General features: G+C 52.7%; 20 protein-coding genes, 6 long non-coding RNA genes and 2 other non-coding genes across 112 annotated transcripts; 14 read left to right on the forward strand and 14 right to left on the reverse strand.

Moving 5' to 3' along the window:
• Positions 1-25,139: 25,139 nt before the first annotated feature.
• LOC129472795 (small nucleolar RNA U13) lies at positions 25,140-25,242 on the reverse strand. Its single transcript, XR_008654071.1, has one exon. It is a non-coding gene; the product is annotated as a small nucleolar RNA U13 (small nucleolar RNA).
• Positions 25,243-29,538: 4,296 nt separating this feature from the next.
• LOC129472271 (uncharacterized) lies at positions 29,539-54,139 on the reverse strand. Its single transcript, XR_008653863.1, has 4 exons — positions 53,933-54,139; positions 50,890-51,070; positions 48,777-48,976; positions 29,539-30,717 (listed from the first exon to the last, which is right to left on the reverse strand). It is a non-coding gene; the product is annotated as an uncharacterized lncRNA (long non-coding RNA).
• A 21,746-nt stretch (positions 54,140-75,885) lies between these two features.
• On the forward strand, positions 75,886-147,483 carry DNAJC11 (DnaJ heat shock protein family (Hsp40) member C11). Of its 2 annotated transcripts, XM_055261137.2 has the most exons (16): positions 75,886-76,093; positions 97,971-98,100; positions 100,544-100,617; positions 112,388-112,489; positions 127,174-127,302; positions 128,288-128,410; positions 129,624-129,697; positions 135,350-135,539; positions 136,205-136,290; positions 136,659-136,775; positions 141,328-141,483; positions 143,011-143,080; positions 143,875-143,932; positions 144,039-144,181; positions 145,431-145,560; positions 145,968-147,483. In XM_055261137.2, the coding sequence occupies exons 1-16, from the start codon at positions 76,022-76,024 to the stop codon at positions 145,991-145,993; spliced, it is 1,680 nt and encodes a 559-aa protein (XP_055117112.1). In that variant the 5' UTR covers positions 75,886-76,021; the 3' UTR covers positions 145,994-147,483. The 2 variants fall into 2 exon arrangements, with proteins under 2 accessions (XP_055117112.1, XP_063488042.1); XM_063631972.1 differs by lacking the exon at positions 141,328-141,483 and having other exon boundaries at positions 75,935-76,093.
• LOC134735651 (uncharacterized) lies at positions 112,496-123,352 on the forward strand. Its single transcript, XR_010118976.1, has 2 exons — positions 112,496-114,756; positions 115,063-123,352. It is a non-coding gene; the product is annotated as an uncharacterized lncRNA (long non-coding RNA).
• Positions 147,484-148,095: 612 nt separating the features above from the next.
• Positions 148,096-157,047, reverse strand: THAP3 (THAP domain containing 3). 6 transcript variants are annotated; one of them, XM_063632000.1, is made up of 6 exons: positions 156,893-157,047; positions 156,558-156,697; positions 153,274-153,466; positions 151,317-151,379; positions 149,155-149,259; positions 148,096-148,289 (listed from the first exon to the last, which is right to left on the reverse strand). In XM_063632000.1, the coding sequence occupies exons 2-6, from the start codon at positions 156,629-156,631 to the stop codon at positions 148,224-148,226; spliced, it is 501 nt and encodes a 166-aa protein (XP_063488070.1). In that variant the 5' UTR covers positions 156,632-156,697; positions 156,893-157,047; the 3' UTR covers positions 148,096-148,223. The 6 variants fall into 6 exon arrangements, with proteins under 6 accessions (XP_063488070.1, XP_055117115.1, XP_063488069.1 ...); XM_055261140.2 differs by having other exon boundaries at positions 148,096-148,859; XM_063631999.1 differs by having other exon boundaries at positions 151,317-151,382.
• An 809-nt stretch (positions 157,048-157,856) lies between these two features.
• PHF13 (PHD finger protein 13) lies at positions 157,857-168,168 on the reverse strand. Its single transcript, XM_055261848.2, has 4 exons — positions 167,761-168,168; positions 164,984-165,085; positions 161,511-162,045; positions 157,857-160,441 (listed from the first exon to the last, which is right to left on the reverse strand). The coding sequence occupies exons 1-4, from the start codon at positions 167,797-167,799 to the stop codon at positions 160,215-160,217; spliced, it is 903 nt and encodes a 300-aa protein (XP_055117823.1). The 5' UTR covers positions 167,800-168,168; the 3' UTR covers positions 157,857-160,214.
• An 11,410-nt stretch (positions 168,169-179,578) lies between these two features.
• On the forward strand, positions 179,579-192,262 carry KLHL21 (kelch like family member 21). Of its 2 annotated transcripts, XM_055261231.2 has the most exons (4): positions 179,579-180,967; positions 183,313-183,718; positions 187,415-187,487; positions 189,272-192,262. In XM_055261231.2, exons 1-4 carry the CDS (start codon positions 179,947-179,949, stop codon positions 189,563-189,565), a joined length of 1,794 nt encoding a protein of 597 aa, XP_055117206.1. In that variant the 5' UTR covers positions 179,579-179,946; the 3' UTR covers positions 189,566-192,262. The 2 variants fall into 2 exon arrangements, with proteins under 2 accessions (XP_055117206.1, XP_055117205.1); XM_055261230.2 differs by lacking the exon at positions 187,415-187,487 and having other exon boundaries at positions 179,870-180,967.
• Positions 192,263-194,013: 1,751 nt separating this feature from the next.
• On the reverse strand, positions 194,014-203,631 carry ZBTB48 (zinc finger and BTB domain containing 48). Of its 4 annotated transcripts, none has more exons than XM_055261233.2 (11): positions 203,567-203,631; positions 202,317-203,075; positions 201,332-201,573; positions 197,247-197,358; positions 196,497-196,589; positions 196,002-196,088; positions 195,658-195,812; positions 195,091-195,227; positions 194,845-195,009; positions 194,442-194,530; positions 194,014-194,370 (listed from the first exon to the last, which is right to left on the reverse strand). In XM_055261233.2, exons 2-11 carry the CDS (start codon positions 203,004-203,006, stop codon positions 194,074-194,076), a joined length of 2,067 nt encoding a protein of 688 aa, XP_055117208.1. In that variant the 5' UTR covers positions 203,007-203,075; positions 203,567-203,631; the 3' UTR covers positions 194,014-194,073. The 4 variants fall into 4 exon arrangements, with proteins under 4 accessions (XP_055117208.1, XP_055117209.1, XP_055117207.1 ...); XM_055261234.2 differs by having other exon boundaries at positions 203,546-203,622; XM_055261232.2 differs by having other exon boundaries at positions 203,480-203,622.
• A 229-nt stretch (positions 203,632-203,860) lies between these two features.
• Positions 203,861-233,299, reverse strand: TAS1R1 (taste 1 receptor member 1). Of its 2 annotated transcripts, XM_055262162.1 has the most exons (6): positions 233,042-233,299; positions 213,735-214,041; positions 208,547-209,308; positions 207,017-207,229; positions 206,576-206,696; positions 203,861-204,963 (listed from the first exon to the last, which is right to left on the reverse strand). In XM_055262162.1, exons 1-6 carry the CDS (start codon positions 233,230-233,232, stop codon positions 204,032-204,034), a joined length of 2,526 nt encoding a protein of 841 aa, XP_055118137.1. In that variant the 5' UTR covers positions 233,233-233,299; the 3' UTR covers positions 203,861-204,031. The 2 variants fall into 2 exon arrangements, with proteins under 2 accessions (XP_055118137.1, XP_055118138.1); XM_055262163.1 differs by lacking the exon at positions 208,547-209,308.
• A 711-nt stretch (positions 233,300-234,010) lies between these two features.
• Positions 234,011-267,879, forward strand: NOL9 (nucleolar protein 9). The gene is made up of 12 exons (XM_055262164.2): positions 234,011-234,499; positions 238,167-238,386; positions 239,106-239,233; positions 243,593-243,728; positions 243,851-243,947; positions 246,817-246,914; positions 255,765-255,926; positions 256,446-256,743; positions 257,124-257,235; positions 260,016-260,193; positions 262,408-262,541; positions 263,263-267,879. Exons 1-12 carry the CDS (start codon positions 234,104-234,106, stop codon positions 263,410-263,412), a joined length of 2,109 nt encoding a protein of 702 aa, XP_055118139.1. The 5' UTR covers positions 234,011-234,103; the 3' UTR covers positions 263,413-267,879.
• On the reverse strand, positions 247,930-248,039 carry LOC129472836 (U6 spliceosomal RNA). Its single transcript, XR_008654104.1, has one exon. It is a non-coding gene; the product is annotated as a U6 spliceosomal RNA (small nuclear RNA).
• A 24,500-nt stretch (positions 267,880-292,379) lies between the features above and the next one.
• On the forward strand, positions 292,380-323,200 carry PLEKHG5 (pleckstrin homology and RhoGEF domain containing G5). 5 transcript variants are annotated; one of them, XM_055262158.2, is made up of 22 exons: positions 292,380-292,465; positions 293,214-293,290; positions 312,747-312,876; positions 314,351-314,456; positions 314,865-314,925; positions 315,176-315,267; positions 315,727-315,863; positions 316,156-316,301; positions 316,864-317,067; positions 317,144-317,332; positions 317,698-317,793; positions 318,523-318,573; positions 318,694-318,843; positions 319,231-319,341; positions 319,448-319,597; positions 319,689-319,826; positions 319,977-320,096; positions 320,653-320,785; positions 320,879-320,994; positions 321,088-321,281; positions 321,737-322,498; positions 322,750-323,200. In XM_055262158.2, the coding sequence occupies exons 1-22, from the start codon at positions 292,462-292,464 to the stop codon at positions 322,757-322,759; spliced, it is 3,177 nt and encodes a 1,058-aa protein (XP_055118133.1). In that variant the 5' UTR covers positions 292,380-292,461; the 3' UTR covers positions 322,760-323,200. The 5 variants fall into 5 exon arrangements, with proteins under 5 accessions (XP_055118133.1, XP_055118129.1, XP_055118135.1 ...); XM_055262160.2 differs by lacking the exons at positions 292,380-292,465; positions 293,214-293,290 and adding an exon at positions 294,281-294,302; XM_055262156.2 differs by lacking the exons at positions 292,380-292,465; positions 293,214-293,290 and adding an exon at positions 304,145-304,481.
• Positions 323,201-323,311: 111 nt separating this feature from the next.
• On the forward strand, positions 323,312-329,088 carry TNFRSF25 (TNF receptor superfamily member 25). 10 transcript variants are annotated; one of them, XM_063631977.1, is made up of 10 exons: positions 323,312-324,273; positions 324,780-324,900; positions 325,118-325,252; positions 325,631-325,798; positions 325,897-325,975; positions 327,194-327,249; positions 327,349-327,456; positions 327,655-327,692; positions 328,147-328,327; positions 328,467-329,088. In XM_063631977.1, the coding sequence occupies exons 1-10, from the start codon at positions 324,226-324,228 to the stop codon at positions 328,886-328,888; spliced, it is 1,356 nt and encodes a 451-aa protein (XP_063488047.1). In that variant the 5' UTR covers positions 323,312-324,225; the 3' UTR covers positions 328,889-329,088. The 10 variants fall into 10 exon arrangements, with proteins under 10 accessions (XP_063488047.1, XP_055118148.1, XP_063488048.1 ...); XM_055262173.2 differs by having other exon boundaries at positions 328,590-329,088; XM_063631978.1 differs by having other exon boundaries at positions 327,658-327,692.
• A 299-nt stretch (positions 329,089-329,387) lies between these two features.
• On the reverse strand, positions 329,388-366,089 carry ESPN (espin). 8 transcript variants are annotated; one of them, XM_055262149.2, is made up of 15 exons: positions 365,616-366,089; positions 362,437-362,630; positions 350,109-350,295; positions 349,742-349,924; positions 349,485-349,616; positions 345,559-345,760; positions 344,307-344,578; positions 341,448-341,609; positions 341,159-341,357; positions 339,859-339,885; positions 338,593-338,738; positions 338,245-338,508; positions 333,099-333,178; positions 332,990-333,001; positions 329,388-330,337 (listed from the first exon to the last, which is right to left on the reverse strand). In XM_055262149.2, the coding sequence occupies exons 1-15, from the start codon at positions 365,907-365,909 to the stop codon at positions 330,190-330,192; spliced, it is 2,502 nt and encodes an 833-aa protein (XP_055118124.1). In that variant the 5' UTR covers positions 365,910-366,089; the 3' UTR covers positions 329,388-330,189. The 8 variants fall into 8 exon arrangements, with proteins under 8 accessions (XP_055118124.1, XP_055118125.1, XP_055118122.1 ...); XM_055262150.2 differs by lacking the exon at positions 339,859-339,885; XM_055262147.2 differs by lacking the exon at positions 339,859-339,885 and having other exon boundaries at positions 341,159-341,609.
• A 4,876-nt stretch (positions 366,090-370,965) lies between these two features.
• On the forward strand, positions 370,966-375,850 carry HES2 (hes family bHLH transcription factor 2). Its single transcript, XM_055262185.2, has 4 exons — positions 370,966-371,109; positions 371,183-371,278; positions 371,641-371,740; positions 371,823-375,850. The coding sequence occupies exons 1-4, from the start codon at positions 371,065-371,067 to the stop codon at positions 372,101-372,103; spliced, it is 522 nt and encodes a 173-aa protein (XP_055118160.1). The 5' UTR covers positions 370,966-371,064; the 3' UTR covers positions 372,104-375,850.
• Positions 375,851-397,861: 22,011 nt separating this feature from the next.
• On the forward strand, positions 397,862-528,802 carry ACOT7 (acyl-CoA thioesterase 7). 5 transcript variants are annotated; one of them, XM_055262178.2, is made up of 9 exons: positions 397,862-398,970; positions 442,216-442,333; positions 452,564-452,720; positions 458,569-458,660; positions 464,682-464,796; positions 473,781-473,867; positions 497,107-497,223; positions 511,630-511,814; positions 528,381-528,802. In XM_055262178.2, exons 1-9 carry the CDS (start codon positions 398,321-398,323, stop codon positions 528,477-528,479), a joined length of 1,620 nt encoding a protein of 539 aa, XP_055118153.2. In that variant the 5' UTR covers positions 397,862-398,320; the 3' UTR covers positions 528,480-528,802. The 5 variants fall into 5 exon arrangements, with proteins under 5 accessions (XP_055118153.2, XP_055118152.1, XP_063488044.1 ...); XM_055262177.1 differs by lacking the exon at positions 397,862-398,970 and adding an exon at positions 407,174-407,449; XM_063631974.1 differs by lacking the exon at positions 397,862-398,970 and adding an exon at positions 407,820-407,838.
• Positions 528,803-531,966: 3,164 nt separating this feature from the next.
• Positions 531,967-545,684, forward strand: GPR153 (G protein-coupled receptor 153). 2 transcript variants are annotated; one of them, XM_055262167.1, is made up of 6 exons: positions 531,967-532,240; positions 538,010-538,474; positions 538,878-539,307; positions 541,506-541,698; positions 542,416-542,600; positions 543,037-545,684. In XM_055262167.1, exons 2-6 carry the CDS (start codon positions 538,119-538,121, stop codon positions 543,703-543,705), a joined length of 1,833 nt encoding a protein of 610 aa, XP_055118142.1. In that variant the 5' UTR covers positions 531,967-532,240; positions 538,010-538,118; the 3' UTR covers positions 543,706-545,684. The 2 variants fall into 2 exon arrangements, with proteins under 2 accessions (XP_055118142.1, XP_063487233.1); XM_063631163.1 differs by having other exon boundaries at positions 532,028-532,240; positions 537,903-538,474.
• A 2,100-nt stretch (positions 545,685-547,784) lies between these two features.
• On the reverse strand, positions 547,785-549,136 carry HES3 (hes family bHLH transcription factor 3). The gene is made up of 4 exons (XM_055262184.2): positions 549,099-549,136; positions 548,889-548,984; positions 548,706-548,787; positions 547,785-548,204 (listed from the first exon to the last, which is right to left on the reverse strand). Exons 2-4 carry the CDS (start codon positions 548,967-548,969, stop codon positions 547,831-547,833), a joined length of 537 nt encoding a protein of 178 aa, XP_055118159.1. The 5' UTR covers positions 548,970-548,984; positions 549,099-549,136; the 3' UTR covers positions 547,785-547,830.
• Positions 549,137-553,863: 4,727 nt separating this feature from the next.
• LOC129472497 (uncharacterized) lies at positions 553,864-557,378 on the reverse strand. The gene is made up of 5 exons (XR_008653961.1): positions 557,282-557,378; positions 556,448-556,637; positions 555,959-556,059; positions 555,455-555,489; positions 553,864-555,077 (listed from the first exon to the last, which is right to left on the reverse strand). It is a non-coding gene; the product is annotated as an uncharacterized lncRNA (long non-coding RNA).
• Positions 557,379-557,566: 188 nt separating this feature from the next.
• ICMT (isoprenylcysteine carboxyl methyltransferase) lies at positions 557,567-570,169 on the forward strand. 2 transcript variants are annotated; one of them, XM_055262182.2, is made up of 5 exons: positions 557,567-557,893; positions 558,645-558,733; positions 559,972-560,141; positions 561,518-561,735; positions 568,411-570,169. In XM_055262182.2, the coding sequence occupies exons 1-5, from the start codon at positions 557,699-557,701 to the stop codon at positions 568,591-568,593; spliced, it is 855 nt and encodes a 284-aa protein (XP_055118157.1). In that variant the 5' UTR covers positions 557,567-557,698; the 3' UTR covers positions 568,594-570,169. The 2 variants fall into 2 exon arrangements, with proteins under 2 accessions (XP_055118157.1, XP_055118158.1); XM_055262183.2 differs by having other exon boundaries at positions 557,609-557,893; positions 568,704-570,169.
• A 2,694-nt stretch (positions 570,170-572,863) lies between these two features.
• RNF207 (ring finger protein 207) lies at positions 572,864-587,531 on the reverse strand. Of its 2 annotated transcripts, XM_055262165.2 has the most exons (18): positions 587,327-587,531; positions 586,903-587,093; positions 586,128-586,260; positions 584,595-584,739; positions 584,424-584,505; positions 584,277-584,352; positions 584,081-584,206; positions 583,652-583,698; positions 583,332-583,404; positions 583,193-583,261; positions 582,694-582,762; positions 582,515-582,612; positions 581,575-581,761; positions 581,215-581,400; positions 580,897-580,948; positions 580,449-580,566; positions 575,279-575,359; positions 572,864-574,412 (listed from the first exon to the last, which is right to left on the reverse strand). In XM_055262165.2, exons 2-18 carry the CDS (start codon positions 587,091-587,093, stop codon positions 574,241-574,243), a joined length of 1,905 nt encoding a protein of 634 aa, XP_055118140.1. In that variant the 5' UTR covers positions 587,327-587,531; the 3' UTR covers positions 572,864-574,240. The 2 variants fall into 2 exon arrangements, with proteins under 2 accessions (XP_055118140.1, XP_055118141.1); XM_055262166.1 differs by lacking the exons at positions 583,332-583,404; positions 584,277-584,352; positions 584,424-584,505; positions 587,327-587,531 and having other exon boundaries at positions 586,903-587,318.
• On the forward strand, positions 584,253-588,814 carry LOC129472496 (uncharacterized). Of its 3 annotated transcripts, none has more exons than XR_010118968.1 (5): positions 584,253-584,485; positions 584,720-584,912; positions 586,146-586,276; positions 588,231-588,438; positions 588,662-588,814. It is a non-coding gene; the product is annotated as an uncharacterized lncRNA (long non-coding RNA). The 3 variants fall into 3 exon arrangements; XR_008653959.2 differs by having other exon boundaries at positions 584,254-584,485; positions 584,873-584,939; XR_010118969.1 differs by lacking the exon at positions 584,720-584,912 and adding an exon at positions 584,913-584,939 and having other exon boundaries at positions 584,255-584,485.
• Positions 588,815-591,927: 3,113 nt separating this feature from the next.
• On the reverse strand, positions 591,928-593,370 carry LOC134735647 (uncharacterized). Its single transcript, XR_010118972.1, has 2 exons — positions 593,094-593,370; positions 591,928-592,303 (listed from the first exon to the last, which is right to left on the reverse strand). It is a non-coding gene; the product is annotated as an uncharacterized lncRNA (long non-coding RNA).
• Positions 593,193-608,258, forward strand: RPL22 (ribosomal protein L22). 2 transcript variants are annotated; one of them, XM_055262186.2, is made up of 4 exons: positions 593,193-593,415; positions 595,237-595,341; positions 599,818-599,942; positions 606,451-608,258. In XM_055262186.2, the coding sequence occupies exons 1-4, from the start codon at positions 593,404-593,406 to the stop codon at positions 606,593-606,595; spliced, it is 387 nt and encodes a 128-aa protein (XP_055118161.1). In that variant the 5' UTR covers positions 593,193-593,403; the 3' UTR covers positions 606,596-608,258. The 2 variants fall into 2 exon arrangements, with proteins under 2 accessions (XP_055118161.1, XP_063488075.1); XM_063632005.1 differs by lacking the exon at positions 593,193-593,415 and adding an exon at positions 593,417-593,538.
• Positions 608,259-613,038: 4,780 nt separating this feature from the next.
• Positions 613,039-694,759, forward strand: CHD5 (chromodomain helicase DNA binding protein 5). Of its 2 annotated transcripts, XM_055262358.2 has the most exons (42): positions 613,039-613,372; positions 625,129-625,256; positions 635,605-635,784; positions 639,470-639,588; positions 640,213-640,451; positions 642,565-642,689; positions 643,946-644,069; positions 646,494-646,660; positions 646,831-647,052; positions 649,008-649,214; positions 649,455-649,666; positions 651,726-651,857; positions 651,950-652,058; positions 653,293-653,484; positions 653,570-653,770; positions 659,236-659,373; positions 659,463-659,584; positions 660,693-660,866; positions 661,235-661,376; positions 661,835-661,966; positions 664,294-664,411; positions 665,727-665,851; positions 666,969-667,200; positions 667,427-667,537; positions 667,818-667,990; positions 669,371-669,545; positions 670,150-670,242; positions 670,410-670,498; positions 670,790-670,923; positions 671,364-671,508; positions 671,918-672,077; positions 674,453-674,532; positions 674,788-674,920; positions 683,199-683,288; positions 683,911-684,048; positions 684,305-684,413; positions 685,665-685,797; positions 686,202-686,397; positions 689,766-689,929; positions 690,036-690,150; positions 690,258-690,311; positions 691,119-694,759. In XM_055262358.2, the coding sequence occupies exons 1-41, from the start codon at positions 613,294-613,296 to the stop codon at positions 690,263-690,265; spliced, it is 5,865 nt and encodes a 1,954-aa protein (XP_055118333.1). In that variant the 5' UTR covers positions 613,039-613,293; the 3' UTR covers positions 690,266-690,311; positions 691,119-694,759. The 2 variants fall into 2 exon arrangements, with proteins under 2 accessions (XP_055118333.1, XP_055118334.1); XM_055262359.1 differs by lacking the exons at positions 613,039-613,372; positions 625,129-625,256; positions 635,605-635,784; positions 639,470-639,588 and having other exon boundaries at positions 640,320-640,451; positions 646,831-647,026.
• Positions 694,760-695,363: 604 nt separating this feature from the next.
• KCNAB2 (potassium voltage-gated channel subfamily A regulatory beta subunit 2) lies at positions 695,364-803,703 on the reverse strand. 12 transcript variants are annotated; one of them, XM_055262379.2, is made up of 17 exons: positions 803,373-803,530; positions 756,512-756,640; positions 755,284-755,325; positions 723,794-723,837; positions 722,817-722,854; positions 714,320-714,399; positions 711,332-711,376; positions 709,117-709,161; positions 707,617-707,660; positions 706,172-706,258; positions 705,345-705,389; positions 702,207-702,292; positions 701,236-701,356; positions 701,053-701,147; positions 699,695-699,815; positions 699,157-699,245; positions 695,364-698,027 (listed from the first exon to the last, which is right to left on the reverse strand). In XM_055262379.2, the coding sequence occupies exons 2-17, from the start codon at positions 756,586-756,588 to the stop codon at positions 697,938-697,940; spliced, it is 1,149 nt and encodes a 382-aa protein (XP_055118354.1). In that variant the 5' UTR covers positions 756,589-756,640; positions 803,373-803,530; the 3' UTR covers positions 695,364-697,937. The 12 variants fall into 12 exon arrangements, with proteins under 12 accessions (XP_055118354.1, XP_055118356.1, XP_063488058.1 ...); XM_055262381.2 differs by lacking the exon at positions 705,345-705,389 and having other exon boundaries at positions 803,373-803,703; XM_063631988.1 differs by lacking the exons at positions 705,345-705,389; positions 803,373-803,530 and adding an exon at positions 770,549-770,752.
• Positions 802,746-938,653, forward strand: NPHP4 (nephrocystin 4). 31 transcript variants are annotated; one of them, XM_055262361.2, is made up of 31 exons: positions 803,857-803,917; positions 805,192-805,325; positions 809,964-810,136; positions 821,262-821,405; positions 831,943-832,115; positions 833,855-833,919; positions 839,203-839,358; positions 846,934-847,070; positions 851,407-851,588; positions 852,432-852,558; positions 866,361-866,543; positions 875,409-875,634; positions 893,949-894,010; positions 895,960-896,070; positions 897,409-897,560; positions 897,709-897,900; positions 898,388-898,575; positions 911,301-911,461; positions 914,855-915,035; positions 921,824-921,949; positions 924,645-924,850; positions 926,826-927,052; positions 927,268-927,454; positions 928,601-928,684; positions 933,566-933,722; positions 934,345-934,430; positions 935,002-935,087; positions 936,187-936,358; positions 936,945-937,124; positions 937,430-937,573; positions 938,057-938,653. In XM_055262361.2, the coding sequence occupies exons 3-31, from the start codon at positions 810,002-810,004 to the stop codon at positions 938,195-938,197; spliced, it is 4,371 nt and encodes a 1,456-aa protein (XP_055118336.1). In that variant the 5' UTR covers positions 803,857-803,917; positions 805,192-805,325; positions 809,964-810,001; the 3' UTR covers positions 938,198-938,653. The 31 variants fall into 31 exon arrangements, 28 of the variants coding, with proteins under 28 accessions (XP_063487973.1, XP_063487977.1, XP_063487983.1 ...); XM_063631901.1 differs by lacking the exon at positions 803,857-803,917 and adding an exon at positions 804,001-804,255; XM_063631908.1 differs by lacking the exon at positions 803,857-803,917 and adding an exon at positions 804,001-804,255 and having other exon boundaries at positions 875,496-875,634.
• A 124,415-nt stretch (positions 938,654-1,063,068) lies between these two features.
• Positions 1,063,069-1,070,169, reverse strand: LOC129472702 (uncharacterized). 2 transcript variants are annotated; one of them, XR_008654015.1, is made up of 3 exons: positions 1,070,037-1,070,169; positions 1,065,322-1,065,485; positions 1,063,069-1,063,374 (listed from the first exon to the last, which is right to left on the reverse strand). It is a non-coding gene; the product is annotated as an uncharacterized lncRNA (long non-coding RNA). The 2 variants fall into 2 exon arrangements; XR_008654016.2 differs by having other exon boundaries at positions 1,065,322-1,065,505; positions 1,070,037-1,070,162.
• Between the last annotated feature and the right edge of the window lie 52,217 nt (positions 1,070,170-1,122,386).

Raw genomic sequence — 1,122,386 nt, forward strand, 5'->3', positions numbered from 1 at the left:
CTGCACTGCTCTCTGTTTTCCATTTCCACCTAGTCTATAGAAAAGGCAATTTAAGGTGCTCACCCTTGTAGAATCAGATCCTCCCTGGAGGATCCTCTCGGCACTTTGCTGAAAGGTCACCCAGTAATCTCTTGTTCATTCCTAACCCTTGGACAACTTTTTCTGACATTGTCATTCAACATTATTGAGCACCTACGCAGTGACAGGCGCCATTTGTGCTGTTAAAGTATGAACAAAACACAGTTTCCTTCCCTCCTGGTGCTTACATTCTAGTGGGGAGAAGTAAATATAATAAACAGGTTCTATAGTATATAAGAAGGCCATAGGTAGAATGGAAAAAATAGAATTAGATAATTAACAGGTTAAAAGGACCAGGAGTGCCAGAGTTGGGGAGGTGCGATTTTATTTTATTTTTTGAGACAAGGTGTTGCTCTGTCACCCAGGCTGGAGTGCAGTGGCACAACCACAGCTCACTGCAAACTCTTGGACTTGTAGTCCCAAGTGGCTGGGACTACAGGTGTGCACCACCACACTCGGCATACTTTTGTATTTTTTGTAAAGACGGGGTTTTGCCATGTTGCTCAGGCTGATCTCAAACTCCTGGCCTCAAGCCATCCACCCACCTTGGGCTCCCAAAGTGCTGGGATTACAGGCGTGAGCCACCTCATCCAGCCTGGGAGGTGCAATTTTAAATAGGAATAATCAGTGTAAATGTCATTGAGAAATTGACATTTGAGGCCAGGCGTGGTGGATCATGCCTGTAACCCCAACGCTTTGTGAGGCTGAGGGGGGAAGACCATTTGAACCCAGGAGTTCAAGGGTATAGTGAGCTATGATTATGCCACTGCACTGCACTCTAGCCTGGCAACAGAGTGGGACCCTGTCTCAAAAAAAAAAAAAAAAAAAAAAAAAAAAAAGTGACGGGGCAGGGCTAGGCCCAGTAGTTCATGCTGTAATCCCAGCACTTTGGGGTCGAGGCAGAATAATCACTTGAGGCCAAGAGTTCTAGATCAGTCTGGGCAACACAGCAAGACGTCAATACAAAAAAATATAAAAGATTAGCAAGGTGTGGTGGTGTGCACCTGTAGTCCCAGCTACTCAGGAAGAGAAGGCGGAAGGATCACTTGAAGCCAGAAGTTCAAGGGTGCAGTAAGCTATGATCACGCCACTGCGCTTCAGCCTGGGTGACAGAGCAAGACCATGTCTCAAAAAAAAAAAAAAAAAAAAAAAAGAAGAAGAAAGAAATTGACATTTGAGCAGGCTAGAAGAAGGTGAAGGAGTTAGCCATGTGTATGGCACGATCTCGGCTCACTGTAACTTCTGCCTCCGAGATTCAAGCGATCCTAGTGCCTCAGTTTCCAGAATAGCTGGGATTACAGGCACCTGCCACCACACTGGCTACTTTTTGTATTTTAGTGGAGACGGGGTTTCACCATGTTGGCCAGGCTGGTCTCGAACTCCTGAACTCAGATGATCCACCTGTCTCAGCCTCCCAAAGTGCTGGGATTACAGGCGTGAGCCACTGCACCCAGCAAGATTTTAGAATTTTTAAAAGAGGGTTAATTTTTTGTAATTGATAAAGGGAAAACATGTAAACAGAAAAATCTATATCATAGATTGAGTCAAAACCATCTGTTTTCCTGCCTATGACGTGTTCTTTCAAGTTCTAGGCACACTGGGATGCTGTGGGCATGAGATAAATGTTAAACCAGAAGAATGATTTTAACAATACTGATCTTTTTACCCTTTTGGAATGGAAATTGGCTCCTTTTTGATGGGAGGAGACGCCTATCTGCCTCGCTTTTCCACCCACAAAGAATCAGGCTGCCTGTGTGACAATACTTAAAGGAAAAATTAAAATTTTAGTAGTAAATAGCAATTCAAAAATAGTTTTCTTGAAAGAGAATTTCCTAGTTGATGAAAGCGCTGCTCTTGAGTAGACCTGGAACTCCTGATTTCTAAAACTCTGCTGTAGTAAATGTATGAAAATGTAGTTTTGTTTCCCTGCTCTCTATCTGGGAGGGCAAAGGGGGTGCTGGGATTATTTCCATGTTAATTCAAGCAGCTGTGTAAAGCACAGCCTTAAGACTTGTGCAAAGATTTCTCAAAGCACAATTTTCTTCGGTGACAAAAGATGTCTTTCTTTTTCCTCTTGTCAAACACAATCACTCCCAGATAAAGTCAATTTGCTCTTTTGCCTTCGAGTTGGGCTATTTCCTTTTGCCAGCTGACTAACATTTTCTAGGGCAGGTTGGAATTAATCATTCAGCACCCTGAGATTTTTCAGGCCAGCCAGGGCTGAGGATTAGAAACAATAAAATTCACAGTTCGCCCTCTAACAAAAGGATCTCACACTTGGCCAGAAGTGGATCGTAGGCCTCCTTGGAAAGAACAGTATGGGAAATTTTGCCAAATAGCCCAATCTTGATTCTCCAGATGTGGCAAATCTTGTTTATTTGTCACCTTCACTAGGCGTCTTGTGCTAATTTATTCCAGGAGTGGTGTGTGTTTCTCCCTTCCCCACGAGGTCTCACCATCAAGGCTGAGCACAATTCATTGTCTTATTTCTGAACCCTCTTGGGCCTCCTGGGAGCTTCACTGAAAAAGCTCAAGCCCTCCCAAGCATATTTTCATTGCAGCGGCTCAAAGCTCAGTGTTGATTCTCCATCCAGCCTCTTCAAGTGACCTGAAACGCCATGTTCTTTCCACCAGGGTGGTGCCTTAATTGGCCACTTTTGCAGAGCTGAGGTCGGTCTGCCTGTGCTCCAAAAAAAAAAAAAAAAAAAAGGTCACTTGCCCCTTTACATCTGGAGCTTCAAGATCACAAGGCAGAATGTGGTCCCCGGCACACACCCAGGAGCAGCAGGCTGGGACCAGCCAGCGCTTTTAGACGGGCCAGCCTGGGTGCTAGAACAGATGTCAAGGGATATTTGCTGCAAAGAGGCTCCAGAAATAATGTAAAATCGTTCTGTCCTTTTAAAAATGGAAAATGCCTTGGCAGGGTGATATATTATTTGCCTGGCTGCGTTTTCTCTCTGTCTCAGTCAAGGCTTGAAAAGTACTGGCACTTCTGCCTTTTCAAGCAGAGCTTGGTGTAACTGGACCACATCTAATGCCTGTACGATGCAAATGAAGATGGAAACTGTTGTTTCCTTTGATGTGTGTGACTAAATGCTCAAAGGGGATATTTTCTTTTCGAGCCTCCAGTGCATAGAGCCTGTTTAAAAATACCTGTTGGCTCCGTCTCCCCATTGGCAATTGAAGCAATTCCTGCACTGGAGACAGCGATTGGGTACAGTCATGATGAATGTCTTTCTCTGGGAAGAATACCTTTCCGTGTTTGCGATGATTGTTAAAGTTCTGGAGGGAATTAAGAAGCGTGAAAGGCACGTTAATGATGGGTATCTGCAATGAGCCACTCAGACTTGCCTGAAAAAGTCCAGAGAGCACATTCTGAGAGCAAACTTAGGGAGGCAGATGAGTCACAGCTGGGATCCACAGCGGCTCCAGTACTCTCTGCAACCCAGTAGCCTAGAGGGCCTGGGAAGCCGCCCCCCAACACCCCCAGGCATTGACCACTCAGCCTTACCCCTCATCCTCCCTGCCAAGAGGCAAAACGATGCTAACAGCACTAGGAGAATCCGAGCTCTTCTCCGAATCTGGGTGGTCTCCGGAAGTACACATCCTAGGAAAGCAATAGTTCTGAGCGCTGTCAGAGCCCTGAGCCTCCAAGCTGGCTATGCCAGGCACCCGGGACCACTTGCATACCTAGGGAAGCCTGATACGAACCCACCTCGGCCACTTTTTCTTGAATATCTTATCAAGCAAGGCAATCTACAAGAGAAGCTTGTGTTTAAAAGCAAGAACACAAAAGCAACAAACCATTTGGAACCATCTGTAAGTCATGATTTGGATCATTTATTTTATCTTTTTTTTAATTTATTTTTAGAGACGGGATCTCACTCTGTCACCCAGGCTGGAGTGCAGTGGTGCAATCACAGCTCACTGAAGCCTCAATCTCTGGGCACAAGTGATCCTCCCGCCTCAGCCTCCCTAGTAGCTGGGACTACAGGCATGAGCCACTGCACCCAGCTGGCCCATTAATTAATTATTTTATTTTATTATTATTATTTTTTGAGACAGAGTCTTGCTCTGTCACCCAGGGTGGAGTGCAGTGGTGCAATCTCAGCTCACTGCAACCTCCGCCTCCCGGGTTCAAGCGATTCTCTTGCCTCAGCCTCCTGAGTAGCTGTGATTACGGGCACACCACCACGCACCACGTCTGGCTAATTTTTTTTTTTTTTTTTTGAGACAGAGTCTCACTCTGTCGCCCAGGCTGGAGTGCAGTGGCGCGATCTCGGCTCACTGCAAGCTCCACCTCCAGGGTTCACGCCATTCTCCTGCCTCAGCCTCCCGAGTAGCTGGGACTACAGGTGGCCACCACACCCAGCTAATTTTTTTATATTTTTAGTAGAGACGGGGTTTCACCATGTGTTAGCCAGGATGGTCTTGATCTCCTGACCTCGTTATCCGTCTGCCTCGGCCTCCCAAAGTGCTAGGATTACAGGCATGAGCCACCTCGCCCGGCTATTTTTGTATTTTCAGTAGAGATGGGGTTTCGTCATGTTGGCCAGCCTGGTCTCAAACTCCTGACCTCAGGTGATCCACCTGCCTCAGCCTCCCAAAGTGCTGGGATTACAGGCGTGAGCCATGGTGCCCACCCCCCATTAAATAATTTTTAATGTACCTTTCTTCTCTTTTTTGCCTGATAAATGTTTACCACATCTTACTTGGGGAGAACACTGAGGAGTCAGTCACTTTGGAGGTGGGATATTAGACAGTAGCTCCATGATGTGACTTTGTCACAGTGAATGTTGTGTGCCTAGTGCTTAGATAGGACAGACACATGACAGTGTGCAATAAATACTGAATGAATGAATGAATGAATGAATGCCCAGTCCAGCCCTGTCCAGAGGAACCAGAGTGCTCTGGGAGTAGAACATTCACTCAGAAGATAATTAAAGGGACCAGGAGCAGTGGCTTATACGTGTAATTCCAGCACTTTGGGAGGCCAAGGAAGGAGGATGGCTTGAGCCCAGGAGTTCAAGACTGCAGTGAGCTATGTTGGCACCACTGCACTCCAGCCTGGACAACAGAGCAAGACTCTGTCTCAAAAAAATAAAAAAAAATTAAAATTAAAAATAAATAGATAAAGAATTAAAGGTACCCTTTGAATGGATATTATATCAGTTTGCACTGGCTGCCATGACAAAATATCACAGACTAGGGAGCTTCAACAACATAAATTTATTTTCTCACAGCCCTGGAGGCTGATAGTCTAAGATCAAGGTGCTGGCAAGTTTAGTTCTTATTTGTTGTTGTTGTTTTTTTAATTTTTAATTTTTAATTTTTTTTTTTGAGACGGAGTTTCGCCCTTGTCACCCAGGCTGGTGTGCGATGGCATGATATAGGCTCACTGCAGCCTCCACCTCCCAGGCTCAAGCAATTCTTGTGCCTCAGCCTCCCGAGTAGCTGGGATTATAGGCACGTGCCATCATGCCCGGCTAATTTTGTATTTTTAGTAGAGACGGGGTTTCACCATGTTGGCCAGGCTGGTCTCAAACTCCTGACCTCAAGTGATCTGCCCACCTCAGCCCCCCAAAGTGCTGGGATGATGGGTGTGAGCCACCGCGCCCAGCCGCAAGTTTGGTTTTTAAAACAAAAGAGTACCAATTCCATTTCCTGCCACACCCATGAAGGTTACATTTTCCAGGCGTTTCATCTGACCTTCGGCGAAATATTTAATGCAAGTATCTCTTCCATGTAAACCCTGCTGCAGTTGGTCCTTCAAGCTCCTGCATTTCTGTCTTCTTTAGTTTGCATGTATGGGCACGGCATTTATGAGTCTGTATCCTGAGAGACAGTGTGACCAATTATCAGGACAGAGCAGCAGTGCTGTGTGTCCTCCTGGCTGCACCTTCACAAGCTGTGGCACCCGGGGCAGGGCACTCAGCATCACTGATCACCAGGTTCTTCATCTTTAGAAGGGGCTGATGATTCCTATCTTGCCTTCCTCACGGTATCACTGGAATAATCTCATCAGTTCACATGTCTGTCCTTCTTAAACCAGGGTGCACGTGCCTGCAAAGGGGTGTAAGCCTCAGGATAAACAAGGTTCACCTGCCTAGAGCATCTGTTTTAAACTATGATGTTTATATTAAAATAAGTACAAATGCATTAGGAAGCAGAAGAGAAAGTAGGCATGAAATGCAAATAAAATTGAAGATTTTAAATAAATGTTGTCCTTGCTGCAATTTGTGTGCTTCTCTCATTCCAGGTGCTTTGATAGGAAAGTTGGAGCAGTGCTGGTTATCTATGAAGACACATGAGGCTGCCCTCCATGTGCTCACGGAACAATTGCCAGGATCTAGCACAAAGTGAAAAAAAAAAAATTCCAAGCACAAAACCAGGTGTTACCATTTGTTTTAGAAAAAAGCAGGGGAGCCAGGCGCGGTGGCTCATGCCTGTAATCCCAGCACTTTGGGAGGCCGAGGCAGGTGGATCACGAGGTCAGGAGACCGAGACCATCCTGGCTAACACGGTGAAACCCCATCTCTACTAAAAATACAAAAAATTAGCCGGGTGTGGTGGCGGGCACCTGTAGTCCCAGCTACTCAGGAGGCTGAGGCAGGAGAATGGCGTGAACCCGGGAGGCGGAGCTTGCAGTGAGCCGAGATTGCGTCACTGCACTGCAGCCTGGGCAACAGAGCGAGACTCCGTCTCAAAAAAAAAAAAAAAGAAAAGAAAAGAAAAAAGCAGGAGAGGGGAGATATTTATAAATGCTTGTGAGTGCAGAGAATACCCTGGGCTGATACATAAGAAACCACGGGCCGAGTGGTGTAGCTCACACAAGTAGTTCTAGCACTTTGGGAGGCCAAGGCAGGAGGATTACCTGAGCCCAGGACTTTGAGAACAGCCTGGACAACATAGCGAGACCCCGTCTCTACAAAAAAAAAAAAAAGAATTATTAGCCAGGTGTGATGGTTTGCACCTGTAATCCTAACTACTTAGGAGGCTGAGATGGGAGGATTCCTTGAGCCCAGGAGTTTGAGACTACAGAGAGCCGTGATCATGCCACTGCCCTCTAACATAGGCGACAGAGCAAGAACTTTTCTCAAAAAAGAAAAGAAAAGAAACTGTTAAAGGAATAGTACGAATATATAGTATGAATAATAGGATGAAATGCACGTTAAAGGAGTTGTGTCTGAATTAAAGACCTGGGGGACAAGGAGACAAGACACCAGATGGAAAAGAGGCATCTCACCACCAACCCTTCTGTACTATTTATTTTAACATGCATGCACTACATATTTGTTAAATCTATCATTTTTAAAAGCAGTAGTTCTGCTTTTAAAATTAATTATCATTGGCCGGTTACGGTGGCTCACATCTGTAATCCCAGCACTTTGGGAGGCTGAGGCAGGCAGATCACCTCAGTTCAAGACCAGCCTGGCCAACATAGTGAAACTCCTCCTCTACTAAAAATACAAAACAATTAGCCAGGCGTGGTGGCGGTCGCCTGTAATCCCAGCTACTCGGGAGGCTGAGGCAAGAGAACTGCTTGAACCCAGGAGTTGGAGGTTGCAATGAGCCGAGATCGCACCATTGCACTCCAGCCTGGGCAACAGAGAGGGACTCCATCTCAAAAAAAAAAAAAAAAAAAGTTATCCTTCAGGCTGGACGCGGTAGCTCACGCCTGAAATTCTAGCACTTTGGGAGGCCAATGTGGGCGGATTGCCTGAGCTCAAGAGTTCGAGACCAGGCTGGGTAACATGGCAAAACCCCATCTCTACTAAAAATACAAAAATTAGCCAGGCATTGTGTTGTGCACCTATAATCCCAGCTACTCAGGAGGCTGAGGCATGAAAATCACTTGAACCCGGGAGGCGGAGGTTGCAGTGAGCCAAGATCATGCCACTGCACTCCAGCCTGGACAACAGAGCAAGACTCTGTCTCAAAAAAAAAATCATTTAAATGATAGTTATCTGCTGAAGCAAAACACAAAATATTGGACAGTAATTATTAGATATTTTGAGTAATAGTGCATAGTAATTGAGTAATAATGAAATTAAAAGTTTAAATTTCTACTCTCCTTAGCATCTGAGAATGATTTCTCTATCATTTCTACCCACATCCAGAGAGGAAAAATGCATCAGTTCTCATCCTGTGAGATTCTCCCCGTAAATAACATTTCATCACAAAAGTTTATCTCTAAGACAAAAAGATGAATCATATTAATTTCTTTAATAGAAGCTTATGTGACATGCATGTCTAACATTGACATTGGTATTATGGGATCATGAATAATAGCATGAAATGCATGCAGTTCACTTATTCATTCATATATTAAGCAAACACTGGTTAGATATATTATCTGACACCAAACACTATGCTTAGACCTGTTAATATAAAAGTAAATAAAAATAAAAAGTATTGCCCCGTCCTCAAACACTCTATTCCAGTGGTAGAGATAGGGAAGAAAACACATAAGCACAACTCAGAATGAGAAATGCGAAGTCTGGAATAGTCAGTAGATGGTTATAAAGGGGTTGGGGTGGGGTGTGGTGAAACATATGGGCTTTGGACTAGGATGGGCTTGGTTTGAGTCTGGTTTCAAACTTACTCACCACTTGTATGACCTTGAGCAAGCATATTCATCCATTCTCGCATTGCTCTAAAGAATTACCTGAGACTGGGTCATTTATAAAGAAAAGAGGTTAAATTGGCTTACGGTTCCATAGGCTGTACAGGAAGCATAGCTGGAGAGGCCTCAGGAAACTTACAATCATGGTGGAAGGTGAAGAGGAAGCAGACACGCCCCACATGGCTGGAGCAGGAGGAAGAGAAAGGGAAGGGTGAGGTGCTACACACATTTAAACAACCAGATCTCACGAGAACTCACTATCACGAGAACAGCAAGAAGGAACCACCCCCTTGATCCAATCACCTCCCAGCAGGCCCCTCTTCCAACACTGGGGATCACAATTCAACGTGAGATTTGGATGAGTTCACAAATCCAAACCGTATCAACCAGGTGTTTCCTGAAGCCTCAGTTTCCTCAATGACTATATGGGATTAATACTAGAACCTACCTCATAGGGTTGGTGAGAGTGTTCAATGATTAAAAACAAAGTGGAAATGACAAAGTGCTTGTAATCCACTCACCCCAGTCCCTGACACAAATATTAGTTTTCCAAATATTTTTTAATTTCTGTGTTTAGTGGATGGTTGGATGTATGGGTCTGGATGGGGGTTACAGATTTGAGCATCTCCACCATTCAAGTGAGGTGAAGTGAGAATATCAATGAAGTTTCAGTAGCAAAGTCGGTGGCTCTATAGAGTGTATGAGATTATGAAGCTAGGGGCCTCAGATGCAGCCCTGGGTGATGCTGATGTCAATGAGGTGGTTGGAGACCGAGAAGAAAAAAAAAAAAAAAAAAGAAAGAAAAGTTGAAAAGAAAATCAGAGAATGTGGAGAAAGGAAGTGAGTAGGGGTTTTCAGGAGGAAGTCACCATAGAGTTAAAGGCCACAGAAAATTCCAGTTAGAGCCACTTTCATTCCCACTAGGATGATTATTAATCAAAAATTAAAAAACAGCCAGGTGCGGTAGCTCACGCCTATAATCCCAGCACTTTGGGAGGCCGAGGCAGGTGGATCATTTCAGGTCAGAAGTTTGAAACCAGACTGGCCAACCTGGTGAAACCCCATCTCTACTAATAATACAAAAAAATTAGCCAGCGTGGTGGCGCGTGCCTGTAATCCCAGCTACTCTGGAGGCTGAGGTGGGAGGATTGCTTGAACCCAGGAGGCGAAGGTTGCAGTGAGCCGAGATCGACTGGGTGACAGAGCAAGACTCTGTCTCAAAAAAAAAAAAAAAAAAAAGAGAGAGAATAGCAAGTCTTGGCGAGGATGTGGAGAAATTGGAAGCTTCGTGCATCACTGGTGGGGATGCAAAATGGTACCACTGCTGAAAAAAACAGTATGGAGGTTCTTCAAGGAAATAAACACAGAATTACCATACGATCCAGAAATTCCACTTCTGGATATACACCCTAAAAACTTGGAAGCAGGAACTCAAACAGATATTTGTACACTCACGTTCATGGCAGCATTATTCCCGATAACCAAAAGGTGGAAGGAACTCCTGTCCACCAAAGGATGAATGGATAAATAAAATGCAACATATCCACAGAATGTAGTATTATTCAGATGTAAAAAGGAACGAAATTCTGACATATGCTACAACATGGGTGAATCTTGAGGACACTAAGTAAAATAAGCTAGATATGTAAGGATAAATACTGCTGGGCACTGTGGCTCATGCCTGTAATCCCAACACTTTGTGAGGCCGAGGTGGGTGGATCACCTGAGGTCAGGAGTTCAAGACCAGCCTGACCAATATTGTGAAACCTCATCTCTACTAAAAATACAAAATTAGGCGAGCATGGTTGCGCATGCTTGTAATCCCAGCTACTTGGGAGGCTGAGGCAAGAGAATCCCTTGCACCTGAGAGGCAGAAGTTGCAGTGAGCCGCGATGGTGCCTGGGCAACAAGGGCGAAACTCCCAACTCAAAAAAGAAAAAAAAAAAAAAAAAAGGATAAGGATAAATATTATATGATTCCACTTACACGAAGTACCTAAAGAGTGGTAGAATTCACAGAAGCAGAGAATAGAATGGTGGTTGCCAAGGCCCGGGGGTAGGGAAGAATGGGGAGGTATTATTTAATAGGTGTGGAGTTTCCATTTGGGAAGATGAAAAAGTTCTAGAGAAGGATGGTGGCAATGGTTGCACATCAATGTGAATGTGCTTAATGCCACCACGCTGCACACTTATAGGTGGCGTAAGTGATAAATTTTATGTTAAATATATTACCACAGTATTTTTAAAAATCAAGTTAGAGGACACATGTGTATCCAACCTGGGTGTTACTGGGAATTTTGATGAGCACGGTTTCTGTGGAGAAAAAAGTACAGAAGGCTAGGCGTGATAGCTCACGCCTGTAATCCCAGCACTTTGGGAGACCAAGAAGGAAGGACCACTTGTGTCCAGGAGTTCAAGACCGGCCTCAGCAACATTTGTAGAGACCCCATCTCTACAAAGAAGAAAAACTTAGCTGGATATGGTGGCATGTGCCTGTAGTCCAAGCTACTCGGGAGGCTGGGGTGGGAGGATCACTTGAGCCTGGAAGGTTGAGGCTGCAGTGAGCTGTGATTGTGCCACTGCACTCAGCCTGGACAACGGAGGGAGACCCTGTCAAAAAAACAAGAAAAAGAAAAGAAGAAGAAAAAAGTAAAAAGGACAGAAGCCCAACTCCAGGGGATCAAGGAATTACCGAAGAGTAAGAAAGCAAAGCCCCCGAGGTGGGGGGGCCGTGCAAGGTGGGGTGAGAAAGATAGAGTGGGAGGGGAGAGAATCAAGGGGTTTTTTTTGTTTCTTTTCAAAGATGGCAGGTATTTAGTTCTGTTTGCAGGTTGATGGGAAGAAGGTTTTAACTGGGTATTGCTTTATGTTTGGAATGAAAGTTTTTACCTCTCATTATAAGGCAATTAAGTGTTCTGACTTAACACTTAAGGCCGAGGTGGGAAGATTGCTTGAGCCCAGGAGTTCGAGACCAACCTAGGCAACAAACTGAGAATCCCCATCTCTATTTAAAAAAAAGAGGCCAGGTGCGGTGGCTCAAGCCTGTAATCCCAGCACTTTCAGAGGCCAAGGTGGGCGGATCACATGGTCAGGAGATCGAGACCATCCTGGCTAACACGGTGAAACCCCATCTCTACTAAAAATACAAAAAAAAGTAGCTGGGCGCAGTGGCAGGCACCTGTAGTCCCAGCTACTCGGGAGGCGTGAACCCAGGAGGTGGAGCTTGCAGTGAGCCGAGATCCAGCCACTGTACTCCAGCCTGGGCGACAGAGCAAGACTCCATCTCGGGAAAAAAAAAGAAAGAAAGAAAATGATTGTGAGAACGGGAAGCACGTTTGTGGGGGAAAGATTAAACTTGCCGTTGAAGGCAGGCATCACATGGTCCCTTGGGCCAGCTCTCTCCCTGGTGACCTGACCCTACCCAGCATGGTTCTTCCCTCTTCACTCAGGAGGAAAGGTGAACTTGGAGCTGCTTCACTGTGTCAGAAGGCTGCTAATCAAGAGTGTACTTTCCATTTTCTCTGCCATTGGAAGATCAAGAATAGACCTGGTTGATAATTTGGTAGCCAATGACTTCTGTTAGAGAGCTAGAAGGTAGCCGAAACACGCCCTGACACTTTCAGGATCAATGGCAGTGTGGCTTAGGTGCCAGAAGTAGAGAGTGAAGCAGTGATTTCAAGGTTTTTGTTGTTGCTAAATGTGGACAGTTTCATAAATACCTGTCTACCTCCAGAACATTGAGAAATCAGATGTGTCAGGAGTGGGGGTGTCCCTAAGTGAGTAATGCAGTGCACACCCCTTTCTGGTGGGATATGTCTCTAGGTCAGTGGTTCTCAAAGTGGGGGTCCCTGGATTAGCTGCATCAGCGTTATCTAGGAATTTGTTAAAAATGCAGCTCCTGGCTGGGTGCCATGGCTCACACCTGTAATCTCAGCACTTTGGGAGGCGGGGGTGGGTGGATCACCTGAGGTCAGGAGTTCGAAACCAACCTGGCCAACGTGGTGAAACCACATCTCTACTAAAAATACAAAAATTAGCTGGGAGTGGTGGTGGGCACCTGTAGTCCCAGCTACTCGGGAGGCTGAGGCAGGGAGAATTGCTTGAACCCAGGAAGCGAAGGTCACAGTGAGCCGAGATCGTGCCACTGCACTCCAGCCTGGGCAACAGAGCCAGACTCTGTCTCAAAAAAAAAAAAAAATTGGCTATAAAGGTAGGCACGGTGGCTCATACCTGTAATCCCAGCACTTTGGGAGGCTGAGGTGAGAGATCATTTGAGCCTAGGAGCTTAAGACCAGCCTGGGCAATATAGTGAAACCCCATCTCTACAAAAAGAAAAAAAAAACTGTCTATGTTTATTTATTATGCACACATATAAACAGCGAGGATCACATCCAAGCGTTTCATCACAGGCATTCCACCAGTTCCATTTACACATGTGCAGTTGCTCTGGCAAGCATAACACAACCAGATGATTTACACAATTTCTAATGGTTAGAACATCAATATTGAAACCCTTCTCCTCTTGTACAAAGTTTCTCTGCAGAGGAAAATAGTGGCGAAGATGCCAAGTGTTGTTGTTTTTTAAACACTAGTCAAACACTAGGCTCGCTTTTCCAATGTTTGCGTGACTGAGATCAAACCAACTGTTCTTTTGGCGTGGCATCTTTTAATGTATCAGTGATGATTCTTTCTAACTACAGTGCAGGGAAAACCCTTCTAAATGGTAGCCTACCTTAAAGCTTCAAATGCATAAAAACTTGGTGCTCTTCCTTTTCTTTCTTTTTTTTTTTTTTTTTTTTTGAGATGGAGTTTTCCTCTTGTTGCCCAGGCTGGAGTGCAATGGTGCCATCTCAGCTCACTGCAACCTCCGCCTCCCAGGTTCAAGAGATTCTCATGCCTCAGCCTCCCGAGTAGCTGGGATTACAGGCATGCACCACCACACCCGGCTAATTTTGTATTTTTAGTAGAGACTGGGTTTCTCCATGTTGGTCAGGCTGGTCTCAAACTCCCGACCTCAGGTGATCTGCCCGCCTCGGCCTCCCAAAGTGCTGGGATTATAGGCGTGAGCCACCACGCCCGGCCCCTTTTTCCTTTTCTTGAGACAGTCTCGCTCAGTCTGCACTCCAGGCTGGAGTGCAGTGGCACCATCATGGCTCACTGCAGCCTTGACCTCCTGGGCACAAGTGTTCCTCCCACCTCAGCCTCCTGAGTAGCTAGGACTACAGGCATGCACCACCACCCTCAGCTAATTTTCTTTTCTTTTCTTTTCTTTTTTTTTTTTTTTTTTTTTTTTTTTTGAGCGCTCTGTCGCCCAGGCTGGAGTGCAGTGGCGCAATCTCGGCTCACCGCAAGCTCCGCCTCCCGGGTTCACGCCATTCTCCTGTCTCAGCCTCTCCGAGTAGCTGGGACTACAGGCGCCCGCCACCACGCCCAGCTAATTTTTTGTATTTTTAGTAGAGACGGGGTTTCATCGTGGTCTCGATCTCCTGACCTCGTGATCCGCCCGCCTCGGCCTCCCAAAGTGCTGGGATTACAAGCGTGAGCCACCTCGCCTGGCCTCTTTTCTTTTCTTTTTTTGAGACAGGGTCTCACTCTGTTGCCCAGACTAGAGTTCAGTGGAGCAATCTCAGCTTACTGCAACCTCCGCCTCCCGGGTTCAAGCAATTCTCCCGCCTCAGCCTCCTGAGTAGCTGGGACTACAGGCACGCATCACCACACCTGGCTAATTTTTTAATTTTTTGGTAGAAATGGAGTTTCATTGTGTTGGCCAGGCTGGTTTCCAACTCCTGACCTCAAGTGAGCTGGCTGCCTTAGCCTCTCAAAGTGCTGGGATTACAGGCGTGAGCCGCATGAGTGGCCTAATTTTTGTATTGTTTCTGGAGACGGAGTTTTGCCATGTTGCCCGGGCTGGTCCCAAACTCCTGGGCTCAAGCAATCCTGCTGCCTCAGCCTCCCAAATCATTGGTATTATAGGCGTGAGCAACTGTGCCCAGTCTTTTTTCCTTTTTTGTAATAATAGTTTGAGTCTGTACAGCAATCCAGCTGTATGCTTAGTGAGACATTGCCAAGTTTACCAAATGTGTGTTCAGAACCACATGGAGGAGCCCCTTCTTCCACTCCTACAGTCTGGTGGCTCGTCAATCTAACATGATTGTCTTGCCATTCGTTGATATGTTCTTGCAATTTTTTTTTTTTTTTTGAGATGGAGTCTTGCTCTGTCGCCCAGGCTAGAGTGCAGTGGAGCCATCTCAGATCACTGCAACCTCCACCTTCGGGTTCAAGCAATTCTCCTGCTTCAGCCTCCCAAGTAGCTGGGATTACAGACGCCCACCACCACACCTGCCTAATTTTTGTGTTTTTGGTAGAGACAGGGTTTCACCATGTTGGACAGGCTGGTCTCCAACTCCTGACCTCAGGTAATTCGCCCGCCTCAGCCTCCCAAAGTGCTGAGATTACAGGCTGAGCCACCGCGCCCAGCCTGTTCTTGCAATTTGAAGGAAAATGGCGATGGCCAGGAATTTCCTATGAGCAATAGGTGCTGAGTTAGCATTGACTTAGTATATCATATTCTGTTTATTTATGTTTTAGATACAAGGTCTCACTCTGTAGTCCAGGCTGGAATGCAATGGAACAATCACGGCTCACTGTAGCCTCGACCTCCTGGGCTCAGGTGATCCTCCCACCTCAGCCTCCCAAGTAGCTGAGACCACAGGCACGCGTTACCATGCCCAGCTAATTTTAAAATTATCTGTAGAGACTCCAGGTCTCCCTGTATTGTCCAGGCTAGTCTCAAACTCCTGGGCTCAGGCGATCCTCCCACCTCAACCTCTCAAGTAGCTAGAACTAACGGACTGCACCACCTAGATAATTTTTAAATTTTTTAGTGGATACAGGGTCTCCCTATGTTGTCCAGGCTGGTCTGGAACTCCTGACCACAAGCAATCCTCCCGCATTGGCCTCCTAAAGTGCTGAGATAGTTGTGAGCCACCATGCCTGGCAGCATATAATATTTTCTTACAGGCCTGATGAGACATGTCACCTGACTGTTTTCCAATTTCCAATGCCAGAAACCCTGGATGGGAAAGAGGAGCCACGTGCCCCAGTGAACATGCAGAGGCTGTGGCGAGAGCAGGGAGAGAATTCCCTCATTTTCTGTACCACTCCCCTGAGGCCGCTTTCTCTGGGTGAAAATGCCCCTCAGTTGCAATGACAGGCCCTGGGAAGGGGAAGAGAATGCCTCTGTGGGAACTCTCTATCTTCTGGGGATAAACCGAGTCTGCTGCCGGACGCAGGGCAGGGAGGGGAGGCTCGAATGTAAAGAGAAAAGAGACTGTGGGCCGGGCGTGGTGGCTCACACCTGTAATCCCAGCACTTTGGGCGGCCGAGGCAGGCGGATTGCCTGAGCTCAGGAGTCCGCTACCAGCCTAGGCAACACGGTGAAACCCTGTCTCTACTAAAATACAAAAAATTAGCCAGACGTGGCAGCATGCGCCTGTAGTACCAGGTACTCGGGAGCCTGAGGCAGGAGAATGGCGTGAATTCGGGAGGCGGAGCTTGCAGTGAGCCGAGATCGCGCCACTGCACTCCAGCCTGGCGACAGAGCGAGACTCTGTCTAAAAAAAAGAAAAAAAGAAAAGAAACGAGACTGTGCCCACACCGAGGCGCAATGACGGCGAGCCTAAGACGGGAATGCTCAGCCCTATACCACTCTCCCCGCACCTAGCACGTCCCCAGCAGCAGGCTTGGTGGGCACCCAAGGCCAGAGCCAGGACTGGGGGAGGCAAGCCAGGAAGCCAGGAAGCCAGGTACAGCGTCTCCAGAGGTTTCCACTTGAGGGTGCCCACCCTGCGTGTGCGCAGCCGGAGAGTGAGCACCCCCTTACAGTCTGCACTGGAAGCACCTCGCTTGCCTCCCCTCATCCAAGCCTCCCCAAAGACACAATTAAACGCTACAGAGGATTTTTTAACAAGATCTGGGATCCTCAGAGCCGTGAGGATGATGACGGGCTGAAGCCAATATCGAGCCTAATTCTTCCAACCATTGCATAGTCAGCAGTAAACTATGCAAGAGGGAAAAGGAAATAGGCCAGGGAATTGGAGTTTGTTTCCAAATTCCTATTTGGCCGTCAGTATCATGGTATCAGCAGAAACTCCTTGGCTTCCTTCGTTCTTGTTTCCAGCTTTACTTTCCAGTTTGGGAACATCCTAAGGAAGGCGCTGGGCGAATGGCCGGGGCTAACTTCTCTCTGGTCCTGCCTCTGCCAATGGTACCCGGTGGCACTGGGCAAGTCTTGTGGCTTCTACGAGCTTTGTTTTCCTTATATAAAAATGTATGTAAGGCCAGGTGCCGTGGCTTACGCCTGTAATCCCAGCACTTTGGGAGGCCAAGGCAGACAGATCACAAGGTCAGGAGTTCAAAACCAGCCTGGCCAAAATGGTGAAACCCCGTCTCTACTAAAACTACAAAAAAAAAATCAGCCAGGAATGGTGGCGGGTGCCTGTAATCCCAGCTACTCAGGAGGCTGAAGCAGAGAATTGCTTAAACCCGGGAGGCGGAGGTTGCAGTGAGCCAAGACGGCACCATTGCACTCCAGCCTGGGCGACAGAGCGAGACTCCATCTCAAAAAAAAAAAAGAAAAAAGAAATTTATATAATACCTACTGTGGCAGATCACAAGTTGTCGTGACAGTCAGAGAAAACTTATAGAAGTTCTTTTGAAAATGTAAGATACTCTAGAACTGGAAGGCATAACAGTTGCTGTTTGCTCTTTATCATTGAAAGTTCTGAAGCAGCTTTCTAAGTGTCTAGCCAGTCATTTTCATTTTATTTATTTGCTTATTTATTTGAGACGGGGTCTTGCTTTGTCAGCTAGGATGTGCAGTGGCACACACACAGTTCACTGCAGCCTTGACATCTCGGGCTCAAGTGATCCTCCCACCACAGCCCAGCCCAGGTGCAGGGTTTCACCATGTTCCCCAGGCTGGTCTCAAACTCCTGAGTTCAAGCAATCCTGCCCACCTCAGCCTCCCAAATTGCTGGGATTACATGTGTGAGCCACCAGTGCCGGGCTTACTTTATTATTCTTTTTTTTTCTTTTTTTTTGAGACAGAGTCTCACTGTGTAACCCAGGCTGGAGTGCAATTGTACAAACATGGCTCACTGCAGCCTCAACCTCCCAGTCTCAAGCAATCCTCCTGCCTCAGCCTCCTGAGTAGCTGGTACTAAAGGTACATGCCATGATACCTGGCTAATTTTTTTGTTTTTTGTAGAGACAGATTTTCATTAAATTGCCTAGGCTGGTCTTGAACATCTGGGCTCAAGCAACCTTCTTGCCTCGGCCTCCCAAAGTTCTGGGATTACAGGTATCAGCCACTAGGCGCAGCCCTACTTTCATTTTAAATTGCAGTACCCTTGTTTGAAGTTGTAGGAATTAAGAAAGCAAGCCCTGGTGACTTAAATGGAGACTTACAAAACACATAGTGTTTCATTTTTTCCTATGTTATTTCCTGTTTGTGCTTACAAAGCCTATTTAACCTACTAACTCACTAGGCCAAACTAATGCAACTAGACTGCCTCCACGCTGGGTTCGAAAGCAAGGAGGAAATGCAGGCTTATTTATGAGTAAGGGGTAGATCCAACTTATAAGTAACACCTGGGCTGGCCTGAGAATAGAGTCACCCATGATAGGTTCAGGAATTGTAAGAAGAAATGCTTTCCAATATCCAAATACTCACCTTCATTACTCAGCTATCTTCATTCATTCACTGACTTCTCAAAATCCTCTAAGGATTTTGCTGGGTATTAAGCTTAGAGAAGGAACTCCAAGCTGCCCTCCAGCAAGGGAGGCCAAAGGACAACCACGCAGTTCCATTATGAGTATTCCAAGGACTGTGTGTACTAAGTGCTGAGTAAGACAGAGGAGACACCACCTCCATGGGAGGACATTGGGAAAGTTTGTCAAGATGGGCCTCAAGGGCTGGATGGGAGCCTGGGAAACCATGGCAAAAACCTGTCTCTACAAAAAACACAAAAATTAGCTGGGTGTGATAGTGCACACCTGTAGTTTCAGCTACTCGGGAGGCTGAGGCAGGAGGATTGCTTGAGCCTGAGAATCGGAGTTTGCAGCAAGCCAAGATCATGCCACTGCACTCCAGCCTGGGCAAGAGAGTGAGACCGTCTCAGAAAAAAAAAAAAAAAAAAAGCCAGATGGGGTGGAAACATCCCACAGCATTGCAGTTGTCTCAGGCCAGTTGTCCCCTATTTAGTCATTCGTTGACTCTCACAAATGTCTGCATTTCTATACAGGCTCAGACACTGTTCTTGCCACTGGGCAAGTGAAGGACAGGGACAAGTTCCTACAGCTATGAGAGCTTACATTTTGGTAGAGCAGACAGATAATAAAATAAAACATAAATAAGTAGAATGGTTTCCTATGTGATAGACACTCTGAAGTGAACAAAGCCAGGAAATGGGATAGGGAATGCCTCGCTGAGTGAGTGGAATGGTGGGTGGGATGTTGTTTTAGCTGGAGCTGTCGGTATATTGAGGGGAAGAGCATATTGAGCTCTTGAGCATATTGAGGGAACAGCCTGTACAATGGCCCTGAGGAGGCAGTTAGCTTAGTTTGAGGGACTGATAGGACCACAGACAGGAATGAAAGAAGTCAGAACTCGGACAGACACGGTGGCTCATGCCTGTAATCCTAGCACTTTGGGAGGCCAAAGCGGGCAGATCATGAGGTCAATAGTTCAAGACCAGCCTGACCAACATGGTGAAACCCCATCTCTACTAAAAATACACAAAAAAGAAAAAAGAAAAAATTAGCTGGGCGTGGTGGCACGTGCCTGTAATCCCAGCTACTCAGGAGGTTGAGGCAAGAGAATCGCTTGAACCTGGGAGGTGAAGGTTGCAATGAGCCAAGATCGCGCCACTGCACTGCAGCCTGGGCAAGAGAGCAAAACTCCATCTTAAAAAAAAAAACAACGAAGAAGAAGAAGTCAGAACTCAAGGGGACTTGGCCCTGTTGAGGAGTTTGGGTTTTGTTATAAATGTAGCAGAAATCCATTTGTAGAAATTTTCAGCAGAGAACTCATATGATCTAAACTTTTTGAGAGCCAGGACTCTTTCTTTTTCTTTTCTTTTTTTTTTGAGACAGAGTTTCGCTCTTGTTGCCCAGGCTGGAGTGCAATGGCGTGACCTCGGCTCATCGCAACCTCCGCCTCCCAGTTTCAAGCAATTCTCTTGCCTCAGCCTCCCAAGCAGCTGGGATTACAGGCATGCACCACCACATTCGGCTAGTTTTGTATTTTTTGTAGAGACGGGGTTTTTTCCATGTTGAGGCTGGTCTCGAACTCCTGACCTCAGGTGATCCGCCCGCCTCTGCCTCCCAAAGTGCTGGGATTACAGACGTGAGCCATGAGCCACTGTGCCTGGCCTTTTTTTTTTTTTTTGAGATGGGCTCTTCCTCTGTTGCCCAGGCTGGAGTACAGTGGCGTGATCTGGTTCACTGCAGTCTTGACCTCCTGGGCTCAAACAATCCTCCCACCTCAGCCTTCTGAGAAGCTGTGATTACAGGTGTGTGCCACATGCTCAGCTAATTTAAAAAAAAAAATCTTTGTAGAGATGAGGTCTATCTGTATTGCCCAGGATGGTCCTGAACTCCTGGGCTCAAGCAACCTTCCTGTCTCAGCTGCCCAAAGTGCTGGGATTGTAGGTGTGAGCCACCATGCCCAGCCAGGACTTTCTTTCTTAATGTTTTCCAACCATTTATTGAACTGAATTAAATTTCACTCACTCTTCCAAGAATTAGCTGTCTGACCTTGGCCAAATCCCTTCACAGACAACCGTCCCACAGGGTCTTCTTTGCACTTAGTAGGCATTAGCCCAGTGTTTGTTGGATGGAGAACTGCAGCTGCCTCACTGTCATAGGAAGTCAGAGGATGACTCCATCCAACTCCAGCATTTGCACGAGTCTGTGACCTCAGACTGCTGAAATGATCATAGAGTTATCCATGCTTCTCCAAATGCTTGGTTCCAGGTGCCTTATTACAGCCCATTTCTCTCCAGAATGACCCAAACCCCTCCCTGGACTCTCAGCCACAAAGGGGAAATTAACAGTAACATAAAAAGTTAAGCAGGTGAGAGAACATTATCACTCTTGTCAACAATAAAATCTGCTGCTGATCTTCAGTTGTGAGGACAGGCACATCTATTATTTATAGAATACAGATTGTTAAATATTAAATACTTGAGCCTGGGATAGTGTGAGGGTAAAACCAGGAGTGTGAACTTGTCAAAATCATAAAAATGGTAACTCTTTGCAAGGGTGAAGTGCATCTACACTTATTACTGCTTTTATTGCACTATAAATTAAGGGGGGAAGCCCATGATGTGCCAATTTCAAGTTCTTTTTGTTTGTTTGTTTTTGAGATGGAGTCTTGCTCTGTCACCCAGGCTAGAGTGCAATGGCACAATCTAGGCTCACTGCAACCTCCACCTCCCAGGTTCTAGCAATTCTCCTGTCTCAGCCTCCTGAGTAGCTGGCACTACAGGCGCACACCAACACACCCGGCTAATTTTTGTATTTTTAGTAGAGACAGGGTTTCACCATATTGGTCAGGCTGGTCTCAAACTCCTGACCTCAGGTGATCCACGCACCTCGTCCTCCCAAAGTGCTGAGATTACAGGCGTGAGCCACTGGGCCCAGCTGTCAATTTCAAGTTCTAAGTGATAAGCATTATCGTTGGGATGGCATCTGTCTGTACCTAGCTCTGCTTCACAAACTGCTCCTAGCTGACTTGCCTAGAACTATGAACTATTTCATCTGGGAAGGTAGTAAGAGAGAGGTTTTCCTCCTTATTTACCACGTGACAGAATGCCAGGCAAGTCAAACATTTGATGAACTGGTAATTTTTCTTGTAGTTACTTGCACATACGTCCAAAGGTTTGTGTTGATGAAGGCAAAAATACTTCTTAAAAACATTAAAAGTTGAGGCTGGGTGCAGTGGCTCACGCCTGTAATCCCAGCACTTTGGGAGGCGGAGGTGGGTGGATCACCTGAGGTCAGGAGTTCAACACCATCCTGGCCAACACAGTAAAACCCTCATCTCTGCTAAAAATACAAAAATTAGCCAGTGTGGCTGCGCATACCTGTAATCCCAGCTATCTGGGAGGCTGAGGCAGGAGAATGGCTTGAACCCAGGAGGCAGAGGTTGTAGTGAGCCAAGATCGAGCCTGGGCGACAGAGTGAGACTTTGTCTCCAAAAGAAAAAATAAAAATCTTTAAAGTTGCCAAACATCTTAATTTGTTTTTTTTGGTTTTTTTTTTTTTTTTTTTGAGACTGGGTTTTGCTCTTGTTGCCCAGGCTGCTGGAGTGCAGTGATGCAATCTTGGCTCACTGCAACCTCCGCCTTCCAGGTTCAAGCAATTCTCCTGCCTCAGCCTCCCAAGTAGCTGGGATTGCAGGCGCACACCACCCTGACTGGCTAATTTTTTGTATTTTTAGTAGAGACGGGGTTTCACCATGTTGGCCAGGCTGGTCTCAAACTCCTGACCTCGTGATCCACCTGCCTCAGTCTCCCAAAGTGCTGGGATTACAGGCGTGAGCCACCGTGCCCGGCCTCATCTTAATTTTTATATGATTTTGACATCCCTCAATTTACCCTAATTTATTTCCACCCTGAATTTTTCATGCAAATTTAGAACTTAACCCACCACCATTTGCTTCATGACATGAAGTGAGATACTATGAGATATTTCAGTCTGCCCCTAAGGACTCATAGATGTAAGAACTTGATTTCTTGATTTACTGCTCATAATAAAATTTTTTTCCCTCTTCTTACAAAGAAGATTTGCACATCCAATTTGTTTTTCCTTTTTAAAAAATGTGTTGAATTAAGCCAAAATATTTCCAGTGAAGCACCTGATTCAAACACAAATTCTTTCCCCTGGAATATGCAGCCTCATGTTTAATAAGCACCCAGCAGGGATTATGCATTAAATTATCTCCCTTAAAAACTTGTTGATAGACTTGGCTGGGCACAGTGGCTCACGCCTGTAATCCCAGCACTTTGGGAGGCCGAGGCAGGTGGATCACAAGGTCAGGAGATCGAGACCATCCTGGCTAACACAGTGAAACACTGTCTCTACTAAAAATACAAAAAATTAGCCGGGTGTGGTGGCGGGCGCCTGTAGTACCAGCTACTTGGGAGGCTGAGACAGGAGAATGGCGTGAACCCGGGAGGCGGAGCTTGCAGTGAGCTGAGATCGTGCCACTGCACTCCAGCTTGGGCAACAGAGCAAGACTCCACCTCAAAAAAAAAAAAAAAAAAAAAAAAAAAAAAAAAACCTTGTTGATAGACTTATCAATATTTGGATTAATTTTAATGTTGAAGAAGTAAATCCTTAATGTTTCCACTTTAGGTAGGGAAAGAAAACTGCAACTTAATTGTACAGCAATTTAACCTTGATTATCTTTTTTTCTGATTGAACCCTATACAATGATATCAAATTCAAAAATTAACCTTGCCTGCAGGATGGATAATTAGTCAAAACCAAGGAAAATTCAGAATAAATTAACAATGAAATCAATCCCTTCATTTTATGTCACATTCTGGGCATTCTAAGGCACATTTTCAATATGAGCCCATCACCTTCTTCCAAATTCTGCTGAATTTATATTCTGGAAAGATCTAGGCTACTTTTAGAGATGGGCAAACTGAGGTTAAGCAAAATTCCATAATGACAGGAGTAAAAATCAGAAGAAGAAATGATTCAGGAAGAGACTAATCAGGAAAGAGGGAAAAACCAGAGTTCAGAGGAGCTGAGATGACCTACCAGAGGAGAGAGTAAGGACTGGACATAAGACAGAGGGAAAATTGCTTTCAAAAAGCTGCTGGCACCCAGGTGTGGTGGCTCATGCCTGTAATCCCAGAACTTTTGGAAGCTAAGGCAGGAGGATCGCTTGAGCTCAGGAATTTGAGACCAGCCTGGGCAACATAGCCAGACCTTGTCTCTACTAAAAATAAAAATATGAAAATTAGCCACGTGCAGTGGTGTGAGCCTGTAGTCCCAGTTACACAGGAGGCTGAGTCAGGATTGCTTGAGTCCAAGGAGGTCGAGACCGTGGTAAGCAGTGACTATACCATTGCATTCCAGCCTGGGAGACAGAGCAAGGCCCTGTCTCAAAAAAAAAAAAGCCAGTGAGCAACCATCCATCCAGTTCAGATCAGGAAGGCAGAGCATGCTCAGAGAAAGATCTCTGGTGAAAAAAGGAGATTTAATAGAATAGATGGAATAATTGAGAGCAAAAAATAAATAAGAAAAGGATTAACACAAGTCATGCAAGAAAAAAAGGAAAAGAAAGGCAATTAGACACTCTAGGAAAAACAAGCATATACAAGAAGTAATGGCCTACAAATGAAGCAAATGAAAGGTGTCATAATGTTAAGCAATAGGTGGAACATGACAGATTCTTTTTCACATTTGGAAAAATGGCATACAGCTCACTACTGGGCCAGGCAACAAACACTCCTGAGAATGGTATCATAATGGGAGGCCATTCATGGGTTTCTGACTTTTAAAGTCAAGCTGCAGACATCGCACCGAAGACTTGGTTGTGTTGGCAAGACAGAACGCAAATGTTAACAAGTACTAACACGTGAAAAAGTTAAAAAGTGAAACTGATAGATGTTATGATGAGGAGAGGAGGAAAAATGGGGTGTAAATATCCTTGCCTAAGTGGAGGATCAAATGAAATTGTGGAAAGTGGATATACAAGAAATCAAAATAGATCCTTTTGCAGTTCATTAGCATAATGTGAGAAAACGTTTTAAATGGTCCATTTTTGGTCGGGTGCGGTGGCTAATGCCTGTAATCTCAGCACTTTGGGAGGCCTCCAGTGATCTGCCTGCCTCTGCCTCCCAAAGGGCTGGGATTACAGGCATGAGCCTCCGTGCCCAGCCAGATTTTCTATTTCTTCTTGAATCCTTTCTTGAGTTTTTCCCCTTCTCTTAATGGTTGATATTTATATTATTACAGTACTTAAATTATTCTATCCATCACCTTTCTAACTTTTAATAGGCTTATATTTTGATTTCTTATTTTATTTTCTTTTTCTTTTTTTTTTTTTTTTTTTTTTGAGATGGAGTCTGGCTGTGTCGCCCAGGCTGGAATGCAGTGGCGCAATCTCGGCTCACTGCAAGCTCCGCCTCCGGGGTTCACGCCATTCTCCTGCCTCAGCCTCCCTAGTAGCTGGGACTACAGGCGCCCACCACTACGCCCAGCTAATTTTTTATATTTTTAGTAGAGACAGGGTTTCACCGTGTTAGCCAGGATGGTCTCGATCTCCTGACCTCGATATCCACCCGCCTCAGCCTCCCAAAGTGCTGGGATTACAGGCGTGAGCCACCGTGCCCGGCCTATTTTTCTTTATTTCACGTCAGATGGGTAACATCCTGATGTCATAACACGTTTTGAGGGAGGCACTCTCACATGTGCTCATGAAAACCTAATCATCATGCATGAGCAACACATATTCATTCATTCAAACCCAAAGAATGGACTCGGAGACACGAAGAACAGCGGAAGTGAGACTTTTAGTGGAAGTCTTGCAAGATGGGGTGTCTGGTAGGCAGGCACAGCCAGGGCAGCTACAGCGGGTAATTGATCTCCTAGCACACAGTCCCTCTCCCAGTTGCTCATTGGTCTAGTACTATGGGGTTACAATCTTTCTGGACGTCACCTAAGTTTCATTATCCCCCTTTAAGGTCAGACCCAGGTCCCCTTCCCTGCTAAAGTTTCGATTTCCCAATAATGAAACTTTCTTCCCTTTTATGGGCTGACCCCTCCTCTACATTCTGTTCGCTTATCGTGACCTTCTAGGTGCATGAGCCATCAGGTTTGTTACATTCACAGGCTGGCTGCCAGCACTCAGATTTATCATACCTTGAAAATGGACTATTTATGTATTTATTTTTGAGATGGAGTTTCCCCCTTGTTGCCCAGGCTAGAATGCAATGGCAGAATCTTGGCTCACTGCAACCTCTGCCTCCCGGGTTCAAGCAATTCTCCTGCCTCAGCCTCCCAAGTAGCTGGGATTACAGGCACCTGCCACCACAACAAGCTAATATTTTGTATTTTTAGTAGAGACGGGGTTTCACCATGTTGGTCAGGCTGGTCTCGAACTCCCCACATTAGGTGCTCCACCCTCCTCGGCCTCCCAAAGTGCTGGGATTACAGATGTGAGCCACTGTGCCAGGCCAAGAGAATTTCTTGAACCCGGAAGGTAGAGGTTGCAGTGAGCCGAGACTGCACCACTGCACTCCAGCCTGGGTGACAGAGCAAAACTCTGTTTCAAAAAAAGAAGAAGAAAGGAGTAGGAGGAGGAGGAGGGGAAGGGGAAGAGGAAGGGGAGGGGGATACCTATAATGAGTAAGCAAACTGAATTAGTAATCAAAAACCTTCCTCTACACACACACACACACACATAAACACACACAAAGCCCAGGCCTAGAATTCACTGGTGAATTCTACCAAATGTTTAAAGAAGAATTAACAACAATCCTTCACAAGCTCTCCCAAAAATTAAAGCAGGAGGGAATACTTCTCAACCTATTCTCTAAGACCAGTATTCCCTAATACCAAAACCACAAAAAGGCATCACAAGAAAATCACATACCAATAGACCTTATGAAGATACACAAAAATCTCTACAAACTAGCAAATTGAATCCAGCAAATACTAGCAAATCAAATACTAACAAATTGAATCCATATAAAAAAAGATTATAGGTCAGGCTCGGTGGCTCACACCTGTAATCCCAGAACTTTGGGAGGCTGAGGCGGGTGGATCACGTGAGGTCAGGAGTTTGAGACCAGCCTGGCCAACGTGGTGAAACCCCATCTCTACTGAAAATACAAAAATTAGCTGGGCAGGATGGTGAGCACCTGTAATTCCAGCTACTTGGGAGGCTGAGGCAAGAGAATGGCTTGAACCTGGAAGGCAGAGGCTGCAGTGAGCCAAGATCGCACCACTGCACTCCAGCCTGGGCGACAGAGTGAGACTCCGTCTCAAAAACAACAACAACAACAACTAAAAAAGATTATAGTGGGGCATGGTGGCTCATGTCTGTAATCCCAACACTTTGGGAGGCTGACATAGAAAGATCGCTTGAGGCCAGGAGTTCAAGACCAGCCTGGGCAACACAGCAAGACCCTGTCTCTACCAAAAAAAAAAAAAATGTAATTAATGGGGTGTGGTGGCACATGCCTGTAGTCCCAGCTACTCAGAAGGCTGAGACGGGAGGATTGCTTGAACACAGGAATTAGAGATGGCAGTGAGCTATGATTGTGCCACTGCACTCCAGCCTGGAGGAGAGAGCAAACCCCTCTATGAAAAAAAAGAAAAAAAAAGAAATCAAGAAAGAAAGAAATTAATATTCTAAATAAGTGGATTCTATGTTCACAGATTGGAGGACAATACTGTTAAGATGCCAACTTCCCATATTAGTCCACAGATTGAGCACAATCCCTATCAGAGCAATGAGGAAGACAGTTAAACTATAACCTAAGAAGCAGCAGTTGCAAACATGCTATGTGACAGTTTCCAGGGCTTAACTCCCCACATGGCACAGTTAGCTCTGAATGTAAGAGCGAAGACTATACAAATCATAGAGGAAAACAAAAGAGTAAAAAATCTTCACGACCTTGGATTAGGCAATAATTTCTTAGAAACACCTCGAAAATTGCAAGTGACAAAAGAAAAAATAAATTGAACTTCATTAAAAATTTAAACTTTGGTCATGTAAAGGACACCATTCAAGAAAATAAAAAGGATAACCCATAGAATGAGACAAAACATGCAATCATATATCTGTAAGGGTCTAGTATCTAGAATATGTAAACAATTGTTACAACTTAACAAGAAACAGGCAATCCAATTTAAAACTGACTGAAAGGTTTGTATAGACATTTCTCCAAAGAAAATATATACATGACCAATAAGCTCATGAAAAAATAAGCTCAAAATAATTAGGGATATATGCAAATCAAAACCACAATTAGACACCACTTTACATCCATCATGATGGCTATAAGAAGAAAGACAGCCAGGTGAAGTAACTCATGCCTGTAATCTCAGCACTCTGGGAGGCCAAGGTAGGAGGATCACTTGAGCCCAAGAGTTTAGACAAGCCTGGGCAACATAGCAAAACCTCATCTCTACAAATTTTTTAAAAAAAATAATCAGGCATGGTGGTGTGCATCTGTGGTCCCAGCTACTCAGGAGGAAGGTTGAGGTGGGAGGATTGCTTGGGCCCAAGATGTTGAGGGCAGTGAGCCATGATCATGCCATTGCACTTCAGCCTGAGCAACAGAATGAGACCCTGTCTCAAAAGAAGAAGAGGCTCAAGAGGTTGAGGACAGTTAGCTGTGATCATGCCACCACACTTCAGGCTGGGCAACAGGGTGAGACCCTATCTCAAAAGAAGAAGAGGCCCAAGAGGTTGAGGACAGTGAGCCATGATCATGTCACTGCACTTCAGCCTGGGCAACAGAGTGAGACCCTATCTCAAAAGAAGAAGAAGTCCAAGAAGTTGAGGGCAGTGAGCTGTGATCATGACACTGCACCTCAGCCTGGGCAGCAGGGTGAGACCCTATCTCAAAAGAAGAAGGAGAAGGAGAAGGAGGGGAAGAAGGAGGAGAAGAGGAGGAGAAGGACAGACAGAAAAATAATAAGTATTGGTGAGGATGCCAAGGGTTGAGAAGAAGGAATAATAAGAGTCCTTGCTAATGAAGATAGGGGTTTCTTTTTTGCAGGGACAAAAATGTTCTGTTTTTAGAGAATGGTGCACAGTGGATTTAGAGATGGTTGCACAACTTTGTGGATATGTGTACTAAAAACCAATGAATGGTACACTTTAACAGAGTGAATTTTATGAACTGTGAATTATATATCTCATTAAAGCAGTTATATATTTCATTAAAGTGATGAAAAATAAAAAGAGAGAAAAGGGCAGAGAGGGAAGAGGTAGAATGTTTGAGCTAAATCTTCATCTTCCTATTTAGGAGTCGGAAGGTATTGTCCAAAACTGATAAATCAAATCAGAGACGTGTATTAGTCTATTTCCACACTGCTACAAAGATACTACCCAAGAGGGTAATTTATAAAGGAAAGAGGTGTAATTGGCTCACAGTTCTGAGTGACTGGGGAGGCCTCAGGAAACTCACCATCGTGGCGGAAGGGGAAGCAGGCATGTCTTACATGGCAGCAGGAGAGAGAGAGAAAGTGAAGCGGGAAGAGCCCCTTATAAAACCATCAGATTTCGTGAGAACTCACTCATTATCACTTCAGCCTGGGCAGCAGGGTGAGACCCTATCTCAAAAGAAGAAGAAAAAGAAAGAAGAAAGAAGGAGAAGGAGAAGAAGGAGGAGGAGGAGGGGAAGAAGGAGGAGAAGAGGAGAAGTACCACTGCACTTCAGCCTGGGCAACAGGGTGAGACCCTATCTCAAAAGAAGCATGAGCGAAACTGTCCCTATGACCCTATCACCTCCCTCCCCTGACACGTGGGGATCTCAGGTCCCTCCCTCCACATGTGGGAATTACAATTCAAGATGAGATTTGGGTGGGGACATAGAACCAAACCATATCAAGAGGTATGATCATAGAGCAGCAGAGGAAATTCCAGAAGAATTAAAGACAGAAACAGTTAAAATCGCTTTAGGGACTGGGGTAAGAATGTCGCTTTTCAACATTATTATCTTTCTACTTTTTTTTACTTGTTATTGTGTGTATATTATTTTGATATGTCAACTTAAAATAATCAAAATGGTCAGAATCTGGTTTAAAGGGAGTTTATTCAGGCACAAAGTTTGAAGATGAGCTGCCTGGGAAGCACAGATTCCAAAGAATGGAAGTCAGTGCTCCAAAGTGTAGAAGTTTGTGATTGTTTATATAGACAAAGCTTGGGGAAGCGTAACAGAATCTCAACGTCTTTCTATATAAGGTTTAATGCATAATTACAATATCTGGTTGGTTGAGGTAGTCTTTTTCCTTTTGGGAAAGGTATATTTAACCTTCCACACTAAAGACGTAATAGTCACGGGGTCTTTTGTGCCATCTGGTCTAAATTAGGCACGGGACAATAAAGGAGGCGGTTCCTCTGCAACAAAGATCAGTGATTGGAAGGGGAGGAGGTTTGGTGTCTGGTCTCTCCCAGTCATTTACAGAACAAGAGCAAAGAGGAAGAGAGTTAAACTATAACCTAAGAGCAGAAGTTGCATACATGCTATGTGAGTTTCCAGGGCTTAACTCCCCACATGGCATAATAAATTTAGAGAGTCCTGAATATTTTTTCTTTTACAGATATAAAATATATAGATAGATAGATATAGATATATATTCAAAATGCAAGCATATTTTCGAGTATTTTTCTTTTTCTGAGACAGCCTATCACTCTGTCACCCACGCTGGAGTCCAGTGGCGTGATCTCAGCTCACTGCAACCTCTGCCTCCCAGGCTCAAGCGATTCTCCTGCCTCAGCCTCCCAAGTAGCTGGGATTACGGGTACTGAGCCACCACCACCAGGCTAATTTTTGTATTTTTAGTAGAGATAGGGTTTCGCCATATTGGCTAGGCTGGTCTCAAACTCCTGACCTCAAGTGATCTGTCCGCCTCAGCCTCCCAAAATGCAGGGATTACAGGCGTGAGCCACCCCGCCCAGCCCAAAATGCAAGCATTTTTTCAAAGCTCCTAGAGCTTGAGGCCAGGACAGGGGAAGCTTTGAAAGGTACTCCTGGGACATGGAGATGCAGCTTCAGACCCAGCCTCTTCCCGGAAACTGTCTGCACAGTGAAATCTTGTCTCAGCTCCATGCCTGCTGCTGTTCCCCCCCTGCATCTCCTGCTGCTGTTCCCCCGCTGCATCTCCTGCTGTGGCCAGATGACCCAGTCTGGGCTTGAGCAAGGGTAATGACTGATACAGATTTTTCCCAACCAGCTGAGAGATCGGAGAGTGACACTGTCAAAAACGGAACGGTGAAAAGAATGAACTGTAAAATTAATTAAATGTCATGCACTCAAAAACGCAGCAAGCCTGGAATAAGAACATGGGCCAAGGCTTCAACAGTCAGCACTCAACTCCCATATACCTCTTTATTGTCCCCCCAAGAGCTTGCCAAGAAATTGGAGGTTCATGCTGTCATCAGTGTCACCCCCCGCCACCCTGAGCTTCTATCGCTTTAATTCCAAACTGCTCCTCTCCTGGATTGACTCTGTTGCTTAGCTAGCACACAGCTCAGACAGCTCTCCATTTGATCCAGTACTCAGGAAATTTAAGAAAAGAAAAAACAACCAAAAAAAAAAAAATGGTGTGTAAGGTAATTTTGTCCCAGATCTTTCCCTCCGAGTCATGAACATAATAGATTTGACTTTTTACGTTGTGTGCCCCCCTAAGAAGCATAAAAGAAAGGTTACCCTGGCAAGCAGCTAGAAAAGAGTTTAATTAATCCCAAAGTGTGTACCTTGTTTGGAAAGCACATCACAAAAGAATCCTGTGTTTACTGAACTAGATCCTTAAGGCTATTATCCCTCCACCAATGGTGAGATTTTTCTGAGGGAGCCGCGTCCCTTGTAGTCTAGAAGGTACTGCCATTAAAACTAAGATCCACACAGGGAACTATGATTGAAGATGCTGAAGGTGCAGGAACTTTGCCCTTGGCAGAGGGAATTGGGGGCCCCTGAGTTTGTGCAAAGCTGTCTAAGCCCTAACCCTGTGGATTTCTTCACTCTCCTGAGCAGAAGGGAGGGGTGCCCAGCTGGCTTTCCCCAGATCATTCCCAAGGAGCAGAAGTGGTAGGCAGCTGCCTTTGGCGTGCTTCTGGTTTGCCATCCCTTTTTTGAAAGCAAATGCTGCCCTACCTTAGCAGATGTGCTAGGACTAACCAGAAACTGGTTGCCTAAAATAAAAAAATGGAATCATGGTTTTTTGTTTTTGTTTTTTATTTTGAGACAAGGTCTCGCTTTGTCACCCAGGCTGGAGTGCAGTGGTGTGATCATAGCTCGCTGCAGCTTCAACTTACTGGGCTCAAGTGATCCTCCCACCTCAGCCTCCACCGAGTAGCTGAGACTACAGACACACACCATCATGCCTGTCTCATTTATTTTTTGGAGAGATGGGACCTAGCTATATTACCCAAGCTGATCTCAAACTCCTGGGCTCAAGCAATCCTCCCACCTCTGCCTCCCAAAGTGTTGAGATTACAGGTGTGAGTCACTATGCCCAGCCTCCTCTATCAATTAAATGGGTGAGTTTTTTTTTTTTTTTTTTTTTTTTTTTTTTTTGAGATGGAGTCTCACTCTGTAGCCCAGGCTAGAGTGCAGTGGCGCGATCTCGACTCACTGCAACCTCCACCTCCCGGGTTCAAGTGATTCTCCTGCCTCAGCCTCCCGGGTAGCTGGGATTACAAGCGCCCGCCACCACACCCGGCTAATTTTTGTTATTTTTAGTAGAGACAGGGTTTCACCATGTTGGCCAGGCTGGCCTCGAACTCCTGGCCTCGGGTGATCCACCTGCCTCAGCCTCCCAACGTGCTGGGATTACTGGTGTGAACCACTGCGCCCGGCTTTTTTTTTTTTTTTTTTAAGAAGCTTAGGCCACTACATCGTGGGTGAAACTTGAAAACATTATGCTAAGGGAAATAAACCAGTCAGAAGAGGACAAATATTGTATGATTCCACTCATATGAAAGACCTAGAGTCATGGAATTCATGGAAAGTAGAATGGTGGTTTCCAGAGGATAAGGGGGTGGCAGGGGAATGTGGGGCACAGAGTTTCAGTTTCACAAGATGAAGAGCTCTGGAAATGGATGGTGGTGATAGCTGCACAACTGTGAATATACTTATGCCACTGAATGGTATACTTAAAAGTGGTTAAAATAGGCCTGACGTGGTGGCTCACGCCTGTAATCCCAATACTTTGGGAGGCTGAGGCAGGCAGATCACCTGAGGTTAGGAGTTGGACACCTGCCTGACTAACATGGAGAAAACCCGTCTCTACTAAAAATACAAAACTAGCTGCGGGTGGTGGCACATGCCTGTAATCCCAACTACTCGGGAGGCTGAGGCAGGAGAATCGCTTGAACCTGGGAGGTGAAGGTTGCAGTGAGCCAAGATCACGCCATTGTACTCCAGCCTGGGCAACAAGAGCAAAACTCCATCTCAAAAAAAAAAAAAAAGTGGTTAAAATAGTACATTTTATGATATGTATATTTTACTGGAATTTTAACAAATAAATTGGGCCAGGCAAGCTGGCTCACACCTGTAATCCCAACACTTTGGGAGGCCATGGAGGGACGATCACTTGAGCTCAGGAGTCCAAGATCAGCCAGGACAACATAATAAAACCCCATCTCTACAAAATATGCAAAAATTAGCCAGGCTTGGTGGCGCATGACTGTGGTCCCAGCTACTTAGGAGGCTGAGGTAGAAGGATCACTTGAGGCTGGGAAGTAGAGGTTGTAATGAGCTGAGATGGTGCCACTGCACTCCAGCCTGGGTGACAGAGCGAGACCCTGTCTCAAAAAAAAAAAAAAAAAAAAAAAAAAAAAAGGCCAGGCGTGGTGGCTTATGCCTGTAATCATAGCACTTTGAGAGGCCAAGGTGGGCAGATCACCTGAGGTCAGGAGTTCGAGACCAGCTTGGCCAACCAATGTGGTGAAACCCTGTCTCTACTAAAAATACAAAAAATTAGCTGGGCATGGTGGTACGCGTCTGTAGTCCCAGCTACTCAGGAGGCTGAGGCAGGAGAATTGCTTGAACCCAGGAGGTGGAGGTTGCAGTGAGCTGAGATCGCGTCACTCCACTCCAGTCTGGTAACAGAGCAAGACTCCATCTCAAAAAAAAAAAAAAAAAAAACCCACCAAATTAATTAACAAAAAAAGCTCAGGTCTTAGTCTATTAAAAAATATATGGCGTCCTGCTTTATTGTAGGTGTTAGCATTATGTTGATTTCCAAGACAGCTTAGGAGCCCAGGCAGGGGCAGCTCAGTGGGCATCTGAGGGCTAGCCCGGACTCTTCTGGAGCCTGGGAGGGAGGAAACTTCTCCTCCTCATGAGTAATGACTGTGGTTTTCTGGCAAACATTAAGGAGGAAGGAACTAAAAATACTTATCGGCCACTCTGCCAAAACTCCACAGTGCTCGGAACGTACCAGGCCAACATGTTGAAGCACTTTCAGAGTGAGAGGAATCTGCCTAAACACCAAGGTCAAAGTCATTTCACACCTTCGCCTTTGCCTCTCGCTGAGGCTGGTGCACAGGAGGAAGGACGGGGCCCCCAGCACAGCTCTAGACCACTGTCCACCCAGGCAGCAGCAAGGGGAACCAGCCCAGACCCCAGGCGTGTGGCCACAGAGAGGCCTCCCCCAGCCAGCTGCAGGGCCCAGCCCAGCGCTGCCAGGAGGGGCCTCTTCTGCTGCCAATTCTAAGAAGCTAAGGCAGAAAGAGCAACATAGACATTTCCCTAATGCGTCCTCCCGAGCTGCAGGAATCCAAGCCGAGACACCTGCGGAGGGGGCAGAAGAAGAGGAGAAATAGGTGTGAGAAAGCAGCCCAGGCGGAGCATGGTCCTCGAGGGAGGAGCTTCTTAAACTCCACTGCGCACGTGACTCACTGGGGGGGCTCTGGTTACAATGCAGATTCTGATTCAGCTGGTCTAGGGTGGGGCCCAGATCCCGCCTTTCTAACAAGTGCCCAGGTATGCCGACGCAGCTGGCCCATGGACCACATTCTGAGAAACAAAACAAACTCCCCCAACCCGCCGCCAGGCACAGAGGGCAAATAGGGTTGGGAGTTGGGAGTTGGCAGTGGTGACTTGGGTGTGGTGAGGTCCTGGTTTGGGGATTGAAGAACATTTTCTGAATCCTGGCCTTACTATACAGGTGGGCATAAAAGCCAACGGCCTGTGACTTTGTATCAGGTGTTGTGATCGTTAAGACTGAGTGTCAACTTGATTGGATGGAAGGATACAGAGTATGGATCTTGGGTGTGTCTGTGTGGGTGTTGCCAAAGGAGATTAACATTTGAGTCAGTGGGCTGGGAAAGGCAGACCCGCCCTTAATCTGGGTGGGCACAATCTAATCAGCTGCCAGCTCGGCTAGAAAGTAAGCAGGCAGAAAAATGTGGAAAGAGAGACTGGCCTAGCCTCCCAGCCTTCATTTTTCTCCTGTGCTGGATGCTTCCTGCCCTCGAAACATCAGACTCCAAGTTCCTCAGTTTTGGAACTCGGACTGGCTCTTCTTGCTCCTCAGCCTGCAGACGGCCTGTTGTGGGACCTTGTGATGGTGTGAGTCAATACTTAATAAACTCCCCTTTATATATATATCATATACTATATAATATATATCATATACTATATGATATATATCATATATTATATAATATATCATATAATATATATCATATATCATATAATATATATCATATGATATATCATATATCATATAATATATATCATATAATATATAATATATCATATACTATATGATATATATCATATAATATAATATATACAAATATATATTATATATAATTATATAAATATATATGATAGATAAATAAATATATGATATATAAATATATTTAACTATATATAAATATATAAATATGTATTTATATAAATATATATAATATATAATATATAAAGTGGAGTTTATTAAGTATTAAGTTTATATATATATATATATATTTATATATTCCATGAGCTCTGTCCCTCTAGAGAACCCTAATACAGGTGTGAAAGAATGTTACTCAGTTTGGGTGCTGCCAAGTGGGTTTGGGGAGTACAGGTACCCACTAACCACTGGGGGAAAGAGTGTCATTGCAGAAAGGGCACACGCTGACCCAAATGAGTAAGCCTCAGTGTCTGACACACCTAGATGTAAATCCCAGGTGTTCCACATCAGCCACATGCCCTTGGGCAGGTCATTCTGAGCCTCAGTTTGTTTATCTATCACCTTTCTGTGACCGATAGAATAATGGCCCACAACCATGTATTAATACATTTCCTAAACCTCAGAGCCTGTGAATGTGTGACTTCATATCACAAAGGGTCTTTTTTATTTTTTTTATTTTTTTGGTGAGATTGATTCTCACTCTGTCAATCAGGCTGAAGTGCAGTGGTATGATCTCGGCTCACTGCAACCTCCACCTCCCGGTTCAAGTGATTCTCCTGCCTTAGCCTCCCAAGCAGCTGGGATTACAGGCATGCACCACCACACCCGGCTAATTTTTGTATTTTTAGTAGAGACGGGGTTTCACCATGTTGGCCAGGCTGGTCTCAAAGTCCTGACTCCAAGTGATCCACCTGCCTCGGCCTCCCAAAGCACTGGGATTATAGACAAGAGCCACCTCGCCCGGTCCACAAAGGGTCTTTACAGATGTGATGAAATGGAAAGATGTTGAGTGAGTTATGGGGACTCTCCTGCATCACCCAAGTGGACCCAGTGGGATCACAAGAGTCCTTAGAAGAGAGAGGCATGAGAATCAGAGTCTGAGAAGGAGATGGGATCACAACCGCCAAGGTCAGAGCCAGATGTGAAGAGGCAACACTGCTGGCTTTGAAGAGGAGGAGGAGGGGACCACAAACCAAGGGATGTGGGCAGCCTGGGGGAACTGGAAAAGGCAAGGAAAGGGATTCTCCTGCAGAGCCTAGAGCAGGAACGCAGCTCGGCCAATGCCTTCATTTTGGTCCAGTAAGACCCATTTCCTCCATAACTGTAAGATAATAAATGGATGTGTTGTTTTAGGGCACTATGTTTGTGATCATTGGTTACAACAGGAGTAGGAAACGCATATATTGTCCCACAGGATAGTTACAAAGATTAATGAAATTGGCAGCAGGCAGTGGCTCACACCTGTAATCCCAGCATTTTGGGAGGTCGAGGTGGGTGGATCACTTGAGGCCAGGAGTTCAAGACCATCCTTGGCCAACATAGGAAAACTCTATCTCTACTAAAAATACAAAAATTAGCCAGACTTGGTGGCGGGCACCTATAATCTCAGCTATTCAGAAGGCTGAGGCAGGACAATCACTTGAACCCAGGAGGCAGAGGTTGCAGTGAGCTGAGATGGTGCCACTGTACTCCAGCCTCAGCTGTCTCAAAATAATAATAATAATGATGATAATAATAATAATAATGAAATTATGCATCTTGGAGCACAGGAATTATGCATCTGCAGGGTTCCCAGCACAGAACCCTGCTCTCCTTAAGCTGCAGTTGTTAGCAGGCTTGCGCCATGTCATGCATAGCAGGGACAAGCATGTTTCTTACTGTCAGGAACATAGGTGCTGCTCTATCAGGGGCGCCCCCCACCGTCCCCTGCACCAGAAGCAATGGAGATTTCTCATACCACGGCTAATCACTAAATGGTGACCACAGACCTCCTGAATCCACACATTTCGATGACTCTCAGGTCGGTCCCCAAAATAAGATCAGGAAGCACTGATGAAGCACAAAGGGGACATTCGTCCTGAGGATTCCAGCCAGCATTATGCCCTTTCCTTTACCTAAGAGAATTAAAGTCCACTGGGAGAAAAGTCTCTAAACCTGCAAACTTCACACACACACACACACACACACACACACCACACATACCACATACACACACACCACACACTACACACACATCACACACACACCACACACTACACACACACCACACACACACCACACACACACACACCACACACACACACCACACACACACACCACACACACACCACACCACACACACACACCACACACACACCACACACACACCACACCACACACACTACACACACACCACACACACCACGCACACACACCACACACACACCACACACACACACCACACCACACACACCACACACACACCACACACACCACGCACACACACCACACACACACCACACACACACACCACACCACACACACCACACACACACCACACACACCACGCACACACACCACACACACACCACACACACACACACCACACCACACACACCACACACACCATGCACACACACCACACACACACCACCCCACACACACCACACACACCACACACACATCACACACACACACCACACACACACACCACACACACACCACACACACACCCCACACACACACCACACACACCACACACACACCACACACACACACCACACACACCACACACACACCCCACACACACCCCACACACACACCCCACACACACACCACACACACACACCACACACACACACACCACACACACACACCACACACACACACACCACACACACACACAATGCCATTTGAGGTGAGACATCGTGGCTCACACCTGTGATCCCAGCACTTCAGGAGGCCGAGGCAGGAAAATCACTTGAGTCTCAGAGTTCAAGACCAGCCTGGGCAATGATGTGACAAGACCTCGTCTCCACAAAAAAATTAGATAAAATAAAATTAGCCAGGCATGGTGGTGTGCACCTGCAGTCTCAGCTACTCAGGACACTAAGACAAGAGGATTGCTTGAGCCCAGGAGTTTGAGGTCAGCCTGGCCAACTTAACGAAACCTCCTCTCTAAAAAAAAAAAAAAAAAAATTACTTGGGCATAATGGTGCGTGCCTATCTGTAGTCCCAGCTACTCAGGAGGCTGAGGTGTGAGGATCGCTTGAGCCTGGGAGGCAGAGATTGCAGTGAGCTGAGATCGCAGCACTGCACTTCAGCCTGGGAGACAGTGAGACCCTGTCTCAAAAAAAAAAAAAAAAAAAAAAGCCATTTTGGGAATGGGGAGGCAATAGTGTAAAATGGGCTCATCTGCAGTCACAATTTTGGGTTGATGCGAATGAAACAGACACGGAGTGGAGGCTCCGTAAAGGAAGGGGTGGTAGGGACCAAGGCTACGCAGTCCTAACCAGGACTGAGATCTCCCCCTTGGCTCTGGGATTACCAGCCTTAGGCCTGGGCCCGGGCATAATGTATTGTAACTATGAAGTAAGTTCTTCAAATTATGATCATTTCAGGAACCATTTTTTATGAGAAAATAAATTTTAAATAATAGCATTTTAAACTTTTTATGGTTACATTTGCCATGTGACCGGTGACAAGGTATATTTTTGCACTAAATGGGATGCATTCATTATCTCCAAAGCAACACTCACTCACAGGAACCACATTAGCAGGATGCAGGGACAGGCTGAATCAGACAGCCATTCTTTTCACCTGTGACACATGAGCCCACGTTCAGTGGGAAAAACACATGCACACAAAGATAAAGGTAGGATAGTCGGGCCCGTGAGTCTAAAGTAGGTCCCTAAAAGGCGGAGGAAGATTCCGAACAGAGCAACAGATTTTTGAGACAGAGTCCCAGGCTGGAGTGTAGTGGCGCAATCTGGGCTCACTGCAACCTCTGCCTCTCGGGTTCAAGCGATTCTCATGCCTCAGCCTCCCGAGTAGCTGGAACTACAGGCATGTGCCACCACTCCCAGCTAATTTTTGTATTTTTAATAGAGATGGTGTTTCATCAAGTTGGCCAGGCTGGTCTTGAACTCCTAACCTCAGGTGATCCGCCCGCCTCGGCCTCCCACAGTGCTAGGATTACAGGCATGAGCCACCATGGCTGGCCCAGACCAATAGATTTTAATTCAGGCCCAGCAAACATAGTAGTTCGTGTGTGTGTGTGTGTGTGTGTGTGTGTGTGTGTGTGTGTGTGCTTTACTCATTTGTTTAGATGTTAATTAAATAGTTTAACTTTGGTCTTATACTTCCCAAAACTTCCGAAAACGGAAAACAAACTTCAATGGATAATGAATTCTCTACCTATCTCTCCACGTTCCTATGGGAACACAGTGGGTCGGAGTTGACCCACTGTCTGTGCAGGCTATCAGGGGTCAGGCAGAAGACAGTTGGAGCGTATGGATGGGAGGTTTGCTGGCAGGAAGACCCATGAAACTAGGCATAGGAGGCTCACATAGTATCTTTTGTCCCCGGGGAGAAGGACAGGATGCTTTTGTATAGTGCTTTACAGTTTACACACTCCTTTTCTAAATGTTCTGTCACCTGCCTAGGACTGTCTACATAATTTGTAGGGCCTGGTGCAAAATGAAAATGCAGGCCCCTTGTTAAAAATGCATAACTGGATATAGTGGCTCACACCTGTAATCCCAGCACTTTGGGAGGCCAAGGTCAGAGGATCACTGGAGCCTAGGAGTTCAAGAGAAGCCACTGCAACATACTGAGACCCGATCTCTGCAAAATAAATAAATCAGGCATCTATGATTGTGCACGCCTGTAGTCCCAGCTACTTGGGAGGCTGAGGCAAGAGGACTCCTTGAGCCCAGGAGTTCGAGGCTGTAGTGAGCTATGATCACACCACTGCTCTCCGGCCAAGGCAACAGCTTGGGAGCCCATCTCTAAAATAAAATTAAAAAAAAAATTTTAATAGGAATTTTAAGACAGCAAAGCATTAAGCCAAGTACAGGGCCCTCTGTGATTTCTCGGCTGTCTGCTTGTGGAGCTGGCCCGCCCCCTGCATAATATTCAGAATTCACCATTTGAAATTACACCCTATACATTCCCCGCCAGGCCCACAGGCACCCCCTACCTGGCCCGCCCCCTGCATTATATTCAGAATTCACCATTTGAAATTACACCCTATACATTCCCCGCCAGGCCCACAGGCACCCCCTACCCGGCCCGCCCCCTACTCCCAGCCATGCTTTTAGCTGCAAATTACAAAAGCCCAAAACTGGCTTAAACAATAAGGACATTTATTGGATCACATGACCGGAGGCCAAGAGAAAGGGTGGGCTTTGGGACCTAGCTATTCCACTGGCTCTGCCTCAGTTTCCCTGCCATGCTCTGAGTCCTGCCCTCTTGAGCTGGTGATGTCATCCTTGGGGCAGAAGTAAGAATGGCTGCTGCAGCTTGGGGCTCTCCCATTTATTTGTGCACAGCAATGTCCAAAGGAAGAGAGACCACTTCTCCCTACGGCCGTTCCTTAAAAACAAGGACATTTCCTTCTCAACAATGTCCTTGAGAAAACATCAAACTGATCTGCAGACCCATCCCTGAACCTCTCCCTGTCACAGAGGAATGCCACTTGCTGGCCCAACCTTGAACTCTTTGACCAAGAACAGGCAAGGGGAAGGAGTGGAATTAGCTTGATTGGCTTCAGCAGCCCCCTCCCTGCCCAGCTGGGGTCAAACCACTGCACCACATTGCTGCTGCACAATGGAGCGAGTGTTGCCAACCACTCTAAATGACAGTCCCCATGACCCGCCTTATCCTTTGGTGAAAACTGTCTATGGGCAGCCATGTTTTGTAGCATATGACATTGACCCTTAGCCATATTCGATAGGACTGTGGGTCTCCTGACCTAGAACAGCCAATCCAGGGACTGTGCATCGTCCTGGTTTAGAAAGATGAGGTAGCCGGGCCCAGTGGCTCATGCCTGTAATCCCAGCACTTTGGGAGGCTGAAGAGGGCAGATCACTTGAGGTCAGGAGTTCAAGACCAGCCTGGCCAACATGGTGAAACCCGTCCCTACTAAAAATACAAAAATTAGCCAGACATGGTGGCACACACCTGTGGTCCCAGCTACTCGGGAGGCTGAGGCAAGAGAATCACTTGAACTCAGGAGGTGGAGAAGGTTGCAGTGAGCCGAGATAGTGCCACTGCCCTCCAGCCTGGGCAATAGAGTGAGACTCCATCTCAAAAAAAAAAAAAAAAAAAAAAAAAAATGAGGTGGACCAGTCAGATTCTTGCCTGGGGCATTTGAAGGAAGAAACCGTAAGCTTGAGAGAATGGGGCAGTTAATGTTAAAAGTTGATATTCGCAGCCATGAAAAGGAACAAAATCATGTCTTTTTTTTTTTTTTTTTTTTAGATGGAGTCTCACCCTGTCACCCGACTGGAGTACAGTGGCACGATCTCAGCTCACTGCAGCCTCCACCTCCTGGATTCAAGTGATTCTCCTGCCTCAGCCTCCCGAGTAGCTGGGATTATAGGCACGCACCACCACACCCAGCTAATTTTTTGTATTGTTGGTAGAGATGGGGTTTCACCATGTTGACCAGGCTGGTCTCGAACTCCTGGCCTCAAGTGTTCCATCTTCCAAAATCATATATTTTGCAGCAACAGGGATGCAGCTGGAGGCCATCATCCTAAGCAAATTAACGAAGGAACAGAAAACCAAATATCACATGTTCTTACTTATAAGTGAGAGCTAAAATTTGGGTACTCATGGACATAAAGATGCCAGCAATACACCCTGGGGGGCCGGGCATGTTGGTTCATATCTGTAGTCCCAGACCTTTGGGAAGCGGAGGCAGGAGGATTACTTGACCTGAGACCAAGACCAGCCTGGGGCAACATAGCAAGACCTCATCTCTACTAAAAATAAAAATAAAAAAAAATTAGCCAGGTATGATGGTGCACGCCTGTGGTCCCAGCTACTAGGGAGGCTGAGGTGGGAGGATCACTTGAGCCTGGGAAGTTCACCAGAGTGCCACTGCACTCCAGCCTGGGCAACAGAGTGAGCCTGTCTTAAAGCAAAAAAAACAACAACAACAAAAAAAAAAAAAAAAAGGAAAAAGGAAAGAAAAAAAAGACACTGGGGCCTCCTAGAGAGGAGTAGAGAGGAGAAGGAGGGGGACAGGGTTGAAAAACTAACTCTTGGGTACTGTGCTCACTCCCTGGGTGACAGGTTCCATTGTACCCCAAACCTCAGCATCACACAATATTCCCACGTAACAAACCTGCACAGGTACCTCCAAATCTAAAATAAAACTTGGAGGAAAAAAAGTTGACCTTTAAACATTATAACGTAGAAAGAAGCCAGAGAGGCCACAGTGGGCCCTGTGCAACTGAAGTTATGAAGAAGAAATGTGGATCGGATGAGTGTATAAAGTAGATGCAGACTGACAGGCGAGATACAGCAGGAGAGAGCAGGGAACAGGAGGCCTGGAGGAGCCCATGACTGTGTCAAGGGCAGAACACCCGAGTGAAACCCACACACTCCTGCTCCCGCGGCCCCTGGGGCAGCCCTGAATCCAGAAGTGTCCTTTTGCGGCTCCAAGACTTTAATCCGCCTGTCCGGCTTTTCCTGGGCTCCTGTGCCTGGATATCTCCTTCATCACCCACCAGGCTCTCGTTCCTTGAGTGTCTTTTGTTTTTTTCTTTCTTTCTTTTTTTTGAGACGGAGTCTCGCTCTGTCACCCAGGCTGGAGTGCAGTGGAGCGATCTCGGCTCACTGCAAGCTCCGCCTCCCGGTTTCACGCCATTCTCCTGCCTCAGCCTTCCGAGTAGCTGGGACTACAGGAGCGCCCGCCACCAGGCCGGCTAATTTTTTGTATTTTTAGTAGAGACGGGGTTTCACCGTGTTAGCCAGGATGGTCTCGATCTCCTGACCTCGTGATCCGCCCATCTCGCCCTCCCAAAGTGCTGGGATTACAGGCATGAGCCACTGCGCCCAGCCTGTTTTTTTCTTACGACCAGAAGAGTCCTGTCTTAAACAGGGATCTTAGATGTAATTGCACTTTTCAGCTGAGTAAGAGGAGAGAAATACAAGAAAAGAGCCATTCATTCGCTGAACACATGTTGAGAACTCTCTGTGCCCTGAGCCACTTTGGGGAGACAATGATAACTTGAATCCACAGTATTATTGAGGGAAGAAAGAAGACAGACAGCTAAGCAAGTAATTCTACTGCGATGAGATGAGCATGAGAGGAGGAGGAAGGAAATGATTGTCTCCAAACCCCAGCATCCTCAGAGCCAAATGTCTCCAAAGCATAAACCACACTGGAAATGTATGCTTGGAGTTGAAGATGAGATGCAAATGTTTGATAATGAACAGGCATATGGGAAATTTATTTCAGCTCCCCTCCTTACCACTACCCCGGGCCTGCAATCCTTCCATCTCTATTAAAAAGAATTAAAAACAAACAAACAAGGTGTATCCTGAGAGCTTTGCACAGATTGATTTTTACAGTGGGTGTAGCCCGCAAAAGTGCAGCCTTCGGTTATGGAGAACTGTGATAACAAAAGCAGTATCCATAGTAACTGATCAGAAACATAGGAAATCTATGACGAATCTCTGATGAAACAGATAATCAGACTAGATGATACTGACTCATTAATCTAGTTATGGAACCTTACAAGAAAAAAAATTGTACCTTCAGAGAATCAGGAGACCCACATCTCAACACGACATCCATCTGCATCAGGATTCCAAGGGAATCACCTTTTTCTCCGAAAATAGATAGGGATTTGAGACCCAAAATCTCAGTGTGTATTGGCAAGTTGGGGGATGCGCAGGAGGCATGTAATGAGGAAGAGCTTGCATATTCTGATGGGGAAAATTTAGCCTCACTTTCTTGATTCACTTATCTCATGGGCATTTAATATATCCACTAGCCCATGCGTGTAATCCCAAAGCTTTGGGAGGCCAAAGTGGGAAGACTGCTTGAGATCAGGAGTCTCAAAAAATAATTTTTTTTTTTTGAGACAGGGTCTCACTGTCACCGAACCTCCCCCTCCTAAGTTCAAGCAATTTTCCTGCCTCAGCCTCCTGAGTAGCTGGGACTACAGGCATGCACTATGACTCCCAGCTGATTTTTGTATTTTTAGTAGAGACGAGGTGTCACCATGTTGGCCAGGCTGGACTTGAACTCCTGACCTCAGGTGATCTGCCCGCCTTGGCCTCCCAAAGTGCTGGGATTACAGCCATGAGCCACCATGCCTGGCCTACAAAAAAATTTTACAGGTATGGTGGTGCGCCTGTAGTAACAGCTACTTGGGATGCTGAGGTGGGAGGATTGTTTGAGGTTGGGAGTTCTAGGCTGCAGTGAGCTATGACCGCACCCCAGCACTCCAGTCTGGGTGACAGAGTGAGACACTGTTTCAAAAAAAAAAAAAAAAAAATTTTTAGGGCCAGGCAAGGTGGCTCATTCCTATAATCCTAGCACTTTGGGAGGCTGAGACAGGAGGATCCTCTGAGGTCAGGAGTTCGAGACCAGCCTGGCCAACATGGTGAAACCCTATCTCTACTAAAAATACAAAAAAATTAGCGTGGTGGCGTGCGCCTGTAATCCCAGCTACTCAGAGGCTGAGGCAGGAGAATCACTTGAACCCGGAAGGTGGAGGTTGCAGTGAGCCGAGATCACATCACTCCACTGCAGCCTGGGCAACAGTGAGACTCCCTCGCAAAAAAAATAAAAATAAAAAAATAACAAAAAAAAAAAAAACAGGTTCAAGCAATTTTCCTGCCTCAGCCTCCTGAGTAGCTGGGATTACAGGCGAATGCCACCACGCCTGGCTAATTTTGGTATTTTTAGTAGAGACGAGGTTTCACCATGTTGGTCAGGCTGGTCTCGAACTTCTGACCTCATGATCTGCCTGCCTCGGCCTCCCAAAGTGCTGAGATTACAGGCGTGAGCCGCCGCGCCCAGCCAAAACCAAAATTTTTAAAAATCTACTGTGGATTCACAGATTGATGTTGAATATTGAAAGGCACATTTAAGAAAGCAGTAAAGTCCCATGTTTGGGGAACCCTCTGCCCAGGCCTCTGAAGCAAAAAAGGTCCAAGGAAATTTGTGCCAAACTTTGCAGAAGGACTTTAGCTTTGTGTGTGTGTGTGTGTGTGTGTGTGTGTGTGTGTGTGTGACAGTGACAGGATTTCGCTCTGTCACCCAGGCTGGAGTGCAGTGGTGCAATCATAGCTCACCACAGCCTCCATCTCCCGAGCTCAAGCAATCCTTCCGCTTCAGCCTCCCGAGTAGCTGGGACTACAGACATGCACCACTATGCCCACCTGGACTTTAGCTTAATTCTCACAGACTTAGGAGAGACATATGCCATGCACAAGACCCCAGCAAAGGCCTGGGGTGTGATTGCTTGGCAATTAGCCCTGGCCCAGTGGCATTTCTGCTAATGTGGCTTGGAGAGTAACCTGCAACCCTAGGCATGGATGGATAGGACTTTATGCCTAGCTCTTCCTCTTTCTATGAATGTGTCCATACACAAAAGCTGGACAGAATTATAGACCTTCCCCTCCTTGCTTTGTGGGGACCTTGTGAACATGCACTATGTGCTGTTAACTTCTGAAAGAAATGGGACATAGGCGGCCGGGCGCGGTGGCTCACGCCTGTAATCCCAGCACTTTGGGAGGCCGAGGCGGGTGGATTACGAGGTCAGGAGATCGAGACCATCCTGGCTAACATGGTGAAACCCCGTCTCTACTAAAAAATCCAAAACATTAACCGGGCATGGTGGCAGGCACCTGTAGTCCCAGCTACTCAAGAGGCTGAGGCAGGAGAATGGCGTGAACCTGGGAGGCAGAGCTTGCAGTGAGCCAAGATCGCGCCACTGCACTCCAGCCTGGGCGACAGAGTGAGACTCCGTCTAAAAAAAATGAAAGAAAGAAAGAAAGAAAGAGAGAGAGAGGGAAGGAAGGAAGGAAGGAAGGAAGGAAGGAAGGAAGGAAGGAAGGAAGGAAAGAGAGAGAAAGAAAGAAAAAGAAAGAAAGAAAGAAGAAAGAAAGAAAGAAAGAGAAAGAAAGAAAGAAAGAAAGAAAGAAAGAAAGAAAGAAAGAAAGAAAAGAAAGGAAAGAAAACTGCATAAATCACATGGGCTGAAATTTAATTTTTATATTACAATCGAGAAAATCAAGCCTGTGAAGATGGCCCTAAGATCAGCTGAAGGAAACGGGAATTGATTCCTTCATGAAGTCATGATGTGACAAACCCCTGGCCAGATGTGACCTGACAAATGTCCACATCTGCATCACAGAAGCCACACCGTCATCCTTTCATACTTAGAAAACAGATTAATAACGTGGCAAGGAGTGATTACATTAACCGTGGAACAGCTGCCTGTCTGATGAATTGGAATGGGCAGCAGTATATGCAAGTTACATTTCAGAGTCAATGAGTTTTGATAATTGAGTTTATCCCTAGCAATGAGTACAGTTCTAGGAAGTCTAGATAAAAGCGTTATGGGTTCTGTTGGCTTAAGTGTTTCCTGAGCAAGGACCATTAGCTTTGTGTGACTTTTTTGGACTTTTTGTTGTCATTACATCTGGGATAGAACTTCAGTATTCTCCAGCCTCATTGCTACCCCACAGAAACCCCTTTTATTGTTTTTGTTTTTTGTTTTTTATGGTTGTTATTTTGAGACAGGGTCTCACTCTGTCCCCCAGGCTGGAGTGCAGTGGTGTGACCTCAGCTCACTTCAACCTCCCCCACCGGGTTCCAGTGATTCCCCTGCCTCAGCCTCCCGAGCAGCTGGGACTACAGACGCACACCACCACACCCAGCTAATTTTTGTATTTTTAGTACAGACGGGGTTTCTTCATGTTGGCCAGGTTGTTCTCAAACTCCTGGCCTCAGGTTATCCTCCCGCCTCGGCCTCCCAAATGCTGGGATTACAGACGTGAACCACCATGCCTGGCCCTAATCTCTTATGAAGACAGCAATCACGTGGGATTACAGCCCACCCTAATGACCTCCTTTTAACTTAATTACCTCTTGAAAGACCCTATCTCCAAATAGAGTCACAATCTGAGGTACTAGGGGTTACAATTCATATGAATTCATATGAATTTGGGGAACCATAGCATCAAGATTTACATTTACCTTATATATTCATGTTATAATATATACTATACATGTTAATATAATATACTTATGTTATAATTTATAATACATTTATGCTATACAATATAACATATATATATATTTAAAAATCATCTGTCAATAGTGCAAAATAAATTTGATAGGCCCCAGGCATAGTGTGGAAGCGGAAGGAGTGAGAACAAGGTGAATCTGGAAGACGCAGCACGTAGCTCTGTAGAATAGCACAGGTGCAATAAGCGGAGAGCAATAAAAGGTGGTTGTAATTAAATGCTGGCCAGAATGGTGCAATCCCTAACTACCACAGGAGCTCAGGGAAGGGAGAGAGATCGGCAGCGGGCAGAAAGTGTGAAAGAGGCTTGTAGAGGGGTTGGGCCTCAAAGCATGGGGCCGTTGTAGGTACGAGAATTAAGGGAGAGCTACGTTAATAAAGAGGTGCAGGCAGAACCACAAGGACTGGCTTCATAGCTGGAGCTCCAGTTTGCAAAGCTCTCTGTTTAAGTTCTGGACAGGACTGCATTGTTGGGGTCTTCTCAGCCAAACTCATTAGCTTAGGAAGCCGCTACTCAGGGCACAGTATTTAAATATGCAGGACTCTGCCCTTGTGTCTTAATTGATCCTGAAGAAATGCCCAGACATAACGCTGAGAACCCCAGTCAGCAGGAAGAGCACTTCCTTCATTCAGTGACTTGGTATTTTGCATCGGCATCCTATTGGAACCCACCAGGCAACCTCTTACTGCCTCCGAAGCCCTCCGAGGAATTTACAAACGCCAGCCCCCGACGGGGGAGAAAGGTGGGGCGCCGCAGTGGGAGCAGTCATAGGAACCTGACACCCGCTGTCGGGTACATGGCTGTGCGTGTTTCAATGGGACTGATTTTTTTTTTTTTAACTCATTTTTAGACAACCTCAAATAACAATCTAGAAAAGCCAGACTCCAGAGAACAATGAGAAAATGTAGAGAAGCCAAATATAAAAATACCGGCACATGCAAAAAATAAAACAAAATAAAAAAATCAATTCACTTCCACAGATTACAAGTGGAAATTCCCAGAGGGACGAGTAGATTTTGGAAGAGAAAAAGAGATTATATTTTATGGGAAGAGATACAATAACCATTCTCTTCCCATAAAACAAGTGATGGAAGATTGTCTCTGCTTCATAGATATACACTGCACATTTTCAGGATAATACTAACAGGAAATCAATAGGATCTTTTATATGTGAAAAGACATTATCTCTCTGGACTCCCAGCATGGCTAATCGGGCTATAGAAGATCTTCACGAAAACTTGCCACTGGCCATTAATCTTGGTCCTGGGACAGTAAGTAGCCTACAAATCCAGATCTTTGTTTATTTTTAAATTATCCTTATTATTTATTTATTTTTTTATGGGGGGAGATAATCGCGTTCAAAGCATCACCCTCCATTAGAGCCACTGAGCCCCCAGATGACAAGTGTCTCCACAGCAGACCAGATGCCCCCGGAGAGCCCCTCCTGCCCACGTCCACGCTGGGTGATGGCCATGTCATTAGCCACCAGAAGCTTTATCTGGGTTTAATTTGATAGCTATGACAGGCTCAGCGGGATTTATGGGATCTCCTGGTTTTTGCCTTTATTGATCTGAAATAGAACCAAAGTTAATATTAGCAAAAAACACTTTGTGCTGGGGTCATTTACCCATGAAAGGCTTTGGTGACTGGTGGCTTTGAACATTTATTATACAAATATTCTTGGTCAGCTCCAGGTCATGAGCCTCATGATGGCCAACAGACTACACATTCTGGCCTCTCCTGCCATGGGAGTATCTAACCACTGTCCTGGTAAGACCCTTTCTTTTTCCAAGACACCTTAATCATCACAGGGTATAGAGCCCATTAGTATCAAGTTTGGATTTAGCACTGGCTCTGCCCTGGCATTAGTTTACTCCAGCTGCCCTAACCAAGTACCAAAATCTGGGTAAAACAACAGAAATCTCAGTGGGGCACAGAGGTTCACGCCTGTAATCCCAGCACTTTGGGAGGCCAAGGCAGGAGGATTACTTGAGGCTGGGAGTTTGAGTCTGGGCAACATGGTGAAACCCCCATCTCCAAGAAAAATACAAAAAATAATACACACAAAAAAAATTACAGGCATAGCAGTATGTGCCTGTAGTCCTGCTACTTGGGAGGCTGAGGTGGGAGCATTGCTTGAGCCCAGGAGGTCAAGGCTGCAATAAGCCAGGATCATGCCACTCTACTCCAGCCTGGGTGACAGAGACTGATATATATATGCATATGTATATATGTATAGATACATATATATGACATATACATATGCATATGTATATATACATATATCTATACATATACATATATATATATTCTCTCGTAGTTCTGGAGGCTTGAAATCTAAACCCAGGCATCCCCAAGGCCATGCTTTCCCTGGTGGCTGTAAGGGAGGATCCTTCCTTGTCTTTGCAGCTTGCAGAGGTTGCCTCGACATCCCTCAACTTGCAGACGCATCATCACTCCCAAAAGGTGGCCATCTCCTCCCTGTGTCTTCACATCATCTTCCCTCTGTGTGCACCTGAGCCCGAATCTCCCATCTTTAAAAGGACACCAAGGCCGGGCACGGTGGCTCACGCCTGTAATCCCAACACTTTGGGAGACCAAGGCGGGAGCATCACGAGGTCAAGAGATCGAGACCATCCTGGCCAACATGGTGAAACCCCATCTCTACTAAAAATACAAAAACTAGCCGGATGTGGTGACGGGTGCCTGTAGTCCCAGCTAATTGGGAGGCTGAGGCAGGAGAAATGCTTGAACCTGGGAGGCAGAGGTTGCAGTGAGCCGAGATCACGCCACTGCACTCCAGCCTGGCCACAGAGCGAAACTATATCTCAAAAAAAAAAAGACACCAGTCATATTGGATTAGGACCCACCCTAATGATTTCTTTTTTTTTCTTTTGAGACAACCTTTCATTCTTGTCGCCCAGGCTGGAGTGCAGTGGTGCGATCTTGGCTCAGTGAAACCTCTACCTCCCAGATTTAAGTGATTCTCCTGCCTCAGCCTCCTGAGTAGCTGGGACTACAGGCATCAGCCACCATGCCCAGCCTGATTTCAATTAAATTACTTCAAAGTCCCTATCTCCAAATACAGGCACATTCTGAGGTCCTGAGCATAGGACTTGTCTTCAACATATGAACTGGGGGGACCCAATTCAACCCATAACAGCCCCCAAAAGACTTCCCTCTTATTAAATGCAGACTAGATCATTCCTAATATGATCAGCGTAGATCAGGGGTTCTCAGCCTCGACACAGTTGACATCTGTCCAGATAATTTTTTGTTATGGGAAGCTTTCCAGAGCATGATATAGGGTATTTATTAATGGCAGGACCTCAGGCCTCTACCCGCTAGATGCCAGTAGCACCTCTCGCCTCCCTTGTAAGAACCAAAAATGTCCCCATGTATTCATTTATTGCCAAATGTCCCCTGCAAGGGGAAGAGCGCCCCCAGTGGAGAGCCACTGAATTAAGTGAAATGTAGGCCGACCTTAGAGAAGCATTGCAAGGGGACTGAGCACAGATGAAGAGGTTAGAGTGCTCACACATCAGGCAGAGAATCTTCCCTAAAAGCGGCGGATTCTGAGGAACCCCCTAAATGTCCAGATTCCTTCATGAATTTCAAGAGTAGTTATTGTGTGCCAAGTATACATCAGGTGCTGATCTGGGCACTGGAGGAAAAAAGAGAACAAGACATTTTATTTTTTTTTATTTATTTATTTATTTATTTTTTTTTTTTTTTTGAGACAGAGTCTTGCTGTGTCACCCAGGCTGGAGTGCAGTGGCGCGATCTCGGCTCACTGCAAGCTCCGCCTCCCGGGTTCAGGCCATTCTCCTGCCTCAGCCTCCCGAGGAGCTGGGACTACAGGCGCCCGCCAACACGCCCGGCTAATTTTTTGTATTTTTAGTAGAGACAGGGTTTCACCGTGTTAGCCAGGATGGTCTCGATCTCCTGACCTCGTGATCCGCCCGCCTCGGCCTCCCAAAGTGCTGGGATTACAGGCTTGAGCCACCGCGCCCGGCCTTATTTTTTTTTTTTTTTGAGACGGAGTCTCACTCTGTCACCCAGGCTGGAGTGCAGTGGCATGATCTCGGCTCACTGCAAGCTCTGCCTCCCAGGTTCAAGCAATTCTCCTGCTTCAGCCTCCTGAGTAGCTGGGATTACAGGCGCCCGCCACCACGCTTGGCTAATTTCGTATTTTTAGTAGAGATGGGGTTTCGCCATGTTGACCAGGCTGGTCTTGAACTCCTGACCTCAGGTGATCCACCTGCCTCGGCCTCCCAAAGAGCTAGGATTACACGTGTGAGCCACCATGCCTGGCCGAGAACAAGACATTTTAAAACCCCTGCCTTAAATATCATACATTTGAGTGGAGAAGACTGAAAATAAATAAGATAAATAAAATATGTAGAATGCTGGATTGTCATATGTGTGAATGTGAAAAAAACAAGAGAAGCAAGGAGGACAATAAGTGCTGGGAGGATGATACTGAGCTTTTTTTGTGTGTGTTAGATGGAGTCTCGCTCTGTCACCCAGGCTGGAGTGCAGTGGCATGATCTCGGCTCACTGCAACCTCTGCCTCCCAGGTTCAAGCGATTCTTCTGCCTCAGCCTCCCAAGTAGCTGTGATTACAGGCACGCACCAACACACCCAGCTAACTTTTGTATTTTTAGGAGAGATGGGGTTTCGCCGTGTTGGCCAGGCTGGTCTCAAACTCCTGAGCTCAAGCAATCTGCCTGCCTTGGCCTCCCAAGTGCTGGGATTACAGGCATGAGCCACCACACCCAGCCTGGGATGCTGAGATTTTCCAGGGTGGCCCGGGCAGGGCTCACTGAGATATGGGGACAGGCTGAGAATGGGGGAGTGGGCATTGAATCATGCAGATTCAGGAAGAGCATCGTAGCGGGAGGGAATAGCCAGGGCAAAGGCCCTGAGGCAGGAGCATCCCTGGGGAGTCTGAGGAACAGGAGGAGGCCTGTGGGGCTGGGGCACCGTGGACGACAGGGAGAGGGTGGCAGATAGAGTCAGCGAGGGAAGGGCGGGAGACAGATGACGGAGGGCTTTCGGGTCATGGCAGAGACAGGCTGGCACCTTGAGAGTTATGAGGAGCCAGTAGAGCTCCTACGTGTGTGTGGCGGGGGGTGCAGGAGGTGGGGGTAAATCATCCAACATTTAGCAGGATTCCTCTAACAAGGGGCTGAAGAAGTGCCAGGGCAGAAGTCCAGCTATGTGACCATTACTACATCCAATAGAGAAACAGGGATCCACGGACTAGCGTGGTGGGTGGCGTGAGGTGCGGGGAGATCCTAGATGGTTGTGTTTGACAGCAGTGCCAACGAGATTCACTGATGTGCCAGACATGGGCTCTGAGAGAGCAGGGAGGTCTTTGGCTTCAGCAAACGGAAGACACAACCACAATTAATTGAGACAAGGAGTCAGCAGAAGCAGCAGGTTTGGAGGGAATATCAGAACATTTGCTATTTGTTTTCATTGGGGTAAAATAGACATAACATAAAATGTACTATTTTAGCCACTGTGAAGGACACAGTTCTGTGACCATTAGTACATTCACATTGTTGTGCAGCCATTGTCACCACCCATCTCCAGAACCAGGGCAGGAAGCCAGGGCACTTCGACACTGAGTTCCATAGTGGAGCCGGGTACAAGTTGGCCTAAAGATAGGGTTACAGCCAGCTGGGCGTGGTGGCTCACACCTGTAATCCCAGCACTTTGAGGGGCCTAGGCGGGTGGATCCCCTGAGGTCAGGAGTTCGAGACCAGCCTGGCTAACATGGTGAAACCCCATCTCTACAAAAATACAAATATTAGCCAGGCCTGGTGGCGGGCGCCTGTAGTCCCAGCTACTTGAGAGACTGAGGCGGGAGAATCAGTTCAACCCAGGAGACAGAGGTTGCAGTGAGCCAAAATCATGCCACTGTGCTCCAGCCTGTGTGACAGAGCGAGACTCCATCTAAAAAATAAAATAAAGATAGGGTTGTCAGATGTCCCTCTTCTCCAGGGACAGACCAGATTCTAGCCATTGCCCTATAATTAATAGTGGCTCTTCACACTCTGAAGAGTGTTCTAGTCTGGGTGATAACACGGCCACAGCTCTTACTCTGAAGTAAGAACTTCCAGGCAGCATCTCTTGTAAAGTAAAGATGCAGAGCTTTAGGGACTCAGAACCTCCACCTGGGCTCCTCCACTAGGGGCACATCTCAGTTACTCGGGCCCAGTTCAAGGATGGGTGAAGGCCTGTTTTTGCCAATGACTAAACAACCTTGGAGAAGTCTGTGCACATCGGTCGCTATGTCCTTGGTTCTGGCAGGAAGCAAATGTAAACTCCCGGTCGTGAGGGCAACCGCATAGCCTTGGGTCTGCTTTCCTCCTCGACTCACTGGTTCTGACGCACTAAACAAATGATAAGCCTAGATTGCTAGTCTTTGGCTGTGATATCTCCTGCTAGAATTTCCATCTCTCCCACAGCCTACCCTGTGGGACCATCTGCTTCTTTACAGCAAATCTCACCTCACCTGTTGACATTTACATGCACATGCCAAAACTAAGAGAAAGCCTGAAGAATGTGGGACATGACGAGCTGGGATGTTCCTGGGTCGCTCCACGCTTCATGAGTCAGGCAGGCTGGAATGTGTTTGAAAATCAGGGAGTTACGGATACACATTCCAAAGTCCCCGGTGACATGTTCAGAATGAACGGAGCTCCATGACAGGCAAAAACAACAGCCCTTGTTTAATTCTGAAGTTTACATGCACATTGGCACTGTTCTATCCCAACCTTTTGTTTCCATGGAAACCATTTATGATACCACAAAAAGAGGATTCTGACCAAAGTAAGGAAGGAATAGCAGCAATGGAAACTAGCTTTCAAATGAGCTTCAGGTAGAGGGAAGGACAGGGGAAAAACAAACAAACAAACAAAATGTGGAGCCTGATACGGTTTGGATTTGTGGCCCTGCCCAAATCTCATGTCAAATTATAATCCCCAATGTTGGAAGAGGAGCCTGACGGGAGGTGATTGGATCATGAGGGCAAACTTCCCCCTTGCTGTTCTCGTGATAGTGAGTGAGTTCTCGTGAGATCTGGTTGTTTGAAAGTGTGCAGCACCTCCCCCTTCGCTCTCTTTTCCTCCTGCTCCAGTCACGTGGGACGTGTCTGCTTCCCCTCCGCCTTCCGCCATGATTGTAAGTTTTCTGAGGCCTCCCAACCATGCTTCCTGTACAGCCTGTGGAACCGTGAGCCAATTTAACCTCTTTTCTTTATAAATGACCCAGTCTCAGGTAGTTCTTTACAGCAATGCAAGAACAGACGAATACAGAGCCATGCCCAGAGCTATTGTTAAGGAGAATGACTCTCTCGGGATGCCCTAGGATGGTTGTTTGTGGCCCAGGCACAGCCCACTCCTCCCAGAGTTGATTCTGACGATCTAGCTGGCTGAGTAACCCTTCCAAAAACTGCTTTACTCTTATGTTTTCTTTTCTTTTCTCAAGAAAAAAAGTGTTGTTCAACCAAGGGGAAAGCACTCTCTGTTGTAACCCAAGCATGCAGAGGCATGGGGTGGAGGAGCAGAAGTCACCCAGAGTATTAGTTTCCTGAGCCTGCTGTAATAAACTTGGTAGCTTAAAACAATAGAAATTTATTTTCTTACAGCTCTGGAGGTCAGAAGTCCAAAATCTGGATGTCAGCAGATCCATGTTCCCTTCAAAGACTCTAGGACAGACTCCTTCCTTGCTTCTTCTGGTATTGGTGACTTGTCGGCCCGTGGTTGCTTTACTCCAATCTCTGCCTCTGTCTTATCATGGCCGTCTCCCCTGTGTCTGTGTCTCAAATCTCCCTCTACCTTTTTCTCATAAGGACACCTGTCAGTGGAGCTAGAGTCTATCCTCAATCCAAGATGATCTCAGGATCCTTCATTACATCTGCAAAGACCCATTCTCGAAATAAGGTCCCTTTCTCATGTTCTGGGGGTTAGGACTTGGACATCACTTTTGGGAGCCACGATTCAACCCACTATACCCATATAACAGGAGACGTTGCCTTGGCAACTATAAAAATTCACATTCCATTTTGGGAGGCCGAGGTGGGCAGATCACGAGGTCAGGAGATCGAGACCATCCTGGCTAACACGGTGAAACCCCGTCTCTACTAAAAATACAAAAAAAATTAGCGGGGCGTGGTGGCACATGCCTGTAGTCCCAGCTACTCAGGAGGCTGAGGCAGGAGAATTGCTTGAACCCGGGAGGCGGAAGTTGCAGTGAGCCAAGATCGTGCCACTGAACTCCAGCCTGGGCGACAGAGCAAGATTCTGTCTCAAAAAAAAAAAAAAAAAAAAAAAAAAAAAAAAAATTCACATTCTGAGCACCAAATGGGAAACCCCGTAGGTCTTGAAGCTTTGGCCAATTTCCGAAAAATTGCATGAGCAGTTCCTACCACTCCAAGACCTGGGCACGGCAGGGAATCTGGGGCGTTGCCATGGTGATTCTAAACCTTGAAACTTTTGTCTTTTCATATTGTTTGCAAGGAAGTAGTTACTCAAACCTCATATGAAATGCAGGAATCCAACAGATAGGCTGTTTCTAGAGTAAGCTCATTGCTTGGAGTGAGAACTCCCCTCTGCCTTCATTGAAGAAACAGCATCTGTGACGTTCTTGGGATTCTCCCCAGTGACCACCATTCTAGGCTTAGCAACAACCTTAAACTTTCAATATAATCAGACATATCTGAGAGTGAGGAGGACAGACGAGGTTGAAGAGATATGCTCCAATACCACCCTCCGCCACTCCTATTCAGAAGAAATTTTGAAAATGCTTGAAGGAGGCCAGGCACAATGGCTCATGCCTATAGTCCCAGCATTTATAGAGGCTGAGGCAAGTGGATTACTTGAGCTCAGAAGTTCGAGATGAGCCTGGGCAACATGGTGAGAACCTGTCTCTATAATTTAAAAAAAAAAAAAAAAAAGAGGCTGGGCACAGTGGCTCAAGCCTGTAATTCCAGCACTTCAGGAGGCCAAGGCAGGTGGATCACCTGAGGTCAGGAGTTCGAAACCAGCCTGGCCAACATGACAAAACCCCATCTCTGTTAAAAATACAAAAATTAGCTGGGCGTTGTGGTGTGTGCCTGTAATCCCAGCTACATAGGAGCCTGAGGCAGGAGAATTGCTTGAACCTGGGAGGCAGAAGTTGTGATGAGCCAAGATCATGCCACTGCACTCCAGCCTGGGCCACAGAGCGAGACTCCATCTCAAAAAATAAATAAATAAATAAATAATAAAAATAAATAAATTTTAAAAAAGAAAGAAAATGCTTGAGGCTGGGTGTGGTGGCTCATGCCTATAATCCCAATAACATGGGAGGCCTGAGGTGGGAGAGAATCACTTGAGGCCAGGAGTTCAAGACCAGCTGCAGCAACCTAGTGAGACCTCTTTATTTAAAAATCAAATAGGCCGGGCGCGGTGGCTCACGCTTGTAATCCCAGCACTTTGGGAGGCCGAGGCGGGCGGATCACAAGGTCAGGAGATCGAGACCACGGTGAAACCCCGTCTCTACTAAAAAATACAAAAAATTAGCTGGGCGTGGTGGCGGGCGCCTGTAGTCCCAGCTACTCGGAGAGGCTGAGGCAGGAGAATGGCGTGAACCCGGGAGACGGAGCTTGCAGTGAGCCGAGATTGCGCCACTGCACTCCAGCCTGGGCGAAAGAGCAAGACTCCGTCTCAAAAAAAAAAAATAAATAAAATAAAATAAAAAATAAAAAAAAAAATAAAAATCAAATAAAAAATTTAAAAACAAAACTCTTGACTCTACTAAGATACTGTTGGTAACACGGACAGTGAGTGAAAAGCCTCTGTATGAACAGCTTATCATGATTAGCATGACTCTGCCACCCACATCTGTAGTTACGAGGAGCTGCAGAGGGCCAGGTGGCAGGTGAAAGCTTGTTTCTCCAGGAAACAACAAACTTGGAGAAGCCGTGGCTTTTGTTGAATCTTCCTGGAACTGTCATGCAGGAAAGCCTGGGAAAGGGAAGATATGGGTAAGTTCATCAGAGTTTCAGTCTGGACAGGATTTTGGCTACAGATTCTCTTGGTAATTTCCTTTTACATGAAGTAAAAACCTGAGTGACTTTCCTCATGTTAATACATCCATCACCTTCTAGATCCAGCATCCCGCTTCCAGTAGCATGCTGGGGCCTCTTGTAGCATGCTGGGGCCTGAACACATGGTCTGACTTTGCAGTCGTGGCACTGAACCCCCGAGAACTTACCAAAAGGAGGATATGGAGGACAACCCTCTCCTTGATGGTGTCCCACCTGGCAGAAACAGGCTTTGCTCCTAGAATACTTTCAGGCCCAGGATCATCTTCACAATGAAAAACCAAGACTAGGCCCGGGCGCGGTGGCTCATGCCTGTAATCCCAGCACTTTGGGTGGCCAAGGCAGGCGGATGGCTTGAGCCCAGGAGTTTGATACCAGCCTGGCCAACATAGCAAGACCCTGTCTCCACACAAAATACAAAAATTAGCCAGGCACGGAGGCGTGTGCCTGTAGTTCCAGCTACTCAAGAGGCTGAGATGGGAGGATTGTTTGAGCCCAGGAGGTGGAGGCTGCAGTGAGCCAAGATCACACCATTGCACTCTAGCCTGACAGAGTGACAGAGACACTGTCTCAATATAAAAAAATACAAAAAGATAAACCAGGGCTGGGAAAACAGAGCTAAGGTGGTATGCCCGCTTATTGTGAGCCTTCTGGAAGGAGGTCAGGCACTTTTGAAAAGAACCAGAGGTGGCCGGGCGCGGTGGCTCACGCTTGTAATCCCAGCACTTTGGGAGGCCGAGGCGGGCGGATCACGAGGTCAGGAGATCGAGACCACGGTGAAACCCCGTCTCTACTAAAAATACAAAAAAATTAGCCGGGCGTGGTGGCGGGCGCCTGTAGTCCCAGCTACTCGGAGAGGCTGAGGCAGGAGAATGGCGTGAACCCGGGAGGCGGAGCTTGCAGTGAGCCGAGATCGTGCCACTGCACTCCAGCCTGGGTGACAGAACGAGACTCTGTCTCAAAAAAAAAAAAAAAAAGAACCAGAGGCCAGGCGCGGTGGCTCACGCCTATAATCCCAGCACTTTGGGAGGCTGAGGTGGGCAGATCACCTGAGGTCAGGAGTTCAAGACCAGCCTGGCTAATATGGTGAAACCCTGTTTCTACTTAAAAAAAAAAAAATACAAAAAACATAGCCGAGGCCGGGCGCAGTGGCTCACGCTTGTAATCCCAGCACTTTGGGAGGCCGAAGCGGGTGGATCACTAGGTCAGCAGTTCGAGACCAGCCTGGCCAACATAGTGAAACCCCGCCTCTACTAAAAATATAAAAAATTAGCCGGGCGTGGTGGCGGGCACCTGTAGTCCCAGCTACTCGAGAGGCTGAGGCAAGAGAATTGCTTGAACCCGGGAGGCGGAGGTTGCAGTGAGCCAAGGTCACGCCATTGCACTCCAGCCCGGACGACAGTGTGAGACTCTGTCTCAAAAAGAAATTAGCCAGACGCGGTGGTGCACGCCTGTAATCCCAGTGACTAGGGAGGCTGAGGCTGGAGAATTGCTTGAACCCAGGAGGCAGAGGTTGCAGTGAGCCAAGATTGCGCCATTGCACTCTAGTTTGGCAACAAAAGCAAAATTTTGTCTCAAAAAAAAAAAAAGAAAAGAACCAGAGAATCAAACACATTGTCCACAAAACAGCCCTGCTTCTGCACAAGCAGGTGATGGGGGCGCCATTTTCCTGAAACGTTCCCCCTTCGTGTTCTAAACCTTCAAGTGCAGTTTCTTTGTACACTTCTGTTCATTGGGACCACAAGTCTGCCCTCTGCTGGTTAAGGGATATGCAAGCATTATTACAACTGGGAAGGGGACCAGTGCTGTGGCCCCTTAACCGACATTTTTCCCAGAGGGGCAGTGATGTAGGCAGTAATGTACTTACCTCCTAACTCATAAAGACTTTATCTTAGAGTCAGAGCTGTTGAGTGGCCGATAAAACATTCTCTACCTTCATGGGTCACAGATAACATCTACACTCCGCATATCCCAGGGAATTCTAAAATCAAGCTGGTGTTATCACAGCTATGGCTAAAAGTCCTCTGAAACATCATCATGTAAGTTAATCTAAAAGAGAAAACATAAATAAACCAAGGAAACATAAAAACAGTCATTGAAAGATACAAGCCTGAGTCTGAATCCTGGTCTTTCTATTTACTAGCTCCATGAGCTGGAACAAGTACTCAACTTCTCTTTTTTTTTTTTTTTTTTTTTTCTGAGACACGGTTTGACTCTGCTGCCTAGGCTGGAGTGCAGTGGGGCGATCTCAGCTTACTGCAACCTCCGCCTCCTGAGCTCAAGGAATCCTCCCACCTCAGCCTCCCAAGTAGCCGGGACTACACGCAAGCACCACCACGCCTGGCTAAGTTTGTATTTTTTGTAGAGACGGGGTTTTGCCATGTTTCCTAGACTGGTCTCAAACTCCTGGGCTTGAGCGATCTTTCCACCTCAGCCTCCAAAAGTGCTGGGATAACAGGCATAAGCCACTTCGCCCTGTTATTCAACTTCTTTAAACCCCAGTTTCCTTAACTGTAAAATGAGGCTGTCTATAATTACATCAGATAATTGTTGAAAAGATTCAATGAGATCATTAATCAGGTAGCACAGTGCAGTGTCTGGCACATTGTAAACATTCTTTAAATCAGGGGTGTCCGGTCTTTTGGCTTCCCTGGACCAGATTATTAGAATTGTCTTGGGCCACACATAAAATATACTAAACACTAACAACAGCTGATGAGCTTCAGCAAAAAAAAAAAAAAAAGCCGGGCACGGTGGCTTACGGCTGTAATCCCAGCACTTTGGGAGGCTGAGTCAGGCAGATTACCTGAGGTCAGGAGTTCGAGACCAGCCTGGCCAAGATGGTGAAACCCTATCTCTACTAAAAATACAAAAATTAGCCGGACGTGGTGGCACATGCCTGTAGTCCCAGCTATGCAGGAGGCTAAGGCAGGAGCATCACTTAAACCCAGGAGGCAGAGATTGCAGTGAGCCAAGATCACACCACTGCACTCCAGCCTGGGCAACAGAGTGAGATTCCGTCAAAAAAAAAAAAAAAAAGTAAAGAAATCTCATAATGTTTTAAGAAAGTTTACAAATTTGTGTTGGACCACATTCAAAGCCATCCTGGGCTGCGTGCAGCCTATGGGCCACGGATTGGACAAGCTTGCTTTAAATATTAGCTTAAATATTTTTCTTTTCAATTCATTTTATTCTAGAAGCTAGAAATCTTTGCTCGCAGTGGTGCAGTAGGAAAAGCCAGTTTTGGAGAAGAGAAGTGTGTATTGAGACCGACAGTTTCGTCACCAATGGTCCTCAACCAGGGGCAATTTTGTGTGCCCAGGGGGTTTTGGCAATGTCTAGAGACATTTTTTGGCGGCCACAACCAGGGACTGGTGCTACTAGAATCTAATGAGTAGAAGCCAGGCATGCTGCTAAATAGCCTTCAATGCATAGATCGGTTCCTACAACAAGGACTTATCCAGCCCAAAATGTCAATAGTGCTGAGATTGGGAACCCTCTCCGGCTTGATGAGAAGCGTCTTCAGCTTTAACATTGAAGACCTGAGTCCTTGGCCAAACAATGTATACGATCAAAGCTGTGCTTCTCTAAAGTTGAAAACTCATTTGGTAATGCCAGCTATGAGTATTGTGAACAGGTATGGCACTAAGCAATGGTGACTCTGCTGAGTTCCAGAACTTTCTATCTCTTACTAACCAGTAGCATTTCTGCTTACAGCTTGGCTTTCCAGATGACAATAAAAATAGAAGCAAAGTCTCTGGATTAAAAAGCCACCCAAAGTCAAGGGGTCAAGGCTCCATATATATATATATATTTTTTTTTAATCATAATAAAATACACATAAAACTTACCATCTTAACCATTTTTAAGTGTACAGTTCAGTAACACTAAGTACATTCACATTGTTGTGAAATCAATATCCAGAACTCTCATCCTGCAAAACTGAAACCCTATACCCATGAAACCCTATACTCCATTTTCCACCCCAAGGACTCTCAATATTTTCATAAGATAAAATACTCACAGAAAAACAAATTGAAACGAAACAAAACACAAACCGACCAACAAAAACCCAGAAGGTTTTTTTGTTTTTGGTTTTTTTTTTTGAAACAGAGTCTTGCTCTGTCACCCAGGCTGGAGTGCAGTGGCATGATCATAGCTAACTGCAGCCTCCAAATCCTGGGCTCAAGCAATCCTCCCACCTCAGCCTCCCAAGTAGCTGGGACTACAGGCACATGCCACCACACCCGGCTAATTTTTAAACATTTTTTGTAGAGATGGGGTCTCACTATGTTACTCAGGCTGGTCTTAAATTCCTGGGCTCAAGCTTCCCAAGTAGCTGGGATTACAGGTGCCTGCCACCATGGCCGGCTAATTTTTATATTTTTAGTAGAGGCGAGGTTTCACTATGTTGGCCAGGCTGGTCTCGAACTCCTGACCTCATGTATTCCACCCACCTCAGCCTCCCAAAGTGCTGGGATTACAGGCGTGAGCCACCACGCCCAGCCACAGAATTTTTTTTTTTTTTTTTTTTTTGAGACAGAGTCTCGCTCTGTCGCCCAGGCTGGAGTGCAGTGGCGCGATCTCGGCTCACTGCAAGCTCCGCCTCCCGGGTTCACGCCATTCTCCTGCCTCAGCCTCTCCGAGTAGCTGGGACTACAGGCACCCGCCACCACGCCCGGCTAATTTTTTGTATTTTTAGTAGAGACGGGGTTTCACCGTGGTCTCGATCTCCTGACCTCGTGATCCGCCCGCCTCGGCCTCCCAAAGTGCTGGGATTACAAGCGTGAGCCACCGCACCCGGCCGGCCACAGAATATTTTTAAAAATTATCTGGGCATGGTAGTGCATGCCTGTAGTCCCAGCTACTTGAGAGGCTGAGGTGGGAGGATTGCTTGAGCCCAGGATTTGGAGGCTGCAGTTAGCTATGATCATGCCACTGCACTCCAGCCTGGGTGACAGAGCAAGACCCAGTCACTAAAAATAAAAATTAAAAAATAAATAAATAGAAGGGGCCCTGGAGAGGCACCTCAGCCCTCCTGCCATATGAGGAAACAGTGAGAAGATAGACGTAAACCAAGAAGCCAGCCCTCACCAGACACCACATCTGCCGGCGCCATGGTCTTGGAGTTGTTCAGCCTCCAGAACTGTGAGAAATAAATGTCTGTTGTTGAAGCCACCCAATCTCTAGTCTTTGGTTATGGCAGCCCAAACGGACTAAGACACGAAGCTTACCAAATGGCAGAGCCATGTGCTTCCCGGATCAGTGATGCTGAGGAGACGGCTGATCTACCCCAGTTCAGGAAGAGGGACTTAGGGCTTTCCTTGGCAATGTTCTGCTCCTGGGGGGTCCCTGGTACTCAAATCTGAACTCTGTTCCTCTGCCTATCAGTGAATGAAAACATCTCCTGGCTTCTCCACTTCCATCATTTTTTTGTTTCCAGCTCTTTCTCTCCTCCCAGTTTTAGCATACAGTAGTCCCCTCTTATCCACAGGGGATACGTTCCAAGATCCCCAGCGGATGCCTGAAACCTCAGATGATACCCATCCCTATGTATATTGTTTTTTCCTACAGACTACATGCCTATGATAAAGTTTAATTTATATATTAGGCACAGTAAGAAATTAACAATAAGTAATAATGAATAGGACAATTATAACAATGTGCCAGCATCACTACTCTTGCAAGTTGGGGCCAATGTTAAGTACTGTAAGGGTTTCTTGAACACAAGCACGGTGATACCATGACAGTAGCTCTGACAACCAAGATGGCTAAGTGACTAACCAGCAGGTAGAGCCTGGTTGTGCTGGACAAAGGGAGGATTCACGTTGCAGATGGGATCAAGCTTACAGTGAGAGATCTCATCACGCTGCCCAGAATGGTGCACAGCTTAAACTCATGGATTATTTCTAGAATTTCACATTTAATATATATTTCTTTTCTCTTTTCCTTTCTTTAAGACAAGGTCTCACTCCATTGCCCAGGCTGGAGTGCAATGGTACCATCAGAGCTCACTGCAGCCTCCACCTCGTGGGCATAAGCCATCCTCCCACCTAAGCCTCCCGAACAGCTCAGATTACAAGCGCACGCCACCACACCCAGCTGATTTTTGTATTTTTTGCAGAGACAAGGTTTTGCCATGTTACCCAGGCCGAACTTGAACTCTTGGACTCAAGGGATCCACTTAGCTCGACCTTCCAAAGGGCTGGAATTACAGGCGTGAGCCACCATTCTTGGCCCATTTAATGTTTTCAGTCATGGGTAACTGAAACCTGAGAGGGCGACACTGTGGATGAGGGGGAACTATGTACATTAAATACATTCCTTCAGGTACATGCGTGAAGAACTGATTGTATGCTAGGCACACAATGCTGCTGGAAATAGAAATATTTCAACCACTTTTCTCAAGGCGTTTACAGTCTAATGAGAAAATAAATTTAGTTTTTTGTTTGTTTGTTTTTGTTTTTTTTTTGAGACAAGTTCTCACTTTGTCTCTGGCTGGAGTGCAGTGGTGCAGTCTCAGCTCACTGCAGCCTCCACCTCCCAGGTTCAAGCAATTCTCCTGCCTCAGCCTCCCAAGTAGCTGGGATTACAGGTGCCCGCCAACATGCCTGGGTAATTTTTGTATTTTTAGTAGAGACGGGGTTTCACCATGTTTGCAAGGCTGGTCACAAACTCCTGACCTCAGGTGATCCACCCACCTTAGCCTTCCAAAGTGCTGGGATTACAGGTGTGAGCCACCATGCCCGGCCCAGAAATAAATTTCTAAATGATGAAAATTTGGAAATGAAATATAAGTTGTACAAATGGACAAGTGGCATAATATTATGTTGTACAAAGGGACTTTCATTATTCCTGATGAAAACTCATGCCGGAGCTTACATTTGTTCCCTCCAGAAATCTCAATAAAATTAAAAAAAAAAAACATTTATAAATGCTTATAGACAAAAGGAATGGAAGAGAAGATGATATCAGACAAAAGACAGCAATGAAATTTTGGAAGATGTAAAATGGAGGGGCCCGTGCCACCTGGAGAATAAGCTGGTTTGTGCTGCGGGACCCAGGAGTGGTCAGGAATCAGAGGCTGAGCAGCAGTGTTGATGATAGTCTTTAAAAAGAATAGGTAACAACCCCAGATCTCCTTTCCCAGCCCACGCAGCCACGCAACTACACCACCTCTACCACTACAGGAAGTTTATTAACTCCAAAGGAAGACTTTGGAGCCTCAATATCAGAACATAGCTAGACACTAGATATTGTTCCAAAAAAGGGAATTTTGTGAACATTTGGGTACTGAGACGCTATTCCCAGATCCTTCCCCTGCAGGGCTTTTACCTTCCCCAGGCAGGAGAAAGGAGGAAAACTCTCTGGGAAAACTGATCCATCGGCCGGGCGCGGTGGCTCACGCCTGTAATCCCAGCACTTTGGGAGGCCGCGGTGGGCGGATCACAAGGTCAGGAGATCGAGACCATCCTGGCTAACACGGTGAAACCCCGTCTCTACTAAAAATATAAAAAATTAGCCGGGCATGGTGGTGGGCGCCTGTAGTCCCAGCTACTCGGGAGGCTGAGGCAGGAGAATGGTGTGAACCCGGGAGGCAGAGCTTGCAGTGAGCCGAGATCGCGCCACTGCACTCCAGCCTGGGCGACAGAGCAAGATCCCGTCTCAAAAAAAAAAAAAAGGAAAGAAAGAAAAAGAAAACTGATCCACCCAAGGGGGAATAATATCTACAGATCTAACATCTGGGGACCAGACCTAATGACTCTCCATGACGCTCACCAACGTATAGCTTCAAACGTGCACATGGAGCTCCCATGAATAGACAGCCAAAGACTACTAGAGCTTTGAGGGAAGTCCGCCCACAAGAAAAAGACCAAAACATGGCCAGGCGCGGTGGCTCACATCTGTAATCCCAGCACTTTGGGAGGCCGAGGCAGGAGGATCACCAGAGGTAAGGAGTTCAACACCAGCCTGGCGAATGTGGTGAAACCCCATCTCTACTAAAACTACAAAAATTAGCAGGGCATGGTGGCAGACGCCTGTAATCCCAGCTACTCAGGAGGCTGAGGCAGGAGAATCACTTGAACCAGGAGGTGGAGGTTACAATGAGCCAAGATCGCACTGCTGCACACTCCAGCCTGGGTGACACAGTGAGATTCTGCCTCAAAAAAAAAAAAAAAAAAAAAACGCCCATACAAAGTACATCACATGGAATTTCAGAACACCAAGAATAAAAGCAATGCTTCCAAAGATAGAAAGAAAAATACAGTTACAAAGCCTAGGACAGAATCAGTCTTAGTGCTAACAATACTGGGAAATTGAAGATGGTATAATAATGTCTTCAAAAGTCTGTGGAAACATTTTTGCAATCTAGACTTTTATACCCAGCCACACAATCTACCTATCAAGCTATCAAATATATAGGTGGAATAAAAATATCCAAGTTCTCAAAAAATTATGAGAAGATTTGGTCAATCAAAACAATGGAATAAAACAGACAAAAGAATAGGAAACAGAGCATTCAGGAAACAGGGATGCCAATACTGGAGAGAGAAAAAGGGTTATCCTACAGTGATGGTATAGAGAAGATACAGGATTGGAGCAAGCCATATGATTCCATATATAAAATTCTAGAAAATGCAACTAATCTATAATAATAGATAGTGGACCAGTGGTTGCCTGGACATGGGGGTGAAGGGAGGAATAGATTATAAGGGAGCATGAGGAAACTTTTGAGTGTGCTAGAAATGTTCATTATTTTAATTATATTAGTGGATTCATGGGTGTACATGTGTCAAAACTCATAAAATTGTTCACTTTAAATATATGCATTTTATTGCACCTTAAATCAGAATCAAGTTGTTAGAATCAATAAAAAATAAAAAACAATAATAAAAGGCCAACCCTGATAAATGAGTCAGGGAAGGTCCTGAAGAGAGGGTTCTCATGCTTGTGTGCCTCATAAAACACTATCACAAATGTTGCAAAAAACACAACCTAGTGCAACAGCCATCCCAACCTTACACAAAAAATACTTCTGCAAGGACATCTGCTCAGCAATTGCCTGTCCAACCTCAGACTGGTGCCACCCTTGTTATTGATCTTTGTAGCAAGGTTAATTATTTCAGAACAATTATGTAATCTTTCTCTTTTTTTTTTTTGAGATGGAGTCTCCTTCTGTCACCCAGGCTGGAGTGCAGTGGCACGATCTTGGCTCACTGCAACCTCCATCTCCTGGTTTCAAGTGATTCTCCTGCCTCAGCCTCCCCAAGTAGCTGGGACTACAGGTGCACACCACCACACCCAGCTAATTTTTTTTGAATTTTCAGTAGAGACAAGATTTCACCATGTTAGCTAGGCTGGTCTCAAACTCTTGACCTCAGGTGATCTGCCCACCTCGGCCTCCCAAAGTGCTGGGATTACAGGCGTGAGCCACTGCACCCCATCTCTTCCTCATTTTTTCCTGTAGACAATGTGTCTTCCTGTCTGAATATGCACATAGTTTACCATGGCATGCATATTTCCATTGCAATGCTCTATTCCCAGATAATACCTTTTTCTTCCAGAGAACTTCTCTCTTTGTTATTTAGGTTGACACTTTTGTTTTTCTTTTTCTTTTTTTGAGACGGAGTCTCGCTCCATCACCAAGGCTAGAGTGCAGTGGCATGATGTCAGCTTACTGCAACCTCCGCCTCCTGGGTTCAAGTGATTCTCATCCCTCAGCCTCCCGAGTAGCTGGGATTACAAACACCCCCGACCATGCCCAGCTAATTTTTGTATTTTTTTTTTTTTTGAGACGGAGTCTTGCTCTGTTGCCCAGGCTGGAGTGCAGTGGTGCGATCTCAGCTCACTGCAACCTCTGCCTCCCGGGTTCAAGCAATTCTCCTGCCTCAGCCTCTCGAGTAGGTGGGACTACAGGCGCCTGCCACCACGCCCAGCTAATTTTTTTTTTTTTTTTTTTTTTTTTTTTTTTTTTTTGAGACGCAGTCTCGCTCTGTCGCCCAGGCTGGAGTGCAGTGGCGCAATCTCGGCTCACTACAAGCTCCGCCTCCCAGGTTCACGCCATTCTCCCGCCTCAGCCTCCGGAGTAGCTGGGACTACAGGCGCCCACCACTGCACCCAGCTAATTTTTTGTATTTTTAGTAGAGACGGGGTTTCACCGTGTTAGCCAGGATGGTCTCTATCTCCTGACCTCGTGATCCACCCGCCTCGGCCTCCCAAAGTGCTGAGATTACAGGCGTGAACCACTGCACCCAGCGGTTGACATATTTTATACCAATAAAGCAGTGAAAAAAAAAATTATGAAAACAAGAGAATTGGTGAAGTGGAAGATTGGTCAGAAGTTACTATCCACAAAGAAGCCATAGAAATAAAAAGAAGCAAGATACAGAAGAGATAATAAAAAGCAGATATGACATGCTTGAAAGGTCTAACGTGTTTTTTTGGAGTCCCAAAATGAGAAGAAAGAATCCCTTTCCAATAGCTCTAACAGAACCTAAAGGAAGAGAAATGATATCAACAAAGTGTTGGAAGACAAAATAACTGCTAAAACAAATTTTCTACCCAGAGAAAATATCCTTTATTAATGAAAATAAGAAAAAGACATTTTCAGATTAGCAAAAGCTGAGAGAGTTCTCCAAGAGCAGGCCCCCCCAACTCAAAGAAATTCCACAGGGTGGTTTTTGGGCTGAAGATCAATGACCTCTACATGGAAGCTCAGAGACGCAGCAAAGAATGAAGAAGTAAGACGTTCAAGGAGTGTTCAGAGAATAAGCGATATATTTTTTCTGACTAGAACCAAAGATCTATGAAGGAAAGCCGGAGGGTATAAGGCTGAAAATATGTGAACCCAGATCAACAAGGGTCCTAAATCCCAGGCAGGAGGAAGAAGAGAGGGGAGCATATCTGGAGAAATACTAAAGTTAAGAGAGGCCAGGCATGGTGGTTTATGCTTGTAATCCCAGCAACTGGAGAGGCTGAGGCGGGAAGATCACGTCAACCCAGAAGTTTAAGGCTACAGTGAGTTATGATGTCGCCACTGCACTCCAGCCTGGGTGACAGAATGAGACCCCATCTCCTAAAAAAAAAAAAAAAAAAAAAAAAAAGAGAAAAAGCTCACCAGCCAAGGACAGAGAGGTTACAATGAAGTCAGGTGATATTGTTAAATAATGCCTAGTCTAGGCAGATGGCAAGAAAACAAGGCTACTGGGTTCAAGAAGTCATAGGAAACTTTGAGAAGGTGATATTCATGAAATGATGGGATGAGCAAAGAATTCAAGAGTGGGTGGTGGCCAGCCACGATGGTTCACGTCTGTAATCCCAGCACTTTGGGAGGCCGAGGCGGGCAGATCACCTGAGGTCAGGAGTTCAAGAATAGCCTGGCCAACATGGTAAAACTCCATCTCTACTAAAAATACAAAAATTAGCTAGTTATGGTGGGAGGCTGAGGCAGGAGAATCGCTTGAACCCAGGAGTCAGAGGTTACAGTGAGCCGAGATTGCACCACTGCACTCCAGCCTGGGCGACAGAGCAAGACTCTGTCTCAAAAAAAAACCAAAAAACAAAAAACACCAAGAGTGAGTGGTAAAGGAAGGAGAAGCAGTAGGTGCTTCCACTTAGAAGTCCAACAAAGACCAAACTCTACTTCTCCAAAACAGAAAATAGGGCCCTTGGTCATTCCCCTCCCAAGCCTGCCTCTTCCTCAGTCTTCCTCAGCTCTACAAACAGCCTTACTACCTAGTAACTCAAGCCAAAATATAGAAGTAACCACCAATTCTTCTCTTTTCTTTATTCCCCAAGCCCAATCAATCAGTAATTCCTGTTGCCTCCAGTCCAATGTGTGGTCCATGTGTGACCGTTCTCATTGCTCCTGACTGAGTCCAAGTCCAAGGCCACCGTCATCTCTTCCTTGGAACACTGCAATAGCCTCTGATGGGGTAGGGGTGAGGGGATGCTTCCATTCTTGCTCCTTTGAATCCAGTCTCCCTGGAGAGACCATTCAGGAGGGACAAAAATCAGAACATGGCATTTCCCTGCTTAAAATCCTTCAATGGTTCCCCATGGTGGCCAGAATGAAATTTCAATTGCTGAGCACCACGTTTAAGGCCCCTGGTGATCCCGCCCTGGTGTGGCTTCTCTAAACTTTCCTATCGCTCTTCCACCTTCGTCAGCTCTGTGCTCACCTGCCCTCTCCCTGATCCTGCACACCAAACTTGTTCCTGCCTCAAAGGCTTTGCCCTGGAAGATTCTTCCCCCTGGTCTTGCAGAGCTGGGTCCTTCCCATCATTCAGTTCAACATCACCTCCTGGGATAGATCTTCCCAGACCAACCAATGTAGAGTACCTTTCCTCCACCAGAGATGTTCCACCATCACATCACTATGTTGTATTTCACTCACAGCACTGATCATCTGAAATTATCTTGTGTATTCACTAATTTGTTTCTTGTCCGCACCTCCCCCGTGCCACATTGAATGTTAATTTCTTCTTTTTTTTTTTTTTTTGAGACGGAGTCTTGCTCTGTCGCCCAGGCTGGAGTGCGGTGGCATGATCTCGGCTCGCTGCAAGCTCCATCTCCCGGGTTCAGGCCATTCTCCTTCCTCAGCCTCCTGAGGAGCTGGGACTACAGGTGCCCGCCACCACACCCAGCTAATTTTTTTTTTTTTTTTTTGTATTTTTAGTAGAGACGGGGTTTCACCGTGTTAGTCAGGATGGTCTCGATCTCCTGACCTCGTGATCCACCCACCTCAGCCTCCCAAAGTGCTGGGATTATAGGCGTGAGCCACTGCATCCTACCTTGAGTGTTAGTTTCACTAGCACAGCACCCATTTCTCTCTTGTGAATTGCTGAAACTCCAGTGCCCATTTCAGGACTCTGTCTTCAAACTTAAGGATAAGAGGAATAGACACTAGGGTGGGGGGAATGTATAGGGCATTAATATGAGATGAAAATGAAAAGATAGCCAGGTAACACTGCAGTCCAGTTGAAGTTAGATAGCACAAACTCTGTATTTTCCAAGACTTTCTCCACCTACTCTTGACAGCCTGGGAGGGAATAGAAAGGTTTACGACAGAGACAACACAAATTTGGGCAGAGCCAAAGGACAAAGGACTGTATCACTGAAATGGCCAAGAAAGCAGACTGGAATGGGGTACCCCTAAGAGATCTGACGGATTTTGATAGATCAATACATAGAGACCAAGGACCTAAAGTCCCAAGCAGTGAAAACCAGTCCCACAGGCACAACAGAAGAATGACATTGCAGGTAAAATGCTGAGTGGCGTTAGATTCTCAGCCTCTCTGGGCGGCTTTCTCTGAAGAGGCAGGTGTGGCTCCTCCCCTGGGGTATCCTGACCCTCCTGTAATGATCATCTTGGCTAAAGACTAGTCAGTGAATACTCAGAAAGAAGATAATATCAAGAAAATTTAATTACTGAATGCTGGCAAATTTCCCCTTCTTTCCTTAAACAAAGGATCTTTTTTCCCTATCTCCTTTAACAGGGTTGTCAGAGCTCGTGAGGGAGAGGAAGGGCAGGCTATGAATGGCAAGCATGCACTAAATCCCAGTCTGGACTCAGTGACAAAGGAGTAATAAAAAGATTATAGGTAATTTTTCCTCCTGAATTATAGAGAGGGTGTGGATTCAGCCTGGCTGTAGAAGGGGTGGGGCAGGCTGCCCACCTCTGCTCTCAGGAGCGTTACTCAGGAAAAGGGGGAAGGGCTGCAAGGCCTCCAGCTGGGGTTACAAATCAAAATACAGGATTCTGGCCAGTACGGTGGCTCACGCCTGTAATCCCGGCACTTTGGGAGGCCAAGGCAGGCTGATCACCAGAATTGCTTAAACCTAGGAGGCGGAGGCTGCAGTGAGCCAAGATCATGCCGCTGCACTCCAGACAGGGCAACAGAGCAAGACTCCATCTCAAAAAAATAAAATAAAAAAATAAAGCAGCATTCCCAGAAAAGCAGTTATTTAGTATATGTATACATCCCCATACAATGTTTGTGTATATATCTGTCGCCCAGGCTGGAGTGCAGTGGCATTATCACAGCTCACTGCAGCCTCGACCTCCCCGGGCTCTGGTGATCCTCCCATCTCAGCCTCCCAAGTGGCTGGGACTAAAAGCCATGTGCCACCATGCCTGGCTAATTTTTGCATTTTGTGTAGAGTTGGGGGTTTCACCATGTTGCCCAGGCTTGTCTTGAACTCCTGGGCTCAAGAGATCTGACCACCTTGGCCTCCAAAAGTGATGTGATTACAGGCATAAGCCACTGCACCCAGTACTTGGTATACTTATACTAAAAAATTCTTCATTGTTTATCTAAAATGCAAATGTAACTGAGCATAGTGTATTTCATCTGGCAATCTACCTCCAGTACTCGGGGTGGGGAGGGGGTGCCCAGCACTGGACTGAGCCATTAACAGAGAAACCTTTCTGAGCGGCTACACAGAGTAGCTGTGCTGGAAGCCAAAATGTTTTGGGGTCATTCTGCATATGAATCAAGGTGGAGGTAAATATTCTTATGTTTACTATTTAAAGATGGGGCCGGGTATGGTAGCTCAAGCCTGTAATCCCAGCACTTTGGGAGAGCCGAGGCAGGTGGATCATCTGAGGTCAGGAGTTCGAGACCAGCCTGGCCAACATGGCAAAACCTCCATCTCTTCTAAAAATACAAAAATTAGCTGGGCATGGTGGCAGGCGCCTGTAATCCCAGCTACTTGGGAGGTAGAGGCAGGAGAATCGCTTGAACCCAGGAAGCCGAGGTTGCAGTGAGTCAAGACTGTGCCACTGCACTCCAGCCTGACAGACAGAGTGAGACTCCACCTTAAAAAAAAAAAAAAAAAAAATTGGCTGGGTGCAGTGGCTCACACCTGTAATCCCAGCACTTTGTGTGGCCAAGGTGATCAGATCACTTGAGGTCAGGAGTTCAAGACCAGCCTGTCCAACATGGCAAAACTCTGTCTTTACTAAAAATACAAAAATTAGCTGGGCGTGGTGGCACAGGCCTGTAATCCCATCTACTCGGGAGGCTGAGGTATGAGAATCACTTGAACCCAGAAGGTGGAGGTTGCGGTGAGCCAAGATCATGTCACTGCACTCCAGCCTGGGCAACAAAAGAATAAATAAAATAAAGATGAGAGAATTTGTTAGCAGTTGCATAAATGTGTATATTTCATATAATATTTGCGTAAATATAAAATACCTATGCCCATGTATATATAGTTACATAAATATATTACATAAGTTTATATTTAAATGTTACCTATTAAGTTTTGCTTTACAGCTATGTTACAGACTGTTTTGTGGTTTCACCCAACAAAAAGGAAACAAAAGGCCAGGCACGGTGGCTCACACCTGTCATCTCAGCACTTCGAGAGGCTAAGGCGGGCAGATCACTTGAGATGGGAGTTCCAGACCAGCCCGGCAATATAGCAAGACCCTGTCTCTACAAAAAATACAAAGCTTAACCACGTATGGTGGCGGGCACCTATAGTCCTAGCTACTCTGGAGGCTGAGATGGGAGAATTACTTAAGCTTGAAGAGGTGGAGGCTGCAGCGAGCCATGATCGCACCACTGCACTGCAGACTGGGTGACAGAGTGAGACTCCGTCTCAAAAAAAAAAAAAAAAAAAAGAAAGAGAAAAGAAAAAGAAAACAAAGTGCAAGGCATGAGTTAAAGCGACTGGGTTTTGTCGGTTGTTCAGCGTGAGTAGTTTGTTGGATGTGCGTTTTTAACTTATAAATTTGTACTGCCTCTGGTTTCCATTATTTTGCCCGTTGAAGATTAGGGTTTTGGAGGAGAGAAACGAGAGAGCCAGCCTCAGAAATAGATACATTCCTCAAGCCTGCAGTGCATCTAAGTTAGCTTTCTATTTATCACCACCACTTTCCAAGTAACCATAACACAAAATCTCGTGGGCCCAAGAGAGGACAGCCACAGAGCATTCCTGAGTCACTATTTATCTTGTTTGAGTGGCGATAAAAACCAGGTCATTCTCAATCATAGCAACACAGACCTGGGCGTAGTGAAACATATGTTATGTTCCATTTATATAATTCCTAGAGGCTGTGTTTTCCAAAGCAGAGGAGGGATGGCAAAGAACTTCTCTACCCAAGTGAGCATTATGGCCCAATTAATGTCTACAAACCTAAGGAGGCCGGGAGTGGTGGCTCACACCTGTAATCCCAGCACTTCGGGAGGCCGAGGCAGGTGGATCACTAGGTCAGGAGATCGAGACCACCTTGGCTAACACGGTGAAACCCCATCTCTACTAAAAATACAAAAAAAAAAAATTAGCCAGGCGTGGTGGCAGGCGCCTGCAGTCCCAGCTACTCGGGAGGCTGAGGCAGAATGGCATGAACCCAGGAGGCAGAGCTTGCAGCGGGCGGGGAGAGATCGCTCCACTGCACTCCAGCCTGGGCGACTGCACTCCAGCCCGAGCGACAGAGCGAGACTCCGTCTCAAAAAAAAAAAAAAAAAAAAAAACCTAAGGGAAAAAGGAATGTCTCCACATTGTCATTTTTACCCCCAGTCTCTCTGTATGAAATTCTTGGCCGGGCGCGGTGGCTCACACCTGTAATCCCAGCACTTTGAGAGGCCGAGGCAGGTGGATCACGAGGTCAGGAGTTCAAGACCAGCCTGGCCAATGTGGTGAAACCCCGTCTCTACTAAAAATACAAAAATTAGCTGGGCATGATGGTGCACGCCTGTAGTCCCAGCTGCTTGGGAGGCTGAGGCAGGAGAATCGCTTGAACCCGGGAGGCGGAGGTTGCAGTGAGCCAAGATCGTGGCACTGCACTCCAGCCTGGGAGACCGAGTGAGACTTTGTCTCAAACAAAAAAAAAAAAAAAAAAAGGGAAATTCTTAAAGACTGTCAAATGTCAGTATGCAGTTTGGCCCTAACCACAGCTCTTTTCTCTGCAAAAGAGAAAAAGGAAAAGCCCATAACATTGCTGGAAGAGCTGATGGACCATGGAAGCTGTTGTGGAGAAGCTTCACACGACTAAGAAATAGCCCTTAATTTACAACCTGGGCTGACAGTTTGTTTCAGGCTGACTCAACCCACCCGAAGAATCTGTCTCAGCACACCTAAGTGTCTCATGCCAAAAGATCCTAAGAGGGCTGGGCAATTTGGAAGGGATGAGACACAGGCCCAGATGGTGCACATCTGGCCAAAAATTAGAAAGAGAAAAATCAGCCTCTCAAATCCAGACAGGTGTTCGGGGCTTCCCAGGAGACCTGCTTATGAAGGGCAACGGGGATGGCTATGGTCTGGTGGTTAGTAAAGGAACAACAACGGTTTCTGAGACTTGCGCAGGTCAGCGGGAACCAAACAGGTGGCAAGAGTGGGCTGCTGTCCACTTTCCCTTTCAATGGCGTCATTTCAAAGACGTTTAAATTATTTAGATTATTGTAACCAAGACATCTTTAATAATGCACCAAACAGCAGGCACCAGGTTGAAATCAATTAGATTCCACCGATAAATTATAAGGGAGAAATTTACAGAATGGCTCTGGGGTAGGGACTGCAGGTGCACATGCCTGCCAGAGACAATTATATCAGGAACCAAATAGTTATTGCTTTGTCATTTAAGCAGCAGAAAAGATGGCCAGGTGCTCCTAAATTAGAGCAATAACAAATAACTAAAATGAGGAGGCCTGTTCTGGGCAGGAAGGCATTTGGGTGGCCAAGATAAAAGACAATGGAGGTAGGAACAAATCTCATTTGGGGGATATCTGGGATCCGGATGCGCCCTGCACTGGGGGCACCTCGCACTTCTTCCAGGAGTTTGGGGCCAGTGGGGTAACAGGTGGTGTCACAGGGGTTTGTCTCCCAGAGGATGACAATCTCCTGGAGGTGACTTCAAAGTTCCCCTTTCTAGGCAGGACGCGGTGGCTCATGCCTGTAATCCCAGCACTTTGGGAGGCCGAGGATCTCCTGAGATCAGGAGTCCCAGACCAGCCTGGCCAACATGGTGAAACCCTGTCTCTACCAAAAATACAAAAAAATTAACCGGGCGTGGTGGCGCGCGCCTGTAGTCCCAGCTACTTGGGAGGCTGAGGCAGGAGAATCGCTTGGACCCGGGAGGTGGAGGTTTCGGTGAGCCGAGATGCCGAGATCACGCCACTGCACTCCAGGCTGGGCGACAGAGTAAGACTCCGTCTCAAAAAAAAAAAAAAAAAGCAAAGTTTCCCTTTCTAGTCCAGGAAAAACCCTAGGGAGACCTGGCTGGATCTCTCAGGCCCCCGAGGACGCAGCCACGCCGCGTGCCACGGGTCCATTGGGAACACGAAGACAGACCCGCGTGGTCACCCCCACAGGGCAGCCTAGGCGCCGCGTCCCGCCCTAGGCCGCGCGGGGGCGCAAAGCGCAGGCGCACTCTTGCCGGGCGCGGACGGCTCCGGGCCGCCAGGAGCCGCTGTGTCGCAGCCGGGCTGGCCCGCGCCGTCCCTGACGCGGATCACGGCCCCTCTTGAGCACGGCCTTGCCGGTTTGGCGGGGTGAAAGGTTGCGAAGATGGCGACGGCCTTGAGCGAGGAGGAGCTGGACAATGAAGACTATTACTCGTTGCTGAACGTGCGCAGGGAGGTGAGGCCAGCGGCTGGACGCTCTGGGGGCTGAGGCCGAGCCCAGTGGTTCGGGAGGGCCGGGCTGGCGGCGGCCGCCCCACCCCCGCCACGGGAGGCTCGGGTCCAGCGGGGAGGCCGCGTGACCCCGGCTACGTGCACGCCAGCCGGCCGACGGAGCAGTCCCCACCGCCCAGACCCTCCTGCCGGCGGTGCCGGGGCCGGCCTCCGCCCCAGCTCCTGGAGGCCAGTGCGCCGCATGCACTGTGTCCGGGCAGGTCCAGAGGCCCCCGCACCCACAAGAGGAAATGGGGGCCCCGAGGAGGCCACCGTAGTGGGGTTCGCAGTCCTCCGAGACCCCGTCTCGCGCTCAGCCCACATACTCGTCCTGGCTGAGGGGCTGTGTCATCGCCCGCCGCCAGCAGGATAGCAAACTGAGTCTCACCCACCAAGGTCAAGGCCACTAGGGAACGTCTTTAGGGCTTTTTCTGGTCCCCGAGTCTTTCGTGGGGACGCCTTGCCTCTGAAGTGGGTCCAGCCTCAGAGGCACGCGTCTCGTGCCCTCTTTCATTCCCCTGGACCCCGCTGTCCAGAAATTGAAGGCAGAGCCTCCGGGACACAGACCCTCGGCTCGGAGGCTGCAGATTAGGAAGAAGCCCTAGGCCAGAAAAGAAGCGGTGCCCTAACAACAGCTTCAACATTCACACCAAGCACTTGTACCCTGTCTCCTCAACGAATAAAAGATAACATGAGAGAGTCTCACATAGTCTGGCAGTGGTAGGGCCCCACTGCACTCCTTTGTTCATGACTTGTCTGGAGTTGAGATAGGTGTGAAGGGCGAGAAGGCTTCCAGGGTCAGGTCATAAGGTGGATCAGTTTCTTTAAGCTGATGGGTCCAGACTTTTCAGCCCTGCCAGAGAATTCCTAATTCCATCTCAGGTTTTCCAGTGGTAATGAAAGCTAGCCAAGTTTGGCTATGCTAACCAAAGCGGGTTCAGTGTGTGTTGTCAGTAAATATTAGTCTATGTGGTGTTAATAATACGAACTTACCTTGTGTGGGACCACTATGCTGAATGAACTTTGTACTGTTATCTCATTTAATTCTGAAGATAGCTCAGGTAAGTATTATGATAGCCCTTGATTTACACTTGAGGAAACCAAGGCATAGACAGATTAAGTAGTGTGTCTAAAGTCACACTACTAGAAAGTGCAAGAGCCTGAGCTCAACCCAGGCAGTCTGACTCTGGAGCCCAGCTTGTGAGCTCCGTGCTATTCTGTCACCTTACCTTACCAGTCCTTGGACTACAAAGCTGCTAGTTCTGGTACTGTATCCTTGAGTGTCACACGCATCCGCCTGAAGAGACCACCAGACAGGCTTTGTGTGAGCAATAAACCTTTTTAATCACCTGGGTGCGTATGGGCTGAGTCCGAAAAGAGAGTCAGCAAAGGGTGGTGGGATTATCATTAGTTCTTATAGGTTTGGGATAGGCGGTGGAGTTACGAGCAATTTTTTGTGGTCAGGGGGTGGATCTTACACAGTACATTCTCAAGGGTGGGGAGAATATTACAAAGTACCTTCTTAAGGGCGGAATATCACAAAGTACATTATCACAAGGGCGGGGAGCGTGTATTGTCATAAGGCCAATTGATCAGTTAGGGTGGGGGAGGAGCAAATCACCATGGTGGAATGTCTTCAGTTAAGGCAGGACCTGGCTATTTTCACTTCTTTTGTGGATCTTTAGTTGCTTCAGGCCATCTGGATGTATACGTGCAGGTCATAGGGGATATGATGGCTTAGCTTGGGCTCAGAGGCTTGACACTGAGCACCTCATGAGAGAATCCCTTGAATATATGGGCCATTGTACTATGAGAATGTCCAGTGAAATATCTTTGGGAATTGCAGATTTTGTTAGGCTGCCATAGGGCACCTGGGGGTTCTTGTTCCCATTAATCAACACTTTGGGCTAATCACTTCTTTTTTTTCTTTTTTTTTTTTTTAAATTATACTTTAATTTCCAGGATACATGTGCAGAACGTGCAGGTTTGTTACATAGGTACACGTGTGCCATGGTGGTTTGCTGCACCCATCAACCCATCATCTAGGTTTTAATGGGCTAATCACTTATTTAGCCTTCAGTCTCTTTCCCTTTAAATGAAGATGTCTGGCTAGTTATTCTTTTTTTCCAGTTTTCAGAAGTCAAGCAATAAATGAAGCCAGCCTTTCTGAAATCATTCGTACTTAGTCTGGGTTGTCAGTAATTGAGCAGCCATTTATCAGGTGTACTGAACCGTAGGCAGCTGCTGCAGATGATCAAGCAGGTCTAGAATAATAGTTTTAGCTGGAGTCCTAGGTGAACATTTTGTCAAAGGTATACCTTGAAACTGCTGAAACTATAGAGCCTGTCATTGTTTTTGGACTTACGGATGGGAGCCAAAGAAATTTTGTTTGTTTGTTTAGAGACAGGGTCTCGCTCTGTTGCCCAGGCTGAAGTGCAGAGGTGGATCATGGTGCACTGCAACCTTGACTTCCCCGGGCTCAGGTGCTCCCACCTCAGCGTTGCTAGTAGCTAGGACCACAGGCACATGCCACCATACCCAGCTAATTTTTGTATCTTTTGTAGAGACAGGGTCTCTCTGTGTTGCCCAGGTTGGTCTCCTGAGCTCAAGCGATCCTCCCACCTCTGCCTCCCAAAGTGTCGGGATTACAGGCATGAACCACCGTGCCTGGCCAGGCCTGTCGCTGTTATTAGACTTAAGGATGAAGTATATATAAAAATATGTATATATTTATATATATAATTAGACTTCACCCAGGCTGGAGTGCAGTGGTGCAGTCGTGGCTCATAGCAGCCTGGACCTTCCCTGGCTCAGGTGATCCTCCCACCTCAGCCACCAGAGTAGCTGGTGTTACAGGCACACACCATCACACCCGGCTGATTTTTGTAGTTTTTGTAGAGACTGTCTCACCTTGTTGCCCAGGCTGGTCTCAAACTCCTGAGCTCAAGCAATCCGCCCATCTCAGCCTCCCAAAGTGCTGGGATTACAGGCATGAGCCACGGCACCAGCCAAGAAATATTTCTTAAAATTTTTTTTTTTTTTTTTTTTACTTCTCCCAATGAGTGAAGGCACTTTCCATATTTATGGCTATATGGCTATAGGTTAAATCCATATGAAACATGCCCCCTTGCAGAAGTCACTTTCTGTGTCTTCATCAGCAAACTCCGTGTTAAATGTCATACTCAGGTGTGGTGTGCTGGTTTTCCGTCCTGGGATTCCACAAGAAGCTCTAAAGGTGATATGTGAACTTGATATTTACTGGAATTTTTTGTGTGAAATCAAACGTGAAGTTGAAATAACGTGATTTAGTTGGAAAAAAGTCAGGGTAATCTTAAATCTTAATGTGTGGTTGGAAGAATATCTTAATACCTGTTTGTGTGTTTGCTGTCAGTTTTAGAGTAGTTGCCATTTAAGTATAGCTGTGAGAGGCAAGGCCCTCTTCCCAATGATACTTCAAAGTACCTTCAAAAGAGTGTCCTCAGAACTCTCAATGTTCAGTAGAGTTCGGAGACTTTTCTTTAGAAATCTCAAATGGAAACAATTCCAGACAAAACCAGGGAATCTTACTTTAAAATTGTAAGCATAGGCCGGGCGTGTGGCTCATGCCTGTAATCCCAGCACTTTGGGAGGCCGAGACGGGCAGATCATGAGGTCAGGAGATCCAGACCATCCTGGCTAACACGGTGAAACCCCGTCTCTCCTAAAAATACAAAAAAATTAGCCGGGTGCGGTGGTGGGCGCCTGTAGTCCCAGCTACTCGGGAGGCTGAGGCAGGAGAATGGCGTGAACCCAGGAGGCAGAGCTTGCAGTGAGCCGAGATTGCGCCACTGCACTCCAGCCTGGGCGACAGAGCGAGACTCCGTCTCAAAAAAAAAAAAAAAAAAAAAAAATTATAAGCATGATAGAGGCATATAATTGGATTAATATAGAAATGTCAAAAATCAGCTGAAGAATCTCCCTCTCCAGGTTTTAAACTTTAAAATATCCCCTTAAATTTGTGTTCTAGAGCAGGGGTCCTCAACCCCCTGGCCATGGACCAGTACTGGTCTGTGGCTTGTTAGGAATTGGGGCGCACAGCAGGAGGTGAGTGGCGGGCAAGCAAGCAGTTAGCATCGGGCAAGCAAGCGTTACCGCCTGAGCTCTGCCTCTCAGATTGGTGGTGGCATTAGGTTCTCATAGGAGCATGAACCCTATTGGGAACTGCACATGCAAGGGATCTAGATTAGGTGCTCTTTATGAGAATCTGACTAATGCCTGATAATCCCAGGTGGAGCAGTTTCATTCCACTCCCACTAGTCTGTGGGAAAATTATCTTCCATGAAACCAGTCCCTAGTGCTAAAAGGTTGGAGACTCCGCTGTTGCCGCTGTTGGAGAGAGTGAGGCAAGCAGCTGGACAGGACCCCCCATCCTCCTATGACAAGACCCATGATCTTTAATGATTCTCCTTCTAGATTTCCTGTTTGCAGAGCAGGGCCATCATCTGTCATGCCTGCCTCACATTGAGAGGAGGGAGTAATTTATCATTAACTGGGCACACCAAAACCAGACTGGTTTTCTGGTTTAGTGTTAGGTGCATCATCTGGTGCCTAAAATCTCCTCTGAGATTTCCAGGATGATTTTCCAAAATTTATTTGGAGAAAGGATGCCTTAACTATAAGTCAGAGTTAAATTTACCTGATCCATTAATTAGGAACTTAATTGACACATTTCAAACCTAATTTATTCCCAAGACAAATGGCTACAGTTCTAACTTTATCAATGTCTTTGAAAGAATTTCATTTTTGCAGTGTTTATAACCTGTTTGAAGATCTCTGGTCCCAATTGTTTTAACCTTAAGGAGCCATCCTCCTTTTCAAGTTTTAAACACTTTTGGAAAAACACAGTTAAGTGAAAAATGAAGTTGTTAATAAGGTTTTTTTCTTGCAGTCCATGTATGGAGGTCAGTGTTCTGAGATCTTCATCCTTCCAGAACAGCCATGAAACTAGAAGTACAAAAGTATCACCTACCAGTAAAAAATTTACCCCAAGTCCCTGCATTTTCATTCCTTCTCTGCTACAGAGTAGATCATTATTTTCACAATTTTGTGTTGTCTGGGTTTCTTTAGCTGCAAGTTACAGCCACAGAGTAAGGCCCACCAGTTGAGTTTGAACTGCAGATTGAAAGAAAGGGCTAGAAGAGTAGAGGAATGTCCCCTGGTCGCTCTCGAGATTGTCCTAGAGTCAAAGTCATCCACAAAGAAGGAGGCAGCAGACCCTCCAATCAGGACCACTGACTCAGCCATCTGCAGAAATTGATGTGTAAAAGGCTCAGCTGTGCCAATTTGAGCCACTCAAATCCCTAAAGCAGTGAGGCGGTGTGTGTTTATGCATTTATTGCTTTCTTATCAAACCTCATGATGGGCAGTTAATTTTGTCTTAATAAGAGAAATAAAGATGGCTCTGAAAAGGTCAGTTCCTTCATTTTCCATCTACTACATTATGTTAAAGTTTGATATTTATAATGACTCCAGTTAAATGTGTGCCTTAGGCACATAGAGTTAAGCCTCGGTTGTCCAAAAACAACTTATCCAGATGTCTGCATTCCGTAGGGTGTTCTGTAAGCCAAGAGGCTGAGGAGCAAGAATTTCAGCCCATTGCTGCCTGCCTCTTGTGTGACCTTCAACGAGTCATTTAACCTCAGCCTCTACTTACCTGCAGAATGGAGGCACCAGTACTTCTTAGTTAACAATGGGATAGAGTGAGGCCACCATGCAGGGCTTTGCAGTGGGAGTCCAGTATTCAAATCCCATTTTACTCTTCTGGAAGTTCTATGCTTCAAGGCTAGTAATTTAACCTTTCTGCTTCTCAAGTTTTTTTTTTTTTTTTGAGATGGAGTCTCACACTGTCACCCTGGCTGGAGTGCAATGGCGCGATCTCAGCTCACTGCAACCTCCACCTCCTGGATTCACACAATTCTCCTGCCTCAGCCTCCCGAGTAGCTGGGATTACAGGTACACACCACCACACCCGGCTAATTTTTTGTTTTTTTTTTTTTAGTAGAGATAGGGTTTCACTATGTTGGCCAGACTGGTCTCAAACTCCTGACCTTGTGATCCATCCGCCTCAGCCTCCCAAAGTGCTGGGATTACAGGCGTGAGCCACCGCGCCTGGCCGTTAGTTTCTTTAATGTTGGAGTGTAGGTAACAGGCAATAATGTCTTAAGCACTTACTGTAGGCCAGGATGACCCGTGTGGTGTGTGCGTTGCTGGGTGCTGAGGATGTATATAAAGTGCCGTCATAAGTAGGTATTTAGTTAATACATATTGTTATTTCTTGGATTTTGATAAGTTTGAAGTTTTGCTTATTTTAAAAAAAGACATAGGATTGGGGAGGTGCTCACACTAGTAATTCCAGCACCTTAGGAGGCTAAGGCAGGGGGATAGCTTGAGGCCAGGAGTTTGAGACCAGCCTGGGTGACATAACATAGCAAGAACCCATCTTTAATTAAATTTTTTTTTTTTTTGAGGCCCAGTCTCGCTCTGTCACCCAGGCTGGAGCGCAGTGGCGCAATCTCAGCTCATTGCAAGCTCCGCCACCTGGGCTCACGCCATTCTCCTGCCTCAGCCTCCCGAGTAGCCAGGACTACAGGCGCCTGCCACCACACCCAGCTAATTTTTGTTTGTTTGAGATGGAGTCTCGCTCTGTCGCCCAGGCTGGAGTGCAGTGGCGCGATCTCGGCTCATTGCAAGCTCCGCCTCCCGGGTTCACGCCATTCTCCTGCCTCAGCCTGCCTCCCGAGTAGCTGGGACTACGGGCGCCCACCATCATGCCCGGCTAATTTTTTTTTTTTTTTTTTTAGTAGAGACGGGGTTTCACCGTGTTAGCCAGGATGGTCTCAATCTCCTGACCTTATGATCTGCCCGCCTCAGCCTCCCGAAGTGCTGAGATTATAGGTGTGAGCCACCGTGCCCAGCCAAAAAAAAATTTTTTTTAATTAGCCGGGCATGGTGGCATGCGCTGTAACCTATAGTCCAGCCTAAGGTGGAAGTGCAACTGAAAAGCAGATCAGTTGTTTACCGCATGCAGAGTCCAGTAAACAAGAGTGAGGCGCATACAAAGCCAGTCAATTTACTCCGAAGCCAGCTTGGGGAAGGGGCACGATGTCCTGCTGTACCGCTTCACTTTTGGAGCAGAAAGCGGGCACTTTTATAAGGTATAGGAGGAAATGAGCAAGGGCAGGGGTCCCCCTGCTATCTAGGTACTTTATCTACCTGGCAATTGAGTTGGCACCTTCCTGGGCAGAAATAAGTAAAAGTGGCCATGGGGACATGATTTGGTCTGCAAATCCACTGTCAAGAGAACTGTCTTGGAGCACAGTTAGATGAACCTGCCCCATAGAGGATGTCTGGTGAGGGGGAGGGGAAAGGTTATATTTGCATTTCTAAAGGGCTAAGTAGGAAACAGGATATGGGGAAAGGGGGAGAGTAGAAAATAATTAAACTATCTCTTAGAAAAATGGGACCGGGCATGGTGGCTCATGCCTGTAATCCCAGCACTTTGGGAGGCCGAGGCCAGCGGATCACTTGAGGTCAGGAGTTCAAGGCCCACCTGGCCAGCATGGTGAAACCCCATCTCTATTAAAAATACAAAACTTAGCCAGACTTGATGGCGGGCGCCTGTAATCCCAGCTACTCATAAGGCTGAGGCAGGAGAATCTCTGCTGGGAGGTGGAGGTTGCAGTGAGCAGAGATCGCACCACTGTGCTCCAGCCTGGGCAACAGAGTGAGAGTATATCTCAAAAAAAAAAAGAAAAATGGGGATACTTGGTTACAGGAGGATTGCTTGAACTCGGAAGTTTGGGGCTGCAGTGAGCTACAGTCACACCACCACACTCTAGGCTGGGCAACAGAGCAAGACTCTGTCTATAAAAAAGCGAGACTCCGTCTATAAAAATAATAATAATAAAAGGCTGGGCATGGTGGCTCATGCCTGTAATCCCAGCACTTTGGGAGGCCAAGGCGGGTGGATCACGAGGTCAGTAGTTCGAGACCAGCCTGGCCAACATGGTGAAATCCTGTCTCTACTAAAACTACAAAAACTAGCCAGGTGTGGTGGCAGGCTCCTGTAATCGCAGCTACTCGGGAGGCTGAGGCAAGAGAATTGCTTGAACCCGGGAGATGGAGTTTGCAGTGAAGCAAGATCGCACCACTGCACGCCAGCCTGGGCGACAGAGCAAGAATCCATCTAAACAATAATATAATAATAAATAAATTTAAAAATGTGAAAGACATATGTGTACATAGAAAGCCTTGGTATGCTTCATCCTGGCTAAGGATGAACTTTGCTATCCACTTGTAATATTACTAAAAATCACAGTGCTAGAATGTATGCTAAGCATTAGTTTATGAAATTCCTGAGGTTGGGCGTGGTGGCTCATGCCTGTAATCCCAACGCTTTGGGAGGCGGAGGCGGGCAGATCACCTGAGGTCAGGAGTTTGAGACCAGCCTTGTTAACATGGCGAAACCCTGTCTCTACTAAAAATACAAAAAAAAAATTTAGTCGGGCATGGTGATGCTCGCCTGTAATTCCAGCTACTCAGGAGGCTGAGACAGGAGAATTGCTCAAACCCAGGAGGTGGAGGTTGCAGTGAGCTGAGATTGTGCCACTGTACTCCAGCCTGGGCAACAGAGCAAGACTCTGTCAAAGAAAAAAAAAAAAGAGGCTGGGCGCGGTGGCTCATGCCTGTAATCCCAGCACTTTGGGAGGCTGAGGCGGGCAGATCACCTGAGGTCGGGAGTTTGAGACCAGCCTGACCAACATGGAGAAACCCCATCTCTACTAAAAATACAAAAATTAGCCAGCCGTGGTGGCAAATGCCTGTAATCTCAGCTACTCGGGAGGCTGAGGCAGGAGATTCACTTGAACCCGGGAGGCAGAGGCTGTGGTGAGCCAAGATCGTGCCATTGCCCTCCACCTTGGGCAACAAGAGCGAAACTCCATCTCAAAAAAAAAAAAAAAGAAAGAAATTCCTGAAGCATTTTTTACTTTCTGTTCAAAACACTGAGTTTGTTCTTTTTAAAAGACAGTGATCGCTCTGAACTGGTGCTTCCTGGAAAGTTGACATTGGGATAGGGAGCTTTCCTGGAAGGTGGGGCTAAGCATGGGAGTAGGGTGCAGGCTCAAGGATAACCTTTTTTAGGTGTCTGGGGTAAAGATAGGATAGTTGTGAGCCAAGCAGAGAGGAGGCAGAGCTGGGGGCAGGGGTGGGCTCAAGAGGGTGCCCGGGAAGTGGAGTTTAGAGAAGCTGCCTGTGTGCGGGGAGGGAGCTGTTGAGGATGCCCCACCACTTCCAGTGTCATCTCATAATGTGATTGGCAAACGTGAGGTTACATTTTACAATGTGTTTCTTTAATGATCTATAAGCCAGTTATTTTCTGCTTTGGGCATTTCAAACAATTGCTTCTTGAAATGTTAATGCTCTAATTTTGCATTATCTACCAAAACACCTCTTCTTTCTTAAAGAGAATTCAATGGAAAACTTTTGTATTTGCTGTGGATTTAGTAATAAAACAATGGAAAATAAAATAGGGGACATGAGAGCAACATGCTTTGCTTGCCTATAGAATTTTAGTGTCTGCTTTTTTTTTTTTTTTTTTTTTTGAGACAGAGTCTTGCTCTGTCGCCCAGGCTGGAGTGCAGTGGCCCAATCTCGGCTCACTGCAAGCTCCGCCTCCCGGGTTCACGCCATTCTCCTGCCTCAGCCTCTCCGAGTAGCTGGGACTACAGGCGCCTGCCACCACGCCCGGCTAATTTTTTGTATTTTTAGTAGAGACGGGGTTTCACCATGGTCTCGATCTCCTGACCTCGTGATCCGCCCGCCTCGGCCTCCCAAAGTGCTGGGATTACAAGCGTGAGCCACCGCGCCCGGCCGTGTCTGCTTTTTATTAACCTTTCATTTTAATTTTACTTATTTACACCTTTGTTTAAGAAAGGATGTAAGACAACAGATGAATAAATAAAATAGCATATATTTTTTTAAAGGAGACACACATTTCTTAAAAAGAAGACAATTGAGAACATTGCTGCTTTATTACCACTGGTACAGATCGCAGTCCCTGGAAGGAGCTTGCAGCTTGGAGAGGAACCTCCTTCGAGATGAAAATCTGACAGCTGGATTCCTGTTTGGCTCATGGACTGTTGGAACCACTTCTGCATGTTTTGAGTGTGCAGCCTACCCTCCCTAGCTGACAGGAGCCAGAAAATTCTTCAGCAGTAAAATGCCAAGCCAATAGAGATCAACCACAAGAAGTCTGCATGAGTAGGCAGGGTGTAACAGATGAACACGGATGACAGAAGGTATAAGGTCAGGCTTTTAGGGAGAAATAAGCCGATTTCTTACTGTTAAGATAGGATCTGAGCCATCAATTTTGGTGCAACTCTGGAGCCTTTTTATTTTCTATTCGTCTCAAGGGCAACAAATAAATATATGAACATGACCAGGAAGAGTAATGAAAATCAAGTTGTACAATGGTAGCAAAAGATTTCCTGAGCCCTTGGAATGACCTCTGATTGGGAGTCAGGATTTTTGCTCCTTGGGCCCATTTGTTCTTGAATTCCGTGATCGTAGCTGAGATGTGTGCTGCAGGACCCGATTCCTCCTCTGCCCCGTAAACCTTACAGGTGATGTGCTTCCTGCCTTTTTTTTTTTTTTTTTTTTTTCAGTATTTGGGATTCTGTTGTTACTAATTGTGTAATCTTTTTTTCAAATTTATATTGCCATCTTGGAGGTATTGTGTTCTGTGAGTTTTGTAAGTTTTTTCCTTAACTCTGTGTTAAGTAGAACTCACTTAAGTTTCAAAAATTATTCCTATTTGTAGAAACATTTTAGAATTGTTTTATCTGTCTCTTTGTTCAGCTTTTCTGACTCATTTGTGATTTGATTATTTCTCTGCTAAGCTCTTTCCAAAGTGAAACCTAAAATGGCTGTAGGAGCCAAACTTCCAAAATCAGTGTAGGTCAGCCTGACCTCTGTCCTCAACAAAGATGTGATAGAATTCAGGGTTTCTGTTTGTTTGCACCATTCTCCTGCCTCAGCCTCCCGAGTAGCTGGGACTACAGGCGCCCGCCACCACGCCCGGCTAATTTTTTGTATTTTTAATAGAGACGGGGTTTCGCTGTGTTGGCCAGGATGGTCTCGATCTCCTGACCTCGTGATCTGCCCACCTCAGGCTCCCAAAGTGCTGGGATTACAGGCATGAGCCACCACGCCCAGGCAATTCAGGGGTTTTCAGTGAAGGACAACTGAAATCACCTAGCCCACCCCTTGCGTGTTTACGCATCAAGGAGCATTCATTGGTGATGATTTGAATGTCCTGGGACAGTGGTGGAGCTTCAAGAGGGGTCATTGTGAAGATAGAGAGCACAGCCGCAGGAGTCAGATCTGAGTTTGAGTTTCTAGCAGGTTTTGTGGGAGGCAAATTACCTAACCTGTCTGAGCCTGTTCGTCCATAAAATCCAGACAGTTTTACTGTTGTAGAGCTTTTGTGGGAATGAAGTGGGAGTGCATGGAAATGCTTGACATACGACTGTCACATGAATGCTGTGTATTTCTATTAGTGTCATGAGCATAGCCATTAATAAGGAAGGCTCTTATTGGTTAGTTATATAATTTTCATGAATCCTTTTTTTTTTTTTTTTTTTTTTTTTTTGAGACGGAGTCTTGCTGTGTCACCCAGGCTGGAGTGCAGTGGCGCGATCTCGGCTCACTGCAAGCTCCGCCTCCCGGGTTCAGGCCATTCTCCTGCCTCAGCCTCCCGAGGAGCTGGGACTACAGGCGCCCGCCAACACGCCCGGCTAATTTTTTGTATTTTTAGTAGAGACAGGGTTTCACCGTGTTAGCCAGGATGGTCTCGATCTCCTGACCTCGTGATCCGCCCGCCTCGGCCTCCCAAAGTGCTGGGATTACAGGCTTGAGCCACCGCGCCCGGCCAATTTTCATGAATCCTTGATCTGGTATATATATATATATATATATTGTAAATGCTTCTTGCCTCTCTCTATATTGCCTTTCACTTTCATGAACTGAAGTTTGGTTTGAGTTAGGCTATACATTATTAGTTTCTAACCATCTTTCAGGTTAGGGGTCCATAACCAAATAAACTCCTCCTCCATCTTCAATAAGTCACTTGATCTTTCTGATCCTCGGGATTTTTATCTGTAAAATGGGAGTCTGATACCAACCTCAAGGCATTTTGAGTATTAAAGTATTAAATGAGGAAATAGTGGAATTATTTTGTTAGCTGTAAATCTGTATAAATGCATTTGTGACAACATTGACAAGCCTTTAAAGCTCTGTGATGCTTCTCGGTCCTTCTTTTTCACCTTGCCAGTTGCACGTTCCCTGTCCTCCTTACATAGCCCTTTCTCCAGGTTCAGTCCTCACCTCCTTGGATTGTTTTTTTGTTTGTTTGTTTTTGTTTTTTTTGTTTTTTTTTTTTGATGGAGTTTCGCTCTTGTTGCCCAGGCTGGAGTGCAATGGTGCAATCTCAGCTCACCACAACATCCACCTCCTGGGTTCAAGCAATTCTCCTGCCTCAGCCTCCTGAGTAGCATGCGCCACCATGCCTGGCTATTTTTTTGTATTTTTACCGGAGACAGGGTTTCTCCATGTTGGTCAGGCTGGTCTGGAACTCCCAACCTCAGGTGATCCGCTCGCCTCAGCATCCCAAAGTGCTGGGATTACAGGCGTGAGCCCCCTTTTTAAGTCTGTTGCTTCAACCCCGCATCTCTATCAGCCTTCTGGACATCACGCCACCTAGGTGTTCAAATTCACTTCTGCCCCAAGCCTGACTACCTCCCAATTTCTCCCTAACCCATATTCGAGCCAAAACCCTGGAATGCTCATTGATTCTTATCCATTTCACATACAGTAACTGTCCCGTAGATCCATGAATCCTCTAGGACTTCAGCAGACTCTGATCCTTCATTTCTGTTTCAGCTTCCAGGCTGCTAGCCGCAGAACCTCAGCCTTGAATTTCTGCTGCTGTTTCCTTTAGATCTCTCTGGTTTTGTTTTTTGTTTGTTTGTTTGTTTGTTGCCTGTTTCAGTCAAGCTGTACCAAATTAATCTTAACAAATAATACTGGTGACATTATTTCTCTACCCAGAAACCTTGTATGACTTCGTCTTATTTCTTGGGTCAGGGTCAAACTCCTTGGCTCCATTTTTAAAGCCCTGTATAAATTAGATGTTTTATGTATTTTCTGGCTACTTTGTGGTGATGTTCTGCCCTCTTCCACTGCAGAGGAAGCACCGTGTGGTCAGGGGCCGTGGCTGTCTGAGTCACCATTAGGTCCCCTGCACAGTGCCAGGCACATAATGGTACTTAAATGTTTGCTGAATACATTGAGCAGACAGATGGGTGTCCAAATTAGTTTCTTACCTGCTTCCTGCCTTCTTATGCCCCTTTACGCCTGCTGGTTTGGTCAGTGTTCTGTGTTTCTGTCCCCAACACCAGCCTGTTTCCTCGGGGTGTTATTTTCCCCTGAAATGCTGCAGCCCATCCTGGATACCCAAAGCAAATCAGAGTCCACCTTTGTGTTCTCATTGGGGTCTCACCCTCCATGAAGTTTTCTTTGCATTCTGACTTCCGTGAACTTCTTTCTGCATCATTAATGTTAGCATTCCTGTTTTATATTGTTTAGTTAAATCCATGTTTACATGGAGTTTTTTTGGGGGGTGGGGAATAGGAAATAGACAGGGATCTATGTGTAATTTCTTTGAGCTACGGACCATATTGTATTTCTTTTGTGCCCGTAGTGGTTTCTAAAGCCGGTTGACATTCAGTAAACTTACTGATTGAAGTGATAAGTATTTGCTAACGACATACTCACCAGACAAGACAACTGGTATTCTTTTTTTTTTTTTTTTTTTTTTTTTTGAGACGGGGTCTCGCTCTTTCTCCCAGCCCGGAGTGCAGTGGCGCAATCTCGGCTCACTGCAAGCTCCGCCTCCTGGGTTCACGCCATTCTCCTGCCTCAGCCCCCCAAGTAGCTGGGACTACAGGCGCCCACCACTGCGCCCGGTTAATTTTTTGTATTTTTAGTAGAGACGGGGTTTCACCGTGTTAACCAGGATGGTCTCGATCTCCTGACCTCGTGATCCGCCCGCCTCGGCCTCCCAAAGTGCTGAGATTACAGGCGTGAGCCACCGCGCCCGACCGACAACTGGTATTCTTGAGGAATGCATTGCAATTTTAGCAATCAAATTATAGAGGAACTTATTATTGGAAGGAATTTATTTGTTGTTAATTTGGTAAATCTAAGTCAGGTACAAGAGGAGGAGAGCGAATTCAAACATAGGCCTTTATGCTCAGGCCCCAGAGTGAGTCCAGGCCTATGGAGACCCAGTCCAGGGCTGAATAGCATGCCAGAAGATGAAACAACCGCTTTTCCCTTTTGCTGGGCTTGTCCTTTTCATCTGGCAGATATTGATTATCTTCCTCTCATGTTTCTTATTGAGGTGGGAAAAGGTTACTTTATCATCTTTTGCACTACCACCACTAATGACATTTGTAAAAGAAAATAAGTTTCAGATGGATCAGATATATTTTTGTATGGTATTTGGTTGGTTTTTTTTTTTGTCGATTAAATGGAGCTGCATTTTTACTGTAGATATAGGTTAGTCTCATGTTAAATCCTGTTCTACTTGCATTGTTCCTGTGGAGATCAGTCAGACAGAATGAGTACTCCAGTCTACACAGTGCTTGATGTTGTAGTATGATTCCAAATACATCACTGGAGTTTATTTCTGTTTGAGGATGAATCCCGTATTTCCAGACTTTCCAGAGATATTCTACATGTGAATGAAAATGAGAGAAGGGGGGTGTTGAGCAGGAAAAATGCCATCAGAATATGGCGGAGCTGGAAATAAAAAGGACTGTGGCCGGGCGCAGTGGCTCAGGCGTGTAATCTCAGCACTTTGGGAGGCCAAGGCAGGTGGATCACAAGGTCAGGAGATTGAGACCATCCTGGCTAACATGGTGAAACCCCGTCTCTACTAACAAATACAAAAAATTAGCCGGGCATGGTGGTGGGCACCTGTAGTCCCAGCTACTCAAGAGGCTGAGGCAAGAGAATGGCGTGAACCCAGGAGGCGGAGCTTGCAGTGAGCCGAGATCACGCCACTGCACTCCAGCCTGGGCGACAGAGCGAGACTCTGTCTCAAAAAAAAAAAAAAAAAAAAAAAAAGAAGGACTGTATGGTGTAAAGCCTCAGGCCATATGGTTGGAACCTTTACAAAATGAAATAGGGAATTTTTTTTTTTTTTTACCAAGTCCAGTTAAGTGGTTGCTTTTTAATGCCTGATAAGTAAGTGGCTTGGTCTCTTAGTATAATCAGTATCTACTAAATGACACCAAATAGTATGTGACACCCTTTCTCTCCATAGAACAGCTCTTACTCAGCACAAAGCACCCATGCTGTCTTGGTGTTAATTAGCTCTGAAATCTGCTTTTCTTTTAAAGTGTATAAGCACCAACTATCATAATAAACACTGCAGGTTTTTATGAGCTGATGCAGTTTCTTTCTGTCAGATTATTGGGGAACATATGGACAGTAATGAATCTTCAGTTGTGGTAATCAGGCAAACCTCCCAAAATCCAGTAGAATATAGTTTGTGGATCCTTGGTTGGTGAAATTTAGTAATACAGATACATCACCTGGAAGTTCGAGTTTGAAAATATAGGCTGAAGCAACAAAAAACCTGGTGGCTTTAGTATTCCCAAAGTGAATATAAATATGAGGTATTAATAAGTTGTTATTTGCATGCTGTATTCAGTCTTCAAAGTATCAAATTAAATATCATCATCATGGTAGGTATAAGTACCGTTCACCCAGTGTGGTTGGTTCTTTGCTTGCCCAGCACGTGGTAGGACTGCACTTGCTAGTGTCCTTGTGGTCAAGCAAGACCTTGGGACTAGTTCTAGCTGGTGATGTCAGTGGAAGTGAAGTGTGTCACTTCTAGGTCCAAGCATTTAAATGCCAGTGTGAGCCAGGGCACAGGATGACTGCTCTGTCATCCTGGGACCTGTCAACCTGGGACCTGAAGACATTGCCAAACCTTACTAGCTGGCCTCAGATGGACATGTAAAGTGAGAGAGAAATAAGCCATTGAAATTTTTGGATTGTTTGTTACTGCAGTATCGTCTAGCCCAGCAGTTATCAAGCTTTTTGGTGTTAGGATTCCTTTACATTCTTAAGTTATTCCTTATATTCTTAAGTTATTTGGTGTTAGGATTCCTTTACATTCTTAAGTTACTAAGAATTAGATTCTTAAGTTATTACATTCTTAAGTTATTCTTAAGTTATTCCTTTACATTCTTAATGTTATCCTTTACATTCTTAAGTTATTAAGTTATTGAGGATCCCAAAGAGCTTTTGTTTATGTGAATTATAGCTATTGATATTTAGTCAGAAATTAAAACTGAGTAATTGCTAAAATATTGTTGTAAAACAAGACACAAATACAAATGTATTTCAGTAGAAGCACAAGGAAAACGTTTAAGGATTTAAAATGACTGTATTGGACAATAATGAGGTTATAGATATACAGACATCACAGCAGATATAACCAACGATAGCACAGTCAAGGAACTGAGAGCTAATTGAGTTAATCTCAAAACTCTTGTATTTATTTAAACTCTTGTATTTATACCAACCTTAGAAATTTCTAGAAAACATAAGACACGTACACACATTCCATTAAACATCAGAACAATGATATTGTAACTAAAAGTTCTCTGAAAGATAATTTGGAAAAAAGAGATTTTACTCCAGTGAATACTTTGCAAACTGGGGAAACCCAGCCTCCAGTATAAAACAAAAGTGGGTTCCAGAGAACAAAAGGAAAACTCAGGTTTTATAGCCAAAGTTCCTGCCTGGGTTCCCAATCAGGTCCATTTATGTAAATGAAGGATTGAAACTTGCTTAGCTCTGATTGGTTGATACAGGTGAGTCCTGATTGGCTGGGGCAGATGAACTCGGATTGATTGAGGTGGGTGAGTTCCAAAGATAAAAAGATGTGGATTTTGGAAAACTCTGTGTGACCTCTAGTCAGCAAAAGGCCACCTGACTATTTTAAATTTAGGTATCTCAGGATCCATCTTGAAGGATTGCCTCTTTTAGGCTCACGTTTGTTCCCATGATCATCGCACGTCCTGTAACCTCAAGAGTCCACTGTACACTCAAGAAAGGATGAGAGTGAAAAAGGCAAATAACAGCTTCGTGTTATTAGAAAAATAGTTTTGACTTTGTGGATCCCTGAAGGGGTCTCAGAGATTCCTGGGATGCCCCAGACCACACTTTGAGAACCACCGATCTAGCCTGTCCTAACCAAGTGCAGTCGTGGTACAGACATATTATCCAGACATGTTTTAACTTACTTTGCCTTAGCCTCCTGAGGTGCTAGAAGTACACCTGGATAATTTTTTTAAATTTTTTTTTTAAATCTTGCTATGTTGTTCAAGCTGGTCTTGAACTCCTGGCCTCAAGCGATCCTCCCACCTTGGGAGGATCCAAAGTGCTGGGATTACTGTACTGGTGTGAGCCATTGCACCCAGCCCTGTTATTGATTTCTGACTTCATCCTCTTGTGATAGGAGAAGATATTTTGTATGATGTCAGTCTTTAAAGTCTATTGAGACTTAATTTGGGGCCTAACATATAGTCTATCCGGAAAATATAACCAGGTGATTGAGATGATGAAAGATTATAGGCTTAAAGTACGATACATTTCTTAATTTTTATTACAGAATTTTAGGATAAGAATGTACCTTTAGATATCATTCTTAATGATAATCTCATTGCATTTTGAAATAACAGCATTTCTGTGAGAGTGAAAGAGGTTCTCATTTATGAAATATCGAACCAGTGACCTTAGCTATTCAGTTATAATGAAAGGACCAATCTAACCTTTTATTGAATGTGATATTTATTAAAAATGAAACATCTTATTTACGTTACTTAATCAATAGCATATTAAGCCATTTATTAATAAGATTAAAGAATGTCTTGCAGAGTAGATATTCTACTCTCTTGTCATCTAGTTTAATTTTAATAACCAGGAAATAGCAGTCTGAGAGTCAGTCAAATCTGTCTAATCCAGTACTTGTAACTTTACGAGATACAGAAAAGGACAATTAAAATTTGCAGAAAGAAAATAATCTGTGACTGGGCGCAGTGGCTCACACCTGTAATCCCAGCACTTTGGGAGGCCAAGGTGGGCAGATCACCTGAGGTCAGGAGTTCAAGACCAGCCTGGCCAACACGATGAAATCCCATCTCTATTAAAAATACAAACAGGCCGGGCGCGGTGGCTCACGCTTGTAATCCCAGCATGTGGGAGGCCGAGGCGGGCGGATCACGAGGTCAGGAGATCGAGACCACGGTGAAACCCCGTCTCTACTAATAATACAAAAAAAATTCGCCGGGCGTGGTGGCGGGCACCTGTAGTCCCAGCTACTCGGAGAGGCTGAGGCAGGAGAATGGCGTGAACCCAGGAGGCGGAGCTTGCGGTGAGCCCAGATTGCATCACTGCACTCCAGCCTGGGCGACAGAGTGAGACTCCATCTCAAAAAAAAAAAAAAAAAAGTACAAACAATTAGCTGGGCGTGGTGGTGTGCGCCTGTAGTCCCAGCTACTTGGGAGGCTGAGGCAGGAGAATTACTTGAACCCAGGAGGCGGAGGCTGCAGTGAGCCGAGATCACAGCACTGCACTCCAGCTTGGGTGGCAGAGTGAAACTCCATCTCAAAAAAAAAGAAAATAATTTGTAATGGCCATGTGGGAAAAAAAATAAGCCCCTTTTACATCATCACATAAGTAAACCTACCTGGAAAAGATTATTTTCCCATGATCTATGTTTGAAACACCAGGGTTTGGTACAGGTAGTATATTGATAAGTGTAGCAAGAAATGCATTTAAAGTTGGGAGGAAAACAAAACACTACATCAAGAAGAAGAAAAAGGAGAAAATGCAGAGATGGAAATATGGAGGCCCACCTCTTCTAGAGAACCTTGTATTTTTATAGAAATAGAATATACATGCAGAAAAGTGGTCATCTCCTGAGTATACAGCACAATGAATTTTCACAAGCAGGACTACTTCATGAATGAATGTTTCCGTTATCCATGCACCAGGGCAGTGCCCTCTGAATTGTTCCAGTTTCAGTACTCCTGCTGCCAAAAAGATACCACAACTGAATTGTGATGATGGTAATAACAAAAGTGGTTATGGTCCTAGTATGAGCTGGACATTGTTAAGCACTCGTGCTTGTATTATCTCAATTACGCCTCACAAAGACTCAGAAAGAAGCACTGTTGTCCACAGTTTGCAGGTGAGGAAACAGAAAGGGACTTAAAGGAGCTATAATTCCTAAGTTTTTGCTGTGTGTTGGGCACTATGTGAAGCACTTCATAATCACTGTCTGGTTTCATTCTCACACTGTCCCTGCAAGGGTTGTCATCCCCTTTTATGGAGGAGAAGACTAAAGGCCAGAAATCTCACTTGCCATGGTCACAAAGCTTGGAAGTGACAGATCCTGCATCCGAACATGGGCCGTTTGACTGCCACACCTGCATTCTCAACCAGCAGAATGGAAGGCTGTGTTGCCCCAGAGCGAACCATGGGCATGGCTGAAAGACAGCTAGCCCCTGTTTGGCAGTGCCATCCCTGAAGTCTGCACCAAAGGGAAGTGGGGAGAAAGAGATTTGCCGTGGAGTGGGGTCTCACCAATTCTCAGAGGCCAGGAGCTGCTCATTCAGCAAGATCCTTGACCCTATTCTGACAGAGTAGTTCATGGAACCTTCAAGGAGCTCCCGATTTAAAATGGCATACAGCAGAGTTGCCTTTCTCCAAACCAGCGGGAAGCTCTCTGTGGCCTGCTTTAAAGGGCAACCTGAATGGCTTGGGTCTAGCTAGTTTTTTTTCCCCCTATGTTACCCAGGCTGGAGTGCAGCGGTGCAATCATAGCTCACTGCAACCTCAGCCTCCCCAGGCTCAAGTGATCCTCCCACCTCAGCCTTCCAGGTAGGACCACAGGCAAGCACCTCCATGCCCAGCTAAGTTTTGTATTTTTGGTAGATACGGGGTTTCGCCGTGTTACCCAGTCTAGTCTTGAACTTGTGGGCTCAAGCAGTCTGCTCACCTCCGCCTCCCAAAGTGCTAAGTCTACACGGGTGAACCACTGTGTCCGGCCTTGTTTCTTTTCTGGTTAGCAGAATCCAGTAAAGTTAGAGCCAGAAGGCTTCTGGAGGTCACCGACGCCATCACCTACTCCTCAGACGAAGCCGGTCTGAGCCTGGTCTAGGGCTGAGGAGATGGGCTTGAGGGAGCAGAACCTGGGCCCCAGCACCGCTGCCCCCTCAGGCACGTGGGACCGATGGGCCAATGTCCTCTGCACGTCTTTCCAGTTACGTTTATTGTCTTCCTCTTGGAGTCCTTCAGAATTCCTTGTTTAGAACACCTGGTAAACTCACACAAATGCCCTGGCTTTCTAGCATCTGAATAACTTAATCCTGTAGAAAATATTTAGATTCCGGGCCAAAAATTATTACTAAAGTACAGTAAAATTGTACTTTTCTTGCTGGTGAAGAAGCTCATTAGTCCTGGGACTGAAAGATATTGAAAAATTGTGGAAGTAACAGAGAATAGAGAGTCATCTTTTTTTTTTTTTTTTTTTTGAAATTATGGTCCCAGGACGAACTATGTCTCTGTGACCTCTTTCTTTGAGGATCTGTGTTCCAGGCCCTCGTCCTAGAGGACTGTCAATCCTCACATCCCCTCCTGGGACCTGGGCCTATTCTTCTGTTCAGTTGGCAGATTTTTGGGGCCCCTCTAGCATGTTGTCAGTGACCCGAAAATGTGCTTCAGTTGTCAAAATGGTGGGGATACGTCCCCAAATCAAATGTTCTTTAACTAATATACCGAAGGGTAGAACTGCCCATCCAATACCACCCCTGATAGGCCAAAATGGCCTCTAGAATCAAACATAACACTTCCCAAAAGCAGACCTGCGGGGCCAGCCACATAGCCCGCTCAGTGTCCCAAGGCCCCTGAGGGGCCCTGTCTAGAGACCCTCTTGGTGGCTGTGAGGCAGGCCACAGTGAATGCGGGTTTGCCCCAGTGGCACCAGCCCCCCACTGTGGTTAAAGCACACCAGAGCCCGTCTGCCTTATGCCGTCCTTTCAGATGTTCTGGGTAGAAGAATTGAAGAGTTGATGCCTTTGGTTTTTAGGGGGGTCTGGGGATTTTGGGGAGAGTTGGTTACTACAGGTTAGGGAAGCATTTCTGCCACTGAATGTGCTGCCTTCTGGAATTAGAGGTTGCATTCGAGTGCATGTGGGCCTTACAAGTTTGTCTTTGAATTTCAAGGATTCATGTTCGTTATGTCATTAAATTGAAGTCATTTCTGTCTAATGGTATATAGCTTTTCTTTGCCTGAACCTATTCTGTTGAGAGTGCCTTGGCATGATTTGCTTCAGATAAGTTAAAGAGTTAGCAGGTCTCTGTGACATTTTTGTTTCACCTCAGAGCACACTGAGCCATTCCAGAGACCCAAATGTTCATTCATCAGATAGCAGCACTTCCCAGCAAAACCCAGTCCCTGTTGATGTACGTAATTGATCACTTTATTAACTGGCAAAAAAAGAAGCCTTGCTGAGGTAATAAACCTAACTTCATTACATCCTGGATGTCGAGAGCAAACACATTGGGACATGGCTGATGGGTTCCCATTTCAAGGCTGATTCTGATAATGATAATGTTTAAGTAGCATTGATTGTTCTCTAATTGAATTTTTCTTTCTTTAGGCCTCTTCTGAAGAGCTGAAAGCTGCCTACCGGAGGCTGTGTATGCTCTACCATCCAGACAAGCACAGAGACCCAGAGCTCAAGTCACAGGCAGAACGACTGTTTAACCTTGTTCACCAGGCTTATGAAGGTCAGTGGAGGGCTGGACTTTGTAGAAACATCCTAGTAGCAGATATTCAATTTTTAGGAGATGTGATTTGTAGAGGACAGAAAAAGAGAGTCCTTAGAGGTATATAAAACAAGTGGTTAGTTTAGCACTTTTCACTGACAGGGTCCTTTGAAAGAGTAGTATTTTGCTTTAGAAATCAATACGTGTCCAGTAAGTAGAAAATGAGAGACCAGGTGAAGTAATAGAGTCTCAATTGCAAGGGAATACTCAAGTTTTAAATCGTTTACCCGTTTTCTTCTAAAGGGAACTCTTATAGGTAAAAGGCTGATCGTTACAGGGAAGGTTTCTTTGTTCTCTTTTTTGTTAGAAGATACAAGGACATTTTTTCATCCAAAAGTGATTTTATTGGTTCTGAAGCATTCAGTTTTCGGTTCTAAGAAAAGAAAGAAAATGATGTTAAGAAGGCTTATAGGAAATAGAACCAGGTGATTCACATTTTTATACTTATGTCTTATGTATGTCAGAAAGAACATTCTGTGATATATTTGTTTATAAAATATTAAAGTCACTACCGGATACAGAACTTCTGTTTGGGATGGCAAAAAGTTCTGAAAATAGAGAGTGATGATGGTTACACAACATTGTAGATGTACTTAATGCCATTGAATTGTATACTTTAAAATGGTTTAAATGGTAAATATTATATGTATATTTTACCACCATTTTTTAAATTTAATTAAAAAAATGTTAAATCACTGTTATATACATCAAGTACAATAAGTTATTTGTTCCAGAACCATTTGGTGATTTGCTCCTTAGACCAAAAATTAAATAATGTGTTTCTTTATAAAATCATAAAGTCCTCTCACTGTATACATAATAGCTTGTAATGTTTTTCACTTTATAGTTTTACCAAAAAGTTAGATTTTAATGGCCAGTGAAAATCAGGCTGCAGTGTGTGATAAATGTGTACAGTCGGTGTAGTGTCATTACCAAATTTAACTCTGTTCAGATCATTTGCCTGGCGGTCGTGAAGAGTAGCCTGTTCTTTTTATTGTATTCTGTTATCTAAATGGGTGCATTAATTTTACTGTTGTCTAAATTAGCCACATAGTTTGCTTGTATTGTGTTGGAGACCTGGGGAAGAGTTAAAGAAAAACCCTACCAGTGCTAGTGAAAGTGCCACAACAGCAGACCTGGCCTCATGTTTAAGCCTAAAGGGAGACTCAGGTAAAATAGTGAATGAATAATTCCTTATTAAATCCTGGAGAGGAACACAAGTTTGGCTCCTGTGTTTTCCAGGGGCCAATATTTCTTCCTTTCCCATTAGACTTGATTATGCATAGGATCATTTATGTGGTTTTTAAATTAGGCCTACAAATATATGGGAACTGTCAGGGGGGAAGGGACCCAAAGGTCTTGGCAGAAATTGGTGAAGCAGAGGGGGAAGAGAACAAACATTGGCCTTGCTGACATTTGAGTTCAGTTGGGATATTGTTCAGTTCGGATATCGTTTGAACAGCCCTCACCCTTAGCTGAGAAATCCTTTTCTGATGTATTTTGGGTGATATGGCCAACAACATGGTAAGAGATGTTTTTGTCTTTTAAAATTATTTACAAATAGAGAGGAGAGGTGCACAAAAGAAACGTAGCCTGTCTTTGGAGTTAACAGAACTCTATAGAGTAAATAACAAATCAGCTTTTTCTAGTATCTGAGCCTGTTTCTACTTTTATAGCAAGCTTCTTTAGAAACTGGAACCCACTCTTTCAAGTCAGTGTACTTTTATACACCGTGGCAGAAATTTACCAAATTATTTTAAAAACAACGTTCATGTCCTTTCCCAATGCAGGAGCCATTGTACACCTTGGCTGCATGATGCGCCTTGTACACCTTGTACCTATACCTTCCAATCAAGAGTAACTTGGACACTAGGAAAATCTGACTTTTCTCATTTGTAGCCGCCTTTAAACATATCCTACATTCGCTGGGTGCAGTGGCTCACACCTGTAATCCCAACACTTTGCAAGGCCAAGGCAAGAGAATCATTTGAGGCCAGGAATTCGAGATCAGCCTAGGCAACATAGTGACATCCCATCTCTACAAAAAATAAATTAGCTGGGCATGGCAGCACACACCTGTAATCCCAGCTGCTTGGGAAGCTAGAGCGGGAGGATTAGCTAAGCCCAGGAATTCAAGGCTGCAGTGAGCTATGATCTTACCACTGCACTCCAGCCAGGACAACAGAGAAGAGCCCTGTCAGTCAATAAGCCAATAAGCAAATCCTAGGTTGAATCGAAAAAGCAGTTTGGAGGAAAGATGTGTAGAAAATGAAAGGGGTCTCTAGGAAGATTGTGATCAGACAGGGAGAACAGGAGATGGGCTTACCTAATGACGTCAGTGTTCTCAGGAAGGACTGAAGGTGAATTTTATATTTTATAAACATGTTTAATTTTTAATTTGCAGTGCTTAGTGACCCCCAAACCAGGGCCATCTATGATATATATGGGAAGAGAGGACTGGAAATGGAAGGATGGGAGGTAAGAGAAACTGTGCGTCTGGTGTCCCAGAAAAGTCATTAAACAGCTACAGAACATCTCCCCAAAACCCTGCGATCTGTAATAATGTCTTTGGGAATATTCGAAACCATTAGAGCCCCCTTCCTTGCCCTGTATTTTCGTTTTAGAGGTTGAGTTCTGGACTTGGCTTTGCCACTTTGTAACTCTGAACTTGGGCCAGCCACTCATCTGACTTGTCCTTCGTTTCCTAACCTGTCAAGTAAAACAGAAGAGGGATGGACTGGACCAGTAATTTTTAACCCAGATGTGGGGCGGGAGCAAGCGGAGCAGGGGGTTGATGGGAGACGATTTCTTCAAGGGTACAGTTCTGTCTCCACATACACTCCTTTCCACCCTCCACAGTTCTGTGCCTCTGTCTCCACCTCAGTTCTGAATAATTGTGGTGAGGAAATATTTCAGATGGGAGTATGTTATGCACATGAGCAAAATGGAAGCAGAGTTGCCGGGGTTGCATTGCCTGTAATGACCCTTTCAATTCTCATGTATTATAATATTCAAGCTTTGTCAAATGTGATGAGTGAAACAAAATATATAGCAAATGTGTCGCCCTGGGCAGCCATGCTGTGGGAGAGCAGTCACTAAAATCCAGACAATTTGTTTGCTTTCACACTGCCACTGACTAGCAGTAGAGCCTTGGGCAAGTCATTGGGCTACTAGTGCTTCCATGTTACTATCTGAAAAATGAATATGAAGATTAGTTGTGAAACTCTTAAGTTGCTACAGGGATATATAGGTATCATTAAAGAAACTTGGTTCTGACCGAGGCAAAGTGGGTCACATCTGTAAGCCTAACACTTTGGGGAGCCAGGCTGGGAGGATCACATGAGGCCAGGAGTTTGAGACCAGCCTGAGAAACATAGCCTGTCTCTGCAAAACATTTTTTTAAAAAGTTAGGTGTGCTTGGTGGCACACACCTTATTCCCAGCTACTCAGGAGGCTGAGATGGGAGAATCACTTGAGCACAGGAGCTTGAGGCTGCAGTGAGCTATGATCACACCACTAAACTCCAACGTGGGCAACAGAGCAAGACCTTGTCTCACAAAAAAAGAAAGAAACTTGGTTCTGATGCCCAAGAAATTTTGCTAGTCTGTTAATAACATTGAATTGACCTTCATTGAATTATATTTGCACTATCATGTAAGATTTCCCTTGAGGTTCCTTCGATGTTTTGTTTTGTTTTGTTTTTTTGTTTGTTTGTTTTTGAGACCAAGTTTCGCTCTTGTTGCCCAGGCTGGAGTGCAGTGGCGCGATCTTGGCTCATCACAACCTTTGCCTCCCGGGTTCAAGCGATTCTCCTGCCTCAGCCTTCCTGAGTAGCTGGGATTACAGGCATGCGCCACCACACCCGGCTAATTTTGTATTTTTAGTAGAGACAGGATTTCTCCATGTTGGTCAGGCTGGTCTGGAACTCCTGACCTCAGATGACCTGCCTACCTCGGCCTCCCAAAGTGCTGGGATTACAGGCGTGAGTCACTGCGCACAGCCAAAGTTCATTCAATGTTTAGTTTCAAGCATGTGTGCCTGTCTCTTCCAGTTCTAGCATCAAAGCCTTGTAAAGGCCTTCAGATGAGGAGTGGAAGAGAAGCAAAAGAGGATCCTATTTCCTTTCCCACCTTTCCATTACTGCTTCATATTGGTGGCTTGTGGGCCATATTCCACTAATAGCCTTTTTTGGGGTGTGTGTGTGGGGTGGGGTGTGTGTGTGTGTGAGAGAGAGCAAGCGCGCGCGTGCTTTGTTGCCCAGGCTGCAGTGCGTTGGTGCCATCGTGGCTCACTGCAGCCTCGGGGTGTGTGTGTGTGTGTGTGCGCACGCACACGAGAGAGAGAGAGCGAGCGCACACGTGTGCTCTGTCGCCCAGGCTGCAGTGCGTTGGTGCCATGATGGCTCACTGCAGCCTCGACCTCCTGGGCTCAGGTGAGTCTCCCAACTCAGCCTCCCAAGTAGCTGCGACTACAGGCACACACCAGCATGCCTAGCTAAGTTTTTTATTTTTTGTACAGATAGGGTCTTGCTATGTTGCCCAGGCTGGTCTCAAATTCCTACCCTCAAGCTGCGCTCCCACCTCAGCCTCCCAAAGCACTGGGATTACAGGTGTGAGCCTCCGTGCCCAGCCTGTCCTCAGCCTCCCAAAGCACTGGGATTACAGGTGTGAGCCTCTGCACCCAGCCTGTTGCCATTTTTTGATTGCCTCACACAGTGAATTCTAGTTGCTAACATTTCAACCATGGGAGGTTCTACATGATAATTCAGTCTTCTATCTTTTCTTGAAACATCTGAAGATCTGGTAACACTGGATCTGAGGAGCCCTTGCCCTTCAGATGGGGCTGGGCTGTCCAGTTTGTCCCAGTCCCCACCACTCCCCCTTGTGTTATGTCTGGCTCTTCTCATCTGCATGTCCTCCTGGCTCCAGTGGGCTGTTGGTATTTGGCCTCTGGCTTGATGGGAATAGCAGTGCTTCCTGTCGCATTGGTTCATTGCAGCTAGGTATTAAGCCAAATAACTTAGCATTTTCTCATCCAAAAAGGAAAATAGAATTCTGTTGTATTTATTCAATTTCTCCCTCACTGTTTATACACTCCTTAAAGCTTCTTTGGTTTTTTTTTGTTTTTTTTTGTGGTTTTTTTTGTTTTTTTTGGAGACGGAGTCTCGCTCTGTCGCCCAGGCTGGAGTGCAGTGGCGCGATCTCGGCTCACTGCAAGCTCTGCCTCCCGGGTTCACGCCATTCTCCTGCCTCAGCCTCTCCGAGTAGCTGGGACTACAGGCGCCCGCCACCACGCCCAGCTAATTTTTTTTTTTGTATTTTTAGTAGAGACGGGGTTTCACCATGGTCTCGATCTCCTGACCTCGTGATCCGCCCACCTCGGCCTCCCAAAGTGCTGGGATTACAAGCGTGAGCCACCGCGCCCGGCCGCTTCTTTGTTTTTTTAAGATGTGGGTTGGCTACAATTTTTCTTTTTTTTTTTTTTGAGACAGTCTAGCCCTGTCACCCAGGCTGGAGTGTAGTGGCACAATCTCGGCTCACTGCAACCTCCACCTCCCGGGTTCAAGCAATTCTCTTGCCTCAGGCTCCCGAGTAGCTGGGATTACAGGCGCCGACCACCACACCCAGCTAATTTTTGTACTTTTTTTAGTAGAGACGGGGTTTCACTGTGTTGGCCAGGCTGGTCTTGAACTCCTGACCTCATGATCCACCCACCTCAGCTTCCCAAAGTTCTGGGATTACAAGCGTGAGCCACCACGCCCGGCCTACAGTTTTTCAAGTCAGCAGTTGGAGTCACTGAAAAGCTGTAGGACTCCATTACATATTCCCTCTTCAAAGACTAGGTTTTTAGTCCCCAGCAGCATTATCCCAATCAGTGGAGCAGTGGGGTCTGCTGGTAAAATATTGTATGGTTTCCTCTCATCAAACCAGATTATCTTCCCATCAGAAACAAAGCAAATCCACACACAAAATGGTCGTTATACAAGTATGTAGGGCTGGGTGCAGTGGCTCACACCTGTAATTCCAGCACTTTCAAAGGCTGACACAGGAGGATCACTTGAGCTCAGGAGTTCAAGACCAGCTGGAGCAACACAGTGAGATCGCATCTCTACAAGCGATAAAAAATTTAAAAATTGACCAGGCATGGTGGTGAGTGCCTGTAATCCTACTTCTTGAGAGGCTGAGGTAGGAGGATCTCTTGAGCCTAAGAAGGTCAAGGTTTCAGTGAACCATGATCACACCACTGCACTCCAGCCTGAGTGACAGTGAAACTGTGTCTCAAAAAATAAAAAATGAAATAAATAAATGAAAATAAAAATATGTGCACAGTCATGGGTGGCAAGTGGTTAAACATTATTTTCGTATTTTTTAGTAAACTAAGGAAGTCAGATTCTCATGGATCAGAATTGACTTTTTTTTTTTTCATGTGGATACTAAGCTTTTGCTGCAAGATAAAAATGCCTTCAAAGAAAACTAAATGAAGATACCTCCCCAGATATTTACTCAGAGATGTATTAGTGCTTAACATCCAATAGGAAAATTGAGCCCATTATTCATATTACACAGAAAGTCTCATTGAACTGAAGCACATTCTATGAAGCTGGCATCAACATTCCTTCAAGGAATTCCTGCAGCTGGATGGATTGTTCCATATGAGGATTCTCTCACTGCAATAATAGCTTTCACTCCAGGGAGGAAGCTGTATTCCCTTCATGCTGTTGCTGGTATTTTTAGACTATTAAACTCTTCAGTTGCTGAAGGGTATCCATTTACCACATATTTATTAGTCTACCATATGGGTAGTCAGTGAAGGGCATTGATTGTCGGTATCCTGAGTGTCTGAGATGCATTTAATCCAAAGATCTCAAAGCCCTCCGCCAACTAGAAATCACTCCCCAACCCATTGGAGCTTCTTTAGAATGTACAAAATACTGGCCCAGTTGTCAGTCATTAGATAAATTTTCAGTCTTTTTTTTTTTTTTTTGAGACAGAGTCTCACTTTGTCACCCAGGCTAGAGTGTAGTGGCACAATCGTGGCTTACTGCAGTCTCGACTTCCCAGCTCAGGCCATCCTCCCACCTCAGCCTCCCAAGTAGCTGAGACTATAGGCATGTATCACCACGCTCCGCTAATTTTTTTATTTTTATTTTTTGAGACAGAGTCTTGCTCTGTTTCCCAGGCTGAGTGTAGTGGCATGATCTTGGCTCACTGCAACCTCTGCCTCCAGTGTTCAAGTGATTCTCCTGCCTCAGCCTCCCGAGTAGCTGGAATTACAGGTGCGCACCACTATGCCTGGCTAATTTTTGTATTTTTGGTAGAGACAGAGTTTCACCATGTTGGCCAAGCTGGTCTCGAACTCCTGACCTCAGATGATCCTCCTGCCTTGGCCTTCCAAAGTGCTGGGATTACAAATGTGAGCCACCGTGCCCAGCCCCACTTTTTTTTTTTAAGGCTTCTAGAGACTGTTATGCTTTGGGAGGATTCCCAAGGAATGAGATGTAACCATTCCCACCTTATAAAACCAGCCATACTATTTACTTCTTGAGGTTGATTAGTGATGTTTGTGCAGATATCCACATTGAAAGTGAAATTGGTCATTTTTTCAGAATGGCAAAAATCTAACCTTGAACTGTGAATGCTTTGACAGTGTTGATTCTGGTAATGGCTGACAAATGCCATGGAAACCACGTAACTCATCTCCTGCAGATGTCACTTTCAGATGTTAGAGATTACATTCAGAGTTGCATCCTTTGGCCCAGATCATCTGCAGTTTGGTTTTTGTCTGCAGTCCTTTACATTATTTATATTTTACTTTTCCCTGTCTCTGATACCGGTTTTATAGTATATGAGAAAGTCAGCCTGTATTAAAAGCAATAATATGGTCAACATCTTGAAAAACTAGCAAAGGTTTAGAACTGTCACAGAGCAGAGAAGACTAAGGACACCTCATGTCTAAATGCAACGTGGAATCTTGGATTGGATCCTGGAAAAGAAAAAGGATGTTCGTAGAAAATCTAGTGAAATTTGAACCCTAGATTTAATTAGTAGAAATGTATTAATGTTGGTTTCTGAGATTTGACAGATCGTCCATGGTTATATAAGGTGCTAACATTGGGGGAACCTGGGTGCAGGCTACACTAGAAATTTCTGTACTGTTGTTGTAGCGTTTCCAAATAATTTTCTAAAATTATCCCAGAATAAAAAGTTTACTAGCTAGAACCAGATGACACTTTTCAAATGATGTCGATTAACCCTCCTCATTTTATAGCAGGGAAACTGAAGTTTAGAAAGGTGACCTGCCTGAGGTCTCCCAGGAGGTTTGAGGTCCTGTCTGTCCTCCTTCCATTATGCTACCTAGCTTTTGGATATCTCCTCATTCCTTTCATCAATAAAATCAGTCTTCTTGGTGGTTGTTTTTTTGTTGTAGAGATGGGGTCTCACTATGTTGCCCAGGTTGGTCTGGAACTCCTGGGCTGAGTCGTTTTTTTTTTGTTTTTTTTTTTTTTTTTTTGAGATGGAGTTTCGCTCTTTTGCCCAGGCTGGAGTGAAGTGGCACGATCTCTGTTCACTGCAACCTCCACCTCCTAGGTTCAAGTGATTCTCCTGCCTCAGCCTCCCGAGTAGCTGGGATTATAGGCGCCCGCCACCACGCCCAGCAAAATTTTGTATTTTTAGTAGAGACAGGGTTTTGCCATGTTGGCCAGGCTGGTCTCAAACACCTGACCTCAGGTGAGCCACTGCACCTGGCCGCTCAGTCAGTTTTCTGGTTAGCATAGGGATAGACCTAGTTGGTGAATGCTCCAATGGACAGCAGTTGTATGGATTCATGAGCTGCATGTGATACACTCTGTCCATGAGAAACACTGAAAATGTCTGGTATTTATCAACTGTCATGCAGCTTTGGATGCTGTGTTCCCAGATGCCTCTGTCTGTAAGGGTTGCTGATAAGGAGAAGAGCAGCTCACAGCTAGCTTAGTCCTGTTCCCCTCTCTGGCATCATTTATTCTGTTTAAAGGAAGATATAAATAATCAAGGCTGGCAGAGGCCTGTGGGAGCTGAGAATGAAGTGCCCTGCCCTGCTAAGTGTCTTCACCGCTCCAGAAAGGCTGGCCATTTTGGCTTTGCTGTTAGCTCTGATTATTCACCAACTATTTGCAAAACTTGTGTAAAATATGACTAAAAATGGAATGATGTGCCACCTTTGGATTGTTTGCCTTTATAATTCATCACAGAATGTAACAGAGAGAAAGTAATTTTCAGCTGTTTGTTGAGTCTTCAAAGATTAAACAGCTGGCCGGGCGCGGTGGCTCACGCTTGTAATCCCAGCACTTTGGGAGGCCGAGGCGGGCGGATCACGAGGTCAGGAGATCGAGACCATCCTGGCTAACATGGTGAAACCCCGTCTCTACTAAAAATACAAAAAAAATTAGCCGGGCGTGGTGGCGGGCGCCTGTAGTCCCAGCTACTTGGAGAGGCTGAGGCAGGAGAATGGCGTGAACCCGGGAGGCGGAGCTTGCAGTGAGCTGAGATCGCGCCACTGCACTCCAGCCTGGGCGACAGAGCGAGACTCCGTCTCAAAAAAAAAAAAAAAAAAAAAAAGATTAAACAGCTAAAATTCATGAAAATGAATCTTTTCCTGCTGTAGCCTTTGTGAAGCCTCACACTTTCCAGGTTTTGTTTTGTTTTTTTTCTCCTACAGGGTTTGAGTCCAGGATTTTAATTCTCAGCAGCTTGCAAACCTGTTTCTGAAAAAAAATAGTAGTATATGGGCATATTCATGGGCTTACTTATGTCACTGATTAAAGTTATGGCGAATCAAACTTTCATTAAAATCTGCATTTTTTAAAACTAATATCCTGTTGAATAGAACACTCAATTATAAAATTTCTATCCAGGCCAGGCATGGTGGCTCACACCTGTAATCCCAGCACTTTGGGAAGTCAAGGCAGGTGGATCACTTGAGGTCAGGAGTTCAAGACCAGCCTGGCCAACATGGTGAAGCGTCATCTCTACTAAAGATAAAAAAACTAGCTGGGTATGGTGGCACAAGCCTGTAGTCCCAGCTACTCGGGAGACTGAGGCAGGAGAATTGCTTGAACCCTGGAAGCAGAAGTTGCAGTGAGCTGAGATCACACCACTGCACTCCAGCCTGGGCGACAAAACAAGACTCTGTCTCAAAAAAATGAAATATTAAAATAAAATAAAATATCGCCGGGCGCGGTGGCTCAAGCCTGTAATCCTAGCACTTTGGGAGGCCGAGACGGGCAGATCACGAGGTCAGGAGATCGAGACCATCCTGGCTAACATGGTGAAACCCAATCTCTACTAAAAATACAAAAAAATTAGCTGGATGTTTTCGTGGATGCCTGTAGTCCCAGCTACTCGGGAGGCTGAGGCAGAAGAATGGCATGAACCCAGGAGGCGGAGCTTGCAGTGAGCTGAGATTGCACCACTGCACTCCAGCCTGGGTGAGAGAGCGAGACTCCATCTCAAAAAAAAAAAAAAAATGGCCAGGCGCAGTGGCTCACGCCTGTAATTCCAGCACTTTGGGAGGCCAAGGCAGGCGGATCATGAGGTCAGGAGATCGAGACCATCCTGGCTAATATGGTGAAACTCCGTCTCTACTAAAAAAAATACAAAAAATTAGCCGGGCATGGTGGCGGCGCCTGTAGTCCCAGCTACTCAGGAGGCTGAGGCGGGAGAATGGTGTGAACCCGGGAGGCGGAGCTTGCAGTGAGCCGAGATCGCACCACTACACTCCAGCCTGGGCAACAGGGTGAGACTCTGTCTCAAATAAATAAATAAATAAAATAAAATCTATTTATCCAGATTGGAACATCCTGCGTCCTCTAGGCTATGTAGAAGAACTGTCTGCATTCAGACAGCCTCACACTTAGACCTCCTTGTCCTTGGGATGGTCACTTAAGTCACCATCTGCTGGGTCCAGAGAAACTGTGGCTCCACAGTCAGGTCCACTGAATTGGGCTGTAAAGTCATGACTAATTTTTAAAGTATTTTAAAGCATTTTTTCTGGATCTTCAAACTTACATGGAATAGTTGATTACATTTCCCTGAAGCTCTTTCATTTTTATTTTCTTTTGATGCAGGGAGGGACTGACATGAGATTGAGAAGATAATGGAAACTTTGAAAAATTGCACCTTGCTTTTGTCTATGTCAGGATGGGTGGTATTGGAAAGTGAGAGTGCTGTAGACAGGTGACGCGCCCTTGATTTTAAGCCTGGGCAGCAGGAATGCGTCTTGTTCACGAAATAGAACCCAGAATGCCCTTGCGAGGTCACAGAGCAATCACTGTCATGCCATTAGGACCTTTAGTTTGTTCTTGGATGATTTTAACAATCTTTTTATTTTAAAGCTTCCTTGAAAAGAACCACTTCCCCCTTTTTAGTAATTATTGATTTATATTGAGTTATTAGAGAGAAAATGTTTTCACTATTTTTAATGTTTAAAGTAGTGGACAAGTTCCTCGGATTTTTTTGGATGAGTTTTTGTGGGTTTTTTTATTTGTTGAAAAATAAAATCAAGTTGCACAAAGCCTGTAATATTTATATTGAATGTGTGTATGCGTGTGTGTGCGCATGCACATGTGCACATACGTAGGTACATACGCATGCATAGAGAATTTTTAGGAAGAGATATAAAAAAAATTGAGTGTGAGCCTGTGAGATGAGTGTGAGCCTGTGAGATGAGTGGAACCTGTGAGATGAGGGAATATGGGTAAGGGGAATCGCATACTTTTTATTTCCTATCCTTCTGTTCTATTGATTTTTTGCTATAAGCTTGTATTTTTAAAAATAATTTAGGCGGGCGGATCACGAGGTCAGGAGATCAAGACCATACTGGCTAACACGGTGAAACCCCATCTCTACTAAAAAATACAAAAAAAAATTAGCCGGGCGTGGTGGTGCATGCCTGTAGTCCCAGCTACTCGGGAGGCTAAAGCAGGAGAATGGCGTGAGCCTGGGAGGTGGAGCTTGCAGTGAGCCGAGATCATGCCACTGCACTGCAGCCTGGGTGACAAAGCAAGACTCCGTATCAAAAAAAAAAAAAAAAATTATTTTTTGAAACGTGAAATTTCCAAGGAAACTTTTTCTCACATCACACCTTTTTAGATAGTCCGTGAGCAGCAACTCAAGACTCCCCTGTGTTTCTCCCACTGATAGGCGGAATCTGCTTTCGTACACCCTTGCCCCTTCGCCCATCCATCTGATAACTTTGGTCGTGATAGAAAAAGAGTAACCATTTTTTCTGTCCTGTTCCCACACTGTGTGTTTCTCACTGGTGCACACAGTTTCACACCATAAACAGGACCCTTAGAAATCGTGCAGTGCAGTTGTCTCTTTCACAGATGAAAGGCTGCAGTGGCCTTTCCACTTCTTTGAAATCATCTCGACTAGATGGTCTTCCTTTCATGACGAGCTAAGAAGGTCTGAACTGGAATTGGAATTGGAATGCCTTCTTTTCTTTTCTTTTTTTTTTTTTTTTTTTTTTTTTTTTTTTTGAGACGGAGTTTCTTGCTCATGTTGCCCAGGCTGGAGTGCAATGGCGTAATCTGGCGTGATCTTGGCTTACTGCAAACTCTGCCTCCCGGGTTCAAGTGACTCTCCTGCCTCAACCTCCCGAGTAGCTGGGATTATAGGCACCTGCCACCACGCCCGGCTAATGTATTTTTAGTAGAGACTAAGAGTATTTTTAGTAGAGACAGGGTTTCACCACTTTGGCCAGGCTGATTTCAAACTCCTGACCTCAGGTGATCCACCCACCTTGGCCTCCCAAAGTGCTGGGATTACAGGTGTGAGTCACTGCGCCAGGCCTGGAATACCTTATTTTCTTTTTCCTTTTTTTTTTTTTTTTTGAGACAGAGTCTTGCTGTTTTACCCAGGCTGGAGTGCAGTGGCATGATCTCAGCTCACTGCAACCTCCACTTCCTGGGTTCAAGCAGTTTTCCTGCCTCAGCCTCCCAAGTAGCTGGGATTACAGGCGCCTGCCACCACACCTACTTTTTGTATTTTTAGTAGAGATGGCATTTCACCATGTTGGCCAGGTTGGTCTCGAACTCCTGACCTCAGGTGATCCACTCACCTCGGCCTCCCAAAGTGCTGGGATTACAGGCATGAGCCACCGCGCCAGGCTGGAATACCTTATTTTCTCAGATTCGACATCACTGTGCGTCCCTGAGTTAATGAGGTCTGCTGTGTGGTACCTGAGTATTGTTACGCCAGCCTATAACTGACAGCCCACATTCTAAGGTTCATATACTGTTAGAAGAAGAAGAGTCCCATGATTCCGAAAACACTCAGACCTGCCAGACATGGCGGCTAATGCCTGCAATCCCAGCACTTTGGGAGGCTGATGTGGGATGATCCTTTGAGGCCAAGAGTTTGAGGCCAACCTGGGCAACACAGCAAGTCCCCGTCTCTACAAAAACAGAATGAAAATACCCAGACCCAACAGCTCGAGATCCTTGGTCCAAGAAGCTCAAAAGGAGTCTCTAGCGATTGTCTCAGACCACTAGGGAGAGCCAGCTTGCCTCTGTCTTGATATTTAACATTTGTTATCTGAGATTCACTAGGAAATTTACACTATGAAATTTAAGGTAGGCCAGCCCGGTGGCTCAAGCCTGTAATCCCAGCACTTTGGGAGGCCGAGGTGGGTGGATCACGAGGTCAGGAGATTGAGACCATCCTGGCTAACATGGTGAAACCCCGTCTCTGCTAAAAATACAAAAAAATTAGCCAGGCGTGGTGGCAGGCACCTGTAGTCCCAGCTACTCAGGAGGCTGAGGCAGGAGAATGGCATGAACCCGGGAGGTGGAGCTTGCAGTGAGCCAAGATAATGCCACTGTACTCCAGCCTGGGTGACAGAGCGAGACTCTGTCTCAAAAAAAAAAAAAAAAAAAAAAGAAATTCATAAGGTGACATTTTCCTTGTAAGATTTCTGCAGCCTCAGAGATAAGTTGCTAAAATAAAGAATGTTTAAGTCACTCTGGAGAGCTGAGTGAAAATTCATTTCAACCTTGGGAAGGGCCAGGAGGGCAGTGAGCTCTCCCTCACCCAGGCCTGAGTCATCAGATGGTGGAACTCATGGTTTGGGGTCCTTCCTGGGGAAAGGCTGTGGCCGGACCCCAGGCAGCATGCACACACCAAAATCAATGACTGTAGCTCTTTATGTACGTTTCCCTTAACCTCCTGGGTCCTCAACTGTCTTCCCATCTTGATTCTGTGCATAGGTTGTGGAAAGGAGGAGAACCCCTGCTGAAATTCGAGAGGAGTTTGAGCGGCTGCAGAGAGAGAGGGAAGAGAGGAGACTGCAGCAGCGAACCAATCCCAAGGTAAGCCAGGGGTCAGGTTTCATGAGGACACCTCATGAAAAGGCCTCATAACTAGAAGCCAGGTCTGAAATAATGAGGTGCTGGTGGGTTGTTAAAGTAAAACCATACAAGCTGGTGGGACAAAAATTTATATTATGTCAAAGTCGTATCTTTCTGGAAAACACCTCCCTGGTAGCCATCAGTCACGCTGCTGCTCATCTCCAGGAGATGAATGTTTTGTACCATGTGTAGGGAAGACAAAACCAGTCCCCTGTTTTTTCCAGAAGTCAGGGAGTTTTGCCAAGCAGACATACAGGCTAGTCATTGAAGGCCGTTTCCTCCGACTGTGCTGCCCAAGTCCTCGACAGTGGGAATCGGTTAGAAGACAGAGGCAGGGCAGAGGACAGCCACCTAACCACCTAAGCGTTGAGGCAGCAGAAGTCCTTGCTTACCCGTTAGGATATGGAGAGCCAGATAATGCAGAGGGCTCAGGGCATGTCCGCATGGCCTTAAGCAGAAGGCCCTGCTCACATCACCCCAGGGCATTGGTGCCATGACCACCGGTCACTGGGTTGTTTGAGCAGCATCGGTGTCCCAGATCACCGATGGAGTTTAAGTCCTTTAACCCAGTGACACTACTGAGTCAGAGTTACTTTTCAATGCTAAGTATGCTCTCTTTTTCCTTTCAGTTTGCTGGGGAGGTTGTTTTGCATGTGTGCCCCAGCTGTGTGGCAAGTAGGATAGCTTGGTCACTTTGAGATTCCAGTTGTACTGAACGGCTAATGAAACATGGTTCGGTGTACTGTTCAGCTGTGTTTAAAAAGAGGGCTCAGTGGCCAGACCCTATCAGTGCGGGCAGGACGGCCTGGCAGAGAGCCTGTGTCTGTCATGATAAGGAGCTGGGAGCTCCCCAGTCTTCCATCAGCCTCTTCTCCCATGATCTGTGTCAAATCATCAACGTTGTTGGAAGGAGAGCGGAAGCCATACAAAGTTGTAAGAAGCATTATTATTTTCTTTAAACCTTGTAAAGGAAAAGAATAGGCTGGGTGCGGTGGCTCACTCCTATAATCCCAGCACTTTGGGAGGCAGAGGCGGGCAGATCACCTGAGGTCGGGAGTTCGAGGCCAGCCTGGGCAATATGGTGAAACCCCATCTCTACTAAAAATACAGAAATATTAGCCAGGCATGGTGGTGCATGGCCACCAGCCTCCCGAGTAATTTCAGCTACGTGGGAGGCTGAGACAGGAGAATAGCTTGAACCAGGGAGGCGGAGGTTGTGGTAAGCCAAGATCATGCCACTGCATTCCAGCCTGGACAAGAGAGTGAGACTCTGTCTCAAAAAAAAAAAAAAAAAAAAAAAAAAAAAAAAAACAAAGAAAGAAAACAAATGCTAGCTTAAACTGGGATGCATAGTAAGATAAACCTCTGATGAAATACATTCCAGAAAGCAGTTTTTTTAACACCCATACAGCATTTAAAGGACCATATATCCAGAACATGTCCATCTCTTTGAATCCCACATTTCAAAGTATATTTGACCAGATAAAATTATGGATGGGAATGAAGCTTGTGTATCACTCATTATCATGTGTAATCAATAAATGATTTAATTCTCTTGGAAAAAATGTATATTTGAAAATGGTAACACCTCCGCTCCCATCTACTCACTCTCCCCCTCAACAGGTGAGGACCTCAGAAGTGCAGGATTATCTTTTGGTCAGATGGAGGTAGAGAATCAAAACCCTGGGTGAACCGAGCCGGGGAGTTTGGGATAATTGGGAGAGTCGAAAATCTCCGAGGTGCCCTGAGCTGTGCTAATGATTCCTGCTTGGATCTCCCAGCCAGGTGCCCAGAGGGAGGTCTGGTTTGGAAGGTCGGTATTGGCAGATGGAGGTGGGGTGGGGGAGGTGGGGGAGCCTGGCAGGAGCAGGCTGTTCCTTTGGTGTTTTTGCTGTTCTGGCTGGAGGTTTGCTGTGTTAGGAGCAGTGAAAGGGAAAGAGAACCTCACTATCATCCTGCATCCGTGTCCTATGATCAAATCGGCCATCTGGGGGTGTGTGGCAGTTGCTTATTGGGACTCTATGCAAATGTGTCTGCAGGCCATGTTTCTGTGGAATGAGGGAGCACAGCTGTGACCATCTCACACAGGCATGCAAGTGATTTTTAAAATGTCCTATACTTTGCTATCTCCATAAAACTGCTTCCAAATAAATAAAACATTTTCTAATCAGAAATATTGAGTGATAACCAGATGTTGGCTGTCCAGCATTTTAAGGAGAGGATTTGAGGTATATCTTTTTTTTTTTTTTTTTTTTTTGAGATGGAGTCTCGCTCTGTCTCCCAGGCTGGAGTGCAGTGGCGCAATCTCGGCTCACTGCAAGCTCCGCCTCCCGGGTTCACGCCATTCTCCTGCCTCAGCCTCTCCGAGTAGCTGGGACTACAGGCGCCCGCCACCACGCCCGGCTAATTTTTTTTTGTATTTTTAGTAGAGACGGGGTTTCACCGTGGTCTCGATCTCCTGACCTCGTGATCCACCCGCCTCGGCCTCCCAAAGTGCTAGGATTACAAGCGTGAGCCACCGCGCCTGGCCTGAGGTATATCTTTCATTCCATTTCTGAGGGTTTTTTTTGCCTTTCAAGATGAGCAAACATCCTTGTCCTGAGAAGAAAGGGGTGATCTCCGCTTTAAGGAGACCATGGAGGGTGGGCGTGGTGGTGCATGCCTGTAATCCCAGCACTTTGGGAGGCCAAGGTGGGCAGATCACTTGAGTTCAGGAGTTTGAGACCAGCCTGGACAACATAGTGAGACTCCATCTCTACAAATAAAATACTAAAATTAGCCAGGCATGGTAGCATGCACCTGTAGATCCAGCTGCCTGGGAGGCTGAGATGGGAGGATCACTTGAGCCTGGGAGGTCCAGGCTGCAGTGAGCCGAGATTGCGCCCCTGCACTCCAGCCTGGGCAGCAGAGTGAGACCCTGTCTCAAAAAAAAAAAAAAAAAAAAAAAAAAAAAGACCATGGGGAAGCCAGGCATGGTGGTTTATGCCTGTAATCCTGGCACTTTGGGAGGCCAAGGCAGGAGGATTGCTTGAGTTCAGGAGTTTGAGACCGGCCTGTGCAACATAACAAGACCCCCACCTCTACAAAATACTTACAAATTAGCTGAGCACAGTGGCACTTACCTGTAGTCCAGGCTACTTGGGAGGCAGACGAAGGAGGATTGCCCGAGCCCAGGAGTTCAAGGTTGCAGTGAGCTGTGATTGCACCACTGCACTCCAGCTGGGCAACAGAGCAAGGTCCTGCCTTAAACAAAAACAGAAGGACACTTTTGATGACTTAGAGGTCAGCCTGTCAGCTGGACCCCCGACAGAGGACCTCAGCTCAGAGGGGTTTGCAGGCTGTATCCCATGCGTGATATTCCGCCCGAAACGCGGGTGCATATTTCCCTCTGTTTTCATCAGTAAGAGCAGATTAGGTAGGGATTTCCAGTAGATTGATGTATCTACCAAGCAAAAAGGCCTAGTGAGGAAAAGCCCAGGTTAGAAGGTACAGCTGCCAGCAGGAGGCAGGACACAGAGTGAGCCGTTTGACAATGCTCCCTTTTCTCTTCTGTAAAATGAGGACTTCTGTCCTGACTACCATGCCAAGTTGTGAAAAGATTGAAAACACATGAAATAGATGTTAATTTATTAGGGAAAGATAGTCTTGCTATATAAATGCAAAGTGGTACTGGTACCAAAATGATGTTCAGAACTAAATGTGGTGGTGGTGTTTCATTCAATACTGAGGAGGAAATTCTTGGCTTGGTCAGGAATGGTGGGACCTGTGAGTTGGGATTTGTAAATGGCCCTTGAAACCAGGCGCAGTGGCTCACGCTTGTTATCCCAGCACTTTGGGAGGCCGAGGCGGGTGGATCACGAGGTCAGGAGATCGAGACCATCCTGGCTAACGCGGTGAAACTCCATCTCTACTAAAAATACAAAAAATTAGCTGGGTATGGTGGCAGGCGCCTGTAGTCCCAGCTACTCTGGAGGCTGAAGTAGGAGAATGGCGTGAACCCAGGAGGCAGAGCTTGCAGTGAGCCGAGATCGCACCACTGCACTCCAGCCTGGGCCAGAGAGTGAGACTGTCTCAAAAAAAAAAAAAAAAGAAAAAGAAAGAAAAGAAAATGGCCCTCGAACAATTCTCGCAGCCTTTGCCTGGGGCCAGGCCCGGTGCTGTTTGCAGTATGGCTGGCTGTGATATGGACTTGTGTGGAATGTGCCTTACCAGGCACCATGGTGCCCAGGAAGGAACGTGTAGAATCCCAAGCCCTGGGGTGTGTCCACTTCGCCTGCTGGCTCCAGCTGATGAAACGCATGCATGTACACACACACACATGCACGAACACAGTCACATCCGTGTGTGGGAGGCAGCATGGGAGAGCCTTGGACTTGGTGTCCAGGGCCCTGCATCCAGACTCAGATTCCACCTTCCTGTCTGTGCCCTTGATCAAGTCCCTTCTGCATTCTTAGTCCAGTTTCTGCCTCCGTGAAATGGGAGGCCCGCTTTCTGGGTTGAGTCTTTGGACCCCACAGTCCTTAGCTCAAATCACCTGTTTTCTGCCTTTGCTTTGCTCTGTGGGAGTAAATTCCTGTCTGTATGTCCTGCTGGAAAACGCCACCCTTAGGTTGCTGGGGTCCCAGTGTCTTTAGGGCCCTCCACATTGAACTGGCATCAGGGAGAGAATTGGTGGCTGGGCAGGACGTGGGGTTCATCCCTGAGAGCAGTATGTGAAACTGGAGTCTGACTGGACCACCCTGGGCGTCCTCCTGCCATCTTCGGATTTCTGTTTTATTTGCATAATCCATCCACATTTCTTGCATTTTAAGGACTTAAGATCATGTAACAGTGTCGTTCTGTGTTGTATTCACTTCGTCTTGATTATTTTAATTCCGTTTTTCCTTAATACCCATAAATCTTCTCCCTCTGTGGAGGGCAGCCACTTTGAGCATATTTAGAAGGCAACTTGATCCCAGGCAGCTTGTCCGACTTCATTGCTGCCTCCTTCGTGAACTTGTTTAGATCCTGTGTGGAGCAGATGATTAAGTTAGGTTTGTTTGGGGGTGTGGGGGCAAAGGAGCTTGACTGTCTCTGCGGGCATATTGCTTTAATTTTTTGACCTTATGACAAAATAGTTTGATGGAGATTTGCGTTATTTCCTGGCCATTTTTGCTATTAGAGGTTGATATACACTCTTTGGCAAGACCTCTCTGATCTAGAAGACTCCATCATCAGCATGGTTTGTGTAATAGCTGAGAAACACAATTCAGCTTTATTAGAAAAAAATGTAAATGATGTATCGGCCTGGTGCGGGGGCTCACACCTGTAATCCCAATGTGTCCAGAGTTCATTCCTTTTGGTGGGTTCTTAGTCTCACTGACTTCAACAGTGAAGCTGTGGACCTTCGCGTTGAGTGTTACCTTAAAGGTGGTGCGGACCCAGAGTGAGCAGCAGCAAGATTTATTGTGGAGAGCAAAAGAACAAAGCTTCCACAGTGTGGGAGGGGACCCAGGCAGGTTGCTGCTGCTGGCTGGGGTGGCCAGCTTTTATTCCCTTATTTGTCCCTGCCCATGTCCTGCTGATTGGACCATTTTACAGAGTGCCGGTTGGTCCATTTTACAGAGTGCTGATTAGTGCACTTACAATACTCTAGCTAGCCACAGAGCGCTGATTGGTGCTTTTTACAGAGAGCTGATTGGTGCATTTACAATCCTCTAGCTAGCCACAGAGCGCTGATTGGTGCATTTTTACAGGGCGCCCATTGGTACATTTATAATCTTTTGTAAGACAGAAAAGTTCTCCAAGTCCCCACCCAACCCAGGAAGTCCAGCTGGCTTCACCTCTCACCAACACTTTGGGAGGCTGAGGTGGGTGGATCATCTGAGGTCAGGAGTTTGAGACCAGCCTGACCAACATGGTGAAACCCTATCTCTACTAAAAATACAAAAATTAGCCAGGCGTGGTGGCAGGCACCTGTAATCCCAGCTACTTGGGAGGCTGATGCAGGAGAATCGCTTGAACCTGGGAGGCGGGGGTTGCAGTGAGCTGAGATTGCACCACTGCACTCCAGCCTGAGCGACAAGCTCAAGACTCCATTTCTAAATAAATAAATAAAAATAATGTATCAAGAGCCTGGGCAACATGGTGAAATCCCATCTCTACAAAAAAAAAAAAGAAAAGAAAAGAAAAATTAACTGGGCATGGTGGCGTGCTCCTGTAGTCCCAGCTACTTGGGAGGCTGAGGCAAGAGGAATGCTTGAACCCTGGAGGTGGAGGTTGCAGTAAGCCAGGATCATGCCAGCCTGGCTCCAGCCTCCAAGATGCACTCCAGCCTGGGTGACAGAGAGAGACCCCATCTGAATAATATATCAAGGAAGGCATATAACCATAAAAATATTTTTAAATGCCAAAATGTTTTCATAAAGATGTAAGCGTGCATCACTTGATTATTTTTAAAGGATGTTGGGGTTGCCCTGGCTAATAACCGTAGCCAGCAAAGTCACCCGTGGTTATGACTTCAGTTTGTTCTGCGGAAGTGATTCTGATGTCATAAAACTGCCTGGACTTGGCTGAGAGGATGATGGGGCAGAAGAAGCGTTGTTTAAGCCATATGTTTGTTGTGCGTAGTGGCAGGAAGGGGCAATTTACCGCCTGCAGAAATGGGCTGCTGTTGCAATTGGAGAACGTGGGAAGTTGTCTTGTAAGGAGAAAAGGGACAAAGGCTGGTTAATCAGGTCTGGGAAAGCACTGTGATAATGAAACTGAAACCCTGGAGAAGAAGAGTGGTCTTGGCAATCGGGATAGAAGGCACAGAGGGATTCAGAGGTAAAACAGCTGTTTGTCTTGAAGTGAGTATCCGTCGGAGGGCTGTTTCACCCCCTCATGTCAGCATAATCACTCACAAACAAGGTTTCAGAATTAAAGACTACTGTTTATACGGGGAGAACAGGCTCTGAGTTCCATTTGAGATAAAGTGATTCTGTGGGAACCGTCATGAGTGCCATGCTGGGTTCATCAGTTATAAAACAGGTGAATTTCACATTGCCTCGTATCACCTCTTTTGGTGGAATTTTCAGTTAGTAAAGAGTTCCTTTTGAGATTGCAGTTGACAGAAATTTCTTATATTACCCTCATGGCCAGATAAATATAAACATGAAAATAATTCCGCCTGGGTGGTGGTGAATGTGTTAACATGTGATCATCACTACACAGTGTCTGCATGTATCAAATCAGCACAGTGTACACCTGGAACGTGTGCAGTCTCTATTTGTCAGTTAAATGTTTTACATTTTTTTTTTAAGAAGATTTGAAACCAAAAAATAAAGAATTTAGAATGGTACATTCTTGGCTGAATAAACAACTGATTCTACTTAACGACTACAAATACATCATTTCCTACCTGGTAAGAAGTTTCTCATTGTGGGAGAAAGGCTCTAACTCATGCTGAGAATTTCTGAGTGATGTCAGTGAAGACGTGTTTATCACATTCACAGTTGACCCAAGGCAGAAGGTTCTAAACCCAGTGAACAAGAATGAAGGGATTAAACTACAAAATAAGAGTTAACAGGGAGAAATGTGCTAGCTACGAAAGGGGGGAATCAGGGAAAATGGTCATCTTTCGTTGACTTGGTTTAATATTAGCAATTTTGTGGTTTGGGGGTGGGTAAAAGTGGTTGATTTATTCACAAAGTAATTTAATTTGGGTGCCTGTAATGTGCCAGACACTTGAGGAATGTGAACATGCGGCAGAGACTAAAACAGACAACTTAATCCCGCTATGAAGCTTAATGATCTGGTTGAGGGACAGAGAAGCTGCAGTAAATGCAATAGATAAATTATATATTAAGACTGGGCGCGGTGGCTCATGCCTGTAATCCCAGCACTTGGGCAGGCCGAGGCGGGCAGATCGTCTAGGTCAGGAGTTCAAGACCAGCCTGGCCAACATGGCAAAACCGTGTCTCTACTAAAAATACAAAAATTAGCCGGCCTTGGTGACGTGCTCCTGTAGTCACAGCTATTTGGGAGGCTAAGGCAGGAGAATCACTTGAACCCGGGAGGCAGAGGTTGCAGTGAGCTGAGATCGCACCACTGCACTCCAGCCTGGGCAACAGAGCAAGATTCCGTCTCAAAAAAAAAAAAAAAAAAAAATTAGAAGGAGAGAGAAATGATGTGGGGGTTACTTAAAGCGAAGGAAGTGGGGAAGGCTGCAGTTTTTTTGTTTTGATTTTGTTTTGTTTTTGTTTTTGAGACGGAGTCTCTCTCTGTTGCCCAGGCTGGAGTGCAGTGGCGCAATCTCGGCTCACTGCAAGCTCCGCCTCCCGGGTTCACGCCATTCTCCTGCCGCAGCCTCCCGCGTAGGTGGAACTACAGATGCCTGCCACCACGCCCAGCTAATTTTTGTATTTTTAGTAGAGACGGAGTTTCACCTTGTTAGCCAGGATGGTTTCGATCTCCTGACCTTGTGATCCGCCTGCCTCGGCCTCCCAGAGTGCTGGGATTGCAGGCGTGAGCCACCGCGCCCGGCCTTGATACTGTTTTTGAGACAGAGTTTCACTCTTGTTGCCCTGGCTGGAGTGCAGTGGCACTGTCCTGGCTCAATGTAATCTCCACCTCCTAGATTCAAGCAATTCTCCTGCCTCAGCCTCCGAGTAGCTGGGACTATAGGTGCATGCCACCATGCCTGGCTAATGTTTTTGTGTTTTTAGTAGAGATGAGGTTTTACTATATTGGCCAGGCTGGTCTCCAACTCCTGACCTCAGGTGATCCACCTGCTTCGGCCTCCCAGAGTGCTGTGATTATAGGCGTGAGCCACCATGCCCAGCCTGCAGTTTTAATTAGAGTAGTCAGGCTTCACTGAAAAGGTGCCACTGGAGGAAGGATGGGAAGCAGATGACAAAGTTAGCCACGTGGCCATCTGGTGAAGAGCGTTGCAGATAGAGGGCAGAGCCAACACAGAGGCCAAAATGGAGAGGTGAATCTGGTATGTTCAAGGAACAGCAAAGAGGCCAGCGTGTCTGGAACGATGAGGGAAGACGTTAGTAGGAGTTGAAGACATTCTGTTTCCCCAATGTGAAATAGGGACCAGGCTTAATGTGTGATGGTTCAAGAGACAAGAACCAATAGCAACAAGTCAGTGTTACTGGGAGATGATTTGGGGTTAATATAAGGAACATTGAGCAAGTTGGGCTGCTGGGGACTCATGGAAACTGCTTTGATCCACTGTCTAGTCATGAACACAATGTGATAAGGACCTCTGTCTTCCAACAGGTAGCAGTGGGTGGGATGGGTATGTCATTTAAATAAAAACCAAGTCTTACAGACTATTTGCAGAGCCAGTGCAGGACTAGACCCAGGGCCGGCAGGCATTGCTCCTATCTGGGCTGGATTAACTTGAATCAGGAATTATTGGGGCCATTGATGACATCTGTCTGGCCAGCGGGGCAGCAGTTGGCCTGTGAGTATTGATGTCATATGGTTATGTTGGATCCTCCCAAGTGAGAAACAGCTGAGGTTTACGGACACAAGAACTCTACTAATTTAAAAATATGCCTATAAAGACCTTTCTATAAAGTAAGTTTTTAGGTAGCTTTTTGTTTGGAAGTCCTTAAGATATGGGGAATTTTTTTTTTTCAATTTTTTTGTCAGAGTAATATGTGTACAAGGTTCAAAAGTCAGGTATTTACTAGACTTATAAAGAAAAGCCCTGCCGCTCCCCCCTTTCTACTCCTGACTCCTGTTCCCTCGAGGCAGCCACTCCCAGCTCTTGGAGCTGTTTCTTCTGACATGTTTACATGGTTCTCTCTTAGTTTCTTCAGTTTCCAGTCCACCCAGTGTAATTATAATTGGATTACATTAATATTCACTATATACATTGCTGTGACCATATAATTACTCAGTTGACCCAGATCATATACCAGGATTACCTAGCCTTTCTTAACACTTTTTCCTCTGTGATATTAGTAATTGTCTCATTTGTTTCCTTTGATTAGTTTTCTATAAATCTATCACAAAGTCATCTCCAGACACTCTGTCAGAGCCGAAACGTTCCTCCCAGTTTCGTTAGACACTTCAGGTATTGTGTCGCTCATTCGGATCTCAGTGGCATCCGGGAGCCCTCAGTCCCCAGATCCGGTCTGAAGGTGTCACTCAATTGCTGCAATCTCACGATCAAGCTGGAGCAGATGAGGAGTCTCGATGCACAGAGACAGTGGTTTCTTGAGATGGAACCTAGTCCTGGTGAAGATTCTGTGATCATTGTTGAAATGACAACACAGGATTTGAAACATGACATAAGTTAGTTGATAAAGCAGCAGCATGGTTTGAGAGGATTGACTCCAATTTTGAAAGAAGTTCTGAGCCCAGCAAGATTGCTCATGACTATAATCCCAGCACTTTGGGAGGTCGAGGCAGGCAGAACACCTGAGGTCAGGAGTTCAAGACCAGCTTGGCCAACATGGTGAAACCTCATATCTACCAGTAATACAAAAATTAGCTGGGTGCGATGGCACACTCCTGTAATCCCAGCGACTTGGGAGGCTGGGGCAGGAGAATCACTTGAACCCAGGAGGCGGAGGTTGCAGTAAGCCGAGGTTGTGCCGTTGCTCTCCAGCCTGAGCGACAAGAGTGAAACTCCATCTCAAAAAAAAAAAAAAAAAACTTTTTAAATATTTAGTCAGGCACAGTGGCATGCGCCTGTAATTCCAGCTATTCAGGAGGCCAAGGAAGGGATGTCTCTTGAGTCCGAGAGTTCAGGGCAACAGTGAGCTGTGATCAAGCCACTGCACTCCTTCCTGGGCAGCAAAGTAAGACCCTGTCTCTAAAAAAATAAAATAATCATTCAAATTATCATTTGTTGAAATATTTTTTAATGAACATTGGTTTTATTATATCAGAGAAACTATAAATAGTTTATTCAAAGGTAGTTGAAAAATAAAATATTGGGACAGGCGTGATGACTCAACACCTGTGATCTCAGCATTTTGGGAGGCTAAGGCAGGAGGATTGCTTCAGCCCAAGAGTTGGAGATCAGCCTGGGCAACATAGCGAGACTCTGTCTCTACAAAAAATACAAAAATTAGCCAGGTGTGGTGGCGTGTGCCTATAGTCCCAATTACTTGGGAGGCTGAGGGAGGAGAATCACTTGAGCCCAGGAGTTTGAGGCTGCAATGAGCTGTGTTTGCCACTGCACTACAGCTTGAGCAAGATTCTATCTCTTAAAATAAAATTTTCTTAAGAAAACATCCACCTATGTATAGTTAAACAAATTTTTTTTTTTTTTTTTTGAGACGGAGTCTTTCTCTGTTCCCCAGGCTGGAGTGCACTGGCACGATCTCGGCTCACTGCAAGCTCCACCTCTCGGGTTCACGCCATTCTCCTGCCTCAGCCTCCTGAGTAGCTGGGATTACAGGCGCCCGCCACCACGCCCAGCTAATTTTTTGTATTTTTAGTAGAGACGGGGTTTCACCGTGTTAGCCAGGATGGTCTCGATCTCCTGACCTCGTGATCCGCCCGCCTCGGCCTCCCAAAGTGCTGGGATTACAGGCTTGAGCCACCGCGCCCGGCTAGTTAAACAAATTTTTTAGATTATATTGATTATGTGAACATTAAGAGTAGGAATCATCAGGCCGGGTGTGGTGGCTCACGCCTGTAATCCCAGCACTTTGGGAGGCTGAGGCGGGCAGATCACAAGGTCAGAAGATCGAGACCATCTTGGCTAACACGGTGAAACCCCGTCTCTACTAAAAATACAAAAAAAAAAAAAAAAAAAAAATGAGCCGGGCGTGGTGGTGGGCACCTGTAGTCCCAGCTACTCGGGAGGCTGAGGCAGGAGAATGGCGTGAACCCAGGAGGCGGAGCTTGCAGTGAGCTGAGATCATGCCACTGCACTCCAGCCCAGGCGACAGAGCAAGACTCCATCTCAAAAAGAGTAGGAATCATTATTTGGGCCATGTATCCACAGACTTTAGTCTGTTCACCAACCCTGTCTGTCTCCAGTATCAGTGTTCTGATTATGTGCTGTTGTATAATCATTTCCAAACTTGGTGGCTTCCAACAACAATTCCATACTGTCTCACAGTTCTGTGGATTGGCTGGGACTTGACTGTGATGGGATGGTGCTCACAGGGGTTGCAGTCAGATGGCAGCTGGGTCTCGTCCTCTGTAGGCTGGCTAGTCTGCACGTCAGCAGTGGCTTCTGCATTCATGTCTCACGCACCTCAGCAGAGGTGGCTGGCATCGCTGTCTCTAGGCAACCTCTCCCCGGGCCAGCTCAGGCTTCCTTGCCAACAGCAGTCTGTGGGTAGTTGGACTTAATACGTATTAGCTAGTGTCCCCCAGATAGTGCATTTTAGAGACCTGGGCCAAGCTGCAAGGCGTCTTGTGAGCTGGTCTTGAAGTCAGCACCATCACATCCATGCATTCTGTTGGACAAAAGCAAGTCTGAGAGTTGCTTTTGTGAACCTGAGAGGTTCAGGATCAAGGAGAGGGCTCTGTACAAGGGTGTGAGTACCCGCAGGCATGGTTCCTTAGGAGGCCTTTGATCTAACTTCCACAGTGTGTCACACTATTTTTTGAAGAGTGTATTTCCAGTGTCTTTTTCTTTCATAACATTGCCTACCATCTTTATGAAAGTTGCATTTATATTTAGCAAGTTTTATTTCACTTTGAGATAGGGTCTCATACTATCACCCAGGCTAGAGTGCAGTGATATAGTCACGGCTCACTGCAGCCTTGGCCTCCCGGGCTCAAGGAATCCTCTCACCTCAGTCTCCTAGGTGACTGGGACCACAGGCGGATACCACCACCACTCCCAGCTAATCTTTTTTAGTTTTAGTTTTTTTGTGGAGACAGAGTCTCAACATGTTGCCTAGGCTGGTCTTGAACTCCTGGGCTCAAGCAATCCCTCCACCTCTGCCTCCCAAAGTACTGGGATTGCAGGAGTGAGCCACAGCACTGAGCCGAAATTTTTGACACGTTTAATTGATTCGTCTCTGTATATCATATTTTTAATTTAGAAAATATTCTCTCAATTCTAAATTTCTTCATATTAGAACATAAAAATATCTTGGCCCAAGTATTTTGATAGGTATTATCTTTTTAACTTTATTCACAACAGTTTTCTTTGAGACATTTTTCTAAATCATATTTATTTATGATGTTTTGAATGTTTTATCAAATTTAGATGCTACAAAACTGTAGACCTTTTCAATTCCATTTCATTCTAGAACAGAATATAAATTTACCCAATTAAACATGACAGCTCCACCAAGATTCCTACCCAAAATAAAGATACTCCAAAATGCCATTATGGAATTTCAAAATTATATCTCATAAACCGTTTGAACTCTTATTTATTTTGTATGTTTTTTCCCCCTAAAAAGATCAGCTTCAGATTATTTTTCATTACAAGCTTTATTTTCAGTGATTGTAATTTTTTTTTTTTTTTTTTTAGACAGAGTCTTGTTCTGTTGCCCAGGCTGGAGTGCAGTGGCACAATCTTGGCTCACTGCAACCTCTACTTCACAAGTTGAAGTTTTTTGTTTTTTGTTTTTTCGTTTTAGTTTTTTTGTGGAGACAGTCTCAACATGTTGCCTAGGCTGGTCTTGAACTCCTGGGCTCAAGCAATCCCTCCACCTCAGCCTCCTGAGGAGCTGGGATTATAGATGCGCGCCACCACGCCAGGCTAATTTTTGTATTTTTAATAGAGATGGGGTTTCATCATGTTGGTCAGGCTGGTCTCGAACTCCTGACCTCGTGAGCCACCTGCCTCGGCCTCCCAAAGTGCTGGGATTACAGGCATGAGCCACCGCGCCCGACCTGTTCTTGTTTTTGAGACAGAGTCTTGCTCTGTCACCCATGCTGCAGTGCAGTGGCGCAATCTTGGCTCACTGCAACCTCCACCTTTCAGGTTCAAGCAGTTCTCCTGCCTCAGCCTCCAGAGTAGCTGGGATGTGTGCCTAGCTAATTTTTGTATTTTTAGTAGCAACAGGGTTTCACCACGTTGGCTAGGCTGGTCTCGAACTCCTGACCTCAGGTGATCCACCTCCCTCAGCCTCCCAAAGTGTTGGGATTACAGGTATTAGCCACCACACCTGGCCACAAATTGTTCATATACTGCCATGCAGTTTTTTTGATTATTCAGAATCATCGTCATGACAGGGATGTGTTCATGCTGTTACTCTGTGAATATAAAAAATTTGTAAATTTTGGCAACTACAACTTCATTTTCCATGGGGAATACCACAGCTTGTTTTGACACAATTATTCTTTATGTGTATCACTGCAACTAATTCTAAGGATGTTTCTTGTCCATGGGTTTCTTGATTTAATAAGAAAATTTTTTACCATAACACTATACTGCCTCCAAGTTGGTATTTGAAAAGATACTTTTGTCTTTGGCGTGTCATTGCTCTGCAGACATGCAGACTGGCTCTCCTGGTCAAATGATCTTTTCTAGCTCTGGACGTCTGTGATGCTCTGCAGTTTGGTTCGGACTGTGACATTCATGCTTTGTGGGCTTCCTGGCGGAGTGTCCTACCTAAACCCAGTGAACCCTGAAGTCAAATGACTTGTTCAATTAAAGCGAGCTGGCTGTTGAAGTGTAGCATTGTCTTTCATTCCACAAATACCACCCCTTCTGCTGACGGCTTGTTTTTCTGCCCCAGGGAACGATCAGCGTTGGAGTAGATGCCACTGACCTTTTTGATCGCTATGATGAGGAGTATGAAGATGTGTCCGGCAGTAGCTTTCCACAGATTGAAATTAATAAAATGCACATATCCCAGTCCATTGAGGTAAAGCACACAACCACCTCTCCGAGTACAGCAAGGGCTCGAGTTAATGAGGCACAGCACACCAAGCAGCTGGAATGAGAGTCTGCCCAGGATTTTTCTCATCTTTATTTATGAAAGGATGCAATTAGCCACTTAAAAAAGAAAGCGCTTCAGTCCCAGCCGTGTGTTACCGCTGTGCTGGCATGTGAGCCAGCAGGAGTGTGGGCTGGGGCACTTGGCTCCCAAGGTCTTGGGCCTTTCCAGCAGAGGGTGTTAATGGTCTGGGAGAAGTAGAGGCCCAAGGTCATGGGGTTCTGGGAGAGAAAGCAGACCTCCATGGATCATTCTAACAACCGGTTTTAGTTTTAAGACAAATTCTGCTGGGTGCCGCAAGGCTATAGCAGCTCTCATCCTGAGCCGTGGGCACACGAAAATGTCACCATTCTGCCCACTATTTGGATGTGGCGAGGCCAGGCTATTCTCCTGAGCGTTTATAGTAGGTCTTTGTCTCCTCAGCTCATTAATTTATTCGCCATTGCATCAGCCAACAACGTGGAGTCCTAACTTGGGGAAATTTGCCCCCTCTTGGAGCTCCTTGAGTCAGTTGATACAGAATACAGCCATGGGAAGGTCTTCAGTCTCCCCAGAACCCTGATGGCAAGCAAGGACAGGAGAGGCCCCAGGCGTACCACAGAGGGAAGGCACACAGTGAAGTCACTGTGCTATCTGATACCATTGGGACATGCAGCCCCATGTTTCCCCTGGTGTTGTGAAATGTGCCCATTAAAGCTTTTGCAAAATATATTACCCTCGTGGTCACATGCAGACCAAATAACAAAGCGAAAGAAAAGTGAAGCTGTTGTAGCAGTTCTGCATCCATGTGTGCTTCTGAACAGCGGAGTCGTCTGCACCTTTGGCCTTGGGCTCACAGTGCGTTCTTTAGGCTGCTGCCATTGGCACTTCGTGTTGTTTTGATTCATTCATTACCAGGAAATACCATTTTTAGGCACCCTTGACAGCGACAGACACAGCCATCCTCTCTGGAAGCCTCTCAACCCAGAATGGAAATGGAGGAGGTTCCATTAACTTTGCGCTCAGACGAGTGACTTCGGCAAAGGGATGGGGAGAGGTAAGAATGTCTATTGGCTGAGTTGTATTGTCCATGCAAAGCCTTATTTCTGAACATTTACACTCTCAAAGCTCACCCTCAAACTCACCCCAGGGGCCCCGTTGTTGTGTAACACGGTACCAAGTGTCAAACTTCCATAAGTTGACTGGTCCTAAAAGAAAAATAGGTCTCTCATAAGCCTGGCCAACATGGTGAAACCCCGCCTCTACTAAAAATACAAAAATTAGCTGGGCGTGGTGGCACTTGCCGCCTGTAATCCCAGCTACTCGGGAGGCTGAGGCAGGAGAATCACATGAACCTGGGAGGCAGAGGTTGCAGTGAGTCAAGATCGCGCTGTTGCACTCCAGTCTGAGGGATAAGAGCAAAATTCCGTCTCAAAAAAAAACATAAATAGGTCTCATATCTGAGAAGTCCTGTCAGTCTTCCTCACAGTTTAAAATTAGGATAGAAAAACAAGGTTTCCTATGAGATGCCAACTTCTAGAAATCCAGCCTCTGAAACTCAGTGTGTTTGTTCCCTTTGAGCAGAAAGCCTGTGGGCTCTTTTTCCTGCACAATTCAGAAGGCAGGTGCTCTCTTCAGTGTGATGGTTCACTGATTGGTGGCCATTTAACAGCCAGTTCTGCCGAGCAAATTGAGCTGCATCAAATTAACATTGAAGAGTTGCTTGAAAGTCACCCAGACTAGTAAACACGGCAGCCAGGCTCAGCTGTGACTTCCAAGGCTGTGCGAGTGTGGAACCGCTGCTGGGCTTTAACGTCAGGCCCCTGAGGACCACTCCAGTGACCTGGGAGACATTTGGCACAGGATGAAAATGAAAAGGAGTCGGCAGTACATGCGGGGGTGGGGGGACACACCTGCAGTTGGTGCTCTGCAGGTGGGGGAGCTGTGCTGGGAGGGGTGGGAGGACCTGGCTGGTCTCCTGACCTCAGCCTGGGAGGCAAGGATCAGAGGTGAGCAGTTTTTTCTTTGGAGGGACACCAATGAAACATGTGCCATTGAAACCTGGGTCTCCTTTGGATCTGTGGCAGCAGACAACTCCATTTGGCAAAGGTTAAGATGAGACATTAACAATCTTCCACCCCTTCTTTTAGGGCCCTGGCAAGACCAGTGAATTGAATGAAGGAATTATACCCAGAGGTACATACCTGAGCCTGGGTTGCTGCTGTGAGATAAAACACCATTAATGCCTTCTCTTTTTCCTTTTCAAACAGTTGGAATTTGGAGCCGGAGACCTACAGGGGCCTTTATTCGGTCTCAAGCTGTTCCGTAATCTCACACCAAGATGGTAAATATGAGAGATAGCAGCTCCTCTTTGGTGGTCTTCGTTGGCTTAGGAGACTAGAACTGTGTGTTCGTTTTATCACAGTGGTTGGCACTATCTTGTCCGTCCTACAAGGTCACTGCATACATCAAGGGCAGGTACAGCACTGGCATGAAGCCCAGGCAGTGTGCAGGTGGGAAGAGGCAGGATTGCGGGGGCCGGACCCTTGTCCCAGCCCCAGCCAGGCAGCACCATCCAGGACTTGCACCTCCCTTACCTATGCCATGAGGCCACAGAGAAAGAGTGCCTTCAGGGAGAGTTGGTCCATGGACTGAAACACTTACAGACTTATGGATCATCCCGTTGTCCCAGAGAATGACAGACTGCCTCATCATCAGGTTGATTGACATATGCCAGAGATGTAGTCCCCAGCCAGCCTCTGCTTTCTGTCATCTCTACTGCTGCCATGTCACACTCCTAGAACTATATATCCCTGTCCCTTCTAGAATGACAGCAGTGTCTTCATTTCCTATATGGTGGGGGCAGTGATGTCTGTGTGAGCTCAGATAAAAGAATTGGTGGAGGGTAAATAATACCTCTTTCTTCCAGAGGAAGGTATAGCTGAAGGAGTCCTAGAATGGAGCACACGGAGTTTATTTATTTATTTATTTTTGAGACAGAGTCTTGCTCTGTCTTGCCCAGGCTGGAGAGTGGTGGCATGATCTCGGCTCACTGCAGCCTCTGCCTCCTGGGTTCAAGCGATTCTCCTGTCTCAGCCTTCCAAGTAGCTGGGACTACATGCGTGTGCCACCACGCCCAGCTATTTTTGTATTTTTAGTAGAGACAGGGTTTCACCATATTGGTCAGGCTGGTCTCGAACTTCTGACCTCAGGTGATCCACCTGCCTCGGCCTCCCAAAGTACTGAGATTATAGGCATGAGCCACCGCGCCTGGCCTATTTTATTTTACTTTATCTTTTTTAGAGACGAGATTTTGTTCTGTTGCCCAGGCTGGAGTGCAATAGTCCAGTCATAGTTCACTGCAGCCTTGAACTCCTGGGCTCAAGCAGTCCTCCTCCCTCAACTTCCTGAAAAACTAGGACTACAGGTGTATGCCAACATGCCTGGCTCATTTTTTAGTTTTTTTTAGAGATAAGTTCTCTCTGTGTTGCCTCGGCTGGTCTCAAGTTCCTGGATTCAAGCAGTCCTCCCACCTCAGCCTCCCAAAGCACTGAGATTAGAAGCAAGAGCCACTTCACCGAGCCTGGAGTACATGGTTTTTGTTTTGTTTTTTGTTTTGAGACAGGTCTTACTTTGTCACCCCGGCTGGAGAATAACGGTGCATTCTTGGCTCACTGCAGCCTCAACCTCCCAGGCTCAGGTGACCCTCCCGAGTAGATGGGACTACAGGTGTGCACCAGCACACCTGACTAATTTTTGTAGAGTTGGGGTTTCGCCTTGTTGGCCAGGCTGGTCTCTTAACTCCTGACCTCAGGTGATCCTCCTGCCTTGGCCTCCCAAAGTGCTGGCATTACAGGCATGAGCCACTGTGCCCAGGCACAGTGGCATGAATAACTTTCTTATCAAACATGTACTCTAGGCTGGGCACAGTGGCTCATGCCTGTAAATCCCAGCACTTTGGGAGGCTGAGGCGGGTGGATCACCTCAGGTCAGGAGTTCGAGACCAGCCTGGCCAACATGGTGAAACCCCCATCTACTAAAAATATAAAAATTAACCAGGCGTGGTGGCACTTGCCTGTAGTCCCAGCTACTTGGGAGGCTGAGGTGGGAGGATCTCTTGAACCTTGGAGGCAGAGGTTGCAATGAGCCAAGATCACACCACTGTACTCCAGCCTGAGCAGCAGAGCAAGACTGTCTCAAAAAAAAAAAAGAAAGTTATTACACTTCTAATGAGACACGTATCTGTGTGCCCGCCAGGCTCTGCAGGGGTTGACCTAACCCCTGCCCACTGGTCTGGTCGTTTGTCTATGGGGCATGGGGCAGGGAACACAGGCAGGCTTGCAGGTCAGCCTGTTGTAGGGAGAGCAGGAGAAGTGTTGGGAGAGAGCCTGCGAAACAGGAAGATGTGTCCTGTGGGGCAGGCGGAGGCCGCTTAGGCACCAAAGCGGTGCTTCCTGGCTGGGTGCGGTGGCTCACACCTGTAATCCCAGCACTTTGGGAGGCTGAGGCGGGCGGATCACGAGATCAGGAGATCGAGACCATCCTGGCTAACACGGTGAAACCCCGTCTCTACCAAAAATACAGAAAATTAGCCGGGCGTGGTGGCGGGCGCCTGTAGTCCCAGCTACTCAGGAGGCTGAGGCAGGAGAATGGCGTGAACCCGGGAGGCAGAGCTTGCAGTGAGCCCAGATTGTGCCACTGCACTCCAGCCTGGGTGGCGACTCCAGCCTGGGCGACTCTGTCTCAAACAAACAAACAAAAAAAAAAGCAGTCCTTCCAGACACACAAAGAGAAAAAGGAGCCAGTGTGACTCACACCTGCAATCCCAGGGCTTTGGGAAGCCAAGGTGGGAGGATGGCTTGAACCCGGGAGGTTGAGGCTGCAATGAGCTGAGATTGCACCACTGCACCCCAGCCTAGGCGACAGAGCAAGACTGCCCCCGAAAAAAAACTTTTTTAAAAGATGGAAGGAATGCAGGACGTGCTGCCATGGGGCATCACCTGGGTGCTGCTCACAACACAGCTCCACAGGCCCCTGTTCTACATAATTGGATTCACCTACTGTGTCTGAGAAGGGGACCGGGATTCATATTTAGAAGAGAACAGCAGGGAAACAGCATCTGTATACACATCAGTGTTGTCTTGACCCTGTCTACTTAGATTGGTCACCCCAGATGCTGGTTAAAAGCCGCCTCAGGGGCAGGGTGTGGTGGCTCATGCTTGTAATCCCGGCACTTTAGGAGGCCAGGTGGGAGGATCACTTGAGCTCAGGAGTTTGAGACCAGCCTAGGCAACATGGTGAAACCTTGACTCTACAAAAAATGTAAAAATTAACCAGGTGTGGTAGCACACACCTGTAGTCCCAGCTACTTGGGATGCTGAGGTGAGAGGATCACTTGAGGCTAGGAGCTCGAGGCTGCAGTGAGCCATGATGACACCACTGCACTTCAGCCTGGGTGACAGAGCAAGAGCCTCTCTCAAAAAAAGAAAAAAGAAATGCTGGTCAGGTGCAGTGGCTTGTGCCTGTAATCCCAACACGTTGGGAGGCCGAGGCAGGCAGGTCGTCTGAGGTCAGGAGTTCAAGACAAGCCTGGCCAACATGGTGAAACCCTGTCTCTACTAAAAATACAAAAATTAGCCAGGTGTGGTGGTGGGCACCTGTAATTCCAGCTACTTGGGAGGCTGAGGCAGGAGAATTGCTTGAACCCGGGAGGCAGAGGTTGCAGTGAGCCAAGATCATGCCACTGCACTCCAGCCTGGGTGACAGAGCCAAGACTCTGTCTAAAAAAAAAAAAAAAAAAAAAAACCTGCTTTGGGTCTTATGAGGGAGGGGACTAGGAATCTAGGTGTTTCAAGTGCCCCAAGTGATTCTTAAGGTCACACAAGCTTGGGAGACACGTCATTAAGGAAAATCTTTTGGCCGTTTTGTTCTGGTTGAGCCTCAGTATCTATTCGTTGAGTGGTCACCAGGAGTTTGGGGTGGACTGATCATCATTTACAGGTTTGGAAATTGAATTTAGTTCTACTACTCATAGCTTATTAGACTTGAGCAGATTTAAACGGAAGGACAACTGATTTATAAACAAGGGGGATGATGTGTGACCAAGGATGCCAGCTTCTTTTTTGTTTTGTTTTGTTTTGTTTTTGAGATGGAGTCTCACTGTGTCACCAGGCTGGAGTGCAGTGGCACAGTCTTGGCTCACTGCAACCTCCACCTCCCAGGTTCAAGCTATTCTCCTGCCTCAGCCTCCCAAGTAGCTGGAACTACAGGCACGCGCCACCACGCCTAGCTAATTTTTGTATTTTTAGTAGAGACGGGGTTTCACCATGTTGGCTAGGATGGTCTCAATCACTTGACCTTGTGATCCACCCACCTCGGCTTCCCAAAGTGCTGGGATTACAGGCATGAGCCACCGCACCCGGCCTACTAGCCCAGTTTCTTAATATATAGTGACCAGATTAGTTATGGATGTCTGCTAACCAGGGTTCTCTAATCGTTGGATCAAGTTGCAGATGTTCCTTGATTTACGATGGAGTTACGGCCTAATAAGCCATCTTAAATCAAAAATATCGACCTGTTGGCTGGGCACAGTGGCTCACGCCTGTAATCCCAGCACTTTGGGAGGCTGAGGCGGGTGGATCACCTGGGGGCAGGAATTCGAGACCAGTCTGGCCAACATGGTGAAACCCTGTCTCTACTAAAAATACAAAATATTAACCAGACATGGTGGCGGGCGCCTGTAGTCCCAACTACTCAGGAAGCTGAGGCGGGAGAATCACTTGAATCCAGGAGGCAGAGGTTGCAGTGAGCTGAGAAGATCACACCATTGCACTCTAGCCTGGACAACGAGCGAAACTCCATCCAAAAAAAAAAAAAGACCTGTCCAGGCTCAAGTGATCCTTCCTCCTCAGCCTCCAGAGTCGCTGAGACTACAGGGCATGCCACTATACCCGGCTAATTTTGTGTATTTTTTGTAGAGATGGGGGTTTTGCCATGTTGCCCAGGCTGTTCTTGAACTCCTGGGGTGAAGCAATTTGCCTCAGCCTCTCAAAGTGCTGGGGTTACAGGTGTGAGCCAATGAGCCTGCCTACTGTTATTTTAATGGCATAAACATCACCTCCAGAGCTTAGAAAGGAGAGAAAGAAACTTAGGGAATTGATGTTGAGCTCTTTATTAAAGAAACCAGCTGTTAATTTACCCTTCAGCACCTTGAATGAAGTGTGAATTTCTTTGTTAGTAAAATGAAATACCCCTTTTCAACCAGAAGATGGGGCTGGACTCCCTTGGAAAGAAACTGCAGAGGCTCTTTCGGGAACCAGTTTCCTGTGCTCACTTTGCCTGTAGTTTCTGTCACTAGTACCCAGCTGTGGTCACTAGTACATCAAAAATCGCACAGCAGCTCCAAAAATATACTGATGCCTCCACCCAGAAATTCTGGTTCCATAGGTCTGGGGTGTCCTCTAGGTAAGTGATTCTCAAACTCTACTGCACATTGGAATCATTGGGACACTTGGCACTCCAAGCCCGCACTGAAGGAATCAGCATGCCGGCAGAGAAGCCAGCCAGCCATGATTTGTGGATGAGCCGGGTGATTCCAGCGTGCAGTAGTTTGAGCACCACTGTCTTGGACTACTTAATTTGAGACCCTCCATAGGTGATTCTGACTTGCACTCCTCGGCCCCCATCCATTCTAACTTGAATGGGGTTGCATCTGCTGGCTTAGGAACGCAGACAGTCAGGTGCCTATTTGGTTGTAGCTAAAGGTAGGGCGGCTGAGGGGAGTCGGGAGGTTACTGGGAAGATTCTGGCTAGGACCCTCCCCCTGACTTTGTGGATAGAGGCCTGACCTGCTTTTTTTTTTTTTTTTACTGGGAGCTGGCCCAGGGATGCATAGATGTGACAGTAAGTGAGGTCTTAGCCAGGCAGAGAGGAAGTGACAGAGAACAGCTGAGAGCAGATGCCATCCAGGACCTATTCTGTCTCTGTGTCTCTCCAGCTTTGTGACAACAAACTGTGCTCTGCAGTTTTCATCCCGTGGAATCCGACCCGGCCTGACCACTGTCCTAGCTCGGAACCTAGACAAGAACACCGTGGGCTACCTGCAGTGGCGGTGGGGTATCCAGTCAGCCATGAACACTAGCATCGTCCGGGACACTAAAACCAGCCACTTCACTGTGGCCCTGCAGGTAAGCCGAGCAGCCATCGTCTCCTGCAGACAGAGCTCTGGGAGGACCCCTCCTCCCAAGCACTCAGTGCGCCCCTTAAATCCTGCGTCCTGATCACCACTAAGTCTAAGCCCACACAGGGCCCTGAGGGGCAGGCTCTCGGTGCTCACACTGGAGTGACCTGGTAGAACCTTCGAGTATGAAATGCAGTTGCCTTTAGGCGCCTGGGGCAGCTGTGTCAGATCATCCTAAAGCAGAACAACATCTTAATGTCTGGTGGGAGCTGCCCACGGAATCGGGGGCGGGCAGATGAAGCCCCATAGCAGAATCTTGCCCTCGGACACCCCTGTGGTCACGCCAGGGCTAGTGCATGAGAAGCCGCCCCACACGGGCCACTGCTCCTTGGCTCTCACCAGCCTCTGCCACCTAGGAGCACAGGCTCAGTGTCGCCAGAGTTTTTTATTTCTTGTGAGAAGCTAGAAAACTGGGTTTTCTGTGAAGTCTCCCAGTTTTTAACTACTGGCTGCTAATAAATCATCGTGCACTCGGTGCGGCTGCCAGACCGTGACCCCTGCCTTAAAGGCATGTGTGCAGCAGATGCCCAGAGCTAGTGGGAGGGCAGATACCCACCTCCCCACAGAGTCGCACGCCCTAGCCACGCATCCTTGCACCCTCTGTCTCCCCAGCTGGGAATCCCTCACTCCTTTGCACTGATCAGCTATCAGCACAAATTCCAAGATGACGATCAGACTCGTGTGAAAGGATCCCTCAAGTAAGTCCTGGCCTGGCTAAAATGGAAGCACACTGGTTCTGCATGCGGGTCTTCACAGTGGAACCAGTTGGTGTAAGATACCTGCTCATGTGAATATCTACGTGTGTGTGACATTTTTGGAGAGCTTCCTATTTTGAGGCTGTGGGGGATTTAACACTACAGTCCCAGCCCTTGAGGAGCTTAGAGAGTGTCGTGGAAGAACTAGACCATGGGTGTCCCGACTTTCTTCTGTCACGAATCTGCTCCCTGGGGGTCGAGGAGGCTGGAGGGAGGGAAGGGACGGGTACCTGGCCTCTTCTCAAATGACAGCTGCCCCTGAAGTGATGAATGAGGGGGACACAGGCACAGACTGCGTTCTTTCCCTGCAGAGCAGGCTTCTTTGGGACGGTGGTGGAGTACGGAGCTGAGAGGAAGATCTCCAGGCACAGTGTTTTGGGTGCAGCTGTCAGCATTGGAGTTCCACAGGGCGTTTCTCTCAAAGTCAAGTAAGTAGAACTTAGGCCTTTCTGGTCAAGGAATGCCTGTCACCTTCACTCAACCAGGCTTTACCCAAGTTAAGGCTGAAATAGCCTTTGCATTGTAATTTTGTTCTTAAAGACACAGTTGCTTGGCTAGGTGCAGTGGCTTATGCCTGTAATCCAGCACTTTAGGAGGCCAAGGCGGGCGGATCGCCTGAGGTCAGGAGTTCGAGACCAGCCTGGCCAACGTGGCGAAACCCCATCTCTACTAAAAATACAAAAATTAGCCAGACGTGATGGCACGCACCTATAATCCGAGGTATTTGGGAGGCTGAGGCAGGAGAATTGCTTGAACCTGAAGGCGGAGGTTGCAGTGAGCTCAGATCGAGATCACGCCACTGCACTCCAGCCCGGGGGACAGTGAGACTCTATCTCAAAAATAAAAATAAAAAAATTCAGCCGGGCGCAGTGGCTCACGCCTGTAATCCCAACACTTTGGGAGGCCAAGGCAGGTGGATCACGAGGTCAGGAGATCGAGACCATCCTGGCTAACACGGTGAAACCCCGTCTCTACTAAAAATACAAAAAATTAGCCGGGGGTGGTGGCGGGCGCCTGTAGTCCCAGGTACTCGGGAGGGCTGAGGCAGGAGAATCACTTGAACCCGGGAGGCGGAGCTTGCAGTGAGCCAAGTTCGCTCCATTGCACTCCAGCCTGGGCGACAGAGCGAGACTGCGTCTCAAAAAAAAAAAAAAAAAAAAAAAAATACAGTTGCTTGTGTCTTTGCCGAGTAAGCAAATTTCAAGGAGTGTATAGTTCGAACACCGAGTGAGTGAGGTGTACGTCTGAGCTCCAGCAGCCACCCAGCAGCCTCGCCTGATGTCACAGGATGCATCCTAGCAGCCCAGGCCTCCTGGAGTCACTGGCCTGGCAGCTATCACCCGGGCACAGCATCTCCAGTAGCAGCTGCCATGTCGGTTCATCCCTCTCTCCAGGGGTTTTCATTGGCACACACACCCTTGCTCCACCTGAGTCTAGTCACTGTCCTCTCCTTAGTTCCTCAAAAGAGTTGTCTGTTTTTGGCCGGGCGCGGTGGCTCACGCCTGTAATCCCAACACTTTGGGAGGCCGAGGTGGGCAGATCACGAGGTCAGGAGATTGAGACCATCCTGGCTAACACAGTGAAACCCCGTCTCTACTAAAAATACAAAAAATTAGCCGGGCATGGTGGCGGGCGCCTGTAGTCCCAGCTACTCAGGAGGCTGAGGTGGGAGAATAGTGTGAACCCGGGAGGCAGAGCTTGCAGTGAGCCGAGATGGTGCCACTGCACTCCAGCCTGGGCATCAGACCGAGACTCCATCTCAAAAAAAAAAAAAAGTTGTCTGTTTTTGCTTGCATCCGTCTTCTTTCTTTCTAAACCTGCTCCAGTCAGGCCTCTCCAGAAAAACCAGCCCTCTCCAGAATCAGCCTTTCTCAGTCATCAGTGGGGCACCCTCCCTCCTGTGGCAGATCAGAGGGTGATTCTTCTTCATCTCATTTGGTCTCTGCACCTGCTGTTGCCGTGGCCGTTCCGTCCTGCCCTTACGGCTTCTCTGCCCTGAGTTTCCAGGATACCATGCCCTGCTCTGGCTTTCCGTACCAGATGGCTGCTGTCTGTCTCCCAAACTCCTAAATGGAGGCACCACTGCAGGGCACAGCCCTTCTCTCTCCAGACTCACTCCCAAGAGGTCATATCCAGCCTCGTGGCTTTCATGCCCTGAGGACTCTCACGTTGCAAGCGCCAGCTTGGACCACCCCCGTAATCTCCAGCTCATGTATTTGTCCAGCTTTCTTTTCCTAACCTCGACTTGGATACCTAACAGCATCTCAAATGTCACGTATCCAAACAGAACTCGATCCCTCCCTGTGCCTCCAGAAATGTAGAACCTTCAGAACCTGCTCTGCCCGAAGTCTTTCCCATCTATCTCTCTTATTTTATTTTATTTTTATAGAGACAGGGTCTCACTTGGTTGCCCAGGTTGGTTTTGAACTCCTGGCTTCAAGCAGTTCTCCCGCTTCAGCCTCCTAAAATGTTAGGATTACAGGTGTGAGCCACAGCGCCCAGCCTCCTTTCCTATCTCAATAAATGAGAGCTCTGGCCTTCTACTTGCTCTTTCCAAAAACCTTGGAGTCAGCCTCGATCTCTCTCTCTCCCACACTCCAAATCAGACATATCTCAAAATCATCTCCTGACCATGTACTCCAAAAGAGTATCCCCAATCTGGCCATTTCTCAACCTCACCGCCGCCAACATCTTTGTCGTAGTTACACAGCAGCCTCCCCACTGAACCCGTCTCCCTCCTTGTGTGTCTGCTCTCCGTAGGAGAGTCCTTTTTAAAACTGAAGGCAGTTCACGTCTGTCTTCTGCCTAAAACCTCAGAGATTCCCTCAATTCCAGGCGGAGGCCAAAGCCCTTCAGACACTTTGGAGCCTACAACGCCCTGCGTGATGTAGTATTCCTCTCTACCCCAACTCCAGCCATCCTGGTCCCCTGGAGCTATTCCTGGCACACACCAGGCCCTCTCCTGCTTATGAGGTGGCCTTTGCTGTTTCTCAGTCTGCAGATAAATATGTGGCCATTTCCTTCACTCCCTGTAGGTATCTGCTCTCTGCTCAAATGACCCCTAATTCACCTTGTATAACATAGTTAGCCCTTCCCCTTGCCCCAGGTGATCTCCCCCACCATGTTTACCATGTTTAGTCTCCAGAGAACCAGTCTCCACCTGAAGGGCCATCTCCTCCACTCCTCATCAGACATAAGCTCTTGGACTTGGTCCATTTTATTCTCACCTGCACTTCTAGAACCTAAAACCCATTATAGTACTTGAGAGGAACTCAGTGAGTGAATAAAAGTGGATCATAGCTCAGTTTTGGAAACAAAAGCCAAATCACTTACCAAGATTAGAGTTGGCGTCAGCCATCTCTCCTCAGATAATATTTGAAGGCTCAGTATAGTGGCATACACACTTTGGGAGGCCAAGACAGGAGGATCACTTGAGCCTAGGAGCTCAAGGTGGTAGTGAGCTGTGATTGTGCCCCTCAGCCTAGATGACAGAGTGAGACCATGTCACTTCAAAAAAAAAAAAAAAAAATACTTTTTGTCTTGAAGTCTACCTTATCTGTTATTATATAGCTTTTTTAGCCTTCTTATGCTTATTATTTATTTTTTTTGCCCATTCACATTTAACCTATCTCTGTTTGTGTGTGTGTGTGTATCTATTTTTTTTTTTTTTTTGGAGATGGAGTTCCGCTCTTGTTCCCCAGACTGGAGTGCAGTGGCACAATCTCAGCTCACTGCAACCTCCACCTCCCGGGTTCAAGCAATTCTCCTGCCTCAGCCTCCTGAGTAGCTGGGATTACAGGCGCCCACCACCACACCCAGCTAATTTTTGTATTTTAAGTAGAGACAGGGTTTCACCATGTTGGCCAGGCTGGTCTCAAACTCCTGACCTCAAGCGATCCTACTGCCTCAGCCTCCCAAAGTGCTAGGATTACAGGCGTGAGCCACCGCGCCCGGCCAAGTTTTGAGTGTTCTTTATCAATTCTGGAATTGCTTTTATTCTGGAAGAGTGTGGTCAGGTATTGTCAGTGGCTACTCAACATGTTTTCTTTTTTTGGCTTTTCAGCAGTTTGTGATGTACATAGATAAGGCTTTTGTTGTATTTATCATGCTTGGGGTTTCCTAAACTTCTTGAATCTGTAAATTTCCTTTTCCTCACTGGGGCTGTAATTACCAATATATTAAACTTAACACTCTTCCACGGGTTTCTGAGATTCTGTCCATGCATCCTCAATCCTTTTCCTCTTATTGACCATGCTAGCGTGCTGTGGTACAATCTGCCTCCTGCGTTGAAGCGATTCTCCCGCCTCACTCAGCCTCCAGAGTAGCTGGGACTACAGACAGGTACCACCACGCCCGGCTAATTTTTGTATTTTTGGTAGAGATGAAGTTTCACCATGTTGGCCAGGCTGATCTCAAATTCCTGACCTCAGGTGATTCGCCCACCGCAGCCTCCCAAAGTACTGGGATTACAGGCGTGAGCCACCACGCCTGGCCAAATTTTTTATATGTGGTCCAGAGTTTACACATTGGTCCAATAGGAGCTACTCAGCCACCACTGGAAGCAGAACCTCCTTAACTGACTAACTTTTGAATTCTTCACCAACTTCTTTGGAAACCTCAGTTAAGGACTGAGATGTGACTCTCCAGTGACATCTGGAGGAGCCCATTCCTGTCCTCTCCAGCCTATGACTGAATGCACCTGTAGGGGACGTTGACCCTGTGAAGTGTTCCTCTTGTTGCTTTGGCTTGAGGTCAGCAGATCCTGGGATCTTTCTTCTGTCACAGCGTCAGATGCATCAGCCAGACTTTGGAACAGGAGGCCAGCAGAAGGCGGTGGACTGTGAAAGGTGCAGACTGCAGACTCCTTTAACTCGCAGCTGTACGCAGCACAAGTTCTCTTCCTGTAGCTGACACCCCATTGCCCTTCCCTGGAAAACCTGATTCATCTTGGCTGTTTTTTTTTTTTGTATTTTTCCCCAGGCTCAACAGGGCCAGTCAGACATACTTCTTCCCTATTCACTTGACGGACCAGCTTCTGCCCAGCGCCGTGTTCTACGCCACCGTGGGGCCTCTAGTGGTCTACTTTGCCATGCACCGTCTGATCATCAAACCATACCTCAGGGCTCAGAAAGAGAAGTGAGTTGACACGTCATGGGCATGTCACTAGCCAGCCTGTGCCTCAGTTTCCTCACCCTTAAAATGGAGAGAGTAACAGAGCCTCCTGCGTCAGGTGATGAGGAAACCTGAATTAATTAGTGCATGTGAAGTGCTTAGGCTGATGTCTGGGCCACGATTGGTAAATGTTAACTATTTCTCATCATTGTCAGTAGTTGGACTGCTGTTATCTCTTCATTTGTAATTCTTACTCTTAGAAAGGACTGGAGTTTATAGAAGTGTTGGGCCTCGGCTGGGCGTGGTGGCTCATGCCTGTATTCCCAGCACTTTGGAAGGCTGAGGCAGGTGGATTACCCGAGGTGAGGCGTTCAGGACCAGTCTGGCCAACATGGTGAAACCCTGTCTCTACTAAAAAATAGAAAAATTTAGCCAGGCGTCGTGGCACGTGCCTGTAATCCCAGCTACCTGGGAGGCTGAGACAGGAGAATTGCTTGAACCTGGGAGGCGGATGTTGCAGTGAGCCAAGATCGCACCATTGCACTCCAGCCTGGGTGACAGAGCAAGACTCGGTCTCAAAAAAAAAAAAGTGTTGAGCCTCTAAACCATGGCCTCAAGAAATAAAAAGTTTTCCTTTTTCCTTTCCCGGCACTGAGTTTAAGAGGAATGTGTTCTGGATTCTTATGTGAGGGGCCTGCATTAACTATAGTCTTGAAAGTCATAGAAACGCAATTTTTTGCAGTTTCTTAGATAATCCATTGGGGCATGCCATGAAACCTAAATTATTAGTGCAAGCATCTCTACAGAAAACTGAAAGCTGGTATAGATTTGTTACTTTATAATATCTCATTTAGTAAAGCATTGCACTTAGAGAATCTCAGATAAAGGAATGAATCTCCTCTTCTGGGCCCATCTGGCCTTTGGATTCAGAATCCTAATTCCCTACGAGGCTTGAGGCTTAGAACAAGACATGTGCTGGCCCAATCTTCTCTCAGAAGGGAGGACAGGCATATGCTGACCCCAAGGCCCATACTTTGTTACAGGAAAGCGGATCTATGTGTCTAAAGTGGTATTAGTTGTTCCTACCAAAAGTGTTATTTAACAACTCATGCCTGTAATCCTAGCACTTTGGGAGGCCGAGACAGTAGGATCACTTGAGCCCAGGAGTTCGAGACTAGCCTGGGCAATATAGTGAGACCCCCATCTCTATTTTAAAATTAAAATTAAAAAAAAATAATCCCACAAGGTTGGTGGGATCTCCTGAAATTCTCATGTGGTGGGGTCTTCTTTCCAAAGAGACTGACAGTCGGTGTCCTGTCAGCTCAGTGAGGAGGTGGGGCAGAGCCATCTAAGGGTAAAATGAAAGCTGCCAGCCTGTGACTAACAGACTTGCCTGAGACTGTCGTGGGAATATTTTTTAAAGTTCTAGAACTGAACTCCAGTAAGATCAGAGACTGTTTGCTGGGCTCCGGTCCAGCACGGGAGGGGCTGTGTTGGCTGGAAGCTGGGCAGCGCCACACTAACGTGGGGCTTGTGTTCCTCTCACGTAAGGGAGTTGGAGAAGCAGAGGGAAAGCGCCGCCACCGATGTGCTGCAGAAGAAGCAAGAGGCGGAGTCCGCTGTGAGTGCTGCCCCACTGTTCTTAAGTGAGGGCTGTAGGGGACACACTCCACACCCCACATGTTGGTCTCAGGGCCTTAGATGTCAGACTTCTCTTCTCCAGCAACTTGGCTCTCCATTTAGTCTTTACTGTGGGATGCGATACTGGGCTCTGCAGTCCCTGCCCTAAAGATAATTACCCTCCAAAGGCATAACAAGGGCTTTTTTAAAGTGGTGAGTATTGGCCTCTTTTTCTTCCCTCTGAGTGTTCTGCCTTTTACTGAGCAGGAGGGAGCAGGCTTCCTAGGTAAGTGGCGAGCATACTGCCAGGCGGCCATGGGCCATGTGCGTGGCCTGGCGAGCACATGCCTGTCTGAGGGGGCGGCACAGCTATGCCCAGCAGAATGGCGCCACAGGAGAACACAGGTCCTTTCTCAAGAGGAGCTAGGATTCCAGCTTCTCCTGTGAAATCTCTTTATTTTTAAAGCTGACAATGCATTCAATGTTTTTTTATTGGGTCAACAAATCCCACCCACGCATTAATGATCCCTAGAAAGGGAGCTCCCACCGGTGGCCACGGGAGGGTCATGCCGTTTCAGGTGCTTCTTACCTTCTGACCCAGAGCTGCCTGCCCTAGGTCTAGGAGTTTCAGAGTGAGCCACTTGGGTAGCAGAGCTGTCAGGGCGCCCACCCCCTTCCTTTCCAGGCCCTGAGCAGGTATGTTGACGTGGACAAGACTGCCTGCCTGTGGCCCTCTGACCAGAGGTAGAGCAGGCCTGGCGGGGCCCTGACTGTGTCATCCTTGTTCTCTGGCAGGTCCGGCTGATGCAGGAATCTGTCCGAAGGATAATTGAGGCAGAAGAGTCCAGAATGGGTGAGAACATGTGTCCTCACTTGGGCCAGGGTGGGCACTGGGGGTCTCTAAGCCACACAGGGAGGTGCCTGGAGGAGCCCTTCCTCTACTCGGAGTCTGCCCTTAGGCCTCATCATCGTCAATGCCTGGTACGGGAAGTTTGTCAATGACAAGAGCAGGAAGAGCGAGAAGGTGAAGGTGATTGACGTGACAGTGCCCCTGCAGTGCCTGGTGAAGGACTCGAAGCTCATCCTCACGGAGGCCTCCAAGGTACAGCAGCACCAGCCACCACATGCCATGTGCTCACAGATTTGAACAGGCTGGGCGTGGTGACTCAGGCCTATAATCGTAGCACTTTGGGAGGCCAAGGTGGGTGGATTGCTTGAGCCCAGGAGTTCAAGATCAGCCTAGGCAACATGGCAAAACCCTATCTTTACAAAAAAGAGAAAAAATTAGCCAGGCATGGTGACATGCGCCTGTTGTCCCAGCTGTTTGGGAGGCTGAAGTGGAAGGATTGGTTGAGCCCAGGAGGTTGAGGCTACAGTGAGCTGTGATTGTGCCACTGCACTTCAGCCTGGGTGACAGAGCAAGACCCTGTCTCAAAAAAAAACAAACAAACAATGGTTTGAAGAATAGGTTCAATCTGACAAGGACAGCCTGGCCCCTTAAAGTGGGATCTTTGCCGTCATCAGCATCTACTGCATGGGATGCTGCCCAGCTCCAGAGTACTACCCACATTGGAGCTATTCGCTTCATTCAGTCATTTCTTTCACCACTCACTCAGTAAGGATTTACTGAGCCCCTGGTGTGTGCCAGCCACACCAGCAAACAGAACACACGCCTGCCTTCATGGCATTTGATTCTGTTTATTTTTGCTTCATTCCAGAAAGAGCATGAGGTCACTTGTAACATGTGTGAGTCTTGCCTCGGGCTTGGGGTATGGACCATCCAGAAGGATGAAAATGCAGGTTAGCTCAGGCCAGAGAGCTCCTGGCACCCTAGAAGTTGTCTAGTGGCCCTGTCTTAGTGTGAGGATAGGGCCTTTATTAAGAAGCAAGTCAGGCCGGGCGTGGTGGCTCACGCTTGTAATCCCAGCACTTTGGGAGGCCGAGGCGGGCAGATCATGAGGTCAGGAGATCGAGACCACGGTGAAACCCCGTCTCCACTAAAAATACAAAAAAATTAGCCGGGCGTGGTGGCGGGCACCTGTAGTCCCAGCTACTCGGAGAGGCTGAGGCAGGAGAATGGCGTGAACCCGGGAGGCGGAGCTTGCAGTGAGCCGAGATTGCGCCACTGCACTCCAGCCTGGGTGACAGAGCGAGACTCCGTCTCAAAAAAAAAAAAAGAAGCAAGTCTTGACAACTTTTTCAAATTCTTGTTTCTTTTTCTTCAAGCCCCAAAGTTTGCATCCTCCCAGGGAATGTCAGAGCCTGTGCACACTGCCCCTCCGGTGGTAGTAAGGAGAAGTGCTGGTCTTAGACCGTCTGGAGTATTGAGAGTAGCAATTTGTTTGTTACAGGCTGGGCTGCCTGGCTTTTATGACCCGTGTGTGGGGGAAGAGAAGAACCTGAAAGTGCTCTATCAGTTCCGGGGCGTCCTGCATCAAGTGATGGTGCTGGACAGTGAGGCCCTCCGGATACCAAAGCAGTGTGAGTAGCTGTCCCTTCGCAGTCACCAGCTAACGGGGGCGGGGACCTCGAAGTGGCTGCTCAGTGTGTGGGCTGCCAGCCACCTTCCTCAGCTGCCCGCCTGGGAGCAGAGACGCCAACTAGCCCTTGACCCGTGATTCACTCAGAGCCCATGATTTGTGCCCTAAAAGGGGCTGGGGCGCTTTCACAGGTAGAATTAGAGTGAGGGCATTGGAAACTGCGGCTTGAGTGGCGGGGGATGAAAGCAGATCTCCATGTTCCAGAAGCAGTTGATTTTCAGCAGTGGGTGCTCTGCCTCGTCTGGGCCCAGCCAGCTGCTGGTCCGGGTGACTGCTGAGCCCCATCAGTAGAAAGGTGCATGGGAACGGCCACCTTCTGATCGCCTGTGTCTGTCTTTTCCTTTACAGCCCACAGGATCGATACAGATGGATAAACTGCCAAGAACCAGATTTTTAAAAGACCGCAAAAAATCTTTTCCTGGGAGTCTACAAATTTGGAAACAGGGAAAAAACCCAGACATCAGATGTTTTTCTTTTATATTATTATTATAGGAGGTGGTACCATTATCAATTATGTGAAGGGACATGCAGACACCCCAGCTTTTGAGGGTGCTGGGGGTAGGACTGAGGCAGCCCCACTGGGAACCAGACTGCAGCCTGGCCCATGGCTGTTTTCCCAAGGACCAGTTCCTAGAGGGAAGGGCCCTGGCCCTGACTCCGCTGGGTTCCCTGAGCACGTGTGCTGACCGCAGCCCGCCACTCTGTAGTTCTTGGTTGGGTCTGGAGGTGTTTGTGGAACACCCTGCCCTCACCACAGGAGCGTGAGCCACTTCTGCAGTCCATGCTGAACATGGGAAGCAACGTGAAAAGCAGGCAGGCCTCCAGGTCAGGGAGCGTCTGCTGCGCTGACTTCCCACGACCGCCTCCTCCTGCTGAAATATTACTGCTTGAATCTTGGAGCAGATTGCGGATTTATAAAACTGCTTTTTATCTGAGAACAAATGGGTTTGGAAATTAGTCTTTTTTCCCCACTCCCAGAGCTGCTCAAATCATTCCACCAGCCTCCTCGGCTTGGGACAGGGTAGTGTAACTCCCGATCCCAGGGCCTAGCCCTGACATAGGTGGCTTCCCCTATCCCTGTGGGAAAACGCCCTGCCACCAGCAGGCTTGAGCTGGCCTGTGTCCCTCCACCGCCTGCACCACCCACCTCCAGAGTGCAGTGCTGGGCAAGGGCAGCTCAAGAGGACAGGACCAGGCGCTTGGCAAGACATCAGACGCATCCAACCCGGAGGCGTGGACCCCAGGCCTGGCCCATGGCACCCAGCAGGTGGCACTGCAGGTCCAGCGTCCTCACAGAACACCAGGGCCTGTGCTCCAGAGCCTTCCTTCAGACCCTTCCTCCACGTGCCCACTTGGGATGCAGAATGTGGCGGAGCCAGGACCCCCTCCACGGCCTGGGCTTTGGCTGCAGTAAAGTTACCTGAGGCCTGTCTCATGGGTCCTGGAAGTGGCAGCCATCAGTTGCTCTTGCTGACCCCTCAGAGCAAGCGCTGCACAGGTGGTGGCTGAGACAGCTGGCGCTGGGGGCCCCAAGCTGCGCCGGCCTCCAGCCCACCCACAGCTGTTGCTAAAGTCAGGCCTCCCTCCCCAGCACTGGTATCTGAGTAACGGCTAAGAACCTCCTTCCTCTGGTTTTGAAAAGCAGTTCAGGTTGTCCAATTCTGTAACATTCATCTCCACTTTTTAAAAAGGTTTCTCTGACGGCCCCATGGCCCGAGCCGTGGTGACGTCATGTTGCATGAGCCTGGGCCCCGGGCTTCCCGTGCACCTCTGCCACAGGTGCTTCTGGGCACCCATCCTCTGCGTTTCATTTGCAGTCGACTATACAGAAGGCACTCACCACAATAAACCTTTCCTGAAAGCAGAGGCTGGTGCTCTTCCGTGTATCGTGTGTTCATCTTCAGGAGGGAGGGAACCCCTTCCCCAGAGGCCTCCTCCCCATCCCTCACTCCTCATTCAACCACAGGGCTTCACGTGAAGCTAGGGTTCCATTTTCTACATTAAACATTGCCTGAGAAATAGACCCCAAGTTAGGAAATCAGGCTAGAACTTTTTTGTTTTCTTTAATTCACTAAAGCTATAAATTAGAAAAAATAGGAAGTCAGTTTTTTTTCCAGACAGAGTGAGTCTTGCTCTGTCACCCAGTGACAATACTGGAGTGCAGTGGTGCGACCTCGGCTCACTGCAACCTCCGCCTCCCGGGTTCAGCTGATCCTCCTGTCTCAGCCTCCCAAGTAGCTGGGACTACAGGTGTGTGGCCACCACGCCTGGCTAATTAATTTTTGTCTTTTTAGTAGACATGGGATTTCACCATGTTGGCCAGGCTGGTCTTGAACTCCTGACCTCAAGTGATCTCCCGACCTTGGCCTCTCAAAGTGCTGGGATTACAGGCATGAGCCACTGTACCCGGCCATGGAAGTCAGTCTTCATAGCAGAAGGAATCATGGCACTAGAGAAAATGATGGGAGCGACACCGTATAGAAAGACACTTTATTACACTGCCCACTCACAACAGGCCGGGACAGGAGTCACTCCTTAGAACCCCAAGCGACCGTCCAGGCTGATGGAGGAGGGGACCACTCACCCGCCACAGAGCCGGCTCCCTCACACAGCTTCCTCCCTGAGGAGCATCTCCCACACCGGCTTCCAGTGATCTTCGCCCTGCATGTGCTGAAAGGACAGCGTCCAGAATCAGCCTCAGCCTGGACTTCTGTTACCATGGGAGGATAAGCTTGTCATGCTCACAGATGTGCACCCTAGTGCCACGCCTCTAAACATCCGCCAGACGGTGTCGGGGCTCTCGCCAGGGAGCTTGGCTACTGTCTCGATCCCCGGCCAAGCAGGCCTCATGGCCAACTTTCTCAGTGTCCACAGCAGACAAAAATGTCCACAGCCAGAACTCCAAAGCCCTGCCGGCCCTGATGCCACTGCCACCTCTGCGTCCGGAGCCTGTGGGGCTCAGCTCTGCTGCTCTGGCCCAAGTCTGGCCTGGAGTCCCCGGTGCCCTTTGCAGGCACGGAGGCGGCTGCACATCCTTTGCATCACCAGCCTCTGGGCCTGCAAGCGCTTCCGGAGCTTTTCATTTTCCTTCAGAGTGAGGAAGAGTTTTTTCTTCAGGGAATCTAAGTCCAAAAGGGCATAGCTGTGATCAGATGGCTGCTTGTTGGGGGGCCTTCTCAGGCCTGCAAGGCCAGTCGGCCGGCCAACAGCCTCTGTTGCTTGCGGCCTCCGTGGTGAGACCTGAGGACAGGGGAGTGAGAAATGAGAGCTGCATCACCAGCAGGAGGTGGGCCATGGTGAGCAGGCCACCAGACACGCACCCAGCACAACCCCAGGGCAGCTGGACGCTCCTGGCTGCTGTCCCAAAATCCAGATGTGCCCACACCATGGTGGAGAATTTGGGGAGCTCTGAAACCCAGGCTGCACACCCTGCCTCGGCCACACAGGTCTCATGGTGAGTGCTCACTGGTTTCCATCTTGCTTGGAGCAAGTCATCTTGTGTCCAACCACAGACCACCTTTGCACTCAGTCTTACCTGTTTTACTGGGCCTTCGGCATTTGGGGGCAACTGAAGCTCTTCAAGTGCAGTGTCCATGTTTCTCCCAGGACTGTCCTCTCTGGCCCCCCCCTCAGAGAGGACCTGGGAACAGCAGGGCAGAGTCAGGCACTACAGCCCTGCAGATGCAGGGCCCTCCCGCAGCTGCTACTTGTCCCTCTAGGGGAGTGGCAACAGCCAGGGACCAGCTCCAGGGTCTGTGCCCCTCCACAGCCAGCTTCTCCCTAGCACACACCCTGGAACTGAACTTTTTTTTTTTTTTTTTTTTTTTTTGAGACAGTCTCGCTCTGTCACTCAGGCTGGAGTGCAGTGGTGCTATCTCGGCTCACTACAACCTCCACCCCCAGGGTTCAGGCGACTCTCGTGCCTCAGCCTCCTGAGTAGCTGGAATTACAGGCACCCTCCACCATGCCCGGCTTAATTTTTTTTTTTTTTTTTTTTGAGACAGAATCTAGCTCTGTCACCCAGGCTGGAGTGCAGTGGCATGATCTCGGTTCACTGCAACCTCTACCTCCCAGGTTCAATCAATTCTGCCTCGGCCTCCTGAGTAGCTGGGACTACAGGCACATGCTACCACACCCGGCTAATTTTTTTTTTTTTTCTTGAGATGGAGTTTCGCTCTTTCGCCCAGGCTAGAGTGAAGTGGTGCGATCTCAGCTCACTGCAACCTCCAACCCCTGGGTTCAAGTGATTCTCCTCCAGAGTAGCTGGGATTATAGGCACCCACCAGCATGCCCAGCTAAATTTCTGTATTTTTAGTAGAGACGGGGTTTCACCAGGCTGGTCTCGAACTCCTGACCTCAGGCAATCCACCCGCTTCAGCCTCCCAAAGTGCTAGGATTACAGGTGTGAGCCACCACGTCCAGCCTAATTTTTGTATTTTTAGTAGAGATGGAGTTTCACCATGTTGGCCAGGCTGGTTTCGAACTCCTAACCTCAGGTGATCCGCCTGCCTCGGCCTCCCAAAGTGCTGGGAATACAGACGCGAGCCACTGCACCCAGCCCGGCTAATTTTTATGTTTTTAGTAGAGATGGGGTTTTTCCCATGTTGGCCAGGCTGGTCTCAAAGTCCTAGCCTCAAGAGATCCCCCCGCCTCAGCCTCCCAAACTGTTGGTATTATAAGCGTGAGCCACCTCGCCCAGCCCTGGAACTGAACTTTAAGAAATCAGGCACAGCCAGGTGCAGTGGCTCCCGCCTATAATTCCAGCACTTTGGGGGGCCAAGGCAGGAGAACCCCTTGAATCCAAGAGTTTGAGACCAGACTGCGCAAGACAGCAAGACCCCCATCTCTAAAAAAAAAAAAAAAAAATTTTAATTAGCTGGGCATGGTAGCACATGCTTGTGGTCCCAGCCACTTGGGAAGCTCAGGTGGGAGGATGGCTTGATCCTGGGAGGTTGAGGCTGCTGTGAGCCATAACTGCACCACTGTACAGAGGCTGAGCAACAGAGTGAGATCCTGTCTCAAAAACAAAGAAAAAGGTTGGGCACAGTGACTCACATCTATACTCCCAGCACTTTGGGAGGCTGAGGTGGGAGGATGGCTTGAGCCCGGTAGTTTGAGACCAGCCTGAGTAAAATAGCAAGACGCTATCTCTACAAAAAAAAAAAAGTGGGCCAGGTGCGGTGGCTCACACCTATAATCCCAGCACTTCGTGAGGCTAAGGTGGGTGGATCACCTGAGGTCAGGAGTTCAAGACCAGCCTGGCCAACGTGGTGAAACCCCGTCTCTATTTAAAAATACAAAAATTAGCTGGGCGAGGTAGCGGGCATCTGTAATCCCAGCTACTCGGGAGGCTGAGGCAGAAGAATTGCTTGAACCTGGGAGGAAGAGGTTGCAGTGTGCCAAGATCACGCCACTGCACTCCAGACTGGGTGACAGAGTGAGACTCCGTCTCAGAAAAAAAAAAAAGAAAAGAAAAAGGTAATCAGGCACCATCCCTACTAGCAACTGAGATTCTTTGATATTAAAAAGAAGGAAGCTGAGAGGCTTGGGCCTTCCCTCCAGAAAAACAGGGAATCCAAATTGGCACATGAGGAAAGGCGATAGCCCTGCAGGCCGGCCTTGCTGGGAAAATCCCGCCTCCCTGTCTCAACCCACAGCATAACTTAAACGTTCAAGTACCTGGCCCGGTGCACTCACCTTTTCTTTCTGAGAAGAGCTGGCATTTCCTCTCTCACTGGCAGGGTCTGTGTTCTCCCTCACCTGCTGCAAGAGACACACACAGAGTGGATGCAGACTCCCAAGAACCCTCAGAGCTGGAGGCAGGCCTCGGGCATCATGCTTGTCCCCGCTGCTCGGCCCCCTGCATGCCACAGTCAACGAACAGTTGCTAAATGAAACTGACCTGAAGCTCAACCCAACTCACACTGCCCACCTGGTGCGCTTCTCTTTCTCCAAAGACGTCCTCAAATCATGGTCAGAGTGCCCTGAATAAGTCCCTGTAAAGCTAGGGACCCATCTACTTCCTACGTGTCACCCCAGGGCCTGGCACCTGGCCCCATGACCGCCAGCAAGCGGCAGAAGCCCAGCTCACCACTCGAGGCGCCACTGACGCAGAACCTGCAGCCCCTGGGCCAGACTGGGGCGGGGCCCACAAGGCAGAGCTGGCAGAGGCCGTACCCAGCTTCTCCCCACCAACCTGGCACTGGAAGCACTGAGGGCTACAGTGACAAACGTCCCCACTCCTGGTGGCTCAAGTGTCATCTTTCCAGGACAAACGTTATCACAATACGTGAAGGTGATTGAAGTGGTCATCTATGGACACATACCCCGAGCACCTGGGCTGTGCCAGGCAGCGTCCTGGGTGTGGGGCCTGAAGCAGGGAGAGCAGCCCCTGCCCTCATGGAGATTCTGTTCCGGGGAGAAGACAAAACCAATGAGGGAAATAGGAAGGACAGCAGGGGCCACAGGGGCCAGGAAGACTGAGGGGCAGCAAGGGGTCAGAGGCAAGCTGGGGTTTGAGGGTCCAGAAGGGCTTCCTGAAGGAAGGGACTGCCAACCTGAAGAGGTTGAGGCAGAGTGCATGAGGCCATCTGGGAAGGGTGCTTGGGAGGACAGATGGGGCAGGGGCTCCCAGGCAGCCGCTCTGGGAGTGTTTGCTACGTGGCCGCCTTGTTCTTTCCATCGGCTCCACTCTTCACTCACGGATCCTTTTCCTCTCCCGATAAATCCACCAATGCAGGGAGCTGCTGGCCTGTGGCTTGTCCCACCACTGCTCTGCCTGCCCAATCCACGTGGGTGCCCCTGTGGCCTAGAATCTGATCTCAAGGCTTCAGCATCCAACTCTTCGTGAGCCCTCTCCTGAGCCAGGCCCACACATCCCACCTCCACCAAGGCAATCTCAGCTCACTGCAACCTCTGCCTCCCGGTTCAAGCAATTCTCCTGCTTCAGCCTCCCAAGTAGCTGGGATTACAGGCACCCGCCAACACACCCAGCTAATTTTTGTATTTTTAGTAGAAATGGGGTCTCAACATGTTGGCCGGGCTGGTATCAAATTCCTGACCCCAGGTGATCCACCCACCTCTGCCTCCCAAAGTGCTGGGATTACAGATGTGAGCCACCGCACCCAGCCATAGAATAATTCTTTTTTTTTTTTTTTGAGACGGAGTCTCGCTCTGTCACCCAGGCTGGAGTGCAGTGGCTCAATCTCGGCTCACTGCAAGCTCCGCCTCCCGGGTTCACGCCATTCTCCTGCCTCAGCCTCTCTGAGTAGCTGGGACTACAGGCGCCCGCCACCACGCCCGGCTAATTTTTTGTATTTTTTAGTAGAGACAGGGTTTCACCGTGGTCTCGATCTCCTGACCTCGTGATCCGCCCGCCTCGGCCTCCCAAAGTGCTGGGATTACAAGCGTGAGCCACCGCGCCCGGCCGAGAATAATTCATTTTTAAAGTGGCTTTAATTTATGACTTCTCTTAAAGCCGAGGTCATGGCCAGCAGGGCCACAGGGCTGTGGACCCTGGAGGCATGACAGTGCTGTTGTCACTGTAGTTCTTGGCCTTGGCTTTTCCTGCACATGCCGCCACCCCCACTGCCCCCAACTGCTGGTAAACAATGCAGGCTGGATGTGACCAGACAGAGGCGCGGTGCCCTCCTACCTGTGTGGGGTCCTGAAAGGCGAACACCGTGGGCACGGCATTGTGCTTCAGGTTCTTGCGGTTTCCAAAGGCGCTGAAGCACTCTGGCCGGAAGTGCTCTGAGCAGATGACCGTGTGCTGCTTGGGCTTGAAGTTGCCCCGGCCGATGTTCAGCACCCATTCCTTCAGCAGCTCCGGGCGGCTGAACGGAAACCTAAGGGCAGAGGCAGGGGGTGTGAGGCCCAGCAAGGCTGGACCCAGCGCCTCAGAGTCATTCGGAATTTTCACATCACTGCAGAGTTCTTCCTTCGACAGCTGTGGACATTCAGTCCTCTCGCTTTGTTAAATCACATCTAATTTCTGGACGCTTCTGTCACAGCTGTTAAAGCACTCTTAATAGGAAACCCGAGACCACGAGCATGGCCAGAGAGCCCAAGTGAGCTGTTTCCGATGCTACGTTTGCCAGGAGCCTACCAGGAGCCGGGCCCTGTTCTTCGTGCTGGGGATGGGGGGTAATGAGACAGTCCTCGCCCCCAAGAGCTGATATTCTGGAGCGGGGGCACAGCGACGAGCCACACAGATGTGGACGGTGTCTTCTGGGGATGACAGCTGCTCCAGAGAACAGATAGAGGGAAGCCCTGGGGTGGTGAGGAGAGGCAGCTGAAGGGCTGATGTTTGAGCACAGACCGCAGGAAGTGGCAGCACAAGCGACTCAGGCTTCAGAAGGGACAGCAGGAGCGGCCACTCATGCAGGTCCAGCTGAGACAGCGGGAGGGAGTGGGGACTGTGTGACACAGGGCCCTGAGCAGGTGGGGAGTCCCTGGAGGCTCTAGACAGAGGTGAGATGGAACCTGAGTCCACCCTGGCTTCTGTGGGACCAGGCATTGGCAGGAAGTGGTAATGAGAGGGCAGATTTGGATGTATTTTGAAAGCCATGCAGTAAGGTTTGCCTGTAGATGGTAAAATTGAGAAGGAAGGAGTTTCATGTTTGAGATAAAATTAAGTTACAGGACGGCAGGTTAAGGGGATCAGAAGTTTGTAGCGGCTGAGCATGGTGGCTCACGCCTGTAATCCCAGCATTTTGGGAGGCCAAGGCAGGCAGACTGCCTCAACTCAGGAGTTCAAGACCAGCCTGGCCAACATGGTGAAATCCCATCTCTACCAAAGATGCAAAAATTAGCCTGGCATGGTGGCGCACTCCTGTTATCCCAGCCACTTGGGAGGCTGAGGCACAAGAACCACCTGAACCAGGGAGGCAGAGGTCGCAGTGAGCAGAAACTGCACCACTACACTCCACCTGGGCAACAAATTGAGAGTCTGTCTCCAAAAAAAGAAGTTTGTTTTTTATGTCAGGAGTTAAATTTGAGGTGCTTTTTAGGCTCTCCATGTGCTGGGGTGACAGGCGGCCACACGCATCTGGAGATGTCAGTGTGGAGGCCAACCCTGCGGAACCGATAAGCCTGAGTGAGATGGGCCCCTGGGGAGCAAGTGTGGCTAGAAGCCACCCCTGGGCCATGGCCCACACCCCAGGGCTCCAACACTTAGTGCTGGGAATAAGGAGGATCCAGCAAAGGAGACTGAAAAGAGACACCTGTGGCCAAGAAGTGTACCAGACGCCTTGTGGGAAAAGTGACCCAGGCTCAGGGGTCAGTTGGGTAAAATGCTATGCAGTCGATTAGCATCACAAGGCTCACTAGTGATGTGACAGAGCTCTCGTGGGAGTGGAGGGAACGACTTCAAGAGAGAAGGTGCGGCAATTCCATCCCCAGGTACATACCTGACGGAGGCAAAACAGATAGATGCACCGCAACGCAAGTCCCACCAAAACTGGCCAAAACGATGTTTTTTTGTTTTGTTTTTTGGAATGGAGTCTCCCTCTGTTGCCCAAGATGGAGTGTAGTGGTGCGATCTCGGTTCACTGCAACCTCTGCCTCCCAGGGTCAAGTGATTCTCCTGCCTCAGCCTCCTGAGTAGCTGGGATTTCCGGTGCGTGCTACCACGCCCGGGTAATTTTTGTATTTTTAGTAGAGACGGGGTTTCACCATGTTGGTCAGGCTGGTCTCGAACTCCTGACCTCAGGTGATCCACCCATCTCGGCCTCCCAAAGTTCTGGGATTACAGGCGTGAGCCACCGCACCCGGCCATTCAATGGAATATTACGTGGCAACGAAAGCGAATGAACTGCAGGGTTCCCTTTGGGCAGGAGAGAGGAGGGCCCGGGAGGGGATCCAGGTAGGGGGTCTTCTCGGGGGTAGTGATGTTTTATTTCTTATTTTGAGATAAGGTATCACTCTGTCACCCAGGCTGGAATGCAGTGGCAAGATTATAGCTCACTGCAGCCTCGAACCTGGGTTCAAGCGATCCTCCTCCTTCAGTCTCCCGAGCAGCAGCTGGGACTACAGGGACACACCACCTTGCCTGGCTAATTTTTAAAAATTATTTGTAGAGATAGGGTCTCATTCTGTTGCCCAGGCTGGTCTCGAACTCCCAGGCTCAAGCGATCCTCCCGCCTCGGCCTCCCAAAGTGCTGGGATGACAGGCTTGAGCCACCGCGCCCAGCTGGTAACGTTTCAGTTCAGTGGCGTTCACTTGGGGAAAACTCGCCGGGCTGTATACTTATGATTCGTGCATTTTTCTGCATGTACATTACGTATACTTCAAGCAAAGCATTTATCATAAAACAGAGCAATGGGAGCAGAGGGAATGGGAACGATGAGCACAAGCCGCCCTTCGGAGATGTGCCCAAAAGTGGGTAGCGAAATGGTGCCGTGACTGGACCTTGGAGAAAGCGCAACTTTGACCAAGGACAATTGCTCCTGGGCCGGGCCGGGCCGGGCCGGTCGAGTGCAGGAGCAGACTCCAAAGTCTCCAGCATCCTCCCGCGACCCTGCAAAGTCCCTTCCCACTGCCGGGACGCCCCTGGGGGTTCCATTCCTCCACTGCACCGCCCAGGTGCCGGGCTCCCTTCAGGACCGCGCGCGGCTGGGGCTGCAGGGGCCAGGGACACAGCAAACCCTGGCCGCGGCCCGCTCATCTGTTCAGCAGACACCTGCTCCACTCCCTGCGCGTCCCGGCCCTGACCCCGCCAGGTGCGCCGCTGCCCCTCCGTCCGCCCCTCCTCGCATCTCCGCGGCGGGCGCAGCAGCGCCAGCCCCTCTGGGCCCAGGACCTTGGCCTGTCCCCGGGCCCAGCGGCCGCACACCCTCGGGCCTCCCGGGCGCTCCCGCCCGGCGCGCCAAGGCCTCGGAGTCGGTCCGCGGGCCCCGGGTCTCGGCCTCCTGCGTCCCCGGGTCCCCGCCTCTTACCGGTGGAAGGTGAGCTGCTTCCTGCGGCTGCTGTAGCGGTTGCAGCACTGCCGGGCCGCGCACGACTTCGGCATCTCGAGCCAGGCCCGGCTGCCCCCAACAAAGATGGCGGCGGCGGGGCCTGCGGAGAGGGGAGGGACCTGCGGGGAGGGGCGGGGCCGCCGGGAGGTGGTGACGGGCCTGGCTCGGCTCCAGGGCGCGCTCATCCTGCCATCCCAGCCACCGGTGTCTCCCCAGGGTCGGACGGGACCCAGGGCGCCACGTCAATGGGTGCTCCGGGCCCCAACTCAGGCCCGAAACCCCAACTCCTAGCCTTGGGCCTGTGCAAGTCTTACCCCATTCGCCAATGCCGGTCGCCTTTCACCACCTTGCTTTGAGCACCAAACCAGGACGCATAGCCATTCACAGGCTTCTACAACTGGAAACCAACGGCCAACCCCTCAGTGTTTTTAGGGCTTTGAATTGTGAATAGGTCTGGACTCCTCTGACGTCACTGGAGGTGGTACTAGTTGGCCACTGGTGGTGTCAGTTCAGAGGCCAGACAGCTCACTGCCTTAAGTTTGGTCACAGGGAACCCCCAAACGTGAAGAGGCAGAAAGGGCAACTGAAGGGGAGGGAGATTCCAGTTCAGACTTTGCAGAAACTCTGAGGAGGCTGCAGCTTTCTCAAAAGCAGGCTATAGGGAAGGCGTCATCTTGTGAGAAGGAAAAAAAAAAATTGGCCAGGCGCAGTGGCTCACGCCTGTAATCCCAGCACTTTGGGAGGCCAAGGCAGGCAGATCACCTGAGATCAGGAGTTCAAGGCCAGCCTGGCCGACATGGTGAAACCCCATCTCTACTAAAAATACAAAAATTAGCCGGGCATGGTGGCGGGCACCTGTAATTCCAGCTACTCAGGAGGCTGAGGCAGGAGAATCGCTTGAACCTGGGAGGCGGAAGTTGCAATGAGCCAAAATCTCATCACTGCACTTCACAGCCTAGGTGACAAGAACAAAACTCGAGTCCCAAAAAAAAAAAAAAAAAAAAATCAAAAGTAGGCTAACCACTCACTGGGGCTTGAGCTAATCCACAATCTAATGAAGAAATTGCGAAAACCATTCACATCTACTCGTCCTGTGGTTTGTTTCTGAGGAATTCATCAGCAAGGTACCTTAACACCATGGGCATTTTCCATCCTGCTAAGTGCACACTGAGACACTGCCTTCCCAGAGACTTGATGTAATCATGCTTTGGGGAGGTAGCAAGGAGAAAAGAAACACAATTGTCCTTCAGCACAGAACGCAATTGCCTGAACCTTGAATCATGAACCTCAAAGTAGCAATATATTTATTTACAAAATATACAGTTTCACAGAAACAGCTTCGCTTTATACACATAAACTTTAAAATTACACAGAACCATGTAAACGATGTGAAGTGTCTGGCCTGGCCAAAGCCGATGGGAGGGCCTACTTTTGGAGTGACATCCCTCCCTCCCCTCACTTCATTAGCCACCAACCAGGAACCCCAGATGGGTCGTGCCTAATTTGCATATAAAGAAGCTGATTGCAGCTGCCCAGCTCAATCTAACACAAAAACCAAGGTGTGCGACTTCTTAGACACCACCCACAGGGACAGATCTGCTAAAAGAACAAAAATGCAATCAAGGAAACAAAATGGAGATGAGTATCACATGCATTCCAGAGGCATCGAACCTTCTAGCACACATGACAGTTGCCAGGGCCGGCAGTTCCACTCTAAAGTCACATGGATTCTTAAATGCACCTTTAAAAGCTTGTGGAATTTTTTTTTTTTAAAAAAAGAAGAAAAACACTTTGGAGCTTTGGTTATTCATATGGTGAAGACACTGGACAGGCATTATCTCAGGGCAGATCTTTGGCAAATTCTTCTCCAATGCGTCCTGGCTGTTTGCCCTCGTCAGTTTCTAAACCAGCTTACTATTTTTCTCTACCGAACCTCCCCCTTGGGGATCTTCACAATAAACTGGCTTCAGAAACTATTTCTTTCTAGTTTCATGTTAATACAAGCCACAGAACTTTTAAAAAATAAGACGGTTGGACAAGTGTGAAAGATACTAGGACAAAAAAATGCCTCTGATTAGCCAAATTACGGTTCAAGTCCCTTGGTGCTTCAGTGGGAGAAGGTGGGAAGAGTCTGCCTGGTGGCCTGGCACAAAGGTGCCACATGAAGGGGAAGCCTCCAGCAGGGAGAACACAGGCCCATCCCGCTGAAAACAAACATGAGTCGCTTGAGCATTCTTCCCCATGATGCCTTTAGAAACAATGCTTAGAAAACCTGCCCATCAATTAGAAAACGTTTTGAGAACAAGTACTTGAACTGCTGAAGAGCAGTGTTCATTTCAGAGAAAGCCGGAGCCCCTCTCCCTCCCAGCCCCAGAACCACCAGTGTTCCGGGGCACCCTGCCCTCGAGCAGAGTTCATCCACAGCCTCCGGCATCAACTCCCAGGTTTCTCCAGAGCTGGCCCTCACAGGGGCCTCCCAGGTCCAGGATCCCAGCTGAGATTTAAGGAACTCGGCACAGTTCCAAGGGGTCATCCTGAAGGCCCATGTTACCCTATCACTCACTCACCAACTCAAAACAGAAAAAAAAAGACTCAAGTCCTAACCTTGCCCTGTGGAACCGCAGGCCAGCCTGTCTAAAGGGAACACAAGAGTCACCCAACGGAGAGGGCTCCCTCCCAGCTCTCCTTTACCCTATTCTTTAGAGGATCACCATGCGGGTCCCAGTGATTGCCTAACCTTTATGCTGCTACCAGAATGAGGTGAAAGGAAGAGACAAGGACAGAACCTACGAGTTCCCACACTCGCAAACAGCTGGCCTGGGCCCCACCAAGACCTCACACACCAACTAAGAGGGCGCTCAGCAAGAAATCAGCCAATACTTTTGGCTGTATCGTGCAAAGACAGGGTTTTTACATCGTGCAAAACAGAAAACTGAGTTATGAACACGGGCCACCTCAACCCCCCAACCAACCCCCCTTCCACAGAGAAGCGGCCACATTGTCCCTTTTAACAAACAGAAGGAAACCTAAGAACCACCAGCTGACCCGCCACCCCCAGCGCCCTTCCAGGGGAGCCCGAGGCCTCCCTCCAGTACCTCCTCCAGCCGGTCAGGCAGCAGCTGAGGCAGGCAGAGGGCAAGCCACTAAGCAGGGGCAACTTGGATGGCTGCTGTACAGACACTTTTGGTAAAAGACTTAACACTCAAGAAAAAGCTTACACGTATGGCTGTTCATTAACAGGCTAGGGAAACCGAACACCTCTCCCCAACACAGTGGAAGCAGAGTAACAGCTGGCACTGAGCCCAATCAGCGGGAATCTCTTAGCAATGATAGCAAAACGCACAGCTACCATGGACCCTCATTTTCAAATGAGCCAAACCCGCTGCACGTGGGTGTCCAGTCCACCTCCACTGCAGGGAACGAAGCTCTGGCAGCAGTGCTGGCCGGCAAGGGTCGCATTCGGTCACCGGCTATGTACAGTTTCTACCTTGGACAGCCTGTCCTTTTGCTTAGGCACCTAAATGGCAGGGATCTGCCCGCACCAGAGCTGAGGGTTCTGTGCTCAACTAAGAGAAGGGCAAAAAAGCCCACTGTCGCTTCCGATTCCACGCTCACAGCCTCCTCGCCACCCAGCAGTCAGTCCAGGAACAGCTTCCGGGAGCCCGTCCGCGAGCGGTTGGAACGGCGGATGTCAAACTTAGAGTCCCGGCACTTTTGGCAGACAAACACTTCTGGAACATTGGATTTCCGGATTTTCGCACAGGACAGGTGAATCCAGGTGTGGCACTCGTTACACTCGATCATGGGGCGGCCGGCAAATGGCTTCATGCAGAAGCAGGTCACGAGGTCCCAAGAATCGTCATCTGGAAGGAAAGATACTCTTAAGGAGGGAAGAGAAATTCCCATCGTTCCTCGCCATCAGCTGGGCTTCCATGAAACCCATTACTCTACTGACGAGAACACTTCCAATTGCCACTCGAAGCTGACACTTCTCTCTGAAAAGGCACAAGGGGCTCCAAAATGTGTGGGAACCAGGTATTACCCAGGAGATGCTTACTTTTTTTTTTTTTTTTTCCTAAGACAGGGTCTCACTCTGTCACCCTGGCTGGAGTGCAGTGGCGCAATCATACCTCATTGCAGCCTCAAACTCCTGCAGTCAAGCCATCCTCCCACCTCAGCCTCCCAAGTAGCTGGGACTGTAGGCACACACCACCACACTCGGCTATTGTTTTTTGTTTTTTCTTGACACGGAGTTTTGCTGTCGCCCAGGCTGGAGTGCAATGGCGCAATCTTGGCTCACTGCAACCTCCACCTCCTGGGTTCAAGTAATTCTCCTACCTCAGCCTCCTGAGTAGCTGGGATTGCAGGCGCACACCACCACGCCCAGCTAATTTTTTCTTTTTGTGTGTATTTTTAGTAGAGTTGGGGTTTCACCATGTTGGTCAGGCTGGTCTCAAACTCGACCTCATGATCTGCCCACCTCGGCCTCCCAAAGTGCTGGGATTACAGGCGTGAGCCACCGTGCCCAGACTTTTTTTGTATTTTTTGCAGTAACAGGGCTTTGCCATGCTGCCCAGGCTGGTCTCCAACTCCTGAGCTCAAGCAGTCCACCCACCTTGACCTCCCAAAGTGCTGGGATTACTGGTGGAGCCACTGCGCCCAGCCTGGATGCTTACCTGGATGCTTACTTAGAACTATACTCTTTTTATGTTCTGAGGTCTTAGAATCTCAGCTGTCTCTAGTGGCTATCAACCCCTTCCTAAACATCTCGATATCCACATTCCTGCAGCTCTTCTCCTCCTTGGACAGTGGGGCTGTCACATTGTACAGAAGGAACCTGACCCTCTGCCCCAGAGAGATGACCACTTAATAAAATAACCTCTCTTCTAACCACAAGCCAACAAGGGTCATCATCCTTCAGGGACCACTCACCTGAGTCCACCATGATGTCCTCATCATTGCCAGTGCTGTCCTCGTCTCGGAACACCACCTGCTTTCCCTGCCGGACGATAGTCCGTTTGCCTTCAGTTTTTATTTCTTTGACCTGATCAGGTGACACAGTGGCACAAGATCCACTCGAGGGAGTATCGGAGTCCCAGCCCGAGCAGGGGTCGCTGGGAGCCTGGGGGATATCCTGCAAGGTGGGACTCGTGGGGGTCTCCACGTAGGGGTCAGCGGCTTCCAGCTTCAGCAAGCCCCCCCTGTACCCCTCCTTCCCAGGTGCATCGCTGTCCCTGCGCTTCCTCTTCTTCTTCTTCTTCAGCTTGTCCGTTTTCTTTCTGTCCAGCAGGAAGTTACTGGGCTTGGCTCGCTGCAAAAGAGTGGGCTGCAGGTGGCTAAAGCAGCGGTCAGAGACTGGCAAGGGCACTGAGGACGCGATGTCTGAGAAACCCGCGTCCCAGCCGTCGCTGTCAATGGTACCAGCAGTGCTGTTGGCAGGGCTGGGGCTGCTCCTTAAAGGGAGTTCCTAAAAAGACAAAGGTGGTTGATTCCGGTTACTGGTGACAAGATCCAACCCAGAGCAGAGCATCCCCAGCCACCCAGCCACGTCAGACCTCCAGAGACATCTGCATAACTTTGAGCTTCTCTGCCCATCAGCATCACACTTGAAGCAACAGTAACATGAGTTCTAGGCTGGGCGTGGTGGCTCACGCCTGTAATCCCAGCACTTTGGGAGGCCGAGGCAGGTGGATCACCTGAGACCAGGAGTTCAAGACCAACCTGGCCAAGACGGTGAAACCCCGTCTCTACTAAAAATACAAAAATTAGCTGGGCGTGGTGGTGGCGCCTGTAGTCCCAGCTACTTGGGAGGCTGAGGCAGGAGAATCGCTTGAACCCGGGAAGCAAACGTTGCAGTGAGCCACTGCACTCCAGCCTGGGTAATGGAGTGAGATTCTGTGTCAAAAAAAAAAAAAACCCAGTGCCATGAGTGCCATGAGTTTAATGTGATGCCATGAGTTTAATGTGATGCCACGAGGAGAGAAACTCCCTGCTGAACTCTCAGCCCCATCTTAGAGACAGAAAATTAATCAATGTGCAACAGGTGTCTGTGGGAAGGAGTGCTGTGGACACCCACTCCTATCTGCTCATCGTTCCCTGATTGTAAAACCTCTCCTTCCATTTGCCCTCCCAAAAGATATATTGTTTTAAGTGAATTTAAATTAGTTTTGAGAATTTCCTGACACTTAAAAAACTAGACATTCCAAAATAATTGCAGAATCCAACTAGGTAATTACTGCCCCAAAGCAGTGAAGTAAACTCTATAGTTCCTTCAGATCACAAGCATATCATTTGCAAATAGTGGCAACGTTCTCCTTGTCTTGTTAGAAAACAGGCATTAGGCTGGGTGTGGTGGCTCACACCTGTAATCCCAGCACCTTGGGAGGCTGAGGCGGGTGGATCACCTGAGGTCAGGAGTTCGACACCAGCCTGGCCAACATGGTGAAACCCCCTCTCTACCAAAAATACAAAAAAATTAGCTGGGCATGATGGCTGACACCTGTAATCCCAGCTACTTGGGAGGCTGAAGCAGGGAGAATTGCTTGAACCCAGGAGGCAGAGATTGCAGTGAGCTGAGATCGCACCACCGCACTCCAGCCTGAGCCACAGAGCAAGACTCCATCTCAAAAAAAGAAAAAAAAGAAAAGAAAGCAGGCATTAGCCACCTATATAGCAGATGGAAATAAACCAATGCTGGCCGTTTGCCTGCTAGAAATATACTGAATGCAGGTGGGCACAGTGGCTCATGCCTGTAAACCCAGCACTCTGGGAGACCAAGACAGGAGGGTCACTACCTCGAGACCAGCCTCGGCAACACAGTGAGATCTTGTCTCTATAAAAAATAGAATTACGGCCAAACTCAGTGGCTCATGCCTGTAATCCTAGCACTTTGGGAAGCCAAGGCAGGTGGGTCACTTGAGGCCAGGAGTTTGACACCAACCTGGGCAACATGGCGAACCCCTGTATCTACTAAAAATACAAAAATTAGGTGGGCGTGGTGGTGGGCCTGTAGTCCCAGCTACTTGGAAGGCTGAGGTGGGAGGATCACTTCAGCACAGAAGAAAGAGGCTGCAGTGAGCCAAGATCGTGCCACTACACTCCAGCCTGGGCAACAGAGCAAGACCTGTCTCAAAAAAAAAAAAAAAAAAGCTGGATTGTTCAATTTTGAGCTTAACAGAATATGAAAGAGGCCTGAAGTTTGAGCACCACAGCAGCTCTCCTCCATCCTGCCCTTTCCTCAGCAAGTAAAAAACAAAACCTCCTTCATCTACATCAAGTTGTAGCCACGAGTCCCTGAAGACAATCATACGCATTTCCGGGAGCCAGGGAGCTGAGAGAGAGGCAGCGTGTGCACTGAGTCCAGCCATCTGGTTGAACCCCAAGCTCCACCACTAATTACTGGGTGACCTAAGACAAAGTTTTCCCTCTCTATGCCTCAGTTTCCTCAGCTTATAAACTGGAGATAAAAAATAGCACCTGCCTCATAGCATTACATAGGCCAAGAATAGTGTCCAGCCATGGTCAAAAGTCAATAACTACAGACCCTTATTAAGAGCAAGCAGACAGCAAGGTGAAGTGGCTCAACGCTTGTAATCCTAGCACTTTTGGGAGGCTGAGGCGGGCGGATCATGAGGTCAGGAGTTCGAGACCAGCCTCGACAACACAGTGAAACCACGTCTCTAGTAAAAATACAAAAAGTAGCTGTGCGTGGTGACACTCCCAGCTACTCGTGAGGCTGAGACAGGAGAATCAGCCTCCCAGGAGGCGGAGGTTGCAGTGAGCCACAATTGCACCACGGCACTCCAGCCTGGGCGACAGAGCCAGACTCCATTTCAAACAAACAAACAAAAAGAGCAAGCAAATATCACATACTTTATTTGTAAATAAACTGAAAGTTTACTAAACCGGCTGGGCGGTAGCTCACGCCTGTAATCCCAGCACTCTGGGAGGCCAAGGCAGGTGAATCACCTGAGGTCAGGAGTTCGAGACCAGTCTGGCCAACAAGGTAAAACCCTGTCTCTACTAAAAATACAAAAAAGAATTAGCCTGTCATCCCAGCTACCGAGGAGGCTGAGGCAGGAGAATCCCTTGAACCCGGGGTTGGAGTTTTATGCCACTGCACTCCAGCCTGGGCGACAGAGCAAGTTTCCACTCCAAAAAAAAAGAAAGTTTACTAAAGCATTTTCTAGACAAGCCTGCATTTTCTACCAGAGTTTTAGAACCATTTCCCCAGCTAATTCAAACTCTCAAGAAACAGATTTCTGCTAGACTAGTGACTGGGGTCACCACAAGCAGCCCCTTCCAAATCTACTGACCCTCTGACCAGTCAGAAGCCCACAAGCTTGCAGTGGAGGCACTGGGTTTGACTACTCATCAAGAAAGGTCTCAGAAACTCAGAAGATTACCTCCTTCGGATAAGGGATGTAGCCAGCATAGGCCAAGACAAAGGTGCAGAATTTGTTGAAGTCTTCCACGGTCCTGCGCCTCTTGCAACTGGGGGAGTATTCCTATTAAGGGGAGAGAAGAGGGAATGTGTTTGAAGGACAGGCTTCTAGGCGGAATCACGGAAACAAAAAGTTACGGGTAAGCTGGAACTTTCGTAGTCAACCACTCAAAAAATACCGTTAGATTTACACAGTCCACAAACAAGATAAGGTAAGCTCAGGTCAAGAAATAACACCATTTTCAGAAAGCAGAAAGAGGAGTATTAAGACTTTATGCCAAGAATGCTGGGAAATCAGCTGGGAGATAAAAACTTGTACAGAAGTCTATTTCTTAGTGCTCATGTGGCATTTTCTGACTTTATCTATTAGTCTCCACAGGCCTATCAGGAGAAGCTCTAATAACTACTTTTTTTGCTACAGATTTTCCATTCTGAGTATGAACTGCTGCAGCAGCTGTAACTGATGTATGTTAAGTGATTTCAAAAATCAACCACTCGGGCGCGGTAGCTCACATCTGTAATCCCAGCACTTTGGGAGGCCGAGGCGGGCGGATCACGAGGTCAGGAGTTCGAGACCAGCCTGACCAACATGGTGAAACCCCGTCTCTACTAAAAATACAAAAATTAGCCGGGCATGGTGGCGTGCACCTGTAGTCCCAACTACTCAGGAGGCTGAGGCAGGAGAATCCCGTGAACCCGGAGGCGGAGTTTGCAGTGAGCCAAGATCGCGCCACTGCACTCCTGCCCCGGAGACAGAGCAAGATTCCGTCTCAAAAAAAAAAAAAAAAAAAAAAATCAACCACTCATTCTCCAGAGCTCTCAGAGACCTGGACCCTGGAGCTCATTCCTGGCTGACCCTGCCAAGCTAGCGCCACCTGAGGACCCCTCTCTCGTGCTCAGAGGGTCCCCTCCACTCTCCCAGCAGTCGGGATGCCAGGCACCCAACTGTCTCAGCTCACAATAAACTAGGAACCTTACTGCGAAGCTTAGTTCTACATTTAAACGGAATAGTGGAGGTTTTTGCTCGCAGGTCCCAGCCCCAATCTAGAAACACTCATCACAAGAAGAGATTTTCTCCCGAGAAAGAAACACGGAGAGATGGAGCTCTTATTTGCTCCTAAGCAAAACAAGTGTGCCGTATTGCTGTTTATTCGCCCAGCACGTTCCCTGCGGTTCCTTTCAGTGCCTTGTCCGACCCACCCCCATCCTTCCCGAGGTGCTGTTACCCGGCCGCCGCTCTGCTGGGGGAAAGCCGGTGGGGAAATGGGGGACACGGGTCTCGGGCCGCCCCTCCCGCCGCGAGGAGCAGGCGTGCAGCCCGCGGGTTTTCTTTCAGAAAGTCAGTCCCCTTAGAGAATTACTTTCTCAACCTGGTTCAAGCAAACCTCCTCCTCTCCCCACCCCCTTGGACCTCAGGGCCGCCCGCGGAGCGGAGGCGAAGGCCTGCGTTGACCGCGCTCCCCGCACTGGCGAGCCTGCCCAGCCACGGGAACCGCGGGCCGCCACCCGGGCCTCCAACTCCCGCGAAGAACTTTTCTTTCGGCGGGGAACCAGCAGAAGTGGGTCAAAAACCCGAATGCCAAGTGGAGGGCGGCGACGGCTTCGGGCCGGGGGCGCGCGGGAGGAACCGGCGCGGCGACTGGGGGGGCTCCACGCCGCCCCCACCCGGCCCACGCCGCCCACCCCCCCGGCCCAAGCCGCCCACCCCCCCGGCCGCCTCCTCGGAAAGCAGATGGCGGACCGGCCCCCACCCGCCCTCCCGCGGCAGCCGCCCCCCGCGACACTCGGCCCCGGAAGGTGCGGGGCCCATCCCGCGGGTGTGTGTGTGGGGGTGGGGGGCGCCAGGCAGGATTCCGGGGTCCCAGGCCTGGGAAGGCCCTGCAAACCCCCGGGGGCGGCAGCGAGACCGGCGGGCTCCGGCGCCGCCTCCCCTCCCCCACCCGCCCGCGGTTGCCGGACCCGCACACCCGACCCCAACGAGCCTTGGCCGGGGGAGAGAACCGCGCGGGGGGGCGGCCAGGAGCCCCGAGGGCCGATCCCCGGAAGGAGGGGGAGTGAGCCGGGGCGGAGCCAGCAAAGCCCGCGGGCGGGGGGCGGGGGCCCGAAGAGGGAGGCCAGCGCGCCGGGGGGCGATGGGTGGGGGCAGGACTCGGGTCCCTAGAGCGGGTGGGGCCCCTGGAGGACGCGGCCCCCGAAAGCCGTAGGGGGCGGGGGCCGACTGGGCCGCGCGCGGAGTCAGGGGGCGGGGCGCGGGCCACCGGGCCCGGGGGATCGGGGGAGCAGCCGGGGGCCTCGGGAGCCGACCCCGGTCTGAGGGGGGCCTAAAACTCCTCGAGAGCAACCGGAGCCAGGGGCGGGCGGCGGCTCGGACCGCGTCCCCGGGGGCGGGGAAAGAGTAAGCAGGCCGGTGGGGAGGGGCTGGGGGCGCCGACAGGTCCCGGGGCGACGCGAGGCCGGAGAGGGGCGGCCCGGTGGAGAGAAATAGGCGCAACGGCCCTGAGGAAAGGGCGCGGGGAGGACGCGGAGGTCCGCGGAGGGGACGCGGAGGCGAGGCCCGGCGGGGAGGACCGAGCGCGGGCCCGAGCAGGGGGCGGGGGTTGGGCTCCCTGGGGGGCCGACAAGGGGAAAGCGGGGGAAGGGGAGGGCGGCGCTCCGGGCGACCGGGGGTCCGGCTGCCTGAGGAGAGCAGGATCGCGGAGGGGGTGGTCGGGGGCGATTCGGACGCACAGCTTCACTCACCTCCGGGTGGAAGGCGGCGGCGCAAGAGTCAGAGTCCATGTTCCGGGCGGGGGGCGGCGGCTGCGAGAGTGCAGGGGCTGGGATGCGGGAGAGGGGCCGCCCGGGGCTGGGGGCTCGGGCGGCTGCGCAGGGCGAGGGCGGACCCGGGAGGGGTCGCCCGGGCTGGAGGTGATGGGGGGCTCAGCGCGTCGCTTCTCAAGCTCTGTGACCCCGGACTGGGGTTCCGCCGCCGAGCAGAGTGGACGATGCAGCTCCCGCGGCGGTAGAAGCGGGAGAGTGGCTGCGGGGGGCGGCGGCGGCGGCGGCGAGCGGGAACCCGACCGGCTCCCCGACCTGACGCCCAGTTCGGCTCGTGTCTCGGGAGGGAGGGCGGGAGAGCCGTGAGGCCTGTCGGGAAATGTAGTCTGGGTGACGACTGGAAGCCAGCGGCGAGGGGGCGTGGTGCGGAGGGCGGGCGCGGTGCCTTGTGGGAGTGGTAGTCCAAGGCCCCGCCAATACCGCGCACAAAGGAAGCCTTGGGGACTCCAACCCCCATGAGGCTCCGCGGCGGCGGCCCGGTGTGTGGAGGCGGGTCGTCTGGACTCGAGTCCGCGCGAGCGGGGGAGGTGCGGGGGCCGGCTCGGCCGCGGGGGGAGGGGCAGTGTGAGCGGTAGCGCCTCGGTCTCGGCGGGCGCGGGGGCGGGGGGTCGCTGCGGCGGTGGGGGCGGGGCTGACGGCCCGGGTTGCGAAGGGCGACGGCGGCTGGCACCTACCCTTCCTCGTCTCCTGCTTGGGGTTTGCGCCCCTTTGTGGGGCTGGGGTCCCCGAGGCCTGGCCGGGAGTAGGGGCGGCAGGGGCGGGGACGCTGACGTCGCGGCCGCCCCGGGCATCGCTCCCCGCTCCCCGCTGAGGGCGGAGTCGCCGCCGGGGCCCCCGCTCCAGGCCGGGCTCAGCAAAGTTGTTTTCGCGGCTGCGGGCTTCGTGCGGCCGGGACTGGACCGGGCTCTTCTCTAGGCATCTGCGGGATTCACTCGAGGTGGCCGGGTTCGTGCATTAAAAACACCGGGCCAGCGTTGTCAGTGTTCTAAAGAGGTGTGCGTTCAGTTCGCTTTCTGTTGGCCGCCTAAGCTTAACCTTGGGACCGGCCGTTTTCCCACTCTCCTGAATATCCTCTGGCCCGCAGGGCGAGGCGGAGACGCGGTGTTTGGTACTGGCATCGACTGGTACTTGCTCAGTGGTGTTTAACTGGGATGGGCAGTGTGTAAACGCTAGACCGCAGAGTATCCGACAGCTGTACGTGTGGAAGGCTGGCCGGACACGGAGGGGACTGCCCCTGTGCGGCGACCAAAAGGCGGCCTGACGGGAACATTTTTAAGAACCATTCGAAAGTGGGGGGAAAAGGTAAGTACAAAACGCCCATGATTCAGTAACCTGTTTGGTAGCTTCGAGGAAGTTAAAGGGGAGTGACACAAAATTTAAAATTCAAATTAGAAAACGAACTCTTGGAGATACTAGTAAGATATTTGACAGGCGCCGAATGCTCCATCAGCTGGCTGTTGCTATTTCAAGGGTTATGATCATTCTGATGAAGATATTTAATAGTTAGGAGATGGTGTTAATCTTAGAAATACTTCTCTGAGCGGCCGGGCGCGGTGGCTCACACCTGTATTCCCAGCACTTTGGGAGGCCGAGGCGGGTGGATCACGAGGTCAGGAGTTCGAGACCAGCCTGACCAACATGGTGAAACCCCGTCTTTACTAAAAATACAAAAATTAGCTGGGCATGGTGGTGGGCGCCTGTAATCCCAGCTACTCGGGAGGCTGAGGCAGGAGAATTGCTTGAACCCAGGAGGCGGAGCTTGCAGTGAGCCGAGATCGCGCAACTGCACTCCAGCCTGGGCGACAGAGCGAGACTCCGTCTCAAAAAAAAAAGAAATACTTCTCTGAGCCTCAGTTTCCTAAGCTGTTAAATTTTTAGCGTAGTGCCTGGCTAAATAAATGGTAGCTTACTGTTGTTGTTGTTGCTGTTGTTTTATTATTTCTGCAATATTGTAGCCCATTGGAAGGCTTCCCACAGGTGATAAACTGACGTACTTTACAAGATAAAACATAAAATTACTACGATTAAAACAGAGACATTGGACTTGGCCCATCGAGACTTGATGAACATGAAGAAGTTGTATAACAACTTCTTATACAATTGCACATTCAGATGATTTAGCCAGATTTGGAATGTTACCTGGTTACTGTGACCAAAGCAGATGCCCCGAGGTTAGCCTGTATTGCCCAAGGTCATATTCACAAGGAGCAACTCGTTTTGCCGGAATAAGAAACACTGCTAAGGTGTTGATCCCGTTGGTAGTTTAAAAATGTAAATACCAAAAAGAATAATTTTTTTTTTTGGAGACGGAATCTCCCTCTGTCACTAGGCTGGAGTACAGTGGCGCGATCTCGGCCCACTGCAACCTCCGCCTCCCGGGTTCAAGCGATTCTCCTGCCTCAGCCCCCGGAGTAGCCTGGACTACCAGCGCCCACCACCACGCCCGGCTAGTTTTTGTATTTTTAGTACAGACAGGGTTTCACCATGTTGGCCAGATGGTCTTGATCTCTTGATCTCGTGATCCGCACACCTAGGCCTCCCAAAGTGCAGGGATTACAGGCGTGAGCCACCACGCCTGGCCAAGAGTAAGTATTAGAGGTGAAACCCAAGTGAAAGAAGAGGGAATTTTTTTTTTTTTTTTTACACCTCATTAGTATCCCCTATGGTAAATGTTTCACATAATAAACATTAAATCCTTCCCCACACACACACACATTAAGAAATTACCGGGCCAGGCCGGACGCGGTGGCTCACACTTGTAATCCCAGCACTTTGGGAGGCGGAGGTGGGCGGATCACGAGGTCAGGAGATCGAGACCACGGTGAAACCCCGTCTCTACTAAAAATACAAAAAAAAAAAAAAATTAGCCAGGCGTGGTGGCGGGCGCCTGTAGTCCCAGCTACTCGGAGAGGCTGAGGCAGGAGAATGGCGTGAACCCGGGAGGCGGAGCTTACAGTGAGCCGAGATTGCACCACTGCACTCCAGCCTGGGCGACAGAGCAAGACTCCGTCTCAAAAAAAAAAAAGAAATTACCAGGCCAGGCACGGTGGCTCACACCTGTAATCCTAGCACTTTGGGAGGCTGAGGCAGGCAGATCACCTGAGGTCGGGAGTTTGAGACCAGCCTGACCGACATGGGTCAGGGAGGCGGAGGTTGCAGTGAGCCGAGATCACACCATTGCACTCCAGCCTGGGCAACAAGAGCGAAACCCCATCTCAAAAAAAGAAAGAAAGGCCGCCTGCCTCAGCCTCCCCCAAAGTGCTGGGATTACAGGCGTGAGCCACCATGCCAGGCCTAATTCTTTTTTTTTAAGACAGCGTCTCCCTGTGTTGCCCAGGCTGTTCTGGAACTCGGGCTCAAGGGATCCTCCAGCCTAAGCCTCCCAAATTGTAGAGTTTACAGTCCTGAGCTATCTTGCCTGCCTGGAGTGAATACCCATTCTGAGCAAAAGTTATCACTTGGGTCTGAAAATCTGTCCCCTGATTCAATCCATGTTAGGGATTTTCCTTCCTTCGTGTAACCAAGTAATCCAATATAGGCCCGTGGATTCTAAACTCAGTTTTGTCAACAAGTCCATTATTCTGAGTAGGTCCTTCATTTCCAATTTGAGAGCTTATTCTTCTTTCTTTTTTTTCTTTTTTGAGACAGTTTCACTCTTGTTGCCCCCGCTGGAGTGCAGTGCTGTGATCCCGGTTCACCACAACCCCCATCTCCCGGGTTCAAGCAATTCTCCTGCCTCAGCCTCCTGAGTAGCTGGGATTACAGGCATGCGCCACAACACCCAGCTAATTTTTTGTATTTTTAGTAGAAACAGGATTTCACCATGTTGGCCAGGCTGGTCTTGAACTCTTGGCCTCATGTGATCTGCCTGTCTCAGCCTCCCAAAGTGCTGGGATTACAGGCATAAGCCACCGCACCCAGGTATTTACTGAATATGTTTTTAGTAAACAGTAATTTTTAGTACATACATATGACCTGTACCTTCCTGCTATTCCAGTGAAAGAGAAAACTTCATGAAAAAGGACCTCTTTTGTCTTTCCATTTCCTTTAGAAATACAGCCTTTTGGAGGAAATTTAGACATTAATGTTTACCATCCTTTCCCTAAATTCAGAAAAAGGACTATACCACTTGTAGTTGACCCAAACAATCTCATAATATGTAGCTGTGGAGTAATAAAGTTGATTTTCTCACGCCTGTAATCCCAGCACTTTGGGAGGCCGAGGTGGGTGAATCACGAGATCAGGAGATCAAGACCATCCTGTCGAACATGGTGAAACCCTGTCTCTACTAAAAATACAAAAATTATCTGGGTGTGGTGGCACGAGTCTGTAGTCCCAGCTACTCGGGAGGCTGAGGCAGGAGAATGGCGTGAACCTGGAAGGCAGAGGTTGCAGTGAGCAGAGATCATGCCACTGCACTCTGGCCTAGCGACAGAGTGAGACTCCGTCTCAAAAAAAAAAACAGTTGATTTTCTCTGTGTGACAGGATTAGGTTTGTTCAGTATCTCTCGTTTTTTTCATAGGTGTATTGTACTACTCCTGGGCTGCAGGGGGCGAATCTGAAATTCCTTGATTAGTTCAAGAACATTCACCACAGTAGCCAGATCCTTGGAGTCTATGATTCTTTGTTTTCTGCTAAAAACAAAAAACAAACTAATTATACCAACTGCTGAATACTAATTCTCAGATGATTATAGTTAGGAGAGGAGGAAAAAAGCCAACGTTAGCACAGGTTGCAACAAGTTAAAAATACTAAGAATACCATGGTTTCCCAGTAAGTAACTTGAGAATGTGGTTATTTTAATTGAGTTACCAAATATAGCTTCACCTTCCTAAATCTCAGCAGCTACACTGCATCCACTTGAGGGAACATACAAGAAAGCTTTCTGTCTCCCATTTTAGCTCTGTGCTTGAATGCAGGTGTGAGCATAACCAAAGGTTTGCTTTTCAAATGTTTCAGCTTTTTGTTCAGCTTAATAGTTTTTGTTTTTGTTTTTTTGAGACGGAGTCTTGCCCTGTCACCCAGGCTTGAGTGCAGTGGCGCAATCTGGGCTCACTGAAACCTCTGCTTCCCGGGTTCTAGAGATTCTCCTGCCTCAGCCTCCCAAGTAGCTGGGATTATAGGCACGTGCCACCGCGCCCGGTAAATTTTTATTTTTATTTTTATTTATTTTTTATTTTTATTATTTTTTTATTTTTTTATTTTTCTTTTTTGAGACGGAGTCTTGCTCTGTCACCAGGCTGGAGTGCAGTATCGTGATCTCGGCTCACTGCAACTTCTACCTCCTCTGTTCAATCAATTCCACTGTCTCAGCCTCCCGAGTAGCTGGGACTAGAGGCGCACGCCACCACGCCCAACTAATTTTTTGTTTAGTAGAGACAGGGTTTCACCATGTTGGCCAGGATGGTCTCCATCTTCTGACCTTGTGATCTGCCCATCTCGGCCTCCCAAAGTGCTGGGATTACAGGTGTGAGCCACGGCACCCAGCCTAATTTTTTGTATTTTTAGTAGAGATAGAGTTTCACTATGTTGGCCAGGCTAGTCTCAAACTCCTGACCTCAGGTGATCCGACTGCCTCGGCCTCCCAAAGTGCTGGGATTACAGGCCTGAGCCACTGCGCCCAGCCTCTTTTTTTTTTTCCTTTTTTTTTTTTTAGCCTGGAGTGCAGTGGTTCGAACACGGCTCACTACAGTCACTGCACCCTAGGCCTCCTGGGCTCAGGTGATCCCCCTGCCTCAGCCTTCCTAGTAGCTAGGACTACAGGCATGCACCAGCACACCCAGCTTATTTTTGTTTTTTGTTTTTGTTTTTTTGAGATGGAGTCTCGCTGTGTTGCCCAGGCTGGAGTGCAGTGGCGCGGCTCACTGCAAGCTCCGCCTTCTGGGTTCATGCCATTCTCCTGCCTCAGCCTCCTGAGTAGCTGGGACCACAGGCGGCCACCACGCCTGGCTAATTTTTTATTTTTTAGTAGAGACAGGGTTTCACTGTGTTAGCCAGGATGGTCTTGATCTCCTGACCTCGTGATCTGCCCTCCTTGGCCTCCCAAAGTGCTGGTTATTTTTGTATTTTTTGTAGAGAAGGGATTTTGCCACATGGCCCAGGCTGATCTTGAACTCTCCTGGTCTCAAACGATCTCCCCACCTCGGCCTCCCAAAGTGCTGGGATTATGAGCATGAGCCACCATGCCCAGTCCAGTATATTCTTAGGAATTCTTTTTACCCTCTGTTTTCTGCCGTGCTCACTTCCATTTCCAGGAGATGGGAAAAAAGTGAAAATTCCACAAAATCTTCTTTTCAGCTTTTAGTAACTTGAAAACTGTATGAATATATGTGTGAATCATTTGAAATCATTAATAATTTATAGACTATATATTGTCAGCGTTTCACACAGTGAATCTGACCTACACATAGAAGAATCAAATGAGTTTCTTGAGTTCATACTGGTAGAATACAAAGGTAATAGCTAGGCTGGATGTGGTGGCTTACACCTGTAACCCCAGCACTTCGGGAGGTCGAGGCAGGCGGATCACGAGGTCAAGAGTTAGAGACCAGCCTTGCCAACACAGTGAAACATCGTCTCTACTAATTATAAAAATTAGCCGGGCATGGTGGCACACACGTGTAGTCCCAGCTACTTGGGAGGCTGAAGCAGAAGAATCGCTTGAACCTGGGAGGCGGAGGTTGTGGTGAGCCGAGATCGCACCACTGCACTCCAGCCTGGGCAACACAGCAAGACTCTGTCTCCAAAAAAGAAAAAACAAAGTTAATAGCTAAAGGCTGGGTGCTGTGGCTCACGCCTGTAATCACAGAACACTGGGAGGCCAAGGGAGATGGATCATTTGAGGTCAGGAGTTGGAGACTAGCCTGGCAAACATGGCAAAACCAAGTCTCTACAAAAAAAATACAAAAATTAGCCAGGCATGGTGACAGGTGCCTGTAATCCCAGCTACTCAGGAGGCTGAGGCAGGAGAATGGCTTGAACACGGGAGGTGGAGGTTGCAGTGAGCCGAGATCCTGCTACTGCACTCCAGCCTGGGGGATAGAGCAAGACTCTGTTTCAAAAAACAAACAAAAAAAAGATAACAACTAATACTATATGTCAAACACTGTTTAAATGTTTTTACTTACACTACCTCATTTACATATGTAAATGCATTTAATAAATAGAGAATAGTGCAACATTCCTTAAAGAAAAAATGTTGAGGTTGGGCACAATGGTTCATGCCTGTAATCCCAGCAGAGGCTGAGGTAGGCAGATCACCTGAGGTCAGGAGTTCAAGACCAGCCTGGCCAACATGGTGAAATGCCATCTCTACAAAAAACAAAAATTAGCCAGGTGTTGTGGTGCGTGCCTTTAATCCTAGCTACTCGAGAGGCTGAGGCAGGAGAATCACTCGAACTCAGGAGGCAGAGGTTGCAGTGAGCTGAGGTTGTGCCACTGCACTCCAACCTAGGTGACACAGGGAGACTTCCAGACTTCATCTCAAAAAAAAAAAAAAAAAAGGAGTTACATATGGTAAGTGCATTATACACCATACCTTAGAAAACCTGGAATCTGAAAAAATCAGGGTGTATGATACAAGAAAAGGCACAATAGCTGTGGACGTAGTCAAGATTAAGGAGTGTGTTCCTAAATATTCTTAAAGAAAAAAAAGAACAACAGCTGCTCTTTTTTTTTTTTTTTTTTTTTTTTTTTTTGAGATGGAATCTTGCTCTGTCCTCCATGCTTGAGTGCCACGATCCTGGCTCACTGCGACCTCCGCCTCCTGGGTTCAAGCGATTCTCCTGCCTCAGCCTCTGGAGTAGCTAGGATTATAGATGTGCACCACCGCGCTTGGCTAATTTTTGTATTTTTAGTAGAGATGGAGTTTCACCACGTTGGCCAGGCTGTAAACAGCCGCTTTTAAAATGACAGGCCGGGCGCGGTGGCTCACGCTTGTAATCCCAGCACTTTGGGAGGCCGAGGCGGGCGGATCATGAGGTCAGGAGATCGAGACCACGGTGAAACCCCGTCTCTACTAAAAGTACAAAAAATTAGCCGGGCGTGGTGGCGGGCGCCTGTAGTCCCAGCTACTCGGAGAGGCTGAGGCAGGAGAATGGCGTGAACCCGGGAGGCGGAGCTTGCAGTGAGCCGAGATTGCGCCACTGCACTCCAGCCTGGGCGACAGAGCGAGACTCCGTCTCAAAAAAAAAAAAAATAAAAAAAAAAATAAAATGACCTTAGGGTCTGGCGTGGTGGCTTATGCCTGTAATCTCAGCACTTTGGCTCAGCACCAAGGCTGGAGGATTGCTTGAGTCCAGGAGTTTAAGACCAACCTGGGTAACACAGCGAAACCCCATCTCTACAAAAAATTTAAAAAATTAACCAAGCGTGTTGGCTCACGCCTGTAGTCCCAGCTCCGCAGGAGGCTGAGGTAGGAGGATCACGTAAGCCTGGGAGGCAGAGGTTGCAGTTAGCTGAGCTTGTGCCACTGCACTCCAGCCTGGGCAACAGAGGGAGATCCTGTCTCAAAAAAAAGGTAACGTGGCCAGACGAGGTGGCTCATGCCTGTAATCCCAGCACTTTGGGAGGCCGAGGCGGGTGGATCATCTGAGGTCAGGAGTTTGAGACCAGCCTGACCAACATGGAGAAACCCCATCTCTACTAAAAATACAAAATTAGCCGAGAGTGGTGGTGCATGCCTGTAATCCCAGCCACTCAGGAAGGCTGAGGCAGGAAAATCGCTTTAACCCGGGAGGCAGAGGTTGCGGTGAGCCGAGATCGCGCCACTGCACTCCAGCCTGGGTGACACAGCGAGACTCTGTCTCAAGAAAAAAAAGGTAATGTGATTTTAGTCACCTCTTGCTCTGTCTGCCTTAAATTAGAATTTAAATACCAAAATTAAGTTTTTTTAAAAAATAATAACTATTTGTTAAATCACTTCACACGTTAAATCACTTTTTAATTTTTAGCCTCAGAATGTTCAGGTAAATCACATTATCTTAAATTACTTAGGCAATGACCATTTTTGTAATTTTAATTTTTTTTTTTTTTTTTTGAGATGGAGTCTCACTCTGTCGCCCAGGCTGGAGTGCAGTGGCGCGATCTCAGCTCACTGCAACCTCCTCCTTCCGGGTTCAAGCTTGAAGTGTTTGAACCTGGAGGCAGAAGTTGCAGTGAGCTCAAATCATGCCACTGCACTACAGAGTGAGACTCCGTCTCAAAAAACAAACAAAAAACATTTCATCTAGGTGGTTATGTTCATTTTGTTTTTGCTTGCCTGCATTCTCTTTCTGTACTAGTCGTACATTATCTGTTAATGTTAATTTAAGTTCAAAATAAAATTAAGAATTCATATCTTGAGAAAAGAAGTATTTCATTGATAACCCGGGCCTACCAGGCATGTGAAACCATGTATATATATAGCTAAGTCAACAAAGGAATGTGGTGAGAAAAGAAAGGAACCGATTTAGACCTATCAGCTGTGTTAGGAATTTTGAATAACCTACTAACCCAGGCATACTATTTAGCTCTTTCTTTTTTTCAGGGGTGGGGCAGGCAGAGTGGGAGCAGTGGAACAATGACAGCTCACTGTCACCTGGGCTTATGTGATCTTCCCACTTCAGCCTCCCAAGTAGCTGAGACTACAGATGCATGCCACCATGCCTGGCTAATTTGAAAACTTTTTGTTGAGACTCAAAATACTGGGTCTCACTATGTTGCCCAGGCTGGTCTCAAACTCCTGGCCTCAAGAAATCCTCTTGCCCCAGCCTCAGCCTCCGCGTAGCTGGGATTACAGGCGTGCGCCACAGCACCCAGGTAATTTGTTTTATTTTTAGTAGAGACAGGGTTTCGCCATATTGGCCAGGCTGGTCTCGAACTCGCTACCTCAGGTGATCCACCCACCTCGGTCTCCCAAAGTGCTGGGATTACAGGCGTGAGCCACTGTGCCTGGCCAAAAATGTTAACTTAAATTTTTTTAGGCATATGAATACATATAAATCAATTTGGGTCATACGATGAGTAATCTGATTTTTCACTTTGTAGCTTGAACATCTTTCCATTTCAATAAATACATCATTATTCTTCAAGGCTACATAGTAGGACTGAAATATGATGTTTAAAAATAATCCCTGTTGGCCGGGCGCGGTGGCTCATGCCTGTAATCCCAGCACTTTGGGAGGCTGAGGCGGGCAGATCACGAGGTCAGGAGATCGAGACCATCCTGGCTAACACGGTGAAACCCCGTCTCTACTAAAAATACAAAAAATTAGCTGGGCGAGGTGGCGGGCGCCTGTAGTCCCAGCTACTTGGGAGGCTGAGGCAGGAGAATGGCGTGAACCCGGGGGGCGGAGCCGGCAGTGAGCCGAGATCGCGCCACTGCACTCCAGCCTGGGCGACAGCGAGACTCCGTCTCAAAAAAAAAAAAAAAAAAAAAAATCCCTGTTATTGGGAATACAGAAAAACCGTACTCAATTCTCAACTATGGAAACATTATTGACTTAATCATTGGACTTATGCAAGATGGGTAAGCTGACCCAGGGGACGGGAGTTCTTTTCCCTACAAACATTCCACTTCCTGGCTACTCAGCCTTTCTTGTCACAAAGCCTGTGCAAGGAAGCTATTGGCCCTGCTCCTGGGCCCAGGAATGCTGCCGCTGCCTTGAATAGCTGTGTGAACAGTCCTTCTATGGGCAACAGGCAGCCCGCCTGGGTACCTGAATGTTTTCTGATTTGGGCCTGTGCTGCCCATGCTCACCCTGAAATTCAGACCAGATGCATTCTTATGGCAAAATGACGTGAAACTCCTATTAAGTAGAAGAGAAAGCCTGCGGTTCTCATTTCAGAGGTGGAATAAAAACAAAATGTCTTCTGGAAACGCTACGCGGCCCTAGACCTCGCTGGAACCAGGGAATGATAGCCAGCTCCCATGCGCCTGGCCTGCTCTGGGACCCACGTGGGCGGGCGCCTTCCTCAGGAATGCGTTCTCAAAGGCCCACCGGTGTAGGGGGGCTGGAAAACAACACAAACCCAAGTGTCCTCTGCAAAGCAGCAGTCCTGGTGGTGAAGTAGGGGTCTCTTCTAAAATTGAGCAAAGCCTACCTTCCACTGAAGAAAAAATGGCTTCCAGGGGAGGGCTCTTTTTTCCCTACAAGTGACATTCAAAGTGGTGCTGTCTCTATTGGAACTAAAATAAGGGCGATTCCTTCTTTCACCATTCCCCACCACAGTACAAGTGACGGCGGGACTGTGCTTAGTGGCGTCATCTCCTAGTTTCAAGGCGGTCTCCTATCTGACTGTCCGAGCAGCTGCTTCAGGGAGGCCCGGGAGCCCCTCGGGCGGGCAGGCTCGGAAACTACAACTGCGCCTGAAGCCGACTGAAGTTAACGCCTGTGTGGTTGAGTCAGAAGCTCCTGAAGGAACACAGGAGCGGGGCCGACTCCTGGAATTCGGCCCCGGGTAGCTTATAAATGCGCCAAGAAAAAAGTCACCGAAAAACTTTATACGCGTTCTTGCTTTGGTCCAGAATGGTAAAAAGCCTATCCTTTGAGTGTGTCCCGTGATGGGGTTAACTAGCAACCCTTGAAACTAGTGGAACTCAAAAGCAAAACAAAAAGCCATTGTACCCAGCCGCCCGGGGACCTGGGCCGGCGCCCTTGGGAAGTCTGGCGTGAAAGGAGGGGTGGCTTTGGTTTCAGGGCCGAGCTCGCCTCTCCTGGGTTGGACTCAGAAGCCGGGCCGGGTGGGTCGTGGGCAACCCCGGGAGGCCCCAGGTCCCGGCGCGCGGCGAGGCCGCCCTCGGAGCTGGCACTTGTCACTTGCTGTCCCCGGCCCGGGCGTCAGCGGGGAGACGCAGAAGGGCGGAGGGAGGGAGTGGGCCGCGGACGGCGGTGACTCAGCCTGCGGAGCCGGGGGCGGGCGCCGCGCGGGGAACACGCGAGCCCGCGCTCGCGGGGGGTGGCGGCGCCGGGCACAGAGGGGTTAAGGGGGCGGTGCAGACGTCTCCCCGCCCATCCCGCCCCTGGAGAGCCGCGGCGCCCCGCCCTATTTATAGCAGCGGTGCCTGGCGCACCGCGTCTCTCCGCAGGCCCCGGCCGCGGCGTCCTCGACAACCTAGCGAAGGCGCCATGGAGCGACCGGCGCCCCTGGCCGTGCTGCCCTTCTCGGACCCCGCGCATGCCCTGAGCCTGCTGCGCGGCCTGAGCCAGCTCCGCGCCGAGCGCAAGTTCCTGGACGTGACCCTGGAGGCGGCGGGCGGGCGCGACTTCCCGGCGCACCGCGCGGTGCTGGCCGCCGCCAGCCCCTACTTCCGCGCCATGTTCGCAGGGCAGTTGCGCGAGAGCCGCGCCGAGCGGGTGCGCCTGCACGGAGTGCCTCCGGACATGCTGCAGCTGCTGCTGGACTTCAGCTACACGGGCCGCGTGGCGGTAAGCGGCGACAACGCCGAGCCGCTGCTGCGCGCCGCCGACCTGCTGCAGTTCCCGGCCGTGAAGGAGGCGTGCGGCGCCTTCCTGCAGCAGCAGCTCGACCTGGCCAACTGCCTGGACATGCAGGACTTCGCCGAGGCCTTTAGCTGCTCGGGGCTGGCGAGCGCGGCGCAGCGCTTCATCCTGCGCCACGTGGGCGAGCTGGGCGCCGAGCAGCTGGAGCGGCTGCCACTGGCGCGCCTGCTGCGCTACCTGCGGGACGACGGGCTGTGTGTGCCCAAGGAGGAGGCCGCCTACCAGCTGGCGCTGCGCTGGGTCCGCGCTGACCCGCCGCGCCGCGCCGCGCACTGGCCGCAGCTGCTGGAGGCCGTGCGCCTGCCCTTCGTGCGCCGCTTCTACCTGTTGGCACACGTCGAGGCCGAGCCGCTGGTGGCGCGCTGCCCACCCTGCCTGCGCCTGCTGCGCGAGGCGCGCGACTTCCAGGCGGCGCGCTACGACCGCCACGACCGCGGGCCCTGCCCCCGAATGCGTCCTCGCCCGTCCACCGGTCTCGCCGAGATCCTCGTGCTCGTGGGCGGCTGCGACCAGGACTGTGACGAGCTGGTCACTGTCGACTGCTACAACCCGCAGACGGGCCAGTGGCGCTATCTGGCCGAGTTCCCAGACCACCTGGGCGGAGGCTACAGCATCGTGGCGCTGGGCAATGACATCTACGTGACGGGTGAGTGGGCCAGGGGCTGGGCAGGCTCTTTGGGGTTGAGCCTCGCCGATACGGGATCCCAGCTACTCGCGGGGGGAAACGCACAGAGCCTGGAATCCTAGGGCCGCACCTGAGTCCAAGCTGGGGCTCTGGTGACTGCATTTCTCTGGGCGATACTTTCAACCTTGAAGAAGGGCCCCTTGTGTGAGCCGGGACAAGTAGCTGCTTGTGGGTCTCTGTGCCCCGTGCGGCCGGGACTGCCAGGCTGAGCCAACTCCGTGCCCCGGAGGTGCCTCCCCACTTGCTTGGAAGATACTGGGGCATTCACCCCGCACAATGGGTGCTTTCTTTTTCTCCTTAAGGAATCCAGGGACGGGCAGGAGGCTGACGCCCGGTGAGGCATCTGTTCCCCACAAGCCGGGGAATTTCTCCCTCCCTCCTGAGCCACACCGGGCCCCCTGACTCACTCTTTGTCATCCGGTGACAAGGTTCCCTTGGGCTTGCACCTAGGCGCTGTGCTCTGGTCACATGGTGTTTAGGCTGAACTCCCCAGAGACTGTAAACATGGTCACATGTTAAGAGGTTTTCTTCCAGTTACTTGGCCCAAACCCCAAAACACTGCCGAGTCATGGTAGGCGGGTCCCAGTCCGCCTGAGTTTGGGCTTCTACGGTTTTTATTAAAGATAAATCCCAGTTCAAACACGTGGCTACCTCCTTTGCCGGGGTGAGGAAGGGCGGTCTCTGTGACTGCTATATAAGGAAAGAACCCACCAGGCAGGCATGTGAGGCGGTTATCAGGCAAGGAGGTGGGGACTGGGATGTCACAGCTGCTGTGCCCAGCCTCGCATGTTCGTGAGAGAGCCCACTCTGGGACGTGCTCCGAGTTCCAGTGGGGCTCTGAGGTGTCAGGTGCGACAGTTGCTGGATTTTGTTGCCACAGCTTCCTTAGCCTGCTGCTCTGAGTCCAGCCTCTGCTGGATTCTGCCAGAATCTGTGCCTCTTTCCAATCCAAGGTTGTCCCCAAGTTGATTGGGGACTGTGTCCCTCCCCTCTTCTGAAAGTCTGACCGGTGGCTTTGAGCAGAGAATTTCTTCCCAGAACTGGCCAGACTGGCCCCAGCTTTCTGCACACCCTTCCATAAATGTCCCAGCAAAGCAGTTAATCCCTTGGGTTTAGGCAGGTGGCTGGTTCATTCCTTTCAGCTGCCTTTCACACAGCTCCATGGAAGGGAGGAGGCCGACAGAGCTCTCTTGCTAAGAACAAGAGCTTGCTCTTCTCCCTTTAGCGCTCAGGGCTGTGAAACAGAATGTCTTGTCTGCTGTGTCCTGTGGCGCCAGCCTGGAGGCCAAGGGGTACAGCCCCCAGGATGCTTGGGGTCCCTTCATGTCCTGGGGTTTCTAATAGACTCGGTGTATTTTATGATTACAGCCAGTACCACTTTTTATTCTTAGCTTTTTATTGAAATTAAAAATACAGGGCCGGGCGCAGTGGCTCTTTGTAATCCCAGCACTTTGGGATATCAAGGTGGGTGGATCTCTTCAGCTCAGGAGTTCGAGATCAGCCTGGACAACATGGCGAAACCCCATCTGTACAAAAAATATAAAAATTAGCCGGGTGTGGCCGTGTGTGCCTGTTGTCCCAGCCACTCGGGAGGCTGAGGTGGGAGGATTGCTTGAGCCCAGGAGGTGGAGGTTGCAGTAAGCTGAGATCATGCCATTGCACTCCAGCCTGGGTGACAGAGCAAGACTCTGTCTCAAAAATAATAATAATAATAATAATAATACAGGCAGAAGAATATATGTTATACTTACATAGCTTCATGGATTTTTCTAAACCAAACACAGCTTTGTAACCTGCATCAGAATCAAGAAGTGGCCTCGCAGTGTAGCGTTAGGCCTCTTGCTTACAGCAGGAAGTGGGTTTCCGCTCATCTTGTCCTGGCAGAACCTTGCTTGGAGGGTGCCCAGAAAGCCTAGGAGTTAGTGAGCAAGTCCCTGTGCGCCCTACCGACAAGCTCTGTGGCTCCCCAGGAGAACTGTCCCAAGGCCCGGGGCTCTGGTCTGCTGAGGTGTATGCATGGCTGGGGGGCGGTGTCCAGAGGAGGCTGCTGGATTCTTCAGCATTGCACTCAGGACCTTTGTTTGGTAGAGGCTTGGCAGCAGTCATCTTGCTGGGCAGTGGTCAGCGTGTGCTTTGCCTTAGCCACAGCATGTGGCCTGGGCTTTGGGGAGAGGATGTGCGTCTGGGGTGAAGCCCAGTGATGTTAATTCCTCCCAAGGGAGAGGCCCTCGCGGAAGTTCGGGAGGGTGCAGGTGGGTGACTCACCTCGAGTGGGCTGATCATTTGCCTGTCATGCATCCTGGCAGGTGGGTCCGATGGCTCCCGGCTCTACGACTGCGTGTGGAGGTACAACTCGAGTGTGAACGAGTGGGCGGAGGTGGCGCCCATGCTGAAGGCCCGCGAGTACCACAGCTCCTCTGTGCTGGACGGACTGCTGTACGTGGTGGCCGCCGACAGCACCGAGCGCTATGACCACACCACCGACTCCTGGGAGGCCCTGCAGCCCATGACCTACCCCATGGACAACTGCTCCACCACTGCCTGCCGCGGCCGGCTCTATGCCATCGGCTCCCTGGCCGGCAAGGAGACCATGGTGATGCAGTGCTACGACCCGGACACCGACTTGTGGTCGCTGGTGGACTGCGGCCAGCTCCCACCCTGGTCCTTCGCCCCCAAGACTGTGACTCTAAATGGACTCATGTACTTTGTCAGGTGAGTTCCAGGTGCCGAGCCCCACTGTGTGTTTGGTGTCTCTTACCAGGCCCTGTCCTAAGCACATCATGGCTGTTCTCCCTTTTCCACAGAAGAGAAACTGAGGCCTAGCTGGGGTCGGAGGCTGGGTCTGTCTCTTTGTTTTTGTTTTTGTTTTTGTTTTGTTTTGTTTTTGAGACGGAGTCTCGCTTTGTCGCCCAGGCTGGAGTGCTGTGGCTTAATCTCAGCATACTGCAAGCTCCGCCTCCCGGGTTCTTGCCATTCTCCTGCCTCAGCCTCCAGAGTAGCTGGGACTACAGGCTCCCGCCACCATGCCTGGCTAATTTTTTTTGTATTTTTAGTAGAGACGGGGTTTCACCATGTTAGCCAGGATAGTCTCAATCTCCTGACCTTGTGATCGGTCCGCCTTGGCCTCCCAAAGTGCTGGGATTACAGGCGTGAGCCACCACACCCAGCCTGTTTTTTTTTTTTTTAGACAGGAGTTTCGCTTTTGTTGCCCAAGCTGGAGTACAGTGGCATGATCTTGGCTCACTGCAACCTCTGCCTCCCGAGGTCAAGTCATTCCCCTGTCTCAGCCTGCCAAGTAGCTGGGGTTACAAGCATGCGCCACCATGCCTGGCTGATTTTTGTATTTTTAGTAGAGACAGGGTTTCTCCATGTTGGTCAGGCTGGTCTCGAACTCCTGACCTCATGTGATCCAGCTGCCTCAGCCTCCCAGAGTGCTGGGATTATAGGAATGAGCCACTGCGCCTGGGCTTTTTTTTTTTCTTGGAAATTAAACAATTTTTTTTTTTTTTTTTTTTTTTGAGACAGAGTCTCACTGTGTTGCCCAGGCTGGAGTGCAGTGGTGCAGTCATGGCCCACGGCAGCCTCAACCTCCTGGGCTCAAGCAGTCCTCCCACCTCAGCCTCCCAGGTAGCTGGGACCACAGTCATGCGCCACCACACCTGGCTCATTTTTTAACTTTTTGTAGAGACAGGGTCTCGCCGTATTGCCCCGGCTGGTCTCAAATTCCTAGCCTCAAACAATCGTCCCACATTTCCGGCCTCCCAGAGTGCTGGGATTGTAGGCGTGAGCCCCCACACCCAGCCAGGCCGGGTCTTTTGGAGCCCAGAGTGCTTGTTCCATTCCTTTGGGTTTAAGGAAAATGCCAGGCTTTCTTAAGTGATTTCACAGGTGGTGGAGTTGGGCTCTTCCAGCAAGAGCAGGCTGTAAGCTGGGCAGCATGGAGCAGAGACAGGCAGCCTGAGGGTCATCGTGTGTCTGCTGGCCTTGATGACCTGTCTGGTTACAGCCAAATGCTGCCTCCAGCTGGTTGCTGGGCATCAATGATGGCACGGGGCAGCCCCTGCCTGCTGTATTCCACTGCTTGTTCACATATCCTGCTGCTCCCTCCCAGCCTAGAGCCCGCCTGAAGCTCTGAGTCCAGGAGGGAAGGGGAGGAACTGAATGACAGTGTCCACTGTGCCCTTTCGTTCTGGGGCTTTGAACGGGGATCTTGGGGGATGTGAGCTCCCTGCTCCTCGGCCCCCTACCTCGCAGTGCCAGAGCTGCCCTGGCCTTGGCGTCTGCCCCACCGTCCCCCCAGACAGGAGGCTCCTCACCAGGCTTTTGGAGTGAGCACCAAGAAGAACAGGGGTGGCGTTGCTTGTCATGCAAGTAGCTGGGCACCATCACGTGCCCAGAACCAACGGTCTTGTTCTGAGAAAGCCCTGGAATCTCAGCCAGCTCTGGTCCCATTATAAAACATCATCTGACCCTTTGCCCAGCTCTCCCTCTCCCAAGTTGTGAAGGTGTCTTCAAAGAGGGGGTGGAGATGGCTATAAATACAACTTATCAGAGCGCCAGAACCTTCCTTTCGGCCCCTAGGCAGCGGTTCCAGGCCCAGTGCCTTTGAGAGTCCTCCTCCCCTCCCCCGTCTGTCCTAGAGCAAGATGTGAAGATGTGCCCTAGGGAGGTCTGCCTGCTGGGTTTACCTTCCCATAGGGAAGCACAAGGGTCTGCCCCCACCCCCACCCACTGCTCGCCTTTACAGGGGCTTCCGAAGCCACTTGCACGTGTGGGAGGAGGCAGCACTCTGGAAAGGCTGCATCCGTTCATCTTACCAGTGTGACCTGTGCCAGAGGACAGAGGAGGGATGCCCAGGCTCAGCCTGAGTGGAAGCTGCTTGAGCCCGTAAGAGAAGGCTAGGCATGCAGGGGCCCTGCTTGGGGCTGGTCCCCCTGGGGTATTTGTCCCAGTGTCACCTTGTCTGTGCACTTTGGCTCTTCCAGAGCCACATAACCCTCTGCCCAGAACACCACCTGTCTTTGGGCAGCTTGTGCCTAGGACGTGCCATTCTCAGGGAGGCCACAGCCTCAGTCGTTGTCCATGTGACCCACAAATGACCTGGGCCTCCCTCCCCTTGGTTCTGGTACAAGATGGCTCCTTGGCTGGGGTGCAGTAGTCTCCTCTGGGAATGCCGGCAAGCTCTGTCCAACCTCTGGGCTGTGGTTTGCAAGTCTCTGCTGGGGAAAGAGAGGGCAGCCTAGCAGGTTCCAGTGTTTAGTCATCATCATCATCACCACCACCACCATAGGGCCCACAAACTGAGGGTGACTTTGACATTTTGAAGTGATTGGGGGCAAAAAATCAAGACAAGAATAACATTTCAAGTTAGACGAGATGTAAATGTCTGTCCATGGATAAGGTTTTCTTGGCACACAGCCAGGCTCGTGTCTATGCATTGTCTGTGGCTGGTTTTGTGCTGCAGTGTCAGGTTCACAACTACTGTTGTTTGTCTTGTAGTATCTTTGTGTTTCTTTTTTTTTGTTTTTGAGATGAAGTCTCACTCACTATGTCGCCCAGGCTGGAGTGCAATAGTACATTCTTGGCTCACTGTAATCTCCGCCTCCCGGGTTCAAGCGATTCTCCTGCCTCAGCCACCCGGGTTCAAGCAATTTTCCTACCTCAGCCTCCCGAGCAGCTGGTATTACAGGCACATGCCACCACACCTGGCTAATTTTTGTATTTTCAGTAGAGACGGGGTTTCACCATGTTGACCAGACTGGTCTCGAACTCCTGACCTCAGGCACTCCACCAGCCTCAGCCTCCCAAAGTGCTGCATTACAGGCGTGAGCCACAGTGCGTGGCCTGATCTTTGCTTTTCAAGGCTGTGCCTTTGAGCCTTTTACTGTGGGGTTATAAAGGGTGTCAGATAAAGTTGAAGAGTCTTGATCCCAAAGTGAGGGGCACTTCAACATAGTAGTGAACAGGACAGGGTTGGGGGCTCACAGTGATACTGGGGACAGTGGCAAGGAGTGTTCCAGGGCCTGTGGGGATGCACAGTGGAGCAAGGAGCCTTTTTTAAGATCTGAAGGGAGCTACTATAGGCTTGGGGGGTGGGGGACAGCCACCTTGGTACTGGGTGATGGGGAGGCACTGAATGGGCTTCAAGTACTCAAAAGCCTGATCTTCAGGTTTGGGAGTGAGGGTTCTGACCCTGGAGCCCTGGCTGAGTGGGCACAGGGGGCTGAAATTGGCTCCTAAGAGCTGGGGATGGAGCCTACCTGGCAGGGGTGCTGCTGGATGGCATCAGAAAGATCCAGGTCACTGGAAGAGTCAGTGACCCAGGGGAGGACTCCGCTCCAGCCCTGCACCCCTGAGGGCACTTCCTCCTCGCTCTGAGCAGTTGTCCTCCTGCTGCCCCCTCCACAGGGATGACTCCGCCGAGGTGGACGTGTACAACCCGACGAGGAACGAATGGGACAAGATCCCATCCATGAATCAGGTAAATTTTCAGGTGGGCCAGCATTGGAAGCACAGGCTGGTCCTGATTTTGCAACCCAAGTGTCATCGTGATGAGTGTTTGGGATCCACAGCCATGATGGGTGGGTCTCATCTCAATTAATAGAAGGCTGCTCTTACCCTTATTTTGCACTTGAGGCTCACTGAGACACAGACATTAAGTAATATCTCAGGATTACACAGCTTAGCACACATTTGAGCAGTATTTATTGAGTATCTGCTGTGAGCCAGAGAGCAAAAGGGAGTGAGGGAGCAAGGCATACAGTCATCTGGGGACACCTGTTCCAGAGAGGGACAGCAGGTACAGAGGCCCTGCAGCAGGGCACCCTGGCATGTTCTTGGGTACACCAGCAGCCAGTGTGGCCGGAGCAGAGTCAGCATGAGGTCTGTGACCTACCGTTTTTATTTTTGAGACAGGGTCTTGCTCTGTCACCCAGGCTGGAGTGCAGTGGTGCAGTTATGGCCCACTGCAGCCTCCACCTCCTGGACTCGCAGTCCTCCCGCCGCACCTTCCTGAATAGCTGAGACTACAGGCGTGTGCCACCACACCCGGTAATTTTTTTTCTCATATGTAGATACAAAAGAATATTTTTAAAATTTTTGTAGAGATAGGGTCTTGCTGTGTTACCCAGGCTGGTCTCAAACTCCTGGCCTCAAGTGACCCTCCTGTCTCAGTCTCCCAAAGTGCTGGGATTATAAGCGTGAACCACCACGCCCAGCTGGTTCCTGAGGAACTCGGTGTGGGAATACTTTTTTTAAGATGGAGTCTCGCTCTGTCGCCCAGGCTGGAGTGCAGTGGCACGATCTCGGCCCACTGCAAGCTCCATCTCCCACGTTCACACCATTCTCCCGCCTCAACCTCCCGAGTAGCTGGGACTACAGGCGCCCATCACCATGCCCAGCTAATTTTGTTTTTGTATTTTTAGTAGAAACGGGATTTCACTGTGTTAGCCAGGATGGTCTGGATCTCCTGACCTTGTAATCCGCCTGGCTCAGCCTCCCAAAGTGCTGGGATTACAGGCGTGAGCCACCATGCCCAGCCCACTGTGGGAATACTTCTGTTAAGCACTTGCTGTGTGTTCTGAATAGGACAACCAGGGTCCACCCCTTCTCTCTGGGCTTGTTGAGAAGAGGGGTGCCCAGCCTAACAGTGTGATAGGACAGGGAGGCTTCAGTGCCATTTGGCCATGTGAGCAGTGTTAGTCTGAGGTACACATCATATTGCTTACAGCCTTGTTTCCTGTCTGTCTGTTAACATTTCCAAACCTACGCTCCGTGACATCCAGCTTCACAGCTTACATCACAGCTTAATGTCCTTGCATTTAAGAGACCCAGCTTTCTATTTTCCCCACAGTAAGCTGCACATAGTCATAGCGAATTTGGGAAAGATGGAAGGAATCATCCAGCCTCGCGGTTCAGAGCCCAGCTCTGCCACCGTCAGCCATGCAAGCCTCAGTTTTCCCATCTGTAACATGGGGAGAACAGCACTCCTCAGCCCAGAGGGCCACTGCAGAGATTACCTGCACACAGGGAGGCCTGGCGCTGCAGCGGGCACCCTCATCACCATAGGGGAGGCCCAGCTGCCCCCGGGGAGGCCTGCTCTCCTAGGCAGGGTGTTGGAAAGGGGTTGGCCTCTCTGCTGATTGCTGGGAGAGCCAAGGCCACCCATCTGGGGTGCTGACAGCACGTGTCTTGTCTCCAGTGGTTCCCCAGGTGGGGCCCTGCCCTACCCTCTGACCTCCACTCACTCATCCCTTTGGCCCACAGGTACACGTGGGGGGCAGCCTGGCTGTCCTTGGGGGAAAGCTATACGTCTCTGGGGGATACGACAATACATTTGAACTCTCGGACGTGGTAGAGGCCTATGACCCAGAGACTCGCGCGTGGAGCGTGGTGGGGCGGCTCCCAGAACCCACCTTCTGGCATGGCAGTGTCAGCATCTTCCGCCAGTTTATGCCCCAGACCTTCTCGGGTGGGCGTGGCTTTGAGTTGGACAGTGGCAGCAATGACATGGACCTGGGCCGACCCCGGCCGCTGCGGGACCCTGATGAGCTGCACTAGCCCCGGTCTGGCCCGGCACGGGCCTTGGTGCAGGTAACTGGCACCTCTGCGGGGCAGTGCCCCACTCCTTTGTGCACAAGGACAGGTTGGGCTCCCAGGAGGAGCACAGGCTCTTGAGTGGTGGAGCCAGCCCAGGATCCATTACCTGGAAGGTTTCTGTGCCTTGAGAATCTGAATCAGAGGCCGTCGGGAACGCCCTCCCCGCAGTTGAGGAAGAGCCACTTTCCCGCCGGCACGTTTCTGGGTCTTGGAGGTCACCCCCACCCTGCAGATCACAGCTCACCCACGCGGCACACACCCCTCCTGCCGCTGTCATCTGCACCTACTTGCTCCCACTTTGGGAGAGGACGACGACTTGGGAGGGACGCGTGAAGGGAGAAGGGGTCCTCCCGTGAGGCTGAGGATGGCCTGAACCTGGAGCAGCGGACCAGGCAGACAGGCTGAAGTGGGGTCCCAAATTCCATGTCCAGAGGTGTGGGGAGCCTGCCTCCCTAGCTCCTGGCCCCTGCCGGGGGCTTACATCAAAACACCAGAGGGCAGGCCTCCAGAGGCTGCACCCAGAACAGTGGGACATGAGCAGGGGTGTGGGCTTGGAGGGTGAAGAGGATGTGGCCCTATCAGATCTGGGCCTCAGCCATAGCCCTCCGCTCCTGCCCCCTGACTGGCTCTTGTGTCCTCACCTCTCACCCTCTCCTTCACCAGCCTGGGACAGAAGCCCAGAGGAGGTTTCAACGCCAGGTCACAGCTCCTTCCCAGGAGGCCCTGGGAGGTGGTCATTGACACCCAGCCAAGCAGACAGTTGTGGGTGCCCCGAGCCCTTGCTGGGCCTGCGCATGAGGAGTCTCACTGCTTCTAAAGGAAGTCCTGGGCAGGAGGTGGCCTTGGTGGTTGGTTCCAAAGTTGAAAATGCTTGCAGTTTGACCTTAGAAGAAGAAGTGGGAAGAAGGAGCTCTACAGGGTCAGCTTTGATTTTTCAAGTCTAAAAAGTCCCATTGCCAAAGCTTTCTGCAGGAGCTCCCGGGTGAATGCCGCAGCTTGGCAGCCCCTGGTTTTCTCTTGGAGATGGTCAGTTTCCCCTCAAAGTACCCAAAGTAGCCTTGGCTTGAGTTTTTGTCCTTGCCTCCTTTTTAGAGAAGAGGGCGTTTAGACTGCATTCTCCTCGTCAAAGAAGATTAAAGCAAATGTTTATTGCCTTTTCTAGTGAACTAACTTGTAGAGATGTTCTCAGCAGGAAGACAGCCTTAGCACTGTCACTTAGCAGATTGCACTTAAGTCCCTTGTGCTGGCCAGATGGCATGGCTGGTTGCCTTAATATGTTCCAGGACACCTGACAGGGCTGCCTGGCCTCTCCCTCATGCTCCTGAAGAGCCCGGTCCATACACTGTGGATGTCATTGCTGTTGGGTTAGGAAGTCTTGTCCTAGAACGCCCTGGCTGGTGTGGGTACAGTTCATGGTGGCTCTTCTCCCTTGGGTCATGGTCATCTTCCAGCACCTGCTGTGCACCAGGTGCTGGTGGGAAGGCCGAGGATGGGGGCCCAGCACTGTCCATGCCTGCTGGGGCCTGGCTGGGAGTCCTGTGGGCAGCGTGGAACGTGCAGCTGGGCTTCCTGTGACCAGGCACCCTCTGGCACTGTTGCTTGCCCTGTGCCCTGGGCCTTTTCCTGCCCTTCTCCTTCCTCTGCTCCCTTGGGGCTACCCCTTGGCCCCTCCTGGTCTGTGCAAACTCTCTCAGGGAGCTCCCCTGCCCTGTAGCTCTCACTTAACTTCCTAGGGGGCTGCTGAGCCCACCCAGAGGCGGTTGGGAATTCAGTGGGGCAGCTTGTCTCCCTTGGCAGCAGGGGCATAGGGGCCGGTTTGGCCATACAAGGTTGGCTACGCCCTTAATCCCTGACCGTTCCAGGCACTGAGCTGGGCACCCAAGGAAGGACATGCTGTCCAGACTGTGATGACTGCCAGCACAGGGCATCTCGGGCTTGGCTGGTCTGTGAGGCGTTGCCCCTGTGGAAGAGAACTCTGGGTTCCTGTCTTCTCAGTCTTTTTGCGGCTTTGCTGTGGTTGGCAGCTGCCATACTCCAGGCCTGTGGCGGCCACTCAGATGAGGGCTGTGGTGCAAGCCAGTGCAGGAGAGCTGGGCTTGGGATTGTGCCCTCTCCTGTGTCTGTCCTCCAGACCTACCCAGATCTCTACCATCAGGACCCCGTCTTTGGGTTTAGAAGACCAAGTATGGGGAAGAGCAGGCACCAGTCTCTGCAGCAGTGGGTCCCTCTAGCCTGTGGACACCAGCTGAGGGATCCAGGGTCAGGCCCCCTCCTCTCCCCAGTTCCCCTCTGCTGTGGGTTCTGGGCTGTCATGTCCCCACCACTTAAGGAAGTCTTTACACTGACCAGGACAGATGGGACGCCTGGGCATGGCCACGTGTTACATGTACAGAACTTTGTCTACAGAACAGATTATGTAAACACAGTGACTGGTATTTAATGCTGACCTACTATAAGGTATTCTATATTTATATGACTTCAGAGACGCGTATGTAATAAAGGACGCCCTCCCTCCAGTGTCCACATCCAGTTCACCCTAGAGGGTCAGGCAGGTTGACGTATTTATTTTTGTCTATTCTGTAGGCTTCCATGTCCAGAATCCTGCTTAAGGTTTTAGGGTACCTTCAGTACTTTTGCAATAAAAGTATTTCCTATCCATTTGGAGTCATTGCCTTTGTCCTTCTGCTGCTGTCTTCTGGGACTCCTTTGGGCTGAGGACAGATGTCGGAACATGCAGCATGGAGCCCAGGGTTCACACTGAGGGTCTTTTTTTTTTTTTTTGAGATGGAGTCTCGCTCTGTTGCCCAGGCTGGAGTGCAGTGGCACAATCTCGGCTCACTGCAAGCTCCACCTCCCGGGTTCACGCCATTCTCCTGCCTCAGCCTCTCGGAGTAGCTGGGACTACAGGCGCCCGCCACCACGCCCGGCTAATCTTTTTTTTTTTGTATTTTTAGTAGAGACAGGGTTTCACCGTGGTCTCGATCTCCTGACCTCATGATCTGCCTGCCTCGGCCTCCCAAAGTGCTGGGATTACAAGCGTGAGCCACCGCGCCCGGCCCACACTGAGGGTCTTAAACAGCCTTCCAGGCCCTTTGTCATCTCAGATTGTAGCAAGTGATGAAGCAGTGGAAAAAGACATGCCCGAGAGGCTGGGCGTGGTGGCTCACACCTGCAATCCCAGTGCTTTGGGAGGCTGAAGAGGGAGGATCACTTGAGCCCAGGGCTTCAAGACCACCCTGAGCAATACAGGAAGACCTTGTCTCCATTTAAAGAGAGAGGCCGGAGAAGTAAATGCTGTGGAGCAGATGATGCCCGGGAAACCTGCCTGCTCCAGAGCTGGTCTCTGCCTGTTGGTCCTCTGCCCGGGCCCGGCTCCCATAGCCCTTCCTGAGGTTGCGGTACATACAGGTGGTGATAAGACTCCCATCTGCGATGAGATGGCCCTTAGACCTGGGGAGGTGGAGCCCTTCAAATACAGTCCCAAACCAGGCTGTGAATCCACACAAGCCGTCTGGCTCAGGATGTTTTTCGTATCTGCAGAGTCCATCTGCACCTGAGGGAGAGGCCAGTATCTCAGCTGGGAAGGAGAGCAGTGTTGAGATCACAGTGGGCCTTTTTTCTTTTTCTCTTTTTAAGACAGGATCTCATTCTGTCGCCTAGGTTGGAATGCAGTGGTGCAATCTTGGCTTCCTACATCCTTCACCTCCTGGGTTCAAGGGATTCTCGTGCCTCAGCCTCCTGATGTACCACCACATCCAGCAATTTTGTATTTTTAGTAGAGAAATGAAGCTGTCAGTAACTTACCCAGGGCCAACTTAGTTGGGAAGAAATTTAAACAAGAGCAATCTGCTCTAGGGCCCACGTGCATTTGCTCCTTGACACACAGTACCCCACAGCTATAGAACGGGACCAAAGCCTCCTGGACACACAGACCAGACTGCTCTTGAGGGAAGGGCCCCACCCTCCTCAGACCCCCAGGTGTGCTCAGCTACACTAACGGGGCCCCATCCTTGATTCTGCCCAACAAGGCCAGCCCCGTGGGTCCTGACCACTCAACTGAACTCCAGAAGCTTAGTAATGAATTCTATCCCCAGAAGCCGGTATCACCTCAGCTCTAAAATAGGAATACTGATGCTCTAACTGGCCAGCGTTCCCCACTCTAAAATCCTGCAGTAACGAGGAACAGAATACAGATGTGGAGAGCAGCCAAGGCCAGAGGTTTGGCCCCCAAAGGAACCCCATCCAAGCCTCGCTCAGCTAAGGTTTCCTGACAGGAGGGGAAGCTGCCAGCTGAGCTGAGGCCCACACAGGACCAGGCAGGGCACCACTGTCCTGAGGGCATGGGTGGGAAGGCAGCACTTCCCCAACTCCAGGACACGGGAACAGACTGTCAGGCTGAAATACGCGAGTCCAAAGCCACACGGTTTATTGAGGGGTGGGGCCAAGTGGGCTCTGGTGGCCAGAGTGGGCTATGTGTCACAGTCCTCAGGGACAGCAGCTGTGATGATGAGGGAGGGCTCCAGGACACCTGGGCCGGTGAAGCTCTCCTCTGCACACAGTCTCTGGCCAGGGAGCTGGGAGGCCAGGCCGCCCTGGGCCAGGGACTCCACAATGACCTCTGCCGAGCCCATCTCCAGCTCTGCAGGCGGCTGCAGTGCCACCACCACCATCTTCTCATCCTCGATGATCAGGTTGCGGAGCTTGCGCTGTCGCGGGTTGTAGTTCTCCACCCGGTCGTGGATCTCCATGTGCCTCCGCAGGTGGGCCTGGCGGGGAGGGTGAGCTCAGGACTTCGGGGGATCCCGGGGTAGGGGAACGGGCCCGGGCCCTGGCCTACCTGTCGGGTAAACTTGTAGCCGCACTCAGTGCACTCAAACTTCCTCACCCCCTTGTGCCGTCTGACGTGCACACGCAGTTGCTCCACGGCTGCAGGAGGGAGGAGAACACGGAGGGGATCGTGCAGGAGCCCCCAGACCCTCGAGGAAACCCAGCAGGAGGTTGGGACAGGCAGCAAGGGAGGGGACCAGTGGTTTACAAGTGCTGCACAGGTCCTGCCAGGCTCTCCAGTGCCACCCAGGGTCACTACTGCACAGGACACCCCTGCCTTCAAAGCAGGTCCACTCTCAACTCTACCATGTGGGGCACAAAAGAGGTTCACTGGCAAGAAAGGAGCGTTTCCTCCTCAGAGACCCTCCAACTCGGATGAGCAGGAAATGGCTCTCCCAGGGCTGCCCAGGTACCTTTGAAGGTCTTGCCACAGATCTGGCAGAAGTGGGGCCGGCCCTCCTGATGGCGGCTGGCCACGTGCCTCAGGAGGGGCCCCTTCTCAGTGAAGCGCTGTTCACAGAACTCGCAACTGAAGGGCCTTTCCCCGGTGTGGGTGCGGTTGTGCTTGTCCAGGCTGGCTGCAGGCACAAGGCAAGAGCTCAGCCTGTGGCCTTGGCCTCGGGATGGGGAGGGGAGGGGAGGGGCGGGGCGTACCTCACCTTGGGTTCGGAAGGTCTTGCCACAGAGGTGGCACTGGAAGGGCTTCTCGCCCGTGTGTGTGCGCAGGTGCATGTTGAGATTGGCCTTTTGGGTGAAGGCGTGGCTGCAGAACTCACATACATGTGGCCTCTCATTCCTGTTAAGGTGGGGACATGGGGCAGAGGCCATCACCAAGGGAAGTGACCCCTTCACTCTGCTACAGCTAGGAGCATGCCTGATGGAAAGAGGGCTTGGGCAGTGCTAGGAAAGGGGCACCACCTCCACCCTGAGAGCAGAAGGACAATCTTATGAGCAGGGAGTCACAGGAAACTAAGGAAGCTCAGAATCTGCCCCTGGGGGAACAGAGGCTTGTCTGAGCCTGAAACATCTGCCCCCGGCCTCTCTGCCTGGCATAGCTGCTTGCCCCTCAGGTCCCACTACCCCAGAGAGGCTGTAGGCACTAGATTCAGGGTGGAGGCCGAGGGCACACTCATCTGTGTAAAAGTCAGCAAACTCTGTCTTCCCTGCTGGTGCAAGCCGGGGCTGGCAGCAGGACTGGGCCCCAGGAGGGAACGGGCGACACGCACCTGTGCTTGGCCTTGATGTGCATCTGCAGGCCATTCCGGCTCGAGGCCCGATGCCCACACTCCTCACACACAAACAGCTTCTCACCACGGTGCTTGAAAGCTTCATGCAGCTGCAGCTCTGTCCGAGACAGGAAGCACTTGGCGCAGGTGGGGCACTGCAGGCAGACCAGGCAGGCAGAGGGAGGGACCAGGGCCAGGGTGAGAGCAGGGAAGGGCTGCCTGGGAGACCCACAAGCCCCCTCCCCCTGAACAACAGAAAGTACATGGCCGGCTGCCCATTCTGGGCACAGCTCACTCTTGCTCATGCCAGCATCAAAGCATGCCCAGCCCTCCCTGTCACTTACTGCATGGGGCTTGGGGGCTCCATGAAGCTTGATCATGTGGCTCTGCAAGTCCTTCTTCTGCATGAACTGCTGGGAGCAGGAGGAACACTGAAAAAGAGGCCCACAGTCACCTCCAGGGCGGCCTGCACCCATGAAACCCTGCCACCCACCCTTGGGCTGTAGGGCAGGAACTAGAGGGAGGCCCCGGTGAGATGATTCTGGGAGGACCACTGATGTGGTATGAAGGATGGTGCAAAGGAGGGCCCTCAGGGCTCAGCTGCCCAGAGGATGCGAAGCCAGTCCTCCATGGAAAGAAATAAGGGCCTAATAAGGACCCTGGAGGTGAGGCTGCAGACAGTAGCCCTGCCTAGATAAGGGGGCACTGGACAGGCAGGGAAGGCAGGCTCCCTGACAGCTACTGTGAGGGAGGTGCCTGATAGCAGCCCACATAAAGGGCTCAGCAGGAAGGATCCTGGGGCTACCCACCCCTGGCCCTGGAGACAGGCCAAGCCTGACCTTGTAGGGCATCTCCCCTGTGTGAGACACCATGTGCACCCGCAGCTCCATCCTTCGGCGGAATGTCTCCTGGCACACAGAGCACGTGAAGACCTGGCAGTGTGAGGGGCAAGCAGGGCCGGCATCAGCAGGGGCCTCTGCCTACAACAGCAGCCTCTGCCCGGGCTTCCGCTTGCTGCTGGGAAGAGTCTGCCTGAGGGGGGGACGCTAGGGTGGGAGAGGGCAACACGTAACCTGCCTGGCCTGACCGTCACTGAGTGCTGCAAGCCCACCACACACCAGGCCCTTCTCAGGCCCAGACAGACTGGGGGCAGGGTCCGAGTGGCCTCACCCACAGTCCCTGGCCCTAGTGGCTGCTGACAGGCCTCTAGGAAGAGTGGGTCTGGGTTTCGGCGGGCCCTGACACAGAAGCCAGCAGTGGGGTTGCTGGGGGTGGCCAGGGGGCCTGTTCCAGCTGCCATCCCCTGTAGAGGCTCCCCTTCTCCAAAGCCAAGGTGGAGGTGGGCCAGGGGCCTAGGAAAGCCAACCCCAAATGCCTCCCACAGAGTCCCTCCTATGCCTGTCCCTTCCACCCTCAGGACCTGTGACCCCACCTGTACCAGGGCATGGACTTCATGACATCCAAGGACCCCACAGCTTTCCTGAGTTTACAGTACCCCTCTCAGACAGTCTGGGGCCCTTCCTGGATGGCACGAAGACAGAGAGGCCAGTGTGCCCTGCCCACAAGTACCTGGGCCAGCTCCCAAGTACCTGTTCCGAGCGGTTCATGCAATTCCGGGCTTCATGCTCCAGGAGGTTCTCCTTCCGAAAGTAACACTTCCCACATTTGGGACACTCAAAGGGTTTCTCCCCAGTATGTTTCCTGCCAGGAGAAGCCACAGGGGTGGGGGGGCTGAGAGGGTTTCCCATCTCTCCCTCACCCAGGGCCCCCTCTGGGTCCCTTCTAAGGGGAACAAGTGTTCTGAAGTGACACCAGCTGGTTAAGGTACAGGGACAAGCCCAGAAGCCTCCCCCAGCATGGAGACTCCGCAAGGGACAGTGCCGTGGCAAGAAGCTCACACAGGTCCTAAGAGGCCGCCGTGGATCTGACCAGCACAGAGGTCGATGGGGAGGCCCAGCTGACCGCATTCTGTCTAAAGGCAGAAACAGATCTTGGGTCCTGACTATTGGACAAGCAACTCAGTCTTCCCAAAGCTTCAAACCCACGGCCAGATCCTCACCTGACTCCACTGCCCCACCGAGGCCGGCAATAGCTTCTCCCGGGTAGCCAGGGGAGCTGCCCATCTGATCTCCCCACTCCATGACTGCCTCCCCCACAGGTTTCACTTCAGGAGCCAGAAGGACCCTTTGGTTTAAGTCAGACCTCAGTACCTCTTGGCTCACGTATCCCCAGTGCTTCCCCATTCAGAGAAAGGGCCCAGGAGGCCCATCAGGGTGCAGGCAGCCCTCCCCTTGCCTGCTGCTCTCCCAGGGTGTTGTCTGGCCACCTGGATCAGGCATGTGCCTCCTTGCTGCCTGTCACGCCCCCATGATCCTCCTACCCCAGCGCCCTGGCTCTTCTCTCTGCCCAGATGCTCCCCAGTCACCCACTTGGTCAACTTCCTCACCTCCTTTGAGTCTTTGCTTAAATCTCACCTTCTCAGTAAGACTCTAGAGACCCTGGCTACTTAAAATCACAATCAAACCCCACCCACAACTCCCCAACTGCTTGGCCCGCCTCTGCTTTTTCTTCTTCCACAGCACTTCCTCATAGTCTACTGCAGGCAGATGGACTTATCTGCATTGCCCGGCAAGCAGGTCGGCTGCACAAGGACCTTTGTTTAGTTCCCTTAAATGCATCCCAAGCACCCACACAGCCTTGGGGCCACCTGGTAGACTGCCGAATGAATGAACTAAATGAACTCGACCTCAGAGCCCCTGTGCAGCCTGCGACAGCTCCTCCCACCTGCCAGAGGCCAAGCATCTCTCTCATCCTCTTCCTCTACAGCAACTTTCTTCATCCCCCATCAAAATGACTTCATGAAGCCATCCCCTGCCAGTTCAGGGCCAGTCCAGCAAGCTGAAGTCCAAGGAAGGGATGAAAACCGCCCGAATCTTACCCCAGCAGAGTACTTGAGAGCGAGCATCCAGCAGCACACAGGCTGCCCCAGGACCCCCTGACACTGGGGTTATCCTAGCATTCCACTGGCAGCAGCTGCCGGAACATGGTGCACGGGGACAGCAAACAGGTGTCCCCCTAGCTCCCATTCCAGGTGATTACTAGTGTGCTGCCCAATCTGGCTTGGCAAGAAAACACACCGTGATAGACTAGTGATATCTTGGCTGGGAGTGGCAGGATTGGAAGGTATGTCACTGGGCCGCCATCCCCACAGGCCTTGCAGGGACTCCAAAGCAGTGCTGCCCAAGGTGACTCTCCACAATGATGGAAATGTGCTATGTCAGCATTGCCTGATTCAGCCACCAGGAGACACGTGGTTCCTCACCACTTCAGATTTGGCTAACATATCTGAGGAACTGAATTTTTTTTTTTTTTTTTTTTTTCGAGACGGAGTCTCGCTGTCGCCCAGGCTGGAGTTCAGTGGCAGGATCTCAGCTCACTGCAGGCTCCGCCCCTCAAGGTTCACGCCATTCTCCTGCCTCAGCCTCTCGAGTAGCTGGGACTACAGGCGCCCGCCACCTCGCCCGGCTAATTTTTTGTATTTTTAGTAGAGACGGGGTTTCACCGTGTTAGGCAGGATGGTCTTGATCTCCTGACCTCGTGATCCGCCCGCCTCGGCCTCCCAAAGTGCTGGGATTACAGGCGTGAGCCACCGCGCCTGGCCTGAATTTTTATTTAATTTTAAATTTTAAGTTAAAATAGCCCCTGGGGGCTGGGCACGGTGGCTCACGCCTGTAATCCCAGCACTTTGGAAAGCCAAGGCAGGTGGATCGCAAGGTCAGGAGTTCGAGATCAGCCTGGCCAATATGGTGAAACCCATCTCTACTAAAAAGTAAAAAAATGGCTGGGCGCGGTGGCTCACGCCTGTAATCTCAGCACTTTGGGAGGCTGAGGCAGGCGGATCACAAGGTCAGGAGTTTGAGACCAGCCTGATCAACATGCTGAAACCCCGTCTCTACTAAAAATACAAAAAAAAATTAGCCAGGTGTGGTGGCGCGTGCCTGTAATCCCAGCTACTCAGGAGGCTGAGGCAGGAGAATCGCTTGAACCCGGGAGGCAAAGGTTGTAGTGAGCAGAGACGGAGCCACCACATTCCAGCCTGGGCGACAGAGGGAAGACTTCATCTCAAAAAAAAAAAAAAAAAAAAAGGTAAAACAATTAGCTGGGCGTAGTGGCACGCACCTGTAATCCCAGCTACTGAGGAGGCTGAGGCAGGAGAATCGCTTAAACCTGGAAGACAGAGGTTGCAGTGAGCTGACATCATGCCACTGCACTCCAACCTGGGCGACAGAGTGAGACTGTCTCAAAAAAAAACAGGCTGGGCGCAGTGGCTCACGCCTGTAGTCCCAGCACTTTGGGAGGCCAAGGCAGGTGGATCACAAGGTCAGGAGTTCAAGACCAGCCTGGCCAAGATGGTGAAACCCCATCTCTACTAAAAATACAAAAATTAGCCAGGCGTGGTGGCAGGCACCTGTAATCCCAGCTACTCGGGAGGCTGAGGCAGGAGAATCACTTCAACCTGGGAGGCGGAGGTTGCAGTGAGCCGATCTCATGCCACTGCACTCCAGCCTGGCAACAGAGTGAGACTCCGTCTCAAAAAAATTAAAATAAAATAAAATAAAATAATAAAATAAAATAAATAAAATTTAAAAATATAAAATAAAATAAAATAAAGTAAAATGAAATGAAATGAAATGAAAAACAACATAGGCTGAGCGTGGTGACTCACACCTGTAATCCCAGCACTTTGGGAGGCCAAGGCGGGCGGATCACAAGGTCAGGAGATTGAGACCATCTTGGCCAACATGGTGAAACCCCGTCTCTACTAAAATACAAAAAATCAGCCGGGTGTGGTGGCATGTGCCTGTAATCCCAGCTACTTGGGAGGCTGAAGCAGAGGAATCACTTGAACCCAGGAGGCAGAGGTTGCAGTGAGCTGAGATCGTGCTACTGCACTCTAGCCTGGTGACAGGGCAAGACTCCAACTCAAAAACAAAAAACAAACAAAAAACATAAAATAGCCCCTGGGGGCTGGGCATGGTGGCTCAAACCTAGAATTCCGACACTTTGGGAGGCCAGGGTGGGTGGATCGATTGAGCCCAGGAGTTTGAGACCAGCCTGGGCAACAAACAAAACCTTGTCTCCACTAAATGTAAAAATAAAAATTTTAATAGCTCCTGGAGTTCCTGATTACTTTATTGGACACTGAAGGTTTAGACAAATAGACTTTAATGACTCACTGACACCCCAGAGTGAACACTTCCCTGCAAACGCAGGTAGCACTGAACCAAGGCTCGGCGTTGTGGCCCAAAGCCCACACTGGCAGGCTTCAGAAACACCTAAGGTTGGGCCCCAGCTCTAGCACAGGGGCCACAGGTTTCTCATTCTGTTAGCAGAGGCCAGCTGGAGGTCAAGGTCCACAGTGGGTGGAACCTGTTGACAAGATGTACACAAACCCATCTCCAACCAGAGTACTCACAGGACAGCCAGGAAGAAGAATCCAACCCAAAGCAGGCTCTCACTTCCTGATTATCAGAGGTGTGCCAAGGCCAGGCACTATGTGGGTCTGAGATGGATCCCCCAGCCCCTACCTCACCCAGAAGTGGGAAGTGTAGGACCCCTCCCCCGACGTGGGAATGGCAGACAGGAAAAGAAAATAGAAAAACAGAATGTTTACCTGTTGTGGACTTTTAGATAATATTTGCTGAGGAACTTTTTATGACATGTGGGGCATTCGACCGGCACCGCTGTACCTTTTCTGTTCTCAGCAGGCTCAGCTGCTAGGGAGCCCGCGCTCAGGGCTGGCTCAGCTGCACAGGGCTTTCGGATTACATTTGACTTCCTCCTGGTCAGCACAGCCTCAGGCTCAGACATGTAATCGCCATCCCCATCGTCCTCCACTTGAACCACCACTTCCCACTAGAGCACAATAGGCAGCAGGAGGGGGTGGCGTCACCAAATGAATCAGCAGGAGTTGTAGGGACCCAGCTCCAGTTCCATCCCAAGCCCCAACCCTGACAAGTCCCTTCATCAGACACTGTTCCTTCAGGGGCCCAAGGCAGAGCATCTGAATCTTGGATTCTGAGGAAAGTGGCTGTGTTTGTGGGGAACTGGAAGCTCGGCTGGAAACACTGCCCTGGGGAAACACCTGTAACCCTGATGCTGCCCACTCCTCTCAGGAAGGTGGCAACCATGAACAGCTGGGGCTTGCAGAAAGGTCAGCCTAAGGTCACCAGCTTCCTTGGTTTGGTTAAAGTCTGTTCCAAACCCACATTAACAGAGATTGTCTTAAGGTACACATATTTTTTTTTTTGAGACAGGATCTTGCTCTGTCACCTAGGCTGGAGGGTAGTGGCACCATCTCAGCTCACTGCAACCTCCACTTCCTGGGCTCAAGTGATCCTCCCACCTCACCCTCCCGAGTAGCTAGGACTACAGGTGTGTGCCACCACACCCAGCTAATTTTTGTATATTCTTTGTACAAATGAGGCCTCGCCATGTTGCCCAGGCTGGTATCGAACTCCCAAGCTAAAGTGATCCACCCCCCTTGGCCTCCGAAAGCGCTAGGATTACAGGTGTGAGTGGGCCATCACACCCAGCCCAGGGTCTCTATTATACCAAAAAAGTGTCTATTCCCAGTCCCAACACCCTGGGCACAGTACCTCATTACTGCCGCCCTGCAGCTGGGCACCTTCAGCCTCGAAGGGCCTTGGGGGCACTTTGCAGTCCTCGGGTTCCTTGTCCTCGGAGAGACAAGGCTTCAAGGCCTGCTTGAGTTTCCCACAGAGGGAGGAGGGGCTCTCACTCTGGGCTGGGGAATGGAGCTGGGGCCTCTGAGGACTATGACTGCCTCTGGGCTCCTGATCCCTGGGGACTAGACCCAGAGTCCTCGAAACTTCCTCTTCTTCCAAGCCTGCCGGCTCCTTGACGTGGCTGTTCACATTCTGGGAGGCAGGGGGCCCCAGCCCACTCTGGCCACCTGCTGCCTGTCCCACTGAAGTTTTGGGCTTGAAGCTCTGGCACAGCTCTACAGCCTCTGGCATTCGCAACTCCCTGGCTGCCAGGAGCAGCTGATCCCGATTCCCTGAGGTGAGAGCGAGGTGACCAGTGTAGAAAAAGTCCAACAAGAGGCCAAAGATCTCAGCGAAGCCAGCAGGGAGGACGACACTGCCCCCTGAGCCATCTCCGTAGAGGCTCTGGAAGAAGTGACTGCAGCAGGCAAGGACACTCCAGTGCGCCTTAAACACCAGGCCCCCCACGTCCAGAGTGGCGTCGCAGTACTGGCCCTTCTCCCGCTGCTTGTTGAGCTCCTGCAGAACCCTCACACTGTGCTGGACGAAGGAGCCGTCCATGGTCTGGAGGGCAGGGAGGCAGAAGTGACACCCCGGCCAGCCCAAGCGAGGGTATGCAAGAGAAAGCCCCTGGAGTCAAGAGAGAGAAACGGGAAGTTGGCCTCTACTCAAATGATCACATTTATCAGCACGAGGGCTTGGGTCAGGGTGAGGGGTGCACGCGGAGGGCTGGAACACACTGACAGCCTCCCGGGGGCCGGGGGCCATATTGGATTGGCCAGGGGGAGATGCTGATGGGGGGCCAGGGTCGTGAAGAAGCGCCTGGTGGGAAAAATCCAAGTTTGGGGAAAGGAGACATGAGATGAGCGCGAACTGACCGGCCCGGCACAGTGAGAGGATCCTGGACGGGGGAGGGCGGCGGCCGCGGACAGGTGAGCGGAGCCCACGCCGCGCCCACAGGTCCCGAGTGGCCGAGCGGAAGGCAGCCACGGCGGCCCACAGCCCCTCCCTCCCTCACCCCGCGCCCTCCTCACCCGGGCAGGTCCTCCCTGAGCTGGCCCCACTGGCCCCCTGCTCCGTTGCCTCCACAGCCCACGAACCTACTGCCTGGCTATGCGTACCCCGCCAACCGTGAGGAGACCCCACCGTCTCCGCGCCGGATGTGACGTCAAAGCGCGCCGGCCATGAGGTGCGCCTCGGAAGCGTAGAGCTTCTAGCTCCGGCCCCCGAGGGCGGGGCCCCGCAGAGAACGGCCAATGGGATGCAGGGACGAGGCCTCGCCCTGTTCTTTTGGCGCTGGGCCCGCCTCCGGAGTTGCCTAGCAACGTCAATCTGGGCGGCCAGCCTTTTCCAGGCTCTCGGTTCACACTTGAATCCGCTACACCTCACCCTCTCCCCCGACAGGAGACCAGATACGCATTTCACTTCTTTATTGGCAGCCTGGAGCCTGGTCTAGGCTCTCCCGGGCGCTTACACGTCCCAACCCCAGACTGCGGTGCCCAAAAGCCTCCCGGACACCCCCGGCCTGCTCGACCTTCGACTCTCAGGGCAGAGAAGGCTGCCAGCCGTGCCTGCTGACCCACTGGTCAGGTGGAGCCGCAGCGCCTCGTGTAGTCCTGAATGGAGGCCTGGAAGTGCTCTGTGCTGTTGAGGTCTGGGCGGCAGAGGATCACGTAGCACTTGGGCAGAAAATACCCGCCGAAGCCGCTGCTCAGGCTGCTCAGCCCAGCCATCATGTTGGCTGCCGGCAGGTACTTGCCGTCGTAGACGCTGGCCGTGGTGAAGAAGGCGATCCAGGACACGAAGTTGAAGAGCAGGCTGAAGGTGACACATTTGGCCTCGTTGTAGTTCTCTGGCAAGTCCTTGCCCAGGTAGCTGCAGGCAAAGGCACTGATGGAGAGGAGGCCATTGTAGAGGAAGGCCAGTATGAAGCCCAGGGAGTTGGCTTCTGTGCACTCAAGCATCACCAGATGGGGGAAGCGCTGGTATTCCCTAGTGGGCAGTGGGGTCCACACCACCAGCCAAGTTAGACAGATGAGCAGCTGGGCTGCTGAGCTGATCATCACAAACAGGCCAGCACCGTGGTTTTGGACCCAGGCGTGGTAGAATGTAGGTACTTTGGTGGAAAACTTGAAGATGATGATTAGTTGGAATGAGCGAACTGTCAGGCAGGACAAGAAGATGGTGAAACCAAGGGCAAAGAGGGCCTGGCGCAGCAAGCATGCAGGCGTTGTGGGTTCCCCAAAGAAGCCATAGAGGCTGCCACTACCTGCTGCCAGAGAGCCCAGCATAAGAAAGCACAGGCGGCCCCCTGCTGACCTCACCACAGGGGTGTCTAGGTGCCAGGCAAACAGGCCAGCAGTCCCAAGCAGCAGCAGCAGCAGCGCCGTGTTAGCTGCCAGCAGCACCCAAGAGGTGTGCTCATGCCAAGCCAAAAACACCACAGTGCGCAGGAAGCAGGTCTGGCTTCCCTCAGGTGCCCACTCTTCTTTCCCACAAGGCTGGCATCTGTAGAGGTCTGAAAGGGAAGGCCAAGAAGGTTCCTGAGAGCCAGATGAAGCAGAGTAGGAATAGGAAATAGGGGCCTGCAAGATACTGGGAGAATTATGCAGGGGCAGCTAGACTGTACTAGGCATAGTGGGATGGGGGTAGCCGGGAGTGGGGCCTGAGGCCAAGCATTTCCTCAAAATGCCTGTGTTAATTACAGACTCTGGAGACACACAGGTCAGTTCTGTATGGCTCATGATCCCATGAGGGTTTTGCAAACCCTAGGGAGGACCTTAACCTGGTAGCTCTGCCCACATACCAGAGAGGCTACGATCCGATGGGAGCAGCCTGCTCCCAAGGGAGGGCATTTTAACCCCTCTCTCTCGCAGCATTTCCATGAACCACTTTCCTGAGCTGCTGCTCTGTGGTTTCTCTGAGTCCTGACCCTCTGAGGAAAGAAGGGAAGTATTCCTGTCCCTACAGAGATGGTGAAAGGAAAGAATGTGGCCCCTGGACACCAACTAAGGACCTGAGTCCTTAGCTACCTAATTTGCTCTCTGTTCTTGACCGTGCATTTCTGGATGGGGAATGCTGTTTTTTTCTCTGCTGCAGACACGCTAGTATCTGTATTCAGGCCAAGCTGTTCAAGGAGCTAGCTGTCTTTGGCATGGGCAACAGAAGGGACAGTAGAACAAGAGGGCACAAAGGAAACAATAGCTACATTCATTTAGAGAAAGAGGTTGAATTCAGGATACGATTGCATTTGTAGGAGTTGTGATGACAGCTCTCTAATAGAGGACACACCTCAGTCTAAGGCTTTCAGTTGGCTAATTCTTTCTTTCTTTCTTTTTTTTTTTTTTTTTTGAGACGGAGTTTTTCTCGTCACCCATGCTGGAGTGCAATGGTGCAATCTCGGCTCACAGCAACCTCCGCCTCCCAGGTTCAAGTGATTCTCCTGCCTCAGCCTCCTGAGCAGCTGGAATTACAGGCACACACCACAATGCCCAGCTAATTTGTTTTGTATTTTTAGTAGAGATGGGGTTTCACCATGTTGGTCAGCCTGGTCTTGAACTCCTGACCTCAGGTGATCCGCCCACCTCGGCCTCCCAAAGTGCTGGGATTACGGGCATGAGCCACCGCGCCGGCCTCTTTTCTTTCTTTTTTTTTTTTTTTTTTTTTGAGACAAAGTCTCGCTTTGTCGCCCAGGCTGGAATGCAGTGGCACCATCTCGGCTCACCGCAACCTCCGCCTCCCAGGTTCAAGCGATTCTCCTGCCTCAGCCTCCCAAGTAGCTGGGATTACAGGCACACACCACCATGCCCAGCTAATTTTTTATATTTTTGGTAGAGATGGGGTTTCACCATGTTGGCCAGGCTGGTCTCGAACTCCTGACCTCAAGTGATCCACCCGCCTCAGCCTCCCAAAGTGCTGGGATTACAGGCATGAGCCACCGCACCCAGTGGCTGATTCTCTTGATCAGAATTCTGTCTGGTAGCAGGTGTCCTCCAACCTGAAGCTAACTGGCTGCCCAGTGACTGGGCCCTGGTTCTGGGGCAGGGCACATGGGGCCCAAGGGAGGCCCTCCCTCCACCGTGTAGCCCCCGGGAGTGCTGGGTAGCTCGCCTGCTCCATTGCCCACTCACCACTCTTGTTGAGGAAGGTCCCAGCCCCACAGGGCACACACTCAAAGCAACAGTGATGGAAACCCATAACCACTCGCTGGTACCCTTCAAGACAGTCGCTGGAACACACAGACTTAGGCACCTGTAAGAAGCCAGAGGGGCCACACATAGGGGCCCAAGTCAAAGGACAGCTCACATGTGGAACAGAAAACAGAATCTCTGTGCATCTGCCCTCGGCTCACTCCCAGGGCAGGGCCCGTGGTCGTGTGAACTTCCACCCCAGGGCATCTGCACACTTGCCTACGGAGTGTTTTCCCTGCTTCCCTGGCCAGGATGGGTAGAGTGATGGCAGCCAGACCCCTGGGGTCCCCCTCCTGCTCCCTGTACACTGTGTCAGCATCGCCCCCAGGCTCTAGGCTGCCCATAAGGCAGTTACCTGGTGAGTAGCCACATCCCCATTACCTGGTTGTTCTTTCCGTGCCACTGGATTTTGGTCTCATTTATGTTTAGCTGAACTGGAGACCATGTGGAGGAACCGAGGACTGTGAAGGTCCACTTGGGCCCATTCCAGTCCCAGGCAATTATGTTATAGCTACTGAGGGGATCTCTGTTGTCATCAAACATCACAGTGTCCTTGTGTAGAAGGAAATTCACCTTGTAGATCTGCTCCAAAAGCTGAAAGAAACGCGTATCATGAAGCCACCATAGACAGCACAGACCCACATGGTCCCAGAAGCAAGGGCCTGGGGCCTTCCTGGGTTTCCATCCTGGTGGTTTCAGCCCATCAGGAAGGTCTAGTCCCTTCCTTCTTATGAAGCCCCTCAATCCTCCCCACCAACCTCCTAAGAGGAGGCCTCTAACAAAGCCTCCTTTACAGACAGTTTTAGCCCTGGATCTTGTCACTTGACACTTCCAAGACACAGTGGGTGAGAGAAGGCAAGGATCAGAGAGAAAGATCTGTCTAAGAGAAGAGAGCTAATGCCTGTAATCCCAGCACTTTGGGAGGCCGAAGCAGGAGGATCACTTGATGCCAGGAGTTCGAGACCAGCCTGGCCAACATGGTGAAACCCCATCTCTACTAAAAATACAGAAATTAGGCCGGGCGCGGTGGCTCACGCCTATAAGCCCAGCACTTTGGGAGGCTGAGACGGGCGGCCACGAGATCAGGAGATTGAGACCATCCTGGCTAACATGGTGAAACCCCGTCTCTACTAAAAATACAAAGAAAATTAGCTGGGCGTGGTGGCGGGCGCCTGTAGTCTCGGCTACTCGGGAGGCTGAGGCAGGAGAATGGTGTGAACCTGGGAGGCGGAGCTTGCAGTGAGCCAAGATCGCGCCACTGCACTCCAGCCTGCGCAACAGAGCGAGACTCTGTCTAAAAAAAAAAAAAAATACAAAAATTATCCAGGCGTAGGCTGGGCGCGGTGGCTCACGCTTGTAATCCCAGCACTTTGGGAGGCCAAGGCGGGCGGATCACGAGGTCAGGAGATCGAGACCACGGTGAAACCCTGTCTCTTCTAAAAATACAAAAAATTAGCTGGGCGTGATGGCGGGCGCCTGTAGTCCCAGCTACTCAGAGAGGCTGAGGCAGGAGAATGGCGTGAACCCGGGAGGCGGAGCTTGCAGTGAGCCAAGATTGCGCCACTGCACTCCAGCCTGGGCGACAGAGTGAGACTCCGTCTCAAAAAAAAAAAAAAAAAAAATTATCCAGGCGTGGTGGTGGGTGCCTGTAATCCCAGCTACTCAGGAGACCGAGGCAGGAGAATCACTTGAACCCAGGAGGTGGAAGTTGCAGTGAGCCGAGATCGCATCACTGCACTGCAGCCTGGGTGACAGAGCCAGACTGTCTCAAAAAAAAAAAACCAAAAAAAAAACCTCAGGTTAGTGGCATTTATCCCCCTTGGCATTTAGAGTGACCAGAGAGTGTCCACTCTGCTCATCTCAGGATTGGCTGTTCTCCCTGACAGGAGGTGCTGGGATGGGCTCTCTTACCTGCCAGGGGTAGACTCGGCCCCTGGAACAAGCTCCAGAGGCACAGCCCAGGAGCTGGTGGAGGCCATGGGCCACCGCATACACAGCCCGGTACGCGTTGTAGGCAGAACTCATGGAGAAGGCTTTGAGCTTGGGCATCCTGTGTGCCGTGAAAGCTTGGCATTCTCTGCAGAGCTGATTGCTGCTGCACCAGGAGCCCTTGTGGCAAGGCCTAGGGGCCCCCTTGTCTGCCCGGGCATAGGCTTCTTCAAACGCCTTCAGGCCAGGGACAGTCCTCTTCTGGATGGCCACACCCAGCACCGTCCCAATGCGCTGGATCCCGGGCACCCCAGTGATGTGCCTGGAGAGGGCCCAGGCTTCTGAGGCGACCCACACCTTGCCAGTCAGGTTGGCCAGCACCACGGACTCGAAAAACACCCTGGCCAACTGCCGGCTGGAAAAAACGACCACGACGGTGGCCCTGGCCTGGGCCAGGCGGCGCATCAGGCACTGCATCCTCTCATCGCCCACGCGGGCAGAGAACGGCATGATGTCCTTGAAAGCAATGCAGATCCCCTGACCAGTGGCCTGGTTCTCCAATGCCTGTACCCCTAGCTGCCCATAGTCGTCACTGCTGCCAACCAGAGAGATCCAGGTCCACCCGAACTTCTGCAGCAGCAGCACCATGGTCTCCACCTGGTACTTGTCGTTGGGGATGGTGCGCAGGAAAGAGGGATACTGCCGCTTCACGCTGAGCGTCTCGCTGCTGGCCGCATAGCTGATCTGTGGGAGGTCCCGTTCAGCCAGTTCAGTGGCATCAGGCTCCACTGAAGGTCCCCCCAGTGCCTGGCCCTGTGCTGGGTGTGGGGACAGAGGGATCGGGGGAGACCAGTAGAGCACCCCTCATCCTGCGAAACTGACAAATCACCTGCGAAGGCTCCACTGGGGCAGGTTCTGGGGGAGGAGTGGGAATCTGCCTGGGGACAAGGGGTGAGGGGATGCATTCCAAGCAAAGGAGACAAAACCTGCATAGGAGTGAAATAGTCCCGTGTGTTTAGGGACCTTCAGGGACTTCCGCTGGAGGCAGTTTGCAAGGAAGAAGAGAAGCATGTGTAGGTCAGGGCAGAAGTTAGGTCAGTGGCCTGTTAGGAACCGGGCCTCAAAGGAGGAGGTGAGCAGCTGGTGAGTAAGTGAAGCTTCATCTGTATTTACAGCTGCTCCCCTCCTGTCAGATCAGCAGCAGCATCAGATTCTTGTAGGAGCTTGAACCCTACTGTGAACTGTGCACGCGAGGGATCTAGGTTCCGCACTACTTATGAGAATCTAATGTCTGATGATCTATCACTGTCTCCCATCACCCCCAGGTGGGACCATCTAGTTGTAGGAAAACAAGCTCAGGGCTCCCACTGATTCTACATTATGGTGAGCTGTATAATTATGTTATTATATTAATACATTATGGCTGGGCGCAGTGGCTCACACCTGTAATACCAGCACATTGGGAGGCCGAGGTGGGCGGATCACGAGGTCAGGAGTTTGCGACCAGCCTGGCCAATATGGCAAAACCCCATCTCTACTAAAAAATACACAAATTAGCCGGGCGTGGTGGCGAGCGCCTGTACTCCCAGCTACTCAGGAGGCTGAGGCAGGAGAATTGCTTGAATCCGGGAGGTGAAGGTTGCAGTGAGCCGAGATCATGCCACTGCACTCCAGCCTGGGTGACAGAGCGAGACTCCGTCTCAAACAAACAAATATATATATATATATATATATATATATATATATATATATATATATATATAACAATGTAATAATATAAAGTGCACAATAAATGTAATGCACTTGAATCATCCTGCAACCAACCCCTCACACACCCGTCCTTAGAAAAATTGTCTTCCACGAAACCAGTCCCTGATGCCAAAAAGGTTGGGGGCCACTGCTGTAAGCCACAGGGAGTCCCTAAGGATATCCGCAGAGAAGTGCTATGTTCAGACTTGCACTTTTTCTTTTCTTTCTGAGACAGAGTCTTGCTCTGTCGCCCAGGATGGAGCGCAGTGGCGTGATCTCAGCTCACTGCAACCCCCGCCTCCTGGGTTCAAGAAATTCTCCTGCCTCAGCCTCCCGAGTAGCTGGGATTACACGTGCCTGCCACCACACCCAGCAAATTTTTGCATTTTTAGCAGAGACGGGGTTTCACCACGTTGGCCAGGCTGGTTTCCAACTCCTGACCTCATGAGCTGCCCACCTCAGCCTTCCAAAGTGCTGGGATTACAGGCGTGAGCCACAGCGCCCGGCCAGGACTTACATTTTATAAGCATATCTCTGACTTCAGTGAGGAATGAGTTAGAAGAGATTCAAGACTAGAATCAGGGGGAAGCCTTAGGACACTGATGGAAGAATCTAGCTGAGGGGTGATGCTGGTCTGAATTCCAGCTGTGGCTGTGGCAGTGGAAAAGGAGGCCAGAGGCCGGGCACGGTGGCTCACGCTTGTAATCCCAGCACTTTGGGAGGCCGAGGCGGGCGGATCACGAGGTCAGGAGATCGAGACCACGGTGAAACCCTGTCTCTACTAAAAATACAAAAAATTAGCTGGGCGTGGTGGCGGGCACCTATAGTCCCAGCTACTCAGAGAGGCTGAGGCAGGAGAATGGCGTGAACCTGGGAGGCGGAGCTTGCAGTGAGCCGAGATTGAGCCACTGAACTCCAGCCTGGGCGACAGAGCGAGACTCCGTCTCAAAAAAAAAAAAAAAAGAAAAGAAGGCCGGGCGCGGTGGCTCAAGCCTGTAATCCCAGCACTTTGGGAGGCCGAGGCGGGTGGATCACGAGGTCAGGAGATCGAGACCATCCTGGCTAACACAGTGAAACCCCGTCTCTACTAAAAAATACAAAAAATTAGCCGGGCGTGTTGGCAGGCGCCTGTGGTCCCAGCTACTCGGGAGGCTGAGGCAGGAGAATGGCGTGAACCCAGGAGGTGGAGGTTGTGGTGAGCCGAGATCGCGCCACTGCACTCCAGCCTGGGCGACAGAGAAAGACTCCGTCTCAAAAAAAAAAAAAAAAAAAAAAAAAGAAAAGAAAAGGAGGCCAGAAAGGACAAAAGGTGGGGAGCAAGGCAAGGAGGAGCAGCAGTGGGCAGGACTCCAGGGCGATGGCCACTCCATCACCACCCTCCACCAGAGGGTTGGGGCTGATACAGGAAGAAAAGAGGCTTTTGTTGTGTAGGGAGGTAAGGTCAATCTGGGCCTTGCTGGGTCCATGATGTGGCAATGTTGGGCCAGCATCAGGGGCTCAGATCAGAGGGGAGGGGACTGAGAATGGGAGGTTTTTTCTTTTCTTTTTCTTTCTTTCTTTTTTTTTTTTTTTTTGAGACGGAGTCTTGCTCTGTCACCCAGGCTGGAGTACAGTGGCGCGATCTCGGCTCACTGCAAGCTTCGCCTCCCGGGCTCACGCCATTCTCCTGCCTCAGCCTCCCGAGTAGCTGGGACTACAGGTGCCCGTCATGACGCCCAGCTAATTTTTTTGTATTTTTTAGTAGAGACGGGGTTTCACCGTGTTAGCCAGGATGGTCTCAATCTCCTGGCCTTGTGATCCACCTGCCTCGGCCTCCTAAAGTGCTGGGATTACAGGCGTGAGCCACCGTGCCCGGCTGAGAATGGGAGGTTAAGTCATGAGCCCACAGCCTGCCTGGGAACTGGAAAAGGGGAGGAGAGGAGGGCGAAGCCTGCTCCAGGGAATCACCTACCTTTTCAGAGGAAGTGGGGCAAAAGGAGAGAAGGGCTGCAACTGAAAGCCAGGTGGGGGCAGGGGGCTGAGGGGGGCATAAATTCCAAGGAAAGACTCTTATAGGAGGACTGGTCAAAAATGTCACAAAGGACACGGTGGCTCATGCCTGTAATGTCACCACTTTGGAAGGCCAAGGCAGGTGGATTGCTTGAGCCCAGGAGTTCAAGGCCAGTCTAGGCAACATAGTGAGACCTCTATCTCTACAAAAAATACAAAAATTAGCCAGGCATGGTGGCACATGCCTGTGGACCCAGCTGCTTAGGAGTATGAGGTGGGAGGATTGCTTGAGCCTGGGACACAGTGAGCCAACATTGCACCACTGCACTCCAGCCTGAGTGTCAGAGTGAGACTGTGTCTCAAAAAAAAAAAAAATCATAAGTCACCTAAGATAAAGAAGGACTGCAAAGTAGGATTTGGAGACCTAGAAGGTGAAGGTGCCCCAGCTCACAGCAAAAGCAAGAGTGGTGGGGGCAGAATCAGAGGCTGAGGGGCAATGAGGGGAGGGAGAGGCCAGCAGGAAGCTCCCATGGGAAGGGGCAGGGAGTCAATGCTCAGGGTAGAGGGCCTGGAGGAGGGAGAGGGATGAGGGCAACCACAGGCCAGGCAGGAACTCATGGGGAAGGATCCATAAGCCAAGGAGGGGCTGTGGTCCAAGGTACAGGGCAAGAATAAGCACAGAGACAGGACTGACATCAGCAAGGTGAGGGATGTCAGCACCTCTGAGCCAGGAGGGAAGAAGGGAAGGCAGGCAGGAGAGACTGGGATGATGTGGAGCAGTCTATGGGGTGGGAAGCAAAGGGTGTCCTTTTTTGAGTGGGGGGCAGAGGGGACAAGGTATCACTCTGTCACCCAGGCTGGAGTGCACTGGTGCAATCTCGGCTCACTGCAACCTCCACCTCCCAGGTTCCAGCAATTCTCCTGCCTCAGCCTCCCGAGTAGCTGGGATTACAGGCACACACCACCACTCTCAGCTAACCTTTGTATTTTTAGTAGAGATGGGGTTTTGCCATATTGGCCAGGCTGGTCTCGAACTCCTGGCCTCAAGAGATCTGCCCAGCCTCCCCAAGGGATTACAGGCATGAGCCACAGCGCCCGTCCAGGGTGTCCATTCCTAACAAAGGCAATGGAAACTCTGGAGGGAGGAGGGAAGTGGAGGGCAGCAGGGGTGCAGCTGAGTGGCAGCATTTCCCAAGGAGAATGGGTTTTCCCATGAGAGTGGAGGCAGGGATCTGGAAGCAGCTCTGGAAAGAGAGGAAGGCTGGGGCAGGAACCACAATGGGCAGGGACCCCTGACTTTTGACTAAAGAGCAGTGACCACCCAAGAGATCTAGGGGGCAGGCAGCCTTGGGGGGACAGCAGCTCTTGCCCACATGCCCCAGCCCAGACTTGCCTAAAGGGAGATGGGCAAAGGTCTGAGGCTCCAGCTTACCAGGGGCACCAGGAAAGGGCTCAGCAGGGCGGCTGTGGTGGCAGCATGGTTAGTGCTGTCAGGCCCAATTACTGCCAGCACCGTAGGGGAATAGTGGAGAAGGTCTCCTTGGAGCTCTATGTGGTGTGGCCCTGGCAAGGAGAGCACTCTCAGCGTGGCATACACATTGGCGGAGTCAGAGCACACATCATACAGCTGGTACCCCAGGGTGACGTTGGGCAGCAGGGCCGTGGAGTTGTTTATCTCCTCAACCCCAAGCCGCATAGCCTGGAAGAGGTGGTAGCCATGCTCATTGAAGCTACCAGACCTGTGAAGAAAGCCAATCAGAGAGAACTGAGAAGGACAAGGCGCTGCTGAGACCCTCTGGCCTCCTCGACTCTGAGGCTTGGGGGCAAAGGGAACCTTTGAGGTCATCGGTCCAGTCCCCCAAACCACAACTTTAACAAGGGCTCTGAAGCTCAGTAGGAGGAACAAGCTGGCCCTGATGGAGAAGCTTATTAGCATGGAAAAGGTCCTAGGTCCTGGAGCAGAGAAACCTGCTACATTAGTCAGTGTTCTCCAGAGAGAGTGAGAAATTTAGTTTAAGGAATTGGTTCACATTGTGAGGGCTGGCAAGTTCAAATTTTGCAGGACAGGCCAGCAGGCGGGACATTCTGTAAAGAATTGATGTTACTATGCTCTTCAGTCCTAAGGTGGTCTGGATGCGAATTCCCTCAATTCCCTCCTTGTGCAGAAAACTCAGGCTTTTTTTTTTTTTTTTTTTGAGATGTGTTACCGACCCAACCCAGCAAAGGCCCTCCACCAAGGCAGATGTTCCCCTCGCCTTGTGTTTCTTCATCCCCTCCTTTTCTCACCCCCTGCAGGCCCTCCACCAAGGCAAATGTTGTTTTTTCCCCTAACATCTGCCCATCAACCAGGATGTGGCTTTACCCAGAAACAGCCCCCATGCCCTCCCTAAAATATACCCCCTAGTCTGTAAGCCCAGGCTGCTGCCTCCTCTGATTGCTGTGGAGCAGCCCGGCAGGTTAATAAACTTGCTTGCCTGACTTTGGGTCTACTCGTTCTTTCTCTGGGCTAACCTTACATTTTGGTGCTGAAACCCAGGAATGGGTAGGCTCTGGCCGGGCGGCCCCAGAGGACTCTCTGTCTCTCTCTCTCTCTGTCTCTCTCTCCCTCCCTCCCTACCTCCCTGTCTCCTCCCGGGCTGTGTGCTAGAGCCTTTCCCCCTCTCATCCCACCTCTCTCCTGGCCACCCCCACCTTTGCGAACCTGCCAAAGACCCAGAGGATTTCTCAGACTCTCCCATTGTCGGCAACCTCATTCATCACTAGAGCTTCTGCGGGGGTAGGCCGGGCACGGTGGCTCACGCTTGTAATCCCAGCACTTTGGGAGGCCAAGGCAGGAGGATCACGAGGTCAGGAGATTGAGACCACGGTGAAACCCCGTGTCTACTAAAAATACAAAAAAAGCCGGGCGCGGTGGCTCAAGCCTGTAATCCCAGCACTTTGGGAGGCCGAGGCGGGCGGATCACGAGGCCAGGAGATCGAGACCATCCTGGCTAACACGGTGAAACCCCGTCTCTACTAAAAATACAAAAAAAAAAAGTAGCTGGGTGAGTTGGCGGGCGCCTGTAGTCCCAGCTACTCGGGAGGCTGAGGCAGGAGAATGGCGTGAACCCGGGAGGTGGAGGTTGCAGTGAGCCGAGATCGCGCCACTGCACTCCAGCCTGGGGGACAGAGCAAGACTCCCGTCTCAAAAAAAAAAAAAAAAAAAAAAAAAAAAAAAAAATACAAAAAAATTAGCCGGGCGTGGTGGCGGGCGCCTGTAGTCCCAGCTACTCAGAGAGGCTGAGGCAGGAGAATGTCGTGAACCCGGGAGGCAGAGCTTGCAGTGAGCCGAGATTGCGCCACTGCACTCCAGCCTGGGCGACAGAGTGAGACTCCGTCTCAAAAAAAAAAAAAAAGAGCTTCTGCGGGGGTGAGTAAAAGAGACTCTTGCCATTTACCCAGAATCCTTGATTGTCTCTGAATTCCCGAAAGACCCAGTGCTGGGCCAAGGGCTTCCTCTGGCCTCCAGGCTTCCGGTTCCTCCATTTCAGGGATGCCTGACTCAGTGGCTACCTCCTCTATTCCAGACAGGGCTTGCAGGACACGGGACACCCTCTCTTGCCATCCTTGTTGACCAGCAGTCTCTTCTTCCTCTGCCCGCCCTCCTCCATTCACCATAGGAGCTTCTCATTCTATGCTTCCTAAGACCACCCCCCTTGGGTGTCTTCTATGCAACCTCAATGCCCTCAGCCTCCATTCACAGGTCCATCCTAAGAAGCTGCTTTTCTACTGTAATACTGCCTGGCCTCAGGCTGGGCGCGGTGGCTCACGCCTGTAATCCCAGCACTTTGGGAGGCCAAGGTGGGCGGATCACGAGGTCAGATCAAGACCATCCTGGCTAACACAGTGAAACCCCGTCTCTACTAAAAATACAAAAAATTAGCCGGGCGAGGTGGTGGGCGCCTGTAGTCCCAGCTACTAGGGAGGCTGAGGCAGGAGAATGGCGTGAACCCCCGGGGGCGGAGCCTGCAGTGAGCCGAGATCGCGCCATTGCACTCCAGCCTGGGCGACAGCGAGACTCTGTCTCAAAAAAAAAAAAAAAAAAAAAATACTGCCTGGCCTCAATACAGATTAGACAATAGCTCCCAATGGCCGGAAAATGGCACTTTCGATTTCAACGTGCTTAAAGACTTAGACAACTTTTGCCACCGCAATGGGAAATGGTCCGACATTCCTTATGTTCAGGCTTTCTTCACTCTCCATAGCCACCCTTCTCTCTGCCAGTCCTGTTCTACTTTCCAAATCCTCCTCGCCCACTCCAAACCCAACTCACCCTCTGTCACTCTTCCTACAGCCCCAGTCGATGACTCCTCTTCTTTTAACCCTGCCGATTTTCCCCATCCTCGCCACCATCATGGTCCTCCATTAAACCACCCCAATCCCCCACCTTACATCCCCATTCCTGTTCTGCCCCCTTCTCCCCTCTTTCCAACCACCCTGCCTCTGACTCCAAATTCTCACCGTCTCTACCCCTTACCCATTCTCAGGCCCAACGTGCTCCTCAACCAGCCCCCTCACTTCCCCTCCGGGAGGTGGCAGGAGCTGAGGAGATCATCTTTGTCCACATCCCTTTCTCCCTCTCCCACCTCTCCCAAATTGAAAAACGTCTCGGGTCCTTCTCCTCTGATCCCGATACTTATATGAAAGAATTTAAATATCTTACTCAATCTTATGAACTCACTTGGCATGATCTCTACATTATCCTCTCTTCCACCCACCTTCCAGAAGAGAAGGAAAGAGTGTGGCTTACAGCACAGGCACATGCCGCCGATCTCCATCGGCAAGATCCTACTAAGCCCGTAGGAGCCGCTGCTGTTCCCCAGTAAGAGCCTTCCTGGGAGTACCAACCCACAGACCCCAGCCGGGCATCCCATAACCATGTGATTACCTGCCTCACTGCAGGCCTTAACAAAGGTGCCCATAAGGCTGTAAATTTTGAAAAACTTAAAGAAATTTCCCAAAAGACAGACGAAAATCCTGCCCAATTCCTTTCCCACCTTACGGAGGCTCTCCAAAAATATACCTGCATCAACACTGCCTCGCGAGAAGGAACTATTGTTCTTTTTTTTTTTTTTTTTTTACGCACTCTTGCCCAGGCTGGAGTGCAGTGGCGTGATCTTGGCTTACTGCAAGCTCCACCTCCTGGGTTCACACCATTCTCTTGCCTCAGCCTCCCGAGTAGCTGGGAGTACAGGCTCCCACCACCACCCCCCGGCTAATTTTTTTTGTATTTTTTTTTAGCAGAGATGGGGTTTCACCGTGTTAGCCAGGATGGTCTCGATCTCCTGACCTTGTGATCCGCCCGCCTCGGCCTCCCAAAGTGCTAGGATTACAGGTGTGAGCCACCACACCCGGCCGGAACTATTGTTCTCAACACCTATTTTATTTCCCAATCTGCCCCCAACACCTGGTGTAAACTTAAAAAGGCTGAAGATGGCCCTCAAACCCCACAACAAGACCTCCTTAACCTGGCTTTCAAAGTCTTCAATAATAAGGATGAGCAAAGTAAATTAGATAGAGCCTAAAGAGATCGCGCTAAATACCAGCTTCTAGCTGCAGCTATCCGTCAATCTAGCCATAGTACCCAAGGGCACGAAAGACCCGATAGCAGTAATCCTCCCAGGCCCTGCTTTAAGTGCGGCAAAGAAGGCCACTGGGCATGGGCGTGTCCTAATCCACGAGTGACGAAGAGCCCTTGCCCAGTCTGCCAGCAAACAGGCCACTGGAAGTCTGACTGTCTCAACAGATGGACAGAAAAGCCTGCACCTCAGAACCACCTCCCCTTCAGTGAAGCAGAAGGTGAAGAATTGCTTACCCTCCCGCAGCTCCTTGACCTAGCCGCTGAAGATGGATGAGGCCCAGGGTCCCCAGCCCCAACTGTCATCAATGCATCAGAGCCCAGGGTAACTCTGCTAGTAGCAGGTAAGCTGATCTTTTTTTTTTTTGAGATGGAGTCTTGCTCTGTCTCCCAGGCTGGAGTGCAATGGCACAATCTCCGCTCACTGCAAGCTCCGCCTCCCGGGTTCACGCCATTCTCCTGCCTCAGCCTCCCTAGTAGCTGGGACTACAGGCGCCCACCACCATGCCCAGCTAATTTTTTGTATTTTTAGTAGAGATGGGGTTTCACCATGTTAGCCAGGATGGTCTCAATCTCCTGACCTCATGATCCGCCTGTCTTGGCCTCCGAAAGTGCTGGGATTACAGGCGTGAGCCACTGCACCTGGCCGCCGATCTCCTTTTTAATCAATACCAGGGCTACCTACTCGGCCTTGCCTGAATTCTCAGGACCAACTCATCCCTCTGAGTCTCAGTCGTGGAGGTTGACAGATTCATCTCACGTCCACGCGCCACCACACCTCTTACTTGTTCCCTATTCAATACCGTTTTCTCATAGTCTTTCTATCATGCCTTATTGCCCCATCCCCATTCTAGGCCGAGACCTTTTAGCCAAATTCAAGGCGTGTATCACCTTTTCTTGCCTCCCCCAACCCAAGTCCCTCCTACTCCTCTCTGCCAGTCCAATCCCTGACCCCTCTCCCCAACACCCACTTCCCACCTCTCTTGTTAACCCAATAGTGTAGGATACCACCATCCCTTCCCTAATTCTCACCATGACCCCATCAAAATCCAGCTAAAAGGCCGGGCGCGGTGGCTCACGCCTGTAATCCCAGCACTTTGGGAGGCCGAGGCAGGCAGATCACAAGGTCAGGAGATCGAGACCATCCTGGCTAACATGGTGAAACCCTGTCTCTACTAAACATACAAAAAATTAGCTGGGTGCAGTGGCGGGCACCTGTAGTCCCAGCTACTCGGGAGGCTGAGGCAGAAGAATGGCATGAACCCGGGAGGCGGAGCTTGCAGTGAGCCAAGATAGTGCCACTGCAGTCTGGCCTGGGCGACAGAGCGAGACTCCATCTCAAGACCCCTCCAAATTCCCCAGCGTCCCCCAATACCCCATTTCTCTAACCCACCAAAAGGGTCTACAGCCCATCATAAAAAAGCTCTGATCACGTGGTCTTCTTTGACCAACACACTCTCCTTGTAACACTCCCATCCTCCCCATTAAAAAATCAGACGGCTCATATCGACTTGTTGAAGACCTCCAAGCCATTAATCAAGCAGTCCTCCTATTCACCCTGTAGTCCCTAACCCCGATACACTTCTCTCTCTCATGCCCTTCAGTACCACCCACTACACTGCTCTTGACCTAAAAGATGACTTCTTTACCATTCCCCTACATCCTGATTCCCAAAATCTCTTTGCCTTCACCTGGACTGACCCTGACACCCTCCAATCACAGCAACTCACATGGACTGTCCTTCCCCAAGGCTTCAGGGATAGTCCTCATTTTTTTTAATTTTTATTTTTTTATTTTTATTTATTTATTTATTTATTTATTGAGACGGAGTCTTGCTCTGTCGCCCAGGCTGGAGTGCAGTGGCGCAATCTTGGCTCACTGCAAGCTCCGCCTCCCGGGTTCACGCCATTCTCCTGCCTCAGCCTCTCTGCGTAGCTGGGACTACAGGCGCCCGCCACCACACCCGCCTAATTTTTTGTATTTTTTTTTAGTAGAGACGGGGTTTCACTGTGGTCTCAATCTCCTGACCTTGTGATCCACCCGCCTCGGCCTCCCAAAGTGCTGGGATTACAGGCATGAGCCACCGCGCCCAGCCGGATAGTCCTCATTTCTTTGGGCAAGTCCTAGCCCAAGACCTCACCTCCTTAGACCTTTCCCCCAGCTGTCTTCTTCAATATGTGGATGACCTCGTCCTTTGTAGTCCTTCCCTAGAAGACTCTCAGACTCACACTATTACCCTTCTAAACTTTTTTTTTTTTTTTGAGATGGAGTCTTTCTCTGTCCCCCAGGCTGGAGTGCGGTGGCGCGATCTCGGCTCACCGCAACCTCCACCTCCTGGGTTCACACCATTCTCCTGCCTCAGCCTCCCGAGTAGCTGGGACCACAGGCGCCCGCCAACACGCCTGGCTAATTTTTTTGTATTTTTTACTAGAGACGGGGTTTCACCGTGTTAGCCAGGATGGTCTCGATCTCCTGACCTCGTGATCCACCCACCTCAGCCTCCCAAAGTGCTGGGATTACAGGCTTGAGCCACCGCGCCCGGCCTTACCCTTCTAAACTTTCTTGCTAACAAAGCGTATAGGGTCTCCCCCTCCAAAGCACAACTCTCCACCCCAACAGTAACATACTTAGGAGTCTAACTCTACCCCGGGGCCTGAGCCATGACCCTGGCACAGGCAGCCTTAATAGACAGCCTACCCCCACCCTCCTCTAAGAGTGAAATTCTCTCTTTCTTAGGACTGGCAGGCTTCTTCAGAATATGGATCCCCAACTTTGCCCTCCTAGCCAGCCCCCTCTATGAAGCAGCCAAAGGCTCTCTAAATGAGCCCCTAAATTCTTCTCACAACATAATCCCTAGCTTCCACAAACTTAAAACCACCCTTGTGAATTGCCCGAACCCAGGAGTTGGAGGTTGCAGTGAGCTGAGGTGGCGCCACTGCACTCTAGCCTGGGCAACAGAGTGAGACGGCGTCTCAAAAAAAAAAAAAAACAAAACAAAAAAACGCCCTTGTAACCGCTCCTGCTCTATCTTTGCCTGGCATTTCTCAGCCCTTCACTCTACACAGCTGAGAACCATGGAATAGCCCTTGGTGTCCTTGGCCAACAAAAAGGAATCCTCCTTCTTTTGCTCCCGTAGCTTACCTTTCTAAACAACTAGACAACACCACTCGAGGATGGCCAACTCGCCTCAGAGCTCTAGCAGCAGCGGCCACCCTAGCCTTAGAAAGCAAAAAACCAACATTCGGTCAAGACACCACCGACAGCCCACATAATCTATAAGATCTTCTTTCTTCCCGAGCACTAAGTGCCCTTTCTCTATCCCGCATCCAACTACTTCATGCTCTGTTTCTTGGAAACCCTGAGTTCTGTCTCTCCAAAAGCGCTCCCCTTAACCCTGAATCTCTTAATTCAAGTATCTCCCTCTCCTCCCACCCACTCCCGTACTGAGATGCTTAATCACCTGCAGCCTTATTTCCCTAATATCTCCCATGAGCCTCTCCTCAATCCTGAAGTTATTCATAGAAATTCTAACATCTCTTCACCAATACTTCCGTATTGGTGCGTGCCCCCTGTAGCTACTCCTTCACTCTTATTTCTCCTCCCCCCACCTATTCACCTCACTAAGAGAATAACCTCCAACTGTGGGGTATATTCTCTGTTACTTCCTCCCAAGGGGCCCTCTGCTCCCCCCATCCCTACACATCAGCTCAGAGGAAGACTCCCAGGGGAGGACTGGCAGGTAGACTTCACCCACTTGCCTCCCGTCAAGAGGACAAAATTTCTTCTTACTCTTATAGATACCTTCTCTGGGTGGGTAGAAGCATTTCCGACCTCTTCAGAAAAGGCAGCAGTAGTCGCCCAAATTCTTATAGCATAAATCATCCCTAGATTTGGCCTCCCTTGCTCCATACAATCAGACGATGGCCCTAGATTCATCTCCCAAATCACCCAACAAGTTTCTCAGTCCCTCAGTATCCAGTGGCGCCTCCATGTCCCATTCCGACCCCAGTCATCAGGAGAAGTTGAAAGGGCAAATGGCATCCTTAAAACTCAGTTAACCGCTTCCTTCCTTCCTTCCTTTCTTTTTCTTTCTTTCTTTCTCTCTCTCTCTTTCTTTTCCCTCTGTGGCCCAGGCTGCAATCTACTCAGCTCGCTGCTGCCCCACACCACGGACTGCCTGGGACTGCCGGCGCGCGACACCACCGCTGCCTGCTTTTTCTCCTTTGGCTGCAGGCGCGGTTTCGCCATGTTGGCCACGCTGGTCTCCAGCTCCTGACCCCGAGTGCTCTGCCCGCCTCGGCCTCCCGAGGTGCTGGGACTGCAGACGGAGTCTCGCTCACCCGGCGCTCGGTGTTGCCCGGGCTGGAGTGCGGTGGCATGGTCTTGGCTCGCGACAGCCTCCGCCTCCCAGCCGCCTGCCTTGGCCTACCAGGGTGCTGGGATTGCAGCCCCTGCCCGGCCGCCGCCCCGTCTGGGAGGTGGGGAGCGTCTCTGCTCCGCCGCCCCTCTGCCCGGCCTCCCCATCTGGGAAGTGAGGAGCGCCTCTGCCCGGCCACCCATTGCCTGGGAGGTGAGGAGCGCCTCTGCCCGGCCACCCATCGTCTGGGAAGTGAGGAGCACCTCTGCCCGGCCACCCCGTCTGGGAAGTGAGGAGCGCCTCTGCCCGGCCACCCATCGTCTGGGAAGTGAGGAGCGCCTCTGCCCGGCCGCCCCGTCTGGGAAGAAGTGAGGAGCGCCTCTGCCCGGCCGCCCCGTCTGGGAAGTGAGGAGCGCCTCTGCCCGGCCGCCCCGTCTGCGAAGTGAGGAGCGCCTCTGCCCGACCGCCCCGTCCGGGAAGAAGTGAGGAGCGCCTCTGCCCGGCCGCCCCGTCCGGGAAGAGGTGAGGAGCGCCTCTGCCCGGCCGCCCCGTCCGGGAAGAGGTGAGGAGCGCCTCTGCCCGGCCAGCCCCATCTGGGAAGAAGTGAGGAGCGTCTCTGCCCGGCCGCCCCGTCTGGGAAGTGAGGAGCGCCTCTGCCCGGCCGCCCTGTCTGGGATGTGGGGAGCGCCTCTGCCTGGCCGCCCCGTCTGGGATGTGGGGAGCGCCTCTGCCCGACCGCCCCGTCTGGGAGGTCTACCACGGAGGCCAGAAGCAATGTGGGGGCTAGACGTAGTGGCTCACGCCTGTGGTCCCGGCACTCCGGGGGGCCGAGGCGGGTTGATCACTTCAGGCTGGGAGTTCGAGACCAGTCTGGCCAACATGGCGAAACATATGAAAAGTACAACGGACGGACCAACCAACCAACTCAGTGACAACAAGGCAGGTCTACCCTGGAGTCATACTCTAATTTTTTCTATTTTCCTCCCTTTCTGATCCTTTATCCCACTTTCTTTTTCTTCCTCTTCCTCTTCCTTCTCCTTCTTCTTTGTCAAATAGAGGATTGAGTTATTATCACTGATCCATATAAAGTCCCTCTCTTATTTTGGTTCCCACCCCCCATTTCTATTCCCCGACTTCCCATGTGCAACCTTCCTAATATGTTTGATATGCATCTTTTTGTTTGTGTGTATTTTTAGAAAATGTTTATTGTTTTTCTGTGCAAAAAAAAATTAATAAAAAAAAGAAAAAAAAAAAAAAAACTCAGTTAACCAAACCTACTCTTGAAGTCCAGAAACCCTGGACCTCCCTTCTGCCCATAGCCCTAGCCCGAATCAGAGCCAGCCCGAATGCACCCTCCTTCCTCAGTCCATTTGAGTTAATGTATGGACGCCCTTTCCTCTTACAAAACAGGCCCCCTTCTAACTCTCAGCTAGGAGGATACCTCCCAACACTCTCTCTCGTCCACCATCTCCTCCGCAAACAAGCCGACCAGGCCCTCCCAAAACCCCATGAAGGCTCCACAGACCAGACTGTCCTTCTAGGAGGGCATGTCTCCTTAAAAACTCTTAACCCAACCAGCCCCAGGTCTAAGTGGGAAGGCCCTTTCCAAGTCATCCTCACAATCCCCACCACAGCCAAACTCTCAGGACATGCTTCTTGATACCAACGTTCTAGATTAAAAAGGGCTCCTACAACTAATCTGCCTACAAGTGACCCACCCGCTGCCTTCCGCCGATTCTCCAGTACCCTCCTTGGCCCAACTAAACTCTGCCTCATGCCCGTCCCTAAAGGAGACCCTTAAACAATACCCAGACTCCTCCTTCTCCTCCTGACAATCGCAAGTACATTTCTGATTTCTCTCAAATGCCCTGTTCCTGCCTACCTTGCCACTTCACCCTCTTCATCCTCTCCGTTTGCCAAGACATCTCCTGCTTTCAGCCCCAAATTCCCACTCTCGACTCTCTTTTAGAGTGGATAGATGACCTCCTCTTTCAAGGCACCGTATGTGACTTTTCCCCAGACGAAACACACTTACTTATTTTCCTACTTACTCTTTGCCTATCTACCTCTCCTAATCCCTTGGCTGCCCCACGTAGCCTCACCTCCCCTTTCCAATAGTACCCAGCTACCTCTACAAGACCCTTAGCTTAACTCCCTCCCCACTAAACCAGTCCAACTCCATCCTAGCAAAAGACTGCTGGCTCTGTATCTCTCTATCAACTACCACCTATGTTGCCACCCCCATTCCTTCAAAAGACTGAGTTCTTACTAAGTTAACCTATCACCCCGGTTATGAAGGAAAAAGCCCCTTACAACTTTTAGACATGCAGTCATTGGCTAAATTTTCTATCATAGATATGACAAAAAACACTCTGACAGGGTGCATGCATAGTACAACTTTTACGCTCCTATATCTTGTCTTACCCAATATACAAGTAATGACAAGCCCATTCACGGCCCTGTGACCACTGACACCAGTGTGTCCTTCCCCAAGCCCCTGTGTGTATCCAACGCAACCTGCCCTCAGGTCTGACTTTAGGTGACCCATTGTCCCATCAGTATAACCATACCTTACAGCTTCAAGCCCCAGATGACCACCAAAATGTTAAGGTCACCCAAACGGCCCAATTTAAACAACTCGTCCACTTTTCAGGACCCCCAAAAGTCACCACCAGCTCTTTACTAAACAATCAAGATTTTGTAATGGCAAGGCCGGGCGCGGTGGCTCACGCTTGTAATCCCAGCACTTTGGGAGGCCGAGGCGGGCGGATCACGAGGTCAGGAGATCGAGACCACGGTGAAACCCCGTCTCTACTAAAAATACAAAAAAATTAGCCGGGCGTGGTGACGGGCGCCTGTAGTCCCAGCTACTCGGAGAGGCTGAGGCAGGAGAATGGCGTGAACCCGGGAGGCGGAGCTTGCAGTGAGCCGAGATTGTGCCACTGCACTCCAGCCTGGGCGACAGAGCGAGACTCCGTCTCAAAAAAAAAAAAAAAGATTTTGTAATGGCAGACATACAGGCATACTGTATGGCCATTCACCCATGGACCTCTAGCAGCATGGCTCCCCTCCCTGCCAAATGCCTCCTTATACCCTCTTTCAATTACTCTTCCGAATGGCTCCTGGTAGACACAAACGATTCTTTCTCCAGTGGGAGAATAAAACACGAGGAGCCTCTCCAATTATCCCTGCAACTCCTTTGCAGCCACTCAATGGAGCCGCCTTAGCAAGCACTCTAGGCATGTGGGAGAATGAAAACAATAAACTCACGTGCTTTTTCAATATACATAACCAGTTCTCTCTGCCCAGCCATGGTATATTTTTTTTGTGTGTGGAACCTCAACCTATGTCTGCCTCCCTACCAACTGGACTGGCACCTGCACCCTAGTCTTCTTAAACCCCAAAATTGACATTGCCCCTGGAAATCAGAGTTTACCAATCCCTATTAAAGCTCAAGTCTGTCAATGCAGAGCCGTACAGCTAATACCCCTGCTTATAGGACTAGGAATTACCACTGCAACAGGAACAAGGATAGCAGGCTTGTCTGCTGGGAGAAAAGCTAAGTGTGGGGAGAGGAGCTGAGGCAGGGTTTGCATGTCTGACATAATGTAAAAGAGTCTTGGAACATGTCCAGGGTCCAGGGTCTAAAACCCCTCGTGGCCTGGCCAGGCGCAGTGGCTCATGCCTGTAATCCCAGCACTTTGGGAGGCCGAGGCGGGTGGATCACCAGGTAAGGAGATAGAGACCATCCTGGCTAACACGGTGAAACTCCATGTCTACTAAAAATACAAAAAATTAGCTGGGCGTGGTGGAGGTCACCTGTAGTCCCAGCTACTCGGGACACTGAGGCAGGAGAATGGTGTGAACCTGGGAGACAGAGCTTGCAGTGAGCCGAGATAGCAGCATTACACTCTAGCCTGTGCAACACAGTGAGACTCCGTCTCAAAAAAAAAAAAAAACAAACCCCTCCTGGCCTTTGGAGTGTGTCTAAACTTGCTGGCTCCTTGCTTCTAGCACTCCCATTATCTCAAGTAGCCATGTTTCAAAGAAAATGCTAAACCCGCACAGCTGCAGCTCATTCACTTGATACAGCTCTTCCTTTCAACCCCCACATCCTCACCACCTGTTTCTTTGTTTGATCACCAATAAATAGTGTGGGCTCCCAGAGCTCCCGGCCTTTGCAGCCTCCATACTAGAGTTGGCCCCCTGGTCCCACTTTCTCTTTTGTTTTTTCTTACTCCTTTGACTCCACTGGACCTCGTAGCCCCCACGGCCTGGTGTTGGGCCTGATCACCCCAACACTTGTCCACCTCTCTGTCCTACTATCACGGTCTCTCAAAAGATCTCTTGGACAGCCTACAAGACATAGCTGAATCCATCCTTACTCTCCAGTCCCAAATAGACTTTTTTCTTTTTTTTTGAGACGGAATCTCGTTCTGTCGCCCAGGCTGGAGTGCAGTGGTGCAAGCTGGGCTCCCTGCAAGCTCCACCTCCCAGATTAAGGCTATTCTCCTGCCTCAGCCTCCCAAGTAGCTGGGACCACAGGTGCTGCCCGCCACCACACCCAGCTAATTTTTTGTATTTTTAGTAGAGATGGGGCTTCACTGTGTTAGCCAGGATGGTCGTGATCTCCTGACCTCATGATCGGCCTGCCTCAGCCTCCCAAAGTGCTGGGATTACAGGCTTGAGCCACCGCGCCCGGCCCCAAATAGACTCTTTAGCAGCAGTGTCACTTCAAAATCATTGAGGTTTAGATCTCCTCACTGCCGAAAAAGGTGGAGTGTGCATCTTCTTAGGAGAAGAGTACTGTTTCTATGCTAACCAATCAGGACTAGTACGAGATGCTGCCCGATGGTTAAATGAAAGGGCTTCTGAAATCAGGCAGCGCCTTTCGGACTCCTGACCCCAATAGTTTTGTAACGCCTAGGCACCCTGGCTAATGCCCCTCCTAGGCCCTGCCATAACCCTTTTTCTCCTTTTAGCATTTGGCCCTTGCCTCCTACATCTCCTTACCCAGTTTTTATAGGACCATATTAGAGCCTTCACCCATGGACAGTACAAGACATGATGCTACTTCAAGAATACCAGCAGCTTCAAGAACAACCGTCCCAACCCCACAGCCTTTCTCCATAAACATCCCCCTCTTTTTTTTTTTTTTTTTTGAGACAGTCTTCCTCTGTTGCCCAGGCTGGAGTGCAGTGGCGCAATCTTGGCTCACTGCAAGCTCCGCCTCCCAGGTTCACACCATTCTCCTGCCTCAGCCTCCCGAGTAGCCAGGACTACAGGTGCCTGTCACCACGCCCAGCTAATTTTTTTTGTATTTTTAGTAGAGACGGAGTTTCACCATGTTAGCCAGGATGGTCTCGATCTCTTGACCTCGTGATCCACCCGCCTCGGCCTCCCGAAGTGCTGGGATTACAGGCGTGAGCCACCACGCCCAGTCAACATCACCCCCTTTAGCTAGAAGCAGTCAGAAGGCAACGACACCCCTTCTCTATTACCTATTAAAGGACAGAATGTTAGGGACCCAACCCAGCAAAGGCCCACCGCCAAGGCGGATGTTTTCCCCACCCTTTGTTTTTCTCTGTCCCCTCTTTTTCTCACCACCTGCAGGCCCTCCGCCAAGGCAGATGTTCCCCAGCTGTTGTTTTGCCCATCGACCAGGAAGTGGTTTTACCCAGAAACAGCCCCTAGGCGCCCCTGCTCCCTCCCTAAAATATACTTATACCCCCTAGTCTGTAAGCCTGGGCTGCTGCCTCCTCTGATTGCTGTGGAGCAGCCCAGCAGGGTTTTTTTTGTTTTGTTTTTTTGTTTTTTTTTTTTTTGAGACGGAGTCTCGCTCTGTCGCCCAGGCTGGAGTGCAGTGGCGCAATCTCGGCTCACTGCAAGCTCCGCCTCCCAGGTTCACGCCATTCTCCTGCCTCAGCCTCCCAAGTAGCTGGGACTACAGGCGCCCGCCACTACGCCCGGCTAATTTTTTGTATTTTTAGTAGAGACGGGGTTTCACCGTGGTCTCGATCTCCTGACCTTGTGATCCGCCCGCCTCCTCGGCCTCCCAAAGTGCTGGGATTACAAGCGTGAGCCACCGCGCCCGGCAGCCCAGCAGGTTAATAAACTTGCTTGCCTGACTTTGGGTCTACTCGTTCTTTCTCTCGGCTAACCTCACAAGATGGAATTTCGCTCTTGTTGCCCAGGCTGGAGTACAATGGCACGATCTCAGCTTACCGAAACCTCTGCCTCCCAGGTTCAAGCAATTCTCCTGCCTCAGCCTCCCAAGTAGCTGGGATTACAGGCATATGCTACCATGCCCGGCTAATTTTGTATATTTAGTAGAGAGGGAGTCTCTCCATGTTGGTCAGGCTGGTCTCCAACTCCTGACCTCAGGTGATCCACCCGCCTTGGCCTCCCAAAGTGCTGGGATTACAGTGAGCCACCGCACCCGGCTTTTTTTTTTTTTGAGACGGAATTGCACTCTTGTTGCCTTGTTGCCCAGGCTGGAGTGTAATGGCAGGATCTAGGCTCACTGCAACCTCTGCCCACCAGGTTCAAGCAATTCTCCTGCCTCAGCCTCCAGAGTAGCTGGGATTGCAGGTGTGCGCCCACACGTCCAGCTAATTTTCGTATTTTTAGTAGAGATGGGGTTTCACACGTTGACCAGGTTGGTCTCGAACTCCTGACCTCAGGTGATCCAAAACCTCAGGCTTTTTTTTTTTTTTTTTTTTTTTTTGAGAGGGAGTCTCACTCTGTCGCCCAGGCTGGAGTGCAATGGTGTGATCTCTGCTCACTGCAACCTCCACCTCCAAGGTTCAAGCAATTATCCTTCCTCAGCCTCCCAAGTAACTGGGATTATAGGCGCATACCACTACACTCAGGTAATTTTTTTGTATTTTGGTAGAGACAGGGTTTCACTGTGTTGCCCAGGCTGGTCTCAAACTCCTGAGCTCAGGCAATCCACCCGCCTCAGCCTCCCAAAGCGCTGGGATTACAGGCATGAGCCGCTGTGCCCAGTTCAAGTCTATTGATTTAAATGTTTACTACATCTAAAAAATACCTTCAGCCGGGCGCGGTGGCTCACGCCTGTAATCCCAGCGCTTTGGGAAGCCGAGGCTGGTGGATCACGAGGTCAGGAGATCGAGACCATCCTAGCTAACACGGTGAAACCCTGTCTCTACTAAAAATACAAAAAAAAATTAGCCGGACGTGATGGCGGGCGCCTGTAGTCCCAGCTACTTGGGAGGCTGAAGCAGGAGAATGGCGTGAACCCGGGAGGCGGAGCTTGCAGTGAGACGAGATCACGGCACTGCACTCCGGCTTGGGCGACAGAGCGAGACTCTGTGTCAAAAACAAAACAAAACAAAACAAAGAAACCTTCAGGCTGGGCATGGCGGCTCACGCCTATAATCCCAGCACTTTGGGAGGCAGAGGTGGGTGGATCACTTGAGGCCAGGAGTTCGAGAGCAGCCTGGCCAACATAGTGAAACCCTGTCTTTATTTTTTTTATTTTTCATTTTTTATTTTTATTTTTTGAGACGGAGTCTCGCTGTTGCCCAAGCTGGAGTGCAGTGGCGTGATCTCGGCTCACTGCAAGCTCCGCCCCCAGGGTTCACGCCATTCTCCTGCCTCAGTCTCCCGAGTTAGCCGGGCGTGGTGGTGGGCGCCTGTAGTCCCAGGTACTCGGGAGGCTGAGGCAGAAGAATGGCGTGAACCCCGGGGGCGGAGCTTGCAGTGGGCCGATATCGTGCCACTGCACTCCAGCCTGGGCGACAGACGGAGACTCCATCTCAAAAAAAAAAAGTACAAAAATTAGCCAGGCATGCTGGCACATGTCTGTGATCCCAGCTACTCGGGAGGCTGAAGCAGGAGGATCGCCTGAATCTGGGAGACGGAGGTTGCAGTGAGCCGAGATCGCACCAGTTGGCTCCAGGCTGGGCGACAGAGGGAGACTCTGTCTCAAAATAATTTTTTTTTTTAGACTGAGTCTTGCTGGAGCCTCCAGCCCAAGCTGGAGTGCACAATCTCGGCTCACTGCAACCTCTGCCACCCCGGTTCAAGTGACTCTTGTGCCTCAGCCTCCCAAGTAGCCAGGATTACAGGCACCAGCCACTACACCCGGCTAATTTTTGTATTTTTAGTAGAGGCGGGGTTTCACCGTGTTGGCCAGGCTGGTCTGGAACTCCTAACCTCAAGTGATCTGCCTCCGTTGGCCTCCCAAAGTGCTGGGATTACAGGCGTGAACCACCACGTTCGGCCAAAATAAATAAATTAAAAATACCTTCATGGCAACGGCTGGACTGATGTTTGACTACACAACTCTAGGCACCATAGCCTAGACAATCTGACATGCAAAATTCACCACCATGGCTCACGCCTGTAATCTTAGCACTTTGGGAGGCCTAGCACTGTGGGAGGACTGCTTGAGCTCAGGAATTTGAGACCAGCTTGGGCAATGTAGTGAGACCCTGTCTGTACAAAAAATTTAAAAAATTAGCTGTGAGTGATGGCATATGCCTGTAGTTTCAGCTAGTAAGGAGGCTAGGACCTCACTGAGGCCCAAGCAAAGCTGCAGTGAGCTATGATTGTACCACTGGATTCCAGTATGAGCAAAAGAGGAAGACCCTGTCTCAGAAAAAAAAAAAAACAAAAAAAACTAACCACTACACCTGCTTAACCTTGTTTAATTAGTGCTTCTCACCAGGACACTCATGAATGTGTTGTGGGCCTATATGCCTTCTCACCCCTACTTCGGGAACTCCTGTCTGGAGCCCAACATGAATGAGCCAGGGACAGGATTCAGCCCCGTTTAAAGAGCAGGCTAAGCCAGGTTCAGTGGCCCATGCCTGTAGTCTCAGCTACTCAGGAGGCTGAGGATGGAGGATTGCTTGATCCCAGGAGGTGGAGACTAGCCTGGACAACATAGTGAGATCCCAGCTCAAAAAAACATCTTTGTAATGGCTGGCACAGTGGCTCACCTAGAATCCCAATGCTGTGGGAGGCCCAGGCAGGAGAATCACTTGAGACCAGGAGTTTGAGACCAGGAGTTTGAGACCAGCCTGAGCAACACAGTGAGACCACCTTCTCCACAAAAAATTAAAAAATTAGCCAGGAGTGGTGGTGCATGCCTGTAGTCCCAGCTACTTGGGAGGCTGGGGCAGGAGAATCACTTGAGCTTCAATGAGGCCCAAGTGAGGCTGCAGTGAGCTATGATTGCACCACTACACCCCAGCCTGGGGGAAAGAGCAAGACCTCATCTCTATAAATAAATAAATAAGCAAATACATAAAGTGTGCTAGCCTGTTCCATTTTCCAGCCTCTTGCTTGTTAGAAGGTCTTCCATGGTTTCTACCACTTCTGTCCCGAGTCTGTCAAAGGAGGGTTCGTGCCTCCTGCCTGAGACAATTCTTCACGTATCTGAAGCCAATTTTCATGTCTTCCCTCCTCCTGCTCTACCCAACCTCTCTTCCCAGCCCATTCTCTTTATCTCTTTATCCAGGTTTCTAGCTGTAGCCCTTCAAGTAGGTTGTCATACAGTAGATTTCCAGAAATTTCTTCCTGAGCCAACCATCTCATGTGCTTCATGGGTAGGACATCCTGCAGCCAAGCCTCGGCAGCATTCTTGGGCCTCTGGGTCTGTGACTTCCACAGTCTGCAAGCAACTGTCTTCGTCTTTTTTTTTTTTTTTTTTTTTTTGAGATGGAGCCTCGCTCTGTCACTCGGGTTGGAATGCAATGGTGTGATCTTGGCTCACTGCAACCTCCGCCTCCGGGTTCATGCGATTCTCCTGCCTCAGCCTCCCAAGTAGCTGGGATTATAGGCGCACACCACCACACCCGGCTAATTTGTTGTATTTTATGTAGAGATGGGGTTTCACTATGTTGGCCAGACTGGTCTCGAACTCCTGACCTGGTGATCCGCCCGCCTCAGCCTCCCAAAGTGCTGGGATTACAGGCGTGAGCCACTGTGCTCGGCTGCAACTGTCTTCTTTAAAAGAAAAGCAGGCTGGGCACCTGAGGTCGGGAGTTCAAGACCAGCCTGACCAACATGGTGAAACCCCTGTCTCTACGAAAAATACAAAAATTAGCCGGGTATGGTGGCACACGCCTATAATTCCAGCTACTCCCGAGGCTAAGGCATGAGAATCACTTGAGCCCAGGAGGAGGAGGTTGCAGTGAGTCAAGATTATGCCACTGCACTGCAGCCTGGATGATAGAGTGAGACTCCATCTCAAAAAGATAAATATATATATATATATATATATATATATATATATATATGAAAAGCAGTAGTTCCCATCTACCTAGATTGTTGACTTCACGATGGCACCAACCTAATTTATCTTTGTTAAGCTCCTAAAGTATCTAATGGGATGTGTCTTCCCTTCCCACCCCATGGAGAACCATGGAGAATCATACTGGTCAGCTGGGACTCTAGGGAGCTTTGAACATGGGTAGGAGCGGAAAGAAGACAGAAGAGGGAAAAGGCCACCCTTGCTTAAGCCTGGCCATCTAGGTACCGTACAAAGCCAAGAACCAATTTCAATGGAGTTACAATACAACACATTCTAACAGCAAGAGTGAAATAACTGGAAACTGGCCGAAGTGTCTAGGAAGGTCTAGCCAGCACTTAGGTGGCAAGTGGATTGATGGACAAGGCCTGGGGACAGTTCAAGCGGCAAAGGCAGAGGCAAGGTCCTGGTTGAGGATGGCAGCCGGAGGGGCCCTATAGCCAGGGGTCCCACTAAGTGTGGCTCGGCTGACCCCTCACTCACCTGTCACACAGGGTCACCTCGGGTCTGTGCCTCACCTGCAGACAGCCAGAATGGAGAGGGAACAGGCCTGCCAGGAGGTAATCTCCGGGGAGGGTGAAGTCAGGAGATGACTCCGTGCTATGGCAGGCAAAGGCCCAGCACCAGGAAATGAGAAGTTGCAGGCCGACCAGGCGAGCTGTGCAGAGCAGCATGCTGGCCAGATGCCCGCGCCTGGCATGGCCAAGGAGTGGCCTCTAAGGAGGCCAGTTGCTTAAATAGAAGGCAGCTGCCGGATGCTTCCTAACTTCATGCCCCCAAAAGGGGTGGGACTGGAGGACAGTGGCTGAAGCAGGACTGTTTGCCTTGACATTCCGGGCCTGCGGTCCCACTCAGGAACTGGGCAGGACGAAGGCACAGATGCAAACCAGGTGGCACCCAGTGACCCTTCCTCTGGACGGTTGTGGGTTCTGTCCACGCTCTGTGACTTCACCTGGCTTAGAAAAGGAGCTCTGGCATTCTGGGGCGAGGTGGGAGGCTGGAACACAACTTCTCCCGGTGTTGCGAGGTTTTAGAACTTTTTACCTGGGCCTCAGTTTATTAAATGAGACACAGCTTTGAGTCGACATCCCCCTGCCCCAGTCTCCAGTTTTCTGACATTAAGATTCTGAGGAAATTGTCATATACTTTCGCCTTGTTACCCAGGGTTGCTCACTTCGAGACAAATGCATGCAAACCGAAGGTATGCAAATAGACATGTTTTGTTTAAACTGCCAATCCTAAAGCTTTTTCTGCAGGAGAAAAAAAAAATCCCGGTGTTTTTCCGGAGAGGTGGCCCATGGCTGGTCGCCAGGTTTCTGGCTTTCTCTCTCCGGCCGGCTGGGGTAGGGAATTTGCATAATGTAAATAGAGTCCTCCGTGGAGCCCCTCGACCAGGCGAGATGGAGCCTCCTAGTGTGCTTCCGGAGGTTGCCGGCAGAGGGCGCCGGCGGCTCCGAGGCTGCTCCTTTCGGCAGCTGGGGGGGCAGCGGGGCGGACCGACGGGATCTCGCGAGATTCTCGCGCGGTGGGCCCCGAGGATCCAGCATGGCGGACTCGGGGCTACTGCTAAAGCGGGGTGCCTGCCGTTCCACTTGGCTGCGGGCCCGCAAGGCCCGGCCCCAGCTCATCCTCAGCCGCCGGCCCCGCCGCCGGCTCGGGACCCTGCGCTGGTGCGGTCGGCGGCGCCTACGGCGGCGGTTACTGCAAGCCCAGGCGGCCGGCGTGGACTGGAGGGAGGGAGCCCGCCAGGTGTCGCGCGCGGCGGCGGCCCGGAGACCCAAGACCGCGACCCCCAGCCCGATCCCTAGCCCGACCCCGGCCTCCGAACCCGAATCCGAACTCGAACTCGAATCCGCCTCGAGTTGCCGCCGGCCTCTCCTCATCCCGCCAGTGCGGCCAGTGGGCCCCGGCCGCGCGTTGCTGCTGCTGCCGGTCGAGCAGGTAGGTGGGGGGCGCCGGCAGTAGTCCCCGAGGGCAGGGAGGGCTGGAGAGGCAGCCCCGGGAGAGCTGCAGGGTAGGAGAGGACCGTGGTCTCCCGGGCCTGTTCTCTGGCTGCCAGTCGGATTCAAGTTCATCCTCTTGATGGTGGCAACTAGGCTTCCCTGAGCAGCAGGGTAACAGGTACCCTGCTAAGGGGTCCCTAGGCCTTGCGAGCTAAAGGGACTTTATTTTGTTTTCTTTTTTTTTTTTGAGACAGAGTCTCCCTCTGTCCCCCAGGCTGGAGTGCAGTGGCGCAATCTCGGCTCACTGCAACCTCCGCATCCCGGGTTGAAGCGATTCCCCTGCCTCATCCTCCCGAGTAGTTGGGACTACAGGCGCGTGCCACCTCGCCCGGCTATATTTTTTGTATTTTTAGTGGAAACGGGGTTTCACCCTGTTAGCCAGGATAGTCTCGATCTCCTGAGCTTGTGATCTACCCGCCTTGGCGTCCCAAAGTGCTGAGATTACAGGTGTGAACCACCGCACCTGGAACCCTGAAAGGGATTTTAATAGTTAAAAAAAAAAAAAAAAAAAAAGATCGCAATTACTGAGAGCTCAGAAGTTCCAGGATTTAAGTATTCCAAGTGTTTTAGGCTTTGAACCCATTTAAACATCCAGCTGTCTTTCGGAGTAGTTGTCTCTCTAAGTGTTTACAGACATAGAGACTGAGGTTGGGTAACTTACACGGTAGAGGGAGAGCTAGGAGTCGAACTCAGGCAGCCTGATTCTTAACGTGGATGCCATTCCTGGGAGATTCCCTGTCTAATGCAAGAGGGAAGACAAAACCCAGGAAGTTCTGGAAGAGACTTGGCAAGCTGTGGGTCTTTAAAAGGACAAAGTGGTAGAGTCTGTCTGAACCAGGAGCACAGAGCCGAGTTCACGGTCACCATGCTCTCTCTGTAGCTGCCATGGGGTATGATCTTAGGTTAAAAATATAAAGTATGGGCCAGGCGCGGTGGCTCACGCCTGTAATACCGGCACTTTGGGAAGCCGAAGCTGGCAGATCACCTGAGGTCAGGAGTTCGAGACCAGCCTGACCAACATGGTGAAACCCCGTCTTTACTAAACATACAAAAATTAGCTGGGCATGGTGGCATACGCCTGTAATCTCAGCTACTCAGGAGGCTGAGACAGGAGAATTGCTTGAACCCAGGAGCTGGAGGTTGCAGTGAGCCAAGATCATGCCATTGCACTCCAGCCTGGGCAACAGAGCGAGACTCCGTCTCAAAAAAAAAAAAGAAAGGAAGAAAGGAAGGAGGGAAGGAGGAAGGGGAAAAGAAAGAAAGGAAAAGGAAAAGAGAGAGCTGGGCACAGTGGCTCACGCCTGTAATCCCAGCACTTTTGGAGGCCTAGGTGGGTGGATCACCTGAGGTCAGGAGTTTGGACCAGCCTGGCCAAAATGATGAAACCCTATCTCTACTAAAAATAGAAAAATTAGTGGGGCGTGGTGGCACTCGCCTGTAATCCCAGCTACTCTGGAGGCAGAGGCAGGAGAATTGCTTGAACCCGGGAGGCGGAGGTTGTGGTAAGCTGAAATTGCACCACTGCACTCTAGCCTGGGTGACAGAGCGAGACTGTCTCCAAATCTCTCCAAATATATATACATATATCACCTAAGGTCAGGAGTTCGAGACCAGCCTGGCCAACATGGTGAAACCCCGTCTCTACTAAAAAATAGAAAAATTAGCCGGGCATGGTGGTATGAGCCTGTAATCCCAGCCACTCGGGAGGCTGAGGCGTGAGAATCACTTGAACCTGGGAGACGGAGTTTGCAGTGAGCCAGGATTGCGCCACTGCATTCCAGCCTGGGCAACAGAACAAGACTCTGTCTCAAAAAAAAATAAATAAATAAAGTATGTTATGGTCACCCAATACAATGTGATCTGTTACTTAGAAATCAACTGCCTTTTTAAATTATTTTATTTTATTTCATTTTTCTTCAACTTTTAAGTTCCGGGGTACATATGCAGGATGTGCAGGTTTATTACGTAGTTAAATAGGTGCCTTGGTGGTTTGCTGCACAGATCAACACATTACCTACATATTAAGCCTAGTATCCATTCTTCTTGATGCCCTTCCCCAGACCCCCACAGGCTCTAGTGTATGTTGTTACCCACCATGTATCCATGTGTTCTCATGGTTCAAATCCCACTATTAAGTGAGAACATGCCATATTTTGATTTTCTGTAATTTTTTTTTTTTTTTTGAGATGGAGTCTCACTCTGTTGCCCAGGCTGGAGTGCAGTGGCGCAATCTGGGCTCACTGCAAGCTCCGCCTCCCGGGTTCACGCCATCCTCCTGCCTCAGCCTCCCAAGTAGCTGGGACTATAGGTGCCCGCCACCACACCTGGCTAATTTTTTTGTATTTTTTTTAGTAGAGACGGGGTTTCACCGTGTTAGCCAGGATGGTCTCGATCTCCTGACCTCGTGATCCGCCTGCCTCGGCCTCCCAAAGTGCTGGGATTACAGGCGTGAGCCACCGCGCCCGGCTCGATATTTGATTTTCTGTAACTGAATTAGTTCGCTGAGGATAACGGCTTCCAGCTCCATCCATGTCCCTGCAAAGGACATGATCTCATCCCTTTATATGGCTGCAGCCTTTTAAATTTTTAAATTTTATTTAATTTTTATTTATTTTTTTATTTTTGGGACAGTATCACTGTTGCCCAGGCTGCAGTGTACTGGCATGATCTCAGCTCACTGCAGCCTTTGCCTCTGGGTTCAGGTGATTCTCATGCCTCAGCCTCTGGAGTAGCTGGGATTACAGGCACATGTCCAGCTAATTTTTGTAATTTTAGTAGAGATGGTGGTGGCGGGGGTGGGGGTGGGGTGCAGGGGGGTTTGCCACGTTGTCCAGGCTGGTCTCAAACTCCTGGCCTCAAGTGATCCCCCCACCTCCTTCTCCTAGAGTTCCGGGATTACTGTCGTGAGCCACCGTGCCTGGCCCAGTATTTATTATTGATGGAGTGGAGTGGTGTAATTATGGTTCACTGCAGCCTCTACCTCCAAGACTCAAGCAGTCTACCCACCTCAGCCTCCCAAGTAGCTAGGACCACAGAGGTATGCCACTGCACCCTGCTAATTTTTAAATGTTTTGTAAGGAGAAGTCTCACTCTGTTGCCCAGGCTGATCTTGAACTTCTGGGCTCAAGTGATCCTCCTGCCTCAGCTTCCCAAAGTTTTGGGATCACAAGTGTGAGCCACTGTGCCTGGCCTTACCTGCCTTCTGATGTGTGAATATCAAGTTAAGATTTTAGAATTTGGCCAGGTGCGGTGGCCCACGCCTGTAATCCCAGCACTTTGGGAGGCTGAGGTGGGCGGATCACCTGAGGTCGGGAGTTCGAGACCAGCCTGACCAACGTGGAGAAACCCTGTCTCTACTAAAAATACAAAATTAGCCGGGCGTGGTGGCACATGCCTGTAATCCCAGCTACTCTGGAGGCTGAGGCAGGAGAATCGCTTGAACCTGGGAGGCGGAGGTTGCGGTGAGCTGAGATTGCGCCACTGCACTCCAGCCTGGGCAACAAGAGCGAAACTCCATCTCAAAAAAAAAAAAAGATTTTAGAATGTTTCAGTCATTAGTGACAGGATCTGTAATGTTTGTTCTTTCTGTTTTCTTTCCCTGCTAGGGTTTTACTTTTAGTGGGATCTGTCGTGTGACTTGCCTCTATGGCCAGGTGCAGGTATTTGGTTTTACCATCAGCCAAGGCCAGCCTGCCCAAGACATCTTCTCTGTGTATACCCACTCTTGCTTGAGTATCCATGCACTTCATTACTCGCTGCCTGAGAAAACCAAGAAGGAACTGAAAAGGGAAGCCCGGAATTTGCTCAAATCTCATATTAACCTTGGTAATGAAAAGAACTGGGTAATTTACTGAGGGCCTACTGTAATAAGGCTAATTAATAATTTTTAGGGCCAGGCGCGGTGGCTCACGCCTGTAATCCCAGCACTTCGGGAGGCCGAGGCGGGCGGATCACGAGGTCAGGAGATCGAGACCATCCTGGCTAACACAGTGAAACCCTGTCTCTACTAAAAATGCGAAAAATTAGCCGGGCGTGGTGGCAGGCACCCGTAGTCCCAGCTACTCGGGAGGCTGAGACAGGAGAATGGCGTGAACCCGGGAGGCAGAGCTTGCAGTGAGCCAAGATCATGCCACTGCACTCCAGCCTGGGCGACAGAGCGAGACTCTGTCTCAAAAAAAAAAAATTATTTTAGATGCTTACTATGGTCTAGACAGTGTGCTAAGGACTTTGCTGTATCTATATAAACCCTTACAAGGGTCCTGAGAGTGAAAATACTATTGTTATCACCATTTTACTGACAAGAAAAATTGTTCAAGTCCACAAAATTATTATGTGGCAAACCTTGATTGACTTCTCCTCCCAGATGTGTTCTTAGTATGCAGTATGGCCCCCTGAAAAAGGCTCTCAGCCATAATTCCTACTCTCCTAAAGTTTATAGTTTAGCTGAGGAGATGGCAGTACTAAAGGGTGTGGAATGTAATGAAGTTACTCCTTCTAAGGTGGTTTATTACTGCTTCTAAGGTGGTTTATTTTTCTCTTTACAGATGACAGGCGTTGGTCGATGCAGAATTTTTCTCCTCAGTGTTCCATTGTGTTGCTAGAACATCTGAAAACTGCCACTGTAAACTTCATAACCAGCTATCCGGGTTCATCCTACATTTTTGTGCAAGAGGTAGAACCCGTTTTCACTCAGAGTTTTGCTAATTACTTGCACCAAAACAGTGATATCAAATGACTATGTAGGATGCTGTCTTGGAAGCAACAGTTTGTCTATCTAGTGCTCTTAGTCCTACAGAATGTAATACGTGTATACGGAAACTATTATGGAAAGGTATATCGTGAAAAATGTTCATCCTCCCCTCCTTAGTTTCATTCCTCAGCCACCATTTTATATCATAGTTGGTTAAGTGCTTTTTGGATTTTTATTAACACCATGCTCCAGCCCTGCTTTTTTGGTTGGTTGGTTGGTTGGTTGGTTTGTTCGTTTTTTTGAGACCGAGTCTCACTCTGTCACTCAGGCTGGAGTGCAGTGGTGCGACCTCAACCTCACTGCAACCCCACCTCCCAGAGTCAAGCAATTCTCCTGCCTCAGCCTCCCGAGTAGCTGGGATTAAAGGTGCCTGCCACCATGCCTGGCTAATTTTTGTTTTTTTGTTTTTTGTTTTGAGATGGAGTCTCTCTCTGTTGCCAGGCTGGAGTGCAGTGGTGCGATCTCGGCTCACTGCACCCTCTGCCTCCCGGGTTCAAGTGATTCTTCTGCCTCAGCCTCCCAATTAGCTAGGACCACAGGTGCATGCCACCATGCCCAGCTAATTTTTTTGTTTTTAGTACAGACAGGGTTTCACCATGTTGGCCAGGTTGGTCTAGAACTCCTGACCTCAGGTGATCTGCCCACCTCTGCCTCCCAAAGTGCTGGGATTACAGGTGTGAGCCACCACGCCTGGCCTTTTTTGGGGTTTTTAATGGTTGTCTTTATATTTCAGTTTATTGAGATAATATAAATTGTCTCTAAACTATGAATGAGTAGTTTAAATGTAGTTACATTTTCTTTTATCTCTTTCCTTACCTCTAATTTTTAACGAGTCTTAATTTTTATTACTCAAAAAGGCTTGATTTTTTATTTAGCTTTGTGACTCCGTGCTTGTGCCTTCAACACTTTTACAATGATGTTCTCCTCCTCGAGAAGGAAGGCACGCTTGATCCTGTCCTGAACACGTTTAGCACGCATGGAACCACCATAGGCTCTGCTGACATGTTTTTTGTTTTGGACAATCTCTTAAGAACTTTAGGTCTTGGCGGGGCGTGGTGGCTCACGCCTGTAATCCCAGCACTTTGGGAAGCTGAGGTGGGTGGATCACTTCAGGTCAGGAGTTCAAGACCAGCCTGGCCAACATGGTGAAACCTCATCTCTACTAAAAATACAAAAAATTAGCCGGGTGTGGGACGCGCACCTGTAATCCCAGTTACTCCAGAGGTGAGGCGGGAGAATCGCTGGAACATGGGAGGCGGAGGTTGCAGTGAGCTGAGATTGCGCCACTGCACACTCCAGCCTGGGAGACAGAGTGAGAATCCGTCTCAAAAAAAAAAGAACTTTAGGTCTCATGGCACGGACCCCTCAAAGCCTGCCTGGACCACGCCAATGCAAATTTTGGTGTTTTCCCAACCTGCTTCGTACAGAGACAAACAATTTTATTACCAGGGATTCAGGACAGCCTAGTTTTGTTAGAGGCTGTGTTGTAGGAAGCCTATGACGGTGTATTGTAGGAAAGCCTATGACGGTGTGTCAAATGCTGGACCATTCTCACTTCGTGTAGACAACGTCCCTAGAAGAGAGCTTTTATTTTTATTTTTGAGTTAAAGTCTCTGTTGCCCAGGCTGTAGCACGGTGGCAAGATCTCAGCTCACTGCAGCCTCAACCTTTCCGGGCTCAGGTGACCCTCCCACTGGAGCCTCTCAGTAGCTGGGATTACAGGTACACGCCATGGCTTCCGGCTAATTTTTGTAGTTTTTGTAGAGATAGGATTTTGCCATGTTGCCCAGGCTGGTCACGAACTCTTGGACTCAGGCAATCCACCTGCCTCCAAAAGTGCTGAGATTACAGGTGTGAGCCACTGTGTCTGGCCTCACCTCTAAATTTTTGCTGGCCGTATTATTAATTTCCTTAAGTTCTTCTTTTTTTTTTTTTTCATTTCCTTAAGTTCTATTACTATAATTGTCTCCCATGGGCCAGTAGGTGGAGTCTAATCTCCAGGACTGGCAGAAAGACTGGATATGTGAGGGATGAGGAAGAATCAAGGAATCACAGCAGGTTTTTGGCTTAACGACTGAGGTGCACGTAGTTGCCATTAACTGGGATGGGGTCACTGCAGGAGGAGTGGGTTTCCATTTGTTAACCTTGAGATGCCTGGTAGACATCAGCTGGACATGTCAAGTGGGCAGTTGAATTATGTGAGCCTGGAGTTCAGGGAAGAGTTTGGAGGTGTAAATATGGGAGCCTTCAGCAGAGAGGATACCAAGGCCACCAGATGCGATAATAATGCTGATGGAGTTGAATAGGTAGAAACAAGATGGTTCCAGCTCTGAGCCCTGGGGCACTCCAAGAAGAGGTCCAGGCAAAGATGAGGGAGCAGCAGATAGTCATTGGTTTTGGTGGAAAACCCAGTGTATGATGTCCTGTAGGTCAGGAAGTCTTTAAACAAGAGTTAACTGAACAGCAGTGGCGAAAGCTGCTGGTAGTCAGGTGAGACCTGAGAAAGTGCTGGCTGTACAGGCTGGGAAGTAGCCTGATTGGAATGGGGTCAAGAGCCTGGGCGGAGAGGGACTCACGGGCTTAGTAGTAAAGTATTTTGCTTTGGTAGAAGTTAGCTGTAAAGGGAAGAAAAGAAATGAAGCAGTAGTTGCAGGGATAAGTATGATCAGGAGAGTTTTCAAATTTTGTTAAGATGGATGAAAAAAACATGCTGGAACATGGCAAATGGGAATGATCCAGAGGAGAGGGGAGGTAACCATGCAGCAGAGAGAGGAGAGGCTGCTGGAACTATGTAAGTTGGCTACCAGGAATGGGTCCGGTTCTGGCATCATGTGGCCTTAGGAGCACAGCCAGATCATTCATAGTGGCTGGAGGAAGTCCCTAGGAGAGGGCCAGAGGAAGTAGAAGTTGTCCTCTGATTATTTCCTGCTGCACTGGGAAATGGAATCAAGGTCATCACTGTGTGAGAAGCAGATAGATATGAGGTGGGTGTGGAGAATTTGACGTGAAAGGAGAGAGGAAATGAGAGCAGGACAGCGAAGGACTGTTGTGATTGCCTTTTAGTCCACTGCAGAGTCCAGCAGCTGGACCAGGACTGCAGAGGAGGGGATGGAATTGCCTGTTCTCAAGCCTTGGTTACTGAAAGTGAATGTTCCAGATGCCATGGGGCAGCCACATTATTTTTTCATTTATTTTCAGCTTTATCTGTTTTTTTTTCTGGGACTTCATCACCACTGTTCATATTTCTTATGCTCTTTCTTGGATACTTCCCTCCCTATCCCACCCTCTGGATGCGTCAGTAGATTCTGGAGTTGTTTTTCACTTAAGGGAGATAGTAAACTTGATTATCTAATTTTGTTAGATGTTCTTGTTTTGCCCTCAGTGATTGATAATTGCACACAGTGTAGAACGGTTGGTTCAAAAGACTTTTTTCTCAAATTGTTGAAGGGCTTGTGCTGTTGTTTTCTAGGACCCAGCATTGCCAATAGGAAGCCTCACACTAGGCTGCTTCTCATTTTTTTTTTTTTTTTGAGACACAGACAGTCTCGCTCTGTCGCCCAGGCTGGAGTGCAGTGCCGCAATCTTGACTCACTGCAATCTCCACCTCCTGGGTTCAAGCAATTCTTGTGCTTCAGCCTCCCAAGTAGCTGGGATTACAGGCGTGCACCACTGCGCCCAGCCCGCTTCACATTTCTTTATGATATCTTTATTCTCAGTGTTGATGAATTGCAAGAGGATGTGCTCATGGGCGGGGCCCTTCCTTCATCCTCTTCTGTGGTGAGCTGGTTCCAACTGAGCCTTATCTGCCTCAGCAAGGGCCTACTCTTCCTTTCCTTGGGTTGCTTTCCCAGTCTTCTGGACTTCACAGACCTGTCTTCTCCCTCCTTTCAACTCTGTTTGCATATGTTCTGTCTGTGTGTTTTTGCTTTATGTTTTCAGAGGTTGTCTTGACTTGGTTCTACATCACTCACCTGGTCTAGAGCCAGGGCCTCCTGCTGAATGTTTCCTGTGCAGTCATGTCTTACCGGGCATTTTCTTTTTCTCTGGAGTCTTCTGCGGAGGCAATGGCAGCTCGGGAGAAAGCAGAAACTGAAAATAGACGTGGATAACTTCAGGAATAGAGTTGGCAACACTTGTTGATGGGTTGGATTTTGGGGCAGGAGACAAAGGGAGGAAACACTTTATCTTTTCTGGCTCACAACTGTGTGAGGCTTGATTAATTTAGTACTGAAGAAAAAAATGTGCATTTTTTCACCTTAAAGTTTAAATTGTTGATTTCAGAGTCCAATTCCCCAGATTAAACCTGAATATTTAGCCTTGAGGTCTGTTGGCATCAGAAGAGAGAAAAAAAGGAAAGGCCTTCAGTTAACTGAGAGTACCCTTTCAGCCCTGGAAGAGTTAGTCAATGTTTCCTGTGGTGAGTAATACACACTGATCACCCTGAGTGTCTGTCCACCAAACCCCCAGAGGATTATTAGTCATAATTCGAGTCCAAGGAAGACGGCTAATTCTAGCTATCAATGTTTGTTTCCCCTTCAGAAGAAGTAGATGGCTGCCCTGTCATTCTGGTTTGTGGATCCCAGGATGTTGGAAAGTCAACATTTAATAGATACCTGATTAACCAGTTGTTAAATAGGTAAGAGTGCTTTTCTTATGGCTTTGACACAATTTTAGGTTTTTGTCATGAAGTGGAATTTTTGATTTGGAGGGAGTGCTTCTTGGCTTGTAGCTAGAGATTACATACAGGTCTAAAGCTGCCCAGCTGAAGCATCTGGTCCTCACTGCCATCTGCTTTGCAGTGTGTGACAATGCTCTAGCATGGACTGACTTTGCCTTACCTGCAGACAGGCTTCCAGGAGGAGACACTTGGTCTCAGAGTCTGTATTTGTAAGTTCTGGTGTGTGTGTGTGTGTGTGTGTGTTTTCAGACAGGGTCTCCCTGAGGCTGGAGTGCAGTGGCACAGTCATACCTCATAGTCTTGAACTCCTGGGCTCAAGCGATCCTTCTGCCTCAGCCTCCTGAGCAGCTGAGACTACTGCCATGGGCCACCATGCCTGGCTAATTTTTTTATTTTAATTTTTTTTCTTTGTAGAGATGAGGTCTTGCTATGTTGCCCAGTCTGGTCTCAAACTCCTGGGAATTTTCTTTTAATTTTTTTTTTTTTGAGACCGGGTCTGTGTTGCCCAGCAAAAGGTGTAGTGGCACAAACACGGCTTGCTGCAGCCTTGACGTCCTGGGTTCAAGCAGTTCTCCCACTTCAGCCTCCCAAGTAGCAGGGACCACAGTAGCACACTGCCACACCTGGCAAGTTGTTTGTTTTTGAGACAGAGTTTTGCTCTTGTCACCCAGGCTGGAGTGCAATGGTGTGTTCTCTGCTCACTGCAACCTCCACCTCCCAGGTTCAAGTGATTCTCCTACCTCAGCCTCCCAAGTAGCTGGGATTACAGGCGTGCACCACCACACCTGGCTAATTTTTGTATTTTTAGTAGAGACAAGGTTCCACCATGTTGGTTAGGCTGGTCTCGAAATCCTGACCTCAGGTTATCTGCCCACCTCAGCCTCCCAAAGTGCTAGGATTACAGGCGTGAGCCACCACGCCCAGCCTCTGGCTAGTTTTTTTTGTTTGTTTTGCTTTTGTAGACAGAGGATCTTGCCATGTTGCCGAGGCTGGTCTTGAACTCCTGGGCTCAAGCATTCCTCCTACCTTGGCCTCACAAAGTGCTGCGATTACGGATGTAAGCCACCATGCCAGATCTGAAATTTTACCTTTAAAACAACAACAGAGGTGGGTTATGGTGGCTTACATCTGCAGTCACAGCACTTTGGGAGGCCAAAGTGGGAGGCTGGCTTGAGCCAAGGAGTTCGAGTCTACAGTGAGCTATGTCACACCACTGCACTCCAGCCTGGGCAACAGAGTGACACTATGTCTCAAAATAAATAAATAAATGAAGGCTGTAATCCCAAGCCTTTGGGGGGCTGAGGCAGGTGGATCACGAGGTCAGGAGATCGAGGCCATCCTGGCTAACACGGGGAAACCCTGTCTCTACTAAAAATACAAAAAATTGCCAGGCGTGCTGGTGGGCGCCTGTAGTCCCAGCTACTTGGGAGGCTGAGGCAGGAGAATGGCGTGAACCCGGGAGGAGGAGCTTGCAGTGAGCCGAGACGGTGCCACTGCACTCCAGCCTGGGTGACAGAGCGAGACTGTCTCAAAAAAAAAAAAAAAAAAGAAAAGAAAAAAAGGCTGGGCACTGTGGCTTCTGCCTATAATCCCAGCACTTTGGGAAGCTGAGGTAGGAGGATTGCATGACCCTAAGAGTTTCGGACCAGCCTGGGCAATGTAATGAGACCCTGTCTCTACAAAAAATTTAGAAATTAGCAGGGCATGGTGGCATGTGCCTGTGGTCCCAGCTACTTGGGAGGCTAAGGAGGGAGTATTGCTTGAGCCCAGGAGGTCGAGGCTGCAGTGAGTTCTGATCACTGCACTCCAGCCTGGGTGACTCGGTGACACCCTGTCTCAAGAAAAAATAAACTTATATGAAAGATGGCTGAGTGTGGTAGCTCATGCCTGTAATCCCAGCACTTTGGGAGGCCGAGGCAGGTGGATCACTTGAGTTCAGGAGTTCAAGACCAGCCTGGCCAACATGGTGAAACCCCGTCTCTGCTAAAAATACAAAAATCAGCCAGGCACGGTGGCTCACGCCTGTAATCCCAGCACTTTGGGAGGCTGAGGCAGGTGGATCACGAGGTCAGGAGATCGAGACCATCCTGGCTAACACGGTGAAACCCCGTCTCTACTAAAAGTAGAAAAAGTTAGCCGGGTGTGGTGGCACATGCCTGTAATCCCAGCTACTTGGGAGGCTGAGGCAGGAGAATTGCTCAAGCCTGGGAGACGGAGGTTATAGTGAGCCAAGATCACGCCACTGCACTCCAACCTGGGCGACAGAGCGAGACTCTGTCTCAGAAAAAAAAAAAAAATTCAGCAGGGCGCGGTGGCTTACGCCTATAATCCCAGCACTTTGGGGGACCGAGGTGGGCAGATCACGAGGTGAGGAGATCAAGACCATCCTGGCTAACATGGTGAAACCCCATCTCTACTAAAAATACAAAAATTAGCTGGGCATGGTGGCAGGTGCCTGTAGTCCCAGCTACTTGGGAGGCTGAGGCAGGAGAATGGCGTGAACCCGGGAGGTGGAGCTTGCAGTGAGCTGAGATTGCGCCACTGCACTCCAGCCTGGGCAACAGAGTGAGACACCATCGCAAAACAAAAAAAAAAATCTGAAAGAGCAAGTTGTATCCATGTTACAAATGGACATTGTGACCACGCCTGCACCGCATTTCTCTGGACTCGTTTTTAAACAGCGGTTGTCATCTTGAGACTTCACTTCTAAAGTACTGTGTGTGGTGGATTATGCCTGTGCGTCACATGAAATCTTTACTGTCTGATTATCCTTTCTACCGAGTAAATCTAGTTAGGATTTTCTTTTTTCTTTTTTAAAAATTTGCAGTCTTCCCTGCGTTGACTATTTGGAATGTGATCTGGGACAGACAGAATTTACCCCTCCTGGTTGCATTTCTTTGCTTAATATTACAGAACCAGTTCTGGGTATGTATTACGTATTTCTCGAATGTCTTGGTTTTATGAAAGTCGTATGTGATGATGCTTACAAAAACTCAGAAATAGAAGAGTATAAAATATTAAAAGTGAACATGCACCTATCAAACTCAACTACCTAAACCAAGAAATTAATACTGAATCAATACTGGTAATCAGGCTGCCTGTAGTGGCTCACACTTGTAATCCCAGCACTTTGGGAGGCTGAGGCTGGTGGATCACCTGAAGTAGGGAGTTCAAGACAAGCCTGGCCAACATTGGGGAAACCCCGTCTCTACTACAAATGCAAAAATTAGCTGGGCATAGTGGTGCATGCCCGTAGTCCCAGCTACTCGGGAGGCTGAAGCAGGAGAATTGCTTGACCGGTTGATGGAGGTTGCAATGAGCTGAGGTCAAGCCACTGACTCCAGCCTGGGTGACAGCAAGTCTCTGTCTCAAAACCCAAAAAACAAAAATTAGCTGGGTTTGGTGGCACGTGCCTATAGTCCCAGCTACTTGGGAGGCTAAGGCAGGAGAATCGCATGAACCCAGGGAGTGGAGGTTGCAGTGAGCCAAGATCATGCCACTGCACTCCAACCTGCGCAACAGAGCGAGATTCTATCTCAAAAAAAAAAAAAAAAAGCTGTTCACCAGTCTACAGATTTTACTGAAAATTCACCAGTTATCCTAATGTCCTTTATCTGCTTCAGAACTTAACCCACAATTCTACATCGCTTTGAAAAAAATAATATGTTGGCTAGGCGCGGTGGCTCACGCTTGTAATCTCAGCACTTTGGGAGGCCGAGGCGGGCGGATCACGAGGTCAGGAGATCGAGACCACGGTGAAACCCCGTCTCTACTAAAAATACAAAAAAATTAGCCGGGCGTGGTGGCGGGCGCCTGTAGTCCCAGCTACTCGGAGAGGCTGAGGCAGGAGAATGGCGGGAACCCGGGAGGCGGAGCTTGCAGCGAGCCGAGATTGTGCCACTGCACTCCAGCCTGGGTGACAGAGCGAGACTCCGTCTCAAAAAAAAAAAAAAAAAGAAAAAAATAATATGTTATCCTTGTGCAGGGCCCATTGCCAGTCTTCTCTGTATCATTCCAGTTTTTTAGTGTATGTGCTGCTGGAGTAAGTACCACCTTGCTTGCTTTTTTTTTTAAGATGGAGTCTTGCTTTGTCACCCAAGCAGGCTGGAGTGCAGTGGCGTGATCTGTGCTCACTGTAACCTCCGCCTCCTGAGTTCGAGCCATTCTCCTGCGTCAGCCTCCTGAGTAGCTGTGACTGCAGGCGCGCACCACCATGCCCAGCTAAATTTGTATTTTTAGTAGAGACGGTTTCACCATGTTGGCCAGGCTGGTCTTGAACTCCTGACCTCAGGTCATCCACTCACCTCCGACTCCCAAGTGCTGGGATTATAGGCATGAGCCACTGTGCCTGGCCACAACTTTTTTTGTTGTGTGTGCAACGTGGTGAGACCGTCTCTACAAAAAATTTAAAAATTAGTCGGGTGTGGTTTTTTGTCATCCCAAAATGAAAACTGTACTCATTAAAGAATAACTCTCGGCTGGGCGTGGTGGCTTATGTCTGTAATTCCAGCACTTTGGGAGGCCAAGGCGGGTGGATCACGAGGTCAGGAGATCGAGACCATCCTGGCTAACATGGTGAAACCCTGTCTGTACTAAAAATACAAAAACTTAGCCGAGCGTAGTGGTGGGCGCCTGTAGTCCTAGCTACTCGGGAGGCTGAGGCAGGAGAATGGCGTGAACCCAGGAGGTGGAGGTTGCAGTGAGCTGAGATCGCACCACCGCACTCCAGCCTGGGCGACAGAGCGAGACTCCGTCTCAAAAAAAAAAAGAAAAAGAATAACTCTCCTTGGGAGGCTGAGGCAGGAGAATCGCTTGAACCTGGGAGGCAGAGGTTGCGGTGAGCCGAGATCGCACCATTGCACTCCAGCCTGGGCAACAAGAGCAAAACTCTGTCTCAAAAAAAAAAAAAAAAAAAGAGTAACTCCCTCTTGTCTTGTCCTCTGCTAGCCCCTAGAGACTTCACCTCTGTTCTACTTTTTGTCCCTATGAATTTGGCTGTTCTCATGTAAGTGGAGTCATGCAATACTTATCCTTTGTCTGGCTTATTTCACTCAGCATAGTATTGTCAAAATCCATCCATGTTGTAGCATGTATCAAAATTTAATTCCTGGCCAGGTGCCATCGCTCACACCTATAATCCCAGCACTTTGGGAGGCCAAGGTGGGCAGATTGCTTGAGCCTGGGAGTTTGAGACCAGGGTAGCATGGTGAAACCCAGTCCCTATAAAAAAAATACAAAAATTAGCTGGGCTTGGTGGTCCATGCCTATAGTCCCAGATATCTGGGAGTCTGAGGCAGGAGGATCACTTGAACCTGGGAGGTAGAGGCTGCAGTGAGCTGAAATTGCACCATTACACTCAAGCCTGGGTGACGGAGTGAGATTCTGTCTCAAAAAATAATAATAATTCCTTTTGATGGCTGAATGTTATTCAATTGTATGTGTATATCACATTTAGTTTATCCATTCAGCTGTTGATGGACACTTGGGTTTTTTCCACATTTTGGCTTTGGTGAATAATCCTGCTATGAACATGGGTATTCAAATATCTCCTCCAGATCCTGCTTTCAGTTCTTTCAGGTATATACCGAGGAGTGGAATTGCTGGGTCTTATGGTAGTTCTGTGCTTAATGTTTTGAGAACTGCCAAACTGTTTTTCACGGTAGCTGCATTTTACATTCCCAGCAGCAATGCACGAGAGTTCTGATTTCTCCGTATTCTCCACCAATGCTTATTTTGATTATAGCTGTCCGAGTTTGTGTGAAGTAATGTCTCATTTTGGTTTTGATTTACATTCCCTTAAATGACTAATGATGTTGAGCATGTGCTTATTGGCCATTTGTATATCTTCTTTGGAGAAATGTCTATTCCAGTCCTTAAATATTGCTTGTGTGTTTTTTTTTTGTTGTTGTTGTTTTGTTTTTTTTTTTTTTGAGACAGTCTTGCTCTTTCGCCCAGGCTGAGGTGCAGTGGCGTGATCTCGGCTCATTACAGCCTCCACCTCCCGGGTTCAAGCAGTTCTCCTGCCTCAGCCTTCCACGTAGCTGGAACTACATGATGCCTGGCTAATTTTTGTATTTTTAGTAGAGATAGGGTTTCACCACATTGGCCAGGCTGGTCTCTAACTCCTGGCCTCAGGCGATCCACCTGCCTCAGCATCCCAAAGTGCTGGGATTACAGGCATGAGCCACCGCACCCAGCCTGCTTGTTTTTTTGTTTGTTTGTTTGTTTTCCTTTTTGAGACAGAGTGCCGAGGCTGGAGTGAAGTAGTGTGATCTTGATTCACTGCAACTTCCGCCTCCCGGGTTCAAGTGATTCTCCTGCCTCAGCCTCCCGAGTAGCTGGGATTATAGATGCCCACCACCACGCCCAGCTAATTTTTTGTATTTTTAGTAGAGATGGGGTTTCACCATGTTGGCCAGGCTGGTCTCGAACTCCTGACCTCAGATGATCCGCCTGCCTCGGCCTCCTGAAGTGCCTGGATTACAGGCATGAGCCACGGCATCCGGCCCTGGCCTGCTTGTTTTTGAATTGGATTGTTACTTTTTGTTGAGTTCAGTCGTTCTTCATATTAATAGTAGTTCTTTATATTAATCCTTTATGAGATACACAATCTGCATATGTTTTCTCGTGTTATGTAGGTTGTTGTCTTTTTGCTTTCTTGACAGTATCCTTTGATGCACAGTTCTTAATTTTGATGAAATTCAGTGTATTTTTTCACTTGTTGCCTATGCTTTTGGTGTTATATCCTTGAAATCATTACTAAATCTAATGTCATCATGATTTTCTCTAATGTTTTTTTGTAAGAGCTTTATAGTTTTTAACTTTTTAAATTTTTTTATTTTGAAATTTTTCAGCCTGAATATGTTTGTTCAGTTTTTACTCTTTTTTTTTTTTTTTTAAAGACGGAGTCTCGCTTTGTCGCCCAGGCTGGAGTGCAGACGGGGTTTCACCGTGTTAGCCAGGATGGTCTTGATCTCCTGACCTCATGATCCACCTGCCTCGGCCTCCCAAAGTGCTGGGATTACAGGTGTGAGTCACTGCACCCAGCCCAGTTTTTTCTCTTAAGTTTAGGTTTTTGGCCGGGCGCGGTGGCTCACGCTTGTAATCCCAGCACTTTGGGAGGCCGAGGCGGATGGATCACGAGGTCAGGAGATCGAGACCACGGTGAAACCCCGTCTCTACTAAAAAATACAAAAAAAATTAGCCGGGCGCGGTGGCTGTAGTCCCAGCTACTCGGAGAGGCTGAGGCAGGAGAATGGCGTGAACCCAGGAGGCGGAGCTTGCAGTGAGCCGAGATTGCGCCACTGCACTCCAGCTTGGGTGACAGAGCGAGACTCCATCTCAAAAAAAAAAAAAAAAAAAAAAAAAGTTTAGGTTTTTGATCCATTTTGAATTAATATTTTCACATGGTGTAAGGAATTGGTCCAGCTTCTTTCTTTTGAATATAGATATTGAGATTTTCCACCACCATTTGTTGAAAAGACTATCTTGAAGATTGTTTGATCTTACATGTATGGGCTTATTTCCTGGTTCCGTTTCTGTTTCATCGGTCTACATGTCTGTCCTTGACCCAGTATCATATTGTTTTAATTACTATAGCTTTTCGATAAGTTTTGAAGTCAGTACAAGTGCCTTACCCATTTTTCAGTTGGGTTATTTGTTTTCTTGCTGTTGAGTTTCTTGTGTTCCTTACATATTTTGGATATTAACTCCTTACCAGATGGATGATTTACAAACGTTTTCTCCCATTCTGAGGGATGTCTCTTTGTAAATTGTTTCCTTTGTTATGCAGAAGCTTTTTAGTTTGATGCCATCTCATTTGTCTGTTGTTAACCTTTGTTTTCAGGGTCATATCCAAAAAATTGTTACCTAGACCAATGTCATGAAGCTTTTCCTCTAGTAGGTTTACAGTTTCAGGTCTTAATACTCAAGTCTTTATTCCATTTTGAGTTGATTTTTGTATATGGTGTTTGATAAGGATATCTAGTATCCTTGTCCCCGTGGATAGCCAGATTTCCTGGCCTTATTTATTGAAGACTGTCCTTCCCCCTTGTTTTGTTATTAGCACCTTTGTCAGAAATCAATTGGCTGTAAATGCATTGTTTATTTCCGGGCTTTCTATGCTGTTCCACTGGGTGCTATGTCTTTTTTTTATGCCATTACCGTGCTTGGTTTCTGAGAGAGACAGGGTCTCACTCTGTCACCCAGGCTGGAGTGCATTAATTAGCACAATCATAGCTCACTGCAGCCTTGGATTCCTGGAATCAGGTGATCTGCCTCAGCTTCCCAAAGCACTGAGATGGCAGAGCCACCACGCCTGATCCTGCCATGCTGTTTTACTTAAAAAAAAAAAAAAATTAATTTAAAAATATTTATTTATTTATTGAGACAGGGTCTTGCTCTGTCACACAGGCTGGAGTACAGTGGCGTAATCACAGCTCACTGCATCCTCTACCTCCTGAGCTCAGGCTAGCCTCGCAGGTAGCTGGGAAAACAGGTATGCACCACCAAGCCTGGCTACATTTTTTTTTTAGACTTTGTAGAGACAGGGTCTCCCTATGTTGCCCAAGCTGGTCTCAAACTCCTGAGCTCAAGTGATCCTCCCACCTAAGCCTCCCATAGTCCTGAGATTACAAGTGTGAGCCACTGCACCTGGCCTTATTTTTTCCTTTGAGACGGGGTCTCAGTCTGTCACTCAGGCTGGAGTGCAGTGGTGTGATCATAGCTTACTGCAACCTCAAGCTCCTGGGCTGAAGGGATCCTCCTACCTCACTTGAGTAGATAGGATGACAGCTATTATTAGCGCCCTCACCTGGCTAATTTTTTTTATTGTATTGTATTGTATTGTATATTTTAAATTTTATTTTAATTGAGACAGAGCCTCGCTATGTTGCCCAGGCTGGACTGCAGTGGCGTGATCTTGGCTCACTGCAAGCTCCGCTTCCTGGGTTCATGCCATTCTCCTGCCTCAGCCTCCCGAGTAGCTGGAACCACAGGCGCCCGCCACAACGCCCAGCTAATTTTTTGCATTTTTAGTAGAGACGGGGTTTCACCACGTTAGCCAGGATGGTCTCCATCTCCTGACCTCATGATCCACCCGCCTCGGCCTCCTAAAGTGCTGGGATTATAGGCGTGAGCTACTGCACCCGGCCCACACCTGGCTAATTTTTGAACAATTATTCGTAGAGGCAGTGTCTCACTTTGTAGCCCGGTCTGGACCATGCTCATTTAATTATAACTGCTTTTGAAGTCAGAGAATGTGATACCTCCAGCTTTTTTTTTTTTTTTTTTTTTTTTTTTTGAGACGGAGTTTCGCTCTTGTTGCCCAGGCTGGAGTGCAATAGCACGATCTCGGCTCACTGCAACCTGTGCCTCCTGGGTTCAAGCGATTCTCCTGCCTCAGCCTCCCCAGTAGCTGGGATTACAGGCACCCACCACCATGCCTGGCTAATTTTTTGGATTTTTAGTAGAGGCGAGGGTTCACCATGTTGGCCAGGCTGGTCTCGAACTCCTGACCTCAGGTGATCCACCTGCCTTGGCCTCCCAAAGTTCTAGAATTATAGGTGTAAGCCACCATGCCCAGCTGACCCTGTCTTAAAAAAAAAAAACAAAGACAAGAAAACTTGGCTCTCATTTTTCTGAATACATTATGTGTACAATATCCCTATGTATAAGCAGCCGCTCTGCCCTGCCGGCCACCTCCTAGGACCTGTCTGTCTACTGAGCTCCTCTTACGTCCTAGGTCCTGACTGCACCCTTGGACTGGGCCCTCCAGCTGTACTGACCCTGGCTACTCCATGGCTCCATCCTTTTTTGGGCACTGTCTTAACTTTCAGGCAAAACAGGAAGTTCTGGGGTCATCTTTCACTTTCTCTTCCATAACCTTGGAATGAGCTATTTTTCCCGAAAGCCCTGGCTCCTTTTTGTGGAGAGATATTGAAACCAGAGTTTCAGTACTGTGCACGCTTGTTGCCTCTGGTGTGTCATTGTTTCTAGATCCCCACAGTGCATAGAGCTAGCATATATTGCATATTTAAACCCAGACATACATATGTATATGTGTATGTATGCATATAGATCTATACTTCTGTAGATACCTTTTCTACCTATTTCATTAAAACCAGGCACGGTGCTTCATGCCTGTAATCCTAGCACTGTGGGAGGCCGAGGCAGGTGGATCACTTGAGGTCAGGAGTTTGAGACCAACTTACTTGGCCAACGTAGCAAAACCTCATCTCTACTAAAAAATTCAAAAATTAGCCAGGTGTGGTGGCGAGTGCCTGTAATCCCAGCTACTTGGGAGGCTGAGGCAGGAGAATCACTTGAACTCAGGAGGTGGAGGTTGCAGTGAGTTGAGATTGCGCCACTGCACTCCAGCCTGGATGACAGAGTGAGACTCCCTCTCAAAAAAATAAAAAGAAAAAAGAGAGCGAGCCATGAGTTTCCGACTCATCCGATTCCAGCTTAACACTCCAGGGGTCACTCTCGTTAGCCCTCCTCACTTTCATATTTGTAAGTTCTTTCTCTGGTGGTAAGAAACCTGGCTATGATTATTTACAATATATTTGCATATTTGCTCAGTCTTCTCGAAACTATACAGGCCACACCCTCTGCTGCTGGCTGCCCCACATCCCTGCCCTTACTGGCCCCAACCTTCAAGGGAGCCTCGCTGGCTGAACTCCCAGCTCCCATCATAGTGGCCACTCTGACGGTTGAGTCTGTCACAGATGGCCTTGCTGCAATCACACTGACGCAGGCCCTCTCCCTTCTGACCCTGTCACACACGGTCCTGGTCACTGGCCTGCTGACTGTGCTGGCCCTGCCCTCATTGAACTGCTCAGCTCCCTGTCCCTGGCCAGAGGAGATATGTCATGATTAGCAGTGTGAACGCAGGAGCCGGGCCCCCTGGGTTTAAGCCAGCTTGCTGTTTACTGACTGGCTGACCTTGTTCAGGTTGATCTCTTTCCCAATTTCCTCATCTGTAAAAACGAGGATACTACTACCTGCCACAGGGTTATGAAAATTAAAGGCTCTTGGCTGGGCATGGTGGCTCATGCCTGTAATCCCAGCACTTTGGGAGGCTGAGGTGGGTAGATCACCTGAGGTTGGGAGTTCAAGACCAGCCTGACCAACATGGAGAAACCCCGTCTCTACTAAAAATACAAAATTAGCCGGGTGTGGTGGCACATGCCTGTAATCCCAGCTACTTGGGAGGCTGAGGCAGGAGAATCGCTTGAACCCGGTAGGTGGAGGTTGCGGTGAGCCAAGATTGTGCCATTGTAGTCCAGCCTGGGCAACAAGAGTGAAACTCTGTCTAAAAAAAAAAAAAAAAGAAAGAAAATTAGAGGCTCTATGTGAAGGGCCTACAACAGAATCATTGCTGTAAGACACACATGGCTATTCATTGCCCATTCATTGGGATAGAAGCCCTGCGAGGGTGGGGGTGTTTGTCTGTTTTGTTTACAGATATGTCCCAAATCACTGGAACAAGCCCAGCAGTTAGCAGATTTGTGTGTTCGCTGAATGAATGGCCATGTTAGGACATAATTGGCATTAGCCGTTGATGTGAAAGTGAGCATGTCTTTGTGTTAAGTTGAAAGTTTAGATTTCCAAAAAATGGAATTAGAGTATTCCTGTAGGTAGGATGGTCTCAGATTTCCTAAGGTTCTTTGTTAGTGATAACGGCTGAAACAAAACCCTCACCGCCTTTTAAGTAGCCAGGATTGATCACTCATCTTACCTTACTCATCTGATTACTCATCTTTATCTTTTTAGGACCACCTTTCACTCACCTGAGGACTCCACAGAAGATGGTATATTATGGGAAACCTTCTTGTAAAAACAACTACGAGAATTACATTGACATAGTGAAGTATGTGTTCAGCGCTTACAAGAGAGAGTCCCCTCTCATCGTCAACACTATGGGATGGGTTTCAGGTAAGCCTGCGTTTGCACGTCTGCAAGGGAAGGACAGGCAGTGTGAGTACTGTTAGTTTCAGACATCCATGTTAAAGCCCAGTGTTTTGTTTTTTGTTTTTAATTGAGGCAGGGTCTCACTCTGTCGCCCAGGCTGGAGTGCAATGGCGTGATCTCGGCTCGTTGCATCCTCTGCCTCCCAGGCTCAAACAGTCCTCCCATCTCTGCTTCCAGAGTAGCTGGGACCACAGGCGTGTGCCACTCTGCCCAGCTAATTTTTGTAGTTTTAGTAGAGATGGGGTTTTGCCATGTTGGCCATGCTGATCTTGAACTTCTGGCCTCAAGTGATCCGCCCACCTTGGCCTGCCAAGACACGCTGGGATTACAAACATGAGCCGCTGCGCCCAGCGGAAGTCCAACGTATTGATGGTTTATTTGTCTTAGAACAAATGCACCTATTTGTCATAGGAGCATGTCACTGTTCTTGAGTGCGTCACTGTTCTTGAGTGCATCAGCTGTGCTAATGTCTCTTCCCCACAGACCAGGGACTCCTGCTTCTCATTGATCTGATCCGATTGCTGTCTCCCAGCCACGTGGTTCAGTTCCGCTCTGACCACAGTAAATATATGCCAGACCTCACCCCGCAGTATGTAGATGACATGGATGGCTTGTACACAAAAAGCAAGACCAAGATGAGAAATCGACGCTTCAGACTCGCAGCATTTGCAGATGCTTTGGAATTTGCTGATGAAGAAAAAGAGAGTCCAGTTGAGTTCACTGGACATAAACTGATAGGTGTTTATACAGACTTTGCATTCAGAATAACTCCAAGAAATAGGTAACTAACCCTCATTTGGCTGAAGAATTATTTTTCCTTCCGTCGAAAAAGGCCTGCCGTTCTCAATTCCTCTAAAGGCCTGAGTCCTCTAAAATCTTCAGGTCTTTATCACAGCTGTGCATTTACAAAGAAGAATCAGTTGTTTTCTGAACTGTTATGTTTTCAGTGGAACTATCCAGAAGTGTCCCCTGCCTCTGGCTGCCAGCAACTTTGACTTAAAGGAGAGTCTTTACGCTTCCTGTTTTTCCAGTTGGAGTCTGTCAAGGGGGGCAGTGTTGGAAAGCCCAGTACTCTGAAAATGTGACCTCTGTGATGACAGGTGTGGGAGGTGGCCTTTGAGGGTTAAATGTCTACTTATCTTGTTGTGATTTGCCTTTCAGAGAGTCACATAACAAAATTCTTCGAGATCTGTCCATCTTGAGTTACCTTAGCCAGCTGCAGCCCCCGATGCCCAAACCACTTTCTCCTTTACATAGCTTGACACCCTATCAGGTAATCTGAACTTACAGGAGAAATTGTCTTCATTTTGTTACACACTTGTGTGGTTTTCTGTATGCTGGGCACTCTTCTAACCACTTCATAACTCCTCGCTCATTTAATCCTCAGAACATCCCAGTGACACAGGTTGTATCATTATTCCCACTTTACAGATGGGGAAATAATGTGTAGAGAGGCTGAGGGACTCAGCACTAGGGGCCAGGCTGGCATGCAGGCCCAGGCAGTTCAGCTCCAGTGACTGCTCTTAGCCACGGTTCTGTGCTGGGGATAAGTGTGACTCCGTGCTGGGTTTGAATGTCCCACCTGGTCGCAGGGGCTGCTCCAGCACTTCCACTTTTCAGCTGTAGAGCAGGGGTGCTACTGGGCCTCAGAGAGTGAATGTGTAGATTCAGGGAGCGTTCACAGTGGAACCTGGCACCCAGAGAGCACTCTTAAAGTACTTCACATTAGCCGGGCGTGGTGGCTCACGCCTATAATCCCAGCACTTTGGGAGGCTGAGGCAGGCAGATCATGAGGTCAGGAGATCGAGGCAATCCTGGCTAACACAGTGAAACGCCCTCTCTATTAGAAATACAAAAAATTAGCCAGGCGTGGTGGCACGTGCCTATAGTCCCAGCTACACAGGAGACTGAGGCGGGAGAATCGCTTGAACCCAGGAGGCGGAGGTTGCAGTGATCTGAGATCACGACACTGCACTCCAGCCTGGGTGACAGAGCGAGATGCCGACTCAGAAAAAAAAAAAGTACTTCACATTACTGTTGTCAAAAGTAGATTCCACCACCAGAGTATTTGCAACTTGGAATCCAGGCTGCTAATAATTGTTTTGGGAGGAAAGCATGATAGTGTTAGGATTCAGGATGATGAAAAAAACAAAACTAGCGGCAGGTAGCACTTCTGAAATGCCTACTCTGTGCAGTACTCTGTTCTAAACCTGTGTAACTCCACTACTTACCATGGTCCTGTTATTATCCCCATTTTACAGATGGTAAAACCAAGGCCAGGGACTGGGAGTCAGCTTGCCCAAAATGGTGTAGTCAAAGTTGAGGCTAGGACTGAAGTCGCAGGACGCCCGACTCTGAGCCCAGGTCTGCTCTGCCGCATAGCCTGTCCGGTTTTGAGTGCTTACTCTGTGCCAGGCACTCTGCCAAGCATGGAGGGGCTCAGTGACTTCGTGGCCACCCTGTGAGAGAAAGGCTAAGACATGCTTCATTTACAGCTTTGAGCATTGGGCACTGTCAGGTGGAAGCACTTGCCTTAGGTCACATAGGCTGAAGCAGCAGACCTGGGCAGCAAGCATATGTTTCTTGGGCCCGATGGTGGCGTGGGCTCCAGGCCTCTGAGTTATCTCCCCTGGAGAGTCTAAGTCACTTTGCTAATGGGGTTTTAGTTTATGGATTATTTATTCACCTGGAGATGCTCTTTAAGTAAATGTGAAATTTATCTGCCAATACTTTAATCTGTCTTGTATTACTTCACATTTATTTATTTATTTTTTTTGAGATAGAATTTCGCTCTTGTTTTCCACGCCAGAGTGCAATGCCACGTGCTCGGCTCACTGCAATCTCCGTCTCCCGGGTTCAAGCGATTCTCCTGCGTCAGCCTCCTGAGTAGCTGGGATTACAGGCGCCTGCCACCACACCCAGCTAATCTTTTGTATTTTTAGTAGAAATGGGGTTTCACCATGTTAGCCAGGCTGGTCTCGAACTCTTGACCTCAGATGATCCACCTGCCTTGGCCTCCCAAAGTGCTGGCATTACAGGCATGTCCTCCGCGCCTGGCCACATTTATTTTTTAAATTTAAGGGTTTGTTTGTTTGTTTGTTTGTTTTTTTGGAGATAGAGTCTCTTTCACCCAGGCTGGAGTGCAGTGGCACAATCTTGGCTCACTGCAATCTCCGCTTCGTGGGTTCAAGTGATTCTTAATTCTAGTGCCTCAGCCTCCCAAGTAGCTGAGACTAAAGGCATGTGCCACCACACCTGGCTAAATTTTTGTATTTTATTTATTTACTTATAATTTTTTTTTTTTTTTGAGATGGAGTCTTGATCTGTCATTCAAATTGGAGTGCAATGGCACGATCTCAGCTCACTGCAACCTCCGCCGCCCGGGTTTAAGTGATTCTTGTGCCTCAGCCTCCCGAGTAGCTGGGACTACAGGCACACACCACCATCCCTGGCTAATTTTTGTATTTTTAGTAGAGATAGGATTTCGCCTTGTTGGCCAGGCTGGTCTCAAACTCCTGACCTCAAGTGATCAACCCACCATGGCCTCCCAAAGGGTTGAGATTATAGGCGTGAGCCACTGTGCCCAGCCTAAAGAATTGTTTATTTTATTTTTTATTTATTAATTTTTTTTTGAGACCGAGTCTTGCTCTATCGCCCAGACTGGAGTGCGGTGGCGCAATCTCCACTCACTGCAACCTCCGCCTCCCAGGTTTAAGCGATTCTCCTGCGTCAGCCTCCTGAATAGCTGGGATTACAGGCGCCTGCCACCACGCCCGGCTAATTTTATGTTTTTTTGTAGAGACAGGGTTTCACCATGTTGGTCAGGCTGGTCTTGAACTCCTGACCTCGTGATCCGCCCGCGTCGGCCTCCCAAAGTGCTGGAATTACAGACAGACGTGAGCCACTGCACCTGGCTGTTTTTATTCTTTAGAGATACTTTTGGGTAGGCACTTTGGCAGACCTATCTTTAGATAGCTGGTTAATCTACTTGTAAAAATTAAGTGGTCTTTCAAAGTAGCAATGAATAGAGTGAGATGCAAATTCATTTTCCAGGTCCCTTTCAATGCAGTTGCACTCCGGATTACCCACTCTGATGTCGCCCCTACCCATATACTATATGCTGTGAACGCCAGCTGGGTTGGTCTTTGCAAGATCCAGGATGATGTCAGAGGATACACGAATGGGCCCATCCTGCTTGCCCAGACTCCAATCTGTGACTGCTTGGGCTTTGGTAAGTCTGAGAGTGAAACATATCCATAAACCTACTGAAAAGGATCCACTGCTTCAACTGTAGATGACTGGTCTTGACCTTGTAGCTGTGTCTAAGCTACAGAGGTCAGAGAACCCCCACTCATCTATATGGCACGCCTTAGGCGCTGGAGGCCAGGAAGGAAGCAGCCATTTCTCTGCTTTATCTGCCAGCTCCTGTAAATGTAGGCTTCCCAAGGGCCTGGGCTTGGCCCTCTTCTTCTTGCTCGACACTTCTCCCCTAGGCTGTCTCAGTCACTGCTGGGTTCTAAATCCATCTTTAGGTGTTCCCTTTTTGCGGTGTCCTCCAACACAGCTGTTCATCTGCATTCCAAACCCACCTTGTCAGTGCACATCTTCACTTGAGTGCCTGACTGGCATGCAGACCTGGGACCCTCAGGACCCTCCTGCCCGCACCCTCTCCTCCTTGCGCCAGGCTCGTACTTGGTCCATTGGAAGATTCACTCTGACATCCAGGTCAGACCCTGGCCCCTCCTTGGCATCCCCTAGCCTTCATTTGCTACTTTCAGCCCACTAGATGGTCTGGTGGCTTCTGTCTTCAAAATATGTCAGCTTCTTCCACCTCTTCTCAGCATGCTAGTCAGCCACCAACGTCTACTGAAAAGTTTCTTAACTGAACTCTTCACTTCCTCTCTTAAAATTCATCCCCATAGCCAGGAATGACCTGAACCCAGGCGCAATTGTGCCACAGCCTGGCACTTCCCATCACTGAGATCTAGGGTCTGGACCAGGGCTCGAAGTGCCCAGTGGGATTGGGTCCCCACCTCCTTGACCTGCCCTGGTTTCCTGAGGTCAATAAGTGTGGAGTTTTGGAAGGGTGCTGGAGCTAAGTAATCCCAAATTAGCAAAGTCCTTAAATGCACATTTCAGATTTGGACAACACTGTATTTCTCAAAAGCATTTTCACAGAAATTGTGTCATTTAGTACAGACCATAAAGGAGGAACAGTAATGGGGAAAGATCAGGTTGTTTTCTGTATGTTCTTAGTGGTAGATTTTCCCCCTGGCCTGTACTCACCAACAATCAAGGAATTTTTTTTTTTTTTTTTCCCGAGACAGAGTCTTGCTCTGTCGCCCAGGCTGGAGTGCAATGGTGCGATCTCTGTTCACTGCAACCTCTGCCTCCCAGGTTGAAACGATTCTTCTGTCTCAGCCTCCTGAGTAGCTGGGATTACAGGCATGCGCCACCACTCCCAGCTAATTTTGTCTTTTTAGTAGAGATGGGGTTTCGCTGTGTTGGTCAGGCTGGTCTTGAACTCCTGACCTCATGATCCGCCCACCTCGGCCTCCCAAAGTGCTGGGATTACAGGCATGAGCCACTGTGCCCAGGCTGTTTTTTTTGTTTGTTTGTTTGTTTGTTTGTTTGTTTTGAGACAAAGTCAGTCTCTGTCTATTTGGGCTCACTGCAACCTCTGCCTCCTGTGTTCAAGTGATTCTTGTGTCTCAGACTCCCGAGTAGCTGGGATTACAGGTGCACGCCACCATGCCCCGCTGATTTTTGTAATGTAGGGATGGGGTTTCACCATGTTGCCCAGGCTGGTCGCAAATTCCTGACCTCATTTGATCCACCCGCCTCAGCCTCCACAGTGCTGGGATTACAGGCATAGCCACCGCAGCCGGCCCAATCTAGGACTTTTGCATGTAGACCATTTTGGTTCCTCATGGGTGAACACAGGGAAGGTACAAACTGTCCCAGTGTTCAAGAACTCCATCTCTTGACTCTTTGTATTTTGTTTTTTTGGTTTTTTTTTTTTTTTTTTGAGACAAAGTCTCACTCTGTCACCCAGGCTGGAGTGCAGTGGTGCCATCTCGGCTCACTGCAGGCTCCACCTCCCGGGTTCAAGCTATTCTTCTGTCTCAGCCTCCCGAGTAGCTGGGACTATAGGCATCTGCCACCACGCCCAGCTATTTTTTTGTATTTTTAGTATAGATGGAGTTTCACTGTGTTGCCCAAGCTGGTCTCGAACTCCTGATCTCAGGCAGTCCACCCACCTCGGCCTCCCAGAGTGCTGGGATTACAGGCGTGAGCTACTGCACCTGGCCAGCTCTTTGTATTTTCAAAACAAAACAGAGTTGAAATCAAGACTTATGTTCAAAACCATTCTGCAATTTCTAACAGTGGAGAGGTTTGATGTTTTCCAAAAGGGTGATTTTTGTGTTGTGCATGTGTCTTGAAGGCATCTGTAGAGGCATTGACATGGAGAAGCGGCTGTACCACATCCTCACCCCTGTGCCCCCGGAAGAGCTAAGGACCGTGAATTGTCTGCTCGTTGGAGCTATTGCCATTCCGCATTGTGTCCTTAAGTGCCAGGTGAGCCTTACCCCGGGCACAGTCCTGGAAGGAGACTACTGAGGTCCACAGAAGTGAGGAGCTGAAGTAGGGTCAAGGGTCATGGGAATGGGTGATCTGGGAAACCTATACTTTATTGTATAGGTTTATACAATATTTATACAATACTATACTGAGTGAGCCAAGACGGTGTCAGGGCTGCCTCCAGGGCCTGAGACCATGAATCACTGTCACTCGTGGTGTCAGTGTCGCGATCTGGGCTCACTGCAACCCGTGGTGGAGCCTTTACATAGGAGTAGGTTGTGTTGGAGCAAGCAGAGACCCTGCCAGGTTTGCCCTCCTGAGGACAGTCTTCAGAGGCATCACGGGACCAGGCCAAGGCGTCTGTGTGCCCCAGAGCCAACCAAAGGGGCTGCAAGTGGGCTCTGGGGACGGGGGATGTTCCTACCATTCTCATCCTCCGGTGTCCCTCATTTGAAAGGGACGCGCACTGCACCCCCACTCAGCCTCACGCTGTTTGCTGTGTTGATGGAATGGGACAGAAGGGAGGCCTTGGCACGTTTGTTACCGAGCCAGTTGATTAAAGGGGGCTCTGAAGGAAGGGATCAAATGCCTTAAAAGTGAGAAGTCCCCACCCAGACTGTCACCATGACACTACCTTCTAGGTGTGAGAGAGCGCTGTAAACCCCTCTGGGCTGGACCTGGAGTGTTTCCATGTATTCTCTTTGTGTTTCCATTTCAGCGTGGGATCGAAGGGACAGTACCTTACGTCACAACGGATTACAATTTTAAACTTCCTGGAGCATCAGAGAAAATTGGAGCAAGAGAACCTGAGGAGGCACATAAAGAGAAACCATACCGAAGACCTAAGTTTTGTCGAAAAATGAAGTGATGCTCTCGTTTTTAATAAGGGAAGAAACTTTCCTACCAGAAAGCTTTGTCTCAAGCCTGACCACAAGAGACATGATGGAGTTTCATGGCCATGAATCGTTCTCTTATTAGCAAGTGTTTTTTGTGTAATTCGTGAATGTCGTATAGTAGTCTTAAGTTTCTCTTTTAAAGCTGCATGAGCTAGAATTTGCTCTAGTCTTCTGTGTGGTACTCATACTTGCTGTCCAGAGGGAGTAAAACAGCAGAGAATAGTTTGTGTACCATTAAAACAGAGATTCCTCGGAAAGTTCTTCAAGGACCTGGTTATTAGAATCAGGATAAAAATAAGGAAACTGGGGCCATAACAATGTACTGAGAAGGGAGGAAGAAGGCCGACCTGCAGGATCTCAAGCATAATGGATACAAGGGCTTGCCATGGGCCTTGCCTGAGCCACGTGCACACCTGGGGGCCAGCGGTCTGCTTCCTTGGAGCCGGTGTGGATGGTTACAGCCCATCCATTTGGTGCAGTTGTACTTGGTCTGTTACATTCAATCAAGGTTTAATAGATAGGGCTGGGCATGGTGGCTCACGCAAACCTGTAATCCTAGCACTTTGGGAGGCTGAGGCGGGAGGATTGCTTGAGCCTTGGAGTTCCAGGCTGGAGTACACCAACTACTCCAGCCTGAGCGACAGAGTAAGACCTTATCTTTTAAAAAAGAAAAGAAAAATTTAAACAGGTTCGATAGATATAAATTTGGACCCAGAGCCCTTCCTTTTTTTTAATCCTGAGGTTTTATGCCGAGGAAATTGCTTTCAAATCTGGAAATCCTGGGGGCCAGGCGCGGTGGCTCACGCCTGTAATCTCAGCACTTTGGGAGGCCAAGGCGGGCAGATCACAAGGTCAAGAGATCGAGACCATCCTGACTAACACAGTGAAACCCCGTCTGTACTAAAAATACAAAAAAATTAGCCGGGCGTGGTGGTGGGCGCCTGTAGTCCCAGCTACTCAGGAGGCTGAGGCAGGAGAATGGCATGAACCCAGGAGGCGGAGCTTGCAGTGAGCCGAGATCACGCCACTGCACTCCAGCCTGGGCGACAGAGCAAGACTCCATCTCAAAAAAAAAAAAAAAATCTGGAAAACCTCTTCTGGGGGCTCTTAAAAAGTAGATTTGTCCAAATTGACTTCTGATCTGAGGCCAGAGACAACCACAGGGCAGAGCTGGAGACTGGGCTGTTTGGAAGGAAGAAGGACTGGCAGACCGGCTCTTGGGAAAGCTCCATTTTTGCCTGTGGGAGGTTGGACCTGAACTTGCACCTATGAACAACCCTGCCATTTAGAGCTTTTTCCTGGGGGTGCCGGAGGCTGGTGACCAGACTGCCATTCTTCCTGTTCTCCCTAGTGCTTCCGACCCTTTGTCCTCTAGGTTGGAAGTGGTTTGTGTAAACAGGTGATGGGACCAGGTCACATCATTTCTGCATTTAAGACAGCAGGATACTTACTGGGGCTGAGGTTCAAACTGGTATTATGACCACTGCTTTGACAGAATTCCATCTTCCCAGCATGATCACATTGTAAGACTATTAGGATGTGTGGGTTTTAACACTTATATACAATTAAACTGTTGGTTATCATTGTCTTTAGTATTTTATGGCAGCCCCTCAGCACCTCTTAGACCCAACAGCAAAAGACTTAAAATAATCACAGGAAACCTTGCTATGGTGATTAGTTTTGATACCTTTGAGACAATTGAGTCTAGCTTCTTCGTTGCCCCTTATTTATGTTGAAATCTGGCTCATTCATATGATGTTTTACTGTGCTGGCCTTGTGAAGAATTTTAAGACAATCCACCACCATCAGCGTTTTGCCTTTCTCCACTTCCTTGTGTCTTTACAGTTATACTCATGGAGGTCATTTGCAGCAAGGCTCTGGAAGAATGAAACTGGTGCCCTGTAATTGTATTTGCATTCAATCTGGGTTTGCCTTCAGGCTTTAAATGTGGCCTGTATGAAGGTCAAGTCTTTTTCTTCAGTCCCTATCAGTAAAGAAAAATCGTTGCCTCTAGAGGGAGCTATCAGCTGTGAGTCAGGTGGCCGCACTGGGGCTAGAGTTGGCCCAGGAAGCTGTACAGGGTTTAGGGAAGGAGGTTCGGAGACCGGGAGCCTAGGCCACTGTCAGCTCTAGCTTGTGCCGGTCAGACTTGCAGCAGCACCATTCTCTGGTGCTTTTTTTTCTTTTTTTTTTTTTTTTTTTTTTTTTTTTTGAGATGGAGTTTCGCTCTTGCTGCCCAGGCTGGAGTGCAGTGGCGCAATCTGGGCTCACTGCCACCTCTGCCTCCCGGGTTCAAGCGATTCTCTTGCCTCAGCCTCCCGAGTAGCTGGGATTACAGGCGTGCACCACCACGCCTGGCTAATTTTCTATTTTTAGTAGAGAAGGGGTTTCACCATGTTGGCCAGGCTGGTTTCGAACTCCTGTCCTCAGGGGATCTACCTGCCTTGGCCTCCCAAAGTGTTGGGATTACAGGCATGAGCCACCGCACCCGGCTGGTGGAAGTGGCCTTAAGGGCATTTAGAGGAAGGACAAGATTGGACTGTTTGTCATTTCCACAGTCTGTTACGGGTCAGATTGGGTAGTAAGGAGTTCTCCATTGGAGCTATTCTTTTTTTTTTTTTTTTTTTTTTTGAGACAGAGTCTCGCTCTGTCACCCAGGCTGGGATGCAGTGGCGCGACCTTGGCTCACTACAGCCTCTCCCCTCCCGGGTTCAAGCGATTCTTCTGCCTCAGCCTCCAGAGTAGCTGGGATTACAGGCGTGCACCACCACACCCAGCTAATTTTTGTATTTTTTAGTAGAGACAGGGTTTCACCATGTTAGTCAGGCTGGTCTCGAACTCCTGACCTCGTGATTCGCCCACCTCAGCCTCCCAAAGTGCTGGGATTACAGGCGTGAGCCACTGCGCCTGGCCTGAAGCTATTCTTTACAAAAACTTTGTTTGTTTGTTTGCGACAGACTCTGTCGCCAAGGCTGTAGTGCAGTGGCCTGATCTCAGGTCACTGCAACCTCTGCCTCCTGGGTTCAAGCGATTCTCCTGCTTCAGCCTCCCAAGTAGCTGGGATTACAGGCGCCTGCCACCACACCCGGCTACTTTTTGTATTTTTAGTAGAGATGGCGTTTCACCTTACTGGTCAAGCTGGTCTCGAACTTCCAACCTCGGGGATCTGCCTGCCTCGGCCTCCCAAAGTGTTGGGATTACAGGCATAAGCCACTGCGCCTGGGCCTCTTAGTAATTTTTGTATGTAATTTTCAAAGTATTCAGGATTACAGGCGCCCGCCACTACACCAGCTAATTTTTTTTTTTTTTTTTTTTGAGACGGAGTCTCGCTCTGTCGCCCAGGCTGGAGTGCAGTGGCACAATCTCGGTTCACTGCAAGCTCCGCCTCCCGGGTTCACGCCATTCTCCTGCCTCAGCCTCTCCGAGTAGCTGGGACTACAGGCGCCCGCCACCACGCCCGGCTAATTTTTTTGTATTTTTAGTAGAGACGGGGTTTCACCGTGGTCTCAATCTCCTGACCTCGTGATCCGCCAGCCTCCCAAAGTGCTGGGATTACAAGCATGAGCCACCACGCCCGGCCTACACCAGCTAATGTTTTTGTATTTTTAGTAGAGATGGGGTTTTACTGTGTTGGCTAGGCTGGTCTCAAGCTCCTGACCTTGTGATCCGTCCGCCTTGGCCTCCCAAAGTGCTGGGATTACAGGCGTGAGCCACTGCGCCCGGCCTAGGTCATTTGTTTTTGGGTTTGGATGGCAAGATCATGGATTAGACAGCAGGCTTTGATTATAGAGCTCTGAGTTCAATCCTGGCTCTACCACTTGTCATTGGTGTAACTTGGAGGAAGATGCTTAACCTGAGCCTGTTTTGTGTTTTGAAGATGGGGTAATTGTCCTTCCTTCAGTATTCCTGGGTGAGGAGTAAGTGAAGTCATGTCTATAAGAGATTCAGCACAGTCTCCGGCGTGTAGAAACGGTCAGTAACTCCTAGTGTGTGGCCAGCCTCTGATTAGATGGTAAACTCAAGAGGCTGGCAGCACGGCTGTGCTACTCACAGTCATGCTGGAGGGATGCAGAAATACACGAATCTGCAGCTACTTACTCATCTTGCCTCTCTGGTGGTTCACGTTAAAATTGTTGCTACCAAGCTTCCTGTGGTCAAAGAGCCCTTGAGGAAGCAAGCTCCATGGCCACCATAGATAATCCATTCCTGAAAGTTTTTCATAAACCCCCACTTGTTGCTTTTAAAATTTTATAAGCAGCTTACACATGTAGAAAATGATCCTCCAGCCCACCACCACATAGTAATCACTGACACAGGTGTCTCAGCTGGGGTTCTGCTGTGTGTGTGTGTATATTTTACAAAATATGTATGGTTTCTGTTCAGCTCTTTTCAGTTAACAGATGAACTTTTGTATCATTAAATATTTTTGAGAACATGAATTTAGTTGTGTAATTTTATGTAGATAGGTCATTTTATTCCAGGCAATCACTTAAATGCTTAGAAGAAACTATAGTGAAAAAACATTGGGAGGAAAAAAAATGTTGAAAGACGGTTAATGAAGTCTGGAGACTCCAGCAAATGCTTGTGATGTGTTTGTTTGTTTGTTTGTTTTGTTGTGCCTTTTTTTTTTTCCTTTTGAGACGGAGTCTCTTTTGCCCAGGCTGGAGTGCGATGGTGCAATCTCAGCTCGCCGCAACTTCCACCTCCCAGGTTCAAGCGATTCTCCTGCCTCAGCCTCCGGAATAGCTGGGATGACAGGCAGGCACCACCACGCCCAGCTAATTTTTGTATTTTTACTAAAGAGGGGATTTCACCATATTGGCCAGGCTGGTCTTAAACTGACCTCAGGTGATCCACCTGCCTCGGCCTCCCAAAGTGCTGGGATTACAGGCATGAACCACTGCGCCTGGCCTGTTTTGTTGTTGTTTTTAACCATTGAAGTATTGAGTACAATGGGAGTTTATTTTTTCAGTTTTTTTTATTTTTATTTGTCACTGACTTGAAGATCAAGTGGGAGTTTAATTTTCCTGTCTTGGTTCATATGTAAGTAAAGAGGGGATGTTACGTTCTTTCTGGACTGTCTTTGGGAGTGTATTAGATGGAAACAGGGCTTTGCTCCTGGAAGAGTTCAAGTTTTAAAAAAATAAAATGACTCATGCCTGTAATCCCAGCACCTTGGAAGGCTGAGGCAGGAGGATCACTTGAGGCCAAGAGTTTGAGATCAGCCTGGTCAACATAGTGAGTCTACTTAAAAACAAAGGCTGGGCGCGGTGGCTCATACCTGTAATCCCAGCACTTTGGGAGGCCGAGGCGGGTGGATCACGAGGTCAGGAGATCGAGACCATCCTGGCTAACATGGTGAAACCCCGTCTCTACTAAAAAATACAAAAAATTAGCCAGGCGTGGTCGTGGGTGCCTGTAGTCCCAGCTACTTGTGAGGCTGAGGCAGGAGAATGGCGTGAACCCGGGAGGCGAAGCTTGCAGTGAGCTGAGATCGCACCACTGTACTCTAGCCTAGGCGACAGAGCGAGACTCCATCTCAAAAAAAAAAAAACTGAAACCCCCACCTAGTGCTGTGCCGATAAAACTGCCTCTCAGCAGCGAGGACTCAGCCCTTCTCTTCCCACACCTCATAGGGTTGGGCCTAGCAGAGAGAGATTTGGCTGACAAGCCCAGCCTGAACAGTGGCTAAAATAAATATGGGGGCCATCTACGCAGTAAGCGGGGAAACCCACGTGATGTTCAGGGCCTTTTCAGAAAGACCTTGCTAAGTTAAGTATTCCCAAGGCTTTGCCAGCAGAGCGGCACCCCCCGAGTTGAGGGGCAGCAGGTCCAGTCTGCAATGCCAGGAGCTGAGCAAGCAAAGTCTTGCGAATCAGCAGAGTTGAGCTGGGCAGACGTGCTGGGCTGGGAAGCCAAGGGTAGCTATGGTAACCAGCCCTGAGGCAGCTGTGGTGCTCTGCAGACTGGCTTGGGTTTTTCTAATGTTTTGAGGCTCACTTGATCTCCTGCTGTGACCAGCCCCTCTCTGCCTGGCAGGGGAAAGCCACCAAACTCTAAGGCCTTCCTGGTAGGCAAGGAGCCCAGCAGAGGGGCTGCTGCTGGCTGCTGGCTGCTGGGATTGCAGAGGCCGGGGTCTCTGTGGCGTTGCTTTCCTGGAAAGGAGGGACGGCACCTCCAGGACAGCCAGCAGTGTGGGAGCTCATTCCAGGGCGCAAATGGGCACTCGGGAATGGAAAATCCAAGAGGGAACAAACCACAAACGAGGAAATGCAGTGTGAGCGGCGGCTGCAAAGTCTGTGCCTTCAAATATACAGCGCCCAGGGGACCTGTGTTGGAGGGGGAGCAAATTGGCAGGGCTGACAGCGCCTTGGTTTTCTGTGCAGACAGGTCCAGATGCAGAAATTTAGACTGGGGCTGAGTCAGGGAGAAGCCTTCCATGTTGAGACAGCAACTGGGCAGAGCAGGACGGAGACCTGTGTGTCTGATTGGAGAGGCCTGTGGCATTGGCATGTGGCTGGAGGTCCAGGCAGGGTGCCACCACCGCAGAGGTCAAGCATGAATTCAGTCCTGACAAAACATGGGCCTCCACCTCGAAGCTGGCTCAGCCTTTGTTCAGGAACCAGTGAGTATGTTTTATATCTCTTTTGTCTAGAAAGGAGGTTTGAGGACACAGAGTGAAAGGAGGGGTTTTGCAGGTCTTGGAGGGCTCCAAGGACTCGCACTTACTGAATTAGTCCAGATGGTTTAAGAGCCACTTGCAGGCTGGATCCATTTTGTCTCATTCATCCATTAATCAGTGTGTTAAGCCCTCTCAGCCCTGCAGTTTGAGTCATCAGCTCTGATTTGAGGGCAGAGGAGGGGGCCTTGCCGCTCAGCCATCCAACTCCTGACAGAAGAAAGACCTAGACTCCATATGCCGAACGGTTGCTCTGGTGGCAGGATGGCTTTGCTGCTGTGGCTCTCGTGTTAGAGAAAGGTTACCTGTTTCCTCCTCTGTGACATAGAAAGTGGGGCAAGAAAGATGCCCCAAGGCCCTTGAAGCTGTCCCCTTTTGTGCCTTCAAGTTGCATGCCCCTGGCGAGGATGGTCTGGAACTGTTTCCAACCTTGTCTTTGTAGCTCTTGGGAAGGGCCAGGAAATTCCGCTGTTCCTCCTGCACATCCATATTTTCTTTTCTTTTTTTTTTTTTTTGAGATGGAGTTTCGCTTTTGTTGCCCAGGCTGGATGCAATGGCGTGATATGGCTCACTACAAGCTCTGCCTCCCGGGTTCAAGTGATTCTCCTGCCTCAGCCTCCTGTGTAGCTGGGATTACAGGCATGCGCCATCAAGCCCGGCTAATTTTGTGGTTTTAGTAGAGACAGGGTTTCTCCATGTTGGTCAGGCTGGTCTTGAACTCCCGACCTCAGGTGATCTGCCTGCCTCAGCCTCCCAAAGTGCTGGGATTATAGGCGTGAGCCACCGCATCTGGCCCTGCACACCCATATTTTCAAGTTTACTTTTAATATCCACCATGACACAGCCGGGCACAGTGGCTCACGCCTGTAATCCCAGCACTTTGGGAGACCGAGGCAGGCGGATCACGAGGTCAGGAGATAGAGACCATCCTGGCTAACATGGTGAAACCTCATCTCTACTAAAAATACAAAAAATCAGCCAGGCGTGGTGGCGGGCACCTGTAGTCCCAGCTACTCAGGAGGCTGAGGCAGGAGAATGGTGTAAACCCGGGAGGCGGAGCTTGTAGTGAGCCGAGATCGAGCCACATCTATCTCCAGCATGGGAAAAAACGAGACTCCGTCTCAAAAAAAAAAAACTGCCATGACGCATTTTGGGAGTCGGGGGTCAGGAATAGCATTCATGAAATCCGGTAACATTCTCCTACCCGAGTTGGAGCCTGGTGTGGGAAACATCCCGGCCCCAGCGGGATAGCCTGGCCTGGCCTGGCCTTGGGGCATTTGGGCCACGGACCCCTCTGGTTGTTGTCAGATCTGAGCCTGTTCCAACCTTTATCTCTGTCTCCCTGATGGCTGGCCCAACAGATTTATGAAGCTGACAGCGAGTCATGGAGAATTCCTCCCAGGGCCACGCAGGCCCCTCAGCCCAGGGCCATCCCCTCCCCAGCAAGGAATCTGCGCTGCTGACTTTTTCTTCCTTCGCTCACCCCCACAAGCTCATCCCCTGCTAGTATTCAGGGAATACAGAGTTATGTGAGCCACAGTGACAGCGACAGCATGTTACTGTGTGAGCCCCTAGCACTCACATAGTAACATGGCCACTTAATTAAATAAGCCTGGCCCTGCTTAATTACTGGAGGGAGATTGTGTCCAGGTGTGAGTGACACTGGGGGTTACAGACCTTTTGGAGTGTCCCCTGTATCATACCTACCCCATGAACAGCAGAGAATGGTCACCTATTCTCAGCATATGCTTGGTTGTATCTTTCTCTTTTTTTTGAGACGGAGTCTCACTCTGTCGCCCAGGCTGGAGTGCAGTGGCTCGATCTCGACTCACTGTAACCTCCGCCTCCCAGGTTCATGCCATTCTCCTGCCTCAGCCTCCCAAGTCGCTGGGCCACAGGTGCCCACCACCATGCCTGGCTAATTTTTTGTATTTTTAGTAGAGACGGGGTTTCACCATGTTGGCCAGGCTGGTCTCAAACTCCTGACCTCAAGTGATCCGCCCGCCTCGGCTTCCCAGAGTGCTGAGATTACAGGCGTGAGCCACCTTGCCCGCCCACATGTGCACTTTTGTTCTGCTTATAAAAGTAATACATTTGTGGCTGGGCAAGGTGGCTCACACCTGTAATCTCAGCACTCTGGGAAGCCGAGGCCAGCACATCACTTGAGGTCAGGAGTTTAAGACCAGCCTGGCCAACATGGTGAAACCCCATCTCTACTAAAAATACAAAAAATTAGCCGGGCGTGGTGGCGGGCGCCTGTAGTCCCAGCTACTCAGGAGGCTGAGGCAGGAGAATGGCGTGAACCCGGGAGGCGGAGCTTGCAATGAGCCGAGATTGCGCCACTGCACTCCAGCCTGGGCTACAGAACAAGACTCTGTCTCAAAAAAAAACAAAACAAAAAAACCACAAAAATTAGCCAGGTGTGGTGGTGGGGCGCCTGTAATCCCAGCTACTCAGGAGTCTGAAACAGAAGAATTGCTTGAACCTGGGAGGCAGGGGTGGCAGTGAACAAGATCGTGCCACTGCACTCCAGCCTGGGCGACAGAGTGAGACTTTATCTCAAAAAATATATATATATATGTAATATATATATATATATATATATATGCAGTACAAAAAAACTTGCCAATACATAAAAACATTCCCCATCTTTTATTTTATTTTTTTTATTTTTTTGAGACAGAGTCTCACTGTGTTGCCCAGGCTGGAGTGCAGTGGCACGATCTCGGCTCACTGCAACCCCCACCTCCTGGGTTCAAGCAATTCTCCTGCCTCAGCCTCCCCAGTAGCTGGGATTACAGATGCCCGCCACCACACCCGGCTAATTTTTGTATTTTTAGTAGAGATGGGGTTTCACCATGTTGGCCAGGCTGGTCTGGAACTCCTGACCTCAGGTGATCTGCCCGCCTCGGCCTCCTAAAGTGTTGGGATTGCAGGCATGAGTCACTGCGCCTGGCCTCTTCATCCTTTTTAATGGCTTCACGATATATATGGATATGCCTGAAATTTTAAACTATGCCTCTAATAGTGAACTTTTGGGTTATTTCCAATATTTCTCCTATTTTTTTTCTTTTGAGACAAGGTCTTGCTATATCGCTTAGGCTGGTCTCTGAAAGTCCTGGGCTCAAGCAATCCTCCTGCCTCAGCCTCCTGAGTAGCTGGGTGTGTGCCACGAAGCCCAGCCCAGTTTTTCATTCTTGCAAATGGTGCCATAGTGGACATTCTTGTGTCTGTGTCTGTGTGCACTTGTGAAAGAGCATCTGTAGAGGGAATTCCTAGGACAGTGGAATTTCTGTGTGGAAGGCTGTGAGCAATTTCATTCTGACATTTCCAGATTGTCATCCAGACAGCCACTTATTCTCCCACCAGCAGAGTAAGTGGTCACCGTCTTCCGTGTCCATGTCCCTGAGATATGAGGGGCATGACTAGACAAGTGAACCCTTACGTAGTCACCAGGCATTTCCCTCTTGTCCACTCGCATTGCTGAAATGCCATGGCTCTTGACAGAGGAGCAGGGGCAGCGGTAGGGGACTCTGGCGTCATGCCTCCAGAACTTCCGAGGGTGGTGTCCAGAGGATACACTATATTAAATTTGCTTATCTTTCTGGTTAGATTTCCCACTTCTAAAGACCCTCTTATATAGTCTTTTTTTAAAATTTAATTTTTTGCTGAGACAGAGTCTTGCTCTGTTGTCCAGGCTGGTTTCAACTCCTGGCCTCAAATGATTCTCCCACCTCAGCCTTCCCAAGTGCTGGGATTATAGGTGTGAACAATCATGCCCAACCTCATACTTTTTTTTTTTTTTTGAGACAGTGTCTCACTCTGTTACCCAGGCTGGAGTGCAGTGGCAAAATCTTGGCTCACTACAACCCCCACCTCCTGGGTTCAAGTGATTCTCCTGTCTCAGCCTCACCAATAGCTGGGACTACAGGCGCCTGCCACCACGCCTGGCTAATTTTTGGTATTTGTAGTAGAGACGGGGTTTCACCGTGTTAGCCAGGATGGTCTCAATCTTCCGACCTCGTGATCCACCCACCTCAGCCTCCCAAAGTGCTGGGATTACAGGCGTAAGCCACCGCACCGGGCCTCATCCAGCTTTTTTAGTTGTCCCAAATAGGAAGGTGGGTCTGATTTATTGACTCCATCACTGTCGGAAGCAGAGTCCCTACTGAAGGCTCTAAATGTTCAAAGCATTTAGCACATTGTCTATTTGTAGCTGTTGTTATATCCAAAATTCAGTATGATTTTCTTTCTTTCTTTTTATTTTATTTTTTTGATGGAGTCTTGCTCTCTTGCCAGGCTGAAGTGCAGTGGCGCCATCTCGGTTCACTACAACCTCTGCCTCCCAGGTTCAAGCAGTTCCCCTGTCTCAGCCTCCTGAATAACTGGGATTAATACCTGGCTAATTTTTTGTATTTTTAGTAGAGTCGGGGTTTCACCATGTTGGCCAGGGTGGTCTTGAACTCCTGACCTAAGGTGTTGTACCTGCCTCAGCCTCTCCAAGTGCTGGGATTACAGGCTTGAGCCACCACAGCTGGCCAATTTTCTTTTTTTTTTTTTTCAAGACGGAGTCTTGCTCTGTCACCCAGGCTGGAGTGCAGTGGCGTGATCTCGGCTTGCTGCAACCTCCGCCTCCTGGGTTCAAGCAATTCTCCTGCCTCAGCCTCCCGAGTACCTGGGATTACAGGCGCCTGCCACCATGCCCAGCTAATTTTTGTATTTTTGGTAGAGACAAGGTTTCACCATGTTGGCCAGGCTGATCTCGAACTCCTGACCTCATGATCTGCCTGCCTCAGCCTCCCAAAGTGCTGGGATTATAGGCGTGAGCCACCGCACCCAGCCATTTTCTTTCTTTCTTTTTTTTTTTTTTTTTGAGACAGGGTCTTGCTCTGTCGCCAAGGCTGGAGTGCGGTGGCACCATCACAACTCACTGCAGCCTTGACCTTCTGGGCTCAAGTCATCCTCCTCCGTAGCCTCCTGAGTAGCTAGGACCAAAGGCCCACACCACCATGCCCAGCTGATTTTTAAACTTTTTATAGAGACAGGGTCTCACTATGTTGCCCAGCCTAGTCTCAACCTCCCAGGCTTCAGAGACCCACCCCAGCCTCCCGAGTAGCTAGGACCACAGGTGAGTGCCACCATGGCTGGCTAATTTTTAATTTTTTTGTAGAGACAAGGTCTCAGCCATGTTGTCCAGTCTGGTCTTGAACTCCAGGGTCAAGGAGTCCTCCTGCCTCAGCTTCCCAAAGTGCTGGGACTGTAGACGTGAACCTCCATACCTGTCCCTGCTTTATTCTTCTCGAGATGTAAATGAACAGGATCCAGGCAGAACCCCTCCAGGGCCATATGGGAGGCTCTCAGGAAACAGCCTCCTCTGTAATGCCAAGATAGGTTGAGACCTCATAGCTGCCCTGCACAGAAACTGCCTCTGGAGGCTGGGCCTGTGTCCTGGGCTTAGCGAGGAAGCGCCCTTGGCTTCTGTGGGCCAACAGTCAGACAAGGCCCATCCGAGGCAGCCTGGGTCTCTGCTGGGCATGTCCACAGGGACAGTAGTGACAGTTTCCAACCAACAGGACCAGTGTTTCGACAATGGGGTAGATGGTTTGAAATCCTAGCTGTCCTGGAAGTCCAGCCTGTCTTTTCCGTGGTTGGGAGCCTGGCCCAGGAGCCTTTGTTCCTTGGACAGACTTGGCCTTCGAGAGGGCCCCAGTCTGTCAGTTTGTCTGGCCAGGTTTAAAAGTCTGCAGTGGCCAGCAGCCGGCAGTCAGGCTGGAATGTAGCTGTGCTGGCTTGGCGGCAGACAGCCCTGAGGAGCAGCCTTCATTTCCGCCTCTTCCCCTCACCTCAGGCTGAAAAGTCCCCGGCAGGTGGCAGCTGCTGGGTCTTAGTCTGAGTCTCAGCTCCTCCAAGGGGACCAGGTTTGACCCCAGGCAGGCGTCCAGGCATGTGGGCTGCCCTCTGGGCACGGTCCTACTTGGATGCCAGGGAGCCCTGCCACCTTGACACACAGGGTGAGGTGGAGCCCAGCTGGACCAAGCCTTGAGGTATTTGGAAGTCAGCCCTGGTGAGAGATGGTTGATTGCAAATTGATTCTAGTTCAACTCAACAAGCATTTCCCTGGCACCTGCCCTGGGCCAGGCTGGGCCTGGGCCCTGCATCCCCAGTGGAGTCTAGATTCTAAGGGCTCCCAGGCTAGATGGAGCGAGGAGAGCTCCACAGTGGGATCCAGGCGTTGGTGAGAGAAGCTACCAATTCCACCAGGAACAGTGGGTGGGCGGGGCCCCAGGGTCTAAGTGGCCGCGCCGGGGGCAGGCTTTTCATCAAGACAGTGACATTTGCAGACTTGCGTTCTGTTCTTCTGCTGTGATTGTTGGCCATTGTCTCCAAGTTTGGAGGGCACTCTCCTGGATTGATTTATTCACCCCCCACGGCCACCCTGTGAGGCCTGTGAGGCCTACGCTGTATAAATGAGGAAACGGAGGCCCAAATTGTTCGAGATGGCACAGCCAGCAGGAGCTGGAGCTGGGATTTGAACCCGGGGAGCCTGGCTGGTTCTGGAGGCTAGGTTGGAGGGGGTAAGTGTGAGACGGGGAGGGACCGAGGCAGGGCGGTGGTGGCCTGAGGCTGTGCCAGCGCAGGGCAGGGCTGATGGCACTGAAAGACATCCTGGAGACAGAGCTTAGAATGGCGTGGGAGCTGGTTTGTGGTCGGCCCGCCCCAGGCTGCAGTTGTCCTGAGGCTGCGGCTGGTGGTTGGGTGGGTGATGATGGTCCGGCCAGATGCTGGGTAGTGACTGGGCCTCCTACCCCGCTGGTGAACCGAGTGGGCCTGAAGGCCCTACTCTCTGGCTTCCCTGCCCCCCACACACTCAGGGTAGCCCGGGGAGGGGCCCATGCCAGTGGGCTCGAAGGTCAGTGAGGTTTGTCCAGGCCTGAATGGCTCCCAGACTCCAAGTCAGGGGGCACATCTGGGGCTGGGAGAAGCCCACTTGAGCTCACGTGGCCTCAGGGCTTGAACGGCGCTGAGCAGGAAGGACCACTCGCTGAGCCTGGGACGACCCCACAGCATGTGGAGCTCAAATATCTCAGCTGTGAAGGAGGAGCCAATGGTATGGAGGGTGGCGGAGAGACCCTGCGGCAGCGCCCAACCCCTTCCTGGCAACATAGGCAGGTCTCCAGGCGTCCTGAGCCTCCGCTTCCTCCTCTGTAAAACGGGGTGATGGTGATCCAATCACAGGGCCACTGGGTAGATTAAAGGAGATGCCACCTTGAAGGCCCTTGGTCCAGAGTCCTGGTATAATACATAGGGCACCGGCAGATGTTAGTGTCCCTGCTGTAAGGACAGCCAGGGAAAGGAGGCTGAGAGAGTCCCTGGCCCAGCAGGAGTCTGTTCTTGAGCACAGGGAAGAGAGTAGCACGGGCTCCCCGGCTTCCAAGGGCCTCTCCCCTGCCCGGCCCTGGGCTTCCTGCCAGCAGAACCCTCTCCCGCTTCCTCTATCCAGGCCATAGTGGCAGTCACACACTCACTCTCTGCAGTGCTGGGGGCAGCCTGTCTGGGGGGGCTGCAGTCAGGCAGCCTGCAGTGCCCACTCCAGGGCTGAAGGTGAAGCCACTGCGTGGCTCTGCTGGCCCAGTCCTCGCTCTGTGAGCCCTGTCGTGGCCCTGCTGCCTCAGTCCCCCATCTCACGTGTCTCAGTCCCAGCCCCTGGGGGCCCTGAGAATTGGAGAAAGACCTGTCTGGGCAGCGCAGGAGTGTGTGGGACCCCTCTCGGATCCCTCCTGTCTTTGGGCGGTGGGCGTCGGCAGCTGCTGGGTGACCACTAGCCCCCTTCAGACGTTTCTCTCGGGCTTGTCAGGCTCCAAGCAGGGTCCTTTCATGCAGGCAGCCTCATTTATCACCCTAGTCAGGGGCATAGGATTGTCTCCATTTTACAGAGGAGGAAACCGAGGCTGGAGGAGTCAGTGACTGTCCTCGGCGGTGGTACCTGTCCCCTTTGGTCCATCCCCCACCCCAACAGCACCCAGGGCTGGCACAGGGCCCATCAGAGACTGTGGGGAGGGGAGGGTGTTGGGGGCTAAGGCTGAGGCCTGGTTGAAGCTCAAGGACGGGCCAGCCAGGGGCCAGGTGGTTGTGGCCCAGGTTTCCACCAGCATCTTCCAAACAAATGGACTGGCAGATGGGCTGGGGCACTGGACCCACGCATCTGGCCTTCAGAATTGTTTAATTTTTTTTTTTTTTTTTTTTTTTTTTTTTTGACAGTTTCACTCGGTCGCCGAGGCTGGAGTGCAGTAGCACGATCTCGGCTCACTACAACCTCCACCTCCCGGGTTCAAGCGATTCTCCTGCCTCAGCCTCCTGAGCAGCTGGGATTATAGGCACCTGCCACCACACTTGGCTAATTTTTGTATTTTTAGTAGAGACGGGGTGTCATCATCTTGGCCAGGCTAGTCTCGAACTCCTGACCTCAAGTGATCCCCACCTGCCTTGGCCTCCCAAAGTGCTGGGATTGTAGGCATGAGCCACCGTGCCCAGCCCAGAATTGTTTAATTTGGAGGAAGGGTCTGTGCTGCCCACACCAGGCCCTGTTCACCCCTCCCGCAGGTGCTGACACTGGGCCCACTGCTTGCTGGCTGGTGGGTTGGCCTCCACCCCACCTGGCCCCCACCCCCAGGGTCACCATCAGGTATTGGCCCTGGAGGGTCCTCAGCCCACGCCTCCAGAGGGCAGAGGCAGATTCTTTTTTTTTTTTTTTGGAGACAGAGTCTAACTCTGTCACCCAGGCTGGATTGCAGTGGCGCGATCTCAGCTCACTGCAACCTCTGCATCCTGGGTTAAAGCAATTCTCTGCCTCAGCCTCCCAAGTAGCTGGGATTACAGGCGCCTGCCACCCCTCCTGGCTAATTTTTGTATTTTTAGTAGAGACGGGGTTTCATCATCTTGGCCAGGCTGGTCTTGAACTCTTGACCTCGTGATCCACCTGCCTCAGCCTCCCAAAGTGCTGGGATTACAGGCGTGAGCCACCGTGCCCAGCCAGGCAGAGGCAGATTCTTCTTTCTACTTGGCCTGGTGGAGCGTTTGGGGAGGGCCTGGTGGAGCGTTTGGGGAGGGCCTGGCCAGGAGAACAGAGACAGGAGAGCCTGAGGGCAGGGGGAGTGGCTAGCGCCCACTCTCTCCAGATTACATAACAGGGCTCTGCAGCCTTGCCTGGGCAGAAACACTCACCCACAGCATGGCCGCCTGGGTGCTTCTCATGAGAGCCGGGTAGCTAGAACTGGGCATGGCGGCCCCGCATGCATGCAGCTGGCTCTCCCTGGCTGCCCTGGGGGTCCAGACAGACCTCCTCAGACACCGGGAGAGGAAGGGAGGAATATGGTTACCTGCCCTTGGGGCCTTGCGGTCCACAAGAGGCCACAGTGGGCCTTGCCTGGGGACGAGGAGGAACGGGGCTCTTGTTGGGTACAGGGACCCCCCACCAAGTCTTTATCCCTTTGGGGTGAGCACTCACCCTGCGCCAGGCTCCCTGCTAAGCCCTGTGCGTGGAGGGTCTTGTGGAGATGACACCCTGGGGCGCTCTCTCCTTAACCCATTTTACAGATGTGGAATCTGGGGAAGTGTCATGGCCGAGGCTGCCCAGCTCGGGAGGCAGAAGCCTAACCCTGAACCAAGTCCTCCCCTGCGGGGGGCTGCCCTCAGAAAACCCCTGCAGTGGGAAGGGGTCATCCAGGGTGGTTGAGGGGAGAAAGGATGTTCAGGGGCCCGTGGAGCCCCCGGCCTGTGAGCTTAGGCAGGAAAAGTGCCCCAGGGCCTACGTCTCCCGGGTGGCCATGGCTTCCTGGCGTGGAGGTCAATGGCTGGGTCCTGCCACCTGTTTCTCTTCCTCTTTTGGCCCCTTACTCAGCGAGACGTTGCGGGGTGGACCCTGCTTGGGTCCTCCCTCACTTGGCACTTCTGCTCTCAAGGAAACAGCTGTGGTTTGCAGAGGACTCACCCCCTCCCCATGGCCAAGGCCATTGCCGGGAACCGGATGAAGCGGACCCTTGTCTTTAGCCCCTGTCCCTCTGCCTGTCCTGGTTCCAGCCCCAGGCCAGGGGATGCTCACTGGAGCACAAAAGGAACCAGAGGTGGGACGAGAGGCAAACCTTAGGGTCTCCCTGCCCAGGACCACAGCTCCCAGCCCCAGGGGCAGCCCGTGTGAGGGCACAAACAACCGATTGTCTCTGCTCCCCTGGGATCTTTCTGTCCAGAGGCCATGAGTCCCTCGAGATAGGCCTGGGGCTGTGGAAGGGCAGCCCTCCAGCTGAGGGCCCGCCTGCCTCTCTCGGGCCTCTAGCTCCCTGTCTGTACCCAGCAGTGACTTCGAGAAGAGCTAGAGGTGGGTGAGGAGGACCAGGCCTAGAGCGGGGTGGGCAGTGCGGCCGGCAGTGTGAGTACCGCTCTGGGGCTCAGCCCTGGCTCTCCCTCTTCCTAGCTCTTTGTGGCCCTGGGCAAGTTGCCTGTCCGTGGCCTCAGTTTCTCCATCTCTGTGGTGGGGGCAGTGGCACCTGCTGTTGGGGATGAAGTGTGGATTGCAGATGATGTGTGAATAGTGCTTGCTCAGTATGGCATTGGGCCATGGTAAGTGCAGTGCCTGCCTGAGGCTGGGCACACAGCAGAATGCAAGACAGAAGCTGTCCCTGAAGGCATCAAGAGCAACCCCTGTGTTTGTCAGCGGTATCGCTAGTCAGTCTTGTTTCCTGGTTTCCCCCAGACCCTAGGAAAAGGCCCAGGTGTGTCCACCTGCCTTGGACAGCTGCTGCCTCAGAGGGGCTGGCGCTGCACCCTCGTGCACTGTGGGGGTCTGCTTCACTGGTCTGGGGGGGCCTCCCCTGACCCACTGGGGCTGCCTCTGCCTTCCTGCATTGGGAGGCTGGGTGGGGGACCCTCTATCCTTGTATGAAGGAGCGTGGGAGACAGAGGAGGACAGCCGGGCAGCAGGAACAGCACAAGCGAAGGTGGGAGGTGGGAGGCAGGAGGCACATTTGGAGACAGAGGGAACACAGAAGATGATGCTCCGTGTGGTCAGGATGGAGGGTGGAGCCCGGCCTCCTCCTCTTGGCATCCAGGGCTGCAGCCCCTCAGGAGGGTTCAGCCTCCAAGCCCCAAATGGACTCCTAGGAGTGGGGCCCCCCTAGGTGGTCGCTGCAGCAGGGGCGTCCCCTTGTGCTCAGCCCACAGTTGAGGGTAGGAAGGAGTCTTTGCCGCGCCCGGGTGGGGATGCTCTGGGGTTGGCTGTCCCGAAATAATAACCAGGTGTGGCTCCCACCAAGCCCAGACAAAGAGGGGCCGGGGCTGGGTAAAGGCTCCAGGACCCACCCCACTGGCCCTGGCCTCTGCTATGGTGGGCCTGAGACAGAGATGGCTGGCCAGGCCATGGATGGTCCTATTCCCTAAGCCTCAGTCTGACACCCCCAGGCTGGCCACTTGCCACATGAACACAAGCCAGGGACACCCCCAGCTCCTGTGGGCTCAGGCCCAGGTCGTGTGGGTGCCAGTGATGAAGGCCAAAGGCCTGCGTTTGTCCTCCCTGGCCCCGTGCCAGCGAGGGAGGGGCCGGCCAGGCAGGCATATGGTTCCAATTATTCAAGCCGCCTCTTGGCACCTTAGCCCTCAGCTGGGGGCGTGCAGGCTGCCTGGATGGCCACCCCAGCACCCCCTGCCACAGCCCTGGGGTGACCCCTCCACCCCCTCAGCCCCCGGAAGCAGAGCCTTCTGCTGCCAGCTCCCTCTGCTTGGGCCTTGGGTCTCTGTTGCCAGGCATCTGGTCTGGTAGGGGAGCCAGCTCTGCCCTGGCTGTGCTCCTTCAGACCTGGCAGGCTGGGGGGACACAGGTGGGGTAAGACAGAGGAGGCTCAGCAGAGCCTGGCTGGGGAGCCCAGTGCAAGCTGCCCTTGGCCCCGTTCAAGTCTGGATTTCTGAAGGGCTGCCCCGTGGCCTTCTGATCGCCCCACCTTCTCCCCCAGCTGCTTGTTCAGGTCCCCAAGTTGGCTTTGAAGCTAGACAGTCTTGGGGTCAAATCCAAGTTCTTTTCCTTGTGAGCTGAGCCTCAGCTTCCTCATCTGTGCCATGAAGGAAGTGCCCACCCACGTAGGGAAAGCCACAATGACCCTGCTGGGGCACAGGTCACGTGGATACCATGGCAGAGGTCTCTCCACAGGAGGGCCGTCATAGGCTTTGAGTTGTTATTTTCTAGCTTGAACATTTTGCAGTTTTGACAACACTCTGGAATCAACTGACCAGTGGCTTTTCATGTCCCCGCCTGTCCGCTGGCTTTTCCTTCTTCTCATGGTTCTTTCTGTGAAGGGTCTGCACCCCCAGCCCTCTGACTTCCAGCAACTCCACCCGCTGCTGGGGAGCAACACGGCTCCCCTGAGGATGCTGGAGGCTCAGCTGCCTAGGGCTCTATGCCTGGGCTGCCACTGGTGTAGGCGACATGATCTGAAGGAGGAGGCAGCCTGGTGAGGTGTGGCCAGCCCCAAAAGAGAGCCCAGAGAGCAGAGCCCGGACCTCACAGGCAGGCTGAGGGTGAGGCCTGGCCCACAGCTCCTGTCCCCCCAGGGGGCCTCTGGGGGCCTCGGCTCAGTGGAGGTGAGGGACATGCCCTGAGCTTCCTGGGGAGGGTCCACGCAGGAGCTGAAAAGATCTCTAGGGGCAGCCCACGGCCTCCCCACAGGTGCTTCTATTCCTCACTGAGAAATCCTGCAGGGTTCCACTGGGGCTGGGAGCGGGGTCACGGGTCAGGGGTGGGGAGCTGGAATTGCTCCTCGGGCAGCACATTTTTCTTCTCTGAAAACCTATCTTAGCAAAGAGACCACGAAACAATCGCACTCTTTTCCGGGCCTCTGTCGTCCCCAGACGGCCAGCCCGTCTCCTCGGCGGGGGCTCCGAGGGGGCCGGGAAGGCGAAATTTGTAAAATGTCTGTAGGAGGGGAAGAAAGGCGCTTTGTGTGGGGCCGGGGCCCTGGCCATTGGTCAGCTCGGAGGCCCCCAGCCGCTCCCAGAATGCTCCCCTTCCCGGGGAGGGCGCGCCTGCCAGCCGAGGCCAGCCCCAGTGGTCCCTGCAGCCCCCTGCGCCCCTGCACTCCCTGCGTTCCGTCCCCAGGCCACCCAGCCTCTGAGGGCGCGGGCCAGGCGGGGTGGCCTCCCCGGGCCTCAGCATGTTTCTCTACTGGAGGAAGCGGGGCACTTACGAGCTGGAGGCCCTGCCCGGCGACCTGGCTGAGCTGGAGCTGGGGACGGTGGAGCGTTTCTCGTGGAGCTCCACCCTGGACATCATCGAGGACCTCGGGGGTAGGTGCGAGCCCACCTCCCGGGAGGACTTTCAGCAGGCTCTGGCACCGGGCCTGCCCAGCCCGGGGCCTGTAGCCCATTCACACACACATGCTGCTGACGGTCACTTGCGCCACGGTGGTGCGGAGGCCATAGCCACTCCTGAGAGCTGCCGCTGGTGCAGGAGAGGGGCCCAGAAATGAGGACCCTGGGGGCCAGAGGGCAGGCAAGCAGCTGAGGAGGCTGTCCTTCCTCCAGGGCTGGCCTGGCTGGGCAGCGTGGGCCCTGCACTGGGCTTCAGGCCTGGCCTCTGCCTCTGCTCTCCCCCCACCCCCAAGATCAGGCCATGGTGTTTTCTCAGGGCTGGCTGGTGTAATGAGATGTTCTGGAACATTCATGTTCCAGGCCTCAGGACGTGGGTCATTTCTCCTTTTGTCCCCATTTTACAGATGAGGAAACAGAGGTACAGGGAGTTTAAGCCCCTGAAGAGGCAGGACGAGCTCTCGGGGACGCTGAGCCCCGCGGCCTGTGTTTAGAGCGGTGGGATGTTGGGCTGCTCCTGGGCGTGAGAGGTTGGGGAACTGTGAATGGGAATAATGATGCCTTGGGGGTCATTGGGGGGCTGAGAGCACTAATGGGGATGACACACAGGGAGGCTTCAAACAGCGGTGGCAGAGGCAGGGCGCACCTGTGCTGGCTGTTGGATGCCCATTCTGTCCGCTGAGCTCAGCTGATTGGCACTGTGGGCTGACCAGCACTGTGGGCTGGGGACCTGTGGGCTGACTGGCACCGTGGGCTGACTGGCACCGTGGGCTGACCGGCACTGTGGGCTGATCGGCACTGTGGGCTGGCTGACACTGTGGGCTGACTGGCACTGTGAGCTGGGGACCTGGCTCTGTCAGGGAGCTTTGGTGCAGTGACAGAAACTTGAGTCTGGTCCGCAGAAGCTACCGGAGCGCTGATCTCCAGCTCCCAGCACTGTGGAACTGTCTGGGGCCAGGGCCTGGGCCTGGGTTCTTTTCTCCATTAGCCTCATCCTCGGGCCCAGGCGCTGGCCTCCCCCGGGCCACAAGCCCAGGGAGCAGAAGCCTGTCCTGGAAGAGTCTCCCCAGGCTGGCGTCGTCCTTCCCTGAGCCCATCCGTGAGGCCAGAGGCAGGGAGAGTGACGGTTCAGCCTGTGGTCCACCTTGGGAGGCAGGACGGAGCCCACAGACCATACAGCGACGGGTTTTGAAAAGGGAGGTGCAGGCTGGGCAGGGTGGCTCATGCCTGTAATCCCAGCACTTTGGGAGGCTGAGGTGGGTGGATCACGAGGTCAGGAGATCGAGACCAGCCTGACTAACACAGTGAAACCCCGTCTCTACTAAAAATACAAAAAATTAGCTGGGCATGGTGGCAGGCGCCTGTAGTCCTAGTTACTCCTGAGGCTGAGGCAGGAGAATGGCGTGAACCCGGGAGGTGTAGCTTGCAGTGAGCCGAGATCGTGCCACTGCACTCTAGCCTGGGTGACAGAGCGAGACTCCGTCTCAAAAAAGAAAAAAAGAAAAAAAAAGAGAGAAGGGAAGTGCTGCTCCTAGGAGGGAGGACGATGCCGGGTGGGCATGAAGGCCTGGAGTCCCTGCCTGTGACCAGCCCCCCTCTGTGGAGGAGGGGCAATGTGGCTGCTTGTCGGGAGAGGCAGGTACAGTGTCCCACAGGCCCCAGCAGCTCCAGGCCCCATCGGGTTGTGTGCAGGAGGCAGGGAGGGCAGGACGTGAGAGGGGCAGTGGGGATGCGGGAGGCAGCACAGGATGTGGGGGTGGGGTGAGGAAGAGCGTGGCAGCTGATGTTGGGGGGGCAAAGCTCCCCTCCACCCTCAGCCAGGCACTGTCCTGGAGTCGGAGGGTGGGATGGGGGGCAGCCTGCTCTATTTCTTCACCCAGCAGCTTCCTGCCTACCTGAGGCAGGTACGGTGCTACAGGACCCAACAGAGCCAGAGACTTGCCCCAGGTCGTTTAGCCACCCCGGCCCCAAGCCAGCAGGGCCAGCCAATGGGAGCTGTGTCCCACCCCTCACCCCCACTCAGACTACGCTCCTCTGGGAGGAGTGGGGCAGAGTGGGGCTGCTGGCTGTCTGCACAGACAGGCCCTCCCTGGGCTCTCTTAGTTATTCTCTACATCTCAGTCACCCTGCTGGCCCCTACCCCTGGGATGCCCTCACGGCTCAGATGCAGGAATCACATCTATGGAGCCGCCTGTCTCTCCTGCCTCTGGGACAGGCGGCTCCCGCTTCTGGGGTTTCACAGCTCTGGGGCCCCTCGATCACACTGGCCACACAGCTAACGTAGAGAGGGCTTACCCAGTGCCAAGTGCTCTTTATTTTTCTCTTTAAGACAGGGTAGGCTGGGCGCGGTGGCTCACGCCTGTAATCCCAGCACTTTGGGAGGCCTAACACCTATGGTCAGGAGTTCAAGACCAACATGGCCAGCATGGTGAAACCCCGTCTCTACTAAAAAATACAAAAAATTAGCTGGGCATGGTGGCAGGCACCTATAATCCCAGCTCCTTGGGAGGCTGAGGCAGGCAAATCACTTGAACCCGGGAGGCAGAGGTTCAGTGAGCCAAGATCATACAATTGCACTCCATCCTGGGTGACAAGAGCAAAACTCCGTCTGAAAAAAAAAAAAAAAAAGGCAGGGTCCTCTCACTCTGTTACCCAGGCTGGAGTGCAGTGGCGAGATCGCAGCTCGCTGCATCTGACCTCAAGCAGCACTCCTGCCTCAGCCTCCCAAATAGCTGGGACTGCAGGTGCACACCACCATGCCCTGATGGTTTTTTAATGTTTTTGTAGAGATGGGGTCTCTCTATGTTGCCCAGGCTGGTCTTGAACATCTGGACTAAAATGATCCTTCTGCCTTGGCTTCCCAAAGTGTTGGGATTATGGGTATGAGCCACCATGTCCAGCCTCAAGAGCTCTTTAAACCTAGGCTCTTGGAATATCCATGCCCACTCTCTGAGTCAAGGCCATTCTTGGACTCCCCTTTATCCTGGTGAGGTGTGGGGAGGCCTTTGAGATCCCAAGTGGTGGCATCCAGATACACCGTGCACACCCTCAGCCTGAGCACCAGAACTGTGACCTGCTCACCCACGTGTGCCCGCCCCAGCTCTCCCCAGGGCCGGCAGAGAGGCACCGGGGGGCTGCACACAGCGGCTGGGTCACAGCACATGAACACGTCTCATGTGTGAGCTGAGGCGGCCGGGTGGGTGAGCCTGGGCACATGGCTGTCTCTGTGGGCTCTGTCCTCTGTGCCAGCCAGACCCTGGCCGGGGCCCATGGAGGGTGGGCTGATGCCAGCCCTGCCTGTGATGGGGGCGGGACTGGCACTTGGAGTGTGACTGTCGGGAATTGGGATCTCATAGCTATTTCTGCAGCCGCGCTTCTGTTCTGCCCTTGGTCACTCTCGGTTCCTCTGAGGAACCTCTGGAGGAAGCCCATGGGGGGCAGATGGGCAGGTGCCCATAGCAGCCTCAGCTGGAGGAAGTGGCCGGCTGGCCGCAGGCCTGTGTGCAGAGCTGTGTGGACAGTTTCTCGGGCCCCAGGAAGGAATCCTGAATGTGCCCTCCCACCTCTTCTTACTGAGCTCGAGCAGTGTGGGTGGATAGGCCGGTGTTCAGCTCTCCGGTCCCCGGGGACTACGCCAACGGTGGTTCTGGGCTGTAGGCAGAAGCGGTGTCCTGGCCATGGTCCATGCCCCTCCCTGTAGCTGGGTCCCTACTTCACTGACCTGCCCCAAGGTGCCCCATGGCGCTTTGGGAAGGGAATCAGAAACACATTTCCTCCCCAGGCCTCCAGTGACGCTCCAACCAGTGTGTCCTACATAGGGACTGGCGGATATCCTGGGACCAGCAGCCATTTACTCAGGACATGCCCCTCTGGCGTTTGGCCAGGTTTGGGACAAATCTTGCCCTTCCCCAGGCTGCTGCGGCTAAGAGGTCCAGCCCCAGCATGGCCTGCAGCAGCTGCCCAGGCATGGACTGGCGCCTAGGAGGGTGGGGCTCACGCGGGAGGGGACATTCAAGGCCACAGCTGCTTCCTGAGAGGGGCAGCCTTTGCATGGCCAGGCCTGTGGTTGGGAGGTGGTGGGCAGGGAGGGCCTGTTTTCTTGAGACAGAAGCTTTCATCGGAGTGGAGGGTTCACAGGTGAGGGGCTACCCTGGAGAACATGAGAATGATGTGGTTTTCCATGCACTTGTGTCAGCCTGGGGCCAATGGGGAAAGGGGACACTCATGTCATGATGGGGGGACCAATTCACGTTTTCTAGACAGCTAATTGTGTCAGGCCCCATGGGAGCACTGTAGCCTGGTGCTTAGGAGCGCAGGCTTGGAGGCTTACACACTCACAGCCTCGTTACTCTCATTACTTGTGTGACCTTGGGCAAATCTCTCTACCCTCTATGCCTCAGTTTCCTCATCCGTAAAATGGGGACAATGATCATTCCTCTACACAGAGTTAGATGGTGAAACGACACCATCTGTGGACAGCAGAGTTCCCAGCAGGTGGTTGGCAAGTGAGAGCTGTGGTCATTGTGAAGCCGTCTGATGGGGAAGACAGGTCGGTGTTGGTTCAAAGGTTCAAGACAGTGGGAGTCCAGCAAGGGCACGTTCACTTGGAACTGGGATATATGACAATAGGGAGGCCTTCCTGAAGGCAGCAGCCTTCAATTTGGGCCTTGAAGAGTGGGCAGGACGGCAGCAGACAGCGATGGGAGGATACTGGGGGAGGGCAAAGGAATAGCACCAAGAGGGGCTGGGCTGGGGTCAGAAGCTCAGTTGTGTCCGGCAAGTAGCGGAGTGAGGGGCCTAGGGTGGGGCGACAGGGAGTGGCGGGGACTGTGGAGGCTGGAAGCATTTGTGCTGATCCAAGGCAGACACAGCTCGGGAGCTGGAGCCGTCCAGAACGTGGGTCCAGAGCTGCCAGGCTCCTCTGGTTTGTCAAGAGAAGCCAGAAATATGGATTTTTATGTGAAATCTCCTGACTTTTCAAAGTTGACAACCAATTTAAATTCTTTCGAAACCCTGTTCTCAGCCAAACAAAACATGGCTGCCGGCCGTTCTTCCTGCACCCCGAGGCCCAGTTCTGGTAGAGATCACGTTCAGGACAAAGCCAAAGTGGCCTCCTGCAAGTGAGACAGGGTTGGGGGAGAACTGGCGAGTAGGCTCCTCTGCCTGGCCAAGGGTCCTGGTCTCCCTGGGACGGTAGGTGGGGGAGCCAGGAGGGCAGCTGCGCTGCCGCAGATGTGGGGAGGCAGTGTCTGGCATGCAGTGGCGGGAGTTCAGGGTTCCAGCTCCGCCTAGGGACGAGTGGAGTTCAGGGTTCCAGGTCTGCCTCAAGGGGGGTAGTTCATGGTTCCAGGTCTGGCTAGGGGTGGGGGGAGTTCAGGGTTCCAGGTTTGCTTAGGGGAGGGGGCAGTTCAGGGTTCTAGGTCTGCTTAGGGGAGGGGGGAGTTCAAGATTCCACGTCTGCCTGGAGGGGAGGTTCAGGGTTCGAGGTTTGCTTAGCGGAGGGGGGAGTTCAGGGTTCCAGGTCCGCTTAGGGTTGGGCTGAGGTCGAGGAGCAGACACCACTCAGGCTGGTCCACATAAGAGGGGTTGCTACAAAGAGGCAGGGCTCCCAAGGGAAGCCCAGGGCAGGCAGAGGAGGCTGCCCCCCACCCTTCCCGAGAGCTGCCCACTCTCACAAAGCTGCCTTCTCCTACCCTGTCTGCTCTGGGGTGATTTCCTCTGAGTGGCTTCTCCCCTTGTTCCTGCTCCCCAACAATCTTGGGCCATCGTACCTATTTGGACAGACTCTCCATGGACTCAAGGCTCCAGGGCCCAGTAGGAGTGCTGCCTGTGGGCTCCTATCAGGAAGGGGATCGGAACCATGTTTCCTTCCCAGGCCTGCCTCAATTCATAGTCTCAGGAGAGCAAATCTGACTGGCTGAGCCAGGTTATGTAGATGGCTCAACAACTATAATCTCAGCACTTTAGGAGGCTAAGGCAGGAGGATGTCTTGAGGCTGGGAGTTCGAGACCAGCCTGGGAAACATAGTGAGACCTCCCTTGCTATAAAAAAATGAAAAAGTTAGCCAGGTATGGTGGTGTGCACCAGTGGTCCCAACTACTCGGTAGGCTGACGTGGGAAGATCACTTGTGCCCAGGAGGTGGAGGCTGCAGTGAGCCCTGATCACAACACTGCACTCCAGCCTGGGTAACAGAGCAAGACCCTGTCTCAAAAAATAAATTTTAAATTAAATTTTTTTTTTTTTTTTGAGACGGAGTCTCGCTCTGTCGCCCAGGCTGGAGTGCAGTGGCGCAATCTCGGCTCACTGCAAGCTCCGCCTCCCGGGTTCACGCCATTCTCCTGCCTCAGCCTCTCCGAGTAGCTGGGACTACAGGTGCCTGCCACCACGCCCGGCTAATTTTTTTTTTTTTTTTGTATTTTTAGTAGAGACGGGGTTTCACCGTGGTCTCGATCTCCTGACCTTGTGATCCACCCGCCTCGGCTTCCCAAAGTGCTGGGATTACAAGTGTGAGCCACCGTGCCCGGCCTAAATTAAATTAAGAAAAACCCAGCTATGTCCAGGGTACGATATCACCTGATACAATATGTCCCCCTTACCAGGCCCACCCTTTCCTCGAAGGCTGTAGATGGGGATAGGTGACCTGCAGGAGAGCTCATGATAGGCCTATGGTGGGGACTGCTTGTCCTGACCCTACCCCCAAGCCCCACAGGCCCCTCTCTGGGCCCTGAGAGCTACCAGGGTCCTGATGGATTTTTCTTCGTGTCTGCAGTCTCCAGGAGAGAGGAGCTCGCCTATGCAATGCAGGAAGTTGCAGCTTTAGAGCAGAGCACAGAGGGAGCTACCTCCCAGGGGAGCCAGGACCAGGGGATCAGGAGTGTAGGGTCTAGAAGGCAGGGTGAGCACCTGGAGCCTGCTGAGACCAGGGGTCAGAGGCCGGAGAGTTCAGGCAGGTAGACCCCAGTGCCAGGAAGTACCAGGCAAAGGACAAGGAATTCCAGAACCCAAGTGGCATAGAGGCCACAGGACAGTCAGACCCGATAGTGGCTGTGACCTGAGCAGTCATGGGGGGATCTAGGGAGCTGGTGAGGCAGACCCAGTGGCAGAAGACATGGCCCGGAGCCTTCAGAATATGGGGCTACAATCCAGAGGCCCTGGGGCAAAGGGTGTGATAATCCAACCCCAAGCTCAGAGTTTTGAGAACACAGGGGCCTGGAAACTTTCTGGACCGACAGCAGATGTCCTGCTTAGCTGGAGAAGTCCCAGGCTGGGCGCATGGGAAACTCCCACAAAGCTGGCTGAGGGCTCCAGGTCCCCGTGGAAACGCAGAAGGCAGAGGAGGGCCTGCTGGAGTCATGGCAGACAAGAGCCCCGAACCCCACTCCACCCTCAAGTCAGCTTCCTCCCAGCAGGCAGGGACCTCGCCACAGTCCTCACAGGGCCATCTCCTGCCTCAGCTGTCTCCACCTCCAGCCTAGAGGCAGGACAGGCATCGCTGGCCCCTTGGATGGCTGAGAGCAGAGACTGGGAGAGGGAAATGAGCACAGTGTGGGGGTGAGGCTGGGCTGGGCCTGAGGATCCTGAGAGTTCCTACAGGCTGTGCACTGAGGAGGCCCAGGGCCCCAGGCAGCTGCTTCCCTCTCAGCCTGGAGGCCCCAGGATGCCTGTGGCAGCTGCTCCTCGAGAGCCCCCTCCCCAGGGTCATGCAGATGTGCTGCCCCCCAAAGGGCTACCCTGCCCACCAGGCCCCCTGTGAGCTCCCCAAGACTTGTCAGGATCACCAATTGGTCCCCAGCACCCAGCTTAGAGCTTGGCTTATGGGGACCCTCAGAGGATCTTTAGTGTGTTTGCTGAATGAATCCAGAGCGCTTGGGAGACCTGGGATCCGTGCTACTTCGCTGCGCCAGGATTCCTTGGGGCAGGCACCAGTTTCTGGTCACCTGTGGGTCCCAGGGCCCAGCCCATGTAAGGAGTCCACGCAGGGAGGCTCCAGCTGAGAGGCCTTCCAGTGAAGGGGTCGGGGAAGTCCACCCTTAGCCTTTGGGAGAGGGACCCGGCCCTGCTGGAAGCTGCATCTTCTATACTTAGGTCTTGTCGGCCCAATGCCTCCTGGCGCCAGTGTGCGGGGTGGGCTGGGGGTCCAGAGGCAGGCTCAGGAGCACTGAGCCCCCGCAGACTCTTGGCCACCTCTCCTAGGCTGTTTCTGTAGCGCAAAGGGTTTGCTATCTCCTGATTCCATTTACATAAAGTACAGGACCAGGCAGACTAATCGATGTGTTGGAAGTCAGGGCGGCGGCGCCCTTGGGGGGACCAGTTGGCACGAGGGAGGTGGCAGGGGCTGGGGACTGGGTGGGGACGCTCTGCAGCTGGGTCTGGGCACAGGTTATTTTGTGACAGTTTCCTGAAAATGTGTTGAGCTGTGCTCGCAGGACAGGTGCACTTCTCTGTCCGCGTTTGCACTTCAATAAAGTTTAAAACTGTGAACCAGCAGAGGAGATGCAGCAAGAGTAGTGGCAGGCGAGTCTCTCCCGGTGACAGCCCCCACCCTGCGCGGGGCAGCCTCCGTGTTGCCATGGAAACTGACCTCGGAGACAGCGATTCTGGGCTGGGGTGGGGGCTCTGCGTGGGTCCTGGCCTGCATTCCTGCGGACAGGCACCCTCAGCGTGGATGGCACCCTCCAGGCCAGAGCCATGCGCGCTTCCTGAGCCGCCCTGGTGCCCGCCCTGCGGGAGGTGGAGGCAGCCTCCGGACAGCAGCGCGCAGGGGCTGGGGAGCCGGGGAGGGAGGGGTGACACCGTCGGCGCCGAGGCCCGGCCGCGCTCCCGTCCCCAGCCCCCCGCCCCCGAGGCGGGGCCGCCGCGGCTCCTCCCCGCCCACCTGCCCCGCCCGCCTCCCGTGCGAGGGTCCGGCGGCGGCGGCTCTGCGGCCTCCCCGTCCCCGGCGTCCCCGGCGCCCCCGCCCGCCGCCCGCCCCCCGCGCGGCCCGGGGCCTGCTCCATGGGTGAGTGCAGGCGGGGACCCGGCGGGCGTGGGGGGGGGGGCCTGGGGGGCCGGGCCGGCCAACCTCCTCCGGGGAGGGCCCGCTCCAGGCAAGGGGGTGGGCGCCGACCGGGCTTCGGGCCGCTCGGACCCAAACTCGGCCCCCAAGTCGGGGCCTGCCTCGGCAGCACCCCGCTTCTCCTCCCTCCCCCCGCCTCTCGCTGGTTGGGCCGCTCTGCCCCCACCGCGGTGCACTCCAGCCCCCAGGAAGAGAGGCAGCTTGGAGGGGGCCAAATTCAGGGTCAAAGATGAGTCTCGGGGAGCGGGGGTCGCCCCAGACCTTCGGGGGCTCCTCTGTGTCTAAAGGGAGCGATGCAGGGCCTAGGGTTCGCAGGGATCTGGGATCTTGGAGCCCCTTCCCCCCAGCAGCCCTGCCGGGACCCCCTGGGAAGTCTGGGGCCCCAAAAGGTCACTGAGCGCTCCCCCACTTGTCCCCCAGACTAGAGGGACAGAGGGAGAGAGCAGCGTATTTCCAAAGATGTTTTCTCTCCGTGGAATCTGGATAATTTCCCTGAGGACTGCAGGAGAAAAGGGCTCTGCAAACAGATTCCCGTGCAGATAAGTTGGCATTTAAAAGAGAAAGGGACGCTGACCTCCTTTGAAGGGAGGACTGAGGAGATTGCCCCACCCCTCCTCTGGTCGGGAGGCCACTGGGGCCCAGGGGAGCCTGGGTGCCCCGCTGACTGATGCCCTCTGCTCCTCCCCTGCAGACGACCAGAGCCCCGCGGAAAAGAAGGGACTGCGCTGTCAGAATCCCGCCTGCATGGACAAGGGGCGGGCGGCCAAGGTAGGGAGGCTAGAGAGCCTGGGGACCCTTGGGGGCAGAGGGGCCAGGGCTCTAACTGCCCTCTCTATCCCAGCACCAGTATCCACAGAGCCCTGGCACGGGTGCGGCTGGCTGGGCTGGGTTCAAGTGTAGGTGGGGCCACAGTGTGTCTGGTTTAGGAGGCAGAGGGCCTGCCCCTGGCTCAGGAATAGTGGAGTCGGGGGACTTCTACAAGAACATGGGGGTGGGGTACCCCAAAGCCCTTTGCTGCACTGTGGTCCTAGCAGCCATTCTGAGGTGACAGGAGCTGTAGCCCTATGTCACGGATGAGGAAGCTGAGGCTTAGCCAGGGGAAGTGGTCTCCCACGGTGCTGGTCCAGTGCCCAGCTGGCAACCTTCCTGTTGAACACGGCCACTCTTCAGGCCTGGGCATGGGTCTGAGATGCTTTGGGACTTGGTGAGTGTGACCATGGCCCTGGGGATGACAAAAGGAGGAAGGGGCCAGTTGATCCTGGAGTGCCAGGGCTCGGGAGCTGGGAGTGGGGCGAAGTATAAATCAGGGGGAAAGGGGGCAGGAAGGAGGCTAATAGTACTGGCTGGGCGCTTCTGCCTGTGATGTGCTGGGCTCAGTGCCACCCGCTTTCTGTGCCATATGCACTGCTTGCGGCAGCTCTGCAGGGAAGGCATCGTCACCCTGTTTTCCAGATGAAGACACCGAGGTTCAGAGAGGTCCAGTGACTGGGCCAAGGCCCACAGCTCATGAGAGATGGAGCTGGGGTTTGGAGCCAGGTTTTGTCCCTCCCAGCAGGCATTTACATGACAATAGTAATAACTGCGCAACTTAGCATCTGGCCCAGGCACCAGGACTCACTGACTCCTCCCTCTGGCCTTCTGAGATGGTCCTGTCCTTATTCTCATTTACAGATGGGGAAACTGAGGCTCAGAGAGGTGAAGTGGCTCACTCAGGGACAGACTGCTAGGAAGTGGGAGAGCTGGGATTTGAACCCAGTACCCAAGTCTGTGTCATACCAGGGTCCGTGTTCTCTTCCATCATGTGTCTCTGCCAGCTGCAGGAAATGTAAAATGCCACCCCCCACCCCCCCGCTCCCCTCCCGCACCTCCACCCAGACACACACACACTCATTCTGCACAGGCGGACCGTGGTGAGGGAACAGGGAGAACTGCTATGGGGCGGGGCGGGGAGGAGGCGGCCTCCAGTTGCCGTGGTCACCAGGCAGGGGGGTGGTGTGATGTCAGATACAATCTGCTGGCACGGAGGGTGCCTGGCATTGGGCTCTGGTGTTGGCTGGTTGCCTCTTTCCCAGATGGGGGCTCCTGGCAACAAATTGGCCTCAGCTCCCCCCAATATACATCCTGCCAGAGGCCTGCAGAGCCCCAAGGCTTTTGCCTGACCTGAAGGGGCGGCTGGGGCAATAAGGCACACTGTCCCAGCCCCTCCTCTGGGCAGCTGCTCTCAGGGTGGGTCCTCAAGCTGCTCAGGCAGGGGCAGGGGTGGGATGGCCCAGCCTGCATAGAGGTGAGGCCTGGGAGAAGAGAGCTGGTTTCAGAGTGGGTGTGGTCCCTCTGCAGCCTCCAGACCTCACCTCCAGCCCTGGCCTGCCTGGAACTTGGCACAGCTGACATTGGCGTCAGCTGATGAGGGTCACCCAGCCTGCACGGGGAGAGTCTGGGCCCTGTCACTACTGGGACGCCCTTTGGGACAAATGGCACAGACTTACCGTAGGGGCAGAAATGCCTGAATTATCAGAGGCAGAGCCAGTCAGGGAGGGCATCCTGGAGGAGGGGGCCTTTAATGGATGTGAAAACATGGATAGACAGAACAGAGGCAAGGGCAGTCCAGGAAGGGAGAGGCAGTGGTGGAAAGGAGGTGAGGGGCACTGAGATTTGGTAAGAGAAACAAATAATAACATTGTTGATGATGATAATAATAACCACTACTGGCTGGGTGTGGTTGCTCGTACCTGCGATCCTAGCACTGTGTGAGGCTGAGGCAGGAGGACTGCTTTAGCCCAGGAGTTTGAGGCCAACCTGGGCAATATAGGGAGACCTCTCTCTACTAAAATTAAAAAACAGGCCTGGCGTGGTGGCTCACACCTGTAATCCCAGCACTTTGGGAGGCCCAGGCGGGCAGATTGCCTGAGCTCAGGAGTTCGAGACCAGCCTGGCCAACATGGTGAAACCGAATCTCTACTATAAATACAAAAATTAGCTGGGCGTGGTGGTGGGCGCCTGTAATTCCAGCTACTCGGGAGGCTGAGGCAGGAGAACTGCCTGAACCCGGGAGGCAGAGGTTGCAGTGAACCGAGATCATGCCATTGCACTCCAGCCTGGGCAACAAGAGCAAGACTCTGTCTAAAAAAAAAAGAAAAAAAAAATTAGCCAGGTGTAGTGGTGGGTACCTATAGTTCCAGCTACTGGGGAGGGTGAGGTGGGAGGATCATTTGAGCCTGGGACATTGAGGCTGCAGTGAGCCGTGACTGTGCCACTGCACTCCAGCCTGGGCAACAGAGCAAGACCCTGTCTCAAAAATAACAGGCCAGGCACAGGGGCTCATGCCTATAATCCCAGCACTTTGGGAGGCCGAGGTGGGCAGATCACTTGAGATCAGGAGTTCGAGACTAGTCTGGGCAACATGGTGAAACCCCATCTCTATCAAAAATATAAAAAATAATTAGCCGGACATGGTGGCACACACCTGTAATCCCAGCTACTCAGGAGGCTGAGGCAGGAGAATTGCAGTGAGCTGAGATCACGCAATTGCACTCCAGTCTGGGCAACAGAGCGAGACTCTGTCTCAAAAAACACCCAATAATAATAATAATAACAATTATTGCTGACTGAACATGTTTACATGCCAGGCGGGGCATTAGGCCCTCCTGCTTGTCTCAGTGAAGCCTCTTGAGACCCTCAGGAGAACAGCGTTATTCTTATGACCACATGACTTGTAAGGAAACCGAAGCCCAGAGAGGTAGAGGAACTTGCCCACATCACACAGCATGATCGTCAGAGCCTGGCCTGCATGAGGCTTGTCTGATCAAGAACCCTATTCTTACTCTCCAGGATGTGACTAGCGTTTTGAAGGAGATGACTTCATTTATTCATTTACCAGAGCAGCTCTGAGCATCTGTTGGTGCCAGGCCCAGTTCTAGGCCTAGGAGATCTCCAGGGAACAAAGGGAATGCCCTCCTGGAGGTGACATTCTAGCTGTGCTGGGAGGAAGGAAGGGAAGTGACCCTGGCTGGCCAAACTTCCCCCCGGGCTGCCCTGGTGAAGGACCAATTTCAGGCAGGGCTGGACCCTTCAGCTTCTGGGCCCACTCTTGATGTTTTATTTGAGGCTCTCCTGGGTGCTGGAGCTTCTGAGATGAATTTGTCATCTGTCCCCTACCTCCTGCCCCTGGAGTTCCCACTGGGAGGAGGGCTAACCAGGATGGGCTTCCTGGAGGAGGCAGCTGGAGTCCTGAGGATTAAAGAGGTACTGAGATGGAGGACAGCTGAGTGAGCAGGGGAGGGACATTGGGGGCTATAAGGGGCAAGCGAGGCCAGGGGGCACAGGGAGAAGGGGACGGGAGGAGGGGGAGGCAGGCTGCACTAGGAGCACCTGCATGTCCAGGTGAGGGGTCTGGACTGTGTGTCATGGAGACCCCAGGAGAGAAATGGCCCCTCCCCAGGATAAAGATATGTAGAGCAGTCCGTACCTCTGAGCTCTAGGATCAAACCTGCTTTTTTCCAGCTGTGCAACCCTGGGGAAGTCACTACACTTCTCTGAACCCCAGGTTCCTCATCTGGAAAATAACCTGGCAGCAAAGATTAAAAGAGGCCCATATATAACATGCTTAGCATAGAGCCTAGCACAGCGTAGGTGTGCAAGGTGTCCTGGGAGTGGGGGTAACAAAGTCACCTCTAGACTTTGGGTGTGCCCTCTGTACCCGCCCTGGGATCTGAGACCTCCCCAGGCTCCATCCCAGCTTCTTGCACACAGGTGGAGCTGTGGGTGTAGGGAGATGGAGAAAGGCCGGGAGATCGAGGCAGACTGATGATATTGTGGGTTCCCCCTGCCCTCCTGTGAGGTGGCCACGGGACAGTGTGTGGACTCCCCAGCTCCCTGCTGGGCTCCACTGGACACTGCTCGAGGTCTAGTCAGGGTGCCCCAAGTCAAAGGGGGCATGGAGGAGGATACTTGTGGCCCTGGGCCACAGGGGACATTGGGCACCACATGTGAGGGTGTTTATCATGGAGGAGGTAGTGATTCCAGCAGCCACCATTGGTCCAGCACGTACTGTGCGCCAGGCCCTGCCTTAGCACGTGGCACAGGAACCTCATCTGGCCGTCTCCCCTGTTGCAGTGGGGCCTACCCCATCTCCATTTCCTAGAGAGGGCCCTGCAGAGTGGCGAGGTAAAATGACTTGCCAAGCAAGGCAAGATCAGGACTCAAACCAGGCCTGCCTGTCAGAGCCTCCCATTTCCTCAGAACTGTCAGGAGGAAAGGAAGGTGAATTTTTCTGCACAGCTCCCACGGGCCTTGACAGGGAGGTGGGGTTCGGCACACTACAGGAAAGAGTTTCCAGCAGCTGGAGCTATCCCCGAAGTAGAGGTAGTGAGCACCCCATCACGAGACATATGCAAGAAGAGACTGAAAGGGAAGTGTAGAGGGGATTGCAGTGTGGAGTGGAGGTTGGACGGGAGGACTTCAGAGTTCCCTTGCAGCTTAACAATGGCCTGTGAGGTGGCAGAGATGAGTCAGGGTGTGCGTGTGTGGAGGGAGGGGTGGTGAGATGAAGACCAGGGAGAGGAAAGGGTGGACCTGAGGCCCCTATGGAGAAGGGACGGGCAGGATGTGAATAATGGGAGAGGCAATCACCTATTCTCCTGGGCAATGCTTTGGGGGTGAGCAGCGGCAGACCAGGATGCCCTAGGGAATGGCCAGGTTTGGGCCATCTCTGGAAGTGACTGGTCCCCGGAGAGAGGTGGTGGGGCGGAGAGAGGTGGTGGGGCTATCTGCAGCTGAAGAAAGGGGCAGGGCCAGAGAAACAATGCAAGGAGACTCCTGGGTTTTGACTAAGTAGTTTTGGGGGGGCAGGTGAAGACGTGGGGATCCCTGGCCCAGCCGGGAACTGCCCTAGTATAGGCCCAGCCCCAAGGGTTGGGTGGGGCGGTCTGGAGGTTTTGGCCTGGGAAGGGGTCGGGGGAAGGCGGTTTAGAAAGCTTGAAAGTGCGGAACAGGCTGGTGGACCTGAACCCCACCTCCTCGAGTGGGCCCCCTGTATCCACACCCTTTCCAGTCCTGAGCCCAGAGTTATTCTAAACTCCCGCTGCTGGGAGAGGGGAACTGGGAACCACTAAACGGCAGAACAGCACCCTTTTCCGGCCATACCACCTGGGCCAGAAAAAAAAAAAGAGGGGGCCCAGAGAAAAGCGGGCTGTTTCTGGGGCACCGCGGAGGCCACAGATCAGAATCCAGCTTTTTACAATGGAGCGGAAGCGAGCCTGGCTCAGGGCGATTCCGGGGCGGGCTAGGCCTGCGGGTCTCTTTGCCTGGTCCCCTGGGGCTTTTCTGTCGCGGGGAGGCTTCCTGTCGCGGGCCCTGGTTCCCCCTAGCCCCCTTCCGGGATGGGCGAGCTCCCGTCTTCAAGCCCAAGTTAATGACTAGGGACTTTGAACTTTTTGGAGATCTGCAAAGGGCTGGCCCCTCGGGGACAGTGACGCCCCCACCCCCTCCCCTGAGCCCGGATCCTGGATTACCCCAAGCCAAGACCCGGCCTCCAGCCACCTCCCTGGGTCCGGCGCGGAGCCCTTCCTGGGACCCCTCCTCTCCCCCGTCCCAGCCGGGCGGCGCCGTTGGTACATCCCGGCCAGTCCAGGTGGTAGCGCCCGCGCGGCTACCGTAATTCCCCTACGTCCGGCGCCCCAGTTTGCGCGGAGTCGACTGAGCCCGTCCCGCAGCTCCCGTCCCCCTCTCCCAGCGTGCCCCATGAGGCTTTGGCAGTCTCGGCCCGAGCCTTAGACACCGGGGAGGAGACCCTGGTCCTGTTCCTAGGTGAGTCGCGGGGAAGTGGGAGCTGCGCTCCGGACGGGGGGTGGGACTAGGCGCCAGGACCTCCCTAAACCGATGGACAGAATCCGGATTCGAGAGTCCCACGTAGTGCCAGGCCTGTGGGTGGGTACGGGGTCCTCACCAGCTGTATCTCCATTTACGTGAGGGTGGAATGGGTTCAAGCGCCCGCCCCCATCACAGTGTCTCTAGGGTGGGTCGGCTCGGAGATAGGGCCGTGAGGAATCTATGGGACCCTGGCCCTGGTACGGGGGGTATTGGCGGGGCAGGGGGATCCTGGAGGGGCCTGGGCGCGCGTCGTGGCTGGGAGGCTCGGCCGACCCTACCCATTTGGCGAGTCCCGGAGTCCAGGCGGAAAAGCCCTCTCGAGGCCGGCAGGAGGCGCCAGAGGCTGCGCCTCGGGCAGTCTGGGCAGACCCAGGCACCCGCTTAGGGGTGGGGGATGCGGGAGACCCGTGAATCCGGGGGGGCCCTGGCCTACCTTGGTGGAAGTCTGGGAAATGGAGGCCAAGAGGTCCCCTACAGATTCCTCAGTAACTCCTCAAGTTGAGGGAGCTCGGGGGTATTTTACCATTCTCCTGCCCCTTAGCTAGGGTCCGGGCACACGCTAGGACCTGGCAGCCATCCCCAGATACTGAATTCTATGCCCCCTTGGCACAGGTGGGGAGATTGAGGCCCACTGGGGGAAGGGCAGGGGAACGTAGGCTCCAGACCAGGTCTTCTGAAGCCCAGGCAGATGCCCTCTTTCCCCCGCTCCCTACCAAGGAGCCTTCTAAGTTGCACCGGGGAAGGGGTTGCCTAGTCCAGGTGCTCCGAAGACACACGCTGGGGTCTGGGGCTGGGAACTGCAGGGGCTGGGCAGGAGGGGATGTTCACAGACTGCATCCCCCCTCTGCCCCAGCACTGGGTCCCAGCCTTGGGCATTCCAGCCAGGACTGCTCCCCGGGGAGGAAGGGGCCTTCCTGGCTTGCAGGGCCCTTGCGGCAGGCCTAGCCTGGGGAGAGGTTTTCTGTGTCCCTGCCATCTGCCCAGCACAGGGCAGGGCCTTAGGTCAGGCTCTGACTCCAGGTGAGCCTCAGAACCCAAGGGGTGATGGGTGAGGCCTGGGCCTAGGGGAAAGGAGCGGGGGTGGGCCGGGTGGAGTGTAGAGAGCCACCTGGCAAAGCCACCCGGCCCTGGCTGGCCTGCCCATGCATGCAGTCTCCACCCCTGGATTTCGAAGGTGTCGGGTGGGGCCTTAGGACTAGCAGGCTCCCAGGGGAGCTTAGCCCTGGTGGGAACTCCTGGCAAGGACATCCCTCCAGCCAGAGAGCTCGGACTCCTGGTTCCAGGCCCGTCTGCTGTCGGCAGAGCCTGGAGCTGGCCCCAGACCTGCGTCCTTTCCTGGACAGGGAAGTCCCTCTCCCACCCAGACCAGGCTGGGGCCCCAACTCGTTGTGGGGCAGGGATGCCTGGGGGATCCCTGGTTTCCCATCTGCTTTTCTGGGGCTGGGGGAGGTGGTACTGAGGGAGAACAGCCGGGTAGGGGGGTCCTGCCTTGGAGACTCCATTATTCATCAGCCTCCGCATCTGGTTTCCGGGTATCAGTTTCAACAAGCCAGCCCTGACTCACAAGCCTGGAGCTGGGGCTGGGCTGGGGAGGGGCTCCCTCCCCAGGGAGTTGGGGGCCAGGACTTCTTGGGCCTGCCCCTAAGCTGTTTCAGCTCCCCGTTGCAGAGAGGAGGTGGGAATGCAGGAGGCTGCCCAGGCCCACCCCACTGCCCTGGTACAGGGGCTGGGTGCTCCTTTCTGCTCTGCACTCTTGCCCCTAAAGGAGCAGTCCCCCACCCTTGCCGAGTACCCAGGCAGCAGCCTTACTCAGGGATGGCCAGGGCCCAGGCACTCAGGTGACCTCTGGTGATCTGCCCTGACCCAGCCCTGGTGGTCTCCACTTGATGCAACCTGGTTACCCCACACCAGTGGGCTCCCCACAAGCTGGCTTTGGGATCTGCCGTGTCTTCAGGAAGGCAGTCTCCAAGGCCCTGTTGCCCAAACCAACATTCAGCTGTCCTCAGGCCCCACCCCTGCCCTGTGCCGGAGGCACCCATTTCCCTACGTAGCAGCAGCTGGTGACTTTGGGGCAAGTCAGTTGACACAGGCCTTAGTTCTCTGTCTGTTAAATGGGGATCGTAACAGTATCTCCTCCTGAGTCTTTGAGAAGAGTGAATAGGATTCACTGCCCGGAACTCCCGGGACAGGAGTGGCACGTGGAATGCTCAGTGAAATGCAGTTATCTGCCTACGGGACAGTATGGGAGTGGAGGTGTGGGGCAAGACCACCCAATTCGAAGTAGGAACTCACCTGCCCAGGGCCAGCAGGCCCAAGGATACTCGGAGGAGGAAGAGACCTTCGGTCTGGCAGTGGGGAAGGCTCTGTTGACCGTCGGCCACAGGAAGGGATATCCTGGCCGAGCCCTTTCCTGTCCCCATGTCCTTCTGTGGCATGAAGGCCCTTCTGCCTTCATCCATTTACTGATCTCATCCCCACCAAGCGCACCTACTATGCACCAGGACTGTTCTAAGTGCTCAGGACTGTTCTAAGTGCTCAGGACACAGTGAGATCCAGACGGCCAAGGCTCTGGCCTCTGGAGAGGACAGTCTAGTAGGGAAGAATGATGATAAAAAAGTGAACAAAGAAATGAATTACAGGTAGTAATAAATGTTAAGAAGGAAATAATTTAAAGGAATTGAGAGTGGGAGGGTAAGGGTGGTTTATTTTAAGAGGAGGGAAAAGGATGTCTTGGAGGTAACATTTAACTTGGGGCCCTGTGCCAGCTGTTTGAAGATGGGGTGTGTGGAATTCCAGACAGAAAATACAGAGGAGAAGGCCCTGAGCTTGGTGAGCTGTAGGGAGAGAAGGAAGACTGGCAGGTGGACCCTGTGCAGACCAGCTGGGAGCGAGGTGGAAGCCCGGCCATGGTGGGATTTCACTACAAGCTAGATGGGAAGTTTAATTTTCAAAACTCTGCCTGTTGGCCGGGCGTGGTGGCTCATGCCTGTAATCTCAGCACTTTGGGAGGCCAAGGTGGGGGTGGATCGCTTGAGATCAGGAGTTAGTGACCAGCGTGGTCAACATGGCAAAACCCCGTCTCTACTAAAATACAAAAATTAGCTGGGTGTAGTGGCGGGTGCCTGTAATCCCAGCTACTGGGGAGGCTGAGGCAGGAGAATCGCTTGAACCTGGGAGGTGGAGGTCATAGTGAGCTGGGATCATGCCACTGCACTCCAACCTGGGTGACAGAGCAAGATTCCGTCTCAAAAACAAACAAACAAAAAACAAACACAACTCTGCCTGTGGTGTAGACAGTGGATGACCTGGGCTTTGGGAGTGGAGACAGCCCTGGAAGTCTCCTAGCCTCTAATAAACTGCTGCTGCCCTCCCAAAGCCATCTCAGGGACCCTGGCCCCCTTCCCACCCTCTTTCCCCATGGAACCAGGTGGAGGAGGAGCAATTGTGGGTGGGCTGATGACAGACAGCATGGCCACCTCACCCCCATGGGTTCTGAGGAGTGTCCCAAGGAGGCCATTCCAGAATCCCAGAGCCACAGTCTGAGTTTCAGTCTTGCCTGTGGACTTTTATGTCTCTTTATGTCACTTTATCCCCCACCCCATGAATGGGGATAATGGTGTCTGCCCTGCCTTCCTGGGAATCAGTGTAAAAGCGCTTTGACAGCCGTGTAGTGGTGACTCCAGCACCAGAGTCTGGGGGTTTGCGTCCTCTCGGGCTTTGCTGAGTGCCCCCTGGCGGTGGGGACCTGGCCTAGAGGCGCAGGGACTTGGGCTGCTGTGCCGTGTGGGTCGCCAGGGTTTCCTGATGCCTCCACCTCACCCAGCTCCTGGGGGCTGCCAAGGACAGCCTCTCAGAGCAGCCCACCTTCTGCCCACGGCCCTTTTCAGAGGCCACCAGCCTTTGGCTCTCGGCCTCTGCTGTACCTGGGCAGTGAGCAGTCGGTGTGAGGGGGTGTCCCCAGGGCTCAGGCTCTTAGGCAGGGGTCTCCAGGTTGATGGGAGGGACTGAGATGAGAGCTGGTTGTGAGGTTGGGGTGGGTGTGTGACTGGGGCTCAAAGCTGGTATTGGAGCAGAGAGGGATGTCCCTGGGGCTAGATGGAGAGCCGGAACAAGGACCCCGAGGGGAATGTGTCCCATCCTGGCCTCCCCCTTCTTGTGCCTGTATTCTAAGAGCTCCCTTGCTGGGAGTAAGAAGGGGTCCCCTGGGCTGAGGCTCTGAGGTGGGGGTGGGGGTCTCCAGGAGGAAGGGAGGAGGGAAGGTACCCTTCTGGCTGGGAGGGACCGTGCGTGTTGGCGCTGAGGGTGAGGTGGGGACCACAGCAGAGTGGGCACCCCCAGGGCTGGGCAAGGGTCGAGTCACCCAGGGGAGGGGCTCCACAGTCTCCACGGTGGGGGGGTGTCACCAGCGCCCCCTGCCTCCAGCATTCAAGGAGCTCCCCAGGAGAAAGAGCAAGTTCTGAGGAGCCCTCTGAGGCCGGCATTGGCGTTGAGGAGGGAGTCAGAGAAGAGAGGGGCCCGGGGCCGTGCAGAGGCGCAGAGGCGCAGAGGTGGGGGTACCCCGGGCCAGGCAGAGGTGGGAAGGTGGGGGTCCTGGGGGCTGGGCAGAGGCGGGGGTGTGGGGGTCCCCGGGCCGGGCAGAGGTGGGGGTGTGGAGTCCCCGGGTCTGGGCAGAGGCGGGGAGGCGGGGGTACCCCAGGCCGGGCGGAGGCGGGGTTGTGTGGGTCGCCCGGGAGGGCGGAGGCGGGGGTGTGGGGGTTCCCAGGCGGGGAGGCGGGGATCCCCGGGGCTGGGTGGCGAGGGCCCGGGCGGTAGGGAGGTGTCCGCCTTCCTGGGGGGCTGGGGGCTGTTCCGGGCCCGGCCCTCCCCGGGGTCCCCGCGCTCGGCGGGGGCGGGCGCTGCCGCACAATGGCAGGAAGCGGGGCTCCGCGCTTTGTCCGGCGGGCGGCGCAGACCGCGGCTTCCTCCGGCCGCCATGGGGACAGGACCCGGTGTCTCCGGACGCCTAGCAGCCTCCAGGCCGGGCCCGGGGCTGCCCTCCTGGGACTCGGAGTCCTCCTGGGCCAGGGGTCGTGCCCGCGACGGTGAAAGCCAGGTACGGGGCCGGGACGGGGCGGGAACGGGGCTGGGTGCCCAGTTCTCGCCTGCAGCTGCCCAGTCCTGTGCGGGAGGCCAGGGCGGGGGTGCCCGTGACTGTGGGCCCCATGACCCCCAGGGGAAGGATGCGGCCCATGGCGGCCGAGCCCCCTACCTGGGTAGCTGCACGCTGGTGACGGGGACCTCAGACTCCAGGGTGTGTCCCCGCCGGCTGAGATGTCCCCGCCAATTCTTGGCCCTTTGTGTCTGGGGCCAGCTCCGGACACACCTGTGGGTCCCGGGCCCTATGCTGGGCCGCCCCTCTCCCTTCCTTCCTCTGCCCTGGCCCTGCCCACAGCCTCCTCCTACCCCAGAGGCCTCTGTTTCTCCTTCTGCCTCTGGCCCCAGCCCTTGTGTGAGGGTGGACGCCTGGTTCTCTGTCCCCATCCTCACATGCGTGTGTTCCCCAAAGGGCCCCCCTCTGTTATTTTGGCTGCCTGGCGTTAGAGGGGAGTGGGAGCTGGCTGTTCCCATGGGTGGGCTCTCTCCTCCCTTGGGTTGAGACCTGGGAACATTCCCCCCTGGACCCTGGTGTCCCTCCTGCAGGACAGAGGCAGGACATGGTGGGCAGGCAGGCAGGTGAGGAAGGGGCAGTTGGGTCTGAGAGAAGGGGCTGGAGTCTGGCTTCAAGAAGGGGCCATTCTGCCCTAGTGCTGGGGGAGTCCTGCCCCTGGAGGGAGCTGGGGAGACTCTGGGGTTTGGGGGTGGGGCGTGAGGCAGGATGGGGAGCAGAAACTGCACCAGGGGGCTCTGCCCACCCCAGCTTCTCAGTTGGGCTCATGGTTCTCCGGGGGAGCTTCTAGAACTTCATCGTCAACCAGATCTGCTCGATGAAGTCGGAAACCACCTGGTTCTGATCCTGCGGCTGAGCCTCACTGTGCCCCCAGTGCCCCTGAGCCTGGGGACTGCTGAGAGGAGGGAAGCAGATGAGGTCAGCCAGGCCTGGGCACCAGCCCCTGGCAGCAGCCGGAGGAGTCGAGCAGCCTCGGTGATGGTAGTGGCCACCCAGACCATCATAGCGGGGAAACTGATCTCGAGTCTTTGAAGGGATCCAGGGTGGGGTGCATCATAGGGCTCAGTCCATATTTGTTGAATACTGACTCTTCTATAAGGAGTGAATCAGGGTATAAAATCTGCTGTCTGTATATTGGATTGATTTAAAAACAAGATTGTGGCACAGAATCAGACTTGGACTGGAAGGGTCCCAGAGACCTTCCCAGAACTCCTCCAACCTAGCACGGCTCCTTCCATGTCACCCCCTACCTGCGGTGAGGCCAGGGCTTGGGTCATGGGCAGGTCTGCAACCCCAGCTGGCACTAGGAAATCTCAGGAGGCTTGGAAGGGATTGGAGCCGGGAGCCTCTGCCAGGCTGGCTGGGCACAGAGGGCCAGAGGGCTGCAGAACCCGCAGACGGGGGGCTCCCAGGAAGAGGGGACAAGGTGGGGCAGGGCCCTTCCCCAGATCATTCTCATGAGGAGACACCTAAAGCTTGGGCTCCCGGAGGCTGCAAAGCCTGCTGTTTCTCTCAGCAGTACGCTGTGGATTCAGGGTCAGGGTATGGGTACAGTCCTGGCTGAGGACAGCTTAGTGGTCTCTGTAGTTTTTAAAATTTTTTCTGAGACAGGGTCTCACTTGTGTCGCCCAGGCTGGAGTGCAGCAATGTGATCATGGCTCACTGCAGCCTCAACCTCCTGGGCTCAAGCAATCTTCCCACCTCAGCCTCCCAAGTAGCTGGGACTACAAGAGAGCACCACCACACCTGGCTAATTTTGTTTGTTTTTTGTAGAGGCAGGATCTCACTGTGTTGCCCGGGCTGGCGTTTTTGCGCTTTCTTTTACAATAGATTAAGACAGAAACTAGAAAGAGCTGCAGGCGTTGAGGGATCAATCCCATCACCCTCGCTTCAAGCCCCACAAGCATAGTTGAAGATCCCTCCTGAAGGGTGTAGAAGTGGGGGCACCTGGTGCTCAAGGCTACCTTCAGGAATCTGGGTCATCCTGTCCCCAGCCACCTGCCTGGGGCCCAGCTCCATGCAGATCAGCCCCTCCCTGAGCATGTGGGCCTGCTTGGAGTGCCACCTGCCGACTGCCAGTCCTGTGCCCTGTTCCCTTTCCTGTCAGATGGAGACGCGGAGGGACACAAGAACCAACAGGGCTTGCATCAAACTAAGATTGATTTCCTCCTGTCCCTGTAATCCCGGCTGACCTGGAGGCCAGCCTCTCCCTCCTAAGACACCCATGAGAGGGCGTGAATGTGGTTAAAATCTGGGATCCAGGCTGGGTGCCGTGGCTCATGCCTGTAATCCCAGCACTTGGGGAGGCCGATGTGGGTGGATCACCTGAGGGCAGGAGTTCAAGACTAGCCTGACCAACAAGTTGAAAACCCGTCTCTACTCAAAATCCAAAAATTAGCTGGGTGTGGTGGCGTGTGCTTGTAGTCCCAGTTACTTGGGAGGCTGAAACAGGAGAATTGTTTGAACCCGGGAGGCAGAGGTTGCAGTGAGCCAAGATCATGCCACTGCTCTCCAGCCTGGGCAACAGAGCGAGACTCTATCTCAAAAACCATAAATAAATACATAAATAAATAAATAATAATCTGGGATCCAGAGCCCCACACACACTGGCTTCAAGTCCTAGATCCACTGGCTGTGTGACCTTAGACAAGTCATTTCACCTCTGTCAGTTTTACTTTCCTCTTGTGTGAAATAGGGACAATAACAGCCCCTATCTTATGGGATGAGATACACATGTAACGCCCCCAGTGTGGCTCCAGACACATGACGACCACATTAAAAACACACTCAGACTCTTCCTGGCCACCTCCTCCCTCGTGTCTGTCATTTTCTCTGCTGTCCTCACCACGCCTATCTCGGAAATCTCTCATCGGGCTTTCACCAGCAAGAAACTCTTCAGCGCCTGTCTCCTGCCTTAATTCATAAATTAAACAAGTATTTATGGAGCAGCTGGGACCGGAGGTCAGGCGCTGAATCAGACAGAGTAACGTTTTTGTCCTTGCGGATGTGACCAGGTGTGGAGGCAGCAGGGTGGAATATGTGACCTGTCAGGTGCTGGAAAGTGCTGAGGACAGGAAAGGAGCGTGGAGGGCAAATGAAGAGGATGAGAAGGTGACTTGGGGGGAAGCTCGCAGGAGGGGAGAGAAGGCAGGGAGCCATGCATTTCAATATCTGGGGAAAAGCATCTTAGTCCAGGGACTGGCAGATGTCACAGCTCAGAGGTGGGAGCTGCCCTGAAGGGTTGTGTCCTGGAACGACCAGGAGGCCAGCGGGTGAGGGGAGTGAGCCAGGATGGAAGAGCAGGACAGGAGGTCCCTGAATGGGGTGGCCTTAACCCTAAAAAAAAAAAGTCAATGTCATAAAAGACTGAAAACCCTAACCTTAACCCTTTTGGCTTTTTTTTTTTTTTTTTTTTTTTTAAGATAGTGTCTTTCTCTGTAGCCTGGGCTGGAGTGCAGTGGCGCGATCTCAGCTCACTGCGACCTCTGCCACCCGGGTTCAAGCAATTCTCCTGCCTCAGCCTCCTGAGTAGCTGGGACTACAGGCGTGTGCCACCACGCCCGGCTGTTTTTGTATTTTTAGTAGAGATGGGGTTTCACCGTGTTAGCCAGGATGGTCTTGATCTCCTGACCTTGTGATCTGCCTGCCTTGGCCTCCCAAAGTGCTGGGGATTACAGGCATGAGCCACCGCGCCCGGCCTTTTTTTTTTTTTTTTTTTTTGAGACGGAGTTTTGCCCCAGGCTGGAGTGCAATGGCACAATCTCGGCTCTCTGCACCTCTGCCTCCCGGATTCAAGTGATTCTCCTGCCTCAGCCTCCCGAGTAGCTGGGATTACGGGCATGCACCACCATGCCCAGCTAATTTTGTATTTTTAGTAGAGACAGGGTTTCTTCCATGTTGGTCAGGCTGGTCTCGAACTCCCAACCTCAGGTGATCCACCCGCCTCGGCCTCCCAAAGTGCTGGGATGACAGGCATAGCCACTGCTCCTGGCCCCTTTTGGCTTTTATTCAGAGTGAGATGGGAACCCTTGGAGGATTTTGAGTAGATATAGTGGGACTCCTCTTTGAACAGGGCCCGCTCTAGCTGCCCATGGACAACATATTGTGGGGGACGGGGGTAGCAGTGAGGCCAGTTTTGAGGCCATTGTTGTCATCTAGCTAAAAGGTGGCTGGGCAGTGGCACGCTTATGAGCTGTGGCTGGGTTGAGGCCACAGATACTAAAGGTGGAGCCAACGGAATTTTCGGGCTGAACAGATGGGGGTGTAACAGAGAATGTCAAGGGTGACCCCAAGCGGGTATGGTGGCTCACACCTGTAATCCCAGCACTAACTCCAGCACTTTGGGAGGCTGAGGCAGGAGGATCAGTCAAGCCCAGGAGTTCGAGACCAGCCTGGGCAACATGGCGAAATCCCATCTCTACTAAAAATTTTTTTTTTTTTTTTTTTGAGATGGAGTCTCGCTCTGTCGCCCAGGCTGGAGTGCAGTGGCACAATCTCGGCTCACTGCAAGCTCCGCCTCCCGGGTTCACGCCATTCTCCTGCCTCAGCCTCTCTGAGTAGCTGGGACTACAGGCGCCCACCACCACGCCCGGCTAATTTTTTGTATTTTTAGTAGAGATGGAGTTTCACCATGGTCTCGATCTCCTGACCTCGTGATCCGCCCGCCTCGGCCTCCCAAAGTGCTGGGATTACAGGCGTGAGCCACCGCGCCCGGCCTCTACTAAAAATTAGCTGGGTGTGTTGGTGCATGCCTGTAGTCCCAGCTACTTGGGAGGGTGAGGCAGGAGAATCACTTGAACCCAGGAGGTAGAGGTTGCAGTGAGCTGAGATTGCGGCACTGCGCTCCAGACTGGGTGACAGAGTGAGACCCTGTCTCAAAAAAAAAGGAAATCCCCCACCTTGCAGCCATCAGAAGAATCAAATAATTGATTTAGGTAAAAATCGTCTATGTATGCTAAAGCTCTTAGGACTGCAGGCTCACATCACCACGCCTGGCTAATTTTTTTTTCTTTTTTTTTTTGGAGACAAAGTCTCGCTCTGTCACTCAGGCTGGAGTGTAGTGGTGTGATCTCGGCTCACTGCAACCTCTGCCCCCTGTTCAAGCAATTCTCCTGCCTCAGTCTCCTGAGTAGCTGGGACTACAGGCGCACACTGCCACGGCCGGCTAATTTTTTGTATTTTGGTAGAGAGGCTTTCACCGTGTTGCCCAGGCTGCTATCGAACTCCTGAGCTCAGGCAATCCACCCGCCTCGGCCTCCCAAAGTGCTAGGATTATAGCCATCAGCCACTGTGCCTGGCAATTTTTTATGTTTTTAGTAGAGATGGGGTTTTGTCATGTTGGCCAGGCTGGTCTTGAACTCCTGATCTCAACTGATTGAGTGAGATTACTGGGGAACAAGACATCTCAAAGTGCCACGCCACAGATTACTTATTAATTATAGGGAAAAAAGGGACTCTACAAGGTACAGAGGTCCCCAGAGGATCCAGCGTTACAGGCAAATAGCAAGAACACACAGCTCTGTGGTGTCCCTGCTTGAATGCTCAGTTTGAAACTTTCTGAGGACCACCAGACAGATCCACACTGAGGAGCTCTGTGCGAGGCTGCTGGCTCGAAGACTTAAAAAATGTCAAGGTCGGCCAGGCACGGTGGCTCATGCCTATAATCCCAGCTCTTTGGGAGGTCAAGATGGGCAGATTGCTTGAGACCAGGAGTTCAAGACTAGCCTGGGCAACATAGTGAGACCTGTCGCTACTAAAAATAAAAAAATTAGTTGGGCATAGTGGCATGCACCTAGTAGTCCCAGCTACTAAGGAGGCTGAGGCAGGAGGATTTACTTGAGTCCGGGAGGTTGGGGTTGCAGTGAGCTGATCATGCCACAGTACTCTAGCCTGGGCTACAGAGCGAGACCCTGTCTTGAAGAAAAAAAAAAAAGTCAATGTAATAAAAGACCACAAAAAACAAGGCTGGGCGCGGTGGCTCACGCCTGTAATCCCAGCACTTTGGGAGGCCAAGGTGGGCGGATCACGAGGTCAGGAGATCGAGACCATCCTGGCTAACATGGTGAAATTCCGTCTCTACTAAAAATACAAAAAATTAGCCAGGCATGGTGGCGAGCGTCTGTAGTCCCAGCTACTTTGGAGGCGGAGGCAGGAGAATGGGGTGAACCCAGGAGTCGAACTTGCAGTGAGCCAAGATCACACCACGGCACTCCAGCCTGGGCGACAGAGCGAGACTCCGTCTCAAAAAAAAAAAAAAAAAAAAAGGCCACAGAAAACAAGTAAGGAGTCTGGAGTATGGTGGCCGAATCTCGGCTCACTGCAACCTCCTTCTTTCGGGTTCAAGTGATTCTCCTGCCTCAGCCTCCCAAGTAGCTGGGACTACGGGCATGCACCACCATGCCTGGCTAATTTTTTGTATTTTTGGTAGAGACGGTGTTTTACCATGTTGGCCAGGCTGGTCTTAAACTCCTGACCTCAAGCGATCTGCCCACCTCGGCCTCCCAAAGTGCTGGGATTACAGGCACAAGCCACCTCACCTGGCCAGAATTCATTCTTAAAGGATAAACAGACATAACCAAATGCCACGTGTGAACCTTGATTAGTTCCTATATGAGGAAGTTTATCTGTAAGAACATTATTTAGACACTTGGGAAAATGTCAATATAGACTATATATCAAGGTTCAGTTTCCCAAGTGCGACAATTCTATGGGGTTTTGTAGGAAAACTGTCTTTGTTCTTAGGCAGCACCATGATTTCTGCCCCAGGGGAGGGGGGTGCTGAGAAGAGAATGGGAGAGAAAGCAGATGTGGCAGATATCAACTTGGGGAGTCCAGAGGGCATGTGGATGCCATGTGCTATGCTTATAATTTTTGATAGGTTTGAAATATTTTAAAATAAGTCTGGGCGTGGTGGCTCATGCCTGTAATCCCAGTGCTTTGGGAGGCCGAGGCAGGCGGATCACCTGAGACCAGGAGTTCAATACCAACCTGGCCAACATGGTGAAACTCTGTCTTTACTAAAAATACAAAAATTAGTCGGGCGTGGTGGATTGTGCCTGTAATCCCAGCTACTCGGGAGGCTGAGGCAGGAGAATCGCTTGAACCTGGGAGGCGGAGGTTGTAGTGAGCCGAGATCATGCCATTGCACTCCAGCCTGGGCAACAGAGCAAGACCCCTTCTCAGAAAAATTTAAAAAAATAAAAAGAAAAGAAATATTTTAAAACAAAACTTGGGAAAAATAAAGAGAGTGGGAGGAGAGAACTAGGAAGTCATGAATACTGATACCTGCTTACAGAATTTAGCTGTGAAGGGAAAGAAAGAAAGGCAGCCGTAGCTGGAGGGTGAGGTGAGGCCTCTGTGAAATGGAGAAATAAGGCTGGGCATGGCAGCTCATGGCTGTAATGCCAGCACTTTGGGAGACCAAGGTGGGCAGATCACTTGAGGCCAGGAGTTTGAGACCAGCCTGGGCAACATGGTGAAACCCCGTCTCTACAAAAAATACAAAAACTCGCCTATGGTGGTGTGTGCTTCTAGTCCAAGCTACTCGGGAGGCTGAGGCTCGAGGATCACATGAGTCTGGGAGGTCAAGGCTGCAGTGAGCCATGATTGTGCCACTGCACTCCCTGACTCAAAGAAAGAAAAAAAAAAAGATGGAGAAGCCGGGCGCGGTGGCTCATGCCTGTAATCCCAGCACTTTGGGAGGCCAAGGCGGGCTGTTTATGAGGTCAGGAACTCGAGACCAGTCTGGCCAACATAGTGAAACCCCGTCTCTACGAAAAATACAAAAAAAAATTAGCTGGGCATGGTGGTGTGCGCCTGTAATCCCAGCTACTGGGGAGGCTGAGGCAGGAGAACTGCGTGAACCCAGGAGGCGGAGGTTGCAGTGAGCCGAGATCAAGCCACTGCACTCCAGCCTGGGTGACAGAACGAGACTCTGTCTCAAAAAAAGAAAAAAAAAAAAGGTGGAGAAATAACCACATGTTGGTGTGCTGATGGGGGAAATGATCCAGCAGAGGGGAAACTTGATGATGTGGGAGAGGGGGGACTGCTGGGGGGCGTTCCCTCACCCTGGATCAAGGGATGGATCCATCAGGGAGAGCTGGCCTAGGTTGGAGCAGGGCAGTTCATTCTAAGTCCCTGCAGCCCTGGGCCAGGGTCACGGGGATGTGGTGGAGCTCCTGGAACTCCTGAAGGCTTCTATCCCCATCCCAGGTATGTCACCACGCCGACTGCCAGCAGCTGCACCGCCGGGGGCCCCTCAACCTCTGCGAGGCCTGTGACAGCAAGTTCCACAGCGCCATGCATTATGATGGGCATGTCCGCTTCGACCTTCCCCCACAAGGTGAGCACAGGCGGGAGCCACAGCTCGGCCCCCAGAGCTCCTGTGGCAGTGTTTCAGTAACTATTGGAACCATGCTAGGCCATCATAAGGACAAGTCGACTGTAAATAATGAAACCCGAGTATGTCACGGTTCCTTTTGTTCCAAATGTTTTTTAGCAAGAGAAAAAGTCCATGACTGTGTGCCTTCCAGAGGTAGGCCTTTCTGTCTGGTGCTGTGTTCTCACTGGTTCTCACCTCTCCCAGCTGCTCTTGCCCCTGGCCTGTGGCCCACACAGAGAAGGCCCCTTTCTTTCTAGTTCTGCCTATCCTCAGAGCAGGGGACTTCTGGACAAGTCCTCCGAGCCAGGCTGTGGGCCTAGCAGAGGCAGCATGGAGTGGGGGTGGCCAGGTCAGGAGGCACTTGTAGCAGGAAATAAGAAATTCCTCTTGCTGGGCAGGGACCCAGCTCAGGCCCACCATCAACTGCCTGTGGAGGGGTGGCTTGCAGGCACCCAGGCCTGGTGAGAAATGCCAACCCCTGAGTCCTTTCCCAGCTGATCAGAGGAACAAAAGGATTCTTCTGGTTGGGCACGGTGGCTTATGTCTGGAATACAAAAAATACAAAAATTAGCCAGGTGTGGTGGCACGCACTTGTGGTCCCAGCTACTCGGAGGCTGAGGTGGAAGGATCGCTTGAACCCGGACAATGGAGGCTCCAGTGAGCACTCCAGCCTGAGCGACAGAGCAAGACCCTGTCTTAAAAAACAATAAACAAACAAAAGACTCTCTCCCTCTGCCAGGGCCCCTTGGGAATTCAGGTGTGGTTACAGCATGGGGGAGGAGAGGCCTGGAAGAAAGAGCCGTGGACTTTGGTCCCTTCCTGTAACAACCTCAGAGGCAGGGCTTCCTTATCCTTATTTTATAGAAGGGTAAACTGAGGCCACAGGTGAGTTTGTTTTTGGGGTGGAGCTTCACCATGGGTGTCATCCCAGGGCCTTTGTGTCCTTTTGGGTCTGTGGGGATAGACAGCAATGACTGAGGCCAGGCGAGGTGGCTCACACCTGTAATCCCAGCACTTTGGGAGGCGGAGGTGGGTGGATCACTTGAGGTCAGGAGTTTGAGAACAGCCTGACCAACATGTTGAAACCCCGTCACTACTAAAAATACAAAAAAAATGAGCCAGGTGTGGTGGCGCACGCCTGCAATCCCAGCTACTTAGGAGGCTGAAGCATGAGGATCGCTTGAACCCAGGAGGCGGAGGTTGCAGTGAGCCGAGATCATGCCACTGCCCTCCAGCCTGGGTGACAGAGTGAGACCCTGTCTCAAAACAAAAACAAAAAACAATGACTGAGCCCCTCTCCTCACAGAACTGAAAGGCCCTTGCTACCTTTGATCTGGGGGTTCCAGGGTAACAGGCTGTGGTCCCTCCGGAGGCAGCCATGCTGCAGGCTAAGGAGGGGCGGGGGAGGCACAACCCGCTCCTGCTTTCTCCCAAGGCTCTGTCCTGGCCCGCAACGTGTCCACTCGGTCATGCCCGCCGCGCACCAGCCCCGCAGTGGACTTGGAGGAGGAGGAAGAGGAGAGCTCTGTGGATGGCAAAGGGTAGGTGAGGGATGAGTGGGCAGAGAGATACCTGGGGGGCCCCACGGCTGGGTCTCAGATCAGACATTCAGGACCAGATGCTTTGGTGCCTTCCTCGAGTAAGGCTGATGGGCAGACCTCTTCCCACCCCTGTGGCTGTCCTGACTCCGGGAAGAGGCCACCCAGCCTGGGCCAGCCTCCAGGGTGCTTGGGATCCTAGCTCACACCAGACCAGGTACCATTCGGTGTGACTCCCGTGTTGGCCACCAGAGGGCGCACAGCCCGACGCGGGCCCAGCCGGGTTGAATCCACGCGGGTTACCTGTCACCTGCGGTGAGCCAAGGGCAGGGAGGCCACAGGCCCACTAGCCGCCCACGCTGGTGAGGGCCACCCACACCTCCAGTCTCTGCCCTCCTCGCTTCCCTGCAGGGACCGGAAGAGCACAGGCCTGAAACTCTCCAAGAAGAAAGCAAGGAGGAGACACACGGATGTGAGGAGCCCCCCAGAGCCGGCAGATGGGGGCTCCCGACAGCCTGCGCCCTTCCCCGAGCCTGGGCCTCCCTCCGGGATGGGGGTGGGGAGGTCTGCATCCCAGGCTGCAGAGGCCTGGGAGATCACTGGGGTTCCCTTTCTTGCTGGAGTTCCCATCCGAGACTGGAGGGTGGGAAAGGTGGGGAGGAGGGTTGGGAAGGAGGGTGGTGAGGAGAAGCTCACAGCCCTCACCCCCACCATCCTCTCAGGACCCAAGCAAGGAGTGCTTCACTCTGAAATTTGACCTGAATGTGGACATCGAGACGGAGATCGTCCCAGCCATGAAGAAGAAGTCGCTGGGGTAGGGCTTGATGGGGCTCAGGGTGGAAGCGGGACTGGGAGTAGGGGTGGCCCCACGTCGCAGGCTCCGGGTCTCTGCAGGTGTGACGTGTGTGTCTGTGTGGTGGCCTGTGAGCGAGCGCTTCCCTGCGTGGGCAGACCCGTGCAGGTGTGCACGCCAGTGTGAGGGAGTGTGGCAGGGTCTGTGTACTTGTGCGTTTTAATCATGTATGCAGGAGCCAGGCCTGCGTGTGGGCAGGCGTGTGACAGGTCTGCCGTGGTGTGCAGATGCGCCTGTGTGAGGACCTCTGCGGGCAGGTGTCTGTGGACCTGTGTGTGATCCCATGAGGGCTTCCCTTTTCCGTTGGGAAGGTGGGGGCAGCTAGGGCTGTGGGTGGGGCGGGGGCTCGTGGGGGTGGGACCCAAGCTGAAGCGACTGGCCACACGGTTCTAACACACATGCCTCCTGTCCTGGGGGCAGGGAGGTGCTGCTGCCTGTATTTGAAAGGAAGGGCATCGCACTGGGCAAAGTGGACATCTACCTGGACCAGTCCAACACACCCCTGTCCCTCACCTTCGAGGCCTACAGGTTCGGGGGACACTACCTTCGTGTCAAAGGTGAGCAGCAGCCTGGGCCAAATGGGGCCGCTGGGGCTGGCGGAGCCTCCTGGAGATGGGCGCCCTTCCCAGGCTCAGGTTCCCATTGGCCGTGGGCCTGAGCAGCCTCATTACCATACAGGTGTCTCTGCTGGGTGCTGCTGGGGGAGGGGAGGGTGCTGGCAGGGCGGGGCTGTCGGGGGAGGGCAGGCAGGCCTTGGTGTGGATCCTCCGGGGAGAGAGGACCGGGGACCCCCTCCTCCACCAGACCTGGGTACTGAGGATCTCTCATGGCCCCCACATGCGGCCTCAGCCAAGCCTGGAGATGAGGGCAAGGTGGAGCAGGGCGTGAAGGACTCCAAGTCCCTGAGTTTGCCGATCCTCCGGCCGGCTGGGACCGGGCCCCCCGCCCTGGAGCGTGTGGACCCCCAGAGCCGCCGGGAGAGCCTGGACATCTTGGTGAGGAGGAGGGGGTGTGTCAGGGGAGGGGGTGGGAAGGGGCCCAGGCTGGGCCCACAGCCCCTCCTCAGAGGCAGTCACCTTGGGTCTCTCACTGCCCCCTCTTGGGGTTTTAATTGCCCCTTCTGGAAAATGGGGTTGGCTGTGAGAGTAGGGGACCCTCTCTCTCTGGATCTAGCCATAGCCCAAGGTGAGGGCTTGTAGCTAAGACTCTTCTAGTGCCAGGGGGTCAGAGAACCTGTGTGTGCATGTGTGCGTGAGAGCACTTGTGCCTGAGGCTACAGACCACCCAGAGCTGTGTTCCAGAGTACATCTGAGTGTGTGTAACTCTGTGCTTCATGCTTGAAGCTGGGGGACTGGGGGATGATAGTCTGGGCGTATCTGTGTCTTGGACCTTCCAGTCTCCAGACATGTCTGGGTCCCAGGAGAGGGGACACCCCAGGGTAGAGATACAGGGACCCTCCTCCATCCCAGGCTGGCCTGAGGCCCTGGAAACCCGCCTTGGGGTGGGGCCATGGGGGCTGGCAGGGGGTCCCGGCCCTGACCATCCCTCCCTGGCCAGGCCCCTGGCCGCCGCCGCAAGAACATGTCGGAGTTCCTGGGGGAGGCGAGCATCCCCGGGCAGGAGCCCCCCACGCCCTCCAGCTGCTCTCTGCCCAGCGGCAGCAGTGGCAGCACCAACAGCGGCGACAGCTGGAAGAACCGGGCGGCCAGTCGCTTCAGCGGCTTTTTCAGCTCCGGCCCCAGCACCAGCGCCTTTGGCCGGGTATGTGGCCCCATCTGCCCAGGGTCAGGCAGCTGGCTGGCCGTGACCCCTGACCCTGACCAGGGTATGCTTCCAGGAGGTAGACAAAATGGAGCAGCTGGAGGGCAAGCTGCACACCTACAGCCTCTTCGGGTTGCCCAGGCTGCCCCGGAGGCTGCGCTTCGACCATGACTCCTGGGAGGAGGAGGACGATGAGGATGAGGATGAGGACAATGCCTGCCTGAGGCTGGAGGACAGCTGGCGGGAGCTCATTGATGGCCATGAGGTGAGTGTGGGCCACAGTGCTGCTCCCTCCTTGTCCCAAAAGGAGGATAGCCCTTGGGAGGACCCAGTGATCAGATGTTCCATGGGACGCCCCAAAGAGGCCACTGTTACCATTAGCCCACTTTGGAGACACTGAGGCTAGATGAAAATGGTGTGCTGCTTGGCTGTTTTAATGGCAGAGGAGGGCCCAGATCTTGGGTGTCTTGACTGTGATTACTCATGTGGTGTCAAGGGTGACCCTGCTCCTCTTGGGACCTCCATGTCCCCATTGGGAAAATGAGAAGGTTGCATGCAGGTTGCTTATCCTCCCCGGCTACCCTAAGGTGCTTCAAGCCTCGTGATTGAGCCGTCCTGCCTTCCCTCTAGAAGCTGACCCGGCGGCAGTGCCACCAGCAGGAGGCGGTGTGGGAGCTGCTGCACACGGAGGCCTCCTACATCAGGAAACTGCGGGTGATCACCAACGTGAGTAGGGGCTGTGCTGGTCCCTGTGGCCGCCCTGCCCCCCTCTTTCTGGTCTCTTTCTGGCAGCCCTCAGCTGAGTCTGAGCCTTTGCAGAAGGAGCAGGTGCCTGGCAATGAGGTGGGGGCAGGAAAGTCAGACAAGGGCTGCGCCCAGGGAGGAGGTGTCTCCTAGAGGAACCTGGGAGGGGGCTTCGGGCAGGTTTGCCAGGTTCAGCTGAATTAGCACAGGTGAGGCCGCATTGTTTCACTTTCGTTCAGTGGCTGTTTCCCAACACTTGCTGTGTGCTGGGTGCCCAGCAGCCCACACCCTGGATGGTACAGAGTGAGCTGGCAGTGTAGGGATTTCGGCTTAGGGAGGGGAGCACCTACCCTGGCCTTGGAGCCTCCTGGAGGGAGGAAGCACCCTCAGAGTTGAAATCTGGAGGCTAAGCCAGGGCAGAGGCGGAGAAGGGAATTCCAGGCGTGGCTTCAAGTCCAGTCTCCCTGGAGCTTCCCTCCAGGAGGGACCAGGGCAGTGTGACCCCGGGAGGGCTGTGAGGGCTGGGTCTTTCCTCAGGGTCTGGACTACCCAGGTGCGAAGGCCAAAGGGTACAGCCTCCTTATCCCTGGCTGCTGTGGGGCCTCCTGGAACGGGGAAGGGGAAGGAGTGGCAGGGGAGCCTGAGGCCGGGTGGGGCCCTAGGGCTGAGACAGCCTCCCGATCCCAGCCACACCATCCCCTGATCCCACAGCTGTTCCTGTGCTGCCTCCTGAACCTGCAAGAGTCAGGGCTGCTGTGTGAGGTGCGCTGGGGTTCGGGGGCGGCGGCCGGTGAGGTACCAGGAAGGAGGGCGGGACCTGGACCTGGGGCGGGGCTAACCTGGCGGAGGGGCGTAACCAACCGCACCTCCTGCCGCGCCCAGGTGGAGGCGGAGCGCCTGTTCAGCAACATCCCGGAGATCGCGCAGCTGCACCGCAGACTGTGGGCCAGCGTGATGGCGCCGGTGCTGGAGAAGGCGCGGCGCACGCGAGCGCTGCTGCAACCCGGGGACTTCCTCAAAGGCTTCAAGATGGTACGAGCGGGGCCGGGCGCAGGCGGGGGCACTGAGGCAGGGCTGGGGCGCCGAAAAGTCTCCACGGCCCGATCCGGTCTGCCCAGCATACCCAACCTCCCCCGGGCCCGTAACCGCACTTGACCCCTTGTGGCCAAGGGTGAGGAATTACGAGGCGGTCGCCCGGGTTTGAGCCTCCACCTGACCATCTACCCCTGCTCCCTGGCCGCGGGTGGTCACTTTGGCTGAGGCTCAGTTTCCTCATCTGGAAACAGGGATCATAAGCTTGCTGCCCCCTTGGGGTGGTCGCCCAAGTGCAGTAAGGAAGCGCTTGCGCAGCGCCTGGCGCGGGCCGGCCCGCAGGGAGCGCGCGGTAACCGGCGCCGTGGTTGTTCTGCCCCGGGCCAGTTCGGCTCGCTCTTCAAGCCCTACATCCGCTACTGCATGGAGGAGGAGGGCTGCATGGAGTACATGCGCGGCCTGCTGCGCGACAACGACCTCTTCCGGGCCTACATCACGGTGAGGGCGCGCGCGCCGTGGGCTGGGGCGCAGGAGGACGGGACCCTGGACGGGGCCGGGTGGGGCGGGGCCTGCCCTGAGCCCCGCCCCCACTCCCCCACCGCAGTGGGCTGAGAAGCACCCACAGTGCCAGAGGCTGAAGCTGAGCGACATGCTGGCCAAACCCCACCAGCGGCTCACAAAGTACCCGCTGCTGCTGAAGTCGGTGCTGAGGAAGACCGAGGAGCCGCACGCCAAGGAGGCCGTCGTCGCCATGGTAACCCTGATGGCCAGCGGGAGCGGTCCCCCCTGCGCGGCTCTCTGGTCCATCATGACCCTGGGCCTGAAGCCCCCTCGCCTGCCCCTAGATCGGCTCCGTGGAGCGCTTCATCCACCACGTGAACGCGTGCATGCGGCAGCGGCAGGAGCGGCAGCGGCTGTCGGCCGTGGTGAGCCGCATCGATGCCTACGAGGTGGTGGAAAGCAGCAACGACGAAGTGGACAAGGTGGGTGTGTGTGTCTGCGGGGGTTGCCGGCTGGGAGAGAGGAAGGCCAAGCTGGCAGGCAGGGGCTGTGCTGGGCATCTCACTGAGGATGCCTAGCTGAGATGGGAGTCAGGCTCTGGCCTCCCCTGCACTCGCGCCATCCGTCTCCAGCTCCTGAAGGAATTTCTGCACCTGGACTTGACAGCGCCCATCCCCGGCGCCTCCCCGGAGGAGACGCGGCAGCTGCTGCTGGAGGGGAGCCTGAGGATGAAGGAGGGGAAGGACAGCAAGGTGATTCCAGGGCCACCCCACCCCTGTGCCCTGTCCTTCCTAGGGACCTCCTGGGCCCCAGTCACTGGTTCTCAGCTCCCCAGTCCCTTGGGTGGTTACTCAAGAACCAGTGACCTTGTCATAGTGAATGACAGTTCTCTGCCTGCCATTCACAAATCCAGCAGCAAGGTCCTAGCCCTTGAAGGCACCAGTTGTGCCCATTTGTTGGTGCCACATGGGTTCCGGGTGGGAGGGCAGCCATATTCCACAAGTGGGCCAGGAACCCCAGAGCCTTGCTACCATGCCATGGCCCCTTCAGGCATGGGGCAGGCTGAGAGCTTGCACACGGTGACTTCAAAGTCACCAATCTTCTTTTTAATGTAAACTTGTATTGAGATAAGTCATCAACGTGCATCTCAGTGAGAGAATCATCTTCCTCTTCATTTTAATTTTACCTGAAGGTTCATGGTGGGAGGAGTGTTTGACAAAAACCCAGTGCTCCCAGGGGAGGCTGGTGCCACAGTCCCCGGCCCTGACCCTGCTGGCCTCTCTGGCCACCCCCTTCCCGCCACTGCAGATGGATGTGTACTGCTTCCTCTTCACGGATCTGCTGTTGGTGACCAAGGCAGTGAAGAAGGCAGAGAGGACCAGGGTCATCAGGCCACCCCTGCTGGTGGACAAGATTGTGTGCCGGGAGCTACGGGACCCTGGTAAGGAGCCCTGGTCCCCTGTTGCTGGTCAGGCGCTGTGATGGGTGGGGGCTATCATCTCTGCTGACACTGACTTGGGCCTTCCCTAACCAGGGTCCTTCCTCCTTATCTACCTGAATGAGTTTCACAGCGCTGTAGGGGCCTACACGTTCCAGGCCAGCGGCCAGGCCTTGTGCCGTGGCTGGGTGGACACCATTTACAATGCCCAGGTGAGCGCAGAGTAGTGAGTGGGTGGGCAAGGCAGATTAGGGAGATGCTGGTCACAATCTATTCTGTCCTATGTACCCCAACATTGCCTGCAGAACCAGCTGCAACAGCTGCGTGCACAGGAGCCCCCAGGCAGCCAGCAGCCCCTGCAGAGCCTGGAAGAGGAGGAGGATGAGCAGGAGGAGGAAGAGGAGGAGGAGGAGGAAGGTGGCGAGGACAGTGGCACTTCAGCTGCCAGCTCCCCTACCATCATGCGGAAAAGCAGTGGCAGCCCCGACTCTCAGCACTGGTACGTCTGTTCATGACCACCCAGCAGGTCAAACCAGAACAAGTACTCCAGCCCAGGACTCCTGAAAGCCCAGCCACGCTCCCTTCCTCCCAATGGTCTCTTGTCATGAACACTGTGGGAGCGGGGCTCTGTCTCCCCCCGAGTCCAGGTGGGGAGGGCAGACACCTTTCCATGTGCTGCCAGCCCTGATCCATTCGTGGTAGCTGCCTGGGGTGCTGTGCTGAGGATCCTTAGGGCAGATCCAGCCTTGGTAGGGAAGAGTGCTGGGCTCGCTACTGAGGTCTGTTGTGGGCACTGGAGCTGGAAGATCTGCCACACCTGCCACATGCTGCCATCTCTGAGCCTCCAGCCCCAGGAGGGCAGAGGGTATAAACCACTGTGCATTGCCCAGCCTGGGGCTGCCTCAGGCCATCTAGGTTTCATGGCCTGGGCTAACTCTGCTCCTGGCCCCACAGTGCCTCAGATGGCTCCACGGAGACCCTGGCCATGGTTGTGGTAGAGCCTGGGGACACGCTGTCCTCCCTCGAGTTGGACGGCGGTCCTTTCAGCTCCCAGTCTGATGAGACCTCTCTCAGCACCACTGCCTCATCTGCTACGCCCACCAGTGAGCTGCTGCCCCTGGGTCCGGTGGACGGCCGCTCCTGCTCCGTGGACTCTGCCTACGGCACCCTCTCCCCAACCTCCTTACAAGACTTTGTGGCCCCAGGCCCCATGGCAGAGCTAGTGCCTCAGCCCCCAGAGTCCCCACGAGCTCCTTCCCCTCCACCCTCGCCCCGTGTCCGCCGCCGCACCCCTGTCCAGCTGTTGACCTGCCCGCCCCACCTGCTCAAGTCTAAGTCTGAGGCCAGCCTCCTCCAGCTGCTGGCAGGGGCTGGCACCCATGGGACACCCTCTGCCCCCAGCCGCAGCCTGTCAGAGCTCTGCCTGGCTGTTTCAGCTCCAGGTATTAGGACTCAGGGCTCCCCTCAGGAAGCTGGGCTCAGCTGGGATTGCCGAGGGGCCCCTAGCCCTGGCAGTGGTCCTGGGCTAGTCAGCTGCCTGGCCGGGGAACCTGCAGGCTCCCACAGGAAGAGGTGTGGAGACCTGCCCTCGGGGCCCTCTCCCAGCGTCCAGCCTGAGCCCCCACCAGGGGTCTCTGCCCAGCACAGGAAGCTGACCCTGGCCCAGCTCTACCGAATCAGGACCACCCTGCTGCTTAACTCCACGCTCACTGCCTCGTGAGTGGCCTGGCCTGGGGTAGCGCAGGTGGCTCAGGGCACTGGCATGGGGGCCTACTCATGCCTGCGAGCATCGCATTTGGGGAGGGTCATGGCGGAGGGAGCCTGAACCCTGCCCCGTGTCTGGGTGCAGGGGGCTGTGGTGGGCAGCAGTGAAGGGGCCTGAGAGTGCTGTGGGGAAGAGAGGGTGACCAGAGCCACTCTGAATGGCATCAGCCAAAGAAGGACTCTCTCCCCTCCCCACCCTGTAGGGAGGTCTGAGCAGAGGGAGGCCCCCAAGAGTGCCATTGACCAAGAGACAGCAGACAGCCTGCCTCCTGGGGTGTGCTGGCACCTGCTTCAGCTGCTGCCTCCTGTGTGCATGAGCCGGATGCTGGGCAGGATCCCTGCCTACGCCCGGGCCTGATTTGCGCTTTGCCAGACTGGATGGAGTGGAGGAGGCCCAGGCCACAGTACCACCCCACTTGCCCAGGCAGCCCCTCATCACCTACTCCCCGAAGTTACCAGCTCAGCTCGAGTCTTCATGGCTGGGTTCCCAGGCTGCCCATCCCACTTCTACCCTCACTGGCTTCCAGTGGGATTCGCTCCTGTCCTGCCCCCACCTTCCCAGTCCCACAGGCCACCCCTGGCTTGGGCTGGGTTCTGTAAAGTGACGTATTTATTGAGCTTTTGGTTCTTTTATAAAGACTTGTCTAGACTCCACTGGGAAGAGTCCTTTGCTTTGGGGCCCAGTGACTCGGGGCACTTGAGTTCAGGGTGGTCTTGTGTTCCTGTGCCCCTCCACTTGCCACGGATGGGCCATGGATGGAGTTGCCATGGGAAGCACTGGGAAGTAACGGGGGGTGGGGTGCCACCAGACCAACACCCCCAGACTTCCCCACCTTCAGCCACCATCAGATCCTCTCCCCAGGTGCCCCCCTGGGATTCAGGGCTGAATCTGCCCAGTTCCCACACTCAGGTCAGCCCTCTTGGGAAGGTGGGTCCTCCATGGGGGTCCCTTCGGGTACTTTTTTTTTTTAATACAGAGCCTCACTCTGTCACCCAAGTTGGAGTGCAGTGGTGTGATCTCGGCTCACTGCAACCTCTGCCTCCCAGGTTCAAACGATTCTCCCGCTCCAGCCACTCTAGTCGCTGAAACTGCAGGTGTGCACCACCACGCCGGGCTAATTTTTGTATTTTAAGTAGAGACGGCATTTCACCATATTGGTCAGGCTGGTCTCGAACTCCTGACTTCAAGTGTTCCGCCCACCTCTGCCTCCCAAAGTGCTAGAATTACAGGCCTGAGCTACTGCGCTTGGCCCCTTGCGGTACTTTTGGCCCAACCTCCTCCATGGCAGGGGGCGCGGAGGCCGAGAGAGAAGTCATTTGCCCTGGCTCTACCTTGAAGTGGTTCTCAGGGTTCGGGCGAGACTCGGGGTGGGGACCGAGATGCAGCTCTATCCTGTGCCCCTGGTCACAGCAGGCAGCCCAGCGCTTCGCGTGTTCTCCTTGGCCTGTCCGCTGCAGCCTAATGAGCTCAGGTCTAGGCCAAGCAGAGGGTGCACCCGGTCGGACTCGGTTGGGCTCGGGCGGCCCCGCCTCCCCCCGCCCGCCAGGCGGGCCCTTCTGGATGGCGCGGGGCGGGCCCTGCGGGCGCGGGGCTGAAGGCGGAACCACGACGGGCAGAGCGCACGGAGCCGGGAAGCCCCTGGGCGCCCGTCGGAGGGCCCAGCGCGGCGCGGAGGGCTATGGAGCAGCGGCCGCGGGGCTGCGCGGCGGTGGCGGCGGTGGCTGCGGTGAGTTGAGACGCAGGAGGCGAGGGGCAGCTTTGAGCCCTGTCCCAAGAGCCTCGGTGAAGGAAGGGGCCCCGGGCGCGTCTCCACTCCAAGCCTCACTGGGGGCTGGGTTGGCGGCCCCTTCCGACCTCGTTAGAGGCTCCGCCAGGGCGTAGCCCTTCCACTGAGAGGAAACCCCTCCCAGGAGGGTCTGGGGGCCCAGGCAGATCATTATCAGTGTCCCTCCCTCAACAGAAAGCATGGGTGGGGGTGGGGGCGCTGCCGGGTCCCTGCTCTGGTGGAGGGGAAACTTGTGAGGGGCTGGCAAGCACCCCCTCCGAAGCCTGGTGTGTGCGCAGGGGGAAGGAAGTTAGTTTCCTCTCCACCCATGGCACCCCTTCTGCCCGGGGCCTGGGAAGTGGGCTGCTCTGTGGGCAAATGCTGGGGCCTCTGAAATGGAGGAGACGCGGCAGGGAGAGGCCCCACGTGGGCAGCTGCGCTGAGAGTCAGCAGCACCTGTCCCCCAGGCGCTCCTCCTGGTGCTGCTGGGGGCCCAGGCCCAGGGCGGCACTCGTAGCTCCAGGTGTGACTGTGCCGGTGACTTCCACAAGAAGATTGGTCTGTTTTGTTGCAGAGGCTGCCCAGCGGGTAAGTGGCCACAGGGGTGGGAGAGGCATGGGGCAGGCAGGGCTGGAGAGGTGGCGGGCAGGCCAGGGAGGTAAGAGGAGGCTGGCAGAGGAGGTAGGGGTAGGCTGACAGAGAAGTAGGGAGCTGGAGAGACAGAGGGAGGGAGGGCAGGGTGGGAAGCAGGTCGGGGGTTGCTGGGCAGCCCCTCTGCCTGCCTGACCCCTGCCTGGTTCCACAGGGCACTACCTGAAGGCCCCTTGCACGGAGCCCTGCGGCAACTCCACCTGCCTTCTGTGTCCCCAAGACACCTTCTTGGCCTGGGAGAACCACCATAATTCTGAATGTGCCCGCTGCCAGGCCTGTGATGAGCAGGGTGAGGGGCTTCTCAGTGCTTGGCAGGGAGTTCCTAAGGACAGGCCTTTCTGAAGGAAGTGGCTGGCTTGGGCCCAAACTTGGGGTGTGAGGGTCCTGCACCCACCCTTGCCAGAACCTTCCACCCTGATCCTCCTTCAGGGTGCCCTTGCCCCTTCTCTCTTCCTGGTGACCTTCCCATCTCTCCATGTGCCTTGGCCTCTGGTCAGCCTCAATCTCTGAGCTTCTCTCTTTTTTAGGGTAGCCCTGCGTCTGTCTCTCTTTCGCCTGTTTCTGTCTCCATTATCTTGGGGGCGGGGGTCTGCCTCTGCCTCTCCATGGGAGCCTTTGGCCCTGACTAACTAACTCTCCACTCCCCATCTCCCTGCACCCCCACCAGCCTCCCAGGTGGCGCTGGAGAACTGTTCGGCAGTGGCCGACACCCGCTGTGGCTGTAAGCCAGGCTGGTTTGTGGAGTGCCAGGTCAGCCAATGTGTCAGCAGTTCACCCTTCTACTGCCAACCATGCCTAGACTGCGGGGCCCTGCACCGCCACACACGGCTACTCTGTGAGTACCCCCACCCAGGGCTATCTACTCCCAGACCCCCTTCTCCCTGCCTGCCCCGCTCCTGTGCCATGGTGACGCATGCCTCTCCTGGATTGCAGGTTCCCGAAGAGATACTGACTGTGGGACCTGCCTGCCTGGCTTCTATGAACACGGCGATGGCTGCGTGTCCTGCCCCACGTAATTCCTAGCTGTCGTGGGATGGAGGGAAGGGCAGCTGGGAACAGGGCAGGGGTCTGGGGTGGGGCAGGTGCTGCTGGTTCAGGAATAGGAAGAGGGGACAGGGAGGAGGGAGCTTGGCCCTGAGATGGGTGGGCCCCACTTCAGGCAAACTTAGTAAGAGAAACCTGGATCCACCTTAGCCAGATAAATAAGGGTATGTGCCTTCACTTTCAGCTAGCATTCCCCCCAGCGATCCTTCTAGCCACATGTTACAGATGATTTGTCACTTATACAGAGAGTCACATTGATATAGCTTTAAAACTTGAGCTGAAGGAGGTTGAGGCGGCAGTGAGCTATGATCGTGCCACTGCACTTCAGCCTGGGCAACAGAGCGAGACCTATTAAATAAATAAATAAATAAATATTAAATCTATTAAATAAATAAATACAAAGGGCTGAGAGTCAGGACTGTGCTGCTAGTTCTCTAGGGGATCTTGGGCAAGTTCAGAGAATTCGCGTCTCTGATGTGTGGTGTCCCTTTCTCAACATGGGATGTTAGCAGCTTCTTCACAGGCCTTTGATCAGAGGTAGGGACTTTCTGTATCTATTCAAGTCTTTTTTTTTTTTTTTTTTTTTTTGAGATGGAGACTTGCTCTGTCACCCAGGCTGGAGTGCAGTGGCACAATCTTGGCTCACTGCAACCTCTGCTGCCTGGGTTCAAGTGATTCTCCTGCCTCAGCCTCCCAAGTAGCTGGGACTACAGGAGCCCACCACCACCCCCGGCTAATTTTTTGTATTTTTAGTAGAGACGGGCTTTCATCGTGTTAGCCAAGATGGTCACGATCTCCTGACCTCGTGATCCACCCGCCTTGGCCTCCCAAAGTGCTGGGATTACCGGCATGAGCAACCGCGCCCGGCCTCCATTCAAGTCTTTATTGAATATCTGCTATGTTCTACACACTGTTCTAGGTGCTGGGGATGCAACAGGGGACAAAATAGGCAAAATCCCTGTCCTTTTGGAGTTGACATTCTAGTGACTCTTCATGTAGTCTAGAAGAAGCTCAATGAATAGTGTCTGTGGTTGTTACCAGGGACACAATGACAGGAACATTCTTGGGTAGAGTGAGAGGCCTAGGGAGGGAAGGGTCTCTAGGATAGAGCAGATGCTGGGCAGTCTTAGGGAGTCCCTCCTGGCATGCACCCCCTCATCCCTCAGGCCACCCCCATCCCTTGCAGGAGCACCCTGGGGAGCTGTCCAGAGCGCTGTGCCGCTGTCTGTGGCTGGAGGCAGAGTAGGTGGTGTGCTGGGAATGCGAGTGGGAGAACTGGGATGGGCTGAGGGGAGGCGGGTGAGGGAGGGCAACCACCCAACACCCACCAGCTGCTTTCAGTGTTCTGGGTCCAGGTGCTCCTGGCTGGCCTTGTGGTCCCCCTCCTGCTTGGGGCCACCCTGACCTACACATACCGCCACTGCTGGCCTCACAAGCCCATGGTTACTGGTAAGTACACACACACCCACAGACGCACCCAGAAGCCTGGGGTCAGGATGGGTAGCCCAGAGTCCACTCAACCCTGATACAGAAGAGGAAACTGAGGCAGGGAGTGTGGGGTGCAGAGGAACCCTAGAGGAGCTGTACCAGCATCCAGGTCCAGGAGGCTTGCCTGGTCGCTGACTGCAATCTCTCTGTGTCTGTCAGCAGATGAAGCTGGGATGGAGGCTCTGACCCCACCACCGGTAAGAACCTCACTGTGTGATTCTGGGCTGCCTTCTAGAGCTGGAAGATCAAGCCTTATTGTGATCCCTGGAGCTTGGCACGTGGCCAGCACAGGGTAGACCAAGCGGACAGAGGTGTTGGGAGCTGAGTCATCAGTGGATGAGACCAGCACAGTGCCTGCCCTCAAGGGGTGCTCAGTCAGCTGGAGTTCAGATTCGTACACAGGAGCTAACAGTTCAATGGAAGGAGAGCCCCATGGTGCTGGGGGACAAGAGGAAGGAGGCGGGGGCAGGGGACTCCAGGCAGAAGCAAGAGTTCTGCTGGGCCACAGTGAGAGCAGGGCCAACTGTGGAAGGTGTCATTGCGGGGGTGTCTGCTGACTGAACCAGGGACTGTCTCCTCCTGGAGAGGCACTGCAAATAAGGGGCCTTACTTGGCAAGCAGGGCTGACCTGGGGCCCCTCTTGGCTTCCAGGCCACCCATCTGTCACCCTCAGACAGCGCCCACACCCTTCTAGCACCTCCTGACAGCAGTGAGAAGATGTGCACCGTCCAGTTGGTGGGCAACAGCTGGACCCCTGGCTACCCCGAGACCCAGGAAGCGTTCTGCCCGCAGGTGACATGGTCCTGGGACCAGTTGCCCAACGGAGCTCTTGGTAAGGGACATCAGTGGCCTGAGGCCTTGACCCCATTCTTCTGTCTGCGGTGGGAAGTTGTGGTTTCACAACGTGTTCCCTTTCTGCCCCCTAACTGACCGGGTCTGCCCTCTGTGCCCTGACCCACCGGATCCAGCAGGCTTCAGCCATGGGGTACCCGCACGAACGCCCCTGACTCCGCCTCCCGACCGCGGCCCACGTACCCCATTGGCTCTCTCTGGCCCTGCCCCAGGCCCCGCTCCTGCGCCCACACTCTTGCCAGAGTCCCCAGACGGCTCGCCCGCCATGATGCTGCAGCCGGGCCCGCAGCTCTACGACGTGATGGACGCGGTCCCAGCGCGGCGCTGGAAGGAGTTCGTGCGTACGCTGGGGCTGCGCGAGGCAGAGATCGAAGCCGTGGAGGTGGAGATCGGCCGCTTCCGAGACCAGCAGTACGAGATGCTCAAGCGCTGGCGCCAGCAGCAGCCCGCGGGCCTGGGCGCCGTTTATGCGGCCCTGGAGCGCATGGGGCTGGACGGCTGCGCGGAGGACTTGCGCAGCCGCCTGCAGCGCGGCCCGTGACACGGCGCCCACTTGCCACCTAGGCGCTCTGGTGGCCCTTGCAGAAGCCCTAAGTACGGTTACTTATGCGTGTAGACATTTTATGTCACTTATTTAAGCCGCTGGCACGGCCCTGCGTAGCAGCACCAGCCGGCCCCACCCCTGCTCGCCCCTACCGCTCCGGCCAAGGCGAAGAAGAACGAACGAATGTCGAGAGGGGGTCAAGACATTTCTGAGTTTCTCGGCCGGAGTTTGGCTAAGATCGCGGTATTAAATCTGTGAAAGAAAAAAAAAAAAAACAAAAAAACAAAAAAATGGCTTCTTGGTGTTTCTGCGGGGCTGGGGTGTTAAGTAGCCTGGACTTTTCTCGAGGGAGTCGAAGGGGACGGGAATCTTGTCACCCCGGGGTCTGGCACCCATGGTGGAGTCCAGTGTGGCCTTAGCTCCCAAGCCTGCCCCTCCCGAGTACACTCTGGCCCAATTACCCCGAGAAGGAGAGAGCAAGTTGCGGCCACAGCGAGTGAGTGAACCGGAGCCCAGATGAGAGCGCTTTAATGGGGCTGCGAGGTGGTGGGGACAGGGTCGGGATGGGGTGCAGCAGTTGGAGACACAGGGTCAGGGCCCCTCATCCTCCATTCACTCCACCAGGGCAGTGAAAGGGTCCCGGCAGCGAGTGGGTCTGGCTGGGGACGGGGCGAAGACTTGAGGGAAGTGGGGCCAGAGGTGGGGTTCCGGGGGCCGCAACTGCGGCCGGGCCAGACAGGCAGTTTTCATCTTTCTGGTAAACAAATGACTGAGAGGAAACCCTTGGCGGGGATAAGAAATGAGGCCCGGGCTAGGCCGCGCGCAGATCTGGGTCAGGGAGGAAGGGAAAACCCCTTCCCCGAGCTCGGAGCCTGCCTCCACCCAGGATGCGCCAGCGACGCCGGTTCCGGGGTGCGGGGGAGGGGGCTGCATCCTGGAGGGGGCTGAGCCCCGCAGGAAAACAATGTCACAACCCACGGGGATGGGGAGAGCTCTGCACTCTTTGATATTCAACGAACATGCAAATATATGTAAGTCGGCATGCAAATAAGCAGCATTTGTTGTTGTTGTTTGCATCAGCAGCTTGGGCACTTTTTCTGGGCAACCGGGGCGGCGTGTGCACTCCAGTGTTGCCAAGGGCTGGGGATGCGGGGACCAGGGTGGGGTGTCAGGGAGGGTTTCCAGCGCAGGAGGGGAGGGCTGTGCGGCTCCCAGCCCTTCCACCGGGGCCTGGCTGGCTGGGGCTGGGGCGGGGGGCCCCACGGAGCTGTGAGGCTGCGGGCAGGAGTCTGCGGCCTCTAGTACTTAGCGATGTCCCCCTTCTTCAGGATGACCTGTCGCTGCCAGGGCGCCAGCTTGCTCTCATCGTAGCCCAGCGTCCGCAGCTTCTCTGACTGCTCCTTCTCGCGCCGCAGCTCCTCCTGCTTCTGTCGCTCCTCCTCTTTCCTGAGTCAGTGGGAGGGTGGGGCAGACCCGGTGAAGTCTGGGGCCAGATACCCAGGCTAGCAGAAAGGGTGGGGCCAGGCACCAGGCAAAGGCCAGGTCACCCATGCAAGGGGTGGGTTACTGAGGGCGGGGGCTGGGTTGCTGAAGACAGAGGGGCTAGATTGGGGGCAGAATGGGGTTACTGGAGCACAGGGGAGCTGGGTGAGTGGGAGGTTGAGGCTGGATTATTGTGGGCTGGGGTGTTACTGGAAACAGAGGTGCTGGGTCACTGTGTGGCACCATGTGAGGAGGTGGTATTGCTGGGTGCAGCAGCAAGATTACTGGGACCAGGACTTGAGTTGTTGGGGAGCTGTCAATATGAAGTATGGAGGACTGGGGTGGGGCTGCTGGGGAGCAGAGAGACCATATAATTGAGAAACAGGGACTGAGAATTAGAGACAGGTTATTAGAACATAGAGAGTAGATCTGCCCTGTTGACAGAGTAGTCACTAAGCACATGTGGCTGCTGAGCATTTGAAATGTGGCTGGTCTAAATTGTGATGGATTGCAGGTGTAAAATGTGCATGATATTTCAAAGACTAAGTTTTATTACTATTTGAGACAGGGTCTCGCTCTGTTGCCAGGGTGGAGCACAGTGGTGAGATCATGGCTCACTGCAGCCTCAACCTCCTGGGCTCACGTAATCCTCCCACCTCAGCCTCCCAAGTAGCTGGAACCACAGGTGTGTGACACTATGCCCAGCTAATTTCTTTTTTTAATTGAGACAGAGTCTCGCTCTGTCACCCAGGCTGGAGTGCAGTGGCACGATCTCAGCTCACTGCAACCTCTGCCTCCCAGTTTCAAGTGATTCTCCTGCCTCAGCCCTCTGAGTAGCTGGGATCACAGGAGCGCGTCACCATGTCCAGCTAATTTTTGTATTTTTAGTAGAGACAGGGTTTCACCATGTTGGTCAGGCTGGTCTCGAACTCCTGACCTCAGGTGATCATTCTGCCTCAGCCTCCCAAAGTGCTGGGATTACAGGCGTGAGCCACTGAGCCCGGTCCGCCCAGCTAATTGTCTTTTTTTGAAATGGAGTCTCACTCTGTTGCCCAGGCTAGAGTACAAAATGGCGTGATCCTGGCTCACTGCAACCTCTGCCTCCCAGATTCAAGTGACTCTCCTGCTTCAGCCTCCCGAGTAGCTGGGATTACAGACACGCGCCATCACGCCCACCTAATTTTTATATTTTTAGTAGAGACTGGGTTTCACCATGTTGGCCAGGCTGGTCTTGAACTCCTGACCTCAGGTGATCCACCTGCTTCAGCCTCCCAAAGTGCTGGGGTTACAGGTATGAGCCACTGTGCCCAGCCCCGTGTAGCTAATTAAAAAAAAAAATTTTTGTGCAGGCCTGGTGCGAAGGCTCACGCCTGTAATCCCAGCACTTTGGGAGGCTGAGGCAGGTGGATCACCTGAGGTCAGGAGTTCGAGACCAGCCTGACCAACATGGCAAAACCCGGCCTCTACTAAAAATACAAAAATTAGCCGGGCGTGGTGGCGGGCGCCTGTAATCCCAACTACCTGGGAGGCTGAGGCAGGAGAATCACTTGAACCCAGGAGGTAGAGGTTGCAGTGAGCCAAGATTGTGCCATTGTACTCCAGCCTGGGCAACAAGAGCAAAACTCTGTCTCAAAAAAAAAAAAAAAAAAAAGGCCAGACTTGGTGGCTCATGCCTATAATCCCAGAACTTTGGGAGGCCGAGGCAGGTGGATCACTTCAGGTCAGGAGTTTGAGACCAGCTTGGCCAACATGGTGAAATCCCATCTCTACTAAAAATACAAAATTAGCTGGGTGTGGTGGCACACGCTTGTAATCCCAGCTACTTGGGAGGCTGAGGCAGGAGAATCACTTGAACCCAGGAGACAGAGGCTGCATGAGCCCAGATCGCCACTACACTCCAGATTGGGTGACAAGAGTGAAACCCCATCTCAAAAAAAAAAAAAATTTTTGTTTTTTCTTTTTTTTGTAGAATGAGGTCTCACTGCATTGCTCAGGCTGGTCTCAGACTTCTGGGCTCAAGTGGTCCCCTGCCTTGGCCTCTCAAAGTGCTGGGATTATATGCGTAAGCCACTATGCCTGGCTAAAGACTTACTTTTACAAGAGGAGTATAAAACATCTCATTAATAATTTTCATAATTGATTATGTGTCGAGATAATATTTTTGATATTTTGTGCCAAATAAAACAGTACTAAAATTAAGCTCACCTGTATCCTTCTACATTTTCACTGTGGCTACTGGAAAATTTTAAATTACATCTGTGGCTTTTCATTAAATTTCTACTGGACAGCACTGGGCTGGGTGAGATTAGTAGGGGCAGAAAGTACGTTCTGAGGGCCAGACAATCAAGGTGATTGATAGTGGGGTTAGGTTAACTGAAGGGTAGAAAAGTCCAGGTTAATAGGAGGCAGGGACTGAGTAACCGGGAACAAAGTTATCAGAGCATGAGAGAGAGATTCTGCGGGACAGCGGTCTGGGACATTATAGCGAGGAAAGAGGCTGTGCTACAAGGGCCAAGAGACGGGAGGATGCACTCAAGTTGGCCTGGATGAAGGGGACCACCCTCTGCGACTTGGGTGGGGATAAGGGTGGCAGGTTGGGGCCAGCCCTGCACTCACCGCTTCTGCTCCCTGGAAGGAAAAAGAGACAGTGTCACTTGGTACCTCCACCTCACGGACGCAGTCAAGACACCCTGCCAGGCCAGCCTCTGCCTGACCCCCAGCTCACCTCTCTTCTTCCAGCTTCTTCCGCAGGAGGTCCCGCCTCCAGGCGGGCATGCTGGCCAGCCGGGCCTCCTCCTCCTCCTCCTGAAACACAACCACAAAGCTTCATGGCCTGCAGGGGCTGGGAGATATGGGGCACCCTCAACCTCGGGACCTGAAGGAGTCAGGGTCACAGGAAGACATCCTTTTGATGCACTTCTGTGGGACAAGTGGATGGAGGTGCCTGGTCACACCCCCTCAGAGCTGGCCTCCTTTCCCCTAGTAACCCAGACCCTTGTGTCCTACAGGAGGCACCAGAGAGATCAGAGCTGAGTGAGACAGAAGCAGAAAACAAGTAGCTAGGACCCAGAGGTCCTGAGCCTAATTCCTCACAGAGGCAGGTGGCCAATGGCCACAGGCCCAAGACCTCTGGGCAGACGCAGATGCGGGCCCCCACCCAGCCTCTTGGCTCAGGGAGACTCAGGCTGCCCCTGGGTCCCCTGCGAAGGACCTTCAGCCCATGGTTGCCCTCTTCCCAATAGAGTGGATACGTGCTCTACAATCGTGGGGCTGCAATGACATCAGGGGCGGGTGTGGTGTCCAACGTAGGCAGTTTACAGCAAAGAGTTTTATTTCCTGAATGTTACAGAGGAGAAAGGGTCTGTACACGGCACACTTCACACAGAACACTGCACACGTGGCTCCCTTGACCTCAGCCAAGGAGGTAGCTGTGAACTCCAGTGGAAAACCAAAGAGCAGGCCACACTGCCGCAAGGAGGAGCCGCAGCCCCTCACTCAGAGGGGCTTCTGCTGCTGCCTGGCTCCACACAGAGCTCAGCAAGTAAACGGGGCCAGAGGGGACACCTGGTTTGTTCTGTCCCTGCCCTGCCTATCCGATCAACGCCCCACAGCCTGCCACGATGGGACCTCAGAGGCTGAGGCAGCCTGGTCCCGGGCCCTCCGGGCTGCTCAAGGCCACAGTCCTGGGTTCTTCCCGCTGCTTCCAGCCTCTGGAGGGCGTCAGACAGGCGTCCAGGCCCACGTTAAGACGCTCGAGAGTGAACTGTGAATTCCGAATTCCGCTGCTCAGATGTCAAACAGCTCTGCCTCCTTCTCTTTCCAGAAGGAGAAGCTGCGGTCGATGTAGCGGCAGATGTCCTCGTTGCTGAACTCGCCCATTTCAGACACCAGCTCCAAGGGGTCTTCGGCGGGGGCTTTGGAACCAGGAGAGTCTGAGGTCGGGGGAGGCGCGGCGGGCGGGGGCGGCGGCGGCGGCTGCGGCGCAGGGGCCAGGGCCTCGGGCTGCCCCTCAGGCGGGTCCCCCATCTGAACTGGAGCGGCCTCTTCGGTCCGCTCCTGTTCTTTCCCCTCCTCTTCCTTTTTCTTCGCCTGTTCTTCGCGGGCCGGCTCAGCCTCCAGGCCGTTTCCGAAGAACTGGTGCCTGAGATCCTCGAAGCCGTCGCTCCAGCCGCGCCGGCCGGCCTCCACCTCCTCCAGCACCACGCGGTGGAAGAGGCGGATGCGCTCCCACGGGTGGCTGCCCAGCCGGTCGAACATCTCGTAGCACAGCAGGTGGCGGAACTTGCGTTCCTCGCGGCTCAGGCCCATCTCGAGTAGCTGGAAGTAGCCGAGCATGAAGAGGTCGAGCGTGAGGCTGTCGTAGCGCGGGGGTGCGCCGCCGTCCAGGGGCGGCAGGAAGTGCTGGGGCCAGTACAGGCCGTGCGCCAGGCCCGGGCTTGCCGGCACGCGCCGCAGCAGGCTCCGCCAGTGGCTCAGCAGCTTGCCCACCGCCTGCCGCTGCCTCAGCAGCTGCCGCAGCCGTTCGTCTGGGCTGTGGGCCTCGCCGTTGCTCGCCGGCAGCCGGGGGGCGTCCGTGGCCTCCGGCCCCGGGCCGGCACCGGAGGCTGCCACGCGGGGCAGCAGTCTGCGTAGGCGCGCCTGGGCGCGGCTGCCTGGTCCGCGGAAGGCCCAGCGGCGCCAGTGCTCCAGGAAGAGGTAAACGATGCGCTCCTTGCGCAGGTCGAGGTAGTCCTGGACGCCGCGCAGCTCCGTGCAGAGAGGCGGCCGGCGCGCCAGCTGCTCGGGCTCAGGCAGCGCCGCCTCGCGATCCTGTACCTCGGGCGGGCCCAGGGTGCCGAGGGGCTCCCAGTCGACCAGCGGGCCGTGGGCGGCGGCGGCGCTGGGCTGGCCAGAGCCAGCCGCCACGTAGTCCTCCTCCAGGATGGGCTCGCGGCCCGGGGCGCCAGCGGACTGCGGGGACTTGCGGCGCGGACAGCGCGCGGGTGTCGCGCCCCGTGCGCGCAGCTCGTAGGTGGCGCGGAGATGCTGCACTGAGACGCCGCACTCGAGGATCTCGCGCGCCACAGCCTCGCGGCACCAGCTGAGCGAGTGCGAGCGGCCCAGGCAGAGCGGCCCGGGCAGCCAGGGCGCGTCGGGCAGCGGCGCCAGCGGCTGGCCCGTGTCAGCGGTCAGCAGCTCCGCCAGGTGCGCAGGCCGGCCGCCCAGCGCGGCCAGCAGCGTGGCCATGCTCTTGAGCAGCGTGGAGATCTTGCTGCACCAGGCGGGCAGGCTGGCGGCGCGGCCATGCATTCGGCGCGGGTCGACGGTGAAGCGCGGCGCCGACAGGGCGGCCGAGATGGGCAGCAGCTGCTCCAGCTCCAGCTCCAGCTGCTCGAGGCGCGCCTCCAGCTTCTGCGCCTTGTGCAGCACCTGCAGGTTCTCGATTTGCTGCTCGATGCGGAGGATGTCGGCCTCGGTCATGAGCTCGCCAAAGGGCCCGAGGATGGCGTTGTGCTCGCGGGAGTACCTCCAGCCATCGCGGGGGTAGCAGCACGAGCTGGCGGCCGTCAGCTAAGGCGGGGAAGACAAGAGAGGGGAGGGAGGCGCGTCTCCCTCTGGCCCAGCTCCCGCCGTGGCGCCGGGAACCTTTTGCATGTCCTGGGTGGTGTAATGGCTCCGCGGGGCTGCGTCTGCAGGGAGGCACCGTGTCTGGCCGGTGGGGGGTGACGCTGGGGTGAGGCTTCGGCCTGAGCCGCCGCTCCAGGCTCTGGGCAGTGTCCACTTTGGTCGCTGGCGGGCGGCACGGCCGGTCGCTGGTCGCTGCTGCGGCGACAAGAACAGGCCAGCAGACGGGGTCTCCATGCCTGGCTTATTCGCTCATTACACCACCCAAGGAACTTGCGAAAGGCGTTGAAGCTGAGAGGCGCAGTGGCCCTCCCCAACCCATCCGAGGGCGGCTATTGACGCCTCTCTTCGCAGACTCATGACCCCTTCTCGAGCTCCCCTATGGCCCAAGCCTTTCCGCTCCCTGTGGTCAATGTTTTATGTGCAGAATGAGAGGCCACTCCGATCTTAAAGAGGCTGCAGCTGCAGCTTCCACTGAGCTGCCCACCCTTCCCTCCTCCTCCTGCTGGACAGCTGGGCACCGTAATATTCTCATTTGCTCACTTTTCTCCACCTTTGATGTCCAGTTTTCCTCCCTGGGCCTGCCATCGCCTCCAGAGGTCCCTGATTCATCTTGACCCTATGCGATCCACTCCCCACATACAAATAGGAAGCAGCCTCTTCCCTGCTTAACACTCCCCGCACCTGGCTCCCCAGTGCTCCAGGAGAAAGTCCGTTCTCTTCTGGGCCTCTGGCCAGGTCTTGGCAACCTGGCCCCCACTGAGGTCTCTCCAGCTCAGCGACCCCCTTCCTCCAGGACAGTCACTTCCAGACTGCCCTGTCCCACCTGCAGCTCTTCAGCCCACTCTCCTCCTGGCCACCCCTCACTCATCTTCCAAGTGTCACCTTAGACATCACCTCCTCCTTCCCTAACACACCCCCCAGCCCACATATAAGGTGGCCTGTTAGGGCTGCCCCAGTCCCCTGCATTCCCCATTGCAGCTGGCTGTGTTGCATCAGCCCAGGTACTTCTCTCCACTGCCACCCACTCTCTCACACTGCCCCATTTTGTGTGCCTGGTGACTCGCACACATGTCCGCAGCCACCTTAGAGCAGGCCTTGATATGTTCACCATGAATCCCCAGAGGCTACAACAGTGTGTGGGGCACATAAATGGCACTCGGGGGCCAGGCGTGGTAGCTCACACCTGTAATCCCAGCACTTTGGAAGGCCGAGGCGGATGGATCACTTGAGGCCAGGAGTTCGAGACCAGCCTTGCCAACATGGTGAAACCCCATCTCTACTAAGAATACAAAAATTAGCCGGGCGTGGTTGGCGGGCATCTGTAGTCCCAGCTACTCGGGAGGCTGAGGCGGGAGAATCGCTTGAACCCAGGAGGCGGAGGTTGCAGTGAGTCGAGATCGCACCACTGTACTCTAGCCTCAGTGATAGAGTGAGACCCTGTCTCAAAAAAATACATAAAAAATAAAAATAAATGGCATTCGGGGAATAGTTGTTGGATGAATGAAAGGCAACTCATCCTGCCAGCCGATGCTGATCAGCCCACCTTACAGTGAAGGAAACTGAGGCTGGATGAGGCTCAGTATCGGCAGCTGGAAGGCGGCAGCGCAGCAATGGAGCCCAGGTCCCTAAGACTGAGACCAAAGCCCTCTTGGCTACTCAGTGTGGTCCTTGGACCAGAGTCATCAGCAGCCTCACCCAGGAGCTGGCTAGAAGTATACAGCCTCAGCCCCTCCCAGACCTCCTGAATCCAAACAGGCCTTTTAACCAGATCCCAGGTGCTGGGCAGGTGGAGAGTCTGAGAAAGGCTGCTGTCTCACTTCCAAGGACAAGCTGCTGGGGGTGTGTGTGGAGACTGGGAAAAGCCCCAAACGGGGTCGTGCCACCCTGCTTTCCCTAAAGAAAATGGCCGGGCACGGTGGCTCATGCCTGTAATCCCAGCCCTGGCCAACATGGTGAAACCCCGTCTCTAATAAAAATACAAAAAAATTAGCTGGGCATGGTGGCATGCGCCTGTAATCCCAGCTACCTGGGAGGCTGAGGCAGGAGAAGCATTTGAGCCCCGGAGGCGAAGGTTGCAGTGAGCCGAGATCGCACCACTGCACTCCAGCCTGGGCGACAGAGCAAGACTCTGTCTCAAGAAAAAGCAAGCAAGCAAGCAAGAAAGAAAATGGGAGGTCCCGAGGTTGGGGTTGGGGGTGGTGTGGGGGATGGGCTGTGCATCAGATGCAAACCCCAGGGCTCCCTGGGCACCCCGCCCCACCCACCTTCCGCCTCTGCTCCTCCTCCTCCTGCATCTTCAGCTGCAGCTTGCGCACCATCACCTGGCGCTTCCACTCGGGGATGGGCCGGCCCTGCTCATCGTGCGTGGGGATGAGCGCCTCCACGTCCAGCTGCACTCCCGGGGCAGGAGTAGTGGGCGGCACCGGAACCAAGCTTCCATTGAGCAGCGGCTGAAATCCCGCAGCTGGCGGTGTGGGGCTCCGGACTGGTGACAGTGCAGGTGACACAGACGGCAGCGGCGAATCGGGCTGCAGGGAGAAGCGGTGGGGCTGAGCGCCCGGTGGCCTACGGCCAGGGAAGCCAGGTCGCAGGCTCCTGCTGGGCCCGCCTACCTGGAAGGCCGGCTGCCCGCTGCCTGAGAACACTGTGGTCAGCCCCTTGCTCTGCGGTGTCGGCTTCAGGCTCTTGCCTGCCTTAATCTCAGCCAGTAGCTCCGAGTTGTCGCCCGTCGGGGACATCATGTTGAAAGACTTGGTGCCTATGCGGAGGCAGGAGATGAGGCACTGGCCAGGGTGGGGCTGCATCCCCACCACCCCTCACCCGCCCCTCTGCAGCCCCCTTCCCAAGCCAAGATTGGATGGGTGCCCATCCTCGGGGCCAGCGGGCAGCTCTCCAGATCCCAGGTCCCGCAGGCAGCTTTCAGGGCCCCCAGAGGCGGGCCCTTGGTTCCCCGACTGTGGCAACCCCACCATCCTCCCCACCCTACTCACGGGATGGAGGGCCCGTGCCTGGAGGCCCCTGGGAGCTCATGGTGGCTCTTGGGCATATGTCCCCGCCCAGTCACTGACTGCCCAGCTCCAAAACACTACCTGGAATCAGCCACCTGACCTTTGTCCCAGGTTCCCTGGCTCAGCCCGGCTGGGGTGGAGCCTCCCTCTGGCCCTCTCCCTACATCAGCAAAGCCTCAGTGACCCTTGAACTGAGTCAATTGGGGCCTCCATGGACATACAGAGTCCGGACCCCAGAGTGCCAGTACCCACCTGGTCCCCTCCCTCCCCACCACACCCACAGACAGACGCACAAGCAGACACATTGGTTGCAAGCTGGGAGCACATTTATGGCAAAGCACAGCTCAGCTCTAGGGGCCCAGGAAAGCAGAGCCCTTACTAAGGCTACGGGAGGCACCCAGGAAGAAGGGCAGGTGGGTAATATGCAAACACCCAGGGCAGAGTGTGTATTTTCCGGCTTAGCTGGAGGAGGCGAATGGAGATTTGGAGAGAGAGGTCTCTTTAGCCCCGATGAAGGGGTCAGGTCTGGGAGGGAGGAATAAAATGGGCCGACAGCTCTTGGATTCCCAGGCTGGGGATCCCAGAGTGCAGTCATGGGGAAGAGAAGAGTAGGAGAATGGGAAAATCGGTGTGGCTGGCTCATTTGTTTAGGCAAAACCGTCAGCCAGGCACAGAATGCTTGGGTGCATATGTGGGTATGAGGGTAGGTATGAGGTGCAAGGCCCCACCCATGCATCGAGGTTCTCTCGCCTGCCAGCCCCAGCCCCTGCCCTTTCCTCAAGTCTGGGCCCCTCCTGCCTTGCTTTTCCTTCCTCTTCCCCCCACCCCGTGCCTCAGCCTCAGCCAGGAGCCGCGCACGCAGCTACTCACTCTTCCTGTGTCTCAGGACTCTCACTTCTAGGAACCAAGAGGAGAGAAGTGACAGCGGAGTTAAGAGGGAGAGGGGGCCAGGATGAGACTGGGACAGCAGGGGACAGGGAGTGGGCCAGGGAGAGCAGGAGGGGGGAAGTGGAGAAGAGAGGAGGAGCTTTTCTGTCCATCTGACCCTGGCTCAGGCTGCTCTGGGGCCCCATGAGGGTGGTCCATCGAGTTCCTGGCTTGGCTGGTGCCCCTAAGGGCTGGGCAGGGCCACCACTGGCTCTAGCCCCTAGCAAGGGCCTCCACCTTGGCACTGGGTTGGGGTAGGGCACCCAGCCCTGGCTGTGCTGGGTGGGGGTGTCTGGGGAAGCCCAGAGTATATTTTTCTCTGCCCTTAGCTTCAGCCCTGCTGCAGGCTGTGGAGGGAAGGAGGCTCGGCAGGTGCTGGACATGCTTGCATATGGGCTCTGGTCTGCAGGGGCTGGGGCTCCACAGGAACCGTAGGGGGACAAGCTCTGCTCTGCACTCCTAGTCAGGGAGATGAAGCTTTGAGGGGTGCCACTAAGCATGATCTCTGCCCTGAGTGGCTGGGTGAGCAAGGCATCCTGAGTGGCTGGGTAAGGAAGGTGTGGGATGGGAGCACCACATCTAGGCACCCTGTTCTGGGCCTTCTAGGTGTCCTGGCAGGGGGACACTGTCCCACCGTACAGAAAAGAAGCCCAGGAATCCTGCACCAGTCTAGCTCTTAAAAAAGGATGCCCAGGGAAGTCACCGGGGAGGGAGGGGGAAACACGAGTTCCTGGCATATCTAAGAAGGCTTCAGGTCTGTGCTGCTTGGAAGGACAAGAGAAAGACGTGGAGAGGGGAAGAGAGGCTCAGGATAGACAGGGGCAGGGGGAAGGGTGGCCAGCTGCGGGGCATCTCTGAAGCTGGTTCTACTTCAAGTGTCCTTCCAGTACCAGCTCATCAGAAACACCAGCGCCAGAGCTGGGAGGCCCTTTCTAGCTGGTGGGAGGCAGGCCCAGAGAGGGGAGGGGACTTGCCCAGGCCACACAGTTAGGGGGTGGGAGGCAGGCCCAGATTGGGGAAGGGACTTGCCCCAGGCCGTGCAGCCCGGTCCTGCTTTGGCAGGACCTCGAGCAACCCAGAGCCCTCTCTTAGGTTCAAGTACTCAGTGGGGTAGGGGTGGCCGGAAGACCATGTAGAAGAGGAAGGACTCGGGCAGAGACAGCTGGGGAGGGGGCGGTGTCTAGATTTCCCTCCCCTTTCAGGGCTAGCGCCGCCCCCCACCCCTCAACCTGCCCCTACTCACTGCCAGTGGACGAGGAGGAGCGGCGCTGCCCGCAGCCAGGGCCAGCGCCCTCGAGGGGCAGAGGCGGGGCCGGCGGCGGCGAACTCGCGGCCTCGGGCAGGGGTGGCGGTGGCGGCGGGGGCGGCGGTGGCAGCTCCCTGGACGCCTTGGGGTCCGCGGCACAGCCGTTAGGCACGTGGTTCCCAGGGAGCAGCGCCGCCTGCGGGGGAGCGGAGGGGCCTTCGAGTGAGCCGCGGGCGGCAGGGCCAAGACGCGGGCAGCCGGCGGGCGCGGGCTGGCGGGCACGCACCTCCTCGCTGTGCGCCATGCCCGGGCGTGCGGCCAGCGTCTCGCCGGGGCAGCGGCCCAGCTGCCGGTAGTAGTCCCCCGTGCTGGGCTGCTTGCTGAAGGCGCGGGACTTGCGGCTGGAGTCCTGCCTCCGCAGCCCGTCGTGGCCGTCGCAGGAGCTCAGCTGCGGGAAGACAGTGACCGGTGGGGCTCGGGCACCTGCCCGGTAGGCGCCCCCCACGCCTCCCCACCCAGCTCTTCACCTCCTGGGGACTCGCGGCCAGCGGCCGTCGAGGGGTGCAGCAGCCGACTTCCTAGACCCCCTGTTCTCACGGTGGGCAGCGGGCGAGGGTCATGGGGGCCTCGGTGGAAGGGCAGGCTCCGCCCGCCGTACAGGGAGGGGTTCTGGGCACCGGCCAAGGGGCACAGGGGCCCCCACTGAGGCCAGAAGGGGCGGGCCCAGGGGCGGGGTGGCCCAGCCCCAACGCCAGGGGGAGCTGGAGAAGGGGCACCTCCCAGCTTAGCCCTCACTAGGCCCTCGGCCGCACTCCGCTCTCTGCGGTCAGGACTGCGGGTCCCCAGGGCTCCGCGGAGCTGTCTTTCGGGGGTCCCGGGCCGGAGGGAGCCCCCTCCAGAGCCTGTGCTCTCCGAGGCTCCGGCTTGCCCCGGATCCCGGTTGCCCGTCCGGGGGCTGCTCCTACCTGCCACGGTGCTGGTGGCCCCCGCTGTGCACCTGGCGGCGGGGGCGGCAGGATCCGACACCTGCGTTACCTGATACTTCCTCTCAGGTTACAGCCGCCCGCGCACGGCCAACCTATGGGCTCCGACGGCCTGACATCACCCGGGGCCCGCCAATCCCAAGCCGAACCCCCCCAGCCGTCGCGGATGTCACGGGGGCCGCAACTACTCTGCCACACCTGGCCGCGGCTCTGCACTCGCCCCTGGCCAGATGTGACCCCGCCTGCGCCTCTCCCTAAGCTGAGAGCTGAGCCCCCACCTTCATCCCTGCCCGAGAGGGGAGAGGGCTGACCGTGGGCAGAGGCGGCCTCTCATATTTGGCCCCCGGCTCTGAGTCGCGTCCCCATCCTTCCCATCCTGCATCTGGAAACCATCGCCATCCACGAAAGCGACACCGACACCCGCGCTCAAGCCTCGGATTTCAGGGGCCGTAAGGCGGGGTCGGGTGACAGCGCGGCTTCCCGCCCCGTCGCAGCTGCCCCCAACTAGGCCCAGCTCAGGGAGAGTGAGGCAGCCGGGCCAAAGACTGAGTGACCGGGTGGGGGCTGTCCCCTGCCCCACTCTCCAGCCCATGCGTCCCTGCGGTGGCCTCAGACCCTTCACCCCGCCCGACCTGGCTCACGTTGCAGGAAACGCGACACCGCAGGATTTGTTTTCTGGGCCAGCCCGCCCGCTCCGCGCCCCCTGCAGCCCGGAGGCTCGGACGCCACGACCCTGCTCCTGCCCACGGTCAGGCACCCGCGCGGGGGACGCCGCGGCGACACAAAGAGCTCTTTGTGGAGCGTCCCGGCCCCGGCCCTGGCGCCTGCGGCCCAGCACGCACACAGCCGGGAGCGGCGCACACAGCCGGGAGGGGCGCACACAGCCAGGAGGGACGCACACAGCCGGGAGGGGCCTCACACAGCCAGGAGAGGACCACGCAGACCTGGCACTTGGGCTCAGCGGTGGAGAGGGGGCACTGGCTGGGCCACCTGTCCTGTGGATTTGGGCAGGGCCCCCAGTCTGCGCTGGGAGCTCAGCGATTCCAGGACCCCTGCAGCCCTACCCGCCCGGCCCCCTCTGCCTCCCAGAGATGAAAGGGGAAGCCACTGTGGGAGCTTGGTCTAAGGTGGCATGAAGAGGGCAGCTACTGGAGCTGGCCTGCAGGTTCGGTGTCCCTCCCATGCCTCCCTTGCCCAGTGGCCTTGTGACCTGAGTCACCTTGTGTGAATTGGCCCTGGGGTGGCTTTGCCTCGGGCTTGAGAGAACTGCAAGGTCCCAGGCTCTAGCAGGACCCCAGGGGGCTGCCACACCACATCTGGCCACCTGTGACCTCAGGCTGTCCCCTCACCTCTTAGACCATCCTTGCTCTGTTCCTGTGGCCAGAACGCCAGTGTTCCCCAGGGCACCCTGCCCAGGGTACCCAGAATTGCTCAGACCAGACCTCTGCCTCAACCCCTGCTCCAGAGCCTCAGCCAGGGGCCTGCAGGCCCCAGACATCCCTAGGCGCCTCACACTCCACCTGCCCACCCTGGCCTCATCCTCTCCACACAGGCTCCCTTCCCTCCAGGGCTCCCAGCTCAGGCCTGGCCCTTTCCTCCAGGAGCTCAAGCCCTAAACTGGAACCAGCCACAGCTTCACTTCCTCCCAGCTCCCACTGCGGGTGGGCACCCAGCCCTGCTAGTGCCTGCTCGCCTTCCCCCCACCCTCCTTCCAGCCCTCACCTCCACAGCCATGCCACTGGCACCTTCCACCTGGCAGCCACCTCCCTTGGGTGACACTCTCTGACTGAGCCTGGGGCTGTGGGGGGGGGGGCAAGCTTGGGGAGGGGCAGTCTCCATGCATTCTCTGTCAACTCCATGACAACCTGGCCACTCTGCACAAGAGGTGGCACAGGCCCAGTTCCTAGGGAGGCACAGCTGTCTGGACCTGCATCCTTCACCCCCCAGCTCCCATGGAGGGCAGTGACCTGCTCTTACTCTCCAAGTCCAGTGTCCAGCTCTGACCCCTCGTGGGACTCACCAGGAGCTTTGACTTTTGAACATGCCATGGACCTAGGGATCCCCACCCTATGCCCACTAGTGAGGCCAGGCCTTTGGCCTCACTGGCCCCCTTCAGCCCAGTCCCCCTGCTGGGAGGCAGGCAGGGGGTGAGGGCTCACTACCTCCTTCTTGAGGGCCTCTGTCTCCACGTGGCGGAGTTTGTTCTTGGTCTGCATGTAGATGTCAGCTGCCTGTGGTCCCACAGGAGGCTTGGGAGCTGGGTAGCCAGGTGGGGGTGGGGGCAGTTGGGTGCCTGGGGGTGGGGGTGGCGGGGGGAAGCTGGGTGGGGGTGGTGGGGGTGTGGGCTTCCCAATTGTGCCCTGAGGCAGGTCCAGCTCCGGGTTCAGCATGTCCATGTAGCTCTGTATGTCTGCAGCTCTAGCGCTGGAAAGCCCTGGGGAGGCAGAAGGAAGGGCCAGATTTGGGAGCATGCAGACAGGCTGTCCCCCAAGACTGAGACTCTCCACCACCTGGAAACAACTTGCCGAGGGCCAAGGTGGGCTCTGGGCACCACTTGGTACACCTGCTGTGGCCACTGGCGGTGCTGGGCTTCCCCTCCCTGGCCCTGCCCTGCCCCTGCCCTGCCCCAGCCCAGCACTTATTGGGGGAAGACCAGGCACTCCGGTTTGGAGGGGAAGCACTGGAGGCTTTGGTGTGTCTAGAGGGCAGGGTCACCTGGAAGAGGAGGGTCTACTCCTTGGGAGTACGGATGGCCACATCCAATCTTTGCAGGGCACCCCTGCCAGTTCTGGAGGCCACCATCTGGCGGCGTGAAGCAGGCATTGCAAGTGGATGGACGCCCATGCTCAGGGCATGGTCGGGGTGTGTGTACACACAAGCCTACAGCCTGCTGAGGCGATTGTGCCTTTGTGTATGTTTGAGTGTGTACGCATTTGTGCACATGCTTCTTTGTATTGAATGTGTGTGCATTGCTCTGTGGACATGGTTGTGTGTGTGTGTGCATATCTGTAGTATGGAAATAGAGCATTGTGTGCTTGTGTGTAAGGTGGGTGTGTGCAGATATTAGCATGGCTCTGTATGTGTGTTCATATCTGTATGATGTATGTACGCATGTACAAGTGTGTGCTTTTGTGTGTGAGTAGCTAAGAATAATGAATGGTGGGCAGCACACGTGGATTTTGTGGGTGGGGAGAGTACATGTGGATGTAGATGTATGTTTGTGACGAGCACACACAAGTATGAGTGACATCTGTCTCTCACCAGAAAGGGTGTCGCCTCCCCATGTTTAACAGCAAGTGATGAGGGTAGTCTCCAATACTGGCTGTGGCAGGGCGGCCCAAGGCCAACCCTCACAGCCCAGGAGTCTGGCTTCAGTCTGCTCTCCCTCCCCCTCTTCCTCCTGGGCATACTCACCACGTGGAGGGTGCTGGCCCTTGATGCTGGAGTGGCTGGAGGAGCAGGAGTCGTAGTTGGAGAGGGTGCTGGTAGGTGAGCTGAGGTCAAAGTTCAGCGGCTGGACCGACACCGTGGTGTTGGGTGAGGACATGCCTGAATCGGGCTGCTTCGCCTCCAGCTCCGCGGATGGATCCCGGGAGAGCACACGGTGCTCCACGCTCTGAAGGGGAGGCAGGGAGGCCATGAAGGCAACCGCACCCCAAGATGCGTTGCTCTCCAGGCCAGGGTCCTACTCAGCCATGCCTTCACTGTGGGATCCTGGCCAAGCCACACCCCTCTCTGGGGTCTCTTCTCCATCACTAGAGGGTCTCTCAGGTTCCTCCAGGTGAAGATTCAAGCCCAGCCCCGCCAGGCAGCAGGACCCAGGTTCCTGGGAAACTCCCTCCCCTGGCTCCTCCCTGATTAGGAGGGTGGAGAGATCGACGAGGAGGGGGCCTTGAGCTGCACCCCAAGAGGAGAACTGCCAGGAGATCGGCCTTCTCCCTCACGGATCAGCAGAGGCTCCATGGGGAGGGGCACAGCACCGGCCCATCCCTAGTTACCTGGCTGGCAAGCCGGCTCTCCTTGCCGGACCTGGGACCTGGGGCAGACTCCCAACACCAGCCCGGCCTGTCTCCTGATGGGGCCCTTGGGGTAAGGGTGGGGTCTGGATGGCCAGCTGAGCAGTGATGGGCAGCCAGAGCTCAGGCTGCCAGGCCTGCCATTCCCCCGCCCTGCCCGGTCTGTGCATCTGACCACAGGCCTGTCCCCTCCCGGTGCAGAGGGGGCTGTGGTGGGGGCCCTGCTTACATTGCCCATGCTGCCCCTGCTGCCGGCAAGCCCGCTTGCTCCGCTGCCTCCTGCCCAGGCCTGCTCCTCCTTGCCCCATGCCCCCTCCCTGCCTAAGAAGTGTCACAGGCCCCCTGGGAGAGAGAGGCAGGCCTGGCACCAGGTAACGGCTCGGCGGCCGCGCTCATTGGCCCTGTAATTAGGGGCTCTGTGGGAGTGTTTGCATTTTCTGGGCCAGCGTCTTCTGTGGCTTGGATCTGTCCCTGCTGCAGCTGGGCCTGCTTGGGTGAGGGGATCAGGGCACACACACCCCACCCATTCCAGGGGACCAGGCTCTGCTGCCTACCGCAGGAGTCAGGGGAGCCATAGGAGGTGGCGTGGGCAGCACCCGAAGGTGCTCTTTACCTGGCCAACAGCAGTGGGTGCTGAGGGCACCAAGCCCTGACCCCTGCAGGCAGCAGATAAGAGGCTGGGCCACAGCAAGTGTACTGCGCCTGGCCTGAACCACCCAGCTCTGCAGTCTGGGACAGTGGCTTCAAACTTCCTCTCCCCGACTTACTAGCTATTTCAGGCGAGTCACCTATGCTTTTTGTGCCTAAGTTTCTTTATCTGCAAATGGGGATAACAGCACTACTTGCTCTGCTGAGCTCCAGGACATGGCGCCCAGTAAATGCCATATTGTCAATTATTATTATTATTTAGATGGAGTTTCGTTCTTGTCACCCAGGCTGGAGTGCAGTGGCGAGGTCTTGGCTCACTGCAGCCTCCACCTCCCGGGTTCAAGCAATTCTCCTGCCTCAGCCTACCAAGTAGTTGGAATTACAGGCGCCCGCCACCACACCCAGCTAATTTTTTTTTTTTTTTGAGACGGAGTCTCGCTGTGTCGCCCAGGCTGGAGTGCCGTGGCGCATCTCGGCTCACTGCAAGCTCCGCCTCCCGGGTTCACGCCATTCTCCTGCCTCATCCTCTCCGAGTAGCTGGGACTACAGGCGCCCGCCACCACGCCCGGCTAATTTTTTTGTATTTTTAGTAGAGATGCGGTTTCACCGTGGTCTCGATCTTCTGACCTCGTGATCCGCCCGCCTCAGCCTCCCAAAGTGCTGGGATTACAAGTGTGAGCCACCGCGCCCGGCCCACACCGAGCTAATTTTTGTACTTTTAGTAGAGATGGGGTTTCATCATGTTGACCAGGCTGGTCTTGAACCCTGACTTCAGGTGATCCACCCGCCTCAGCTTCCCAAAATGCAGGCATGAGCCACCACACCTGGCCTGTCAATTTTTTTTTTTTTTTTTGAGACAGAGTCTTGCTCTGTCGCCCAGGCTGGAGTGCAGTGGCGTGATCTCGGCTCACTGCAACCTCCACCTCCCGTGTTCAGGCAATTCTCCTGCCTCAGCCTCCCAAGTAGCTGGGACTACAGGTGCCCACCACCACACCCAGCTCATTTTTATATTTTTAATAGAGACGGGGTTTCACCATGTTGGCCAGAATGGTCTCGATCTCTTGACCTCGTGATCCGCCTGCCTCGGCCTCCCAAAGTGCTAGTATTACAGGCGTGAGCCACCGTACCCGGCCTTTTTTTTTTTTTTAGACAGAGTCTTGCTCTGTCACCAGGCTGGAGTGCAGTGGCGCGATCTTGGCTTACTGCAACCTCCGTCTCCTGGGTTCAAGCGATTCTCCTGCCTCAGCCTCCCGAGTAGCTGGGACTACAGGCGTGTGCTACCACATCTGGCTAAATTTTTTTTGTATTTTTAGTAGAGACGGGGTTTCACCATATTGGCCAGGATGGTCTCGATCTACTGACCTCGTAATCTGTCCACCTTTGTCTCCCAAAGTGCTGGGATTACGGGCATGAGCCACCGCGCCTGGCCTGAGCCACCGCACCCGGCCAACTATTTTTTTAATGTACTATGAAGAATAACTGAGATTACACCTTTAAGGCACTCGGCAGGATACCTGCCTAAGTCAGAATCCAATGAATAGTGTTTGCTGTCCTATGACCGCTAGCAGCTGCATCCAGAGAGGCGCTCAGGTGCCCTGGGCTCTGGTGCCACCCCTCACGGTCCCTCAACAGAGTCACAGACTCTCTTAACTGAAGGGGACCCATCATTGATGCAGAAATGCCCTTCCCAGTGTCCATCCCAGCTTATATACCCTAGTGACAGAGTGCTCACTACCTGCTGGGCCATTCGTTCTCTTCCAGAGACTCTTTCTCGGGGGGAAGTTCATCCTCAGGCCCGCCTGCAGCCTCTGGCCTCTGGGCCTTGCTGTGTTCTGCAGCCCCCAGAGCCAGGACCATCCCCCTGTGCTGGGAGGGAGGGCAGATGGACAGACAGTGCTCAGGGCACAGACCATCTGCCTTCTTCCCTCCGGGCCTCATTTCACAGCCCCTCCATGGCCAGGCTGCCCCATGGAGTTGGTCCACATCATTTTGGGGTTGGCTGCGAGGCCCACTCTCTTCCCTGCCTATTGCCTCAAAGCAGGCATTGTACCAGATGGTGCAGAGCCCTGCACTTGGAGACATCCACAGCTGAGTTCAAGTCCCAGTGGGTCTTGAACTGGGACTTCATGGCTGTCTCACCATAATAACATAATTTAAAAAGAGTAGCATGGGTTTCCAGTTATGACCCAGCCATGAAGTCAGCAAATGTATGGTGCAGGGCTGAGAGGTGGCTCCTGGCCAGGCCATCAAGGTAGGTTCTACACTCTACCACTTACTGGTGATGCGATCTTGGTGCCCCGCAGACTCACTTTATCCATATGTTGAACGGGACACTTAAACTCTTTTCTGCAGAGGGTGGCTGTGAGTTATACCCAAGCTAATGTCTATGGGTAGGTGAATGAGCCTGCCTGTTCCCAGTGGGCCCTGTCTTGTGATTTCTCCAGCCTTACCCCTTGGGGTGACTCTGTTCTTCCCTGTCCTCTTTCCGTTAACTTTTGTGCCTCTACTCCCTCAGTCCCCAGTAGGCAGTGGTTCTGGGCTGAGAGGTCGTGTGGGGTAGCGGGCTTCACGTCCCTGAACCTCAGCTTCCTCCTTGGTAAAAGGGGTGACGACACCCACCACTGGGGTGGAGGGGCGAGAAAAGAGAATGCGACAGGAGCAGCGCAGGGATCGTACCAGGTTCTCCACCGTGCGCAGGTAGCGAGTGCAGTGGCTGTGGCCGTTGAAGTCCGACAGGTCGGCGGCCGTGTACCCGTCGCGGTCGCGGACGTCCAGCTCAGCGCCGTTCACTACCAGGATCTGGCAGCACTGCAGGGGCAGGCAGTGAGGACCCGGCCGCGGCCGCGAGCTGGGACCCCCGCGCCCGGGCAGGGCCGTGCCGAGAGCACGGTGCCAGCAGAGGGCGCGCGCCCCCACCCCGGGCCCGCGCTGACCTCTAGCTCCCCGTTCTCAGCGGCGTCGTGCAGCGGGGTCCCGCCCCACAGGTCAGCCGAGATCTCCCCGCCGTGCAGCAGCAGCCAGCTGAGCACCTTGGTGTGGCCGCGGCTCGCCGCGAAGTGCATGGCGGTGGCGCCGTCTTTGTCCTGCTCGGACAGGCTCACGTCGGTGCAGCTCACCTGGGCGGGAGGGGCGGGGAGAGAGGGGCGGGGGCTGGGCGCCAGGCCCCTGCAGGCCCCACCCCGTGAACCTCCTGGCCCCGCCCCCGGTCCCCCGCCCCACCCCTGATGGCCCCGCTCCCTCCACTCCCCGCCTGCCGGCTCCGCCCTGCCTCCCCTCCCCCCGCCCGGGCCCGGAGCTCACCAACCACACGATGACCGGGCTGTGGCCCATCTGCGCCGCGGCGTGCAGCGGGGTCATGCCGTCGTGGGCGCGCGCGTGCGGGTCTGCGCCGCATTCCTGCACCAGGTACTGCGTCACCTCCAGGTGGCCCTCCTGGCACGCCAGGTACAGGGGCGTGGCACCGTTCTTGGTTTGGGCATTCACTCCCCTGCGGAGACACAGCGCCCACCATGGGCTTTCAGCGCCTCACCTCCTCCGAGGCCTCCGTACCCGTCCCCCGTCCCCTCCCGGGGAGCCCTGGACAGCAGGGAGAGTGGGTGGGAGAGGGCCCTGTCACCGGCCCGCTGCCGCCCCGGGGGCTCCCCCTGGACTGAGTCCTGAGCCACCCTCCCTCAGAGGCCCCTGAGGGCGTCCCACCAAGCACTGCCCTGCCCTCAGTCCTACTTTTTTTTTTTTTTTTTTGAGAAGAAGTCTAGCTCTGTTGCCCAGGCTGGAGTGCAGTGGCTCGATCTTGGCTCACTGCAACCTCTGCCTCCCAGGTTCAAGCGATTCTTCTGCCTCAGCCTCCTGAGTAGCTGGGATTACAGGCATGCGCCACCATGGCCCGCTAATTTTTTGTATTTTTAGTAGAGACAGGGTTTCACCATGTTGACCAGGCTGTTCTCGAACTCCTGACCTCGTGATCTGCTCATTTCAGCCTTCCAAAGTGCTGGGATTACAGAGCCACCACGCCCAGCCTCAGTCCCACTTTTTAACTGAGGTCTACAAAGATGTGGTGAGCTGGCCTCTCCTCCCCTCTTACCCACTGTCACCATGAGTCCCCACACCTGCTGTGTCTGACCTCTATCCCTTTCATCGTGTGCCCCCTCCATCTGGAATGTCCTTCCATCCTCCTCCCTCTTGAAGACTCAGTACCCATCCCTCCTCCATGAGGGCCACCGTGATTTATTTCCCCCTTGCTGGCCTCCGCCCCACACTGCCCAGGGCCACTTGAGCATGACCTGTCATGCTTGGTTGACCATAACTGATTTTGACCTTTGCCTCCCCCAGAAGACTCAGTTCCCAGAGGGCAGGGTGGTAAGGGTTGCCAGACAAAATGCAGTTCACACAATTCAATCTGAATTTCGGATAAACAGATAATGCTTTAGTATTCTATATCCCAAATATTGCATGGGACATACTTATACTAAAATACAGCTTGTTTATCTGAGATTCAAAGCTAGTCAAATGTCCTGGGTTTTGTTGTTGCTGTTTTTGTTAATCTGGCAGCCCTCGGGATGTCCACTATGTACTGAATGCTTCTGCTGTGCTAGCTCTGGGCTGTGGCACTAGCAAGCAGGTTCTTCTTTTTTTATTTTTATTTTTGAGATGGAGTCTTGCTCTGTCATCCAGGCTGGAATGCAATGGCACAATCTCAGCTCACTGCAACCTCTGCCTCCTGGGTTCAAGCCATTCTCCTGCCTCCCCTCCCAAGCAGCTGGGACTACAGGCATGTGCCACCACGCCTGGCTAATTTTTGTATTTTTAATAGAAACCCAGTTTCGCCGTCTTGGCCAGGCTGGTCTCGAACTCCTGAGCTCAAGTGATCCGCCTGTGTCGGCCTCCCAAAGTGGTGGGATTACAGGTGTGAGCCACAGCACCCAGCCATCAACTATTACTGTGACCATCAACTGAGATTACACCGGTAAGGCACCTAGCAGGGGACTTGCCAGAATCAGAATTCAATCAATGGTGCAGCTGCAGCTGAGGAGGCTCACAGGTGGGGCTGGGACTCTGTGCCATCACCCATAGTCCCACAACAGAGGCACAGACTCAGCTCTCTCCTCGGTCACACAGCTGGTAAGTGGCATTTGAACACCCATCTGTCTGTGCATGCAGGGCCTGGCCGGCAATATGGGCATGCAAGAAGTGAAGAGCTGGAATGTGTCTCAGGGGCTTCTCCTAGGGCCTAGCTTTCGGCTGTTACTGTCCCTTATCCTTGCTCTCCCAGCCCAGAGGGGGCCTTTGAGCTGTGCCACAGTCTTGCTTCTTGTCTTTGTGTTCCCAAACCCATCCATGAAATGGGGGCAACAGTTGTCATCCTGACCTTGTGCGGAGTGCCTGAGAAGTGCTTGCAGAGCCCTGAGCATAGGCCTGGTGCCTGGCGCACAGCCATTGCTGAACTTTAGGATCCTTCCCTGTGCCTGGGAGGACCAGCCACCAGGAGGGTCTATGGCTGGCCTGGTGTGTCCAGGTGAACAGCCAGGGTGCAGCTACCACCGAAGGACACTAGGTGGAGCCACAACCTACCCCCAGACCCAGGAGAAGCTCCAGGTTGGGGGCCGCGACCTTCTGGGTTCCAATTCACCTTTTGTGCCTAGGAGGCCAATTCTTCACAGGACTTCACATCCTGCCCATCTACCTCCCCCAGTCTTTCACCCCCTAGATCAACCACATGCTCCACCCTGCATTCATCCCTCGCTCACCCATCCAACTGCCCATCCACTTGTTGCCTGCCCATCAACGTACACCAGGCTACCCCCCTTTGCCCATCCATCTTCTTGTTCCCAACATGACCTAGCCCCTCTTCTGACCCCTGTCACGTGTGCCCTCTTCCTCCCTCTCACACACATCCTGACACCCTCCCAGCTGGCATCTCCCTGTCCCTAAAGCCTTGGTTCTCTGTCCACTTCCTTGACTCCTGAGACCCCAAGGCTGTCTACAGCCCCCATGGACCTCCACTCACTGATTTCTCCTCCCTCCCCACTCCCTAGACACAGGGCTGCCATTTGCTGGGGCTGATGCTGAGCCTGGCACTTCATGATGGTGCGGGGAGCAGGCACCATGCCTGGTGATCCAGAGGGGGTCCTGTCGACACAGATAAGAGAGACAGAAGACCCAGCTACGTATCTATCTTCAGAAACATGCTGGGTCGTGGCTGCCAGCCTCCACACCCCAGTGCCAGCGTCACCCCCACGCACACTCACATGCTGGTGCATCAGGAACAGGCTGTTTAATATTTCATGACCGACACTCAGCGGCCTAAATTATTCACCCCGTAACCAAGGCACAGTGAGTGCCGGGGTCTTGGGGATCGGGGGCTGGTGGGGGCCCACTGGGTTCTTTCTGTAGAGGCCCACAGGGGTGTGCACAGCTGGGGGGGGGGCCAGACCTGCGGTGAGCTCTGCTCTCCCAGCACCCCCCACTTGGCAGAGATCCATGACCCGGGGTGCCCAGCCAGCCAGAGAAGGTCTGAGAAGCTGGCACCAAGCAGGATCTGAGCAGCAGGGGGCAGTGGTACCCACAGCCTCCTGCAGGGCCGCTGGCTGGCACTCCCAGCCCAAGTTCCTGGCACAGAATGAGCCCTCAGTAAGTGCTGGAGCTCATCACCATTCTTATTAGTATTTCACCATCTGCACTCATGCGCCCCATTATGGAGTCAGAGCCTCCAGCTTGGAATACCCCAGAACATGGGGCAGATAGGCTGATGGGCTGGGTGGGAGGGGGTCCTGGCTCAACATCCCCTTCCACCTTGGCCTGAGGACAAGAACAACAATGGGCACTCTCACAGTCACTGGGGAGTATTACAAATATATGGATGAGCATAAGGACCAAAATGAAATTCCCATCACACACCTGGAATCCAAGCACCTTGGGAGGCCAAAGCAGGAGGACTGCCTGAGCCTAGGAGTTCGAGACCAGCCTGGGCAACACAGAGAGACCCCCGTCTCTACAAACAATACAAAAATGAGCCAGGTGTGTTGGTGCACACCTGTAGTCCCAGCCACTCAGGAGGCTGAGGAGGGAGGATCACTTGAGTCCAGGAAGTTGAGGCTGCAGGGAACTATGATCACACCACTGCACTCCAGCCTGGGTGTCAGAGCAAGATCCTGTCTCTAAAATAAATAAATAAATAAATAAATAAATAAGAAAATAAACAAAATTCCCATCACTAGAGAGAGGAATTAATAAAAGTAATAATAGTAAATAATAATAATAGTGATAGCAGCCACCATTTACTGAATGATTACTCTGTCTCAAGCACTGTGATGAGTACAACACACACGTTCTCTCAGCTGGTCCTTGTAACAACCCCACAGGACAGGTGTTAGCATTGTTCTCCTGGTACAGATGAGGAAACGGAGGCACAGAGAGCTAAGATCACTCTGTGAGAAAGGCAGAGCCCCGATCTGAGGCTGCATCTGATGCAGAGCCTGCTTCTGACTCCAAATGTGCCACGTCTACACCCCTTCTGCTCTTGGTCGGTCTGTCCCTCTGCCTCCCTCCCTCCCACCGCACAGGCCACTGCCCTTCCCCGCAGACCTCACTGCTGGGAACTCAGGAACACTCTTTGCCAGCTGCTGGGGCACAGCCCCGCAGGAGGACCCGCAGGGAGGGCCCCGGCTTCGCTATAAGGAGGACCTGGCTCGAGTCCCGTGCCTTTGAGCTGTGCCACAGTCTTGCTTCTTGTCTCTGTGTTCCCAAACCCATCCATGAAATGGGGGCAACAGTTGTCATCCTGACCTTGTGCGGAGTGCCTGAGAAGTGCTTGCAGAGCGCTGAGCACAGGCCTGGTGCCTAGCGCACAACCATTGCTGAACTTTAGGATCCTTCCCTGTGCCTGGGAGGACCAGCCACCCCGAGGGTCTATGGCTGGCCTGGCGTGTCCAGGTCCTGCCAAGTACGGGCCAGGCTGGGCATCATTTCTGCTGTGGGGAACACTACCTAGAGGGGAGAGGATGGGTCTTGGGGGAAACCTCTGACTCCCAGACCCCTGCCAGCTCTAGCCCTGACCACAGTGACAGCTGCAGAAAAGTGCTCCCAGACCAAGCCCTTGCCCTTTGCCCTGGCTTTGACCCAAACCCTCTTTGTAGGTCAGAGGCTCCCTGGCGATGAACATATAAATCACGATTTGTTTTCTTTCTCCTGGGAACAAAGATGCTATGGATGAACTGTAACTATTCATCAAGTCACCTCTGATTACACAAAAGAAACACGGGTCGCCCGTGTGGGCTGTGGGAATCTCCGGCGGAGACTGTTGCCAGCTGACTGCCAGCACCGCCGCAGGGAGTGAGCTGCCCATGGAGCCAGACTCAGGCTGAAGAATGATTCCCGCGGCCCTCCCCACTGCCAGCAATGCCTCCCCAGAGGGAGGCCAGGAAGAGGCTGTCCCTCCGAGGATAAGTCCAGTTGCGGCCTTGACTGCTTTGAATTGAAATTCACGGAGGCTTTGGTGGCTCTACGGCTCTTGGTGTCCTCCAGTCAAACTTCCTGGCCTATGTTAAAAGATTCCCAAGTAGGCCTGGCCCAGGGAAGAAATGCAGCCCTGATTTGAGAAAGGTTCTACACCTCAGCCCATCAGCTAGCATGGAATAGTTCCAGAAGCCTACAGTTGCCTGCAACTCTCCCAGCCTCCCAGGTCTTCCTCCTGGCCCATAATTAGGCCAAATTTGACCCCACCTGAGGCCTCTGCACCTCCCCACATCACTGCCAGTTCCATCACGGCAGGGCTGCGAGGCCGACCCTCTTTTCATTAGAGTCTCAGCTCTCCTCTCCTCAAAGATGCCTGGCTTCCCTGACCCCTCAACTTAAAGAACCATCCCCATCACTTCCTACCAAACTGCTCATTTCACTATATAGCACTTGTCACTCCTGAATTATCTTGTTCTCCTATTCCTCAGACCCATACACACATGGATAGAAGAATGTGTGGCTGACGTGATGACAGGCCGGGCAGTTGGGTGCACCCAGTTGCTGTTTGTCGAATGAATAAATATGAGAAGGGACATCCAGGCCAGGAGTAAGGGATGTCTCTTCACTCATGGCCTCAGCCTGGCAGGGCAGGTTAGGTCCACTTGCCAGATGGCCTCGGGAATGCCCAGAGGGGAGTTTTGTCTAGGGTCACATGCAATGAGCTGTAGGCAGAGTGGACAAGTCCCTGGGATTCCATACCCACTCATTCAGCAGACGTTTACTGGAGTCAGGCTCTGGGCATACAGAGCCGGCAAGACAAAGCCCCTGGCCTCATTAGTCAGGGACAGACAGGATGAAAACACACATCTGTCTGTGTGATACAGGGCCTGGCTGGAAATCTGGGCATGCAGGGAGTGAAGAGACGGAATGTGTCTCAGGGGCTTCTCCTAGGGGTTAGCTTTCGGCTGTCATGCAGGATGCACACAGAATGCAAAGCCAGGCAACCATAGGGCAGCTGGGAGGCCAGGTGCAGTGGCTCATGCCTGTAATCCCAGCACTTTGGGAGGCCAAGGCGGGCGGATCACCTGAGTTCAGGAGTTCGAGACCAGCCTGGCCAACATGGTGAAACCCCGTCTCTACTAATAATACAAAAATTAGCCGGGTGTGGTGCCATATGCACCTATAATCCCGGCTACTCGGGAGGCTAAGGCAGGAGAATCACCTGAACCTGGGAGGTGGAGGTTGCAGTGAGCCGCACCACTGCACTCCAGCCTGGGTGATAGAGCAAGACTCAAGTCTCAAAGAAAAAGTGCGGCAGGGAATAAGGCCAGCGGGAGAGTGAGTGGGCATCGTGGGCGCGGGTGACAATTTCAGCGAGGCTCAGGGTTGGCCTTGCTGAGGTGAGGTCTGGGCAAAGACTTGGAGGAAGGCAGGGAGCAGGCGGGGATCTCTGATCCCTGCAGAGGGATCAGCCTCTGGGAAGGCAGGGGCGCTGGCCTGTTAGATGGGACCACAGCCCGGAGGAGAGACGGCCTCTGGGCCATTGTAAGGAAGTGAGCAGCCTTCCCTGTCAGTGGCCAGAAGCCTGTGATGGGACTTACTCTTTTTTTTTTTTTTTTTTGAATTGGAGTCTTGCTCTGTTGCCCAGGCTAGAATGCAGTGGCGCAATCTCAGCTCACTGCAACCACTGCCTCCTGGGTTCAAGTGATTCTCATGCCTCAGCCTCCCAAGTAGCTGGGACTGCAGGCGGAAGCCACCACACCCGGCTAACTTTTTATCCCCCTGAGATGGAGTCTTGCTCTGTCGCCCAGGCTGGAGTGCAGTTGCGTGATCTTGGTTCACTGCAACCTCCGCCTTCTGGGTTCAAGCGATTCTACTGCCTCAGCCTCCTGAGTAGCTGGGATTACAGACACCCACCACCATGCCCGGCTAATTTTTGTATTTTTTAGTAGAGATGGGGTTTCACCATGTTGGCCGGGCTGGTCTCAAATTCCTGACCTCGTGATCCACCCGCCTCAGCTTCCCAAAGTGCTGGGATTACAGGCATGAGCCACTGCACCAGACCAGGACTTGCATTGTCTTTTCTTTTCTTTTTCTTTTTCTTTTTTTTTTTTTTTTTTGAGATGGAGTCTCACTCTGTTGCCCAGGCTGGAGTGCAGTGGCGCAATCTTGGCTCACTGCAACCTCTGCCTCCCGGGTTCCAGCAATTCTCCTGCCTCAGCCTCCCGAGTAGCTGGGACTACAGGCACGTGCCACCACACCCGGCTAATTTTTGTATTTTTTAGTAGAGACAGGGTTTCTCCATGTTGGCCAGGCTGGTCTCGAACTCCTGACCTCGTGTTCCACCCGCCTCAGCCTCCCAAAGTGCTAGGATTACAGGTGTGAGCCACTGCACCCAGCTGGACTTGTGTTTTCAAAGGCTGCGGGTGGACATGGACGGGTGAAGGCCAGGGCCTTTCAGGCTTACTGGGGACTTCCCCTTTTCCATTCTGGAGTGCACAGCCTCACAGAGCCTGGCTGCTTCCATGGCCCAGCTGAGCCCAAGGGGTTCAGGTAGCCCCCACGTGAGGCAGAAAGGGGGTTTTTCAGAAGCCCTGGGACACCCCAGCAGCGTGCTGCTTACAGAGCCCCAGGGCCCAAGGCTCAGCTCTCCCCCTTAGAAGGGTAAGGCAGGGGCACTAGGCCCGGTTAGGCCACAGCTGGGACCAGGAGCTGCTGGTGGAGACACGAGATGGTCTCGGGCTGTGAGGGGCTTCTCCGGACTCCACCAGGCCCTTCCTTTCCCAGAGCCTCCACGTGGGTCAGGGGGTCAAGGACGGCAGCCACCTCCTCAGTGCAGACACAGGCCCCGCCCCCACGCCGTGCTATCAGGTGAACTGACAGACACCAAGGGTAGACCTGGGGCTGGTGATTAAAAAGGAATGAGCCCCCACGGCCTGTGGCAGAATCAGGGGCCTAGTGGGAAAGGGACCACCCCAGGCAGAGCCTCCAGCCTTCTAAGGGGGAGAGTTGAGCCCTGGGCCCTGGGGCTCTCTAAGCTGAGAGCTGCTGGGGCTTCCCAAGAAACTCCCTTTCTGTCCCAGGTGGGGGCTGCCTGAACCCCTGGCTGTGGGAGCAGCCACGATCCGTGAAGCTTTGCACAAAGGAAGGGAAAAGGGGAAGTCTCCAGTGGACTCGAAAGGCCCTGAGTGATTAGGACCTGGACCAGGAGTGGGAGAGAGATCCAGAGAGGAGGTACAGCCTGCTCAAGGCCACACAGCAAGCCAGTGGTGACCACAGCTGGCGAATCAGCCTCTCTAAAACACCATTTCTGTACCTGTCATCTCCACGAGGCAGGGAAGCTTGTCTGGTTCACCAGTGTATCACTGGCATTTAGAATATTGCCTGGCACATAGAAGATGCTCAATAAACATTAGTTGAATGAGTCCATCTGTAAAATGGGCTGATTACATAGCTACTGCTCGGGGTGGTTGTGTGGCTCAGATGACATTGGGTGGTGCCAGACCCCTAGAAGATACTCAGCACCAGGTTCTTTTTCTTTTCTTTCTTTTCTTTCCTTCCTTTCTTCCTTTCTTTTGTTCGTTCCTCTTTTTTTTTTCCTTTGACAGAATCTTGCTCTGTTGCCCAGGCTGGAATGTAATAGCATGATCTGGGCTCACTGCAACCTCCGCCTCCCTGGTTCAAGTGATTCTCCTGCCTCAGCCTCCCAAGTAGCTGGGATTACAGGCATATGCCACCTGTACAGGCATAGCCTGGCCACATGCTCAGCTAATTTTTGTATTTTTGGTAGAGATGGGTTTTCATCATGTTGGTCAGGCTGGTCTTGAACTCTTGTCCTCAGGTGATCCACCTGGCTCGGCCTCCCAAAGTGCTGGGATTACAGGCATGAGCCACCGTACCCAGCCCCAGGTACTTTCCAATCCCCTTCCAGTCTAGTCTGGTCGGGGGTAGGGGAGGCTTTCGGGGAAGGAGGCACCTGCTGAAGTTGATAAAATCTCTGGGCTAACTGGTTTTCCAGCTTGCTGTGACTGGCAGCACCCACGAGCCCAGGGGAAGAGCCTGGAGCCTCCTCACTCCCCAGCCTGGAAGCTCAAGCCTCAGGGTCCCAGCTGATCCCCGGCTCCCCGACCCCCACAGCCCTGCCCAGCTGCTCAGGCCCTGGGGCAGCCAGAAGCAGGTGTGAGGGAGGCAGGGTGAGCTCCTGGGCTCCAGGACCCTCCTGGGAGGGTGGCCACCAGCCTTGGGGCCACCTGCTCTTCACCCCTCCTCACTCTGCCCTGATTGGGGGTCTGGACCCCTTGTTCCCCTCCATCAGCCACAGGAGCTCCTGCCAGGAGGGCCAACCCTCCCAACTCAATCTCCCTGAGACCCAAGGCCTGGGACTTGCCTAGCCCAGCTCCTGCCAGCCCCATGCCTCCCACCTGAGAGATCCCTTTTCTTTTTCTTTTTTTTTTTTTTTTTTTTTTTTTGCCCCCTTGAGATGGAGTTTCACTCTTGTCGCCCAGGCTGGAGTGCAATGGCACGATCTTGGCTCACTGCAACCTCCATCTGCCGGGTTCAAGCGATTCTCCTGCCTCAGCCTCCTGAGTAGCTGGAATTACAGGCAAGCGCCACCACACCCGGCTAGTTTTGTATGAGAGATCCCTTTTCTACAAGGGCTCAGAGGGAGGGTCCCACGCGGCAGCAGCCCCTGAGGTCACTGTGACAAGTCCTCTGCTTCTAGGGAGACTTGGCCCCATGAACTGGATAGACGGGGAGGTGTGGGGGACGTGCAAGACATTCCTGCAATCTCAAGTGCTTTCTATTATAACACCCCAAGGTGTAGCCCTGGAATTAGCTGAGCTTCCCCGAGGCTGTCCAGCCTTCCAGCTCCTCTGCAGCGTGTCACTTCCATGTCCCATGGCCACCCACAGCCTCCCTAGGCAGGATTGAGTTTCCCACCAGCAGGTCTGGGAGCCCTTCCTCCCTCAGCACTCACCCACGTGCCAGTGAGAGAGCTGAGCCTTGTGAATAATTCACAGCGATTCACAGCAGGCCCCAGAGGCTCACAAGAGCATGAAGCTGGGCCACCTGGGTCCCCTGATTGGGCCCTGTGGCCTGGGGCAGCTCAAGCCTCTGCCCTCCCCAGCTCCCAGCCCTCATATCCACAGCCTCGGTGAGCAGGAATCCCTACCCCCAAGGTAGGAGGTTAAGTGGGTACCCCAGCCCCCAACCCCAATTCCCAGCTGCCCCTCCTGCATGAGCCCAGCCTGGCAACCACACAAAGACACCTTCTTATCAGTCGAGTCACACGCTGCTGTGGGGAATGGAGCCCAAGCCCTCTGTCCACCTCCCTGAGATTCATGGTGACTCCTGAGGGGATGGCAGCTCATCAGTCCAGGCCATCTGGCCACTGAGTCAGCACCAGCACCCAATCACACACAGCACCTGGCATGGCCTGGGAGGGGGTCAGGGTCCCCCAGCCCCGGAGCCCTGGAGGGCGTTCCACAGCACAGCCAGTCTTCCTAACACCTGGGATCCAGCCCACGGAGGGATCACGGCTTCTCAGTGAGGAAGGCTCAGGGGCTGGCGGTCCCCACCAGCACTTGCAGAAGGTGGGCTCAGCATCTTCCAGTTCACACTTGGGCCATATTGGTCCCGCCATCAGGGGCACCTGCCCCTCTCAAGACCTGTCCTTCTCCTCTGCTTGAAGTGAGGGGGTGGGACAGGTGCATCAGAATCACCGCCATGAGGATGGGGACATGTCCCAGGTGTGGCTCCCAGGCCCCAACCTGGAGAGTCTAACTCAGGAATCTGGGACAGCCTCCAAGAGGTGCTGACAGGAGCCAGTTGGAACCCTCTACTCAAGGGTCCCTGGGGCCCTCCTAGTCTAAATCCCACTGACTTTCACATGATCCAAACCCTAGCTTGTTTGGAAGCAGCGAATTCATACCAAAGCGGCCACCAAGAAGGCCTGGCAGGCCTGGTTGTGAAGCGCCCCCTCCTCAGGGTACCACCTGTTGGGTCTCCCACTAACCAAACCAGAGAGCCCCTTCTTAGCAAGGATGGAACCAGGCCCAGCTCCCCTGTCCTGGGCCGAGGGGACCACTGGAGCCCAGCCTGGTGGGTCCTAGGGCCACCCTACATCCACGCCAGTGTGCCTGGGCCCAAGAGGCTGCAGCTGTGGCCACCTTGCCACATGGCCATATGGCCAGAACTGGCCTCCAGCTTGCTCCCTGGTGGCCAGGGGCCCTGCCGGCACACCCAGAAACTAACCAGTGGTGGGGACAGGCCAGACCCTCTCACCTCGTAGCTGCTCTCATACTGAGACTGGGTCCACATTCACATTTACATCTCAGGCTCCCACTTAGACTAACGAGGGTCACCCATCAGAGCACCCCACTCCCCGCTCAGACCCGTGTGGCATCTGGCACCCTACGCTCTCAGACAAGGCCTGGGCAGCTTTCCCCAGGATCCCTGCCTCCCCAGGTGCACCTAAGACCTGAGTCCCTCCCTCCCTCCCCAAGACTCACACATGCCCCCTGCTCTGTACGACCCCCAACCCCACCCGGGGGAGCTCCCAGCCCACTCCCCAGGAGGTTTGGGATCCCCCTGCTTCCCTTGATAGTGGGAACGGGCTGAGGGGCCACAGGAATTAACGAGTTGCTCTCTGGATGGCCTCCAGCCAGGGGCTCTGGGGCCAGGAGGTGGGGTGGGGGTCTGGGAGGGGCCTTTCTCCCTTAACTGCTTGGTAACTGATGGGGTTCCCTTTGTGTCTGTTTGACTAGGGCCTAGGAGGCGCTCCTGCCCTTGCTGCCCCCGACTCCATCCTGAACGGTCTTGCAAATGAGCACAGCCTGAGCCAGACAGAGCCCCTGCGGCGGAAGCAGCCCAAGGGGAACAGGTGACTTTGGCCTGTGTGCCCAGCCTCCCAGGTCCAGCTGCATGCGGCCGGACAGCTGAGGATGCTGGGAGCACCTGCTTGCAGGGCTCTGGGGGCAGCCCCAGAAGGGGTTTTCCAGGAGGGGAAAATTTCATGTTGAGTGGGAGCCATTTCTCTGGCCTGGCCCTCTGGCCCCAGGATGGCCACTGGAGGGATCATTGCCCTGGAGTGCCAGAGAGGCGTGGAAAATCCCAGGCATCCCCCAAAGCCCTGGCCCAGCCCACCCAGAGGACCCCTTAAGAGGGGTGATCTTACTCAGGGTAGTGCCCGACGAGAAGCCTCAGGGAGGGGAAGTCTCCTTTGGCGGCAGCGTAGTGGATAGGCAGGGCGCCCATGTCTGTGGCCGCGGTGGGATCCCCACCGCCATGATGCAAGAGCCAGTTCACCACCTCGGGATGGCCGAAGCGGGCAGCCAGATGCAACACTGTGGCACCAGAATTGTCTTTGTCCTGTGGAGGAGAACCGGTTCAAGTCCTAAAGCCTGTTGCTGCCCTGCCCCTGGCTTGGGCCACTCCCGGACTCCCACAGGCCTGGAAGGTAGCTCTGTGCTGTCTTCCCTGGAGGCATTGGCCAGGCCTCACTCAGCAATGGTTTTTGGGGTCAAGCAGATCCTGGGTTTGAGTCCTGCTTCTGTCCTTGGGCAACAAATTGGCCCTCTCTGTACCGTAGCCAATAGGCAGCACCGTGCAGGGCTTTCAGAGGCTGCAGGTCCTGACTGCGAGCTGCCTACACGACAGGCACCTGGTTGTCATGGCAGGAGACTGGCTCCAGGCCCAGGGCCACAGCCCTGACTCCCAGGGGCTCAGGGAATGCCTGACGGAGTGACACAGGGTTACTGGGCTGAGCAGGGCCAGGAAGGGGGGTTGTGGGGCTGTATCAAGCTAGCATCAAGATTGGGGGTCACCCCCTGCATCCAACACTTGCCCCCGATCTCTCCACCCTTCCTAGGTGTCACGTGGGAACAGAGACGTCCACCTTGGTGCGCCTCCAGCAACCTAACCTCAGTGCAGAAAACTGGCCCCCTCCCCCAGCAGACTTGCCAGTGCCCAGCCACAGGAGCAGCCTGTGTTCTTGCCCCCGTGGAGGTGGAAGTTGCTGGGTACTGGTGGGAGGGTCTGGGGCAGTCAGCCAGGGGTGCTAGGTGCAGGCTAGTGGTGGCCTCTGGGAGGGCTTGGACAAAACTCCCCCCAGGGACCTCAGAGCGGGTGGGGCCAGAGGTCTGGGCCCAGAACTGCTGAATGTGTCATCAGTGCACACCCCATTGTGTGTGTCTGCTGAGAAAGGGGCTGGAGGGGAGTGCTTGTGGGACCTGTGCTGGGAGGAGACTCCCCGGGAACATCTAGACACAGAGGCTGCTGCACTCGGCAGAGTGGGCACTGGCTTGGGAACAGAACAACCTCCCAGCACCATGCACATAGGATGACAGAGGGGTGGGCAGGGTCGTGGCTGCAGGAGGCAGTGGACACACTTCACTAGGATCAGGGAGTAAAGCCTCTCTGCCCTGCCTTGCCCAGAGAGAGGGCACTGTGGTTACAGACTGGCAGGGGCAGCAGGAGCTGGCAAGAGACCCCAGGCCTCAGGAAGCCAAATCACGGTGGGAAGAGAACCTCTGAGGCTCCTGTGAGACATGCAAGGTAAAGAGGGCACAGAGGGAGCTGGGGGCCCTGGGGCCACTGGTAGGGTCTTCAGGCAGCCTGCAGGGTGGGGGCAATGGCCTGGCAGTCCTGCTAAGGAGGCAGGGAGGAAGATGGGGCAGAGAATGTGATGGCCCATAGGAAGCTGAGGACAACACCGAGGCCCCTCCTGTGTGCTAGAAAGCTGGGAGTTGGGGGGCACCAGAGACTGGTTCAGTCTGTCCCCTCTGAGCCCAAAGGTTGGGGCTAGCTAGCGGGCACCCGGGCAGAACCATGGTGAAATGTGACCTAAGCCCCAGCTCCTGAGAAAGGCGCTCCCTTCCTATTGGCCTTGGGGATTGTGGGTCTGAAGCTCCAGGGGTCCCACTGGCTCTGGGCCTCTAAGTGGTGGAAACTGTAAGGAGAGGGCCACAGGCCTCTGGGATCTGGCCTGTGCCTGTCTAGGCTGTCCAGCTGTCCAGGCCCCAGGAGCCTCATGTGCGGTGGACCACACCCTAAAGCAGCTTATCTCTCTGGGCTGGGCAAGCCCAAGGATCCAGGTCATCCCCCCCACACTTTCTCCCCCCGCACCCAAGCCTGCCCAGCCCAGAGGGCAGGAGACTTGATAAGCTGGGCCCAAGGCCACCTGCTTCTCCCAGCTCCTCTGCACTGGCCAGGGAGGCTTCTGACCAGGGCTGGACACTGGATCAGGGAGGCATGCCACCGCCCAAAAGAGTGGGCGTGGGCCACGTGACCAGGAAGCCCTGGTAACAGGGCTCACTGAGAGATACCAGGTGGGCCATCTCCCAGGAAGGGTGGGAAGGGGGGCTTACTATCTGAAGGCAGAAGGTGGGGGTGGCCTGGCCATCTTTGGGGAATAGTAAGCCAGTTTAGAGTTACCCTGACTCCTCCCCTTCCATCTCCAGGTCACCCAGTGGTCTAAGTGGAAAATCAGTTGTGGTCCTCCCTCCCATGGCTGCCCCCACAACCAGAATTTCATCCAAATCCCTAACTTCGGCCTATGATACTCTCTGGCCTGGCCCTGGCAGCTTTTCCCTCCCTCACCCACTCTGCACATGCTGCCTGAGGCTGGCCCTCCGACAGGACAGGAGCCTGCACGCCTCGGGGCTCTGCACTTCTTGTTCCCTGTGCATGGAACTGTCCCCACGGCTGCCTGGGTACCTGCTTCTCAGCAGCCAGGACTCCCCTTGGAGGTCACTGCTCAGAGTGACCAGGTGGGGTCTGGAGGCAGCAAGAATCAGCCTGGGTTGGAGAAGCAGCTGACAGCTGGGAGCCTTGACAGCACTGATGTCCTGGGGTCAGCCTGGGTTATGGGGAGACCCCCATTTACCACGGCTCATCACCCTTCCCCCACACCCTGGCTGGGACACCTGAATCTCAGCCTGGGGTAGGCTCTGGGATTTTGCCCAGCCTCCTTTCAGATCCGGTCCTGGAGGACACGGGCGTCTGACTCTGCTGCCCAGGCCTTAAGTCCCACCCACTCCCAGGACTACAGGATCAGTGCTTTGCTTCTCCCGGTACATACTAGTAACCACAAGCTCCACGGAGGCCCCTCCCTTCTGGCTCCCATCACCCAGGTGCGCTTCCAGGGAGCACCCAGGCTCGCCAGGGCGTCTGCCCCAGTACTGGCAAGCCAGGGAGCCCATTCACCTGAGGGCCTCTGGAAGGAGCTCCGTGCAGGGTTCAGCTGGGCCAGGAGGTGCCAAACCCCACCCATCCTTGAGCCCCCGGGGGACTCTGGGCCAGGACTCTCTCCTGAGAAGGAAGCCGCAGTGCCCCTGGCGAACCGCGCGGACCCACCTGCACTCTGCAGCCGCCCTGCGACAGCAGCCACTGCAGGCAGGCGAGGTGGCCGGTGGCGGAGGCGTCGTGGGCCGGTGTGGCGCCGTTGCGGGCGCGGGCCGCGGCGGGGAGGGCGGCTTCCTCCACCAGGAAGCGCAGACAGTGCAGCTTCCCGGCGCGGGCCGCGTGGTGCACGGGCAGCGCGTCCAGCGGGTCGCGCAGCGAGGGCCCCAGCAGGCCTGCGGCGTGCAGCGACCTCAGCACGTCCAGCTCGCCCTGCCGCGCCGCCTGCAGCGCCTGCTCCAGGGCCATGGTGCCGCCTGCGGCGCCGCGACTCCGCACTCAGCGCCTTCCCCAGGACGCCATGCACGTGTCCTTGCGGGCCAGAGGAGCCCGCGGTGCGGCCGTCGGGGATCTGCGGGCCGGGAGGCGGAGCGGCTGTGGGCCCGGCCTCTGCTCCGCGCTGCCTGGCGCTCCGTTCCGCCGCGTTCTGGGGCCCCAGCCCGCGGACGCCGGCTTAAGCCTCTGGCCCGCCCCCACCCCGCCCCGCCCCTCCCCGCCCCTCCCCGCCCCGCAGCCTCGGCCGGAGTTCCCCGCCCGCCCCCGCTGCGCCGCTGGGACACTCGTGCGACTGGGGCAAGGCGCCCAGGGGCTTCTCTCCTAATTTGCTTCACGTAACAGTTGAGATCCCAGAGGGCAGCAAAACTGGGTTCGAATTGGAGAGCCGTCCAGGCACAGACAAATTCATTCATCTGCCCAGTGCCCTCTAACTGCGGTTCTAGGCGCTGGCGACGCAATTCCAGAGGTGATGAGGAGTGATTGTCGGGACCGCGTGGGCGGACAGGGAAAGGTCTCTGAGGAGGTGCCGTGGGGCTGGGTTTGAGTGGCGAGAAGGGTATTCCAGGCGGGGTGGGGAGCACGAGGACAACCGCCCTGAGGCAGAAGCAGCCCTACCACGTCCCTGAAGGGCTCTGGGTCGAAATCCCCGGAGATTGCAAAGAGCCCTGCCTTCCAGGGTCCCTCCAGATCCGAGAACTGCCCCCAGAGCTTCCAGCGGGAAGGGCAGGAAGGCAGGACAGGAACCACTAGTGCGCTGGGAACGCCATGGCCTCAGGCCGCCTACAGCCGCTGTCGGGGTGGAGGGGCTTCCAGCCACACAGAAGGCAGGGATGGGTCCGGGGGTAGGGCTTGTGGGGAGACGCGGGAGCGCCAGCATCCAGAGAGAGGGGGCTGAGACCCCTGCAGGGGCGCAGGAAAGTGCCAGAGGGCGCGGGCAGGAGAGCTAATGTGTGCCAAGCCACCCTGCCGGCTCCACTGAACACCAGCCGTGGGAGCGGCTAGTGCCCAAAGGACGCGAGGAAAAGCTGACAGAAGGTGGGGCTACATGGCTGTGGGAGTTCAGGCCGCCTATCAGCGATCTTGAAGCACCCTGTGCCCTTCCTGTCCCAACACCCACCCCCTCTGGAGTCCCGTGGGGGCTTGGCCCCACCCCGGGCTGAAGGTTTCACTCCGCCCCAGCCCCAGCCTGGCACAGTCAGCACTGGAAATGCTGTAGAATGAAGGATGCCCCTTCCAGGAACAGTGGGAGTCATAGTGCTAAACTCGGGGGCTGCCTCCGGTCCCTTCCCTGGGCCTGCCACCTAGTGGCGACCTGCGTGATGGCCTCCCGCGCTCCCAGGTGCCCAGGTAACTGGAGCTGCTGGGCCGTGCCTAGCCAGGTGGGTTTCCAACGACTTCCACCCGGCCAGATCGCCCTCACTCTCTCCATGGGACCTGTGGCCGCTGGGATCTGGGACCCTTGCCCAGTGGTTTGCAGACAAAGGGAGGGAGGAGTCATTTCCTGGCAGCCTCGCTGCTGGAGCTGGCAGTGGCCAAAGCAACAGGCTCACTGCGGCTGGCGCTGCCCTCCTCTGGGTACCCAGAGGCAGGTGTGCCGTGAGGCCAGCAAGTGGCAGGGGTACTGTCGGGAGGAGGTGCTAAAATGGCTTGTCTTGGGCACCCCTCCCCTGGGCCTCCTCCATTCCAAAAGGCCCTGCAATTTGTGTTCTCCACTCCTTAAGTGGCCACCTTGGTCATGGACAAGCTCATCTAGCACATGGTTTTGTGATTTTGTGGGCCAGGTCCAGGTGATGCTTTATTGCTATTCCAGTGGGCTGGGCAGATGCCCCTGAGCCCCTGCCACTGTTGCTAATGACATCTCCATTAGTGCCACACGTGAGCACCCACCCCTGCTGACCAACCTCTCAGACTCCTTTCAGGACATGGCTCAAACTCAGGCTGTGAGCCAGGCCCTTCCTGCCAGGCTTCTGTCCTCTCCGGGCTCTCTCATGTCCACTGGGCCAACTGAGTCCTCCCCAGCAGCCCTAGGGAGCTCATGCCAGCAGTAGCACTTTTATGAAATCTGTACCACCCACCAAGCGCTTACCATGCTTCACATGGATATTTAATCCAGAGGTGCTATTAGAGAGGTACAACTATTGTTCCCAGTTCACAGCTGGGGATAATGAGGCATGGAGAGATGGGGAGGGTTTTTTTTTCTTTTTTCTTTTTTTTTTTTTTTTTTGGAGACAAGGCTTGCTCTGTCTCCCGGGCTGGAGTGCAGTGGCACAATCTCAGCTCACTGCAAGCTCCGCCTCCCAGGCTCACTCCATTTTTCTGCCTCAGCCTCCCGAGTAGCTGGGACTACAAGTGCCTGCCACCACGCCCAGCTAATATTTTGTATTTTTAGTAGAGATGGGGTTTCACTGCGTTAGCCAGGATGGTCTCCATCTCCTGACCTCGTTATCTGCCCACGTCGGCCTCCCAAAGTGCTGGGATTACAGGCGTGAGCCACTGCGCCCGGCCTGTTTGATTGTTTTTTGAGATGGAGTTTCACTCTTGTCGCCCAGGCTGGATTGCAATGGCACAATCTAGGCTCACTGCAACTTCTGCCTCCCAGGTTCAAGTGATTCTCTTGCCTCAGCCTCCCAAGTAGCTGAGATTACAGGTGTCCACCACAATGCCTAGCTAATTTTTTTATTTTTTTGTATTTTTAGTAGAGATGGGGTTTCATCATGTTGGCCAGGCTGGTCTCGAACTCCTGACCTCAAGTAATCTGCCCACCTTGGCCTCTCAAAGTGCTGAGATTACAGGCATGAGCCACCACGCCCAGCCTTGTTTTGTTTTTTAAAGCATTTTGCCTGAGATGACACAGATGGGAAGTGGCAAAGCTCTCACTCCCTGGCTGAACCTGCTGGGCTCTTCTTTCCTCTCCACCCAAGGTTCCTTCTGCCCACAGCACCCCCAGAGTCTCCCACCCTCCAGCTATCAGCTTAGGGATTCTCTCCCCAGGAGGCCTTCTCTCACCCCTCTGCTGGGCTCACCCCAGCCCACCCTAGGTTTCTCCTCAACCCAAGGGCCAGGGCACTTCCCAAGAGTAGGGACCAGGGGTGGAGTGTATCCTTACCGTATCCTAGGTGGCCCCAGCTCCCCTAAAGCCTGCATCCAACACTTGCCCACCCAGCTGTCTTTAATGTTCCTCTGATTCCAGACCACTCCTTCCAAGTAACCAGCAAAACCTGAAAATCCTTGAGTTGAAGAGAACTGTGGGTTACTTGGTTAAAGTCTTTTACCCAATGGGAGAGTAGAGGAAGAAATATTTTTAACTGGGGGTAACTGGCAATGGAAATGGTGTTTGCTCCCCTGCCATTCAGTCTTCAAATGGTGGTCCGCAAGCCTGGAGGGGGATGTTCTAAGGGGAGCCTCCTCCTTCAGCCTTTTTCTCCCAGGAGCTAGGATCAGTCCCTTCCCAAGATGCAGATGCTGCAGGCGGACTTGTGGGTGCAGAACTGAGTCAGCCAAGCTAAGTGGCTTGGCCTGGGGATGAGAGGGAACAGATCCACAGAGTTTTCTGAGCTCTTAAAGAACAATTAATTGTCTTAGGGGAGGCCTATGGAGGCAAACTGGCCTCAACCATGGAGAACAAGGTCTGAGGTTCCTCCAAGCCCTGCTGGGCCAAATCTGTTGAATGATTTATTCTCATTTGTTAGGTCTTTTATGAGGGTTAATGCAGGCGCGAGCCTTAAAGCGTTCAGCCCTGAGCTTGGCACACAGTATGTGTCCATGAACGGTGGCCTATGTTCCTTCCCATGCCACAGACAGGTATGGGTGGCCTGGACTCCCCTGGCCCAGGCTTCTCCGGGCCCCTTAGTGTGTTCGCTGGTCTTCTTCCACCCTGCGGGGAGAACCCTGAAGGAGGGAGACGTGGGGCTAGCGGCAGGGGTGGAGCTCGGAAGTGGGGTTCAGGGGACAGGGGGTTCATCCAGCACCCTGGACAGAACCCTCCTTGGCCCCGCCCCATGGGGCCTCCTCCTGGCTGGCTCTGCGGATCCCTCCAGTCATCTCTCTGCCCGGTAATTCGCAGAATGGTTCGCGGGCGTGGCCGTTGCCCCGCCAGCCGGTCGGGGGAGGGGAGCCCGGAGCAGATGGGTGGGGGACGCCAGCCAGTTTGCCGCAGCAACGGCCACGCGGCGCGAAGGCGGTCCTGGGCGGGCCACTGGGGCCCAGGCGGGCAGCCTGGGGCCCGCACCCAAGACTGTCCCGCCCGCGCGTCACGTGAGCCCTGACTGTCCTGCGGGCGAGAACCCGGACCCCTAGCCGGTGGGAATGAAAACGAGCTCCGAGGGCTCCCGGGCTGCTTCTGCTTCTCTAGGATTCCGTTTCCCCACCCAAAGCCTGGAGTGGGGTAACCAAAAGACTCTTAACTAGGCAAGCCGCCGAAGGGTTCTACGGGATCCTTAGAGCCGGGCGTCCAGCGACTGGGGCCCTTGTCCAGGCTCGGCCTGTTCCCAGCGTCGAGGGCTGGAGCAAGTCACGACCTCTCTTCGGAACTCGGATTTCCCGTCCAGCTCAGCCCTTCACCCGATAAAGCAGCTGGGGGTGCGAGTCCCTCCCGCTGCTGTCCCTCGTGGGAGCTCCCGTAACCGCTGGGTCCCCTGCTCGGGCCCAGGGCGGGGCTCAGAGGAGACGCTGAACCCGAGCCTGGGGAATGAATGAAGGGCAGCATTGGAGAGGAGGGACGGTAGCTCGAGTCCGGCAAGGCCTGGCCCCACCTGGCCCTCCTGCCCTCGGGGTCACGCAGCGAAGGCCCGCGATGGCGCCCTCACCACTCCCCCGCAGGTGCTCGGGGACAACTGGGGGCCGCCACCCCGCGGTAGATAGGACGCGAAGGCGGGGAACGGGATCCCCGGGGGCGTCGCGGTCTCCCCTCCCGGCTCCACCCTGTGCAGGAACAAAGGCAGGAGGTGGGACCAGCGGGCGGCCGGACTCCGCGGGGCGGGGCGGGGCGAGTGAGCCGCTCCCTTAAAGCTCGGCCGCGGGCGCGGCGCGCACTCGTCTGGCACCAGCCCGGGCCGCGCCCGGGACCTCATTTCGGACCTCGGTTTCCCTTTGCGTGGGGCTCGCAGCTGCCACCGCTTTCCCGCGGAGCATGGGGCTGCCTCGCCGGGCAGGGGACGCGGCGGAGCTGCGCAAGGTGGGAACCGGGGACTCGGGGCGGGGCGGGGGACTCCGGGGACCCGTCTAACCACCGCGCCGCCTGTCCGCAGAGCTTGAAGCCGCTGCTGGAGAAGCGCCGGCGCGCGCGCATCAACCAGAGCCTGAGCCAGCTTAAGGGGCTCATCCTGCCGCTGCTGGGCCGGGAGGTGAGCGCGCCCGGGCGGAGGACAGAGGGTCCTGGGGCGCGGAGCGGGGGCAGGAGGACCGGGTGCTCCTGCGGGAGGAACCCGCCAGGGGGTTCCGCGCGGCGCCCGAGGCGGAGGGCGGAGGGTCCTGGGGCGCGGAGCGGGGGCAGGGGGACGGGGTGCTCCTGCGGGAGGAACCCGCCGGGAGATTCCGCGCGGCGCCCGAGGCGGAGCCTGGGTGGGATGGGCGCGTCGGAGCGGATCCCCAGCAGGCCACGGCGCGCCCCACACCCAGCTCCCGACTAGAGCGCGGGTGCGCACGGTAGCCGGCCAGAGTTCTGTCTTGGTGGTTCTCTGTCCCTCTTCCTCGTGGCGGGGCGCAGAACTCCAACTGCTCGAAGCTAGAGAAGGCAGACGTCCTGGAAATGACCGTGCGCTTCCTGCAGGAGCTGCCTGCGTCCTCATGGCCCACGGCAGCGCCCCGTGAGTGAGCCCGCCCTGCCCTGCCGCGCGCACCCCGCCCCCCTCACCCTACCCCGCGCCTCACGCGGCTCTCCGCCCGCAGTGCCTTGCGACAGCTACCGCGAGGGCTACAGCGCCTGTGTGGCGCGCCTGGCCCGCGTGCTTCCCGCCTGCGGAGTCCTGGAGCCCGCCGTGAGCGCGCGCCTGCTGGAGCACCTGTGGCGGAGGGCGGCCAGCGCTACCCTCGACGGCGGGCGCGCTGGGGATTCCAGTGGCCCGTCTGCCCCCGCCCCAGCGCCCGCGTCTGCCCCAGAGCCCGCATCCGCGCCCGTGCCCTCGCCGCCCTCGCCTCCCTGCGGCCCTGGCCTCTGGCGGCCGTGGTAGCCCCTCGGCCGGTCCACAGACCCTGCCGACTGCTTGGGACCTTGGGGCACTGGAAAGGTTGAAGCTCTTGGTGGCGGCTGCTGTTCCCATCATTAGGGGCCAGCCCAGTACCCACACCCAGGCCGGAAGCCGGATGTTTGTGACTGGCGTGGCGGACTGAAAGCCCTGGGGCTGGGGCTCGGCTCGGAATAAAAGGAGCGTCCCTGCTTCAGCCCCCAACTTGGCCGGAGAAAAACGGACAAGAGGCAGCAGGGTGAAGAAGAAGCCCCCCATCCCAGCTGGTGGGGATAGTTTTGGAACTGGACCCCGCAGCTGCGTGGGCAGCCGACACACCCACCCCAGCACTGGCACCAGACCAGAGCCAGAGCCAGGACCTGGGCAAAGTGCAGCTGTGCACCTTGCCTGGTCGCTGCTCTCCCAGCCCTACCTGGGCCTACCTCCTGCCCAGCTCTGCTTGGGACCCTTTGGGCATGCAGCAGCAATAGCCTAAGGGCTCTGGTCACTTCCAGGGCTCTACAGGGCAGCAGAGCAGAGCAAAAGGGTGCATAGGCTGGGAGCCATCACCTCCACTCCTAGGCTTTTCTGCCCAGAGCCCCCAATTATAGGGGCAGTATACATCCAGGGGTCTGTGCGGTGGGGCTGGGGGATTCCTTAAGTGACTTTGGGAAGGATTTGTTTTCCCAAGCATCAATTTCTCACCTGGGCATTGCACCCCAGGCTATGCAGTCTTTCAGTGTGAGGAAGGGGCAGAACAAGAATGAGGCTGCCCTGTGGCCTCAAGGAAGCTTGTGGCTTTGGAGGATCTGACTCCAGCACAGAGTCTGTGCCAATGGGGGGTGAGCAGGGCCCCTGCCATGGAGCAGCAGGAATTTGAGGGATGGAGCAGGTTAAAGAATGGGAAACATCTTCACTTGTTTTTTTTTCTTGCAAACTACTCCCTGTTACTCATTGAGACTGGTTACTGGAAGCAACTTGTTAAGATTTTTCTTTCTGGGTGGGTGCGGTGGCTCACACCTGTAATCCCAGCACTTTGGGAGGCCAAGGTGAGTGGATCACCTGAGGTCAGGAGTTCGAGACCAGCGTGGCCAATATGGTGAAGCCCCATCTCTACTAAAAATACAAAAATTAGCCGGGTATGGTGGCGTGTGCCAGCTATTCGGGAGGCTGAGGCAAGAGAATCACTTGAAGCTGGGAGGCTGAGGTTGCAGTGAGCCAAGATTGAGCCATTGCTTTCCAGCCTGGGTGACACAGCAAGACTCCGTCTCAAAAAAAAAATTTTTTTTCTTTCTTTTCCATGGAGGCCTAGAGTCCCTGTAAAGGCTAGGAAGGGGCTGCTGATCCCAGGAGTGCCCACGAGGAGTGGGGGGTACTGGTGGCCCATAATCAGGCAAACACCCATCATTTCATGGGGGATTCATGAAATCATAGGCAAACACCCGTCATTTCATGGCTGAGCATTTTCAGAAGGTGGAGGATTCTCCCCCTAGTCCCCAAATCAGCAGCCTGTGCTAGGGACCAGAGCACCCGGGGCAAGAAGACAGAACCAATGTGGGAGTGGGGATGGTCACTAAATCTGACTGTGCCACACAAGCCCATGATGACCTTGGCACTGGTTTGGGTGGCAGGATATGAAGGAAGCTGTAGGCATTATTGAAAAAATCATTGTTAAGCCAACAGGGTGAGGCTCCCAGCAAGGCCGTGCCGTCTTCCCACCTCCCTGGGCCCAGAGGGTTAGACTGTAAGCTCCCGGAGGGCAAGGCTGGGGCTGAGCGCGCCTCCATGTCCCCAAGGCACAGGGTGCACAATGGGTGCTCACTGAACATAGTGGACTAGTGAGCAGAGGATGAGAGGATGACCCTGTAATGAGCCTTGAACAGTCTGGCATTTGCCTTAACTCCCACTCCCAAGCCCTGGGATCACTGTTGGATATTTACTCCGTGAGGACAAATACTGGGGAGGTGTGGAGAGGATGGAGGGCAGGTTCCTTTTACTTTCACCCATTTCTGAGAATGAGAGCCTGTTGGCACTGCCTTCATGAGCCTCCGGGAGCAGGTAACCTGTGGCCCAAGCCCACCTAGGACTCCACATCAGGCAGGCACACGACTGGCCCCTTGTCCCCATAAAAACTCTCAGTACAGCTTAAACTCTGTAAGAACTAACCAGCCAGGAGGACCGTCGCTTCCTCTCAGCCATGCTTGCCACCTCTTGCTTCTGAGAGTCCATCTCAGTTCACAGTTCTGTGACTTGCATTGACCTGGCTCCAATCAAGCTACAACTCAAGCAGTCAGAGGGAGGAGGATTGTAGATGGGCCAGTGACTCACAGGGTCAGGCGCTCGGGGGAGCCTGAGTCAGGAGGCCAGTGGGCCCTAGAAGGGAGGGGGCAAGCCTGGGTGGGTAAGGTTCTGGGCCCCAGGCAAGAAGGCAGAGTTTCTCCGCAGGGGTGTGTGCAAGAGCTGCCCAGAAGGTCTCTGCTGGCTCTCCAAGCCGGGCTTGTGAAATAGGAACGCCAACATCCTCCTCCACAGGCAGTGGCAGGCACCTCCTCTTCAGGTGCCCCCAAGCCCTATCTGATGGGCAAAGCTGAGTGCAGGGCGGTGGGCTTTTCCTGTGCAGAGGGAGACTGATTCAAAGGGTCATTTATGACCCTTCACAAGTCCCACATCCTGCCCAATGGCCAGGTCTTGGGATGCCTGTTCCAAGATGGTTCTGTGACTCCATGTGACTGATGATTGCCCCAGCTGGGGAAAAGGCTCCCATGTCTCTTTCTCATAAAACCAGTGGGCAAGGCCGGGCGCGGTGGCTCACACCTGTAATGCCAGCACTTTGGGAGACCAAGGTGGGTGGATCACCTGAGGTCAGGGGTTCAAGACCAGCCTGGCCAACATGGTCTTGTCTGTCTCTACAGAAATACAAAAATTAGCTGGTCATGATGGCAGGTGCCTGTAACCCCAGCTATTTGGGAGGCTGAGGCGGGAGAATCAGTTGAACCCAGGAGGTGGAGGTTGCAGTGAGCCGAGATTGTGCCACTGCAGTCCAGCCTGGGCGACAGAGCAAGACTCCATCTCAAAAACAAACAAACGAAAAACTAGTGGGTGAAATGATTCAGTGACCTAAGGACGGCCAGAGCACTAAGCTGCTGGGAACCCATCTGTGCTGAAATGGAGATTTCCCAGGAAACTCAGGCTTGGGACAGGCTCCTACCTGTTCCTCGGGCACCAGGTGATTAGGAGAGGTCGAATCTCATTTCCACGAGAGTGAGGATAAAGAGTGGGCTGCCAAAGAGGACTCCTCTCATAAACATTGACAAATTGCTCTGCCCCGCCTGTGATCCCAGACTCCTGCAGTCTGGGATCCTGAGTGTCCCGCGGGTTCATCTCGGATGGGTGCTGCATAAACAGCCTGCAGGGAACATCTGGGAGAACCAGCTTCACAACAGATATAATAAGGAAGAAGTTTGAAATATTGCAAGAATTGCGAAAGTGTGACACACAGATACAAAGTGGGCACACGCTCGTGGGAAAATGGTGCCAACAGACCACCTGCTTGACTCTGGAGTTACCCCAAACCTTCAATTTGTTAAAAAAAAAAAAAAAAAAAAAAAAGGCAATATCTGTGAAGTGCAATAAAGTGAACTGCAATAAAATGGGGTGTGCCTGTACTTGTTTTGAGACAGGGTCTTGCTCTGTCTGGAGTGTAGTGGTGCAGTAATGGTTCACTATACCTTGAATTCCTGGGCTTAAGCTGTCCTCCCACCTCAGCCTCCTGACTAGCTGGGACTACAGGCGCATGCTGCCATGCCCGGCTAATTTTTTGATTTTTTGTAGAGATGAGGTCTTGCTACATTGCCCATGCTGGTCTTGAAATCCTAGGCTCAAGCGATCCTCCCCCACTTCAGCCTCCTAAAATGCTGGAATTACAGGTATGAGCCACCTTGCCCAGCCTGCCTGTACTTTTAAAAAAAAATTCCAGGTTTCTAAAGCCATTGTAGAGAGGAGCTAACCCAGCCAATGATGTTGTTTCTGCTAGCTTTACTCCTTGTCTGAGCCTCCTTCGAGTGTGGATGGATCTCTGGTGGCTGAGTGTGAGTGCCTGCGTGTGTGTAGGTGTGCATGTGCATGTGTTTGTGTGTCCGTGTAACCGTGTGGCTGCAGCTGCCCTTCAGAGAGCTGCCCGGGCATGCAGTGTCAGGGAGAAGGCAACCACCCACCGAGGCTTCCCAGTGAGTAACTAGTTTCACTTGGGGTTTTCAAAGGCTCTGATGAAGCCCCGGGCGCTTAAAGCAGCTGTAAGCCTCAGTAATGGTTTCAGGAGCGTGAGAACGGGTCTAGAGAACACGCCCCACACACGTGGTGTCTTGTTACCCGAGGTCCACTGGGGGGCAGCAGGGAGCAGGGGTCAGGCAGCTGGTCCAGGTCCAGGCGCAGGAATGACGGGTTCCCTGGCCTGGGAGTGAGGCCTGAAGGAAGAAGATTTCAGGCTGAATACGTGTCCACCACTGGTTCTGTTGGGGAGGGGGAATCAGAGAGCCTTGCATCTTGGTGTTCGTTATGTTAGGATTTTTCACGAACCTCAGGCAGCACAGGACAATCTTAAAGAAGAATGAACCAGGCTGGGCGTGGCAGCTCATGCGCGTAATCCCAGCACTTTGGGAGACTGAGGTGGGTGGATCACGAGGTCAGGAGTTTGAGCCCAGCCTGGCCAATATGGTGAAACCCCATCTCTACTAAAAATACAAAAATTAGCTGGGCATGGTGGTGCGCGCCTATAGTCTCAGCTGCTCGGGTGGCTGAGACAGGAGAATCGCTTGAACCCAGGAGGCGGAGGTTGCAGTGAGCTGAGATTATGCCACTGCACTCCAGCCTGGGCGACAGAGCAAGACTCCATCTCAAAAAAAAAAAAAAAAAAAAAGAACCTTTGTAGACCTCAAAAATCAGAAGCAGCCTGAGCATGGTGGCTCATGCCTGTAATCCCAGAACTTTGGGAGGCCGAGAGAGGTGGATCACTTGAGGTCAGGAATTTGAGACCAGCCTGGTCAACATGGTGAAATCCCATTTCTACTAAAAACAAAAATTAGCTGGGCAGTGTTGGGGGCGGGGGCAGTGGCGCATGGTGGCTCACACCTGTAATCCCAGCACTTTGAGAGGCCGAGACAGCCAGATCACTTGAGGCCAGGAGTTTGAGGCTAGCCTGGTCAACATCGCGAAATCCCAGCTGTACCAAAAATACAAAAATTAGCCAGACATAGTGGTGGGTGTCTGTAGTCCCAGCTATTTGGGACGCTGAGGCAGGAGAATCGCTTGAACCCAGAGGTAGAAGTTACAGTGAGCCAAGATCACGCCACTACACTCCTGCCTGGGCAACAGAGTGAGACTCTGTCTCTCACACACAAAAAGTCAGAGGCAGATCCAGGTTTTGTAGGAACTAAATTTTGAGGCTCTTTGTAGGAGAACTAATCTAAAATTATGAATATAGACTTCTAAGTATGAAAATGAATATTTATTCAGAATGAAAATAAGTCATATTAACTAGTGGTGCTTGGAGATTCACATCTCATCCTTTTGGCTTCTCTTTTCTTTTTTTTTTTTTTTTTTTTTTTTTTTTTTTTGAGACGGAGTCTTGCTCTGTCACCCAGGCTGGAGTGCAGTGGCGCAATCTCGGCTCACTGCAAGCTCCGCCTCCCGGGTTCACGCCATTCTCCTGCCTCAGCCTCTCCGAGTAGCTGGGACTACAGGCGCCCGCCACCACGCCCGGCTAATTTTTTTGTGTGTTTTTTAGTAGAGACGGGGTTTCACCGTGGTCTCGATCTCCTGACCTCGTGATCCGCCCGCCTCGGCCTCCCAAAGTGCTGGGATTACAAGCGTGAGCCACCGCGCCCGGCCTTGGCTTCTCTTTTCATAGGATGCTTCTGGCTGGCACACCTGGCCTCCCCTCCACGCGCAGAACTGCCTCCTACTCTACATCCAGGCTCCTGAGCAGCCCCCAGCTTAAGCTTCAGCAGCTCCAGGGTAAGCCCATCTCTGCCCAGAGCTGACTCCGGATCTGCCCCAGTGACAATAACAAGATAAATGCCTTCCATTCTCTTCATACTTACAGGATGTAATCCACATATTTACACAGTGTTTCATCATTTGCGGTAATGTTTGTTTTGTTTCTTGTTCCTTTGGGAAGCCTGTGCAATTCAGATGTCCAGGCCCACTTCCAGAAGTTCTCATTCCCTGTGCTTGAGTCAATGACTGCAGACCATACACCTGAGAGCAAGTAAATCTGCTCTAACAAAGATACCACATCTGAGAATGGTGGTTGGCAGGGGCTGAGGGGTGGGAAGAATGGGGAGTTGGTGCTTAATGGGTGCAGAGATTCAGTTTTGCAAGAGGAAAAGAGCTCTGGAGATGAATGGTGCTGATGGCTACACAACAATGTGAATGTGCATAATGCTTAAAAATGGTTAAGATGGGCCGGGCGCGGTGGCTCACGCCTGTAATCCCAGCACTTTGGGAGGCCGAGGCGGGCGGATCACGAGGTCAGGAGATCGAGACCATCTTGGCTAACATGGTGAAACCCCGTCTCTACTAAAAATACAAAAAATTAGCCAGGCATGGGGGCGGGTGCCTGTGGTCCCAGCTACTCAGGAGGCTGAGGCAGGAGAATGGCATGAACCCGGGAGGCAGAGCTTGCAGTGAGCCGAGATCACGCCATTGCACTCCAGGCTGGCCGACAGAGCGAGACTCCGTCTCAAAAAAAAAAAAAAAAAAAAATGGTTAAGATAGGCCAGGCACGGTAGCTCATGCCTGTAATCCCAGCACTTTGGGAGGGCAAGACGGGAGGATTGCTTGAGCCCAGGAGTCTGAGACTAGCCTGGGCAACACAGTGAGACCTCATCTTTACTAAAAATCAAAAAAATTAGCCTGGCATGGTGGCGTGTGCCTGTAGTCCCAGCTACTCAGGCGGCTGAGGTATGAGGATTGCTTGAGCCTGGTAAATCAAGGCTGCAGTGAGCCATAATGACACCACTGCACTCCAGCCTGGACCACAGAGCAAGACCCTGTCTCAAAAAAATAAAAGTTAAGATGGTTAATTTTTATTTTTTATCTTTTGAGTTGGAATTTCGCTCTTGTCACCCAAGCTGGAGTACAATGGCATGATCTCCACTCACTGCAACCTCTGCCTCCTGGGTTCAAGAGATCTCCTGCCTCAGCCTCCTGAGTAGCTGGGATTACAGGCACCCAGTATCACGCCCGGCAAATTTTTGTATTTTTATTAGAGATGGGGTTTCACCATATTGGCCAGGCTGATCTCAAACTCCTGACCTCAGGTGATCCACCCACCTCAGCCTCCCAAAGTGCTGGGATTACAGGAGTGAGCTACCACGCCCGACCAGGATGGTTAATTTTATGTTACGTGTATTTTACTATCAAAATAAAAAACCAAACCCCAAAAGACACGATATCTGCAATGGGGGCTACTACTTGGCTGAGTTTGCTCTAGTCCTTTAGGGTCCATCTGGTTTTTGTAGGATCTAAACTAACTAATGCAATGAAGATGTGATGGAACCTTTACGTCTTTAGGGGTGACATCCATTTTTGGCATCCTCTGGGATTTCAGATTGCTCTGATTTACTGTCTTGGGGACAGGGAGCAGTGTTGAATTTATATTTGACCTTCCCCTCTGTGATAGCTCTCACCACAGGCCCAAGAGTTAATGTGGGGGCTGTGCCAAGTGTCAACGCTCTATATTCCAATTACACATTCGAGGACCAGAGAAATGGCCACAGTGGCCACTCGCCCAGTGGACCCATTGCAACCCAGACAGGGCCAGGATTCCTTTCAATCTGGCCACCACCATGTCACCACTCTGAGAGGGACAGATGATGACCTTGGATCTCAGGATCAATGTGAGCTTCAACACTATGTCCAATGGTCCTAGAAATGTGTGTGTATTCTGCCCTCCCTGTGGTACAATAACCCAATAAATGCTGTAGGTTTCTTTGGGGATAGCCAGGTAAGTCATTCCCGTGTATTTTGCTGGGTCCTTCTCCTGGGGACCCAGCCTTCCTTCCCGGTCTGAAAACTGTTTCAGGTATGGGAGGATCCTTACTTTTTATTTGGGCCATTGCCACAGTCTCCTGACCATCCTTTGTCCACTTTAATTGTCCAGTCCGTAGAGTGCCCTTGCTGGCCGCTCCAGCCCGGGACTTCAAACCTGCAGGGGGCCATGCGTGGTGGCTCATGCCTGTAATCCCAGAACTTTGGGAAGCTGAGGCAGGCCGATCACTTGAGGTCAGGAGTTTGAGACCAGCCTGGCCAACATGGTGAAACCTGTCTCTACTAAAAATATAAAAAAAAAATTAGCTGGGTATAGTGACTCGCGCCTGTAATCCCAGCTAGTTGGGACACTTGAGGCAGGAGAATTGCTTGTACCCATGAGGCACAGGTCGCAGTGAGCCAAGATTGCGCCACTACATTCCAGCCTGGGTGACAGAGTGAGACTCCGTCTCAAAAACAAAAAACAAACAGGCATAATGATAAAAGGGTCATTTCATCAAGAAGATAAAGACATTTCTATTTTGAAATATATTTTTATGGATATTTTGATACCTGCCGTTTCTTTGTGTTGGGAACATTATAATTCTTCGTTTTTTTTTTTTTTTTTTTGAGACAGAGTCTCGCTGTCGCCCAGGCTGGAGTGCAGTGGCGTGATCTCGGCTCACTGCAGGCTCCGCCCCCTGGGGTTCACACCATTCTCCTGCCTCAGCCTCCCGAGTAGCTGGGACTACAGGCGCCCGCCACCTCGCGTGGCTAATTTTTTGCATTTTTAGTGGAGACGGGGTTTCACCGTGTTAGCTAGGGTGGTCTCGATCTCCTGACCTCGTGATCCGCCCGCCTCGGCCTCCCTAAGTGCTGGGATTACAGGCGTGAGCCACCGCGCCCGGCCTCTATAATTCTTCTCTTCTGGTTATTTAGAAATGTGTGTGTGTGTGTGTGTGTGTCTGTGTGTTTACTTATTTATTTTAGAAACAGGGTCTGGTTGTGTCAGCCAGGCTGGAGTGCAGTGGTGCAATCACAGCTCACTGTAATCTCCAACTCCTGGGCTCAAGGGACTCTCCTGCCTCTCCCTCCCAAATAGCTAGGACTACAGGTGCGTGCCACCATGCTGGGAAAACTTTTTAAAAAAATTTTAGCCAGGCGCGGTGGCTCACGCCTGTAATCCCAGTACTTTGGGAGGCCGAGGCAGGCGGATCACGAGGTCAGGAGATTGAGACCATCCTGGCTAACACGGTGAAACCCCGTCTCTACTAAAAATACAAAAAATTAGCCAGGCGTGGTGGCGGGTGCCTGTAGTCCCAGCTGCTCGGGAGGCTGAGGCAGGAGAATGGCGTGGACCCGGGAAGCAGAGCTTGCAGTGAACTGAGATCACACCACTGCACTCCAGCCCAGGTGACAGAGTGAGACTCCGTCTCAAAAAAAAAAAAAAAAAATTTTGTGGAGACAGGGTCTCACTATGTTGCCCAGGCTGGCCTTGAACATCTGGCCTCAAACAATCCTCAGCCTCCCAAAGTGTTGGGATTTCAGGAATGCATATATTTTTTATTGATATTTTGACACCTGTCCTTTCTTTGTGTTGGATACATTACAATTCTAAAAATTCCAAATGTGGGCCAGGCAGGTGGCACTTGCCTGTAATCCCAGCACTTTGAGAGGCTGAGCCAAGAGGATCGCTTCAGCCTAAGAGTTTGAGACCAGCCTGGGCAACATGGCTAAACCCTATTTCTACAAAAAATAAAAAAGTTAACTGGGCATGGTGGCACACACACTTATGGTCCCAGCTACTCAGAAGGCTAACGTCACAGGATGGCTTGAGCCCAGGAAGTTGGGGCTGCAGTGAGCCACGATCAAGCCACTGCCCTCCAGCCTGGGCAAGGTCCCGTCTCAAAAAAAAAAAAAAAAAAAAAAATCCAACTGTGTATGCACTTAGTAACAGGGCTTCAAAATATAAGAAGTAAAAACTGGTAACTGAAAGAAATACTCAAATTCACAATTATAGTTGAGGATTTCAACACTCTTCTCAGAGTAATTGATAAAACAGGTAGAGAGAAAGCCAGTAAAGGTATAGAAGACTTGAATAACCTTATCAGTAAACTCAGTCTAATTGACCATTCTTGAATCTTACACCCAACATCAGCTATTCTATTCACATTCTGAAGGGCTTGTAGAACAGTCACCAAAGGTAGGCTGTCTGCTGGGCCGTAAAAGAAGTCTCAATAGACTTACAGGAACTGAAATTATACAGTATATGTTCTTTGACCACACAGAATTAAATTAAAAATCAACAACAGAAAGATAGCCAGAAACTGGCGGGGCATGGCCGTAATCCCAGCACTTTGGGAGGCCTCGGCAGCTGGATCACTTGAGGTCAGGAATTTGAGACCAGTCTGGCGAAATTGGGTTTCTACTAAAAATACAAAAATTTCAACATGGTGAAACTGGGTTTCTACTAAAAAATACAGAAATTAGCCGGACATGGTGGCGGGTGCCTGGAATCCCAGCTACTCGGAAGGTTGAGGCAGTAGAATTGCTTGAACCCAGGAGGCAGAGGTTGCAGTGAGCCAAGATCACGCCATTGCACTCCAACCTGGGTGACAAGAGTGAAACTCTGTCTCAAAAAAATAATAATAATAATAAATAAATACATAAATACGTAAATACATAAATATATAAAAAATTAAAAAAAATAAAATTAGCTGGGTGTGGTGGCACATGCCTGCTATCCCAGCTACTCTGGAGGCTGAGGCAAAATAATTGCTTTAACCCAGGAGGTGGAGGTTGCAGTGAGCCGAGATCACACCACTGCACTCCAGCCTGGGCAACAAGAACAAAACTCCATCAAAAAAAAAAAAAAAAAAGAAAGAAAGAAAGAAAGAGAAAAAAGAGAGAGAGAGCCAGAAACTCCTCAGATTCTTGGAAATTAAACAAATTTTTTTTTTTTTTTGAGACAGAGTTTCACTCTTGTTGCCCAGGCTGGAGTGCAATGGCACCATCTTGGCTCACTGCAACCTCTGCCTCCTGGGTTCAAGCGATTCTCCTGCCTCAGCCTCCAGAGTATCTGGGATTACAGGCATGCACCACCATACCCGGCTAATTTTGTATTTTTAGTAGAGATGGGGGTTTTGCCATGTTGGTCTGGCTGGTCTCGAACTCATGACCTCAAGCAATCCGCCCTCCTTGGCCTCCCAGAGTGCTGGGATTACAGGCATGAGCCACCCTGCTGGGCCCGAAATTAAACAAATTAAACAATGACTTATAAATAACAAATGAGTCAAAGATGAAATCACAAGGAGAACTCGAGAATGTTATGAACTAAATGGAAATGAAAATACAACATAACAAGATTTATGGGATATAGCTAAAGCAATGCTTGTGGGTACATTTAGAGTTTTTTTTTTTTTTTTGGAGATGGAGTCTCACTCTGTTACCCAGGCTGGAGTGCAGTGGCGCGATCTCGACTCACTGCAACTTCCGCCTCCCAGGTTCACGTGATTGTCCTGCCTCAGCCTCCAGAGTAGCTGGGACTACAGGTGCATGCCGCCACGCCCGGCTAATTTTTTGTATTTTAGTAGAGACAGGGTTTCACCATGTTGCCCAGGCTGGTCTCCAACTCCTGAACTCAGGCAATCCGCCCGCCTCGGCCTCCCAAAATGCTAGGATTACAGGCGTGAGCCACTATGCTGGCCTGAGGGTACATTCAGAGTTTTAAAGGATTATGCTAGAAAAGTAACATCCAGGGCACGTTGGCTCACGCCTGTAATCCCAGCACTTTGAGAGGCCAAGGCGGGTGGATCACCTGAGGTTGGGAATTCCAGACCAGCCTGACCAACGTGGAGAAACCCGTCTCTACTAAAAAACAAAATTAGCCAGGCGTGGTGGCACATGCCTCTAATCCCAGCTACTTGGGAGGCTGAGGCAGGAGACTTACTTGAACCCAGGAGGCAGAGGTTGTGGTGAGCCAAGATCGCGTCATTGCACTCCAGCCTGGGTAACAAGAGCGAAACTCCGTCTCAAAAAAAAAAAAAAAGAAAAGAAAAGAAAGAAAAAAGAAAAGAGAAAATGTAACATCTAAAAGCAATTATTGGCCAGGTGATTGCACCAATGCACTCCAGCCTGGGTGACAGAGCGAGACTGTCTCAAAACAAACAAACAAATAAATAAATAAATAAAAAGAAAAGAAAAGTAATTATCTGGCCAGGCATGGTGGCTCATATCTGTAATCCCAGCACTTTGGGAGGCCAAGGTGGGCGGATCACTTGAGGTCAGGAGCTCGAGACCAACGTGGACATGACGAAACCCCTGTAATCCAAGTTACTCAGGAGGCTGAGGCAGGAGAATCACTTGAACCCAGGAAGCAGAGGTTGCGGTGAGCTGAGATTGCCCCACTGCACTCCAGCCTGGGTGACAGAGTGAGACTGTGTCTCAAAAATGTAAACATAAAAAAAGCAATTATCTAAACTTCCAGCTTAAGAAGCTAGAAAAAGATGAGCCAATTAAATCCAAAATATGTCAAAGGAAGGAAATAAAAAGAACAGAAATCTAGAAAACAGAAAATAGATGAAATACTTGAAACCAAAAGCTGATTTCTTTAAATCATCAATAAAATTGATAAACTAAGCTTGACTACTAAAGAAAAAAGAAATGTTGCAAGTTATTAATATTGGGGATGAAAGAGGGGAGTCACTATAGATGCCACAGACATTAAATGAATCATAATTTGGCAGGGTATGGTGGCTCATGCCTGTAATCCTAGCACTTTGGGAGGTTGAGGCAAGCAGATCACTTGAGGTCAGGGGTTCGAGACCAGCCTGGCCAACATGGTGAAACCCCATAGTGAAACCCCGTGTTCAACAAAAAAATACAAAAAATACAAAAGTTAGCCAGGCATGATTGCGGGTGCATGTAATCCCAGCTACTCGGGAGGCTGAGGCAGGAGAATCATCTGAACCTGGGAGGTGGAGGTTGCAGTGAGCCAAGATTGTGCCACTGCACCCCAGCCTGGGCCACTGAGTGAGACTCGGTCTCCAAAAAAGAAAAGAAAGAAGTGCAGTCCAGGCACGGTGGCTCATGCCTGTAAGCCCAGCACTTTGGGAGGCTGAGGAGGGTGGACCACGAGGTCTGGAGATCGAGACCATCCTTGCTAACATAGTGAAACCCCATCTCTACAAAAAGTACAAAAAATTAGCTGGGCATGATGGCGGGTGCCTGTAGTCCCAGCTCCCCAGGAGGCTAAGGCAGAAGAACGACGTGAACTCGGGAGGCGGAGCTTGCAGTGAGCTGAGATTGCGCCACTGCATTCCAGCCTGGGCGACATAGTGAGACTCCATCTCAAAAAAAAAAAAAAAAAGAAATGCAAAGATCCTTATATTCATTATTCATGCAGTGCAACATTATACAGCAACAAGCATGCATAAATTCCTGCTACACACTACAGCACTGATGTGGATGGTTATTCCCTTTAGGGAAAAGAAGTCCCCATATTTGGCAGAAAGCAAGAGACGCACTTCTGGGGTGCTGGTGATGTCTTCCTTGATCTGGGGACGGGTTAATGGGTGCATTCTTTTATGATCATGCATTAAGCCGTACAATTACGATTTGTGCATTTTTTCTGCAAGTGCACTTTATGAATACCCAGATGGTTTCTGTACCATCTGGTATCATAGGTAAGATACTAGCGCCCAGCACAGGGCCTGGTAGATATAAGATGCTCAATAAATGCCTGTTTGGCCTTTGAGAATGCTAATTATGAATTAGGTATAATGGTGCTACTATCTACCAGGCTCTCCCTATGCGCCAGGCCCTGCTCTGATGTGTACCTGGTAACTCATCTAATCCTTACACAAACTTGACAAGGTAGATACTATTATTGCCCCATTTTCAGATGAGAAAACTGAAGTGCAGAGGGGCCAAGGAACTTACCTAAGGCCACACAGCTAGGAGGTGCCTGGAGGTGGGTTTGGGCTGTAGGACTCCGGACCCTTTGGTTTATAACATTTTTACTCAACTAGTTAGCCACCTCATCACCAGTTAGGAACCCCTCCAGGTCATTCCCGCTGATACTGAATCTAACTTCAGTTATTGTCCTGCTGAGGACAAAAGGTAGTTCTGCCCTCTGAGTGATCCTAGGTGTCAAGATGAATGTGTGTCCGTTTCACCCAAATCTCCCTCACGTGGTGGGCGTTTGGTTGGAAGGCAGTTCTTTCTCCGGGAGCCTGCTCACCAACAGTGAGGAAGCGACTTGAGCACCGTCCTGGGCTCCGGCCTCTGCTGGGTGGGGATGCGGGCTGGGAGCAGTCGCCTCCAGTGTGTTGGCCACAGTCACACTGGTACAGAGCTCACGCTGACTATCTCCTGCACATGAGGGCCCTTTAGCTCTTCACACAGCAATTACTTGATGCATAAAACCAACATCATTTTTCTTCAAGGCCCTTGAGAAACATACAATTATACCTCAGCTTTTTATTATCATAAGGAAAAACAGAATTACCCTTGACTGTGTGTTTTTTGTCATAATCACGGAGTTCTTGTTAAAAATTTGAGTGAGGGAACGTTTATTGTGATTTGTAGCAAGACCGCCCTAAGAGATGACGCCCACGTGGGATCCCGGATGGGGCGCGGGACCCAGCGCTTGGGAATTTGCTCGGCCCCTAGGTGGAGCCAGAGGGCCACAGACCGAGAGACCGAGCGCCTTGCAGCTTACGGGAAACAACGCGGATAATTTCACAGGTCATGTCACTTTTTATTTATTTATTTATTTGAGACGGAGTCTCGCTCTGTCGCCCAGGCTGAAGTGCAGTGGCGCGATCTCGGCTCACTGCAAGCTCCGCCTCCCGGGTTCATGCCATTCTCCTGCCTCACCCTCCCAAGTAGCTGGGACTACAGGGACCCGCCACCACGCCCGGCTAATGTTTTTGTATTATTAGTAGAGACGGGGTTTCACCATGTTAGCCAGGATGGTCTCGATCTCCTGACCTCGTGATCCGCCCGCCTCAGCCTCCCAAAGTGCTGTGATTACTGGCGTGAGCCACCGCGCCCGGCCAGGTCATGTCACTTAGATCTCCTCCCACTAACCCCGTTAATTTGCAGGCACCGGGGCACAGCTATAATTCTAAAGTCTGACCTACTTAAAGAGATGATTTCCAAATGCAGCTTTTGGGAAATGAATGTATGTCTACTCTAAACATAGAGGTATTTTTCTTCTCCGGGAAATGACCCATTTATTTTTGACTTTCCCTCTTGGATTATGGGTCCCGCTTTCAAATGGGTCGTTTATGAGTTTTATGTTTCTTTGGAGTGGTTCATTCTGGGGTCAGAGCACTTGACTTTAAAGGTCAGGTTAGGCCAGGCATAGTGACTCACGCCTGTAATCCCAGCACTTCGGGAGGCCAAGGCTGGAGGATCACTTGAGTCCAGGACTTTGAGACCAGCCTGGGAAACATACTGAGACCCCGTCTCTATAAAAATCGAAAGAATTAGCCGGCCATGGTTGGTGGTGCACACCTGTAGTCCCAGCTACTCAGGAGGCTCAGGTGGGAGAACCTCTTTAGTCCAGGAGGTTGAGGCTGCAGTGAGCTGTGATCATGCCACTGTACTCCAGCCTGGGGGACAGAGCAAGACACTGTCTCAAAGAAAAAAAAGGCCAGGCGTGGTGGCTCACCCCTGTAATCCCAGTACTTTGGGAGGCCGAGGTGGGTGGATCACCTGAGGTCGGGAGTTCGAGACCAGCCTGACCAACATGGAGAAACCCTGTCTCTACTAAAAATACAAAATTAGCCGGGCATGGTGGCACATGGCATGCCTGTAATCCCAGCTGCTTGGGAGGCTGAGGCAGGAGAATCTCTTGAACCTGAGAGGCGGAGTCTGCGGTGAGCCGAGATGGTGCCATTGCACTCCAGCCTGGGCCACAAGAGCAAAATTCCATCTCAAATAAAAAAAAAAAGGTTAAATTAGGAGGAGAGGCTGTTCCTTTTTTTTTTTTTGAGATGGTCTTATTCTGATGTCCAGATGATCTCCCCAGGCTCAGGAGATCCTCCCGCCTCAGCCTCCCATGTAGCTGGTACGATAGGTGCACACCACCATGCCCGGCTAATTTTTTTTTTTTTTGAGACGGGTTTTGCCATGTTGTCCAGGCTGGTCTGGAACTCCTAGGCTCAAGTGATCCACCTGCCTCAGCCTCCCCAAGTGCTGGGATTACAGAGGAGAGCCATCGTACCCCTCTAAGTAGCCTCTTCAGTTTGTCTTTTAGATGTGTCGGCCCTTTGGGAACGGAAGACTATGTGTATGCTTCAGCATTTACTCACGTTCCCTGCTGGCAACAGACTTAGGGTCTTGTCTATTCCATTCCATGGACAAGAGGAATAATCATGAAGTGTCTATCATCTCCGCAGAGGATAAACACAAGAGCTAAATGCATTAACATGAAAGAAACAGAGTGGCTATGTGAACAGAGTGGCTCTCCGGCTGCATCCTATATGATTCCTGGGAGGCCGTGATGGCAGGCCCTGGAGAATCGTGCAGTGTCCTCCTCTTGTGTGAATCCCAGCTTGAACGAATTAGGGTCTTCTCCTTGGGCCAAGGTGATCTGAATCCCATCTGGTCAAACGCATCCATTCCTGCAGCCCCCAGGACCCCAGGGCTGCTTGGCTTCTCAAGCTGGTTCACAAAGCTGTACACAGCCCTTCCTCTATGTCAGGCCCTGTTCCACACACCTTCGTTTTTTTTTTTTTTTTTCAGACGGAGTCTTGCTCTGTCACCCAGGCTGGAGTGCATTGGCGTGATCTTGGCTCACTGCAATTTCTGCCTCCTGGGTTCAATCAATCCTCCCACCTCAGCCTCCAGAGTAACTGGGACTAGAGGTGTGTGCCACCACACCCGGCTAATTTTTTTTTTTTTTTTGAGACAGTCTTGCTCTGTCGCCCAGGCTGGAGTGCAGTGGTGTGATCTCGGCTCACTGCAAGCTCTGCCTCCCTGGTTCGTGCCATTCTCTAGCCTCAGCCTCCTGAGTAGCTAGGACTACAGGCGCCCGCCACCACGCCCAGCTAATTTTTTTTTTTTTTTTGTATTTTTAGTAGAGACGGGGCTTCACTGTGTTAGCCAGGATGGTCTCAATCTCCTGACTTCATGATCCGCCTGCCTCAGCCTCCCAAAGTACTGGGATTACAGGTGTGAGTCACCACACACCCGGCTAATTTTTTAATTTTTTGTGGAGATGGGGTCTCTGTATGTTACCCAGGCTGGTCTTGAACTCCTGGCCTCAAGTGATCCTCCTGCCTTGGTCTCCCAAAGTCCTGGGATTCCAGGAGTTAGCCACTGAGCCTGGTCCTCTTCTATTTTAGAGCTCTGAGTTACAGACTCAAGGTTACACAAGAAGCAAATCTTCAGTTCAGAAACTGACATTTATTATGTTTAATGGAGTCAAATACACTAATAGTTAATATTTTAGAATGCCTAATTGCATGTCTTCCCTTACTTGTTCAATTCTCACAGCACTATGATCACATTACTGATGAAGCAACCTGTCCAGTGAGTGGGTAGGTGACCTGCCTGGGTAGGAAGTAAAGCTATGATACAGAATTTTGACTGGATGGTCCACACCCTTAACCACCAGGCAGGCTCACTACTTCCTTAAAAATATAAAGAAAGAGGCCGGCCTCGGTGGCTCACGCATGTAATCCCAGCACTTTGGGAGGTCGAGGCAGGTGGAACACGAGGTCAGGAGATGGAGACCATCCTGGCTCACACGATGAAATGCTGTCTTTACTAAAAATACAAAAAATTAGCCAGGCGTGGTGGCACGTGCCTGTAGTCCCAGCTACTCAGGAGGCTGAGGCAGGAGAATCCCTTGAACCCAGGAGGCAGAGGTTTGCAGTGAGCTGAGATCATGCCAGCGACAGCCTGGGCAACAGAGTGAGACTCTGTTTCAAAAAAAAAAAAAAATTAAAGAAAGAAAATTGCCCACAACCTCACATCCCAGATATCCCCATTAATTTAAAAAAATTGGAACATAAACATAAAAATGCATAAAGCATATGCACAATGTAAAACATTTATTGTAAGCATGTACACTATTCCCCAGGTCAAGAAAACATGAACACTCCCAACCCCCAGGTGATCCCCCAGCACAATCCTCTCGCTCCCGTTGAGAAGTCCCCCTATCCTGAGTTTTGTGATAATAATTTCCTTGTTTTCTTTATAGCTTTACCCCCTACTTAGGTTCTCCTAACAGAGTTTTAGACCATTGCGTGTGTGGCGTCATACTATAGGTATTCATTGGTTTTTTCTTTTTTGTTGTTGTTGTTGTTGTTTTTGAGACGGAGTCTTGCATTGTCAACCGGGCTGGAGTGCAAAGGCGTGTCTCGGCTCACTGCAACCTCTGCTTCCTGGGTTCAAGCGATTCTCTTGCCTCAGCCTCCTGAGTAGAGAAGGGCTTTTTTTTTTTTTTTGAGATGGAGTCTCGCTCAGTCACCCAGGCTGGAGTGCAGTGGCACGATCTCGGCTCACTGCAAGCTCACAGGTGTGAGCCACTGCGCCCAGCCGAGAAGGGGTTTCATCTTGTTGGCCAGACCGGTCTTTTTTTTTTTTGAGACGGAGTCTTGCTCTGTTGCCCAGGCTGGAGTGCAGTGGCGGGATCTCGGCTCACTGCAAGCTCTGCCTCCCAGGGTCATGCCATTCTCCTGCCTCAGCCTCCCGAGTAGCTGGGACTACAGGTGCCCACCGCCACGCCCAGCTAATTTTTTGTATTTTTAGTAGAGACGGGGTTTCACCGTGTTAGCCATGATGGTCTAGATCTCCTGATCTCGTGATCCACTCGCCTCAGCCTCCCAAAGTGCTGGGATTACAGGCATGAGCCACTGCGCCCAGCTGCCAGACTGGTCTTGAATTCCTGACCTCGTGATCTGCCCACCTTCGCCTCCCAAAGTGCTGGGATTACAGACGTAAGCCACCGTGCCCGGCCAGGGATTCTTTTATATCTTCCTCCTTTTCCTCAATATTATGATTCCTGGCCAGGCATGGTGGCTCACACCTGAAATCCCAGCATTTTGGGAGGCCAAAGTGGGGAGATTGCTTGAGCCCAGGAGTTCAAGACTAGCCTGGGTAACATGGTGAGATCCCCATTTCTACAAAAAATAGAAAAACAGCCAGTGGCGTGTGCCTGGGGTTTCAGCTACTTGAGAGGGCGAGGTGGGAGGACCGCTTGAGCCAGTGAGGTAGAGGCTGCAGTGAGTTTTTTTTTTTTGAGATGGGGTCTCGCTTCATTGCCCAGGCTGGAGTGCAGTGGCGCGATCTTGACTCACTGCAGCCTCCGCCCCCCGGGTTCAAGTGATTCTCCTGCCTCAGCCTCCCGAGTAGCTGGGACTACAGGTGCGCGCTGCTATGCCCAGCTAATTTTTGTATTTTTAGTAGAGATGGGGTTTCACCATCTTGGCCAGGATGGTCTTGATCTGCCTGCCTCAGCCTCTCAAAGTACTGGGATTACAGGCGTGAGCCACCGCGCCCAGCCCTATTTAAACCACCTATGGATATATATATATTTTTTTCTTTTTTTTTTTTTTGAGACGAAGTCTTGCTCTGCGGCCCAGGCTGGAGTGCAGTGGCAGGATCTCGGTGCACCATAAGCTCCACCTCCTAGGTTCAAGCCATTCTCCTGCCTCAGCCTCCTGAGTAGCTGGGACTATAGGCGCCCGCCAACACGCCCAGCTAATTTTTTGTATTTTTAGTAGAGATGGGGTTTCACCGTGTTAGCCGGGATGGTCTTGATCTCCTGACCTCGTGATCTGCCCACCTCGGCCTCCCAAAGTGCTGGGATTACAGGCATGAGCCACTGCACCCGGCCTAAACCATATATTTAAAGATAGTTTAAAATATTTAAAGATTGTTTAAAGTGATAATTTGCCAATATTTCTAAAGAGTATAAGCTAAATATAATGAATTAATATCTACTGTTGATGTTAATAATTATCTCTATGAAGTCATTCATAAAATATTTATTGAGTACCTACTATGTGCTAGGCACTCTTCTTGGAGCTTGGGATACAGCAGTGAATAAAACAGTAAAAAATTCCTGCTCTATACCTTCTAGTTGGGGGAGAGGCAATAAACATATGGGTGCAATATGTATTAAATGGTGTTAGGTGCTAACGAGAAAAATAAACCAGGGAGGAAAACTGGGAGTACTGGAGAAGAGTGGGGAGACTGCAATGGGCCTAACAGAGAATGGCTGGGGAAGGCCTTATTTAGAAGGTGATGTTTGCCTGAATAAAAGGGTGGTCCAGGCAGAGGAAGGAGCAAGTGTGAAGCCTCTGAGGTATGTCTGGCACATTTGAGGACGGTCCGAGAGCTCAGGGTGGCTGGAGCTATGTGAGCCAGGGGAGAGGGCTCACGAGGTCAGAAGCGTGGACGTGGCTGTGGGGCAGATCCCTGAATGCCACAGTGAGGACTGGTCAGATCCCAGATTCATTTTGAAGGCAGAGCTTGCAGGATGTGCTGATGGTTTCGATGAGGGGTGTGAGGGAGAGAGGGAGTCATGGGTGACTCCTTGGGTCTTGGCTTGAGCAACTGGAGGGAAGGGACTGCAATTTCCTGGGATGGCCATTTCTGAGGGGCATCAGGACAAGGTGAGAGTCAGGTGCCTGCCATGTAACCAAAGCAAGACTTGGTGCAGACAAGGGGATACATGGATCTGGAATTTAGGGGAGGGCTCTGAGCTGGCCAGAGATATGTATTATACACATGGGACTTACAGTGATGAGACAGGCTGGGTGCAGTGGCTCATGCCTGTAATCCCAGCACTTTGGGAGGCCGAGGTGGGCAGATCACCTGAGAGCGCGAGTTCAAGACCAGCCTGGCCAACATGGTGAAACCCTGCCTCTACTAAAAATACAAAATTTAGCTGAGTGTGGTGGTGGGCGCCTGTAATTCCAGCTACTCTGGAGGCTGGAGCACGACAATCTCTTGCGCCACTGCACTCCAGCCTGGGCAGCAGAGCGAGACTTTGTCTCAAAAAAATAAAAATAAAAATAAATTTAGAGTGATGAGACAGGCAGGCATGGTGGCTCATGCCTGTAATCCCAGCACTTTGGTTTGGGAGGCCAAGATGGGTGGATCGCTTGAGCCCAGGAGTTCGAGACCAGCCTGACCAGACTCTACAAAGAAATAGAAAAAATAGCCGGGCATGGTGGTGTGTGCCTGTGGTCTTAGCTACTCAGGAGGCTGACGTGGGAGGATCATCTGAGCCCAGGAGGTCAAGGCTGCAGTGAGTTGTGATTGCACCACTGTGCTCCAGCCTGGGTGACACAATGAAACCGTGTCTGAAGGAAAAAAAAAAGTGATGAGACAGAATGAGACCTCAAGAGTTCAAGCACTGCTGGGGGCTTGTCTAAAGTTCCGAGAGGAGGCAGGGAGGCAGTGCCAGCAGAGCAGGCTGAGCAGTGGCCAGCGAGGGAGGAAGATGGATGTGAGGGAGGAGCGCTTCCAGGATAGGGAGGGCACATCTGCTCAATGCCGTTGAGAGGTCAAGGAAAATGACTTCTGACAACAGATTATCGGATTTAGCAACTTGGAAGGAATTAGTGACCTTGATAGATTGACTGGTAGAATCAAAAACCTAACTGGAACAGGTTCAACGGAGGATGGGAGGTGAGGGGAGAGGGTGTGTGTGTAAGCAGCTCTTTTGAGATGTTTTGTTGAAAGCAGGAATAGAAATGGCCCATAGCTTGAGGGGCAAGTAGAAAATAGCCTAACATGAGAAGGTGAGACTGTGGAAGGTGCAAAATCAATGCAAATCCATTAGCACTATGGCCAAAATCATTCACAAGGTTTTTGCCGAGGAACTGGGCTCCCCCATTGCCATCCTTAAAAACAGGGCAACATCATAAGTAGTAATCTAGAGGACTATTTTCTTCCTACAGTGAAGAATGGGTATACGATAATCTCTGGGCTGAGCTGTTATCTTTTCTGGGTCCCTCTACCACCTTCGGGGTTGTGATGTGAGCAGGAGGGACAGATGCTGTCTCAGGCGGAAGGGTAGCCACAGCCTTTCCCAAAAGTATAGGAACTGTTCCAGATCACTTTTTGGCCTCACTCTGGAGGGCCCAGGCTATTTCATTCTAAACCACTTGGCCCATCCTTGTCTAAGATTCCCTCTGGTTCGGCATGTGGCTGGAATCCGGCTTTTTGTGTCCCTGATTTGTGTCCCAATCAGCATTTGAACTTTTCTTTTTTTTTTAATTTTAAGAGACAGAGTCTCACTATGTTGCCCAGGCTGGAGTGCAGTGGCTGTTTACAGGAGCCCTCAGAGGGCACTGCAGCTTCAAACTCCTAGGTTCAGGGGATCCTCCTGCCTCAGCCTCCTGGGATTACGGGTGCAAGCCCCCATGCCAGGCAGATTTAGAAGATTTTAAACAATGGAATGTTTGTAATGCTCAGAGGAGCAAGCACACCTATACAAGGAGCATGGGGTCTCAGTAAATTCTTGCTGCACTCACAGCTGGGGAAACAGCAGTATAGAGAAACAGAAGGTTTGAGGAGGGAAGAGGAAGAAAGGCCCTAACTCAGCCTGCCAAGTAGTCCTCACAATGGTCAGGAAAGTATTTATCACCCCCATATCACAAGTAAAGAAACTGCCAGGCTGGGAACAGTGATGCACACCTGTAATCGTAGCACTTTGAGAGGCCGAGGCAGGTGGATCACTTGAGCCCAGGAGTTCAAGACCAGCTTGGGCAATGTGGTGAGGCTCCTTCTATACAAAAAAGTACAAAAATTGGCTGAGCATGGTGGCACATGCCTGTGGTTCCAGCTACTCAGGAGGCTGAGATGGGAGGGCTGCTTGAGCTCTGGAGGCAGAGGCTGCAGTGAGCAGGGATTGTGCCACTGTACTCCAGCCTGGGTGACAGAGCCAAGACTCTGTCTCGAAAGATTAAAAAAAAAAAAAAAAAAAAAAAAAAGAGCCAAGACTGTCTCGAAAGATTAAAAAAAAAAAAAAAAGGAAACTACCTTGCCTGAGGCTCCAAATCTAGTTACTGCTTCCAACCATTTCAGGATTCAACTGGGAAGAGGTGGTGTTTGAACAGGTTTGGGGGCCCTTGATGCTTGCTTGCATCAACTTAATTCTCACTGGAAAACAAAATTCTGCACCCGGACGAGGTGGCTCAGGCCTGTAATCCCAGCACTTTGGGAGGCTGGGGTGGGTGGATCACCTGAGGTCAGGAGTTCAAGACCAGCTTGGCCAACATGGTGAAACCACATCTGTGAGAGGTGACAGCGTGCTGGCAGTCCTCACAGCCCTCGCTCGCTCTCGGCACCTCCTCTGCCTGGGCTCCCACCTTAGCGGCACTTGAGGAGCCCTTCAGCCCGCCGCTGAACTGTGGGAGCCCCTTTCTGAACTGTGGGAGCCCCTTTCTGGGCTGGCCAAGGCCGGACTCGGCTCCCTCAGCTTGCGGGGAGGTGTGGAGGGAGAGGTGTGGGCGGGAACCGGGGCTCCGCGCGGTGCGTGCCAGCGCGGTGCGTGCCAGCGCGAGTTCCAGCTGGGCGTGGGCTCCGCAGGCCCCAGGCAGTGAGGGGCTTAGCACCTGGGCCAGCAGCTGCTGTGCTCAATTTCTTGCCGGGCCTTAGCTGCCTTCCCGCAGGGCAGGGCTGGGGACCTGCAGCCTGCCATGCCTGAGCCTCCCCCCGGCTCCGTGGGCTCCTGTGTGGCCCGAGCCTCCCCGACGAGCGCTGCCCCCTGCTCCACAGCACCCAGTCCCATGGACCACCCAAGGGCTGAAGAGTGCAGGCGCAGGGTGCGGGACTGGCAGGCAGCTCCACCTGCAGCCCCAGTGCAGGATCCACTGGGTGAAGCCAGCTGGGCTCCTGAGTCTGGTGGGGACGTGGAGAACCTTTATGTCTAGCTAAGGGATTGTAAGTACACCAATCGGCACTCTGTATCTAGCTCAAGGTTTGTAAACACATCAATCAGCACCCTGTGTCTAGCTCAGTGTTTGTGAATGCACCAATCAACACTGTATCTAGCTACTCTGGTGGGGACTTGGAGAACCTTTATGTCTAGCTCAGGGATTGTAAATACACCAATCGGCACTCTGTACCTAGCTCAAGGTTTGTAAACACACCAATCAGCACCCTGTGGCTAGCTCAGGGTTTGTGAATGCACCAATCGACACTCTGTATCTAGCTACTCTGGTGGGGACTCGGAGAACCTTTGTGTCCACACTCTAGCTAATCTGATGGGGAGGTGGAGAAACTTTGTGTCAACACTCTGTATCTAGCTAATCTGGTGGGGACATGGAGAACCTTTCTGTCTAGCTCAGGGATTATAAACACACCAATCAGGGCCCTGTCAAAACAGACCACTCAGCTCTACCAATCAGCAGGATGTGGGTGGGGCCAGATAAGAGAATAAAAGCAGGCTGCCGGAGCCAACACAGTGGCAACCGGCTCGGTCCCCTTCCACACTGTGGAAGCTTTGTTCTTTTGCTCTTTTTTTTTTTTTTTTTTGAGATGGAGTCTCACTCTGTTGCCCAGGCTGGAGTGCAGTGGCGCAATCTCGGTTCACTGCAAGCTCCGCCTCCCGGGTTCACGCCATTCTCCTGCCTCAGCCTCTCCGAGTAGCTGGGAACTACAGGCGCCCGCCACCACGCCTGGCTAATTTTTTTGCATTTTTAGTAGAGACGGGGTTTCACCGTGGTCTCGATCTCCTGACCTCGTGATCCGCCCGCCTCGGCCTCCCAAAGTGCTGGGATTACAAGCGTGAGCCACCGCGCCCGGCCTGTTCTTTTGCTCTTTGCAATAACTCCTGCTGCTGCTCACTCTTTGGGTCCACACTGCCTTTATGAGCCGTAACACTCACTGCGAAGGTCTGCAGCTTCACTCCTGAGCCAGCAAAACCACGAACCCACCAGAAGAAACTCTGAACACATCCGAACATCAGAAGGAACAAACGCCAGACGCTCCACCTTAAGAGCTGTAACACTCACTGTGAGGGTCCACAGCTTCATTCTTGAAGTCAGTGAGACCAAGAACCCACCAATTCCGGACACATCTGTACTAAAAACACAAAAATAAGCCAAACGTGGTGGTGCATGCCTGTGGGCCCAGCTACTCAGGGTGGTTGAGGCAGGAGAATCGCTTGAAACTGGAAGGCAGTGGTTGTAGTGAACTATCACACCACTGCATTCCAGCCTGGGTGACAGAACGAGACTCTGTATCAAAAAAAAGAAAACAGAAGGCCGAGCGTGGTGGCTTACGCCTGTAATCCCAGCACTTTGGGAGGCAGAGGCGGGTGGATCATGAGGTCAGGAGATTGAGACCATCCTGGCTAACACAGTGAAACCCTGTCTCTACTAAAAACACAAAAAATTAGCCGGGCGTGGTGGCGGGCGCCTGTAGTCCCAGCTACTTCGGAGGCTGAAGCAGGTGAATGGTGTGAACCCGGAAGGCGGAGCTTGCAGTGATCGGGGGTTGCGCCACTGCACTCCAGCCTGGACGACAGAGCGAGACTCAGTCTCAAAAAAAGAAAACAGAAAAACGAAATTCTTAGTATAAAAGTCTTGAAATCACAGAGTTCTGACTTGGACTGCCCCTGCTCCTGGGAGCTACAGATCATGCTGCGGGCTGCCTCCACGGTCTGGTAACTCAAGGGTCACCGGGGTGAGGCACAGTTCCTTCAGAGCTACCTCGCTGAGTGTAAATGGGTTGTTCAAATTGCACTGCGGAGCCGGAGTTGCGTGGGTTTTAATTTAAAGATGTAAGTAACAAATGTATGTGCACTGTAGAAAATTCGGAAAAGGTCAAACTGCCTAGCAAGTAAAAAGGTGTCATTCCAAAACGTGGGGGGTGACTGCTTCACCCCTCTTGGGTGTTTTTTGGTGGATTTTTTTTGGTGATCTCGACTCGCCTGGACTCCATTCAAGGGCACATCGTGTGCAGTAAAACACGGCATGTTTCAGGGCTCCTCACTGCAACACATGCACCTCCAGGCTGGCGCTCAGCGCTCCCAGTTTTACTGCAGCCGGCGGTGTAGACAGGCGCGGGCCTTTCCTCCTCCCCACCTCCTGACGCTTTGTGCTGCGGCAGCAAAGGCCCGTTCAGTTCCCCCGTGTCTTCCCAGCAGCCGTCACCAATGCTCCTTTCCAGGAAACAGCCTTCCATTCTCTCTTAGGGCCGATCTTAGCGAGAGCCGCGATGCGGGCGACTGGTGCCGGGGTGGGTTGGGGGCGAGGTTGGGAGTTGGGCCGACTGCCAGGCGCCCGGGCCGCGCCTTCCGCTCTGACCTCATCCTGCCGCCCAGGCACTGGGCGCGGCAGCGAATCGGCAGCGCGGGCGGCCGGGAACGCCCAGCACAAATATTTACCGCCGCGCAGAGAGCGAGGGCCCAAGTCCGCCCTGCTCCGCCACTTGGGCCGCCCCAGACGCTTCCCTAGGGGCTGCCACCAGGTCGGACGCTGCTGCTGCGGCTCGCCGGCCTTCCCCGCCACCGAACCTTCTGGAAGCGCCGCTAGCCTGGGCCCTCACGCCGCCAGAATCCTACGCCCGGGCGAGCTCGCGGCAGCCTTGGCGGCCTGGGAGGCGGGGCTCGGGGTGGGGCCAGCGCGGGGGCGGGGTCGGCGCGGGGAGGCCGCGTTCGATTCGCCCCCGGCGCGCAGGCCCCGCCTCACCGGCCCCATCGCTCCACCTCCGCCCTCCCCCTTGATGGCGCGGCCCAGGCTCATTCATTCCGCGCCGGGCCTGCTAGACACCTGCGCCTTTCTGCAGCCGCCCGCCGCATCCGCCGCCGCAGCCCCCAGCATGTCGGGCCCAGACGTCGAGACGCCGTCCGCCATCCAGATCTGCCGGTAAGAGAGGGCCCGCGCGCCGCCTGCAGCGGCCAGGCACGCCGGTCACCGCCCCCGGCCTGCCCCGCTCGGCCCTGTGGTCCCCACCCGCGAAGCCGCCCCCGCCTGCCGATTCCCGGCACGGCCTCCCGTGCCGCCGCCCCGGACCCCCGCCCGCCTGCGGCCGGGATGCGACTCGCGATGCCGCACAAGCCGGGCGGCCCCCGCCCGCCTCCCGCTGGCTCCTTCCGGCCGCATCTCCAGGGCGGCGGCCGCGCCACGGGCCGTTAGGGCGAGAAAGCCAGGCAGAGACGGGGCGGGCGGAGGTCAATGCACAGCTCCAGAGCCCGGCGACCGGCGCCCGTGGGCCGCCCCGCCTCGGGCCTCGCCCGAGCATCCCGGAGCCTCAGCCCCGTGGTCCTGCTTAGCCTCCTCGAGGATTCGGGATCGTTACCTCGGCGGTTGTGCTGCGCTAACCAAAGCCCCCAGAGGTGGAGGGGAGGTGCCCAGAGCCGCGCGAGCCCTTCGGTGGGTGCCCCTGTGGGAGGAGGTTGCAGAGCTACCGTCTTCAGTGCACTGCTTCGGTTTGGGGGAGGGCAGGTGTTAAAAGGAAGAACAGATAATACTGTCTGCCTCTAACAGTTTACTATCAAGAAAAAGGAATCAGTGGTCTATTGGGCTTGAAAGCATCTTACACAATAGAGGCAAAGGGTTGTCTTTCTAGAGCACCCCCTCTTCCTCCACCAGGTACTGAGTAGATAGATGCAGGCCCCCAGAGGAAGCTGGAGGCTGGAGATCATGAACAAGCTCATTTCCCATAGGAGGTGGGGAGGGCAGCCTCAAGGTTACTTTGCAGTTCTCTTCGGCAGAATCGGAAGCAGCAGGCTGGCATTTGTGCATGAGCTAAGTGAGGACAAGGAGTCTAGGTTTTCAGCCACTGCACACAGGCTCGGTGGCCTGCGACCGGTCCTATCCTGCTTGATGGACTACCAGGAGAGAGAGCTGCTTTCTGTTTTGGTGGTGGGTTCCTCACATTTGGGGGTTGGGCATCACAGACTGACCTTGGGCTCAAGGTCAGGAGCCCTGAGGTCAGGAGTTCAAGACCAGCCTGGCCAACATGGTGAAACCCCGTCTCTACTAAAAATACAAAAATTAGCCAGGCATGATGGCGGATGCCTATAATCCCAGCAACTCAGGAGGCTGAGGAGGGAGAATCGCTTGAACCCAGGAGGCAGAGGTTGCCTCCCGGGTTCACACCATTCTCCTGCCTCAGCCTCTCCGAGTAGCTGGGACTACAGGCACCCGCCACCACGCCCGGCTAATTTTTTGTATTTTTTTTAGTAGAGACGGGGTTTCACCGTGGTCTCGATCTCCTGACCTCGTGATCCGCCCGCCTCGGCCTCCCAAAGTGCTGGGATTACAAGTGTGAGCCACCGCGCCCGGCCGACAGGAACAGAGTTTTTAATTGCATCAAATTAAATTCAGGTGGGTAGCCACCTGTGGCTGGTGGCTATCTTTTGGGGCGTGCAATATGTAGAGAAATTTATTCTACTCAGTACTCAGGGCTCAAGTCCAATAGAAGCAAGTTACTTTCCTGTAGATGTTGACATCTCTGGGGAGGCTGGGCATATAGCAAGTCCTGGGTCAATGGTGCTCCTTGACTCTCAGTCTCATCTTCTGGCCTGGTCGAGGGCCTCTCCTTACCTCAAGGTCGATTTTGACTTTTCCAGAGGGGGAACGTCTTTGGGGGAGCCCTGCCCCTTTGACTTTGGCTGTGTGGCTGTTCTGGTCCCATCGACTCTGGAGATGGGGAAAGGGGGGCAAAAAAAAATGGAAATAACTGGAGACAGACGGCCTGCATCAGGTCCCTGAATCAGCTCTGCTGAGTATTGGCTGGGAACCTTGGGCTCCATGGTTTGCAAAGAGCTTATACCTGTTTCATCCCACTTGGTTTGCCCAACTTCCCTGGGAGATTGATGGTCAGTAGTGCCACCCTTACCTGTGTGGAGGAGGAAATGGCAGTTTTGGGAGTTGAGTTAACTATGTAAGGTCATCCTGCTCCAGGAGCTCCAGGGACAGCCCCTGCCCAAGTCTTCTGACTCTAGATCCAGTATTCTTCCCACCCCTCTCCTGAATAAAGGAAACCTTGATTTAAATCTTCCTGTGGAAGGCTGGCCTTTTATTTACTTCTTCAGGATGGTGAATAGCCAATTTATACATGTTGTCTTTTTTCACCCAGCTTCTAACAGTTACTAGATTTTTTGTTTTTTGAGACAGAGTCTCACTCTGTCACCCGGGCTGGAGTACAGTGGCCCGATCTCAGCTCACTGCAGCCCTTGCCTCCCGGGCTCAAGTGATTCTTGGGCCTCAGCCTCTCGAGTAGCTGGGATTACAAGAGTGCGCCACCATGCCTGGCTAATTTTTGGGTTTTTAGTAGAGACGGGGTTTCTCCATGTTGGCCAGGCTGGTCTTGAACTCCTGACCTCAGGTGATCCTCCCGCCTCAGCCTCTCAAAGTGCTGGGATTACAGGCGTGAGCCACTGCTCCCAGCCTAGTTACTAGATTTTTGTATAGCTTTAGACACTTCCATACAGTATGTGTGTGCTTTTTTTTTTTTTTTTTTTGAGGCAGTCTTGCTCTGTCACCCAGACTGGAATGCAATGGCGCGATCTCAGCTCACTGCAACCTCTGCCTCCTGGGTTCAAGCGATTCTCCCTCCTCAGCCTCCTGAGTTGCTGGGATTATAGGCATCCGCCATCATGCCTGGCTAATTTTTGTATTTTTAGTAGAGACGGGGTTTCACCATGTTGGCCAGGCTGGTCTTGAACTCCTGACCTCAGGTGATCTGCCCGCCTTGTCCTCCCAAAGTGCTGGGATTACAGGCATGAGCCACTGCGCCTGGCCCGTGTGTGCTTTTTCTTACCCACTGTAAACCAAGTCTGCTTCACAATTGCATATTGTTTCTTTTTTTTGGAGATGGAGTCTCACTCTGTCACCCAGGCTGGAGTGCGGTGACACACTCTCGGCTAACTGCAACCTCTGCCTCCTTAGTTCAAGTGATTCTCCTGCCTCAGCTTCCCGAGTAGCTGGGACTACAGGCGTGCACCACCGTGCCCAGCTAATTTTTATATTTTTAGCAGAGATGGGGTTTTACCATGTTGGCCAGGCTGGTCTCGAACTCCTGACCTTAGATGATCTGCCCGCCTCGGCCTCCCAAAGTGCTGAGAATTACAGGCATGAGCCACCGTGCCTGGCCAATTGCATATTGTTTCTAAGTGGCTGCCTTGGCCAGACGACTGGTGAGCAGGATGCCTGGCTGCCCCTGCTCATGAGTGAGCAGGTGAGCCTCAGGTGCAGAGCGTGACTGCCAAAGGAGTAGGCGGGAGCGGTGGTAGGGGTAGGCCTATGAAGAGAAGGCTGTGGTCACATCGGCTGGACTCAGAGAAACCGCAGGACACTGCAGAGTGACTGTACTAGGATGGGGAGCCCTTTAAGGACATCTGAACTGACACCCCAAGTTGAAAGAGGAGCCTCCTGGCCTAGCACAGCCATGCCCATGAATTTAACAAGGCTTTACTGGACACTACCAAGAAGCATAGCACCAGGAGGGAAACGTGTGGAAAATTTGGCCCCTGCCTTAAGGGGTCACAGTCTAGCAGGGGTGAGGATGTCCAAATCCCCACCATCTTCGACAGAATGGTCACATGTTCTCAGTTCAGACACTGTTGAAGGGATAGGGGCTTTTTTTTTTTTTGAGATGGAGTCTTTCCCTGTCCCCCAGGCTAGATGCCATCTCGGCTCACTGCAACCTCTGCCTCCGAGGTTCTACTGATTCTCCTGCCTCAGCCTCCTGAGTACTTGGGATTACACGCACCTGCCACCATGCCCAGCTAATTTTTTTGTATTTTTTTAGTAGAGATGGAGTTTCACCATGTTGGTCAGGCTGGTCACGAAAGGAACAGAATTTTTTTTTTTTTTTTTTTTTTTTGAGACGGAGTTTCGCTCTGTTGCCCAGGCTGGAGTGCAGTGGCGCAATCTCGGCTCACTGCAAGCTCTGCCTCCCGGGTTCACACCATTCTCCTGCCTCAGCCTCTCCGAGTAGCTGGGACTACAGGCACCCGCCACCACGCCCGGCTAATTTTTTGTATTTTTTTTAGTAGAGACGGGGTTTCACCGTGGTCTCGATCTCCTGACCTCGTGATCCGCCCGCCTCGGCCTCCCAAAGTGCTGGGATTACAAGTGTGAGCCACCGCGCCCGGCCGACAGGAACAGAGTTTTTAATTGCATCAAATTAAATTCAGGTGGGTAGCCACCTGTGGCTGGTGGCTATCTTTTGGGGCGTGCAATATGTAGAGAAATTTAAACATCGATTTACTGGTAGGTCTGTGAGGGGCAGGGTGTATCTAAAGGAAACTCCAAGGCTTTCTGGGGACTGTAGCCAGCTCTGGAATAACCATGCTGATGGAGGGGGACCTTGACATGGACACCACCCAGCAGGCAGATAACTTGGCATGCTTTATTTATAGGTAGATGTGTGAAATCTACAAGGTTTTTTTGTGTTTTCTTTGCTTGCTATGCTCTTAGATGCAGATCTACCAGGAAGTTTCCTGAGATCAGGAATTGTGTTGTACCGTGTGGTACCATGAATGCCTAGAATAGTGTCTGGGGTCTAGTTGACAGGTCAATAAACAGTAGTTGAGTGGCTATGAATTTCAGTATGTTATGGGGTTAGAATTATTTCCCCCAAGGGAAAAGACAAAGAGGGGCTCTACCTTTGTCTTTTTTTTTTTTTTCCTGAGACGGAGTCTCGCTCTGTTGCCCAGTCTGGAGTGCAATGGCGTGATCTCGGCTCACTGCAAGCTCCGCCTCCTGGGTTCACGCCATTCTCCTGCCTCAGCCTCCCAAGTAGCTGGGACTACAAGTGCCCACCACCATGCCCGGCTAATTTTTTTTGTATTTTTATTAGAGACGGGGTTTCACCGTGTTAGCCAGGGTGGTCTCGATCTCCTGACCTTGTGGTCTGCCCACCTCGTCCTCCCAAAGTGTTAGGATTACAGGCGTGAGCCACTGCGCCCGGCTTTTTTTTTTTTTTTTTTTTTTTTAAGAGAGTCTCACTCTGTCGCCCAGGCTGGAGTGCAGTGACAGGATCTTGACTCACTGCAACCTCTGCCTCCCCAGTTCAAGCAATTCTCCTCTCCTCAGCTTCCTGAGTAGCTGGGACTACAGGCACCCACCACCACACTCGGCTAATTTTTGTATTTTTAGTAGAGACGGGGTTTCACTGTGTTGGCCAGGCTGGTCTCGAACTCCTGACCTTAAGTGATCTGCCCGCTTCGGCCTCCCAAAGTGCTGGAATTACAGGTGTGAGCCACTGCACCAGGCCCGGTTCTGTCTTTGGTTTTATAATGGAATTCATGAAAAGAAAGAACCTGGCCAGGCACTGTGGCTGAAGCCTGTAATCCCAGCACTTTGGGAAGCCAAGGCAGGTGGATCATGAGGTCAAGAGATAGAGACCATCCTGGGCAACATGATGAAACCCCATCTCTACTAAAAATACAAAAATTAGCTGGGCGTGGGCCAGGCACGGTGGCTCACGCCTGTAATCCCAGCACTTTGGGAGGCCCAGGTGGGCGGATCACGAGGTCAGGAGATCGAAACCATCCTGGCTAACATGGTGAAACCCCATCTCTATTAAAAATACAAAAAATTAGGCAGGCGTGGCAGTGTGCGCCTGTAGTCCCAGCTGCTGGGGAGGCTGAGGCAGGAGAGTGGCATGAACCCGGGAGGCGGAGCTTGCAGTGAGCTGAGATCCCGCCACTGCACTCCAGCCTGGGCGACAGAGCGAGACTTGGTCTCAAAAAAAAAAAAAAAAAAAAAAAAAATTAGCTGGGCATGGTGGCGGGTGCCTGTAATCCCAGTTACTTGGGAAACTGAGGCAGGAGAATCTCTTGAACCTGGGAGGCGGAGGTTGCAGTGAGCCGAGATTGTGCCATTGCACTTCAGCCTGGGTAACAAGAGCAAAACTCCATCTCAAAAAAAAAAACAAAACAAAAAACAAAGAAAGAAAGAACCTGATTTACGGAAGCCACACTCAGAGCTTGTATTCTGGAGCGTTCTGTAAAATGATTTACAGTGCTGGCTCTCTTGCTGCTGGGATGTGGGGACCCTGGGCGAAGAGGCAGTCTTTGTATCCCAGAGAGCCTGTGCGTGGGGAGGCCTTTGTCTACCCACTGTCCAACCTCACCCTGTAAGTGGGCCAGTTAGCCTGGCATTACCCTGGAATTGGCACCTGCAGCTGGCTGGCTCCCCATTTCTGGTCAGACCAGAAGTGGCTTTCTCCTGTGTGACCCACCTGGCCTGTGTAGCCTGCACCAGGGGGTGACTCCATAGGCTGTCTTGCCATCCCACCCCTTGGCCTCTCTCAGAGCCCTCCTGGGGAGGGGGATCAAGGATGTGCCTCCCCATCCTTGGACCCCTGCGTGGGAATAACTGGGGAAGTCTGTTGCAAATATGGGTTTTCTGCATGTGAATAGTACTTCAGCAGAGAGTCAACAAGATGAAGATTGAGGAGATAATGGGGAAACTTGAATAGTCCCTTGATAATGATTTTAAGGAATCACTACTTTTTTTTTTAAGGTAGGGTAATTGTTTTGTAGTTTGCTTTTTTAAACCAGCTTTATTGAGATATATTTAGAATGCATACACAAGAATATTTGAAACATACAATTTGCTGAGTTTTGATGAGTGTACACACTGAGTAGTGGCCAGCCCAGTTGTGATGTCGAATATTTCCAGACTCCCAAAATTCCCCTACTGTTGGCCCCTGGCAAAAAGATCTGCTTTCACTCACTCGCTGTGCTTCTTCTAGAATTTCGTGTTGATGGAACTGGATCGAGCTCAGTGCTGGGCCTCACTCCTGTATCCCTGTAGTCCTGTAGTACCCTGTTCCCTGCACACTGCAGTTTCTCTTCACCAGGCAACAAAGACTTGGGATCTTGTGAATGAAGTTCACAAATGCAGATTTCAATTCATTTAGGACAGAAACATGAAGTCACTTGCTATTTAATGATACTAGGAATTTGAATGATATTTTAGATGAGATCTTTGTTTTGTGGTTTTTATTTTTATATGAGACAGGGTCTCGCTTAGTTACCCAGGCAACTAAGTGGTACAGTGGTGCAATCATGGTTCTCTGCAGCCCCAACCTCCTGGGCTCAAGGGATTCTCCCATCTCAGCCTCTCGAGTAGCTGGAACTACAAGTGCATGCCTCCGTGCCTGGCTAATGTTAAAAAGATTTTTTGTAGAGACATGATCTCACTTTGTTGCCCAGGCGAGTCTCGAACTCCTGGGCTCAAGTGATCTTCCCACCTCGGCCTCCCAAAGTGCTGGAATTATGGGCATGAGTCACCATACCCCTCCTTTAGGTTTTTTACAAGGAGCTTTTATCTTTGAGAGGAAATGCAGACATATTTACGATGTCGTACTGGGAAGTCCGGGATTTGCTGCAGAATAACCTGGCATGGGGAGCAGGTGGGAGCAGAGACCAGAGGTGCCCTGAGCTGACTGTTTTGGGGCTGCTTGATGGGGACATAGGGGTTCGCTCCCTCCTCCCTCTACTCTTATAAGCATTTGATGTTTACCACAATGAAGAATAAAAACAAAATCAGGCTCCTGAGCCTCCACCCCAGAGCTACTGTCTCTAACTCCAGGGGCGGGGAAGGTCAGGGAGGGGTAGGCCCAGGAATCTGCATTTTCCTCGGCCCTCCTGGAGCTTGAGGGCCACTGTCAGAGAGGGGCCAGGCACCTGCTGTGTTGTGCGGTGTGTTGGCCTTCATCGGCTTCCCCGCAGCCTTCCAGCTCTCCTGGTGCCTATGAGCCAAGACCTCTCTGCCCAGGTAGAACTCGGCCCGGGTGGAACTCGTTCTTCTACTTGCCTGAGGGCCAGCCTGAGTGGTGCGAGTTTTAAGGTCCTGGAGGTGGGAACCCTTATGAGTGTTGCTTGCGACCCCACCCAGTTCATCCTCTCCCGCAGAGGGGTGGTGGCCCTGTCCTGTTTCCCTGTCTGTGAGTTCAGGCCGAGTCATGGATTCCTTGCATCACTGGTCTTTTGTAGAGAACATCCTGTGATCCAGTTCCGGAAGCCGAGGAGGCGGCTTGCTGGGGGCTGGTGGGGGAGGGGCGGTCCTAGGAGGAGCAGGAGCCTGGTGCTTTCTATCAGGGAGGGATCAGAGTGGCTCACTGCTGAGCCGGCCAGGCAGACACAGGCTTAGGCTCTGCCGGGCATCATGCTTGTCACTGGGTAAACAGTTTGCCCACTTACTGTAGGATGAAGCTGCTTGCCAGGGCTCTCCGGCTCTGTGAGTTTGGGAGGCAGGCATCTTCCAGGAGGCTGGTGGCTGGCCAGGGATGTATGGGGCCCCGGCGAGGGTGCTGCACTCCCATCCAGGTGGTTGGACCCAGGGCTGATCTCCCACCCTGTGGAGCCTGCATTACTGGAAGGTAGGATGACTGGGAATATTTTGTGCCCATGGTGTCCTGCTTGCGAGGCCAACTGGGCAGCCAGGGCCTTGGGCCACATAACTTGGAGGAGTTTTGGGGAGGGTAGTAGGGCCGGGTATTGGATGAGCTGTGTGTTTTGCTGGATTGAAGGTGCCCATTTAAATGGCCATCATCAGTGGAGACCAGGCATGTTCTTCCCCTAGGGACCAGCAGAACCCCCAGGCTTTGTTGGAGGAGGTGACCTGGCAACCCTGGGCTGTGGGAATGTGGGCCTCTGCAGATCAAGGCTCCTGCGAGCCAGCAGCTGTGCTGGCTCACAGCTGGCAGCTGGCATCCGTGCCCTGCTTTGTCCCTAGGCTGGAGGTTGAGCTGTGATTTTAGACCAGAAGGTTGGTGCGGGGCCAGAGGGAGCTGTCCCTGCACGATTGGCTGATCCTAACAGTGCAGTATTGAGCTGCTTACAGATGGCTTTTGCATACTTTATTTCTCCTAAACTTTACAGAAACTCTGTTGAGTGGGCATACATACCTCCCCCTTTGTGCCAGCTTTATTGGGTTATAGTTCGCATGCCATACAATTCATTCACTAATGTGCACAAGCTAGTAGATTTCAGTTTTTTGTTCACAGAGCTGTGGGACCATGACCTCCATCAATTTTGAAAGTGGTGGCAGGAGGGTTTTTTGTTCTCCTGACATGGAGCTCCCCAAGCCCTTGGGACCTCTGTAGTCCTAAGAGTGTCTAGTATGCTAATGAGAGAACTGGTGGCTGGGGGCCCTAGATAGCTTCAGGATGGGAGCTGGTCTCCAGAAAGACCAAGGGAGGATTAGCGGGTTAGCGCTTTCAGCCTTACCTTCCTACACCGCAGAAGGTAGTGGCAGACTTTAATTGAATTGTAGGACACCCACCTAGTGTCGGAGAGTTGGAGAAGTGGGGTTGAAGAGACACCCATGTTTGTTATTAAAAGCATGAGTAAAAACAGCTTGCCGAGGAATAGAATTTTTGGGTCATATGGTAATTTTGTGGTTATCCTCTTGAGGAATTACGAGACTGTTTCCAAAGTGGCTGCACCATTTCACATTCCCACCAGCAGTGTAAAAAGGATTCAATTTCCCCATATCCTTATCAACACCTGTTATTATCCATCTTTTGAATTCTAGCCATGCTAGTAGATGTGCAGTGGTATCTCACTGTGGCTTTGATGTACATTTCCCTAATGAGAGAAGATGATACTGAGCATCTTTTCATGTGCTTATTGACCACTGTGTATTTTTAGAGAACTGTCTAGTCAGATCTTTCCTCTATTTTCCAGTTGGCTTAATTGTCTTTTTGTTATTGAGTGATGAGAGCTCCTTATATATTCTAGATGCAAGTCCCTTCTCAGATACAATTTTTTAATTAAGAAAATTTTCCAATTCAAAAAAGTTGTCAGCCTGGGCAGCATAGCAAGACCTGATCTCTACTAAAAATTAAAAAATTAGCCAGATGTTGGCCGGGCATGGTGGCTCACGCCTGTAATCCCAGCACTTTGGGAGGCCAAGGTGGGTGGATCACGAGGGCAGGAGATCGAGACCATCCTGGCTAACACGATGAAACCCCATCTCTGCTAAAAATACAAAAAAATTAGCCAGGCGTGGTGGCGGGCGCCTGTAGTCCCAGCTACTTGGGAGGCTGAGGCAGGAGAATGGCGTGAACCCGGGAGGCGGAGCTTGCAGTGAGCTGAGATCCCGCCACTGCACTCCAGCCTGGGCGACAGAGTAAGACTCCCTCTCAAAAAAAAAAAAAAAAAAAAAATTAGCCAGATGCGGGATAGGTGGGGTGTGCCTGTAGTCTCAGCCACTCAGGAGATTGAGGCAGGAAGATTGCTTGAACCCAGGAAGTGGAGGCTGCAGTGAGCTGATTACACCACTGCAATCCAGCCTGGGCGACAGATCAAGACCCTGTCTTTCAAAAAAAAAAAAAAAAAAAAACTGTGTTAAAATACACATAATATATAATTTACCATTAAAAAAATCTGCCGTCTTAGCCGGGCATGGTGGCTCACGCCTGTATTCCCACCACTTTGGGAGGCCAAGGTGGGTGGATCACCTGAGGTCAGGAGTTGTAGACCAGCCTGGGCAACATGGTGAAACCCCGTCTCTACTAAAAATACAAAAATTAGCTGGGCGTGATGGCCCATGCCTATAGTCCCAGCTACTTGGAAGGCTGAGGCAGGAGAATTGCTTGAACCTGGGAGGTGGAGGTTGCAGTGAGCCAAGATTGTGACATTGCACTCCAGCCTGGGTGACAAACGCAAAACTCTGTCCAAAAAAAAAAAAATACTGCCATCTTAATGATATGTATATATGTATATGGTTAAGATGGCAGTTTTTGTTTTGTTTTGTTTTTTAAATCGAGACAGGGTGTTACTCTGTCTTCTGGGCCTCATGCAGTGGCGCAATCTCGGTCACTGAGCCTCTACCTCAAGTGATCCTCCTGCCTCAGCCACCCGAGTAGCTGGGACTACAGGCACGTGCCACCACACCTGGGTAATTTTTGTAGTTTTTGTAGAGACAGGATTTTGCCACGTTGGCCAGGCTGGTCTCAAACTCCTGAGCTCAAGGGATCTGCCCATTTCGGTCTGTCTCCCAAAGTGTTGGGATTACAGGTGTGAGTCACAGTACCTGGCTACCATATATGTATTTGTAGCCATATTTGCTCTGTCACCTACTATGTCTCACTATGTTTCCCAGGCTCATTTTAATCGTTGTTAAATGTCCAGCTCAGTTTTGTTTTGTTTTTTTTTTGAGACAGAGTCTTGCTCTGTTGCCCAGGCTGGAGTGTGGTGGCACAATCTCGGCTCACTGCAACCTCCGCCTCCCAGATTCAAGCGATTCTCCTGCCTCAGCCCCCTGAGTAGCTGGGACTACAGGTGCCCACCACCACGCCCAGCTGATTTTTGTATTTTTAGTAGAGACAGGGTTTCCCTGTGTTGGCCAGGATGGTCTTGACCTCGTGATCCGCCTGCCTCAGCGTCCCAAAGTGCTGAGATTACAGGCGTGTGCCACCGTGCCTGGCCAAGTCTTGGACTTTCACCCAGGCTGGAGTGCAGTGCTGGAGTGCAGTGCACGATCTCACCTCACTGCAAGCTCCACCTCCTGGGTTCACACCATTCCCCTGCCTCAGCCTCCCAAGTAGCTGGGACTACAGGCGCCCACCACCACGCCCAACTAATTTTTTTTTTTTTTTTGTATTTTTAGTAGAGATGGGGTTTCACTGTGTTAGCCAGGGTGGTATCGATCTCCTGACCTTATGATTCACCCGCCTCAGCCTCCCAAAGTGTCGGGATTATAGGTGTGAGCCACCATGCCCAACTCATTCCCTTCCTTTTGAAGGCTGAATCATGTTCCATTTCATGCATAGACCACATTTTGCTTATCCCATCATCTGTGGATGGACACTTGGGTTAATCCCACATTTTAGCTTGTGAATAATTCTGCTATGAACACAGCAGAGACCCCGTTTTCAGTTCTTTAGGATATATACCCAGAAGTGGAATTGCTGGATCATATGGCAATTCTATTTTAAATCTTTCAAGAAATGACCGTACCGTTTTCCACAGTGGCTATGCCGTTTTACATTTCCACCAACAGTGTACATGGGTTCTGGTTTCTGGGCATCCTTGTCAATACTTGTTATTTTCTGTTGTTTTTAGTAGCCATCCTAATGGGTGTGAAGTGGTGTTTCACTGTGGTTTTGCTTTGCATTTCCCTAATGTTTAGTGATGTTGAGCGTCTTTTCATGTGTTTATTTGTCAGCTGTATTTTTTCTTTGTAGAAATGTCTACTCAAGTTCTTTGCTCATTTTTGAATCAGGTTTTTTTTTTTAAACTGAAAATTAAATGTATTGCTAAACTGTTTGTATACTTATTCGTATACTTGAACATAGACATGTATAGGTGTAGTGTATATTATGTGCATGTTATATACATATACTTGTGTATCTATATAAGTATCCATGTATATATTTTTCAAATTTTCATCAGTGTTCTGAAACTGAAGACTATAGCTTTTGGTGTTTGAGAAAGTCCCTGTGTCCATTTTTGCTTTTATTGTTTTTAACGCATAATAATTGTACATATTTATGGGTATAGTGTGGTATTTTGATACGTGAATGCAATGGGTATGCTTGGTTTTTTTTATTGTTGTGTTTTAGGAGTTCTCTATATATTCTGGACATTAATCCCTTATCAGATATATGATTTGCAAATAATTTCTCCCATTCTGTAGGATATGTTTATACTCTGTTGATATTGTCTGTTTTTTTTTTTTTTTTTTTTTTTTTTTTTGAGACGGAGTCTCGCTCTGTCGTCCAGGCTGGAGTGCAGTGGCGCAGTCTTGGCTCACTGCAAGCTCCGCCTCCTGGGTTCACACCATTCTCCCGCCTCAGCCTCTCCGAGTAGCTGGGACTACAGGCGCCCGCCACCACGCCCGGCTAATTTTTTTGTATTTTTAGTAGAGACGGGGTTTCATCGTGGTCTCGATCTCCTGACCTCGTGATCCGCCCGCCTCGGCCTCCCAAAGTGCTGGGATTACAAGCGTGAGCCACCGCGCCCGGCCTGATATTGTCTGTTGATGCACACATTTTAAAGTTCTTATGACATACAATTTGTTTTCTTTTGTTCCTTGTCCCTTTGATGTCATAACCAAGAAATCGTCGCCAAATCCAGTGTTGTAAAGCTTTAGCCTTATGTTTTCTTCTAAGAGTTTTATAGTTTTAGGTTTTACTTTTAGGCTTATGATCCATTTTGAGTTTTTTTTTGTATATGCTGTTAGGTAAAGGTACAACTCATTCTTTTGCATGTAAATATCCAGTTCCTTAGCACCATTTGTTGAAAAGATTATCTTTCCCCATGGAAAGGTCTTTTTTTTTTTTTTTTTTTTTTTTTTTTTTTTGAGATGGGCTTGCTCTGTTGCCCAGGCTGGAGTGTGGCGGCATGATCTCAGCTCATCAACCTCCACCTCCTGGGTTCAAGCCTCAGCCTCCTGAGTAGCTGGGATTACAGGCATGTGCCACCATGCCTGGCTAATTTTTGTATTTTTAGTAGAGACGGGGTTTCACCATGTTGGTCAGGCTGGTCTTGAACTCCTGACCTTGTGATCCTCCCGCCTCAGCCTCCCAACATGCTGGGATTACAGGTCAAAAGGTCTTTATGCCCTTGTCACATAGATCATTTGACCATATATATCATTTGAGTTTGTTTCTGGGCTCTCTGTTCTGTTGATTCTTATGTCTGTCTTTATGCTTATGCCATACTGTTTTGATTATTGTAGCTTTGTGGTAAGTTTTGAAATCAGAAAGTGTGAATCTTCCAGCTTTGTTCTTTTTCATGATTGTTTGGCTATTTCAGATGTGATTTGCAAATATTTTTTTCCACTCACTGGGTTGTCTTTTTACTTTTTCTTCGCTGTGATGCCCAGGCTAGAGTGCAGTGGCATGATCTCAGTTCACTGCAACCTCCACCTCCTGGGTTCAAGTGATTCCCCTGCCTCAACTTCCCAAGGAGCTAGGACTACAGGTGCACGCCACCACACCCGGCTAATTCTTGTATTTTTTTTTCCAGCAGAGACAGAGTTTCACCACTTTGGCCAGGCTGGTCTTGGACTCCTGACCTAAAGTGATATGCCCGCCTTAGACTCTCAAACTGCTGGGATTACAGGCCATCATGCCTGTGGCTCACATCTGTAATCCCAGCACTTTGGGAGGTCGAAGTCGGAAGACCGCTTGAGCTCAGGAGTTCAAGACCAGCCTGGGCAACATAGGAAGACCCCATCTCTATAAATTAAAAAAGTTAGCCAGGTGTGGTGGTGCATGCCTGTAGTACCAACTACTTGGGAGGCTGAGGTGAGAAGATTGCTTGAGCCTGGGAATTCGAGGCTGCAGTGAAGTGAGTTAGAGACCAGAGTACTGCACTGCGGCCTGGGCGACACAGTGAGACCCTGTCTCAAAAAAAAAAAAAAGTTTTATAGCTTCAGCTCTTACCATTTAGGTGTTTGACCTATCTTGAGTTAATTGTTATGTGTGATGTGTGGTAGGGGTCCAGCTCCATTTGCACGTGTGGACACACCTCTTTATAGGCTGGGGAGCAGGCATTGGAGGTGGAGTTACTTGCTTGCGGTCACAGCTGGCAAGTGGAGGCCGAAGACAGCCACTGCACCCTTTCTTTGAACTCTTATACCTGAGGGTCATTTATCTTTGACCCCAAGGACAGAAACAGAAAGCCCTAGAGCAGGCCGAGTGCGGTTACTCGCGCCTGTAATCCCAGCACTTTGGGAGGCTGAGGCGGGCGGATCACGAGGTCTGGAGATCGAGACCATCCTGGCTAACACGGTGAAACCCCGTCTGTACTAAAAATACAAAAAATTAGCCAGGTGTGGTGACAGGCGCCTGTCGTCCTGGCTACTCGGGAGGCTGAAGCAGGAGAATGGTGTGAACCCAGGAGGCGGAGCTTGCAGTGAGCCAAGATCACGCCACTGCACTCCAGCCTGGGCAACAGAGCGAGACTCCGTCTCCAAAAAAAAAAAAAAAAGCCCTTGAGCAATAATAAAACTAGAACTCTAGGGACATTGCTTCTCAGGGCGGGCCACGCTGTGCGCCTGTCCACATCTGTTCCCCTCCCCTTGCTGAACAGCAGTCCCTGCCCTCGCCAGCCTTTCTGTCCTCCTTCCCTCCTCCTCCCCCCAAGTGTTCTTCTGTGGCTTTAGCCTGTCCCATGGCACATGATAGGCTCTTGCTGTCTGGGCCTCCCTGGCGGTAGGTCCCCACAGGAGACCTTGCCAGGGCCATGCCAGACAGCCCAGATGTCTCTGTGCCCTGTCTTGAATCCTCTGGCCTGAGAACCGGAGGCTCAGCTGTGGCAGGTCAGGGGCTGGTAGCTGAGCCGTGTGAGGCTGGGAGCTTCTCTGAGCCTTGGGTGAGTAAAGGAAACCAAGTCCCTGGTTCAGGAGGGCCAGAGCATTCCTCTCGCTGGCTGTGTGCCCATGAGCCCGGGACTGGGAGAAGGCCCAGTGGTACCTGCCCCCATGGAACTTGTTGGCTGGGACCTGGGAAGGCCCGTGGTGTGTATGCTTTGTTGTAAAATGTATCACTAGGGAACTGGACTCTCTGCCCCAGTCTGGCGCTGTCCTGGAGCACCTCGGCCACCAGCAGAGGGCATGCTGGTCATAGACACTGCCCCTCCCTCCCCTCCCGACAATCTCCAGGCTGCCAGTTCCAGTCTCACCTTGAGCCGCTACCTCTCGGGCACCCAGGGCTGCTCTGGTGGAATTAATTTGGACAGTGGTGGCATTGTAGCGAGTGGATGCTTTGGCCTTGTAACTGGTGCCATTGTTTTGTGTGTGTTTTTTTTTTTTTTGAGACGAGTCTTGCTCTGTCGCCCAGGCTGGAGTGCAGTGGCGCGATCTTGGCTCACTGCAAGCTCCGCCTCCCGGGTTCATGCCATTCACCTGCCTCAGCCTCCCTAGTAGCTGGGACTACAGGCATCCGCCACCGCACCCTGCTAATTTTTTGTATTTTTAGTAGAGACGGGGTTTTACCATTTTAGCCAGGATGGTCTTGATCTCCTGACCTTGTGATCCGCCTGCCTCGGCCTACTAAAGTGCTGGGATTACAGGCGTGAGCCACCGCGCCTGGCCATTGTTTACAATAAGTGCCAAACTTTGATGTTTGTGTGTTTCTTTGCTGTTTTGTTGCTGTGTTCACTCAGGTGTTGCTTGTATTTGGAACTCAGCTTTCACAATGGAATTGCTTTTGATACTACTCTTTGGCATCTCAGGATACTACATCCTGCGTGATTGATACTCTGTGCTTCGTTTAATGACAGGCAGGTCTCACCTTGTCTTGTGTCTTATAAAAGCCAGGCTCTTAGAAGTGGTGACACTCATAAACCAGCCTGAAGTTGCTGAATTGACCCATGTTATCTAACACCTAGTAAGATTCTAGTAAGATTCTTAACCATATCCAGCTTGAATTTTTACTTGATTTTGCATTTAATTGCTTCCGTGTACCTACTAAGTTTTTACATAATGTATTTTTTTATTATTTAAATAGAGATGGAGTCTCACTATGTTGTCCAGGCTGGTCTCGAACTCTTGGGCCCAAGTGATCTTTCCGCCTCATCCTTCTGAAGTGCTAGGATTATAAGCGTGAGCTACTGCACTTGGCCTTTACATGTATTTTTTAATGTATTTAATGGAATGTAGGATTGATTTAATTGAAGAGTACATTTAGCTTTGTAGAAAACTGCCAAACTATCTTCCAAAATGGCTGTGCCATTTTGCATTCTCACCAGCAGTGAATGAGGGCTCCTGTGCTCCACATCCTCACCAGCATTTAAAGTTGTCAGTACTTTGGGTTTAGGCCATTCTGACAGGTATGTAGTGGTGTCTCAGTGTTGTTTTAATTTGCAGTTTCCAAATGACATAAGGTGTTGAGCATCTTTTCATGTGCGTATTTGCTGTCTGTATATCCTCTTATATCAGGCATGTGTTCGGGTCTTTGGCCCTTGCCCCCACCCTCCCACCTTATTATTATTATTATTAATTTTTATTCATTTTTTTTTAGACATAGTCTCGCTCTGTCGCCCATGTTCGCTCTGCCTCTCGGGTTCACACCATTCTCCTTCCTCAGCCTCCCGAGTAGCTGGGACTACAGGTGCCCACCACCACGCCCAGCTAATTTTTTTTTTTTTTTTTTTTGAGACGGAGTTTTGCTCTTGTTGCCCAGGCTGGAGTGCAATGGTGCCATCTCGGCTCACTGCAACCTCCGCCTCCCAGGTTCAAGCTATTCTCCTGCCTCAGCCTCCCGAGTAGCTGGGATTACAGGCACATGGCACCACGCCCTGCTAATTTTTGTATTTTTAGTAGAGATGAGTTTTCGCCATGTTGGCTAAGCTGGTCTCGATCTCCTGACCTCATGACCCGCCCGCCTCGGCCTCCCAAAGTGCTGGGATTACATGCGTGAGCCACCGCGTCTGGCCCCTCCCACCTTATTTTTAAAGAGTCTTGCTCTGTCACCGAGGCTGGAAAGCAGTGGTACAATCTCGGCTCACTGTAGCTTCAACCTCCTGGGCTCAGGTGATCTTACTACCTCAGCCTGCCAAGTAGCCATAAGTACAGGTGCACCCCACTGTGCCTGGCTAATTTTTTTGTTTGTTTGTTTTTGTTTTTTTTTTTTTTTTAGACCACATTTCTCGCTGTTGTTGCTCAGGCTGGAGTGCACTGGCGCCATCTCAGCTCACTGCAACCTCCTGACTCCGAAGTTCAAGTGATTCTCCTGCCTCAGCCTCCTGAGTACCTGGGATTAAAGGCGCCTGCCACCACGCCTGGCTAATTTTTATATTTTTAATAGAGACAGGGTTTCACCATGTTGGCCAGGCTGGTCTCGAACTCCTGACCTCAAGTGATCCGCCTGCCTCGGCCTCCTAAAATGCTGGGATTACAGGCGTGAGCCACTGTGCCCAGCGCCTGGCTAATTAAAAAAAATTTTTTGTGTGTGAAGACAGGGTCTCCGTATGTTGCCCAGGCTGATCTTGAACTCCTGGGTTCAAGCAGTTCTTCTGGCTTAGCCTCCCAAAGTGCTGGAATTAATCTCCAAGCAGGGATTACAGGCATGTGCCACCACACCCAGCTAACTTTTGGGGTTTCTCCACGTTGGCCAGGCTGGTCTCTAACTCCTGGCCTCAAGTGATCCACCTGTGTCCACCTCCCAAAGTGCTGGGATTATAGGCATGAGTCACCACACCTGGCCTCTTATTATTGCATTTTAAGAGTTCTTTGTATATTTTAGATACAAGTTGTTTATCGGATATATGTTTTGTAAACATTTTCCTCAGTCTGTGGCTTGTCTCTATTATTATTATTATTATTATTTTTGAGGTGGAGTCTTGCTCTCTTGCCCAGGCTGGAGTGCAGTGGCGCGATCTTGGCTCACTGCAAGCTCCGCCTCCCGGGTTCCCGCCATTCTCCTGCCTCAGCCTCCTGAGTACCTGGGGCTACAGGCGCCTGCCACTACGCGTGGCTGATTTTTTGTATTTTTAGTAGAGATGGGGTTTCACCGTGTTAGCCAGGATGGTCTGATCTCCTGACCTCGTGATCTGCCCACCTTGGCCTCCCAAAGTGCTGGGATTACAGGTGTGAGCCACCGCGCCCGGCGTGTCTCCGTGATCTTAACAGTGTCTTTCTCAGAGCTGAAATCTTTAAATCAATAAAGTGGAAACTTCAGCCATGTAACTGATCAGGATGAATGAGGGAAGCCATTGTTTTCAGCAGATGCCAAACTTGGTTTTTCTCCTCTGACTCTTGACGTGGTTGTTCCCTTCAACTGGCCGAGACCCAGGGGCTAACTGATGCCGGGGCTTGTCCTAGGTTAGGCGGAGGAGTCTGTGGAATAGTGTAGGGTGTCCCGGCCACGGAGAACTCTCAGCTTGACAGTTCACCCTCCATTTACAGGTGAAGACACTGGGGTCCTCCAGGCGCAGTGACCTAGGGGTGTGTGGCAGGTGGGGCAGGGACCCCAGTAGAGTGCAGACCTCACCTCCTTGGCCATTTCCACCTGCCCCTCATCCACCATGTGGCCTGCAGGTGGTGCATGGCAGGGTGTGGTGCTTGATCTCCAGGATGTTGGGCAAGGCAGAGTCCTTGGCCCCTGCACTGTGGAGCTCAGCTTCTCCCCACAGGCCCCACGCCTGTGTGTTCAGGGCATCCTCCTTGACATTCGGAGAGTGAGACTCAGGGTGGCCATACTGACCCACTGGCCCCATACTCTGGAATTACTCACGGCCTGCTGGTCTGCCCATTGAGGGACATGCCTTCAGTCCCCATGGGCCTGTGGGAGGGCTTTAACCAGTGCCTGGTTGGGCAGGGCTCTTAGTCTTAGTGACTCCCTAACTGGAGCTCCCAGGGCCATTTGCCTCCCACCTCTGTTCAGGCTGAGGGACGTGGGCACAGCTGCCAGCATGGGGACCAGGCCTCTGTCCTCAGGTGACTTCATTGCACTTGCTGCCACCTTCCCTTGCAGAAATTGGCAGAATTCCAGGAAACTTGCCCAGAGTAGGTGCCTCAAATAGAAACAAGCCCAGTGCATTTGCCATGGATATTTGATTCTCTAAAAGGCAGAGGTGGGAGGTGAAAGAGACATTTATTTAAACAGTTATACAGGAATAATTTCTATAACTGCACATATGGAAAGTATTCAGTTTGATCAGTTTTGACCTAGGCATAGGCAGACTTCCTTTCATTGCACTTTGCAGGTCCTGCATTTTTTTTTTTTTTTTAAGATGGAGTTTCGCTTTTGTTGCCCAGACTGGAGTGCAATGGCACGATCTCGGCTCACTGCAACCTCTGCCTCCCGGATTCAAGCGATTCTCCTGCCTCAGCCTCCTGAAGAGCTGGGATTACAGGCGCCTGCCACCGTGCCCAGCTAATTTTTGTATTTTTAGTAGAGATGGGGTTTCACCATGTTGATCAGGCTGGTTTCGAACTCCTGGTCTCAGGTGATCCACCCATCTCGGCCTCTCAAAGTGCTGGGATTACAGGCGTGAGCCACTGCGCCCAGCCAGGTCCTGCATTCTTTACAAATTGAAGGTTTGGAGCAGGCGTGGTGGCTCAGGCCTGTAATCTCAGCACTTTGGGCGGCCGAGGCAGGCAGATCACCTGAGGTCAGGAGTTCGAGACCAGCCTGGCCAACATGGTGAAACCCTATCTCTACTAAAAATATAAAAAATTAGCTGGGCGTGATGGCATGTGCCTGTAGTCACAGCTACATGGGAGGCTGAGGCAGGAGAATTGCTTGAACCTGGGAGGCAGAGGTTGCAGTGAGCCGGGATCACGCCACTACACTCCAGCCTGGGCAACAGAGCGAGACTCCATCTCAAAAAGAAAAAAAAAGAAAAAAAGTTTGTGGCAACCCTGCATTGAGCAAGTCTATTGGCACCATTTTTTGGCCAGCCTGTGTTCATGTAGTGTGTCTATATCATATTTTGGTAATTCTTGCAATATTTCAAACTTTTTCATTATTATCTTTGTTATGGTGATCTATGACCAGTAATTTTTGGTGTTACTAATGTAATTGTTTTGGGACATCATGAACCGCGTCCATGTAAGACAGCAAATTAAATTGATAAATGTTGTGTGTGTTCTGACTGCCCCACTGACCGGCTGTTTCCCCATCTCTCTCCCTTTTCGTGAGCTCCCTTATTCCCTGAGACACAACAATTTTGAAGTTAGGCAAATTAATACCCTACCTCTAAGTGTTCCAGTGAAGGACAGAGTCACACACCTCTCACTTTAAGCCAAAAGCCAGAGGCCAGGTGTGGTGGCTCACGCCTATAATTCCAGCACTTTGGGAGGCTGAGGCGGTCCGATCACTTGAGGCCAGGAGTTCAAGACCAGCCTGGCCAACATAGTGAAACCCCATCTCTACTAAAAATACAAAAAACTAGCCAGGTGTGTTGACACACGCCTGTAGTCTCAACTACTCAGAGGATGAGGCAGAAGAACCTCTTGAACCCAGAGGTGGAGGTTGCAGTGAGTCAAGATCACGCCACTGCACTCCAACCTGGGCGACAGAGTGAGACTGTCAAAAAAAAAAGCCAAAAGCTGGACGTGATTAAACTTAGGAAGGCATGTTGAAAGCTGAGATAGGCTGAAAGCTAGGCCTCGTGTGCCAAACAGTTAGCCAAGTTGTGAATGCAAAGGAAAAGTCCTTCGAAGGAAATTACAAGTGCTGCACATGAATGATAAGAAAACAAAACAGCCTTCTTGCTGATAACAGAGAAGAAAAATTTTAGTGGTTTGGAGAGAAGATCAAATCAGCCACAACATTCCCTTAAGCCAAAGCCTAATCCAGAGCAAGGCCCTAGCTCTCTTCAATTGTATGAAGGCTGAGAGAGGTGAGGAAGCTGCAGAGGAAATTGTGAAGCTAACGGAGGTTGGTTCATGAGGTTGAAGGAAAGAAGCCACCTCCATAACATGAAAGTACAAGGTGGAGCAGCAGGTGCTGCTGGAGAAGCTGCAGCAGGTTATCCGAGTCTGGCTGAGATCACCGATGAGGGTGGCTACACAATAGATTTTCTTTTTTTTTGGAAACAGAGTCTTGCTCTGCCGCCCAGGCTGGAGTGCAGCGGTGCAGTGTTGGCTCACTGCAACCTCCACCTCTCAGGTTCAAGCGATTCTTCTGCCGCAGCCTCCCGAGTAGCTGGGTCTACAGGTGCGCGTTACCACGCCTGGCTAATTTTTTTATTTTTAGTAGAGACAGGATTTCACTACATTGGCTAGGCTGGTCTCGAACTCCTGACCTCAAATGATCTACCTGTCTCAGCCTCCCAAAATGCTGAGATTACAGGCGTGAGCCACTGTGCCCTGCCTAGGTTTTCAGTGTGGGTGAAACAGCTTTCTGTTGAAAGAAGATAACATGTAGGACTTTCATAGCTAGGGAGGAAAAGTCAATGCCTGGCTTCCAAGGACAGGCTAGGTCTGGTGACTCACACTGTAATCCTAGCACTTTGGGAGGCTGAGGCAGGTGGATCACCTGAGGTCAGGAGTTTGAGACCAGCCTGGCCAACATGGCAAAACCCTGTCTCTACTAAAAATTAAAAAATTAGCTGAGTGTGGTGGCACTTGCCTGTAGTCCCAGCTACTCAGGAGGCTGAGGCAGGAGAATCGCTTGAGCCCAGGAAGTAGAGGTTGCAGTGAGCCGAGATTGCGCCTGCCACAGCACCCCAGCCTGGGTGACAGAGTGAGATTCTGTCTAAAAAAAAAAAAAAAACAAAAAGGACAGGCTGACTCTCTTGTTAGGGGCTTACACAGCTGGTGACTTTAAGTTGAAGCCAATGCTCATTTACTATTCTGAAAATCCTAGGGCCCTTATGAATTATGCTAAATTTACTCTGCCTGTGTTCTATAAATGGAACAACAAATCCTGGATGTCAGCACATCTGTTTATAGCATAGTTTTCTGAATATTTTTAAGCCTACTGTTGAGACCTACTGCTCAGAAAAAAAGATTTCTTTCAAAATAATACTGATCAGGCCGGGTGTGGTGGCTCACGCCTGTAATCCCAGCACTTTGGGAGGCCGAGGCAAGTGGATCACAAGGTCAGGAGTTCAAGACCAGCCTGGTCAAGATGGTGAAACCCCGTCTCTACTAAAAATATAAAAATTAGCCAGGCACAGTGGCAGGCGCCTATAATCCCAGCTACTCAGGAGGCTGAGGTAGGAGAATCGCTTGAACTCAGGTGGCAGAGGTTGCAGTGAGCCGAGATCACACCACTGCACTCCAGCCTGGGCAATAGAGTGAGACTCTGTCTCAAAAAAATAATAATAATAATCAAAATAATACTAATCATTGGCTGTGCATGGTGACTCATGCCTGTAATCCCAGCACTGTGGGAGGCCAAGGTGGTTGGATTACCTGAGGTCAGGAGCTCGAGACCAGCCTGGCCAACATGGTGAAACCCCATCTCTACTAAAAAATATACAAAAATTAGTCGGGCATGGTGGTGCATGCCTGTAATCCCAGGTACTTGGGAGGCTGAGGCAGGAGAATCACTTGAACCAGGGAGGTGGAGGTTGCAGTGAGCTAAGATCACACCACTGCACTCCAGGCCAGGTGACAGAATGAGACTCCATCTCAAATAATAATAAAAATAATAATAACAATAATAATAATAATACTGCTAATTGACAATAGACCTGATAAACCAAGAGCTCTGATGGAGATGCACAAGGAGATTAATTTTGTTTTCGTGCCTGCTGTCTTTAGTCCATTTATGTGGCTGTGAAGGAATGCCCAAAGCTGGGTAATTTATGAAGGAAAGAGCTTTATCTGGCTCATGGTTCTGCAAGCTGTACAGGAAGCATGGCACCAGCATCTTCTTCTGGCGAGGAACTCAGGCCGCTTCTACTTACGTCAGAAGGGGAAGGGAAGCTGGTGTGTGCAGGTCACATGGCCAGAGAAGTGAGAGAGAAGGGAGGTGCCAGACTCCTTTTAACTATTAGTTCTCCCAGAGGCTAATAAAGTAAGAACTCAGTCATGACCACGAGGATGGCACCAAGCCCTTCCAGAGGGATCCATCCTGTGACCCACACACTTCCTATTAGGTCCTGCCTCCAACATTGGGATTGAATTTCAACATGAGGTTAGGGATCCTCATCTCCAAACCATAGTGGATAATAGCACCTATTAACTCAACATCCATTCTGCAACCCATGGGTCAAGGAGTAATCTTGACTTTCAAGTCTTATTGTTTAAGAAATGCATTTTGGGCCTGTAATCCTGTAATCCTTTGGGAGGCTGAGGAAGATGGATTGCCTTTGTTCAGGAGTTTGAGACTAGCCTGGGCAACACGTTGAAATCCTGTCTCTACAAAAAATACAAAAAATTAGCCTGGCGTGGTGGCGGGCGCCTGTAGTCCAAGCTACTCGGGAGGCTGATGCAGGAGAATGGCATGAACCCGGAAGGCGGAGCTTGCAGTGAGCTGAGATCGTGCCACTGCACTCCAGCCTGGGCGATAGAGCGAGACTCCATCTCAAAAAAAATAAAAATAAAAAAAAAAATTAGCTGGACGTGGCAACATGTGCATGTAGTCCCAGCTACTCAGGAGGCTGAGGCAGGAGAATTGCTTGAACCCAGGAGGTGGAGGTTGCAGTGAGCCGATATTGCGCCATTGCACTCCAGCCTGGGCGACAAAGCAAGACTCCTTCTCTACAAAAAAAAAAAAAAAAAAAAAGAAATGCATTTTGTAGGGTTCTGGCTGCCATAGATAGCAATTCTTCTGATCTGGGCAATGTAAATTGAAAAATTTACATTAGAAAACATTCACTATTCTAGATGCCATTAAGAATATTTATAGGCCAGGTGTGGTGGCTCACACCTGTAATCTCAACACTTTGGGAGGTCAAGGTGGGTGGATCACCTGAGGTCAGGTGTTCGAGACCAGCCTGGCCAACATGGTGAAACCTCGTCTCTACTAATACAAAACCTAACTAGGTGTGGTGGCATGTGTGTGTAATCCCAGCTACTCAGGAGGCTGAGTCACAAGAATCGCTTGAACCCAGGAAGCAGAGAGGTTGCAGTGAGCCAAGATTGTGCCATTGCACTCCAGCCTGGGCAACAGAGCAAAAAAGAAAAAAAGAAAGTGGTTTCTTAAGATGGAATCTAGTCTTGGGGAAGATGCTGTGAACATTGCTGAAATGACAAGAAAGTAATGGCAGTGGTGGGCCATCTGGAGCAACCCCTGCTCTCACGCCGGGTGCAGTGAGGTGGCGCAAGCAGTGATGGCAGGAGCAGCCGTGGGAGCAGCAGTGGCAACAGTGGGTCCCCTGTGCCCTGCATTCCCTGGGCAACTGACTGCACCGCCCCCATCCTTGCACAGCCAAGCAAGACCCGCTCCCAGGCCTGGAGCCTTGCCGCTCCAGACCCTGGCTCCGTGTCAGAGCTCTCACCCACTGTCACTGTGGGGAGGGGTGTGCAGAGGAGACAGTCAGTCCCCGGAGCCTGCCCCTGGGAGTCTCCCAGAGCCCACTGCCCTGGGAGCCACCACAATGGGGCCAGGCTGAGTTGCCTGCTGGTGGGGAAGCAGCATGATTGGGCATGGAGGTGCGGGCAGAGAGGGGCCCCAATGTGGAGCTGGGCCTGGGGTGATGCTGCACTTGCATACGGAGTGCGGGGGCTGGGCCTGTGATGTGGAGCTTGGGTTATGCTTCAGGGCCCTGGGGCAGGAAGTGGGAGCGGCATTCACTTTGGGGACCTGGACTGTGGTGCGGCCACCGCACCCACCCTGCTGATGGTGCCCTTTAGACTTTGGGCACCGACAGGCATGGGAGAGAGGCCAAGTGGGGGCTGAGGATAGGCTGGCACAAACAGCCTGGATGCCATGAACAGTGGCAGGAGACAGGCTTCTGGGTAGAAGGGGTCTGATCCCCGGTGAAGCCTCACCTTCAAATCGGGGAGGGCCTGAAGCCTGAGGGCCGGCCGGCCAGTCCCGAGGACCAGAGAAGAAGCTTGTGGTGCTTTTCACTGGCCCACCCATGGACCAGTCAACACACACTTCCTCCACTCTGAGGCCCATAAAAACCCTGGACTCAGCCAGACTAGAGCAGAGGACAGAAAGATGACAGGATGACCAGCTGCAGAGAGTAGCTACCCTCTCTGCTGAGAGCTGAACACTCACTGGGATGACCTGGCTGTGACTTAATAAAGCTCCTCTTTGTCTTGGTCACTCTCCATTTTTCTGCGTACCTCATTCTTCCTGGTCACAGGGCAAGAACTCGGGACCTGCCGAATGGCGAGGCTGAAAGAACTGTAACACAAACAGGGCTGAAACATGCTGCTTCTTGCCACGTTGCCAGTGAAGGGAAGGAGAGAAGAGCTGTGGCCCTTTGGGGAGTCCAGACCTGGGAGCTCCCTGAGTCAGGGTTATGACTCCCTCTTTGGGGCCCTGCAGTTCCTGGCATCACCAAGCTTCCGGGCACCACTGCATTCCCATATGCCAACCAGGCAAGCTGCTTGAGGTGCACTTGGTCCAGGTGCAGCCTTGCAGAGAATCAGCACCTGTGCCAGCATCTGGAGCTGCCTGCCCTGCAGCAGCAGCTGGCATGTCTGACTGTGCAGTGGCCGAACTGCACGCTTGCTCACACACTGCTCGCTGCTCCACACCAGGCTTGTCCTTGGCAGGCATGGGAGCTCCAGGCTGGTAGCATGAGCCAAGTGCAGCCTGCCAGGCTGAGTGGGTGGAACAAGCCCAGTGAGCCCCAGCAAAACTTGGGCAAAGGTGCCACAAGATACAGAGGTTTCTGGCTAGAAAAGGGACACCCCAAAGATCCCGTAACAAAAGGATTTAGAATATTCCATAAACTTAGTTGATAAAACAACATAGGTTTTAAGAGGACTGACTCCACTTTTTTTTTTTTTTTTTGAGATGGAGTCTCGCTCTGTCGCCCAGGCTGGAGTGCAGTGGTGCGATCTCAGCTCACTGCAAGCTCTGCCTCCTAGGTTCATGTGATTCTCCTGCCTCAGCCTCCTGAGTAGCTGGGACTACAGGTGCCTGCCACCATGCCCAGCTAATTTTTTTGTATTTTTAGTAGAGAAGGGGTTTCACTGTGTTAGCCAGCATGGTCTCCATCTCCTGACCTCGTGATCTGCCTGCCTTGGCCTCCTAAAGTGCTGGGATTACAGGTGTGAGCCACTGCGCCCGGCCTGAGTCCACTTTTGAAAGTTCTACTGGGCTGGTCCAGGAGATCGAGACCATCGTGGCCAACATGTTCTCCCCATCTCTACTAAAATACAAAAAATTAGGCTGGTGTGGGGGTGCACACCTGTACTCCCAGCTACTCAGGAGGCTGAGCCAGGGGAATCACTTGAACTCGGGAGATGGAGGTTGCAGTGAGCCAAGATCACGCCACTGCACTCTAGCCTGGCTGACAGAGTGAGACTCTGTCTCAAAAAAAAAAAAAAAGAGTTCTACTGTGGGTAAAATGCTATCAAACATTGCATGCTACAGAGAAATCTTTTTTTTTTTTTATTTGAGACAGGCTCCCACTCTGTCACCTGGGCTGGAGTGCAGTGGTGCAATCACAGCTCACTGCAGCTTTGACCTCCTGAGCTCAAGGGATCCTCCTACCTTAGCCTTTCAAGTAACTGGGACCACAGGCAAGTGCCACCATGAGTAGCTAATTTTTTAATTTTTATTTTTTGTAGAGACAGCATCTCCTTATGTTGCCCAGGCTGGTCTGGAACTCCTGGGCATGAGCGATTCTCCCACCTCAGGCTCCCAAAGTGCTGGGATTACAGACATGAGCCACCGTGCCCGGCCCAGAGAAATATTTTGTGGAAAGAAGAGTCAATTGATGTGGTCAATGTCATTGTTGTCTTATTTTAAGAAACTGCCACAGCCATCCCAACCTTCAGCAGTCGCCATCCTAATCAGTCTGCAGGCCGGGCGGTAATCCCAGCACTTTGGGAGGCTGAGGTAGGCGGATCACCTGAGGTCAGGGGTTCAAGACCAGCATGGCCAACATAGTGAGACCCCATCTCTACTAAAAATACAAAAAATTAGCTGGGCGTGGTGACGTGTGCCTGTAATCCTAGCTACTTGGGAGGCTGAGGTAGGAGAACCACTTGAACTCGGGAGGCAGAGGTTGCAGTGAGCCAAGATCGTGCCACTGCACTCCAGCCTGGGCAATAGAACGAGACTCTGTCTCAAAAAAAAAAAAACCCCAAAAAACAACATGAATCAGTCTGCAGCCATCAACATTGAGGCAGGACCCTCTGCCCGCAAAAAGAATACCACTCACTGAAGGCTTAGATGATTGTTAGCATTTTTTAGCAATAAAGTTTGTTTTTTTTTTTTTTTGAGACGGGGTCTTGCTCTGTCGCCCAGGCTGGCGTATAGTGGCGCGATCTCGGCTCACTGCAAGCTCCGCTTCCCGGGTTTATGCCATTCTCCTGCCTCAGCCTCCTGAGTATCTGAGACTACAGGCGCCCACTACCATGCCCGGCTAATTTTTTGTTTTTTAGTAGAGATGGGGTTTCACCATGTTAGCTAGGATGGTCTCGATCTCCTGACCTTGTGATCCACCCGCCTTGGCCTCCGAAAGTGCTGGGATTATAGGTATATACTTTTTTTTTTTTAAGGCATAATGCTATTATACACTTAATAGACTACAGTGTAACTTTTACATGCACTGGGAAACCAAAAAAATCATGTGAGTTATTATAAAGTGCAATGTGTGCTTTGTTGCGGTGATCTGGAACCAAACCCGTAATATCTCTGAGGTATGCCTGTGTGAGCCTGTGAAGCCCTCACCACAATTGAGACCGAGACCGTGAACAGACCTGTCACCCTGCTGACACCCTCTGCTTCTCTGGTCCCTCCCTGCCCCCAGGCAACCTCTTACCTGCTTTCTGTCACTATAGTTTGTGTTTCCTCCAAGTTTATAAACATGGACTTGCACAGTATGTTCTCTTTTTGTCCAGCCTCCCTTGCTCAGCACGATTACTTGGAGATTCATCCACATGGTTGCATGTATCAGTCATTCATTCTTTTCCTTTTTTTTTTGAGATGGAGTCTCACTCTTGTTGCTCAGGCTGGAGTGCAGCGGGGGCGATCTCAGCTCACTGCAACCTCCACCTCCCGGGTTTAAGCGATTCTGCTGCCTCAGCCTCCTGAGTAGCTGGGATTACAGGCTCCCACCACCATGCCTGGCTATTTTTTTTTTTTTGAGATAGAGTCTTGCTCTGTCCCCAGGCTGGAGTGCAGTGGCGTGATCTTGGCTCACTGCAACCTCTGCCTCCCGGGTTCAAGTGATTCTCCTGCCTCAGCCTCCTGAGTAGCTGGGACTACAGGCGAGTGCAACCACGCCCGGCTAATTTTTGTATTTTTAGTAGAGATGAGGTTTCACCATGTTGGCCAGGATAGTCTCGATTTCTTGACCTCATGATCTGCCCACCTTGGCCTCCCAAAGTGCTGGGATTGCAGGCGTGAGCCACCGCACCAGGCCAAACGCTGGGCTTTTTTTTTTTTTTTTTTTTTTTGAGACAGAGTCTCTTGCTCTGTCCCCCCGGCAGGAGTGCAGTGGCATGATCTTGGCTCACTGCAACTTCCACCTCCCGGGTTCAAGGGATTCTCCTGCCTCAGCCTCCTGAGTAGCTGGGATTACACGCATGCACCACCACGCCCAGCTAATTTTGTATTTTTAATAGAGATGGGGTTTTTCCATGTTGGTCAGGCTGGTCTTGAACGCCCGACCTCAGGTGATCCACCTGCCTTGGCCTCCCAAAGTGCTGGGATTACAGGTGTGAGCCACTACACCTGGCTGATAATTGCTTTTAGATGTTACTTTTGTATTTTCCTAATGTCTAATGATGTTGAACATCTTTTCTTTTTTTCTAGAGGTGGAGTCTCGTCTCGTTGCCCAGGCCAGCCTGGAACTCCTGGGCTCAAGTGATCCTCCTGCCTCAGCCTCCCAAAGTGGTGGGATTACAGGTGTGAGTCACTGCATCTGGCCTTTTTTGAGACAAGGTCTCGCTCTGTCATCCAGGCTGGAATTCAATCTTGGCCCACTGCAGCCTTGACCTCCCGGCTCAAGCGATCCTACCACCTCAGGCCCCCTGAGTAGCTGGGACCACAGGTGCACTGTAGGGTCCAGCCCCACAGGGTCGGTGGGTTTTCTTCCCATGTGCAGAGACGAGAGATTGTAGAAATAAAGACACGAAAAAGAGATAAAAGCAAAGACAGCTGGGCCCCGGGGACCACTACCACCAAGACGTGAGTGGCCCCGAATGCCTGGCTGCGCTGTTATTTATTGGATACAAGGCAAAAGGGGCGGGGTAAGGAGTGTGAGTCATCTCCAATGATAGGTAAGGTCACGTGTCCACTGGACAGGGGGCCCTTTCCTGCCTGGCAGCCGAGGCAGAGAGAGAGAGAGAGGGAGAGAGAGAGAGACAGCTTATGCCATTATTTCTGCATATCAGAGACTTTTAGTACTTTCACTAATTTTGCTACTGCTATCTAAAAGGCAGAGCTAGGTGTACAGGATGGAACATGAAGGCAGACTAGGAGTGTGACCACTGAAGCACAGCATCACAGGGAGACGGTTAGGCCTCCAGATAACTGCGGGAAAGCCTGACTGATGTCAGGTCCTCCACAAGAGGTAGAGGAGTAGAGTCTTCTCCAAACTCCCCCAGGGAAAGGGAGACTCCCTTTCCTGGTCTGCTAAGTAGCGGGTGTTTTTCCTTGGCACTGACGCTACTGCTGGACCACGGTCCGCTTGGTAACGGGTGTCTTCGCAGAGGCTGGCATTACCGCTAGACCAAGGAGCCCTCTGGTGGCTCTGTCCGGGCATAACAGAAGGCTCACACTTGTCTTCTGGTCACTCCTCACTGTGTCCCCTCAGCTCCTATCTCTGTATGGCCTGGTTTTTCCTAGGTTATGATTATAGAGCGAGGATTATTATAATATTGGAATAAAGAGTAATTGCTACAAACTAATGATTAATGATATTCATATATAATCATGTCTATGATCTAGATCTAGTATAACTCTTGTTGTTTTATATATTTTATTATACTGGAACAGCTCGTGCCCTCAGTCTCTTGCCTCGGCACCTGGATGGCTTGCCGCCCACAGTGCACACCACCATGCTCGGCTAATTTTTTGGATTTTTGGTAGAGATGGGGTCTCACCATGTTGCCTAGAAGAGTCTCCAACTCCTGGGCTCTAGCCATCTGCCCACCTCAGCCTCCCAAAGTGCTGGGATTACAGGTGTGCACGACCGCGCCTAGCCAAAGGTCATTTGTTTTTTTCACACTGAGCTCTGAGAGATCTTTCTGGAGCCTGGATGTAAGTTTCTGACCCTACCAGCTTCCTCTAGCATGAGGCAGTGAGTTTTGGTTGGGGAGAGGGATGTAGCCTCCCATTCTAGGGCACGTCGATGCAGAGTTCTCCTTGAATTCTCTCTTCCAAGTGCCCTCTGATGAGCTGGGCTCAGTGTGCTTTTGAGTTCTAGGTGCCTATCTCATTTCCTACCTTCTTTCTGTATGCTTGGCTGCCTGGGCAGGTATGGGAGGGATGGGGGAAGAGGTGCTGCCATCTCTTGACTTTTTTTTTTTTCTTTTTTTTTTTTTTTTTTTTGAGATGGAGTTTCACTCTGTCACACAGGCTGGAGTGCAATGGCACAATCTCGGCTCACTGCAACCTCTGCCTCCTGGGTTCAAGCGATTCTCTTGCCTTAGTCTCCCAAGTAGCTGGGATTACAGGCGCCCACCACCATGCCCGGCTAATTTTTGTAGTTTTAGTAGAGACAGGGTTTTGCCATGTTGGCCAGGCTGGTCTCGAACTCCTGACCTCAGGTGATCCACCTGCCTTGGCCTCCCAAAGTGCTGGGATTACAGGCGTGAGCCACCGTGCCCAGCCCACCTCTTGACTTTTTAGCTTCCAGATGCCTTTGAAAGCTGCAGAAAACAGGGTCATTTCCCCAGAAAAGTAGAAACCAGACACAACCTCAAGCATGTTTTTAGGGATGCTCACAGCCTACTGAGCCAGTTCTACTTTGTTTTGGGTTAGAGATGCCACATCTGCAGGTCTCTGCCAAGCTGTGTGTGTTTTTCTTTAGATTTTCGGAGTGCCTTTCTGCGGCAAAGGTAAGAGTGTTTCAAGGGCTCCTGCCATGCGTCACCCACACGGCCAGTGATGGTGTAGGGAGGGACCACAGCTTCTGGCATCCAGTTGTTTGTAGGTTTTTGTTTTTTTTTTGACAGAGTCCCGTCTGTTGCCCAGGCTGGAATGCAGTAATGCAGTGACGTGATCTTGGCTCACTGCAGCCTCCGCCTCCTGGGTTCAGGTGATTATCCTGCCTCACCTTCCCTGGTAGCTGGGATTGCAGGAGCACACCACCATGCCTGGTTAATTTTTTTTTCAGTAGCGGTGGGGTTTCACCATGTTGGCCAGGCTGGTGTCAAAACTCCTGACCTCAGGTGATCCGCCTGCCTCGGCCTCCCAGAGGGCTGGGATTACAGGCGTGAACTACTCCACCCTGCTTTGTTTGTAGTTTATAACAGCTTTCCTGAGCTATAACTCTATTGAGTCTACCCTTTTTGATTGTACAATTCTGCGTGAACCTTAATGGATTCACAAGGCTATGCAGCCACCAGCACGATTTAATTCCAGAGCATTTTCATCACCCTCGGAATTAACCTGCATGCGTTAGCAGTCACTCCCATTTCCCCTCCTCCAGCCCCTGCCCCTCACCAGCTGACTTTCTGTTTCTGTAGATCTCCCTGTTGTGGACATTGAATATACACGGAATCAGATGGCGTGTGACCTTTTGTGATGGACTTCTTTCACCCAGCATGGTTTCAAGGCTGGTCCGTGCATTACTGTGGATCTGTAGGTCTTCATTTTTTATGGTCAGATAATATCTCATTGTATGGATTTATCGTATTTTGTTTACCTACCCATCCGTGGTGGACACCGGGTTGTTTCCATCCTTGGGTGGTTGTGAATAATGCTGCTATGAACATTTCTAGACATCTCGTTTTGTCAATTAAAATGATTTTTAATTTAGTAGATGGGAAATAGCACCTTGTAGTTGTTTAACTTTGAGATTATTTACTCATAAGGCTAAGCTGTCTTAGAAGTGCTTCCTCTTTGCGGGACCGTCTGGTTGTGGCTTGAACCCGTGTTGCTGTGGAAGCCTGGTAGGTCCTCACTGATTTGGGGTGGGTGGTGTGCCTAGCACACCTAGGCTGGGACCAGCTGGAAGGGTTGCTTAGGGAGGCAGCAATGCCTGCCTGGAGAGATGAGGCCAAGTCCAAAGGGCACAGTACTGGGGCCCAGCCTCATTCCTTGAGTTCCATTTGGCTGCAGCTTCTGGAGGGAGCCGACCGGAGACGTGCGGAGACGATGCTCCTGCTTCGGAGAAGCTTGTCACTAAATGTCCTCAGAAAGGAAGTCGACAGGGCCTGTTTTGGGGAGAAGGCCAAGCAGTGAGTTGGGAGCTGAGAGGAACTATGGGCTATTTGGGGTCGGGGAGGGAAGTGTGTTTGGGAGGACCTGTCCTGTGTGCCAGGGTGGGAGGCGCTGTGGCTTCAAGACCCTGGCCCTGGGATGCCGGCTACTCACGATGATGGGCCGAGATGGGCAGCCAGGGGGCTGAGGAGGCTGATGGCCTGGGCCTGGGTGGGGAGGGCTCAGGGAACATTTTCAGCCAGGGTTAGCTGCCAGGCTTGGGCCAGACTCAGCCCTCTGACCTCCAGGCAGACATTTTGGGTCGGTGGGATCCCTTTAGAATCCCCTCCTCTGCTGGCTCCCTGTGGGACCCAGTGCGTGTGGGGTTTGTAAGCTGAAAATGTCTTTCTCTTTTTTTTGCACATAGGTGAGAGGACTTGTCCTTTTAGGACTTGTTATTTTTGCACACAGGTGAAAGGACATCCTTTTAGTAATAATTTGCCTATTTAACTTTTACCAGAGTGACTTCCCAGGCTCAGTGCCTGCCAGCTGGTTAGACAGAATAAGCCCAGGCTCTGGGAGTTTGATAAGGGCCTTGATAAGGGCCCTCTGTTCCAGTGGAAGTGGCCTTGTCAGCCCTCTCTGCCCTAACTTTCTCTTTCACAACTAAACATGTGAAACTTGCCCAGAGGCTGGGGGCCAGGCCAGGCCCTGAGAGGACCCTGAGAGGCCGGCAGGTCCAGCTTGGTTGAGTGGGCTGTGCGGCCTGCACTCTGGCCGGGGACTTTCCATTTCCTGCTGGTCACAGGATTCCTGGGGGGGGGGGGGGGCAGCACTGGGGGAGGTTGTGGTGATAACACATCCCGCCTCCTGCACTGGGCCTCCTGTAGCCTGCACCCTGGCCGCTGTGATTGTTTGGCCTCTTTCTTTCTTCCTGACACCCAGTAGAAGGGGAGGCAGAGTGAAGAGAGTATGGGCTGGGGGGCACAGGGCCCACAGGTGGCAGCCGGCAGCCTAAGAGCCTGCGGGAGTGGAGGAAGGGTAGTGGAGTTGCTGAGCCCCAAGACAGGCATGGCACCCTCTGAAGTGGGGGTTGGAGGAAGGAAGAGGGGGAGGGGGGAAGGGGGGAAGGACAGGGGTGTGTGGCCTGAGGAGAGGGGAGGCTGGACCACCTGTCCACTTTGCTTCAGCCAGGGAGCTGGCCCTTGGGACAGGCTTTAGATGCTAGCTCCGTCAGCAGGATGCAGGCTTGGACCTGCTGGAGTCCTTGCTGGCCTGTGACCTTCCTCCCCTGTCTACATTTCAGGGAGCTCTAGAAGGCGGCAACAGGGCCAGGCCTGGCTTTGGCTGAGACCCTGAAGAAAGACTAGGGGGCTTTGTGCCCTGTCAGAGAAGGCAGAGCCTCACAGCCGCTTCCCTGAGGCCGCTCAGCAGCGGCCTCTCTGCCTTCCTGATCTCCTGCCATGGCAGCCGGAAGAGCTCACCGAATTACTTCTTCTGTAATTATTTATAAAGCAAGGTTTCTATGGCGACTAGTTTCTGGTAGACGCTCTGGATTGGCGAGACAGCCTCTTCCTGGCCAGATTGGGCAGCTCAGGAAGCTGGGGGTGGGGGGTGCTCCCCACCAAGCCCGGTGTGGCGGGGAGCTGGGACAGTCCTGGGTCAGGCACGCACTCTGTGATGCTTCCCCGCTCCCTTGCCTTTCTCTGCATCTGATCCTGGGATGTCCTAGCCACCATGGCTTTCCAGCTGAGCAGGTACTGCCAGTCATGGGCATGTCCAGGCTGTGCAGGGGCCACTGTGGGTGGATTGTTTAGGGACATTTGGAAGGGAGGGGTGGGTAGAGGGGACTCGGCCCCTGTGCCCAGCAGGCTGGTTGGTGTCATGCAGCCAGGAAGGGCAGTAGGGCACCCAACTGGCCTGGCTGTTACTGACCCCCAAGATTAGGTGGTCAGCCGAAGCTGGGACAGGAAGTGCAGGCCTGGGTGAGCTGGGGTCCCCTGACAGGGACCAGGGCACTCCCCTGCCTGCTCTAGTCCCCAGGGAGGAAGGCACCTGGTTTTCTTTCTGGCCTTGCTCCTATGGCTTCCCTCTGCTCCCGCCAGCTGGACTGGGTTCGCTGCGGTTTTCCAGCGCTGCTGAGCTTCCTACCTGCGGTGGAGGGGGGGACTGTGGGCTGCACAAGGAGCCTCCTGGGTCAGTCCCCTGCTCCTGGCCAAAATGGAGGCTGGAAGCTCAGGGCCATTGTTGGCCTCTTCCCCCGTCCTGCTTGGGGGCCTGGAAGTGCCGCTGGAACTTTCCTTGGCACAGCCCTTCCTCCCACCCTTCCCTCTTCTGGAGATGCAGGGGTGTGTCTGCGGGTTGAAGGGACTTCGCCGGAACTGCTTCAGGCAGCAAGTCAAAGAGGAGAAGCAGGGGCCGGGCTTGGTGACTCACGCCTGTAATCCCAGCACTTTGGGAGGCTGAGGCAGGTGGATCAACTGAGGTCAGGAGTTTGAGACCAGCCTGGCCAACATGGCGAAACCCCCATCTCTACTAAAAAATACAAAAATTAGCCGGGCATGGTGGTGCACACCTGTAATCCCAGCTACTTGGGAGGCTGAGGTAGGAGAATCGCTTGAACTCGGGAGGCGGAGGTTGCAGAGAGCCAAGATCACGCCATTGCATTCCAGCCTGGGTGACAGAGTGAGACTCCCTCTCAAAAAAAAAAAAGAAGAGAAGCAGGGCTGCTTGAGCTTCCATTTGGCAGAGTCCCCCATGGAAAGAGGAGGCGTTCACGTGTGCCTGTGCCTGGACTTTGAGGCCCCACGCTCATCCATGCGCCTGTTTTGTCCCTCAAGCCTGCCTGGTGTGAGGCCCCCACCCCCCATGCCATAAGGAGACCTGCTTCTCCTTTCCTTCCAGGAATGGCAACCTCTGTCCCTTGTCTACTCCTGGCCAAGGCAGCCTCTGCTGAGCTCCTGAAGGAAGCTCCAAGTGTCTGCGGGCCCCAGGTGGTGGCCCCCAGCCATGAGTGGCAGCTGCAGCCCCATGATTGGGGACAGTCTGCCCAGACACCTCTGTCCCACCCAGCTTTCCAGCTGAGGTGAGAGTGGAGCACACGCACTTGGTGCTTGACCTCTGGTTTGAGGCCTTTGTCAGAAGGGGGCGGTAATGAGCTACCTGCCCTGCAGGCCCCGTGTGGGCCTGACCCGCCTATACCCCAGACCCTTACCTGGCTGTGCACCTTCAGGTGGGCACTTTAGCTTCCACCGTGGAGTAAAGGAAGCAAGGCTCACCTACCCCTGGTTACCCTGGGTTTCCACGCAGTAATATTTTCATTTTAGCACTGACTTTTTTTTTTTTTTTTTTTTTTTTTTTGAGACAGAGTTTCGCTCTTGCCCAGGCTGGAGTGCAATGGCGCGATCTTGGCTCACCACAACCTTTGGTTCTTGGGTTTAAGCAATTCTCCTGCCTCAGCCTCCCAGGTAGCTGGGATTACAGGCATGCGCCACCATGGTTGGCTAATTTTGTATTTTTAGTAGAGATGGGGTTTCTCCATGTTGGTCAGCCTGGTCTCGAACTCCCGAACTCAGGTGATCCACCTGCCTCAGCCTCCCAAAGTGCTGGGATTACAGGCAAGAGCCACTGTGCCCAGCCATGAAAGTATAGTCGTCATTGTCCTTTTTTTTTTTTTTTTTTTGAGACAGAGTCTCACCCTGTGGCCCAGGCTGGAGTGCAATGGTGTGATCTCGGCTCACTGCAACCTCCGCCTCCTGGGTTCAAACAATTCTCCTGCCTCAGCCTCCCAAGTAGCTGGGATTATAGGAGCCTGCCACCAAGCCCAGCTATTTTTTTTTGTATTTTTAGTAGAGACGGCGTTTCACCATGTTGGCCAGCCTGGTCTCAAACTCCTGACCTCATGATCCGCCCGCCTCAGCCTCCCGAAGTGCTGGGATTACAGGTGTGAGCCACTGCGCCTGGCCGGCACTGACATTTTTGTGTCAGAGTCAGAGACACTGGTGACACTCCCAGCTGGCCGTGTGCTGGGCTGTGGAAGGGGCAGGCAGGGTTCAATGCCCTGCAGGGCTGCTGCCAAGGTCACCGCACAGGGGCCTGTCCAGGGCTGGCCAGGTGTGGGTGGCGGGTGCTGAGTGGGGCTGAGGGTGCTGAGCAGGGCTGAGGGTGCTGAGCGGGGCTGAGGGTGCTGAGCGGGGCTGAGGGTGCTGAGCGGGGCTGAGGGTGCTGAGCGGGGCTGAGGGTGCTGCCGCTGCTGCCTCGGGGCTCCCCTGTGCCACTCAGTGCTGCTTTCATTGGGAGCATCAGAGACCTCCGGGCATGGCCACAAACCAGGTGGCAGATGACAACCGGAAGCAATTTCCTCAGGCTGGAGACCCAGTGGTGGGCAGGGCCATGCTCCCGAAGGTTTGATGGGAGGCTGCTCCCATCTCTGCCTTCATCTTCATCTGGACCTCCTGTGTCTCATGTCGAGACTTCCCTGTTCCTATAAGGACACCAGTCATTGGGTTAGGGCCTTCCCTAAGGCACGGCAACCTCATCTTGATTGTATCTGGATGCAAAGAACTCTTTCCAAGTAGGGTGACAGTCATAATTTCTGGGAGTTCGGTCTCAAACATATCTTTTGGGGGACACAATTCAACCCAGTACTCAGGCTCCATGTGGCTTAGGTGGGACTCCATCTTGAGAGGACCCCAGGGCACAGGAGGCATGGCCAGCCCTCAAGGTGAGGCCAGGGGACAGGAGCAGCTCCTCTCCCTGCCAGGCTCCCCTTGATTGTTCCAGGCGCCTCACTCCCACTGCGGAACAGGCTCGGGCTGTCCTGCGAGGAGGTGGGCTGGACCCCAGGGCTGCTGCTGTAGGCGCTCTTGGGATGAGTGCTGGCTGGCCTCTGGTGTGATGAGATCTGAGTTTTGAGCTGTGCCTTGAAGCATTTTCAAAGAACACTGATTAATTTTAACGGGTTGAGATGGTTTAAAGGCGTCCAAAAGACACAGGCATCTCACCGAGGTCCCTGCTCAGTAGCTGGTTTCTTCCTCTGGGGGCCATGGAGGCCTCTGGTTTCTCACACCTCCTTCCTGGAATGGTCGTCCCTGCGCCCCAGGTGGTCACCTTGCTCCCATGGCTCTGTGCCTTCCTGTTTTTCACCTGACAGCTGGTCTATGAGAAGGTTCCTACTCCTTGTGCAAGGCTGAGCAATATTCCAATGTGTGGCTGTTACTTTTATGTCCTTATGTGGACATCTCGGCACTGGCCCGTGTCCTGCGTTATACACGGCTGTGCAGTGAGTACCCTTGCACGTGTTTGGTTTAACCGTGTGTGGAAACAGCTGTGGGGTAAATTTCTGCGAGTGGAATCCTGGGTCAGGGTGTCCCTGTGCATCTGGGGTTTGGGTGGGTGGTGCCGGGTGCCCTCTGTGAGTATTTGCTTACACTCCCCTATTCGTAAATGGTTCCCTGTCCTTCACAAAGGGTGGGTCAGGCATTGCTGGGACAGGTAGAACAGTGGGAAGGGCCAGGTGTGCCCGCTAAGCCCCAGTGCTCTGGCAGGTGCAGCTCGGAGCCCCGCAGGGCAGTGAGAGTTGAGGTGGAAAAGTTCCTGATCCCCGAGAGCTCCAGATGCCTTACTAGGAGATTGAGTCTTTATTCGGTAGATAGGAAAGGCCCTGGAAGGTATGGATAAGGCTAGACTCCTGCGTAGGAAGAGCCACTCCTGGGGCTGTGCGGTCAGGGCCAGTTAGGATCTGAGCCAAGGCAAGAGGCGAGTGCAGAGGCCATGGGGGACGAGAGGCCAGTGCAGAGGCCATGGGGGACGAGAGGCCAGTGCAGAGGCCATGGGAGGTGACCTCCCCAAACAGTATCTGTGTGGTTCCTGGACTTCAGCCTCCCCAGCCTCCCCTCCTTTCAGGATGGATCCAGATTTTGTCTCAGCCCTGAGGCCCTGCACGACAGCTGCGTCCCTGTCTCAGGCCATCTCTTCTTCACCCCCTTTTGGGCCATGCGCCAGCTTTGTGGGGTTGCTTTCTGTTTCCGGAGCTCGCTGGACACTCCTGGCCTTGGGCCCCAAACATTCCCTCACCTCGTAGTCTTCTCAGACCTCTGCTCCTGGCTCACCCTTCAGGACTTGGCCAAGGTGTCACTTCCTCTGGGAAGCTTTCCTGGAGATTAGGTGGGGTGGCGCCCTTCTGGGAGTGGCTCCTTGACCCATGTGTGCTCAGCTTCCTCAGAGCCCTGGTCATCAGCCGGATGCCACCTCCAGAGGGGACACCGGCTGAGAGTGGGGTGGCTGAGAGTGGGTTGGCAGCATCTGCGTCCATTAGCCTTGGGCCCCAGCACCTGCCACTCATGCTACAAGGACTGGACAGAGATGGTTCTGATCTGGGACAGGAGCAGCTGGAACAGAAAAAGGGCGGGGCTGTGGGCCCGGGTGACATTCCAGACCTGCAGTCAGCCCCGGCCTCTGGCTGCCAGGACCCGGCAGGCGGAAGATAGAACGGGGGATGTTTGGGGCCAGGCCCAGAGAGAGAAGGCAGCCACGTAGGAAAGTCCCCCACCCTGGGCAGCTTTCTATCTTTCCTTGAAGTTTCTGGGGTCAGAGGAGGGGGAAGAAGTGCAGGATTAGCGTGTTGGGGGCTGGGGGAGGAATAACATGTCAGACTGAGCAGGAAACAGTCCTCCAGAACTGGGCCAGGCCTGTGCCGTTGCCCGAGCTGGACTGTGTCTTTCTTTATTTTTAGATAATTTTTAACCCCAGGAATCCTAGAGACAGACAAATGTATTTCTTTCTTTTCTTTTTTCTTTTGAGACGAAGTCTCACTCTGTCATCCAGGCTGGAGTGCAGTGGCGTGATCTCAGCTCACTGCAACCTCTGCCTTTCAGGTTCAAGCAGTTCTCCTGCCTCAGCCTCCTGACTAACTAGGATTGCAGGCGTGTACCACCACGCCCTGCTAATTTTTGTATTTTTAGTAGAGATGGGGTTTTGCCATTTTGGCCAGGCTGGTCCTGAACTCCTGACCTCAAGTGATCCGCCCCCCCTCGGCCTCTGTAAGTGCTGGGATTACAATTGTAAGCCACCACGCTCGGCAGCCAAATATATTTCAATTTTTCCTTTTTCTTTTGAGATAGCATCTCACTCTGTTGCCCAGGCTTGAGTGCAGTGGTGCAATCGTGGCTCACTTCAATGTCCTCTTCCCGGGCTCAAGTGATCCTCCTACCTCAGCCTCCCTGGTAGCCACTGCCCCCAGCCTGTCTTTTAGTTTTTTAATAGTAAAGGGGGCCGGGTGCAGTGGCTCACGCCTATAATCCCAGCACTTTAGGATCACCTGAGGTCAGGAATTTGAGACAGCCTGGCCAACACAGCAAAACCTTGTCTCAAGTAAAAATACAAAATTTAGCCAGGTGTGGTGGTGCATGCTTGTAATCCCACCTACTCGAAAGGCTGAGGCAGGGGAATTGCTTGAACCCAGGAGACGGAGGTTGCAGTGAGCCAAGATCGTGCCACTGCACTCCAGCCTGGGAGACAGAGCGAGACTCCGTCTCAAAAAAAAAAAAAAAAGGAAAAGAAATGGGAAAACAAAGTCTCCAGTGAGAGGCAGCAGCTTCCCTGGCTCCCCTGGCTCTCACCCCTGCCTGCCTTTAGACGGAGGCAGACGTGACCCTGTCCTGGGATGGACACACTTGGCCTTGGCCAGGCCATGGGGCGGGGCCTGAGAGAGTGACAGAGCTGTTTATGGGTCCTGGAGGCTGGCTGGGCCCGGCGGTTCCTGAGCTGTTTGGAAGGAATGAGGGAGGTGGGGAGGGGAAGAGGGAGGGGCCAGGTGTGGAGCAGCTGGTGGTGGTATGCAGGACAGGAAGGAATTCCAGCTGAGGCCGGGACTCACTGGCTGCCCCGGCTTGGAGGGAAGGTGTCTGATTTGGGGCAAGGGGGAAGGGGTGAGTGAGTTGGGCTTTGAGCCTCCTGCATTGGAGGTGACAGCACAGTCCCCAGGCAGGAATAAGGTCCTGTCGGGGAGAGGGTTGTGTCTGACCTTGAGGGCAGGGGCTGGCTTCCTGGGTGGTTAGTTGGGGAGTTAGGATGGTCCTTGGTGCAGGACCTGAGGTGCCGAAGACAGGCGGCCAGGCCCGTGGCAGCCGGCTGGCGTGCAGTCTGCAGTTCCTGGCATGTACTCCTGATGGCACAGCACCAAGTGCCGAGTCCTCACTTTATTGCCAGGTGGCTCGAGGCTCTTCCCCGGGCCTCAGGCACTGTCCCTGGCCTTCTGTCTTAAAGGCTACTCGCTTATCTGTCCTGTCTCCAGTGCCCACCACATGAAAGCACTTCCTCCGCTGCTCTGCAGCCCTTGGCCCGAGCCTCCTCTCCCTGGCCTTGTGTCATTCCTGGGGGCCAGCCTGCTGTGTGTGGCTCCACTTCACAGACAGGCAAATTGAGGCCTGCAGCAGTCATTCAGGCTGCTCTGGAGGCCGGCTCTGGTGCTCCTGGGAAATGCTGGGCTGATGTTTCCTCACTGCTCTAGAACCAGGAGCTGGGCCCTGCTCTCCGCACCCACCCACAGCCTTGGCTAGTGCCCCCAGGACAGGCCTGTGTGGAAAGGGACCCTCTGCCCGCTGCAGCTGGTGCGGGGAAGGCCCCTCCTACTAAGCGGAAAACAAAGGGAAGAGGTTGATAGAATCATTTTGTGACTTATAATTGGCTACCTCGTAACTCAGACAAAAAAAAAACCAAAAACCTTTCATAGAGTAAGTTCAATTTTTAAAAACAAAGGTATTTTAAAATGAACACTCGAGAAGCCAAATGAGGTTTCTTGTGTGCTCTGGGGATCCCCTGGCCACTGTGTGTCACGCTGTGCCAGCTGCTCCACAGGCACTGTCCCTGAGCCTCCCGCGGAACCTGGGGCCCTGCCTGACCTCAGGGCCAGAAGCCAGTTGGCCTAAGTGGGCCCTGGTTTGCATAACAGACTCACCCAGGGTGGAGGGGTGACACTGGGGATGGGCAGCGTCGGTCGCTGGGGGACATCCGTGGTCATTTGCTCTAGAAGTGGCATCCTGTGGCCAGATGTTGGGTTTCTTGGAGTTTCCAACCAAGTTGGCTAAATACTTACCAAAGAGGGAAAAATTTCTCCTGGTTAACGTGTGGACTATCTACCATGTACCATGTGCCAGTGCTGTCGTGGAGTGAGCGCGTGATCTGCGGGATCTCCCACAGTCATGCGAGGCAGTGCTGTCGTTCTGCCCATTGTACAGATGAGCACATGGAGGAGTGAGGGTTCTGACAGCTTGCCCAGGTTACCCAGCGAGTAAGAGCCAGAGCCAGGAACGCTCTCAGAGAGTGACTTGCTCGGCCTTGGAGCTGCTAGAGGAGCAGAGAGGAGATGCAGACCTGGGGAGACGCTGCTCCTGGGGCCCCCACACTGGCCAGCAGGGCCAGGCAGGCTGCACGAGCTGCAGGTGGATGCTGGACCCTGCACCTGTGCCCGCTGCCTGTCACTCGTCTCCAGGCCTTGGCCTATGAAGGCGTCTTTCATCAGATGGGTGCTGTCTGGGAAGGTGCCAGGCAACTTGCCCTGGTAGGACTGCCAAGCTGGTTTGTTGGGATTCCAGAGATTTCCTGGAGCTCCCACACTGCCGGCTGCTCATGGCAAGGATGAAGTTGTTCCTCTTTGGGGAAGTGAGGTGGTGTTTCCGTTCTTTCTGACCTGGGAGAGCTCCCTGCCCTCAATCCAGGGCCTGACTCCACACTGCCACTGGGACCCGCAGAGGAGCTCAGTGCGCGGTGGGCAGGTGCTCACCTGCTGACAGGGCCTGGAGTCTTGAAGCTGTAACTCATGTCTAGTTCTCAGAAGAGCTGTGGCTGCCTGGCTTCTCTGGGACTCCTGATGGGAGTGGTGGCGGTCCCGGGAATTTGCTTCTAGGGTCACAGTCTGTGTGTTGGTCACTGGGAACCCCAAGGGCTGAGTCACCACCTCCCTGCCGTGTGGCTTTGCTTAAAGGTCTTCACCATCAGCCCCTACCTGCTAGGGGCAGTCCAGGGACATGTGGCTTCAGGGGGAGAAAGTGCCCCTCTGCCCTCCTTCTCTCTCATGGAAACAGCATCTCAGGGCCCCTTCTGTGGCCTGGCAGATGGTGCCCCACCTTGACGAACACACCGCCTAGGAAGAGCCCAAACATGGGGAAGGTTCTCTTTCCTCCGGGAGCCATTGAGCCCTTTGGGGACCTTCTCCCCTCCTTGGATTGTCACCGTTGCACAAATGGCGTCCTCTCCAGAGGCCTCATCCTGCTTCTCCTCTGCCCTAGGATCATGCGGCCAGATGATGCCAACGTGGCCGGCAATGTCCACGGGGGGACCATCCTGAAGATGATCGAGGAGGCAGGCGCCATCATCAGCACCCGGCATTGCAACAGCCAGAACGGGGTAAGGGTCTGGGCCCCATATCTCTGGGCCCTGGAGTCCGCACTAGTGTGGGTTTAGGACAGGAGTTCCCGGGGAGCCAGGCCTGCAGCCTTCCCTCCCCTTGTGCACTGGGCCTTGGGAACTTTGGGGGAAGTGGCCCAAGCAGTTCTGCACTGGACCCTCAGAGCTATGCTTGGTTTTGGCCTCAGCCAGGAGGTGTAGGAACCCACCAGAGATGAAGCGTCAAGCAAGCTGACAGGCCCTCCCTCCACCACTCCCCGCCATGCTGAGTCCCCCGCCAACCTGGCCCTGATCAGAAGCACGCCCTGCCTGCGTGGGGTGGAGTTTATTGTGATGACCAAGAGCTGAGACATAGAGGCCAGACAGCAGATGTAGGGGAGGTCCCACCTCTGCCCTGACCAACCCTGGTGGCCATGGCCACTTCCTGGCTTTGAAACTCACAGGCCTGGTACCACTGTGCCCACGGTGGGGGCAGCTCTCCACCTGCCCCAAAATTGTGCAACTGGGGAGGGCCCTGTGACCCTAAAGCTGGGGACAAGGGGCATGGTCTCTAGTGTCAGCCTCAGGGCTGCTGTAGGACATTTGGCCATCCCCAGCCCTGGGGAGGGGACATTTTCTCTGAAGGTCGGCTGTAGGGGGGAGCCAGCCCTTGGGTGCTGAGGACAGGGCATCTGCCTTGGTGCCGCAGCTGCAGCCTCTGCACTATGGGGCTTGGTCAGCACACCTGCTGTGGCCTCCGGGGAGGCAGAGAGGAGGAAGACTCAGCCCCAGCTTGGAGAGTGGGAGTGTGAGGTGCAGGTCCCCACCATGGGCACGGGCATGATGCCACTCTATCAAGAGGCCAAGTGGAAGCCACTTCAGAGACCAGGGACCAGCGGAGGCGCTGTGAGCTCCAAGCCACACTGATGAGATGCAGGAAGTGGCTGCTGGTGCTGTCAGCCTGGGCTGCCGGAACTAAGACCACAGGCTGCTGGCTTGTGAACAACGGAAGTGCATTTCTCATAGCCCTGGAGGCTGGAAGTCCAGGATCAGGGCGCCGGCAGATTTCGTGTCTGTTGAGGGCCTGTTTGTTTCCTGGTTCATAGACGTCACATCACTTCCTGTGTGTCCTCACTTGGTAGGAGGGGCTTTCTCGGGCCCTTTTATAAGGACACTAATCCCATTTGTGAGGGCTCTGTCCCCATGCCCTCATTACCTCCCAAAGGCCCTGCCTCCTACTTCCATTCCCTTGGGAGTTAGGATTTCAATACAGGAATTTTGGGAGGACACAGCCATGCAGAGCATGGCACATGCATTCAGCCTGGAACAGTGGGCAGCGTGTGTTGCAGTGGAGGAATGGAAGCTGTGTGTGTGTGTGTGTGTGTGTGTGTGTGTATCTGTGTATCTGTGTATGCATGTGTGTTTCTGCATATGTAGAATGAACCAAGCCCACAGTAAGTGCAGGTGGTTCGACGTGGATGTGGGGGACGTCGCGTGGTACAGGTTCAGGAGTGGGTTTGCTGGCAGCGCCTGGTTTAGGAGGGGCTCGCTGGCTGGGCTGGGGGTAGATTGATTCTTTGGACCCAAGGCTCCGGTGCAGTTCAGTCACGTTCAGAGAGCACCCTCTGGTGGCTATGGGGAGGATGGGCCTGAGCCTGAGAGCCTGGGGCCGGGTGAGGGTCAAGTCCCAAGTTCCTGTTGCACCCTTCCAGAGAGGTCCCTGGCACGGGAGCGTGGACACGGGGAAGGAAAAGCCCCCAAGATGGGGAGGAAAGATAAAGGAGGGGCTTGGGAGGCCAGAGGGTGATGCGGTCACTCAGAATCGTGGAATTATTTTGCTGCCATTTGGTCAGCACTTGGCATTCTGCAAAGCTCCAAAATGCTTTAGGAGCTAAAGTTTAGCTCATGGAATCCTCACAACACCCTGGGGGGGTAGCTGTTCTTGTTTTTTTTTTTTTTTTCTGAGACAGAGTCTCACTCTGTCACCCAGGCTAGAGTTCAATGGTGCGATCCCGGCTCACTGCAACTCCTGCCTCCCAGGTTCAAGTGATTCTCCTGCCTCAGCTTCCCAAGCAGCTGGGATTACAGGTGTGTACAACCACACCTGGCTAATTTTTTTGTATTTTTAGTAGAGATGGGGTTTCACCGTGTTGGCCAGGCTGATCTCAAACTCCTGACTTCAAGTGATCTGCTCACGTTGGCCTCACAAAGTGCTGGGATTACAGGCATGAGCCACTGCACCCAGCTGCTGTTGTTATTTTTATTATCTCAATTGCATAGATGAGGAAACTGAGGTACAAAGAGATTGAACACTTGCTTGAGGCCACCTGGGGAGGCAGATGGTAGGTCTGGGCTGTGACTATGCCTCGAAGCTGTGCTTTGAACACTTGCCCCTCCTTGCTTCTCCGGATCTGGGGCTGCTGGAGGGACAGTTTTGACACATTGGCTTGGAGAAGCGTCTGGGCTGCTGGTCCCCAGGATGGTGATCCAGAAATTCTAGGCTTAGGAGGGGGTCTCTTGAGTTCCAGGCAGCCCCAGGGCATGGGGGTGAGAACAGTCCTGGTGCCTAGAAGGGCTTTGCTGGGGCCCTGGGTGGGGCAGGGGACCCCCCCATCCACACTGCCCTGGTGGTGCCTTCCAGTCTGTGGCTGGAAGTCCCAAGGTTCTGTCTCTGGCTGGGGCCTCTTGGCCAGCCCATCTGGATGCCTACTTGGCCTGCTTGGCCTTGATGTGCAAAAAAATGACACTCCTGTCCTTGCCCCAGGCTTGCTTCTCCCAGCCTCCCTCCCCTCAGTAAATGGTCTCTGCAGCCCCCGGGTGCTCAGGCTCAAAGCCTGGAGCCTCTGTCGGCCTCTCTCCCTCCCACACTCATGAGGCTCTAGGAGCAGATCACACTGCTCTACCTTCCAGGAAGTCCAGATCTGAGCACAGCCCCCCAGGCTCACCCCCACTTTGGATCCAATGGTGTTGCTCTGCTGATCACCCGATCACCTGATCACTGCAGCAGCCTCCTGACAGGTCACCCTGCTGGTCCCTGCTGCCTTGTTTGTTCTCCAGCAGTAGCCAGGGAGATGTGGAGTCAGAGCACAGTGCTGCCTGCTCAGAGCCCTCCAGATCTCCAGTTTCGCCCAGAGCCAAAGGCACGTCCACACGCGTCCCTGTCTCTGCCTAGCGCGGCTCAGGGACCTCACCTCCTACGTCTCTTTCTCAACTTTCCCTCTGGCCACATTGGCTTTTTTGCTGCTTCTCAGACTTGCTGGCTGCATTCCTGCCTTGGGCCTTTGCACTGGCTTTCCCCAGATAGCCACAGGGCCCTGCCCTCACCTCTTCCAGGCTCTACATAAACACGTTGTAATCCCAGCACTTTGGGAAGCTGAGATGGACAGATCACTTGAGCTCAGGAGTTTGAGGCCAACCTGGGCAACATGATGAAACTTTGTCTCTACAAAAGCTACAAAAATTAGCTGGATGTGGTGGCGTGTGCCTGTAGTCTCAGCTCCTTGGGAGGCTGAGGCAGGAGGATCACCTGAGCTCAGGAAGGTGGAGGCTGCAGTGAGTTGAGATCACATCACTGCTCTCCAGCCTGGGTGACAGAGTGAGACCCTGTTTCTACAAAAACAAAACACAGCGTCCAGCCATGCCCCTGATGGCCTGGCTCCCTCCCTGCTTCCAGCTGCTGCTCCGCTCCTGACCTGCTGTGCTTGTACAGAGTGGTAGTCCCACGAGGGCAGGCAGGACTTCTGCCCTTGGTTTCTCTAGACTGAGGCATAGAGCGTGCTTAGGCATCATCTGATGAATGCTGGGAACTCGGGCCTGGCACCGTCACCGTCACAGAGAGCTTCCACCGAGTAAGCGCTTACGATGAGCCCGCGGCCGCGCTGGGGCTCACCCTTCCTCTCCGTGTGTAGTCTTCCCAGCCACCTGCTGAGACAGGCACTGTTCTTAACCCTGTTTTAGAAGTGGGGAAACTGAGGCCTAGAACAGTTAGGTGGCTTTCCAGACAGCTGCATCCTCAGAGCTGCCGTCAGCCAGGAGATGGCCGGGGCTGGGCATGGCGATGAGACCGCACCCTCTCTGGGCCCTCACTGGATGCTGGGCATGGTGCACGCACTCGACGTTTGTCAGTTGCCTTATGCCCGCATGTCAGAGAGAGACAGCTATCCCTGCCTCTCCTGGGCGTTTCCTGAGCACCGAGTTCTTCCCATTCGTTATCGCCTCGAATCTCTGCAGCAGCCTGTTGGGACCATTTATTATCTGTGTTTACAGAGACTGAGACGTGGAGAGGTTGTGTCGCTGCACAAGGTCACAGAGCTAGTAAGCAGTAGAGCTAGGATTTGAACCCAGGGCCCCGAGCTGTTCTTTTAGGCTCTGCCTCTGAAGCTGCTGTCCTGGTTGGAAGCCCTGTGGCCATGAGGAACCTAGTGCCTGTGGTTTGCTGGGACACCTGTGCCTCACGGGCTGTGTGATGCCGATTGCTTCTGAGAGCATGGCAGAGGCGCTTCCGGGCAGGTGCTGATCAGGAGCACATGGCTCTGTCCCAGGGCAGGGTGGGGCTTTTCCTGCTCCTGCAGTCCTGAAAGCAGGAGGTGTGGGGCACATCCGAGGCACTGGCTGCTGGGAGATCTTCCTATGGAACGCAAATACTTGTCAGTCCATGCATTAAAGTTTCGGATCACACTGGCCTTCATGGACTCCCTGGGCCTGGCCCAGAGCCCTGCCAGCTCCTGGGAAGCAGCCATCCACCAGCAAATCAGAGCCGTCCTGGGTCCCGGCTCCTGCCATCTGCACCCCTCAGACACACAGAGCCACCTCCGCAGCCTCCCAGGCTGCCAGATAGTAAAACGAAATCCTCCCACAGGGTCTCCTGATAGTGAAATGTGACCATGGCAAGACTCTCGTGTGGATGCCAGGGAGACATTACTTTTCTTCTTCTTCTCTTTTCTTTTTTTTTTTTTTTTTGAGACAGAGTCTTGCTCTGTCGCCCAGGCTGGAGTGCAATGGTGCGGTCTCAGCTCACTGCAACCTCTGCCTCCCGGGTTCAAGTGATTCTCCTGCCTCAGCCTCCCGAGTAGCTGTGACTACAGGCATGTGCCACCACACCTAGCTAATTTTTGTATTTTTAGTAGAGACAGGGTTTCACTATGTTGGCCACGCTGGCCTCGAACTCCTGACCTTGTGATCCACCTGCCTCGGCCTCCTAAAGTGCTGGGATTACAGGCGTGAACCACCACACCCGGCCCTACTTTTTTCTTTAGTATGTTAAGCTGGGAGAGAACCAAGCTCAAGGGTCATCAGTGGCCTTCTGCCCTATGAAGGACAGGCTTGAAGCCATCACCAGGTGTCCCCGTGGCGCTGTGGGGAAGGCTACTGGATGGTTCTGTGTGAGGGGTGTCCCGAGGGACAGCACAGAGAGGCACACTCTGCCTTCCTCCTGCCTCACGTCACTCTTTGAGTGAACCTGCTTTTGTGCCTCCTCTGAGAGGCCCTTGGACCCGCCCCTCATCCTGGCCTGCAAGGCCCGATAGCCTGCCTCTTTGGACCTTTGTCCATGTCTCTCCCACTGCGTCCCTGTGTTCTGGTGGCTCCCCACCACCTCCCCCCTCTGCTCTGCTGCTCTTTCCTCTCCGCTATTCTTTTCTCTCCCTGTGGTACCAACGCTCCCACTACCTCCGCCTGCCTAACACCTGGTTATTCAGGCCTCAGCTCAGATGCCTCTCATCTGAAGTCACACCCCGCCTTAACATCGTTGGGCTGTCTTGAGAGCACCTGATGCCATGTGGCGTGGCCTCATTTACTTCTCGTCCGTCCCCCCAGCCAGAACCCAGGCTCCTCTGACCTACACCCCTCTGTACACCCAGCACTGAGAGGCCCCACAGATGCTGCCAGAAACCAGCTGCAGAGCGGGGAGGTGGAAGGCCTCTGCCCTGGAAAAGCACGCGCCCGTAGGTCTGTTGGATCTGTGTCAGCATAGCATACCGTCATGTACTTCATCACCCTCAAACAACACACACTTGGCTTCATTCCACTTTTAGGTCTTGCAGACAATGCTTGGCTCCTTCCAAGATGAGCATTGCCCTGCCCAGAGGCTGTGCATAATTCTTGCCTGGCTCTGTGCAGCCCTGCCCTAACAGCCTTTGGCCAATGGGTGGCGCCATAGCCACGTACATTGACTCGGGGGTGAAAGAGACAGTTCTAGGCATCGCTTTACTGTGACCTGTTGTGAGTAGTGCAGGGTTTGCTGGGGGACAAGCCTGTGCAAACCAGAATGGGGAAGCATCAGGCCACCCTCGCCAGCTCTGGAACTTTTCTTGCCCAGCCCCAGATGCAGTCACAGAGTCCCTGCGCCTGTGTGCAGGAGAGTCACATGGGAAAGGGCTCAGACAGAGGCTCCCAGCCATACCTCCAAAGAAGCAGGTGCTGGGTTTGGGGTGGGCCCCGGAGCTTGCATGTTTGCCCCACCTCGGTGAGTCCTCGTGTAGGTGGGTGAGCTGCACATCGGTGTTTTGGGGGCGGCAGGCGGTAGGTGGGAGAGCACAGACGCACACGCCAGGGCTTGAAGTGACTGCCACATACTCTGTGTGCCCTGGGACGCTTGCCTAATGTGGCACCCCTTGTCGGGGTGCTGTGAAGATCACCTGGGCCAGTGATGCCAGAGCTGGCCCAGGCCCCTCCCTCACCTGCTCCCTGCCTGCCCTGGGGAGCCTGAGGGCTCCTCAGTGTCATGCTGTCAACGTCCTAAGGAAGTGATTGTTGCAGTAGAAAGTCATGGCAGTCCTCTGGGAAATGGAGACTCACATGCCCCATGGCTCAAACACAAGGTCATCTTTTGTGTCATTTATTCAGCAAAGATGAGAAGTCAATTCTGAGTGTTGGTCAGGATGCCTTGAGGTGGCAAAGGCCAGGCCAGTCACTGCTGTCCGGAGAAACACTTAAGAACATATATAAAAGTATTTGTCCTTGGGCCCAGAAAATAATCCCAAATGCAGAAAACAGTTTAAGTGAAAGGGTGCCCATCACAGCATTGTTTATAATGAGAATCAATTGGGGATGCCCCACATCTCTAACAGAAGAAGAAGAGTGTTCAATTCCACCTGGCTAGCAATTGAAAGTAATTTTCTAAAAACAAGTTAGGTGTGGTTGCATGTGCCTGTAGTCGCAGCTACTCAGGAGGCTGAGGCTGGAGGATCGCTTGAGCCCAGGAGGAGTTTGAGGCTGCAGTGAGCATGATTGTGCCTGTGAATAGCCATTGCATTCCTGCCTGGGCAACACAGCAAGGTCCTGTCTCTGTAAATAATAATAATTTTGCATTGGAGTGCCATGAAAAGGAAGTCACTGGAAAGGATAAGGAAGTCTTTCACATACAGCCACTGTCTGGGTGTTTGTGTCTTCCATGTGTTGAAATCCTCACCCCCAGGGTGATGGTATTAGGGGGTGGGGCCTTTGGGAGGTGACGAGGGCATGGGGGTGGAGCTTCATGAATGGGATCAATGTCTTCATGAAAGGGGCCTGAGGGAGCTCATTTGCCCCAGCCACCACGTGAGGACACACAAGAAGCACTGTCTATGAACCAGGAAGCCGGCCCTTAGCAGACACGGAATCTGCCCGTCCCTGATCTTGGAATGACCCAAGTCCCTGGAGACTTCCCCCCTCCAGGACTGTGAGAAATAAATTTCTGTTGTGTCTAAGCTGCCCAGGCTATGGCATTTTGTTATGGCAGCCCAATGAACTAAGACCCAAATCTACAGAGGATGATCCTCAGGGTAGATGAAGAGAGAAAAGCAGGGTGCAGCGCCACTTGTCCATGTCCACCATCTGGGAGCCCCACCATGTGGTTTCACCATGTGGATGTGGAATCCGATCTGACACATGGGACCCAGCTGCCAAGGGGTCCTGTGTGACGGGACGAGGTGGCCAGAGGTAGACCCAGCACCATAGGCTCTTTTGTTCCTTTTACATTTTGAATCATGAGAATGGGTCGCCTATTTGAAGGATAAAGAACATTTAATTTTTTTTTTTTTTTTTTTTTTTTGAGACGGAGTCTCGCTCTGTTGCCCAGGCTGGAGTGCAGTGGCGTGATCTCAGCTCACTGTAAGCTCCGCCTCCCGGGTTCACACCATTCTCCTGCCTCAGCCTCCCGAGTAACTGGGACTACAAGTGCCCACCACCACGCCCGGCTAATTTTTTGTATTTTTAGTAGAGACAGGGTTTCACCATGTTAGCCAGGATGGTCTCTATCTCCTGACCTCGTGATCCACCTGCCTCGGCCTCCCGAAGTGCTGGGATTACAGGCGTGAGCCGCCGCACCGGGCCACATTTAAATTTTTAAAAAGAATAGTTGGGCTGGGCACGGTGGCTCACGCCTGTGATCCCAGCACTTTGGGAGGATGAGGCCGGTAGATCATCTGAGGTCAGGAGTTTGAGGCCAACATGGTAAAACCCCGTCTTTACTAAAAATACAAAAATTAGCCTGGCATGGTGGTGCACATCTGTAATCCCAGCTACTCAGGAGGCTGAGGCAGGAGAATTGCCTGAATCTTGGAGGCGGAGGTTGCAGTGAACCAAGATTGCACCACTGCATTCCAGTCTGGGCAACAGAGCGAGACTCCATCTCAAAAAAAAAAAAAAAGAATAGTGATTGCAAAGAGCCATGTCACAACACGGGCAGATTATTTTTCCCATATTGAATGAAAAAGAATCAAGGGGAGAGTGTATTTAGTGTTTTGTTGTTGTTGTTGTTGAGATGGAGTCTTGCTCTGTCACCCAGGCTGGAGTGCAGTGGCGCAATCTGAGCTCACTGCAACCTCCCCGTCCCGAGTTCAACCAATTCTCATACCTCAGCCTCCTGAGTAGCTGGGATTACAGATGTGCACCGCCACGCCCGGGTAACTTTTGTGTTTTTAGTAGAGATGGAGTTTCACCATGTTGGCCAGGCTGGTCTTGAACTCCTGGCCTCACGTGATCCGCCCACCTTGGCCTCCCAAAGTTCTGGATTTTATAGTCATGAGCCACCGCGCCCGGCCTAAAGAAGAATAGTGATTGCAAAGAATGTGTCACAACACAGGCAGATTATTTTTCCTATGTTGAATGAAAAAGAATCAGAAGGTGAGGGTATATATTTACTTTTTGCACAGCTATATTAGACTAAAACTGCGAAATGAGCCAGGCAGCCGAACAAGTGAGACAACAAAACCCACCCCGATTCTTGGGAAAAAAGCCTGGAAAGAAAGATCCCAAAATAGTAACCATGGTTATCTTTGAATGGGAGGAGTGACATTCCCCTTCTTTCTACTTTTCTGTATTTCCCAAATTTTCCATAATGAGTATGTATGCATTTTTTCACTTTATATTATGCAAATAATGCATGCCTATTGTGAGAAAATCAGAAGAAAGGAAGAAGCAGCTGGTGATCCCACCAGTCGGGGAATCGCCTGCAGCAGTTGCTTTGGGCTGGGCTCTCCAGGGCTCCTCTACATCCCTGTGCTTCTGTGTTTAGGAATGTGCGGTGCTAGGCCGGGCGTGGTGGCTCACGCCTGTAATCCCAGCACTTGGGGAGGCCGAGGCGGGCGGATCACGAGGTCAGGAGATCGAGACCATCCTGACTAACATGGTGAAACCCCGTCTCTACTAAAAATACAAAAAATTAGGCGAGGCGCGGTGGCTCACGCCTGTAATCCCAGCACTTTGGGAGGCTGAGGCGGACAGATCATGAGGTCAGGAGATTGAGACCATCCTGGCTAACACGGTGAAACCCCATCTCTACTAAAAATACAAACGCGGGGGCCTGTAGTCCCAGCTACTCTGGAGGCTGAGGTAGGAGAATGGCGTGAACCCGGGAGGCGGAGCTTGCAGTGAGGGGAGATTGCACCACTGCCCTCCAGCCTGGGCGACAGAGCGAGACTCCGTCTCAAAAACAAAAAACAAAACAAAACAAAAAATTAGCCGGGCATGGTGGCGGGCGCCTGTAGTCCCAGCTACTCGGAGAGGCTGAGGCAGGAGAATGGCGTGAACCCGGGAGGCGGAGCTTGCAGTGAGCTGAGATCTTGCCACTGCACTCCAGCCTGGGCGACAGAGCGAGACTCTGTCTCAAAAAAAAAAAAAAAAGCACGATGCCAATAAATTGCAATACATTGGTTGCTTTCACAGTGGGGAATGAAAGCAAAGGCAAAGGCAGTTTCCAGGGAGCATGTCCCGGGTGGGGCTCTCGGGGCTGGGCTGGCTGACCTGGGCTGACCACTGCCTTTGTCTCCACAGGAGCGCTGTGTGGCCGCCCTGGCTCGTGTCGAGCGCACCGACTTCCTGTCTCCCATGTGCATCGGTGAGGTGGCGCACGTCAGCGCGGAGATCACCTATACCTCCAAGCACTCTGTGGAGGTGCAGGTCAACGTGATGTCCGAAAACATCCTCACAGGTACTTCTGGGAGCGACAGTGGTGATTGGCGCATTAAGGGCCATGGCTACACAGCTGCTTCCCTCCTGAGGGCAGAGGATGCTCCAGGGCCTGGCCCCTTTTTCACCAATGAGACCTCCCTCACCTCCCACCATGGCTCTGGGAGCAGCTATGTCCATTGCCCTGATTTTGCAGACAGGAAATGGGCAGAGAGGGGTTAAGAAACGAGTTCAGTTACCCAGAGCAGGACTCAACCCTGCTGTCTGGGTCCGGCCGGAGCACATCACTGCTGCCCGTCCTGCTGCCCGTGGCCAACTCATCCATGGCAGGGGCTGGGCGCGGGCTGTGAGGCCGGTACGCACCATCCACCCCTCTGCAGATCTCCTTGCCCTGCTTGCCCTCCTCAAGCATAGAGAGGTGTTGGCTCCAGAGAGGACACTGCCCGCTCCTGGGAGCCCCAGAAACCAGGCTCAGATAGAAGCTCACTGGGTGAACCTTTGCCTCTGCTTTCATCTGAATATTCTCCTCCTTGGCCATGGTAACCATGGAAACCCCCTTCCCCTTCCCACTGGGCGCTGCAGGAGGGGGTGGCTCCAGTGTTCACCAGCTCACGCTTCTTTTTATACCCAGGCTGGGGACGGGAGGTGAGGGGGAAGGCGGGCCTCTTCCCCTGCCCCTGGCCCTCTCCCCGCCACCTCCCAGGTCACCAGTCCTCCCATGCGGAGAGGCTGGGCCGGTTTCCCCCTCTTCCCCATGCCTGTTCCTGAGCAGTGGCTGCCCTGTGGAGTGCCAGCTCACAGCTGTTGAAGGGGCTCGAGTCCTCTTCCTCATGACAGGCCGGTAGCAAGCACAGTTATGCATCTAGAACATTCTGAGGACCTCAGCAGGGTTGGTGATTAGAATGGCTGTGTCAGCCCAGCTCCGGCAGGTGGGCAGATTGAGCTGAGCGAGGGCCTGGGGTGGAAGGTGGTCTGCATTCCCATTGCCTGCTGCTCCCTCGGCAGGCACCCCTGACATCAGAGGGACCCTGGATGCTGGTCTCAGGATGTGGCACAGGAAGGGGTGTATGGGCACCTCCCACATCAGGAGCAGCACCTACGACTCGGGAGAGGCTCAGGGCTGGGTGGGTTCCCCACTTTAGGGACCTTGGGGATTCCCTGCCATCTCCTGTGAGGTCGCAGCTCTTCTCTGACTGTGCTGGGGGTGGAGCCTTGGCCCATTCCTGGAGAGGAGGGATGGCCTGCCATGCTCTCCTGCTTCCTAGGACCTTCCTGCTTGTGAGGGCCCAGTCAGCAGCGCCCTTTGTCATTGCAGGAGTTAATGGCTTCAAAAATGCCAGAAAGGGATCTGCTTTGCAGATTTTCTGCCATGAAAGCCCCCTTTGTGGTCCATCAGAGGCCACAGCCTCAGAGGAAGCCCTGATGAGCAGGTTTTTGTTTTGTTTTGTTTTGTTTTGTTTTTTAGATAGTGTCTCACGCTGTTGCCCAGTCTGGAGTGCAGTGGTGCGATCTCGGCTCCCTGCAACCTCTGCCTCCCAGGTTCAAGCTATTCTCCTGCTTCAGCCTCCTGAGTAGCTGGGATTACAGGCATGAGCCACCATACCTAGCTAATTTTTGTATTTTTAGTAGAGACAGGGTTTCACCATGATGGCCAGGGTGGTCTGAAACTCCTGACCTCAGGTGATCCACCCGCCTCGACCTCCCAAAGTGCTGGGATTACAGGCGTGAGCCACCGAGCCCGGCCGAGCAGTTTGGGATGATGAGAGAGGCAGGGAGACAGAAAGGCGTTCTCAGGCTTTCAGCATGGCTGGGAGCCGCTGTCCCCACAGCAGAGAGCGATGCATGCCAAAGGTCAGGGGTACTGAGCTTGAGGAACTCCCCAGATCATGAACTTCCCTTTCCTGGTCGCTTCTGCTGGCCCATAATAGACATGGAACCGATAGTGGATGAGCAAATGAATGAATGAATAAGTGAATGAGCAGAGGCGACCAGGAAGAACTGGGCATCAGTGCTGAGACATGCTGGCTGATGGGGTTTTGATGAGGACGACACGATCTGACATATTCGTGGGGATCCCTTGCTCTTTAGGGGCTGAGAGTGGGGAGAGGGGGAGAGGCTCCTGTGCAGAACCAGGGCAGGTGCGAGCATGAGAGAACAGCCCCCACCAGCTCACCCAGAAGGTGCTGGGAGCTTCTCGGCCTCCCCTCTGTGTCCCGGCCACCACAGCCCTTGGCCTTCTCCTCCTCCTCCGAAGGATGGGCTCAGAGAGGGACAGAGATGCCCACCCTTCCTCCCTGAGGACATCAGGGCTGGCATTGCCCTGTCATGCATGTGAGGCTTGGAGAAGGCAGGATGCGCTTGCCAGCACATGAAGGCTTTTCCCAGTGGGGCTGGGCGGTGCCCCAGGTTCTTCCTCCCAGCTTCAGCCTTTTCCCTGTAGCAGGGGCTGGGCAGGGAGGCCTTGGAGCCCCGAGGCTGTGGCTTTTCTCCATATCTTGGTCAGGCCCCGGAGCCCGCTGTTGTCTCACTCTGTGACTGTGGGTCTCATCTCCCCCTCTGTCTCGCTCATCTCCTCGTCTGTGCTTCTGCTTCTCTGCCATCTCTCTCTGCAGTCTCTATTGTTCTCTTAAGGCCCTTCTCTGTCTCTGCCCATGTGTCCCCTGGAAATTGAACTTATGAAGGCCCCAACACCAAGAACAGCCCCTGGCACACGGTGGGCACGCGGGGAGCACTGGCTGAATGGGTGGTGACCTCTGAAAGATGGGGTATTGCAGGTAGGGGCAGAGGATGCGCACGGGGACCCTGGCCTGGAGCAGGCTGAGTCATAAGCTGTGTGCGTGACAGCCGTGTGCTGTCTCCACCCCAGGAGGCAGGGGTCCCCTGTTTTGTGTGTCCCCTCTACCTGGGCTGTGCTGCCTGTCACGAGGCCGCTGAGCGAGCACAGGCCCAGGCAGACGACCTGCAAACCTGCCTTTGAGGCAGCTCATTTATCTCCAGCAACTGTCAAAATATTAAGCTAACTGGGATGTGATTGCTGTGAATTGCTCCAGAAAAATAGCTGCGAGCTCTTAAGATTTTAAGAGTTTTTGTTTGTTTGTTTGTTTGTTTGTTTGTTTTTGAGACTAAGTCTTGCTCTGTCGTGCAAGCTGGAGTGCAGTGGCGCGATCTCGGCTCACTACAACCTCCCCCTCTCAGGTTCAAGTGATTCTCCTGCCTCAGCCTTCCGAGTAGCTGGGATTACAGGCACGTGTCACCATGCGTGGCTAATTTTTTTGTATTTTTAGTAGAGACCTGTTAGCCAGGATGGTCTCGATTCTGAGCTCGTGATCCGCCTGCCTCGGCCTGCCAAAGTGCTGGGATCACAGGCGTAAGCCACCGCAGCTGGCCGAGAGATAATTTTTTAATACTACCGTTGTCTTTTGATGGTTTCATTAAATGATGGAGAAAATACAATTAGCATGTTTGCCTCATTTGCTCCATGGTGTTCATTTAGGTCCAGAGGGCCACTGGAGTTGTCATGGAAACCGGCTTGTCAGGCTGGCTCTAGCAGAATCCAACAGGAAATATTTATTCCCAAAAGCAGGTTGTCAGATTCACTCTCAGTCACAGTGCGGTGGAAATATTTTCCCATATTATTTGCCTGTGGTTCCCAAGCACTGGGAGCCCCACGTCCTCAAGGCGTGTTCCGTGCAGGGAGGAGGGGCAGGCACAGGCCTTTTCTTAATGGGCCCCCTGGGGCTTGACTTGGAGCCTGGGGCTGTGTTTATTGAGGAGGAAAAGCACTTTGCCTTGGGAAGGCAGGTTCAGGTAACTGGTGGGAAGTGAGCTCCTCTGGGGGTTTTAGGCAGGGCCCTGGGGCTACTCCTGTCTCCCTTTCGTCTGTTGTTTCCTGCAGTTCGCTCTTCTGCTTTATAGTGAGGATCTTCCACATTGAAGAAGCCACTTTTATTTGTTTTTTTTAAGACAGGGCCTCGCTCTGTCGCCCAGGCTGGAGTGCAGTGGTGCAATCTAGGCTCACTGTAATCTCTGCCTTCCGGGCTCAATCGATCCTCCTATCTCAGCCTTTGGGACCATAGGTGTGCACCGCCATGCCCAGCTAATTTTTTTTTTTTTTTTGAGACAGAGTTTTGCTCTTGTTGCCCAGCCTGGAGTGCAATGGCGCCATCTCGGCTCACCGCAACCTCCGCCTCCCAGGTTCAAGCTATTCTGCCTCAGCCTCCCAAGTAGCTGGGATTACAGGCACCACCACGCCCAGCTAATTTTTGTATTTTTAGGAAAGACGGGGGTTTCTCCATGTTGGTCAGGCTGGTCTCAAACTCCCGACTTCAGGTGATCCGCCTGCCTCGGCCTCCCAAACTGCTGGGATTACAGGCGTAAGCCATGGCTCCTAGCCAACCCAGCTAATTTTTTGTATTTTTGGTAGAGACGAGGTTTCGCCATGTTGCCCAGGCTGGTCTGGAACTCCTGAGCTCAAGTGATCCACCCACCTCAGCCTCCCAAAGTGCTGGGATTACAGGTGTGAGCCACCGTACCTGACAAAGCCACTTTTTAAAGGCATCCTTGCAGATACTTCTCTGAAATGACTGGGACGTGGGAGTATGGCACCAAGTTGCTGTGTGACCCAGGGTAAACCCCTTGACGTCTCTGGGCCTCAGGCTCCTTCTGTACAAGTGAGGGGTGTACACCAGGGATCTCTAGGCTCCTTTAGCCCCAGCAGGCCATTAGCCTGTGTTTCTCAGCACGGACAGGCCTCCCTGTCCTGCAGCCCCACTTTGCTCTGTGGGTGGGCTCAGTGCCCCAAGGAGTCAGCAGCCTATAGCCCGTCTCTTGGCACCTGGAAGCTTCTGGTGGAGCTTTGGATGGGCTAGCACTAGCACACCCGAGTGTCTGGTGTGAAGGAAAGGAAGTTCCTGGGGTGGCAAAAATGGGGCTTTGATGAGCTGGCTCCACTGCTCTATGCTTTGGGCTGTGGGGGCCCTGGCCGTCCCCCCTGCCCCTCCCCTGGGCTGCTCTGCCTGGGCACAGCCTCCACATCCTCCCGAACCTCTGCAGCCTGCATGTCTGTATGGGCCAAGTGTCTTTCTGGGCTTCCCCGTTTGGCGGGAGTTCTTGGCAGTGCTTAGACAGGTGGATGGGATCTGCAGAAGACGTTGCTTATCTGAGCATCAGGACGTCAAGTTCCCCAGCAAGGTGCTTTTGATTTTGACGTTCGATGTCAGCAGCAATCAGTTGGTGGAGACTTGAGCCAGCAGGTGAAGCGGGCTCAGCCTCGTGTCCCCAGGCAGAACGAAGGGTGTCTTCCTGCAGCCAATCAGTCCTTCCCCTCTGTCTGGGAGGCTCATCGGGAGCCTCTGATGTGTTTTCATAATCAGGCTCCCTTTCTGTCAGAACACCAGGAAGAGGGGGTTGCCTGCAGTTGGTGCCCTCCAGGGTGATCCCTGTTGGGTGTTGTGGCTGACCAGCTCCGGACCATCCAGGCTTCAACCACGTGGTCTGACGTCTTTTCAGCAGCCCCTGGAAAGGGAGAACTGCCCCCAGAGTGGGTGCATTGGGAGGGGCTGGGATCCTGAGCTCAAGCCAGTTTTGGGGGGGCATGCCTTGTGATGGGGGTGGGCCCTATGCAGCCTCTCTCCGTGGGCTCTGGGGTCTCTTGTTCTGTTTGTCCACACTCACATGATGGCAGCACTCCCCGGCCAGGATGCTGAAAAGGCCTTGGGGCCTTGGGGGTTGGGGGCCAGAGAGGTGGTGCACAGTGCGGTGTGTTTCAGGTACTGGGACCGGGCGCTGGAGCAGCACCTGCCATGTGCCTGGCTGCTCACATTCCCAGCCCGTCTCCTGGGCGTCACTTAATGTGATTTTCTTCTCTTAAGGTGCCAAAAAGCTGACCAATAAGGCCACCCTGTGGTATGTGCCCCTGTCGCTGAAGAACGTGGACAAGGTCCTCGAGGTGCCTCCTGTAGTGGTAAGGTGCCCTTTCTACTTCTCTCTTGGGGGCAGATGGCAGAGATCAGGTCACCTCACCTGATGGTGGGAGGCTCGTTCAGCTAAGGGTCCCAAGGGAGCGACAAGCCAGAGCTAGGGCACAGGGGGCCAGGTCCACCAGCAAGCAGTGTCCCGTCTGGGCTGGGCAGGGCATCCCTGGCTCCACAGGAGTTTCTGTCCTGCCTCCGAGGAAACACGGGTAGGGAGGAGACATGTCTGTGTGGGATCTTCTAATATATGTTTAATTCATGCTGGGAATGTGAGCGCAAGCTGGCCCAGAACCCGTGGACGTAAACATCCCTCCAACCTAGGGACCTTTTTGTCACACTCCCTAACCAGAGGAAAGACGGTGACAGGATCATGATAGTGACGTGTCCTTTCGGGAGCCAGGACCACCAGGCTGCCCGGGCCGGGCCAGCTACTCCCCCGTGGCCCCTGCAAGCTGGTTCTGATCTCTGCTTCTGACGCAGTGGCTGTGGAGACAGCTCTCACATGAGCTTTTGTCTTTCTCCCTTCTTGTCCCCTGCTGGGGCCTGCCTCCTTCTCTGGGTTTCTCTCCTTTCTGGCTTCGCTGTGGTTGGAAGCATCTTTCTTTCTTTCTTTTTTGTTTTTTTGAGACGGAATGTTGCTCTGTCGCCCAGGCTGGAGTGCAGTGGCGCGATCTCGGCTCACTGCAAGCTCCGCCTCCCAAGTTCACGCCATTCTCCTGCCTCAGCCTCTCCGAGTAGCTGGGACTACAGGCGCCCGCCACTATGCCCAGCTAATTATTTTATATATATTTTTTAGTAGAGACGGGGTTTCTCCGTGTTAGCCAGGATGGTCTTGATCTCCTGACCTCATGATCCACCCACCTCGGCCTCCCAAAGTGCTGGGATTACAGGCGTGAACCACTGCGCCTGGCGGAAGCACCTTTCGTAATACCAGTTCATTATGTTGTCAGAGGGGTCCTGCCATGGGTGGGCCTGTGGGCGGAGCCTGTGGAAGCCACGCATACAGACTCTTGGAGGGGAGACGTTGGGAATAAAGAAATTTAATTCATTCTCTAAAAGTACTCCCTCGCCTCCTTCTCCTGTGCCCCAAGTTCACTGGCAAGTCCAAGGACAGATGTGACCAGCTCCTCCCGCAGCCTGACCCTGTGGTCCGCAGGCCTCAGCCCCCAGGAGGAGCTCTTCTTAGAGCTCTGAGTCTCTGCAGTGTGGGCCCCGGCAGGGAGCTTTTCCTCCGGCTGAGATATATATATATAGAATACATTTTTAGAAATAATAAAACTGAGAACCAGATTGTCAGGAATTGGTGCCTGCTCTTTTTGCTTCCAGACCCAATAGAGACGCTGGGTGCTCTTGCCGCTGCCGGAAGCCCTGGTTCCCTCTCCAGCGTTTGCCGGGCGCAGGCCACTTCCAGCCTGTAGGAGGCCTGGCTCTCTGTCTTCCTGTGGCCCCCCGGTCACCAGGGCTGATGGGGCCTCGGTCCCTGCTGCCACTGCCCATGTGAGACTGGGGAGGTGCTCCCTGAGACCTGCTTCCTGCCATCTCTTCTGTCCCAGCTCTGTGTCTGACCAGGCACCCTGCCAGGGTCTCCTCAGAGGGCAGTGAAGGTCTGGGTGGGGTGTCTCCCCAGGTGGGTGTGGCAGGTCCAGCTGCTGTTTGGCCTAGGTTTTGTTTTTTTTAATCTTGGTGACAGGGGAGCCCTGTCCATATTTAATGGGAAGGGCAGGCTGGTGGCTGCAACTTTGGTTTTATGAGAGCAAGATGGCAGCATGCCAGAATCTGGCCAGTGGGTGGGGGCTCAGGGTCGGGGTGTGGAGTCCGAGGTCTCACACTCCCGCCTGACAGTGTCCCGGCGCTGCTGTGACAAAGTGCCACTGACTGGGTAGCTCTCAAACAATAGAAGTTGATTCTGTCACAATTCTGGAGGCCAGAAGTCTAAAGGTATGGGCAAGGCCCCGCGCCCTCCACTGGCCTCAGGCGAGGATCCCTCCTGGCCTCTCCAGCACCGGGTGGCTCCAGGCGTCCCTTGGCTGAGGCTGCGTCACTGAAGCTTCTGCCTCCATCTTCGCACGGCCTGCTTACAAGAGCACGGGTCACTGGGCTTAGGGCCCGTCCCATTCCGCTGTGACCTCATTCTAACTATTTACAACTACAAAGACCTGGTTTTTGGAAGCGTTTGCATTTTGAGGTTTCAGGTGGATATACATTTTGAGGGATGCTGTTCAACCCACTGCACCAGCCGTCGGTTCAACACCCTCTCCTGTCTCTTGTTCTTCGTGGGGCTGTTCTCCTCTCTCCCTGCTTCTTGGCTGAGGTGGAAATTGTGGCCATTTTCAGCAGTGCTAACTCAGGGGTGGTTGAAGACCTAAGGAGCGGGGATCAGGTGGGGGCTCCTGACTGTTCTCCGCAGAATTGCAAGCGCACCCACCCCACATTCATTCTTTTCTCTAAGCCCTTGGCGTTCAGTGAGCCACATCACATGTAAATATTGAGACATAGCATTTAACAGATTTAATTTTCAGATGCTACCCAGTTCTGAAATCTCTCCCAGGCCCCATGCCTGGCTTCAGCATCTCATGGTGCATCTCAGGCGGGTGATACCGAGGGGCGGGTCTGGACCTGAACACAGTCACTTTTCCTGCCTTGTTGCTTAGGATCAATGCGCGAAGAGCTGCTGGGTTTTTGGCCAGTGGAGGGGACGGGTAGCTTCTGACTCCCCTGGCTCCTGTCCCCTCGCTGCAGGGACAGGGTGCATTCAGCGTGGCCCCTCTTAGCCTCGCCTCTCCTTGCCCAGTAATTAGCTCCCTCCCTCCCACATCCTGGAGGAGCTCCCAGTTGCTTTTTCATTTCCTTTGTATAGTGGGTTTGATGAGACATAAATATCAACTTGGCCTTGTCGGGGAGTTGTTGAAACCATTCCACGGAGCCGAGGCAGCCAGAGCTGCAGATGGGAGAGGCTGCACAGTTCTCAGCTGCAGCTGTTGTTCAGAGCTATTTGCACCATCTTCCCCCCAACACATGCCAGGCCCACGTAGTGTAAACCTCCCGCTGGTTTGGAATCTAGGTCTCCTGTTTTTCACTGGTGGGCCCAGCCAGAGGCCTGCTTAGGAATCCCAGAAAGTGCAGTTTCCTTTCCTGGCTCCGGTGGGCATTTATGTTCATCTGCTGGTGGCCTGGCCACAGGGCTGTCTTATAGTCCATGAGCATGCTCCCGCTGACCTTTCTACAGACAGCCATCCGTGATTTAGGAAAATGTACATCCCTGTATGTATAGATATACAGATATATATAATATATATACACATACAAATAGAGATGTCACATATGTATGCATGTAGATATCTTGAATACGCATGCACACACACACACACATCCCACACACACACACACCGGTTTCCTGGATGTGTACATCTCCCTGGAGGAACCCAGCTGCCTGCCGTGTGCAGAGTCGTCTAGTGCAGGACGTCTTTTCTTTGTTTCACCTTCCTCCCCAGCCTGCCTGTAGCTTTCCCAGTGAGCAGGGAACCTCGGTGGCCCTGTGATGGGCCCGAGGGGCCCCAGGATGACCAGAGGGGCAGCTGCAGCCCTGGACAGGCTGAGTGGCCGTCGGGGGTGGATGCTTTGGTTTTTTTCAAATGTCTGAATGTGTGCTCGAGCGAAGAGGTTTGCAGCCTGTCTCTCAGATATTTGGGCCACACTGTCTGCTGCTTCAGATCAGTTGGGTTTGATGAGCTCTCGGGGGTGAGAGTTAGGTGCCAGCCATCATTAAAATGTTCCAGCGGTTTTGTTCCCAGATGGAAAGGCAGAGTTGGAGAGGAGGCTGGGCTTCTCCTCGTGGCTTGTGTCCAGGACTGGGCCCCATCATTTCCCTGTGTGCCCGCCAAGCCCAGACAAATGTACTGGATACCACGAGGATTTATTAGACCGGGGGCTGGCTCCTTTAAAAAAAAATCCCTTTAAAAGGCATCTCTTGAGGATGCTGAAGTTCACCCACCAATGTTCCTAGGTAGACACACAGCACAGACTCTCTTCTCACAGTCATTACTTGGCCGGTGGAACATTAGGACGTAGTTTATTTATGGAGGAAAAGGTTGAATTATCCACTGCAACTTAAAACACTCCCCACAGTTTGCTTCTTTTGAACAAACCCTTCAGCTCCCTTCTCAGCCTCATTTGAAGATGGGTTCTCAGCTAAAGATGATGGGTAATTAAGCCGAGGACTGGTGAATGGTGCTCAGGCCCTGCACAATTTTGGAGCTGAGCCATGAGCAGGAATTATCGAGATGTTTAAAACTGGCTTTTGAAAGAAGGCCTAACACAGCCGTCTGAAGTGAACTTGCTTAGGTCAGAGGGGCTTCAACAGGCGGCCGAGAGGGGCCCAGAGGGGCCCTGAGTTCTGTGGCTTCCCCACAAGCTTAGCTGGAATGATTGGTTGAGTGAATGTGAGAGCAGAAGTGGAGGCTAATCAGAACAGCCAGGTGGTAGTCGGCCCCTGGCCAGGCCAAGGGGGAGGGAGAAGGTCCTGGGGGATGGAGCAGGCAGAGAGAGGGTCTGGAACCAGCCTGGAGCCAGCACACAGGCCCTGAGGGCGCCTCCGAGGGTCCCATCCGAGTGTGGTGCGTCCCCTCCACTGTGCACAGGAGGGCAATGAGTGAACCGTCTGTTACGTCCAAAAAATGCAGTATCCCCCTGTTGTGTCCCAGGACTCAGGAGCTTTGGTTTTTGTGCTGAGTCGTTGGTGTTTTTTATTTATTTATTTATTTTTTTAGATGGAGTCTCGCTCTGTCACCCAGGCTGGAGTGCAGTGGCGCAATCTCGGCTCACTGCAACCTCCATCTCCCGGGTTCAAGCGATTCCCTTGCCTCAGCCTCCCGAGTGGCTAAGACTACAGGTGCCCACCACTACCCCTGGCTAATTTTTGTATTTTTAGTAGAGACGGGGTTTCACCATGTTGGCCAGGCTAGTCTCGAACTCCTGACCTCAAGTGATCCACCTGCCTCAGCCTCCCAAATTGCTGGGATTACAGGCGCGAGCCACCATGCCCGGCCTGTGCTGAGTCTTATATTCACATTTATTTTTAACTTCCGGAGTCAAAACCCCTGTGATTCATTCAGAGAGACTCGGGGGGACGGTTCCATCTTTGACTGCCCATTCTCTACTAATATATAGCCTGTTCGATTGGCCAAGGGTCAGCAGGGACACACAGGGTTCCTGGTCTGTCGTGGACTTGGGAGAGTGGGTGGGGCCTTTTTGAGGATCCCTTTATTCTGTAATGAATCCTAGGAAGGAATGAGACGGTGCAAAATGATTTTAAGTAACCTAGATCAATATGGTTTTAATAGTGAAAAAGCGGGGGCCGGGCACGGTGGCTCACGCCTGTAATCCCAGCACTTTGGGAGCCTGGGGCGGGCAGATCGCAAGGTCGAGAGATCAAGACCAGCCTGGCCAACATGGTGAAACCCCGTCTCTACTAAAAATACAAAAATTAGGCGGGTATGGTGGCAGGCACCTGTAGTCCCAGCTACTAGGGAGGCTGAGGCAGGAGAATCACTTGAACCTGGGATGCGGAGGTTGCAGTGAGCCGAGATCGCGCCACTGCACTTCAGGCTGGGACAGAGCGAGACTCCATCTCAAAAAAAAAGAAAAGAAAATAAAAATTGGGAACAAGCTAAGTGCCCACATAGTTACAAAAATTACGTTAAATAGACACACGGTTGCTTTTAAGCTCCACATACAGCACCATAGAGCTTTTTCTATATTTGTAGGCATTAAAGCAATTCCAGGAAGGATCTAAACCAAACATTTGACCCAGGTTGTCTCTCTGGGGAGTGGAGCCACATGGGATTTCACTCTTTCTGTATTCCTATTACTTATATTAAACACACATGAACAGAAGAAAAAATAGTCCCAGTTACACAAGGCTATGTGACATAAGGGGCCTGGGGTCGTGGCCGCCCGGCAAGGGGAGGAGGCCGTGTTCCGCCTGGGCCTGACCTGTCTTTGGTTTCCCGCAGTATTCCCGGCAGGAGCAGGAGGAGGAGGGCCGGAAGCGGTATGAAGCCCAGAAGCTGGAGCGCATGGAGACCAAGTGGAGGAACGGCGACATCGTCCAGCCAGTCCTCAACCCAGGTAAGAGCCGTGGACACCAGCAGCAGGTGCCGCTCCTCACTGGGGACGCGTAGGAGGCAGGAGCTGGCCGGGCCTAGGTGAGCCTCATGCTTGAGGTTCCCCAGGTGCTGAGCACGCTCTCCTGGAACCGGTTTCTCTGGGGTCCCCAGGGACGGCTGTCCCCCAGCCCTGCCCTGAGCCCTGTAGACCTCTCCAGTCACACAGCTGGAAGGCGACCTGAGCGACTCAGTGAGTCCCATGAGGGCACTGTGTGTGGGGCCTCCATTGCCAGGCAGGTGGTGTGCACCTATTCACGAGGAACTTGTTTTTTTTGTATCTTTTCCTTGTGTTTGCTCAGTGGCTTGTTCTTTTTTTTTTTTTTTTTTTTTTTTGAGACAGAGTCTTGCTCTGTTGCCCAGGCTGGAGTGCAGTGGCGCAATCTCGGCTCACTGCAAGCTCCGCCTCCCGGGTTCATGCCATTCTCCTGCCTCAGCCTCTCCGAGTAGCTGGGACTACAGGCGCCCGCCACCACGCCCGGCTAATTTTTTGTATTTTTTTTAGTAGAGACGGGGTTTCACCGTGGTCTCGATCTCCTGACCTCGTGATCCGCCCGCCTTGGCCTCCCAAAGTGCTGGGATTACAAGCGTGCGCCACCACGCCCGGCCTAGTGGCTTGTTCTTTTCTTTTCTTTTTTTTTTTTTTAAGCTGGAGTCTTGCTATGTCACACAAGCTGGAGTGCACTGGCACAATCTCGGCTCACTGCAGCCTCCGCCTCCTGGGTTCAAGTGATTCTCCTGCCTCAGCCTCCCAAGTAGCTGGTATTACGATTACAGGCACGTGCCACCATGCCCGGCTAATTTTTGTATTTTTAGTAGAGATGGGGTTTCACCATGTTAGCCAGGCTGGTCTCAAACTCCTGACCTCAAGTGATGAGCCTGCCTTGGCCCCCCAAAGTGCTGGGATTACAGGTGTGAACCACCACACCTGGCCAAGTGGCTTGTTCTTGATGGGATTTCCAACTCATCCAAAAAAGAAAAAAACGGCAGCAGCTGTTCAAGCGCCACTTCTTCCCGGCCCCACTGTTCAGACATTGATTGGAGGAGTGGCTCTGCCAGCAGGCACTGGGCTTTGTGGCATGCCCAGCTTCCCTGTGGTGTTGGTCCCTTCTGCCATCCATCCTCTTGCTCTCATGTCAGGGTGCTCTGGCTTTAATAAAATGTTCACTCAAAATCTAAACGAAGGCACGATGAGATGTTTTGCCTCAAGCAAGGACTTTCTACCCAGAGAACTCCCCAAGTTCCTAGAAACAATTCAGGGCAGGGGGCCCTGGGGAGCATCTGTCCCCCTAGGAACAGGGTGAGCTCTCGGGGACAGGCAACGCGCATTACCCCTCTCCCTACCGCACACATGGTGGTCACGTTGTCATAGTGGCAGGAGAACTCCCTTCAGGACGCACTGTGTGCTTCTCTGCCTCCGTGCGATGGCCTGGGCTCGTGGCACATTCGTGCTCTGTGCTGGGTTCCATAGGGTACCTCATGCGGGACGGCAGCCTGAGGAGGGTTTGCTGCCCCCCACCGTGCCTGGGGAGATCCTGGCCATGGTGGGTGTTTGAGTTTCTTACTCAGCTTTCTCTGTTTTGCCTCCACCCTCAGCAGTGGTGGAGGACCTGCCTCAAGTACTCCCTTTCCCCCTTAGATGTGCCTGTGATGTGGGCTCCACTCTGGGGTCCACCTGCTCCTAGCCCTGCCGAGAGGCGCCCTGGCCCCTGCTACCCTGGACTCGGGGCATTGTTATGGCCGCTCACCTCCCTTGCTTTGTCCATGTAAGCACCAAAGGGGACTGGTGAAAACCCAGTGGGCGCACAGATGAGAGCATGGCTTTCTGGGCTTGGCTGCTGGCGTGCAGCAGGAGTGTGCTTGTTTTCCGGGCGGGTCAACTTGAGGCTTGAACAGGAGTTTGCGTGTATTTGGTCTCACATTTGTGTCTCTGACTCAGTCTGTGCTCCAGCCTCAACCTGCCAAAAGCGGAATGGTTGTCACCTTAGGCCAGTGGGACTGGGTAGGTCGGTTTCTTTACTGTTGGGGAAACCACTGTAGGTTTCTTCTCTTTTCATGTCTGCTTTTTAACAGACACCAAAAAAAGAAAGAAAGAAAATTAATGTATCAGTATTAATAGAAAGAATGGTGCTGCTTTGATGAAACCCCAGTGAAGAGATATCTTTTTTTTTTTTTTAATTTGAGGCAGAGTCTCGCTCTGTCCTCCAGGCTGGAGTGCCGTGGCGCGATCTCGGCTCACTGCAAGCTCCGCCTCCCGGGTTCACACCATTCTCCTGCCTCAGGCTCCCTAGTAGCTGGGACTACAGGCGTGTGCCATCATGCCCGGCTAATTTTTTGTGTTTTTAGTAGAGACAGGGTATCACCGTATTAGCCAGGATGGTCTCGATCTCCTGACCTCGTGATCCGCCCACCTCGGCCTCCCAAAGTGCTGGATTACAGGCGTGAGCCACCGCGCCCGGCTGAGATATCTTTTAAAAATAAAATTTAAACAGCGAGTTTATCAACACAGCAATACACCAGACAGGCCTGGAGGCACGTCCTGGGGCAGGCAGTGCCCAGGCTGTGTTTTTGGGAGGGCAGCCCAGCAGTCAGGTTAGACACAGGCCCTAAGGAATGTGATGGGATGGGAGCAAGGGGAGGTGTCTTAGGAAAGACACCTCAGGGCCAGAAGATATGTCCACATTCAAATCCCTAGAGCCTGTGAATGGGACCTTATATGGAAAATGGGTCTTTGCAGATGTGGTTAAATTAACGATCTTGAAATGAGATCATCTGGGTTATGCAGGTGGGCCCCAAATCCAGTGATCAGTGCCCTTGCAAGAGACAAGAAGAGGCTATGTCTAGCCTAACACAAAGTGGTCCTGGAGGAGAGGGTTGGGTGGAACATGGGGGCTTCCTGGACCTACCTTTTCATGAGTGGTTTCTGGAGAGAGCTTGGGGTAGGTGCCAGACCCCGGGGGGAATGGGCAGCACTGCTGGGCTGACTCTGGCTTTGAGAAGCATGGATTAGATCCTAGCTTCTGCCTTTAACTGATCCTCAGGGACACTAAAATTACTCAAGGTTTTCAATCAGTTTAAATTCCTTTACTCGTGGGATTCTCTTCTGTTTGCCAGCCTCCGATTGACTGTAAATCTACACACGATATTTTTCAGAATGTGTTATTCACTGTCAGTCAGAGTTGGCCTCCTAAATCTCAAGATTTCCTGATTTGTATGTGCTTTTATTTTTACTTTTTTGTTTTGTAAAAATGCATCTTCCTCAGATGATCGGATTAGAGACTCGGCTTTTAAATGTTTCTTAGGAAGTCCCGTGTCCATTCTTTCTTGAGCGTTTCTGAACATCTGCATCTTTGACTCCAGTTTCCTGGTAGAGCCGGCATCTCAGTGGCAGGGCTTCCCAGTGCCCTCGGGAGCCCAGGGGTGGGCTCATCTGAGACCAGCCTGGTCTCCTGTATGGTGGCTTAGCCTGAGTTGGGTTTGGCAGGGGTGTCTGGGTCAATGGGGAACAGCAGCTCTGGGAGAAGAGTGTGCGTATGTGCTTGGCACTGGGGTCTTTCTAACAGGTGTGACACATGCTTTGACTTGCCTGCTCCCAGCCCCTGTCCACCCCACATCCCAGACCTCATCCTAGAGCAAGAGTTCAGACTGTTGCCTAGCAACCTCCACAGGGGTGGCCTCGTCTCCCAGGTACCTCAGAGTCCGAGAGTTCCTTAAAAGCCCTTTGTCCAATATATACAGCTATAATTTGTCTCTCTCTATATATATGTGTATATATATATATATATATATATTTTTTTTTTTTTTTTTTTTTTTTGAGACGAGTCTCACTCTGTTGACCAGGCTGGAGTGCAATGGTGCGATCTCGGCTCACTGCAACCTCCACCTCCCGGGTTCAAGTGATTCTGGTGCCTCAGCCTCCCGAGTAGCTGGGATTACAGGCATGTGCCACCACACCCAGCTAATTTTTGTATTTTTTATAGAGACAGGGTTTCGCCATGTTGGCCAAGCTGGTCTTGAACTCCTGACCTCAGGCGATCTGCCCTCCTCAGCCTCCCAAAGTGTTGGGATTACAGGCGTGAGCCACCATGCCTGGCCAGAAGGCAGACCTGGTCAGGGACTAGACCTCATCTGTTCCCTGCCCAGGACAGCTGGCACTCAGAAAGGGTAGCTCATTCCTAACTGACAAGCCCCAAGCTGTTGAACATGCCAGCCCACTGGGCCACGAAATGACTGGGACTCATTTCAGGTGAAGACAAGTCCTTTCTAGGTCTGGCCTTAGGCAAGTAATGTTTCTCAGTAGCTGAAAAAGCTGGTGGGATGAAGGGTGGTCCTGACCCAGAAGTTGATACCTGGGGTCTCGTAAGTGTCCAATGTCATTGCTTTTCTTTTCTTTTCTTTTCTTTTTTTTTTGAGATGGAGTTTTGCTCTTGTTGCCCAGCCAGGTTGGAGTGCAACGGCACAATCTCAGCTCACTGCAAACTTCACCTCCCTGGTTCAAGTGACTCTTCTGCCTTAGCCTCCCAAGTAGCTGAGATTACAGGCACCCGCCACCACACCGGGCTAATTTTTGTATTTTTAGTAGAGAGGGGTTTCACCATGTTGGCCAGGCTGGTCTCGAACTCCTGAACTCAGGTGATCCACCCGCTTCAGCCTCCCAAAGTGCTAGGATTACAGGCATGAGCCACTGCGCCCAGCCCCAGTGTCATTTCTGAGGCTTTGATGTGCTTCTGGGTCATGGTTGCTAAATTGTGTCACCACAAATCATATGTCGAGGTCCTGACCCTGAGTGCCTCAGAATGTCACTGAATGTAAAGAAAGAGTCTTTAAAGAAGTAATTAAGTTAAAATGAGGTCATTAGAGTGGGCTGGTGTCTTTACAAGAAGAGGAGGTTAGGACAGACACACACAGAGGAACAACCCTGTGAGGACACGGGGGAAGGCGGCATCTACAAGCCCAGCAGAGAGGCCTCAGGAAGAGCCAGCTGCTGATACCTTGACCTGGGACTTCCACCCTCCAGGGCTGTGAGACGAATTTCTGCCGCTTAAGGCGCCAGCCTTTGGTGGGCACTCTTGTTACAGCGGCCCCAGCACACGGGTACACTCCACACACAGAATTTCAAACCGGCTCCCCTGCCTTCTCTCCTGGTCACTGTTAGCTGCCATGTGAGTTTCCTCATTCCTGCCCTGGGCTTGCCCTCATGCCAGGGTGTGTGGGAGAAGTAGCATGTCATGGAGTCAGAAGCAGAGTAGAGGAGCTCTTTCCAAGAAGCCACATTCTGGGGGCCTCCCCACCCAGCCCACCCTCCTGAATATGCATCAAGAGGTCCTTGCATCTGGGCCCCTCTGGGAGCTGGCATGCAGGGCCGTGATCTCAAAGCCAACCAACAGACCCCTCCAAGCTCTGGGAAGGAGCCCCTAGGGGTCCCGACGTCCTGCATCGCAGCCAGTTCGCACGACCTGTGGCTTGGCCCAAGGGAGGGGATGCCTGTTCTCCCACCTGCTACTTCAGCGTGGGCCTGCCAGGGTCTAGGGGTGTCCAGAATCAGCCTGCAATTGCTGAGGGCACCTTGGGCCTCAGGGGAATTTAGTACACCCTGAAACCCACAATACCACGAGGAGCGGAGCTCTGAGAGAAGGCCAGAAATTGGCGGCATGAAAAGATTGGAGAAGCCTATTGTTTATTGACCTGGGAACGGAAGGAGACTGAAATCAAAAGCCCATTAAGACAGCCTTGGCCGGGCGCGGTGGCTCACGCCTGTCATCCCAGCACTTTGGGAGGCCGAGGTGGGTGGATCACGAGGTCAGGAGATTCAGACCATAGTGAAACCCCGTCTCTACTAAAAATACAAAAAATTAGCCAGGCGCGGTGGCGGGCGCCTGTAGTTGCAGCTACTCAGGAGGCTGAGGCAGGAGAATGGCGTGAACCCGGGAGGCGGAGCTTGCAGTGAGCTGAGATCGCACCACTGCACTCCATCCTGGGCGACAGATCAAGACTGCGTCTCAAAAAAAAAAAAAAAGACTCAGCCTTGTGTCGAAAATCAGATTAAAGTGTGGTTTATGCACCCACGTGTGTCTTGAGAGAGTGAGAAAGAGAGTGGAGTGGAGTGGGGTGGAAAAGTAAAAAAAATACACCAGGCTTGAGCATGACACTTGGAAAGAACGTTGGGTATGGTTCCTGTCACATGGAACTGACTAGAGGCAGACAGATCAGATGCCTACTAAGTTTACAAGGAAACTGAATTTGCCTGGACTGAAAAAAAGCTTTTGACTGTTCAAACTTTAAAGTAACCTCTCCAAACCTAGAGGAGCAGGAGGTGGGCCGTGGGCCCCTATTTCCCAGTGCCCACTTGGATGAGGCCATGGTGGATAACCAACAGGGAAGAACCTTCCAGGAGGCTGAGCCAAGGACCATGTAGTTCCTCCCCAAGAGTGGAATCAGAGTCTAACCAAAGACCCTTCCCCATGGCCATAGCTCAGACCCTGGCGGGAGTCATCTCTGCTTGGGCCAGGGGCTCCTGGGTAGCTCCTGTGTTCTTTCCTTTCCTGAATGAGTGTGCTCTTCTGTTTCCTCTTCCGCTGCTGTATAAAGGGTGCAAGTGCAGGTAACTCATCTTCTTAGTTCATTGGCTGCAGGAACATGAAGAATTGCATCTAAACACGATGGAGAAGACTGCATGCATGTGACCAGCTGCTGTGCTCTGAGGTCAGCGCAGAGGCCGGATAGGGTTTCAGGTGGTCGTCCTTGAGGGTGAGGTGCTCTACGTTTGCCAAGAATACAACAGGGATCTGGTGACTGGAGGGGTAGAACCAGACAGAGATGACCAAGCCTGTCTCCACACATAGCAGGGCCACGCTGCCCTGCCTCCCTGTAGCAGATGTGAAAATACCATGTCTAGAGTGTGAGCAGAGTGAAATGCTGCTTCCAGGCCTGACCCATCAAAACCTCAGGTGTGTGAGCCTCCCCCGACTCTGTCCCTTTCCAAGGTAACTTTCAAAGCTACTCATTAAAAGTAATGGAGCTACGGGATCAAAGGGGCCTGAATCCCTACATCTCCACCATTTGGAGGAGAGAGGAAAGCCTGATTTGGACTTTACCTAAGCAAGAAATCAACCTCACTGTGTGACCCACTAGGGTTTTAGGGTTTATCTGCTGCAGCAGTGACTACGATCTTGACTGACACAGTGCCTAATCTGTGAACCTGCAGTTTCAAAATGATGTGAGGAGCCTGAACCAGGCCCCCAGGATAGCAGTGGGCGAGGTTTACACAGCCATAAACACAAAACTCTCCTTTTCGGATCCTGTCCTATGTGACAAACTATTTACAGGGCTTCGTGTGTGCTAGGTGTTTACGTCATCTTCACAATCCGATAGTTTCACTTTCACCATCCCTGGTTCCAGCTAAGGAAACTGAAGCAAAGGGAGGTTAAGTTCCCATGAAGGCAGCAGAGCTGGGATTCAAACCCAGGCAGTCCAACTCCAGAACCTCTCTTCCTCCCCTATCCTCTCTTGCTTCCCCCATGCCCTCAAACCCCAAAATTACTGCTTACGGGAACAGGACTATGGGCCTGGCCAGAGGGCCAGAGACATCGCGTGGAAGGCGCTTCAGACCCAGGGCCGAGCCCCTGGCCTGGCCATGTTCACCAGCCCTCGCACCCTCATGGATGGCTCAGGGCGGATCTTCCTGGGGCTTGGCCAGAGCACTGCCTGACCCCAGAAAGGCGAATCCCAACCCAGGAGCCAGGGGCTGGGTGATCTGCCAAGACCCCATCTGCACTGAAAGGGCTGGACCAGGCTTGGAAGTGAACACTGTTTTCAACCCAAAGGCCAGGGATGAGGCAGGCACTTGAACTTGTTGAGGCAGGGCTAATTTTGTCATAAACCCTAAAAACGGACAGCCATATGGCCACATAGTCCCTGCACAGTCAAAGCTGGACAGCTGACAGCTGTGAATCCGAAAAGATCACGGTAATTCTATTTTCTCTTGTCAGACGGAGAAAACAATAAGGATAACTGGCTTTTTAAAAATTATATATTGGGCTGGGCGAGGTGGTTCACACCTGTAATCCTAACACTTTGGGAGGCTGAGGCGGGTGGATCACTTGAGGTCAGGAGTTCGAGACCAGCCTGGCCAACATGGTGAAACCCTGTCTCTACTAAAAATACAAAAATTAGCCAGGTATGGTGGCAGATGCCTGTAATCCCAGCTACTCGGGAGGCTGAGGCACAAGAATTGCTTGGACCCAGGAGGCGTAGGCTGCAGTGAGCTGAGATTGTGCCACTGCACTTCAGCCTGGGCAATAGAGCGAGGCTTTGTCTCAAGAAAAAAAGAAAGGTCTACCTTCTAGAGACTGGACGTTATATGTCATCGGCTTTTTTTCTTAAGTGCAGCCTCTTAAAGATATTTCAGGAGCAGTGCAGTGTTGGGTGACTGAAGCTCCTCCAAGGTATTTGGGGCTCTTGCAAAAGTGAGGTGATAGAGCAGTGAATGGGGTTGGGGGCTGGCCAGAGGGAACAGCTTGCTCCCTGTGGAGCTGTACGTTCTCAGGCCAGTGGAGTAAATTACAGAAACACTGTGGCACTTTTTGTAAAATTGGAAATGCAAGTCAGATGGTTAACTAGAGCCTAGTGGAGGGTCACACGCAGCCCCGGGACTCACAGCTTTGAGGTGTTTCGTGGCTACCCCTGGGCAGGGCCTTGCAGGGCACTAATGGCCCCAGAGAGTCTCGTCATGGCCCACTAACAGAATGGGTCATGACTCCTTGAAAACCTCTCCTTCACGAACTGTAGCCTGTTTGGAGACCATGGTTTTCCTTAGAGAAATCATAGCTGAACCGGCTTCAGACGCCTTCGTTGACTGTGCAGACCTCAGGGTGGTTTCGGCATTGCCAGACCATTCAGCTGTGGGAATCAGTCTACCCCATAACTAATCTCTCTCCTTTGCAATTCCAGAGCCGAACACTGTCAGCTACAGCCAGTCCAGCTTGATCCACCTGGTGGGGCCTTCAGACTGCACCCTGCACGGCTTTGTGCACGGAGGTAAGAAGGAAGCGCCCTGGCCACTCCATTCCTGTCCCTTGGCTCATTGTTGCTTCTCTGGGAGCCATGCTGCTGTCTGACACACTTGAGGCTCTTGTGTTTGGTGAAGTATAAACTTCCAAGAAGTTGCACAATAGGCCAGGTGCAGTGGCACATGCCTGTAATCCCAGCACTTTGGGAGATGGAGGCAGGAGGATTGCCTGAGCTTAGGAGTTCAAGACTAGCCTGGGCGACATAGGGAGACCCCTGTCTCTACAAAAAAATAAATAATAAGCTGGGCGTGATTGCCTGCGCCTGTGATCCCAGCTACTGGGAGGCTGAGGTGGGAGGATCGCTTGAGCCCAGGAGGTCGAAGTTGCAGTGAGCCGTGATTGTGCCACTACACTTCAGCCTGGGCAACAGAACGAGACCCTATCTCAAAAAAAAAAGTTGAACAATAAATCACAGAAATATGCTGGCGGGCCGGGCGCCATAGGTCACGCCTGTAATCCCAGCACTTTGGGAGGCCGAGGTGGGTGGATCACCTGAGGTCAGGAGTTCAAGACCGGCCTGGCCAACATGGCAAAACCCCATCTCTACTAGAAATACAAAAATTAGCCAGGTGTGGTGGCGGGCGCCAGTAGTCCCGGCTACTCGGGAGGCTGAGGCAGGAGAATCACTTGAACCTGGGAGGCAGAGGTTGCATTGAGCTGAGATCGTGCCACTGCACTCCAGCCTGGGTGACAGAGTGAGACTCCGTCTCAAAAAAAAAAAAAAGACGCTGGCACCCGTTTTTCAAATTGGTGATAAAAGTTAAACAGATGACTGCGTCCCTGGGGAGGCTCACATGCAGCCCCGGGATCTTATAGTTGTGAGATGTTTAATGCCTGCTGAGGGTCAGGGCAGGGCCTTGCAGGGCACCGACGGCCCCAAAGACTAGCATTGGGACTCACCGGCAGTGACTCGTTCGTAATGTTTTTCCTCTAATGTTTGCATTTATTTTTTCCCAGTAAGTACAGAACTCTTCTCAAACAACACAGGCCTTAAAGTTCATAGCTCGGCTTCCCAGAGTTTGGGAAACATAGCTGGAATGCAAGAGACTCTAGGTTCACAGACGGACACTTTTTACTTTAATGATGTGTAATTATTTTTCATGATTTAAAGAAAATGTAGATAGCATATCAAACCTGTAATTTCATGGCTACTGTAATTTTGAAGAAGACCAAAGTAAGCTTTTAAAAACAAGTTGGTTGAAGAAAAGCATCAAAGAGATAAGACCATAGTGAAGTGGTATCAGTGAGAGCAGAAGTTGTGAAGGTGCTGTGTGGTTAACGAAGGCTGGGCGCAGCTGTTCTTGGTGTACTGAGCTATTCATCTGTCCCAGGCATAACAGGCACTTTTGCACAATGCTGTCATTTCTAATTGCCTGGAACACCAGGTTCTGTTTTCTTCTCCACTCAGAAAACTCCTATTTATCCTTCAAAACCCAGCTCAAACGGCACCACTCTGTGCTGGCTTACATTGATATTTCTACCAGGGACACCTCAGGAGCAGGGACTGGATCATATTCTTTGTGTTGGCTCCAGCACCCACAGAGAGTCAAAGGGGCACCTTGCAGATACTTACTCCATGAGTGAGAGGCACCAATCACTTTCAGGTTTGGGACATTGGCTCTGGGCCTATGAGATGGAGTCTCGCTCTGTTGCCCAGGTTAGAGTGCAATGGCATGATCTGATCTTGTCTCACTGTATCCTCCGCCTCCTGGGTTCAAGGGATTCTCCCGCCTCAGCTTCCCAAGTAACTGGGATTACAGGCACATGCCACCACACTCGGCTAATTTTTGCATTTTAAGTAGAGACGGGGTTTTATTTACTATGTTGGCCGGGCTGGTCTCAGACTCCTGACCTCAAGTGACCCGCCCACCTCGGCCTCCCAAAGTGCTGGGATCACAGGCGTGAGCCACCACGCCTGGCCCTGATGTGAGATATGTTTCCAAAGTTTGTTTCTTTTTTAAACTAATCCCCTTTTGTGTTTCTTTTTCCTGTTTCATGATTGTTGTCCTCTTCCCACTCAGTGGTGGCTGCACTGCTGGTAAATCTGATTAACTATGGTCTTGCCAAGGGAAGCTGTGCTTTATAACAGCACTTCCAGGCCCACAAGCACTGTGACAATCTGAGTATCTCTCTGCCCGCAGAACAGCTGTTGCCTCAGAGGCATTCCCTGTTGCCCCTTCCTTACTGCCCCCATGTCTCTGTCCTCCCTTGAATTCCAGGGTGGGCGCAGCTCCCTCTTCCGAGCCTGGCCATCCCAAGCCCAGGCTTCTGCCACTTCCAAGTATTGTGTTTGAGCCTCATACAGCTTCATTCTGCCTGGAATTTGTGAAACTCTGGGCTACGAGTTTTGCTTATTTTGTCGACATGTTAGACGTTCTTCACTAAATGGGGCATTTCCATCGTCGCTGTCTACTTGGTGAAAAGTCCACACCCTTAAGCCCAGTCTTTCTTTTTTTATGTGCTGAAAGGTATCAGTGAGATGCCAGGAATGGGAGAAGTCACTAGAGAAGCCCCTTGGAAGTCTGCAGCATGTCATGTTCATTTACGGTGTCTAAGCTGCTTCATTGATACAGGCACATGTTAAGATGTGTATTAGGAACAATGGCTTTACAATAATGCCTATTTTAGTAGGGATTTTCTGCCCACAATTTGTAAAAAATCTGTCTAATAATTTTACCAAGCTTAACCTTCTCTTTTTTTTTTTTTTTTTTTTTTTTTGTGACGGAGTCTCACTCTGTCGCCCAGGCTGGAGTGCAGTGGTGCGATCTCGGCTCACTGCAAGCTCTGCCTCCTGGATTCACGCCATTCTCCTGCCTCAGCCTCCCGAGTAGCTGGGACTACAGGTGCCCGCCACCATGCCCAGATAATTTTTTGTATTTTTAGTAGAGACGGGGTTTCAGCATGTTAGCCAGAATGGTCTCGATCTCCTGACCCCGTGATCTGCCTGCCTCGGCCTCCCAAAGTGCTGGGATTACAGGCATGAGCCACCGTGCCCAGCCTTAACCTTCTCTTATAGGGCCTGGTAACTCACCAGAAGCGAATGAATAAAATAAACACTGCATTGAAAACATGAACTGTGATTTTATCGTATTTTCCTGTAAAGTACTGTTGGCAAGAATGGCATCTAAAATTATTTGAATCAAAATCTTCACTAAACCGTAATTCACTAGATGCCAGTTGCAGAAGAAAATGGTGAAATGGATGCCAATTTAGCCTTTATTCTGTAATTCTAGACTGCGCAAAGCTGCGCCCGAGTCCCGTTTTCTGTGAGTTCCACACACTGGCTAGCCTTGGTCTTGAGGACTTTACACACAGGTCTGGGTGGTGATAAACTCATGAAGGGTGTCTTGGAAAGGGAGGGGCTGTTCTGGCTGGAATCACAGGTAGAACGCAGTGCTCCCACCAGACACTAGCTCATTGCTGCTTTCCTGGTTGCACGAACAGAACCTCCTGTCTTTAGTTAGGGGAATAGAAAAGCTCTGGGGAGTGAACCCGAGGGTGTGGAGGGTCATCATCCCGTGCGGGAGGAGGGTTGGCGGGGTCTCTGCCGTTCTGGGTTGAAGGGCTCGTGGAGGGTGTGGAGGACCATCATCGTCCCGTGCGGGAGGAGGGTTGGTGGTGTGTGTGCAGTTCTGGGTGGAAGGGCATGTGAAGAGGGCAAACTGGGCTTTTGATTTCTGTCTTCCCTGAGTCCTGAGTGAGTCACTCCATGGTCCCCCACCCTCCTCCATAGAGTGCTCAGGGTCGACCCAGAAAAGACCAGTTACCCCCTGTTCTCCCCTCCACTACCCCCACGTTTGGTTGCACAGACTGAAGGGGTGACCTAGCAGATACCTGTGGGGGTCCAGACCTTGGGAGAGGGAAGTTCTTGGGGGTCAGCCGGTAGCCCTGTTCAAGGCAGACCTTAGAGGAGTCTTGAGCATGCATTCTTTACTTCTCAACTTTTGGCCATCTTAGCTTTTTCCTTGGTACTTTATTTTTTATTTTTAAATTAATTAATTTAAACTTAAGTATTATGTGGAAACGATCCAGAGGGCCTTGGGTCTCTCTTCCTCCCATCGCTCCTGCAGGGGTAGCTGCTGTTTCTGATTCAGGACTCTGCTTCCTAAGCATGAGGCTCTGTTGCTGTCCCTTGATGCGTAAGTTTCAGATGTGTGAGCCCCATCACTGTTCATCAGGTGGGGTACTGTGATGACTTTCCCTCGAAATGGTGTTACTACGAAAGCCAGCGGTTGCTCTGTGCCCTCCAGCAGCTCCGTAAGATGCTCTCAGTACAGTCTGCCTGCCACGGAACTGTTCCCTGCCATGTTCCCTCCCTGCCATGTTCCCTGGACCCTCCTCCTCCATGTTGCTCATTCTGTGCCTGCTCTAAACTGCTCTCCTGGGACGGCCTTTGCCGCTCGCCTGGGTTGGATGCCAGGATTCATGGATCTTCAATTTTTCTCTTTGCTGGTTTTGGTGGAACGTGTCCTCCAGTGGCTCTCTGAGAAAGGCAATATATTAACTGGAATAAAGGCTCAGCTGCCGCCCAAACAGCTTGGCTTCAACAAGAGAGAGGACTTTTTCTTTTTTTTTTTTTGACCTAACAATGGAGCTGTGAGCGATCCACGGCTGATAGGCAGCCCGGTGGTGCTGGGGACCCTGGCTTCTGCTGCCCTGTGGCTCCGCCAGCCCTTGGGTGCCCTCTTGGTGAGCCACATGTTGCCCGTCTCTTCATCAGCGTCCAGCCCCAAAGGGGTGGAGGGCATGTTGGAAACTGCACCCTCCCCTTTTGGCCACAATGTCCTCATGTGGCCACATCTGTGGGTGGGTGAGTGCCGCTGGTCAGACGCGTCTGTTAGACACTGGAGTGACTGATGAAGGAAGGATAGTCTCTGTCGTGGGGCCTAGAGAGTCTTCTTCCTGAGCTTTGCGCGTCTGAAATGACTTCTGGCTGAGCAGGGCGTTCTAGGGGGAAGCGTTCCTTACAGGGCTTGGAAGCCTTTGTTCCATGTCTTCTGGCTTCTGAGGTTTTTGCTGAGAAATTCAGGGACTGTAGATTTTCCCTCCACTTTCTGGCCGCAACCTCTGCCTGTCTGCTGGCCTGATCTTCCCTCCCCATTCCAGCCTTCAGCCCTTGGCCTATCCTTGATCTTCCAGGGACTTTTTATTACTAACCTGTTTATCTGGATAGCAAATCACATGGTTTGCAGTTTCTGGGTGTTTCTTCCAAGTGAAGTGACATCCTTCTCCACCCCTGTCCCCCAGACACCACCAGCTTAGCAGCCGCAGGTGATTGTGCTGTGCACTCACATTGAGAGCCATGACTCTGGCTCACTGGGGTCACCCCAAGTGTTTGGTAGGTTGGAAGGGGCTCAAGAACTTGCACTGCCCCCTTGCTCCTTGCGATGTTGAGGCTACTGGTCTGGAGTCCCCACTCGGCCGTGTCACGTCTCTCTCAATCTCTGCACTCTAGGTCACCCTTCCCAGGCAGTTTTGTCAGGCAGGTTCACCTCATGTAATTAAAAAGTTTTAATTTCATCCATGGACAGCTTTTTAAAAAATTTGTGTGGGTACATAGTAGGTATATATATTTATGGGATACATGAGATGGTTTGATACAGGCACACGATATGAAATTAGTACGTCGGCCGGGTGCGGTAGCTCACGCCTGTAATCCCAGCACTTTGGGAGGCCAAGGTGGGTGGATCACTTGAGGTCAGGAGTTCGAGACCAGCCTGGCCAACATGGTAAAACCCTATCTCTACTAAAAATACAAAAATTAGTTGGGTGTGGTGGCGGGTGCCTGTAATCCCAGCTGCTTGGGAGGCAGAGGCGGGAAAATCACTTGTGCCCAGGAGGCAGAGGTTACAGTGAGCCAAGATCATGTCACTCCAATCCAGTCAGCCTGGGTGACAGAGCAAGACTCTGCCTCGAAATAAAGAAATAAAGGGAGAGAGAGAGAGAGAGGCAGGGAGGGAGGGAGGGAGGGAAAGAAAGAAAGAAAGCACATCATGGGGAATGGGGTATCCATTTCCTCAAGCATGTATCTTTTGTGTTACAAACAATCCACTTACACTCTTTTAGTTATTTTGAAATGTACAATTAAGTTATTATTGACTATGGTCACCTTGTTGTGCTGTCAAATAGTAGGGCTTATTCATTCTTTCTTTTTTTTTTTTTTTTTTTTTTTTTTTTTGAGACGGAGTCTCACTCTGTCGCCCAGGCTGGAGTGCAGTGGCGCCATCTCGGCTCACTGCAAGCTCCGCCTCCCGGGTTCACGCCATTCTCCTGCCTCAGCCTCCTGTGTAGCTGGGACTACAGGCACCCGCCACCATGCCCGGCTAATTTTTCTGTATTTGTAGTAGAGACGGGGTTTCACCGTGTTAGCCAGGATGGTCTCGATCTCCTGACCACGTGATCCGCCCGCCTTGGCCTCCCAAAGTGCTGGGATTACAGGCTTGAGCCACCGCGCCCGGCCTCTTTCAATTTTTTAATACCCGTTAACCATCTCCCCTGGCCCCTGCTAACCACCCATCCTGTGGTTAGCTTTGGAGCCTTCCCCTCCATCTCAGGCTCCTTCCTGGGCCACCAGCTCTACCGAGGGAGACGCAGCCGCCTTTTGCTTAGAGCCAGCCCTTCCTCTCCATCCTGCCCTCTTCTCGCTTCTCCGTCAGATCTGGTCTGTATGTCTCCTCCACTTGAGGTGATGGTGTTGGCCCCTCCCCTGAGAGGCTGAATCTGTGGCCTCATCTCTGCTGCCTATTAAGGTCACTTGGGGAACTCTTAAAACCACGGACACCCAGACCCCACCCGACAGGTGACCCAGACCCTGGGGGTGGGGGTGAGGGGTGTCCAGGAGCCGTAGTGTCCCAAGCTCCCCAGGGAATTCTCGGGGACAGGCTGGGGCAGCACTGCCGCGGTAAACATCCTACCCTGGGAAAGAGAAACGGCTGTGAGAAAGGGGCGCTCCTGGACTCGTGTGTCCACGAGTGTGTTTCCCTTCTTCTCAGCAAGTTTCCCAGTTCTGAAATCCATCTTGTCATCTTCCTGGGTACCCTTAAGTGAGCAGCCTAGTACCCATTTTGGGCTATTTTGAGAAGCTGGAAGAAGAACCTCATTCCTACAGTTAATTACTGTGATCCTCCCTGAATTATACCACAAGAGACCCCAACAGCTGGGGACGGAAGGAGTTGAGATACCTTGAGGGGCAGATTGAACCTTGCGGACAGCAGCACCTCCAGCCCTGCCTTGGACCAGTTTTGTGGGGGAACTGGCCCGGCTGGCACCCCCCAACACTGCACATTTGTGATACGTCAGCCTGTCTCTCTCATTTCAGCCTAGATGTGGCCCTCATGGGGCCCTTGTCCAGGGGATGATCCAGGTTGTTCCGGTTGCTTCTCCGGTTCCTGTATCAGGGTCTTTAGAGCGTGAGGGGAATCTATTCCGAGGGCGGGCACGGGTTGTTCTCTGGCTTAGAAAAGAACCTCAAAATGTATTGATCACATCAGCTCTGAGTAAAAACTAACTGCTCTGAAACAGAAGTCAAGGTGGGTATCCTCATCGGGAGGGCTTGCTCGGCTCCCACGGTACTGGGAAGCACAGGATGGAGCGTGTGGCAGGGAAGAGGGGCCACAGTAGAGTTTCCTAAACTCATCTGAGCCTTAGAAACCATCTTAGTGCTCGTTAAAAATGCAGATTCCGGCTGGATGCGGTGGCTTACACCTGTAATCCCGGCACTTTGGGAGGCCAAGGCAGGTGGATAACTTAAGGTCAGGAGTTCAAGACCAGCCTGGCCATCATGATGAAATTTTGTCTCTACTAAAAATACAAAAATTAGCCGGGTGTAGTGGCAGGTGCCTGTAATCCCAGCTACTTGGGAGGCTAAGGCAGGATAATCACTTGAACCTGGGAGGTGGAGGTTGCAGTGAGCCAAGATCACACCACTGCACTCCATCCAACCTGGGCGACGGAGCAAGACTCTGTCTCAAAAAGCAACAACAACAACAACAACAAAACAAACAGATTCCCCGGCCCTTCTCTTGGAGGTTTTGCTGCAGCAGGGCTGGGCTGGGGCCCAGAAACCTGTATTTTTAGCAACAAGTGCCCTGGGTGGCTCTGATGATTCAGGGGCCTCAGAAACCCACAGCTAGAGTGTAGGTTTGTCTCAGTGAATCCAGCAACCATGTCCCCACGTCCAGCAATCTCCCACCCATGTCCCTGGACCTCTCCAGAGCATTGGACACCACTGACCTGGTCACCCTGAGGTCCCCTCACAGGATTTCAGGCCATTATGCTTTCCAAGTCCTTCATCCTCCCACACCAGTGGGCACCAGGGCGGCTGGGGAATGGGCCTGGGTGTCTGAATGTTGATTGCACCCCGAGTGGTTCTGCCTGCACCAGGGTGAGGACCCTGGAGCTCTCCAGAGGCTCTGCCTCCTCCTCTTTCACCTGCCCCTGAGTGTGGGTGTGCCCCTGAGGTCTTCCCTCACCCTCTTCCCGCCTTTTCTCCTGGGAGCTCACCTGACCCCACGGCCTCAGCTCCCACCTCCAAGTGGCAACTGACAGATTTTCTAATATCCAGCTCAGTCGTTACTCCCAAGCCCCGGCAGCCTGTGGCAGCTTCACCTTGGACCTGCTCTTCCTCCGGATTCCCCACGTGCTGTCCTCCTCCTAACTTCTTTTTTTTTTTTTTTTATTAATTTTTTTTGCACACAAAAACAATAAACATTTTCTAAAAATACATACAAACAAAAAGATGCGTATCAAACATATTAGGAAGGTTGCACATGGGAAGTCGGGGAATAAAAATGGGGGGTGGGAGTTAAAATAAATGGGAGAGGGACTTTATGTGGATCAGTGATAATAACTCAATCCTCTATTTGACAAAGAAGAGGGAGAAGGAAGAGGAAGAGAAAGAAAGTGGGATAAAGGATCAGAAAGGGAGGAAAATAGAAAAAATTAGAGTATGACTCCAGGGTAGACCTGTTTTGTTGTCACTGAGTTGGTTGGTTGGTTTGTCTGTTGTATTTTTCATGTTTCGCCAAGTTGGCCAGACTGGTCTCGAACTCCTAGCCCGAAGTGATCAACCCGCCTCGCCCCCCAGAGTGCCGGGACCACAGGCGTGAGCCACCACGACCAGCCCCTACATTGCTTCTGGCCTCCGTGGTAGACCTCCCAGACGGGGCGGCCAGGCAGAGACGCTCCTCACTTCTTCCCAGACGATAGGTGGCCGGGCAGAGGCGCTCCTCACTTCCCAGACGATGGGTGGCCGGGCAGAGGCGCTCCTCACTTCCCAGACGATGGGTGGCCGGGCAGAGGCGCTCCTCACTTCTTCCCGGACGGGGCGGCCGGGCAGAGGCGCTCCTCACTTCCCAGATGATGGGTGGCCGGGCAGAGGCGCTCCTCACTTCCCAGACGATGGGTGGCCGGGCAGAGGCGCTCCTCACTTCTTCCCGGACGGGGCGGCCGGGCAGAGGCTCTCCTCACTTCCCAGACGGGGCGGCCGGGCAGAGGCGCTCCTCACTTCCCAGACGGGGTGGCCGGGCAGAGGCGCTCCTCACTTCCCAGACGGGGCGGCCGGGCAGAGGCGCTCCTCACTTCCCAGATGATGGGTGGCCGGGCAGAGGCGCTCCTCACTTCCCAGACGATGGGTGGCCGGGCAGAGGCGCTCCTCACTTCCCAGACGATGGGTGGCCGGGCAGAGGCGCTCCTCACTTCCCAGATGATGGGTGGCCGGGCAGAGGCGCTCCTCACTTCCCAGACGGTGGGTGGTCGGGCAGAGGCGCTCCTCACTTCCCAGACAGTGGGTGGTCGGGCAGAGGCGCTCCTCACTTCCCAGACGATGGGTGGCCGGGCAGAGGCGCTCCTCATTTCCCATACGGGGTGGCCGGGCAGAGGCGCTCCTCACTTCCCAGACGGGGTGGCCGGGCAGAGGCGCTCCTCACTTCCCAGACGGGGCAGCCGGGCAGAGGCGCTCCTCACTTCCCAAATGATGGGTGGCCGGGCAGAGGCGCTCCTCACTTCCCAGACGATGGGTGGCCGGGCAGAGGCGCTCCTCACTTCCCAGACGATGGGTGGCCGGGCAGAGGCGCTCCTCACTTCCCAGACGGGGCAGCCGGGCAGAGACGCTCCCCACCTCCCAGACGGGGCGGCGGCCAGGCAGGGGCTGCAATCCCAGCACCCTGGTAGGCCAAGGCAGGCGGCTGGGCGGCGGAGGCTGCCGCGAGGCCAGACCACGCCACCGCACTCCAGCCCGGGTAACACCGAGCACCGGGTGAGCGAGACTCCGTCTGCAGTCCCAGCACCTCAGGAGGCTGAGGCGGGCAGAGCACTCGGCGTCAGGAGCTGGCGACCAGCGTGGCCAAGATGGCGAACGTGTGCCTGCAGCCAAAGGAGAAAAGGCAGGCAGCGGTGGCGCGCGCTGGCAGTCCCAGGTAGTCTGCGGCGCGGGCAGCAGGGAGCCGAGTAGATTGCAGCCTGGGCCACAGAGGGAAAGGGAAGTATGAAAGAAAGAAAAAGAAAGAAAGAAAGAAAGAAAGGAGGGAGGGAGGGAGGGCAGGCAGGCAGGCAGGCATCTCCTCCTAACTTCTGAAGGTGATGTGTGAACGGTGCCCTGAGGCTGCGGCCTGTGGCAGCCCTCACCTAACCTAAACTCTCTGGGCCTCTGTCTCCTCCCCACCAGTGAGATAATGCAGGGATTACAAATAAACGAGATAACACAGGGAAGGCAGTACATGGGAGGCATTTAAGAAAGATCAGTTACTTTCATAACTTTTATTACATTCACTTTATTAGTTTTATTATTGCAGACATAGAGAATGTTCTGCTCCGTGGAGATCTCAAGCTTTTTTCTCATATCCAGGGGAGCGTTTACAAAATAGGATCACGCACTTGACCACAAAGAGCGTTTTAATTATAATTTCCCTAAAGTGACACCCATTAAGCCTAAGCCTCCTTAACGAGAACATAGTCCCTGGAAATGCAACACTTCTGCAAATAACTGCCGGCCAAAGAAAAAGTAACATCTGGACTTATGATTATGTAGAAGATAATGAAAACTGAATACTTCCTATCAAAATCAGGAGGAGATAGCTAAAGATGTTTTTGGAGTAAAAGTGACAAACTTTGAGCTTATTACTTAAAAGGAAAAATAAAAAATACCTAAGTGTTGGAACTGGAAAAAAAAAAAAAAACAAAATCCACCCACAGGAAGGAGGCGGAAGGACTCAGGGCAGGAGCAGGCCGACTTCATGTCTGTGTCTGGGACTCTGGGTCCCTCCTCTCCCCATATCTTGGAGCTGTCCTCGCAGCCCCCTACTGCAATCCCCCAAATCCAAGTCTTTACCACCACAGAACCTGTAAAGTTTGGGCCATCAGAGCTTGTTCTGCTGTCCCGTCCAAGTCCAAGCACTCTCTAGTTGCAGCCTACTGGGCACTGCCCTGGTACCTCGTTTGCAGAATGTGGGTGTGAGGTCATCACTGAGCCCCTTAACTGGGATGACTCGGCCTTTGCTGCTGAGGCTGGAGACCAGGTCTGTTTTGCCTGCTCTGCCAGCCCCAAGTCACAGTGTGCACACCTGGGTCAAGGGAGTAAATGAAAGCCGAGAGGGCGAACATGACTGTTGATCAGCCTTGGTGGGGAGTGCTGTCATAGCAGAAAATAGTGGCCAGGATGTAGTGGTTTTCTGTTCTGTGCTATCTTCAGTCTACAAATAAGTTTATCAGTAAAGAGCCACTGACCGCGCCAGCTATGACAGTCTAGGAGGGTCTAGGGAGATGTACTGGCTGTGCTGGGAGCACTCTGTCCTGTCGCTGTTCCCTCCGCCCAGTTGCTTTTCCCTCCGTCCAGTTGCTGTTCCCTCCACCTGGTTGCGGTTCCCTCCGCCTTTTGCAGTTCTCTCCACCTGGTCGTGGTTCTCTCTGCCTGGTTCCGGTTCTCTCTGCCTGGTTGCAGTTTCCTCCACCTGTTGATGTTCCCTCTGCCTGGTCTTGGTTCCCTCCGCCTGTGGCTGTTCCTTCTGCCTGTTGCGGTTCCCTCTGCCCGGTTGTAGTTCCCTCTGCCTGGTTGTGGTTCCCTCTGCCGTGTTGTAGTTCCCTCTGCCCAGTTGTAGTTCCCTCTGCCCGGTCGCAGTTCCCTCCACCTGTGGCTGTTCTTCTGCCTGTTGCAGTTCGCTCTGCCCGGTCTCAGTTCCCTCTGCCTGTTGCAGTTCCCCCTGCCTGGTCGTGGTTCCCTCCGCCTGTTGTGGTTCCCTCTGCCTGTTGCTGTCCCCTCCTCCTGTTGCTGTTCCCTCTGCCTGGTTGCTGTTCCCTCCACCTGTTGCTGTTCTTGTTCCCTCTGCCAGGGTCTTGGTTCTTTCTCTCTACCTGGGTTACCCAGACAATGCAAGGCTGCGTGTGTTTTTCTCCTGGTCTCTGAAGAGAAGGAAAGAGACCTCTCATGAGCAGTCTGTATAAATTAGACTGCCTCCGCTTACCTTTTATTCCAAAGCACCATCACTTGACACACTTTCCTATGACCTCTGTCTGTCTGTTCACTGCTGCGTTCCCACTTAGCACAGGGCCTGGCATGGAGTCAGCACTCAGTAGCTGAATGACTGGACTGGGAAAAATGAAGGTCCTGCGTGAGAAGGACTGTGGACTGTGCTGGCCCTGTGCAGTCAGCCCCACCCAGAGGATTGTGCCAGGCTGCACGTGTACTGCACGTGAGAAACACGTAATGACCATTCTGTAACTCGAGAACCAGTGACCAGGCACCTCCTATGTGCCGAGCCCCTCCGTGCTCCACCAGGGACGCTGTGAACAAGACACAGCCCTGCTGGTCGGTTGGGAGTCAGACCTCCTGCGACAAACATCCATGCAGGTGTCTAGCTGCTGGGGAGCCAAACAACGCTGCTAGGGGTCTTGAGGCCAGGGGACAGCACAGCTTAGCCTGAGACTATAGGAGGAGGCGGAGGAAAGAGAAGGCAGAGAAAACATGGGAGGGAGCACAAGTGAGGCCTCCACCAAGACGCTCTTGTTCACTTGGTCTTCTTGGGGCAGTTTTGAAAAAACAATCTTTTGCACCTGCAGGAGGAGTTGACTTTCACTGAAAAGTGCAAAAGAGGGCACAGTTGCTCTTTTCCAATTCTGTGACCTTCCGGAGCCCCCACTGCTACGTGGAACACAACACACCAGACCCTCAGCGTTGGGTCGAGGAAGGAAAGAGATAGATGAAGAGCTGTTCCCTACTCTTGAGGAACTTCTGATCTAGGGGGGTCAAGAGGTGAACAAACACTTTGGGACACCGCTTTCTTCCTCGTGAAGCTGAGTGGCACAGGCTGCAGTTAAATTCCTTCTAGTACTCACCTTCTAGGATCTTGGTGTTTGAAAACATCGTTCTCCATGTTCTTCTGTTCTGAAGAACAGCTTCACGTCCATCCTGATGCTTCAGCGGGGGAGTGGGACGTGGGGACTGGTGAACTTGAACCTTGAACCCCGAGATGGTGTCAACCCTGAAAGCCTGAGCATGGGATTCATATCACTCCAGTCCAGGCATCCTACAGGCGCCTGTCCCAGAAACTCACTTTGTCCTGCCCACACTGGGTCCTCCTCTCAGCCGGGTCCCTGGTGGCCAGCACGTCATCCCTCTCAAATCATGGGGCACTGACCCCTTTCCAGAAATACAGAGTATTTGGTTGAGGTCATGCCATGAACCGTAAGAACGTCCTTCTCTACCTGTGTATGGGTCGGGTGGGGGTGTTTTTCTTTTCTTTTTTTTTTTTGGTGCCACATTGTCCAGCCTGTGCTTTTCTCTTTAGCTGTGGTCGCCAGGGGCATGCGTGGCAGATACCCACTGACAACATTTCCCTGTTCCAAGTGATGAACACAAACTCTTCAACAGGAACGTCCCCTGGACTCTTGGAAGGAAACGGACACCCCACCAAAATTTCTGGGCCTTCCAGGAAGCGACCTTGCTTTGGTAGCCTCCAGGCTGAGGCCGCAGCCTCTCACTGGCCTGTCCTTCTTAGGGGTGGGCCTGGGGGCTCGTGTGTAGCTGCAGCCTCCTCTTGCTTGGGCCTCCATGGCAGTTGGGATGCAAAATCCATCTACCCTTTCTCTGCTTCCTTATTTTGAAAGTGAAGCGTGGATACTCAAACATCAGGAAGCAGTCAAGACCTCCCCGCTTCCCTGCTTCAGACTCTATAGAGTGTGAGGAATCAATGGGCATGAGCAGCTCTTGGCCCTTCTCCCTGGGTCTGTGATGCTCCCAGACGTCCGGGAACCACTTAGTGAGTATTCCTCTGTCCGTGGTCCCAGCCACAGAACCTGGGAGGGAGAGGCCAGGGCTGTCTTGCAGGCCCTCACTCAACTGGATCTTTTCAGAACTCTTGTAATTACTAACGGGTGGGGTATTTAAAACAAGATGAAGTTACTATCATTTTCTTAATATAGGAGGCTGGCGCCCACGCTCCGTCAGTTGGGATTAAATATAGAAATGGGGGCATCTCAGATTGCCGCCCACAGAACAGCGGCACACGGGCTCCGAGCTGTGAACTGCCGCCTTGGGCTTGCAGGCAAGCCTGACCCAGTCACGAGCCAGGCCTTGGGAGAAGAAAATGAAGCCTTATTTTTAAGCCAGTTGACAGATCAATACTTAAAAACAAACAAAAACCACAAAACAAAAACCTGTAAGCAGTTAAATGTTACAGTTAAAAATACCTTTGGTACCTAACATGTGTATACATTAGTGGCCAAGAAAGTCTTGTTTTTTTCCTCGTAATTCTTGAAATAAATGCAGCTCCAAGGACGGCGGTTCCTACAATTTTGTTGTCATCTTTTAAATTACAGATCTTGGGAAATGAGGACGGCCTGTGGTGGACTGTAATGTGCCAAAGTTATTTTCCAATGTCGGCAGCAGCCGTTGTGCCTGCGGTGGGGGAAATTGATGAGGCTTTTCAGTAGGAACCTGGAAAGAAGCATCTTGGAAAAAACTCGGGCACTCGATATTTTAAATACAGTGGAAGAAAGTGAAAGGGAGACGGTGACTTCCAGCATCAGAGCAGGGGTAGCTCCCTCTGGCAAGGCAGGGGCCCAGGTGGGCAGTGGTGGCAAGAAAGGCAGTTGTGAGGCAGGCACTATGTTTTTCTGGGTTGTTTTCTGAAAATTTAGTTTTCTCAATTAACACATTGATTGTAGTGTCTTGTGTGTGCTGTAGTGTCTTGTGTGTAGACACAGGCATTGTGTGGTAGCGGTCTTTACACGCAGGCCACGATGGGCACCTGACTTTCTAATGATCTCACTTCTGCAGGGACCATCTGACCTCACTGCTCTCTCTCGGTGGCAGGTAACCAGCAGGCTTGGCACCAGGCCCTACAACAAGATGCCCAGGGTTGTGTCTCGCCAGTAGGAGAGGGCTTGTGATCAACAGTGGTTGATTAAAATCTCAGCTTTTATGAGATCACTTTCCTTCCCTCTAAGTAGCCAGCAGAGTTCAGCTGACACACAGACCATGGTTTTTCTATATTTTTCTCAAGCCCACTGGATCGACACTAAAAAGTGCGTTTGTGGAAACACAGACTGGGGTGGGTGGAAGCTGAGGCACTGGTTTCTTGCCAGGTCCGTCTTCTCGGGTGGGTTTCTGCTCCCACCTCTGATCCTGTTGCCTCTGCCTCAACACCTGCAGGGCCCGGGAGCCTTCGCTGTTGCAAGGCCAAACGCTTGGTTTTTGGACTGTTCTAATTGTTTCCCCGAGAAAGGTTATCTCCTGAGTCATAAAATTGGCCTTGAGTTGGCCCAGGATCCTACTATGACTTCTCTGGGAGTTGCAGATGACCTGAAGTGGACAAAGATCCTTCCAGATGAGATCCTTTGGGAGCTCAGAGCCCTCCCGCCTGCTGCCCTGGCCAGTGTCTGTGAGGCCCGCCCAGGTCTTGAAAGACCTCCTTGTCTGCCAGAGTCAGGATGCTACACCGTCCTGATTTCCCACTGCTCGTGAGTCACTGTTCCTGGTCCTTGGAATAAAACTCCAGGTGTGGGGTATAATCTGATAATAGACACACATGGTGGGATTACGATAGCCCCCCTGGCCTGGGCCCTAGAATAGCATTGACTCCATCCACCAGTCTCGGCCTTTTCCATCGTTGGTATAAAGTTGTTGTTTCATAGCAGGTCTGCTGCTGATCTAAACTCTGCATGGTTTCCCAGGCTGGTGTGTGTGTGCTGGCTGCTGGGGCTGGAGGAGGCTGTCCCTGTAAATGTCACTGTCCAGCTCACACAGCAAGATCATTTTGAGTGTGGGCTTGGTGTTTTGGCCGGTCATCAAGCTCACCTGGCTTTGGGGTTTCTGGGACTGGATGAGCTTTTCCTGCCCTCATCTGTGACTAATTCTTGACGCAAATTGTTGCCTGAAGGAGCCGCATACTTTGTGGCTGGGGCAGCTTGCTTGGGCTGATTGTGACCTGTTAGTCAACCTACATTCATTCATCGATTGATTCATTCATTCAGCAACCATTTCCTGAGCACCAGATACCAGCTTCGTGTTGGGTCAGGGACACAGGGACAACGAGGCAGGTCCTCACCCAGTGCAGGCGTCCATGTCACACCATGCAGTGTGGTCTGGGGGTGCTGTGTGGAGCCTGCAGGAGCATTGGGGTGGTGAAGGGGGTATTCGCGCACCAGGCACTCAATAGCCGCTCACATCTTCCCCTCGGGGTTGACTGTCATGTGCTTTGGATCCTGTGAGGTTTTCAGTAACATGGGGTGCCTTGTGGAGTCTCATACCAACAAGGTAGCCTTTTGGATAAATGGGGCAAACCCTGGTTTGAAGGAGCTGATTACAACTCCTTCCATTTATTCTCTCATTCTGCTTTCCAGGGTGGACGAACAAGGGGTTAATTGTAGGCACTTCCTAAGTTCTAACATTAACTCCAACACAAACCCTTCCTTTCCCTCCTCCTTCCCCGACAGCTAAACCACCCTGAGTTGATGACACCAGCTGGTGGCCAGCACTGGGCACTCTGGGTCTGTGACTTTGAACGCTCCTTCCTGCAATCATCTTGGGAAGAATTCCACTCTGAACTTGATGTCACAGGACAGGATGGGGAGGCAGCATGGCATTGCCTCTGGTGGCCCAAGGTCAGGTCTGGCCCCATCCTACCCCTAGTGGTGTGACTTTGGAAACGTGACTCTCCATGTGTCTGGTTCCTGATTTGTAGAATGGAGACAGGGAGGCTGCTGCCTTGTCGGGTGCTGTCTGGTGAGACCCAGTGTTGGTCATTCTGTGTTTGTGGAGAGGGGCCGGCCGCGCATCAGGATAGGATGGTGTCTGGTGAGATTCCGTGTTTGTGGAGAGGGTAGGGGCTGGCCGCGCATCAGGATCAGGTGGGGTCTGGTGAGACTCCGTGTTTGTGGAGAAGGGCCGGCCACGCATCAGGATCGGGTGGGGTCCAGTGAGATTCCGTGTTTGTGGAGAGGGGCCAGCCGTGCATCACAGGATCAGGTGGGGTCCGGTGAGATTCCGTGTTTGTGGAGTGGGGCCGGCCGCGCGTCAGGATCGGGTGCTGTCCGGTGAGATTCTGTGTTTGTGGAGAGGGGCTGGTCATGCGTCAGGATTGGGTGCTGTCCAGTGAGATTCCGTGTTTGTGGAGAGGGGCCAGCCGTGCATCACAGGATCAGGTGGGGTCCGGTGAGATTCCGTGTTTGTGGAGAGGGGAGGGGCCAGCTGTGCGTCATGGACTCGGGCTGCCTCAGTGAACAGACAAAGTTCACGGCTCATGGCACTGACCTTGCAGCCAAGTTTCTCTATGTGACATGCTGGGCTGTGCCTGGCACCAGCTTCCCCAGCAATACCAGCTGCTGCCCTCGGCATCCAGCTCACGGCCCCCAGGCAGCATCAGGACCCTGTGTCCATGTGCTGTCCTGGCTCCTGATGCTAGGCTTTGGTGTCCCTTCCTTTCTTCGTTTCTCTCTCAAAAACTCCTGCCTTGTCCCTGGCTCATTTGTTCCTAGGAGGACCCTGACTAGCTGCTGGATGGCGACCTATCTCACCCTGGGGAAGGCCACATGTAGTGCACATTTGGTGATAAACTTCTCACATACTCCAGTTAACAATGTGTCTCCCCAGCACACACGGTCCTGCTGGAATCCTGCTGGCTCATCGTCATTCCTATGCTCAGCTGTTGTCACTTCATCACCAGGTCGCCATTTTCTGAATATAAATGGTTAGCATTTCATGGCAAATGCAGCTGGTCCTGGCCCCATCAGAGGCTGACAGCTTCTGTTGGCTGCCCAGGGCAGTATTTAGAGTTGGTCTGTGGGAAATGCCGTGGAATTCTGTGGCACACCTGTGCTGGCTGTGTGTGTGAGTGGGGCCACTAGTCCAGCTGTTGTGGTCACAAGTCAGTTTCTTTATGAGGCAGATCAACCTAGAAGAACTGTCTGTGGTCTCCAGTTCTGCCACTACTAAGCCTCTTAAACACACCCACACACGTGCCACACATACACACACATACGCACACACTTGCTCTCTCTCTCTCTCTCTCTCTCTCTCTCTCTCTCTGAAGCCATGACCTAGTACCTAGTCAGGAGGTGGCCGCGTGGGCCTCTCTGCCCTCTGTGTGTGGTGCCTAGTAAGGGGAGGCCAACTGTCCTCTGTGCCCTCTGTGTGTGGTGCCTGGTAAGGGGAGGCCAACTGTCCTCTGTGCCCTCTGTGTGTGGCGCCTGGTAAGGGGAGGCCGACTGTCCTCTGGATCCCTCCTTTGCCCACCTGAGCCAAGTGTGTGGGGTTCTCAGCCAGCATGTTACCTGGTGTTCTGAGCTATTTCATTTTTCTTTCCTTTTCTGTTCAGCTTCCAAACCTCAGATCTGTCCCCAAAGCCCTAAATTAAATTAGTGTTCAGCTCAACAGATGTCCACCAAATCCCCACATCCCATGATAGCAGCTGCCATTGCTGGCAGCCACATGGCCATCCCGTTTGCTCCTCAGTCACCTTGCCTGTGGGTGCCGTCACCTCCTCTGCCTGACAGACACAGAGCCCACGGCTCAGGGAGGGCAACCTGCCTGCCCAAGGTCACCCAGCCGGCAGTGGCGGAGGTGATGGGGACTCACTCCCAGCCAGGCTGCGGCAGTGACTCACACACTCTAGACAGGCACAGAGGGACTCAAGCCCCTCCAGGCATGGGCAATGGGGCAGGGGGATTCACACCAGGCCTCATTCCAGACTCTCCTCCTGAACCACACTGTGGTAGGGGGCACACTCACAGGTGGGTGTGGTTAATTCAGAAGCTGAGGCTGCCCCCTCCAAGGAAGCCCTCGATATTGACACACGGATGATCCTATTCTGTTTTGTATTTTCACTTCCTTGCCATCCTGGGCTAGGGACCTGGCCTGACCGTCCTCTACCCTGTGAGGCCTGGGCTTGCTGGGCCTTTATGGAGGCCCCTTGCCATGGGGGAGAGACCAGGAGAGCCTCGTGGTGGCTTAGCCAAGCTGCACCTTCTATTTCCAATAACAACGTAAAACCACCTTGCAGAACTGTGAGAGCCAAGCCGCCTGAAGCCCAGAGGTGCCCTGCCCTGCCTGGCACCCGGAGCGGCATCTTATTTGCCTGGGGGAGAAAATACGGTGCCTAGGATTCTTTCCCCTGCCAAACAGCTGTTGTCCCAGTATTTCACCTGCACTCTTTTTTTAGAATTGGACCTCCGTGTGACTTAGGGCCTCCGTTGTTCATTTGAAAATGGGGATGCTGATTGAAAAACGGAGATGCAGCTGGGCGCAGTAGCTCACACCTGTAATCCCAGCACTTTGGGAGACTGAGGCAGGTGGATCACTTGAGGTCAAGAGTTTGAGACCAGCCTGGCCAACATGGCGAAACCCCGATTCCACTAAAAAATACAAAAATTCGCTGGGCATGGTGACGGACTCCTGTAATCCCAGCTACTCAGGAGGCTGACACAGGAGAATCGCTTGAACCCGGGAGACAGAGGTTGCAGTGAGCCGAGGTTGCACCACTGCACTCCAGCCTGGGTGACAGAGAGAGACTCCTTCTCAAAAAGAAAAAGAAAGACAGGGATGCTGATGCCCCCAGCACAGGGTGAGCCAAACAGATGCGCCAGGTCTTTGAAAGGACAGGCAAAAGTGCAGTGAATGTGAACCTGGTCCGTCCTCACCTCACCTGTGCTACCTCATTTAGCAGCATCTTTTAGCTCCTGTGAGAAAAGTCATGGTAATAAAAACATAATGCTTTAATCAATAACACCTATGTCTCTGTTTTAGCTTTTTATTTTGGGAATGCTCAGATACACACAAAAGCAGAGTGTAGAGCATCCCAAGCCCCTGGGTATTCATCTCCCAGCACCAGCAATGGGCAACACCTGCCCGTTCCTGCCTCACCTCTTTCCCACTGTGGTATTTTGAAGCAGATCCCAGATATTGTATCTAAAAGATAACTTCCTACCTTGAACACCCGCAGTAGCGCTATCACATCCTCCCAAATACACTTATAAGTCCTTAGTATCGTCGAATACCCAATCAGTGTTCACATCTTCCCAGTTGCTCATCTTTTTCTCTAGTTGATAGAGTCCGGATGCCCACAAGATGTGTGCCTCTCATTAAGTGGATGTGTTTCTTGAAGAATGGGGTCCCCGTGGGGGGTACTAGGTAGGAGCTGAGCAGCAGGGGGCCCTGGCTGGCCTCTGCCCGGGGCCCCCACTAATTCTGCTCTTTGCAGCTTCACCTGCTGGATGCTGTGGGCATTTGATTCCCACCCTAAACGTGACTGTACAAGTCTGGTTTTCGCTTGTGGGATGGAGTCTGGTTTTCTGCCTCTCTCTGGATTTATTAGGAATCATTCTGTGTCCTTGGCTGGGTGCAGTGGCTCACGCCTGTAATCCCAGCACTTTGGGAGGCCCAAGTAGGCAGATAACCTGAGGTCAGGAGTTTGAGACCAGCCTGGACAACATGGCAAAACCCCGTCTCTACTAAAAATACAAAAATTAGTTGGGCATGGTGGTACGCATCTGTAATCCCAGCTACTAGGAGGTGGAGGCAGGAGAATAGCTTGAACCTGGGAGGCAGAGGTTGCAGGGAGCTGAGATTGCGCCACTGCACTCCAATCTTGGTGACAGAGCGAGACTCCATGTCAAACAAAAAAAAAAAAATCATTCTGTGTGCTAGGGTGAATGTACATAACTTTCTAAAATTTCTAATAGGTATTAAGTTGGTTAATATCACTTTGCTGCTTTTGTAAGTCAAATATGATTAACTATTGGCAATTTCATGAAGTTCAACCTAAGAAAATGTACATTTTAAGTTTTTAAGTGAAATAAGAGTCAGGAGCGGTGGCCTACTTTACTCCTGTAATCCCCGCACTTTGGGAGGCTGAAGCAGGAGGATCACTTGAGCTCAGGAGTTTGAGACCAGCCTGGGCAATATAGCAAGACCCCATCTCTACAAGAAAATAAAAAATAAATTTAAAAGTTATGGATGGGCGTGGTGGCTCATGCCTGTAATCTCAGCATTTTGGGAGGCCAAAGTGGGCGGATCATGAGGTCAGGAGTTCAAGACCAGTCTGGACAACATGGTGAAACCCTGTCTCTAGTAAAAATACAAAAAATTAGCTGGGCGTAGTGGCACGTGCCTGTAGTCCCAGCTACTTGGGAGGCTGAGGCAGGAGAATCGCTTGAACCCGGGAGGCAGAGGTTGCGGTGAGCAGAGATCGCACCAGTGCACTCCAGCCTGAGCAACAGTGCGAAACTCCGTCTCAAAAAAAAAAAAAGTTAAAAATTGAAATAATTGTAATATATGTGTTGTACCAGGGATGAGAACTGGGGGTGGGGGACCAGCACATGCACAGTGATGGTCCATCAAATAAGAGAGACTGAGTAAAAGCAGACATCTGCAGCCCGAGTATTCTCCAGTATTCTTTCAGTGAGTCTTTGTTTGATATAACAGCTGTACTGAAGATGATCCACATGCCACACATTTCACCTATTTAAAGTGTACTGGCCTGGCTCAGTAGCACGACTGTAATCCCAGCACTTTGGGAGGTGAGGTGGGCAAATCGTTTCAGTCCAGGAGTTCAAGGCCAGCCTGGGCAACATAGCGAGGCCCCATCTACAAAAAAAACAACATAGCGAGACCCCATCTACAACAATATTAGCCAGGTGTGGTAACATGTGCCTGTTATCCCAGCTACTTTGGAGGCTGAAGTAGGAGGATCACCTGAGCCTGGGGAGGTTGAGGCTGCAGTGAGCTGAGATCACATCACTGTACTCCAGCCTAGGTGACAAAGTGACACCCTGTCTCAAAAAAATAAAAATAAAGTGTATAAGTTGTTGATTTTTTTTTTTTTTTGTATATTCACAGAGTTGTGCAACTACTATTGCTGTCAATTTGAGAACATTATCATTACTCCTAAAAAGAGACCCTGTACCTATTAGTGGTCATTCCCATATCCCCCTAATCCGTTATCCCTAGGGAACCCCTAATCTACCCTCCGTCCTCATGGACTTGCCTATTCTGGGCTTTTCCTGTCAATGGCAGCATACAGTGTATGGTCTTTGGTGTCTGGCTCCTTTTGCTTTGCATAGCGTTTTCAACCTTCATTCCTAGTGCAGCATCTGTTGTTCCGTTGTATGGACAGGCCACATTTTGTTTCTCCATTCATCATGTGTGGACCTTTGAGTTGTTTCCACTTTTTGGCTGTTATGCGTACATGCTGCTGTGAAAGCTTTGTACAAGTTTCTGTTGAACATGTATTTCTTCTGGGTATCTACCTAGGAGCGGAATTGCTAGGTCATACGATCCCTCTGTGTTTAGCCTCTTGTGAACCTTCAAACTGTTTCCAAAGCACCTGCACCGTCTTTGGCTCCCATTGGCAGTGGAGGAGGGTTCCAGTTTCCCCCACATCCTCGCTGTTGTTCTGTGACTTTAGGATTGCAGCCATCCCAGTTGATATTGTAACAAAACTTGCCCAGCAGGGTGAGATACCTGTAGAGGACAGGAAAAGGGCTGTTTTGTTAGTGGCTTGGCATATCAGCCATGGTCGTTTTTTTCAAAAGCTCCTGAGGAAGCCTTATGTAGCATGTGAGCCATAGCACGTGCGGCCGAGCACCCTGCACCCCTGCTGGCCACGGCCTCTGCTGGTGGCTAGTGGGAGGGGAGGGCTTGAGTTGTAACTTGTTTCCAGGATGTGAAATAGTCTCCTCTGCCTCCATGTCTCATCTGCCACATGCCCCTTTCTCCACAGGTGTGACCATGAAGCTCATGGACGAGGTCGCTGGGATCGTGGCTGCACGCCACTGCAAGACCAACATCGTCACAGCTTCCGTGGACGCCATTAATTTTCATGACAAGATCAGAAAAGGTAACCACTCTTCTGGCAAAGACGAGGGAGGCAGTGGCCCTCGGCTGCTTGGGTCCCTGCACCAGTTTGTTTTCTGTTCACACCCAGGGTCACGTAGGCCGTGGCACGTGCCCATCTGCCACAGGGAACGGGAAGCTGAGGTTTCTTGCTTTGTCCTTGCTGTTTATTGACTTGATGTGTCAATCTGGTAAAATCCTTGACTCAGATATGACGGGGCCATTATCCTCCTAAAGACCTGCCTAAACTCACCCTCTGAAAACGCTCCGCAGACAGAGCTCTGGGAAGGTCCTGTGCCTACAGCTGCCACGACTCTAGACACCAAACCTCACGGCAGCACATTTCATTTTGGGAGCGGAATTAATGATTCATGATTTAGGCAGTGGCAGGGTCAGTACAGAAAAGCCCGCAGGAGCCCCTCCTCGGCCAGCCCTGCCCACGCCACCCAGGGCAGCACTGGCATTGGGTGGTTTTTCTCCACAAAAATCCAACCCCAGCCACCTGGCCCCTGCCTGGAAACGGTGACAGCTGTCCCTGGGGTATGTGTGCCAGCTTGAGAGGCCAGGCCTCTGCAGTTGTATGAGCAGAGGTCACCATGCTTGTCTTACGTGACTGCTCTCTGCAGAAGTATAGTGAAGTGCACCCGACACGTGGTGATTTTTGTCAGTGTGACGTCTGCTGAGATGAGGCCGTGCACCCCCTGCGGCAGCACTGCCTCGCAGGCTGAGGGTGGTGTCAGCATCGTCAGGGCCTGGTGCTGATTCTGAGGACACCACCTCATTAAAGCGGTTCGCTGGAGGAGCTGTTGGCTGAGACCAGCCCCTTGTCATGGGAAGCGAGAGTGGAAGAAGTGCAAGCTTGGCTCTCCTTGCCACAGCTCCTGCCCACCAGAGCCTGAGTAGGGGCAGACTCCCAGGCCCCGGGTAGCCCAGCCTTGCCCAGCTTCTCTCCGGCAGCTGCTACCACAGAACACACCTGGCAATGGGAGACCCCGGACTGGGGCAGAAGCACCTAAGATTGGAACGGTGGAGGGCTGCCTCCCTCCCTGGAATTACTGAGAGAAGGGTAGGCTCGCGCATGCTGGATTTTGGATGCTTTGTGGTAAGGAGAAGGAAGGTCTCGCATTGCTTCCTTCCACTTTGCAGAATCCTTTTTTTTTTTTCCACAACATGATCTTATTCTGTCAGCCAGGCTGGAGTACAGTGGTATAATCCCTGCTCACTGTAGCCTTGCACTTCCGTGCCCAAGCGATCCTCTCACCTCAGCCTCCGAGGTAGCCGGGACCACAGGCATGCACCACCACAGCCAGCTAATTTTGTATTTTGTGTTTTTTGTAGAGACAGCGGCTCACTCAGAATCTTTTCTTGACCAATAGATGTTTGCCACAAACACAGACCACAATGTCATTTTAGAATCTACGCAAAACAAGTGGGTCCTGTGTGTTTTAGCTTATCCCCCACAGGCCTGCGTGGTGCGTGGTGGTGCATGACCCTGCAGGAGAATCTGTGGCATCGTATTCCATGCTATTTTTTCTAGGACTCCTGCCTGGGTAAATCACAATTAGGGTGACCTTGTGAAACATGGATGCACAGCCCATAGTGGGAAACGTGCATTCTATAGGACTCGCCGTGCTCAGTTGTCCCTGAGTGTCCTTGGAGAACCATCAGGAAAGAAATAGACTTTCTGGCTGGGCGCGGTGGCTCACACCTGTAATCCCAGCACTTTGGGAGGCCGAGGCAGGCGGATCACAAGGTCAGGAGATCGAGGTCATCCTGGTTAACATGGTGAACTCCTGTCTGTACTAAAAATACAAAAAAATTAGCCGGGCGTGGTGGTGGGTGCCTGTAGTCCCAGCTACTCGGGAGGCTGAGGCAGGAGAATGGCGTGAACCCGGGAGGCGGAGCTTGCAGTAAGGCGAGATCGCACCACTGCACTCCAGGCTGGGCAACAGAGCGAGACTCCGTCTCAAAAAAAAAAAAAAAAAAGAAAAAGAAATAGACTTTCCAAGATGGTCACTCTGTTTCCTAAATGTCAGCCTAGTCATCAGATGTTCTCTGCACAAGGCCCAGCAAAGCACCCAAAGAATGAAAAGGCAAGCTTTGTTAGAAATGAGGATGCCGTTCAAGGGGGATCCTCCCCTCCAAAGTCCCCAGCTCGGCCAGGCACAGTGTCTCACACCTGTAATCTCAGCACTTTCGGAGGCCAAGGTGGGTGGATCATTTGAGCTCAGGAGTTTGAGACCAGCCTGGCCAACATGGTGAAACCCGGTCTCTACTAAAAACACAAAAATTAGCCAGGCTGGTGGCAGGCACCTGTAAACCCAGCTACTTGGGAGGATGAGGCATGAGAATCGCTTGAACCCAGGAGTTGGAGGTTGCAGCGAGCCAAGATTACACCACCTCACTCCAGCCTGGGCAACAGAGCAAGACTCTGTCGCAAAAAAAAAAAAAAAAAACAAGAAAAAAAACCAAGTCCCCACCCTCAACTCCTTGTACAACCAGAATTAACTTTTAAGGGAGAGTGCTAGGAGGTGTGTTGTGGTTCTTGGTCAATAGGAATCATTAATTTTGAGGGAAAACCAGGAACTGCAGTCCGGGTCGAATGCTTTTTCCAGGAATTAACTTAGCAACCTAGAAGACATCTGGGGCAACTTGGGCGAGGAGCTGCTTTGCCAAAGGCTTTCCACAAGGCTGACGGGGGGACTTCATTTTCAGAAGCCACAGTTTCTGGCAGGACATTCACTGGAATCGGCTTCCTTCACGCAGTGAGGGCAGGCTGGGTGGGCTTGCCAGATTCCCGCTGTCCTGAGCCACACCCAGGGCCTGACAGTGGGCCACCTAGGCCCCCATCTCGTCTCGGCTGTGGCCGGGGCCTCCTGGGTAAAACACTGGGTCCCTTACCAGGAACAGAAAGACTGTTGTTTTCTTAGATGACATCTTGTTTTGTGTATAGAGGAATTTGGACCAAACTGAAATAGCAGCCATGGAGTCTGGCCTGTTTCTATGCCAGCATCCTCTGGGGCCCACTGGACGCTGTCACATCCGGGGGCCGTTGAATGCTGTCACACTTGTGTGTTGTTTTCCAGAGGATTGTCACACCTGCCAGGTCCTTTGCAGGGAGGCGAGGGCTGTGCTGGCCGAGTGGGGCCAGGGTTGTCAGAGCAGGGTCATCATGCTTGCCCCTAGGACACTGCACCTTAGATCAACTCGCTGCCTCCTACGCTTGCCCCTCGGTAGGGAAAAAGAGCGAGGCCGTGCGGGGAGGCACGGCCCCTGCCGGCTCTGGGTTCTGGGTGACACTGGGTGGGTGTGTGAGAAACCGCGGGGGGCTGGCCTCATGGTTCTGGTGTGACTTTCTCATGGACTCTGCTGGGGCCTGCCTCTCACTTCGACCATACCATGAAGGAAGCCTCAAGGGCCAGACCCTGCTGCCCTGCCAGGCGGGGGCACACATTATTGTGGACTGTCCAAGTCGGTGTTAAGAGCCCAGGGAGCTGCTGGGAGGCACAGAAACCTCACCTCGGGTTGCACGTGGTGCCTGGCAGAGCTTTGTACTGTAGAGAATGGGCGTTGCTTTCTGGTGGGCTCAGAACAACAGATGTCTGTTCACCCCCAGTTCTAGAGGCCAGAATTCTGAAATCAAGGCGTCAGCAGGGCCAAGGTCCCTCTGAAGTCTTCAGGGGAGGATCTGTCCCCACCTCTTCCAGCTTCTGGGAGCAGCAGCTGTTCCTTGATGTTTCTTGGCTTGTGGCTGCGTCACTCTGGTCTGTCTCTGTGGTCACAAGGCCTCCTCCTCTGTGTGTGTCTCCTCTTCTGTCTCTTATAAGGACACTTGTCATAGGATTTAGGACACACCTGGAGAATCTGGGGTGATCTCATCTCAAGACCTTTTGCTTGGCCGGGCGCAGTGGCTCACGCTTGTAATCCCAGCACTTTGGGAGGCTGAGGCGGGTGGATCACGAGGTCAGGAGATCGAGACCACGGTGAAACCCCGTCTCTACTAAAAATACAAAAAATTAGCCGGGCATGGTGGCGGGCGCCTGTAGTCCCAGCTACTCGGAGAAGCTGAGGCAGGAGAATGGCGTGAACCCAGGAGGCGGAGCTTGCAGTGAGCCAAGATTGTGCCACTGCACTCCAAGCCTGGGTGACAGAGCGAGACTCCGTCTCAAAAAAAAAAAAAAAAAACCTTTTGCTTAATTATACCTGCTAAGACCTTTATTCCAATAAGGCCCCATTCTGAAGTTGTGAGTAGATGTATCATTTGGGGACCCACTAGAAATGTTTTGTCTCCTTAAAGCTCAACTCGTGTAGATACTAGCTCACTTCCACTTTTATAAAATCATGAACTTGGTAAAATCCCCTCTGGGATTCACCAGCCCCAAGCTGCCTCTGTCTCCGTGGATGTGAGACCTGCCCTGTGAGAGCCAGCAGTGAAACTGACGTCAGCCTGGAGAAGGGGCCACTCTGAGGAATGCAGGGAGAGTGACCCCAGCAGGCCCCCAGGGGCCCCCCCTCTTTTGAGAAGAGCAGTCATACAGCCGGGTAGGGGCCTGGCTCCGGACCCTGACTCCAGAGAGCAGCCCCACTAGAGCCAAATGAGAGTCTCTACAATTAGCAGGCCTAGGGGCTACTGATGAAGGACTGGGGCCTTTCTTCTAAATGGCAGGGAGTCTGGGTCAGTGTCAGAAGTGAGAACGGATGTGACGTCTCCTCCATAAGCCCCAGAAGGCAGCAGTTTTGTAATGACAAGAAATAGTCGCATAGACCGAGGGTTGCAGTTCTTTGTGTTGGGGCATTGTATTAGAATTAACCTTAAGTCAAGTATAAATTTAATCCACATAAGGATTACTTTTTAAATCATACATTTATGGAAAAGGTGCCTGCAGGTAGACTGGGCACATCCAGGTAGTTGGAGCCCGAGGGCACGGCAGGGCCATGGCAGCCGTTCACAGCTCGTGCCCCTCATGTGAGCAGCCCCGAAAGGCCACTGATCCCCCTGGGAGGAAACCCCCTGCCTCCTATAGGCTGATCTGCCACAGTGGGGAAAAGCCCAGGAGTTGAGACCCGTTGCCAGTCATGTGGCCTCCGTGAGTTTCCTGGGGCTGCTGTAACATTTCCATACACAGTAGCTTAAAATAGCCTGCACTCACTCTCCTGTGATTTTGGAGGTCAGAAGTCTAAGGCAGGTCTGCAGGCTGCATCCTACCAGGAGGCTGGAGGGAAGAATCCATGTCTCACCTTTCCCAGCTTCTGAGGCCACCCACATTCCTCGGCTCATAGTCCCGGCCATCCTCCAGCCTCTCCTAACATAATCCCATTCCCCTCCTCATGCTGACACTCCTGCCTCCCTCTCATAGGACCCCTGTGATTCTATCAGGCCCACCTGGGTACCCCAGAACAATCTTCCCATCTCCAGGGCTGTCACTTAGTCAATGTCTGCAGAGTCCCCTTTACCACATGAGGTCACAGGTTCCATGGATTCGGGTGTGGTCATCTTTTGGGAGCACATTATTCTGTCTTAGTAGGTGGGAGGTGGTTTTCTGATTTGCCCATTTCAGCATATTTTATTAGAAAAGTAGCTGGGCCTGGGCACAATGGCTCAAGCCTGTAGTTTTGGCTACTTAGGATGCTAAAGTAGGAGGATTGCTTAAGCCAGGAGTTCGAGATCAGCCTAGGCAACACAGTGAGACCCCTGTCTCTTTAAAAACAAAACAAAACAAAACAAAAAACAGGCTGGTCACAGTGGCTCACGCTTGTAATTCCAACACTTTGTGAGGCTGAGGCGGGAAGATCACTTGAGCCCTGGTGTTTGAGACCAGCCTGGGCAACATGGTGAGACCCCATCTCTACAAAAATTTAAAAATTATCTGGGCTACTCAGGAGGCTAAGGGAGGAGGATCACATGAGCCCAGGAGGCAGAGGCTGCAGTGTGAGCCGTGATTGTGCTGCTGCACTCAGCCTGGTGACAGACTGAGACCTCGTCTCAATTTAAAAAACAAAAACAGGCTGGGCGCAGTGGCTCATGCCTGTAATCCCAGCACTTTGGGAGGCCGAGGCAGTCTGATCACCTGAGGTCAGGAGTTCAAGACCAGCCCGGCCAACATGGTGAAACCCCGTCTCTACTAAAAATACAAAAATTAGCCGGGCGTGGGGGCAGGCGCCTGTAATCCCAGCTACTTGGGGGGCTGAGGTAGGAGAATCACTTGACCCTGAGAGGCAGATGTCGCAGTGAGCCGAGATCGCATCACTGCACTCCAGCCTGGGCGACAGAGCGAGACTCCGTCTCAAAAAAAATAAAATAATCGGAAAACAGTGGGAGTGTGGAATGGAGACGCCGGACCTCTGGGGTGGCTTCTCCAGATTTAAGGCAGGAAGTGCTTTGCTTTCTCTCCTTCAACCTCCAATAAAACTGCCTCCTTGGGAGAGTGATCTTTTGTGCGATATTGGCCAAGTGCCAGGCCCCGTGGCTGTGGCTTGCCCTCGCTTGGGTGGGGTGTCTGTCAGGAAGTTACACGGACAGCTTTGCTTCATCCAGACATTGGCCCAGGGGTTCAGAAGATAACTTTGAGTTTCAGCCACGAAGGACGTGTGCCTAGGAGGAACTTACGAACTTGGGGCACTTGTCATGGCTGGGAGAGGCCTCACCAGCGGCCACAGAGGCCACTGCCACCCTGCTGTGGGCCCAGCTCTGTTGGCTGCAAATTTGGCATTTACGAACCAGACTCTTCCAGGATGCCCCACACTTGCCTAGACCACAGAGGGCCACCTCTATTACCCTCACCCCTCACCAGCCCAACCCAGTACCACCTCCATTGTCACAGCCTTTTGACGCCAGGGACCTGCTGTTCCTCTGCTCACAGCCTCCATGGCTGCCCGTGACATGCCACATTCAGCTCGAGCCCCTCCAGCTGAGGCACTTCAGGTCTGCTAGGACAGGCTGCCACTTGTCATAGCTGTCCCCTTACACCTTTGCGCCGACTAGCCCAGCCAAGCACCTACAGGGTCCTTAGCAGGTGTGTGGCAAGTTAAACTCTCACCAGGCAGTTGGGGTGAAGGAAGGACCGCTTCATCTGTGCGACTGGATCTCATGGGAAATGGGAAGTGCCCACCCAGCAAAGGCGCGTGGAGTTCCCAGGCCAGCAACGGAGTTGGTGCTGGAACGCGAGGGCCACAACAGGCCGGAGCCCGCACCTGGGAGACCAGCACAGGGAAAGGCACGTGGAGCCCACTAACACCCCCAGAGCGGGAGAGCCTCCGCCCCCCAGGCAAGCATTAGAGCCCCTAATGGGAGCTGTGGGGTCACTTGCTGTGGGATTTTTTTTTTTCAGTTGAGACATTAAAATGCCCAGAGATAGCTGGTATGAAAAAGTTATATCGTTACCTTCAGTGTAATAGTTTTGGAAGCACTTGGTGAGAAAACCTAAAGTTGACGTTTTGTTGGGGAGAAACAATCTCCACTATTAGGGTGAAAAATGAGGAGTCTTCTAGAAAAGGCCTTGGGGTGTGTTATGTAAGAAATACGAAGTCAGTTCACTGTTTCCAGGCTTTTCTTACGAAAGTTAACGGCCACAGCCCTTTTTGGAGCGTAAATGCTGAGCTTTTCCTAAACTCTGAAACACTTGGCAACCTCTCAGTCTTGCTAACAGCTATTTTTTTTTTGTTTTGTTTTCTTTTCCAAATCCCTGGCATACTGCTGAAATCTGGCTGCTGCCGCCCCTGGAGAGACGCCCGTCTGCTGGGGGAGTCAGGCTGGGGTACCTGCCAGCGCTCACGGGCTGTGCCACTCCAGGCAGGCTCAACAATTACTTAACAACAGAAAGCGGCTGTAATTCACAATTCAGCCCACTACAGGCACCGATATATTTAACTGTACCTAATATGACACACTTGATGCCAGGCATTGTGCTACGTGCTTCATACCATTTACTTCTCACACAGCCCAGTGAGACAGGGACTGTCACTATCTGTTTGTTTTTCCCATTTGGAAGCTGCAATTCCGAGGGGTTAAGGAAGCTGTTCACGGCCATGGAGCTGGTTCCAGGTGGGGCTGGGAAGGCAGGCCCAGCAGTTGGTCTCTGGGACCAGAGCTCTGAGCCCATGCTTTGGTGTCCCCAGCGACCTGGCCTGAACACCACCTGGCATCCGCCCCATCAGGGCCTAGAGTGTGAGTGATGAAGCTCAACCCTCATTGATCACACGCGGCTACAGCCACCTTTGAGGCCTGCCCTGGACTGCGGAGTGACTGCAGCTGGTCCCCGTGCACTTGTGCCGGAACTCCTGGCTCTCAGGCAGCTTGAAAATGCATCGTTAAGCCGGGCGCGGTGGCTCACGCCTGTAATCCCAGCACTTTGGGAGGCCAAGGCGGGCAGATCACGAGGTCAGGAGATCGAGACCATCCTGGCTAACATGCTGAAACCCTCTCTACTGAAAATACAAAAAATTAGCTTCTTGTTACTTTGTGGTATGATTCCTTTTACCCCCTGCAAGTCTCTCCAGCAGTGCCCCTGGGGCACACTCAGACCCCACCCCAAATTACTGTCCTGGGCCTATGTCATGTGACATAATAAATGCAGGCAGTTGACATCAGTATGGCCTCAGAGCAAGGATAGAACCACATGGGTTGACTGTGTCTCCTTTAAAAATGTGGAGGAAGTTACCCCCAAAATGCCCAGGTGGCCTGGGGAGCCCCTGATGAAGGAGAGCCACTGTGAGTGGGTCGTGGCTGGGTCTGCTGCTCCCCTGCATTCTCTGAAGCTGGGTGCGTGGGGAAAGCATTTGCAGATGAGGAAACTGAGGCACAGTGCAGTCTCCTGGCTTGTCCCTGCTCAGTGGCCAAGCCTGGATTTATTTTTTTTTTATTTTTTTTTTTTGAGACGGAGTCTTGCTCTGTCGCCCAGGCTGGAGTGCAGTGGCGCGATCTCGGCTCACTGCAAGCTCCGCCTCCCGGGTTCACGCCATTCTCCTGCCTCAGCCTCTCCGAGTAGCTGGGACTACAAGCGCCCGCCACCACGCCCGGCTAATTTTTTTTGTATTTTTAGTAGAAACGGGGTTTCACCGTGGTCTCGACCTCCTGACCTCGTGATCCGCCCGCCTCGGCCTCCCAAAGTGCTGGGATTACAAGCGTGAGCCACCGCGCCCGGCCCCCAAGCCTGGATTTAAATCCAGGCCCATCTGACTCCAAAGCCGTGGAACTCAGGGCTCCTCCTGCATGGCTTCGTAGCCTCCGGAGACTGGCCTTGACAGGTATTTGCTCCAGGGCCTCAAAGAGCCCTGCCTTTCCTGATGAGACACTTTGTCATGAATGTCTGGCTTCATCAGGGCCCTGGCTGCTGTTCCTGCTACAGAGGCTCAGAGAGGACCAGGTGCTCCCCTTCTGGCCGCCTTCCCCAGAACTAAACAAGCACCCACACCTGTCCTAAGTGGGCACTGATCCCCCGCTCAGTGGAAGATGCTGTTCTTGGTTAATCCATTTTTCACTTCAAGCTGGTCCCACCCATCTTTTAAATAAACAGCAGCCACCTTGACTGCAGGTGCATTTGGACGGGTGACGTGGTGGAGCCATCCCAAGGCAGCGCCTCTGCTCATGGGCTGATTGTCAGGACCAAGAGGTCTTTTTGCCCCCACAGAGCCCTCCGAGTCTTGGCTGCCTTGTTATGGCAGGGACTGGCACTGCTTGGGGTTGTGTTTGCTTTGGTGGTTTCTGAGACAGGTGCGTGGAAGTGGATTTGGGTTTCTCTCCCCTTCCTCGGATGGGCCCCGCAATGTCCCAACTGTGCCTAGTGCCAGGTTCACCACAGGATATGGACAGACACTACTGGTATACAAGGCAGGTGTGGACCCCCCTTCCTGCCCTTCTCATGCCTGGGGGGAGGGCTGAATCAAGGCAGACTTTGTGGGAAGGAGGCCTGAGCTCCCCTCATTGCTGGGAGATCCTGAAGCATCCTGACCTCCGTGTGACACGCCAGGTCTGCAGGCAGTGCTTGTCGGGCCCTGCCTCTGCCTTTTCTGTCAGGTTCAGTGCCCCGAGAGCCACCTGGACACGCTGTCTTCAGCTCTGTGATGCATGACCAGCCTCACCCGCCTCCACGTTTGGTGGAGGGACCTGTGGGCATGGTCGTGATTTGGCTGGCAGCCTGGATGGTCCAGGCTCTGACCCAGTGGGAGGAATGACAGCACGTGTCTGCGCCGTGGAGGAAGTGGCAGGAAGGGCGGAGCCAGTCTGGGCTGCCCCGTGGGCAGGTGACGGCCAGCACGTGACTGCCCCCAGGCTCCCCACCCTTTTGCAGGGAGGCAGGGAGGTGGACAGGTGTGGGGCTCCAGGGCAGGCTGCTCCCAGGAGTGGTACTGAAGTTGAGACTGGAAGGAAGTACCGGCCAGCAGGGCTTGGAAGGGGCTGCTGGCCATGCTCCTGGGCACTCCTGATCCTGGGCTGCTCAGCATCCACTTCAGGAGGATGCAAACCTGGGGCTCTAATGGGGCTCTGGCCAGCTTGAGTCTGTGGTGGCCTGGTGTCCACATGTGACCCACACCCCAGCCGTCGTGGGTCCCCAGAGGGGTCCAGCCTGTCAACTGGATACCTGCTTTGGGCCCCCTGGGCCCAGCTCTGCCCTCGTGGGACTTCCAGGCTAGATGGAGACAGACAACAGTGAAATAGACAAGCCAACAAGCGTGCCAACGCAAATGGGGTCGTTGGCTCTGCAGGAGTGGAAGATAGTTCTAGAGCGGGTGTGGTGGAGAGGGCTGAGCCATCCTGGGCAGCTCCCTGGAGAAGGGATGCTTGAGCCGAGGTACAGAAGATGAACCAGATGGGGGTGGGAGGAGGGCTTTTCTAGGGAGAGGCCACGGGGGCCAGGAGCTTCATGGAGCTCACAGAAGGCCACTCTGGTGGGGTGTGGAAAGCAGGGGGCAGGCTAGGGGCCCTTGTAGAGGCTGAGGCCAGTTGCTTATCACCCCAACCCCACCTGGATGGACCTCTGTCCCCAGGGAGGCCTCGATGCTGCAGGGGGGCCTCCATGTGACCTGGAGGAGGCGGAGAGAAGGATTTGGTGTGCGCCTCAGCCGCCGTCCTGGGGTTGACAAAGTGCCTGTAGCTGGAATGCTGGAGTTCTTTTTTTTTTTTTTTTTTTGAGATGGAGTTTCACTCTTGTCGCCCAGGCTGGAGTGCAATGGCATGATCTCAGCTCACTGCAACCTCCGCCTCCCAGGTTCAGGCAATTCTGTTGCCTCAGCCTCCCAAGTAGCTGAGATTACAGGCATGTGCCACCATGCCCAGCTAATTTTGTATTTTTAATAGAGACAGGGTTTCACCATGTTGGTCAGGCTGGTCTCAAACTCCTGACCTCAAGTGATGAGCCCGCCTTGGCCTCCCAGAGTGCTGGGCTTTCAGGTATGAGCCACTGTGCCCGGTCTGTAGCTGGAATTCTTCAGGAAGGGCTAGAGCAGGAACAGAGACCTGGGGGTGGGAGCTGGTCCCCCCGAGGTCCCCTGGGACAGTCCCTTCCCAGAGGCTGCCTGTGAGACCTTGGTGTCATATGTGGGATGTGCCTTCTGAGCCCAGGGTCTAGGAGATGGGATACCCTAAGCCAGGGCCCCTGGAAACTCTGGGCTCTCTCTTGGTTTCTGGGACTTGTGATTCATCTGTCAACCCTAGGTTTCAAATTAAGTCCCAGCCAGTGACCACATCAGGTTTCCAGTTTTTTTCTTTTTTTCTGAGACAGGGTCTTGCTCTGTCACCCAGGCTAGAGTGCAGTGGTGCGATCTCAGCTGACTGCAACCTCGACCTCCTGGGCTCAAACGATGCTCCTGCCTGAGCCTCCCAAGTAGCTGGGACCACAGGCGTGTGCCACTATATCCAGTTAGGTTTCCACTTTTAGTATATTGTACTTTGTCCTGCTAGCCAACCTTATAGCCTGTGTCTTGTTTAGAATAATGATGTTGCTCTCTGAAAGGTGAAAAGTCTCAGATTTTGGTTGTAATTGAAAATTTTCCTGACATTTATGAAATGTTAATTGTATTATGGACCACAAGAGGCTCTCCCAGACAGCATTCTCTTCTTTTTGTTGTTACGTCTAATGCTTTTATAATCAACCTACTTAGTTGTTTAAAGTCACTGTTGATTGCTGTTAGGAGTTTCTTCAGATTTCTAACACAGCAATTAAGCCATGAGCAGCCAGGATCTGGCCATGGCAGTGGTGGCCAAGGGGGGCCTTCATGGGCAACACCAAGAGCATGTTTTTGGAGTCTGGGCGGAGTGGCTCACACCTAATTATAATCCCAGCAATTTGGGAGGCCGAGGCAGATGGATCACTTGAGGCCAGGAGTTCTAGACCAGCCTGGTCAACAAGACAAAACCTCATCTCTACAAAAGATACAAAAATCAGCCGTGCATAGTGGTGCACGCCTATAATCCCAGCTATTTAAGTGACAGGCATGACAGTCGCTTAAACCTGGGAGACAGAGGTTGCAGTGAGCCGTGATGGCGCCACTGCACTCCAGCCTGGGCAATAGAGCGAGACTCCGTCTCAAAAACAAAAACACGTTTTCTGTTGCTCCTCAAAACTAAGAGCCAGTGTTCAAAGACCCCTGGAACCTGCCCTCCTCCAGGCACCACGTGTGGTCATGGGTGGCCCCCATATGTGACACTGTGGCCGCAGGGAAGTTCTTGTTGGTTTCTGCTCATGGGCTTGTTCTTGCTTTTTGGCCTGTGACTCCCAAGTGTTATACACGATTGTTGGTGAGGGATGTGGGCTGGGCACGTGAGGAAGGAGGCAGAGATGCTGGGAGACCCTCAGGTCTGACCCATTGAAACTTCTAGCTCCTTAGCTGGGGCCTGGCCCATGGCCTGCCCTCCTCTTGGGGTGCGTCTTGTGACTGCGGGCGCTTTGCATGGGACTCTGTACCTTACAGCTCACGTAACGCCTGCTGGCGCTGACCACACAGCTCCTTCCTCCTCTCCCAGCACTGGCACGAAGCGCTCCCTGTAAGTATGAAGTTGAATGTAGCATGGATCGTTCTGATACTTTTTAACATGGAATAACCGCTCTTGCCTCTGGCCTGCTAACCGCCCTCCAACAGCCACCACCTGGCCGCCTTCTCGCTCTGGGTCTCTAAACCTGCCTTGTGAGGCTGGTCTCGGTGGAGCTAGGACACTGGGGGTTCCAGAGGCCGCGTTAAAAGGTCCCCGAAGCCAGTTATATTTCCTGGGGAGCAAGTCCCAGCAGCCAGAGTCGGGCAGGGATTTCCTTGAGCCTGGCCCAGAATAGAGGCCACGCTGGGCCGCCTGGGAGGGCATTCTGACCGCAGGGCAGCACTTGCCCCAGAAGTCCCCGGGGGGTTCTGCAGCCCAGTGGCCAGTGACATCGATGGTGACACCTTCCCGGGGCCCCAGGTCAGCTCTTGGCTCGAGTCCTTCCATCCCGTAGCTATCCCCCAGGCAGGGTGTCTCATGCCTGCCTATAGGGAAGAGCTGAGCTCCCTGAGATTAAGGGATTATGTTGAGGCCAGGTAGGAGGACGGAGCCCATGCCGGGGAGGGTGGCGGGGGCAGAAGAGCAGCTCTGGGTCAGGAAGCTTCTGCCAGGATGGACTGTCGTGCCCCGGGGAGCGTGGGGTGCACAGAGAGGTTGGTTAGGGTTGATGGGGAGAGAGGGACACAGGGACAATGTATGGGAACTAGTGACTTTGGACTTTGTCATGATTCACAGAGAAATGGGGCTGGTGCTTTGAGCATGGAGGACTCTGGCCAAGGGGTATGGCATCCAGCAGCCCAGAGGAGGAAGCTTTGGTCCCGTGAGCAGACCAGTGGGGCCAGAAGGGAGGCTTGGCACGCAGTCACATACGATTCAATCCCACCAAGGGGCACGGGCAGCTGCCCTGTGTCACTGGAGCCCCTGAGGGTGGGAGTGGGAGTGGAAGGTGATACAAGGTTCTGTTTTGGTGCTTAGAGCAGTGTAGTGGGGCAGCTGTGGCCCCGGTGGGCACCAGCAAGGCCAATGAATGGACAGTGCAGGTTGCAGATTTGACCCTGACCTAAGGAAGGGCAGAGCCAGCTGACACCCAGAGCTCCTGGAAGGCAGTCTGCGGCCTCCCCCATGGGGGCACAGTGGCTCTGAAGCCTTTCGGCAGGTGCTGCCACTCCCGGCCAGGAAAGAGCCTGCCTGGGTGGGGGCTCGAACTCATGACCACCAAAATCCTTCAGTGCTTTAGCGTAGATAAACCTGCTCACTAGAAAGATAAACATTCATGGGCAACTAACGACGCATTCTAATATTCTGTTATTTGAACATCTGGTAGTCAGCCAAGCCACTGCTTCCCCTAACCAAGTGTCTGCCTGCTGACCACAGAAATGCCAGTGTCCCCCACCCGGCCATGGGGTGGAGGCCGCCCTGACCCCCGCCCTCCCTTCTCCACAGGCTGCGTCATCACCATCTCCGGACGCATGACCTTCACGAGCAATAAGTCCATGGAGATCGAGGTCTTGGTGGACGCTGACCCTGTTGTGGACAGCTCTCAGAAGCGCTACCGGGCCGCCAGTGCCTTCTTCACTTACGTGTCGCTGAGCCAGGAGGGCAGGTCGCTGCCTGTGCCCCAGCTGGTGGTGAGTGCGTGTCCTTGGAACGGCGGCCCCTCCCTGCCAGGCAGCCCTAGGGTCCCTGTGCTTGGGCCTCCAGGGGGAGTCTGTGCCTGCATGAGTCCTGTCCTGTCAGTAGGGGTCAGAGTAGGGCCAGGCCTGGCCACTTCCTGGACCAGTGACCTCGGGCTACGGGGCTGATCTGGTGAGGCCTTGAGAAGGAACGCCTCATAACCAGCAGGGAGGCCTTTGGGCTCTACTCCCAGGGCCCGTGGGGTGGGGCTGGGCAGACAGGACAAGAGAGACAGACCCCTTTAAGAGCACCTTAGCATGGCTGCTGCCTGGGAGTCCAGGTCGCCTCTGAGTGTGGCGCCTTGGGGTTCCCTGGCATTGTGTAAGAATGCTGGAGAGGGATGAGGACCGCGCCCTGGGTCCCCCATCCCCTGCCGAAGGGCCTGCTAGGAAGCCGGAGGGGTGGGCTCCCTCCAGGTCCTGCCCGATGAGACCAAGCCAGGCTGCTGGGCTCTGGGCTGAGGGTCCCAGCCCCTTGGCCTTTCTCCTCCTTATGTGGGGCAGATGGGGTGGGCGTGTGCAGGCCACACACATTCGTTCACGGGGGCTGCTGCCCCCAGGTGTCCACATCCCTTGAGCTCTGCCACGTTTGAGAGCTGGTAGTTCTCCGCCTGGCATGGACTCTGTAGGGTCACAGACATCGGCAGGGTTCGAGCGGCCCAGAGAGGCAGCTTCCCTGTTTCTGTCATAAGAACAGAGGTTCCCATCCTGGCCGACCCCAGCGGCTCTGCAGCCTTTGGGCTGGTCCTGATTTCTCTTTGAACCAGCTCTTGTGTCTGTCACTGAGGGGAGCAAGAGGAAAGCAGAGCTGTAGGAGCTTCCTGCCCCTCCGGGGAGCGAGGATGCGGGAGCAGAGCAGCTGGGAGCAGGCGGGTGCTCACAGGCCTCTTGGGAGCTGGCGCTCTCATGGAAGTGGCCAGGCAGGCACCACAGCCCTGCGAGGCTGACCCCTGATTCCAGAGGTTCTCAAGGCCCCTGCCCCCGCGTCGTCTGCTCCCCGTGCAGATCCGCAAGCATTTGCTGCTCAGCCTGCCGGAGAGGAGCGTGTGCTGAAATCTCTGGGGCGAACACACATTGAAAACGCATTCCTCCCAGAGGCTGGAGCACAGCCCGTCGCTTCCCCACGTGGCTGAGGAAGGCCGCCCGGTCACCCCAGCTGCCTTGTTTCTCAATCGAGGCTGAGGCCCCTCCAAGCCCCTCTCCCAGCCCTGCCCCTTCCTGGAGTGGAGGAGCTCATGCCTCACCAGGGCCCGTGGTGGCAGCGCCAGGTGTGGTGTGTGAGCTGTCAGGCCCAGCGAGTACCCTCCCCTGCCAGCTCTAGGCCAGCTCTTTGCTGGAGTTGGGTGCCGGCCTCTCCCAGGTGGGGTGGGCTGAGTAGAGGAGCTGATGGTGAACCTGGACTTGATGGATGAGGAGGACTCAGCCAGGCTGAAAGGAAGGAAAGTGAGTGGTGGGTGCCCCCAGCACGGCACTAACACAGTGCCTGTGACCCACCCTTGCACGACTCTCATGACCTGGCCCCTCTTTGACTTGGGGCTTACGAGGCACGCTCCCCTTCTGGTGGGAGGACTGCTCCATGCCTCTAGCCCCACAGCCTCTTCTGTGGCAAAGTACCCTAGGCTGCCACCCTCCTACTCCATCAGGGCTGGCTCTGCTGCCTGCTCCTTCCTCCCTCATCTGCCCCCACCCCTCCCCATTTACTTATAAGCCTACCCCGCCTTGCCCTGGCCCACCGTGCCACCCATCGGCCCTTGGCAGGATGGTGTCCTCCCTCCACGTCTCCTGGGCTGGTCCGCAGTCGTTCCTCAGCCCCTGACCCTGCTGCGAGGCTCCAGCCTCCTCTGTCCTTGTGTCTGGTTCTCCTTCCACCTTGGACACGCCTTCTCTAAACTTGCCTGCTCTTCTCGGCCGTGAAGTATGGGCTCCACTCCCACCTGGGCCCGCTCTGGTCTCTCCTGATGGACCCGACGCCCCTCCCTTGACGCTTTTCAGCATGGCTGCTGTCTGTCCTGATGCTGAATGCCCCACCTGACACAGGCACATTTCCGAAGCTCTCTCCTTCCTCGCCCCCTACCTCTTCCTGCCTCCCGGACAAACTTTCCCAGTTCTGTCTTCCCTCTGCGGGCAGCATGGACAGACGCAAGGACACACCCTGTCTGCTGTCCACTCCCTGTCTGTAGCACAGCTGACCAGGCCCTCAGTGAAGGGGACCCTGTAGTGTCTGTAGGGATACTCCAGCCTCCCCGGCCACCACACAGTCCCCGACCCTTGGCTTTGACATGTCCTAACCTGTGGCCCTTCTCTCCTGGGGTGGTCGGATCCATGGCCTGTGCCTTGAGCATCGCCTGTGTGTCGTATTGACTCCCAAATTGACTTGGCCAGTGCTGCCCCTCAAAAGGGTTCCCAAAAGCATCTCAAATACAGTTTGTCCCGAATGGAACTCATTATCCCCCCCGCAAAAAAATCCCTGTCCACCTCTGTGCTGCTCTGGAAGTCTGGGAACCCAGCTGGCTCCTCCTGACTCCCCCCATGCCCACGCCCACCCAGTGCCGGTCCACTCCTCTCTCCCGAACAGCTCTTACTGCCCCGTCGCCATGGGACCCCTGCTCAGTCCTTGGCTGCTCCCTCCTCTGTTCCTGGTGCTCTCAATCTGACCCTCCCTGCAGCCCAGGAAACTGGTCATCAAAATCCGAGTCTCTCCCTCTCCCACCGAAATGCACAGTGGCTCCTCCGTGCCCTGGGTGTGGGTGCAGCAAGCTCACTCCCGCCCGGCGCCTGTGCACCTGCTGCTCCCATCTGGACCACCCTCCCCAGACCCTCCTGGAGCTACAGCATTTCTCAGACGTTTTTTCCTTAGAAGGGCACCCACAACCGCTCTAGAGAAGTATCGCCTCCGCCACCCCAGCCTCCCTCTCAGCCCTCCCCCCCCCCTCCCCCACTGCAGACGCTGTGTGGACTGTCAGGCTCACATATCCAGGAGCAGGCGCCTGGCTGCCCGGGTCAGCAGAGCTCTAAACTTACTAGCTGTGTGGCCTTAGGCACACACTTTCTATGTGCCTCGGCTTCCTCATCTGTACGGTGGTGATGGACACAGTGCCCACCACGTGGGGTGGGTGAAGATGGGGGGCCTTCGTCGTCTGCTGCTGTTCACCTGCTCTCCCTGGGGCCTCACAGGCTCTCAGAGGGAGGAGTAAACAAACAGTGAAGATAGAGGAAGTTGAGTGGTGTCCAGGGTCATGAAGAAGACAGCAGGGAATGAGGGGATGGGAGCGTGCCGGGGGGACAGGTACAATTTTAAATATGTTCCTTCCCAAGGAAGGCCTCAGCGGAGGCCTGGAGTCAGGGAGGAAGGGCAGGAGCTGTCTTGTGGGGACCGCTCAGGTGTAGGGAACGGCGAGGGCCGAAGGCGCAGAGCCACTGTCTGTAACGGGGGAGCTTGGGGACAGTGACACACCTGAGGCCACCCGGCTAGGACGGGGCAGGCCTGGGGAGAGAGGGCTGGTGGGAGTCTATGGGGCTTACACATATGGGCGTAAAATAGAGGAGGATCTGGGTGACCCGTGCTTTGAACAGGCTGGGGTGCCCTGGGGAGTCTCCCAATAGCAGCCCCTCAAAGCTGATGGTGGGGAGCATCCTCCCAGGTTGGCAGCGGCTGCAGGCGTGGTTGGTGTTTGCCCACCAATGACGGTTCCCTCTCCCGGCTGCCCCCAGCTGGGCCGTGCACACTGGATGTGGGGTCAGGACAACCTGCACCTACCCCAGCACTCAGCTGGTTCAGGGAGGCCAGTGCAGTGACCACGAGGGGCCAGCGATCCATGGGCTCTCAGGGAGGGGACCTCTGTGCCTCATGTTCCCCACTCCCTATAGAGTCCAACCCGAGGGGGTCCACCCTCATGTGGATAGCAGCCTGCGGTCACGGAGGCTTTGGGGGCCGGGCCTGTGACCTTCCCAGAGCCAGCTGGGGAGCAGTCCTGGGGCTGCCCCTTCCAGAACTCCATACCCTGGGGTGGGTCAGAGTGCAGGAGGGCCGGCTCTGGGGGAAGGGGCAGAGCGGCAGGGAAGGGCGCCAGCTTGAATGGAGGGAATGGTAGCCCATCCCCTGGGTGTGGCCGCGTCATGTTGATCCAGGCTGTTATTTCTCGCTCATTAAAGATGGTTTTTGATTCTTCACTGAGGTGTCCTGGGGCCCACGGATGTCAATGTTGATGTTGACAAAAATAGCCGCTGGTGGGGCAGGCTGCCCGGAGAGGGATTTGCAGCTCTCACTTGGGGACTGCCCACATGAGCACGAGTTCTGGGCTGGGAGCACGTGTGTGCTCCCTGCGGTGAACCTGCATGTGCATTCCGTCCCTACAGATGTGCCCTGGCGGCCCCTCCTCCTACTCCCAGTCGCCTCCCTCATCCCCACATCAGTTTTCTTCAGCCTCCTGTCTATTTTTAGCTCCCTTCCCCAGGGCCTGGCTGACACGGATGCAGCCTCTCTGCTTGGAGTTGCATCTCCATGAATATTTTATGCTGGGGGCTGCCGCACCCGCTCCAGGCAGCTGCCAGCACTTCCCAGTCTCGTATTAGAAGAGGCCAACTCAGCGCGTAGAGCCAGGCCTCCCCATGGCAGTGCCCTCTGACCTTGGGCCGACGGGGGCTGGAGAAGTGGCTTGTGGGGAGGGACAGCAGGAGGCAGGTGGCAGCAGACAGATGTGGGAAGGCTTTTCAGCCTGCAGGAGGGTCAGAGCTGTATGTCTGCTGAAGCGGAGGACGTCCCTGGCACCTCGGGTGGGGGCTGTACTTGCCTCTGATTCTTGCAGGTGTGGGCATTGTAGCCTCTACAGGCCCAGGGAGTTGGGGCTGAGAACTTGTGGGGCTGAGACAGGGCGGGGTGAGGGGCTCGCCCAGGCCCCTGACCAGGGAGAAGCCTGTAGCCCGTTCCGTGGCTGTAAGGGCTGAGTGAGTGCCGTGACCCCACTGCTTCCTGGGCACACTGAGGAGGGGATGTGTCCCCAGATTAGCCGGGGCTCCAACTGTGCAGCCACGTGATGCAGGGCAGGATCTTTGCAAAGCAGGCTTCCAAACTGGAGCGAGCCCATCCCGGAGGGTCTCTCTGGTGCTCATGAACACACATCTCCCGAGGTGGCCAGCCCAGGACTCCGAGCTTCAGTCTTTAGCCACTGAAATGTTTTCTGGATGGAAGTGGGAGGCTGTAAGGAAGGCAGGTGAGGCCATCTTTTTTTTTTTTTTTGAGGCGGAGCCTCACTCTGTCGCCCAACCTGGAGTGCAGTGGTGCGATCTCGGCTCACTGCAACCTCTGCCTCCCGGGTTGAAGCGATTCTCCTGCCTCAGCGTCCCGAGTAGCTGGGATTACAGGCACATGCCACCATTCCTTATTAATTTTTGTATTTTTAGTAGAAATGGGGTTTCACCATGTTGGCCAGGCTGGTCTCGCTCGTGATCCACCTGCCTCGGCCTCCGAAAGTGCTGGGATTACAGGCATGAGCTACCGCGCCTGGCCTAGGTGTGGCCATCTTTACCTTGCCTTTTAGAGCTGCCTCACGCATAGCCAGGGGAGTTCCAAGAACACAGGGAAAACGCACCCTTTTGAGCTTTGTCCACTCTGATGTGCCCCGACCTAGAAGAGGCCCTGAGACCCTTGGGCACCTTCATGTTGAGGGAGCCCTACCAGGCCAGGGGCCATTCTCAGCAGGGTTGTTTTCTGGTTAGGAAGCCAGGGCAGCTGGAAGCGGAGGCTGCTGCCTGTCTCCTGGGTGGGCAAGGGACTGGAGGGGCAGGGGAGGCTTCCTCTTGGGTGGTGCCTGGGTACAGGTCACTGAAGCCGGAGCATTCAGGGAGCGCCAACCCCTCTGCAAGCTGGTGCGTCTGCTCACAGATGCTTCGAATCCCCAGACAGGAGGCGGGCACCAGGCAGGGAGTCACTCGCCAGGGGTCGCATGGCCAGCAGGCCCATCTGGGACCTCACTGCCTGGGAAGGGGGGCTGCTCGCTGCTGTCGTCGATGCCACTGTGCTTTCTCCCAGCCAGACCCTACTGCGGGGTCCTGGGAGGAGCCCCACCTGAGAACCCTTCTGTGCGAGAACCTAAACCCTGGGAGTCCCAACACGCTGCCCACCCACACCACGCCCACTGCGCTCAGCCCAGGGCCTTTGCTTCAGCCCCGGATGATCTCAGGACCAGTGCTGGGCAGGTGACTGAACCTCCGCAGGCCACTGTGAAGTGTGGGGGTTGGGGCACATTTTAGTGGAAAGTTTTCCGCTCCAGTTTGATTCTTTTGCCTCTCCTGGGGCCTTATGTGAGGCGTGGCCTCAGCAAAGACCCACACAACTTTCAGAAGGCTCTGGAACATGGTGCCCACCTCGCTTCTGCTGCTGCCCCATGACCTCCTTCTCCTGGCCTCAGCTGATTCACCTGCATGAGTGCAGGGGCCGGGCAAGCCCCACACCAGCTGAGAGGACAGCATGGCATGGGCCGGAGCGTCCACAAGGAGGGCACTGTTTGACCTGCTGTTCAGCTGGAGCAGGATGGGCCCCAGGGCTGAAGTCAGCTGAAAGGCCCTCTGCAGCCTTCTGGAAGTTGTCTGCCATGCAGTGCTGAGGGCCACAGCTTTGTGACGCACTGATGTGGGGGCTGCAGACAGAGCAGGCTGGAGATGCCTCTTGGCTGTGGCTGTCTTGAGCTGTTGCCAGGCTGTTGCCCCAAGTCCCTTCTCCGTGCCTTCTCAGTGATGCTGTAACTGGAAGGTCCCTCGCCCCTTTGCACTTAGGAGGAAGCATGGGGCAAGGCTTTCCGTGGTGGTGGCCGCCGCTCCCCACCCCCAGGACCTGCCTGACCCCCAGGCACGGTGTGCAGAGGGGCCTGGGGTCTTCTCATGGGCCCCGTTCCTCTCGAAGAAGCCTCAGGAGCAGAGGTGGCCATTCCTGGCCGTGTCCAGCCCGGGCCAGGACAAGAAGAGAGGTCCGGTCCCAGGATGTAGGACAGAGAGAGAGGTCCCCACGTGGGGCGTTTGTCATGGGGCAGGGCCCTAGGGTCCCCGCTGCCTCAACATCCTAGACACCCCGTTGCCGCAGGCTCCTGCCAGCAGGGAGGGGCCGCACCTACTCCCAGAGAATTTCACTAGCAAAAGAGTGGGCAGAAGCACTGTGTGGTGGCTGCGTGCAGCCTCTGCACTTGCCCTGGGATGGGCACCGCTGCGCCAGTGTGCGGGCTCTTACACTGGCTTCCTTTGTTCATTTGGCCAAGATTGAACTTTTGGAATAATTTTTTAATTGTTGACTAATTTAGGAAATTCAGCTGTTACTGGAGTGCAGAAGGTTGACGGTGTGTTCCTGGAAGGGCTTGGTGAGCCGCCTGCCGCGTTTGGCCATTAGTGAGGGAAGCCCTGCCCCCTTCCTGCCCCCACCTTGCTGCCAGCCCACAGGCGTGAGTCATGGGCTGGAATATTCACGAGGCTCAGAATCCAGTGTCGTGCTCTCTGTTCCTTTTGCCTGCATTTAGCAGGAGTCAGTCTTGTGATGGGAAAATACCTGCATCCTGAAGCTGCTCCTGTCACCTCATTGGTTAGCACTTAGGAACATCCGGTGGCCGGTGAGTCCCACGTGCCTAGAAGCTGAGGCATGGGTACTGAGAAGGCGGTTGGCGCAGATGAGAGCATGTAGCTCTCCCCTCCAGCCTGGCTCTCGCCTTCCCTCTGCCTGAGCCCAGACTCTTTCTCCAGCCACCTTTCATGTTTCTGCTCTGCACATATCTCTGAAAGATCCACTGTGTCCAGACAGCCACACACTGGCCCTTCTGAGCGGCACTGGTAGGTAGCTCTTCTGATGCCACCGCGGCCTAACCGGCTGCGGGGGGGTTAAAAACCCACCTGGGCATGGTGAGCTGCTCATGTTCTCCCCTGGAGGTTTTATAGAAGGCTCTGCTCAGAGCCAGGCCTGGGGGGCATACAACAGTGTGGGATGGAGCCTTGGGGCCTCTCTGTCCCCACTGCTGTCAGATTTGTGACACGGACAGAGTGAGCACTGCCAAGAGGGGGTGCTGTACCAGGAGAGGCCCGTGGGTGGGATTTCCAGAGGGTTCAGTGAACCGAGGGAGCATCCCAGCTAGACCCAGGGCACTGCAGAAGGTGAGCGAGAGGCCTGGAAAGGTTGTTGGGCCCACCTGAGGTCCTGGCCATGGGACTTGGAGTTTTTCAGCAGGGCGAGTTCATGCCTGGAGTATCCTGGGGCTGGAGGCCGCCCACTTTGCTCGGCGCTCTCAGCAAGGGGTGTGGAGGGTCCTGGCAAAGGCCCTTTGCGGCCAGACACACGTCTTGAGCCCTGCGAGCAAAGGTGCAGGAAGAAACAGGCCCTGGGCCCCACACGGTGGTAGAAAGGATGCAGAAGGCTCCCCACCTGTGTGTGCAGGATCAGAAGCAAGTCCCCAGCATGGCCACAGAGCTGGCCCGTCTCCAGGGGGATGGCCAAGCCTAGGTGTGCTGGACACTCTCATCTCACCTTTGTCACTGTTGCAGGCTCCTGTTCAGACCCTCCATGGTCTGAGCCCCCTGGAATTGGCTGGGGACAGATGATGCCAGTGTTCATTGAGCAGAAGTACTGGTTTTGAATCGTTAACATAGAGACCATCCCTATTTAGAATTAAGGCTTTTTGATCTTCATTTGTTTGATCATTCATTCATTCATTCATTCATCCATCCAGCAAACACCTCCTGTGCCCCTGCTGTGTCCAGGCATGGTGCTGGCCTCCAGCAGGACGGGAAGGGCTCCACAGGGCATAGCACAGAGTGGGCACACGCAGAGCAGAGGCGTGCCATGAGCACGCAGCTTCTGACCCAGGCCTAGCCCACAGTGGGCACTCAGCAGGTGGCAGCTCTGATCATTATTGGTGTTGTAGGGTGGGGACCTCCATGTCCACACTCCCGGCACAGGAGCTGTGAGCCGAGCGTGCCGGGACCACGGCACTCTGTGCCTGCAGGAGGGGCTCCTGAGGGGCCACCACCCAGGCCCAAGTCCCGATGCCTCTTCTCCCCTTTGTGGCGACGATCTCCCTGCCTCCGCCAGCAGCCTCCCGTTGACCTTTATGCCTCCTTTCTTGGCCCCACTTGGGGGCAGTTCTTTCGGAGTCTGAGCCGGTGCTGCCGGGTGAGGGGAGCCCCTGGTGAGGGTGTTTATGACTCTCCACAATGATCTCATTTTTTGAGACTTCCGGCTGCTTTCTGCTGGAGGCTGGTGCAGTCCTGGGTGGGTGTGGAGGAGGAGGTCATTAGCCCAGGCCTGCAGCTGCTGGGAGAGGCCACAGTGGATGGCGGACAGGCTCTGCTAAGGCAAGGTCCTCAGGTGGAGCGAGACCCTGGGGGCACAGGTGCTTGTGAGGCTGGTAGTCCTGGTGCTAAGCTCATCATTGCTGGCTTCTCCATGCACAAGGCCCCTCGCCTGGCCGTGCTGAGTGTCCTCAATGTTGAGATGTTTTCATTGCTTTTGTGATTATCCCAAGACCCCTCTTGTCTCCTGTTATAACAGGGAGAGGGCATGCTACGTGGCTTCCTAATTAAGAAAGTCTGTGTCCCTCAGGCTTACAGGAAGTTGTTATATCACCACTGGAAACCCTTTTTGCACCATTCATTAATTACAAAAAGGACAAGCTATTGATTTTACCGAGGGTGGAACTTAGTCACTCATTCTCCATACCATGTTCCAAATGTGTGTTCTCCAAGCAGAGAAAATGCAAAGTGGAAAACATTGGTTTGCAGCATTCGGCTTTGAAAGCCACAGGCTTCCCCTCCAGTTGAAGAGAGCCCAGAAGACAGCAGTTGGCAGGAAGCACTAAGCGGAGAGAGGAAAAAGATGCAGACCCCAGGCCCAGGCAGCCACCAGGCTGCAGGGGAGCCAGGGGCTTGATGCTGAGTGCCAGGTGGTGCTCCCTGAGCACCAGGGAGGGAGCATACTGTCAACCTGCTACCCTGGGACCCTCCCCACCCCTGCATCCCCGTGGGTAAGCATGACACCCTAAAGGCCCTGCTGCGTTAAGGTGACCCCGGGCCATAAGGTGACCCCAGGCCATCTGGCCCTCCTTTGGGGTGGCCACACACCAGCAGGACAGTCCTTGGAGCAGCTCCCAGGCTGCACTTGGCCTCAGGTATTTGTGAGGACAGCAGGACCACCACACAGACACACATGCATGCACCAGGGACCGCAGACACATGTGCACACACACGTAGGAGCTCACGTGCACCAGCACCACAGGAAGCACTTTGTCATGTCACTTTGTTGAGTTCCTGTTTCCAGGTGAACAAACCTGGCCCTGGGCCACACAGCTGGGCCCGTGGGACTCAGAGGCCTGCTCCTGGCCGTGTTGCCCCATCCCTTCCATCAGGCAGGTGCCCGGGATACATGGGGGTCATGTGCCCTGAGCTGCCCTTTGCCACCTCATCTTTTCTCTCTGGCATATTCTTGGGGAGCCCCAGAGGCTCGGAGGAGCCTGCCTGAGGCCACAAGTGGGTGCCCGGCAGCTGGCACCACTGGCCAGTGCCCCAGAGGCTCCAGTCCTTCCCCCACCAGCAGCCTTGGGGACTTGAGAGAGACATCTGTCTTCCCGAAGAGCGTTCTTTCCTCCTCCACCCACCCCCAACCCTCCATTAAAAACAGCAACAGCCAACAACGTATGCATTTATTTACTTTTCCGGGTGGAGGGAGATGGCTGCGAGGAGGTAGCAGCCGGGCCGTGGGTGGGACCTTGTGCTGGAGACATCTGTCTTGCTCCGTCAGTTTCTCACCCAGCAGGACAAGGTGGCCCCTTTGTCACTTGGGTAGAAGAACTATTTAGCAGAGCCATGGCCTGGGGAGGCTGGCTGCCCACCAGCAGTGAGCCAGCAACTTACCATGGGACAGACACCGCCCTGCCTCCCTTTGTTCCACCTCCCCCTGGGTGGTGAGCCTGGGTCCTCAGGCACCTGGGACGTCCCTGCCCTTGACTGGCATCTGCATAAACTTCCAGCCTGGAAGGATGCCCCTGGGCACTCAGGGAGGAAGGCCACCCGTGCCTTGGGAGGGCCGCGCTCATGGGTGGGCACTCCATGCAGTGATGTTGAGGCTCCTGGGCTGGTCTGGACTCTGTCTCAGAGCCTGGAACATCCAGCAGATACCACCATCCCGGCAGACGGGAAGAGCAGTGGGGCCTGCGTAGGCTGTCAGGCTCCCACACATCCATCCATCATCAGATAGCATTTGCTTTGTCTGAGGGCAGAGCCTGGCTGATGAGTTTGCTGCAAATATTAAACAGCAGGGCCACATCAGAGCCACCTTGGGGCCTGTTGCTGGGCACCGGATTCTCCCTCGGCCTGGAGCCGACCCTGAGAATGACCTGCACGTGGGCTCGTTCCCGCTTCAGGCTGCGTATTAACTGACCTCGTGAGAGAAGCAGTCACAGCCTTTGGCCTGTGGCATTGGGAGTGCTCGGTGGCCGCTGGGGTGGGAGCAGCTGCAGTGGTTTGGGATAATATGGCTGAGGGCAGGGCAGGGCCCCCGCCTGGGGGAGGCCAAGCTCAGCAAGTGCTCCTAGGCTGCACCGAGGGCCGGGGTGAGGTGAGGGGAAGCAGGGAAGCCCCCGACCCTGGTTCATCGTGGACACCCCGCAGGTCCATCGCCTTCCTCACTTCCCATGGACGAGTCCCACCCCTAAAAGCCCCTCAGCATAGAACGACCTGGAGGGCAGCCCCCATGCCCAGGTTTAAATGGAGGCTCTCCCCTTACCTGCTATGTCACTTTGGGCAAGTTACTCAGCCTCTCTGTGCTTCACTTCCTCATTGGTAAAAGTGGACAATCATTTCTGTGCTGCTTGGTGGGGTTGTTGGGAACACCCTGATGTGCACAGCCTGCCGCGCCCTAAGCATGGGTTGCGCAGAGAATATCCCCTTATCGCTCTAGTCCCTGCCCCACATGCACAGCCCATGTGGGGGCAAAGGGGTGGGAGAGCTCTCGTCTGCAGTGCCTTCTGCAGGCCCAGAGTTAGGTGGTCCTCCCACGTCCTCGGCGGCTGGAGGGCTGTGGTTACATCTCTGGTAAAGATGCCGAGAGCTGTGGGAAGTTACTCCTATTCCACTCCCAGGTGGTCATGGAGGCCAGATCGTTAGGAGACTCGAGGGCTCCGCTCCACTGCTGCGTGTGGCTGGCAGAGGTGAGGACCGGGCTGTATGAAGCCCTGGGAGGTTTTTTTTTTTTTTTTTTTTTTGAGACGGAGTCTAACTCTGTCACCCAGGCTGGAGTGCAGTGGCGCAATCTTGGCTCACTGCAAGCTCCGCCTCCCGGGTTCACGCCATTCTCCTGCCTCAGCCTCTCCGAGTAGCTGGGACTACAGGCGCCCGCCACCACGCCCGGCTAATTTTTTTGTATTTTTTTAGTAGAGACGGGGTTTCACCGTGGTCTCGATCTCCTGACCTCGTGATCCGCCCGCCTCGGCCTCCCAAAGTGCTGGGATTACAAGCGTGAGCCACCGCGCCCGGCCGAAGCCCTGGGAGGTTTTCTCGCTCTTGGGCGCAGATCTCCCTGCCGTTCGGGCCGTGCTGCATGCGTGGGGCCTGGGGCCCATCACACACCTATGAACTGGACCAGAACGAGCATGGTCCTGAGTTAGCTCTTAGTGCCTCTTGGCGGGGAGTGCGCACAGCCCAGACGGCTCCCTCAGCTCTGCCCGAAGCCCACCACTTGTAAAGCCAAGTCCCCGTCTCTTTGGGGCCTGGAGATCATTGGTGCCTAGGGAAGAAAGGAGGGGCTGGTTTTCCTAGATCTAGGTCTAGTTAGTTTTTTGCTTTTCTAGCTTTTTAATTATAGAAAAGGTCAAATATATGCAAAAGTAAAGAGAATAAAGAATTCCTATGTAGTTATTAGCTCAGGGCCCGTCTTACGCATTGACAGCCCTGACCACTCCCCCACCACAGAGAGCTCTCACCTGTGGAGATTTCCTCTTTTAACAGCTTTATTGAGATGTAATTACATGCCGTTCTGTTCACCCACTTACAGGGTACGATTCAGCAGGTTTTCTTCTATTCACAGAGGTGGACGTCCCCCGCCACAGTCTATTTCAAAACATTTTATCACACCAAAAAGAAGCACCACCCTTTAGCCACCACTGGTCCCCCAGCCCCAGGCAACCGCACATCCACTTTCTGCCTCTGTGTATATGTCTCTCCTGGACATCTCGTGTAAATGGGTGATAGGCAGCCCCCTGTGACTGGCTTCTTTCACTGTGTTGTTTTTAATGCCTGGCTGAACATGGGCTGCAGGGAGAAATTTGGTCCCCACAACCCTGCTGTGAGGTGGACATTGGCCCATTTTACAAAAGAGGAGTCGATGTGAGTCAGTGGTGAATCAGGATTCACACCCGGCTCCAGGGTTGAGGATGCTGGGCTGGTTTCCAGGCAGAATGAAGAGACCATCCCAGGAAGGGCGCACAGCATGGTCAGGTCCCAAAGTGGGCATGCCTCTGCCCGAAGCGGGCCTGTCCCAGAGGCCGGGCAGAGCTTGGTTCCTTATGAAAGGGATCCCTGGCCAGCTCAGTTTGAGAAAGGCGAAAGTTAAACATATTTGAGACGTTTCAGAACCTTGATCCCAGTGTGTGTTGTTTATTGTATGAGGCCATTTAGTGCATAGATCCCCAAACCTGCCTGGCACAGACCATCAGAGAGGTTTCATCTCCCAGTGGAGTTGGGGAGGGAGCCCAGAGGATCTGCAGACACAGACAGGCAGGCAGGCAGGCATCTCCTGACCTGGCAGCCCTTCCTCAGCCCCTCTCCAGGGCCCTGGCCTTGGATGGGCCATTCCCACCAGCCCCCCAGGACACCCATGCTAACAGCTCCTAAGCTGGTGGCGTTGGTTCTGCAGAGCCATTTGCCACCTCTCTTGGCCCCTCCTGGGTCCTCTGGTACCTGAGAGCATGTGGCTGGGGACTCAGGCACTTAGGGACCAAGTTTCTCGCCATTCTCCCACATCTGCACGTTCCCAGGAAGTTCCCTCTCTTCAGGCCGGACCTGGCTCCCGTGGGCTGGGCGGGGGCTTCAGCTGTGTCCCTTCCCACTCCAGCTGCCTTTCCTGGGCCAGGCTTACTCTCTCCTGCTTTCAAGGATTCTTTTTCTTTCCAAGCCCCTTGCTGTCTTTCCTCTCTGTGGAGGGCAGATACTCCACTAGCTAGAGGGAGGACCCGAGCCAAGGGGCCAGGCTTTCAGACTGGGAGGCGCCTGGGTGCGATCCAGCCTGCCCGTCCCCAGCTCTCCTGCTCCCAACCCCGCTGTCTCCCAGGGCTGCCACAGCCACTCCAAAGCCAGCAGAACCCAGTACCAACCCCACCAGGCCCTGTTGCCTCGTCGCCCAGCTCTGGGACCCCACGCCCACCCTACAGCTCTTGCTCTGCCTGCTACAGGGTCTTCAGGGTAGGCAGGAAGCCAGGCTGTGGGCGGCCGCTCCTCTGCTGAACCTCGGCCTTGCCGCTGCAGGCGGACAAGAAGCTACAGCTTCCCTCCACATCACCGAGCAATTCCACAGGGGAAGGGGAGGACAAGGCCCCTATATCCCATCCTGGTGGCTTTGACCTTGCATTCTTGGCCACTTTAGATGTCCCCCATTTGGGGCAGCGGCAGATGGAAAGGGGGCAGCGGCAGATGGAAAGGGGGCAGTGGCAGATGGCAAGGGGGCAGGGCCCTGCTACACAGGTGTGGTCCGAGGGCCACAGCGTTGTGTCACCTGTGATCCTGTTAGAAGTGAGTCTCAGCTCCCAGACCCACTGGATCAGAATCTGCATTTACGAGACTGGTAGATGACTCAGATGCACTTAAAAGTTTGAGAAACCCTGATCTAGCACATTCTGCCTCAGTGTGCACAGAGGTCTTCAGCTGTGCCCAGCAGGATGTAGCCATGTATGTCTTCAGGGGAGCTTGTCATCTGCAGGGGCTGGGCTCTGTGCCCTCCAGGCCCAGGAAGCTCAGGGGTCTCGCCCACTTAGAAGTGCTGCTAGAACTGAGAAAGAACATTTCGTTTTCCCTGGACTGTTTCAGGTCAAATTGCACAGGCTCAAATTTTATTTTTAAGTCAGCCAGAGATCAAACCGTAGCAGCGGGAGGGACTTCTTCAATAAAGTGTCTTGGAAAAGCAGTTTTCCTGTGTACACCGAAGACTCTTCAAAGGGGGACCAGGACCGCTGCAAGGAGCGCCACCTACTTCTTTAAATACCGGAATATGCCACTGGCTCCAGGCCGGCGAGGTTTTGACAGTTTACACCTGGTGACATTTAGAGACCGATTTTGGAGAGAGCTGAGGGGAGGAGGCATTTGGTATAACTTGACATTACATCTTCTGGCTGACTGCGCTTTCTCTTGCCAATATACCATTTGTCTATAAAACACTTAGGCCCAAAAATAGCTGTACAGTTTGGTGTCATTGTGGATGAAATGAAGGGCAACTGCCCCATCTCTTTGGCTTTCAGACACCCTCAAAATGTGGCGATGAAATGTCCCAGAGGAATTAGCACAGCTCATTAAACCTGAATTCCCAGCCAGGGTGGGGTCAGTCAGAACATGGCGTTGGGACAGATGGGACCTCAGAAGTGACCATCTAATACTCCAGGGGTGGCACCTGCCCAGGGGCCACAAGACTTAGAGTGAAAGGGGGTGCCATTCGTAATTGTAGCCGGTCAACAGGCATGAACCAGGACCGTCCTGGGCAGAACCCCGTCTTTGGCCAAATCCCACCTGTTCAGTTGGCTCTGCCCCCAGAGCAATGAGATGGGGTCCCTGGGGTCCAAGGTGCCGCCTCCTGAGTGTATGGTCCAGAGCGTGGTGACAGGGCTCCCTCCCAACAAAGCAGGCCTATTGCTCCCAGTATGGGGCGGGGCCTTCTCATGGCCACAGGCAGCACAGCATCTGCCCACTTCTCTCTAGGGCAATGACGGTGTGCAGCTGGCTTTCCCCACTTCTCTCTGGGGCAGTGACAGTGTGCAGCTGGCTTTCCCCACTTCTCTCTGGGGCAGTGACTGTGTGCAGCTGGCTTTCCTGGGAGTGCAGCGAATGCAGGGTCCCTCTTCCTTTCCACTTCCGTTCAGCTCCCATGTCTCATTATCAAGTGCATTTTCCACCAAAGTCCAGTAGCAAACAGGCCCTGGGCTTGGAGTTCACCTGATGTGAAAGGTGGTGTGAGGGTGTCACAGGGCTCAGCACTTCATTGACTGCGTCTGACCCGCCATGCCCTTAGTGTCCCCTCTATGGAGCTCTGCCACCTGTGGCTCCTGCGACCCCTCAAAGCATCTTGGCTGAACATACTCAGCCCAGTCAATGGGCCCATCAGCAAGGTGGGACATGAGCCCCATGCCTGGTACCCGGCAGTCCTAGGAGGCCAGCGGAGCTGAGGCATGGTACTCTGCACCCGCCAGGGGTGGGGCAGATCCCACGGGTGGGGGCAGGGCCCCAGGCCAGGTCACAAGGCCACGGCACTGGTTCTGCAGTGACCCTAACCTGCCTGTCTCTGTGTGTGGTCCACAGCCCGAGACCGAGGACGAGAAGAAGCGCTTTGAGGAAGGCAAAGGGCGGTACCTGCAGATGAAGGCGAAGCGACAGGGCCACGCGGAGCCTCAGCCCTAGACTCCTCCTCCTGCTGCTGGTGCCTTGAGTAGCCATGGCAACAGGCCCAGTGTCCAGTCACTTAGAAGTTCCCCCTTGGCCAAAAACCCAATTCACATTGAGAGCTGGTGTTGTCTGAAGTTTCGTATCACAGTGTTAACCTGTACTCTATCTCTGCAAACCTACACACCAAAGCTTTATTTATATCATTCCAGTATCAATGCTACACAGTGTTGTCCTGAGCGCCGGGAGGCATTCGGCAGAAACCCTCGGGAATGCTTCCGAGCACGCTGTAGGGTATGGGAAGAACCCAGCACCACTAATAAAGCTGCTGCTTGGCTGGACCCACGCGTCCTGGGTGGTCATTTGTCTTGGGGGCGCTGTTTTCCCAGGGGGTGTGGGACATTGGGGCTCCCGTGGACAGTCTCAGTCCTCCCAGCACCAGCACCTGCGTGTACCCTAGAACCTCAGGCACAGCCACACTGATTGGTGTCTGGCTGGTGACTTGCTGGCTATGAATGCCCATTTCCCGTGGGGCCCTGGTTTGGTGTCCTGGCCCCAGACACCCTGGCTCCCTGGACCTCATAGGCAGCCCAGACGCTGGGAGGATGTGGGCTCAGGGCCACGCTGCCTGGTGGGAGTGCCAGCACCCCACAACCCCACTGTCTGCCTTGCAGAGGACGCCGGCTCTGAGCCTGTGTGGCTTAGGCTATAAACAGGGTGGGGCTGCTGGGACAGACTCAGAGAGGTGATGGTGTGGGAAGAGCCGAACGTGGCCTGGCTCAGCGTGTGGGAGCCCCACCCTGACCCAGCCTCTTGCTAGAAACTGCCTAGACACCCCAAAATCCTGTCTGAAGGAGCCCCCCAGCTGGCCCCAGGACTCTGTGCCTGACGTGGAAAGTCCCCGAGCCACTCAGACAGGAGGCTGCTGGGATGGCTTATAGGGCAGGGGTCTGAGGGACAGCACGAATGTGCGTCAGTGCCGTTAGTGTGAAGCTGTGGGCATACGTGTCACTGACATATCTGTGCATGTCCGTGTGCATCTGTCTCTGCATATCTGTGAGCACGTGTGTGGTGAGGGTATCGGTGTAGCAGGGTTGATCTGGGCATCTGGCCCAGCCAAGGCCGCTACAGGGGCCAGGACCCCACCTGCATCCATGGCTGAAAAGGAGGCCCTCCAATCAAGCACACCCAGAAGTGGCATCTGGGAGAATGTTCCCAACTCAGTCTGTCCCTGAAGCCCCAACATCTGTCCTGCCGCCTGGAGAATACTGGCCCGTCAACAGCTGCTGCCTTGCACAAGGCTCCCTCTGGCCCCTGGAGAGCGAGGACTCGGCTCCAGATGTGCAGAAACACCAGCCAAGAGCTTGGGAATCTGTCCCGGGCCCCAGTCACGGCTGACGGGGTTATTTCCTGTCTGGGAGGGGGTTGGGGGTGGGAGGGACAAGCTCAGCCACATGAAGCTTCTGCCACGCCACCCTGCCCCTTGGCCCCCTGGGGCTGGCCTCAGTCAGCCTCGGCCCCCAGCTCCACCCATGACCCATGCCAGAATGGTGCCCTGGGTTCAGAGCAATGAGGAGGCCACCCTTCCCAGCTAGCAGAAGGCCCAGGGCTGGCCACAGCAGTGCCTGAGCCCAGGGACTCACTGAGGGGGCCAGTTGCCCAAAGCACCCACACCCTTCACTTGAAGGTGGGCCCCGCATCAGACTCCCTAGTTCAGTCCTGGCTCAGCCGCTCATCCATGTGGCTTTGGGCAAACCAGGCACCTGAAAACCGCCTCCCAGGGGCGCCAGGCACTTTGCAGCAGAACCCAGCACAGCACGAAATAAGCCAGGGCCCCGGGGCAGCCATCGAGGCCATCTCCCACCTGCCCTAGAGCCAGCTGAGGCCGGGCAGAGGCACTGGTGCAGGCAGTGGGTCAGCTGGGCTGGCAGAGGGGAGCCAGGCCCAGACAGAGGCATAGCTCTCCATGGCCGTGTGTGCAATCTTAACTGTGGTGTTTCTAAGCGGCATGGCTCTCGGTGGCCATGTAATTAAGTGTGGCGTTTCTACCATTTCACCCCGAGTCACAGGCGAGACGCTTAGAAACACCACCCTTGATTACAGCTGCCCTGTGCCAGCCTCCCACTGCTGGTGGCCTATTTATAACCAGGACCACCTGGAGGGGGAGCCAACCTGTCCACAGAGGGCTCACTGGGGGCACTGAGGGCCCTGGCTGCCCAAAAAACCACGGGCAGTATAGGTGTGCATGGCCCTGGGTTCCCCCTTGCTCAGCCCCACACGTTATTGTGGGGCCTTTCTCTACCAACACTCCTTTTGTCTCATGGGACGGACCCTAAGACCCATCCTGGGCCCCCTAAAAGCTACTCAGGGACCTGGGGTGTGGGGACGGTTTAGGCAGGTGCAGGCTGTGGAGCAGCCCTGGCCAGACTGGGCAAGCTCCAAGCATCCGTTTTGGCTGCAATTGGTTTGGGTCTCCTCCTGGTCAGGTGCCTACTTTCCTCCAGACACAGGGGCGCCTAGTCATGGATGTGTCCCAGAGGCACGGAAGGACACTATGCCAAGCAGCCCCGGAGGCCTTGTGCCCATTGTGTGTGTGGTCAGGCACTTTCTAGAAAAGACAGCCCCGATCCTCAGGAGGCGTTCTCTCCAGGGCCCCTATCAAGGAGCAGGAGGGTTTCCGCCTGCATGGGGCCAGCTGAGGCTGTCAGTCTATGGGTGACAGCCTGTGCTCTATGAGGAGTGGTGATGGCATGAGGGCTTGGGAGGGAGGGGCGGAGCGGCGGGAAGGATGGGAGGAAGGGAGGAGGAGAGGGCTTCAGGCGCTGGGCTGCAGACCCTGGCCTCTCCCGGCTGGGCGGTGGTGCTCAGAGTTTCAGACAGAACATTTCTGAGCCTGTGGCGGTGGCGGGGACCACTCAGCAGCCCGGTGGCCCGTGCACTTTATTCCCTCAGTGGACCCCCCCAGGCCCAGGGAGCAGCGTGAATCCGTAACTGGCCCAACCTTGCCCCTCGCTGCCCCTGCTCCAGACTGGATTCCCAGTTCCTAGAAGCCGCTGGCCATGCGTCCCGTGTCCTCTCCACGCCCCGCCCCGATTGTTCATCTTAGATGCGGCTTCCTCCAGGAAGGCGTCCCTGAGCCCCAGCACTGGCCCCAAGTTCTCAGTGTCCATTCCTGCCCCAGCTCCCTCTGGCCCGCCGGCCCCCAGAGCTCCAGGCCTGGGTCTTGCCCCGGCGTCCAAAGGCGGCGGCCGGAGTGTGCACAGAGCCGAGCTGGGAGCCAGGGGCGCGGCACTGTCAGGAGGCGCCACCGGCCTAGGCAGGCTCGGCCCGGCCGCGGGCGGACGCGGGGGCACGGGTGGGCTGCGTACGGACGAACTGACGGACGGACGGACCGGCCGACAGACCGACAGACGGCCGCGCCTCTGAGCGGGTGGGGGCGGAGCGGGCCGAGGGGCGGCGCGGAGGCCCCGGCGGAGACATGCGCCCTGCTCCGCCCCCCGCCCCCGGCCGCCCGGCGCAGCAGCGGAGCGGCGGGAGCGGAGCGGAGCGCAGCAGCGGCAGCGGCGCCTAGGGGAGGGAGGGGCGGCGGGTCAGAGCCCACCGAGCGGAGCGCGCCGGCCGCCGGTGGCCGCTGCCAGCATGCCCCGGCCCGCGGGCCGCTCCGCCGCCAGCCACCCCCGCGGCCCTCGGCGGCCCGCGCTCGGCCCGGGGGCGCGGGAACCGCAGCCGGAGCCGGAGGCGAGAGCAGCGAGCCGGAGCCCCGGGCGCCCGAATGCAGGGTGAGCGCCGCCGCCCTGGCCCGGGGGCGGACGGGCGGGAGGACACCGGCGGGAGGACTCGGCGGGAAGGGAGGGGGCTTTCCGCGCTCTATCGGTCGCGGGGTCCGTCCGAGGGGCCACGAGCGGCGCTTAGCGCTGGCACCCCCCCCAACTTGGGAACCTTCGGGGTAACTTCCCCGGGGCCAGCCCCTCCCTCCGTCCCCCTGCATCGGGGCCTAGCAACGCCGCCCCCTGTGGTTCTCAGGGGACGGGGGCGGGGCGGTCTGGGGATCTCGAGCCCGCCCCTGCTCAGCGCAACCCGGAGGGGTCCGGGGGCCGCAGTCCCGCAAGGTTTCCCAGCCTGTCGCTCGGACGCGCCCTCGGGGTGGGGCAGGACTCGGGGCACCCACTGGGGACCAGCAGGCGAGAGCACGCGAGTCGGAGCGGGGATTGGGGGGCGGCGGGGGGATCGGAGCCCCAGGGGGTTGGGACGGTAAGGGCGGGGGCTTGGGGGGGCGTGCCGGAGATGTCGAGGCCTCGCGCTGGACGTCCCTCCCTGGGCGACGGCCAGGCCGGGCCCCGTGGAACAGATCGGCTGCAGCGCGGGCGGAGACCGGCGTGGGGGCAGAAGCCGGGGCGCAGCCAGAGCCCGGGGAATCCTTTCAAGTTCTGGGTTCTCTTTGTTGCGCAATGGGGCCTCGGGGCCGCGCGGCCTCATTGGCCCGGAGCCGTGACGTCACGCCCGGGCCCTGCCCGCGTGTCTTGCGGAGGGAGGCCTCATGGCCCGGGTGGGTGCCAGGCTAGTCGCACCTGCAGTCGGCTCTGCAGTGGGCGGGGAAGTGGGAAGTCCGGTCCTGAGATGCTGCGGGATGCTTTAAGTGCCCTGCAGGAGAAACTTCCCAGCAGGAGACAGTGCCATCCTGGGTCCCGTCGGCACTGTGGGGAGCCCAGCCTGGGGTCTGGCCCTAGTGGCCTCTCCATTCTATGAAGAATGAACAGAAAGCGTGCAATCCGTGGGTCTGTGGTCACTGACCCAGAGCCAGAGGGACACTTTGTTCCCACACAACCAGTCCTTTGTCACTCTGCACTTGGAACCCGGTGTCCACGCCCCGCCCCCCAGGACATACCTCTCCCATGCCAGGACTACAGCGCCCAGGAGTTCCTGGCCCCAAACCCAGCCCTGACACTATTCTCTCCGTGTTGCCCTGAGCTTCTGCCTGAAGTGTTCCCATCTGCAGTGTGGGGACAGTGAGACCTGCCCTGCAGACCTGAGGCTCAGAAAGACCTCAGCTCTAGGGACAAAAAAAAAAAAAAATGCCCTTTTCCCCAACATTTTAGGGTTTGAGAGGCCAGGACTTTGGTGTCAGGCAAGTGGAGTTTGGATCCTGGCTCAGGCAAGTGCTGGCCAGGGCAAGCGGCTTTACCTCTCCCTGCTTCTGCTGAACAAGCTTTACAATGGGAATGAATTGTGGGGGCACTCACTGGAGGAGCATGCCCGTGTGCAAGAGGATGCACGTGCCCCTGCCCACAGACCTAGAGCCTTTTTTTTTTTTTTTCTTTTTAAGACAGGGTCTCACTCTGTTGCTCAGGCCAGAGTGCAGTGGCACAATCACGGCTCACTATCCTTGACCTCCCCAGGCTCAGGTGATCCTCACACCTCAGCCTTCCAAGTAGCTGGGACTATAGGCTCACACCACTATGCCTGGCCAATTTTTTAAATTTTTTGTACAGATGGGTTTTCACCATGTTGCCCAGGCTGGTCTCGAACTGGGCTCAAGCCATCCACCCACCTTGGCCTCCCAGAGTGCTAGGATTACAGGCATGAGCCACTGCACCCTGCCTTCAGACCTAAAGCCTTTCTCAGCAGTAAGGCACCATTAGGCTAGATGAGAGGAAGAACTGGCACCATGAAGGGCTGGGCTGGTTGCAGCCTGTGGCTCTTTCCTTACCACCCTGCACCAGTAATCAACACGTGGACAGGGTGGGCTGGGCAGGGCCAAGGTCACGGGGCTAGACAGAGTTTGTTGGGCATCTGAGGGAAGGTCTCCCAGTCTCACAGCCGAGGCTGCCCTGGGCAGGTAGAATTAGATGCTGACCTGCTGGGTGCATGCTGAGTCCAGTTTCCTATTTGATAGCGTAAAGACCACTGGTGTCTGCAGCCCTCTCACCCACAGCGCTTACTCACACTGTGTCTGCTCTGAACCCCCAAAAGGCTACCAGGTACCCCAAAGGCCGGAGGTGGCCCAGTGCTCCCCTCACTCCTGAGGCTAGTCTGCCCAAGGTCCTGGTCCCAGTGAATATGTATCTGCCCACAGGTCTGAGGCTCCCCGGCACCTCCAAGCTCAGTGTCTTGGCCCATAAGAGACAGCACGAGGCTGGGTGCAGTGGCTCATGCCTGTAATCCCAGCACTTTGGGAGGCCGAAGCGGGTGGATCACCTGAGGTCAGGAGTTCGAGACCAGCCTGGCCAACATGATGAAACCTCATCTCTCCTAAAAATACAAAAAATTAGCAGGGCGTGGTGGCGGGCACCTGTAATCCCAGGCACTTGGGAGGCTGAGACAGGAGAATTGTTTGAACCCAGGAGGCAGAGGTTGCAGTGAGCCGAGATCCACCCTGGGTAACAAGAGTAAAACTCCATCTCAAAAAAAAAAAGAAAGAACTCTGGACAAGACAAGCAGGGGGCCTGCCAGCTGGTGGCTGGGACATCGCTGCCTTCCCTGCCCAAGAGCCAGGGGCCTTGGCTAAGGCGGCAGTGGCCCCCCACCTTGAGCTGGAGATACTTCCTCTCTGGGGGACATGGGGCGTGTCTGGTACTGTAGATGCCCATAAGGACCACAGCATGAGAAAGAGAGCAAATGAGGCTAAATGGGCCCTGGGTGAGAAGGGCCAGTTAAGTGTGAGCAGAGCACAAGGAGGCCTTCACTTGGCACTGGGCTTCTCCCACACTGCCTGCCTGGGCTGCAGCCAGAGGGCTGCCAGGCTGGGAAGGGTGAGGGAGGGACTCGCTGTGCAGCCCTCTGGCAGGATGGGTGCTTCCCCGCTCCCCACCACGTGCCTGCTGCCCAGCATCCTGTGTCCCTGACTCACATGGAAAGGCCATCGGCACTTCCTCTGACTTCAGAGTCAAGCTCTGGTCTGGTCTACTGGCTGTCTCCAGGCCCTTGCTGCCCAAGCCAACCAGAGCATGAGACTGGCCACTACCCCAGAGCACCCACTGTGTACCAGACCTGGGCCCAGGGCTATAGAGATGTGGCTCCTGTCCACCTCAGACTCCCCGTGGAAGAAGCATGGCAGTCTCTTAGAGGAGAAGGTGGAGGAACCTTGCCCCAGCCATACCGCTGCTGTGTGGGGGCTTTAACCTCAGCGCGGGGTCCTGGCTCTGGAAGACCAGCTGGGGGCTGACGTAGCAGACTGCCTGCCCCCTCTCAGGGTGGTCAGGAAAGTGATGACCATCTCCCTTCCCCAACAGGTCCCTTGGGGAACAGGAGAGGGAAATGGAGGTTCAGGGGGCATGGTCCTCCAGGACATGGCCTCATGTGGCCTGATGAAGTGGAATAAATTAAGGCAAGTGTGTCAGAGATGTCCACTGTGGGGGGCTGTGGCATGGGCTGTGGGAGGATTCTGGAACATTTGATGGAGAGAGGACTTGTTCTGGGATGGTGCCAGGTCACGCACAGGACAAGAGTGCCCATCTGGGCCCACCTTGGCTGGTTCCCTGAGGATGCAGGTAAACTGGAAGGAAGCCCAGATATTGAGCTTTGACCAGGAGTGGACGGAAATGAGGGAATACGCACTTATTGGGCACCCCCGTATACAGCCCCTGGGTGTCAGGGACATGGGCAGGAGGGTCCTCCCCGGGAGTGGAGAGGAGAGTGCAGCCTGATATAAGCCAGGGCCAGATAGGTCATGGTGCCCCGGGGCCTTCCCTGCCCTAGGGCATTCGTGCTGTTGTAACGCGGTACTTAAGACGCAGTAACTCATGAAGAACAGATTTATGTCTCACCGGGTGTGGGAGCACTTGCCCTGTAGTCCCAGCTACTCAGGAGGTTTAGATGGGAGGATCACTTGAGCTCAGGAGTTCGAGACCAGCCCAGGCAACATAGTGAGACTCTGTCTCTAAAATATAAAAATAAGGCCAAGCACGATGGCTCATGCCTGTAATCCCAGCACTTTGGGAGGCTGAAGTGGGCGGGTCACTTGAGGTCAGGAGTTTGAGACCAGCCTGGCCAATATTGTTAAACACTGTTTCTACTAAAAATACAAAAAAATAGCTGAGCATGGTGGTATATGCATGTAGTCCCAGCCACTTGGGGAGCTGAGGCATGAGAATGGCTTGAACCCGGGAGGTGGAGGTTGCAGGAGCTGAGGTGGTGCCACTGCACTCCAGCCTGGGCGACAGAGCAAGACTCTGTCTAAAAAAAAAAAAAAGAAAAAAGAAAAGAAAGATTTAAAAAATACACATATATATAATTTTTTTTTTTCAAAAAAGAAAAGCTGAGAAATCCAAAATCAAGGTGCTGGCAGGTTTGTTATCTGGCAAGGCCTTGTCTGTGCTTCAAAGATGGTGCCTTGAACGCTGCGTCCTCTGGAGGGGAACAGCACTGTTGCTCACATGGCAGAAGAGGGAAAGCTCCTTGAGAGAGAACTCACTCCCAGAAGCCCTTTTGTAAAGATATTAAACCCACCCATGGCCTAATCACCTCTTAAATGTTTCATGGCCAGGCACTATGGCTCACGCCTATAATCCCAACACTTTGGGAGGGAAGGCTGCTTGAGGCCAGGAGTTTGAGACCAACCTGGGCAACACAGCGAGACCCCTTCTGTATAAAAAAATTAAAATTAGCCAGGCAGGGCAGGGCATGGGGCTCATACCTATAATCCCAGCACTTTGGGAGACCAAGGCGGGTGGATCACGAGGTCAGGAGTTCAAGACCAGCCTGACCAACATGGTGAAACTCCATCTCTACTAAAAATACAAAAATTAGCCAGGCGTGGTGGTGCATGCCTGTAATCCTAGCTACTCAGGAGGCTGAGGCCGGAGAATTGCTTGAACCCAGGAGGTGAAGGTTGTAGTGAGCCGAGATCATGCCATTGCACTCCAGCCTGGGTGACAGAGCAAGATTCCATCTCAAAAAAAAAAACAAAAAAAACAAAAACGTAGCCAGGCATGGTGGTGCATGCCTGTAGTCCCAGCTACTTGGAAGGCTGAGTGGGGAGGATCGCTTGAGCCCAGGAGTTCCATGCCACAGTGAGCTATGATCTCACCACTGCACTCCAGCCTGGGTGATAGACCAAGACCCCATTTCTAAAAAAAATAGTCTTACCTTGTAATCCCAGCACTTTGGGAGGCCGAGGCGGGCAGATTACGAGGTCAGGAGATCGAGACCAGCCTGGCCAACATGGTGAAACCCCGTCTCTACTAAAAATACAAAAATTAGCCGGGCGTGGTGGCAGGCGCCTGTAGTCCCAGCTACTCAGGAGGCTGAGGCAGGAGAATGGCGTGAACCCGGGAGGCGGAGCTTGCAGTGAGCCGAGATAGCGCCACTGCACTCCAGCCTGGGCGACAGAGCGAGACTCCGTCTCAAAAAAAAAAAAAAAAAAATTCTTACCTCTTAATACTATTAGAATGGCAATTAAATCTCAACACAAGTTTTAATTAAATTTCAACATAAGTTTTGCAGGGGACTTTCAAAGTGTAGCGCTCGCCATCTCCCATCCCAAGTACCCAAGGGCTACAACACTGTCGCCAGAGCAGAAGTCATTGAGTGCCCACTGCCACCCCTCACAGATGCTCGTGGTCCCCAGCATCCCTGAGCCACCAGGAGTGAGGGCTGCTGCTCCCTGCGACCTGGCTCCAAGGAGGATGCCACAGCCGCCTGCCAGCTCCGGTCTGCACCATGAGTGATGAGCGGCGGCTGCCTGGCAGTGCAGTGGGCTGGCTGGCATGTGGGGGCCTCTCCCTGCTGGCCAACGCCTGGGGCATCCTCAGCGTTGGCGCCAAGCAGAAGAAGTGGAAGCCCCTGGAGTTCCTGCTGTGTACGCTCGCAGCCACCCACATGCTAAACGTGGCCGTGCCCATTGCCACCTACTCCGTGGTGCAGCTGCGGCGGCAGCGCCCCGACTTCGAGTGGAATGAGGGTCTCTGCAAGGTCTTTGTGTCCACCTTCTACACGCTCACCCTGGCCACCTGTTTCTCTGTCACCTCCCTCTCCTACCACCGCATGTGGATGGTCTGCTGGCCCGTCAACTACCGGTGAGCACGTGAAGCTCTGGGGTTCTTGGGGTTCTAAGCAGGCGTGAAAACAAAGACGTATCTGGTGTGCCCATGTGCACACAGGAGTGGCCACACCTGTGGCATGCTGGGAGGGCAGGCAGGCTCAGGAGGGGCTGCTGTAAGCTGCTGGGGTCACACACGTAGCTTTGCATGGGTAGACACAAGCAGCCAATACAGAATGCTTGGAAGAGGGATGTGTGACAATGTTCACAGTATCTCCTATGCAAGGAACAAGGTCCCGCCACACTGGCTGTGCCATGACTATGATGTACTGGGGGGTGTGGGGTGCCTGGGTGGTGAGGATCCCCTACAGGTCCCCAGAGGCCTGGGGAGGGCCTGTGGGTGATGCCAGATCCCTCTGTTCCACCCTGCCCCATGCCAGGCTGAGCAATGCCAAGAAGCAGGCGGTGCACACAGTCATGGGTATCTGGATGGTGTCCTTCATCCTGTCGGCCCTGCCTGCTGTTGGCTGGCACGATACCAGCGAGCGCTTCTACACCCATGGCTGCCGCTTCATCGTGGCTGAGATCGGCCTGGGCTTCGGCGTCTGCTTCCTGCTGCTGGTGGGCGGCAGCGTGGCCATGGGCGTGATCTGCACAGCCATCGCCCTCTTCCAGACGCTGGCTGTGCAGGTGGGGCGCCAGGCCGACCGCCACGCCTTCACCGTGCCCACCATCGTGGTGGAGGACGCGCAGGGCAAGCGGCGCTCCTCCATCGATGGCTCGGAGCCCGCCAAAACCTCTCTGCAGATCACGGGCCTCGTGACCACCATAGTCTTCATCTACGACTGCCTCATGGGCTTCCCTGTGCTGGTGGGTGACAGCGTCGGGTAGGCGGGCCTGTCTCTGGGGCAGCCCTGGGGCTGCTCATACTCCAGGCATCAGGTGGTTGAGTCCTCAGACCCAGTCCTTTGAGATGGGCTTGATCATCGTCCCCATTTTCCAGATTTGGAAACCGAGGTTCAGAGAGGTGCAAAGACCTGCCTAGAGTCAGGGCAGCCTGGTGGGACTTGAGCCCACATCCGGCAACTGCAGGGCCCAGGGCCTTCCTGCTGCAGTGCAGAAGAGTTTGCTCCCCTCGCCCAAGGCCCATTTTTTTTGTTTTTGTTTTATTTTATTTATTTATTTTTGAGAGAGAGTTTTGCTCTTGTTGCCCAGGCTGGATGTGCAATGGCACAATCTCAACTCACTGCAACCTCTGCCTCTTGGGTTCAAGCGAGTCTCCTGCCTCAGCCTCCCAAGTAGCTGGGATTACAGGTGCCCACCACCACACCTGGCTAACTTTTTTTTTTTTTTTTGTATTTTTAGTAGAGACAGGTTTTCACCATGTTAGTCAGGCTGGTCTCGAACTCCTGACCTCAGGTGATCTGCCCGTCTCAGCCTCCCAAACTGCTAGGATTACAAGCGTGAACCACTGCATCTGGCCTCAAGGGCCGTTTGATGCAGAGGTGGGATAGCATGCCCATGGGTTTCCTGGTGGGTCCAGGTCCCAGGATGGACAGAGGGAGCTTTGGTGCCATAGGTAGGTAGGGGCGCAGGATCAGGAGACAGAGCAAGGCCAGGGCGGGCCTCAAATGTCTGTTGGGGAGTTGCACTTGATACTAACGGCTGGGGAAGGCCAAGGTGAGGCTGCTGTGAGAAAGGCCTTGCCAACAAGGGTCTGAGGTCCAGAGGGGCTGCCTGGGGTCCTCTTGGTGAAGCTGGGACCAGCTTGGCCCAAGAATGAAGTCTGGACTCAGTAGCCAACCCCTCCCCCCTGCAGGACTCTATGCCTGTCCCCGAAAGGTCTGCAGTGAGACAGGGAGAGGACTGGGGCAAAGACCAGCCTGAGGGGTTTCATCCAAGCAGCAGGCAAGACTGCCTTCCCCGAGTCACTGCAGGACATGAGGACATGAGCTCCAGAATGGTGACTCGGGGGGTGGCAGCTTCAGAGTCGGGGCCTTGCTCAGGAGGAAGCCCCCACTGCCCCACCCCCAGCAGGCCTGGTTCCCCCCAGCTAAGGGTCCTCGTGTACAGTGGGGGCTGGCAGCCGGTCCCTGTGCAGATGGAGGGCAGGGGCTTCATGAAACAGCAAAGACCCACAAGGCACCTCGCGAGCAGAGTGGGGACAGTGGGGGGAGGGGCGGGGCTGGGAGGGAGTCAGAGCCACCCCCGCTTCTCTTATGGACAGGGAAGAGGGTACAGCTTGTGGGGCCACTCCATGCTGCTGTTATAAAGTGTCCAGAATCTTCATCCTCTAGAGCATGGCCTGTTCTTAGCCCATTTTCCAGATGAAGAAACTGAGCCCCAAAGAGGTTTAGCAGCTTTCTGAGGGTCATGTGGCCCACAAATGGCAGAATCAACATACCCACATCATCCACACTTTCACTCTTTTGTGGCAATCACTTAAGTATCGTTCTTTGGGACAGAGCAATGAGGGCTCTCCTGGGAGAGGAGGAATGCAGGGTCCCTGGGCAGGGACCCAAAAGCAGGGGTAGGGCCGAGGAGGCCACTGGCTGGGAAGGGGGTGGCAGAATCTTGAACAGCCTTGAGACCTGGTTCTCTAAGCTTCAGTTTCCTCATCTCAAAAAGGGGATGGCAGCCGGGCACAGTGATTCATACCCGTAATCCCAGCATTTTGGGAGGCCGAGGCAGGAGGATCTCTTAAGCCCAGGAGATCAAGGCTGCAGTGAGCCATGATTGAGCCACTGTGCTCCAGCCTGGGTGACAGAGTGAGACTCTGTCTCGAAACAAAGCGGGGAGGAGGTGGTAATCCATGTCCCACTTCTCTCCATGGGCAGCCAGGAGGGAGACAGAGCAGGACCACCCGGTGCTGCCCAGTAGCCAGGTAGCTCCCGGAGGGCGGGGCTTCCCACTGCCACGCTCGAGCTCTTTCCTCCCCAAGGGCCCCTTCTCCTTGGCAGGTACCCACCTGTCAGACCTGCTGTACACATGGGGAGACCGAGACTCAGGGGGAGCTTGTGTGATGGTGGGGGGTCCTGCAGGTGCCAGGCCGAGCCCTGTGCCCACAGGTGGTGAGCTTCAGCAGCCTGAGGGCCGACGCCTCAGCGCCCTGGATGGCACTCTGTGTGCTGTGGTGCTCCGTGGCCCAGGCCCTGCTGCTGCCTGTGTTCCTCTGGGCCTGCGACCGCTACCGGGCCGACCTCAAGGCTGTCCGGGAGAAGTGCATGGCCCTCATGGCCAACGACGAGGAGTCAGATGATGGTGAGGATGGCCTGAGAGTGGCCCCGGGGAGAGTGGCATCTGGGTGAGGTCATTGGGATTGGCAGGAAAACGGCTGTCAGGCAACCCCACTAAGGTGACTTCATTCTCAACCACCAGACACCCCCTGTGTCACCCCAAATGTACTTGAATGTCCAAGGGACCTAAGCCAGGTTCCCACAGGGCACTCTCCTATCTGGCTTGGCTGCCCCAGGTTCCAAGTAATGGGATGTTCTGGTTAACAGACAGCAGGGTAGACATGTCTGCAAGTGCTCCAGCGGAGCTCCTGGGCTCACCCCCCAACCTCAGGGATCCCCAGCAAGCTGCCCTGGGGGCTCCTGCAGACCCAGGTCCTGTCTGGATACCATTACCAGCAATGCCATTACCCTCAGCCCAGCCGGTGCTCTGTCCAGGCACTGCCAGCCCCTTGCGTGTGTTATTTAGTCCTCCCAAGATCACCTCTGGTCCCACCGCATGTCCTAGATAAGGAAATTGTCTCAGTGAGTGACCTCCCTTCCCAGTCTCACAGCTAAAGGGTGGCATATTTGGGATTTGAACCCAGAACCCCTCCCCTTCCCTTTTTAGCTAACCAGCCCCCTACCTTGTTTATGTCGGTTGGGTCAGGGGGATCCCTGAGATTCCCTCCCGGATGCCCCCAAGTTTCCATGGCCCTAAGGCTCTGTCCCCCTCCCCACCCCACCCCACCCCCCCACCTTACAGAGACCAGCCTGGAGGGTGGCATCTCCCCGGACCTGGTGTTGGAGCGCTCCCTGGACTATGGCTATGGAGGTGACTTTGTGGCCCTAGATAGGATGGCCAAGTATGAGATCTCCGCCCTGGAGGGGGGCCTGCCCCAGCTCTACCCGCTGCGGCCCTTGCAGGAGGACAAGATGCAGTACCTGCAGGTGAGCACAGGGCTGGGGGAGAGGCCGCACCTGCGGGTGGCAGAGTGTCCTGACCTCCCCGAGGCCTCTCCACTCGGAGCCCATCTCACGCCTTCTGCGGTCGCAGGGGTGGCTGTCACCATCCAAGGACGGGCTGTCCAAAGGTCACACAGCTTGTTTGGGTGGGCCCCAACCGCCACCCCCATGGTCCCTGTCACATAAGTTATCTCCTGCCGGCTCAGTATCCTCAAGGAGCGCCCTCCCCAACCGACCCCAGCTATCTGCCACAGCCCTGCGGCTCGAAGAGACTGTACCAAACCTCACAGCTCCCAGCCAGGCTGCCCCGGCGCGCAGCCTGGTCCCTGACCCACGGAAGGCCCTTCCCCGGGGTGGAGAAGGGTTTGTCCCCGTTTTCCAGGAGGGCAGCTCGGGGTAAAAGCCAGCCGCGTCCTGACAGGTCCCGCCCACGCGGCGCTTCTCCCACGACGATGCGGACGTGTGGGCCGCCGTCCCGCTGCCCGCCTTCCTGCCGCGCTGGGGCTCCGGCGAGGACCTGGCCGCCCTGGCGCACCTGGTGCTGCCTGCCGGGCCCGAGCGGCGCCGTGCCAGCCTCCTGGCCTTCGCGGAGGACGCACCCCCGTCCCGCGCGCGCCGCCGCTCGGCCGAGAGCCTGCTGTCGCTGCGGCCCTCGGCCCTGGACAGCGGCCCGCGGCGAGCCCGCGACTCGCCCCCCGGCAGCCCGCGCCGCTGCCCCGGGCCGGGCCCCCGCTCCGCCTCGGCCTCGCTGCTGCCCGACGCCTTCGCCCTGACCGCCTTCGAGTGCGAGCCACAGGCCCTGCGCCGCCCGCCCGGGCCCTTCCCCGTTGCGCCCGCCGCCCCCGACGGCGCCGATCCCAGAGAGGTCCCGACGCGCCCAAGCAGCGCCCAGCGGAGCCCCGGGCCACGCCCCGCTGCGCATCCGCACGCCGGCTCTCTGCGCCCCGGCCTGAGCGCGTCGTGGGGCGAGCCCGGGGGGCTGCGCGCAGCGGGCGGCGGCGGCGGCAGCACCAGCAGCTTCCTGAGCTCCCCCTCTGAGTCCTCGGGCTACGCCACGCTGCACTCGGACTCGCTGGGCTCCGCGTCCTAGGACCGCTGGCGCCTCCCCACGGACGCCAGGCAGGCCAGCCCGCTCTCCGGGGCCACAGCACCAAAGACGCCCGCCTCCGCCCCGCGCGCAGACACGCGCCACCCCTCCCAGGGGTGAGGGGGGCGTTGGCCTCAGCGTTTGTCTTCCGGCTCATCCCAGCTGGCCTTGTCCCAAGGGCGACGGCTGCCCCGGACGACTGCGCGCTGGGCACCGCGTGTCCCGGGCCGAGTGAGGTCGGGCCTGGGGAGCTGAGTGACATCCCAAGCTTGGGCTTGGGTAGTGAGTGACATGTGCACACGTCCAGCTGCGCCATCGCCAGCCCTGGGCAACAGGACGTCGGGAGCAGGGAACCTGAGACAGGGCCACTGCGGGATCGGACAAAGCCCCGCCTTGGAGAGGCTGAGCTGGAGCCACTGGACTCCCCAGGGGCTTTCCACCCACACTGCACCATAACCGCCACACCCGTTGGGGGGCGGGTACAGAGGGTCTCTAAGCACGGGGTCTTCAGAGCCCGAACAAGCTCTGATCAGGTCTCCCTGCTTCCGACCTGTCCTGCCTCAGTTTCCCCATCTGTGATGAGCAGGTGACCACGTTAACTCTCAGGGCTGTTTGAAGTCTCTTGGTTGTAGGCCCTGGCCACTGAGTGGCCCAGGTGTGAGAGGTAGTCTAGAGCCCTCTGCGGCCTTTGTGGAGGTCCGTTTTCAGCTTGTGGCCTGGTGTGGCTCCCTAGGCCTGAGGCCTCCCACTCTCAGTGCCCCCTGCCCCCTTGGGAACCCACACTCCACCCCAGCTAAGCACAACACTCTGCACCACCACCAATGGCACCTCAGCCACCTTGACCACCATTAGTGTCCCCACCCTCATTACTCTGCCATCGTTGCCTGTCCCCACCACATCAGCTCCCTCCGTGGCTCCCACCATGACGCTGGCAGGTGCAAGCGGAGAGCACGAGGGCAGCAGAGCCTGGGCTTCCGTGTCCCTGTGTCATCCCCAGCCTCACTCCCCACCCGTGCAGGCCTGGCCAGGAAGGGATCCTGGCAGGGTCTTCCAGGTTCTCAGCTCAAGGCCAGGTCCCGGGCAGGCATCCAACCCCTGGGAGCAATGTATTTCTTTGCCTTCCCTCCTGGGCAGACCCCTTACAGGCCTGGGCATTGCCATGGCCCGTGGGTCTTCCCAGGCTAAGGAGAACCAGGAACAGCTATAACCTTGAGCTGGTGAAATAGGGCAGATGAGAAGGTTGTCTCCTCCAGACCCCTACCCCTATACAGTGGCCCAACAATATGAAGACCTGGGGTAATTTCCAAGGTCAGCATAGAGCCTGCCTGTGCCCAGTCAGGTGGCCAAGCCCATCTCTTCATCCTTCAAATAGGGTCCCGCTCCCAGAAGAAGCTGCTGGGGTGGGGGTGGGAGACTGCCTAATCCTGTCTCTGCTTCAGAGGCCCCTCCAGTCCCTGGCTGTGGGGTAACTGGGGGTATGAGCTGTGGCCACAGGTGAGCAAGGCAGGGAACTGCAATCCAGCCCTGGCCGCGGGAGGGGCCATCTCTGGCCAATGCTGCTGTGCCTTCAAGGACTGACAAGTTACGTAGGGGCAGAAGTCGCCAGGTAGCCATCGTCTCCTCCATCTGGGGGACGTCTGTCCACTTGTCACCTTAGGTTTTAACTCATTTGTCACCTTGGGGTTTTGCTCTGTGTGTTTCATATCCAACGGCAATACTTGCAGGGGGACAGAGTCCCCTAAATCACTCCAGTCCTGCGGTTTTTACAAAAATAAAGGGGGAGACCCCAAGTGGAGGACCCTGGGCCTGGAGCTGTCTCCCAAACTTTGTCCAGCATCCAGGCCTGTTCCCTGGGCTCACTGGAGAGGGAGTTGTCTTCATAGCACACCCAGAGCCAGGGATCCCTTTGTAGCTTTTTGAAAACTGAGCATTTATCTTCTGTACAGGACCCAATAAAAAACTTCCTTATGATTTGCACCTGGCGTTCCAAGGCTGGTTTCATGGAAAACCCTTCTACAACCCCACAGCAGGGCTGGCCAGCTGCCCTTAATGTCTTCCTCTGGAACCTGAGTTCTTCTGGTAGTGTGCCATTTTTGGGGGGTTGGACTTGCTCTCTGTCTTTAGACAAATGCTCCAGTCCCACCAGCCAGTGAGGAGTGAGATGGTCCTGGAGTAGCAACAGGGTGAAGCAGTGGAGGAAAGGCCCTATTAGCCCAGGTGGCAACCCCTGCCCCAGGGTTGGCACCTGGGGCTGCTAGTCACTGTGAGCTTGAATGAAGAGAGCGAACAGGGCAGGGCAATAGGAGCTGGGCCTAAGCCGCTTGGGACTTGTTGAGCCCCTGTCCCCCCGCGCTCCCCTGGAATTTGGAGGAAGGACCTTTGGGTCTACAGTGCAACACCGCCACCTGGTGGACCGAAGAGGGATTTGTCCTGGCCTCTACCCCACCTCACACCGCGGGAAACACAGACCCGAGAGGCTACCCTGGACGGCGACAGCCGGGACTCCCACCCTCGCCCCAGCTCCAGCGAGCCCACTAGGTGCGACAGTGGAGCTGGGTTTTTGAAGGGCCGTGGGTCCCTCTCCACGCGTTTGGACCAGGACGGTTTTAGTGCCCTGCAGGTCAGGGCCGCCCAAAAAGGGAAGAGCTTCTATAGAAAGTTGGTATTTGTGGTTCCAAAAGATGCACCTAAGTAGGCATCGCAAAGGTGGGAGACATTAGACCTCTGGTGTCCTCTTGATACAGACTTCACAGATTCGCGCTGGCTTTATTCTGAATTACATACAAGGTGTCGGGAGGAGGTGCCAGGATCTCTGACCCCACAACCCAAGCTGCCCCTCGCTGGCCCGGACTCCTGGGCCAGAAGCCCAGGAGAAGAAAATCTGACTTGAGAGCCTCCCACCACCGAAGTCCGTGCGCAGCAGTGACCTCACTATGGACCAATAAAGTGGCGTAGCGCGCTCCTTTTTTTTTTTTTTTTTTTGAGACAGAGTCTTGCTCTGTCGCCCAGGCTGGAGTGCAGTGGCGCAATCTCGGCTCACTGCAAGCTCCACCTCCCAGGTTCACGCCATTCTCCTGCCTCAGCCTCCCGAGTAGCTGGGACTACAGGCGCCTGCCACCACGCCCGGCTAATTTTTTTTTTGTATTTTTTGTAGAGACGGGGTTTCACTGTGGTCTCGATCTCCTGACCTCGTGATCCGCCTGCCTCGGCCTCCCAAAGTGCTGGGATTACAAGCGTGAGCCACCGCGCCCGGCCAGCGCGCTCCGAGAGCCGTCCAGGGTTAGGATTCTCTGGCAGCCCTAGGGATCTGGAGCTGCGGGGTCTACGGGGTCCGGGCTTGGAATGTGGGCCAGGGTCTTTGTCGAGCGGAAGGCGTTCCCCTCTCCCACGAGAGGCACCGGGTTCACTTTTGCAGCCCTCAAGCTGGTGCCACCAAGCAATGGGTCCCTTCCAGGAACCGCGTGGGCGGGGCGTCCCGGTGGGGCGGTGCATCTTAGGGGAGGGGCTTCTGAGAAGGGTGGGCCTCGGGGAATGCGCCAGCCTGGTGGGCAGCACCGCTTGCGGAGGAGGTCGTTGGAAGCCAAGAGGATCCCGGGTTGGGGGAGGCTGGGGGCCCCTCGCCGGCGGGGCGGGGCCAGGCGCGCTTTGTGCCGGTGGGAACCAGGCGCCCGCGGTCCGCTGAATGGTCCGGGGCGGGGCAGCGATTCTCCTCGCTGCGAGGGGTCAGCTCTGCGCTGTTGCCAACTGCGACATTCCCACGGCTGCGCGGCAACCGGGCGGGGGTGGGGGCGGGCGGGTTGCCCGCCAGGGGTCCCTGGGAAAGGGGCGCAGCCCAGGACACCCCCTCCCAGCCCCTCCGGAGGATGGGCGGAGAGCCAGCGGTCCGGCGTGTGTAGCTGGAGCTGGAGTGGGGGGTGGATTATACCCAGACGCGCAGACCCACTCCGGCAGGGCTGGGGGTATTTCCCTGCGCTTGCTCGGTGCGCGGCCCGCTCCAAGCCACCCCCGCCCCAAGACCAGAACGGACGACTGGGGGGGTCCTGGCAGTCACTGTGGGCGTGCTGAAAATAGTCCCTGTGTCGCGAGACCAAATAGGGAGCGCCTTCAGTTCGGGCCATCCCCGGGGCTTCACCAGGGCCGCCACACGCGCAGGCCCAGCCCGGGGCTCTCGGCGCAGCGACTCGACGCTGGCTGCGGCGGGGGGACGCTGGCGGACGAGCCCGGGAGACTTCCGGGGACGAGGAGCGGGGGTGGTGGGGACCGCGGGCGGCCGGCCGCCGGAGCAGGAGCCCAGACGGCGAGGGTGCAAGGGCCGAACAGCGCGGGCGCCTCCTGGCCCAGCCTGGCGCTGTCCATGGTGCTGCCGGCGGCGCGCTCGGGCACCAGGGGGCAGCGCAGGCCGCCGCCGACCTCATCTCCGCGCCGAAGGAGCTGGCTCACGCCGGGCAGGCAGCTGCGGAAGCCCGACGGGTGCTCGGCTCCCCTGGGCACAGGCCAGAGCCCTGTGGGGAAGAGCGGACGCGAGAAACAGGGAGGGGAGGGGAGGGGAGGGGAAGGGGGAGGGAGGGGAGGGGGAGGGGAGGGGAAGGGGAAAGGAGGAGAGGGGAGGGAGGGAGGAGAGGGGAGGGAGGGAGGAGAGGGGAGTGGGGGTGGAGGGGAAAGGAGGGAAGAAGCGTGTTGAGGAAGGGAAGAGGAGGGCGGAGGTCAGACGACCCGAATGTCTCCCCCGGGGTCCAGACCTACCACCCAGATTGCAATCGCACAGCCAGCCCGGGCTTTACTGCTCCTCCCTCGCCCCCTAGCGAGCTGGGGCCCCCTCCTCACTAGCTGCCCACCTGCCTCCGAGTTGTCCTCTTTATATTTGCTGTCTTGCTATGTTGCCCAGGCTGGTCTCAAAAGCCCGGGTCAAGCGGTCCTTGAGGCATCCCTCTTTATTTGGCCTTGTGCATCCCTGGCTCTGATCCCACAAGCCTCCCCCTCCTCCCTCCAGCCCTCGCCTGTACCTTGCAAGGAGTTCTGAAGGCTTCTCATGTACTTCACGCTCAACTCCAGGATGTCGGCCTTCTCCAACTTGCGTTTCCGGATCTACCCGACCATGGAAAGGTCTATTAGGCCGGCCTCCCGAGGTGGAGAGAGGGAGGTTGGGATCGTATCACCCACCCAACCCCACCCCACCTGAGTCTCACCTGGTGCGAGTAGTGTTTCTCCAGCAGCGACTTGAGCTGCTCCAGTGACACATTGATGCGTGCCCGGCGCTTTTTCTCCATCAGCGGCTTGGAAATCTGCAGATGAACAGCCTTTAGAGTGCAGGACTGCCACCCTCCTGCCCTCTGCCCCCCACCCCCACCTCCCTCCCGGGGAAGGGTGCCTGCCCCTCGTCCCTCAAGACCCCAGACCTTTCGGAAGTTGCCGGGGAGGCTGCCCCGGGCAGCAGGCTCCGTGCCCATGTTGCAGTCCATGTGCCAGTGCGAGGCAGCGCCGCCTTTATAGGGACCCTCGTTTACATGTCAATGAGGCCCTCTGGACTCTGGAAATCTCGAGGAGGAGGGGACCAAAGGAGGACGCACGGAGAAGCTCCCCACCTCCTTCCCTCAGCCCCCTCCCATAGCCTAGGCTTCTTCTCACCTGCAGGACCCCCCCCTGCCTCCTGAGGGACCCCCCCTTCCCCTTTCTCTGTCTTTTCCTTATCTCTCTGGCCCCCACCACTTCCCAAGTCTGAGGACCCTTGCCATGCCCACCCCCTCCATGCCCATCCTCTCCCAATCCCTGTAAGTTCTCCAGTCCCACTTGCCAAGTCCTTGATACCCTGGAGTGCAAGCATTCCAGGGGTCACCTACTGGGGAGGTACATGGGCCAGCTGGCCACAAGCTGCCTCACTGACTATGACAGGGCTCTGGGCTCCCTCGGGACTGATGAAGATGCCAAGGCAACGCCTCTCTATGCACTTCATGCTCTGGCCATACCCGCAACGCCACATTAGTTGCCCTAATGTCGGGACAATGCAGCAATTTTCTGCTTGTGGCTGCTCAAAGCCGGGCACAAGCCGAGCCCTCCGGGGCCACGCAGCAACATGTGTCCCATTAAAGCGTGCAGCCCACCCGCGGGGCCACAGCCAGCCTCATCCTTGCTGGGGCCTTGGGATTGGGAGGGGTCCTGGTGAGGGTGCAGCCTGGGTCCTGTGTTTTCTGACACTTCTAGGATCCAACGCGGACTTCCCACAGGAGGCAGGTGGGGTGAACCCGGCTGCCTCTCTCTTACTCACAGCCCTGGGCTTCCAGGCTGAGTGGCTTTGGTGGCAGACCCTGTCCCCATGGAGAAGCACTACACCCATGAGCCTGCTGTCAGCTCCACGCACAGGTGGTGGTGGCAGGAGACCACTGACATTCTGGGAAGCGCTCCAGGCCACACTCGGAGAGGTCCAGGGCCCGCACCCCAATCCATGATTCAGACTATGGCAGACCCAGTGGAGGAGGCGCCTGGAGCACTTGCCCCAGGATGGGCTAGGCCTACAGCAAGGCTCTGGGGCCATCCCCCTGGTTGGACTCCAGGAGGCTGAACTGTAGTTGCTGTGATGGACAGGAAGGCTGACCTCCAGGAAGTCCCTGCGTTCAAACCTAGACACCTCCCATGGGCCCTCATGGCCTTAGTTTTGGGGCTTGTAAAATTATATTTTGAACAGTGCAGCCCCCATTGCTTCTGAGGGTGACAGGGAAATCGCAAAAGTTCTGCAGCTGAGCCCTGTGGCAGAGGAATGAACAAACCGGCTTCTGTGTAGGGACTCACGGTGGGGTGCGCCCCCCAGCTCTGTCAAGCCGGGGCATCTCCCCCCAGCCCGCCCCCGCCTACCCTCCCCAGGATAGCGGCGTTCCCAGGCGCCAAGCAGTGTGGAGAATTGCGCCACGCCCTCCCCCTTTCAGGCCGAGGCAGCGGCAACAGCAGCTCTGGGGCTCTCTCCAGCCCGGGCCGCAGGGCCCGCGGGCCAGATCCGGGCCGACCCGGGCCTGGGAGGGCGGCGGGGGCCGAGACCAGGCGGCGGGCGCTGGCACGCGCCGGGCAGCTTTGAAGCGCCAGGACCAGCCGGGCCGGGGCGTCCTCCATGCGACTCTCTCCGAGCTTGGGGCGGTGGCGGCCCGGTACAAAGGCACCGCGGGGCGGGCGGGCGGCGCGGCCGGGCACAAAGGGGGCAGCCGAGTGTTAAGGGCATTGTGTGGGCCCCACAAAGCGGCGCCCGAGCCCGCCCCCGCCCTCTCGGGGCCAAACTCCGGGCGCCCCGCCGGGCGCGGACTTCCAGCTGCTGCACATCTGCACAGAGGCCTGGCGCGCGACGCGCCCCGGCGGGCCTCCCCCTCCCCGCGTTCTCGAGCTGCGGGGCAGCGGGGCAATTTGTCCTCTAATTACAATCCTTCCCTATAAACCGCCGCCCGCGCCTTTCAACTCGAGGGCATTAGCAAACCAATGGCCCTCCGCGCAGCTCTCGCGGCCCGCAGCTGGGTGCCGGCCCCGCCCCCTCTCCTGAGTCCAGGCCGCCATAAAGGGGCCCCGGGGCTGCCCCCGCCCGAACCCCGACACCCGCCGTTCCCAGGGCCACCACCCCTAGCAAGCCCGTCCCCTGGGATTCCAGTCGCACTGGGTGGGGCCGCTCACGTGGATAGCTTAGTGTTTCTTAAGCAGTGGAAAATTGACCGCAAAATGCGCTAATTCGCAATGTTCTGCTTTGGCTGCGGCAGGCGAGGCCCGCCTTAAGGCCTGGGCGGAATTCTCAGGCGTCGCTCCGCCCTGGTCCACTGAATGGACTTCCGCCTCCGCTGCTCCCCGACCCCAACCCCGACACTGCCCGCCGCGCCCCCTGTCCTGTGGCCCGTTTTCGGTCAGTGGTCTCCCCTTCTGGAATGATCCGCCTACTTTCTGGCGCCCCCACCCGTGGCTCCTCCATCACAAACAGCCTCCTTGGCCCGCTACTCGCCTTACAGTGGCCGAAGGTCGCGCAGGATCAAGGTGGGGAGAGATCTTGGTGCGATTCCACCCTCCCCTTTTCCGAGCTCTGAGCCGAGTTTCTCCCCACCATCGCCACTTTACCCTCACTTCTTGCTGTTACCTCTGGCAGCCACTTCCCCTACTAAGTTAAAGTCATTGTGCTTTGCATCTGACAAGGTCACTGGGAAAGACAGCAGACTAGTCTCTACAGGGACCCTTCCCGGAAACCCAGGCTGAAGACTCGGGGTCCACCCTCCACCCCAGCCTGTCACGCTGATTACAAGCCCTGAGTCTGGGTATCCTAGCACAGCCTCAGGCAGGCCTGCCTCCAAAGGGGCTCACAGAGACCAGGAGGTATTTTCAGAGCTGGAGGGGGAGTGGCAGTGGGTTCACCCTGTCCTCTGAGGGCAAGCAGGACAAAGCGCTCTCGCTCTCGGGCTGCCAGGAAGGGCATGGACCAACTTAGAAGCGGGGCTTACGCAAGCTGGGATGTAGGCCACCAACTCCCTTTCCATCTTTAGCATCTGGGGTCCCCAAGGCGGCCTGGAAAGGAGCACAGGTCCAGGAGGAGAAGTGGGGAGACCCAGGCCCCCCTCTGCTCATTCAAGGAAAAAAACTTCCTTCTTTAACTTCTGAGGGCTCTTAGAGCCTCCAAGGCTGCTCAGGGCCCCCTCCTGTCTCATGTTGGGGAATTTAATGCAGAAAGTGACAAGTGTCTGTGCCACCCCTTCCCTCATTTGGTTTTCTTGAGTTTGAAAAAAAAAAAAAGAACATTATGTCAGGTCTGGAACCAAGTAGGGACAGGTTTTCGGGCCCCAGGACAAGAGCCCTACCTGCGTCCCATCCCAGAGGATAGCCGTGTGGCTCCATGTGGCAGCCCCTTCCCTTCTGCACTTCCAGGGGTTTGAACCAGTGCTAACTGGTGAGTGCTGCACAGGCTACTGTGCATGCAGGTGACTGGAGGGAGAAATCTGTTGTCCCCCTCTGCAGATGCATTTCAAAGTGAAAGGAAGTGATTGCTCCATGTAATTAACTATTGGGACACACAGCAAAAGCTCTGAAATGACTCAGCCAATTGTCTCCAGATGCGGTTGGAGAGGCTGCGATTGTTTAACTCTCTTTAGCTGTGTTGGGGCTCCCAATAGCCCAGCAGACAAGGGCCCTTCAGAGGACAAAGGCCGGGACTCCAGTGAGTGCATCAACGCTAACCTGGCCCAGCTCGGGGAGAGTGAATTCAGAAAGACCCCGATTGCCCGGCCTTTTGTGTTTCTCTCCAGCTGGCTCTAATCTTTAAATATTTACCCGGCTCCTTTGTGCACATATGACTTGTGCACTTTGGGCTGATGGTGCTCATAAATTACATATCGTTTACCTGTTTTCCAGCCTAGAGAGAGGGAGCTTTCATTCCTTTGGCCTGGAATGGCCAGAGGAGGGGAAAGAAAACTTTTGGAAGACAGGGATTCCCTCCTGGGAAGAGCTGCGGCCACACTGGACAGGCCCATCCCTGCGGCCCTCCCAGCCTCCATATGGACAGTGGATGGAGCAGAGGCCTGTGAATGACTGGGAGCTGCAGGGACCGACTCTCTTAAAAAAATCACCAACCTGGCCAGGCATGGTGGCTCACACCTGTAATCCCAGCACTTTGGGAGGCTGAGGCTGGTGGATCACGAGGTCAGGTGTTCAAGACCAGCCTGGCCAACATGGTGAAACCCCGTCTCTACTAAAAATACAAAACTTAGCCGGGTGTGGTGGCAGGTGCCTGTAATCCCAGCTACTCGGGAAGCTGAGGCAGGAGAATCGCTTGAACCCAGGAGGCAGAGGTTGCAGTGAGCTGGGATCGTGCCACTGCACTCCAGCCTGGGCAACACAGTGAGACTCTGTCTCAAAAAAAAAATAAATAAATAAAAAGAAGCCTAATTTCATCTTGGCCTGGAGTTTAACTTGGAAATAGCACAATGGTTCTCAGGGTTCTCTAAAACAGGAGGTATCCACACTCAGGAAATAAAGCCACCTCAGCCTGTGGGCGGATGGCAGGAGGGGGAGGGAAGGGGGAGGCTGCAGAGGGACCTTCCTGCATGAGAAAGGGCTCCCTCTGTGCCTGCCTCGAAAGCTCCTAGAACAAAACACATTCAAATGCTTATTTACAAGAAAAGTCAAGCAAGGCATCCCAGGCAGAGCACTTTTCCCTTTTTTTCTTATATTTTTGTAGGTGTGTTGTCCCCAAGCATGGAGGGCTAGGTGCACAGTGGGTCTGTTTTAACAGATTGCTTTCCTCTGTGGCGGGAAAGCAGGTCCCTGCGTGGGGTCTGCGTGTTTCTGTGCATCTCCATGTGTGTGTTTCCCTGTGTCTATGTGCAGCCCTCTGCATGTGACTTTGTTTCTCCGTTTTGATGCCTGTGTCTGCTTAGATCTGCTTCCTCTCCTTTCTCCTCCATCACTGCTCTGTGAACCCCGGGCCCTGACAGATTCGGCAACTCCAGCAACTTCTGAGAATTCTTCTTCCCTGGAGTCCGGCCCCACCTGGGAGGAGACTGCTGCCTCTCCCTTCTTTCTCCCTTCTCCAAAATGAGGCTGATGAAGAGGGAGGGGCCAAGGGGAGGTGATGGGCAGAGGAGAGAGCATTGCTGTGGTTCTCCAGTCTGGTTACATATTACTCTACAACCCTGAGTGGCAACAGTCCCTGGGGGTAAATCAGGGCTATGATACATTGAGGAGGGCAGAAGCCAGGAAGGGCTTCCCAGGCACAGTGGGTTTTGGCCCCAGGACCAGCTCACTTCCAGGGGTGAAGGTGCGATGAGTGCCCTCTGGTGGTCCTGAGGCGTCCTGGTGTAGCGGGAGATGTCCTGAGTCTGTGGGAGACCACAGGAAACTGGCGGCAGTCACAGGAGCTCTCAGCTCCCGGGAACATTCACATCCAGGCCTCCTTCCCATGTGGCACTGCAGCTGGGGGTGACTTTGGTTTTTAAAACATTAAATCTCTTTTCAATTCCCATCCACCAAGTTTAGCAAGTTTTCTGAGCACCGTTTAAAGATGGTACTGGAGCTAGGCGCAGTGGAGCATGCCTGTAGTCCCAGCTACTCAGGAGGCTGAGGCAGGAGGATGGCCTGAGCCCAGGAGTTTGAGGCTGCAGTGAGCTATGATCTCGCCACTGCATTCCAGCCTTGGCAACAGAGTGAGGCCCTGTCTCAAAAAAATCAATAAATAAAATAAAGTGCTACTGGGCTTTACACAACAAATACCAATCTGTGCCAGAGAAATAAGGATCCCCACTGTACAGGAAACAGAGGCGCATAGAATGGATTTGCCAAGGTCACAAAGCTAGGCTGCAGAGGTGAGAGGTCCGGGATTCCAGCCCAGGCTCTCCATCCAGCTTCCCAGGTACCAAAGCTCCTGCCAGGACCTGCAGGGACAAGAGTGGAGAGGTGAGGGGCTCGGATGCAGGGCTCACAGACCGCCTGCCTCTCTCGCTGACCCACCACTTGGTGCCAGCCTCCCCGAGGGCCTGTCCCCATCCCTTCTCAGCCTTGCTCCCTCCTGCCTCTGTGCCTTTCAAACGCCGAGCCCTCACTCCCTCCTTGATCTCATTTCCAATGGAGGGCAGGCTGTCCATCCCCGAGGGCCCCAAGGCCTAGCTCTGGCGTCTGTTCCTCGCAGCCTCCTCGCCCTGCCGCCCTCCAAGCTGAGGGCCTCCCCTGGGGTCCCTCTTTGCTCCCCATCCTTGCTCTCCTTCTGCCCCCACTCCCACCCCTGCAGAGTTTATTCCAGTTGTTCACTTACTGGCTTTTCTCCTCCAGTGCAGCTCTCTGAGCTACCTGAGGTGAGAGAATTTACTCTTTAAAAAGTAAAGAACAACTTCTGATTATAAAAGTAATCTATGGGCCGGGTGCGGTGGCTCATACCTATAATCCCAGCACTTTGGGAGGCCGAGGCGGGTGGATCACCTGAGGTCAGGAGTTTGAAACCAGCCTGGCCAACATGGTGAAACCCCGTCTCTACTAAAAATACAAAAAAATTAGCTGGCCATGGTGGTAGGCTCCTGTAATCCCAGCTACTCAGGAGGGTGAGGCAGGAGAATCACTTGAACCCGGGAGGCGGAGGTTGCAGTGAGCCGAGCTTGCGCCATTGTACTCCAGCCTGGGCAACAAGAGCAAAACTCCGTCTGAAAAAAAAAAGTAATCTATGTTCATTTTAGGCAGTATGGAAACTGCAAAAACACATAAAGACAATAAAAATCACCAAGAGTGCCACTACCTAAAGATAGGCCGGGGTAGTGGCTCATACCTGTAGTTCCAGTGCTTTGGGAGGTTGATTGGAGGATCGCTTGGGCCCAGGAGTTCCAGACTGCCGCACTCCAGCCTGGCAGACACAGTGAGACCCTGCGTCTAAAAAAGAAAAAAAGAAAAAAAAAGGTACATGCCGGGCGCGGTGGCTCACGCTTGTAATCCCAGCACTTTGGGAGGCCGAGACGGGCGGATCATGAGGTCAGGAGATCGATACCACGGTGAAACCCCGTCTCTACTAAAAATACAAAAAGTTAGCCGGGCGTGGTGGCGGGAGCCTGTAGTCCCAGCTACTCGGAGAGGCTGAGGCAGGAGAATGGCGTGAACCCGGGAGGCGGAGCTTGCAGTGAGCCGAGATTGCGCCACTGCACTCCAGCATGGGCGACAGAGTGAGACTCCATCTCAAAAAAAAAAAAAAAAAAAGGTACATATATAGTCGGCGTTATACCATTTTGGCTGATAGCTCGATCATTTTCCCAGGGTCAGATACCTGCCCTTTTTCCCCAAGTGAAGTCAGGATCACACCGAAAAGCTTTGCCTCCTGCTATTTAAAAACCTAATATAGGCCGGACGCAGTGGCTCACGTCTGTAATCTCAGCACTTTGGGAGGCCGAGGCGGGCGGATCACGAGGTCAGGAGATCGAGGCCATCCTGGCTAACTCGGTGAAACCCCGTCTCTACTAAAAATACAAAAAAAAAAAGCCGGGCGCAGTGGCGGGCGCCTGTAGTCCCAGCTACTCGGGAGGCTGAGACAGGAGAATGGCGTGAACCCGGGAGGCGGAGCTTGCAGTGAGCCGAGATCGCGCACTGCACCCCAGCCTGGGCGACAGAGCGAGACTCCGTCTCAAAAAAAAAAAAAAAAAAAAAGAAAACCTAATATATCCTGAGCATTCCCATCACCGTCGAGCCTTGTTCCACAACAGGAATTGAAGCGGGCGGTGGTCCTGTCGCATGGATGCCCAGGTGCCGTTGTCCAGGCCGCTTTCCAGGGACCCGCAAAGGGAGGGTGGGAGGTCGCCGCACTCGGCCGAACCCGCGCCCCAGGGCGTCTGGTTTTCGGGGACCACGCAAGGCCGGCGAGGGTGCGGCCGTTTCAAACTTTTTTTTTTTGAGATGGAGTGTCACTCTGTCACCCAGGCTGTAGTGCAGTGACACAATCTCGGCTCACTGCAACCTCCGTCTCCCTGGATTAAGCAATTCTCCTGCCTCAGCCCCACCAAGTAGCTGGGATTAAAGACGTGCGCCACTACGCCCAGCTAATTTTTGTATTTTTAGTAGAGACGGCGTTTCCCCATGTTGCCCAGGTTGGTTTCGAACTCCTGACATCAAATGATTCGCCAGCCTTGGCCTCCCAAAGTGCTGAGATTACAGGCGTGAGCCACCGCGCCCGGCTTGTTTCAAACTTTACATTGCTTCTTGGGACAGGAACCTCCTGAGTTTGGGACTAAGTTTGAACAGAGGCTGGCGGCTACTTCTCCCACCCCCTCCCGGCCCCCGCCCGGCACAGAGTCGGGCTCAGAGCCCGGATGTCCCCGAGGAGCGGGGCGGGGCGGGGCGCTCCCGCCAAATTCCGGGCAGCAACAGGGCGGGCCGGAGTTCTCGCGAGAACTGGCAGGCGGCGTGCAGCTCCGGGCAGCGGCCCTTCCCGGGCCGGCGTCGGTGGCACAGTGCGCAGGCGCGGCCGGCGCGTTTCCCCGCGCTACAGCCGGCGCCGCCGCCCGCTCGTCAGCCGCCCGGCGCAATGGCGGGCTGCGCGGCGCGGGCTCCGCCGGGCTCCGAGGCGCGTCTCAGCCTCGCCACCTTCCTGCTGGGCGCCTCGGTGCTCGCGCTGCCGCTGCTCACGCGCGCCGGCCTGCAGGGCCGCACCGGGCTGGCGCTCTACGTGGCCGGGCTCAACGCGTTGCTGCTGCTGCTCTATCGGCCGCCTCGCTACCAGGTGCAGGCCGGCGGGGGCCGGCGGGGGCCGGCTGGGCCGGTGGGGCGGGCGGGGGTCCGCTTGGCGCGGCGCGTGGGCACCTTTCTCCCCGGGCCCGCAGTGGCCTCCCACGCGCGCGCTCTTCATCCGCGAGTTCAGGTCGCAGAAGGGGACCCTCTCTCTCCGGGCCCGGGCGCCCTGCACCCGAGGAGTGGGTGTTAAATTGCAGCTTGTGCAGCTCAGCAGGTGCGCGTGGGGTGGGAGTGAGCGAGCCCGCGAGTGCTTTTATGTAACTTAAAGTGCAGAAACCTACCTGCTGCCCTGTCTCAGGTCAAAGGCCCCGCAGTGACGTGGGTGGGGCTGGGCGCACAGGCCCGGGTGCTCTGACCTCATAAACTAGGCTTAAGCAGTTTTCCTACAGCCCTGAATAATAATCGCGAATAATAATAATAATGGCAGCTAAAATTTAGGGAGTAGTTAGTCTTAAGTGTTTTACGTGGGTAATCCTTACTGCAGTCCTAAAAGGTAGGTACTGTTATCCCCTTGGTATAGATGGGAAAGCAAGCTCAGAGAGGTTAAATAACTTGGGAGGCCACACAGCCAGAGAGGGGTGGGTGCAGAATTTGAACCCAGGTCTCCCACTTCTCCCTTTCAACCTCGGCAAATCGGCTCTATCTGCCTGCCTGTGGCTTGCCTATTCCGGGAAGGTCAGCAGCCCAGATCTGTACTCTGAGGACTGCGAGTGACTGAGCTTCTCTTGGGTTCCTTTCAGATAGCCATCCGAGCTTGTTTCCTGGGGTTTGTGTTCGGCTGCGGCATGCTGCTAAGTTTTAGCCAGTCTTCTTGGAGTCATTTTGGCTGGTAAGAATTCCTTCGGAAATACTGGTTTTCAGGCGAGGGTGGACAGATCAGAGGGTCAGTAGTGGCATTTCCTCATCCCTGTCTCATCTGTGACCGGCAGAAGGCTGTACAGGGTTCTCTGGAAACGAAGTCTCCTGGCTTCCCCCTAGTTGCTCACATTTCAGCCCTTGTGATTTCGTGCCTGTGGGTTGATTGTGAATCAGGCAGAAACAGATCTCCCCCAAAGGTGCTGTCATCCGCAGCTGTGGTGACAGCATTCAGTAACGTGAGCAGCCCTTCCCGGAAGGAGTGCAGGTCCTCGGTGGCGGGCAGGGGCAGGGCTCTGGCTTGTCTTCATAGCCCTTTTTCATCTCTAATTTCTATTAGGTCACATCTAGTGCATCCCCACAGCCATTGTAGGATTTTTCCCTACACTATGATTTCAGTCCCTTGAGCCTTCTAGTCTGACCTGGATATGAACCAGTGGCTTCAAGGTAAAAAGTTTTATCTCCTCTTATCAATATTTTGAGCCATCTAATCCTTCTTTGCCGGAATTATTTTAGTTTTGTTAAATTTTGTATCCGACATACATCACTCCTTTATGTTATTTCCCTCTTTCATGTTTTATTGTGTGTAGTGTCATTTTTAAAGGACAGAAGGGCCCATAATGCCTCTGTGACCTATGGGTTTGTTTTGCCTGTTACATTTAAAAACAGTCCCTTGCCGGGCGCAGTGGCTCACGCCTGTAATCCCAGCACTTTAGGAGGCTGAGGTGGGCAGATCACGAGGTCAGGAGTTCAAGACCAGCCTGGCCAAGCCAGGAGTTTGAGACCAGCCTTGCCAACGTAGTGAAACCCCGTCTCTACTAAAAATACAAAAATTAACTGGGCGTGGTGGTGGGCACCTGTAGTCTGAGCTACTTGAGAGGCTGAGGCAGGAGAATCGCTTGAACCTGGGAGGCAGAGGTTGCAGTGAGCCGAGATCGCGCTGTTGCACTCCAGCCTGGGTGACACAGCCAGACTCTGTCTCAAAAAAAACAAAACAAAAAGAAAAACACCAGAAACAAAAACAGCCCCTTAAAAACTCCACTTTTTGCAAACCTGAGGTAGTAGATGCTGCAGATGGGTACCTGTGTCCACTCTCAGACAGGTGAGAACAGGGCCTCATAGACTTAGGGACAGCTCAAGAGACCCAGATCTGCACTTACGGTTAACTTGGTTCTCTTGTCCCAACTTAACTCTCTTTTTGTCTTTAAATAGGTACATGTGCTCCCTGGCATTGTTCCACTATTCTGAATACTTGGTGACAGCAGTCAATAATCCCAAAAGTCTGTCCTTGGATTCCTTTCTCCTGAATCACAGCCTGGAGTATACAGTAGCTGCTCTTTCTTCTTGGTTAGAGTTCACACTTGAAAATATCTTTTGGCCAGGTTAGTGTGCCTTATGTCCCCCTCTGGAGGGGAAAAGGGTGGCTCCCATTCAGGCTCAGGACAGTGACATTGATTCACCTTTCAGGTCTAATCTCTCCCAAGCGATTTTCCACAGACCTCGATCCTCACTAAGCTATTTATAAAGGATGAGCTCCGCTCATGAATTCTGCCTCTGGATTTTGACTCGAGGACGTGCTGACCTTTTGCTTTAAAGTTTGCATCACATAGTGCACCATCTAATGTGAAGTCCCAACCTTGGGTAGTTGTGATTCTAATTTTATAATCAGATGATATTTAGATGTTTCATTTAAGAGTTTACTGGCTGGGCACGGTGGCTGACGCCTGTAATCCCAGCACTTTGGGAGGTCGAGGCTGGTGGATCACAAGGTCAGGAGTTCAAGACCAGCCTGGCCAATATGGTGAAACCCCGTCTCTACTAAAAATACAAAAAAGCCGGGCGTGGTGGCAGGTGCCTGTAATCCCAGCTACTCGGGAGGCTGAGGCAGGAGAACTGCTTGAATCTGGGAGGCGGAGGTTGCGGTGAGCTGTGATCGCACCACTGCATTCCAGCCTGGGTGACAGAGCGTGACTCCCATCTCAAAAAAAAAAAAAAAAAAGTTTACTAACAAGGTCAGGTGCAGTGGCTCACGCCTTTAATCCCAGCACTTTGGGAGGCCGAGGTGGGTGGATCACATGAGGTCAGGAGTTTGAGACCAGCCTGACCAGCATGGTGAAACCCCGTCTCTACGAAAAATGCAAAATTAGCCTGGCCTGGTGGTGCATGCCTATAATCCTAGCTACTTGGGAGGCTGAGGCAGGAGAATTGCTTGAACCCAGGAGGTGGAGGTTGCAGTGAGCTGAGACTGTGCCACTGCACTCCAGCCTGGGCAATGAGAGTGAGACTCCGTCTCAAAAAAAAAAAAAATTTACTGACAAAAGCCTCCGTATGTGGAATGCACTCTGAAATTGAATGTCTCACAGCCAATGAAATGAAATAGATGTGGCTCCTGAGATTCAGGGTAGAAACCTTGGACCCTTCTTTGCTTCTCTTAGCTGTACTTGTCCCCAAATGAAGGACTGAGCATGTGGCCGGGGGTCGTGAACCAGAGAGCCCATCAGCTGTAGCAAGAGAGCATCTCTTTACCATGATGCTTTCATTGTGCTTATTGGTGTTTTAAAGTAAACCGATGAACAGCACAACTTAGGGGAATGTGTTTTCTTATGAAATTTTAATGTGATGACAAATGCTGATTGCCCACGAGCACATTTTCTGTTTCTGTCTTCGGGAAAATAGGTTAATTTTAAGCAGTGTGAAGGGGAGTCCAGCAGGCCAGTGTTTTCACTCCCGGTGCGTCGTTGATGTCTCTCTCCCACAGAACTGAAGCAGATCACCTGGCTTAGTGTCACAGGGCTGCTGATGGTGGTCTTCGGAGAGTGTCTGAGGAAGGCGGCCATGTTTACAGCTGGCTCCAATTTCAACCACGTGGTGCAGAATGAAAAATCAGATACACATACTCTGGTGACCAGTGGAGTGTACGCTTGGTTTCGGCATCCTTCTTACGTCGGGTGGTTTTATTGGAGTATTGGAACTCAGGTATAATATTAAATATGACACTGCTTTCCTTTTTTTTTTTTTTTAGTAACATTTTAAACGTGATATAATTCACATAGCATAAAAGTTACCATTTCAAAGTATACAATTAGTGGTTTTCAGTGTATTCCTGAGGTTGTTGGTCTCCTTTAAATAATAGGTACATGTTCTTCTTGGCGTGTTTCAAGTGATAATTTTAAAAAGTCAAGAGAACTGATGTAGTCCATAGTGCTTTTCACTATGTGCCCAGAACCTGGGTGCATAAGTCCTTGGTGATTCTTGGTGCTGTTAGCTGTCTGCTGTATGCCTTCATCCTGTTTCTGCCTCTGTTTTCTTTTTTCTTTTTTTTTTTTTTTTTTTTTTTGGTAGAGACAGGGTCTTACTATGTTGCCCAGGCAGGTCTCAAACTCTTGGCCTTAAGTGATCCTCCCACCTCAGCCTCGCAAAATGCTAGCATTATAGGCATGAGCCATTGTGCCTCTCCCTTTCTCTGCCCCTTCAACCTATTAATAGATCGGAAGCACCCCAGAGGGGCTGAGGACAGAGATGGGGCTTAGGGAAGGGAGTGCCCTCTGCCACTCATGTGGCAGCTTGGCTGGTTTTCATCAGAAATAGGTATTAATGGGGCTGAGGCCATGTGTTAGTGAGCTGTGTGAGCCATGGAGGTTTGTTCTGTCTCAGGCTGAAGAAAAGGCCTTGTTTCTTTCTTTTTTTTTTTTTTTGAGACCTGGTCTTGCTCTGTTGCCCAGGCCAGAGTGCAGTGGTGGATCTTGGTTCACTGCAACCTCTGCCTCCCAAATAGCTGGAACTGTAGGCACGAACCACCATGCCTGACTACTTTTTGTGTTTTTTTTGTAGAGACAGGGTTTCTCAAGTTGTCCAGAGCTGTCTTGAACTACTGAGCTCAAGCAATCTGCCTTCCTGGGCCTCTCAAAGTGCTGGGATTACAGGCTTGAGCTATGGTGCTTGGCCATTTTTTTTTTTCCTTTTCTAGACGGAGTCTCGCTCTGTCGCCCAGGCTGGAGTTCAGTGGCGTGATCTCAGCTCATTGCAACCTCCGCCTCCCAGGTTCAAGCGATTCTCTTGCTTCAGCCTCCTGAGTAGCTGGGACTGCAGGCGCCCGCCACAACACCCGGCTAATTTTTTGTATTTTTAGTAGAGATGGGGTTTGAATGTGTTAGCCAGGATGGTCTTGATCTCCTGACCTCATGATCTGCCCACCTTGGCCTCCCAAAGTGCTGGGATTATAGGCGTAAGCCACCATGCCCAGCTTTCTTTCTTTTTTTTTCTTTTCTTTTTAAGACAGGATCTTGCTGTGTTGCCCAGGCTGGAGTGCAGTGTTCTGATCATGGCTCACTGCAGCCTTGACCTCCTGAGCCCAAGTGATCCTCCTACCTCAGCCTCCCAAGTAGCTGGAACACATTACAGGTGTGTGCCACCACGTCCGGCTAATTTTTACATTTTTTGTAGAGATGGTTCTCCTGGCCGGTTGCCTGTAATCCCAGCACTTTGAGATGCCGAAGTGGGTGGATCACTTGACGTTAGGAATTTGAGACAAGCCTAGCCAACATGGCAAAACCCCATCTCTACTAAAAATACAAAAATTAGTTGGGCATGGTGGCACATGCCTGTAGTCTCAGCTACTTGGGAGGCTGAGACCTGAGAATTGCTTGAACCTGGGAAGTGGAGGTTGCAGTGAACTGAGATCGTGCCACTGCACTCCAGCCTGGGTGATGGAGTGAGACTCTGTCTCAAAAAAGAAAAAAAGAGATGGTTCCTCCTTTGTTGCGCATGCTGCTCTTGAACTCCTGGGCTCAAGCGATCCTCCCACCTTGGCCTTCTAATGTGCTGGGATTAGGCCAGGCGTGGTGGTTCTTGCTTATAATTCCAGCTAGTCGAGAGACTGAGGCACAATATTTGCTTGAACCTGGGAGGCAGAGGTTGCAGTGAGCCGAGATCACGCCACTGCACTCCAGCCAGGGCGACACAGCAAGACTCTGTCTCAAAAAAAAAGAAAAGCGTAAGGATTATAGGTGTGAGCCACTGCACCTGACTCTATATGTGTGTGTGTATGTATATATTTTTTTATTTATGTTTGGGTTTGTGGTTTTTTTTTTTGTTTGTTTGTTTTTGTTTTGTTTTGTTTTGTTTTTTAGGCAGAGTCTCTCACCCAGGCTATAGTGCATTGGCGTGATCAGGGCTTACTGCAGCCTTGACCTCTTGGGCTCAAGTGATCCTCCCACCTTAGTCTCCTAAGTATCTGTAGCTCAGGCTGGAGTGCGGTGGCACAATCTCGGCTTGGCTCATTGCAACCCCCGCCTCCCTGGTTTGAGTGATTCTCCTGCCTCAGCCTTCTAAGTAGCTGAAACTACAGATGTGTGTCATCACACTCAGCTAATTTTGGTATTTTTTAATTAATTTATTTTTTTGAGATGGAGTTTCACTCTTGTTGCCCAGGCTGGAGTGCAATGGTGCGATCTCAGCTCACTGCAACCTCTGCCTCCCGGGTTCAAGAGATTTTCCTGCCTCAGCCTCCTGAGTAGCTGGGATTACAGGCATGCGCCACCACACCCAGCTAATTTTGTATTTTTAGTAGAGACGGGGTGTCTCCACGTTGATCAGGCTGTTCTCGAACTCCCAACCTCAGGTGATCTGCCTGCCTCGGCCTCCCAAAGCATTGGGATTGCAGACATGAGCCACCATGCCCAGCCCGTGGCTAATTTTTGTATTTTTGTAGAGATGGGGTTTTTCCATGTTGCCTAGGCTGGTCTCGAACTCCTGCGGTTGAGTGATCTACCCGCCTCGGCCTCCCAGAGTGCTGGGATTACAGGCGTGAGCCACCACATATATTTCTTTTTCTTTCTGTTTTTTTTTTTTTTTTTTTTTTGAGACAGAGTCTCACTTTGTCGCCCAGGCTAGAGTGCAGTGGTGCGATCTTGGCTCACTGCAACCTCCACCTCCCGGGTTCAAGTGAGTCTCCTGCCTCAGCCCCTGTGAGTAGCTGGGATTACAGGTGTGCACTACCACGCCCAGCTAATTTTTTGTATTTTTAGTAGGTTTAGTAGGGGTTTCACCATGTTGGCCAGGCTGTTCTCAAACTCCTGACCTCAGATGATCCACCAGCTTCAGAAGCCTCCCAAAGTGCTGGGATTACAGGCGTGAGCCACCGCATCCAACCCGTATATTTCTTTTTTAAAATTACTGTTTGGCTAGGCACAGTGGCTTTGGGAGGCTACAGCAGGAGGATTGCTCGAGGCCAGGAATTGGAAACCGGCTTGGCTGGCTGGGCACGGTGGCTCACGCCTGTAATCCCAGCACTTTGGGAGGCCAAGGCGGGCAGATCATGAGGTCAGGAGATCAAGACCATCCTGGCTAACACAGCGAAACCTCGTCTCTACTAAAAATACAAAAAATTAGCCGGGTGTGGTGGCACACGTCTGTAGTCCCAGCTACTTGGGAGGCTGAGGCAGGAGAACGGCGTGAACCCGGAAGGCGGAGCGTGCGGTAAGCCGAGATTGCGCCACTGCACTCCAGCCTGGGTGACAGAGCGAGACTCAATCTCAAAAAAAAAAAAAAGAAACCAGCTTGGCCAACATAGTGAGAACCCTTCTCTCCAAAGGAAAAAACTAAAAATATATCTGGAAGTTGTAGCGTGCCCCTGTAGTCCCAGCTACTCAGGAGGCCGAGGTAGGAGGATCGCTTTGATTGCTGCTGTACTCCAGTCTGGGCAACAGAGTGAGACCCTGTCTTAAAAACAGAAAACAAAATTATTTATTTGTGTATTAAAGATGAGATCTCGCTGTGTTACCCGAGCTAGTCTCAAACTCCCGGGTTCAAGCAGACCTCCTGCTTTTGTCTCCTGAGTAGCTGGGACTGTAAGTGTGCACCACCATGCCCAGCTAACTTTTTGTTTTTTTGTAGAGATGGGGTCTTAACTGTTGCCCAGGCAGATTTTGAACTCCTAGGCTCAAGCAGTCCTCTCACCGCAGCCTCTCAAAATGTTGGGATTACAGGCGTGATCCACCATGCCCAACCCAAAGCCTTATTTCTCTTTTTTTCTTTTTGAGATGGAGTCTTGCTCTGTCGCCTAGGCTGGAGTGCAGTGGCACAATCTCGGCTCACTGCAAGCTCCGCCTCCTGGGTTCACACCATTCTCCTGCCTCAGCCTCCTCAGTAGCTGGGACTACAGGCGCCTGCCACCATGCCTGGCTAATTTTTTGTATTTTTAGTAGAGACGGGGTTTCACTGTGTTAGCCAGGATGATCTCAATCTCCTGACCTCGTGATCTGCCTGCCTTAGTCTCCCAAAGTGCTGGGATTACAGGTATGAGCCACCATGCCTGGCTGCCTTATTTCTTGAAACTGTTTCTCGATTCTTTACTCTTGGTCCTAGAAAAACTTGGCCAAAGAATGTGAATAGATCTTGGAAAATTCACCAAGTCTTTGGGAAAAGTCTCCAAGTCTTTGGGCAAATCCAGAGATCTCTCAGGCATTCCATCAGCAATGCGTGGTCCTTGGTGACTCTCTGGTGACCCCTAACGGTATAGTTGGGGCAAATGATCACATAGCATTTACTTTACATTTTTTGTTTCTGAAACATGTAAAACCCCCACATTAACAATCATCTTCCCTGGGAACAAACTGGTTATGACTGAATAATGTAATTTGCTATAAATGCTTGCTTCCTGTATATGTGTGTACACTAGAACCAAAGGGTTTTCCATACCTTTTTGCTCATAGATTTTTTTTACATTGTTCTCCAGCACTTGTGTGTGTATGAACGGAACATGTCTTTCCTGATATAATCCTTAACCCTTACTGTTTACAAAATCCTGTTTTCTATCTTACTATTTCAATACTGTTCATAATGCACTAAATGATTTCATGGCTTAGTAACAGGCTGCAGCCTGCTATCGAGAACTCCCACTGTAGGGTATCCCCAGCAAGCTATGCCAGATGTGAGGGTACAGGCCCCGGAGTCACTGACTGGGCCAGTCCTGATTCGGACATTCACTGCTTGGTCTCCTTCTCCTCTCACGTTAAAAGTGGGGGCAGCTAGACATAGTGGCACATGCCTGTAGTCCCCCCTACTCGGGAAGCTGAGGCAGGCGGATGGCTTGAGGACAAGAGTTCAGGTCCAACCTGGGCAATATAGTGAGACCCTGTCTTTAAAAAATAAATAAATAAAATTTTTAAAAAACAAAGTGGGGATAGTAGCATGCCCTCAAAGGTTTGCCATGAGAGTTGAACAGGGTAATGACTGTAAAGGGCTTAGCATGGCGCTGGGAACATAGTAAGTACTCAATAAGAGAAGGTGTGAGAGGTCAGGACATGAGCCTGGCTCTCCGGGTGGCTGTATTGGAGCCTAAAATGTATATTCAGAAAACATACAGAAAATGTATGTTGGGGAAGATGCACATCCACAGGGGACCAGTGGGCAGGTGTAGGTGAGTGGTTCCCTGAGGAGCTGGGGAATGCTTTTGGCCTTGAAGGACTGTTTGGCTGGAAATCAGTGGGAAGGATGTTCTTTGTTTTTTTTTTGAGAGGGAGTTTTGCTCTGTCGCCCAGGCTGGAATGCAATGGTGATCTCGGCTCACTGCAACCTCTGCCTCCTGGGTTCAAGCAATTCTCCTGCCTCAGCCTCCCAAGTAGCTGGGATTACAGGCTCCCACCACTACGCCCGGCTAATTTTTCTATTTTTGGTAGAGATGGGGTTTCGCCATGTTGGCCAAGCTTGTCTCAAACTCCTGACCTCAGGTGATTTGCCCTCCTCGACCTCCCAAAGTACTGCAGTTAACAGACATGAGCCACTGTACCTGGCCAGGATGTTCTTAAAGGTGGAAGAAAGGGCCAGGAGTTTGAGACCAGCCTGGGCAACATCGTGAAACCCCATCTCTACCAAAAATACAAAAATTAGCTGGGCATGGTGGCACATGCCCTTAGTCCCAGCTACTTGGGAGGCTGAGGTGGGAGGATCACTTGAGCCCAAGAGGTTAAGGCTACAGTGAGCCATGATCACGCCACTGCACTCCACGTGACAGATTGAGAATCTGTCTCGGGGGAAAAAAAAAAGAAAAGAGGCAAAGTGGGCACAGCGTGGGGGAGGCAGGAGACGGGGGAAGTGGGCGAAGTGCTGCTCTTCTGGGGTTGGAAACCAAGACTCAGGAGGTGGGGTTCAGGCTCTGGAGCGCTCTGAGCATGGAGGTAATCTGCTGGAAGGGACATTTCGGAAGCTCAGTTTTGTGGCCCTGTATCTCATGCTGAAGCAGAGGCTGTGGGTTTAGGAGGCAGAGGCCCAGGCAGCTGTGGTGTAAGCGAATCCATTTGTGGTGGGAGGGTCCTGGGCAGGAAGGCAGCGTGCATGGGACCTCATGTTGGGGAGCTCACATCAGGAGCTGGGGGGCATTGCTGTCACCCCAAGCTGAGGGTTGAAATCCAAGAGTCTGATCTTGTGATTTACAGATCTCTCTCACATAAGAGGAGCAACAGGAAAGCACGTGAGAAAGGCCTGCAGCACTGAGTGCTTAGGGCTAAGGTGACAGTACTGCTCTTAGAGACCCTGACAGTCTCAGCAGGGCACGAGCACAGAAATCCTCTGGGTATTAGAGGTAGACGCCCACCAAAGCACAGGGCGTCATCCCACGGTCACCCTGATGAGCCCGGTGTCTCCCTCTGTTAGGTGATGCTGTGTAACCCCATCTGCGGTGTCAGCTATGCCCTGACAGTGTGGCGATTCTTCCGTGATCGAACAGAAGAAGAAGAAATCTCACTAATTCACTTTTTTGGAGAGGAGTACCTGGAGTATAAGAAGAGGGTGCCCACGGGCCTGCCTTTCATAAAAGGGGTCAAGGTGGACCTGTGACGGGCAGTGGCTCGGTGACCTTGGGGCCTCCGACCCTGTGCAGCCTGGGACAAAACTGTTTCCGGTTGGCTGCTGCAACGTGGATTTTCTTAATCGTTTTATGTCATTAGTCACTCTTCTGGAATGTCACTCAAGACCACGCGGTCAGAAGGCCTGAGGACCCAAGGCCCCACTGGAGCAGTCTGTCCTTATGCCGAATGAAGGCAGAACATGGTGAATGACGAGTAAGAGGCAAATCACAGCAATATTCCCCAGCGCCCTCCAGAGTTACCTGGGGAGGACCGAGGCCACACACCACTGCCCCCGAGGCCAGAGTGTAAGTAAGGGTTAACCAGGACTCCCTGGGAGAGATGGACTCTGTCCTCAGTAACACTCCACATCAGAAAGGGGCAGCAGGTACCCCTTTTTATCAGCAGTAAAAATGCATTTACAACCTTTCATTTAACCGAAAAACACAAACCGCTTTAACCTCTTTATTTCTGTCCCCCACTGCATGAACATCTATACAATTTTAAAAATACTTCCTCATAGGATGCTTTGGCCCTTCATCTATTTAATCATAGCTACATATCTATTTTTTATAAGTAGCAGTACACATTCAAAGGGGTATTCCTAGCTCAACGCCTGGTGTTCTAGCTCAACTTTTATCCTGCAGCAAGTAAGCCAGACGATTTGGCTCAGTGGCTTTGTGTGACCATGGCCCCAGGCCAAGGGCATCATGGCCCTGGCCGGCTTTCCCGGGGGTCTCAGCTCCTGTTGTCAGTGACAGGCGGCTCAAAGGAGCGTCAGTTTCTTTTGATCCAAGAAGTGCTTACTGAATGCCTGCCCTGTGCATGGCCTTAAACATTGAGAAGTGCTGCTCTCCGTTTATTTTGGATTTGATTCTCATTTTACCATAGCTTATATTCTCAATTTCAATGTCAGTCTCAGAACTCTTGTTTTCTGTGTTCTGTTCTCAAAATTACGTTGTCCCTCATGTCATTTCAAACTGTTTTCCAAAGGGATTTGAGCATATACAACTACAAATCCAAGCAGATTGACTCTCAAAAATAATCTTAAATACTGCAAATAGTCCCAACTAAGATTCAGTCAATATGTTTGTTTTGCAAGTTTGGGAGAGTAGTTGGCTTTGAGTCACACATCGAAGCTTTAGGAGGTGAGACACTGGCTTCATTCTGGACTAGACAGGAACTTGGCCTCAGCGTGAGATCCTGCCATGAAGTGTTGGCGGTGGCACTGATGAAGTGTGAATGTGAAGGCGGCGTCGGCGCGGGGCCAGAGCACCACTCTGCTGCCCCACCACGCGGCTTGTGAGGAGCCACTAAACCTTTCCGTGCCTAGACCTCCCCATCTGTGGAATGGGGTCAATACCACCTACCTCACAGGGGTGTTGTGAGGACTGAGAAGAACAATGTCAAATGTTTTTAATACTCAGATGTGGGGGCGACATCAATGAAATCTGTACTGTATGAAAGCTACACAAAAATGGGCAGACATTTGGTTAATTGTGTCAGATACCTAAAATGTATGTTCAGAAAAGCATTTTATCAACTCAGAAATATGACTTATTTCTAGATTTCATGGCTTAATGAATTTTTTCATTGTTGTATATACCAAAGAGGCTTACGGGTTCATTGATTACTAGTATGACAGCTGCTGGTTTGAAAACCAGACAGACGGCCCGGCGCAGTGGCTCATGCCTGTAATCCCAGCAATTTGGGAGGCCAAGGCAGGCGGATCATGAGGTCAGGAGTTCGAGACCAGCCTGGCCAACATGATAAAACCCTGTCTCTACTAAAAATACAAAAAAATATAGCTGGGCGTGCTGGCGGGTGCCTGTAATCCCAGCTACTCAGGAGGCTGAGACAGGAGAATCCTTTGAACCCGGGAGGCGGAGGTTGCAGTGAGTCGAGATTGGGCCATTGCACTTAAGCCTGGGCAACAGGGCGAGACTCCGTCTCAAAACAAAACAAAACAAAAACCAGACAGACTGGCCCATCGGCCCTCACGACATGCGTGCAGTGGGACTCTAGCCAAGGCGGTGGCCAAGCCATCGTTACAATTTTTCTGGAGTAAATGATCCACGGTGGGACATCAACTGGCACTTAACTCTGTTTGGGAACTTGAGTTGAATCATTTCTAAACTTGTCCTTTAGACCACGCCTAGGGCAGCAAATTCTGCTTCCTAGAACTGCAAACTGGGAGAGGATGTAGTTAGATTCTGGCAGCCTGCCCCGGCTCTTTGAGGGAAAAGTTCTTTCTCCTGCTCTAAGTAGGGTGGGCCCAGCCTCCATTCCCATTGGGAGCCACGACGTTGTCTTGTTGATAGGTCTAGGGCAGCTGTTGGCAGCTGCTGGCCTTGTGGATGGTAAGCTGGTGGTGTTGGCATTTAATGCCATCCTCCATCTGCCAGAGGCCCAGGAAGCCCACCTTCACACCAGGCCCACCAGCTGGAAGGAGCCCAGGAGGCAGGTCATAGGGTTTCACGGTGAAATGCTGCCTGACACCAGGGAAAAATTGACGTATTCTGCTTTGGAGAGGGGTAGGGATGGTGAGAGAACATTCCCACCCTCTTTATAATCCCAGAGCAGAAGTCAGCAATTACTTAGGGATAAAAGATGAACTCCATTTTTTTTTTTTAAGACAGTCTTGCTCTGTGGCCCAGGCTGGAGGCTAGAGTGCAGTGGCACCATTTCGGCTCACTGCAACCTCTGCCTCCCGGGTTCAAGTGATTCTCCTGCCTCAGCCTCCCGAGTAGCTGGGATTACAGGCGTGGGCCACCATGCCTGGCTAATTTTTTTGTATTTTTAGTAGAGACAGGGTTTCACCATATTGGCCAGGCTGGTCTCGAACTCCTGACCTCAAGTGATCCACCCGCCTTGGCCCCTCAAAGTGCTGGGATTACAGGCATGAGCCACCACACCCAGCCAAGATGAACTCCTTAAAGGCAGGATTTGGTAAGTGATTGACTTCTTTTTAGTTCCGCGATCTTGAGATTATTTTTAGCTTTATAAATTTAGCAGTGGCAGGGCCCGTGGAGAATCAGGTTAATGAGGTAAAGGCTTTCTGGGTATTTGCTGCCAAGGCCACGTCACCAATTTTCTCAATTTAAAAAACTGTCGAGATTTATTTTCCCATTGCAGGTTTTAAAGTGGAGATTCTGGAGTGGAAAATAGGTACTGCTCAGAATAAAGCTACTTGGAAACAGCATGAAGTGAAGGCTTTCGTGAGGGCTTGCAGGCCGCTGCTGAGTGGCAGTTTACAGAAGAGGTCGCAGGGTGAGCCTCTTAGCAGGACAGAAAACAGAAGGCAGCAGCGCACCTGCCACCCCTTTGTTGGTGCGAGCTGCTCCTTGAACCTAAAAAGTAGGCTTTATTCATCCCTTCTGTTCATTTACCAACCTGGGGGATTGATATGACCGGGGAAAACGCTCCTAAACAGGAAGCTGCATTAGCCGATCAGGCTTGGTACGATCTCAGCTATAGCTGGCTGCTAGGAGTACCCCCACGATAGGCACAGCACACCACTGTCCCTTCGCTGCACTTTCTTCCTGCCTTAGGTAGTTGGGCTTGCCCGCCATAGTTTGCTTTTGTAGTGGTTTGGCAAGGTTAGAAGACCTCGGCCTCTCTGTCGTGCTGGGAAGTGCTTATTCTCTGGGCCACTGCTGCAGAAGCCGTGGCACTTGTCATGGGTTTGGAAGACCCAGCCATCTGCAGTAGAGGCGGCCTATCCCATTACAAGGAGAGGAACTTAATGGAGTAATTATTCTACTCTTCTTTTTACATAAATGTTTATTTAAATATTCTAAATTGGATTTTCTTTCACAGATACTGATTATTCTTTCCAGTTCTTAAATAAAACTGCACTTGATTTCACTCAACCACAGTGTGATTGTGTGGGATGTGAAACTCTGAGGTCACTCCTAGGTAAGAAGCGTCTTAAGCCTTCAGCCTCAAACCACGTGTGTTTTGCCTCCTCAATTTCTTTCTGAATTCCTACCTCTAACCAGTTGTAATGATAATTCTTTTTGCCCTGCAGGCCACCACGTAGGTTTGTAAGGCCCTGGAATGGGAGCCTCAGTGCCCTGAAGTAGCAGGTGCAGGGGCAGTGGACGTCGATGTGAGTGATGTGTTATGTGTTGAATGTGCTGCCATGTTAGCACATAGACCCATTTGCTGTTAATCACTGAATCAAGCTGAATATTTGCTTAAATGTGACTATCTGGGCATCATTTCCCCACAAAAACTTTTAAAATTTTCGGTCACGTGGGTTACTTTTTAAAAAGCATTTATTAAGCTCCTCTAAATGAAAAGGGTACTGTGGAGAAATGGAAAACTGGGAAAAAACTACTAGAAAAAAGGTTGCTGTCACCCAGTGCTTTGCTATCAACGGAAGGCGGACTCAGGAAGGCTGCAGGAGTTTGGGAAAGCAGCGAAGCTGAGACTGAGACCATCTGCCACATAAGCTGGCCAGGTGCTAACCCCTGGCTTTAGGAGCTCTGCCCTTGCTGGAAAGGGAGAGAGGCTGGAGCAAAGGTTCCTCATCCTTCCATGAGTCACTGCTCAGATTACTGGGTGGAACTTTCCAGTAGCACCAGGTTAACAGTGGGACTGTAATTCCGGAGATACTGGATTCCTTCGCGACAGGGCAGGTGCTACTCAGTGGTGGAGTCTTGGTACGTAAAACTGGCATACCTGACAGACCACACTCTGCCCAGCACAGGGCCTGGCACACACATGCTCGGTGCGTACGTGTGGAACTAGCGAGGGATTTCTTGCTGGATTGTCACTCCCTGATGTTTTCCATGTGGACTGGGAGTCATCCCAAGCTACTGTGACAAGGATGAAGACTTCATGCCATGCAAACACGGGGAAAATCAAAACTGCCCAAGCCAAAGGATCTGAAATTATGGCCTGTCAGAGCTTCTGGGTTTTACTATTGAGAAATGATTACCTTTTAAAGAAATAACTGGCCTGGCACGGTGGCTCACCCCTGTAATCCCAGCATTTTGGAAGGCCGAGGTGGGTGGATCACCTGAGGTTGGGAGTTAGAGACCAGCCTCACCAACATGGAGAAACCCCCTCTACTAAAGATACAAAACATTAGCCGGGTGTGGTGGCGCATGCCTGTAATCCCAGCTACTCGGGAGGCTGAGGCAGGAGAATCGCTTGAACCCGGGAGATGGAGGTTGCGGTGAGCCAGAGATTGCGCCATTGCAGCCTGGGCAACAAAGAGTGAAATTCTGTCTTATAAAAAAAAAAAAAAACATTGGCCAGGCACGGTGACTCACCCCTGTAATCCCAGCACTTTGGGAGGCTGAGGCAGGTGGATCACCTGAGGTCTGGAGTTTGAGACCAGCCTGGCCAACATAGTGAAACCCCATCTCTACTAAAAATACAAAAAATTAGCCGGGCGTGGTGGCAGGCGCCTGTAATTTCAGCTACTCGGGAGGCTGAGACAGGAGAATTGCTTGAACCCAGGAGGCAGAGGTTGTGGTAAGCCGAGATCGCACCATTACACTCCCGCCTGGGCAACAAAGAGCGAAACTCCGTCTCAAAAAATAAACCATCATGGGAACAACCTTCTCTCCAGTGTCCCAGTCTTGTGCCTGCTCTAAGAGTCTGACCCTGGGGACTGGTCCCATTTGCTAAGTCGGGTGTTCCCTCCATGTGGGGACATCGCCCCCATTTTTCTGTTTGGATCTGTGATGATCCTTATTTTTCAGTAGAGGCTCTTCCGAGAGGCTGTTTGGAGCCCAGCTGTTTCCTTTAGGTTCTGATGTCTTCTCTCTCTTTTCCGGGACACTTCCTGGATTATTCCTAAAGGGACAGCCTCATGTAAGCCCAGCCCACTCCCCCATTTCACCGTATCCCTGCACTAAAATCCACTCGGGCCAAAGCTCTCAGAATGGAACGTCTTCCTGGAAGGCCTGAGTGAGTGAGAACCAGGAAGGCTCTGTCTCCAAAAGGGTCTTGTCTACTTCTGAGTAGGAGCCCGTCCCCAGGGGATGGCTGTGAGTTGCTGAACCATCAGGCTGTGCCAGTGGTTTCTGGTGACATTGCATTTTGAATTTGGAAGCATCTGAGCTAATAAATGGCGGCTGTGCAGGGGAGGCTGGGGCCAGACTGCTCTGTCACCAGCCACGCTGTGACTCTGGCCACTTAGCAACCCTCTGCACACCCCTAGGCTCTTTCGGTTCTGATTCTACAGTGCTGTCCTCTGCCCTGTGACTGAGTACGTTTTCCTGAAAGCAAAATACACAAAGATCAGCCTGTGACTGTGTCGTAGGTGTTACTGCACAGCCGTCTCTTCCTCTGGCAGGTATTGGGGCACACGCTGTGGCTCCGGGGAACAGTCCTCGGTCACTTTCTCATTTCAGTGACCCGAGTCCCCTAGCATAAGCACGTGCAGCTCCCAGTGGTGAAAGTGGATGCAGGCAGCAGCCACGGCTGTTTATAATGGTAAAATGGGGTCTTGTCTATCAAAGTAACACCTGTTTTATCTATGAGGTCATTTGTAAGTTACTCATCCGGGCTGAGAGCCTCTCTGACCCCTTGTTTTACAAAGAGGCCCAGCCAGGCCCCCAGAGCTGGGGCCAAAGGGGAAAAGCCTGGAGTTTCCTTTGTCCTGTTGGCCTCAGAAGCCACATCGCGTGCACACTCTCCAGTGCAGAGACTTGCTTTACCTGGCTGAGGCTGCGCTGTTCCTGCTGTCGTTGTGCGTGTTTTGTAGACTGTCTGACTGCTCATCCACGGGTGCCTGAAACCTGGCAAGAGAGTGGGCACCAGAATCTCAAGGGAACAGAGCCAGCTGCTGCATGGCCTTAAGCTCAGAAACCTCAGAACCAAACTCTGCCACCACTCAGGCACCCATCTAGCATTTCATTCTTTTGCTCCTCAAATATTTACTAAGGTCCAGTGGTTGGCAAGGGCCAGGCCTGCATAGTGTGCAGGAGAGGCCAGGCCCTGCCATCATGGAAGCCGTGTGCTGGTCGGGGCAGACACGCTGAGGGAGGGAAGGGTGTGTGGTGCAGGGCGCCAGGCAGACCTGCTTTAATCCAGGTGGAGTGGGGAAGGCCTCTGCTGACATTCATCCAAGCTGGGGCCCGACTGAGGGTCTGTGAATACTCCAGGCAGAGGCCCAGAAGTTGGACCAGTCTAGCTTTTTTGGGGAACTGAAAGGGCACTGTGACCAGGGTGTTATGAGGGGCGGACACGGTCACAGGTACACAGGGAAGGTCCCCAAGAGAGCTGTCCAGCCCCGCTGTGATGGGAATTGTAGGCTTCTAAAGGACTCCTGGCTTCATGGCGGCTGGAGGGGTAGGAGGGTTGGCCATGATGATTTGGATTCAGGGGAGCAACAGAGACCAAAGCGGGTAGATTGAGGCAGGGACAGTAGAGCCAGCAGGACTTGGGGGTGGGTTGGAAATGAAGTGGGTGAAAGGAATCCAGGCTTTCTCCCAGGCTTTTCACCTGAGTGAATGTGGTGCTATTCACTGAGATGGGGAGATGGGAAATGCATGTCTGCTGGAGGACGTCCAGCATTCTGGCCACCGCTGAACTCGCGGTGCCTGTAGACATCCAGGTAGGGCTGTCCAGGAAGGGGGGCAGTGGGAGATGAATCTGGAGCTCTGGTGAGCACTGTGCTGAAGCAGGAGCTGGGGGTCTGCATCATGATGGGGTTTTAAAGCCAGGGACTGGATGAGGTCTCCCAAGGAGCATAGGCTGTGGAGAATGCCTAAGGCTGATCCCTGGGGAAAAACATATCTGGGCACTGAGCTGAGGAGGCAGAGCCAGCCAGAGACCAGGAAGGAATGGCTGGAGGCTGGTGGGAGCATGGGAGCGCGGCATGGCTAGGCATGGTCACGCCTATAATCCCAGCATTTTGGAAGGCTGAGGTGGGAGGATCACTTAGCCCAGGAGTTTGAGACCAGCCTTGGCAACATAGCACAACCCCATCTCTACAAAAACTATAAAAATTAGCCGGGCATGGTGGCACATGCCTATAGTCACAGCTACCCAGGAGGCTGAGGTGGGAGGATTGATTGAGCCTGGGAGATCGAGGCTGCAGTGAGCGGTGATTGAGCCACTGCACTCCAGCCTGGACAGCAGAGCAAGACCCTGTCTTTAAAAAGTAAATAAATAAATAAAGCCCGGTGTGGTGGCTCACGCCTGTAATCCCAGCACTTTGGGAGGCCAAGGTGGGCGGATCACGAGGTCAGGAGATTGAGACCATCCTGGCTAACATGGTGAAACCCCGTCTCTACTAAAAACTAAAAAAAAAAATCAGCCGGGTGTGGTGGCACATGCCTGTAGTCCCAGCTACTCAGGAGGGCGAGACAGGAGAATCGCTTGAACCCGGCAGGTGGAGGTTGCAGTGAGAGAAGATCGCGCCACTGCACTCCAGCTTGGGTGACAAAGTGAGACTCGGTCTCAGAAAAAAAAAAAAAAGATGAATATGGTGATGCTCATGAGTGCTGCTGAGAGGCCAAGGGAGGTGGCCTGGACCTACGGGAGGGCTCGCTGCGACTGGAGCAAGAGCAGACTTGGTGGATGAATGGACTCGCAGACCTGGAGTGAAGTGGGTCGAGGGAGCAACTGCAGTCATCCACAAAGTGGCTGCTCTGAAGAGGAGCAGAGCCGGCCCCACCTTGCCCCAAACCTCCAGGAGTTGGGCTCCAGCCTCAGCTTATTTCTGCAGAGGCAGAATATGGCTTGGTACATTCATGGTGTGAACAAGCCCGTGTGGGTAGCACCCAGGACACTGTCCCCACCCAGAAGCCCCCTTCATGTCCCCTTCCAGTCTTCCAGGTGACTGCCAAGATCCCTCTCCTGCTGCAGCCGAAGGCTGAGGGGTTAGTTCTGAGAGGGCACCACACACACACGAGAACTATATTGAAACCAGAAAACCCAGTGTGCATACAGATGCTCCACAGACAGACCTCCCAGGAAGGACTGGAAAGGGATCTAAAACTGACCTTGGGGCATTCCATAAAAGCAAGAGCCCACCCACCCTGATCCCCTCCAAGGAAGTACCACCCTTGTGCTCAGAGCTTCCAATCTGCCTCATGGCTCTAGCGCTGCCCCACTCCCTATATGAGCAGATACTCAAGGGTGACCTGACATCTGAGAAAAACCTTCAGCCTGGAAGATAGAAACCTACACAAGCTTAGAGGGTGTGGTGGCGCACACCTGTAATCCCAGCTACTCTGGAGGCTGAGGCAGGAGAATCGATTGAACCTGGGAGGTGGAGGCTGCAGTGAGAGCTGAAATGGCACCATTGCACTCCAGCCTGGGTGACAGAGTGAGACTGTCTCAAACAAAGACCTTCACAAGCAAAAAGCAATTGGGAGGAAACACTTCAGGGAGAAAATTTCCAAAAGGAAAAAATAAACTATTGGCCTCAGAGGGGTAAGATATTGTGTCCATGAAACAACAGGATGTCATCAAAAGAAACGGGGTACAGAAAGAGCTGTTGGAAATGCAAAACAAGATAGCAGAAATGAACTACTTAATGGAAGATAAAGAGGCTTGGCACGGTGGCTCACGCCTGTCATCCCAGCACTTTGGGAGGCTGAGGTGGGAGGATCACTTGAGCCCAGGAATTTCAAAACCAGCTTTGGCAACATGGCAAGACCCCATCTCAAAAAAAAAAAAAAAAAAAGGGCCAGGCGTGGTGGCTCACGCCTGTAATCCCAGCACTTTGGGAGGCTGAGGCGGGCAGATCACCTGAGATCAGGAGTTCAAGACCAGCCTGACCAACATGGAGAAACCCCGTCTCCACTAAAAATACAAAATTAGCCAGGCGTGGTGGCACATGCCTGTAATCCCACCCACTCGGCAGGCTGAGGCAGGAGAATGGCTTGAACCAAGTAGGCGGAGGTTGTGGTTAGCCAAGATCGCGTCATTGCACTCCAGCCTGGGCAACAAAAGTGAAACTCCATCCAAAAAAAAAAAAAAGGAAATAGGACAGAAAAGGTGTATTAGACGGCCAGCCCAGGGGAGCCAATATCCAACAATAGGAATTCCAAAAAAAGAAAGTGAAGAAATCAACAAATTGAAAAAGAGGCCGGGTGGGGTGGCTCATGCCTATAATCCCAGCACTTTGGGAGGGTGAGGCGGGCAGATCACGAGGTCAGGTAATCGAGACCATCCTGGCCAACACGGTGAAACCTCCGTCTCTACTAAAATACAAAAAATTAGCCAGGTGTGGTGGTGCACATCTGTAGTCCCAGCTACTTGGGAGGCTGAGGCAGGAGAATGGCTTGAACCCAGGGGGCGGAGGTTGCAGTGAGCCGAGATCATGCCACTGCACTCCAGCCTGGTAACAGAGCGAGACTCTGTCTCAAAAAAAAAAAAAAAAAAAAGAAAAGAAATATTCCAGCCTGGCCAACTTGGCAAAACTCCATCTCTACTAAAAATACAAAAATTAGCCAGGCATGTTGGCACGCACCTGTAATCCCAGCTACTTGGGAGGCTGAGGCAGGAGAATCAGTTGAACCCGGGAGGCGGAGGTTGCAGTGAGCCAAGATCGCGCCACTGCACTCCAGCCTCGGCGACAGAGCGAGACTCCATCTCAAAAAGAAAAAAAAATTTGCCAAAACTGAAGACCATGAATTTTCAGATTGAAAGAGTCTGCCAGTATCCAACCTAATGGATGGAAATAGACTCTCACCAAAGTGAAATCTCAGAACACTCGGAGCAAAGAGAAGATTCTACAAGTTTCCACAGAGAATTAGTAGGTCGCATTACAAGGGTTAGGAGTCTGAGTGCCTTTAGACTTCATGAACAACAACCATGGAAGCTAGAAGATAAGAGAGCGAGAGAGCGATGCCTTTGAAGGAGAATCTTTCCAATCTAGAATTTCCTACCTAGAATTTGATACCCAGTTAAGCTGTCAAGTGCGAAGCTAGAATGGCGACATTGTCAGACCCATGCCATCCCAAACACGCACCTCCTTTGCACTCTTAAGAAGTTATCAGGAAGTGGGCTCCCCCAAAACCTGACAGGCACTTCACCACAAGGGTGGTGAAGGGAGAGCCCAGGCTCCAGCCATTCCCTAGACCTACAGGGCAACCAGTCTACCCTGGGGCCCAGCGACTCAGAGATGGGAACAGCGAAGACTTGCCACCAAGATCCCTTTGCCACTGGAACCTGAGTACAGTTCTGAGAGAGCCTGGTCAGGACCCTGCACAGACTTGGCTTGTCTTACATTGATGAAGTTCCTGCCCTCTCCTCCACGTCCTGCTGCCTGGATCAGCCCAGCAGGACCCTCGTGACACCCTTAGGAAGTGCCTTCTGCTTTGACCTACTCCTCAGGGTTGGAGGGACCAACTCTGAGCCTAAAAGCAGAAACTCAGAGCAGCCCACTCACTGTGACCACGCTTTTGCAAATGTCCGGCACCTGATCCGCCCAGATACCCCAACTGAACCCTCATGACCTGGCCAGCTGACTTCCCTGAACAGGGTCCTGTGGGTGTGGCACCTTTCCCAGCATTTTTTTTTTTTTTTTGAGACAAGGTCTCACTGTGTCGCCCAGGCTGTAATGCAGTGGTGTGATCTCAGCTCACTGCAACGTCTGCCTCTACCTCCCAGGTTCAAGCGATTCTCGTGCCTCAGCCTCCCCAGTAGCTGGGATTACAGGCATGAGCCACCATTCATGGCTTGATTTTTGTATTTTTAGTAGAGATGGGGGTTCCACCATGTTGGCCAGGCTGGTCTGGAACTGCTGACCTCAGGTGATCCGCCCACCTCAGCCTCCCAAAGTGCTAGGATTACAGGCTTGAGCCACCGCACCCAGACCCCATGCACATTCTGAAGAGTCTCAGTGGCCCTGGGAACACCCCTTGGCCTCACCTGGGCTCCAGCCGCTCCTTCACCTTGGCAATGGAGCAGACGTAGGGCGTGATCTGCTTGGTGATGGTGGTCAGGTAGGCATTCTCCTGCCTCAGCTGGAGAAGGTCATGGAGCTGGGCTGTGGGGCCAAGGCCAGAGCATGGGGTCTTAATCCTGAAGCACCTGACTTCAGGTTTTTACTCAAGCCAGGCACCATGTAAATATCCCGACCATTTCCATGATGACCTCTAATTAAAGAGGGAGGCACTTGGTGGGGGCATTGTACTCGATGAATCCTGACCTCACACGCATCATTTGAGGCCAGTTAGCAGCTGGGAGGTACGGTCAAGTGCTAAGGGGAAATGTGGGGATTTGCATCTGGTTAGTGGCCAACTCTGACGTCCTCCTCTGCTAGCATGTGGGTTAGCTCGGGGACAGGGGGTTCATTCAGCAGCCAACTGCCTGGAACCTTCATAAATCTCCTGCTCATTAGCCACTCGCTGATAGGATTCCTCCCAAATCTGAAAGAGAAAAGCTGGACGTTGGATGTGGTAGTGAGCTGGAATTTACAGTGGTGGCATTGCTATCTCTAGCCACTTGGATCGACAAAGCACCCCCCAGCCAGGTCCACGTGGTTCCAAGCAGCAAAGACTCCCAGGTTCCAGACCCTGCCACATGAGGGTCCCGTGGGGCACAGGCCAGGTCCTCTTTCCCCCCTTACTGTCTTGGGGTAGCCCAGGTGTCCCCTGACAGGTGGGGCTGGAGTTAGAGTCCTTGGGAGGGTTACCTCCTGGAAGACGACCCTCATGCCCTCTAAGGAGGCGTGCTCCGAGGCGATCTGCACGTCCAGTTGCAGGGACTTGCGCAGGACGTCTCCCATGATCTCCGCCTTGATGAGCGAGTGGTGCTTGGTGAGGTCTCGGTGCAGCTCCTGTACCTGGTCCTTTAGGCTCTGCATCTCCGCCTGCAGGTGCTGCACAGAGGCTGTGTGAGAGCGTGGATCACCCTAGGCTGTTTTTACTGCCAGGGCTTCGGTGGAGGAATGGCTCCCAGGTTCAGCAGCTGGGACAACTCGATTTCCCTGAGCGTACCTTGGTGAGGAGTGGGTTAGGACATTTCCCCCCACCGCAGATCCCTGCCCCCTCACCCGGTAGGAGTCCTCGTAGTGGCGGCAGTGCTCTGTGAAGGGCATGTTCTCACCCTCTGCCAGCAGCACCTTGGTGCTGATGGACCGGTGCAGCGTGGGCTTTTGGACGGGTGACCCCGAAATCTTTCCTACTGGGGAGGGGCAGTGGGGCCCCATCAGCACCTTGGGGCCTAAGCCCCCTGCCAGCCTGGGGAGAGAGCCAGTGTGGATGCAAGGGGGTGGGGAAGTCTGCCCCTCCCCCAGCCTCCCAGGGCAGCCCCCTGGACTGCTCGGGGATCTCACAGCCCTCTCCACCACCTGGAGCACAGCAGGGCCACCAGGAGCTCTGAAAAGCCTGAGGCAAGGCCTCACCCGGACATCCACATCTATTTTCTAAGTCCCTGGAGTGGGTTCCAGGGTGTGGGGCCAAGAGCAAGTCCATTGGAATGCAGCCGGGGCTAGGACCGAGTGAGTGGTGTGTTTGCTTCTATGCTGGACAGAGGAAGCGTAGGCCCAGTCTCTCTTGGTCTTTGGGGCCCCTGGGCACACACATGCTGTTTCAGCATTTCTCCTAACTCATCCCCAGATGAGTCCAGGAATCAGGCCCCCTGACTTCAGGCCACCTAGGTGGCAGTCAGCCCAGCCCCAGGCGCCCCACCCCAGGGGAGGCTGCAGTGGCAGTTGGTGGCCTGTGGCCTGAGTCCTCCCCTCCTCCTTTAGCCGAGCTCTGAGCCAGGTCTGCCACGGACTTCAGGTCCAGGGCTTCCTGCTCCCTTACTTAGTGGACTCACCCTGGCCATCCCCTGTGCCCAGACACTCTGCTGGGAGGGTGGCGAGCTAAGGACGGAGGAAGGAAGGGTGGCACCTGGCTTTTCCCTGGCGATCTGGCCCCTCAGCGCCCACCCTCCCCCACACCCCAGTGTCGGGGACCTTGTGCCTGGCCTCCCCAGTTGCTGCTCACGTGTTAGCACCACTTGTAGCAGCTGCCACCCGACGTGGCCCCAGCAGCAGCAGCGGCTCCAGGCAGCGCGCAAATTCAGCTCGGTGGTCACTGGCAATCTGGGCAGTGGGATGGGGTCATAAGGTGGCCTCCACTGCCCTGCGGGGACCCCACCCTGGCCCACCCAGGCCACTGCACACCTTGCTGCTCTGCAAAGGCCTCAGGTGGTGCGGCCGTGTGACGATGCCCTGCAGCCTCTCCATCAGCTCCTGTGGCAGCGAGGAGGGCCTCAGGCCGGTGGAGGTGTGGCAGCCGGGGGCAGGAAGAGGGGAGATGGAGGCGGAGCACATCTGTCTTTGGCACTTGACTTGGTGTCCCTTAGTGGCGCCAGCCCTCTTCTGGGACTCACCCGGACAAACCCCCACCCCATCCCCAAATCCACAGGAGAGGGGGTGGCTGGACTCCAGTGGTCACTCCGCCCCATGGGGGACCAGAGGCTCATGCCCCCTTCCTGGCTTCACTGTCCTTGTAACAGTAGCCCTAACATGTTTGCAGATGATGGAGTTGGGAGGGGGTCAGCCCCGAGACCCCCGGTCCAGGCTCCAGGTGACAGACTGCCCAGCCCTGAGTTGGTGGCTTTGGTCTGCAGGGTGGGCTCCTGGAGGGGAGGGGGCACCTGCAGGAGCAGAGGAGACTCACATAGCCCAGGTCCAGGAACTCAGCCTTGTTGGCCAAGCTGAGGAAGGAGGAGCAGATGACCAGGTGGACCTGGGGGAGGGGACGCTGCTCAGTGCTGGCCGGGGAGGAGGGACCCACCCGCACCCCCAGCTCTCTGTACCTGCAGCGTGGGCAGCAAGGTGGCCAAGTGAGAGAGCTGCTCCTTGAAGGCCTTGTCCTTCTCCTCATATTGGCTGGGGGAGGGGGGCTGCCTGGTCTCCAGGGGGCCATGAGCAGGGCTGGGCAGTTCCATTCCCCCCGCCAGCTTCGCATGTCCATCCCTGAACCCCTTCTCTGCACCCTGAGCCATGCTGCCCTCCTTAGCTGGGAGGACATTCGGATGTCTTGCTCCTCAGGGTGGGGCAGGGCCTGCCCAGGCTCTGAGCTGAGGGCATGGAGGCCAAGGGGTAAGGGAAGCAAGCCCCCCTCCCCCCAACTCACCTCTGCACAGCCTGCAGCAGCAGCGCTTTCCTCTCTGCCAGCCTGTCCTGGGAGAGATGGCGAGCATGTTCTTGATTTTCGCCCCAGCCCTGCCATCTCCCACCATGCCTACCCCCCCGGACCCCAGCCACCTGCTGGTTACGCTAGGTATCTCTCCAACCTACCAGCCCTGCATCCACTGCCTGAGGGCTTGGGTCCCCTCACCTTAAATGTCACCTTCCCAGGGAAGTCTTTCCTGACCACCTCACATCCTCACCACCAGCCTGGGGCAGGCCCTGGTTTCCCCTCTCAGCTCTCCTAGCAACTCCAGGAGAGTGCTTGGTGCCATGCCTGCTGCCCCACTACACTGGAAATCCAGAAGGGCAAGGGACCAGCCCTGTGTCACCAGTTCCCGGCTGGGTCGTTTATCCCCCAACCCCCACCCCTCACCTGCATGCTGCCGAAGAGGGCGTGGATAGCGTCCTCCTCCTCCGCGGCGCTGTGCCGCACCTCCTCCACCATGGCCTGCAGCAGCGCGATGGCCTCCCGCGTGGCCGTCTGCAGGGCCTTCACGGCCTGGGGACAAGGCGTGGTCAGGCTCGCGAGCGCCGCCGCGCGGCCCCGCGCGCCAGGCCCCTGCGCTCACCAGCACCGCCTGCTCCAGCCGCTCGCAGCCCTGCACGTAAGCCGATTCCAGGTCCACGCAGTGCGCCCGGCTCTCCCTGCAGAAGGCGGCGGGTGAGGCCCGCTCCGGCCGCCCCCAGCCCCCTCCCCTCGAGCCCCCTCTACGCACCCCTGCATGTCGCGGAAGCAGCGGATGCACAACAGCAACTTCTTGTCGGTTGAGAACAAGAGGTAGGGCTCTGCGTGCAGCGCTGCGGGGTCGGCGGGCGGTGGTGAGGGCTCCGGGCAGTGCCCGCCCCGCCCCCATCCCCAAGTCCCCGGCCCCGCAAGCCTCACTCACTGCACTTCTGGGGCGCGTCGCGGCTTCGCTGACCCAGGGCCACGATGTCGTGGCGCGCAAACATGCGTGCTCGGTGCGTCTCGTCGCGGCAGCGCGCGCACAGGGGCTGTCCGCACGTGTTGCAGAAGTACGTGGTCTCCACGTCCTGCGGGCCGAGCGCGGGCTCAGGAGCGCCAGAGCCCGACCGCGGCCAGCGCGGGAACCGCAGCCTCCGCGTATCACTGCGCGTGTTTCTCCCAGCCGTGGCCGGGTGCGCGGCTAAACGCAGCCCTTTCCAGTAATCCAGGCACTTGGCGCTCTGATATACCCGCTTTACAGGTGAGGGCACTGCGGCTAAGAGGCAGGGTGAGTAGGTCCGTGGAGGTGGGTGGGGGACGGGGGGAGAGGGCAGAAGCTGCTTTTATAAAACATTTTACCGAGACCGGGCGCAGTGGCTCACGCCTGTAGTCCCAACAATTTGGGAGGCCAAGGCGGGCGGATCACCTGAGGTCAGGAACTCGAGACCAGCCTGGCCAACATGGCCAAACCCTGTCTCTAATAAAAATACAAAAATTAGCCGGGCATGGTGGCGGGAGCCTGGAGCCCCAGCTCCTCGGGAGGCTAAGGCAGAAGAATCACTTGAACCCGGGAGGCGGAGGTTGCTGTGTGTCAAGTTGGCGCCACTGCACTCCAGCCTGGGCGATAAAGCAAGAATCCGTCTCAAAAAAAAATATATATATATATATTTTTAACCTGCAGCAAAAGGGGTGTGAAGGCCTCTCACGGCCCCCTTGGCACACTCAACAGTGGCCAAAAGGTGGTGTACACCCTGGCCATCTGGAGTCACACTTGGGGGCGTGGGGAGGGGAAGAGCAGTGAGGGCTTTAAGGTTCTCCTCTCCAAGCCAGACCCAGGGCTGGGAGTCCAGGGCTTGGCTTGCAGCCCTGGTATGGACACATGCAATGGCTGACATAACAGGCCCTACCTGCAGTCCCTACCTCCTGCTAATCCTCTCTGTACCTCTGGGTCACACATTGCTCAGCACTTGCCCAGAACGCTGGAGATTTTGCCCCAGTCGGGCCATCCTCCTGGGATTCCCGATACTTTTCCTGGCCTCCGCAGGCCAGAGTCCCTCGTGCCCTTTACAGCCCAGAGGGAACCGCATGCTGTCCCCACCTCCCCTGGGCTATAGCTGCTTCTATGCCACTTGGGTAGCAGAGGCCCTTCAGGGTCGGCCCAGGCCTGCTAACTGGACTGCTCTTCCTGGGCAGGTCCACAACTCCACCCTGAATTGGGGACCAGTGAGCTCTCCCCAGATCGAATGGCCTTAGCCTCTGCCCACTGTCTGGACACTGGCTCAAGTCCCTTGTTCTGGACCTCAGTCTCCCCACCGGTATAATGGGGTTCACATTCGGGGCCAAGGTGCCCTAGGGAGGTGCTGGACAATCCACTGCCAGGTCGTCCTCTGAAGATATGCTCAGTGCATGTGCAAGCATTGGGGACTGTGCAACCTGGTACCCTCTGCTCCTCACCCGCCCTCCCCGCCGCCCCTGCCTGCTCGCTGCACTCCAGGTCACAGTTGGCACAGCGCACCGCCTCCACGCCATCCCCTGAGCTGTCCACCAGGAACTGCAGCAGCCGGTCCACCGGCGGGAGCCCGCTGGGACCCTTCACCACCGTCTGGTGTCTGCAGAGAAGCCCAGGTCACGAGATTCTGACACCCCCTTCCCCAAGGCTCCCCACCCCCACCCCTCACATTCCAGGCTGGAGCTAAAAATAGCTGTGTTGGGAGGTGGGGTGCACCACAGCTCTGGGGTCTGCTATAAATATCACAGCCAGTGCTCACCCTGCCCTGGTCCCTACCTTGCCCAGTCTTGGGCACTCCTGCAGACGGTGGGGTTGGTCCCCTAGTATCAAAAGCAGAAGCTGCCCCTCAGCATCTTCTCAAGGCATTGGGCAAATTAGAGCCACTCCTGGATTCCTTGAGCCCACATAACTGTAACTGTGGTTTTGTGGACCTAAGACTTCTAGGACCCCCAAGCGAATGTCCTGACCAGTGCTGGAGCCCCGCCCTTACCCTCTGACTTTTGATGGGAGGTCTTGGGCCAGTAACTGCAATCTCCAGGCCTCAGTTAAGCTGATCTATAAAATGGGCCGAAGCCTGCAACTTCTGGCCAGGAGAGCTAAGGACTGGGTGCAGCATCTCCCAGTCGTTCTGCCTGAAGTTGGAGCCTTACTCTCCTGGCCCCTGGGTCCCAGCTCGGGCAGAGCCAACCTTGGGCCCCCGGGATGGGGTCTGGGGAGTTTTGGGGAACTTTGGGACACTTACTGGCACAGCGGGCAGGTGAGGCGGCCGTCGGTCGCGCGGCCACGCAGGCAGCCGGCACAGAAGTCGTGGAAGCAGTCCAGAAGACACGGGCGCTCGTACTGCACGTGGCACAGCGGGCACACCAGCGGGTGGATGCTCAGGGCATCCAGGGAGCTCGGGCCCTCCAGGGGCCCGAAGATAGCTCCCGACATCTGCAGCGACAGCGCAAGCGGGCGGCTGGGGCACGCACGGAGCCCCGCTTGAGCTCCCGCGGCCCCTCTGCCCGGGCGCCCGCGCCCTCCCTATCGCGCCTGAACCCGACGGAGCGTCCAGAGGTCATGGAGTGGGGAGCCGCTAGGGCCCGGGTTAGGGCTGGCGCCTGGAGCGCCCCGGCGCAGGGAAAACAGGCAATGAGGACTGGCGAGGGGCAGGGCCCTGTACCTACCCGCTAGGCCGCTTTGCTGGGAGCTACCCGTCCTCCGAGCCTCTCTCCCGCCGTCCAGCGCTCCTAGTGCGGCTCCGGGCCGCGCTCTGAGACCCCGCGCGGTCGCTCTGCGGAGGAGTCGCCGGCCCTGGAAGGTCAGGCCCGCACCGGGCGATGGTTCCAACTCTACGCGGGGCCTCCCTCTGCTGTGGCCTCTCCTGCCTCTCCTCACTCCCACCCTCGGAATTCCCCGCCGGGTGTCCTCTGGGTGACCCGCAGGCGACGCCCCTTCCGGCATCCACCTTCCCCAGGGTGGCTGCTGCCTTGAGGCGCTGCGGGGCCGAACCGACCTCGGCGCTCGCCATCTGCTTTGCGCGCTGGTTCTGGCCCGGCCACTCCACCCCCAGCCCGCGGGGAGGAGAGGCCAGGACGCCAAGGCTCCAGGGACGGTGCCAGGCAAGGGTGCAAGGATCGAACTAGCCCCTGCCCGGGATGACAGAGTCCCGAGCCCCAAGACCAGAGCGCCGCGCAGAGCGGGGCCGGACCTTGGCTGTGGGGTCTTCAAGGGTAGGCCAGGCGCGGTGGCTCACGCCTGTAATCCAGACACTTTGGGAGGCCGAGGCGGGCAGATCGCTTGAGGTCAGGAGCTCGAGACCAGCCTGGCCAACATGGCGAAACCCTGTCTCTACTAAAAATACAAAAATTAGCCAGGCGTGGTGGCGCCCGCCTGTAGTCCCTTCGGGAGGCTGAGGCAGAACTGCTTGAACCCGGGAGGCGGAGGTTGCAGTGAGCCGAGATCGCGCCACTGCACTCCAGCCTGGGCTACGGAGCCAGACTGTCTTTAAAAAAAAAAGTCAGAGTCCAAACCCCACCCCTACCTACCCCGGCTAATCCCCACTCTTCCATCCCATTTGGGTCTGAACAGGTCATCGCAGCCGCATTTCCTCGGCGGCCAATTGGGGGCGTCAGAGAGCAGCGGACGCCCCTCCACCGACTTTCCAGCGCTTGGGAGGCGGAGTGAGACGCCCTGGAATCCCAGCCCTGCCTTTCGTTGGTTGTGAGCTCTTGGCCATGTTACTGACCTCTCAGAGCCTCAGCGCTGGGTTAAAATAGAACTGGTGTCCTGATAATGGGTGAGGCCCCAGTGGAATAACGCACGTGAAATACACATACTGGGCGTCCACTTAATTAAGGCCCCATCCTCATTGCCTGCCAAGTTTCCAAAAGAGGGATGGGTTTAGGTGGGAGGTTGAGAGGGGAGGCTCCTGGCCTTTCCAGCAGTGCCCCGTCTGCCGTCTGGGCCTGGCAGATGCGTGTTGATCCCAGCGTTTTCTCCAGCGTGCCGTCGCTTCCTAGGTCGACGTGATCAGTGAGCTTTCTCCGCCCGTGTTATCCTGAGTGTCCGGAGAGCAGCCCGTTTCTGCCCCTCTTGGGATTACAAAGTCAAGCCTAGAGCCTGACCCACAGTAGTGCCCAATAAAGGCTTAGAAAAAACTCGGAGATATTTGAGCTGTTTTCGTTTTGTTTTATTTAAGACAGGATCTCACTCTGTCGCCCAGGCTGGAGTGCAGTGGCGTGATCATATCTAACTGCAGCCTCGGCTTCCTTCCACCTCAGCCTCCCAAGTAGCTGGGACTACAGCCGCGCACCACCATGCCCGGCTAATTTTTTGTATTTTTAGGAGAGATGGGGTTTCTCCATGTTGGTCAGGCTGGTCTCGAACTCCCGACCTCAGGTTACCTGCCCGCCTCTGCCTCCCAAAGTGCTGGGATTACAGGTGTGAGCCACCACACCAGGCCTTTTTTTTTTTTTTTTTTTTTGTACAAGGGGAGGGAGGGTGGGGAGATATGGGCCAATATTCTATTCTAAGGTGTTTAACTTATATTAACTCATTTAATCTGGAGAACACTCTTAGCAAGTAGAAAATATTACCCCAGAAAGTGGTGGAGCTGGTATACAAAACCGGGTAGGTGCTTTGTTAAAGAATGATGCATTAGTTTCCCAGTAGGAGGTGAGTGCTTCGTTCATCCATTCATTCATGTCTGCATCTGTTCAACTAGTATTTATGGAGCATCTACTATGGGCACATAGAAGGGAACACACCAGCCAAGGTTAGTCAAGTACACAAATAAACAAATAATTACAGGCTGCATTAAATGCTTGGAAGAAAATCATAAGGATGATAGGCCGGGTGCTGTGGCTCACACCTGTAATTCCAGCACTTTGGGAGGCTGAGGTGGGCAGATGACCTGAGGTCAGGAGTTCGAGACCAGCCTGGCCAACATGGTGAAACCCCGTCTGTACTAAAAATACAAAAATTAGCTGGGTACATTGGATCATGCCTGTTATCTCAGCACTTTGGGAGGCTGAGGCGGGTGGATCACGAGGTCAGGAGTTCGAGACCAGCCTGGCCAGCATGGTGAAACCCTGTCTCTACTAAAAGTACAAAAAATTAGCCAGGCATGGTGGCACGCACCTGGAGTCAGTCCTAGCTACTCGGGAGGCTGAGGCAGGAAAATTGCTTGAACCTGGCAGGTGGAGGTTGCAGTGAGCCGAGATCGCACCATTGCACTCCAGCCTGAGTGACAGAGTGAGACCTCTGTCTCAAAAAAAAAAAAAAAGAAAAAGAAAAATTAGCTGGGTGTAGTGGTGCATGCCTGTAATCCCAGCTACTCTTGTGAGGCTGAGGCAGGAGAATCGAGATGGCACCACTGCACTCCTGCCTGGGTGACAGAGTGAGATTCCGCCTAAAAAATTAAATAAATAAATAAGGATGATGCGATGGAGAGCAGTTGGAAGGGGCTTGAGCTGAGGACCACACTAGGTAACCATGAGCAGAGATGGGGAACTGAGCTTACGACCCCCAGAGGATAAGAAATTAAGAAAAACCAGGAAGGCTGGGCGCAGTGGCTCACACCCGTAATCCCAGCACTTTGGGAGGCCAGCGTGGGTGAATCTCTTGAGCCCAGGAGTTCAAGACCAGCTTGGGCAACATAGCAAGACTCCCCCCTCTATAAAAAATACTAAAACTTAGCTGGGCATGGTGGCTCATGCTGTAGTCCCAGCTACTTGAGAGGCTGAGGTGGAAGGATCGCTTGAGCCAGGAGGTTGAGGCTGCAGTGAGCTGTGACTGCACCTCTGCAGTCCCACCTGGGTGGTAGAGTAAGACCCTGTCTCAAAAGAAAAACAAAAAAAGAAAAGCTGAGAAAAGTTGCAAGCAGAGGCAAGGGCAAGTGCAAAGCCCCAGAAATGGGAAGACATTTAGAGACTAGAAGATCAATGTGGGCTGGGCGCGGTGGCTCACGCTTGTAATCCCAGCACTTTGGGAGGCGGAGGGGGGCGGATCACGAGGTCAGGAGATCGAGACCATGGTGAAACCCCGTCTCTACTAAAAATACAAAAAATTAGCTGGGCGTGGTGGCGGGCGCCTGTAGTCCCAGCTACTCGGAGAGGCTGAGGCAGGAGAATGGCGTGAACCCGGGAGGCGGAGCTTGCAGTGAGCCGAGATTGCGCCACTGCACTCCAGCCTGGGCGACAGAGCGAGACTCCGTCTCAAAGAAAAAAAAAAAAAAGAAGATCAATGTGGCTGCAGATGAAGGAGCTCAGGGTGGGGTGTGGGGCTGAACATGGGATGGGAGTGACGATGGAGGATGGGGGTGAGGCTGGAGAGGTGGGGGCGGGGCAGGGGGTGTGGGGTGAGGGATGAGGGTTTGAGTGTGGGGAGGTGGGGGTGAGGGTGAAGAGGTGAGAATGGGCTCTTGAGGGTCAGGGTAATCTACGGGACATTAGTCTAGAGATACCAAGGATGCTACTGGCTGTACCTGTGGGGAGTCCAGGGAGGGGTAGAGGCTGCACACATTGGCCTGGGGAGTCATATTTAAAGGGAAGAGCATGGGTCTTGTCTAAAGATCAAGTGTAGATAGGACAGGAGGAGGCTGGGTGTGATGGCTCCCGCCTGTAATCCTAGCACTTTGGGAGGCTGAGGCAGGAAGATTGCTTTAGCCCAGGAGTTCTAGATCAGCCTGGACAACATAGCCATAGTGAGACACCAACTCTCTACAAAAACAAAACAAAACAAAACATGCAGCTGGGCGTGGTGGTGCACACCTGTGGTCCTAGCTACTCAGGAGGCTGAGGTGGGAGGATTGCTGGAGCCTAGGATGTCAAGGCTTCAGCGAGCCATATTCGCACCACTGCACTCCAGCCTGGGCAACAGAGCGAGAGCCTGTCTCAGAAAAAAAAAAAAAAAAAAAGAAAAAGAAAAAGGAAAGAAAAATAAAAGTCAACTGCTGAGAGGGAGGTTTAGGAAGAAGGGGCTGGCATTATGACTGAGGTGTGAAATAGTCTTTTGGGCCAGGTGCAGTGGCTTATGCCTGTAATCCCAGCAATTTGGGAGGCCAAGGTGGGAGGATCACTTGAGTTCAGGAGTTTGAGGCTGCAGTAAACTATGATCACCCCACTGCACTCCAGCCTGGGTGACAGAGCAAGACTCTGTCTCTATTAAAAACAACAAGAAGAAAGGGAAATAGTCCTTTGGGGGAGAGATTTAGGATTGTCAGTAGCCCTGAGGGCTGGCTTAGGGTCCGTTATCAGCCAGGGTCCAGTCAAAAGACAACACGCTATAGTTTTTAACTGAGACAATTTAATATAAAGGATTGTTAACTACGTATAAAGATGTGTTTAGGTAACTGACGGGGTATAATACTAACAGTAGCAACTGCAGGAAGTAGCTACCACTGGTAGGGTGGTATTATTAAAATGTAGATGCTTGAGGAGGGGCACGGGGAGGTGAAACTCAGACATCTGAGGAGAGGGTGCTGCTCCGCTAGGGCTGGTGTCTCTGAGGAGGAGAAAACGAGGCTGGTTCTGCAAATGTTGGAATAAGTGCAGACTGGATTCCACTGCTGCTTCCAGAATGTTCCAACTGCCACCTCCAGGATAAAGAAGCAAGAGTGGCTGACACCAGACAGGACAGGAGCAAGCAGGAAGCGAAGCCCCCTATTGATAGAGCCAAACCGGGATCAGCTGGAAAGCAGAAGTGTTTGCAGAGGCCCAGCCTGAGCACTGTAGAGCCAAGAACAGCAGCTGGCTTTGGAGCTTGGTCAACCGGCTTGAGGCCTGAGTTGAAAGCTAGACCCATCAGCACAGTGTCTCTTCCAGTGATTGGACTTTTGCTAGGTGAGTACACTGAAGCCAGGTAAAGGGAGTGGAGAGTGTGTGCCACTGAGTGATTCACAATTCAGGATCCTGGAATATAATTCCATGAGGACGCAGGGGGTGAGTGGGTGCAAAGTAGCCCAGTTCAAGGGACCTGTGGGCCTGGGGATGAGGACCTTTGCTTCTCCACATGCAGTCCATGGACTCGCAGCATCAGCATCGTCTGAGAGCTTGTGAAAAATGCAGAATTTCAGGCCACTGAGACCGCTGGAATTGGAATCTGCATTTTCCAGATCTCCTGGTGGTCCTCAACTACATATTGGTTTGGGATGGGAAACTAGAAGGCTTGGGCTGGGAAACTAGGGAGTGGTGATCAGCGGGTGGGCGGCTTGGCTGCAGCAAGAAGGACAGGCACTGGGAGACAGCCCCTGGGCAATGAGCTTCCAAGCTGGGGCTTTTTAAGTAGGAGGAAGCCATAGTGGTCTGGCACTGGGACCTCTGAACGAAATTTCCCGGTGGCCAGAAGGAATTTCCTCACTTCCCCAAATTAGTAGATTCGATTGCCATCTCACTAGCTGGTAATTTACAGTATAGTGAATTTCCTTATTTCTTTTTTCTTCCCAAGACTTACAAAAAGTAAAGCCAACCGCTTTATTTATCTTTGGGCTCGTCCAGTCTGGCTTCCCCCCTCCGATCTTTCGCAGTGGGACAGCCCGCTGGGCCTCCTTCCTTCCCCCGAAACCCTCCAGGCCTGGGAGAGGACGCGTTTTGCATTCAGGGAAAACCAATCGCTCCCCTATCGTACATAACCAAGAGAAAAGGTGGCGGACGAGGGGCGTGGCAAAGCGATTAGTGCGGCCTGGACCCTGCGTGCCTTGCGCGCTGCGGGCTCTTTGCGTCTGCGTAGTTCGCTCACCTCCCTTTCTAACTCCGCTGCCGCCATGGCTCCTGTGGTTAGTATGGCTCCGCGTGAGGCCTCGGCTCCAGGGGAGGCACGTGGGCCTTGCCGAGCCCGGCATCTACCCAGGCTCGCTGGGGACGGCGCCCTGCAGTGTCCTGCTGGGGTGGGCTGGCAGGTCGGCCGGAGCTGGCCAGAGCCCCTGCCGATCCCAGCACGTTGTAGGCGGAGGAGGCCGCGACTCGGGGCCCGTGAGGGAGATCCGGGAGGTCTCGGAGGCCGGGGCTCGGGCTCCAGCCCCAGCTAGGGGCCAGCGGGGAGCTGGAGCCTGGAGACTGCAGGCTGGGCCGGCCACTGGTCCTTGGACCCCGGCCCGGGGCCTGATTACCTGGTTAGAGGGCGGGGAAGAAGAACGGGACTTGCTACCCTGGGGAGCCGCGCATTCGGAAGTCTACGGCCAAGACTCGGGGACGAATCCGCGGAAGGGCGGCTTATTCGGCGTGCTTTCGGAGAGGAGGCCTGGGTTTGAGGAGCTTTTTAGCGTCCCCAGAGGAAATTAGTTTATCAGGGCGCACTGTACAGACCCAAACGGGTGCTACAGTGGTGTAGGGAGAAGGCTCTCATTGCATTCTCCTTTAGCTATGCTGGGACTGGGCTGTGCGGCGCCCTCCTCCTAGGTTATTTGAGAAAGTTGTTTTTCCGTGTTCTTCGTCCCAAGATCCTACTTTTCCTCTTTTGTTGGGATTCACTGGTTAACATTTCCGGTTCTTCTGCTCTTTCTGTCTGGTTGGCCTTTTAAATGCCTTTTGGTTTAAAACCTTGATGGAGAAGTATCAAGCCCATTGTGGGTAGGTTCTTGATTGATTGTGTATGTTCGGAATAGATCTTAAAGCATCCCTCTTAGATTGTTACTGGGAAGAGACGTTGTAAAAAATAAATCAGTGATTTTTGTAGTGGCCAAATGTTTGAAAAGTTGATCCAGTTAACAAAGTTTTAGATGAAGTTCTTTTAAACATAAAGGAAGGGAGGTAAGATGTGTTCTTGGAAAAGTCTGTTTAGTTCTGCAGAGCTTTTAAACGTGAAAGTACAGGTTGGTACGATGCACAAATGCATTAATGGTGTCAAGTTTGTAGAGAGATAAGATTAACACAAGCTTCTTCGTAAGAGTGAAGAAACTGGAACCTTGTAGGATGTGCTTTGCCGGGTGGTTTGGAAGTACTAATGCATAGATTAAACGAATCAAAATGTCAGAAGTTCTTGACGGTAGTGTTGTAATAAGATTCTAGGTTTTAGCCTTAACCTTGTCCAAGCTGGAGTGGACAGGCACCTAGAATACTTTGCAACTCCCTTCATGAGAAGGTGGATGAGACAGGATTAAGGGAGATGAGCTAAGATGGATCAGGACCCTACTCTGAACATGTAGGACAAGGATTGGTTTCACGTGAAAATTGTGGGTATGCAAGGCATTTTGTATGCCCGCACTCTAATTCTGGAAAAAAATAAAATAGTAGTTTTTGAAATTGGGAATGTTAGGGCAGCTAAAAGGAAATGTTCAATTTATTGTGGTTCATAAACTAAGAGACCTTCATGCCTGTAGAGATTGGGGAGACTGGAAAGTTTGAGTGGGTCAAGAGTGCTAGATTTCCCCATCAAAAGGGCATGACCCCAGGCCCCAAGCTTGTAGAGCAGCATCTGCCCCTACTATACCTCTGGCACTCAGGCAATGATGCCTCTTGGCCCTCTTGCAAAGGGAGCACAGCTCCATTAGTTTTGTATTTGTATGGACTTTTATACCCATGACGTTTCTGGTTCTGTTAATCTTGTTTTTCTGACTGATTGAATCTTCATCTCTGTTATCATTTGTGTATTTTCTTAGAAAAAGCTTGTGGCGAAGGGGGGCAAAAAAAAGAAGCAAGTTCTGAAGTTCACTCTTGATTGCACCCACCCTGTAGAAGATGGAATCATGGATGCTGCCAATTTTGTAAGTTACATCCTTATTGCCACTCGGGTGGTCACGAACATTTTGAGATACTGTTGAGAAAACCTACTGGGGTACATTTCTGTTTTCAGGCTTATAGGCAGCTTCACAGGTCTGGCTGTATCATTTCACCCTGGGAATGTGGGCAGATTACTTGTTTGTTTCCAAGTCTTGCTTCTTGTATGTGCAACAGTTGTGAGGAGTAAAAGGAGATGGGCTTAGAATAAGCAAGAAGGGCTGTAGCACAGAGGTGTTAGAGGACTATCTTGTTTTTCTCCTTTAGTTTCCACAAATGATTTTACTTAAAAGTTACCCAGAAACAGGCCAGGCGTGGTGGCTTACGCCTATAATCCCAACACTTTGGGAGGCTGAGGTGGGCAGATCATGAGGTCAGGAGTTCGAGACCAGTCTGGCCAACATAGTGAAACCCCATCTCTACTAAAAATACAAAAAATTAGCTGGGTGTGGTGGTGTGCACCTGTAATCCCAGCTACTCGGGAGGCTGCGGTAGGAGAATCGCGTGAACACGGGAGGCGGAGGTTGCAGTGAGCAGAGATCGCACCATTGCATTCCATCCCGGGAGATAGTGTGAGACTCCGTCTCAAAAACAAAACAAAAGAAGTTACTGAGAAACAGACAAATTTCACTGGGTCCATGGCATCCCCCTTGCTATTTGGTGTGTTTAAGCATAAGTGAGGAACCCTGATCCTGACTGTGGGCTGCCTCTGTCCTGGGTCTCACTGCTTTGGTGTGGAGCTTTGGACAGGTGGCAGCAGTTCCTGAAGCTTTTCTATATTATGAAGCATCTGAGCTTCAGTGTTTAAAGTACCCTGCTTGCTGAATTGTAATTGGAGTTTTTTTTTTTTTCTTCAGATCTTGCTCTGTGCTGATTTTTTGCCCCTGTATTTGGCCCATTCCCCAATATTCCTCTATCCTATTGCAATCTAGAAATATTAAATAATCCTTCCGCCACATTTTGACTCAGCAGTTTGGTTTTGACATTTTATTCTTTTTCCTCTAATAGCCATGTTTGGGGGATTCAGACTTCGTATTTGTGTGCAGGAGTCTCCTAAATTTGCATTCGCTCTAAATTCTCCAGAAGGTTGAACTGTTGCCAGGATCAGTATCATTACAATAAAAATAATTTTTAAACACAAAATAATTATGGTCACGAATTATCCCGAATGGAATTTAGTTAACCTCTTACAGTTTATTGCCTTTATGTAGATGCTGTTTGCTTCTGTGTCCTTCAAGAAATCCCCTATTTCCTTAGTTCTTTCTCTATCCAGTGACTTCTGGCTTTTCTGTGGCCTCCTCTTTTTCAACTTCGGTGTCTTCCAGTTTGGTATTCACATGGTGGCCCTGTTCTGGCATTATTCCTGCCTCCCTCCCTCTGAGCCATTCCCTCAGCCCACTCATCTGTTTGTGTGATTGTCTTTCTTTCTGGAAGCCTCCTTAGGATAGAAAACTGAAGTCATTTATGAATCTTGAGATGCAGAATTCAAGATTTCTGACCTAATCACTCTGTGCCCCATCTGTGGTTAACGTATACTTTTTGTTTATTTTATTTTATTTGATTTTTGAGACCAAGTTTTGCTCTTGTTCCCCAGGCTGGAGTGCAATGGCGCAATCTCGGCTCACCGCAGTCTCCATTTCCCGGGTTCAAGCCATTATGGTGTCTCAGCCTCCCGAGTAGCTGGGATTACAGGCGCCTGCCACCACGCCTGGCTAATTTTTGTATTATTAGGAGAGATGGGGTTTCTCCATATTGGTCAGGCTGGTCTCGAACCCCTGACTTCAGGTGATCCACCCGCCTTGGCCTCCCAAAGTGCTGGGATTACAGGCATGAGCCACCGCGCCTGGCCATTTTATTTTATTTTTATTTATTTATTTTTGAGATGGAATCTCACTCTGTCGCCCAGCCTGGAGTGCAATGGTGTGATCTTGGCTCACTGCAACCTCCACCTCCCAGGTTTAAGTGATTCTCTTTCTCAGCTTCCCGAGTAGCTGGGATTGGAGGGGTGAGCCACCGCGCCTGGACCCAAATTTTTATTTATTTATTTATTTTGAGATGGAGTCTTGCTCTGTTGCCCAGGCTGGAATGCACTGGCACGATCTCGGCTCACTGTAAGCTCCGCCTACCATGCCATTCTCTTGCCTCAGCCTCCCGGGTAGCTGGGACTACAGGCGCCCGCCACCACGCCTGGCTAATTTTCTGTATTTTTAGTAGAGACGGGGTTTCACCATGTTAGCCAGGATGGTCTCAATCTCCTGACCTCGTGATCTGCCCACCTCGGTCTCCCAAATTTTTATTTTTATTTTTTTATTTTTTTATTTATTTTTTTTGAGACGGAGTCTTGCTCTGTCACCCAGGCTGGAGTGCAGTGGCGCAATCTCGGCTCACTGCAAGCTCCGCTTCCCGGGTTCACGCCATTCTCCTGCCTCAGCCTCTCCGACTAGCTGGGACTACAGGCGCCCGCCACCACGCCCGGCTAATTTTTTGTCTTTTTAGTAGAGACGGGGTTTCACCGTGGTCTCGATCTCCTGACCTCGTGATCCGCCCGCCTCGGCCTCCCAAAGTGCTGGGATTACAAGCGTGAGCCACCGCGCCCAGCCCCAAATTTTTATTTTTTGAGAAAGGGTCTGTTATCCAGGCTGGAGGGCAGTAGCATGATCCTGGCTCACTGCAGCCTCAACCTCATAGGCCCAAGTGATCCTCCCATCTCAGCTTCTGGAATAGCTGGCACCACAGGCATGCACCACCATACCTAGCTAATTTTTAAATTTTTTTTGTAGACAAAGGGTCTTTCTAAGTTGCCCAGGCTCGTCTTGAACTCCTGGGCTCAAGAGACCTCCCTGCCTTGGCTTCCCAAAGTGCCGGGATTACAGGTGTGAGCTACTGTGCCCAGCCAGTTAACATATTTTGTATTTGGGGTTTTTAAATAGAAAATTATAGGAATTTTGAGCTGAAAGGGACTTCATGTCATTGCAATAGCAAGAAAACAACTAAAAAGGTCCTTTTTGGGCAAAGCTTTCTGAAGCACAAGGAGGTGAATGTCTTGCTGAGGCCCACAACGGGAGTTTGCAGAGAATGTCTTGGGCTCCTGAGTGGCTGCTGCTTCTGCTGTACCACACATGGCCCTGGACTAGGTCTAGAATTGTTTCGGTCACTATGTCTTTGCTCTTTCTACTAGGTCGAAGTCTTATTTTCTGATAGTGCTATGAACAGTGTTTTATACTCCTTAGATTCAGAAGTTGCTTTTAGCTTTGGTTTCATGTACCTTGTAAAAGTTTGTTTTATTTATTTTTTGAGACAGGGTCTCTCTGTCCCCCAGGCTGGAGTGCAGTGGCGTGATCTCGGCTCACTGCAACCTCCACCTTCTGGGCTCAAGCGATTCTCCTGCCTCAGCCTCCTAAGTAGCTGGGACTACAGGCGCATGCCACCACACCTGGCTAATATTTGTATTTTTTGTAGAGATAGGGTTTCGCCATGTTGCCTAGCCTGGTCTCAAATTCCTGAGCTCAGGAGATCCACCCACCTCAGCCTCTCAAAGTGCTGGGATTATAGGCGTATCTTGTAAAAGTTTGGCCTTGGGTTTCCGGTCTACTCTTGTGTTGCCCACTAAACCTTTCTTGGTGAGGCACAGTTGGCCTTGTGTGGAAGTAGTCAAGTATGTTTACACTGGGATGTCATCTCATAGTATGTATGTAAATGGAATTTGTTACCATTTTTAAAAAAGATTGAACATTTAAGAAACTGATACTAGGGCCAGGCATGGTGGCTCACACCTGTAATCCCCATGCTTTGGGAGGCCGAGGTGGGAGGATCACTTGAGCCCAGGAGTTTGAGACCAACCTGGACAACATAGAGAGACCCCTTCTCTTAAAAACATTAAGCCAGGCGCAGTGATTCACGCCTGTAATCCCAGCACTTTGGGAGGCAGAGGTGGACGAATCACCTGAAGTCGGGAGTTTGAGACCAGCGTGACCAACGTGGAGAAACCCTGTCTCCACTAAAAATACAAAATTAGCTGGGCGTGGTGGCGAATGCCTGTAATCCCAGCTACTTGGGAGGCTGAGCCGGAGAATCACTTGAACCTGGGAGGCGGAGGTTGCAGTGACCCGAGATCGTGCCATTGCACTCCAGCCTGAGCAACAAGAGCTAAACTCCATCTCAAAAAAAAAAATTGTAAAATTAGCTGGGGCCAGGTGAGATGGCTCATGCCTGTAATCCTAGCACTTTGAGAGGCTGAGGTGGGAGGATCACTTGAGTCTGAGAGGTCGAGACTTGAGCCTGGGAGGTTGAGACTGCAGTGAGCTGTGGATTGTGCTGGTGCACTCCTGCCTGGGTGACAGAGTGAGACTCTGTCTCTAAAACCAAAACAAAAAATGATATTAGTTCAGTGTTGGGAGACAAAATAAAATATTCTGTTAAGACAGATGAAGTCACTTCATTGGTCAATTTAATGATTTCTACAGGAGCAGTTTTTGCAAGAAAGGATCAAAGTGAACGGAAAAGCTGGGAACCTTGGTGGAGGGGTGGTGACCATCGAAAGGAGCAAGAGCAAGATCACCGTGACATCCGAGGTGCCTTTCTCCAAAAGGTAAGGGAGGGAAGTGTGTGTGGCCTGCCTGCACCCAGTGCTCAGCCCACCTTTTCCCTGCATGGGAGTGGGGGCACCTGCAGAGTGATTGGTTTGCATCTGTTAATTTCTGGAACTATGCTCAGTGCAGGAGGCAGTGGATGAATGCTATTATGGTTGTTAACAATAGTCAACTTTTGGTGGTTTTAAAATTTTGTCTTTCACAGGCTAAAGTGTTTTGTTCTTTTTGAGCCGGAGTCTCACTCCGTCGCCCAGGCTGTTGTGCAATGGCGCGATCTCGGCTCACTGCAACCTCTGCCTCCTGGGTTCAAGCAGGTGTCCTGCCTCAGCCTCCTGAGTAGCTGAGACTACAGACGCCCGCCACCACGCCGGGATAATTTTTGTATTTTTAGTAGAGACGGGTTTCACCATGTTGGCCAGGCTGCTCTCGAATTCCTCCCCTCAAGTGATCCACCTGCCTTGGCTTCCCAAAGTGCTGGGATTACAGGCCTGAGCCACTGTGCCCGGCCAGGCTAAAGTATTTTAAACAGTAAGGTACTCAGACTTGCTTTCAAGACTGTTTTCTCAAAAATATTCTTGGCTGGGCACAGTGGCTTATGCTTGTAATCCCGGCACTTTGGGAGGATGATACAGGAGTATTGCTTGAGCCCAGGAGTTTGAGACCAGCCTGGGCAACATAGTGAGACCTCCATCTCTACAAGAGTTAAAATTAGCTGGGCATGGTGACATGTGCCTGTAGTCCAGCCACTTGGGGAGCTGAAGTGGGAGGATGGCTTGAGCCCAGGAGGTCAGGGCTGTAATGAGCTGTTATTGTACCACTGCAGGCCAGCCTGGGTGACAGAGTGAGACCCCATCTCAATTTAAAAAAAAAATTGCTTCCTGTCTCGAGATCACAGTAAAAGTTTACCTTTTTTTTTTTTTTGAAACCGAGTCTTGCTGTGTTGCCCAGGCTGGAGTGCAATCAATGGTGCCATCTTGGCTCACTGCAACCTCTGCCTCCCGGGTTCAAGTGATTCTCCTGCCTCAGCCTCCCGAGTTTTTGGAATTGCAGGCGTGTGCCACCATGCCCGGCTAATTTTTCGTATTTTTAGTAGAGACAGGGTTTTGCCATGTTGGCCAGGCTGGTCTCGAACTCTTAACTTCAGGTGATTCGCCTGCCTCAGCCTCCCAAAGTACAAGGATTATAGGCATGAGCCACTGCGCCTGGCCCACACCCGGCTAATTCTTGTATTTCTTTTTTTTTTTTTGAGACGGAGTTTCGCTCTTGTTGCTCAGGCTGGAGTGCAATGGCGCGATCTCGGCTCACTGCAACCTCTGCCTCCCAGGTTCAAGCAATTCTTCTGCCTCAGCTTCCCGAGTAGCTGGGATTACAGGCATGCGCCACCATGCCCAGCTAATTTTGTAATTTTAATAGAGACAGGGTTTCTCCATGTTGGTCAGGCCGGTCTCGAACTCCTGACCTCAGGTGATCCGCCTGCCTCGGCCTCCCAAAGTGCTGGGATTACAAGCGTGAGCCACTGCGCCCGGCCTTGTATTTCTTTTTTTTTTTTTCAGACGGAGTCTCACTCTGTCGCCCAGGCTGGAGTGCAGTGGCGCAATCTTGGCTCACTGCAACCTCTGGCTCCCGGGTTCAAGCGATTCTCCTGCCTCAGCCTCCCGAGTAGCTGGGATTACAGGCGCCTGCCACCGTGCCTGGCTAATTTTTTTTTGTTTTTTTAGTAGAGACAGGGCTTCACCATGTTGGCCAGGCTGGTCTCTATCTCCTGACCTCGTAATCCACCCGCTTTGGCCTCCCAAAGTGCTGGGATTACAGGTGTGAGCCACTGCGCCCAGCCTAATTATTGTATTTTTAGTAGATATGGGGTTTCGCCGTGTTGGCCAGACTGGTCTTGAACTCCTGACCTCAGATGATCCACCTGCCTTGGCCTCCCAAAAGTGCTGGAATTACAGGCGTGAACCACTGTGTCTGGCCAAGAGCTTTCCTTTTGAATTCCAGCTGTTTCCCTTGTAAGTGCTACTTTGGCACTGAACAAGGAATCTGAAGACCTCAGTTTAGACCGAGTCCACTCTAGTTAATTCCTGGGTCCCATTTTCTTTCATTTCAAAATGGAGACATTAATTTGCTAGTTCCCTCCTATGTTCTGTGTTGGTTTTTGAGGATGAGGTTAAAATACTTTACCAATTGCTGAAGAATTGGATATGCATATACTCAGCTCCTAGCCTGGGGCTGTGGCCTTTTAGGAGCTTTTAATCATACTAAATCCCAGCACTTTGGGAGGCCGAGGTCGGAAGATCACCTGAGGTCAGGAGTTTGAGAACAGCCTGACCAACATGGAAAAACTGTCTCTACTAAAAATACAAAATTAGCTGGGCGTGGCGGTGCCTGCCTGTAATCCCAGCTACTCAGGCGGCTGAGGCAGGAGAATTGCTTGAACCAGGGAGGCGGAGGTTGCGGTGAGCCAAGATCACACCATTGCACTCCAGCCTGGGCAACAAGAGCGAAACTCCGTCTCAAAAAAAAAACAACATACTAAATCAAGTGGTGGGAAATTTTAAGGTATTTAGTACAAATTGGTTGTAGTTAATGGTTTTATGTTTAGCTATGTCAGTGAAGAGAAGACTTTGAAGCTTAAGTGAAGTCCTCACAGTCTGCCTGGGAAGCCTTGAGAGTGGGGCTTCTGGGGGGTACAAAGCCTCCGGCCTGCTGGGCTGTAGCAGAGCCCTTGGGGAAGATTCTGCTACCTTTCTGTGACCTGTTTACCAGGGTGAGGGTGTCTCCTGGCATGCGTCACTTCCGTTTTCACAAATTTTCTGTTCTTATCCAGTGGAGAAAGAAGGGAAGGTGCCTTAATCATCTATTACAGCTTTCCTTTCTTGATGATAATAGTTTATTTTCCTGAAAGGTTCAAGGTGTCCCAAATCTGTAACTTTTTCTGTCTCTGAATTTGTACAGGGTTTTTATTTATTTATTTTTTTGAAAAGGAGTTTTGATCTTGTTATCTAGGCTGGAGTGCAATGGCGCGATCTCAGCTCACTGAAACCTCCGCCTCCTAGGTTCAAGCAATTCTCCTGCCTCAGCCTCCTGAGTAGCTGGGATTACAGGTGCCTGCCACCATGCCCGGTTAATTTTTTGCATTTTTAGTAGAGAGGGGGTTTCATCATGTTGGCCAGGCTGGTCTGGAACTCCTGACCTCAGGTGATCCACCCGCCTCGGCCTCCCAAAGTGCTGGGATTACAGGCATGAGGCACCCTGCCTGGCCTGTACAGGGTTTTTTTTTTGTTTTTTTTTTAAACCTGATTTTTTTCCCCAGTGTACTATTAGGGATTTTTTTTCCCCTTTTTTTTAGATAGGGTCTTACTCTGTCACCAAGGTGGAGAGCAGTGGGGTGATGATAGCTCACTCTAGCCTCCATCTCCTGGCTCAAACAGTCCTGCCTCAGCTTCCCAAGTAGCTGGGACTACACGAGTGCCCCACCATGCCCGGCTATGTCAGGGAAAATTTCAACCACCTGAAATTTTGAATTAACTTCGTCTGAATACAATATGGTGGAAATAATTGACAAAAGTATACTTTTTAGATGGAATGACCAAATTGACTTATCTTTGCGTAGCAAAAAGTGGACAGTTGAATTGAGATCTTCACACTTTGTGGCGATTGCTTTGTTGGTGTGGCGATTGCTTTGTTGGTGTGGCGATTGCTTTGTTGGCGTGGAGATTGCTTTGTTGGCGTGGAGATTGCTTTGTTGGCGTGGAGATTGCTTTGTTGGCGTGGAGATTGCTTTGTTGGTGTGGAGCACTGTCATAGTGCTCCATTTTTGGAGATGGTGAGTCTGTTGGTTCATGACATTTGGGTCCTGTTAATATGCCTGGGATCCAGGCCGGGCGCAGTGGCTCACGCCTGTAATCCCAGCACTTTGGGAGGCCCAGGCGGGTGGATGACCTGAGGTCGGGAGTTCCAGACCAGCCTGACCAACATGGAGAAACCCCGTCTCTACTAAAAATACAAAATTAGCTGGGCGTGGTGGCACATGCCTGTAATCCCAGCTACTCGGGAGGCTGAGGCAAGAGAATTGCTTGAACTCGGGAGACAGAGGTTGAGGTGAGCCGGAGATGGTGCCATTGCACCCCAGCCTGGGCAACAAGAGTGAAACTCTGTCACAAACAAACAAACAAACAAACAAACAAACAAACCAGGGATCTATCTGAGCATCTCATGTAATCCTTGCTATGGTCTGAAGAGATGGTTAGTAGCAGGGGTCCCCTTTCACTGTGGGAGAAACAGCTTGGTTAGATTAATTGGCTCTGCTGTGGGTTTGTGCGTTGTGAAATTCCCTCTTTATGGCTTGGGAAGATTCGGAATAGCCTCAGGGCCACGTAAGCAAGCCGGTGAGAAAGGTGCCAAGATTGTAGTGCACTTCATCTTTTTTTTTTTTTTTTTTTAAATTAAAAAAAAAAAATGTTGCGTAGAGACAGGGTCTTGCTATGTTGCCCGGGCTGGTCTTGAACTCCTAGATTCAAGGGATCCTCTCACCTTGGCCTGACGAAGTGTTGGGATTACAGGCGTGAGCCACCATGCCCAGCCCTTAGGTCATCTTTATGTAGTTAGGGTGTTGGGCACAAAAGCTAGTTTTTGCCTTTCCATAAAGAATGAGTGTTTTGGCTGGTCGCAGTGTCTCACACCTTTAATCCGAGCACTTTGGGAGGCTGAGGTGGGCAGACACTTGAGGCCAGGAGTTCGAGACCAGACTGGCCAATATGGCAAAACCCCCATCTCTACTGAAATTACAAAAATTAGCTGGACATGGTGTTACACACCTGTAATCCCAGCTACTTGGGAGACTGAGGCATGAGAATTGCTTGAATCCTAGAGGCAGAGGTTGCAGTGAGCCTGGGCCACAGAACGAGATTCTGTCTCAAAAAAAAAAAAAAAAAAAAAAAAAGTTTTCTAATGATCACCCTGTTGTGGTGAGTATTTTAGCTCTCACCTGGCTAAAGCAGCAGTTGGGCAGGCTGATTGAAAGGCTTTGTGCTCTCTGGGCGTGAGCACAGTGGCAGGGTGGCATTCTGTCCCTGTGTGTTGGGTGGTGAGCAGGAGCGAGTGTGTGCACACCCCTAAGAAGCAGTCCTCATCATCCAGAAAACCTCAAAAGGGGGTTTGACTCCGTGAGGTGATGTGTGCGCAGTGCTTACAGCTCTTTGGAAACCCACTATTTTCTCCATAAAAGGTATTGAGGTTGCGTACTTAACTGTAAAATTTCTATCATGTTATCTTTCTCCAGCGGTCACTAAAAACTATGTTATAGAGGCCGGGCGCGGTGGCTCACGCTTGTAATCCCAGCACTTTGGGAGGCCGAGGCGGGCGGATCATGAGGTCAGGAGATCGAGACCACGGTGAAACCCTGTCTCTACTAAAAATACAAAAAATTAGCCAGGCGTGGTGGCGGGCGCCTGTAGTCCCAGCTACTCGGAGAGGCTGAGGCAGGAGAATGGCGTGAACCCGGGAGGCGGAGCTTGCAGTGAGCCGAGATCGCGCCACTGCACTCCAGCCTGGGTGAGAGAGCGAGACTCCGTCTCAAAAAAAAAAAAAACAAAAACAAAAACAAAAACAAAAAAAACTATGTTATAGGTGTTTGCTGCATTTTCATGGACAACTGGTACATCTACTTATCTGCTCTTGGTTTTTTTTTTTTTTTTTTTGAGATGGAGTCTTGCTCTGTCGCCCAGGCTGGAGTGCAATGGCGCCATCTCGGCTCACTGCAGCCTCTGCCTCCCGGGTTCAAGTGATTCTCTTGCCTCAGCCTCCTGACTAGCTGGGACTACAGGCGCCCGCCACCATGTCTGGCTAATTTTTTGTATTTTTAGTAGAGACAGGGTTGCATCGTGTTAGCCAGGATGGTCTCCGTTTCCTGACCTCATGATCTGCCCGCCTCAGCCTCCCAAAATGCTGGGATTACAGGTGTGAGCCAGTGCCCTGGCCTAGTTTTTTTTCTTTTTTTTTTTTTTTTTTTTTTTTTTGGAGGCAGTCTCGCTCTGTCACCCAGGCTGGAATGCAATGGTACAATCTCAGCTCACTGCACTCTCCGCCTCCTGGATTCAAGGGATCCTCGTGCCTCAGCCTCCGGAGTAGCTGGGATTACAGGCGTGCACCACCACGCCCAGCTAATTTTTTTATTTTTAGTAGAGATGGGGTTTCACCATGTTGTTCAGGCTGGTCTCAAACTCCTGACCTCAAGTGATCTGCCTGCCTTGGCCTCCCAAAGCGCTGGGATTACAGGCCTGAGCCACCATGCCCAGTCTATTCTAATTGTTACTGCCAATGTCAATGGTACATGGCTGATAACTCTGAGAGCCTTGGCTGGGGTGTATTTGCCTTACCTTTGCCATTTTTGAGGCTTGGGAAAACACCTTGAATTGTAATGATTTTGAGTGCTGGGTTTTGTAAATGTTAAAATGTTTTAGAATGCAAGCACCAACTGTCTAGTGGAGTTCTTGTGTCCTTTCTCTGCAGGTATTTGAAATATCTCACCAAAAAATATTTGAAGAAGAATAATCTACGTGACTGGTTGCGCGTAGTTGCTAACAGCAAAGAGAGTTACGAATTACGTTACTTCCAGATTAACCAGGACGAAGAAGAGGAGGAAGACGAGGATTAAATTTCATTTATCTGGATTATTTTGTATGAGTTCTTGAATAAAACTTGGGAACCAAAATGGTGGTTTATCCTTGTATCTCTGCAGTGTGGATTGAACAGAAAATTGGAAATCATAGTCAAAGGGCTTCCCTTGGTTCGCCACTCACTTATTTGTAACTTGACTTCTTTTTTTTTCTGCTTAAAAATTTCAGTTCTCGTGGTAATACCAGAGTAGAAGGAGAGGGTGACTTTACGGAACTGACAGCCATTGGGGAGGCAGATGCGGGTGTGGAGGTGTGGGCTGAAGGTGGTGACTGTTTGATTTTAAAAAAGTGTGACTGTCAGTTGTATCTGTTGCTTTTCTCAATGATTCAGGGATACAAGTGGGCTCCTCTCATTCATTAAAATAAAACGTGACATCTTTCTAAGATTCTCTGTGGGAAAATGACTGTGTCAATAAAATGCGGGTTTCTGGGCCATTCGTCTTACTTTCATTTTTTGATTACAAATTTCTCTTGACCCACACAATTATGTTTGCTAATCCTCTTCTTCCTAGAGAGAGAAACTGTGCTCCTTCAGTGTTGCTGCCATAAAGGGGTTTGGGGAATCGATTGTAAAAGTCCCAGGTTCTAAATTAACTAAATGTGTACAGAAATGAACGTGTAAGTAATGTTTCTACAAGTCTTTGCAACAAACTGTCACTTTGATCTCCAGCAGAGGGAGCTGTAGGAATAGTGCTTCCAGATGGGACCTCCCGTGTGGGGCCCAGCGATGGGGGCCCCTGATGCCAAGAGCTCTGGAGGCTCTGGTAAAGGGGGAACATGAAGGAGGAGTGACTGGGAAGCCTCCCATGCCAAGGAGATGGGAGATGCCCTGGAAATAGCTGCCTCATGCTACTTAGACCATGACTGGATTTAATGTCAGAAGTTATTCTACAGTGGTGTGCCGCAGTGCAGAGGCTAGACAACTGAAAGGGGCTACCAAGGCTGGGAAAAAAGATGCAATTGTTGCTGTGAGTGACTTTGAAAGACTCTGGTGCCTTGTGGTGCCCTTCTGAAATTCGAACAGTAATGCAAAAGTGTCTGCTTTAGAATTTATGGTGTCTAAAATTCATGTTTTTAAAAGAGCTTGCCTACAGATGGTTTCCACACCTGAAATTGTGCCCTGCGAGTTGCATAGCTGGAAGTTCAATGCTCAGTCCTACCTTGGCTCCCATTAAACATTTGGTGCTCTGTGGGTTGAGTTGAACGTGTTGAGGCTTTGCAATTTCACTTGTGTTAAAGGCTCTGGCATTTTTCCATTTCTATGCAAATTTCTTTGAAGCAGAATTGCTTGCATATTTATTCTCTGCCGTCACAGAAAGCAGAGTTTCTTTCAAACTTCACTGAGGCATCAGTTGCTCTTTGGCAATGTCCCTTAACCATGATTATTAACTAAGTTTGTGGCTTGAGTTTACAGATTTTACCTGTTGCATTGATGTTCCCATGTAGTAAGTAATTTTTAGTTTGGTTGTGAAAAAACCCTGGGCTGAAGTTAGCATTTAAGTTAAAAGAAAAAAAGAAACTAGTCCCAGATTTGAAAACTTGTAATAAAATTGAAACTGACTGGTTTTCTATGTCTTTTTGAATTCTTGTAATCGAGTTTTGATCACAATTTCTATTAAAGTGGCTAACACCTGGCTACTATTACTGTGCGAGGCTTTGTTTTTTTTTAAGGACTGGCATGTTAAGAGAAGCTTTGTCCTCACGAATTAGTTGCTGTACCAACAGTTACGTTGGTCTTTATTAGGCTTAGAAGAAAAGATGTCCTTTATTTCCACTTTTCTTCCCCTAGTTGTGCTGTTTTGCCACAGTGAGATTCAGGAGTTGGCTGTCACTGAACTTTCTGTGTAGAATTTCTCCAGATCCAGAGCCTGGGGAACAACTTTGCCAGCAAATGCCGTTTTCTGATGGGGAATAGGTAGTGTGAACTTGAATTCCATCACAGCCATGACACCAGCTGCGCCCAAAGCACACTGTAGACCAGTTTCCTTTGTTTTGACTCACACCTCACTTGCCGGATCGAAAATAGTTGAGGCACAGGCGCTGACTGGGGTCGTGGAGAGTTTCAAGCTGTGATTTAAGTTCATAAGAGTCCCGAAACAGGAGGTCAGTCTGGTCTCGGCCAATGGCAGTTACAGAAACACCCTCACACCCTTCCCTTGAGTGTGCTGGTGCAGCTGAGGAAATGAGGTTTGTTGATGTCACTAAGTGTTACGAACTAGTCACTTCTAAAGGCTTCATGTTTTCCCTCCAAAAGCCTCTGATCCCCCTTTTCCCATGGCACTTTCAGTGGTGAATTGTTTGGGTTTTGAGTACTGTTGTCCTCATACCTTTTCAGGAACAGCCAGGTGTTGAAATACCTGGGTCCTAACTTTGCTCATGAATGGTGTGTAGCACAGAGGTGGTCAGAAACATGGGGAAAGTGAGGAAGTTGGATAATACCAAGTGTCTTAAGGCAGTTGATACCTGGGGCTATCTAGATCTCAGCCTTTTTAGGGGACACTTGATTTCCTGGAGGGTGATAAGGACCCCAGTGATGGGGGATAATGGTCCGGCTGTTGAAGTCACTGATAATGTCAGGGGAGCCTGGAATTTGGTGTTGACACCTGATTTCACTCTCCATTTGTACATGGGACTCAGACCCTTAAAGTTGTCAGTGTTGTAAGCCAAGACCTCCCACGGGGGAGGGGGACCTAGGATGTGGGACAGTTACAGATCTGGCAGTTCCAGGAGACAGACCATCTCCCCAGTAACCCTTGGACAGAATACTGGGGTGACTGGAGTCAGAAGCCACAGGGTAGGGGCACCACGGCGGTGAGAGATGGGCCAGGCCCCCGAAGGAGAGCCTGGGTTGACACCTGGCCCAGGTTGTTCGCCGAGTCGTGGTGATGGGCCTATATTTAGTGGAATAAACTGTGGGGTTGATTCTCTTTGAGGGAGAAGAGGGTAGAAGAGAGGCTAGGTGTGGGGATTTGCCATCCCTGCAAGGAGGTAGCCCTCCACCTACAGGAAGCAGGTGGGGACCGCCTGTTAAATGGCACCATCATAGTGCTTATCTCTAGGAACAGGAAACTGAATTTCTAATCCAGCCATTTTCTTGTCTTTGGGATGGATTTGAGAATACACATTCTTTTTTTTCCCCCAGGCTATTTTGGGCCCAGCTAAAACAGTCTGTAAAGGCTGTGCTGACCAGCGGAGTGAGTTAGCTGCCACCATAGCTAGAACCCAGAGAACACCCATAAAACGTTGTTAGGCTTACACAAGGATTTTCTCAGGTTCAGGGCCATGGCCCAGGACTGCCTTTTTGAGAAGCTCCTTCCTCCCCTGCAACCCCAACTGAATTTGAATTCAGGTGGTGCAGGGTCCACACTTTCGGAAAAAGGCTTCAAGTGCAACGAAAGTCTTGGTGCAGCAGGTGGGCACTGAGCCTTCATTGCAGAGGACACTGCGGTCCTGAGTGACGCCGTTTCACCCCTGCCGAGGAGGAGGTGTGGGGCAGAGTTTTGATCTATGTGACTGGCTGCGAGGTGGTGTATGTACAAGCACTTCATTGCCCTTGAGGTGCCGGCGGTGCCAGGTGGCCACAGCGTGGATATGCATTGTTGAACCAACTGGCCTCAGGCAGGGCTTGGGGGTTCCTGGATGAGGAGTTCATGCAGCCCTGGAATGGAAATTGAGTATGGTATGTGCAGAAGATGATGAGCTTTTTCAACTCTGTTCTTGGAAAAAGTTTTTTTTTTTTCTATTTTTGAGACAGTCTTGCTCTGTCACCCAGGCTGGAGTGCAGTGGCGCAATCTTGGCTCACTGCAACCTCTGCCTCCTGGGTTGAAGCGAATCTCCTGCCTCACTCTTCCGAGTAGCTGGGATTACAGGTGCCCACCACCACGCCCGGCTAATTTTTGTATTTTTAGTAGAGATGGGGTTTCTCCATGTTGGCCAGGCTGGTCTTGAACTCCTGACCTCAGGTGATCCTTGATCTGCCCGCCTCGGCATCCCAAAATGCTGGGATTACAAGCGTGAGCCACTGCACCCAGCTGAAAAAAGTTTTTTTCCTTGATACTTTTGTAACCGGTATATTAAAAAATATTTTGATTTTGGAATTGTCACTGAGGTGTAATTATGAGCTCTATGATCAGCAAACATGAGAATCTTGTCTCCTAAAACAGTAACCTTAATGATAGGCTTGTTCTCGCAACTGCAGAGTTTACCGAATGTTCACTGTTTTAGGGATTGCTTTAGGGATTGCTTTTAACGTCATGCATTTTTGGTCCATTGTCATTAAAATGCCCATTTAATAGTTTAACAATAATAAGGGCTCTCCTTTAAAAATGACTGGAGAGCCGGGCATGGTGGCTCATGCCTGTAATCCCAGCACTTTGGGAGGCCGAGGCAGGCGGATCACGAGGTCAGGAGATCGAGATCATCCTGGCCAACAGGGTGAAACTCTGTCTCTACCAAAATACAAAAAATTAGCCAGGCGTGGTGGTGCGCGTCTGTAGTCCCAGCTGCTACTGGGGAGGCTGAGGCAGGGGAATCGCTTGAACCTCGGAGGCGGAGATTTGCAGTGAGCTGAGATTGCACTACTGCACTTCAGCCTGACAACAGACACCATCTCAACCCGCCCCCCCCTTAAAAACCCCAAAAAACTTGGAGATTTGTAGTAAAATCCATTTGTTTCTAGCATTCCAGTTTTTGTTTCATTTTGCTTTTGGACATTAAATAATATTACCTAGTTGCAGTCATTGGGAAGAACAGGATGGGGAGAGGATTATGACTGATGAGCATCTGGGCTCTAATTTGTTGCCAGATTAAGCAGTTAGAACTGTTCTTTCTTGAACGATATCTTGACTTTCAGCCTCGCCTTGGGAATTGGAGCCAAGGTTAATGATGGGGGCGGCTTTCTGGTGATGAGAAATACCGTAAATCAGAGTTTTCCTATCGAAGGGCAGGGGACCTTTGAAAGGGATTAGAGAGGTGTTGGGGGGCTGGTAACTGAGGGGTGGGCATGTCAGCTTAGGGCTTTCTTCCCTGTTGGTCACCATTCAGGGAGGCAGTTGGGTCTGAAAGAACGAGGAAGAGGCAGGTTTGGTTCAAGCCTCGGTGATCTGGGGCTCCCCCTGGCTAGCTGCTCTGTGGGGAAACATGGCCTTGGGAGGGGAGGCCCGTTGGTTTCCTGGCCTGCTTCCCTGAAGAGGGTTCCTTTCCCCTTGCAGGCGGCCAGCACTGGGCTGACCCGGCGTCTCTATCTACAGCGTAGTTAAAGCGGATCTGGGAGATGGAGAGGTTCCCAACACCCCAGTCTTTGGTTCCAGAGGGCTGGGCCGACCTCTCCTTGTCCAGGGATGAATGCAGAGGGTCTTTTGTTTGGGGTTTGCCGGCAATAAAATTGAACGGGAAGAAGGGGAAAACTGCTGCCGATCCTGCGTGTCTCAGGTGGGTTCCCTCAGTGTCCCTGCGAGGCAGTGAGAGGGGGCCCTCCCTTCACGGGCCTTCTGGGGTTAGAGAGCTGGCGGTCGGCCAGCCCCTGGAACTTTTGCGTTCTTAAGGTAGCTTTAAGACTTGCCGCCGCGGAGACTGGAGGCGCTCATTTAAAATTCCAGTCTTGCTCCCGAGGGCTTTGGCCTCCATCTTCACCTTTAACGACCGAGGGCTGGTGGCGGCGGCTCCTTCCTGCTCTGCGACAGGTGTCGCTTCTGAGCGGGAGTTTTGGGCACAGACATCGCAGATCCGCACCACCCCTGGGGGTCTGCATGGGTTTGAGCTGCACCCAGCCTGGAGGGGCTTTTTGGAAGGGGGCACGTGGGCGGTGGGAGCGGGAAGCAGGTGAGGGGAGCCCGCCTGCGCGGATTTTTCTGCTGTAATCAGACCCACAGTCTCCAGAGCGTCTTTTCCCCAAGTGTGGAACACATTTTTCTTCTAATCCTCTTTGGAGAGGGGGTTAGGAACGTGCCGAGGCCGGAGCCGGGTGCGGGGTGGGTCCCGGCGCCTGTGAACCGAGTAGGGGAGCGGGCCGCGCGCTGCCCTGAAGACCCCGCCTCCGCGCCCTTGGAGGGCTCGGGGCCCAGCGCCTTCGCAGGCGAGCGGCGGCGGCTGGCTCTGCCCGGGGTGCGCGGGGGCGGTGTTTCCTCGCCTCCCGCTGCGCCCGGGCTGCCAAGCCCCGGCTGCCCGCTCGGCCGTCGGGTCCGCGGGCGCGCGGATGCCTCGACGGCTCCCCCTGCCGGGGCGCCCCCCGGTCCCCACCCTCACCCGGCGGCTCAGGACTAGTCCCCCAACTTGTTCTCTGCTGTTAACTAGTCGCGCTGCCGGAACGATGGGATGGGGTTGCCACAGCAACCAGACTGGACGTCACAATCCGGGCATGTGTGCCGCCCCCCCGCCGTGCCGCCGTGCCTCCGGCGCTGCTGCCGCCACCCTCGGCCGGCTGCGGGACTCAGGCTGCGGGGCGCGGTGGGCGGAGCGCCCGGGCTTTGCGGGGAGCAGGCTAAGGCGGCCGAGAGAAAAGGGGGGGTCGAGACGGGGGGGTGGAGGTTTGGGGGGGTGGGGGGGCAGGCGGCCGCCATCTTCTCGCCGAGGCCGCCTCGCCCGCCGCGCGCGCCCGTCCGGCAGCGCACGGGTTAAGGCTGGCACCGCGCCCGGCGGGAGGGGGGGCGCCCACCTCCCCTCCTCCCCGCGCCGGGCATGCGGGGCCCATTGGGCACCGAGGAGGAGCTGCCGCGGCTGTTCGCCGAGGAGATGGAGAACGAGGACGAGATGTCAGGTGAGCCGGGCGCGGGTGAGCCGGGCGCGGGTGCGCCCGGGGCCAGAGCGGCGGGGGCGCCGAGACACGCCGGGCCCAGGGCTGGAGCGCGGGCGGCGGGGGCGGCGCGGCCGGGCTGGCGCCGCGCAGGAGGGGCGCCCGGGCTGCGGGGCTGCGCTCCCGCCCTGCTGGCGCCGCGCGGCCAAGGGCGCAGGCTGGGTGAGCGCCCGGGCGCGGCGTGAGGGCGGCTAAGGGCGGGGTGCGATCCGGGCCCCCCTGGGCGGCGACGCGGGCCAGGCGAGCCAGAGGACCGCGGGCGGGGGCCTGCGCTGAGGGCCCCGGCGGGGAGGGGGCGCGGCGCTGCCAGGGTCAGCCCGCGTGCCCTTGAAGGGGGCGGGAATCGCGCTAGCTCCCGGAGCGGCGCATCCCGCGCTCGCGTCTCGCTGCCGTGCGCCTCTGGCCTCGCTGCGGGCAGGCGGGACCCGGCCCCTGGCCCATGTCGGCCGCGGGGCGGGCTGGGTGGGGCCCAGAGGGGGGCGAGGACCGGCGGTGCTTGGGGACGCGTCGAGCGCCCAGGATGGGGCGGCTTCCCTCCCCGCCCAGGAGGGCTCCGCTCTGGGGCGCACGGGCTCGGACCCCTGCTCCTCTTTCCTGGCCTCTGTGCGCTGTGACCGCCGCTCCCAAGCACTTTACCGGGCCGCCGGCGTCCTTCTGGCGCGACCTAGCGCCTGCCGCTGTCTCCAGCCCCACCATCGCCCAGGGTGGTGGCCGTTCCCAGCCCACCCTGCCTTGGCTACGGGCCACCGCCCCTGCCCTTGCCGTCTCTCTCCTTTTCTCTCTCTCAGAATTTAGTATACACAGGGCTGTGCCCCAGGGGTTGCCTTGCAGGACAGTTATTTAGTTAACTGCTCACCATTTGTTTGGGACATTTTCCCTCCTGGCACAGCTGGGTAGGGCCCCACCCTGTCAGCCACTCTCCCTCCTTTCTGGGAGACTCTTACTTCTCGGCTTCCCTGCACCAAGTCAGTGGCCTCTCTGGACTTCGGAGAGACTTGTAGGAGGCTGGAGGCCCTCCTGGGCCCAGGAACGTGCATCTGGCCCCTTCTGACTTCCAGGGGTGAGAAGACTCCACAAATGTACACCTCCGGCTCCTGTTGGAGGAAGCAGCCAGCGTCTTCTGGGGAGGGTATTCCCACCAAGTGGCCACACCCCCTGCCCCCTTCTGTTTGCTTGCTTGGTTAGTTGGTGGCTTTAATGCTGTGACTGGGCTCCTGCAGGAGCCTGGCACTCACCACGCATGTTAGACAGGCCAAGTTGACAGCGAGCGTGGTGGGGACGGGGAATAGGGGGGTCCTCTCTTGGGGTGGGGTTGCCTGGACAATAGTTGACTGTCATATCCTGGGTCCTTGGAATTAGACCCATTCTCCGGAGGGGAACTCTGAGGCCCCGCACAGGCACAAAAATCAGTGGCCATTTTCCACCTTGGAGGCTGGCTCCCCAGTAAGCCAGTTTACTGGTTTCCTCAGTAAGTTGTTTGTTGTGCTGTTTGGGGGGTGGCCCTTTTGTGGCATCAATGGCATTTCTGGGGCTGCACCGACCCGCTGGTGGAGTCCCCTGGCTGTCTTTCCCATCTTACACTCCAGCTCTGTCTGACTATGTGGGGACATAGAGGCTGGGGAGGGGAAGAGGCCAGGGAAGGTGCCCCCAGTCTAGTAGGCACCCGACTCACTGCTTGGGCCAGAGAGGCGGGGCTCTGGTCCTCCTGCCCACCACCCATGCTCCCCGTCGGTGGATTGGCCCCAGTGCCTCCAGGAGTGCCCCTAGAGCCCTGCAGAAGAGACGCCCCGCTCTGGCACCTCTGGCCTGGGGATTCAGCCCCCATCCATCAGCAAGGCCAGCTGCTCCACCTCCAGAGCCTTCCCAGGCTCCTGGCTTCTCTCCATATTCTGGGTCCAAGCCTCTGTCCCCTCCTGCCGGTCCCCTCCAGGGCCTTCTACCCAGTCCTTATGACCACCCACTGCATAGCAGCTGGGGTCACCTCGTGAACCCAAGTCAGACCCTGACCCGCATGGCTCCAGTCACCTCTGAAATCCTTGTCCCGGGTCCACTCCTGTGCCCCTTTGTTCACAGCAGCCACACTGGCCTCCTTGCTGCTTCTGGAACCCTCCACACTCCGTCCTGCCATGGGGCCCTGGCTGTGACCTCTGCCTGACTTGCTCTTTCCTCTGCTCACCTCTGCCTCCTGGTCATTTAGGTCCCAGCTCGAATGTTACGATGGGGAGGGACACCCTTGCTAAGGGCCTTCCAGTCACTCTGAGACACATATTGTCATGCTTTCTTTGGAAGAGATGGGGTCTTGCTATGTTGCCCAGGCTGGATTTGAACTCCCGTACTCAAGCGATCCTCCTGCCTCAACCTCCCTAGTAGCTGGGACTACATGCTTGTGTCACTACACACCCCACATACTCAAAACGTTGTCATTAGTTTCCTCCTGGATCTGTGGGTTCCCCTTCGAGTGTAACTGTCGACAACCTGCCATGCCCAGCACCTGAAACCATGCATTCCTCAGAGATGGTTGTGGTTTCAGTGTCTGAGGGCTGGGACTCCCTAGGTCACCCCAGCTTCTGGCTGTGAAGACAGCCCTAGCCAGGCCTCCTGTCAAGTCACGCTGCTGGCCCCCCACTCACCCTGAGCTCTTCCTTATAGCCCCTATGCAGCCCTGAGTCCAAGCTCAGTGGCGATGACCCCCAAAGACCAGAGCCAGCTGGTTCCAAAACATGGAAGTTTGTGGCTGGAGGAGCTAGTGTTTTGGAAGCTGTCATGGTGATTTTTCAATCTACGGCTATTGAACTCATGACTTGTCCGATCTTTTTTCTTTGACTCTGCTCATCTCCCACCTCCCCCTGGGAGTTGCTCACTCTCAGCAGTGAATTATTGTTTCCCATGCAGTGGTGGTGGGGCGGGGGAGGTTTGCCTCAGCCAGCTCTGGCATTGAGGCAGGTGTCTGAGCCAGCTTCTAGGAGGAAGGCAGGGTGGGTGCCTCTTCTGGTTGGGGGACCAGCAGGTGCCAGATTCTCCTGGGAGTTGGGGTGGCTGGTTGAAGCTAGGGGTCAAGAGCTGGTGGGATGAGGCCTTGGATTCTAGCTCTGAGCATTAGCTGGGTGGTCTTGGACAAGCTACGCAGCCCTCTCCTCGGTGTGCCCACTTGTAGTATGGGGACATAGCACTGCTACCTCATAGAGGGTTATTATGAGGAACAGTGAGACAGTGCATGTGGAACATGAGGCCACAGTGCCCAGCACATGATAGGTGCTCAATAAACTGTGGCTGGTGTAGTTAGCACCAGCCAAGGGGGGCAGCTGTCCTGCCTTCTCTGAGGAAATGCTTCTGATACTTGCACCCTTAGCCAGTAAGCTCAGGGGAGTGGGAGCCTGGGTGGGAGGAGGGCTGTGAAGCCCAAGGTAGGGCTGGCGGGAAGCAGGAGAGGGGTTCAGAAAATGTGGCTCTCAGCCCTCTTAGGGCCACTGGTGGGCTGGCAAATTCCCTGCCTCATTGGCCCAGCTTTTCCTCAATCACAGACAAAGCTAGTGAGCCCAGAATGGGCAATGTCTGGACTAGGCACCGTTACCACTCTGGCCCCAGTGACAATTGGCCCTAGATGTGTACGTATCTTAGGCTTGCTTCCTCAGGTCCAGGGGCCAGGAGAGAGTGACAGTCATGATTCCCAAAAGGCCATGACTTTTTAGCCTGCACCCCTACCCCTGTGGAAGCATGGTTTCGGGGGGGGTCCCAGGGAGCCTGATTGTATTTAACATTCTTTTCTGGGAGGAGGGAGGCAAAATGACCAGCACACTTTGCCCAGTGACTTGGCCAGTGGGTTATTCATTGTCATTCCAAGTTGATCAGGTAATAGGATCCATCTGTCATTTTATCAGTTCATTCAGTCGCTCACCCATCATCCATCCGTCTGTCTACCTACCCACCCACATCTACCTATCCACCTACAAAATCAACCAAGTAACCGTTCACCATCTGCCCATCAATCCATATCCATACCATATCCATCCATCCATCCATCCATCTGTTCTTCCTACCCACTATTCATCCATGCACCACCCGTCCATGCTTCCCACCATCCATCCATCCATCCATCCATCCATCCATCCATCCATCCATCTATCCATGTATCTACCTGCTCTCCCACATCTACCCGTTGACCCACAAAACCAACCAAGTAACCATTCACCATCCACCTATCTATCCATATGTATATCCATCCATCCATTCATCCATCCACCCATCCATCCATCCATTTATCCATCCATCCATCCATCCATCCATCCATCCATCCATCCATCCATCCATCCATTTGTTCTTGTTCTTCCTATCCACTGTTCATCCATGCACTATCTGTCCATGCTTCCCACCATTCATTCATCCTTCCACCAATCCATCCATCCACCATTCATTCATCTGTCCATTCACCATCCACCCATCCACCATCCATCCATCTGCCCATCCACCATCCATCCATCTGCCCATCCACCATTCATGCTTCCATCCATTCCTCCACCACCCACCATTCATCCATTCCTGTACCCACCATTCATCCATCTATCCACCCACTATCCATCCATTCATCCATCCGCCATCCATCCATGCATCCATCCACCATCCACTCATCCATTCATCCACCATCCATTCATCCACCCACCATCCATTCATTCATCCATCCACCATCCTTCCATGCATCCATCCATCCACCATCCGTCCATCCATCCGTCCACCCACCATCCATCCATTCATCAATCCATGATCGAACCATGCATCCACCCACCATCCACTCATCCATTCATCCACCACTCATTCATCCACCCACCATCCGCCCACCATCCATCCATCCACCATCCATCCATCCATCCATCCATCCATCCATCCACCCACCCACCCATTATCCATCCATTCATTAATCCACCATCCATCCATGCATCTATCTACCATCCACTCATCTACCCACCATCCACCATCCACCCACCATCCATCCACCATCCATCCATTATCCATTCATTCATCCATCCATCCACCATCCATCCATCCACCATCCATCCATCCTTTATCCACCATCCATCCATCCACCCACCCACCATCCATCCTTCATCCACCATCCATCCATCCACCCACCCACCATCTGTCCATCCATCTATCCATTCATCTTTCATCCATCCATCCATCATTCATCCACCATTCATCCATTTATCCATCCATCCATCCTCCATCTTCCATCCACCATCCATCCATCTATCCACCCACCATCTATCCATCAATTCATCATCCATCAATTCACCATCCATCCACTTATTCACCATCCATCCACCATCTACTCATCCATCCACCCATCCACCATCCATCCACCATCCATCCTTCCACCCACCATCTATCCATCAATTCATCATCCATCCATCTATTCACCATCTATCCACCATCCATTCATCCATCCACCCATCCACCATCCATCCACCATCCACCCATCCACCATCCACCCATCCACCATCCATCCACCGTCCATCTATCTGCCATCCATCCATCCATCCATCCACCCACCATCTATCCATCAATTCATCATCCATCAATCTATTCACCATCCATCCACCATCCATTCATCCATCCACCCATCCACCATCCATCCATTCGCTATACAATTATCCATCCACCCGTCAGAGACTTCTGGAATATCTTCTCTGAGCTGGGTACTGAACACAATGCGTGTTGTCTGTCTTTCTGGGCTTTTGCTTATCTCTGTGGCTCTGTCCTTATTTCACTCTCCTTCCCTGTCTCTCTCTCTCCCTCTGTCCCCATGTCTGTCAGTTTTCATTTCCCCTGAGGTCATGCCTCTGCCTCTGCCTTTCTGTCTGGCCGTTTTTCTCTCTTTTGTCCCTCCCTGTCCCTCCAGGTTGACTTCCCCTCTCACCACTCTGTCCTCCTCCTCCCCACCCATGCCCTGGGGCCTCTCCCTGCCTTCCCTGCACCCCCAGGGTGACTCCCCCCAGGCCCCAGTCACTTGGGGTAAATGCATCATCTATCCCCATCTCTTCCCTCCACTCCTCACCCAGGACTGATGCTTTCTTTTGATGTGACACCAATGAGGTGATGTCTGGGTTTTGTTAAATGTCATAAATAAATTATGAATCCTCTCTTGGGCGGGTGTACTGCCCCCCTTTGCCAGCATAAGCCCTATCTCATGGGGGGAGGTTCAAGGACTAATGGCAGCCTGAGCACTCCTTCTTGGCCAGCGTCTAGGGTGGCCCTGAGAACCCCTGGCCCAGCAGTGCCCAAACTAGAGACCGCTGCCCTCTGCCCTTCACCACTGCCGCCCTGACCCTCCTGGGTCTCCCTGGGCTCTGCCTGCCATTGCCGAGCCCCTGCAGGCATTGTGCGGGCACTTTGCATTCACGGTTTTTACTTCTCCCCATAGCCCTGGGGGAAAGGCTGCCACATTAGGGCCATTTCACAGATGAAGAGAGAGGCTCAGTGGGGAGGGGACTTGCTGGTATCACCCCCAGGAAGGGTAGCGTGAAGCCTCTGCTGCCCCTGTTGCTGCCTCCTCCTGACCCCCTGGTGGCCTTGTTGTCTGCTTGGTGCTGGTTGGGGAGTCCAGGTGGGGAACAGAAATAGCCCCTCTCGGCCGGGCGCAGTGGCTCACGCCTGTAATCCCAGCACGTTGGGAGGCCAAGGCGGGTGGATCACGAGGTCAGGAGATCGAGACCATCCTGGCTAACACAGTGAAACCCCGGCTCTACTAAAAATACAATAGCTGGTCGTGGTGGTGGCGGGCACCTGTAGTCCCAGCTACTCGGGAGGCTGAGGCAGGAGAATGGCGTGAACCTGGGAGACAGAGCTTGCAGTGAGCCAAGATCACGCCACTGCACTCCAGCCTGGGTGACAGAGCAAGACTCCATCTCAAAAAAAAAATAAATAAAATAAATAAAAAAAAGAAATAGCCTCTCTCTCCAGGTCCTGGAGAGAGTGGTGGACGTTGAGTGGGGTCCTTGGCAGGTTTGCCAGCCTTTGCACCCTGGTGATGGTGTTCTCGTCCCAGCTCCTGGCTTGGCCCCCTGCAAATCCTTCGACCACCCAGAATCAGATGACCTAACTTTCGCTCCACAGTCACGCGCCTTCCTCTTGTTTTGATCACCTTGTGTTTGCTAAGTGCCCTGGCGGCTGCGTCCTTGCTCTGCTGCTGCCCCTCCCCAGAGGAGTGGGGTGGCTGGAGCCTGGGCCTGGCAGAGCTGTGGGGCTGTGTGCAGGGGGACTAGTGTGGTGAACCAGCCTTGACCCTCTTGAGGGACCTGTGACCTTCCAGACCACAGACCAGCCTAAGTCACCTCAGTGTCCCCAGGGCATACACCGAGCCAGTTTACATAGCGTGAACTGTTTCAATGCTGGATTCTGGGAGGGTGCTGGGGGAGAGACTTCCCAAGGGGGTGGGCGCCCACTGCCTGTGTTCAAACCTGGCTCCACCACTGCCAGCCGTAGGACTGAGATGTAGGTAAATGATGAGGTCCTCTGAGCCTCAGTTTCCCAATCTGCAGATGGGGATAAGAATAGAACCCATCTCTGAGCCAGGCGTGGTGGTTGTGCGTGTTGTCCCCGCTGCTCAGGAGGCTGAGGTGGGAGGGTCGCTCGAGCCCAGGAGGTCAAGGCTTGCAGTGAGCCATGATCATAACACTGCACTCCAGCCAGCGACTCTGTCTCTAAAATAAATAAATAAATAAATAAATAAACTCCAGGTACTTTGGGCCTGGCACGAGCCTGGCAGGTGGTATGCAGTTGTCACGACTGCCGCTATTGCAATGCACTACCCTGAGAAGGGCCCACCTCATCAGCCTGGCCGCAGCCTGCAGTGGCTCAGCCTAGGCCAGCCTGGGGGTCCCCAGCTGAGCTGGCGCGTACTGGGAGCTAGAGAGGGGCTGAGGGAGCTCTGGAGGAAGCAGCAGAAGGTGCCTCTCCTTCCTCTGGTCGACTTCAGCCCCACCCCGCCTTTGCCCCCAGGAGGTGGGTGATCACAGGGTAATGGGTCTTAATTAGAGCAGGCTTGGATCCGTGGAGCCTCAGGCCCTGGAGGGGTAGGGCTGGTGCATGAGGGCACTGCCAGGTGGGCCAGGAGGGCGGTGGGGCAGCCACGAGGGGCCAGGAGCTGGCAGGACAAGGAGTTCTGAGGTGAGGTTGCTCCTCCTCGGAGCCCCTCACCCGGGACCGGCAGGATCCCACCTTAACACTGGCTGCATGCTCTGCGTCTTGGAACCCTCTGGGCCCCTGCTCTGTCCCTACCAGATGGAGCCATAGGGAGGAGGGACTGGTGGGCTCAAGGGCACAGGCTGGGCTTGGGGAAAGGCTGACCGTGGAGTTGCTTGGATGGTGACCCGCAGATCTGGTTTTAGAAAGCTCAGGGCCTGCTGCAGGAGCAGAGAGTGTCCAAGGGTGGGAAGGGGCTGGGGCTTGGCTGAAGACCGGAGTGTGTGGGGTGGGTGGAGGGGGCAGTATCACAGAGAATCAGGCGTGTGGTGACCTCAGGGCCACCCACCAGAAGCCATCTGGGGAGAGGAAGGGCCCATCAGAGACAGGGATAGGCAGGGCTGAGTCCCTGTCCCTGTGTGCCAGCTCCAGAGCCTTCTCAGAGGTGGGTTTCACCAGGCAGAGGCCCTGGGCTGTGAGGTCTTCTGGGAACGGAGCTGGGGTCTGTCCATGGGCAGAGGGTCTGGGGCCTTGTCCTCGAAGACCTGTTCTGGGCGTGGGTTAGGGCCAGAGCAGGGGTCCCCCTTTGTCCTCCCCTTACCCATGGGCAGATCCCAGTCTTCCTTCCAGAACTTCCAGCAGCCACCTGTGCATACCCTCATCCATTCTGTTGGTCAGGCGACCAGTCAGTGACCATGTGCTGGGCTGGGCTGGGTTTCCTAAGTCTGGGACCACCCTGCTGGAAGGGGACAGCTGGGAGGAAGCAGGAGGGAGAGGCCCCCCCCTCGAGATTGCATCAGCCACAGCCCGTTACATAAGCAGTGCTGGGCACCGCCAGGGTGTGGGGGTGGCTCTGCCCAGGCGGTCTCATGCGGTGGCGGGGGAGGCGGAGGCCGGGTGGCAGAGCGGGCAGTTGTGGACTGGCATCCCATCGGCTGCCCCACCACAGACAGCTCCCTGCCCGCCCTGCCACTGCCCCACTGACACCTGCTCTGCAGGACGACTCTGCGGGGGGGGCCCCCCCGTGCGCGTTTTCAGCTGGTTTGAAAAATCCCCACCTTCCCACACTAGTGATCAGAGGAATGGGGCGGAGTCAGCCGGAGCAGCCCAGCCCCTGCCCCTGGCTGCGTGGGGCCTGACCCACATAAACCCACCAGGGGCGGCCCTTGCTGCTGGCTCCCCTGTGTGCCCTAGCCCTCCACAGGGTGCCTTCCCTGTGTGGGAGCCCCAAGCACCTGGCCACCCTTGAGGGAGGCCCTGGTGCAGAGAGGCACCAAGACAGTGGTGCAGCCCCCGCCTTCCACTGGTGCAAACACCTTCCACTGGTGCACACTGGCCCTGTGGGATGCAGGGGTGGGAGGGGCGTCCGCTCAGCCACCAGAGCCACTGGTGCTCCCGAGGAGTGGGGACGGTGGGGCTAAAGCTGCACCCATAGTGTGGGCAATGGGAGCCCCAGAGACCCAGGGTAGGAGCCCTTCCGTCCCCCTTTCCCCGCTTAGGACTCTCTGGGGGTCCCAGGCCAGGCGGTGGGGGCCTGTGTGGAGGGTGACAGGTGAGTGTTGGGTGCACATGCATGTCTGTGTGTCTGCATGTGGCGAGTATGTCTGAGCATGTGGGCCACACTGGGGGTCGCTTCGAGGCCCTTTTGTTGACCCAAGGGTCACCACGGTCACCAGACTGCCTGGGTTCAAACCTGGCTCCACCACTGCCAGCTGTAGGTGGTTATGATCAAAAACTTCCTCGGGGGAAGGGGCTTTCTGTCTCTAAACTTGACCCAGCAGGGACACTCTGCCCCCTTCCTAGGTGAAAGCCTCCTGGTGGCCCCAGGACCTCTCGTCCTCCTCAGGGTCCCACTGGAGGCAACCCTCAGACTCTGAGTGACACTCCCTGTTGTGTCTCCGCTGTCACAGAGGGTCAGGCCTGGGGTGTCCATGGCAGAGGGTCTGAGGCTGAGGGGCCTCTCTTTGCTGGTCAGCTTCCCCTGAGTGCTCCTGAGTGCACAGGGGATGGTGGAGAGCGAGTAGGACAAGCTGGCTGGGGCACTGGGGCCACAGGCTGGCATGAAGGGCCGGCTCTCTCGTGGGCCCTTCTAGAGGACTCTTGGAGGTTCTTCCCTTCTGGAAGCCTCCTTTGCCCCCACGGGCAGGAGTGTCTCTACTTTGGATGGTTTGATTCTTGCTGCTGTGCTGCCAAGAGGACCCTCCCCACAGCCCCTCCACGGCTCATGTCTAGTGTGTGGGAACTCCAGGCTCGGCTACCTTTTCTCTATCCTGATTTCCCAGATGAGCGACAGACCCCAGGCCACTGCCGCCACAGCAGGGGTCTCACATCACACCCCCCAGGACACGTGGCAGCCCTTCCTCTGGGTTGGAGGTTGAGGGAGGCAGACCTGGGACTGTGGCCAGTGTCGTCGAAGATAATCCCTTCCCAAGCCCACCCGGCCAGGGCCCCCTCAGCCTTTCGAGTCAGTGCAGGTGAGGGCAGCTCCTGAACACCCACGTGTGCTGGGCACGGTGTCTCTCTGTGGACTGTCACAGCTTTCTAGTGCCCAGCTGGAATGTGCCTGGCTTCCCGTCGTGAGTGTGTTGGAGGTGGGGGAGTGTGGACCTGTGTGCCTGTGTGTGCACAGGTGCGGGATCCAGGAGGAGATACGATATGGTCTTGGATTCTCCATTAAGGCGGCATCCTGTCAAACCCATGGGGTATCCTGGCATCTTCCTTGTTGAGTTTGTCCTGCAAACCCCTGGGGTCCTCAGGTATGGGACCTGAGTGTCCCTGTGGTCCACAGTTCTCTCTCTCTTTTTTTTTTTAGACGGAGTCTCACTCTGTTGCCGAGGCTGGAGGGCAGCAGTGCGATCCCAGCTCACTGCAACCTCCACCTCCTGGGTTTGAGCGATTCTCCAGCCTCAGCCTCCCGAGTAGTTGGAATTACAGGCGCCCGCCACCACTCCCAGCTAATTTTTGTATTTTTAGTAGAGACGGGGTTTCATCGTGTTGTCCAGGCTGGTCTCAGACTCCTGGCCTCTGGTTATCTGCTCGCCTCAGCCTCCCAAAGTGTTGGGATTACAGGCATGAGCCACCGCGCCTGGCAGGTCCAGCATTCTCGAGCCACCTTCTGGCCACACTGTGGTTCTGGAGGGGAGAGATGAGCCTCACTGAGGTCTGTACTCTGCTCTATCAGCCCTGACTCCTTCCTGGTAGAGACGCTCTGTTTCTCGGGCAGTGATGGCAACAAGGCAATTCTGTTTGTTGTTCATGGAGGTTCAGTTTTCTGAACACTGTCTTATCAGGGGCAGGTGGTTATTGTCCCATTTACAGAGGAGGGAAGGAAAGGCCGGGAGGTGAGGTGATGTCACACAGTCCCTAGAGCTGGGGCTCCTGTCCTGTGTTCTCCCACTTCACCAGGTTTGGGGAGGGCAGGGTGGCTGTGACCTGGCACAGTTGGGTGTCCGGGGGTCCCAGCTTCTCCAGGGCTGGCTCTGTGTCTCCAGGGCTCTCCTGGAGGAAGCTCAGGAGTAACTGCTGCCACTTTCTGATTTTTCCAGAAGAAGAAGATGGTGGTCTTGAAGCTTTCGATGACTTTTTCCCTGTGGAGCCCGTGAGCCTTCCTAAGAAGAAGAAACCCAAGAAGCTCAAGGAAAACAAGTGTAAAGGGAAGCGGAAGAAGAAAGAGGTGAGGGGCAGCACCTGTGCCGGCGAGCTGGGGGCGGGTGGGGTTGTGGCTGTGTCTGCCTGGCCGCAGAGGAGGGCTGGGGTCCCTGGACCTTGGAGTTTGAGGGTTTCCGAGAGCTGAGTTTGATGAAAAACAGCATAACCAGTTTCTCGTATGAAGCGTTGTGCACGGAAGCCTTTTTAAGACGTTGGCTAGCTGTCCTGTTTCTGGAACAGGATGTCGGAGCATCATTTTTCCTTCCTCCCGTTGTCCTATCCTGTGCGGGGGACAGGGCTGGATTCCGTCGCCACAGTGCCTCCCTACCTCCCTGCCCCGCTCCCTGCTCCGTAGCTGACTCCGTCCCTCTAAACTGAAACCTGATGAAGGTAAAGTGAGTCGGAGAAGAGAAGCAAGGCCCCGTTTAGGGACAGTCACCTGCAGGTGACCCCTGCATTTCCGTCACTTTGTCCCTGGTTCTCGGCTGGTTCTGGATGGGCGAGGCTGCCGCATGCTCCGCTGCCTCCGGTTGGCAGGGTGTGACGGTGCGAACATGTCCCTTGTCTTCCCACGCTGCTGACACATTCCCAGCGTGCTTCTCTGTGCTTCACGCGGGCTCACTTGATCCTCATTATCAGCCCTGGAAATTGGTGGCATGGGAAGGATGATCGCTGGTTGGCAGATGGGGAAACTGAGGTGGGTTTGCAGCTTCAAGTCCTTCCTACTTGGACTAGGACGCTGAGGTCTGCCATTTCCTCACCATATGCTGTCTGCTTCCTTCTGGGCGTCTCCTGTGATCCTCCAAGCCACCCTGTGTTGAGAGCAATGGCAGGCACCTCACTTCACAGATGAGAGCGGGGGCTCAGAGGTGCCCTGGGCCAAGGTCACACAGTGACACAGTGGCGGTGCTGAGATCTGAATCCAGGGCTGTCAGCTCCACCAGCCACCCCTGCCAGGCGTGTTTCTCCCCTCCCGCCTGCCCCGGGGGGACTTGAGGCCAGCTCTCCGCCTTTCTTTCCCCCTGCCTAGAGGGGACTGGCCTGGCCCCACCTTGCAAGTGAGAGGCCCACGGAGGTAGCTGGTGAGGTGCAGTGGTGGTGTGGTGAGGTGCTAATGCTAAGGGGGTGCCCTTGGCAGCGCTGGGCCTGGATCTAGGCCTCTCTGCAGAGTGAGGTGGGGAGGTGGCTGCCAGAAGAGCTTAGGGGTGGGTTTGGGGAGCTTGTCCCAGGCTGGAGACGCTCCCTCTGTGAGGGTTTCGGGAGAGCCTGTTGCGGGGGGTGCACCATGGGCCTCTTGTCCCGTGAACAAGATGAGCTCACTGGAAGGCTTCAAGCAGAGGAGGGACTGATGTGACATGACAGCCTGGCAGCTCCCCTGGCAGCTCCCCTGGCAGCCCCGGGGAGGGAGAGATGGTGGTGGCGGGGGGTGAGGGTCCCTACCTTCGCCTCTGGGCCTCGGGTCTGTGCCCCATTTCTACCTCCCTGGCTTGTTCGGGTACTTGGAGGCATTTTGGGGGGCTCTGAACTGTACCTGCAGCCTGTGGTTCTTCTTCTGGTCTGGGTGTCAGCCTGGGGACGTTGGGAGGGCAGAGCCCGCTCTGGACTGTGTCCTTGGTCCCCATGGAGTTCAGGGACTGCTGGGGAAAGGATGGGGCTGGGAGGTGTTAGCCCCAACCTTCTGGCCAGAGTTGCCCCAGGTGTGTCCTGCCCCTGTGCTCTTTGCTGGGGGCGGCAGCCAGCACCTCTCACCCACCTCCTACCGGCCCTTCTCTCCTGGCCCCTGCCTTGCGGGGCCTCTGCAGCCCTGGGCTCTCCTGGGAGAGCCTCCTGAGTGTGCCCTGACTGTGCCCCATGGCCCCCTGGTCCATAGCTTGTGCAGCACCCCCACTGCTGCCACTCCAAGCCCCTGCCCCCACCCCCACCTGCTTTGCAGCCAATCCAGGCCCTTCTGGTCCTCCGTGCACACATGTGTGTGCATGTGACTGTGTGTACCACCCTGTCTTCCCCTGGAGAGACCCTGGCCCCTCTGCCCAATTCGGCTTGCTTTCTCTGTTGCCCCTCAGCTCTGTGCCCCATCTGGCACAGTGTCGGGGATGGATGTGTGTCTCCCTTCCCAGGAACCCCCCTTACCACTGGGCCAGCATGGAGGCTGCATGGGAAGGATTTGTGAGGTGAAGGGGGGGGATCCAGGTCTGTGGAGCTGAGTGTGGAGGATGCTGCCTGGCCCATCATGCCCCAGAGACTCCCAGGCCTGCACTCTGAGGCTCTTGCATCTTCCCAGGGGTCTCAAAGAGGGTGAAGCTCCCTGTTCCTGTTATTTAATGGGGAAGTGGAGATAGGACAGGGGAAGCGGGGATTGCCTGCCCGGAGGCTCCCCCAGGGAAGGAGAGGCTGTGAGCCAGCTCCTTTGGGAGGGGCTCCCTGAATTCCCTGCTGCAGCCACGCCCTCCTCTTCTGCTGCTTTGGCCGCTGTTCCCTGGCCCCAGAGGTCGGTCTTCGTGCTGGGCAGGGGGTAGATGGCTCTGGGGCTGCAAGGCCCTGGGATGAAGGCACCGAGACTGTCTGGCGGAGGCTGTAAAATCTTGCTCTGCTGCCGTCCCCGCCGTCACTCCTCAGGCCTGGGCTCCATGGGCTCTGGGTGATGTGGATTTTAGGACCCCGAGACCGCGTGGTCCATGACAGGGACTCCTACCTGTGCACCCCCTGCCCACCTCCTCTTGAGTTAGAAGCTGGGTGGGAGTCTAGGCCAAGAGGGGCAGCACCTGGGCCTGGGTCTCAGGCCACTGGGCTGGGTGGGCCTGACTCCCAAATGCAGAAGAAGGACCCAGTGGGGTGCAGCGGAGGCCTGTGGGAGCCCTCATCCCCCCCAGGTAGGGCTGGCTCCCCTTCCGTCTCCTGGGCTCAGGGTACAGCACCAGCCCTGGCTAGGAAGGAGGCTTGGGAGGTGGGCAGCACCTGGACAATGGCGAGGCCTGGGGGCTGGGGGCCAGGGGGTCTTTGAGACCTGGGAGAGCTGGTTCTCCGACTCTCTCATTCCCAGGGCCATGATCACGCTGAGCCTTCCCTTTTTCAACTGGCCCAGGTCTTCCCTCCCGCTTCTTTCTCTGACAATATGTTTTTGTTTTTGTCCAGGTTCCTATCTCTCTCTGGCTCTTGTCTGTCTGTCTCTCTCTGGGTCTCAGACTTGGTCATTCCCTCTGGCCTGTGCTTGGTGTCCACCTTGGTAACCCCTCGGCATCTCCTGTCTCTCCTTTGCCCTCTTTTCTTTCTTTCTTTTTTTTTTTTATTAATTTTTTTTGCATACAAAAACAATAAACATTTTCTAAAAATACATACAAACAAAAAGATGCGTATCAAACATATTAGGAAGGTTGCACATGGGAAGTCGGGGAATAGAAATGGGGGTGGGAGTTAAAATAAATGAGAGAGGGACTTTATATGGATCAGTGATAATAACTCAATCCTCTATTTGACAAAGAAGAGGGAGAAGGAAGAGGAAGAAAAAGAAAGTGGGATAAAGGATCAGAATGGGAGGAAAATAGAAAAAATTAGAGTATGACTCCAGGGTAGACCTGTTTTGTTGTCATTGAGTTGGTTGGTTGGTTTGTCTGTTGTATTCTTCATGTTTCGCCAAGTTGGCCAGACTGGTCTCGAACTCCTAGCCCGAAGTGATCAACCCGCCTTGCCCCCCAGAGTTCCGGGACCACAGGCGTGAGCCACCACGTCGAGCCCCCACATTGCTTCTGGCCTCCGTGGTAGACCTCCCAGACGGAGCGGCCAGGCAGAGGAGCTCCTCACTTCTACCCAGACACGGGGCGGCCGGGCAGAGGGGCTCCTCACTTCCCAGACGGGGCGGCCAGGCAGACACGCTCCTCACTTCTTCCCAGACGATAGGTGGCCGGGCAGAGGCGCTCCTCACTTCCCAGACGATGGGTGGTCGGGCAGAGGCGCTCCCCACTTCCCAGACGATGGGTGGCCGGGCAGAGGCGCTCCTCACTTCCCAGACGGGGCGGCCGGGCAGAGGCGCTCCTCACTTCCCAGACGGTGGGTGGCCGGGCAGAGGCGCTCCTCACTTCCCAGACGGTGGGTGGCCGGGCAGAGGCGCTCCTCACTTCCCAGACGGTGGGCGGCCGGGCAGAGGCGCTCCTCACTTCCCAGACGGTGGGTGGCCGGGCAGAGGCGCTCCTCACTTCCCAGACGGGGCGGCCGGGCAGAGGCGCTCCTCACTTCCCAGACGGGGCGGCCAGGCAGAGGTGCTCCTCACCTCCCAGACGGGGCGGCCGGGCAGAGGCGCTCCCCACCTTCCAGATGGGGCGGCGGCCGGGCAGGGGCTGCAATCCCAGCACCCTGGCAGGCCAAGGCAGGCGGCCCGGGGGTAGAGGCTGCCGCGAGGCCAGACCACGCCACCGCACTCCAGCCCGGGCAACACCGAGCACTGGGTGAGCGAGACTCCGTCTGTAGTCCCAGTACCTCGGGAGGCTGAGGCGGGCAGAGCAGTCGGTGTCAGGAGCTGGCGACCAGCGTGGCCAAGATGGCGAACGCGTGCCTGCATCCAAAGGAGAAAAGGCAGGCAGCGGTGTGGCGCGCCGGCAGTCCCAGGCAGTCCGCGGCGCGGGCAGCAGCAAGCCGAGTAGATTGTAGCCGGGGCCAGAGAGGGAAAGAAAGAAAGAAAGAGAGAGAGAGAGAGAGAGAGAAGGAAGGAAGGAAGGAAGGAAGGAAGGAAGGAAGGAAGGAAGGAAGGAAGGCAGGCAGGCAGGCTAAAACTGTATATTTGGTTTTCATAAATTGTCCGAGTCTGTGGTGGCCGTCGTCCTGCGGTGCTAGAAGGCCAGCATATTACTCATCTCACACTCATTCCCATTCGCCTTTTTCTTTCTTTCTTTCTTTCTTTTTTTCTTTCTTTCTTTCTTTTTTTTTTTTTTTTGAGACGGAGTCTTGCTCTGTCGCACAGGCTGGGGTGCAGTGGCGCAATCTCGGCTCACTGCAAGCTCCGCCTCCCGGGTTCACGCCATTCTCCTGCCTCAGCCTCCTGAGTAGCTGGGACTACAGGCACCCGCCACCATGCCCAGCTAATTTTTTGTATTTTTAGTAGAGACGGGGTTTCACCGTGGTCTCGATCTCCTGACCTCGTGATCCGCCCGCCTCGGCCTCCCAAAGTGCTGGGATTACAAGCGTGAGCCACCACGCCCGGCCTCTTTCTTTCTTTCTTCCTTTCTTTCTTCTTTTTTTTTTTTTCTTTTAGATGGAGTCTCGCTCTGTCGCCAGGCTGGAGTGCAGTGGTGTGATCTCAGCTCACTGCAACCTCCACCTCTCAGATTCAAGCGATACTCCTGTCTCAGCCTCCCAAGTAGCTGGGATTACAGGCATGCACCACCACACCCGGCTAATGTATTTTTGTATTTTTAGTAGAGACGGGATTTCACCATGTTGGCCTGCCCTCTTTTCTCTCTTCCCCCCTCCCCTCATTTCCCTCCCCCTCTTTATGCACTCCACCCCTTCCTCACCCTCTCTCCTTCTCTCTACTGAGATGCAGTTCTGGTTCTTGGAAGGGGAAGGGGGCTGGGATGGACAAGAGGCCTCCAGAGGCGCCCCCTCCCCTGCATTCGAGAGCCTGGCTCGGGCCAGCTGTCAGATCTTAGGGGGTCTGGAGCACACCGTGGCCCAGCTACCGGGTGCCCCCTTGCCCACCTGCCTGGCAGACTCAGGGCCCCAGGATAAAGACAAGGGGATTTCACCCCTCTGCCCCTCTCTGCTTCCAACCAAGTGGCTCCAGGATGACGGGGTGAAGGGGCCAGGGCAGGTGGGCCGCAAGCAGCAGTTTGTTGGTGGGGGGAGGCCGGCAGCAAGTCATGGATTCTGATTTACATAAAATAACCGGGCTGCAGCCGGAACCTGAGCATATGTAGATGAAGCTCCCTGTCAGACCCTAGCGAGCGCAGGAGGGAGAAATGATTTCAACCTGTACTGCAGCGGTTACCATAGCAACCAATTATTCAGTGCTAAATTATAACTGTTTATAACACTCGTGAATGGGAAGGCTCCTATTTCATTCTTCCCTTTTCCCTCTCAATCTTGAAGGACCCCAAATGGAGAATGACCCACTCTCCGCACCCTTCCTTTTGAGTTTAAATGTCTCCTTTTTTAGGAGATGCGGTGCGTGTGCGGAGCATTGGGCCTAGAGGGAAGGGAGATGGAGGTGGGAGGCCTCTGCCGAGAAACATCTGCGGAGCTGGGAAGGAGGAAGGGTGGCGGGACTGTCCATTGGGATCCCCAGGGCCACAACCGCATGCTGTGCCCTCAGCAGGGTGGGGGCTCAGAGCAGAGACCCCTCCTGCCTGCCCCTGCCTCCTGGCACACATAGGCTGGGCATAACATTCAAGGCAGCTTTGCAGGTGGAGTTCATGTGGGGACTCCACATCCACTAAGATTCTTCTGGTAGGGCGTCCCCTGTAGTCACACCTAAGGCTGCTGCAGCCGAAAGGTCAGTGCCAAGGTCGAAGGCCAACTGTCATCTGTATTTTCATGCCTGCAGTGTGGTTTGATGGCCCTCAAACCTTAGGGCTGGGTTGGTTTGGGGGCATAGTTAGGGACTTACTGGTCTGTGTCTCTGTCTTCTCCCCTGCATGTGGCTTGGTCTACGAGCCTCTCAGTATGTTTTGAGATACTGAACTGCAAATCTACCTCTGGTTCTTGATCGTTTCTTCCCTTCTTGCCACTGGATGATGCTCCGTCCCTCTAGGTCCTGCTGATGGGCCACTGCTCTGCTAGGTGTTTTCAGAACTATTTGCAGCTTTCTCTGCAAGGAGAGATTTTGGAAAAACACCACAAAAAGGAGGCCTAGTTCTAGAATGTCAAAATAGCTGGATACAGGGTTCTGCCCTGCACCCCGACCCTTGGCCAGCCCCTGGTAGGGGAGGAGGGTTCAGGTGAGATCTGGTGCAGGTGGGAGGCCCAGCTGTGTGGGCTCCATGTGGTGGAGGCAGGGGGCAGAGGCTCAGGGCAGGGGAGGCAGGTGGGGACGTGGGAGTCAGACCCTTCTCTTTGACTGGGCTTTCCCCAGTGCAGGTGGATAGAGGAGGGAGAGAAGTGCACCTGCTTCCAAGAAATGAGGGCTTTGCTGGCTTGCCTGAGCCCCAGTGGGTGACAGCAGGGCAGGGGCCACAGATGGGCAACAGACATGTGCGATGTCACCTGAGGCCGTTCCGTGCTGAGGGTCTGTGCCCTCCTGCTCTCCCACTTAACCCTGAGCGGACGCTGGGTGAGCCCTCTGTCAGTGCCGGGCTCACGGCCTTCTGCCAGCCCTACTCTCCCAAGCTGGCGTGCGCTGCTGCTCCTGCCAGACAGTGGAGGTTGCTGGCGATGCCTTCCCCTCCCTGTCCCTCCCTCCCTCCGGCTGTTCCTGGGTCGCCACTCCTGGTCTCCCCTGCAGGTCGCCGAGGGGCCTGCTTGCCATCAGATGCTGGGTTGCCTCCCCGCAGATGTTGCCACAGCAGCCCCTTCTTGTCCAGGTCCTGTTCCCTCTGTACCGTGTCACCCCCCAGCTGCTGGCAGCCTCTGTGCAGTTAGCTCGAGCCCAATCCCGACAGCAGAAATGTGGGGGTGAGGTTGGTGTGTCCCCTCCAGCTTGTCACCCTGGCTGTATCTTTGGCTTCCAAGCAGAGCTGGGGTCATCATGGGTTGTTTGGGCATTTTCTGGGCATCATCAGAATCACAGCAGCCTCTGGTGTCTACACGTGGGCGTGGTGGTGTCAGGGGGAAAGGGTCATTCTGACTGCAGCCTGCTCTGGCTTGGCCGAGTCCCTTGCCCAGGACACAGCAAGGCGGCCCAGCCCTGGAGACCTGGGTGCACGTCCCATCCCCTCCCCTCCACCCCGGCTTGGAGCCCTGCTTCTCTGTGCTTAGGTTTCTCCCATGTCACAGATGTTCAAGGTGTTTTCTTTTCTTTTTTTTGGGAGGGGACGGAGTTTCGCTCTTATTACCCAGGCTGGAGTGCAATGGTGTGATCTCGGCTCACTGCAACCTCCACCTCCCAGGTTCAGGCGGTTCTCCTGCCTCAGCCTCCTGAGTACCTGGGATTACAGGCATGCGCCACCATGCCCAGCTAATTTTGTATTTTTTTAGTAGAGACGGCATTTCTCCATGTTGGTCAGGCTAGTCTTGAACTCCCAACCTCAGGTGATCCGCCCTCCTCGGCCTCCCAAAGTGCTGGGATTTCAAGCGTGAGCCACCACGCCCAGCCTCAAGGCATCTTCTTACAGTCTCCCTGGTTCTATCCTTTCTGGCATCCCCAGTTCACAGACGATGAAGCTGAGGTTTAGCTCGCCACAGTGACTTGGCCAAGTCTCAGGCTTGCAAAGGGCAGAGCCTCCCTGGGGAGCCCGGGACTCACTGGGAGGCCACGTAGGATTAACCATGGGTCCCTCGACTTCATCCTTGGTAGGTTTGTGGGGTTTGTTCTCTGGCAGCTGAAGGCCACCCAGGGCCCCTTCCTCCGTCCAGCCCCAGCCTCTGTCCATGGTGCTGAAGTTCATGGCGGCCTCTCTTGTGCTTACCTTTGCTGGGGTGAGGGCTCGGGGAGAGGGTGTCTCTCAGATCTCCTGAAGGGTGGTCTCTTGAAGCTGGCCAAACTCTGACACTGTCAAGGGGACATGGACATCACTGTCTGATCTCCACCTCCCCAAAGGACCGAGGCCGAGCCTGGGAGCTGTGGCTCCAGGGCCCAGCATCTCCTCCAGCCTTGAGAGCAGGCTCCCAGCCAGTGGCCGTGTCAGTATTCCCGGAAACACCCGGGTTCCGGAAAAGCAAAGAGCACAGAGGCCCTGCTGCTTGGCAGCTGGCAGCGCCGCTGACTCTGGAGACTTAATGGGCTAAGAGGTTTGGGAGTAGGGAGACTGGTGGGCAGGGGAGAGGGAGCGGGGATTCCAGGAGAGGGGGGAAGTGCAGGCAGCCTGTTGGAAGGCGTGCTTCCCAGCTGCATGTCAGAGGGGGCCCCCACCTCCCCTGTCAGTGACCGTCTCCCCCTCCACTAAGTGTTGGATGTGCCTGTTTGGAGCCACTCTCCTGGGAAAAGGCAGGTCATCCCCTCTTGACAGTGTGGCCTGAAAGGGCAGAGTTGGGCTGGAGACCTCCCAAGACTATCCAGGGAGGCCCCCACCTTTGCTGCCCCCTCATTCTCTTTCCTTCTCCCACCCTTTCCTTTCCTTCTCCCACCCTTTCCTTTCCTTCTCCCTCCCTCCCTCCTGCCCTCCCTCTTTCCTTCATCGTCCCTCCCTGCCACTGCTGTTTCCTGAGCTGATTTTTTATCTCTCCAGTTCTGTCTTCATCTCATCCCATGCCTCTCCTTGCTCACCCCAAAAACAGTTAACAGCAGTCCTGTGCATGGCAAGCCCTGCACGCGCGGGGGATCATGGCAGTGCTGCCCAGCCCCTCCCTGCGAAGGGGCTGTGGAGGGCTTCGCCAGTCAACTTGTGTCTCTAAAGGCCACAAGTAAACTGCTTTCTCCGAGGGGCAACACCTCTCTGGTGGGGTGCTCTGGTTATAAATGCCCTTATCTCCATATAAATGGGCCATTTTCTGCCTGTACAGACAGGAAACTAAATCAAGGAAGCCAAGCTTAAGAGCTGCCTAAATTACCTTGTCTCGTATGGAGAGGAAGCGGCCAGGGTGGGGTGGCAGTGGGGGAAGGTGGGCTTGTGCCATCCATAGCAGTGTCTGCAGAGTCCGCACATGGAGGAAACTGTGATGTGCATGCTGCATTAATTACAGGTTTCACCTGACGAATGCAGTTCCATGGGATGTGAACTTAAGCAGAGAGCTGCGGGGCTGGGGCCTGAGATGCAGCGGCCCTTCCCTGTCTGGGGCCCTTCCCTGGCTGGGGCTCTTCTTCTCTGGCTGGGGCCCTTCCCTGGCTGGGGCTCTTCCTATGCACTTCACTTTTTGACTCTGGGACCACATCCTCCACCACCAGCTCCTGGGTCCATGCCCCGTCATGTAAAACTAGTTCAGCCCCCAAAGTCCACAGAAGCCCGACGATGACTGAAGCGGAGCCTGAGTTCACCCGCAGGGCTGCTGGAGTGGGCTGAGCTGAGCTTGCTGATGGAGAAGCCTGCTCTCACGAGAGCCTCACCTCGCCTCACCTGCAGGCTCCACTGCTTCCTGTGGCATAGACCCTGGGGACAAGACTTGGCTCAGGCTGGCTTGGGGTTGCCCCTTTGGCTGGGCTTTGGGGCTGAGCTGTGAGCAGTGGCCTCTGATGATGAGTGGAGTGACCTATCCCCAGCGTGGGCCAGGAGGTAGCTCTTAGGGCCGTCCTGCCGCCCAGGACTCTGGATATTCCTGGGGCCTCTGTTGCCCTCACTGTCCCCCTTTTCCAGGGAAGCAATGATGAGCTATCAGAGAATGAAGAGGATCTGGAAGAGAAGTCGGAGAGTGAAGGCAGTGACTACTCCCCGAATAAAAAGAAGAAGAAGAAACTCAAGGACAAGAAGGAGAAAAAAGCCAAGCGAAAAAAGAAGGATGAGGATGAGGATGATAATGATGACGGATGCTTAAAGGTAACTGTGAAGGCCTGGCTGGGGGGACAGAGCGATATCCCCCTTTAAGGGGGCTGAGCCTCTTGCCTATATGTTCTTCTTTTTCTTCTTCTTCTCCTTCTCCTTTTCCTTCTCCTTCTCCTTCTCCTTCTCCTTCTCCTTCTCCTCCTCCTCCTCCTCCTTCCTTCTCCTCCTCCTTCTTCCTTCTTCCTTCTTCCTTCTTCTTCTTTTTTTCTTGTGTGTGAGATGCAGTCTCGCTCTGTTGCCAGGCTGGAGTGCAGTGGCGCGACCTCGGCTCACTGCAACCTCCACCTCCCAGGTTCAAGCAATTCTCCTGCCTCAGCCTTACGAGTAGCTGGGACTACAGGTGCGTGCCACCATGCCTGGCTAATTTTTGTATTTTTAGTAGAGACGGGATTTCACCATGTTGGCCAGGATGGTCTCCATCTCTTGACCTCGTGATCTGCCTGCCTCCGCCTCCAAAAGTGCTGGAATTACAGGCGTGAGCCACCGCGCCCAGCCTGTTCTTTTTTTTTTTTTAGATGGAGTTTTGCTCGTTACCCAGGCTGGAGTGCAGTGGCTCCTGCCTTAGCCTTCCGAGTAGCTGGTACTACAGGCACGCATCACCACGCCCAGCTAATTTTTGTATTTTTAGTAGAGATGGGGTTTAGCCATGTTGGCCAGGCTGGTCTTAAACTCCTGGCCTCAGGTGATCTCTCTGCTTCGGCCTCCCGAAGTGTTGGGATTACAGGCGTGAGCCACTGCACCCGGCCTGTTCTCTGCCTTCTGACCTGAGAGCCTGAGTCCGAAGGGCCAGAGTGTCCTTTCCCACTTGACTTGCAGATGGGGCCGTGAGTGCATGTGCTCTTGTGTGTGCGTGTGTGCATGCACAGTAAGGATGGATGAAATTTAGGGCTCAGTGGCAGAGATCGTGCAGCATCTTGCTGATGTACTGGCTGCTCTGCCAACAGCTTGCCTGCACGAGTGAGCAGCTATTTCTGGGGAGAGTGATAGATAGTGTGAGCTCAAGTTTAGTGTCAGGAACCTCTTGCTTGGAGCAATTTGGGAAAATAAAACAACAAATGGAGTCTTTGCCACAAGAAGTGCTGGACAGCTTTGTTTATGGTAGAGAGGGAACTTGTGTCCTGAAATCCTGCCCAAGCAGGCATTCCCGGAGTCTCCTACTGCATGGGGGGCAGAGCAGCTACAGCGATGGGCCAGCTCTCCCCCCGGGCCCAGCATCCCCAGGAACATGGGAAATGATGTGAAGGAAGCCAGGCCTTTATGGTCATGCTGAGGTGCTCCGGAGTCTCAGAGGCTGCACCCTGGGGCTCCTTGGGGAGGTGGAGAGGCCAGGGGTGAAGCTGGTGGACAGGCAGTGGGTGAGTGACAGTGCCATTCAGGAACACTGTGCTCCCTTTGTTCTTTTATGAGACACCAGGGCTCAGTTTGGGCTGGCCGCGGATTTAAAGATAAACGCTCTGTAAATATTAGTACAGTTGCTGTTGGGTGAGGCAGAAATCATGAATGTGAATAACTGAAGTTGGGAGGTGCTGGAGGAGGAGCAATTCTTCCTGGCGGTGTCCTGACACCTGGGGTGATTTTGTGAGTCAGTGGAGTGTTGTGAGTCACCGGAGACTGATCATTGCTGCGGGGCTGACAGTTCTGAAAGCTTCACTTAAGTGAGTGATTCAGGGTCACCCCATAACAGTATCATCCCCTCTCTCACCTGCTGCTCTGCTGTCCTGGGTGGGGGCCAAGGGGTCCTTGTGCCATCAGGAAAGACCATGTGTGTCCACGGGGGCAGGTCAGCCACAGAGGGGGCCCCGTGTGAGGAATTCTCTGAGCTGTCACAGAACAGGAGGCAAGAATGGGCTCTGGAGGCCTCCCGCAGCCTGGACAGGCAGACTGGTTCTCAGTGCTGGGAGACGCTCAGGGCAGCCTTCTGTTGCAGGAGCAGAAGCCCAGCTCCGGGGTCTAGGCAGTAGAGGGACGTGTGGGATCAGGGCCCTGAGAACTAAAAGGCAAGGGGCTTCGGGACTGTGGGACCCAGTGGTGTTATCAGAGGCTGTTTCTTTGTATCATTCACTCTGCCTCTGCTGTGGCAGTGTTGGGCTCAGGCCAGGCACCCTCGTGGCTGAGCACTTGTGGCTGACAATGAGGGCAGCAGCAGCTCGGGGCTTCTTGGCCCCTCCAGCAGGAGAGAGAGCAGGCCTCCAGTGTCCAGGTATGCAGGCAGGAGACCAGCATTCCCCCTTATTGGACTGGCTTAGGACATGACTGGCCTGACCAGACTTTGGCCTAGGAGTGGTGTGTACTGATTGGCTTAATGTATCAGGTTGGGTGGGGGCAGCTCAGGGCTGCTTGGAAGAAGTGGGGTGTCAGGGAAGGAGGAAGAAGGGTGGGTTGGGTGCTAACAATTGCTAACACATTTTGACACACCCTGTTCCAAGCACCTGCACGAACTCATTCTGTTCTGCAAGGCAGTGTGCCATTATCTCCATTTTACAGGTGAGGAAACTGAGGCAGGAAATTTAAGTAACTTATCCACCTCTCACCACTGGTATGTGGCAGAGCCAGGATCAGAGCCAGCCCATGTCCACAGCCAGCACCTCCCTTTCTGAGCCCTGCCAGCCTGGGCCTGGTCATCTGGTCACCCCTGGGCTAGCTCTCTTGAGAACTCACTGTGCCCCTGGGATGTCCCCCCACCCCAGGCCTCAGCAGTAGTTGGATCCTCTCAGGGCTGTGCCCCCAGCTGGCCCATTGTCCCATGCCCCTACCCCAGCAGAGTGCACTTTCCTTTCACTGGAAACTGGCAGTGCCCTGTCCTTCACAAGGGCTGATGTGGCTATACCTGGCACCCTGGGGAGGCCTCATGTCTTTTTTTTTTGAGACAGAATCTTGCTCTGCCACCCAGGCTGGAGTGCAGTGGTGCCATCTCGGCTCACTGCAACCTCCGCCTCCCAAGTTCAAGTGATTCTCCTGCCTCAGGCTCCCAAATAGCTGGGATTACAGGCACACACCAACACACTCAACTAATTTTTGTATTTTAGTAGAGACAGGGTTTAAGCATGTTGGCCAGGCCGATCTCAAACTCCTGACCTCAAATGATCTGTCTGCCTTGGCCTCCCAAAGTGTTGGGATTACGGGTGTGAGCCACCACCCCCGGCCTGGAGGCCTCATGTCTTTCTAAAGTGGCTTAGGCAGCCCTGTAGCTCTGCACCCTCGTCAGGGACATCTTCCCGTCTTCAGGCCACTGTGCTGTCCTGTCCAAATCCCTAGAATGCAGTCCCCCCAGAGGGCAAGTTCTGTTGTCCTGCCCTGGTGTCCCAAGGCTGGTCGGGCAGCCCTATCTCAGGATGGGGGCCTGGTCTCAGGCATCCAGTCTCCTTTCCCACATCTGGCCGATTTCCCTTTCTGGAGGTTCTGGGCACACACATGGCCTCTCCCCAAACCCTGACGTCGAACACTTGGTCTGCATTCCCATGGGCTGGCATCTGAGACGAGGCACAGATTGGGGGCTGCAGGGCTGCGGGGCTGCGGGACTTGAATGTTTCCTAGGGTGGGTGAGAATGATCTGGTTACATTGCAGACACGACCCCTCTTCTTTCCCCTGTGCCAAAGCCTCCTAGGCAGAGACCCTGGGGATGGGGGTGCAGGTCAGAAGGCCCCTCAACAACTCTACCTCTGGCCTGGGTCTCTGTAGGAGCCCAAGTCCTCGGGGCAGCTCATGGCCGAGTGGGGCCTGGACGACGTGGACTACCTGTTCTCGGAGGAGGACTACCATACGCTGACCAACTACAAGGCCTTCAGCCAGTTCCTCAGGTGGGCCGGGCACCAGGGCTGTTCTCGAGGCCCGCACATCCTCTGGTGGTACCAAGTCGGGAGGGAGGCAGAGGAATGAAGCCCAGGCACCTGGGGTAGGGGTGGGCTCTGTCAGACCGACTCGGCAACCTGGGGGAGCTGGAGGGAGCGGGCAGGACCCCTTCATGTTAACAGACCGCCAGGCCTTCCCTTGTGGGCCCTGCCCCTCAGCCCTCGAGTCTCTTCCCCTTGGGGAAGGTGGTTCCAGTCTTTCCTGGGGGGTCTTTCACCACCATGGCCTCTCAGCTCTGGTAGAGGTGGGACAGAGACCCCGAGGCCCACTGTAGCCCCCCTGTGGCCCCACAAGTCTTGCAGGGCGTGAAAACCCAGTGAGAAAATCACCAACTGTGTGGACAGGAAGCTGGGGTGTTTTGGGGGTGGGCTGTGGGTGTGGACAGGAAGCTGGGGGGGTGTTTTGGGGCTGGGCTGTGGTCAGCGGGTTTCCCGCCTAGTTTCTCTAATCAGGAACCTGGGGCTGCTGCCATAGATCGCACGCGTGGCAGAGGGGTGGGCCCTGCCGGGGAGTCGGGTGGGCCTCTCATCTCACCTGGCCCTGCCCTCACCCTCCTGCCTCTCCCCCTACAGGCCACTCATTGCCAAGAAGAACCCGAAGATCCCCATGTCCAAAATGATGACCGTCCTGGGTGCCAAGTGGCGGGAGTTCAGCGCCAACAACCCCTTCAAGGGCAGCTCCGCGGCAGCAGCGGCGGCAGCGGTGGCTGCGGCTGTAGAGACGGTCACCATCTCCCCTCCACTAGCCGTCAGCCCCCAACAGGTGCCCCAGCCTGTGCCTATCCGCAAGGCCAAGACCAAGGAGGGCAAAGGTAAGGCTGGGGTTGGGTGGGCACCTAGTCCCGCTGGGAAGAGGTCCCTCTCAGACCCTGTAGGAGAAGCCATGGGGCAGACGTGGGCAGGGAGGGGCAGCTGGGGTGCTCCTAATCGAGGGCTCTGTGCCTGTGTGACCTTGGATTGCCCGGTCCTTTCTCAGCAGTGAGGCAGCGTCGTCGCCTCTTTTGTGCCTGACTCCCTTTTGGGGTTGGTGGAGAAGCAGAGGCGATGATGTGGGCAGAGGTTTGGCAGGTTTGAGCCTGGCCAGCCAGGAGGTGCCCCCAACGTGGGCCTGGAGGGAGGGCGGGACCAGAGGTACGCAGGCAGAGTGGAGCCGCTCCAGCCCGGGTTTCTGGGAGTTGGCAGGCTCTTGGGTTTGAGCCTGTGCCGTTCCTGGGGAGGAGGAGGAGGCCCCAGTTGAGCCCGTCTCTCCTTCTTGTCTGCATACCCACTGTGTGCAGGGTTGTTCTCCAGGCCTCGGCCAGCGTGGAGCATGGAGGCCCTGCCCCTCCAGCTTCAGGATCCGGGAAGCAGGCAGGAGTTGGAGGGACTGGGCACGGCCAGGTCTGGCTTCCCAGGAAGGCTGTTCTGGGACAGGCCTGGAAGGAGATCGAGATCCAAATTCTGCCTCAGTGGCAGGGCGTCTGGGTGGGGAGGATGTGGGCAGCAGAGGCCCCCTGTGACTTGAAGGCCCTGGGGAGGGAGCTTTCTGGGTGCAGGTTTCTGGCCTCTTGGAGGTTGGGGACATTGATCTCCCCAGGGCTGTCAGTCACCTGCAGCTCAGCTTTCCTGGGTGCCCTGATTTGTTTTTTGTTTTGTTTTGTTTTGACAGACTCTCACTCTGTCGCCCAGGCTGGAGTACAGTGGCACGATCTCTGCACACTGCAACCTCTGCCTCCTGGGTTCAAGCAATTCTCCTGCCTCAGCCTCCTGAGTAGCTGGGATTACAGGAGTGCACCACCACACCTGGCCAATTTTTTGTATTTTTAGTAGAGACGGGGTTTTGCCTTGTTGGCCAGGCTGGTCTCAGAACTCCTGACCTCAGGCGATCTGCCCACCTCGGCCTCCCAAAGTGCTGGGATTGCAGGTGTGAGCCACCACATCCGGCTGATTTGGGTTTTGATGGAAGGGGCTGAGGGGGCTCCCTTCTTTCAGCCCCAAGGAGCTTTAGTTTCTGGGGTTCTGTGTCTGGCATCACCATGCCAAGTCTCTGAAGGGAGCCTGGTGGATGAAGTGACAAGGGTCAGTCTGTTCCCTGTCCTGCTCCATCTGTCTGGGCCATCAGGATCTCTGGAGAGGCTCCTGGCCCGCCCCTGTCTGCCCAACCTGCCTTATTTTCTTGTTTCCTCTCGGGCTCCAGCTGCTGAGCTATCGATTCCATGAGCTGCTTATTCAGAGCTTGGAAAATTGAAATAGATTTTCCGCGGCGCCATGGAGGGTGCAGCTGGGCTCCTAGCTCCATGTCTGTGTGTGTGTTGTGGCCAGAGGAGGGCCTGGGGAGAGGCTGTCTCTGTGGGGTGTGCATCCCTGCCTCCGGGCCCCCCTTCCTTCCTGGGTCATTACTCCCCAGGTAGCTAATTGCCCTGTGGCCAGCTCCATAAAAACAGCCTCAACCCTGCTGGCCCTTGCTGGAGTTGACTGGCAGAGGTGGGGCAGTCTTGGGTGGGACCAGCATTGCCTGGCTGGCAGGTGGGAAAAGGCCTTTTGGCCCCAGGACATCCTTTGGGGGCTCAGGCATGGACCACAGGTGGGCGGCTGTGCCTTCAGTGGCCCTGCTGGCTGTGGGGGATGGCTAGTGCCTCCTTTCAGTGGTTGGAGACAGTATAGGGGCTCCTTCCACAAGGGCCACATTTCTGTGGGTCGTGGACAAGGGGCAGCAAGGCGGTCAGGGCAGCCTCCGGTCAGAACCATCGTCTGGTTTTTGCCTCACTTGCTGTGTGATTTTAAGCAAGGGGTTTACCTCTCCAAGCCTTAGGCATCTCATCTGAAAAGGGGTGATGGTAGAAATGACCCTTTCCTTACTGGGTAACCAAGAGCTCAGCGAGATGATAGCAGGAAGCAGGCCGTCAGTGGTGGCAGTGGTTGGCTATCATCACTGCTGTTTTTCAGGGCCTGGAGTGAGGAAGAAAATCAAAGGCTCCAAAGATGGGAAGAAAAAGGGTAAAGGGAAAAAGATGGCCGGGCTCAAGTTCCGCTTCGGAGGGATCAGCAACAAGAGGAAGAAAGGCTCCTCGGTGAGTGTGTGTGTGTGTGTGCACGTGTGTGTGCGTTTGCATGCATGTGTGTCTGCACATGAGCACGCAGGGGCCAGGCGAGGGCCTTCAGTTCATTACAAACTAGCTGGGGCAGATCGCACCCCTCCCCTATTCTCCTTCCATCCTACATGCAGGTGTGTTGGGCCTCAGTTTCTCCATTTGTGTGATGAGGAGTTTAGATTGAATCCTTCCGAGGGCCCTTCTAGCTTGGACTCTGGGCAGGGAGTGCTCACCTGGCTCACCCTCCTGAGTGGGAGCTCAGTCCTGGCTCCTGCTGTCCACAGCTGCAACTCCATTTGGGCAGCAGGTGGAGGAATCTGTCCTGGTGGGGCCTGGCCGCCCAGCACCCAGGTCTGCTCTCGGGGGGAGTAGTTGGGTGGGGGCTGGACCCTAGAGAAGTGGTATGTGGGCAGGATCAGGCTGGCTGGAGCCCCTATTACCTCCTCCTGTCCTCAGAGCCAGCTCTGGGCCCAGGCTCAGACGCTAAGTCCAGGTCTTACTCAGCCTTGGGGCCCCCCTTTCTCTGTGAGTGTGAGGGGCATTCGCCCTCCTCACCCCCATAGGTAGCTGCCTCCCTCACCTCACCCCAGCCCTGCAGTGGGGTGGAGTCGGAAGCTTTCCCTGCACCATGGCAGGAGCCAGTGTTAGGTCTGGAGGGGAGCATGGAGAGAAGGTGTGGCCCGCCCTGCAGCTGATGGTCCAGTTCAGCTTAGCAGATATTTGTTGAGCACCTACTGTGTACCAGGCCCTCTGCTCAGCCACAGTGGGCCGTGGTCCTGTAGCACTTGTCACCTGGCAGGCATGTTCGCTGGTGGAGAGCCCGTGATGTACCAGTCAGACAGCACAGGCCAGACCTGGCACACAGGCAGCCACAATAGATCCAGTAAAGGAGAGATCTGGGAAGACTCCTTGGAGGAGGTGTCCCTAGGGCTGCCCTTGAAGGATGTTTAGGAGTTTGGCAGGATGGGGGGCAGGGCCTGGGGAGCTGTTCAGAGGTGGAAATTGCGGGAAGTGTCTGAGGCTGGAGAGCAGGGCTCTGGGTGGGTGGTGGGACATCGGGCTGGACAGGTAGGCTGTAATGTGAGGTTTTCAGCTGTGTGGGGGGCTGAGGTGAATCACAGAGAGCACTGTGTCTCCAGACCCTCTTCTGTGCTTTGTCCCGCCCCACACTGCCCGGGCCAGTGAAGCCTTCTGGGTGAGGCTCTGGGATCACAGGACTCTGTCTTCCCCTGCAGAGTGAAGAAGATGAGAGGGAGGAGTCGGACTTCGACAGCGCCAGCATCCACAGTGCCTCCGTGCGCTCCGAGTGCTCTGCAGCCCTGGGCAAGAAGAGCAAGAGGAGGCGCAAGAAGAAGAGGAGTATGACTCCCCTTCCAGAGGGTTCTTGGCCTGCTGGGTGGATGTAACAGGGCACGAGTAGGACTCCCCATTTGGAGGGTTCTCGGCCTGCCGGGTGGATGTGCGGGGCATGGAACCTCCCCATGGGAAGCAGGGGGAGGGCATCCTCATGTGTCAGCCAGGTGGGTCCCCTGTGTTTCCCACATGGCCCTGGTCTCTACTGTCTGGGGAGGGGCATCCTGTCCCAGTGAGGAAACAACAAGGAACCTATGGTGGGAGCTACCCCAGGGCATTTGCATTAGCAGTGTGGTGACTGGAGAGGGAAGTGCTTCGTCTCATCGCCATCCTCCATTCAGTCATGCCCCACCCACTTAACACCCATCTGTCCCCTCACCTTCCTTCCCATCCCTCCTTCTCCCTCCTTCCTTCAGTCCCTTCTTTTTATCCATCCATCCTTCATCCATCCAGCCATTCATCCATCATCCATCATCCATCCATTTGTCCATCCATCCATCCGTCAGCTATCCATCCACCATCTATCCATCCATCCATTCATCCGTCCTTTTGTCCATCCATCCATCCATCCCATCATCCATCCATCCACTTGTCCATCCATCCATCCATCCATCCATCCATCCATCCATCCATCCATCCTTTTGTCCGTCCATCCACCCATCCATCCATCTATCCATCCATTCATCCATCCATCCATCCCATCTATCCATCCATCCCATCTGTCCATCCACTTGTCCATCCATCCATCATCTGTCCATTTGTCCATCCATCCATCATCCATCCATCCATTGTCCATCCATTATCCATTCATCTGTCCATCCATTATCCATTCATTTGTTCATCCATCCATCCATCCACCTACCAATCTATCCATCCATCATCCATTTGTCCATCCATCATCCATTTGTCCATGCATCCATCCATTTGTTCATTCATCTATCCATCCTTTTGTCCATCCATCCATCCATCCATCCATTTGTCCATCTATGCATCCATCCATGCATCCATCATCCTTCCATTTGTCCATCCATTTGCCCATCCATCCATCCATCCATCCATTTGTCCATCCATCCATCATCCATCCATTTGTCCATCCATCATCCATTCGTTTGTCCATCCATTCATCCATCCATTTGGTTTATCCATATATCCATCCATTCTTTTGTCCATTCATCCATCTATACATCTGTCTATCCATCCACTTGTCCATGCATCCATCCATCCATCCATCCATCCATCCATCCATCCATCCATCGTCCATCCATTTGTCCATCCATCATTCATCCATTTGCCCATCCATCCACTCATTTGCCCATCCATCCATCCGTCTGTCCATCCATTTGTCCATCCATCCATCCATCATCCATCCATTTGTCCATCCATCATCCGTTTGCCCATCCATCCATCCATCATCCATCCACCTATTTGTCCATCCATCCATATTCTATCCATTTGTCCATCCATTATCCATCCATTTGTTCATCCATCCATCCATTTGTCCATTAATCACCCATCCATCCATTTGTGCATTCATCATCCATCCATCCATTTGTCCATTCATCATCCGTTCATCCATCCATCTATCCATCCATTTGTTCATCCATCCGTCCCTCCATTTGTCCATTCATCATCCATCCATCCATTTGTCCATTCATCATCCATCCATCCTTCCATCCACCTATCCATCCATTTGTCCATCCATCCATCCATTTGTTCATCCATCAGTCCACCTATCCATTTGTCCATCCATCCATCCATCCATTTGTCCATTCATCATCCATCCATCCTTCCATCCACCTATCCATCCATCCATTTGTCCATCCATCCATCCATTTGTTCATCCATCAGTCCACCCATCCATTTATCCATCCATCTATCCATCCATTTGTCCATTCATCATCCATTCATCCATCCATCCATTTTTCCATCCATCCATCCATCCATTTGTTCATCCATCCATCCCTCCATTTGTCCATTCATCATCCATCCATCCATTTGTCCATTCATCATCCATCCATCCTTCCATCCACCTATCCATCCATCCATTTGTCCATCCATCCATCCATTTGTTCATCCATCAGTCCACCCATCCATTTGTCCATCCATTTGTCCATTCATCATCTGCCTATCCATCCATCCATCCATTTGTCCATCTATCCATCCATTTGTCCATCCATCCATCATTTATCCATTCATCTTTCTACCCATCCACCCACTCTCCTACCCTTCCTTCCTTCCTTCTTTCCTTTTATCCGTCTTCTATCTCCTCACCCTTTTACCACCTCAACCATCAGTCTATTCACCTACCCACCTTTCCATCCACCATCTATTAGGCATCTACTCTGTGCCTGTCTGGCCTGGGGCGATGCAGTTGGTTGTGTGCTGGGAGTGCAGATGAGGCCTTCCATGACTGCCTCTCCCCTACCCTAGTTGATGATGGTGACGGCTATGAGACAGACCACCAGGATTACTGTGAGGTGTGCCAGCAGGGTGGGGAGATCATTCTGTGCGACACCTGCCCGAGGGCCTACCATCTCGTGTGCCTGGACCCAGAGCTGGAGAAGGCTCCCGAGGGCAAGTGGAGCTGCCCCCACTGTGTAAGCCTTGGCAGAGCCCCGGGCTGGGGGTGGGGCCACGCCTGGCTCCCCCACCCCTGTGCCCTCATCTGGGGGCAGAATGCGGGGAGATGCTGTGGGGGAGGGAGGGAGTCGGGCCTGGTGGAGGAGGGACCCCGCCCAGGGTGCCTCCACCTGGCCTCCTCCCCCAGGAGAAGGAGGGGATCCAGTGGGAGCCCAAGGACGACGACGACGAAGAGGAGGAGGGCGGCTGCGAGGAGGAGGAGGACGACCACATGGAGTTCTGCCGCGTGTGCAAGGACGGGGGCGAGCTGCTGTGCTGCGATGCCTGCCCCTCCTCCTACCACCTGCATTGCCTCAACCCGCCGCTGCCCGAGATCCCAAACGGTGAATGGCTCTGCCCGCGCTGTACTGTGAGTGTTCCGCCCGCCCCGCGCCGGACGCCCCGCCCCACCCCAGGAACAGGCCCCGCCCCCAGGGGAAGGCCTGCCCTCCTCCAAAGGCCCCGCCCCTGCCGGCTCCGGCCCCGCCTCAGTAGCCGATCCCGCAAAGCTTCGCCCGCACCGCTCGAGGCCCCGCCCACTCTAGCTTCCCCGCGCCCTTTTCCGCGTCTGACTCCCCTAGAGACGGGAGGCATGAGTGTTAGGGAAAGGCAGACAGGTGTGGTGATCATGCCAACACCGCGACCATTGTTCAGTGACCACGTGCTCTGCAAGGGCTCCACATCCATCATAGTGTCCTTTAACATTACTGAGTATTCTGGCGCCAGGCATGTTACTCCCTTTTTAGATGAGAAAACTGAGGCTCAGGGAAGCAGAGTGACCTGCCTAAGGCCACACAAGGGCAGAACTGTCCACTTAGATTCAGGTTCCTGGGGCCACCCCAGACCTGGCTCCTGTTCCAAGGCTGGGGATAGGGAGAGGGCAGGAGGCTCCTAGGGTCGGAGCCTCAGTTTCTACAGGAAGAGGGGCACGCCCCCATCTGTCACTCCCCAATCACAGTAGACATCGGAAGGCCCCTTGCCCCGAGCTGTCTGCCCTGCCCCCGGTGGTGCCAGATCCCCCACCCCTCAGGTCCTGGGCTGTGCCGCCTTTAGCCCTGGGCCGTCCTGTGTGCACTGTGTGTGTGTATGTGTGTGCGTGCATCCGTGCGCGTACTTGTCTGTGTCTGTGTAGGGGCCAGGGGAGGACCCTTTTGAGGGGTGCAGGCTTCTGTGCTTTCCTAGGATTGATGGAAGGCCCTGGGGATGGGAGGGGGGCAGGAGTGGTGTTCCTCTCAGCTTCTTCCCTGAGGGGTTGGGATGGGGGTAGGAGGGTCCATGGCCTGGGTAGGAAGGGTCCCCTCTTACATTCCCCCAAGAGCCAGTGGAGGAGACTTTCCTGCCTCCCATGTCCTCCTCCTCCTCCTTTGCTGTCACCAAGGCCAAAGGCAGGCTGGCTGTGTGGTGTACCTTGCACCTCCACAATGCCTTCAGGTGTGACGTGGCACCACAAATCTGGTAGGTGGAGGAAGGGGTGGGCCATTTTACAGATGGGAAAGCAGGCTCTGGAGGCTTGGATGAGTTTCCGAGGACAGGTAGTAGCAGAGCTGGGACCTGCTATCCCCAACAGAGCTGTCTCCCTGAATCAGTCACCCCTGACCCTGTCCAGTCAGACTCAGCACCGCCTCCTTGGAGGGCCAAGGCTGCTCCCACCCATCTCAGGGCCCAGGTGGTGTGGTTTGTGGCTGTTGCATTTCTCGCCTTTGCCAGCCAGCAGCTCACTGTCACCCTAGCATCTGTCGGAGCCCCTACAGTGTGTCTGTGGGCTGCCAGAGATGGGGCCTCATTGTCCCAGCCCAGACGCACGGTGCCTGGGTGCAGCCCTGCCCCGGGTGAGGGATGGTGGATGGGGCTGCCGTGTCCCTGGGCTCCAGCACGGGGCTCATGCTCCCTGAGTGCTTGGGGGTCACACAATGATGTGACCTCTTTTCAGGGGGCAATGGGAAGACCTAAGGTAGGGGAAGTCCAGAATCTCATGTTCTGCTCCCTGCTCTGCTGTCCCTTGCCGAGTGGGCCTCAGTTTCCCCCTCTGTCCTATGCATGTGGCAGTCTCACCTACGCTGGCTCAGATATTCTGGGTGCCGATAAGTTCACCGTTGAGTGAAAGGGCCACGTGGTCTCACAGACCCCCACTGCCCATCTCCTGTGTGCATGACCCATGCGGCTCCTGGGGACGGGGTGGATGTCATGGCGTCACCGTGGTACTGTTCTGACTTGGGGACAGTGGCACTGATGGGAGGGAGCCTGCATGGCAGCCTGCTGTCATGGGAGCCTCAGGGTGGGGCCCTGCAGCTGAGCCCCACCTTGGGGACCCTTCTGTGTCCACAGTGCCCCCCACTGAAGGGCAAAGTCCAGCGAATTCTACACTGGAGGTGGACGGAGCCCCCTGCCCCCTTCATGGTGGGGCTGCCGGGGCCTGACGTGGAGCCCAGCCTCCCTCCACCCAAGCCCCTGGAGGGCATCCCCGAGAGAGAGTTCTTTGTCAAGTGGGCAGGGCTGTCCTACTGGCACTGCTCCTGGGTGAAGGAGCTACAGGTAAGTGCCTGGCAGGGTGGCTGTGCTAACGCCCGGGACCTGGTGAGCCCTGGACCTTCCTGGGCTGGCGGGAAGGGGCTGAAGCGCCTCTGACTGAGGGGTGCTGTTGGGAGTTGGGGTGGTGCTGAGTGGGAGGATTGTCCTGCCTGGGACCTGGGCTGGGGCTAGAGGAGCTGGGTAGGGAGACGCAGAGGGCCATGGCCCATCTCCCTTCTGTGACTCGTGCCCCTCCGTGAGCAGCTGGAGCTGTACCACACGGTGATGTATCGCAACTACCAAAGAAAGAACGACATGGACGAGCCGCCCCCCTTTGACTACGGCTCTGGGGATGAAGACGGCAAAAGCGAGAAGAGGAAGAACAAGGACCCCCTCTATGCCAAGATGGAGGAGCGCTTCTACCGCTATGGCATCAAACCAGAGTGGATGATGATTCACCGAATCCTGAACCATAGGTGTGTGCCTGCAGGCAGCCACCCTGCCCATCGCTGGGGCCGGGCCGTGTCAGCTTCTTTGCCCTGTAAAATGGGTGCAGCGCAGGGCGCCAGGGCCCTTGCTTTGGGGCTGCCGTGCAGAACCACGTGTGGGCACAGCAGGGGCACAAGGAAGGGCCCAGGGCTCCCAGTGCTGGAGATCTGCCTGACGTGCTGGAGGGGCCGTCCCATGCATGCCGGCACACTCATGCACATGTGTTCACGCCCCTGGGGCGTCGAGACCCTCGTGCTGGGTTAGTGCTTGATACCAGCAAGAGGGTTCTGAGGACGCGGGAGGCCCGAGGTGTGGGAGTACGTCTACATTTCCCTCGCGTTTGTAACAGCAGCTGGCTGTACTGAGCACTGCCTACCCCGGGAGGGAGGCATCTTCCTTTAACCTCTGTTTTACTGATGTGAGAATAGGCACAGCAAGGTTAAGTTGCCAGAATCACACAGCCACGGGGTGGAGCTGGGATTTGAACCCCATGCTTTCTGACTGCAGGACCTGCTTTCTTAGCTACGGTTGCACCACCCAGTGCCCCAGCAGCAGCTCTTTCTGGAGCAGTCTGGCAGTTCCCTGGGATGCCTTAGCAATCAGAGGCTGCAGGAGGCTGGGACAAAGAGCCGGAGGCAGGAGGCCCGTGGGCTTTGGTTTTGATTTGGTGGGTGGTGGGAATGCCTGCTGATTCTTGAGTTGAGGTGCTTGAGAACTGGTGGTGGCTGACAGATGGCCCTTGGGGTGGGGCCCAGAATACCTGCTGCCTGGTGGCAGCTTGGAGCTTGTGCTCCCCATCCCAGCTACCCCGTGGCCTCTGTTTTTGAGGGGCTTAGGATCGGTGGCCTCTGACACTCAGTGCTTCTGGCTTCAGGCAGCTGTTGGGTAGAGCAGAGGTTAAGAGCCTGAGCCAGATGTTCAGATTTCAATCCTGGTTCCCAACTGCTGAGCTTTGAGGCCCTTTTAGGGAACAGGCTGCTGCATAGGTGACAGGAGCTTGCCAGAGACTGGCTGTGGGTGGTCTTCAGTAGAAGGGGCACGGAATTTGAAAAAGCTGCCCCCTTCAACTATGGGACACCCCCCTTTTCCTCTCCAGGCCTCCCTGAGAATGACCTTCAAGGGTCAGTTCCTATGGGAACCTGAGCCCGGCAATGAATTGGCCCACGGTTTTCTACCTTTACTAAATTGCATGCTAAAAATATACATGGTAGTTTTTCTCTCTGCCCCAAAGTGGGACAGGTGAATCTCCCCCAGATTTGTTCCCCCAATTTGCAAAACAATTAATTATGTATTGGAAAACAAACAAACATCGGTTTCCGTGGTAACTGGGGATCGGTCTTTCTCTTAATGGCCCCCAGGCCCACAGCAGCCGCTGCTCACCGGGTCTGTGTGCCTCCTCGGCACTGCTGTGTGGGGTAGCCATGCCCCAGCCTAGCCCTCCAGCATTCCTCTGGCCTGGTTGCCTTAGCCTGGGTGGGTGGGAGGCCCTGAGGACCCTCCCAGTGGCCAGAATCAAGCTGTGTGCTGCCGGGCTTGGTCACTGGGTCCTTGTGTCCCCAGAAGAGACCACCTCACACGCAGGAATTGCGTCCTTATCTACTTTGCAGAGACAACTCCTCACCCTACATGGGCACTGCACGAGTCCTTCACGTATTTTAAGTTAGAAAACTGAGTCCATTGGCAGGAAAGACAACTTTCCAATTTAGAAATCCAGAACTCCTGTGAAAATCCAGACCCCGTGACAAATGGGATTCATCCCTGCCACAGAGGCTGCAAAGGATGCGGGAGGCTGGCTCATTGCTCCTCTGTTAACTGGCCTCTGTGTCCCTCTCCAGCTCTGCCACATCCCCCTCTCATTCGCTGTGTGGCCCCAGGCAAGCCGCTGCACCTCCCTGGAGCTTCTGCCCTCGTCTCCTCCTCCTGGCTGGGCCCAGCATCCGAGGGGACCCTGGGTGTGAGTGGCTCTGCATCCTGGGAGGTGCCCTTCATCAAACCCGTGCTGTGGCCACTGCTCTGAGCAACCCACATCTGTTCACTGTGTTGCAGCTTTGACAAAAAGGGGGATGTGCACTACCTGATCAAGTGGAAAGACCTGCCCTACGACCAGTGCACGTGGGAGATCGATGACATCGACATCCCCTACTACGACAACCTCAAGCAGGCCTACTGGGGCCACAGGTGGGTCGCAGGGATCCAGCAGCTAGGCACAGGCTGCCGGGACCTGCTCCTGGGCTGAGCCTTGCTCACCTGCCTCCAATGCCTTTTCCCAGGGAGCTGATGCTGGGAGAAGACACCAGGCTGCCCAAGAGGCTGCTCAAGAAGGGCAAGAAGCTGAGGGATGACAAGCAGGAGAAGCCGCCGGACACGCCCATTGTGGACGTGAGTGGGGAGGGTGGGGAAGCAGTGGGTGGGGTTGCCAGGGCCTGCCCACCTCAGACTTGAATGTGCAGGGGGTGCGTGTTCTCAAAAGGACGTTTCCTTGGGCCCTCACGGCTTATGCAGACAGTGTCATGCCCATGTAGGCTAGGACAGCTGGAAGGCCCCTCATAGCACCGCAGCTGACATGCTACTTACACACCTCTCTCACCTGGGAGGAGACCCAGGACGACTCACTCAGCAGAGCTCTCTGGGTGTCCATTAGCGCCTGGCCCTGCGTTGGCCCTGAGGAGACGAGGGCCAGTGAGCCCTGGGTAGCTGTTTCAGAAGACACACTGTCTTCTAGGGGCCCTTGGTGGGTATCCACAGAACACGGAGGCCCCGGCCTGGGACTGTCAGGCGCCTGTCAGATGCTGGGGAAAGGTAGATGGGCCTGGTCCATTGGGAGGACTGCATGGGGCCAGTGACCTTGAGCAGGATCAAGAGGCAAATGGGCCTGGCGTGGTGGCCCATGCCTGTAATCCCAGCACTGTGGGAGGCTGGGGTGGGAGGACGGCTTGAACCCAGAAGTTTGAGGCAACATAGTGAGATCCCACCTCTACAAAAAATTAAAAAATTAGCCAGGCATGGTGGTGTGCCTGTGGTCCCAGCTACTGGGGAGGCTGAGGTAGGAGAATCCCTTGAGCCCAGGAAATTGAGGCTGCAGTGAGCCATGATCGTGCCACTGCACTCCAGCCTGGGCAACAGAGACTCTGTCTCAAAAAAAAAAAAAAAAAAAAAAGTAAATGTCTGGATCAAGTGGAGGAGCCAGTTATTGCGGGCATTGCAAATGCCCCAAATAGATGTTCGTTTTGTTGTTCATCCAAAAAATGGTGAATAAGTGACCACATGTCCCAGGCACTGTATGGTGCTCAAGAGGAGGCAGTGAACAGGACCAAGGTGGTGATGACAACCTGGGCTCAAAGTCAGAGAATTCAACAGTCGGGAAATTTCCCTGATAGGAGAAGTACAGGGCCGCCATGGGAGGACACTGTGGGAGCACTTCAGCCAGGCTAGGAGTCAGGGAGGGCTTCCTAGAGGAAGAGGTGTTCCATCCAAGAACTGGAGAAGAGTTAGGAAGACAGACAGGAGTGGGAAGAGTGTTCCAGGCAGAAGGAATTGCATGCGCAAAGGCCTGTAGTGTGGACTCTGGTGGCCCAGGATCTGGGGCGTGTCTGAACCGCTGCCTCCCCTGCAGCCCACGGTCAAGTTCGACAAGCAGCCGTGGTACATCGACTCCACAGGCGGCACACTGCACCCGTACCAGCTGGAGGGCCTCAACTGGCTGCGCTTCTCTTGGGCCCAGGGCACTGACACCATCCTGGCCGATGAGATGGGTCTGGGCAAGACGGTGCAGACCATCGTGTTCCTTTACTCCCTCTACAAAGAGGTGGGCAGGCGGGGCAGGCGGCCAGGAGGGGTGGCTGGTCCTGGCCAAGGGCAGGTGGTCTCACGGCATTGGCCTCTCTCTCCAGGGCCACTCCAAAGGGCCCTACCTTGTTAGCGCACCCCTCTCCACCATCATCAACTGGGAACGCGAGTTTGAGATGTGGGCGCCCGACTTCTATGTGGTCACCTACACGGGGGACAAGGAGAGCCGCTCGGTGATTCGGGAGAACGAGTTTTCGTTTGAGGACAACGCCATTCGGAGTGGGAAGAAGGTGTTCCGTATGAAGGTGAGGGCTCGCTATCCTTGGAAGGACGGTAGGAAGGCCCCCGGTCTAGTTCAGGGACCACGGGTGACCCGCACTCCTTTGGGGTCCCTCAGCCTGGGAGGGCTACTGAGGCCGGCAGGCTCTGAAGGGCTTGTCCTAGAGGCTGAGTTACAGCCATGTCAGTTTTCTGGGGCTCCCGTAACAAAGTGTCACAAATGGGGTAGCTTCAAACAGCAGAAATGTGTTCGGTCACAGTTCTGGAGGCTGGAGGTTGGAAATCAAGGTGAGGGCAGGGCCATGTGCCTCTGAACGCTCTAGGGGAGAACCCTTCCTTCCTCCTTCCAGCCTCCTGGTGGCGGCAGGGGTTCACTGGCCTACAGCTGTCGCGTCAGTTTCTGCCTCTGTTAGCACATGGGGTTTTCCCCTTTGTGTCTGTTTCTCATCCTATAAAGACATCATTCACACTGGATGTAGGGCCCACCCTAATCCAATATGATCTCGTCTTAGCTACTTATTTTATTTATTTATTTATTTATTTTTTTGAGACACTGTATTGCCCAGGCTGGAGTGCAGTGGGGCGATCTCGACTCACTGCAACCTCCCCCTCCTGGGTTCAAGTGGTTCCCCCACCTCAGCCTCATGAGTAGCTGGGACTCCAGGAGTGCGCCATCATGGCCGGCTAATTTTGTATTTTTTGGTAGAGACGGGTTTCATTCACCATGTTGGCCAGGCTGGTCTTGAGCTCCTGACCTCAAGTGATCTGCCCTTCTCAGCCTCCCAAAGTGCTGGGATTACAGGAGTAAGCCACTGTGCCTGGCCCCAACTAATTATTATTATTATTACTGTTTTTATTCTTTTTTTGAGACGGAGTCTCACTCTGTCGCCCAGGCTGGAGTGCAGTATGGCACGATCTCAGCTTACTGTAACCTCTGCCTCCTGGTTCAAGCAATTCCCATGCCTCAGCCTCCAGAGTCGCCGGGATTACAGGCACATGCCGCAGTGCCCAGCGAATTTTTTGTATTTTGGTAGAGACGGGGTTTTACCATGTTGCCCAGGCTGGTCTTGAACTCCTAAGTTCAGGCGATCTGCCTGCCTTGGCCTCCCAAAGTGTTAGGATTCCAGGTGTGAGCCACCATGCTCAGCCTATTATTATTATTATTATTATTTTGAGACAGGGTCTCACTCTGTCACCCAGGCTAGAGTGCAGTGATGTGATCATAGCTCACTGCAGCCTTGACCTCCCAGGAGCTAGGACTACAGGTACACACCACCACACCCAGCTAAGTTTTTAATTTTTTGTAGAGATGGAGTCTCTGTATGTTGCTCAGGCTGGTCTTGTACTTCTGACTCAAGTGATCCTCCTGCCTCAGCTTCCCAAAGCATGGGGATTATAGGCATTGAGCCACCATGCCCGGACAACTAATTATATCTGCAAAGACCCTATTTCCAAAAGAGCTTCTGGGTGGACATGAATGTTAGGGGGACACTATTCAATGCAGTGCACCAGCTGTGTGACTTCTGGCAAGTCACGTGGCCTCTCTGGGTCTCAGTGTTTTCTCAGCAAAATGGAGTTAACAGACACACCCGACAGAGTCAAGTGAGTTTATAAGCATGAGGTCTCATGGTGCCGTGAACCCTACGAGGTCTTGTTAAAGTGCAGTCTCTGCATTTCTTTTTCTTTCGTTTTTTTTTTTTGAGACGGAGACTCGCTCTGTCACTCAGGCTGGAGTGCAGTGGTGCGATCTCGGCTCACTGCAAGCTCCACCTCCTGGATTCACGCCATTCTCCTGCCTCAGCCTCCTGAGTAGCTGGGACTACAGGCGCCCGCCACCACGCCTGGCTAATTTTTTGTATTTTTAGTAGAGACGGGGTTTCAGTGTATTAGCCAGGATGGTGTCGATCTCCTGACCTCGTGATCCGCCCACCTTGGCCTTCCAAAGTGCTGGGATTACAGGCGTGAGCCACCGCGCCCGGCCTGAGCCTCTGCATTTCTAAACACTCTCCACATTGAGGAATGAGGACTTGCAGCCGTTGGCCCCTAGAAAATGTCAGTGCTACAGCCTTGGGGGCTGGCAGATCCTCCCACAGGCCCTCCAAGTCCCTCATGTTGGCCTCCACCACTGCTTCCTAGCAGCTGTGGCTCTTAGAGATGCTCGGAAACTGTTGAATGAGTGAATGAATCAATGATCCCACAGGTGACTTTGTAGATGGATGAGCCTCTGGATCCTCAGACACAAAAGAATCTCCCCTGAGCCACGCTGGGACCCTGCTGTGTGCCAGGCACTTCGCTGATTTGGCTCTTCTACTATATTTACTATTCAATTATTTTATTCTTAAAAGTTGTGGTAAAATATGCATAATGTAAAACTTACCATCTTAACCATTTTTAAGAGTACAGTTCAGCTGGGCATGGTGGTGTGCACCTGTAGTCCTAGCTACTTGGGAGGCTGAGGCAGGAGGATTGCCTGAGCCCAGGAGTTCGAGGCTGTAGTGCGCCATGATTGTGTCTGTGAACAGTTGTTGCACTCTTGCCTGGGCAACATAGTGAGACTCTTGTCTCTTAAAAAAATAAAAACAAAACAGCTGGGCGCGGTGGCTCACCCCTGTGATCTCAGCACTTTGGGAGGCCGAGGCGGGTGGATCACCTGAGGTCAGGAGTTTGAGACCAGCCTGGCCAACATGGTGAAACCTCATCTCTACTAAAAATACAAAAATTAGCCAGGCGTGGTGGTGGGCACCTGTAATCCCAGCTCTTCAGGAGGCTGAGGCAGGAGAATTGCTTGAACCTGGGAGGCGGAGGCTGCAGTGAGCACCATTGCACTCTAGCCTGGATGACAAGAGCTAAACTCCATCTCAAAAAGGCCAAAACAACAACAACAAAAACAACAACAACAACAAAAAAACCAGTTCATTAGTGTTAAGTACATTCACATTGTTATGCAACCAATCTGCAGAACTCTTTTCATCTTGCAAAATGGAAACTCTGTCCCCATTAAACATGAACATCCCCACCACCTCTAGCCCTTGGCAGCCAGCAGTCTACTGTCTGTCTCCACAAGGTTGATTACTCTGGGTACTTCATATGAGTAGAATCAGGAAACATCTGTCTTTTTGTCACTGGCTCATTTCACTGAGCAGAATGTCCTTGAGGTTCATGCATGTTGTGGTACGGGTCAGAATTTCCTTCCAAGGCTGGAGAACCCCCATCACATGGATAGACCACGTTTTGTTTATCTGTTCATCTGTTGATGGGCACTTGGGCTGCTTCTGGCTTTTAGTGATCGTCAGTAACGCTGATGGGAAGGAGGATGGGTGTGCAAATACCCTTTGTGTCCCTGCTTTCACGTCTTTTGGGTATACACCCAGAAGTGGAACTGCCGGATCATATGGTAATTCTATTTCTGATTTTTTGAGAAACAGACTTAGCTCTTTGAGTTCTCATAGCATTCTTCACCTAGATAGGCGAGGAGACCGATGCTTGGCTAAAAGATTGTGTGCAAACCCAGGTGCCATGTGCAGGCAAAGCATCCTTGGCCCTCTCTGCTCTCTCACGGGCATGTGGGCTGCTGGGAGAGGCAGGCTTGTGCAGGACAGGACAGGCCTACATCTCTGGGGGGGGCCCAGTGCAAAATGAAAATGCAGGGCTCGCAGGAAAACAGCTTTTTCCTTTCTTCTGTGGTCTCTTTCTCAACATGCCAAGGTGTTTTAAATTTGCTTTTTTTTTTTTTTTTGGAGACAGAGACTCACTCTGTCACCCAGGCTGGAGTGCAGTGGTGTGATCTCGGCTCACTGCAACCTCTGCCTCCTGGGTTCAAGTGATTCTCCTGCCTCAGCCTCCTGAGTAGCTGGGACTACAGATGTCCACCAACACGCCTGGCTGATTTTTGTATTTTTTTTTTTTTTTTTTTTTTTGGGACGGAGTCTCGCTCTGTCACCCAGGCTGGAGTGCAGTGGCGCGATCTCGGCTCACTGCAAACTCCGCCTCCCGGGTTCATGCCATTCTCCTGCCTCAGCCTCTCCGAGTAGCTGGGACTACAGGCGCCCGCCACCACGCCCGGCTAATTTTTTGTATTTTTAGTAGAGACGGGGTTTCACCGTGGTCTCGATCTCCTGACCTCGTGATCCGGATTTTTGTATTTTTTAGTAGAGACGGGGTTTCGCTATGTTGGCCAGGCTGGTCTCCAACTCCTAGCCTCAAGTGATCCTTCCACCTTAGCCTCCCAAAGTGCAGGGATTATAGGCGGGAGCCGCTGTGCCTGGCCTAAATTTGCTTTTTAAAGTTGTGTTCCTTCAGGTGTGGGGATCCTCACCGGCAGAGTGCACACCCTCACAGGCACCAGGCCCTGTCCTGGAACTTGGTGCATAGACCGGGTGCCTGGCTCCCCCTCCCCACCAGCACCCAGGTCCAGGCCCCCACCAGGGGGAGTAGGGGGACAGCGGTCACCAGGCAGGGGCAGGGGAGCAGGGGGATGAGAACCTGTCCCAGGGAGGCTCCACGCCCCCAGCGCACATTCCACTGTCCCCTGGGATATTTGTTACAAAACACAAATTCAACAATAAACAATAAAATGATTAATAATTTCAAATCAGCAACCTCAGGGCATTAAACCCCAAGTGCAGGGTCCCGTTCTCTGTTCGTATGCTGACTCTGCCATTTGTTAGCCATGGGGACCTGGGAGGGTGCTCCATCCTGAGGCCTCATGAGCTTTAAATGGGGATAAAAGGCCAGGTGCGGTGGCTCACTCCTTTATTCCCAGTACATTGGGAGACTGAGGCAGGAGGATTGCTTGAGGCCGGGAGTTTGAAGCCAGCCTAGTTAACATAGAGAGATCTGTCTCCAAAAAACAAACATAACCCTGGGGGGAGTGGGGCATAAAGGACACAATTGAGCTCGTATGTTTTGTTAGGATGAGGTGAGAGTGGAAAGAAAGTAATAAGCCCAGAGCCGGGGCTGGTCGCGGTGGCTCACGCCTGTAATCCTAACACTTTGGGAGGTTGAGGCGGGCGTTTCACTTGAGTTCAGAAGTTTAAGACCAGCTTCGGCAACATGGTGAAACCCTATCTCTACAAAAATACAAAAATTAGCTGGGTGTGGTAATGCATGCCTGTAGTCCCAGCTACTTGGGAGGCCAAGGTGGGAGGATTGCTTGAGCCTGGGAGGTGGAGGCTGCAAGTGAGTGGTGATCGTGCCACTGCACTCCAGGCTGGGGGTGGGAGTAAGACCCTGTCTCACTGGAGCTGTTACGAGCGGAGGCCGTTTCTTCTCCTCCACACCACCCTCTCTTAGGGCTGTGCTCTGAGCCTCAGTGGATGCCCCTCTGCTTGGTGGCCAGCATCTGCCCCTCTGGTCCTAGGCTGGCCGGCCCAGGGCTCCGTGGAGCCTTTGTGGGTTCCTGTGCACACCTCCTTCTTGGCTCTTTATCTCCTGGGACTGTGATCCGCTCTGCTCCCAGCCGTCTCCTCCCCAATGCCCCTCTTTTCTCCAGAAAGAAGTGCAGATCAAATTCCACGTGCTGCTCACCTCCTATGAGCTCATCACCATCGACCAGGCCATCCTGGGCTCCATCGAGTGGGCCTGCCTGGTGGTAGACGAGGCCCACCGCCTCAAGAACAACCAGTCCAAGGTAGGTGGCGCTGGCCGCCAGACCCCAGAGCTGCCTGGGGCGAGGGGCCGCCTAGAGCCCCCTGACAGGCCCCCGTCTCCTCCCCTCAGTTTTTTAGGGTCTTAAACAGCTACAAGATTGATTACAAGCTGCTGCTGACAGGGACCCCCCTTCAGAACAACCTGGAAGAGCTGTTCCATCTCCTCAACTTCCTGACTCCAGAGAGGTTCAAGTGAGTCACCTAGATCCGGCCAGGGAGGTGGTGGTGGGGCTGGGTGGCCCCAGTGAAGATGGATCAATAGCCCATCCTGGCTGTGAGACCTGCTCGGCCGTTGCTTCCTCATCAGTAAAATGGGAGCGTTAGCGATGTCCCCACTTTGACCTCCTGCAGGAGCAGGGTGTTGGGGTGGGTGGCGTGGGCACACGGGAATGTTTGGTAAATATCAACTGCTGCTAATACCACGACTTTTCCTTAGCTCGGCTCTAGACCACCCGGGGCTCCTCCTGGACTACTGTCCCTGCCTGCACTCCCCTGGCAGGTTCCTTTCCCTCCACTGAGACCCAAGTGACTCACATGGGCAACCGTGGTGGAGGCAGAGGCAAGCTCCCAGGTGGCCGGAACCTACTGCCCCATCCTCCTCATCTTCACCTGCCTCCACTTGCCTGCTCAGAATGGAGGGTTCAGGGTGCACAGTGTCGATTTTGGAATCAGGAGATGCAGTTTTTTTTTTCTTTTTTTTAAAGAAAGTCTTACTCTGTCACCCAGGCCAGAGTGCAGTGGCTTGATCTCAGTTCACTGCAACCTCCGCCTCCTGGGTTCAAGCGATTCTCCTGCCTTAGCCTCCTGAGTAGCTGGGATTACAGGCATGTGTCACCACACCTGGCTAATTTTTGTATATCTTTAGTAGAGTTGGGGTTTCACCATATTGGCCAGGCTGGTCTTGAACTCCCGACGGGTGATCTGCCCGTCTCGGCCTCCCAAAGTGTTGGGATTAGAGGCATGAGCCACCAGGCGATGTAGATTTGAGGGCAGGTTTTGGCACAGCTGGACTGTATCAACTCGGGCACTCATCAGACTCAGTTTCCTCATCTGTTTTCTGGGTAATAGAGAGCTCCTGTCCAGGACGGTTTTGAGGATGGGAAGGTGTCCAGTGTGGCTGAGGAAAAGAGGGCCGTGATGTGTGGAGGCGACACAGGCTTAGAAATTGAGACGATACCCAGGGCAATGCCAGGGCTCCCTGGTTCACCAGCCAGCCGGCCTACATGGGCTATGCGCTCTGCACCCTGCCTCCCCTGCCCCGTCCTCTGCTCCTGGCTGTTATCCCAGCTTTTTGTTGCAGCAACCTGGAGGGCTTCCTGGAGGAGTTTGCTGACATCTCCAAGGAAGACCAGATCAAGAAGCTGCATGACCTGCTGGGGCCGCACATGCTCAGGCGGCTCAAGGCTGATGTGTTCAAGAACATGCCAGCCAAGACCGAGCTCATCGTCCGGGTGGAGCTGAGCCAGATGCAGAAGTGAGTGGTGGGCTGGCTCCGGAGCAACCTGTGCTCGCCCTTTCCCCTGGGCTGGTCTCCTGGGTCGCTTCCCAGATGGGTGGAGGGCTCTTCAGCCTCACTGAGGCCTGGGCTCATGCTTTGCATACACTTTCTTCGTGGGGCCTCTTCTTAGGTTTTAGTAACCAGAGTTTGGGTCACTTGAGTGCTAGCAGTGTCCCCCAGTCACTTGCAGGGGGACTCCAGGCTGGTGGCTTCACCTCTTGGGGGTCCCTTGGGTCTCTGTAAATGGGTGCTTGGCCACCAGCTTCCAGCCCCGCTGCAGAGCAGAGAGAGCCCTCACGGAGGCGGGTCTGACCCAGCCTGCCTTTCCTCGTGCCCTGCTGCAGGAAGTACTACAAGTTCATCCTCACACGGAACTTTGAGGCGCTGAACTCCAAGGGGGGCGGGAACCAAGTATCGCTGCTCAACATCATGATGGACCTGAAAAAGTGCTGCAACCACCCCTACCTCTTCCCTGTGGCTGCCGTGGTAGGTTTCCCCAGCCATCATGGCAGCTTCTCCATGACCGCTGTGGTAGGTGCCTGTGGCCGCCATGGCAGGTCCCTGTGGCCGCTGTGATAGGTTCCCCTGGCCATCGTGGCGATTTCTGTGGCTGCCATGGTAGGTTTCCCTGGCCATCATGGAAGGTTGCCTGTGGCCACTCTGGTAGGTGCTGGGGAACTTACCGTGGAACCCACTGCTGTGGTAGGGCTGGTGTGGCTGTGAGCCTTGCCTGGGAACAGGGGGCCTGGAGCCAGGGCCATGGGACCCACGGTCTACCCCGCACTGTGGAGTCTGGCCTGGCTCGGGTGTGGGTCTCATGTTCAGCGGGCAGACAGGCCATCACCCCATTGCTCAGCACTTGTCTGTTCCCTGCGGCCCCTTTGGTCCGGAGTCAGAGAGGAGAGGGGAGCCCACCAATGCCCCACCTCCTGCTGTGTCTGCAGGAGGCCCCTGTCTTGCCCAATGGCTCCTACGATGGAAGCTCCCTGGTCAAGTCTTCAGGGAAGCTCATGCTGCTACAGAAGATGCTGAAGAAACTGCGGGATGAGGGGCACCGCGTGCTCATCTTCTCCCAGGTGCGCTGCCCCTGCTCACCCCCGCCCCGGCTCCACACCCCACAGACAGCATCCTGCCCTGATGCTTGGGGGCGCAGACTTGTTGGCACCCCTCAGGGCCCAGTGCCGTTCCAATGTGGGTCATGTGACTGTGTGTCAGGGGTCACTCCCTTGTGCCCTGGCATGATGCAGCTGAGGAGCTCAGAACACATTTTCCATAAAGAGCAGCATCTCCCCGCACCTGCCCTTCTGGTCTGCATGTCCAGGCTGGTAGGATAGCCCCTCCTTCCCTGCCCTGGCCCTCTCCCCTGCAGCCTGGCTTCTCATTAAGGTAGGGCCCTGGGGTGTGGTTGGGAGGAGCCCCTCTCTCCAATAGGCCCTGAGGGGCCACTGGCACCTGGCTTTTTGGCTTGGAGGCAGGGCCGCCGGCTCAGGTGTGTTCATTTCTTCCTCCATCCCTTTGTTTGCGTCTGTCATAGTCAGGCTCTGTGCTGGCACATGGGTGCAGGGACCAGTGATCTAGTCCCTGTCCTCAAGCTGCTCAGTCTACTGTGGGAGACAGCTCAAGGGACGGGTACCCAACCCTGTGGTCAGCTCTGTGTTGGAGGCCACAGTGATGATCCTACAGGGTCATGGGGCTAAAAATGCTCCTCTCGTGGGCCGACTGAGCCAGGCCCCTTGCTCAAACCCAGAGTCTGGGCTATGGCTCCTTGTGCATGAACATCAACTGAAAGCAGCGTCCGCTGCCTGCAGCCCCAGGTCACCCTGCTGGGCTGCTTCAGCCCGAAGAATACTGGAAAGCAGGACAAGTTTGAGACCAGGGGCTGAGCCAAGGAGTAGGCTGGAGTGGAGATGGATCCACATCCCCTCAGTACCTCGGTACCAACACGAAACGCAAGTCTGGTCAGAGGCCTTGAGATACCAAGTAATGGGAACCACATAGCTTCCAGAAATGTGCACGCAGGGCAAGCGACAGAGACGGGGCCCTCCTGCCCAAAATGAGCCTATGAACCCCAATTCCAAACCTGTACAAAAGTGAATGCTGAGACATCCTGCAAAGCAATAAACAGAATCCAAATAAGAAAATAGGGGCTGGGTGCAGTGGCTCACCCTGTAATCTCAGTGACTTGGGAGGTTGAGGCAGGAGGATTGCCTGAGCCCAGGAGTTCAGGGTTGCAGTGAGCTGTGATCTTGTCACTTCCTTCCAGTCTGAGTGACAGAGCAAGACCCTGTCTCTTAAGAGAGAGAGACAGAAGAATAGGATAGCCTGAAAAGACTTTACATAGATGTGTTTAGTAATTGACACCCTAAAATAAAGAAGAAATTAAGCAAAAGCAGGAAGAACTGAAACAGGAACAATTGGATAGAAACATGCATGAAATTGAGATAAAACATTTCAACAGACTGGACAGATTCTGAACACTGTTGAAGAGAACATTGATGAATTGGAATCTGGTGCTGAGGCATTTTCCCAGAATGCGGTGTACAGAGACAAAGATAAAACAGAGAACATGGAAGACACCTTGAGATGCTCCAACAATCATCCAATTGGAGTTGCAGAAGAAATAGAAAAAATGGTGAAGAAGTTGGAGTTGTTGAGCGTTTGCAGACCTGGAGAGAAATGTGAGGTCTCAGATCTGGAGTGCATTCTGGAGTACCAAGCAAGATAAATACAAATAAATGAACCCTTAGACACTTTAGAACCTCTAGGTACTTTAGACCTAGTACCTACAAAATAAGGGCCACCAGATCGTTCTCAGACTTCTTAACAACAACAGGTGGCAGAGACCATGGCAAAATCTCCAATGCACTGAGGGAAAATGTGTGCTGATAGTTTTATATCCAGCTAAACTCTCTCTCGAGAATGAAGGGAATTATACAGGGTCATGGGAGCGAAGGGACTGCCTTTCTTATGGGGAGGAGTGAAATAAGGGAAGACATCACAGAGGTGATGTTTGTGTTCCCTAGGCAGTAAGGGGGTGGGTATTCCAGGAAGAGTCAGGTAGTTTGGAATGGCTGGGGGCTGTGAAGCAGCACTCGTCCTGCTGAGCCTTGAATACAGGGCAGGGAGATGGAACTTAATTCTGTGTGGTGGGAACAAGGGAGGCTCATGTCAGAGCCCTGATTTAGGCAAGTGGCTGTGGGGCTGGGCAGGAGGATGGCTTGGCTCCAAGGGGTGAGGTTGGAAGCTTTGTTCTTCCTCAGAGTCCTGCATTGGGCCTGCCTGGGTCCCAGCTGTCCCCCACCTAGCAGGCGGCTCTCTCTCCGGGCTGTGGCGGGGTCCCTGCCCATGGCCCATGGGGCCCCTTGCTCCTTGGCAGTTCCTCACATGCCTGTCTCCCCTGCAGATGACCAAGATGCTGGACCTCCTGGAGGACTTCCTGGAATACGAAGGCTACAAGTATGAGCGGATCGATGGTGGCATCACAGGGGGCCTCCGACAGGAGGCGATCGACAGATTCAATGGTACCCCCATCCTGCCCAAGGGTTCTGATTGAGACTCCTTTTTGGCCTCTTCTCCCAGGCCTGGTTCTTAGCCAGGTCACCCAGCTGGTGTTGTGATGAGCAGCCCCACAAACAGCTAAAGACAGCAGGCCAGTCCGAGGTCGCGGCAGCTTCCCCCGAGTTTCCAATGTTAAAAGGATTCCTCCCATGGAATCGGAGTTCTGAGGGGCCCAGTAGATAACAGCTGTTGGGAATGGAGTTAGACAATGAGAAATGCAGATGGGGGCCTCTAATATTGATGCCAGGTAAGCCCCAGTTACAGGTGGTGTTGGACAGAGCCTGCCGTATGGTGAATGGTGGCAGGAGGTACAGAGATGCACGTGCTACCTGGGGCCACTTCCAGAGGCAGGAGAGAGTGAAAGGGCTGGGCCACACATGATCAGGTTCTTCCCCCAGAGTCACCCATGCTTGGCCTTCCCTGCCTGGGAAGGAGAGGCGAGGGTGGAGTTCCTCCTGTAGCAAAAGAAACTTCTGGAGTGGCAAGCAGTCGGCTGCAAGCTTCAGTAGCAAGGTTGCAGCAAATAGTAACAAGCTTTGTTTGCCTGGGGCGTCAGCCCTTAGAAAGGGGCTGGGGCCACGCTCTCCAAATGCCCAAAGCAGTGATTCCTCTCGCACAGTCGTGCCAGAGAGCCAGGAGGAATAGCAAGTTCAGAGTTTCAGGGTCTAGATGTGGCCCAGCCACATGTGGAAGCAGGAGTGGCTGAAGCCCTAGGTGTGCCAGGGGCCTGTTTGCAGCTCCAGGGGGGGCCGTGGTCAGTCCCGGGTCACTGAAGGGCCCTGAGAGGCTGAGAACCAGCCATCCTGTGACAGGGTTGCCCAGTGGGGTGGGACCCCAGGTCCCGGAGCTGTGCCCCTGAGTTTTCCCGGGCTGCCCTGGCAGCATCGGTGGGCTAAGGGAAGCCAGGGGTGGGAAGCTGCAGGGACATGAAGGACTCTGAGCTCTCTAGGGCTCTGCTTGTACTTGCTGGTGGCTTGCACTTTGTTTTTTGCTCATCTGGGGTTTGAAAATTGACCTCCTCGTTCCAGTGCCCTCCCACTGGGCCAGGGCTCAGAGCACGCTGGGGGCTAAGTGGGCTTGGGCAGGCCTCCTCTGGCTCCCCTGAGTGCAGCTGTGGCCACCCGTCTCTGATGGGGTCTCCGGCTTTGTCCTCTGCCAGGGACCTGTTGCTGCAGTTCCTTCCCTCTGTTCTCTCCCCCCTCCTTTCTGCCATGCCCCTCTCCCCGCCCAAGGTGTACCCCCCCCAAACACCCCCATCTGCTGGCCTCTCTTTTTTAGCCCCTGGGGCCCAGCAGTTCTGCTTCCTCCTCTCAACCCGGGCAGGCGGCCTGGGCATCAACCTGGCCACGGCGGACACTGTCATCATCTACGACTCGGACTGGAACCCGCACAATGACATCCAGGTCTGTGCCGCTGCCACCCACCACCCTCCCAGGGGGCCTCTCATCCCGGGCCTCAGGCAGGTTCTGTCCTTCATGCCCTTCTTGCCATCACCCCCTCACCTACCCTGGTGCTGTGGGCCTCCCTCCCCCATGGAGTCTCAGCCCCAAGAGGGGCCCTGGGAGTAAGTGGAAGCTTGGCCCCCATCCCTCAGCTCCGTCCTTGTCCAGAGGAGGAAACAGGCTTGGAGAGGGCAGGGGAAGTGTCTCAGGGCGCACAGCAGTTTGTAGTGGCCACTGATCTGGTCTTTCCCATTATCCTCAGGACCAAGGCCATGGAGGGAGGCAGAAGAGGGAGCCCTGGGACCCAGAGGGGCACCCATTTTGAAGGGGGTGGGGAGCAGAGAGTGGGACCTATTGGAGGTGGGGGGGAGGATGAGATAGTGCAAGGGGCAGATGGGGCTGATAAGGAAGGATGGAAGGGCTGTGGGGGCAGGGGCTATGGGAATAGAGCCACCCTAGTGTCCCCGGCCACCCCTCTCAGGCGCTGGGACACACACATTGAACGCTTACAAATGTAGAGGAACACATACAAATTGATGTCTCATTCACATCTGTGTGCGCCCATGCACACACACAGATATACACGGCCACACCCAGGTCACCTCATACAGGGCTGCACAGTCTCAGGCACTTCCTTGTATTATACTGGGAAGATTCAGCTCTTTGCTGCCCTCAGAAGGTGGCTGTGCGTCTCCAGCACATGGTCTTGTGGTCCCATTAGTGGTTTGCTCACAGGGAAATGCAGCCTCCTACCTCCCCATGGCCCCCATGAAGCTCTGTGTGGCTTCAGTTACACCCAGCACACTGGCTGTGTCATCCTTCACACACTCTTGCACACCTGCAGTCCTGCCTGCTTCCAATGGCTGGAAGCTTTTCCACTCCAAACCCAGCCTGGCACCCAGGCTTGTGGGAGGCTCCGCAGTCAGGGAGGGAGCCCAGCTGCAGCGGTGCACGCACCACATGCCTTTCCCTACACAGTCATGCAGCCCATTCCATGCTCTTGAGCTCATGGGTGTGATCCCCTCCATTGCCTGGAGCCCTGGGTGAGCCACGGGTGCTGAGGTGCACGTCTCCCCAGGCCTTCAGCCGTGCCCACCGCATCGGCCAGAACAAGAAGGTGATGATCTACCGCTTCGTGACTCGGGCCTCAGTGGAGGAGCGCATCACGCAGGTGGCCAAGCGCAAGATGATGCTCACCCACCTGGTGGTGCGGCCCGGCCTCGGCTCCAAGTCGGGGTCCATGACCAAGCAGGAGCTGGACGACATCCTCAAGTTCGGCACGGAGGAGCTCTTCAAGGACGACGTGGAGGGTTGGCCTCTGTTCCGAGGGAGCGTGGCAGGGGACTGGGGTGGCCCCGCTGAGACACCCATCCAGGGCTTGCTGGGGTCCCTGCCTGCTCCAAGACAGCCTCTCTTCTGCACCCCCCACCTGTGTCTCCTGGCTAGGACAGCCCAGGGTGGTGTCTCTGGGCACTGCCCGCCAACCCTGCAGCCCTCTGTGGTCCTGCACCAATACTCTCCTCCTCTGTCTGACAGGCATGATGTCTCAGGGCCAGAGGCCGGTCACACCCATCCCTGATGTCCAGTCCTCCAAAGGGGGGAACTTGGCCGCCAGTGCAAAGAAGAAGCACGGTAGCACCCCGCCAGGTAGGGGCCAACCCAGCCCAGCCTCAGCTCCTCCTCCGACCAGGTGGCTGCTCCTGCAGAGGAGGGGTTCCCTGACCCGCCCTCACTTGGGCGTCCTGGGACTGCCGGGTGGGCGGCGAGTGGGGCTGTTACAGTGCAATTTCGTCTGTCTGGTCACCATGCCTCTCAGCTGCAGCCTCTGGTGGGGGTGAGAAGGGCCATTGTTGGGAGTCTGTTCCTGGGTCCCCGGGGCTGGACCGGGGCAGTCTTTGTCCTCACACTGCATTTGTCTGCTCCCCAGGTGACAACAAGGACGTGGAGGACAGCAGTGTGATCCACTATGACGATGCGGCCATCTCTAAGCTGCTGGACCGGAACCAGGACGCTACAGACGACACGGAGCTACAGAACATGAACGAGTACCTGAGTTCCTTCAAGGTGGCGCAGTACGTGGTGCGCGAGGAGGACGGCGTGGTAAGGTCTTCGGCCCGCCCTCCATCCGCAGCCCCGCTCTCCACTGGGCCCACGCCTTACACGGTGACCCCGCCCTCCCGCCGCAGCCAGCCCTCCAAGCTGTGACCCCGCCCGCCAGCCGCAGCCCCGCCCTCCCTGCTGTGACCCCGCCCTCCAGCCGCAGCCCCGCCCTCCCTGCTGTGACCCCCGCACTCCAGCGTGTGCTCCGCCCTCCAGCGTGTGCTCCGCCCTCCAACCACGTGCTGCGGCCTCCGCGCCGCGGCCCTGTCTCCCCACCCGCGGGCTCAGGACTAGACACAACAGTCAGGGAAGGAACGGAGGCAGTGCTGAGGCCAGTACAGCCACATGGGCCGGCCACTGCTCTTGCACACATCAGCCGCCTGCTCCGTGGCGTCATCCCGGCTCCAGTCCAGCTTCCCCACTCTCTGAAGTGCAAGCTGATCTGCCACCCCGTTGCACAGAGCCCTGTGCCCGGGGTCTGGTTTCAGTCCCTACCCGGCTGCGCCCTCCCACCCCTTCCTCAGGGCCTGCATCTCGGCCCTGCAGCTGGACCGCCAACGTTCCAGAACGCCCCACACTTTTTTTTTTCTTGAAATGGAGTCTCGCTCTGTCGCCCCGGCTGGAGTGCAGTGGCGCAGTATCGGCTCACTGCAACCAACGCCTCCCAGGTTTAAGTGATTAACGCCTCCTAGGTATAAGTGATTAAACGCCTCCCAGGTTTAAGTGATTCTCATGCCTCGGCTCCCAAGTAGCTGGGATTACTGGCATGCACCACCACGCCTGTCTAATCTTTGTATTTTTAGTAGAGATGGGACTTTGCCATGTTGGCCAGGCTGGTCTTGAACTCCTGACCTCAGGTGATCCACCTGCTTCAGCCTCCCAAAGTTCTGGGATTAAGGAATGAGCCACCACGCCTGGTCCACCCCACACTTTTCTCCCTTCTCCACCGGGCAAACCCCAGCTGTCCCCGAGGAGCAACTTGTGGGTCTCTCCTGGAGGCCTTTCCCTTTCCTCCTCTGCTCCCCACCCTCCGTGCAGACCCGGTGAGTTCATGACCTTTTCCTCTGAAACCAGGAGCCTCCTGAGGGCAGGCACGGGGGAGCTTATTCAACTCAGTACCCCAGTGCTTGGCACTAGGCCAGGAAATACTTGCTTTGTGAATGGATGGATGAATAAGTAAATGATTGACTGGATAGGGGCAGGGAGAGAAAGGCTAGCTAGGGCCGGGGTGATCAGAGAAGGCTTCCTGGAGTAGGCAGGCCATCCCATTAATCCTTGCGCCCTGAGGGGGCAAAGGGCAGGTCAGGTGGAGGCAGCCTGAGGCTTCTGGGAGGGCAGAGATGGCCCCACCCATGGAGCCCGTGGTGCCTGCGTCCCCAGGAGGAGGTGGAGCGGGAAATCATCAAGCAGGAGGAGAACGTGGACCCCGACTACTGGGAGAAGCTGCTGCGGCACCACTACGAGCAGCAGCAGGAGGACCTGGCCCGCAACCTGGGCAAGGGCAAGCGCATCCGCAAGCAGGTCAACTACAACGACGCCTCCCAGGAGGACCAGGGTGCGTGCCGGGAGGGACGGACCGGTGCCCTTCACCCAGAGGCAGAGGGTGGGACAGGATTCTGTCAGGGCATCCCTGTGCAGAACTCCCGGGAGGTGCGGGCTGGTAGAACTGGGCGAGTGTGCCAGGTGTCCCATACCCAGAGGTGGAAGGTGGGGCAGGATTCTGTCGGGGCATCCCTGTGCAGGACCCCCCCTGGGAGGTATGGGCCAGGAATGCTGGGCGGCGCTGGTTGGAGCTGGGAGGCAGCTTTTTGGAGGAAAGGGGACTGGGGGCAGGTGCAGAGGTGCTGGGTGTTTGGGGGAACAAGGTGTGGCATCAGTTCAGTGACTTCACCATTGCTCGTGATGTGGTCTTGGGTAAGCCCCTTGCGCACAGAACAGTATGTGTAATGTGTGGGTACACATAGTACCCTTGGTGTATAATGTGGTGGTGTTGGGATTACTAAATGAGCCCACAGGAAGTATGTGGGCCATTGTCATTGTCACTGCTTTTTTACGGAGCTGGGGTGCAGGGGCTCGGCATGGCTCTGGGCGTGCTTGAACTTGAGGGTGGGCTTTGCTTGTACAGCTCACTCCGTGCCCCTCTGTCTGGCCCCCTGCAGAGTGGCAGGATGATCTCTCTGATAACCAGTCAGAATATTCCATTGGCTCTGAGGATGAGGATGAGGACTTTGAAGAGAGGCCGGAAGGGCAGAGTGAGTCTCAGTGTTAGTGGTCTGGACTACTGCTGAGGCCATGTCAGGGGAGCTGATGGCAGCAGGAGCGGGGCTGGTCTGGGGTCCCGCTGTCCTTGGGGTTCAGAAGAGGGGGGTCAGGAATCTCTGGGCTCCCACCTGAGGAGCTGTGGCGGGCTGCTCCCCAGGTGGACGACGACAATCCCGGAGGCAGCTGAAAAGTGACAGGGACAAGCCACTGCCCCCACTTCTCGCCCGAGTTGGTGGCAACATCGAGGTGGGGCCTGTCTGTTCCCGCATCTCTTTCTGCCCCCGCTTCCTGCTGCCCCTGGGGTATGGAGGAGGGCTGGGGGACTGCCTGGGGTCTCATGCCACATAGAGGCGGGGCTGGGACAGAACTTGGTCTGGTCTTTGCCGTCAGGGTCCTGCCCCAGGCGGAGGCCGCTGCCTTCTCTGTGCCCCCTTCCTGCCTTCTCCTCCTCCCATGCTTTTCTTCCCGCATCCCAGAATCCTCCGCCCCCACCCCGTCTCTGCCCTGGGCTCATACTCCCGCACTCCACTCGCCCAGGTGCTGGGCTTCAACGCCCGACAGCGGAAGGCCTTTCTGAACGCCATCATGCGCTGGGGCATGCCCCCCCAGGACGCCTTCAACTCCCATTGGCTGGTGCGGGACCTTCGAGGGAAGAGCGAGAAGGAGTTTAGGTAAAGGGGCTAGGTGGTGGCCCAGGGTGTGACCACCTGCCCCTGAGTAGGGCAGGATCCTGCGGGTGAGCCCCACAGACGGCAGCATCTGCTCCTGCCAGGATGAGGCTGTCTGGAAAGTTCACTGCCACTTGGACTTTGGGTGGCTGGAGTCCTGGTGCCGGGCCGGGCTGATTTGCAAACACTGACCATCCGCCCCTGCCCAAACCAGCTGGTGTTATGGCAGCAAGGAAGATCCCGGTCACCCAGGGCCAGGGCTGTCCTAGGAGGTCCCCTCGCCAGGGAGGCCCTCTCTGTCCTTTTCCTGGCCTGGCCCAGGCCTGACTGGGAGGTGGGCGATGGTTGAAGATCAGCCAGGAGTTCCCCTGGGGTCCTGCCAGCCCTCTCAGAGGGTTCTTGCCGGCCCCCCACTCCCTGAGCCCCAGTCCCCCCCACCCCAGAGCCTATGTGTCCCTCTTCATGCGGCACCTGTGTGAGCCGGGGGCGGATGGTGCAGAGACCTTCGCAGACGGCGTGCCCCGGGAGGGCCTCTCCAGGCAGCACGTGCTGACCCGCATCGGGGTCATGTCACTAGTTAGGAAGAAGGTGGGTGAGTAACTCTCTGTAGGGCCCTTCCTGGTGGCTGCCTGGGCTCCTGGTGCTGTCCCTTGCGGGTCAGTGGTCAGAGAACAAGCGCCTGGCTCAGGCCACACAGCTGCCCAGGGTCCGAGTCAGGCCAGAGGGACTGACCTGGAAAGCCTTTCTGGGTGAGGGGCCTGTGGGGTGGAGGCCAGGATGGTGGGTTACGTACAGTTGGAGGACACACAGGGGGTGGGAGGGTGGGCAGGGGAGCTTGTGGTCAGGAGGGGCCTGGCTTGGCTAGCCTTGGGCAGAGGCAGCAGCTACCCCAAGCCTGTGACACCTTCAGCCCCCTTGGGTGCCCTGAGGCCCTTAGGGCTGAGCTGCCACCACTGCCCTCCCTTTTTCCCTCCCACCTTCCCTCCCACCACCCCAGGTTCAGGAGTTTGAGCATGTCAACGGGAAGTACAGCACCCCAGACTTGATCCCTGAGGGGCCCGAGGGCAAGAAGCCGGGCGAGGTGATCTCCTCGGACCCCAACACACCAGTGCCCGCCAGCCCTGCCCATCTCCTGCCAGCCCCGCCGGGCTTGCCAGGTCTGTGGGCTGGGTGGGCCGGGGAGGGCACCGGGGTCATGGAAAGTGGCAAGGTCACAGAAAACCCTAGTCTAACCCACATCCCACAGAAGACGGCCTCTCCTTCCCCCAAAGCCTCTGTTTGCTGAAATGTCACTCTACAGAGAGTTTTTCATTTTAATGACAGTTATGAGATATAATTTATATACATACTGCAAAATTCACTCTTAAAAAACTGGCTGGGTGCAGTGGCTCACACGTGTAATCCTAGCACTTTAGGAGGCTGAGGCAGGAGGATCACCTGAGCTCAGGAGTTTGAGACCAACCTGGCCAACATGGTGAAACCCCATCTCTACTAAAAATACAAAAGATTAGCTGGGCGTGGTGGCGCGTGCCTGTAATCCCAACTGCTCAGGAGGCTGAGGCAGGAGAATCGCTTGAACCCGGGAAGCGGAGGTTGCAGTGAGCCAAGATCACACCACTGCACTTCAGCCTGGGGGGACAGAGCAAGACTCCATCTCAAAAAAAAAAAAAAAAAGTACTATTCAGTGATTTCTAGTATATTCATAGGATGTACAACCATCACCACTGCCCAAGGCTGGAATATTTTCATTCCCCCTGAAAAAGAAACCCTGTACCCATTAGCAGCCACTCCCTATCCCCCAACCCCAGGCCTGGGCAGCCACTAACCTGCTTCCTGTCTCTGGATTTCGCATTGCTGAATATTTCATGTATATGGCACCACACAGTGCGTGGCCCTTTGTGTCTGGCTTCTGTCGCTCAGCCTGGGGTTCCAGGTTCATCCACATTGTAGCGTGTATCAGTGCTTCAGTCATTCTGCCTTATGGCTGATAATGTTTTCTTTTCTTTTTTTCTTTCTTTCTTTTTTTTTTTTTTTTTTTGAGACAGAGTTTCGCTCTTGTTGCCCAGGCTGGAGTGCGATGGTGTGATCTCGGCTCACTGCAACCTCCGCCTTCCAGGTTCAAGCGATCCTGCCTCAGCTTCCCGAGTAGCTGGGATTACAGGTGCCTCACACCACACCCGGCTGATTTTTGTATTTTTAGTGGAGACGGGGTTTCGCCATGTTGGCCAGGCTGGTCTTGAACTCCTGACCTCAGGTGATCCACCCTCCTTGGCTTCCCAACGTGCTGGGATTATAGGCGTGAACCACTGCGCCTGGCCAATAACATTTTCTTGTATGGATTTACCGCATTTTGCTTATCCATTGCACTGTCGATAGATTTTGGATTGTTTCTACTTTTTGGCTACTGTGAATAATGCTGCTGTGTTTTACGTTTTTGTGTGGACACACGTTTTCAGTTCTTTTGGGCAGATATCTAGGAATGGAATTTCTGGGCCATGTGATAACCCTGTTTTCCCTTTTGAGAACCTGCTAGACTGTTTTCCAAAGTAGCTGTACCATTTTACATTCCTGCTAGTATTGTGTGAGAGTCCCAGGTTCTCCACGTCTTCAGCAGTAATTGTTCTCTGCCTTCATGGTTCTAGCTGTCCTGGGAGTGTGAGGTGGTGTCTCACTGTGTTTCTGATTGGCATTTCCCTGATGCCAAGGACGTTGAGTGTTGTTTCGTGTGTGTATTGGCTATTTGTAGACTTGTAGAAATGTCTTTTCAGATTCTTTGCACACTTAATTGGGTCATTTGTGCCCATGTCACTTTGGTGATCTAGGTTATTTATTTGGGTGAAGCAAATACCTGTTAAATACTTGGTCTGTCAGTTGGGACTCACAGGCCTGGGGCGGGCATAGCTATCCCCTGGTGATGGGTGAGGCCAGGCGCTGAGAAGCTGCACCTCCAAGCACAAGGGAGCCCTTGGAGGTGGACACATCTTGGTTTGCTTCTTGGCTTTGGCCTGAACTCTGTCTAACCTTGGGGAAGTCACCTAACCTCCGTGAGCCTCCGCTTGCCCGGCTGTGCCCACCTCCTGGGGCTTCTCAGAGCCGTGTAAGTGACTAGCACTTTGCAGTGTGTTGGCGGCTGACTTGGCAGGGAGGAAACTCACACCCTGTCCAGAGGCACACAGCCAGCCAGCCAGCCCGAAACCTGGGACCAGACCAGGCGTCGTGGCTCCTAATCTGGGCCTCCATCTGCCTCACTTCCCTGCCTCCAGATGAGCAGCCACGGCTGTGCGCAGCCCCGTCCTGACAGCCCCTCGCGTTGGTCTCACTGGGTCAAGGCCCTGCAAGTACTGCTGAGTCATAGGCCTGGCCTGGCCTCTCTGACTTAGTCGGGGATCCTGCCTGTCTCTCCTGGAGGTGCTTGGCTGCAATGGAGCCTCCTGAAGGCCAAGCCCCACCTCTCCTCTCTGCCACCCCACTCCCTGCCCTACTCCTTCCCATCTGAGCCCACCTGTCTCAGCTCTTTCCCTTAATCTTTCAGACAAAATGGAAGCCCAGCTGGGCTACATGGATGAGAAAGACCTGGGGGCACAGAAGCCAAGGCAGCCCCTGGAAGTCCAGGTGTGGAACTTGCTGGCGTCTGGGCTTGTGGTGTGTGTGGGGTGGAGGTTGGGTCTGGGGACCTTCTCAGGCCCTGCACAGCGAGGTGGAACCCAGGCTTCCTGGCTCCCTTTTCGGGGCTCCGAATCAGGGGGAGCAGGCTGGGAGCAAGCGATGGGACCCAGGAGACTGGGTTCCCAGCCCAGCGCATGTTCCCCGCCCTCTGTTCCTGGTGAGGCCCCAGGCCCTGCAGTTCTCCTGGCTTCTCCTCTGCAGGCCCTTCCAGCTTCCTTGGATAGAGTGGAGGGTGAGGACAAGCACGAGAGCCCAGCCAGCAAGGAGAGAGCCCGAGAGGAGCGGCCAGAGGAGACGGAGAAGGCCCCACCCTCCCCGGAGCAGCTGCCGAGAGGTTGGGGCTTCTTGCAGGCCGCCCACCCCAGTGCCATGTCTGGCCTCAGCAGGCCTGGGTTCAGAGAAGGGCAGGTGGCTGTACTTCCGCTCATTTCTCCCTGGCAGAGAGATAGACTCCAACCCTCTGCAGGTCCCCTGGTGAGGGGAGGCCAGGAGCTCAGGCCTCTATACATGGACTTAATGGACTTTAACTTTTTTTTTTTTTTTTGGAGAAAGGGTTTCGCTGTGTCACCCAGGCTGGAATGCAGAGGTACGATCTCGGATCACTGCAACCTCCGCCTCCCGGGTTCAAGTGATTCTTGTGCCTCAGTCTCCCCAGTAGCTGGGACTACAGGCATGCACCACCATACCCAGCTAATTTTTGTAATTTTAGTAGAGACGAGACTTCATCATGTTGGTCAGGATGGTCTCGATCTCTTGATCCTGGTACTACAGGTGCACGCCACCACACCCAACTAATTTTTGTATTTTTAATAGAGACTGGGTTTCGCCATGTTGGCCAGGCTGGTCTCAATCTCTTGACCTCGTGATCTGCCTGCCTTGGCCTTGCAAAGTGCTGGGATTACAGGTGTGAGCCACTGCACCTGTAGAGACTGTTGGCTGAGCTGGTCTCGACCTCCTGACCTCAAGTGATCCACCCACCTTGGCCTCCCACAGTGTTGGGATTGCAGGCGTGAGCCACCTCGCCTATTGGTCTTTAACTTTTCTTACCATACAGAGATTGGGGGTGATTGGGCTACTTTTTTATTAGTGATTTCTGACTCAACTGCATTGTGGTCTGAAAACATGAGTCTATATGAGGTTATTGAAACCTGCTCTCTGGCCTGATACGGTCAGATTTTGTAAATGCCTTATGTGTGCTTGAAAAAAATGTCTGTTCCCTAATTGCTGGATTTAAGGTTCTAACTATATGCATTAGGGCCGGGCATGGTGGCTCACACCTGTAATCCCAGCACTTTGGGAGGCTGAGGCAGGTGGATCACCTGAGGTCAGGAGTTCGAGACCAGCCTGGCCAACATGGCGAAACCCAGTCTCTATTAAAAATACAAAAATTAGTTGGGTGTGGTGGTGTGCACCTGTAGTCTCAGCTACTCAGGAGACTGAGGCAGGAGAATTGCTTGAACCTGGGAGGCAGAGGTTGCAGCGAGTGGAGATCGTGCCACTGTATTCGAGCCTGGGTGACAGAGCGCAACTCAATTTCAGAAAAAAAAAAAATTCATATATTATATATATATATATATGCATTAGATCAGCAGATAATGCATGCTAATTATGTTGTTCAAGTTTTTAGTATCTTTACTAGTATTTGGTTTGCTTTGATCAGTCAGTTTCTGAGAGACTTGTGTTAAAATCTCTCATTATGATTATGGATTAATCTCTTTCTTCTTATAATGCCAGATTTTGCTTCATATCATTTGAGACTGGGTTGTCAGGTGCATATTTGTTCAGGTTTTTAATATTTTTCTTGTGAAGTGTGCTTCTAGTTATTGTGTAATAACCCTCTTATCCCTCTTTAAACTTTTTGCTTAAAAGTTTATTTTTGGGCCGGGTGCGGTGGCTCATGCCAGTAATCCCAGCACTTTGGGAGGCCGAGGCGGGCAGATCACAAAGTGAGGAGTTCAAGACTATCCTGTTGAACATGGTGAAACCCGTCTCTACTAAAAATACAAAAAAATTAGCTGGGCATGGTGGCAAGCGCCTGTAGTCCTAGGTACTTGGGAGGCTGAGGTCACACTACTGCACTCCAGCCTGGGAGACAGAGCGAGACTCCGTCTCAAAAAAAAAAAAAAAAAGGCCGGGCGTGGTGGCTCACGCTTGTAATCCCAGCACTTTGGGAGGCCGAGGCGGGCGGATCACGAGGTCAGGAGATCGAGACCACGGTGAAACCCCGTCTCTACTAAAAATACAAAAAATTAGCCGGGTGCGGTGGCTGGCGCCTGTAGTCCCAGCTACTCGGAGAGGCTGAGGCGGGAGAATGGCGTGAACCCGGGAGGCGGAGCTTGCAGTGAGCCGAGATTGCGCCACTGCACTCCTGCCTGGGTGACAGAGCGAGACTCCGTCTCAAAAAAAAAAAAAAAAAAAAAAAAAAAAAAAGTTTGTTTTTGCTGATTTGGGTTGCTCTTCGTTTGTTTAGTATGTATTTGTTATGCCTTTTTCTATTCCTTTTTTAAAATATAACAGCTTTATGGTGATATAATTAACATATCATACAGTTGAGCCATTTAAAGTATACCATTCAGGTCGGGCACGGTGGCTCACACCTGTAATCCCAGAACTTTGGGAGGCTGAGGTGGGTGGATCACCTGAGGTCAGGAGTTTGAGACCAGCCTGGCCAACATGGTGAAACCCTGTCTCTACTAAAAATACAAAAATTAGCCGGGCATGGTGGTGGGCACCTGTAATCCCAGCTACTCAGGAGGCTGAGGCAGGAGAATTGCTTGAACCCAGGAGGCAGAGTTTGCAGTGAGCTGAGATGGCACCACTGCACTCCAGCCTGGGTGACAAGATAGAAATTCTGTCTCAAAAAAAAAAAAAAAAATGAAGTATACAGTTCGTTATTTTTCGTACACCCAGAGTTGTACAACCATCACCATTATCTAATTCCAGAACATTTTATCACTTCAACAATAAATTCTTCTTACCCATTGGTAATCACTCTCCATTTCTTCCTCTTCCTCCCAGCCCCTGGCAGTCACTTCTGTCCTATGGATTGGCGTATTCTGAACATTTCATACCAATGGAATAATACAGTACTTTGGCCCTTTGTGTCTGGCTTCTTTCACTTAGCATAGTTTTTTAAAGTTCATCTATGTTGTGGAATACATTAGTACTTCATTCCTTTTTTTTTTTTTTTTTTTGAGACAGGGTCTTGCTCTATCACCCAGGCTGGAGTGCAGTGGCATGATCTTGGCTTACTACAGCCTTGACCCCCTGGGTGCAAGCGATCTTTCCACCTCAGCCTCCCAAGTAGCTGGGACTACAGGTGCACATGCTGACATGCCTGGCTAATTTTTGTATTTTTTTTGTAGAGACGGGGTTTTGCCATGTTGCCCAGCTGTCTTGAACCCCTGGACTCAAGCGATCCTCCCACCTTGACCTCCCAAAGTGCTGGGATTACAGGCAGTACTTCATTTCTTTTTATGCCCAAATAATACTCCGTTGTATGGATCTACTATGTTTTGTTTATCCATTCATAGTGATACACATTTGAGTTGTTTCCACTTTTTGGCTGCTGTACACATTTGTGTACGCATTTTTTTGTGTGGGTATAGGTTTTCAGTTCTTTTGGGTATATATCTAGGAGTAGAATTGCTGGGTCATATGGTAATTCTCTGTACCATTTTGAGAAACTGCTGAATTGTTTTCCATGTGTATTGCATCAGTTCACATTCCTACCAGCATATGTGAGGGTTCCAGTTTCTTCACATACTTGCCAATACCTGTTATTATCTGTCTTTTTGATTATAGTCACCCTGGTGGGTGAGAAGTGGTATCTCATTGTCATTTTGATTTGAGTTTCCTTTGTGCATAAAGATGTTGAATATTTTTTCATGCGATTATGGCTCATTTCTATATAATTTGTTGAAGAAATGTCTTTTCAGATCCTTCGTCTATTTTAAAATTGGATTTTTAAAAATTATTGAATTGTAAGAGTTCTTTTTAAATTAATTAATCAATACTTTTAGAGACAGGGTCTTACTATGTTGCCCAGGAGGGCTTTGAAGTCCTGGGCCCAAGTAACTCTCCAGTATTAGACTTTTGAGTAGCTAGGATCACCGGCGTGTACCACTGTGCCTGGCTTGTATAAGTTCTTTATATAGATTCATGTTCCTCATCAGATATGTGATTTACAAATATTTCATTTCTTCACTTTTAATCTCTTTGTAATGTTTTAGGTCTATCTTTTGCAGACAGTGTGTAGGGGATTCATCATTTAAAATCTAATTATATGGTCCCTATCTTTTAGCTGGAAAGTTTAATCTCTTTACATTTATTGTAATAACTAGATATGTGGATGGATTTCTGTTGTCTTATTTTGTACTTTATATATTACCCTTCTCTTTTCTCCTTTTTCCTCTTTTCCTGCCATCTCTTGGATTGATCAAATTTTCTTTATATCTCCTCTTTTCCCCCTCAACTTATTTGGAAGGTTTATAGTCAATTTCATTCTGTACTCTTACATTTTTAACATGTATCCCTCTGAGTAATATGAGGACTTTAGATAGCTTTAGCTCTAACTCACTTCCCTTTCATCTGCCACGTTGCTGTTGCCCAGTATTTTAGTTCAGTTTGTTTTTACTTTCCCAAATTTGTTGTTATGCTTATTTCTAAGTTTTTAATCCTTTTTTAGATCTCTTCACATTCTTACCAGTTTGTGTTTGCCTATTTGTTCATCATTGCTTCATTCAAAGTCCTTCCTAAAGTACACCTTTAATGATGCTTTCAGCAATTTTTTTGGGAATGGTAAATTCTCTCATTGTTATTTTTCTTTTACTCTTGAATAGTTAGTACAATTGAAGATGGGATAGGGATCTTCCCTCAGCACTTTGCAGATATTCTTCCTTTTTTATTTGGCATTCATTATGCTGAGAAGGCTGCTGAGAAGCTGAGAAGGCTGCTGTTGGTGTAATTGTTGCTCCCGTGTAGCAAATTTGTCATTTCTGTCTTTTCTCACATTGAAAGACTGCTTTTAAGACATTCTCTTTGTCTTTGGTGATATGTAGCTTCACTACAATGGAGGGTATTTTTTGTTTTGTTTTTAAAGTGAAGTTTTTGTTTATCTTGTGTGCGACTCACTGTGATTCTTAAAGCTGAATATTTATGTCCTGCATAAATTGTGGGAAAATTCTCGGTCATTCTCTCTTTGAATATTTTCTTTGCCCTCATTATGTTTCTTTTGTCGTTCTGGAATTCCTGTTATTCATTGATTGGTTCATTCATCCAACAAACATATATATATACACACACACATGCGTGTATATGTATATATATATATATATATATATATATACACATACACATGCATATATATATGTTTTGAGCCTGCTGAGTGTCAGATGCTGTCCCAGGCACTGAGGACACAAGCAATGAACCAAAACAGCTGAAAGCTTCATTCCGTGGAGTTTGTATTCCACTGGAGAACACAGGCAATCCACAATAAACAGAAATACGTGTTGTTCAACCACAGACTCCAAATGCTATGAAGAAGAAAGCAGAGTACAAGGTTAGCAAAAGATGGGGGCTGATAAGTTTTCATATCTTTTGCTTCTTTTTTGTTATCTATTTCTCTGCCAGGCTTTTTGAGTAATCCTCAGATCCAGCTTCCATGTATATTTTCTTTGCACAGCTGTTTTTTAAAACCTTCCCATTTGTGTTATTTTGCATGGCTGTGTCACAAATTACTGCAAACGTAGTGGCTAAAAACAGCACTCACCATGAGCTCACAGTTGTGTGGGTCTGACGCCTGGCGTGGTGTAGCTGGGTGTTCTGCTCAGGATATCACAAGGTTCAGGACATCAAAGTATCGACTAGGTTGAGTTCTCATCTGGAGGCTCTGGGGAAAAGTCCACATCCATGCCCACTCCTTGTTGTTGGCAGAATTCAGTTCCTTGAGGCTGGAGGACTGAGGTCCCATTTCCTTGCTGGCTGTCAGCTGGGTCCATTTTCAGCACCTGGAAGCCACCACATTCCTGCCATGTAGCCTCATCTGTCTTCAAGCCAGCAGTGGTGGACAGAAACCCTCCCGTGCTTCCCATCTTTGACTTCCTTTTCTGTGACCGGCCAGAGAAAAGGGCTCGTGTGGTCAGGTTAGGCTTACTCAGGTCATCTCCCTGTTTTAAGGTCACCCGTGCTGCAAAACGGAACCTGCTCTGGGCAGTCGAGTTCATCCTCTTCACCTTCCAGGGGATTTTGCAGGGCGTGGACACCAAGGGCTGAAAGTCTTGGAGCACATGTTAGAATTCTGCAATTAAAATGTTAATGATTGTGTATTTCCTTTCCTTTTTTTTTTTTTGAGACAGTCTCTCTCCTGCCTCAGCCTCCCAAGTAGCTGGGACTACAGGCGCCCGCCACCACACCCGGCTAATGAAGCCCGGCTAATTTTTTGTATTTTTAGTAGAGACAGGGTTTCACTGTGTTAGCCAGGATGGTCTCAATCTCCTGACCTCGTGATCTGCCTGCCTCGGCCTCCCAAAGTGTTGGGATTACAGGCGTGAGCCACCACGCCTGGCCCTTTTTTTTTTTTTTTTTTTTGAGATGGAGTCTCGCTCTGTTGCCCAGGCTGGAGTGCAGTGGTGCAATCTCGGCTCACTGTAGCCTCTGCGTCGTGGGTTCAACTGATTCTCCTGCCTCAGCCTCCTGAGTAGCTGGGATTACAGGCACCTGCCATCACACCTGGCTAATTTTTGTATTTTTAGTAGAGACAGGATTTCACCATGTTGGTCAGGCTGGTCTCAGACTCCTGACCTCAAGTGATCCACCCACATTTCTAGAAATTTTATGTTTTTTTTTCTAGTTTTGAGGGAGTCTTATTCTTTCCCTGTGGATTCTCTTCCTTCTTTTTCTTTTTTCTCTGTCTTTGGTCACCCTAGACATATTTATTTTAGAGCAAACTTTTTCAACCTGTGTGGTCCGTGGGCCAAATGTGGCCCAGGATGGCTTTGAATGTGGCCCAACACGAGTTCATAAACTTTCTTAAAACATTGTGAGATTTTTTTTGTGAGAGATATATGTGTGTGTGTGTGTGTGTGTGTGTGTGTATATGTGTATATATATATAAGCTCATCAGCTGTCGTCAGTGTTTAGTGTATTTTATGTGTGGCCCAAGACAGTTCTTCTTCCAGTGTGGCCCAGGGAAGCCAAAAGATTGGACACCCCTGTTTGAGAGTCTTTGACATTGTCCTGTTACCCCCTGGTGCTTGTCTGCTTCCTGTGCGTCGGCTGGTGGGGATCATTGTTTTCTGGGTTTAGATTGGGTGCATCCTCATCAGGGATTGTGATTTTTTTTTTTTTTTTTTTTTTTTTTTGAGACAGAGTCTCACCCTGTCACCCAGGCTGGAGTGCAGTGGCGTGATCTTGGCTCTCTGCAACCTCCACCTCCCAAGTTCAAGTGATTCTCCTGCCTCAGCCTCCCGAGTAGCTAGGATTACAGGCACGTGCCGCCACACCTGGCTAATTTTTTAAAAATATTTTTGGTAGAGACAGGGTTTCACCATATTGGTCAGGCTGGTCTCGAACTCCTGACCTTGTGATCCGCTGGCCTCGGCCTCCCAAAATGCTAGGATTACAGGCGTGAGCCACCGCACTCAGCCCGGATTGTGACTTTTATCTGCAGGAGCTCCGTGTCCTCTGGGGAGTGGGAATGGCCCTCCCCTTTTGTTTCTGGAGGCTCAGGCTGGGAGGTTTCATGGGCGGTCTCCCTCTGGGAGCAGCTTTATGATGCTGTCTCTGCCTCGGGTGGTCCAGTTCAGATCCCACACCCACGAGGACAAGGCCTTGGATGTGGGTTCCTCACTGGAGACCTTCTTTTCCTTGATCCCGTGGTGGAGACAGGCCTTCTCACTCCCGTGGCCAGTGGTGAGAACTTTCCTTCAGAGACCACAGTGTTGGAGGGTGTTGGCATCATTCCAGTTCTCTTCTCTTTTGGGCTTGAGGCCACCCCTGTCCTGCCTGGGTGCTGAGACACAGCCCCAGGTTCCAAGCTCTCCAGGCCTCTTCCTGGTGTCTCATCACCCCAACCTGGGGCCCCTGGACACCAGCTCCTGCTTCCTCACCTTCAGTTTCCCCTTCCTTTCTGGCACCTGGTGATTTCCTTCTCTTCTTGGGAAGTCATCTTCTGTGTGTGTTTTTTTTTGAAACAGCGTCTTGTTCTGTCACCCAGGCCGGAGTGCAGTGGCACCATCTCGGTTCATGGGAATCTTGATCTCCTAGGCTCAGGCGACCCTCCCACCTCAGCTTCCTGAATAGCTGGACCACAGGTGCATGGCGCCAAGCCCAGCTAATTTGTTGTATTTTTTGTAGAGACGAGATCTCACTATGTTGCCAGACTGGTCTTGAACTCCTGGTCTGAAGTGATCCTCCTGCCTCGGCCTCCCAAAATACTGGCATTACACCATGGGCCAGTGCACCCGGCCGAGGAGAGCTCTTTTTGGTGGCACCTGTTGGACTCTGCGGAACGTATTGATAGATAGGGTTCTGTGGGTGGAAAGCCACCAGCCCAGAGTCCTCTCTGTTTTCTGGGACCCCACCCCACGCCGTGAACCCTCTTTTTCTTGCAGAGGAGGTGCTTCCTGAGAAGGAGAAGATCCTGGACAAGCTGGAACTGAGCTTGATCCACAGCAGAGGGGACGGTTCTGAACTCAGGCCAGGTCTGGGGCTCTTCTGTGTTTCTACCTGTGCCCCGTGGTCCCTTGAGGGTGCCCTCTGGACCCTGTTCAGCCTCCCACAGTCTCCCAGGCGCTGTCCCCTTGGTCCCAGGCCTGATTGGAGCTGGCAAGTGGGAGCCTGGATTCACCAGCCCCTCACAGCCAATGCCGGGGACAGACTCTCCCCTCCTCTCTCCTGAGCCCTGCTGTGCCCTTGCCGCTGAGAGAGAGGAGAGCTGGTCATAGAGCCTGGCCTGGGGGATTTGGGGCTCAGCTGGAAGCTTTGCATACCTCTAGGCCCTGGAATGTTCTGGAACAGTTGTCCTCAGATCAGCCCCCTCAGGCAGCTCTGTCTTTGAACTTGAGCTGTGCTTTTCACAGCGCTCTCCTGTCCTCCTCCTGGATGGTCCTGATGTGGTGGGGGAGGAGCACTACGGCCTGGAGCTAAGCCTCCCTGTCCAGGACGGAGAGAGAGGCTGTTGGCTTGTTTAAGACCCTTCTGGGCAGCGAGCCTCCTCAGGACAAGGGGATATTTTCTACTTGCCTCCTGGGTCCCCTGTGCTTGGCAGAGAGAGGCCCCTGGGCACTGCTCTTTGGATGAATGAATGTGATCTGTCCCCGGCAGATGATACCAAGGCTGAGGAGAAGGAGCCCATTGAAACACAGCAAAATGGTGACAAAGAGGAAGATGACGAGGGGAAGAAGGAGGACAAGAAGGGGAAATTCAAGTTCATGTTCAACATCGCGGACGGGGGCTTCACAGGTATTGGGGTTGGGGGTTGAGCAGAGAGCTGAGGCTTCCTGACTGTGGGTCCCAGGAGTCTAGACCAGTGGTTAACTTTATACTAGAGTGTGACTGGTTGATAGAAGTCCATTGTATAACCTTTCTTAGCAACACTGGAACACTGGACCTCTGGGGGTGGAGGCAGTGGCAAGTAGGGAGGGAGCGGCTCTCCAAGCCTGCGTGTGTGTGAAAGCTGGGGCCCTTCTCATCCTGCTCACCTTGGCTTGTTTCCCAGAGTTGCACACACTGTGGCAGAACGAGGAGCGGGCTGCTGTATCCTCGGGGAAAATCTACGACATCTGGCACCGGCGCCATGACTACTGGCTGCTGGCGGGCATCGTGACGTATCCTTGGCCAGGCCGGGCTGGGCAGGCACTTGTCTGTTCCTCCGCGGACCTCGGGGAGAGCCCTCTGAGGGTTCCGGGGGAAGCCTTCCTCGCTCTTCCTCAATCTTCCTGGCTTCTGGCAGTGCCTAGAAATCCTTGGCATTGCTGCTTCGCCTGCTCCCCGCCGCTGTCATCACGGCTTCTTCCTTGTGTGTCTCTGTCTGGGTCCACATTGCTCTCTCTCTTTTTTTTTTTTTTTTTGAGATAGAGTTTCACTCTGTCACCCAGGCTGGAGTGTAGCAGCTTGATCTCGGCTCACTGCAACTGCTGCCTCCCGGGTTCAAGCGATTCTCCTGCCTCAGCCTCCCAAGTAGCTAGGATTACAGGCGTGCCCCACCACACCTGGCTAATTTTTGTATTTTTAGTAGAGACAGGGTTTCACCATGTTGGCCACGCTGGTCTTGAACTCCTGACCTCAAGTGATCCACTCACCTTGGCCTCCCAAAGTGCTGAGATTACAGGCGTGAGCCACCGCACCCAGCCTTTTTCTTTTTCTTTTTTTTTTTTTTGAGGTGGAGTCTTGCTCTGTGGCCTAGGCTGGAGTGCAGTGGTGCGATCTCAGCTCACTGCAACCTCTGCCTCCTGGGTTCAAGTGATTCTTCTGCCTCAGCCTCCTGAGTAGCTGGGACTATAGGCGTGCACCACCACTCCCAGCTAGTTTTTGTAATTTTAGTAGAGACAGGGTTTCGCCATGTTGGCCAGGCTGGTCTCAAGCTCCTGGCCTCAAGTGATCTGCCCGCCTTGGCCTCCCAAAATGCTGGGATTACAGGCGTGAGCCACCATGCCTGGCCCCAAATTTCCCTCTTATAAGCATACCAGTCATTGGATTTAGGGCCCATCCTAATCCAGTATGACCCTTTCTTAACTCAATTACATCTGCAAATACCCTATTTCTGAAGAAGGTTCCCATTCACAGGTGCTGGGGGCAGGACTTAAACGTATGCACCCCAGGTTGTTGGGGTGAAGAGTTAACCTTCTGAAGCCCCGGGGCTGTGTCTGGTGCACCCAGGGCACCTGTCAGTGTCTGCTGATACTGTCACTGTTGTGTCATCAATATGTTCCTCGTGCAGCCGGGCTTAAGGACTTGCCTGAGAACGTACAGCCAGGATGCCGACCCCCGGGCTGGCCCCTCCCCCTCCCTGAGCTGCCTCCCCCTACGGCCCCGCCTCTTCTAATGGCCAGGTTTGCCCTTAACGGTGCCCCACCCAGGCACGGCTACGCCCGCTGGCAGGACATCCAGAATGACCCGAGGTACATGATCCTGAACGAGCCCTTTAAGTCTGAGGTCCACAAGGGCAACTACCTGGAGATGAAGAACAAGTTCTTGGCCCGCAGGTTTAAGGTCAGTCTTCTGAAGGGCCAGGGCTGCAGGGGGCGGGGAGGGACGGGTGTCAGGAGGGCCCTCCCAAAGGCAAAGGAATTAGAGAGCAGCAACCCCTCCCCACGTACCTGGGTCACGCTGCCACAAAGCATCAGTACGTCCATCAACTAACAGTGGTGGATCCTTGCTCTGGCCCTGGCCCCACTGGGGAGTATCTGCCGCCTTGGGGTGATGGGGTACAGAGAACACAGCTTGGTGACAGCTCCAAGGGTTGGCCACCGCCAGGCCAGGGTGGGCAGCAGATGGCAGCATGTCCTCTTTCCCTCCTTTCTGCTGGGAGCCTTGGCCTGGGGTGGGCACTGGTGGAGCACGGAGGGTAGCCGTTCAGGGGGAGGGGCTGGGCCGACGCTGCCCCCCACCCCCAGCTGCTGGAGCAGGCGTTGGTCATTGAGGAGCAGCTCCGGAGGGCCGCGTACCTGAACATGACCCAGGACCCCAACCACCCCGCCATGGCCCTCAACGCCCGCCTGGCTGAAGTGGAGTGCCTCGCCGAGAGCCACCAGCACCTGTCCAAGGAGTCCCTTGCTGGGAACAAGCCTGCCAATGCCGTCCTGCACAAGGGTGAGCAAGCCCTGCCCCCCGCAGTGCGGCCCTCCCACCTTCCTCCTGCCCAGCGAGCGCTCTTGGCTGTAGATGAGGGCACTGATGGGGTAGGGGCCGGGGACAGATGTCAGCCCAGAGGGCGGTGGACTTCTGGGCCAAGATGGAACAGTCCTGTCATCAGACCCCTTATCTCCCCTGCAGGGAAACTGAGGCTGCTTGCTTCTCCAGCCTGTTTCTCAAGCCTGCTCTGTGCAGGCCCCGGCCCGTGCTAGTGACACAGAAAACCACGAAACTGTAAAGGCTTCTGAGTCCTGACAGCATGCCTTAAATGCATTGTGTCTTTAGCCCGGGCAATACCCATCACCCTGGAGCCTTCTCATTGGCCCTGTGCGGGAAGGGGAAGTAGTTTGCCCAAGATCTCCCACGATTCAGATCCTTGATGCTGGCTGCACATCTCTGCCTGTGGTCACAGGGCACACTTCGGCCCTCGGGGCTCCCGGCTGGTTGGGGGAGGGGGTGGCCCTGTGGTGAGAGTTGCTGGACGCATCCCCGTGCCCTGCAGCCCTCGCTGGTGTACTCCGATCCTGTGCCCAGCAAGGCCTAGGGCTGCAGGTCTCCCTGAGGACTCTTAGGAGGGAAGCCCAGTGTTGGGCAGCGCTTCTGGCTGGCTCGTCTGCAGCCCGGGGGCCCCTGCCCAGCCCAGAGAGGCTCCTGGGAGGAGTTCTTTGGAAGCTCCTGCTGTGTCCCCACTTGGCAGCGCTGCCTGCAGCTTGGGAGGGCCTGGTGCAGAGCACCCCCTGGTGCTGGGTTCTGGGCGAGTGCAGTCATACACCCTTGTAAATAAGCCCCAGCTCTCAGGCTGCCTCTCCTGGCACAGCCCTTCATCCCTCCATCCCTCCACCATCCCTCCATGCCTCCATCCTTCCACCCCTCCATCGTCCCTCCATGCCTCCGTCCTTCCACCCTTCCATCCCTCCATCCCTCTGTTCTTTCACCCCCTCAATCCCTCATCCCTCCATCATCCCTCATCCCTCCATCATCCCTCATCCCTCCATCCTTCCACATCTCCATCCTTCCATCCCTCCATAATTCCTACATGCCTCCATCTGTCCATCCCTCCATCTCTTCATCATCCCTCCATCCCTTCATCATTCCTCCATTCCTCCATCCTTCCACCCCTCCATCCTTCCACTCCCCCATCCCTCATCCCTCCGTCATCCCTCATCCCTCCATCCTTCCACCCCTGCATCCCTCCATTATCCCCTCATCATACCTCCATCCCTTTATCCCTCCATCTCTCCATCATCCTTTCATCATCTCCATCATGTCTCCATCCCTCCATCATCCTTCCATTATCCCTCCATCCTTCCACCCCCATACCCCCATCTCTCCATCCTTCCATCTCTCCATCTCTCCACCCCTCCATCCCTCCATCATCCCGCCATCCTTCCATTCCTCCATCCCTCCATTATCCCTTCATCATACCTTCATCCCTTCATCACTCCATCTCTCCATCTTCCCTCCATCATCTCTCCATCATTGCTCCATCCCTCCATCATCCTTCTATCATCTCTCCATCCCTCCATCCTTCCACCCCTCCATCCCTCCATCTCTCCATCATCCCTTCATCTCTCCACCCCTCCAACCCTCCATCATCCCTCCATCCTTCCACTCCTCCATCATTCCTCCATCCCTTCATCATCCCTTTATACCTCCATGTCTCCACCATCCCTCCATCATCCCTCCATCATCCGTCCATCTCTCCATCATCCCTCCATCCCTTCACCCCTCCATCACCCATCCCTCCACCATCCTTTCATCCCTCCATCCCATCTCTCCATCATCCCTCCATCATCCCATCCCTCCATCTTCCCTCCATCCCTCCATCTTCCCTCCATTATCCCTCCATCTCTCCATCCTTCCACCCCTCCATGCCTCCATCATCCCTCCATCCCTCCATCATCCCTCCATCTCTCCATCATCCCTCCATCCCTTCACCCCTCCATCACCCATCCCTCCACCATCCTTTCATCCCTCCATCCCATCTCTCCATCATCCCTCCATCATCCCATCCCTCCATCTTCCCTCCATTATCCCTCCATCTCTCCATCCTTCCACCCCTCCATGCCTCCATCATCCCTCCATCCCTCCATCATCTCTCCATCTCTCCATCATCCCTCCATCCCTCCATCATCCCTCCATCCCTCCATCATCCCTCCATCTCTCCATCATCCATCATCCCTCCATCTCTCCATCATCCATCATCCCTCCATCCCTCTATTATCCCTCCATCATCCCTTCATTCTTCCATCATCCCGTCATCCCTCCATCATCGCTTCATCATCCCTACATCCCTTTATCTCTCCATCATCCCTTCATCCCTCCATCCCTCCATCTCTCCACCCCTCCATCCCTCCATCCCTCCATCTCTCCACCCCTCCATCCCTCCATCTATCCATCATCCCTTCGTCATCCCTCCATCCCTCCATCATCCCTCCATCATCCTTTCATCATCCCTCCATCTCCACCCTTCCACCATCATCCCTCCATCTCTCCATCATCCCTTCATTATCCCTCCATCCATCATCCCTCCATCCTTCCATCTTCCCTCCATTATCCCTACATGATCCCTCCATCCCTCATCCTTCCACCTCTCCATCCTTCCATCCCTCCATCCCTCCATCCCTCCATCATCCCTCCATCTATCCATCATTCCTTCATTATCCCTCCATCCTTCCATCATCCCTCCATCCTTTCATCATTCCTCCATCTCTCCACCCCTCCATCGACCATCATTCCTCCATCTCTCCATCATCCCTTCATTATCCCTCCATCCCTCCATCATCCCTCCATCTTCCCTCCATTATCCCTATATGATCCCTCCATCCCTCCATCTTCCCTCCATTATCCCTATATGATCCCTCCATCCCTCATCCTTCCACCCCTCCATCCTTCCATCCCTCCATTCCTCCATCATCCCTCCATCCCTCCATCTTCCCTCCATCCCTCCATTATCCCTCCATTATCCCTTCATGCCTCCACCCTTCCACCCCTCCATTCGTCCATCCTTCCACCCCTCCATCCCTCCATCATCCTTCCATCTCTCCATCATCCTTCCATCTCTCCATCATCCCTCCATCCCTCCATCTTCTTTCCATTCCTCCATGTTCCCTCCATCATCCCTCCATCATCCCTGCATCTTTCCACCCCTCTATCCCTCCACCCCTCCATCCCTCCACCCCTCCACCCCTCCATCCCTCCACCCCTCCATCCCTCCACTCCTCCATCCCTCCACCCCTCCATCCCTCCATCCCTCCATCCTTCCACTTCTCCATCCCTCCACCCCTCCATCCTCCATCCTACCATCCCTTCACCTCCCACCACAGTCCTGAACCAGCTGGAGGAGCTGCTGAGCGACATGAAGGCCGACGTGACCCGGCTGCCATCCATGCTATCCCGCATCCCCCCGGTGGCCGCCCGGCTGCAGATGTCGGAGCGCAGCATCCTGAGCCGCCTGACCAACCGCGCCGGGGACCCCACCATCCAGCAGGTCAGGCTCGGCCTGTGTGCCCCGGCCCGAGCCCCCTGGCATGCCCCTGGGTGGAGGCTGGGTGGGGGGCCTGAGACCACCTGTGAAGCTGAGTCCTTGCCTCCAGGGCGCTTTCGGCTCCTCCCAGATGTACAGCAACAACTTTGGGCCCAACTTCCGGGGCCCTGGACCGGGAGGGATTGTCAACTACAACCAGATGCCCCTGGGGCCCTATGTGACCGGTAGGTGCCCGTCCGCTCCGGGCAGCATGCACACGGGTGCCCGCCGGGCCCGGCCTGCCTGCTGCTGCCGACGCCAGGCAAGCCCAGGTCTCCTTTTTTTTTGACAGATATCTAGCCGTCCCCGAGACTTCCCTGTGTTGCAGCGCTCATTTCCAGCTGAGGTGAGGGCTGCTGGGTGCTGCTGTTCCTCCCCGCCACCCCATTGCTGGCAAACCAGGCCTGGCCACAGTCAGCCCTGCCCCTGCACTTGACTCCCGTCCCTAAGTCCTGGAGCTTTTACTGCCTCCGGCGGCTTTGAGAGCCACCCATCTGCCTGGAGCCCCTCTACCTTGCCCCCTTGGCCCTGGGACCACCTTGTGGCCAGCATGTCTGTCCACTGGGAGGCTGGGGTGGCAGGACATGAAAGGGTCGATGGACTTGGGTGAGCTCCTGTGTGTGCACGTGTGTTCTCATTTGCACACGTGTTCCTGGAGGAAGTCAGAGACTGCTGCCCCCGCCTGGAGCCCTGTCCTGCCCCTGCTGTCCTGCTGGTGGCGGACATCACATCTTGTCTTACACCCTCACTCCCTGCCCAGGACCAGGAGGGTGGCTGAGGGTTTTGTGGGGGCTATTGGCCAGGAAAGGGGGCTTATTTCAGAGAAACTGCCAGTTCATTCTGGTCTTCTCTGGGGCCACCAGCCTCCACTACGCTGCGTCCGTCCCTGTGGAAACTGTGTTTTGCTGGTGGAGGCTCCGGAGGGGCTTCCTGGCTGGCTGCCCCTGCCCGCTGCTGCTTCCTGGGTGCTCTCGGCACTCTGGGTGTAGCTCATGGCCTGGCCCGGCAGCCTGTGGCTGGGAGGTCGTGGCTGGGGGGCCCCCTGATCATAGTTGGTTGTGATAGGCAGAGAAGCAGCTACAGGCTGTTGGGTGCCACCCTGATGCCCCCTATAACCACCCACCTGCTTAACCCACCGATTTGCCTTTTGCAGCCACGCCTGCCGGGCCACCTGCCCGACCCACATGGGAGAGAAAAGCTGCCGCCTTTTTAGGAGCCAGCGCCACCTTGGGACAAAAAGGGAAACCTAGTAATGCCATCACATGGAGGACGAGGCCCAGCTCGGCTGCGCCAGAGCCCAGAAGTGCCACCTCATCATAATTCAAGTGTTCTTCCACACAGCGTTGCCCCCACAACCACGCCGGACGTGTCCCCTCGCCACCTTTTCCAGACGACTTCTTAGAAGAGATTTCATTGATTTGTACATCTTTTGCACTTTCCTAGTGAAGACTTGAACACATTTGTCTTGATAAAATTTGGATGACGTATGGAAGATTCGAACCTGCGGCACTGACGTCTCTTCACTGATGGGTTCCAGACCCAAGGTAGTCCTGGCACTGCCCTGTGGACTCGGCCCAGCAGGGGAGGACATGGCGCCCAGTGCCCTAGGAGCCCTCAGTGTCCCCTACTTGACCTGTCTGCACCTGTGTGACTGCCCCTTCTGATTTGGCCCCCTGCCCGCTTGGAGCCTCCCAGCACCAGATGGCAGGTTTGGGGAGCTGCCGTCCAGCCCGTTGGTGAGACCCTGGCTGACATTTCCCCTCCTTCCTGCCAAGGCTGGAGGCCGCCAGGTGTTTGCTGTCTCCTTGCGGGGAGGAGGATCCCCTGCCAGCAGGTGTCTGTCCTCGGCCCAGTACATCTTGAAGGCCCGGGGCTCTGTTACCAGTGGGGGGCCTGTGGCCCCGGCTCTTCACGGCAGGCAGAAGTGTGTGATCCCAGGGAGGGTGGGCTGGGGAGGGCCAGCACTTGCCTCGGAGCCACTGCTGCGTTGGGTTTGCCTTCTGCCAGGGGTGTGGTTAAGGGCAGTGATAGCTGGCGCCCCAGCAAGGAGGGTCATGGCCCCTGAGCTGACCCAGGAGATCCTGGCCCTGCCCTGTGCCCTGGGATGCCTGCCCCGCCCACCTCTGGGGGTGGAACCGGGCTGCCCCTGGGGGCCTGGACTTGTCCCATTCCCCTGTCCCTGGAAAGGCCTTCCCTGGGGCTTCTTGCTTGAGGCTGACTCTCGGAAGGCGTGGGGAGAGTTCTGCCTGGAGGGGGACTGGACCCAGTGCCCTCTGCAGACCCCTCCCAGCCGCAGCACCAAGGGCTTGCTGCCTTGTTTCCTGCCAGGAGCACCCTGGAATCCCAAAACCATCTTCCCACATGTGGGTTCTTGGAGTCCCACCCACTCCCCTGGACCCTGCCCCTCCAAGTTGGGGATGGAGATGGGGAGCAGGTCAGGTCCTCCCTAGGCCTGTCTGTGTGTGATCCTTCTCCCGGCCCCAGGTCGACCTGGAAGGCATTTCTGAGTCTTGAACTGGGACCTTCCCAGGGAAGGTGCCTTGGGGTGCAGAATTCTGGGAGTGTTAGGAAAGGGCTGCGTGAAAAACCCAGCTGGGCCTGGGGTGGAGGTGCACACAGGGGCTGGGGCTCAGCTCCCTGGAGAGGGCCTGCCTGGGACTGAGGGGGCCGGAACTGGGTCAGGATTCACCAGCTTGTGTTGCAGACACTGGAGCAATTGCCTGGCCCTCCCTAAGCCCCAGATGCCTCACTCATAATGAGGCTCTCTCCAAACCCCGGAGGACGGGACCTACAAGCCCTTCATCTCGGCACATTCCCACACTCCAGTCTGGATCCAGGTCTGCAAGGCCAGCCCGACCCTGACACTGCACGTGGGCGTAGTGGGGAGCACCCTGGAGTGGAGATGATTGTCAGCGGGCTCACATCTTGTGATTTATCCACACGCGTGTTGTGTGCTCTGCAGTGCCTCCCGGCAAAGGGTCTTGGCTCGGGTCACAGGTGAGGTGACCTGCCATAAGCTCACTCTCGTGACCTCGCCCCCAAACAAGCAGTGGCCAGCACTGGGGTTGGCCCTCATTGGGAGCAGTGCCCACCTTCCTTGGCCCATAGCAGATAGGTCCGGAGCAGCAGGACTGGAGGCCTGTGGCAGTCAGGGCAGGGGTCTGTGTCTCCACCCCAAGGGCTGATGGTCCCTTCCCCGTGAGCCCTTCCTCTCAGGCAGCCTTGCTTTGTCCCTTCCTCTCTGTTTCCCTCCCAGGCCTCGCCAGGGCTCCCTTCTCCTCTGCCTGGTTAGACTCAGGCACCCAGGAAAGCCTGGCCAGGGCTCCTTTGGCCTGGGCCCCCTGCACTGCCTGGTCCAGAAGGGGTGGTGCTCTCCGTGGCCAGCACCCCGGAGCCCAGGAGGGGTGGGCTGCCAGAGTCAGAGTGGGTTTGGGGCTGACCAGTTTGGGAGAGGAGAAAAGATCTGAGATTGTCTTCTTGGTTTGTCAGTCATCTCTGCCAAAAGTGGTGATGGTGGTGTCCGTGTGTTTGGCGTCTTCGGGCTGGGTTTGGTTTTTGCTGCTGGTAGAATCAGGGTCCTCGGGCATGAGCGTGAGCCCAAAGTGCCAGTCTGCGATTGGAGATTTCCAGCCACTTTATTTAAGCCAGTGCTGAGTGGGGCTTCTGCAGAGCCATGTTTGAGCCAAGGTCTTGGAAGGCGTTGCTCCATGGGCTCAGGTGACTCGGGGTGGAGTGAGCACGTCTGCAGGGTCCTCTCATACATGCCTGAGGCAGAAGCAGCGTCCCTGGAAAGCCACCTTCCGAAGCTCCTGTGTTTTCTGCAAACTTGGCTTCCCCCAGGGGCAGGCCGGACTTTCCCTGCCCCCTATGATTGAAGTCCTCCTGCTTTTGGGGGCTGCCTTCCCAGAATCCCCCGGGTGCTCTCCTGCCCAAGTCAGGAGCTGACCAAGCCTTGGCCCGGTGACACCTGCAGCCCTCACTCCTGTCATCCCAGGACACTTGAGGCCCAAGGAGGTGGAGTGGAGTGGGCTGGGAGACATGGGAGCCGGAAGCCAGGTGGACTTGGTCAAGTGTTGGTCACTTGGAGCCTCCAGTGTGCGTTGGGGTCTGTGGGCAGGGGACAGGGTGTGGGTGGGGACCGAGGCTGGCACGCCCCTCTGCCCTGTCTTGGTGACCTGGCCTCGGGCCCTCCCCCAAGTCTCTCCTGTGCAAGACCCAGCCTCGGTCTCGGAAGCTGGTTCCTGTCCCGTTTTCTATGTCTGAAAGTTTACAGGTTGTGGTGCATCAGCCCAAACTCACTGGCGTTGTGTGTTTTTTTTTCTTTAATTTTCAGATTTTTTTTAACAAAGTATTTTTTTAGGTGCGATAACCCAGAAAGGGCCCGTTGGGTGTGTGTGTGTGTCCTGAACTCCTCAAGCAGAGATTGGAGCCCAAGCACCCCTGGAGAGGAAGGGAGGGTCCCACTGGCCCGTGGGGTTCAGGGGTGTGGAGGGAGCAGACCCCACCAGCCCAGGCCCAGCTAAGCGGGGGACGACCCCTTTCCCCAGGCACAGCCCCAGGCTGGCAAAGGGAGGGTCCTGGGCTGGGTACAGGGCACACCAGGAGTCCCAGCCAGGGTGGCCTCGGCGGGGGCGGGTCGAGCTTTGGAAGCCAGGCTCCCCTGTGAGCCGTGGCTTGTCTGGTCTTTGCCCACGGGAGGCTGGACAGAGGCTGTAGCCAACACAATCACCTTTACTTTGTACTCTGTGTGTATGTTTTGGTTTTCTGTGTTTTAATAAATCCTTTGGGAAAGGATTTAATCAGAGGTTTTTTCTTTTTAAGATTCAAGATTTAGAATGGGGGTGGGGGCTGGGGCCAGGGAGGAGTGGTGGGGGGATGGGGGCGTGTCCAGAAGCCTTCTCTGTCTTGGGATGGTCATTTCACGGGTGCAGGGGCTCACTGGGAAGGAGGGGAGCCCGAAACGGGTCTGCTGGGGTGAGGCCCCTCTCACCTGCACCCCAAACACATACCATGAGAGCTTCCCCAGGCCTGGACCTCTTGTCTTTTGTGAGAACAGCAGCCAGCCAGGTCCCCAGAGGGACAGCAGACTGCCAGCAAGCAGCTTTGGGCCCTCAGAGTTGGCGAAAGAGAATGTGTGTGTTGGGGGCGGCAGGGGAGGCACCCACCCTCCCTTGGCTGAATCGCTTGGGAGAGACTGGGGGAGGTCTTCTGACCACCCTGTCCCCATTCTGTATCCCCGCTCTCTCTCTCCCCGGGCCCTTTCCAACCCACCTGCCCTTGGCTACAGGCTCCGGTTTGGGGGGCGCTCCAGGCCCTGCTGCTGGCAGCCTTTTCCTCCCCTCCCGTCTCACCCTGGCCCAGCCCTGATCCCCAGGAAATGAGAGCAAAAAGGCGCAGAGACCGATGGGTTTGGGCTTTATTTTGTCATTCCATAAATATGGTGGCTGTGTCATGGTCTGAGTCTCGTTTGGAAGCTCGAGGCATAGGACAGTCTCTGCCTAGGTAGGGAATGCAGTTAGCTGAGGAACCATGGTCGGTTTAAAAAAAAAAAGACTGGGGGATGGAAAAAGCACATTATTTACATGACTGGACAAGGACAGAAGGTGGGAGGAAGCCCCTGTCACTCCTCGGGACCTGGGACCTGAGCACAAAGCTGAGTAGGAAACTGGGGGCTCTGCAGCGCCCAGCAGGGCCAGCGCCCTCCTTTCTAGACCCCAGCTGCCCTTGGTTTTCTGTCCTTTCTTGGATGGTCCTACCCAACACCCACTCCTGAGAGGGGGGACCTGGCCCCAGGAGGCAGAGCCCCCTCACATCCTCCCTGTAGATAGGTGTGGAGCAAACAGGACATCCAGGAACCAAGTTGTGGAAAAGGCTGTGCCAGAGGCTGACTGCATCCTGACACCGGGGCCTGGCCTGTGTTTGGCAAACCCGCAGCTTTTGGGGGCTCAGCTGCCCCAGGTGTGCTTCGCATTAAGCAGCAGTGCCCACCCCGGGCACCACCTCACGCGCTGGTCCCTCTTCCAACAGTGGGTGGGGCTGGGGTGGCAGTGGGGATGGGGCCAGCCACGCTCCCTGACGGCGAGGGTGGGCCACCTGCCCTCTGGCACCATTGGCCACTGCAGGACCCTGTCCGGGAAGGAAGCAGGTGACCCCCACCTGGGCCCGGGGCCATAGGCTGGGACCGCCGTTGAGAAGGGACTTCCCCGCCCCACACTCACAGGGCTGCTTCTGGTGAAGCAGGCAGCAGGACTGAGTGGCGATCCCCAGGACTTGGTCTACGAGGAGGGGCAAGGGTTCTAGGCGCCAGGGGCAGCATGATGGTGGGTCGGTAATAGCAGAAGCTGATCCCTCTCCTCCCCTCGCCCCAGCCTCTCCCCGCTGGCCTTTCTGACTTTCACACGTAGTTTCCCAGGCCTTGGCCCGGCCAGGACTGGACAGCAGGCTCCCGCAGGATGGCAGGGTGGAGCCTTCTGGAATAGTGGCTCCTCCAAGGGCAAAGCGGGAACAGAGGTGCCTGAACTGAGGGTGCGCCCTGGGGGCAGGAGACACAGGCTTCCCTAGGGAGCTAGCTGGCGAGGGGTGGGGGTGGCTTCGGTGGAGCCCTGCCCTGCGCCGTCTGCAAAGCCTGGGTACTGCTCGGGACACAGGCCTGGGCCTGTAGGTGGCACCCCGCACCTGCAGACTTACTGGCATCCCTAGCCCTCTGGCCCAAGCTGCACAGGGGCATCACTCTGGCCTGTCCTGCCCTCTCTCCCCTCTCCCCAGTCTGTTCCAGGTGTCAGGCAGTGGGAGGGGCTAACCAGCCCTGGCCATCTTTCCAGGGAGAGGTTCCCTGAGGTCTTTTCCTACATTGTGGGGGCTTCTGTGGGGGTGCAGCCCCCAACTCCTGGGCACAGAAAACCCCAAGGACCCTTCCTTATTGAAAGGGTCCAAGCATGCTCTCTGCAAAACCCAAGCCCACCACCTCGGTGCAGAGCAGCGGCCTGGGGTGGAGGGCAGCTTTAGAGAAAGTCTACAGGGGCTAAGAGGAGTGCACCCTTGTGCACAGGGCTGGCCTCTACTGCCACTTGCCGCGGTGTGGCCAGCAGCCACCGTGCAGCTAGGAGCACATGACCACAGGGCCTTCCGGGGCCAGGACAGAGGGGTGGCCAGAGGGGCCTGCCCCACTGGGACCCCTCCCAAGTGCTCCAGGCCTCACTGGCATGAGGCTCATCATTGGTGTGTAGGGGGAAGACGGTGGGATGCTGAGCTAGAAATCACACCCCTACGCTTTTTGTGGCTCCCAAACTGCAGAGTCAATCCCCCTGGGTCCCTGCCCCTGCCAGCAAGGGTGGGGGTGGGTGGGGGTCAAGGGCCAGCTCGAGCTTGGCAGGCATGGCCCCTGCCGGGACCCAGTGGGGTGGGTTGGAGCAGAGAAGGATGGGGGAAGAATCTGGGGTCAGGCCCCAGATTCCTGGAGCCCTTGGAAAGTGGGAGGTGGAGGAAGACCCCCAGTGGGGAGGCCCTGCCCCAGCAACCAAGGCCCTGGCAGAAGGGGCCCCTTGATGGGCCAGACCCCTTTCCCCTCTCCCCCTACACCAGGTAGGGATTCTCAGCAGAGGAGAGGCCGGCCCTGCCCCCCCAAAGGACCCAACCAGGCCTTGGCCTGGCCTTGACTTTGGGAATCTTGGCTGTGGCTGGGAGAAAGCTGGGTGGTCTTGGAGGATGAGCAGAGGTGACAGGCTTGGGTGGGACCGCTTGAACATCCTTCCTAACCAGTGCCGTCCCCGGCACAGATCAGACTTCGACATTGTCCGGCGAAGCAGTGGGTGGTGTCTGGCAGCGACTTGGGAGATCATTTCCCGATGACGTCACAGTGTGGTGTTTTCTCTTGGATGCAAACCACACTCTTCACTTGGCTTCAAAACAGCTTAAGCGAGCGAACAGAGACTAGGAGGGAACGGAAACTGTCCGAGCAGGCGGGCGGGGCGGCTTAGGATCTGTAGTCCTTTTTGCTGTAGGGTTTATTGCCCAAAATACTATCAATCTCGTGGATAATGGAAGACGACAGTTTTGGAAGGACCTGCGTGCAAGAACAACAACAAATCAGAATCCCACCAACAAGATGGGCCTGGACTGGGGAGGAGGCGGGGCGAGGCTCTTGCAGATGGTCGGCTGGCCAGGCCCGGGTTACCTCATCACATCTGGGCTCCATCTGAGGCAGAGGGAGGCCACGCTGCTTTTGTGTTTCAGAAGGTTTGGGGCAGAGAGGAAGCATGCCTGGGTCTGTGCACTCTCCCTCAAATGTCAAGGTGCCCTAGAACCTTCCTGAAGGGTGGTGGCAGCAGTGACGTAAAATGCAAACTCCAGGCCAAATGCTGGACTTCCATGTGCGTGACTGCTTTTTCCAGCTGCACCTGCCTCAGCTAACAGCACCGCCACCCTTCCAGGTGACACACCCAGGGGCCGACTTCCACCTCGCCTTCTCACCCCCACATCCAGTTTGTCAGCCAGTCCCAGGGGCCCCACCTTCCCAAACATCCAGGATCCAACCACCACTCCCGTCTCAGACCCGCAGCTGCCACTTCCCACCAGGGCTCTCTGCTTCGACTTTTGCTTCCCAAAGCATCCCCGACGGAGCAGCTGGAGAGCAGGCTCCCTTTCCAGGCTGAGCTGCAGCTCGCCCTCCTCTGCCCACAATTTTGCCACTGCCCCCATCTCACTCAGAAGTCCTTGGAGGTGTGTCGTGCCTCTCGGGATCTGCCCCTCTGCTCCAGGCCTTTTTGGGCCTTTGCATCAACTCTTCCTGCTGATGGAAGGTTCTTCCCGCAGGCATTTGCGTGACTGACTCTGCATCTCTCAAGACTGCTCAAGCACCACCTTCTCAACAAGCCCACCTGACAGGCCCCCTTGAACCTGAGTCTGCAGCGCCACCGTCCCTGGCCCCAGCTCCCTCCCCTTATCTCTCTGGCTTCTTTCCTATGGCGCTCACCCACCCCGACACACATTCTAACCTCCTTGTTGTGTGCAGTTAGTGTTCAAGTCTGTTCCTGCTGGAAAGCAAGCTCTCCAGGAGCACAACTCTGATGGTTCACTAGCACATCCTGAGCGCCTAGAACAGAGCCTGGCACGCAGGATGAGCCTGGGAGGATGCACTGGACGGGGCTCGGGCTGGGATGGGCGCTCTGCCCAGCAAGGCCTCTCATGCTCACCTGTATTGCCCCAATGTTCTCCATGAGCTGGTCCGCGTTGGAGGCCCCCAGGAGCACGGAGCTGACTCCCTCGTTCCTCAGGCACCAGGCTGTGGCAGCGAGACCCCAGGTGAGGGAGAAATGCCCACCACAGGGGCCCCTGATGGGTCCGCCTTGCCCCTGACTGGGCTGAGAGACCCAGCATCTTGGTCTGGGGGGCTGAGGGGGCCTAGGAAGCCCTGTAGTGCTGGGCACGGGCTTTGCCTAAGAGGTGGCTGGAGGTGGCATGGGGGAGCCCGCTGCTCCCTGATGGAGAGGTGTCCCAAGTGCTCAGCGCTCCCCATCCTCTTCCCATGAAAGTGGGAGCCCCATTACCCATGGCTGGCAGATGGAGCGGTGGCCCAGGTCCTCAGGGACTCCTGACATCCCCCTAGAGGCATGGAGTCCCAACCATGCCCCTTAGAGCCCGATTACCTGAGGCTGGCTGGGGGATGATGTCCAGGGATCCCTTCCCTGTCTCCCCAGGGACACTGGCCCCATGGCGACCCCACCCTGTTACCTATGGCCAGCTGGGGCAGGGTGCAGCCCAGGCGCTCGGCGATGGCCTGCAGCTCCTTCAGCTTGGCTTGCTGGCGCCGGCCCTCCTCACTCAGGATCTTGTCCTTTAGCCACTGGTAGCCCTGGTTGCAGGGGAGGGGAGCGGCACAGCTACAGATGAGAGCAGGTCACCTGGACCCCCACATGCAGGGGGCCGATGGGCTCATTCCTTCTGGACCCTTCTCCCTCATAGGGGCTCTTCCCATCTTGAAGCCAGGGCAGTGCCCCTGCCGCAGGCCTCTCAAGTAGGGGAGAGTGGGCAGTGGGCCGGGCATGGGCTGGTGGATGAGCGGGGCCTGTCCAGGCTCTGAAGTGCAAAGACTGTGGTGCTGGCCCAACCCCAAGTCAGGACAAGGAGGTGAGGTGCTGGCCTTCCTTCTCTTAGGAAACTTGACAGCCTGGGGTCTTGGCTGCCACCCGCGGCCCAGAAGAACCTCCTGGCCCTAGGGGAGTGCTCTCTCCCCTGGCCATCCCCCCCAGAGGATGGCAGGGCCTCCTGGAGGGGTGCCCTGACCTTGCCGTGGGATGGGAGGAGTGGGGGGCCAGGCCATGTTGCCCTGGAACCCAGGGCTGTGGGCCCCAGTGCTGAGACTGCTGGCTGGGCAGACTTTCTTGACCCGCTCCACATTCTCCAGATCCTGCAGTCTGGGGACCCTCCCGAGTCCCCACTCGGAGGTTGTGTGGTGGGGAGGGGCGCCTCTCCCAGGGTCACCTCCATGTGGCTCTGCAGCCCCCATCCCGGAGCCCAGGCCCAGGGGTCTCAGAGTTCTGAATGCTGGGCTATGGTGGGGGGCAGAGGTAGGGGGATGTGGTGGGGGGCAGAGATGGGGGTATGTGGTGGGGTCAGAGATGGGGGGATGTGGTGGGGGCAGAGGTGGGGGGATGTGGTGGGGGCAGAGATGGGGGGATGTGGGGGCAGAGGTGGGGGGATGTGGTGGGGGCAGAGGTGGGGGGATGTGGTGGGGGGCAGAGATGGGGGGATGTGGTGGGGGCAGAGATGGGGGGATGTGGTGGGGGCAGAGATGGGGGGATGTGGTGGGGGCAGAGGTGGGGGGATGTGGTGGGGGCAGAGGTGGGGGGATGTGAAAGGGCCTCTCTACCTGGGCCTGTGCCACAGGCTGGGCAGCCCCTCTACACATGGGGTCAGGCCAGAAGGGGCTCCATATTCTCACGCCAAGGAGCCCACCCCCAGCAGACCAAGGTGGGAGCAGCTGCGGCCCCCGGAACCCCTGCCCAGCACCAAAGCAGTCGGCCCAAAGGTCCCACCCGTCCAAAATGCCTGTCCCCTGCCCGTCCCTCCCCACCAGGCTGTTCCTTCACCTTCAAGGAGGCTCTTGAGTAGGGTGGGATGCCACTGTCGTACTTGCCAGAAACAATGCCACAGGCCAGAGGGGACCAGGTCATGGCGCCCACTCCTGAAGAGGAAAAGCAAGTGGAGTCAAGCCCTGGGCCCGAGAGCAGGGGGGTGGGGTGGGGCGGGGCGAGGGGCCCGAGGGTGCCCACCTATCTTGTGGAACAGCTCCGGCAGCTGCACCTCCACCTTCTCGCGCTGGAACATGTGGTACTCAGCCTGCTCGCAGATGGGCGGGGTCAGGTTGAACTGCCGGGCCACCGAGTAGGCCTCCTGTGAAGGCAGAAAGGGGCCCCGAGGGCCCTTGCCTGTGAGCAGGTGGGGGGCTGCCAGGGCAGCCAGGGAGAGGGCACCAAGGTGTCCCCGGTGCAGCCTGGACCAGCAGCTGCAGCCCGGGCTCCCCACCGCTCACACTCATAGCTTCCCTGGGAGCCAGCGAGGCCCTGGTGAGCTGGGAAAGGGAGGTGGGGTGGTGGGACCCCCAGGCCGGAGGGTCCAGTTATGAGCAGCCCAGGCTCTGAACCACAGCGCCTGGACGTTAATCTTGGCCCAAGCTGCGTGACCTTGGCATGTTACTGAACCTCTTTGTGCCACAGTGTCCACATCTGAAAAATGGGCTGCCTGCGGCACTCACCTGGTAAAGGCACCGTGAGGATTGCATGTGAGAGGGTCCCTGTGAAACCCTTTAACCTAACAGCACCGGGCACATCTTAGGAGCCCAGTGGAAACAGCTGATGGTGTTATCACCCCAGACTGCTTGCTGAGCTCCAGGGCATCTGCTAAGAGCTTCACACTGGCTCTCTCAGGGACTCCTCAGAATGGCCCCATGGGGGCTCGCCTAGCAGAAGTGTTCTACAGGTGGGTAAACAAGCTCAGAGAGGTTAAGCCATTTGTCCAGGGCCACACAGCGCTGGGATCCATGCGGAATCCCTGTCTGCAAGGCCTACAGACATAACCACCACACTCCACCATCCTGTCCCTCCCTTAGCACCCAGGCATCGCTGCAATTGGGACCAAAGGCACAGACCCCGCCAGAGCTTTGGGGTCTCCATATGCAGCCTGTGCCGGGAGCCTGTGCCAGGAGCCTGTGCCTGGACACACACATGCTGCGTGGCCGCCGTACCATGATCTCCATGGAGCTCCAGCGTGACGTGCCCCAGTACATGGCCATCCCCTGGTTGATGACGTGGGTCATGGCACGGACGGTCTCTGTTGTGAGAGAAAGGGAAACAGCAGGTGGGGGGCGGCCAGGGCTCAGGGCCAGCCTTGGGACATTCTGCAAATACAGGCGGGACGCTGGGAGGAGGGACAGGGGCTGCGAAGATGTCTTGCAAGCAGTGTACTTCCTGGCTCTGAAGTTGGGTGTGGGAGGGGTTTTTTGGGATGAAAGAGAAAAGTGAATCACAATCCTAGAAGTTGGTGGTGAAAACAATTTCCCCGACTGGTTACAGGCCTATGGAAATGTTGAAAAATGGGTTATGGATGGACCGTGATGTTTCTATGGCAGATTAGAGGGGACAATCAAAGAATGTGGCTCTGGACTCTAGAACTGGGGGTTCTCTGGTCTGGGGAAGATTCGAGGGCCCCGATCACTCAGGAAGGGCCAGGTGAATGCATGAAAGTTACAGTCAGATGGGTGGCAGGAGGGACACGTGTTTTTGCGTTTCTGGTCTCCTACTTCGGGCTATTCCAAAGTCTAATTGGAACAGAGAGTGGGCTGGATAAGGAGATGTGGCAGGACCTGGGGCGCCGTATGGTCCTGGAGAATAGGGCTTCAGGGCTGAGCTCATGTTTCCTGTCATGTCCAGGAGACTGAGAAGCGGGCGTGGAAAGCCTTGTAAGACCATGGCCCAGGTTCTCAAACCAGCCCAGCACCAGGCCAGAGTCCCAACGTGCCTGTCCCCTGGCGAGGGGTGGTCCCAGGGCCACAGGGGTCTGGGTGTTCCTCCTGTAAGGGGCCAAGGCCTGGAGTAGGACAGCTTTGAGGCTCCATGAGCCCTGGGAACAACCTGAATCGTGGATGGCAGAGACTCCTAAGACCCTGAGGATGAAATCGCGGAGACTCCACGCTGGCCTTTTAAAGAAGGGAGGAAGACCCTCGTCCCAGCGACACAGTGGATTCTTCCCAGTATTCAAAAATGCTTTTGAGACATAACGATCTGCTGGTTATAGCTCCCTCTCAGCCTCATGGGGATGTTGTGATTTTAAAAACAGAACTTGGTGTCAAAATTTCAAATTTCAGAAGCTTCTTAGCTTTGCAGGGTGAGGGACTACAGTGCTAGGCTTCTCACGGGTCGGATACAGTGCTTGCAAGTTCGACCGCCAAAGGCAGTGTGGGAGTGAGTGGGAGTGCAAGTGTTTCTAAAAACAGCAACAACGTTGACCCTGGAAAAGCCCTGGCTCTCCCTAAGTGCCTGCTTGTCCTTTGCCCATGCTGCTTGGAAGGTGAGGTCCTGAAAATGCTGGGAGTGGGGCTGATGGGAAGGAAGGAAGGATGGAAGATGCTGGGTTTGTTCTGCAGGCTCCACCTCGGAATGGCAACGAGGCCACCGAGTGGCAGCGCTGGCTTCCCGTCCACTTCTGTTTTGGGGGTCGCTCCCTGAGTGCCCCTTTACTGAGGTCCACCCTGAGCAGAACCTGGGGCCTCCTAAAGGCTAGAGCTGAGGCCACTGGGGTTTCTGGGGTGGTGGTCTCTGCAGACTCACCCAGGACCCCTGGCAAACCACCCCTGCTCTCTGCTTCCTTCCAAGGTCGGAGGTTGTGGCTCCTGGGAATCCTCTGTCCCCTCCTGGGGGTGGAGATCTGGGAAGGAGTCTGAACTCTCTGGGCCACCTCCCTGGGCCACCTGCTTTAACCGCCAACACCGATAGACCCTCAGGAAGTGCCTGGTTGGGAAAGTTTGAGGAGAACCTAGAGGGTCCCAGGAGAATCTCTAACTACATCCTACCCAGGTCCGGGCTCCTGGCCTGGCCTGGCTGGCCTTGTGGTTTTTTTAGAAACACTCTTGGGGCACCTGTGAGCATGCAGCATCAGTTCCCGATTCTTTTCAGCCAAGGCTTAGGTCCACATGCCAGACAGAGGGAAGCCAAGGCCCCCAACGCCAGCCCCGTTCCCTCGCTCTCCCTCCCCGGCAGCTGTCTCAGGTCTCCAAGGTCCCAGCCAGTGAAACCACACACTGCCCTGCGGCGCCCCTTCCATGCAGCGATGGGGAGACGGGGCTGACGGGGCAGGAGCCTCTGGCTGTCCTGAGGTGGGGAGTCCTAGGCAAAGGCCCCTGGGCTCCCTGGAGGATCTGGGCAGAAGCAGGCTGGACAGGGAGCCCACATGAGGGAGCACCCTGAGCTTGTACCAAAGTGTGGTATCAGTGGCCCCAGACCCGGGGCAATTAGGGACAACTGTCCTTCACCTCAATATTTAATGCTGTTGAACAGAAGTAGGAGGACTGAATCCTTCTAGTTGCTGCCAAAACCCAGAGCATCTCCTGCCGCATCACAAATGATACATGGAGGGTCAGGTGGCAGCACCAGTTGGCAGACAGGGGCCCAGGCCCAGGGAGATGGACACCTGCCCTTGGGGTGGGGTCCTGGGGCCCTTAGCTGTGGGGAGGGCAGAGAGACTGTGGGTGGCCAGAGGCCACTCCCTGGTTTCAGAAGGCTACCGGCTTCTGTGGTTATTCTTTCAGGAGGAAAATGACTCCATGGTGATGGAGAGCTTTGGCCACCTGGTGAGAGGGGACACGCAGCCAGCATGCTGTCCGAGGAACAGCGTGCTGTGGACGGGGCAGCGTGCCAAGCCGGGTGATCTCTGCCTCCGGGAGAGACAGGAGCTTAGCAGGAGCTAAGACTCGGTGAGGGGCCGCGTGTTCTGGGGTCCCTGATGGCTTTGCTCCTTGTGGAAACCTGGTCTTCCCCAACCCTTCCCATGGCACCATCCAGGGTCAAGGCTCCAGGTGGGGATCACAGCATCCTCAGATCAAGAGGACCCCCGGCCGCCGCGGAGCTCAGCAGTGCAAGCCCAGGGGTGGGGGCCATGCACGGGAGGAAGGAGGAACGAGGGGACGGGGGGCTGGGGGCGAGGGGCTCCAACGCCACTTTGCTTTTCCTTCACTTGCAAGGTGTTCTCATAGGGCGCTCTTTCCCCTCTTTATGCATTTTATGGAGAAGTTTCTCATGGGGTGAAAGAATCATGTAAATAAAAATACTGTCTCATAAAATGCAGCTTGGACACAGAAGTCAATAGTCAGGCTGGGGGCACTGTGTACCTTCTATGATGAATGTCCTTGACTTGGAGGAACTAAATGGGTCCCCTGGTGATAAAAGAAAGATTTAAAGAGACCAGAGTTGATAGCTGGGAGCACTGAGAGGCGTGGCACGACGAAGGCACAGCGGGGAGGCACAAATCATCGTGCAGAACACGCGTTTAGTTAAAAAGGAAAAAATATATCAACACACGCACGTGCGTGCTATATATAAACAAATAAAAAACAATAACTGGAACACAACTTAACTTTCAAGTCCCTGCAGCAGCAAAGCACACATGGAAAGACGCCTGTAGCAGGAGGATGGGGGAGCAGAGGGGGCTGAGATCGCAGGAGTAGAAAGAATAAACGACGCCCAAGTAACCAAAACCGATTTTCAAAGCGCTGAATGCTTCTTCTCCTCTATGTAGTAATTTATCCCCCAGAGCAAAAAAGACCCCCCAAGCTTCCCAATGGACGGTGATTGGAGAGAACACTGCAGTCGGAGTCCCCACACTGCGACTTCACTTAGCTGCAAAATAGCCGCAGAAGGGAGGGGACAGTTCCCCTGCGGCTCTGACTCGGAGGGCGGATCGGCCTGGGTCCAAATCAAGGACAGGGACTCAGCCTGGAGGTGCCAGGTGCACCTGGCTAGGGGTCGGCAGCCAGAGGCTGAGCTCACCCCTACTGAGGGGAGGCCTGCCCCCTTGACCCCCACCCTGGACCCGGCCTCCTCTCACGGCTCATCCGGGTGCCCAGCAGGGCCCATGCTGGTGGCCTCTACAACCCCAGGTTCAGACCCTTCAGACACCACCCAGGCCTAACCAGTGGCGCCGCCGCAGACCACCTACCTTCCATCGGGGTGTTGGGGTCCGGGCGGTTGGCAAACACCACATCCACGTACTCCAGCTGCAGTCGCTCTAGAGAAGCTTTCAGACCTGGGAGAGGACCGGGTGGGGGGTGTCACTGCTGTGGCTGCATCTCCACAGGCACCTGGGCCCATCCATGCCCGGCTCAGGGAACAAGAGATGGAGAAGAGGCCTCTGGCATCTGGAAGCTTCCGGAAGCTGATGGAGGTTGTGAAATGCCACGGCAGAGGTGGGGGCACATCCCACAGGGAGTGGGGGATCTCCCCTTCAGGAGGACGTCGGGGGACCACAGGCCACATGTCCTTGACTAAATGAAGGGGAAGCCCCTCCTCCCTCAGACAATATACCCTCCTCTGAGGCCACTGTGTGTTACAACAGGGAGATCACCTTATCTATCACATGTGGAGGGAGGGCTACACCTGCTGCCCGTCCCATCAAAGGCAATAGTGTCTATGGTCGGGCGTTGTGGCCCATGCCTGTAATCCCAGCACTCCGGGGGGCCAAGGCAGGCGCATCACTTGAGGTCAGGAGTTTGAGACCAGCCTGGCCAACGTAGTGAAACCCTGTCTCTACTAAAAATACAAAAAAAAAAAAAAAAAAAAATTAACCAGATGTGGTGGTGGGCACCTGTAATCCCAGCTACTCAGGAGGCTGAGGCAGGAGAATTGCTTGAACCCAGGAGGCGGAGGTTGCAGTGAGCCAAGATCGTGCCGCTGCACTCCAGCCTGGGCAACAAGAGCAAAACTCCATCTCAAAAACAAAAACAAAAACAATAGCAATAGTGTCTAAAATGCCCAAGCCACCCGCTGGTGCTTAGAGCAGCACAGGACACACAGCCGGCAGAGTGAAACGCTGGGTTGGGGTGGGGAGGATGGGAGCGGGTGGCTTGCCCCCCCAGGTGATTTTCAATGGAATGATCTATTACCTCGAAGAAAATGAACAAGGATAGGAAAGGCATGAAGACAATAAAGATACAGCAAGAGGCAGACACCCCGGTGCCTTGCTCTGGTGCCCACGAGTGCTGAGCCCCAGGCTATGTGGCGTGCACCTTCTCCTGGGCGCTGCGGGCATCCCAGCCACCCTTGCCGGGTGCACTCTTACTGTCCCTATTGCACAGATACTGTGGCAGAGGCATGGGGCAGGGTGCCCCTTGCTGAAGACCCACTAAGCCAGTGCGGGGCCGAACCTGGATTGAAACCCAGGCTGGTCTGTGGTCTGTGCTCAGCCACCGGGCTGCCCTCGTTCCCTGCAGGGTCCCGCTGTGCTGCCTGGGTGGAAGGAGAGGGTCAGGCCAGAGCACTGGGTGCCCCGGGATTGGGCCCTCGGTGGGGCAACTTTGGGGGTCGGGCCCTGTGCTGCCTTCATTTTGGCCTCCGAAGATGATCCCACAGGTGTGGGGGCCCTGAGGTGCCCAAGCGCGTCCTCACCTTCGATTATGTGCTTCCTGGACAGACCCCGCTCTGTCTCCGCCCTGGAAAACAGGCCGACCACGTGTGATGTCGCCAGCGGTTTTGGCACCCTGGCCCCTCCCAGAAAACGTTTATGATGCAAGGTTAGACGCAAAAATGGGGTCAGCAAGTCGGATTCCACTTTGGGGGTAGGTACCCAAGGCTACAGGGCTGAACTCCCAGAGGCCCAGGGTGAGGCCTGGTCACAGGGCTCAGAGGGGAGGGGGGATCAGCAGGGGGTAGGGGGCTTTGATTTTCAACCTAACCCGTCTGATTCGGACTTACTATTATTATTTTTTTTTTAAATTAAGAACACGTCAGGCTGGGCACAGTGGCTCATGCCTGTAATCCCAGCACTTTGGGAGGCTAAGGCAGGAGGATCACTTGAGCCCAGGAGTTCAAGACCAGCCCGGGCAACACAGTGAGACCCCATATCTTAAAAAAGGACAAATTAAGGCCAGGCGTGATGGCTCACACCTGCAATCCTAGTGCTTTGGGAAGCTGAGGTGGGCAGATTACTTGAGCTCAGGAGTTTGAGACCAGGCTGGACAACATGATGAAACCCCATCTCTCCAAAATACAAAAAAAAAAAAAAAAAAATTAGCTGGGCATGGTGGCATGTGCCTGTAGAACCAGCTACTTGAGGCAGGAAGGTCACTTGAACCCAGGAGGTTGAGGCTGCAGTGAGCTGGGACTATGCCACTGTACTCCAGCCTGGGTGACAAAGTGAGATCCTGTCTCAAAAAAAAAAAAGAAAGAAAGAAAGAAAGAAAAAGGACAAATTAGTTAGGCATGGTGGCACATCCCTGTAGGCTGAGGCGGGAGGCTTGCTCGAGCCCAGGAGTTTGAAGCTACGGTGAACCGTGATTGTGCCACTGCACTCCAACCTGGATGACAAAGCGAGACCCTGTCTCAGAAAAATGAAAAATAAAAACAAAATAAAAATAAAAAAAAAAAGAAAGAATGAATGAATGAATCGTAGTTCTAATTCCTGTGAGCCCAAGTGTGTCCAGCCCAGAAACTATGGAGCTAGACACTTGGAGACCTGCAGGGGTGACAGGCGGCCCAGGGAATTTGGAGTGGTTTGGCGGTTTGGGCAGTTCACAAATTTTCTGTGTTTTTCATAATTTTTATGATGTTACCATAGTGACCAGGAAAAAATAATCCATGTAAGTAAAAAGAAAAGTTAAGTGAGGTTTTTGTAAAAGGCAAACTCAGCCACAGCTACTTTTCTGGATTTGACGTCCCTTAACAGGGACAGGGACCAGGCATAGCTGATGGCTGCAGAAACGCCAGCTCTGCCCCTGCTGGGGACAGGAAATGGCACTGGGCCGGGGCCTGTCCAGGACGGACCCCGACCACTCTCCCTTCTCAAGGAGGACTGTCCTCCCGCCACCCCAGGAGCCTTCTAGGTCAGGGGCCTCTGGGGAGCACAGGGCCGTGGCCGGGGCTGGAAGCATTGCCAGCTGTTGCACCTACTTTCCGCCCCAGAAGATCTTGGTGGTGATGACGAGGCTGGACCGCCTGCGGAACAGAAGAGAAAGAAGGGGTGTGATAAGCCCGGCCCCTGGGGGGTCCTCCTTCATCCCTGACATCCTCATCTCTCACACAGAGGTCCTGAAAGCCCTCCCGCCTGGGAGCCTGGGGCATGAAATGGGCACTTCTCCATCATATGATGTGTACCACGTGCCAAGCCGGGGTGCGTGGGCTCCTCATGGAGCCAGGAGGCAGCCACCGAGGCAGTAACTGTGAGTCAGGCAGTGGGAGTTGGACAGTGGGGGGCCTAGTGTGACTGGAGCCCAGAGGAGATGCCTTCCGCCCAGGATGTGGGAGGGGGGCCTGGCTCAGGGAATACGAGGGGCGCGTGGATTTGATCCAGGTAGAGGAAGCGGCAAGAGCCAAAGCTGGAGGAGGCCGGGTGTGGGCCAGGGGGCAGGGGTGGGCTCTGGGGGGATCTGGCAGGATTTGAGGATGGAAAGATGTGGGTGGGAGGCAGGCAGGGAAGCTCTCCACAACGTTCCCTACAGAATGTGACAAGTGTTGCAGAAAATCTGTGGGACGGCCTGGTTGGGGTAACTTGGGGGGCACCAAAGGAGGGAGGGGAGGCATAGGGAGCCCAAGTGTGGCCAGGCCAGTGGAGTTCTGGGTTTGAGTAGCTGAGGCACAGAACTCTGAGGATTTGGGCTTGAGCAGCGTGAAGGGAAGTAATTCGTTCTTCTGCTCTAAGTCCACAAGAGACAAATGCCCATATCAGTGGCTTTGTCCTGGTGGGATGGGGGATAATGATGGCCCCCCCCAGCCACATTTGACTTTGACCCCTCCCAGAGGAGGGAATACTTCCCACCCAGGGGGTGACAATGACCTCCTGGTGCCCCATGGCTGAGCTTCCTTCCCACCTGGGTCCCGGGCTGCTCAGGGAAGCAGCTCACGAGGCTGGAGTAGGAGGCCTCCTTTGCCCCCCAAAGCATCGGCCACAGAGCTCTGGCAGGGGCAGCATCACCTCCAGGAAGAGAGGTGATCACCTCACCCCACACCACCTCCATGTGCATTTGCCAAAGACATGATCAGGGGATTTGCTAATATATGCAATTTCCTTTAATTACGGGGTGAGGAGGAATTTGTTTTGGGATCAGAGTTGCCAAAAAACAAATTTGATGGGACAAGAGGAAGGGGTGTCAGGAATCCATGGGGGAGGGGGTGAGGGCTCCCCCTGGCACTGGGATTCTGAGTGGCACTTGGAGGGGAGGGAGGAGGGAGGCCCAACTTTATAACTGCTTCTGATGTTTCTGAAAATAAAGACACATTTATTAAGAAACAGGGTCCTGGGGCTTGTCAGCACCTTCAGATAAAGCCGTGTCCAGGGGTCTGGGGGGCCTCAAAATGCAGGCAAGTGCTCAGCCCAGTTGGTCCCAAGGTGGGTGAGGACCTTGGCCTGGGAAGGGCCCATAGGCTCCTGGGAGAGAAGGGTGGATGGCCCCGATCTGCGACCTTTGGGCTCCATCACACCCAGGGACCGCTCCCCGGTCTGTGCTGGAGGGGACCACTTCCCAGGGGAGTGTGACACGTCCCGCCCTGAGCTGGGTGGGTGATTTACAGACTTGGGGCCACTGACCCTCAGGATAGCCCTGCCAGGACGGTCCCCCACACACCCCCTTACAGATGGGAATAGTGGGCTCCGGAGAGGCTGAGATGCCGTGAAGGTCCTGTGGACAAGGTGCAGGGTGGGATCCAACCCCAGGCCCCCAGGCTCTCTGAGCCACTCCCCTCTCTGGCCCCCTGGCTCCCCTGACCCTAAGTGCTCCAGCCAAAGAAGTGGAAGGGCTTTGCACCCCCATCTTCTGTAGCAGCACGCCTTTGCTGTACCCAGGCCCGTTCTCACGCCAAGCTCTTTTTGGCCTGACACTTTGCAAGCAGGGACCCTGGCGCTCTGGGTCTCTGTGGATGAGCTGGGACAGAGGTGGAGTGGGCAGGCTAGGGTGGGGGTGGACAGTGTATTCAGCCTCCCTTCAACTTCTTTCGCAAGCAGAGTCACCTCCTTCTCTTGGAGAACTGAATTTTCCTCTCCACTTCCCAGCAAGAAAAATGTGGGGACTTGCAGGCCTTACAACACTGCACGACAGGCTGACGAGGCTGACCCTGGGATAGTTCGCCCGCATCCACCCCAGGAACAGACCGCAGAGAGCAGGGTCGTTACCTCCATCCTTTCTTCTTAATGATGTTTCCCAGTACCACTTCAGCCCTGCAAAACAAGACACCGAGCTCTCATCACAGCCAAACAGAAAAATCAAACCCAGACCCACTGTGGCCACTGGCCACTTGGTTCCCTCTGTGAAAATGTCACTGGGTCCAGACAGCCAGGCTGTTAACACCCGCCTTGGCTCAGTAGCTCATTCCAGAGAGAGGGCTGGCAGCTGTGTTATTGCCCCCCACTAGGATGGCTGTGGCATGTTCCCCTGCAGACGCGTGTCTAAGCAGTGGTGGCCACAGCTCTCACAGAGAAGGAAGGAGCTGCTGTCAAGCTTGGCAAGGCCAGCATCCTATTTCCTAGTCAGCTGAAAATTCACCAAGGAAAATGCCTGGCAGCATTAGGTTGGCAAAATTTCCAAAGAAGTATCTTTTTTTTTTTTTTTTTGAAATGGAGTCTTGCTCTATCACCCAAGCTGGAGTGCAGTGGTGAGATCTCGGCTCTCTGCAACCTTTGCCTCCTGGGTTCAAGCAATTCTCCTGCCTCAGCCTCCCAAGTAGCTGGGACTATAGGCACACGCCACCACGTCTGGCTAATTTTTGTATTTTTAGTAGAGACGGGGTTTCACTATGTTGGCCAGGCTGGTGTTGAACTCCTGACCTCGAGTGATCCGCCCACCTTGGCCTCCCAAAGTGCTGGGATTACAGGCATGAGCCACTGCGCCTGGCCAAGTATCTTTTTTTAAAGGTAAATTATTCATCAAGTGCATGCTCTGTTTTGAGAGACAATCAACATGTACTCAGGGTCAAGGGCTGGATTTCCAGCAGATGTGCATGCTTGTGTATATGTGTGTGTATACACGTGTGCATGTGTGTGGGTGCACGTGTCCCTCTCATTTCCTGCACTGAATGGCAGAGTCAGATGCTAGGCAGACCACTGTCTGTCCTGTTTGGCATCACTCTGGGTCCTGCACCAAACTCAGGCTAGCTGGGGGCATGGCGGCCGTTTCAGCCTCGCCCGGCACTGCAGCACTGGATTAACTTTGAAGAACTTTCTGCTTGTAGCAAAATGTTTCTGAGCAAAACAACAGACGGAGAATGATCCATACTCTGTGCTACATTCCAATTATAAAAGCGCCTGAGTCATCCACTCAGAAATAATGGGCTCTGATTTGCAAGCTGTTTAGCATGCGCTCTGAATGCTCCTCATTTATGGTCAAGATGCACAGAAAATTCACTCAGCCCTAGGCCTCTTCCTTTTATTCCTTCGTCCCTGATTTGGGGATCAGGAAAGGAGGAGGGAGAGAGAAAAGCTAGCAGTGATCCCTGGGGCAGAGGAGCAGCAGACAGTGAGTTACCTAAGCCTGTGGCTTGTGGCTCTGGCTGTGAATTTGGTAGGACTCACATCTGTTCGCGGGACACAGAAATCCTGTAGCTCTCTGAGAAGCCTGCAAATTCCTGTCAGCAGGAGAAGCAGGGGGCCTCGGGAAGATAAGGGTTTGGCCCCCTGCAAGCTGCCTCTCAGCCTCCCCCAAACTCCCCAAAGCAGTTTCTCCCCACCTATCCCCGGCACGCAGCACCCAGCTCCCCTGTGAGGGCACTGATGGGCGTCCACCGGGGGCTCAGCTCTGAGCTGGACAGAGGGACCGCAGTGGCCGGCCCAGGAGCAGAGGGCAGGGGATCCCACAGAAATGGCGACCTGAAGGGAAGCTGCTCCCTGACTCCCTGGTCTTCCGGCAAGCGGCTTCTGAGAGGCCCGAGGCTGCTGGAGACCCAGTGATCTTGCCCAGCTCACCAGCTCTGGGTGTCCACTTAAACAGGGGGACATGGAAACTGCGAGTGACAGAGGACGGAGTGTGGCTGCTGTTACATGGGGTCTGCCCGGCCTCATCCACGGAGGCTGCACAGAGCTGCCTCCCACATGTTCTTCAGGGCAGCATAACCCAGGCCAAAGCAGGCAGCAAAGAGGTGGGGGGCTCGGGATGGGAGGTGCCTCTCGGCTTGGCATCTGCACTGGGCTTTTTGACCTCAGACCCCTCCGCTGGGCTCATCTGTCTGGAAAGTGGTTCACTTTGATGGGAAGCTGCTGCCAGTCTGGAGGGGGTGGGAGGGGGCTGTGCCATCCGGAGGGCCAAAAGGGCTGCAGATGGGGGCTGGAGGCGGTTTGAGGTCCCAGCGGCAGCCCCCAGGGCTGTGTGCTCCCCAGGCTCTGGGTGGGAACTTGAGCAGGGCCCAGTTGGGTTCCCTGCCGCCGGGTGCTCTGGGCCCCGCTGCAGTTGCAGGTAACCACCCAGGGCCCACGAAGCAGCTGCGGGCCAAGCAGCAATGGTGCACAGCAGCCCAGGCCTGCAGTCTGCCCGGCTGACAGGAACTTGGCTGGCCCCAGGCAGGAGGGGGGCAGAAGGAGGATGAAGAGAGGGCCAACAGATGATTTTACAAACAAAAGCTGACTTCTGGAAACCCGATGCAGGAGAGTGGATGATTTGATTACAGCCAGTCTTTAAAATGGAAGCCAACGGCCTGGCTGAAGAGGGCTGAGCTTTTACATAATTGAGCAGGAAAGTTCACTGCCAAGATGGGAAGTGCTCCCCACAGCACTCGGCCGGAGCCTGCCCTCCCCAGCTCTGAGGCCCTGCAGGCCCTGCAGCCCTAGTTACACAAGTGAGACATGAAATGTCAAAATGTCAGGCACATCAAGAGAGCCCAGGACAGCAGCTTAATCGTGCCTCTCACCCAGCACAGCATCTTTGGCACCAGAGGGACTGTGGTCCCCCTGGTGACTCCATGGGGAGTTTAGCAAGTGACCAGTGTCCAAGCCTTCTGCAATTCCAGCCCCATGAAAATAGTACCTCCTAAAGCCATTCAGAGTTTAAAAATGAAAGCAGGGTGCAAGGTGCATTTGTGAGCACTCTTGGGAACGCGAGTGGCAGGAATCCCTGCAGCTCCGGCATTGCCCAGGCATTCTACACGACTTTTTCCCATGCGAAAAGACACGTACTTGCCGGCTGCGTAGACTTCTGCCGTATCGAAGAGGTTGATGCCATTATCATAGGCCAAGGTCATGAGCTGCTCTGCCATCTGAAACGAGAAAATCGGCACTGTCCTGCCAGCCGGGGGTGGGGCCCAGAGGCTCTGGAGCACCACCCTCTTGGCCTGGGAGGCCTCCCCGTGTCCAGGCCCTGCCCTTGGGTGCCCGACAGCCTCCCCTGTGGGCTCTCTCCTTGCCCTCTCCTGCCACAGGACAGGGATGGAGGCAGCTCTCAGTAATAAACCCATTGAGAAGAATAAAGAAGGCAAAAGGAATGAAGAAACTGCCGAGGACTGCGAATTTCTTGAGAGCAGGGACCCCATCAGTTGGGATCATCACAGGGCTTAGCCCCTATACTGGGTCGAACAGTATCCCCACAGAATTCACATCCACTTAGAAGCTTAGAGGTGACCTCATTTGGGAATAGGGCCTTCTTGAATGTAATTAGCGAAGATGAGGTCATAATGTGTTAGGGTGGGTCCTAAACCCCATGTGACTGGTGATTTACAAGAAGAGAAAATGCAGACACAGAAGTCCATGAGACTACGAAGGCAGAGACCAGAGTGACACGTCTACAAGCCAAGGACTGTTGGCAACCCCCAGGAGCTGGAAGAGGCATGGGGCAGACCCTCCCCCAGAGCCTTTGCAGGGAACCTGGCCCTGCCGACACCTTGGTATCAGACCTCTGGCCTCCAGAAGGTGACAGAACAGTGTCTGTTGTTTCAGGCCCCCAGGTTATGTTACTTTGTTACAGCAGTCCTAGGAAACCAAGGCAGTCCCCAGCAGGGGCTCTGTGGACGTTGCTGGGATGAGTCTATGTCCTTAAAGCCAGGGCTGTGTATTCAGTTGTATCTCATTGAAGCTTTCCCAGCACCTGCACATGAGGACTGAATTGTTATTTTTGTAGATGGAGCAACTGACGTCCCACAGCTGGTGCATGGCGGGTGACATCCATTCTGGCCTCTTGGCCAGTGTTTCACCAACGGCACGTGCTCCCGGCCCCAAGTGGCACTGCTGTGGTGGCGATTGCCTCGTGGGCAAGATCGATGAATGACTGCCCGAGCTAAACGCGCCGTCCATCAGACTTTGCTCCATGGCTGCTGTCAGGACGCGATTGTGCTCCATGAGCAAAGAACTGGTCATGGGGTGGGACTCATGGAGCGAGGGGAGCCCCTCTGCAAGTGACAGCTCCCTCCAAGAGGCCGGAGAGAAAGGTGCCCCTGAGCTGCTGGCCCTCGGACAGGGCTGCTTCCCTCTGAGTGTCACACTTCCCCAGGTGCGGCTCAGAGCACCGGGCCTCTCGGGCAGCAAGCCCAGCGTGGGGTGAATAATTCTTAATAACCCTCAAAAACCATAGGACAGAAAACCAACCAGGGGTGGCTTCACAGGTGCGTCTCTCCTTTCCGAACTCAGAAGCCCTTGTGGCCAGGAGGTATGGAGAGTGAGGACAGTGTCCTATGGGGACCACGGGGTAGCCACCACTGGGGGGCACCCATGGGAGAAGGCCCATGCCCAAATGCTGAGCGTGGGAAGGCGGGCCTGGTGCTAGAGATCTGCCAACTTCTCAAGAGAAGCCAGAAAGGCAGCATGTTTGTGGGTGGGGGGTGTATGGAAATCTGGCTGGCAGCCTGGCGACGTTGGCACTCATCCCCAAACATCTCAGACACTGAAATGCAGCACAGCTGAAGCTGAGCCCCGGTTAGTGAGCGGCTGTGATTTGAGCCAGGAAGCCCGGGGGTGGAGGCCATCGGTTTTCAGGATCCACCTGCCGGAGCTCCGTTGCTGTCTTTCCGCTGCAGCTCAACTGCCCTGAGGTATCAAATGCATCCATGCAGCAAATGCATCCACCGCCCAAAGGATCTGCTGCTGCCTCCCCAGCCTCCTCCTTCCGGATGTGCCCACGGAGGGAGAGCCCAGGAATCTCTCCCCACCTCTAGCACTTTCCTTCCAAGCACCAGGGCTCCAGCACGGACAGACGGGCGGCTTGTTCACCTGCTCACTGCTTCCTCCTCGTCTTCCTCCTGACTTTTCCCTGATGCCTCCCACATCCAGGCCCAGGAGGAGAGAGCCCAGGAGGGCACAGTGCGCCGGGCCCCGACGGGGGGGCTAAGTCTGTGGTTAGGGCTCCCGCACTCCTGGCAGGGCTTCTCAGAGGAGGGGACCCAGGGCTCCGTTTTCCGTTTTTGTATTTCAGACATGTGTATTTTCTTATCCCCCATCTTTCTTCCAGGACGGGTGGCACACTACCTATATGTTTCTGCACTTTGATTTTTTCTCCCACAATACGTCCTAGAAACCAATCCACACCTGCTCAGGAAGATCCCTTTCATTCTTTTTCTTTAATTAAAACATTACTGCATTTATCAAAGAGAATTTTCTAAGTTGTGGTAAAATATATATAATGAAATTTACTATTTTAACCTTTTTCAAGCGTAGTTCAGTGGCAGTAAGTACATTCACATAGTTGTGTAACCATCACCACCATCCATCTCCCTGTCATGTTCCTAAACTGAAACTCTGTACCCATTGAACAGTAACTCCCCTTCCCCGCTCCCTGCCCCCAGCCCCAGCACCCACCATTCTCCGGTATTTATGAATTTAACTACTCTAGGCACCTTAGACAAATGCAGTCACACCGTGTGTCCTTTTTGTGGCTTGTTTCAGTGAGCGTAATGTCCTCAAGGTTCAAGGTTCATCCAAGGGGTATCATGTGTCCAGAATATCCAAGACTGGGTTTTTTTTTTTTTTTTGGAGATGGAGTCTCATTCTGTTGCCCAGGCTGGAGTGCAGTGGCACGATCTTGGCCCACTGCAACATTTGCCTCCTGGGTTCAAGAGATTCTCCTGCCTCAGTCTCCCGAGTAGCTGGGACTACAGGTGCATGCCACCAAGCCCAGCTGATTTTTCTATGTTTAGTAGAGATGAGGTTTCACCATGTTGGCCAGGCTGGTCTCGAACTCCTGACCTCAAGTGATCCGCCCGCCTCAGCCTCCCAAAGTGCGCCCGACAAAGACTGGGTTTTGAAGGGTGTTTAGGAGTTTGTCAGGCAGGCAAGGGGAGAGTGGGTGGGGGAGGGGCACTCCAGGCCCTGGGGCTGGTGTGGGCCAGGGAGGACAGCCTGCAGCAGCATCAGCTCCCGGGAGGTCTCGCTCACGTGTGCTCAGGTCAAATCCCGGGGAGCCCTCCTTGGCTAATCCTCCCATCACTGGAGCCTGAAGTTCAGCCACTGCCGTGGCTTCCCCTGCAAATTAGTCCAGAATCTGACCCCTCTCCCCACCTCCACTGTGCCCACCCTGCTCTGAGCCTCCAGCGGCTCTTGGGTGGTTTCTCACAATAGCCTCCTAGCTCTCTGCTTCCATCCTCTCTCCCTGCACCTTCCCCAGGCAAAGCGTGGTCCATGGGCCAGCATCAGCATGAGATCAGAAATGCGGCCTCCCAGGCTCCACGACAGCCCTGCCACATCAGGATGTGCCTTCTGAGTACATCGGATCGTGCACACACTGAACTTTAAGACACCCTCATGACTTGCCATTCCCAGTGCAGCAGCCAGGGCGAGCCTTGGCAGACCTTTTAAATCAGGTCAAATTTCCTCCATGCAAAAGCCCTCCAGGGGCTTCCATTTCACAGAGGGTCAAAGCCAAAGTCCCCACTAGATCTGCACCCTGACCCCCGACTCTATCCCCTGCACCTCCTTCTCCCCGACACTCGATCTTAGGGCTTTGCCTTGGTTGTCCCCTTGGCCCCCGAAGGCTCTTTGTCTGGACCACCACGTGGCTTCCTTGCTCACTTCTGCTTCCTGACCACCCTGTCGTCAGGACCCCCGCCCCCCTGCCCTCCTTTTTCTACTTTCTTCTTTGCAGTCAACTAAATAATGGTTGTCCAAAGGTATCAGGTCCCTGGAACCTGGGAATGTGACCTTAGGTAGAAAGAGGGACTTTGCAGATGGGATTAACGTGAGTACTCTGCGATGGGGAGCATGTCCTGGCTTAGCTAAGTGGGCCCTCAGTGCCATCACAGGTGACCTTATGAGGACGAGACAGACGGAGACTTGACAGACAGAAGAGGAGGAGGGAGAGTGTCCACAGGGGCAGAGACTGGGAGATGTGGGCACAAGCCAAGGAAGGCCAGCAGTGCCGGACGCTGAAGAGGCCGGGAAGGGTCCTGGCCTGGAGAAGGGAGCCCGGCCCAGCTGACTCCTGGACTTAGGCTCAGGGGTACTGAGTTTGGAACTCTGCTCCCAGAGCTGTGAAAGAATATGTTGCTACTGTTTTCAGCTGTGCCTTGGTGGCTATTTGTTACAGCAGCCACGGGCAGCTCACACGCTCTCCACAGCACGTTCAAGCACTGTATTCAGCGTCCTGCCTGCCTCTTTACCCTATCGCCCTCTCTAGAAAGAGAGTGACTGGGAAGAGGCTGGAAGCAGGCAGGGAGCTGGCGCTAGGCAGGGGTTCTGCAAGCCTGAGGCGGGCCCTGGCTGCTCCTGGCTCTGCTCTGCCCACCGGGAGGCCTCCCACTGCTGCTCATAGACTAAGAACAAAGGACTTGGCGCTCTCCACTCCAGAGCATGGTGGCCCTGAACACGCCTGGCTCCCTCCTGGGAGGAAAGCCCGGCCAATCACAGAAACCTGTGGTCATCACAGACCCCTGAGGGCATGCAGACAGCCGGATCAGCAGGGTCCGGCACGGCAGACACCAACCCTAACCTCATCTGTCCCTCAGCAAAAACGAAGCCACCATACAATTCCAGCCACATCCAGGGTGGCGCCTGGGATTGGCAGGACCAGAGGCAGGAAAGAGAGGGAGGGACTCATGGCACTGTGCTTTCTCACTATTTTATTTATTTATGTTTTTACGGCTATGATTTTGCTGTAATTTCTCTTCCAGGTTTTTCTGCCCTTTCCCTAGAAAACTGCAGCTCTACTCCACAGACTGCTGTCTATGCTGGCTGAGTTTTCCATTTGCTATCACGCGCCTTTCCCATGCTGTTCTTCAAAACATGAGTTTTTTTTTTTTTTTTTTGAGATGGAGTCTCACTCTGTCATCCAGGCTGGAGTGCAATGGCACAATCTCAGCTCACTGCAACCTCCGCCTCCTGGATTCAAGCAATTCTCCTGCCTCAGCCTCCCGAGTAGCTGGGATTACAGGCACCCGCCACCACGCCTGGCTAATTTTTTTGTATTTTTAGTAGAGATGGGATTTCACCATATTGGCCAGGCTGGTCTCGAACTCCTAATCTCGTGATCCACTGCCTCGACCTCCCAAAGTGCTGGGATTACAGGCATGAGCCACCGCTCCCAGACCTAAACCATGACTTCTAAAGACCTCTGCTCTGTGGCCGCATCCTGGTTCATTTTACAGAGCCTTTATTTTGTGACTTTTTGGTTCCTTCCAGTATCTGGGTCCCAGACACTGAAGTCAGAAGGAAGCTCAGGAGACATACAGGCCACCTCCCTGTCACCCTCATCTGGGGGGACAAGGAATCTGTCCCTACCCCAGTACGGTTACCCCACAGCTGAGCACTGGCCACAAGTGTTGAGGCAAAGAGCACCAGGTGGAACCCCCCGTGGCCAGCACATCTGTTTATGGCCAGAGGCTCAGCTTCCTTGAACTGGCAACAGCACCTGCCTCTCTGGGTTGATAGAGGATTAGGTGAGATGATAAGTGTAAGGTTCTCAGCCATTACATCTATTAAATTTTTATTGTCCGGCTTGTCTTGAACACATGCTTCTAATGGGGAGTGTGAGGCCACAGAAAGGGCACCTAACAATGGGAGGGCTGGAGACCTGAAACCACTGTGGTGGCTCCGACAGGCGTCACGTCATCTTAGGGTTCCTAGCGCGGTCTGATCCCTTCATGGGCTCCTGTGAGCACTGGCTGAGAATGTGATGGTGTCCTACAAACTGTGGACTTTGCCCTGTGGACTCTGCCATGTGAGGGTGGCTGTCATTCCTGCCTCACCAGGTGGTTTGTTCCACCCCTGGGCAAGCTTTCGTTTTATCCCTGGCATGGCATAGAATTGGGCTGAGCTGCTGTTCACACAACAGCCCTGCAGATACTACAGGGCACAGCTGCTGTGGCCCAAAGAACAGGCGACGTCTCCGTGGGCCAGAGAGTCTCTGTTGCAATTAATCAGCTCTGCCCTTATGGAGTGAAAGCAGCCACTATGTGTAAATGATGGGCGTAGCTATGCCGCAATAAAACTTTATTTATACAAATAGTCTGCAGAGTTCATAGAGACAAGAAGTAGATTAGAGGTGACCAGGGAATGGGGAGTTATTGTTTAAGGGTGCAGAGCTCCTGTTTGGGGTGACGAAATATTTTGGAAACAGATATTGGTGAGGGTGGCACAGTATGTGAATGTACTTAGTGCCGCTGAACTGTACACTTAAAAATGGTTAAAATGGCAAATTTTATGTTTCATATATGTAATAAAAAACTGAAAAACAAAAAAAGCAGTCCAGGATGGTCCTTGCTTCCCTGCTGGCTCGGACCGAGCCACAGCACCTGAAGTGCACAAACCCTCTTCATCTGAACTGCAGCCAGGCAGGCCCCCCCTTCTAGACGTATGGATTTGTTTTTTGACACTAACTGTAGGATTAATACAAAAATTTGTCTTGCTCCTTTGCTAAGCCATTTTCACCTGCCACAACCATTCAGAACCCCGACTCTGCCATCTATTTTATTCTCTGTCCTTCTAGCTTGGTGTCATCTAGAAATGACCTCCAATATCTTCACACATGTCCATCACTGTGTTCCTGATGGAGACACTGCAGAGGCCTGGGCCAGCGGGGCTGCCACTGGGCCATTCATTAATGCTCTGAGGGTGTGTCTGGTTTGCTGGTGAAAACGTCATCTCGTTGGATGGGTCTAGTCTGTCTGCTTGTTTATATCTTTCCCACAAGGACGTCACAGGCCACCCAGCTAATATTGTTTGGAAATGAAGTTATGCCGTTCTACAGAATTCTCCTGTACTGCTTTAGAAACCACATCAAAAGTGAAACGAGGCCGAGTCAGGCAAGACTGATTCAGATTGAACCATATGGGCCCCAGGGCTCCACCCGAACCAGTCTGGTGGGCTGAGGTAAGGCAATTCCTTTTGCCTTAATAACTCCAGACTTCACCCTGAGATAGCGCCTATCTAGCAACTTCAAAGCAAGGGGCAAGTCATTCTATCACCAGCTATTGTCTTTTTTTTTTTTTTTTTTTTTGAGACAGAGTCTTACTCTGTGGCCTAGGCTAGAGTGCAGTGATATGATCGCGGCTCACTGCAACCTCCCCCTTCTGGGTTCAAGCAATTCTCCTGCCTCAGCCTCCTGAGTAGCTGGGACTACAGGCGCCCGCCACCACGCCCAGCTAATTTTTGTATTTTTAGTAGACATGGGGTTTCACCAGGTTGGCCAGGCTGGTCTTGAACTCCTGACCTCAGGTGATCCGCCCGCCCCAGCCTTCCAAAGTGCTGGGATTACAGGTGTGAGTCACCACACCCGGCCAGCTAGTGTCTTAAAGATAAAAGTGACCCCAAACACAAACTGTATGCATTTAAATTTTGATAGAAGCAAAGCTTTCCCTTGGAAAACTGAGCAATCACAGCTAACAAGGTCTCGCATCAATTCGCTGATCAATTTTTAAACGCAACCTTTCTAGTGCTAAGTAGGATAAACGTGAAAACTGCTTCTTGTGCAGATGCCCAGAGCTGTCTGAGCAAATGCCACTGCTCTCATTTCTGAGATGCTGCCTCACTGTCCAGAAGCACGCATGTCTGGGCGTGTGCCATCCCTGTCCTTCCGAAAGACCCAGAGGTGCTGGCGGCATACAAGCTGGCTTTTTGTTAGTGTTCACTTTCTTGTTCCAACTGTGGGGACATGAGCCCCAGCAAATACTTCTGACTGTGATCCGCACGGTTCACGGCAGCTGGGAAATGGACAGTGGATGCTGGGTGAAATGCAGATCTCGGGTTCTTCAGCTTGTAGCAAGCGCTGCAGGGGCTGCATTCCAAATGACCTCGACAGGTAGTTATTGGAGTCTCCATGGCATGTGGGCAGCTAGAATCTGCATCCAGCTTCAGAATGTGGGAAGCGTGTGCACCCCGAATTCTCCTCGTTAACTGTGGAATGGGGGTCACGCATGTGGGAAATCTGAGTCCTGGGGAGCTTAGGGGACATGCCGAGGCCCGAGGCGTCCACTGCTGGGTGATGGCACCATCCTGGGGAGCTTAAGGGACATGCTGAGGCCCGAGGCGTCCACTGCTGAGTGATGGCACCAGACTCAGCATCCCCTCTGGCCATGGCCACCTGGCTCACCTTTCTACTCTCCCCTGGGGCAGGGCGCCCTCGCAAAACAGAAAGAGGGAGGGAGGCTGCCGTGCTGGCTCCCGGGAGCATGTGCTCACTGCTCCATGCAGCAGACTTAATCATGTGCTCTGGCGAGCCCATGCTGGGCTCTGGGGTGCTGGGAGAGCCCCATCTTACCTCATCGGTGATCTGGCCTCCGAAGGTCACCCATGTTCCTGGAAGGAGACACAGGGGCTCAAGTTAGGAACCCCGCAGGAAGCCAGATTCTCCCGTCGGTGCTCAGACCTCAGGCTGCAGGGCCCAGGGGGCAGCCACAGGTGTCCCTCTGTGCTGCTCTGTGGCCAGGGTGTCCTTAGTGTGTGTGGACACCTGGCCTTCAGAGAAAGTCCTGCCCTCTTGGGGTCACTAAACTGAGGGGACAAAAGTCTCTAGAGCGGGCTGCTGGCTATGGGTCCAGGAGGTCTGGGGCTTTTGAAATGCTTGTCAGAGCTGTATTGAGGCAGCTCTAGTCCCAAGGACATGCCGCAAGGAACGGCACAAGGGACACCTCTCTGCAAACATACCAGGTCTGACAGCCGCGTCTACGTGCTCCTGCTGGGACGGAGCGGGGAGGGCAGTGTCAGGGCAGTGGGTGGTGGTGGGGGGCGGGGTGTGTGTACTGCAGTGGGCGGTGTGTGTGTGTGGGGGGTTGTGTACTGCACGCACAGGGGAGGTGGGGACTGCATGTCCTGGAAACAGGCCTTGCATCTGACAGGAGAGGAAAAAAGGCCAAATCCAATGACGCTCCAGGAGGGACTCATGAGCTGAGCCTGCCTTGGAAGGTAAGGTGTCTTCGTTGCACTCCCAGGGCCAGAAGGGCCTCTGATTTTGTGGTGTGGGGTGGGGACCATGTGTGGAGGGGCCCCTAGTATCAGCCTCACCTCCTCTGCTGAGGCTGTGTCTCTCTCTCCCTCTATCCCAGCCCCCCTCCCACCTGCCTCTTTGTTGCCATGGCAACCGAGCCCCCCCCGAATCCTGGGCTCTGGGTGCAGCTACTCCCTGGGGAGTGCCAAGGGCTGGGCCACCCTGCCTCCCAAGGGGTGTCCAGTTCAGCCCATGCCCAGCCTCCCCACAGCCTGTTTCCATGGTGGGACGGAGGGGACCCCCACACTCACCAAGTCCCAGGCAGGAGACCCGCAGGCCAGACTTGCCCAGGTTCCTGAAAAACAAACGCCACGTGAGTTCTCAGCACCCAGGCAGGACCCTGCCAGCCAGGCTCAGGTCCCGCCAGGGCCAGCCCCCCATCCACTCCCCCAACAGTCAATGTGTGTTTGGAGGCTCTGAAATGCACAAGGGACCTTCAGAGAGGTGCCTCTGCTCACCCACCCCGGGGGTAAAGTGCCAACTGCCCCCGGCCCACACCATGCTGCTGGCACAGGCCCTGCTGGTGCCCAGTGGGGGTCTGCAGAGTGGTCTTGAGGACAGATGGAAATGCGGAGGGACGCTGTTTTATGGCGAAACCGGGCTGGTCTCAGCCCCGTGGCACCATCCATGCAGCGCCCCTTGCAGAGAAGCCCCTTCTTCCCTCCTCTCTGAGGCCACATTTGTGATTTTGTGTCTCTTCTTCCTGTCTCCAGCGACTGGGGCAGGAGATCATCCCACTTCACCGGACCACATGGCCTGTGCATCTATCCCTCGCAGTGCGGGGAGCTCCATGGTGGGGCTGCCAGTTCTCAAGCAAGGCCAGCCCTTCGTTACAGCCACAGCCAGGCCCAACAGCAGCAGCAGAAACTGGCAGCGCAGGCCTCCTAACCAAGCACAGCTGCCTGGGCTCCTTCCCGGGGCCACTGAGGCGCCTGCCCACTGTGGTGCATCCCAGGGTCCACAGGAACAGGCCTTGGGCCATCATGACCGTCCTTAGGAGGTGAAGGAGGGTGGCAGCCTTCTGCTGAGGACCGGCATGCCCATATGTCCTGGCACAGGTCGCCTGGGAACCCACAGGGTCGCAGCAGGCCAGGTGGTCCCCAGGCATCCTGTCCCCGGATCCTCCCGGGAGCCCTACGCGGCAGGCGCCCTACGTGGCAGCAGGAGCCCTACGCAGCAGGTGCCCTAGGCAGCAGGAGCCCTACGCAGGCAGGTGCCTTGCTTGTCGTGACATCGATTCCCACCTTACGAGACCTGCCCAGCACGCGGAGGAGCTGGATCCCACCCAGGCAGTTGGCTGCCAGCTCACGTCCCCTACTACGCTGGCGTGCATCCCACCCCCAGCCTGTTTAGCAGGGCGTGATCCGCCCAGATGGTGAGGTTGACAAGTGGCCGGGTGGATCTCACAGCTGCAGCCAGGCCTTGACCCATCTGGGGTTGGATTCCACTTCCCTTGTGGGATCCAGCTGCCAGCATCTGGTCAAGGGGCAGCTGCTTCTAGGCAGTGGGGAGTGATAGCCATGAGTTACCAGCGGGTGAGGCTCAGCCTCCCGGCCCAAGGGTCCTGCATTTCCCTGGGGCCATGACACTTCTAACTTCGGAGGATGTGATGTCCTCAGTTTATCATCTTTCCTGTCCAAGCCTGGCCCCTGGGAAGGCAGTGTGGGGCTCAAGCCTCATTCTGACCCCCCGACTTCTGACATGAGCCCACTCTGTCCCTCCCAGCCTCGGTTTCCCTGGTTATAAGGCTCCTGGACTCCTATATCACCAGTGGATATAACACTTTTAAGCAGCTTGAAAACAGTTGAACGTGTCACCAAATTGAAGGTACTTTAAAATTGCCTAGGTTTATTTTTCAATTTCCTATTAAAACCACTCCAGCTGCCAGCCTATTGCTCCTGTAGGCAGAGCTGGGATTTTCCCTAAAGGAGAACATAAGAAAGGCTGAGTTTTCTTTCAGGAAAGGGGAGGACCGGTTGGTGGCTATGGGCAGAGGCTTTGAAGCCAGAGCCCAAACCCTGGTTCAACTTTCCTGGCTGGAAGACTCCGGGCATTTTATGGAGTGGCCTGATGCCTCAGTGTTCTCATCTGCAGAATGGGCTCACGAGGCTGCCTTTCTCATGGTGGCTGCCATGAGGACAGAAGGAGATCCATGAGGACAGAAGGCCACAGGACACTGACTCACATGTGTCTCATTTCCCAAAGACAGCAGGAGGGTGACCTTTTCTTTGTTCAAAAACAACAGACAAATCAAATAAGCTTTAACTATTACCATGTTAAAAAGGAACTGAAGTTTCCTTTTTCCTCCTTATACATCAATGAAATAATCTGATAGTACCCTCTGCATTGCTGGCATGTTCCGACCCAGAATAACTCATGTCTGTGGTGCTGGGGAGAACAGCCCGACTGTAGCACTAATACATTCTGCATGAGCCTGGTCAGTTTAGAAGTTTAGGTCATTGCCCCCATGCTGGCTAGAAAGTAACTGTGGTAAGAAATTATAAATGCTTAGTACGAGTCCAATAATGAAGCAAAGGGCTGGAGGTTCTGATCAGTGTCTCTCAGCTGCTTTGGAGTCACAACCCCTTTGCAAAAACAGATAAAGCCTGGAAATACGCCCAGATACGAATGCCCTCAGAACCTTGCTTGCAACATCTGGGTGTTCACGGAGCCCTGGACCCCACTGGTCTAGATATGTCTGGGCATCGAGAAGGGAGGCCCGGCCCCCACCTCTGCAAAACCACCTCCACGAGTGACTGTGGGGAACAGTTGCTTGAAAAGGCTCTGCTGAAGGCCAGGTTGGGGCTGAAGAGAAGAGGCACCCCTTGGTCGCCGGTTTGGGGAGGGCTGGCAAAAGGTGCCCCTGCCCCTGATTCCATATCTGTTCCTGGTCTGACTGGTGGGAAATGGGCCCGCTTCCCTGAGTGGGCTCTGGGTTCAGCCGCTCTTCCACCCACCACCTACAGGACTAATTTAACAAAACTAGGGCACCACGTGATGCTGCAATTACCCTGCTCAACTTGTTTCCCTGTGAAAATGATGGTATTGGTTCTGCCATCCGCTGCCAGGCCTTGGGAGAAGGGATGCGAAGGGACAGGGCGCCTCCAGGCTGAACACTTTGTAAGCATGGCTGCTGCGTGCAGGTGGGGAGCACACGTCTCAGCCGGGTCTGGACGGGGCTGCTGCCTGCTGCACTTGAAACTTCCCAGACACAGAAACCATTTCCTACCGATTTCTTCCTCGTCATTGAAACCTGACATCCTAATGAAGCAGGTGGTCAACATCTCAAAACCCAAATACTGTTGGTCTTCATTAATTTGCCTCATGTCTCTCCTGGGGTCTGGACTCCTGGAGTGAGGACTCACAGACATAACCTCTGCCGGAGGGGAGCACTGATGCCCATCGTGGAGTCCCCGGATGCTGCACACCCCTAAAAACTGCACTTCAGACTTGGGAAGGGCCAGAGCTGGAAGGCTCCAGGAAATGACAGGTCATTTTACAAAGAGGAGTTTGGGGCCTTTCATTGGAGCCACCTGGGCAGAGGACAAAACTGTGATCAGGTGAAGGGCAAGCACCGTGGCCTTGGCTAGCTGGTCCCAGAGGAAGGCAGATGGGATGGCTCCTGTTAGTGCCCTGCTCGCCTGTCTGCTCTGTGCAGTGATGATCTGTTTGCACGCCTGCCCTGCTCCCAGATTCCAGGCTCCCTAAGGAGAGGCTAGGCTTCAGTCTTTGTCTTCTAATTGGAGCTGGCAGTGGCAGGGTCCCAGGGACTGCTTGTTTGGGACGATGTTGGGGAGTAATTCAGGGGTGAGAAGCCCAGGCCCTGGTGTCAGACTCTCAGGACCAAGTGCTGGCCCCTCCCTTACTTATCAGGCTTGGCCTCCCGCCATCCCACACTGAGCATGCCTTAGGCCCTTGGGCAAGAATGTGGCGCCTGGTACTGGCCATGCACTTTTAGTTTCCTAGTACCTGTGGACTATGCGTGTCACTGGACAGCTGTGCCTGGAGCACACCACTGGGAAGGGCCAGCTTCCCAGGGAGGAGGTCAGAGTCACAGGGGGCTGGGATCAGGCTCCCCCTCAGTCCCTGCTGCCCCCCTCTTGCACCCTGGCTGTGGCCCTGGGACAGTCCCTGTGCAGCAACTCATGACGGAGGTACCGCATGAGTGGGATGGGAGAGGCCCGGGGTGGGGGTGCCCGATGGCACAGGCTTTGGATTCTAAGGCCCATCTCAGCCCCTGTGAAACTGCACCTCATCCTACAGGGCTATGAACCTACCTCCCACCGTGACAGCAGCAAGGAAAGCTCCCAGGCCTGGCCAGGTATAAGGCTGTGTTTGCAACTCCATTGGAGAGAGGGGGTCCCTCAGTCAGAGAGTGCTAGGGCTGGGATTTGAACTCTGGTCTGCAGACTGTAAACCCGCCCTCGGTCAGAGAGTGCTGGGGCTGGGATTTGAACTCTGGTCCGCAGACTGCAAACCTGCCAGCCTGATGAACACCCCCCTTCACTGCCCTGTCTTGCCCTCCCTGCCTCCAGCACGCACGTGTGTATATGCACACATAAACACACACATGGGCGTGGTGAGCATTCATCCTCTGAGAGCCACTCCTCAATGAGTTTTAGGAAGGAAACAGTGCTAACAGCCACACTTTCCAATTACGTAGTGCCTTATGTTTAGAAACAGTCCCGCTTTTAACTCCTTTGAGATCCTAGGACTGACATAAAAGTCACAGAAGGCCATAGGTATCTAAAGCAAAAAATATACATATACATGTTCAGTTTACTCCTAGCTTTATTTTTTTTGAGACAGGCTCTCATTCTGTCACCCAGGCTGGAGTGCCGTGGCGTGATCTTGGTTCACTGCAACCTCTGCCTCCTGAGTTCAAGTAATTCTCCCACCTCAGCCTCCCGAGTAGTTGGGACTATAGGTGCGCACCACCATGCCCAGCTAATTTTTGTATTTTTTGGTAGAGACAGGGTTTCACTATGTTGGCCAGGCTGGTCTCGATCTCCCGACCTCAAGCGATCCACCCTCCTTGGTCTCCCAAAGTGCTAGGATCACAGGCATGAGCCACCTCACCTGGCTCTAATTCTAGCTTTTGATCCCTACTTAACAAAAGATGTAAACTCCAGAGCTTCTAGAACAGAGAATTCCATTCTGGGCTGTCATTAAGCTTAGAGGATTGGACACTTTCAGCCTAGAGGTTCATTAAAGCATATCTCACCCTCCCAGGACGCAGGGAAGGAAGAGATACGAATGTGGATGCAGGACCCCAGAGTCATCCCGGAATTCACCTCCAGAAAGGGTTGGCTTAGATGATGCGGTTTCACATGAGGCCCAACTTTCAGGCATTGGTTTTGCAGAGGTTTAAGCCACACAGCTCAGGCATCAGGATGGACTCACAATGCTTTTCAGGTTGGCACCAATACCAGCTATAAACCCAGAAGATTCCCAAATGCAATGAGAACAGTTTGTGGCTCTTTCTGAGGCTGGTGGCCTGCACTCCAGTTTCAGGTCACCGAAAAGCAGAGTTGTCCCCAGTTCGGTTCCTGTTTTGGGAAAACTTTCCCAGGAAACCTGGGAACCAGAGACCTAACTTAGCTTTTCCAGCTTCTGCAGACCATGTGTTGTGGAGACTTCCTTTATCCCTGGAGGATGGTTCTGGATGCAATCAAGGCTCTGGACTCAGAGACTTACAAGGGGAGTGAGGAAGGCCAGCCTCCAGAAGGGTGCCCCAGAACCCTGCTCCCCGGACCCTTTGTACAAAGCTGGGACCCTCCCTTTCCCATCCTGGGCACATTCACCCAGCCTTTGAGAAAGGCCCCGGCAGGGAAGAGGAGGGAGGCCCTGCTCCTGACGTGAGTGCTCAGCATCCTCCCCACATACAAGTCATAGCACCTGGAGCCAGATGGGGGCTGAGCCCAGGTGGAGGGAAGCAAGGTGCCTGGGCTGACCATCGGGAAACTCCAGATGCGGCCTGGTTGCCTGTGCCTGTGACTCTGCTGGAGCAAGAGTCCCGCCTGCTACAGGAATTGGGCCCTGGGCCTGGCTCAGGTGGACAAGGGAAGATTCATTCCATCACAGGGTTCACCCCACAGTCCCTCACTATCAAACTGATGTTTGTCATGGTGGCCTGGCTGGAAAGATATCGGATCACCCCTAGGGCATCTTGTGGAGCCTGTGTGCCCAGGGGAGGGCAGGAGGATGTTGGGGGGCCTGTGGCCCATGCCTCAGGGTTCCCCAGGAAAAGAGAGCATTGGCGGCTTGGCTATTGTAAATGACCCCCAGAAAGAAAACGGAGGCAGAAGGGAGGAAGACGGCACACTCACCCTCTCCCCAGTGAAACTGGGAAGAAAGAAACGTCGCACTGATTAGATTCTCAACGCTGTTTCTCACTGTCTACCAAGCACTAAGCACAGCCCCTCCTGGCCCTCAGCACAAACTGCCCAAGTCTGACAAATGGGGATTTGCAGATTTTATGCGCTCTTGAAAGTGAGGAGGTGGGGAGTTGGGGAGGCTGGGCGGTCAGCCCCCACCCTGCAAAGCTGTGCGCCCCCGTACCTATATTTCATCCCGTGCTGCTTCACGCTGGCGTCACCGGCACACGGGAGGCTCTGCACCGACAGCTGTCCCAGGCTCCGGGCCACCATGGCCACGGCGCGGAAGCGGCCTCGGGTGCCCAGGCTGGGGCTGCTGGCTGCCGGTCGGCCCAGCCGATCCTCAGGGCCCCGGCCCTTGAGGCTGTGCTCCGAGCAAACGAAGGACACCTGCATGCTGAGGCCGGGTGCTCAGATCCTGGCTGCGTCCCCTGTCCCCTCGGGCTCAGAAGCCATCTGTCCCCTAGAAACTCTTCTCCCCCGACCAGGACGAGACTTTATCCAGGAGCCAAGGAAGCTGCAGGCGTTCTTTGAGGAGCGAGGATTTCTGAAGGCAATGGTGGGGAAGAAGGCTGCACAGCTCCGAGGGAGGGAGTCACATTTCCAGGCCCAAGCTATAGAAGACCTGCTGGAAGCGCGGCTGGAGGTTGGGGGGTGCGCATTTTCTCCTCCGCTCACATCTCTCTTGTCTCTGCAGGTCCTTCCTCTGTCCCCACCCTCGTCCAGCTCTGGCTGCCCAAGTCTGCAGCCCAATAGCCTCCAAAAGTGTTGGGTAGGGCTGGCCTGCGGGTTACTCCTGATGATGAGTGATGGGTGATGAGCACAGCCGCCTTCCTTGGAGCGGAGAAGGGAGGGCTCTCTCTCTGGTGTTGCTTGTGGAGCTGGAGGTGATGGCCTGGGGGGCCGCGCAGGGCTGCTGTGACTGCTCTCCTAGGGCAGCGGCTCAAGGGGTCTTGGGGAGCAGCTGCTTCTCGGGGCTTCTTGAGTCTCTCCGAGGGGGTCTGGGATCCAGCTCCTGGCTCTGTGCGCCGTGGGCGGCTGAGGCTCCCACCAAGTCAATGAGGCGACCAGGGAGAGGCACGGGCAGCGTCTGGCCATTCATTATTAATGAAGCAGGATGCATGAGCCGCCTGCCTTGGCTGGTCCCTCGAGGCCATCGCTGGCTGCTCCAGGCTGACAGCTGCTGGGCCAGGACTGGCCTGAGGCCTGGGCAGGCGCTGCAGCCAGGGTGGACTCTGCGGGCTGGATAGCTGAGCTTGTAGGCAGCTAGCTCCAAGCAAGGCAATGCCCGCTCCGGTCACAGCCTCCCTGGTGCATGCCCAGCGGCACCTGCTTGGAGTTCTCCCTCCGGAGAGTAGGGTATCCGCTGGGGGATTGGCACAAGGAGAAGCAACATCACCAGAAATGTGAAGAAGCCACTGTGTCTTGATGACAATGACACAGATGGCCCAAGGAAGGAAACGCGGGGGTCAAAGGGACAGAGAGGTTCCAACACTCCCAGTAAAACTTAGGTTATAGCAGACGCTCAATAAATACTCTGCAATCAGTGAGTGAAAGGTTGAATGAAGCAAGCCCTTGCCCTATTTTACTTCATCCTCTTCAGCATCTGGAGGGGCTGGCTCTGTCCTCTGACCCCAAGTGTCCCCCTCACACCCTGCAGGTGGACCCTGGCCAGAGCTGCCTTCTGGGCCCCCTCTTGTCCTGCCAGGAGGTACTAAGGGCACTGGAAGGTGGTGGGGTGATGGGGGACAGGCAACCCTGTGCACAGCCCACCCCCCTTGAGGCTGGACCCCAGGATTCAACGGCCACAGCCCTGGCCTCCTGGGAGCTCATGGGCTGCTGAAGAGGCACAGATGGCAACCATTCCACCTTTGGCGCCTACCTAGGGCTCAGGTTAAGTCTTTTGCCTCCTGCCCTTCTCCCTAATTGGAGGCTCTTTATAGGGTGTGATCAGCAGCAGATCTTAGCATCCCTACTTCCCCTAAATATGCAAAGCCAGGGCCAAGATGGATTTTGCTCAGACTATCTCACAGAATTTTTCAACAGCCCCCTTCCCTATTTATAAAAAGGATCACATTGATTTGTTCAAACAGCCTCTGGGTGCCTACTGTGTATCACAAGTCACCTGCTCTCACGGCGCTCACCGTCTAGGACAGGGCTGTTCAACATCTGATGATGTCAGGGGAGCTTATTACAAAGGCAGGGTCCTGGGCGTCCCCCCGACCTATGGAACCAGCGGCTCTGAGGCCCAGCCCGGAAGGCGGTGTTTCTACCAAGAGCTTCGAGTGGTGCTACGCATGCTGGCCTAGTGAGACGCGGAAATCCTCTACCTCTTCCTTACATATTCTCTGCACTCTGGCAAACCACTGGATCCCACAATGGCTGGCACCACTGGATCCCACAACAGCTGGCATCTTACTATCATTCCTCAGGCGTGTTCTTAGCCCAGTGGTGCACATTAAGCAGCACAGAGTTAAGTGAGACTCAAGACTTTTAGTCACCAAGTGTAAAATGTCATCGGCCTCACCCCATGACCAGGCAATCTCCTCGCTAGCTATGTCCTCAAAGAACAGAAAACATACGCCCACACAAAAACTTCAACACAAATGTCCACAGCAGCCTTATTCACAGTAGCCCAAAACCGGAAACAACCCAAACACCCATCAACCGACAAATGGAGAAACAGGATGTAGCCCTCTCCAGACAATGAAGTGTTATTCAGCCATAAAAAGGAAGGATGGTGACTCGCGCCTGTAATCCTTGCACTGTGGGAGGCTGAGGTGGGTGGATCACCTGAGGTTAGGAGTTTGAGACCAGCCTGGCTAACACGGTGAAACCCCATCTCTACTAAAAACACAAAAAATTAGCTGGGCGTGGTGGCGCACACCTGTAATGCCAGCTACTTAGGAGGCTGAGGCAGAGAATTGCTTGAACTCGGGAGGTGGAGGTTGCAGTGAGCCAAGATTATGCCACTGTACTCCAGCCTGGATGACAGGGCAAGACTCTGTCTCAAAAAAAAAAAAAAAAAAAAAAAGAAGTACTGACACAGGCACAGATGAACCTTGAAAACATGACGCTAAGTTAAAGACGGTCATGAAAGAACACGTATGATTCCATTTATATGAAATATCCACGGTGGCTCATGCTTGTAATACCAGAACTTTGGGAGGCTGAGGCGGGTGGATCATGAGGTCAGGAGTTTGAGACCAGCCTGGCCAACATGGTGAAACCCCGTCTCTACTAAAAATAATAAAAAAAAACTAGCCGGGTGTGGTGGTGGGCACCTGTAATCCCAGCTACTTGGGAGGCTGAGGCCGGAGAATCGCTTGAACCCGGGAGGTGGAGGCTGCAGTAAGCCGAGGTTGCGCTACTGCACTCTAGCCTGGGTGACAGTGAGACTCCGTCTCAAAAAAAAAAAAAAAAAAAATCCAAATAGGCGAATCCATAGAGACAGAAAGCTTGGTGGTTGCAGGGAGTGGGAATGGGGAGTGAGAGTTGAAGGGTATGGGGTTCTTTCTGGGGTTGATGAAAATATCCTAAAATTGTGGCAATGTTTGCACAGCTCTGAATACATGAAAACTGCTGAATTGCAATTAATTCCATATAATTGCATTAAATGAATTGTATGGCATGTGAATTATATTTCAATAAAGCTGTTCCCATCTCCCCAAAAAAAGTCACCTGCCTGAAAACTCTCTGGGCTTCTGTTCCTGCTGTTCCCTGTGGAAGCGCCCTTCCTGTTTCTCCACCTTTGAACTCAGAGTCGCTTTTGACATCAGCTCAGTGTGTGTGTGCCGTGAAGCTAGGCTCCCAGCACGAGTAACCCCTCCCTTCTCCGAGCGCCACTGACCATGTTCTTCCCAGGGACACCGGCGGGCGGGGAGCAGTTTGCATGTGGTCATCTTGGTGTCTCCACCGTCCAGCACCATGTCACGTGCCCAAAAGCCTTCAATAAATATTGGCTCAATGGACCCAGGAAAGACTAACTTATGTTTCTTATGATATGATACCAAGGGACACAAACAGCTGCTAGACGAATGCCCACTTACTGCGGGAACGGCGTTTCCTAGCTCACATTATGTTCTTTTTTGAGAACCCAAGGTAGAAATTTTAGAGACACTGGACTTCTTCTTCTTTTTTTTTTTTTTTTGAGACGGAGTTTCACTCTTGTTGCCCAGGCTGGAGAGCAATGGTGCAATCTCGGCTCACTGCAACCTCTGCCTCCCAGGTTCAAGTGATTATCCTACCTCAGCCTCCCGAGTAGCTGGGATTACAGGCATGTGCCACCGCGCTCGGCTAATTTTTTGTATTTTTAGTAGAGACAGAGTTTCTCCATGTTGGTCAGGCTGGTCTTGAACTCCCGACCTTAGGTGATCCGCCTGCCTCGGGCTTCTAAAATGCTGGGATTACAGGCGTGAGCCACCGCGCTTGGCTGACACTGGACTTCTAAGCAATCAGTGGGTTTCTTCTTTGCTGGCAAGTCTGTATAAAACACACAGCCCTCGCCAGTCACTGCCTGGTCATCTAGTGGGTGAATTGGGTATTTTATTTTTACCACCAACTTATTTTACTAACCTACCCTTATTTTCCATTTTCCCCATATTTGCTATTATTTATTTAAAAAATTTCATGGTAGCAGATTAATTTAACAATGTCACCTACCATCCTTTTTGGAATAAGGTGGGGTGGAGGGTAATTTTAAAAAGAATTCAATATAATTTTTGCATTATGCACATTATATTACGTTATAATCTGTGAAAATTGGTGGCACAGATGATTACTCTGTATCAGTGGGTGTCCCCTGGGAGGGGTTTTGTTCCCCAGGGAACACTGGGCAGCATAGGGAGGCATTTTTGGTTGTCCCAACTGGGCAGGAGGTGCTACTGGCAGTAGGCAGAGGCCACAGATGCTGCCCCATGACAGAGAATTGTCCAGCCCAAGTGTCAATGGTGCCAAGGTTGAGGAGGCCTGCTCTATTATCAACCAGAATCTGGGATGGTGTCTCCCTGATCATATCGTCCAGACAAGGGAAGCCTGGAACATTCATGTGTGGGGACACGCCCGGACCGGTGCTGGGATTACAGGCGTGAGCCACCGCCCGGCCTGGTGCTGGGATTACAGGTGTGAGTCACCGCCTGGCCTGGTGCTGGGGTTACAGGCGTGAGCCACCACCCGGCCCTGCGCTGGTAGGCTTTGGTCAGAGGCATGGAGCGTGGATGGTTGACTTCAACTTACAACCGATTTCTGGTTCTTTTTCTGTCTCTCCAGTACCTGCTGTTGATAAGATGAAGCCGCTAGCTCTTGCTGTGATTCATTGGAGGGCAGCCACCCCACATTAAAAGCTCTGCTCTGTGTCCCTGGAGTGCACCACAGACAGCATCCCTGCAGCGGAGGCTTCCGGCTCAGTGCCTGGGGTCCACTCATCCCCCTTGGGCCTGGAGAGGCTGGAAAGCTGGGCCGGCCAGCTCCTCCCCCACAATGGCAACAGGCTCGCAGTGGAAGGGGGCGGACGCCCTCTCATGCACAGAATGAGGCCCGTGGAGGGCTCAAGGCCTGGAGAAGGTTTTAGATATGGCTTTTTTTTTTTTTTTTTTTTGAGACGGAGTCTTGCTCTGTCGCCAGGCTGGAGCGCAGTGGTGCGACCTTGGCTCACTGCAACCTCCACCTCCTGGGTTCAAGCAATTCTGCCTCAGCCTCCCGAGTAGCTGAGACTACAGGCATGTGCCACCATGCCCAGCTAATTTTTGTATTTTTAGTAGAGACGGGGTTTCAGCATGTTGGCTAGGATGGTCTCGATCTCTTGACCTTGTGATCCGCCACCTGCCTTTGCCTCCCAAAGTGCTGGGATTGCAGGCACGAGCCACCATGCTCGGCCTGACATGGCTTTTAAAAGCACAGACTCGGCTGGGCGCGGTGGCTCATGCCTGTAATCCCAGCACTTTGGGAGGCCGAGGTGGGCGGATCACGAGCTCAGGAGATCGAGACCATCCTGGCTAACACGGTGAAACCCTGTCTCTACTAAAAATACAAAAAATTAGCCAGGCGAGGTGGCGGGCGCTTGTAATCCCAGCTACGCGGGAGGCTGAGGCAGGAGAATGGCGTGATCCCCAGGGGGCGGAGCCTGCAGTGAGCCCAGATCACTGCACTCCAGCCTGGGCGACAGTGAGATTCCGTCTCAAAAAAAATAAAATAAAATAAAATAAAATACAATACAATAAAAGCACAGCCTCCAGCAGCTCCTCCGAGAGTGAGGCTGAGGGTCTGCATCCTGCAGAGACTGCCTTGTCCATGCTGAACGGAGTGTGGTTTACACCCAAAGGTGACTTCTTGCCCAAGGAAGGGCAGAGGATGTTGAACAGTTGAGGGGCTGCCCCAAAGGAGCAGTTTCTAAGAACAAAGGGAGGCAGGGCCGGTGGTCTTCCTGGAGGAGGAGTGCACCAGGAGAGTAAGAGCTGAAGACCCCATAGGGGCTAAGTGCTGTGAGTGTGGCTTCCTCCAGCTGGGGTGTGAAGCAAGGGTCCCTGGGAAAGGCCTGAGCCACCGGTGTTCAAGGCCAAGTCGGCCAGCAGGAGAGCGGGTCTGCGGTGCCTGGGAGTATGGTAGGGCTCCAGGGAGAAGGTGGGCTCCATGTGGAATTCCAGGAGTGTCCTTCTCCTGAGAGCAGGGGCAGGAGGGCAGATGGCGGGAGCCTGTGAGGCAGCAGCAGGTTCCATGTCTTGAGTAGGGTGACTCGCTGGCCTTGTCAGAGGGCGCATCAGATGGTGGGGGACTTGACACGGAGGGACAGTGGGAGGCCGAGGGAAGGAGGAGGCCACAGGACCGATGACGGGACGTGTGAGTCTTGCCCAGAGCGCACATCTCACTGGCGGGGCCCATTCTGTGGCTGGGCTGAGTGGACTGTGCTGGGGTCACATCTTGAAGCTGCAGGTGATGCTAGGACAAGGCCTCCGGCAGGCCATGTGTGTGCTTCCCGGGAACCGGCTTTACGTGGTCTGCAAAGCCAGTTCCTCCTCCTTCCTCTTGCTCACCAGGACCTCATGGCCCCACACACTTCCAACTCTAGGAGCCCAGAAAGGGGAAAGTGGCCTGCTGCTGTGAGTCGGCTGGCTCTGGTCTGAGTTGCTGCTGTTTCCCATGCAACTGTCCGGGCCTGAGCGAGCACCTCTCTTTCCCTTCCTCCTTCTGTCCTCAGAAGCACCCTTTGAGACGTAACAAGACCAATAACAATGACCACGGCGCCAGCACATGGGTGGTGCTCCCTGTCCTTGCTGGTCCAAAGAGCCTCTAGGACGCCCAGACACCCCAAACCTCCAGAAAGGGGCCTGGGGATCTGTACTGTAACAGGTATGGCTGGGCACAGTGGCTCACGCCTATAATCTCAGCACTTTGGGAGCCGAGGTGGGTAGATCGCTTGAGCCCAGGGGTTCCCAGCTAGCCTGGGGAACCTAGTGAGACTCATCTCTACAAAAAATACAAAAATTAGCCAGGTGTTGTGTGCGCCTGTGGTCCCAGCAACCAGGGAGGCTGAGGCCGGAGGATTACTTGAGCCCGGGAGGTTGAGGCTGCAGTGAGCTGTGATAGCACCACTGCACTCCAGCCTGGGTGACAGAGCAAGTCCCTGTCTCAAAACAAAAACAACAAAAAACAGGAAAAACAGGTATGGCCCACGATTCCTGCTGCCAGGCCAGCTCCAGAAACACCCAGTACATCATCAGTCGGTGACAAGGCAACCACCCAGTGCAGGAGTTTGGGTCTCTGCCTTTCCTCCCACCTCTCCTTCAGGAGCCCTGTGGGGGAGGGAAGGGCTGTTCTGTCCCTTTAGGGAAGCTGGGGCTGGAGAGGCTGGGGCTGCAGACGGATGCTGTTTCCAGGCCTGGGATGACCATGACCACCAAGGCTCCAATGTGGCGCCCGCTGCCAGCAGAAGCCCTCCCAGCCCCGATACAGGCCCCACACAGCTGCCAGCCGCGGTCCTGGGCAGGCCCTCAAGGAGCGCTCTGGGCCTGCCAGCTGGCTTTCTCCCAGCCCCTGCGTCTGGCTCGGCAGCTCTTCCAGAATGACTGGCTGCTCACCTCCCTCCCTCCCGTCCCTTCGTGATGCCTCCGTCCCCTGTCTGCGAGGCACTGAACTGTGTCTCTAAGTGCGACTAAGTGCACGAATGAGACCCCAAGATGGATAGACAGCGGACAGTCCAGGTGCCTGGACAGCTACTGCTGTGTGGAAAGGTCCCTTTCCCAGGGATGGGAAGGGCCTGCGTTTCTCTCCCACAAGGAGCCAAGCCTGGAACTTTGAGTTATGTCACCTGGAGCTTATTTACTCCTCAGGACAATTTTGATGTAGTGACCCTGGTCTCTACTTTCCGGGTAAGGAAATCGAGTCATGGAGAGGCCAGGGGCTTGTCTGAGGTCACACAGGTAACTGGTGGGAGCCCGGGTTCCTCCCAGGACACTCAAGGATGTCCCCGCAGGCTCAAGGTGTTCAGTCAATCCTTGGGGCCTGTGGCAGGCCGAAATGTGTCCCCAAAAGACAGTTGAGATCCTGATTCCTGATACCTGTGAGTGTGACCTTATTTGGAAACAAGGTTTTTGCAAATGTAATCAAGTTAAGATGGGATGGTCCTGGATTAGGGTCGGCCTTCAAGCCAGTGACTGGGTTTTTGTTTTTTGCTTTTTGTTTTGGAGGCAGGGTCTTGTTCTGTCACCCAGGCTGGAGTGCCAGTGGTGCGATCTCAGCTCACTGCAGACTCTGCCTCCTGGGCTCAGTGATCCTCACTTCAGCCTCGTGAATAGCTGGGATCACAGGCACTTGCCACCATGCCTGGCCATTTTTTGCATTTTTTGTAGAGACGGAGTTTTGCCACATTGCCCAGGCTGGTCTTGAACCCCTGGACTCAAGCGATCCACTCGCCTCAGCCTCCCAAGGTGCTGGGATTACAAGCATGATCCACCGTGCCTGGCCATGACTGGTGTTCTTATAAGGAGAGAGAGATTTGGAGACAGAGGCCCACAGAGGGAAAATGGCCATGGGATGGCAGAGGCAGAGATTGGAGAGATGCGGCCATAAGCTGAGGAATGCCCAGGACTGCCGGCACCACCAGAAACTGGGGGAGGCAAAAAGGATCCTCCCTGGGGCCTTCGGAGGAAGTGTGGCCCTGCTGCACCTGGGCATTGGACTTCCGGCTCCCAGAACTGGGAAAGAAAAAGCTTCTGTTGTAAACCACCCAGCTTGTTACAGCAGCCTCAGGAAAGTAAAACAGGATCTTTCCCAAGACGGACCCCGTTTCTTGGGGACCCCTCTTTCCCAGGACGCACTTGGCCTTGTAGACAGGTTAACCTGCCATCCCCCCTGGCCTCTGCTGTTTTTCTCCTGCCCCTCCTCCTGCCCTCAGTGCCCTCCTTCCCGCCTGTCCTTTAAGACACACCTGGATTCCCAGCTCTTCCAGGAAGCCTTCCCTGGCTGGCCCAGCTGGAAGTGATGGCCTATGGTTAACTGAGCAACTACAGTCTGCTCAATGAATCTGGCAACCAACCAAGTACTTCCTGGTGAACCTGAGCTTGTGGTAAGAGCCTGGGATCTAGAGTCAGAAAGCACAGGAAATCAGGACTTCTGCCCTGCCAGGAGTTCATGACCAAGGGTCAGTGCCCAAGGACTGCAGAGGCTCCCTGCCATCCACATCTGGACTGCAGAGAGAGCCTCAGACCAGCTTCCAGTCAGTCCTGTCTTCCCACCATCAAGGATGCAGCCAGAACGAGACATGTGCTTTGGAAAGTGGATTAAGACCAAGACCTCGCAGCGCCTTCCGACCTAAAGTCACAGAGGCTTGGGGGGTTCCGGGTGCCAGGGGCAGACAAAGCTCTGATCTCAAAGCAGTGCAGACGGGCAAAGAGCAAGGCAACCGAGATGGAGGAGGGGTGAGGAAGACACTCACTCAGAAGAGGGGCTTCTGATTACTTCACAGGTGCTTGTTTAGAGTGGGTGCTTGAGACAGTCTCTTTGGGGACCAAGCTTAGATGTGACAGTGGGAAGGAACCAGGCCACGTCTGGGGAGGCACCCTCCAGGAAGAGGGAACAGAAAGTGCGAGGACCCTGTGGATGGAATGAGTTCCGCTTTGGGGATACAGAAGGAAGGGGCGGCGTCCAGAGCCTCCTGAGCGGGAGGGAGAGGGGTCCCAGGTGAAACCAAGGAGGCAGGCTAGGGCCACGTATAGCCTTTCGGGGAGTTTGGGTTCACTCCCAGCACCATGGGGAGCGAGGAAAACACAGCTGAACTGAGGGCTGGCGTCCAGCCAGCACAGCGTGGGCCCGGCCACAGCTTCTGGCCTGCCATTCTGAGGCCGCATCTCTGAACCCTACCGTCCACAGGGGAAGGGAAGTGTGTGCTAGGCCAGCTGCCCTCGCCCTGCTCCCTCACGCTTACACAGGGGCTGTGTGGATTTAAAAATTCATTTTAAAATTCTTTTTAACAGCAAGAATTGAGGACAGTTTAAAAAATGGGGAAGTGTATGTAGGCTGGCCTCAGTGGCTCACGCCTGTAATCCCAGCACTTTGGGAGGAGGAGGTGGGTGGGTCACTTGAGGTCAGGAGTTTGAGATCAGCCTGGCCAACATGGTGAAACCCCGTTTCTACTAAAAATACAAAAAATAGCCTGGCATGGTGGCTTGCGCCTGTAGTCCCAGCTACTTGGGAGGCTGAGGCAGGAGAATCGCTTGAACCCGGGAGGCAGAGGTTGCAGTGAGCTGAGATCGCACCACTGCACTCCAGCCTGGGCGACAGAGCGAGACTGTCTCAAAAAAAACTGGGGAAGTGTAACAGGAATGCTGCTAGCCACCTCCATCAGCTGCAGCTCAGTTCAGCTGATGAAATGCCCAGGCCAGGGGCACGGCTGGTTCCTTGTGGCACCAGGCAGTGCCTATCCCCAGGTATCATCTTTTCTATATTCATATTTAAGACCAAGTTTAATGGAGACCCAGCACAGTCGCTGATGGAGAAGAGGTAACCACGGAATAAATTTATCTGGGATCTTTAATAACTGGTGGTCTGAGTCACAGAGCATCCCACCCACCCCCTGCCAGCCTGGGTGCAGCAAAATGAAATTCACCAGATAGAGTGAGGCCACCACCCTCCCCGCCCCCGCTTCACCCCGACCTGGGTGTAACAACAACCTTTGGCCCATCAACTGCTGAAGGGACTTTGTTGGTGGGGTGAGGTGGCTCACGCCTGTAATCCTAGCACTTTGGGAGGCCAAGGTGGGTGGATCACCTGAGGTCAGGAGTTTGAGACCAGCGTGGTCAACGTGACAAAACTCTGTCTCTACCAAAAATACAAAAATTAGTCAGGTGTGGTGGTGCATCCTTGTAGTCCCAGCTACTTGGGAGGCTGAGGCAGGAGAATCGCTTGAACCTGGGAGGCAGAGGTTGCAGTGAGCCGAGACTGTGCCACTGCACTATAGCCTGGGCGGTACAGCAAAACTCCAACTCAAAAAAAAAAAAAAAAAAAAAAGAACATTTGTCTTCTGGTCTCCTCCACTCCCTGAGAAGCGAAATCCCCAAGGGCGTTCCAGCCCCACAGCGGGTCCTGCAGTGTCTCTGAGGCTGCTCACACATTTTCCTTGGGGCTTCAGGCAAATAAAAGATATGTTCTCTCCACCTGTGTTAGTTCCCTGCAGCTGCCATTACAAAGATCCCCAAATTAGAGGGCTTAAAACAACAGAAATGTTTTCTCTCCCCCTTCTGGAGTCTGAAGTCCAGGTGTGGGCAGGGCTCCCTCCAAACGCCCTCGTGAGGTGTCCTTTCCTGCCCCTTCCAGCATCTGGTGGCTCCTGGTGGGGCAGGAGACCAGGGTCTGGAGGCAGGGAACTGAAGGCCAATTCCCGCTGACTTCCTATAACTAAGTCAAAAGGAAAACCCCAACTTTCCACGCCCAAGTAACAAAAGAACCAGAGGCTACTCTCTTTGCACAGCGCCCCCTTTTCTGCGTGGCAGATGAAAAATGGAAAATACCTCTGATTGGTCCCCTCCCACAACCAATCAAGCTGGTCGTGGGCCAAGTCTTCATTTGCATAGAAGTGTAACTTTGTAACTTCACTTCAGCCTCTGATTGGTCACTTTCTGCAACCAATCAGAATGATCACACGCCACTACTTCATTTACATAAGGTGTACCCCAAGTAACCAATGGGAAACCTCTAGAAGGTATTTAAACCCCAGAAAATTCTGTATCCAGGTTCTTGAGCCACATGCCCACTCCCATCCTGTGGAGTGTACTTTTGTTCCATCTTGGCTCACTGCAACCTCTGCCTCCCAGGTTCAAGTGATTTTCCTGCCTCAGCCACCCGAATAGCTGGGACTACAGGTGTGGGCCACCATGCCTGGTTAATTTTTGTATTTTTAGTAGAGACAGGGTTTTGCCATGTTGCCCAGGCTGCTCTCGAACTCCTGGCCTCATGTAATTCACCCGCCTTGGCCTCCCAAACTGTTGGGATTACAGGCGTGAGCCACTGCACCCGGCTGCTTTTGTTGCTTCATTCTTTCCTTGCTTTGTATGTGCATTTTGTCCAATTCTTTGTTCAAGATGCCAGGAACCTGGCTGGACACCCTCCACTGGTAACACCGAGACTCCTCGGAGTTCCTTGGGTTGTGGACCCATCACTCCACTCTCTATCACCACATGGCCTTCTTATAAGGACACCAGTCATAGGAATTAGGGTCCATTCTAGTCTTGTATGGCCCCATTGCCCCATCTTAACTATATCTGCAATGACCCTATTTCCAAATAATGTCACATTTTTTTTCTTCTTTTTTTTTTTTTTAAGACAGGGTCTCACTCTGCCGCCCAGGCTGGAGTGCAGTGGCACAAACAGGGCTCACTGCAACGTTGAAGTCCTGGGTTCAAGTGATCCTCCCGCATCAGACGCCTGTGTAGCTGGGACCACAGGCATGTGTCACCATGCCTGGCTAATTTTTTGATTGTTTTTAGAGATGGGTTTTTGCCATGTTACCCAGGCTGCCTCCTAGAGTGCTGAGATTAGAGGCGTGAGCCACCACACCCAGCCTAATGTCATGTTCTGAGGTTTAGGATGAATGTGATTTTGGGGGGTCTTGATTTAACCCACTAAACTCTCCTCCATCACAAATCCTGTCCACATAGGAGGGAGCTGAGGTTTCCCCCAGGTTTGGAGGATGGGGTCTGGCCCCTCCTGCGTCATCGCCTTGTGTCCTCAACCTTCCTCCCTCCAGCCTAGCCGCCTGGGCCTTCTTTTCTCTCCTCCAACCGAGAGAGGCATCCATTCCAGACCCCTCTCCTCTTGAGCTGGAATGTTCTCCACATCTTCAGACGATCCCTCTCTCAGAGGGTTCCCCTTTGGCCTCCCTGGTCTCTCTTTATTGCATTGTCCTGCTTTGCTGCCTCGGCCAGTGGCCGCTGTTGGAATTTGTCTCCGTGCAAGCTTGCTGCTTCTCTGCCCCCCACACTCCCAGGCCGTGGCTGCCATGAGGGTGGGGACCTGGTTGATCTTGTTCATGCAGCAGCTCCAGGATCTGGCTTAGCGCCTGGTGCCAAGCAGACTCTCAGTAAACATTTACTGAATAAACAAAAGGAATCAATGACCAGCCCCTCATGAATGCCCAGCGTCTCCTTGAGAAATTTCCAGCAGAACAAGGAGGTCAGCTGTGGCCAAACTAGCAGACCCTTTGTCCTTCCTTGACAGCTGGATTTAGGATACAAAGCCTGAAAAACACTGCCACCTAATGGACTCACAGGAGAAGTGTTTTGTTTCTTTAAATTACAACCACATATTCAAACAATGGGCTGAAGTACCAAACACGCCGTCCACAGGAGAAAACGTTAAAGAAGCAGTCCTGGCCTGCACTCCACTCTGCAGAGAGCATGCAGATGATCCCTAGGGTCTGTCTCAGACGGAAGCCAGAGATTTAGTGTTGCCAGATAAAACACAGGACGCCCAGTGAAATCTGAAGTTCAGATAAACAATGAGGAACTTTTTAGTATAAGTATGTCCCAAATATTTAATGGAACATATTTATGCTAAAAAGTTACTCATTTATCTGAACTTCAAATTTAACTGGCAACTATACAAGGACTGGGTGGGGAGGGTCCTCTTTGGCTGACTGGCTCTCACAAGGGCATGTTCCTGAGAGGCACAGAAGATAAAGCTGTCAATTTGCAATTGACAGGGATTTACACCCGCCAGAGAACGGTGGCTAACAGAGCGCTGTCCGAGGTGCTGAATTCAAAGACAAGAGCACTAAAAACAATGTCCTTTGGAGGTTGCAAGAAAATTCAGACCTACGTGCCTATCATTTAGAGCAGGGATCTCCAACACCCAGAAACACATTTTTCCCCACGGAGAAACACCCCCACACATTTTTACCCCATGGGGAATTTACCAAACTTTTTTTTTTTGCGCAACGGAGTCTCGCTCTGTCACCCAGCCTGGAGTGCAGTGGTGAGATCTCGGCTCACTGCAACCTTCACCTCCCGGGTTCAAGCGATCCTCCTGACTCAGCCTCCCCAGTAGCTGGGACTACAGGTGCACACCACCATGCCCAGCTCATTTTTGTATTTTTAGTAGAGATGGGGTTTCACCATGTTGGCCAGGCTGGTCTCAAACTCCTGACCTCAAGTGATCCGCCTGCCTGGGCCTCCCAAAGTGCTTGGATTACAGGTGTGAGCCACTGCGCCCGGCCCAAAATTCTTAATAGGACTTATCTTTTGATAGGATAGGACTATGGCACTTTCACTTTCTTTGTGTTTTTTTTGAGACAGCGTCTCACTTTTTACTTTGTTGCTCAGGCTGTAGTGCAGTGGTGCGATCACGGCTCACTGCAGCCTCAAACTCTTTGGGCTCAGGTGATCCTCCCACCTCAGCCTCCCAAGTAGCTGGGACTACAGGTGCATGGCACCATGCCTAGCTAATTTCTTTGTATTTTGGGGTAGAGACGGGGTTTTGCCATGTTGCCTAGGTTGGTCTCGGACTTCTGGGCTCAAGCAATCCACCCACCTCGGTCTCCCAAAGTGTTGGGATTACAGGCATGAGCCACCGTGCCTGGCCTCATTTTCTTCTTTTATACATTTTTGTTGTTGTTGTTGAGACGGTGTCTCGCTCTTGTTGCCCAGGCTGGAGTGCAGTGGTATGATCTCAGATCACTGCAACCTCCACCTCCTGAGTTCAAGCGACTCTCCTGCCTCAGTCTCCCGAGTAGCTGGGACTACACGCGTGCCCCACTACGCCTGGCTATTTTTTGTATCTTTAGTAGGTGGTGTTTCACCAGGTTGGCCAGGCTGGTCTTGAGCTCCTGATCTCAGGTGACCCACCCGCCTCCACCTCCCCAAGTGCTGGGATTACAGGTGTGAACCACTGTGCCCAGCCCTTTTATACATTTTTATATGGCTGAAATCAGACTTCCCACCCCACCGCCCCCCTGCCCGGCCCTTACCGATACTTCATGCCTGTGCGCTGGGCGGTGCAGCCGTCCAGGGAAAGGCCGTGCATGCGGAGGAAGCTCTCCATGTTCCTGGCCTGGGCAGCCGCCCGCACCTCCCGCAGCCGCTGCAGTTCCAGCGTGTCCGTCTGGCGGACGGGGTGCAGGGCCCATTCAGAGTGGCACCTGCTGCTCACGCTCCGCAGACTCTCGCTGTACGTCATGGACAGCATGGTGCCGCCCGGCCTGGGAGCCGCCACTGTCCAGACGATGATGAGTTAGACAGTGTGCCAATGCTCTGAGTGCCCCAGGCTGGATGGATGGCCCTGGGGCAGGGGGCAGCTGCAGCGAAACATCCTCTAACTAGTGCCACCACCAGGTCTTGGTGTCTAGGAGGGGACCTGGCCCCTGGATATAAACACCTCTTGGCATGAGATTCTTAGTCCGCAAAGCAGTGCTTGCCAGGAACTCTGGCTAAGCTGCCCTTTTCTGCCCCCTGCATCTGTGAGACAAACACAGGCAAAGCTGCATTCCAGGCAGGACAGCTGTACCCCAAGTGTCCAAATGAAAACGGGAGCACAGACAGCATGCAGAGCCTGAGCCCCCCAAATGCTGAAGACCAGGGTTGCTCTTCTGTGATGACTGCGGTACTATATCACGGTGCTCTCTTGAGGTGGTTCCCAGGGTAAAACTGGGTCAAAAGCTGTCCCTGGGAAAGCAGCGCAGGGCATACCTGTTGCTGAAGTAAACGCTTCTGTAATTATGCCAGGGAGGCACCTCACCCCTGCATGCCAGGTGGCCCCAACCCGGGAAGGTCTTATTGCTCCCAGCCTTGTAAAGGGAAATGCTATCTATACAACACATTCTCTGCTTGTGGAAAGCATCTTTGCACCACAGAGATCTTTGGGCTTCATGCTTTTTGCAAAAGAAAAACCGAGCAGAATGCATTTAAGCAGGTTGCGGAGGAGAGTGGCCTGGGGAAATAGGCTTAGTTGAGACAGGGGAGTTTCAAAGTTTCTATGTGAAGAACCATTGAAAAATAGTCAGCTGAAATGATGAACGCACATTCGTGGAAACTAAAAGCAATGTAAATGTCCATCAGTAGGGAAACTGGTTACCTAAGTGACAGTCTGTCCACACAGTAGGAATCTGTGCTGCTGTCAAGAATGAGGCGTCTCAACACAGACTGATGTGCAGTGAGCCCTGAGAGATGGTGGACAATTAAAAGGCCAAGGGAGAAAGCGTGTGTCCAGAACGCAACCACTGGTGTTAATTCACGTGCACAACAGTGAGTGGACCAGTGAGGGCAGCCTCGGGGCTGAGCCCTCACCCTGCAGAGTCTGTGACAGGGCAATGAGGACATGGAGGCAGGCTCAACACGAAGGAGGTCCCCAGTCCAGTGACCCTCACCCCACCTGACCGCAGGCTCGGCTACGGCCCAGGTGGCCTGCACCGCAGCCCTGCGTCATCGCCAGAGAGAGAAGGCGCAGAGGGGAAGTCACCATTTCAGCTGGGTCAGCTGCACAGTGGGATCCTGGAACCTGGCCTGGGAGCTGGAAAGGAACCAGCACTGTCCCCACCTTCTGCCCCAAGAGAGGAAAAGTTCGATTATCCCTGGGAAGGAGCTGGGAGGGCTATCCTGGGAGCTGGGGCAGCTACAGAGGCTTTAGCACGGTCCTTGAAGGGGGTTGAGATGTCCTGGAGTTGCCCCAGGCCGGGCCTTTCCTGGGGTGAGCTCCAGGGGCCAAAGGAAGGATCCACAAGGGGCAAGAGTTTGAGATGAGCCCCATGTGCCGGGGTCCTTCCAGAATGGGTGACCAGCCTGCTGACCTTTCACTGGTCTGCTTGTATGTGCACCCAGAGACGGGGGCCACCTCCAGGAGCCCCACAGCTGCCGCTTTCATGGGGGTTTCCCTGCAAGTATTCCTCTGTATCTTATTTGCAGGGACCTTCATTCATGTCTGCCCTGTTGTGCCCAGCATGAGGCCTAGCTCAGAGCAGAGCCTACAAATGCCTGTTGCATGAACATGCAATTGAGGTAGGGAAGGTGGGCTCAGAGAAGAGCTAAAGAGAGACCAGTGGGCAAGGAGCCCCTGAGGAGCCCCTACAGGGAGCTGGGTAGCAGTGTCTACACAGGCCTTGGCCCCACCACCCTGGTCAGGGCTGGATGGCCCCCTCCCTAAAGGTGAGCAAACAGTTGTCCTTGGAGAGCCTGCCGTGCTAGTCACTCACAGCCTGCACCTCTGTCTGATGGGCATGGCTCCCGGCGGGGGGGCCTGCATTTCCCATCCTACCCTCTGTCCCACACAAACCACACCATGAGCCTCTTTCCTGCTGCGATCTGTCTCCATGGCGCTCGCCATCATCCACCTTGCAGATTCCTTTCTAGCTGTCCTGTGTGCTGAATTCACTCCCCTGAAGGTTGGGTCCAGGAGGGCAGGGACCCTTCTGCCTCCTGCCACTGCCACCTGTTCAGTGCCCATGGGAGTGCCCCTCGTGCACAGAGGAGGGGATCAGATACTTGTAGAACAGCAACCAAGGCCCAGGCTCCAAAAGTCCAACCAGGACTATACCTGGGCATTTCCCTGCAGTGCCGGGACAGCAGCTGGCGGGGGCGTGACTGGCTTCCTGCCTCCGGTCCAGTGGCTCTTTGCAGGTCGCCCTCTCTTGCTGGGGGGCTCCCATGCCAGGAGTTGCATTCACCACTGCTCATTTCTATGCTGGGAGGGGTGGTGGCTGCTGGACCTCTGGACGCTAAAGCAGGCAGGTGCCCTGGCATGGAAAGCCGTCTGCCTTCCAGGAGAATTGCTCTGGAGGGCAGAGAGACCCGGACTCCAGGAGAGGTTCATCTTAGGAAATGAGGCCCTTGGCACCCACAGACAGCAGCACCAGCTTCCCCTCCTGCCTACTGGCCGGCCACTCCCTTCCCTCCATGCACGCGGCAGGCAGCTGCTTCTGAGGTGGTCATGTGGCCGGCTACCAGCCCGGTGTGGGGCAAATGGGGGCCAACCCTCGCTTCCCTGAGGTCTGTGTTTAGAAAGAAGGCCAGCTGGGCAGGCTGCAGCTGCAGGGCTCTTTCTGAAAGGCAGGACCAGCCTCAGACGTGCAAGTTCCCTGCCTGGCCCGACCAGGCTGAGATCAATAGCCATTAGCTTTCAAGACATTACTCACAAAAAGCAATCTGGGTCTGGTTTGGCTCTGGAAATACAGCCAAGGCCCCGGGGCGGGAGGACAGGGTGGCTGAGTGCCCAGCTTCTGGACAGGGGCAGCTCTGCTTGTCACCTGCTCATGGTGTGACTCAGGCAGGCACCTTGACAGCTCCCAGTCTCAGCTTCCACATCTGTGAGGTAGGCTGGGCAGAGGCCTGTTGTACCAGGCTGCTGTGGGCTGTGTGAGATGAGGCTTTGGACAACTGGGTGGGAGTTGGTGACGCAGCCGGGAGTGAGTCTGTTGGGGGGCATGGGATAAGACACCAATTATAATAAATGCCGTGGAGAGAAAAATCCACCACCAGGGGCCAGCAGGCAGGGCAGGAGGAACTTGTGACCACAGGTTTGAGTGAGAGGAGTGAGCCACACAGACACCACATCTCCCTAGAAAATGCTTAAGGGAAGAGAACACAGATGTGAATAATCGCCCCCTTCCCAACAAGATGGTGGAGGGCCGAGTTTGGGGATGTGGGTGGGAGAAGGGAGAGAGGGCAGGAAAGAATGGGTTTTGTGGCCAGGATTTAGAGGGCGTCCCTCTCTGTGGGGGCCCACTTGCAATCTTTCCTTAGAGCTCATCTCGCAGCCCTGGGAGCAGGCCTGCAGGTGGGGGCCCTGCGGCATGGAGGGAGCCCAGAGCCTCTTGCTGCGGGCTTGTCCCCATGGTGCCAGGGCAGGGCTTGGGCCAGGGAACTTGTGGGCACAGAAATGGCAGCCTTTGGCATGGGGTGGAGGGGTGAGGAGCAGGGCTGGTGCCATGAAGAGTCCACGGCTGCTGCACTCCCCTGAAGGTTGGGTCTAGGAGGGCAAGGACCCTTCTGCCTGCTGCCACTGCCCCCTGCCCAGTGCCCACAGGAGTGTCCCGTGTACAGAGGAGGGGCTCAGATACTTGTAGAACAGTAACCAAGGCCCAGGCTCCAAAAGGCCAACCAGGGCTATACCTGGGCATTTCCTGGCAGTGCCAGGCAGCTGTTGGTGGGGGTGGGGCTGGCTTCCTACCTCAGGCCCAGCGGCTCTTTGCGGGTCGCCCTCTCTTGTGTGGGGGGGACTCCCATGACGGGACTTGCATTCTTCTGCACAGTGGGGCCTCCCTGTGGTCCTGAAGGGTCATGACTCTGGGAGGGCTGCCCCGGGGGAAGAAGGATAGGTGCAGGCAGAAGGCAAAGGGGCTCTGCCCATTACCAGCGGTGCCTGGGCACAGAGGACACCTCTGGACTCCCTCACACTGGGGCTCTATTTGGGGCTTTTGCTGAAGGAGACTCTAGCAGCGTCAGGTCCTTGGACGAAGGGGTCCCTGGTAAGACACTGCAGGGAGGAGGGAGCGGCCCCACTGCCGGGCTCCTGCCTCAGGGTCCCCACTTCTCCTGTGCTCAAGATCACAGTGACCCCTGACTTCTGATTCAAAATATCCCAGATCCCAGCCACTTTCCAGAGTGAGGGTCTCTGAGCCCTGACACTCCCTCACCACCCTGGTACCAAGAAAAATGAGCCCCTCCTCAATAGCCATTGCTAATTACGTGGAACCTACAAGTTCTTTCCTGGGCTGGGCCTGCCTTGTGCAAATCTATTCTTGTAGATCAGGGGCCCAGGGGAATTCACGTGAATTAACACCGTGACATGGAAAAATGCAAGGAAGATGTTAACCTCATTAAGTCAGTAGGAATCACTACCTCCCCCCCAGACTCCTCTACCTGGAATTTCTGAATTGTTCTGTTTACTGACAGCCAACAAAGCATACATCCTGAGATGGAGAAGGAACCCTAAGCGTCTCTTCTGAATGGTGACACCTGTCCAGAGAGCAGAGAGCCCAGCCAAAGTTCTCCAAAGCGAAAACGGAAGGGGAGCTGCTACCATTCCAGGGCGCGGCTCTACAACGCACGGCATTGCTTCAGTGCAAACACAACGATTTTCGCTCAAGGACAATCAGCAAACCGAGGCCCAAACAAGCAGCCCCTGGCTCCCTCGGCATGTGCTTCCTGCACAGACATTTCAGACAAGACCAAACCTCCCTGACAGCGCTCTGGGCAAAACTGGAAAATGCTGAATCTTAATCAACGGTGAACACAGCGAGGTAAGAGCTAGACGCCCGTCTCCAGCAGATGGGAAAACAGTCAGCCTTGGGCAGGTCTGGGCTGTGAGCAGGCTCAAGCGAGAGGTGCTGCCTGGCTGAAACCTGCCGCCCACCACCCCATCCATCACAGTCATTCCAAGTTTACCTCAGGCTGGCTCTTTTTTGAGGTCTGCTGCTTTGCAAAAATGCAGAGGGTCTAATTCCAGATCAGACAAAACCACCCCAAAATCTCGTCTCCTCTGTTATTTTCATTCCCGCGGATGCGTGCCCCCAAGCGGCATCTCCCCTAGGAAGGTAGCGGCTGCATCCAGTCCTGCGGCTGAAGGGAGGACTCACCTGCCTTCGTGGGGGCGTCTGATCGTTAAAAAGGCCACAGTCTAGTTTATTAGGGATCACCAGATGCTCTAAGGATCTGGCACAGCGGCTTTTTCATTAGGGAGTGTCACTGCAGGACGTCAGAAGCAATTGGTGAATGAGATGAGTCCCACCAGAGTCAAGTTTTGAGGCAGCGAGTCCATTAGTTCTATTAGGGCGTTTTCATCTCAGCGAAAGAGGCTGAATTATTCACGAGTGCCTCTTCCCCTAAAAGCTCAGGAAGTGCAGTTCCATGCTGCAACCTGGCAAGGCCGACTCCTGGTACGTGGGGTTGGGGTGCAGCCCAAGGTTGGGGGGTCCTGCCCGTCCCTCAGGCCTACCCTTGCTGCCTCCACCATCTCCGCGTGCCAGAAACACAAACCCTTGGACCCACAGGCCGAAAGGGGCAGGCCTTGCTCTTTGGTATCTGAGTGCGGGACACAGAGCCTGTGGCTTCTGCATCCCACTCAACTCTTAACTGTATCTGCAGTAGGGGAGCCGGGGGCCCCGTGGTATGGGGGTCTGGAGAGGCCTCTGCTCAGCACACACGGATGCTCTTCCTCTCCTCTGGGGACGCACCCCAGATGGGCATATCTGATACTGCCAGTACCTATAAATGGCAGGAAGGCCCCAGAACCTGCTACTTGGACTCCACACTGCCACTCGCTCGAGGCAGGGACACAGGAGCCCTTCTCCACAGCACATGTCCTGACCTGGGGTTTGGGAAATGCTTTGAGACTACGCCAACCAAGGCTGAGCTCTGGGATGAGGCTAAGTGCTGAGCCCCAACCCCAGGGTCATGACCCCCAGGGTCACTGCGTGTCACAGGATGCAGGCAAAGTCCTAGCATGACATCATCTTCCGGCTGAGAAAGCGCGCCGGCGAATGTGGGATTTTGAATGGAGGTGGAACCGTCCCCCCATGTTGAATGAGCAAACAGTGGTAGCTGCCATAGGGGAAGGTGGGGGACAGGAAATCAGTGCCCCAGTTGCAGTGTGGAAGGTAAATGAAGTGGGAGGCTGGGAGAGCACGTAGAGTCCGGAGGTGTCTGGCTGCGGGTGACTAGCTGGGAAGGCCTTGGCAATTGAAACGGTTTGTCCCCAAAGGCCCAAGCCCACTCTGTCAGTTCCCCACATGTTGCCCTGGTCGGGGGGGCCTGCGCCTCACTACTGGATGGTGGCTGCAGCCTAACATGCTCCGAATGAGGCCCTCTCCTTCCCTGGGTCCACTGCTCCTCTCTGTCCCTTTCTGTCTCAGCACCTGCCCATCAGTGGCCAAACCCTGTGGACGTGACTTCTGACGTCCTTTTTTCAGGCCCTGCACCCCTTCATTCTCTCTCTGTGCAGTTCCTGGAGCTCAGCCGTCCTGCACCTTTCCTGGGCACTGTCTGGTCTCCTTGCATTAGCCTCTCTCTTCCCTGTCTTACTCCCTGCTACTAGGCTTCCTTCCTAGAGCAGATCTGTGACCCCTGCCCTGCTCAAACACCATAGATGGCTCCCCAGTGCCCTCTGAGTGCATCCACGCCCCGTCGCTAGGCATTCGAGGCCCCCAACCAACATCCACCTCTACAGTCAGTCTCTCTTTATTCTCCATCATGTCCCTGATGGCCCAGGCTGGGTAACTATCACTTCCGGTTCTCTGTGCACACCTCTGAGCTGCGGCTTAGGCCGTTGTATCTACTGGAATATGCTTCCCAGCCTCTGCGTTGAATCCTGCCCAGCCTTCAAGGCCCAGATCCAAGCCCCTGCTGCCTTCTCCATGAAGCCTTCCTGGCTCTCAGCTGGCTGTGGCCCCTCCTTCCTCAGACCCCAAAAGCTCTTTGGGCTTCTCCTATGACGTGCTTTGCCTTCTGGAGATCATCAGAGCTATTTGAGACCTGGGGTACATGGAAGTATTGCTCCCAATCATTCACCCCTCTCTGTACCCATGCCCTTTGCCATGTGACTTTATAGCTCCTCCCACTGGTGGGGGCAATATATTTCCAGCCCCTTGACTTTGGGCTGGTTCATGAGACTTACTTTGGTCAAAAGCACGTGAGCAGAGGTGACAGGGCTCTGATCCCAACCATAGGCCTTAAGAGACCCTGCATGTTTCTGCTTTTCCTCTGGTACTTTTGCCATGGGAAGGACATGCCTGGGATAGGCCCCAGTTAAGCATGGGAAGATGGAGGACACGGGGATCCAACTTGCAGCTTGGACACAAACCCAGCCAAGCCAGCTTAGACGAGCTGCCTGGTCAACCCACAGACACAGGAGCAAGGAAGAGATGCTGATTGCTGTGTGGCACTGAGTTTTGGAGCTGTTTGTTACGAAGCATTTGGTGGACAGCTGATTGGCACAGTGTCCTACGTCGATTCCTTGCTTGGGAGCTGCATGGGGGCAGGGCACATGCCTTGAATGCCCCTGCCCTGTGAGAGGGCCAGGCCTAAGTAACTGAAAGAACCATCCAACAACCATGTTTAGTGGTATGCTTGGTGTGATGAGGGTGCCTTACTAGGAGTGGCCCCCAGCCTGTTAACAATCAAAGACCCTAGCCCTTAGAGATCATCTCCAGAGCCACCACAAGAGATACCCAAGTGACCCCCTGGAGATCCAAGGGATAGGATGGCCAGAGCCTGTGGGTACCGGAATTGGGGCTGAGAGCCTAGAGGGTGAGCTTCAGAGCCTCCCTTGGGGCCGGGAAGGCCACCCGGAAATGAAGGTTCTCATGCACAGGGTTCCTGGGGGGTGGACAACATGTTGAGCCTGTGGGGTTTTGACAGCCGTGAGTGGGCTGGAAGGCTCTCCCTTGGTCACTGGGCGATTTACTTGGCCCCTCCTGGGGGCAGGCCCTTGGAGCTGGCTGGTCTGTACCTGTGGTCAGGCCCTTGGAGCTGGCTGGTCTGTACCTGTGGGCAGGCCTTTTGAGCTGGCAGGTCTGCACCTGGGATTTTCCTGCCTGCCCATTGGACCTCACCCCTTCCCTTCTGAGGACTGAGGCTGCCTCAGGCTCTCTGAGGATGTAGTTCAGGTACATGTTTTGTTTCACTGATGAAATCCCCTGGGATGAACGGCATATGTTTGTTAGGATATGTTATACCATGTGTACATACATCACAATACAAACATTTCATTCAGGGAAAGCATTTGCAAGCCCGAGTTCAGATTTAACTATTTTAACCAAAATCTTATCTACCAAAATTTCAGTAGTATCAAAGAGTTGGCCATGTCTTCAGAGCTCCCTGTAAGGAGCAGGACCTCCCAGGAGGCACTGAAGGCGTGGCATAGATCACTCTGAGCATCTAGGTCCATGGTCCCCATCAGAGGTGCTATGGCTGGCGATGGGGGGCAGGGGAGGGCGCGCGGGGAGAGAAAAGCCACAAAGAAATACATTGCCATCTCCACGCCCACTGCCTGGCGCATTGGCAACCATCCCCAAAGCACTGTCACCAGATGTCCGGGTCTAAATAGAGAGACCCCCCAACCTGACCGCCAAGATGAAGCAATGCATACCAGGGACCTGCTGCCAGAAGCCGTGTCAATTCCCCAAACAGTCCCAAGGCATGGGGAGGCTGCTGCCCGCGGGCTCCAGGCAGCCCTGACATTTTACTTCCTAGGGTTGGAGGCTGCACCAAGAACATGCATCCCCTGCCTTACAGGTGAGGGAGAGGCAGCCCAGAGGGAGGAACGGGTCTCCCTGAGAGCACCCTGCAGGGCCCTAAGCCTGGCATCTTGATGCCACGTCCTGCTGGGGCACAGTCTCTCACCAGGTGCCCGGTTTGTTAATTCATCAACAGAAAAACACATCACAAAGATGTCACTGATCCAAGTCATATCAGTACTGCACACCCCCAAGCAGGCATTAACCTTCAATGAGCCTGAGGAGCTTTGTGAGTTCCAGATCAGTTCAAACCCACAGGCAAAGGGGGAACGGATGGGCTCGCCACGTCTTGTACTCTGATAATGGAAGCAGCACAAGCCGGCGACCACAGGAAGACGTCTCCCTCACTGCCTGATGAGTGAAGCTTTAACGGTAGATGTGGCTGAGAGATTGGCAGTCATCAAAAGCCCATTTGCTCAAATCAAAGCAAACTTCTGGCACACCAACACATACAATTAACCTGACTTCACATTTTCCATCAGGACATTGCACAGTGTCCTGTGGGTAGGCACAGAGGGTGACAAGCAGAGCCTGGGGGTCTCGGGGGCTTTGGCTTCAGAGAAAACACCAGCACACCCTGCTCAGTAAGGGTGCAGTCCTCCCACCCACTCCCTGGGCTTCGGCTCGCTGGGTTTTAGGGAGAATGAAGACTCATTACCTGTAAAACTGGAGCTGTCTTTTGGGACTCCCATACCGAGTACTTCGGACAGCAATGGAGGAAAGAGAAAAAGGAGAAAGGGAGAGAAGAGAGAGAGTCCACAGTTGGCATCAACCCCAGCAGGTGCAGGTCAGAAAGCACCACCAACATCCCGTGCCCCCGGGCCCCCACCGGCCGTCTGCTCAGGGCAGTCTCTGAGGATGTGCAGCCAGTGCCAAATGCTCTGCAGCAGCGCCACCCGGTGGCCACGGGGCAGAGACCCGGAGCCAGTTTCCTGGACACCAAGGGCTCCTTCCACGCCAGGCCCTATTTTCCGTGGTGAACCTCTGGGTGAGGGTTGGTTTGGATTGAACGTGCTTCAGGACTTGCTTTGCAATATGCTTGTGGGCAATGGCTGAAAACCCTCCAACCCAGACGTGCAGAGAGCCCGCATGCTGGCAAACCCGCACCTGCCCGCCTGGCTATTCTTAGGACAGACACTGCCTTTCCCTGTGGCTGTCACAGACACGGGCTCTGGCTCAGGCCCCAGTGATTATCCGGAAAGGTCTGGCTGCCCAAGACCGATGGGCTGCTGGGGTACTGCCTGCGCCTGCGTCTTTCACGGGTTCTATGCTCTGTCCCCAGAGGCTCAGCTCTCACTGAATGCCCTCCACAGCCGGCGCTGCTGTTCAGCGCTGTTTATGGTGCAGACAGAAACACCCAGGGCTGCAAGTGGAAGTGAGTTCCACAAGGAGGGGGTCACCCTATGCCCAGGGAGCATTTGGCTGCCCCCACTCCCTCCGGTGTTGGGAAACCGGCAGACGTGGTTCCCCAAAGGCCTGCAAGGTCGTGATCCTCGCTCGGGAGAAACTGGCAGGGCACAGGGGCCGCGATGTATAAAGTGGGAGGAACAGGATGCCGGGGTTGGCCGTGCACTCACTGTCTGGCCTCTCTGTTAACCTCAAATGAGATATTTCGGAAGGGTCAGGGACAAGAAAGGAGTCTATTCTGGCTCAAACCCCCTGGAAAAGTTTTGGTTTTTCTTTCCCACTTGGGTTTTTAAAGTCCCTGCTCCTTTCTTGGAGAAAACGCTCACCAGCGTGCACCTCGAAACCTCGTGGAAGGCAGAAGCCTGTGGGCCCTGCTTGGGCCCTTCCTCCTCCAGAGGGGAGGAAAGTGGCCTTGGGAACCCCTCCTCGAGAAAGGACTGACCCTCGGAGGGGACCTGGGTGAGGGGGCAGGGGGTCACCTGTAGATCATCCCGGGGGAGCCCGTCTGCCGCAGGGAGAGCCGAGCCGGGGAGCCCGTCGTTGATTCTGGATACATGGAGCCAGCCTCACTTGTCCAGACCTGCTCGATTTTTTACAGTGGGAAAATTCTGGAAGGAAAGCAGAATAAGGGAGGGGAAGAGGGTGGTGGTTAAAAAAGATCAACCAGGTTTGGCTGGGAGACTCTGGGATCACAAAGGCCGAGGAGGCTGTCTGGGTTCGGGGCATCGGGGAGCCCCTCAGCAGAGAGATAGACAGACAGACAGACAGATGGCAGGCAGGCAGGTCTATGGGCTCAGGAGGGTCTGGAGAGCAGGTGACAACTGTGAGAAGGGTTTCCACACTCCATCACTCCACACTCCCACGCTACATGTCATGGAGGTCCTTCCACACCACCCCAACTGTTGTTCTGAAACCGTAGGTGTGGTTTCTGCTGCCCACATGGTGCAGAGGAGACCGCCCAGGGGGCATCTGTGTACCTTCTAAGCTCCTGACTGCACTGCTGTCCCCCAGGGTCATCGTTGACACTGTCCCTTGCCCTGACTCCAGCCCAGTGCAGCTTCCTGGTGCTGCCATTGAGCTCCTAAGTCAGGCAGCTTCTAAGATGCCACTGATGTCCCCAGCTCCTGGGATTCCTGCCCTTGGGCAGCCCCTGCCCTGGAGTGTGGGCTGGACCTAGCAAGTCGCTTCTAACCAGCAGAACATGGCAAAGGTAATGGCAAGAATGTCACTTCTGTCTTGCTATAGACTGTCCCTCCTGGCTCTGATGAAGCAAGCTGTGGTGTTGGAGAGGCAGGAACTGAGGGCAGCCTCGGGCCGACAGCTGGCGAGAAGCTGAGCCCTCAGCCCAACAGCCCAAAGAAAGGAGTCCTTCAAATGAACAAGGGAGCCTGGAAGGCTACCTACCAGGACTTGCTTTGCAATATGCAAACCTACCAGAGGTTTCCAAGGTGAGCCCAGTCCTGGCAAGCACCTCAACTGCAGCTCAGGGGTCCCAAAACAGCAAACCCAGCCCTGCCCTGCCCCAACGCCTGACCCACAGGAACCAGGAGATCCCACTCTGGGCGGTTTGAAGCTGCAGGGTTTGTGATAAGCTGTTACAGCAGCATTGATAATGAGTACGGCTGTCAACATCCAGCCGTCCACCCATCTCTCTGGCTGCCACCCTTGGGCTAAGCCACTGCTGTCTTTCACCTGAACCCCTGGGTCTCCTCCCAGTGGCTCCCCCCACCGCCTCCTGAACCCTCTCAGCCCTGAACACCTTCCTCCACCTGGCTGGCTGCTGGTTGGGGGCTTCTATTTCCAAAGTGAATCTGGTCCCATGCTCTTTCCTCCCACTCCCAGGCACTGCCCCCAAGGCCGCTGTGCTCTGCCGCCTGGCCCTCGGCCCAGGCCCCTGGCCTTCCCAGCAGGCTGAGTTCATGCTGTCTGTGGACGCTTGCACTTGCGGCTCCACTCCTTCTACTGGCTGCGCCCTTGCTGCAGTGCTTCTCAGCGCCATGAGCCCTGACTGTGGGGCTCAGGAGTCCCTGCTGCTCCCCAGCCGACACCATGCCCTTGCTGCCTGCACAAGGGTCTGTGGTACCCCAGTTCCCTCTCTGTGGGGGTGCGTTCCAGGAGGGCAGTGGTTCTGTGAGTCTCACTCGCTGCCGCACCCCCATGCCTGAAACAGGGCTTGGCTTCTGGAAGGACAAAGGACCCTGATCCAAAATCACGTGTTCCCACACCCACGGGCAAAGGGATGGTCTGGGCTCAAAACACAGCCCCGCCCATGAAATTGGTGGGAAACCTGACACTTAGCCAAGTGGCTGATTGGCTTTGTTCTTCCCACTCTTTTTCCCCAGAACAGTGACCTCCCGTCACCGGGAAGCTGGCTTCCTTGGAAGAAATCAAAGTAAGAGAGAGGATTCACAAACAACCTCTGTCCCTGGGGTCGAAGCAGCGTAGGTCTAGGTCCCCCTAATAACGGAGGTCTCCTCTGAGTGAGTGATGTGAGCACATGTGCAGACCTGCTAGTAAAATGGGACCAGCCTGGAATACCAGCATTTTGGGAGGCCGAGGCAGGAGGATCGCTTGAGCACAGGAGTTTGAGACCAGCCTGGGCAACACAGAGACATTTGTTTTGTGGAGACCCAGTCTCTACAAAAAAATTAAAAAATAAAAAATTAGCTGGGCGTGGTGGTGCATGTCTGTAATCCCAGCTACTCAGGAGGCTGAGGTGGGAGGATCGCTTGAGCCTGGGAGGTCGAGGCTGCAGTGAGCGATGATTATGCCACTGCACTCCAGCCTGGGCGATGCAGCAAGATCCTGTTTCAAGTAAACCAAAACGAAAACCAAAAACAAGGACAGAAGATGCAGAGAAGATCTAGCACCACGCTAACCTCAGAGGAAGTGGCGGGGCTTGGTGACGATGCCCTGGAGTTTTATTCTTAAAGACCCTCATGGCCGGGCGTGTGGCTCACGCCTGTAATCCCAGCACTTTGGGAGGCCGAGGCGGGCGGATCATGAGGTCAGGAGATCGAGACCATCCTGGCTAACAGGAAACTCCGTCTCTACTAAAAAATACAAAAAAAATTAGTGGGGCGTGATGGCGGGCACCTGTAGTCCCAGCTACAGGCGTGAACCCGGGAGAATGGCGTGAACCCAGGAGACGGAGCTTGTAGTGAGCCGAGTTTGCGCCACTGCACTCCAGCCTGGGTGACAGAGCGAGACCCCGCCTCAAAAAAAAAAAAAAAGACCCTCATTCAGGCCAGGCATGGTGGATCATGCCCGTAATCCCTGAACTTTGGAAGGCCAAGATTCAATCACCCCATACCTGGCTTTCGGGTGATTGAATCCCTGCAGCACTGGGGGGCTGGAGGGGCCCCAAGGGCAGCCTCTCTTTGAGCCCATTAGCAGCTCACGCATTTTGCTCTTAGATGACTCAGAGGCAGGAAATCAAATCATCTCACTAAAGTCGTTAAAAAACTGTCATTAAACTCCTAAAGATGCTGTGCTTTCGATCAGAGGACAGTGCATTTCTTCTTGCACGGAACACTGGCTGAGCCCTGCTGCTGTGGGAGGCTGCCCCTACAAGCAATGGAGTTCCTGCCCCCAGGCTCCCCTGAGTAGCTGAGGGACGTGGACAGGAAACCAGGGCTGCAGAGTGGAGGGTTCTGCTGAGAGCAGAGTCGTCACCACAGCCCTTCCCCAGGGAGCCCCCATGGAGGCTGCATAAGCAAACGTGGCCCACGAGAGGCAGGATGTCCTCGCACAGCCTTGCAGAAGGGGCTGGGGGCTGGGATGCCTGTGCCTTTATCAGGGCGTGTAGCCCACCCCACACCTCACTCTCTCTTGGGTCTAGCTGCTGAGCTAACTTCCAGAATTCCGGAATCACAAACTCAACTTGGGTTGGAAACAGTGCAGGGACTGAGTCACTGGTTCCATGAACATGGGGTGGAGTCCAAGAATCTGCATTTCCCACAAGTCCAGGTAACGCTGATGCTGCAGGCCCAGGGACCATGCTTTGAAGACCCCTGGCCTGGAGGCGAGGTCGAGGGCTAGGAGTCTAAGCAGGCCAGAGCCAGCCTGCTGCCTATTTTTGTAAATAAAGTTTTATTGGAACACCTCCATGCCTGTTTGTTTACGAATCCTCTCAGGCTGCTTCTGAGCTCCAAGGGCAGGGCTGAGGAGCTGTAACAGAGACTGGCTGGCTGGCAAAACCTAAATTATTTACTGTCTGGTCCTTTATAGAAAGAGTCTGTGGGCACCTGCTCTACGCCCTCCTCTCTCCCAGGCTCAGGGGACACCTCGCCACTCCTCCCTTCCTACCCCACCCTCAGCTGCCACTGCTGCTTCCCAGACCCCTGAGAAAACACAAGCAATCAGAAGCCACCTTCCCCACACAGGGACGCGATCTGTGCTCAAAGCCTTCCCTCCTGTGGCTACCCAGTGAACCGGCCCCACAGTGTCCACGGCCACGTGGCCGTCCCCAGCCCCACACCCACTCAAGGGCATCCTAAGCCCATTCCTCCTTCCTCAGGACACACTGCCAGCTGCACCCAATGAGTTATTATTTCTCTCATCTCCAAAGAAAACAAAAAGCACAGTTTCTTTTTTCTTTTTTTTTTTTTTGAGACAGAGTCTCACTCTGTCGCCCAGGCTGGAGTGCAGTGGTGCAATCTCGGCTCACCGCAACCTTCGCCTCCTGGGTTCAAGCGATTCTCACGCCTCAGCCTCCCAAATAGCTGGGATTATAGACGTGCATCACCATGCCTGGCTAACTTTTGTATTTTTAGTAGAGACGGAGTTTCACCATGTTGGCCAGGCTGGTCTCGAACTCCCGGCCTCAAGTGATCCACCCGCCTCGGCCTCCCTAAGTGCTGGGATTACAGACATGAACCACCTCACTTGGCCTAAAAAAGCACAGTTTCTCAGACCCACTTTCTTCTCCACTGTTTCTCGCCTTCCATTCACAAGAAAATTCCTCAAAAAGTTTTCCTTCACTTATCTGCGATTCTTCTTCTTCTCCCGGCTCATAAACCCACTCCAATCAGCCTCTGCCCTCACCACTCCATGAAAACTGCACTTGCCAAGGTTGCGGTGACCTCTTCGTTGCTAGGTCCAGCAGTGCCCATCGTATCGGGGTGACAGAGGTGCTGCCTGCGGCTTCCCCAGCTCCCAGGACTCCACGCTCCCCTCTCATCCCTCCAGCCACTCCTTTTCAGTCTCCTGGGCTTCTTCCTGCTCATCTCTGTCCTCCAGTGGCTGCCCTTGCTCAGGCCTTGAATCTATTCTTTTCCATCCCCACAAAGCCCCTCAGATTTCCATCCATCTCGTGGCTCTGAACCCCGTCCCTATGCTGCAGACCCCACCCCCTCTACCATTCCCCTGAACCCCAGAGCTGTTTATTTCCTGCCTGTGTGGCTCAGCTGTGAGGGTGGGGAACGTGTGCCTCGGATTCCTGGGTCAGACACTGAGCTCCCAACCGCCCTCACCCCCAGCCCAGCTCTTCCCAGGGTGGCCCCAGCTGAGTAAAGAGCTCCCCACCCTCGCAGGTGTCAGTCCCACTCCCAGGAGTCACCCTGATTCCTCCCTTCCTCCTACATCCCGCCTCCCACATCCAATCCATCCCTGGGCGAGGCCCCGTGCCTCTCCCTGTCTCCTCTCCGGCCCAGGCTGCCACCAGCTCTCATGCTGCTCCTCACAGTGTTCCCTGTGCCCACCTCCCCCCTGCTGGCAGACTCTACGCGGCCAGGGTGATCCTCCCAGAACACAAGTCAGATTATGTCATTGCTTCGCTTCAAACCTTCCAATGGCTTCCATTCCATTCAGAGCCAAAGTCCAGTCTCAACAGTGGGTGCACAATCTTTCTAACCACATCCCCCGCCGAGCCCCTCACACACTGGCCCCTGCCACGCTGGCTCCCTGGGGGTCTGTGAACCCAGCAGACAGACTCACTCCCACCTCAGAGCTTCATGCACTCCTCCTCCTCCGGCCCGAATTCAACTTCTGACCACCATGGTCTGCCTGAGCCCGCTCCCACGTTTGCCTCTTTATGCCAAGGTCACCTTCTCATGGAGGTCTTCCCTGGACACCTCCATTACATCGCAGTCCCCGTCTCCATCACACTCCCTGGTCCCTCCCCTGGGCTGTTTCTCCCCAGCGCCTGTCACCTGCTCACACGCCTTCTCCTCCACCTACTCGTCTCGCTTATGCTGTCTGCCCATCAAGATGCCGGCTCCGGGAAAGCAGGGAGTTTTGTCTGCTGGTTCCCAGCTGTGCCTGGCACCTAGTAGCCATGGAACAGATATTTGTTGAGTGAATGAATGAGTGGATGGATGCCTCTGTGACCCAGCCTGCTGAAGGCCGGAGGAGAGAGAGCACTGGAGAGGCAGCCGGGGCTCGCAGTCTGCGTTACTGCAGGTAGCACAGCCCATGGCGCTGGAGACAGGGCTTGCATGTGGAACAAGGGCAGCTTTCTCCGGAGGGTGCAATGCCTGCTGTGTCCAGTGGGGGTGCTCAGGGCAGCTACAGGTGCAGGGACAAGCGGCACCGCTGGCCACTCAGGGAGGTGTCCCTGGGAGGCCACCTGTCCCACTCCCCACCCCTCTGGACTCCGAGAAGTGTTGACCCGAGGTCAGGCTGTATCTGTGCTGGCAGCCAGCTCTCCAGCCTGCAGCCACAGGCGGGAACTGTACACCGTTTGATGACTACTTTACAAGGAACTGCAGGCCATCAACACAGCCTCTGTTTCCTTCCTCCCCAGGGTCCTAGCAGCCCAGTCCACCACCTTTGCCACCTCCCGGGGAGGAGGGGTTGGTGAGATTTCCCCACAACCCCTGCTTTGCATTTCAGGATGCAAGACACACAGGCAGAGCCGACTGGCCCAGAGTCCACCTTGTCAAGCTGCAGACACCACTGTCCAATCAGGAGCGACTGCATCTGCCAAGGAGCCAATCCCTGTGGAGCCGACATCCTAAGGACGATGTCCCTGACACCTCCGGGACTTGGGAGAACAGGCTTCAGAAACCGTTTGCCAACACACCAGACCCAAGAGGGGAGCCTAGCAGCTGAGGGGGCGCAGGGCCCAGGGTCCAAGCAGGGAGCCCACAAGCTAGGTCCCTCCCATGAGCTCCACTTCCACTTGGTCTGCGTGTGACCTGGAACAAATCTTCCGGATTTAGATTTGGAGAAACTGAAGCATGGAGCATTTAGAAAGGCCTGCCCAACTTCTCATGGAGCAAAGAGAGGCAAGATGTGAAAATGCTTGGAGCCCAGGAAGGAATCTGGTCATTAAATCCTAGCTCTTCCCCTTTATGTGGTTGGCTGACAAGGACAGGGGACCCAGGAAGGTCGGTAGGCTCCCTCTATGGGCATTTTCTTTCTTTCTACCAACTTACTACTTTGAAAACTTTCAAACCTCATAAAAGTGGAAATAATTAGAATAGCAATAAATACCCATAAACTCTTCATCCCAATCATACACCAATTGTTTACCTCTTGTCTCACTTGTATGCATTCTCGCTCCTCTCCTCCCCTTTTCCTCTCTCTCCACACACATACGTACACACACGCACATGCATACATGCACAGGCACACACCTACATATGCACAGGCACACACATGCAACACACTCACATGCACAGACATGCACACATGCACACGTACAGGCACACATGCTATGCACACATGCACACACACCCACATGCACACATGCACACACACAGGTACACATGCACACACACCCACATGCATACACATGCACACACACAGGCACACCCACATGCACGCACATGCACACCCACATGCACACATGCTATGCACACATGCACACACACCCACATGCACACATGCGCACACACCCACATGCATACACATGCACATGCACACACACACTTTTCTCTGAACTGTTTGAAAGTGCGTTGCAATCCCCTGAGCTCCACCCCTCAATACCTCAACATTCATCTGAGAATTTTGTCTTAACCACAGCACCAGCATTGTACCTAAGATACTTAGTTCAATATCACCCGATCCTCCATTAGGTGTTCCCAATTATTCCAAAATACCTCCTACAGCTTTACAAAAATCTGGGATCCATTCAAGGCTCACAAATGGCATTAGTTATTTCTCTCTCATCTCTCTCAATCTAGAAGCAACCCCCATATTTTTCATTTTTGTTTTTTATGACACTGAGCTTTTTTGAAAAGTTCAGGTCATCTGTCCTGCAGACAGTCCCTTGGTTTGGATTTGTCTGATTGTGGCTTTGGGATTCAACGTAGCTGAACCTTTTTGGGGAGGTCTTTTCCTTTTCATGCGTCCAGGCAGGGACGAACAAGCGAGTCTGCCCATCGAGGGCAAGACCAGGTCTGGCCATTTGGTTAAGGTGGTGTCTGCCAGGGCACAGCTCCTTCCTTCCTTCCTTCCTTCCTTCCCTTTCTTTCTCTCTTTCACTCTCTCTCTTTTTTTTTTTTTGACAGAGTCTCCCTCTGTTGCCAGACTGGACTGCAGTGGCATGATCTCGGCTCACTGCAACCTCTGCCTCCCGGGTTCAAGCAATTCTCCTGCCTCAGCCTCCCAAGTAGCTGGGACTACAGGCGTGTGCCACCATGCCCAGCTAATTCTTGTATTTTTAGTAGAGACAGGGTTTCACCATGTTGGCCAGGATGGTCTCAATCTCTTGACCTTGTGATCTGCCCGCCTCAGCCTCCCAAAGTGCTGGGATTACAGGCATGAGCCACCACACCCGGCCACAGCTCTTTCTTTTTTTCATGATTAACCAGGAATCACAGGGAAGGTTCTTGAAGGCTGTGTGAATATTCGGTTCCCTTATGACCCCCAGTGGAGGTGTTTTCTCAACTGCAGTTTTTCTAGAAAGGCCAAATATGTTGCCAGTTTGAGCTCTGAATGCAGAGTTGGTGAGAGGACAGGAAGCTGAGTTTATTTAAACAAGAAAGGGATCCTGGGGGTCTTGAACTGTCATCAAAGCCACAGCCCCAGGAAGGCATTGCTGGTGAGACTCTTTCAGGGACTGATGGAAGGCCCACAGCACCCCTCTATGGGACTCTGGCTCCTGGGGCAAGCCTGGGTCATGAGATTTAGGGCTGGCAGTTTCCTCCCCACGCTGCCCCATGCCCCTCTCTCTTTCTTTTTTTGAGACAGGGTCTTGCTTTGTTCCTCAGGCTGGAGTGCAATGGCATGATCTCGACTCACTGCAGCCCCGACCTGTGGGGCTCAAGGGATCCTTCCACCTCAGCCACCCAATTAGCTGGGATCACAGGTGTGTGCCACCGAGCCTGGCTAATTTTTTTTTTTTTTTTTTTTAATAGAGATGAGGCCTTACTCTGCAGCCCAGGCTGGTCTCAAACTCCTGGGCTCAAGCCATCCTCCTGCCTCCGTCTCCCAAAGGGTTGGGATTACAGGCATGAGCCACTGCACCCGGCCAGGGCTGGCAGTTTTTTGGAAAAGGTGGACCCATACATGATTCTAGGCAAGGACACACAAGGAAGAGCAGCCCCAGACTAAATAGATAAATGGAGCAAAACTCTCGGGGGCACAGCCAACCAAGGCGAGGGCCTCTCTTGGAGCCTCAGTTTCCTCATCTGCAGAATGGGGGGCCTGGGACCACAATTTCTCTGTTGGAGTTAATGGTAAATGACTATTATATTGGGCACAAATGTGCCCTGGGGGTTCTGAGTAGAGCTTTGGGGGCACTGTGTCTGATTCCTTCAACCTCAGCGTCAAACGGAATCTGTACCCTGTCGGAGCCACCTGAGCTGCTTGCATGAGATGGGAAGAAGTCAGTGCACCCAGGTGAGAGAAGGAAATAAATGAATGGCTTAAGCCAAGAAACCGCAAGGGAAGGTCAGGACTGAGCCCAGGAGTTAAGGACAGAGACACAAAATAATAGAAGACACTTTCTGATTTGACCTGGTATGGGGACAACCTGTTATGGTTACCCACATGTTCTGGTTGACGGAGCTGGCACCTGATTTGCATAGGGAGGGCATAAAGGTATGGGAGGTGGAGTTACTGACCCCCAATGCCTCACTTCTCCCAGCATCCATGTCCTTTGCTGTGTGACTTTGCTGCCTCTCCCAACACACACACACACCCCTACACACACATACATACTCACATACATACACACACCTACACATACATACACACACATACCTACACACATACGTACACACACACACATATACACACATAAACATACACACACACCTACACACACATACCTACATACACATACCTACACATACACACACATACCTACACACATACATATACACACATACGCACACACATACACACACCACATACACGTACATACAGATACACATACCTACACACACATACACACACCTACACACATACACAGATACATACACATACACACATACCTACACACGTACACACATATAGACATACACACATATGTACACACATACATATACACACATACATAACACATATACACCTATACGCACAAAGACACACGTACATATGCACATACACACACACACGTTGGAGGGGTGAATTCCTGCCTTGCGCTCCTGTGCAACCATGTGACTCGCTTTGGCCATCGGAAGGTGAGCAGATGTCTCAGTCACAGGAGACTTGCCCCTGAACCTCTGTCATCATCATGGGACATGCACGCCCCAGTCCACCCCGCAACATATGCAAGAGCCACCCCACCTAGACCAGGCAACCCCGGCTTCTCTGTGACGTGGAACCAGCTGCCCCATGAGTGCATGATAAATAAATGCTCGCTATAGCCACCAGCAGCATCATTATACAGAATTCGCCTTAGCGCTTAACCCCAGGGCTCCAGGGAGCAAGTTCTGCTTTGATTTAATCTCCAGGGTCATACTTATAAACATTGAATTATAAGTCCAGTGGGTACCTGGAAACCTACTTCTAGTTTCTGCAAAAGACATTAACTGTCTCTTTATTGTAGATTCTGGAGTACAAAAAATTTGAGCTGGCCGGAACCTTCCTTTAGTGAGAAGTCTTGATCCAAAGTCAGTACTTTGAGGCTGGAGAGGATCTCTCTCTAAGCTGAAATCTTGCCAGTGCTGACTGCACATGCTCCAATCTTCTTTGGGAGCTGGTTGATGACATTATTCCATCCTCTTTGGGTGACCTGAGGTGATCAGTCTGGGTTCCTGGGAAGGAGGTTAGGCCTAGTCAGTGGTTCGGATCTGGGCTTTGGAGTTGGCGCTGGCTCTGCCATGTGCTGGTCTATGACCTTGGGCAATTCTCTCAGCCTTCCCTGTGTCAGTTTCTCCAACTGTAAAATGGGATGATAACGAGGGAGGACTCAGTGTGCTAACAGGTAGGGGTGTGCAGTGGGGGCTACCGGAGCTGGGACCAGCCTGTGCCCCGCCCTGGTGTCACATCAGGCACAGGTGCAGGGAAGCCTCTGGCCCTAGGTCTGGGCCTGACTCCTGGGGAGTCACTGACCACAGCTGCTTCCTGGACATCTGTGCCATCTGCATTAAGGCAAGCGAAGCTGCTCTTGTACGGTGCATCCTGGGCAGCAGTCTTACCAGCAAAATCGGTGTTTGAGGGTCCTCGGCCTTGCTGCAACACTGCTCTTCTGGCTGCTGGTCTCCTTGGCTGTCAGGAGGCTTCTCTGTCTTTTCCACTTTCCCAGAAAAGGCTCATCTGCTTTTTTTTTTTTTTGAGATGGAGTCTCTTCAGTCGCCCGGGCTGGAGTGCAATGGCGCGATCTCGGCTCACTGCAGCCTCTGCCTCCTGCGTTCAAGCAATTCTCCTGCCTCAGCCTTCTGAGAAGCTGGGACTACAGGCGCACGCTGCCATGCCTGGCTAATTTTTTTGTATTTTTTAGTAGAGACAGGGTTTCACCATGTTGGCCAGGATAGTCTTAATCTCCTGACCTCGTGATCCACCCGCCTGGGCCTCCCAAAGTGAAGGCTCATCTTTTATAGATGTTATAGATGTGACCAGCCACAGCCAAGTGTGAACCCATGCCTCAGGGTGTCATGGCGGGACTTGTGGCGCTTAGGCTTTCTGTGGCTGCATCCAAATTCCGAATCATCCTGGAAGCTCAAAGGTTCCAGAAGGCTGGTTTGCAGATCCCCGAGGTCTTCAGAATGATCACCTTGTATTCCTTATCTATTTGCCAGGCAACTTGGACTCACAGCTTTCAAAAGGCCAACTTTAATACGATGGGGACAGTGGCCACCAGGAGGCGGGGTCCCTGGAGGCCATCCTGGAGGTCAGTGGAGCAACACCAACAATGGACTGTCCCCCAGATTCACCTCTGTACCCATATCCTGTAAGACTGCTGGGAGGTCAGCTCCTCCGGGCAGGGAGCTTCATCTCTTTCCTTCATGGATGTGGCCCGGCACCCAGAGCGGCCACCAGCACGTGGTAATGCCTAGCGAACATCGCGGAAGGGATGGAGAGAGGGGGGCTGTTCCGGGCTGGGTGTGACGTCCTGGGTGTCTTCCGGAAGGCCTCGGGGTGAGGACTCCAGCACCTGCTTGTTGAACTGATGTTATTTTGCACGTTGCTTCTGGAACCCCGGAGGTGCCCCCTGCCAAGCCCCCGAAGTATCTGCCATAACTACTGTATAACACAAAACCATGGTTTGCTTGTTCTGCGGGCCAGAGCCTAGAGGAGCCACGGCAGTGACTGTGCTTCCAGTGGAGACAGGAAGAGGTGTAACTGCTCAAAACCGCATGACACAGAAGGGCACTTACACAACACACACTTCCCCTCTCACGCAGAAGCCAGGCGCCCACACAGGAGCCCATTCCTTCCCTGAGTGGGATCTGATGGCAGAGGGTCAATGCTGCAACGAAGGCAGGTGCTGACTCTGAGTGCACTAGGGGTCATGACCCTAGGGGGTCATCAGCCTGGGGGGTCATGATGGGGATCTGGAAGAAAGGCCCATTTGTCAGAAGGACGCCCCAGAGGGTGGGCAGGGATCGGGAGGTCAACATAACCCAGTTCCCCGACAGCTTCATCCAGACTTCGGCTCAGATGCAGCCAAAGAAATGCGAGGGGAAGAACTGTGCAAATCTTACTAGAGATTGGAGATCCCAGTCAGGATTCCCTGTGTTTGTCACAGAGAAACCTCAGTCTCTCCTCCAATCTCCTGAGGCCTGAGCCGAGGGGACCAGTGGCACAGCGATAGATGTCACATGGTTCAGGCAACAGCAGAAGCATTGGGACCTAACCACGGTGCCCAAGGTCATGACTGCCAAATGGAGCATTTGATGGTACATCACATCAACGCCTCATTAACAATTTTCAAGAAGATCACAGGCTAGAAATTTCAGTCTCTTCAAAGGAACGTTCAATGCCTGTTCCCTGATTGCAAATACCACAGGTCTAGACTTCTGCAACAACAGTTCACATTCACATCTAATCAATGCTGCAATGAACAAAAAATAGACCACAGCCAAAAAATTCATGTGCCTGCCCTAGCTCCATCCTGCCTCTCAGTGACCACAGGTGGAAGGTACGGTGCCGTGCAGGGCCGCTCACCTGGTACGGGGTGGTGGGGACCCCAGCGCTGCACAGACGGTGTGACCCGCAGTGAGTCAGGGCTGCCGCAGGCTGCTCACTCAGTAGCTGGCAGGGCCTGTCCCCCGCGGAGGCAGCAGGAGCCCTCAACAGTTCAGTCCCCATAGCCGCGCGCCCAGGCCCCCAGCCTCCTCTCTTCAGCTGTCCACACACACACACACACACACACACACACACACACACACACACACACACACTGTGTCCCCCAGGAGGCGTACAGCCTCCTCCCTCCATGACCACACAACCTGCACCCATATCCTGCCCAGGGGAAATGGAGGAGGCAAACGAGAGGGGACGCAGGAAGCCACCACCAGGGAGCCCCTTGCCCTCCCCTCCGGGACAGTGACTCAGGGCTGTGCAAGGGGTTGCAGGGTGGGGAAGGGTTCTGAGGGGTCTTTATCCCCCACCACTGCCCTGTGCTCAGCCCCAAGGATGAGGGGAGAGATGAGGGACTGCGGACCCACGCCATCCATGTTCAAGGCAGGGGCCTTCGTGCCTTCCACTCAGAGACAGGAATCCCCAGGCCAGTGCTTCCCGGGAGTGAGCAGAAAAGATGGGCAGGGCTCTCCCCAGGAGCTGCCAGCCCTGTCCCCTGCAGAGGGACAGAGGTGGCCCCACATGGCTCTCCATCTCCCGGCGTCTCCCTCAACATCGCCCCAGGGATGAAAGCAGAAGCCAGGAGAGAATGTGTGGCAGTCAGACATCTCTGCTGGGTGCCAGGCCCACTCTGCCCAGCAGCAGCAACAAGAAGCAGTGAAGGGCCGGGCTGCGTTGGGCAGGGTGTCTTTGGGGTCAGCTCACCCCAGGCTGAGGCCAATCCCTAGGGGGGCATGCGGGGCTCAGGGGTTCAGGCTGGCACAATTAACCCTGGACATTACGGGGGCACCTAAGCCCTGCTCAGGGAGCTGGGGCTGCCCACCCATCAGACAGAAAACCCATCCTAGAAAACAGGATCCCCAGAGCACCCCGGGTACCTGCTCCTGAACGGGAACGACCGGAGACAAGGCCATTTTCCAAGCACTCAGGGGAACGCCAGGTCACACATCTGCTGCAAAGCACGCGCCTTGGGACCACAGCACCCAACAGGAAGTTGGTGCAGCGCGTGCCAGAGCCATGCACTGCCGCTGCAGGGCTGAGAAGCCTGGTGCGCCAGGGCCCCCTGGGGTGTCGGGGCGTGGCCTTTGCTCTCAGGCATGCCTAGCGCGTGACCTAGGTGGGAGGGCCCGACACCCCTGACCTTCCTGGATGAGCAGTGGCCAGATGGGGCAGAAGGCAGGCGGAGGACAGGGAGCAGGTGGCTGTGAGGAGACAGCTTGGGCCTGTCCCCAAGCGGCCCCTCCAGAGTAGGAGGCAGATCTTCCCTGTTGGCCCAGGAGCCCGTTTCTCAGGGCAGGGGTTTCTGGTGATGTTGAAGAGCTCCCCTCACTGCTGCTGGCAGTGTGCCGGGATCGACTGTGTGCTGGGATCGGCTGCGTGCCGGGATCGGCTGTGTGCCAGGGTGGGCTGCCCACCTTTTACCTGAGCTCCCTCATCTGATCTTCCCTGCTGCCCTGGGAAGGGGTACTGCTGCCCCCCATGCTACAGGTGACAACACGGAGGGTCCGAGAGCCGTGGACTCAGGGCTGGCTAACTCCAAAGTGCGCTCTGAGCTGTGCACTGCTGAGAAGCCCAGGGCAGGCTCTGCCACTCCATCTCCCATCTCTGTGCCAGGACACAGAAGGGGCAGCCACCTTGAGGGGACAGGTGGCCCTGGGGAGGACAGGCCAGAGGTAAGAGCACCTTCTGTGGGGGTTTTTCTCCCTCCCCGCGGCCTCTCCCTGCTCTGCCATTCCTTCTTGGGGAGGCCTCTCCTCCCTCCCATGCCAGCTGCTGAGCCTGGGGCCAGGCTCCCTGGTGACTCACTCTGGGGACAGTCCAAGCTCTTTGGGGTGCCAGGCAAAGGGAGGACTTGGGTGGAACATTCCATCTCCCGTGGTGCCGGCCACCTGCACTGTGTTAAGTCCCTGGTCCCAGGCCACCCCCGTGTGATTCCAGGAGGGTGGCTGGCACCTCCTCTCCTGGCGTGGGCACACAGCTCTGAAGCCTACATCAGGGGTGCTGCTGTGTGTTCCAGGCAGGATAAAGATAAAGACAGCGGTTAGGGGAGGTAGAAAGAGGAAAAGGAAGGGAAAATAAAATAGTTTGGGTGCTCAGTAAGAAAGCAGAGGTGTCGAGAGACAAACAGGAGGGAGAAGGGAGAAGGAGGAAGGTGAACGAATGGGAAAATGAAAAAGAGGCGCCATGAGGGAGAGCTGGGGGACAGCAACCCATGTTGACCCAGCTCTGGGCCTTGGCCCCAGCCCTGGTCGTGACATGCTTTTTACAGATGGGGAAATCGAGGCCCAAGAATATTAAATAACATCCAAGGTCTCTTGGTGAAATTAGTGGCAAAGCTGAAACCAGAGCCTGGGTGTGTCCAGCTCCAAATCGGGGTTCTTTCCTCACACATACCTTGACCTCCTGCCCTGGAGCCCCCCATGGAACTCTGGCTCCGGACAGGTGACCTCTACCGCCTCCCAGAGCCAGAGAACGCCGTTATCCTTTTGGCCCCCAGCACGGAGATGTTGCCCTGACTCTGTGAGTCTCCAAACACAGACTGTATTCATGGCTATCACAGACCACTGCTGCGGATGCTGAATCTCACAAGCAGAGGTAAAACCTGGAGGCTGCGAAAGTAACCTCACTGGCTGCTTTGCAGTTTCAGACACACTGAACCAGCCCTCAAACCTCAGCTTCATTCCTGGCTCTTAAAAACAAATTGTATTTTCAGATATTTGCCAACTCTTTTTTTAAAAAAGCTTCTTTGGACCAGGAAGGCAGGTGATTGGTAAATCCTGAGTGGCAAAGTTAGAGATACTTCATTTAAAAGACACTATTGGATGGGTGCTGTAGCTCACACCTGTAACCCAGCACTTTGGGAGGCCAACGTGTGAGGATTGCTTGAGGCCAGGAGTTCGAGACCAGTCTGGGCAACATAGTGAGACCCAATTTCTAACACAAAATTTAAAAATTAGCCAGGCGGCTGGGCCTGGTGTCTCACGCTTGTAATCCCAGAACTTTGGGAGGCCGAGGCTGGTGGGTCACCTGAGGTCAGGAGTTCGAGAGTAGCCTGACCAACATGGTGAAACCCTGTCTCTACTAAAAATACAAAAATTAGCTGGGCGTGGTGGTAGGCACCTGTAATCCCAGCTACTCAAAAGGCTGAGGCAGGAGAATCGCTTGAACCCAGGAGGCAGAGGTTGCAGTGAGCCTAGATTGTGCCATTGCACTCCAGCCTGGGTGACAAGAGTGAAACTTTCTATCTCAAAAAAAAAAAAAAAAAAAAAAAAGAAAAGAAACTAGGCATGGTGGTGCATGCCAGTGGTCCCAGCTATTTAGGAGGCTGAGGTGGGAGGATCCCTTGAGCCCAGGAGTTTGAGGTTACAGTGAGCTATGATCATGCCACTGGACTCCAGCCTGGGCAACATAACAAGACCCACCTCTATAAATAAATAGGTAGATAAAAATAGAAGGCACTATCAACAGTAATAAGGCAACCTAGAGTGAGTGAAAATACTTGCAAATCACATATCTGATAAGGAATTAATATCCAGAATACATAGAGAACTAAAATTCAACAGAAAACCAAACAGCCCAATTACAAAAATGGCAGAGGACTTGAATAGATACTTCTCCAAAGACAAGACACAAATGGCTAATAAACACATTAAAAGATGCTCAACATCAGTAACCATTAGGGAAATGCAAATCAAAACCACGATGAGATACTACCTCGCAGCCATTAGGATGGCCACTATAAAAAAGCCCAGAATAATAAGGGTTGGCAAGATGTGGAGAAATGGGGACCCTGTGCACTGTTGGTGGGAATGTAAAATGGTGCAGCCACTATGGAAAACAGTATGGTTGTTCTTTGAAAACTAAAAATCGAATTACTATATGATCTGGCAATTCCACTTCTGGGGATATACCCTAAATAATTGCAAACAGGGCCTCAAAGGGATATTTGTTCCCGTGTGTTCACAGTAGCATGATTTGCAATAGCTAAAACATGGAAACAACCAATGTTCACTGATGGATAAAAAGATACACAAAGGCTGAACATGGTGGCTCATGTCTATAATCCCAGCACTTTGGGAGGCCGAGGCGGGCAGATCACTTGAGGTCAGGAGTTTGAGACCAGCCTGGCCAACATGGTGAAACCCTGTCTCTACTAAAAATACAAAATTAGCTGGGTGTCATGGCAGGCACCTGTAATCCCAGCTGCTCAGGAGGCTGAGGCAGGAGAATCACATGAACCCAGGAGGCAGGGGTAGCAGAGAACCAAGATCGCGCCACTGCACTCTAGCCTGGGTAACAGTGAGACCCTGTCTCAAAAAAAAAAAAAAAAAAAAAAAGAGAGATAAGCAAAATGTGGCACACACACGCAATGGAACATCCCTCAGTCATACAAAGGAAGGAAATGCTGACATACGGTACAACATGGATGAGTCTCGAGAACATTCTGCTAGGTGAAATAAGCCAGTTACAAAATGACAAATACTGTACAATTCCAATTATCTGAGGTCCCTAGAGTAGTTAGGCGCATAGAGACAGAAAGCAGAATGGTGGCCCTCAGGAGCAGGGGAGGGGGAATGGGGAGTTCCAGTTTAATGGGGACAGAATTTCAGTTTGGGAGAATAAAAAGGTTCTGGAGATGGATGGTGGTGATGGTAGTGCATATTTTATGAATGTACTTAATAACCACTGAACTGTACACTCAATACCACAGAACTGTATACGCAATACCACTGAACTACACACTCAATACCACTGAACTACACACTCAATACCACTGAACAATATACTCAATACCACTGAACTGTACACTCAATACCACTGAACTGTACAGTCAATGCCACTGAACTGTACATTCAATACCACTGAGCCGTACACTCAATACCACTGAGCCGTACACTCAATACCACTGAACTGTACACTTGATACCACTGAACTACCCACTGGTACACTCAACACCACTGACTGTACACTCAGTACCACTGAACTACACACTCAATACCACTGAACTGTACACTCAATGCCACTGAATTACATACTCAATATCACTGAATTAGATAATACCACTGAACTGTACACTCAATGCCACTGAATTACACACTCAACACCACTGAACTATACACTCAATACCACTGAACTACACACTCAATACCACTGAACTACACACTCAATACCACCCAACTGTACACTCAGTACCACTCAACTACACACTCGATACCACTGAACTGTACACTCAATGCCACGGAATTACACACTCAATACCACTGAACTACACACTCAATACCACTGAACTATACACTCAATACCACTGAACTGTACACTCAATACCACTCAACTACACACTCGATACCACTGAACTACACACTCAATACCACTGAACCATACCCTCAATACCACTGCACTTTACCCTCAATACCACTGAACTGTATACTCAATACCACTGAACTATACACTTAATACCACTGAACTATACACTCAATACTATTGAATTGTATACTTAATACCACTAAACTGTGCACTTAAAAGTGGTTAAGATGGCACTTAGAAAAAACTGGGAAAAAAGAAAAAGAAACTTCTGCATCATGGAGTCAACAGCAGCTCCACATTTGGGTGTATGTGTTTAAGCCAAATATTTAAGAGAGATCAATAAACACGGCACATGGTGGCTCACGCCTGTAATCTCTGTAATCTCAGCACTTTGGGAGCCCATGGTGGGTGGATCGCTTGAGCCCAGGAATTTAAGACCAGCCTGGGCAACATGGAGAAACCCTGTCTCTACAAAAAATAAAATAAAAAAATTAGCTGGGCATGGTGATGTGCACCTGTAGTCCAGGCTACTCGGGAGGCTGAGGCAGGAGGACGGCTTGAGCCTGAAAGGTCGAGGCTGCAGTGAGCTGTGATTGTGCTACTGTATTTCAGCTGGGTGACAGAACGAGACTGTTTCAGAAAATATATATGAAAATAAAAATTTTAGGCCGGGCCTGGTGGCCTTACAGGTTTACAGGTGGGATTACACGCCTGTAATCCCAACACTTTGGGAGGCCGAGGTGGGCAGATCACCTGAGGTCAGGAGTTCGAGACCAGCCTGGCCAACACGGTGAAGCCCCATCTCTACACAAAAATTAGCCAGGCATGGTGGTGGGCGCTTGTAATCCCAGCTACTCAGGAGGCTGAGGCAAGAGAATCACTTGAATCCAGGAGGCGGAGGTTGCAGTGAACTGAGATTGCACCATTGCACTCCAGCCTGGGTGACAGAGCAAGACCCCGTCTCAAAAATAAATAAATAATAAAAATAAAATTTTTATCCGGGCGCGGTGGCTCATGCTTGTAATCCCAGCACTTTGGGAGGCCGAGGCGGGCGGATCACGAGGTCAGGAGATCGAGACCACGGTGAAATCCCGTCTCTACTAAAAATACAAAAAATTAGCCGGGCATGGTGGCGGGCGCCTGTAGTCCCAGCTGCTCAGAGAGGCTGAGGCAGGAGAATGGCATGAACCCGGGAGGCGGAGCTTGCAGTGAGCCAAAATTGCGCCACTGCACTCCAGCCTGGGCGACAGAGACAGACTCCGTCTCAAAAAAAAAAAAAAAAAAAAAAAATTTTTAAAATGTGGTAGATACGGTTGCTGGCTGGCCCAGCTGTCACCCATGACCCCTATATTTCCTGAATTTTCTTGCAGCTGGGGTGGCCTGTGGCGGTCTATAACCTGAGTCCTGGAGGGTGGGGCTTTGGGAAAGTTCTGCTTGGAAAGGGACGCGATCCTGGTGTGTTCTTGTCATGGAAGAGGCTGAGTATCAGGTTCTGCTTCTGTTTTCAGCAGGGGTGGTGCTGGGGGCATCTCAGGCTGGATCGGGGGCAGGAGATGGCAGTCTGAGAAGCTGAGGTAGGAGGCTGTACTGCAGCAGGTGGTCCTTACCACAGAACAAGATCCCGAGCCAGCCCTGTCTGGGGACCACCAAAACTCTTCTCCGGCTTAATGGGGACCTCACAGTGGTTCTCCTTATAGCTTCTAGTTATTTCTACAACATAAGGATCATCTACTGAATCAATTTGCTTTGATGCAACTTCATTCCTCTGGGCCAGGACTGTGGGGAGGGGGCACATCCCCCAAGTGTTACCAAAGATAACTAGGTTCACATGTCGTGAAACCTCCGAGCACGCAGAGACAGGACCCCAGGTGCAGGGCTCCGGGGGATGCACGACCCCCTCCACAAGACCTCCACCTGTGGGAAACTCTAGGCAGATCATCCCACTGGGGACAACTGAAATGACAACATGGTCCTTTGCATGTTGATTGGAAACCAGCTTCCTCATAACTTTCACCTGCTGGGCCTGCTCTACCCTCTGGAGATTGACAACGAAGTAAGTCCCTCTGTCTAGGACAATTCCTGGAGCATCTAAGGACACCCGCCATAGCTCACCCCATCCACAACCGGACCCTTTGTTTTTGAGAGCAAACCTTGCTTCTTTCCCTCCTTCCACACAAGGTTTCTGACTTAAGCCCATGAATGTAATTTTGGCCAACGCTGTGCAACACGTGCCACACATGGGCTGTGACACCGGACCCTTGCCAAACCTTACAGGCCAGCCTCGGGGTGGTGCTGTATCAGTGAAGACGCTGAGGTCGAGGCTGGCAAGCTGGGCTTTGGAGAGCAGGACGTCCGGTGCTCCAGTGTCCGACTCCAGAGCCTTAATTAGCTATCATTCGGCACAGTTTCTTTCTGGAACATCAGCACCCTGCCACTCTCTTTTAATGGTGTTTCTGTTTGCCACATCCTTCCTAAAATGACAGAGGCACCCAGAACCTGAGCAGCACTGCACGCTGGCTGGCCAGCAGAGAGTGCAGTGCGACGGCTTCCCTTCTTGCTCTAGGACAGGGGTTGGAAAACTGCTGCACCAGCCTGTCACCTGTGTTTGTTCAGCCCTCGAGCTAAGAATAGTTTTTACAGTTTTATTTATTTCATTTAATTTTTTTAGGAGAAGGGAATTTGCTCTGTTGCCTAGGCTGGAGTGCAGTGGCATGATCACAGATCACTGCAGCCTTGAACTCCTGGGCTCAAGTGATCCGTCTGCCTCAGCCTCCCAAGTAGCTGGAACTACATGTGTGTGCCACCACCCCCGGCTAATTTTATAATTTTTTGTAGAGACACAATCTTGCTATGTTGCCCAGGCTGGTCTCAGACTCCTGGCCTTACACTGTCCTCTTGCCTCAGCCTCCCAAAGTGCTGGGATTACAGGTGTGAACCACTGTGCCCAGTCCAATTTTTACAGTTTTAAATAAAAGAAAACCAAAAGAAGAATAACATTTCATAACACACAAAATTTATATAAAGTTCCAATCTCAGCATCCATAAATAAAGTTTTATTGGCAGGTAGCCAAGCTATCTTGTTATGTTAGTGAGCTTGGGGCTGCCATAATGAAATACCACAACCTGGGTGGCTTAAACAACAGACATTTCTGTCTCACGGTGCTGGAGGCTGGTAAATCTAACATCAGGGTCCTGGCTGATTTGGTTCCGGGTGAGGGCTCTCTCTTGCCTTGCAGACAGAATTCCTTCCTGCTGGGTCCACACAGGGTAGGGAGGGAGCTCTGGCCTTTTCCTCTTCTTACCAAGGCACTAGTCCTGTCATGAGGCCTCTACCCCAAAATGACAAAAATAATTAGCTGGGTGTCATGGTGCATACCTGTGGTTCCAGCTACGTGGGACGCTGAGGTTGGAGGATCGCTTGAGCGATCCCAGGAGGCCCAGGCTGCAGTGAGCCATGATCACGCCACTGCACTCCAGCCTGGGCAACAGAGCAAGACCTGAGTTTATCCAAACCTTATCACCTCCAGAGCCCCACCTCTTAATACCATCACACTGAGGATTAGGGCTATCAATCTTGGGGGACAGAAACATTCAGTACACAGCACCTATTTACATATTGCCCATGGCTGCTTTCACGCTACTATGGCAGACCTGAGTAATTGCAATAGAGATTGAATTTCCTGCAAGCTGAAAACATCGACTATCTGGTCCTCTATGAAAACATTTGCCTGGCTTGGCGCAGTGGCTCATGCTTATAATCCCAGCACTTTGGGATTGGGAGGCTGTGGTGGGAGGATTGCTTGAGCTGAGGAGTTCAAAACCAGCCTGGGCAACACAGTGAGACACCTTCTCTACAAGATTACAAAAAAATTAGTTGGGTGTGGTTTACAGGTATGGGATTACAGGTGTGTGCCTGTAGTACCAACTACTTGGGAGGCTCAAGTGGGAAGACTGCTTGAGTCTGGCAGTTCAAGGCCGCAGTCACCTATGATCACACTATTGCACGACTGCCTAGGCAACTGAGTGAGATCTTGTCTCAAAAAAAAAAATTTTTTTTTTCTGAACCCTGCTCCAGGACAACATCCCCTCCAGGAACACAGCCTTTCAGGCCACGCCTGGCTGGGCGTGGTGGCTCATGCCTGTAATCCCAGCACTTTGGGAGGCCAAGTTTTTTTTTTTTGAGACAGAGTCTTGCACTGATGCCCAGGCTGCAGTGCAGAGGCGCAGTCTTGGCTCACTGCAACCTCTGCCTCCCAGGTTCAAGCAATTCTCCTGCCTCAGCCTCTCGAGTAGCTGGGATTACAGGCACCTGCCACCACGCCTGGCTAAATTTTGTATTTTTACAATGGGATTTCACCATGTTGGCCAAGACGGTCTCGAACTCCTGGCCTCAAATGATCTGCCTGCCTTGGCCTCCCAAAGTGCTGGGATTACAGGTGTGAGCCACCCATGCCTGGTGGGTAAATCTCTTGAGCGCTGGAATTCTAGACCAGCCTAGCAACATACTGAAACCCTATCTCTACTCAAAATACAAAAAAAAAAAAAAAAAAGCCAGGTATGGTGATGTGCACCTGTGGTCCCAGCAACCTGGGAGGCTGAGATGGGAGGATGGCTTGACCCTCAGGTTGCAGTGAGCTAAGATCATGCCACTGCACTCCATCCTGGGTGACAGAGTGAGAACTCATCTCAAAAAAAGCTAAATAAGAAGGCCATGCTTCCCCTGCAGACACCTGTGCTCCCCCAGCTGCTTTGCACACACCCTTGCAGAATCCACGCCTCTGTTCTATGCACCCCACGTCCCCGGCCCCATCTGCCTGTCCTTGTGGGCCTGAGTCTAGGACTTTTCCTCTCTTGGTGGGGAGGGGGTCTCACTGAAGTGAGACGGCCTGTTCGGAGCTCAGCACTGTCTCCATGCGTACTCCTGGTCACGGTATTTTGTGGGTGAGTTTTAGGCGGTTTGTTGACTTTCCAGCCAACCCTGGGATTCTGCTGGGTTTTCCTCTTGTGAGACCATAACCTCCTCTCCTGGGGATGTGACACACAAATCTGCTTTCATAACCGGTACCCAGAAGGCAGACCTATTTCAGCAGCAGTGTGATTAGTGGCGTTCTGCCCATCTCTGTTCAAAACCTCACTCTGGGAGAGGATCAGATACAGGAGGTCCAGTTGACGCTGGTCAAGCTCCTGTCTGGGGGCTCACGCAGAAGTCCAGTGGGATGTATTAGCGTCCATGCTCCGCAGCATCACTGCAGTGTCACCGCCGCTGTCTACTGTCTGCCCTGCCCGAGTCACACCACGTGTGAGCAGCACCCCCAAAGCCTTCCTACAGAGGCAAACCTCATGGCTTAAAAGCTCCTTGCACTGTTTTCTGGTAGACACCTGTCCGGTCACATGTTATGCACAATTTTTAAGTGTTTCACACAGGCCTCGTGAAAACGCCTCATCAAATTCAGTACTTGGCTCCACGGTCTATTGAAAGGATGCTCTGTCTTGAAAGCCCTGTGGTCTCAAGGGGGTGGACACATTGACACGTTCTCACAGCCCCAGGTTTAAATAGCACCACTGTGACTCATGGAAGCTGGGGGAGAGCCAAGGGATGTCAGCACATCCCAGGAAAGGAGCCGTCAGGAGTGAGGTCCTCCCCGAGGCCTGGCCTATGGAGTCCCACCCATCCCTCACTCAGAGATGTTGGAGGGTGGCCCAGCAGGGTGGCCTGGGGGACCCTGCTCGGCCCCTGGGAGTCCATGGGAAGCCTCCTTCACTCTGAAAGCTGAAGCTGTCAGCACGCAGCAGGCAGCAGGTGGGTGCTGGTGGCTGGAATGTAGTGCTTCCTTTACGGTGGGGTTTGAGGCTCATCGAGTGACTAAATGTCTCTGGACAAAAGATGTTCCTTGCATCAGAGAAACCTCATTATTGCAGAATCACCTTTCTTTTTTAAATAAAAACATCTCTAGGGGCTGGGTGTGATGGCTCACACCTGTAATCCTAACACTTTGGGTGGCTGAGGTGGGCAGATTAAGCCCAGGAGTTCCAGACCAGTCCGAGCAACATGGTAAACGCCCGTCTCTACAAAAAAAATACAAAAATTAGCCAGGTGTGGTGGCGCATGCCTGTGGTCCCAGCTACTTGGGAGGCTGAGTGGGAGGATCACTTGAGCCCGGGGAGGTGGAGGCTGCACTGGGCCATGACTGCGCCACTGCACTCCAGCCTGGGTGACAGATCGAGATCCTGTCTCGAAAAAACCCCCAAAAAACCAACCAATCAATCAACCAAAAATCTCTAAAGCTCCAAATCAACATTAGCATAGCAAACCCAACACTGACCCAAGCCCCATCGACACTGGAGATGTCTTCAGTGGACAGGACGCTTCCCCAGTGTGCTTACGCAGCATGGCAGGGAAGGGCAAACGTTTGCAGCAATGGGACAGTAAATATTTTAGGCATTTCGGGCCAGTCCATCTCGGTTACAATTACTCAACTCTGGGTGCAAAAGCAGCAGATATGTAAATGAAGGGCGTGGCTGTGTTCCAATAAAACCTTATTTACAAAAACAAACGGTGGGCCTGATCTGGCCCCTGGGACATAATTTGTAGACCTCCGACACATTAAAAAAGGAAGGTGAAGCCAGGCACAGGGGCTCATGCCTGTAATCTCAGCACTTTGGGAGGCTGAGGCTGGCGGATCAGCGGAGGTCAAGAGTTCGAAATCAGCCTGGCCAACATGGTGAAAACCTGTCTCTAGTAAAAATACAAAAATTAGCTGGGCATGGTGGAGGGCACCTGTAGTCCTGGCTACTTGGCAGGCTGAGGTAGGAGAATTGCTTGAACCTGGGAGGTGGAAGTTGTGGTGAGCTGAGATCACGCCACTGCACTCCAGCCTGGGTGACAGAGCGAGACTCCATCTCAAAAAAAAAAAAAAAAAAAAAAAAAGGAAGGTGACCCCATCTGTAATAAAATTAAGGCAAAAGTACAAAAAATACAAATCCTCTTGCTGTGCACAGCACATGCTGTTCTGCTCCTCAGGGGGCTGGAGCCCCACATGGGCCCAAGCCACAGCCCTGCCCTTCTGTGGGGACACTCTGAGTCTGGAAGGGGGAACTCCTTCAGGTCAAAGAGGAAACTTTCTGGTCAAGTGGTTCCCATGCTGCCTGCTAGCCTAGCCTCTGACCTCACTGCCTGGCGAGGGTGACAGGGGAGGAGGAGAGGATGCCAGAGGCCTTCGGGTGCCCTGTGTGTCCCCCTCTGTGCTACCTTCCCTGCTGGTAATTGTGACTTCTCATCAGATCGCAGGCATCAGGTTAATCTCTGGAGTAAACACCATCAAGGCATCCTCGCAGCCCTCTCTGTGGTGCTACTTGCCGGCAGAGAGCCGAAGACAGCTGGCCGAGCCACGCAGGCTGCTGTCTCTAATGCCACACTATTTTTGGTGACTCTTTTGCCTCATTTATTTTTGATTTGAGTTGCTCATACAGACTGTGTGTTCTTTCTCCCTCCTGCACTGAAATGAAATAAGTGTAGTATTTTTAAACCTCACTTGTATTACTTCATGATTAGCACAGATAAGCAGTGTCCAACGTGGTGCTGCATGGCCTCTGGCTTCAGCCCCGAGCCTCACGTGAAACTGGCCTGCTCCTGGATGTGGGCCTCATTCTTCCGGACACCAAGCCCTACGCTGAAGCCAGACATTGGACAGTGGGGGTCCAGGGACATCCAGGAAGTGCCCTCTGAGTACAGTGGGTGCAGGATAAGGACACCCATCTGAGCAGCAGCCCTGAGCTGTATTAATGTGTGGGCAGTGATGTCAGAGCTGCTGGCGACCCAGGGCAGTCTGAATGAGGCCTCGGGATAAGGGCTTTCCCATGCGTTCATTCAGCGTAATTTTTGCTCCATAATCCTATGAGGTTAGTGCGATTTTTTAGGCACAAATGACAGCTGAGAAAACTGAGGCTCGGAGAGGTAAAGCTGGCCTGCCTTGGTTACCTGGTGAGTGGCAGTTCTGGGAGTCCACCCTCTAAAGCACAGTCTTGTCCTGTGGCCAGCAGAGAAGTCCAGAGACAAACACTGGAACAGCCAAAGGCCTCCTCGTAGGGTGAGCTGAGTGGTGCTTCTCAAGATCACTGAGAACCAACTGCTGCGGGGGCCTGGGCAGCAGCAGGGGGTGTCACAGGAGTCTCTGGGACAATGCAGGTGTGAGCTGGGGCCACCTGGGCAAGGGCGGGGAGACAGATGTGACCAGTGGCTGGCAATCCAAGAGGCTGAGACCGCAGGGTCTGCGGGCGGATGCGGGGTGTAGGGGGAAGACAGGGATGCAGGTGGCTCCTGGGTTTCCGGAGGTGAGTGGTCAGTTTCTGAAACGGGGGAGTTGCGGGTGCCATGGTGTGGGGGAGCCCTGGAGCCAGCGGCGGCGGCTGCATCTGGCCTCAGATGCTGGTCGGGCATCTGTGTGGGGAGGCTGGTGCTGTCCTCTGACAGGGCTCCTCCCCAGCCCTGGATTGGGTGGTTGCTTCTTTCGTGCCCAGGGCCTTTGCAGACTCAGGTCCCTCTACTTGGGATGCTGTTCCTTGGGGTTCCTGCTCAAATGTCATCTCTTCGGAGAGGCTGCTCCAGAGAGCTCTGAGCGCCACAAGTGTGTCTTCTGCCAAGCGCCCACCCCAGCCTGTGTGACTGTTCACCTGACTGGCCCCAGCTGGACACTGAGGGCAGGGGGTGAGTCTGTCTCGTTTCCTGCTGAATCTCTCATGCCTGGAACAGGAACTGACACCTCATTGGTGCCCAGCACGCTTTTGATGAATGCACGAAGGTGTACCTGCCCGCTCTGAACAAGCAGCTTTCTGCTTATAGATAACACAGACACCAGCATGAGGCTGAAGCCAAGCAGAGCGGTGGGAAGTGGAGCGATGGGAGGTCATGTTCCGCTGCTCCTCCTAGGGTGACAGAGGGTGTCCTGCAGCCGCAGCAGTCTCCTCCAAGGGGATCCACAGTGGGACAGGGCAGCCTGCACAGGGCCGGGCTTATAACCCTGACCCGGAGGATGCCCGGCTCACAGAGCGTGCGTGCAGAGCCAGGCATCTCATGGGCATGTGTGCATGGGTGAGCGCCTGCACAGGAACACACACACGGCTCACCACCACCACTGCTGTCACCTCCACCTCTACCATGATCTCTGCCCCTCCATCTCAATCCTGTCTACCTTTACCACCATCACCTCCTCCTCCCCTATCACCTCCACTATAACCTCTGCCCCCTCCACCTTCATCACCTCCACCACCTCCATCTCCACCTCCACCCACCAACTCCGCCTTCATCACCTCCACCTCCGCCTTCATGACTTCCACCTTCATCACCTCCACCGCCACTTCCACCCACCACCTCCACCTCCTCCACCTTCATCACCTCCACCCACCACCTCCACCTTCATCACCTCCACCTCCACCACCTTCACCGTCATCACCTCCACCCTCATCACCTCCACCTCCACCTTCATCACCTCCACCCATCATCTCTACCTTCATCATCTCCGTCTTCATCACCTCCACCTCCACCTCCATCACCTCCACTTCTACCACCACCATGGCCTCTGCCCCCTCTGCCTTCATCACCTCCACCTCCACCATCCTCGGCCAGCTCATTTTCCTCTGAGCACTACTGCTTTCAGCTTCTCTGGGAATCTTCCCCTAGCAACCCTCTGGGGCAATTCTGCTCCTCTCCAAGCTGCAGTTCTCACTACCACAGACAAGGGCCCCACAGGTGTGCCTTCAGCCCACCCCCCTGCCCTGGGCTCCGGGTGTTGGCTCCGTCCACATGGATATCCCTGGAACACTCCCTCTCTCGCCCACCTCCACCACTTGCCTTGAAAGCTCCTGCCTGGACCATGGTTGTCCACCTGCCACCAGAGCCTTGTTTCTATTTCTCAACAGCAGATCTTTTCATGCCATGCTTTTCTCAAAAGCCCTTTGTGGAGGCCCAGGGCTGTCAGCATGACCTCCAAGTGCCTCAGCTCGGCATCCAGAGCCATTCACAGCCTCTCTTGTCTACCTTTCCATCCCACGATTCCCTCTCTGCCCCTGCACATCTGCCTGCCTCTCCTCCTGCACACCTGGCCCTGGGCACACGTGCCTGCCTCGCTTCCCACACACCTGGCCCTGGGCACACGTGCCTGCCTCGCTTCCCGCACACCTGGCCCTGGGCACACGTGCCTGCCTCTCTCCCGCACACCTGGCCCTGGGCACAGCTGCCTGCCTGTTTCCCTCATGCTCCTGTGCATGTGGCAGCTCCTGTCCTCACTCCTGCTGCTCCCTCAGAGCAATGCTGCATCTCCCCATCTGCTGGGGACTTCGCCTGCCTCAGGGGCCAATGTGTGGCTGAGTCCCAGGTCTGAACGGGTCACCCACAGTATTTGCAGTGGTCGTCCTGGTGGTGGGCAACAGCAGGTAGAGTTGCACTTTCCACTTCTACCACCTCTATCATCTGTGTCTTCTAAATGACGCGGCTAAAGTCACACAATTCTTTTTTTTTTTTTGAGACGGAGTCTTGCTCTGTCACTCAGGCTGGAGTGCATTAGCGCAATCTCGGCTCACTGCAAGCTCCGCCTCCCAGGTTCACGCCATTCTCCTGCCTCAGCCTCCCGAGTAGCTGGGACTACAGGCGTGTGCCACCATGCCCGGCTAATTTTTTGTATTTTTTAGTAGAGACGGGGTTTCACCATGTTAGCCAGGATGGTCTCGATCTCCTGACCTCGTGATCCGCCCACCTCGGCCTCCCAAAGTGCTGGGATTACAGGCGTGAGCCACCACGCCCAGCAAGTCACACAATTCTAAGGAGCAAAGAACTGGGGCAGGCCGCTCACCTTCAGAGCCAGGACTCTCCATGCACCTCCTGCCACTCGGTCGCCACTTCCGTGATGATTTCTGGGGAAGAGCACCCTCATGGCTTTCTAGTTTAAATCTTCAACACTCGAGGGCCAGCCCAGCTCCTGGGCACCTATCTTCCCAGGAAAGCCCCTCCCTGCCCATCCAGCCTGCCCATCAGCTGAGGGGAAGATGGAGTGGCCCGCCCTACCCTGGGCTTTCCCATCTCCTGTGTTCACCTGAACAGGGATGAGGAGGGACTCCTTAGCCCTTGACAACATGGAGGGCCGTGAACTAAAGGAACTGGGGGTGACTGGAGCAGGGAGGGGCCGGGGGCACTCTCTTCAATCCCCAGACACAGCTGAGGCTCATCCAGGGATGTTCAGAGCATGGCCTGTGCTGTGCATCCCTGGCCACACTTGAGACAGGCCTTGAAGTTAATATCGATCCACCTATTTTTCCAGTTTTTTAGGGCCGGAGGTCTTGCTATGTTGCCCAGGTAGAACTTGAACTCTAGGGTTCAAGAGATCCTCCTGCCTCAGCCTCGAAAGCAGATGGGACTACAGATGTGAGCCACCATGCCTGCCTCCAGTTACCTTTTATTGATGACAAGTAATGCTGGTTCTTTATTGCAAGGACATCAAGTTTCAGTTTAAAATAAGCTTATTTAAGAAATAAGTTTAACTAAAAAGAAAATGCAAGCTAAGAAATGGCACATACGACTGGATGCGGTGGCTCACACCTGTAATCCCAGCACTTTGGGAGGCTGAGGCGGGTGGATCATTTGAGGCCAGGAGTTTGAGACCAGCCTGGCCAACATGGTGAAACCCCTTCTCTACTAAAAATACAAAAATTAGCTGAGTGTGGTGATACGTGCCTGTAATCCCAGCTACACCAGAGGCCGAGGCAGGAGAATCGCCTGAGCCTGGGAGTTGGAGGTTGCAGTGAGATGAGATTGCACCACTGCACTCTAGCCTGGGTGGCAGAGTGAGACCCTGTCAAAAAAAAAAAAAAAAAAAAGAAAAGAAAAGAAATAGCACAGATGACCCAAATCATGAGATGAAAAGCCAATGACTAAAGTGTGGGAAACACCTGCTAAAGACATAGAGAGACAGAGAGGGAACACCAGGGGCCAGAGAGCACTCTGACAGAAACCACAGGGCTCACAGGGCCCCACTGCCTCATCCCCCAACTCCTTGAAGGTGTGTTGGCTTCACAGTGGAACCACGGCGCGGAAAGTGAATTCCAGATCACGCTGCAGTTCTTTTTCCCTTAAAACTAATTTGACAACTTTTGTGAAGTGTGTCAGAGTTCCTCCCATTACAGAAAGTTGATCAAGAGAAGCCAGGGAGAGAACAGAACCAGGCTGGACAGTGTGTTCTAGGCCAGTCCTGGCAAGAGGCTTTGATGGGGTCTAGACAGGGGACACACATCTGAAGGTACGTGTGCAGGTGCATGCACACACATATGCACACACGTGCACACACATACGCACACATGCACACACAAACATGCACACGGACACCACTGGGCCCCCTCCACCCATTAGCTAGCCTGCTTATGGTCTGCTACCCGCTCATGTACCCAGTGAGCTGCTGGGGAAAGGCTGCACTCTGCACGGGTGGATGCCCCCCACCATGCCAGGCGGGCCTTCTGCCACTCTGGAAAGCAGATACTCCAAGGGATAGGTGCAGAACAAGGCCCACCACCCCTACAGAGGGCAGGGTGGCCAGGGGGACTTGGAAAGCTGCATAGTGGTACTGGGTGACCCTGGCTCATGTCCCGAGATGAGAATGTCCAGTCAGGGCCCACTTCAAACAGAGGCTCAGAGTGTGGCCTGCAGCTCCTGGAGGAGAGGGGTTGGACTGTGGGGAGCCGTGCACCCAGGGGCACTTTTGCTTTGCTCTTTCCGGCCTGGATGTGCCCAATTTCCCTGCTTTACAGCTTTCACTGAGGCTGCTCCCAGAGGAACAGGCAGGGCTGCTCTGGGGCCTCACTCTGGGCCCAGGCCAGAGGCTTCGGACATCTCCCCACTCAGGCCCAAGGCCTGAGGTTCCCACGGAAACAAGTCCCCCAGGTGACCCCTCCCCATGTGGCGCATGGGGTCACAGCATGAGACCCCAGGGGCCTGGGACAGAGCTCTGGGGTGGGGTTCGGGGGCCTCACTCCCTCGGCCACTTCCCTGATCACAGCTTTGTTTTCATCATCTGCTGCAGTTCTGTTGATACCAGGAGTGTTTCTCAGCCCATGTTGGTGTCCTGAGTGATCCTTTTTTTTTTTTTGAGACAGTCTCGCTCCGTCTCCAGGCTGGAGTGCAGCGGTGTGATCTCGGCTGATTGCAACTTCCACCACATCCCCCAGGTTCAAGCAATTCTCCTGCCTCAGCCTCCCGAGTAGCTGGGATTACAGGCGCACGCCATCATGCCTGGGTAATTTTTGTATTTTTAGTAGAGATGGGGTTTCACCATGTTGGCCAGGCTGGTCTTGAACTCCTGACCTCAGGTGATCAGACTGCCTCGGCCTCCCAAAGTGCTGGGATTACAGGCACACACCATCATGCCTGGGCAATTTTTGTATTTTTAGTAGAGAGGGGGTTTCACCATGTTGGCCGGGCTAGTCTTGAACTCCTGACCTCAGGTGATCCGCCTGCCTCGGCCTCCCAAAGTGCTGGGATTACAGGCATGAGCCACCGTGCCTGGCTCTGAGTGATTATTAAAGAGGATGAACAGAGGAACAAGGGAAGCCTGTCCTGGGTGCTGGCTGCTCTTGGGGCAGGCAAGCCACTGTCAGGGTGATGGGGGGGCGGGTCCTTTCTGCCATGGGGGACCCAGCGCAGCGGAACTGGACTTGGCTCACCATCTGCCTCGTGAAATCCAAGCCCTGCCATTCGCAACATAGAGACAACAATCTGTGGGTCTTAATGGCCCAGCTCCAGGATCGCCTCCCCATTGGTGCAGGTGAGGGGATGCCTGATGAGGTAGTGCTCCTGGCCCCCACACTCATCAGCTCCCTCAGGGGGAGCCATGTCAAACTAGGCAGCTCCAGGCAGCATCTGCAGGTCACATTGAACTGAGGGGAGCCAGACCCTGCCACTGCCCCTGCCTCAGCGTCTCCAGCCCATCTCAGGGCTGTGGCTGCAGCTGCCTCTACCTGGCTGCAGTGTCAGGGAGAGAAGGAGCCTTTGCATCTGGTGGGCTCATCAGTGAGGGCCAAGGGAGGGGGCGGGTGCAGGGACGGGAAGGGAGGTTCCAGGTTCTCCTGACCATCCCCTCCCTTGGGGGTAAGGGCAACAGTGACGCACAGCTTCTCCCACTCCTTTCCGAGCATCCACAGTAAAAGGAGATAAAGGAAATGCTGAGTCTCCTCTCGGAGCCAGATTGAAATTTTAAGTGAGCCAAGGTAGGAAAATAACACAGGGGGATGGGGCCACAACAAGAACTACTTCCTGATGATGACTGCGTTTCAAAGCCTGACTCAGCATGGCAGGGGGCGCAGGGGAGGCGCAGCTCCCCATGGATGGAGCGGCTCTGGCTCTGGCTCCAGCTCCAAGCTGCTGCCTCGGCTTCCTGGGCAGAGGGGGTGGGTTTTAACTTCTTAAATCCCAGGATGGGAGAAGGAAGAAGAGGCCAGTGTCCTGGTGTATCCCAGATGGGCAATTTCAGAGAGATCGTTGCTTTACATGGGGTGGCCACGCTGGCAATTAAGTGGTCTCTTGGACACTTGGCCCTGTCCCCAGGTGTGGCTGGGGTCCCCACCTCTCTGGAGCCTGGCACAAACTCACACCCAGGAGCTGAGCCCCACCGTGCAGTGACTGGGCAGAGAGGCCCGGGCAGTAACTATGAGTGGTGGCGCTCTCAGCTCGTCTGGCTGATGTGAGTCTCTACCGCAGCCTCGGAGAGGTCGGTCCGTCCACCGCAGGGACAGCGAGTGCTGATTCCCGGCCAGCCCTGAGCAGGGACACTCTGGACACTGAGTCCAGCCAGGGCCCGCTGCTGGGCCTAAGCACAGTGCCCAGCACAGAATAAGGCGAACTGTTTACTGTCCATCCCCAGAGCCCAGTGCTCATCTTACACAGGCTGCTGTCTGATCCCTCGACAACAGCTCTTATCGTTGTATTTTAGGTGGGTTTCAACCACGGCCCTTGGAAGAAGTTGTGGGGAAAGACTCTGATTCCATTTGCACAGGGGAACTCGGAGCCCAGAGGAGGGATGTGGCCAGGTAGCGCTTCTGACAGAGCGCTGAGGGGTGAGGGTGGAGTAGGGGAATGAGGGAGCTGAGCTGAGGTGTGAGGGTGGAGGCAGGGACATGGGAGCTGAGCTGAGGGGTGAGGGTGGAGCCGGGGATGTGGGAGCTGAGCTGAGGGGTGGGGGTGGAGTGGGGGATGTGGGATCTGAGCTGAGGGGTGAGGGTGGAGGCAGAGATGTGGGATCTGAGCTGAGGGGTGGGGGTGGAGTGGGGGATGTGGGAGCTGAGCTGAGGGGTGGGGGTGGAGTGGGGGATGTGGGATCTGAGCTGAGGGGTGAGGGTGGAGTGGGGGGATGTGGGAGCTGAGCTGAGGGGTGGGGGTGGAGTGGGGGGATGTGGGAGCTGAGCTGAGGAGTGAGGGTGAAGTGGGGGATGTGGGAGCTGAGCTGAGGAGTGAGGGTGAAGTGGGGGAATGTGGGAGCTGAGCTGAAGGGTGAGGGTAGAGTGGGGGGACGTGGAAGCTGAGTTAGGCGGTGAGGGTAGAGTGAGGGGACGTGGGAGCTGAGCTGAGGGGTGGGAGTAGGAATGGGGGACGTGGGAGCTGAGCTGAAGGGTGGGGGTGGAGGCAGAGATGTGGGATCTGAGCTGAGGGGTGGGGGTGGAGTGGGGGGATGTGGGATCTGAGCTGAGGGGTGAGGGTGGAATGGATCAGAACATCAGAACAGAGCCCCAGGGTGCCAGCCCTGGGACCTCCCTCCAGTCACAGCACCCATGCTCCCTGCCAGGGGAAACTCCGGCCGGCATCCTGGGCAGGGAGACCCCCACCTGCCCCAGTGGGAGGCTGTGCCCTGTCTCCCCGCGTGGGGGCCATGCATCCTCACAGTGACCGCTGGGAAAAGACAGACCTGGGCTTCCGTGCCTCCCCAGGCCACTAAGCCCATCTCTCTGAGCCAGGAGGGTGCCCTGCCTTCCAAGTATAAATACACCAGCAGGAGGGGAGAGAGGGGACCCAGGTTGGATCCCTCTCCTACTCATGGTGGGTAGGGGGGACGCTCAGTCGGCTCCAGGTCCACAGGCTGCCTTCCTACCAGGTGGGCTCCAAGGCCCTCAGCTCGGCTGCCACGCCCCCACCTCCACCCTCACCCCTCAGCTCAGCTCCCACATCCCCGTATTCCTCCCCCCACCCCTCAGCTCAGCTCCCACGTCCCCCACTCCACCCCCTACCCCTCAGCTCAGCTCCTACATCCCTCTACTCCACCCTCACCCCTCAGCCAGCAACACTTGTATGCAGTCCCTACAGAGGGAAAGAACTGTCTGATGAGGAGGAAGCCGCCAGACTCTGGAGGGAGATGGGGCTGGAGGTGGGACTTGGGGGTAGAAACCTATTGTGTGGGGTGAACTGTGTTCCCTGAAAGATCCACCCAAGTCCTAATCCCTGGTACCTGTCGATGTGGAATTATTTGGCAAAAGGGTTTTTGCAGATGTAATTAAGGTGGGAATCCTGTGATGAGGCCATCCTGGATTAGGATGGGCCCTAAATCCAATGACAACAAGTGTCCATATAAAAAGAGGAGACAGACACAGAAAAGTCCACGTGGCGATGGGGGCAGAATCTCGGGGGTGTGTCTACAAGCCAAGGAATGCTACCACTACGGGCAGCCACCAGGAGCCAGGAGCGAGGCCTGGAACACACGCTGCCTCGGTCTCCAGAGCGAACCAACCCTGCCCACACCTTGCCTTCTGGCTTCCTGATTCATGAGAGAATAAATAATGCTGTTTCAAGCCACCTTGCTTGTGGCACTAGGAAACTAATACACCCCCCAGGCTTAAAAACCCTCTAACGAAGCTGGGTGCAGCAATGCACATCTGCAGTCTCAGCTACTTGGGAGGCCAAGGCGGGAGGATCACTTGAGCCCAGGAGTTTCAGACCAGACTTGGTAACACAGCAAGATCCTGTCTCTTAAAAAAAAAAAACAACCCTCTAACCAGAGCAGGTTCTATGAGAAGCAGACAAACAACCTTCTTTTGTGGGAAGTGACCTCTTTACTAGGGGTCTGGACCCCGGCGGGCCCCAGCCCTGCTTCTGCTCCAACCTTGAGGCTGAAATGTCTGCAGCCCTCTTTGTATTTGCGTTGTGATCCAGGCACTGGGGGCTCCTCCCTGCTCTCCAGGGGATTGTAAGAATAAATAACAAATGGCTTCAAAGAGGATTGCCGTCCCATGACCACGTGACGGGGCATGAAAGATTAATATCTTGCCAGGCAGCGCTGCAGCAGCAATTTGAAAGGCAGCTTTACTCCACCACATCCATTAAAGGCCCTGCTGAATAAAAAGAGATGCAGAAGAAACCACTGCAAGCTGGGGCCAGCCATGCCTCTGCAATCACATAACCAGCAGACAAAAACATTTTTAAATGAAAATACTCATTGCTGGCGAGGCTGCGGTGAAACTATGACGAGGAGACGTGGCTGGTTCTGGGGCATGAGCTATACTACAACCTTTTTTGGAAAGAAATTGGGTAGTAGAAGTCCAGAGCTTGGGGTCCAGGAATCCTACCTCTGTGACTTTATCCTAATAGTTCAAGAGAGGAAATAAAGCGAGATGCACACAAATGCTTCCCACATCCTGATTCGGAAGAGTTAAGAGCTGCCGGATCTCCCAGGAAATAATGTTTAAGTGAATTATAGACAAACGGGAGGGTATGATGCGGCCACTCAGTGAGCGCTCCCGGCTGGGGAAGGGTTCGCGCTGAGAGTGGAGAAGGTGGACGGTGCCCGCGTGTCTGCAGGAGCTGAAGGCACCCGAGCGAGCGAGTGGGGAGGAACCCCTGCTCCACACCACATGGACCCTGCCTCTGACCCCATGACCCTGCTCTGGTGGGGAAGGTCTGTGTGTGGGAAGCAGGGAAAGCAAGTTCCAGGGGTGGGATGGGGAATCCCGCAGGACGCTCCGGCCACCCGGGCTTGTAGCACAGGCTCTGGAGCCCCTGGGGCCAGGCTGCTGGGGCTGTGGGCTGGCCTCGCCCCCATGTGGTTTCCCTTTACCTGGTGTCCTGGGGACTGTGGCTCAGGAGCAAGGCCGAGGGTGAGCACCCACCCTGTGAACAGATCGCCTGGGGCGCAGGCTCAGGCGTCTGCTGTGGTCATGTTCTAGCTCTGTCCTCCGGTAGCTGTGTGACCTGAAACAAGGTCTAGGACCTGTTCTCACCCGGGACACAGAGATGGGAGGAGCTGAGGACTAAGAGCAAACATGCAGAGGGGACGAAGCAGGGGGCCAGAGCCAGAGCAAATCTGCAACACAGGGCAGCTGCCAACTCAAAGGACAACAGTGACGGCAGAGTCCTTGACACTGCTGTCAGCATCGTCCAGAGTAAGGTGAAGTGCCTGCCTCCTCTTCCTGCAGGGGGGCAGCCGCTTTCGGCTGTCCAGCCCCCACCCAGTACCCCCTAGTCCTGGCAGGGCTGTAGCCCTTCAGCTCCCCTGGAAATCCACTCGAGGGACCTTGGCCTTCTCTGCCTGCCACCTGGGAACACCTGATGGGGAGGTGCTGGGATGGTTTCTGCAGTTCAAAGGATTTACCTCCACATAATTAAGTGCCTCGTTTGTAAAAACACAAGCTGTGTCCTCATCGGCGGTGTGGGCATCATGTATGGCTCAGGGACTGGGACAGAGCCCTCAGTACAGATGACAGGCATCAGGGAGTCTGTGGCCATCAGCCACTGATGCCAGCTCAGGCCACAGCTGCCGCGGCAGGCACCTGGCTTTGTCTCATCCTCAGCTGCAGGAGGTGCATCCCCGCCTCTTGCCAGCTCTGGCTGAGTGCCAGGCCCCAGAGGCCACGGCTGTCTCTGGCCTCCCCTGGGCACGGCCTGTTGTTTGGGGTGTTCAGAGCAGGATTGTATCTGGTGGGGAAGACCCCTTGGGGAGGATCCCTTGGTGTCACAGTTGGCCTCCATTGGGCCAGGAGCCCTCTGGTCCTCCCTGGTTCTGAAGGCTTCTCCCTGCCTGCCATTGCCAGGGGAGATGAAATCAGGGAGCCAGTGCTGGGGACAATGTTTGCTGGCCTGTAGGAAGCTTAGGCTTGGTTCCAAGGCCTCATGACATGGCCGGGGCATTACCAGTCAGGCTGAGCTGGGGGACAGAGGTGATGGGGACAGCAGGCATGTTCTGTCCTCACGAGGCCCACAGTCTAGGCAGGGACAGATGTCAGCAGTCATGACCACTGCAGGGCGTGCTTGGAGAGACTACAGGACATCGAGGGGGCTCAGTCAGAGAGCTGCACCGTGATCCTGGCTCTGTCAAGGATGAGTCCTCTGGCCTCAGTTTCCCTGTCTATAAAATGAGGAGTCTGGGCTGCACAGTGTCAAAGATTCAGAGAACCTAAAGGGGCTTTCTGAGGCCGCTGGCTCCAGGAGCCCAGGACCCAGTCCCACAACCACGTGAGCAACACTGCCCCACACTGGCTTATTTCTCTGTGTGTTCCAGGCTGCGTTAGAGACCAGGGATTCCGCCACCCTGGGGACAGGTGTTATCCTGTCCCCTCCAGAGCCTGGGGGGAAGGGTCCCCTGACCCGAGGCACCTCCTCTCCCGCTGCTCACACAGACAGCTCCTCAGAGACCCACCCCCATGGGTGTATCACGGGGCCCAGCCAGGCCCTCAGCACCCATACAGCCCAGCAGGTGGCTAGGCCACTCCAACAACTGGTGATCATGATTACCAGGTTGCCGGAGGGTTGGGGAGACCCTCTCCTAGGCATCCCTCCCAGTGGCACCCCCAGAGGCTTAGCCAGAACCTTCAGGCTCTGGGTGAGGCAGAGAATGAGGGCTGGTGGCACAGGCTCTGTGTGTGTGTGTGTGTGTGTGTTGGGAGTGTGTGTGTGTGTGTGTGTGTGGCGATCACAGGCAGCTGGAGCAGCTCAGGGCTCCAAGGGCACCAAGGGCTCAGGGTAGGGCCTGGGGCCTCCAGGTCGCAGAGGGACCCTGGTCAGCTTCCCTCCACCCAGGCCAGATGAATGGCCCAGCTCAGCAGCACAGAGGAAGCAGGAGGCCTCTGTGAAAGATGTTCCGGACTCCAAGGTCCCTCCTTACCTGCCCTTAACCCTCTTCCTGCAGTGCCCTGACACCCCATGCTGTCTCTGCGCCTTTGGACCCCACTCTCCCTGCCTGTGAGGCCACAGCTATCCAGTGCTTCCCCCTTTCCTGACGATGTGAGATGGACGCTGTCAATGCTTTGGTGTGATGCTTTGGTGGTGGCCTGAGTGACGCCTTGGTGCCCTGGACCATACACCTCCTCCCGCTCTGATGTTAGCCCTGAGGGCAGCGACCTTGTCCTGGCTCCCGATTCGTGAGTTAATGAGGAGCAAGTGACATTCCCCAGGCCCTGGCCTCACTGTAGCACTGCCCAGGAGAGGGCTGTCCGCGCTGGCGTCACCAGGACCCCCAGGTGCTACTTCAGATTCCAACGGCCTACAGGCTTCATCTAAACAGGCCCCTTTCTCCCAGGGATATTACTGTTTTTTTTTTTTTTTTCTTTTCTGGAAAGCCCCCATTCAGGGTCTGTTGATAACTGTCACTCACAGCAGCAGAGCGGTGGGGGGTGGGGTTCACTCCTCACAGGAGCGGGCTCGCCTGCCCCAGTGGCCTCCCCAGACCCATCTTTTGGGATGGAGAGAGAGCATGGCAGCTCCCTGGAGCCTCTGAAGTGCCCCAGCACAGGGTGGCTGATGTCCCCTGGACACCCCCACTGCCTTTTAAGCAGGAAGGACGTAAATAAGGAGGCGTCCACTACTCCTTCAAGGAGCAAAGCACCCTGTGTCCCTGCGGAACGGGGAGGTTTTGAGTTGGGATTTGCAATTCCTGTTTTGGGCATCCTGTTTCCTTTGTAGGAGCAAAGGGACAACATGGCTCCGGGCCTCCTGTCTGTGACACCTGAATACCTCCTGGTCTGGGTGACTAAAAATACCTGCTACTCATTGCCATGGAAAGGCAATACCCTCTAGGGGGTGCAGGGGGCTGGCTAAGCAGAGGCGGGAGGCGCTGCAGGGTCTATCTAGACAGACAGGGCGCAGGTAGGGCGCGGAGAGGGCCCAGATGGAGCACAGACAGGGTGCAGGCAGGGTGTGGATGGGGCACAGATGGGGCACAGACAAGGTGCAGATGGGGCACGGATGGCACAGACAGGGTGCAGGGACGGCGCAGACGGCAGAGCAAGATATGGATGGGGTGCAGGCAGGGTGCGGATGGGGCGCACACGGGGCACAGACAGGGCGCAGGCAGGATGCGGACGGGGCACAGACAGGGCACAGATGGCACAGACAGGGTGCGGAGAGGGTGTAGACAGTGCAGGCAGGGTGCGGATGGGGCGCGCACAGGGCACAGACAGGGTGCAGACATGGTGCAGATGGGGCACAATCAGGGCACAGGCAGGTGACAGACTGTATGGTCAGGCACAGGGTGGCGAGGACTGGCTCCTGTACTGACCCCTGGCCTCCTCTGCCATGGGCAAGTGCTTGGGCCATCAGTACCCCTGAACCAAACCACATTCCAAGAGGTCTGGACACTAACAAGGCGCCCTGCCACGCATGGGAGGATGAAAGCACAATCTCAGATTCGAAGCTCACAGAAGTGCAGCAGGTCATTCCAGTAGAACGTAGGCTTCACATGTTCCCAAGAATTACAGAAACCCCCACAAAGTCCTTCTCGCCGGAGCTTTCAACCATCACAAGCAGCTTCCTCGTGTGCTTCCTTAAGAAGTAGAGGCGGGCAGGCTCAACGACAGACTAAAACGGCTAGGGAGTGTTTCTCAAAGCATGTTCTTGGAACCCCTGATCTGAGTCACCAGGGACTGGTGGCCAAGGAGCTTGCTAAGCTGCACCAGGACCCCGAGGGCTGGGCAGGCGCCACGCCCTACAAGCCTGCTGGGCACACCGATATCTCAGGACCGTCGGCCCACCCAGGCCCCAAGACTCCACAATTCTTACACAGAACGTAAAGCACTACGCAGCCAACCTATGCAGGGCCACCAACAAGGCTAAGCCCCAGCCTGCAGTTCATGGGTGTCCCCAGAAATGCCCCCCATTAAGGCAGGAAATGGAAGAATGCGCTGTTGAAACCGTCTCTAAAGGGGCGGACGCAAGAGGGTGCTGCTGGCAGTTGTGGTTAAGCAGCCAAGCGGCTTCGTCTACGCCCGCCAGCCCCAGAGCCACCCTGTGACCTCACCTTCCTTTTCCTCCTTTCACGGTCAAATCTCTCCAGAGCCATTGGCGGCAAAGTCCAAAGGTTACCAGGGTGGACTTTGGCTTGGGGTCCTGGGTCCTGCGCCTAGTAGTTTAGGGAAGCTACTTTGACTTTCAGTGTTTCTGCCTCAGTCAGAGGGGGATAAGATGGTTGGCGAGTGCTTGGAAGCTGGTGGTGCTGAATCTGGGGTCCTGCGCCCCCTCGCCGCTCCTGGGAGCCCAGCTCTGCTTCCCCTCTCAACAGAGGCTGCCTCCTTGGCAGCAGCCAGCCCACCAGATGCAGCGGATACCTGCCTCATCCTCTATTTTCCTCTCCTCCCTGGGCTCTGGAAGAATCCAGGGTTCCCTACTGTCTGTCTTGACCTTCATCTTCCCTCTCAAACCTGTACCCTTGGCCACCCTTGGCACTACCCCCAGGTGACACTGTCAGGGCTGTGACCAGTGGGTAGGTGGCAGTCACCTCCAGGTCCCACCTCTCCTGTGAACCCCAGCCCTACCTTCTCAATGCCAGTGGGCACTGCTGTCCAAGACACAGACCTCGAAACCCAAGGTCAACCGAGCCCAGTCCTCCCCATCCAGAGGCCCCGATTCCGGCTCTGCCTCTTTCAGTCTGTGCAGCCCAGGTGGACCCAGCCGGAAAAGCTTGGGGGGCTCCAGGGCTCTCCTCTTCCCTCCCTCCCCATCACTGTCCAGCCCATGGTGGCCTTGATGACCTCCCCCTAGTCATCCTATTCACCCATATTCATGCCCTAGCCTGTGACTGCACTGGGCCTCTGGCCATTATCCAGCCTGCCTGGTCCTCCCTCTGTGACCTTGCCCATGCAGAGCCCTTTCCCAGACTGTCTTTTCCTAGCTCTGCCTATCACAACTTGCTTGTCTTTCAAGGTCCAGGTCAAATGTCCCCACTGCCCCCATGTCTCCTTCCCTATCAGCAGGGTTTTCTCTGACCATTCCGGGCATGTGGTCACTGCATCCCTTTCCTGGCTCTCAGCCCTAGAGGAGGGACGTGGGTCTTGCTCATTCTTGCTCCTTCAAATGTCTGCTGCTAAGACCTTTGCCCTTCACTGGTATGTATAGGTTTTAAGCAATGTTTTAAATTTAAATTTGTTTTCTGATGAATAGATTGAGCTGAGTCTCCTTGCCCATGCATTCTAGTTATTCCTTACCCTCCTGTATCTAGGAGGGGTGGCAAGAATATCACTTTCAGAGAGCCCCTGCCACGGCTGACTGTTTGGGATCACAGGGCTCCGAGGCAGAATTCTAGAGTCTTCTGTCCTAGGCTGCATTGACAGCCTGTGGATACCATGGCCTGAGACTGCAATGAAAGATCATGAAGCTGCCAGGGGGTGGAAAATGAAAGCACATCCATGATGAAGGAGGGAGAGCATGGTCAGAACATGGCTCTGCAACCCCCTCAGTGCCCAGGGGCTGCTGGAATCAGACAGACAGGTGGGCAGGTGTGCAGTAGGGGTCTGGCAGGCTTGTGGGCCCTCCACGAGGCCCAAGGTCAGGGAGAATAGGGCAAAGAGTGTCCCTCCCTCAGAGGGAGGCTGTTCCCTGCAGACCAGGGCAACGGGCTCTCCCCTCCTGCCCTCTCTTCCCCTTCCTTCCTACTCCACCGTGAAATCACTCAGCCGGGCCCTCCAGCTGAGAGACTGCCGAGAGGTCTCAGGAAACCACGCAGAAGGAAAGCCAGGTTCCTCTGCTCTGCTTTTCCTGGGGGCTCGGTTGGGCTGCCCAGGAACCACCTGAGCTCCAGGCAGGATGGTGGCTGGGGCTCCGCATCCGACTGGAAGAGGGGGAACTGACAGTTACCCAGCACCCACTATGTGCCAGGGAAGTCCCAGCCTCCTACAACTGAGGCACCAGTTCACCCATTCAGACAGAGGGAAACACGAATGATCTGTGTGGCTTAGCAGGCTAGACAGCCAGAGACTCAGAGAGCTAAGTCTCCGGCAGGGAAAGAGCCCAGGCTGGTGACGCAGGACCCCTGTGGACCAGACCTCAGGGGTCTACAGGACCCAGGAAGTCGCTCCAGAAAACTGGCCCACGTGGAACGGGTTGAATCTGGTGCGGGATCTGAGAAGAAACCTGTGCCCGGCTCCCAGCCATGGAGTCGGATGATGGATCTCGGCCGCTCGGCAGTCAGGGCTCAAGACCACAGCCAGGAAAGCCTTCTCACTGGGTCCAGGTACAGGACAGCCAGGAAGGTGGTCCCCACCATTTCTCCACTTTTCCCAATCCTGTTTTATCTACAACCAGCATGGCATCAAAGCAGTTAGCTCTGTGGGTACCTGTGTGCTGGAGAAATGGAGGGCGCTGCCTGCAAGGAAACAGGTGCCAGGGAAGCTGGCAGGGTGGGCATGGGGCTGCTCTGTCACTGAAGACACACAGAACCCGGGTCTCTGGGGCTAACCACGTGGTCACTGCGCAGAGCAGGGAGTAGCCTCCTTAGACGCTGGCCAGCAGGGGTCTGAGTGGAAACCTGGGTGTGGCAGTGGCAGGGCACCCTCAGGCAGGGAGGGGCCTGAGCCCAGGGCTCATCCCATGGTGGGTGTGCAGGAAGATGGAGGCTGGCCTTCATCTGGGCTCCCCAGGATGTGGCGAAGGACAAGAGGGCCCAGCATCTGCTCAGGCCCATGAGGCAGGGAGACTCACGCATCTGCCAAGCCCAGGTAGGCAGGAAAGCCTCGAGCCACTGGGCAGTGACAGGATGAAGCCCAGGTGTCCCACCCCACCTCCCCCAGTGTGCTGTCTCCTGGGGAACAAGGGCCCTGTTCCCTTTGCCTCCTCGGGACTGGCTGAGCAGAGATGGTGCATCCCTTAACCGACTCACCCCAAAGATGGGCCAGGAGGGGCCTGAACATGGCGGGTCGCCTGTCACCAAGGAAAGAGCAGTGTGGGGCTTCCCATGCCACGACAAAGGAGCACTTCCATATCCCCCAGGGTCTGGGCCTGGGTCTCCCGGGACTCTTGGGAGACTCACCCCTGCAGAGGTGAGGATTTCAGGCATTCGATGGAGCTCAGGTGATGGCGGAGGGGGCACCTGCCACAGAGTTCTGGCAGGGCAGGAACAGAATCAAGGTTTCCTCGCTAGCTGAGAGGCCAGGATCAGTTTCACTGCTGCTCTGTGCCTCAGTTTCCCTATCCAGCCTCCCTCGCAGGGTTATTTACAAGTGCCCGAGGCGAACTGAGGTCATGAGTGTAGTTCCAGTGTGGGGAGGGTCCCTCCTCCCCTTCATCCCACCGTGGACCTGGTGTCCTCACTCTTCTCTAACTATGGGGCCATCTCTTTGAAGGCCACGAACAACAGTACCCTTGCACCAGGGCCTGCATGCCAGGCAGGACTGAGTCGCTGAGAAATCTCCATGGTAGTGGCACCTCCTGCTCCCAACAGCCCCTCCAGTGACTTGGACACACCCAAGGGCACTGGCTGCGTCCATGAATGTCAGCAACACCTCCAAGTGGCCTTCCAAAGGGACAGCCGGTCATGTCCTTGGGGTGCTGGCTTCCCCCAGCTTGGACAACCAAGGTATGAACTGGGCTCAAATAAGTAGGAAGTAGGGGGTCCAACCCAGCTCCGTCACTGCCTCTGTTGACCCTGGAGAAGCCTGTCCTCCCGTTTAGTCATCTGAGAGCAAAGATGACTGGCTGCTGGGTGCCAAGACCCAAGTCCTCCTGGTGGTGGGAGGGGGACTGGCGGGAACATGGGGTCTATGGCCCTAGACACCTCTGGCATCAATCCTTCTCGAATTGCCGCCCCCAGCTGCCCACTGTCCTGCCTCTTTATTCAGGGACGCCAGGAAAACATTCACTCTGGGACCTCTGGCGACGTGAATATCACTGAGAATTTAGCTGAGGACCAAACACATGCCACTCCTGGCTACAGTCCCTGGAAACAGAAGCACGGTCCCCTGGTTCTCGAGAGGGAGCAGGCTCTCCTTTCACGCAGACAATGTGTTCCCAGTTACCACGGTAGAGCACCAACACACAGGAAGGTCTAGGGGAGGCCCCTCCCTCCAAGCCCAGGCCGGAAACTGCCAAATCAAAACTATGTGGCACTCGCTTCCTCCTGAACCATTTGGGTCTTAGAAGATGACTGAAAAATGAAAGCAAGCAAGCCTTCTCTAGCTGGCCAGCCCATGGCACCCTTGGCCTTTCCAGCTCCCTAGCGCCATGGTCCATGTCCCATCTCCTGGGTGCAATGGCTTCTGTGCACACTGCTTCCCATCCAGGCTCCAAATCCAGACCCAAGACGGTTCTGAACCAAGAAACACACGAAAAGTGTTTCACACTTTTTCACGACATCCCCCAACTCCAGTGCTTGGCTCAGTCCCCAGGTGTTGATTAGCACCTACAAAGCATTTGCTGACTGGCGCAGGGAAAAAAAAATGGCCCTGGGTGTTAACAGGGAAGCCCCTACCATGCTGCTCTCGAGGGATGTGCTGCGGACCGAACACTGTCAGTGCCACTGAGGCCGAGTGTGGCCGTGGAGAGCTGTCCCCAGAGAGCATGACAGGACCTGGAGGACCAAGTGCACTCTTAGGGCCCCACACTGCGAAAGCACAGGGCCAGGAGCTGCACAGGGCTCTGCAGCAGACACAGCCGCCAGGCGAGAATCAGGTGGGCAGATGTGACTTTCCACACGTAGGTCCCCAAACCCTGCAACCTGCAACGCGGGGCCTGAATGCGGCTTCCTTAGCAGAGCAGGAGCTTACTCTTGGCACTGGGGGAAAGGGGAGGGGTGAGGCTGGCGTTTTTGAGGGGGAGGAGAAGTTGCAGAGAAAGAAAAAATCCTGAAACGACAGACAGTGGGACAGCTGTGGCCTGAACTTGGTGTTCTTGCTCCTCGGATGTGGATGTATTAATTTCCATAAATGCTAATAGCCCATTTCCCCAAGAGCTATTACTTATGTCATCTCCCCTTGGACACAGTTCAACACAGGGCAGACAAATGAAAGGGAGGAAAAGGCAACCCCCATTGGCGGTCCCCAGCTCCTCAGCCCCCTCCCAACCAGGCAGCTCAGGTCTGGTTCCTAAGGTAGCCATGCTAACCGCAGGGTCAAGACCCCTGCCTTCAGCTCCGTAGCCAGGTCCCTATCACGACAGGAAGCAAGAAAGTTACCAACCCCAAAAATGCTGAATCACAAAGTGAGACTGAGCAGGAAAGTGGGGGTGGGGAGGGAAGGAGACGGTGGCCAGGGAGGAAGGGTGCTAAGGGGCTTCCCACCCGGAGCACCCCGGGGTGCTGTGGGCAAAGCACAGCCCCTGTAGGAGCCCCCAGGACAAATGCTAGGAGGAGGGACGCCAGGATGCGGCTGGTTGGCGGGGTGGGAAGGTGGGCAGGTGTGCTACTGCCGCAGGACGAGGAGCAGCAGTGGGGTCTTTGCATCCTGGGAGCAGCAGCCGGTAGGGAGGTGCGGAAGTGCTTTGTGCCAAGGCCTGGCAGGAGGGAGAAGCTTAAGATAGGAGTAGGGGCTCAGGGTCAGAGGTGGCGGTGTGTGTGGTGTAAACAGCCCGAGGAACTGGTGCAGGAAGCAGGGTCACAGTCTTGGGGAGCAGGGTAAGGTGGTGAGAGCGTGCCCGCGGGGAGAGGTCGGAGGGGCTTGGGGCAGAATGGGAGGGTGGGGAAAGGGACCGGAGCGACACAGGGACAGGCAGCGAGAACGATGGATGAGCCTTGAGAAGCGACCAGGAGGAGAGATGGGGAGGACCGGGAACAGCACAGCGTCCCGGTGGGGCTGCGCAGAGGCCGGGAGAGGGGATGAGAGGAGGATGGAGGAAAGGGGAGGGCGAGGCTGCGAGGACCGGAGCGGGCAGAGATGGGGAAGAGGTGCACCGGGAAGAGGGACGGCGGCAGGGGCAGGGGTCAGGGATGCCAGCTGAAGGTTCGGGCGGGAGGACAGGGAAAGAAAGATAGAAAGGGATGGGGGAAGGGAGACGATGGAGAAGGAGGTGAGGAGGCTGGAGAGGAGGTGAGACAGCGGCGGAGGCAGGGACGCAGGGCCGGGGAAGAGGAGATGGAGACGGGACCGCGGCGCCTGCCGCAGCGCGGGCCTCGCGGATACCCGCCGCCGCCGTCCCGGCGCAGCTCGGTGGAAAGCGCGCCCCGCCGGGGTCTCCCCGGTACTCACCTGGGGGCTCCAGCTCCGGATCCTGTGCCCCGCGCCGGATCTTCCTTCCCGCCCTACCCTTGCGACTTTAGCGCCCCCGAATCCCGCTAGCTCCTGCGGGTTCCGCCAGCAGCATCTTCACCTCGTGGGACGCCCGGGGCCACGCCTCTTCCAGCTTCTGACTGGCTATTGTTCACGCCAGTCACATTACCATTGGTTGAGGGGTCGTCGGACATGCAAAGCAGGATGGGCCCGCCGCCGCACCGATTGGCTGGCGCTCGCGAAGCGTAGCCCTCGACTTGGGCTCTGATTGGCTCCGCAGCCCTGACGGCGAAAGTGACGCGAGGCGGGTTCTTGGACTCAGTGTGTGGCGCGGCGCGCCGCCTTCCTAGGCTCCTCCCGCGGGTGGCAGCGGACGGGGTGCGCCCCTCGGCCAGTCCTCGGTCCTCAGGCCTGTGGCTCCGTTGAGCACCGGCTGCCGGGCCTCTGGGTCCGTCGAGTGGGGACTTCCTGAAAAGCGTGGGCTCCGTGGCCTCCGGCGCGGCTGCGGCGGGTCGGTGTCCTAGGTAACGCGGCCCGCGGCGGGCGGAACCATGTGGGCCGGCGCCGCGGGGGAGGTTGTACGCGGCCTCGAGGCGCAGGGGGCCGCAGTGTTGGCCGGAGCCTCGGAGTTCGGGGTAGGGTGGTCCACGCCGTCCCTGCGTGGGGGCCTGGTGCCTGGGGTGCGGCGGTGGCGCGCGGCGGGGGCTGTCCCCACGTCCGCCGCAGGCGTCCCCCCTCGTCGGGACACTTGGTGCGGCCGGGGCCGCTGGGTGCCGTTTGGCTACGTGGGTTCCCCTTCTGCGCTTGCCCTTTGCCGCCTGCCCCCTGGCCTCTCTGCAGCCCCTCGGCTGAAGGGAACGCGGTACGGATGTCCTGGGCCTTGGCTCCCCGCGCCCTAGTGCGCGCGCATCCTTCCCGGGCCGGAGTCCGCGGACCCCGCCTGGCCGCGCCCCCCTGCCCGCCCCCCGCGCCTCAAGCTCCGGCTGTCCGTTCCCCGCTGTGGCTCTGCGGCCTTGGGGCGTGCCTGCGAGGCTCTGTTCCCGGGGCCGTCCCGGCCTTCTGCGCCCCTTTCCTGCCCTGGGACCTCCCAGCCGACCCGGCCCGGAAATGCGCCACCCGCTCCCGCGTGCCCTTCCCCACTCGTGCAGGCTGCTCCCGCCCGCCCCCGGGCTTGCAGGCCCCCCCGCTGCCCGAGATTCCTCGTGTCTGACTTCTTAGGAGACCGCTGCTTTCTGCCTCCGTGTGTCGCGATGTGTGGCTTTGGTGGACGTCTGTGAAGGAAATCCAGCCTCTCGCGTGTGCAGTTGGCAAAAGGAGGAGTATTTCTGATGTTGGTGGGCCCCGCCTCCCGGTCCTAACCCAGAGCCCCGTTCGTTGCACCTCCTCTGTGCAGTTTCCGAAGGTCACATTTGTGTCTTTTTTTGTGTGCTAATTTGTGCCCTGTTTCTTTACATTCTGTGGGGGTAGCGAGCTTGTCTGCTGTGTTCAAGACCGTTTCTCCCGGGCGCAGGGTAGGTGCTGGAAGAATGCTCGTGAATGAGGGAATTCCAGGCAGTGCTTAATCAGACCTCTGCTTCCGCAAAAGCTCCCCAAGGCATCTGGGTCTCAGGCATTACACATTTTCCATTCTGGGAAGGAGGCTTTCGGGACCCTGACAGCGTCTCCCACCCCCTGCGTCTTCCTTTCCCTGGGAACCGCTGTCTGTAGGACTTCAGCCCTGCTGACCTCTGCACCCTCCCGGGGGGCCTGTTGCTGCTTACAGTCACTTTCTTGTCTTTCTCCCCCACTGGCTTTCTAGGTGCTTGAAGACAGCACATTTGACAGTCTTCTTATGCACTGGAACACAAATGCTTGGGAAATAGTTGCTGAATAAATCAGCAGAAGCAGAGATCTCGGAGATTTCACAGCCCTCATTTTGGAGGTTGGAAACAGGTGGGGAGGCTGCGAGTTAAAGAGGAGAGAGCATTAGCCCTGGGTTCCTTTGGTGCTCTTACTCTTTCCCTCTGGGCCTCTCTTCTCCCTTGGCCTCTCCTGGCCTCCTTGATTGAGGTAGTGGAAGGTAGTTATAATAGCTTACAGTATTATATCTATAATACTATTATAATAGCTAGTTATAATAGCTAGCTGTGTGACCTTGGATTGGCTGTTTATCCTCTCTGAGTCTCAGTGTTCTCATCTGTAAGATGGCAATAATGATGATTCTTATTTTGCAAAGTTGTTGGAATAGTAACCATAGAATGTGAGTTCCTATCTTGCATCAGGGGCTCATTAAAAGCGGGTATATTTTCTTCTTTTTTTTTTTTTTCCTGGAGAGCCCACTGTACCCTTTTCTTGGGTTCAAGACCTGGAGCCCTCTCGATTTTCTCTTCTATTGTTGATTTGGCCCCAAAGGCCCCTCTGCACTTCCTCCAGGGCATTTGTATTTCATCCGTAAAAGACTTTTGCTGAGGACCCAGCCTGATGTCTTGGAGCTCACAGTCTTGCAGGACTACAGCATAGCCCTGGTGAAGTGTGGTGGCTCTTCTGTCACCTGCCCTGTGTGGGAGCAGCCAGAGGTGGGGGTGGGGCTCTCGCTCTGAGGAGGGAGCATTTGGTTTGACTCCTAGAGGCCAGAGCAGAGGTGGAAAGGAGCAAAGAGCAGGTGGAAGGGCACCTGGAGAGGTTTGTGAGGTGCTGGGATGGCAGTGAGAGCCGCTGCGGGTGCTTGGGCTCCCACCTGCAGAGTCTCAGGTGTCACCTCGGCCTCCGTGGCCCCTCAGACTATGACTGCCCTGCCTCCATATCCCGAGCCTCAGGACTTCCGTGTGAGTGGCAGGTGCTTTCGGAATGGATGCCCTTCTGCCTAGTGTCTGCCCTGCTAGTACAGCAGGGGGCCGGCATGCTTCATGCTCCCTGTGAGGGTGGACTGGCGTGTGCACGTCCTTCAGCAGCGTCCTTGGGCCAAGTGTGGCACTGAGTCCTGCAGACAGCCAGGGAGAGGGCAGGAGGCACCGGGTCAGAAATCTGGGGCAGGTGTTAGCATGGGCATCTGCGTCAGGAGAGACTTCCTCTCTAAAATCCCCACCCAGGGCCATCACAGCCTGCATTGTGTATGAATACACCTCTGAATGTTATAAAACATCAGTGGGAAAGAAAAGCTTGAGGGTAGCTTTGCTAAAGCTTCAGTTTGATTCTGTGACCATTTACTGAGTTGTGATGGTACCAAGGACACAGGAGGAATGAGACTTCTTTCTTCAAGGACTTGGCCAGTGAGCAGTTCAACACAAGACAGGTGACAAATGCTGTGACCAAGGGAAGCACAGGGGCCATGTGAGCCTGGGGCCTGGACCCTGGGAGCACCTAGGAAGCCCTCCTGGAGGAGGTGGCCCTTGAGCTGGTATTGGTCAGGTGTCTTCTGCTTATAAGTCGTGGGCAGCTGTATGATTTCCTGTGGCTCCTGTAAGATAGTCCCACAGACTTGGTTGCTTAAAAGTAGCACAAATTTATTCTTTTCCAGTTAGGGAGGTCAGAAGTAAAAAGTCGGCTCTCCCTGTGGTGGCTCCTGGGGCTCTGGGCTGGCATGGTGTGGGCAGTTGTGGGCATTGGAGGAGAGACAGCCTGGGCTCAAGTCTCCCGGGGAAGACTGATGGCTCAGTGTGGGCCATGTGTTCCTCCTTGAACCAATCACTGCAGGCCTCTGGCTGGAATTGGGGAGCAGCTCTCCCCACACATGGAATTGGGTCAGGGTCCTCCACAAAAGAAGGGAAGTTGAACGACAAAAATAGCCCACAGAGAACAAAAAGGAACAAACCAGCGTGTGTGCCTGCTGGATTCACACAGGACCAGACTGAGTCTGGTCCTCTGAGGAATACCTGGCCCACATGCAGCATCTGGGTGCACTGTGGGTGGAGGCGGGACCCTGGGCCAAGGATGCAGCATCTGGGTGCACTGTGGGTGGAGGCGGGACCCTGGGCCGAGGATGCAGCATCTGGGTGCACTGTGGGTGGAGGCGGGACCCTGGGCCAAGGATGCAGCATCTGGGTGCACTGTGGGTGGAGGCAGGACCCTGGGCCAAGGATGCAGCATCTGGGTGCACTGTGGGTGAAGGCGGGACCCTGGGCCAAGGATGCAGCATCTGGGTGCACTGGGTGGAGGCGGGACCCTGGGCAAAGGCCCCTCTCAGGCTGCCTGGTCATGTCCTCTCGGTTCCCACACATGCCGGGAGCATGCAGGGGGTGAACCATTAGCACAACCCTTCTTAAACTTTTTGGTCTCAGATCCCTTTACCCTTTAAAAGATTATTGAGGACCCCAAAGAACTTTTGTTTATGTGAGTTATATCTACCAATGTTTACTGCCATAGAAATTAAAATTGAGAAGTGTTAAACATATTAATTTATTTAAAAATAACAAGGCTGTGACATGTTAACATAAAAACATTTTTTACAAAAACCAATTATATTATCCAAAACAAAAAGAAAAATTAGAAGAGTGGGATTCTTTTGCATTCTTGCAATTATCTTTACAGTCTCCTTAAGAGAGGACAGCTGAAGGCTCCTCTTTGCTTCTGTATTCAGTCTGTTGCCTTGTGTTGCCTTGGTTGAAGTATGTGAAGGAAATCCATCCCGATTTAGTTAGGGAGGAGTCGCTTGGGTCGTTGTGGATATTCTTTGCTGCTGCATTGAAACCCCACGAGTAGAAGTTTCTTAAGGATTTGTTCTAAAGCAGAGTCTCCACCATATGAATGAACTCTTCGTGCTCTGACATTAAAGTCCTTTGGTCTGTCTTGCACTTTGGGTGGATGTTTTATTCTTGCAGGATTTTGTACCATTACGCATTGTTCAGAAAATATTGGTTCACGGAGTCGTGCAGACCTTCCAACTATTGACACATTTAATGGTGTAACCTTAGAAGATCACGTTATATCACTGCCCCTCTCATCAGGAAAGTCTTGAAGAAGTGTGAAGCTAGTAGGCTCATGGTAGAGGATACAAATGTTCTTAATTCTAATTTTTGCTTGGAAACTCCATTTGTGTTACAGTTGTTTTCCTGGAAGTGACATGCTCACTTTGTTCACGTTTAAGAAGATGTTTGCCAAGTACCCATGTTTGTCTCTCAGTCATTCTTCTTAGTGAAAATGGTGTTGAATAAAAAAAGCGGTGCGTTCAGCATGCAGCCCAGTCACAGCAAGGCTTCCCTGGGGATGACTGTTGCCTTTCAGTTTGCAGCAGAAATGCTTGTTGTGTATTTTCCATTTTGTCTCACAAAATTAAGAACGTGTGTACTCAAAGGTCAAGATGTAATAAGATTAACAGTTTTTCCGGCGTCACCAAGGACGTTCTTACTTGAAGCTGCCTGTTCTTTTCTGTGAGAGGTTGGGAGGACCTCACTCAACCCAACCAGCCTTGGGTTGAGTGAGGCCCCAGTGGCTTTACCTGCTGCTGCCTCTGCCCCACCACGCCACGTGGTGAAAGAGATAGCACCTGGGTGTCATGAAAATAGTTTCGACCTTGTAGAGCCCCTGACGATCCTGTTGAACCTTGGGCTTGGGGAATGTACTTAGAGAGCTACTGTCTTAGAAGGCCATACCCACTGCTTTTTCTCCTTACTTGCCATTTTAGTTTACGGAATTCAACCTCTTCTTGAGGTTCAGATCTTTGGATTCTGTGTCGGCTAGAGAAGATGTAGATCCTGGTCTGGCTGGACAGGATCAGATAACACTCAAAACGGGCCAAGACCCACCAAGAAGCTGGTAACACCTGAAACCTGTCCCCAAATGGCTTTAGCAACAAGAGACTTTGTCCATGTAGCTGAAGTGTTGTGCGGTGACCGGCCCAGGGCTCTAATAATGACATGGTGACCCAGTGGCCCTCGCTCCTACCTTTTCCTCTCTGCTTGTTTTTATATGTGTCCTAAGGTGGCCCCGGGCAGTTTCAGGCTGACCACCTCTTGGCCCAAGGGCTGTATTTCCTCTCTCATGCTCCCTGGGTCCCCTACAAGACGGTCCTATGCTAGGACTGTATTTCAGCAGCTACCCACCCCTGGTGTCCTTGTGTGTTACCCAACCTACACAGCTGAATAAAACATCCCTTCCTGTCCCCATCCGGAACCAGCCACAGAGGTCAGGAGAGTCGTGCCCTGAGTCTGGCCCACGGGGATAGGGGTGGGGCAGAGGGTTCTCTGGAGGTAGATTTTATTTCTCCATTTTATTTTTATTTCTGAAAAGGTAATTTGCATAGTTCAAAGTTGACAGGGATACACAGGAAAAGTGAATCATCCCATGTCGACCCCAGGCACCTGGTGTATCACCCTAGTTACAGTGTGTTATTGTACAGCTTTCATAAATTCTAAGCAAATACAACAAATTAATATATCTATGTTTATTTTTCCTTTTTGAAATCAAATGGTACTTCCTAGGAGAGGCAGCTTGGGTGCCAGCCAGCAACAAAGTCCACTCTTCTGGGGTTTGCAGAGTGTGGGTTTGGGGGATGGGGGTTCCTCTGGGATTTAGTGGGAGGCAGAAGCCTTCAGGATTGCTGTGACCACTGTAGCCCTTATAGCTCTTCTCTTTATTTGAATACGACTGGCACAGGTCATCCGGGAAGCCCACGGGACCCTCAGGCGGGCAGGATGAACGACTGGCACAGGATCTTCACCCAAAACGTGCTTGTCCCTCCCCACCCACAGAGAGCGCGCCAGCCTTTGAAGGAATCCACAGCATTCCAGTGTGTCCTCAAGTGGCTGGATGGACCGATAATTAGGCAGGTAACAACATATGCTGTTAGCAAATGCATGCTATTGCTCTTAGCTGAGATGAGGCTTCCAGTTAACATACGGATGGTCCCTGGCTTACGATGGTTTGATTTTTGATTTTGCTACTTTATGGTGGTACCCATACAGCCATTCTGTTTTTCACTTTCAGTGCTGTTTTCAATATATTACGTGAGATACCCAGCATTTTATTTAAAAATAGGATTTGTGTTAGATGACTTTGCCCAGTTGTAGGCGCATGCAAGTGTTCTAACCATGTTTAAGCTGGGCCACGCTAAGCTCTGATGTTCAGTAGGTTAAGGGTATTAAATGCATTTGAACTTATGATATTTTTAACTTACACAGGATAGAGTCCCATCATAGGTCAAACAGCATCTGTATTGATTTTCACTTACTCGTTTGGGTCTTATACCAGCATACCCATTACCTTGGGCCTTGGCAGTATTCAGAGGCAAAGTGGCCCATCAGCAAAGAGAATCTGTGATTCAGTGACATGGTCAGCACTTTTGACTCTGGGTAGGGTTTCTTTCTGCCCACAGTGGAGCAATTTAAAAACCCAAGTACTCTGATTTCCTGGGTTATTTCTGAGCTAGGTGGCCTTGTGCATGGCTCAGCATGGCCCGCTTTCAGCCTGGCAGTGAGGACTGCAGGGGTTGAGCTCCGGGCATTCTGGCAGCTCTGTGCGTGGCTGGATGTACCACGGCCTTGGGCATGCTCAGGCCCAGGCCCTGATGGCGTCACATCCATCTGTGCCCTTCAGCTGGCGGGGAACCTGCTGGACAAGCTGGTGCTTCTGTGCTGCTGCCCACAGGACACCCACACGATTGAATTGTCCTCGTGAGGCCCAGTGGCCCGTGGGAATGCATGAGAAGGATCAGTCTTGCCATTGTCAACCCTTTTTACAGGATTTGGCTTGGCAGGGCCGTTTTCCTCTGCAGCTGGGAGAGTGATATTCACATATATTCAGTTGTTGGAGCCCCGGGTCTGTGACTAATTTACTATTATTAAATCACTGATGTTCTGTATCGTTCAATTCCAAGCCCTTGGATTGAGCACCTGCTGTGTCTTTGCCACTGTGGTAGGTACTGTGGTGGCTGCTGCTTTTATAGCTTTACTTCCAGCACTTCACTGTGTTAATTCACTTAATCCTCAGAGCAGCTGTATGAAGTTACCACCACCTTATTCCCATTTTATAGAAGAGCAGCAGAACCTGCTAAGTGAGAGTGAAGCCAGCTGCCCAGGGCGACGGCTTTAGCTGGGATGCCATCCTCCTCGTCTGGCTCAGCCACCTTCTGGAAGCTCACAGGATAGTTGATAGCACTTCCCTCTTTCCTAGGAATTTTGCAAAGGAAATTTTATTTCCCCATTTCATTTTATTTTTATTTGTGAAAAGGTAATGCACATAGTTGAAAGTTGACAAGGATACACAGGAAAAGTGACTCATCCCATGGCATCCCCAGGTACCTGGTATACCACCCTAGATACAGTGTGTTTTCCTACGACTTTCTTAAATTCTACGCAAATACAAGTAAATATACCTACGTTTGTTTTTCCTTTTTAAAATGCAAATGGTACTTCCTGTATTCCGTTCTGTACCTTTCTTTCTTTTTTTTGAGATGAGGTCTCACTCTGTCGCCCAGGCTGTAGTGCAGTGGTGTGATCTCAGCTCACTGTAAACCTCCTCCCCCTGGGCTCAAGTGATCCTCCTTCCTCAGCCTGCCAAGTAGCTGGGACCACAGATGTGCGCCATCACGCCCGGCTAAATTTTTGTATTTTTGGTAGAAACGGGGTTTCACCATGTTGGCCAGGCTAGTTTCAAACTCCTGAGCTCAGGTGATCTGCCCGCCTCAGCCTCCCAAAGTGCTGGGATTACAGGTGTAGCCACTATGCCTGGCTCTGTACCTTGCTTTTCAAAAAAATTCAGGCAGTATGTCTTATCGATCATTCATGTTATTACAGGAAGAAAATTTTATTGTTCTTTCTTAAGACTGCCAGGTGTTTCTTTATATGAATAAGCCATCATTTATTGAGTGAGGCCGTGATTGATGAACATTTAGATTTTTCCCAGTCATTTGCTATTATAGACACTGCTACAGTGAATAACCTCATTTTTTTCATGTACAGATATGTCTGTAGAATAATTCCTAGAAGTGGAATTCCTGATCCAAAGTCATATGTTAAAAGTTATTTAAAACCCGATTACATGTTGTTTACAAAAAAGTGCACTTTAAGCATAAAGACGTAAACAGGTTGCAAGTAGAAGGGTGGAAAAATATAAACCATGTACATACTAAGCAAAGAAAGCTTCGCGTCTGTACTAGTATCAGAAAAAGTAGATTTCAAGATGAAGAGTATTCCCAGAAATAAAGGGGCACTTCATAAAGACAATGATCATCAAGGAAACGTAACCATCCCTAAATGTGTATGCACTTGTGTTAGGGGCCTCCAAGACCACCTCCCAGGTTTGAAGAGTCTCTAAGAGGACTCACATGACTCAGCATATAGTCATACTCTCAGCGAAGGTTTATGGCAGCAGAAGGATACAGAGCAAGATCAGCAAAGGGAGGAGGCATATGGGGGATGTCTGAGGGAAGAGGGTACAAGCTTCCAAGAGTCCTCTCTCAGTTGAGTCACACAGGATGCGTTTGATTCCTCCGGCAATGAATCGTAACAACACATGTGAGATGTTGTGTAGCATGTCCAAAATTCCAGACTCTCAGAAGGGAAACACGTGTTTAGCATGAGCCACAGTACATAAACAGTTTAGGCACAGTGAGCTCCTCTTACCAGTTAGGTGGTAGGAACTCTCTTGAAATCTAAGTTCCCAGACTCCAGCAAAAGGCCAGACTTCTAAACTGGTCTTTCAGAGCATAACAGTCAGGTCTGCTCTGATAACTCTTTCGTACAAAAGAGCAAAATTGGACAGAACTAAAGGGAACTATATTCAGATTCATAATCATGGTTGGAGACTTTTAACTCTTTTTCTCTCAACTATTGAAAAAACAAATAGACCAAAACACTCATAAGGATTTGGAAGCTCTGAAGAATGCTGTCAATCACCTTGTCATCTCTTAACGCTACTCCCAAGAAAGCTAGACTACACATTCCTCCCAAGTGTACCGTCAATCACCCTGTCATCTCTTAAACACCACTCCCAACACAGCTAGAGAACACGTTCTTCCCAAGTTCATATGGAACAGTCACCAAGATAGACCCTATGCTGGGCCATTAAAATGTCTCAATAAGTTTCAAAGGACCCAAATTATAGAGTATGTTTATCAACTACTGTGCTTTTAAGTTAGAAATAAATAATGTGAGATCTAGAAAATCCTCAAATAGGAAATTAACATACTGGATCAAAGAAGAATTAATAGGGAAATTAGAAAATAATTTGAACTGAGTAATGGAAGAAAATATACAGATTTATAGGATATAGCTAATACAGTTCTTTGAGGGAAATGTATAGCTTTACATGACTATATTAGAAAAGAAGAAGGTATAAAATCAGTGACCTCTGTTTCCTCCTTAACAACCTAAATAAAGGAACAAATTAGATACAAAGTAACTAGAAGGAAGGAAATGGTAAATACAGTTATGCATGGTTCCTTGACAGTGCGGACACATTCTGAGAAATGGTGTTAGGTGATTTTGTCATTGTGCAAACATTATAGGATGTACTTACACAAACCTAGAGGGTAGAGCCTGCCTCACACCTAGGCTCCATGGTATAGCCTGTTGCTTCTAGGCTACAAACCTGTATGGCACATTACTGTACTGAATACTGTTGGCAATTGTAACACAACGGTATATCAAACATAGAAGAAACAGTAAAAATATAGTATTATAATCTTAAGGGGCCAGTCATATATAGTCTGTTGCTGATCGAAATGTCATTATGTTACACATGACTGTATATGAGCAGAAATCAGTAAAGGACAAATAATAGAGAAAATCTGCAAAGCTAGAAGTTGATTCTCTGTAAAGATTGATAAAATTGATCAACACACACACAAAAAAAGAGAAAACACAGACTACCAGTGTTAAAATGAAAGAAGCATCATGATAACGTATGCTACAGAGGTTAAAAATATAATGTTGAATTTTATCAGATACTAAAGGAAGAAATAAGACGAATTCTAGACAAACTCAGAAAATAGAGGAGGAGGGAACACTTCCCAGCTCAGTTTTTGAGGCCACCATAATTCTGATACCCAGTCAAGGGTACTACAAAAAAAAGTACAGTCTTGTATCCCTCATGAATATTAACACAGCAGCTCTGAAAATATTAGTACAGCAAAGCCAGCAATATGTATAAAAGTTGGGGTATTACGCGCCACGGACTGCCTGGGACTCCCGGCGCCCACCACCGCTGCCTGCCTTTTCTCCTTTGGATGCAGGCACGCGTTCGCCATCGTGGCCACGCTGGTCGCCAGCTCCTGACACCGAGTGCTCTGCCCGCCTTAGCCTCCCGAGGTACTGGGACTACAGACGGAGTCTCGCTCACCCAGTGCTCGCTGTTACCCGGGCTGGAATGCGGTGGCGTGGTCTGGCCTCGCGGCAGCCTCTACCCCCCCGCCGCCTGCCTTGGCCTGCCAGGGTGCTGGGATTGCAGCCCCTGCCCGGCCGCCACCCCATCTGGAAGGTGGGGAGCGCCTCTGCCCGGCCGCCCCGTCTGGGAGGTGAGGAGCACTTCTGCCCGGCCGCCCCGTCTGGGAGGTGAGGAGCGCCTCTGCCCGGCCGCCCCGTCTGGGAAGTGAGGAGCGCCTCTGCCCGGCCACCCACCGTCTGGGAAGTGAGGAGCGCCTCTGCCCGGCCACCCATCGTCTGGGAAGTGAGGAGCGCCTCTGCCCGGCCACCCATCGTCTGGGAAGTGAGGAGCGCCTCTGCCCGGCCACCCCGTCTGGGAAGTGAGGAGCGCCTCTGCCCGGCCGCCCCGTCTGGGAAGTGAGGAGCGCCTCTGCCCGGCCTCCCATCGTCTGGGAGGTGAGGAGCGCCTCTGCCCGGCCGCCCCGTCCGGGAGGAAGTGAGGAGCGCCTCTGCCCGGCCGCCCTGTCCGGGAGGAAGTGAGGAGCGCCTCTGCCCGGCCGCCCCGTCCGGGAGGAAGTGAGGAGCGCCTCTGCCCGGCCGCCCCGTCCGGGAAGAAGTGAGGAGCGCCTCTGCCCGGCCGCCCCGTCCGGGAAGAAGTGAGGAGCGCCTCTGCCCGGCGGCCCCTGTCCGGGAAGAAGTGAGGAGCGCCTCTGCCCGGCCGCCCCGTCTGGGAAGTGAGGAGCGCCTCTGCCCGGCCGCCCCGTCCGGGAAGAAATGAGGAGCGCCTCTGCCCGGGCGCCCCATCCGGGAAGAAGTGAGGAGCGCCTCTGCCCGGCCGCCCCATCCGGGAAGAAGTGAGGAGCGCCTCTGCCCGGCCACCCATCGTCTGGGAAGTGAGGAGTGCCTCTGCCCGGCCACCCACCGTCTGGGAAGTGAGGAGCGCCTCTGCCCGGCCGCCCCGTCTGGGAAGTGAGCAGCGCCTCTGCCCGGCCACCCCGTCCGGGAAGAAGTGAGGAGCGCCTCTGCCCGGCCGCCCCGTCCGGGAAGAAGTGAGGAGCGCCTCTGCCCGGCCGCCCCGTCCGGGAAGAAGTGAGGAGCGCCTCTGCCCGGCCGCCCCGTCCGGGGGGAAGTGAGGAGCGCCTCTGCCCGGGCGCCCCGCCCGGGAAGAAGTGAGGAGCGCCTCTGCCCGGCCACCCACCATCTGGGAAGTGAGGAGCGCTTCTGCCCGGCCACCCACCGTCTGGGAAGTGAGGAGCGCCTCTGCCCGGCCACCCACCGTCTGGGAAGTGAGGAGCGCCTCTGCCCGGCCACCCACCGTCTGGGAAGTGAGGAGCGCCTCTGCCCGGCCACCCACCGTCTGGGAAGTGAGGAGCGCCTCTGCCCGGCCACCCACCGTCTGGGAAGTGAGGAGCGCCTCTGCCCGGCCACCCACCGTCTGGGAAGTGAGGAGCGCCTCTGCCCGGCCACCCACCGTCTGGGAAGTGAGGAGCGCCTCTGCCCGTCCGCCCCGTCTGGGAAGTGAGGAGCGCCTCTGCCCGGCCACCCATCGTCTGGGAAGTGAGGAGCGCCTCTGCCCGGCCACCCTGTCTGGGAAGTGAGGAGCGCCTCTGCCCGGCCACCCCGTCTGAGAAGTGAGGAGCGCCTCTGCCCGGCCACCCATCGTCTGGGAAGTGAGGAGCGCCTCTGCCCGGCCGCCCCGTCCGGGAAGAAGTGAGGAGCGCCTCTGCCCGGCCGCCCCGTCTGGGAGGTGAGGAGCGCCTCTGCCCGGCCACCCATCGTCTGGGAGGTGAGGAGCGCCTCTGCCCGGCCACCCATCGTCTGGGAGGTGAGGAGCGCCTCTGCCCGGCCACCCATCGTCTGGAAAGTGAGGAGCGCCTCTGCCTGGCTGCCCCATCTGGGAAGTAAGGAGTGCCTCTGCCCGGCCACCCATTGTCTGGGAGGTGAGGAGCGCCTCTGCCCGACCACCCATCGTCTGAGAAGTGAGGAGCGCCTCTGCCCGGCCACCTATCGTCTGGGAAGAACTGAGGAGCGTCTCTGCCTGGCCGCCCCGTCTGGGAAGTGAGGAGCCCCTCTGCCCGGCCGCCCCGTGTCTGGGTAGAAGTGAGGAGCTCCTCTGCCTGGCCGCTCCGTCTGGGAGGTCTACCACGGAGGCCAGAAGCAATGTGGGGGCTGGACGTGGTGGCTCACGCCTGTGGTCCCGGCACTCTGGGGGGCGAGGCGGGTTGATCACTTCGGGCTAGGAGTTCGAGACCAGTCTGGCCAACTTGGCGAAACATGAAGAATACAACAGACAAACCAACCAACCAACTCAATGACAACAAAACAGGTCTACCCTGGAGTCATACTCTAATTTTTTCTATTTTCCTCCCTTTCTGATCCTTTATCCCACTTTCTTTTTCTTCCTCTTCCTTCTCCCTCTTCTTTGTCAAATAGAGGGTTGAGTTATTATCACTGATCCATATAAAGTCCCTCTCTCATTTATTTTAACTCCCACCCCCATTTCTATTCCCCGACTTCCCATGTGCAACCTTCCTAATATGTTTGATATGCATCTTTGTGTTTGTATGTATTTTTAGAAAATGTTTATTGTTTTTGTATGCAAAAAAAATTAATTAAAAAAAAACAAAAAAAACAACAAACAAAACAAAAAAAACCCAACAAAAAAAAAAAAAAAAAAAAAGTTGGGGTATTAGGATCAAGTGGGGCTTATTGCAGGAATGCAATGTTGTTTTATTTACAAAGATTAGTCAAAATACAATGTTTAAAAGAAGATAAATAGAATTTATATAAATTCTATAAATAGAGTTTGGAAATAGATGATAAAAAGGTTTGGTATAGATAGTCTTATAAGTTTGTATAATTTTAGTGTTTTGAGAATTGATAACATTAGATAATGGCCAAAGCTTGCTTCCCTGTGAAAGGTGTTAGCTGAAGAATATTACATGCTTGTTTTGAATTCAGGGCACTTTATTAATGATTTTAGTATATTTTTCTTACTGTCCCATTTACTTTTTTTGTTTAGTTTAATTTTTCCTTGATCATTGATTATATTTCTTTATTTTGGGATGAGTATTTCAATTCAGTTTGATATGTATTGGGCACCACGATATGTTAGGAACTGTGCAGATGACACGGAGTTGACTCTGCCCTATACTGTGACTTCAGGGAGCTCTCAGTGGATTCTTATTTGAATAGACTGGGTGTGAAGTAGCATAGAGGTGGCGGGGGGGTGGTTAGGATCGGCATTCTGGAAAGAAGCCCAAGCCAGTGACGATTCTGGGAGCCACGGGATCCTGCCTGAGGATGGCCTCCTGAGAGTGCAGGAGAGGAGGAGGAGGAGGTGGCGGCGCTGGGGGAACCCAGGCAGTCCCGAGTGAGGAGGGGCACATGCAGAAGCTTTGCCTAGGTCACAGGGACAGAGCAGGGAACAGACTATTCCAGGCTCACGTCCTCACAGAGCTCACATTGTAGATGGGGGCGGCAGACAGTCAACATGGAAAAGCCAGGGGGTTGCTCTGGGGAGAGATGAGGCAGGCTCAGAGGGCAGGTCTGGATGCAGTAGGAGCTGAGGAGGAAGAGGGACTGAGGGGAAGAGGGAAGAGGACGGGGAGGTAGCGTGGTGATGGGAGCTGGGGGCCAGGCCCCGGCGCGTGGTAATGGGAGCTGGGCTTGGAGTCTTCAGACCTGCTGCCTGCCTTCCCTGTCCCCATGGATAACACCACCTCCCTCCAGCTTGCTTCACTTGAGATGTGAGATTCAGTGCTGGGCCTGGGAGGGCTGGGCCGTTCTAGACAGCTGGCCCTTCCCTCTTCTCTCCCTTCATGACCACGCAGCCGCTCCTGCGAAGCAGCAGAGCCCAGCAGTGCCTGCTTCCTGTCACCCTCCCTGCCCCTCCCTCTCTTGCCAGGTTGGTGGCAGCAGCCTCCTAATTGGCCCCTGCTTCCACTCCCGCCCCAGCATGGCAGCTGTGGGAATTTTCTTAAATCCCGAATCAGATTGTGTCATTTCTGCTTAGAATCTCTCCCTGGCCTCTCTGCGTGGTTGGAGTGAAAGCCCAGCTTCTCCTCACGCTGTGAGGCCTGCCTGAACGCTCCTGCTCCTGGAGCTCATTCCTTCTCTCCTCCCTGGCCCAGCCTGCTGCAGTCCGGTGGGCTTTCTGCTTAGAATGTACCTGGGATTGGTTTCCATTCAGGGGTGGTGGGGCCAACAGATCAGGAGACGACTGCAGCTGAGACCCTGTCTGTTACTCAGGGCTTCCAAGACGAGGGGCAGGCCATGTCCCACAGGCCACCTGGGGAGGCACAGGGTTGGTCAGGAGGCAGGAAGATGGAAGAGATGGTATGGGCAGAGACTTGATTATGGTTTTGTGGGAGGACTGGGCCAGGGAGGGTGAGCAGCTGGACAGGCTTGGCGTTGGCCAAGGAGAGTCATGTCGTGGTCTCTGAGGTGCAGGGATGGCCCGAGGTATCTGGTCACTGACCCTGAGAGATCAAGGCAGAGAGTGCGACTCCTGGTGTGTGTGAGCCAGACAGAGGGAGTGGGGCGTGTGGGCTCTGGACGGGTTGGTTTTCATGTCAGACACGTTCTGACAGCCTGCCATTTGCCACCCTAGGAATTAACCGGCTCTGGGGGACAGTCTGTCTCGTCACCGAGGCCCCAGATGCCAGGGCATCAGTAATACAGAAAATTAGAAAATACAGGCCGGGCACGGTGGCACACTTCTGTAATCCCAGCACTTTGGGAGGCCGAGGTGGGCGGATCACTTGAGGACAGGAGATCGAGACCAGCCTGGCAAAACCCCCTCTCTACAAAAAGTACAAGTATTAGCTGGGTGTGGTGGAGTGCACCTGTGGTCCCAGCTGCTTGACAGGATGAGGCAGGAGGATTGCTTGAGCCTGGGAGGTGGAGGCTGCAGTGGCCAGACCTCCAGCCTGGGTGACAGATGAGACCCTTTTCTTTTTCTTTTCTTTTTTTTTTTTTTTTGAGATGGAGTCTTTCTCTGTCCCCCAGGCTGGAGTGCAGTGGCGCGATCTCGGCTCACCACAACCTCCACCTCCTGGGTTCATGCCATTCTCCTGCCTCAGCCTCCCGAGTAGCTGGGACTACAGGCGCCCGCCAACATGCCCGGCTAATTTTTTTTTTTTTTTGTATTTTTAGTAGAGACGGGGTTTCACCGTGTTAGCCAGGATGGTCTTGATCTCCTGACCTCGTGATCCGCCCGCCTTGGCCTCCCAAAGTGCTGGGATTACAGGCTTGAGCCACCGCGCCTGGCCTGAGACCCTTTTCTTAAAAACAAAAACAAAAACAAAAAAACAAAAAACAGGTGCTATAGCTAAATACAGTTCTTGCACTTCTGGCTGGCTCCCGGAGCACGTGTGCTGTCTTCCGCTCAGGACCATTGAGTTTGTTGCTCCTCGTGCCTGGCTCCCTCCCCCCAAACTCCCTGTGGTTCTTCTCATGCCCCCCTCGTTCTCAGCCCAAGGATCATCTCAGAGAGCCTGCCCTGCCCTGCCCTGCCCTGCCCTGCCCTGCCCTGCCCTGCCCCGCCCCGCCCCGCCCCGCCCCGCCCCGCCCCGCCCCGCCCCGCCCCGCCCCCCGCCGCCCCCCCCACCCCCCTCTCTCCCCATTCTTCCCCATGTAAGCCCTGTAAGGGCAGAGATTTTGTCTGTTTTGTTCCTTGTTGTTTCCCTAGTGCCTGGAAATGTGCCTGGCAGAGAGTCAATGCGCAGAATAGATGTTTAAGTAACGTTTGCTAAGTGAATGGGTGAAAGGAAGGTGGAGGACTCTCCACCACAGGTTCCACCTGTCTCAGTAAGAACCTGTCACAGAAGAGAAAAGGCTAAAGCAACACTTGCTGTAAGTGGTAAAGCTCCGGGGCAGGGTCCTGCCTGTCTACACTGTGGCTGCAGCTCTGGGCAGGGTCCTGCCTGTCTACACTCTGGCTGCAGCTCTGGGCAGGGTCCTGCCTGTCTACACTCTGGCTGCTTTGTTCTGTATTTGTAGCCATGATTTCTCAATTCTCAGAAGATCTGCTTTTTCCTTTGCCAATATCACCCCAAAATCTGGGAAGTTGAGGATTTAGAGTTTCTAGTTGTATCAGGAAGGGCTCATTTGGTTGAAAATGATTAAAACACCCATCCAAAATGATTTAAGTGAGAGGTGATTTGTTAACTCACAAAACAAATCCACAGCCAGCATAAGCTTCAGGTGTGGCTTGAGCCAGGTCTCAGGTGATGTCCCCTGGACTTGTTCTCTCTCACCTGTTGGCCGCCGAGAGCCCTGGGCCTCATCCTGGCAGGCGTGTGTGTCTCCTGTGGTCATGTCCTCTTGTGCGTCCTGGGCTCTGGCTGAGTTAGAAGCCTGTGTCTGTTCCAAGGGACTGCAGTCTCTTGTTGGCCAGGGGAGGGCCAAATGCTTTGGTTTATAACCCCACCAAGACCAGTGGCTTTGGGAGAGAGGTAGCCGCCTGATAAGGAAACCAGGGTGCTGATATCTGAGCGAGGTGGCCCCATGTGCACCCACATGGCCTGCCGGTGACCTCCTGGCTCATGGTGCTGAGACTCCTGAGGGCCAATTCCCTGTTGTCTCCTAGGGTGTGCTGGAGGTGCTGTCAGAGGTTGAATGCCATCTGCGAGTGTCTTTCTTTGATGTCGCCTACCGGCACTTCTTCGGGAGGACGTGGAAGACCACAGTGAAGCCGACAAAGAGACCGCCGTCCAGGATCGTCTTTAATGAGGTGGGCCCTGGTGACGGTGGCAGGGGCTGCTCCAAGGCGGAGGGTGGGTGTGCTGGTGGTCCTGGGTGGCAGCCCAGAGAGTGGGGCCTTGCCGAGACCTCACAGCATGCCTGAAGACTTGTGGGTCCAGGCAGCACAGAGCTCAGTCTAGCGGTAGGCGCTTTGTTTCCAAACAAAATCTTATGTGGAAGCCAGTTATCTTAAACAGATGAGAGAGCTCTGCTCTGCTCTGGTTGAAGGGTCAGGGGCATGGGGGTCTTGTCACCTTCAAGGAATCTTGGAGTTCTTGGGAATAAGTTGGGAAATGATTGACCTCATCTGTGGCTGCTGCCACTACTGCTCCCTCCCCTCCCTTCCCTTCCCTTCCCCTCCCCTGTCCCCCTCCCCTCCCCCTCCCCCCTCCATTCCCCTCCCCTCCCACCTCCCTTCCCTTCTCTCCCCCTCTCCTCCCCTCCCCTCCCCTTCTGTTCCCCTCCCTTCCCCTCCCCTCCCCTGCCTTTGCCTCCCCTCCCCCTCGCCCTCCCCTTCCCCTCCCCTCCCCTCCCCTCCCTTTGCCTCCCCTCCCCCTCCCCTCCCCCTTTCCCTCCCCTCCCTTCCCCCCTTTCCCTGCCCTCCCCCCTTTCCCTCCCCTCTCCTCCCCCCTTTCTGTCCCCTCTCCTCCCCCTCCCCTCCCCTCTCCCCCTCCCCTCCCCTCTCCCCCTCCCCTCCCCTCTCCCCCTCCCCTCCCCTCTCCCCCTCCCCTCCCCTCTCCCCCTCCCCCTCCCCTCTCCCCCTCCCCCTCCCCTCTCCCCTTCCCCTCTCCCCCTCCCCTCTCCCCTTCCCCTCTCCCCCTCCCCTCTCCCCCTCTCCCCCTCCCCTCTCCCCCTCCCCCTCCCCCTCCTCCCCCCTTCCCCATTCCCCTCCCTTCCCTTCCCCTCCCCTTCCTTCCCCTCCCCTCCCTCCTCCTCCCCTCCCCTCCCCTCCCTTCCCCTCCCCTCCCTCATCCTCCCCTCCCTCCTCCTCCCCTCCCCTCCCCTCCCCTCCCCTCCCCTCCCTTCCCCTCCCCTCCCCTCCCCTCCCTTCCCCTCCCCTCCCTCCTCCTCCCCTCCCCTCCTTTCCCCTCCCCTCCTTCCTCCTCCCCTCTCCTCCCTTTGCCTCCCCTCCCCCTCACCCCTCCCTTTGCCTCCCCTCCCCTCCCCCCTCCCCTCCCTTTGCCTCCCCTCCCCTCCCCCTCTCCCCTCCCTTCTCCCCCTCCCCTCCTTTCTCCCCCACTCCCTCCTCTCCCCTCCCCTTTCCCCTCCCCTTTCCCTTCCCGTTTTCCCTTCCGTCCCCCCCTCCCCTCCCATCCCCTCCCCTTTCCTTTCCCTTTCCCCTCCGCTTTCCCTTCCCTTCCCCTCCCCTTTCCCTTCCCTTCCCCTCCCCTTTCCCTTCCCTTTCCCCTCCCCTTTCCCTTCCCTTTCCCCTCCCCTTTCCCTTCCCTTTCCCCTCCCCTTTCCCTTCCCTTTCCCCTTCCCTTCCCACCCCTTCCTTCTCTCTCCCTTCTCCTTTCCGCTCCCCTTCCCTCCCCTCCCTTCTCCTTCCTTCTCCCTTTCCCTCCCCTCCCTTCTCCTTGCCCCTCCCCTTCCCTCCTCTCTCTTCTCCTTCCCCCTCCCCTCCCCCCTCCCCCCTTCCCCCCCTCCCTTTCCCGTCCCCCCTCCCCTTCCCTCCTTTCTTCCCTCCCTCCTGTATAGAGAAATTAAGATTTAGTAAAGTGACTTGCCCAGGTAGCAGGTATCAGAGCCTGGACTCACATCTGTGCCTTCTGTCTTGAGACCGGCAGGTGGGTGGCACTGGTTGAGTAGCATGTTTTCGCTCAGGTAGTCTTGTGGCTGGCCACCCTGCAGGCCGGTGTGCTGTGTCTCTGCAGTTCACTGCACAGCGTGCATTCCATTCAGCACCTGCCCTCTGCAGGGCATCGTGCTAGGCTTAGGGTGATGATGGCGCTCACCTAACAGAACTGCAGACTTGGGGAGACGCATCAAGCGGGTAAGAGTAATTGCAAGTTGTGTTAAATTCTCAGGAGGAGACCAGTAGGAGAACGTGGAGACCAATAGGAGAACGCGGAGACCACTTTAGGTGGGTGACGAGGGAGGCCTCTCTGCGAAGCTGCCGATTAAGCTGGGACTTACAGGATGAGAAAGAAACTGGCTCCGTGACAAGCAGGGATGAGGCTGCCTCAAGCAGAGCAGAGAGAGCTGGGGGTGTTAGGACGAGAGGTGAGCCCAGGTGCACTGATGGGTGGGCTTGGCAGGGTGGCCTCATCGTGCCTTCTGGCTGGGTCCTACAGGGTCTTCTTAGGGATGCTGGCGTTTTAAGAGCCGGCGATGTCATAGAGGTCATGGAGGCCTTTCCCTTGCCTGGCTGCTGCTTCACAGCTGAATTCGAGTCCGGGGAGTTTGAGAGGGACGGTGTCTGAGCACGACGGGTGTGCAGCAGGGACAGTGTGGAGGCGACAGAGGTGATAAGAGGGTCTCGGCTGTCTTGGTTTGATCTTAGGTGTATAGAAGGAGGCCCAAGAGGCCTGGTGTTGGGACAGTTTGTATGATGAGTAACAGTGGCGATGACAGTGGCCATCCTTTGAGACGTTACTCTAGGTAACCACTGCCCAGGTGTGCCTTTTCTGTGGGGGCCTGCTCTGGCCAGTCAGTACCCCCACCTTGGGCCACGAGCTCGTTGCTCTCCGTACCCCACCATCACCCAGTGCTTGGATTATGTGTGTCTTGACATGGATGGGTACTGACTCTTGCCCTTCCTTCCATGGGTAGTAGAGGGAGAGAATGACCCCAGAGGTCGCGAAGCTTCAATAAAAAGCCTTGCTAGAGTGTATGTCTTGACAGCTAAAGATGTGTCTGACATTAAGGTTGTCAAACAGCTTATGCAAATACCTCTTAGAGGTCTCTCTGGTCAGCCGTGTCAGAAAAGGTTTCATGTTGTAAATCACGTGTGTGACTGTGGGTGAACCCTTAGAGTGCTGTTTCATCGTGGGCAGGGGGTCCCCTCGTGCCTGCACTGTGGTGGGAGGCTCGCCGTGAGTTCCCGGTGCTGGCAGTGCTGGGCCAACTGCTGGGGATAGAGCTATTTAGCTTTAGCTTCCTCAGGTGTGCACAGTGAGCCCCCGGAAACCTGGTGTTGTGACAGCCGTGAGGCGGGTGGTGAAGGTAGCCATCCTTTTGCGGGAGGCTCTTCCTGTGGCCAGGCATCGGCTGGGAAGCATGCTGTCATTTCATGCCTGTCATCCTCCTGTGGAGGTCAGTATCCTGTGTACCCATTTTTTTTTTTTTTTTTCAGACGGAGTCTCGCTCTGTCGCCCAGGCTAGAGTGCAGTGGCGTGATCTCGGCTCACTGCAAGCTTCGCCTCCCGGGTTCACGCCATTCTCCTGCCTCAGCCTCCCCAGTAGCTGGGACTACAGGCGCCCGCCGCCACACCCAGCTAATTTTTTGTATTTTTTAGTAGAGACGGGGTTTCATCATGTTAGCCAGGATGGTCTCAATCTCCTGACCTCGTGATCCAGTACCCATTTTAAAGAGGAGGACACTGAGGTGCATGAAGATGGAATAACTCCACCAGCTTATTCCCATGTGGCGGGTAGGGGCGGGAGCGACGGCCCTGTGCATCTGATGGCACTACCTGCTGTGGCCTCCGTGACCTCCTGCTTCTGAGGAGCCCTGCATTTTGTTCTGAAATGTTCTGTAGAATGCTGAGGGATGGAGTATGCTCTGAAACCAGGGGTGCCTTGCAGTCACAGAGGTGCTGGGGCCGGTTCCCTCCTCCTCCCTGACCCCCTCTGACTTCAGCTCTCCGTTTAGAGAGGCTTCAGACCTTCCTAAGGATCCGTGCTGTGCAGGCCAGAAGTGGGGGCCTCCAGCTCCCTACTCTCTGGGCTGTAGAATCCTGATCCCTGTAGAATTCCGGTCGCATGGTAGGATGGTCTTTGGAATGGATGCTTCGAATGGATGCTTCTCTCTGCCTTTCTCGGGATTACACTCACGCACCCCGAGGGCTTCCGTTGCGGCGGAAGTTGGGTAGCACTTGCATTTCACCACATCCTGGCAGCTGCGTGTCATGCTGCCTGTGCAGTTCACGATTCAGATGTGTTAGGGAGACTAGGAGCTGGTGGCTTTTCGGAGTCTGGAATACCTGTGCTGGTGGCTCCAAGGGCAGCCGACTGGGAGCCACGTGGCTCAGCCTTGGCCCGTCATCTGGGTGCGTCTCCTGTTGAGGCTGGGGATGGGCCCGGGGGACTAGTAGAACATAGCCCTTAAAACCTCTGGAAAAATCTGCACCCTTGGACTTGGAATCACTGAAGAAGGGGATGCAGCAAGGACAGCGTGGGGTGGCCAGGGCACTTTCAGCTGTGAGGGTGATGCTGAAGCCCCCGTGCTATTCATGGAGCCTGCTGTCTGCAGCTGCTATGCCCTGTGCAGGCAGCAGAGGCCAGTGGTGCCCCAGGAATGAATCCCTCCTGCCATGCTGTTGAGCAGCATGTTCTGTGCCAGGCAGTTTCCTCCATCTCCTTGGCATTCTCATACATGGCAAAGGTTTTGTTCCAGCTTAGTTAACTAGTTAACTTATTTAACTGTGTGTGCAAACGTGTGTGCATCCATGTACACATGTATCTGCTCTCAAGTGTGGATGAAGCACAGAGTGCTCCCAGGAGTGGGCATTCATAGGTGTGAGGGTGTGGCAGCATATTCGCACCCTATCTGCTAATTGCTCTGTCTACACCCCCGTGGAAATAGAGGTTCATAAAACACCCTTTGCCCTTTTTAGGGGTGATTCTGATACTTGGCAAAAATCTTTCTCTGGTTTTACTAATTGCCTGTGTTTTCTGGTCTTTGCCTATCAGCATTGGTTTGGGGGGATCTGCTTTGGGGTTGGTGAGCTGCCGGTAGCAGGGGACCGCATTTGGAGGACCTGCGGCTGTCTAGCCCCCACATGGTAGCGCATGGACCCGCATGCTTGGGTTTTGTGGAGTGCCCGCGTCACACGTGACCCCGAGAGAAGGGGCTGTGGCATGATTTTGCAAACAACGATGTCCTGAAGAAGACTTGGAACACAGAAGGCTTGTCTTGATCCAGAGCTGGGTGGTTTTTTTTTCTGCAAATGATGAATTATTTGCACTGGGCCCATATGCAGGAGGGCAGTCCCCAGACACCTTTCAGCTCTGAGCTCAGAATTCCGTGTTCCCTGAGACCTTTCTTGGTGGAGAGGAATTGCCTTTCACTTCCTCTGAGCCAGCAAATCATTCATTCAACTTCTAAAAAAGTGTCTTTTAAAAAATAATCCTGGAGGCCATGGTCCTGTGCAGTTTCTCAGTTTTCTTTTTGAGGTGGACATACTTTTCCCTTGGATTCTTTCCTTAATGACTGTGGCCGGTGTTGGGTGACGGGCTTCTTTTCCCTCCTTTATTTATTTGGGGGGAGTTACTGGGCAGGAATCCTCGTGGTTCTCCAGCAACAGCTTAAACCCCCATCAGGGGAATCTTTCCTCCCAGAGCGCACCAGCCCCAGTGTCAGCAAAGCAGCAGGGCAGTCACCTGCCCTGGCAGAGGGACGCAGGTAATTGGGTTATGCTCCTTCCCGTCATCACAGCCATGAGAAAGCCCCTCTTGAGCGGCTCTTACTTGTCAGAGCAATGAGCGTGCTATAATTTCCCATTGAAAAGTGGATGCTGTCAAGGAGTATCAGCATAACCCACGTGAAACTCCTGCGAGCCCTTCCAGGGCCTGGATTCTTGGGCCTGGCTCTGGAGCTTGCAGGAAGCCCTGGCTGCAGAGCCCAACTGCTGCTCCTGTGCTCTTGCTGTTGCTCGGCAGAGGGCAGGCATGTCCTGGACATCATCACAACAAAAGCAAGAAGCCAGCTTCGTGTCCCAGCGAGCTGCTTCCACAGAGGGAGGTTCTATGGCTCTAGGAGGCCAACTCGGGCCCTGTGTGCCCGTCTGTCTGCAGCTGGGGAGGGCTGATTTCCTCTGTGGCACAATGGAAACCACTATCGTGGTCTTGGAACCTGAAATGAGAGGACAAAAGAAAATGGTTTTTAGAAGGAGAAATGATTGGTCTCTGTGATGTTTCCAGTGTTTAATTTTACACTGATTGAACCGTCAGTCATCTGGGGACAATGGAAAGCTGTAAGTTTGTCAATTTTGTTGTTGTGTGTTCATAGCAGCATAGTGTGGGATGTTTCTTTTCTAAGAGATGGGGTCTCACTATGTTGCCCAGGCTGGAGTGCAATGGTGCAATCATAGCTCATTGCAGCCTTGGACTCCTGGGCTCCAGTGATCCTCCTTCCTCAGCCTCCCAAGTAGCTGGGACTACAGGCATGCACCACCACACCCAGCCAAATGTTTTTATTTTGGTAGAGCTGGGGTTAGATATTTCTTGCTTTGGGTTGTAATCATGTTTGCTCACTTACTTTTCTAAGTAAGCCAAGGAGTTGCTCTTTAGGCCAGAGGGAGAACTGGCTTTTGCCATGGGTGTTGGAGTTGAGGTAGGATGGGCTAGCAAACTGCTCCATCACTGATCCCTGTGGGACTTCAGACAAGTGATTTAAACTCCTTGATCCTAGAGGGTAAGAGATAAAAGACTACACAATGAGGCCGGGTATAGTGGCTCATGCCTGTAATCCCAGCATTTTGGGAGGCTGAGGTGGATGGATCACTTGAGGTCAGGAATTTGAGACCAGCCTGGCCCAACATGGTGAAACACTGTCTCTACTGAAAATATAAAGATTAGCTGGGCGTGGTGGCACACACCCATAATCCCACCTACTTGGGAGGCTGAGGCTAGAGAATCGCCTGAGCTCGGGGGGTGGAGGTTGCAGTGAGCTGAGATTCACGCCACTGCACTCCAGCCTGGGTGACAGAGCAAGACTCTGTCTCAAAAAAGAAAAACCAAACAAAAAAAACCTTACAGATTAGGTCCAGTGTATACTGCTCGGGTGATGGGTGCACCATAACCTCACAGATCACCACTAACTTCCTCATGTAACCAAATACCACCTGTTCCCCAAAAACCTATGAAAAAAAAAAAGAAATTAAATTAATTTGCAAGAAAGAAATAAACTCCTCCTGACTTCATTCATTTGCTCATGAGAGATAAGAGTGTGCATCCCCTAAGTGCTGCTGGAGTATTAAGTCATGTGCTTTTCCATAAGCCGGGACCCAGTGGGCAGTAGTTTTTATTCAGGAAACGTTGGTTAAGGGTCTTCTGCGTGCCAGGCTCTGTTTAGGAGCTGGACGTGCAGAGATGGATAAGATGATGTATTATCCTTTCAGCCATGATTAAAGTTTACATTTTTACTCCAAATGAGAGTTTCTCGACCTTGGCACCGCTGACATTGTGGGCTGGATAATTCGTGGGGCAGGGGGCTGTCCCTGTCCCTGTCATGATGCTTGGCTGTGGAAATCGATGGGCTCCCCCGATCCCTGCTGTCTTTGAGGAGTAGTGTCTGGGAAGCCGTCCGAACCCGCAGTGTGATTCTGAGCCGGAGGGTAGGAACTGCATGAAGTCTCTGCATTGTTTGCCTGGCTGAAGATATCCTGTTTAAAGGCTTATTGAGAGAGTTCTTTGGAAGGGACTCATTCTGTTCCTGCTCAGCTCCTCTCTGGCCTTGCTGCCCAGCATTGTCTGAGGAGCCCATGTCATGCAGGTGCCAGGTCACGTGGCCGTGCCATAGGGGTGCCCGGCTGCAGCCTCTTCATCCAGGCACATCGGCAGAGGCCCAATTCCACTTCCATCACCGCAGGTGAAAAATGGAAACTTGGCCCCGAGGCAAAATGGTGTCCGTGTTTTTGAAGATGAAGGCATTAAGACAGGAGCATTTAAATGATTTATTAATCTGTTTATGCTGTCAAGGAGGAAACTTGACCAGTGCAGATAAGTGAGCTGCGATGCAGGGGTGACAGAGAGCCTGTCTCCCTCTGTCTCAAGTGGCCTTCCCTTGGAGGCGATTTGATGGGCTTGACTTAACCTTTTAATCATGCAATTTTAGTTGATACAGAGAATGTTCCTTTCCAAATGTATGGCAGTGGCATTCCTTAAGTTTCCCTAGACTGAAGGGCGTGTGTACAGGTATTCCTCAGCTGGGTGCTGCCTGGCTGAGTAAGGCGGGAATTGGGTGATCAGGCACCAGTGACCTGATCGAATGTGACCTTGCCGGGGTGACCCGAGGGGTGCAGCCATGTGGCTCTGTTGCTCGCAGTTTTGTGCCTGCCTCATCTGTCGTTTATGAAGCCTTCAAGGCTCCAGCTTTTTGAAAGCTGACTTGTGTTTTCCAGATTCCTTATAAATTCTTTAGCTTGGGGCTGTTCCCACATTGGAGGGTCAATAAATGATTTTTGGAAAAGAGCATATGTCCTTATCAATCAGTAATTGTACTGGTACAACCATCTGAACTTTTCAAACATGCTGCACTTGGAGTGGCTGACTCTTCTGATTAAAGATGGATTCTTTACATTCTAAGGTTGGATCAGCTGAGACAAGCAGCTCTGGGGCTCTGTTGCTGTTGTTGTTGTTGTTTTTGGCCTCAGAGTGATTATTTTTAGTGATAAACAGAAGGGAGAGACATAGCCATAAACTTGTATTGGGGACATGCCCTTAGCCGCGGGTTCCACCTGGTTCAGGTAGAGAAATTTCAAGGTGACCTCTGGGCTGCAGATTGTTGTTGCTCTGTATCAGAGTTGAAAATGTTTGCTTTATTGCCAGTAGAAAAAATGGGTAGTGTTCGTAAGACTGATACACACAGGTACAAATAGAAAAGGTGAGATAATGACCAACTTGACTTTGCAGTGGGGCTTTTTAAAAGCAGTTCTTGAGTCTTGGAAACAAACATAATTCTCTCTTAGTCCAACCACCTGTCAGCTGTAAGTGGTCATTATTTCATCATATTGCAATAAAAGATAATAGAATAACGATTTATATCTCATGGCTGATGTTTTAATGCATCTCTCTGTTATCCTGAGCTGACAGTCTGTGATTACAGTAAACGTTTTCTCGGTGACACCATGGTAATGACTCGTTAATAGGAGGATTATTCCAAGTTTAAGTCATAGAGCGGAAGACCAGCCTCGGCTCTCCTTACCTCTTTCTGCCTTATGGGGGCGGTCTCTGTGCTCAGCTGGTGACCTGTGCTTTGCCCCCCAGCTGGGGTGTTGGGGTATGGGCTCCCTCCTGATGCCTGGGGATGTGCATTCCCTGTTGATTAGCAAACTCAGTCAGTGGCTCCATCTCTGTCTACTGTGCTTACGGCATTCCTTCTTTCTTTCTTTCTTTTTTTTTTTAGACAAAGTTGCACTCTGTTACCCAGGCCGGAGTGCACTGGCGTGATCTCGGCTTACTGCAACCTCTGCTTCCCAGGCTCAAGTGATCCTCCTGTCTCAGCCTCCCAAATAGCTGGGACCACAGGTGTGCACCACCATGCCTGGCTAATTTTTGTATTTTTGGTAGGGATGGGGTTTTGCTATGTTGCCAGGTGATCTTGAACTCCTGAGCTCAAGTGATCCTCCTGCCTCGACCTCCCAAAAGTGCTGGGATTACAGGTGCGAGCCACCACCCCAGGCCCCTTAATTTTAAATAAAAACAACTGCATTGAATTTAACGCAATAGAAAAGCAGCAGCAGAGTGAAGGTGCTTTCATTCCCAAGTGGGAGTGCCCGTATGAGATGCTGAGAGGGGTTTGAGTCTTCTGTGCTGTCTTCCCAGGCCTCCTCTTCCTGGGCCTGGCAGGAAGGTGGAGGCAGAGGCTGGCCATTTGCATGTTGGGAATGGGAAGGTGTGAGTGGAAAACCTTTTGAGATCAATTTGAATATCATCTACTTGGCTTAGATCCTGAGAAATCTTTTAATAAAATGATTTCAAGGTGATTTTTGGCATAAAAAGACTTTAGTCTTTTGGGCTCTGAACTGGGGATAATTACTTAGCACATAAAGAAATCTAAGGATTCTTCTTGTTAATAGTTTAAATACAGTTCAGATGGAACTCAAAATGGTTACGCACGAAGCAGCACTGGGAAGGTGTGATTGAAGTTGTCTGTGTTGAGTGTCAGGCGATGCTGGGAGCGTGAATTGATCAGCACATGCATGTGTTTGTAGTGGTGGATGTGTTATGTCTTGGGCTGATCTAACCATGGTCCTACCTGGTATGTCCCCCTGCAGGGTTGGGTGCATAGCCGCTCTAGCCCCTTTCTGCTCCAGTGGGCCTGGAGTCTGTTGATGTTTCTTGTGGTGGAACTCCTAGGGGATGGAAAGTTCCTGGAGCGGAAGCAGACGTCTGATGCCCTCGATGTTAGGTGCTCTGGAATAAAGAGCTCTGACACCAACATTCGAATCTGTGGGAGTCACCTCAGTGTGCCCACTTCCCTGGCATCCTGCAGAGATATGATGCACCACATAAGGGCATGGTAGAGGGTTCCTGATGCTGTGGCACGTGTAGGAAGGCGGTCTCGGGGGTGGGGACAGCGCCCATGTCCTCTTTGTATGTGTCCTGAACACTCAGACCATCCTCTGGCTTCTGTTCTGCAGCCCTTGTATTTTCACACATCCCTAAACCACCCTCATATCGTGGCTGTGGTGGAAGTGGTCGCTGAGGGCAAGAAACGGGATGGGAGCCTCCAGACATTGTCCTGTGGGTTTGGAATCCTTCGGATCTTCAGCAACCACCCGGACTCTCCTACCTCTGCTTCCCAGGACAAAAGGTACCTGCCTTGTTTCTACAACCGTGGGGTTTTCCAGCGTCTGTCTTTTTTTTTTTTTTTTTTTTTTTTTTTTTTTTTTTTTTGAGACAGAGTCTCACTCTGTCGACCAGGCTAGAGTGCAGTGGTTTAATGTCGGCTCACTGCAACCTCCGCTTCTCGGGTTCGAGCGATTCTCGTGCCTCAGCCTCCCAAGTAGCTGGGATTACAGGTGCCATGCCCAGCTGATTTTTGTATTTTTAGTAGAGACGGGATTTTGCCATGTTGGCCAGGCTAGTCTCGAACTCCTGACCTCAAGTGATGCACCTGCTACCATGTCTGGCTAATTTTTGTATTTTTAGTAGAGATGGGGTTTTGCGCCTGGCCAAATTCCAGCATCTTTCTATGGTGGTTTAACTGCTCGTCTTACGGTGGCAGTAAAAAACCGTATGTTTGTCATCTAAAGTTGTGTGTCCATAATAGCATAGTGTGGGATGTGTCTTGCTTGGGGGTTTGCCTTTTTTGACAGGGTCTTGCTCTGTCACCCAGGCTGTAGTGCAGTGGTGCAATCTTGGCTCACTGCCACCTCCGCTTCCAGGCTCAAGCGATTCCTGTGTGTCACCCTCCCACGTAGCTGGGATTACAGGTGTGTGCCACTATGCTTGGCTAATTTTTGTATTTTTAGTAGAGACAGGGTCTCCCTATGTTGCCCAGGCTGGTCTCGAACTCCTGGGCTCAAGAGATCTGCTCGCCTCAGCCACCCAAAGTGTTGGGATTACAGATGTGAGCCGCTGTGTCCGGCTGGGTTTGCCATTTCTAAGTGACTTAAGGAATTGTTCTTTAGGCCGGAGTAAGGGCCGGCTTTGGCCACGAGCGATGGATTTGAGGTAGTATGGATATGGGCCAAAGTCCTACTCTAGCACTGATTCTCCGTGGGACTTCAGGCAAGTGATTTGAGCTCTTGGACCCTGAATTTATTCATCTGTATGTGAGGGGTAATGATAATGCATATCTCGTAAGTTCTGCTTGAATATTGAGCGATGTGTTTTTCACAGGTGCCTGGCGGGCAGTAGGTGTTCATTCAGCACATGCTGGCTGGGTGTCTGCCGCGTGCCAGGCTCTGTGTAGGAGCTGGACGTACGGGTGGATAGGCTGGTGCATCATCCTTTCAGCCAGGGTTAAACCCTACATGTTTACTCCAAATCAGGGTTTCTCAAGCTTGACACCACTGACTTTTGAATGGATAATTGTTTGCTGTTGTGGGGCTTTCGTCTGTGCTGTAGGATGTTTAGCAGCATCCCTGGCAACTCACTAGATGCCAGGGCACCGCCTCCCTGCCCCCCGGCCCAGTTGTGACAAACGAAAAAAAATGTCTCCAGACATTGCCAAATGTGCCTTAGGGAGCAAAATCATTGCTGCTTGAGAACCACTGCTCCAGATATACAGCTGTGGAAATTCCTCAGATGTTGACTTTCTTGAGACATTTCAGAGTTTTACAGATTTCCATGGTGTTTTCCAGGAAAGGTCCTCAGTTCTCAGGCTGCCTGGGTTGGGGCTGCGTGTGTGCCAGACATGCTTGGCCACGAGCACCGAGGGCTTGGGGAGCTGCTGCTGGCCTCAGCTGCCTCTGCATTCCGCAGAGGATGGGACTGGCGGAGTTTAGAAAGCTCTGGTGGGTGTGGTGGTGGCTGAGGCCTCCACGTGCTTTCCTTCTGAGAAGTACGCACGTGGCTGACGAATGTTCTCTGGGTCCTGTCTTCCAGGTTGCGGCTGTACCATGGCACCCCCAGAGCCCTCCTGCACCCGCTTCTCCAGGACCCCGCAGAGCGTAAGAGCCAGGCCTGGCCTTGGCAGCACTCGCTGCTCTCGTGCCTTCCATGAGTGTTCCCCACCTTTAGCTCTGAATGGGATCTTTCTCAGTGTAAACCGCTGTCCGCTTAGCTAATTTATCTAAGAGGTTTTGGCAGATGTTTCGTGACCTTGGACTTTTGGCAGAAAGTAAAGAACTGAAACACACCAGCCCTGAGGGAGGGCATTGGTTTGTGGGGATGAGCACGGGAGTGCCTGTGAGAGCCGCCTGGAGGGAGGGGAACAGCTCTGCTCACCAGATGAAGTAGTAGCTCTCTGTCACCAGCCACTGGCTGTCTGAAACCTCTGACCGCACAGCCATCGGTTATCTCCAGCATGGCGAGGCCCCATGGCTGAGAGGCTGCCTTAGAGCAGAGCAGGGGTTGGTGGGGAACTTTCTGCTGTTCCTCTGTGACCAGGCGTTCCCAGGCAGCCAGAGGGAGCCATTTCAGAGGGATGGGGATGATGGTCTGCTCTGCTGCTGCCTGCCTGGAGGATGACAGGAAGGGTGTGTGGTGGGAGGGGTGGAGATGGGCTAGAAGGACATCAGGGAGGCTCAGAGCACAGAGGCTGTGCTTGCCTAGCAGTTGGGGGAGTGTGGGTGGGGAAGAGTGGCTGGAGGTGGGTGTGTTGGGGAGGGTGACTTTCTGTCTCCTTGAGGTGAGATGCTGCCTGGATTCCTCGAAGCGGATGTCATGTGTGCCTCATGGCTTGTGTTAAAAGTCAAACCTGGCTGGACACGGTGGCTCAGGCTTGTAATCTCAGCACTTTGGGTGGCTGAGGCAGGTGGATCACTTGAGCTCTCAGGAGTTTGAAACCAGTCTGGGCAACATAGTAAGACCCTGTCTCTATAAAAAATACAAAAACTTAGCCAGGTGTGGTGGTGTGTGCCTGTAGTTCCAGCTACTCAGGAGGCTGAGGTGGGAGAATCATTTCAGCCCAGGAGGCAGAGATTACAGTGAGGTGAGATTGCACCACTGCACTCCCGCCTGGGTGACAGAGTGAGACCCTGTCTCAAACAAAACAAAACAAAACGTCAAACCTACTCCTTTTGCCCCTCACTGGTCTTGGTGACAATCTCGTGATAGGAGATGTCAGCTGAAGAGTGATGAGGTTCCTGAGACTGGAAAGGAGAGCTTCATTTCTCATAAAGGGCTGCAGCCTGCCGTTGGCCTTTCTGACAGGCTGGGAAGTGTAGCCTCCGGCCAGAAGCCAGAAACAGACCCTTTGAGGGAGGGGCAGGGGGAAGAGGAATTTCTGCTGAGTGGGGGTGAGTCTGCTTATTTTAATAAGCCCAGGAGGAGCCATGCGTGTTTACAAGAGAAGCGTGCACGTGCGCAGCTGAGTCCCGTGCCGCTTCATGGGACACAGTGTTCAAAACGTGGTGGCACTAGCGGGACCTGAGGGGGAAGTTCTTGGCCCCTTGATGTCAGAAGGCGAAAAAGGGGACACAAAAGCCCTCCCTGCATGCCCTCTGTGGACTATCCAGAAGAGGGGCAGCGGCAGCGGTGGAGTCTCTAGAAGGGCTGGTTCCAGTCCTGAGGGAAGAAAGGCTAACGGTGGTTAGCATGGGCCGGGGCATGTGGAGGCCTGTGTGGTCCCCCTCCTGTCACTCCCGGACCTCAGTTTTCAAGGCTGCTCTGGAGTCCTCTAGGCCAAGAGGAGGTCCCTTCAGTCCACTGGGGGCTCAGGATATTACTTTTAGTTTACTGAGAACAACCAGTCAGAAACTTCATTGCTGAAGATTGGCTTTTAGGTTATTTTTCAACTGAATCTAATTATTCATATGCTGGGATTTTCTCTCCAGAAGATATTCTTAGAACAAAGTAGACAGCCACCGTGTTCACTCCATGTCCACAGTCCACACGTCCGTGCGTCCGTGTGGAAGCTGTTGGCCCTGAGTGGAGGCTGTGAGGAGGAACCTGCTGCGGGGCCCTTCACTCATCCTTGCAGTGGGCATTTCCCAAAATTTGCTGGTAATGGCAATACACTCACATGATTCAGAATCCAAAAGTATAAAAAAGTGCTGGGTGCAGTGGCTCACACCTGTAATCCCAACACTTTGAGAGGCTGAGGTGGGCAGATTGCTTGAGGCCAGGAGTTTGAGACCATCGTGGGCAACATAGTGAGACCCTATCTCTACAAAAAATACAAACATTAACTGGGTATGGCGGTGCGCCCCTGTGGTCATAGCTACTTGGGAGGCTGAGGTGGGAGGATTGCTTGAGCCCAGGAGTTTGAGGCTGCAGTGAGCCATGATGGAACCACTGCACTCCAGCCTGGGCGACAGTGAGACCCTGTCTCAAAAAAAAAAAAAAAAAAAAAAAAAAAAAAAAAATATATATATATATATATATATATATATATATATATATATATATACATACATACATATAAAAAGTTCAGAGTGAGGTCTCCTTTCCCCATCCCTTCACCTGCTACCAGGTAACCTCTCTCTTTGGGTTCTTGTGGATCTGTCACTGGCGAACTGAGTTCTTTTCCCACTTTGTATTGGCTGCAAAGAAAGAATATCCAATTGGAAAAGGTAGTCAGGTTTTACTCACTGGCCAGGGAGTGGAGAAGGGAGCCCTTGCTTTAAAGGCACCTTCTCCCTGGACAGTGGGAGGCATGGAGATGAAGGACCGGGTACGGGCTGGGAGGGTGGGACTCCAGGCACTCCGACGCAGATCATCACGTGCTTCTCCAGGCATGGCTTGTACAGAACACGTGGCAGTCTTCTCTTGGAGAATGGTCTTTAGCATTAGAATGATATGCTAATGGTCTAAAGGCAACTGGGGCTCACCTGTTCTAGTTTGCAGCAGTTTTGTGGGGCTCTGTCTCTCTCTGGTATTTGGTCAGGGGTCAAGAAGCTCTGGTGGCATCCCTGCCATCTGGTTCCTTTAAAGCAGCTATACCCATAGATAAACGGACTGAAGGAAAACAGTGAGAAAAAGGAACTTTTGCTGTTATTTCATCAGGGCTGCCCCGATAACAGACCCTTCCGGGGTCGTTTTACGGACACAGAAGCTAATGCGCATGTCCAGTATTGCATCTGATTCTTGACCTCTTCTTACTCAGTGTTCCACACCTTGCTTTCTTCCCTTACAATTTATCTAGAAGAATGTTTCCTATCAGTACACAGAAAGCACTCACTCTTTTTACAGCTCTGTGGTATTTCGTGGAATTGATGTATCATGATTGATTGAATAGACCTGCATACCCGACCCTTAGGTGGTTCTGTAAGAAGAGGTTGGGCCAGGCGCGGTGGCTCACGCCTGTAATCCCAGCACTTTGGAAGGCCAAGGCAGGCGGATCACCTAAGGTCAGGAGTTCAAGACCAGTCTGGTCAACATGGCGAAACCCCGTCTCTACTAAAAACACAAAAATTAGCTGGGTGTGAGGGTGGGTGCCTGTAATCCCAGCAACTGGGGAGGCTGAAGCAGGAGAATTGCTTGAACTCGGGAGGCGGAGGTTGCAGTGAGCCGAGATCATGCCACTGCACTCCAGCCTGGGTGACAGCAAGATTCCGTCTCAAATAAAAAAATAAAAAGAAAAGGTTAGAAACCGCGTTGCAGTGGGTGTCCGCCCTTCCCCTGAGTGTGTGCGTGAATTCGTAGGGCAAAATCCTGAAGCGGGTGGCTGGGTCTGAGGTCTGAGCATTTGGAGTCTTTTCCTATTTCTCCTGTGTGCCCTGCCCCCTGGAGAGGTTGTGACTCCTGACTAGCCACTCAGGTCAAATGCCTTTAGCAGTATTTTAAGTTTTAAAGTAAGCAGATTCCATGTTTGAAGTGGTTAGGTACTAAAAAAATACAGTGTTTCACTAATTTCTTTTTTTTTTTTATTTTGAGATGGAATCTCCGTCACCCAGGCTGGATTGCAGTGGTGCAATCTCGGCTCACTGCAACCTCTGCCTCCCGGGTTCAAGCGATTCTCCTGCCTCAGCGTCCCAAGTAGCTGGGATTACAGGCATGCGCCACCATGCCTGGATAATTTTGTATTTTTAGTAGAGATGGGGTCTCACCATGTTGGTCAGGCTGGTCTCAAACTCCTGACTTCAGGTGATCCACCTGTGCTGGAATTATGGGCGTGAGCCACTGTGGCAGACCTAGTTTTTCACAAATTTCTTTTTCTAATAATACAGTAGTTCATATTTAGCTCTTTATGAAATCAGAACATGAATGAGCTGAACTTGTGACTCTCAGCAGCTGTCCCTGGCCCGGCCACAGCTGGGACTTGAGCCGCCTGAGACCACGTGCATGCCCTGTGCCTCGGGAAGTGGTGGACTTCCTGTCACTGGAGAAAAATCAGGCCTGAGCAAGATTGGCCGTTTGGTGGGAATGTGAGGAGGGCAGCCCAGGCCCTGTGTTTCGGGGGTGTGCCTCTCCCCACACCCCCGTTTCTGGGGATGCTGTTCCTTCCACCTTCAGGGCCTGCCTGCCCTGTGGTGTAACCATGCTCCTCCCAGGTGTCATTTCTCCGGGGTCTTTCCTTCATGCCCTTTTTCTTCCTCAGGTTTCCCCTCATGCTTTACCCACACCTGTCCCGTGGTTCGGATCCAGTTCTCCCGTATCCACATGTTTGGTCTTAGCCATCACTCCAGGAAAGTGGCACCTCCCTGAGGACAGGGCTCCGTCTCTGATGCTGCTGGCCTCCCTCCAGTGCTGCCCTGCTCCTTTTGGGGCTTGGTGGATACAAGTGCTGACACGCAAAGGCAGGCAGGCCTCGGGCCAGGGTGTCCTCCAGGCCCCTCTGATGGCAGGGACCAGCGAGACCTGGGGAAACTGCATAGCCTATGCCTGTCTGTGCTCTCAGGAGACTGAGGGAAGTAGTGGGTGGGAGAGATTTTATGTTGGATTAAAAACTGCACCTCCAGGCCAGGCGTGGTGTCTCATGCCTGTAATCCCAGCACTTTGGGAGGCCAAGTAGGAGGATCACTTGAGCCCAGGAATTTGAGGCTCCAGGGAGCTATGATTACACCACTGCTCTCCAGCCTGGGCAAACAGAGTGACACCCTGTCTCTAAAAACAAAAAAAAAGAAAAACAAAAAAATCAAAAAATGTTTTACATTGTAACTTTACCAGAGAAGGATATTAAAGATCAGTGCCTTTCACTTTGAGGCTGAACAGAGCACTACTTCACTCTCCCTAGAAAAGTCCCTTTCCTGTTTGTGGTGTTTCTAACATTCTTTGTTTATTGGCTGGTTTGACTGGAAGCACCTTTGCTTTCAGCTATCAATTGATCACATTGGTATTTTCTTCCCCAGAAAACAAGCACATGACCCTCATTGAGAACTGCAGCCTGCAGTACACGCTGAAGCCACACCCGGCCCTGGAGCCTGCGTTCCACCTTCTTCCTGAGAACCTTCTGGTGTCTGGTCTGCAGCAGATCCCTGGCCTGCTTCCAGCTCATGGAGAATCTGGTAAGGGCGTCTTTGATTCTCTCCACTTGGTGAGGTGAGTCTGTCCTAGTTCACAGTGAAACCTTGAAGGCACTGGGCTCTTCTGGGGGCAGTGTGGGCCGAGCGCCCCTCTGCAGCTCAGCAGGACGGCCTGGCTGGGGTTGTGGGGGGTGGAGGAGGATGGAATGGCAGTCTAGTTTCCGTTTCCCTCCTAAGTGGTGTCTCACATCCTTCGAGTCATTTCTGGCTGCTTTGGTTGGGAAAATGCTTTCGTGAGAGACAGAGTTCAAGTCTCTGTGACCATAGCTAGGAAGACCACTGGCTGGATCTCACCCACACAGCATCACATCAGTGACCTGATGATGATGATGATGATTTTTAAATTAAGGTAAAATAAGGATAACATAAAATTGGCCATCTTAGCCCTTTTAAAATGTACAGTTCAGTGGCAATAAGTACATTCACATTGTAGTGCAGCCGCCAGCACCATCCATCCCCGAGCTCTTTCTTCTTCCCTGGCTGAAGCTCTGTCCCCTTCTGCACTGACTCCCTATTCCCTACTCCCCTAGCCTCTGGCAGCCACCCTTCTGCTTTCTGTCTTCATGATTTCAATGACTCTAGGGACCTCATAGTACTGGGATCATGCAGTCCTTGTCCTTCAGTGGCCGGCATTCTTTAGGAAGAGAGGGGAATTGCTCTGTTCATCCTGAGAGTGAAATGTCTTCAAAGTTCTGAGCGGAATGTTTTCGAGGCTCATCCATGTTATAGTGTGTGTCCCAGTTTCCTTCCTTTTCATCTTAAGGCTGGATGATATTCCGGTCTATGGATGGACCATGTTCTGCCGATTGTTTTGTCAGTTAACACTTGAGTTGCTTCCACCTTCTGGCTGCTGTGAACATGGGTGTGCAGTGACTTGAGGATTTTTGGAAACTGAAATTCGTGTTAAAGGACAAGGGCTCTGTCTTGGTGTGGTTTTCAGAAGTTGATTCTCTGGTGGTGGAATTGGGTCTACCCCAGCAGCCATGGGAGTGTTGGGGGTGTGCTCTGCTGTAGGAATCTGCTGGGCGATCCTCATGGCCTGGGCCGCATGCTTCTTCCAGGCACTTCTGGAGACTTTTGTGTGGCTTTCTTGAGAACTCCAGGAGAAGGGACACACCAACCTCCTTCTACCTGTCGTGTGCTGGAGATTTCCTGGCACCACCAGAACCTTGGGTGTCTTGGGTGACTGACTCCCCGCTGGGTTCCAGGAAGAGCAGGATTTGACCTTGTGTGTGAGGGGCGGGGACCGAGAGCAGTGCTGTGCTGAGAGTTTGGCTCATTCTGGACCCTGAAGAAAAGGATGCAGCTCGGCTCCACCACGGGTCCCTGGTTGTCGGCGATGACAGCCCTGTGCGTCTCACAGGCATTCTGGTTGGTGCCGGGGTGTAGATGTTATTATCTGAGTTAGTTAATTTCTTCGATAGGTCTATGGTGGACATCATCATTGTGAAGTCACTGTTTTTCCAGCATTCCAGGGAGGAGAGGGTGAGAAATGAGAAGGGAGGAATGAACTCTGAACAAGAGCAAGTGTGGGGTTGCAGTCTGGGTCTGTCCTAGCTCACTGAGCTATAAGTGCTCTCCACACCCGCTTCGGGGTGTCTTATTACCCCTGTAATCTGCCTGCAATCCTCTGAAAGGAAGTAGGAGACAGAGGGAAGGCCTCATTGTCACTGCTGTTGTGTTGAGCAAAGAGAACATGAAAACCTGTGTCTGGCTCTGAGACCTGGTCTGTGGCTTGTCCTTCTGGCCCCTGCTCTGCTGGCCAGGGAGGGCCCCTGTATTCGCTGCTGTGAGATGTTGCCTGCTTGATACTGTTCATCAGGACTAGCTGTGAGTTGCCACCTGGTTGATACTGATCTTGGAACTAGCTGTGTGCTGCTGCCTGGTTGATACTGATCTTGGGACTAGCTGTGAGATGTTGCCTGTTAGATACTGATCTTCAGGACTAGCTGTGAGATGTTGCCTGGTGGATACTGATCTTGGGACTAGCTGTGAGATGTCACCTGGTGGATACTGATCTAGGGAGTAGCTGTGAGATGTCACCTGGTAGACACTGATCTTCAGGACTAGCTGTGAGATACCGCCTGGTTGATACTGATCTTCAGGACTAGCTGTGAGATGTCACCCGGTTGATAGTGATCTTGGGACTAGCTGTGAGATGTTGCCTGGTGGATACTGATCTTGGGACTAGCTGTGTGCTGCTTTCAAGTCAGCTGTGTCAGTCTTACTACCTGGGAGTCTTGGAGCCGGAGGGGTAGTCATCACTTTATGATTTGCCCGTGGGTGTCAGTAGAACTGCAGACCAACAGAATTACCTGCAGGTCACTGGACTGGCTCAGCCTCGTGACTAGTACTGCAAATGAGAAGCCGTGGTGCCCCAAGAGGACAGGCCTGGTTTTGTTCCTAGTGTCTTGTGTCCAGCTGGGGCCAAGGGGGCCACAAGATAGGAGACAGAGTTTTGGATTAAAGAGGTTGAGCCTGGGGTGCATGATTCCTGCTCCTCATTCTTAAAGGCCATGCTTCGGAAGAGGTCTGGCCCGTTGGCCTCAAGTCGGCCTTCCAGGTGTGGAGCAGCGCCGCAGCTGGCCCATCACCAAGGCGCCGAATGAATGCTGGCAGTGCCTAGAACGTTGCAAAATGAATGACATTTTATACTGCTGGTGTTGAAAATCTAGTGTGCAGGGGATCTGAGGGCAGGGCGAGCACATGCCATGGTGTCCGGAGGGAGGGAGGGAGGTGGACTGACTCACTCCACCAGGTAAGGGCTGCACGTGCCCTTCGGAGAGAAAGGATAGGTATCTCAGCAACACCTGCCGCCCGCCCCTGCCCCTACTCCTGGAGTTGTTTTAGGAGAGAAACACAATTTGCCCAGCCTTTCTGTTGTGTTTGGGGTGCCAGTGCCGTGTGGGCCCTGAGGCTACTTTCTTTTTATTTTACTTCTTAAACTTTTTCAATTATATATATAATGACAGCCAGATTTTTCTCTCTTTTTTTTTTTTTTTTGAGACAGGGTCTGGCTCTTCTTCAGGCTGGAGTGCAATGGCACAATCTTGGCTCACTGCAAACTCCGCCTCCCATGCTCAAGTCATTCTCCCACCTCAGCCTCCTGAGTAGTAAGGACTATAGGCGTGTGCTACCATGCCTGGCTAATTTTTTTTTTTTTTCTTTTTTTGAGACAGTCTTGCTCTGTCGCCCAGGCAGGAGTGAAGTGGCACACTCTTGGCTCACTACAACCTCCGCCTTCTATGTTCAAGTGATCCTCCTCCCTCAGCGTCCCAAATAGCTGGGATTACAAACGTTCACCACCATGCCCGGCTAATTTTTGTATTTTCAGTAGAAATGGGGTTTCACCACGTTGGCCAGGCTGGTCTTGAACTCCTGACCTCAGGTGATCCAACCACCTCGGCTTCCCAAAGTGCTGGGATTACAGGCGTGAGCCATGGCGCCTGGCCTCTAGCTAATTTTTGTATGTTTTGTAGAGACAGGGTTTCTCCATGTTGCCCAGGCTGGTCTCAAAACTCCTGAGCTGAAGCATCAAGAAATCCACCTGCCTTGGCTTCCCAAAGTGCTGGGATTACAGACATGCGCCACTGTGCCTGGCCTTGAGGCTGCTTTCTCATGGCTATTCCTGGCCAGTGCCGATGCAGCTTGTCTGTTGTGTGCCCCTTTTATACAATGCTAAAGACCATTTTAAAACGACAAAGTTCATGTGTATTCAATACATTTAGTAAAAACTGAAAGTCTTCCCTTCTAGTCTTAACTCCGTGGAGAAAACCACTGCTTATAGTTTGGTGTATACTTTTTACATATTCACTAATTCATTCATTTATTCAACAAATATTTATTGAGTAGACACTGTGAAGCAGGCCCTGGGCTGGGTGCTGAGGATGTCTCATTGCACTCTTAGGAGATAGGTCATAGGTCTCTCTTGAATGGATTTTGGTAAGGGCAGACCTCAAATCTAACCACAGTCACCAAAGGCAATAGAAGGTGTTTTAGAGTAAACCTGGACTAGCTCAAAGTCATTTTCAGTCCTGCTTAAATCATTCCTAAATTTAGTTTTCATTCTACTGCCACTATTACAATGTTCTTGTTTTTTGAGGTGCATTCTGGTGAATTAAATATCCTTAGCAGAAGAGCTATGTCCCCGGGAGACTGTCGTCTGTGGGAGCCTGTTAGGGCCTAGGGGAATCTCAGGGGCTCTCCAATGGATGTCAGTGGGAAGGGGGTTCTTGCTTGTGAAGGGTTTGCTGCCAACCCCTATTTTCTCTGTAGTGTGCTTGTGGGGGTCCCAGAATAAAATGGATTGTTGTAGAGTGGGGTGTGTTTTTCCATAGGAGAATGTTGTTATTGGGAATTCCATTCCTAGCCAGAGACTTGGCAACAGATAAATTAAAGGTAGGCCAAGCTACAGAGCATGAAGGGCAGAACGCCTCCACTGCAGTGGGGGGTCACTTCTGCCATGGTGGGGTTCGTGTCTGTCTTGGTTGCTGCTGTTGGCTGGTTAGTTGAATGAGTGAGTGAAAGAATGAATGATTTCAGATAGTAAAAGGATGCTTGTTGGGTTATGCTGGAGGCTGACAGACCTGTGGTGGGTGTCTGCTCCATGTCTAGCCACAATGTGAGCTCGGGGCAGGTTTCCCAGCCTCTCCAAGTCTTTGCTTTTGTTTTTCCTTTATAAAATGGGGACAATAATAGGGCCTGCTCATAAAGATGTATTTGGGGAGAAAATGAGATGGTTTGGTAAAGTACTAGTGTTTTCATCATGCAAGTTGTGTCTTATATTCAGCCCAGATCCAAGCCTCCTACAGTAGAGCGTCCTGGGAGGTCTGATCTGTTTGCCCTTTGCTAGCCCTTCAGATGTGCGAAGGCAACATTTAGCACCAGGCCCAGCTATGTTTTTGTTCAGGCCTGGCCTCTCGAAGGTCACAGAGTAAGTTGGTGGCTGAGCCAGGCTTGGGCTGAGGTGCTTTACTCCAGAGCCCGTGATGCTTGCAAGACGTGGCCTGCCAAGCTGGCTGAATGAGGATACCCAGGCTTGTCTGGCTTCCCTGGGCCCTCCAGAATCTGGAAGGTTCTACTTACTGCAGATGTAGCTCCTCAGTCTGGCTGTCCTGGTGGGAACCCATCTTTCCTCCCCGATGACTTCCTGTGCATGGGACTTGCATCTTCAGCTCTCTGTGTAGACCAGGGTCACAGCTATTGGAATGGCTGTTGGGCCTGGGGGTGCGTGTGTGCCCTGGTCATGGGGTGGCCACACAGAACCTGTTTCCTTCCCAGCCTGGGCCACTTCCAGGAACACTGACTTCTGCCCCATCCCAGATGCCTGGTAACCCTGATCCCTCCACTGAGTTGCTGCCTCTTGAGATGGGGCACCCATGGCACACAAGTGATCTTTCCTAAAGGAAGTTGGTCTGGGAAATGGCCTTTGTCCTCCGTTATTTTAGTTTTGTCGTCCTTCCCCATCCCCCTAGCTTTTTGAAACATTCTGTTAAAATTTTTCTTGGCTTACTGTAATTGTATATATTTATGGGGAACAGTTTGATGTTTCAGTACACATATGTGTTGTAGAGTAGATCAAATGAGAGTACTTGCGTGACCATGATCTCCCACACTTATCATTTCTGTGTGGTCAGGACATTCAGAAGCTGCTCTTCTAGCTCTTTTGTATTTTATGGTAACTTACTGGTAACCATCATTACCCTGCTGTGCAGGAACAGCAGAATTTAGATTGTAACTTGTACCATGACCCCTTGACAACCTCTCCCTCCCCTCCTCAGTCTCTGGTAACCACTGTTCTGTGCTCTGCTTCTATGTGTGTTCTTGGCACCTCTTTAAAAATCAGTTGGCTGTAGGTGGCATGAATTTATTTCTGGAATCTCTATTCTGTTCCATTGGGCAAACCTAATGTGAGTTTGTGATGGGGACAATATAGAAAACTATAAAGAAGAAAATAATCCACAATTACTGCCTGCATATATACATGTATACATGTAAGTGCACATACTTTTAAATACCATTGCTATCAAATGGAATAATAATCGTTTTATATGTTACTATTCTTTTCACTTACAATATTATGATTATTTCTCAATTTATTAAATCTTTGACAGTATGATTTTTTTTGTTCTTATTCAGCAGGAATGAATAATAGTTTAGTGAACATTCCGCTATTGAACATTTGGTTGTTTCGATTTTTCTCTATTATAATAAAGTTTCAATAAATATTCTTGCACATAAATCTTTGCTTCTGTCTTTGATTATTTTCGCTGAATAAGTTCAAAAAGTGGAATTACTGGGGCAGAAAGTGATATTTTAAAGCTTTTGACATACGCAAAGGCAAAGGCCATCCTGACTTCAGCAGGATAGTAGAGTGCTCTTTTGATGGCAGTTTCATCAGCATAGAGTGTTACCTCAGTGTTTTCTTTTTTTTTCCAACTTTAAATTAGGTTTTAAAAATCTACATATCTACATAAGTAAAAGATCGTTAAAATATAGAAAGAGATGGAGCTAGGACCAGAAGAAGATGACAGTGGTGGAGAAAGAAGGGGCAGAGTCCACGGGTGTGTGTAGGTTGGGAAGCTCATCCTTCCTCCTCCTGGATGAGCCTTTGCTTTAGAGCAAGTGGAGAAGGCTCCCTAGGCAGCCCAGGGTCCTTCCCTCTCTCAGCCAAGGTTTTTCATGGGCCTGCTCTGTACAAGACCCTGAGCTAGGTCCCTGGGGCCACTGTCCTCTGGATGGGACCCTTTTCTCGTGGTGCCGTTCAGGCTGTATTTTGCTGGTTGCCTTGACAGGCTCATGCCCGCTCAGTGTGTTTGCAGATGGTTCAAGGTAACGCAGTAAAGTAAGGAGCAGCGTGGCTGGCCGTGTTCCTGCTGGAGAGAGAGGAGGGAAGCCATGCAGGGCAGCAGGCTGCAGGGCCGCACGTGTCACTTTGCCTTCTCCGATCTGTGTTCTTTGAGTTGTCGAATTATAAAAACTGTTCCTGGGCCAGGTGTGGCGGCTCACGCCTGTAATCTCAGCACTTTGGGAGGCCAAGGCAGGCAGATCACAAGGTCGGGAGTTCGAGACCAGCCCGGCCAATATGGTGAAACCCCATCTCTACTAAAAATACAAAAATTAGCCGGGTGTTACGGTAGTTGCCTGTAATCTCAGCTACTCGGGAGGCTGAGGCAGAAGAATGCCTTGAACCTGGGAGGTGGAGGTTGCAATGAGCCGAGATCGGACCACTGCACTCCAGCCTGGGCGACAGAACGAGACTTCGTCTCAAAACAAACAAACAAAGCAAACAAACAAACAAACAAAAAATGAAAAACAAAACAACACAAAAAACTGTTCCTGGAGGAGGTTTGGGGTAGATTTGGGACTGCTAATGAAATCTGCATTTGCTTTATTGTTGTGGAGGCTTGGCTTGGGCCTTGTGCTCTGTCTGGGGGTCCCGAGCACCCTTCATTGCTGCAGGCCCCGGCTGAGGCTGGGGTGGGTGGGCACCCTCGGTGGCTGCCAGTGGGTGTTTTATTCCCAAGGATGATCCTTTTCGCACCCTCGCTGTTTCAGGCGACGCTCTCCGAAAGCCTCGCCTCCAGAAGCCCATCACGGGGCACTTGGACGACTTATTCTTCACCCTGTACCCCTCCCTCGAGAAGTTTGAGGAAGAGCTGCTGGAGCTCCACGTCCAGGACCACTTCCAGGAGGTGTGGAGTCAGAAGCGTGATGGGGGGCAGGGTGGGGCCAGGCAGGGGTGGGGCCCAGGTAGGGCAGGGAGGAGGTGGGGCAGGGTAGGGGTGGGCAGGGCAGGGGAGATCCTGCATCTGATGCTGCTGAGGAGGGCCCTGTGGCCCTAAGGATGTAGTTCTGTCTTTTCCCCCCTTTCTGGAGCTGAATTGGACCTTTAGGGACCCCTTTCCTCCACAGCCAAGGCCTCCACAGAGCCTCCAGTTGTTGTTTTAACTTGAACAGTGACAAAGGTGCTGTTGGCCTGAGATGTTAATGTTAATTCTGGTAGATCATGAAATAGTCCTCATTTAAAGTAAACAAAGTCACCACATGAGCATAGGGAAACCCATAGAACCCTTCCCATGTTCAGAGGACGTCGGCGGGGACATGGGGCTCATTTCCGGAGGTGGCTGGAAGCCTCAGTCATCTCACCCACCTTGGGCCCCTGGGAAGGCGCCTCCAGACTCACCGTCCCCTTGGCCTGCCCGTGTCATACGTCATTGTGTTCTGGTCACTGAGAGCCTGTTCATACTCCCTGCTGTTTCTGTCTGTCGCTTTTCAGTGTATGGGTTTGTCCAGGTGGCCTGGCAGGGCGTCTGGAGGGCTTGCCCATCTCTTAGGCAGAGGCTTTTGAGCCTGTTTGCCTGTGGCCCCCGGGAGGGTTGTCCGCATCGTGCGGGTGCGTGGAGCTCAGCCTGCCTAGTATGCAGCATGCGCTGGGGTTTCCTCTCCGGCCTCGTCCCAGCGATGCCCTGGCTTGCAAGCTGTAAAACACCAGGGCCAGGGAGGTTGTTTCGAGAGCTCCTGTCACCTCTGACAGCAAAAGTTCTCTTTGATTTTCTGTGTAGAAGCTTGTTTGTATGCCAGACAAGACTTGGAAAAGCCTTTGCAGGTTTGGGGACTGCTTATGTTTTCTAGGCAATAATCTGTCCTTGGTCTGGAAAAATTGGGCCTGATGAACTGTCACAAATAGTGTTGGAATGAGGTCTGTCCGCCCTGGCTCTTCTGTCCCCAGCAGCAGTGGGAGCAGGCATGTGGGACGGAAATTGCCTGGTTCTGCTGGGGCCCTGGGCTCAGCCCCCTTGCCCGCGCCTTCGCTGATGGTCACCAGATGGAGTGGGGAGAAGAGGGGTCAGTCCTGGCTGCTCGCAGCTCTGGAAGGAGGGGCCCTCAGACCTGGGTTGTGGGCAAACCACTCCTTGTTCCCCCTCCTAGAACGAGAGAGAGTCTTCACTTTCAACTTCAAAAACAAGGAGAAAGAAACTAATTGCAGAGAGCCAAGAGACTGGTGTGGGTAACATCTTGCTATTGCATCGAGTCCTCTTCATGTCACACCCTTTTCATGATGAGTCCCACAGAAGCGCACAGAATGCGATTGTGTGACTGCGCGACACGAGGAAGGATGGCAGAGGGAGGCCTTGGGCCCCGGCACCCACAGAGGCACCCTCGGAGCCCCGCGGGTCTCCTCCAGCTGCACCTTCCTCCCCGCCCATTCCCTCAGGCCTTTGTACTAATCACGTCTTAGCTTTCTGTTCTGGTTTTACCGCCTATCAATGCATCTCTGAACGATATAGGCTTGCCTGCTTTTGACCTATCTTTAAATGAAGTCGTACTTTTTTCTTCTGTTTTGTTTTGCTGCTCTTGCTCAAGACCGTGCTCCCGTGGGAGACTGTCTGCAGTGGCTGTGGCTCCATTTGCTCACTTTCTTTGCTGGATGGTCGTCTGTGTGAGGGCACCAGGATTTATGAATCCATTCTACTGTTGATGGACTTTTGGGCTATTTTCAGGTTGGGGCTGAGCATTCTTCCATGTATATCCTGACTTTTAGTAGAATCTCGAGCAGGAAGTAAAAGGGACTTTTTTTGAAAATCCTCATGGGCTTGCAACGAGCTGGCTGGTCCGCTGGGGGCTGCTGGTCTAGGATGACCTTGGTTGGGATGGCGTGGCTCCTGTGGCCTCTCCTGTGGCAGCCAGTCTGGGCTTGCTTTCATGGAGGCAGATGTTTAAGAGAGGAGTTGGAAATGCGCAGACATTTTCAAACCTCTTTTTGGATTAAATTTGTTACTCTCCCATTGGCCAAAGCAGGTCACTGGCCAAGTCCAGAATCAGAGAGGTAGGGGACTCTAGGTTACAGGACAAAGGGTATGGCTTTAAAAAAGATCCCTTACCTGGAGCTGCGAATGAGTCCTTTACCATGAGGGTTTGGTGGAATTCCCAGGATTTTGCCAACTCGGCCGTAGCTCCTGGGGGTGGAGGCAGAGTTGGGCACAGTGCCTGCCCTCCTCCCTTTGACCTTCGAGGCTTGGGTACTGCCGTGGCGCCAGGTCCTGAAGGCTGGTGCAGTCTGTCAGGCTGCCATCCTTGATTGGTGGCATATTTTGCTCCTTAGGTATTGGGGGAAGGAAATTTTCTGAGGAAGTGTCCCTGTCATGTTCACTTGAAAGTCCCAGAGAACATTTTTTTCACTCAGTAGTCAAAGAGGTCTTTTAAAAACATAAATTCATCACTTCTTGGCCTTTTGGGTAAGATCAAGGGTAAAAACATAAATTCAGCCATTTTTCTTCTGTGTTTAAAGCCTGCTGCTGGCTTCTCATTGCCCCTGGACTGACACCTAGGCTCCTGGTCCTCCAAGATGCATGTGGTTTGGTCTTTGCCGGTTTCCCCTGCCTCACTATGTGCTGTCTGCTGGGCATGGTTTGGTCTTTGCTGGTTTCCCTACTTCACTGTGTGCTGCTTCCTGGGCCTGTTTTGCAGTCCTGGATTCAGGCATGCCTCTGCCTGGGCGGCCTTGGACTCATCATGCTTGTCCCTGCGTGGGTCCTGGAGCATGTAGCTGACTTTCCTGAATGTTCTTCCTGCACATCTCTGCGTGTTTCCCCTCTGGCTTCAGGTCTGGACGGGGTCCCCTGACTGTCCTGCAGGGACGCTGTTCTCCGCCCTTGCCACCGTTTCTCTACCCGTCACCCCGCGTTCCTCCTGGGTGCTCAGCCCTTCTTGGGAGCAGCTGGCCTTCTTATCTGTTATTGTCGGTCTCCTGTGGTGAGTGTTTGTGTCACCAGGACAGGGACTTTGTTTTGTTTACCATGGCACATGATGTGCATGAACGGGGTTTGGCACATAGTAGGGCTGTAATATTTAGTTGTGAGAATGCATGATTCAGGTGCTCATCCTAGTAGTCTATGAAGTTAGCAAGTTATTGTGTGTGTGTGTGTGTGTGTGTGTGTGTGTGAATGAGCTGGACTTGTTTGCTCCGTACCCATTCTTGAAAATGCAGTTCTACATAATATGGTCTTATGTAAACACAAAGCAGAGAATAGGATTGAAACAGCAACATGACTGTTTCCTTGGTGTAGTTCCTGCAGTTTTCTCATTTTTCAGGGCGGATTGTGTGAGGGTAGAGTTGTTTGAGGAATATCATCGTTGAATTTTATACAGTCTCATAAGAATCACTTTATTGTGTATTTTTACTATCTTTGTATTTTTGTTCCAATCCAGCTGGCAGATACTCAGTTATCTGCATAGTTTTATTTTCGTTATCCAAAGACTAATAGGCTGAATTTAGGTCTGTTCAGCTTGATTAATGGACAGTAAAGAAAACTTGAAAATTTGAGGATCATTTTGCAAAGATCACATAATTTAATAAACACTAATAGCCGGGGGAATATCTTTGTTCATTTGTTATAGTGCCTGTACATTTTTGTTAAGATGAAACACTTTAATATCGAGTGACCACTTTGGGGCAGATTCTGTTTTTATTGGTTTATGACTTAGTGCCTAAACATATTTCCCTTTGTACACCCAGTCTCAGGTCTCTGGGTAGACAGAGTTGAAATGTGATGAGCTCTGCTTCTGAGCACCTCTCCATCATCGTCCAGGGAACTGGGCCCCAGCGAAGTGGGCTCTGGGGAAGCAGCCTCTGGGAAAGGGGGGCTCCGGGGAAGTGGGCTATGGGACCTTGGAGGAGTCTTGAAGGAGCCAAATACGAGTTTGTGGCATCTTGAGAATGGTCAGCTCAGCTTTGGAAAGCTAGTGTCGGGGTTTGGGGATTGAGGCATCTGAGGGTGTGCGTTGCTGAGAGGATCATGCTGTGTCGGAAATGCCAAAACTCCCCGGGCAGTGCCCCAAGGCCAGTGGCTGGGATTGGGTGCTGTATCTGTCATTTGCTTGCACTCATCTTGACTAAGCATCATCCGATCTGCAGTTATCTGCAACTTCTGCTCCAGTTTCTTCTCTCTGCTCACCTCCCCCAGGGACTTCTGGCGAGCTCCCTCTTCCCGTCTGTGCCAGGGCTCATTCCTTCTGTGCCTCTTCCAGGGATGTGGCCCACTGGACGGTGGTGCCCTGGAGATCCTGGAGCGGCGCCTGCGTGTGGGCGTGCACAACGGTCTGGGCTTCGTGCAGAGGCCGCAGGTCGTTGTACTGGTGCCTGAGATGGATGTGGCCTTGACGCGCTCAGCCAGCTTCAGCAGGAAAGTGGTCTCCTCTTCCAAGACCAGGTATTGTCTCTTGGGTCCCCAGGGAGGGGTGGGGATGTGCAAGGGATCACGATGAAATGAGGTCATTTGTGCATGTCAGGTGTTGACTCACCCACGCGGGAGTTCTTCCTTGTGTTTCTTTCCTCTTGGAAGTTGTGCCCATTAGGAACAAACCTTGGAGTTGGAAGTTCGGAAAAAGCCCCCCCCCCCTTTTTTTCCTTTTGTGCTCTGACAATTTGGGGGTTAGCATTATGGATGCTTCCAGCTGCGGCTGCTGAGGGTCTGTGAAGGCCTTGCATGCTGCCTTCTAGGCGTGCCCTGTGATTAGTTTCTCATAGGACGGAGAGTCGGGGCAGCAGCTAGACCTGCTGCTCTGTATAATCCAGTGCTTCCCAAATCAGGTGTCACAGACATCACTGCAGGGCGTCATGCCTTTCCTCTCTCATGGTGCCAGGCAGAGGCCAGGTGTCCTCTGCCATAGGCCAGCCTTGAGGAAGGAACCTCCATCCTCTGTGGTATTTCCTGGTAACTTGGCCGTATCAGGCCTGCAGGCAAGCTTTGGTAATTCGGAAAAGGCGTTGAAAGAGCAATGAGAGGCTGAGGCGGGAGGATTGCTTGAGCTCAGGAGTTTGAGACCAGTCATGGCAGCCAAGTGAGACCCTCAATTCTTAAAAAGCAATGGTTTGGTGAATTTCCGAATCATTTGGAAGAGCATGCGGTGTTACATGGTGGACTTGCCGTGGCAGCAGCACCCCTGTGTCCCCCAGGGTGTCCCCTTGGCTGTTGCTGACAGTGGTCGATGTGGACGCGGGAGACATGGGAGCCCGAGCTCTAATGCGCCCCCGGTTTGTGTTTCTGACCCAGCTCCGGGAGCCAAGCTCTGGTTTTGAGAAGCCGCCTCCGCCTCCCGGAGATGGTCGGCCACCCTGCATTTGCGGTCGTCTTCCAGCTGGAGTACGTGTTCAGCAGCCCTGCAGGAGCGGACGGCAATGTAAGAACAGCTCTTTTGCACTCAGTTTCCTCTGGTGATGAACTCTGTGTGTGAGGATAAATGTAGTGGGCATGAATGCTTTTTCCATTAAAAACAGGCATGATTATTATAAATAATAAGTAAAAATCACTTTACTGACATTTACCAGCTGATTGTAAGGAATGTTACAAAGGATACAGACGAGATGGAGAGGGCAAAGAATGTGGGAAGGATTTGGAGCTCCCATGCCCTCCTGGGCACCGCCCTCTGGGCACTTCCGTGGGTTCAGCTGTCCAGAGCTCTCTGAAGTCAGTCCTTTTGGGTTTTGATGAAAACTTCATTACGTAGACATGATTGATTAAACATTAGCCATTGATGATCAATGTAACCTTCAGTCACTCTCCTCCCCCTGCCTTGGTCTTTCTGTGAGCAGCCCCATCCTGAAGCCACCTAGGGGCTACCAACCACGGTCATCTCATTAGCACACAAAAGATAGCACTTCGGAGATTCCAGGGGTTTCAGGAGTTGTATACCAGGAAACTGGATGAAGACCAAATACTTAGTTCACAAATCACAGGTGCATTCTGCTGGCTGGGAGTAATGCATAGGTCAGTAAGTTTCGTGTATCATAATAGTGTTAATTCATGATTATTGAATCGGTAATTATTTTGAAAAATGAGGCCATTTTAATGTATTTTTATATGATGGTAGTGTGGTAAAGCTTGAATTTGCACAAGTGAGAGATGGTTTCTCATAGGGAACTTTATAAATACCTATAGAACACTAAGAGTAAGAATTTATAGGTTCAGTTGAAAGAAATAAAATATGTGGACATCATTTATATTAATGTAGATTCTTTGAAAAACCCAAATCCTGCTGTTCTTAAGATTTAGTTTTCTGTTTGAAAAAGTCATTAATGTAGTTCCGCCTTCTCCACAGGGCGTTTGTTCCAAGACCGCAGTGGGGGCCTGAAACCTCTGTAGTACTGACCCCTACACGGTACATACTAGGTTTTGTCCTGCATATACATACCTGTGACACAGTTTATAAATTAGGTACAGTAAGAGATTTAACAACAACAACAATAAAATAGAACAATTATAATATACAGTAATAAAAGTGAACATAGTCTCTCTTTCTCTACCTCTCAACTGCAATGGGTGGGTGGTGTCTACAGTGTGGATATGCGGGACAGAGGGATGATTCACGCCGTGGCGGGGACAATGCCAGATCTAATCACACTGCTCAGAGTGGCGCGCAATTTAGAACTTAGGGATTGTTTTCTTCTGGAGTTTTCTATTTAATATTTTCAGACCAAGGTTGACTGAGGGTCACTGAAACTGCAGATCGGGGCACTTCTGTATCATTTTAACAAGTAAATTAGAAACCAAAAAATGGCTGACAAGACATCTTCCATGGCGATCCGGCCTACCATCGCGACTGGGCAGCTCTCTCAGGAACAGCCTGTGAAGGAGCATGAGGTGCTGAGGACGGTCTTGGGGTGTGCCTCAGGCCGGAGAGCAGGGTGTCGGGGCATAGCTGCCATTTGCTGTTTCTAATCTCTTCTGGTAGCGGCGAGCTGACCTTGCCAGTGTCCACGCCTCCGGTCCCTATGATTCTGAGTCCTAATGAGGTGCAGAAATCCAGAGATGCCAAGCGTTCTGTGGACTGACGCAGTCACAGTCATTTAATGAAACTGTTCCAGTTCTGCTTTACTTGTGACCAGAAATTTCAGCTAAAATACAGCTGTTTGTGAATACCCTTGGGTGGGAGGGGTCTTCTGGGGTGGGTGTGGCTCATGGGGAGGGATGGGGCTGCCCAGGCTGGGGAGTGAGCGGAGGAGAAATGGCCTCAGGGTGCCCTGGCAGTGCCCGATGGCTGATGTTTGGTGCCCAGGGGCTGTAGGGGGAGGTGGGGAGGAGCAGGGGGGCTGGTGCCTCACTCTCAGTGTCTTCTAGAGAATATTAATTGTAATTTACTTGTGATTATGACATCTGCATGGTGAAACCAAGATGTCTTAGTGACACTTTATTCCTTTTTAACCCTCATCTGAAATTCCTGACAACAGGTGGTTTTGATGGTGGCCGCTTCATGTGCATCCGGGGTGCGGGTGCGGGTGAGGCTATGGAATCACTGATTTCTCTTCTCTTATCTTGTCTTCTCTTGTCTTCTCTTCTCTTCTCTTCTCTTCTCTTCTCTTCTCTTCTCTTCTCGAGACAGAGTCTCACTCTGTCGCCCCTCAGTGGCACGATCTCGGCTCATTGCAACCTCCGCCTCCTGGGTTGAAGTGACTCTCCTGCCTCAGTCTCCTGAGTAGCTGGGACTACAGGCATGGGCCACCACGCCCGGCTAATTTTTGCATTTTTAGTAGGGATGGGGTTTTCCCACATTGGCCAGGCAGGTCTCAAACTCCTGACCTCAAGTCATCTGCCCTCCTTGGCCTCCCAAAGTGCTCAGGTTCCAGACGTGAGCCACCGCACCCGGCCAGTCATTGGTACTTTCTGATGTGCTGGCCAGTTGTAACTGGGAATACTGGATTCCACTTTGCTGTCATCAAGTGCACTTTCCTGGGTGAAATCTGGAATGGAAATGTTGCAGTGTGTGAAATGACTTTCCACACGAAAATTGCTTGCTGTGCGGAACCGTTGGAAGTGGGTTAAGCATCCAGGGGGTGAAACTGGAATTGAGCAGGACATGAGAGGAGAAAGGCACAATGGCGGGGCTGTCTGTGACAGTGGCTATGGTAGAGGAGCCCAGCGCGCTCCTTGGAAGGCCCAGGGCGGGCCATGGCAGGGCCCTCCCACCTCAGCCACCTCGTCTGCAGCAGCGTCTCCCGGAGCAGCCTTCTTCATCTGGGTGGGGATTTTTTCAGTGTGATCATGCCTTCTGGCTGCAGCATCCTCCTCATCTTTGCTGAGGACCCTGCGTGGTGGAAGCTGTAAGCACAGCTGAGAACAGGCTGGCTGGTGCGATGAGCCCCGTGGAGCTTCCCCGGCTGCCAGCTTCCTGGACAGTCTGCTTCTTCTATATCCTCTCCCACAACCCGTTCTGAATTACTCTGAAACAAATTCCAGGTATCATTTTATTTCATCTGTAAACCTTTTGGCATGTATATTTCGTTTTTTTAAAAAACTTTTTTATTATGGGAAATTTCAAAGCTAACGGTGGAGAAGCATGTGGTGTGCTCCCTGCGCCCACCTCCAACCCCTGATTTATCGCTCACGTCTCATTTCTTTCTCCTGTCCCGTTCCACCCAGGCTGTTGGAGAGAGCATCCTAGACATTGCATCCTTTCATCTACAGATGGCTCGCCATGTCTTTCCAAAAGACAGGGCTCTGGAGTGTCACTGTGAACACCATCATCACACCTAACCTTGACTGCATTTCTCAGTATCATCAAACATCCAGTCAGCCTGCGTGTACATTTTTTAAGTATTTTACTTAATCAGAAATGGACAAACCCCAGCAATGTGCTTTTCCCTGGAAAGTGACTTGTGACAGCCGTCTTCCTGTATGAGCTGGGCGGCCTGTCTATTGTTCCCTGGCAGTGGCTTCCTCATGTTGCCTTTGACTGGAGGATCTGCTCTCCTTGTGGCCCTGCTGGCTTCATCACACATTCCTAATGCTGGGAGAACCAAAATGCACCAGGCTTTTGGCAGTTGCTTCACTTGGCCTCATGCGTCAGATCAGGAGGCAAAAGCTGTGGTGTCTAGGGGCCCTTTGTGGAAGGATTCATCTGTAAATGGTACGCACAGACAAGGAGGAGGCTACCTGGGCTGATGAGAACCTGGGACAAATACTGTGTTCAGGACACACCCAGGCACCAGAGTCTGCATGTATTCTTTTGGTCCTGAGTATTTTGTAGTCATTGGAAACAAACTAGGAACAAAAGTTTTGCGAAGACACACTCATGGATTTTAATCTGCTGTTATTTTTTTGCATTTTTTAGTTAACCAAAGCATCTAAAACCTTTTCCCTATAATTTATGTTTGGGTTAGCTGTGAAGAAGCTAAAGAAACTACCAAAGAAGTAGTCCCTCCTGTCCAGACCACTTTCTTCCCAGGATCCTGGGGACAGTGCAACCTCATTTGACTGCCACAGTACTGCCTCTTTTGAAATGCCTTATGCATGCAAGTGTGGGCTCCGGAAATGTTTGCTGACTGAATGAGTGATGGAGCAAACTCCCTGTAACATGAGCATGAAATGCAGCAGGGGCAAACCCGCAAAAATCACCAGATGCAGTGTCTTGGCTGCGTTTCATGTCTGAATAAGCAGGCATCCTCCTGGGCCTCTGGGGCTGAATACAGTCCTTTTCTGTGGGTCACATGACAAAATAACCCTCTCCCCAAATCTCTAAGGGGTGAAGATCTGACTGATTTATTGTTTATGTATTAACTCATATTCTTGGAACAAAATCAATGGCCCATGTTCCAGAGTCTGTTGAACTGATCCATGCGTGTCCCTGATGGCCTTTCCTCCAGTACCATGTCCAGTTCAGGATCATGTCTTGTGTCTGGTTTCTGTCTCTCTTTGGCTTCCTTAATTCTGGAACAGTTCCTCAGCTTTTTTTTTTTTTTTCTGTCATTTATGATTTTGTTTTTAATATTTTAGTCTCCCTTCTTTTTTTTTTTTTTTTGAGATGGAGTCTCGCTCTGTTGCCCAGGCTGGAGTGTAGTGGCACGACCTCGGCTCACTGCAACCTCCGCCTCCTGAGTTCAAGTGATTCTCCTGCCTCAGCCCCCTGAGTAGCTGGGACTACAGGCACCTGCCACCATGCCCGGCTATTTTTTTGTATTTTTAGTAGAGACGGGGTTTTACCACGTTAGCCAGGATGGTCTTGATATCCTGACCTTGTGATCCACCCGCCTCAGCCTTCCAAAGTTCTGGGATTACAGGCATGAGCCGCTGTGCATGGCCTAGTCTCCCTTCTTTAAAAAAATTTTAACGCGAACGTTCCTTGGGTTCATCTGATGCTTCCTCATAGTTGGAGTCAGGTTGTGCCTTCCCGGCAGTGGTCTATTTGAGCAAGGGGCTGTCCTTGGGTCTCACATCCAGACGTGCACGTGGTCATCCTGGGCGGGGTTGGTTGTGGTGATCATTGGTGATATCTCTATTGTAGAGTTACCTTTCTTCCTCCGTGCAGCTAATAAGTGATCTGTGGGGAGACTCTGAGACCACGTGGGTATCTGCCCCTCATCCAATTGTCCCCCTTGGGTTGGCGTCGTTTATGCTTCCTGCAGGACGAGGAGCCCCAGCCCAGCTTTCCCATAGGCCTGCAGCTGGCACGGCACCTCCCGTCCACAGGGCCCCTCCTCCTCACTGGTGGGTAGATGGTTGACTCATCCATCAAGCGCATATGGGTGTGGACTCAGGGATCCCTGTTTTCAAAGTCACTGCTTCAGATTATTTTGGTACAAATTGTCCCAGATTTGGCCGGATGGAGTCTTTGAGGCTGGCCCCTGTGTCCTATGGCATCTTCCGTCCTGTTTTGTGTTTGAGTACTTTCTGGCATCACAAGATGCTTCAGGCTCATCCTCATCTCTACTTATTTTGCCCATTTTTCTATAGAGTTTTTGCATTTTTCATCAAATGTTAAAAGTTTTTTGTATATTAAGGATATTTGCTCTTATCTGTGATAACTAGTGCAGATATTTTCTCCTCATTTTGTCATTTGTCTTTTTATTTTTTTCTGGCTGTGTAAACATTAAAACATCTTTTAATGTAGTCAGATATATAAGTTTTTTCTTTTATTGTATCTGGATTTTGAGTCAGGGAAAAAGCCTTTCTTTGTTCCCCAGTCATAGAGGAATTCACCCATATTTTCTCCTCGTGCGATGTTTCTCCTGCCCTTTTTTTTTTTTTTTTTTTTTTTTGTCTAGATCTCGTTTGTGGTGTGAGGGATAGATCTGATTTTATCTTTTCGCAGTGGCCATCTGGTCCCACTACCACTTACTCAGAAGTCCCCCTTTGCCATAGTGACTTAATGTGCTGTCTTTATCACATACGCTGTCTTTATCACATACGCTGTCTTTATGGATAGTGCATCTGTTTTTGGACTTTTACTCTATTTCATGGGCTGCCCTGTCTGTTAATGTACCATGGCCATACTGTTTTAATTTTGGAGGCTCTGTTGTGTGTTTTAGCATTTGGTAAGGCAAGTTCAGCCTTACGGTTCTTCTTTTCCTTGCTTTTCTAGCTTTTCTTGCGTGTTTATTTTCTGGATGAACTTTTGTATCAGGAGGTTTAGCTTCAAAAAATGCTGATTGGCATTTTAAAAATTGGGATTGCAGTAAATTTATGATTGAATTTAGAGAGAATTTTACATCTCAAGGATGTTTAGTTGCCCTAACCAAGAGCAGGATGACTTTTCATTTGTTCAAGTCTATTTTTGTGTCTTTCAGGAATGATTTAAAAAATGGTTTTAAAATGTAGATTTTTAACAATTCTTATTAAATTTTTTTCATGAGTATTTAATTTTTTGTGCTGCTGTTGTAAATGGGATGTTTTCTTTCATTGTCTGAATTAGCACTGTTTTGTTTTTGTAGACAGTCATTATTATTTAAGCAATTTTACTAGCATTTTATATAGCTCTTATTATATGCCGCATGCTGTCTTTAAAATTAAGCTTTGTATTTTGAGGTAATTATAGATTCATATTGCAGTTATGAAGAGTAAAGCCGGGAGATTTGTGTCCCCTTTCCTTGGTTGCTCCTGTCTGAGTCTGTTTTCTGCTGCTGTAACTGAATACCACAGACTGGGTCATTTATAGTGAACAGAATTTATTGGCTCATGCATGGTTCTGGAGGATGGGAAGTCCAAGATCAAGGTGCCAGCATCTTGTGAGGGCCTTCTTGTTGTGTCACTCCCTAGCAAAAGGGCAAAGAGAGGGTGAGAGAGAGAAAGGGGGGTGAACTCATCCTTGTATAAGAGGCCCATTCCCGAGATAATGGCATTCATCCATTCACTCCACCCTCATGGCCTCACCACCTCTCATGAAGCCCCACCTCCCAACCCTGGTTTGTTGGGGATTAAATTTCCAACACATGCCTTTTGGGGGGCATGTTAAAATTATAGCACCCCAAATGTTACACTATCTTTTGATGAGCGGTAGTTCTGATTTTAAGTCTAGCTGGCCAACTTTTTCTTGCATGTGGGATGCTTTCTGCCTGTTCCAGGGCAGGCAGCTCTTCTCCATCCCTCTGCTGGCCCCACCTCATCCTGTTGTCCTCTTCCGTCCTTCTGTGCCCTGGGGTCCTGGTGGGGGTGTGACTGTGGACAGCGTTGGGCTAACTTCTTTCCCTGCTGGCGGCCAGTGATGAAAGCACGCTTCCTGCTCCCAAGTTCCCTAAATCCGAGCTCATAGACACACGGTCTCACAGCAGGCCTGGGGCCAGCCTCACGTGAGCCCCTTCCCTGGTATAGTCACTGGCATGGGGGAATGGGGTTTCCTGTTGCCCTACTGTGTGGTTGAGGTGGGGGTTGCTTCCTGGAGCCAGGCCTTGTGGAAGGGCAGTGCCCACTGCAATGGATGCTGGGTCCTGAATCTGAGCCCAGTGTTCATTGGCTTTGTGAGACCCAGTGAAGGCAGGGAGGGAAGTGGAGCTGGGGTGAGAAGTAGAGGCCCTGCAGGGCCCACTTGCCAGCCACCGGGCCTCAGACTAGGCTCAGATGGCGGAGAGCTGCACACCTGCCCAACCCAGGCCCTGCAGTGCCCACGTGCCAGCCACTGGGCCCCAGACTTGCTCCAGAGGGCGAGGAGCTTCACACCTGCCCAACCCAGGCCGTGGTTCCAAATGTGTGACAGTTTTGCTGTTGCTTCTTTTAGTCATTGTCAAGTTGATGCTTGTTTTGCAGAGGACCAAGGCTTTATGAACCCATTACCCTGTGTGAAGAGTTCCACCAGGTTATGGAAATTTCTTTATAACCATACCACAGTTTGTTATTCATGTATATTTTAAAAAATAATTACTGCACTCAGTAGAATAAAATGAAAATGTTGCCTGTTAGCTCTTTTCCAGTTTGCCCCCGAGAATACTGGGGGCACTTGTGGCTGCAATGTTTATCCTGCGGCAGCTTTGCCATGAAGTATCTCACTTTTATTATTATTTTCGCATTGCTCCAGTATATTGACTTTGGAAACAAAAGACATCATTCTATTTATAGCATTATGTTTTTAGTAGTGGTATTTCCATATACAAGATACAGTAATTTTCCATCAATGAAAATGTCAAATCCTAGAAAATGTAGCATTCCTATGCGTGGTTTTAACATCGTTCTCTAACAGTTGTTGGCCGAAGATTTGTTTGATGAATCCGATTTTTCCAAAATAGACGATTCTGATGATTCAGACGATTCTGTTGTTAGTTCTGTTTAGAAATAATTCCAAGAACAGTTTTTATATTTTATTTTCACACTGAAAATCAGTCAGATTTGCTTCAGCCTCAAAGAGCACATTTATGTAAAATTAAATGAGTGCCGGCAGCCAGCTGCGCTTTGTTTTTCTAAATGGGAAAGGGTTAAATTTCACTCTGCTTTTAAATGACAGCGGATGGCCTGTGTCAGAGAGTTGGAGGAGATGACTTTAACTGCCTGTGGTTAGGGTTCCTTTCCTCCAGGAGTGCGTGGGAGCCACTGCTGGGTTTGCGGTCCGTCTCGTTTGGACTCAGTTCTGCATGTGCTGGATCCGATTTGAGGACTGAGTAACTTCTGGTTGATGGCATCTGGCTTGTGAACCTCTGCTGTTGCTGGCAGTGGCTGTGCCGCTGTTGTGACCTCTGGGCTCCTGGTTCTTCCTGCTGCTCAGCCAGGAGGTAGAAGCGCCAACGCCAGCCTGGCTGCCTGCCACCCCCAGCTCTTCACCTGGTGGGGCTCAGTCTCTCAGGCCTTGTGAAGTTTGCCTCAAGGGCCAAGAGCCCCGTGTCCTTCAGGGAGAATGCCGGCCAGCGAGCGAGCCATGGGGAAGGACTTGCCCTCAGCCTGGGGCCTGAGCTGCGAGTTCCGGAGCCGCCCACTTCCTGTGTGCCCCGCCCATCATGCTGCTGGGGGACACCTGGGGGACACCTGGCTCCACCTCCAAGGATGCTCCTGGGTCTGTGCCACCCGCCGTGTGCGGCTGGTTGCTCTGTTTCCTGTGCCTATGTGGTGGTCATTTCACAGGGTAGGAGCTGGTGCACAGGGTAGATGGTGCCTGTGAGGGCTCAGCTCTGTCCCCGCTGTGGCTCTCACACCACGTGAGTGTGACTGTGCGTGTTCCCAGCCCAGGGCCTGAGCTGCTTTCTTCACACTTATCTTAGGCCTCCCTGTCTCCTTCGTCTGCGTAATTATAGACCTACATTTCTCTCTCTTTTTTCTTTCTGTCCTCTGTGATTTGTGTGATACTAGGAACATTCAGAGATGTTTCGACACAGTAGTTTGTCTTTTTAAAATTTGTCCTCAGCCAAGTGCCACATGTCACCTCCATCAAGGTGGCGGTTCCCCTGGGCCCAGCTCTCTATCTGGATAAGGCCTTGAGGCAGTGGAGTGTGAGTGTGCTGCTTGGCGGGGACCCCACCCTGTCATTACCCAGAGAGCGGCCGCCATCCCCTTCACTGTGCATTCCCAGTCCCTGGGGCTGGAGGTCCCAGCAGAACTGGGCCCAGGGTCAGAGGCCGGGTGCCCAGGCAGGAGTGGAAAGGTCTCACTGAAAATCTAAAGAAAATGAAGCTCGTGAAGTAATGTGACGTTTTCACCTTTGTCTAAGTAAGTTCAGGTTGATCTGAGGACAGAAGCCATCAAGGGCCTGTATGACTTTCCAGTGGCTTCTGTAACAAAGTGTCACACCCTCCACAGCTCAAAGCAGTGGAAATGTGCACTGTCACAGCTCTGAGGCCACAGGTCCACAATCTGCTCTGCTGGTGAGCCCCAGGTATGGTAGGGCTGAGCTCCTCCCCAGGAAACCCCAGGTGTGACAGGGCCGAGATCCTCCTCAGACGAAGCCCAGGTGTGATGGGCCACGCTCCTTCCGAGGAAACCCCAGGTGTGGCAGGACTGAGTTCCTCGGGAGGTTCTCAGTCCTGGGGGATGGGGGCCTCCCTGCCTCTTGTGGGTTTTGGGGGCTCCTAGCTGTCCTTGGCTTGTGGCCACATCACTCCGTTCTCTGTCCCCTCGTCACGTGGCCTCTTCTCTGTGTCTCCCTCTGTGGTCTCTCTCTCTCCTGCTCCTACAGGGATGCTTGCTATTGGAGTTAGGGCCAGTCTAGATAATGAAGGATAATCTCATCCCACAACACTAACTAATCACATCCGCAAATACCCTTGTTTCCAATAAAGCCACAGCCACAGGTTCCGGGGATTAGGCTGAGAGCATCTTTTTGGAGGACACATTGAGCCCACCACAGGGACTGTGGTTTGTAGCATTTCCAAAGGCCAAGGGCCTGTTTTCTGTGAGCAGCTTTGCGTGGTAAATGCAAGCGTGGCACTTCTGTTCCACAACAAAACCTGACTCATAATCCAAGTGTATTCCTCATTTGTCTTTTGTGTATTGTGTATTTTGTCTTTTGTGTATTTGTACTTGTGTATTTTGTGGTGTTACACTTAAAAAGTCTAAATGGGAGCAATTTGGTGTATTTGGGGCCTTTTTTTTTTCTTTTCAGTTTGTGTGAATTCAAACCCAAGTTGGGCAGGAAAAGAAATGATGAAGTAGTGGATGTCATCTCAAGCACTAGAGTCAAATGGCAGTAGGAGTGTGTTAGACTCACTAGGACTGTGCTTGTGCTTGGCCTTCTCTGTAGAGCCAGGCCGTTTTCGGGCAGTTCCTGTCTGCCGGTCCCTCTGTGGGCTGGCAGTGAGCAAGTGTGGGCAAATACATAGCGACTGGCTTCCCACCAGGCCCCCATTAGCCTGTTGAGGTCTCAGAAAGAGTGATCAATAATTCACTACACAGATTTTTTGTTGTTGTTATTAAAGCTGTTAAACAGAAAAGTGAGGAAAAGTGGATGTTTATGTAACTGACAGATACTTTGCACAGAGGAGATCGTCTACTGATGGAGAACCAAAAAGAACTATGAAATTGGAAAATCAGATATTGGAATCCCCTAAGTGGAAAATTAGAAGTTGCACAGATAGCATGAAAACGTGGATACATATTTTACTTTATTTTGTTTTTGATCCTGTAATAATAAACTTCTGTATTTTATGATGATAACTATTTACAAAAGTAGTCTAGACATTGTTGAATCCTTATAGTGACAAGTTTTCCTAATACATTTATAGTAATTTGATTTTTTTGTTGTTGTCGAGATGGAGTCTCACTCTGTCACCCAGGCTGGAGTGCAGTGGTATGTTCTCGGCTCCCTGCAACCTCCACCATCTAGGTTCAAGCGATTCTCCTGCCTCAGCCTCCCGAGTAGCTGGGATTACAGGTGCCTGCCACTATGCCCAGCTGAGTTTTGTATTTTTAGTAGAGATGGGGTTTCACCATGTCAGCCAGGGTGGTCTTGAACTCCTGACCTCAGGTGATCCACCTACCTTGGCCTCCCAAAGTGCTGGGATTACAGGCGTGAGCCGCCATGCCTGGCTGTAATTTGATTTTCAAAAAGCAGTGGAGTTATAACCACCATGTCGTTGGTATGCTATAGTTGCTCAGCACTGTTTTATAATCTGTCGTCAGCTAACTGGATGGGGAACAGTAAGACATTGTTTTTGTATTTGGCAAATGTTGAAAGTGTGGCTTAGAGTCATATGCTTCCATTTCTTACTTTTCTGATTCTTTCTATGTCCTTCCATGGTGTGGGTGTTTTCTCATTGAATTGCCAGGGACCACCCAAATCCCCGCTCACCCTGTGACAGGGGCGTGAATGTGGCAGTATCCTGGCCCATAATCTGGAATTTAGCTGCAGCAAAGGGCTCTGCAGAAGTGCATAGTTTGAGGTCAGATTGTGATGGGAAAAGAGATGTGAAACGATGCTGATTCTAAATTTTTAGGATATAACAGGATGGGATATCATCTGGTAGGAACAGTCTGGAAGAGGCTGACTTGGAAGAAACAAGAACTGTTTTCTTTTCTGTATTCAAACCTGCTTGTGTATGAAGTTGGCTGTGGTTTAGCCCAGTATAGACCATGGGGCCATCTGTGTCTGGATTTCAGAGGCCTTGTGTGCATGCATATGTGCGGGGATCTGAGTGGGACGTGAGTGCAGTCTGGGCAGTGACACTGGTGTGGCTGTTCCCCACTGGCATGTCCAGCCAAATAAGCAAAGTCCCTTATGACCCCGGCCACCACCGCTGGAGTCTTGCATCCTCCTTGGCTCCCGGGGCAGCGCAAATTCGTGGATCCCCTGGGCGTCTCTGTTCCTGGTGGATGCTGTGCTCCACGCATCCTAGGCAGGGCATGGGCGTCCATTCGTCACCAAGAGTGGGATGTGTCCTCCTTCCGGGCCATCTCCTCGCTGTGACCATGGCTGCGTTTGCGACGCTGCCTGGGTTCATGCCCTCAGGCAGCAGTGTTAAGAGGGATGCTCTTGGCTGCCTTAGCCAAGCCCGGGACTGGGAGCAGTGGGGAACCATCCCATTTTACTTCCATCACCCCCGAAGGGTGCAGCTGTCTCTGTTAGCCAGGGCCGGGGGGAAGCTGTAGGAAGTGGAGCACCGTAGGAAGTGGAGCACTGTAGGATGTGGAGCACTGTGCTCATGGTCCACTCACTGCCTCCTGCTTGGGGGTTGTTTCTCCTGCTCATGGGACACAGAGGCTGGAAGTCCCAGGTGGAAGTGGACGGCTTCCCCTCCTTTCTCTGGGCTGTTCCAGTGGCTCTGGTCTAGGCAGTGCTCTGCAGCACTCACTGGTCAGTGCAGCTGTGATCTTAGGAGTGGAAAGAGCTCTAACTGGGGCTCCTGGTCGGACCCGCTGTTGCCTGTACCCCATGGGCCTCTGGCTGATCGGCCTTCCTGGTGACTTAAGTGTGCTCCACCCGCCAGGGGAGCCTGCAGGATCTGCAGGCAGGGCCTTGGTTCAGAACTGATCACCTCTGGAGTCCGCTTCAACAAGGTGGCTCTGCTGGACTTTGGGGTCCGAAAAAAGACCGGGGTTCAGCTTTAGTCCTACTTCTTTTTAAGTAAATGGATGAAAGTTGGTAATTTTAAAACGCTTTACTCAGTCAAACCCTGAAACCATGTTTGAAAATGACTTTAATGTGGTTGTAACCTAAGGGTTTTCATAGTGTCCTTATTCCTTCCATTTGGCCAGCCATAGAGAAGGAGAAAGAAGGAACAATGCGTGGAATTTGACCCGATCGATTTCCCAATTTCACGAAAGCTACAGATACGAAATGTTCTATTGTAAGCTGGAGCTTTGTGGAGAAAATGTGTGCTAATAACGCTGAATTGAATATACATATGCACTCTTTGTTATTTTACCAAATTTCTGATTAGGAATTCAAAGTGCTATTCCTAGTATTTTCCTGATGGATTTGAGTTGGTGTTGGCAAGGTGCAGGGTGTTTACAAACCTATGGAAAGATCCTTATGGGAACAGGGGCTCATAAAACAGTGCTGGTCTCTAAGGGGGAAGCCATCACTACCTTGGGCCAGAAAAGGAGACTCATGGGTGGGCAGGGGTCCTGGTTGGGTCGGTGGGGTCATGTAACTTAAGACTCTCTGTGCCCTACAGTCTGTGCTGTGGATGCAATGTCCTCCTCCTGCCCTAGTTCCCTTTATAAAATGCAACTGATGATCCCTGCCGCTTGCTACACTGAGCTCTCGTTGAATTTTACATGTGAAAGCACTGTTGATTTCCCCTCTCCAGGTGACTTCTGTGATAACTCATACACTGATATGCTTTGTTTTAATTCTAGGCAGCTTCGGTCACCTCGCTGTCCAACCTGGCATGCATGCACATGGTCCGCTGGGCTGTTTGGAACCCCTTGCTGGAAGCCGATTCTGGAAGGGTGACCCTGCCTCTGCAGGGCGGGGTCCAGCCCAACCCCTTGCACTGTCTGGTCTACAAGGTACCCTCAGCCAGCATGAGCTCTGAAGAGGTAAATTATTAGGCATTTCTTATGCATCTCTGGTGAACTTCTAGTAAGTTCATTCATTTTCAAAAGCAAAAGTTCGCAAATATGTTTGCAGAATTTTTTTTCATGTGATGGGTATGCCTTTAAAAAGATTAGTATGATGTTTTTGTGTAAACCTGATAAGACCAGTTTTAGCATGGGTTTTATCCCTGTTCACATACTGATTTCCTGGGATGACTTGGTGAACCTCCAGCTGATGTGTACACACTTTGCAGCGAGATTCACCTCTGTGGCGTGCACGTTTGGAGCATTGGAGCTTGGGCCTCATGTGGCCTTTGCCAGTAGGTTTTTTGGGGGATGAGTGCTGAGGTGGGAGCCAGTTCTGGTTTCTAGCCCTGGCTTATCTTTGTGACTTACACTAATGCTTGTTGGACCTCGGGTGTGTACAAAGGGGTAGGACCACAGCAGAAATTCTCAGGTTTTTTTTTTTTTTTTAATTCTGAAATGAAATGTTCTCTGCAGCCCAATTAAGAAAGCAAAAAAAAGTAGAGTGGAGTGAGTTGAAGTGTATATGAGGGTCTCATCCCCAGCCTCCTTGGTCCCATTGGTGGTGTTGAAGGATGGTTAGTGGTGACCCAGGGCACCACAGACACAGTGTGAAACCCTGCTGTGGTAGATGGCTGGAGTCCACTGGGCTCTGTGAGGTGTGGCAGAGTTTCTGCTTGGGTGCAGTGTTTGGTCTTCTCTCATGTTCCTAAAACACATCCTTTTCAGCAGTGCAAGCAGGAGCTTTTTAGTACTCAGGTGCCTCATTTTTCTAAGGTAAAAGGACTGTGCATGTTATTTCAGTTTGTCACCTCTGTGCTGACTCCAGTGACAGATAATGTGTTCAGTGTTGTTATTGATGATTGGGATAATGCTTGGGGGACCTGAATAAGAGAACAGCTGATTGTGCAGCTTTTCTTCCTATAAGGAATGTCTCTCCTGATGGGACCATATTTTGCTGCACTCTCATATGGTCTAGTTTGAGCCCTTATTATAAAATTGCTGTTAGAAATCCTGAAGCCATTACCATCTTCCCCTGCCCGCCACTCCTGCGTCCTCCCCTCTCTCCTTGTCTCCTCTCTTCTTTCTCCTCTTACCTCCCCTCTCCTCCCCTTTGGATAGGTATATAAATAAATATTTCTTCGGTTTACTTTTAGGTCTATCATGCCACCATATTGCCCTTAATTTTTAAGTGCATAAACTATATTGGGGCATAAATGTTTTGAAGGTTTACTATCTTAAGGACACAAATATATCAAGTTCTGCCATTTTCCACAAGGAGTACCACTTCCAAATCAGGAGTTTTTGACCTCAGCTCTGTTGACATTTGGGCCAGATAATTCTTGGTGTGAGGCCATCCTGTGCACTAGGGGATACTGAGCAGCATTCCCGGCCTCTGTTCACTGGGTGCCAGCAGGATGCCCCTAGTTATGAGAGCCCTGAATGTCCACAGACAGTGCCAGATGTTTCCTGGGGGGTAAAATTGCCCCCAGTTGAGGGCCACTACTCTAAAGTGATTTAATTAACCAAAGCAGTGAACTAACCCTGGTCACAAACTTGACTCACTTTCCTGCACTGTGAAGTCACTCCTCTGCTTCTGCCTGTATTTCCTGCATAGTGGTGCCAGCCCCTCTCAAGTCAGGTCAGTTGGAAAAAACCTAGGTGTGCCTGTCTCTGCCACTGCACCAGCCTCTTCTTCATCTCATTCAGTCATTCATCACTCAGTGAACTTTTATTGAGCACCTACATATACTCTAAGAAGAAACATCCCTGATCCCATGACAGTTGAGTAGGAGTGGCAGATGTTAATCAAAGAAAAATAGATACAGAATTCAAAGCCTATAACTTTGGGGTAGCTAGATTTTAGAGTTCATGTTGTTAGATTATTTCACTGTTATTTACTATGCAATGAAGTCATGTGTCATCATGATTGTTTACTTTCTTAAACAACTCCTGCCCTTTTCCCTTGAGCAAATAATTGTCTCCCTCTTTTTTTTTTTTTTTTAATTGATATCTCCAAAGGCAGCCACTTTCAACTCTTAGCTGTGAATTATGGTCTTTACCTTTGTTTTCTAAATAATAGGCTTCTGCTGCTATTTCTTAATTTACTGTTTTAGACATTATATACTGAATTCTCATAATGACAGATGAAAATTTTAGGTCTTTTATACATTCCTGCCCATCTTTAAAGCACTCTGGCAGCAGAGCTGGCTGGAGGATTGAAAATGGGGCTCTACTGGAAAACACCAGAGAGATCACTGAGGGAGGAGCTGGGGAAGCGGCCCTGTAAGGTTGTTTACAAAACCCTGGGTTCACCCCGAAGCTGCATATGTGTGGGTCTGCCCCTGAATGGCATACCAAAGACTTTGAGACTGTGGGGTTGACTACTTCCCAGGCCCAGAGCTGCCTGCTGGATGGAGCCACATGCAGGAGAGATCCGAAGAACACTGCACAGGTTTTGAAAATGAAACTGACATTGAAACCACATCCCACAAGATGCTGGTCAGAAACTGTATCCTGAACTCAACTGGGTCAATTCCTACCTAAATAAAAATACCAGCATTCTTCACAGGATTTAAATGAGACTCTATAATCTAACGTTCAAAGTGTCTATGATATGCTCTAAAATTAATTGTCATACAAAGAACCTGGAAAATACAGCTTGTAGAGAAAAGACATTTAACAGACACCAACATTGAGATGGCACAAATGTTAGAATTATCAGATGGAAAATTTAAAGCAACCATAATAAAGATGCTGTAGTAAATAAGAGCAAACACTCTGGAAATAAATGGAGAGGTAGGCTGTCTCAGTAAAGAGATGGAAGATATAAAGAATGATCAAATGAAAATTTTAGAACTGAAAAACAAAATAACCAAAATAAAAAACTACTAGATGGCCTAACAGCAGAATGGAGATGACAAAAGAGTTAGTGAACTTGAAGATAAACCAATAAAAATTTATTCACCCTTAGCAACAGAGAAGAGGATGATTGGAAGACAAGGGGCAAAGCCTCAGCATTGACCTGTAGGTCCCTACCAAAAAGGCTAGCACCCAGTCCTGGTAGAGGAGACTATGGTGTAGAAAAAAGTACTTGAAAAAATATTGGCTGAAAACTTCCCCAATTTGGCAAAAGACATAAATCTGCAGATCCAAGTTCAGTGAACCCCAGGGATAAATGTGAGGAAATCTACACCCAGATAAATCATACGCAAACTGCTGAAAACTAAAGACGGAGAAGATTCTTAAAAACAGCTATAGAAAAATGACGCATTACTTACAGAGAAATAATAATTTGAGTGACTGTGGATTCCTTATCAGAAACCATGCCGACCAGAAGAAAAGTGGGACATTTTAAAAGTGCTAACAGAAAGACCTTGGAACTCAGAATTCTATGTCCAGTTAAAAAAAAAATAAAAAAAAAACAGAACAAAGATGTGAAATGAGGACATTCTTAGATGAACTGAAAGCAAGAGCATTCATTGGTAGCAGATAATTTGCTTAAAGAATTGCTAAAAGAATTTCTTCAGACAGAGGGGAAATGATACCAGATAGAAATTTGGGACATCAAGAATGAAGAAAGAACAACAGAAATGGTAAATATAATATTCTTCTCTTCTTCCTTAAAATATGTTGGATGGTTGAAGCAGAAATTATAACAGTGTGGCTGGGTGCAGTGGCTCACGCTTGTAATCCTAGCACTTTGGGAGGCTGAGGTGGGCAAATCACCTGAGGTCAGGAGTTCTAGACCAGCCTGGCCAACATGGTGAAACCCCGTTATTACTAAAAATACTAAAATTAGCCAGGTGTGGTGGTGCATGCCGGTAATCCCAGCTACTCAGGAGGCTGAGGCAGGAGAATCACTTGAACCCGGGAGGTGGAGGTTGCAGTGAGCTGAGATTGCATCATTGCACTCCAGCCTGGGCAATAGAGCAAGACTCTGTCTCAAAAACAAAACTAAACTAAACTAAACTAAACACAGCGTTTGGTGAGATTTTAAAGGTATATAGATGTAATATTTAGAATATTACCTAAACTTAGTTGATAAGGCAGTGGCAAGGTTTGAGAAGATTGACTATGATTTTGAAAGTTCTGCCTATGGTAAAATGCTGTCAAATAGCATTGCATGGTACTCTTTTATGACATAAAAAGTCAATTGATGGAGCAAACTTGCATTGTTGTCTTGTTTTATGAAAGTGCTGCAGCCATCCCAACCTTCAGCAACCACTACTCTGATTAGGCAGCAGCCATCAATATCAAGGCATAACCCTCCACCAGCAAAAAGATTACAATGTTCTGGAAGGCTTAGATGATCTTTAGCATTTTTTTTTTTTTTTTTTTTGAGACTTACTCTGTTGCCCTGGTCTTCCTCTGTTGGGTCTTACTCTGTTGCCCTGGCTGGAGTGCAGTGGCACGATCATAGTTCACTGCAGCCTTGAACTCCTAGGCTCAAGCAATCCTCACACCTCAGCGTCCTGAGTAGGTAGGACTATAGGCATGTGCCACCATGCCTGGGTAATTTTTTAATTTTTGTAGAGTTGAGGTCTTGCTATGTTTCCTGGGATCATCTTGAGCTCCCGAGTTCAAGGGATCCTCCCACCTTGGCCTCCCAGAGTGTTGGGATTATAGGCATGAGTCACCATACCTATAATGGCCCAATGGTTAGCATTTTTTTAGCAAGAAAGTTTTTTTTTTTTTTTTGAGATGAAGTCCTGCTCTGTAACCCAGGCTGGAGTACAGTGGTGCAGTCGCAGCTCACTGCAACCTCTGTCTCCCAGGTTCAAGTGATTCTTCTGGCTCAGCCTCCCAAGTAGCTGGGATTACAGGTGCCCACCACCACGCCTGGCTAATTTTTAATTTTTAGTACAGATGGGGTTTCCTCATGTTGGCCAGGCTAGTCTTGAACTCCTGACCTTAGGTGATCTGCATGCCTCTCAAAGTGCTGGGATTGCAGATGAGAGTCACTGCACCTGGTGAGCAATAAAGTATTTTTAAATTAAGGTAGGTACAGTACTTTTTTTTTTTTAGACATATGCTATTACACACCTATTGACTACAGTATAGTATAAATATAACTTTTAAATGCACTAGGAAACCAAAAAATTCAAGTGACTTGCTTTATTGTAGTGGTTTGGAACTGAACCTGCAGTATCTTTGAGGTATGCCTGTAATTACATTACGTGTAAATAGAGTAAACACACCAGTTTAAAAGATAGTGTCAGGCTTAATGAAAGACAAAGCCCAACTATATACTGTTTATAACAAACACACTTTAAATAAATATAATGTAAATTAAAAGTATGGAAAATATTCTGTTCAAACACTAATTAAAAGAAAACTGGAGTGGCTATATTACTATCAGACACTATCAGACAAACTAGACTTCAGAATACAGGAAATTTCCAGGAATTAAGAGATAGTACACATGATAAAAGGGTCAGTGGCCAAGACATAACAATCCTAAAATTGCTTGCATCTAACATAGAGCTTCAAATTACATGAAGCAAAAACTGATTGAACTGAAAGGAGAAATGGACAAATCCACAATTAGAGTTGGAGACTTCAACATCCTCTCTAAGTAAACAAAGAACAACTAGCTGTTCCATCAGCAGTGATACAGAAGGACTGAACATCACCATCGGCCACCTGGATTGGAATGATATTTATAGAGCACTCTCCCCAACAACAGCAGGATACACGTTGTTTACAAGTGCACATGGAACATTCATCAAGATTGACAATATCCTTAGTCATAAAACAAACTTCAGTTTTAACAGAGTTGAGATTATACAAGGTGTATTCTCAGATTATAATGGAATTGAACTAGAAATCAATAACAAAGATAATAAGAATTTTCAACCACTTGGAAATTAGACAATATGTAAAATCCATAAATTAAAGAGCCTCAAGGGAAAATAGAAGATATTGAAACTTAACAAATATGGAAATACAACATATCAAAGTTTGTAGGATGCAGCTCAAATATGCTTAGCATTAGGTGCTTATATTAGAACAGAAAAAAGATCCTAATTCAGCGATCTAATCTTTGTCTTTAGAAACTAGAAAAAGAAGAGTAAAATAAACCCAAAGCAATTCAGAAGTCAAGAGCAGCAGAAACCAATGAAATTGAAAACAAAAATAATAGATTAAAACTTTAAAAATAGCAAAAACCTAGTGAAACAAAACCTGTTTGAAAATATCAGTAAAACTGATGAACTTCTAGCAAGACTGAAAAAGAAAGAAGGGAGGACACAAATGACTAATATTAGGAATGAAAGAAGGAATATCAGTACTGACCTCACAGGTATTAAAAGGATAATAAGGGAACACTACGAACAATTCTCTGCACATAAATTTGACAATTTAGGTGAAATGGATGAATGAATATTAAACTCTACACTGCCAAAACTCAGCCAAGATGAAGTAGATGACCTGAGTAGTCCTATAACTAATATATAAATTCATAGTTTAAAAACTTTTGAAAAAGAAATATTCAGGCCTATTCACTATGAATTCTATTAGACATGTAAAGAAGAAATAATGCCACTTTTGTACAATCTATTTCAGAAAACAGAAAAGATGGGAGCAATTCCCAACTCATGAAATGAAGCCAGCATTACCCTGATACCAAAACCAGAAAAATAATAGTAACAAGAAAACGGAACTGTGGACCCATATCCTTCATAAACGTAGGTGCAAAATACTCACCAAAATATTAGCAGATTGAGTCCAGCAATACGCAAAAAGAATACACTATAGCCAAGTGGAGCTTTATCCCGAGAATGCAAGTCTGTTTTCTATTTGGAAATCAATAAATGTGATTCATTATAGTAACAGCCTAAAGAAGGAAAACCATATGATCCTGGCAATTGATACTGAAAAAACATTTGACAATATTCAGCATCAGTTTATGATTAAAAACTGAGCAAACTAGCAATAAAAGAAAACGTCCTCAGCATAATCAATGGTATCTACAAAAACTCTTTAGTTAACATCATACTTAATGGTGAAAGACTGATTGCTTTCTCCCTAAGATTAGGAACAAGTAAAGGATGTCCACTGTTAGCACTCAACGTCATGTTCAGTATTGCATTGGAAGTTGTAGTCAGTGCTGTAAGTCAAGAAAACAAAAGACGCCGGGCGCGGTGGCTCACGCCTGTAATCCCAGCACTTTGGGAGGCCGAGGCGGGCGGATCACGAGGTCAGGAGATCGAGACCATCCTGGCTAACACGGTGAAACCCCGTCTCTATTAAAAATACAAAAAATTAGCCGGGCGAGGTGGCGGGCACCTGTAGTCCCAGCTACACGGGAGGCTGAGGCAGGAGAATGGCGTGAATCCCCGTGGAGGCTGCAGTGAGCCAAGATCGCGCCACTGCACTCCAGCCTGGGTGAAAGAGCGAGACTCCTTCTCAAAAAAAAAAAAAAAAAAAAAGAAAACAAAAGACATACACATTAGAAGGAAGAAACAAAACTGTCCTTATTTGCAGAAAACATGATTGTCTATGGCAAAGATTCTGAGGAGTCTACAAAAAAGTCCTTTTGGAATGAGTAAGTGGGTCTAGTGAGGTTGTAGGATAACACAGGAAGTCAACATGAAAAGTCAATCCTATTTCTGTATACTAGCACTGAAAAATTGAAAGCAAAATACAGAAACAGTATTATTTACAAAGTCTGCGCTCCATGAACTAAATCTAACAAAATAGATGTGGGATCTGTATGCTGAAAACAATAAAACTGTCCTTTTGCTAGTTGTCATTGTGGTTATTCTTAGGTGAAATCAAAGAAGACCTAGATAATTGGAGAGATGTAACATGTTTATGTCTTGGAAAACTCAACATAGTAAAGCTGTCAGTTCTGCCCAAGATTGATCTAGAGATTTTATGCAGTTTCAATCAAAATCCCAGCAGGGTTTTTTTTGGAGATATAGACAGGCTGATTCTGAAATTTATATGGAAAGGTAAAGGAATTAGAAGAGTCAAAACAGTTTTGGAAAAAAACAATAAAGTTGGAGGAAACATACTACACAGTTTAAACATTTACTGTACAGCTACACTAATTAATATAATTAGTATCAAAGGATTAGATTAATGGAACAGACTAGAGAGTCCAGAAATAAAGTTTGGAAGTTTCTTATGACGTTAAATATACCGTATGACCCAGCAGTCCTACTCTTGGAGAAATGAAACCTGTATTTACACAAATACATGTGTTTGTAGCAGGTCTGTTTATAATCACCCAAACCAGAAACTACCCAAATGTTTGTGAGTGGATGGATAAATAAACTGATACATCCGTACAATAGAATATCACTCAGTAATAAAAAAAGAAACAGTTTGATGTATATGCAACAACTCGAATGAATCTCATCAGTCTTATGCTAAATGAAAGAAGCTGGTCTCAAAAGTTATACATTATGTAATTCCATGTGTTGGACATTTTTTTGACATTCTCAAAAAGACCAAATGACAGCGCTGGGGAAGCAGTCATAGATTGCCTGGGTTAGGCAGGGGCTGGGTGTGGCTGCAGAGGGGCAGGGCAGGGCAAGGGAGCACCCTAGGGGGATGGGGCTGGCCTGCACCCTGAGTGTGGTGCTGGTTATGTGAATCTGTGCTTGTGCCAAAACCCACAGAGCCATACCCAGAATAAAGATGTCAGTTTCACATAGGTCAATGAAAACATTCACAACTCGAGAGAGATTGCGATTTCTACTTGGGTAAGGGTCATTCCATATGGTCTGCAGGGCTTTTAGTGCCACGCCAATTGCTTTTTGCTCAAACTACTTGATTATAATCTAAGAACATGTGGTGTCAGAAGCCTCTGATTTCATGTAGACTTTGTTTTAGGGCAGAGCCTGCTGTTCCTGGTTGGATCCTTCTGACAGGTGTGCTGATGAAGGGAGTGGCCATCACTGCTCTTCTGGTCCATTGCAGGTGAAGCAGGTGGAGTCGGGTACAATCCGGTTCCAGTTCTCGCTGGGCTCAGAAAAACACCTGGATGCACCCGCGGAGCCTGTCAGCGGCCCCAAGGCGGAGCGGCGGCCTGCCAGGAAACCACCCACGTCCCCTTCGAGTAAGTGTTTCCAGAGAGCTGACTTGCCAGGCACACGGCAGGCCGCACTTCCGTCCCTTCCCAGGGAAGGATACTTAGTCTAGTATGGTAATCATCACATTTGTAAGATAATCACTGTAGATTGCATTAATCGAATCTGTTAGTTGGGGTTTTGCTTAATACCAAGGTGTAGAATTGGACAGTGATGAAGTGTGGCCCAGAAGCTTGTCACTTGTGCTTCAGCCCAGAGTCAGCTCAGTTACTTGACAGCTCCCCAACTAAGCATTTAAAAGGACACGTCGGCTGGGCGCGGTGGCTCATGCCTGTAATCCCAGCACTTTGGGAGGCCGAGACAGGCGGATCACAAGGTCAGGAGATCGAGACCATCTTGGCTAACACAGTGAAACCCCGTTTCTACTAAAAATACAAAAAATTAGCCAGGCGTGTTGGCGGGCGCCTGTAGTCCCAGCTACTCAGGAGGCTGAGGCAGGAGAATGGTGTGAACCCAGGAGGCGGAGCTTTCAGTGAGCTGAGATCGCGCCACTGCACTCCAACCTGGGGGACACAGCGAGACTCCGTCTCAAAAAAAAAAAAAAAAAAAAAAAAAAGGGACACGTCACATGGGTGCCCTGCAAATGTGGGACCCAAGAATTAGAGGGTGGTTGAGAGCCAAGGACCACCACCTTGAGTTTGCACTGTTAAAGTAGCCATCTGTCTACTCATCTTGAAGCCCTGCCCGAAAGTTAGGAGTCTGTGATCTGAGTCTGTGGCTTTAAGAAAAGGAGTCACAATTGGCTGCAAACAGCAAGGGCTGCCAGCAGAGGTAGAGCCCTGGCCCTGTGGGTGGCAGTAAGTCCACATGGTTAGGAGGTTAAAAAGTTCTTGTTGGCCGTCAGCCTAGGTGCTTCTGCTGAGGCAGTACCCTGTGCTCAGAGCATCTTGGTTTAGACCCATGTCCTGGTTGAGAATTCCACCTATAGTGAAGTGAGGGGCGGAAGGTATGAGAGAGTGTTGGAGTAGTCCACCTGAAAGAGTATGGGGCCTTGGCTCTAGGCGTCTGGAGCTCTCGCCACTGAAAGTTCTAGGATCCCTACTCACGGGTGATGACTTCCTTCTTTCTGCCTGTTCCAGATGGCAGGATAGGGAATGAACAAACGTGCAAGCCCATGGAAGGAGCTTTGTGTTCCTCTGGGCTCCAGCTGGTGATGCCCAGGTGTCGAGGGAGGAGTTGCTTTCTGTGCTTGGCTGTGGCCCTGAGTCCTGGTGCAAAGCTGCTGGTGTTCTGTCACTCAGGAGGGGTTTTCTTCATGGATTGAGATTGTAATTTATGAGAACTGGTCTCGTTGAATTTGATTTTACAGTTGGTGGAAGCAGCACATGCATTTCTAAGTTGATGAATTTGATAAAGTTGATGATTCTCTGAGATATCTGATACAGTGAAAATGCTATGTAAATTGTACTGTTTAGGGAACAATGACCAGAAAAAAAGAGTCAGTATGTGTTCAGTGCAGACACATTTTAAAAAAATATTTTCAGCCCAAGTCTGGTTGAATTCATGGATGGAGAAACCATGGATCTACTCTGTACTCTGATTTTTGATTAAGTTACTTAAAAGTACAATAGTAATACATAATAAACATGGTCTTTCAGGATTTTCTGAGCTATTTAGGAATATTTCGGTACCAAAACCTAATAGTTGATTTCTTTGGGACAAACTACATTATTAAGTATTTTCCTTCTTTTCATAGAGGTGATGCATTTGATGGTTTTAATTGTTCTGTTTTTTCAGTGTTTGAATTTTGTGCCTACCATCTTGTTCTCAAGATTTCTGTTTACCACTGGTGCGTACATTAATAATCCCATCTTATATAAATGGCACTGAAATGTACAGTCCCCCTTGTACTGGAATCCTTTGTGGTGGTGGGTAGTAGGCATGCATGCATTTCCTGTCAGAGTCAGTTTAGAATGAATTTCCAATTTCATTTGATACAGTTGAATGCATTCAAGGCATAGGACACATAATTTCAAAAAACCAAACAAAGGGTCATAATAAAGGGTCATTTAAAGCAACCCATTCCTGGCCGGGCGCGGTGGCTCACGCCTGTAATCCCAGCACCTTGGGAGGCCGAGGCAGGTGGATCACGAGGTCAGGAGATCGAGACCATCCTGGCTAACATGGTGAATCCCCGTCTCTACTAAAAATACAAAAAATTAGCCGGGTGTGGTGGTGGGCGCCTGTAGTCCCAGCTACTCGGGAGGCTGAGGCAGGAAAATGGCATGAACCCAGGAGGTAGAGCTTGCAGTGAGCCGAGATTGTGCCACTGCACTCCAGCCTGGGTGACAGAGCGAGACTCCATGTCAAAAAAAAAAAAAAAGCAACCCATTCCTTGCTTGCATCTGGTATCTTTCCTTTTTTGACATACACTCTTTGACATATAGTTATATTTTAAAAATAAAATACCTATCAACCTTTAAGAAACATGATTATGAAAAACAGAGGACCTTAGATTATAAATTGGGTATATTTTGTAATTAAATATAAACATGATTCTCGTTGTCCCTCGGTATCCGTGGGGGACTGGTTCCACATGCTCAAGTCCCTTATATAAAATGATGTGGTATTTGCCTGTAATCTGCACACATCCTCCCGTGTACTTTAAATCATCTTCAGGCTTCTTACAATACCTAATACAGTGCAAATGCTGTGTAAATCGTTGTTGCACTGTTTAGGGAGTAATGGCAAGAAAAAAAGAATCTGTACATGTTCAGTGCAGATACAACCATCCATTTTTAAAAAATATTTTCAATCCAAGGCTGGTTGAATTCATGGATGCAGAACCCATGGATCTACTCTGTACTCTGATTTTTGATGAAGTTACTTAGAAGTACAATAGTAATACATAATAAACATAGTTTGCCCATGTCTGTAGAAATGCCTGAACAGAGAATGAACCTGTATAGCTAGCTTTCAGGAAAAATATGGCCGCCTTCTCTGGAAAGAAATTTTCATGTGTTTAAATTACGATACAGCCAGGTATGGTGGCTCATGCCTATAATCCTAGCACTTAAGAAGGCTGAGGCAGGAGGATCACTTGAGCTCAGGAGTTCAAGACCAGCCTGGGCAACATAGCAAGACCCCATCTCTACTAAAAATGAAACAAATTAGCTATGCGCGGTGGTGTGCACCTTTAGTCCCTGCTACTCAGGAGGCTGAGGCAAGAGGATTGGTTGAGCCCGGGAGATTGAGGCTGTAGTGAGCCGTGATTATGCCAATGCACTCTAGCCTGAGCAAAAGAGCGAGACCTTGTCTCAAAAATAAATAAGTAAATAAAGATACAGTTATGGCACTGGGAAAGAGCAGCTAGTTATGCTCTGAAGACCTTCTAATCAAATTAATTATAAACTCTGATGGGCTGATCCTGCTGTCGGGCTTTTGGGCTGGATCAATCATGGATGCCATCTGTGGGCTTTGGTTTTACTTCCCTGGTTGCCCTGTTTTCATGAGGCGTTTGGAGGAGATTTTAAAACCAGTCTGCCACTGCCTCTGCTTGCCCAGAATGGTTCTTTAACTGATTTTTTTGCCAGGGTTCCCTGAGCTTCTTAGATCTCTAGATTTATAGTTTTCATCACATTTGGAAAAATTGTGGTCATTATTTCTTCACATATTTCTTCTGTCTTCCTCTCTCATCCTCTCAGAGGCCCCAATTACATGTTTATCAGGCTGCCAGAAGTTGTCTCACAGCTCGCTGATACTCTGTTCACTTTTATTCCTAACCTTCTTTTGCTGTGTGTTTCATTTTAGATAGTTTCTGTCTTCAAGTTCACTTCAAGTTCTTTTCTTCTGGAGTGTCTGATCTGCCATTTATCCCATTCAGTATACTTTTCATCTCAGATATTATAGTTTAATCTCTGGAAGTTCTGTCTGGGCTTGTTTTATTCTTCCGTGTCTTGACTTAACGTGTTCAGTGTTTCCTCTGGCTTTTTGAACTTAAGAAATACAGTTATAACTACTTTATATCCTGGTTTGCTAATTCTAATGTCTTTGTCAGTTCAGAATCAGTTTTGATTGATAGATTTTTGTCCTGATTGGGTTCTGTTTTCCTGCCTCTTTGGATGTCCGATAACTTTTGATGGACTCCAGATACTGAGAATTTTCTCTTACTGGATACTGAATATTTTTGTATCTGATAAATATTCTTAAGCTTTGAAAATTGTTAGATCCTTTTGGGTCTTGCTCTTAAGATTTGTTAGGTGAGATCAGATCAGCATTTCATCTAGGGCTGATTATTCCTCACTGAGATGACAGGTGCCCTTCGAGGGCTCTGCCCGGCATCCCGTGAAGAATGAGGATTACCAGGTGGCTGGAGGGAACAGCGCTATGTCTGCCTGCCCTGTGAAGACCAGGCCCTGTTCCCTGTAATCCTCTCTGGTGGTTCTTTCTCTTTTGGCCTTAGGAAGTTTCCTGATCTGCACTCTACTGAATGCTAGGGTGGAACCCTCTGTAAATGGCCAGCGTTCTCTCTCTGTGCTGCTCATCCTGTCTGGTGCAAACTCACTGAACACAGTAAGCTGGGGGCAGGGTAGGCCTTCCCTCTTCTGTTTCCCAGCCCTCGGGATCATTCTTCTTTGTTGTCTGAAGTCCACTGTCTTGAAAACCACTGTTTTACGTATTTTGTGTTTAAAAGAAAATGTATTTTAGATGGGAGGGTCAATCTGATCACAGTTACTCTTCTTGGCCAGAAGTAGAAGTCCTGTTAATGGTTTCTCGGCTGCTGAAATCATCCCCACTGGGGCCGATCGTCTGGGGGTTTAGAAGCGTTTTCTAGCTGCGTGTGCTACTTGTGATTCACTCACCATGCTGTGTGTTTTCTGGACTTTTGAGTCTTGGCTCATGCTCTCTGCGTGGTGTGTCTTTCTCCCATGCGCTGCATTTATTTTCTTTTAGGATATATTCCAGGGTTTTTGTTTTGTTTTGCTTTTAGAGATAAATTCTCACTTTGTTGCTCTGGCTGGAGTGCGTGACATAATCACAGCTCACTGTAGCCTTGAACTCCTGAGCTCAAGCAATCCACCTGCCTCAGCCTCCCGAGTAGCCAGGACTACAGGCAGTGCCACTGTGCCCAGCTAAGCCAGGACTACAGGCAGTGCTACCGTGCCCGGCTAAGCCAGGACTACAGGCAGTGCCACCGTGCCCGGCTAAGCCAGGACTACAGGCAGTGCCACCGTGCCCGGCTAAGTCAGGACTACAGGCAGTGCCACCATGCCTGGCTGAGTTTTTTGTTTTGTAGAGATATGGTCTTGCTATGTTGTACAGGCTGGTCTTGAACTCCTAGCCTCAAGTGGTCCTCCCGCCTTGGCCTCCCAAAATGCTGGGGTTATTTTTTAATAAAAAAAAAAAATACATAGTCAAGAATAGCCAAGGCAATTTTGAAGAAGGAGGGAGGCTTCACCTTTCTTAGTTTTCAGACTTACTGTAATGTTCTAATTTCTAGAACAAGTATAACATTGATACAGAGAGAGATAAATAGATAATGGGACAAAATATAAAGTGTGATATGTGACAACTTGCAGAGAAGGAATGTATTAGTTTCCGATTGCTGCTACAACAAATTAGTGACATTGCAACAGGAGCTTATTATCCTAAAATTCTGGAGGTCAGAAGTCCAAAGTGGGTCCTACAGTCTTAAATCGAGGGCTCAGCGGGGTGCGCTCCTTCTGGAGGCTCCAGGGGAAAATCCATTTCCTCTCCTTTTCCAGCTGCTAGAGGCCACCTGCATCCCTTGGCTCCTTCTTCCATATTCAAAGGCAGCCATGTAGCACTTTCCAGTCATCACTCAACTCTGACCCTCCTGCCTCCCTGCCTTTCACTTACAAAGACTGTCGTGAGTACATTGGGCCCACCTGGATAATCCAGGGTCATTCCCCCATCTCAAGGTCAGCTGATGAGCACCTTAGGCCCTTGGCATTGAACATATATATAGGTTCTGAGGTTAGGACGAGGTTATCTCTGGGGTGGTAGCAGTTACTCCGCTTACCCAAGGGGTAGCAGTCAGTAAATGGCGTGGCGTGATCCCTTGCCCACATGGAAAATATAAAATTCAGTCCTAGCTTCATGTCATGTACAATAATAAATTCCAGATGGCCTAAAAACCAAAACTTCAGAAATGTTAGAATTAGAAGATCAGAAAGAAGAAAGATTATAGAACGAAGTCCTCCAAATCAATAAGAAATAGACAGCAGGAAAGAAAAATGGACAGTGCTCAGCAATTACTGGGTGATCGCTAACACTGTCGTCATATGAAGAGGGAATTTATAGAGAAGAAACCAGAATAACCAATAACCATAAACATATGAAAACGTGCTTAGTATTACTGGTAATCAGAGAAATGCAAAATAAAATGAGAAACCATTTTATTCCCCTCATATTGGAGAAATCCAGCTGTCTAGTAGTGCAGAGGTTCCTGAGGATGTGGTTAAAGCAGAACTCTCACCACTGTGGGGAGAATGTGGTATGTGCAGCCGCTTCGAAGAGTGATTTTGTAATATTTAGTTAATATGCTACATCTCAGAAGCACCATTTCCAGACACCTGTGAGAGAGAACAACTGGTTCATATGTACAAGGAGGCATGGGCAGGCTCGGCATCACAGCAGCTTCTAAGTTAAAATTTGAAAACAGTCTGCTGGCTTCCCAGTCAGGGAATGGATAAACTGACTTACTTGGACAGTGAAATGCCGTGTATCGGTTAAATGAATGAAATAGATCTATGCGTATCAGGTGGATAAACCTTCACAAAGGCATGTTGAATGAACACAAGTTCTGAAAGGAAATGAACAATGTGGTAGCATTTAAGTAACTTTCAAAACAATTGCGTGTATTGCTTATGAATGCATACTTATTGAATATTAGAGCAGTTACTTTCAGAGGTCAGCAAACTTTTTCTGTAAAGGCCAAATAGTAAGTATTTTAGGATTCGTGGGCAAGATGGTCTCTGTCACAGCTACTCATCTCTGCTGATATATGTAGGTCATATGTTAATGAATGAACGTGGCTGTGTTCTTATAAAACTTTATTGATACACACAGATTGTTAGCTGAATCGACCTGTGGACCATAGTTTGCAGACCCCTGATCTGCAGCTTTCTCTTGTCATGTCATAATCCAGAGGAAGCTGTCCATCTTTTTCTGGGCTTTAAAAGAGTTTAAACAAAAGGCAAGACCTGTTTCTTGAAGGTCTGATGAAACTTCTCTGTGAAAGCACTGAAGGGATTTTTGACAACCAATTACATTTCTTTTCATGGTTATTGGTCTATTTATGTTTTCCACCTCATCTTGTGTTAACTTTTGGGATACACATCCTCTAAAAAAATGGCCAATTTCCTCTAGTTTACAAGGATGCTGTGATAAAGTTTGTAACTAATTTAAACATTCAATATGCGCCTGTGATTAGATTCCTTCCTTTGCTTTCTATCTTGGGAGGACTCTTCCTTTTTCGGTCAGGCTTATGAGAGGTTTGTATATTTCATTAGTCTCTTCAAAGAATCAGCTGTTACTTTTACTTACTGGTTCTCTTGTTTTTAAGTTATTAATTTTTTCTTTAATCTTAATTCTATATCTTTATTCATCCTCTTTGAAAAGTGGAATTCTTAGCTTATTTGCTCATCGTGTTTCATAATAAAATCATTTTAGATTCTGCAGTTTTCTTCCGAGAACATCTTTTACCCCATTTCATAGGTTTTGGTTTGGAGTGTTATTTCCTGCATTATTGAGTTCCATTTTTATTTCCTTTTTACCTACAACTTGAAAATGTCTTTAAATATTCCCACATTTAAAAAGGCATCTATTAAACTTTCCTTGCCCTCTCTTATGGAAACCTGTACTCATCTGTAAAGCCCTGCCTGAGGGTCTTGTTCATGGCAGAGCTTTGTTTTCAGCATCCCACAGCCCTTTGCAGACACCACCTTTTTTTTTTTTTTTTTGAGACGGAGTCTCGCTCTGTCGCCCAGGCTGGAGTGCAGTGGCGCAATCTCGGCTCACTGCAAGCTCCGCCTCCCGGGTTCACGCCATTCTCCTGCCTCAGCCTCTCCGAGTAGCTGGGACTACAGGCGCCTGCCACCATGCCCGGCTAATTTTTTTGTATTTTTAGTAGAGACGGGGTTTCACCGTGGTCTCGATCTCCTGACCTCGTGATCCGCCCGCCTCAGCCTCCCAAAGTGCTGGGATTACAAGCGTGAGCCACCGCGCCTGGCCAACACCACCTTTTATTTTGTATCCTTGTGTGTTGTCTGACTCCTTCCTTCCCTGCCACTGTTCTTAGAGGGTATTAGTCGAATTTGCTATGGTAACAAATAATCTCCAGATCTCGGTAGCTTAAAATAAAAAGGTTTGTTTCTCACCCTCGCTGTGTGCGCATTGCAGTTGGTGGTGGCTCTGCTCATCCTGGTCCCAGAGGGTGTTTGCCGTCTTGAATATTGCTGGGTTGCACCAGCAGGAAAGGGAGGCCTTGGGAGGATCTTGTACCATCAGTTATGGCTCTGGCCCAGAAATGGCACACATCACTTCTCCCATTCCCGGGTTAGAAGTAGCCACGTGGCCTCCCAAGTCATAGGGGGACTGGGGACTTGACTCATCATATGCCTGGAAGGTAAAGAGGTGCAGATAGTTGGTGCATTTATTTGCACCACACTGAAGAGTCTTATCATTGAAGCAGCTCACAGTGGGGACTGTTTCATTCATCTGTACATTGAGAGTCCTGGCCCACAGTAAAACATTCAGTACATATTTGTAGAGTGAATGAATTAATCAAAACCCTTTTGTATACAAGGGATAGAAACCTGACTCAAAATATCTTCAACAAGAGAGAATGTATTGGCTCATGTGTCAAGAAAAGCCTAGAGGTAGAGCTGATGTTAGGCATGGCTGGATCCCAGCACTCAAAGGATGCCATTAAGACTCCATCTGTTCATCTCTCTCCCCCATGCCCCTTCCCCCTCCCCTCCCCTTTAAGCTCTCCTTTCTTCAGTGTTGGCTTCTTTCCAGGTAGAGCTTCTCCACACAGCCCAGGAGCTCCCAGGTAATCCTGGGCTTAGGAATCCCAACAGAAAGGCCCTGATTGACTCAGTTGTTCCAGTGGGAATCCTCCTGTCTTTACCATGTAACACCTGATGGGGATGGGGGTGGGGATAGTTGGCCCTGGTCACACACCCTTCTTGGTGTGGGGGTTGGGGCCACCCCGACTATATGGTTAAGGGCTGGGAGGGTTATTCCCTAAAGGAAAACCACCAGAAGAGAGTACAGATTCAGGGTGGGTGAAATTGACAGATAGTGGCTGCCTCTGGGTTGGGGCTCCTGGTCTCCCGATCCCAGTCCAGGGTCTTTCCCTGCCACTGCCGCTTTGGCTGCACTCTTGCATTCCAGCTTTGCCCAGCTATTCTTGTATTTTGCCGTCAGCGAATGCATAGACTTGAGTAGTTCCTGCGACTCTTTCTTTTGTTTGAGAAGGACGAAGACAGGTGAGAAGCAGCCTGTCCTTCTAGAAGCCTGCTGTGCTTTTAGTAGAGATGGGGTTTCACCATGTTGGCCAGGCTGCTCTTGAACTCCTGACCTCAGGTGATCCACCCACCTTGGCCCCAGAGTGCTGGGATTACAGGTATGAGCCACCGCACCCGGCCTAGCTTGACTTCTTAAGGTGCAGAGCTGTGGGGAACAATGCTTTGAGTTCCTCACCAGAAGATTTACTGTCATATCCTTGGCAGAGAGGAGTGTGCCTTGGTTACTGGAAGGACCAGGAGTTGAATGGTGGTGCAAATGAGCTGTAGCAGCATAATCTACTTCTCAGTCACTGTTTGGGGACCAGCAAATCTACATGGATGGACCCTGATTTCACTGAGTTTATTTAATTTGGATTTATGGCTGCATTCACGTCACGTTAAATGATTACCTTCAGCCCAGGTTCCGAGCATCGGAAGACATTGCCTCTCAAAACCCAATATAAGAGACTTTTAAATATCCACTAGTGTTTAACTTATGATGGAAACTTTTCATACTTCAGTATTTCACCAACTTATATGGTTCCTTTGGAGATCTTAATGATATGCGGCTGTCACTTTAAGTGAGGTACTTTGGCTCTCGGTTATGAATAATCCTTTTTATTTTCTCTGAAACATTGCAAGGGAGCAAAGGTTCATTCATCACTTACCACGGAAGAGTGTGCATTGAGACGCTAGAGGGCACCCAGTCTTTATTTTTTTGTAATTTGGAATTTCCCTGACCTATATTTTGCTTTTGAACGTTCCTCTGGTGGTGTCAGAATTTTGGTTTGTTTGCTTAATAGATTTGAAAACAGCCATGTAGAAGGGGTCATTGCAAACATGTAATTGTGGTGTTTCCCAGGACACGTGGAGTTAAGATTCCTGCCCCGATGGTGCCTGCTGTGCTGCTAGCTGGTCTGGAACATCCTCTCCGACAGACAGCGGCTCCCTTGCCCTGGGTGAGGGTGGTTCAGTCAATCACATGGTGGTGGGGCAGAGTCTAAGGCCACGGAGCAGCTTTTTGGCCACCCTCCAACCACGGGATGGAAGTTCGTGTGCAGGTGGTAAGGGTGCATTTTGCTGGAGAATTAATGGGAGAGTGGGTCAGAGCAAGGCTTTGACAAGGGAGGTGACACTTCTGAAACTGACCCTGGAGGTGACCCCAGCTCAGGGCTCTGGCGAGTCACAGAGCTCCCCACTCGGCTTGGGCCTGCTGAACCAGCTCCTGTTCCTGGGCTGCCTGGGATCTGGACTCCTGCAGCACAGAGTCCTGTGCTCACTCATCATCCAATTGCCCCTTGATCTCTGCTTAGGTTTTGCTCATTTTCCCATTCCTGTTTTCAAACTCTTAGGAAGAATGACTTTTTACCTACAAATAGTTAGGAATAAAGGCTTTTCAGGTGGGTTTGCCGTGTGAATTCTTAGTGTCTAGAGTACCACTAGATACTGACTCATCCTTTATTTTCACAGCCTGATGAAAGGAAGCTACTTTTTGCAACCCTTCTTCAAACCCCAGAGACTGCATCTTTACCAGCGTTGGTCCTTCCTTTCACCTGCCTTTTGGGGCCATCTGTTTACCCCTGTTCCTAACAGGGCCACACTCTACCCCCAAGGCCCAAGGCCCAAGGCCCAAGGCCTGGCCCGTCCCTGCCTTCCACCAGCTGCCATGAGTTGCTAAGCAACAGCCTCTTCATGCTGCCCTCTCTCCCTCCTCCCTCAGGACTTCTCTCTCCCGCGGAATTGCTGACCCCATAGTTAAACGCAGGCAGCTTTGCTCAGCTGGGCAGTTGCTCAGCGAAATGAGCATTTTCCTCTGTTAGGACCCCTCGTCCAGCCCTCTGCTGACCCCTGTTTGCTCAGTGGCAGGCTGGCAGCACCGCCAGGCCCAGGAGGACAGGTGCGTTTCAGGGTGGGGGGGTCCACCTGGCTCCTGCTGGGGCAGTCGGGCCACAGGGGACTGGTGCTCTGGGGACCCCATTCATGACCCGGTTCACATTTCCAGAAAGGACACGTTGGCCTCCATGCATGTGTCCTGATGTTGAGAGGCTCCTGCTCCCTTCAGTCTAGGAAGACATCTCAATGAAGACCACAGCCCCGTCCTTCACTGAGCTGTTTCCTTATCTTCATTTCTTTCTGTGGTCCTGTCATAGCGCAGGCATCTGATAAAATGTTTGCTGGAAAACGAATCCATGGATGTGGGAAAGTAAAGGTGGTGAAAACACGTCCTTCCTTTCCCCTTCTATTTTCACTTTTTAATTGGCAACGCGCATGCATATTGAAAAGTTATGTGGCTTGAGGGGACAGATAGCTGCTCAGTGAAACCCTAGGTCAGGATATGGACACCGCAGCCTGGCAGCGCCAAGACCCCCTCGTGTAGTCAGTACTTCTTATTTTCTTGAGAGAAGATCTCACTCTGTTGCCCAGGCTGGAGTGCAATGGCGTAGTCATGGCTCACTGCGGCTTCCACCTTCCAGGCCCAAGCAATCCTCCCACCTCTGCCTCCCATGTAGCTGGGACCACAGGTGCATGTCACCACACCAGGCTTTTTTTTTTTTTTTTTGTATAGATGAGATTTTGCCATGTTGCCCAGGCTAATCTCGAAATTCTGGACTCAAACAGTCCTTCTGCCTTGGCCTCCCAAAGTGCTGGGATTATGGGCATGAGCTACCATGTCCAGCTGGTAGTCAGTACTTTTAATCTGTCTGGTGAGGTGACGCTGGAAGTGAGAGAGGGTTGCTGGTAGGGAGGCCGCCTGCTGCCCCAGCCCTATCCCTGTTCATCTCCTGGCCCACGTGCGTGTTGAAGAAGCGAAGCCCAGTGCGCTTCCTTTGCGGGGAGCTGCATGCCTGGCGGCCATGGGCTTGGCTGGAGAGCTCCTTCCTCTGTTTTGGGCTGTGATTTTAGTGGTATTATTACTCTGGGTAACAATGTTCTTTTCTGTTCTCTGCCTTATGTATGGAATGATCTCCCTGGGGGTGGAGGAAGGAGGAATTCTAGGGAATATTGTCCCCGTGAGCATGTTTGAGCATTATTTGTTCACCGTACAACTTTTGCCATTCAACTCACCCACAATGCTGAGAGCCATTGGCTTGAGGGCGTGTCTCTCTCTCCTGCATGTAGAATGTGTGTGGGTTTCATCCTCTTGCAGGTCCCCCTCCAGGTGAGTGCAGAGGCAGTGTGAAGACGCTGGCAGTGACCAGGTGGGACGTGTGGCCTCCCAGGGTTGGGGTCAGAGTGCAGGCCCTGCCTTGCCTCCTGAGGCCTGTGCTATAGTGGAGTGCAGGGCTTTTGAGTTTCTTGAAGCTAAATTGACAGAAGAGTAGACATTTGAGATTTTGTTGACTGCAGTTTTCAGCAAGTGGAGACTGATTGGAGAGTGATAGAGCGTCAGGGAAAAGGAATCTTCAGAGAGGTGGCAAAAACTGCCGCAGTGGGAAGTCTAAGTTTTTCTTTGTCTCTAGAAATCCATGTGGGCCATTTCTGGATCACAGTTGGCTCTGGTGTCCTGGGAAACCAGTGACTTAGTCTCTTCCTGCGCTTCTCAGATCTGGCTCTGGGCCAGCGGTGTGTGCTGGCGACCCCATATCAGGGCCCTGCTGGCCACAAGCTTCTTGGAGCAGCCGTGGAAGAGCTGAGTGAGTCTCTGTGCTCTTTTTTTTTTTTTTTTTTTTTTTTTGGAGATGGAGTCTCACTCTTTTTGCCCAGGCTGGAGTGCAGTGGCGCGATCTCTGCTCACTGCAACCTCCGCTTCCTGGGTTCAAGCAATTCTCCTGCCTCAGCCTCCCGAGTAGCTAGGACTACAGGCACGCGCCACCATGTCTGGCTAATTTTTGTATTTTTAGTAGAGATGGGCTTCACCATGTTGGCCAGGCTCTGTGCTCTTCTTCTTAACGCCAGGTTATTTCCCTGAAACCAGGGTCCTGTGGTGGCTCAGCCAGACGCTGATTCCCCCTCCCAGTGAGGGAGCCCAGGCCTCTGCCGCAGGGGTGTGAACGGAGGGGCTCCGTGTTGGGAGAGGCACCTGATCGTGCTGCTTGCCATGGAGGTCTCAGCTTTCTGTTCTGTGCTGACTGTGTTACTACTTCAGGTGCCATCAGGGACCTACAGGTGTGTCTTATAATGACTGTTAAAACTAAAATTTAATTTACTCTAAGTTTTATGGGCAATGTATGAATACACGTTTCCTAGCGTGTCTAATGGGCGTGGTTACCACGAATTTGCCAGCACACCCACATACACTGTGGGTTTCTTTCATTTTTCTTTCTTTTTTTTTTTTTTTGAGATGGAGTCTCGCTCTGTTGCCCAGGTTGGAGGGCAGTGGCACGATCTCGGCTCAGTGCAAGCTCTACCTCCTGGGTTCATGCTATTCTGCTGCCTCAGCCTCCCGAGTAGCTGGGACTATAGGCGCATGCCACCACGCCTGGCTAATTTTTTTGTATTTTTAGTAGAGACTGTTTCACCATATTGGCTGGACTGGTCATCTAATTAGTATTCTTAAGAAAAGTTCTGCATCTGGGCCGGGCGCGGTGGCTCACACCTGTAATCCCAGCACTTTGGGAGGCCGAGGCAGGCAGATCACAAAGTCAGGAGACCGAGACCATCCTGGCTAACACGGTGAAACTCCATCTCATTTTTCTGTCTAATGTTGTCAACCTGAAATGAGCCATGGGCACGGACTCTCCACAGTGAAGTTGCTTTGGGACTAGCAGGGTATTGTAGCCCAGGCTGTGTGTGCAGGGTCAGACTGTAGATGCGTCTGGGGGCTTGGAGCAAAGGAGAGATTTTTTTTTTTTTTTTTTTATTTAGGTTTTAGGGTACATGTGCACAATGTGCGGGTTTGTTACATATGTATCCATGTGCCATGTTGTTTTGCTGCACCCATTAACTTGTCATTTAGCATTAGGTATATCTCCTAATGCTGTCCCTCCCCCCTCCCCCCACCCCACAACAGTCCCCGGAGTGTGATGTTCCGCTTCCTGTGTCCATGAGTTCTCATTGTTCAATTCCCACCTATGAGTGAGAACATGCGGTGTTTGGTTTTTTGTCCTTGCAATAGTTTACTGAGAATGATGTTTTCCAGTTTCATCCATGTCCCTACAAAAGACATGAACTCATCATTTTTTATGGCTGCATAGTATTCCATGGTGTATATGTGCCACATTTTCTTAATCCAGTCTATCGTTGTTGGACATTTGGGTTGGTTCCAACAAAAGGAGAGATTTTAAAGGCAAAAGGGAGACATTCATGTAAGCTATCTAGAAACAAAGACCCTTGGGGACAGGGGCTTGTTGCGGGCGTTGGGGGAGCACAGCGAGTTGTCAGGGAGGCGTCCCTGATCTGGAGTGCTGCGATTTGGAGAGACTCCTGCCTTGTTCGTGTCCTAGACACTCGTGTGGGAGAGCCCCTCCTTCATGGCTATGCAAATTAACCTGCTGTAGTCACTTTTTGTTTGTTTGTTTTTGAGACAGTCTCGCTCTGTCGCCCAGGCTGGAGTGCAGTGGCGCCATCTTGGCTCACTGCAAACTCCGCCTCCCGGGTTCACGCCATTCTCCTGCCTCAGCCTCCCGAGTACCTGGGACTACAGATGCCTGCCACCATGCCTGGCTAATTTTTTGTATTTTTAGTAGAGACGGGGTTTCACTGTGTTAGCCAGGATGGTCTCGATCTCCTGACCTTGTGATCTGCCCGCCTCAGCCTCCCAAAGTGCTGGGATTACAGGCTTGAGCCACCACGCCCAGCCTGTAGTCACTTTTTAACTTGCCCTGGCTGCCTTCTCAGGTCTGCACACACTGGCTGGTCTCCTCCCATCCCGTTGCTCCCCTGCCCCATGCAGGATCTGCTGGGTTCTGCTGGGTTCTGCTGAGGTAGCTTCCATTTGCAGGAGGGTTGTGTCTGATGATGTTTTGCTGTTGTCACAGCGCTGCCCCAGACAGCCTTGTGCTCGTCCATCTGCTCACCGCAGCTGCTCCTGCCTGTGTCCTGTGCACATGCATGCTGCTCCCCGTTTAGTTGCTGGCCCAGGTGCTTGTGTCAGCCAAGTCCTGTTATGTGGCGGAAGTCAGGCTTCCCAGACTCCACCGTGGTTTTTGGAAGACTCCTGGGGCCTGGAGTACAGCGGGTGCTCCCTGGCGGCCGCACTGTCCTCTGGGCAGGACTATGAGTATAGTTTGGGAAGCACCTTAACCCATAACCACATCGAACATTAAAACAAAGAGATTTGAAACTGAGTTATTTCGTGGCCTTGTTGTGTCTCTTCTTGCTTTGCTTCACCGGATGGATCTGTGTTTTGGGCCCTGGGGGTCTGGGCTTCCCACCAGGTATCTTTTTAAATGGCCACCTTTAATGGCCTTTTAAATGGCCTTGTAGGTAGGTTTACTCTCTTGGAAGAAAAAAATTGCATAAGTCATGATATAAAGAGTTACTTGAAAAAACTTTCCACACTGTATGCAAATTTGAGACAACGGGGAAATAAAATGCATGCGAGAAGTTCAGATGTGCTTGGAAGGTTTAACTTTTCATCCAGGTTTTCCTCCCCGAGAGTACGCACACAGGCACGGAGGGCTGGCCCCTGAGTGCCCGCTATCTCTGCTGAAGATAATGGAGCCATTTCCGGCAATTTGTCCTCATTATCAAAATCAGCCTGTGGAGTTTTCCGAGTTCCCATTTATGGAGGAATGGAGTGGAGCTGCACATGCTGCTCTGCTGTCTCATCTTTCAGGCTGTTTCTGGGAGGAGGTGGGCAGAGGGTTGCTGTATGGAGCTCTGAAATGGACTGTAAGGGCACTCAGGGAATCTGGGGAGAGGCACCGGCTTTAAGGACAGCTGGGCCCCTGCAGAATCCTCGTCTGCATTTTGCTTTTAGTGAGATGATATTTTCCTGGGGGAGCAGAGCTTGCTAGATCATTTGCTAACACCCTCCGAGCACGTGAGCTCATTTATAGAAGGGCAGGTTCCTCTGACCAGAGTCTTTGCGCTCCTTGGAGCCATGTTACTGTGGCTGGTTACAGAGGAGCTGGGTGGGCCAAATGGGCACTGCCCAGGAGGTGGTTGGACTGGGAGCCGTGTCCGCCAGGCTGGGCAGTTGGATCCTCTGAGGGTTGGGGGCTCCCTCTGGCCTTGCCCCAATGCCTTCCACCCACCCACAGACCCTTAGCAGGGTTTCCACCAGATCCTGCAGCTGGGGAAGCACCTCCTTGGATGGGTTCTGGAAGCTGCTGGGAGAGGCGTGGCGGGGATTGGCTCTGATCAGCTGGTCGCGCAGCTCTGGTGTTAGGGCGGTGCTTTCTGGATTTGGTTTCTCCTTGGTCAACAGCATTTTCCTTGTTTTTCTTTTGTTGGGATTCAGAGCGGAACAGGAAGTGGCTGAGCAGTCTCTTTCCAGAGTGCCCAGTGTTTGACGTCACAGGCCTCTGTGCTGTGTGCTTGGTCCGTAGGTCCCGTAAGTGCCGGCCCGTGCTCTGTGCTGTAGGAATTCAGGATTCCAGGACATATAGGAGATTCGTTTGCCCAACCTTCATGGCAGCAGAGGCCACAGGAGAGGGAGGGAAGACGAGCTGCTGGGCCCAAAATGTGGGCCACATGGGGATGACGGGAGGTGGGACGGGGCCATGGGGGAAGCCTGATTTCTCCGGAGGTCTGGGTTATCCTGGAAGTCCGATGGGGAGTGGTGGTGTCTGCTGCAGTGGAGAGTCCTGTCACCATGAAGGTGGCTGTCACGAGCCAGGCGGGGACAAGACATGGGCTGGAGACCGGGCTGTGGGCCTCAGGGAAGCCAGGCAGATGACTCAGTGTGCAGAGCTCCCACCCTGGCCTCTGAGTGGGCAGAGGTGGCCCTGTCAGGATGGGCTTGGGGTCTGGCTTGGTGGTGTCATGGTGGGCAAAGGCAGATGGCAGTGTATGTGAAATGACCGTAAGAGACGAGTGGCTGTGGACGCTCCAGCACCGCTGTGGCAGGAGCCTGGTGGGTTTCAGAGACTCCAGCGATGCTGGGGCTTCCTCCTGCTGAGGTGCAGGGGCTGAGAGCCCTGGGGCTGCTGGGCCATGAGGTGTCCATGTGGCCTGGGGAGGGGTTGTAGAAGCAGCACAAATGCCAGCTGGGCTGAGGCGGGGCTGGGCAGGTATAGGTGGCCCTGGGAGGAGGCTGCTGGCTCTGTAGGCAGCCCCTGGATGCTTGGGAGGCAGCTGTGGCCTTATAAAGAGCCAAGGCTGTTCTCAGTCCCTGGCTCCAGGGGGACCACATGAAGGGCTGGCCTTGCCTCCCCCAGGGTGGGCCTCCCGGTGTTACCGGGCCCGCATGGAGAATCCTCAGCAGGACCTGGCGGACAGCTTGTGCTTAGTGGGTGTTCGTGAGGCCGCAAGCCAGGTTGGCAGTGTCTGCTCAGGAGCTTCTCGGTTAACAAAACAGCCTGAGTCAGGGAGCTGCAAGACTGGGGCAACCTCAGACCCCAGCTCTTCTGGGCAGGGAAGATGCAGAGATGACTAGTGAGGAGAAGCGCGTTAGGGAGCTCCAAGCACCCCAAGCTGTGAGGCCTGCTGGCCCAGGAAGAACAAGGGGTGCACACCGCGAGGACGAGGCCAGCTGTACCCCCTCTCCTGGCTGCTGGTGCATGCCAAGGCTCTAGATAGACAGCGATGCTTTTGGGTGGCGCTCTTGCTGCTGTTGCCCCTGAGCAGTAAGCAGTGGTCGCCCCTGTTACAGACAAGGTGGTGAGGCCTGTGGAGACCTGATTGTGTGGGGGTTCGGGGGCCCACCGCCCCACACAAAGGCTGACACATTCCCTCTCCTGCCCCACTGTGCTTCCTCCCAGGCCCACCAGTGCCAGCACCTCGAGGTCTCGCCGCCCCGCAGAACTCACCTGTGGGACCAGGGGTAAGTCCAGGCCCCCCATGGCCTCCTTCAGAATTCCAGAGTCAATTACTTGCAAGAAAACCCTCTGTCCCCCCTTAAGCACAGTGGCTCCCTGCGTGCTTCTGCGTGGTTGGGGAGGGCCTGCTGGTGGCAGCAGGGCTGTCCCCTCCTGCCCTGTCTGTGCAGCTTGTCCCTGATGTTCTGACTCCCAGTGCGGGCTTTTAGTGGCGCTGCTGCTTGTAACCCCTGTGTTGCTGTATGGGGCGTCTCCACATCTCCCTGGCAGTTACAGCTCATGGTGGCAACTCTTTCAGGACTGGACGGCCTTTGCTTTTTCTGAGAGACATCGAGGTGTGGTCCTCACCCTCTTTGCTCTCCCAGACTAACTCCACCAGGAGGGTGCCTGGCAGCTGTTCATGTCCAGGGCACCCACCAGGCACCCCTGGCCCTGTCGGCCAAGCAGCCGATGCTGGTGGAGACAGTGGCACTGCTGAGAACCACAAGCTGCTGGCAGTTGCATGTCTGACGGCACAGATCCCCATGGCGCTGGAACTTCCTGGGTGAGAGGAGAGGCTCCTTCCCGCTGGGCCGTTGCCCGCCAGTGATCTGAGCTGAGCTCCTGCTTGGCTGCCGTTCTGGAGTCCCGAGACACCTGTGGCGCTCACCTGTGGCTCCAGGCTGGCCTTGGCTGTGTGATGTGCAGTGAGGTCAGATGTGGCTTGTTCCTGCTGATGACTTTGTCTGCCAGCATCACCCTGGAAATTGACTTTCTAGAAAAGCTGACTAATTCAGTATCCACGGCTGTCTCCAGGAAGCAGCTTTAGTGTGTCATCTGCAGTAGGAAACTGGATCACGAGTGAAGAATACTGGATTCAGCTAAAGGCACGAGTCTGTGGACGGCCTCCCGGGCTTCCCTGCTGGCCCAACCTAGCATTTTCCCTGGAGCAGTTCCCACGTGACCCTGAGTGGTCACGATACCTTACGGGGTCTGCGGGAAGCTGGGCAGGCCCCAAAGATCTCCTCTGCTCCCTGAAGATGCTTCCAGGGTCCCCTGTGGATGCTTCATGCACCCCGTCCCCTATTCATTCCTCAGTGCCTCTTCATACATTGGGGCCTCTCTGCCAGCACCCGGTGTGGGTCAGCCATCATTGCTGACAGTGAATGTCTCAGGTGCTGGCTGTGTGTACTGGAGTTAGAGTCTGGGTTTGAGATCCGTGTCTTCAGTAGTGCATGGGCCCCCAGCCCTCCGCATCAGTATTTTAAGCCGCACTCATTTCCAAATATCTGCAGTATTTTTAGAAGGCTCACCGCATGCCAGGTACTATGCCAAACCCTAGCCAGGATTGTCATTTAATTCTCCTAACAGTCCTGCAGTTTAGGTACTATTATTATCCCCATTTTACAGGTGAGGAGACTGAGGCAAAAAGAGGTTAGCTAACTTGCCCGAGGCTACACAGTAATGCCACATTGGTGTAGGCACTCCATCACAGTAATGCCACTTTGGCACGGGACTCCATCCACAGCTATCTCCAGAGCCTGCATTGGCCATCAAGGTGGTCATTGCCTTAACAGGGAGGTTTGTTCGATAGGAACGCAGGAGGCTAGAACTGGCAAGGCCTTGGAGGTGCTCAGTCCAGTGCTGGCAGGGGACAGAGAGGCAGAGGCCAGGCCGCCCCTGTAGCTTGAGATTCTTTCTCCTTTCTTGCTTGTTTTCCTTGTTAATAATATTCTTATTCAGATATTATGATCTGGGGGAGATCATGGAATCACCTCTCTGTCATTAAATAAAGGAACTTGAGAAGCGGTCCCAGGTTCCAGAGCTGCCCTGGCCAGGAGGCTGCAGGCATCACTCCCTTCCGTGGCTGGATCCAGGGCTACCTCGTTCCCTGGTGTGGCCAGTGCATGTTGGGAGCTTTGTGGATGGACTGGCAAGCTTCTGAGCCCCTCATCTGTGCTCTCTTTCCTTCCAGTTGTCAATTTCCCAGCTGGTGGCCTCCCCGCGGTCCCTGACTCAGCACTGCTTGGCCAGGCCTACTTCACAGCAGCTACCCCATGGCTCTCAGACCTCCCCGGCCCAGGCAGTAAGTGCCTCCCACCTGCCGCCTCGCCTTCCACCAAGGAATGGCTCCACAACTCCTCATTTTGGGTTTTTGCACTGTGCTGGTCCTTAGTTAGGTGGCAGAGACCTTGGCGGGTTCCTTGGGTTGTGGGTGGGGGTGGGGCATTGCTTACTCTGAGGCCTCAGACAGTTGCCACCATTCTGTCTTGGAGACCAAAGAAGAATGTGGCCCATGAGTTCTTCATACCACAGCGCTTGATTCAGATTGTGATCTACCCATGAAAACAAAGTTAAGCTACCCCTAGGTCTCTACGTGAAAGTAAAAGGAAGGAAGGTGTGGCTGGATCTATAGACAGAGGCTGAGACAGGCACCCAGCACCCCAGGACCCTCCTTGCTATCAGCAGCTAAAGGAGGTGAGTGGTGCCTGCCGTCCTGGCTTCAGGGTGCGCTCCTGGCTGAGATTGGCCCGCGTTGCCAACGGCCTTGGGGAATTCCTATGGCGTTTGGTTTCCAAAGTCGGCTGGTTCACCTGCAAACTGCATCTCTGGTCTTAACTGGAATTATGTTGAGGAAAAATAGTTTCTTTTAATTCCTTGTTTGAAAACACTCCTAGCACCATGAGTCTCTGCTGCCTTATCTAAAGCATCTCTGGGGCTTGTGTGTTTGTGAAGAGCTTGCCTAGCTTTTTATTATTGGTGCCTGAGACATGGTGTGAGGGTGACCTGGTTTCCTCTGGACTGAAACAGAAAGCTTGGGAATGAAGCTTGAGAGAGCACAATCCCAATTCCCAAGCCAGCTCCTCGCTGGCTCGGCCTTGGAGGGGAGTGGAGGTGGTATACGAGTGAATGACAAGAAGGTTCAGGGACTGTGGGGACAAGAGACTGTCCAAACACACCAGCCAGGGGCTCGGTGCCACGGTTTATCTTGGAGTATTGAGGAAGCTTCATCATTCTGTTCTATAAACATGTTTTGATATGAATTTACCATCTTAGGCATCAGATATCTTCCGTGGTCCTGATGTGCTCAGAAAATTAGGATTCCTTCCTCACTGCTTCTCAACTCACAAATTGGATTGCCACATGAAATATAGGATGCCCAGTTAAATTTGAACTTCAGGTAAACAACAAATAATTTTTTAGTGTAAGTATATCCCAAATATCGCAGGGACCATACTTATACTAAAATTATTTGTTGTTTACCTGAAATTCAAGTGTAATTGAACCTTCTGTATTTTTATTTGCTAGAGCTGGCAACCCTCCAGAGGCAATTAATCGATGAATCCCCTTAGATCTGATCACCGTTGGTTGTTATGGGTTGGGGTCCTTGGTGGCCTCACTTGGAAGCCCTCGTTTTGTTCAGCAGGAGTTCCCGTTGGAGGGCGGTATCTCCCACCTGGAAGCTGACCTGAGCCAGACCTCCCTGGTCCTGGAAACATCCATTGCTGAACAGTTACAGGAGCTGCCGTTCACGCCTTTGCATGCCGCTATTGTTGCGGGAACCCAGACCAGGAGGTGAGGTGTGGATCTGGGTGGGATGGAACCAGGCACGTGCTGTGCCATCAGACTGTTGGACCTTGTGAACACCAGGGTTTCCACAGGGAGGTGCATCAGTGGGTCCCCCCTTTCCCGGAAGGCTACCTGAGGAGTCTGTGTGTCTCAGCTCTGCAGGGCAGCCCTCGAGAGCCTCCATGGTGCTCCTGCAGTCCTCCGGCTTTCCCGAGATTCTAGATGCCAATAAACAGCCAGCCGAGGCCGTCAGCCCTACAGACCCCGTGATGTTTAACCCTCAGAAGGAGGAATCAGATTGTCTACAAAGCAACGAGATGGTGCTACAGTTTCTTGCCTTTAGCAGGTAAATCCTTGAATATTCTGTTACTCATCTGGCTTTCACATTTCCTGTGTTGAAGAGAAACTTTGCTGAGGTTCTGACCTGGCAGAACTGTTTATGCTCAGGTCTTAGTAGATTCGGGAGTGCCATCTGTTTTTATCTTATCTTGGCTAGGACCCACCCACAGCATGCTAAATGCTGTGGAAGCTGCTTTACCCCATCTTTTGTAGTCCTTCATTAAAATGTGGACGGTGTGTTGTCCAGGTCTTAGATCTTAGTGTAGCTTCAAAGGCAGCTTCTCTAGCCAGGAGTGTCCTTACACTCTAGAATGTTGCTGTCTGACCGGCTTGCTGAGACCACAGCAAAGTGGTTCCATTGGTGACCGTGGCAGCCTCTTTACTGTTCCCCAGCGACTAAGGTGCCTGGACCATCCCCTATGCAAATGCACATCAGACCCCTCAGGTTCTGTGCCATGGATACTCAATTAACCCAGAGCTGTCGTTGGATTCAGAGTGGCCCAGGACTGCCGAGGAACGTCATGGCCAAAGACTGTGTATTTCACCTTCCAGTTCTACCGCTTCCCACCCACAACGACGCCACGACTGCAGCTGGTCCAGCTGGATGAGGCCGGCCAGCCCAGCTCTGGCGCCCTGACCCACATCCTCGTGCCTGTGAGCAGAGATGGCACCTTTGATGCTGGTGAGTACTCGTGTGCGTGGCAAAGGCGAGACATTCTGTACTGTGTGTGTAAATTGTCAGTGTTATTAAATAAGTGGTACTATGAAAAGTTTAAAACATATACAACATTAGAATAATACGGTGAACCAGTGCAGCAAACACTTAGCCCCAGCAGCTCTCAGCTGCCTCCCAACCCAGCGTCCTCCCCCAAGCCAGGGTTATTTTGAAGCAAATCCCAGACATTATATAATTTCATGGATGAGTATTTCCTTATGTATATCTAAAAAATTAGGAATTCTCATTTGAAAAACATAAACTTAATTGGTATATCTCATCTAAAATAATAATTCCTAATATCATCAAATATCTAGCCAATGTTAAAATTTTGCTAGTAACCTCATAACATTTTTTTAAGTTTGTCCAGAAATAAGGTCCATACTAGTCATAGAGCAGTGTGACTCTTCAGTCTCTCTCTGCAGTTGCTGCCACTGTACCTGTCTCTGTTGTTTCTTTTTTATGTATTTATTGAAGAAGCCACATTGTACTGTAGAGCATCCACCCCACAGTCTGGATTCTGTTTTTGTATCCTGGTGGTAACATAAAGGTGTTGTTCTGTCCCCTCTTTAGCTGTAAATTGGGAGTTAGATCCAGATGCATGATTAGATGCTTGTTTTTGTTTTTGTTTTTGGCAAGAATTCTTTGTAGCAGGTGATGTTTGCGCCACCTCCTGCACCTCTGCTGCGCCCTTGGTGTCTGCTTGCTTCTTTTTATGTTGTGTCAGCAGCCATTATGCCCACCGCTGTGTCATTTGTGCAGTGGTGACGTTCTGCTTCTAGAACACCTCCCTTGTTTGTTAGCTGGGATGCTTCCAAAACCAGAAACTTCCTGGCATCAACTTTTTGCTTACCTTGAAGGTGCAGTTTATATAGGAAAGGCTGGATAATACTTGATTCTTCCCTTTATATGCCAATTTCTGAAGTAATTACGTGATTCCCTGGCATCCTTCTAGGATGGGGACCAGTGCCTTATTTTTCCTTCGGGTATCACTGTAAACTAATAGATTGAAGCTACATTGAATAGAAACACACCTGACATGTTGATATTTTTATTGATGGTCAGTTTCCCCATCTTGGTCAGTGACACAGCTCGTAAGGGACCCAGCTGGGGTCTGAAACACTGCCACCTTTCGAGGTAGAAAGTGGCAGGTGGGAAAAGTGATGTTAAAATACTGACCTCAAATGAAGTAGCCTAACAATGGCACCTGACAACAGAGACACAAAGCAAATGCAGCGCTAGGGATCGAGGAGGCTGTTAATAACCAAGAAAGTAATTCACTAGGAAAAGAAACAGTTCTGAATCCGCGAACTTCTAACATACGTAGCCTCAAGATAGAGAGGAGAACTTGATGGACTTATAAGGAGAAATCGGCAAAACCCCACGATCATGGGACATCTAGACATACTTCTTAGTAGATTGATCAAACAGAAATTAATAAGGATATTATAAAATACAGTTTAAAAAGGTGATCTGAGAAAACCTGTACATCCCATTTAGAGAATATGCATTATTTTAAAGCATACTTTGAAACTTAGAAAAACTGATCATCATTCATATATATTTTTTAGCTCACCAAGCAGGCATCACCCTATACTGAGATAATCGCTATCAAATCTAATTTTATAACTTTCTCTGGCCATAATGCCACAAGATCAGAAGTCAGTCACTCCCTCCCCTACAACCACTCTGAACTGCTTTTGTTTTTTATTTTAAAATGTGCTTCTAATTATTCCATGAGTCAATGAAGACCTCAAAATAGAAATGCCTAATTATTTAAAACTGAATGACAAAATAATACTGCATATCAAAACTTAGGAGATGCAAGTAAAATTGTAATTTCAGGGGAATTTACAGTTTTAAATGCCTATGTTGGTGAAGAAGAAAGGTACCCTTTAAGATATTGTTTTAATTGTTCAACTTAAGAAGTTTGGGGGAGAAAGACAGAACAAACCTAGTAAAAGTAGGAGGAAAAAAATTTGATGAGTGTAAATGCGTAGAAGACAAAACATTGGAATGGGTCAGCCAAACAGTTGGGCACCAGGGTCACCAGGTGCAACAGGGCATGCTTCTTGTTTCTTGTCCATGGGCACAGCAGTCAAGAGAGGCAGATGGCGGAGATGAAAATATCACTTTATCATGCATTTATTCATGATAAAGAGGGTATAGGACTTGGTTGGTGTGAGAGCCAGCTGTGCCCACTGGCGCCAGCCCCCGATGTGGATGGCGTTTGATGCAGGTGGAGGTTGGCCAGACAGCAGCAGGCTTTGCACCTGGGGTGAGCCCTCGCCTCTCTGCATGCCTGGAAGCACATCTTGGACTGTTGCATTCTCTCCTGTGGGCAGATCTGAAAAGAAGAGAGTGGGGAGGAGGAGTGAGCAGCCTAGTTAGTTAGTTAGCTCAGTTAGTCTATTCCCCATCCCTAGTCAGTTGAGCTGCTCTCGCTGAGAGGCACGGGGGCTGGGCAGAGAGAGGCCACAGGAGGCTCCTTTGCTTGGAGGTGTGAAGCCAGGGAAGGACGTGCTCCCACAGGATTTCCACTCACTGGCCTTCATCATTACGTTTATGGCCAACCAGGGGTGTGGCCTTTGTCTTTGGGGGAGGGGGCTGGTCACCACCAGGGCGGTTCCAAACTTCCTGAATCACTTCAACTAAGCCAACCACCTTTCCTTTTTCAGTCCTCCTGAGGCCTTTGGTAGACAGTCCAAATGATGTCCCCAGAAGGCTGTAAAATGGATCAGATTAATGCATTTGTCTCAAGGCTCCTCTGTACCCACTGCTGAAGACTCATTCCTTACTCTGTTTCCCATTCCAAATTCCATCCAGTCATTTTATCCAGCACAGCTCATCAGAGGCTCGGTAATGAAGTTAAATGATAACGTTGAGATCATTCAATAAAAAAGGCCAACCACTTAGAGATGCTCCTGACTTGAATATAAACCCCTTTCCATGATGAATTTCCCAGAGAGGAATTAAAGTCCCCAAATTAAATTTCCTTGCAAGTTGAAGTCGAAAGAAATGAAACTCCAAAATCAAATTTTTCTTGTCATTATGAATTAAAATTCACAGTCCAAAGTTCTTAAGCTGAAGTCTAAAAAAACCCCACCTGACTGATTTCAATTTCTTACATAGCTGAGTCTCTGCCTGGGCAGGTCTGGGCTTCCTTCAGCAGCCGCAGCTTGCGGGAGGGTTCTCTCTGGACAGGCACGGTTCCCTAGGGCCTTGGGAGTTGCATCAGTTCAGGACTGAGCCTCTCATAAGCCTCATTTAAAATATATTTGTTGTTGTTGTTGAACTATAACGTGTACGGTAAAGACACAGATTGCCAGTGCATGGTTCTATTATTTTTAAAAATTAATAATTTTATTTTTTTAGATCAGTTTTAGGTTTATAGAAAAATTGAGTAGCTGGTACAGAGAGTTCCTGCAGGACCTCCCCCCACCCCAACAGTTTCTCCTATTATTAACATTTTGCATTGCTGTGACATGTCCTTTTTTGTTTTTTTTTTTGGGTTTTATTTGAGACAGGATCTTACTCTGTCACCCAGGCTGGAGTGCAGTGGCACAATCACAGCTCACTGCAGCCTTGACCTCCTGGGCTCAAACAATCCTCCCACCTTAGCCCCCACATAGCTGGGACCACAGGCATGCACCACCATGCCCAACTAATATTTTTTTGTAGTTTTTGTAGAGATGGGGTTTTGCCATGTTGCCCAGGCTGGTGTTGAACTCCTTGGCTCAAGTGATCCTCCTGCCTCAGCTTCCCAAAGTGCTGAGATGATGGGTGTGAGCCACCATGTCTGCTGGTGTGACACATTTGTTACAATTGATGAACCAGTATTAAAAAATTATTATGAACTAACTCATAGTTTACACTAAAGTTCATTCTACATTATACAGTCTGTGATTTTTGACAAATACATGACATCATGGATCCACCATGATGGATCATACAGAATAGCTTCATCGCCCTACACCTCCCCTGCACTCCACCTATTCAGCCCTCCCCTCCTCCCCTGGCACTACTGTTCTTTTGACTGTTTCCATGTTGCCTCTTCCAGAACGTCATACAGCTGGAATTATATAGTATGTAGCTCTTCAAAACTGGTTTCTTCCACCCAGCACTGCATTTAAGGTTCCTCCATGGCTTTTTGTGTCTTGCTCACTCATTTATTGGATTGCTGAATGATACTTCATTGCACGTATGTGCCACAGCCTATTTTTGCATTCACCTCTTGAAGGACGTCTTGGTTGTTTACAGTTTTTGGCAATTTTGAATGAAGCTGTTAGAAACATTTGTGTACAGGGTGTTGTGTGTACATAATTTTTCAACTCACAGGTAAATACCAAGGAGTGTGATTGCTGGATCATGTGGTAAGAGTATGTTTAGTTTTGTTAGGAATCACCATACTGTCTTCCAAAGTGGCTGGGCATTTTGCATTCCCACCAGCAGTGAATGAGGATTCTGGTTGCTCCATATCCTCACCAGCATTTAGTGTTGTCAGTGGTTTGGATTTTAGCCGCTCTAGCAGGCAGTGCAGTGGTGTCTTGTTGTAATTTGCAGTTCTCTAGTGACATGTGATGTGGAGCATCTTCTCATGTGCTTATTTGCCATCTGTGTATCTTCTTCCATGAGATTTCTGCTCAGATACCTGAACAGATGTCTTTTTATATTTTGGATGCAAGTCCTTTATCAGGTAAGTATTTTGCAAATGTTTTTTCCCTATCTATGGCTTGTCTTTTTCTTCTCTTACCAGTATGTTTGGCAGAGTGAAGTTTTTCATTTTAATGAAGTCCAGCTCATTCGTTATTTCTCTCATGGATTGTGCATGGGTTGTATCTGAAAAGCCATCTCTGAGGTCACCTAGATTTTGTTCTGTGTCATCTCCTAGGAGTTGTATAGTTTCGTGGTTTACATTTAGGTCTGTGATCCATTTTGAGCTAATTTTTATAAAAGGTATTAATTTTACCAAGTGAACACATCTGCGTAACCAGCTCCCAGCCCGGAAGGGGCTCTGGAACAGGATGCAGAGGCCTCCCTCACCGCAGTCCTTCACCTCTCCCGAGGGAACCACCCTTCTGAATTCTGCCACCGTAGATCAGTTTTGCCCCTTTTTTGGACTTCGGTGGGATCATGTTTTATGTTCTGTTTTGAATACCACTTCTTTCGCTGGCCTCTTGTCTGTGAGGTCCCTGTTCTGTCTATAGCAGTAGAGTTTCTGTTTTCCGGGCTGTAGAGAAACCCAGTGTCTGGTGATTCTGTGATGCTTCTCCATTCAAACAGGCATTGGAATGGGTTCTAGTTTTTGGCTTTTCTGCGTGATGCTGCTGCGAGTGTGCTTTTGGTGCGCACGGCCGTTGTGTTGGAGGTGTGCCTGGGAGTGAATGGCTGGGTTGTGGAGCAGCACCTGTTGTTAGGTTTAGTGGATCTGCCAAGCAGGTTTCCCTCGTGCTGCGCCAGCTTCCACATCCATCAGCAGGAGACTGGCAGCCCACACAGTGCCATGTCCTCGCCAGTCACATGGTGATCGCTGGTTTTCTTTGTTTCTTTGAACCGTCCTGATGTAGAGGCATCTGGTGGTCGGAGCTTCCTCGATGATACTGAGTGCCTTTCGCAGGCCTGCTGGCCTCAGGGCTATCGTTGTTCATGAGGCATGTGTTCAGGTCCCCTGCCCATTTTCTAGTGTGTTGTCTGTGTGTGTGTGTGTGTGTATGCATGTGTGTGTTTGAATTGATAGGCATTCTTTTCGTATCCCGTCACCAGAGTTAATAGGACATGTAAGATTTTAAAGCACTGGCCCCATACCCACCAAATTTAGACAAGCCAATTCCCAGCCCTGAATAATTGTCCTAAGGAAAATTATGTTCTCAGAATCCAAAATTTGACATTGCCAGAGACTCAGGTGTCTGAGTGAATGTGGGTAGATGGGAGAATGCCTTGGTTCTAGCTTCCCAGGTCTTTGCCATGTCCTGATCGGGAGGAAGATCCACTCAGAGAGCGGCATCTGAGGCGTGGCTGTCTTCCAGGCAGAGCTGCTGGGGGGCTCCTGCCAAGGCTCTGCACGCTGGTCTTCCTGAAGTGAAGCTTCCCGCAGCCACGCCCGTGAGCCTGGAGGAGCCGAGGAGCCCAGGGCTCCTGAGAGTGGTTTTCTCCGTTTTTGGGTGTTTGAAGCTGTGAGTGGCCTTTCTTCTCATCACCTCTTCTTCCTGCACCTTTCGGGGGGCTCTGCCAAGGGTGTGGTCCCCCCTGCATGTGTTGGTTCCCTCCTCGGCCCTGGGCTTAGTGCCTTCAACCCTTTTTGTTTTCTTTGCTCCTGTCCTGGCCTTTTGCTTCCTAACATGTTCCTCTTGGTGTTTTTGTCTCGTGGGGCCCTCCTCAGTGTGAGAGCTGAAGTAATTGAATTTTGGATCAGCCAAGAGCATCTGTTCTTCCGAAGAACACGGTCCATTTCCTCTCCCTGGGCTCTCCCAGCCGAGAGGCATCTCCATCAGACCAGCCTCCAGTCCTGCTCCGGGCCACCTAGCACAGCCTCGCTGTCTCTTCCTTAGTGGGTCTCCTCTTACCCGGGCCCTCTGTAAGAGCCCTAATCCTATATGTCCCCACCTACAGAAACCGTGCTGTATTTTGGAACGTTGCTTAACTGTTTATCTTGAATTATTTGAAAGTAAGTTGTAGACATGCATGGTAACACTCTACCTCTAAATAAGCAACATGCATCTCTTAAAAATAAGGGTACCCTTTTATATATGTGCAATTCTAGTATCACATTTAAGATAACACAAATTTCCTAGTACCATTTCCCCATTTGTCCCCCATGTATATTTTTTTGATCTGGGATCCAGCCCGGGTTCCTGTATTGTATTTGTAATTATCACTTTAATCTTGTAGTCGCCTGCATTCTTTTCCAGTGACACTGGCTTTCAGGAGAGACCAAGTGAGCTGTCTTGCAGAACGTCCCATGTTCCGGGCTTACGTGGTTGCTTCTTCATGTTGTTGAACTTGTTGCTTTATCTCCCATGGTTCCTGAACGCTGGGAGCGAGGGCTGAAAGCTCGGTTTGATTCTGGATCTCAGCATGAACACTTCATTGTCAGTGCTGTGTGCCTCACAGCCCACCACCTCAGGAGGCGCGAATGTCAGACTATCTCATTGTTACGATGCTGATTCGGTTGCTTGGTTAAGGTGTCCACCCCCAGGTTTCTCCTGTAGAAAGAGAGTTTTTCCCTTTGAACTGACTGAAGAATTCTTGGGGCTATTTTTTGGCTTCATGCAAATATCTGGTCCCCAGCAACCTTCGACCTCTTGTTTTAACACCCTGGGCCGAGCTTTGCTTGCGTCAGTTATTGGTGTCTTTGAAATTCTATCATTTGGTCTGCTCTGCCTTTATTAGCTCACATTCTTTGTTAAAAAAGAACTTTCCTTACTGACAAGGGATGAACTACATATACGTGCTCCAAAAAGACAGGACAAAGGTTTAATTCTTTCCCTTTAATTGCCAGTTTTCAGGGTGAGAAGTCAGTGGAATAGTTAGCCCAGTAGTGGCGATCCCAGCGTTAGATGTCCGACTGTTTTGCTTTGTCTTTGGAGCGTGGCTGTGGTCTCCTGCATCTTCATCGATGCGCGGGGTTGCACTTATTATTATTCCGGGAGCCCTTCCGGCCTTTTACCCACTCCTATTGGCCTTTGAGCGCGTCCTGCTTTCTGGAGCAGTGCCGGTTCCAGGCTCATCTTGTGCTCTCCCTGCCGCCAGCCAGGGCCCGTTTCTCCGAGGAGCCTGGTCTGCCTGAATGGGGATGACATTTCAGAGATCAGGATATGGGGTGCTTTGATTCTGGGTCTTCTTGCTTCAAAGCCTTTCACCAGGAAGAGCTGGGAAAATGTAAAACGTGAGTTCATGTTGATCTTCCTAAGTCAGATTTAGAATTTTTCTCATAAATTTCCTTATATTATTTGTATGTGTCTTAGACAGAAAATCATGGTTTCTCATCATGTATTTACTTATTTATCTTGCCTAACAACATATAGAATGCATTTTCACAATGACACTGCTAATGTTAATTGTTGACTTAATGCCAACAGTGCGCGTCCTGCTGAAGTCAGATTCTTCGCAGCTCCTTTTGGGCTCTGTCCCACCGAGGGTTCAGAATTGGTTTAGTGTGACCAAAAGCCCTCAAAATAATTCTTATCTTCAGTTTGATATTCAATATGATTCATTTGTTTTGATTTGTTTTCAATTTTATGTTTGCTTTCCTTTTTAATTTTTTTGGACTATTTACATGGTTGAAAGTTGAACACCGTATCCCAGTGTGTGCTCGGGCCTCCCTGCTTCCCTTATCCCCACGAGCTCCTCCCCCTGCCCGGCCTCCTAACAGTAACCAGACTTCGTTTCTGGCTGATCCTTCCAGTGTTTTTATTGATTATTTTTTTCAAAAATAAGCAAACATTTACATTTTATTTTCCCTGTTTTCTAATTCAGTGGTAACGTACCAAATACACTCTTCTGCTCCCTGCTTTTTTCAGTTAACATCATAACCCAAGTTTGGCTGTACAGACGTCACGTGTGCCTGTTTCTACAGTAGCCGCGTCATGCTCTGTGGGCTGCGCAGACATCACCTGTGCCCGTTTCTACTGTAGCTGAATCATGCTCTGTGGGCTACACAGACGTCACCTGTGCCCGTTTCTACGGTAGCTGCGTCATGCTCTGTGGGCTGCACAGACGTCACCTGTGCCTGTTTCTGTGGTAGCTGCGTCATGCTCTGTGGGCTGCATAGACGTCGCCTGTGCCTGTTTCTACGGTAGCTGCATCATGCTCTGTGGGCTGCGCAGATGTCACCTGTGCCCGTTTCCACGGTAGCTGCGTCATGCTCTGTGGGCTGCATAGACGTCGCCTGTGCCTGTTTCTACGGTAGCCGCATCATGCTCTGTGGGGTGGTTGTGCTGCTGTTTATTCAGCCGGTCTCCTAATAGACGTTTGCGTCATTTCTAGTATTTCGCTGTCTCAGCAATTAGTAACTTTGGTTCTTTCTGGTTCTGGAAAGGGGATTATGGAATCATAGGCTTCAGTGGTGTTGACAGACACTGCCCCACACCCTCTGTCGGGTGCCGCTGCCTGGGGCTCCACTGGCAATCCGTGGGGCTGCTGGTTTCCTCTTGCTTGCCGTCAAAATGGGGCATTAATGATTGGTATTTTTACAGTCCCATAGATGTGAAGTCCATCTTAATGCAGTTTTTTTGTTTTGTTTTGTTTTGCTTTTGTTTGAAACGAAGTCTTACTCTGTTGCCCAAGCTGGAGTGCAGTGGCGCGATCTTGGCAAACTGCAGCCTCCACCTCCCAGGTTCAAGTGATTCTCCTCCTTCAGCCTCCTGAGTAGCTGGGACTACAGGCACCTGCCACCATGCCCAGCTAATTTTTGTATTTTTTTTATTATATTCTAAGGTACACGTGCACAACGTGCAGGTTTGTTACATATGTATACATATGCCATGTTGGTGTGCTGCACCCATTAACTTGTCATTTAACATTAGGTATATCTCCTAATGCTATCCCTCCCCCCTCCCCCCACCCCATGACAGGCCCCGGTGTGTGATGTTCCCCTTCCTGTGTCCAAGTGTTCTCTTTGTTCAATTCCCACCTGTGAGGGAATTGAACCAAACATGCGGTGTTTGGTTTTCTGTCCTTGCAGTAGTTTGCTGAGAATGATGGTTTCCAGCTTCATCCATGTCCCTATAAAGGACATGAACTCATCCTTTTTTATGGCTGCATAGTAATCCATGGTGTGTATGTGCCACATCTTCTTAATCCAGTCTATCATTGATGGACATTTGGGTTGGTTCCAAGTCTTTGCTATTGTGAATAGTGCCACAAGAGCTAGGAGATGACGGTCCAAGACAAGGCTGCCTTTCCATCTGTTCATTTCTACTGTGTGTCTTTCTGAAGAATTTTAAAGTTTATGTCATATGGGTTTTGCTATTGTTTTGTTTTCTAATTGATTAAGTTTTGTTTATCTTTACTGTCCCCTCATTTCTCCTTGATTTTTGGTATTCTTTACTATCTTTCTATTTTTTTTTTTGAGCTGCTTAATTCATTTATCTTAATTCTTTTGTTTGTATGGATATACCAGGATTCAAGGCTATGAATTTTCCTGTGATTACTGCCTTATGATTGTTGATACTGATAAGTAGTATTTTTATTATTATTATTGTTTCCAGAAAATCTGTTTTGATTGTGTTTGCCCTTTGACAGAAAGTTATTTATGAGTAAGTTGCAAATTTGTTTCTTAAAAAATTTTACTTTTTTTTTTTTTTTTTGAGACTGGGCCTTGCTCTGTAGCCCAGGCTGGAGTGCAGTGGCGTGATCTCAGCTCACTGCAGCCTCCACCTCCTGGGTTCAAGTGATGGGCCTCAGTCTCATGAGTAGCTGGGGCTACAGGCATGCACCACTATGCCTGGGCAGTTTTTGTGTTTTTTGTAGAGATAGGGTTTCACCATGTTGCTCAGGCTGGCGTATTAATTTCTAGTTTATTGCATTATGTTAAGAGGATATTATTTGTATTATTTCTACTTTATAGAGTGCAGTTTTTTGTGGCCTAATACATGGTTAGTTTTTATTAATGTTCCAAATACACTTGAAAAGTTGTTTTCCCTGTCACTGGGGTGCTGCGTTAAGATTGATCCCTGCACCCCGCACCCTTGCCACCGTGGGAGTTGGCTACTCTGGTCTTCTAGATTGTTACTCATTCATCGTTGCCTGGATCTGCCTTTGAATGGAGAGTGGTTAGTTTCTACCATTACTGTGTTTTCTGTTTCCTCAACTCCAGAAACAGGATTCCATCCAGGCTGGGGCGTGGTGTTTGTGAAGGCGGTGCAGGAGGTGGGCTTGGGGAGGACAGGGCCACTGCCCCTGGGAGTCTTCTTAGTTCAGTTGGAGGCCGGCTTCCTGGACTTCTGAGTGGGATGGAAATGACACAGGGTGGACTGTGGGGAGCTTGGACCTCAGGGGTGGCCACGGAGGAGCCACTTGTCTCAGCTGGACAGGGAGGGGAGAGGTCTGAGGCTGCAGTGGGGAGAGTGCGTGCGTCCCAAACACAGCTCAACCCAATGGAACCCTCTGTCTTGTCTCCTGGGGCGCTCCTTCCAGTGCCCTGCTGGGCTGGCCCCTGTTCTATCACCACTATACCCCAGCACTGCCAGGGCCTTTCAATGCTACCATTAATTCACTCAGCAAACAAATGACTGCACCCCTGCCATGTGGGAGGCCCTGCACGGGGTAGTGCTGGGAGAACTGGACAAGCAGGGCCCCACCCTTAAGGAGCTCAGGGTCTCAAGACAGGGAGACACTGATCCCAGAGCTGACAGCATGCTGAGAGCTCCTGGAGTGGGGGGCGGGAGCATGCTAGGCACGGGGCCATCTTGGTCTAGGCTCCTCTGACCAGCCTCCCAACTCTCACCCACTGTCTGACAAGCCCCAGTGAGAAGAACTTGGTACCTCAGTTGGAAATGCAGAAATCACCCGTCTTCTGCGTTGCCCACGCTGGGAGCTCTCACTAGATGCCACAGTCCAGGCAGGGGTGGGGGCTGTGTGGCTGGTCACCTCTGAGGTGCCACATTGGTGACATGCCTGCCCTTGCTTGATGTTAATCACCAGCTCCTCCTTGGTCTTTGCCCCAAGATGTCCCCGTGAGCTCCTGCTGTGGCCAGTGCCGGGCCTGAGCAGTGGGTCCTTGCTCCACCCCCTTGGGGTCCACCCTGGGCCCTGCACTCTTCACTCCCCCTAGGTCCCCTGTCCAGACACATTGCCCTCACTCCTTGTCCTCTGATCTTGAGAAATGCAGATGGGATGTGGTCCGTGGTCATCCTGTGGGGCTTGAGGTGGCTGGAGCCTGGGTGGAGAGGACCTGTGGCCAAATTTCAGCCTGGCTTGGGGCCTGGCACTGGAGGTGCTGAGTAAACATTCGCTTCTTCCTCTGCTCATTGGGGGCTGTGGGAATGTTGTCACCATTATTGATAGAAAGAGAAATAGTGTTGTTTTGAAATGCTTCCCACCATTGCTGTTCCTCGAACTTTAACTAAGGATGGTTCCAATGGCATTTTTGTCAATTTAGAATTAATGATAATGTCACTTCAAGAAGATGAAGGCAGGGGCCGCAGTCCAGTTCCCATCTCTTAGCCTGATGACCAGGGCAGACCCCGCGGGAGGAGCCCGGGATACCCACGGGGCAGGTGCTGTCCTGCTTTAGGGCCAGGAGAGGGGCTGCTGGGTATCCCACACATCATTTCTAAGCCTGATCTCGGTTTGAGCTCTGTCTGTGTGTGTGAACATGCCAGTTTTGACAGCAGATGTAGACTACATTTTTTCTTAAATTCTACATGCCCAGAATAATAAACTCCCCAGCCAGCCTCATAAGGACATTTGTTCCCATCCATCATAGGCTGTTACAAGGACTTGGTGAAACCATAAATCTTATTTTGGGAGGAGTTTGTTGTTTCTATGCGAAAGAAATGTAGTCTTCTGAACATGACTCTTCGTTCTGTTAATTTGGATATTTTATGATATTTTTGATTAATGTGTTTATTAACTGTAGTTATGACAGAAGCAGAAATTAGTAATCATGACCAGAGCTGAAATCTCTTCCAAGTGTAAAGATGATGAATGACTCCAGTTACTTTTGGCCTCCTTTGGGGCCTCTTTGACAGGGTCTCCTGGCTTCCAGCTGAGGTACATGGTGGGCCCTGGGTTCCTGAAGCCAGGTGAGCGGCGCTGCTTTGCCCGCTACCTGGCCGTGCAGACCCTGCAGATCGACGTCTGGGACGGAGACTCACTGCTGCTCATCGGATCTGCTGCTGTCCAGATGAAGGTAGCGGCTCTCTGGAAGGACAGGCACAGTGGGTGCTGTGTCCCTCATGGGACAAGTCATGCTTCCAGCGTCTGCTTGGAAGGAGCGGGCGCTGTCCCGCTTAGGACTTGGTTGGCCTTCTTTGTTCACTTATTAAAAATAGTGCTGCATTCTCTGTTTCTTGAAAGGAAAAGATTTTTCACTGTCTGAATTCTATAATGCTAGTTATTTGCTCAAGAAACTCTTAAGATCAAACTCAGTTATCTATTTCTCCTGCAAACTGACCTACCAGGCAGTGTCACTTCATCTCCTTCCATGTGGTGAATGTGGTGAGGGCAAGTGCATCCGAGGTGGGTTGAGGATGAATGAATGGATACGTGAATGACTGGGGTGTGCAGTGTGACCTTATTCCTAAGGTCAGTGACGTGTTGTGCTTTTCTCATTCTAATGAAAATTAGAATCTCTTTTACTAATTGTCCTTTTCTATTCTCCTTGTATACTAAAACCTAAATCCATGGATTCTTTCACTCATCCTCCCTGGGATTCTTCCCAAGCCTTCTCCATTGTATGAAGGGGACCCCATGAGAACTCTTGGGCCAAGGACTGGGGCCAGTTTCACACACTACCATGGTGTCCTGAGACTTCTCTCAGGCCACGGGGCAGAGCTGGGAGAGGATGTGGCATCATTATTGCAGCCCCTGAGTCTCTGAGATTTCCCCACTTTTCTTGAGTGCCACGAAGCTGCTTTCCTCCTGGATTCCTGACACGGCTGAACCCCCGGGGCTTCCCGTCTTAGCCTTGTCCTCTCCAGCAGCTGCTGACACCTGAGAAGCGCGGCTCCTCTGCTCCTTCAGCTGCGCTGTGCTCTCGGGGTGGGGCGAGGTGGGGGTGTGGCAGTTTTTCCAGCTGCTCTTCCTCTGAGGCATGGTCTTCTCTTGGCTCCCTGTGTCTGACCGACTGATCCAGGCTCCGTCTCTCTCCTTGTGACTTCTAGAGGAGGGGGATGCTCCCCAGGTTGGTGGGCGGTACACAGAACGTTCACGGTGGGGTCTGCAGGTGGCAGGGACTCCGCAGGGCTTGGCTGCTCTTCTCATGCCTCACCCGGGGCCTCTGTTCTTGTTGGGGTCATGGCATGGGCCCCACAGGGTCATCATGGCCCTTGATTGTCCATCTCCCATGCTGGCTTTGATGTCCCCAGGGCAGGACTGGATGTTGACACCACAGCATCTCTAGCACAGGCCTCAACCCCAGCAGGCACTGCATGGTGGGGAGGCACGAAGGAGGCAGGCGGTGTGGGAGGCAGAGCCGGGCCCCGCTGGGCACATGTGGGGCGGCAGTGGCTTCCCCATCATGCCCAGCCGAGCCTTGTGCCCCCTTTTTGCCGTCCCACCTGGAGACGGAAGCCATTTGATCACCCCCTACACGAAGAGCCCTTTAAACAAGTACCGTTATGCTTGTTGACATAGACTTGAATAAATTAAATTTAAAGCTTCACTTTTCTAAAATAAAACCTTGTAACTTTAAAACTTAGGTAGAAAACATGAAAAACTGAGATGATCAGAGAGAATCCTCTGGACTCCAGATCCTGGGAGAGTTAGGATACTCTGGTTAGCCTTTGGTGGACTTACTTTCTGCAGGCGGGGCCAGCTTTCATCTCGTTTGAGCTCTTCCTGTTGCGGGTCGCTACGGTGGCTTTTCCTTCTGCTAATCACTGCTGTGGACTTCTTGAAGTTCAATTTTACCCCCATCTTCTAGCTGATTTCCTGGGGGTGCTGGCCGTAACACGTTGCTACGGCGATGAGAAGAGTTTCCTCCAGGGACAGACGGCTCCTGGGCTCCTGTGCTGCTTTCAGTGTGAGCCCCAGCCCAGCCCTAGAGCAGTTCTGTTTTTATCCTCGTTTCTGGTGGAGAAAACAGAGGCCCAGGGTCACGCTGATGATAATCAGGGCAGAGTCTTACCCTAATTCTGTCTCCGGAGCTTGTGCTCTTTACCATCCTCTTCTCCCCAATGACGTGTTCCCGGAAGTAGAATTCTGATGGCGCCACCGTGAGGGCCGCAGGCGTGCAGAGCCATATGGGGTTTTGGCCCGAAGGCTCAGCCAGGTCTGTACTTCCTGAAGACAGAGGGCACTGTGTCCCATGCCCTTGGCTTCACAGTGCATCAGCCTTTAAACCAGTCGCCATTGGCCATTTTGATAATGATTTGGGAGGAAAATGGTGCCTTGTTTTCATTCGTATTTCCTGGAGAAGCTGACGTGGTTTCTTGTATTTGTTGGCCGTTCACCAGAGGAAACTTCTCATATCTTCTCAGTCTCCCGGTGACTGAGGTTCCGGAATCATCGATGTCTATGCAGTGATCGTATGCAGTGTAGACGAGTGTGGCAAAGCGAGCAGGGTCTGCGGCGACCGGAAGCCCCCAGACCCACAAGGGAAGGGTCAGGTCTGGTGTCTCACTCCCAGAGACAGGCACTTTTGTTGCTGTAGAAATTGGAGAATTACAAAATCTGGAACCTCATCTGCTCCCACACTGCTGCTTATGTGAGAGGAAGCACCAGAGCAGAGAGGGCACACGGGGAAGAGTGTCCCAGCCACACCTGGGGCGCAGCCGTGAGGCCGTTGTCATCCCCAACACACCTCACAGCATTGGCGTTCAGGCAGAGCACTGAGCCGTCGAATCTGATCAGCAGAAGAGCCTGTGGTCAGGAAAGTCCTGCTGAGGCCCTGCCAGGTCTGAGGCTTCCTGCTCCCACCCTGCCCTGAGCAGCTTCAGCCTGGCATGCAGATCTGGGCCAAAGCCTAGCCCAGGGCTCCCGGTGGGTCCCTCGTGCCCCCACGGTCCCTCAGGCCGCTACCCCAGCCATGCTCCCTGGCCCAGGGAGACGGGGGAGGCATTGTACCCTGTACCCTGTGCCATTGGCCTGGCCTGCCTCCCCGACCTTCTCTGCTTCCCCTGCCCTCTCTGTGCATGGCCTGTCTTCCTCCTGAGTCCCGTTCAGGTTTGCGTCCTGGATTCCTCGCTGTCCCAGACACACTTGGCTGAGAGTCCTTTGCGTTGCTTGGCTGCCCTCTTTCCCGCTCTTGCTTCCTGTGGAGGGGAGGATCCTCCAGGGCAGCTGCCAGACCCACTTATGCCTTCCCAGGGCCCAGTGGTATTTATTCAGTGGGTAAATCCAGTCGTACTTTACTTAAGACTTTGTGAAAAAGACCCCAGTAATAAGAACCCCTGCTTTAAGACGTTGGCGCCTGGCTCGCCGCCCCTCACCCCCCAGCGTGGCGCAGGGTCTTGTCCTGTGCACACCTCCTCCTGCCCACAGTGGCTTTCCTGGTGGGTTGGGGAGCAGCCTCCACCTGCAGGGCTGGTGGAAGCAGCCCAGGGCTGGCTCCAGCGTCTGAACGCGCTTTTCTCCTCTGCAGCATCTTCTCCGCCAAGGCCGGCCGGCAGTACAGGCCTCCCACGAGCTTGAGGTCGTGGCAACTGAATACGAGCAGGACAACATGGTGGTGAGTGGAGACATGCTGGGGTTTGGCCGCATCAAGCCCATCGGCGTCCACTCGGTGGTGAAGGGCCGGCTGCACCTGACCTTGGCGAACGTGGGTAAGAGTCCCCAGCCTTGTGCCATTTCTCCAGCGGCCGCCCAACCCCTCTGGTAGAGTGTGGGTTCGCTCGGGCAGGGGCCGCGTCATGGGCTTCACGGGCCCAGGAAGAAACTGGCAGAATTCTCACCAGCTTGGCCATGGAGCCTGTGTCCTTGGCCGCTGAGTCTGTCCTGGAACAGTTGTTTGCATTCTGAATTTCTGATTGGGGTTAGAGGTCATCAGTCATCTCGGGCTCTCCTGCATGTTGTTGTTTGGTGCTATCCCTGGAGGATCTCCGGGACAAGTCCTCAAACACGGTGACCAGGGCAGAGACTTCCCTGTGCCTCATGATGGAGGACAGACAAGGGAAGTGTTCCTAACTTCCCTGCAGCCCGGGAGGAGGAGAATGGAGAGGCACACTTCTTCTCGGCCCAGCACCATGACTTTATAGAAAATGGTGTCCTGGGATTGCTCGTTAGAGGGCCTGAGCAAAGCCCTGGACTTCACTCCACGCCCAGGACTGTGGCGGGTGGGACAGGTGGGTTGGGTGGCTCAGGAGGGTCCCGCCTGGGACATTCCAGGGGCTTCGACTGAGGCCTCTGCTGGGACAGGGGCTGCTGATGGGACGTCAAGGGACACAAGGCTGGGTGCCTGCCTGTGCACATTTCAGGGCAGAGGACCAATGTGGGACCCTGTAGGGCCAGTGACAAGCTCACTGAACCTCCCGAGGGTCTTCTGGAACGTTTGAGATTTTTCAGGGCAGAATTGAAAGCACAACAAAACTAAGCCGTGTGATGTTTCTGAAGCTGGGTCTGTCTGTGTGAGATTCAGACTTCTCTGCTATTTTATTAGGGAATTTTCCACTCATCAGAACCCAGCCTGACTGTAAACCCCAGAGCCCCATGGGCCACATCCACCCGGTGCTGGCAGCTCAGAGGTTGGGGGGGCCTGGCAGAGGAGCTCGAGTGCACAGCTCGTTAAGTTGGCTTGGAAGCTCTGCCTGCCTGTTTACGAATGTAGATCCAAGGCGGCCTGGAAAATAGACAATATGGACACAGCAAAACTCAATTAGGTTCTGGAGAAATAAATGAGCCACATGTGAGGAGCAGGCATTATTCAAAGGCTCATGCAACTAAGGGAGTTGCCAGAAGCGTTCTGCTCCGAGACTGCGTTGGTTGTTTTTATATTTAATTCTCCAGCCACCAAATGTGCAGTGAGTCCAGGTTTTAAAATCTTATCTTCAGAAGAAAGATTGCCTCCATTATATGTTATCTCCAATTGTCATTTTCATACTTTGCCTGCAAGAGAGAGATAAGCTCATAGGAAGGGGAGGCTGAGATAGCCAGCCTGGGAGACTCCGGCGCCGACGGGAGAGGGAGAGGTTTTCATAGAGGACAAATGCCACCCGCAGCACTCTGTGCATCAGTGCAACGAGCCTGGCTCTCCTCCGTCAATTCTGCATTTTTTTTGGAAAAAAAGGTGTTATGGCTTTTCTTTCTTCATAAAACTGGCTATTCTGTGGCACAGTAGGCTTCTCTGCCAGCAGTGTGGGTGCTGGCCATGGAAGCCTGTAGGTGACCGAGTGGGACGGAGCCTGAGCCTCGGCCTTGTCCTGGATTCTGCTCTGGGCCAGCTGCATTCTCAGTGCATGTTCCTGTCTGAGGCCGCGCAAGGAAACCTTTGCTATGGCTGGGGACACGGGCATCTGCAAGCTGGGCCCAGGGCTCTAGGACTCTGATGACAGGGAGAGGACTGCCCTCATGCTTGGTGGCTGCTCTGCTGACTTCCTTGGCAGCCTCTATTGCACCATCTTTTGGTCAACTTTTGTCGTCCAAGACAGCAAGCACCAGATTGCTTTCTTTGATCCCAGTGATGTTGGTTGTGGAGTAGGACAGGGGTTCAGCTGGGAGCTTGGGTGTTACTTGTGTTCTGTGGCCCTTCCTCGGAGAGGCAGGCATCAGGACAGATGGCCCCACAGGCCAAGCATCTGTGTTCTCACGGGACATCCTAGGAGAACTGGGTGGTGATGGGCTCTGACACATGGCCAGGCTGTGGGGTCATACGGTTGGCGGTGGCAGGCTTTGCTCCAGCTGCAGGGCTGCATCGGGAGCCCTGTATGTTTGGAGGGAATTCCTGCCCCTGCAGCAAATGTTTTGGTGCGGGTGTAACCTGTTTCATGGAAGGGGAAGAAAGCCTGCACTAATTTAACATCCAAGTTGTGCCCTGATGAAATGCAGTGCCTTTGCCGCTTGTACCCTTCTTGAGTGAGCATGCAAGTGTAAATTCAGCTTGCCGGGTTTATTTTCCCATGTGCTCTAAGTATAAATATAGTAAGAGGAAACGATCTTGAAGCCCAGCAGGGTTCCGTGTCCTGCTGGTCCCACCCGCTGCAGCCATTGTCATCATTAGGTGTCCTGCGAGCCTGAGCTCCAAGAACGCTGGTCGCCTGCTCCAGGAGCTATCCGGACCCAGCTTGGCCTTGCAACACTTTCCATGATCTCTTAGTACTTCTCAGGGTGGTGCATAGTACAGGCTTAAAATAGACCAGTGCCCACTTCAGTCGGATGTGGGTGGACCAGAGGCCTTCTCATCTGCGATTCAGGGAACCACTCGCTGTCAGATGAAGGTGGTCGAGAAAGCTGTGGAGCATTCTGGGCTGCCCCGGGTGTAGGATGAACCCACTGCAGCCCACAGTGAATGGAGGTGCTGGGTGCCTGAGGCTGAGGCCCCTCCTTCTTGGAGCAGGTCCTCGGGATGTGACAGAGAGCTTGCCAGGACTGCCAGCCCGTGAGCTGCTGCCCCTGCCGCGAATTCCTGTGGGAAGAAACACACACAGCAAGAAGCCGGGACAACTCTGAGCTTGTGAGTGGGAAACTGAAGCTTTGGGGCTGGTGGCACTTTCTCCCCATTATGTGGAGGGCAGCGTGGCCTGGAGCGTGAACATCAGTGGCACTTTCTCCCCATTATGTGGAGGTCAGCGTGGCCCGGAGCGTGAACATCGGTGGCACTTTCTCCCCGTCATGTGGAGGGCAGCGTGGCCCGGAGCGTGAACATCGGTGGCACTTTCTCCCCGTCATGTGGAGGGCAGCGTGGCCCGGAGCGTGAACATCGGTGGCACTTTCTCCCCGTCATGTGGAGGGCAGCGTGGCCCGGAGCGTGAACATCGGTGGCACTTTCTCCCCGTCATGTGGAGGGCAGCGTGGCCCGGAGCGTGAACATCGGTGGCACTTTCTCCCCGTCATGTGGAGGGCAGCGTGGCCCGGAGCGTGAACATCGGTGGCACTTTCTCCCCGTCATGTGGAGGGCAGCGTGGCCCGGAGCGTGAACATCGGTGGCACTTTCTCCCCGTCATGTGGAGGGCAGCGTGGCCCGGAGCGTGAACATCGGTGGCACTTTCTCCCCGTCATGTGGAGGGCAGCGTGGCCCGGAGCGTGAACATCGGTGGCACTTTCTCCCCGTCATGTGGAGGGCAGCGTGGCCCGGAGCGTGAACATCGGTGGCACTTTCTCCCCGTCATGTGGAGGGCAGCGTGGCCCGGAGCGTGAACATCGGTGGCACTTTCTCCCCGTCATGTGGAGGGCAGCGTGGCCCGGTGCGTGAACATCAGTGCCGGTGCCTGCAGCTCTGGCCCTGGTGCAGGCAGGCTGGGCTGGTTCAGGCTGCTGTCCCTTCCTTGCCCCGGCCTGCTTGTTTGTCTGCCATTTTCCCACATGAATCTGGGAAGTCTTTGAGGACCCCGATCGTGGCTTCTTTGTGGTGGTGTTTGCCCTCGAACCTGGCGCCATGGTGGAGAGATTGATGAAAGCGTTGATAAGAAGCCTGAGTGCCTTTCTCACCCGGAGCCCTGTTCTCCTTGGGCTTCAGAAGATACAGCCCATGGGGCATGAACATCTGTTCACGTGAAGGAGTGCTGATCTGGGTGCCTTTCTTAGGGACGAGGATCTTGATCCTGTGACCACGTGTTGTCAGGGCCAAAAACAGATTCCTGGCAGGCGAGAGGAAGGTGTTTGGGCAGAGGCTGTGCAGCCTCCACTGGGAGGGTGCAGGCTTTAACTTGAGGGGAAGCTGGAGACCCCTGCGAAGCATGTGGGAGCAGAGGTGGCCATGGCAGGCCAGCACAGGAGGGAGGGTCTGAGAGCAACAGGGAGAAGACCGAAATAGCCCTTGTTCTAGGTGCTCGTTCTCAGGAAGCCGGCTCAGAGTGAGGACTGAGTGGACGCTGCAGGTGCCAGGAGGTGGTTGGTAGCCCAAAGGCGGAAGCACAGTGTAGGGTGTGCGGGCGACGCGGAGGCTGCGTCTTTGTGGGGATGTAGCAGGGACCTGGGCCGAGGGGGAAGTCAGCACGGCTGTCCTGCTGTACAGCACGGTGCTGACGTCGAGGTCAAGGAGAAAGAACAGCAGGCGGGGGTGTCAGCTACTGGGACATTGGCAAGAACGAAATTAATTCCCCTGGAAAGAGATGTCTGGGTAAGTGTGTCACTAAGAGATGGCTGGGTAAGTGCATCACTGAGAGATGGCTGGGTAAGTGCGCCACTGAGAGATGGCTGGGTAAGTGCGCCACTGAGAGATGGCTGGGTAAGTGCGCCACTGAGAGATGGCTGGGTAAGTGCGCCACTGAGAGATGGCTGGGTAAGTGCGCCACTGAGAGATGGCTGGGTAAGTGCGCCACTGAGAGATGGCTGGGTAAGTGCGCCACTGAGAGATGGCTGGGTAAGTGCGCCACTGAGAGATGGCTGGGTAAGTGCGCCACTGAGAGATGGCTGGGTAAGTGCGCCACTGAGAGATGGCTGGGTAAGTGCGCCACTGAGAGATGGCTGGGTAAGTGCGCCACTGAGAGATGGCTGGGTAAGTGCGTCACTGAGAGATGGCTGGGTAAGTGCGCCACTGGCCTTTCTGGTTGCCAACTGGGGCGTGGGAGGAGGCAGCCAGCCTTCCCATCCTTCGTGGTGACGGCTGTGAGCGTGGCTGTCAGAACCTGGCCTTGAGGGCCAAATTCTCAGCACAGGTGAGCAGGCGGCTTGACCCCCACAGCTGCCCAGTGAGCTTTCAAGCTGCCTCCAGGGACGGCACTGAGCCGGGAAATGCTGCATTTGTGCTCGTGCGCAGACGGGAGGAGGCGGCCAATGCGCCAGTGCCTTTGCCACAGTTGCTTTTGGAGCTTCAGTTTTGAAAGAACTTACAAAGACTGAAGCAGGGACAGATGACCAAGAACAGCTCCAGCCTGCAGGAGGTGGCAGGAAGGACAGCCCGGCTTGGACTGAGATCCAGAGAGGGCACTCAAGATGACCAAAGGAACTTAAGAATTAGGAGAATGTGAGTTCTTTGAGGGCAGCAGGGACTGTTCACTGCTGTGTCGTCAGCTTTCCATCCATCTGTGAAGTGAAGCTCTTCTAGAAGTTTTCTAGAGATTGATTCCAGGCAGTTTGTGATTTCTAAATCTAGCCTCTCTCTACCAGTACATTGGAGCCTTTGCCCTCAACAGCCCTTTTTGGGGGCTGGTGTGCTGTCCTGCCAATGTCTTTGGTGTCACCAGCTGCGATTCAGTATCTGGCTTTCAGGTCCTTTCCAAAATCCAGGCACTGTTCCCTGGGGTGTAGAGGGGCTGGACTCAGGTAGAGCAGCTCGGAGATCTGCCTGGCTCCCTTGGGAGGACGGGCACTCCCTTTCCAGCCTCAGCTCAGAACCATTCTAGAGAGACACCTCCGTCAGCCAGCTCCGGTTTTGTCACCAGGAGAACCTGGGTTGGACGGAGGATTCCTGGCTCACCTCCGCAGGTGCGTGCGCGTGGGCGTGCTCCCAGCACTGGGCTTGTCCTTGAAAACAGCAGCTCCTGACGGGCAAGAGGGGAAGGAACCTGGCGCAGCAGGTGGATCTGCCGCAGCTGAGGAGGGACCTGGCCAGTGTGGAAACCCTTCCCTCCCTTGGGGCTGAGGGTAGGCTGGAGCGAAGGGATGCAGAGAGGCAGGAAGCCCAGGGGAAGGGGTTCCCGCTTTTAACAGCTCCCAGGAAAATGGTGAGGACATCCCGGGCTCGAAGGCACTCGACACTGCCTCGTCGGAATTAAGGAAATTGATGGCACAAGCATTTTGTGCGCACCCTGGGTGGTTCATTTTGGGACAGAGCTTCGTTGGCGGTGCTCTGCCTCACCCCTTGGGGAGGTAAAGGCCACACCGAGGTTGTGGGTCCCATCCTCGAAGGAGAGTGTGCCGTGGGCAAGCACGGCTTCCCCCAGGATACTCAGGTTTGCAAGTTGCAAGTTTGCAGGGCTCCACACCCGCCGGCCTTGAGACACGCTTGTCCCGAGGCCGCACTACTTGCTCGCCAAAGGCTTCTGTTATGAACACAACTCTGGTGAAGGCTCCAGTTTGTGGGGGCTCTTTCACCCTGGGTGTGTGTGGAGTCAGATATTTGCACATGTAAATGCACACAGGCCTCTCCTTGATCAATGCGGCCATCAAGAGGCCGAGGTTGGAGTTTGTCAGGCAGCCCACCTTGCGACCCAGAGATCCAGAAGTGAGAATCCATGTACAGCGAACTGTGAGTGCCACACGCTTTCATTCATCACCAGGAAATGGAGGCTGCCGCTGACAAGTCAGGAGAATGAAGACCTAGCTGAAAGTTCACAGCAGAACAAGCTCCCACCTGTCTCTCAATTGCAAAACATTCAAAACAGAGGCAGTGGGGCCTTAGTGTGTCAGGGTGTAGATGGGCCATTTGAAAGCCACAACCGCTTATGTAGTGGGTTGATCTGTTTCATCAGATTCTCATTTGGGGCTAGTGTCTTATGTTGGGATGTTGTTCATTTAGGTCACCCGTGTGAACAGAAGGTGAGAGATTGTAGCACATTGCCACCGTCCAGATCTCGGGTCATCTCAAACGATGGAGCCAGCCGCTTCTCTGGAGGCAGCCTCCTCACGAGTGGAAGCTCAAGGCGTGAGTTGACACTGTTGGGCCCATGTGTGGGTGGGTCGTGAGTGGTGGGTGAGAGGTGGAAGACTGCATGTATGTGTGTGTGCATGTGTGTGTGTGTATGCGTGTGTGTGCGTGTGCACCATTCGTGGTGCTGTCAGTGCCCCCCTGTGTCTAGGACGGGACTGTGCTATCCATGTGCGGGTGGGTCATGAATGGCATGTGAGAGGTGGAAGGCTGCGTGTGTGCACATGTGCGTGTGTGTGTGTGTGTGTGTGTGCACCATTCGTGGTGCTGTTAATGTCCATCTGCATCTAGGTCAGGACTGTGCTGTCCATATGCAGCTCGGTGCCCTGGCTGGATGCCCCTGTGGACCCACAGGCCCCACTGAGCGACCACATTGATCACACTCTGGTGCTCTAGGCTGGGCTCTGCAGGCGACTGTGCTGTTTGGAGAAGTGGGAACCCTGCCAGTGGCATTCGTGTCTGGTTGGCTGCTCATCTACAAGGGAAGGAGAAATGGAGAGGTCAGGATGAACATAGACTGATTTTCAAAACAAGCTGAGGTCCCCAATGTTGTGAGCAGAAGAGAGAAGCCAGTTATGGAGCTTGGGAAAGAAAGACCTGGTTTTGAGAGGGAAAGACCCGGGTTTGGTGAAAATGTGTTTCACAGCAGAGAGGCTCTGAAGTTTTTCTATCCCCTTAAAATTTAAGGCCTTGCAGACCTGACTATAAAGTACTTGTCATTTGAATTACAAATGGGAAGTGCTCTTTAAGGAGCATTTTCCGCAGAGGTTGCAGATCATCTGTGTGAATTCAAAGCTGCCATGGGCTTTCGTGTGTTGCTGGGCCTTGGAGCTGTAGCTTGTTAGAGGTGGGAGGGGCCCTTGGGTTCTGTCCTGCAAGGCTTCCAGGATCCCAAAAGGCCCCTGAAACTCTGGGTAAACTTGTACGTTCTCTCTGGGAGTGGACATGAGGGGCTCAGAGGGATTCATGATCCAGGCAGGGTAGAGTCTGTTCTGGGCCAGCTTCCTCATTGTAATTTTGAAGAAACTGAGACGAAGAGAGGTCAGGTGACTTGGCCAGTGCCGTGGCTAAGGGGTGAACTTGGCTTAGAATCTGGATTCCCTGCCCTGGGGTCAGTGCCCTTCATCCTCAGCTGGTCCCACAGACCACCTAGAGTACGATGGAGAGCCAGCTCCATAGAGAGAAGTCCCTGAGCTCCAGGAGCCAGGCTGAGGTTATTGATAAAACCCTGCCTCCAGGCGCAGCAGGTCAGGAGCTCAGCTGTCAGGGAGCAGGAACCCAGAATGCCTTGCTGAGACAATCAGAGGTCCTGAGGTCAGTGATCCTCCAGACCCTGTTTTGCTCAGGACCAGGACAGGAGGTGTCCCTTAAAAGCACATGTCTCACCCATGGGGCAAGGCTCTGCAATTAGCAAGTTGCACGAAATTTTAAGAAGGTTCTCGGTGCTTCGTGCCTCACCCCAAGTGCAGTCTCACGGTCACTCTGTAACTTCGTTTCTGGTTTCATTGGGACCACGAGAGGTATTTGTTGGGGTGATGCAATCTGAAAACTTGAGCTCATGATAAACACCCCCCCCCCGCCCAGGCCCCAGGCCCCTCCACTCACGGCTGTGGCTGCAGGTAGCTCAGACCAAGCCTGTGCCTGAGACTTGTAAGAGCCACTCGGGGCATCTGCAAAGCAGTTCGCTGCCTTTAAAATTAGATGGTGGTGAGGGACCTGACAGTGGCACCTGTTTCCTTGTGAGAAGGAGTCGGGGGTCACTTGCTGCCCACCGTGTGGAGGCTTCTGCAGGGGATGCCCACGCCCTATACAAGTGCAACCAGGCTGAGAGAGCTCGGGCTGGCGTTGGTTTCTTGTGGGAAGTTTCTGCTGGTGCCAGAGAGTGAGGAAGGACCCAGGCCCTAAGCTGGGGTGCCCCTCAGCTGCCCTGCCTGTGCCAGGCTGAGCGATTGTCTGGGAGCCTCATGTGTCAGCCTGTGGCGTGGCCTGGTCATGCAGCACAGCCCCACCCGACACCCTAAGCCCCTGCTCTGTGTTGGAAGGCCATCCAGTAGTGGCTGAGCCTTTGCCTGCCAGTGCTTGACCCTGTTCAGCTTCTGTTTGTTTGCTAAACGAGTCATTGTGTGTCCCTGGTTTGAGTAGGGCCACTCCAAAGGAGGCGGGCTGTCCTGGGGGCCAAGCAGTACAGGGGCAGCCAGGGCGGAGTTGAGAGCAGGAGCTTGGGGGCTGGGTGTGCTCTGAGCTTCATCCCCCGCCCCCCACTCACTGAAGGCCTCCTGCCAAGAGGGCAACCCCTTACCCCCATTCCTGATCCGAGGGGCTGAGGCCGGCAGCCCTGGGTGAAGGCATTAGTGGGCCCTTTAAGATCCCGAGAGCGTGGGCTTCTAGAACATGGCCTTCTTCCCCTAGAAAACCCGCTGGTGGTGTGTTGACAGCGTTGGATCTAAGGGCCAGAGTCAGAATTGCTTTTAATTTGGAGGCTGAGGAAAGGAGGGGATGCTGTGGAAACCAGGGTATAAAATTATCATCTTTATCTGGATCTCAGAACTCTGCAGATTGGAGCTGCAAGAAGCAGAGCCATGCTCTTGAGCTCCCTTCCTGGATAGGTGGTCCTGGGAGGCCTGCCCCGGTGTCTGCTCCTGGAAGGCAGACACTGCACATCCACCTGACTCCCGCTCTGACGCTTTTGCAGGAAAACACGTGGTACAAGCACAGAAGCTGGCAGATGTGGACAGTGAGCTGGCCGCCATGCTACTGACCCATGCCCGGCAGGGCAAGGGGCCCCAGGACATCAGCTGTGAGTCGGATGCCACCCGCAGGCGTAAGCTGGAGCGGATGAGGTCTGTGCGCCTGAAGGAGGCCGGGGGAGAGTTGGGCCGGCGCGGGACGAGCGTGTTGGTGAGGGTTTGTTCAGCTGTCACTGTCCTGGGGTCTCCACGCAGACGGAGTCACTGTGCACGTCTCTCCCTGCCTCCCACATGATTCTCTCTTACCTTCCTCCCAAGTCCTAGGGACAGAATATAAAAAAATTGGACTTTTTCAGCCACCGGGGGAAATCTTTAAGTGAGAATTATCTGGAGAGCTTTTAATAAAAGCCAGTTCTTGGGTGTCACCCCTGGAGATTCTGATACTGATTGGTTTGGGCTTCAAACCCGGAGCCTGGGTTTGAAGAAAGCTTTGCAGGTGATTCTGAGGCTCCCTGGGGTCTGAGGACCAGAGCTGTGAACAACTGACTTATCCTGGGTTGTCAGTGTAATCGTTCCGGCTAGAAAAATTCCCCTTTTTGGCTGAAAATCTAAATAGAACTTTTAATATTTTGCTACTGAGAAGTGGGAGGTGAGAATGGTTGTACCTCCTGGGCTCACAGAAGTCGGGAACCACGGGGGCCTCGAGAAAGATCTCCTGAGATTCCCCCTTGCAAGTAGGCAGGCCGGGGTCTGAACAGAGGTGTCCCTTTTCCTGACAGTAAACTCAGCAGGGCCGCCACTCAGCCTCCCTGCCAGCAAGTCCTTGGTGCTCAAAGGTGGATGCAGACGCCTCGGTCCCTGCCTAGGCTCAGTTCAGTCTGATGGGGTGAGGAAGAGGCATGGTGAGAGAACACGGGGTGGGGAGGCCTGGCCTGAGCCCACAGGACTGGTGGGCTCAGTGGTCAGGGAGGAGGGAGGGACTAGAGGGAGGCCAGGGTAGGGCCTGTCTGGGGCCTCCTCCCAGGCCTCAGGACACCCACCCCACCTCCCTCCCTTCCCTTCCTCCCTCCCTCCCAGCTGGCAGGGCTTGAAGCTGTGGCCTCTGGAGGCCCCCAGCCTGGATAACCTTAGCTCTGTCAGCATGAACTTGGAATTGAGGAGCCACTCTCAGCCCTAGCCCTATTTCTCATCCTAACTCATGTCTGGCCCCGTCATCCAGCACAGCCTGTCAGAGGTTCCACTCCTGAAAAGCTCTGATGATAAAATTCTGATGGAAGCCCCAAGTGTAAAAGGCCAGCTCTGATCCCCCTGCAAAGGAACAGCCAGAGCCTTGGATGTTGGAAAGTGAATGTCCAAAGTCATTTAAGTCAGAAATCAAATTTTGTCCTCGCCTTTTGAGTTAAATCCTGAAAGCATTAAAGTCAGCCCATCTCTCTGACGCCTCAGTCTCCTCTGTGTTAGACAGAAGGTTCCCAGCACCTGGCTGTGCGGCTTCTTGGAGTAGCTGCAGGCCGGCTCACTCCCTGGCATGGGGAGTCAAGCCTGAGATCTTGCAAAGCAGCCTCTACTGGGCCTCACTTTTTCTTGTAAGGCCCACAAGAAAAGCCATTCTCCAACCTGTAGAAGCCATGTGTGCTGGCCAGGCCCCTCGAGTCCCTGGGGCATCAGAGCAAGGGGGTGGCTGAGCCTTGCTGAGGCAGCGTGCTGCTCCTCCCCGGACTCTGACCCGGTGTGACTGAGACTCAGCAGGCTGGGGGCATGTCCTCTCCTGTGGATGCTGGGCCCAGACAGGGCTCCCGATGTTGTGTTGGGGACCTGGCTGGTGAGGCCTGTCACCATAGTTTTGAGGCCACTGTTTTCTCTTGTTTGAAACTTCTAATTCTCCACTGTGCAGGGGGCCAGACTCGTGCCTGTGAAGAGTCTCTCAGGAGCAGGCAGGGGTGCTGTGTGGATCTCTGTGTCAGGGACACAGCCAGCAGATCTCTGTCCAGCACTGCCTGAGATCCATGCCTGGGTGGGGCTGGCCAGTTCCACCCAGACCACATGGTCAAGGAAGGGGGCGGTGGTGGCGATGCTCGTGGAGAAATGTCGTGTTCTGAGATCGCGGGTGGTGGGCGGCCAGCAGTGGCCCCTTGTGGAGGAGAGGGTGCCTCGGACCCTGTCTGCCCATGTCCTCTTGTCTGCAGGCCCAGCAGAGCGTCCGCACACAGCACTTGCGGGACCTACAGGTCATCGCCGCCTACCGGGAGCGCACGAAGGCCGAGAGCATCGCCAGCCTGCTGAGCCTGGCCATCACCACGGAGCACACTCTCCACGCCACGCTGGGGGTCGCCGAGTTCTTCGAGTTTGTGCTTAAGAACCCCCACAACACACAGCACACGGTGACCGTGGAGATCGACAACCCCGAGCTCAGGTGAGGTCTCGGCAGTGCCCGTCCTGCCCCAGCCCAGATCTGTGTCGGGTGCAGCCGGCGCCCCTGCTGAGCTGGCTTGAATTCTGCCCAAGAGCCGGGGCGATTTGACTCCTCTCTCCCCCTCCTCTGAGCACCGCTCTCGGTGGGTGGGACGCAGCCTCCTGTGGGCCTTCTTGGGAGGAACTGCCCTGACGCCTGGACACTGCCTCCCCTAGCGTCATCGTGGACAGTCAGGAGTGGAGGGACTTCAAGGGTGCTGCTGGCCTGCACTCACCGGTGGAGGAGGACATGTTCCACCTGCGTGGCACCCTGGCCCCCCAGCTCTACCTGCGCCCCCACGAGACCACCCACGTCCCCTTCAAGTTCCAGAGCTTCTCTGCAGGGCAGCTGGCCATGGTGCAGGTACGGGTGTCAGGCACACAGGGAAGCTGCATTTGGCTGACGACGGTGGGAAATTGAGAATGCTTCTGGTCTCCACCAGTGTCCCTCCCTTGCCTGTGCAGACGGACTAGCCCTGGGGCTGCCGCCCACTCCCCTTGGTGTTCAACAAGAGCCCTGGCATGTACACTGCGAGTGGCAACCAGTCCTTTCTCTTTTCCAGCCTGATGGATGTCGAGCTGGACCATCTCCTCCTAATTTGCTTTACTAAGTTGGTTGGAAGGGCTTCTTAAAGCCCAGTGAATCTAATGGATCGACATTTTCTAGTATCTTCTTTCCGGTTAACGTTTGGTCCCTTCCGACTGCAGCACTGGCTGCTCTATGCAAGATGCAGCTTTGCAGGCATGTGTGTGGGGAGCATGTGTGTAGGGAGCATGCGTGCAGGGAGGATGTGTGCAGGGAGCATGCGTTCAGCGGGTATATATGCAAGAGGTATGTGTACAGGGTGTATGTGGAGGTGTGTGTGCAGGGGGGATATGTGAGGTGTGTGTGCAGGGGGGATATGACGTGTGTGTGCAGGGGGGATATGTGAGGTGCAGGAGGCATGTATGAGGGGTGTGTGTGAGGCACGCATGCAGGAGTTGTGCGTGTGGGGGTCTGTGTGAGGTATGCAAGGAGTGTGTGAGGTATGCAGGCATGCAGTTGTGTGCAGGGGGTGGTGTGCGAGGCGTGCCTGCAGGGGGTGTGTCATGCCTGGGTGTGTGAGGCAGGCATGGGGTGTGGAGTGGGTGTTTCAGCTTTTGACCTTTTGGGGTCAGCTCTCTAGGGTGGTGGTCATCGCTTAAGGTGGACTTGAGATGTCCCTAGAGGCTCACTCACAGGATTCCATGCTGGCTCTTGGGATGGGCTGTGAGGACAGCAGGTGGGACCTCAGGCTTTTGGCTTCAGGCAGAGCCGGGTTTCTACCTGGGATCTGCTGTTCCCTTTGCTGCTGGCAGCCTCAGCCTTCTCTGGCATAGTGAGGCCAGTTGGTAATGGTTGCTGCCTGGAGAGTCAGTGTGAGAGGAGGCTGGTGGCTCCCAGCTGGGTGGCAGTGGTGTCTCTAAGCACAGGTGCTGGTCGCCTGGTGGTGTCGCTTCCTGACCTGCTTGTGCTGATCGGTTCCTGCAGGCCTCTCCTTGGTTGAGCAACGAGAAGGGCACGGACGCCGTGTCACCTTGGAAGTGCAGCGCAATGCCCACTAAACAAGCCAAGGTAAAGGGGCAACAGAGGACAAACCGACCTCAGGGCTTCCTGGGTATTCTCAGGGCCCGACCCTTGTGTCCTTCTCTCCCCTCCTGGAGGGGAGGGCTGGGGCCAGGTCAGGGCAGGGTGGTGTGGGCCTGGGAATGGCCTTCTCCGTGTCCTCGCTGGGCAGGATAGCTCTGTCTGGGCGCTGGCACAGCCTGCATGGTGTCTGGTGGGAAATGCCTCCTTGGTGGCCGCCTTCTCACAGCCCAGGGCTCTCCGGGTGTGAAGCCGCGGTTCCCGTGGTGGCTGCCACAGCCTGCGGCCACTCCGTGAGCCTCACACACAGTATTCCCTGGTGTGTGAGTGTGTGGTGTGGTTCTTCCTGGAAATAAGACTTAGTCCTTGGTTACGTCCCTTGCTAAGCGAAGGCCGTGTAGTAAGGCACCTGCTTCTCAACAGCTGGTTGTGACATTCTCAGGAGGAGCTTGAGACACTGCTGCCTTATGGCAGTTTCTGAAGGTTTTTTTTTTTTATTCGGTAGAAACATGCCTTTTGTAGTAGTTGGGAAGTGAAAAACAAAATTAAAAAGCTTTGGTCTTTCCTACACCTTGCCTGGAGGACAGAATTCAGAGTTCAGCGCAGTCCTGGCCTGAGGCTGTGGGGTTCCCGTGGCCCGGGTCTCACTGTGGTTGCAGCCTGGCCCTCTGTGTCCACCGGGCCCCACCACCAGCGAAAACTTGCTTTATTTTATTTAAATATGCAGCCACAGCTTTGCCTTGATCTAAGGAATACATCTGTTCTTTATTGAGTGCTCTAGGTTAATGCCTTTTCTTTACATGTGTGGGAAGTCCCAGCCATCACATCCTGTTGCCAAAACCATTGGGAGGAAGGTTTCCTCTGCTAGCTTAGGTCTGAATGGCAAGGCCTGCAGGTGGATGACCATAGACAGAGGGACAGGAGAAAAGACGGGCCTTATCGTCGTGAGCCTGTGGCAGCATTGGGAAGTGAGTAGCTTGCCAAATGCCCAGAGGTCGAGGTTTCTGTGCCAATGTAGCACAAAGGGGGCGAGGGCCAGGGCCTCTGTGGGAAGGTGGGGACATTCTGTTGTCTTTTTATGCTGTGAGCATGGCCAGTCTGTGACCTTCCTGGAATTTGCAGGATGCTTTCACTTTCACTTTCACATAGGGGGTTAATGGCAGCTGCATTTTCAGGAGGCTGTGCACTAGTCAGATAAGGGAAGTTCAGATAAGATTTCAGGTGTTTTCACCTTAAAATAATCTTTACTCAAAAATATGATCTCTTCACATGAATTTGGAGTTTGAAGGGAAATCCTAGACATTGTGTTAGTTTACCCATAATTACTGCAGTGTGTATCTCTGACCGATAAGGAATTTTCTTTTTATCATGACTGCATGCTGTCATCGCTGCCCCCAGTCAGCGCAGATCTCGGCATCGTCTGCTGGGGCTGTAAGCGCGGGCCTTTCTACAGCTGGTGTGTATGGATCAGGACCCGCTGTCCTGGGGTGCTCCGCCTCTGGAGTTGCTCAGTGGGCAGACCCCGTCGTCCATGAAGGCCACCCACAGAGGTCATACTGGCTGTCACCGTGCTCAGGTGCTGACGGCCTGATGCCGTTACCCATGTCTCCCTCACTCGCATCCAGCTGAGGCTCCTGGCCCACTGCGTGTTCCATCCAGGGTGGAAAATGGTGAAATTGCAGTCCTGTCATTCTTCCTGTGATTTTTCTACAAACAAGGACTTTTCCCATCAGCAGTTTGGTTACCTTAAAATATACTTTGTACTTGAAAGTGAGGATGAATGTTAGAATCATTCCCTTTATTTATCAATTTTCAAATAAATGAGCTGTGTTCTAGCAGCCTCCAGAGACGATCCGTGTTTGTGGCGTCTCGTGATGGACACCGGGGCGTTATATTTGTATTTCTCATCCCATGGAGGCACTGCTCTTAAATGCTGGAACTGCCCTCTCTGTGGCCACCGCCATCCTTTTCAAGTTAACTCCTGTGCCTTTTTTTAATAAAAAGTAGTTATTTTGAAATAATTTAGAACTTAGGGAAAAGTTACAGGAAGAGTGCAGAGTCCCCACATAGGGTTTTCCCAGACTTCCCGGTCCCTAACCTTTGCCATGTTTGCCTCACCACTCTCTGTTTGTGCATTTTTCTTGAACAATTTGAGAATAAATTATCAGGTAGTGCCCTTTACTCCATGACACTTCGAGCTGGGTTGTCTTGAAAATAAGGTCACTGTCCTCTGTGGCCAAGGCAGAGCCATGAGAATTAGGGAACTGACGCTCTTCTTCTGTCATCACAGGCCCCGTTCACATTCACAAATGTCCCAGCACTTGATAGACGGCCTGCCCAGTGGCCCCCACCAGCCCGCTGCCCACAGAGTCCTTCCGGCATGGCTGCGGCTCTTCTGAAGCGCACAGGCAGTTATCCTGCAGGGCGTGCCCAGGGGGGCTGGTCTGGTGTTCGTTTCAGTTAGACCCAGGTTATGCACTTGGGGCAGGACCTCCACAGACATTTGCTGTGTCCTCTACAAACATCATACTGTGAGGGACACCGTGTTGCTTTGTCCTGTTACTGGCGATGTTACTGTTTTCATTCAGTTAAGATGGCATCTGCCATGCTTTTTTCCTGTAATATCAGGAAATGTCTAGTAATTAGAAAGTAATGAGTAAGTATCTTGTTGGGAGATACTGAGGCCATTCAAATACCCTATTCTTCATCAGACTTATACGCACTAGGTGTCAGTGTGCACTGATGACCTGGCCCGAGTTGGTAGTTAGTGGGATGCTTGCCTGCCACGGATTTTCCAATTCCATCATTCCTTCTCTGTTGATTATTGGTATTTTATGTAAGGCAGAGCTGTGCCTTCACCCCATTCACCTATTTACTTTTTATATCCTTATGAACAATGAATTTCTATTTTATTCATTTTGTTACTATCATTATTTATTTTGTTGCTCATATTTGTGTAGTCCCTGACTAACCAGGGCAGCCCCTTCAGGCCAGCTCCTGCGTCCTGTTGATTCACCCCTGTACTCCTTTGAGTCCTTCCTTACTGCCTAGCACAGCAAGATGCCCCAGGCTCAGCTTGCATTTCAGGAATGTCAGCCATTTAGCTAAGGTTCCTTTGGTTGGAGAATGATATTTAGAAACCAAGATTTGAGTGTTAGATGTACTCAGTACTACTGGGATGTCACTGCTGCTAGTCCCTCTCAGCAGAGAGACCTAAGAGGTGTATGCATGTGCATACAGATACGTACATATACATATGTGCATATCATGCATATACGATGTATAGATATGTGTGTGTGCATATGTATGTGTGTGTATGTGCACAGACTACTGTTTCTAGTGTGCTGAAGACCATGAATTTGCAGCAGTTCTTCCAACACCAGTTCAACATCACGGGTTTCTTCCTGTTGTCTTTTTTCCATGTTTGTAATTCCCATTTCTGCTCATGAGAAACCTGGCTCTCATTTGGTTCACTATATTTACTTATTTGCCTAATTTCCTCTGTATATAACCAATCTGCTGACCACACTGGCCAAATCCCTTTGGCTACAATACCACTGGCCATCTTTGTGTATGTGTATATTTCAAAACAGTACCAACCAGGGATAGACACTATCTGTCAGTGCAAGATTTCTGAAGGTGCATTTGTCCTTAGGTCCTTTGTGTCCTGTGATTTAAATTTACTTAAAGAATTTTTCTCTGGGTAGTTACAGCACTAACTTGATAGAAGGTTAGATTTATTTTTAATACATTGACACACTATTTATTTTAGTTTAGTTTTCAAAGTTAAAAACATTTAAGTAAGTCAAAAATCAAACTATAAAGCAAGATATATTTGGAAGGATCTTGTTTCCATTCCTGCCCTGCCCCACTCTCTCCTTCTCGGTGTGTGCAGGTGTGAAGTGTGTGTGTGTGTGCGCGTGCATGTGTGGGTGGTGTGTGTGCATGTATGTGTGCATCCGTGTGTGTGCATATATTTGTGCATGTGGGTGTACATGTGTGGGTGCGTGCATGTGGGGGTGCATGTGTGTGCACACGCATGTGTGGGTGGATGTGTGTGCATGTAGGTGTGTGCATGGGTGTGTGTGCGTGCGTCTGGGTGCATGCATGTGTGCATGTGCACGCATGCGTGTGGGTGCATGTGTGTGCATGTGTGCGGGTTCCTGGGTGCATGTTTGCATGCATATGTGTGTGCATGTGTGGGTGCATGTGGGTGCATGCGTGTGTGTGAGTGCATGTGTGTGTGAGTATGCATGTCTCTGTGGGTGTGTATATATCTTGAAACAAACATAGCCTTTTTATCAGTTGTCCAAATTAATACCTCTTTAGACAATATGGTTTTTAATGAGTAGCTCTTTTGAAACCAGGAAACTTTCTATTTCTAACCCCTTTGGTTTAGGCACAGCCTCTTTTTGCCATTTGGAATCAAAGAACTTGTGCTGATGTGCTTGACCGTGAACTTGGCCCCGCCACCACCCACTCCAGGACCTCCTGGCCTGACTTGCGCACATGCTTGCAGGGTGTCGAGAGGTGGAATCATGGCGGGAGTAGTTTTGACTTGGGACTGCAGACCTTCTCCACTGGCATTTAAGAAGTGTGCTGTTCTTGCGAGAAATAACAGCAGTGTGGCTGCTTCGGTGCCCTGTGTGGGTGCTGGCCCAGACCTAGCTTAGCGATCCCCTCCGGGTGGAGACCTGCTGCTGCAGACTTAGTCCCTGCCTTTGACGATGCTCAACCCTTCCGTCCTCATGGCAGTGGAGGCTGCGGGGGTCATGGCAACAGTGGAGATACCTGTGCTGTCTAAGGAGGGACAAGAAGCTGCTCACAAGCCTCATGCCCGTCCCAACACTCAGCGTGGCCTCCTCACAGGTCTTGTTCCGAGCGAGTGGCGGCAAACCGATCGCCGTGCTCTGCCTGACCGTGGAGCTGCAGCCCCACGTGGTGGACCAGGTCTTCCGCTTCTATCACCCGGAGCTCTCCTTCCTGAAGAAGGCCATCCGCCTGCCGCCCTGGCACACGCTTCCAGGCAGGTCCTGCACTGACCCTGTGGCCCACATGTTGCAGGCTCACCTGCTGGAAGTAGACACCTCCTGAGGGTGACAGATGACCTCATGGCTTCATGCCCTGGTGCTGTTAGAGCAGCACATGGGGCCTGGGGAATTCAGTCTCCTACCTTTATGGTTTGAAACGGTGTCCCTCTTGCCACCTCTGAGATGACTAGGTGCGCATTCGCCGGCTGAGTCCGCCCATCTAAAAAGTCCCAGCTCCCGCGGCCCAGGTCCAGGTGTGCCTGGAGGAACACCTACCTCCTCAGCTGCCGGCCCGCGTGTTTCTGGCAGGTGCCCTTTACAGCAGAGTGCAGGCTTCCCTGCTCCAGGGAGCTGCGCTTCCCTTTTTGTGGCCCCATTGATTATTCCCTGTGGAGGTGGCTGCAGCCGAGCCCAGTGGGCTGAATGGGCCGTGTCCATGCAGGGGACACAGTGCGTGGATGCTGTCCTGAGAAAGGCGGCGGCGTCCGTTTCCCCAGCAGGTGTCTTGCTGAGCACCTGTGACGAGCCTGTCCCGTCCTATAGTGTGTAACGTGTGGGGCCGTCTCCACACAGGTTGGGGCTGTCAAAAGACTCTTTTTAACATTTCCCCTGCTCCAGGTGCTCCGGTGGGAATGCTTGGTGAGGACCCCCCAGTCCACGTTCGCTGCAGCGACCCGAACGTCATCTGTGAGACCCAGAATGTGGTAGGTTGTGTTGTGGCCCCAGCTCAGGCAGATCCTTCCCAGCGAGTCTGAGCCCCTGTCATCTTCCCCACGGGTCTCCTGGGAGCCTCTGCATTTTAGGTTTTCTGCTAAGTGGTTTCTTTCCCAAGGTACTAAAGGGCTATTTTGACATCCTTATGAGAGCTTTATGAGCATGCTTTTATTTTTTCTACTAGCAGATCAGCTCCTTGATCATCTGAATTTAAATTTTAATAAGGCGTGAAGCAAAGTGAATAAAGTGAATGGTAATTAAGGCACTTATTAATTACCATTGTGTAAAGGATAAGGCAATAATTGTGTTATGACCAGTTAGGAAACCAGATAAAATCTCCTATAGAATCTAAATGTTGAGATCCATGTAAAATCAGGAAGCTAATGATTTTCTCTTTGGCAGTGAACAGAATAGTGAATTCCAACTGGTATAGAACATGAACAGATTCGTTCTGGGAGGGGCTGGCCATCACTCGCTGCATGTACTAGTCACAGATTTAGGGGCCAGGCTGGGGTCGGCAGAGCGCTGTGTGCCCTGATGTGCTGCACATCTGGTTGGCAGGGCCCCGGGGAGCCACGGGACATATTTCTGAAGGTAGCCAGTGGTCCGAGCCCAGAGATCAAAGACTTCTTTGTCATCATTTACTCGTAAGTGCGCAGGCTTTGGGGACTTGGAGGCTGTGGTGGAGGAGAGGAGGAGGCAGGCCTGGGGCTGCTGGTGGATTGAAAGTGGTCTTGGCCCCTTCCTAAACTTGGGGGAGCTGTCTGGCCTTCGCTTTGTGAGGCGGGATTCTGCTGCGAGTTCAGGGCCTGCGGGGGCCTGGGGAAGGCATTCTGGAGGGGCACGTGCAGCCTGAGTGACTTGGGATGCAGCTTGTGCCACCAAGGAAAGACACCAGTCAGCCTCTGTCCCCAGATAGTGGCACGGGCCACCCAGAAGCCCCTCATTACCTTTTCTTGCTGAGTCCCTAGGCTGAACAGCGTGAATGAAGCTGTGTGGTCCCTCCTGCAGAGAGGGAGGACTGTGGTGGAATTGCCTGTCCCTCTCTCCTCCAGGCTAAATGACCCGGCCCTTTTCCCCTCCCCTCCTAAGTCGGATCCCCAAGCCCTGTGAGAATCCTTTCAAACTGGTGTGAGCTGGGAGATTTCCTGCAGTGCTTCTGAGGGTGGGTCAGGGGCTAACCTGCACTGAGTGCCCACCAGAGGGTGAGGGGCCATGTGACCACGTCTCAGAGTGGCTTCCTCGTGGGCCTATGTAGATGCCTCACCCAGCCCCATTTGACTATGAAGCAGCAGGCTCTTGCCCTAAAATGCTAACAGGCTTCTGTGTTCAGGCCGGCATGACCTCCAGCCCCACCCTGTCTCCTGCGTGGCGCTGCCCTTGGCTTTGCCTCAGAACCCCTTTTGGGGGTGGACACTTGTCCAGGATGTGTGTTTGGCCAAAGCGTGCCTTGTCATTTGTTTGACGTGGTTCCTAAGCAGCCCTGCCACGCCCTGAGAGCCTCTGCTGTGGGTGGGAGGTGGGCAGCCAGGGGCAGAGCCACCAGGCCCTAGCTCTGCCTCCCAGGGCCTGGTCCTCCAGGGCTTTCCCTGCACGGCCCCAGCTCTACCTCTTGGGGCCTGGTCCTCTGGGGCTTTCCCTGCGTGGCGTCCCATGTGCCCATGCTCCCGGCAGCCCTTGTCGGCCTCTCTCAGTCCGGTGCTGAGTCCTCCGGGACAAGTGCAGATGGCTCCCATCCCACTGTAGGGATCGCTGGCTGGCGACACCCATACAGACGTGGCAGGTCTACCTCCACTCCCTGCAGCGCGTGGATGTCTCCTGCATCGCAGGCCAGCTGACCCGCCTGTCCCTTGTCCTTCGGGGGACGCAGACAGTGAGGAAAGTGAGAGCTTTCACCTCGCATCCCCAGGAGCTGAAGGTACGGCCTCTCTGGGGGCCCTTCTGAGCCTCTCCCCAACCCCAGCCTGGAGACAGGCAGTGGGCATTCAGCTAGAGCACAGTGGGTGGCCCTGACGGCAGCTTTTCCAGTGCCTCCAGTGCTCAGACGCTGTTACCAGAGGCCTCCTGGCAGTTGCCTTTTGTTAGATGTGCCATTGTGGGGTGAGTGACGTACACACCACCCCAAAGGCCAGTGTTCAGAATTCCTGCAAGATAAACAGTGACAGGAGCTCTGGCATTAGTGAAGCCACAGTTAGACAGGGGGTGGGAGGGCGGCCCCTGGTGCCACCAGCTGGCCAGGGTTTTAAGCCCGAGATGGCTTCAGTTCTCTCTCTGCCAAGGCAGCGCTTAGGGAATAGTCGCCATGTGAGAGGAGGGACTTGCCCGGTGCAGACCTGAGCCACGGCCACAGTGATGTCAGGGTTGGTTGTGGCCTCAGATTTGGCTGCCCCAGAACCACCCATGACCTTGGGCTCCCCTGGCTGGTTGGGCTGCAGGAGCCCGGGAGCCCCTTGCTTGCACACCGTGAGAGGCTCTGCCCTGACCCGCCTCTCTTGCTCTTGAAGACAGACCCCAAAGGTGTCTTCGTGCTGCCTCCTCGTGGGGTGCAGGACCTGCATGTTGGCGTGAGGCCCCTCAGGGCCGGCAGCCGCTTCGTCCACCTCAACCTGGTGGACGTGGATTGCCACCAGCTGGTGGCCTCCTGGCTCGTGTGCCTCTCCTGCCGCCAGCCGCTCATCTCCAAGGTCTGTATGTGTGTCAGGCACAGGCTGAGGGGATGGGGGCTCAATACCAGGGCACTGCAGGACCCCCACCTCGGCCCTGTGACTCGGGCCACCTGGATACAGTGTTCTGACCCAGCAGGGCTGGGTGCAGGAGTGTTTGCTCCTGTGCTGTCTGTCTCCCAGATGGAAGCTCCAGAGAGTGTTTGTCTTATCTCTGTGGGGGTCCCCGTGCATGGTGCACAGGAGACTCAGGGAATACTTGGAGGAAGGGCCAGTGGCTGTTCCTGCGAGTGGCCGCAGCATCTCCCTGTCTGCTCCCTCCACAGGCCTTTGAGATCACATTGGCTGCAGGCGAAGGGAAGGGTGTCAACAAGAGGATCACCTACACCAACCCCTACCCCTCCCGGAGGACATTCCACCTGCACAGCGACCACCCGGAACTGTTGCGGTTCAGGGAGGACTCCTTCCAGGTGTGGTGGGGCTGTGCCTGGGACTCCCAGGGGAAGCCCCGGGGACCTGAATGGAGGGCAGTTAGCCAGCATTTAGGAGCGAGTTCCTCGAATCACCAGCAGTCTTCCAAAAGCCCCAGGGTGGTGACAGATGCCGTCCCATAGTTGGGTGGGCCCGTTTTCTGTTTAGTAGCTGGAGATTTAGCAGAGTTTCTCCTGAACGTGGGAAAGGGTGATGTGCCCAGGGCTTTTCATGGTAATGTTAGACAGCTCAGTCTCAAAAATAAGTGTGCCACCGAGTCCAAGTAATGCGTCACCCTGGCTGAGCACCAGTTCCCATCCTTGTTCTGGGTGCTGAAGTCGAAGGCAGGCCTTGGATGTACCCGCAGGGCTCCCCCGCCTTGTCAGCTCCCCTTGGAAATAAACACAACCGTGCAAGAGGTTGCTGGTGAGAGCGTGGGACGGCCCGGGGGTGGACGCTGGGATTTGGATGCTTATTTCCAGGTCGGGGGTGGAGAGACCTACACCATCGGCTTGCAGTTTGTGCCTAGTCAGAGATTGGGGGAGGAGGAGATCCTGATCTACATCAATGACCATGAGGACAAAAACGAAGAGGCGTTTTGCGTGAAGGTCATCTACCAGTGAGAGCTTGAGGGTGACGTCTTTCCTGCGGCACCCGGCTGGGGCCTGTCTGTGCCCCTCCTGCCCTGCAGGCCGTCCTCCCTGCCTCTCCGCAGCCTTTCACTTCAGTGCCCACCTGGCTGACCTGTGCACTTGGCTGAGGAAGCAGAGACCGAGCGCTGGTCATTTTGTAGTACCTGCGTCCAGCTTAGCTGCTGCTGACACCCAGCAGGCCTGGGTTCTGTGAGCGTGAACTCTGTGGCGGTGGCTCTGGCTCTGTTGCTGCCATCTACCCATGTGGGACCCTCGTTATCTCTGTTGCTCAAAATGTATTTTATGAATCATCCTAAATGATAAAATTATGTTTTTCTTACTGGATTTTGTACAAACATAATCTATTATTTGCTATGCAATATTTTATGCTGGTATTATATCTGTTTTTTTAAATTGTTGAACAAAATACTATACTTTTACACATCTTCCCTTGGCAGTTTTCTTGAGTGCCTGCTGGCGCAGTGTCAGAGGCTTCCTGTCTACAGCACAAGCCCGGTTTCTCCTTGAAGAGACATGATGGGGGCCAGTCAGGCAGCCCATGCCCTGTGTCCTCATGGAGAGGCCGCTCAAGCCTGCCCTGGGTGGGGGCTGAGACCCCGGCTCTGAGACGGCAGCAGTCGGGTAGAAGTGCGAGGGGCGGCCGGGCTCGGTGGCTCACGCTTGTAATCTCAGCACTTTGGGAGGCCGAGGCGGGCGGATCACGAGGTCAGGAGATCGAGACCACGGTGAAACCCCGTCTCTACTAAAAATACAAAAAAATTAGCCGGGCGTGGTGGCGGGCGCCTGTAGTCCCAGCTACTCGGAGAGGCTGAGGCAGGAGAATGGCGTGAACCCGGGAGGCGGAGCTTGCAGTGAGCCGAGATCGCGCCACTGCACTCCAGCCTGGGCGACAGAGCAAGACTCCGTCTCAAAAAAAAAAAAAAAAAAAGTGCGAGGGGCAGAGGGTCCTGTGCCCCTGAGTGGAGGGTGGGCCGCACCCAGCTGTGGTTGCAGAGAGCACATGGCCCCACTGGTCCTTGCAGTGAGGCACGGTCCTCGTTTGCGGAGATCAGTCTCGGCGGGTGGTCTCTGCTGCCTCCGCATGCTCTGATCCTGACGCAGTCCCCGTCCTTCAGAGAGAAATTTCACTGGCACTATAGTTGGACCCTGAATGTCAGAGCTGTGGCTTTTTCCTGCGTCTGTGCCAGGGGCAGAGGGAGAGTGGAGATGCCTCCTAGGGCAGTGTGTTTGTATCCGTGTGCTACTTCTCACGAGACAGTCTGCCCTCCCTTCCCACGCACTCTCCAGCCGGACAGGACTGGCCGACACAGTTTTCTTTTGAGGGAGCTGGATTTTCTCATAGGCCCCAAGGCTGAGTCCTCGGCAAGGGAACAATTGTAAGATGTCCAGTCCTCATGGAAAAGGCTCCGGGGAGTCCAGGAAGCCACATGCCAGTTCCATCCAGCCCTGCCCTCTGGGGGGAGTCCAGGAAGCCACATGCCAGTTCCATCCAGCCCTGCCCTCTGGGGTGGAGAGTCCTGGTGGGCCCTGCAGGCTGGGGCCCAGTGTCCGGCCTGTGCTTGCAGGTTGTCCATGCGGAAGCAGAAGCCACAGCAGCGAAGGAGATCCATCCAAGGGCTAGAAAACCTCCTGGGGATGTGTCCCTTCAGCGTTTGTAAAGCTGCAGTCTCCCTGCTTTAGAGTGCCTGCCTTCTAGGGGCTGCTGGAGACGTCCATTGGAGGCCATGGAGGTCGTTGGTTTACTCCCTCACTCCTTCATCTGGTACCACATGCCTGCTGTGGTCTCCGCCCTCTTAGAGGCTCAGGAACACAGGGAAGGCTCACGGTACCTGGGATGCTCAGCTGTCGCCTTCCCGGAGTGGGAAGGAAGAGGTGTAGCCTCCCACAGGAGGATGGAGGTTGGTGGGGGCTTCCCAAGAGTCGATCGGAGTGGGTGAATAGGGGAGGGGAGACCTGGGCAGACAGCAGTGGGAGCTGAGACCAGGGGCCGGGGGCATGGTGTGCCCAGAGCCCTAAGGAAGGCCACCAGGCTGAGAAGCCATCCCTGATGCAAAACAAGGTCCTTTGAGGCCATGAGGAGGAGTTTTATCTGTATCAAAAAGCGTCAGGAAGCCTTTGAAAGGTTTTATGCAAGGATGGGTGTGGGGTGTGATCATATTTGCATTTGGGTAAGATGGGGGCAGTAATGTGGAGAATTAATCGGAGTGGGCCCAGATGTAGGCAAATGAGAGGCTGCTACAGTAGTTAGGAGGGAGAAGATGGGAGAATGGACGGGAGAGGCTGTATTTTGTTCAGCTCTGAGTGATTGAAAATCCAAAATAACACTGTCTTAAACAAGGCGGCCATTAATTTCTGTCACATTTAAAAATCCAGGTAGCTGGTGTAGGGCTGGCGTGGAGCTCCACCGTCACTGTGCTCCCGTCTTTTTCTGTCTTACCGTTGTGCTGTTCTTACCACGTTGCTTCCACCTTGTATCCTGAGATGGCTGCTGCAGCCCCTGCCATCACCGCTCCATTCCAGTCAGTGGGAAGCTGGAGTGAGGGGCATAGCTCCTTCTGAAAAGTTACTTTCCGGAAGCTGGACCCATTTCTCTGCTTGCATCCCTGCGTTCGTTTCCTGTGGTTGCCTAGGTTGGCCTCTGTCCACGCCAGAGCTGGCTTGGAAAGACTGAAGGAGCGAGGTGGAGGCTGGACTCCAGGGGGAAGGAGTCACTTAAGATGTTTCTGTGTCTTTGCGACATGTACCTGTGCGGAGTAATGGTATCTCTCTGGCTCGTCCCTGTCGTCGTCTGGGTTGGGATTCTCCATGTTGCTTTTTCTTGAAGGCGGCCTCTGAATTTGCACGCCTGCCTCAGGGCAAACGCTGAACAGCCAGGGATCCCAGCTTGTCTACACCCTATGCTGGCTCAAATGTGTGCAGCCACGATACGAAGCTGTCTCTTCGAGTTGGATGTCCGGGCCTCTGGTCACAGTGTCACCTGGCCAGAGCCTCCGAGCAACCCGGGTGCCTGGTCACTTCCCTGGCAGCTCTGTGTGGAGAAGGCGCAGCTGTGATTTGCTGGGTCTCGTCACTGCAGGCACCACCTGGGCAGCCCACCCATCCCTGTCCACTCCATCTGGCTCTTGCCCTGCTCCTGCTGTTTCCGTTGCACTACATGAGGGCAAGGCCTGCCCTGTTAGCTTGCCGCTTCCGCAGTGCCACTCCGCTCTCATTAAGGGTTTGGGGAATGGCGGCCACTGTGATGGGTGCTGAGTCGTGCGGGCAGGAGGCTCCTAACAGGTGCCTTTAAAGTAATGTTGACGGATGTGATTATGAAGTTATTATGTCCCATTTGTTCCTACGGTCTTGCTGGGGAGGGTGACTGGGACCATTTTATCCTCCCCTTGCAGAAGACCTTGGTCAGATGCATAGTACTGCAGGGGAGGCAGGATCCCAGCCTCTCAGACATGAGGCCCAAGCCCGAGATGAGCCAGGGAGGACTCTGGTGCTGGAGAATTAGGTAGGCGAGGCAGGAGGGTCTGGGGCTGGGTCCCTTTCCCAGGCCTCTGTGCTGTTGGGCTGCAGGTCAGTGCGAGGGCCTGGGCCGGGCACCCCCTCATGCTACAGAAGCCGCCCCAGCGCTCTGATTGCGGGACCCCACGTGCCTCAGGCAGGGATATGCTTAGAGCCATTGGTCCCACGGCCACATCTGTGGGCAGACAGTAGGGTGGGAGTGAAGGGTGAACTCCATGGGGACAGTCGATGCCATAGGTGACCATGGCAGGTGACTTCTCGAGATCGTGGATAAGGAAACGGGTCCTTCTGTGTTCCTAAAAGGTCTCCACACCCCACAGACGTGGGCAAGCATGGGATAAAGGTGGCCCCTCCCTAAAGGTAGCAACCCCTTGTCTGCCATTTTTGGCATGGACCCCATCCCTTAGCTCTTGCGTCTCTGCCGCGAGGCTGCAGGAGGAGGTTGGGATTTTCAGTCTGTCAGGGAGGGTGCTGTCGCCTCTGCTTTCCTGGGCTGCCTTCATCTCTTCCACTGTGGCCAAGCTGAGGATGCCTCCTGGACTTTGCCCCAGCTCCTGCACCTGAGGTGCTGGCGAACCTAGACAGGAACATCCTGCTGGACGGGCAGAGCTCTGAGAAGGTACTCCCGCAGCCCTGGGTGCCTCCTAACGGTGCGGGGGTTCTGGCGGCCTCATCAGAGGCCTCGGGGAGGGGCGTGGGGTGCTTTCACTTCCGCCCCCTCCATTTCCAGATGCACCCAAGAGCTGGCTGCCTCCCCTGCCCCTGCAGAGAGATGCTGCTGGCTCTGAGGGGCCTGCTCTTTGTCATGTGGGTTTTCCCCCTGGAAGACCAGGGAGCAGCTGCTTTTCCTGGAGAGGCGGATCCCCCGAGTCCATTCGGTCCTTGCACGGCAGAGGGGCCTGTGGCGCTCCCTGCTCGTGTCTGGTCTATAAAGCAAGGACTCAGGCCCTTCAGCTGCTCCGATGCCCCACACGGCGACAGCCCAGAGCTGGCCAAGCCTCCAGGGCTCCCACCTGTTCGAGGTGCTTTGGTAACATGGCCACCACCCCAGCCTGCCAGGCTCTCGCGTCTGCGTTGTCAGCCCCATGGCACAGGAGGGAACCACAGCACCAGATGCAGGAGGTGCCCCCCAGGCTCGAGGAGCAGGCAGCATGTGCCCTCCTGGATGGGACCAGGCTAGCCTGTGGGCTGGAGGACACAGGGACATCCCTCGAGCCCACAAGGAGAAAGCGGCCTGGCCTTTGGCAAGAGAGACGCCATCAGCCAGCGAAGCTCCATTTGCCACATGCTCCTCATGCCTTCATTCAACCCAAGTGTGGACAGAGCGCTCCCCTGGCCGGGATAGACGGATGCTGCCCGCCCAGGACCTGGCTTTCTCGGGGGCCCAGATGATCACATGGGGACCTGTCATGGTCTGCTGGGCGGCGCTGAGGGTCTGAGGGGAGCAGGGGGACAGTGTGAAGAGGGGCTTTAGTTCGGAGGAGGTCAGGCCTCTCTGCGTAGGAGGCAGCTGAGAGAGGATGGAGTGGCAGGGGCCCTGCAAAGGGGCAGCGGGGCAGGGGAGGCTGGCGAGGGGCCTGCAGGGCTGTGCCAGGGCAGGGGGTCGTGTGTGCCAGGGGAGGAGCTGGTGGGCTGGAGTGGACAGGTGCTGTGTCCCGTGAGTCCCCCGGCCCTGATCCCGGCCCTCTGTCAACATGGAACCCAGTCCTCGTGGGGGGCGGCGATGCTGTGGCTGCCTCACTCCCGTCCCGCAGACCCCACTCTCAGTGCTTGTGGCACACGTGCCTCTTGCTGGCTCCGTGGGGCTGGGTTGAGGCCTGGGACCCCTCCACAGCTGCCCACCCCAAAGGGCTCCTTCCGCCCAGGGTGGGGTGGCCTGAGGGCTTGGGCCAGCCGGTCAGGACCCCATGCCTTCCGCCGCTGGCCTCCAGCCGGGTGTGATCCTGGGTGTACCCTCGCCTTCCATGAGAAGAGGCATCTTGGGGAGGGGTCTCTTCTGCTGGGCATAAACCCCAGGTCGAGCCTGATGCGTGCTCTGGGTTGCAAAACACTGGCCTTGTCCCTTCCTTTATGGCCCACGATGTCCTGTGCCGAAACCCGAGGCGTGGGCTGGCGTGTTCACTCACTCCCAACTCCCCTCTTGCCAGTTGCAGGTCCGGCTGGGCAGAGCCGGGATGCCCATGTGGAAGCTGGGCCCTGCAGCGCTTGCCCGCGGGGACAGGGGTGCCTGGGACCCCCCCGATGAGGGCACCACGCTGAGCTGCTGCTGTCTCCGTGCAAAGCCGCGTGCCTTTCAAAGGAGCCGTTATCATTCCCATCACGGGCATTTCTCAGCTGTGATTTCGTTTCTCCCGCCTGCTCCTCCCTCCTCCTGCCCTTGTTGAAAGCTACTTTTCACTAAATGGAGTCAAATGCAAGCCAGATGAACTGCTTTGCATTTCTCATGTCTGATAATGATTTAATGCTATGTTTGTCTGTATTTAGAAATAAGGCACTTTTTCAAATTGTGGCCTCAGGTTCTAAGAGGGTGGGGAAACAGCCATTATTGCTTCCACGATGGCCACTTTTTCTCCCGTGGATGGAGGCGCTGTGGCTCTCACCCCAGCAACCTTGGGTAGCACTTACTGGGAGGTGCGCTGAGGCCTTGACAGAGAGAGACAGAGGGCTCAGGAGCAGCTGGTGGCCTGCCCACGGGAGGTACTCAGGTGGGTCACTGTCTTGCACAGCCTGATCACAGTGGGGTCTCCCTGGCCCCAAGCAGGATGCCGCCGTATAGACGGGAAATGAAGAATGTAGACCCTTCCTGCCTGGAGGGCACCGGCATTCCACCTGCCGCACTCCACTGGTGATGCCACTCGGACCCCACTGGCTCTCCTGACCCCAAGCCAAAGCCACGCCTGAGCGGGTCCACGGGAGGCTGCGCAGGGCGTGGGAGTTTCTCTGCAGGTCGTGCGGATCCACCTTGGGCCAGGCCCCTGGGTTTCAACACTGCTCCTCACCTCTCTGAGGGGGGCCTGGGAAGCCCCTTGCTGGTGGGGTATGGATGACTGAGGAACAGTCACCCCAACTTCAGGGGTTGAATACTGTCCCTGCAAAACTCATGTACACTTAGAACCTCAGAATCCGGCTGTTGGGAAGAGGGTCTTTGCAGATGTAATGAAGCGAGGGCTTGAGTTGAAGTCGTGTTGACTGGGCTGACCCTAAGCCCAGGGAGAGTGTCCGTATGGGACAGAAAGGGACACGTAGAGATGGTTCTGTGGCGACAGAGGCAGAGGCTGGAGAGAGCCATAAAGCAGGGATTGCCAGAGCCACCGAAGCTGGAGACACCTGGGTCAGATTCTCCCTCCGAGCCTCCAGAGGGAACCCGCCCTTCCCTCACTTTGATCTCAGCCTTCTGGCTCCCAGGGCAATGGGAGAATAACTTCCTGTTGCTTCGAGTCACCAAGTTTGCAGCAGTTGTTTATGGCAGCCTCAGGAAGCGAACACAGGAGTCGTGGGACCCGCAGCTCCCTGGAGGTCCTAAAGAGTCATATAACTAGCAAATCAAGGTTCCTAGACCTGGAGAGAGAAGGTCTGGTGTAAGTCTAAGGAGTGACCCCATCGACAGGGTGACCTTTGGTGTGTGTAGAGAAGCCCCTTGGGTGGCCGTCCTTGGCCACGAAGGAGCCGCGTCATCCTGGCTGGTCAGCCGTCCTGAATTGAGTAGGGACTCCGGGTTCTCAAGGTAAACTTTATCACAAGAATTCAACCTTGAAATAGCCACGTGCCAATGTGAGTTTCTCCTGGAGGCAGAACCTCTAGGTGGGGGCTGTACCCACATTTAAGGGAAAGAAGCAACAGCCCCTGCGTGTGTGACTCACACGGACCCAGGTTCTGAGACGGCTTGTAGGGGCTTGAGGGAAGGAGTGTGGTCTCCAAGGCCATGTGGGGCCCTGGTACCAGGGTCAGTGCTGTCCACACTACCCTCCTGGGCCACCCCGGGCTTCACTTGCCCTCAAACGCCGCCCTCTCGTCCAGTGCTCATGGCAGCTGCTGCGACTGTCAGGAAACACAGACCTGATCCTGTCACCTCCTTTGCGTAAACCTTTCAGAGGGTAGGACGCAAGCAAGGATCCTCTCTGGGGTCTGCAGGCCCGTCCTCTCCTGGCTCCATCCCACCCTCTCTCACCGCTCACACTCTGCTTGGGGCGCAGGGCTGGGCTGCTTCCTGCTTCTGAAGCCTCTCTGTGCCTTGGTCTCCTCCATGAAGGTGCATTGAGCTGACCAGGTAAGAGCTGGGTGCAGCAGGTCCCATGTGGTGCGCTGCAGGACTGTCCCTGATCATCTGCTGCCCCTCTTGCCTCACGCCATCTGACTGGCAGTGTCACCATGGGAGGGTGTCCACCTGCGTGCAGGTGTGGCCGATGGGATGTGGACAGAAGTGACCCAGCCTTGTCCCAGCAGGCCTTTTCCCTCTGCCCCTAGGGTCCTGTCTCTGCAGGGAGCTGAGAATGGGGTATCTTTAATTAGCATTCTCTTCTCCAGCCCAGCCAGCCTCCCTTCCTGGGGGGACCCTGTCCTCCCTCTGTTGAGCCATCAGCCTGCGGGAGGCTCCATGTGGCTGGGCCCTGCATGGAGGTGCCCCAATCCTCTGGGCTCTGGGTGGGCGGCGTCCTTTCTCAGTGCTCTTCCTCTGCCTCTGGAACAAGAGCAAGCGCCGGGGTCAGGGTGCTGCGTGGGCAGCTCCCCATGCAGCGAGTCCTGGCCCATGTCTGTGGGGAGTTCGGGACAGGGGAGGGGTCAGCCTTGTGTGGTGTGCTATGAAATTCGGGATCTTCAAGGGTAGCTGTCAGGCTTCTGTTCACATTGCTGACCCCCCACAGTGGTCCCCTAAATGATCCATCATTTAAAATTTCCCCCTTAATTCTGCTTGCTGGGAGCTCACATGAACTGGCCCTCTGTTTTCACACGGATTTGCTGGACTTCCATTGGACCAATGCTATTAGAGACCTTTTGTTTGCAAGGGACAGACACCTAGCTCAAACCAGCATAAGCCAGAAGGCAGCTATGATGGTTTCTCATACCTTCTGGGGAAACTCCATCTTCAGGCATGGCTGGATCCAGGTGCTCAGATTCTGTTGCCAGGAGCCCATGCCCCCCCATGCTTTTGCTCTGCCTTTTCGGTGTCACCTCTGCTCTCAGACAGGCTCTCCCCTCAGTGCAAGGACAGTGCCAGCTTCAAACTCCTAGTTATGTTTTTCTGGAGTGAAGGGCCCAGGCTTCACACTCTGTGCCTCTGGCTAAGTTACATGTCCAGCCCTGAACCTGTGGCTCTGGCTTTCCAGCCCCGGAGCAGGAGGGTTGGTTGGAGTGGTTAGACAGAGAGCATGGGGGAGGCTGTTCCCTGGGGGCTGTTAGGGAAGAATGGGGTTGGGGGGATGGGGGAATGCTGGGCAGACCACACCCACCGAGGTCTGAAGTGAGCTTGGAAGGGGAGGTGTGTTCTACAGGGTGGCTGAGGTCTCCTTGTGGACTCACCTCTCTGCCTCCACCCCCAGAAGAAGAGCAGATGCCATGTCTGTCATTGGTTCCTTTACTATCCCTGCCCCTCAGGGGCCACTGCCATCATGGAGTGAGATGCAGGCAGGGCAAAGAGAGTCTGTGGACACTTACAGGCTGGGAGATCCCAGCCTCGTCACACAGCCATTGCCTGCACAGTGGCTGGATGCTGCTGGCCATGTCAGGAGCTGAGTGATGCGGGGCCCTATGCACGCAGGTCCTGAGGAAGCACCAGACTCCCCTGTGCTCTCCTCTGTGGGGAAAGGGGGTGCTATGGTCTGGCTGTGTCCCCACCCAAATCTCATCTTGAATTGTAACTCCCAGAATTCCCACGTGTCATGGGAGGAACCTGGTGGGAGGTGATTGAATTATGGGGGTGGGTCTTTCCTGCACTGTTCTCGTGATGGGGAATGAGTCTCACGAGATCTCATGGTTTAAAAATAGGAGTTTCCCTGCACAAGCTCTCTCTCTTTGCCTGCTGCCATCCATGTAAGACGTGACTTGCTTCTCCTTGCCTTCCATCATACTTGTGAGGCCTCCCCAGCCAAGTGGAACTGTAAATCCATTAAATCTCTTCCTTTTGTAAATTGCCCAGTCTTGGGTATGTCTTTATCAGTAGCGTGAAAATGGACAAATACAGGGGGATGTCCCATCCTTTCCCCTCTCAGTCAGGAGTCTCTGAAACCCGTGAAATCATGTGCAGAATTCTGTGTGCAGAGAAATTTTCATGGAGGGATCTATAGCCTTCCCCAGACTCTCAAGGCTTAGGGCCTGCAAAAGGGTGAGATTTTGAGAGGAGACGTCTCTGCTCAGAGCTGGGCCCTTGTGCAGCCTAAGCAAGTGCAGTTTCAGGAAGAGGCCCCTGGTTGCTGGACAGGCTGGAGAGCTGGCCATGTGGGCTCATCTGGGCCATCCTTGATCCTGCTGGAGATTTGCACACCATGCTCAGCAAAAATGCTGGTGATCAGCCTCCTGGTGGTCTGCACCTGCTGCTGTCTTTGGAGGTTTTGCCATGGCTTCTGATTGTCTCCTGCCATTCCCCCACCCCATGGCAGACCCTGTGAACACACCAGTCTGGGCAGGACCTCCAGTGGCTCCCACATCATTCAGCTGGAGTCCGTAGGATGGCCCCAAGCCCCAGCCACTGCTCCCACCTCCCCTCTGTTGACTCCTCCCCTGGTCTGTGGCTCTGGCCACGTGTTTCCTTGCTCATCAAATGTGTCCGGCAGGCTGCACCTCAGGGCATTTGCACGTGCCTTTCCCTCTGCCTGGAATGCTCTTCCGCCAGGTAGCCACATGGCTCACTCCCCGACTTCAGTGGGGAAGGAGCTTGGAATGCCCTTCCATCTGAGAGGCCTCCCCTGCATCCCACTCCCCAAATCACCTTCCCTGGGACCCCTGTTCTCCACAGCACCTCTCAGCTACTTCATGTCTGTCCGCCTGCCCCACTGGAGTTTGTCTTTGTTGCCTGCCAGAGGCTCTCCAAGAATATTCCTGGAAGAACTGAATGTTGCCAATTTAGCTGCCCCCCGCCTGGAGTCCTCTGCTGCCTGACAGTCCACGAATACCCTCCTGTCAGCCTTGGCTGCCACCAGCCTCCCCCACCAGCCCATGCAGGCCACTCCTAGCCAGAGAGAGGGCCTTCTCTGCACTCTGCCTGGAATTGCCCGCGTGGCCGGCTCTTCCTTCTGTGGTAGTGCCTTCTAGAGAGGGCTGCCGGGCACCTGGCTAAGGGAGACATTTCCTGGGATAAGTCCTGAATGTGGGCGTGGTGTTCTGTGTTACCCCTGGGGCTAGCTGTCTTTGATGACTAGGTTGTGGTGGGGGTGGCATGGTGTGCTGCCTGGGCTGGGCCCACTCTGCCTGCTGCTCTGCTCTTGAGCTCCCAGGACCCCAAGACCACCATGGGGATAAGCCCACAAGAACCTACCAGGGGATGAGAGACCACGTGGTTGGAGTCCCAGGTGACCCAGCCATCCCCTCAGCCCATATCAGCCCCTGCAGATTGCAGATGCTTGAGGGGTCCAGCCACCATTGCCACATCCTGTCTTGGGCCGAAAGAACTGCCCTGCTGAGCCCAGCCCAGATGCCAACCCACAGAACCATGAGCTAAATGAATGGCTCAATGTTGTGAGCCGCTGGGGTTTGGGGTAGTTAATGACACAGCAAGAGCTACTGCTGCCCCAGCCTCAGGTGGCTCACGCTGCCTTCCATTGCTCTAAACTCAATTCACATTGATTTGCTTACCTGCTCACTATCTGTCTTCCTCGTTAGAATATCAGATTCAAGAGGACATGATCTTTGTCACCACTGAATCTCAACAATACTAGGGTCTAAACAAATAATAAGAGTTCACATTTATTAAGGATTTACAATACACCAGGCTTTGCTCTGTGATTTAATATTTTAATCTCTAGCGGCAATAAATGGGTCAACCCATTTATTAAGTAGGTACTTGTATTCATTTGTTCTCGCATTGCTGTAAAGAACTACCTGAGACTGGTAATTTATAAAGAAAAGGTTTAATTGCCTCACGGTTCCACAGGCTGTACAGGAAGCACGGCTGGAAGTCCTCAGGAAACTTACAATCATGGTGGAAGATGAGGGGGAAGCCGCTGGCACGTCTTACATGGCTGCAGGAGGAAGAGGGTGAAGGGGGAGGTGCTACACACTTTGAAACAGCCGGATCTCCTGAGAACTCATTATCACAAGAACAGCAAGGGGGAAAATCCGCCCCATGATGCCATCACCTCCCACCAGGTCCCTCCTCCAACACTGGGGATTACAATTTGACACGAGAGTTAGGCGGGGACACAGAACCAAACCATATCAGCACTTACTAGGTGTGAAGTTGAATGAATGCATGCATGCATGGATGAATCAATGTGCCTCTCCCTGGCCAGACTGATGCCTTCCTGAAGGTTCCGCTGCCCTTTGGGAGTGGCAGGGGCTCTGTCCCCAGGCTCCCACCTTCAGGCCATCTGGAGCAGAAGGGCCTGAGGCTTACACTTGGTCTTTTCTCTAGGATGCTCTTCCCACAGCAAAACTGGACTTTCAGCAACTTCAACTAGTGAACAGCTTGAGCCATTTGACATTGGCCAGGAGAATTGAAATCAGGGGCCCCCGCAGAGGCTTCCGGCCTGACCCTCTAAGCCGAGCAGAAATGTTCACTGTCTCCCTAGCAAGGAAGCCCACAGAAGTTGCCTGTAGGGTGGAAGGGGGCCAGGAGCAATGGTCATTCAAAATTACGCTCAGTTCTATCCCGGAATCTTCCAGTAACCTTGGTGGGGGGGGCACTTCTGCAGTTCTCCTAATTAGATGTGGGATACAAAGTGTTTTCACAATTAGAATGTTTCTATTCTGAGGTCATCAGATTTTTTTTTATGGAGATAAAAACATAATTAGCTGAGTGCCTCTTTGGAATGCCAGTGACTGTGGGGGTGGCCTGGGGTTGCTGAGCCCCGGGAAGCTGCTGCCGTCATCCTGAGGTGCTGAGGCCAGGTAGAGTCCAACCCTGCAGGGCCTCACTCCAGGCCGGGCCAGCTCTGGTCCTGTGACAAGGGAGTCCTTCAGGGAGACTTATTCAAGCCAGCCATGGAGCATCATCTCCTGCTGGCCACGTTGTGCTCACATGTAATTTTAGAAATATGGATTCTTACATGTTTGTTCCTTGCTAAACTAAGCGTTTGTTTTGATCTTTTCGTCATCCCCCAGTCGGTACATGGCTCTGACTCTGAAGTGGAATGCCGGTGCTTTTTTTTGGCTTCTGGAGGGGCATGTGACATCGGTGCAGGTCAACACAGGGCCAGATACCCACGGCTGGATTCCAGAGCCCATGACTGGCGCCAGGCACTAGGCTACCTGCCTCCGATGGCCCAGAGACCTGGGGGCCTTGGGAAGAGGGAGGCCCCGAAGTAAATGCACGGGAAGGGGTGGGACTTGTGCAGCCCGGGCTTCTGTGGCAGGTCTGGGGACAGAGCTCACCTCTCTCCTGGGTGCTCATACCCTGAGGCGAGGCCATCCACAGACACAGAAAAAGGAACTCGGCAAATTTTTACCCTGCCTGCTTCCCAAAAACATCACCTCTAGCATTGTCAGTATTAGAGGCCCCGCCTGCCCAGTGACGTGTTTAACGTCCGCAGTACCCTGACCATGTAAAGGTAGCGTAATCACTTGTTCCTTAAATAGGGACTTGTATGAACGGCCCCACGAGGGTTCAGCTATCTTTTACTTTTTACCAGTGGACGATCCCAGAGAGCCACGGAGTCGACAGCGCTGCACCCCTACCCCGGCCTCGTTATCTGCTGTTGGCGACGGCAGCATGACCCGCTGAGGACGCCACTGCACACCCTCCTCTCTGAGCGTGTTGCTGCTTTACTCAGACACGCCAAGGAGGGATTAGTTCAGGTCAACAATTTAAACAAATATTTAGGCTTGCCTCTACCCTGGCTGATTAATTCAGTTAGCTGGTCATCTGTCAGTGAGCGTCACACCAGTTAGTCTGAGGATCAGTTATTTTAGATCAACTTTGTTTTTAAAAGGAAGAAATGAGATTATTTTTAAAGAATGATTTTTTTTTAAATAGTGAAGAAAGTGAGCATGTGTGATTGTCCTCAGGGTCAGTCAGCCCTTGCCATGTGAGTGCCTGTGTGTGTGTGTGTGTGTGTGAATGTGTGTGTCAGTGTGTGAGCGTGTGATAGTGTTAGTGTGTCAATGTGTATGTGTGTGTATGTGTTAGTGTGTCAGTGTGTCAGAGTGTGTGTGTCAGTGTGTGTGAGAATGCGTGAGTGTGCATTTATGTGTGTGAGTGTGTGTGTGTGTGTGTGTGTTGACATTACACTTTCCTCGGTGGGTTTCATTCCCCCTAGTTCTTGGATCCATTCCTGTGTGTCTGCAGCTCAGCCTCTTCTAGAAGTTTCCTGTAAGCAAGATTGCCCTGTTAGGAAACCAGCTGTTTCAGGTTGGGTTTCCCAGAAGCAGGTTATTTGGAAGATGGGTCGGGAGCATAAGTAGGGACCAGGGGTGGAGGGAAGAGAGTGCGTGGAGGGCACGTCTTCAGGCTGCTTCTGCTGTGGGCAGTGGCTCTGTCTCATCCCTGGGAGCTCTGAGCAGTGTGGACACTGCAGTGGGCCCCTGAGGACGGGGAGGGTGGGTCTTATCCTCCAGCTCGCTCCGTAACTGGCTGCTCCTGGAGGTGTCCTCTGCCCTCCTGCTCCCTGGATGCTGCTGGCCTTCATGCAGGCTGGAGAACCCTGGATGGTGAGGGGAGGCTTCCCCAGTGGGATGCTGGCCTGGACCAAAACAGTGGGTGCTGCGGGGGTTTGGACAGGGGACTGACAGGGTCTGCTGTGATCTTTGTTTCCTTTTAACTTACAGCTAGAGCAGGAGAGCCAGGGGCCTGGATAGCCATGCCTGGGAGGAACCTTCCAGCGCGTCTCATGGCCTGCAGGCCACCGTGCTAGTGGGCTTCATCTCTGGGGCTGCAGAGGTGGTGCACAGACCACCCTCAGCTACGGCTCTCTCACACAAGTGACAATGACAAAAGCTCCTCCAAGCCACTGACATGCAGTGTGCGGCTGGAAGCAGCGCCAGGCAGGCTTGATGGGCAAGTCCGGGGCCCCCGTCATTGAGCTTGGCTGTTTCCCAGACACGCCAATTCCTTCTCAAGCACATTGAGTAATTAAAGCAGAGACTGAGCCTTTGGACAAGGTTGGTGAATCAGAACTCCACATAGCTCTGCAACTGTCAGCAATCTCAAAAGTGCTGCTGGCCGAGCACCCAGGGCCTGGATCATGGTAGATGCTCAGTTGATATTTGTCAAAGGACAGTTGCTGGAACAAATCCTTCCATCTTCTGTGGCTGTTGTGTCATTCAATGTCTTAGTCTGTTGGGCTGCTGTGACAGAATATCTTAGACTGGGTAATGTATAAACAACATACATTTATTGCTCACAGTTTGGAAGCTGGGAAGTCAAAAACCAAGGTGCCAGCAGACTCAGTGTCAGTGGAGGGCTCACAGCTGGTGGCTTCTCGCCATGTTCTCATGTGGCAGAACAGGCAAGGCACTCTCTGGGGCCTCTTTATTTTTTAATTGTTATTTTTCTTTAGAGACAGAGTCTTGCTCTGTTGCCCAGGCTGGAGTGCAATGGTGCAATCATAAGTCACTGCAGCCTCTGCCTCCTGGGCTCAAGCAATCCTCCTGCCTCAGCCTCCTGAGTAGCTGGGACCACAGGCATGTACCACCACGCTTGGCTAATTTTTGTATTTTTTAGAGATACAAAATTTACAAAACGGGGTTTCACCATGTTGCCCAGGCTGGTCTCGAACTCCTGAGCTCAAGCGAGCTGTCTGTCTCGGCCTCCCCAGGTGCTGGGATTATAGGCCTGAGCCACCACGCCTGGCCTGGGGTCTCTTTTATGAGGGTACTCATCCCATTCGCGAGGGCAGAACCCTTGTGACCTGTTCACATCTGAAGGTTCTGCCTTCTACCATCACGCTGGAGATGAGGTCTCAGCATAGGAATCTTGGGGGGACCCAGGCATGCAGACCACAGCATTCCATTTCCTCCCCAGTGCCTCCTCAGGCCCCTTCTGCCCTGCAATCCCCACCTGGCTGAGAGGCCTTGGGATTTATTTCCCAATGACCCCCAAGGAGCAGCATCAGGCGACACAAACACTCACTCTCCCGGGCGCGCTGAGGCTGCTGGGCTGCAGGCGACGACGCTCTCCATGGTGCTGATCAGGAGCTCTGCCGTTCACCCAAGCTCCGCTGATGCGTCTTCTGCCCCCTGCCCAGCACTGTTTCTCAAGGTCTTTCTCCGCAAACCAGCTCGGGGGTGAGAGGCGAGAGTCGCTTTTGTCCTGATGTCTGTCCCTAGTCTGGGTTCTCGGAGAGTTGGAGAGATGGTTTCTGGATTAAGCAACGCTGATTCTGGGTCACGAGGAAAGGGGGCGATGCAGGCACTGGCGGCTGTGCTGTGGGCAGCGCTGGGCGTGGGGCGGCTCGACCAGACTCTGGGGCTTAGCAGTGGAGGGTGAGGCTGGCAGAGAAGCCCAGCGTGCTGCAGGGCTCTGGCAGGGGCTGAGGCAGCTCTGTGTGTAAATGAGGCCTGGAGATTCCGGGACCACAGCGATGAGATCTGTTGTTTGCTAAGCTCCTGCTCTGTACCAGGTGTGGTCCCAGGCACTTCTCAGATATTACTGGATCTACTTTCTTCAGCGGCTGTGCAGGGGAGTTGCCTCGATGCTCATTTTTCAGGCAAAGGACAGAAGCTTGTTAAGGTTAAGTAGCACTGGGGTGGCACAGCTAAGAGGTGCTGATCTGGGAGCCCAGGAGCTCTCCATGATGCCAGGCCACCTCGGGATTAGTTTGGTCTTAGCCCCTTCCCCACCCACACTACTCTAGGGGTGCTGTTTACAGCAGGTGCGCAACCTGGACAACTGTACCTGGCAGCCCTGACTTCCCAGCCTCTAGTCCCAGGAATCTATGCAGATGCAGGAAGTGTCTTTTCTTTGCCCAAGTCAAGGGAAAGGCTCAGGAATTCAGTGTTTGAAGGGGTAAGCCAAGGTCTGCCTGGCCTTGGACCTCTTTAGGCCATGATGACATGGTCATGATGGGCTGTCCTGCAGGTGGGCCTCCTGTTGGCACTGCAAGGCCTGCATGCAAATTCCACCCGCATCTGGCTTGGCTAGAAATCCCCTTTCCACTCGTGGCCACCTTCTGACTAGGCAAAAGCACACTTCTTCAAGCTCCAGGCCTCCTCTACTCAGAACAGCTGGTGGGGTTCCAGTACCCTCCTTCTGGCTGCACCCTCTCTTTGGGACTCCCACCCAGCCTGGGATTAGGCAAGCCCCGCTAATACCCTGCTCAATGAGCTGGGAAACTGAGGCCAGAGAGCCTCAGTGACTGGCTCCTAGCCACACAGCTGGAAGCCTAGACAGGTCATCTGCATATCCTAGGCCCTTCCCTGTCAGCAGGGTGTGATGGAGTGTGTGGTGCCAGGGACCTGGGAAGAGTGGGGCGCTGAATGAGGAGGGCAGGTGTGTCCCCCTTTCTCACCAGGAGATGAGCACAGCCCCCCAGCCACCGGCTCAGGCCTGTTCAAACCTGTCACCCCATGTCTCTGGCTTTATCTCCTACCATCACGTTTGGTCACTTCCAGAGCATGAGGCAGGTGCTGTGCGGTCCAGGACCTTCTTTGACACTCACTGGGGGCCCGGATGCAGGTGGTCAGGCTCTAGCTGGGGGCAGCTTGAAGCCCCCTTCTGCCCTGCTCGATGGCTCCAAGCAATGTAACTGCCACTTCCTGGGACCTGTGGCCCAGGATCCCCTTGATGGCCAGGGGAGGGCTCTGACCTCTCTAGTCAACATGGATCTGGGAATCACATCTCAGGAGAGGGGCTCCCCTGGGCTCTTCCCAGAGGCACATCTCCTGTTCTTCTTTGGCCTGGTGACATAAGCTCACAGTTTGGGTGGCAGCAAGTGACAGCTCAGTGGGCACCTGGCCCCACTGCCCCTGCTGGCCGCAGAGCTGGTGTATGCAGCAGGTTCTGTGGAGACAGGCATCTCCAGCATGGTGCAGGGAGGGAGGCCCTGGGCGCTGTTGTCAAATGGACTGACGTCCCACCCAAGTGACTCACCAACCTCTCCAAGCCTTAGTTTTCTCATCAGTAACCATGGGTGAGCTCAGCAACGTCACGGGCCATGGGAGGAAGCTCACATGATGCTGGTGCCTCCCCAGACAGCAACATCATCACACCAAGTGGCCTCAACTGCCTCAGGGTCCAGTGCCCAGCTGCTGGGTGACCTCTGCGTGTTCTGCTCCTTTTGAAGCCTTGACTTTCTCATCTGTATGATGGGTGTAAGAGCACTGCACATCATGGGGCGCTGGGAGGATTCATGAGGTCATCTGTCAAGTGTTTGCTGCCGAGCGGACACGGGGAAGTGCCCGGTGAATGGGGTTACCTCCCCACTCCTGCAGGCACATAGCCATTGGCAGCCTGGCCACCAGGTTCATTTAGAGATCCAGCTGCCTGCTGGGAATGGGGGGGCGGGGGTGGAGATGGGAATTTTCCACAGTTCCTGAGGCCGTGGGGTCTCCTTCCTGGAGTCCTGAGCTCAGCTTCCCCTTAACGCATCCCTCTAGTGGCCCCTGGAATCTGGGCCCCTGGGTTGGAACCAGGCACAGAAAGCCACATCTGACCCAGGTCCCTTTTCTCGAGTTTAGTGGCCCTGCTGCAGGTCCCAACTTCACATCTTGCCAGTTCCCTGCTTGTGGAGACCTGGCCTCTGAGCAGTGCCCATGGCAAGGGGCAGGGTGCCCTCACTCTGTGACCTGTGGGGTAGTGGCTTTTAAAGAGACCCAAGAGGAGGCCACGCTTAACCCAAAGCAAGACCGGGGGGAGGCGGAACTCCCGGCCAGGAGGGCCACTTCGGCGGCTGATCTCACGTGTCACCTTAGCTGGGCCATGATGCTCAGGTATTTGGTCAAGCATGTCTAGATGTTGCTGTGAAGGTGTGTTCTTTATATGGTTAACGTGTGAATCAGAGACTTGGAATGAAGCAGGTGGCCTCCGCGGTGTGGGTGGGCCTCACCCAATCAGTTGATGGGCTGAAGCTGAACGGCTGAGGTCCCAGAGGAGGCGGGGATTCTGCCTCCAGGCTTGAGACTGCAGCATCAGTCCTCTGGGTCCCAGCCTGCTGGCCTGTGCTGCAGAATTCAGACGCACCAGCCCTGCCTCTCTCTCTCTCTGCCCCCCACCCCTCTCTCCCTCGCCTCATCCTCAGGTTCTGTTTCTCTGGAGACCCCTGACTACCACAGCACTGCAGTGTGATGGGATGGAGGGGAGGCAGCCCTTGATGAGTTGGAGGCTGGAGGCGTTTGGAAGAGAACCGCCCCCTCCCTCTGCCTCCTACAGAGAACCACACTGCACACAGGGGAACCTCTAGAAAGGCTGAGAGCTGAGAGGTTGGTGTTTCGTTAGCATCACACTAGGGCCATTGGGATGGGCCGAGGCACCCCGGCAGGTGCTGGTGTGGGGCTCAGGCTAGCAGATGGCAGGTGCTTGGGCTGCCAGGCAGGAGGTAAGGGGCACATGTCCCTGCTACAGGTTGCTGGGGGAACGGGGGCAGGAGAGAGGGGTCTGCCAGTCACTAGTCACCCAGAATATAAGCTGCATTTCCCAGATGCTCCATTTCCTCCTCTGGAAGCCTGGAATGAATGCAGAGGATATCTGGGAGCCCAAGGTTGAGGGCCACACTGGGGAGGGTGGCGCAGGGAAGCTGTCCTGACACCAGGGGCTGCCCAGCCACCCTAGACTACACCTCGAGCCTGATTAGTCCTCCAGTGCCCTGGAGCTGGGCAGGGGAGGTGACTGAGGCCAGAGGTTTGGGTGACTTACCCATGGTCACAGAGCAAGGGGGAGGAGGTGGTGGGACCTGAGCCAGGCAGACCCGCTTCTCAACCCATGGAGCTCCACGCACGGCATCTTCACTTTGCCTCGAGGAACAAAGGGAGAGGCCCCTTGCACCCCCCGGCCCTCCCAATGCCCTCAGTGGCCCACCCAGCCACAGTTCTGCCGTGGACAGCTTTCAAGAAGCGGGTTAGTACAGGGCAAGTGCAATCCGTCACCCACAATAACCCCTTGTGACAGGAAGCTGGGAAAACAGAGACAAAAATCAATGAAGATTTGGAAACAGACTGCTGGAAACAATGTATTTCTAAAAGCAGCATGGCCTGAACAAGATCTGGAGCTGGAGCCATGAGCAAGAGCCGGGCCAGACTGGAGGGGGGTGCCCTGAGACTATAGGGGAATATGCCTCCCCAGGACCTCTCCCTGACCCCTCCTGCTTCACAGGACCTGGTCCTCGGCTGGGTGGCCACGGCGGTAGGTGCTACAGTGAGGGCCGCCCAAGGCTGGGAGCCCCTGGGGATGGTGAAAGGGGCTTTCAGGAGGGGGCAGCTCTCCCAGCACCCACAAGTCACCCCTGGCATTTGGCCCTGCAGACCAGCACATGGGGATCTGTGGCCCTACTAGGAGGCTGTGTCAGTTGGTTCATTTATTTCTTTTTTCAATTGTCCACTCATCAGCAGCATCTCTGATGTGCCGGGAAATGTCTATCTGTCCCAGACACACGCTGCCATCTCAGTGGCCCTTGAGCACAGCTGTGCCACCCCTCAGTTGCGGTCCCTGGGGTGAGTGTGCTGACGGAGGAGAGCCCCAGCTTCCCTGCGAATCAGGTGGAGGGGCCTGATGAGGCCATGATCATGGACAGGGTGGCACGTGTCTCTTCCTGCCCTGGGAGCTGGTAGAAGCTGTGCACGGCTCCTCCTGCACCCCCAAAGCCTGCCCTGGGAGTGGAGAGATTTATGCCCCGAGGGGGGCAGTGTCACTGCTCCTTACGGCACATTAAGCTGACGAACGAGCGCCCATCAGGGCACATGCTGGATGCTGCTGCCACCGATGGAAGTCACAGCTCATATTTCTGAAATTGATGCTGTGAAGGCCACAGTCTATCAACGGTCCTGCTCAGGGTTATTAAAGTAGATTAACTGAATAATTTCCATAGAATAATAATATTTCTTAAGGATTATGGATGGGCCCTGGTCTTTCCTTAGCTACCGTTAGCCAAAAAATGTCCAAAGGTGGGTCCGCTTTCTCGTTTAGGCTGCAGAGCAAATGAGGTTTCCAGTGAGAACACAGACCTTAAAGCCGGGTCGGGGTGGGACTGATGGCTCCAAGGGCGTGTGGAGGTGGGATGGGATTAAAACCCCCGGTGCCCACTTTGTCTCAATTGGTTCAGAGCTTGCTGGGTAAAAGAGGGGCAGATTAGGCAGCTCCTTGCTGCAGTCATGCTCCAAAACACACATTCCCCCAAACTCAGTGGCTCACAACAGGCATTTGGGTTTTGCCCACGATCCTGAGGCTGGCTATGGAGGCTCGGCTTCCAGCTGCAGGGCAGGGTTCATCTGGCTCTGCATGAGTCTCACCCTGGGCCCACAGCCTCCCAGGGCCTCTTCCTAAGGATGGCCGGAGCGCCAAGAGGCAAGTCAAACTGCCGGGCACAGGAACCCTTCAGCTCACACCACACCCACTCACACTCCTTGGGCCAAGCCGGAAGTTGCTGGGGTAGACGGACCCTCATGCAGGCTCTACAAGGCCCCAGGGCGCAGGGCATGCAGGCAGAGCCCTGTCACAAAGACGGAGGAAGGAGTGGGAGTGACAGGGCAGCTGTCACAGGGGGTCTTTGGTGTGGACCCCTTCAAGCCTGACACGAGAGTCAAGCTTGGGTTTCTGGACTGTTTTAGAAAGGTCTCGGCACCTGAGGTCAGGGAGTGAGTGAACGCCCTCTGGGCTGCCTGGTGCTGCCGCTGCCAGCTGCTGAGGACTCCACCGCAGGGTCTTTGGTTTGGTCAACATTGGTTCTGGCCAGGGCCACTCCCGGAAATCTTCTGATGTCCTTGAGGGATGCTCTGTGCTTGGGGCATAGGGGACAGACTGAGACAGGCCCCTGCTCCAACTTGCTTTTTTTTTTTTTTTTTTTTTTTCCCAGACAGATTCTCGCTCTGTTGCCCAGGCTGGGGTGCAGTGGTGCGATCTCGGCTCACTGCAACCTCCACCTCCCAGGCTCAAGCGATTCTCCTGCCTAAGCCTCCTGAGTAGCTGGGATTACAGGCACCTGCCACCACGCCCGGCTAATTTTTGTATTTTTTATTTTTAGTAGAGATGGGGTTTCACCATGTTGGCCAGGCTGGTCTCAACCTCCTGACCTCAGGTGACCCACCTACCTTGGCCTCCCAAAGTGCTGGGATCACAGTCGTGAGCCACTGCACCCAGCCTCCAACTTGCTTTTGATTAGCAGGTAGGAGATACGCACATACAGACACGCCCCCTTGGCACCAGACCAAGGTGCCCGGGATGAACATGAGGGCTGTGGGGACCGTGGGGGCAGGGGCTGCTTGCCTGGCCTCTTGGGGTAGGGTAGGCAGGCTCTCCCTGGAGGAGAAACTGGTGCCGAGCTTTACGGGGTGAGAATGGGTTGGGAGTGGGAAAGTGCATTCCAGGCGAGGAGCCAGCCCAGGCCGGCAAATTCATTCAGCCAAGCTCCCTGGGGACACCGTGTAGGGCTCCAGGGGTCCCAGGGGAAGGAAACGGCAGGCCCTGTCACCCACAGGGTGCCCACTGCCTGGCACAGCCAAGCCAGCCATGTCCAGGCCCAGAGAAGGGGTTGGAGACCTGGGACCCATGGGCGGGGGGCTGTCTTTGAGCAGGGAGGGCAGTTGCCCCGGGGACTGGGTCCCCTGAATCCTGATGGTGCAGGGGTTGTTACCTGAGGGGGCTGGGTGGGGCTGGCTGCTCTGGCTTTCCGGGAAAGTCTAGGCTGGCGTAACGGGCAGTTAAGGCTCTTGCTGTTGTGCAGAGCCTAGACAAGATCCTAAGGCAACGATGTGACAGCTTTAATTAGAGAGGGCTGCTCTCATCAACACACATGACAGTTAATGAACAGAAAGGATGGAGGCTCGATTTACAGTCGCTGCCGGCCGTGAGTCCCTGTGTACAGGAGAGGTGGTGGCCATCTCCCCTCGGCTGTCCCTCACACAGGAGGGATGGAGGGGCTGGAATCACTGCGGAAATTCTGTCAATGATGCATGGCGTCCTGGCCTTGGGGTCAGTTCCCCGGGTTGATTCTGCATGCTTACCATCAATGTCTGCTGTCAGTCCTGGGTTCCTCCAGGACAGGGACCCGTGCCTGAGACCCAACAGGCCCTGACTGAATATACAAAATGTATTAACGTGTGCATATCAGGAAGCACCAGCTTCAGCTCACCTGCCCTGTGCAGTCCCCTTCCCAGCTAGGCATCGGGGGCTGCGTATGCCACAGAAGCCTGGGGGAGCCGGGGACGGGGGGCAGCCTTTCCTCTGAGGTCCTCACAGTCCTGCCCCAGCTGGTGGGCTGTAAAATCTGGTCTGGTTGAATTCACTGATGCTGGGGCCAGGAGGACACTGTCCAGCCAGGAAGCCTCCCTCCCTCCTGGGCAGCTCTGCCCCCCTGCCAGTCCCAGCACAGCTCTGTGTCTGACCAGACCAAAAGACTGCATATTGTGTGATTTCAGCCATATGAAATGTCCAGAATAGGCAAATCCACAGGGACAGAAAGTAGAGTGGAGGTTAACTAGTGCGTTAGTCAGTGTTCTCCAGAGAAACAGAACCAACCAGCAGGGTCTCTCTCTCTCTCATTCTCTATGTATATAATTGCATGGACTGTGAGGCAGCCAGGAGGTGTCTGGCCGGCATGTGCCTGTATGCATGTATGTGCATGTGTGTGAGTGTGTGCCTGTGTGAATGTGTGTGTGCATGCATGCTTTATATCAAATACTTTAATCTTAGAATGCTGGAAGCTGAGGAGGTTGGTTTTGCAATATTGTAACAATCATTAGAGCTTCGCATCAGGCAGGGCAGGAGTGCTGTGCTGGGAAGATGGATGCTCTGAGACAGCTCAGGCTCAGCTGGGCCGTCTCCTGGATTTCCACTGTGACCTTGAATGGCAGAATTCAAGTCAGGTGGGTGTGGAATGAGGGCATGTATCAGGAAGGAGGGAATCCAGTGCTAAGTCAGTCCTTCGCTTCAGGGGGCTCCTGGGATATCTGGGAGACCGTCTGTTACAGCGTGGAAGGTCTTGATGGCAAGTTGTCCATGTTCTTGGTGCGTTGAACAAAGAATTGATCAAAATGCACAAACAGAGCAACAAAAGGATGAAGCAATAAAAAAGCAACAAAAGAACAGAGCAGTGAAAGCTTAGATTTATTGAAGCAAAAGTTTACTCCACAGAGGGGGAGTAGGTTCAAGCAAGTGGCTCAGGAGCTCCATTGTTCTTTAGGGTTTTTATTAAGCCAAAAGAATTTGGTAGCACCCTAGGTGCCCTTTAGAGGCCTCCAGTTGGTTACTCCCTATGAAGGATTGGTCAAAGGTCAATCAGAGGCTGGAGTGGAGACTTGACCCGTGGCCAATCAGAGGCTGGAGTGTGGAGACTCGGCCTGAGGTCAATCAGAGGCTGGAGTGGAGACTTGGCCCGTGTCAATCAGAGGCTGGAGTGTGGAGACTTGGCCCGTGGCCAGTCAGAGGCTGGAGTGTGGAGACTTGGCCCGTGTCAATCAGAGGCTGGAGTGGAGACTTGTGTCTTGTGATTGCAGGGGTGAGGATGTGGCCCGTGTGCTGCCCAATCCTGCCTGCAACTGGCTGCACCTGCTGTTCTGCTTATGCCTTAACCCTGGGTTACCCTAATTCCCTGTTCTCCTGCCTCACCTCCACTCTGCAGGCTGTGTCTTCTGATCTGTTACTGGAGGCTTGGAGTGAGGCCATCTCTGGCTCTCAGTCGAGGGGCGGCTGTGTGAGTAGATGGATGCCCCGTGACATCTACCCTTGGAGCTTCGGGGTCTAAGATGCCAAACAGGGTCCTGACTGGGCCCCCTCTGGCTGTGGCCTCAGAGTAAACTGCAAGGGAGATTCCAGGGCAGTGGCTCTGGGGTCTTGGAGCATCCCACCTCCCTGGTGTTAATGCTGGATAATGGAGATGCATCAGCTATGGAATCCAGGAGTCGGCAGCTCCCTGGGAAAGACCCAGTTTCCCCCCAGCCCCGGAAGGAAGCTGCGAGATCTCTATTCTGCTCAGGCGGGCTAGTGAGCTTGTCCCCGATAAGACACCACCCTCATATTGCCCCCAGCCTCCCGCTTGCCTGTCTCTTTATTCTCCTAACATTTTCTCCATATCACTAGGAAAAGGACATTTTGGTAATTATCAAATGAATTCACACATGGGCTACCCAGCCCCCCTCCTCCCAGGACTGGCGGGAGGGGAGCATCTGTGGGGCTCACGGAAGCATGGAGCCGAGTGCTTGGGCTGGGGGCTGAGTTTCCTGGGTGCCTCGCCAGGGAGTGGCGCTCGGTGCCCCTGATAAATGTCCCCTGGCAGGGCCCAGCATCCCTTGGAGAGCTGGAGCATGGACGGGGCACTTTAGCTGCCCAGACCTAATAAAGTACGATATAACCGTGTGTTTGACTCTTGTTTGCCTCTGAAGATAATTCTTCTAAGTTTAGTTTTATTGATCTGAGAGGGGCTCAGCTCCTGGAAATCAGTGTCCCCCTTGGCTTCGCAGCAACTTCTCGTGTCACCACTTGGGACTTGCATGATCCTGGTTGCTGTTTGCCTAGTTTGCATTTTATTAGCCAATGATTAAGCATGTTAGCAAGGCAAACCCGGGGTCAGCGACTCAAGGGCTCCTTGGTGGATGATTCTCGGGGTGATGCATTTCATCATCATTGGTAACTTTTGGATTTCATGTGTCAATTTTTAAAAAAAAAGAAAGAAAAAAATCAGATAATGTAGAATTGCCAGCGTTTTTGTTTGTTTTTTTGAGACGGAGTCTTGCTCTGTCGCCCAGGCTGGAGTGCAGTGGCGCGATCTCGGCCCACTGCAAGCTCCGCCTCCCGGGTTCACCCCATTCTCCTGCCTCAGCCTCCCGAATAGCTGGGACTACAGGCGCCCGCCACCATGCCCGGCTAATTTTTTTGTATTTTTTAAGTAGAGACGGGGTTTCACCGTGTTAGCCAGGATGGTCTTGATCTCCTGACCTCGTGATCCGCCCACCTCTGCCTCCCAAAGTGCTGGGATTACAGGCGTGAGCCACTGTGCCCGGCCTGAATTGCCAGCTTTATTATTGGCCAAGTAAGGGCATTAAAAGAATTCCTTCCAAACCCAAACTACTCCATCTGCATCATCATTTCATAATAGAAGGAATATTTGAGCCCTCCAGCCTAGGAAGGATGCGGCTCAGCGCGGGAGACAGTGCTTTCAACGAATATATTTGCTTGAATGGAAACGGCTCTCTATAGCGTTCCTGCGCCGTTTCTAGGGGGCTGGTGGAGACCTCACTCATGATGGCCCCCGTGCTCCCCCCAGGTAGGGGGACCCCTGGGCTAAGCCTCAGTCTGGTGGTTTGGGCACGCAGTTCCTGGAAGGCTCTGGAAAGAAGTAGGAGCGATGGAGGCCGAGGTGAGGCTGGATCAGGGTTCCTCTTCCTGCTCCTGGTGTGGCAAAGCCTCAGGCGCACTGGCCTCTGGGACCGCCACTGCCCTGGCACTGCCCTCAGCCGTTCACACCCTTGCCCGGTTGGCACCTGTGTAGATGAAGCCTGGAGGAGCCCCGGTTCTGCTGCCAGCGGGCAGGAGGAGGGGGAGGGGCTGTGAGGCCCTGTTTCTTCCAGGACTTCTGCAGGAGGGAGTAAGATCAGAGAGCCGCCCACCTCCAGTTCAGAAAGCAATTGATTTCCTGTGTGGTTTTAGCTGGCTTTCTGCCCTGGAGCTGGGAAGGTGTGGGGCTAGACTTAGCTTTCTGGGCCCCAGGCCGGCTGCAACCCCTGGAAAAAAAACAGATGGAGCCCAGCTCGAAGAGGAATCTCGCCCGCCGCCCCGGGCCACGCTCTCAGCCAGGGTGTGTGGGGCGCCAAAAGCTCTGTTTTCACTAAGAACAGCACCCCAAATGTGCCGGCTGGGAGTCTCAGTCTGAACTTCACAGCACAATGGGCTTTATCAATATTGCATCCTCTCAGGAACTCTCCTGGGCTCTCGCTGCCTAGGAGGAAGGAGAAGAGGGTGCTTAGAGATTCTCTCTTAAGCGCGGAGGCAGGAATTGAACCCGTCCTTCAGGACAGGGGCTTCCTGGGAGGAGACTTCAAAACACGCCTTGCAGCTGCTGTGGGGCTTCGACACCTTAGACGCTTTGTACAAACCCAGAAAAGGGATTTGGGGCTACATGTGGGAAGATTCCTTGGTCTCAAAAAGTCTGCAAAGACTTTGCTTAAAAACACTTGGGAAGAGTCAGAGGTGTGGGAGCTGGAACAAGCAGGCACTTGGGGATACTGAAGCCAACTGGAGCCGGTGTTTACAGTTAGTGAGACACAGGGACCCCGAGCTCAGTGCAGTGTCAGCCACATGACTCCATTCCCTCGTTCCATGTCTCATTTCTCCAGTCTCAGCCAAAGCTTTGATCGACCTCTTGGGAGTGGAGGAGATAAACTGCGTTGTGAAAAAACAGGAGTGGGCTGGGTGCGGTGGCTCATGTCTATAATCCCAGCCTTTTGGGAGGCCGAAGTGGGAGGATTGCTTGAGCCCAGAAGTTCAAGACTAGCCTGGGCAACATGGTGAGACCCCTGTCTCTACCAAAAATGAAAAAAATATCTGGGCATGGCGGCGTGCACCTGTGGTCCCAGCTGAGGTGGGAGGATAGCTTGGACTCAGGAGTTTGAAGTTACAGTGAGCTATGATTGCAATACTGCACTCTAGTATTACAATGTTGCAATCATAGCTCACTGTGTGTCTCCAGAGTGAGACCCTGAAAGAAAAAACAGAATGGGAGTGGACAACATAATGAGATCCTCTCTCTCCAAAAGAAAAGAAAACAATTTAACTGGACGTGGTGGCACTTGCCTGTGGTCCTGGCTATTCCAGTGGTTGAGGCAGGTGGATGGCTTGAGCCTAGGAAGTCAAGGCTGCAGTGAGCTGTGATTGCGCCACTGCACTTCAGCCTGGGGACGGAGCGAGACTCTATCTCTAAAACAAAAATGAAAACAAAACACAAAAAACCAGGAGTGAGTGACTATGCCTAGGGTAGAACTTGACCCCAGGCTGGGCACAGGCCTGGGTCAGGCCCCAGAGGTTCCCGAGGCTCTGGCGCCTAAGTCTGACAGTGACTAGCCAGAGAGTCTGACAGACGTCGTGCTCAGGATGCCGAGGGAAGAGAGGCTGACAACCTTAGCTTCTCCCTCCCCGGCAGCCTGGAGTCAGGGTCAGGGCATCAGGCTGGGATCTGCCTGTCGGGCACAGCATGGGAGCAGTCCTAGGGCAGAGCAAGTGCCAGCCACTCTCCAATGCCTAAGATCCTGCCTCCCTCTCTGGGGAATCCTGTCACCCACAGAAACCCCTGGGTTTCTTTTTAGGAAGGTTCCTGCATATGTTTCTTGGAGTGGCATTTTCTAGAAGTTCCAGTGGTTCTTGGCTGGATGAGACTCCCCCGGGCCTCTGCCTCTACCTTCTCCTTCCCTCACGATGGCCACCTGTCCCATCGCGGCCCTGCAGGGAGCGGCCTTTTGGCCTCTGGGAAGATGTGAAGCTGAGGTGCCCCGTCCTAGTGGCGAGTCACCCTGGGCAGCTCCAGACCCTCGCTGCTCCTGCAGCAGCATCGCACCCACGTGCACTCATCATTTGGGCCCGGGTCCTGTTTTTCTCTTGGACCACTTCACTCCTCAGTGTTTTGGAAGCCACATTCCCCAGAGTGACTGCCTGTGCCCTGTGTTCATTGACCAAGTGAACGGCCGAAGGCTTCCTTGGCTCTGCTAATGAGGAACACACCAGGCAGGTTCCTGTCCCCAGGGAGCTTGAGAATGGGTGATCACTGGGGGGTTCCAGGCCACCCCACCAGGTGGGTGCCCGCGACCCCCTCCTCAGCACCCACCCCTCGAGGTGGATCACGGCCGGCTGTGCAGCTTTGATGGTGCCCACAGTGGGCTCGGGGGCTGAGACGGTGGCCTGGCCGGTCGGGAGGGGCAGGGGCAGGTCGGGCTCTGCACTCTGGCTTTGAGCTGCAGGCAGGAGTTGAGGCTGTGGGCCTTCTGAGAGTCCTCCTCCATGCAGGTTGCATCCAGGGGTGTTCAAACCTTGCTGTCCTTTGTACCCGGAGGTGGCTGGGGTTGCTCCCCTGTTGCTGACTGGATGTGGACTTGGGGGCACCCCTCCTTTCTCCACCCCCCCATTTGTTTCTAAGGGGTCTGCTGGGATTCTGGGTAAAGTGCGAGACTTGGGACAAAGGGCAGGTTTGTGGGCTCACTCTGACGTGACCCCAGAACTTATGACACCCAGGGTAGAACCAGGGAGGGGCAGGGGGCCCAGGCTGGGGTGTGGCCTGCCTCTCCTGACTGCCCTGTGCGGGAGGCGCTTCTCCCCCAGTGCCTCTATTCCAGAGCCACAAAGCTGGAAGGCGGCGCCCATGGGCTCTGCCTTCACTCTCTGAGCATGGACGGGCCAGATGTAGGGGGCACTAGGTGGGGGCACTGGGCCGTAAGGCTGGACAAGGCCCTGTGTTGAGCTGCACGGAGTGGACCCAGGGTGTGACGCCAGCTTCCTCCTGCTCAGGAATGTGGTCCTCCCTCTGCCCAGCGTCCCCTCTGCTGTGGTCGGTGGCGAAGCAGGGATGTGTTGGGAAGGCCCAGGAGAAAAATTCTCAAACCTTGAGTCCCACTCCCACGGGAACACTCCTGAGTGACGTTGGCAGAAAGCGTTTGAAACTAAATTTTGAGCGCTGTCATCCCGAATCTGAATCTGCAGTGACAGGAGTGCCTGCCCGGGACGCCATTACCTGAAATTTAGGGGACTGAGCGATGTTCTCCGTGGGTGGCAGTAGGCTTTGCCACCTCCCCAGTGTGGTGTCCAGGCTAGCCGGGTTGGGGCCCTTACCCAGCTGGGCTCCAGGCACCGTGGTTCCTCCTCGTCATGGGAAAGTGTGTGCTGGGAGCTGGGATGAAGGTCAGTGGAGGCCGCCTAGGGAGAAGTCAGGTGGACACTGAGGCCCCTGCTTGTCTTTGAAGTCCTGCTGATCTCCCCAGGCACCTGGGATCTGCGGGTGCGTCATGCACTGTGATTCCTTCTGGGCTCAGCAGATGTCCTGCAGGAGCAGCCGGTCCGGGGTCTGTGTTCAGACTGTGCCCCTGGGGTTCCAACTGAGAACTCAGAGTCACGGGGATGGTCAACTTGAGAAGCGAGGGTGTGGGGGAAGGGAGCCCAGACATCCCCCATCCTCCATACGAGTCGCACCTCCTGTGTGCCTCGCTAACTTGCTGTGTGTGGTTGAGCCTGGGGGGCCCTGAAGCCTGTTTTGGGCTCCCGGGTGGAGAGGTGGGGATTGAACCCAGGTGGAGAGGTGGGGATTGGACCCGGGTGGAAAGGTGGGGATTGAACCCGGGTAGAGAGGTGGGGATTGAACCTGGGTGGGCCTTGCTCTGCTTGGGCAGGCTCCTGGAGCAGCCTGTGGGCCATGGCGAGAGTGTCACCCAAGACGAGGCTGCAGGTGGGCAGCTGGCTGCTCCCCAGCCCCTCTTGTTTCATGGAGACGCACCCCAATTCAGGAGCTCTCAGCCGGCCACACAGAGGGAGCCATCTGCAGGTCAGGGACGCAGATCAGGGCATGCACAGCTTGCTCTACCCTGGCATCAGCCACTCGTTATTACCTGTGGGATTTGCTGACACCGCTGGGTGTCCAGCGATGCGATTCAATTCTGACCTGATCTACCTGGAGGTAGCGTCAGATCCGACGAGGCCCGGGGCTCAGTCCCGTAGGAGAGTCCCCACTTTGGATGTCAGTTGCAAGTCCTGGGACATTCCCTCTTCTGTCCCACCAGATATAAATCTGGGGTTCCCATAATGCCCTATCTGGGCTTGAAAATTCGCTGGAACAACTCACAGAACCGGCGAGTGCTTTACTCACAGCGAGCAGTCTCTTATAAAGGCAGCAACTCGGCTGATTGGAAGAGACACACAGGGTGAGGCATGGGGGTGTCTGGGAGCACCTATGCCTCCTCCATACGCGCGCCCTCCCACACCTCCATGAGTTCACCAGAGAGGAACTCTTTGAGCCCTGTCATTTAGGGGTTTTTATGGAGGTCCCATCACGTTGGCCTGATTGATTATGTCATTGACTATGGTGATTGACTCAATCTCCAGTCCTTCTCCCTTCCCTGGAGAAGGGGGTTGGGGGCAGAGGGGTTTGGAGAGGACTGAAAGTTCCCACCCTGTAACCACATGGTTGGGCTTCTGGCAGCCAGCCCCCAGCCCCCAGCCCCCAACCCCAAGCCCCCAGCCCCAGCCCCCAGCTCCCAGCCCCCAGCCCCCCAGTTCCTAGCCCCCAGTCCCCAGCCCCCAGCCCCAGCCCCCAGCTCCCAGCCCCCAACCCCCAGCCCCCAGTTCCCAGCCCCCAGTCCCCAGCCCCAGGACCCCAGGCCCCCAGGCCCCCAGCCCCAGCCCCCAGCTCCCAGCCCCCAGCCCCCCAGTTCCTAGCCCCCAGTCCCCAGCCCCCAGCCCCCAGCCCCAGCCCCCAGCTCCCAGCCCCCAACCCCCAACCCCCATTTCCCAGCCCCCAGCTCCCAGCCCCCAGCCCCCAACCCTCAACCCCCATTTCCCAGCCCCCAGCCCCAGCCCCCAGCTCCCAGCCCCCAACCCCCAACCCCCATTTCCCAGCCCCCAGCTCCCAGCCCCCAGTCCCCAGCCCCAGGCCCCCAAGCCCCCAGGCCCCCAGCCCCCAGGCCCCCAGCCCCCAGCTATCTAGGGAGCTACTGAATTGCCTTGTGAATAACAAAAGCCACTCCTGAGCTTGGAAATGCCTACGGTTTTAGGAGCTCTGTGCCTGGAACCAGACACAAGACCAGATGCAGTTTTCAATATAGCACGTGTTAGGGTGGCCCCTCTGCTCTTCAGTGGCCAGGTCCCCCAGGCCCAAGGTCTGGCCCTGGGCCGTGAAATCCTTGTGGTGCTTACTTTGGGGCATTCATCCCTGCGTGGGCCTGTGAGCTTCTGTTCACATCCCTGTCTGGGCTTCCAGTGGGCAGACCTGGATGTGGCTCCCGGGGTCTCCCAGGCAGCCCTCCTCGGGGTGGAGAGGCCTGATGTTCTCTGTGTTGTGTTGGGTGTCTCCATGTGTTAGGCCCCATACCAGGTGCCATTCTCCTGGTACCAGCACCTCTGCAAGGGCCTGGGGCTCCTGCCAGCATGGGTAGAGCTGAGTGCTGTGCCATCTGGAAGCCGACTCATTCGCCGTTATCACCCAAAAGGGCCGGCAGGAGATCAGTTCAGTCATGACAGGTGTGCAGAGCCCTGATCAGCTTTGAGGATGTCAAGGGGGCAATCCAAAGGCCAAGGCAAGGGAAGATGTCAAAATCTTCCTTCTCTCCGAGGGATGGTGCTGACCCAGATGCCCTCGGTGACCACCCAGATGTGGCAGTGACGGTGGGGAGTGACACCCTCGGTGGCCACCAGATGTGGCAGTGATGGTGGGGAGTGACACCCTCGGTGGCCGCCAGATGTGGCAGTGATGGTGGGGAGTGATGCCCTCAGTGGCTGCCCACAGGTTCCCCCTCTGCCTGGGTCTGGCCTCACCAGCTCCAGGAGCCAGGTGTCCTGAACACCTCTGAGCCTTGGCTTCCTCCTCTGTGACCCAAGGACAGAGAGAGTGGCCACCTTGGACGCTGGCAGAGAGGACTGCATACGAGCCTGCTTTGAGCCCATCAAGGAGTTCTGGCGACATTGCTTCTTATTTTCACCATCAGTGCATCCGCAGGGCCTGGACGTATCCTGGCATGTTGAAGGTTCCTAGTGATTTTAGATGAATGAATTATTGCTCTGGGCACCATCAGCCTCAGACCCCCCTTTCAGCCTAGTGCTCCTGTGGAGGAAGAAGCCTGATGGAAGCTTCTAGGCTCCTGCCGAGCCCTGTGGCATGATCCAGAAGGTGCCCTTTGTCAGGCCTGTGGTTCCCAGAGGCAGGGGCCACCTGTCCAGTCTCAGTCTCTGTTCAGTGCATGGCTCTTGGTGGAGTGGGAGGACTTCCCAGCTGGCAGCTGATGGTGGCGCTGTTGGCTCACGCCAGGGCCCAGGCAAGCACAGGCTCTGCCGCCTCCCGGGCCAGCGAGGGAGGGGTGGAGGGAGGGGAGAGGGAGCAGACCTCTCTCGTCCAGATGCTCCGCTGGCCAGGCGAGTCTGCCGCAGAGTCTCCTAGAGGTCCCTGGCCTTGGCCTTCCTCAATGACGAGAGGACTAGAGAGGCCTGGAGACCCTCAGGGGAGAGGTCTGGGGGACGGGGAGGGAGGCGCAGGCCTGGCTGGGGACCCAGAAGCTTTGGCTTTTCTTCCAGCCTCCGGCTTCTCTTCTCTTGGAGCCCTGCTTTTGCAGACTCCCCGGACTCGGGGAGAGCCCAGGACTTTTCTGTGGCTGGGGTGGGAGTCATGATGGGCGGGCAGGCCAGCGTGTGGGGTTCAGAGCTGTGGTCCAGCTGTTGGCCTGGCCCAGGCCTGGGTAGTCTGAGTCTGACCCTCTCCATTGCTCTACCCTGAAATGGTACCTGCAGTTGGCTGGGAAGGCTCTATCCTCCAGTTGCCTTGCCTCCTGCAGGGTAACTTTCCCGGGGCCTCGGGTACCCTTCAGCCTTCCCTGGAGGAAGGGCTGAGCCAGGTGCTCTGCTGGCTGCACAACTGCTGTCCTCCCAGACTTCTAATCTCTGCTGGGATGCCCACAGAAGGTTTTCTGTGAGTTGACAGGCATTGGCACACAGGAATGGAAGCCTTCCTCTGGCCTGGCATGGGACTGGCACCAGGTTCCTGATGGAGAGTCCTCTCCCAGCCCTGGATTCTGAGACTGGTGATTTACTCCTCACTAGGATCTGGGAGGCTTTGGGCCTGTGCTCTGCTGCAGGCTGGTGACCTTGGAACAGTGGCCTTTTCTTTCCAGAGCCGGTCTTGTCATCTGGGAAATGGGGGAGTTGAGCAAGCTTTGATTCCTTTCCATCCTGGTATTGGGAGATGTTCCTTTCAGCCTTGGGTTTGGCTTTATGTTTTCCATGTTGAATTCCCTGATTTTGTCTCACGGGCTACATTGCTTATAGCTCCCTAATTCCTCCTGGCCTAAGAGCCCATCCCTGTCACCATCATCACCACCATCACCACCCCCACCATCATCACCGTCACTGTCACCATCACCACCACCACTATCACCACTACCACCATCACCATCATCACTATCACCATTGCCATCACCACCATCATTACCACTATCACCATCACCACCATCATCACTATCACCACCACCATCATCACCAACCATCACCATCACCACCACCATCACCATCACCATCACCATCACCATCACTATCACCACCACCATCACCATCACCATCACTATCACCATCACCCTCACCACCATCATCACCACCATCACCATCACCACCACCATCACCATCACCATCACTATCACCATCACCATCACCACCATCATCATTATCACCATCACCATCATCACCAACCATTACCATCACCACCACCATCACCACCATCACCACCACCATCACCATCACCATCACCACCACCACCATCATCATTATCACCATCACCATCATCACCAACATAATCATCACCATCATCACCAACCATTACCATCACCACCACCATCACCACCATCACCACCACCATCACCATCACCATCACCACCACCACCATCATCATTATCACCATCACCATCATCACCAACATAATCATCACCATCATCACCAACCATTACCATCACCACCACCATCACCACCATCACCACCACCATCACCACCACCATCACCATCACCATCACTATCACCATCACCACCATCATCATTATCACCATCACCATCATCACCAACCATTACCATCACCACCACCATCATCACCATCACCATCACCATCACCATCACCACCACCACCATCATCATCACTATCACCACCACCATCATCACCAACATAATCATCACCATCACCACCACCATCATCACTATCACCATCACCACCACCAACATCATCACTATCACCATCATCACTATCACCATCACCATCATCATTACCACCATCACCACCACCACCATCACCACCACCATCACCACCACACTTCTGACATCAGCCACCACCATAATCATCACCCATTGCTACAAGCACCATCATTACCTCCCATTGCCATGACTATCCACCACTGACACCATGTTGCCACCACCACAATTCCCATTCCCCATCACTACCTCCCCAGTCATTACCACCACCACACCCTCGGCATAGTCACTCCCTGGTCTCCCAACCCTACCTATTACACATCAGTCACCACCACTACCACTGCCACCTTCTATCTGATAGGATTTCTGAGCTTCAAATGGCATAAAAGTCCTTTGTAGTGGACAAAAGGCAATGTTTTTTGGTAATGGCAGTTTTTATAATAAACTGAGGTTCCACTTGGGAAAATAAATGCTAACCACAAAGATAAATAAGGTGTGGCTGGGCATGGTGGCTCACGCCTGTAATCCCAGTACTTTGGAGGGGCCAAAGTGGGCAGATCACCTGAGGTCAGGAGTTTGTGACCAGCCTGGCCAACATGGTGAAACCCCGTCTCTACCAAAAATACAAAGTTAGCTGGGCATGGTAGCACATGCCTGAATCCCAGCTCCTCAGGAGGCTGAAGCAGGAGAATCGCTAGAACCTGGGAGGCGGAGGTTGCAGTGAGCCAGGATCATGCCACTGCACTCTAGCCTGGGTGACAGAGTGAGACTCCATCTCAAAACAAAACAAAAAAAAAGGTGATTTCTCACAGGACAAAAGAACTTGCTAAAGGATTTCTGCAAGCAGCCTGACCTGGGCATTTCCATTGCAATTTCTCCTACCCCAGGGACTGACTCGTGGGAACTTCTGAGATACCCCTCAGGGTACTCCTGAGAGCAGGTGACACCACCTTCCAACACCAAGCATGGAGGAGACCCCCAGAGGTGTGGGTTGCCCTGTGCTGGGTGCCTCTTCTGGGCTCTCACGCTTAAGCTGCATGACCAGGATGGAATAGATGGGTGTATGTGGATGACTGAGCACTCAGCCATCCCCACTCCTGGCAAAAGAAGCTGAAAAGGCAGCCCTCCTCCCCGCAGGTCAGGAAGATCATCTCTGCCTGAGAAGGACGAGGCAATTTCTTCTTCTCCCTGATGGGGGAACATGGTGCCCATCTGTAGCTTTTATGGAATGCCATTTTAACAGCTGAGTAGGCGCTGTGGTGCTGATTTTGAGCAGCTGAAAGCTGTAGAGTTCTTTGGTCTTGTAAATGGTGGAGTGTTTTCTCTACAGCTGCTTAAAGAGCTGGGACTACGCACCAAGGAGTGCTTGGCTGTGAACGGCGCAGCCCCGCTCCCAGCAGCCTCCCAGCCCCGTTTGTTTTTCTAGGGTTCCCGCCGTCCCCTCGTCACTCTGCCTGGACTTCACGGAGCTCTGGTTTCCGGCAGCCCCTTCGGAAGCAGTGCTTGCTCCCCACAGCCAGTGAGGGGCTCCTCTGCTGTTTTGCTTGTCAGGTGTCTGATGCCCCTTCTGGTAATAACGACCCTGTTTTCTTATCTCCTTTGAGTGGGGAGAACCCCTCCTCCACTCTCAGTTCACGTTGGTCTTACGGACTGGACAGCCCCTCCCTGCCTCGTGACCGCTCCAGCACCTGGGCCTGGCCAATCAGAGGTAAATGTGTGACCCTGGTTGATCCAAGGAGTGTCTTGTCCTGGGAGTTTTGCTTAGAACTGTGTGGAAGAGAAAATCTCTGCGTTCGGGCCCTAAAGCTGGTAGAAGACAGCCTCCAACATCAGGGGTGGTCTAGAGCCGTGGGCCTAACTGGGAAGAAAGCCAGTGGAGGGGGGAGGGCAGAGTGGAACAATGGAGAAACTGAGTCCCAGTGACATCGTTTGAGTGCCAGGGACCAGCTGTCTTAGGCCTATCCTGGAATTGTCAGTTACACGAGCCAAAAATGTCCCCTGGCACGGTTGAGCAAGTTTAGGTTGTGTTTCTAGCGAACTAAGAAGAGTCCTTACGCCAGCCTGGATAAAATCACTGTCATTTGGAGGAAAAAGCCTTGGGGCATTGAGAGAATTACCCTTCGTGTTCCAAAGCGGCCTCCACAGCTTCTGTTCTTGCTCTGGGGCTGGCGCTCCTGCCCAGCCTGGTGACCGTCTAGGCAGGGTTAGAGGGGGAGCCTGGAGATCAGGGTGTCGGTGAGGCCTGGTTCAGGGCGGGTAGGTTCCATGGCACCTGCAGTTGGTGCTGGGGAGGTTGGGTGGTTGGGAGGAGGGCAGTGAAAGTATGTTGTTCCCAATTTCTAGTTGGTTTGGCTTGTGAATCCCATATCCAGGAAACTTGTAGCTCAAGAACTCAACCTTAATGTTTTTTTTTAAGTGTTTTTAGTCTGAAGATTACTTTTTTCTTTTAAACCCATGATTTACGATTGAAATATTTGTAGAGAACCCAAAGAAAGGAATCCTAAGTAGGGAAATGGGAGTTAAATTATCTAAATCCATTTTTATTGCTTCCTCTTTCACGATCCCTAAATCTATGATCATCACCGAATGGAACTCAACCCTTCGATTTTCAGGCTGGAAGTTCCTGCAGAAAGTTCTCGGTAGATTGGTTGGGGCCACTTGCAGAGAACAGATTTCACTCTAGACGTTTTGCAGAAAGGAGTTTATGACAGGACATTAAACGGCTTGTAAAACTATTGGGAGGGTGAAACAGACTCCAGTCTGAGATTCTAGGAATGGACAGGAAGTTGTTTCTGTTAAACAGGGGAAGCCCCCACTACAGCCACAGACTCTGGAACCACAGATGCCTCTGCTCTGAGCAAAGTGGATTTCCCTCTTCTCCTCCCGCTTTACTTAGGCCTTGCAGGAGTGCATTCTGTTGACGGTGTAGCCTCAAACACAGCTGGGGCCTGAGCTGCAGGGGCGCCTGGGAGATGCGGTTTTACCACCAGCCTCGACAGAGTAGGATGGTCTCCCAGGTGGCTGGAGTTGGTACCAGGCCCACCGATGCAGGGTGCCCTTCACAGGCCACCCTTTGCCGGTCAATTTCCCCCACACCCCCTCCTCCCCAGACTTCAACTTGTAAACAATCACATTAGCAACAAGCTCTCCTGCCTAATATAGTACAACCATCCCTCAGAAAGGCACAATTGTCCTCATCTTTCCCTGAAAGGAAGGGCCCGAAATATCATCAATCACTATGACCCAAATTCTAAAACCAACCACCTACTGCACACTCGATTTAAAGTAGTAGGGAAAGGTGGGGGCGGGAAGGAAATCCAATATAGATTCCTTATGTATTTACGTGGCAGCGGGCCATCCACTGGTGTTTGGAACTTTCTCTCTTCTACTGATTATTCCGTGGTCTTTGTCCTTAAGTTAACACTTCAGCTGGTCTGAGTTTGTAACCTGGCAGATGATGGACTCACACTTTTACCCCTGCTGGGTATGGGCTCTTCATGATCCTGCTTGTAGGGGGTTACTGTAGACTTTCATCAACACTGACACAAAATACTACAATGAAAGGAAGCAGCCTCCAAAATTGTGTGGGCCCCGGAACACCCCCTCTATGCCCATTGAGTGGCAACAACCCCATTTCCCCTTGATATTCAGGATCTTTTACCCAGCCAGCATGGTACTGTGAACCCAGAAGTATCTGAGACAGGTCTCAGTCAATTTAGAAAGTTTATTTTGCCAAGGCTAAGGACATGCCCATGACACATCCTCAGGAGGGCCTGACGTGCCCAAGGTGGTCAGGGCATGGCTTGCTTGCTTTTATATGTTTTCGGGAGACATGAGACATCAATCAATACATGTAAGATGTACATTGGTTCAGTCCAGAAAGACGGGGCAACTGGAATGGGGCAGAAGCTTCCAAGTAGGCAGATTCAAAGATTTTCTGATTGGCAATTGGTTGACAGAGTTATTATATTATCAATAGAAATGAATGTCTTGGGTTGCAGTAATGGATTTTGGACACCAAGGATTTTTTTTTTTGAGACGGAGTCTTGCTCAGCTGTCCAGGCTGGAGTGCAGTGGCGTGATCTTGGCACACTGCAACCACTGTCTCCTGGGTTCAAGTGGTTCTCCCATCTCAGCCTCCCGAGTAGCTGGGATTATAGGCACCCACCATCATGCCTGGCTTATTTTTGTATTTTAGTGAGACAGGGTTTTACCGTGTTGGTCAGGCTGGTCTTGAACTCCTGATCTCTCAGGTGATCCACCCACCTCGGCCTCCCAAAGTGCTAGGATTACAGATGTGAGCCACTGCTTCCGGCCAACACCAAGGTTTTATCATGCAGATGAAAGCTCCGGGTAGCAGGCTTCAGAGAGAATAGATTGTAAGTGTTTCTTATCAGACTTAAAGAGTCTGTTCTCTCAGTAATTCCAAGAGTGAGGAGGTGATAATGAGGCATGTACAGCTCCCCTTCCCATCATGGCCTGAAACTGGTTTTTCAGGTTGACTTTGGAGTGCCCTTGGCTTAGAGGAGGGGTCCATTCAGATGGTTGGGGTCCTTAGAATTATTTTATTTTGTGTTAATTTTTGAGATGGAGTTTTGCTCTTGTTGCAAAGGCTGGAGTGTAATGACACAATCTCGGCCCACTACAACCTCTGCCTCCTGGGTTCAAGTGATTCTGCTGTCTCAGCTTCCCAAGTAGCTGGGACCACAGGCGCCTGCCACAACACCTGGCTAATTTTTGTATTTTTAGTAGAGACGGGGTTTCACTATGTTGGCCAGGCTGGTCTCGAACTCCTGACCTCAGATGACTCACCCACCTCGGCCTCCCAAAGTGCTGGGATTACAGGTGTGAGCCACCATGCCCGGTCTAGAATTTTATTTTTTATTTTTATTTTTATTTATTTTTTGAGACAGAGTCTCGCTCTTTCACCCAGGCTGGGGTGCAGTGGTGCGATCTCGGCTTACTGCAGGCTCCGCCTCCCGGGTTCACGCCATTCTCCTGCCTCAGCCTCCCACATAGCTGGGACTACAGGCGCCCGCCACCTCGCCCGGCTAATTTTTTGTATTTTTAGGAGAGACGGGGTTTCACCGTGTTAGCCAGGATGGTCTCGATCTCCCAACCTCGTGATCCGCCCGCCTCGGCCTCCCAAAGTGCTGGGATTACAGGTGTGAGCCACCACGCCCGGCCTTAGGATTTTATTTTTGATTTACAGTACTATGGTTGTGTCTTCTCTCTAAAGTTGTGGGGATTGGGAAGCAATTAGAAATTTTGCAATCAGCCTTTAGGGACAGCATCCCTTGTTCCCCTGACCTGCGTTTCTGCCTATGGGAGAAAGAGCATGGCATGGTGTGTGTGGCTCAGAGGGTCTGCCACGTGAACAACACAGTCCTCCACTCCACGTGCGACTGGCTCCCATCCAGTACCACAGTGGCGTCTTCATGGTCCTTCTCCCATTCTGAGTGATGAGTGCATAGCAAGACCAGTGAATTCCATGCCTCACCCCGTGGCCATCCTTCTTTGTCTGGAAAGTGAATTTCTTTGCCGGTAGCAATGTTGTGTGAGGTGCCATGGAAGAAAACAGTCGGCAGTTCCACAGACGGGCAGAGGCATGGTGAGGACGGAGGGCAGAGCCGCACTCGAAGTCAATGTACGTTCTAACGAGGCCAGTTGGCTCACTCCCCTGAATGGAAAGAGGCCGGCTCTCAGGGCAGGCAGGCACCCTTGTGGGGGATCCACTTCTGTTTCTCCTGTGTATGGCCAGGGTGGTGGCCAGACCTGCTCTGGGGAGGGGAGAGTGGTCGCTGAGCTCACACCATGATCTCCGTCTCAGCCTCATGCCACTGTGCCCATGAACTCATTGAGCACTCAGGGGAGTGGCTAACGAAAGAGGCTCCCCAGCATCCTCAGAGTGGGTCAGCTTGTCCACCGACTACCAAGAGCCTCCTCTGTTGGGGGGACCAGATGTCCTCATATGCTTGGCCCGTCCTGGGAGGCCCATCTCCAGCCTCCAGTCTTGTTCTTCCCTAGCGGTACCGCTGGGCCAGACCTTTAGACAAGCCTCCCATTTGCATATCTGTCCCCATCTCTCCTTCCAGACCCCAGTGGAAAATCAGCTGTGCCATTTGAAGCTCTGCCTACTGGGAGAATTTGCCTTTTCCAGTCTAAATCAGGGCCTCCCCAGGGTGGGGGCTGTGATACAGCAGCAGCTGCTTATGGTTGGGGCCAGCATATTGTGCACAGCCCACAAACCAGGCTCAACTTCCTTCTTCCCCAGTGAGTGGGTCAGAGGGAACCCCGAGAGATGGACGATCGGGGGTGGACAGAGCGGTGGCTGGGCCACTGCAGTAGGTGCCTGGGGTGCAAGTCCCCTGATGGTGCGATTGCCTATGTTTTCAGGGCCTGCTTGGACCCAGTTTTTTGGGTGCATCTTAGATAGGAGTTGGGGGAGGGAAGCGCTGCTGCATGGCATAGCTCCGGGCTTGGCCTGGCAGAGCATTTCCTGTCCACTTATGCCTGGCCCCTTGGTATCCCTTAGGGATCTATGATAGTAGCACATTCTCCATCAGGTCCAGAAGCAACTCCTGAACTGTGTCTTTAAAGGAAATAGTTGTTTGCTGAAGAGGCTGTGTCTTTGCTTCAAAACCCAAGGGAACTGCACGGTGATTCTTCCACTGCAACTCCTCACAGGCTGTCTGCAGTTTCCCCATTTGCCCAGATGCTGTGAGCCCTGCGGGGTGTCAGGGATAAGTGCCCAGAAGCCAAGCAGCATCTGCTGCAGCCCAGGTTGGCCAGCAAGCCTCCTGCTCGGGTGCCTACTGAGTAGGCAGGCTTAGGGGTTCCTTGATGAAGGAGTGGGAGCCTGTGCCTCTCATTTAGTGATGAGTTGCAAGATGTAGCAACTTTTATTTTTGTTTTCCGGAGAGTATATCCTATATCCTACCATACCCCAGATCAGGCTGCTGAACTTTCTCTCCTTCTTTCCCTCTTCCTTCCCTCCTTCTCTTTCTTCTTTCTTTCTTTCTTTCTTTCTTTCTTTCTTTCTTTCTTTCTTTCTTTCTTTCTTTCTTTCTTCCTTCCTTCCTTCCTTCCTTCCTTCCTTCCTTCCTTCCTTTCTCTTTCTTTCTTTCTTTCTTTCTTTCTTTCTTTCTTTCTTTCTTTCTTTCTTTCTTTCTTTCTTTCTTTTCTCTCTTTCTCTCCTTCTTTCCTTCTTTCTCTCTCTCTCCTTCTCTTCCTTCTTTCCTTCCTTTCCTTCTTTCTTTCTTTTTCTTTCTTTCTTTCACAGGGTTTCACTCTGTCACAGGCTACAGTGCAATGGCACCATCTCAGCTCACTGCAGCCTCTGCTGCCCAGGTCCCAGCGATTCTCCTGCCTCAGCCTCCCGAGTAGCTGGGACTACAGGCGTATGCCACCATGCTCAGCTAATTTTTGTATTTAGTAGAGACGGGGTTTCACCATGTTGGCCAGGCTGGCCTCAAGTGATCCGCTTGCATTGGCCTCCTAAATTGCTGGGATTACAGGCGTGGCCTGGCAGGCCCCTGAATTTTCAAGTTTGCCTCCCACCCTCTGGCGCATTTGGGTCTTGCCAAGGTTTCTGTATGTCTGCCCGAGACTTCGTGCTCTGAGATCCTCTCGCTTTGGGGTCTTCCATGTGGTGGAGCAGCACACTGCCGCATAGTTTGCTGGGGTGATGAAGGTCCCTATAGGTGGAATTAGGACTCCTAGACAGAGCTGACACAGCTATAGGGTGTGAGTATGGGATTGCCTGGCTGCCTTTGTGAGGGTTAAGCAAAGTGTCTCTAAGTGTGACAGGGGAAAAGCACCTGCCACCTCCATCGTCGAGTGCCGGGTGCTCCAGCAAGGGACCCGCACCTGCAGCAGGGGCTTCCATTGGAGCCACCGCCTGAGTCCGTTTGTAATGATCCCAGACACTACCCAAGACCCATCTGCCTCTTGCATTCATGTGGCAGAAAAGTTCTAGTCTCCCAAATCTGAAGTGACACTGAGACCGTGATCGCCCCGGGGGAGGCTGGGTTGCTTTTATTTACCACTGTGGTAGGAATGGGTAGTTCCAGAGACGTCTACTTGCTCCTTTCCATCATAATGAGCCCTGCATGGGTTGGGCTGGTGTAGGATTCTGTCAGTCTTGGAGCTTGTGTCTTACAACCATGCACTTAGGAACTGCAGAAATGACCCAGTGTGAGTTCGGGAGCCCACTGGCTTTGCTGTGAGAAACTCAGGCTCACGTTCCAACATCATCTGGCCTCCACAACCTTCATCTGACAAGCCCGTGGTGGATCCGGAGTCTCAGGGATCAGCGTCAGTGCATAGCCAGGATTTAACAATCCCCAAAGGTCTGGGCATTCCCTCCCCCGGGGGCAGCTCACTAGCTGGGGGCAGCTCACTAGCAGGGGCCATGGGTCCCTCGGGGGACAGCGAGGAGCAAGACTGACTGCCACGCTTGTGGTGCTGCAGGAGGCTGTTTGCAAAAAGGGCCACTGCTACTCCCTGTCTCCACACATCTTGTGTAAGGTGACCTCGTATCTTCTGCCCTCAAGAGGTGGAGTCTGTTTTCCCTTGAATCTGGGGCTGCCTGGGGACTCATCTGATCCAAGGAATGCAGTGTAAGTGACATCATGCCAGTTCTGAGCCTGCACCTCAAGAGCCTTGCCCGCATTTGTTCTTTCTCCTGGAACCCCACTTGGTCCATAAGAACAAGCCAGGCCAGCCCCACTGGAGTACGGGACCATGTGGGGCAGACACAGCCTGGCGGTGGCTCCAGAGCATGTGAGAGAGGCCAGCTAGGATTGGCTGAGCTGGCCCAGTGAGCAGAACTACCCGCTGACCTACAGATGTGTGAGCAGTAATAAAAGACTGTTGTTTCAAGCTGCTAAATATGGGCGCGCATGGTCATGCAGTAGCAAGCGGATACAGGTGGCATCCTAGGGTGGATCCCAAGGGAACCCAGGGAACCCGGCACCTGTTTATTCTGAGGGCCCAGGCTTCACACACTGACTCGCATCTTGGAATTGGATGAGGAGCTGGGACTTCACTGTAGTGTCTCACGCCAGGCCTCTGCTCTCCAGGCCTGGAGGATTTTTTTTTAAGTTGTACACATTGAGCAGGACCATAGAGGGCTGCCCACCTATTTTAGGCCCAGGGGCTCCATGATTGATTGATGGCTGCTAAAGCTCCCTGAGCTTGGTCATTCTGATGAGTGTTTGGACTGGGCTGCTCACCAGGCCACCGTCTCCCCGGCCTCTGGTGGGTGCTGCTGCTCTGAAATTGTTCCTGGTGGTGAATTCGTATAGGTCTGCAGCAACCGCAATTCTGGCCTCTTCAGCAGAAAGAATTCAACTGAAGGGCATAAGGCAGAAGGAGAGACAGAGGAAGTTTTAGAGCAGGAGTGAGAATTCATTAAAAAGCTTTAGAGCAGGAATGAAAGGAAGGAAAGTACACTTGGAAGAAGGCCAAGCAGGTGACTTGAAAGATCAAGTGCGTGGTTTGATGTTTTGACTTGGGGTTTTATATGTCAGCAGGCGTTTAGGGTCTTGCATCCCTTCTCCCCTGACTCTTTTCTTGGAGTGGGCTGTGCACATGCACAGTAGCTGCCAGCGCTTGGGAGGGGAGCACGCGCAGGGTGTTTACTGGAGTTATGCGCATGCTCGCTTGAGGCGTTCTTTCCTTACAGTCAAGTGTTCCTAGAGGAAGGTCATATGCCAGTTAAACTCCACCATTTTGCCCCTTAGTGCATGTATTAGTCTGTTGTCATGCTGTTGAAAAAGACACACCTGAGACTGCGCAATGTACAAAAGAAAGAGTTTTGGACTTACAGTTCCACGTGGCTGGGGAGGCCTCATGATCATGGTGGAAGGCAAGGAGGAGCAAGTCACCTCTTACATGGCTGGCAGCAGGCAAAGAGAGAGTTTGTGCAGGGGAACTCCTTTTTTTTTTTAAACCACCAGATATCATGAGACTTATTCACTATTCAGAGAACAGCGTGAGAAAGACCTGCCCCCATGATTCAATTAACTCCCACTGGGTCCCTCCCACCACACATGGGAATTGTGGGAGTTACAATTCAAGATGAGATTTGAGTGAGGACACAGCCAAACCATATCAGTGCTCATGCTTGAGCCCACTTGCCCAACTCCTGAGAGCTTATCAGGAAGCTACCTGTTTCAGGTTTTTCCTGTCTACTCGGAGATTGCCTTTCCCTGATGCTGGCTGAGACCAATGATTATTTTAGAAGGGACAGTTAACAACTGCCTGACCATCACCTGATGGTCACCTGATACTCCTGGGGTGTTGGGGGTCAGGGGAGCCATCTCCTGCCCTACTCATGTCTGGCTAGCTGCCTACTGTAACAAAAGCCCAGGTGACTGCTTCACCTCTGTGTATGAGTGAACATCCAATTCCATCCTTGGATGCCCATAGTCCCTTCAGGTCTGGTCAGGCAGATAACTGGTCCCAGGCTCCACCGCCTCAGTGTGTTGCCCACGAGCAGTCCTGGTGCCAGTTTCTGTGAAATTGCACATTTCAGTGGACTAGAAATGAATTTATTCTCAGTGAAGTCCACAGGGACTCATTATAGGGTATTGCATGGCCTAAGGAGTCACTGGGAGGCCCAAAGAAACAAACTTGAGGCTGAGTTTCCATGAAAGATTTTCAAAGCAGCTCTGTGGAGCTGGACAGATGAGGGAGCTGCTACCTGTGAAGGTCAGGAAGCTGCCCGGAGCCAGGAGTGCCGCCACCTGCCACCCAGCCTAGTTCCCAGACAGATTCACTTGGCTGGAGGACAGATACCCCATCCCATGTGGAACTGCAGTGCAAGAGGTTCTGGGAAATGTGGCTTTTAGGATTTCCAGCTTACCTGGTCCAGGAAGACACTTGAATGAAGATGGTGGAGCAGATGGAGAGGGCCAGTAATCCCTTGTATCCACACACCAGTAATCCCCTGTGTCCACACACCAGTAATCCCATGTCCACACACCGGTAATCCCCCGTATCCACACACCAGTAATCCCCTGTGTCCACACACCGGTAATCCCATGTCCACACACCGGTAATCCCGTGTCCACACACCAGTAATCCCATGTCCACACACCAGTAATCCCCCATATCCACACACCAGTAATCCCCCGTATCCACACACCAGGAATCCCCTCTGTCCACGCACCAGTAATGCCCTGTGTCCACACACCAGTAATCCCGTTTCCACACACCAGTAATCCCCCATATCCACACACCCAGTAATTCTCTGGACACTGCCACTGTCCTAAGGGCAGCATGAACTCCCCACATGTTCCCCTAGTCTCCCGCTTGTTGGAGAAGGGGAATGCTGGCCTCTATAACTCGCATCTGATCCTGAGATAGTTGGTTAAGTGATGGCTGGCATCAACCTCTGTGGCTACTGCTTGGAGCTCGATTTGTCCTCTGCCTCTTGGAGTTTCTCTGATCTGTTGCATCCTTCTGTGGTTTGACAATGGGATATGAGATTCTGCTACTTGCATTGGGTTGAGTACATCTGAGTCTTTTCGGGGGCAGAGGATAGCATGTTGCCTGATTTTCAGTTCTAGTCTGTCACTCCTGAAGTTATGGCTTTGGGCGAGATACTTCATTTCTATGCCTAATTTTTCTTCTGTAAAATGGTTGTAATTATATTACACACTTTACAGGACTATTATGAGGATTAAAGTAGGTAATGCTTATAAAGCCTCTAGCCCATTATCTGGCACAGAATAAGCATTTAATAAATGTTGATTTTTGTTGATTATTAATTATCATTTGTATTAGATTGGTGCAAAAGTAATCGTGGTTTTTGCCATTACTTTCGATGGCAAAAACCGCAATTACTTTTGCACCAACCCATAGCTAATGTTAAGGTAACTGTCCTAGGAGTAATGGTTTACATCAATATGTTGCTTAAAACAAAAGTCTCTTGCAAATAAATAGCGAGAGCATGTTAAAGTTTAATTCACTAACCAGTGAATTAATGAACCAGCAGGAAGTTAAAAATAACTGGTTTGATGAGCAAGTCCGTAGGTTTATAAGTCAGTTGGGAAGGGCATGCTGGAGTCCAACTTGCTCAGTTAGATTCAAAACTGGTTAATGGCCCAGAGGGCAATATGACTGTACCTTTGGGGACATCTTTCCCACTGGGCTATGAAAACATTAGCCATTACCAGTTTCTGTGGGTTAAAACCCTCAATCTTCCAGGCAGCAGTACAGCCAGGCTCTCAGCCACTGGGCATTTCCCTGGCGAGGGAAAGAAACTTTACCCCCACGATGGTCAGCGGCTGAGGCAGGCTTATTAGGAAATGCTCCAGCAGCAAAGGGCATCAGGGAAGCAAGAGATCAGCTTGTTCCCCTTTCCCAGGCTTGGGATACGTGTGTTATTACCGATGTGTATATAGGAAGCTCCTACTCCTCTTCAAGATATAGGGGAAACACCCTATGAGATGACTGCTGATTTTGCTGCCTTCACGTGGAACCCATGCCCTGTGGCTTCTGGATTTGCTCTTACCCAGGAGAGAAGGGAGAAGGTACTATTAGGTTAGTGCAAAAGTAATTGTGTGGCCAGGCGCGGTGGCTCACGCCTATAATCCCTGCACTTTGGGAGGCCGAGGCAGGCGGATCACGAGGTCAGGAGATTGAGACCACCCTGGCTAACACGGTGAAACCCTGTCTCTACTAAAAATACAAAAAGTTAGCCAGGCGCGGTGGCGGGTGCCTGTAGTCCCAGCTACTCAGGAGGCTGATGCAGGAGAATGGCGTGAACCTGGGAGGTGGAGTTTGCAGTAAGCCGAGATTGCGCCACTGCACTCCAGCCTGGGCCACAAGGCGGGACTCCGTCTCAAAAAAAAAAAAAAAGTAATTGTGTTTTTTTCCCATTAGAAGTAATGGCAACAACTGCAATCACTTTTGCATCAACCGAATATAAAGAGTGGCTTCTGTGTAGGTGGGTATCCTGCATTGGTCACCCCTGGGCAGAGTTAACAACTCCCCTGGTTCTGATAGGTTAGAGTGGCTGGTGCTGGCTACCTCTCGGGGGAGAGAAGGTCTTGACAGAGGAAGGAGGTATGTGGTTCAACTTTCTTCTTTCCTGGTCAACTTGCCAACCAAACCGGCCCCTTTCCCAGCACCCCTAGGCCACCTGAATGCATTCTGGAGAATCTGGCCCTGTTTAATGGAGATGTGCACGAAGGTGTCTAACACTGGGCAGGTCACACAGTGTGAAAGTTCGGGGGATGGGGAGCTCTTAGGACTCTGTGTTGCTCAGGGAGCCCGGAGGCCCTGCCTTCTGCCTTGGCTTGGCCTGCCACCCGCCCCCTGCAAAGCCATCGGGGAGAGGCTTGGAGGAGGCAGAGACAAGCGGAACCAGGCTTCATTGCAAGCCGCTGCTGTGGTCAGCAGGGCTGACAGCTCCATCTTCTCCCCAAACCCCAACCCTGAGTCTCAGATCCTAGCACTTGAGTGTGACGAAAGCCACGCCGGCCAGTGTCGCTGGGAGTGGGAGTGGGCGCGGGGGCTTCCTCGGAGGGACGTTTATGGCCAGAGGCATAAAGTGTGTGAATGAAGGAGGCTCCCCGGGGTCCTGTCCCCTGCCCGAGGGTGAAGGAGAGGGGAGAGGGAGCCCCTGCCTCAGGGCAGCTGTGCCCAAACCCTAGTCCTTCCTCATCCTCCCGTGGTTTCAGCCTCACCCTCTTACTGCTTGTATCATGTGATTCTTATCATTATTTAAAGGGACCCAGCTTTTTAGCTAAGTACATTTATTTCAAAGGAACATGTATTATTGTCCTAAATGAGACATCAGGAATATTTCTTTTCCAAAAATAGAAGGTAACTGGTAAAAAAAAAAAACAAAAAACTTAATGAAGATAAAACATACTTTTTTTTAACTGTAGCAAATGCCGGCTCTTACCTGAGAGCAGTCTTTGTTTTGGTTTGTTTTTCCTTTTCTCCTCCTCCTCCTTCCTTCTCTGTTCTCCTTCCTCCTTCCTCCCTCCTCCCTCCTCCTCCTCCTCCTTCTTCTCCTCCTCCTCCTTCTCCTCCTCCTCCTTCTCCTCCTCCTCGTCCTCTTCCTCCTCCTCCTCGTCCTCTTCCTCCTCCTCCTTCCTTCTCTGTTCTCCTTCCTCCCTCCTCCCTCCTCCTCCTCCTCTTCCTCCTCACCCTCCTCCTCCTCCTCCTCTCTTTCTATGCCTGGTTTATTTCACTTAGCACAATAACCTCCAGTTCTATCTATGTTGTTGCAGATGACAGGATTTCATACTTTCTTGTGGCTGAATAGTACTAGTCTGGAGTTCTGAGTCACTGACTGGAGGAGAACCACAAGGACCCCTGGCCCACATTGACTATAGCATGAGAGAAGTGTAAACTGTGATCACGCTCAGCCACTGAGATCCTGGCATTGTTTCTTGTGGCAGCCAGTGTTCATTACCCACATATGTCCTCTTAGCCAGAGGGTCCCATTAGCCAGAAAACACCCCTCTCCAGTAATCATTATTAATGAAGACGGAGGAACTGTGGGGGGTGCTGTCTTTATTCAAGTAATTAATATTTATTTGGCACTTAGGTGGTCAGGCGCTGTGACACACGCTTTCTCACATTGCTTTGTTCAATTTCCATCACAACCGGACTAGGTATGGGCATTAGTATCTGTTTTACAGATGAGGAAACTAGGGCTTAATAAGATTTACACGGGTAGGGAGAGCTGGGCTGGACTTTGAACCCAGCTCCATCTGAGCCCAAGGCGTATCTTCTCATCACCACACTAGATATATTGATCCTTTTAATATGGGCATGTCATGGAGGAATTTTGGTGGAAAGAGTAAATGTGTACCATTGGTTGATCCGCTAGGTGCCTACGCCAGGACGTGAGAAAAGCATCAGAGCAGAGGGCTCTGCAGAATTCAGGGTAAACAGTTTCTTGATTTGGCATCTGCTGTGGTGATCTGAAGTTTTGCCAGGTTATCCCAGTTGATGAAGAACGTAGAATCCCCTGTGGGCAAAACCATTCTGAAGTCTGAGTTTGCTCTCGGCCAATCTCACATGTAATTTTTCCCAGGGAAGATTTTAGCTCATTTTTAGAGCTGGTTTCTTTCCTTGCTTCCTTTTCATCTTATCTCACATTCAGAGTTGATGAAGCAGAGTTTCAGGTCTTTAGTGGATCTGATCGATGCACCATACCACCTCAATCTGAAAATGGCTCCCGAGGGCGTGTCCAGCTGAATGAGCTCATTTTATGGCGTGGGGGTTGCGTATTGGGGAGGCAGGCTAGACTCACAGTTGTGTGATGTGTCTGCTTAGAGTTGTGCAATGATTGACCTCTTTTTGGGCTGCCTTGACTTAAAGACTATAACTTCCCCAACTCAAACCTACAAAAGGGTGTCCCCACCCTCTTTGACCCAGTGGAGCCTAGTGGAATTGGAATTCCCTCATGGGGGCTGGTTCTGGTCATGGTGATCCTGCCAGGCCTCCTGGGGCTCCTTCTTTTTTTTTTTTTTTGAGATGGGGTCTCACTCTGTCACCCAGGCTGGAGAAAAGTGGTGCAATCTCGGCTCACTGCAACCTCCGCCTCCCGGGTTCAGGCAATTCTCCCACCTCAGCCTCCCGAGTAGCTGGGACTACAGGTGTGTGTCACCACGCCCAGCTAATTTTTTGTATTTTTAGCAGAGATAGCGTTTCACTGTGTTAGCCAGGATGGTCTCGATCTCCTGACCTCATGATCCACCCACCTCAGCCTCCCAAACTGCTGGGATTACAGGCGTGAGCCACCGTGCCTAGCCCTGGGGATCCTTCTTTATTCAAATGGGTGTTGAGTAGCTCTGCATGGCTGGGCGAAGGCGAATACATGTGGAAAATGTCTAGGAGCATCACCGCTCTAGCAGATGTCTCCCGTCTGCTGCTTATGAGAGATTTCCAACTCAGGGAGGATTCCAGAGTGTACTTGCCTCCCATGGAAGGAGGGCTCGCATTTTGGGGAGTGCAATAGTTCTGAAGTGGCCAGTGGCACAGGTCCGGAGCCTCCGGGTCAGCTGTGCCGCTGTCCACTGATCCTGCTGGAGGCTGTGATGCGGGTTGGCCGCCTGCTCCCCAACACCTGTTAGGAGTACTTCTGGAGTCAGTGGCCGAGAGGGAGTTGGGTTCCTCCTTCCTTCCTGTGCCTGGCCATGAAGCAGCTGTGATTCTCTGGATTGCTAGCCAGCCCCTGTCCCTGCTGGGCAAGAATCCAGCTGATTAGTCTTAGGATCAGTCTACCCTCCAGAGGGAGGAAAGTCTTTGCAAATGTGGTACCATCAGAAAGCAGGTGTCATGGTTTTAAGACCTGTTAGGCAGAAATGTCTGGTAGGCGTGCTGGTGCTGATGGGGGAGCAGGGAGGTGGCGGGGAGGCGGGAGGAGGGGTGGTGCAGCAAACCTTCACAGCTGGCTGTGCTGGCAGATGCTACAAATTCTGGAGGGGATAGTCTGCAGCAACTCCTGAACCTTAGAGCACACAAGATACTGTCAGAGAGATTGTGCATATGGGTGTGTATAAGCGTGTGAGCCTGTGTGAGCGTGTATAGTTTTGGATGTGGGCATAGGTGTGCATGGGAGTGTGAGTATGTGCGTGCATGTGTGTGCATAGCAGGGGAAACCACAGCAAGTAGCCATCCTAGAAAAGCAGCCTAAGGTCTTGACCAGGGCTCTACATGGAGAGGCCAAGGGCGCGGGCGTCGGTCACCTGCCAGGAAAGTTGAGCGATGACTGAGGAGGGCCCCCTGGACCTGTTTCCATTTGATTGTTTCAGAAGCCCAGGACAAAGCTGGGGAAATACACTGGGGCTCAGAGAAGTTAGGTGACCTGCCCAGAGCCACAGGGCTTTTAAATGGAGGTGTCAGTGGAAAGGGCTGTTATGATGGGGGATGGGTAGCTTCTCTGTGGGCCAAAAGCAACACAGATACCATCAGGTTACATTAAGGTAGGAGAGACTCCAGTAAAAGACTTCTTGGCATAGAGCGGATTTCCTCCAGAGCCTTAAGAAGAGGGGAAGCTCAGCCTGTCTTGGTGGGGGGAGGAGCCACCAGCCCACCTCCCAGCGCCAACCTTGTGCTGCAGGGAGGGGGTTCCCATGCTCCCAGGCTCCCGATGGCCCCTTGGAGGCTGGGACTCTCTCCATACTTAGAGTAAAACACAATTGTCTTCTCTTTCCTAGATTTAGGATTTTATTCTTCTCTGAGCTCATAATAAATTTTTAAACAATGTACCTTGCTCTGGTGAATATGAAAAATAGAGGAGAATGAGCAGGTGAATAATTCATCAAATGTTTCTACTTAGGCTTTTAAACTCATTTCAGCTCCTCACCTTTGATTTTGCTTGCATCTGAAACAGCTCCTGCTTGTCAGGCCCACCATGCAGAGATGGAGAATCACAAGTGTTCAGTACTGCAGCAATGTGTGTGCGGTGCCCGGGCATTTCCAGGGTGGGATCACCTCCCCTCGATATTTCTCGAGTGGCTTAAAGGGTGAAGCCCCCGGCCCTGAAGTCAGAGTCCTGGCTATGACTCCTCGTTTGGCCACTTACTGAGCTGAGTAGTCTTGGGCCAGCCAGTAGAATGGGTGAATCAAGGATCTGAGTCTCTTACCACACAAGGTTGTTGTGAAAACAGAGAAAGAGGGGTTGAAGGGAGGTGGTGGGCACCTGACCCTGCCTTTCTGGCTCTTTTGATCTCCCAGGCCTGGAATAGCACCCAGCACAGAGTGGGCATCTGATCCACCTGTTCTTCATTCATCTGTTCAAATGCTCCTCATTGCTTCCCATCTGTCAGGCATTGTTCTCAGGCCTTGGAATCCATTTGCTAACATTAAAGACAAAGATTTTTACAGTACATTAGTGAATTACACAATAGATCAGAAGGTGTTATTACTATGGGAAAACAGCTGAGTCTGGGATATTAGTGGCAAGTGGTTATAAAAAATAGGGTGGTGATGCTAGACTCTGTGAGATCTTTGAGCCAGTGCATGAAAGGGATGTGGGCCTGGAAGCAAATATGTATTTGTCTTCAGCTGAGTGACATGTATGTTGAGTGGCATGTGCGTGTTGAGTGACATGTTAGTGGCATGTGTGTGTTGAGTGGCATGTGTGTGTTGAGTGGCATGTGAGTGGCGTGTGTGTTGAGTGGCATGTGAGTGGCATGTGTGTGTTAAGTGGCATGTGAGTGGTATATGTGTGTTGAGTGGCATGTGTGTGTTGACCAGAATGTGTGTGTTGAGTGGCATGTGTGTTGATTGCCATGTGAGTGGCATATGTGTGTTGAGTGGCATGTGTGTTGAGTGGCATGTGAGTGGCATGTGAATGACGTGTGTGTTGAGTGGTGTATGTGTTGACTGGAATGTGTGTATTGAGTGGCATGTGTGTTGATTGCCATGTGAGTGGCATGTGTGTGTTGAGTCACATGTGTATGTTGAGTGTGTGTGTTGAGTGGTATGTGTGTGTTGAGAGGCATGTGTGTGTTGAGTGGCATGTGTATGTTGAGTGGCATGTGTGTGTTGAGTGGCGTGTGTGTTGATTGCCATGTGAGTGGCATATGTGTGTTGAGTGGCATGTGTGTGTTGAGTGACAAGTGAGTGGCATGTGTGTGTTGATGGCATGTGAATGGCATGTATGTGTTGTGTTGGCATGAAAGGGTGTGTACATGCGTGTATTTTGAGTGCATCTATTTCTGCCTGTTCCATGTCTGTGCTTCTGTGTGTACATGTGGTTTTTGAGGTGTGTGTATTTTTGTCTGTGTCTGTGCCTGTGTGTCTGTGTGTGTGTTTGTATGTGTTGTACCTGTCTATTCTTGCCTGTGTGTTTGTGCCTCTGTGTGTGTACATATGTATGTAGTTGTATGTTTGTGTGGGGTGTGTGTCCGTACTTGTGTCTCTGTGTATGTGTGTCTGTGTATCTGCATGTGTGCTGTGTGTGTGCACGCTCATTTGCACTCATAAGAAAGGCTTCATATATGTGGGGATTCCCAAGGAGGGACCCTCACCCCAAACTGCCTCCCCCCAGTGCCTTCAGCCTCTCCAGTTTACAGATCTTCTCTCACACTCTTTATTCCTCTTCTAGAAACTTCCGCCCCAGCCTCACACTTGATTCCATAAACCCTGGTTATTCTTGCTGTCTCTCTCAGTCCTGGCAAGAGCTGTCGCTCTGAGCCTCCCCGTTTTCGATGTCTGTGCTCCCTGCTCGGGACCTGCACGTGTTCTCCCTAGCAGGAGGCTCTGCATAGGGGCTGAAGGTATCTCTGGACAGTTGACCCTCCTCGTTTTTGAAGGGAGCATTGTCTGTGGATTCATCTAGCAAGAGCCCTGACAGCTAGAACAGGTCTCTTTATTTGTCCTTTATGATAACTAAAAGAGCCACTAAATTAATTATGCCAACTTCCATTTTATTAAGTATGGCGTTCCCTTTGATTTAGGAATATTTTTACTACTTCAAGTGCTTTTAAGGAAGGTGATGGCAAGAGGAAATTAGTCACTGCTGCAGTATATTTGGTTTCTTTTCATAAATTGTCTAGATTGCATTTTAAGGGAGTGGAAATTGAATCCAGGCTTTTCTTAAAAATTGCTGAAGTCAATTAGCTGCTGAGGTGTTTAATTATGGGAGAAAAACTCAGATCTACCAGCAAGGAGAGCCTTCCTGGGGAAGCATCTCAGCCCAGGTGTCTGCTCTTCTCTTAGTTACCCCAGTTGTCTTCTCCAAAGAGCCTGCCTCCCTCATGCCCGGGTTTAGATCTGTGCCATTTCAGAGGGGCCAGAGGAATGGCCACCTATCCTTCCATCCATTCATTCATCCATTCATCTACCCATCCAACCATCCATCCATGCATCCTTCTCCTCTATCCATCTATTTCCTTGCTTCACTCAGAAGCGATTCCTTCCCCACTGGGAAGAAGGTGAGTCGATACTCAGACTCCTGATTCCTTTACTAGAGTCTCTGGTGATGGTGCAGCACCATCCTGCCCCACTCATCTTGGAAACGGCGATGAGTTAATATTTATAAAATACCTCTGGCCCCCTCTGGCCCCAAGAAGGCCTCCTGGAATGAACTTTCATGGAATCTTCCTTGTTTCAGTGCTTGATTCTAACTGTCAAGATTGTGAAGCAAAGTGTTAGGAGGTCAAATTGCAGGAGAAACTAAAAAGTCTTTGTTGATATGTCTTGACTGTGTATCAGGAGATGCAAGGCTGATCTCTCTCTCTTTTTAAAATTTTTATTTTACTTTAAGTTCTGGAATACATGTGCTGAACATGCAGGTTTGTCACATAGGTATACATGTGCCATGGTAGTTTGCTGCACCTATCAACCTGTCATGTAGGTTTTAGGAGCCACGTGCATTAGGTATTTGTCTTAATGCTCTCCCTCCCCCTTTCCCCCACCCCCTGACAGGCCCCGGTGTGTGATGTTCCCCTCCCTGTGTCCATGTATTCTCATCGTTCAACTCCCACTGATGAGTGAGAACAAGCGGGGTTTGGTTTTCTGTTCCGGTGTTAGTTTGCTGAGGATGATGGTTTCCAGCTTCATCCATGTCCCCGAAAAGGACATGAACTCATTCTTTTTTAAGCCAGAAGAGAAGTTCCCTGTAGAGTCACAGCCTGGCTGCCCAGTTGTTGTCTTTCTAAAATCAGAGATATTCTAGAGCTCATGTCTCTTTGACAACGCCCTACCCATTTCTCAGCACTTTTGCTACTACCTGAACGCAGGGGTTAGCAAACTACAGACCACGGACCAAATCTGCCTGCTTTTCAAAATTAAGTTTTATCGCGATGCAGCCACACCCACTTCTTTACATACTGTCTATGGCTGCTTTTGTGTTACCATGGTGGAGCCGAGTGGTTTCAACATGGAATAGGTGGTCTGCAAAGTCTAAGAAAAATGTTGACTTATGGTTTTTACACACTGAATGTGAAAAAAGTGTCTTATTCAGACTTAATTTATTCGTTATAATTTTCTTTTTCTGGAAGAAAATGGATGGATACACAGTTAAAACTTTTCTCCCTGTAGGAAACTTGACGGATGGTGAGGCCAGGGCTCTTCATGGGCCTGGACAAACTTGACTGGCTCTTGTTAAAAGCATGTTTGTTACCAGAGAGAAATATCCCAGATTCCAAGGTGTAGGAAGACCGATCCACACAGCCTTTGTGTGGGAGGGGACACTACTGTGTTCTCTGTCCCTCCACTGTCCTCAGAGTGAAGTGGCAGAGGTGGCTCCTGTTGAAGGAGGATCCCATATATCTTTGCTTAAAAAAAGTATATGTATATGTGTGTGTGTGGGTGTATATGGGTACACATATATATGCATGTGTATAATAGCAGCATTATGTACATATAAATACACACACACATATATATACTTTTTTAGTGTATACACACATATGTGTATATATATGTTTATTTATTTAAGAGATGGAGTCTCACTCTGTCTCCCAGGCTGGAGTGCAGTGTTGCGATCATAGTTCACTGCAGGCTTGAACTGGGCCCGAGCAATCCCCTTGCCTCAGCCTCCCAAAGTGCTGGGATTACAGGCTAGTACCACCATGCCTGGTGTGGCGTCTTTGGTTTTTAATGCAGAGAGATGGTTTGCCAGTGTTCGCCTGGCCGGAGGACATGGTATTAGCAATGAAAGGAGGGCCCAATCCTCACCTAACTGTGAATTTCATTTACTGTAAGTGACTGAAGGTCAATTCAAAGTGTGTTTATGCTTCATTGTCCCACCATGACAGTGAGGCACAATATTTAGACAGCATGGTAGCATTTATGTTCTAAATGTGGACATAAACTTCTTGTTTTACACTGGAACTGAAATCGATAATGAAATAGCAGCATTATATCAAATCAATTCTGAAAGGCTCTTGAAGTCAATCCAAGTTGCAGAAACAGAGATGAAGATAGTGAAAATATTTGGGCCCATCAATTTTGCTACATTTGGGAGAGCGTACTCATAAAAAATGAGGTTTGTTGTGGGTTTGTTTGACTAATTATTGTCTCTCAAAATGGACTACTCTTTTCTCTGGGGTGATGTCAGAAACGGGGTGTCACAGAGGCCGCCTTATTTTGATATTCTCTTGCAAAGTCTAGCCTGGCCAAACTAAAGAGGCAGCCTGACAGATACTTATGCTGATGTTTTGTTAAAAGATGTGCAAATTTGGTTACCTGACCTCAGAATAATAAAAAAAAAAAGTCTATACACAGCAACATCTGATGCCTGCCTCCCTAATTTGCTTGAATTATTGTTGTGTTCCTGGGGGAAAATTGTGACTCCAACATCTTCACTCCCTAGAATTATTCAGTCTGCTGCTATGCCTGGAGTAGTGGGGAGGCCACATGGATGCTGGTGAGGTGGCTCCATTTGAAGGAATGGAATGTTACGCTCTGAAGTTCAGGCCTTGGTGGGATCCCAGTGAAGATGAGGTCAAAGAAGATGAGGTTTATGAGCAGATCTTAGCATTTTCCTAATAACCTGCCCCCAGGAAGACCTGGCTTTTCCAGATACTGTGATAACCTTGTAAGAGCTGGGCTGAATAGAAACAAAAGGCATAGACTCCAAACAACCATTTTATTGCTGAGATATGTAAAAAGGCTCCGTGATTTTCTGAAAAAAGAAAAAAAAGACTTGGCCACAGGGCCTAGTCTTACATTTTTATCATTGTTTAAAAATGCCCTCTGGAATCATTTGTAGCTTGACCTCCCAAGTACATAGAGCAGGTTGATATGTCTACATTTGGGGTGATTCTCTTACAAGGACCGGGGTGCTGTGGGAGCCTCCAGTCTGCTGTCAAAACCCTTTTGGAAGGAATCACTTCTGAGTGAACCAAAGAACTGGATGGATAGACGGATGAAGGGAAGGGATGCATGAGTGAATGGTTGGATCGATAGGTGAATAGATGAATGAATGGATGGAAGGATAGGTGGATAGAAGGGAAAGAACGCATGGATGGATGGATGGATGGGTGAATGAATGCATGGATGGATGGTTGGATGGATGAATGGATGGGCAGGTGGATGGAATATTGAGTGGATAGAAGGGAAAGAATGCATCAATAGATGAATTAATGGATGGATGATTGGATGGATGAATGGATGAATAAATGGATGCAAGGATGGGTGAATAAAAGAGAAATGATGTATGGGTAGATGGATGGGTGGATGAATAGGTGGGTGAATGACTGGATAGATAGATGTAGATGGGTGGATGGATGGATGAATGAATGAAAGGATAGGTGGATAGAAAGGAAAGAATGCATGAATGGATGAATGGATGAGTGAATTGTTGGGTGGGTGGATGGATGAATGAATGATGATAGATGAATGGTTGGATGGATAAATGAAGGAAGGAAAGGTGGATAGAAGAGAAAGGATGCATGGATAGATGGATGGAAGGATGAACAAATGGGTAGATGGTTGGATGAATGGATGGTTGAATGAAAGGATGGGTGGATAGAAGGGAAAGGATGCATGGATAGATGGGTGGGTGGATGGATGAATGGATGAGTGGATGAATGGAAGGACGGTGGATAGAAGGGAAAGGATGCATGGGTAGATGGATGGTTGGAGGGATGGTTGGATGGATTAATGAATGGATGGAAGGAAGGGTGGATAGAAGGGAAAGGATGCATGGATGGATGGGTGGATGGGTGAGTAGGTGGGTAGGTTGGTAGGTTGGTGGATGGAAAGAAGAAATGACTTTTTTGGTAGACTATAGTAACAATATTACATCCCCAGGCTCTGGCAAAGAACCTGTAGGTCCCCGCATTTTGCCCCATTCATTGTTTCTCTTTTGCTCATGGCAAGCACTTGCTGGAGTGGGAGAGGTACAGCTGGTACCTTGATAAGCAGTGGCCTTTGTCCCAGGAGGGATGTCTTTTTCTCTCTGCTTATTGGAGGCTCCAGCAGAGAATGAAGACTTCTGAGTGAGACTCACTGGGCTTCTCTTAAATTGTTCATGTCTGACCCAGTGGGCTTGGCATTTTTAGGAGTATTATGTGATGTCAGTTGATGTCTAAATGCATGTCACCCATGAGAGGTTTTCCAGGGAGGGGCCAGAGACCTGAGTGGCATTTGGTTGAGGCAGGCAAGAGAGAGGGTAAGATATTAAGATGTTTTGGGAAAGAGCAGGTTTTAGGTCATTTCCCTAATTATTCATGGGATCATTCCTGGGTTCCTTGGCAAAGAAATGGTGTGTATGTGTGTGTGTGTGTTTGTGCATTCACAGTGGTTGATTGGAGGCTAAGGAAGTCTAAGGACTACAGTAGAAGTTGGGCTCACTTCATATAATGAGTGTTTTCTTTTGGTGGAGTGTGGTTCTGGCCAGGTGGGGTCTGAGGCAGTCTGCATGGCTCCTGGGGAAAAGATAGGCCCCCAAGCCTTAAGAGATTAGTAACCCTTGGATTGAGGAAGTATGATATTTCTGGATTTAAAGTGATATCTGAAGAGCAAATACCCTAATAACTATTATTCAGAAACTTGGAATCTGTTTTTAAGAGAACGTGTTTGGTTTGAAAGAAGCATAGCTCAGCTTTCTTTGGGATCAGAAACAATAATAATAATGCATTTTTGAGGCATCTTTAATTTCAGTTGCCTTCCTCCAGTCTGGTGAAGGAAAGACATCCTGTCCCCATTGCATATAAATAATGAGATGACTATGATGGTGATGATGCTGATGATGATAATGGTGATGATGGTGATGGTAATGACATTGATGATGATGATGATGATGATGATGGTGATGATAATGATGATGATGGTGATGATGATGATGGTGGTGATGATGATGGTAATGATGGTGATAGTAATGATAGGATGATGGTGATGATGATGATGATGGTGATGATGGTGATGATAATGATGGTGATGGTGATGATGATGGTGGTGATGATGGTGATGATGATGGCAATAGTCATGATGATGATGATGGTGATGGTGATGATGACAATAGTGATGATGTGATTATGGTAATGATGATGGTGATGATGGTGATGATGGTGATGATAATGGTGATGATGGTGATGGTGATGATGATGATGGTGGTGATGATGATGGTGATAGAGATGATGTGATGATCATAATAATGATGATGATGATAATGATGATGGTGATGATGGTGATGATGATGGTGATGATGACAGTGATGATGATGATGGTGATGATGGCGGATTGTAGCTACTCTTTACTGAGGGTTGTGTTCTAGAGATTGTGCTTAATAGCTGACATACCTCATTTCATGTGCTCCTCAGAATAATTCTCTGATTTTATAGATGGAGAAGCTGAGCTCACAGCGAGCTTATTTATTTATTTCTAACTTCACAAACATTTATATGGCTTACTAGGTGCTTGGCACTGACTCATGTACTTTATAAATATTAACTCATCGCCACAACAACCCTGTGAGATAGGTATTATTATCACTTTCATTCTCAACTTATAGATGAGGAAACTGGGGCACGAAGAGGGCAGGTAACTTACCCAAGGTCACACAGCCAGTAAGTGGCTGAGCCAGGATTCAGACCTGGTGTGTGAGCTGCTCACAGCTACGTCACGCTGCTCTCCTGCAGTGATGGGGGCAGGCTGCATTTTGGGGCTGTGGGGGACTCAGAGTCATATGAGTAGTGACTGCTGACTGCTGCCTCCCATGTTCTCCCCTCTGGCCACTTCTTGGGCAAGACAAGAGAGTTCCCCAGGGCAGCACACAAGGGACAGCCCATGGCCATGGCCTCACCTAGCTGAAGCCCAAATCTTCTGGCCACTGGTACTTGGAGGCTAGCTGTGGGCAGAGAGGGTCTCAGGAGGGGCTGCCCCTCATATGCATCTGCACTGTGGCCGGGCCTCTGCCATTCTGCAGAAAAGCAGCATGGGCTGAGCTCATGGGGAGCTGGGCTCATCAGGAAGCTGCTGTGGGCAGGAAGCTGCTGGCTAGACCCAACTCTCACAGACTCAGTAGTGCAGCCCATGGGGTCAGCCAAGGGTAGGTATTGTCCTTGTAGCCCTGGTGGCTTTGTTCCAGGGGGATGTCTCTGTGATCCACTGAGACTGGCCACAGAGCTGTTGTTAGCTACCACCTCCCTCTCCTAACCCCAGATTATCCAGACATGGGGCCAGACCAGGCCTTGGGGGTACAGGCCCAAGACCACGGCTCATCCAGTAGGGAGTCACCTGCGAACTCAGCATCCACCTTTTGCACGAGGGACCTGCCTCACAGTCTCAAGATCCAGGAGCCTCCCAGAAGGGGCCCAGACTCTGCCCCCTCTACAGGCACCCTGGCTTGTGGAGGGTGGTGAGGGCAGTGAGTCTGGGGAGAGCTAACTTCACTGCAGCCACATAGGGGCCAGGCCACAGAAGCCCTGGAGACCTCCTGAGGAATCTGGCCTGTAGGTGCCTGAGCAGGTGAGGGCCGGGGTCAGATCTGGAAAAGTCAGGCTCCCTGGGCATTAGTTCCCCAGGGCTGTCATCACAAATGACTACAATCTGCATGACTTAAAACAACAGAAGCTTATTCTGTCACACTTCTGGAGGGTAGAAGTAGGAAACTAAGAAACCACCAGGGCTGTGCTCCCTCCAGAGGCTCTGGGGAGGACCCTTCCTTGTCTCTTTCAGCTTCCGATGGCCCCAGTGTTCTTGGCTTGTGGCCACATCACCCGATCTCTGCCTCCATCTTCATGTGGCGTTTCCTCTTCTCCCCATGTCTCTCTATGTGTGTCTCTTACACAGACATTTGTCATTGGATTTAGGGTTCATTCTGAGAGTCCAGGATGATCTTACCTTGAGATCCTTCATTTTGAACTTCATCTGCAAAGACCTTTTCCCAAATAAGGTTTCCCCAAACAACGCGTGAATGTTTCCTAAACATTCACAGGTTCTGGGGTTATGACAAGAACATATCTTCTTTTTGTCATCATTCAGCCTCACATTGACTCCCCTGGGGCGAATATAAGGAATACAATTTTTTTTCCCCTAGGGTTTTCTTGAATGTACAAAGAGAACAGATACAGAACAGAAGAGAGAAGTGTTGGATATTTTTTCCTCTTCCCTTGTGGTGGGGGTTGGGGGCATTTGCTTTTTAAGTAATGGGTGTTGCTGGCACATGGACCTTGCCCATCTAGTCCATGCCACTCCTGTGGCCTCTCGGGATCATTCCTTTGAAGTCCCTCACTGGCCCGTCTCTGTACTGACTTGTAATTCCCCCGATGCATTGAACGTCTCCTATTTAAAAATGTTTCCATCTTGTCTCTGTCCAGCACATGCTGTAATTACTTCTAGGAATTTGATTTCAGCATCAATTAGCATGCCTCAGATGGCCTAAGAGGGAGAGAATGTCCCTCCTGCCCTGGCGTCTCTTGGAAATGCTTTTGAGTTGCAGCCCTGGGAGGGGAAGTGAATGGAGATTCCAAGTACCCTCAGATCCACTGCTGCTTTTTTTTTTTTTTGTGTGTGTGTGTGTGGAGGGAGGGGTCTTTCCAAAGACAGGATTCCTGGTAGGAGAGGGGCAGGAAGGAGAGCTGGGCCTTGTTCTCACAGGCAAGACCTCCTTTCTCCTAACCTGGGGATGCTGGGGATATTGGGGCTTCTCACACAGGTACATTTAAAAAGCCTCATTTGCTAAGTCAGAGGTGACCACTGTCAGCCGAGCTGGCTTTGGCTGAATTTGGAGGGCTGGGGGCTGGTGGCAGGGTGTTCTCACCAGCTCCAGGAAGAGGCACCCTGGCCAGCAGCCTTCCATTCTTCTCCTACTTGTTATTTCATAGGCCTGAAAACAAGTTTCCATCCAACAGTGCTTCCTCCCAAAGGCTCTCGTGCCTCAGGCCTGCTAGTGACCCCACTGGGCCCACCCCCTTCTTCCTGGGGGCTTTGTGGATCCACCTGGAAATGGCTGCTCCCAGCATCTTGGGGGTCTGGGTCCATTGCTCTCTGTCTGGTGGAGCCTCTGGGCAGCCCTGGGTGCCTTCCCCACCTCACCTGCTGGGCTGGGGCCTGGGGCTATGACAAGGATGCAGGCAGCTTCTAGACAAACTTGGGTCCCTGAGCCACCCCTCCTCATAGTCACCCTGGGCAGGTGACCACGCACCGTGTCTGCTGGGACAGTCTAGGTTACACCTGCTGTCCTGCTGTTCTCTCCTAGTCAGCATCTGCCATACCTTGGCGTATCCACTTCGATTCCTTTTTTTAAAATTGAAGTGAATCCACATAACATAAAATTAACCATTTTAATGTACAATTAACCATTTTAGTGTACAATTCAGTGGTATTTAGAACATTCACTATGTCATGTAGCCATTGATTCTCTTTAGTTCCAGAACATTTTCATCCTTTCCAAAGGAAACCCTGGACCTATGAGGCGGTCTCTCCTTGTCATGCCCTCCTACCCCCAGCTCCTGGGAACTGCTCATCTGCTTTCTGACCCTATGGATTTACCTATTCTTTTTTTTTTTTTTTTTTGAGACGGAGTCTCACTCTGTTGCCCAGGCTGGAGTGCAGTGGCGCGATCTCAGCTCACTGCCAGCTCCGCCTCTGGGGTTCACACCATTCTCCTGCCTCAGCCTCCCGAGTAGCTGGGACTACAGGCGCCCACCACCACACCTGGCTAATTTTTTGTATTTTTAGTAGAGACGGGGTTTCACCATGTTGGCCAAGATGGTCTCGATCTCCTGACCTCATGATCCACCCACCTCGGCCTCCCAAAGTGTTGGGATTACAGGTATTAGCCACTGGGCCCAGCTGGATTTACCTATTCTGAGTATATAATATAAATATGTGGTCTTTTGCATCCAGTTGCTTTCACTTACATAAGGTTTTCAAGGTTGACCATGTGGTAGCACATGTCAGAACTCCCTTCCCTTTTCATGGCTGAGTAATATTCCCTTGCACAGGTCTGCCACATGTCCCTATCCACTCATCCGCTGACGGACAGTTGGGTCGTTTCCTTCCTTTGACTACTGTGACTTATGCTACTATGAGCATCCACGTACAAGGTTTTATTTGAATACCTGTTTTCCTTCCCTTTGATTTTTAGTGGTCTATGTTTGGGTGATACATTGTGTGGTCACCCTACCCTTGGGGGCCTCCCTAAGCCCTGGACTCCCATTTTCTGAGGTTTGCCGAGTTGTGTCTTTTTGTTGAGAAGCTGCGTAGGACAAACCCACACCCTGGGATGTTGCCATCAGCAGTGGTAGCAAGTACAGAGAGACTGCCCAGCCTGTGGCAGGTGCCCGCATCCGCTGCCTGGTTCTTCTCCCTGAATTCTGAGGCTCCGGGGGAGCCGGCCTGAGGATTGTTGGGACCTGCTGGAGATTGGGGATCTGTGGTTCTGGGCTCTGGAGACACAGGATTTGAATATACTATGAGGTGACACGGCCCGAAGGTGCTTGTTTCCATGGACTTCCAACTACTGCCTGGCCCATGGACAACTGGCCACGGCCACCCAGGGCCATGGCTGGCTGTAGGGGGAGAAGAGGCCTCCCTACCATGTTGCCTGGCAGGGCCCTGCCTGACACTCAGTGTCTGCAGAGGGCTGCATTCCTCAAGCCCCAGAGAACAAAGGGCTTACATATAGTTCCCTGGGAAGGGAGCCTGGTGTGGTCTCTATATGTGAAGGTCAGTCCTGGCTCTGGGCAGCTGGGAAAGGAGTGTAGAACTGGACTCGGTGGAGCCCCTCGGGATGCCCGTGCCCTTGGTTCACCGGCAGCCACCCAAAACAGGCACTGTTTGTTCTGCACCTGAAAAGGGAGCAGGCCCCTTATGACCCTATCGGACTCTCCTAGGCCACAGCTGGCCTGCAGGGGAAAGTGAGCCCTGGGAGGCCTGTCCAAGAATCAGCAGCATCTCCAGCCCTCCACCTCCTCTCTCCCTGTCAGCTGTGCTCCCAGCGGACCTCCTAAACCTTTCGTTTGAGTTTTACCATTTTCTGACAGAGAGAGGAACCTTTCTGCATTCACTGGATTATTTCCCGCTAATTGTGGCTTGGAAATTCACCGCTGGTGGAAACTGAGCTTTTCAATAACAGTGAAGCCCCTGCCTGATGCTGGCAGCTCAGGTGGGCCAGGAGGACGCGTGTTCATCAGGAAAGTCTGGAAGAAACTCTCTCTCCAAGTCAGATCCCCATTAGAGGCAGCTGTTAGGAAAGGGAAGCACATCAAGCCGACTCTTGAAGCCAGCTATAGTTGCACCTTCCTGGGCTTGAAATGTGGTTCAAGCAGGCCATATTCCTGGTTCTCACGACTGCTCTCCTTTGCTGTCCTGGTCCTGGCGTCCTGTTGCAGATCTCACCTGGATTAGTCCCCAGGTCCCCTCCCTGCATTTCCGGGCGGCGGTTTCTATGTTATGGAAATAATAGACACTCCCCAGCACCTCACTTTCTAGACTTTGCTGGACGGAGCCCACCTTGCCTAGTGCCGGGTGTGAAGTCTGAGGGTTGGCCCTACACACCCGCATGGTGTTCCGTGTGTGAGGCAAGTGTCCTCCCTGTCCACGCCTCGGTCAGCAGGGGCAAGTTCACCGAACGAGCTGACCCCATGAACCACAGGCAAGTTCTGGCAATTTCCTCCTCACCCCTGGCTGAGCTTCAATCTCCTGACTTTTCTTGTTTAATTCAATTTCTCTATTGAAAACCATCCCAGTCTTTATGGATTTCACTTTTGTGACTCTAAACGAACTTTTCTCTTGAAGGAAGAAATGGGACTCTAGATTCTTTTTTGTGGTCTCTGAGTAGGGAGCAAGGGGCTGGGGCTGAGCTTTCAGAATTTCGAGTGCAAGATCTCTTGGGAGAGACGGCTTCCTGGGCCACTCCAGGAAATTTAGAATCTGCAGGGCCTGGGAATCTGCATATTTAGCAAATTGACCCCACCACAGTTTCCAATGCAAGTGATTTTTTGGCTCACCAGGCCCTAGTGGAGGAAAGGCTTCAGTTTAGCTGAAAGCTCAGCACAAAGCAAACCTCCGAGGCTCAGCCAGGAACGGGGCTGTCATTGTGCTATGTCTCCCGCTCCCTGCCTTGTGTCTCCTAGAAACCTGTGATCATTTACACACCAGTAATCTCCTTCCTTCCTCCACCTGTCCATTCGTCTGCTCACTTCCTCTCACTTATTTTCCTGAGCATCTACAAAGTGCTGGTCTCCAGGAATAGGCAGATGCTTGAAGACAGACTCTGTCGGGGAGGGGCAGCCAGGATAGGGGCCAGGTGGCCTAAGTGAGACTTGCAGAGGGGCCACAGAGGAGGGGCATCAGAAAAGGTCCCATAGTGGTGACATGTGGCTGAGTGTACTTTGTTGTCTCTGCATGGAGTTGGGAGCTTCCAGCCTGGCAGTGGCTCCCTGAGGCGATGGACTGCCTTCCTGAGTGCCTGAGTGTGGATTGGGAGCCCTGGTGGCGACTGAGCTCTGATGGTAACTGAGTCCTGTTGGTGACTAAGTCCTCGTTGTGACTCAGTTCTGACAGCGACTAATCCCGGGTGGTAACTGAGCCCTGGTGGTGACTGAGCCCTAATGGTGACTGAGCCCTCGTGGTGACTGAGCCCTGGTAGCAACTGAGGCCTGGTGGTGACTGAACTCTGGTGGTAACTGAGCTGTCATAGTGACCCAGCCCTGGTGATGACTGGGTCCTGGTAGTGATTAAGCCCTGCTGGTGACTGAGCCTTGATGGTGACTGAGCCCTAATAATGACTGAGCCCTGGTGGTGGCTGAGTCCTGGTTGTGACTGAGCCCTCATGTTGACTGAGCCCTGTTGCTGACTGAACCCTAGTGGTGACTGAGTACTGGTGGTGACAGAGCCCTCATGATGACTGAGCCCTGGTGGTGACTGAGCACTTGTGGTGACTGAGCCATTGTGGTGACTGAGCCTTCATGTTGACTGAGTCCTGGTGCTGACTGAACCCTAGTGGTAACTGAGCCCTGGTTCTGACTGAAACCTGATGCTGACTGAACCCTGGTGGCAACTGAGGCCTCATGGTGACTGAGCACTTGTGATGACTGAGCTTTCATGGTGACTGAGCCCTGGTGGCATCTGAGCCATTGTGGTGACTGAGCCCTCATGGTGACTGAATCCTCATGGTGACTGAGCCCTCATGGTGACTGAGCCCTGGTAGTAACTGAGCCCTCATGCTGGCTGAACCCTGGTAGTGACTGAGCCCTGGTGGTGACTGAGCCCTGGTAGTGACTGAGCCCTGGTAGTAACTGAGCCCTCATGCTGGCTGAACCCTGGTAGTGACTGAGCCCTCATGCTGGCTGAACCCTGGTAGTGACTGAGCCCTCATGCTGGCTGAACCCTGGTAGTGACTGAGCCCTGGTGGTGACTGAGCCCTGGTAGTGACTGAGCCCTGGTAGTGACTGAGCCCTGGCAGTGACTGAGCCCTCATGCTGGCTGAACCCTGGTAGTGACTGAGCCCTGGTGGTGACTGAGCCCTGGTAGTGACTGAGCCCTGGTGGTGACTGAGCCCTGGTAGTGACTGAGCCCTGGCAGTGACTGAGCCCTCATGCTGGCTGAACCCTGGTAGTGACTGAGCCCTGGTGGCAACTGAGCCCTGGTGGTGACTGAGCCCTGGTAGTGACTGAGCCCTGGTAGTGACTGAGCCCTGGTGGTGACTGAGCCCTGGTAGTGACTGAGCCCTGGTGGTGACTGAGCCCTGGTGGTGACAGAGCCCTGGTGGTGACTGAGCCCTGGTGGTGACTGAGCCCTGGTGGTGACTGAGCCCTGGTGTTGACTGAACCCTGGTGGCAACTGAGCCCTGGTGGTGATTAAACCCCGGTAGTGACTGAGCCCTGGTGATATGCTGTGCAGAGAGGGCTCATACATGTTTTGGGTTGACTATTTGTATTGGACACAAACCTTTGATTCCCTCAGTGATATTTACCAGCTCTGGATGGTGCTGCCATCTTTGGGGACAGCTGGTCACTGGCCTTGGAAGTGGGGGCTCCCCTCTGGCTGCTGTCACCAGCCAGGCTGGCCAGATATTTGTGGGAGAGTTCTGGCTCCTTCCACCAGTCTGAACTTAGACAAAAACTCCCACCTCAGGGCGTGGGATGTGACATCCTTTACAAGATGTTGGGGTTCAGAGCCCTGAGGGCTGACAAGTTCCTCCTCCTTGCTCCTTAGCACTGAATCCCTGGGAGCTGAGTTTCTCCTGGTAGCCTTGTCAGAGAGGAGTGCTATGTGCTGGGCACCTGCAGGGCTGGCGGCAGGTTGTGGTGCAGCACTCTGCTGGAGAGCACACACCTCTGCCCCTCCTCTCCCTCCCTCACCCTGGCTAGCCTGGGTTTGTGGTTTGTACCTTACGAATAAAATCTCAGCCCTTGAATCCTTGCCTCAGGCTTGGTTTGCTAGAAAATGCAGGTGAAGGCCTATTATTTTTGTCTGGCTTGGGGTGAAGGGGGTTTTGCTTTGTTCTAGTTTCTTCTGGGATCTGCTGATACAAAACCCTAGTCTAGCTCACAGCTGAGGGCTCAAGGCGCCACGGAACAGAAGCAACCATCTGTTCATTTCTGTGTTTCTGCTGGTGGTGAGCAGGACCCCCAAGAGTTCTGGTTGCTGCCTCAGGAAGACAGAGAGCTGTGTTCCCTGTAACCACTTGAAAAAGAGAGGAGCTATTTGTGTGTGTGCATGCCCTTGTAGGTGAGCATGCATGCGTGTATGGCATGTATATTGCGTATACACATGTATAGGTACATGTGCATGTGTATGCATGCATACGCATGCATGAATGTATGGGCACAGGTGCATATATGCATATGTATTTGCATGCATATTTGCACCCACATATGTACATGCGTGCATGCACACACATGCATATGCATATATGTATGCATGTGTGTTTGTGACCCACATTTGCAGATGTGTGTGTGTGTGCATGTGTGCAAGTGCATATGACCTGCCCTCAGAGGACACGCTGCAAAGGGGAGAGTACTCACAAACCCTGCATCTTTTGGGAGCCTTGGCCTCATGTGGGGCTCCAGAACAGCACTGTCCCCTCGTCTTGCCCTGCTCAGATACCCTCTTGTGTGGGATGTGTTGGGCACCTGGATGGCCACCTCTTGTCCCCTTCTGCTCTGCCCACTTGGTTCTTGGTGATGTATCCTTCTCCACAGTTGTGATGACTTGCTCCTTCCGTTTAGCTGTAATTAGGTTCCATAAAACATCTCCTGCTGTGAGTTCTGGTTCAGTAATTACTATATCTTTCAGGTTCAAAGAAACCTGAATCTTTCCTTTTAGTAATTTGATAGAACATTTTACACTGTAAGGGCTAAATGCCCTCCAGATTCCTTGGTCTTCCCCAAAGCAACTCTGAGAGGTGTTGCCTTGCTTACTGAGAAAGGCCAGTTTTCCTTTTATTTCTCTCTCCAGTGTCAGTTCAGATTTGCAGGAGGCCCTGGCCTCCCTGTGTGAGACAGAAATCTTGTGGTCTGTTCCCAAGGTGGCCAGCAGCATAAAGCCCTGTGAGATGAGCTGCTGGAATCTTCCACTGTGCACCTGCCAGCCTGGGGTGTGGGGTGCTCGTGCTCTCCACATCATTAAGAAGATTTCCTTTCTTGCCTTTAATCCCCACTCTAAATGCTTTGTTGGGCTGCTGCTGACAGCAGTGGGGAGATGCAAAGCTGCCCTCCTTGGAATGAAGTGGCCAGGCTGGTCCACACCTAGCTTGCTTCCCTCCCGCCCTCTGGCCACCACCACCACCGTCCTGGGCCACCGAACAGTCTCCAGACACTCCCTCTGCTTCTGCTTGCACCACCCCCTACCCTAACCCATTCCCTACACATCAGCGAGATGTACCTGGGACCCTGACAGCTCTGCCTTAAAGGGGGCAGGGGGCTCCCATTGCTCTGGGGATGATAGTCCAGCTCCTTCCCAGGGCTGCCTGGTCCCGCCGGGTCTGGCCTCTGTACCTTGCCAGCCTACCCTCACCCCTTCCCTGTGCTACCTGGAGGGAGGTGGTGCTCCTTCCTTCTGCCCTGGATGCCATGCTCACCCTTCTGCCCTGGATGCCATGCTCACCCTTCTGCCCTGGATGCCATGCTCACCCTTCTGCCCTGGATGCCATGCTCGCCCTTCTGCCCTGGATGCCATGCTCACCCTTCAGCCCTGGATGCCATGCTCACCCTTCTGCCCTGGATGCCATGCTCGCCCTTCTGCCCTGGATGCCATGCTTACCCTTCTGCCCTGGATGCCAGCCTCAGGCTGTTGGAGATGGGAGGTGGGATATACGGCTTTTGCTTGGATGTGGCCTTTCCAGGGGAGGGAGGCAGTTCACACAGGACCCCTGCCCAAGAGTGGGGCGAGACTTACCCTGGGTTTTGGAAGCAGAGAGGGAGCAGCCTTCCTTCTCCCTGCCTCCTGTGGGGAGACCCTGCTCATGTTCTCCCAGGTACTGCCTTCGCCTTTGATGGGGAGGTCACCAGTGTTTGCTTTGGGAACCCTCCACTCTGAGGCCATTTCCTTTGGCCCAGGCTTTCTAGGAACGCCGATGAGAGTTCCACCTTCCTGCCTGCTCCTTCATCGTGTTTTCAGTTGGTCCAGACTTGGCCAAGGAAAGGAAATACCACGTCTTGGTCCCCTCTTGAGCCCCAACTGAGTCCTCAGTGTGTGTGACTTCCCTGCTCAGATGCTTCTCCAGCCACAACCCTCCCTGGCCACAGTCTGAATTCTAGACCCTGCATTATTTCCTTCTCATAACACCAAGGCTGCTTGAACTGCAGTTGCAACTTGAAGTGATAAACATATTCGGGTGTTTTGTTGGACAACCATCTCCCTGACTGGCCCATAATGCCCTCTGAAAACAAGGACAGGACAAGACAGTGCCTCTCTTTTACCCCTCAGTGCCTGTAGCACCTTGCAGGTGCAGCACTTGGTGGGTCTCCAGGCCGCCAGGAAGCTCATAGTCCAGGGAAGGGGACAGGCCTGCAAACGGTGCTCACAGGAGTTACACACCGGCTCCAAAAGAGCTGCACGAAGGTGGCTGTGAGGGGAAGGGGTGATATGGTCTTTGACCCCACCCTGGTCACCATCTTTGGGCTTCAGTTGCCCTCCTATAAAATGGGGATCCTAACAATTGGGTAATTAATCCATGGGGATTTTCAGTAGGTGACAGAGATTGCTGTGATTCTTTGAAACCTTTCCATGGTATTCGCAGTAGCTAATACCATAAATATGTTGTTTCCAAGTATTAGGTGCAAAGATTAGAGATGCCCTGGCTAAATAGGTATCTTCTTTCTACCCCATGGAGGTGAGGATGAGCAGGAAGACCCTACGATGGCATCTGTTTATTAAAGCTGCTCAGGAGGGGTAACGGCTGTAGTGGGCATCCTACAGATGGAACATTCTGGAACAGTTTGACAGTCCCTTGAACCCCCAGCTTGGTGCTTTCTAATCCCACCACAGGAAGGGAATTCCACTGGTGTTTACAGGGTCCTGCGGGGGAGACAAAGACCACAGATGGGATGAACTAGAGAACCCCAGAGGAGGGCAAAGTCAGGTGGACCAATGGGGGCACAGAGCTCTCCTCCTCCAGCCCCTCCCAACCCTGCAGTTAGCTCATGTCTGGCTATCAAAGCTTGGTTTTGAATCGACAAGTGGACTCAATTCTTGTGGTATTGTGTGGAAGATACAGTGATGGTGTGTGGCTGGGAGGGCATGGAGCCCTCCCGAATCTTCCCCCGTCTGAGAACTGGTTGGGGGAGGCTGCAAGATGTGGAGAGTGGCTCCTTCCACATGGTAAAGCCAGACATACAGCTGGGTGCAGTTATTTTGTCTGGTTTGATTCCACACGGATTGCCTGCCTCTCCCTTAGACCATAAGCTCCACTGTGCCTAGACTCAGTGTATCCCAAGGCTCAGTAACTATTGACTGGAAGGTTGGATGGGAGGACATGCTTAGATTTCGAGGAAAAGTCAGAGACCTCCCTCTTTTGAGGTTTGCTGATCTCACCACTCCTGGGCATTCTCAGTGATCCCATTGCCCCTTGCCAGGCCTGGCCAAAGTGCCCTGTGCACACCCCTTCCAGCTCCCTGCCTGTATTAGTCCATTCTCATGCTGCTATAAAGAAGTACTTGAGACTGGGTAATTTATGAAGGAAAGAGACTTAACTGACTCACAGTTCTGCAGGACTGGGGAGGCCTCAGGAAACTTATAATCACGGAGGAAGGGGAATCGAACACGTCTTGCCCATTAATCTTCACATGGTGGCAGGAAGGAGAAATGCCAAGCAAAGTAGGGGAAAAGCCCCATATAAAACCATTAGATCTCGTGAGAACTCACTCACTATCATGAGAACAACATGAGGGTAACTGCTCCATGATTAAATTATTTCCCACTAGGTCCCTCCCATGACGTGGAGATTATGGGAGCTACAATTCAAGGTGAGATTTGTGAGATGACACAGCCAAACCATATCATTCCACTCCTGACCCCTCCCAAATCTCATGTCCTCACATTTCAAAACACAATCATGCCCTTCCAACAGTTCCCCAGAGTCTTAACTCATTCTAGCATTAACCCAAAAGTCCAAATTCAAACTCTCATCTGAGACAAGGCAAGTCCCTTCCACCTATGAGCCTGTAAAAATCAAAAGCAAGTTAGTTACTTCCTTGATACAATGGGGGTACAGGCATTGGGCAAATGCACCTGTTCCAAATGGGAGAAATTGGCTAAAACGAAGGGACTACAGGCCTCATGTAAGTCTGAAATCCAATAAGACAATCATTAAAACTTAAAGTTCCAAAATGATCTCCTTTGACTTCATGTCTCACATCCAGGTCATGCTGATGCAAGAGGTGGGCTCCCACAGCCTTGGGAAGCTCCACTCCTGTGGCTTTGCTGGGTACAGCCCCCTTTCCAGCCGTTTTCATGGCTGGTGATGGGTGTCTGTGGCTTTTCCAGGCACATGGTGTAAGCTGTCAGTGGATCTACCATTCTGGGGTCTGGAGGACAGTGGCCCTCTTCTCACAGCTCCACTAGGCAGTGCCCCAGTGGGGACTCTGTGTGGGGGCTCTCCTTCTGCACTGCCCTAGCAGAGGTTTTCCATGAGGGCTCTATCCCTGCAGCAAACTTGTGCCTGGACATCTAGTTTCCTGATTCTGGCATTCTTTCTGCATTAGTTAGCAGGCATTCCATCCCAAGGAAGGACTTTCCTTTATTAAATTTATCATATTAGTATTTATTACTTTTGTTTATTCCACCAATTAAATCTTATTTATTAAATTTATTTATAAATAATGATAATATTAATAACATTATTAATATGTTCATTTATTAAATTTATTTATCATTCATATTATATATGTATGGACTTACAATTTTCTTTTTTTGATGGACTATAATCCATGTTATTTATTTTTCTGCTCCAATTGTCATAGATTTGGCTCTGGAGAGCCCCTTCCAGCTGGCCCTGACCCCTTCTGAGGGCTTAGCACTCCCTGTGAGTGCTACCTTCTTCCAGCCTTGTCCCACACCCTGCTTTCCCCTGGAAGTGCTGATGAGACTTTTCTGGGTCCTCAGATACTGATCATAGTTCAGGGACCTGGGACCTCAGTGCAGGATCTTCATGGGCTGAGATGGATGTCTCTCCAATAGCCCGTGTTGGTGGAGATTGGCAATTTTGTCTTTTGGAGGTGTGTGTTTGTGTGTGTATATAGGATATATAGGATCTATATTTTCTGTCTTCAGGTTTGGAGCATGATGGGGTTAAACACCAACTCTACTCTCATGAAGCTGCCCTGAAACCGTTAAGTTGGGTAAACACTTGGCCACAGTGCATCCATGTCTGACTTACTCCTTCTTCACAGAAGAAACAGCTTTTCTTTTTTTCTTTTTTTGAGATGGAGTCTCACTCTTGTTGCCCTGGCTGAAGTGCAGTGGTGCGATCTCGGCTCACTACAACCTCCGCCTCCCGGATTCAAGAGATTCTCCTGCCTTAGCCTCCCAAGTAGCTGGGATCACAGGCATGCACCACCATGCCTGGCTAATTTTTGTACTTTTAGTAGAGATAGGGTTTCGCCATTTTGTCCAGGCTGGTCTTGAACTCTTGACCTCAGGTGATCCACCCGCCTTGGCCTACCAAATTGTTGGGATTACACGGGTGAGCCACCATGCTTTTCAAATCGATGCCTGCAAAGTGTTGCCAGCATGGTAGGGGCTGAACAATGGTTCCCTCCCTGTCTTCTCTCTTGCTCCAAGGGCAGAGATTCTTGTTAGGTTTTCTGTAGGCTCCAGATATCGCTGCAGAGTCTCCTGCCCACAAATGCTTAGCAGACATTGGCTAATCCTTTGGGTTCCTTTTCAGTCAGCATTTATGTGTCTGTGTGTGTACATATGTGCATGGCATATATGTGTGGCTGCATGCGTATTATATACAAGCACATACATGCATATGTGCGTGGGTGCATGTGTGTACATATATGCACATGGGTGCATAGGCATGTGTGCCTGTGTGTATGCATGAGTGTGCATGCATGCACGCACGAGTGTCCATGTAAGAGGCTGTGTGAAGGACTAGCTGATCATTGGCAAGAGGAGTCACATCCAGGCTGCTGTGGAGAGCCCTCTAGTGCTGGGGTGCTCTTCACCCATTTGCAAGAGCAGTGATTTATTAGGGTTAAAAAACAAACAGATTCTTTCTGTGTAGCATGTGCCAAAAATAGGCACAGACATTTTTAATGTAATGTGTCTGGGAGTAAAGAACAGATTGTCAGTAATGTGAACCTGCCATTCCCTCCTTTTGAGACTGAGCCGCCAATCCTTGTGGGCATTTCAGTCCAGAGAAGCCCCCTAGATAGGTCGGACAGGCTGACCTCTAGGATTCCTCCCTGCTCTGAGGAGGCGTGGCTTCCCAGATACTGTCACAATCCTGGGAGGAAGGGACCTGGCAGAGTTAGCCGTGGCACCCCCAACCCCTTCAGCACTCCAGTCCCCACCCGAGGTCCCAGGGAGAGACTGGGATGCTACTTTTCACTAAAGTGGAAATGAATGATTAGGCTGAGTATGTCTCCTCCAAGGCTCCATTTTTCTTGCTTTTTAATGTTTGCCGAGTCCTTCCATGAGCCAGCCTCAATGTCAGATTCCTTTTGTGACTTCTCTGATTAAATTTTTACAGCCTCCTTGGGGGATGTGTGTGTGTCCCTATCACTCTCACAGGCCAGGCAGGCGAAGATCGGGGAGGTCAGTGATTTCTTCTGAATTTGTCCCACCAGGGAGAAACTGCCCGCCTGAATTCCACACCAGCCCTGTCTGGGACTGTAGAGCGAGCAAGGTGTGGCTGCTTCTCGCCCTCCGTTTCTAGGCCAAGGACTTTAGGCCAGGGTGAACTGGCGGCACTCAGCGCTCCCTCCCTCCTTCCCTCTTTCCTTCTCTACCTGCCTGCTCCCTCTCACCCTCCTTCTTTCCATTTGCCAAACACTCCACGTGTTGGGGATTTAGCAGTAACCCCCCTGTCCCCACCTTGTCCCTGTCCTCCAGGGGCTGCTGGTGTGCAGAGGAAGGCAGGAGACAGATCCTGCCCACACTGTGATGCGTGTGTGCTTTGGTGTCCTAGAAGCACAGAGCAGGAGCCCTGAGCTCAGCCCCAGGTGAGAGCATCCAGGAGGCTTCCTGGACGAGGGGTTCCTGGAACACCCCATTCGCCCTCCCACCTCAGGGCCTTTGCACCTGCTGCTCTTGCTGCCTGGGACGTTGTTCACCTGGGGATTTGTGTGGCTCCCTCCTGCCTCCCTAACCACCACATGGAAAACTGTCTTCCCTCTAGCCCATCCCTGCTCACATATACCAGCTCACATTCACATATATTTAATACTAATGATTTTCTGCCCCCTACCAACTAGATCATAAGCTTTCTGAAGGCAGGTGTTTTGACTGCTTTCATCATGAGCAGCCTGGGTTCTGACACTGGACAGGTGGAAGGAACTGGGCCATTACTGGGGTCGTGGGAAGCGAGGTGCTGCTCATAGCCTGCCTGTAGCCGGGGACCTCTGATTCACCTGCTCACAGGTGCGAACACCACCTCGCCCCTCCGAAATTCCCACGGGCACACGGTGCCTCTCTGGTGCCGCTGCGCAAAGAGTGGTTTCTGAATGGTTACGGGTTTGAGACAAGATAAGCACAGAAATTGAGAAGAAGCATTTAGATACCTTTGTAGCAATTTTCTGGGTAATTTTATGTCTGTTGAATCTAACAGAAAAATTTGGGCTTGTGTTTTGTGTCTTTTTTCCTTTTATTTTTCCAGTCATTCATTTTTGTCGTATTTTACAAAAGTACTGGTTTGTGACAAATTGAAAATAAAAAAAATGTATCCTTCACCACAGGTACCTTGATAAGCGGTGCTTTCAAGAACTATGTTGTTTACACTGGATAACATTTAGGGCATGTTTGTGGCTTTAGACGGTGGCTAAAACAGGATGCCGAGGGAATGGGGGTGAAAGGGATGAGTTGGGGACAGGCCATGAGCAGCTGCTGTAGAAGCGGATCCGTTAACACCTGCGGTGACTTCAAGTCTTCCAATGTCTGAAAGGCTGCCTTGGGAGGGGCTGACCAATTCTGTGTGTAGAGTTAGAATTTTGTCCCCAGAAGACACTTAGAAATATTCATAGGATGAAAATGTGAATTAATGAATAATGTGTACTGAATGTGAGTGTGAATTAATAAATAATGAATGTTTCGTCCCTCCGTCCATCCATCCTCCCATCCATCATCTATCTGTTCATTTATCCATTCATCCCTCTGTCATTTATTTAAGCATCTATTATTTAAGCATTTATTAAGCATCTGTTATATCTATTATGGTCCAGGCACAGTTCTAAGGGCTGAGGACATAACAGTGGACAAAGCACACCAGTTCCTGCCCTCTTGGTCCAGACATCCTGGTAGGGGAGGAGGGCAGTCAGGCAAGTCATCGAGCACCATAGTTGCGGTTTGTGCTAAGAGCTATGAAGGAGAGAGAATGGTGGGTGGTGGGTTGACTTTGGGTTGGATGGCTGGAGAAGCTTATCCAAGGAGATGGCCTTCAGCCTGAGACTGGAGCATGAGAAGGATCCACCCCCATGAGCATCTGGGGAAGGAGGTGTTGGTGGGAGAGACAGAGAAGTGTGTTCAGGAAGCTGGGAGAGGGCACCGGGCCCTTGGGTGGGATGCGGTGTGGCTGTGGGATTAGGCGAGGCCAGACTGGGCCAGGCCTTGAACATCACAGTAAGTGCCTTGGGATTTCTTTTTTTTTTTTTTGCAGGTGCAAAGGGAAGCCCCTGGGGGTTAAGCTGAAGGAGTGGCCTGGTCTGACCTAGACAGACATGTGTTTATTTTAGATGGGACAGTTGGCCTGGTAAGGACAGTTGTCTAATAATACAGTGAGCTCCCGGCCTTGCAGGCATTTCAGTGGGATGTGGTGAACATTGGCCAGGGATGTTCTGCCTCTGAAAGTGGCTGGGGCTCTCCTGAGGACCATGCTGCCCCCCCCCCCCCCACACACACACTTCTGGGTTCCCGGGACTGGAAAGCCGGCCGGGGGTCACAAAGCCAGTGCCTGTGCTGGTGAAGTGGGTGATGATGTGGCCAGGTGAGAGTTCCTGTGTGGCACTGTGGGGCCAGGGGTACCAGGGCAACCATTGGGTCTCTCTTGCTGATGGCCCTGTGGGAGGGTGGGCTGGTGGCACCACATCTCTAGCTTGTACAAGAGAACTCAGAGGTTGGGATTTTATTTTATTTTTATGTTTATTTATTTATTTTTGAGATGGAGTCTTACTCTGTCACCCAGGTTGGAGTTCAGTGGCACAATCTTGGCTCGCTGCAACCTCTGCCTCCCAGGTTCAAGTGATTCTCCTGCTTCAGCCTCCTGGGTATCTGGGATTACAGGCGCCTGCTACCACACCCAGTTAGTTTTTGTTTTGTTTTGTTTTGAGAGGGGAGTTTTGTTCTTGTTGCCCAGGCTGGAGTGCAATGGCAAGATCTTGGCTCACTTCAACCTCTGCCTCCCGGGTTCAAGTGATTCTCCTGCCTCAGCCTCCTGAGTAGCTGGGACTATAGGCGCGCACCACCATGCCTGGCTAAGTTTTGTATTTTTAGTAGAGAGGGGGTTTCACCGTATTGGCCAGGCTGGGATTCTTTTTGGGGAACAAACAAGCAAACTTGTCTGACATGTAGGCTTGTCTGGAATTTGGGCTTTTAAGGTCTCATGACTCAGTTTACTGGCCTGCCTCCTTGTGGTACTTCCCAGGTCCTCTCAATTAAAAGTCATGAATAAAAATAAAAACAGCTAGTCATGTGGCACGCACTGCCCCAAGCATCCTAGGTACATGTTAGTTCACTTAATCCTCGATTCCACCTACCAGGCACATACTATTATTTATTTATTTATTTATTTATTTTTTATTATTTTTTATTTTTTATTTTTTAATTTTTTTAATTTTTTTTGCATACAAAAACAATAAGCATTTTCTAAAAATACATACAAACAAAAAGATGCGTATCAAACATATTAGGAAGGTTGCACATGGGAAGTCGGGGAATAGAAATGGGGGTGGGAGTTAAAATAAATGAGAGAGGGACTTGATATGGATCAGTGATAATAACTCAATCCTCTATTTGACAAAGAAGAGGGAGAAGGAAGAGGAAGAAAAAGAAAGTGGGATAAAGGATCAGAAAGGGAGGAAAATAGAAAAAATTAGAGTATGACTCCAGGGTAGACCTGTTTTGTTGTCATTGAGTTGGTTGGTTGGTTTGTCTGTTGTATTCTTCATGTTTCGCCAAGTTGGCCAGACTGGTCTCGAACTCCTAGCCCGAAGTGATCAACCCGCCTCGCCCCCCAGAGTGCCGGGACCACAGGCGTGAGCCACCACGTCCAGCCCCCACATTGCTTCTGGCCTCCGTGGTAGACCTCCCAGACGGAGCGGCCAGGCAGAGGAGCTCCTCACTTCTACCCAGACACGGGGCGGCCGGGCAGAGGGGCTCCTCACTTCCCAGACGGGGCGGCCAGGCAGAGACGCTCCTCACTTCTTCCCAGACGATAGGTGGCCGGGCAGAGGCGCTCCTCACCTCCCAGATGATGGGTGGCCGGGCAGAGGCACTCCTCACTTCCCAGACGATGGGCGGCCGGGCAGAGGCGCTCCTCACCTCCCAGATGATGGGTGGCCGGGCAGAGGCACTCCTCACTTCCCAGATGGGGCAGCCGGGCAGAGGCGATCCTCACTTTCCAGACGACGGGTGGCCGGGCAGAGGCGCTCCTCGCCTCCCAGACGATGGGTGGCCGGGCAGAGGCGCTCTTCACCTCCCAGACGATGGGTGGCCGGGCAGAGGCGCTCCTCACTTCTTCCCGGACGGGGCGGCCGGGCAGAGGCGCTCCTCACTTCCCAGACGGTGAGTGGCCGGGCAGAGGCGCTCCTCACTTCCCAGACGATGGGTGGCCGGGCAGAGGCGCTCCTCACTTCTTCCCGGATGGGGCGCCCGGGCAGAGGCGCTCCTCATTTCTTCCCGGACGGGGCGGCCGGGCAGAGGCGCTCCTCACTTCCCAGACGGGGCAGCCAGGCAGAGGCGCTCCTCACTTCTTCCCGGACGGGGCGGCCGGGCAGAGGCGCTCCTCACTTCTTCCCGGACGGGGCGGCCGGGCAGAGGCGCTCCTCACTTCTTCCCGGACGGGGCGGCCGGGCAGAGGCGCTCCTCACTTCTTCCGGGACGGGGCGGCCGGGCAGAGGCGCTCCTCACTTCCTCCCGGACGGGGCGGCTGGGCAGAGGCGCTCCTCACCTCCCAGATGATGGGAGGCCGGGCAGAGGCGCTCCTCACTTCCCAGACGGGGCGGCCGGGCAGAGGCGCTCCTCACTTCCCAGATAGGGTGGCCGGGCAGAGGCGCTCCTCACTTCCCAGACGATGGGTGGCCGGGCAGAGGCGCTCCTCACTTCCCAGACGATGGGTGGCCGGGCAGAGGCGCTCCTCACTTCCCAGACGGGGCGGCCGGGCAGAGGTGCTCCTCACTTCCCAGACGGTGGGTGGCCGGGCAGAGGCGCTCCTCACTTCCCAGACGGTGGGTGGCCGGGCAGAGGCGCTCCTCACTTCCCAGACGATGGGTGGCCGGGCAGAGGCGCTCCTCACTTCTTCCCGGATGGGGCGCCCGGGCAGAGGCGCTCCTCATTTCTTCCCAGACGGGGCGGCCGGGCAGAGGCGCTCCTCACTTCCCAGACGGGGCGGCCGGGCAGAGGCGCTCCTCACTTCTTCCCGGACGGGGGCGGCCGGGCAGAGGCGCTCCTCACTTCTTCCCGGACGGGGGCGGCCGGGCAGAGGCGCTCCTCACTTCTTCCCGGACGGGGGCGGCCGGGCAGAGGCGCTCCTCACTTCTTCCCGGACGGGGCGGCCGGGCAGAGGCGCTCCTCACTTCCTCCCGGACGGGGCGGCCGGGCAGAGGCGCTCCTCACCTCCCAGACGATGGGAGGCCGGGCAGAGGCGCTCCTCACTTCCCAGACAATGGGTGGCCGGGCAGAGGCGCTCCTCACTTCCCAGACGGTGGGTGGCCGGGCAGAGGCGCTCCTCACTTCCCAGACGGTGGGTGGCCGGGCAGAGGCGCTCCTCACTTCCCAGACGGTGGGTGGCCGGGCAGAGGCGCTCCTCACTTCCCAGACGGGGCGGCCGGGCAGACGCGCTCCTCACTTCCCAGACGGTGGGTGGCCGGGCAGAGGCGCTCCTCACTTCCCAGACGATGGGTGGCCGGGCAGAGGCGCTCCTCACTTCCCAGACGGTGGGTGGCCGGGCAGAGGCGCTCCTCACTTCCCAGACGGGGCGGCCAGGCAGAGGTGCTCCTCACCTCCCAGACGGGGCGGCCGGGCAGAGGCGCTCCCCACCTTCCAGATGGGACGGCGGCCGGGCAGGGGCTGCAATCCCAGCACCCTGGCAGGCCAAGGCAGGCGGCTAGGGGGTAGAGGCTGCCGCGAGGCCAGACCACGCCACCGCACTCCAGCCGGGGCAACACCGAGCACTGGGTGAGCGAGACTCCGTCTCTAGTCCCAGTACCTCGGGAGGCTGAGGCGGGCAGAGCACTCGGCGTCAGGAGCTGGCGACCAGCGTGGCCAAGATGGCGAACGCGTGACTGCATCCAAAGGAGAAAAGGCAGGCAGCGGTGGCGCGCGCCGGCAGTCCCAGGCAGTCCGCGGCGCGGGCAGCAGCAAGCCGAGTAGATTGTAGCCTGGGCCAGAGAGGGAAAGAAAGAAGGAAAGAAAGAAAGAAAGAAAGAAAGAAAGAAAGAAAGAAGGAAGGAAGGAAGGATTTATTTTTATTTTTATTATTTTTATTCATTTATTTATTATTATTATATGTCAAGTTCTAGGGTACATGTGCACAACGTGCAGCTTTGTTATGTATGTATACATGTGCCATGTTGGTGTGCTGCACCCATTAACTCATCATTTACATTAGGTATATCTCCTAATGCTATCCCTCCCCACTCCCCCCACCCCACAACAGGCCCCGGTGTGTGATGTTCCCCTTCCTGTGTCCAAGTGTTCTCATTGTTCAATTCCCTATGAGTGAGAACATGAGGTGTTTGGTTTTCTGTCCTTGTGATAGTTTGCTGAGAATGATGGTTTCCAGCTTCATCCATGTCCCTACAAAGGACATGAACTCATCCTTTTTCATGGCTGCATAGTATTCCATGGTGTATATGTGCCACATTTTCTTAATCCAGTCTATCATTGATGGACACTTGGGTTGGTTCCAAGTCTTTGCTATTGTGAATAGTGCCTCAATAAACATATGTGTGCATGTGTCTTTATAGCAGCATGATTTATAATACTTTGGGTATATACCCAGTAAAGGGATGGCTGGATCAAATTGTATTTCTAGTTCTAGATCCTTGAGGAATCGCCACACTGACTTCCACAATGGTTGAACTAGTTTACAGTCCCACCAACAGTGTAGAAGTGTTCCTATTTCTCCACATCCTCTTCAGCAGGCAGGCAGTATTATTTACACCACTTTATAGATGAAGAGACAGAGGGGTAAATTCATGACTTTTAATTGAGAGGACCTGGGAAGTACCACAAGGAGACAGGCCAGTAAACTGAGTCATGAGACCTTAAAAGCCCAAATCCCAGACAAGCCTACATGTCAGGCAAGTTTCTGTAAGCTGCCCTGAGTCCACAGACACCAGGGGGAGGACAGTGCCGGAGCCTGGTACCATATTTTACCATATTGCCTGGAGACGGCACTCAAGTTTGAGGCTCCACCATCCCAAGCAAACTCCCCTCATTTGTCTTCCAGTTTTGGGATGAAGAGGTAACAGAGACCTTAAAAAGAAACCTTATACCCATTAAGCAGTCCTTCTCTGTTTCTGCCCTTCCGCAGCCCCTAGCAACCACTAATCTGATTTCTGTTTCTGTGGATTTGTGTATTCTAGATGTTTCACATGAATGGAATCATAAAATATGCGACCTTTCGTGACTGGCTTCTTTCATTCAGCATAATGTCTTCAAGGCTCATCCAAGCCATAGCACACATCAGAATTTCCTTCTGTGATGGCTGAGTAATATTCCATTATATGGATGGGCCATACTTTGTCTATCCATTCATAAGTCTTAGGTTGTTTCAAGGAATGAATTTCTAATGTGAAATGTCTGGCATCAGGCTGGGTCCCTCAAAATGCCCCTTCCCTGATGATGTTCCCTCCTTCCTCCCCATGGACCTTGCCTTCAGCTGTGGGTCACAGCTGGGGTGTGGATTCTGGCTGCAGGGGCTGCTCCGGCTTCCTGATTTCCAGCATCATCTGGTACAAAAACCAAACAAACAGTCTGATGTGGTGGCTCATGCCTGTAATCCTAGCATTTTGGGAGGCCAAGGCCAGAGGATCACCTGAGGTCAGGAGTTCGAGACAAGCCTGGCCAACATGGCAAAACTCCACTGCCACTCAGAATACAAAAGGTACCCAAGTGTGGTGGTACACACTTGTAATCCCAGTTACCTGGGAGGCTGAAGCATGAGAGGTGGAGTGTGAGAAACAAACTCACCCATCCAAACCCAAAGAATGGACTCAGAGACCCGGAGAACAGCGAAAGTGAGACTTGTAATGATGGTTTTGCAAGATCGGGTGTCTGATGGGCAGGCACGCCCAGCACTGCCACAATAAGCAATTTATCCCCTGGTGCACAGGTCCTTCCCCTAGTTCCTCATAGGCTGAGTACTATGGGGTCACAATCTTCCTGGACGTCGCCTATTGATTGTTGGGTTGGGGCTTTAGGTATTTTTTTTTTTTAGGGTTGTCCTGCTCCATTTTGTTGCAGCCCACCGTGCATTGCAATCCTGGTCAGCTCAGGGGCTCTTCAAGTATTTGACTTGTGACTGAAGTAGCTGGGCAGAGTGATAAGGAAAGACAAAAAGAGCTATTTTGCAGGCTAGTAAACTTTAATCTTAGACTAAACTTCTTTGGTTTGAATGGGGGCAACTAAGGGGGTCATGGACGGGGGAGCCCAACAAGTAGGCGTCGGCTATCCACGCAGGGGCCTAGTATACTTTAATTCTTCTGTATTTGCTGGCCTAAACCAATTCAAGGCACTTTGTCTTGGAAGTGGACTACTGTATACATTATTTCCTTCGTGGAGGTTGCAGTGAGCCAAGATCATGCCACTGCACTCCAGCCTGGGTGACAGAGTGAAACTCTGCCTCAGAAACAAACAAACAACAAAAGACCCTACACCTAGGCATATTTTAACTACATGAAAGCAGAGATCGAGAGAAATAACTTTCTTGAGTAGATGCTGCTGATTGCTTTGCAAGTTGCAAGCCAGAGGTGCTGATCAGGATTTGAAGCTTTTTAAGCTTGGTCTCAATCTCATCTTCATGAAACCAAAACATGTATTAAAAAACCAAGGTGAGCCTTGAGGGGTGAGATGGGGGATGGCTGCTTGAGTGGTCACTCAGCTGCTTCCTCCTGGCTGGAGGCCAAGCCACCGGGTCTACTCTTAAGCTGCAGCGGGTCCCGATCACAGCCCCCCACCTCAAAGGCGAGGATGCAAGAAGCAGATAATTCCAAGTAGTTCAATTCGTTTCTGCTGGTGCCTGAAGTTGTGATTGATGAGAAGTTTCTGTAAAGTTCACCCAATTCTGCTCTTAAGATTCAAGGACTTGAGCGTGGGTGGGACGGTGGGGACATGGACAGGAAACTTGTTAATGGAGAGTGGAGGTCACTGTCTCTCCACACTTGGGGATGCCAGGGGCCCAGAGAGCCCAGGCCACATGGTCCATGCCTTGAGGTCTGCACTGCCTGGGAGCAGTGCCCTGGACCCTCCTGACCCCAGGCCCTGCTCATGCCTCCTCCTCCAGGAAGCCAGTCTCACTTCCTGCATTCACAGGAATGACTGTGAATTGAGACCTGCAGCAGGGAACCTGCGCAGAATGGGATTTGACCATGTTACAAACCACGCCTCCTATGGGTTGCTGCTGCTCACACGTCGATGTCTGCAAAAGGCCCAGGTTACAGTTGTTGTCACACACAGAGGTCTGGACTGGTGACTCATAGGACTCAGGTGCCTAGAGAGGACATCAAAGGCAGAACTCTGCTTGCAGTGGGGATGGAACAGGGTCCCCTCCTGAGCTGCGCTGCTCCCCACCCTGCCCTCACCAAGGGGCAGCCGCCTCTGCAGAAGTGAGGGTGCGTTTTACAAGGGGATGTGGCTCCGCTTGCCCACTGGGCCCTCTCACCTGAGTCCTCTAAGATCCCTGGGTGGCCAAGGACAGGAACTTCTATTTGCATTTTCCTTGGAAGGAGTGGAGGGAAGAGTTCCACCCAAGGTCATGGGAACTTCATGCCGCCCCTAAGGCTCCAGTCCTTGCTGTTGCCCCGAGGAGGGAGTTGCCACTGGTTAAGAGCCTGGGCTTTGGAGTCCAGGGTATTCTCATGCTGAGCAAGCTACTGCCCCACTATGGTGTTGAGCAAGCTACTGCTCCACTATGACCCTCAGTGTCGTTTTCTGTATGATGGGGATAGTAATATACCATAGGGCTCTGGGGAGCAAAGGCATATCTAAGTAAATTTGCTATCATAGTTCCTGGGAGTGGTAAGTGCTAGATAAACAGGCTATTATAATTGCTTGAGAAACCCAGTTGTCATGTGGGTTCACTCTGCCTCTTGGGTTTTGGAGAAAATTTACCCCTCCTGCTTCCTGCCCCTCCAAAGGGTGCCTCAAAGTCACAGGGGCTCTCGTTTCTGCCGCTGGCCCTCAGCTCTGGCTCTGTTTTCCTGCTTTGCGGGGTCTTCCCACTCAGAGTCTTGCAGCCCCTCCTCCACCTCCACACTGGCGTCAACCCAGGCACGGAGAGCTCCCACTGCTGGCCCTGACGCGCCGCCGTTTTCAGAGCGTGGTTTACTGCGGATACCACCCTGAACATGTCCGGATCGTGTCAGAGCAGTTTAATCCTCCCCACTGCCTGGGAGGTGTGTACGTTTCTTATCACCCCCATTTGCAGATGAGGAAACTGAGGCACAGAGATGCTAACATTCAGCGAGGAGGGGGTCGATCTGGGATGCCAACATTAGCCGGCTGCTTTCTAAGTTACTCTCAGCCACTGCTCTTTGTTGTTGCAGAGAACATACATCTACCCCAGTCCTTCGTGTGTGAGGCAGGTGTTCCAGACGCACAGCTCCAAATGGGTAATACTCCCCCAGGTGAAAGGCACACTGGCTGCCCCACATGGCTTGCTCCTCCCCTCTAGACCAGCTCTCTCCATTTCCCGGGCCTTCCCCTGCACCTTCCTGGTACCCTCAGGTCTCCCTGCAGGATTCTCACTGGACAGGTTAGCTTGGTCCCATTAGTGCCCCCTGTGGAGTGGCAGGACCGTCCCCTCCAGGCCCCGGCTTCAACAATCCAGAAGGCGGAAGAGGCCACGAGACACTGGCCACTTCTTTCTCTCCTTCCTACCAATATCCGTGTAGGATTTTTTTTTCTTACTAACTCTGGCAGGAAGAATTATGAGAAGTTCCTGTAGGAGGCTGAATGGTGGCCTCTCCAAAGATATATCCACGTGCTGTGAGTGTGATCTTAACTGGGAAAAGAGTCTTTGCAGATGTAATTAGGTGAAGGGTCTTGAGCTAGCATGTGCCTGGATTATCCAGGTGGGCTGTAAACCCGGTGCCAAGTATCCTCATAAGAGGCACACAGAGGAGAGACAGGTGGAGAAGAGGGGAAGGCCACGTGAAGATGGGGGCAGAGACTGGAGTGATGCGGTCACAAGCCAAGGAGTGCCTGGGGCCACAAGAAGTTGGGAGAGGCCAGGAACTCCAGAGCAAGTGGGACCCTGCTGATACCTTCATCTCAGTCTTCTGGCTTTTGGAAATGTGAGACAATAAATTTCTGCTGTTTTAAGATTTCAAACACGTTTCCAAGTTAGTGGTATTATAATTTTCTGGGCAATTGATATAGCCCCATATTAATTTGCTACAACTTCTGTAACAAATCACCACAACCTTACTGGCTTAAAACGACACAGATTTGTTATCTTACAGTTCTGGAGGTCAGAAGTCTCAGAAGGGCCTCACTGGCTTAAAATCAAGGTGTTGCAGGCTGGTTCCTTCTGGAGGCTCCAGGAGAGAATCTGTTCCCTGACTTTTTTTTGGCAGCTTCAAGAGGCCACCTTCATCCCTTGGCTCCTGGCCCCTTCCTCCATCTTCAAAGCCAGCCATGTAGCATCTCTTTGACCCTGTTTCCATAGCCACATGTCCCTCAGACCATGGCCAGGAAAGAGTCTCTGCTTTTAAGAATTCATAGGATTACTTTGGGCCCTCGTGGATAATCTGAGATCATCTTCCACCTGGAGTTTCTTGACTCTAATTATGTCTGCAAAGTCCCTTTTGCTCTGTAAGGTCACATGAGATTAGAATGTGGATTTCTTTGGGGGCCGTTGTTCTACCTTCCAGAGCCCACAGTATTCCCACCCCTGGTGTAACATCCCTCAGCTTGAGCATGTGCAGAACTAGGAATAAAGTAAATTTCACTCCTGTGATAGATTTTATGTCACTTATAGGACAAAGGTGAAGGGATCTCAAAGATGCAATGGAAGTCCCAAATCAATTGACCGCCAGTCAACCACAAGGGAGATCATCCCGGGTGGGGCTGACCTAATCAGGTGAACCCTTGTATTAGTCCATCCTCATGCTTCTAATACAGACATACCCAAGACTGGGTAATTTATAAAGGAAAGAGGTTTAATTGACTCACAGTTCAGCATGGCTGGGGAGGCCTCAGGAAACTTACAATCATGGCAGCGGGGGAAGCAGACATGTCCTTCTTCACATGGCGGCAGCAAGGAAAAGTGCTGAGTGAAAGGGGGAAAAGTGCTGAGCAAAAGGAGGAAAAGTGCTGAGCAAAAGGAGGAAAAGTGCTGAGCAAAAGGAGGAAAAGTGCTGAGCAAAAGGAGGAAAAGCTCCTTATAAAACCATCAGATTTCATGAGAACTCACTATCACAAGGACAGCATGAGGGTAACCACCCCCATGATTCAACTGCCTCCCACTGGGTCCTCTCTCGACACATGGGGATTACGGAAACTACAATTCAAGATGAGATTTGGGTGGGGACACAGTCAAACCATGTCAACCCTAAAAAAGGGACAAGGGTCTCCTTGAAGTCAGAGGTTCAAAGCACGAGAGAGATTCTCCTGCTGAGAAGAAACCAACTTCCATATTGTGAGGGGGCCAGGTGACCAGGAGCTGAGGGGGGCCTGTGGGAGCTAAAGACCTCAGTCCTACAAGCACATCCTACCAACAAGCTTAACGGGGTCAGAAGAGGGCTCTGAGTTTTGCATGGGAAGGCAGTGGCTGCTGCCTTGTTTTCAGCCTGTGGGATCCCGAGCAGAGGACCCAACTTTGCCGTGCCCAGACTCCCAACCCGTGGATGCTCTGAGAGGATGAAACTCTGTTGTTTGAAGCCGCTAAATTTGTATTAATTTGTTATGCAGCAAGAGCAAAGGAATATAGTGATACAAATTATGCTGTCTCATTTAGAAGTTAGATGTATGTAGCTATAGTCAGTTTAGGTTTTAAATAATTTCTTCTCTCTGCTTTTTAAACTTTAAAGTCTTATTCTTAAAGGGCTGAACCTGTGTTCCTGAGTTTTAGCTCTGGGCCCTCTGGGCTCCTCAGGGCCTCCTCTTCCCATGTGCAGATCTTGTGGCTTCAAAGACCTTTGGCAGGTTCTGGGGCAGCCCACGATTGACTTCCACTCATGCCCCTTCCAGAAGGCTCTTCAGCAGATTCGGATTTAGGTTCTGTTTGACTTTCACAAGGCTGCAAAGTTAACCACTTCTTATATAAAAAAACTTTAAACTGAGAAATTGTGCAGGCTTTTTTTTTTTTTTTTTTTTTTTTTTTTTGATACAGGCTTGCTCTGTCGCCCAGGCTGGATGGAGTGCATTGGTGTGATCTTGGCTCACTGCAACCTCCACCTCCCGGGTTCAATCAATTCTCCTGCCTCAGTCTTTCCAGTAGCTGGGATCACAGGCATGTCCCACCATGCCTGGCTAATTTTTGTATTTTTAGCAGAGACGAAGTTTTGCCATGTTAGCCAGGCTGGTCTCGAACTCCTGAGCTCAGGTGATCTGCCCGCCTTGGCCTCCCAAAGTGCTGGGATGACAGGTGTGAGCCATCACGCCTGGCCCTGACAAATAATAATTGTGCAGTTTTTAAAGGTAAAGTTAAAACTTTGCTCACTGAAGCCTGGCTGTTAGCCCGGGGGCTAGTCATCCCCCAGTCTGGTCCCTTTTCCCCAGCTGGTCGGTGAGAGAGGACTCACCTCACCTAGCGGGTAAATCCTTGTCCTCCTGATCCTCTGAAAAGGATCAGAGGTGTGGCCCAGTCTATTACATGGCAACGGCCCTGCGAGGTGCAACCGGCCTCAAGAATGGATTCTTTTAAGATCAGAGCTGTCCATGATCAGACACAAAATCTTCCCCCAACATGAGCAAACTCTCTGAACTGCCCCATCACAGCCAGACCAAGGGGCTGAAGGAAACGGCTCCACGAAAACTGCATTTGACAAGTTGCTGAAAATAAAAAATAAGCCTCGGTCTGGGAAATGACAAAGACCTCAAACAGTCATTGTCAGGATATAATAAAGCTGAGATGGATGACGTCGCAGCGAAATTTGGGTGCATGTCCCCAGCGCAGCGTGCGAGGCGGCCTTGGGCCCATCCATCTCTCTTTCCCGGTTCCTGAAGACAGAGCATGAGAAATGGCCAGGGAGGGAATGAGTAAACATCACATCCTTCACTTCCCAAGAGCGCAGGGCTCTGGCTCGCTCTGACACAGACCCACATGAAGACAGGTGACCTGGCGAGGGAGAGGCAGAGGAGCTGCCCACACCCTTGGCTCCTCTGTGGGGCCCCAGAGGTTTCTGGGAGAAATGGCAAGAACAGGTTCTGGGCCTGTGTGATGGACTTTAATTTCGTAGCAGTGGCGCATTGGAGCTGTCTTCACCCACTGCGGTGCCTCCTGACAGCTGCTCCTGTCCCCTCTAGAGCATCCCTGGCCCTGTGCACTCTGAGTAGCTGCCTGTTTTCTGGCCCATTTAGCCCCATTGGGCTTCAAGTCTCCAGGGCAGTAAACTTATTTCATCTCCAGCCCTAGTGCCCAGCAAAGCCCCTGGCACATAGTAAGTTCTTAATAAATGATTGTTTAACAAAGGAGGTGACTGCAGGAGGGACAGTGGGGGTTGTCCATTCAGGCCCTGAAATGCACGTGTGTGTGGGGTGCAGCATGCATAGCAAAATCGACCATTTCAGCCGCATTACAGTGTACAGTTCAGGACACTCTCATGGTTGTGCAGCCATCACCACCATCTGCTAAATTCTGGACATGTGTCCCCGCCCAAATCTCACGTGTAAATGTAATCTCCGGTGGAGGTGGGGCCTGGTGGGAGGTGTGTTGGTCATGGGGGCAGATCCCTTATGGCTTGATGCTGTCCTTGCAATAGGGAGTGAGTGCTCAGGAGATCTGGGGCATCCCGATTACGCATGGGGCACCCCCTGATTCCCTGCCTTGCTCTGGCTCTGGCCATGTGACGTGCAGGCTCCTGCTTCACCTTCTGCCATGAGTCAAAGCTTCCTGAGGCTTCCCCAGAAGCAGATGCCACTACACTTCCTGTTTAGCCTGCAGAACCATGACCCAGATAAGCCTCTTTTCTTATAAATTATCCAGGCTCAGGTATTTCTTGGCAGCAATGCAAGCATGGCCTAATCCACCATCCAACTCCCGAACTTCTCTTAACTTCTGAAACGGAAACTCTGTCCCCCTTAAATACTCACTCCCTGTTTTCCCCTCCCCCAACCCCAGCAACTTTGAATCTACTTTCTGTCTCTGTGAACTTGGTGATGCTAGGGACCTCGTAGAAGTGGAATCATACAGTCTTTTGTCCTTTTGTGTCTGGCTTGTTTCATTTAGCAGGATGTCTTCAATGTTCATCCACCCTAAAGCATGTATTGGAATTCCCTTCCTCCTGGAGGCTGAGGAGTATCCGGTCATGGGTTGAAATGCACTGTTTGAGCTGTCTGAATGGGATGAGAAGGTGGGGGCGTCGCTGAGCTCAGGGGTGTTCTGAGCAGGTGGGGCTTTGCACCAAGCTCACCCATGTTCAAGTTCTGCTCTTCCTTTTGTTTCGGCAAATCATGGTGCTCTCTGAGACCTGAGAAATGGGAGCAGAGGCTGGTACACCTCCTGGGGCTGCTGTGAACATCCAACAATGGCTGCATAGCAGACTAAAGGGAGCTACTTTTGCCACGAAAGGAGGGAAAGCCGGGATTGGCCATTTTGGACTTTGTTGTTTGGAAGTGGCGGCAACAGAGAATGGAAGGTCCCTGAAGCAGGACCCGCTGTTGCATTTCCAGTGGCAGGCGGACTTCCAGCTCCACCTAGAGCCCCTGGTGTCTGTCCTTCTCCACCTCTGTGCTCCCCACAGCGCTGTCAGGATCAGCTCCTGCGGACCCCCCTCCGTTTCCCATGAATGTCCCGGGCCTGCCTGTTTCTCATCGGTGGCCAGACAGTGGCAAGTCTTAGTGACAGGGCGTTTGGGCTAAATTAAAACCAGCGACCTGCAAATGAAGGGCCCCAAATCCCATTATCCGCTCCACAGCCAATCTCAACCTCTCTCTCTTCTCTCCCTTTTAGATTGGGGCCTGTCAACAGCCATTAGAGCTGCTTGGTTATGAATCTGTCACTTGGCTGGAAACGCGGCTTCATTTTCAGCAGACTGAATTTGTCTCCGCATTTGTGCAAGTTATTTTTTTTTTGAAGTAATTGCCCGTTTTACCCCCATTCTTCTTGTCTGTGTTGTGAATGTTCTTATTTAAAGTGAAACCGGGGAGCTATTGTTAGCCGAGGGATAGATCAAGGGACCATACAAATGTGTCAAAATGTGCCATGACAAATCTAGGTTATTGTTCTGCAAAGATATTTTGCAGGCCTGGACTGAAAGTCAAACGGAGCTTCAAAGTGTACCGCGTTCAAAGTGTTTTCATGGTCTTTGATGAGAGGCGGTGCATTCATCTGATCCCACGGGCGGCTTGGCATCGGGTGACGGGGGCTGGCATGCAGACAGGCCTCCGTGGAGTCCAGGCTGCTTCCCTGGGGAGGGTGAGAGCCACCACGGGTACAGACCAGGGGGTAGGGAAAAAGCAGGCCTGCTTTGACAAGTCAGAGCCAATTGTGATGAGGGGGTGGCCCAGGACACAGAGCGGCTGTGCTGCAGACCTGCTCTGTGGCTGTGCCTCTGCCTGACTTTGGGCAAATGCCCTTCCTTCCTAGGTCTCAGTCCACATCTGTGAAATGGGAGGCCTGGGTTTCATGAGTGCTGGAATCCGGCAGACTCTAGACTTCTCTGTTTCCTGGCAAGGCTCCTGGGGCTGGTGAGGTGCAGGTGGCTCTGTGATCCCTGCTCTCGAATCTGGATCTTTATTCCAAGACTGCTTCTTTCTGCAGGAAAAACTGGGCTTCCTATTGGAGACTTGGTCCTCGAGGAGGTCTTTAGGGAGGTGCATGGGCCCGTGGAGGGACTGGCGTTCTCTGAGTGCCTCTCCCACTGCAAGGGTCCTGGGCCTGGGGCTGTGTGCTGGGTCTGGCTCCTAGAGGGTTTTCAAACAAACATGTTTTGAGTCATTCTGTGTTTAAATTTATTTTTTATTTATTTACTTATTTATTTACTTATTTATTTATTTGAGATGCGAGTCTCACCCTGTTCCCCAGGGTAGAGTGCACTGGTGCGATCTCGGCTCTCTGCAACCTCTGCCTCCCAGGTTCAAGTGATTCTCCTGCCTCAGCCTCCTGAGTAGGGATTATAGGTGCCTGCCACCATGCCCAGCTAATTTTTGTATTTTTAGTAGAGACGGGGTTTCACCATATTGGCCAGGCTGGTCTTGAACTCCTGACCTCAGGTGATCCATCTGCCTTGGCCTCCCAAAGTGCTGGGATTAAAGGTGTGAGCCACTGTGCCCAGCCTGTGTTCAAATTTAAAAGTAGCTTTCTAACTTTAAAAAATTAAGTCAAAGTGTATCTTTCTTTTGAAAAACAGGCTGGTGTGGCTACACTAGACCTGTATTCCTTTGTGTTTCCAGTTACCTGGATCAGAGAAGTGGCTGGCCTCTTGCTTTTTTTTTTTTTTTTTTTTAAGGGACAGGGTCTTGCTCTGTCACCCAGGTTGGACTGTAGTGGCATGATCATAGCTCACTGTAGCTTCAAACTCCTGGGCTTAAGCCACCCTCCCACCTCAGCCTCTTGAGTAGCTAGGACTATAGGCATGTACACCATGCCTGGCTAATGTTTTAATTAAATTTTTGTTTTTTTTGTAGAGACAGGGTCTCACTATGTTGCCCTGGCTGGTCTAGAACTTCTGGCCTCAAGCCATTCTCCTGCCTTAGCCTTCCAGAGTGCTGAAGTTACAGGCATGAGCCACCCAGCCTAGCTGATCCCTTTAAACAGGACATTCACTCAGGTTTGCCACAATCACCAGTACTCCCTATAGCACCCCCAACAGTGAGCCCACATCTGTTGCTGTTTTTCACTAGCCCTGGGCTGTTTGTCTGGCTCCTTGGGCATTTGAGTTTTCAGCCCTGTGTGGTGGAGTGTGGCTAAGGTTGGTCACCCTGGAGTCCAGTGACCTGAGTCTAGACTCTAGTTCTACTGACAGCCACCCAGGGCACTGTGGGCCGGCCACTAGGTCTTCATGTGTGCAATGGCTACAATGCTTTCAACCCTAGAGAGTTATGGGGAGCATTACAAGATAATAATTCATGTGAAGAAGTAGGGTTAGTCTATTGCCTGTCACATGGTAATAGTAATATTGCTATATATCATAATGATAACAACATTATATACACAATAACAGTATAACATATCGTATAATAATTATAATACAACAACAGCCAGCATGGGTAGTGTATTTCCTATGCAAGCACTGTTCTAAGTGTTGGCACATGGCAATGCATTGAATCCTTCTAACATACCCTTGATGCAGAGCCTATTATTGGCACCATCTCCCCATTTTACAGATGATGAAACTGAGGCCCAGAGAGGTTGAGATGCCTGACTGTCATCCACTAGAAAGTGGCAGAGCTGGGATTTGAATGCAGGCTGTCTGGCACTCAGCTGTGTGCCTTCAATACACCACCAGGCCAACATTTGCTGCAGATCTAAGGCTTGATGCTGTCCCCAGGGAGAAGCCAAGCCCAGTCTTCTTGCAGCTTTAGTGAGTCTTGGATGTTGGTCTTTCTGGACAATCTTGAATGAGCTGGGACTGGGTGGAATGCAGGGGCTGGTAAAGCAGCAGAAGCTTGGGGATGCTTGGAGAAGCCTGCTGAGACCCTGAGTAACTGTGATCTTCTGCAGAAGCCCAGGCTCTGGTTCCCACTGGCCCCCATGCAGGGCCATCTGGCCTCTGTTCCAGCCAGGACTCCGAGCCCCTGACAGCATCCTCAGTGATAACACAATCAGGTGATTGCTCTTGTCTGTGGGAACTTCCAGCAGGATGCACTGAGCATGATCCTTGGATTTCCAACCTGCTGTTGCAACTTCCTATCAGAGCTCCTCTCGCCAGGAACAAAGTGACAGCCGTCTGCTGGTGAGCTGGGCTAATCCTGTTAAACAATTCACAGATCTGACGCCAGACACGCTTTTTGAAACCTGAGGGTACGTACTGCAAGTCGAGTGCGAGTCTCGCGTTGCTTTCAGAGGCTCCCTGCCCCCCCAGGGCTGAGGGGCTGGTGAGAGAGCCGGCAGACGGCAGAGCTTGCGTGCAACTTCACTGGCCGGATTCCTGCTCACTGCGAGCAAGCACTTCTGCTTTCCCCACTGAAGCACAGAAAAGAGACAGCACATGAAAGGCAGAAGTTGCCCCTCGCCTCTCAGCCGAGGCCCCTTCCTCCCAGCCCGCACAGAGACAGCCCTGCGCATTCTTGTCACTCCGCCCAAGGCCATCTGGAAAGAAGCAGTCTGGGCCAGGTCCCTGAGTGCCTGGGGAGGTGTGGCCTGGTGGTTAGACAGGCAGTAGGGGCCGAACTGAGCTGGACCAGAGCCTTCTCTGTGGCTTTGGGCCAGGGCCTTGCCTTGCTGGCCTCAGTTTCTTCATCTGTTGAATGGGATGGTAGTTGTGCCGATCTCCTGGAGAGGCGAGGAGGTCTGCAGTGTCAGGTGTGCCCCAGCAAAAGCATGAAGGCTTGGGGTGTGCAGTAGAAAAGTAGGGGAGCAGCAGAGGTGTCTAGTTCATCATCCCAGACAAGACTAGCTCTTAACTTGGAGGAGTGGGGGTCCATGGGGGCTCTTAGAAAGGGACACTCAACAGAGACACGAAATTCTAACTAAATGTCCAGGGGGTGTGAGCCTTTTGCAGCTGAAGAGTCCCCAGAATATGCTGGAAATCCTTCTTTTTTTTTTGAGATGGAGTCTCATTCTGTCACCCAGGCTGGGTGCAGTGGGGCGATCTTGGCTCACTGAAACCTCCACCTCCCGGGTTCAAGCGATTCTCCTGCCTCAGCCTCCCGAGTAGCTGGGATTACAGTGACTCAAATTTTTGTGTTTTTAGTAGAGACAAGGGTTTTGACACGTTGGCCAGGCTGGTCTCGAACTCCTGATCTCAAGTGATCTACCTGCCTCAGCCTCTCAAAGTGCTGGGACTACAAGCGCATGCCACCATGCCTGGCTAATTTTTATATTTTTAGTAAAGACGGGGTTTCACCATGTTGGCCAGGCTGTTTTCGAACTTTCAGCCTCAAGTGATCCGCCCACCTCAGACTCCCAAAGTACTGGGATTACCAGCGTAAGCCACTGCGCCCGGCCCTGGAGATCTTTTGCGTGCCCAGGGAGACATCCCGACACCCTCAGTCCCACCTGTTGAATGTCCCAGTCAGGGCAGCCAGAGCATCCGCTTTTCAGCCCTTCCTTTTCAGGCAAGGTTTTGATTCTTGTTCAAACACATCCTATGCTCCATGAATTCTGATTCTCAAAACAGCCTTAAGGGGGAAATATTCTTATTATTCCTGCTTTCAGATGAGAAGATGGAGACTGAGAGGGTACAGAATCTGCTCAGGGTGATTCCTGTGGCTGGGAAGGCTCGGAGCTGGGAGGTGGCCCTAGCAATACCCCTCAGAGCCCACAGCTGCTAGCACCACGGAACCCTGCCTGCCAGGCCCAGCCAGCCTGGCCACACGTCCCAGGCATTAAATCAGTGTCTGTTGAGTTAAACAGCTTCTGGGTGTTGGGAGCTCATTCCACTCTTCTCCCTTTGGAGCTTTTGTCTCTCACTGGCTATGCCTGAAGCCTTTGCCTCTGGTTCCTGGGAGGTGTGGCGTTCTCCTGTGGCTGCGGGCATGGGGCACCTCAGTGTGGCGTGACGTAGTGGAACCGGACATTTCACAGCCAAGCCCTGATGCTTCAGTGATGTTGACTCTCTGGGCATTTAAACTCATTCCCAGAACAATTTCTATGAAGCTTTTGAAAGTCGGAAACGGGCTGGACCACCATAAAATTAGTTCAGACAGAAAATATTTTGTTGAGAGCCTCAGATTTCTCCTTCCCCTTTAGAAGTGATTTTCTCGTTTGAGGGGAACAGAGAGAGGCTTGGAACATCCAGGTCAGCCTGTTCTTTGGGAAGTTTTACAAAAGGCCAGAGGCATGTTCTGAAGAAAGCAACCAAGTTGCAAATCTCGTCTCCGTGTGGTGAACTCTGAGCCACTTGGAGAAGATCAGAGACCGCTGCATTTGTTCCTTGGCCTGGAAAGGCTCAAAGCCAAGGTCAGCAAAAGTGATCTCATCTCCAAAAGTGTCCTTCAGAATCAGGATGGAGCTGCATCAGGCAGGGGGAGGCAGATGAGGGGCTGGTGACCACTTTGTTGGGGGGCCCACTCGCTTCTGCTTCCATCTAGCCTGGGGTCCCCTCCTCCTCTTAACCAGGCTGTGGGGAGGGCTGCGGAGGTGGAGCTGCTTTGGACAGTGGCCAGGGCGGTGGGTTGGGGGGTAAATGGCTCTCTTGTAGCTGATGCCAAACCCTTGTTCCTTTGCCTGATCTCTTCTGCCACCAAGCCCCGTGTGTCTGTCCCTGAAGGCAATCTCAGTGCTGGGGCTTGAAGGGAGCTTCCCCCCAAGATGAAACCCTGTCTCTCGGCCTTCTCTTCCATCCGTTGAGCCTGCTTGGATGCAGTAAATCAATGAACGACCCTAGTGTTTGCTGCCCAGGGTGAGCCGGCAACCATGGGTCATTGTTTCTGGAGAGGACCAGGTGCTCTGAACAGGCAGCCCTGGGCCTACACCCCATTTCACGTTGGGTTTCCCAAGAGCTGACATGAGACAAGGCTGTGAGCACGAACACTGATGCAGAAGCTGATTCTAGGATGCATCTGTGGGAACAGGGGCATGAGACAGGGCCTGGAAGGAGATGATGAAGGGTGTGATGGGTTGAGGCCATCAGGGCTCAGTCCCTCTGGGGACCACAGCGGCATGGTGTAGAGCAGTGTCCTGAAGCCTCAGGGACCAGTGCAGATGCTGGTCCTGCAGGTCTGGGGTGGCCTGAGTCCTGCATTTCTAACAACCCGTGGGGCATTGCAGGTGCTATTGGTCCGAGGTCCACTCCGACTGGAACACACCTCAGAGGTACTGCGTTGTTGGGGTTGAAATGTGTCCCCCCGAAACATATGCTGAAGTCCTCACACTCGGTGACGGGGAATGGGACCTCATTTGGAAATAGAGTCTTTGCAGACGCGATTGAGTTAAGACAAGGGCATACTGGGTTAGGGTGGGCCCTGGTCCAATGACTGGTGTCTTTTCCAGAAGAGGAGAGGAGATAGAGTCATGGAGGGAAGATGGCCATGTGAAGAAGGCAGAGATTCGAGTGTTGTTGCCACAAGCTGAGGAATGTCTGGAGCTGCAGGAGCCTGGAGGAAGCCAGGAAGCATCCTTCCCTAGTGTCTGCAGAGGGAGCCTGGCTGGCCGACACCTTGATTTCTGACTTCTCGCCTCCAGAGCTGTGAGATACTCAGTTTCTGTTGTTTTCAGCCACCCAGTTGTGGTGACTTGCTGCGGTAGCCCCCAGAGACCAGGATGCCAGCCCAGGGACGAGGGTGCTGGTCCTGGGGGTGTCAATGCACTGGCACATCCAGCTTGACCCTGGAGTGGCCAGAGAAAGCCCTGGGCAGTGGGGTGGGCAGAGGTGGCAGGTGCGGGCAGAGGTGGCAGGTGTTGCGGGAAGTCAGGGACCCTGAACGGAGGGACGGGCTGAAGCCATGGCAAAAGAACATAAATCGTGAAGATTTCATGGACATTTATTAGTTCCCCAAATTAATACTTTTATAATTTCTTATGCCTGTCTTTACTGCAATCTCTGAATATAAACTGTGAAGATTTCATGAACACTTATCACTTCCCCAGTCAATACTCTTGTGATTTTCTATGCCTGTCTTTGCTTTAATCTCTTAATCCCATCATCTTCATAAGCTGAGGATGTATGTCACCTTAGGACCCTGTGATGATTGCGCTCACTGCACAGATTGTTTAAACAATATGAAATCTGGGCATCTTGAAAAAAGAACAGGATAACAGCGATGTTCAGGGAGCAAGCGAGATAACCTTAAAGTCTGGCTGCCTGTGGGCTGGGTGGGACAGGGCCATATTTCTCTTATTACCGAAAACGGGTAAGAGAAGTATCGCTGAATTCTTTCCCCAGTAAGGAAGATTAATAATTAACAGCCCTGGGAAAACAATGCATTCCCAGGGCGGGGCCTCTGAAATGGCCGCTCTGGGGGTATCTGCCTTATGCAGGTGTAGATAGGGATGAAACACGCCCTAGTCTCCTGCAGCACCCCCAGGCTTGCTACGATTAGGGAATTCCAGCCTGCAAATTCTAGTCAGACCGGTTCGCTGCTCTTGAACCCTGACAGTGCGTGTGCAGCGGGCCATGGAAGTTCACTAGTGATTCTAGTCTCACCCTGACCTTGTGATCTCGCCCTGACCTTCTGCCTCGTGATCTTTTGTGGCCCTCGAAGCATGTGATCTCTGTGACCCACACCCTGTTCGTGCACTCCCTCCCCTTTTGAAAATCACTGATAAAAACTTGCTGGTTTTGCGGCCTGTGGGGCATCACGGAACCTGCCGACATGTGATGTCTCCCCCAGACAGCCAGCTTTAAAATTTCTCTCTTTTGTACTCTGTCCCTGTATTTCTCAGACCAGCCGACACTTAGGGAAAATAGAAAAGAACCTACGTGAAATATCAGGGGTGAATTTCCCCTGATAGGCAGGTGCTGGCAGGGGGCAGGTATGGGCAGAGATAGCAAGTTTGGGCAGAGGTGGCAGGTGCGGGCAGAGGTGGCAGGTATGGGCAGAGGGGGCAGGTGTTGGCAGGGGGACAGGTGCTGGCAGGGGGACACATGTGGGTAGAGCGGGCAGGTGTGGGGAGATGAGAACCTTTGGGTAGTTGCCCAGAAGCAGTCAGCACTGAGGGGAGGTGAGTGGGCCCTGTGACCCCTGCTCCCATCCTGCTCAAGGTGGGCCAGGCCCTCTCCTAGAGGGTAATGGGCTTGGTGTCCTGGTCAGGGCAGTGGACAGGGCAAGGAGGGGGGTGCTGACAGCTGGGGCCAGGACAGAACTGACTGGTTGGGAGGAGGCGCCCCACCCACTGCGCTGCGCATACATGCTGCCCACACCTCCCTGGCTGGTGGGAGGGCTGCCCTGGGGAGGGTTGGGGCAGCAGAGGACCCGGGAGGAGGGGAGGTTTGAACCCAAGGGCCCTGGCTGGACTCCCGCCTCCCCTGCTAACTTACATTTCTGAGCCTCAGTTTCCTGGCAGCACACGAGTGCAGTGACACAGGCTGTGGGACTGAGGGCCAGGGACGGTGCCCGTCTTTGCCTAGGACTGGGCCCGGCCTGGGGGAGAGGGCTCATTGACAGAATGAAAGATGAAGTGGGGGAACCTCCTGGGAGTTGGCAGTAGGGCAGAGCCTCATCCTGAGTTCCCAGCCCAGCACGCTGGGGAAGATAAGCTCCCAGGGATAGCCTGGCAGTCCACAGGGACACCTCTGTCACCTCCTGGCCCAGGTAGACTCTGCTTCCTCCAGCTTCCTGTTCCCCTGACATTTCAGCCCCAGATTTCTGGAAGCGCTTTTGAGAGGCAGATGTTTGCCAGTCTGCCTGTGCTATTGATTTATATCTTAGTGAGGCTCGCCTTTACAATGATTAATATTTGATTTACACCTTGAGTTTGTCCTGTTTCTGATCTCTTTCGAACTCATTAAATCTTCTTTAATGGAGCCTCTAACTTTATCCTTTGGCACTTACCTCCAGAGGCAGCGCCTTGCTCTGTTTGTTGGCTTCTGACCCATTTATTTGCTGTTTGAAAAAACAAGCACACATTTGGCTGGAAGTCATCCTGGAGGGCTGCTGCCAGGGGGTGGTGTGGCTTGTTAAATGGCACAGCTGCCCCACCATGCCACCGTGGGAGCTTCTTCCTCTAATTGAATGTACTTGTGCTGAAAGGGTCAGGTCCCGTTGCCAGAGGTCAGGCAGACTTTAGCCTGCAGACAGCTGTTTCCAGGGTGGGTGATGGTCAAGGGTCTTGGGCTCTCAGGGCTGGCAGAGGTCTCAATGAGCATCTGAGCCAGTAGTGAGCCCACTTTGCTCTGGTCCTAGGCAGGAGCATGGTTAGAAATGTAAGCCCCTCAGGCAAGACTGAGAATGATGACAGAGCTGACTTCTGGGGAGGAGCAAGCGCATGCTGGATCCTTTGCCAAGCATATAAATTGGCAAGTGCTTCCTATTCATTTTCACATCCGACCCACACGACACTCCTGGGAAGCAGAAGCCCCATTTTAGAGATGGGAAAACTGAGGCTGTGCACCATGCACAGGGGACTCAGCAGCTCAGAGGCAGAGTCTGGATTCACACCCAGGCGGTCTGAGCCCATAGGATGCTCTGCTTCCTCTATACAGAGCACTCTTGCTTCTGCCTCTGGGGGTACCATCCCACAGCACATGAGATGGCTCCACCATGAAGAGCTTTCACCCCCAGGGTGCACAGTGGAGGAACCCTGCCCTAGTGGGACCACCCTGACCTCAGATAGCCTGTCTGCATGCCAACAGTCCCACTTGTGGTCTCTAGGAGTCTCCAGATTTATTAATTTCAGAAGTCTGGATACGGCTAAGTATTGGGTTTATCTGTGGAAGGATGGTAGATTTTATATCCAAGAGGGACCTAACGAGGCGGCTTTTGTTATGAGCAGAATGTGCCATCTGCCTGCACCGAGGCACAGAAATGATGCCGTGCAGTCACAGGGCATCTCCTATGGGCTGAGTCCATCTATAGGAAACGTCCAGCAGAGACAAATCTGCAGAGACAGGGAGGAGATTAGTAGCCGCCCAGGGGTGAAGGTGGGCGTGAGGGGGTTAGGGGTCAACGGCGAAGGCATCAGGAAATGGGCTGAACTCCAGCCCCTGCCTTGCAGTGGCTGCTGGGGTGAGGAAATGCCTCAAGTTGGAATGCAGGAAGCGTCTGCTTCAGCCCAGGCCAGCTTCTGAGTTTTCTCCCTTCTTCTGTGTTCTGCACTTTCTATTACTCAGTTTACTTTATATTTTTATGAGGGCATTAGAATGATCAGTGCTCTTTTCCCTTTTTCTATGTTTTCTGATTTTTGTAATATGCACGTTTATAATGCAAAGCGGGGATATAATAAAAAGTAAATCCCAACCCCCTCTCCCCTGCAAACAGACAAAGCACAGCAAAACACAGGAGAATAATACTTGACTCCACACTCCCCAAGCACTGGGCTTAAGCAGCTGGAGGGTGGGCTGCAGGGGCTGGTGGGGACAGAGCAAAGGCCACTGACCCTCCTGCCCTCTTGTTGGGGGAAGCACCTTTTCTATCCCTCCTCCAAGCCTCTTCTACAGAAGTGGCCCAGCAGCCACCATAACCTAGAGTGTGGGTGCCCCATCTGGGCCGTCCTCCTGCTGAGTGGGCCTCCAGTTTCCCTCCTTGGGCTGGGCCTTGGCTACCCATTGGCCTAGTCCTCCTGCAAGGGGGCCGAGGCCACGATTCAGAGCAGGGGGAAGGAGGAAGAAGTGTAGGTTGCTCTGAGTCTGAGCCGCGTCCTTTGGCTTGGCCTTCCCTGTGTTTCGTATGTTAGTCTTTGCCTGGGATGGAGGGTGTGCGTGCACAGCTGGCTTCCTCTCCCCTTGGCTGGGTGAGGTCCATTTCTGCCCCAGCTGCAAGTGTGGAATGCCTGTGCTACTTCTGTTGTCCCTGGAAAGAGTGAGAAAGAAATATCAGGCAGAGTCAGGGAGTGTATTAGTTCATTCTCACGCTATGAAGAAATATCTGAGACTGGGTAATTTACAAAGAAAAGAGGTTTAATTGACTCACAGTTCCACATGGCTGGGGAGGCCTTGGGAAACTTACAATCATGGTGGAAGTGGAAGCAAGCACGTCCTTCTTTACATGCCAGCAGAAAGGAGAAGTGCCAGGCAAAAGGAGGAAAAAGCACCTTGCAAAACTATCAGATCTCATGAGAGCTCACTCACTATCACAAGAACAGCATGGAGATAACTGCCCCCATGATTAAATTACCTCCCACCATATCCCTCCCACAGCACGTGGGAATTATGGGAACTACAATTCAAGATGAGATTTGGGTGGGGACACAGCCAAACCGTATCAGAGAAAAACTTATTTTTCAGAGAAAAACTCTGAAAAATAAGAATGGTGGGGAATTTTCTCAATTTGACAAAGGTCATCTGCAAAAATCCTGTAACTAACCTTATACTTCATGGTGAAAGACAATGCTGTCCCTGTAAGATCAGGAAGAAGGCAAGGATGTTCACTTACCACTTACTCAACTGAGCGCTGGAAGTTCTAGCCAGGGCTATAAAGTAAGAAAAGTAGTTAAAATACATACAGATTGGAAAGGAAGAAATGAAGCTGTCCCTGTTTGCAAATGATATCATCTATGTAGACTATTCCAAGGAATCTACAAAAAATATCCTAGAACTAGTAAATGATTTCATCAAGTTTTCAGGATACAAAAGAAACATCAAAAAACCAATTGTATTTCAGTATACTAGCAATGAATACATGGACACCAAAATTAAAGACACTATGCTATTTGCAACTGCTTAAAAATGAAATATTTTGTTATAAGTGTAACAAAATTTGTATAGGATTGTATGTTTATTTTATTTATTTATTTATTTATTTATTTTTTTGAGACAGGGTCTCTCTCTGTCACCTAGGCTTGAGTGCAGTGGTGTGATCATGGCTCACTGCAGCTTTGACCTCCTGGGCTCAAGGGATCCTCCTACCTCATCTTCCCTAGTATCTGGGACTACAGGTCCATGCCACTATACTTGGCTAATTTTTAAATCTTTTATAGAGGCAGGGTCTTGCTATGTTGCCCAGGCTGGTCTTGAGCTTTTGGCCCCAAGTAATCCTTCCACCTCAGCCTCCCAAAGTGCTGGGATTACAGGCATGAGCCACCAAGCCCTGCCAGGATCACACTGGTACGTAATTCTGATCAAAGAAATAAAAGAAGATCTAAATACATGGAGAAATATATTTTGTTCATTTATTGGAAGGCTCAACATAGTAAAGATGTCATTTTCCCCTAAATTGATGTACTAGTTTAACCCAATTCCTATCAAAATCTCAGCAAGATTTTTTTTGGGTAAATATGAACAAGACTATTCTAAAATTTATTTGGAAAGACAGAACTTGAATAGCTAAAACAAATTTGAAAAAGAAGAATAAAGTGGAAGGAATCAATCTATATGATTTCAAGACTTATTATATGGCTGCCATGAACAACATTGTGTTGCAGTAGTGAAGGAAAGACATATAGATTGAGAACCCAGACACAGACTTGCACAAATATGCCCAATGGATTTGACAAAGGTGCAAAAGCAATTCAATGGAGAAAAGATAGCTTTTCAGCAAATGGTGCTGGAGCAATTGGCCATTCACAAGGAAACAAATTGAACCTTGAACAAAATCTCACACCTTATGCAAAAATTAGCTAAAAATCGATCATGAACCTTAATGTAAACTATAAAACTTAGGAAAAAACCTAGGACAAAAGTTTTGAGATATAGGGCCAGGCAAAGAGCTCTTAGACTTCATTCCAAGAAGCATAATCCATAAAAGGAAAAATGGACAAGTTGGGCTTCATCCAAATAAAAACTTTTGCTCTTCAAAAGACCCTGTTAGGAGGCTGAAAATACGAATTACAGAGTGGGAAAGAATATTTGCAAACCACATATTTGACAAAGGACTAGTATCTAGAATATATAAAGAACCTCAAAATTCAATAGTAATAAAGCAAGTCATTCAACTAGAACACGGCATGAATGAGTGAAAAGGCATGAACAGACATTTCCCCAAAGAAGATATACAGATGGCAAATAAACACATGAAAAGATGTTCAATTTGGCTATCCATCAGGGGAATGCAAATTAAAATCACAATGAGATATTCTTAAATATCTGTCAGAATGGCTAAAATAGGGCAAAATTGACTATAACAAAAGCTGGTGAGAAGGTGTCCAAACAGAATTCCTCATACACTGCTGGAGGGAATATAAAATATAGCCATTGTAGAAAATATTTTAGTAGTTTCTGAAAAAAAAAAAAGTAAAATTACCATATGACCTGGCAATTGTACTCCTGGGCATTTATCCCAGAGGAATGAATACTTGTGTTCACACAGAAACCTGCATATGAAAGTTTATAGCAGCTTTATTTGCAATAGAAACTGAAAACACCTAGACATCCTTGAACAGTCTATGGTTTAGCAAACTGTAGCAAACCCAAACCATGGAATACTACTCAGCAATAAAACTATTGATGTGCATGGCAACCCACATTAATTTCCATAGAATATCATGGAATGAAGAAAGCCATCCCCAAAAGGAACAAAGCAAGGATGCCCACTCTCACCCCTTTTATTCAGCTTAGTGCTGGAAATTCTAGCCAGGGCTATAACGTAAGAAAAGGAATGAAAAGACATACAGATTGGAAAGAAAGAAATGTAGCTATTCCTGTTTGCAAATGATATCATCTATGTAGAATATTGCAAGGAATCTAAAAAAAGTCTCCTAGAACTAGTAAATGAGTTCAGCAAGGTTGAAGGATAGAAAAGAAACATCTGTACAAAACATCTGTACAAAGGAAACATGCTGTATGATTCCATTTATGTAATTGTATTAGTCTGTTTTCACACTGCTATAAAGAAATACTGGAGACTGGGTAATTTGTAAAGGAAAGAGGTTTAATCGACTTGCAGTTCCACCTGGCTGGGGAAGCCTCAGGAAACTTACAATCATGGCAGAAGGCAAAGGGGAAGCAAGCACCTTCTTCACAAGTCGGCAGGAGAGAGAAGAGAGCATGTGAAGGAGGAACTGTCAAACACTTACAAAACCATCAGATCTGGTGAGAACTCACTCACTATCACTAGAGCAGCATGGGGGAAACCACCTCCATGATCCAATCACCTCCTACCAGGTCCCTCCCTCGACACCTGGGGATTATTGGGATTACAATTTGAGATGAGATTTGGGTGGGGACACAGAGCCAAACCATATCAGTAATAAAATTCTAGAAATGGAGAAGAAATCAGTGACTGCCAGGTGTTAAAGAGGGGTGGGCATGGGTGGGAAGTGGGTGTGGCTATGAAAGCGTTGTGGGAGGGACCCTGTGGAGACAGAATGTTCTGTATCCTTGCTGTATCCATGTCAATATCCTGTTTGTAATATTGCACTACAGTTCTGCAAGATGCTACCACTGGGGGAAACTGAGTAAAGGGTCCATGGATCTCTCTATATTATTTCTTACAACTGCACTTGAATCTATAATTATCTTAAAATAAAAAGTTTAATGAAAGTTATGTTTCGAAGGCAATTTATGTAATAACTTTGTGTGCAGCATTAGTGCTTATATATAGCAAGTGCTAAATAAGGATGTGTTGACTCTTCAAAAAGCTCTTGGGAGGCACCTCCCACAACTGATGTCCCATGCTGGCCAGAGGGAAGAGTCAGCAGGGCAGGGCCCAGCCATGGGGTCCCTGGATGACCCCACTGCAGCAAGTCTCAGGCTTCTTGGAGCATCAAGTTGGTCCTGAGCTCCAGGTGGAAGATCAAGGGAGAGAATGCCCAAAAGGAGAGAAATGGGGACTGGGACCCTGGTCTGTTCTTGGGGTACCCTGCCTAGTCCTGGGCACTGATAGGGGACTTTGACAATTTCGAGGAAGGAGACTCCGAAGCTTGGGCTCCCTGCCAGGTGGGGCCCAGGGCAGAGTCCAGCTTGCCTAGGTCAGCGGGTGGTTGCTATGGTCACCTGCAGAAGCACGAGGGATCCTCACCCGATGTGATTCTGATGTCAGGGTTGGTGATGCCCTCGTCCTCTGCCCGACACAGACCCCACGAGGGGTGAGAGTTCCCATTCAGGCAGGGGCCGGTGTGGTTCGAGTCTCCCACCAGCGCCAGGTTTCTGCTACAGCTTGCCCAGGTGCGGGGAGCAATCAGAGCTGTCCGCAAACATCACCAAGTGGAGTCAGACCCTCAGTACAGTGGTCCTGCTGGGGACCCATCTGGTCTCCTCATTTTGCCTTCTGCCCCTCAGCAGGTTGTGTCATGCTCCGTGTCCTCTAGGGGAGGGCCATCCCTGCACCATCCCTGCAGGTTCTGGGGTGAGGCCCGGCTGTGGCGCCCCTTCCTGTCCCTGTGTTCTTGGTGATGATGCTGCTCAGCTGCCAGACTCCAGCACTGGCGCCTCATCCCCCTTCTCCTCACAGCATTTCCTCTGTTGGGCTTCTGGCTGTTCTGTGTCTCCTCCTCCTTTTAGAGGCTTGGGAAGCCCCCCCAAGAGCGGCTGGCGGGAGGAAGGGTGAAGGCTTGGACCTGGGTAGCCAGATGTAGCCAAGGTCCCCCTGACCTGCTCGGTGCTATGAGGGTTGCTCCCTGTTCTGGGCATGAGTGGACACAGGAGATCTGGCCCTTCCCACAGGGAGCCTGCATGCTTTTCTGAGGCAAGAACTCCCAGGGAAGAATGGAAGGGTAGTTTGTGGTTCTGACCCAGCAAGGCTGGCATTGCACAGCTGCCTGTCTCAGGAGGAGACTGGGAGTAACTGGAGGGATGAGTGAGGCCAGGAAGTCCTCCTAAAATCTCTCCCGACATGGCCGTACTCATCATTTGAGAAACTTTCAGAGGCTCTTCCTGCACGTAAAGAAGATTCCAGAAGCGTGCTACTCCTCCCCAGGCCATGGTGACTGCATCGCCCGGCCTCTCTGCACCAGTCTCCTCAACTCTCCTCATCCCGGGCTCTGGCTGCCCCAGCCCTGCTAGTCTACACTGGCTCCGAGGCCTCAGCGTGGCCCTTCTTCTGCTGGAATGGGCTTTATCTTCTGGAAACAACCATGGATATGCAGGTGTTGCTCACAGTATTGTTTGTACTAAATGGGGACAGCTGGGAGCTGTCCCATGTCTATGAGTGAGGGTGACTGCATCGTCACAGGGTGCCGTGTAGTTTCCCACAGGGACATTGTGTGAGGGGAACTCTGTTAGACACAGTGGTTGAAGTTTCTCAGGTGGCTTGGGCCAGGCACTCAGGGCCCCAGGAGGGTGCGTGCCGGTGAGCAGGACCACCCAGGCAGTGTGCACGGAGTCTTCTTGGCTGGGTCTGGGCTGAGCCAGCCGTGGCGGGTGCGCTGAAGAGCAACCAGAAGGAAGGGCTGGGACTCCAGGCTGCAGCAGGGCTCATTCCCACTCTCAGGGTCAGGCCCACCCACAGCCAGACTGCAGAGGCCACGGATGAGAGCACCAGGTGTGAGGGACACCTCCTGTGTGAGGGGCACCAGGGCAGGCAGAACAAGACCGGTCTGAGGGGCAGCCCTGGGCAGGAGAGGACAGAGCCACGCTGCGCCGTGTGTGTATATTTGCATGCCTGTGTATGTGCGTGTGTGTGCATGAGTGCTTCTGTGTGTATGTGACTGTGCACGTGTGTGTCTACGTGTCTATATATGTGTGCATGTACATGCATATGTGTATGTGTGTGCATGTGTGTTTGTGTGTGTGTGTGTGTGTGTGTGCGTGCAAGATCCTCTAACACACAACTACCTTGCCCATTGGGAAACGTGGCCCTATTGGGATCTGGATTCTGGCCCCCGTCAGCTTCCCTTTCTTGGGGAGGAACTGAGGTGGAGGAGGGATGAGGAGGAGAGCGCTTTCTTCCCCACATATTCAAGATATATTCAGGAGAAAAGGCATTTTGCCAAACAGGAAGAAAAGTATGAGCCCATTTTTAGAGAGCTCATTTTAGAAAAACATAGCAATGAATGCTTAGGAAAATTACTGGAAGGATATACAAAAACATGTCAAGTGGTACATTTGCAGTTATGGGATTTTGGGTAATTTTTATTCCCTTCTTTTGGATTGTCTGCATTTTCTAACATTTCTACAATCAACATCTATTACTTTGTAATAACAACCAAAAAGTTATTTTAACAGTTGGCCTGGAGCTGTGACAAGCGTTCAGATGAGCCGCCTTCTGAGTGGCCGCCCGGACGTGCTATGTTCTCACTTCTGTGGGTGCCCAGAGATGGTGGGGGATGCTCGGCGGAGATAATAAGCAGCTTCCTTGAAGGCTTCTTGCTCCCACCTTCGCACTGCCATGGCATCAGAGTGTCTGTCTTTTTGGGGTGCGTGGGTTTTGCTGGCCCTTCATGGTAGCACTTGTCATGGAACCCATTAACTCTCCCTGAGGCCCTACAGCATGAACTCGGGCTGGTTTCCACCTGGGGCTCATGTGGCCTCGGGGTCCCGGCTCTGGCTCTGCAGCCTCTGGGCGCTCAGGTGCATCCCTTGTTTCTCAGGGCCTGGGGTTAGGAGCAGTTATGACACAGGGCTCCTGGGCCATATGTGTGAGTGCCAGAGACCTTGGACAGATCCCTTAGCCTTTCAGAGCTTCAGCTCCCTCATATATACATGAAGGGGATAATAATATCGTCTACCACACAGGGCTGGTGAGAGATTGAGCAACACGAGATGCATCTAAAGCACGTGGAATAGTTCCTGGCAAGAAGCAGGCACTAAATGAGTGTTTACTATTGTCATGATCATCTGTGCCACAGGCATGTCGGCAGGCAAGATGACGGTCTCCAAAGATACCCATGTCTTAACCCCCAGGACCTGTGACTGTGTCAGGTTACGTGTGCTGTGGTTTGAATGTATCCCTTCCCAAATTCAGGTGCTGCCAATGTGATGTATGAGTAGGTGGGGCCTTAGCAGGTGATCAGGCTGTAGGGGCTTCTCCCTTGTGAGTGGGGTCAGGGGCCCGGATAAAGGGCGTGACCCTTGTGTCCTTCTACCTCCTGCCATGTGAAAACACCACATTCCTTCCCTCCCCAGGATGCAACCCTCACCACACACCAAATGCCGGTGCCTTGAACTTGGACTTCCAGCCTCCAGGACTGTGAGGAATACATTTCTGTTCTTTACACATTACCTGGTCTGCGGCATTCTATTAGGCACAAATGGACGAAGGCATGTGTAGGGGGGATTAAGGGTGCAGAAGGAATTCAGGTTGCTGATCAGCCGGCCTTAACATAGGGATGTGAGCATGGACCCTCTGGGTGTCCCCAGTGTGATCACCAGGGGCGTGAAGAGTGGAAGAAGGAGGCAGAGAATCAGAGGAAGGCACAGAGCCATCTGTGTGCTGTGCTGTGGGTTCTGCAGGCGGAGGAAGGGCCCCTAAGCTAAGGGATGCAGGTGGCCTCAGAAGCTGGAATGGGCCCTGGGATGGCTTCTCCCCTGGAACCTCTGGAAGAAGTGTGGGTCTGCCCACCTCCTGATTTTAGCCCAATGAGACTGCTGCGGCCTTCTGAACCACAGGACTGTGGGATAATAACACGTGTGTTATTATCCAGGTTTTTGATAATGTGTATGGCAGCGATGGGAAGCCAATCCAGGGTGCTGTCAGCAACTCTTGTGGAAGAAGGGCTGAGGGTCGGGGGGCTGGCAGCTTCTGGTGCCCCTCCAGCAGCTGTGTCTGGAATCTGTCGAAGCTGTGGGTCTCCTTTACCCACCCGAGATGCAGGCTTCTCTCCTGCCAGCCGGGGTGGGGTTCTGCGGGTGGGATCTGACACTTTGAGGAGGTGGCCCTGGAGCTCATGCTGTCAGGGCAGGGCCCGCCTGGTTTCCCTAATGGATCTGATTTCTGGGGCCTGACCCTGTTGCCCCTGCCTTCTCCCAGATGCCACCTTTGCCCAGGGGTTCCTGAATGTGTAAAGGGCGGAAGCCTGGCTCCCACTTTGTCCAAGTGCAGATCAGGCTACACCCTTGATGGGAGGCTGAGTCTCCGTCTCCGGAATGCGGGGAAATCTTAAGCCCTGGCAGTGGAGACCGCTTCGGCGGGGACGGCTCGCTCAGGTGCACAGCTCCCATGAGTGCGGGCTCTCTTGCCCTGAACGGGAAGGTGTTTGCAGCCATTGTCATTAAAAACTCCTGCTTTGGTGTGAAATCCCAGCTTCAGAAGTGCTGCCGGGAAGCGGCAGGGACAGAAAGCTACCTCTGGGAGCCAGGACAGTGAAGGAGCCAGTGTGGGGTTCATAGCTTTTCCCCTGCCTGCCACCCCATCTGCTCCAGCTCCGTGTAGTGGGTCAGCAGGGCCAAGGGGCATCCTCATGGTGGCCTGCCAGGACCCTGATGGCTTCCTGAGCTCTGTGGAGAAGCCCCCTGAGGCCCCCTTCCCAGCCATCCCCACTTCCCTGGGCGTCCCAAGCTGACCCTTCCTATACTGACCATTGAGTTCTTAGCAGTCCCAGCACTGTTCTGAGCACCTTTCCTGCTTTAAACAAGGCAACGATCCCAGCTTTCAGTGAAGTAGGCATTGCTATTGTTCCCATTTTATAGATGAGCAAACTGAGGCACAGAGAGTCAACTTAATTTCTAACAGTCACTCAGGCAAGAAGGCAGCAGAGCCAAGGTTTGAGCTCCGGCAGACGGACTCTGGCACCCGCATGCCCACCGCCTCTGTACACACTGGCCAGGGCCACGTGCCAGGGCTGGAAGGGTGAGTTTTGCTCTATGGTGACATCAGGCTGAATAAGAGGCATCTTCATGCAGCTTTCATGTTTCTCCAGGATTTAGGGGCATGGAATTGTTTTTATGTTAAAAAGTGTACACATATAAGGAGTGAAATGTAAAATCAGCTTGATGTTTTTAAAGGTCAAACAGGAGCATTAAAGACAAGGTGGGTCGGGCACGGTGGCTGATGCCTGTAATCCCAGCACTTTGGGGGACTGAGGCGGGTGGATCACCTGAGGTCAGGTGTTTGAGACTGACCTGGCCAACATGGCAAAACCTTGTCTCTATTACAAATACAAAAATTAGCCAGGTATGGTGGCTCGCGCTTATAATCCCAGCTACTCGGGAGGCTGAGGCAGGAGAATTGCTTGAACCCAGGAGGCAGAGGTTGCAGTGAGCCAAGATTATGCCATTGCACTCCAGCCTGGGTGACAGAGTGATACTCCATCTCAAAAAAAAAAAGACAAGTTGAATTTTCGGGGGCTGCCTGGGGGAGGGCACCTTGATTGTCTAAGGTCCTGCCCTTTACCTCTGATTGGAGTTTCTCTGGAGGCCACACCGAACCCTGAATTGGCACAGAAGGCCCTGGGAAAGTGGAGTTCTCGTGGGGGCAGGTGGCCTTCCCGGTATTACTGTCCCTTCTCCCTGCCCGCCTGCTCCTCTGTGTCTGTTAGGCCTGGCCCCGTTGTCTTTCCGGGGTGGTTTCCACATGGCGATTCCATGTCCAGGAGAAGAGAGATTTCCTCCATGAGCACAGGAAGATTCTTCTCGAGTCTGAAACTCAGTGAACAGAATCCCTGCTGGGAGGACAGTTATGTTCCGTAAATCAACTCTTCAGTAGCCCCAGATCTTTCTTTGAGGAGTGGCCTGTGTGGTCACAGGTAGATGGTCACTGCACGGCCACCCAGCCCCAGTTCCAGTGGCCTGTTCAAGAAACCAAGGAATCAGGCTCACCCTCCAGCAGCAAGGGTGCTCGGGGCTGTGGTTGAGTTCTGGGACAGGGCTCAGTCCCCTTACTGGGGTTGTGCCTAAGGGCCTGTGACCCACCAGCATTTCACCCAGATCCCAGGACCCCAGGCAGTCTGGGCTTGCCAGTTCTATTGGCTCACCCATCCCCTAAAATTTGGGGCAGCAGCGGGGTTTCCTCTTGGATTATCTGCTTGGTCCTGTGTAGACATGCAAGGGTGGAGAATCTTCCAGGAGTCCGCATTTGCGGGTTTGAGCGATGCTTTCTCCTCGCCGGCCTCAGTTTCCTCCTCTGTGAAGTGGGGATTGAGCCAGAGGCTCTCTCTGTCTACAAGAGTTCTAAGTGCCCCTGGTTCTCTGGCTTCACCAAACCACTTCCCAGCCATAGCCGGGGTTGCCGGGGCAGGGGCTCCAGCGGGGGACCTGGGGGGTGTGGTCAGAGCAGGCTCAGGGCTCAGGAGAATGTGGGCAGCCTCTGAGCCAGGGAGGCTGGGTTTGTCTCCTGGCCGGACCGCTACTTACTTGGGAGAAAGGACACAATTCCTTTCCCTTTGGTTTTCTTGACTATAAAATGGGGCTAGTGATCGTTCCTAGCTCTAGGGTGTAGTAAGGTCCCACAGCATATTTAATCTACATGGAAACTTTTCAGGAAATGTTAGTTTTTCTTTTCCATGTGTCCGATGTTTAGTTTTAATCTAACCCTCCCTGGCGTCTCTTCATCCTGTCTGCCTATCTTTCAGGGCCCTGAGCCTAGGGTGTCCTGGCAGCAGATGGGAAATGTCAACTCCAGGCACAAGGGACACAGCAATTTCTATTCAGCCAGTGACTGCTTTCAAGTTAAAAGGCAGATGTCATTTTGCAGGGGCCCGATTCAGACCCAGAGGCTCCAAGACACGAATGGCTCAGGATTTACCTGACGTTTGATGCTGGGTGAGGGACTCAGGGATCCATCAGCAACCGCCTCTGAGTTAACTGTCTGGGGGGCGAGCTTTGCTGTGCAGGATTTTCCTCCCTTACTTAACCTCTTGGGCTCAGCGGGTCCCTTTAATTCAGCCCACAGCTTTGGGTATCTCTGCCTGTGTTCCTGGGTCTCCGGGTGTGTTGTCCCTGGTTTCTGGGGTCCCGGGGACCTTTGCTCTGTCTCCAGTACTTTGGCACTTCTGAGCCATGTGGTCTCCTGCCATGCTGTGAGCAGGGGTTGTGCCTTCTTGTCTCTGTACCCAGTCCCACCTACACTGTCTCAGGGAGTTTGCTCGGAGGGCCTAGGGGGAACCAAAGGCCCCCACCCCATTCATGCCTCCTACCAGGGCCAGTGGTGAGTCTGGGCTCAGAGTGCTCCCGCAGGTCAGGCCTGCAAGGTGACAGCAGGCACTTCTATGCACGTGGCCAGCCGTTGACAAAGGAGGGAGCTCTTGTCCCTAGAATGCAGACAAGTGAATAAGCATTTCTAATTGGAATGTTCCTTCTACCCAAGTGGCTCTTTAAGTAGCTGGCTTGTGGGGAGAAAGAGGTGGAATCTGCATGGAATTTGCAAATATTCATGCTCCTTCAGCTCTGAGAGCTTTCTCTCTTAATAACGGAAATTTGTTCTCATTCTAGGAGTGGCACAAACGGAATCCGCGTGGCCGACGTGAGCCTTTATTTAGAATAATTCCAGATAAACAGCTCTGTGACCCGGTAAGTGCCTGTGCTTGAAACATCTCAACCTCACTCTGTTTTGGAAAAATTGTTTCCCAGCTTGTGTGGAGGTGGATGTCTGTGGGGATGTCTGCCTCCCACTGTCCCTGCCTTCAGCCCCCCGCTGCCCTGGGATGGTCCCCTGGGGGCAGGAGATGAGATGGCATTCCTCCCTGAAGATCTCAGGGTTATGGGTCCAGGGCCGAGCTAATTTTCAAGATTCTCCCCTTCAGCCCTTTCATGCTTTCTGGGCTCCTCCTCCCCAGGATGAGGGCTGGGGACAGCGACTCTTTTAGTTGAGGTCAGGGGTCAGAGTTGGCACCTCTGGACTGGGTTTGCATTGCCAGGAGCTGGCGGCGTTTTCAGAGAACATCTGGGTTGGCCGCTGGTTATTCTACTGGACTCTTGGTTCTAGAAACCCTGGTCTGGTCAGCTATTGATTTGCTAGACTACTATCACCGAGTGCCCCAGTCTGGGAGACTTGAACAGCAGAAATGGATTTTCTCATCATTCTGGAGAAATCCAAGATGCAGGTGTGGCGAAGACTGTCCCAGACCTCTCCCTGTGCCCGGCTCTGTCCAAATTCCCCCTTTTATAAGGACACAGTCTTACTGGATTAAGGCCTGTGCTGATGAACTCATCTTAACTTGTTCATCTACGAAGACTCTATTTCCAAATAAGGTCACATTTGGGTGCTGGGGGTGAGGACTTCAACATCTTTTGGGGGACACAATTCACCCGTAACATCTTTCTAGAAGGAGCGCTTGTCCCCAGCAGGAAAATGACAGCAAGCATTTCTGGGCTGAACTGTTTCCCGGTGATGCTTGTACGGGGCGTTCTGCCAGCCGCGCTTTCTCATGGACTGCCATTGCTTTCCTACAGACAGAGGAGGGGCCCTTCTCAGAGGGAAAAGGGCTGGGAGGCAGAACGCAGAGTGCAGAAGCAGGTGTCAGAGCACTGCCGTGAGCTCAGGTTGCAAAGCCAGAGGGCCTGGGTTCAAACCCTAGCTCTGCCGCCTACTTGCTGTGTAGCTCTGGGAAAGTGGCTTAACCTCTCTGAGCCCCTCCCTCCCTCAATCTGTGAAAGAAGGCCTTTTTGAGGTTACAGGGGAAGATGCAGGCAAAGTGCCCAGCATGTGCCTGACCCTCCCCAGGCTCCAGATACTGGGTCCCTGGGGCTGTCGTGTTCAGCGTTATCCTCAGTGTCCCTGCGGCCCATGCTGTCCCAGCTAATTGCACCCCATGGCACCCTGGGCTCTGCTGGGAGCAAGACTCCTTTAGCGAGGGGTTTCGGATCTCAGTCCGGGCTGCCCTTTTTCTGAGGGGGCCTCAGCTGTCACAGGCCCAGCACTGGGAGACAAAGCCCGGAGTGGGGGCAGAGCCACGAGGGTCATGTCAGAAACCAGGGGCAGGGACTGCCACAACCACTGTTGGGCCCTGGTGGGGTGGGGGTCTCTCTTGTTTGCTTCAAGACATAAAGGAGAAGAGTACCAGTCTCCAGGGGTAGGTGGGGGCATGGGATTCTGCCACAGCCCCCTCCCTCCACAGGAAGGAAGGAAGTGCTGCCTTAGCCACAGGTCAGGGCTCCATGGGGACGAGGGGAGACTCTGGGGAGGGGGAGGCGAGGAAGTCTGCCATGCCGAGAGACAGACAGACAGGCAGAGAGATAGACAGATAGACAGACAGACAGACAGAAGATGGAGTTCCAGGCAGGCCAGGCCTAGGTCTCAACACATGAGCCTCTCTGGGGCCAGCTGGTGAACAAGAGCTGGGGTCCTCTAGGCACAGAGTCGGGACTGGAGGGAGATCCTGGGATGCAGAGGCCACGATACCTGGGATGCACTGCTGGAGGAAAATTTTAACCTGGACCTGGGTGTAGCCACACCCCAGACAGTGAAGGGCTGTCTCCAGAGGCCGGGACTGAGCATCGCTCAGCCACAGGCTGTGGGTGGGTGCAGAGATGCTGCCAGTGCCGGCCCCGTCTGACCCCTACTGCCCATCCCAAACTGGGCCCTCTCCTGTGCGTCTCTCTCTCTCTATCTGTCTCTATCTATGTCTCTTTTTCTTTCTCACTGTTTCTTTCTCTAGCTCTGTCTCCCTCTGTTTCTGTATCTCTCTGTCTCTATCTGTTTCTCTCTATGTCTCTGTCACTCTGTCTCTGTCTCTACCTTACTGTCTCTCTGTCTGTTTATCTCTGTCTCTTTTTCCATCTCTCTCTCTTTCTCTGTGTCTCTGTCTGTGTGTGTCTCCATCTCTGTCTGGCTCTGTCTCTTCCTCTCTCTGTCTGTCTCTGCATCTGTCTGTCTCTTTGTCTCTCTCTCTCCCTCTGTGTTTGTCTCATATCTCTCTGTCTCTGTTTCTCTGTTTTTCTCTGTATCTCTCTCTCCAGAGACATACACACAGAGGGAAAGACAGTCTCTCCATCTCTGTGTCTCTCTGTATCTCTGTCTCTCTGTGTCTCCCTGTGTCTCTGTTTCTGTCTCTGTCTGTCTCTCTGTCTGCCTCTTTGTCTCTCTGTCTCTGTCTCTCTGTGTCTCCCCATCTCTGTCTTTCTGTCTCTCTGGGTTTGTCTCTCTGTCTCTCTGTGTCTCCTTGTCTCTCTGTCTGTCTCTGTCTCTTTGTGTCTCTCCATCTATCTCTGTCTCCCACCTCTTTGTCTCTCCATGTACTGAGAGCTGCACTGCCCCTCTCTCTCTGGGGTCGTTGCTCTCCCCTCTCTGTGGGTCGTTGGTCTCCTCCTCTCTTCCTCTCCTCTTCACTGTGCATCTCCTCCAGGGCCAGGAGCCACTGGAAGGCAGGGATCTAGTCTGTGCTATTCATGGCTCCCTCTGACGCATGCATCTGGCATACCACAGGTGCTCAATAAATGCCCGTGGAGTGTTGTTGGATGCCCAGCCGCCGCACCTTGGGCTGAGTGACTGAGCCATGAGGCTGTGCCCTGAGGGGCCGTCACCTTGATGGGCTCTGTGGGGTCCACTCCTTCCTCCCATGGATTCGGGAGCTTTTGGGCCTGTGACGTCCCCACTCACGTGGTGTTTGTGCTGGGCTTGATGGACATCGGTTGCTATGGCAGGGGCCCAGGGCACCATGGGAGGGAGGGACTGGCCCCTGGCACCCTGTCCCAATCCTGGTGCCTTGGCAGCCCCATGTTCCTGCTGGTGGCCCCCGCCTTCCCTCCCGGCAGTGCCCATCCCAGGCCCAGAGACGTCTCCCAGTAATTGGTTTTGCTGGAGAACAGCCCCGGCCTGCAGGACTGGGTGCAACCGAGGCCCTTCTCCCAGGCAAAGGCCAGAGACGCTGGGCTGAGGTGGGTCTGAGTTTGCACCGTGGGGCAGCTGCTCCTGAGGGGTGCAGGGCTGGGCAGTTGTTTGAATTCCCAGTGGCGTTCATGTTCTCATCTGTAAGACAGGGCCGATACGAACCCCAATGCTGCCCGGCTCATGTGGGCTTCATGGAGGATGAAGCAAGGTGGCTGCAGCCCTCCGTGAACCGCAGCTATTATCTCTGTCCACACTGCAGTTGTGAGTCTTGCTGGGGCTGGGCGAGGGCACTGCTGGAGCCAGAGAGGACAATGTCCATTGCTCAAGAACGTGGATCTTGCCCAGGCCCCTCTCTGCAGGCATCAGACAGACTCGACGGCCCTGCGGATCAGCCCAGCCCTCCACGGACAGACACCCAGAGGCTCCCACTTGGTTCTGCCCATGGGAGTCATGCGTCCACCTCGAGGGGCGAACAGTCCTCGGGTCCAGGTTCTGAGCTCCTTAGTGCTGTGCTGTTGGGGACTTTCTGGCCACATAGGCGACTTTGCCGCATTTGGAAGACTTGCCACTTGGGGACTAGCATGTGAGCCCCGGGCCATCTGCACTCTCCCTTGTCTTGAGCGTGCACAGGGAGCTCTCCCCAGCACGAGCGATTCTGGACCCGGCCCTTGGCTCTCCAGGACACTGTAGCCTCTCGCTCGGTGTTCCGGGGTCCTGTGAACACTGTCTGGCCTCGCTGGGTCCCCAGGGGTTCACTGGCAGCTTGGGCCGGCCTACACGGGGACCCCGAGGCTACCCATCAGAGACACCCCCATGGGAGCAGTGGTGGGCTTGGTCACGCGGCTTCCTCAGTCCCCCATTCCTAGGGCTGTGCTGCTTTAGTGACTGTTGTAGAAGTCTCCAGCATCCCTGCAGTCCTGGGCCCCAGGCTGCCCTGAGGACTGTGGTAGAGGAGCCACTCTGGCCCCCAAGCACTGGGACCCTCACAAGGACCCTCCCAGCCCACCCGTGCCTGATGATACCAAGGGACATCAGACCTCTGGCAGCACAGATGTCACTCAAGCTCTGCAGGGAAACCCAGCCAGGAGAACCCTCTGCAAGCTCCCTGGGACCTGGGAAGCTGTCTCCATTCATTCAGACCCACCTCAGAGCCCCAACATCCTCCAGGGTTAGCAAAAGGGTCCCCAAGTCTGGAGGAAGGAGCTGGCAGAAGGAGAGCCTGGCTGGCCAGCGGGGACCATGGAGCAGCCACTTCCCTCAGCTGAGAAGCGGAAATCAAGGGGCCATGGGGTCAGGCTGAGACAGGGCCAAGCCCGGGTAGAGAAGGAAGTGCACCCCTGTCCTCACCCACTGAGCATGCGTCACCTGGAGAGGTGAGGTGTCCTGAATGGACACTAAGCAGGAAGGGAGTGACTGTTGAGCGCTGTGCCAGGTGCTGCGCCGAGCACTTCACGTCACATGGCCCCGCTTAGTTCCCCAACAGCCCTGCCAGGGAAGAGCAGCGACTGAGCCCATTTTACAGGTGGGGAAAGGGAGGCCAGAGGTAAGGAACCTGCCCAAAGTGGCACGACTCGTAGACAGCAGGGCTAGGTTCACTTCTGACTCCAATGCCCATTTGCTTCCTTCCTCCCTCTCTCCCTCCTCCCTCTCCCTTTCTCCCTCCTCCCTCCCTCCCTCCTCTTTCCCTTCTCCCTGCTCCCTCCCTCCCTCCCTTCCTCCCTCCCTCTTCCTTCTCCTTTTTCTCTCCCTCCTTCCTTCCTTCCCTATCTTCTCCCTCCCTCCCTCCTTCCCTCTTCCTTCTCCTTTCTCCCTCCCACCCTCCTTCCCTCTTCCTTCTCCTTTCTCCCTCCCTCCTTCCTTCCCTCCCTCCCTCCTCCCTTTCTCCCTCCCTTCCTTTCTCCCTCCCTCCTTCCTTCCCTCCCTCCCTCCTCCCTTTCTCCCTCCCTTCCTTTCTCCCTCCTCCATCTCCTTCTCCCTCCTCTCTTTCTCCCTGTCTCCCTTCCTCCCTCCCTCTCCCCCTTCCTCTCTCCCTCTCCTTCCTCCCTCTCCTCCTCCCTCCCTCTCCTCCTCCCTCCCTCTCCTCCTCCCTCCCTCTCCTCCTCCCTCCCTCCTCCTCCCTCCCTCTGCTCCTCCCTCCCTCCTTCCCTTTCCTCCTCCCTCCCTCCCTTTTGTCCTCTTTCCCTCCTCCCGTCCTTCCTCCCTCCCTTTCTCCCTTCCTCCCTCCTCCCCCTCCTTCCTCCCTTCCTGCCGTCAGTCTATGGCCCAGCCTTCTCTGCACTTGCTTTGAGAAGGGGCTGTGCCTTGGGACTTGCAGGCCTGCGTAGGGGCTTGAAGATTTCTGAGCCCCAGAGCCTTTGATTCTTCTTTCTCTGTGCCCCCTGGATGGCACACAGGCCAGTGAGAGGGGACAGCCACCTCCTTGGCTGTGTCAGGTTACCTGACTTCTCTGTTAGGGCTGTGAGAAGGGGCAGAGGGAGCCCTTGGTTCCCATCCAATTCCCTGGGTCACTGAGTGCTGCTTCCTAAAGGCAGGCCTGTGGCAGGGGCGGCCCTGGCTCCTCACATCTGGGTAAGGGAGCGGCCTCCTCAGATATCTCTGGTCTCCCCAGAGTTCCCTGCTGATGTTACCCCATGTGGTCTTGGAACCCTGTGGAAGATCATGGCCCACGGCTTCCTCCAGCAGGGGCCTCGGCCCCACACCGGAACTACTCAGCCCCGGCGCCAGGTGGGCGGCGTGGTCCCGCTGAGCCCTGCACAGTCCACCCCGAGCTCCTCGGCCGGCTCGGGTCTGGGCTGCAGCTCAAGGAGGCAAAGGAGCAAGCCGGCTGCGGTACCTGGTGCGTTCCTGACCGACAGCTTGGCAGGTGTGGCCCTCATCGCGCCTCTGTGCTCTGACTTTCCCGGGAAGGCGGGTCACATTGCACACCGCTGCCTCGCTGTTTCAACTGTTAGTCTCCTTATTTGGAATACAGTGACTTGCATATTTGAGGAGCTCCAGAGGGGGAAGTTTAATAAGATGTCAACAGAGTAAATGCCAGTTGCTTAAAAAAAAAAAAGCAATTTAAATTGTTCAGTGGATACACGTTTGGGAAGCCTGGGAAGCCCGCTTGCTGCCGCCATCGTGTTGCGCTCTGCTCCGTGCCTGTCCGATGGCTGCTGATCAGTGGCTGCAGGCTGCTTGCTCTCAGAAATCATGCAACAGACAAAGCTGGAGGTCCCGGCACTTGGAGCGATGTTGGCTCCCCGGGGAGCCGTGCTCAGACAGCACCAGCACCGACGTTGTGATTGAGACCAGGGCTCAGGGTCCAGGGTCCAGGGTCCAGGTGCTGCCATCAGTGGCCCGGGGGCTGTGGATGGGATGGCAGAGCCCTTCCAAGGCTAGGGCCTGGCCAGGGACCCAGCCCAGGTCAGCGTCCTTTGTCTGCAGTGCCGATTGGCTGGGCTCTGGGCAGGACAGGCCTCATTCACTTGCTCGTGGATGGTGGCAGGACTGTCGTGGCCAGAGGATCCCTGGTGCTAACTGGCCTCCCCTGTCAGCTGCTGCCTGAGCAGAAAAGGGAGCAATTACAGGGCAGCCTTTCCCGGAGCCCGGCTCTTCCCTTCTGAACGCCTGCAAAAGGTGCTGGGTGCTGGCCATGCTGCCCTGCCCGCCTGTCTCTGGCACCCTCAGAACCCTTCGCAGGGGCTCTCCCAAGCATGGGGCGCTCCTGGACCAGCGCCCTCCTCCTCAGGGTCTGGGAGTTAAGTCCACGTCTTGGTGCCATGCCCCATGGCTGCCACCAGGGGTCAGCAGGCCCACGGCGGGTTGCAGGGTGGATGCTGTGGCCAGAGCAGCAGCAGGGACGGGCAGTCTGAGAGGTGAAGCCGGCAGCAACCTGGACACAGGCATTGGCTGGTGTCTTGGAGGTCAACCCTGGCCAGGCCCTCTGGCTGGCTGAGCTGTGGTCTTTAGCCACTGGGGGCATGGGGGTGTCAGCTGCCTTGGAAGAGCTACAGGGGTCCCGGGAGCTGACGCTGGTGCCTTCTGGGGGACCCCAGGCAAAGTACAGTGCTCATGACCATCATGACCAAGGTGGCATTTGGAGTCATTCCAAGCAGGCTTTAAATCCTGTGTGGCCTTGGGCCACTTCCTTTACCTCTCTGAGCCTCAGAGAACTTTCCATCTGCAAAATGGGAGAAATGATCAAAGAGCTGTTGGAAGGATCCAGTGAAACAACACATGCAAAAAACTTAGCACAGGCTGGCGTGATGCGGTCACGCAATAAACCATACGATTGTCATTACTGTCATCAATAGACTTTTCAGGGGGATCGTCCTTTCTGTCATCGTCTTCTCCAGGATGCCCCTGCTGGTTTTTAATGCTTCTAATCTCCTGTTGATTATTCCTGGGGTTTCAGCCAAATAAGTACTGCCAATTAAAGCTCTTGCTGTAGCTCCGGGTGGGGTTGCCATGGCAATGGGAGCAGGGATTTCACTTCTTCCTTGGAATACACACACACGTGTGTGAGTCTTTTTGTGGGTTTCTGCCCGTGTGTCTAGCTGTTACCAGAACTCCCTGCCGCGGAGCCGGAGGTGGCAGGTGGGAAGAGAGAGGGAGGAAAGTGGGGCATGTGGTGGCGTGTGGGGGCCCCTCCTCCTGCACGGAGCCCCCTTCAGCCTGGGGAGCCTTTGCCTGGATGCTGCAGCCAGCGTTACAAGGGAACAAACGTGGGTTTCCCCGTGCAAACTTGCTGTGCCCCCGCAATGGCCTCAGGGGCCCTGTCCAGCCTGGTTGGCAGGATGAGGCTGTGCTGGGTGACGGACAGCCCTGCCTGAGTCTTCAGAGCGTCACAGATGTGTGTGTGCCTGTGTGTTGTCTCTGTGTGTATCTGTGTATGTGTCTCTCTGTGTTCCTGTGTGTCTGTGTTTGTGTGTCTGTATGTCTCTTTTTCTGTGTATCTGTGTGTGTCTGCTTGTGTGTGTCTCTGTGTGTTTGTATCTGTGTCACTTTCTCAGTTTGTGTGTCTTTTCCTGTGTGTGTCTGTGTGTCTCTTTGTGTGTACGTGTGTGTCTCTGCTTGTGTGTGTCTCTGTGTGTTTGTGTGTATCTGTGTCACTTTCTCAGTTTGTGTGTCTTTTCCTGTGTGTGTCTGTGTGTCTCTTTGTGTGTATGTGTGTGTCTCTGTGCCTGTGACTCTGCATCTGTGAGCGTGCATGTGTGTTGGGAGGCTTGAGTTGGTCATTGAAGCTGAATCTCAGACAGGCTACAGGATTCTAAACTCAGCTCAGGCCTGGGGTTAACTGAGGTCCAGGGAGAGGCTGAGCTGGAAGCAGAGCTGGGGACTCACTCTGACCTCTGGCTTCTCTGAATTCCAGATGCAGTCAGCATCAGGCCTACCCCATGTTGGCACTGGGAGCTCCTGGAAGGAGGGCTGGCTCTTGCGTGTGGGGATTGGCTGGGACTTTTTTCAGTTGAAAGGGTCAAAGTAGCGTGAGTAAAATTAAATAAATACATGGGAGAAAGAAAGAGAGAAAGGAAGGGAGGGAGGGAGGAAGGAAGGGAGGGAGGAAGGGAGGGAGGAATAAAGAAAGAAAAAGAAAGAAGAAAAGAACGCCTCCCCCCCCAGGCGCACATGGAGATGCTGCTCTAGGGCCCAGTTACCCAGCGTTGAGGCCCAGCCAGCTTCACGCAGAGCTGGATCTGGGCTCTGTGAGCGTGGCAGGCCCGACTTTCTCCAGAAAGTGTTTGGAGCCTTGTTGCTGGGCTGGAGCCGGATGTCTCCTGTGAAGGGGCAGAGCTTCTTGCTGGCAGTGTGGACACAGCAGATCTCACGGAAGGGTGGGACCAGCCTTGCTGGGGTCCAGCGCCAGGCCTGGGCCACCCCAGGGCCTGGGGTGGTGGTCTTTGGCTGGGTCCAGGTCTCCTTTCCCCAGGGCTAGGGTGGGTAGTGAAAACTGTGCCCTCTCCCTGCACAGTGCCTAAGACCACATGGGCAGGGAGAGGCGGAGGCTGCCCCCAGGACCCTGCATCCACATCTGTGGGATGGGCTTGCCTTCGCTGCTAGGCGAGGAATGCCTCACTCAACAGAGCTTCATGTTCTGCACCCGTGATGTGCTCTGCAGTGTGCAGGGGCTGACGGAGGAGCTGTCGGCTGGACTCTCTGTGAGCCTGTGATCTCCTCACCACCCCTGCACCTCTGCACTGAGGGGAGGCAGCAAGAGAGGGGAGCTCATCTGGAGGGGTCAGTGCCAGCTTTGAGAAGCCTCAGCCCCTTCTAGACACCTGGCTCCTCCAGCCCCCTCCATGGGGAGGGGGTGAGCAGGTCCTGTCCTTCCCAGGAAGCAGCGTCCTTGGATTTGGAGGGCAGGAGCCTTGGAGGGAGGTGCCAGCCTGTCTTGAGTTGGCCGAGGAGGGGGCAGCCCCTCCAGGGGTCATGCGATGGGCTAGGTAGAGCATAGCTTCCACTTGCTATTGCCAGACTTGCTTGGAAATGCCCCGGGTGCTGAGGGCTCTGAGGGGCCACAGGCAGCCCACGTGGCCAGCGGTCCCTCCCTCTCAGTTGTGATTCCACATTCAGGGACTGTGTCTTCTTCACTGCTGACATCACAGAGCCAGCCCGGCTGGGTGGTTGGTGAAGGCCAGGAACCCAGCTGACGGGGCCGTGGTGGGCATCCTGCTGTGAGCGGGGACGTCAGGGCCGCACAGCCAGGGGCACTGGGAAAGGGACCTTGACATCTCTCAAGAGGGGAGAGAGGTCCTCAGCGGCTGAGGTTGTGGCCAGTTTACATCTTGCCGAAGATGAGCCACCTAGATGTGACTGAGGGACTGAGGTGGCGCTGTGGGGAGAAGGGGACTGGGTCACTGCTCCTGCACTCGCAGAAGTCACACTACCTAGCACACATGTCGTTTCCTGAAGACACGTGCCTGTCTTGCCAGGCAAGAGACTGTGACTGTAATAATTAAAGAAAGAGGAGAGAAACACGAAGGGTGGCTGTACTGTCAACAGGGACAGGTTTATTTTAAATAAACCTGAGAGGGGCGGCTGGCTGAGTTAGGTCAGAGCCGCACTCTTTTATGGACTAGTAGTTTTTAAGGATTTAGGGTGGGAGAGTTTATTAGAAGCTCGGACTGCTTCTGTGTTTTTTTGCTGTGCTTATTTGAGAGGGAGAGTTGTGTGTGTGTTTCCATTCTTTAAGTCTTACAATGACCTCACCCACTATGAGCTCCCCCTGTGCCAGGCAGTGCATGGAGCTCCTCACGTTCTCCTCTTGGAGGCCCTGTGGGCAGGTGTGAGGCGCCTGGCAGACAGGTGAGGCGCCAGGCATACATAACTTGCCCAAAGTCCCATGTCGCGGGTGATGGGAGCCATGACCACTGTTTTCAAGGAGCTCCTCCTCCTCCCTGGGGCCCAGACAGCACCGGGCACATCAGGAAGTGGGTGGTAGGGTGGGGCGGGGGCCTGGGCTGGCCCCATGGGCTCATCTGTCTTCTGTGGATTAGGGATCTGCAGCAGGGGTGAGGTCGCTTGAGGGACTCCAAAGCCTGAGGTGCAGCCTCCAGCTCAGCTTGTTCCTCCGTCAGGGCCAGATGGGAAGGTGAGGAGTGGGCTCAGGGCAGATAGGTGTGTGCAGGGGCGTGCTGCCTGCCTCATCCAGGAAACCAAAGGGACAGAGACGGGGTGACTGTTGAGGTTCTCCAAGGTGTCCATGAGCCAAAAGCACCCCCCTGCCCAGGCAAGAGGTGGGCATATCAGTGGGGCCTGCACTGCTGTGCACGGAGCCAGAGATATTCTGAGGGGCATTGACCCCACTGCCCCTGCTGCCCACTTCCCGCGGTCCCCAGTCAATCCTCCTGTGACCTCATCAGGCCCTGCACAGCTCAGAGCAGCAGTTGAAGTTCATCCTGGGCACCCGTGCAAGCCCACCTGAGCTCCCAGGCTTAAGTGAGGCATGGGCTCATCTGGGGAAGGGGCTGGTTGCTCATCACCAAAGGAGCGCAGAACCAGAGAGCCCTTCCCCTGGCCTGGCAGGAAGCCGGTGAGGAGGCGGATGGTTTTGCCAGAATTCCCCAAGTTCCTCCTCACCTCAGGAATGGAGGATTGTGCCTGGGCATGCCTGGTGTGTGCTGGCATGTGTGCATGTGCATTTGTATGTGTGCATATGTGTGCTGACATGCACATGTGTGTGGAAGTACATTTGTAGATGAATGTGTGCACATGTGTGTACGTATGTGTATGTGTGCACATGTGTGCATACACATGAATACACGTGTATGCATATGTACATTAATGTGTGTGTGTGTGCGCACATGTGTATGTAGTACATTTGTGAGACAAGGGCTGGGCGCTGTGCCTCTGGACCCTCACCTGGCTCCAGGTGGAGCTGGGCAGCGTCCTTGGGAAGAGCTCCTGCCTTCTGAAGCCCGGGGAAGGGAGTCAGGACTGAATTTGTGCTGGGCGGCAGTGGCGGTTCCCAAATCTGCCTCTTTATAAGGATCAGCTGGGGAACTGGTTACAATTATGCCATCCTTGGCTGCATCTCCAACGTCTCTTCGGTGGGGCCTAAGATGCTGTAGTCGACAAGCTTCCCCCAGGCGGTGCTGATGTTGGGTGTTCAGCCCGGGGAACCCACTGCAGAACCCCCAGGGAGCCACAGCCCCCGCTTGTTGACCACAGTTGTTTCTCTGCCTTCCTCTTATCTTGGGTTTCCTTGACAAACCACGTATTTCTCAAATACCTGATAAGTTTTCAAGCTGTTTATTGCATTGTTGTTTAGATAAAACAGGTGGAACATTTTGGGTTTCTTTTATTTGTGGGAGGAGGCCTTGACTTTTAACCCTCCGTGGTCTGTTTCGAAGACCAGTGCTCTTGGAATATTTTCTTTTACATTTTGGAAATTTACATTAAGCTTCCTCATGATGATTCTTTGGCTTTGAAAGTGATGAGTTTTGTTTTCTGAATGAACCAGGGATTCACTGAATCAAGAGGTTTGACAAGCAGGATGAGATGTGGGTCTCGGGAATTCAGCCCGAAGGGCTGACAGCATCTGTTGTTGCGATGAATCAACTTCTCTCCTTTGCATCCAGAATGGTTCTAGCTATTTGGGACAATTGAGAAAATAGTCACTTACATCATTTTTGTGTCAGCAGTCCAGATGAGAAACCTGGTTGAGAAGCCTGTGGAAATTGCCTTCCAAGATGTTGACCCCGGAAAATTAGGGATTTACTCAAATGTCTGTATCACGGACTTCTCCTCCCCCCATCCAGAAATCTTAGCATCTCTAGAATCTTTCTGGGTTCCCACTGGTATTCCCTTTCCCATGGGTGGAATATCTAGTATTCTTTGGTTTGTTTTAAAACCATCTCCTCTGAGCCTCAAGGAAGTCTTGTGGTCACTGGTGTGCCTTTGAAGGGTAACTGCTTTCTGTCTAGTTAAATTTCCATTCTTTGGCCACACACCTTTTGTCTCTGGACAAAAGGATTTAGGGAGACTTAACTGCTTTCGCTTGCCTTCTGTAATCATTTTGGTTTTCTGTCTCAGATCTTTCCTCACTAGGATACCACACCCAGTCCTATGCTTGGACAAAATTCTCTTGCCCTCCTATTTAACTGGTAGGGCAAGAAACGCTAGTCATTCCACTGTACAAGACTCATGACACTTCTCCCCCTCCTTCAGAGACACTGGAAGCTCAGCCTCCTGCCCCTCAAAGCTGCTCCTACCTATGGGGCCTCCTAGTCCTCAGGGGGCTCCTGGTCCCAAGCCATCTCTCTCCCACCTGTCTGTCCTTTTACCCCTGCTTTGCTGCATGGAGGCCACTCTCAGGCCTGGCTTCTGTCTGCCCCGGGGTCTGGCTCAGGCTGTAGGCTCTGGCAGGGATGCTCTCCCTCTCCCATTAGCTGGCGAATGGCCCTGGCCTTTCCCATCCCAGACCCCATCCCACTTGAGGCAGCAGCCTCCCTGGACTCCCCACCCTCAGCTCCAGCGTTGCCCATCACACTGGGTTTTCACTGCCATTTTCCCAATAGGACTGAATCCTCCCATCTTCACGAAACATCCCCAGCTGCTGGCAGAGCTGGGCACAGAGGACGCGCACACTGTCTGTGTGTTGAACGGACAAATGGATGAACTTCCAGGGAAGCCGAGGATGGAACCTCAGAATGTCTCATCTTCCTGTCTCATCTTCTGTCCCTTCCACTCTGCCTCATGTCTTTTACTTCCGTGACGTGGGCTAGCAAGTTGTGAAAACACCCAGAATGAAGTCTTCTGGATTGTTCATTTGCATTATTGTTGCTTAGAAGCCAGGAGCAGGATGTAAAGTCCTTTCCAGAATCTGCGCTTTGGCTCTCAAGAGGGAGCCACGATACCCCTGTGAGGACAGTGCAGTGGGCATCGGTAGCTGCGGGTCTGTGCGGATAGCCACAGGAGTTGCCCAGAATGCACAGGCCTGGGTGGGGGTGATGGGGAGGGAGTCAGTACGATTATTTCCAAACTGGATAGACATTTCCTTTATCCTCCTGGTACTCAGCCAGGTGACATTTCCTGGACCTCCTTGTAGTTAGGGGCAGCCAGGTGACTGCTTTCTGGTCATGGATAGTGGGAGGGACAGGCAAAGTGCACCCCTTCTGGTTCTGGCCCATGAAACCCTCACAGTATGACTCTGGATGGAGGGAGAGTGACTCTAAGGACCTAGAGGATGGAAGGACCCTGGTCTGCTTGGGAGGGAGCCAGCCAGGAGCACCATCTGTCCAGGAACACAAGTTTTGGATGGCTGCCTGGTGGTGAGATGTAACTTGGATTTTGTGAAGTCTCTAAGGTGTTGGGATTGTTTGTTATGGCGGTTGGTCTGAGCTGACAAATACACTTTCTAAGTCTCATTTGTGTCTGCACTGTTCCTGTCCTGTAAGCTGCTGCCCAGCATTGACCTGACCAACTCTTCCTCATCTTTCAGGAAATAGTTCAGGTGCCACATTTTCTGGGTTACTTTCCCTGATCCTCCTGAATCATCAGATGCCAGTTATCTTGGTTACCCATTTCCTGGATTTACCTCTGTCATTGTGCTGTGTCCCTTGTATCCTGAAGACCTGTTTACTTGTTTCTCTTCCAGTAACCTGTGAGCACTTTGAAGGGTGGGAGGAGTGGAATATGCTTGTGACCTTGGTGCCTGGCTTGGGACATGACAGAGGTGGTGTTCAATGTGCTCTTGTGAAGCTGGAGGGGAGGAAGGAAGGCTGTGGAGGAGGGTGGGGGAGGGAGGAAGGGAGGGAGAGAGAGATAGAGGAAGAAAGAGACAGAGAGAAGAGAGAAAACTCCTCAGGGTCTTTGAGACTCTCTCTGAAATTACAGTAACAAAACAAAGATCATAGCACCCCAAATGCCCCAAATGTATACTTTTGGGACACAACTGAATTTATATTAAAAATAAGACTTCTCTTCCAACACCATCCAGCCATGGAGAGATTAGATCCTTTCCTTGTGGGCCATGTAGGTTGATTTTTTCCATTTATGGGCTTGCTCTCAGTTCTGCTTTCACTCTTGCTCTTGCTAGTGCTCTTTCACTTCTCATCCATCCATCCATTATCCATCTGTCTATCCATCATCCACCCACCATCCATCCATCATCCATCTATCAGCCACCCATCAACCATCCATCCATCCATCCATCCATCCATGCATCATCCATCCAGCTAACAAAAAGGTACTATGCGTGAAGTGCTGTTCAAAACAGATAAAAATCATTGCCATTAAAAACAACAAAAGTCTATCCCCTCATGGAGCATACATTTATTTATCCATTCTTTTTCCCAACTCTATCTATTTAATTCATTCATCCATCTACCCATCATCCATCTACCCATCATCCATCCATCCATCATCCATTCATCATCCATCCATCTGTCCATCCGTTCATCATCCATCGTCCATTCATCCATTATCTACCCATCATCCATCCATCTATCCATCATTCATCCATTCATCATCCATCTATCATTCGTCAACCATTCATCCATCCATCCATCCATCCATCATTCATCCATCATCCATTATCCATTATCCATTCATTATCCATCCACCATCCATCCATCATTCATCCATCATCCATCCATCATTCATCCATCATCCATCATCCATTATCCATTCATTATCCATCCACCATCCATCCATCAATCATCCATCATCCATCCATCCATCATTCATCCCTCATCCATCTATCCATTATCCATCCACCATCCATCCATCATTCATCCATCTATCATCCAGCCATCCATTATCCATCCAACCATCATCCACCCATCATTCTTTTTTTTTTTTTTTTTTGAGACGGAGTCTCGCTCTGTCGCCCAGGCTGGAGTGCAGTGGCGCAGTCTCGGCTCACTGCAAGCTCCGCCTCCCGGGTTCACGCCATTCTCCTGCCTCAGCCTCTCCGAGTAGCTGGGACTACAGGCGCCCGCCACCACGCCCGGCTAATTTTTTGTATTTTTAGTAGAGACGGGGTTTCACTGCGGTCTCGATCTCCTGACCTCGTGATCCGCCCGCCTCGGCCTCCCAAAGTGCTGGGATTACAAGCGTGAGCCACCGCGCCCGGCCCCCATCATTCTATCCACCATCCATCCATCATCCATTCATCATCCACCCATCACCCCTCCATCCATCCATCTATCCATCATCCATCCAGCTAACAAAAAGGTAGTATGTGTGAAGTGCTGTTCAAAACAGATAAAAATCATTGCCATTAAAAACAACAAAAGTCAGCCGGGTGCAGTGGCTCACACCTGTAATCCCAGCACTTTCGGAGGCCAAGGTGGGCGGATCACGAGGTCAGGAGTTCGAGACCCATCTGACCAACATAGCGAAACCCTGTCTCTATTAAAAATACATAGAAATAGCCGGGTGTGTTAGTGTGAGCCTGTAATCCCAACTGAGGAGGTTGCAGTGAGCTGAGATCGTGCCATTGCACCTCAGCACCCCAGTTCGGGCCACAGTGCGAGACTCTGTCTCAAAAAAAAAAAAAAATTCTATGCTCTCATGGAGCATACATTTGTTTATCCATTCTTTTCCCCCTACTCTATCTATCTAATTCATCCATCCATCCACCTATCCATCCATTCATCTACCTATTTATCTTTCTATGCATCTACCTATCACCTGTTTATCTACCTATCCATTGATCCATCCACCTGTCTATCTATCTATGCACCTAGCTATGCCTTTGTCTATCTATCCATTCATCTATCCACCTATTCATCTATCTATCTGTCTGTCTATCTATCCATCCATCATCCATCCATCCATCCCATCCATCGACCCATCTCTCTCTCTTTCTTCTTTCTTTCTTTCTTTTTCTTTCTTTCTTTCTTTCTTTCTTTCTTTCTTTCTTTCTTTCTTTCTTTCTTTCTTTCTTTCTCTCTCTCTCTCTCTTTCTTTCTTTCTTTTCCTTTCCCTCCCTTCCTTCCTTCCTTCCTTCCTTCCTTCCTTCCTTCCTTCCTTCCTTCATCACATAGTTGTGCCTGAAGTCAAAGCGCATGACCATGTGACTGTTTTGGCCAATGAAATATGAGCAGAAGTGATGTGTGCCGTCACTGGGCAAAAGTTTAAGAGCCACTTCTTGTTATGCCACATTTCTTTTCCTCCTCCATATTCTGCAACAACATTCTAGATGTTTCCTGCTTCATCAGCTTGGGTCCAAGAGTGAAGAACACCATGATGCCAAGAGCACTCCCTGCAGCCTAACACCCACTGCTCCTGACATGTGGTGTGAGGAAGGGTCAGAGCTTTGCTGTGCCCTGGTAGATTTTCCATTGTTGTTTCTATAGCATAACTTGGCCTAGTCTAGCTGATAGACATAAAGTGACAGGTTGTTTCCAGATGCCTATGCCCATTTATATCCCCTGTCCTCAGTGTTTGGGAATGTCTGTCTTCCTCTAACCTTACCTGCCTGGAATTGTATCTTTTCATTTATGAATTAAAAAAAAATCAGTTTGAAGGTGAAAGGGAATCTCATTTTAATTTCCATTTCTTTGATTAGTAGGGAAGTTGAATGTATGTGTGATGGACATTTGCTCTTCGTTTTTATCATTTTGCTGTATGCCTACTATGTGCTGGAAACACTGAACAGTAAGTAAGATGCAGTCTCTTCAGTTTAGCCCTACCCAGAAGAAATCAGCGTTCAGCTCAAGTTTCAGGTGTGCAAAGTGCTGAGAAGGAGATTCCCATATGGGATGGAAAGGTGCTGGGGTGGAGGTTCACTGCTGGGTGAAAAGCAGATTTACAAATGGTGGAGGGGATTGGGCCAGTGAAGGCAGGGAAGGGCAGCACAGAGTAAAGGGAGCTCAGGATGCCCAGAGCCTGGTCAGCAGCTTCCACCGGGCTGGCAGGCATAGGGCCAAGTCTGATTTATCAATGTGTGCGTCTTGTCCTGCATCTCAGTTCACTGACACCTCTATTGCTGGTCTCCCACGTTGCAGGTGGGCGGTGGGGGCCAGGTGGAGTCCCTGTGTGCCCCAGTCTGGCTTTGCCTGTGCTGTGAGTCGGAGGCTCTGCCTCCTGACATTTCTACTCAAAGCCCCTGCAGCGGGCACAGGCCTGTCTCCTGCAGCAGCTCCTTACCCCGAGCTGATGCAACTGTGTCTTGCCACCTCTGGCCCCGTCTTTAAAGGTCAGCTGCTTATGTAATGATTTCAACCATTCTGAGGCATGTTGAATTAGTTTCCAGCAGTAAATGTGCTTTAGATTAAAATCCATTGGAGAGCCATGGGAAGTGGGATTTGGCTGCGGCGAGATGGTTCCCCCCACCCCCTGAGCCTGGGTAAGGGCTGGGGGCTCCCTGGGAATGCTGCAGAGTGGCAGTGGTTCCCAAGGGGCTGCTCAGGATTCCAAACATTCTCCCACCTTTGTGCCACCATAAATGATTCAGGTAAATTGCTCTGGCCTGTGAGAGGAAGCAGCTCTGGCAGAGGCCTTCAGCGGTAGGTTCGCAGAGACAGGGGAGGCTGCGTGGGGACCGTTAAGGTTCCAGGTCCCTTAAGGTGCAGGAGATGGGGGCCATGGACTCATTAGAGAAGGCGGGGTGGGTGCCTGGGGTCCCTCTCCAGTTCACAGAGGGCTGAACCCTGAACATTTCACATCCAAAGGTGGAGTGACGTCTCAGGGGTCGTGTGTATACAGAGCCCGGCCCAGAGCCTCTCACAGCCGGTTATAGGATTTGATGCTGACACTATGATGGTGTTTTGCTGACACAGGAATGCAGGCTCAGGAGCTGGTGTGAAGGTCCTTCCACAATGCCTGCTACCTGGGCATCCGGAACCAAAGCACTGAGTCCTTCTTTGTTCCGGGAACTTCCTTGATTTAATTTTTCTGATTGATGGGTGCTTCTAATTGGAGAACCTTCCAGAAAGCACAGCCTTTGAGAAGTGGCTGGATGGCCAAAGGGCTGCCAATATTCCCACCTGCCTTCCTCTACTCTGCCATTCTGACTATAAAATCCCCCTGAAGAAACTTTTGTCAGGTCTGATGCAGGCAGAGTATGTGGGGAGGTGTTGGGAGTCAGAATACTAGAAGCTTCGTCGCAGAGACAAGAGAAGAGACAGCTGAGTGAGAGACAGTGAGTCAAGAGAGCTCAGCGGATGCCAAACCTGGAGCAGATGGGAGTAGGATGGCAGAGGCCGCAGGGCTTATAGAAATAGTGGGGAAGGCACAGGGCACCGCACAGGCACAAGTGAGGGTGCTGGAATTCATTTTTACCAAACCTTACACTTGGCTTACCTGTGAATCCCAGGGGCTACAGAGCAGCAGGCACACAGCTGGTGGTAGAGACACATCTGTGCAGAGGTTTACTGTGGTCTCCAGCCCGGAGCACAGACATTCCAACCAGGGCTGCAGGGTGAGCACTCGAGTTTGGGGCCCAGATGGTGGGCTGGCCTGATGGAAGACAAGAACTGAGGAGATTCTCACTGCTACTGGAGGACCGGACTGATGGAGACAGAAGCTGTGCATGGACTGATGGGAGACAGAAGCTGTGCATGGACTGATGGAGACAGAAGCTGTGCATGGACTGATGGAGACAGAAGCTGTGCATGGACTGATGGGAGACAGAAGCTGTGCATGGACTGATGGGAGACAGAAGCTGTGCATGGACTGATGGGAGACAGAAGCTGTGCATGGGCCACCACCCTCTCAGGGGCACAGTTGCCACTGGCATGCCTGAGAGTTTGTTTTTAAAAGAATGTCTTTCAGAATTTGTGATGAAGAACCCAAAAGCAAATGCAACAAAATAAAAAATAGACAAATGGGACCTCTGCACAGCAAAAGAAACTATTAAAATATCAACAGAGTAAACAGACAGCCTACAGAAGGGGAGAAAATATTTGCAAACTGTGCATCTGACAAAGATCTGATTTCTAGAATCTATAAGGAACTTAAACAAATCAGCAAGCAAACAAACCAAATAATCCCATTGAAAAGTGGGCAAAGGACATGAACAGACACTTCTCAAAAGAAGACATAAAGTTTGCCAACAAACACATGAGAAAATGCTCAATATCACTAATCATTAGAGACGTGCAAATCAAAACCACAATGAGACAGCATCTCACGCCAGTCAGAATGGCAATTATTAAAAAGTAAAAAAATAACAGATGTTGGTGAGGCTTCAGAGAAAAGAGAATGCTTATCCATTCTTAGTGGGAATGCAAATGAGATCAGCCCCTGTGGAAAGCAGTTTGGAGATTTCTCAAAGAACAAAAAACAGAATTATCATTTGACCCAGCATGGGTATATACCCAAAAGAAAATAAATGGTCCTACCAAAAAGACACCTGCACTGAAATGTTTATTGAAGCACTATTCACAATAGCAAAGACATGGAATCCATCCAGGTGCCCATCAGCGGTGTATTGGATAAAGAAAATGAGGTACATATACACCATGGAATACTACACAGCCATAAAAATGAAATTGTGGCCTTCGCAGCAACATGAATGCAGCTGGATTCCATTATCCTAAGCTAATTAATGCAGAAACAGAAAACCAAACATCACATGTTCCCACTCATAAGGGAGAGCTAAACACTGGGTGTACACAGACACAAAAATGGGAAGTACAGACACTGGGGGTTACTAGACAGGGGAGGGAAGGGGGCAAGGGCTGAAAAACTGCCTATCAGGTTCTATGTTTGCCACCTGGAGGAGTGGGATCATTAGAAGGCCAAACCTCAGCATCACGCAATATACTCACGTAACAAACCTGCATGTGTACCCCCTGAATCCAAACAAAAACCCAGTCTTTCTCTTTCCAAAACCCCAAAGCAAACCCATCAAAAAACTTTCCAAGGAAAACACAACCCCTAGACAAACAGCTATGTTTTCAGCAGAGCAGATGCCAGCCTGGGAGACACAGAGCTGGTTGCCTTCCACACCCACGGCCAGCCCCAGGCTGCTCAGAAAAGGCCACTGGGCAAAGAGAGGCGGGGACCTGGACCCTTGGGTCCCATTGGCCTCTCTGTCAGAGGTTTTGCCCCCAGCCCTGGCTTCTGAGAGGCTGTTTTCCTGGAGAAGGCCACAGCGGTTCTTCTCAGAAACCTTGTTCTTCCTGGAAACCTTGTTTTCCCTTTAATGATTCAGCACGCGTGCTGAGTGGGGTGCAGGTGGCATGAGTGAGACTGGATGTGGCTAACCTTTAATGCCAGCGGAAAAGCTTAATAAAGTGACATTCGGCCTAAGCTGCAGCCTCTGCAGCTTAATGGTGCACCTCAAGGTTGCTGCTGGAGACCTCATTTGTTCAGCAGCAGGCAGGCCAACCATCCGGAGCCTCTTCTGGTCGGGGTGGGCCACTGGGATGCCGTAGATTGCAGGCATCCGGGGGCCCTGGCTCTTTGAGGGGCACTGTGGGATGGGTTGTGCCCTTGCTGTCAGCCTCAGGGAAAAAGAGCACTGGATTTGGAGTCTGGAGAGCTCCTGGCAGCTTCCTGCCTCCCCTACTTTCCAGCAGTTTGCTCTGGGATGAGATGCCTTGGTGTCCTGAGCCTGTTTCCTCACTCATCGGGTGTAGTTAAGAGCTACGCACTTTTTATATGCGTGTCCTTTCTGCACAGTGACACCCACAGTCCTGGGGACAGAGCCATCTCCAGCCTCTGCACTGTCTGGCGCCCGCACCTGCAAGTCCAGGTACAGGATGTCACTGTAAAGTGTTCACGGACTCACTGACTCTCACTCACTCACTCACTCGCTCATTCATTCATTCAACACGGTTTTGCTGGGTAGGTGCATACAGGCCCGATCTGGCATTGGGGCTTCTGAGTGAGTCTCCGGCCGGCAGGCTGCAGGCGGCACACTTGTTGCTGAGCTTTCCGGACTCTGGGACTTGGATGCAGCATCCCAGTTTCAGCCCTCAAGGGCACCTTGCCTCAACCCCCTTTCTTCTCCTTGCTCCCTCTCTCCCTGCCCCCATATCTCCCTTCTCCTCCTGTCCCTTTCTTCAGTAACTTTTGAATCCCTCCTATGTGCCAGGTGCTATTCTAGGCATGGGGGTGAGGGGTGGCCTAGCAGCAAACAAAACGGACAAGTCCCCACTGTTCCTGCTACCAGGAGGGGCCCGGGATTGGGTGGCCCAGGGCCCCACATAGCAGTTCCTAGAGTCTGGGCCCAGGGAACGCCACACTGTAAGCAGCGTGGGCCTGTCTTGATCTGCCGTCTTTTCTTGGCTCTCTTTGTCTGTCCTCCATGCTTCACCAACCCCCAGGCTGGCCAGGAGCTCTTCAAGCCCAGGTGTCTGTGACTTGTGCACACTAGAGAATGGGGTATCGCCGTGGAGGGCGAGACTTTCAGACTTGGGGATGCTTCTGGGCTGAGATGGGGACTTGATGGGAGCGTAGACCCCATATCTCTCTCTGGAGCTGTGACTCTGTAGGTCAGTGGAGGAGCCCAGCGGTTCCTTCTGATGCAGATGGTCCCCTGATCACAGCCTGGGAAACATGGGTGCTGGAGTCTATTGAGATTGAATCCTAGCCTGCCATTGTGACTGTGTGGGCTTGGGCAAGCACCAATAATTGTGGACTGTCTGTGATTTCACCCTATTTTCAAGCTAACAGGTGAGCCTGCCACCCTTCCCTCGATGCTGGCAGAAGACATGAAATTCCTGGGGCAGAGACAGCTGTTGTTGTTACTTGCCACCCAGCAGGCAGCCCAAGCTTCATGGTCCTCATGGGTCCCTCTGCCTCTAAACCCCGTGGCTGTGATACTGGGAGGCCCAGGTGGATGCTGCATATGTAGGGGGTCTGTGTCCCAGCCAAGGACCCCATCTGAGGGAACCCTGTCCTGCTGAGTGGACTACAAGCACACCTGCTTGGCCTTTGCCCTTGAGGGGGACCTTATCTTTATTACTCTGGAGTCCAAATAAGCCTGCCTCTGCCCTGGAGGGAGAGAGCCTCTATCTTCCAAGGTTGTTCACTATTCAAACATTCCTGGAAAGATAGTCTGGAGCAAACAGTATAGATGGTTATATCCAAGATGAGCAGAACCACCAGGGACCCAGAGGACTGTGTCTCAGGAGCAAGTGACTCAGCCCTGCTGAGCTTGTCCCCTTGTCTGTAGGAGGGGACACAATAGTGGTGTCCACCCCAGAAGGCCACTCCATTAACTGCTCCATCACCCCTTCTAGTCCCTGCCCCACCACCTTGCCCATTCAGGGGTGGGGATGGGGAAGCGGGGTGGGTGGGGGGAGAAGCAGGGCTTTGCAGACTTGGGCGATTCCATCAATTTCTTGTCCTTTTGTAAACCCTGCTGCTTGTTTGGGGCTGGCTGCTCCTTCTAGCCCTGGTGAGCCAGGGCCCCTGCTTCTGATGCTGCACCCTGGCCTCCTGAAGTGCCCCTGGCTCACAAAGCCTTCTCCAGGGAGGTGTAACAGATGACTACGGCGTGACCCTCCCAGCTGCTCACAGAGCTGACAGCCGAGAGACTCTCTGAAATGCCTTTTCTGTTTCATTGTCTATCACTTATTACAGCAATCTAAATTTCTAGCTGTTAATGAAAGATTATAGATGTATTAAAAATATCCCCAAAACCTCTCTTCTTTGCACTTGGATTATTAATTAAATTCCCAAGCTCCATTTTCAGGTTTTAATGAACAGCACAGGGTACTTCATTGACATGTTGGCCTTGCGTGTAGTACCCTCCCTCGGCCCCTCTCGGGGGAAGCTCTTAGAACAGGTGTCTGAGTGGAGGGTCCCCAGGTCCCGACGGGGCTGATGGGCTCCCATGAGCCTCCTCTGGAGGGTGACAGGGGTTGCTTTGCAGGCGCTGCTGCCAGGTGGGGACTCGGAGAGACACTTGTCCTCATCAGAGTTTGTGCGTTCTTGGTGATCGGGTCCGTGTCCTTAGGGGCTGGGGTTGCAGGCGGGCAATGCCAGGAGCATTTTGTTAGCCTTCTGCTGCTGCACTTGCAGTGTGGGAAGCTGCTGCAACCTGAGCTGTGCTTCCTGGCTGAGGACATTGTGCAAACAATAGCTTCCCTTAGGCAGGGACCCATTCAGTGCAGATCATGGTGCCCTGCACTTTCTCTATGAAATTAGAATGAACATAGAAGTAACAAAGCAATAGTATCAGCTTCAGCTCATTTCAGCTCCATGAACATTTGCAGAGCACCTATGATGTGCTGGGCACCTTGCCGAGTGCCTGGGATCTGAAGAGCCTCGTGGTAAGACGTGGGTAGGTTTAGCTTCTAAGGTCTACATAGGTAAAAAAAAAATTGCATACTAAAAATCACTCTGAACTTGCTGCCAGATCTCGATGTGGGCCCTTGGAAGTGCAGGGCCTGAGGATTTCCTCTTTCATTCCTCTTTGTATTCCAGCTGTCACTTCTGTGCGGAAGGACAGTGGAGTCCAACGTCTAGTTTGGACAGGAGTCATGGCTGTGAGGGAAGCTAATACAGAGATTGCTGTTATTTTCCCCACCCTGCAGCCCTGATCCTATGCAGTTGGGTCCTTAGAAGTTACATTTCCATATAAGGCTAAAGGCTTATCCAGGCAGCAAAGTTAAGGAGAGAGCGGGGAGAGTTAGCATAGGTTTAAGTGCCCTGCAGGAGGAGACAGTTTGGGAGGGGGAGTTAGAATGAAGATTCAGGGTCTTGCAGAGAGAGGGCAGCTAGAAACAGCTTCTGGGGTACACAGAGAGGCATTTGGTCCCCCACCTTGGGGCTTCAGAAGACTTCCAGGAGGAGATGGCATGCTGCTTTCTAAGGGCCATACTTCCTGTTTAGGAGGATAATGAATATATTTGGGGCAAGAATGAAAGGAAGTAAACATCTAGGTACATTTGAGTACCTCGACTGCTGTAGATGAACACCAGACTGGGAACACTATGTCCTCAGCGCCTAGCAAAACACAATTGCCTAATAAATATTTGTGGAATGAATGAAAGACCATTAATTATTTTCTACTTTGAAAAGAAGACTTTAACTCTCCTCTCCCAAATCCAGTGGTTCTTAAGCACTGACAGCATCTGGGATGTCATAGCTACCAGGAAAAAACCCAGTAGAGGCAGCTGCAGGAGCAAGGGGCAGTGGAACACAGAGACTGTCTGCTGGGGACTCCTGAGCCTGGCCATGGCTGCATGCCGGCCTCCGTGCCTGCAACAAGGCTGCGGGTGAGCAGAAAAGTGAGATTGAGTGCCACTGGGCAGCTGGCCACCACAGATCCAGCCCAAAGCCTCTCACACCCTAAGCACCATATTTTGCCCCATCACCCCAGGGGACATCTGGAAATACTTCGAGACATTTTGGTTGTTACAAGGGGTAGGCTTCAGGGTTAGGGGTGAGAGATGTTGTTAAACATTCTACCATGCACGGGTGGCCCACCCCCGCCATCTGACATGAAAGAGATTTGTCCCGCCCAAGATATCAATAGTGACGAAGCTGAGGATGCTGTACCAATGCTGCTTGGGGTGTGACAGGCTTTGGGCTGGACCCGTGGTGGGCAGCTGCCCAGTGGCACTCAATCTCACTTTTCTGCTCACCCGCAGCCTTGTTGCAGGCAAGGAGGCCGGCATGCAGCCCTGGCCAGGCTCAGGAGCCCCCAGCAGACAATCTCCATGTTCCCCTGCCCCTTGCTCCTGAGGCTGCCTCCACTGGGCTTTTTCCTGGTAGCCCTGACACCCCAGATGCTGACAGGCTGCAGGGAGGCCCTGTCATGCCTGGCTGGCTAGGGACCCTGTCCTGGGCTCTGAGAATTCAGCGCTTGGCCTCAGAAAGCAGTTTGCTCCTTTTTCTCTCACATTCCTGGGATGCAGCCTGGCCTGAGGCTCTGGGAGTAGGGGAGGGCAGGGTAATCTGCAGGGCAAAGCATTCATGTCCCACTCTGCTTATGCTCTTTTGGTTGTTGCCCAGCACAGATGATCAAGTCCAGGGTGGCCACACTCAGGGCAGGGTTTGTGCGCTCCCTAGGTCTCCCCGACTCTCAGGCCTTGCTCTCCCTCAGCTGAGGACCACATGGCCCTTGTGGAGCAGGAACCAGGGAAGGGAGGGAGGGTGGAACGTCCCCTATCCTGCCGCTGGATGCTCCAGCCACTGCCTGGATGCACCACACATACTGTCTCCACCGCTGGACTTCTCTGCTCCCCTCTCCCGGATAACGCCACCCCACGTCCTATCCGTGCTTCAAGCTCCCTCCAGAGCCCTCCCACCCCCAGCCCATGCTCAATCTCCCTTGCCATCCTGTGGCACTAATGGGGCACATTGTAAGGTTCAGTCTTCAGATGGCCTCTCCCTGGAAGCACCGCCTCCTTAACCAGCTGCAAGCCGTGGGATGGCAGAGCCACGTGCCCCTCCCAGACACTCACACGTGCAGTGAGTATAATGTGTTGAGGATGCTCTGCATGCCCGGTCCCCTGCCAAGTGCTCTGCCCGTGTGGTCACAATAGTCTCATGAGTGATGATGCTGTCATCTTGACTGATTTCCATATGAGAAGCAGAGGCTTGGTGAGGAGAAGAAACTGCTACTGATCGTGCGGTAGAAAGGGGTACCTCATCTGGTGTGCATCCCCGGAACAGCTGTGGGCATGCAGTGGGCACTCAAAGAAGATTTGGCCATGTGAGATGATGCTGATGTGACCAGAGCTAAGGGGGTACCCCATGACCCACGCAGGTGGCAATCCTGCGAGGTCCAGGAAAATGTTGCTTAAATTTCTCAGAGTCTCTGTTCTTTCTCCTCTTCATGTTGGGACACTTTCTAGGTTGCAAAGTTGCCAGCAGGGTGGAGGGGACAGAGAGTGCACATGTTTCTCTGTCTCCCAGAGGTGGACGCCTCCCTTCCCTGCTGGGGGCTGAGCCACTGTGCTACCATCTGTGCTGCTCATCGCTGAGCAGCTCAAAATGTACTGACCGTGGCTCATATTCTGGGCTTCGAGTCGTCTCTGTTTTACAGCATGTATCTGACACATTGCTCAGGGATTAATTAGCTGCTGCTCAATGAGCACTTAGGCTGGGAGATAGGCTCAAGTCTGTGCTAATGTGGCTGGGGAGCTGTGGCACCCAGCCCCAGGGGCAAAGGAGGACAAAGGAGGACAGCTACGTGACCCAGAGGTTGGGATGGGAAGAAACATCCCTGTCTGGCCCAGCTGGACAAGAACAGCGCTCTCTCCCAGGCTGGGAGCCACAGCCCTAAGGGGCTGCTATGTCCCCAGCTCTCTCCGCAGAGGATGTTCCTTTTGTTCAGTGCCAGAAATGATTTTCCCCTCTGAGAGGTTCTTCCCAGCACAGCCAACACGAGGAGCCACAGAGTAAGAGCATGTTCCATCTTGCTGGGGTCACAGGTGAGCCAGCATCAGCTTCTGGCCCACTCTCCTTCTGCAGCTCACAGCTTTACTTATCAGCCAGGAAGGTTTGGGCTAATGTGGGCTGACCAGGCACAGGCATGCGAGGGCCTTTGGGTCTTCTTTGTGCAAAAGCGCTAGAAGAATCATACAATTTAGGGCTGATCAGGCCCAAGGAAAGTGATCCCACTCTCCCATTGCACAGATGACAAAAGCAAAGTCCCAAGAAGGCAGAAGGGCTGCCCAGGGTCAACAGTAGGTGGGAAACTTGAGATTAGAGATCAGGATTCATGGGATCCAGCAACCCTGCTTCTGGGTGTAAATCCAAGGGAAATGAAGCCAGTATGTCCAAGAGATAGGTGCACTCTCATGTTCATTGCCACACTGTTCACAATAGACAAGATATGGAAGCAACCTAAGTGTCATCAACAGATGAGTGGATAAAGAAAATGGGGTAGAGATACACAATGGGGTACTATTCAGCCATAAAAAAGAGGGAGGCCAAGGCAGGTGGATGACTTGAGCCCAGGAGTTCAAGACCAGCCTAGGCAACACAGTGAGGCCCCCTGTCTACTAAAAATACAAAAATTTGCCAGGTGTGGTGGTGCATTCCTGTAGTCCCAGCTACTTGGGAGGCTGAGGTGGGAAGGCTTACCTGAGCCTGGGAAGTAGTATTAGTCGGTTCTCATGCTGCTAATAAAGACATAACTGAGCCTGGGTCATTTATAAAGGAAAGAGTTTTAATGGACTCACAGTTCCACATAGCTGGGGAGGCCTTGCAACAATGGCAGAAGGCAAGGGAGAAGCAAAGGCACGTCTTACATGGCAGCAGGCAAGAGAGCCTGTGTGGGGGAACTGCCCTTTATAAAACATCAGATCTCATGAGACTTATTCACTACCAGGAGAACAGTATGGGGGAACTGCACCCATGATTCAATTATCTCCACCTGGCTCTGCCCTTGACATGGGATTATTACAATTCAAGGTTAGATTTGGGTGGGGACACAGCCAAACCAGGAACAATGCTTTGCATCCTTCAATCCAATCAAGTTGACACTCAATATTAATCATCACAGAAGTCGAGCCAAGACTATGCCACTGCACTCCATCGTGGGCTACGGGAGTGAGAGACCCTGTCTGCAAACAAACAAACAAACAACAAGAAAGAGGGAAATCCTGTCATTTTCAACAACATGGATGGACCTGGAGGACATTATGTGAAGTGAAGCAGGAGACAAATACCACAGAGCGACAAATACCTTATGACCTTACTTATATGTGGATGATCCCACCATGATCCCAGGAAAGGACATGTGATTCAAAACTGACCAATCAGAGCACTGCATTTCTCTGGCCATAGTGATTGGTCCAGTGATGGGCATGTGATCCAAGCTGAGCAAATAAATGCCATGGAACTTTTGCAGGGGCTGCTGGGAGAGAGGCTTGGAGGAAAGTGTGGCTGGTACTGTGACCGCATATTGCCACCATGAAGGCACAGCCAATAAGAAAACCAGGCCAACAGAAAGGAGCAGAGCTGAAGCAGGAAAGAGAGAAAGTGGGCCTGGAGGACACTGTCTGAACCCCCGGATGAAGGGACTAGCGGTAAAGATGTGTCTCATGTATACATTTTTTTTAAATAGAGATGAGGTCTCACTATGTTGCCCAGGCTGGTCACACACTCCTGAGCTGAAGCGATCCTCCCGCCCCAGCCTCCCAGAGTGCTGTGATTTACTGATGTGAGCCACTGTACCTAGCCTGTATCATATATATATATATATATATATATATTTTTTTTTTTTTTTTTTTTTTTTTTAAGACGGAGTCTCGCTCTGTCCCCCAGGCTGGAGTGCAGTGGTCCGAGGCTAATTTTTGTAATTTTTCAGTAGAGACAGAGTTTCTAAAACAGCTGAACTCATAGAAGCAGAGTAGAACGGTGGTTACTAGGGGCTGGGAGGAGGAGAGATGTTTGGGGAGGATTTGGTCAAAGGACATAGAATTTCAGTTAGAAGAGAGGAATGAGTTCAAGAGATCTATTATATAACATGGTGATTATAGTTAACAACAACATATTGCAGTCCTGAAGATGTGCTAAGAGAGTAGATGTTAAGTGTTTTCACCAGAAAATAACGATAAGTATGTGAGGTGATACGTGTTAATTAGCTCAATTTAGCCATTTCACAGTGTCTGCATATTTTAAAACAACATGTTATACAGGATAAATATATACAATCTTTTTGGTCAAAACAACAACTCAGGAGTCACAGTTTCCAGTGTGTGCTTATGGCCGGCTGCCCTGCTCTGCCCTGGTGGGCTACAGTCCATGCCAGGGCTGGCACCACAGTGAGGTAGGTGGGGCACCGAGGGGGTAACATTTAAAGAGGAATTACTCTCAGGGCCCTGCAAGGGCCTGCCTCGCCCCACTCTATTCCCGACCCTGGTCCGTGCAAGTGAAGGAAGCATGCAAGCTGGGGGTTGCTCAGTCAGCCCCCAGGCACTCCAAATTCCCCCTTGGGGAAACAGGACTTGGCCTGGGGTGCTGGCACTGCCTAGAGTCTATGCATATCATGAAATACATCAAAATGAATCTCAATGCAACTCACTGTAAATCTCCTTTAAAAATACACGAGAACAGCTAGGAGTGGTGGCTCACACCTGTAATCGCAGCACTTTGGGAGGCTGAGGCGGGCAGATCACCTAAGGTCAGGAGTTCAAAACCAGCCTGGCCAACATGGTGAAACTCCGTCTCTACTGAAAAATTACAAAAATTAGCCTCGGACCACTGCACTCCAGCCTGGGGGACAGAGCGAGACTCTGTCTTAAAAAAAAAATATATATATATATATGATACAGGCTAGGTACAGTGGCTCATATCAGTAAATCACAGCACTCTGGGAGGCTGGGGCGGGAGGATCGCTTCAGCTCAGGAGTGTGTGACCAGCCTGGGCAACATAGTGAGACCTCATCTCTATTTAAAAAAAATGTATACATGAGACACATCTTTACCGCTAGTCCCTTCATCCGGGGGTTCAGACAGTGTCCTCCAGGCCCACTTTCTCTCTTTCCTGCTTCAGCTCTGCTCCTTTCTGTTGCCCTGGTTTTCTTATTGGCTGTGCCTTCATGGTGGCAATATGCGGTCGCAGTACCAGCCACACTTTCCTCCAAGCCTCTCTCCCAGCAGCCCCTGCAAAAGTTCCATGGCATTTATTTGCTCAGCTTGGATCATGCCCATCACTGGACCAATCACTATGGCCAGAGAAAAGCAGTGCTCTGATTGGTCAGTTTTGAATCACAAGTCCTTTCCTGGGATCATGGTGGGAGAGGACACCACCAAAACTAAATGTCTAGCTGTCGGGGGGAGGGGGGGGCATTCCCAGGAGAAATCAGAGAACACTTATCAAAAGGGGGGGGCGAGAACAAAGCAGCTAGAAGATGCAGTGAGCACCCAGGGCAGTACCACCAACCAAGAAAGACCCAAGTCCCCCGGACAGAAACACCCCACTGTGCTTCTGGACCTGTGGGTCCTTGTCCACACCCCACCCACCTGAGTTTTCAGACCCCGTCCCTGGGTACAATTCAGATTTAAATACCAGTTCAGTCCCATCTGGTAGAATTGACTATAGCTAATTTAGTCCTGGAGGTGAAATTTCAAAGCGGCATTTAATTTAGACTTAATTATCATGATTTCCAGTGGTCCTGCAGGTATTAATTGTTTAAAAACACTTAATGAGACTTAGTTCATCTAAACAAACCACAGGCCAGGAGCAATTTGTTGACACTGCAGTCAGACAACTCTGGGTGCCTGCCGGGGCAAGGCACAGATGCATATTGGGAGGAGATGGATGGGGAACAGCTGATGGGCTTGTTCTCACCTCCAGAGAACCCCTGTGAGTGATTTTTCGTGACCCTCTACCTCCACCCGCCTCTGAGGTTCCTAGATTTGAAAGGAACATTGCCACATTTTCACTGTGTCCTCTGGCCACTGAGCTGAGCCCTTGGCCCCTACCTCCTCCTTCCCAAGCTCGGGAGAGTTTCCAGGGCTTCCGAAGAGAATCTTGTGATTCTCATCATGTCTGCTCATATTCTACCCTTTGATGGATAGTGAGCTCAGATCCTGGGGCGGGGTGAGGATGTGACTTCTATCTGGTCAGGCCGGTTTTCAGGCTTCCTGACTCCGGGCTCTGTCCACCATATTTCAACGTCGTACCACTGAAATCCCCTTTTCTTCCAATGCCCCTGTCCTGGGCTGCACTGTCACTGAAGTGTTGTGGTGTTGGGTGTTGGGATCCAACAGCCTCTGACCCTGAGTAGCTAGGTGACTTTGGACAAGAGTTTTCACCCCTCCAAATGGTGCATCACATACAATGTGGGTATAGAACTGGCAGTCACAGGAGCCCTTTGGGAGGACTGGGCTAGGGCAGGAGAGGTGTTGTCTGCACAGTGCTGGCCCAGTGCCCATGTCCATGTTAGATATTATTATTGTTATTATTAGATCTGCGACATTTATTATTTCAGTATAACGATGGGCGGGCACCTCGCCAAGTTCTGTGCATGCAAAGACAGACACACTGTCTCTGCCTGTGGGGAGACAAGTGAATAGACAATTACGATTCAGGGTGATGTTAGCTTTTATAGCTATCTTGCTTCAAACGGGATTAAGGCGGTCCATTTTATCTTGACATACCTTCGGCTGTGTCAAGCGCTTGGACTGTGATGAGCCCAGGTGCTGTGAGAGCACTGAGATGGGCCGAATCTCTTGGTGGAGGGAAGTCAGGGGAGGCTTCCTGGAGGAGGTGCTGATGAATATCTCTTCTGCCAAGAGAAGCCACCTCTCCCCTGTTTCCACTGGGATCAGGGGCTGGAGCTCTTTAGGCTGCAGCCTGAGCCTGTTTCATCTTCGGGTTGTGTGAAATCATCATGGGCTCAGGAGCGTGGGACACCCTCCAGCTGTGGCCCCATCTCCCGGAGCAGCCATGCCTCCTACTGACTTTGTGGTCCCCCCGCAGTGGGAACTCGGTCACGTAGGGTCCCTGGGGAGCAGGGGTTTGGCCCGTGAACTGACAGAGATGTGGGGCCTGCACCTCCATGGTGTCAGGGGAAGGAGGGCTCCTACGTCAGGGAACGGAAAGAGAGGATGTGCTGGGGGAATCTGGGAACAAGTCTGGGAAACAAGTCGGGGGGCTGGGCTCTGACCCCAGGCCAAGTGCAGAGAAGGTTGTGAGACCACTTGAGGTCATTGCCAGAAGCAACACCACTGCTGCCTCTTTTTGGGTTTCTGAGGGAGACAGATCTGGGATTGCATCTTGGCCAATCCTGGGCACTGTTCCTAGCCTTTGTGGACCTTCGTTTGCTCTCTTTAAAGTGGGGAGAGTTGCACCTATTTCTTGTGAGATAATCCAAGAAAGATGCCTTTCTGGGGACCAGCACCTGGTGGATTTTTAGGGGGACTTCCTCCTGCCCACCGCCTAGCTGACACTTCCCCTCAAGCTCTTTGAGTGTCTCCTATTCACCCCTCAGCCTCCTGAAACTCCTGACCAAGAAGTCGGCCTTCCACCTACCAACCAAAGGGGTTTTTAATGCCCCAAATGAAACAGCTGCATTTCCAGGCATGTTTCTGCCTCTCTTAGTTCAGAGCATCCCCAGAGCATTGAGCTGTCTTTGGGGTCTAGGTCTTGCTTCTCCGCCAGCCCTGAGCATAGCCCAGGCTTTGGGGACCATGAAGCCACAGGTGGGGTCCGATTGTGCCTGTCTCCTTCTAGAGCTGGGGCTCGGAGGCTGATGTGCTTAAGTGTTGTTCTTTTTTGAACCTGTACTGGCTTTGGTTTGTGCCCTGGTGGTGGCAGTAGCCACTGTCGCAGGAGCGGCAGCGGCGCCCAGTGGAAGATTCCATGGATGCGGAGGCGGTGTCTTGTGGCAGCAGCAGGGGCTCCAGTGGCCCCTTTGTCTTCCCAGTGGCCTGGCTTCTCCACACGCTCACTCCCACCAGTGCACCCGGCTCCTCAGGGACCGCTGCGGCACAGAGGCGACTTCTGACTCTGTCCTTAGCTTTCCTTCCACTTGAGGGGCCGGTCAGACTCCTGGGAGCGATTGGTCAGTCTCTGGGTGAGGTGGGCGGCAGATGCAGAGTCAGTATTAATGATCGCAGAATTATTTCTTGGCCAAAGAAGCTGGGAACAGAGTGTGTCACCAGGGCAATTCTGGTTGGCTAATTGGGCAATTTAAAACACAGGGTTTGAAAGGCCGGCCACTCTGCCCACTCTGGGAACTCAGCAATTTAGGAGATGGAAGTGTGTGTATGCAGTGGTGGCGGGTCCTTCTGGGAGTCACACGTCAGGACTAGGGGCAGGACAGGGCGGTGGTCCCAGCCCTGCGTCCCCCTGTCACCATGGTGACCGTGGAGAGAACTTTCTCTTGTCTGTGCCTCTCCCTATCACAGAAATGGGCTGGGGGACTAGGGGACTTCTCGGGTCCTATTCGAAGCTGAGTTTCCTCATCAGCTCCTGCCGCTACCTCTATACTTCTTCTGAATATGTATTTGAAACCATAGTTTATTACAGACACTGCTAGGCTTTGGTGTGGGGACTGTTTTTTTTTTTTTTTTTTTTTTTTTTTGAGTCAGAGTCTCACTTTGTCACCCAGGCTGGAGTTCAGTGGCAGGATCTTGGCTCACTGCAACCTCCACCTTCTGGGTTCAAGCGATTCTCCTGCTTCAGCCTCCCGAGTAGCTGATACCACAGGAGAGTGCCACCACACCTGGATAATTTTTGTATTTTTATTACAGACAGGGTTTCACCATGTTGGCCAGGCTGGTCGCGAACTCCTGACCTTGTGATCCACCTGCCTCGGCCTCCCAAAGTGCTGGGATCTACAGGCGTGGGGACTGTTTTTAAGACATTCACACTGGACCTGGGCTGGGACTCCGGCCAGGGGGTTCTTGCCCCTTCTGGAAGGAGAGCTGCTAGCAGTGTCTCCTACATTGAAAGGTGAGGTCCCAGGTCCTCCCAGGGCTGGGCCTGTCCTCTTTGGCAGCTGTGATCCTGTGTCCAGATGTGGCACCTGGGGCCAGCATTGGGGATCATCGTGGCTGCAGGAAGTGAGAAGGTTCAGAGTCAGGGCCATTGCGCCTGGGTCTTCCTAAGGCTGGCGTTGGGTGGGTAGAGAGAGGCCCCCTTGACCGGACCCTAAGAGGTTGGCACTGATGAATATGACTTCCAGAACTAAAATACGGCTGGAGGCCCCATTTCCACATCCCCATTGAAGATGACCTGCTCCTGCTTCTGTCTCCTTGGAATTCAGGGAATGCTGTCCCAGCCGCCTCCTGGTGTTGCTTTTCTGTGATTCTCCTTTTAGCTGACCTTTCTGCTTTGAAATTGCCGACCACAGAGCACGTCACACCCCGAGGTTAGGACATTGCTTCACTTCATTCTTTGCTGGGGAAATAAACCAAACCCAAACCTCCTCAATAGCAGGGCCTGCACCCTGACGACTCGGCTACAACCCAGCGGCCACGCTCACAGGATATTCATCCTGATCTTTCCAGAGGAAAATCCAAGGGAAAAAGGTTTATTCTCCTCTTTCCAGAAGGGAGGAAGGTTTATTCTCTACTGTCCAAGGAGGGCTGCTGTTTCTCCAAGGAAGTCTCCCCCTTGACTCGGGAAAGAAGTCTCAAAGCTGGGGTCCCCCGTGGGAGCCCTGGCCCTGCAATGCTGGGGAGGGGCAGACGGCGGCTTTGAGCAGAGCCAGGAGCGCACTTCTCTTGAGAGACCGTTTGCTCCTCTCTGGAGGTTTCCATCCTGCTGCTATTTTATGAGCAGGATGTTTACCCCCATGGGGTTTTAGAGCAGAGCTTAGCCTCGCTTAGGGGCTTCAGATTTGTGTACAGAGCACGAACCAATAAGACTACGGCCAGTCCGGGATGTTCTGGCCCAGTGGGCACCCTCAGAACTGTGGAGCCATTTGTCCCCATGGGACATGGTTGGGCTGGCCCTGGCTTGGATCAGGCCCCTGGCAGAGAGGGAAGGCAGGGCCCCCTAGGGTCTCGGAAAGGTTGTGTGGGTTGTGCACTGCTCAAGGCACCTGGCCTAACAGCTGAGCAGGTGCTGAAATCCAGCCTGCATCTGCTCTCCCAGACTCATGCCTGGCTCAGGCCTGTGCCTGCCTTGAGGAAGGGGCACTGTCTTCTTTGCACAAAAGCCTCTGTATAGTTCAGCGGTGGTCCTGGGACCTGCCTGGGCTGATTTCAAAGAAAATGCGTATTAACCATGTCTTTTGTTTTCTGTATTTTGATGCTTTCATATCTCAGGGACTTTGCTGACCCTGGAAAAACTGCCCTTCCCAGGGTGAGCCAACTTCTAGAGATAGCAAATAGCTCTGGAGAGAGCCTTTCAAGTGCAAACCAACCAATCCAGAGCCCCCAAGCATCTCCTTTCTTAGGCTCTGACACTCTGAGCTACCGGCTATCTGCCTTAATCATCCCAGGGCCGGGCATGGGACAGGCAGGCACGCCAGAGTCTGCTGTAATGATTTAAGCTAGCCAATCCGTTCCTTCTTGCAGAAACCACAATCAATGTGGTTTTCCCACCTTTCCTCCCCACTTGCCTCCTGACCAGCCCTGGTGCTTCCCCGTGTGGCCCTGTGTGGGGTGCCCTGCCTTCTGTATCTAGGGAACTGGTAACATAATAGCTCATTTACACATATGTCTTACCATACCTGGGGAAAATACATCCTGGGGACCTTTAAAACATGTGGCCAGAGAGGCTGTCTGGGGAACAGCACTCGAGAGATCACCTTCTGCAAATCCACCCTCCAGTCCAGGGCCAGCCCAAGGCAGGTTCTGCCAGGGTGTTCAGAGGATGAGTCAATTCTGGGCTGAAGTGTATCCCACAGCAGGCAGGGGGCCATGTGCTTCCGGGGAAGAGTGGGGTGGGGCAAGTGAGAGGGGATGAACAAGGCCTCCTAGGATCCCCAGGACTCAGCCAGACCTGGACTTTAATCCTGGCTGCACCCAGCAGGTGGGAGATGTTGGGCCAGCTGAGGAAGCTCGCTGAGCCTTGGTTTTCTAGCTGGAAAACTGGGGACAAACTCTCCTCCATAGACCCACGGGGAGTAATCCATGAATGCACAAGGCATGCTCCTATTGGGATGAATAATGACCCCCAAAACTGTCCATATCCTAATCCCTAGAACCTATGAGAGCTACGTTATCAGGCAAAAGGGAATTCGTAGATGTGATCTCCTGATGGGGGATTATCCTGGACTATCCAGATGGGACTGATGTCATCACAATGATCCATATAAGAGAGATGAAGAAAGAACAGATAGAGGATACACCTCCTTTGCCTAAGTGATCATGGAAGCAGAGATTGGAGTGATGTGGCCACAAGCCAAGGAATGCAGGCGGCCTCCAGAAGCTGGAAGAGACAGGAACAGATTCTCCCCACTCCTAGAGCCCCCAGAATCTCTAACTCTGCTGATGTCTTGATTTTAGCTCCATACAACTGATTTCAGACTTCTGATCTCTAGAATTGTAAGAGAATAAATATGTATTTTCTCAAGCCACTAGGTTTATGATAACTCATTGCAGCAGCAACAGAAAACTAATTCAGGCTATTGGTTGTTGTTTGGAGTGCAGAATAGCTGGTACAAGCTCTAATTCTGAGGACCAATAGCCCTGGATAAGAGTCTTGGTCTGTGTGACTTTGGGGATATTACCTAACTTATCTGTGCCTCGGTTTTCCTATCTGTAAGACGGGAATGAGAATACATCCCAGCTCATGTCATTGTTAGCGTTATGTCTGACACGTGTGGAGAACTTGTTGCATGCCTTAGTTTAGAATTTTTTTCTTTCAGCTTTTAACTTCAGGGGTGCATGTGCAGGATGTGCTGCAATGTACACAGCTAAATGTGTGCCATGGTGGTTTACTGCACAGATCATCCCATCACCCAGGTATTAAGCCCAGCATCTACTAGCTATTCTTCCTGATGCTCTCCCTCCCCACACCCCAACAGGCCCCAGTGTGTGTTGTTCCCCTCCATGTGTCCATGTGTTCTCATCCATCAGCTCCCACTTATAGGTGAGAATATGTGGTGTTTGGTTTTCTGTTCCTGCATAGTTTGCTGAGGATAACAGCTTCCAATTCCATTCATGTCCCTGCAAAGGACATAATCTTGCTCCTTTTTATGGCTGCATAGTATTCTGTGGTGTCTATGTACCACACTTTCGTTATCCAGTCTATCATTGATGGGCATTTAGGTTGATTCCATGACTTTGCTATTGTCAATAGTGCTGCAGTGAACATATGTGTGCATGTATCTTTATAATAGAATGATTTACATTCCTATGGGTATATATCCAATTATGGGATTGCTGTGTCAAATGATATTTCTGGTTCTAGATCTTTGAGGAATCGCCACACTGTCGTTCAGAATTGTTGAACTAATTTACACTCCCACTAACAGTGTAAGAGTGTTCCTTTTTTTTCCACAACCTTGCCAGCATCTGTTGCTTTCTAACTTATTAATAATGGCCATTCTGTTTGGTATCTCACTGAGTGAGATGGTATCTCATTGTGTTTTGATGTGCATTTCTCTAATGATTAGTGATGCTGAGCTTTTTTTTCCCCATATAATTATTGGCTGCATGTGTGTCTTCTTTGGAAATGTGTCTGTATGTAGATATTACTATTATCTACATTCAGATAGAGACCTAGAACCAAAGGCCTGGTCTTTTCCCTGCTCAGGACACAGGGTCTCCATGAAGATGTTGTGGATAAATTCTTATTGGAGGATGGAGGGAGGTGGCAGATCTAGTCCATAGTCCTCAGGTGACAGATGGGGAACCAAGGCCAGAGCTGGAGATTCCAGGATAGCCCAGCAGGTTAAAGTCAGTCAGCTCCACTGCCAAGTCCCAGGGTGGTGGTGTCTGGACACACTAGGCTACCTCTAGATGCTACTGTGCATGTGACTGAAGGGGGACAGCCATTTTCAGGCAGCTGTGGGGTTAGTGACATGGCTCTCAGAGGCCTGAGATGCTTGCCTGTTAGAGCCCAGCTCCTACTTCTCACCTCCGCTGTGTCACCTCCCGCCCTTGGCTGGCCAGCACCCTCCCACCTGACACAGATGAGCAAGTCTGTTCCTCAAATTAACATGGCTTTCCCATGACATTGAGCCATGATTTTGCTACCATGTTTGGATTAGTGTGAACCGTGGCCTACCCAGAGTCAGGGAAATGAGTTAAAAACGCTTTTTCAGAAACATTCCCTACCCAAGAAGTCTACAGTTCAGCTTAGAAATTCTTGGTTGCATTGATCTGGGCCCACACTCTTGAGGCCTCGAGTATCACTTTCAGTTGTTTAACTCTAAAAGGGAGCTGTAAAACATCGCCGGAGAGGAGTCTTGCGTGTTAAAAGTGGGGAGATAAATCAAGGGAAGGAGCGTCATGAAAGGCCAAGTGCAAAAAGCACATTTTCAGAAATCTAAACCAGACGGATGCTCGCAGCTTCGGATTGGCATCCCCGGGAGTCTGGATGGGGTGTCAGAACATCCGGGAGGAACTCTAGCCCTTATCGATAACGGAGCTCTAAGCCCGCGGGCGATTTCCGGGTCCCCGCAGAAGCACATTTCCTTCCTCCTCCCACACTTGACTCCTTCAAGGTTGGGCTGTTACCTCCACTGTGCAGCTGCAGCCAGGACTCAAGGAGAAAAGCGACTTGCCCAATCACACCCCATGCGACTCTGGGGACATGCATGGAGTCACCCCAGCCTTCCTGAGCCTTAGCCCTTCTCTGGTTCCATTCTGATTTTCAAAGAGTGAAATACACAAATAGGAGGGGTTCCCAGGCGGCCCATGTCCTCTGGGAGTGCGGTAGGACAAGAGTGTGAAGGATGGCAGTGTCTGGGACAGAACCAGGCCCCCAGGTGCTGGCCTGGTGATCACATGGAAGGCCGGTTGCCTGATCTTAGGTCTTCCTTGTGGAGGGCAACAAGGATGTCCCTGGGGAAGGTACAGCCAGCACAAAGATAAGGATTTGGGAAGCAGCCTTTATTCGTGTCTGAGTCTGGTCTATTCTTGGATCCCTGGCCCAGTCTGCACCTGCTACATCACAGGTGCTGTTGTAGGGGCTGGGGAAGGAGCTGTGGGTGAGACCATGTCCTGCCCTTGCTGAGCTCACCCTGTGGTCTTCCCAGCAGCCTGGTTCAGAGACAAAGAGCAGGGTGAGGGCCTGGACTGTTCTCAGTTGCCAGGAAGGGCAAGAGCACACTGTGGGGAGGACAGCAGGTAGACCAGAAGGACAGACCACTGCCTTCAGAGTCAAATTCAGCCCCTCACTGGAGGTTTCCGGACATCAGCCACAGCAGGAAGTAAGAAGCAGGCTGGGGATACGAGGGATTGCTCTGGTTTTCATCTGCCCTTTATGACTCCTTGAGGGCATAGACAGTGTCCTACACAGGCCGTCTGGCAGCTTGGAGGATTCTCACCCCTGAGTGCCTCCACTCAGAGTGAACCTAGGGGCCTGCCTTGTGCCTGACTTGCGTGGGATGCTGCTGCCTGCTTGCCCATTTGAACACCTTCTGGTCCATCACCTTGATCTACGGCATGACCTTGGCCTTGGTTTCCCCATCTGTGAAGGAGAAGGCTGCCCTACATGCCCCCCGAGGGCTCTCCGTGCTGGACAATGATTCCCCACTCATGCCAGACACCCGCTTTACGACCCGCTGTGCGGGAGCTGTGACACAGTGCCTTCCCTGGTGGGGGATGGTGCGGTGACTGGCTGTGCGGGAGCTGTGACAGTGCCTTCCCCGGCGGGCACGGTGCGGTGATCGGCCGTGCGGGAGTGTGACAGTGCCTTCCCAGGCGGGGGACGGTGCGGTGACCGGCTGTGTGGGAGCTGTGATGGTGTCTTCCCCGGCGGGGGACGGTGCGGTGACCGGCCGTGCGGGAGCTGTGACGGTGCCTTCCCCGGCGGGGGACGGTGCGGTGACCGGCTGTGCGGGAGCTGTGACACGGTGCCTTCCCCGGCGGGGGACGGTGCGGTATTTATCTGATGATGGGTTCTTTTTCTCCCCACTGTGTCCGGCAATAATGATGGAGCGCCCAGGAGTGCTGGAGCCATTTTACTTTTATTTTATTTCTTCCTGAAGTTCAATACTTTCCAAAGCACCTCCGTGTGGTAATGCTATTTTCCTGGCAGGAATGCATTTATTGAAGCTGTCAGTCACCCCGGGCTTCTCCATCTCGGCTCTGCGGCAGGCCTGACGAGTGATGCGGCCATCTATAATTTAAAGGCTGATAGACCAAAATTGCCAGCGCAGACCTTGCCAGTGGCACAAGTTAAGGACAAGTTCTCTGCAAATTGGTTGCCTAGTAGTTTCGTGGCCCTAAGTGACTGAATTTTCTCTCCTGGCCAGTTTCCCTCAAAGGGCTGGCTGAGACCCTCCAAGATTGTTCTTGTCAGTCTGAATGAACTGCCATGGCCTGAGGGCTCTGGGAGAGGGACCTACAGTCTACCCTGTTTTGATTGAAAATAAGGGGATGGGACTTTGATGAGGGAGGTCAGGGCTGGGGGTTGTGACCCAGAGCAGGTCACAGAAAGATCACAGGTTTGAGAGCCAGGTGGGCTTAGGTTCGAATCCAGGTCCACCACTCCCCAGCAGTGAGTTTCAGACTCCATCTGTGATAGGGTTGGTGATTCCCACGCTTACAGGCAGTTGTGGAAACTACAAGGGGAAGGGCGGGCCACAGGGCTTGGACACCGTGGGTCCCTTGTCTGATGACTCATCGTGCTCAGGGTCTCTGGACTCTAGGCCTGGGATGGAGGCAGTGTTAGCCCTCAAAGTGGAGGAGCTCTCCCTTCTCCCTAAGTCCTGGGGCCGACATTTGTGTTATTGGAGGTTCTGCACTGAGCACCTTCTCTCTCCTCCACTGAAGTCTCCATCTCTTCTGGAGACGTGCCTATTTCCTCTGCTTTATACACCCCAACCAAGCCAGAGGATTTCTGCTTAAAATACTCATGGGCTCTATGCTAAGGAGGGCAGCCATAGGCATTTAAAAAGTACTTATAATGGCTTGTTTTGAGAAATAGACTAAAGTTTCCCTACTAATTTGTTGGTCATATGAACTTTCAGGCTTTTTCAGGTCTGCTTCCTTTTCTTTCTTTCCTTTCTCTTTCTTTCATTTTCCCTCCCTCCCTCCCTCCCTCCTTCCTCCCTTCCACTTCCTTCTCCTTCCTTCCTTCCTTCCCCCTTCCTTCATTCCCTTCCTTCCCTTCCTTCCCTTCTCTTCCCTTCCTTTCCTTCCAACCTTCCCCTTCCTTCTCCTTCCTTCCTTCCTTCCTGCCTGCCTGCCTGCCTGCCTTCTTCTTTTCTTTTTTCTTTTCTTTTCTTTCCATCTCTCCAGCTGGGTGACTGCCCTTCCCCAGAAACAACCAAGTATATTTGCATTAGTCAATACTGTGGTTCAAAATAGTAGGAACACAGCTCAAAATGCCTTACATAAAAACAAAAAAATCCATTGGCTTCCTAAATTGAACCTGGAGAAGGATCCATGTGGAGCTTGGCCCAGGGAACAGGGGCCTGAGTGCTGTCTGCCAGCTCCTGCAGCCCCGCCCGCCACTCCCAGTCCCACCCCCCTGCCCATTGGCTTTGTCCTTTATGCAGGCTGCCTTTCCAGGCCTGCAAATGGACACTGGGCTCCTTCTTTCCAGTCTCTCAGCCAGAGACAAGAAAGGCCTCCTCCCTTGGCTTGAGGAAGAAAAATCCCAGGGCAGGCCTCTCATTGGCTCTGCTCACATCATTTTCCCACCCTTAGAACCAATCATTGTGGCCCGAGGGTTCAGATGCCATGACTGACAGCACCACTGCATTGTATAATTGGACCCTGTGCAGAGCAGGTGCCCCAAAGGAAAGAGGAAGGAAGTGAGGAGTGGGGGGAACCCAGAGAGGCCAGGAACTTCTCTATTTGCATCTTCTGAAGTATTTCTCCTTCTGGCTGAAAAAGGGGCACAGAGTGGGGCTTGGCCCTAGATTTCTCCAAAAGCATCCCCCAGGAAATGGCTGCACAAGAGGCCACCTCAGGATTTTCACTCTTCCCAGCTTCCCTGGAGAGAATGGCTGCAGCCTTAACTGGCTTTCCCACACTCCCAGGAGCACTGGGTTTTCTATTTCAGCTCCCTCCTGTCTGAGGGAAGATGATTAGTTCATAGAGCAACATCCTAATGTTTTGGCTGGAAACCAAGGCACTTGGGGAGCACATCTGGCTCCTGCAGAACACATGCTCCCACCCATCCCGTGCCCACTGATGACAGGGAAGATGGGAGGTGGGACGGGAAGCAACAGAGGGACAGAAGCCCAAGGCTGACCACACAGCCTGGGCACTGCTACATCAGACACAACTTCAGCTCTGGAGCTGACAGCGGCTGCAGGGATCTTGCTCTTGTTTTTGGTCCTTCCCTCTCTGTGAACATGGGGTGGGTGAGGTGCTGGGAGTCACGGGCCCTTCCAGGTTGAGCTGCAATGAATCTCAGCTGGGGGACATATCCAGTGCCCCTTCCCTCTCCGAGCTCCAGGTTTCTCACCTGGGAAGGGCAAGCAGCAGGAAGAGAAGGGGTAGGGGTGAGGACCCAGCTGCCACCACATCCATATCCTTGGCTGCTCTATTTCTTCCAGGAGAACTTGGCCAGTGCGAGAGGGCTGGGCCCTTTGCTTTTCTCTCGTCCTTGGAGATGGTGCGGCAGGCAGGAAGCATGGAGAGGTGGGGTGGGGCAGCTGTCCAGGGCGGACGGAATCCACATTTGGGTGGGGGCTGACTTTGAACCAAGCCCACCTGCCCCAACCTGAGCCTGTTCTCTATTTCACTACACAATTGATGAATGAGGTTTTAGGTTTTAATAAGTCAGTAGGTCCAGATGTTTCCCAATGTACGTTACAAATGTTAATTATCTTCTAATTACTTATTAGTCAAGGCTGCGCTGGCAACCAGCGCCCCAGAAGCACAGCCAGATGAGTCCGGAGCTTCGGAGAGAAGATTAACTGACGGCTTCTTCCGGCAGCTGCTTCCAGAGATTTCTCATCACCCATAGGATTCTCTCCAGTAGTTCTTATTTTTGGAGGGGAGAAACCCAGTGGTCTCTGCACTAGCAATGGGTACAGTTAAGTTTTTGGTGCCTCGGAGGCACCTGACACTGGCCGGGCTGATGTGTTTCATCTGGCAGCTCTCGCACTCAATCCCGCCACACCCAGGGCTCAGGAGGGCTGGCGAAATGCAGGGGCCTCGCTCTGAAATGGGAGGGCAGGCTGCTCACCTGCTAGGCCTTGCCTCTGCATGCCGCTTCTTGAGCCACTGGGCATCCATTCTCTCAGACTCAGGGCCAAGGCCAACAGGAAGGGAGCTTCCCCAAGCCGAGCCTTTGGAGAACGTTTGCCTGCCAGGGGCTCACGACAGCGAGGGTGTATCTGCCACTCTCTCTCTCATGTCCAGCTTTGAACCTTGTCAGATGGCCATATCCTCTGTGCTACAGTTCCACCTAATGCCAGATAGTAGGCGAGCCCTCTCTTATCGGGAGAGCAGCACTGGTGTGGAGGTAGAGGCGCCTCCTTCGGAGATCTGTATTGAACCTCTGGAGGCGGCCGATACCTAAGTGCAGGCCTCTCTTGTTACTGCCACCTCCTTGCTCATCTGGCCCAGCTGGCAAAGAGATTCTGTGGGAGGTCATCCCTGATGGAAGTGCCCATCCGTCATCTCCCTGGGAGATAGGCACCCCTGCCCACTGCGGCAAACCCCTGCCTCTGGCTCCTCCTTGGGAACCCCTTTGTTATTCATGAGGATTAAAAATAGACAGTGTGAAAAGTAAAACGGATGACTGTATCCATCGATTGGCGCAGTGTGTGCCAGTTTTATAGAAAATTATAACCTGTTTTTTTTCCTGGTATCGAGATTGCATTGATCTCTGTGGACTCCGTGGGGCGTGACACATTCATTCTTCTGGTTGCAGACGCTGGATTGATGTGTGTCCTTGTGGAGAGTGATGCATTTTGCAGAACCCTTCTGGCATCTGGTGGTTCCTTTGTGTGTCACCAGATTCATTCATTCCTGCATTCATCTGCCTACCCACACACCTGTCTAGGCACTCATATTAAGATTGATCCATCATCCACCCACCCACCTGTCCTTCTTCTTCAGAACCATTTGCTGAGTACCAGGCAGCTGGTTCTCTGTGGTGCTTAGAATGTACGCTCCTGGAGGGTGGGGTGGTGTGGGTGGAGCCTGTATTAGTCTGCTTGGGCTGCCGTGACAAAGGACTGCAAACTGAGTGGGTCACACAACCAAAATTGATCCCCTCACAGTTCTGGAGGCCAGGAGTCTGAGATCGAGGTGCGGGCAGGGCCGTGCTCCCTCCAAAGGTGCTAGAGAAGCATCTGTGCCAGGCCCCTTTCCTGCTGCTGGTAGTTCTTGGTTTGTGGCAGCATCACTCCAGTCATTACATGGCCACAGTGTCCCCTCTGTGTGTGTGTCTCTGATTCACATTTCCCCTTTTGATAAGGATGCTAGTCATTTTGGATTAGGGGCTCATTCTTCTTAACTAATTACATCTACAATGCCACCATTTCCACGTAAGATCACATTCTGAGGTCCTGGGGTTAGACTGCAGCATGTGGAGTTCGGGGGATATGTTTGGACCTGTAATACCAGCTGTGTTTCATCTCCCCCAGAGAGCACATTGGACCATCCCAGGCCTGTGCTGAAGTGCAACTTGCAACCAGGAGAGTCAGGTCCAGTCACAGCTCCAGCTTCATGCCTTGCCTGGAACCTGATCACTTCAGTCAGCAAATGCCAGCTGTCACCTGCCTCCAAGACCCATTAGGAGGAGGTTCCAATCAACCCAGTGGATCGCCTTGCCTTGGTATAGACAGTCAAGGTTAAAACTACCAAGCATGCTTTTCCCACCTGAAGCATACAGCAAGGAATGCTAACCTTTGCTGTGGTGCACACCATACCCTGAGCGGGCAGCACATTTAGTGGGATGAAGAGTGTGAGAGGATCATTGCATATATCCACCAGCCAAGTGTAGGTTCAGCAGCATTTAACAGAACTCTTCCCAGTGCCAGTGTCAAAACAGGATGGGTCCTTCATGTCTCTTTTTGTGTAACAATAATTTGGAGGTGGGTGACTATAGGAAGCTGTTAGGGGTCAATACTCCAGTCTGTCCTCATCTGCATGGTCCAAGATGGGTGCTGGAACTCCAGCCATCTCATCCATGTCCCAAGCAGGTGTCCCCTCTTAGGGAGACTTCCTGGAAGTACCATCCAACACTTTGCTGATATCTCATTGGTTAGAATGGAATCACATGATCACATCCAGTGTGAAGGAGGCTGGGATACATAGTTTTGTATTAGGTTGGTGCAAAAGTAATTGTGATAATAATTGAGCACATTGTTGTCCAGCTAGAAATTGGGTTCGAAGGCGGATAGCAAGAATGGATGTTGGTCAGGCAACTGGGAGTCTCCACATTTGCCAACAGTCTTGTCTGACCACTCCTCCGGGTGGGAGGCCGAGTGGATTCAGGGAGCACAGTGTTGGGGATAGGCAGGAAAAGGCACAGAACCACAGCACCGTGCCCCGCATCGCTGTTCTTGGAGTGGAGTGGGCTGTCTTAAAGGATTTATTCTAGTCATATGAGGGACTTGAGTTCCCCAAGTGCTCAACTCAGCTTTCAAGAGGTTTCCAGGGGTCAGGAGAGCGGTTTCTGACCCCCGCACTCCAACAGTCCATGGTTCTTCACCTCAAGGCTGCTTAGCACTTAGGGTGAATGAAGAGGGCGCACGGGACAATCATGTCTTCTGTGGGGTCACTGGATCACCCTGGGATAAAGTCTCCCCCAGGCCCTGTCATAGCTCTGGTCCTTCTTAGGAAAGGAAAAGTCCTATTATTGTTTTTAGTTACACAGCCGTCTTCCTTTTCTTCAACGTGTCTGGTTGAGCAAAATCATCAAAACCCAGATCTTTGTTCAATGCCTGTGTCTCTGGCCCTCCAGCCCGGCCCGGTCAAGGCTGGCAGCCTGCAGTGGGGAGTGGGGTGAGGGCCTTCTGCTGTCTTTATTCCCACAGGTCTGGACCTCTACTTCCTGCTGGGTCCCAAGGCACATGGTCCTTTCCAGGTTGGAGGGGGAGGGAATGAGGAAGGGGACAGAGAGGGGAATTTGGCTCCAAGAATTTGGGGGGCTTCTTGGAGAAAGTCTCCTCTCCAGTCCCTGGAATGCTGCTGTCTCAACAGAGGCCAGCCCTCTCCTTGCACTGCTGGGGCTTCCTGGCCGGCCCCAGGGCACCAGGCCATGCACTTCCCACAGACGCTGAGGGCTCTGATCCATCTACTCCTCCCAGGAGGACCCTCTTTAAAGGGACCCCAGGCCATTATCCTTACCAGGAGACCCACAGATTGGCCCCTGTGGTTGGTGGGGAGGCCAACTCCCTTCAGCCCTCTCCTCCTTCTTCCACTGGGAGCCAGAGCTAGCCACAGCCTGGGTGCAGCCTGGCCTTTGGGAGCGAGTCCCTGCAGGCTGTGTCCTGTGCACTCCTGGGGACAGACAACAGTCCCTCTGCCCACCTGTGCAGGGAGCTCCTTCAAGCTCCTCTCCCTTCCATGAGGTGAGAGTAAGGGCCTCCACCCATTCCCTAGAGGGGAGGAATACAGGGGCCTCACGGCCTCTTTCTAAAGAAGAAACCAACTTGACAATCTCCAGCTGCCCTCTTGGCTTCTTCAGCCCTCGAGGTGAGTGAGGCTGAGGGCTGGCACACGGGGGCCATGCACGTGCAGGTGCACCTGCTGCAGACTGTAGAGTCGCTGCTGGCATCATTTGGCTTTGGCCTCCAGCAGAGACTGAGTCAGAAGTCCCATTGTGATGTTCTGAGAATCACCTGAGAAATTTGTTAAAATGCAGATTCCTGGGGACAACCTCCAGAGACTGGGTTCAGCTGGTTTGTTATGGGGCCAGGGGACTTGCATTGACCCCATACCCCAGGTGATGCGGATGCTGGGGGTCCTGCAGGGACTTTTGGTTGTCCTTAAGGGTGGAATGCAATACACAGTCACCATGGCAACCCCCATCTCGTTTTTCTTGGAGCCCACAGGCCCAAGACCTTTCTTGGCCCGTCTCGGCTGCCTTTCCAGACACTCCGCTTAAATGGCTGTTTTATTTTTTCAAAGCCCACTGATCTATTTAAATGCCTATAATATAGCAGTGTTATCTGAGAGAGACACGCACACTTTCTTGACTAGATTTCCAAGAAATTTTATGAAAGGCTGATTTTCTTTGAAAGGCCTGGCTCCTTTATGTGGTGGAATAGAATCGTTTTGGAATTGATATTCTCAAGGACGGCAAGAGCCTTCTTCTGTCTTCCACTGTTCTAAGATGTTTGTAATCCCTCTCTCCCTTCTTCTTGCTGATAACCGAAGCCCGCCGCCTCTTCATCGTCAAAGGCACAACATAAATTAGACGAAAAGAGTTTTTGTAAAAAATATTTAACCCCTCCTTAGTTCTTTGACAATCCCAGCGGTGTTTGCATGGCTGTACCGCCTTAAACCTGGCGGTGAGAGGAACGCAAGCCTGGGTGTCCGGTCCTCTCTTCCCCACCCACCTCCCTCTGCAGCCTCCTTTCCGCCCTCTGGATCCAGCCACCTGTGCTCCAGCAGGTCCCTGGAGGGCCTTAGACCTAGCTCTGCCTGGCCTGCACATGGCATCCCATAACCGTGTGCATTTTCTTTTTTCCTTTTTTTTTTTTTTTGAGACAGAGTCTTGCTCTGTCGCCTAGGCTGGAGTGCAGCGGCGCGATCTCAGCTCACTGCAAGCTCTGCCTCCTGGGTTCACACCATTCTTTTGCCTCAGCCTCCTGAGTAGCTGGGACTACAGGTGCCTGCCACCACACCCGGCTAATTTTTTGTATTTTTAGCAGAGATGGGGTTTCATCGTATTAGCCAGGATGGGCTCGATCTCCTGACCTCGTGATCTGCCCACCTCAGCCTCCCAGAGTGTTGGGATTACAGGTGTGAGCCACTGCAACCAGCCTCCATGTGCATTTTCTAAAACTGACTTCAGTTTATTTTATTTTTATTTTTTATTTTTTTTTGAGAATGAAGCCTTGCCTTTGTCGCCCAGGCTGGAGTGTGATGGCATGATCTCGGCTCACGGCAACCTCTATCTCCTGCGTTCAAGCGATTCTCCCGCCTCAGCCTCCCTAGTAGCTGGGATTACAGGCAACCGCCACCATGCCCGGCTAACTTTGTATTTTTAGTAGAGACGGGGTTTCACTATGTTGGCCAGGCTGGTCTCGAACTCCTGACCTCAGGTGATCTACCTGCCTTGGCCTCCCAAAGTGCTGGAGTTACAGGCGTGAGCCACCACTCTTGGCCAACTGACTTCAATTTTATCCTCCTTATCAATGTTGGGTACCTCCTCCGGGCCCCACATGTACAGCTTTGGAACAAAGTTTGTGCCCCTTCATGCCCCTGGAGGGAGGCAGGACTGATGGGTGCCTGAAGGCTTAGGACAAAGGATGCAGGGGAGTGCCCAGGGACAGGCCAGCTTCTTAGAGGTGAGTGCCATTGCCCAGCCCAGACTGCCTTTTGGGGTGACAGTTCAAATCCAGGTCCACCACTGGAATATGACTCAGCCTTAAACAGGAAGGAAACTCACACACCTGCGTGGCTGAACCTTGAGGATGCTGTGCTAAGTGAAATAAGCCAGTCACAAAAAGACTAATACTGGATAATTCCATTTGTAGGAGGTCCCGGGGGTTGTCAAATTCATAGAGACAGAAAGTAGGATGGTGGTTGCCAGGGGCTGGGGAGAGGGAGGAATGGGAATTATTTTTTATAAGTGCAGTTGCTGTTTTGCAAGATGAAAAGAGCTCTGAAGATGGATGATGGTGATGACAGTGACATAAAATGTGAATGTATTTAATGCCATTGAACTGTGCATTTAAAAATGGTTAAAATGGGCTGGGTGTGGTGGCTCATGCCTGTAATCCCAGCATTTTGGGAGGCCAAGACGGGTGGATCACCTCTGGTAGAGAGTTTGAGACCAGCCTGACCAACATGGAGAAACGCTGTCTCTACTAAAAATACAAAATTAACCAGGTGTGGTGGCGCATGCCTGTAATCCCAGCTACTCGGGAGGCTGAGGCAGGAGAATTGCTTGAACCCAGGAGGCAGAGGTTGCAGTGAGCTGAGGTCGCACCACTGCACTCCAGTCTGGGCAATAAGAGCAAAACTCCATCTCAAAAAAAAAAAAAAAAAAGCATGTTAGGTATATTGTACACAATTAAACAAATGAATTTAAAAAAGAAAGAAAAAATCCAGGTCTATCTCCTAGGAACTGGAAGCTTAGGGAAGTCTTGAAGACTCCATTTCCTCATCCAGAAAGCAAGGACATTATACAAATCAAGGCTGACAGGAGGGTTTTCTGAGAGAAAGGAGAGAATCATGATGTAAAAACTGTAGCCCGCCCCAAAAATACACAACATGATTGAGAAATTGTTTGCTTGTTTACTAAGTTTTCAGAGTTCATTCTCAGATATATGGTTTGTAAATATTTTCTCTCACTTGGTATCTTGTCTTTTAATCCTCTTGAAGGATCTTTCGCAGAGCACACATATTAAATTTTGAGGAAGGCCAGTTAATTTCTTACTTTTACAGATTGTGCTTTTGGTATCAAGTGTTAGAACTCTTTGCCTAGCTGTGGATGCTGAAGTTTTTCTCCAATTGTTTCTAAAAGTTTTAGAGTTCTATGTTTTATTTTATGTATTTGATCCATTTTGAGTTGATGTTTTAATTAAAAGACAAGTTTCTTTCTTTTCTTCTTTTTTTTTTTTTTAGCCTATGGACATCCAATTGCTCTGTTAGAGCATTTGTTGAAAATGCTTTCCTTGTTCCATGTGATGACTCTTATGCCCTTGTCAAAAGCCAGATGGGCCTATTCGTGTGGGTCTGTTTCTGGGTTCTCTATTCTGTTCCATTGGCCTATAGGTCTGTCTCCCCTCAATCCCACACTCTTAGCAACTGTGACTATACAAGTCTTGAAATTGGGTAGATGAATTCCTCCTTCCTTCCTTCCTTCCTTCCTTCCTTCCTTCCTTCCTTCCTTCCTTCCCTCCTTCCTTCCTCTTTCTCTCTTTCTTTCTCTTTCGCTCTCTCTTTTCTTTTTCTCTTTTTTCCTTCCTTCCTTCCATCCTTCCTTCCTTCCTTCCTCTCTCTTTCTCTTCCTCTCTTTCTTTCTCTCTTTCTCTTTCTTCCGTCTTTCTTTCTTTCTTTCTTTCTTTCTTTCTTTCTTTCTTTCTTTCTTTCTCGTTCTTTCTCTTTTTCTCTCCTTCCTTCCTTCCTTCCTTCCTTCCTTCCTTCCTTCCTTCCTTCCTTCCTTCCTTCCTTCCTTCCCTCTCTCTCTTTCTTTTATTTTTTATTTTTTTGAGGCAGACTTTTGTGCTTGATGCCCAGGCTGGAATAGTGCGATCTTGGCTCACTGCAACCTCGACCTCCCGGGTTCAAGCAATTCTTCTGCCTCAGCCTCCCGAGTAGCTGAGATTACAGGCATGAGCCGCCATGCCTGGCTAATTTTTGTGTTTTTAGTAGAGACAGGATTTCACCAGATTGGCTAAGCTGGTCTTGAACTCCTGACCTCAGGTGATCCACCCGCCTTGGCCTCTGAAAGTGCTGGGATTACAGGTGTGAGCCACCACACTGGGCCTTATTTTCCTTTTTCACAATTGTTTTGGCTACTGTAGTACCTTTGTCTTTTCACATCAATTTTATTTTATTTATTTATTTTTGAGACAGAGTCTTACTCTGTCACCCAGGCTGGAGTGCAATGACGTGATCTCGGCTCACTGCAACTTCCGCCTCCCGGATTCAAGTGATTCTCCTGCCTCAGCCTCCTGAGTAGCTGGGATTACAGGCACACACCACCACGCCCGGCTAAATTTGGAATAATCTTACCTATATCTATAAAAAGTCTTACTGGGCTTTTGATGGGAATTGTGTTAAGTCTGTAAATCCACTTAGGGAGAAATGGCATCTTTACAATTTTGAGTCTTCCAATCCATGAGCATGATATTTATTTAGATCTTTGTTGATTTCTTACATCAGTGTGGCGTAGTGTTTAGCATACAAGCCCTATACATTTTTTAGATTTATAACGATTTAATTTGTTTTAGTGATTGTAAATGGTATTTTTAAAAACCGGCCTTACTGAGGTATAACTGACAAGTAAAAATTGTGTATATTTAAGGTGTACAGCCTGATGATTTGATATACATATACATTGTAAAGTGGTAACTATAGTTAGCAACAATGTATTGTATACTCCAAATTGGCTAAGAGAGTAGATCTTAAGTGTTTTTACCACCAAAAAGGTAACTTTATGAAGTGATGGATATGTGAATTAGCTTGGTTGTGGCAACTGTATTTTTTTTTTTTTTTTTTTTTGAGACAGGCTGTCACTCTGACGCCCAGGCTGGAGTGCAGTGGCACAATCTTGGCTCACTGCAACCTCCTCCTCCTGGGTTCAAGCGATTCTCCTGCCTCAGCCTCCGGAGTAGCTGGGATTATAGGTGCCCACCACCACGCCTGGGTAATTTTGTATATTTTTAGTAGAGATGGGGCTTCGCTATGTTGGACAGGCTGGTCTTAAACTCCTGACCTCAAGTGATCCGCCTGCTTCAGGGTCCTGAATTGCTGGGATTACAGGTGTGAGCCACTGCACCTGGCCCAGTGATTGTGTTTTTAATTTCATTATCTACCTGGTCATTACTAGAATGTAGAAGTAAGATTGATTTTTGAATCTTGTATCCTCTGACCTTGCTGAACTGATCAGTTCTACAAGCATTTTTGTTGGCTCTTTGTGATTTTCTACATAGACAATCATGTCATTTGCAAATAAGGATGAGTTCTTATGTTCCTTTTGATCGGGATGCTTTTTAAAAACTTTTCTTGCCTGATTGCACTGGCTAGAGCTGCTAGCACTACCAGAGCAGAAGAGGTGAGAGTGGGTTTTCTTGCCCTGTTACCAGTCTCTTGGGAAAGCATTCGGTCGTAGACCATTTAGTTAAATGTTGGATGTGGGCTTTTTGTAGATGCCCTTTATCAAATTGAGGGAATCCTTCCCCCATTGTTATTTTTCTGAGAGTTTTATCATGAATGAGTATAGTTGACCCTTGAAGAACACAGGATTGAACTGTGTGTGTGCACGTATACATGGCTCTTTTCAGCCAAAGCTGATGGAAAACCCAGGATTCCTGGGATTTGAAATCCAGGTATACAGCAGTCTGACTTTTTAAATGTGTACGTCCCACGGAGCCCACTACAGGACCTGAGTATGTGTGGATTTGGGTATATGCAGGTGGGTGGGAGGTCTTGGAACCAATACCCCATGTGTACCAAGGGACGACTGTATAGATTTTGAGATGTGCTTTTTCTGATTTGATGAATATGATTGTGTGATATTTTTCCTTTAGCCTGTTAGTATGGTGGATTACTTTTCCCAGAGAGAGAGGGAGAGGAGGCTTGGACCAGGCAGTTGCCATGGCAACAAGAGGCCACTGTGGAATGTGTTTTGGAGACGGAGGAACTGGCCTGGCAAGCTCTGTGGGTGACCTCTAGGACTTTTCACATATTAAAAAGTGAAATAAAATAAAACCCAAAGTGAGATCAGGCAAACCACTTGTGTTTCCAAAGAGCACCATGTTCTTGTCTCCTGATGGGTGGAACCGAATCTCTACCATTTTTCCTTCCCACTCACTCTCATTTCCTTACCCCTTGGAAGGCCTCTCAGTTTTAATTGTTGTGTTTCTATCTGCTGTGCCGTACCTGGTGGGGGTGCCAGGCTGGAGGCAGCTCTGCCTGCCTGGGTGGCCACCCCTCTATTATGTAGTGGTGTGGGGGGTGCATCAGCTGACTCTACAGCCTTCTGTGTGCTGTGGGTGCCAGGTGTGGTGTCTGGAGCAGGGGGTGGGAACCTGCAGCTTTGGTCTCAGTCACTTAGAGTCGGACTGGAGGCTCCTGGGCCTCAGATCCCTTCTGCTGAGAGCAGCCTGCAGTGCTTTGTGTAGGAATGGAAGGGAGAGGGACCATGCTGTGCAAGGCTCACAGCAGGGCAAGCTGGCTGTTCCAGGGCTACAGGAAAGAAAACCCTGCTTTATCCACCATTGCCAGCACAGCGAAGGGTGGAAGAAGAACCGGATTCCTGAGTTTTTCTGTTGATCAGCACTGGAATCTGGGCATGTCTCTAATCTATTCAAGTCTGGTTTTTCACCTACAGCATGGGAACCATGAAAATACTTACGGCCTTGGTATGGGGTTAGTTGAAACAGTACATGCAAAGTATCTCACAGTAGGTATAACCAAAGGTAATTCCTTTTCTTGCAGAAGTAAATTTTGTTTTAACATAATCACAACATTCAGAAAATAAAATTTATCTCTTTGAGAACAAAGCATTAAGAAAATTTCTAGCTGTTGATGGAAAATTTCTGAAATACATCAGATGGCTCCAGCCTTAGGGAGCAAAGAGTGATGAATACAGTGGCCTTGTCTGCTGCCTCGACCCTCAAAGCCCACTGTGCTGTGGGTGGAGATGTCCCAAGAGTGGGCTTGGTGGCTGTGGTGGTGAGGGCAGAGTCTGCAGGGCTTCCTCCCATCTACTGATGTTCCTTCCTGCCCCAGACTTGGCCTTCCTCAGGATGTGTGGAGTTCTCTGCTCAGAAACAGCTGAGCCAGAGGCCTGGGAGATTAAAGTGCTTCACTGCTCAGGTTTTTGAGGGCTCCTTTTGAGCCTCCAGGCTTGGCCTGTTCCGCTTGGTGGAAGTTGTCAGAATTCTGCCCTGTGGTATGTTGGGGGACTGCCTTCGTTTGCCTGTGCTGCTGTAATAAAATATCTTAGGTGGCCAGGCGCGGTGGCTCACGCCTGTGATCTCAGCACTTTAGGAGGCCGAGGCAGGCGGTCACCTGAGGTCGGGAGTTCGAGACCAGCCTGATCAACATGGAGAAACCCCGTCTCTACTAGGAGACTGCAGGGCTTCCCCCCATCTACTGATCTTCCTTCCTGCCCCAGACTTGGCCTTCTTCAGGATGTGTGGAGTTCTCCGCTCAGAAAGAGCTGAGCCAGAGGCCTGGGAGATTAAAGTGCTCTGCTGCTCTTTAGAAATGGAATGGAATTGGCAGGGTGTGGTGGCGCATACCTGTAATCTCAGCTACTCGGGAGGCTGAGGCAGGAGAATCGGTTGAACCTGGGAGGTGGAGGTTGCGGTGAGCCAAGATCATGTCATTGCACTCCAACCTGGGCAAAAACAGCGAAACTCTGTCACAAAAAAAAATATATATATATATAGTTTATCTTAGGTAATCTATAAACAACAGAAATTTATTTCTCACAGTTCTGGAGGCTGGGAAGTGCAACATCAAGGAAGCATCAGGGTGAGTGTCTGGTGAGGGTCCCATTCCTGCTTTCAAGGTGGCACTTTGTTGCTCATCCTCTGGAGGGAACTAATGCTGTGTCTTCACAGAGTGAAGGTGGAAGGGCAGAGAGGCCTGGCGAGTTCCCTCCAGCCCTTTCATAAGGTTGCCCATCTCATTCTAAATAACCATTCTAAAAAACGTAATCACTTCGAAAAGGCTCCACTTCTTAATACTGTCGTATTGGAGTCTAAGTTCCAACATAAGAATTTTGGAAGGGCACTTACACTCAAACCATAGCAGGGACAGAAGAGGGCTTTGTATTGGTGCCCAGGTTTGTTTGTGAAAGTGTAGACACACACACCACACATATTTAAATAAACTATTTCAGAATCATCTTAGATTTACAGAAAATTTGCAATGATAGTACAGAGTTCCCGTCAGCCTCTCACTCAGTTTCCCCTATTTTAACAACTTACATTAGTATAGTACATTTGTTAGAATTAATGAGCCAATATTGATGCATTATTATTGACTAGACTCTATACTTTATTTAGATTTCACTGGCTTTTTCCTAATGTCTTTTTCCCTTCCAGGATCCCACCAGGGAAACCATATCATGTTAACTTGTCATCTCTCCTTAGCATCTTTTTGGCTGTGAAAGATTCTTAGACTTTGTTTTTGATGACTTTGTTTTGGGAGGTACTTCTCAGGTAGTTAAAAATGTTTGTCAGTGGGAACTTTGATGTTTTTCTCATAGTTAGACTGGGGTATGGGTTCTTGGGAAGAAGACCACAGAGGCGAAGTGCCATTTTGATCCCATCAGCTCAAGGGCACATACTATCCACATGACTTACCAGTGTTGATGTTGACCTTGATCAACTGGCTGAGTCTGTCAGATTTCTCTATGAGAAAGTTAGTTATTTTTCCCCTCTTTCCACACTGTGCTCTTTGGAATGAAGTCACTGAGCATAGTCCATGTGGAAGGAGTGGGGAGTTGTACTTCACCTCCTTGAGAGGGTAGTTATTTACATAAATTATTTGGAATTCTTCTGTGTTGGAAACTAGTCTATTCTCATATACTAGTCTATGGTATGTTGGGGGACTGTCTTTGTTTGCCTGTGCTTCTATAATAAAATATCTTTTCTGTTTTTAAAAATTGAGACAGGGTCTCACTCTGTTGCCCAGGCTGAAGTGCAGTGCATTTATTTACTTATTCATTGATTTATTCAATCCTCATTGATTTATATCAGTATAGAATCATGGATTTAAAAAAAGACTTTGGGTTATACTTACTGTTTTGCTTAAATTGTTCCAGCTTTGCCCATGGGAGCTAGGGTGCTCTCCAGTTCCTTGCAGTCAACTGGAAGAGCTCCCATGGCCAACAATTTTGAGATTTCCCCCATTATTTTGTTTTTTTGAGCACTTCCTTACTTTCTGCCACTGCAGGATGCTCTGGGCTCATCTCATACATGTCATGTCTCCACACTAGAAACAGCAATTTCTCTATAGAGCCTTGGTTCCTTTTTAATTGGAGAATGGTATTTGGAAACCAAGGTCCGGTGCTGTGTGTGCTCATTGCTACAGGGCTCTCTCAGTGGGTAGAGCTAGGAAGTATATGTATGTAGAGTGACCCATGTATATGCATTATCTATCTATCTATCTATCTATCTATCTATCTATCTATCTATCTCTATCATCTATCTTTCCATCTGTATCTAAATTAAGCAAACTATGAGTTCATATCGATGTCTCCAATTCAAACCCTATTCCACAAGGTTCACTCTAGCTTCCTCCTTTGCTTATCTGTAACCTGCTTCTCACTACTCTCCATCCATTTACTTATTTATGTGATCTCTGTGTTTAAGTATAGAATTGTTAACCTGAATGCCCATAGGAAGCAACTTTACCAACTAGAGCCCAGTGCTATGTGAAGATCCATTTCTAGTCTAACAGTCTCTACTCACTTCCACAGTTACTGAGGTCAGTACCTCTACCTCTTACCTCCTTCAGTAAGGCGATGTCATGCATTTGTAGTACAGATCCTTTTATCATCATCTCCATCCCATCCTGGGATCCCCTGACCTCCTAACTGATTTTTTTAAAAAAATTTCACATATAAGGTTCCCTCTTCGTGTTGCAGAATTCTATGGGTTTTCACAAACGCATAATGTCATATATCTACCAGTATCATGCAGAATTAGTTCACTGCCCTAAAAAATCTCGCGTGTCACCAATTCAGTCTCTCCTATCCTCAAATCCCTGGCAACCACTGATCTGTTTACCATCTCTATTCTTTTGCCATTTCCATTGGAATCATACACTAAGTATCCTTTTAAGATTGACTGCTTTCATTTAGCAATGCACATTTAAGACATTTTTCATCCATGTCTCTATAGCTCCTTTTTTTTTTTTTTTTTTTTTTTTTTTGAGAGGAGTCTTGCTCTGTCGCCCAGGCTGGAGTGCAGTGGCGCAATCTCGGCTCACTGTAAGCTCCGCCTCCTGGGTTCACGCCATTCTCCTGCCTCAGCCTCTCTGAGTAGCTGGGACTACAGGCGCCGGCCACCACGCCCGGCTAATTTTTTGTATTTTTTTTTTTTTTTTTTTTTTTTTTTTGAGACGGAGTCTCGCTCTGTCGCCCAGGCTAGAGTGCAGTGGCGCGATCTCGGCTCACTGCAAGCTCCGCCTCCCGGGTTCACGCCATTCTCCTGCCTCAGCCTCTCCGAGTAGCTGGGACTACAGGCGCCCGCCACCGCGCCCGGCTAATTTTTTGTATTTTTTAGTAGAGACGGGGTTTCACCGAGGTCTCGATCTCCTGACCTCGTGATTCGCCCGCCTCGGCCTCCCAAAGTGCTGGGATTACAAGTGTGAGCCACCGCACCCAGCTATAGCTCCTGTTTTTTTTGACAGGGACTTGCTCTGTCTTCCAGGCTGGAGTGCAGTGGTATGAACATAGATCACTACAGCCTCAACATCCTGGGTTCAAGTGATCCTTCTGCCTCAGCCTCCCAAGTAGCTGAGACCACAGGCATGTGTCACCACAACTGGCTAATTCTTACATTTTTTTTTTGTAGACATGGGGTGTCATTATGTTGCCCAGGGTGGTCTTGAACTCCTGGGCTCAAAGCTCATTTCATTTTTCTTTTTTCTTTTTCTTTTTTTTTTTTTTAAGACAGAATCTTACTCTGTTGCCCAGGCTAGAGTGCAGTGGCATGATCTCGGCTCACCACAACCTCTGCCTCCTGGGTTCAAGCGATTCTCCTGCCTTATCTTCCCAAATAGCTGGGACTACAGGCGTGCGCCACCATGCCTGGCTAATTTTTGTATTTTTAGTAGGGATGGAATATCACTATGTTGGCCAGGCTGGTCTCGAACTACTGACGTAATGATCTGCTCGCCTCAGCCCCCCAAAGTGTTGGGATTACAAGCATGAGCCATTGCGCCCGGCCCATTTTCCTTTTTTTAAAAATTGAGACAGAGTCTCGCTCTGTTGCCCAGGCTGAAGTGCAGTGATGTGATTTTAACTCACTTCAGTCCCAACCTCCCTGTCTCAAGAGATCCTCCTGCCTCAGCCTCCCAAGTAGCTGGGAGCACAGGCACATGCAATCACATCTGGCTAATTTTTGTGTTTTTAGTAGAGAAGGGGTTTCGCCATGTTGCCCAGGCTGGTCTCAAACTCCTGGGCTCAAGCAATTCGTCTGCCTTGGCCTCCCAAACTGTTGGGACTACAGGTGTGAGTCACAACACCGGCCTCATTTCTTTTTAAATTATTGAATAGTATTCCATTAGATGGATGTGCCACCGTTTGCTTATTCATTTACCTTTTGAAGGATATTTTGGTTGCTTTTAGTTTTCAGAAATTATGAATAAAGCTGCTGGGAATATTCCTGTGCAGGTTTCTGTGTGGACATAAGTTTTCAACTCATTTGGGTAAATGCAGAGGAGTGCAGTTGCGGTTTGTATGGTAAGACTATGTTTAGCTTTGTAAGAAACTGCAAAGCTGCCCTCCAAAGTGGCAGTTCCATTCCGCATTCCCACCAGCAATGAAGGAGGGTTGCTGTTGCCCTGTGTCCTTATCAGCATTCTTCTAAGATTTTAGCCGTTCTAATAGGTGTATAGTGGTATCTCATGGAAGTTATTTTCAAGTCTATTTTTATAGGTGGAGAATATGTGTGTGTCTCATGTGCACAGGAATCCCTCCTTGCTGAGGGACGCCTTCGCGAAACAGGAAGTTCTGAAATCTTGTTGATGGTCTTTGTTTCTTCCTGTTTGGAGTGGGTCCCCAGGCCAGGCCTTGCCTTTTCCAGTTCACTGTGAGCATGTACACAACTGTCCCCATGAAAAATACTCCAGAAAGCCCTAGAAGCACAATTAATCAGCATGTAATTGATTGCTTATGCAGCAATTACCCAATCTGGTAACGTCACTTTGGTCCAGGGAATATAGATCTTTTCCCTCCCGGTAAATCTGCTGGCCTTCACTGCCACAGGCATTTGTTTTCAGGAAGAGGTGACAAATAACCACCACTAAATTACATGAGGACTTTCTTCCTTTAGTGTAAAAATACAGACTATGATTTCTAACCAGCAGGCGAAGGCAGCAGAATGCGCAGCAGCTCTGACATAGAGAAAGTTGAGTGGAAATGCGGCGAACTCTGGGTGAGGCAACTGAAAGAAGCCTTTTTTCCTTTCTTCCTTTTTTCTGTATGTGTCTGTTTTTCAAAAGTGCCCATTGATTTGATTTTTGAGATATGAGGCTTTCAACTTTTCTTAAAGTGTTTCCCAGAAGAGCAGAAAAGCTGCATCTATTAACATGATCCCAGGCCCCTGGGTGTGTACATGCGCATATGCATGAGTGTGTGTGTGTATGTGCGTGTGTGTATGTGCATTTTTTGATAACTTTAGAAAATATTTTGGAAAGCCTTGGGCCCAGTCCTGGATGTTTACAGAAAAGTAATCATGGATCCCTTCAAAGCCCATTGTAGAAGAGAAAGATACATGAAACAGCAATGCATCAAAAACCCATTTATGCTCAGGAGGCAGGTGCTCTGGACAGAGAAGACAGCCTAGCTCCATGCAAGGTAAGGCAGGGGAGCTTTCTCAGCTCCTGGGAAATGCTGCCAGGGCCAGCCAGTGGCTCAGCCCCACCCCCTCAGAAGCTGAAGCTGAGTTTATGGCCAATCACCCATCTGGGAGCTCAAGCTCGCACAGGAACAAGGCTGAATCACAAACTGTTTCATTTTCTAAGGTGCTCCCAGACCCGCTCTCTCACCTGGTTTCAAGGTCGACATCACGAGGGAGCACCGTGAACTCCTCTGCAGGAGTGAGGCTCAGTGAGATTACAGGGCCGGCCAGGGGGCTGCTGCTAGGGAGTGGCAGCTGGGTTCTCAGGCTCTAAGCCTCCTCCTGCAGCCACCACTGCTTTTTTCCAGCCACAGGCATAGTAGCTCTCCCCCACCCCTCTCCACCCATGTTGCCTCCATTGAACTAACGTTTATTGAGCACTAACTGCATGCCAAGTTCTGTGCTGGCAGGGGCTTAAAGAGGGGAAGTGACTGTGCGTGGTCTGGCCCTTAGGGGCCCTGGGCTCTGTGCCCCTGGTCAAAGTCAATGTCAACTGTTCTTGGTGGGGGAACCCCTGAACTGCAGGAACAGGCACAGTGCCCAGCTCCTCTCCCAAAGCTACGATGACTGCAAGGCTCACTCTGCCCAGGGAACTGGAGGAAACCAAGGCTTGGTCAGACCTCCAGACCTCCACCCTGACTCGTTCAGGGACACCTGGGAGTCCAGGGCCTGGCCCCCACTCCCGGCGTGGGAGCAGACATCTGCTAGACTGCCGGCTGCTGGGAGACCTGCCTGGCCCTGGGCACTCGGGCTCTATTAAATTGTTAATACAACCATTCGAGTGTCAGCATATTATCTCTCTGCCCGGGAGGGATCTGATGCTATTCGCACTTCTGTCGGTTCATTTTTATTTATCTGGCTTTCACCTTGATGGATAACAGGTTTATACAAAGCCCTGGTGCATTTGAAATATGCCAAAGGAGGGGAACAGGAGATGGGAGACGGCCACTATGGGGGCTGCGTTTCACGAGGGCATCTCCACCCCCAGCCCCCAGCCTGGCTGGGAGTCATGCAGGGCTTATTCCAACACCAGGGGCAAGAGCGAGGGTCCGGCTGCAGCTGAGCCACCGGCAACTGAAATGTGTCTGTGGGTTCTCCTATTCACCCATCCATCCTTCTGCCCATCACATGAGTCTGCTCAGGGGCCAGGGTCCGCTGATGCTGGAGATGTGGTGGGGAGTGACGGGGGGAGATGTGGTGGGGAGTGACAGGGGGAGATGCAGTGGGGAGTGAGGGTGGGAGATACAGTGGGGATTGAAGTGGAGGAGATGCGGTGGGGAGTGACAGGGGGAGATGCGGTGGGGAGTGAGGGTGGGAGATACAGTGGGGAGTGAGGGTGGGAGATACAGTGGGGATTGAAGTGGAGGAGATGCCGTGGGGAGGGAGGCGGGCGCTGTCCACCCCTTCAACGCCTTTACCGCTAGAGCAGCAGCTCACAGCCAAGGGCAGTTTTGCAATTTTGTCCCCAGGGGATGCTTGGCAATGCCTGGAGTCACCTTTGTTGTCATCACTGTGGTTGGGGAGGGGCTCTGCCAAGGATGCTGCTAAGCACCCTAAAATTCCCAGGGGAGCCCCCCATAAGAAAGGCTGATCTGGCCCCAAATATCAACAGCGTTGAACTGGATCAACCCCGGACTGAAGGAAGGAGTCACTCCGAGCAGGAGGAAGACGAGGGAGGCACTGGGAAAAAGCAGGGGCTGTCCCCATTGTCTCCTGTCCCAGCCACTCTCAGCTGGGTGCTGAGACGCACCCCGTTTGCTGAGATGTGTTATAGATATATTTTTTATTTCGACAGTTTTTGGGAACACGTGGTGTTTGGTGACATGGATAAGTTCTGTGGTGGTGATTTCTGAGATTTTGGTGCACACATCACCTGATCAGTGTACACTGTACCCAATATGTTGTTTTTTATCCCTCACCCCTCTCCCATCCCAAGTCCCTGAAGTCTATTGTATCATTCTTATGCCTTTGTGTCCTCATAGCTTAGCTCCCACTTACAAGTGAGAGCATGCGATGTTTGTTTTTCCATTCCTAAGTTACTTCACTTAGAATAAGTGGTCTTATTTAAACCGACACCCTACAAGGGAGCTGGAGAAATTGGCAGGGAGGCAGCATGGCTTCGTGAGTGCTTGTGCGGGGGAGAGAGGAGGGAGACAGACACGAGTGTCTTGGGTCGTGTGTGAGAGTGGCGGAGCTTCGAGGTGGGTGCAGCATCGAGAGGAGCCCAGGGTGCTGAACTGCTCTGCAGTTAGAGGGAGGAAGAAGCCAGGTGGGGACCAGCCTGCCTGCCAGCTATGCTAACATTTCAAAGTCTATGCCCATTTGGAAGTGGCTAGCTGGGTTTAAGCACTGCTGTGATGTGCTCAGATTTTTGTTTTTTTTAAATCACCTTGGCTGCCTTGTGGAGGAAGGGTTTACACAAGCTTCCTGAGGCTGGCATCACAAGTTGCCACACACCGGGGACTTAAAAAACAGAAGTTAATTCTGGTGGCTCCTTCTGAGGCTGTGAGGACCTGCCCAGACCCCTCTGTCAGCCTCTGGGAGCCTCAGGTGTTTCCTGGCTCGCAGATGCATCTTCCCTCTCCGTGTGGCCAAAGTTCCCCTTTGGTTGAGGACATCAGCGTTTGCACTAGGGCCCACCCTAGGGAGCTCATTTAGCTTCATTATCTCTGTAAAGACCCTGCCTCCAAATAAGGCCACATTCACAGGTCCTGGGGGGTTCAGACTCTAACATGCCTTTTTCTGGGAGAGGCAATTCCTCCCATAACAAGGCCAGCAGGGGAGGCAGGAGAGGCGGGAGGCAGGATCTGTCTAATGACCCAGGTATGCGCTGAGAGTGGCTGGGACAGGGGACAATGGGGATAGCAGGAGGAAGAGCAGGGATCTGGTTCGATGTCAGGAGTGGAGGTCAAAGAACTTGGTGATGGAATCGGCTGGGGTGGGGCCTGGGTCCTCTGGGCCCAATGGGGTCCACTTAAGAGTCCTGGGAAAATGATCTCCCCTGCAGCCTCAGAAGAGTTTCAACCTCCGTTTCTCTTTGTTGTTAAAGTGATAGCTTAAGTATTCGCGGAAATTCTCCAAAGGCCCAAACGCACCCCTTATGTCCTTAATAACTTTATGCAACTGTTTTCCAAACATGCGGTAGCTCTTCACCCTAGGCATATGTTAAAAAATTAATTTGTTTACTCTCAGTGAAGTAATGCATACTCATTGTATGAGATAGATGATTCAGAAAACACCAAAAAGTAGAAATAATAAGACAAAAATCACTCATAGTCATGTATGGACGTGACAACAATCACTCATTGCTACCTAGAATTCCTTTAAATAGTTATTTATTTAACCACTGACCCAGGGTTGGACATTTGAATGATTGTAAAAATATTCACGGTCTTCTAAAATGTTGGTCTCCTTCAACCTAATTATTGCACAAATGTTTGTCTGCTGAGTGAAAGCAACCCTTCATCAGTCCTAGACTTTGCAGCTCTTTATTGGAGAGGGCTCACATCTCTAGTGCTCCACTGTGTCATCCCTTCAGCCAGGGATCTCGGGGATGTTCCCAAGGACCCAGGGAGTTCGCTGTGACGCGGGACTGTCCTTCCAACATTGGAGAGGGAGGGTATAGGCAAATTAAAAGCAGCACTGGGTGGGTGCCTGCCCCGCTTGGTGGAGGTGCCCATGCCTTTAGAAGTGTTCCTCTTCATGTGATGACAAAGAACATGGCTTACTGAGCACCAGAGCATGGTGTGCAGGCACCATCTCACTGGCACCTCATACTGGAGCCAGGAGTAACTTGGCCAACGGGACGCATTAGGGCCTAGCAGTGCTGGGGTCTGGGCCTCGGTTGTTGGACGCTGGAGCCCTCCTGCCTCCCTATGTGTGTGGGAGGTGTCTACAAAGGAGGTGGTGGAAGGAGGATCTTTTGGCACTGAGAGCATCTGTCTTTGGAGGGTCCCATCCCTCACCAAGGCACTGCCTGTCCTGGCCTGGACCTTCCCTGGTTCCATTCCCTGGTGCACCGCAGGTTGGGGTCTGCAGATCTCTACAGCCTTTGCGTCTGCAGAGAGAAAACCCTGTCAGCCTGGGCACTCCAAGAGCCCGTCTGGCCACCTCTCTCCAGAAGGTGAATTCTCCAACAGAGTGAATTTCCACGTGGAAAGATGACAGTGAAACTGCACTGAGCCCCGAGGTGTGCTGGGCACCACACGCATTCCATCCTTTAACTGTGCAGCAACAGTGGGATTCTTCCCGTTCTAGACAAGGAAACAAAACTGGAGATGCCATGTCACTGTGCAGAAGGCCCCATGGTGAGCCAGTGTGGGGCGGGGTCAGAGCTCAGCAGTCTCTGCCTCCTCCCATGCTGCCTCTCCACACTGGGTCACCTTTGGGGACAGTGTTGGTCTCAGGTCATTGCTTCGGTACTGTCAGTTGCCTTTGGGTGCATGTGCACACACACGTTCACACACTCACACTCACACATGTGCACACACACATTCTCACACTCGTGGGAACACACATGCCTTCACATACACTCACACACACACTCGTGCCCATACATGGACCACATGCTCGTGTAGGCAGGTGCTCTGCTGGGTCCTCTCCGTGGTTTATGACTGTCTGGGAGCAGACACAGCGAGGCCGAGATTTTTATCGCGTCCGGATATTGACTCTTTGTCATGTTCCATGCAGTTATTTCCCCAAGTCTGTTGTTTCTCTTTTTATTCTAGTTTCGTGTGCTTTCACTGTACAATTCTCTCTTTTTCCCTTTATTTTTCACTGCCTTATTCTGGATGTGTTTCTATTACTGGTGACTGCAAATCGTTTCTGAGGAACGTGCTGGCTCTCTCTCTCTCTCTCTCTCTCTCTCACACACACACACACACACACACACACACACACACACACACAGAGCAGGCCTCCATGGGTGTCTTGGCTGCTGGAGCCTGCCGGAGCGCCCCCTCCCCTCACCATGGGGGCTGGCGGTGGCCTGCACAGGTTAGGGCATCTGTGGCGACACCCACTCTCGCACCAGGCTAGGGGCAACGGGGTGGTAAGGCCGGCAAGGGGAGGGGACGGCAGTGGGGATCGGAGCTCCCTGTTGGATCTGGATTCTAAAAGGACAATCTTCCCACCGCAGGGTGATAAAAAGACATTTTTCAGGAACGATTGTTCTGGTGACTTCATGTGGCTTCAGACACAGGGAGACGCTTTTAAAGGCTTGGGAATAGTTTTCCTTCTATTGAAAAGGGTAAATCTCATGCCCTCTGTGTGGGTCCTGGGAGAAGCTATTCTTAGAGATATTCTGAAAAATTCTGTAATACTTGAAAATGCCATAGATTGCAGAAAATTTGAAAGGGAGGGAAACTATAATTTCTCTAAACCGTTGTCTTCTTATGTTGAACAAAGATATCATTAGTTCTATTTTTAATCAGCAAATGCTATATTTCCAAATATAAATATAAAGAGGCTGTGCCAGCTACTAGCCCACTTGGGGAAGAACCCACGAGCCTCCTGCTTGCTGGCCGGGTCTGCTCCGGGATCTCTAGTGAGGCACAGTGGCCTCTGCATTGGGTCTGGACATGGCACCTCCTGCTCAGGTATCTAGGAGCTGAAAAGACAAATTACCTGTACTCCTGGCCCCCAGAACTACAGGAAAGGGACAGGGTGGCCACCCCATTCAGAAAGGGGGAGAGCAGGGGCCCACAGCACTCACCTGTCGGCTAGGTAAACATTTTGAGGCCTGACTCTCCTGCTGGGTGGGGAATGTTCTTTGATCTGGTGCTGATTCTGCCCCCCGGCAGCAGCTCCCTTGGTCCTCTGCAGCTCTTGGCTCCATTCTCTGGGGGGTTTGCTTTCTCCATTCTCCTCTTAGCCACATGTGAAGTAGGCATGGGGACAGCTCTTCCTGGGGATAAAGCAGTCTTCCCAGCCTACTCCTGGCTCTAGACAATTGGGCCAGGCCAAGGCTCCTTTTGCCTAACGTGTTTCTGTGCTCTGCTGTGCATGCTGAGGGGGGCCTTGTGGCCTTGAAATGCTCTGAAAATGTGGTCAGGGCTTCATCTCTTCAGCTCCATGTTCCATTTGCCACGCCACCCTTCCTTGGGAGGTGTAATCCTCATTTCTAAATTTCTTTGTTGTCTCATCCTTATGGTTCCCTCTGTCTTCCTTGTCATGTGACTTGCTTTGGCTGGTGAAACAGAAGAAGTTGGGTGTGGTTATGTGGCTTTCTTTGGCCAATAGAACAGGAGTAGAAGTTGGGTGTGGTCATGTGACCTGTGAGACCTACTCTCAAGGCCGTTGAGATGTCCAGCTTCAGTGGGAGAGTCACACAGGAAGGCTCTTTTCCCTGGGCTGCTCTGTCCGGCCTGTATCCAGGCTACTCTGGATGCCACACCCTTGTCTGAGCTGCTATCCCAAGATGCCCCCAATCTATTTGGTTTTTCTCTGGGTGTAGTGCCCAACTCCCTTGATTCGTTTCTTCACCACGTGGCTGATCTACTTCTCAAGGCACCTCAGGCAACAGTTCTACAAAAATCTGGCCACTACATGACATGACCACCATCTTTCCAGCCTTTGGTATCAGTTTTCTAAACTCTTGTTGCCTGATCTCAAAGCCAAAGCCACATATTTGGGTTTCTGCTACAGCAACTCACTCTTGGGATCAGCCTCTGTATTAGTTAAACCAGGCTTGATTTTGAGGAGGTGACAATTAGCACTCTGATTTCAGTGGCTTAAAAAACAAAGCTCTGAAGTACACTGTCCTTGCCTGAGATTTAGGCTTCCCCATCTGTAGCCTTCAGCATCTGGAGTGACCCTTGGCCACCATGGCAGAGTCGAGGGAGTAAGGGAGCTTACACACATCTGCCATTGGCCAAAGCAAGTCACATGACCACACTCAACTTCTACATCTGTTCCAAAGGCCAAAGCAAGTCACATGACCACACTCAACTTCTACATCTGTTCCAAAGGCCAAAGCAAGTCACATGACCACACTCAACTTCTACATCTGTTCCAATGGCCAAAGCAAGTCACATGACCACTCTCAACTTCTACATCTGTTCCATTGGTCAAAGCTAGTCACATGACCACATTCAACTTCTACACCTGTTCCATTGGCCAAAGCAAGTCACATGACCATACCTAACTCCAGGAAAGGTGGGAGAAGTTGATCTTCTACTCAGCAGAGACTCTAGATGTTAGGAGCAACTCTAATGACAGTCTCTTGTAGGGTTTAAGTAATAATGGTTTCTCCTCTGTCTTTCCTCCTGCCATCTAAACACAGTTCCTCAACTGTATCTCGTCCCCAAGCCTGCTCTGGATCCCTTCCAGCTGCCTACCCTGCTGCTTACAAGCTATTATCAACATTTACTGTAGCCTCAGAAACTGGGACCTGGTGCTGTTGAAAGTCAAGAACAAGGCTGGGCATGTCTTGTGCCCACCCTCCTAACAGTGAAGGGGGAAAAGGGAAAGTGTGAGGATCAGCGAGGGCTGTGTCTCCATGGGACAGGACACTTCCTTCCAGGTTCCTTCTCTTGCCTTTCCCTGTCAACACTCCCCATCCCCACCTAGGAAGGGTTCTGTGATTAATCCCTGCAGCCTTCCTGCTTCTCTGGGAGAGTCACAGCTAATAAGAGCTTGGCCCCGGCTCTGAGGTACCAACTGAATTTTGATCTCGTGATTTCATTCAGTTTGGTGTTCCCTCAACCTATGTGACAAGAGAGCCCTCTCTTGCCTGCCATCCAGGTCGATGGAATGAGTGCCCAGTGCCTGGCCCAGCCTGGAGGAGAAAGCTTTCCTGAGTCCACAGGCTCCTGCCGGAATGGCTGCTGGGCACGGATTCAGTGATGTTCTGGCTATTAATCAAAGCGGGCAGCTGTTTATTGTTCTGTGTACTCCAAACTTGGAGAGATTCTTCCTTAATTATACTTTAGTAGCTTCATCCAAATGAATTAGTAACTGCAGCCTTGCAGCCCATCCCTGCGGCAGGTCTTCCTCCTGTACATCCCTCCTCTGCTGGTGTCCACTCCCCAAACCCCTGGGCTTCTCCCTACAGCCTGAGAGCCCTCAGGTCAGCTGCTGGGACTGGAAGGATGTAGGGGCACAGAACTCATGCTCAAACCCCAGACCACCTGGGAAGGCGTTTGGGTCTCTGAGACTCTCTGTGAAAACCAAGGAGGATGCTTCCTTTTGGGATGGGGCTGCTGTCTTCTTAGGGAGGCGGTGGGGGTCGGGATGGGTTGCTTCCTGCCAAATGCTCCCCACTCCCAACCCAGCCCCACAAGGTTCCCAGAGCAGCCAGCTCTGAGCAACTTTTAATCTCCTGGACAAAGGAAAAAACTGACAAATTGAATCCCTTGTCCCGACCTTGGTACCCAGGGAGGCTTTTGCCAGCCTCCCTCCTGGCTTCAGTGCGTGCAGCCAGCCCCAGGCCTCTGACATTAATCGGCTCTTTACGAAAGGCCATGGCCTTCACTTCTCTGGACGTTTTCAAAGGCGGTGAATGAATCCGATCGCTTTTAAATAGTTCTACCCTGCATCCTCGCATTTCCTCTCGTTCATGTACTAAGTGTGTGATGTCTAAAACAGTTGAAGTACGGTTTATTAATTCATTCAGCAAATCTTTGCTGCACCTGAACATGGAACACGGCGTGTGCCTGGCAGGGGTTAATTCTGGGGACCTCAGTCCTTGCTTTCGAGGGGCACACAGTGTGGCCATGGGGAGAGGTGGCTCAGTGCCCATCTGCACCAGGGTGAGCAGGCTCCATGAAGCGGGCCTGGGGGATGGAGGGTGTCATAGACCAGCTGAAGTTCTCTGGAATCTCAGGAGGGGCTGCAGAGAAGAGTCACATGGGTGTGCCCCTTCGACACTGTGCTTCTCAAATGTGTGTGCATCCATTCCGGTGTCTGGGTCAAGGGCGGTTCTGCCTCAGCAGGTCTGGGTGGGTCCTGAGCTTATGCCTTCCCAACAACCTCCAAGTGAGGCTGATGCTGCTGGCTGGAGGAGCACAAGGTTGGAGACAGGTAGCAAGCTTGGGGGCAAAAAGAGGCACCAAGGGCATTGAAGTTGTAAGGTGCACACAGCTCATTACAGATGTGGCAGAGTGCAGGTGGGGACAGGCAGGGTCCCATCTGCAGGGTTCTCTGGGCTTCCAGAATGTTCTTTTAATGCATCTGCCTGAGCCTTTACCACAATGTCCGTGGTTCACCAGGCATGCTTTCTTTCCTCCTTTTGCACATGCAGACCCGGGATGGGACCATATCTCCATCATCCTGGTACCCCAGGACCTGGCCTGAGAATATGGTGAGTTCTTGCTTAGTGATTGAATCACCTGCCTTCTCCGTGTTGCAGTCGCAGAGCCAGGTCTTATTCATTCAACCTCTGTGCCTGAGATGGAGCAATTGATGAATTCATGCTTTTGGAATTGAGTTTCCTTCTTTGCCTGTGGCTTCGCCTTCTGGCTTATTTGCTTGTACTGCAGTCCCATGATGGCGGGTGAGGTTGCTGTCAGGTTGCTCAGGTTGGGTACTGCATGAGCAGAGTGGAAACTGCCCTAGTGAGGAAGTGTGAGGACTTACGGTGGGCTTGTATTCTTTGGGCCTGAGGTTGCATCTTGCCACCAGCTGCAGCTTCCTGTTTCATCTGTCTGTGCCAATAGGGTCTCTGGCAGGTCTGGCCTGGCCCCTTACCAAAGTGAGAAGCTAGTGTTCCCTCCCCAGCACCACGGCAATTGTATCCATCTAATGGCATTGTGAAGGTGTGAGGTCTCGGCTCTGATTCACAGGCCACAGAATGTAATGCACCTACTACTGTTTCATGACTCAGGAAGCCTGTGTTTCCTGTGGGTTACTCAGCATTGATGTGGGCTGCAGCTCCCACCAAGGAGATGGGGTAGTTCCCCCACACTTGGCTTCCCACTGAGGTTCTGAGCTTAAAAGCTTCATGCTCAGCCAACAGCTTTAGTGTTTATTGGCCTCTTATACCTGAGTGAGAACAAGTTTTGGGTTCCTTTCTTGAGAGTGAGATTCAATGGAATGATTCAGAAAAGGTGCTTGAGATGGGCAGAACAAGGGGCCTGGGGGTGAGTGGTGGGGACGTGCAGAAATGGGAGGCTGGTCCTCAGGGAACGCTTGGCCACGATGATTTGGGGATGGCTGATCAAGTGTGGCTGTTGGTAGTCATTCAGCCACCTCGGTATAGCTGTCGGGACAGAGAAGGGGGTTTGTGGAGAAACTTGAAAGTTCCTCCAAGGGGAGGAAGGGGCAAGGAGGGCGGGCTTAAGACCAGAGGCGTCACTGCTGCTGCTGATGGAGGCCTGCCTCATTCCCTTCTCTTCTCTGGGCGGAACTAAGCCGAGCGGCTGCTTTCACTTAGCCGGCAGCATAGGGGCTGAGCAGTAAATTACAGGCCATTAGTTTCACTCCAGTTGGAGAAGGACCCTTTTGGAGGATGGAACAGTGGCTACTGCCAGGGATTTTTTGTGTGCGTGCACGTGATGATCATGGTGAAGGGTTGGTGGCCAGCCACCAGCAAGATGCCTAGGTCATCATGGCAGGAAAGGCAGGCCTGGGTGGAAGGGACAAGGGAAGTCTCCAGGACAGGACAAGGCCAGCACCATTGCTTCTCTGGCCACCCTCCGTGCACGACGAGGATTTCGTTGCTGCTGAAGCCGGGCCCACAAAGACTGTGATTAATTGAGACAAGACAAGAGGCTTTAAAAATTTTACAATCGATTTGCATAATGGATCTTTGTTTTAAAAAAAGAAAAGAACAAAACAGAGCTCTCAGGCACTCTGGTAATGCTGTACTTGCAGATGCAACCTGGCAGAAGTTGGTGTTTCTAACGGCAAAGATTTTCTGTGAAAAATCAGGTCTATTACCTTTTTTTTTTGTCTGATATAAAAATAATGTAGGTTCACTGTAGAAGGTTTGGAAAATGTGGAAGGGGACAGCAACGCTTTAATATCTTGCCACAGGGAGGATCTGGCAGTGACAGATGGGGTGTTTTTTGTTCTTACCTGGGAAGTGGTCCCCTGACAAACTATCTTGTAGCAGTACAAGCTTCTGCAGAGTTCATAAATTCCTTTGGCAGGCCAGCTGACAGCCCTGTGTACTTTTATTACTGAGGGCTAATTGCTCCATCTCTGTTTGTTCCTGGGATGGAGGGGGATGTTGGAGGTGGGGAGAGAGAGGGGTGATGCTTTGGGGGAAAGAGCCTCCTGGTGCTGGCACTGCACTGAGGAAGGATGGCAGAATTAGGCAGAGTGATAACATCACCGAGCAATCCCTGCATGCAGGCTCTGTGCTAAGCGCGCCATGGGCCTTTGTCATTGACGCTTCTAAATAACTTGCCAGGCGGGTACTATTATGGAACTCATTTCCAAGATGAGGAAATGGAGGCACGTGGCTTGCCTAAGTTCCCACAAGCTAGTGAGACTCAGAGCAGAGATTCAACCCAGGTTGCCTGAGCTGCAGCCCCTGTGAAGCCCACACTCCCTGTTCTCTGGCTCCCCCTGAATGAACTCATGTATGTGCCAAGTGGAAGCTGACTCACGCCAGGCACTGTGTGTGCCATGGAAAGCATGAGCTGTGGTGGCCTGGTTTCTAAGATGGGCCCTGAGGCACAGGGCTGCTATAATCCCTTCCCCTTGAGGGTGGGCAGGACTGGGACTATGATGGGATGACATTCCCATGAATAAGTCACACGATAAGAAAATGTGAAGAATTTTTGTAAATGTGTTTAAGGTCTCTAATCCATTCATTTTCAGC

This window comes from Symphalangus syndactylus, chromosome 22 (genome assembly GCF_028878055.3).
Source record: "Symphalangus syndactylus isolate Jambi chromosome 22, NHGRI_mSymSyn1-v2.1_pri, whole genome shotgun sequence".
Classification (NCBI taxonomy): Eukaryota; Metazoa; Chordata; class Mammalia; order Primates; family Hylobatidae; genus Symphalangus; species Symphalangus syndactylus.

Bases quoted from the DNA above. Each gene is read 5' to 3' on its own strand.
- RNF207 (XM_055262165.2), bottom strand. From the start codon at position 587,093: ATGTCGGGAGCTATCTTCGGGCCCCTGGAGGGCCCGAGCTCCCTGGAT. The intron at 586,261-586,902 runs GTAAGTGTCCCA...GCTTCTCTGCAG, and splicing joins CTCACCTGCCCGCTGTGCCA to ACACCAGACGGTGGTGAAGG. The intron at 581,401-581,574 runs GTGAGGGGGCAG...GCCTCTGTGCAG, and splicing joins ACTACGAGGACTCCTACCGG to CACCTGCAGGCGGAGATGCA.
- TNFRSF25 (XM_063631977.1), top strand. From the start codon at position 324,226: ATGGAGCAGCGGCCGCGGGGCTGCGCGGCGGTGGCGGCGGTGGCTGCG. The intron at 325,976-327,193 runs GTAATTCCTAGC...CATCCCTTGCAG, and splicing joins GGCTGCGTGTCCTGCCCCAC to GAGCACCCTGGGGAGCTGTC. The intron at 327,250-327,348 runs GTAGGTGGTGTG...AGCTGCTTTCAG, and splicing joins TGTCTGTGGCTGGAGGCAGA to TGTTCTGGGTCCAGGTGCTC.
- NPHP4 (XM_063631903.1), top strand. From the start codon at position 810,002: ATGAACGACTGGCACAGGATCTTCACCCAAAACGTGCTTGTCCCTCCC. The intron at 847,071-851,406 runs GTGTGGAGTCAG...TGCCTCTTCCAG, and splicing joins TCCAGGACCACTTCCAGGAG to GGATGTGGCCCACTGGACGG. The intron at 911,462-914,854 runs GTAGCGGCTCTC...TCTCCTCTGCAG, and splicing joins CTGCTGCTGTCCAGATGAAG to CATCTTCTCCGCCAAGGCCG.
- ICMT (XM_055262182.2), top strand. From the start codon at position 557,699: ATGGCGGGCTGCGCGGCGCGGGCTCCGCCGGGCTCCGAGGCGCGTCTC. The intron at 558,734-559,971 runs GTAAGAATTCCT...GTCTTTAAATAG, and splicing joins TCTTGGAGTCATTTTGGCTG to GTACATGTGCTCCCTGGCAT. The intron at 560,142-561,517 runs GTTAGTGTGCCT...TCTCTCCCACAG, and splicing joins TGAAAATATCTTTTGGCCAG to AACTGAAGCAGATCACCTGG.
- HES2 (XM_055262185.2), top strand. From the start codon at position 371,065: ATGGGGCTGCCTCGCCGGGCAGGGGACGCGGCGGAGCTGCGCAAG. The intron at 371,110-371,182 runs GTGGGAACCGGG...GCCTGTCCGCAG, and splicing joins ACGCGGCGGAGCTGCGCAAG to AGCTTGAAGCCGCTGCTGGA. The intron at 371,741-371,822 runs GTGAGTGAGCCC...CTCCGCCCGCAG, and splicing joins ATGGCCCACGGCAGCGCCCC to TGCCTTGCGACAGCTACCGC.
- NOL9 (XM_055262164.2), top strand. From the start codon at position 234,104: ATGGCGGACTCGGGGCTACTGCTAAAGCGGGGTGCCTGCCGTTCCACT. The intron at 246,915-255,764 runs GTATGTATTACG...TTATCTTTTTAG, and splicing joins TATTACAGAACCAGTTCTGG to GACCACCTTTCACTCACCTG. The intron at 257,236-260,015 runs GTAATCTGAACT...TTCATTTTCCAG, and splicing joins ATAGCTTGACACCCTATCAG to GTCCCTTTCAATGCAGTTGC.
- DNAJC11 (XM_055261137.2), top strand. From the start codon at position 76,022: ATGGCGACGGCCTTGAGCGAGGAGGAGCTGGACAATGAAGACTATTAC. The intron at 141,484-143,010 runs GTGAGTTGACAC...CTCTCACGTAAG, and splicing joins CTCAGGGCTCAGAAAGAGAA to GGAGTTGGAGAAGCAGAGGG. The intron at 143,081-143,874 runs GTGAGTGCTGCC...GTTCTCTGGCAG, and splicing joins AGCAAGAGGCGGAGTCCGCT to GTCCGGCTGATGCAGGAATC.
- CHD5 (XM_055262358.2), top strand. From the start codon at position 613,294: ATGCGGGGCCCATTGGGCACCGAGGAGGAGCTGCCGCGGCTGTTCGCC. The intron at 659,585-660,692 runs GTGAGTCACCTA...TTTTTGTTGCAG, and splicing joins CTGACTCCAGAGAGGTTCAA to CAACCTGGAGGGCTTCCTGG. The intron at 683,289-683,910 runs GTCTGGGGCTCT...TGTCCCCGGCAG, and splicing joins CGGTTCTGAACTCAGGCCAG to ATGATACCAAGGCTGAGGAG.
- KCNAB2 (XM_063631984.1), bottom strand. From the start codon at position 745,588: ATGCTGTCCATGACGTACAGCGAGAGTCTGCGGAGCGTGAGCAGCAGG. The intron at 709,162-711,331 runs GTAACGACCCTG...TCTGTTCCGCAG, and splicing joins ATTAAGAAGAAAGGATGGAG to GCGGTCCAGCCTCGTCATCA. The intron at 699,816-701,052 runs GTGAAGGAACAG...CCCTGCAACCAG, and splicing joins ACTCAAGAGCCTCCTTGAAG to GGCTACCAGTGGCTAAAGGA.
- PHF13 (XM_055261848.2), bottom strand. From the start codon at position 167,799: ATGGACTCTGACTCTTGCGCCGCCGCCTTCCACCCGGAG. The intron at 165,086-167,760 runs GTGAGTGAAGCT...TCCCCTTAATAG, and splicing joins CCGCCGCCTTCCACCCGGAG to GAATACTCCCCCAGTTGCAA. The intron at 162,046-164,983 runs GTAATCTTCTGA...TTGTCTTTTTAG, and splicing joins ACATCCCTTATCCGAAGGAG to GAACTCCCTTTAAGGAGCAG.
- GPR153 (XM_055262167.1), top strand. From the start codon at position 538,119: ATGAGTGATGAGCGGCGGCTGCCTGGCAGTGCAGTGGGCTGGCTGGCA. The intron at 539,308-541,505 runs GTGGGTGACAGC...CTGTGCCCACAG, and splicing joins TCATGGGCTTCCCTGTGCTG to GTGGTGAGCTTCAGCAGCCT. The intron at 542,601-543,036 runs GTGAGCACAGGG...GCGTCCTGACAG, and splicing joins ACAAGATGCAGTACCTGCAG to GTCCCGCCCACGCGGCGCTT.
- THAP3 (XM_055261139.2), bottom strand. From the start codon at position 156,631: ATGCCGAAGTCGTGCGCGGCCCGGCAGTGCTGCAACCGCTACAGCAGC. The intron at 149,260-151,316 runs GTGAGTGCACCG...TGCTGTTCCCAG, and splicing joins GCTCTTCTCAGAAAGAAAAG to GTCCTCTCTGAGGGGGGGGC. The intron at 148,860-149,154 runs GTAAGACTGAGT...CCCTGTCCTCAG, and splicing joins CCGAAGGCCCAGTAAAACAG to GTCTCACCACGGAGGCCGCA.
- ACOT7 (XM_055262178.2), top strand. From the start codon at position 398,321: ATGCGGGCGACTGGTGCCGGGGTGGGTTGGGGGCGAGGTTGGGAGTTG. The intron at 398,971-442,215 runs GTAAGAGAGGGC...CCTCTGCCCTAG, and splicing joins TCCGCCATCCAGATCTGCCG to GATCATGCGGCCAGATGATG. The intron at 497,224-511,629 runs GTAACCACTCTT...CCTTCTCCACAG, and splicing joins TCATGACAAGATCAGAAAAG to GCTGCGTCATCACCATCTCC.
- ZBTB48 (XM_055261233.2), bottom strand. From the start codon at position 203,006: ATGGACGGCTCCTTCGTCCAGCACAGTGTGAGGGTTCTGCAGGAGCTC. The intron at 195,228-195,657 runs GTGCGTGTCGCC...CCACCTTAACAG, and splicing joins CACATCAAGGCCAAGCACAG to GAATGAGAGGCCACATGTAT. The intron at 194,531-194,844 runs GTACCTGGGCAG...TCCCTCCTGCAG, and splicing joins CTGTGGCAAGACCTTCAAAG to CCGTGGAGCAACTGCGTGTG.
- KLHL21 (XM_055261231.2), top strand. From the start codon at position 179,947: ATGGAGCGACCGGCGCCCCTGGCCGTGCTGCCCTTCTCGGACCCCGCG. The intron at 180,968-183,312 runs GTGAGTGGGCCA...GCATCCTGGCAG, and splicing joins CAATGACATCTACGTGACGG to GTGGGTCCGATGGCTCCCGG. The intron at 183,719-187,414 runs GTGAGTTCCAGG...CCCCCTCCACAG, and splicing joins GGACTCATGTACTTTGTCAG to GGATGACTCCGCCGAGGTGG.
- RPL22 (XM_063632005.1), top strand. From the start codon at position 593,422: ATGGCTCCGCGTGAGGCCTCGGCTCCAGGGGAGGCACGTGGGCCTTGC. The intron at 593,539-595,236 runs GTCGGCCGGAGC...GTATTTTCTTAG, and splicing joins CTGCTGGGGTGGGCTGGCAG to AAAAAGCTTGTGGCGAAGGG. The intron at 599,943-606,450 runs GTAAGGGAGGGA...CTTTCTCTGCAG, and splicing joins GAGGTGCCTTTCTCCAAAAG to GTATTTGAAATATCTCACCA.
- HES3 (XM_055262184.2), bottom strand. From the start codon at position 548,969: ATGGAGAAAAAGCGCCGGGCACGCATCAATGTGTCACTGGAGCAGCTC. The intron at 548,788-548,888 runs GTGAGACTCAGG...ATGGTCGGGTAG, and splicing joins AGAAACACTACTCGCACCAG to ATCCGGAAACGCAAGTTGGA. The intron at 548,205-548,705 runs GTACAGGCGAGG...TCTTCCCCACAG, and splicing joins CCTTCAGAACTCCTTGCAAG to GGCTCTGGCCTGTGCCCAGG.
- ESPN (XM_063631927.1), bottom strand. From the start codon at position 365,909: ATGGCCCTGGAGCAGGCGCTGCAGGCGGCGCGGCAGGGCGAGCTGGAC. The intron at 349,925-350,108 runs GTGAGCTCCGGG...CCTCCCGCCCAG, and splicing joins GCCCGGTCATCGTGTGGTTG to GTGAGCTGCACCGACGTGAG. The intron at 344,579-345,558 runs GTGAGTATGCCC...CTGCCTCCCCAG, and splicing joins GGGCCAGCACCCTCCACGTG to GGCTTTCCAGCGCTAGAGCT.
- PLEKHG5 (XM_055262156.2), top strand. From the start codon at position 304,362: ATGGGGACAGGACCCGGTGTCTCCGGACGCCTAGCAGCCTCCAGGCCG. The intron at 316,302-316,863 runs GTGAGGAGGAGG...CTCCCTGGCCAG, and splicing joins GGGAGAGCCTGGACATCTTG to GCCCCTGGCCGCCGCCGCAA. The intron at 321,282-321,736 runs GTACGTCTGTTC...CTGGCCCCACAG, and splicing joins AGCCCCGACTCTCAGCACTG to TGCCTCAGATGGCTCCACGG.
- TAS1R1 (XM_055262162.1), bottom strand. From the start codon at position 233,232: ATGCTGCTCTGCACAGCTCGCCTGGTCGGCCTGCAACTTCTCATTTCC. The intron at 206,697-207,016 runs GTAATGGGGATG...GGCTTCTTACAG, and splicing joins GGCACGGAAAGAACAACCAG to GTGCCTAAGTCTGTGTGTTC. The intron at 204,964-206,575 runs GTGAGTGGGCAA...CTTCCCTTTCAG, and splicing joins GACCTTCCTCAACAAGAGTG to ACCTCTACAGATGCCAGCCT.